This window comes from Anomalospiza imberbis, chromosome 7, assembly GCF_031753505.1.
Source record: "Anomalospiza imberbis isolate Cuckoo-Finch-1a 21T00152 chromosome 7, ASM3175350v1, whole genome shotgun sequence".
Classification (NCBI taxonomy): domain Eukaryota; kingdom Metazoa; phylum Chordata; class Aves; order Passeriformes; family Viduidae; genus Anomalospiza; species Anomalospiza imberbis.
Window position 1 is genome coordinate 9421880 of NC_089687.1, and position 900532 is coordinate 10322411.

The 900532-nt window shown below is 43.1% G+C and overlaps 10 protein-coding genes and 5 long non-coding RNA genes across 48 annotated transcripts; 12 read left to right on the top strand and 3 right to left on the bottom strand.

The window, feature by feature from the left end:
* The first annotated feature begins 5679 nt into the window (after positions 1–5679).
* Positions 5680–48705, top strand: OSBPL11 (oxysterol binding protein like 11). 4 transcript variants are annotated; one of them, XM_068195316.1, is made up of 13 exons: positions 5680–5702; positions 25476–25544; positions 26564–26739; positions 27526–27605; positions 28354–28536; positions 31250–31451; positions 35178–35323; positions 37307–37447; positions 39453–39951; positions 41358–41544; positions 44138–44320; positions 44916–45069; positions 46756–48705. In XM_068195316.1, the coding sequence occupies exons 2-13, from the start codon at positions 25483–25485 to the stop codon at positions 46831–46833; spliced, it is 2091 nt and encodes a 696-aa protein (XP_068051417.1). In that variant the 5' UTR covers positions 5680–5702; positions 25476–25482; the 3' UTR covers positions 46834–48705. The 4 variants fall into 4 exon arrangements, with proteins under 4 accessions (XP_068051417.1, XP_068051415.1, XP_068051418.1 ...); XM_068195314.1 differs by lacking the exon at positions 5680–5702 and adding an exon at positions 9764–9783; XM_068195317.1 differs by lacking the exon at positions 5680–5702 and adding an exon at positions 10639–10938.
* Positions 48706–51569: 2864 nt separating this feature from the next.
* LOC137476897 (TGF-beta receptor type-2-like) lies at positions 51570–82700 on the bottom strand. The gene is made up of 7 exons (XM_068195319.1): positions 82440–82700; positions 63385–63535; positions 61394–61596; positions 57564–58372; positions 57310–57451; positions 55975–56102; positions 51570–52177 (listed from the first exon to the last, which is right to left on the bottom strand). Exons 1-7 carry the CDS (start codon positions 82489–82491, stop codon positions 51965–51967), a joined length of 1698 nt encoding a protein of 565 aa, XP_068051420.1. The 5' UTR covers positions 82492–82700; the 3' UTR covers positions 51570–51964.
* LOC137476899 (uncharacterized) lies at positions 52164–61112 on the top strand. The gene is made up of 3 exons (XR_011000683.1): positions 52164–52320; positions 55346–56606; positions 60622–61112. It is a non-coding gene; the product is annotated as an uncharacterized lncRNA (long non-coding RNA).
* Positions 65841–70631, top strand: LOC137476896 (uncharacterized). Its single transcript, XR_011000681.1, has 4 exons — positions 65841–67191; positions 68653–68793; positions 69120–69228; positions 70077–70631. It is a non-coding gene; the product is annotated as an uncharacterized lncRNA (long non-coding RNA).
* On the top strand, positions 70722–74237 carry LOC137476898 (uncharacterized). Its single transcript, XR_011000682.1, has 3 exons — positions 70722–70949; positions 71337–71511; positions 73639–74237. It is a non-coding gene; the product is annotated as an uncharacterized lncRNA (long non-coding RNA).
* Positions 82701–91235: 8535 nt separating the features above from the next.
* Positions 91236–123847, top strand: SNX4 (sorting nexin 4). Of its 3 annotated transcripts, none has more exons than XM_068195320.1 (14): positions 91236–91402; positions 92389–92504; positions 100721–100859; positions 100937–101086; positions 102113–102160; positions 106174–106229; positions 110737–110809; positions 112332–112393; positions 113887–113952; positions 117829–117918; positions 119150–119249; positions 120018–120163; positions 121506–121620; positions 121961–123847. In XM_068195320.1, exons 1-14 carry the CDS (start codon positions 91274–91276, stop codon positions 122006–122008), a joined length of 1338 nt encoding a protein of 445 aa, XP_068051421.1. In that variant the 5' UTR covers positions 91236–91273; the 3' UTR covers positions 122009–123847. The 3 variants fall into 3 exon arrangements, with proteins under 3 accessions (XP_068051421.1, XP_068051422.1, XP_068051423.1); XM_068195321.1 differs by having other exon boundaries at positions 100958–101086; XM_068195322.1 differs by lacking the exon at positions 91236–91402 and adding an exon at positions 91895–92022.
* A 23509-nt stretch (positions 123848–147356) lies between these two features.
* ZNF148 (zinc finger protein 148) lies at positions 147357–184474 on the top strand. 6 transcript variants are annotated; one of them, XM_068195324.1, is made up of 8 exons: positions 147357–147931; positions 148425–148626; positions 168486–168831; positions 170030–170155; positions 173196–173319; positions 173983–174066; positions 179961–180079; positions 180421–184474. In XM_068195324.1, the coding sequence occupies exons 3-8, from the start codon at positions 168502–168504 to the stop codon at positions 182008–182010; spliced, it is 2373 nt and encodes a 790-aa protein (XP_068051425.1). In that variant the 5' UTR covers positions 147357–147931; positions 148425–148626; positions 168486–168501; the 3' UTR covers positions 182011–184474. The 6 variants fall into 6 exon arrangements, with proteins under 6 accessions (XP_068051425.1, XP_068051427.1, XP_068051430.1 ...); XM_068195326.1 differs by lacking the exon at positions 148425–148626; XM_068195323.1 differs by lacking the exon at positions 147357–147931 and having other exon boundaries at positions 148088–148626.
* Positions 184475–193156: 8682 nt separating this feature from the next.
* SLC12A8 (solute carrier family 12 member 8) lies at positions 193157–241677 on the top strand. 6 transcript variants are annotated; one of them, XM_068195330.1, is made up of 14 exons: positions 193160–193372; positions 199220–199436; positions 200209–200355; positions 203205–203396; positions 205794–206025; positions 221872–221985; positions 228868–228955; positions 229320–229407; positions 232552–232698; positions 235501–236173; positions 237093–237190; positions 238738–238855; positions 241056–241116; positions 241487–241677. In XM_068195330.1, exons 2-14 carry the CDS (start codon positions 199368–199370, stop codon positions 241650–241652), a joined length of 2193 nt encoding a protein of 730 aa, XP_068051431.1. In that variant the 5' UTR covers positions 193160–193372; positions 199220–199367; the 3' UTR covers positions 241653–241677. The 6 variants fall into 6 exon arrangements, with proteins under 6 accessions (XP_068051434.1, XP_068051431.1, XP_068051435.1 ...); XM_068195331.1 differs by lacking the exon at positions 193160–193372 and adding an exon at positions 195633–195692; XM_068195332.1 differs by lacking the exon at positions 193160–193372 and adding an exon at positions 196752–196934.
* An 8802-nt stretch (positions 241678–250479) lies between these two features.
* Positions 250480–302243, top strand: HEG1 (heart development protein with EGF like domains 1). The gene is made up of 21 exons (XM_068195336.1): positions 250480–250976; positions 268501–268767; positions 269766–269996; positions 270379–270651; positions 271691–271999; positions 272408–272725; positions 273252–273569; positions 274466–274774; positions 275455–276006; positions 276360–276698; positions 277645–278997; positions 281288–281407; positions 283030–283124; positions 283933–283991; positions 284445–284605; positions 286310–286444; positions 291156–291198; positions 291301–291338; positions 291837–291924; positions 293388–293562; positions 295124–302243. Exons 1-21 carry the CDS (start codon positions 250793–250795, stop codon positions 295271–295273), a joined length of 5517 nt encoding a protein of 1838 aa, XP_068051437.1. The 5' UTR covers positions 250480–250792; the 3' UTR covers positions 295274–302243.
* Positions 302244–320546: 18303 nt separating this feature from the next.
* On the top strand, positions 320547–331868 carry MUC13 (mucin 13, cell surface associated). The gene is made up of 10 exons (XM_068195359.1): positions 320547–320709; positions 321599–321705; positions 323302–323360; positions 324728–324879; positions 326156–326281; positions 327406–327517; positions 328596–328633; positions 329396–329483; positions 329713–329917; positions 330788–331868. The coding sequence occupies exons 1-10, from the start codon at positions 320562–320564 to the stop codon at positions 330836–330838; spliced, it is 1086 nt and encodes a 361-aa protein (XP_068051460.1). The 5' UTR covers positions 320547–320561; the 3' UTR covers positions 330839–331868.
* Positions 331869–343292: 11424 nt separating this feature from the next.
* On the top strand, positions 343293–401303 carry ITGB5 (integrin subunit beta 5). Its single transcript, XM_068195337.1, has 15 exons — positions 343293–343483; positions 347486–347571; positions 354447–354651; positions 359137–359386; positions 362757–362925; positions 368787–368948; positions 370408–370503; positions 371554–371643; positions 375289–375423; positions 377683–378112; positions 394288–394510; positions 395256–395359; positions 398813–398929; positions 400025–400191; positions 400720–401303. The coding sequence occupies exons 1-15, from the start codon at positions 343378–343380 to the stop codon at positions 400813–400815; spliced, it is 2436 nt and encodes an 811-aa protein (XP_068051438.1). The 5' UTR covers positions 343293–343377; the 3' UTR covers positions 400816–401303.
* A 14243-nt stretch (positions 401304–415546) lies between these two features.
* On the top strand, positions 415547–420444 carry LOC137476907 (uncharacterized). The gene is made up of 2 exons (XR_011000685.1): positions 415547–415725; positions 419467–420444. It is a non-coding gene; the product is annotated as an uncharacterized lncRNA (long non-coding RNA).
* UMPS (uridine monophosphate synthetase) lies at positions 417027–422815 on the bottom strand. The gene is made up of 6 exons (XM_068195338.1): positions 422647–422815; positions 422278–422431; positions 420290–420958; positions 419437–419612; positions 418814–418928; positions 417027–418030 (listed from the first exon to the last, which is right to left on the bottom strand). Exons 1-6 carry the CDS (start codon positions 422794–422796, stop codon positions 417849–417851), a joined length of 1446 nt encoding a protein of 481 aa, XP_068051439.1. The 5' UTR covers positions 422797–422815; the 3' UTR covers positions 417027–417848.
* Positions 422816–423280: 465 nt separating this feature from the next.
* On the bottom strand, positions 423281–898727 carry KALRN (kalirin RhoGEF kinase). 19 transcript variants are annotated; one of them, XM_068195349.1, is made up of 62 exons: positions 898697–898727; positions 898314–898418; positions 741547–741621; positions 731156–731270; positions 706102–706294; positions 702020–702532; positions 681731–681853; positions 674764–674955; positions 667932–668063; positions 663500–663730; positions 641123–641245; positions 621482–621673; positions 608018–608187; positions 602901–603075; positions 591984–592179; positions 586232–586398; positions 580231–580350; positions 577411–577629; positions 574379–574528; positions 573359–573473; positions 572875–572990; positions 572174–572296; positions 569657–569839; positions 568475–568593; positions 567289–567355; positions 566554–566663; positions 564850–564919; positions 563048–563137; positions 558956–559048; positions 558516–558627; positions 557208–557398; positions 556701–556802; positions 555862–556004; positions 554675–554777; positions 520969–520998; positions 519135–519381; positions 480462–480745; positions 479569–479673; positions 476094–476189; positions 474352–474482; positions 470447–470513; positions 469064–469167; positions 466569–466638; positions 465908–465994; positions 464978–465070; positions 463856–463906; positions 463464–463541; positions 462404–462589; positions 459228–459399; positions 455045–455283; positions 453935–454182; positions 450610–450733; positions 449204–449263; positions 440314–440341; positions 439695–439866; positions 437444–437565; positions 436223–436354; positions 434316–434480; positions 433367–433445; positions 432022–432222; positions 430993–431131; positions 423281–428887 (listed from the first exon to the last, which is right to left on the bottom strand). In XM_068195349.1, the coding sequence occupies exons 2-62, from the start codon at positions 898384–898386 to the stop codon at positions 428342–428344; spliced, it is 8952 nt and encodes a 2983-aa protein (XP_068051450.1). In that variant the 5' UTR covers positions 898387–898418; positions 898697–898727; the 3' UTR covers positions 423281–428341. The 19 variants fall into 19 exon arrangements, with proteins under 19 accessions (XP_068051450.1, XP_068051441.1, XP_068051443.1 ...); XM_068195340.1 differs by lacking the exon at positions 898697–898727 and having other exon boundaries at positions 479569–479670; positions 898314–898675; XM_068195342.1 differs by lacking the exon at positions 898697–898727 and having other exon boundaries at positions 577411–577602; positions 898314–898674.
* On the top strand, positions 447324–448500 carry LOC137476912 (uncharacterized). Its single transcript, XR_011000687.1, has 2 exons — positions 447324–447589; positions 448271–448500. It is a non-coding gene; the product is annotated as an uncharacterized lncRNA (long non-coding RNA).
* Positions 898728–900532: the final 1805 nt, after the last annotated feature.

A 900532-nucleotide genomic window follows, 5' to 3' on the forward strand; every position in this document is an offset into this window, starting at 1 on the left:
CTTATCCATCTGTGACATTAATTGGCTGTGGAAGTACATAATTTGTGCTGCTGCTGAACTCTCCTCCGGATTTGTGTGCTAACTGCTCCATGGAGATGGATAGGGAAGCACTCACTCCCCACGGACGGTTTCAGGTGGTCTGCAGGCAGTTTTAGATGTCAGGTTTGGTTGGCGAGGCTGTCTCAGTGGCAGTGTTGTGTGAGGCCCTGAGAAATGGATCCTTTGTTAGATTTCAGAGCCCCGGAGCCACAGAGCACACACTGGCGGGTGCTGACGACTGTTGTTTTATCAGGCAAGGGGAAGAATCTGTTCTTTCCCATGGAAGCTCCATGTTTGTTTTTCACAAAAGCCCAGGAGCGCTAGCTCTGATGTGTGAGTCCTTGGCACAATAGCAGACATAAAAGCTCAGTCGCCACAAAGGCGGGATAAAGACAACTCTCTCAAGGCCACCCCCACCCAATCTCACCTGATCTTCCACACGTAATGCATGTGACCCAGAGATAACACAGCTGAACCCTTTTCCCCTGCAAACACCAAGACCTCACCATCCGTGCAGCAAAGCCAGAGCAGCAACAGGAGATTTTGCTAAGCCAGGTGTGGCTCTTCCTATGGTGGCAAATGCAGTCTTTGAACGTCCCAAAAAAAGTGACTGAGAAGTGCCAAACTCAGTATCCCTCTTAAGACTGGTTAGAGGTTTTGCCTCCTCTTCTCCTCTCGGAACTCACCCCTGGTTGGGGTGAGCCCATGAAGGTGGAAAAGTCTCTCCTCCAACCCGTGTCTCCAAAGAAAGACTCAGTAGTCTTCAGTTGTCCGGTCTCAAGGTAGTTTATTGTGTGTTATCTAAAAGATTTCTCCCTGAGCTGCTGCGGTCCATTCAGCAGTCAGGCAAGGGCACACTCTGACGCCCAGGGGGCTGGTGCCCTCTTTTATATCATATATTACGTATTAGATGTTTATAGTTTTTCCCCAATGCCCATCACCTAAATTGAACAGTGACTTTCTACTCTAAACCAATCTGTGAGTGCCAACATCACCAAGAACAGGGAGGTTAGGAAGAAGAAGGAAAAAGGACAGGGCACACCCAAGTCCCTGCATCTTAGAACTTCTGACCCCCATGTACAAAACTCAGACCCCTCTGTACAAGGCCTAAAACCCCCCTGTACAGCACTCAAAAATCCTTCCTTTCACTTTGTGACTATTTCTACTATAATATCTAAACTTTTGTGATTTCTTGTTCTTCCTGCAAGGTTGGTAAATTGTTCCATGGATCAGGTTCAAAGCCACAGGGGTCTGTGGCTGCATTCCAGGGTCTCAAATGCTTCTGACCTGGGCCCGGAACATCCAAGAGTTTCCAAGGGACATTCTGGGTTCCAACATTCTCCTACTGAGAAGCTATTTGAGACCATTACTCCTCTCACAGTGAGAGCCCTTCATCCTGTTTCATATCCAACTTATGCCCATCTGTTCTAGCATGAGTGCTGTCTATAAATGTGAATGATTCTTCTCCTCTGATGCTTATTCTCCCTCTTTGCCTGACTAAAACCTCAAATGTATTTACAGAGAGGAATCAGATCCCATCCCACCGTTCATTTTGCCAAGCTCAGTAAGACATGCTGTCTTAGCTATTCCTCTGATTATCTGGATGTCACTTCTTTGTACCTGTTCCAGGATGAATTCAGGCTTGTTGAACATCAGTAACCTGAATGATGCCCAGAAATTTCAGCTGAATTTTACCCAGTGTTTTGTATCTATTTGTTTATTCCTGAAAATGCAGGGCTTGCTACATGTAAGACTCCATTTATCTTTCTAATAACTACACCATACAAATTTCTTCCTCTTCTCTTGTTCATACTGAATAAATTCTAATTTAAGGCAGAAATGTTACCAATCTCTCAGTACATGTCCCTGCATTATATGCTGTTACATTTCTTCCCATGTCTGTTATTAGGGCATGATAATTATGTAATTCTTCCTTTAGGATTTCCTCTCTATTTCAAATGTCTCCTAGATTTGTTGTTAGCAAATTTCATTACCTTACTCGTATTTTTTTTGCATCAAGCTAACTAATGACATTACTTAGACTTACTGACGACTCCACTCAGTCCTATAATTTTGCTCTCAGCCCCATTAATAGTTTTCACTCCCAGTTCTGTTCCTTCATCATTTTATAGTATTTATGTTAATCCTCATCTTCTCAAGTTTAACTAATAATTATCTAGGTAATACCAAATCAAATGCTTTACCAAAGTCTACATTGATAAGATTTATTATTTTTCCTTTGTTCTGTTATGCCATTATCTTATCAAAGAAAGACATTGAGCTGGTCTACATCTAATGTGCCTAATCTACATTTTAACCCATTTTCTGCTTCCATTCATGTCTTTCGTTACTTGTGGCTAACATTTACTCTAAAAAGCTTAAAGATGTCATTGATAGAGATTAATCAGTATTCAGAAGTGAAGGGTAAAGAGCCTTCAAGTTTTGTGGCTGCGTTACACAATAATTTCCACATCCATGCCCTTTAGCCTCTTAAGTGTGCTGCCTCTGCTCTCTGGGGTTAGTTACATTTCTTTCCTTATGGAGTCTGAAGCAATATCTTCCTTTAGCTTTTAGGCATCTGTCCTGCTGCTATTGTGGTCAGTGCTTTCCTTCATTTCCTTTGCAATCATGCAGTAAACCCTTTATGTCCTTGTTTTCCTTCCCTGTGCAGGTCTGGTTTGTTTTGATTTTGAGTTGTACCTTTAATTTTGGATGTTTGAATGACAGTTCTCTCTGCATTATCACTCCCTTTTCATTTTTTTTTTCACTAGGTTTTCTGCATATTTCTGAGATGTCCTGCACTGTCTGCATCACAGTTCACATCCTATGCAGGCATATAGAGCTACTGGTAATATTCAGCTTTATTTTGTCTGATGTCTTTGGAGAGAAGTAAGATTCAAGGATCTTTTCCATCTTGTGACTACTTGAAAGCAAAGCAGAATATTAATTTTGCACTCCCTGGGGTGATGATCAGATAGCATTGTTCCTCAGCATCTTAAGGAACGCATTAGAATTTAGGGAAAGAGGAGCTGAAAACTGAGGTATGTTTTTATATTTTTCCAAGCCTTGAGGGCTGATGTCAGCAGGACTCACACATTCAGTTTTTTCACCCGTGAATCCATAGGTAGAGTTAAGTTTGGGGTAGGTCTGCAGTTTAGAACAAGGGTTCCCAATGTCAGCCTTGGTATGTGAGAGGCGCCCACCCGCTGTGAGTGTCCAGAGAAAAAAACCTTCCCTGGCTGAGGTCTGCAGACCATTAAAAACTTCCCACTTCAACTCTACCCAAAATGCAAGTGCAGTGCCTGACCTTCACCTTACCCTAGACAGCCTGGTGGACTGCATTGGCAGAATTACTGGGCATTATTATTATTATTATTATTATTATTATTATTATTATTAGTTGGAATTACTGGGATATCATGGGCCTCTTCATTTTCCTCTGGAAAATTTTTGCAGATAAGCTCTCCCTAAATTACATCCTAAACAGAAGATTTGCATGGTTTTAAATGCATATAGAAACACTAAATTAATACATTTAATTACTTTTAATTATAGGTAGTAAATAATAGGCATTTATACTGAGGTAGCATATAATATCTCAAAAAGACTCTTACAGGATATTAGGTAGAAATAAACAATGTCAGTTTGCATCCCTAAAAGCTGACAGCCCAAATTGCTTACAGTTTTACAGCTTCCACATGGACTTCGTGCAACTGGAAGCTATAAAACTTACTCACTCATGGGATCTAAAAAGCAAATCAACAGTGAAACTTTGACTCCCTCTACTCATTTCATTTAGTTGAATTTTCTGCTGCAGGTTCTCATCAGATTATATAGGAAGAATTTTTTTCACATTTAAGTTAGTTCTCACTTAAGGTACTTAGCAGAAAATGAGACTGGATTTTAGCTGTATATAAATCTACATAATTCCAAGCAATTTAAGGAATTCAAGCAGAACAGACCGAGAGGCCAATTGTAAATCATCTGTACTCTTCAGGGCTTTCTGTAATCCAACAGAGAAAGTTTTCAGGGCAAGAAATAGGACTATAACAGAACTGAAAAATGCATTTGACAGAAGAGTAACATTATTGGTAACTTAATTTTCTTTAAAACAGATATCAAACAGACAACAGACCAACAAAGACTTTCCAGAATCCAAATATACCCACTCTGTAGGCAGCACAGGCTGCAACAAAAAGGAAGCATATAATTTGGAAATTAAGAAGTAAATCAGAATCAGCTAGAGTGTGCAGGTAGGAGATCTGGTGATGAGAACAGCTCAGTATCAGTATCCCGCAAACAGAGCTTAAATGGAAACACAACAGTCAAATTATTGACTATGTAGGTTTGCCTACAAAAATTACCAAGTGCTTTGGCTTGGTTTCCAGACTGAACTTGTTAACGTGATACACCTGGAAATGGCACTTGAGACTGGGATAACAAGCACCTAAACATGGTGATGGAGATCGACAGCAGATGGAGAGATACACGTTGCCATAGAAACCATGCAGGAAAAGTGTGTAGGAGTAAAGCATGGCACAGAAAAGCATCTGGGGGAGAGGGCTGATGACTGAAGAGCTGAACTTACTCAGCAGCTCTTAAGGTTAGATGACACATTAATAAAACCCAGTACTTTTTCAGGATGTAGAGAATCACAGAGGAAAGGAGTCCTAACAGTGAGCTGCAGAACAATTGAAGGCAGGAGTTGTGCCATAGTACAGGGCAGAAAAAGTCTCTAGAGAAAGGTTGGAGATGGCCACAAGATGGATGAAAGAGCTGGGAAGCCCCTCAACCAGAACCACAGCATGTGCCCCCCTGTGCCTAATGAGCACACCCAGACCCAGGGGTGGTAAGGGCATGTGCATTCCTTGGAATTCTCTCCCAGCAGCAAGTCCCTGGAGGGTGACCCAGCCCGGCTCATTCGGAACCTGCAAACTCTCTCCCCTGCACAGAACCTCTTGGGTGCTCCCACAGAGCTGCAGGGCTGACTTTTCGGTGATGGACTCACATGTGGCTACATTTCTTGAAGAAACCAGGCCCTAAGCAGACAAATGTGTATTTTTGAATTCCAGAATTCCCTCACAAAGAGCTTGAGTAGGGGAAAATCTGGAGGAAGCTCCTGCTGTACTCCGTTGGGGTGAGTGACACGGCAGAAAAGATCTCCTTGAGCTCAGGCAGAGGAGTCACCTGGGGGGTGTTAAGGCAAGGCAGAAGGCAAATCCTCCCATGGTGCAGAAGGACCAGACAGAGGTGACAGGGTCAAGCTGCTGCCCTTTGTGCTAGAACAGCCTGCACTCAGCCACAGTGGTCTGTGAGGCAACACCCCAAGTTCCCTTCCTGCTCACAAGTTGGAGAGAAAAGGGCAGAGAGGCATCCATCCCTGTGTAGCTTGAGCCAGCAGAGGGTTGGCACTTGGAAAAGACTCAGGACACACATCCAGCTGTCAGCAGCAGCTCCATCACACAGCCAGATTAAAGCCATGCATGCTGGAAAGTGATGCAAGGGCAGGAAGAGGGACTGAAACATGGGGCTCATCAATGGTGTGGCTGTGGAAACGGCTCTAACTCTGATTGTAACACCTTTATCTCCTGCTGCTGCTGCTGAGCTGCGTCTCCAGGGCAAGCTTTAGTCTGTGTGGGGAGTTGGAAGTCCTCCAGGACAGTGTAAGTGCTTTGAGGGTTCCAGGTGGTGGGGCTGGGTGGTGGGCAGAACTGGCAGCTGTAGGGTCTGAAATGTAAAAGGCAATGTGAGCGTGCTGATTGCAGTTTGCGGTGTGGAGCAGGATGGGGTGGCGTGGGCGTCGCTCTTGTGTGGTGGCTGCAGAGCAGCGTGCCTTCTAACACTCCTGCAGCTCCATGGCTGCAGGATGAGGACGACAGCTCCAAGCTGTGAATATATGCTCTTCATACAGAAGCATTAAAGAAAAATTACATGGGCAGCAATCCAAGGAAGCCTCTCCAGAGGCAGATGCAAGGTCCTTCAGTCCTGTTCTTCGCTGAGTTCTCAGGGCACAGTCTTTTCTTTAGAGGGTGTCTCTCAGAGGGGAAGCTACTGGGATTACACTCCCAGCTTCCAGCCAGACCGAGTCTTTGCTGCTGCCCCTCTTTCCATTTCCACGTCAGGATTGTGTAGGGTTGAGGTAATGCTGGACCCTGGAGCATGACTCAGTGCAAAGTCACACTGTGTGCTGCTCAAAATGGAGCCAAATGTGAGTGTGAAGAACGTGAGTGGGTTGTGGGCAGGGATGGAAACTTTGTAAGCAATGTAAGATTCTGACGTGTGAGTGTGCTTTCAGCTGGACCTGGATTACAGCAGAATATAACACATAGGGACTGATAGAGAAGAGCAAGGAAATTAGGTGATGGCTGACAGTGATTGAAAAATGTTTTGACTCCTTAAGACTACAGAAGATCTGATGAATAACATTTCAAAGCAGGAACCAATGCTTCATACATGTTAAATAGCAAAACCAGAGATGCAGGGACTCAGTTATGCCTCTAAAGCTCCAAAATGAAGATATTCTGTCAAAATATATTCACAGTGTGAAGTACTCAATTGGGTGAAATAGTTTGCGTTACATTTACCTGACCTTACCGGCCACTTTCACCTACAGTCAGGAGAATACAGCCATGTGCTCAATGTGTTTAAGGAGAAAGCCTTCAACAAAAAGCCTTTTTAACCAAATTTCCTTTCTTGTTCTTGTCATGGAATCTACAGTTTTAGTAGGTAGGGATCGTTTATACTTAGCAAGAAGAGGAAGTTCATTAGTGTTTATTATCCAGAACAGACCAGAAACATTGTTTTCCAAGCTATTAAAACAGTATCAGTTGCCTTGAGAAAGAATTTAACCTCAAGAACAATTGCACGATTAAAAAGTGCAGATATGAAGCTCCATCAGTGACGTTACTTTTTTTGTCATTTTCTCATTGCCTGACAGCTCCTCCAGTTCAGCAATGATTATGAAAAGTTGCATTTCTCATGCAGTAAAGGCAAGCTGCACTTCTGGCTTTCCTTTCCCAGGACGGATGCCATTCCCCCGCATGCCTGTAGAGGATGTAGTTCCCTTAGCAAACGAGCAGTAATAGTTTTTTCTTCTGTGACCCAGCTACCAGAGGCAGATCCAGATTTAAGACTGTTAAACTTGGTCTCATCCTAAAATACTAATCCAGGAAAAAAATCCTGAATTAGATCAAAAGAGAGTGATAAAAAACTTGTATCATTATATATATATATATATATTTAAAAATTTGCACTTTTATTTTAAGCATGTAGGTGATGAAATTTATGCTGAAATTCAGAGCTTTTTCTCTTTGAACCGTGCTGCTCTGAAGACACAATACTCGTCTGAAGAAATGCGAAGCATATTAAGTGGCTTTAAACTGAAAGAGAGTAAGTTTAGATTAGATATTAGAAATAAGTTATTGACTGAGAGAGTAGTGAGGCACTGGCACAGGTTGCCCAGAGAAGCTGTGGATGCCCCATCCCTGAAAGTGTCCAAGGTCAGGTTGGATGGAGCTCTGAGCAACCTGATCTAATGGAAAGTATCCCTGCCCATGGCAGTGGGGTGGAATAAGATATCTTTAAGGTTGCTTCTAACCTAGGCCATTCTATGATTCCATACATAGCCAGACTATAAACTTTGAAAGAAATAGACAAGAGTTGTTTTAGTGTTGATCAGATCCCGGGCAGTTTCCTGAAATTACCAGAATGTTTAGTTGTGGGAAATTTGCTTGAGCTATGATAAAATACAACCTATTTCAGCTAGTACCCATATTTGGGCTGACAAGGATTCGATTTGAGAAATGTCAATAAACATTTGTTATCCTATTCACGTGCTCCTCCTCCAGATCTGCAGCTCTTCCTCATCTCCTCCTCCAGACCCAGGAATCCCGGGCAGGCAGGGCACAGCTGTGGAGCCCCAGGACTCACCTCTGCTGCTCTCCCAAGGGCCAGGGTGGGACCTGTCATTTTGAACCACTAAATTGTAGCCGGGAAAGGAGATTGAGAGCAGTGAACTGAGCACAAGTTATAATTAGTAACACCCCAAACTAAAGAGAAAAGGCTGATCGCACTGTGCAAGCCCTTAGCAAACGTGGTTTAGCTGTCAGCCTTTCTGTGCTATTCGGCATTTTGTCAATGCCACCTTACGAGAGCCTCTGGTACTGCACATGCAGCACCTTTGGCAAGATAAAAAAGCAAAGGCAAACCTGAGCTTACCATGCTCAGGGACCAAACACTGAGGGGCTGCAGAAATATGCACTAAGGATTGCTGACCTGTCAGGGGTGTTGGAAACATTCTGAGTGGAGGAATAGTACTGACTGTGATGGTTACAAAGGCCAGGCACAGGTGAGGCTGTGTCTCTGCTGGGACTGGCTGTCCTTGAGCAGGTGTGAAATAAAACACACAAATGGAACTCTTGCCTGAGTTGCTTTTGCTTCAAATTTTCCCAGGAAAATTTCAGGGCTATAGGCATACATTTTGATACCATGCAATTCTATATCTTCAATTAAAGTTTCAAGGGATTGCCAGAGCAGGAAGCAATGTGTTTGGAGGGCAAGAGGAGTGCAGTTCTGGCCAAAATTTTATTTGACAGACAATGTTACTCTGCTGGTCTGCTCGCCTGTAGGTTCCCAGGAAAGATGCAGGGAAAAACCCCTTTTTTTTTTGCCTGCAGTGACAAACATGCTCCTAAAGAGATAGAAGTGGTGAATTTTATGTCTGTGCACTGGTAGTATCTCCTGTCACTCTAAGAGAGATTCTAGGCACAGATGTAACCGGCAGTCCACACTGGTTTGCTGGAGGAGACCGTGTGTGCTTGGCAGGGAGGGAGAGATATGTGGTAATTTAGAACCAGATTAAAATTTATAAATATATTTTAAAGACATAGTGTTCATCATGTGCCATCATCATTTGCTGACCCAAGGCAAAAGTGTTTTGAATGTCATTGGGAAAGTTGAAACACGCTCCTACGCTGGTAGGAGGTAGGAAGGCCAGGGCAGCTTTCATGGGGTAATAAGCTGCTACAGAGGGGTGCTGTAAGTAAATAAACTATTTGTCTGAAAAATGTTCTCCTTTAAATTTTTTGCTTCTATGTATGATTCTCACATAGGGAATTTTTAGCATATTTTGCAACACAGTTGTTTACAGTATTGTAAGTGTATAGTAAGAGCTGGAGAGCGGAGGAGGGAGTTTGAATGAGATGAGGATTGGCCTCACTAACCACAGTCATGTCTGGTTCTGCCTTCCTCTTCTTCATGTGCAGATTAATTGAAGTCAGAATGAGGATCCTCTGCCCCTGATTTAAAAAAAATAATGCAGCTGCAGTCAGTGAAGCTGTGGCTGGCCAAAAGCCATGACTGGCATGAAAGATTTCACAGAGCCAGACCAGCCTCTCCCAGTTAGATATGCTGGCATTCCAGCAAAGAAAATTGTAGTGATTGGAGAAAGAACAGGAGGAGAAAATGTGTTTCTTCCCGAGGCTGTGTCATGGCATTGCTCAGTGCATGGAGTGCTGGGTTGGACCCTGCTCTGTGGGTCTCAAGCAAGATCCCAGCTGTCACATCCCTTCTTGTGTATGGCACAGCTTGGATCCCTCACACCTCTCAGCCTGCTCTTATTTTGCAGGGAGAATTCCTGGAGCCCTTATGTGGGAAGATGACTGGAGCAAATGTGGAGGAGGTAAGAAGATAACTGTATGGAAATTATAGTGGAAAACATTGTTGCTACTCCCTGGATGGAATGTGGTGGGCATCCCCAACCTCCCAGGCACAATCTAAGCAGGACTACATGGGAGGGTGGAGGGGACTGGAGACACTGCAGCCAGGCTCTGGCAAAACCCTTGCAGATGAGGGAACTTGGTGGTACTTTCTCGCTGATAATCCACACAGCAGCTGAAAATCAAGGGAGAAAAAGGAAAATATCCCATTGTTGAATCAGCATCCGTGGCAAAATCATTCTCCTTGGACTGAAATGTATCTCCATTGCCGGTACTATTGTGATACGAGCACCCCTCATTGAGATGTGTGACTAAAGTCACTTGTGCGCCACCTGAATGTGAAGAAATAGTGTAAAAATTATATAAGGTAGGAATATAAATAGAAGAATATGGAAGTATGTAAGTTAAGAAATGGAGAGATCTTAGAGAAGACTCCATTGTAACTTCTGAGATCAGTCGGTGGGTGAACCTGGCTTCTCCCCCTCAGGGACGCCTATAGGGTAAGAACCTATATGATTATCTCGACCTAACTTTTGTTAGGGATTAGAGCTTGTTAGCATGTTGCTTTGAATTCGGGTACTGCTTTGGACACGTTTTTTGCGGTCAGATGCTATCACCGGCAATCCTCAGCCCTTAACCCGCCACAGTTTTATTCTTATTCCGTACCCTGTTAACGCGAGTTCTCCCAGAGCGCTGAGAGCCTAACCAATTATTAACTCTTTGATGAAATCTCCCCTTTTTCCCGTGACACGCCGCTGTCACACGACTCCGAAGGTGTGCGAGCGCTGCCCGCACTAAAGATGGCGGCGGCGCTGACCCGGAAGGGGCGGCGGGGCCGGGCCGGGTGAGGGAGCGGGAGGGCGGGATCGCCCATCGCGGCGCGGCCGTGCGGGAGCCCGGCCAGCCCAGCGCGGCCAGCCCGGCCCAGCCGAGCGGGGCGTGGGGGTGCCGGCGGCCGCCGCCATCGCAGCCCGCATGGGGCGGGCTCGCTCCGTGCGCCGGGGCCGGGGGCGCCGCTGAGGGGCGGGAGCCGCGGCGCCATGCAGGGCGCGGACCCGGCGGCGGCCATGAAGGGGCCGGAGGGCGAGGGCAAGACGGAGCCGCTGCCGGCGGCGGCGGGGCAGAGCGGCGGCGGCAGCAGGAGCGGCGGCGGCCGCGGCGGCAACAAGGGCTGGCAGTACAGGTGGGCGTGAGGCGCGGTGAGCGGTGGCGGGCCCGGAGCCGCCCGGCGCGGGTGGGCGGCGTGGCTGCCCCGGCTGCAGCAGCGCCGGAGCCCCCCCGGCACGGCCGGGTGCGGCACGGGGGGCACGGCTCCCTCTGTCCCTGTGCCCACCATCGCTGTGGTGCCCGCGGGCGGGCGGGCGGCTCCCGTTCCCCATCAGCACAAAGCTGCCGGGGGATGGTGTGCCTTTGCTCCTGCCTTTCAGATCCTCTTTCCCCCTCGCAGGACGTGCAGACCTGTTTAAAGTTGTTGGAGGTGCTTCGCCCCTTTGCAGCCTTTCCAAAAGCTAAACTTTGTGCCGAGTTTTAGATATTTTTAAAGAACTTAATGGCAGTCATTAATTTATTTTATTGATACTTTCTGTTAGTTGCTGGTAGCAAAACTGAGTGTGCACGGCGTTTCAGTTTTATCTAACTTGTTTTAAGAGCGGCTCTGCTTAGCATGAATCGGGGTGATTACTCTGGTTCAGCAAGTCAGTAGAAGGGAGTAGAGAAAGAGAAGCTGAGCTCACGGCATTAGTTTGAATTATTTGCCTGTGTGTTCGGGAGGCTTGAGGGTTTCCATATGCTTTTTTTCTGCTCTGCTTTCTGTTTGAACACATTCCCACTCACACGCTGGTTGCGGGCTCTACAGCATCACTTGGGAGATTTCCGAATCCCTGCTCCCGGGTCTCTCCTCCTTGGCTGGAGTTCTGCCATGTTGCTGTCGAAAATGCTGCTGTTCTGTGAAGTTTGCACACTTCTCCTTCAAATGGAGACTCTCCAGGGCCGTCATCTGCCAGCCCAGATGGACTGGCTTGCTGGTTCCTGCGTGTGGGGACCGCAGAGCCGGAGCGTGCTACGTGCGGACGGCGGGAGGGGATGAGCCCGGCACACGAGCACCCAGCGCCGGGATGTGCGGGCACCGAGCGCCCTGGTGCTTTTAGCAGGGAGTGAACAGCGCGGTCATCGCCGAGAATCTGGGTCATGAGTATTTTACTTTTCTGGTGACTAGTGCCGGAAAGAGAAGTGGTGATTTCAGGGTGAATATTTCAGGCTGTTAAGTCGGGAAAGCTTATTGTCAGATGTAGCTATTGGCTGTTTTAACCAGTGTTTTTCCAGTTGCTTTTTAAACTCTGGATTCAAGTAGAACTACGTTTTCTAATGAAAAATGTTAAAACGGGAGTTAGTTTATACAATGAAAATGGAAATACTTTACATTGTTATGTGGATTTGGAGGCAGTGGAATGGATGCGATGCCTGATTTGCCTGGATGTCTTTTTAGCTGTTTTGTGTTTGTGATGGTGGTCACTGGTCAGTGCTGTACAGTGAAATTCCACTTTTTAAAATTATCCATCCAATTGCTTTGTTTCTTCTTTCAATGCTATGGCTTGTATGATAAAAATTGAACTGACCCTGAGTGTTAGCCATTTTGCTGGTTTGACAGCTTTAAGTGGGAGCTCTCCTTCTTTTTCCTTGTAGCTATCAATATCTTGTTTAATTTGCTCTAAGACTTTAGTGCAGTTTATTTTTTCATTTTAGATCATTTGGAGAAATTTAGTGTACTAATTCTATTATTGTGGACACTTGAGATACCTCTCTGTGAATCTCTGCTCTGTTTGGGATCAATTATTTACTCCTGCATTTGTCTCTATGTCTAATTACCCTCAAAATATCACCTTTCCCCCCTGTCTCCCTAGAAGGCTCTCCTGAAGGAGGTGCTGTACCTTAGTTTTCACTTTATGAATTATTTTTGTGCTGAAATGTATTTGACAAAAGGCAAACTCCCCAATGATAAATCAGTGTCTAACATACGTGTTTCAAAAACATATGTTCTGGGGACATTTGGTGGAAGTTTGATCTTTAACTTTCACAGCACAGAGTTTGAGCAATGTGTGCTCTCATAGATTGGCAGGAGTAGGATCCTGAAGTACTTGCTTTCCACAGACCACATCTAGTGCAGAAGTTTAGCTCACTGTTTGGTGAAGCATCTGGTCAAAACAGCTGCAGCAGAGTTGTCCGACAGTGGGACAACAGGTACTTGATGCTCCAATGCTCCAAGTGGGGAGTGAAGACTATGGATAAAAAACAAACCTCCAAGACTGCTGGAACCTGAAATAATGAAAACTGAATTTCTCAAAGAGGTGCAAGGTCACACATCCTTGGCATAAATTGAGTATCTGGAAAATAAAAAATTAAGCAGGAAGTCTGACTTTATATTTCTGTAGGGGAATAACAGGGAGATTTTCAAATAGCTGTGATAGAGTTAGATCAGATATTTATCATAGTGAAGAAGTGACAACCAGAGACTGCCAGACACCTCAGGTGTTGTGGAGATAGAGCTGAATCTCCTGTCAGACTCCATGCTTGTAGCCTGTGAATTGGTGAGTTTAGGCAGCCAGCATAGCAGTGGCTCTTCTGAAATTTGTAAGGGACTGGTTTCTTCTGAGGGTAGGAAGATGATTTTTTTAAAAATTTATTTAGTAGAAGTTAAGAGTTCCTGAGAAGCTGCTCTTTTAGCCATCTGACAGGAAGTGATCTTGTTTTCTTGTGAATATATGATCAGGTCAGAGTGTGTCTGAGAACGACCAACCATTGGCTTCGTTTTCCCCACTGGGGCAGGAGCAGCCTGAGTGTAAACTTGCATTTCAGCAGATAAAGAGTGCTCAGAGGCTGCGCTGCACGCTAAATTCTTTAACCCTGTCTTCATTTAGAGAAACAATTACCAGGAGGTAAGACTTCTGAATAACTTCAGATTATTATAAGATTACTTGATAAAGTAGTTTAAGATTGTAATATTTTCTTTGTTTTCAGCAGTAACCAAGCTGTGAAGTAAGTACAGCATCACCCACAGAATTACTTGCACTCAGCAATTCTGCCTTACCTTATGACCATCTTCATTTGCTTTTTGTCTTGCTCTGGGTTAAATGAACAAGAGTGCTTTCAAAGCAGTGAGAGAAAGGAGGCAGGTTGAGCTGGTACTTCTATGACATGTGATTTGTAGTCATTCAAATAACATAAAAATTTCACAACCAGAAAGCAGATTCTGTGTATGAGCTGAATGGAGAGCTGATCAGAATATGTGCCAGAGATGTGTGACAAGTCCTGTCAGCCTGGCTTGAGGGTCTTTCAGATAATTTTGAGAGAAGTGAGTGGCAATCACTGGTTCTTATTTATCTACAAAATGAAATGTTCAAAGCACTGTAGCTGAGTAGAGAAACAAGATTGTCTTTCCCAGTTGGAGACATGCTAATGTGCTATCCTCTTATGTTTTTCTTAGTGGTTCTGCTCTCAAATATGTAGATCAATTATACTATTAAAAGTATTCCCAGCATTTCTTCCCCTGCCATTAGAAATTTAGGTAAAGTGTTCATGAATTTCCCAAATGATTGCTGATTTTGAAGCTTACAAGTTATATTTCAAAACCTATTTACTTTTTCACTTCTGCTTGTGTTTTTGTAGATAGCTGTCTTTGTTCCTTATTTCTCAAATGGTTTTAGCATCTGTTCACTATGGATTTGGCCATGTACAGTTAAAAAATACTGCAGATTGTGTCTTTTGCTCTTTGTTTAAGGAAGTGAGTTGCCTTTTTTTAGTTGTTCCTGAGAGTTTGCCTGAGTGCTGCAGGGTTATTCAAAGTTGTCAGTATAGAAAACCATTTGGATGAAAGTAGCTTCAAGGAGTGAATTTCCTAGACTGATAGTATTTTTTTACTTATTTTTTTTCTTGCTAGGTGTGACAATGGCCAGTAAGAGGGTTCCTCATGCTGAGTGTTTTCTGCTTGTCATTAATTAGTTTGTTAAATTAAGACAGATTCTCTTGCAGAATTACTTCATGTGTCTTTGGGCTGGACCAGGAGGCTGAGAAGAAGAGCAGAGAGTTCTGCCAAAGGGTAACACTAAATGTTTTTTGGTATTGAATGCAAATGGATAACAAATTTTAAACAAGTGAAATAGTTGCCAGTCTTCTTTTGTGGGCTTTAGAGATTTTTCAGTTGATACTATGCAAGTCTCTTCATAAATACTAAAAAAGGGGAGTGAACAGTAACTGACCTTAATTCAATCTTCTGTGTTTGAGCAGGCCAGCATGTGACAATGTAGTAGAACTGGTAACTGAAACTAGTGAATATATTTTAATTCTTCATTTTGAGATGATCATGAACAATTTTTCATAAAATCATCCAGTAGGAAATGTGTTTTAAAGGCAATGCTCATTTCTAATTTTGATCCCAGTTGCTGTTGAGGATGACTAACATAGCTTTGCACTTCAAACACGTAGAAGCAAAGCATGTGAAACTTGAGTTAGGCTGTGGAAGTGTTTGATTTTCATTTGTGTTATTTTGCAAAAATGATCTAATTAGTAGTAGTAAAGGGAAGTGTCTTGAAACTGATACAATACTGATGTTGGGGGTGTCCCAATGTCAGTCTTAGTTGCAAGAAGATGTACTGAGTGTTTCTAGTTTCTCCGTGTTTCTTGTTACAGTCCAAGAAGTGTTTGATCTTGGAAGGATAAATTTAGTCTGTTTGGTCTTTAAAGCTGGAACCAGCTTGGTAGAGGCAGATACAGGAGGTGATGGTATCTCAGTGTTCAACAACATTTGCAGACCTCTCCCTTGCTGATCCTCTGTTCCTGTCTGGGAATCAAATCCTTGCTTAGGCTGCAGAAGGGTGGTGTGTGCTGATCTGATCAACTGGCTCCTGAGAGCAGGCCAGAATTTTTGCTACACTCCCTGTTGCTTGCTAAGTAGAAGAAATGGCCCAAACCTTCATGAAAATGTTAGTGTCATCCTAGGACAGTTCTCTCTAACACCGTTACCCATAGTGCTTCCTTTTTATTACCCATCTGCCTTGTTCTGCTTTTTCTTTTTGCATTGCTTGAAACAAAATTCTTTGGGATTCTAGGTGGAATGTGTGTATATTTGCTGGAATCAATAACTGTAACTCCCTTCTTTGTGGTGCACAGCAGCAGAGGGAGAGAGGCTGTAATTTTGTGGTGTCACTCCCAGATGGGATGTCTGGCAAGGCCTGCTCCTGCTTTGATTTTCCCCTGCTCTTGCAGCTCTCTTCCTCAGTATCCCACCGTTGTAAGAACCTGCTGGCATTATCATGTTGAGGTGCCAGCTCCCAAGGGAGATGAAGTTTCTACTGGCATCTTCTGGGTTGGCTCTGATGCCAAGCCTGTGTCAAAGTGAGTCCTGACCTTCCTTGCTTCTGTTTCTGGTGATGCGTGGAGATACCTCAGCACTGCGGGACCTTCAGAAAGCCCATGCTGCTCACTTTCTGACTTGCTGCTGGTCTTTTGAGGTGTGGCTTGGAGTGCTGAAGAGATGGTTTTCTCAAGAGGTTGCTGTGAAATTCAGAATTTATTTCTGCAATTTTGTGTGTTCCTTTTTATTACTAAAACTCAGAATAGGAGTGCTGTCACATTTGTTTGATATGCTGGAGGGAACTGGCTGAAAAACCTGGTGCCTGAATTTCTTTATCCTCATTTGACTTTTTGCTTAAAGAATATATTGTGCTCCTAACACTATTTTAGAAATTCCACACTTCACATAATTTAATCATTAGAATAGACAAGAAGCTCATATTTAAAATGATCAGCCAGTTATATCCATCTCAGGATGCATTCTGTGTTATTAAAATATTAAGGTCAGCTTTTACCAAACTGATTTTACAGTTGCTAAAGCCTCAGGCACTTCTCAAAAGGCAGGTGAGCCTTTCATGTTCACACATGTATTTAAACTTGGAAAATTGGCGTTGGAGCAGATGTGTCATAAATTAAGAGAAGTAAATCTTGGTGTGAGGGGTAGTAAGTGGATATAGTTGGGGAAACAGGTTTGGGTAATTTAGGCAGGAGCTTCATGTTGACTGATGTTCTAGTAGGGAGCGTGAGCCCAATTCCCGAGCCAGGTGATAAGGTCTGGGATCCTTCTCCAGCCCTGTGGATCCTCAGTGAGTGACTACCAAGAGCACTGTCCCTCTCTTGCTTCTCAGAGCCTCTCCATGTTGGACAGACTGAGGTGCCACACGTGGGAGCTGGTTCTGGCATCCAGTGTACTTATGTTCATAGTGGGATGTTCACTTAGAGCTCAACTTAAGCTAAAATGAAAAAGCACCAATTTTTGGATAGTGTCTAAATACCAAATAATTTGTGCTGTCCATGGAATAGATTTCTGCAGGAGTTAATGGCTGTTACAAATGTCTATCCATCACTAAGTGCAAAGAGTATTTTTCAACTTCACCTTTTCTAATGTAATTATGTAGCACACAGGTAATTAACTGGAGTACAACATTAACATCCTGCTGTGCCACACACATTCTCTCCCCAGAGAGAAGATGGAAAACAAACTGCATTTGCCTGACCTGACCACATTGCTTAATGCAGCAGCAGAAAGCACCAGCTGCTGCTGTTACCTTATCCTGGGAAGGTTCCTGTGCTGAACTCATCGTACTGTGAAAATTAAGGCACAAGTGCAGTGACCCCTGTTTACTTACAGACCTTGCCTTGCCGTGCCCTCTGATCACCTGCCAGCGCTGCTGGATTCTCGAAGGGGATCGCTGTCCGCTGGCAATGCTGCCAGACAACGTTCTTCTTAGGGTGCTTTCAAAGCTTGAACCTTTTCAGATTTTCTCTTCTGTGTGTTTAATACTGAAATGGGAGGGGAGGGCAGGCTGAAGTTGGGCAGGAGTAATGCTGCTCTTTTGTGTGTGTTAAGCTGCCAATCTTGTATTTGACAGCCTGCTTTGGAGCTTTTTGCTGTGGGTAAGCATTTTTTTCTTTTTTTGCTTTCAGTTGTGAATTCCAGAGTTTTCAAGGAGGCTGGAAATCGTTGAAGTCTTGGTTAATGTTTAGGTATTTTCAAATTAGTTTCCCAAAGAGCCTGCTTCGCACTGAGAAAGTTGGTTACTTTCATTGCATGGTGATGTATCAGAAAGCAAGAGATCTGCTGGGCAGAACAGCAGGATGCTGTATAAAGGAGCAGGTTTCTGACCCTGGCTCTGACTTCCTTTGTGGTAATAGTCATATATTATTCAAACTGGTTTTCCCTGGTGATCACTAACTGTGTTCCTCTTTTTCTTGGAGGACTGTTTTTGGAACAGTTGGCTCTGATTTTGCAAAACTTTTGCAGGATCACAGTTACACTGAAATCAGCAGAATCCATGATTTGAATGTATGAATAAAATAAAATAAAAATTGGACTGCATCTTTCTCAAAATTAGGCAGAAAATTCATTGTACCTTAGTTCCCTATATTCAAATGGAATTATAATGTTTTTGTCCTCTTACTGTTCAGTACACAACTCCTTCATAAACACCCATAGCAAGCACAAGAAAACCATGAGGGAACTCATTATTAGAGCATGAGTGCCAAATTAATAATACCTAATATTCATTGCACAAGGAAAAGGAGCACTTCTGAATAATTGCTTGTCTGGGAATCACCATTCCCTTCAAGCACCAAACAAGAAACTAGCCCTGCTCTCTATATATATTGTCATAGTCATAGGTAGTTAATGTGTATGCTTTCTTATTTAGAGTTTAAATCTTCCTGATGTCTTATGCCTCAATTTTAATGTAAGAGTATTTTTGCTTAATTTCTCTGTGTTCAAGATTTGTAGAATAATTTGGGTTTAGATGGGCCTCTGGGAAATCTCTAATCCTCCTGCTCAGAGCTTCAGTGTTAGAAGATGTCATTCAGTGCTGCTGAATTGCACCACTTTTAATTGTTTGCCAGCTAGACTTTAAACTACTGGCCATTGCTTCTTGAGTGTAGTGGTCCACAAAGGATTTTGCTTGTATTTATGAATATTTAGATAACAACAATTGACAGTAAGCTATTTAAGTATGCTCTTATTTACTTGAAAGGTGATAATAATTACTATCCTCAGTACTTAACCTGAAATGTTGCAAATAATATTTCAAAAATAATTACAAAGCAAGAGGCTCATCTGAGGTAGCTGACCAATGTATTTACCTTCCATTTCAGTGTTTTATTGCTGCAGGGACCAGAATGGCAATGTGTAATCATTAATATAATCTTTTAAAAATACATAATCGCAGATACTCAAATCTCAAAACTGCAAGAGCGTATCTGCATATCTCTGGTAGGGTAAGAGCTACTAGACTAGAAGGAGAGCAGAATGCCTTGGGATGGAACATGTAGTAAGCTGAACCATGTTGGACTGTGCCAAAGAATAACTGAGCAATACAGAGGTTTGCTCCACCAGTCTCTGTGGATAGTGCTTACCAGGATCCACTGCTTTCCCAGGTATCGTAGGCAGCAGATTGTCCAAAACTGCAAAGATGCTCATCCATCAGTGTTTGCCTTGTATATATTATATCAGTACTGCTTATTGGGCAGAGCAGTTTTAATTTGACTGCTTGAGCTTTTTGGAACTAGATTTTGAGAGAGTTTTGGGTTTTGTGAACAGTAATGTGTGAAACTGTGCATTATGGTGTGCTGATGTCAACTGGCAACATAGATGGTAGCAAAGCTGCAGGCAACCTCTCCAGAGGCATTAACGGCAGAGTTCAGACCTTCTGCGGTCCTTGTTTTTGTATGCCCCAGCTCTAAAAGGATGTTGGCTAAATCTACAGTTTGTTTTCAACTGTTTTCAACAAACAACCCAGCAAAATCTGCTGGGTTGGCTACTGACTCTTGGGTGCAGCTTCATTTCTGTTCTGCTGACGCAAATCCACAAATAAATTGTCCAAAAGTGGAGTTCTTGCTGACATGAGGTGTTCACCTGTGTGTGTGACAAATTGCTGAGCTGAACGTCACTGCAGTTTTTTCTAGGCAGATGTATTCTGAGAGCTAGAGAGCTCTGTAAATTATAAAGTAGTTAAATAAGCAGTTTTATAGTCATTATGTGGGAACAGTTTTGCTACTTATTAATTAAATATTGTCTCTCTTCTTCTATTTGCTACACTGCAAAAGTATTACAGTAGTTTCATTTGTATGTAATTAACCTGTGCCATTAAAGCTGAAAAGAGGAGAATGGAATACAAATTTAGTTAAGATGGTTTTAAAAAACACCCTGTTAGTTGGATTTATCATTCTCCTTGAGAACTAGTATTGATAGATCTTGATGTGCCATAACAACTGTTGTGTTGAGAGCAAGGGTTGGTGAGGGTGGGCCGTGGAAGAGCCCCTCACTCCAAGGGTAGGGAGGCTGGGCTGCATTATGCTGGAATCAAGGACAGCTGATGGCTCATTTTGGCTCTGCCACACGTTTTCTTTGTGGCAACCCTGTGCTGCTCTTCCACTGCTTGTCTGTACTCCCAAGGATTTACAGGAGTCCATGTGAAGAGAAGTTTTTATATCTAATGAGGGAGTGTGTGTTGCTACATACTTGGAGCCAAGTGGTGTTCTGGAAGTATCCTCAGGGTCTACTGTTGATGTTCTTGTCATGGTGTTGGACCTCTTTTCCTTGCACTTGTTTTTGGTTTCTAAATTTATAACTGAGTAGTCAAACACATGAGCTGAAGAGCAGGAGCTTTGCTGCCAGTTCACAGCTGACTGTAGAGCACTGCTGGTGAGTTGCACAGCAAGGATAGTTTTTTTCCTTTCTTCCAAAAGCTGTTTGGAAAAGCAGAGGTAACTGATTCTTCTGCCTTACCTTTTTGGGTTTACTGGGGAACCTGCTCCTGCACCACAGAGCTGTGGAATTGGAGTGTACTTAACCTGGTTGTGGTTTCTTGCAGTTGCAGAAGATATGCCCAAAGTGTTCAACACTGACATAGCTGTTGGGATTTTTTTTTCCCCTTTCTCTTCTCCACTGCCTACCCCTCCATGTAAGAAAAAGGGGAATCAGTGCACTGTAGATAAGAACTTTGCAGTGTCCAGTGAGGAAGAAGCAAGCCATTGCCAACAGTGAACCTGTGGGCAAATAGAGATGAACAAGTTCAGTGAAAATGGTCACTGCTTTTTCCAAACTGTGTAGTTGAAATTACTCATTAGTTTGCACTGTTACAAGCCTCATTTCTTTATTTCCTTTTTTTTATGCTTTGCCAGCTTTTAATATGAAGACAGTCTCTTTCACCAGGGGTTTGCATCTTGCTGTGAGCTCAGTAGAAAAGAGCATCTTCCCTTGGCCAGGATCCAAAGCCACTGTCATAACAGTGGTCGTGGCAGCTCTGGAGGCTGGATCCCCCTTCAGGAGCCCTCACTGACATCTTCATGGGCTCCAGACTCCTGGCCATCCTTCCTGCTGGCAGCACATCCACACATACTCAGCTGCCACTTGAAGTCAGGCCTTACGCAAGTCGGTGGAGAAGCCTTTGGCCGCTGCATTTGCTCTTCAGACAGCTGTTGGGTCTTCAGGGACTTGGCTGCTCAAAGCATCCCACGTGGCGCTGTCTGGGTCCCAGCAAAATTAAAATCATCTGAAGGGCAGTCTTGGGACTGTTCTGTAACTGCTTTTTTGATGGATATAATTTTTGTGCCACTGCTGGGTTTTTTTTTCTGTGGGGCTTTCATGGAAACCTACCCGTGAGGGTATGGAAAAAGGTTGGCCAAGCCTTTTGTGTTGCTGTTGCTTCTCAGAGAAAATGTTGGCCCAGGTGTGAGCCTGGGTGTCTTGGCAGAAGCTCCTGAAAGACGTCATTGTGGGACTACTGTTCCTCAGTATCTGCATGCAAAGCTCGGGTGCTGCACGTAAACAGGATACAGGGGAGTTTGCCCTCATTGTCACTGTCTTCTTTCTTCCCCAGGACAGGAGACCACCCTGCAAGGCACTGACAGCTGCTGCAACTTAGGAAAGGACAAGTAAAACCAGAGAAGGATAAATAAGCTAACAGTGATCCTTTGTGAATCTTGTATTCCTATTATTTTTTTTTTTTAGTAGCATGTAGATATGTAGAAATCTGACTTGTGGTAAACATCTTTGATGTAAGGGAGGGATAATTTTGTGGGAAGGATATGAACTGATGTGTAATTGTTCACAGACGTCTGTCATTTGCTTACATGGACAGTTTCAGTCCATCTCACGGTATTTATAAACTAAAACATTGTGACAGTCAAGTTCAATGGTGTTCAGCCTTTGGGTAAAAACCCCAGGTTTTAGGAGGTAGTAGATGTTGCTGGTCTAGAGTTCAGAATGTGTATGATGTGTTCTGCATAATTTTTTTCTGGATTGTGATTTGTATAATACTGTCACTTAAAGTAGTCCAGCAAAAGTTAAAATCAATTTTTTTTTCATGTCCTTTAGACTGAGATCTGTCTATTGCAACATTTCCTTTCTTTGACAGGACATGTGAATTTCAACAGAAATAGGGCCTTTAGGGATTGTTGACTCATGGTGCTGAGCTGTTGCTATTCCTCTGACAATCTGAGACTGTGGTGAGCATTTTAAATAGCAACAACAGCATCTTGGCTATGGAGGGACACACGTACCCGTAGGTTTATGTATGTGCACGTAGGCAGCAGTGTGACTGCAAAGGGATTCTGAAAATCAGGAAAGATCCCAAGGGAGCCAGCTCTCACTGTCAGTCTTACGTTGCTCAGTGTTTTGTGTCAAGTTCGCTTTTGAAATCTGTTTTCTACAAGTCAAAAACCCCTATGTTGGAAATTTTGGAGGCTTTTGAAGTAGACCGGTGACTTTGAGACAGATTTTGCCAGCACTGTTTCCAATGAAACAACAGTAGGGGCTTACTCATATTTTATGAACTGTGGTTATCTGTGAGCAGAGCCAGTGCTTGAACCTCAACCTCTTGTTCTCAAAGTCTACCATTTTACAAGCTTTCTGTAGTGCTCTGTAGAGCTTGGCTGTCAGTTCCATACTAGTGAAATGTTACTGGGTTTTCTTTGGGTTGGATGTGCTTTTGTATTTTTTTTTAATGCTTAATGCCTTGCATCACTGCTTTAGTAACAACAAATATCTTGGTTTAACTCTTGCTGTGGAGGCACTAACCTTAAAATTCTTGAAGAAATGCTTTAGTTACAATCCCTGGCCTTGTTCATAAATAATACTGAGAATATTTGTCTGTATTCATACATGCAGAAGAAGATTAGGAGGTTTACTGTAGTTCTGTCATGGCTTTATGTATAGATATAGAGTTTTACATTTTTGTGAATTGCAATTTGCAGAGTGGGTTTAGATTTCTTTAGTGTATATCATTTTCACTTATTTAAAAATAAGTCTTAGTTCAAATGTTGAAATATTAGTTCTCTGTCACTTTCTCAGACTTCCATGATGTAGTGTTTTCAAAGCCTTTCAGCTGAGCCCTCTGGGACTGATGAGGTTAGAGATATAAATTATTGGAGAGGAGGCATTTGGAGATGTTTGGGTCCAGACAAAGTGAAAATCCAATTGGAAAGGAACATGCAGATGATGGCAAAATGCGATGGCAATTTGATGTGGAACTACATCACCAGAAGAGCTGCACTCCCTTCTACAGTGTGTTTTTCTGCATGACAAAGTCAGCTATTTCATCTGTCACACCCAAAAAAAACCCCTAGAGGTCAAATAATTTTAATCAAAGGCTATTTAATATACCCTTGTCAGATGAATGGACTTCCATAGGTCATACACATAGTCCTGCTGCATTCTCTGCAGTCTGAACTTTCTGATTTTTCTTGGGTTCTGTTAAAGGTACCTGTGATTTAGGCACATTAGTTAATGGGGGTGCAGTGGCTGTAGCCCAGATGTGCAGGGCTATGTACAGTGTGTCACTGAAAAGCAAGGGTGTAGCTTGCATTCAATGGAGCTGAAAAACAATTAGCTGTGACTAGGGACAATTTTCAGATGAGTGAAACCCAAGCTCATGCATTTTTATGGCTATGCAATCTCATAATTTTCAGCTAAATTAAGGCAGTGAACAAGTCTAAACTGTACTTCCCTTGTATGCCAATAATAACAAATAAGAGGCGTCTGCAGAGGATGAGTTTGATTATGTCTCCTTTAGCTTCTCTGTACATTTAAAATATACGACACCCTCTGCTCCCCTGCGTTTTATTTTTGTCTGTAGTACCACTTAATGAGCTATTAGAAATTAAATTCCTAGATAGTCCTGCTGGCTACTCTCCATTGCAGGATATTACTGCAATACTGATTGCTGCTGTAATAGCTAGGACACATATTTTTGCTTTTAAAAGTAACATTTAAAATCAGCAGCTTGGGTTTTTTTCTTCAAAAAATACATGTTCTTGTATCTCTTGGCTTGTGTTATATCACTGAATGGCAGTGTTTTACTCTGGCTGTTTTCATTAGTGTCACCCTAAATGGCTTCCTTTAAGATGAAACAGTGTAACATATTTATCAAACTTTCAGATTTCTCATTAATCTGCTGTCTATAAATGAGGTGTAGACAGCAGCTTCAGCTGTTACTTAGAATTTACCCCAGTACTTAGCCCAGTTATCTTTGCAGCCAAAGCCATCTGAGGGAGGCGATCTCTTGTCTATTACAGTCCTGTTTTCCCCACTTTTCCCCTTTTGCTGACATGGAGCTACTTTGTCCATTTAACAAGCAAGAGAAGTTGCTGCTGCTCCAATGGACTCTGAATAATTTCATTTCATCTTCAACCTACTACAACCTACAGAAATTTTAATTTAAAATTTAAATAAGATTAGAAACAAATTTATTTTGGAGAAGCAAATAGTGTCTGATATTTGGGTCGTTTCAGTTCTTCTTTGTAGTAATAGCAACTTTTTTCTCATGCTGGACCTGAATTGTCTATGAAGACTGTGTTCTTCAGTGTGGGGTTACACCCTACTGCGAGGTGAGGGCATTCAGGTGGCATTTCTACATTTATGGGAACGTACAACATAAAGTGGGTCTTTAAACTGTGGTCTTAAAGTGAGTAATTTGTAGCCATGGTACTTGTAAGCCTTATTTAGGGCAATTGATTTTCAGAAATGGCAATATATTTTGCCTGTAATGATATTAACTCTCCATGCCAAGTGCCTTTGGTGGATTCTCATTTTTGGTGGATGTTGCAAGTCGAATCTTTGAAGGAGAAACTACTGGATTTTCCTGCCAGGCCAGAGGAGGAGACGTTTTGGCTTCTGGTTTAGGTTTCAGAATGTGTTGTGTTCTGTAGAACATCTGTTCAGGAGCATGACTGCAGGGGAAGGGTGCTGGACACAAGGGATTAGTAACACCACACTGATGGAAAAGTAGCTGCAGACTGTTTAGGTTGGTGGCTGCAATCCAGGGGGTTAATAAATTAGTGAAAATTAATTTTGTTCAGGGGTCCAGAAGTGCAAAATTTGTTTTAAAGAGAGAGCAGGAACCAGAAACAGCATGGATACAAAGTCTTTAATTACCTGAAAGTTGTGAAAATGTGTCTAGAAGTACCTGTTGAATTGTTACAGCTAATTATGGTTGGAAATTATTTGGAATTCAGTAAGTCAGGTTAAATTGTCGTGCTAAACTATTTTAGGAACAAGGCTGGAAAATCTTTAAAGTGATAGTGCCATTCTAAAAACGAACATAAAATTCATCTCCTGAGAATAAAGATGGTCAGAAAGATCTGAAATATGTTTGGTATTGTCTGATGGCTTCCTCTCTCTTTTGGTAGTGATCACATGGAAAATATTTGTGGCTACTTAATGAAATACACCAATCTTGTCACTGGCTGGCAATATCGGTAAGTCTTTTATGGTGCTTTTTAGTAATGTTGGTGTCTGCAGCATCCAAATGAACATGTTTTAGATTTTTTTAATAATACTTAATTTCCTTTTTTTCTAGTAGGCAAACTTTATGCAAGAATATTATGCTTCTCTCAGTATAGATTAAGCTAATGTGCAGATGAATAATATTTATATTAAGGCATGAATATAAAAAAGGCATAGGCAATATAAAGCAGTTAATTCATTTAGTGCCTCATAACTGTGCTTGTATGGGTAAAAAGCATTGGTTTTTTTCTCCTTTTCCATTAAAATTATTTTCTTTGTGTTTTCTGCTGAGTCTTCACTTTTGTGCCAAATTATGTTATCACTTAATAAGACTTCATTACTGTAAATTCAAACTCAAGCAGGCTTTTTCCTTTCCACAGGATGTCATCTCCCCTGGAATAACTTGGTTTTCTGTGTCAGGTGAATTTCTCTGGTCAGGTTTCTTGTTTAATGCTCTTCCTAGAGCAGCACAATGCAACCAAATTAATGCTGGAGAAACAAGTCCTTAGTGTACCACACTGTGCCACCTGTGCTGCCCCTGGCATGGAGTGACTCATGTCAATATACTCAGCATTAAACTCAAGTGAAAGTTGAAGCATAATGTCCAGTTCCATTAAAAACAAAATAAAATCTGGAATTGCTTCCATTTCATGGTTTTGCATCTCAGCTCCTTTGTATCTGGGGCTTTTTTAGTGTGTGTAGTTTAAGGATTTATTAAGCCCAATGAACTTAGATAATGTTCTTCTGTGGGCATGTTGTTCTGCTGTGCAGTCTCTGCTCTGTAAGAAAAAAATGCCAAGAAATTAATTTCTGTGCCATCCTGGGTACATAATTCACATGTTTAGGGTTTTCCTGATGCAAGCCTTTTAGTCCCAATCCCATCTTTGCAAACTTGTAATGAGAGTATTGACTTCTCCCAGTACCACCACCTGCACAAAAAAAGGAGAATGAGCTGGTTTTATTTAGTGTATTTGCTTTGTTATTCTTGCAGGTATTTTGTGTTAAACAATGATGCTGGCCTGCTGGAGTACTTTGTGAATGAGCAATCTAGACCTCTAAAGCCCAGAGGTACCCTGCAGCTGGCTGGAGCTGTCATTTCACCCAGTGATGAAGACTCTCACACCTTCACGGTCAACGCTGCCAGCGGGGAGCAGTATAAACTAAGAGGTAGGACCTGGATTCTTGGGCAGGGGATCCTTCCACTAGAGGACAGTCCTGGCTCTCACCTGGGGCTGCTTGGCTGGGCTTGGCTGCAGGGCCAAAGCAAGAGAACGTGGTTGGCAAAGTGCTGCCATGAAAATTATGTGCAAAACTTCCATCCCACTGTTCAGCTAGAAGTGGTCTGTGTTTATGGATAGTTCCATAATGTTTGGGTTTGATGACCTTCAGAAGACTTCATATGTGTAGAATGGGGTTTAATCTTCATGTGCACTGTCCTTAAATTGTACTGATTCAAAGTTTTCTAAATCATTGTAGGTGGCAATACTGTGGTGATGCTCACAGAGAATTTAATTATTCAGTTTGTGAGCCACCTTATGGTGGTTATAAAAACCCATTCTCCGATTCTGTAGTCTGCAGAAATCTAGGCTAATAACTTTGAGTATTTCTTCCCTTGAGGACTTGCTGCAATTTTCTAATTTGGAGTACCTTACTCTTGTTGCAGGAAAATGTTTCATGTTGTTAGATTACAATATCTGTGAGGGCACTTATGCTTTGTTGATAGTTTAAAATTAATTTCATAACACTAAAAATAGCATAAAGAAAAAAGAAAGTATATACTATTTATGTTGAACTTGACTTAACATTATAGTTATTACAGTTAAATGAGTTTTACATTAAAAATAAATTACTTTGCACTGTTAGTCTTGTGATTTTTAGGAATTAAGCAGTCGTTTTTGCCCATACTTTGAAATGTTTTCATTTAACAGAATCCGTTTGGTTTGCTTTTATTAGCTACAGATGCTAAAGAGCGGCAGCACTGGGTTAGCAGGCTCCAGATATGCACACAGCATCACACAGAAGCTATTGGAAAGGTATGACCGATGCTCTCATGGGCAAAAATCTGCCTGGTGGTAGAAGTAGTTGCAAATACAATTTCAGTGTTATTGAAGCCCTTCCATTTTGGGAATGCTACTTTTTTTTTCTTTTTTTTTTGACCCTTTACTTTTTTTTTTTTCTATAAACCACTCAGCAGCCCACAGATAATTTTAGAGTGAATTCCCATGTTTGAGAAAAAAGTCCTCCCCACTGTATCTGAGTACTGTTGTTTCCATTGCTAACCATGTGGTGGGTATGTGTTTAGTGTATTTTATAGAACCACCTGATTGCCATAACACCTGTTCTGATACCTGAATAAAATCTTGCTTTTAAATTACAATCAGCATCTTATAGCTGGTTTTGTTGTAAGAGATAAGTTGAACCAATAGGTCTAAATGAAATTCCATTCTTTTAAATGTCAGCTCTATCCCTGCAGTATCTATTATGAATCATTTTCTGGTGCTGTTGCAGATCAAGGACTGATCTTCAAGTCAGAAGTGATACTTACTGATCAATCTCATTTCATAGATTGTTCTTCATTAGACTATAAAAGAGGACAGGTAGAAGCACACAGTGGAAAATATTTAGCAGTTGCAATTAATGCATTATTAGGGCTTTGCCATCTTTCCTTGCTCTATAAAAAAATAAAAATTAAACTGTTCTCCTGTATCTTTCACATTAGAACATTTGCTGGTTATTAGGATTAATTGTAAATGTTTCTCAATATGCTTGTTTATTCCCTAGAACAACCCTCCTCTGAAATCTCGCAGCTTCTCTCTTGCATCCCAAGGAAGTGCCAACTCTCCTGGTGTGCAGAGAAGACCCAGTCAAAATGCAGTTTCCTTCTTCAGTGTTGGACATCACAGATTGCCAACGGGAAAAAGAGTTCCCATTATGCAGCCAGATCACCTTGTAGATGTTAGAGAGGTTTGTATGCTTTAAATTCCCTTAGAGTATTTTGAGAGGGCTGTGGTGTTATTTGTAAGGTTGTGGAGAAACCTGCTGTTCTTAGTTGGATGTATTGTCAGTAGCATGTCCTAAGCTATTATTGCACAGCTGTGTGAGGATAAGTAACTTGTCCTGGCTAATTGTAGAAGTACATGGTGTATATTTGGTGATTTTTGTACTCTGCAGTAGTATCCCGATGCTGAAGGTAGAACATGTTCTGATCTTTGCAAGTCCTAGCACTACAAGTGACAAGGGAATAGCCTTTAGGGATATAACATCACATACCATGATACTATTGTATGCTTTTCTTCCCTTGTCAAGCTATAGAAGAACTGACAAGCTGTGCTTGTATCTCCTGTGACTAAGGAGAAGCTGGTCATGATTGATATTTCAGAATGCTAATACCATTTTCTGGTATGCTGATTCATTTAGACAAATTGTCTAGGGATGATTGTGACTGAACAGAGAGCAATTCAGATGCCTGTTGTTTTGGATTTTTTTTTCCACTATATGTTCAGGTGTAATGTATTTTGGGAGAGAAATCCAGAAATAATTACCTTTCCATCTTGACTGACAGAGCAGACTACTGGTTGATTTTAACTTGTGAATGTATCTGGGGTGGATCTTGCCTATCTAAAGATAATGCATTGCAAACCTGTACCACCTCAGTGGTGGTATTGATGTTAATAAGTATTGTAATGTTAACTGTAATTAATGTCATGTGGTACATTTCTAGGCAAAAATAAATTTCTAATGGAGGGCTTTTTAATTTAGCAAATAAAGATACAGGAAGCGTGAATAGCTAGAAACTGAACTTAGACAAATTGGAATAGAAGAGTGCTGTATAATGTGAACCTCATTAACTTTAAAATATGTGGCTGAGCACTGTGGTAAGTTTTCCAGTAACTGGGTGTTGCAGATACTTTCACTGGTATGGCATGCTGTCACTGTGCCTTGATTTATATCAGTTATTGAGGTGTAATTATTCAGGAGTTTACACAACGTGACTGCCTCTTTAAAAACTTGGAGTCTGTGAATGTTTTTCCACAGCAGACTGTTCTTGCGGATGGGTAATTGCTACCATCCTGTTTTTATCCTCTTAGAGCAGTATAATGCTAATGAACAGACGTGTGAAGTGCTGCTAGGTACTCAGGAAAATAAAAATGTTTCAAAAATGGCTTTTTCGCTTTTTGAATTTTCCAACACCATTATGGCATACAAAATTTCAGAGAGGAAAGAGGAGTGTGTGTGAGCTGGAGCACTGAAGCAGTGGCTTATATCCTGTAACCGGGATAAAGTGGAATGACTTTTCTTGGCATTGCGAAGAGCACAGGAAGCTATTCGTGCTCTCTTGATTGCTGCTAGAGTTTGGTGGCACAGCATGATTATTTATCAGCTTAAAAACTTTAGACTTGTACAGATGAAGAATTCTCAGTAGTGCTGTCTCTTCTGCATGTTGGTTTGCTTGCCTTTTTTAAGCTAAAGTGCTTGTTGGATACAATGCCTACTTTTTTGTAGTTATGATTAAAATACTGAAGGGCAGGTATGTGCCTGTTACCCCTGAGCATAGTACAGCTTGAACACTTAGAAATTAATTTTGAAAAGCTATGGGAAGAGCAAGTTCTTTCAAAGAATCTGGTACATTGTGACCTTCTTTAATTTTCCCATGAATTGCACTATACCTGAGTCTCCCTTGGCAGTCCCTTTCCCTTTAGCTGCCCCTTGTTCTTGGCTGAATATGCGTCGTGATGCTGATGTGGTTACTGTGCAAAGCAGGAGGGTTAAGAAGATCTTTTTGCTAACTTGCACTAAATGCAGGTGTCTGTGTGTTTGCAAAGTGAAAACAATAGCCTGTGTATTTTTCCAAGATTTTGAATTTTTAGTCACTGTGCTTTTCTTCTCCTGGTACTGTTTTTTTTTCCAGAGCTGAGTGTATAATTAACAAAAACCTTAAGACTGTTCAAAGTGTGTCCTTTGAAAGGGAAAATGTGCCTATTTGAGCTTCATAGCTAAGCATAGCATGGCTTGTCCTGTTGTCTGGCCTGATCCTGGAATGAAGTGCTTGGGGCCTACAACATGGTGAATTACTAACAGTGAAGGTCACCAGAAGGATTGTGGTGATTTGTCAACTAATTATCTGTGGGGTTTTGTGGGAGTTTCTTTTTAAGCCAGCACACTTTTTCAAAATTGGAAAAAAACTGCACACAAAGGCTTTTATCACACTTGTGACTGGAGAAAAATGAGACACATGTTGTGATAGCAGCTGGTGTGTTTGCATAGGCAAAGCTATCTATAACTACATGTTTTAGTAGCTTTCTGCCCTGTTGCTCTTGGTATATGCAAAGGCTGACTCTGCACAGTTAACACCACTTTTAATGAGCCAATGCTTTGTAAATTCACACATTTGAATGCTATGGAACCGAGCCCTTAAAAGTTCCAAAGATCACATACTATGAACTTGGATGAATACATGTTCCTTAAGTATTGCATTAAATCCTAAAAGCAGTTCCTGGAAGGGATTGCAGGTAGTAGTACTGAAAAAAAAAAAAAAAAAACAACCTCAGATACTGCTAGGATTAGGAATTAAATGGTTTTTATTGTCCCAAAACCATTTGAGATCCTCTGTGTGCACAGGTGGACAGGTATCACACAACACTTCTACCACCTGGTAAGTGACTGTTTTGTTTGACAGATGATGTCTCAGGCTGAGGGCCAGCAGAGAGACTTGATCAGGAGCATAGAATGCCTTCCTGCCTCCGGTCACCTTACATCCTTGGATCAAGACCTACTGATGCTCAAAGCAACTTCCATGGCAACCATGAACTGCTTAAATGACTGTTTCCATATTCTCCAGTTACAACATGCTTCTCAGCAAAAGGGATCCTTACCAGCAGGTGGGTATAGGTGATCACAGAGAGCAGAACTCTGTAACGAATACAAATCCCTTCCTTGCAAAAATGTTTGTTCCACTAACACGTGGGCAAAGGAAACTGCTGACTGTCTGGCTTCTTGTGAATTTTTCCAGACCCTAACTTGTGTTGGGTGGAACTTTGTGCATGTTGAATATGTATTTTTTAATCATTTATTCTCTCAGGAAGTCTGTGGCAGCAGCTGCATAAATGTAACATCTAATTGCTGTACAACATCTCACAACAGAATTAACTACATAAGGCACCTCAACACAAAGGCTGTCTTTGGGATATAATTGTAATAGTGGAGGGGGAATTTTATGACATTGCAGATTCTGGGACATATAGTGTTCACTACATCTCTGCCAAATATTATGCTTTTTTAATTCTTTTTTTTTTGCACACTGAATACCTATTATTAGTATTTACATGTGTGTAGCTTCCATTTCCAGTTAAGCATTAAAATACAAAACTCTAAATTTGCACTGATTGTTACTAATGCTGTTGAAATATCAGTATTCTTACTTTGAGTTACTACCTTAGTCTAAACCATGGTCTAAGGACAAGTGTTGTATTCTATTCTGAGGCCAGAATGGACTTTTAAGTAAATGAAAATTGCTTAAAGGTTGGGAAAAACAGAAAATCTCTTCTAATAAACAACTGACTACCCCAACAACCAAACAAAAAGCCCCCAAACCCTACTGCTCATGGGTGTGGAATATGTGCATTCACAGGCAGCAAACAAATATGTTGCCATGTCTGCACAATTGATCACTTCTGTGCAAGTTAAGAGCTTAGTGGAATTGTTCTACCTGATTCATGTGCAGTGTATGGAATTGAATGTGGTCGTGGTTGTTTGTAAAATCTTCTGCATCTTATTGTGCCTTTTTTCATGTGTTTATTTTGTGGGGTTTTGTGAGGTTTATAGGATTTCTTTAGGTTTATAGGACACACATAAATTCTCTCCCCTTATCTATCCCATATTCCTCTCATATTTGTGGTGCCTGCTTTGCCTGGGCATATTATTTCTGAGCTGTAATCAATTTAGCTTCCAAGATGAAAAAAATGTTATACAAAAGTATTAAAACTATATTAAAAGTACTTGTGATTCTGAAATCACCAGGGGCATTAAAAGAGAATATATAAATAGATTGAATTAACTTTTTTGCTGTATTTCAGTTCAAAATTTCATTTTAAACACAAAAACTAGATGGCAACTCTTCAGATATTTGTCTGAACTCTGAAGTTATGCTGAAAGAACTTTCCCCATTCTCTGTGATTTTTTTGACTGTTGGTGCATAACTGTGGAAGATGCACATCAGAAGTATTTTTGTTTTGGCATTTTCACATATGCACTACTAAGGTGCTTTTTAGACTTGTATCTGGGGACATAAGTAGGGTACAATGAGCACCACTGTAATAAAAAGATAGTTTTGGTTTGGGGTTTTTTTGACAAGTGATTTAGGTTTTTTATTTTTTTAAACCATGCAGGGAAAAGCTTTAAGTCACTGGCTGCTATTCAGCTGGTATCTGCTGTTATGGCTGAATCTAAAAATACTGCTTGAACATGTCCAAATCTTGAAGATTTCCAGTGATATCCTGGGGAGATGGATGGAGAAGAGAGGATCAGCAGATTGGATGATGCATTACTGGGGCCAGAGTTAAAAAGAGACAGTTAAAAGAATGCATGTGTCTTTCTGCAGCCTTCCATCTCCCCCCTGCTGTGGCTTTCTCGAGACACTGTAATACATTTATTCCTTTCAAGGATTGCCAAGTACTTTTAAAAATTATATATTTTTAAATCAGTTTAGCTTAGATTTCTCCTCTTGACTAAGGAGGGATACTTCTGGTTCAACTGGTGGAGCCAGGCTTAAAAACCAAGGATTAGAAATACTGCAAGAGTGCCAGTTTGCTATAGATTGTTAGATGACAGAAAAACCCCTGAACAAACAAACAAAAAAAGAAAACAGTCAGAATACTGAAAATACTTCCCCAACTCATCAAAGTCTATTCTGAATCACAAACTTAAAGATGAACAAGAATGTTCCACCTATTAGCTTTTGTGCAACAACAATTTGCAACTGTTGAAGAAAAATGTAGGAAGTGAAAGCTCAGGAGATCTGCACTGTGCCAGAGAGGAAGTGCTGACAACTGTTTGAAAAGAAATTGGTGAAGACTGTAGGGGAGGAGGATGTCACAGGTAAGGAAAATGGCTGTGCCTATGCAAAATAGCTGAGAGCAGATTTGAATATGCTTTTCCAGTGGAAGAGAAGTCTTAAAGTGGTATGTTGTTCATTCAGAAGGATTAAGGCACAGCTGGTAGCTCAAATCTTTCAAAAATACACTCTTAAGAGCAAAAATGGTTATTTTAGGTGTAGCTGATAGAAAATATTAAAGGGAAGCTGTTGGGTAAATTCAAGCTAATACAGAGGCAGAGATTGTGGATTAAATGCAGCCTAGAACGTGCAGTTAGAGATTAGTGTGTTGAAAGTTACAGCTTAGAAAGCAGATGTCATGGAGAGGTTTTTAAGATAAGTAAAATGTTTTCCAAAAGGTGTGATAGCAACATTCTGAACATCTTATTTTTTAACTTCTTTGAAACTTCTGTTTAAATAGCTTTAATTTAGTGTGGTCAGGAATTCTTGTTTCTAATGATGTAGTGGATTAATGAGTAATGGATGATGAAAATAAGCTACCTGGCTGTGGAAAAGTTGCCTTGTCTCAAATAACAAAGCTGCACTTTTCCCCCTGTATTTTCTTGGTGGAAATGCTGCTGTTTATTTGAATTAAGCTTACTCTGCCTGTTTTGGTTGAGGATGTGACCTAGTTGCAGGTGACAGGGGTCTGGAAATAAAGGATTGTGTATCATATGGGAAGAGACAACAGACACCGTAGAATAGGTGTCTTAGTATAGCACAGGGAACTGCTATCTGGTGGTAGAAATTCAGGTTTCCTAATAATTACTGTATTTGCAACCCAGCCAAGATGGTTTGTCAGTTTGTGTGTTCTTCAGTAAAAACTGATTGGAATCACCTGTACATTTATTGCCCTTTGAAAAAGAATGGAACATTTGTATTATTAATGAGGAACCTGACCTGTTCTGATAAATTAACTGGGAGTAACTAGAGATGCTGGAATCATCAGGTGGGTAATAGCTTTCCAAACCCTGCAGGTTTGTTTGTTCTTTTCTTTTTTTTTTTTTTTTTGACAGCTATTACTTATTCAGCAGTGTGTGCCTGTCTTCTCTGCAGCTGAGAAAAGACAAGTACCCTCTCCAGAGAAAACAGTGGCAACAAAACTTCTGCTTTACGTCTTTTTAGTCTAGAACAGAGCTGGGTTTTAGAAGCTGATAAGTGGAAAGCTGTTTTTAATTTTGGTAACAGCTAAAGAAAAGTGTAAGGGCTGCTTAACATTCTCATGATACTGGGCTCCTCCTGTAGTATCTGATTACACCTTTCCTGACACCAACTAGTTTCTCCAGTCCAAGTTGCATGTATTACAGCTCGCCAATCCCAGTGTTTGTGCTAATGATCACTGAAGGTGGTGTCTCATTGCACCACCTTTGTTTAGTGGCTGCTGGAGGCATTGGCTGCAGGAGGAATTGGCTGTTTTTGGTTTATTCCACAAGAAATAGTTCTTTTGTTGGAAACTGCTGTTTACTGACCTTGCAGAGGATGAGCAAGCTTCAGCGCAAACTTTCCTTTGCTTCAGGAACGACAATCAGTTGGTTGGAACCAAAGATCTCCCTGGCAAACCACTTCAAAAATGGAGCAGCTCAGAATTTCCCAGCAGAGATAAACAAGCCAGCATGTGTCAGAGAAGAGCAGTCCATTGCAGAGCCCTGCCAGCTAACAAGGGTAAGGTAATGTGACATCCCATTTCTGCGGGGAATTATTCGGAGGAATACCTTTAAATGTTTCAATCATGTTATGTGGAAGTGATTTAATGACAGTTATTCTCATACTTATGGTTAGTTGTGTAGGAGGAGTGAGTACAGTTGCAGTAAGTGAAACTCTCTACCTTGTTTATTCAACAAATTTTTGCTGCTTTATGTAACTTGCTGTCAAGTGGAGGGAGCCAGTTGGGGTGGTAATGCAAGGCAATGAAATAGGGTTTTTGCACTTCATTATTTACTTGTTTTAGATAAAATGCAAGGGAATACTGCCTAAATAAAATTTGTGACACTCTCAAAATAGGCCCAAGAAGAACTGCCTAAGCAGACAAAAGACAAAATTGCTGGTCTTCAGCTATTATATTTTCCTTTCTTTACTAGGTCTTGTTGCATCTGTTTTTCTTAATCTGAACAACTCTCATCATTTGACTGCAGGGTGGCTTAATGCATTTGAAATACAGTTACAGTCTGTATCATTTTCAGCTACAGTCTGTATCATTATAACTGACAAAATGGATTTGAATTGCAAAACACTGAAGTAAAAAAACAGCTGGGATTATGGAGAAGAACATGTTTTCCTAACTAAGCTGGAAAGTCATAATTACATCCTCTTTATGCTAGTTGGTTTCACACAGTTGTTTGGCTGAGACTGTGTAACTGTGAAAAGATAATGTGCTGTTTTATGTCTCTGCAATAGCACTGGGCTGTCTTAGAGCAAAATCAAAATGGAAGGGATTTTTTTTTCAATTGCTATGGTTTATAGATTTTTAAATGGGTCAGAGTAGTTACTATTAAGTTAAAAAGGATGAAACAAAACTAGGAGCTTTCAACTAAATCACCTAATTCCTTTCTTTCAGTAATTAAGCTAGTCACATTTTGAGTACTTAATGTATCTGAGGTATGACAGGTGTTATCACTCCCCATAGGTATTTTCAACTGCCTTATTTCTGAGAGCAGAACAGCATAGCATTCTTGGAAAGGAGTCATCTGTGTGATACTGCACTTGTCATCAGGACTTGAGCCCTGTGTGAGGGCTTGGCCCCCTGGTTTTGGCGGTTGAGTGCTGATAAATGTGCCTTGAGCCAGGGCAGCTGCTCCAGGACAAAGGCTTTGCTTAGGCAAAGGCATATTGCTGCCTTCCCGTGGCATTCAGTGCCTCTCTCCTCTGCATTGCCTCCCTCCAGCTGTTTGTCCCAGGAGGATGCAGCTCAGAGCCCTAGCAATGCCAGCATCCCTCCTGCCTGAATTGTTTGGCTTTCTGCTTATCCTGTGGTGGTTGGTAAAACAGTGCAGATGTAATTTCTAGTCTGTCTGCTTTAGTTACACAGACACGGGCACCTGCAGTGTGTGTATGTGTGGGGTTTTGTAATTTTATTGAAACTACTTCAAGCTAGTTTGTTTCTTTCACTGTTACATATTTGCACTCACTGCAACATGATAATGCTTGTGAAGCACAGCTTGTAGATACCAGCGATGATGGTAGTCTTGGAGCTCAGAACTACCGTCTGAAACAGCCTTTGGAGTAGTGACGGCAGCGCTGGAAAGGCTGAAGTAGTGCGGAGGTGGAGGGGGTTATTGAGGTGGTTGGAATTGCTGCTAGCTTTTGGTTTGCTCTTTCTGTGTATGTGTTACATGCTTGATATTCTGTGAACTCACAAAACTTGCAGGAATTTCTTTAAAGCTTTTTTTTTTTTTTCCATGACCCATATGAGAGAGGGTGAGAATTTGAGCCTGAATCTTCCAGAAGGAATCTGCACTGAGTTATCTTCATATCCATTCAAATTCTTCAGCTGTTGTTTATCTTGGGAGTAGATTCCATTGTGTAGCTCTCTCCAGAGGTTTATTTAGTCTTTTTTCATACATAGGCAATTAAATACAATATGAAGTCCTTTTTGAATACTGTCTGGCCAGTTACATCTTTGAGCAAAGTTTATGGCTCTTATTCCAGGAACCTGAAGAAATAAATCCAGATGAGGAGCTGGAGGATATCTGTGATGATAAAGAAGATGACCTAGGAGCAGTGGAGGAACAGCGCAGTGTTATCTTGCATCTTTTGTCTCAGCTGAAACTTGGCATGGACTTAACAAGAGTAAGTAACTGAAGTGTGAAGATTGGCTGCAGTAAAAGTGAAGTATCATTTAAAACTCAACCCCTGTATTGAACAGTATTGAGTTTAGTATGAAATTGTGGCCAGTAGCAACATCAGGTCCCAATATCTGATGTCCCAGACTGAGGCAGGTTTAGATGAAATGTGCTGACTCTGTCTTTTCTATTATCTTCTCCATGTGTTTTCTACTGTGTTTTTGTTGCCTTTTCTGTAATGGCCTATCTTCTTTCCAGTATTTGAACCTTAGCCTTTTCATGCTGTTTTCTTCAGCCTTGTTATTTTTTATTTCTGCTTTCTTTCCATGATCTCTTTTCTATCTTGATAATGCTTTTTCATACAACTTGTATAACCCTACACCTGTGTCCATGCTGCTTCTGAAAAGAAGTTTTCTTTTGGTTCCCCCTTATCTATCATTAGATGCCTGTTTAAGCCTCTTTCCTATTCTCATTTCTGTGTTTGCTCACAAGCAGACAAGAACAAAGCTATGCTGGATGGAATTGGATTTAACACTCGAGTGCAGATCTCAAAAGCAAGCATCTTGGAAAAATTAACACAGGTGCTGTTAGACAACTTGGGCAGCAAATCTGGGAAAATCAGGCTGCTACCAGCTTGTGTTCAATTCATTCTTGTAAAGACTTCTTGCCATAAGCACTAGGCACTTTGAAATAAAACATGGATTTTACAGTAGCATGGAATGAGGAAAACACTCTCTTCCAGAATTATGGATTATTTATTTTTTTAAACCTATGTTTTTTGAGCAGTAGCTACATAGTCCCTAGAAACACTTGTATTTTGCAGCTTATATTTCACAGCTTGGGAGGGAAAATGAAAATATGGTTTTAACAGGCCCTGGTGTCTGTGGGTCAGACATTCACACGTGCTGCTTAATGAGGAACTGATTAAGTCACTCTATCACTTACATTGAAGGTTGGATTTAGGGTATCTTTTGCTCTTAGTTGAAACAAACTGTCGAGCCTGTCTCCCAGTTGTGACTTTTGGCTGTGTGGGGAGAATTGTGTGTATTTCAGAGGAGGCAAACACTGACTTCAAAACAGGTAATGAAGTTGTTAGAATTGTACTTTACTCAGTATCAGGGTACTAAAGTGAAGCGGCTTAAAACTCAAGGTCAGTGTTGCAACAAAATGGCAATTGTATTCAGTTTAACTTGAATGTCTATTTAGTCTTATTTCTGTGCTTTTTCTCTTTGAAAAAGAGATTTAAATGGATTAAAATCTGGTTTCAATGGATTGTCTTGATCCCATGGTTGAGATATTCTGTGTTGCTGTTTACAACAGTTAGTTATGTCAGTTATGTAAATTTAGCTATGTGAGGCTTGTTCCTACTTCAGAGAAGGAAAACACTGCTGATATCCACAGCCTTTCACTCTAGGGGATTGCCCTTGGCTCAGGAAGGACAGGGTTGCTGGTTTTTATAGTGTTGAATGTAACGGTGAAAGTGTAAAGTACCTCTGCTCAGAGGCACAGGATCAACCCATCCCATGCTGCTTCTCATGGATGCTTGTCCTAGTTACTGTGTGGAGAGAGATTCTGCAAGCTCTCCAGAGCTGGCATAGCTTCCCAGCTTTCTTCTCCATTAGACCATACCTTTCCTAACTTCTGCTCTGAACCTTCTTTGCTGTAGTTTGAGTTCCTTCATGCTTGCTTTCTTTTTCACAGATACATGGGACACGTTATCTCTTTGCAGCTCTTTCATGGTTTTGGGTATTTTTACCTGATGCTCAGTTCCTTTCAATCTCTTTAGACCTACTTGTATTCACTGGGCTTTTTTATTCTTGTAAATTGCTTTTCTGGAACTTCTGATCAGTGTATTTTGCTCATATCTTACAAGAGGAACAAGAAAGTGCACTCTGAAAGCGTGGTGTCCCAAACAGGACAGAATCCTCCTCCCAAGGACTTCCCTTATAAAACGCTTGTCTCTGTTTTCCTTACTAGGGGCTTTTGGCTTATGGCTTTTCTTTTATTTTCAGGTGGTTCTTCCCACTTTCATTCTGGAGAAGCGGTCGTTGCTGGAGATGTACGCGGACTTCATGTCCCACCCCGATCTCTTCGTCGCCATCACGAACGGCAGCAGCCCCGAGGAGAGGATGATCCGCTTTGTGGAGTATTACCTCACCTCCTTCCACGAGGGCCGCAAGGGAGCCATTGCCAAGAAGCCCTACAACCCCATCATCGGGGAGACCTTCCACTGCTCCTGGAGGATGCCCAAGAGCATCGTGGCCATCGATGCTGGCACCAACTCCTCTGCTCACTCCCCCTCGGAGCAAGAAACTCTGCCTAAAGATCCGGAAGGGCAAGCGGAGCCGGACTATTACACAGTGAAATTCGTAGCTGAGCAAGTGTCCCATCATCCCCCTGTCTCGGGGTTTTATGCTGAGTGTGTAGAGAGGAACATGTGTGTCAACGCCCACGTCTGGACAAAAAGTAAATTCCTAGGAATGTCAATAGGAGTGACGATGGTTGGCGAGGGTAAGTGTAAATTCTGTCCTTTGTTTGTTTTAGAAGTTTGTTAAAATACTATTAATTTGATAGCAAATTTGATGTTATTTTCAAAAGATACAAGTTGTCATTGTGTACAGCAAATTTTCATATGGGAGGGAAAAACAGAAAGGTTTATGCTTTGCCAAAAATCAGGATTATATTTGGAAATAAAATATTGACTTTTAAGCCAAAGGTCAGTTACTGTGATGTAAACTGATATTTATGAATTAATTTGCATCAGACATTTCTTAAATAGAAGTGTTGTTGCATTTCTCCATATTGCACTTAATATTCCTATGCACATTTTGATTTTCTTTAACTAGAAAACTTGGATCCTTTAGAGACAGAGAAGGGTAATTGCCCTCATATTGTAATTTTCCTTTAGTTATTGGTATTTACTGAACTAGATGAGACAGCCTCTCCCACTCTGTGTCCCCTGTGTGTTTTGTCCAGTACCTGGGGATTCCAGGCACTTGCATATAAACTACACTCTGGACAAGGGAATGACCAAGGGAATGCCAGAGTATGTGAAAGGCACATCTTTGGCTGTACAGGTAATTTCTGAAGTTGATATCTCTTGTAGGACCTTTCTCAAATCATAACTTTTTTCAGAATTTCCCATGTTGTTTGTGCTGATCTCAGGCACCCAGGGGTACTGTGCTTCAGAGGTGTGGGCTGGGGTAGGCAGCAGTTAGATGTTGTCTGTTTTCTAGTAAGGGTAAGAGGGAGATCTTGTGCTTTTGGTTTCTTTATAGGAATCAATCCCACTAATCTTAAAACCCAAAGAAATATTCTAGTATTTAATGAAATTGTTGATGTTTATTGCAAAAGTTGCTGTCAGGAAGGAGTTGGTTTTATCTTGGCAGAGGGGTGCAGTAAGGAGAATTGTCTCTGCTTCCTGCCTTCAGATTGGATAAGGTGTATTATAGAAAGGGAAAGCAGGAGTATTAGCCTTCCTCAGGATCTGCAGTTCAGGAAATTCATTTGTTATTTCCTTTTGCCAGCATAAGTCTTGTCTTGCTGTGCTCCAGAGCCATCAGTAAGAGAGTGGCCAGCCCTTACATGCACTACTGAAAAGTGTGTGCATAGCATGGGATTGTACTTTATGGAACAGTATTATTGAGATAAATGTCTTTTCCCAAATATGTTTCCCATAGTAACATATTATTATGTTAGTAATATGCATACTACTAAGTTAGTAATGTGTTAGTAAAAATGTTTGTATCTAGAATCTAATAAATGTCAGTCTTATGTGAGTTTTTTAATTTTCTTTTTTTGTATGAGGGGTTATGAGGAAAAGTAGGCAGATGTAATATTGACTATCTGTTTTAACAGCTTGTTCAGCCTTTCCTGAAATGGTACTGGTTTACAGATTCTTGTATTTCTTCACACAGGTGTCTTACACCTCTTGGAACATGGGGAAGAATACACTTTCTCTCTGCCCTGTGCATATGCCCGCTCAATTTTAACTGTTCCTTGGGTAGAGCTGGGAGGAAAAGTCAACATTAACTGTGCAAAAACTGGGTATTCTGCAAGTATTAACTTTCATACCAAGCCCTTCTACGGTGGCAAGTTGCATAGGTGAGAACATTTTGTTTGTTTGAAATGAGACTGATCTCACTTTTGAAGAACTGAAGCTTACATGTAATTCTGTTTCACTTGGTGCTATTTGAGGTGACGCATCATTTGGGTTTTTTTGCATGGCTCACGATGTATCTTTCACTTTGCAATAGCTACTCTTGTGTCATAAGAGATAAGTTAGAGGATGTGGTTGTACTTCACTGATTTAATTTGGAAACTGTTTTGTTACTTGTCTCTCTGAAGTTAGTCACAGATATAGAGGCTTTTTAAAGAGAGATCTGTTCAAGGTACAGTAACTATTGAAAATTTGACATGGTGATGATTGGACATTGCCAAAAGAATCTCTTGATGGGAAGCAGCAGTGTTGTCATGGTTACTCAGAGCGCGCAGGAGTTGCTATGGCAATGGTATTGATTTTTTTGTAGAGTGACCCTTGTTGTTAGGCCTCAGCTGGATGTTGGCTCCTTGGTCCTGTACCTTTTTAGCTGGATGAAATAGAGGATAATGATAATGGACAGCTAGACATGTATCAGTCATGCCAAGATTACACCTAAGTGCCAGCAGTTTTTTATCACTAGTGCAGGTTCAGGCAGATACTTGGTCTGCAGTGCTGGCAGTGCTTGTGTGTCAGGGCAATGCAACCTGGAGAAATGCAGGTAATGGGAGTGTAATGGAGCAGTTCAATACTGCACCTCAGTAGTGAGGGATATTAACCTTGTTTACTTCCAGCTGAGAAGAGGCAGTAAGTTTGAGAATTATGTTAAAATACCGGATGTCGGTATTGTCTTGTTACCACACAATGCTTGGAAAAAATCCAGCTGTTAAAGTTGTGAAGAAGTAACTGCAGAGTCTGACCAGGCTGATCTCTGGCATCCTGTGGATTCAGGCTTTCAGACATCTCTTGGGAGGAGGACAGGGAGCCCACCATGTGTGATAGCTTTGGTGAGGTGTGGAAGTCACAGGAGGAGAAGCAGCACAAAATTAAGGCTGCTTGCTTGTCAGCCATTCTTTCTGCTGTTTTCAGTAATTGTTTGTGCTTCTTGACTTCCACAGAGAAAAAAATACTGTAAATATGCTTTTATTGCTCATGTTTTTTTTCAACAAATCCTAAATTTTTGTAATGGAAAACTGTGTGAGCAGCATATACTTATCAGTCTGGGTTTTTAAAGATATTTCTCATGCAGTTAATTTAGGTTTGAGCTGCTGGGCCATGGTATGACAGAAGTCTTACTAGCTGCCTCCTGCTGTGAGCTGGCTGTGAGCCTTCCCCCCTTGCCCTGGAGATTCCCTGCAGGTCTGCTTTGGCTGGCATCCAGTATCTCTGTGCTGGGAGGTCTGACCCGTGATGCTCATTTCATTGCTTGAGAGATAAATTTCTCTATTTTGATGCTACGATTGGGGTGGACGGGTAGGTGCAGGCACAGTGGGAAGTGACCAGTGTGTGTGGAAGAAGGGAAGTGGCACTTGTGTCCTGTGCTCCCATTTGCTCTGAGTGTGGCACCACGCCAGGTGGGAGCACAGAAGTGCTGCTTTCCACTCTTTGGGATGCAGTTGTTCAAAGGACATCAGAGCCTGGTGGGGTGCAAGTTAGCTGTCCTCAGCTGCACACAATGGAAGTGTGGAAGGAGGTGCAGCCTGTGCTTTGTGTGAGCACTGATGAAATGCAGGAGGGCTGGAAATTCGTGAGTTTTAGGGAGGTTGTGTATGGGTAACTGCAGTTTTGGAGCTAGAGATAGTATCCTTTGTGAATCCTGCAGCACCTTACAAGTGAGAATGTCTCAAGTCTGGTTTGCATAGTCCACAGACCCTTTTATTTGTTTGTAGGAGAAAAGTTCTGTTTGAGACTGGCAATTTGCTTGCCAAGCAATGCTCAAAAGCTGGGTCAGAATGAAGTGGATGTTGGGAGGTCGTTGTACAGGTCTTGAAGATGAGAAGAAAAATATGCATCAATGTGTGTAATTATGGTGATACTTGAGCATTATGCAACAATTTGAATGAAACACTGCATGTTAGAAAGACACTTTCCTTGTTATTGGCAGAGTTTTCTGTGGAAGAAACAGGGAACAAAAGCAGTTCTCTTGATTCCTAGTTTCCTACCTTGCTTCTGCCTTTGTGTGTCTGCTGCTTATGTGAGCAACATGAAAATGAGACCACCTGCATAAGAAGGTTGAAATGTAAAGATGTGAGATGAAGTGCCAGCAGGTAGTGAGAGATATTCTTGCTAGAAAGTTTAGTTTTAATTTTTTAAGTCTGAATTATGTATCTGATGTGATACTTCAAGTGGAAATAATGAACTGTTTGTTCTATGAGAATCAGCCTGTGTTAGTTTCTTTTTAATTTTCAATTTCCTCAAGAGGCTTGAAACAAGCTCAAGCCAAAAATGGAGTTTCCTGGGTAACATGAAGAGAACTAGAGCAGTGAGTGAAAGTCACTTTGCTCTTTGAGCTTCTCCACACAAATGCAATTCAACTAACTAACATTTTTCAAGGCAGTGGGACAAGTTTGCAAACTCATTCAGGATTGAATGATTATGCAAGGAATAGTCCTGAGGTTTCTTCAGCCATGGCTTTTTAAAAATAAATTTCTTTCCTAGAGTCACAGGTGAAGTGAAGCAGAACATGACGAACACGGTGGTGTGCAGAGTGCAGGGGGAGTGGAACAGTGTGCTTGAGTTCACCTACAGCAATGGGGAGACCAAATATGTGGACTTGACAAAGCTCTCTGTGACAAGAAAACGAGTCCGGCCCCTGGAGAAGCAAGGCCCCTTTGAATCTAGGTACAGTATGTGTTTGCTCTTGTCTGACCCTTTTTGTTCTAAGCAGCCTTAGGAAAACCTGCACATGTAGATTTGTGGATAGTGCTTAGCAGCAGTGATCCTGATTTTTTAATGTTTTTTAAAAATAAAAATCAAGAATAAAAGAAAAAGTGCAAAACTGCAGAGCAGGCACGTGATTGTGAACTCAAAATCCCCCTCTGTTCATAAATAGGAGGCAAAATAAACAAAGTGCTTACCAGAGAATAGAATCTCCCTGTTAGTTTTGTTTTTACCCATCAGCTACACAGCAGGGCAGCTCCTGACATCCTCACAAGAAGCTGCTTGTTGAATAACACTTCAAATAGCAGCTTTAAAGGGTTTGTAAACAGACATTAGATTGGCACTGCCAGACCTCAGAGCCCTTCCTACCTGCTCCCAGCTGTTGATGTAGGTCTAAGAGCTGGCCATGAGCCCTCAGCTGCACTGCAATGCTCTGACCTGGGCTGGTTTGTCACGTGTAAGTGGAGAGAGTGCTCCTGTTCCACAGTGACCCTGCAGTTTGAGGTGGCTGGCTGGGAAGCCTTTGGAGCAGTCAGGTTACCAGTTTATTTTGTAGGAGGCTGTGGCAGCATGTGACAGAGTCTCTGCGGGATGGAGACATCGATAAGGCTACAGAGCACAAGCGAGCCCTGGAAGAACGGCAGAGGAATGAAGAGAGACTTCGTGCTGAAACAGAAACACCTTGGTGTACCAAATACTTCCTTAAAGATGTAAGTTTCCAAGCAGTGACTTGCTATTGATGAGGGTAGAAGCAGAGCTGTTATGCAAGTAGGGACACATATGGGTCTGTGTCCTATCAGAATAGAGTATTTGACCTTAGATTTACAGTTTAGCTTTGTGGGATCCATAGGAATAAGGTGACATAAGAATTCCTAAGCATGCAAAGGTGTGACTTCATTCTCTACTTTGCAAAATCCAACCATTTACATCAAAATGTTTTCCAGTTTTCTGGTCCTGTTTCTTTTAGCAAGCACTTCCTCAATGGCACATGGGAAATAGTTTTGCATATACACATGTAAGCAGACTGTAACAGTAAATACGCAAAGAAAATAATCAGTAGTACTAATTTTGCTGAGGTTGTGTGTTTATGTACCCAGCATATTATTGTTAGCAAGAAGGAATGTTAGTTCATTCTCAGCTTAACACTTTTTTTGTTCTTCTACATTACATTTTGCATAGAGCTTATTTGTTCAGTGTCTTAAGCTGTACTTCAGTAATAGTAGTAGTAATAATATAGTAAGACTTTTAACAAGGGGAAGTGTAGCCTGCCCAGGAGGATTGGGGAATACTGCTATGATAACTTTGAAATAGGCTTTTCTTGTGATCCGTGTGATGAGACCTTGCTTGTGTAGAGACCTTTGCTGAGCCCTTGGCAACAGGAGAGTTCTTGAGTAAAATTAATGCTCTAGTAGTTTAGATTCTACTTACAGTGAAAGCTTTATCTGTTACACTGCAGTAATGTAATTCCCCCTCTTCTTCCCATAGCTGTGATCTAGTAAGTGTTTAGAACATAGGCTAAAAGGTTTCTTTCTCATGGATGTATTCCAGGTTTGTTTTGTCAGATTCAGGACTACTCCCATGAAGGTTTTTGTTCTCTAAAGCTGTGTTAGCATGATTAGCTCAAAGTTAGATAGTGGTATTGTTAGTATTGTTAGATTTGCAAAAAATGAAATTCTGTTGGTAGTCCAGGATACAAATATACTCAGAAAACATTTAAATGTGATCCTGAGCACTGCGTTTCCAGGTAAGTACTCAGAAAACATTTAAATGTGATCCTGAGCACTGCGTTTCCAGGTAAGTACTCAGAAAACATTTAAATGTGATCCTGAGCACTGCCTTTCCAGGTAAGTACTCAGAAAACATTTAAATGTGATCCTGAGCACTGCGTTTCCAGGTAAGTACTCAGAAAACATTTAAATGTGATCCTGAGCACTGCCTTTCCAGGTAAGTACTCAGAAAACATTTAAATGTGATCCTGAGCACTGCGTGTCCAGGTAAGTACTCAGAAAACATTTAAATGTGATCCTGAGCACTGCCTTTCCAGGTAAGCAGTTGGGCTGAGGTAGAGCTGATAATCCTGAGTAGCTGCCTCTCTGCTGGCTGCTTATTTGGCTTCTGAAAGTAATTAGGATCACACAGTTGAGAAGAGTGGCTTTTTGACAGGGTTAATTACAGGTGCAGCGTGCTCCCTGAGAGCGCAGGGGCTGGGAGGAGCCTGCACGTGTTCTGAGGCAGTGTCAGCAGCCTGCAGTGCTGATCTCTGTGCCTCAGTCTGCAGGAGTTAGATACCAGCTCTGTCCCTCTGCTGTTGACAGCCATCAGTCTCATAGTTGTGTGAAAGCAGTTCTCCCAAGGCAGTGTCTTTATGATAACCATATTTTTTCTTTAAATTGCAGGGAGATGGCTGGGTTTACCACAAACCCCTCTGGAAAACAGTCTCGGCCGCACAAACTCAACAAACAGACAGTAACTAGAAAAAAAGCTGCTTTAAGATGAGTTTTCTGGTTTTCCTCTCCTTTTCCTCTCTTTCTCAGAACACAGTAATCACACTGAGTGTCCCCTTTTTATGTAATTGTGCAAGTTTAAATGAGCATAAAGAAATAACTATACCTAGGGCACTTTAAAGCTATTTAAAAAAAAAAGGTAAAAATCCGAGTTGTAGAGACAAACCTGCCAGGTACATTCAGCCAACTTGTTTTTTTGTATGATCCAAGAGATTTTATCTGCATTGTGTAAGATTCTTCCAAGTAGATCTGATTGCAAAAGCTGCCTGAGAGAAGAAGGAGCCTGTTGGATTTTAGAGTGACATAGGAACTCTTTTGGAATCTGTGTCAAGCTCTTTAATCACTGAAACCTCCTCAGTACACATGTAGACAACAGCAACAGAAAATTGCTGCTTTTATGCCCAGTAATTAACCTTCTTGGCAAAAACTGGAAGGGTGTTTGGAAGATGTGCCTGAAATCAGTATTAAGAAACAACTGGATCATGACGACCTTTTCTTCGGAAAGAACGCGTGCATGCATTGGAGGAATATGGGATGTACGTAGAGACTACTTTTCTTTTTTATGGATTTATAAAAGCAATTAGAAGTGTAACCATGGAGAAATTTTTCCTCTGAAACATTTTAATATACTTGAAATAGTTGACTTGAATTGGAAAAGTAATTTGAACACTTTTCAGCTCTAATTTTATTAAATCTCTTTGAGTGACTGGTTTTTCTCAAGTTATAATATAATGAGATCTGGCCTGTTTTTTCTCCTCCAACTTCTCTTCCTGAGGACTAAGGCTTTCAAAATGAACAGAAAACGTACAGTTTTGTATTTAAATTTTTCTGCCCATCTAATAGTTTCAGAGATGAAGTATCAGTGTTACAAACTGTCCTTTGGGTTGTTTTGTTTTTTCTCCTGTGGTGTCGTTCAGAACAAAGCAGTGAAATGTGACCTTGAATACATGGACTGTAGGTCCTGATTTTTCATCTTACCATGAAAAACCCAAACAAACATCTGATTATGCTGAGGACTGAGTATTGATTTGAAACGCAATCAGATATCAGGAAACTGTATTCAGGTACAAACATCCCTTTTTTTTCTCCTTTTTATAACTATTTTATTGAAGTCTAAGAATTGCTGGCAATTAAGAATAGTACTTACTATGGCTTTCGTTATTGTTGTAACTACAAGCTACCTTAATTTTTCCAACAGTGGTGCCTTAATCTGTTTTTTCTTCTGATGTAGTCTTCCAATCAGTGTATATAACATTATCTGCCGCTTCCCAGCCATGGCAATGGCTGCACTGGATCCAGCATCATAAAAACTCACAACTGTGTGATCTGGTAAGGTGTTTTCCATAGAGAAGATGCAATTGTAAGAATGCATCAGAAGGTTTAAATAACCATGTTAACTTTCAACACAAACTGAAAATCATGCAAAAAAAAAAGAGTTGGGTTTATGCACAACTGTTTTGATCCTCTTGTACATTTTTTTTTTTTTTTGCTGTGAAATGCACTGAGATCTCAATGCAAGTCATAGTCCGTTTGTGAGAAGTGGGGGGGGATAATAAAGCTACAAAATGATTCATTTGTTCTGTCTGCTTTCCTAGAGATCAGGTGACCAGGAAAGAGTAGGTGGTTGTTTTCTTTCATGCTGGAGATCTGTCTGGGCTTTCCTTGGTCCCAAAAGTGGGATATTTTGGCACTATGTGCTTGAGTGGTAACTATTCTCCAGCAGTAGAATGTTTTAGGCCCTACTGGTCTTGTTTGTGATATTCTATACAACCATCCTGTTGTGATAGTTTTGGATATCCATTGGGCATTTTCATGCTAACCGGGAATAAAAATAAAAATTAAGACAGTGGGATTAGTTTCTCTGCGTTTCTGGGTCTGCGGCACATTTGGCTCCTTGGCCAATTCCAGGATTTGGGGTGGGAATTGTGGTGGCAATATGTGAAATTCTTCCATGGCTCATCAGTACCTGCACCAAAATGGGGCTGGTAGAGAAACAGATTAACACTGTATATGTTTCATAGTTGTTTTATCCAAGTCACATGGCACTTTTGATTTAAACAAACAGCAAGGGCTGTGGTGCAAGGCCCAGCTTTTAATATTGCAGTGATCAGAGCAAAACCAAACCATTTCCAGCTGAGCACACTCCAGGGAACAAACTTAAGCTAACCAAAATACAGATTTACAACTCAGTCTCTAATCTCAGATTAAAATTTTGATTTGGGATTTGTCAAGGTGATGGCTGTAAATGAGACTGAAAAGCACCCATTTTGACCATAAACCCATTTGTGTTCCTTATGTAATACCATTAAATACTATTTATCTTCCTCCCTCATCTGGTATGCTTGTGGTTTCACACTAAGAAAGCTGTTAATAATTTTGTTGTGTAAAAGTAGACCTAATGGTGAAGAAATACTTTGATAAAGTAGTTGAAATAATTTCTTTTAACATGGGGATGTTTCTAGGAAAAAAAGAAGGTAAAGCCTTCCTTTACCCAAGTCATCATGAGAACTGGAATGATTCCTCATATGGATTTAGTTATGATGCAAATTTCTACTTCTAGAAACAAAGGACATTTTTGAAAACCATTTAAAAAGAAAAAATCTAGCCACTGAATATCCAGCTTAAATTGTAATTGTGATTCTTCTGAGAATGGCAAGCACCCTGCAGAGTAATGGATGTATTTTTAACTCTGACCAGATTTGATTGTCTTGCATAACTGGAGTTGTTTCCATCCTGTACCTTCTGGAGCAAAGGGAAGGGCTCAGTGCTGCTTCCTGTGTAGACTCTTGCTAGAACCACAGTGTGTTCCAACAGGGAACATGGCAAAATAGGACATTGGCTTATGTTACTGTCTGTCTTCTTGGCTTGATTGGGGCCCACTGAAGTTAAGAGCAGAATTTTCATTGATCTCAGTGGTTTTAGGCTCCCTGAATCATAAACAGATCTTGGATCTTAAATAAGTGGCTGTCTTCAGAGATGCTGTGCAGCCTGCTGCTCCTCATAGAAAACAGAGTGCAACAGGTCAGCCCTGTGTAACACAGGCATTCAGGTGTGTAATGCTGATAGATTTATGTGCACTATGCAAGTTGGGTTATTCAAGATTTTAGGCATGGGTAGGGGAACAGTTAACGTTTTTCAGCATATTTATAGTATGAACTGTCAAGTCTAGGATGAAGTCTGTCTCCCCAGGAGAATTTGGATTTCAGCCATCAGAGATGCAGTCTTCAATGTCTAGTTTGCACAGGCTGATCCCCCTCTGTCCCTGTCACCTGTGGGAAGAACAGGTCAGAATGTCTTTTAAATCCTTTTGAGTGTGGGAGAACAAGTGAACACATTCATCAGTGTGTTCAAACAACTTGATGCAGAACTTGATATGGAAATTCTGCACAAAATACTATGGGAAGCCAAGATTGGGCAGTCTAGGGGGGAGTTTGGTGTATTACTGTAGTTTTTTGTCTCCCATGACAGAAAAGTTGCCCCCTGCTCTGTTTCTCTTGTGCTAGTGGTTAATATATTAAAGAAATGAGGCTGAAGTCAGGTGGGTTGAAAAGATGTATTTGTGGGGAGCTGGGGAGGATGTGCTTCAAGAGAAAAGGCTTAACTTGAAAAATTGTAAGGTGCCAGGAGTTAGCAGCCAGGTGAAGATTAGTGAGAATGACAGATGTGGTCACCGTTGCAGATGGCATAAGTGGTAGCTAAGCAAATTTTGTGTTATTTAGATATGGTGCAACCTAATTCATTCCCCTTCTGTCCTTCTTTGAAGTGTTTAGAGACAATTTGTTTCTAGGCTTTTAATTTAGCAGGTGTAAAAACAGTCCAGGGAGATGGAAACAATAGCTAGAGAAGAAAAGGTTTTTATATGGCTTAGTGCTGTCACAGCTGAGCACTTAAGAGAACCAAACCAGCCCTGCAGATCTGTGTCCCTGCTCCACATTGAGGAGCCTCAGTTGCAGAAAACTTGTGGCAGTTGCTTGGTTTGCTCCCTTCCCCTTTTTCTGGGCTGATGCATGCAGCTGTGTGGTGGCAAGAAATGTATTCCTCTCGGACGCTATCCCAAAAAATACCCCTCTGTGTAGATGTCAGATATGGGCTTGCAGGACTTAGAGGTACCTGAGGTCTTTGCTCCCAAGGGTGGAGGGATTTGCACGGTACCAGGGTTCAGAGTGAGGTGTGACTTACCTTTCCTTAATTGCTGTCCAGAACAGAGGCAGCCTGGGTTGATCTGGTGATCGTGGGGATAAAGGTCTCCGTTCAGTCTGATCATGTTTCCCTCGAGGTGGGGGGGTAATCCAGCAGGGGGTGTGTGAGATTTTCCAGAAGAATTGGCCAATTCTTGACGCTGTTACTGTGGCACAGATCTGGCTAGAGGTGGCTGGAAACTGGTCTGATGGGGGAAAGGGTTGTCTAGATATCCTGCATGGAAAATTTTTAGGGTGAAGCAGCCATGTCTACACTGGTGACTTCTTTTTTCTCTCTCAAAGAAGCTTCACACACCCACGTGCACTATCAACCCAGGAATTCCCCAGTGAGGAAAGGTATGTTGGAGTTGTGTTGTATCAGGCTTTTACAAACTGGATTCTTGTGGATCTTTGGACAATGTTGCACGAGTGATTTTCTTGGATGTCAGCATTTCTTCCATAGAGGGTGTGGTACATCTTATGATGTCTTTTTCTGCTACAACAGATTTTGTGTGTATGTGTAGGCCATTAAAAAGAGGAAAATTATTTTAATCAGTGCAGAATAAGCTAGAAAAGAAACTCATTATGACAATATGGAAGGACTTAAAAAAGATAGACGTGGAATTCAGCTGCTTATTAATAAAAGATTAAACATTATTATTTTAAAAAATAATAAAAGGAATGCTTTGCATCATTATACATTTTAAGTAAGTACAAAGTCAGTTCATATAATAATGTTTCACTTTAACCAAAATATTGATTCCTCAGTTCATTGTATCTGTGGGAGGAAACAGATCTTATAAATAATTTATGTACTAGATCTTAGTTCCATTTTGAAAAACAGCGAGGTTTTTTTCCTCCATGAGCTAAATGCTTCTCTCTTATCCTCTTGTTCCTCATGATGAGGACTTTTGCCTGCTGCATCACTGAATGTTTCTGCTCCCATCACTGTCCTGGAGCTCTCCACCTGGAGAAGCTGTTTTGCTGGCCTCGTTGTCCATGTTGTTGTTGAGGATGTCATCACAATCCATCTGTGCCATCAGGTTGAAGCGCTCAGCCACGCAGTGGGCGGTGAGCCGAGCCTCGGGGTCGTGGTCCCAGCACTCCGTGATGGTGTCGCACAGGAAGCGCATTCCCTGCAGGGAGAAGGGCTGAAATTAGGATCAGAAGGCAGGAAGAAAAGAATCTAACAAAGTCTTAGTGGTTTACCAGACTTCTGACAGCCTCCTGCATAAGGGCTGGTTTTGGCCAAGCTTAAGCACAAGAGGAATCAGCCTTGGTAAGTTGTGGAAGTGCTGATGCTTCCATTGGCACTGCTTGTGTTAGAGCAGCAGCCTCAGCTCTCACAGCATCTGCTCCCAAATGTTTCCCATGCTCCCTGGAAACTGGCTTGTGTTGGCTGTGAGACTTAGAGCCTGTTTCCTTCCAGCCTGTATTTATTGCCTGTCCTCAGCCTTGCCCATTTGGATCAGTGCACCCTAAAATCAGGAGGGACAGGTGAGGTGTGGACCGTGACTTGTAGGCTGTTGGCTGAGCCCAGGCCTCTGGGCTTGAGCTGCAACCCTGCCTGTTACACCTGGAGGGAGGGGTTGGGGAGGGGGGGACGTGGTTTTCAAAGGTAGGTTTGGAAATAATTTCTTAAGTCTGACTTCTTGTTTTAGTGGCATTCTGAAAGGCTGTGCTGTGCCAAACACTCATTTCAGTGTGCAGCTGAACCTTGTTCCCTTTTCACAAAACAGTGTTTTGTTTGAGATGGGCTGAGGCGCTTCCCAGTTTACTCCAGAGCACATGGAGTTCATCTCAGCTGCAATGCTTACATCTCCCAGAAAGCTGGTGTTTTTTTGTCCAATTGTGTAGGGCTTTGAAAAGAGTCACAATATTTTGGGCCTAGGAGCAAAATAAATGGTAGTATACAGCTGGTGCTTTCCCCACTCTTTAGCTAGTAGCACAGCTAGCACCAGAAGCTGTGTTGAACCTTCCCTCGCCCATGTAATTCCATCATGTGCTATTGCTCTTGGCATCATTGTCAACTAAAGTTGGAACACAGTGGAAAAATCATTATTCTAAATAAGGCTTCGTGTTTTTCAGTGGGTTTTATGTATTTCTTAATTTGCAATTAAGAGAACCCTGAAGTTTCATATGGACCCACACAAGAGGAAAATCCAAGTCCTATAGAGAGATAGGGTCAGTTCCATCTGCCCTTACTCAGAACTTACTGCTCACTGCTAAGGTTCATTGTGCTAAGTCTTCCATAATAGGCACAGATTGGAGAGAACAGGATTGTAGAGCAAAACTGACAGATGGTGTGTTTCAGCACCTCTGACGTCACTTATTTATTAGCTTAGTTGAAAGGATTTGAGGGTAATTGATTACATGCAAAAATGAGCTAGCTTAGGTGAAGCTTTTAAAGTCATCCTGTTCTCAAACAGGACATTCAAGATTTTCTGTACTTATTTTTCTCTGAAATAATAACATTTATTTGCAGTTTGCCTTGTAGTGATGATGTTCTTTTGAATGGTATAACTGAAACATCTTGTTTGGCTTACAAAAGGAACTTAGTTTGGCTTTTATATTTGATATCTGTTTTTCTAAGATTCCAAAGGATGCTGAGTTGTACAAGTGTATTTTTAGTGGCAATATTGACTTAAGCTGCTGCTGCTCCTTCCTGTCCTGCACCAGCCTCTGGTTGTGCCAGTACATCAGTCTGTTCAGCTGCTTTGTGAACCAGATTCAGGAATTTACCTGGCCTAATAAACCTTTTTTTTCCTTTTTTTTTTTAATGTGCTGTGGTGTGAAACAAGGTAGAAGCACGGACCTAAGGGGTCCATAAGTTATCTGGGAAAGTGGGGACGAATTTCTTCAGCTGACTTTGTTGTGAGGCCTTGCAAGCAGTTGCCCTCAAGGTGCTGTTGGGTGAATCAGCCCTGTCAGGGAAATTGGTGCTGACACTTGCTGGAAATCAAACCATGGTCTTCACTTGACTGAGAGCAATCCTGACAGTTGAAACGTGGAAGTTTTTATGTCTTATTGTCATTGGTGGGAACATCTGTCGGTGCTTCCCATTCAGATGAGCAAATTATCACCTTTCTTGATGTCACTCAACACTTCCTCCCACGGGAAGCCAGCCTGGATGCCTGGAGTGGCACAAGCCAGTGGCTTTCTTCTGCTTCCCACCAGATGGTGCTGCCCAATTCCTCATCCTAGGGAGAACTGTTGCAAAATTCCCAGAAAATGCTGTGAAGCCAGGCTTGTAAAGAGATGTTAGACCAGCAGAGATTAATCAGAGAAAAACTTTCAGCAACATGATGTGGCTTTCATGGCTTTTCTGTTCCTCTTCCCCGGTGACTATCAGGTGGTCCAATAAAAGTTCCCACCTTATAATCCTTGTTCTGTTTGCCTGCTACACCAACCCAACTACAGCAACATTATTTCTGGGAGGTGACTGCAGTCAGCCTCCCTTCAGCCCTGGGAACAGCAGTTATGCTCACACTCTATCAAAGTGTGATTTTTGACAACCCAAGCCTCTGTATATTTTTTCTTTGGTTTCAAAGTTTATCAGAGACCCTGTGAGGTGAATGTCTGAGCTGAATACTCAAAGGCTTCAAACATGTGGCTCTGCTGATTGAAGTTCCTGTATTTGCCTTTGTCAATGAAAAAGGCTGGGTGAGCTCCAGAAATGGACTCACCAACTGATAAACTCCCCAGGGCTCCCGCAGAAGCCACGGATTCATTTGATCCTGTTTGCAGTTTTGGTTAGTCAGGTCAGCTGTGAGTCTTTGGACAAACATGCTTTTGAGAGGAGGCATTGTAGGGAACATGTGGCCTCCTAAGGTTGAGAAATTCTCTCCTTCCTTTTGCAAAGCCTGCCTCTGTGTGCCAGCAGGGCAGAGTGGGAGCAGAGGCAGTGTGTTTTACGGGTGGATATTGCAAAATGCACTGAGCACTGCAAGGCTCTGAAAGCCAGCAGGCTCAATGTTCCAGCTTGATTTTCAGGTGAATGGGAATGTTGATCAGCACATGATGTTTTTCCACAAGACATGTGAAATTCAAGAAGTCCTAAAATCAGGCAAGATGTGGAAGTCACGATCAGCATGCCTGTTACCCCTCGTGTCCTTAGTGTGTGGCAGAAAGCACTGGCCTGGGGCAGAGAACCCTGTCAGGGCCAGGAGGGAGCTCTGTTTCTGTAGCTGGTTGCTCTGGGTGTGCTTGTGGTTGGTTTTAACAGAGCACATTTTGTCACTGCTGAAAAGTTCCTGTTCTAGAACACTGGGTTATGCCCTCTGTGCTGACACATTTACTTTCAGACCTTCTGAAGGCTGGTGAAAGACTTCCCTTGACAAGCCCTGAGCCTTGCAGCATCCCTGCTCTCAGCTTCACTCACTTTTCCTGAGTGTTTCACATGAAGGACATGCTTCCTAGTTTGCTCTTCCTTCTAGTAATGGAAATTTCTCTCACGTTGAAGGTAATACTGAGCTTGAAAAATGCAGGCAGAAGGCAGGATGTGCCTCCCTTCCCCTCTGTCCCTACTGTGAATGGCTGTGTGTGAGGGACTTTGTTTCCTTAGCCTTCCAGACAAGGTGCTAGGGGGAGAAGTGGGGCAAAATCCAATGATTCATGAGAAGAGCTGCGCTGAAGTGCTCCATTTTTTGCTGTTATCCTCAGGGTAACTGAAACCCATCACCTACCATTTACAACTTCCTGATCATGGCTATTGATCAACACATTCTGCTGTGCCTTGGCTGGTGGCTTTTGTGCAGCAAGGAAATGAGTCCAGTGGAACTTGTGTGGGCTCAGCCATCCACAGTGGAGGTGAAAGTAGATCCCAGGAGTTCTGCCCACTTTTCCTTTGACTATAAATTTAATTTTCCAGGCTGGTTTAGTGAGGAAGTACAATATGTGTTGCTCTTTTCTGAACCAGTTGCTCCCAGCTTACCTGGTGCACCAGCCAGCTGCTTGGGATCTCGGGTCGCCCTCTGCCATGCAGCACGATGTCCCTCATGGTGTCCACGCAAGGCTGCTCCTGGACTTTTGACCCAAAAGGGAGCTCATAATTCTTTACCTCTGCAAGGAAGCAACAACAGCATTACAGGATGTTTCTAATTCATTCCCTGATTTGTTTTGGTATGGCCCACCAGATGAGAATGGATTTGTTTTTAACAGTCTGCAAAAAAAAAAAAAAAAAAAAAAAAGCAGATCTGGAAACAATTGAGAACATGAACACAAAAATGTAGTGCTGGGTTTTCACATAGAGGTTCTTTTCAGAGACAGCACCTAGGAACCATCTGACGTCCTCCCCAAACCCAAAAGATGCAGTACAAAGGACCTGGTTTGTCTATGGTGAGACAATTTGAGCAGGCAGAAAGTACGGTGCTGGTGAAGGATGGGAGAGGTGACTATGACACGAGAATTTCCAGATTTCTGCTACAGGCAAGGAATGGGTTAGAGGAGAAATGGCCCTTCTGGAAGAGCAACCCCATGTGGTGGAAGACCAAGGGGAAACTGGCTACTGGCAGAGGTGAGAGGCCACCCTGGTTTCTGCTGGCTCCCATCCAGATGTGAATGCAGGTGAGATATGAGCAGAGAGAGATGGCCTGGGAATGCTGGCTTGGGAATAAAGGAGGCATGGTGCATCCAGACCAGGCAAGGGCCTCCCCCTGCCGACCATGGGGCTTGCAGGGCAGTTGTAGCAGCTTTCTGGCCAAGGGTTGAGAGTTCCTGCAGTTCTATGGGCTTGATTGTGAGTAGGTGGGATAGGGAAGGAAGTAAATGTGACCAGGCAGAAGGCAGGCAGGGGCTAACTCCAGGGCAGTTAATGAAATGTTTTGTTACACACAATTGTAGATGCCAGGATGTGTCTCTGGGAGGTGACAGGGTATGTCATACTGTCAGAGGCTGGGGTTTGTGAGTCCCCATTGCAACATAAGCTCTCTGGTGTTGTCTGAAGGAAAAAATGGTTGAGGAGGGAGAGGCACCTTTGGCTGTTCCTGCTTGGTTTGCTTTGCATCATCAGCACAGGCTCCATGGGACTTGGCAGCTTGTCAGCTTTGAGCAGGGGCTGGACCAGATGTCCCCATGGGGCCCTGTCCTGCTTCTTGACCACTGAGCCACCCCCCTTCAGCCACTGCACACAGAGCAGGGGAATCTGTCACCAACTCTTGGCAGCCCTGCAAAGACCTGGACCACGCCAAGTCACGTCTTAGGCCATGAGCTGGGATGTGGAAGTAAGGGAGCAAAAAGGCACACAGCGACCTGGGTGTGATGCTCCTACCTCCTACCACTTCACATCTGGAGGCCATTTCCCACAAAACAAGGGCCATGGAGTAGACATCCATCTGCTTGAAAGACTCCAGGTCTTCCAGGTTCACTCTGGACTCCAGGACCTCTGGGGCCATATACCTGGCGGTGCCCACCTGGCCACAGAGAGGAGAGAGGCATTAGCAGGGGTGGGCGAGGACTTTGGCCACAGGACATGGGGGTGGCTGGCAAAGGCTCTTCCAGAGAGGGCTGATGGGTCATACTTGCCTGCCCACTGTTGGCAAAGTCATCCACTGTCAGGGAGGGGTCGAGGCGTATGGCGATGCCGAAGTCGCAGAGCACGCACTCCTGCTCGTTCTTCACCAGGACGTTTGTGCTCTTGATGTCACGGTGGGCGATGGGGATTTTTGGGCGGCCGCAGGCGGTGTAGTCGCTGTGAAGGTGGGCCACCCCACTCACCAGGGACCCAGCCATCTTCTGCAGGTCCATCCAGCTCAGCACATGGTGGGAGAGGTAGTCCTTGAGGTTGCCCCGGCTGTGGTAGGCGGTGATGAGCCAGTACTCCCGGCGGGGCCCCGTGCCCCGGTCCTCAGCAGTGAGGAACTGCAGGACGCTGTCGTGCCTGAGGCTGGTGTCGGTGAAGATCTGGCTCTCGTTCTTCCAGGAGGAGTATTCCTCGCAGGGGAAGATCTTCACAGCCACGGTCTCGTACTGCCCCGAGCGGCTGTGGCTCAGCTTGGCCCTCCACACCTCTGCGAACTGCCCTTTGCCCACCATCTCGTCCAGCTCGATGGGGAGCAGCTCAGCGGGGCGGCTGCTGGCGCAGCCGGGGCTGGTGCTGGCTGGGCTCTCGTCCATCAGTACGGACAACTTCTCCTCCCGCTCAGCTGCCTTCCCCTGCTCTGGCAGCACTGGGGGCTGTCCCTGTTTCCCACCCCACGCCTTGGCTCTCTTGCGTCGCTTCTGCGTGCGGCAGAGGTAAAATATCACCGTGATCATCACCGCCACCAGCAGCGGGGGCAGGAGGCTGATGGCAGCCACTGGGATCACCTCTTTGCTCTGCAGCATGGAGTAGCCTGAGGGGAGGAAAGAAAAGGCGAGGTGCTGCTGCGGGTCTGCCACAGCTCGTTTTCATCACGAGGAGGAGGAAAATACGCAAAGCTGTTAATGGAGCGCAGCCCTTCGCGGGGCCGCACAAGGGCTCATCCCGACACAGAGCCCAGATGTAGGCACTTAGCAAGGGGGCTGATCGGTTTTGGTCTCAAATTTATCTTCATTTATCAACAGAATACACAGGCCAGCATCACTTGGATGGGACAGTGTGGCACAAGAGACTGCAAAGGGCATTTTGGGGGTCCCAAGCGCTGCTTGCAGTCATGGCAAGGGGAGCTTGGCTGGAAATAACACTGATAAATCTGAGGCAAGGCTCGAACACAGCAAATCTCTGAGGGGGCTTGGGGCTGGAGCTTTGCTGGACCCCTGTGGTACACAGAGAGTCAAGAAGGATGCTGGGGGTGGGCAGTGTGCAGGACCACCCAGCGCAGGGGAGTGCCTGGGTGCTTTGCAGGATAATTAGCACACAGGAGCATCATTTCAGTGCTTGTCTGGCAGTGCTGGCATCTCCTTCCTCAGACCGTTACAGCAGCATCCCCAACAATTGCCAGGGCATGGCTGCGTTTGTTTTATTTCTTTTAAACCCTCTGTTGGCCTTCAGATTGTCAGGGGGAGGACACGCACACAAAGCCATAACCCTCACACAACATATAATTGTCTGATCCTTTGATGTTCATGATTCCTGGAATAAAAATGCTGACTTCAGTCGAGATATTCAAGTAAAATCTTACTCAGAGGTTTTTCTGCCAAGTATAATAACCCAGGGGAAGAGGGATAAGAATCATTCCATAAGCAAAACTCTCGCTGCTTGACCTCAGTGTGTGCAGATCATAATTCAGGTTCTGGAAAAACAGAGCATTTAGCTATTTTCCTTGGCAAATTTCAAAAAAATATGCTGCAGCTAATTTCTGCAAGGCTGTGAAAGCGTTTCTAAAATAGGCATCAGGTTTAAACCACAAGATCAACCTAAACTGATATAAATCAATAACTAACTCAGGAATATGTTTATTTTGGAAAGTATTGGGCTTGGATATCACCTACTGCTTTAATGGATTTACCCGATGCTTTGGATCCCATCTTTGAAACTCTGAAGAAAAAGAAGATATTTTTAAGGGAGTTGCATGCACAAGTCCGAAAAGGGGAAGTTAACACAGCTTCAGGAAATTCCTATGTGAGGATGCCCCTTCCTGATGGAAGTCTTTTGATACACAGGGGCTGCAGCAGGGCTTAGACCCCTTCTATGGAAAGCAAATGTTGTTGATCTGGCAATAACCACGGGTCTGTAAACCCACACCTTGTTGAGCATTGCTGTGTGGGTCTCTCCATCCCTGCTGAGGGGATGTGGACCTCCAGGGCTGGGCTCAGCTGGAGCACAGGTGGAAAGGACTTGCCATGCTCCAGCCTACCCAGCATCTTCCCAAGGTCTCACCTGGACTTCTGTGTGCACAGCTTTAGGAAATGATCACTCTGTGTGCTCATTAGCATGGTCTCTGATATCTGATGGAGTCCCCTGCACCCCTAGTGTGAGGGCAATGCCACCAAGCAGCCCAGATCTGAAAGCAAAGCTTAGGGAATCAAGAAACAGGAAAAAAGTCTGCCTGCTTCAGCTGCCGGAGAAGTGCTCGTTTCTCTGCTCAGGAGTTGCCTAGACCACTGAACGTGACAATAATTTAAAATTTAGAATGCAAATGATCCCTTAAAGTGGAAGAGAAGGAGGTAAAGAATGGGTTCTGTGAGCCTGGGGTTTGTCTAGTCTGGACCCTGGCCCCTATCTAAGAGGAGAGAGTTGTTAAAGACCTGCACAGGTCTTGCTCTGACTTCCAGTGCTTTCCACGCTAGCTGACAGGAGGAGGCTGGATATGGAGCCTTTGCTGGGGGTGGCATTTCCAATGAGCCAGTCGTCATTTTTGTGTGAAATTGTGAAATCCTGGCAGCAGCTTTGGGATTTGGCTATCTCTCCCTAGAAGTGTGTGTACCTGTTATGTTTGGCTGGGGAAGCAGCAAAGAACTGCCGAATTTAGCATCATTTGCTTCCATTAAAGTGGCTTGTTTGTTCAAAGAATTTGCATTTCATGTGATGTTTTTCTTTTTTCCTTATGTTGCAGGAGAAGCTATACCACTGACTTGCAGATTCTGCTTAGGCTCATTTTCAGCATCTCCTTGTTCTGTGATTATGCAAAACTGGAGGCATTTCATTTTGCTTTTGTTACAGGTCAGATTCTTGATGGACACTTGGATAAACCTGGTCCACTTGGAGTTGGGGAGGTTTAGACAAGCCCCCAAAGGCTCTGGTTGGAAATATTTCCAAAATATACGACCCTCCTGAGGTACAGAAGTGAGCAGCCTCTTAGTTTTCCCTCCAGTGGATTTACAGCTCCCGTTAGATCTCCAGCCATGTGCAGCAGTGTGCCAAGCCACACTCGTGTGTGTGCTCAGCACCCGAGTGGCTCCAGCTGTCCCTTCCCAGGAGAAACCCTGCTGCAGGAATTCCCAGGAAAGCAGCAGGGGAGGCATTCCTGTGTGCCCAGCCCTGCACCCCAGCATCTCCACCTCTTCAGGTTACAGCCGTGGGGGATGCCAGCAGTTCCTGTGGGTGTGTTCTGGGGCAGGATTGGCTCCAACACGATTTATGTAAAGCTTTCAGAGCTTTTGACTCACACTACATTACACCAGCCTCTGGGTTCCCCATCTGATTCAACCTGTGCTGAAAGTATGGCCCACTGAGAGATATGGTGGATTTTCCACCACCTGATGTTTCCAGACAAAGGCTGGAGGTATTGCTGTGAGGAATGCTTTGGCCACAGACAAAATGCTGGGCTCAGTGACAGGGTAGAGATTTTAACTGGCTTTTATATGGGGAGGGCAAAGAAGATGGCAAAGAGCCTCTTCTGCCATTGCATCTCCTACTCCGCAGGAAACACAAGGGATTTGGCATTGGTGCTGTGTGCTGCACCCCCATAAATAACATTAACAAAAGCACTCACCATTGGTGTGGTTTTCAAAGATGAGTTTGTCGTTGCACTCCTGCTCGTCCACACAGCCACAGATGTAGATGATGCCGTCCTCGCTGGGCTGGTGGCTCATGATGCAGCGCGAGGTGTTGTAGTTGGGGACCATGAGGTTTTCGATGGGGCGGTGGGGGTTGTGGCAGAGCGTGCTGATCCTGATGCTCTCGTTGTCCTGTCTCCTGCATGTGACAAATGAACCGACACAGCATTAGCCCGGCAGCTTGGCCCTTGTGTCACCTGTGCGTCACCTTAGACCCGGTTCTAAGATCATTTCTTTCAGGCTGTGTAGGGAATGACTATTTGCAGTGGCTGTGGTATAATTCTACTTACAACATGTACTTATAGGACCAGTGATGGGGATGACTAGCCCTGCACAGGCTACAGCATTGCAGCTACGCCTGGGTGCATTAAAAGAAATGACAACCATTCATTACTTCTTCAGGAACAGCCTCTGCCTCCTGACCTGGTGGTGCAAAGCAGGGGGATGAAGGCATGGAGAGATTTCACAATGTCTTTGAGGTCAGCTGGGAAGTCAGACATAAAAGCCAAGGAAAGAACCTAAATTTGTCGCCCTCTCCCTGGTGAAGTCGCTCAGTTTCAGCACTCCCCACACTTTTTTGGTGGCTACCAGATAATTTGACAGAGGAGCTCCCAGATGAAGAGGCCTAGGAGGGTGAGATCCCTTTTGGTAAGGCTGGGCCCCTGGAGGACATGAGCGTGAGGCCAAAGCTGCTGCTGTGACTGAGATACCCACTCAGGACAAGTTTGGATGATTCACATATGCCTCTGCAAGTGAGCAGCAAGGCTGGCCTGGAGGTGAGCCCTGCCTGCAGGGATCTTATCCTCTGGATGAAGCATAGAATGGGAAGGGAGATGCTGGAAGGGGCTGGCAGGGTATTTGTGACTGCGTGGCTGCCTCACCCCATCCGAGACACGATGCCGGGTGCAGCTCCATCCTGTGCAGTGGGATTGCTTCCCCGGCATGGGGATTCCTGCTGCAGGGGCCTTGCTTTTTCCTGTACATGTAAGCTGTAAATGGGAAAAACCCAGCAACACACTGGATTGCCTACCCAGGATTTAAGGTGCCTTCTCCATGCGTGCGTAGGGGAATTTGGGGCAGGGGGTGGATTTTGTTGTTTGTTTGTTTGGGCTTCTCGTTGTGTTTTGCTTTTTAGAAGTCCATAATGCAACAATTAGGTTGAGCCAAACTCCTACTGAAAGCTGGCATAGAGCATTCACGCTAATTAGCAGGTTGAGATAAAGCCTAGCGATAAGTGCTTGGCTGGCTTTCACTTTGGCAGCCAAATTAAAAGGAAAAGTGGAGGAAAATCACTCTGGGCAGACCCAAAATGGATGCTTTTTTAGTTTTGCTCACGGGGACCAAAAAAGCTGGGGGAGGCACTCTTCCGGGCCAAACCATGCAGTGTGTGCTTGGCCTGAAATGCAAGACTGTGTTTCCTGTCCAGGCACCTCTTGCAGGAGCAGAAAAGGACTTTTTCCAAGGGATGGGAAAGATGTGGGTTAAACCCAGTGGGTTAACCCCAGTGTGGTGCCAGCTCAGATATCCATGTGCTCGATGGGGACTGACCTTGGCTGCACCCCTGCATTGTGAACTGAGGTTTCACCTGCCTAAGGACATCACTGGTTTGGAGGTCAGGGTTGCTGGTTTGCCCTTGAGTTCGGCTTGTAAAGCTTAATTCAAAGGTTTATGAGAGCTTATAGATCCTGCAGCAAACTTGCCGTGCTTTCAGCTCAAAAGCTGAATCTATTTAGAAAATAAACGGGTACTAATTACGGGGCAGACCAAATGACTTTTTTATTGTGCATTGTAATTTTAATTATAATGGAGTCAAGGAAAGAGGAAGAGAAAGTCCTGAATTACTGCAACAGGCAAAAACACAAGCACAGGGGTACACACATGAACCCCTTCCTTCCCTGCCTCCCCTTGGAGAGGAATTTCCTCTTACCATATTGCCACGCAGATCTCGTAGGGGTCCTCGCAGTAGGAGTTGAGGTTGCAGTTGCTGTAGCACACCTTCTCCTCGCAGGCTGGAGCTGTGGAGTCGCACCACTTGCACAGGTTGGTCTTGAGGCTGCGGCGGGCGCCGGCACCGCAGGCTGCGGAGCAGAGAGGGGCTGCGGGTGAGCGCGGCCGTGCTCGCCCTCAGCGGGGAAAAACAACCACCATTCCCAGCGACTCACAGAGCCAGGGGAGAAGGAGCCTCCACTGGCCCCATTTCTCCATGCATGTTTTAAAATAGCCTTTGTCTGGCTCTCCATTACCCAGTCATTTGTGCTCTGTGTTGTCCCAAAGCCTCGAGGAGATGGGGGAATGCTGCGGGCAGGTCCCGCCGGACAGAAGCCTGGGAAACCGCAGAGAATCACGTTTTCCCTCTGCTTTTCCCGCACCATTTATCATCAAGGGGAAATTTACTTCTTCCTCTACCACCCAGGTTCAAATTGGCACTTCCCCTCATCCCGAGTACATTCGGTGTTCGAAAAGGGACATCTCCGGGTCGCTCTATGCCTCAAGACTTCATTTATTCCCCTCAGCAGGAAGAGAGGTGCTGGGGAGGGATGTACGGCCAGGCTGGGACAGCTCCCGCCTCTCCTGCTGCCTCCTCGTCCTCCCCCTTCCTGTTCAGTGAGGCCACGCTGGGAAACCTGTTTGCTACCCACTCCCCAAGAATCTGTGGCTGACACTTCCCCGGCTCTGGGGCAACAGGGGCTGCTCCCTCCAGGGCTCCACTGCCCACTGTGCTCCATCCCAGCAAGAGGTGTTCTCCTGCCCCTTGAGCCTCAGATCTGCCGCAGCAGCAGGAATAACTGCTGCCTGTGGGGAGCTGCTCTGCCTGTATCTCACAGGCATAACATTATCTCTATTTTTATAGAAAGGGTGCATGAACTATGCTTGGTTAAGGGATAAATCCCAGCTAAATTTAAACTTCCTGTCTTAAGGCTGCTAAATGTCTTTTTAAAAAATGCCACTGAGTGGCTTATGTAGAAATATTTATTTATGCTTTTTTTTTTTTTTTTTTTTTTTTTTTTTTTTACTTAAATATATGCACTCCAAAGTGTTCAGGTATGAACCTGAACTACAGCAGCTATTTTTTTGAAGCTTTGGGCCATCCATGATTCTCTGGCTGCCACGTCCCTGAACCACCCATCAGTGCTGAGTACTCCCAGCCCCTGTGGAAAGGGCAGTCATAGCTCACTGTGCTGCCACAGCCCTCACACAGTTTTCCATCACCAGCTGTAAGTCTGAAGGAAAAAAAAAATTGCAAAATTCGTGGCTATGGCTTGGGGAGCCTCAGCCCCTGCAAGCAGGGTCCTTCTGATCCAGCACAGCCACGGGTGCCCCCAGGTCTGTCAGTGACACACAGGAACTCCTGCACTCTTGGTGATCACGTCTGTGACCTGCCTGTGTTCCACAGCTGAGCCCATGGATGCTTTTCACTGTCCCAACAGCAAAAGAGGTATTCAACTTCCCTGCTCCCCAAATCCAGGGCATGCAGCCTGCTCTGACAGCATCCCACATGCCTGCTCTGCTTCCCACACCAGCACAGACCCCCCTCTCTGCCACAGTCATAAAGAACTGCTGGAAGGCTCCCACACAGAAATAAACCATTTACAAGCTCCCATGGCCTTGTATGTAGGGCCAAGGTTAATGCTAGGGGGAAAACCTGGGTGCAGAGGAAAAGCCTGTTGCATCTGGAGGTTGGAAGGAGGAAATTTTGGCTTAAATGACCCATGCCAGGCTTAAGATGCAGCTCAGTGGGGATTGTGCTGTGCCAGGTTTTGGGGGAGCAGGGAGCAGGGTAGGTGAAGATGTTGTCCACAACCTCTTGCTCAGCATCTCCCCCATCCATGAGGCTGCTCTGGCCCTGCTGGGGCACCCAGCACAAAATCCACCTGGATTTTGTGGGTGACTTCAAGAGATCCAGTTACCCACGTCCATTTGAGGGCTAGATACCAAAACCATGGCTTCAGTGGGATTTGAAACCCCTGCAGCCAGCATGAGCTACCCTTACGTCCCTGCCTTGCTCTGCCAGAGCAGAGCTTGCAAAATCTGAGGCAAAACTCTACTGGAGGATGAGAATTTTGAGAGTGGAACAGAAATCAAGCCCAGCATTTGTGTGCAGCCTTCAACCTGCAGTAATAGCCACCGCACCCTACAAACTCCATTTGGGTAATTTCAAGGGATCAGACAATTGAAGGTAAACTGGTTTCTCGCCCCAAACCCAAGCCCTACCACACCCAGGCCTGTGCTCTGGTGGTGTCACTGCCACGGTTCCTCTTCCGCCCCTTCAGCTCAACCTATCCATGCCACGGCTCGTGCTGTGCTCGCAGCAGGCTGGTGTGGGATTGGCTCAGCACCATCACCCCAGGGACACCTGGAGGCTCTGCAGAGGAGTAAAAAATGACAAATCCAGGTTGTGGATGTTGCTGGTGCAGGATGAGGTTCGTTATCTATCTGTTTATACCCACCAGGTGTGTTATTTACTTATTTATATCTAGGGTTTGCTTGAGAGCTCAGAGCAGAACGTCAGACTCGCCTGTATGCACTGGTGCGTGTGCTGGGGATCTTGGCTTGGCTGTGCTGTGCAGAGGGGAAGCCAGGACAGACAAAGGAGTTAAATATGGAAACAAGAGCCAGAAATACAGTGGTAACTGGACAAAATTCTTCAGAGACAAATTGTTCTAAACGAACTCAGGCTGTGATTCTGTTATCTGCTCTGCAAGAAAGAGCAGGGATATCTCTTTTTCCTCCCCCTCACCTCCTTCTTGTCCTAGGAAGCTAAAAAGAAGAACACAAAGCCCACTGCAAGGTTCTTCAGGACTGTGTGTCCTTGAGCCATTAGCTCGTAGGTACAATTTAACTGCCACATCACTCATCTTGGCCCTGATTAGACCCAGATGAACACTTTCAATATTAATAGTCGGATGATTTAATAAAGCTGCACAAGCAGTAAAAGTAACAATACACTTCCATAAACGGGTTCCAGATGTTGCCAAGGCAAATGCTAAACATCAAAATACAAACTTCAAAAAAAAAAAAAAAGTTAGGAAAAAAAAAGCTGGATAAGCAAAACTTGGAACAAACTATAAACTAATTAAATGCGGGTTGAGTTTTCCAAAAATAAATTGAAGCCATAAGGATGTGAAGTGAGCCAATAAATAGTACAGTTAGTCAAAGTTATTGTGGAATGACAGTTGGAAAGATGGTTTGAAGTCACCGATAGGTGGGCTCACAGCAAGCTTGGCTTCCCATCAATAGGAAGGCTTGTTCTCCTGTGCACAAGAGCAGGATCAAATCCTCTGGTATCTATAACTGGGACTCTAGAGAGGTTACTGAGAGAATATGAGATGATTTTCAAATCAGAGAATAAATGAAAAACTATGCCAGAAGTGCCTGTGTCTCTCCTGCAATAGCAGCAGGGGTGATACCACCACCCAAGGATATCGGGATATTTTTTCCTGCATGCCGGGGCAGCCTTCCAGCCTCTCGTTGCCCACAGGGCTTCCAAAACCTCTGCCTGGCCACCTGCAAAGGCTGTGGAGACACCACTACTGTAGTCAATAACCCACCCTCTTCCCCATACAGGAGCCATTGAAAACAGCTCTCTGACAGAATTCCACCCCAGTCCCATCGCTGCAGTCACAGAAGCAGCTACCCACAGCAGATGAGCTTTCTGCCAGCAGGGACTGCACCTGTAAGAACATGGAGGGGGATTTTGAGAGCCACTATCCACCACTGCAGCCCCAGAGAGCAGGTGGGTCACCCAGCACCTCACTGTGGCTCCAGTTCTCCCCACACTGTGGTCCCCAAGGAGGAAGAACCACCTTGGGGGTTGTTTGGGGGTGCAGGCACAGCACATTTGTTACAGGCAAGGAGAAAGTGCCTCGTAACCCAAGCAAGGGCAGGAAATGCATTTTCACTGAGGGGCAGAATGAACACTTTCAGTTCTCAAGTATTCTCCCTGGCATGTTGCTTTGGGACAGCTAAACACCAAGATGGGCTTAAGGGAATGTGTTTGGAGTGAGATGCTAGGGCACTTATCCCTGTCCCCATCTCTTCCCTTCCCAAGGTGGAAGGAGACCAAGGCTTTTGTTACACAGAGCCTCCATTATAGGACCCTCAGATCATGTTCTGTCTTGCAGTGATAACTGTCCTTATTGTATTTCTCAAGGACAAAGAAAATTTGTTAATTTTTAGGTTGCAAATGTTCTACAGTGAGGTCTATCCCCTCTTTTCTGCATACCTCCAAGCACCCCAGGATGGGGCTGACACTATTTCAGCAGTCACAGAGGGCTGCCCAGCTTGCTGTTACTGCAGTGGCTCTGGGAGCCCCTGCATCATCTTTTCCATGCAAGTCAGTCAACCTGTCATCCCCAGGCTTTGCACTGGGAGAGACTAAGGCTAGGGAGATCAGCTGAGATGCTCTTTGCTTTCTCTAATGAGCAGTGCACTTAAACACAGGACTGGGGAGCAGCTCTAACTCAACCCTGCAGCCCTGTTCTTCCTGGAAACCCCCAGATAGGTGCCCTAATGGAAACACAACCTGCACTGGGACTTGCTTTCCCACCTGGGTGAGCCTGGGCTCCGCGGTGAGTCCCATGTCTGCTGTCAAGTTTAGGATTAGGTTTTGCTTTGGGCTTTTATCCATGGTTAATGACACAAGTATGCAATAACAGAGCCTCATAAAATTATTATGAGAACAAACAAATTCCTTCCCTTTTATATGCAGTACTTTGTTTTTAAGATTAATCCAACAGCAGAGCTGATGGGCTCTGCTCTCTCGCTGACCCATGTGAGAGAACCAGGTGTTCCCCATCACCAGGTTACTCTTGAGCTGCCTCCTCCATGATGCAACAACCAGTGGCACAGATGGGTGTCAGGGTAATTCCTATGCCCTGATTTCCAGGAGATTCTGTGCAGGGTCAGAAGTTCCCATGGAAGTTGTTCAGCATGACCTGTGTAACAGTGATCCCACATTTCTTGCAGATTTCTTGCTGTCTTGCCTGATCTTGTTGCAGCATCCTGCTGTGCTGCAGAATCTCCCCAGAACCAGACCTCAAAGTGTTGTACTTCTGTTTTGAAGTCAGCTCCAGCAGACTCCTGTTCTCCAGTGGTGGGGTCTGGTGCTGCTTTCAGCTGCTGAACTAAAGAGGTTTTTAGTGTCAGGCTGCTCTTCTCCATCCATGTGTTTTACACTGTATCTTTATCTTTGTAGGAGAGGTAGAGCAGACCAAATGGAGCTGGAAAATCTTAATATCCAGGTTTTTGCCTGTGCAAGGCACAAGCCACTGGCTCTCCCAGGAAATCCATCAGTGCTGTATTCGGATCAGGGGACCAACCCAGGCTCCACCCTCAGGTATGTGGTCCCGCATCATCCTGCATAATAAATACTGCATTTGGCAGAGTACGGTATGGAGCAAGGAACAAGCCAGAATTGTTTCTTGGTGCATAAAAAAGGACTGATTTTGATTGTGTCAGACACCAGTTCTTCCAGTGCCAGGAGGACATGCAATATGCATTTCTGGTTTGTTTGGACCTTCTTCAAACAGGCTGGTAACTAACTTATTCTACCATTTATTTTTCCTTTGTGAAAATATCCCTTTAAATTCAGTGTTTAGCAAATACTGCTTAGTCCCATTACAAAGTAAATTGGGTATGGATCATAACAGCAGGCTTCTCCAGTCTCGTTCAGATGCTTAAATTACATCATGATCTAACTTCACCCAGGGGAGGGACAAGCTCTGCAGATTGTGTCCGTCCTTCTGCTTTGGTAATCTCCGGTATTTCTCGTGTGCCTTTCACAAGTTTTCTGTGTATCAGCGCAATGACTCTGCTTTTGGGGAGTGGGGATGTTTTGTACTGAGGTACCCCAGGGTTGTACCCCAGCAAAGCCAGGAGCATCCAGGCAAGCTGGAATGTCAGGGGCCAGTGAGGAGATGCCTGGCACTCGGCAGGGAGAATTTGGCCAGAGCAGTTTCTCTTTGATTTTGGTCAATTGATGTCTGGGTGAGGACAGGGGAGTGTGCCTGGCCCTGCACTCCTCCATCTGCCCTCGGAGCCACTTCTCTCCTCCATCCACTCTGACCGGATGTCAAGTTACTTTCACAGATTTCACTTTCTGTCCCCCAAAGCTGCTCCTGCTGGGACAAGCCCTGCTCCAGCCCTTTGTGTCCCTGGGGGTGGGGATGCCAGGTCCGGCCGGTGCCCAGCGCTGGGGGCTGGCAGGGGACAGCCTGTACCGCGGGACGCCTGGGCCAGCGGGGGGGCTGCAGGGGCAATTATTTGCCATATTGTGCTCTCGCTTGTGTTTAAAAACAACAACAGCTCAACTGACTCATAGGTCCTACGGCCTCTGAGTCATTTTTTATTTCTGGATTTCACTGCTCTGCCCTTTGCAATGAAGGGAGTTGCATGCGCTCTCTCTCTCTCTCTCTCACACACACACACACACACATCAAGTTCACATTTGTTTTTCCTCTATAAAAACAAAACGATTTCCATACCATTAATGAAACAGAAATTATTTGACTTCGCGTACCCTGGCTTTTATTTTCCATTGTATAAACTCTGCAGATGAAATAATGATGGTTGTAAAGTAAACCTCTCTCTCTTTTTTTTTTTTTTCCTTTCCCTTTCCAGGCAGCCTCTTTTCGAAATAGCAATAGAGAGTCACTTACAGACTTGGCTTGTGCTGCGCCTGTAGTAATTAACCCCTTCATCCCTAGCTTTTCCTCTGTTGGAAGTTAGCCAGGGCGTGGGTGAAGGCATCAGCAGGTCTCCTCTGGGACTAGAAGCAAAGCGGGGGAGCAGAGCAGGCAGGGAAATGTGGGAAAGGAGGCCAAGAGCTGCTCCAGGCAGAGCAGTGGAGTGTGCCTGGACCAATACACTCGTGAGCTGGACAGCTTTCCTGGGAGAGCCAGAGTGCTGGCACTGCAGGGCCAGAGGTACCTTCAGTCTTCCTACAAGCCCCCACTTTTTTTGGGATTAAATCAGCACTACCGTTTTGTGTTTAGCCTGGCAGCCCCGTCCTGGGTCACCTCCCTTCCTTCCCACTCCCCAGGGACCACCAGTGAAACGTTCTCTCTCCTCCACATGGCACTGCAGAAATCATCTGTGGTAAATAATTAATCACCTAATCTTGCTCTCTTTGTTTACAGGGCCGTTATGATTTTACGAAGTACTCGGAGGAACATTATTGGGTGAGGTAATACCTTACACAGCAGCAGATCCAGCTGGAGCGGGGCGTGCGAGCACGCGCCTGCCCTGCCCCGCAGGACCGGCTGAGCTGCCCTCCCCACGAGGGTGGGAGCTCTCCTGATAGACCCTCACCATCACACACAATCTGTCTGTCTTCAAGGCCTCCACACGTGCCACAAGCATTTTTCCTAATCACATTTATCATGCAACAGCACAACCCTGCTTCCCCCCAGCACTGGATCAGATGCTTCACTGGTGCCTGGCCCGGGTGGGTTGGTGACACTGACTGAGTTCCTGTTCCTCTTCCCAGACTGGGTGATGTGTTTTATATTATTTTTCTTGGATTTATTAAGCATTATGTAACTGGCTAACCAATCCCGCATGCGATGCAATCGTGGCTGATTTCATGTCAGTGGAAAGTAAACAAAAAAATTGCTCTGAAGTGGCTAAATTGAAATTCATTTCCACATGCAGAGCAATTCCTGGAGGATCTTTCCCATCTCCTCGTGGTTAATTTGCATCCAAGCTCTCATGCAACCCATTAGAAAAGAGTTATGGAAAAATTGCACATAGAATATGATGGTGTGTTATGAGGAAAAATTATTAAGATTAAGTTTATTTTACTTAAATATTTTTAAGCAAATTTGTTGATTTCTCCTGTGCCTTGAAATGTGTAACACTTGCCTATTTTTTGTCTTTCAGCTGAGGAACTCAAAATGTGAAAGTTGCTCCCCAAAGAAAGTTTGGCATTAAAGTTCGAAAAACCAGGCAAGCCAACCCTGCAGTCCCGAGGTCCTGAAGACCGGCAGGACCCAGCCCAACATGACAAGGAAGATGTTCTGCCCTTGCTCAGCTTTGGAAGGACTGTAAATATCAGGTGAGGCAAAAGCTATACCCCCATTAGACTCTGAAATCAAGCTCTTTCAGGAGCACTTGCATTCTGGTGTCATGGACAACATTTTTCTCATTAATACCACTTTGTATCCAGAGATATTGAGCTGAGGATGGGGGAATGTGGAATGGATAAAACAGCAGTGGCTTTGCACTACTTCATTTGGGTTTTTTTGGTGTTTTTGAGACTTTTAGCAATGTCTGAAAATGATGTGTATATTTCTGGATCCACTTCACTGACACACTTCACTGAAATATCAGTAAAGTTGGTGGTTGGGGCTCACCTGGTTGCATGTTATTTGCATTATTTTCAGTCAGTCCCTGAGGCAGCCAAGCACCTGCTTCACCTTGGCAAGAAGCTAAGTCCAATTAAGCTGAAATGCTGTATTAGACCTGGCTGGGCTCATGGACCATGTAACATCATTTGCCAATTGCTGGTCTGGAATTTGAACATAAAGGTGACACCGGCTGTGATTCAGGGACAGATGAGGGTGGTGAAGGGGCAGGATGGGAGAGCCCTGAGGGCAATGCTGCTGGGCAAGCTCACAGTTCCATGTGGGTGTCACCACTGCACCTATCCTTGTGCTGACTCGCTCGATGAGGAAAGCTGTCCTAAAACAAGGAGAAAACTCAAAAGTTAGGGGTTGTCCCCTCTGCTAGAGGCTAGTTTATTCCTTTGTGAGATGAGCAGGGATGCTTTGCACCCTTCCTTGAAAAGACAGCTCAAAGGAGGTTTGAGGATTAGAACAGAAGGTTAGCACAGGAATTCCTTATGTTGCCCAGGACAGCAGCTTGAGAGTGGGTTTTTTTTATTCCCTACCTGCTGGATATTGTGGGTCATTGTGTAATTATGGTCAGTACCTCTAAAGCCATGACCAGGCCAGGCAAAGCTTCCGTGGCAGGCAAAAGCAGGTATGAGTTTGCCTGGTAATAGCTGTACTCATCCCTTTAGGCATTTGTCAGCCACCGCGCTATGAATGCCAGATGAGGGGAGCTATGACACAAACCAAGTTGTGCAGCCATCCTGTATCTGAAGGTGCAACCTTGTTTTCAACAAGTCCCTTTAATTGCACCAATGTCCCCATTTATTTCTTGTTCCTATATTATGCTGTCCTTTCCACCCTGTTGTATTGGAAAACCCTAGAGAGAGCAAGCCAAGCCAGCAGCACAGTCTGAAGTGCCTGGGAAGGAAAAAAACTCCACAGCCAGGGGTCAGCCCAAGAGAAAACCATGGATACAGTGTGGTCACCATCACCGGCATCACAGCATGGCCCCACTGCCACAGCAAGTCCCACCAGCCCAGACAGCACGTGAGGGGAATGTGCCATTCTTCTTTGTCAGATGGAAAGCAAAGCAACTTATTCAGGGTCTGAGGAGGTGGGGAAATGCTGAGTTTCAGCAGTTCATAACTAATTTTAGCAGCTCTGCCAGCACCTCTGCTTATCTGGGCCTTGCAGGGTGAGGCAATGCATTATCAGCACATCACGGCCTGCCAGTGGGGTTTGCAGAGGGCTGAGCTGGCACATGCCCAGTGGAAGTTGCCTCCTAATGACTGGGGATTTGCATGCCATGTTTTCAGAGGGCTCCGAGATTTCAGCCCTTTAAAGAGCACTTTGCAATGATTCGGTTTTGACTAAATTCTTAGTCTTAAAAATAAGTCCATTCTGCCACCTCCCACACTGCTGGGGAGCAGGAGTCACTGCATGGCCACACACGGGTGGTTTGAGCTTATCCTGTTGCAAGTTGGTGCAGAAATTGCTGAGGACTGAGAGCTGCGTGGCAGAATGCAACAGTCAACCAAATCCACTCTGCTGTTGCCATCATTTTTGTTGCTCTTGTTTCTGCAGAGGCATCAACAGTCTATCCTATATCCTAATTAACTGCAGCTTCTGCAGCTCATTCTCAGATGCAGCGGTCATGAGTTCCCCCTTTCACACAGAAAAAGCAGCAGCAATCAATCAAGTAGCAAAAACATGTGAGCTGCAAGTCGGTAGCAGACATTGCTCTGCCTAAACTACTGCCATTCAAGTAAAACTACTGTGCAACAGTCAGTGGCTTTTTGCTGTTATCATCATATTATGCTCTGGAATTCAATTTTCTGCGTATTTTTCAGGCTCTGCATGAATCCTGGATTTCCGTGAACAGATGGAATTGAAATTGAAAGATACCATCCAAATAGGTAAACACGTCAGAAACATTATCTGGGTCACATTTGGGCACCAGGGTTTGCTCTGTTTTAAGTGCAAATGGGTTACTGATGATTTGGATGAACCTCCTGAGGAGTGTTTGAAATTCCTGGCACACATTTAAGATCCCATCTGCTAGAAGGTCTTTGATGAGCCCACAAAGAGACATTGGACTGGAGCTGCTGCTCTTCATCTCTCTGGTTGGACTTCTTATGATTGACCAGTTTGTATTTTTTGCATTTGTATGACTTTGATTCCCAAGGAGAAAAAAGGCTTGCAAGGGACTCTGTCACAAGCTGCTGGGGCAGTTCTTTGAACTCTCCATCCATGTGCTGTCATCAACTTGTTCCAACACTGCCAGTTCTTTATGTCTGCTAAAATTATTATGTAGAGTCAAATTTTGCCCTCATTTAGGCCAGATCTAACAGTAATTAAATAATTTGTTCTCTCAGAGGGAACTTGAGGCTAGTTTGGGTTACAGATGCTAAAAACTTTCTGCCTTCTCCTGAAGTATCCCATGTTTAGCACATAAATAGATGGCATCTTCTTCTCTTTCATGCCCTTCTTCACCTGTTAAAAAATATCTTTTCAGGAGCTTGTGTTATAACGTGCCAAAACACACTGCCCAGTAGGGTTGAATTCAAATTGAATATTTTCCATTTTTTAAAGCAGAAGAGAGCTATGGCAGGAGGGCAGGGGGACCAGGGTTGGAAAGGAATTTTTTTCAGGAATGGAACAGAGAGTACTGTTGACAAAGCTTGAAGTGCTTTTTCTTTGCACATGGAAGAGGAGCTTGTGTGTCTTTGCAATGCCTCTCAAGAGATCTCCCTTGCAGGAGAAGGAGAAGGTTTCCACAAGTCCCAGCCCCTGGGCAGAGTTACAGCACAGCTCCAGCAGCTGAGACTCAGCAGGGAGACTCAGCAGCTGAGGGAGATGAGGTTCAGGGGGAAAAGCTGCTCTTCCAGCATGGAAGAAATGACAAAGCAGGGAATGTTCTCTATTCCCCATCTCCTGCTCCACGATCTCATCATTTTGCAGTAGTGCCTTGTCTTTTCAATTCAGTAGCCTGCCTCTGGACACCTCCTGAGACATGCCACAAGCTGAATATGCTGAACAGTGTTTCTGCCCAAGAACTGCCTCCCAAGCCACAGCCTGTTGCAGAGCTGATAGCCCTGTCAAGGGTGAAAGGAAGGCTCAGATGTGATGACGCTGTTCTACAAACAGGTGAGCACAGGGCACATATACAAAACCACAGTAAATGTTTTCTGAGACCTCACCCCCAAGCTAATTGCTTCTGCCTCTGGTGGGAATGTCTACATTTTCTTCCACTGAGTGCCTTTTGACATATTAAAGGCATGGCAGGAACTGAGATCCCAGGGGATCCATTGGTCTTATTTCTGTGGATGCTTGTACCCTGGGTCTATTTGAAGAAGGATGATTCATTCAACTACTTGAGCTTATGGGTCTGTGTGTCACTTCCCACTCTAAGAAGAAGGGTCTTCTTTGCTATCATGGACTGGTTGGGGCTAATTTTGGGATAGATCTAGCATGGAAAAAATGCTTTACGCAGCAAGACAGCAGCTGATTCAGTTTCTTCCATGCTGGATGCTGGTGTTTAGAGTCTCCAAGGCAGGAAGTGTTATCAAGCAACATCAAACAGATGTTCCTCATCGTGCTCCAGCTGCATTGACTGGCAACCTGCTCAAACACTCAAGGGGGACACAGGCGTTCATTCTGCATGGACAGCAGTTTATTTAACAATCCACCTGGAAGCAGCAAAGGATCTTTTAAAAGAAATGTCTGTACCAGTGTTCATTGTAAATGCACCAGAAGCTCTTGTAGTCACGGCACTCCCAAGAACCATTTCCAGGAAGAGGCCTGAGTTATCCTCCTGATAACTCAGGAGGATAAATCCTCCTGATTTTGCAGGAAAAGTGAAGAAATTTTTTCCTGGATTTTCACACCTGCTGGTCATGGTATGGATCCACACTGGCAACATCATCTTTTGATGGGGTGCACGGTGAACTATGGCAATGCAGGATACAGCTAAGCATTCTGGTTTGGGATGGCTGAAGGGAGAATGGATCAGTATCAAAATCCCAGGGTTTTCCATGGTTGATCTAAAGAAAAGGCCCCTCTTCATGGCCAAGAACTCCAGCAGATGTCTCTGGACCTTTCAGATGCAAAGATGCAAGTGTGTTGTTCCCAGAGGGAACATCTTCACAGGGATGTTGCAGGAACTGAAGAGATTAGGAGAGATTTGGATAGTGGGGCAGTACCAGACATCAGTGGGTGTCAGCTCAGGTGATTGCTTCAGGGCTCTGCCCTGCCTGGACCCCAAAGCAGGGCAATAAACCAGCCCTGTTTGCTGGCTGCCATGGTTGTGCTCATTCCCATGGCTGGCACAAGCTCATCTGCGCTGCTTTGTGTGCAGGGCGTGCATTAGGGGGTGTGTGATGGACCTGGAGGTCTGGACTCTCCAGCTCTGAGTCATGGCCAGAGCACTTGCCATTGGGTGCTGCATGGGCAGGACAACAGCTCTTTGCAGGCTGAGTGAAGGCAGTCTGGAATTTCCTCCAGAAACCTTCACGCCTCACCAGCACTGAGTCTGGAGCCAAGGTGGAAGCTGCTGGGGACAGCTTTCTTTGGACATCTATTTATCCAGAAAGAGTGGAGTTTTTGGTCCAGTGGAGAGTAACTGACATGGAGCTAAAGAGAACATCTCCATCCACAATGTGGGAAGGTGAGAGGTCTTCCTGCAGGCAGAATGCGTCCAATATGATGCTGCTTCAACTACTTTGAGAGTTTGGTCACTTTGAGAGAGGCACAGGTAGAACTGGAGCACAGGAGCCTGCAAAGTGACACTCTGCAGCTGCCACTGCCGGAACCCCACCTCAGCTCCCCACTATAGCTGGAACAGCACACCAGCCCCCCCAGCTACAGCATGCCCAGGCTGATTGCTTCAAATCATTCATCTCAAATAGTGATAATGTCCTTAAAAAAAAAAAATCTTGAACCGAAATAACCCTGTGCAGTCCAGGGTAGCACTTGGGTTTAGGCATGTCCTTTGGCTGCTAGAGTCCACACAGGCCATAGCTCTATGTCCAGCACAGCCTGGCAGGCTGTGGTCACAGCTGGACACATTAATGACCCACATGCCACAATGAATTTGCTGTAGTATAAATCAGCTGTCATTTGTTCCTGGCTTATCAATGGGAAAGAAAACACTGCAGTGCAACAGCTCCATGAAAGTTGAAGTCTTGGAGCCTCATTAATTGGTAGGAGCATGGGCTGCAGAGGGGATTGCACGATAAGAAGGCTCTCCCAGTTCTCCTAAAATTTTGACAGTTACCAGAAACTGGCAGCAGAGTTTCAACCCTACATGGGATGTAACAAAAAGATGAACCAACTGAAGAAGAAGAAATATTACTCTGATGAACACTACAGATAATTTCCAGAGGCAGGATTACAAGAGTTGACTCTGAATTCAGGGACGCGCATGCAAGCAGGGCCAAGACAGCTTTCAGCCACTCCTTCACTTCCCCCTGAAGATCCCTAAGGAAATGTTATCCCACAGTTGGGGTCCAGCAAGGACATAATGTAGATTTGATAGGGCAGGCAGCCATCAGTGGTGTTATCTCCCTTCTGCATGGAGGCCCCTTCCAGCGCGAGGCTTTCACTTGGCACACAGCGCTGAACTTGGGATGTGAAAAGAGCAGAGTGTGTGGGAGCTGCTGATTTTGTCTCCTTAGTGGGACTGGTTTTTTTAATAAAAGTATCAGATGTTGCACTTCCTTGAAAACATGACAGTCTATGGGAGAGTTCATTAGTTTATGGCAAGTTGCAGCACTGTGGAGCCTGGCTGAAAGCAAATGTTATTGCAAAGAGTTATCACTAAAGGGAGAGGAAAACAATGTCCTGAGGAAATAAACTCGACAGAGCAAATCACAGAGCAATATAAAGCTGCGGAGTACAGGCAGTAGAGTGGAATTCTTTCTCAGAATAAAAGGCCCCAGTCACCTGTTTTTAATGCCAGTGTTTGTTTTCTGCATATTCAGTGAATACGTGGGATACATCTGTGCAGAACTCTGTCTCTAATGGGAGTAACAAGTATCATGATTGCAGCTGGCTGAACTTATTTACTACTAGTACACAAAAATGTCTTTGGGGCGATCATTAAATAGTGGTAACACCAGTAAAATACCAGTAAACATCAGTTTTGTGTTGGTTGTTGGGGTTTTATTGTTAGAAAATTGTGTGGTTTGATTTCAATTTGTACCAAATATTTCAGAAAGTATTTCTTTCATCAAAAATACAGAGTGAAGCTCTACTGATGGTCAGCTATACTGATGACTAGCCTGTCTCAAGTCTGAGCAAAGCTGGAGGTGCAAGGGGAGAGGAAATACCAGTTTTCATTCATCTCACATAGCTGTACACTCTCACTCTTCTTAACCTTCAGTTAATGTAATTCACACCAAGGACTGAAACCGTAGCATCAGATTTGGAGGTGTGTAAAGGTGAATTGAAAATGAGCCATCACTTTCCTTTCTGAGTCTCATGGCACTTGCAACATTGCAGAGCACTCCTGTTTTGCATTGTCAGGGTTTTTCTTGTGCCTTCCACTTTTATTTCCTAGCTGAAGAATTTGCTGCAGCTTTGTTCTTATTTAGCCTCATGGCAGGATGCACAAGTTTCTCCTTCAGGCAGTGGGATCCTGTGCCTGCTCCTAACCCAACTATCTACACCGAGCCAATGTGGGGCTCTGGTAGCCCCTCAGAGCTTTTGAGGGTGGTAATTTCTTCCTTTATTTTGGCTGTATTAAATCAGTATGACACGGATTGTCATGACCAGCCCCGCAGCCCTGTGTCCTGGGGTGGGCAGTGCCCACCTCCACATGCTGCTTAGCCTGGGAGGAGAGGTTTGCTCTGCTGCTCTGGCTTGTCCTTGGACCTGTACAGCTCCTTTCTGCAAATGCCTGTGAAATGCAGGGTGACTCTTCTTTTGTCTTTTTCCTTCCCTCATCCTCTCACTCTTTGACCCAGTGTTCCTAAATTTTGCATGCATTGGTGTTGGGGTGCAATCCCAATAGAGCCCCTGCCAGAGGAGCAGGCTGGCATTTTGGTGGCACTACAACCTCTGGTTTTAGCTCTGGTGACCTCAGAAATAAGAGGCCAACTTCCTCAGAAATAAGAGGCCAACTTCTTGAACAAGCTGCCTGAGGAGCCTGGGATAGGTCAGAGATTTCTTGGGCAGATCAAAAGCCAGAGATGCTTTTCTGACAGCCCTGGAGCTCCCTGTCCTGATTTATGTATTCTATACGCTCTATATATTTAGCTGAAGAGGCTCACTGGGGGAACAGTTCTTGCAAACAGGAAAGAGAATGTGACTTCAGAAAGCCACCATCTATCAGGAGATAACCCCTCAAATGCACTCTCTGTAGAGCTTTTAACCATGGCAAAGGGAGCCCAGAAGACTTGGCAAAAAATGTTAGGATATTTTAGCGGACCAGCATATTTAACAGGAGACCTGTTAAAAATGGGGAAGCAGATTAAGGGGAAGCAGACTCAAACCCCAGGAACTGGGAGCTCTGGACTTGGTGTAGCAGACCTGCAACCTCACCTCATTTCCAAAATCTTCTTTCTCTTTCTTTGGAACCTCACCAGAGCTCAAGGGGTACTGCTTGTTCTCCCTTGGTAAGTGCTATGTGCCTTGGCAGGTTTGGCGTTTCATATCCTCTTTTGGAGGCTGGATGCACAAAGGCTCTGCCAGGCTCCTGGGGCTCTTCACAGCCCTGAGAGCTGTTGTCACACCAGTGACACTTAGCTCATGTTCTTGAGGCAGTCTCCACAGGTTAGAGGGTTGTGATGCTTTGCTGTCCTCTCTGTGAGATGAGGCTGAGCTCAGCCCCATGTCTGTTTGGATATGAGCCCTGGTCCTGACAGATGGAGCACAAGAGATCATTTCCCAATATTCATAGAAAACAGGGCAGGAAAGCTCCTAATTCCTACTTTTAAGGCCAGTGTGTTTCCATGCGCACAATACAGTAATCCTGTAAATCCAGATATCAAATCTGTAATTTCTGTATAGGTTACAGACTTCCAAGCAGGTAGTCTTGCAATCTTGAAGCCTTTGAGCAACAACTATCCGCCATATCCCAAGCCTGAGTAACTACCTGCTGGAACAACTGTACTGTGTTGTGCCCCATTTTAGATTCCAGTGTTTAGATCTTGTTTTATATCTGTTCCATAGAAGAGGAAGCCCTCTGACAGAAAAGGTTTTCCCAGAACCTGGCTGCAGATGGCCAGCTCACCTCCCAGCTCTCTCCTGGCCAAACTAAAGACACTGAAAACCTCCAGCTCTACCCGTCTGTATGACAGTTTTCCAATTCTGAATGATCCTCATATTTTTTTGTCCTGGTCCAGGTAAGTCCAGGACTGCACCAGCTCTCTGTCCTGGAAGGATTCTCTGCTCACCTGTGTGAAGGTTTGTGTTAGCAGTAGTGAAACTACAGCTCCTGTCTTTACCTTCTGCTGAAAAAGCCATGTAAAAATGCTGCCCTCCAGCAGGCACTGCCATTGAGGAGAAGTTTAAGAGTGGATATTTTGAAGCCTTGGTAGGGCTGTCCATGGAGAATTAGGGAAATGCACTAGCTGAATTTCAGTATTTTGTCAGCTCAGACCCTTTTTTCCACAGCATATGAACTGAAATGGTCAGATGTGCTGTGGGATGGCCATTCAGTCATGTTGGGGATTAAAGGCATAGACAGGCAGCATGGAACACAGGCTGGGGTCTCTGCTGCCCTGGGGTAAAGTCTTAGGGAGAGCAGCAAGGTCCCTACAAATGCTCAGCTGGAGTTATTCTGGGGTAACAGAGGTACAGTCTGGGCCATGTTCTCTATGGCAATTCTTAAATCTCTGTGCTAAGAGGAGCAACTTTGCTGCTGCCACCAAGCCAGTGCTGTCACTCTTTAAAGAGAGCCTGGATGAATGGTAGGATTTGTTGCTTGAAGAACAGCTGAATGTGCGTATTCTGTCAGTTTGGGGAATTTGGGGAACTAGATCTTGCCTTCTTTTTTAATGTCAATGTGAAGTGGCTTCCTCGGGTACTTTTACTTTCTCAGAATGACTGTAGGGTCAATCTTAACACTAAATGCAAAGGAAGTGGATGTAGTCTCAGAAAACATCTATCACTGGTGAGCTGAATCACAGAGAGCAAGCCCTGGCTTATTTTTTTTTTTACCCTATGCAGAGGCAAATTTTGTCATCATATCACTCACATAACCTTTCAGATGAACTCAGTAATTGTGATATGTTTTGGTTTGGCTTGTTTCAGATTAAAACCTTGCCTTTCAGAAAAAGGAAACCATAAGTTAAATAACTCCAAAATTAGGTATTTCTGAAGGATAGTTAGTGGTCTTTTTTCTTACCAAAAACAACCCAAGACTGTGCTTTAAATAATAACCTGTAGTAATTCCTGCTCCAAATGTGATTAAGTTAGCAGGATGTTATCAGTATAGCATCCTACATTTCAAACCACACTTTAGAGTATTATCTACAAAAATGAGTACTATAGATCTCAGTAACTTTGAAAAATCAACCATTTACTATGTCCTGAATCTCCCCATCTGGTTCTCTCTGCTTCAACAGTTGCACCCAGGGCTTTGCTTGCCTACACACAAATTACTGACCGATCATTCTTTTATTCCCTGGTCTTGTAGATAGGGGGAACCATGTAAAGTGAATGCAGATACAGATCCCTGCCCCCAGTGATTTCATTTGGATGCAAAAATACTGGAATTATAATCCTCCTCCTTCATCACTTTGAGCAAGAAGTGATTTTAGTTGCATTGAAATTTCTATAGCAAGGGCAACAGGTCTGTGTTTGTAAGAGTTCACTTTTGAAAGTAGTGTCCATGCAAATATATAAATATATGCTTTGTAGGGATATATGCCTGTATACACATACACAGACTCTGTATATACAGAAAGACACACACACATACTTAGGAGATGTGTATATAACACTCACTTATATACAAATCCATTCCCTGTCATGAAATAATCATCAAGATATAAACAAGAAAAAGTTAAACCACGGATAGGCACATTTTCAAGTGCTGCTGGAGGGTTTTATCTGCAGTATTGAAGAAGTGATATCAAAACTGAAACAGAGCACTTATTACAAAGAAATCTTTACGTAAGTGCTGGAAAGGTTTGCCGAATAACCAGATGTTGTTGCAAAGACACTTCTCCTCCCCCCTCCCCACTTCTTTCCTTCTTTAATAGTTCGATTAATTCTGCGCATAAACCAGGGCTGATAAAAGTTCTAAGCTGAAAACTTCACCACATCTGGACACTGTTGAAGCCAGATCATTCAGCGGTGCACTTCAGTTGCTTTTAATCCCCTTCAATAAAATAAAAACTTCCAACAAGTAATGCTGACCTATATATATTTTTGCACTGTAAACACTGACATCTGCGAGCTGCTCCAAGCGAGCACGCAGCACTTTCCACCAAGCAATCGCTTGCCCCTCGCCATAAGAGAAATACGCAGCTCATGCAGTCGTAGCAGAGTATTCAGCTAAAGTCTCTGCTATTTCCAATCCTCTGGCTAATTGCTGTCAGGGGAGAAATCAAAGATTAGCTGTTTTGCTGGAGGAAGGAAAAATAAACGACCTCTCTGAGTATGTTGCTTAAGATTGCCTGACCAGAAACATTTTTCTACTCACACAAGGAGAGCAGCAGTAAGGAAAGCAGACCCGGTCTCCTCCAGTACCCCATTTCTGGATCCCACTGGCAAGCAGCAGCCCAGCTTCACGGCGTTGACCAGCTCATCCTCCCTCGCTGGAGCCAGCCTCCTGCGTTTCTGCTGTCAAGCCCGGAGCCCCTCTTTGCGAGGCTCCCGGCTCAGGCTCGCCGGGAAGGCGGATCCAGCCGCCAAAGCCCAGCTGTGCGTGGGGTCCGCCCAGGAACTGCAGTTTATGAACAAACTAAGCCTGACTCTCCTCTCGAAATATATACAAATATGAATGGAGGGGGGGAGCCGCTGGGGGAAGAAGTCAAGCTCTGAGAAAAAGAGTTTGATTTTTTTTTTTTCCCCCGATATCAATGCAGAGCTGCTCCTGGCTCCATACGGCCCAAGGATCTTTGAAGGGGACCTAAAGCCTGCTGCATGCATCTAATCAAAAAGGCATGGGTCCTCCTGCATGAGTCTTTCATCTGAATAAAGCATGTAAGGTAATGCCTCAGTACTCTGAGCTGCCATTAATTCTCTACTTTCCCCCTGTATTTTAGAAATTATCTTTTTAAATAAGCTTCAACAGGCTATATTTATAATAGGGATAATTAAAAGTTTTAGGGCAGCTTTTTCAGAAAGACCACATCAATGTGAGCTTAGCCTAAAATAGGTGCTTGTGACCCATTAAAGCAGCAGGATTTAAAGATATATGTTTTCCTGAATCAGGGCCTAAAATAATAACATAGGGCATTTAAATATCTGCTTTCTCCCCAAGATCTCTGACTGCTCTGCAAAAACTAGTAGGAAATATTATCCCACTTACAAAAGGGAAACTGTGAAATGTAGCAGAATTTTGACTTGCCTTGGTTGTTAACACAATCGATCAGTGGCAAAAGGAGGAGTAAAATCCTCAAACTCTTGCCCTATGGTCTACCCTAGTCCTTCAGATCAATGTATTTGAGAGTGGCAGAGAAAGAGATGTTGTTATTAAGGCTTTTTGCAGGCAAAAAAAAAAAAAAAAAGATAACAGTTACTGAAACTACACTGATTTTAATGCATACACTGTATTCTAATTCAGTGAAATTTCAGCTTTTTATTTACCCATTTTTCAATTAATTTTTTGGTTCTTTAATCAATTTGAGATGGATACATGGTGTGCCTATTGTGTGTGTATTCATTATGGTGAATTATTTCCTCCATTGGACTTGAAAGCCCTTCCTTTGTATCCATCTTGCTGATAATTTTCACCCACTTGTTTTGTAAACTATTTCTATAAATAATTCTGTTAAATAATGGTATCTCTTTTCCCTTCTTCTGTGTTTAAAAAGGAAAAAGAGGAGATGTTAGATGTGGCACAGGCACAGCTGATAAACATGAAGTGTGTCTCCTGTGCCATGGTGACACACACGCCTCTGCAGAGGGTTGCTTGGTCTTCTCTAACCTGCTCCAGGGTGGCCAGATCCAAGTCAGCTCAGCCTGACCTCTTGGGGAAATGCCTGCCTGTCCCTGGCCCAAGCTACCGCAGATCAAATATGGCCTCTGAGGACTAAGAATGAGCAGATGTTCAGCAAGCTTTCAGAAAGATGTTCTTTTCCAGCAAACATATTGGAACTGCTCATACTGGAACTGCTTTGTTCAGGGTGATCTCTTGGGGTGACCTGCCAAGTCTCCTCTCTTGGATTCAGAGCATTTCAAATGCCCATGGATTTCTCAGACTGCCAGTTGGATTTTCAGATGTGAACTCTTGTGTGTGTTACAGGACAACTGGATAAGGCTTGTGTTAGCAACATCACAGGTTATTCATGATCCATGGGAGCCCCCTTTAAAACCAGGAAGGAACCCCTGCTGCCTATGAAACTTGGAGAGAAATAATGTCCCCAGCAGGATTCCAGAGGGGCTTTAAACAATGGTGGACATTGACAAAACATGCTGTATGATTTGGAAGTGCAGGAGAAGCATGGGGTATTATTTTTTCTAGCAGCAGAACCTGGGAAGGCAGCAGGATGCCTGCACAATATCACTGCAGCCAGGGACCCTGAGGTGCAGGATCTGCATTTTCCAAAATTCCAGGCAATCCCAAACAACTTCTGAGCCAAACTGAACCCTATAAAATGCTTTGTCCTGTCTGCAGAATAATCTTAGGGAGAGACTTGGGGCCAGATCTCACTGTAATGAGAGCGAAGTCAGTAGCTGTCCCATGCAATGGTATCTTTACAAGGCAGTTGGATATCTACAGGAAGCTCTGCAAGAGAAAATTTTTGGGGAGCAATGCATGTCCTGCTCTTCCTAAACAGTTATACATATTTTTAGATGGTGTTAGACCTTTTGCTTGCCAAAACAAGCTGCCATGATGATATGGGCAGAGGTTTGCTTTCCTAAACTGGGCACTGCCAGCTGCTTTCTGTGCAGGGGAAACCTGCCTGTCTGTTCAGCCCTTGTGTAAGAATGCAGGGAGCTACATGTACCCTCCTGTAACCTCCATTTTCAGTCCACTGAGCTGAGGCTATTGCAAGCAAACCTCATCTGAAGAAGAGGAGCGAAGCGAGGCTGGCACTATGCCATGAGTCACCCCAGGTCTACTGGGGAGCCCCTCAGCATGTGCCCCACTGGCCTGACTACCAGCTCTGTTCTGGAGAACCTGGTTATTTCTTAGACCTTATCCAAGGAAAAAAATCTAACTAAAAATCCACCAAAGTTACTTGGGGAAAATGAGTACTCTGGGGTTTAGCCTAAAGTGCCTAAACTTACATTATAGAGCTTTGCTTCCATGAAAGAACACAGTGACCTTTTTGACTAAGACACTGGGGAGGAAGAAGAGATAAATGGTTATTTTTATTGTTGGCTTGTTTATTCCTTTCGGTGTAAATTCCCCTGCTCCTCTATTAGTGGTCTGGACAGCCTCATAACTCAAGACACACTGAAGGCTGGATTTAAGCTGAGGAACATAAGGTCTCTGCAGGGTGATTTTTAAGTTGCATTGTGGGAGCAGTTTTCCCAAAGTTCTCATTTAGGAGCTGGAAGATATTTACTAGAGAAGTAAAATAAAACTATGGACACCTGAAACTATATAGCATATGTTTAAAGGAGGGTTTCTAACAGCCTGGGAGGCAAGGCTCAGCAATCAAGCAATAGATTTGAAGCTCCCAACATGAGCACTAAATGCCCCTGCACAGAGTAACCTCATGCTGGACACCTGCCAGGCCCAGGTGAGTCAAACCTGTATTATTCCCAGGGGTGAAGATCACCTTCTTGTGACAGGGAATGTGAAGGGAGAGAGAGAAGGGGACCATGTAACCATGCAGACAGTGCTAATGTAAGGGCCAATGCTCCTGAGCTTCTCTGGACCTCCTCCATGCTTTCCAGGCCCCAGAGATCCTAGCAGGGTACTGGGTTTAAAATGACTGACTACAACAAAAGGTGTTGGGTTTGCTTATGTAATCAGGATATATCCTTCTGGCCCTCTTGATTGCCTGCACTTTACATGACTGGACTAATATCTGTTGCATCTGCATTGCTCTTTTTTAATCTGTTTATATCAACAGTGATGTCAGGCTTCAGATGAGGTCCGTGAGTGTCTGTGTTGTTAGGGGAATTTGCTTTATACTTTGAAGTATTAAAAGACGGGTCTAAAGAAAACATCTAGCTGATAGGATCGGGACTCAGCTTCTACTAATGAGCACAAATCCATGAGTATGGATTTGTTTTTATGTTGTGTGCTCATATTGTACTACCCCCAAGTTGTCCTGGTAGTTAATTAAACCCCAGAAATGTCATCACTTCTGCATCTTATTAGCACGACCTTGCTTTCACTGTGCCATCAGCAGCAGTTGCCTGAGAAAGATGTTCACCTTGCAGTGTGGATCCAATCCAGCCACTGTCTCCACCCTGCATTCACACGGACACTGGCTCCAGTCCTGGGAGTGTCCACTAAATTCAAATGTCATTGCCTGGTGGCACTGAGGGTGCCCATCAGTCTCCGGGAAAAGTTCTCATTACCTTGCACTGTGTCAGTTTCACAGGGTTTTGATGTTTGAGATCTTGGATGTGGTGCTATGGCTTGCAGTCCCTGCTGCCACCTAAGGAAAAATACCATGATGATTTTTGACATTTTCCATTCCCTTGCTACAGCTTGTCCCAGCAGTGGTCTGGTAACCTTTGGAGATCTGATGGCACGAGGAGTCAGTCAAAGCCAGCACTGCACCCTGAGGGACACAGCCATTCCTCCTTTGGCACAGGTGGCCTTGTCTGCTTTGCCACAACCCCTTCTCCTTAGCCCTGCCAACTTCCCTGTGCTCCAGCCTCTCAGCTAATGCTTGTTTCGGTAGCCACACAGGATAACTGCATTTTCTAAGTGATGCCTGACTTTCATTGGAGTCTTTGCATAGTCCAGATACACTGGCCTAAGTTCTAACTTTTCACAGACTGTGTGTAACAGCTTCCTTGACCAAGCTGCACCAAGATTAAGTAGAGGTCTATCCCTCTGTACCATTTTCAATGTTATTGAGATTTTTTTTTTCTTTTCTTTTCAGTTCTGTCACACATTATCTGGCTTTCTTCCTTTGAAGTTTTCTCATGGCTTACTTTGAGCTGCTTTTGAAGCCACTTTCAATACATTTTCATTCATACTGTTGATGTGTTTGCACAGATTCTTTCAAAAATGTGGATTCATTTTGGTTTTCTTGTTTTTATTTGTGGACTGAGATATGCTGTTGCTGAAAGGAATGGAACCCACTGCTACCAATTTCAGACTGAGTGAAATGGAATGATTTTCCCCACCCCAAAAGTCACCCATATCTCTTTTCCACTCTTTCTCTGGAAAATTAACAAAATGCTGATTTTCCTACACCTTAGTCCTCATTTCACTCAGATATTTAGATGATAGAAATATGTCTATGAGGAGCCTGAACTCACCTACTTTTCTGCCTGCACTCGGCCATGCTGAAGCAGATACTCATGTATTTTACTGACAGTTCCTTGACATTAATTCCTCTTCTGTATTTTCTTTGGAATCCCAAGCAAGTACTGTTTTCTGCTGCACCCATCACACACCAAGGACATCACACAGAGACAGATGCCAGGGTCTTCAGTGGGGATCAGCCTTTGAAGACCAACAGCACAACCTGGCACCACTTCGGCTGCCGGATGCCTCTGGAGAGCAAATACCTCCAGTTCTGGAGGAATTACTCTGTAGAGGGAAGTAGGAGCAGTTTGACAGCCTGACTCATGATCTTTGTATTATTATTACTGGTAGTGAAACTATGATAGGATCCAGGAGCCTGAACCATGGATCAGGAATGTGCTTTTGAAGAGAAACTCCTGGCCTTCCTGCTTTGGCTTGTGTTACAAGGCAGTCTTAAGGCAGGCACATATGGGTTTTTTTTTCAATAGCAGCTAAACTGGAAGTTATGAAGGGTGGCCAGTCCCTGGGAGTGGGCTAGAGGCACCCTAAAAGTTATCAGCCAAAATATGTGTGGTGTGGGTGGTGGGTTCTCAGCTCCAGGGTGTTGCTCCATGAATCCATTCCATCCTGAACCTCCCTGCTTTTGAGCACTGGCACAGCCAGGTCCTGCACAGGATACGCAGTCAGCAGGAATATTGGCTGGTTTACTCTCTCCTCCTGAGGTTACTGAAAGACTGTGGGTGTTGCAGGATAGATGCAAAGCAGAGCCACTGCTTTAGGTGTATTCATTCTGGTTCTCAGTAGCAGGATGGCTGTTGTTAGTGGTTTTATTATCTTTTAAATTTAATTACTTCTAAGAAGTTGAAAGATGAGGAACTTGAAGATACTGATAAATAATGTTGTGACAAAGGGGAAAATATCTGAAATATTTCCCATTAATATGGCTTTTTTTTTTTTAAGGTGTGTTATTTGCTAGAGCAACACAGGCTGCCAAAAGATCCAGTAAGAATGCATAACATTACAAAAAACACCAGGAAGCCAGTGGATAAGGTAATACACCTTGCTTAGCTTTCTTCCATCAAAAAGAAGTTTATCCAGTGTAACAGCAGGGTTAAAACAAATCAATTTTACAGAATAGAAAAGATGGAGTTCCGTGTTTTCCAGAGACTGTAATGGGAGTCAGGGCACTTTCAGAAACTGAAGGGGGGACTTGTAGGTTGAAAGTTGAGTAAAATTTGCCTTCTTTTAGTTGAAGAAAAGGCACATGCTGCCTCATGAAGATGCTGAAGAACAGGAGAGTGTCCTGGTTGGATTGACCTGCAGGAGATTGGACTCACATCCTGACAAGAGGGGATCCAGGGAGACCCTGGGTGCATGAATGGTTGTGCCTAGTTAGGGAGGAAGCACTACAGCTTATTTTGACCGAAGCAGCACAAATCCTGGAAGTTCTCCTGAGAGCAGCACTGTGCTGTGAGAAAATACTCTTATCCCACTTTGCAGGCTGAGGTAGGGAAACGTGGCTCAGGAAAAGGACTTTGCTGGAGACTTTGGTGTTTATGGAAGATCTCTCCATTGCACATTGGTTTTTTCTCACTCTCCTCTGAACTCTCCAAGCTGTAATGTACATGAGGCCTACCCAGGCTCACAGTCATCTTGATTTAGGCACTTCTATCACTACCCTCATCCTATATATGTAATGTTTTAACTCTTCTCCACATCTTTTAGTGTATGAAGAAAATTCAAAGGTGAAAATAGTTTTTGAAATCATAGAATATTAGTCCTACAATATATTACTGAACTCTATTGATCATGTTGTTTCCATATTAAAAATATTTAGTACAAAGTATGATATCCTGCATGAGTTTCACATAAATATTTCCATTATATAACTGATAGGGATCAGAAAAATTTCAGTATGCACATGCTGCAAATGCAAGTGTAATTGATACAAGGTATGTATCGTGGTGTACATCTTGAGTAAACATAAGAAAACCATAGCTTAATGAAAAACAGACTGTGCCTTACAACATGCAGTCGTGCTTTTACATCTGAACTGGACTTGGGTTTAGAAAACAAATCTTAAATCAATCCTATTCAGAGGACAAATCACAGTTCACATACTTGTAAAAAACTTTTGTTTTAGGAAAGCCTTTTGTGGAAAAAGCTTGGGAAACTCCATACAGCTACAGTGGTGGAGGGGTGGGAAAGGATAGATTGAGGTATCAGTTCAAACAATCTGAGGAAAAAGTTGCATAAACATTGAAGACAACAGAATAGAAACCAGACGCCAAATATTAATTCATGGGGTCTTCAAAGGGGATTTTGAGATTTATTTTAATTGTTGTTGAAAGAAAAAGATTTATTTTTGGATGAAAAATGTATGCAAATTCATCTCTGGTCAACACTACAAAACCTCCATTTCCTACACAGAGCAGAAAAAAGCAAAGCAAAGAAACCCATAATATCAACTCTGTAATCCCCCAAAGTGGCCTTTAACCTGGGTTTGAAAAGAGTAGGAAAAGGAAGAAAAGCTACATAAGAATAATAAAGAATGTGGTGCCTGAATCAAAGGACGTGAATCTGGTGCAAGAATGGGAAATCTCAAGGGTTGATGTGACACGTAAACCAGGGAACAATGACACTGTTCTTGAATGTCCAAAATGGTATTTGGAGAATGAGGAACAAATAGGAACAACCTCTTCATCCAGTTTGCCAGTCCCACAGGAACTGTGTAGGCACCATGGGATCATGAGGGAATAAACCCAGTAGTGAAGATGTATATATGTATAAATCTACAGTGTGTGATGGTTGGGAGGGGCTGTAGGGTGGACTTCCTGAATGTCTCTCCAAAAAGACTGACAGAAATGCACAGGGAGGTTTGTTCCTGTTCACTGAGAAGAGATGGGACGGCTGGGGCTTTCATTAAATAACACCAGAGGCTTCCCCAGAGCTGAACTTGGCAGATTTTACCTACTCCAATCCCTCCTGAAGGATGTCCAGGATGGGACATCCTTGGGTGTTCCTCAGCAGAGATGGTGGGCAGGACAAAGCACCTCTGCTTGTCCAGCCACTGGAGGCAGGGAGCTGATGGAAAAGGCTGGCAGCCAGGAGGGTGAGGCCAAAGGAACACAGCACGACCGAGTCCTTCACTAGTGCTGAAGGAGTGAGTGGGGGAATAGCAGGCTGGTGGGCTTCAAAAAACAACCCGAGCTGCCTAAACGATAACAAACATCCCGCGGGAAAGTTAATGGCTGCTGAAAGAGACTCAGTAAAGGAAAGTGACAAATCTTGCTATAGATGAAAGATGAGAAAGTATCTGAAATATTTCCCATTAGTAAGGAATTTAAATTTCGTATTAGTATGGAGTTTAATTTTTGGTTAAGATGTGTTATTTGCTATAACAACACAGGGTGTCAAAAAAACCCAGCCAACCAACCAAAAAACAAGCAGGAAAGGTGTGCAAAGCATTGCACGAGAAAGTCTTCTGTGACCTGAGAACTAAGAGGGGAACAACGACAACAAACAAATTTTAGAAATAAACATTTACAGCTGCAAGAGTGCGGGTGAGGGGCCGGGGGGAGCTTTGTCCCGGACAGGGACGGGAGGCTCAAGGCTGCCAGTGGGCGAGCGGGGCACGGTCACAGCGAGGGGTGACCGTGCACGGGGGCACGAACGAGCCCCTTCTGGGCACCAGGGCGGGCAGGACGCCCTCAGCACCGCCGGATCGAGCCTCTCCACGGGCACGGGCGGCAGCGGAGGGCGGCGAGGGCCGGGGCCGGGGCCGGCTCGCCTCGCCCCCGCCCGCAGCCCCGCGCCCCGCGGACACACCCCGGCCCGGCCCGGCCCGGCCCTAGCACCGGCCATGGGCTCGCCCGGAGCCCGGCTCGGCGCCTGCGCGGAGCGCCGCGGCCGAGCCCCCGAGCCCCATGGAGAGCTCCGCGCCCGAGCCGAGCGGCAGCCGCCCGGAGGAGGAGGAAGAGGAGGAGGAAGAGGAGGAAGAAGACGAGGAAGAAGACGACGGCGCCCTGCCGCCCCCGGAGCAGCCCTTGGCCGCGGTGAGGGTGCGGAGGGCGGTGGCGGAGGGGCAGCGTCCCCCTCCCCGGGCTCAAGGCCTGCTCCGCCGGGCGAGCACCGGCCTTTCCTGAGCGCGCTGCCCGCGCCGGGCCGGGCGGGGAGGGTGGCGGGGCTCGGGGGGCCGGGCGCTCGCTCAGCGCTGCCCGGCGCGGCGCGAAGGGGCTACAGGTGGGACCAGCCCTTCCTTCGCTGCCTGGGGCCGAGCCCTGCTCGGTGGAACACGGGGCAGAGCTGTGCAGCGTGACCCTCTGAGCTGCGGGGTTCTCTTTGCAGCCCCGTCCTGGCCGCTGTGAGAGAGCTTTGTGCACCCTCTGCCCTCGTCCGTAATGTCAGGTTATTGTTTATTATTATGAATTATGTTTTTGTCTCCCTCTCCCCCCTTAATTTCACAAGTGATTCCCCCTCCCTGCTCAGTGCAGCTCTGCCTTTCCATGGTGGGCGTGTGGTCCTTACTGATTTCTGGCGGCCAGCGGGTAAAAAAGATAACGATCCTCCTCTGAGAGATTAAAAGAAAAACATCTTGGTCCGGATATATTCTGTTTCCTGTGAAAGGGGAAAGGTGGCTACATGTGTCCCGGGTGTCCTGAAGAGGAATTCATTGGTAGTTGGGAAGTGTTTGGATAGAAAATACTGGGGTTAGTGTGTTTGTTTTTTAAAAAAGGTTACTTTGTTGCCTGTAAAGAAAAATATTTCTCGTTTCTGTATCCTCCTGGCTCAGGGTGGTTTTTGGTACCTGAAGTTGTCAGCTTGTTGACTTTTCTGTTTTCCTCCTAAAGGAGATTTCCAGTTTTCACTTGAAAATGTGATACAGAACATAGGTATAAAGCAAAGCCCTGTCAAAGCCTTTGTCCCACAGAGACTTGTCTTATTTGAACAAATGTGGTGTGGGAGAAGGGGAGGCAAGGTTAGTAGCCTTTTCCTTGTGTGGTTAATGTTACATGAATCTTTATTTTCCTCTTCTAAAAAGATGGAAGACTGTTTGGCAAAGAAAATGGAAATCACGGTTTCAGAAGCTGAAAAACGGACTGGGAGGAATGCCATGAACATACAAGAAACATACACTGCTTACCTCATTGAGACTAGGTGGGTGATGAGAGCTCAGTCTCAAGCGTACATGGATGTGCATTCTAAACAGATTTTCTCTCCTTCCACCCCTAAAAATAATCAGGTACAGTTGATGAGAGGATCTAGCTGTTTTGTGCTTTATTATGTGGTTATCAACCCACTCTGGAGGATCTTTTCCTATGAAAATTTGGTAGCTGATCTCCAGTTCAGTACTAGTGCTGGTTTTGTGTAACTTTGTACTGTAATTCTTCATTTGGAGCTAGGTGGGAAAAATGTGTGTTTGAAAGTTGTTGCATTAAAATTATGCCAGCAACTAATGCCAACAGCTTGGTTATTCCTTGGACATAAGTTGGACAAATTTATTCACGTATTTGTGAGAGAGGTCCAAAGTAACGTTAGGCTTGCTTGAGATGATGGGAAAGAGAAGTCTTCTGACTTATGTCATGTGGTCAAAATTTATTGCTCATCTTATATTTGAAGTGTTTTGCTTGGTCTGATTACCACATACTCCTTGTATTTGGTTTAAGGGTTAGAGTTAGTTAACTATTTCCTTTCTTCATACTAGTGTGAACTTTCACTGGGGAACTTACTGCTCTTAATCTTCTTGTGTTAACAAGATTTATACGACTGGTGTGATGAACATTGTCAGTACCACAAACACAAAATTTCAAGTATTGAGTAGTGAGCAAAACTTTAAAATCTCTTCTAACTTATCCTTACTTCCCAAACAGTAACAGATGACTCCTGTTATGTGGGATCATGTTACTCAGCTGAAGCAAGAATTTCAAAATTAGACTTTGTTACGAGTTTTGTTTAGCTCTTTTTTATATTACTAGTTTTAACCTTTGGGCCTTGCCTTTGGTATTATCTGCTGTACAAAGAAAACCTTCTGAAACAAAGCGGTTGCATTTTGCAAAGGCTCTGAAGAGTTCAAATTGTAACAAACTGTCACATAAGCCTTCTATCTGCTGGTTAAAAAGCTTCTTAGCTTGTTTAGCTGATGGACACACCAGTCACACTGACTGCAGGCCTGTTGGGATGTTTACTATATTTTTGCTAAATTTAAAGAACAAAATCCAAAATAGACATACATTTTTCAAATATTGTAGCTCTTTGACAGTTGCTCAGTTGCTTAAAAATACTTTTTTAGTGTATTGATATTAAAGATCACACCTTCTCATTTAAGTAGTGCTGTTTTTATTGTAATGATATTTCTAAAGGAAAAGAGAAGAAAATTGGAATCATTTGGGCCTAACTGTGATATGAAGTATACTCTGGGGGCAGATTCATGCAGCCCCAGAACATGCTGACTGCATCTCCTTTTCCAGTCATCCTTGCATTACTTTAGAGTTGCTCCCACTGGTCTTTCCCAGTTGTTCTTTCATAGTGGCAAAACTGTACTTTGCTAGCCAGATTGTGTTCTTTCATTAAGATTTATTTTACTCTGTGGTCAGCAAATACTGAGACCAATTACATGTTTGTCACAGAGCGATTGAAAATGTGTGTTTGTCACATCTCTAATAAAATAGGTTCTCTATTCCTTTTGCTGAGAAGGCAAAACTTCTTGCATAAATATAATTGGTGGCTATTAAATGTGCTTCCCGCTGAGCCTCTAGCTGTAGGTGGGCTTCACAGTAATTTGTCTGGGTAATAAGATATTTTGTAGCTGAAGAATAAAACTATTTATAGTAATATAAAGGGAAGACCACTTAATAATAGTTGCATTATGTTTATATGAACTGGGGTTCTGCCATTACTGCTATCTAGGATTTAATTTCAGTTTGAATTGAGGAATTCTATCTGGGTGAATAAGAGACACAAGATGGATACAATTATGACCATGGTATATTATAGAACAGGAGCTGAGTGTGTAAGCCCTTAACACGCAAGTTTCACTGCTGCTGGTGAAAATGTATTCAAAATGCAGCTGATGGTGTTACTTAGTTTTTCTTTCTAAATGAAAAAAATTATTACTGTGCTCATATTTTTGCGTGACTTTTGTTGATTTTTTATTAGTGTGATATTATACTTTGATGTAGATACATTTCTTTGAGACAAAACAAACTCCATTGCTGTAGACTGCAGAGTGTCAACAGATTCCAAGGGTTGTGCTTCCTGAAAACATCTTCTTGCTTTAGACCTTTCTGCATTAGCTAATTTGATTTTTTTATGATGAGCTATTTCCATTCAATTAGTCATAATGTCAGTTTGTTTCACAGCTACTGTTAAAATATACAGTTATTTAAAAATTAATCAATTTTTATATTCTCCCTGTGAGAACAGAGGTCACTTCTACCTATTTGTGGGAAATGGCATTAAGGCAAGAACACATTCTTAAGATCTGCAGCTAAATATTCCTTCTTGAGATATGCTCGGCATATCACTTGCTTTCTGTAAGGGAAATAGCAAATATCCAGGATCTTACTTGAATCCAGACTTGCTTGTTAGATTTTTAGGCAGCTGTATCTTATAGCAGAGTCTGCATGAAACTACAAGAACTCAGGTAGAATAAACCCCTGAGTCTGACTCCTGGCTTCGTACCTGTTATTTCTGTGACAGAGCTGAAAGTTAATCAGAATGCAGAGCACCTCTAAAGAGCTCTGTGGTATTGCACTTTTAATTATAGGATGTACAGGGCATGCCTTTTTTTTTCCTGGTCTCCTTTAAAGTAAACTATTTCTTCTGTAGTAGTAGGACACTTCCATTTAGTTCACTTTCCTTTCATCCCTGCTGACTATAAGATTTCTATCCTGCCCTTCGCAATCAAACAATATGATGTTTTCCACTAGTTAAATTGTGATATGAGTGTTACCTCCTTCTCTGTTAAGACCTTGGATTGCCCATCCAAAGTGTGAGAAGTTCTAAAGAAAATTTCTGTGAGAGAAATGGACTTGGAAATCAGTAGCTAGCCAGACCACAGGTCAGTGATAGCAGTGCTGCATTGTGGGATTTCAGGATTTTTTTCTTTTGTTATATTTTGTTTAGTACCCTTCTCAAAGTTTCATGTTTCACGCTGGGCTAGGTGAAAAGCCCAGGAATGGGTTTCCTGAGAAGAGGCACAGGAGGAATGCCCACAGAGGGATGTTGTCTTCTGATAGAACAGTAAAGAGCAGATTTTGGCCAATGGGAAAATGGGAGTCAGGAACACTTGTCCAAAGTACTCCAAAGAAGGTATGAAGGGAAAAGTCTAAATTCAGCATGAGCTTTAAACAGGGAGGTGATGTTGGGAAGTGAAAGAAGACAGAGGATTTGAGAACTTAGTTTTCTGTTGATTTTTACTTGATAGATACTATGAATCATTCATCTTCCTGAAAAATGTATGTTTTAGTTAAATACAATAAACTGGGTGACAGTATAAAAAAACCAAAGAATCACCTGGCTGTGAAAAATCTTTTGGCAAGAGAAATGCTTCCTTGTCATACAGCTTGCCAGGTAGAAGAGCAATTATTAAACATCAGCTATCTGAGAGGCCTGAATACAGAGACTGTTTCTAACTAGCTGTTGGAAAAAGTGGCCCATCCCTCTAAAATGGTGTTCCTCTGCACAGGGAGTGAACCTTGCCCACTACAGGGAGTGGAAGTGTCACTTCTCATACACTGGAAGGTCAAAGGTTGAAAACAGAGTTACTGCTTCTGCCATTTAAGAGATGATTGGTTTTACAAGGAAATAAACCTGTGTATTTCCTTCTTGTCTGATTTAGTGCTTCACAGCCATTCATCTTTTATTGCATTCAGAATTATTTAATGCCTCATTTAAGATGATTAGTTTTAAATGGGAAGTGAGAAGAGGTTAATTAAATGGACTAAAGTTTTCACATTGACACTTTGAATTAAGGCAAATAAATGAGACATGGAGTAATGTAATCTTTGACTTGGTTATGATAACATCAGTTATAAATATAAAAGCTGAAGGTTTCAATTTTGTCTTTTTAATTTTTTCAGGCAGGTTGGTTTGTTCGATGAATAACTTGCATTGTTAAAAGTATACTTAAAGGGGAAACATGTGGTTTTCCTGCTAGAAGACTGTACAAGTATTATATTGTGTTTTTAGAACCAAAACAAATTGAGAAGTTTGACTGAATGTCAACAAGTGATTATAATCTTAATTGAGACTGGTCTGCAATACTTGCATGTAATGGGGAAGTTCATAACATGGTCTGAAAAATTAGATGGTAGTGAAGGTATTAAGTCTAATGAGTACCTTAGTGGATTTCTACTTCCTTTCTGAAATGGTGCTCCTGGGGAGGAAATGCTCTTGTAATTGGTGATATTTTATGACCTCATATGTAACCAGGCAGAGACATTTTTGATGTGATTAAAAAAAAAATTTCTCTCATCTTGGTTGCCTGTCCTAAATCCATCCATGCTGTTTCAAACTCTTATTACCTCATGTAAAAGGCCACGGTGCTAACACAGGCTGCTAGCTGCGGGCTGCGTGCTGCTGTCCCACCACAGCTTTGCAAAGAGCTTTGCTGCTCCCCTCCTTTACCCAACTCTGCAGCATTGTGTGCTTTAGAGAGCACAGCCTAGGGGTTTAGTCTAAGCCTGGGTGTAAGCTTGTGGGGTGCAACTGATACTAATAATTTCAAAATGTCCTAAATGTATTCAAATCAATTAATTAAAGAAGCATGGCTTCTTTGTTAGGTGCTGTATAGGTGCTCTCCTGATGAAGATAAAAGCAGCTGTAAAAGGCAGTGTTTGCACTCCTGAGACACTGAGAATAAATGCATGCTAGAATAAAGGAAACAAATATGATCTGAAATGAGAATAATGCCAGGCTGCTTAACACACTCTGTGGGGAGGTGGTTGTATCAGATGCTGTCTAGTTAAGAAAGAATTAACTACACAGGCAGGTTTGACCTTCAAGATTCTCTGGTAGTAATTTAATCTTTTTCTTCAGGGTATAGTGTGAGGTTTTTGTGTCCCTCACAAGGGTTGTAAAGCTTGATTAACTGAGACTGGGGGAAGCCTAGCTGTTGTCCACAGATCTGCTTTATCAGAATAAATTGACAGTAGGCTTTAGATGTAGTAAACTTCCTTAGTGACTTCAGTGTGGGCAGGGTAGATGCAGTGAGTGGTATGAACTGGTCTGGCAGTCTGCTTCCTTCCTCCTGGAGTTCTTGAGGCCCTATGTGGGCATAAAACTTCAAGTAACAAGTTAGTTATTTGTGCTGATGTAAGATTAGGCTTCTCTATAAAGCTGTGGTCCTTTCCTACTGAAGTGTTATGCTCCCAAATGACCTTTTAAAATTTTTGATTAATATTTAGTTTTCTGCTTAATGTATGTGGACTGAGATGTTACTACTATGTTTTTTTCAAGTAACTGATGAGTTCTTATTAATTGTAGCAAATACAATGCTGATAAGCAGGCATGTTCAGCAAGGGTTTTTCTTTTTTTTCCCCCACAATTAAGGCTCAGCATGGCCTTTGCTGCTCCTACTTTCTAATTAACTCTGCAAAACAACTACGGAGCATTTATAAGCATGATTTAGATGCTTATAGAGATGGACCATTCTCCTGTCAGAAGGCTGGCACAGCAGCATCTGTACCTGCAGCACACATGTGTCCTCCTGGGATGTGGCTGGGTTCTCAGGGCAGTCCTGACCTGTGTTTTTCTTATTTCCCTATTTATGCTTGCTTGTGCAGCCTGTTCTCAGGCAGGGTCCCCATAATACTATCATGTATTGATGGTAGCAGTCTTTCTTAAGGCTTGACAATAACCCATATGGAAGTCTTGAATCCCATGGTGTGAGTCAGTGCAGCTGGTTGGTAGGCTACTGAAGCTGAAGATAAAAAAGATCTGTAATTCTGAAGTACTTTTATGTGAGTGTCTTGAATGGCCAGATTGTTTACCAAATCCTGCTGGGAGTTTTTCCTCCAGGAATGCAATGTTTGTGCCTTCAGCTTTTGACTAAACAATTAATCTTTTGAGGCACAGTAGCTCAATTCCTTATCTATTCAAATTTACCTCTTACTCATCAGTAGTTCAATCACTAGATACCTGCTTTGAGCTGAAGTGTTCTTATAATATTTGAATGGTGCAGCAGTTAGTGTGGGGAGAAATGCTGCGCAGCCTGTCAGTCCAGGTTAGGCTGAGCTTACCCTCTTCAGAACTCAGTATTTGCAGGTGCAGCTTCATTGAATTTAAATACTCTAATAGGGAAGAATTCTGTGGGATGCTGACAGTGTGAATACCGGCTGTCGGTAGTGTACTTGCCTTTTCCTCTTGAGTCACTCTCAAATAGTTTTGATCTGCAGCAGTTTGTGTTGAATGCTGTGCATTTATCCTTTTTTCTTCTTACTTATGAAGTTTTCTTTTTCCCTACAAATTCAGTCACCTGGAATGGATGCCCTTTCCCCAAGGCATGGGTAGATACCTAAAACTTTTTGCGGATTATTAAGTTTAAAAAGTATCTTTCGCATTCTTCTGTATGACATTATTCCACCTTAAGATGCAACTAAACCAAAGCATATAGCAAGACTGTTCCTCTCTAATGAGGGCTCACAAATAGAGACACCTTGTATTTTGTTTAAATGTATCAAATAATTGGGGCAGCTTTAGAGTGGGATTGTTTGTTTTTCAGTGAGATCATTAAAAATCTGACCTTGTAGGTTAAGAATAGCTTAAAAAATTATCAATAATTTCTGTGCTACTTAGATGTTTTAAAACTTCACAGAGTTCTTATGAATTGTAAGAACTGTAAAGCCTGACTTTTGCTGGAAAAAATAATGTAGCATTCTCTTCTACTAAATACCACATGAGTGACTACTTGTAGTTCATAATTTATTGTTCCCAGTTCTGAATTCTCCAGCACCAGAAAGATGTGGACTTACTGAAGCAAGTCCAGTAAAGGGCTGTGAGGATGATTATGGGTTTGGATTGTCTGACCTGCAGGGAGAGGCTGAAAGAGATGAGATTGTTCAGCCTGTGAAAGAGACAGATGACTTTAGCAGTTGTGGATCAGTACCTGGTGGAGAGGTAAAGAAGATGGAGTCAGACTCCTTCTGTGATGCTGAGAGAGGGCAAAAGGCAGTGCCCACAAATTCAAACATGGGAAATTCCATGTAAAAGTAAGAAAACCTCTTTACTGTGAGGTTTGTCAAACATGGGAGTAGGATGTTCAATGTGATGGTAGAGTCTCAGTCCTTGGAGATACTCAAAACCCAAGTGGATGTGGCTCAGAACATCCTGCTTTGAGCAAGGGAGTTGGATCACACACATGCAGAGGTCCCTTCCAAACTCAGCAGTCAGTACTGCTCCACTTAGGTTGATGCCAGTGCTTTGTGTGCTAGTTAGTCACTTAAAGGAAGAACAAAGTTGGAATAGGCATCACTGTTTTCTGTTAAGTGCCTTGTGTGTATTCTCTGTGTTTATTCTGGCATATGCTAACTGCTGGAAGTGTTGCTACCCAATGCTTATTTTATGATATTGCAAAGTATTTCTGTTTCTTTGAATGTCTTGTATGAAAAATGATTTTTCATGTCAAGTATTTGTATTACTTTCCAATCCTATATTCAATGATTTCTCCTTTTATAGTAACATAAAATCCTTTATTACCTTGCTAGGTCATGTTGGTTTTAAGTCTTCAATGAATTTTTCAGACACATCAATTTTGTACCTGCTTGCTCTAGCTAGTTTGTTACATTTTTAGTCCTTAAATATACAAACATGTCATTTTGAACAAAAAAGGAAAATTGGAAGTACTTTGAAATTTGCTCTTTTTCTAAAAGTATCCCTTAAAATATCTTAATATTTTTAAAGTTGTATTTGTAACTGTGTCAACTTTTGTATGCAAGACAGTTTTTATCCTCTGAAGACTTTCCCACTGAATAGTAAATTTCTTCTACAATATTCTGTATCCTTCAGGTACTCATGAAATTTTACTAACTTTGAACCTAACACTGTTCCAAGAGAAACGGGGCTATTTCTGTAAGGGTGTGGACTAAGCCACATGTGTCTCTTTACTTGATTGTGACCTACCTTTTTTGTTTTTGATGTGTGAGTGCATTGACTTTTCCTGTGTTCCTAGCAAATTCAAGTGCTATCAGGCAGAAATTATAAATATTTAAAAATTAAGTATGTAGACATGAAATTAATTAAGGTTGATTTAGGTTATGGGCAAGTCATGCAGTAGTCACTACGATACTTGGGGCCTTTGGTCTAATTGCACTGATGGTTTTTGAGGGAGTAGGTGATAGCTCACTAATGTTCAAATTTGCTGCTTTATTTTTCAGAGCTGTTGAGTCCCAGAGTGAGGGACAGTGTGCCCCAGTGGAGTCCCTGTGGCGACGTTACAGTGAATTTGAGTTGTTGAGGAATTATTTGTCAGTTACCTACCCACATATTGTTGTTCCACCTTTGCCAGAAAAGAGGGTAAGGAAACTGAAACTGTGGCTTGCTTTGTTTTGTTTGTTTTTTAATTTACTGTTGACACTCTTCTGTTTAACTAGGCTGACTTTGTTTGGCATAAGCTATCAGCAGATAATATGGATCCAGATTTTGTGGAAAGAAGAAGAATTGGTCTGGAAAACTTCTTGTTACGTGTGGCTTCACATCCTGTTCTTTGCCAAGACAAAATCTTTTATGCATTTTTAATGCAGGTATAGTAAAGTTATTTCTAAATACATTATTTAGTGATTATTTAATTAAGATAATGTTCTTTTGGTCTTTTCTATTGACCCATAACTTGTTCTGTGTCAGGAGGAAAGATAGACAATGTGAATAAACTTGAGGTGGAAAAGGCTTGTCCAGCTAAAAGCTCCTTGAGAGCAGGCTGCAGTTGTACATTTGCCCTTCTATCTACCTTATGACTTTTTTTCAGTCAAGTTGTAAGGCTCCTAAGAGAGAATTTCCACCTCTGTGGAACAGCCTATTGGGAACTTAATGCATGTTGGTTGGGAGCTCTTCCACAGGACTAAAGCTGAACTAGTTTCCATGCTATACTGCTGACTGCAGGGACAGCACTGGCTTCCAATTCACTCTTTGGATATCCATGGTTTCTTTAGCTTTGTAGTTTGGATCATCCATTCATGTGTTGTGGCCCAAAACTGCTACAATACATTGTCACAGAAGTTGTGGTTCAGTTGTCAGCTTAAGCATTGCATTCTGCAGCTTTCACCTTTAGGAGATGTTGGATAGTTCTTTTTTTTTCTGTGCTTTGATGAGAGATTTCCAAATACTGAACTGCTATGTTTGCCATGGTACAGTATGTGGGTGAACTGGTGTATGGGAGCTGAAAACCGTGGAAAACCAGCAGTACACCTGAGCCAGGTGATGGCATGTGCACTGCAAACTGTTGTCACCTGTATGCTCTCTGCCTTGAGATGCAAAGGTAATCTCAGAGGCAAAATATGTTAGCTACTCTTCTTTAGACAAAGCAGTGTGGCTCCTGCTCCCAGCTGATAGATTGAGGTAATTGAGAAGAGGATTTTTGGGGGCAGATTAGTATGTAAACACAACATAATGATTGGTTATTCTTAACCCAGATTCTTGAAAAGACATGGGGAGGGTAGCTGAGGCAGAAGCCAGGCATACTGGAGAAGCTCCTTTGATATAGTTTCTCATAGAGACTCACAAAAGCTGCAGCATTCTTAAATCACTAACTGAACATTCTTCTGTATATTTAGGAAGGTGGATGGAAAGAAATGGTGAATGAGACTGGATTTCAGTTGAAGGTAATTACTGTAATTGTTTGTCTCCTGATTGCTGTGACACGAACATATTCCGGCAAACATGTTTTAGGGTATTTATAAAAGGATGTTTGCTATAAGAGTGAGCTAAAAGCATTGCTTCATGAATACTTGTTATTACAAAAAACAGTGATGTTCTTGGCATGTGATGGGTAGGATTGCAGTTAAGTTCTCTAGCAGGCTTGTTATGTGCCTGTGTAATTCTGCTGGTAACACAGAATCCTTGAAAGCTTTAAAAGTTATGAACTTGAGGCTACAGCAGTGAGTTTTTGTGTTTTCTGTTTAGTTTAGCATTTTTAAAGGTGGATGTCAAATTTAGTCTGGTAAGAGGTGCAAGGTGTCAAAAAAAAGTAAGCAAAGAGATCTGAATTGTAGGACTTTGCAAGGAGCAGTTGGTGAAAGGGACTAAGACAGATGGATTTGGTGCCCCTTAACTGTTTAACATATTGTGTCTTGAAGTAATACTATCCTCGTTGACATCAGTGAGTTCATGGCTGGGTAAACTGGGGGAAGACTTGCAGGAATAAATGGTCTGAGGTCGTGTGTCTGTACAGGTCAAGAATCTGAGAAGCTGATAGATTGCTGGGCTGTGTCTGGAAGAATTACTGTATGAGGACAAATACTGAGCTTTTTGTTTCATTGTAATGTGATCTGCTCTCATGAAATCACAAGTGAAAACTAGGTGGATTATGAAGAATTATTCTAAATAGTGAGAGCTAAAGAAAATCCCTGGTGCTCTTATCCTCAGTGTCCAAGAGACTTTGATACTGACACTTACTGTTGATAACTTAAGTTGACAATAATTCTCTTCCATCACAGTTGGGTTTGCATACTACTAGTGTTCATAATGCAAACAATGTAAAGCTCTAAAGCTACATACACTCATAGGAGTTTAGAAAGTTTGTACTGGCAGGGTGTGTTCGGGAGAGCACACAGTGGTGTGTTTATGGAAGAAAACTCGTAGCAGAATGCTGAGAATATTTGCCTCCCTGAAACCACAATGTAGATTAAATGAGAGACTAGCAAGTCTTTTTTTCCCTCTAGATTTGATTGGGTATGTTTTCCCTTTCACAGTTCCAGTTTCCTTAGGAAAGAAAAATAACTTTTTCAAAAGCCTGGTAAAAAGAATCTTCCCTTTATTCTACATCTGAAGTATAAACTCTCAATATTTAGCACTATAGTGGAAGGAAAAGCTCTATTCAGTGCATGTTTTAGACTCAAATCAGACGATTTGTTTATGTTTCTGCTGCCTCTGCTGCATTTAAGTGGGATGTGTTTTTTGTCTGAGAGGGTTTGAACTCTCTAAACTTTAAATTAGGTATTAATGCAGTGTAGCATGCTATAGCTGAATGTTGATGTTGGAGACTTTGTTTATTCTGCCAGCTGTATCATTAAATCATGCCTTTCCTACCTCCCAAGCCCAGCACTTATTTTTTAAGGGATTTTTAATTTAAGGTATTTGTCACTTGGGATTTTAACCCTTCCTGTAGGAAAGAGAAAATTCCCATCTCTCTTTAGGTTACATAAATGATTATGGGATCATAGTAGGCATTAACGTTGAAAGCTCCTCAGCTGTACCTCATTTGATGGGTGGTTCATCTCTAAAATGCTTGTGCATGTCACTCTTAAATCAATTATAAGACTGGACAGATGTTTCTCTAGAAGCCTAACTCTGGTGTAAATGCTCAAAAGTGGCGTGTGTGAGTTACTGTGCTGCGAATGGCAAAAAGGAAATAGCCCTACTGAGATGGTTGAGCATTGCCAAGATTGTGCTTCCCACCTGACAGTGCTTGTATGGACCTACTGAACTCTTCCTTCAGAGCACTATGTGTGCCTGTGACAAAAGACAAAAACTTGCCCTGGAACTGTAGGGTAGAAAGTTGTCCTTTCTAAGTGTAAAGCTGTTCTATGTGCCTGCTGCCCCAACAGACTCAAATGGCTTTGTTGCCTGCTGTTTCAACATAAATACAGGGTTTTGGGAAACAGCTGCTTAGAGCGAAGGACTCTGATAATGTCAGTGCATCTAGGTGATGTTTGTACTTTGAGAGGATGTGTGAGGAGTACCTGCAGGTGTGTGTGAACAGCCCAAAACATAACTGGCTTCTGTATTGATTTGTTGGTGTATGGCAGTGAAGATCCAAGACTATACAAAGCTCAGAAGTGCTCTTAATAAGCATAAAGGCTGGGACTTGGAGCTTCTGCAGTGTTTTTTGTTCCTTGTGCTATCTGGGACATGCTTCTCCATGCTGCCTTGTCTTCCCTCTGCAAGATACTCTTAGAGAAGTGTCACACGCAGTGGTGACAATGAACCAATGTCAGTCAGTCTTAGTCTGGAGGTTCCCTTACCTTTCAGCTTGTGGATTATACTTTGTTTTGGTGTTTGATCATTGGAAGAACAGCTACAGTTAACCTGACTCTGCCACCAGTCCACCACTAAACCATGTCCCTGTGGGGACATCCACATCAACATATCTTTTAAACACATTGAGGGATGGTGACTCCATCACTTCTGTGGGCAGCCTGATCCCATATCTGACAATCCTTTTGGTAAAGATATTTTTCCTGGCATTCAATCTGAACTTCCCCTGAAGCAACTTGAGGCAGGTTCCTCTTGTCCTTCTGCTTGTTACGTGGGAGAAGAGACCAACCTCCACCTCACTACAACCTCCTTTCAGGAAATTGTGGAGAGCAGTAAGGTTCCTCTGAGCCTCCTTTTCTCTAGGCTATGTATGGGGTATCTTCTGCTCAGCCCAAATGTAGTGGGAGGTGGAACAGTCTCAGACCGTGCCTGTCTTATCTGTAGATGCTATTACAAGGCCCCTAAAGGATGGGCTCTGTTCTTGTTTTGGGAGGACACTGTGTTCCCTTCACTGACAAATTCAAAATAGCTCTTCAAGCTCTGAGTTTTCTGTAACAGGGCACAAAATATTCTTTTGTCACATACCAGCACTAACAGTACTGCTGAAGTAACTTACTGCTTGCAGCTGTGGCACAGCCTGTTAGCTAAAGGAGTACACTGTAGGAAATCTATACACCTTGCAAGGTGTGCTGATTTATTGTCCTTTGACTGAAGAGAAGGATGTTTTGATCAAAAGTAAACTCCAGCCATTTACCCACAATTGGCATTTTTCTTTGGTATAGATGAGCCCTGAGTGAGCTCTGTGTAAAATGCATTGTAGGAATGAAGAGTTGTAGTGATCTGGACCTCGGGGATGAGGCTGGGATCTCTCATGTGTGTTGGTGTCTTATTAGGAGTAAATACTCATTGCACAGTTTAATATTCAATAACTTGGAAAAAAAAACCCCTCTGTCTCCTTAGAAATGTTCAATACTACTGGTGCAGTAATTGATAAACCAACATCTCAAAAACTAAAGCAGTCAATTACCTTTTTAATTAGGTATTGAACTTTGCTCTGTAGAGATTTATTTATGCTCTACCATAGAGAAGAACATTGCATTAAAAAGGGCTCTATTCTGATATACAAATTACATATTTTCTGTAAAGCAAGTCATAAAAACTAGGAGAACAACATATATAAGATTTTGATTTCACTGGGGAACTGTTCCTGGTAATAAAGAGCATATAGAGGTCACTCTACCACTGTTTTTATTTGGTTTGAGAAATATAAAATAGCTTGTCCATATGGTCTTAAGTTACCTAATTGCTTCATCTGAAAAGAATGTGGGGTTGTGTATCTTAAATCCATGATTTGTGCAGCATTTTAAGAAGGGACTACTTCTGTGAGACTTGGATTATACCAGCTTTATTTTAGTGGTTACTGTTTACATCATATTCACAAAAATAGTGTAGTTTTTGACTTTTAAATAAAAATATCTGACATTCAGGGCAGCTGGTGTCAACTTGTTCAATGTTTGAAGATTTAAATATGCCATGAAGGCAGGATGTTTTTTTAATGGGGCTGCCAGAAGGCTGAGATTTTTTTGTCACTGAAATTTAATTGCACTAAATTAACAAAGCTTTTTTTCCCCTTTTTCAGGCAGATTCCAGATTAAAAGCTCTTAATGCAACATTCAGAGTGAAAAACCCAGACAAGTAAGATTCCATATCCTTCTTCCCTCCCTTTCCCTTTTTCAGTTACAGCTATAACTTCAGGTGACAGAATATTCTATCTCTTTAGTATAAATTCAGAAAAGAAAAATTATCTTTCTGCACTTCAGATCTTAACAGGAGCCCAGTAAAGAGGTAGTGTGAAAATATTTGATAAATCCTGCTTCCAGAAGCAGGAAGCATTCAGAAAAATTCCATCACTTTATGTAAAATGAGTATTTAATTTTAGCTAGACTAAAATGAAGGGACAAAAATCCCCTAAACCAGACTCTGAAAAAGTACCTCTTAATATTTGTTTTCAAGAAATCTTTCCAAGCATGAACAGAATACAGACTGATAGTAGGTCTTTCCAAAAGTCTGCTAGTGTACAGCTCTGGATGCACACACCCTGGTGTTGAAGTTCATAGTGCTTTCCAAGCTGCCAATTTTCACAGATGCTTTTGGAAGTCCAGAGGTCAGTTCAGCTCTGTTGCAGTTTACAGAGTTCTGGGACAGGCACTAGAGCAATCTGCTGGATGGAAAAACTGCTCAGAATTGTCAGTATATATAGTGGGAGGTTCATCACACCCTTGGTGATGTGGGAAGGGTAAAATGGGAGTTTCTACTTCTGCAGTGGTTTAGAAGCATCGGTGTGCACCGATGGGGCCAAGAAATGTTGCTGTTTGCCATCCACAGGCCGTGGAGACCTGTGCAAAGTGCCCTTCTGGATGCACTTGTTGTTCACCAGTGGCACCAGGAGATGCTCCTTGGGGAGTGCCCCTGTGCCTGACTGCTGTCTGTTGTCTGTTCCATAGAATCTGGGGATATTGTGTTAAGGACGTTAGAGGGTACTTACTTTTCTCAACCTCTTCAGACTTAACCTGTGAATTGGTCCAGTCCCTCCTTTTTCACTGTGTTTGTTTTTAGGGCCTTCTGTGGCAGCCAGGAAGTTTTTAGCCAGGGTTTACTATAAAGGATAACATTCATGAATGAGATCAGAAGACAGCAATTCTCTGTATCTGCAGGTGAAAATGGTCCCTTGTTTGAATGCTTCATCCTCAGTCATCTTCCTCTGTGGCCAGCAGGAGTTGTCTTTTCCTGCTCTCACAGCAGGTAAACTGCCAGAAGTCTGACTGTAGGCACAGGTCGGCAAGAGTGTTTAAGGAGCATCCTTGTTATCTTTTGAGGTAACAATGTTTCAGAAAGCAAAGCTGTTGTGAGATGCAGCTTGTTAAAAAGCAGGGAAAGTGTTAATAAAAGGAAAACATGAGGAAAGGGCTTGTAACAAAAACAGTCCTCAGCGTGTGTGCCTTGGTAGAGCCTTCGCAGCACTTGAGAGATGGCACATGTTCTCTGTTGTATTCTGCCAGCTATGTAACTTCCAAATCGCACTTGGGGATACAAATTGTTTAATAAATAACTCATGAGCAGAAGTTGTTTGTTTGTCTTTTGCTGCTGCATGTGTGGCTCTAAGGGGAGGCACAGTGCCTTGCTCTGCCCAGCACACTTGAGCCTGAGCTGCTTGGAATGTGATGCCTGGCCCCTCTGCTTTACCTTTGGTGCTTTTGTGTGGCTGGCTGGTGAAGTGGTTCAGCAAGCTCACCTTGCTGAAACAGAAGGTGTGACTTGAGTGCTGTGAGGAGTGTAGGCTTTCAGGCTCCTGGGCCAGGAGAGGTTCAGGTGAGGAACAGCTGCAGCTCCCAGTCAGCATTGCCATGGAGCTGCACCCGACAGCCTGGCAACATGAGGAGTTTCATGCAGCTGAAACAAGGCTGCTTTTTGAGGTCAAATGTACACTGGAAACTAAACCTTCTCCTGTGAGAAGCAATTTGTAGTTTCAATGGTGGAATTAAATGGTGATAAAAATATGGTATTCTGGTACTCATGGGTAAATTTCTATCTACTGCAGACCTCTCTGATTTGGCCTCATGGCACTCATCCTTTCTTGCTCTTTCTGGGCTTTAATCAAAACCATAGCTTTTGGGTTTTGGTGGAAGAGTTCTTTAAAAAATACTAAAGCCTTTCCTAAGGCCTTTTTTTTTAAGTAGCTCTCTGGGTTTTGTTTGGTTATTCAGGCAAGTGGCTTGTTTTTTAGTGAACAGTTCTGTTCTTGTAGTATCTCTCTTCACAAAACAGGACAATGGCACTGCCTCTCCTGATGCAAGAAGGATTACTGCTGAGTAAAATGCACAAAGTAAATAAGTTACACTGAAATGCTGTCTACTGTAAAGGATTTTTTTTTCTTTGCCAGTATCATAAAAGTTTTTTTTTTGAAAGACCTGCTGGTCTTCCTACATCAAAGTGACCTAATCGGTTCTTCATTTGTGTCTCAAGTTCTATTTAATAGCTCAGTTAAGTATCTAGCCTGTTGCTAATGTCACAGAACCAGTAAAACCAAGTGAAAAGTGCTAGTTTAAAAAGCCTCAGTTACTGAGGGCCAAAACTGTGTCTTGTTTTACACTTCTACTGTTAGGATACACTGGGAAGTAAACATCCCTTTGTGTGCCTCACTGAGCTCTGTTTGGAAATTATTTTATAATTATGTAACTTTTTTTTTTTACATGAGCAATGACTAGGACTTAAGCAAATAGTTGAGAAATAAACTTTTGCTCTGCAACACCACCAGTCTCTTTAAACCAGTTTTTCCTGAAAATCATATTTGTAAAATTTTCAACCTTCACAGAAGATTGGGAAAAAATAGCAGCACTTTGGTTTATGCTTTTATGAGACAAAACAGAAGACAGCTTAATTCTGAAGTAGTAGTTTTTATTTTTTTTTTTTTTAATTGAGGAAGAATTGGTCTGAGAGAAGATGTATTGCTGCTGAAGGCCAGGATACTGAAAGTCCTCCTAGGTTCCTGACTCTGGCCTTCAGGGATTACAGCATTCCTAAAAGATTTCTTGTGGCAAAACAGGATAAATAAAACTTTACGTTATAAATTTCTGGAGTGGAAAGGGGAGTCTTCCTGAGCTGCAGGCATGCTTTTTAATCTTTTGTTTTTACTTCAATTATTTCAAATATCTTCACTGTACGTGTCTGCAGCTGTCTGACATGCAGCCCTGGTGCATATTTTATAAAGTGTAAACTGAAAAGATTGCTCTCTAAATCCCACTGTGCAGATCAGTGACTACATTTCTTTTTCCCCATACAGCTTCTCTGCTAACTTTTAAATCTTTTTATGTACTTTAACCCTGTGTGTGTCATAATGATATAAAAAATGCTTATTGGAAATCAAAAATACTAGAAGTCATAATTAAGCTTTTACTTCCTGAATGTAAGGATGGGAATATTTTAGGGGAAGACTTCCTGTCAGGGGAAGAAGAGATGTTAAATGAAAAACCCTGGAATTTCATACTTGGTCACCCAAAACAAGTGACCCAACTCATTTCAGTAAGACCTCTTGGGTACAAGCTATTCTGAAATACAAAGCTGGACTGTGTGCCTGTGGTGGGAGGAGGGATTAAGTTTTTTTAATTCTTGAGCATCGATCTGGAACACTAATCTTGGTCTCCTATTCCTTAATTTTAGTTGCATTCTTCTGTGTTTATTTTCAGATCATTGTTTAGTAATTTAGGTAAAGCTGTTTCTGGCTTCTCATCTGGATGAAATAAATACATTCTTGTGTACCAAAGCAGGTCATGAGCTAGACTTGTGTGTAGTAGGGAGGGTTTATGTGTACACAAGAGGCTGTTGCTGTGGTTTAATTGGTTACTTGTCACTAGCAAAGCTGTGGCAAGTGATTCACCTTTGTTATTAGCAAGAGCTAAAGGTATCAGCTTAAATTGCTTCTGAAACCTGACGGGGCTGGCTGATAAAATGCCTCTTCTCCAGAAGTGACAAGCCAGCAGTATGCACAAGTCAGTTGGATTGGCTTCCCTGTCTGGTACCTTATTGAGATGTAGTGATTTGATGGCCTTCAGCCATACATGGCTCTGGTGCAGGTACAAGTCTCAATAGGATTTCATATGTTACAGTTACTGTACAGATTAGCCTCAGGGGAAATGTAATTGTAAATATTTCCTTGAACCACTAAAAAGATGTGCCCAAAACTGGATAGAGGCAGCTTGAAAGTAAAGTATCTTCGTCAGGTCAGAAATTTAAACATGCTTTTATTGAGAAATATGCTTCAGCAGATTTTGGCTTTGTATTTGTTTCAAGCTTTCCTATTCACTAACCTTTGCTTATATAAATCCCATTAAAAACCCCTAACAACAAAACAGTGATGTAATAACTTCAGCTAACCACTCTTATTTCATAAAATTTTATCTCTTAATTCGATCTGAGCCTTCAACATTTGCATTTAAAAAACCAGCAATCATGCAAGTGTTGGGATGTTTGTTCACTTGAGGGAAATTAAACTCAGCAGTCACTTCTTTAGCAGTCTTCAGCTAATTCCACTCCAACACAATCCAGGCTCCGTCTTGCTGGCCGCAGGGCTGTGGCTCTATTGTGCATGCTGTGAAAGCTTGCTTTCATGATGGCTAATGATGTACTATCTGTTTCCTGCTCCCAGGAGATTTACTGAGCTAAAACACTACAGCGATGAACTGCAGTCTGTCATATCACACCTTCTGCGAGTCAGAGCTGTAAGTATTTCCCATGTGTGTCGTGACAAATAGTATGATTTATTTATAAGGCAGTATTTCTTGTTTAGTCAAGAGAAGTGGTATATGTGTTCTAGAATAAGGGCAGTTTAGCCTGAGGGAGTCTGTCTCCGGAGTGTGGAGCAGGAGACAGCAAGAGGTGAGGGCACTGATTTTGTACAGATTTGGGAGGGGGAAGGAGTTCCAGATCTGATGGTTGGGTTTGACAGTGCTAATCTGCCCTGCCCTGTGATAGTCACGTATCGCAGGGAGGTGTTCTAAAGAGGGTCGAGGCGTCTGCTTCTCTCTGCTCAGCAGACAAGTTACTTTTTGCTGGATGTTTGGTTTGGGAAGGGCCTCAAAACACAGTTTTCTGGTCAGACATATAATGAGCTTGTAGTATGAATCCTTTATGCTTCCCAGTATGTATTTTCTTTTTTTTGGCTCGTTCATCGATCTGCAATGAATAAGTCTTTCTAATGATGGCAACAATTATGTAATGCATTAAGATACTCTGTGGGTTGAGAGTGGAAGGTTGTTATTTTTTTAAAGACCTAAAAAGGAAATAAGAAATTACAATTCCAATAAGGAGAGCATGATACTTCTTTTTACTATGTTCAACAGGGATTTCATTTTCAATGGACCTGTGTGCCAGAGAGGACAGCAATGGATTGCTCTGTTAAACTCGGGTTCTTGAGAGAATTAATCACTCTCAAGAGTGATGTTCTACAGACAGTCCTGTTTTCTTAGTGTTGCGTGTGTGAGATCTGTTGGGCAATTTGTTAATGTTTCCTTTTTACTACTGCTGTGACAGACATCATAACAACAATAGTAGCTCTTGCAGAACTTTAATCTCAGTCATGGGTACATCACAATTCCAAGGGCATTATCTGGATTACAACTCACACTTCAGAGTGTACACGTGTCTTTTCTTCTGAGGTTTTGCCAGCATTGTAGTTCTGGCTGCAGCAGGTACTGGCACTCCAAACAGCTGAAATGACCTCTAGCTCAAGCAATGAGTTCTGCAATGGACAGTTCATTTCCTTTCCCTCAGTTCACTCAGCTGGATGGAAAAATCAAGTCACCTGTTAGAATTTTACTGAAGGGTTTCCTTACAGTATTGATGTCAAGATGGATTTCTGACTTGCTGTCTATAAATTAAATAAATGAGTGTGTGCATAAATTTGGCATTATTTGGACAAAGAATGCCTTATATTTGATTATCAAAAACTGAAGGGAACTTGATTATGGTCTCCACAGACATATCCTATCAATGAGCACTTCCAAAGATAGATTTGAAATGCTACTTTTCAGCATAACCTTGATTGTGACTTCAGTCTTCCAAGACTTAATGCTGTTGACTTTTTTTTTTTCCTTTCAGTAGTGGCTTGTGTTAGATGTAGGCCTAATCTTGTTTACCTGTGTAAGTAAACATTAGGACTTTAGCTTGGAGTATGTATGTGGGCTTTCACAAAGCAATTGCACTTAATATTGATGACCAAAACCTGTCTCTAAAATGTTTTAGAGGGTAGCAGACCGGCTTTATGGTGTCTATAAAGTCCATGGCAACTACGGAAGAGTATTCAGGTAAGAGTTCACCCAGTTTTTAAATACATACATAGTTATGGGGAGAGAGAAGGGAATTTCTTGGTTGTGCTGTTATGCTTTTGAAAAGAATATTTGAAAAATTTCATCATCTGTCTTGAAAAACTCTGTATTGTAGTGTTAATGAGATTTCTGTGCTGCATGCAGAGATTGCGTGATCTGCTGAGCTTAGCCTCTAGTGGAAGACTACGGCTTTTTGCTTTGTGTACCAGACCTTTGGGCCTCTGCTGCTGCCTTGGCATTTTGCTTCTTCAGAAAGTAACTCACTATTCTTCATGCAGTTGTCTCTGAAAAAGCTTCTAGATTCTTTTAATGGATAAAAATCAACAATTATATCTATCCAATTTTAGTAGCTTTTAGAAGTGAATTTGCCAGTCGTTTTTTTGATTTATATGAGGGAATTGCACGCTCAAGTTTTCCATCTCACTGGAGAATTCAAGAATCTAAACTTCTGGTTAAGGGAAACCTCCTGCTTCTACACACTGTTCAAGTGCTAAATTTAATTCTCTGGGTTAATGGATTGCAGATGTCTTTCTCATTGGGGGTTTTAAAATGAAATTAGGTGTAGTTCTGTAATAACACAAAGACAAATATCAACATCAGCAGAGTGGAATGTTTATGAAAAAGTGAAGGACAGAATAGATGCATTACACATAAATTATGCGAAATATAAGGAGAACCTCTTTTTTCCTTGTAAAAAGAGTTGTGGGTATAATTCTTGTAACTAAGAACTCTCATAAGGTTTCTCAAAGCTGAGAACACAATTAAAATGGCAGAGTACATACCAGGATGTCCAGAACAAGTCTCTTGCTATCTTTTTTGTAGCTCTCTTTCTTTCTTTATCTAAGTAATATCTCTAATGTAAATAGGTAGTTGAGACAACTGCAAGTTGGATTTTTTTTAATGAATAGAACTAAACAGGAGTCTGCTGTGAAAACATAAAGCTACATACATCAAATAGTTTCAAGAGAAGTAAAATGCTTACAAAAGTCAAATTCACCCTTTGTTTTTTTGAATGAGAGGCTTCTATCTTCTATCTCGTAAGTCTGGAAAGCTTAGGTTAGAGTTAGATTTGGGTTAGGCTTCTTGGTGAGCCCAAAATGTATCTCAGAAAGTTCACCATTGTTGTTGTCCCTTGTCCCATTTACACTAAGTGCTTGGTAGTTTGGTTTTGTTTGTTTGATTTTGTTTTGAACTGAGTTTCAACTATTTAAATGAGATTATGCTCAAAACCCATCCCAAACTAACTATATTTGTGTCTCTGAGTTTAGGGACAATTGTTTTACTGAGTGCCATAAATGGCCTTGTCACACTGTCAGTGCTGTTCCTTAAAGTAAAAAACAGTTTGGCCAACTCTAACTTTGAGGCAGTTTCCATTCAGGTGACACCTGGAAAGAAACTATATACAGGATGCAGCTTATTAACTTCCCTTACCCTTCATGTGTGATGTTGTTTCTCGTTTGTTTTTCCTACAGTGAGTGGAGTGCAATAGAGAAGGAGATGGGGGATGGGTTGCAGAGTGCTGGCCACCACATGGATGTGTAAGTACTGACTGAATATCTGATAGTTTGATGTAAGCCAGATGTGGAACTCTCCCTCTTTAGTCTCTTTTCCCTCAACCCCAGAGTACATATGAGTACCAAGAAAGTTGGGGGTGCATTGTTTTTAGGTATACAGTGTTTCTGTGCCTTGGATGCAGGCACAGTTTTAGCATCCATATACTGTATTAAGTAGCTCAAAAAGCCTCAGGAGAACCAGAGGGGTTTCTTTTTTTATTATTATTTTGAAATCGTAGAAGTGTTTGGAATCCTTCCAGTTTTTCTTTTAAGCTACTATGCCAGAAACTGGTGAAATACAACTTTAATGTACTACAGACCTGATGAGATCCATTTGGTTTTGATAGCAGCATTTTGTACCATGCTGTAGATGGTACGCAGATTTGGACTCAATTACAGGGAGTTAAGAAATCTAATTAATCGGCACCAAAACTCCAGTGGATTCTTGAAACAAACACTGACTGGATATAATAAAGTAAAGAATCCTATCTCTTTGCATCTTTAGAGTCATTTGGCAGAGTATGTGAAGCACAGCCTTCAAAATAAGAGTCAGGCACTTGGGAGTGCTCACAGAAGTGGTATTCTAAGCTGATGGCTTCTGCTCTTCAGGTAGTCACATATAGCAAGTGACACAGCATTTCTTACCACTCTGATTCCTCTTCTGTAATCCCACACAGCAGATAAACAACAACCCCAGCAAGAGATGGAAGCTGTTTTACACTTCATGCAATATTTGTGCTGATAAAGTGAAATTCCTGTGGAAATAAAGTTCTCTGGTTTAGTTTATAGGGCAGATTTACATATGTACTACTGCCTGATTGTTGTTGTGGTGTCAGGTTAACAGGTTAATTGTTACTGGCCTTGCCAAGTAGAAGGGTTTGAAGAGCCATGCCCTCAGCTTCTTTAGAGTAATTCTGCTTTTAGCAAATCTTTAAGAATTGGACCACTTCTGAGTAATTTATTCACAGGTCTGTATTTTGTTTAATGGGGTGGTTTCCATACAAGAAAAGCAGTAATATTTTAATGGCAGAGGGCTCTGGTGAGAGTAAAGAATGGAGAATGCATTCTGCTTTCAGAAGAAAAGTAAGGGTGGAATTAGGGGTGGAATACAATGTTAAGCACCTACTGCAGTAGGCAGGAATTGAAGAGATAGTGAAAACTTGGTATAATCTAGTGGAGTTAAGGAATCACACAAAGGTTTTCAGTGGTTCAGATACTCCACACCAAAATGTCAAACACCTGGAAATGCATAACCAATTAAAAGAAGTTTGTCTCACTTCTCAATCAGGAGGCTGAACCCTCTCACACAACCATAATATTTAATATTTCTGTCTGTAACACAGGGCTGATGATCCAGAATAATGGCAGTGGGTAACTGCTATTGTGGGTAGTTTTAGTCACTGCATGAAGTCTGAGGTGGCTTTCATTGTCTGTCATCTCCTGTGCTCTGGCACTCTTGTACAGCAGTAATCCCTTAGTGATGACAATCAAGTAAGAAGCAGCAGTTGTGAGGTTCAGGAACTCATTCAATGACCCATGTGGTCTCCTAGCAGTAAGGTTTATATCTGTGATCTCTTTAAAGTGTAACTTACCAGTTCAGTTACCATTCCCATAGCATCAGGTGGAAATTTATCCCAACAAAAAGGTACTTCTAGAAGGTAGCCTAATATAGATGTTAAACTTCAAAACTAATTTAATTATCCTCTACCCCATATGCTGTAGTCTTTACTAGATGTTTATTTAAGCTATTGAGTTGTTATTGGTTAGTATGATCTATAACTGCTCAAAGTTTGGAGAAGACACCCCAAAGCTTCTCTGGGTGTGTGCTTTATTACAAGATGAGGCTTGCTAAAGTGACAGAGAATGCTGAGAAGGTTGGAATGAGTGGCTATAGCCAGCATTTAAAAGATGAAAGAAAAAAGTGCCAGACCTTTGACTTCTGTCCTTTATTCCATTAATGAGTGACCCTTTATCTCTGTATCAACTAGACTGTCATTATATATTGAACCAATCTAAAGTAAAACAAGGGTTTAGTTGACAGCTTACACAAAGAGTGAGACCATATCGGGTACCTTTAGAACTTACTGTAGTGTTTCTCCTTAACACTTTCTCTAGTTTTCCTAAGTTTAGGCAGTCAGAAATGTAGCTTTTCTTATTACATTTTTTTCCTCCCAAATAAAACTCATTATAAAAACCTGCCTAGGTAGGGTAGGATTTTGTTTGGTGAGATTTTTTTGGTTGTTTGTTTTTGAAGTTCTTTTCTGAGAGTTGATCTGCCACAGATGAGCTCTAGCACTGCTCTAAACTTAGATCTTACTTGAAAATGAAATGTGGTCCATCTGCTGCCCTGAGAAATCTAACCACTATACTAAAATTATTGCACTGCAGAACTTAAAATAGGGCAAGCCATTTATGACCTTTGTGGCTGCAGGACTTTTTCAGAACAAGTGTATTTTTCAACAGTTTTGACTTATTCCTTACATTGATTCATAATATGAATTCTTGTTCTCCCTGTTCTTTAATCCCTTTTACTTAAACTGGTCTGCTGTTGCTGACCACTTCATATGTTTTATTTATTCATCACAAGAGCCTTGGTAGGGCTGTTCCTGGGTGTGCCATGTTTTGATTTCACAGAGCATCAAAACAACTCATTATACTTGCAAACTTCCCAAATTCATGTTATCCCTTCCCTTTAAGCTTGAGACTCTGCCACTTTTTCCACAGAGCCAATTACTGGAGAGGCATAGGGAGAAAAGGAAAAAATAGAAAGATTCTGCAAAAACTTGAAAGCCAAGAGGTGCTATAATTAGCATTTGGGTCACGTTGTGCTGGTTGCTACAGAAGAATGGACATATGCTCACTTCAGAGAGCCTGCAGGTGTGTGAGATTGCCACATAGCTGAGAATCCAGACTGAGTTAGCAGAATAGATGAAGGTATTTGTGTGGGATCTCATTCATCCTGGTTATCTCCAGTGGCACATGCCCTGAGTGCCAGGCCACAGAGGAATCTGATTTCTTGGCTGTGCCAAGTGAGATGTGCAGTTACCTCTTAGTTATAGGCCTATCCCTACAAATCTGTCCAAGACAGTCACCTTGGTTAGCAAGAACACACTAAATACTGTCAAATAAGCAGTATCAACTAGAAAAATAAAGTGCTTTTTGCCACTTGTAGCTTAAATAACAAGACTCTTACTGATGCAAGAGCTGCAGATTTGGTCCAAGCCCTTGTACTTCAGATTTCTCCCTAAAAGGAGGGTTAAACCTCCTGTTGCTGTGAGTTAACATGCCTGACTTACACAACGGACAAAGCTATAGACTTTGAAGGAGCTGAAGGGACCTAATGTTGTGGTGTTCAGGGCACCCCTGTGAGTTATCTTGTACTCAGGCTAAATAACAAGCCATGAAAGCAGCTCTGCTTTTCAGAAGGTGTGATGTTCACGCCCTTAATGCTTTAAGCCCTGAAGGATTTCTTTTGCACCATGGTTTTTTTTAACTCTTTTTTTCTTTTGTCTTGGTGCTGCCTATTGTCTGTCCACTGAAGAAAAGGAATAAATTGGGGTTTTTTTCTGTAAGAAAAGCTGTCTCGCCTTCAGCAGGAGACTTATGATAGGTTTTGTACTTGTCAAAAGATTCATTGTACAATGAATCAATATAACAACCAAAGAAGCAGGCCCACGGGAATGTTGACATTAGCTGATTAAGAGTTTAATTAAAAACAAAGAAAAAACCCTTTTTGGAAGTGCTTTTTGCTGTTTGTCACAGGTGTTTCTGTCAAACAGGTGTTGTCCCTTGTAACTGGATGTGTATCCTTAAAGGTTAAATTAATCGACTTTACGTTTAACTGTGGCTGTTTTTCACTAGCTATGCAGCTTCTATTGATGACATACTGGAGGAAGAGGAGCACTATGCAGACCAGCTGAAGGAGTATCTCTTCTATGCTGAAGCACTGCGGTATGTACAGAAGTCTAGAGCTCAAAAAGGAAGCTGTAGTCCTTTTCTCTAATGTGATGTTGATGTTTAATTTAGTCTGGTATCCTCTTGTGTTCTCTGAGAAGAGGAAATTCCAGTGTTGTGGAGTCTCCAGGTTCTTGTTTCTTATTCTGCTGACTTGCACTCGATTGCCATGTGAGTAGCAATACAAATTTGAACTGATCTGCTCAGTAGTGAAAAGACAGAAATGTTAGAATCTGTATACTATAGAAGAAAATGCTGTTTATTCCTCTGGTTCCACTGTTACCTTGGCTTTTGGTGTAATAGTGCCCCAATGTGTTGAAAGCTCCAGCTTTCAAATGAGATAGGCCAAACAGAGCTGTTACAGCCATTATAAGTTCCAACTTTCAAAGTGCCCAGCATAACTTTCATCTGCTGCACAGTCTTGTGCATTTAAATACCAACTTTTTGTTTTGTTTTATGTTAGTCTTTGTCAGTCACCCCTAACAGGCATGGACACAAAAGCAAATTGCTTTATGCTGCAAGGCTGTGCCTAAAGCTATTGTGCTTTACAAGGGTTGGCTCTGAACCTCTTGCAGAGGTCCAGTAATGAATTGGGTTGGCGAGTGCAGGGGCTTCTGTGTGGGAACGTGGAGTGCTGGTAGCCTCTCCTGGGAGACAAACGTGCATCTGGCTGTGCAGTACGGATGCAGCATCACCAGCCCACACAGGACTGGGAGTTACTGCAGGTGGTCAGAGGAAACTCCTCTTTTCCAGATGAAAGGCACTGTATGAGTCTAGAAGCAGTTTCTTGTTTCATTGTTTAAGAAAGAAAATGTGATGAATTTTATGATTGATTGATAGATTGCTGCTGTGACAGGTACCTTCTCCAAGAATCTTTTGTCAAAGCTGTGATATTTCTGTAATGTATTTTGAATTAAACTGTTTTACAATGGTGTCCTTAAGGAGGTGGTAGGGCTTGTATTGCTGAGTGTATCTTGGAATGATTCTATAAAGGGAAGCAGAATGCTGTTGTACTAAGAACTTTATACTTTGATGCAAGCTTGCTTAACTGCAGCATTTGAAGAGTTATGCAGTCTGTGATAGGGCTGTTGAATTTGGGCTAGATGAATAGTTAGGGGTGCTTCCTGTCAAAAAGCAAACAAAACATGATGTTATTTGTAAAGTGTAAAAGGAGGGAAACATAGCAAAACAGTATTTCATGACAGATCTTTCATTACTTACTTTTCAGGGCAGTTTGCAGGAAGCATGAACTAATGCAATATGATTTGGAAATGGCTGCACAGGACTTAACATCTAAGAAACAGCAGTGTGAGGAGCTGGCAACAGGAGTGAGTCTTTTTCCACTTTCTTCTCCAAGATACTGGAGATTCTGAATTTATTTTTTACTTGAGCCAAGTTACTTAGAATGATATTTAAATGGCACCAGCATGCTGGCTGCTGCTTTTGAGAAGTGGTATCATATGAGCTGGAGACATGTGAGGTTTAAAGTAACTTGGTTCTTGGAGACCTAAACTGTTTGTGCCGAATGTCTTTTATTGAATACTGAGCAAGTAAAAGGTTGCAGTAAATATGACTAGAGCAAAGTAACACACTGTCTATGGACAACTCTATCCTAAAGATGAAAATGTTGGGAATTCTGAAAGACTTCCTTTGCCTTTTGAACAAGGCAAAGGGTGGTTGTTATTGATATGTTGTGTTAGTCCATTTTATATGGGAGATAACATTACCTAAAATATTATCTGAAAATGGTAACTGACAGTTTTAGAATTTTTCATGTTGCTCTTGGATCTATTGATCCTCTTTATGGAATGCCTATATGGCTTTTGTTTCTCTTAGTTTCTTTCCTAATTCACTTACTAGGAAGGATGCTCTGAAAGTTCAACCTTGTCAGCCTTAAAGTGTTTGAACATCAAATTACCTCCTCCCCACTTTGCTTAGTCTAACCTGAGTCACCAGAACTACTTATCAAATAATGAAATGGAAATTGAAGCAAAAATATCAGCCAAATAGTAAGCACAAATTCCAATAAAAGTCACCTGATGTCCTGTGGCTGTGCTCAGAACATGCCAAACCTAGAGTATCCTTGTTTTTTGTAGACTGTGAGAACCTTCTCCCTGAAGGGGATGACCAGCAAGCTCTTTGGGCAAGAAACCCCTGAGCAGAGGGAAGCCAAGATAAAGGTTCTAGAAGAGCAGATACAGGAAGGAGAAGAGCAACTGAAGTCTAAAAATCTGGAGGGCAGGTAAATGGACTTCACTATTTCAAAGAAAACACAGGGCTTGTCTTAGCAAAAGTCCTTGACTGGATTCTCTTGAAGGTGTTTGCATTTTATAAGTGTTTTTAATATATTCTTGGTGTTTATGAGCTGTCTATAAAAGCTCCTGTCAGCTGCAAGTTGTGAAATAAAGTGCAGTACATGCAGTTAGCTTCTGGTCTGAGGTATGGCTTATGTAAAACCTGATGACTTTCCCAGTTACTGAGCCCACTCTAATGGCTGGCTTGCATGCTTTTATGTTCCACTAGTAATATATTTAGCAGGTGGGCTTGGAGGTCTGCAGCTGAATAGGCTGAGACTCAAAGGCTGATTTGCTTCAAATACAGTATTTAGTTTGGTTTATGTGTAAGGGTGCTGAGCCTATATTCTGCAACTTCTCCTATGGGGTACACCTTACTCCTGTTTGAAAGAGATTAGAAGGTATGGGGAGTTGTGTTTGGCTAACTGCTTCTTGGTGCTCTAATGAAATTTTCTTCAGGTATGCAAAAATTAAAAATAGGAACTAACATTCTTAAAGCAATGGGATTTTTGTCAAAACATGTCTGTCATATAACACAAGGGGTAAACGTGGTATCTCCTGATGTGTTAGCATTAGAGCTAGAAAGATAAGACTAGTTCATGAATAGTTCAAAGCAACAACACTCAGTAAATGCAATATCTTAATAATTTTGGCAGATGTATTCGAGATGTGCTTTTGTAGCTCTGGAAGCAATTTTCAAGTGAATGCTAGTCCAGCACAGATGAAAGTAGGAATTACAGATATATGCCTCCATTTTAGTTAAGGAGACCTGGCTACACATCACCAAACCAACAAAATTAATTTCTGAAGTGAATTACCCGAGTTAAATTTGCATTGTAAATGTTTATTGTACTTGACTGTCTCATATTCTGACAAACAAGTGAGTTTTCACACTGAAGAGATGAAGATTCTGACTTGACAATTGAAAAAGAAACATGCAGTGTTGTGTACTGAATGTTGGCATAATTAGTTATCCCAACAGAATCTGAAGGAAAAAGTATATTCCGATTTATGGTGGTTCTATGGCAATGATACTTCCTGGGGAAAAAACGCCAAAAATAGCAAACATCCTAATGTATCCTGTGAAACTCTAGGTCAAAAACCTTAAAAAGAAGGTGGAGAATTAGGTAGTGGTGCCAGTTGTAAAATGAGGACACTGAGGGATGCATAATATTTGCAGGACTTTGATTTACTGACTGAAAGATGGAGCACTCTGTCATACACAGCTTCTCTGCTGAGGGTGGAACATGTAAAACTCTTTCTAACAGAAATCATTGCTTTGAATTTCAGAGACTTTGTGAAAAGTGCCTGGGCTGACATTGAACGGTTTAAAGAGCAGAAGAATCATGATTTGAAGGAGGCACTTATAAGCTATGCTGTTATGCAGATTAGCATGTGCAAAAAGGTACGTGTGGCTTGGGAAAGGCTGGCCCAGTGTGTTTGTCCTGTCAGTAGAGGGGCAGATGCACTGTCAGTAACTGGGAACATGGCAGTCACCGAAGATTGGAAGTCACTCCCATAAAACCTCCCACATAGTCTATCCTCTTGAGCTCAGTGACATGTTAATGTTGAGATAGATACAGATATAAAATAGACTGGGTGGTCCAATTTCAATATGGTCTTTGCCTTCTTCTCTGAAGTTCTGTGGGACTTCTTTGTAGAGTCTTCTGTTGAAGAAAGTTGAGGATGAGTTTTGCAAATAGAGTATATTCCCACCTATTGATTTTTAACTGTTTTTTTTAAAGGGAATTCAGGTTTGGACAAATGCAAAGGAATGCTTCAGCAAGATGTGACAATCTGGAAATGAATTCCTCCTCCAAGTGCCAGAGAACGGAAGCACAGTGTATAACACCAATGTTATATTGCTACATGACTTACTTACAAATCATGAAATAAATGTAATTGTTAATAAAGGATGAAAAGGACATGTTGTTAAGTGTTTAGCCCTGACTGCCACTTCTGTGGCACGTTTTATATGTGGTAGCAAAGAATGCAGGGGTAAAAGAGTTACTGAAAACTACAGCTCTGTGTTGGGACAAAAGTATTGGGAAAGTTATCCAGAAAGTATGAACTAAACTGTTCAGAGACTTGTGAAACACCATGCTCTGTAATGTGTAGATCACTTCCAGATGCCCTTCTTTCCAACCCTTGCTGTTTAGAATTTTTAATGCTCAAGGGTGCTTTGGTTTTATAATGGGGCACACAGTTGTGTTCTTGAGGTCTACGCCATAAGAGGACAAAAAATGAAATACTGTAATGCCTAGAGTTCATATTTAAATGCCTTTGCATGTCCGTAGAGAAATACATTTTTCCAGAGTTCAGGTTAAGCAGTCTCAAGCTCCTGAGATGTTTGAAACTCTCTACAGTAGAGGTGTTGTACAGTGGTTTGATAACAATATTCTGCATTTACTGGTTCCCACTTCAGTTTTGATACGGGCATTGATTTCTTACTAAACTTCTTCCTGCAAGTAAAGGCAACTAGTGATCCAGCTGAGCAGAAAAACCAAAGTCAAAGCTGGTAAGAAGCAGATGCAACTTCTCTTTGGTTGTTTGGAACCTGTTTACACATGGTGTGAATCTGGCCTGTGGCACCTGTAACTGAAGTGGTTTGGTTCTTAAACAAACAGTTCTTAATGAAGGTGCTGAAATAATAAACCTGGTGCAGCTTCTGTCATACTTCAGAGCAGTGATGTGCAGAACCCACAATGAACCAAGGTGTCTGTTTGGCCCTTGTGATGATGTTTCAGTGTGTGTGAGTGTGTGTACATGTGTAATATACACACCTGTATAACATGATTTGCAGTTACAGGATGTACATTAAATGTTTCCAATTATGAAAATCTCTTACCACTGTCTAATACTGGGCTTTTTCTACATCTTTACTGAAAGTTCCTGAAGTCTTGTGGAATTTGTCAGACTTGATTGGTAGTCCTGAAGGAAGCTTTGTAATAATCTGTTGAAAAGTGTATTTAATTATTTTGGATTATAACACTATCCTGATTTTTTTTTTTGTAAGAGATACTCCCAAAAGTCCTTAAATGTTCTTTTGATAAAACTATCTAAATGTATTTACTGGTATGTCCCATGTTACTTTTGTCTCTTCGACCTTTCTTTTCTATAAAACCTTTGTAAAGAATGCATATGTCTGGTGCACACTACAGCTTAAAACTCTGAAGGAAAGTGCTGGTACTCTGAAAACCTGTGTTGGCTTTTCCAAAGCATGAGACAGTGACATGCCTGGCTGAGAGATGAAGTTGGGCACAAAGAGGTCTCTTCCTTTAAACATTGGAGGAACATTGTTCCATTCAGGGGTTGCAGTGTCCGTTCTGATGCAGGCTGAAGGACTCTCACATTCCAAACCAAGAAGTTGCACACTTGATGTATTCAGTAAACCTTCTAAAAGAGTGGTGCCTTAATACAATACCATGAGGCGCTCAGAGTAGGTATTTTTCATGCACTTTGATTTTTGGTAGATCTTTCTGGTGCCTCCTTCCACATGTCACTTGCTGTACAGCTCATTAAATGTATTAGTATGCCTTTTTTTCCTTGCTAGTTGTACTAAAATTTAAGAAGGGAACAAAACAGTTCTTGTAAGTTTTGTGCCAAATAAGATAAATAAAATTGCTCTTTGATATTTTTGTTATGGTTTTTTTTGTAAAAAACTGTCCTTCCTATTTTGAAGACTGCTGTTTGATTTCTTGAAAGTGGTTCTTGTCCATTTTCGCTCTCAAGTGGCCTCCAAATTTAGGTTTAAAATTTGGTGAACTGTGCACAGCTATCCGTTTAGGTAGGGACATAGTGCTAAGGCCAAAATTAGATGCTTGCTATAAGTCAGCTGTGTGAATTTCATGTGTGTCTCCATCTAGTTAAGAGAAGATGCTTTTGAAGACATTTTGCATTTGTGAAATTATGTGAAAGGCAAATTAATGGTAATTTGCAATAACTTTGTTTCTTTTACTTCTGTCTTTCCAGGAAAGCATTGCATGTGGTCTGTGTAACTGGGAATTATAGCAAACTGTGAATGGTTCTCCTCCTCTTTTAGGTTTTCAACTTTTTAAGGTGAAACCAGCCAGCTAAGGGCTGTTTCCATGTGGGTAACAGAGCCCACATGACAGATGTACACTTGCAAAGTGTGCATTTTTCCAGTTACAATGTGGATTTAACTCCTGTAACTCGTTCCACTTTGCCAGTTATCCAATAAACATCAAAAATTGGTGCCTTGAGAATGAGGTAGGAAGAACATTTTAACTTAATCTCGACAAAATGTGTGTATTTAAATGTTTACCTGAAAATGTTTACTTGCCTGGATCACCTGATCTGCTGATCCTGGTGCTTCTGACCCAGGAAGCTTTGCTGGCTGGATTATCACTGCTCATGCTATCTCTGACCTGCCCCATTAATAGCAGGACCTTGTCTTGTCAGAGCATTTTAGTTGCTACTGTTTGTTACTGAAGTGTAGCAGGGGTGATGGAGCCAACTGCAATGGAAAGGTGGAGTTTTACAAACTCTCTTTTTTTAATGCATTATTTCAATATCTGGCACATCAGCCCAAGCAGTGTTAACCTGGCAGCTGTGTGCAGGGACTACCTTGGCAGGCACAGAGCAAATCTTGGCGCTCGAGCCACACTGAGGAGCTTGCCTTGTGCAGGTGAGCCAGAGGAAAGTCTTGGCTCTGGCCAAACACACAGCAGAGCCAGCAGAGCAAGGCTGCAGTCCCAGAGCACTGCAGCTCAGGGTATCACTCTCCCTGTATCTCTCTCCCTACCACTGAAATTCCTTTGTTCATCTTGGTTCAAGAACTGAGATACACTTTCTAATCTTACCTAAAGATGACACAGAATGAAGCTGTCTTCATTCCCTGTGCTTGTCCCACAATGGCAGGGCAGGGCTCTAATCCAGGTGTCCTTGTGCCTCCTGTTCTGCCTATCCCTGGTGCCTCAGACTTGTGTTTTCCTGCAGAGCTCTGTGGGGAAGCACAACGTGTAATGAAAATCCCCACACAGGGCCGCTCTAGAAATAATGCAAAGAGAGGAAGCATGTGGAATGGGAGCTGGGAAGCTTGGAGCACAGGCCTTGGTGTGAAATTCAAGTACAACACACCTGGATGTCACCAGTAAAAGCAGTTGCCTTTGTAAGCAGTCACTTTGCTGCTGCCCTGAGTCCATGTCTGATCCTGCCTGGCAGGCTTCCCCAGCAGAGCTGTGACAGGGACATGTCCCTAAGGATGTCACTCAGTCTGTCCCCTGAGAGACCCTTGGCAAAAGCACTGTGAGTTGCTTTGTTCTGTGGGCAGCGCCGGGGGCGGGCAGGGTGCTCACTGCAGCTGTGAGCAGAGAGGTGTCTCTCTTCAGTGACAGAGGCTTGGTTGTCCCTCCAGCTGAAACAGTGTCACCTGTGTCCCCTCCACAACAGCATTGCCATGGGTACGTACCATGGGAAGCCTGGAGAGCCTCAAGCTTCTGCTTAAGCAAAGGATTGTGACCCTCTGGCTGCTGTGTTCTGGTGCTTCCTGGTGATACAGTGTTATCAAAAGGATTTTGTGATTCTGACTTTCTGAAGGGTCAAATGCAGAGGAGAAACTTGTTTGTTTGTTTTGTTGGTTGGTTTTGTTTGTTTGTTTTACTGGCTTCCTTTTGAACAGTTTACATGGACTGGCCTTCCTAATGCTGTGTTTTCTTCAACAAGAATCTTTTGCTCTGACTGCTTGTAGAACAAATCTAAAACGTGAAACAAACACAAATCGGGAAGGAATTTGGGTTGTTTTGGAGGAAAACAGCTTCAGACAGTAGAAGTACAGAGTATTTGGAAGTAAGGAGAGATGGTGCCATGCCCGGACAGGTAAGGATGGGGTGAAGCTGCGCATGAGGGCAGACAGATTTTGAGAAGAGATACACAAGAGGGTGAGGAGATGAGACAGGGAAGAAGGACAGCAGAGATGGGATGGGTGGTGGAACTGGAGAGGAGAACAGATGGAAAGCTTCTGTACCTGCAGGCTGGGCTGTGCAGGAAAAGGGAAAAGCAGCTCTGTGTGGTCCTTGTTTTGGAGAAGAAAAGAAAGTGAGGAAGATGAAAGCAGGAGGTAAGGAGGTTTTAAAATCTGTCAAAGACAACTATATAATACTAATGGTATGATAATCTCTGATTATCGTGATATCATGATAATCTCTGACTGAAATTTGTAGAGATGACTGTGATCTTGAAGCTGAGTTCAACACTGATAATGGTGTGTCATTGGTCAGAAGGAGAGATTTAATTCTGTCTAATGTTTTGTATCTATGTTTAATATGGTAGTTTTCACCTTCCTGAATAAATAAAACAGGAGAAGAAGCTTTAGTCTTCAAAAACCCAGCATAAACTTTGTGGGCACCCCAATCCTATAATCACCAGCATAATCAACCATGGGATCTGGGGGCTTGCTGTCTGATGCAGCTCTAAAAGAGGCTGCCCCAACAAGCCAGGGACTACAATTAATAAATAACTTCTTCATCTGTAGCAAACATGTTCTGTTATCTGTGGATATTTGTGGCATGTGATAACACTGATTATATTCTCTTCAGAATGCAGCTGTAAGTGGCCGCAGAAGATGAAAAGTGGTGAGGCTCCCCGGGACGCAGAGGTGGAAAATGATGCAGTCGGAGGGAAAAGGCAACCCCGACCGCCCTCTGGTGGGTCTCCAGCAGGAGCTCGCAGGGCCCGGGATGCGGGATCCCGCTGCGGGAGCGAGGTCAAGGCCACCTTGTCCCCTCCTGCCCTGCAGAGGTTCGAGAGCAATGCAACAGCCGTGGTGTAACTGAAGCCTAAATACAGCGGGATGTGTGATCTGGAGCAGTTTTCCACGCAGGATTTAGTGCTGAGTTTGTGTCCTGCTGTAGCTTGCTGTTAATAATACAGTGTATTACGCTGTGATTTGCAGCTTGGGTGCCCTTTGGCACAAGCACTGCTGTGAGTTGGAATCAGAGGTTTCTGAGCTAGCAGTATTTTTTACTTATTTATTTATTTTTAATAACTGCTTGGATGTGGTGCCAGCTGCATGATCAGTAGCAATGATCTGCCACTGTGCAAGCTGCAGTCCTGTGTAAGAGAAGGCAAAGTCACCCTGCCCCGGTGCTGCTTTGAATGAGGTTTTTCTGAAGTGTGCGCTCTCCAAGTCTCATGGTGGTTGTTCCTGGGGCTAAAAGGATAGACTTCATTTCCAGTCTCCTTTGTTTTGGTTAGATTCCAAGCCCAGTGCTGGTGGCTTCTGCCTGCTCACCTCTGATGGCCCCGCAGACACTGGATGCTCAGAGGGCAGCAGGGGAGAGCTGTGGGCTCCTTGTGCTGCAGCAAGATCCCTCCTAGGCCACACGACTGAGCTGTGCATCCCATCTGCCATTTGCCAACCTGAAGTGGGTGTTGCAACAGCCACAGCAGCGTTCCCACTCCTGTGTGGCATTCCCTGTACTCTGCCGTGGATTGTGTTTGCCACTGGGTCATCCTGCTCATTCTAAGCTACCTTTGGTGTTCCTGCTGTTGTTCAGAGTGGCTCTTCCCCCAGCCTGACCACTCTGGGGCTGCCTGGAGCCGTGCAGGGCCTGCCACTGACCTGCTCCTTGCTTCCTTCAGGTGATTCATCACTGCTTCCCAGAAGCACAGCCTCCTCTTCCAGTGGTTCCCTAATCCTTTCCACCTCCATCTCACCCGTGTCTCAGTAATGCTCTTACCGCCCAGGCTGTCAGTAAGGACTCTGACCAGCCCAGAGCCAACGGGAGAACACAGCAGGACCCTGCTTCCCTAAACAGTTCCCATTCCAGTCGCATCCTGGAGGCTTTGACCAGATTTCAGTTTCTTTTAAGGAATGCTAGGCTGGCTTTCTGATTCAGAGTGGGACTGGCCCAGCTGGAGGGAGGAGAGCTGCAATGCAGTGGATTGCTGCATTAATACTATTGCTCCATCAAGGAAGCTGTAATCTCTTAAAATGAGAATTAATTTGACAAGATTTGTTTTTCATGAACACGTTGATTGGCGTTAATCTCTTTTAGCTCTGTATCAACTATTCTTTTCCCAGGGATTAGCTTCAGACTGACAGGCCTCTAGTAATTCAGTCTCTGTAGTTATATACTTTTATAAACAGACAAAACACCAGCCTTCTTTTAGACTTGTGGAATTTCTCCTGAAATCCAAGAACTGTTGAAAATCAACATCCATGGTTCAGACACCTGTTATGGTGGGACTTCTATAAGCTTGAGAAAAAGCTACAAGGATCTGGAGATACAGGCATTAATTTAAGCAGCTAATGTCTAGTGCTGCACCCTGGGTGTGTCTTGGGAGAAAATATCCCATTGTGATGGAGCTAAGGCACAGCTATGGTTGATGAAGAGCATGCACAGACCATGGTTTAGTTTTAGCATCCTCCTAAATGAAGTGAAAAGCATATTCTTGTGTAGTTTAACACATTATTACATTATAGCTCTATGCTGTTGCTGAAGTTTGACTCTCTGACATCTCAGAATGAAAGTGAGGAATTAACCTTTGAACCATGTAAAGTGTCAGGAATATTCACAGATGGAGCGAACTCATTTGTGAACTAGGAGTAGCCAAACTATTAGAGGAGATCAGGGATCCTCCTTTCAATATTTGAAATCATTCTCAGTGTCAAATCTTCCCAAAGAACATCTTGCTTCCTTAAAGGTAATTGATCTTTCCTAACCTCTAATTTCTCTTTATGGTTGGCTTTAGCATTCCTCCCCTCTACCTAATACTTTACCTGGTTATATTTGTCCTGTAAGCCTGGACAGGGATTTGAACATGTGCTGCCTTTTTCAGTTTCAGGGCACTTACTTAAAATATCCAGAAATAATTGCTGGTGATCATTCACTTTCTGTTCGAACTCCTTCACCCTGCTGATGTAGTTACTACTATTTTTAGCTTTAAAATGCTAAATACATAGTGCTTAGCTGGGCTTTTTCTGTTTCCTACCAACAAATATAATGAATTCGATTACAAGGCAATTTAGTGTTTGCTGGGTTTCAGGTTATTTTTCAATTTGAAAACATTTCCTTTTTCTCTCTCGTGTGACATCCACTGTGGAGCTTCCTGGGCTGGAGTTCAATGAAGGTGATGATGATAAGTAAAATAAAGTGATGTTTGCCAGCACATATGTGAGTGGCAGGACAGATGCCTCCATGCTGGTCCTTGGCAGATGGTTCTGGGGAATTATTGACTCGACCCAGGTAATGTTTCTCCTTTCCCCTTATGTCCAGTTACTGGAGGCAGGATGGCTTTGGCATTGCAGTGCTGCAGATTCCCAGCAGACACACAGGGATCAGGGAGCTGGGTCTGATGGAGATGCTCCTGGAGGGTCACAGGGCAACAGGTTCCTGGTTTGGGGGTGCTGACAGGATTTGTCTGGTTTCAGGGGAGCAGAGGGTAGTGAGCAGCTGTAGGACCCCACCTTTGGGAGCTAATAACCTCAGTGTTGTAACATCCCTCTTTGAGTAGGCAGGTAAGGATGTAGAGGGGAAATTAGCTGTTAATAGGAGCACAGCTGGAGATATGCAGGGGGAAGAAACCAGAGCTCTGTTTCAGAGCCCAGCTGGAGGTTTGGGTAAGGCTGTGTTTGGCAAACACTCTCTCAGCTGGCAGAAGAGTTTTTAAATTTGGCCTCCAGGACTGACTTTCACGTGAATCTGCCATGATCAGCAGCCGAGTTGGGGTTACTTTTTCCATCTGAGGAACAACATGTGGGATGCAAGAGCTCTGTCTTGAGCAACAGAGCTGAGAGTTGGTGCCTCAGGTTAGAGTGGCCTGTGTGGGGTGTGGTGGCAGTTTTTGGGGTGCTGGGCAGATTGAGCTGCCTGAGCAGGTAGACAGGGTTGTGGGTTCAAAAGTGGTTCCTGACATCTTTGCCAGAGGATGAACCTTTCCTCTCTTGTCACCTACCTTTCCATTGGTATTGATGCTTTGGCATGTGAATCTTTTCACCAGGTGTTGGTAACACCCTTGTGCTAAGTTTGTGCCTGCAAATGTGTCATGACTTGATTTTATGTGTTACCTACTCTGTAGCATGGTGCAGGCAGCTGGCCCCTTTGCTTCATTGCTTTTGTTCTGAACACTCCAGCTCCACAACTGTTCCCCTTCAGCCTCCTTTCATGCTGGTTCAATCCCTTCAAACTTGTTTAGTCTGACTGAGCCTGATGCTCAGAAAATTTGGGGGGCTCCTACTGTGGCCATCCACAGCACACAGCCTTCCCACTGGAAGAAGGTGCCACAAAACCTTTATCTCTCACTTAAAATGCAACTGCACCCATGATTTCTTTCTGGTTTTCCTATCCATTGGTTAAGGATGGAAAGGATCTCAGTAAATGTTGCTGAGATATCTGCTTCTTCGTGTTGTGCAGTCCTCTAAGTCCTCACCAACACTCCCAGCCTCCTGGGATGTACGTTGGTAGGGATGGCACTGCTTCTTTACAGGTGGCTCCATAATTAGCTGTCCCTGGAAACATAAGCTTAATTACATTTTATGTACTGGCTCTAGAGAGGCAGGAACTGTGTCCCTTGAAGGACGTTCTTCTGTTATCCAGAAATTGGTGGTTTTTTGCAGTGGCTAAAGAGCTCTCAGGCAGCATGGATTTCCTTTCAGATTGGGTTGAGCATTGACCGTCAGCGATGCTTCTTGTCCCACCATTTGTATTCCTGCCATTTCCTCTTCTGTCTCCAGCCAACAGTGCTTTGTCCTTTCGTCTCTAAAAACTGCAGAGACTCTTGCTTAGCTTTGATATGACCCATGTCCCCACTGGTCACTTTTCATTTTTTCCCTCGTTTTCCTTACAGAGCAAGCGGCAAGTCCTCTCTGGCTGGCTTGTCCAGGAATTCTTCAACCACTGCATCAATGCTTCTCTTCCAAAGCACTGATTTTCTTGTAGCAAGGTGAGCAGCATTCACTTTGGAGGAACCTCTCCTGCTGCAGGACAGTGATGTGGAACACAGCAGCAGGCAAGAGGTGCACTTCCCCCACTGGAATATCCTTTTCATATCACACAGCTGTCCCTGAGCAGGGACATTTCTGGATCCAATGAGTGGAAAAGCAAACTGTGGCTGTATGGGAACTCTAAATCCAGTTATTAGATTGCCATAATCTGTGGAAAGAAGGGAAAATAAAGCACAAACCGTGAAATAGCCTCCTCTTGCAGACTGAATGTGCCATTGTTGTAGTCCCTTGGGTCAACACACACCCAAGATGTTCCTTCACTTCCAGGTGTTTGAAGAGGGTAATATTTGGAAGAACAAATTCTGCTGAGTGTAAGAGTTCAGTCTGACTTACATGTCCCAGAAGTCAGTAATTCTGGAGTAATTTCAGTGTAGCATCCCTGGGTGCTGAGTGTAAGAGAGAGTCGGTCACATCCCCAGGTAGGTGTTTCAGGCAGGTTAAAAGAATTGCTCCTTGGAGATCCCTCTCTGTCTGCCTTGACTGCACAGGGAGTTGCAGAGAGATAATTAGATTTCAGATGTAGTCTACCCTAAATAAGGAACAGAAGCAGCAGTGGATTTCTGTGGGTTTGCTTTTCGTTTTGGCCTCTTTTTGTTGGTAAAAATTAGAAAGTGGGAATTTTACAGAGCCTTCTTGGATTTGGTCCAGAAACAGTAGATTTGTTGTTCTCTAGGAAAAGGAACCCCTCTCTTATAGATGTTGTTTTTTCTCTCTGCTTGGGAAAAAAAAAAATAGTAGTTTGCGGGTCTGTGTCCCTGCAGCACCTGGGTTTATCTGCTTGGACCGCAGGACATTAATCCCAGAGGAACCAGGTGCTGCCTGGAGAGCTGGGTGTTGTTCGCTCCCGGGGATGGCTGTGGGCTGGCAAAGAAGAGTCAGCTGGTGCTATCTGGGCTCCCTGTGGGCAGAGCCGCCGCAAATCTGCAGACGAATGTGTTTCAACAGGAAAAATAAATCCTGTCCGTACCTGTGCTCGCTCTCTCCTGCCGGAGCCAAATCGCAGCGCTGGCTCGTAGGCTCCGGGCGCCGGCAGCGCCCCAGCCGCGTCACTCCCTGGGTCGGAGGCTCTTGTGCAAGCCCCGTGCAGCCGGGGGGGCCCGTGTGCAGGCTCCGGGGCGCAGCGCCAGCCCGTGCGCGGTTTTGCAATGCGATCTCTGCTCACGCGTCCGCCAGCGCTCCGGGCGGCCCCGCCGCGCCGCGCTCCTGCTCCGCGCCGCGCTCCTGCTCCGCGCCGCGCTCCTGCTCCTGCTCCGCGCTCCTGCTCCGCGCTCCTGCTCCGCGCTCCTGCTCCGCGCTCCTGCTCCGCGCTCCTGCTCCCCGCTCCGCGCTCCCCGCTCCGCGCTCCCCGCTCCCCGCTCCGCGCTCCCCGCTCCGCGCTCCTGCTCCCCGCTCCGCGCTCCCCGCTCCGCGCTCCTGCTCCCCGCTCCGCGCTCCTGCTCCGCGCTCCTGCTCCTGCTCCGCGCTGCGGCGCTCCTCGCCAGCCGCGCATTCCCGGCCGCCCCGCTGTTTGTTAGCGCGAGTTCCGCCAAAAGTGGGCATTTCAGCACAAGTGCTCGTAGACGTCACGGTCACACGCGGGGAGCCCCGGCACAGTTTGGGCACCGCGCGTGGTGCCGGGAGGAGCGCACAGGACAAACCCACGCTGTGCCCCGCTCTGCCAGGGACTTTTGATCCAGTGCGTTCGGCAGAGAACTCCAAATCTAGACTAAAAAAAAAGCCAGACAAAGAGAGACAGATTTAAGGCATGCTTTTCACAAGGGGACCGACTGTTTTTGTGTTTCTGCTTATTTGCCTTTTGTTTGCAAATCAGGCCACTTTTCATGAATTTCGGGAATGGAAAGAAATGTGGAAGCCCCAGGCCCCAGAATGGCAGTCACTGTTATAGGATAAGTGTTTGCAAATGACAGCTGGTACGCTGCACTCAGCGTGGTGGGGGGTGCAGGGGAGGAGAAGCCACTTCTGCTGTTTGCCAGCACTCTCAGGGAAGAAATGCTTGCTAGACAGACTGGTTTGTGACATAAATGTAAAACAACAGCAGAAAAGAAACCCAAAAGAGCCATCTAAAACCTAAGAAAAGCCACTTGCTGTTGGTCTTTTCTTGCAAGTTGATATATTGTCTTCGCTCTAATGATGGAAACAAAATCCTTTGGCCAAAGATTTTCCTACTGGACAGTGTCTGTGAGAGAAAGTATTTCCATTTCTGGACCTGGAAAGTTAAAATCAGAGAAATAACTTCTTTGCTTATGGCTTACCTGTCAGAGAAGAGGCAGATCTTGGCCATCATGCTTCCACCCCCATCCAGATTTCCTCAATGTTTGGAGCAGACTGATCTGAGATTTTTTTATCATACATGGCTCCAGATACAAAGCTTTGCTCTAGCTCCTCCGAGACTCTTTTTGGATCTCCTATTTGGCTGAGCACCATCTCTGACAAGATCTTCAGGAGCAGAGCCTGGACTTGTACCTCCTGTTGAGAAAAAAAACCAAACAAAAGATTCCAGGACAGAGAGTGTGCAGTCAAGGTGCTCTGCTGTCCTGCAGCCTCTTCTGTGCTGATTTTATCCAGCTGAGTGGGAGATGCTTCTTCCCTTCCTCTTCATGTGTAACCTCAGCTACTGTCAAGCCCTCATTTTCTTTGGTTTGGGGTTGTTTGGTTTTTCCCTCCTTATTTGATAATTTATGTCCTTTTTCCTTGTGACATGGTCTTTTGCTCATCCTTAATATTTCTGTCTTTTCTCAGAGCAGTTGAAGGAGTCAAACTGTGAATGAGCCTGTGACATTCTGGCCGTGGCACTGGTGCTTTGGATGCAGCCGTAAATCCTGAGACTTGGAAGGAGCTCATCTACTGACAGCAACACACCTGTGGCTTGATGCAAATGATTGGTGATGTATCACTGGGCTGGGCTGCCAAGATGTAGGTTAGGGGCAGATGAACTAGAAGTTGCTGCAGAAAGATGAGGACACAGCAGTTTGCCACCTCCATCCTCTGCTTTCAGTGTCCGTGGCACAAAGCAGGAAGAAAAGAGAGATGGATTCAGCTGCCAGCAATTCACACAATGAAGGGTTGGTAGGGCTGAGGCAAAGGCTGCCCCTGGTTGCTGGGGGTGTCTGTGCTCAGGGGTCAGGCAGATGGGCACAAGTGGTACCAGTGGTGGCTGTGCTGGCCCCAGAGCTGCACATTCCCAGGGCTGTGTTTCCTCTTTTCATCCCCTGGACAGGACACTGGCAGTCTCTGCCCTCTTTCAGTCATGTCTGAGTAATTTATAGCCACAAGTTGGTGCCAATATGAGATTCACTGGGATTTGCTGACATCCTTAAAAACTGTTTTAAGAGGGGCTTAGACTTGTGTTCCTCTGCACTGCAAACAAAATTGGCTTTTGCTAAGTTTCTGGGAAGGGTCCTTTTCCACAGGGGCTGCTGCTCCTCGGGTACCTCTCCATGGGGAATGCACTGGAGCATTCCTCAGGGCTGGGGAAATGCGGACCTCCCTGTTCTTGCAGAAGTTATGGGAAGGGGAAGGGGAAATGGGGAGACAAACCACCTGGTGCTGTGGCCACCGTGGCCTGTCTGCTTTAGGAAATAAACTGAAGGCAAGTTCCCTCTGGGTACCATGGTCCACTAAACTTGCATCTCAATCAGTTTAGTGCCTGGTGCCTGCTAGATGTCAATTTGGAGGGAAAAACCTGTTCTGGGATGCTACTTCAGGTTGTGCAGTGAAGCATGTGACTAGCTGGCAACTAATGAAATGGCAGGTAAGGGTCTTTTGGGCTGAGATCACCCATATTTTGTTCTGTGTGTGGATCGCTCTGCTCTGTGATTGCCGTGCTGCAGATGGCAGCTACTCATAACCTCTTCCTCCCAGGGCTCTCCAGTAGCAGATATGGTAATTCCCAGGGCAGTTGTGTGACCGACTGGGAAATGTACCCACGGCCCTGGAGGCTTCTCACAGGGCTTCAGAAAGTTTGTACTGGCAGGGTGTGTTCAGGAGGGCACACAGTGGTGTATTTATGGAAGAAAACTCAGAGCAGAATGAGAACTCCAGTGCAGCTCCTTGATGGAGCCGGACATCTCCAAAGAGGCACTTGCTAGCCAGTCATCATTTTGTTTTCCCCTGGTTCCTCTGCTTTTCTTACAGTCTTGTTCCTTGCAAAATTCCAAGCACTTTGCTCCTCCAGGTTGCAGCTCTAGGCTGCCTCATGCTCACTGTCAGCAATCCTGTATTTCACACGGCAAAGCAGGGGCTGCAGGTGTGGCCCCATGTCTCTGGTGCCTTCTTTGCTGTATCCTTGCTATTTGTATTCTTTGGTAATTGCAAAGCCAGGGAATCTTGGAAGGGGTCCAGAATAAAACCCAGTGGCAGGTTAGTGTGCTTAGCAGTGTAACAGCAGGCAGTATCTGGTCTCACCTTTTCCAGCTTGAAAAAGGTTCCAATGGAAGAAATCTGGGTTGCTGGTAGCTTTTGGTGGGCTCTGATGTGGTTTGAAATGTCCCTGTGGGAGGAAGCAGTTTAAAGAGTGATTTAAGGGCATTAAGGTGTTGGGAGGGAGGCTGGGGACAGGCAGGACCATCTGCACAAGGGAGTGCCCATCTGCATGGAGGCTACAGGGAGGGGATGCATTGCAGGGGACCACTTCCCATCTGGTGGGAATGGGGGTGAGCTGGGGGTGGGGGATGCCACGGCAGGGCAGGGATGCGGGACCTGGGCACATCCAGCAGTGCCCGGGGGGTGACAGCTGCTGTGGTGTTTAGAAGCCAGCTCAGGGGTACTGCTCCTCAAATGGGGCTTGTGAGCACATTCTGAGGTGTGGCTGCTATGCCAGCTCCGGGATCAAATGGGTCATCTTGTGAAGTTCAGGTACTTTGTGAACAATTAAACTGCAGTTCGTGTCAGCGTGACTGCTCTTACAATGTGATGGCAATTCCAGGAAGTGCAATGTTTGATGACCAGTATCTCATTTTCTAGAGGGTGATTGAGATTTCTTTTTCACACTCTGATGCAAATTTCTTTAAATTTAAGATCTACTGAGGGGAGAAGAGAACAATTTTCTTAGATGAATTGCAAAATCTTGATAAATTCTTTAGGTGTAGTGGTCTGTGTTGATGGTGGTTTGCTGCTACAGACTTTAGGTCTGAAAAAGCTCCCACCATGCAAAGAAGTTTTTTTTTTCTGGACACTGAATCCATGACCCTCACTAGAAACAATGCAAACACACAGGGACAGCCTGACCGTGCAAGGTGGTGCTTTTACTAGCAGCTGCTGGTCGGGGTCAGGCAGATCACAGGGAAGGATCACAGCAGCTCCCTGTGCTCCCTCTCTCCTCCCCACATTCCTGAGCTGCGGTGATTTAAGGTTAACATTCCTTCATTTGTTTGCAGCTATAAAAAATAGACATCTTGCAGGGAATGGTGAGATGATGTGCAAACTCAGCAATGAGAGGTAGAGAATGTTATATTCCTGTTGGTGGTTGTGCTTCACATATTTTAACAGACTTGTTCTTTTGATGGCTGTGTCCAGCACAAGAAGGTTCCAGCAGGTTCTTGGGTAGTACCTCAATACCAATTCATTGGGAATGATTTGAAGTATTAAAAAATTTTACAGGTTCAGACTGTTAACAATTTCCAACAGTAACCATCACCTGTGGTATTTTTGCCCTGTGTTTTAGAGGGCTGTGCACCCTGAGCTGATACCTCGTAGGAATTTTGATCTGATTTAACTGTGAGCAGTTGGTCTTTGACATTGGCTTCAGGATACTGCTCCTGCAAGGGCAACTGAAATTTTTGTACCTTTGCCTTTTTCTATTTTAGCTTCAAAGGGCATGTCCCTATATTATTATGAAAAATCATCTTTTGCTAGACTAAACTTTGAAGCTGCAATATTAACCATTTTATATGCCTATGATCAGCGTTTCTGTGGTGAAGACACAGCAACATCCTCTTTCTGTTCTAACCCAGCCTGTTTGCTATTTTTGCATGTGATATTTTGATGCTGCCTCACCTTATGCTAAATCCCAGTCTTCTACTAATTTTGTTTATTTGTGATTCAGTTAGCTTTTGTATTTCCAACATAACTTACTTCAGTAACACATTCTTTGTTATTTTGAACTTGAGTTGTGGGGTTTTTTTCACTCTCTCTAACAAATTATTTTGTTTGTCTACTTTGGCACTAAATAAGGCCTGGTTTTCTCTCTTTTTAAGGACACTGACTTACTGATTTCTACATGAAAATTTCACCAGCATTAAGACTACTTGTTAGTATGCACAGCTACAGCAGAGGATGTTTTATTTTTTGACAGCTCCAGCTTTGTTAACGTCTCTGTAAACTGTGGAAAGAAAGCTGCCATTTTAGTACCTAAGTGGGCTGTACTACAAACAGAGACATTTCCGAAGCAGGAGCCAATCCACAAAATATTGCAAATTTGCATGCAATTAGAAATGAGATTGACTATCATATTTTTAATTAAATATGCTAAGTGAGTTGATTAAAAAAATGGCCAAAGTGATGAAATGAATGTATCCTTGATCTACATCTAAATATACATTTTTCAAAGGAAGTCGTAGCCTTTTATCATGCCTTCATATTCCAATAGCTGGCATTGATTTCAGCCTGTCAGCTTGAATCTGCTGTTGTTGATAAGGAGTCTTTGATTATCTGATGATATTTTTTTTAAATGAAGCTATTTTTCCCCCCAGAGGTATATGGATTTGGGGTCACCTTGTTGGGTTTGCCCTTTTGTATTCAATGAGTTACCCAGAATCTCCTGCTCCTTCTTATTTATTTAGTTTTGTGATTTTTGTCAAGGTTATCAGTTAGATATTTTATCAGGGTCTATTTTCTCTGTGCCTCTAGCTTCTGAAAATTGAGATTTAACTTTGTCTGGCAGTTAGGACCTACTGCACAACCACTGGCAGCTCTGCAAACCTTGTCAGCTCACCAGAGGGGCTGTGGGGAAGGGAGGCTGCCTCTTTCTTGAGACAATGCTTTCACCCAGAAGAATATCCTGTGCATTATCTTGCAATCCACTGTCACTGTTTGTCCTGTCCAGATATGTGCTTTCATCCACCATCAGCTCCTTGCCCACCTGCCCTGTGAAGCACTGATGGGATATTTTCTTCCACCTTTTACTGCACCTTCTCTCAGACTGGCCAAGGCTCTCTCGTTAAACCCAGGTACCAGTTTTTCTTCATCTGCTTGTCTGGCTTGGTGTGCGTACATCCACCCAGCAAACAAGGGCAGTTTACTTCACAAAGAAATATGGTTTTACTTACTACAAGCCATTTAAAACCATTTATTTGACTTTTAAATGATCCTCAGCACTGAACTCTCATCTGCTTTGCAGATGGAAAGCAGCTCTTACCAAACAGGCTTTGTTGTCTGGGATATCCCCAGCCCACACTCGAACCATTCCGACGTTCTTCTGACCACTTTCATTTACATTGTCCCCAAGGCTTAGCCAAGCTCCCTGGATTTCCCAGGCAGGTGGTAATTGCTATTCTAGAGCTTTCTGAGCTGGCATTACATGCATCAACCTCCTGACCAACCTCAGGCTCTCTGAATCTGCCTGGGCACGAAGCGTGGCAGTGTGCTCTCCTTCTGCAGGACAGTTAGTCCTCACCCAAATCTTCTAAAAGGTTATGTCAGTGTGAAAGGGGCTTCACAAATGCCACACCAGGTGTGATGTTCTAGGAGACCAGGAGAGATGGTGCTTTTCCAGCAAGCTTGTTGGAAGACATGTACAATATGAAAACTGCATCAGTGCTGTTAGCTGAAAATAGGCTGGTGTTGCTCCATCACGGGCTCTTATGTTAAAAAACAACTGCTGCCACTCCTGAGGTGATCAATGGAGAGGTCATATCATGTGCAGCATCCATTCCTTATCAAAGTGGACCCACAGAGAGAAGCTGGGGAGGGACCTGTCTCCCCTTGTGTAAAACAGTGTGATGTATCAGCATTACAAAGGTCACATTTTTCTTAATGCTTACACAGGGCACCACATTTCTTCACAGAAATTGGTCTCTTAAAGATTGTTTTGTGTTTTAAACAAACTTCTGGCAAAATTTCTGGTATATCTCTGAGATTTCTGGTGTCTCTATGTGTCCTTAAATGGATCCCCCTCCAAGTTTAGTTCCTCATAGGCACCAGTGGATAGATATAGATAATTGCAAATTTCATGGTTGGAGTTATTCAGTAATGACTAGGTTTGTTAAGTTAACTTTGGGTAAGACTTAGCACTGAAGATCTTTGCCCTTCTCTTTTTAGGTAGTCAATGCTGTCATGGGGATTGGAGATCCTTTGTCAGTGTTTGCTCGTTATTGGATAAACCAGAGGCACCTCCTTCATACACACACTGAGTTCTCTTAAGATGACAACAAGGCCATGCCTTTACAAAGTCTGTTCAGGTTACTGCTTTGGGGCTAAGCAGTGTTTTTGGCTCAGGACATGTGATATATTTAACACAGAGAGTGCTTGGAACAGACTTTTCCTCTGTTCTTTCAGTGATGAGCAGACATGGCCAGCCAGCCCCAGCCTACTGGGATAAGCAGCATCCTCTTGGAAACAAGCAGCCCTGTTTGTTTGTTTTTTTTTTTCCCTTTGCTGTTTTTAAAAAGAGCAATATCTGAAACTTCAGATTTTTGTCTGCTTTTGCCCATTTCATGCCCATTCTGTTACAGAGTGTGGTACAACCACAGGGTATGGTGCAAAGGGCTGATGTCAAGCAAGAGGAATCAGACTTCTTTATAGCCTTGCAGGTGCCTCAGGTACCCATGTTGGCAAGACATTTTCCTTCAGAATCCTTTTGAGTTTAGCACGAATGCTTTGGATGTGTCATAGCAGAGAAGTTCCCTATTTTAATATTTTGTATTTTTTTTTCTGTACCAGACAGCACTTCATGTACTTTTATTCTGTCTCCCTTGCTTTTCTCTGAAGATAATAATCCAAATCATTTCAATCTTTTGGGAATTGCCATACCCTTGATCCTACTTGTTGCTCTTTGAATCCTCTGAAGTTCTCAGTCTCTGAGATGGCTGGAGATGGCTGGACCACAGCAGTCTGCTTGAAGTTGTACCACAGATCCATGTCAAGATACTGAATCTTTTTATTTGTTCTTCAGCCTATTTTATCTGTTTACTTATTTTATCTGCACACAAAACCCAAAGCTGGGTGGCACCTGGTGGCAAAGGCTGTGATCTAGGTTACTTCTTCAAGCATTCATGGTTTATTTGTGCAAACTGCTTCTAAAGACCTCTATTGACTCCATAACCCCATAGGCCACTCCAGTGGTTTCTGACCTTTGCTATTAGAAAAACAGAAAAATTTCTAACCTAAAGGTAGAAATTTATGTCTTACATACCTCCCAAGGGCAGGGAAACCAGCTTTCTCCACTTGTCTGTGTGATGTCCTCTTACATGTTTGAAGACCCTCATCATGTTTCCCCTTTAGCATTCTCCTTGTGAACATGTGCCTTTTGGGTCAGTTGTTTAGATCTCTTGGCATTCCTACTGACCTTTCCAACTGGGCCATATCTTTCTGCCCAGTTGAACTCTCAGCTGTCCTGGGCAGACTGAATGGAAGTGATTCCCTTGTGTCCTACAAGGTTTAAGACGGGTCACACCTAAAAGCATGACATTCACATAAGCTGATGTCCAGCTTGTGAAAAACTGCACTGCCCTACTAAACTACCTTCTGCAATATTGCTGTCCTTTAGCTCAGCCATAGATTCAGGTCTTTTGTCCATCCTTACTGAGCTGAACTCCATCATCTTCTTCTCCATCATCATCCAGAGGAGGCTGGACCTAGACCTGGACCTGCTTGATGCAATTTGAAAATTTACCTGTCCTCATACTCCTGCTGAATAGTTTGGTACAAGTCCTAATCAACTTTATTCAATGTGTCCTTGTGTTTAGAAAGAAAAACCAGTCATCACTACATTCAAGTTACATTTAATTTGCTTGCTTTGGCCTTATGACAGATTTCATCCAGTTCACTTCTCATTTTATGAGAAAGGTACATCAGAAAATAACTTATCAACAACTTTACATTGCCTTTCCCTGTCAAGGCCCCCCTTCTTTAGCTGTACCGTGGTCATTTATAATTTGTAATGTATCTTAGCAGTTTGCCTTTTCTTCTAAATGCAGAACTTAATGCAGATACAATTAACTTTGTTGGCTATTGTGTTGTCCATTTATCTGGCATTTTTGGAGGACTCTGAGGTTTTGCTTAGTCCCCACTGGGGCCTGATTAACTTAACAAATTTATGACAGCCCAGTCAGTTCAACTTCTGACAGTCATGAATAGGTTCTATGTAATTTGGGGAATGGTTAAATAGCCTGTCTTGTTCCTGTATTTCCTTATTCTGAGGCAGTTTTTGAGTGTAGTACCAGAGGAAACCAGTAATGGGAGGGCAATATTATGATTTTTATTATGTTTTTACACAAAACCCAAAACCCTTCCTTTTTTTGCTGTGTTGAGCAATTAGCTTACGGAGTTCCAATTCCAGCCTTTTAGAATCTCTCCCTGGTCTTCAAGATCCATTTGTGTTCTTCTCATTCCCCCTTCCTTCACTGCCAACTAAATTAGAGATTTTACTGGCTTTCACAGATTCAGATTTCTATTATCTGTTAGCATTTCCATATATTGTTTGTTGGCTCAAATAATATATGGAAGTATCCCATTTGGCACAATGGCTTGATCTTTGTAACCCTGGGAGTGTACAACCTATTGGGCTTAAATATACAGAATCATGGAGTGGTTTGGGTAGGAAAGGACCTTAAATGTCATCTAGTTCCAAGACCCCTGCCTATATATATATATATATATATATATATATATATACACATATACATACATATATACATATATTTTTTTTAAATGCTTAAATATATGTTTTTGTGTTTGAACTTTTGGTTGGTAAATATCAATCTCCCATCCTTGCCACTGCATTACAGCCTGGTGTCCTGCCTGCTCTGCACATCTCGCATCTTGCTCTTAATCAGGTCAACGTTGGACTTGTAAAGAAGCGTGAATCTGAATTTAAAATGCTGTACTTGGCTTGCATAAACTCTCAGCACATGCAAGGTGGTGTGATGCAGCCTACAACAGGATAAAGCAAACCAAGAGCATTGACACAAAGTAGGTATGAAGTAGCTGGTTACTCATCCCTGAGTAACCTCCCCACCCCGACAAGCCTTTAGCTAATGGTTCAGCTAATGCTGTCTTTCAAATTAGATCCACTATAATATTTCAAATTAAAGAACTCAGCTGCAGTGGGACAGACACATGGGAAAGATTAAGATGAATTAAGTAAAGGTGTGACATTAAATTGCAACAGTTAAAGCCCACCAAATCCCTGTGTGGATGTTCTCTCTTTTACAGATAAAATATCCCTCACTTCCTTTACATTATTTCTGAAAAGCTTAATCCTAAAGTGTTCACACTGGGGTTTAAGGCCCTCTTGCTTTCCTATCTGCAGTTAATTCAACTTAAATGTCTTAGGTAGGCTGCCAATCTAAGTTAAGAGTAGATGGTTTTCTGCTCTACTTATAACTTGTGTTTTAAGGCAGAGAAATGGGTTCTTTAAGTCCTGTCTCGTGTCATCTGACAATTTGTGTTAGGCAAGTGCTGCATTATCATCATTTTTGTTGCTTTTTCTGTCTATTAGACATCTCAGCATGGGACATTAAACATCCTCTCTTCTTTTAGTCTAGAGATTTATAATGCTAATTTTGCAGGAATGCCAGGTGGGACCAAGCCAGACGTATTACAGATATCTGAATGTCTCGTGTCTACACAATCCCACCCTGACTGATACTGCCTTGCTATCTTTCTTTTTTCAGACAGGTATGTCTCTCATCAAACTTTTACTTTTTCTGGGATTTTTCTGCTGTCTTGACCTCAAGTTTTAAAGCACTTCAGGCCGCTATATTACCATAAAATAAATGACTGAGTCAGGCCAGGCATGTTTGTGACATTAGAAACTAATCTGATATGAAGAATTCTTCACAGCTCAGGAGGAAGTGGAACAGTGCTCTCCTGCAAACAGTTTTGGGAACAGAAAAGATTCTGGGAATAAGGAAAAGATCTGTGTGACCTGCATGCACCCTCTAACCAATATTGACTGTAAGTAATTATTTTTGTTTGCAAACATCAGATGCCCAGGTGTTTTGAGCCATTGCGTGCCACCACATTTCCGTGCATCAGTAATGTCAGGACGAGCACACTGTGGCACTCTGTGGCATTGTGATTGATTCCTGATTTGCCAGCAATATAGGGCAAGGCAGACTATTGAGTCAGGCTTACGTGGGATCATGAATCGAAAGCTTGCTACAAAAAACATTAAATAATTAAAGCACAAATTCCACCAGGGATGCTGAAATGAAGAGAAGCAATTTACAGTCAATGTGAGTGGATGCTCAGACAATGGACTCATTACATCTCTGCATGTGTGCTACTTAAAGACCTGGTGAAATATTCCAATTGAAAAAATGGATGGAAGGTGATTTTCTAGCTTTCAGTAGGAACTGTTCCCTGATTGAACGCGCTGCTGAAATGTCAGGCATTCACCAAGGCATTCCTAAAGCACCACGCATTCTCTCACTGACACATAGTGGCTACCAACCAGTGACCTTTGTGGACAAGGAAGGAGGGGAGAACAGGAACTAAAGAAGAATAATGGGAGTAGGACATGGAGAACACACCTGTAATCTCTGAAAGTCAAGTTACTCTCATCTTCCTCCGAAGCTGTGAACTTCAACTGTTTGATGATTCCACAAGTACAGAAAAGGTGGGTTTAGCATTGCTTGGGAAGATGAATTGTGTCTGTCCACACCCTACCACCTCACACATTCTCTTGGATTTACCTTGGATTTGAATTTTCTGTTTGCAAATACCTTCTTTTGAAAACACAAATATTTTTCAAGCAGTGCTCTCCATATGTAAACTACTGACATGAACTCTTCACTGATCATCTTCAGTCTGTTTTTTCAAGATTTAGTATCATTACAAAATACTCGGTAAAAACACTGATTGCTGAAGTGCAGATTGTTTTTCACATTTCCTTTGGCCTGATCCTGTAACCACAGACAGACATAAACAGTCCAACAGATCTTTATTTTTTTGCTCAAGAGAAGCCAACCGTATGTGTTGGAAGGAATGAGACTGTTAACGGTGAGTTGTGACATCTGCAGGGGGAAGGGGAGGAGATGGACACGCTGTATCCTTGTTTTACATGACAAGGGACAGAGAAGCAGCAGGGAACTTCAGCCTGGACAGTCAGTAGGACAGGTCACATCATTGGACTCTGTACATCACTCCAAAAGCACAGAAAAAAGGTGATGTGGGCGGGTGAAAAGAAGCTGCACTTGATATTTGTTGATTTATCTGTCTGTGGTCTAAATGACTGAGCTGTAGGCCCACCCTAATAGTGTTTTCAAACAAATAAAAATAATTTTTGAAAAACTGGAAGGGGAATTTTAAAGATTTACAAGAATAAAGCAAGACCTGGAGAATTGAGTTAAAAATCTTGATACACAGTCCTTAAACCTGACAGCTAAAATGAATAAATAGAAGCTCAGACAAATACAAAGGCATAAATTTGAGAGCAAGGCTATGAGGCCATCTTGAAAGCCTACATAACTGGTGGACTTCTCTCTCAAATGCCCAGACTCAGTCTCTCCAGTTCAAACAGCTACTTCAGTAGAAATTACTGGCTTGATGCATGCATTTCTGAATTAAATCCTTTCGTTTTTCATGCAGGGGGTCAAATGTGTTGGTTCTGCTTGATGTTCTGAAGCTACTTCCTGGTTAAGACACTTCAAAACACATGTATTCCCCAGTGATTCCCCAAAGCCACTTTTTAATACATAAACTACTTGTGCTTCTTAATTTTTTGGTTTCTTGATTTATACAGAAAAGAGAAGGAAAAAAAATAAAAGGAAGGAGGGTGAAGTGCTTTTTATTTTTTTACTTTCCAGTGTTTAGCCCTCTTAAAACTGAAAGGTACTGTGCTCCATGCTGCATACACATTGCCTTTTAGAGGGTTTCTCAATGGATGGGCAACTTTTGGAATTCAGAAGGGAGAGGAAAGACTATATTAAAAAATATTAATTATTTTACCTAGGGAAAAGCAGAGTTTTTCTGCTATTTACAGAGCAGTGTAAGGAAAAAAAATATAGGTCAATATGCAAATGCTCCTTTAAGCTTCTCAAGCTACTGAGTTTATATGTTTATTTTGTACTTTGCTATGTCAAAATACTAATATTAATAAATAAACAGCGCAGTATTAAGTATTCATCCAAAAACCAATATGAACATCAGTACCACAGCTGGGTGACTTGGTGAGGAACTGCCATCATTTGAAAATACGTGAGGGAGAGGTCCAGGGGCTGATGTGTCCCTTCACCACCTCTGCCCTGGTGCAGGGGACTTCCAGATGAAGAAAGCATTGTAAGATTCTTACTGAACTTGACAATTTATAGGTACTTAATTCCTCTTAAAACAACACAAAAAACTGCACCCTAACCCAAACTGTCATTTGAAAATTGGAACATGACTTGATTAAGGTCACAGAAGAATGATAAAAGAGTAATGAAGAGTAATGAACAGGACTCAAATATGCTGAGTCTTACTTTTTTTGCATTAAATACAAGGCACTCTTTCTTCTTTGTATTACACTGCTAATTGCCAAACAGATATTTTGAAAAGCAGGTTCCAATTGATGTGTCCTTGGAGAAAGACTTGTGCTCACCCTGCAGAAAGCTTTAATTCCTCAGTGTGTTTTAAAATCAGGTTCTACTGCTGAGCTTTCCCACTCAGACTTAATGCAATTCAAAAGATTTTTTTTTGACAGGGAAAAATGAGTAAAGTCACCGAGTTAACCATCTTTGAAGGAAAAAAAAAATCAAAGCTGAATAAATGTACATCTTCCCTCAGTTTCTAAAACTCTTTGGAAATGGAAATGTTTCCCATTTTATTCAATAAGCGGGTTAATGACACTTTTTGTATTTGTGCAAAATTGTAGAGGACTGCATGGGATGTAGCTACATTTTATTAACCCCTTCCTCTGGTCATAGAGATTGAGTAATCAACACCATCATTTTGAAATGTACATATTGCACAAAGTCAGGGCAGACCTTCATCAGGGTCCTGGTGTCATTAATACTCTCTTCTTAATGAAATTTCTTGCACTGTAACTTGATGGCACAACCTCTGACCTGCGTGAGGGTGAAGAGCCTTATTAATGCACCTTGCGAAGGAACTTGAAACCCTACGTTCAGCTGACTCACCAGGCAGATGCTTCTCACTTCTAACAGGACCTGAGTGAAGGGCATAAGCCTCATCACGGAGACAGGGTGATCCTGTAGGACAGCCTGGGAATAACTAAGCTTGTAGCAAAAAGCTTTGGGCTTCTGCTGATTGAGTGACTCACAGAGCTAAGCCCAGCGAAGCTGGTAAATTTTACCCAACAGAGTTTATGCAGATCTTGGCTTCAATCCAGCAGAGCACTTAAGCACATGCTTAATTATACGCAAATGACATAGAGCAATTGAGGTACGCACGTGTTTAAGCGCGTTGCTGGGTGAAAGACTTTATTTAGAGAAACGTGGAAAAGTTGGTAACCCCTGAAAGAGGTGAAGTTGAGAGGTGCAAGTGAGACCATGCCACAGCCCAGGCTGCAGAGGTGCAGCCAGTTTGGGTGGAGAGCCAGTCCAGGGAAGGCGCTGGGTTTTAAGATTTGGCCTCTAGCGATTCTCCAAATAGTTTATTGTGCAGGGTCATGGCGAACATCATGATAATGGAGATTACAGTGCAGAAAACTCATGTTGGGACTTTCAGATGGATTTGGAGGCACTGAGAGTCCGAGGGACACCACGTGTGTCATGACACGGGCAGTCTGCAGTGGGGCCTCACCCAGAGATGCATCAGGAGTGGGGAACCAGATCAGGCTTTACTTCTTTACATTGACGGTGGCAGAGCCCTGGAACAGGCTGCCCCGGGAGGTCGTGGAATCTCCCTCTTTGGAGACATTCCAAACCCACCTGGACGCGTTTTCCTGTGCCACCTGCTCCAGCTCACCCTGCCTGGGCGGGGGGTTGGACGGGATGATCTCCAGAGGTCCCTTCCAACCACAACACTTCTGTCATAGTCAAGCCTTCTCCCTGACACCGACCGCGGCCGCTCCGGCCTCCTCTCATCCGGGAGGCCCTGCCGCGCATTCCGCCGCTGCCCCGACACCGAGGGGCACGGGGCCGGCCCCCGCCGAGGCCGATGCCCGAAGGGTCTCTCCCGCCCCGCCTCCGCTCGGGGCCGGCGCGGGCAGCGCTCCCACGGCCGCGGCGGCCTGCTGACCCGCGCGTAACCCGGCACCGCCCGCCCCGGCAGCAGCCGCAGCCCCGGCGTGGCTCCCGGCTCCCGTCTCGCTTCCCCATCGCCGTCATCCCCATCCTCCTCCTCCCGTCCCGCCGGTCCTCCGGGCGCGTTTCCCGTGGTGCAGCGCGCGCGCGGCGCTCTGGCCGGGTGTCGCTGTCACCGCCCGCGGACGCTCGGCGGAGCAGCAGGAAGGAGCCGCCGCCGCCGCCGCCGCCGCCGCTCCCCCCGGGCTCCCCCCGCCGCCGCCGCCGCCCCGCCGGCCCCCCCTGCCCGCGCCCCGCCGCCCCCGCCATGCCCGGGGCCGCGGCACGGCCGCTCTGAGCCGCCGCCGCCGCCGCGCCCCGGCCCGGCCCGGCCCGGCCGCCTTCTCCTCGCAGCTCTGCGGCCGGTAAGTGCCGGCGGGAGCGAGCCGGGGCCGGTCGGGGCCGTTCGGTGCGCGGAGGGAGGGCGGGAGGAGGAGGAGGAGGACAGGGAGGGGAAGGAGGGAAGGAAGGGAAGGGGGGGCCGCGGCGCGGTGCGTCCCGCATGGGCCGCGCTTGGCCCCGGCGCGGAGAGGCCGGCGCGGAGCGGGGGATGAAGAGGCGGCGGGCGCCCTCCGCCCGCTGCTCCCGCTGCTCCCGCTCCGTCCGCTCCCCCGGCCGGGAGCCGCGGGGCCGCGCAGGCCGCACCGGGGCGGCGGGGATGGGGCCAGCGGGGCTGCCTGACAGACGGACAAAGAGCTGACGGACGGACGGACGGACAGCGCGTCCCGCGGGCCCCGTCCTCCCGGGCCGTATCCTCCCGCTGCCCGCCTCTCCATTGTTCCCGGTGTAAGATAGGTGAAGCGTGCCGACCTGCGAACAGTCATTTCGTTTGGTTTTATTTCTGCATAACCTTCTCAGAGTCTCCTCTCAGCTGCTCGGAGGAAGCTTTTGCACGGCACCTCTTTTCCCCAGCGTCGGGAGCTGCTAACAAGTGCCAGGCTGGAAGTGGCTTGGGAGAGCAGGGGGGACCAGTAGGAGTTGAAGAGAAATTAGTTGGGCTTCAAACACTTTCACTCATCATCATCATTCCTCCCCCGATTCCTGCCAAACCTCAGCTGGGGTGAGTGCAGCAACGTCTGCATTAAGCTGGCTCATGGAAAGGGAAGACATTTATGTTGCAAACATAGATCATCTCTCTCTGATCACTTTGTTTTTGTAAACTGTTTAGGGCAGCTGTGAGAGATTTTGCAGAATTATTAAAAAAAAAGTAGATGTGTGGAATCCAATGATCCCAACTTTAGTCTTGCTTTGAAAGTCTGCTTGGAGCATGACCTATCTCTGTCTGCATACACGTGACATTCTGGTCCAAGAAGCTGTAGATGGGAGAGATGTCTTAGTCCTAATGAGCAGCATCTTTGCCACTGGACGGGACAAATGACATGGACTGTGTTTTTTCTATTGAATAGGATCTCAGTTGCTTTGTTTATTTCTGTACTTATTTGCAAATGTCAGTAGTACTTTACAAGCTTGCTAGGAGTATATACATGGGCCCACCCATCATGCTTCAGCATTTTGGAGTGCCCATATCCAATTTCGTTATTGTAAGTGATATAAATTTTGTAGCTATTCTGCATGAGTTTGGTGAATATACCTTGTGAAGGGAAGAAGTAGTAAAACAGTACTACCCTGCATCATTTTTTGCAGGTGTTCTTATCCTGTTCTCAAAATTAGTCCAGATAATCCAGTGGTCTGATTGAGACTTAAAATCTGTCCTGCTGTGTGATAAGTTTGCACACCTTCAGGCCATGTTAGTTCTTCAGCGTTCACTTGCAGTGTTTGGGTTTGTGCATTGTCCAGTGACAGCTGTCATCTGCAGGAGTTTTGGCTGCACCAGAAGCTCTGGAGCATGTGAGGCCTGCTTTCCTGTGGATCTCGTGGGATCTGCAGGCTCTTGGTACAGGGTGCACACACATCCATAGGAGAGACCAGCAAAGCCTGCTCTTGTTGCAGTAATTTAGGAAAACAAAATTCAGTTGCAGTTGCAGTTTCCTGAAAACTGTTGTCATGGCCTTTCCTCATGAATATGCAACTGAATGTGTGTGTTCAGTTTCCAAAAGTGTTTTCTTTGTATTTTTTCTGGATGTCTGCATGCCCCTCTTCCCCATGTATACCTCTACTTAAGTCAGTGATCTGATATAAATGAAGAAAGCTGAAAAAGATGAGGATGATCTCTTGCATTTAGACTGCTGTGTGCATGTGTCCTTCTGTCTTCGCTCCTTAGGCTGAGACCTGAAAGAACAGATGTGTGTGTAGTCTATGCTTCTGTTATTCTGTCTTGTCCATGTGTGCTTCATGTCTGCTGTATTGCAAACATATTCTTTTTATGGAAAAAACACCTAATATAATGGATCATGAAATCAAACTATTAAGTGGGTAAGTAGCTACTTGAACAACAGCAGTGATTAAAAAACAAGGGAGAAGAATTATTCAGAATGTGAAAAGTTATATTGCAGGCTGAATTGTTCACCTGAAGGAACATATACTTTGGGAATATTGTTATGTAGTTTTTCAAAAGGTGTTTTTCCCTCTGAGTTCAGTGTGTAGAAGTTTATTTTTATGAGGATTTAAAGCACTGTGGAGTGTGGAGATGTTCTAAACACAGTTGGTGTAAAACCATTGAGATGGGAAGTTTGTACTTCCCTCTGAGAATTTCTGTGTACCACTAATGTTAGAGTTGTACTATCAGAATGCTGATAATATATTACTCTAGTGAAATATGGTGATGGTTCACATTAAAGAGTTTATCTCACTTCTAGATATGTTCTTTGCACCACAGGTTCAGTAATATAGATTTGCAAATAGTGGAGCTCAGGGTATCAGTTGTTAGCAGATGGATTTAGGTTAAACATTTTAAAATGTACTAATGGGGAGGAAGTGTTTGTATTCTAGTAATCTGGGGAGAAACATGGTGGGTTTGGTTTTTGTGTCTGCTGCAAGATGTTGGTGATTTTTTTGTGACTGGAATCTCTGTGGTGTCTTCCTCCGGCGAGGATTGCTGTGTGAGCTCTTACAAATGGAGACCTGTCTGTATGGAGCAGCTTGATGGAGTGGGCCTTAATCTATCAAAACCCCTTTAAGTGTTTAGCATAATTTGGGATTAAGTTTGACTTAATTTGGCTCTAATATAAAATGCATTTTTCTCTGTGAAATAGCAGAAGTTAAGTAAGAAATCGTAACACTGGTAATGTCTTTTGTGAATGAAGATACTGCTGTTACCCCACATATGGAATGAAGCATCCAGCTTTCTTGTCCAAACTTAACATGTCATATATGTTAAATGAATGGCACAGGCATTGAAAAGTAAGCACCAGTGGAAATATTTTTTTACTTTGAAGGCTCTTAAATGGATCTAACAGAGAAATAGATAGGTTTTATTTAAAGTAAGTACTTCCTCTGCTTTTGCCTGGCATTTTAATGATAGCTGCCTTTCAAACCAGCATCATTTATGATGAAATAGATTCAAGCCTTCAGCTTTCAGTCTCATCTGCATAACTGAGTGTTTAAAGACAAAAGTGGTCCCACAAAGGCACCATGGATGTAACCAGACATGGGTGTCTGCTTCTGTCAGGTTGCAGGGCTTATGTAAAGGATCAGTACTGTGATTAAGTTCCACTTAATTTGTTTGGGTTTTTTTGAAAGAAATACTTTTGGGAAAATTATATTTCTTGAAGTGCTGAAATTCATGATTTTTTTTTTTCTTTTTTCAGTTCTGTAAATTGGTATCTGTGCAGAAACCCTTGTGCTAGTATTGAGTTAGATGTACAAACTTATTGTTTTTTAACAGCTGAGACATAGCTATTGACAAGACATGTCAGCAAACCACAGCCATTGGCTATAATATGTAGTTATATGCCAAGCACAAATTTCTGTCTAACAAAGGAAAATCCATTCAGATTTTCATGAGATTTATTTTCATTTACACAAATGGTGTTAGTTACTTTATTTCAGTACTTTCCAGTGAAGTTAAATACACAACCCCATCTGTTTAGCTCATTAGCTGGTACTCTATATACAATTTAAATATACATTTTTTTATCTATATAGAACAGAATGTTTTATACATCAGCAGTAATTCCATAAACTGCACAAGTGATAAAATTCTAAACTATTTAACTTACAATTTATTGTACAAATTAAAATACAATAACATATGTGAGTATTCAAATATTATATGTGATTAAATTATCTTCCCCTGACTCCATATAGAGATATTTTTTTGTATGTCATTCATCATGTTGGATAAAATACTTGGAGAAAACTATAATATGTTCTCACAAAACTTGATTGTAAGTGTGTCCCAAGGGGAAATTCACTGTCTTTTAGAAAGACTGTGTAATCCACAACATGCAGAAGGGTTAGAATCTCCTGACAGCTTCTTCCACACTGTCACAATGTTATTCTGGGAGATGATATGGAAGCTGGTACTGCTTTTGCTCCAAAACAATTTTCAATGTACTCTTAGGATATTATCAGTGTATTAGTATATTCCAGGCTATGGTATCAAGGGGTAGCACTGTGAATACTGTAATGTAGTTAATGTATTACTAGGTTATATTATTTTATTATTTCATTGCACTTTTGAAAACAGCAAGCCATAGCTCAGTAACAGCATGTGTATTGGCCTGATCCTGGAGCTGATACACTCTACTGGCATATTAGTATCACAGTATCTGCATCTTGTCACGGTATGTGCAGAAAATCTTAAGACAGTGCTGTCTAATTCTTCCCTTATGACTAGGATGACATTTTTATAAGCGCAGAATTAAACAGTCTGATGATAAAATGAAATCTGTGTGGGAAGAAGTTCCAACCTGCAAACAGCAGTAGACTATAATTTATGAACAGCCTATCAAATATAAACTGTCTAGATCTCTTTCACTGGAAAAAATCCAAAAAATCCAACATAAAAACCAAAATCAAAAATCAAGGTGCCTGTAAAATGTCCATAAACCAATTTCTTGATGTAACATGTGATATTACTCATGTGTAAGGCTGTTGTGATATCTGTGTGAGCTCAGCTATGTGACTGATAGAGCCTTCTGCTCTAAAATAGTTTCAAATGGCAGCTGCATCTGCAAGGTTAAAAGATGCCCATTCATAAAAGCTTGTACAACTGTCTTAAATGTTTTTGTAATAATTTCCCATAAAGTCTCTATTAACTTTTGCTACTTATGCACCCCACCATGAATATAAAAGACTTCATTAGAGAGGTTTACAATGCCAGTAACATCATGACCAGGTTGTGTTACCTTAATGCAAGAGGTGAAGTGAGAAATACTGATGCTTTGCAGATGTGTCATAGTTATATGGTCACTAGCAGTACTTAAGAAAAGGGAAAAACCAACTTTTTACAGTCTCTGAATATTAACTGCTATGTGATTACCCTGAAAATTTGTCAGATTTTTCTTTTTCTGTTGTTAGGATTGTATTTTAATCAAGGAAATGGTGATAATGCTCCTAAAAAGTGTGTGCATGCAGATGTATATGCAGGACTCTAGTAGCTTGTATTTATGATGCTGTCTGGCCTAGAGCTCTAGTCCTGGAGAATGAGAAATGTTCATCATAAAGTGAAGTTTATTTTTTCAAACAGTAAGCAGCATGTTTTAGTGCCTGGGATGTCACTGGGAAGGGGCAAAGCAAGGAAGCAGTTTCTAAATACACTGGGTTTCTGCAGGTTTCCGTGGGTACTGAAAACTCTCCAGGCTTGCTTTCAACAAGTGATCTTTAGAATTGCACTGCAGACATTCTTCAGTTTTGTAAAGGCAGGGAAGAGGGAGCAAAGTGAATATGTAAGCCAAGAAATAAATACATTTCACAGGATGCATGGATGATTTTTTTTAGTCTGTAGGCATTATAACAGTCAGAATTTCCAGATTCAGTGGATGATTTCAGAGTGTCTCAAATAGGAGTACTCTGAAGGAAATTATCATCTCCTGAGGCATGATTCTCCTCTGCTTTTGACCACATACACTCAGTGGTTTCTAACATAGGACACTGTTACATGTCAGTCTCTATCAAACAAAATACATGTGAGATGGATGACAATTGCCAGGCTTTTAAGCTGGCTCATTTATAGCACTGAGCAGTTCTTGATGCAACAGTAACTATATACATGAATATGAGACATGTTCTTTTTTGTGTCTGTAAAGTTTCTTTTAACAAAGAAGTTCTTTATGATAGATTGGTAAACTCAACCAACTCCCTTTTTGCTAGAGTCATCTTGCACTGCTTACTTTGAAGAAAATTTTTGTGTTGGCCACTGTAGATCAGCTGCAGAAGGAGGTGGTCAATCCTCAGGGTACCAACATGTGATGCAATTATTTTACCAAAATCACTTGCAGATTTTCCAGACATGCCCATGAAATAATGGTTTTCAGCTCCTGTTTTGACCTTATAACTGGTTTTCTTGAAAATAAAGTCTAGTGTGAAGGTGCCCTGAGTGAATATTGCTTTAGCAATATCAAATAAAAATGAATCTTTCACATGGGAAAGACTGCTGTCATCCTTCAAGGAGGAAAGCTTTATTAGGCTGTGGTTCTCAGGAGCTTCCTCCGTCACTGGTGAATCTGACAGTTGTATTTTGTGATGAATTTTTGTGTGAGTCAGCAAAAAGATGTCAGAGTTATGTGATTGTGTTCTGAGGAGCAGGAAAGCTTGTATTGTTATGGGGTATAATGAAGTAAGGAAAAGCTACTTGACTTTAGTGTTGGTTTTTCCTGGTAGAAATTATGAAGTTGTCTTTGTAAATGACTCGTAGAAAAGAATTTTTATGTATTTGAAATGTGTTTTTTATGATCACCAATGATAAAATTAAGTTACTGAGAGGGGAATTAAAATAGAGTTTATAGAAGAGGAGCACACAGAGGATGATCATCCAGTTGTCACAGTATTTTGCTGGAAGATGTGAAGTAGGTGGCAGTTTGTAGACAAAACCAGTGGGCTTGTTGTCTGAATCTGACGGTTAAAAGTAGATCATGCAACCCAGGCATGTTCAGCTGGTGCCTGTTAGGAATCAGTGTTACATACACTATATTGGATCTAATGTAGTGCAGCTTTAAGTGTGAGTTTACTGTCACTTTCCAGGGAACAGCGAGATAAAAGGAGAAACTGACAGAAAACTTCATCTGTCAATTCTTTGCGTGATCTTGCATTTTACTGTCTAGGGTGCCTTTGTGTCACCTCTGGATTCCTTGTAGGTCACAGGACAGGCAGGGGACTTTCTGCAGTTTTGGTGGTGATGAGAGTGTGGCTGCACATGGAGAAAAAATGGAATCTGTTGTAGTTACATCTTATGTGCCTAAAATTTGCTGTAGCACTGGGCAACTCTTCATTTCCCACATTTTGTTGGACAAAAGTTCAGCAGAGAAGTCTTGGCTCTGGTGCTTCTATCTTGGTACTTGGATAGGTAGTGTTAGGACAAGGAGAAATGAACTGAAAGAGGGTGAATTTAGTGTAGCTATTAGGAAGAAATTTTGACTGTGAGAGTGGTGGGACACTGGAAGAGGTTGCCCAGAGAAGCTCTGGATGCCCCATCCCTGTCAGTATTCAAGGCCAGGCTGGATGGGGCCCTGAGCCACTGGTCTAGTTGAAGGTGTCCCTGCCCTGGCAGAGGGTTTGGAGCTAGGTGATCTTTAAGATTCCCACTGAACCAAACCATTCCAGGATTCTGTAACAGATTGTTGCCGTGTTACCTATGGGACACACCTTTGCATTGAGGGAACCTGGGTGAGTGCAGCTGCATCAGTGTGAGACTCTTAACACGGATGGATGAGGAGCCAGTATCTGGAAAGCAGTCCATAAAGGCACAATATGCTGAATTTTTCTTTCTTCCAAATCCTGTCAGAATATTTTCTGGCTTTACAGATTGGTTTCCTGCTTACTCAATAATACAGATTATATTGAATGTATTTTACTAAGACTTGGCTTCATCATGAAGTTATTTGACTACAGGTTCTCAAAAATTTCAGACCTGTTTGGGATGGTAGCCCTTAATTATTGGTCTGTGAGTTAATGGCATCAAGAACCTTCAAGATTTTTATTCCTAGTAATTACAGGAGTTGTTATAAACATGTATCATATCTTTTAATCATTCTGAATTCTTGTTTTAGTGTATTCTAGGAGCTAATTAGTGAGAATTAGCTGCAGGGCACAAAAGTCATTGAGGTAGAATCCAATTTCCACAACCTTTTTATTCAAGAGGACACAATCCTGAGAAGTCTGTGTTTTACTTTTTGGATTATTTTCAGTGTTAGTTAATGGGCCAGGATATCTTTGTTATTATTGCTCTTAGAAAATAGTTTCTAGACATCTCATGTTTTGGCTTGTCTCAATCTGAAAATGGGCTTAAGTGCCTGAAAATTGTTTGAGAAATTTAAAACTGTAATGAGGAAAAATCACCTTGGGGTATGTGGTAGAAGTCAGTGGGATTCCTTGTTCATACCATTTTTGAAGAGTTACCTGAAAGTTCTTGCTGAGGTTGTGGATAGTCTTTTGAAGAGGATACACTGCAGAAGCACACTGGATTTAGTACTTGATTTGCCTTTTATTTATTTTTTTTTTTAAGAGAGGGTCACTGAGATTAAAAATGAATTAAAAGAGGCAATTCTGGAATTTTATGTAAGTGGGATAGGAATAGTTCTTAGTTGATTTAATCTGACCACAAATGTTGGTTAGCAGTAGGGAGGTGGTGGATTTGTTGCAACAGTGTGGAAAAAAAAAATCCTAACTGGAGATGAGTATACTCTTAAAAAAACCTTCTTTGTTGTCTTGGCAAATGTACATGGGCTGTAACATGCTTGTGTTCCAAGAGGAGTTTTGAGAAAGTGACCTGGTTGCTCAGTTCCATGATTTTAGAGTTTATTTCTACTTTGTCCTCCTCTGGCTGATTTCATACCATCTTTAAATACTAACACATGTCAGTTTTATGTGCTGAATCTTCTGTTTATTTCTGATGGAGGTGCTTGATACTGTTCTGGTGCTGTAACAGAGTGCTGTTTAGGCCACAGCAATCCCTGATTCCACTGATGAAAATTGCTCCTTGGTGCTCAATTTGTAACTGCTTGAATATTTGAAGAACAGTGATAGATTTTCTTTTTCTGGCTCAGTGTTGATCAGTGTTCTCCCTAATGTAGTGTCACAACATCCTCTGCTCCTTGATTTTTATCATGCTTTAAAGGGAAGAAAGGGCTACCACCAGGTATACAGGTCAAGATGCTGCTTCTAGTGATACCTAAATCATTGTCACTGCCCTGGTTTTATATTCCAGAGCTGCCATCTCTGAAGGGTCCAAATGCTTTTTGGAAATGTCATGAATATTCTGTGATCTTTGTTCTTACCTGATGAGATTATTATATGGGCTTGCTTTTTCCATTGACTATATTACATGTGCGTTGCCTTGTGTTTATGTTAGCAAATGTGAAGCAGATATTGAATTCTTAGTTGCCAGGTGTATTAGTCATATAGAATAGGTAGGTCGCTAAAAGGCCTTTTTTTAAATATAGGTAGAATAAACCTCCAAGGTTTGAAGAGTGGAGCAGTGAGTAGAGATCTATGTCTTTGAGCTTTAGGCTCTTTCAGGTCTCCTGGCCCAAATTTTTGACCCCTGAAGGTAACACTGTTTTATTTGAAAAGCAGTACAGAAAGCATAGGATTTGCTTGGTCTGTCTGGAATGAATCTTTTGATAAAGAGGTATTCATTCTATCATGTTTTGGATTAACTAGATTATTTGAGTTTCTGTTCCATGTGTAGATAGATGAAGGGTGTGTCTGAAACACAGCTGAAATGAAGTAAATATCCATTTAAAAGGAAGTTACACTGAGGTATGACAATGCTTCCTCTGCAGAAGAATGAGATGAGAAAATGTTCCTTGCCTGGTGGAAAGTTGATCTAGGGAGAGCCAAGCACATTTTGTAGAATTTGTTTTGAGATGTTACACAGAATGTAATCTTACCCTGAATAGATTTGCTGAAATGAAGTTAGGGGAAAAATGCCTGCTCTGTGCATGGTGATGTGCTAAAGTTGAAATTGGAACTTAAGAGAATGGTTCCTGTGTTCTAAAATACTTGCATTGCTTTCACAACCTGAGAGCCCATGTTGAAATAACGTCAAGTGCTGAAGTAAGGTCTAGAAATATCACCTGTGCTCTATAAGATCTATAGTATTGATATTCATGGCCTTCTCACCTATGGTTTAGAACAGTGTTGTTTTTTTTCCTGTAAGTTTTCCTTGTGCTGTCATGTAGGTAAATGAGGAATGTCTTCCAGAATCTCTAAGATGGCTTTTGCAGCTAACTTCCAGTTTTTGAGCAAAACTTTCTTGGTTATACTTCTGTTAGCTTATTGTCCAATGTTATTTAATCTGTGTGGATGTATTAAGTAATTGTCTTGGATTCTTCTGTAATTACTGTTTTTCTTTAGTACATGTAGATGGCCTTTTAGAAAACAATGAAGCTGAAGTAAAGATATTACAAGAAAAGCATGGTTTTAAAAGACCAATTTTAGGTGTAAATCAAGTAGGCAAGCCTTAAAATTGCAGCATTGAGCTTTACCTGTGCCACTTAATTTTACCATCCTCCTTATATTATTAATATATTGCATCTTAATATTATGCCATATTATTTCATCATACATGAACCCCAAAGACCCTGCCTTTTTGAATGTCCCAGAATTGGATAAGCAGCTGCTCTGTACATTGCTTTCTTCTTGTTGTATAACCTCTGTTCTCTTACTGTGGTCTGCTTAATCCTGCTCTGAAGGCAGAATGAATATATGACTTTGTGAAATTTCTGTAATAGTTATCAGTAGGCTTGTGAGGCCCTCAGAGATAATGTCTGCTGCTCACTTCACACCTAAATCCTAGGTGGATCATTGCACCTGATTTAGAGCCAGGAAGTGAAAAGATGGGATGGGGAATGACTTGCCAAGATAACAGATTTGCCCCAAAAGCAGTGTCAGAGCTGCAAAAAGAAGCCAAATCCTCACAGTTCTTTTGCATCATGGTGGTAAACAATGCTTCTCTTTTCAAAGTCTTACTGTCATGCTTACCTTTTCTTGATGGCAGTCCCACACTGCTGTGCCCCATTCCTCTAATGATTCTGCACCAGTGGCTGCTCCATGTTAGTTGGAAACCTACTGCTGGTTGGGCTTTCTGGTCAGTGGTAAGGTCCTGGGGAGGCCAGACCCCTCTTTCCCACCTTCTCTCAGCGGTTTTCTCAGTCCCTGGTGCAGGTTTACCTTCCCATCTGAGGTGTGCTGCCTTCTCCCTTCAGGCTGCAGGAACAAGAGCACCACAAGCTGATTAGTTCACCCTTGTGACCTATATTGAATATTGCTTGCTGTCACAAGTATTTTACTATGCCTCAGGGAGAGGAAATGGATATTTCTTATTTTATGGCTGGAGAATTGGTGCCTGTGAGCAAGACGAAAATCTGTGTTTGGTGTGGATGTTCATTGAGCTCTTTAAGAGCTATTTTTAAAATTAAAATAGCAGCATTGCATTCATCTTTGTATTTTTAAAGTAGTGCTGTAAGTGACGTAATTGCAGCTCTGAGTACTCAGCATTTTGGGTAAATCTGACCTAAATGTGTCAAAATAAGCAGCCAGAAAATGTGCCAAATATAATTATTGATCACCTATTAAAAAAAAAAAAATTGTAGAAAGGGCTTGATCCTATTTTGCAAGGTAGGGTTCAACTGCCTAAATGGTCACAGCTTTCTTTTCATGTGCTCTGTGACTCACACATGTTTTGGCACTTGTAACAAACAGAGAAAGGATATTATAATCTGTCTGACTAGTTTCACATATTTTTATGGAGCATTCCATCCAGTGTGCTGTAGAAAACCACATATGTATGTGTATATATATATACACACACACATGCACATATATTTATGATATTTGTATTTTTAAAAAGTACAGTACCAGTATTTGTGCTTGGCATTGCCCTGTCTCACTTGCAGGATCTTCCACTCAGCCTTGTTGAACTCCATGAAGTTCACACAGGCCCATGTCTCCAGCCTGTCATGGTCCCTCTGGATGACATCCCTTCCCTCCAGGGCATCCACCACTTTGGGAACTTGCTTTGCCCTCAATCCCACTGTCCATGTCCCTGACACAGATGTCAAACAGCACCAATCCCGGTATCAAGCCCTGAGGAGTCCCACTGGTCTGCCCTTGGACATTGAGCCAGTGACCACAACTCTCTGAGTGCAACCATCCAGCCAATTCTTTTATCCACCAAGAGGAAGGAACAAATGCACTCACATATACAGGCCTTTGGTGCTTGGGCTAGTTTGAGAGCAACAGCAGGTTGTCATCTTTTGTAAAGCAGCACAAGCATAGTGCTTGTGATGAGTAGAGATGCTTCACAGATACTTGCAGATAGTAAAGTTGTGAGGCCCAACGAGTTTAAGGGCTTGTAAAAAAAAAAAAAATTTAAAAAATCTGTGCATTAGAGTATGCACCAATGATAGGGTGGACTCTCAGAGTTAGGAGGAGAGATTGCCCCTTTCAGTGACCTTCGCTGTTAGATTGGCTCAGCTTTGTGATAGAACTGCACTGTTGTCAAAATCAAACGAAAAACCATTTGATACACTATCTGAAATATCCTTATAAAGTTTCAGCGTGGGGCATGCATGAGATAGATGAAATTTCACAAAATTTTCACCAGTTGGACTGAGGTTATAAAATTCTACTTAGAAGATGCTAGGTAGCCTTAGTTATGTGTAGTGTTTGGTTTCCTCAATATAAATGTTATCAGAAGTCCCCAGAGTGAGCACTTTTGGGTGTCCAAGTTTCATGATGCAAAGACAGAAACCCTGCATTGTTTTTCTGAGGTAACTACCCAGTGGGAGAAATTCTCAGATAAATTCTCAAAAATAACTGTTATCTAGTAGTTTATAATTTAGTGCCACAAAACCAGTGGCTTTTTCTTTTCCAGACAAAAAGTAGCATTACCTGTGATTTTTGGACTATTTAAAGTATGTTTCTGACACTGGTGACCCCCCTGTGGATTTTGACATGGAACTGTGACTTTTTAAATACAGCATCACAAGCTTTTCCATATGCACATTTGATATTAAATTATGGCTCTGCTGGTGATGATGGAATACAGATTTCAGGATAAGAAAGGTGACAAAGATTTTCACACATGGATAATTTTATGCACAATAAGGAGATTTTCTGTGAGTAATCCTGTTGATTGTAATAGGACTATTCACAGCTCAGTATGAGCATAAATCTTGGTGGAATCAGGCCCTGCACTGGCATGTGTTCAGCAACATGGAGCACTCAGAAATAACTGTGCAACAAGTCATAAGAGTGTATCATATGTTACCTTTTAGAATGTGTTGATTTTATGATCTGTTAACCTTTTCATGATGATTTATGTTTGATTGCTTTCTTTTTGCAAGTCAACACATTCTGATTGATTCTTAAAAATACCTGTGTGTTAATTTAAAAATCGTTCTTTTAGCTGAGTGTTATTTTTCTGAGTAGGGCTAAGAGAGAATTTTATTTAATGTTCTTTATTTAGAACCATTAAGTAGGGTATTATTCTTTACTCTCTAGGCTTCTGTGGTATGGTAGAAATTGAACCTTTGATATTGTGAAAGCTAGGTATGTTTCCTTTTGTATTGGACTATATCCATATTTTAATAGTGCAACTAAATATATTTTCTGATGTGATGAGAATAGTCAGCATTTTTCTTGGTTTGATAGGGATTTAAAGTGGATGTTAGCAACCTGTTCAGTTCTAATTTTTCTCTTCCTTTTGGAGGGGCTTGCATTGGTGGTGGTTTAATTCATGGAAATGCTTAAACATTTGTAGTTTTAAACATGCTATTAAGCCCTGTTGCTATCTCTTTCTTCATTAGCATTAGGAATTGTAGAATTATTGGTGACTTTTATACTTCATTTTAGGAGGAGGGCATTTGAGAGCGTCGATCGCAATTTTTCCTGTGGTCTGAATTTGGCATAGCCGTTGGGCATGTCTGGGTGGCAGCTCTGAGGTGTTCATCTGTGTGTGCACATGGCCTCTGTGGAGCAGTGGAGCAGTTTCACAATGCACTGTAATCTGATCCAACCACTGACCACTCCTGGGAGAAACTCCTGTTCCCTGCTTCCTCACTGCCCATCTCCCGTGTCCTCCACCCGCTCTGTCCCACGGACACAAACCTCATGGCTTTTCTGTGGGAATGTCTTTGTCCAGCTCCCTTCTCAGTTGCAGAATGCTGTGCTCAACCCAGAGTAGGCAACAAAGAGGTCTGAGGGAGGAGAGGTGCGGGACATTCCCCTTTGGGCAGGTACCCCCTATACTGGATTGTTTCTTGCAGTATCATTGAGAGTTGGGTAAATAACAAAACACACCAAATGTCCTGCTGGAATGGCCAATCAGCTGTAGTTGATTTTGTAGAAGTTTGGCTATTTAGAAAGGTTTTACTAATCATGCCAGTAAACTGTTCTGATTATAAAGGGGTTGACTTTTTAATTCAGAGTAAACCTTTCCAAAGTGAGTTCCACTATTCCACTAAATAGGGAAGGAAAAAATTCTGTACTAGAACGAGAATGTTCATTTAGGGAGTTTCATAGGTTTATGTACACTATATTAATTTAAGCTTACAGTTTAGCGCAAATACTTACAGCATGACCATGGAGATGAGCCCTAAGAAGCTGAGAGGTTTCCCCAGATTGCCTTTTGAAAAGTTTATTCTGTGTGCATCTTGCACAAGTAACCTTTATACGTTTTGTAGTGTGAGCTCTGCATGTGCTTCTTCTTCCAAAAGCTCTTGAAGCAAGGATGTGGGAGGAGTGCTCAGGTATATGTTCTGTAGCTTCAGATATTTGCTCATTAGGAATTTTGCCTTGTCTTTAATAAAAACACATTCCCCAAAATGTGGAGCTAAAATAATGTCATCAGGCTACTCCTAGTGTAAGGTTACCCTGAAACCATTTAATACCTTGGGCTGAGCACAGTGTCAGCTTTTGTGAGGGGAATCCTGGAGGTAGTTTTCATCAGAACAGTATCAGATTGCTAAAGGCAAGTTAGAATTGCTGTTGTGCATCCTGGCGCTTGTTTGGGTTGTTGTGTCTTAGAAAACATGGTCAAAGAGAGCTTATTGCTATAGTGAAAGTCTTATTTCTGTCTCAAGTCTTTGCTACAGTCCTTTAGAAGGAGCTCAGGTTTAAACCAGAAGAATAGTTGTATTTTAACAACTTTCCTTTCATGTTTCCCTCAGCCTTCTTTCATTCCTTTTTGCCTTGCAAAAATAGGGAGAAGATAGTATAGGAGAGAGGGTGGAGTGGGTTATGGATATAGAAAGCAGCTAATCCTGCTTTTTAACACTTACAAGGAGTAGTAGAAGTTATAGAACAACAAAGACTTTTCGCAGGACACTGTTTACATATACAAAAAGTCTATCTTACTTAAAAAGAAAAAGCAAAAACATTAATTCTGTTCTACAAATAGATACTAAACTGCAGATGATTTTAATTTTTTGTCTCTGCTGTTAATCCTTAAACGTGTTTTCTTTTCTCCTCTGTCATAAATAGTCTTTTAAATCCTACAGAATTCATGTTTCTGCACATACGGATTTTATTTTTAAAGTGAACCCAATTAGTATCTCTGAGTACTTGCTCATTAAATTAAATACTGCCTTACTTCATGCTTAAGAAAAGAAGGGAGAAGACAGGATAACCCTTACTATCAATCAAAGTGGAGAACAAGAGCTGGACCTGGTGTTGTACTCTGATGGCTTACAAATTTTGCTGCTTTCCTTCAGGGTGTCTGTTCAGATCTCCTTCATAGCAGCCACCATCCCAGCATACTTTTTGAATCAATTAATGTTTTCTCTCGATGGTATTTTTATTTTTGATTCTGAATTGAAATGTTTTCATGCTTTTCATGCAGCATGTTTTCCATTTAAGTGGTTGTTTCTTTAATTAGGAATATTGTCTTTACTGCTCAGCTCTCCAGCTCAGTGCAGAAGTCTTTGGCAAAGCTGATGTCAGGGCTCCTGAAATGAATAGTTCTGAAGTGCAGTCGGAGGCTCTGGCGAAGCAGCGGTTTCTGAGCGAAGCGATGTGGTTCACCGGCTGGGGATGTGCTGCAGGCAGCTGTGGAGCACCCTGTGAAAAGAGAAGGTGCTGGCAGTCCTTCCCCTTCCTCTCTCTCTTCCCCAGGGAGCTCTGCCTGTAGATGTCTCTTGTGAGATGCTTTGCCTACAGTAAAGGCTTGGAGAACCTCTCCCAAGCAAAGTGTATTCTTTAAACATTTTGTTGACAGCTATTTTTCTGTCAGTTTATAGGGGAACTATATGCTCTTAAGAAAAATCATAAAATGATATGGTAAAGCTTAATAGAACTTCTGAAATTCCATGAAAAACATCTCTGCAATAGGGATAACAGTATCTTACGCCAGGAAGTTTGCTTGTGTGTGTGTATGCGGTTTGCATTTTTGTAGCTTCCCTAGAGATAATCTCTAAGTAAGTTGATCTTTATTTCACAAATGCATCTTGCGCTTAAAAATGTATTTAATCTTTGCAGGCTCGGTAAAGTGTTCTTGTTTGAATGCTTTTAACTTACATTTCTTTATCACACTGTCATTCTTCCAAGAACACTTCTCGTCTTCAATTTAAATGATAGGATTCCTTTTATGTGAGACGAAAGGTGTCACTTGACAAATTACAAGTGTTTTACTGAATTAATTGCATTTGGGATGCTTCTTGCTTGGATTAATAGCCTGTTTTTGTTTGTGGTTCTTTGTTTTAAAACATTACCTCTTTGTTTTAAAACATCACCTGTAAGTTATGTAACTTACGTTGTTTTTCATCACTTCTCATATGCAGCCTAACACTGTGAGTTCTCACTATTTTTCTTTGAAAAGCCAGGTGTTTGAAAGCCTGATTTGATAAGCAGTGCACTTACTACACCACTTCTGATATGACTCAAGATCATGGCTGGAAGACAGCTCGAGGGCTTTCAGTTGCATGACTCTGCTAAACCTGCTAGTCAGGGTGAGAGGGAAACTGTTTCCATATCTGCTGCAGCTGAGGGAGCCGGCGAGGCCCATGAACACCAGTCCACAGCTGGCCTGTCCTCTGGGAAGCTGCTGTATCTGCCAGCTGTCCCAAGATTTGGCATGTCGGGAGTCTTCATGCCTCTGTTGGTGAGAGTAGCAGGCTCTTCTGTGCGGTTAACACTCAGCTTCTTAGTCTGCCTAACTTCCTGCCAGGAAGTAGCTTTGAATGGAAGATTTCCGCAATTCCTACCTAATTTCAGAGTGATGTGGCAGTATCATCCTCCACTATCATCATGTTCCATGTGGAACAGCCTTCTGTGCTGTTCTTGCCAGTGGCCTGATCAGACAGATTAGGGCCACCATGTTCTCACACTTGATGCTGTTTGTTCTCCCTTGAATGTGTTTCAGCATCTTGAGTTCTTGTATTCTCATACCTGTCCACCTAATTCCCTTGGAGAATCTGCAGTGACCTGATGCTGTTGTATTTCTGTAGCATGGAGCAAAAGCATAGTGAATGACAATCTGTGTGAGATGTACCCTGAGTATGGATTGAGTTCAGATAAAGGCTGAAATTAGTAGATATATCAGTTTTATTTTCCTTGAAGTCTGTCTTTCAAGCTAGATATTTAGAATGCTCTACCAAAAGAACCAGTCTCAGCTTTAGGTCTTTTGCGCCACCTTTTACCAAATCTTAAGAATTTCACTTCTATCTCACATTTCTCACTTGGCACAGGATATTCCAAACCAAAAAGATGATAAATTAATCCTCATTTTCTTCTTTTATAATGTTGTTGCAAGATCTCTGGGAGATCTGCATTGGTGGGAAGAATACAGCCTTAGTGCTGTGCCAGGTTTTGTTTGTTTGTTTCTGTTATTGCTGAGAAACTATCAGTTTGGTTTCCCAGTTACATCTGAAAAATACTTCATGGATTATATAATGTCTGCAAGTGGTTGTATGGCATAACAGACCTGCATTTTCCTTGAAGACATCTCATTCTCTTACTCTAATTGGATTAATTTGAGAGTCAGTTTGACACATAGCACTACCTGAGCTCACTCAAGGCATTAAGAAATTGTTGTTCATATTTGAAGACAGATACTGTGAAAATCAAAAGCATGATTTCAAACTTATGTTAGAATTGCAGGAGAACTAAAAAGGATAAATCACAAGCATAAATGTCCTGAAAAGAATTTTTCCATGTTCTTCTCCTGTCATGGGTGGTTTTGGTCCCTAAAATGGACTTGTTATGTAGGAAGGAAGAATGCTAAAAAGATTGATGACACTGTCATCAATCATAAAGACATTTAGCTTGGTGACTCTGTCCTCCTGATTTCCAGCAGAGCAAGGCTTACTAAAAATAATAAAAAAAAGTATTTGTCTGAAAAGCTTCTTCCTTTGGTGTACTACTTCAATATTTGAAACTGAGAGAGGTCAGACCATCCTGGCTGTCAGCCTTTCTGTGATGTATTCGGAAGTTTAGAAACTCTCGCGGTACAGAATAGAGACAAATGTTCTTTCAGTTTTGAGTTTTAAGACATGACTTGCCATCAGGATGTGTGAATCAGCTTTTTACTTTGAGGTGTGTGGTGAGGTTTTTGTTTTTTTTTTTTTTTTTTTTTTTTTTTTTTAAGAAATTGAGTTAATTTTACTTTCAGAATCTTAAGAACCAATATTAATATTTGAAACAAAGGACAATGTAGGAGAACTTAATGAGATTTTTCAGCTCTTTCAGCTGGTGGTTTCCATTCCTACCAAATAATCTAGGATCTTACCTAAAAAGAAACCACTATTTATTTTGTAAACTCTATGTAGTTTGATATAAATAAAGCTTCATAAATGTTAAGATACACTGAGAGTTTTTGAAATACCTTCCTGGAGAAGAAAATTATTTAGAAAGTGATCAAATGGATCAGACTGAATATGGAAATTCAGACATTTGATGTACATTTGTTTGATGGAGAGTTTTTGCATGTTGGCAGCCTGTTAGACTGGCAGGGGGCTGTCGTGGTGCAGTTCTGCAGTGATGGCCCTGCTGGTTTTAGGCAGAGACCTGATTTCTGTGGACGCAACCTGTAAGAGAGACCTGATTTCTTTGGTTCTGAATAGTCATTGTGAGCTGCAGGGAAGGCAGCATAGCCTCTGACTTTAGACTTGAATGGAGATGGATCCTTTCTCCATGCTGCACTCTCAGGGGGATGGAATTTGAAGTTGATGTCTAGCAGTGTACCCACATCACACCTGTATCCTGACTCTGAAAGCATCAAAAGCAAAGGTGCTGCTGCTGTTGTGATGCTGCCCAAGGTCCCATCTGGTGCTTTTGGCTGGGCCTGCTGTGTGTTGTCCAACTCCACTGTGCCTCTGCTCCCACCCTGTGTCTGCTGTGGCCTGTGTGTGTATTGCCTCTGCTCTCTGGCTGTGGGAGCATAGAGAGATGGAGGAAGGATGTCTGTCTGTCTGTCTGTCTGTTGGTGTGTCTGCCTCGAGCACTGAGGAGTGGGTAGTAGGGATTATGGGCCTGGGGAATAGGGTGAAGGAGACTGACTGCTCTGACTGGACATCCAGTGTGCCAAGGAGAAGAATCCTAGAACTACCTTGTGTATATATTGATTGGTAGAATGAGAAGATGCTGCCACTTCCAGCTTCACAAAAGCCTCCTGCTCTGTGCTAAAAACTAATTATTAATGTCATTATACTTGTTAGAATATTGTGAATTGTGTTGCTTTTCATGATTGGAATTTATATTTCCTCACTAATGCTCCTGCTCACTGTGAATGTCTTTTATGAACAGCTTTGACCTCTCTGTTTGAGTCTTTATTTGATGTATAGCTTTAGTTATGAAGTTGCATTTTCATAGTATCACAGAATAGTGTGGGTTGGAGGGGACCTTTAAAGGCCATCCAGTCCAACCCCCAGCAATGAGCAGGGACATCTTCACTTAAATCAGTTTGCTCAGCCCCGTCCAACCTGGCCTTGAGTATTTTCCTGGATGGGGTATACACCACCTCTCTGGGCATCTTGTGCCAGTGTTTCAGAACCCTCATTGTAACAATATTCTTCCTTATATTAGTCTAAATTGGCCATGTCTCTGTCCAAAACCATTACCTGTTGTCCTGTTGCAACAGGCTCTGCTAAAAAGTTCTTTCTCCACCTTAAAAGCTCCCTTTTAAGTAAGGAAAGGCTGCAATAAAATCTCCCCAGAGCCTTCTTTCTGTCTCATCCTGTTGGCATAGCAGAGATGTTCCAGACCTTTGATAATTTTCCTTTACTCCCCTGGTCTTTCTCCAGCATATCCACATCCTTCTTATGTTGTGGCCTCAGAGCTGGATGTAACACTGCAGGTGGGGTCGCAGGAGAGTGGAGTGGAGGGGCAGAATCACCTTCCTCCACTGCTGCTTTGGATGCAGCCCAGTTTTCTCTCACTTGTGGATATTAAGATGCTCTAGGAGCTGCAATGCCCTGGGGTAACAGCAGTGGAAGAGCGCTGTAAGGACAAGGAAGCAGGGAGAGCAGGACCAATATGAACGAGGTGTTTGTAAACGACAGTCAAAATGGAAAAAGAGAACAGAGCAAAGAGGGCATACAGGAAAAAAATTAAAAGTTTTCTAAGGAATGAGAAGGAGGAATTAGCCATCATTTAATTACAATACTTTTACCAGTTGTCAGGAGTGCTAATTTGAGACCTTTTATGTGAAAATGTTCTATTGTGTGCACACAGATGTGCAAAGGGATAGTCTTTTGACATTCCTCAAAGATATCCAACTTTTGGTTCTTACTCGGTATCAATTTTAGGACTGCATGTGTGTTTGTTGAGTACTGACTTGAGTTCTTATAAAATGTTTTTAAGTAAAAAATTTTAAGCAAGCGCACCAATTGTAGATGTTTACTATTAAAACTTTCTTTGTAGGTAATTGCACTTAAGAATGAACATTGAAGACAAGCTGGGAGGATTATTTCTTAAATGTGGTGGCATAGACCAGATGCAGTCATCCAGGGCTATGGTAGGGATGGGTGCAGTATCTGACCAGTCTGGAGTATCGAGAGAACGGCAAGAGGCAGTGCTTCAAGATCGGACTATGCCGCACCAGGAAATTCTTGCAACAGATGAAGTGTTACAGGAAAGTGAACTTCGACAGCAAGAGATGATTTCACATGATGAACTCATGGTCCATGAGGAGACGGTAAAAAATGATGATGAAATGGATGCACAAGATAGACTTCCTCAAGGGCTGCAGTATGCTGTTAATGTCCCTGTAAGCAATTTCTTTGTGAAATATTGGAGAGATTACTAGGAAGCTTGATCTGGTAGTCTAATCCTACTCTGGCAAGAATCTATTAATTGCTTGTTTGGATTTTGATTATCAAAATATTTATGTCATTTGCCTCAGGCTGTGGATAAATTTTGCCAATTAAGTATAATCTTTAAGTATCTGTTTTATAAATATTTTATAAGCAGGCTGTTACTATAGAACTAAAGTGTTAAAATGTGCTCCTTTAAGGATATTTAATGTTCAGGGGTAACTACAAACTGGAATAAATAGCGTTATTAGAAGGTGCATACTGTTTATGCTGTTCATAGTACTGTTTAGTTGCTTTTGCTATAGGAAGCATCTTGTATGTTTTTAAGGTATGTGGACGCTTAGCAATTGCATTCACACTGCAGGTTGGACTGTGACACTTCATACATGACCATAAATATGCCCCTCCACAGAATCTCATAGAAGGCATACCTTGGCTTTCCCAGAGAGCATAGAGATGACTTCCTTTTGATAACAGAGCATCTGTCTGTAATGCAGCACACCATCACTGTTACCCTTCAAACATAAAGGACAATCACCAGGACTATAAAAGTAGACAGCCTTACACACGAAGAATAATCTTCAGAAACACAGCACTGTTAAAACACTACTCTGTTAGCTGTAGATCAGGTGGCTCAGGTGTTAGAGAAATGTAAGAGTATCATGGTCTTCATTAAAGTTCACATTAGATCGAGATTTTTTAAAATTTTTTTTTTCAAAAACTTCGTTAGAACTGGTCTTTTTTTTTTCCTTAAAAGTACTTCTGTCTTAAATATATAATAAACTATTCCGTTAAATCTTATATTGACAACAGCATGGACTAAAGTAAAATAGGTATGAAAAACTGAATGGTTTTACAGATGGAAGTGATTTTAATTTATGAACTGATCTCAAAATCACCACAGGTCAGGAAAAAAGACCTTGGGAGATGAATGAAAGGATACATCAAAATGTTACTGAGGAAATTAACTGTGCCCTTTTTATTTAAGATACATATTAATTCTTTCACTTAAATTTCTGAAAGATTGAAGCCAGAAGATAATTCCCTTAGGAAAAGGTTTTCTGTTTCAGCAGTTTGTCATCTTCTAAAATTGAAAAATTGCTTTTCTGTAGTGAGAACCTTACCTGAAACTGGCACTTGGTATCTTAACAGATCAGTGTAAAGCAAGAAATTACCTTTACTGATGCATCTGAACAACAGAAACGAGACAAAAAACAAATACGAGAGCCAGTAGATTTGCAGAAAAAGAAGAAAAGAAAACAGCGTTCACCAGCAAAAGTAAGACATTGATTTGGCAAAACCAAGATTAAAAGGACCTGAAGATTTGGTTGACTATGACTAATTTCATTAGCATTTGAACTAGTTAGGCTGGAAATTGTTTGTTTGCTCAGTAAAGATGCAGTTCTGAAGTTCACCAGAGACCCAAAACAAAACTGATATAACAGTGTTTTTCTTTGAACTCCTTTTTAGCAACATGAACTCTTGACATATTTTAACATCTGTCTCTCCAGGCAGTTCTCTCTCCAAATATTTTTTTTAAATTATGAGTCAGTAACTTTGTAGACCATTTATAAATCATTACTCTGTATCTATCTAATAATAGTTGTGCTTTTCTGTGAGCCTGATAATTTTATATGCTTCATGCATAGTAGTGAAAAGTTTTTAAAAAGAAAACTAAAATGGTAGTTTTGAAAATTCTAAAAAGCTTACTAATATATATAAAATAATTTACTGGTAGGGAAAATTCCTGTGGTCATAATCATCTTCATATATGTATTTATTTCTATCAAAAGGTTCTTACCCTAGCTGCTGGTTTGTTACTTAAAAATTTGTTTTGTAGATCCATTCATAAGGACTATGTACCCTGTATGTCTGAAAACAATTTTCTTCTGTTGAGAAGCACTTCAGATAAAACCAGAATCATTTCACCTCATGAGGTAGCAGTGTTATATCTTCTAGTAATTCCCCAAATCAGTTATAATCTTCAGACTTAAAATAGAACATATGCAGGCTGCTCTGATAGAAGTAAATCAGTTATACGTTATCACACAGCAGCATTAAAATAAGCCTACTCAGAAATCAACCAAGACTGTTTGTACATTAAAGGGAAACTCACCGTAATACAAAGAAAATCTCCCAAACCTCCTTTTTATTGCCCTGGGAGCAGGACCTTCCAGTCCTCCTCTAAGCACTGTCAAATAAGGTTGCACCTGTAGTATTCTTGGAAAGCTGAGAAATTGCTTCAGATTGGGTGTGGAAGCAAGTTCCAAATGCTGTGCATTTTTTTTCTCACTTCTCCCTTTGAGAGAAAAAGGAGATCTAGGTTGAGTACACCCAGAGATCACTTCCATGGAAACATGGCAAGGTAGAAGAGGCATGTGTCCCTCTTTCTACAGACGTGTACTTGCATGCTTCCTTTTTATCTCCCAGTCTGCCAGGATTAGTCTTTTGAGATGACAAAAGATTGAAAAATGATCAGGAGAATTGTTAAACAGGTTCCTTTTCAGTCTATCTTCCCCTTTTTCAGACCTGTCAGAGTAGAAAAAAGGTGAAGGACTGACCTAGGTGAGAGCCTACTGCAGTTTCAGTATTTCCAGGGTAGTGGGGTTGATTTCCCATCCAAACAAGCAGCTGGAACTGTGACAAATGGAAGTCAGTTAACATTCTGAAACGTTCTAAATTCTGTTTTATATCAATGCAGTAGTCAGGTAAGGAAGAAGTCATCAGGTATCATGACTCCTGTCTCCTGTTCCCTCTCCCACGCAGACACACACACGTGCACACACGGACACACACGCACGCGCACACACACACACGCACAAGCTTTTTTGTTGCTTTGGTTGGGGAAGCTGCTCTGACAAAGTTAACTCCTATCCTTTAAGAGGTGGTAGATTAAGTAGAAGAGCCCAGGTTTAGGATAACCATGAAATTAAGTGTATTTTCTGCACTACTATTTTAAAATTTCAATATAATTTATGAAAAGAATTTCATAACATGTATTTAAATTTGTTTCAATTTTAAAGAAGCAGTCGGCTTCATCAGCTGGATAATGTTACAGAACAGAGTCTTTACAATTCTCTATCTGTGACTGGAGCTGTAACACACCAATCTTACAAACGTATGAATGTGCTTGTCCTTCAGAGTGAATGCACAAGAATTTGTTAGTCTGAGACTTTCACTCTTGTTTTGATGCAGGAGAATTAAAAATTAAGTAGATCCTACAGTATTTGCTACTATTTCAGAGATACTGTTTCAGTTATTGACTCTCTCTTTCTCATCACTGTCATTATCATAAAACCTAAAATGCGGTAGCTAATCAAACTGCAGATGTGTTTTCCCAGCATACTTTTATTTTTTTAATAACAAGGGACTAAACTGTATTATTTAAGGTTCCTTAAGCTCTTCTTTATAGTTGTGTTTGCAGTTAAGCAAGATTTTATAAATGTAATTTGTTTACTGATTTTCTTATTCTCTTGCCAGAGATAGTAGAGATTTTGGATTTTGGTTTAGTTCTATATTTTTATTCTTTTTGACAAATTAGAGAAAACTTGTGATTAGCTTTATTGAATAAAGTAGATGTGATGCATTTTTTTTAAATTTAAGTTTTTTAAACTTTATATGAAAATAGCAGCTTTGTTTGACAGCAAAGCAATTGAGTGTGGCAAGTTGAAGTCATCAAGGGGATGCTTTAATATGTATATTAAGTAAGCAATACTTTATTGACTGAAAAACCTGAAAGGGGAGAAGAATAATACTATTCTCTTGATTGTTTGGCTTTGGGATTTTGGTTTTTAAAATATAATCTTACCTTTGAGACTACTGGTTTTATATAGATGTAGATAATATATATGACTATACTGGTTAAGCTTTAATGACTTTTAGCAAACATTTAGAGTTGTGATTTAAAAAAAAAAAAACAAAAACTATTCACTTTTTCTTTAAAATACAATTGTCCATGGTTTAGTGCCCAGGAGTGGTTTGATTGCTTTGCATCCTTTCCAACAGACGGACAAAATAAACAGTAGTGTATAAAGTGACTCAGCTGTGCCTAGGGAAGCTCTAAGCTGATTTTCCATGAGCTGCCTTTTTCTCTGTCCTGTTGAAATAGCTCTCAATGCACAACGAGACACAAGCTGGATTGGACTGCAATTGGAAATGTGTATTAGAAGCTTAACGCATAGTTTTGTAGAAATTAGCATTGTTTTACCTGAAATATTTGCATTTTCTGCATTGAAAAAATTAATGTTTTTTTTTTTTGTAGTTAATAAGACATCTTTAGAGGGTAGTGTGAGAACAAATTTTACTCTTTTTAAAATAGATCCTTACAATAAATGAGGATGGATCACTTGGTCTGAAAACCCACAAATCTCATGTTTGTGAGCATTGCAATGCTGCCTTTAGAACCAACTACCATTTACAGAGACATGTCTTCATTCATACAGGTACTGCTTGACTTCAAATTTGTCTTTTCTACTATATAAAGAGTTGTTTACTTATGTTAAAAATGTTTTAAGCTCTATGCGAATTTCAGTTTTGAGAGTGTAGCTAACTTGGCATCTAAGCTTAGAGATTCCATGCACCAAAGTGTCAAAAGAATATCAGAAAAAAAAAATCAACATATATTTAATAAACTGAAGAGCTAACTGTTTACAAGGTTTCTTTTCTTTCTTTATCAGAAAGTAATGGGTTGACTTGTAGCCTAAGTGCCAAAAATTGACCCCTTTGTAAAACGTGCTGCAGCTGCTTATTTGCCTGATGAGGTATCTCTGTGTTCGGAGAAGTGAAAAAGGTACTCACTGTTATAATAGCTTGCCAGTATCCTGAATGCAGTCTAGGCCAGCATCCTGATTGATCTTGCACATGAGGAAATTACAGCCATTCCAGATCACTCTTCCGTGCTAGTCTTAATGTGACTCTTAGGATCATGGAGAGAACTCTGCAGTTCATATACCTAGTAAGGCAAATGTTTTTTGGTATCAGGGTATTTTTGGAATTCGCTCAGATGCTGGTGTTTTTAATAGACATTTTAATATTCCTCAAAAATAGTTATCAGAAACAACAGTGTGTAGTTATTAACTTATGGATGTGGAATTATATTGTTCAAGGTGAAAAACCATTTCAGTGCAGTCAGTGCGACATGCGTTTCATACAGAAGTACCTGCTACAGAGGCATGAGAAGATTCATACTGGTGAGTATAGTGCCTTGAGTATCTTTACTGGCGTGCTTAAAAACTGTTTCCCCACTCAGGCAAGGTTTCTGGTAATAAATATGCAGCCAAAAACCCTGTCGTAGTTTGTTTTAATTTAACACATGTTACAAAGTGATAAAGCTTTTAAAAAGAAATTAGTTTTGTGCTTTCAACTTGTTCCACTTTCCTTTGGCTGTAAAATGAGTATGAAGTCCAGTAAGCAGATCTGAAAGTAGTTTTCTATAAATAACCCTAGAGCAGCAAATCCTGAAGTTTGTGCATTCATAAAAGTCAAAGTTCATTAAACAGTTCTGTCTTTTGTTGTATCAAGTTAATTCAGACAAGGGGGACTTCCAGATTACATTTCCATAGATTTATTTGTTTGTTTGTCTTGTTTGTTTGTATTTGAATTTGATGGAAAAGTGCCAGGACTAAAATGGCCAAAATGCCTAACCCCAAAGGTATTAGTATCAGCTTTTATTTTCACTTTTTTCTTTTAGTTTTAATTCAGAACTGTTCTAAAAATAAGAGTCTTAGTTTAAAAATATGCAGTATAGGTCAAATAAGGCCTGAAGCTTTTAACCAAAGCAAGTTAAAGTTTATATATGTTTATTTTTTTTATCTTGTTGCACCACACAGAACCACATTCTTTAACAGGTTTGGTTTCATTGGGTTTTTGGCATTTTGGTGCATGGCCTTTCAATCCCTCTTTAAATATTTTGTAATATGGTCCCTTTTGGACTAGATGCCAATTTCTCAGCCTCTTTTTCAGAAAAGCAGAGCTGGTGAATGTGCACAGTGTTTCTTGGCTGTAGCATTTAAATGGATATGAAAGCTACTAACACGCAGTGCAGTGTGTGCATGTGTAAGGGTTGAGAGGGAGAAAAAACTCTGCAAAATGAATTTTCAGAGCAGTGTACAGGGAGTTACATGCACAAGTACCCTGTTGTTTATGGGATTTTTGTATCCTAGGTTGCCATGAGTCCAGACTAAGCAGGTTTCCTTCAGCCAGTCAGCCACAGAAGAGTCTTCCATTCTTCTGTCCAGTGTCTTTGTTCTGCTCCTAGTCTTTCCTCTGGCTCTGAATTGGTGAACCATGCTGTCTCCACTTTGTGTAGATACTTATTCTTGAAAAGAATGCTCATTCAGTCTCTTCCATCTATCTGCCCTCCAGCCCCCCCCCCAAAAAGGCAAAAATTAAAGTGCAGTTTTCACATATTTAGAAGATTTTTCTTTTTTTTTTTTTTTTTTTTTTTAATGAGGATTATTCCCTGTACGTGGCTTTGAAAATGAGAGTCTGGGTAATATAGTTAATTAACACTTGACTGCAAATATTTTATAAATTGATTTAATTATCTTTTAAAATTTAGCTTCTAGTTCTAGTAAGAAGTCTGTGTCGATTGTAAGCTTTGGAGGGAGGGGGGTGGATGTGGTGGGACTGTAGATTTTTATGCCAGATCTTACATATGCTAGTCTTTGTTTAGTAGAGAAAAAGGTACCATTTAACTAATTAACCATATTGTTATCTGACTTTTTTTAGATAACTGTGTTTCTTCCTTTCCTCAGCATCCTGAACTATAGTTTGGTTGTTTCTCAGAAAACAGAAGATAGTGCTTGTGTTTAAATTGTTGAATCATGGATGTTTTCTTAGGTGACAGCTAGTAATGATTAGGAGAAAACATGTAGAACTCAGCTTCCAGGAGTGGCAGAATTTTTTCTGAAGGCCGTTTAGTTAACAAGAATTGAACTAGTGTTTAATTTTTGGCTTCACCCAGTTGTAGTGTAGCTAATTGGCACTCTGCATACCTGTCTGTGCTTTCACCTCTATATGACAGTGTTCACTACTGGCCCTTAGCTGTTTGTGTAGTTGCTCTGTTGTTCAGGGCTGTGTAACTAAACCCATCCAGAAAACCTGAATTTTCAACTTGATTCTCTAATGAGAAGGTGAGCATTGGGTCTTTGTTTTACTCTGATGAAAGTAAAGATCTGTTTGTATTATTCATACCCTTAAAAAATGTTTCTTAATTTTATTCAATACTTTTTAATTTTGCATTTTTATCTCCATGAATGGCCACTTTTAGCACCAGCTATTGGGCAGTGTTCAAAATGCTGTTGTGGAACAGGAAATCTCTTACTCTTTTAAGGATTTTTATCAAATTTTCTGGTTTATTTTAAACCAATCAAAGAGAGTAGTAACAGGTAGAAGCCCCATTTTATGCCTGTTACAAGCCCCCAATTTACAGTTGCCCCAGCTATTTCCAGTCTGACTTGACTTTAGTTCTCTGAACCACTCCTTCAAAGGAAATGTTGTGAGGGAGTTAGGAAGCAATCAATGAACAGCGTTATTCTGTGTAAATAATTAAACAGTTGCATCTAAAAGCAGACATTGCATTAATACAAAATTTGCTTATAACTGTGTGTAGAGGAGGGCAGCAGTGTTGGAACCCTGCTGCTAAACTTGTCCCTAATGATACAGAAAATTGCTATTTTAGTTGTAGGAGAGGGAACAGTCACTGGTACGCAAATATTTTCAGTTTACGAGGTTGGAGAAGATGCTGAATGTTCTTTTTCTTTTCCTTTCAAATATGTCTGCTTAATTTTGCTTAGAGATGTTTCTATATACCTTACCCACTCATGCGTTCACGTGTCCTAATTGTGTAAGCCACCCTACTTTCCATTTTAAACACAAAAACTAAGATTACATTAAAAAAATAAAGCACCACTGGGGCTAACAATTCAAGTGCCTTCTTATTCAGTCATGCTGATTTTTTATAGCCTTCTTTAGAATTTTTTATAATTTGTTTGTCTGTTTAGACTTTAAAATGCCTGGCATTATAATTGTTACAGCCTTCATACACATAATATTTGTACTACGCTGAATGAGTAGTTCTGTTGCTTGGTTTTAATAGATTGCAAATATAGACACAACACATGAGCTGTTTTCATAAACAATGCATTAATTGTTGTCTTGTATTTTTAAATTTTGAGGGCTTTTTATACATCTGATTCTTCCCCACTGACCAAGACATTTCAGAAAAATGTGTCCTGGATTCTCCCTGCATTATCAAAAGGCTGTTATTAATGGTCTCCTCCATTTGCAATAGATCCTGTCTGAAAAGTACAACAAAATTGCGGAAGGCATCTGAAGTTTTAGGCTTCTGCTAGGATGAAATTATTATTGGAAGCCTATCTTCATATTAATTTTTAATCTTTTTCTGAAATTATCTTCCATATGAAGATTAAAGCCAAAATTAAATATAGTATCAGTTTCACAAAGGTTTTCTTAATCTTACTTTCAGAGTGTTCTGGAATTCTACTGAAAAATATTATTTTCTGTACCATGCTGAGTTAACTCCAGGGCAATGTCCCCAAATTCTTCTCTCTGTTAAGGCATGGCCAGCAGTGCATTTGTATGTGCCCTGAAAGTCTCCAAAATAGCTGGTGACTGTAATCCAGCTAAAAACCACAGACCCCTCCTTGGCCCTGTTTAAGCCTTGAAATGGGAATAGGTAGCCGTGGAGTCTTCTGCCAGCAAATAGTCAGCTTGAGTAGGAAAATATTAAGGAACTCAGTGTGCATTCACTTACAGAAATGAGTGTAAGGCTGCAGGTAAGTGTGTTAATGAAGTGTTCTGCATTTCCTGGGATTGCAGGATGGCTCCTCAGAGGGCTGTTCAAGGCCAGAACAAGACTCAGCTCTCTTGCTTTAAGGCTCAGGATAGTTTTCAACCTAAACAGCCACTCTGTTCTCTAAAATAAATCTAAGGTAGTATGAAAGCAAGCTTTGAAACAATGCAAGGAGAGTTGTTTGAAGGCACAGTTAAAAAAAAAAAAACAGTAGAATAGTGGAGCAAAGGTAAAGAAAACAGTAAGTAGCAAGGACTAAGTAGTAGTCTTCAGGAATGGAAGAGTTCCCGTGTATCAAACAAGATCAGTGAGGTCTAAATGTCCTGCCTCAGCATCCTGAAAATGGGAGGCAAGGATTGGAATTTGATTCAGAAAGACTGAACAGGCTTGTTGGGAGTAAGCCAACCAACCATAGTTTTGAGGGTGCCTAACAAATAAAGAGAACATAAAGAATGAACCTGGAGTTTGAAAGTGAAGAAATAGGCCAGAGAGGAGGATTTGCTTATAGGCAGGATGAGAGGGAATGATATGATAGGTGTTTATAACTTACAAGGGATGTTGAAAAAAAGCACAAAATTTTATGGTGCTTATTAATAAGCAAGAAATGGTAAAGTTCTCTAAGTCAAGTGAAAGAAGAGATGTAGAATGCTGAGGTTGTGAGCCTGTAGAAGAAGAACTGATGGAAGCTGAGAGATCTGAGGAGAGGAGATAATTTGATTTAGAAGAGAATAAATTGGAATAATTTCATCTGAGAAAGGGATTGGCTGAGAAGCCACATGGAGAGGTAAGAATTAATAATTCGAAATAGGACATAGGCTTACAAAGAGGGAGATTTAGAAATTGCTTGGAATTAAGGAAGTTGAAATTCTGGGCATTAGTGATCTGACTAGGAGCACGTGTGTGGGTGATACAGATATTTTCCATTCTAGTCTCTGTAAATACTGAAACCTTATTTTCAGGTACTGTATTCCCATTTGTAGAAGGTTGTGGATAAATTTCTCTACTCTAAATGGAAAATGCAAACTCTGTCAACATTTTAAATAATAAAATCTATTAATTTAAAGTTTTAAACTTTAGCAACTTATTGTTGGTCATTCAGCAGTTCATAATATAGTTAGTAAGAATAAAACGACTTCAGAAAATAGCAATGGTCTGCATTTTTCTGGAAACAAGACATAAATGGTTCATATCCCATCAATCAGTGTAGTGCAGTACCCAGAACAAAGATGCTGTCAAGACAATCCTTGACCTCTATGTCAGTCAAAAAGATTTCATAAAAAATACTAAGAAGAGAGATCTCTGTTGTTCAGGGTGAGTTCTAGTAAATAATAGTGAACTCCAATAAAAGCAGAAATAACTTTTCAATGCATTTGAAATTTTTAGGTTTTATCAGAGAAACATAGGAAAAAATATCAGAGGGAAGATGTAAGGCAAAAGTTAAAAGAAATAAAAATAGTTTCTCCCTGCTCAGAAAGTATTGTTACAGGGTTTCTTTGTGAGGAAAAATAAGGGGGGGAACTGAAGATGAATTCAGGGCAGTGCATATTGTGTGAACGAGTATTTCCTGAAAGTAAAGAAAAAAACCTGTAAGCCAAAAGAAGCTAACAAAACAGTCAAAGTGAGAAACCTGTAAGTTTGCAAACGCTGTTTCTGCTACAGAGGTTTCTTGGGTTTTGACTTAATTTTTAAAAAGTTTTAAAATTAGTTCTTAAAAAAAAAATTTGGTTTAAACCAAAATAGTAAGACTTTTTCAAAGCAGTTCTCTCAATTCCACATGCAAATAAGGGAAAAAATACAGAAGAATAGAAAGCACCCTTCAAAATGTTATATTCAAAGTTTGGAAATGCATTAATTCTCTCCTAGTGGGGACGGGTTTGTGTTAATGACTTGGTGAGAGGATTGAGGTGTTTTTATACAGTTGTCTGCCCTAAAAAATGCATACTGTAGCAACAATTCAGGAAGACCATCTTTGCAGTTCTTAATTTGGTAGGTGTAAGATGCACCTGCACCTGCATTAGAAAGAGGAGTAAGGATTTAGTTTTAAAGGTGGGGTTTTTTTTTTAGCATAAAAGCTTAAAGTAATTTGAGGCATCAGCAACTAAATATTGGAAAAATAGTGATGTAAGCAAGCCCTACGTTGTTTTTCAATAGCAATAGACTAAATCCTCTTACTGCTTCTAAGAGAGAATGTAGTATTTGACCTGGTAATTTTATGGCAAAATGTTGATTTATTCTTTTAGATTAATATTGCTGTGTGTTTTTTATCAGGTGAAAAGCCATTTCGTTGTGATGAATGTGGTATGAGGTTTATTCAGAAGTATCACATGGAAAGGCACAAAAGAACTCACAGTGGAGAGAAGCCTTACCAGTGTGAATATTGTTTGCAGGTAAGATGACTTAGTGAAATCTGTGCTTGAAAGCCAAAACACCAGTCAGTTCCCCAGTATTTCAGATGGGCCTTTCTCCATTTTATACAAATAAATGCATAATGAATGTTTTTTCAGTCAGGATGGGCTATCTTGGTGCACAGGTGGAGCAGAGTCATAGCTGGCTGTGCTTGATTTTATTGACTGTATAATCTTGTTTGACACTTCATTAGAAATGCTAAAGTGGGTGAATCATCAAGTAAATTCTTTGGAATGAAAGGTTTATTTTCTTTCTGTTAACATATTTATTTTTGCATAATAATAATAATAATAATCCTAATCACCACCATAATATTTTCCAGTATTTCTCCAGGACCGATCGTGTGCTGAAACACAAACGTATGTGCCATGAGAACCGTGAGAAGAAACCCAACAGAAGTGCCACCAAAGTTGGCTTTTTGCCATCAGAGGAAGATTCTGGTTTCTCTACGCCTCTGAAAGACAGCTCCTTGCCAAAGAAGAAAAGGCAGAAAACAGAGAAAACAAAATCTGGGGATAAGGAAAGTACAGATAAATCAGAACACAAGAAGGACAAAAATGACTATTTGCCTTTGTACTCTTCTAGTGCTAAAGTAAAAGATGAATATATGGTAGCGGAATATGCTGTTGAGATGCCACATTCTTCAGTCGGTGGATCGCACTTAGAGGAAGCAAATTCTGGAGAAATACACCCACCGAAGCTCGTTCTCAAAAAGGTCAACAAGAGGAGTCTAAAGCAGCCACTTGAGCAAAGTCAAACCATTTCACCTTTATCTACATATGAAGACAGCAAGGTTTCGAAGTATGCCTTTGATCTTGTGGATAAGCAAAGTTTACTGGACTCTGAAGGTAATGCTGACATTGATCAAGTCGACACATTACAGGAAGGGCCCAGTAAGCCTGTACACAGCAGCACTAATTATGATGATGCAATGCAGTTTTTGAAGAAAAAGAGGTATCTACAAGCAGCTAGTAACAACAGTCGAGAATATGCCTTGAATGTAAGTACCATAGCATCTCAACCTTCAGTAACACAGGCAGCTGTGGCCAGTGTCATTGATGAAACTGCTACAGCCTCAATACTAGACACACAGGCACTGAATGTTGAAATTAAAGGTAACCATGACAAAAATGTCATTCCAGATGAGGTACTGCAAACTCTGTTAGATCATTATTCACACAAGGCTAATGGACAGCATGAGATCTCTTTCAGTGTGGCTGACACAGAAGTGACCTCTAGTATATCCATCAATTCCGCTGAAGTATCTGAGGTGACCCCATCTGAGACGGTTGGAACAAGCTCTCAAGCTTCCTCATCAGATAAAGCTAGTATGTTACAAGAATATTCAAAGTTTTTACAACAAGCTTTGGACAGAACTAGCCAAAATGATGCCTATTTGAACAACCCGAGCCTTAATTTTGTGACTGATAACCAGACACTTACAACCCAGCCAGCATTTCCTTCCATGGAGAAGGTCTACACATCTATACCCGTCAATAGCTTTCGGTCGGGAATGAACTCTCCACTAAGAACAACTCCAGACAAGTCTCACTTTGGACTAATGGTTGGTGATTCTCAGCACCCTTTTCCCTTTTCAGGTGATGAGGCAAATCATTCTTCTTCCTCCTCTACACAGGACTTCTTGGATCAAGTAACTTCTCAGAAGAAAGCAGAGGCACAGTCTGTTCATCAAGCATATCAAATTAGCTCCTTTGAGCAGCCCTTTAGAGCTCAGTACCATGGGGCAAGAGCTGGAATAACCTCTCAGTTTAGCACTGCCAATGGACAGGTGAACCTTCGGGGACCAGGGACAAGTGCTGATTTCCCAGAATTTCCCTTGGTGAATGTAAATGATAGCAGAGCTGGGATGACTTCTTCACCTGATGCCACAACGGGCCAGACTTTTGGCTAAGAAATCTTTGTAAATAATACTGGCACTTTAGAACACATTTGTCAAAAGGGGGTTGCTCTGTATAAGATGGAGTTCTGTACAGCTTTTAAGAGCGCTATGTTAAAACAGAAGTAAGCTGATATTAGCAAGACCAATAACTGCTTCTTTTTTCTTTTTTAAAAAAATTTTTTTGTTAGCCATCAGTCATTGAACTGCCTGATGTTGGTGCCCCTATCAAAGGCAGTTTATCATTCACTTGTTTGAATCCAGAAAATATTTTACCTTCTATGAAATTTTAAAATAAACAAAATCCCCAGGTAAGACTTTCCCCCATGATTGTTTCCTTGCTGGTTTCCTTGTATGCTTTGGGAGGACAGTTTTTTGTTTGATACTATTCACATTGTCATTTCTAAGCTTGTCAGCATAGTTGTTGCTCTTCAGCAGGGAATCAACATGTACTAAACACACAGAATAAACAAGTAAGTTTTGGAAGTCAAACAAATATGCTTTAAAAGAAAGCATTTTCTAGAAAAATCTTCAGTCTCTCTCAAAAATAATTTTAGACCATGTGCTCTTTATTTCTGCTTTGCATTACCTTGAGTTGTGTTTGGAGGGAAAGAAAGTGAATTCTGATAGACTAACTCTACTATTTAAAAGTCTAATTAATTTAAAATACTTTAAACACTTTTTTAAGCAAAATGCCTAACTGCTAAAGTCTTTACTTCATTCCAGAAGTAATGTGTATTTCTTTGTACAGCTGAATCTAGATGTAACTTTTTAATGACTTTTTCATATGCAAAAACCAAGATTTTGAAGTTTTAGTTAAAATACTCTGTAGATGACATTCCCAATTGCAAAATGCATACACAAACAGTGTATTCCAAGATTTAAAAGCTTAATTGTACCTTACCCTACATACTCATAACGATTAACATAGAGCACTTAGCCAACTTTATAGTTTTTGATTTCTCAAAAAATAAAACCATTTTTAGATGTTTAGGTTTGATACGGTTGCATCATCTTCATTTCATACAGCAGCTCCAGTAATTCTTTTCCATATATTTGAGATTGGGTATTTTTAGCTTCTGTAAAAATGGTTTTAATTATCTATCTAGAATTTTGACAATTCCAATTATTAAATTTATTGAAATATCCCTGAAAGCTGAAGAAGTGGGCATTCAAATTCCCTATTTTTTAGTGTTTGCTTAGTAAAAGTCACTACAATTTTACCAACCCAAACTGGTGAATGATGCTAGTGAACGGGATTTCTTTTTCCAGCCTAGGAGAGTGATCAGAAGTTTTCATTGCATTTCACAGTATAAATAAACTGCAAAGTTTATCCCTGTACCATGAATATGTTTTTTTGAATAGTACTTTGTCTTGAAGTATACGGTATGGTACGATAAATAGTTCTGTGTGCATTTTTAAGGTGGTAAGATTTGAGTAGCCTAACTATTGTGTAGTTTAAGTTAACAAGTTTCAGATTTTTGAACTGTATGTTCATTCTATTGCACCTTCCCTAAAGGGACACTGTCTGGTAGTTCAAGGCAGTTTAAGCCTCATGTAGGCTGATTAACCAGGGAAAAACACACACACACACACACACACACACACACACACGTAGGTGTGTATATGGTGGCTTTTAAAATAGGATTTCATCCAGGTTTTTACAGCACTGTTGCTAGCCAGTGTCTCTCAGATAAAGCCATCAGGTAGGAGAAGAGGCTGCATCTCAAGGGGCTAAAATATATCCTGTCTTTTAAGAAAGGACTTGAGCAGGACCTAGAACAGTTCCCACCTCTTTACCAAAGCAGTAGCAATATTTTTCTGAATTTTCGTTACTAGGAAACTGATCCCACTTTGTCTTTTCCCTTACGGGAGCACTACTACAGCACTGACTTCACTTGGTACAGTTGAGGGAGAAAGGGCATTTCTTATCCATAGCCTGCTTCTTCTGTTGGCAAGAATACAGGTTATATAAACAAATTTCTTAATACTTTTGTATAAGAAAGCAGGCTCTTTTGATTTGTTGACCGTGTGCGTAATACAGTAAGGCATGTCAGCATGCTAAGACTTACCAGTAATTTTGTCTGAATATTTGTCCACAACTTGAAAAGAGTGGGCATCAAGGGAGAAGAGTAAATTCCTTATGGATTATTAATGATACATGTAAAGAAATTTCTTGGAAAGAATATTTTTAAACTGATTTGTGGTCTCTCTGTTTTTTTTTTTCCTTTATGGTCAGTTTGTTTTTTTGACTTTCCATTGTGTGTTGCACAGAAATAACATAAAGGGTCCCTATATCCCAGGAAACCACCTCTTGTAAGGCATACTTTGTTTTCAGTGTCCATTTCCATGACATCCTAGCTTGTGGTGCCTGAATAATACTGTGTTGGCACTTTTGTTCCTATGCCCTGATATTGCAAGGAGATGGCAGTTGTACTATTTGTTAAATATAGCAAGGAACAAAAGAAAAGAACCAAAAGGCTGGGTTATTACTGTGTTACTGCACTGCTGTGGGCCCATAGGGAGGTAAGAGGAACGAAGCCTCCTTCTCCCTAAGGGGACTGACTCAGCTTTATTTTAAAAAAGTTGCTGCATTGACACTAGTGTGAGAAGGTGATGGAGGACTCAGAGGGCGCGGCTCTCCCATGCCATTGTCACACTTGGGAGTCCCTCCAAGGGACTTGGGAGTCACTCCAAGGGTGTGTGAGGGCGCAGGCTGCTGGACAGCCTGGAGGAACCTGCTCTTCCCTGCAGCCAGACGGGGATCACCAGAGGAGCTGCTGTTCCTTACATCACAGCTCGTTCCCTAGCCTGCTGCTGAGCCATTCCAGCTGCGCTCTGTGCCTTAGGACAGGCTGTGAAGTCCCCTGAGCCACAGGGGATGTCTTGTGGGGTTCTTCCATGTGCACAGTTAAAGCAGTGCTGTGAGTAGTTTTCTGCTGATGCTTGAAGCTTTCTGCACTGGAGGAGTTAGCCAAATGTACTGCTGTGATTTCCTGAGTACATCCCCTTTTATCCTGGAATAAGTGTTTATGTAGTTCTGGGAGGTTTAGCTCTGTAAACAGCTCTTTCTTGTTTAATAATGGCATTATTTAATAACGTTTTTCACTGCTTTTAATCTGCTGCAGATGCACAGTCTTCACGTTGATCTGGTCATTTTTGTTAGTTTTCTGTGTATGTGTGGGAAAAAGCAGCTTTGGTTGTCTGTTCTGTTCTTGTGCTGTCAGTATAAGGCTGGGGTGAGCGTGGAGATTCCCCTGAGCTAACAGCAGCCATTCTTACCAAAAGGTCATGTGAGCACCAGATACATGTGTGTGTGTGTGTAAGGTGGAATTTTTGGGGATATCTACTAGTGATAGCACCATGATAATCTTGAAAAAGAAGAAATTGATGACATTTCTCTCTCTCTCTACTTATACAGAGACAAGCTCTCTCTCTCTCTACTTATATATACAAAATACATATATATATATACACACATGCACTTATTAATAGGCCATATTTTGGTCCTAAATTACTTGACAGTGTCCCTTTTAGCATGAATCTTTTGATATGTTTTGCCATTAATATAACAGACAATGAAGGAATCAGCTTGTAATGGTATACTAATAGGCATTTACATTTTTTTCATTTGATTTGAGAATGAATTAATCATAAATGACGAGTTTTGGGGAGAAGGATTAACCATGTGTATTACTGTATGTTGGTTTACAAATAACAACATAATTTAAATTGGATTATAAAAGAACCATGTTTATGATCTTGTGTCTCCTAGTGTTGTCTTTAGGAAAATTGTGTTTCAAGCAAAAAATAGGACAAGAAACTATTCATGTGAAATAACACTTGTATTATTTTTATATTGTACTTGTTGGTTTTTTTGGATGATGGGAGCTTTTCATTGTTAATTGAGAAGTACAGTAAAATCTTGCTAATTCGCTGACCTCTAAACAGAGCATCTGACAGGTTTCTACATCCCTCATGGTCCTTTCCCACCTCTCTGCAATGGTCTAAAAAGTACTGTAGCAAGGTCTCACATGATAATGCTGTACTACTTCACCCGAGTATACTACAGCATCTCTATTAGTATACTAGGAGGTAGAAGGAGTATTGAAAACTAAATTGCAGTTGTCAAAATAAATTAACAAAGTACTTTTTGTGATGTGACATCCTTGCTTTTGTTGCCTGCTTCTTCACTATTTTCAAAATTGTAATTTGTAAAGGGTTTCTGAGGCACTGCTGCAAATTATTGGGGTTCTACTGTAACTTTTGGAGTTTATTCCGAAGTATTCGTGTTCTCCTATGAAAACTTTCCACCTGAACAGATACATTATATTCCATGCTTGATCAGGATATTTTTATAGAATTTGTATCATATCTAGTAACTATTTGAAATGAACCAGAATATTTGGATGAATTAACTCTGAATTTTGCAGCATTGGATTACATTATGTATGTATATTTGCTAACTAAATTTTCTTGGCTTTGAGAGCTTTGATTTTTATTCTTTGTTTGCTTGTTTTAATACCATTACAAATTGCAGGGAAAATCCTAATACTCCTGGGAATCCTTTTGGAAATGTTAACAGGCAGAAATATGTTTATGCAGTCAGTACCAGTACACATGTGAACTTTCAAATTACATGGTTGGTACTGAAGCAAATGAATAATTTTACAGTTTCCTAGAGTTAAATGTCTTACTAAAATGAAGCCTTGTAACTTTGAAAGTTCATTGGACTTAGGGTAATGCATGTTTATGTTAGGCATGTAATGCATTTAGCTGAAACTCACTTTGCAAAGGACAAGCACTAAGAAAGTATTACTGCTAATGAAAAGACATGTCTTTAATTTGAAAGTATAACTTCTGTTCAAGTTCAGTTTGCTTTGTGTCAGGGAAATAAATTTATAGTCGCTTTTGCTCTACTCAACATACAAAACCTTCTGTTTCCTTTTTAAAATTACATCTTTTGGTAGGAAACACAAACTGAGGCAAGCAAACATTTCTAAGAGTTGTTTCTTGCTTTCCTTAATCCAATGGATGGAAAGGTAATATTGTGTAAACAACATTGTTTTATTTTTTTATGCAATATCATGCTGTAAATATGATTTATCAAATAAGGATGTACCTATGATTGAATCTTTGATTCTGCACAGCTAGAGTTTATATATAAATATAAATGTGTCTTGACAATCAAGGACTTATGTCAGTCTTCCTTTATGACGTTTCTTATTGTTATGCATTCCATTTGTTCGACTTGAGTATTTGTATTGTCTGTAAAGTATGTAACGTTTTTATAGCTTGTTTAAAAACAAACAGAAAAGCCTGTACATATGAACTGATCACAGTACTGCTCTGTTAGAAGGCATATGATGATGTACTGTTTGTAAGCAATAATACATGACAGTGCTAACTTGACAAGTAGCATAAGGATAAGTTCCAAATATACCTTTGGGAGTTAATAGCCTTGAGTTAATGAATATTCTTAATCATTTTTTTATAAATAAATTCAGATGTCCTCCTGCTGGAATATATACCATTGTTTACAGAGCACAATTTCAGTCACAGAGAGGACAGTCTTTAGATCTATGGCTTCGTCCACTTTGAGTGAGAAATGAATGGCTTGGCTGCACTTCTGCGGGATGAGGAAGACTGCTAAAGTTGAATAGCTGTGTCTCTAAAGGATCAGAGATACTATTCTGCTTCTGTGCTGATTCCTGCCAGTTCCTCTACATAAATTTGGAGTCTTTAAGTCCTGATATTGAACTGATGAGACTTGGGCCACCCATAGAAAGGAATAGTTCTCTTCTTATTTCATATGCAGATAAACAGTGAACTTTTGAGTCACCTCTTCCTTTGAGTTGCATATTTTTCAAATTATGAGCTATAAGATGATGAGATGGGTTTATTCTGATAAACTAGATGTCAAACTTATAGTTTGAATTGAATAGGTATTAGACTGTACAGAGCAGCATATCAATTTGAACAGTCATCACTGCTTTAGAACCTCCCCCCCCAATTTATAAATGTATATGACCTACATTTTATAGAAAAAGAAATGTTTTTAAATGCTAGTCATTTATATAATATGTGCTTTGAAGGATTTGCTAGTCCACTTCTGTCACTTTTAGTACACTGGTATCTTTTATATGTAATGTATGCTTTTTATTATTATAATTATTATTATAATTATTATTATTGTAGACATTTCAGTAGGAATAATTTTGCAACAGTATGAGGGGTTGAAATTTTCATTGTCAGAAATGAATTATACTGGACTTTGTCTGTGTAGTCTTGTCTTTCTTTAAATACTGTCTGGAAGGGAACTTGGTATTCAATAAAGCAAGTGACTTCCTTTTATTTTGAAGGCATACTATATAGTGCTGAATTGGATCTGAAAATGTAATGGATTTGAAGATAGAGAAATTAGTACAAAATCTAGTGTACAGAAGAAATTGTCTTATGAAAAACATGATGATATATATAGTGAAACACTGTTACAGTGAATTTCTGATATAGTGCTATTTTCCTGGATTCCATATGCCTTCTTTGTATTTCAGTTAATAAAAAATGATCATTTGTATAGATAAATTTAGGATAATAGGTTTATTTCAATCATTATACAGTATTTCTTTTTCCTACAACATCTATTCCGTCCCTTTATTGTCAGACAAAAGACCGTAGCCTAAATTCCATCAGTTGGAGTATGTATATATAGGGGAGAGATGGTTTTACAGGAACCTGGAAAGTATGAATTTGCATATTCCTTATGTTTCTGACAAAAATCAGTATGTGAGTCTTTCATTATTCCTGTGAAATGAGGAATTTCCTGATACCAAGAAGAGAGTGAGAGTGTGTGTGTGTGTGTATGTATGTGTGTGTGTAGATCCATGGAAGATATTTGGGTCTTAAGGCCAAAATGATAAAAGTATAAAAGGATTTAATGTAGCTCAACTCATGACTTGCATTTAATATGTAAAAGAAGCATTTAAATTTCATTACTCACAAAAATACAAAAATAGTTTTGCAGGGAACAGAACTATTTGGATAGCAGGCTTGACCAAATGATTTTTTTTTTGGTTAAACTTGATATATTTTAAATGATTCTATTTCTGCCTTTATTTCTGCCCTAAAAGCAACTTCAGAAATATTTTGGAAGTTACTCTTCCTGTTCATTTGACTGTGAGTGTAATTTATATCATGGTTTACAAAATGTGGCATGAAGGATTGGATTGTTTTATCTGTATAATACAATGAAAGTTTGCTTTTTTTTTTTTTTACATAATCATGGTGAATGGTATTGTATTCTTAGACTGATTTATTCATTAAGTGACTTAATGAGTTTCATCACTTTTGACATTATTGTTTTCTTATGGTTAACTTAGTCTTTTTGGGTTTATAATACCCTTCTATGTATTGTGATACTAAGGGAAGTTATGTTTTTTTGCTTTATTTTTAATTAATCTAATAGTTTGATAATTTATATTTGCAAATGATGCATTTTAAATGTGGTCACTTGCTGTTTGAAAAATAAAAATATAGAATACTGTTTTATGAATAGACTTAGCAGCATTTTTCATGTTAGATAATTTCAAACAGAATCTGCTTTCTTAATGAGACAGATGAAGGCATGTAAAGATACATATTGTGCAAGAACTGAAGTGGATACTTTTCAACAATTAAATGAAATATTTAAGTATTTGATTTGAAACACACAGAACTTTTTTGGGTTTTTTTCTCCTTTGGATCTCATTGCCTCTTTTGATTATAGGAAACAATCCTGATTGTCTGAGAAGATTGCACTGAAACCACTTTAATAGAAACACCTAATGTTAGACCAGCTTTCCTTTTGTGATTTTTCTTTGCACTGGAGTGAGTTTATTCAGTGCCAGCAGCTCCTCACATACATGAGAATCAGGACTTTGTTTTAAACTCTCTTTGTTTTAATCTTTAAATTAAGAAGGGTGAATTCAATTATGCAAGATTTCAAGTCTGTTGGATAACAGTATGCCATGTGTTCACTACAGCATTTTCTAGCACGTGTAATATATGGAGTATTTATTACATAGATTTTTCCATTGTTAAAGCAAATATTTTTTAAAAGTATTGAGGATAACAGTATTTATGCACCTACAAAACCATAAATATGCCCTGTGGCATTAATTACTGATAATTCGGTTTTCTCCTCTTTATTTGTTTGTGTGTATCAGGCGTGATGTTTCCCTGAATCCTTTGGTAGGGTCCTTTTTGGTAAATACTTGATTTTTGTGGAATGCTTGGCTGTGTTGATTTTACTTCATGTCAAAAACCAAGTTTTATGTAAGAAGGTATTAAAAGTGGCACAATACCTTTTAAAGAGAAAAGAGCTGTAGTGAAGCAGTGTGTGAAGACTGGAGCTGTGATCAGATGAGCGTGGCAGGAAGAGCTGGTGGGTCTGGGATGTCACCAGCCCCTCACCCGGTGGGTGCAGCAGGGCCACTACCTGGGCATCCACCGGCCACCTGGGGAACCTCCTCTGGCAGCGGTGGCTGCGTGAGAGGAGCTTCTCATGTGGCCTCAGCTGCACCCTCTGAGGAGGTTGGCTCAGCTGGCTGCGTTTGGCCATGGCAGAGAAGGGCACTCAGGTTTGCTCTCATGTCTTACCCAGGGAGAGCAGCCCTGGCAGCGGTGGCCACGCACAGCCCAGGGTGGTCACTGACTGCAGCAGCACAGACTGAAAGTGGCCGTAGGAAATGCTGCTGCTCAGTCCCTCTGAGCTGTGGGAGGCACTGCTTTGTGTACCCCGGAGCAGGGTGTGAACACAGCTCCAGCACTGGATAGGACGTGGTTTCAATCTTACTCCAGTGTGCAAGTTATGGTATTGCCTTTTTAAAAGACCTTACAAACTTCATGTGATATGTTAGCATCCAGCCAGCATAATAACTGCTTTTAATGGTTTCATGATTGATGGTTTTAAGTTGTGGGTGCACTCTGACTCTGCAATGTGCCTGATGATAGAGTGTGTATGTACTCAGCCACCCTGCTTGTCTTTATTTTCACTTACATTGGTTATACTGATTTTCATTTGTTTTAATTATGTGGTGGAAATAAGAAATCAAAACTGATCACATCTGCCTATTGACTTTCATGATTAATACTTTCAAAGAGTAAAGTGATACTGAAAGCTACTTTTCAACATTTTGATATTGAAAAGAATTATCAGAACCTATATTTTGTGTTGAGTGAGAAAAATAGTCCATTTAAATTAGCTTGCTTTTAGTTTTTGCTAGGAGAAGGAAGCATTTTTCTATTAAAACTAGTGGTTATTTGTTTATTTAGAGGCATTAAAAATATCTCTTTGCAATTAATGTTTTTCTTGCAGTGCACAGGATAAACTATTTTGTGGCTTCAGGATAGACAGCAGTTTATAGAAGTTCAGCGATTTGGAGGTGTGTTGTCTTAGGGAGGTCATCTCAGAAAGCATCCTGTTTGTTGATTATCTTCTGCATTGCACTTGCCAAATCAACAGAATATAGTCTTCCTAGAATATTGTTTGCTTTTTTGTCTGCTCTAGTTGTCAAGACATGAAGTTAAATGAAGAGAGCTCTTCACTGGAACAGGTTTTTTTTTAAAAAGGAGCCCATCTGTGCTGTCTTTTGAAGCCAACAGCCCTGCCCTGGTTGCTCAGGTAAGTTGCTTCCTCTGCGGTGCTCTTCCCCTTTCACACCAGGGCTGGTCTTCAGGTTCATGACATCCCTGCTGCACCATCTGCTTTGAATGCATACATGTACAAGCCCCTGGCAGAGATTAAATAGGATGATTTGGTGAGGTTCCATTTTAAAATATGTGTGCAGGTCTTTTGCAGTCCAGCCAGTCTACGTCACTTTTGCCTGTGTCAGCAGCCGTGCACATCATGCAGAAATCACGGAATCCAGTTCCTGTCTCTGTTATTTAAACTCACTTCTGGATGTTTGCTGGGTGTACAAGTCACTGTTGTTTTTTCCACTCAGAGTCCATCTCCCTGGGCAGCTCTGCCTTTATTGCACAGGACAACCAAGACATGTTTCTGTGTGATCACTGTTGGTGTGATTTCATTGGGTCAGTGGCTGTGTCTTCCAGGCCTCTTGGCTAGAAATGTGGTGCCCAGTCCCAGACCAGGCTTTGTGATGACATCTTTTTAGATAGATCAGTGCCTTGGCAGTAGCTTGTACATAGCTGCCTTAATTTAGAGGAGGTGATACCTTCTCAGCAGCTATGGAAATACAAGTAGTACCACTGAACACGTTAATTTTCACTTTTATTCACATAAAATCTTTGTTTTCATCATCAGATGGGATCATTAGTGCCATTTCACAGAGGCAGACGTAACAGCTTTTGTTAGATCAAAAGCACTAGCCTGGCCCAAATGAAACCAAAAAGATCCATTACTTTAGTGGTGTAAATTATAAAAAAAATACTTCTCTGTTGTATTATGAATAATGACTGTTCAAAATGTGTAAGTGTTATAGTCTGAAAGCTCTTCAGGAGCAGCACATCCTTAATCGGTCTTGTCACAGGATAAACTGAGCCATGAGAGGGGATAAAGCAATGCTGCAAGTGCTGGGAATGTTCAGGGTAATTGCGAGGTAGTCTCAACCGTGCAGTCACGTGCAACAGCAAAACAGGATGACATCAGAAGCTGAAAGGAAGACTTGTTTGTTTTCTCTCAAGTCCTGTGATTTCTTCCATTTCTCTTTGCCAGTTCCTGAAATCATCTTTGTTAAAAAGCTAACGTAGACAGAAACACCTAAGAAAGATACAGCTCAGAAAGACATAAGCAAGGGCAAGGGTACCAGTGGGACAAAGTGATCTTTTCCTGCAAACCAGGGCTCCAAAAGGGGGATTTTCTTTAGGACTACATCTGTTCCCTTAGAGAAAGAGAACAGGATGATTGATAAAACTCTTAGTCAAACACGTAGCTAGAGTGATGGATGTTGCAGCTACTTGAAAATGTGCCATAAGGACAGTGTGAGTCCTCACAGCAGGTGTGGAAATGTACTTTGGCAGTATTGGCTCTCACAAAGCTGTTGCCTGAAAATCCATTTTAAGGAATTGAAACAAGAATGCTCAGGTATTATGTTGATAACTCCTATTACACTGAATATCACCAGGTAAAAATCCATTTTAAAGGCAAAGTATTTTACAGTTTGTAGCTGTGAGTGAACTTGAAAAAGATTGTCTCTTCATTTAGTCTGAGAACATAATGTATGTGTCACAGCCCGTTTTATGGTCAGTCTAGGGTTTGTAGGTCATTAAGTGATGTGATTAGCTAAACTGGGTAGTTATTCACAGTTTGTACTGTGTGTGTGCATGGAAATTGCACATTGTGTTATGTGTATGTCTGGCAGCTGAAGAAGATGATGAGGTAGGTGACAATTAATATTCATCCTATTAAGAATTAATCCTTTCCACATCTCACAGGATGGCTCAGACTTGTGGATCTTTCAAATTCTCATCTCTTGCTGACTGACCTCTGCGCTGCTGCTTTCCCTCTTTCTGGAGGCCGTGTTTGTATCTTTGACACCTTTATTGTTCCCATACCTGTTCTGTCCCATGTAACCTTTTGTCACCCTCTTCACTCTCAAATCCATTTCCAGACTCCATTCCCTAGAGCAATTTCCAGTCAGTGACACTACACGAACCATCAAAAGTCTTCTCAAATCATGGTTCAGGATGTCCAGTGAGTGGGTCTGCCAGGCTTTGGATGGCTCCATCTGCCCCAGGACCTGTGTAACTTGGAGAGGATTCCAGCAGGTCTGTGGAAGATGCAGTGTCCTTTGCTAGCCCTAAAAGCACTCGAGATTTCGACTTGAAGAAAACAGTTTTAACTCTTAGTTTCATTGTTCCCCTTTTATTCCCTGTAGAACTGAAGTACTCAGCATAATGAGAGAGAATTCTAGTTAGGACTTTTAGAAAACTTTCCCAAGTTGTTTGTGACAGTTTCCTTGGAAGGCCTTAAAGTGATGTGGAGTCAGACTTACATGAAGACACAGGCTCTGAAATGCACACAGCCCTGCTGAAGGAGGGCTCCTGCTTTTGGAAGGATTCTCTTGACAAGTAGGAGAATGTTGAAAATTGCCATGACTAAAATAGGAACAGAAAGAGATTAACACCAAACATTCCTGAAAGTGCTTCTTAGCAGTACTTGGTGATTTTAATGTGTCAGTCCTTTAAAAAACCACCTTTTACTGTTTTTCTCCTGTGATTCTTTCCAGTGCAGAGGCAGGATTTCCCAGAGTGATCAGCAGTGGCAAGTGGCAGTAGCAGCTGGACCAAGAAACTTTAGCTCTTGCCAGGTGTGCACATGTGTGTGGGGAGGGCACAGAAGTGCCTGCGAGCAGGCTACAGGGCTTGGTCCTCAGGGAATTAGTGACTCTTCATCATTGCTGCAACAAATGCAAGATACTGATTTCAGATTTTTTCCTGGCCCTCATGATGGGAGAATCTGGCTGAACCTGTTCCCTGGTAGTTGTAGAGTGTAAAAAGAAGGGAGTGGAGGAGAACTATCAAATATTCCAGGAATGGGATGTCCCAGGGAGCTATCCATAGAATTGGGATTGTTCAGCTTGGAAAAGGTGCTTAGGGGTGACCTAATTGCAGCCTTCCAGCACCTGAAGGGAGCTTAAAGGGAGCACTAGAAGAGCATGTAGTGACAGGACAAAGGGGAATGGCTTCAAACAGAAAGAGAGTGGGTTTAGATTAGATACTGGAAATAAATTCTTTAATGTGAGGGTGGTGAAGCACTGGAACAGGTTGCCTGGAGAAGCTGTGTGGATGCCCCATTCCTGGAAGTGTACAAGGTCAGGTTGGACATGGCTTTGAGCAACCTGGTGAAAGGTGGCTGCCCAAAGCAGGGCAGCTGGAATCAGGTGATCTTTAAGATTCCATCAAACCCCAGACATTCTGTGATTTCCTCAGGTTTCATCCTCCTTTGAGAAGCCATCTGTCTTCTCTGAACTCTTGTTTTCCTTTTCTGCCACTTGCAGAAATTTGTGGTTTTGTTCAAGAGTAGAGGCTTATTCACACTTTGGCTCTGCAGGAAAATCAAAACAGGTTTACTGGATTACATTAATGTCTTGTATGGGTATTTTTTGAAAATTAAAATGGCTCTAACCCATTTTGGAAGTAAATTAAATCAAAGTGTACTACACAAACTCTAAGGAAGGGTGGCTGGCTCTAGATTTGATCCTCTTTATATTGAGACTGTCCAAAATTCCTGTCTTTAGTTCAGGTGGAGCTTTGCCTGCGCAAGGTCACAGAACTTGGCAGCCTAGGGCTGGGAAGTTCGACTGGATCCACTTCCTATTGAAACGTTGCTGCAGCTGCTCCTGTGTGGAACCAGAGCCCCCTTTCCCCGTGGCCAGCTTTTCCTCAAGCAGCTGTGAATTTGCTTATTTATTCACTTATTTTGTCAGACTCCTGAGAACCGCAGATTGAGTGGCGATCTGCTCCCAGCCCCTAATGACTTCTGTGTCCCACGCTCGGCGCTGCGGGGTCTCGGCGCTCCGGGAGCCGGCGTGTCCCGGGCTCGGCGGGTCCGGCCCGAGCCGGGCAGGTGCCGGTGCCGGTGCCGCTGCGGGGGCGGGCGCGGTGCCCGGGCAGACGTGGCAGCGCCCGGGGCCGCCCCGGCGGGAGGCGGCGCCGCGGGAGCCGGCGGGAAGGAGGGAGGGCCCGGGAGCCGCCAGGTGAGTGGGGTCGGCACCGCGGGGACACCCCCGAGCCGGGATGGGGGACCGGCCTGAGCCGCGGGGGCCGTCCGGGGACCGCGCAGGCGGCGCCGGGCTTGGCTTGGCTAGGCTTGGCTTTGCCCGCTGCTCCCTCCGGTGTTGCGGCGGCTCGGTCGGGGCGGAGGCGGCGGTGGGAGGGAGGTGAACGGAGGAGAGGAAAGCTAAAAAATGAAAACCATGGTGAAGGTGAAAAAAAAAAAAAAAAAGGTGGAAAAGAGCTCCCCCCCCCCAAAAAAAAAAAAAAAAAAAAAAGGCTGATTAAAAAGGGCGTGGGGAGGGAGTTAAAAAAAGAAAGGTAAAAGAAAACCAGAAAAAAGGAAATGGAAGAGAAAAAAAGGAAAAAAAAACAGGGAAACAAAAAGGGAAAAAAAAAAAACAAAGAGGGGAAAAACGGAAAAACTGAGAAAAAAGTGAATTTAAAAGAGGACAAAACAAACAGAGGGAAGAGGGAACGCGTAAGTCGCAGCGCTGCCCGGGCAGGGGTGGGCAGCCCGGTGTGGCGGTGGCCGCAGCCCCCAGGTGTTGGCAGTGCCGTGGCCTCTGCCAAACCGAAGCTCTCCGGCCACACCGGGAAACTGAAGTTGCTGTGGAGAATCCGGGCTCGTTTCCCACGTCTGGTGTTCCGCAGCCTTCGTTGCTCTGCGGAGATACGCGAAAACAAAACGAGCTCGGTAATTGTCCTGGCTGGTGCAGTAAATGAGTAACTGGGAATAGCCAAGCGCTGCTCTGTGTGGCGTCACCTCTGTTGCACTGACGGCTGCTTCATTTCCCTTTAATTCCGCTTTCCTAAAAGACTCCTAAATTAGGTGTTTTTAAGAACTTGACCCGGAGAGGGGTTGAAGGGATTTATTAAAACTAAAATGCTGTTGGCTGCTGTGTCCCTTGGGAGGAGAGGCTTTAGGAGCACCTCCTCTGGCGGGGACGGAGGCTTCGGAGGTCGTGGGACCACACGCAGTTGTGCTTGGGAAGGCGTTAACCTTTCCTCTTCAAAATCAGCCAGCTCTTGAGTAGCTCAGAAGCAGCTTTAATGTGATGATTAATAAAATGGGGCTTTGAAAGGATATGGAGGGCACAGAAATTTAATCTATAGGAATCTGGTTTTGCAATTAGATATAGAAGTGTTTCAGGAAAAGGAGATGAGCCTTTGTAATGTTTCTGCGAGGTTTGCTAATGCTCTTCTGCTCTCTTGAGTGCTAAATGGTATGGAAAGATTAAAACAGACGTTCGTCTTTAATTTATAGACTGGTTTAGTGTATTTGGCAGAAACTTTAGGAAAAACAACAGCAATTTACTTTCAAGTTAGAGGCTCACTTATATTAGGGAAAACTGAGTCTGTTTAGTTTATTTATCCTGCTAGTGTGTATAGCAGAAAAAGCTTCCTCGGGATTGGTGACCTAGGTACAAAACAGCACCCAAAAATATCCCTGTACTCTTGAAGTGCTGCGTGGGGCAAGAGGAGGGCACCTGCCCCAAGGACTTTCCACTCACAGACCCTAAATTGCAGAAATACTTGCATGTTGATGGATTGGGATGTGGCTGTGAGTTCATTTGTTCAGCTGCCACTCCTGTGCTTTACACCCCCTTCTGTGTTTGCTTTGGCTACCTCCTAGGGACCAATGGATCCAGTTTTGGTGGGATGTAAATAATTACAGAATTGGGTAATAAGATTTTTAGGCAGTTGGAAATACCACAGAGGAGCAGCAGTGCAAAGGCAATTTCCTGGGATTGTGGAGGAGGAAGATCTTACAGCAAGGTGAGCAGTAGCTGAGCAGAAAGACCTGTAGAGCACAGGGCAGCAGAAGGGTTTTAAAGCAGAGAAAAAGGAAGGAAATTGTGAGATAAGGGGAATTTAAATGTCTAGGCAGGTAACATTTCTTGCTAGGTGTACTTCAGGTCTAAAATCCATGTGTGCAGCCCTTCTTTTAGCATTTTGTAAGTTTCAGGTGGATAATATGGGTGCATGACACCTATCTAAGTAATGTCACGCACCAGGCACACTGAGGGAGTCACTTCAGCTCTGAGCTACTCTAAGGGGTTGGAGCCATCTCCTTCTGACTCCCTTGGCAGACTGGTTTAGGAGAGCAGGGGGCCAGAGAGCTGCAGCCTCCCTTTGCTCCACATCTAGATGGGACTGCTGTGGCAGACTGGAGTTTGGATGACCCCAGTGAATGCTTTATTGAGTGAAATCTCTGTTGAGGAAGGTCTGCAGTATGGATTCTTAGGAGAACATGGCTATTCAATTGTAATCTTGTTTCACATTCTGTATTTTCTTCCATTTTTTATTACTGTGGCTATTTGAAAAAAAACATGAACTTTGTTTCTTTGGAGTTCATCTGCTCCTGCTGCTTTTGCCCTGCTTGAAGCCCCAGTCTCCCTGTAACAGCAACAATTTGTGATATTGTAAAGGGTTATTTGCTTCAAGAAATGTGGAGGCAGCAGCAGGGCATCTGTTGAACTCTCATGGCTTTGGTGCTGCTTAACTGGCCATGTGGGCAGGGCAAAGAAAAACCTCCCGTGCTGGCCATTGTACCCCAGCTGCAGGAGACCTTCTGCAACTGAAACACTGTGGTGGAGCAGCATCTGCTTTGGTTATTTAATTCTGGGTGTTTCAAAGTAGACTAATAAGGGCAGGATGGTGAAAGGCATTCAGACCCTGGTGCAGAAATCCTGAGAGACACAAAGTAGTTTCTCTATGTCCCTGTGCAATAGGCAAAGCACATTTCTGTTGTCTTCTTGCCCTGAGCCTCCGATTAATTTGGTCTCTGGTCTCAGATAACGTGTCCAGCCCTTGGTACAAGCCTTGTGCGATCACGGTTGGTTCTTGTAAGCATGTGGGCTCAGCTGGTCAGCAAATTACCTGTCCCAGGAGAGCCAATGATCCAGACAAACTACCCTCTCCATATTTGTGGAACAAGCCTTACTCCCCTCTGGCTGCAGCCCTCTTTGTCTTACCTAGACATGTTGTACTGTATTGAGGAATAGCCAAAAGCTCTCTCTTGACACCTGGTGTGGGAGACTGTGGGTAACTGAATACACTGGCAGGACCTTGGTCTGCAAAAGGTACAGCTGAAGCAGATGTGGTCAAGGCTGTGAAGTGATGAGTGGTGCTGGGAAGTGAATAATCCATGTGTCCTATGTCATTGGAGCACAAGAGTATGCAATGACATTACCAGGCACCAGATTTAAAACCGAGAGGAAATGCATTTTGCAGACAACACTGTGGAGCTGTGGAGCCACTGCTACAGGATGCTGGGGTTAGGTTTGGAAAAGGCTACCAAGGACTGTTAAATGTGTGGCTGATGGTGGAGCCTGAGCTGGGAGCAGGGCTTGGGAGGGTGCTGGGGGAGCATTGCTCTTTGCTTGCTGTGGTGTCACTCTGGTTCAGCATCTGCTACAAGCTGCTACTGACTGTGTGGACAGTGGCCTTGTGCTTTGGCAGACTAAGAAAGCAGCAGCCGTGTCTTTCATCTTTCCTGCTTTCACAGCAAGGCTGGAATAAAACCATGCATCTTCTACAACGGAGGACCCAGCCCTGCAGGAATTTGACTGAGCTGAGCTTCCACTCAGAGCAGCTTCGCCTGTGGTGGTGTTAGAGCTGTGCTCTGGGCAGGCGGAGGTAGCGCGGAGGAGACGATGTTCAGCCGGAATGGTGCCCGAACTGAGGGATACGTCCAAGAGCTCTTCCATGAGGAAGCACAGCAGGTATGTCAGAGAGACATTTCCTTTCCCAAATTTCTACCTCCATGGCCTCTGCACTCCTGGTCATCTCTGTGCAAGGGAAGAGGACGGAAGTAACAAAACTGCCCTTCATTTTGCTGTGCATGTCTGAGGTGTATGACTTAGAAAGGGAAAGAAGAGACTTGATTTCCAGAGGGCAAGAGGAAGCAGTTGCCATAGGAAAACTGCAGTTTCCCTGGAGTTTCAGATCTTGGTTCCAGCAGCTCTGGAAAATCACTTTGCCCAAGACCCAGAGGTGCATATCTCCTTGAGAAACAAAGGGTCCTGATCAGATATGACTGTGATGGGAAAACCATCTTAACCTACTCTGTTGGTCCGAGCTGGTCCAGCCTGGTTTGTCATATCTTCTAAGGGACGTCTACCATGCACTGAGAAACCTGCTTGCCTTGATGGAGTGTTTGGAAGGGACAGGAGGAGAAGCACCATGTGTAGCTGCAGGCTGTGTGAAGGACCCTTGAATGGTGTTTTTGGTTGATGCATCGGGGTTAATTCACTGAGGCTCAGTAAGGCTCTGTGGCTGCTTATCCTACAAGAGTATAAACAGAGTATTGTAGGGAGCTGTCTCTTTCAGGGCCCAGGCATCCCAACAGCCCGTCATCACAGGGACAACTTGCAGCAAAGGAGTGTCTTAGCAGGTGTTGGTGGCCATTCCCCTGTTGGTGGCTGGCTGTTGCACCACTTGTGCAGCCTGCCCATAAAACATGAGTGGTAAACCCCAGGCTTTGCTTCTCTCTAGGTATCTCAAACACAGACCAAGCCCTGGTGGAAGATCCAGCTGTTTGTATGGGAGCCGGTGCTTTTTGGAACGTGGGATGGAGTCTTCACCTCCTGCATGATCAACATTTTTGGAGTGGTTCTTTTCCTGAGGACGGGATGGCTTGTGGTGAGCAAGTGCTGACTTGGTTGAATGTTTGAATAGACATTTTCCTCTGCCCTCTGTAACCTTGTATCTCCATCACCACCCAAGTGTTTTGGATTCTATGCTCTTCATTTTAGATGTTGCTCATGCCCTCTGGTATTTTGTAGCTTTTCAAAAAGTTCCACTAAAATGTGCAGCTGAAGTGGTCTTTGTGACTGGTTTCCTATTTTAGCTTTCAGAAAGAGAAAGGAAAACACAACCACCAACCTTGACAATGAACAGGGACACCCTTGTGTCATATTGTTGAGGAGAAATTAGCACTTTTCAGGTAAATTAGTTACAGCCACTCATCCATCTTCCCAACACCACTGAAAGAGGTCTCTTCCAAACATGCCAGTGTTGGAGTTCCTGATTTTTTGAATGGGGAATCCTCAGTCAGGTGAAATTGTCATTGCTATCAAAGGATCTTCCACTGCTGGGTCCTTGATAGTATCTCACTGAGGGTCAGAGCCTGGGGTACTGTCCCCTCCTGATGCAAAATACTGTATTATGCCTCAAAATTTCCCCTTAGAAGAAGAAAAGTTTCCCCAGAGATGGACAGGGTTTGAGCTTCAGGCAGGGTTTTTATCACAGGCATGGTGGACGCCTTCCAAAAGGAGCAGGAAGGCATTTGCTCTCTTCACTGAAGATTGCTTTGCTGGAGGTCTTGAGGGGAGCTGCAGTTGTTGTGGTGGAGAAGTTGGGATGATTTTTTAGCTTCCTTTTCCTTCTGATTTTATTTCCTCCACATCTCCTTTGAAAGCAAGTGCTTCTGGAGCAAACACAAATATAAACAAAGCCAGTGAATAAAAGAAAAACAGAACCAGCTGGAAGCTAGCATGAAAGGGAAGGGAGGAGAAGTCAGGGTTGGCAGAGAGCTCCCCTGGCAGAGGACAGTCATATGTCGAGCTATTCCCAGAGTCAGGCTTTTGCTATAAATTTCCAGAGCTGGAGCTGGGGCTGGTGAAGCTTTGCAGTTCCAGGGGACCTAATCTTGCTGAAATGTTCAACAGGGATTGCTGCTGCACTAACCCCTTCCAGCATGCATGCATAAATAAGCATCAGTGCTTAATGGGGGCTTTTTCTTCCCACTTTCTCTGCTTGCTATTGTTGCTGTGAGTCCAGCATTCCCCCTCGGTCTTAGTGTTAACCCTTTATTCTGTAGGAACCATTGGCTTGCCCATTAATAGCTGCCATAGCCTGGTAGCACCTTTCTGGAAAAGCCCAAGGCTAAGTGAATGTTTGCATACTGTTTGCTTTTTTTTTTTTTTTCTTTAACTGAAGCATATAATGTTTATTAACCATTTAACCTGGGGTAATCAGCTGAAGATAAAGAACAATTGTCCTTTTAAAAAGAAGTATGGAGTTGGGGTGGGCTGTGGTGCTGACCCAGCCACAGCTGTGTTTATAGAAATCCTTGGCTCTGTTCCCCACTGACCAGATAACACCCCTGTCAAAGGCAACAGAATGCTGAACCAAAATAGGATTTTATGATGATACCAACATCCTGGATGTGTTTCTGTTTTTTCACGAAAAAAAAAGATAAAAGGAAAAAGAATCTGGGATTTCAACCAACCCCAAAGCAGGGAAGCAACCTTTTAGTGCTGGTGATAAAAACCCCATTATGGCTAGCGTGACCTCAGAGATGAGCATTGCTGGAGCAAGGTTGGAAAGAGGGGATATGGACATGGCCTGGAATATGAGTAAAAGGAAGGGAAACCAGATGTTAACAAAGCCCTGGGCACTGGAGGAGACTTCTGATTGCTGTGCACTGGCCTGAGCGATTTGTCAGCAGGGGAAGGTGGGCTGGAGCACAAGGGAAAACTCCTGACCCTGGAAAATAAATTACAGCCACGTGCAAGAGAGTGGGAAGGTCCTGAGCTCAGAAGAGTTTTTAAATTCTTTTGCAGGTACTAAGCACCTTTTCTTTCTGAAAATCTGATCCTAAATGGCAAACTGAACCCACCCAAAGAAAGGGGTTGTGCTGGCATTTAAAGCCACCAACCGGGACCTGCAGCTGTGTTTGTTCAGAGGCGTTTTCTCTTTGCCACACAGTGGCGAGTACAGCAGCTCCTCCTGGAGCCCTCCCTCTGCCCCAAGCAGGAAGGGTTGTTTTTTTTCCCTGGGGCTGAATCCTGTGCAGAAAAGTCTCCTGAGCCCAGGCAGGGCGACAGCCACCTGCCCCTCTGAGTACACCCCGCAGATAAGGGCCGGGCGCACGCTGCTTTATGAGAGTGTGATTTATCTTCCACGCTGTGTTGCCTCTGGGGTTTTGTTCTTTAGCATCTCATTGTTTGGAGGGATCAGAGCTTTCAAAGGTAAATGTTCTGAAAAATTAAAATGCGAGCTTGATGCTGTAATAAATCAGTTGTTGCAAATCCCAGGGGTTCAATTTTGAAACTACTTTTTGTTATGAAAGTGTTTTGGGTTTTTTTTTTTTTTAAGCATGTCATCCTAAACCATGCAGACAGGCAGTGATCCCCTGACTGTGGTGGCTGAATCATTGTTTGACCTCATTCCTTTTAAACCAGTGGACAAAATCAGTGATTCGTGGAGGAGCCCATTGACAGAGCAGAACCTGCTCATGCAAAGGTCTGCCCAGCCCCAGGCTCAAGGACAAGACAGGCTCTCATCAAAGGGGTGCTAATAAAGGCTCTAAATTTGGCAATCAATTATGTTAATTAGACAAGTAGGGGTGTCTGTTTGTGTTTATTTTAATCTGTAATGACTCCAGATTCACAGACCACTAGTGACTAGAACTGGTAGGTTCTTATTCTCTCCCAGCAGATTGGTGTGAATTAATCTTAATTTGATTGTTATTTTTTTCATTCCAGGGAAACACTGGCATTATAATGGGCATGTTTCTGGTGTCCTTTGTCATTCTGGTTGCCCTGGTGACAGTCTTGTCTGGAATTGGGGTGTGTGAGAAGTGCAGCATTGGAAGTGGAGGAGTCTACTCCATGATTTCTACTGTCCTTGGAGGTCAAGTAGGGGGCACCATTGGCCTCCTCTACATTTTTGGCCAGGTAATTAAAAAAACTTATTCAAAGAAAATTTGGAAACTTTGCTATGCAGATATTAGTCTTGTGCTGTCCTGCTGCAGAAAGTAACATTTCAAGTAAAATCTGGGTAATTGCTGCACTGTGCTGGACAACGTGGGAGAACACCACAGGGAGCACTCAGCCCCACGCTGCTCCCCAGGAACAAGCATGGGCATGGCAATGTGCTGCCTGGCATGGGCCGCCCTGGTGGAGGAGCTGAGTGTCTGGACAAGCCGTGCAGGACATGTCCTCCCATCCCAAATTACCCCCATTGCCAGGACATGCCCTTGCTGGCGGGAGACTGAAATTAAACGAAGCAGGAGAGGTCAGGGTGGCCAAGCAAGGCTCAGTGAGTGGCTGTGGACTGGCAGGTTGGCCTTGGCATGCTCCACATACCCTTAGGGATCGGGCAAGCCTTGGCTGCTGCTCTGTGGGAGCCAGCAGAAGTGGAGCTGGTGTGGGAGGAGAGCTGGGCAGGGGTAAGGGCCACAGCTAATTGACTTCTTGTGAGCCAAAAGTCACAGTTCCGGATTTTCTGAAAGATCCCAAGGAGCTGTTGTGGTGGTGAGGCACAGAAATACACAAGTAGTCTACAAAAAGAGTGGAAAATAATCACTTAAACCTGCAGTAACTTAACCCTCTCCCCCCATAAAGATGTTATGAACAGTATAAAATGTGGTGAGCAGAGAAGCATTTTTATGGAGGTTTGTTTTTAACTGACTGGCTTACAGCAATCTCCAAAACCCCTGAACAGCCCCCAAACCAAAAATAATCCCCTCTTCTCCTTTCACTCCAGATTAAAAGCAAGTGTCCATAAAATATGAACTGAACCCAGTTACAAGCCAAGATATGGAAATGGGCCACACATGAGAATCCTTCCTGTCATATTTTCCACTCTTGCTCTCCGAGAGGAACCCATCTGGGGAAGCAATCAGGTTGCAGCCTGTCCTGAGGGTCGTAAAAGCTGGGCTGCAGCAGCCCTGGCCCCTGGCTTGGCATCCCGTGTGCACAGGGGCTGCGGGCCGGGACCTGGCAACTCACTTAAAATTGCTTTGCCTGCTCCCAAAAGCTGCTGATGCCTTTCCTTTCTCGGCTGTGCTTTCTGCCCAACGTGCCCTGCACCAGCTGCAGCCTGATCCTCTGCTGCAGGATGCTCAGGGAGTGCTGTAACCTCTGTCATAAGGCAACTGCTGCCAGAAATGGGGTGCTCCCTATTCCCTGCTCTGACTGGGGCAAGTTGGGAATGACTGGCCACGTGCTGCAGAGCACTCTCAGGGTGTAGTTCCCCTGGTCTAGGTGTCTGTCTGTGATGGAAATGAATTCTCCAGGATCTCCAAGCTGTAGGTGCCCGAGTCTGAACATCTGCATGCCATCAACCTTGCTGAAAACCACACAAATCCTGCAGCTCCCGGGTATGAGCCGGGTTGTCCTGAACACCCTCAGTGGAGCAGTGCTGGGTCAGTCCCAGGTGGGGGATCTGCAGTGAATCAGGGCTCTGCTCTTGCTGTCTTGGGTGGGGGTTTTGTCCTTTCCAGTCGTGTGGGAGCTGCACATCCCTCAGCTGTGGACAGGGATGGTGGGGTTGCAGGACCAAGGTCGCACCAGCCGTATCAAATGCAGCTGTCTGCCCTGACCTGGTTTTCCAGGGGTGCCATGCACTGGAAAGGGTTGTTGCTGGAATGGCATCTAGTGGGAATTTCTGGAGCGAAACATCCTGGTGTTTTGGGTTGTTGTGCTGCAGTGGTGTTTGAGCCTGTGCTGCAGATGTCCTGTCCTGCAGGGTCTCTGCCAGCCGGGGCAGAGTGTGTCCTGTCCTGCTGCAAGGCAAGCAGGCAGCTTTCCTGGGAGCCCAGGGGGGCACGGCTCACACAATGTGCTCTCCTCCAAAGTGCAGGTTCCATTCCAGCAGCGAGATGGGGAGCTGGTGAAACATCAGAGTTTGCATCCAAACTAAACACCAAGTTAAAAATAACCCCCAGGAGGCAGTGAAGGGGAAAACAAACGGCTGCTCTTCAGGCAGATGTTGAACTGGGACCCTTTCCTCCAGAGAAACAGAAGAAGGGGACAAACTGAAGTTGACTCATCCTTTCTCTCTCAGAGAAGCCAGTGTAGTTTCTCCTGGAGTGTTAACAGGGGGTAGATGTTACAGTGGAACCCAGCCTTCCCTGTTTGCCCGGCAGTAGCTCTGCTGCCCCGGCAGTGTGCTGTCTTACAGCAATAAGGTTCAGTCCCTGCAGGCCAGAGTAACATTAAAGGCTGTACTGTGACAGCCAATGTCTGTCTGTCTGTCTGTCTGAACAGAGGCCCCCACAGCCTGGCATGGGGCTGTGGATGGGGATCCCTTTTTCTCCCGCGGGGCACTCACAGAGCCGTGTCCCTCAGTGTGTTGCAGGTGCCATGTACATCACTGGCTTTGCAGAGTCCATTGCAGGTGTCCTGAGCCTCAGCAACATCTGGGCAGTGCGTGGCATCTCCCTGGCTGTCCTGCTCGGCCTGCTGGGAATCAATTTGGCTGGGGTGAAGTGGATCATCCGGCTCCAGCTCCTGCTGCTCTTCCTGCTGGCTGTCTCAACACTGGACTTTGTCATTGGGTCCTTTACACATCTTGATCCAGGTAAAACTGTGGGTTCATTGCATTGGGGTCAGCAGGCATTAGTTCCCTGGGGTTCTCTCTTTAGCTGTGTTTGTAAAGTGACACTCGCTTGGAACAGTGGTAGAGTTCAGAGCTTCCAGACGTGTCCCCTGTCGATTGGTACTTTTAGAGACAACCCATAATTTTGCAGGGAGTGTTTCCAAAGCATGACTGAAGATGTCTTACTAATTTAGGTGTTTAACCCCAGGGATTGAGCTCTCAATTTCTGCTCTTGTTATATTTCACTTGGAGGTTTTCTAACAACAGAGAGCATCTGTGTTTGCAGTGTTCTTTGTAGCCTTCTGCTGCCTAACTCAGCATTGTACCTGTGAAAATGGATGATTGTGAATTTGAGCTATGGAGATCTTGTCTGGAGACCTCTGAGGCCCCTTAGACCCTGGCTGTGCTGTGCTGTCCGCTCTGCTGGGCCTGCTGCCCAGGGCTGTGCTGGGGATCCGAGGAGGGAGCTGGGTGAGAGCAGGTGACTGCTGGGGATTCAAGGACCCATGGGTGGGGGTTCTCCTGCTAACCTTTCCCAGACTGAGTTCAGCCTGCAGTGACAGCTCCAGCTCGGGCAAGGGGGAGGTTCAGGGCTCCCACCTGCAGCCCTGCTCACACCAGGTGCTGTTCCCCTTCGGTCTGTTTGCTGGGAAACACATTGCAGGGCAATAGTGAAGTGTAATTAGCTGAGTAAACAGAAGGTGTCACCTTTTTCTTGGCTTCCTCTGTGTCCAGCAGCACCTTGGGGGGTTGCAAGTGACCTATTAAAGTGAGTTGAAGGAAAGATCTTCAGTTTTCATTGACAGCTGTGATTCAGCTGCTGGGCTGGGGAGCAGGAGGTGTCATGTGGGTACTCGTAGCACCGATGGCACAAGTGTCATTCATGCTGCTGTTTTATTTTGTGCTGCTGCTGTGGTGTGCAGGGATGGTGGCGTGGGGACAGAAGCAGCTGCTCCCCTGTCAGACAGAGCCTTATGGAAAGGCATTTACGCTTTATGTTTAGCATGTAGGAAGTGCCCCAAATGAGAGCCTGTGAAAGTTTCAGCAATACTTGTAAATGAGAATGAAGCAAGGACAGTTGTGTTGCTGTGGCGTGTTTTGCAGAGAAACCAAGTGACCTGCTCCAAACAGCTGTGTTCCATAGGAAGTTGTTTTCTAGAGGAAACGGGGCTGGGGGGGGAGTTTGTTGTACTTTTGTTGTGCTCCTAGTAGACCTTTCTGATAGTAGAGAAAAGTGAATACTCGAGGTGAGACCAGATAGTAGGAAAGTGAACATAGGACCAGGAGGCAAGAATTAAAGGAATAAAAATGTCAGCAGGAAACATACCCAAGTGGAGGCCAACATAGCTGTGTTTGGTCTCCTCCACTGCCAAGCACTGTCATTTTCTTCTGACAGAAAATAGAGAGAGGAAGGGAAATGAGGCAGCTGAGATTGCAGATGCTGCAGCCGAGCCATGTCTGACTAAAGAGAGGAAGGCTTCCAGTGCAGGGAAGGGATCGTGCCGATGGTGGCCGGATCCAGGCCCCGCTCGCCAGCCCCATGGCAGCGCTCCGGGGTGGGAGCCGCGGCCGCGCAGCTGGCAGGGCACGGCTCTGCGCGTCCACAGCGAGAGCGCGGCTTCCCTGCCGCCTGGGCGGGGGGATCCTCCCAAGTGCTGCATTTCCCCAGAAGGCCTCTGAGTGGTGTGTCAGCACCAAGGGTGAGCGCTGGGCTCCGAGGAGCCTCCTCACGCTGTGCTGTCCGCTTTCTGCGCCCCACGGATGCATGGATGCCTGTCTCTTGGGACTGCACCCACCAGCAAAGCATCCCTCCTGCAAGGAGCCTGCCGGTGGGACATGCAGGTGGTGCTGCAGCTCCAGCCTCCAGAGGCAGCTGATGACAATGGCAGAGTGCAGTGCACCAAAGCCCAGCACCAGGGGAAGCATTTGAGACCTCTTTGGGGCGGCATTCCGCTGCTCAGCCCTCCACAGCCCTCAGGAGCGTGCAGTTGTTTTCAGTTTGGTTCTGTGGCTGCAGCAAGAACTGAGATGCAGAGGCAGCATGCAGGGAGAGGTGATTTTTGAGGCTGGAGCTGTGAGCTGCATTGTAGCTGACAGTTTGTCTGGGTCGTGTCCTTATTTTATGGCAGGTTTATGGGGTTTCAGTTCACAGCCTTGGGTCTCAGTCTCTGACCCTGTAAAATGGGCTTTGTGCAGCCATCCTGCCTTTTCTGCCATGGCAGCCTTTTCCCTCACTTAACATTTCCAAGTGCTGCACACGCACAAAGGACTGCACATCTGCCAAGCAGCAGTTACTTGGATTTAAATAACCTCCAGGAATGCCTGTCCATCTTGAAGGTCTTTACTGGCTGCCCCTGTGTGGTTGGGCTGGGTGGAGTCCCCTGCTCTTCTCCCCATTCCCGCAGCTCACACCCAGGCACACACCAAATCGGATATTGTCCAAGCACTCACTCCCTTCCTGTGGTTTGCCTTTATTTTTAGTCTGAGGACGGAGCATGTTTACACAAAAGGGGGCTTCTCAGCAGGGCTTCCTGCTGCTCTTTCTCCTTTTTTTTCCTTTCTCTTGCTGTGGCTTGCTCCTGCTCCAAGAGCCAGCTGGGCTCCTGCAGCCAGGAGCTGGGACTGGAGGAGCTGAGTGCCTCCAGCAGACCGGGAGTGCTCTGGGTCACTTGTTCGGATGCTGCTGACCCCTCTGGGCCTGCCAGCTTGCTGGCTGCCAGGCTACCCTGTCCCTCTGCCTGGCCCCCAGGGCTTTTGGTGCTTTACACAGGCTGCCTGCAGGGTGGGGTGGGACTGATTTTTTGGAGTTAATCCTAAATCCTCCCTTGGTTTCAGCTGGCACTTCCCCCGGGGCTTGGTCACAGTCCCAGGCTGGGATCTCTGCCAAGGGTGGGTAGCGAGGAGAGGGGCTCCCTGTTCTGTCTGAGAACCAGCCTCAGCTGGCTGTCTTTGGCCACCCAGCTTAAGGCTCAGTCCCTCCTCCAGAAACAGAGACTCCTGTCCTTCCTTCAGACAGGAGACATCCCCATTTCCTCTCTCCCTAGGACAGGTTAGTGTTTTCAGCAAGCCTAACACAGGTGAATTGAAATCAGTCAGTGCTCGACTTCTCAACCCATCACCAAGACCCAGCACTAGCTACAAATTTTCATAGTAGCAATGCAGGGTTGTTTTGGCTTCTGTATGTCTGTATTTTAATGATGGAGGTCCATACCTCAAAATCAACCTGAGTTGTTCTGGGAGGAGTGGTGAAAGTAGAGGAGAGGATGCTCCTCTCCCTGACTAATTTCTCAGAACAGTATGTGAAACTTTTTGGCCTTTTCACATCCTGAACATTAGAGTCACGGAAAAAAAAGAAGATAAGCCGTCCGTTAATGCCCACTATTTTATTTTCCTAGCATATCTCTGCTAATTTTTGTGTAGGGTGACTCCCAAATACTCCCTTTCAATTAGGCGCCTGCTTTCCTGTTTTGGCAGTGGCTCCCAGGTGCCCCGTGAAAGCAGAGCGGCTGTGGGAGCTCATGGGGGGGGCATCACTGGGAGGAGGGCTGGTGTTAATTTGGTTGTGCTTTGATGGGGAGATGAAAGGAATCACAACGTGAGTGAAAGAGGCCCAACAACAGCCTCTTAAATGCCTGGTGGGGGTGAAAAATAAATTATCTTGTTAGTAATTCAGTAATTGTGTCCCCTTGGGCTGGGATTCCCCGGTCCTGCAGTAGATGGTACCATGTGGCTGGGGTGAGCGTGGAGCTTAGCTGTGTGGGGCTAAACCCCTCTCCTCAGGCTGGGAAATCTGGGTAGTTCATTTCTCAGGGATGCAGGGAGGTTTGAAAGGCATATTGCTGTCAGGGTGCTTCTGCTTGGGATTATTTTCCATGCAAACCACATCCTTCATGTCACCCACTTGGGTTTCAGCTTCCCTAAGCTGCTCACACAGAGCCCAGAAAACTCATTTATCATTTTCATTTATTCCTCTGAGGACAAGTGCTTTGGAGGATTCATCCCCCTCCAATGTTCTATGGCTGAGCTGGGGAGCTGATGCTGTCCTGTGGGTACCGCTGGTGAGGATTTGTGGGAGATGAGTTTTGCCTGGAGCTGCTCCAGCAGACAGGGAACCTGCGATTGTTGAAGTGATTTATGTATATAGACACTCTGGTGTTGTAAAGATGCCTCAAATGCCGCCTCTGGGGCTTTGATGGTCTGAATTAATTAAAAATATTCCCACAGATTGAATAGGAAAGTGATCAAAGAATCCTAATCAGGGGCTTCTGCTTGGCTCTGGGTTGTTTTATTTTATTTTTGGGCACAAGGGGTGTGCCCCAATATCACAAGAGAGGGTGCAGGAAGGATGTGTGTGTCAGAAGATGATCTGCAGCAAATCCCAGAGGCTTTATCCAGGCTGATTGCTGACTTCCTGGCCTGAGACACATCTGGAAACTGGCATCAAATCCCAAGTAGAAATCACTGTGTGAGTGGCAGCAAAAAAAAAAATAAAATCCCACTTTGCTACTGAACAAGGTACACACAGTGGTGAATAAAGGCAGGAGGCTGCTAATACACTCTTTATTTATTAAAAAACATGGGATTGCTTTTCCCAGGTTTTTCCAATTATAGTGCATTGAATGGCCCTGACATCACTCTTGAGTCGGGGCCAGCCTATTCAACAGTCTGGCGAAGACATTTATTAACTGGTTACCTGCCAATTGTCTGGGCTAGGAGCTGCGGGACAGATGTGTTTTGGAAAGTGATAACATTGTTAGAGGCCTTATTTAGATAGTGAGAGGAAAGCTACACCACTCTGTCCAGGTTCTCTGAAGTAGGTATTTAAAGCAGTTTATTTAGAAGGAAAAAAACCAAAGCAGTTAGCTTGAGATGTAGCCCTGCTGCCCTGTTTGTTGGTAGGTTTTCACGGTGTTTCCCTGCTGGAGGACGTCCAGCAGTAGGACTGCGTTGAGGAGCAGCAGTCTCGATTGCCGGCAGATGCTCAGGTGTCAGCACAGCTGCTGCACCCGGGGCTGGGACTGGCACCCCTGTGTCCCTGCTCTGCCGAGACCAGGCAGGATTCCCGAGCCTACCGCCCCGAGGCATCTCCCAGGAGGTGGGTAAAGAGGGGAGGAGGGCTCAGGGTCTGCGGGTCCCGGCCTCCTGCACCTACTGGGCTGCACTGGGGGTGGATGCCATGTGCATCTAATCTGCTCCTAAAAATTTCCAGTGGTGGATCCTCTGCTGCGTCCCTGGGGACCCTGCTCTAGTCACAGCGATGCCAGGCTAACTCCCTCTTCCTGCAGCCTAAACCCACTGGTTTGGGTCTCTTGAGGACTGGGCACCATCCGGTGTCCTTCCTTTTTGCATTAAACCACCTTGCTTGGAAGACCTCTGATGCTCTTCAGTCGTCTCTGGGCTGCTCCATCTGAGCAGCCATGGGAGTGAGCAGCCCTCTGCCACGTGCTCCTGGGGATGAGCAGAGTCCTGGCCTCCCCTGAGACCCTAAAATGTGTCACTGAATGGTGCTGCCATGTACTGGCTGGCCCAGGTCCATTCCTGGAGCCAGGAGAGGCTTTGCTGAGGTTGTTACAGGTTTAAACTTGCTCAGTAGGTAATAGAGTTCCTGATGTACACAGGAGGTTTTGTACACATTCATTTAATTGCTTCGCTGTTTCCCTGTGAAGAAATGCTAAGCTCATCTTCCTAGAACTTGCAAATAAATCCTGAAATACCTTGGCTGGCTTTGTTCTCTGCTAGACTCTACCTTCATGTGGGGTTTCCCCATCCATTCCTCCCATAAAACCTCCTGTGCAGGCTCTCCTCCAGCAGCAACTTTTTTAATGCTAGAAAACTAATAAAGCTGACTGGTTTGAGGAAGATAAATATCATCCCACATTTTCTCCCTCTCTCCTCATTGCTGTGTTTGAATGGGACAGCTTTATTTAACTGTATTGATTTTTTTCTCTTTTTTTTTTGGTGCCACCATATAATAGTTTTCAAATGATGGAGATATTTTGCCTCTTCTTTTTTTCATTCCCCCAGTGTTTAATTCCAGTCACAGTTCAGCTGTGCCCTGAATCAGCTTTCCTTATTTAGGGATTTAATTTATTAAGATAACTTCTAGATATTAGATTCTTCCTCCAGCCACTTCACTTCTAGTTTGCATTCCTCTCCTAGGCTAAAGAGAAAACTTTCTGTGGGAAATAGGTCCTTATCTATTGTTCATCCTCTCTCCTGGCTTGTATTAACAACTTTTTGGCCTTTTTTGTCTGTAAGTAAGGGATTTTATCCTGGTTATACCTTCACTAATCTGGATGGTGACTCAGTTGTTCTTTCTGGTTTTCTTTTTTATTTGAAGGGGGAAATGCATCCTTTGAAAATTTGATTTTTGTAGGGAAAATGTATTCTATGATGTACACAGAATTAAATTAATAGTTTCAAACAAGCAAACAAACATCCATTTAGGTGACAACATCTTGCTCAACCTTTCCAAAATCAAATGCTGTTTGATTTGATTTGCATTCTAAAACCAGACTTAAGGCTGTAGCTGTGTGTGTGTTGCCTATAGAGGATAATGAAAACCTTCCAAAGAAAAAAAAACAAACTATCATTTTAGACACAAAATCAAAAAGTCAACAAAAGGAATAGTTTTCTTTTGAAGTACCACTGTCATATGGATAATATATCCATAATTTATTACGGGAAGCTGGGAGCATGGGATGCTGTAGTCATGAGGATGGCAGAAGGCTCATGGCAGGATCTGGTGGATTAAGTTGTATCATCTTTCCTTTGAAAGATGGGGATTTGATCAGCATGGATTGGGCTTTGTCCCAAACAATACATGGAGTAGCTCTGAGATGGAGGGGAGGTCACTCCACGAGTCCAAAGGATGTGTGTCATCACCACTGAACTGCCACTCATTTTCCTCCCATTGTTGTGCCTTGACTCAGCCCAAATTCTGATCTCTCAAGCCTAGGGCTTTTCACTGGAGAAGTTCTTCAGCGCCTCTCACAGCTGGGCACTCTGGGCATGACTTCCAAGAAATACCATTCTGTAATTGATAATGATACCCCACTGATTTTTCTGAAGAAGGATGGAGCAAGGGACACTGTACTTCTTGTCCTCTTTGCAATGAATAAAATAATTTTCGCCAGCTGGTTTGAATACCACTGAACAAGCCAGGCTGAAAATACCACATCAAAGAAATTAAATAGTAATGAAAGGATTTATATATTACAGCAAGCCTAGTGCTTAACATTAAATAATGCAAAACATAAGAAGAATTTAAAAAGTTGAAACACCTGTGTTAAAACCTCTTACTTTTTTTCTCCTAACCAGAATTTCAGAGTTTCTAACTGCAGAAAATATTCATTTTCTGGCTTTTTGGGTTTTTTTTAAGTTATTAAACCCCACCAACCTGTTGAGACAGAGTAAGTGCCAAAGAGCTCTACTAGCTACTTCCATGGGGACATTCCTGAGTTTTCCTTTATTTAAGCAGTGCGTTTGTGATCTGAGTGTGCTCTTGTGCACGCTAGTGGTTTTCCACTTTCCCGAGAAACTGAGGCAGAGATAAAGCAGGCACACGGGGAGTTGGGCAGAAATCAGCATTTCCTCCCACCCCGTCCAGTCCAGTCCTGCAGGAGATGTGGTGTGGCTGGGGGGAGCTTGGGGGGAGCGTGGGCTACCTCCTGATCTGAGAGAGCTGACAGCATCCCGCAAATGCAAATTGCTCCATTAGCTAAAGACAAACATCGGAGACAGATTTAAGCCGCTCCCTTTGTTTATTCTGCCTTTTATGCTATTTTTGGCTGCTGGCTAGCACCCAGTACGGCAGGTCCATTGCCTTTAGGGAGAGGAGGTGCTCCTGATCTGATGGCTCTCATGGCTCGGATGCTCCACGAGGAGCTGGGGGTGCAGTTACCAAAACGAATAAATAAGTAAAGGGATCACGATGCTTTTTTTCCCAGGGTTTCCTCAAACAGATCGGCCCTGGCGCTTCTGCTCCAGTCTCCCTTGCTCGCCTGAGGGTATTCAGCGCAGAGATCCCATGTCCCCCGAAGCCTCCTCTAACACTGCAGACCATTGCACTGGCTGATGTCAAACCTCTTTCCGAGAAGCATCCTGCAGCAGGCTGACCTGCAGGACGCGCTGCCGGGCCCCTGAGCAATTGAAGAAGAGGTGGCCCCGAGTGCCTTCCCTCGACAGCGCTGTCGGGCTCCCCGCTTGCTGAAGTGTCTGCGCGGCCGAGCGGCGTTTGTGCTCGGGGCTGATTCCTCGCCCTGCAGCAGCGTCGCTGGCAGCGGGACAGCGTCCCTGTGCTGCTCCGGCCCTAAGTGGCATCTAAATACCCCGGGCTTGTCTCTGCCGGGGTCGGTGGGGATACGCAGGTGCGGTGGAGGGTGGTTTTTGGGGCAGGATTAATGGTGGGATCCCCCGGAGCCCAGAGCAGCAGGAAGCCGCATTGTGTGTTGACTTTAAACAGGAGGTTTGGGAGATCAGCTCTGGAGCAGAAAACAGGGACTCGGGAGGAACAAACACTCGCTGCTTCAGAAGGGCGGCGATTTCCTTTCGGGTAAACACGTCATTAATCTCAGGGAGCACATTCTTTTCCATCAAAAGATAAGGGATTCCAGTTGCCTTTCTCAGGGCTTGGCCTTTTTAGATTGTTTTAACTGTGGCTTTCGCTCCTTCAATTACAGACTGTACATACTCTCTCTTTTTAGGTTTGCCGGCTTTATTGTGGGTGCAGAGAAAGTATTGGGCAAGGAAACTCCTTCCCTGCTTTCTTTAAATTTGCTCTAATCCTTCCTCACCACCACCCTCTTGCCAAACTTTTTTCCCACTAAAACCTGTCTATTTTTTGCCTCTTGCAGCTCTGACGAATTTGAAACGTAAGTGTGGTGTTTGTCCTGATTCATGAAACAATCTCCTTAGTGCTGATGATAAAATAGGAGCTTATTTGTTCACAAGTGGAAAAATAGCCATGAGCTTCTCTCCCCACCCTGGGCTGCCTCTTGTTGTTCAGCTTCGGTTTGGCCCTTCTGAGGGCCATTTTGACTTGCTGTGAGGTGTGGGGTGATGCCAGCTGTGGCAATTTTCAGCTGGCGTCATTCTGACACATGGGGTCACAGCAATGGCAGAGGTGCTGCTTTCGTTTCTGCTCCCTGTGGCTTGGGGTCTGTGGTCACTCTGAGCCCTTTTGATCATTAATTGTTTAATTGGCATTTAGGGATGAAATTACAGAGAGAATTGAGTCTCTTTGCATTCTTACCTCCTCTTACCGATATTTTCTGCTAAGGGCTGCCAACAACAACATGGGTTGGGGTGGGTTAGAGCTGAGGAGCTCCCACATTCTGCATCTCTCATGCCCTGGCAGCTCAGGCAGATGATCTGCAGCCTTTCTGCACTGTCAGTGTGGCCACATGCTGATGTGTTAATTGTGTAATAGCTTCATTTTTATCACTGCATAATCATTGACCTGCATGTGTTCAGTACAAAAATTCCTCTCTATTTTTTCCCTTGCCCAGTTCAAGATTCTTAAAGCAGAAATACTGAGACTATGGGAGCTGCCTGCAGGTAGGATGTGGTCCTGAGGACTGAGATGAAGCAAAGTCATGACATCATTTCTGACATATGGAGAGGGAATGATCCTGTGTTTGCTCTTCTCCATCTGGGCTAGAGTGCACATGCCCCATCTGCAGCTATGGAGCTGTGCTGCTGTCCACAAGTCCAGTGTGGAGCTGATGTGCTTGCAGGACATGTGCAGTGCTGCATGCTGACTCACATGGCACAGGCATTGCACTGGAGCTGCAGAAAAGAGCAGCCTGGGTTGGGTGCATGTGGTCCCCTGGGTAGGCGAGTCCAGTGGTAGCTGACAGGAGACAGGGGCATCAGTCTCATCAGTTTGTCCCACCTCCTCAAGCTCTGCTCCCCTGCAGCTCTTCTCTTTTCCTTCTGCTTCTTCCCAGTCTTCCAGCCAAAACCTGTCTATCCAAAGGTGAAGCAGGAGATGACCTGGAGGATGTTAAAACATTTTTGTATTCCTGTACAAGTTCAGCAAAGGTCATGTTTATTCTCTGTTCTTGTCAGCATGGCTCTGCCACTCAATGCCCTCTGCTTCCATGACTCATCAGTTCCCTTACCATTGTCTTGGAGAACTGGGACTTTCAGGTGAAGATCTGCTCATGCATCCCACAGGTCGAGTGTCAGCCCACAGCAAGCTGAGCAGTGGACTGGCAGCATGAGAAAACCACCACACTGTCCTCTCTCCACCTCCAACATTACTGCCCTCTGCCTGTTTTCCTTCCCAACCTTTCCATATTTTTCTCAAACATTTCTGCCTGCACCTGACCTGTAGCAGGGTGGCAGCAGTAGGACAATGCCTGGGATCAGCAGTGGTAGTGTTGGACTTGCCTGGGAAAAAATATTGTGAGGACCTTGGGAGCTGGAGCTGGGTGAAGGCATGGCTACAGAAACAGGCCAGCCTTGGAAGAGCTTGGGAGTGTGATTGTTAATGTTGGTGTTAAACGAGCCTAAACACGGGAAGCCAGGTGTGTGCATGGAGGGATGTGAGGCGTGTGACTGCACTGCTTTGATTGATTAATTTTCATTCTGTTGGGAAAGGTGATTCAAGTGTTATTTGTGACCGTGGTGCCCTCTTCATGCCTCTCTGATTATGCCAATCCCCTGGAGAGGTGCACCATTTTCAGTGCCCATTGCTGGGTGTTCTGTATGGCACTGCAGGGCTGTAGCTGTGGTCAGCTGGACCCACGTCATTTTCTGGCACATCCAACACTTCACTGAGGAAATCCAGAGCCACCCAGAACGTGGCTGTGCTGGTGCACAGCATCTTTCAGAGCTGTTTTATCAAATGATCCTATGCTGTTTGTTGCCTGAAGTTAAATTTCAGTGTTTGCATAGAGTAGGGGGGGTGGGGAAGAACAGAAAGATAAAGTCCTTGGGGTTTTGGCAACACTCATGGCTTTGCACCCATCTCTGCACTTCCACAGTTCCTATGTGGATGGTTAATGCTGTGTATCTGCAATTGCACACTAAGATGCTGAAAAACCTATTGCTGGTAGTCCTTTGGCATCCAAATTTTAGTTCATTTAAGCTAGGCATGCCTGATTTTCCTTTGAGAAGTGAATATGCTGCTCTCATGTGATAAGCTGTGGGTTTTATGTGTGTTTGGGGGAGTTTGGTCACCACCAGACTATGGGTGAGCTTTTTCTGCAGGGAGGAGAATAATTTTGAATTTCAGGGGCTTTTGGGGGGAGAATTTCACTCCTTCCCTGCTGTAGAGCACTCCAACCTATGTAGGAATTAATTTGGTTTTGGCACCCAACAGTCACCTGACAGACCACAGCCTCTGAGAGATACCAGCCTGACAGGGCTTGACTTGCCTGTGGGTGAGTCAACAGCTCAGAAGTTCTGGGCTTGTGCCTTGCCCTCGGCTAAGGGTTTTGGGGAGGAAAATGCAAGCACGTGGTTGGTGAGGAGTGGAACTTTATCTTACAGCATAAAGTGTGTTCAGATGAGGATGGCACGGTGGGACCAGGCTGTGAGGACCATTCCTGTTTTCTCCACAGTGGTGTGCTCGGCTGTCTCCAGCACCCACAGCAGGACCTCGTTCTGGGTGTGCGCTTGGACTGGCATCCAACAGCTGGAATTCAGAACTTATGCCAGAAAGGCTTAGTGGTGGAAGAAGAAATAGGAAAAAGATAGAGAGCAGAGATAATTATGCCAAGGATATATAATTATTCTTTGGCACTCCATGTCTTACACATCACACAGGATCCTGAAAATGCTGAGGTCAGACCTGGGAAATGTGCTGCAAGACAAACACTTCCAGCTGTTCCCCTGAAAGCAAACCTCAGCAAGTACCTTCCAGGAGGGAATGTGTGGGCTCACTTATTTTGGAAAAGAAAAAAATCTCACCATTTCAAGCCTTCAGCATTCACCTTTGTAATTAAAATCTCTAATCACAAGCAGAGTGCAATATGGGACTGTCTTCAGGGAGCTGTTTCTTAAGGTGGTTTTCCATTTTTGCACTATTTAGCCCTTGCCTTAGTGCCAGGCTTTACTTAACCTTAAGCTTGTGAACAGGCTTATTGAATTTGGCCAAGACTTAACTAATCTGTAATGAGCTCCAGGTTGCCTGGAACTTGGCAGTGCTGCAGTGCTCTGTGCTGTTGCATAATGGCCTGACCCTGTGTAACCACAGCTTCACCTTGAGCCCCTTCTCCAAACTCTTTGAGCTCCCATTCTGTAACCCTGGGCGTCATGGAGGGGCTGCCCTCATAAGGGGAGTCCTGAGTGCCAAAAATCTCATGCTTTCATGCTCTTCCACAGGGTGAGAGGTGGGAGAAAGTACAAGAAAAGCCCAAGGGAAGAGAGGGGATGCAGCAGTGGCAACCAGATGAAAGCTGGTGCCTCCTCCCAGGCATCCGTGATGGATAGAAAGACATCAGAGCCGTGACCATCTTCCTCCTCCTCCTCTGGCTACATCAGGCCGGGGTACAGCCTCCTGTACCCCTGCACATGTGAACAGAGGATGCTCATCCTGAAAACTCTTCCATTTCAAACTTGTTAGGTGGTTTTTACTGTTTATTACATCATTTTAATAAGAGCAACTGGAAGGACTTGATTTGTGAAGAATCACAGGAATAATTCAGATGTTGCTCTAAGTAATTTTTTTCCCTATTGTTTATTTGGATCAGCTCAACCACTTGAGAAATGCATTATTTGCTTTCTACTTATTGAGTATCTAATGATGAAAACAAATTGTTACTGCTCTTTATTGTGCATTTCCCATAAGGCTGACACGGCACAGAGAAGGAACCAGATTCTTTTCTTCTAGCATGACACAGGGAAGATTGTTTATAGCACTTCAGCTCCAGCCCTCTGCAAGCCAGCTGAGAGCAGGATCATTAAAGGCAGGATTTAGAGGCTGTGGGGTTGCATAAATTGATTGAGAGCAAAATTTTTCAGACAAATATTTTGTAATGAACAAGGAGGGAGCAATCTGGTTTGGATCTTATACCCAGCAGTAAGCTGGAGAAAAAGATCTCCTTACAGAAAAAATGTATCTTGCCTCGTTTGAAGATCAGAGTGCCAAATATAGACCCTATCACATTTCCTTCCCTCCTCCTTCCGAAGCTCGTCCTTTTGAAGTGCACTTTCAATGGGATGTGGATAATTGACTCTGTGAACAACTGACCGAGGGCTCTGTTGGTTTAACCGATCGGTCTCAGTTGCTGATTCCTGTTTTGTTTTGGATGATTTCAGCCCAATTGCCCTGTCAGCTACAATTAGTCACATTAATATTAATAAGCTGAAAGGTCACAGATGTCTTACACTGGTCTCAGGCACGTGGGCAGGCAGGAGGTGCTCCCAGCATGTTGTCCTCAGCCCCATGCTCATGTGCCCCTAAATTGAGGTGACTGCAGATCCTAGTCTGAGCAAAAGGGATGTGAGGTTGGCTCCACAGGAGGGTGATTGAGTGTGAAATGAGGGTGCAATGACAACTAACATTTGGATGAACTTCTCTTCAATTAGTCAAGAAGGTTCCTGGTTTCTGTATACAGGGGAAATGTGAAATGGCCTCTCACCTGCCAGAGCTGTGAAGAGAGGAAGCAGAAGTGGGATAGAGTTGTAGGCACATCCTGTGGCTCTTTCAGCAAATCCATGGCTGTTGTTTTCTGTGGTTCCAGTGACATCTGCCATGGCTTTGGGCTTTTGTCTCTTCTACTGAGGATTTCCACCTCGGGAAATAAAGTAGGAAAGGGAACAACATACAAATGAATGTTGCACTAGGGGATCACTTAATTTCTTAAGGTTGAAAGGGGTCAGATGCACACAGGTGCAGGTCAGACATTGGACTCATGGGTCTCATGGTCTGTGTGGGGCCATGATATGGCCAAAATGGTACCACAAAAAATGTAGCCTCGTTGTTCACTGCTCTGTACACTTGGCCTTTTGTACGAGGAAGGAAACAGAAAGCACCCAAAGTGCCTCATTTGAATTATATAGCCCCAAAACACCATTGGAAGACTCCAGTTGGAGATGGTTTACTTACAAAGCAGGACGCTGTGCATGGTGAGGTTCTGCAACAATCTGTTTTTGGTTTGATGGTATTTGGCATTTTTCTTAACTTCCTGGAGGATAGAAAAGGGAATGTGCAGATTCAACCTGAAATGAACCCCAGCTGGAAGAACTCGCAGCAGCCTGGCAGAGAGGGTCAGGATTCAGATGACCACCACAAACTGGACAAGTGGTATGAAAAGGACAATTTGTGATTAGGGAAAACCTGAATGATAGGAATATGTGAGAGGAAACCATCGAGAGAGGCTAGAGTTCGCTTCACAGGAGATTTTTATGAATCAGTGGGATAAACTTTTATCAAGTCGCATAGATGTATTTGATGCTGCTGCTTCAAAGCTCTGGTTGGAGAAGGTCTGCAGATCTTCATGGGGTGAGATGAGTATTTTGTTCACGTTTTAGATGAAAAATTAACGTTTCTCTGAGGAGCACATACTTGGTGAAAAATCCCTTGGCCAAGGACCAACATTTCCCTTGAGCAGTTTGGTGGGAGCTCTGCAGACTGGCCATGTGCAGTGGTGTCATGAGCATCAATTCTGGTTAAAGTCACATCGGTCTGGACTTATAGGAACATACAGCCTACACAAATTCCCCCTCTATTTCTCCAGAAACTGCACTTTCTGCAGACATCTGTGAGGTCCAGAGGTTAGTGTGTTGCACTGAGCTTGTTCCCTGTAAATCTCATCTGGGACTCGTTCCTAGCGAAAAGAGCTAATGCTTTTCCAAAGCCTAGCAGCAGGAGACCTCTTCTATCAGTGTGTTTCCATCCATGTTTGGGCAACACAGTGAATGCAGATGTAGTAGGAAACTTTTGATTATCTATAGGGTTTTTCTGTGAAAACTTCAAAGCTCTGTGGTTAGTTATATTCTGAGACTTTAAATGGATATGTCTTGTGCTCAGAACTCTGATTTAATGTTCTGGTTTAATCTATTGTCCAAACATCATTAATGTTGTCTTTGAGGCATGGGACAGCTTTGATGGAGTCTTTTTTTAATTTCTGGCCATCACCCTCTGCAGCCATAAACAACATCCTGCCTGCTAATGAGAAAATTCAAGTTATGGGAGTCACATGTCTTGTGGAAATAGATTGTAGTGGCAGGAGAAAAAAAGGAACCGATTTTGCTCACCTTCCACCCCCAGCTGGCATAAGCATCTAGATTATTGACAGGGAGGAGAAGTTTCCACAGATTAAGATACTCCATCAAAAAGCAGTGTTGCCTGTTAAAAATGAAATTATTATTTAATACTCACACGCATTAATTCTTTAACTTGCTTTTGTGAGTTATGTTTTCTGTCTATAAGCATCTAAAACCTTTCCTAATTAATGCCTTGCATGCCAGTTGTCAGGTTTAACCCTTCCTAACAAATTGAGATTTGTGGAAGAATTTGAGCCATCCTTCAATGTGTAGTGAGGGGGTTTGATCCTCCATTACATACCCAGTAGACCAGGTGCATGACACTGGTATAGCACCCATCACTTTTCCCCGTCCCCAGTCTTCTGTAAAACTTGTTTGGAGAGTAAAACTTGTGTGTGTGTCCTTAGAAAGACGGGGCAGGAGTGGCAACCCTGGTTTCTGCCTTCTCCCCCACCATGTAAGTTGATATTTATCCTTTCAGATGGTCCTTGGAAGCAGCCCCTGCAGGTGCATGTGTTTAGAGGGGGGTGGTCGCTGAGAGCAGCTGGAGGGGCTCCTGCAGCCCTGGTGGTTCCTGAGGTTCTCCTCTCACCCTCCATGTCTCCACAGAGCATGGCTTCGTCGGCTACTCTGAAGAGCTGATGTTCAACAACACACTGCCAGACTACAGCCAGGGGGAGTCCTTCTTCACTGTTTTTGGAGTGTTTTTCCCAGCTGCCACAGGTACAGTTAAGTTTTATCCTCACCCTTTTTATCTCCACAGGAATATCTCGGAGATGAGCAGAAGCAAGGTGAGCTTCTCTGGGCTGCGAGGTGACGTGAGCAGGACTGCACTTGGCTGTAGCAGACCCAAGTGGTCAATTCAAATGTTCAGGCTTCCCTCCAGCATCTCAAACTTTTTGTAGTCCTGCCTTGTTCGCTTGAACGTGCTCTTCTGTTTCTGTGGTTTGAAACTGTTGGTGAACTCTGTGGGTTGATGTGGTCCTGTAAAACCCTCCCTGCCAAAGACAAGGCTCAGGCACTGATCTTGGCCAATGCTGTCAGGGCAGAAGGATCAAGCCTATTTAAAAGATCTGATCATGATTTATCAAATCAGATGAACCTTATGACTTTATTGCACTGGGAGAGTGGGAAGAGCACAGGAGGACTTTCTCTCCATCCCTACCTTAGCAGGTGGCTGAGCTGGGCTGATGCCATTGCCCATGATGGACCCACCACTCACTGCATGGTGTCACACGTTCATCCTTGTGCGTCAGCAGAGCTCATATTTATGAGCTTAATTAGATACCTTCATATCATCCATTCCCTTGAATTACCAGGAAGATGCATGTCCCCTTTCCAGAGCTGACAATCTCCAGTGGGAATGCAGTAACTATCAGTTGAAGTTACAATACCTTTTGTTGATGCTGGGTGTTTTAAGCTATAAAAAGTACTGATTATAAGCAGTTTCCATAGTGATGAATCCTTGGATTACAGAATGAATTTTCAGAGGATCAGCTCTAAGCAACTCACTGGAAGTTGCAGAATTGCTGTGGTACAAGGAGACAAATGAAATTGTTTTGTGAAACAGATGGGACTGGAGGAATGGTCTGGTAGAAGAAGTCACTTTTTCAGGTGCACCTAGTGCAGGACTTTAAAATTTTTCTTTGAAATCCTCTGACCCACCTTATCAGGCTGGCTATTGCCTCTGTAGACTTCCTCCTGGAAAACTCACCTTCCTGAACTCTTGGCACCACGGAGATGTCTTCTGCCCTCTTTTTGTTGTCATTTTTGATTGGCCCAAGGAGTCCCCAAGAGAAAAAAACCTTTCTCATGAGTTCTGTCACTGGCACAGGTTGTTTTCTGGTTCCTTGGTTATAGAAGGAGCAGTTACAACAAAACTGTGCAGAAAATGACCGTGATTAGCCATATTAAATGATTTTTTTGTCACTGCTAATGCTTGGCTGCTAGGAAGAATGTCAAAGCTAATAGATAGAATTTGTTTGAAGCCCTGGCAGCCTGTTACTCTGTTTAGTTAGCAGTAGTAATACCAGTAGTAATGTCAAACATTCTCTGAAAATACAGTTTGGGATGATGTATAATTACTTTGGTTGTTAACACAGCTTTTTCATCTGTTATTTTTAATTGCTTGGTTATTTACTGGATTTAAATTATTCCTTCAGAGTAGCAGTGCCAGTGGTACCATACAACATCACTATCACTCCTGTCATTGCTGTTTGGAGCACTGTGGAGTTCGGGAGCCTCATAAAATGCAGAGCTGTGTTCTGTGCTCTGCATGGAAGAGCTTCTGGTCTGATTAAGAAATTTCTAGGATGGGAGTCAAGACTTCTCTGCTGCCAGTGCTGCTGCTTCAGGGCAGACAACGAGATGCAGAAGGGGAACAAGTGGCACTGAGGAATGACAGGGACAGGCTAGCACTGCTCCCAGGCTGTCACCTCCAGCCTGTGGTCCTCCCCACCACCCACCTCAGTGGCACCCACCTCTGCTGGAACCCCCACAGTGACCTGGTTGAAGCACTGGAAGTAAAATCCTTTGCCTTGAGACATAACAGAGATTTGAGGAGAGTTTCACCAAAACAATATGCTGTTTAGTTTTGAGGGGATACATTGAGCCGGTTTGAAACTGTTCTTTGACCCACAGCAATGTTCTGTTTATCTTTAATTATAAAATGTTGTGTTTACTATTTTTAATTTGTAGCATATGCTAGCTTACAGTTTAAGATGCTATTTTGGTAACGAAGTTTTTAAAAAAGAATATTTCGGAAATTGTGAAACAAATTGTTTGGGCCTTTTGAGATGAAATGTTCCTCTTTGAAGTGAAACTATTTTGATCTCTTCAGGATAGGCTTCTTCCTCTGTCTCTGAGATGGCTATCTGAATTCAACTAGTTTAAGTTTGGTCTCTGGGATATATTGAAAAGTGGCTGTAAGTTGCCCATTTCCAGCAGACACAGCAGTGAAATAGAAATGTCTGAAATGTAGGCTGGTAGCTGTAACGGCAAAGAGGGGCAGCCACTTCAGGAAGGGGGAGCGGGACCTGTGGGGGGACCCTTGCCAGGACCAAACAGGCAGCAGGAGCAGTTGGGGCCATGCTTCAACTGACGGGCATAGGATGGTCATCCCAGCCTTTTGCAGACCAGCAGCACCATGCTGCCTCCTATGAGTATCCTCCTCAGGGTGTTTTGCTCCAGGTCAGGTTGTTTTCTCTGTTCCTCTGTGTTTTATTGGTATGACTGCAGCAATGAAAGTGAAGTTACCCCAGTTTTATGGTTGAGTGCTGGTAAGCAGGGGCTGGTCTGTTTGCTACCTGTGCAATAGCTGTTTAAACCATTTCAGCTGGATATTCAGTGCAGCTGGCCTAATTCCCCCACATTTGTCATTTAATCATAGGGAAGTAGCCAAGAGATCCAAAACATACATCTAGAGCTGGCCTAAATGGGAGAGCACGGGTACAGAAGACTTGGATTTGCTGGCTTCAGTCAAAAGACTGAAATACACCCTGTGGAAGATGTGAACATGCCCCTATAGAGATGCTGTGCATTAACCAGCTGTTCTTCTGCATGTTTGTAAATACCTTCTCAATGCACACATTTTGCTGCTGTGCTGTGATAGGTGAACACTTGGATACCACCCAGCTAGGACTTTCCAACAGGGAGGGAGGCTCGGGAGCCACCTGCCCACAGTCAGCTCCCAGCAGCAGCCATGCAGCCGTCAGTGCATTTTAAAAATTAAGATAAATGCTGTTTCTGCTGTGCAAAAAATGTTTTTCTACTAAATCCCCAAGGTTTTCTGTCTAATGAAAGAAGTGTGTTGTCTTGTGATACAAGAAAGTAAGATGTCATTTCAAGCGGCGTTAGTGGAAAATATCACTGCACAGAAACCAGTTCTGAAATAAACCATATCTGGCACTTGCAAAATGACAGCAAATAGATTTAGAAGTTTTGGGCTAAGTTATCAGATGATGTAAACTGGCACAACTCCATTGAAGTCTATGGCAAGGTGCCAGCTTACATCAGTGGAGAAGTTGGCCCTTTAAAAAAATTAGCTACAAGCCTTATCTAAGATTTTCCATTCTTCACCTCCTGGGTGAAGGAAAAAAACACACCTTTTTTATTTTATAGTACGTTCACTGAAAAATGCACTGGGCGTTTGCAAGAGTGATCATATCTGCAGCTATAAACCGTGGCTGGTGGGGCTGGTGGGGCTGGTGGCTGTGCCTGACACACAATGTAGGTGGTCCCCTCATGCACCGCCTGGATGATGCCCAGGACCAGATTACTGGGAATAGCAGCAACGTACAGACTGTCTCAGCCATAATTTCCTGGCTGGGTTGACTGTGTTTTCATGCTTCTTTGTCCAGAAGCTTTGTCACTATCTGCTGCTCTCTAAGATAATAGCCAGTGTGGAAAATCCAGCCCGCTATCTCATTGAAACAGAGAGGTGGATAATTTTCTCCATGGAGAATCTGCAGATATGATTGCTTGAGTCCAGAAGGGATTGGCCATTTCCCTAGGGATAGGCCTGTGTCTGAAGGAAGGAACATCCCAATTTCTTCCTACCTTGACTGCTAGGAAGGACATGCAGACAGAATCTGTAACGAGTGTTGAGATAGTTCTCTATCTGCACTGCCTGCCATACGCGCTCTTAACTTAAAAGAAAAAAGCATTTTCAGAGGAAAGACTGATTTGTTCAGGAAAACTTGTTAACTCAATGGGTTTAAAAGGCTGGTGGTGGTCAAGAGGTGGCTCTGGCATTGCCCATATATCTGTACTACCAGATTGTCCATAGCTTTGCCCTGGTCATGTCAGAGTCATAGTTGCAGCGTGGAGGAGATGGCTTTGGCCTGAGTGGCTGAGAGTATCTGAGTTGCTTCCCTCTGGTGGCCTTGACCTTTGGTTGTGGAACCCGTGAAACTCTGGTGACCTCCTGGGAGCCCTGACAGAAGCTAGTGGTGTGCAGTGGCCTGGGTGTGACCCCTGGTCACTGCTAGGCGGGAGGTCAGTCATCAACCTCAAGATCCTCTTTATGTGGGCTCTGGGAAGTCATCTCCTGGCTGCTCCTGAGCGTGCGTGGGTCTGTGGGAGGGAGGCAACGAGGCAGCCCAGGCTGTGCAGTCATCGCTGTGCCGATGACTCACGTCTTCAACTTTTTTATGTTCAGTCCAGAAAATGCCATTTTGGTGTTTCCCCAGTGCTTTGCTGAGGCAGGAGTTTGGACGAGGAAGAGGTGACTCAAGCTGGAAGATTTGAAGGTGGTGCCAGATGTTTGAGAAATTTGGCCAAGAAGCACATGAGATTAACAGCTGTCCTTCTGACAATAGTTTGTTCCCTTTGGAAGAAAAATTCAGAGAATTTGGAGTTTTCTGCTTTGTTTCTGAATTGCAAAGTAGCATGTCATCAAAAAGGGCTTCATAGAGACTTTATTTAGCATATTTGTGACCATTTCCATGGACTTCTGCCTTCCTAACTTTTCTTACCTCTAGCTGTTGTGTAACTGTTTGAAAGGAGCAGGGCTTGAACACTCCGTGGAAGCTTTATCTAAAGAAAACCAGAGCAGCTGACAGGCTTTTAGCTGTGCTGTTCAGAAGTATATCCACAAAACAGTCTTCCAGGAGAAAAGTAAGAACTTGATTTTTAATGCTTTCAGTATGGTGTCAAGGATTCAAATCTGGTCTGAATTTGGAGGAAAAGCTCTTCCAGGAGCTGAGGAATGCCAGGATTCTGTGGGGACTGGGGAACAGTTGTCAGGGCTCTGGCTCCATGGTGGAGATGACAGGAAAAGATGTCTGGTGAGTGGACTGAACAAGGGGAGGGGAAAAAAGAGATGATAAAGGAAAAAGCATTAATAACAAACAAACAAATGATTAAATAAATAAAAATAAACAAACAAACAAATAAATAAAGCCCTGGATGTGTTTGGCAGCATGAGAGTGTCTTGTGCTCATTTGTATGCTGTCCTCATGGCAGAGCAGCGAGGAGAGGAGGTGTTACAACTCCCTTTGAGCAGATGAGGAGATGGTGCTATGAAGATGCACAGCAACGCCTGGGACAGAGCAGAGCAGAGTTTGTGTTCCATGATTAGCAACCCAGCCATTGCTGACAGCCCATCAAAGGCCAAGGTCTGTAGGGACTAGGAAAGCCATCCATCTAGCTGATTTGGGTTTGTCCCCTTTACCCTGAGATTGGTCCCATGGCTCTTGTCTATCCTTCATCTTGGGAAAAAACCCTTCCAAACAGCAATCTGTGTTTCAGCTTTAAAATGCAATGGGCTGTTGCTGATTTAGAGCTGTAGTCACTCAGATTTGCAGCTGCAGAGCCTGACCTTGTCATTCTTATGCCCTCTGAACACGAGGAATGGCTGCTGGGCTTGGCAGCCACAGTGGGCTGGCATGTGGTCGGTCCCCTGCTGCAGCGGCTGCCACATGCTGTGGGTGCCATGGTGCTGGCATCTTCCTTCCCATTGTTCCGTGGTGATCTCACCCTGGCCCCCGGGACTGTGCCATCAGCACTGCTGGCTGGCTCCTGATCCACGTGTCCTTATGGAGACATTAGTCTGACATCCTGGGGAGGGGACAGTGACAGGCAGAAGTTAGCGTCCTAAAGTCTTTGGTCCTGCCTTCAAATTATCCAAATTCTCATCAGGATTCTAAATAATATATTTTTATTTATTTGTTTTAATTTATAGCGCATACCTGAAGTCTTCTAAGAAAACTTTTGGCATAATGTGGCAAGGGAATCTCTGTTTTCTTGACAAGTCTGGTATGACTCCTCCTTCAGCTATGGACAAAGCCCCTTAACCAGTCTGTACCTTGGCTTTCTAGTCTTAATGTAGAGACTCTCATCTTCTGATTCATCCTGTTTCCCTCTCTTGTGTCTTTAGATGGTAATTTTTAGGCTAAGGACTGTCCCTGATTGTATAATACCCTGCACTCTGGCCTAAAATAACAGTTCAGTATTTTATTCTTAGTCCTACCATGTGTTTTCTACGTGACACTGGGACAATCACTTGCCCTCTCAGTGTTTCTGTTTTCCTATCTGCAAGGCAGAGATAATGCCTACTTCCAAAGCAGATCCCTTGGCTGGAAGGTGCCACCTACGTGCCGAAAGCACTGTTATTCCCTCTGCTAATGTGATCATCATTTAATATGGACAGGACATTCTGTTTTCTAGCAGTGGCTGTCCCCTGTGAATGCAGGGACCTGTAATGGATCTGGTCTGGGGGTTGTACCACCAGCTGCATGCGCTGCCCTGATGAACAGTGGCATTTCTCTCTTCAACAACTGGGCAGCATTGTCTCCTGTTAGGTTTGTATGAAGATAAGATGGGTTTTGTTCACATACTACTTCCCCCCAGCATTGTTAAAACCAGACAGAGGCTTCTTTGACATGTTAGTGGTGACTTGCTTCTGTTAAAGACATGAACATTTTTTTACCAAACTGTTGATGGGAGCCAGTATTTGTCTGTGTGGCAGTGCAATGAAGTGATATAGTTACTATTCTGAAACAATCAATGAACTGATTGATTAAATTATATGACATATTGCAATGTGTATTATATATACTATAACTTAGATTGACTCTAAATTGCACTTGTGTCTGCAAAATACAGGTGTGATGGCTGGGTTCAATATGAGTGGAGATCTCCAGAAGCCTTCTTCCAACGTCCCTCTGGGGTCTCTGGCTGCTATTGGCACCTCGTAAGTCATTAATTGGGGAAAATTTGCTCTAGAGACTGCCCTGAGTGTGACCAATCCATTTCATGTTCCCATCAGCCTTCTATTACTCAGCCATCTGGAAAATTAAGTGTGGCTCTCATTCAAATTGTCATCCATTACCACCGCACACTCTGGGTGGGTTGGAGATGTTTGTTAGTGAGGATGTACTCCGTGCTTCCACTGCGGTGCTGGGGTGCTTGTGCTGCTGCAGCCTGGCTGTCCCAGAGTGGAATGCAGAGTTCTCCAAGGCTTGGGAGGGGCATGATTCTGTCATTCACTGCTATTTATTTCAAAGGGGGGGGGGGGGTGGTTTATTGCCTCCTTGGTTTATTTTTGTTGTTTGCAGGTGGTTTCTGTACATGGTCTTCGTTTTTTTGCTGGGAGCCATTTGTACCCGTCAGTCACTCCGCTATGACTTCATGATAGCAGAGAAGGTAACTTGTGGTTTTATATAATGGAGCTTTCAGGTTGCCATCTGCCTTACTGAATGCCTGAGTTTTTCAAAAGCCTATGGAATTTGGGTATGTATCCCTCATTAAAATTCAGGGGGAGTTCCCTGTTGCAAATCCCAGTGTACAATTGATTTGAACATCCTTGCATTCACCAGCATATCCCGTAATGCCAAATCTTGGCATTATCACCCAGCAATAGCTTTAAGAGCTAAAGTATGGTAATATGCTCTAATGATAAATGCTGTATTTTGTTCCATGTATCCTTTCTCTTTGGTGAAAGGTTAGACCAAATTGAAATCTCTGAAGAACCCCCCTGCTTATCTTTACCAAGTCAAGCGCAGCTCACATTTCCATATCTAGCAGGCTGTAATTGCAGGGTGAGGAATTGGATTATTAAACTCAAGACGTTGCACACAGAGTGTTTACACAAGGGGATGTTGTACTGTAACACACCATGAACCTTACCATTGCAGGTCTCTAAGAAGAGACCAAGAGATCTTGGTGTGTGCCATTGTCTTTCTTTGGATGGGATGTGGAAAAGCTAATTTTCTGTTATTTGGTATTATCCAAAATCATGGGTTCACTGTATTTGACACTATTTTTTGTGATTCATTTGAAGTAGAGAAGTTTACATAGTTTGATCTGTAGCATGGTTTTAGTCTAAAATATCAATTTGAAACTCTGGTTTTGTTTCTTAAGTACTTGCAGCTCTAAACTTCTTACACCTCCCACCCTCCAATAAACTCCCAGTTATTGGTAGGGCTCTGCCACTACCTGCTGAGGTAAAAAAATCCACCTCTGTTTCAGTGAAGAAAAGGATGAACCTGCCTTCTCTAAGGCAACCTCTTTGTATGTCAATGACTTAATGGGCAAAAAGTGCAGTATCCAAAACAATCAGCTTTAAATGAATCTGCTGAAGAGAGATTGTTAAAGCTGTGTTTTAACTTCAGAGCCCTCAGGGGGAAAATGAAAAATCTAGTAATGAATGAGAAGATATTTAATACTGTCAAATACAAAAAAAATAAAGAAGCAAACACCCCCCCTCCAAAAAAGCAAATTCAATTTTCTTTCCCCTAATACGGAACAAACAAATGGTGCAATATTCATGTTTCTTCTTTGAGTTATTACAAGATGCCTTAGATTTTAATGACTTTGGAGAGAGGAAGTGGGGAGAGATCATTACTCCTCCAGACTCTGCCTTTCTATCACAGGTGAATGAGTGCTTGGCTGCTTTTCTCTGTTACAATATTTGTTTGGCTGTTTAAACAGAAAAATGAGATTCAGTAATTTCACTTCTAATGAGCTCCAACTGCCAATTCCTTGCAATGTATTCATACTCTCTGTTCAAAACTCCTAGCAAAACCTTTCATCAGCCTTGGTGAAAGAGACTCTTCCCCTCTAACCCTGATTTGAATGTCAAGTAGCACATTTAAATGCAAGCATTTTTGGCAGCTAAAATAATATATGATGTCTGGCACAACTGTTTGTTTCTTCCGAGTATTTCTCCGAGCAGGGTAGGATTAGAGGAGAGGGAAGGGAGGATTCCCCACTGAGTGTCTGTCTGTTGGTCTAAGGAGAGCTGGTATCTGCTCATCTTTGCCTCAGATTCCTTCTGTCCCACAAGATACAATTCACAAGGCCAAGTGGATTTTCATGGGGAAATGTTGTGCTAGGCAGTTTGAACAGTTCTGGATCATGATGTTAATTTCACATGCCTTCCCCAACACCAAGATTTTTATGGCATTTTACCCAATCTCCTTTTTGCTGCCTGCAGATTTCATAGACAAAAAAAAAAAAGTCAGATGTAGCTTGAATCATCTTTAGCCATGTGAATTTTTGTAATTCCTCCTAATAAAGCATGTGCCACCTGACTTCAATGGGGGCAGAAGCTGGGAGGACCTGTGTTCATTTAGACCCTCTTATCCATGGAAGGAGGGGTGGGAGCAAAGGACATGTGGGATGCAGGGGAGCTGCATTTGGTGACATCCTCTGCCACAGATATTTGTCTGCACCTCCAGCACTCGCTTCAGAGGAGTATGGGCATGTTTGATATGGACCAAAATGTGGGATTTTTCTCTCTGCCTGGCCTTTTTGCTGGAGCTACCCCCATGCCTTGCCATTCTCTGTGCCTGGCTGCTGGCTGTCAGACCTCTGTGGTCTTGCCAGACTTGGGGGTGTCTCAGGTGACCCTAGACCTTGTTTTCCTTATTTTTTCTGTCCAGGTCCTTACGCTGTGGTGCCAGGAACACTCCCATTTCAAAGCTTTCTTGCACAATGTTTATATTGTGGGGTTTTGTGTATTTGGGTGGGGTTTTTTGAATGTGCTCTCTGTGCTTGCAGCTCTCGACAGTGGGACCTGCTTAGGGGGACCCCATCCTCACTTCTGTGTGACAGAGCAGGAGCTGTCCCTCCTTTTGCTCCACACCTGCAGGAGATGCTCCCAGCTTGAAAGGGTGCTTCAGAAACCAGTTCTAAAACCAGTTCTAAATCCAATCTTGTTAGCACTATGGCTTTAATTTTTTTCTTTTTAATGTTTCATGCTGGCCAAAGGAAATTCTTTTCTCATTGAAGTCAGGAAAATAAGGTCATTGTATTACATCCTTTGGAGCGTGTTTTTTGAGATGCCATTTACTTAAGTGGCAATTTTGATTTGGTTTTACTGTGGGTTTTCCTTCAGGATTGGTTTTCCCCTCTGAGACACAGGGGTTTGTCTTCCTGTTTTGGATGGTGGGAAGCCTAGGCAGCTTTTCCTGTATGATGTGCTCTGTATATAAGTGATCTTGCCTGAAATAAACTCACTTCCAGTTACTTAAGGGGAACCTAATAGCTGCTGCTTTGCTGCAGTTGCTCAAAGTGACAAAGAATTCCTTGGATATGAGCTTGTAAAATGGTTCTGTCAGTACAGGATGTTCAGTATTAAATTACCTTTATGGGATAATTTTCCTGTATTAATTGCTTGTACTTTATACCACAGACCAATTACATTGCTGCTTTCCCAGGGCTTCCTCTGTTCATTTAACAACGTTAGAAAATATATGTGATCTCTTAAAATACATGTATTTAAGACTGCTTGGGTGTCTTTAAAGCATAACATGATGAACTTTGCATTCTCTCCACTTCCTCCAGGTATCCTTGGTGGGCTTTTTGTTTTTGCTAGGGCTGTACATCTCATCCCTGGCCTCCTGCATGGGAGGGTTGTATGGAGCACCCAGGATCCTGCAGTGCATCGCCCAGGAGAATGTGATCCCCATGCTTGCCTTCCTTGGACGTGGGGTTAGTCATCCTTTCTGCAGGATTGCTGTCAAACCTTCGCCTGAACTTAAGCCAAGATTTCTATGTGTCTGGAGAGTGAGATGGGAGATGCATGAAATGTGAGGAGGGGAAAGCTCAGGATCTGGTATCCCATGTGGATGCAGAAAAGCCAGGAAATGGGTGGTTTTATGAAAAAAAAACCAAGCATCCAACTGTCTGTGGTCCTTTCCCTGCCTGTCCCCTGTGTGCACTGCCTCTGCTCCGAGCCCTCCCACGGGGTTTGGCACCTCGCTCACCCAGCCCTGTGCCCTGGCCTGGAGCTCTGTGTCCTGCCCCCGTGCACACACAGCCCTGCCTGGGCTGCCATCAGTCCCCTCCCCCCCGACCCCCTTCTTCAGGATGTGCCCAGCAGGACAGGCACTTATGATACAACTTTGCCTGTGGGGTTTTGGCAAACACCTCATCCCTGCTGGTGCTGATCCCAGCCGTGACCGAAGGAAGTACCTCCCTCTCCTCTGCCCTCCTGCCCAGGGCAGAAGCCTGAAGCTTTTGTCCCAGCACTTGGTGAAATAAATGGTAACTGTCTTTTTACCTTTTATCTGTTTTCTTTCTTAATCTTCTTTCCTGTCCATTTTCTTTGGTCTGTTCCTATCCTCTGTGGTGACCTCAGAGCTGAGTCGGTGACCAGCTGTGATGCTATGGATTCAGTCTGTGTGCAGTGGAGAAGAGGACACTTCTTTGTGAGATAAGGTGCCTTCAGGACACCATTAAATAAAAACAAAGAACAGATTTGAAAGGTTAAGTTAGGGGTCTTCTAAGCTTTAGATATGCATTGAAACAAAGTCTTGCTTGGAATATGACAAGAAGCTTTTCCCTTGCTTTGTGAATAGTCTTTATGTGCGAGTCATTCTACTGATATCAGTCACCAAGGACTCTGTAGTCTTGGGCTATGCATCCATACATGATCTTCCCTTTTTCTGAACAGGGAGAAAATAATTCCATCGCTCTCAATAATCTGCAGTATCTAACTGTATGTACAGAGTGTCTGGAAAAGCCTTATGCTTTGCTCCTTCAAAGTGGCTTAAAAATACAGAAAAATATTTTTCAGTATTGATATTCATGAATGTTTAAAAAATATTTAAATATTTTATAAATATAATAATTTTCTTTCTGTTGTTTTATGTTTCTCAAAGCAGTTTTCAAAACTAAAAGTTATAATAATAACAAAAGTAATAGTAATAATTGTAGGGAAATCAGGAACAATAATGACTGCAAAAACTTCCAGCTCCTGAAGGCAGTTTTCAGGGGATCCCAGAATAAGCTGTTCTTTACTTGGCAACCCTTGTGAACTTCTCAGTGGTTTAGCAAAATGGATTCCCTCTCTTCTCTGATAGTTTTTTGTCTTTCTGTCAAATTTTCTGCTCTGAACTCCAAGCAGAGTGCCATGATGGGAAGGGCTCAAAAAGAGGAGAGAAATCAAAGATAGATCACTTTTCCCCCTTCCATCACTCCACCACCTTGGAAATTATTTAAGATTTGGTTTATGGAGAGTAAATACACTTAATTTGTCCTTACCAATCTACTCCACATCAGTTCTTATTTTTCATGGTTGAAGAAGGTGGTGTGGTCACCATAAACCCAGCTGATGGGAAGGACACAAATGTTTTCTGTGGAGCTAAATGCAAGCCAGATGCATCCTGAGATCCTCCCATCTGTTCCCCATCTCAGTACATCTTTCTGAAGATGCTGAGATCTGTTTCCTTTGTCCCTGAGATGTATTTTTGTTCATTCTGAAAAGATGTAATGGTCCATAACTTGTCCCCTTTTCTGTTAATAAATAAGAGTGGAGGAAATAGAAATAGTTTCCATTTGAGCGGTGTGTTTATTAAAGAAGTAAATGCAGTTAAGTGAAAACTTAAGATATTTTGTAAGATATCTTGTAAGGTATTTTTAAGCAAAGTCTTTACACAGCTTGCGCAGGCTTGTCAGGTGGCAAAATGGTGCCTGGTGCAAGGAAGGATATGTTAGACCTGGGATTAAAGTTCATGAGCCGAAGACTCAGGTATTTCCACTGCCAATGCTCTTTGTTTTGTGCCTCTTTTCCTTCTCCTTTCCCTGCCTTCACCCAGTCCCAAAGGACAGGGGCAGGCAATGTTTCTCCTGCCCTCCTGACATGTGCCTGGGGTTGCTGGGGCTGACTGCCACCCCCAGCCTCCCCACCTGCCAGCCTCAGTGCTGCTTTCCACCTGCTGCTGGGGTGGGTGGGAGGAGGGGAACCCCACCTGCAGAGGCTCGGCAGACCATGGGCTCGGCTCGGCTGCCTGTCAGGGCAGGGCCAGAAGCTGCTGATGTGCAGGCGGCACTGCTTCATGCAGAGCTTTTCCAAGGGCAGCATGAGGGAGCCTTTTGGGTAGGCAGTGATGCAGAGTCCTGTAGAATAATTAGAGATGAACAGTTAACTCTAATTAACACGTTTTATTGCCAGACTTCCCATAAGCCCCACAAATCTCTCTGAAGGTTTATTGCTGCTTTAATGACATTGTTTTACCATGGAGATATGAGTGAGAGTGGATGAATTTACTAAAGACAAAGCTTGAATAAGGTTTAGGGATGAAGTGGGAGCTCAACAGCTTTTGGCTTCCAGTCTGTTCTTTAATTTATTAGGCCTGTGAGCCTCTGTTTGCGCATGCATGTATTTCATGACTGGGGGGATACTGCAGACAGCCCAGGTAACAACGTACGGCAGCTGAGCAAGTGGGGAATCCTCATGGCAAGGTTCATGGTTATTAATTTAAATGTAATTTTCTTTTATTTATGAACTAGAAAGGCCCCAACAAGACTCCAGTGGCTGCGATTTGCTTAACAAGTCTCATCACCATGGCTTTTGTCTTCATTGGGCAAGTGAATGTTCTTGCTCCGATAGTCACCATCAGCTTCATGCTGACATATATTGCTGTGGACTATTCTTATTTCTCACTATCCTTGAGCTACAACATTCAGCAGAAACCTGAAGAGACCCAGATGGGAACTGCTAGACCTGCTCATTCTTCTCAGCCTTTAATTTTCAACAAGCCCTCCAGCCATGCAGCAGATGGGATAATTCAAAGCAGATCAAATGGCACATTGCTGGAATTCAAAAAAGACATGGACCAGCTTTTTAAACCATTTTTTAGTGAGCCAAGTACTTGCAAAAGAGAAGGAGCTGAGAATTTAATCCAAAAGGGCAAACAAAAGAAGGCAAAGAAGCCAGCCAAGCAGACATTACAAGACAGCTTTCTCCTGGATCCCCCTCACGATGCTCCCCTGGCTCAGTACGGCTGGGATGACACCACGGAGCCCCGTGAGGGGCAGCAGGACGTGGCTGAGCAGGGCGGTCAGTGGGATGCAGGTCTGGGCTCATCACCTGCTGTGGATGCCCAGCACATACCCTGGAGGCTGGAGCAGAGGGAACAGCCCTGCAGTGAAATGATGATGCTCCCTGGCCCAGGGGGAGAAGGTAAGGGCTGTAGGAGATGGACACCTCCATGTTCAGAGGAAATTGTTTATAACCTTGGTCCTCCCAGTGCTTTCCTGAAGGCAGGCATGAAACGAGCTTTATATGGGGCTGTCATTCAGTGATTCATGGCAATAATATCATTCATTCCAGGTGAGGGTAGAGTTCATTGCAATGCATCACAGGAGAAGTTCCAATGCAATTTCCTAGAGAAGATTAATCACAGGAAAGCAGGCAGGACTAAATTTAGTGTTGGGTTGTTTACGATATACTCATAATTCTTCACAGGCATGCTGAACGCTGTACATTAAAAAGGGTTTAGGTGTATCTTGGGATTTACTTCATCCTGGTGTGGGGTAGGATGGTTGGAGCTGTGTGACTCTAAAACTCAGGCTATCTTAATGCAGCGGTCCCCACAACACAGGTGGAGTCTGCAACTCAACATCCGTAGGTGCAGATCTGAATTTGTTCTGTTGGTGATGTGGGTATTTGATACAGCACATGTGTGTGGGGTTTGTCATTCCCAGAGCTGTAGTGTTTCATCAGCATTAGTCAGTTAAGCTTCCTAAACCCCTCTGAGGAAGGAAAGTATTATTTTTCTTATTTCACAAATTGTGAAACTGAGGCAGAGATAGTCAGATGCAGCCTTCAAAAGGACTTAGTAGCTGAGCTGGCAACTTTTTGGCTTTTTCCTTGCATTTCTTTTCAGTTTTCATTTTAGAGGTTTTGGTTTAACTCTACCATACACAGCTGTCAGCTAGGATTTTTGCTTTGGTTCCTGGAATCTGGTACTTTAAAGTAAAGGAAAAAACCCCACATTATACCTCCTTTCTAAGTTTGTTTTTTGTGGGTTTTTTTGGGTTTTTTTTTGGGTTTTTTGTTTTGTTTTGTTTTGTTTTGTTTTGTTTTTAATTTTCTTTAGAATCATCCATAAAGCAACAAAATCCAGAACTGGGAATTCAGCAAATACCAGAAACCTTCTACTCCAGATTTTTCAGCCATTGGATCTCCTTTGCTGGTGTAAGTAATTTTCTTTTATTTTGAGCAGTGTTTTGTGATAGTAGAAAACAGAAGGACATTCATCACATACTGCAGTGTAAGGACTCCAGTACCTTAAATAATGGCTTTTGGTCTCATATTTCAGGTCACCTGAACTAAATACTCAAGGTACCATGCATCCAGCAGTTCAAATTCAGGGAAAGCCAATGGCATATTAAATTAAATAACAACAGAAAAAACCCCAAACAAACAAGCTCCAACCCAACTCAAAAGTACAAATTCAATGTCTGGAGTCTTAGGACTTTAAAGATGCATGGATGCATGGGGAAAAAAAAAAATTCAGTGTCCCTCTTTTCACTGTGTGCCAGTCTGCTTTTTCTTGCTGTGTAATGAACTGAGACACCATCTTCAAAGCTGTGTTGCTTTCATTAATGGGCCAGTTTCTGCAAGCTTGGGGTGGGGTTTCACTAGCGCTGACTTCCTGATACCAGCAGCCTGGCTATGAAATTCCATCTTTTGAGGGAGAAAAGGAGAGCATTCCTACAGCACGTTACTTTAAATAACTTTTAAATAGCTTCTGTCTCAAGTTGCTGAGAAGTTTAAGACACTTAAATTCATCTTGGGAAGATGGATTATTGGGCAGATGACAGGGAAAGGGTCAGATATGCATAATGAATGAGCCATATGGCTTTGCTGCATGGATGAGGATTTCATAGCTGTGCATAAAATGTAACAAACCCACTCAAACTACCCAACAAACCGTTAGTTTAATCCTCACATGGAGCTGGACACCTGCTTTTCAAATTCACCACTGCTGCTGCCAGCAGCCAGCTCCTGGTGAGGGGTCACACTGGGCTGCAGCACCAGGGGCGGGCTGGGAGTGGTGGTGGCTCCTCTTTAGCATGGCATCTTTAGGAAGTTGTGTGCTGTTGCCATCTCTGGGCTCGTATCTATTGTGGCTCCCAAGTGCATACCATGGCAGAGCCATCAGCTCTCTGCCTTTGCGGGGGAATTTGCTTATGGAGATGCTGGATGTGCTCATTAAAGCAAACTTGGTTTCCTGTCAATAATCAAGCTTGGGAGGAGGTTGCAACAGAGCTGGGAGGGGATTGACAATGCAAAATAAAATCACAAGAACAAAAATTGGATGTGTTTATTCATCCTGACTCCTCTGCCCTCTCTCTTTGAGCTTCACTCATTGTGTCAGATGGGACCATTTTAGCCCTTCCTTTGTGTGCTGCCCCTTGCTGTTCCAAACATCTCCCATGGAGATGCTACCTCTGCCCCTGTTTGTATGCAACTTGAGCCAAACCTCCTCCTGAGCTGGTCAGCCTCTGGGTACTTCTCTTGGAGAAGCCTAGGCAGAGACCCACACTGCCCCTGGGAGTCAGGGTAGCTCACTGGAGCTACCTCCATGCTGCTGATGGTGACACTGTAAACCTGTGCTCTCCCTCCTTTTAAGTGAGACCAAACGAGGCTCCCCGTAACATGGAAACCTGAGCTTTGACTGTCCACACGGTCTTACCTCCCAGACTCTGGGGTAACCCCAAGCCATATCTTTCCAACAGGCAATTGTGTCCCTCATCATAATGTTTGTCATTCAGTGGATCTACACCCTTGTCAGCCTGGGAGCAGCAGTTATTCTGTATTTCTACATCGGCCAAGTCAGCCCAGGACTCCCTCTTGGTGAGATTTTTTTTTTCTCTGTATTATTAAACCTGCTTAAAAATTCATTAAACTTTAATTTAACTTAATTATGAATTGAGACTCTTGTGTTTAATACGTGGGTGACACAGTGAACGATGACAATTTGTTTCATTGCTGTTTTAATACATTTTCTCTCTGAGTCTTTAATTTTCTGTTGGATTCTAACTGTAACTAGCACTGGTGTGATAGTTTGAACACGATGCTTGTTGCTTTATTATATTGTGCTTTAAACAGCAAAACCAGATACTAAGATTTGATAGGGATGGCAGTTTGTAAATGTATCCCAGCAATGAGAAAAATCTGCCATAAATAAGTTTTATTAAACCTAATCAATCTAAACCCACCTGAGAGAAGTTTAAGGAAAATGGGAATTTATGATGAATGTCTCATAACTGTGGAACAAGAGAGCCTTTTGATTCCAGAGCTAAACACATTGAGTATGTTGGGAACATAATCTGGGAAAATACTTTAAGGCAGAGGGCATTAGAAAGATCTGTGCACGTGATCGGCTTAAAGAAGTTCAAAATTAAACAGTGAAGCACATTCAGCAAGCAGCTCATGAGAGCCCACAGCTCCTTGGCAAGGCCAGTGGGGAGGGTTTGCAGTGCACTGTGTCTCTGAAGGGACATGGTGTGGGCATCCTCACCTGCTCATGAGTCCGTCCATCCATCCATCCATCCATCCATCCATCCATCCATCCATCCATCCATCCACCCACCCACAGGTGTGTGAGGTGCATAGCTGAGTGCGTGCCTGGATATGCAGTTTTTTGTCCAGGATGAGAAAAATCAAGAGCCTGAGTTCATATGCAATATGTGCAGAAACAGCTACCTGGGTAGGTTTAGGTGAGAGATTATTAGACACTAGGTGAGTACGTACTAGATTTCAGAAACCAAAAACTAATCACCACCTTCCAAACATTGCTCAACTGTTCATTGTTCATTTTCTACACTTGAGTGACTTCCTTCCTATGTATCTGTAGGGAACAGTAGAAGAGAGCTGAGATTGTGGATAGCCGTTGCTAATATGTATATTTTGAAATATATATAATTTTTAATCAAATTGTTTATGGCCCCCATATATCAAACAAAACACAAATAATGTTTTCAGGTGTTGGAGTATTTTTTGCCTTTTTATACTCACTTTATTATATCTCTGTAAGCTGTTTTTGAAATATTTATAAAAAATACTTTAATAAGAATTTCTCAGTCAGTGTGTAGAGGGTTTTGGAAGCTGATCTGAGAAATAGTAGCATGATTAGACATTTTTTTCTTGGTTTCTTTTGCACGTGCATTCTCATGCATACAGTAAAACAATGCATGGCATTGAAAATGTTAGAAGTGAATGCTCAAAATTCAGCCTGATTTTTACTTGGCTGTGAGGGAATGTTATTTTGTGGTCACAAGGCTCTGATGATCTGTGAGTTTGTTCTTTATAGGATCAAACAGCCCTTCTGTCTGGAAAGGCTGGGAGACACTGGCCTGAGAGAAGCTCTGGATTAGGGGCTAGATGAAGACCTTGGGAGCAGAAATGCCCTGTGGCTGACACATCCCTTCTCTCTCTTCCTCCCCAGCAGCCTAAGCCAAATCCAGCAGGTGCTGACAGGGCTTGGTTCTCCCTGTCCCTCACCCTAAACTTCTCCTGCTGCCTTTGCTTCCAGCTCTGGCACTCCCCTGCCCTTGCAGGGATGCAGTGCAGGAAACTAACTCTACTGAGAAATCAGAAAAGAAATCAGTGTTGGTGTAATAAGCTAAGCCAGCTCTCTGTGGGGTCAGACAAGAGGAGTTGAATGGTGAGACCACGGCCACCCTGGCTGAGGTTGGCTGAATGGCTCCTCCTGTCTCCCCATATCTGCAGTGGGGATTTTTGCAGTCCAGGGAGTGAAAGGTACTGTGGTGGGTGTCTGTGCTTTGCTCAGGCTTTACTGGGGTTTAACAAGCTGTCGGGCTGGGAACGCATATCTGTTCTCCATAGGAAATTTGGGTTCATACCTGGACAGTTGTTTAAAAGCCACAGCATGTAGGAAGACTGCAGGAATGTTTTCACTATTACAAAATCCTTGGGTACTGCAGGCTAATAACAAGCATGCTGATTTGAGATTTTATGCAAAAATTCAGTGGTGTAATGCTATTATGAGAGAATTAGCAGCATACTGACTTCTTGTGCCTTTTCTCCATAGGAGCAGCAGCAAATTTCAGTTTCTTTGGCTGGATTAAGTCGGTTTTGATCACTTCATGCAGGTTGGTACCAGTCACTTGGCAGTGACCAACCCACTACTCGTTGTTCCCATGACCCACTAATGAGCATAGAGAGGGCTGGAAGAATTGACTTGCTTATTACCTTAAGCAGTCTTTCTACCCCTTCTTGCATACTCAGAATTATTCTTGCCTAATTGTAAAAAGGGCTGTTTGCTACCATTAGCCACATTTTTTTTTTTTTTTGTGCCTTCTAAGAAAAATGCTTTCAGGTTAACTCTGTGCCTCGAAGGGGCACCGAGAAGGATTTTGCCTCTTCTGGAATCCCCCTGCCTAGCTTGCACAGCCAAGAGCATGGCTGGTAATGGATAACAAAAAAGGGGTGATGAAGGCACCTCTGCTTCTCTGTTTGCAGGAGAAGACCAACTCCCAAGGAGCAGATTGTGGTGACCCCATCCTTTGCAACAGTTGGCATGGAGACCAGGCAGCTCACCGAGGAGAATGCAGACTTCGCCTCACGGGACCGCTATCACCAGTCCTCGCTCATCAGCAGAGAGGAATTTGGGAGCCAGTTCCAGTGAAGGACACACACACACAAAAAATCAATCCATTACTTCAAAAAGCATTTAGAAGTGCTAATGGCTGCCACGGGTGCCTTTTGAAATACTTGAATATACGCACAAAGGATGTGAATAGCTATTTATGTATTTGAGGCTTGTTTGTTTGTGCAAACTACAACATTACTGGGCTTCAAACCTTACCCAAACTGAGGGGAAAAAATGGAAATGAAAGGGCCAGTCCAGGGAAGCGGTGAGTTACTGAAGACAGTATAACCCTTTTAAGGAATTCGATTATAAACCCTATTGAGTTCTAAAAACGGTTGCTGCTCTAAAAGCTTACAACACCCCATTTCAGATGTCCTCTGGGAGACTGGGGACACTCTGCCTGGGAGCAGTGACGTTGACAGCAGGAGCTGGTGCCCCACTCGCAGCTGTGCCACCGATGGATGCGACCTTCCAGGTCAATTCACTTCTCCTCTAGGCATGAATTTCCCTGCTTGTAATACAGTAATTTTCTACCTCAGCATTTCAATTACCAAGGTCTTAGAAAGTATTTTAAGACATTAGACAATAGGCCAGAATCAGTGGCAAATATGAGAAGATTTTGAAGTATATTCACAACTGAAATCGCACATTTAAATGCAGTAATGCAGGATAATGACCTCTTCTGTAAAACTGTGAAATTATGTCTTAGAAGTTTTCAAAGTTATTTCCCACATCCTTTCTGATGTGAGAGTTGGGACCTGATGAAATAGCTGGGCCCACTTAGAGCATCTCCTGGTTGAAGGGACAGATGACTCAGAATTGCTTTAGCAAAATAAGTTTACTCCCAGCACCACACATCAGTTCTGACATTATGAGGAGGGGAAATCACTGCCTTTCACTTTGTTTCATCTCTGATAATTTCAGCCTTTAGATTATTTATTTCTCCTTCTGTGCAATAAAAGCCTGAGACACAGGAACTCTTCTCCATCCATTCTGTGGGCACGCTCAATGCCTTTGAGCACCATTCCACTTGCCAGTGCCCTGGCATTACTGGGTGGGGTGGGTCCCATCCCATGGCCTGGCCAGCTGCAGCTTTGTCTCTTCCAGTTTTCTTACAGAGGGAGGCACAAGAGGCTTTCTGCTGACATGGAGAAAAGAGCCACCTTGGTGCACTGCAGAAAGCGTATTAATTTTTCAAGGTTGCAGGTCTTTGACTAAGTGCTTTTAACCTTAATTATCTCAATAGAGGCAAGAGGAAAGTTGTGTTTGTGTGACCCGCTGTGACCCACCTCAAATTAGTCACTCAGTGTTGGAAACACCTTTCCAGGATTCCTTCCTGCCTGCCTCTTGCTGTTCGTTTCCAAAGAATCTGAATCTGCTGTGTGGATTTGGGGCCCATGTTGAAACTTCTCCTGGGGCCAGTGGCTCCAGAGAGCCCTCCCTGTGCTTGTAGCATCCTTAACCTTGGCAGACACCCCTGTTGTGCAAACTTCAAACACTCCTTGGTGCTGCCCCACTGCTGGCCAGCTGCTTGGTGCTGTGTTACAGTTTCATACCTGACCATAATGCCATTACTGTAAAATCTTGTATTTCACAAAGTCCGCTCACATTCATGGTCCCTTTCCTCCTGAGTCAAGGATTGCTCAGCGCCACATTTCTCTGTAACTTGAACAAAATAAAACCCCAGAGCATGGCATGAAGAGATTAATAGGCATTAATTCCTAGGTAGCTTCTTTTTTGGCCGCTAAACAATTTAATTCCCTTCTTAAAATAAGACATGATGTAGGAGATCCAGAGAGGGAGGGTGGGGAAGGTCCTTGGCTGTGTATCTTGGTCGCTGAGGAGCTGAACTGGTTGAAACCAGATAATTTGATGGAGAGTGTTTGCCTCTTCAACACTGTGGCCCATGCTTGTCCCCAAAACTGGGATGTCATGGGCCCTTGGTCCCCCTTGGTCTAGCAGTACTAGGAGGAGGTCCCACAGCTTTGCTTTCAGCTAGGTGTGCAGCAGCTGTCCCCTTCTCCTGCCACCACTGTCCAGCAGCCCTTTGCACCTGAGCGTCCTCTGGAAACATTCTAGTTGTGTTTGTGTGCTGGTCAAGCCTTTGCTGGCTTCCAGGGAAAGGCACCGTGCTGTGCCATGCAGGGGCCTGGGGAGTGGACATCTGGAGGGCTCTGGGATGCAGGGATGGGGTGTGCCTTGGTATGTCTGGAGAAAGGCAGTGGCGGTCCAGGCATCAGCGCTGGATGGCTCTTGCTGCTCTTGAGCCCTGGCAGTGGAGGGAATGCTCTGCAGAGCACACTGCTCCAGGGGGTTCTGGTCTTTGGGCTCCACGTGCTGCTGCTGGAGAAACTCTCCCACCTCCTTCACTGATGCCTCCACCACCACAGCAGGAAGCAGCTCCTTCCATCACCTGGTAAGTACAGGCACCTGCTCCTTCTCTTGTAGCTGCAGGGAGAAATGCATCACACAATCCTTGCTCCATTACAGGTTAAGAGCACAACAACCTTCCTGGGTAATGCTTGGAAAGGGACATGCTGATCTTCCCTGGAGCAGTAGCTCTGGTGTGGTTAATGGTAAGAGTGGCAAGAAGCCTTGTTTTAGCACCAGTAATCCTGCAGTTTGGGGGGCACTGGAGACCCCATGAGACACTACAGGAACACAGGGCTTTGCAAGTCAAGGAAACTTTTCCAGCAGGAAAGAAAGAAAGCAAGCAGTTGTACAGCTAAAGATTATGGTGTCACTTCAAAAATGGTTGTAGCTTTGGTAGCACTCTAAAAAAAATGGGTGAAATTAGATGGGCAGGAATTTATCATCTTGACATTTAGTGGCTGAAGGGAAGAAATGTGGGTGGGGACTGCTCCTGTGAGTGGTAATGTACTGCTTTCATCCCCTGAGAGCCCAGCTGAGCCTCCACATGCTGGGAATTTCATGAAGCATCAGGTTCCCTGAAGGTGAGTTTGGGGCCCAGATCTGAGCATCAGATGCCTCATTGTATATCAAGGTTGCAGCTTGGCTAATGTAATTATGGAAAGGCCTTAATGTTTTTTAAGCCATGTGAGTTTTTTTATCATCTATAATTATTTTCCTTTTGGTTTGAAATTCGATATTTTTAGTTATTCTTATTATTACTATTATTATGCAAGAAATTAATATGTTCCGCAATGGGTCAAGGTGTGAAAACATTGGTTTTTGAGAGAGATGCGGATAATGGCTCACGGTTTGGTTCCTTTTGAAGGCTCCAGCTGTAAATTGGTGGCTCTACTTTTGATGGTTTCCTTTGCAGAGCACACAAGCACAGAAGGCGGTTGGGGATAAATATTTTATTACTTGCCTTGCAGCACTGCCTGGAAGCTCATGCTGCATTTATGATCCCTTAGCACTAAGTGGGTCCAGAAATTGGAATTTTATGCCTCAAAAAACTTCCAGCACAAATAGTCAGGACTAAGAATGGGCAGAAGAAAAGTGAAGCTTTGTTGTGATATTGGCATTAAGAGATGAGTTTCTCAGTTGGTATAAATTGTCATCCACCTGGATCTGTGTCCCATTAGGAGTCTGCACAGGGAGAATCAAGCTCATTAAATCCATATCTTACGTCAAACTTGTCTTTTTTTTTTTTTTCACCCTCCTCTTGTCTTCTCTTGATCAGCCTTGAGTTTCCTTCAATGGTTATTGCTGTGTATGGTGGCCAAAATATCACACACCTGCCGTGGTCACGTCTTCACAGCAGATAGTTGTGACCACAGTGTTGAAGCAGCAAAGAAGGGTGACAATATGAAATGATGCTTGTGTGCATGGCTGAATTAAGGCACAGGGGGCTTTCTGTGCCTTATGAATTGGTTTGCTCTCACCTATGTGGCTCTGATTTAGATTCAGGCAGAGTTTCTTAAACAGCATCATACTTAACACCTGCGAGGTCAGAAGAGATTTGCTGAAGCACAAGAGCCAGCCTAGGATTAACATTTAGGTTAGTGGGAAATGGAAGTTATTTGAATTACTGCCGTTGCCTGGTGAATTTTAGAGAAGGTAATTACAAGGATAAAAGAGAGAAGATTTTGTAGACAACCTATAAATTCGTTAGCTCTGTATGAAAGTGGAATAGAACGCACTTGTTATGTTCTGCAGTGGTGTCTTGCTGCAACCCAGATTTGGCACAGCATCCCTTAAACCTGAGACAAGGTGAGACCTCAGCGGTAACAGCCTTAAAAGCTACGGATGAGAGGCTCTAGCGGCAAACTGCAGGCTAAAAATAAATCACTTTAAAGCCCATACGGCACAGGAGAGGCTCCTTTCCTCTCTGCCTTCTGCTCTTCGTGGCTTTTTTCACATGATTTTTATGCTCATATCCCCCAATACCTAGGATTTGCCCTCCTTATGCAAGAGCAAACAGAACCATGGGTGCTCCCAGAAACTTAGAGATAGAGGAGCACACCTGTAACTTTATTGGATTCAAGTGTCCCTTCTAAATTTCACTGGGGGCTTCTTTCCAGATTTAAGGGCACTGCTCTGAAGTGTTTAGCTCAGCTCCAGAATATCTGGGTGTGCTCCAAACCAGAGCTGGCTGAAAAACATTGTGAAAGAAATAAATAAGAAATTTAGAATTGCTGCTTCTCAGATAGATTTGGATGGCTGATTTATTTTTTCCCCCTCAGAAAATATGGGATTTTTTTTCCAATGACAGGATTGAAAATGCGACATCATTTCAAGTTGTGCATTTTTCTGTGAGGGATGAAGAGGGATCACAAGACCCGTACCCATCCTGACCTCCAAATGTCAAATAACTGGAACAAGCTGCTTCCAGTGGAGGTACAAGGCAAGCAGTTTTTGTTAAATCAATAAAATACCATCACCCCCAAAATTTCAAGAATAATGGTCACGTATTAAGTGCCTTTTGGATGATTGGTATCCTTTAATGGATGGCTTGTGGCATCAAGAGGAGATGAGAAAGTAATTAATTACTCAGTTAGGAACTATTTGTCCACTTTGGAAACTCAGGGCTTTTAATAACAAATTCCAGGAGGAGAAAATATTCACTTTGTACCTTAATTCATCATCAGCTTAAAACTTGTCTGAGGTTTATGAGCCTGATCCAAGTTTTGGACAGATCTGGGATGAGTTTCAAGGGAGCTGCAGGAGTTTCATGACATGGGCTGTGCCGCGGAAGGCTCCTATGGAACCAGAGGGAAGGGACTGGTCACTGTAATCCTCACAAAGTGCTACAGAGATGCCTCTTCTGTAGACACGCTTGTGGTTTTTGGGATTTCAGACCAAAACAATGTAGAAACCAGCAAATTTTGGCACATGTCTCTAGCCCCTCAATCTGGAAAATGGAAATCAAGGTGAAATAAAAACACACTCTGTTTTTCCTCCCCCAAAACAAGGTGATGGGCAGGTTTCAATTAATCAATATCAATCATGTTTTATGATTTGTTAGAGGCTTCCTGTGTTGATGAGGTTGTTTGTTTGTTTTTAACTCCTTTGCTGTGTGTGCAATGTGCTGCTTGCTTTCAGATGGAAGCGTTAAATGTGTTCTGTACATAATTTGGGGAGGCGTTTGAGGTCACAGCCTCTTTCAGGAGGATGCTGTGGCATTACATGACATCAGGCTTTGCCTGGCCCACCTAGCTCCTCAGACATGATTTCATGCATTTAAATCTCCTATTACAAGGAGGGTATGGAGCAGCCCTCGGCCTGGAGCTGCCCTGGAAGCAGCATCAGCAGGATGCAGCAGCGGAGCGTGCGGCTGTGCCATGGGGATAAACAACTCCAGCACCGCGGGGGGAAAAAGCCAAGTGCCGGTGGCTTTCACTGAGAGCTTGTGCTCCACACAGCCACCTCCATCCTGCTGCAGTTCTTCCTTCTCCCACCACTGAAGCTTCTTTCCCAGCCCCCAAGGAGGGTGTCAAACTCATCACATGGGTGGCAGAGTTGATATCCCCTCCACACTGCCCTCCGCAGCTCCAATGGGTAAAAGAGTATTTTTTAAATAAAAACCAACAAAGTGAGTTTTTTTTCTCTGTTGTTTACACATGGCTGTTGAAACTGGAGCTCAAAAATATCAGTCATAAATTGACTCCTTATATTCCTTACAAAACCCTGAAGGTAGGAATAAAAAATAAGATGGCAGGAAGACATAGTAGCTTTAAATTTACAGGCACTAAACCTTGACAAATCAGACACCTATGGGGGAAGGGACTTCATTTGGGAAGTCTGAAACTGCCTGAATATCAGTGTTTCCTTTCCAGGTGCTTGTAAATAATGTGCTGCTCATGGAGCCATGATGGAGAGAGCAGAGAGATTATTTTCTGATGGTAAGTAAGTATTGGTTTAGGCCCACGGATTCACATCTGTGGGGCCTTTGCTGGGGCTGGTGAAGGCAGCTTACCGCTGCCATGGGCTTCAGAGGCTGCAATGGCATTCCTGTGCCACCTGTACTAAGCTCTGCCAGGATGTGGCTCATCCAAGGGCAGCATGGGGCCCCGTGGCCAGCGTTTCCTGCTGCTGGCTCTGCACTCAGGCACACGGTCCTCATGGTCACCCCTGTCATGGCCACAAGTGCCCTGTCTGGTTCAGGAATGCAGCAGGTCAGGCAGCTTTAATGGCAGCTTTTGGGAGGACATCAGCTACCCCCTTCCCGCACAGCCAGAGGGGGTTAATTCAGCCTTCCCTGCTTTCCTAGCTAGTGGCACTGCAGGGTGGGCTGTGCCGTGGGGGCACCACGGGGGAATGGTGAGACGGAGCCATTCCATACCGACATGGGTTGTTCCTGCAGTAGTCTTTGTTTTGCATTTGCCTGTGTCTGCTATGGCTCTCCATGGGCCTGTTGAGTGAAACAGTAGGAAGAATTTATTGAGACCCTTTGGAAAAGCATTTGATACTGTGCTTCCTGCTTGTTGGATTTACAGCTTGGAAGGATGCAGCAAGAGTGGGGAGCTGCTGTGTGGCTTAGATGTAGGGAAGTCTCTTGGAAAAGGCAGAGAAAAGGGTGTGAGCTCTGCACTCAGTATTAGGGCCCTCAGGCATGAGAGCGAGCGGATGGGAGAGCATACATTTCATGTCAGGGTTAAGTTTGGCTTTCATTTGCCTCCTGCAGCCCTGAGGATGCATCCTTGAGAGGATCCGAGAGGTTTCTGTGGTCCTGCTGCCTTACCTGTATGGCACAGTTAAAAGTGTCAGATTTGCTGGTTGGCAAGTGTTTCTTTCCAGGGACTAACAAAACTTTCTAAAGAATCATATTTATTACTTACTATCTTAGGAATTGATAGCATGGAGTCCTGTATATCATGTATAAAGATATCCCCAAGTGTTTGAGCTGCTGCATTGCACTACCTGTGCCATCTCCCAAAGTATCAAAATACTTCAGAGCTCTTCCCCTGAGCTCTAGCTGTGTATTGGTCTTTCTGTCTTATCGAGACAGCAGCTTTGTTTTGCACAACTATTCCATACAGAATGTGTAAATACCTGGACACAATGAAGAAGCCTAAAAATGCCCCTTGTAGATCAGGCACTTTGGTGTTGCCTGTGTCTTCTGGGTCACTCCGTTTGCCAGGACTGGGGTGCTTACTTGCATGACTAAAGCATAATCATGATTAGTTTGTGCTTCATGTCCAAAACTGACCAGGCTTGACTTGGTCCTTGGGTTTAGCCAAATTTGAAGCAAGAAGATGGCAAAAGCTGTAGGGAGTAGACCAGAGCATGGATTGATAGAGGGATGCCTCAGAGGGTCGCCTTTCCCAGGGCTTTCATCCATGATTATTCAAGTAGCAGAATGAGGATTTCTGAGTGTGCTTCATGGTGAAGTAGTGTGGGAAGGTGCGGGAAAAAACATTCGCACGTGGAGAGAAAAGCCCAGGAGCAGAGGAGAGCGAGCTCTGTCGGGGTAAAGCCAAGGTCAATATGCGTGCTGGTGTGGGCTCATCAGTGCCACCTCTTGGGTGGAAAGAGGCTTCCAGCAGAGTTTGTGTACGTCAGCCACCGACTTCTGCTTTTGGTGAAGAGCAAACCAGGCAGCGGGGGGCTGTGGAGCAGCCCCCGGGCTTGCTGGAGGCTGCAGCCGTCCGGACGTGGTGAGTTGTCACCAGTCACCCTCCCCTTCGGGTTCTGCTTGGCTTGTGGAAATCAAGTCTGATTCTGAAGCAGCTCGAGGAAAAGTGCAGAGCCCAGGAGAGACTCGGGGGGAGAGGCTGGCCAGGACGGGTTTGTGTTCCCCGCAGAGGGAGAGCTCAGGGGGACCCTAAACGTGCGCATCGGGATGCCGGCAGCCCCGGCAAAGCCCAACCCACTGCTCTGCGGCGCGCTCTCTCCTAGAACTAGGAGCATGAAATTATGAAGGGGAATTTCAGAACAATGAAGGGAAATCCTTTGCCTCCCGTACAGCCCGGCCTGGGAAATTCACCACTGCCAGAAGCTGTACCCTCAAACGCTGCTGCTGGCGTTTGAAAGGGAGTCACCTTTATAACCAAGAAAACAGCTGAAGTTATTTGTCGAGGACTCGATTTCGATGGAATCTAAGTTCGGGGCTATGCAGCGCGGGAGGGGGGTGACCCGGCCGTGCCCGGGTGCCGCTGCGCGGGGCGCGGGCCCTGCGCGCTGCCCGCACTGAACCGCGGCTCCGAACCGCGGCACCCCCGCCACGGCCGCGGCGGTGGGCAGCGGGGTCATGCTCGCCCGGCGCGCCCGGGAGATGCAGCAGGAAAAATAAAGTAGAAGTGAAAAGAAGCGTTATTATTATTATTATTACTACTACTAATACTCCTACTGATGCCGCAGCCGGCCGGGTGAGGGAGCGGGCGGCCCGACGGCTGCGCGGGGCGGGAGGGGGCGGCCGCTGGGGGCCGGGCCGGGCCGGGGTGGGGGGGGCCGTGGGGAGTCGGGCCATGCCGAGCCGAGCCGAGCCGCGGCTGGGTGATGTCAGGCTCGAGGAGGAGCCTCCGCCGCCTGCCCTTTTACTTTCGGGCGCCGGCACTTGGCCGCAGGCTGCTGCCGCTGCTGGCCGGGCCCCCCCCTCACCCCTTCCGCTATGGGCACCTCGCACTTTTAAGGCGCCGCCCCGAGGGGGGGGCACGGGGAATTCATTAAAAATCGCTATTTACGTGGTTATTCATTGCCCCGCTCCGGGTATGTGAACAACCACCCCCCTGCTCCCCCCGCCTCCCCGTCCATCCACCCCCAGCGCCATGCCGGCAGCCTGCACCCTGCTGCTGCTGCTGGGCTTGGGGCTGGTCCCGGTCCCACCGGCCGGGTCGCTGCCCCTCGCTTCCCCACGGCGTCTTCCTCCACCTCCCCCTCCTCCTCCTCCGTCCCGAAACCGTCTCGGCCGCCCTTCCTCGCTTCCCGCCGCGGGACACGCCGGCAGCCCGGGTGAGTGCCCCGCGATGGGGATGGGGATGGGGATAAGGGTAGGGACGGGATTTCGGCCCGGCAGCGGAGAGTGCGCGGGGTCCGCATCGTGCGGGTCTCTCGTGGCGTGGGACCCCGCGCTCTCCCCACAGCATCGCGACTGTGGGCTGCTGAGCATCCCCACATCATCCAGAGCTGATTCAGCTGAGAAGTGTAACACTCCCCCCTCCCCCGATTCCTTTCCCCTTTTAACCTTGCCCAGCTCATCGTCCTACAGACAACTGCTTCGGTGGGTGAAGGTTTGGGATGGGAAGGTGTAAACACGTTGTAGCTGTGTGGACTGACTGGAAGGCGAGCAGTGGAAACTTCACCGAGGAACTTGAGAAAGGTTTTGGGGGGCACCAGGAGTACTGTCCATATGTGTCTACCCATCCAGGTGGGAAACTGGGGGCTCCTGTAGATGGTTTTCAGGGTCTGGGTTGCCTCCTGCTTGTCTCCAGAAATGCTCTCATCTCACCTCAGGTACTGACCCCTATCAGGTGTGGGGACAGATGCTATCAGCTCTCTATAAATACCCTCTTTTTCTGCGTTGCCTACAGACTGTCAGATTAGTCACGTATAAAGTCAAATTTTTCCTTGCACGCCACATCTACGGTGCTATTATCACAAGCAGTGCCTAGTTTCGTGCTTTACGGATTGTGCTGAATTTGGTTTCAGCACAGGATAAACCTTATTTTTCCCAGAACAAGCAGGGATGTTTCAAGTGTCATTCAGTAAACTGGCTCACTTACTCACCAAAGAAAGCACATAGCTCTAAGGATGACTAATGCTCAATGAGTTTGGAAAGCACTGAGTGTCTGCAGGTGGTATAAGGAATCCAATATGTCAAATTAATCCTGTGTAGGTTTTAAGTGGGTTTTAGGATTCATTGCCTGCCTGAGCTGGACTGTCAAATTTTATCTTTTAATTTCTGATGTGGAGAAAATATCATGCTTTGGAACTTGGGGTTAAGTTTAGTTGCATGGAGCTGTAAAATTTCAGGAAATGTGACAAAACTACATTTATAACATTTTAGTTTTCTTTGCAAACCCAAGGCATGCCTTTGTAGGATGTATCCACACTAGACCAGTGTATAGCTAGGGATATCAGCTGGAATGTATCCTGCAGTGGATTAGAAAGCTCCTAACTAGCTGTGCTTGTGAGAGCAGCTTTGTGACTAGGATACTGCATGGAAATGAAGGAGATTTGGGTCTGTTCCTAGCTCAGCTACTTCTTTGTGCCACTCCAAGTATCGGTTTGCCCTTCAAACTGGGAGAGAATAATGCTGTCTTACCTGCTACCAACCTTGTGAAGATAAAATCTGCAACTTGCCAGCAAACTGCTCACCTATTATTTGATGAAAGCTGTGCAAATTCCTCAGTGGACAGAAAAAAATATGTAATTTCATCTCAGCTTTCAGTCTGGCATCTTTTCCTGTGACCTTGATGACTCCTGAGAGTCAGTAGAGGAATGCATTTCCTTTGTTAAGAATCTGAAAAGCTCGAACTATCTGTCCACATGCTGGAAAAGCCATTTGTCAGGCCACCAGTGCCTGGCTGGCCGGCTCAGCAGTGAAGGCTTTGCTCCGTGCAGCCAGTGCTCAGCAGCTACAGGTGCTTGTGAATTATGTCAGCCACAGCCAGAAGGAGCAGGGCATGCAGTGAAGGAGTGATAAATAGCCCAGCAGTAGCTCGCTCCCCAGCAAATGGCATCATGAATTACACTGGGTCCTGACAGCTGCGATTCACTCGCTGTTAGCTCCAGCTCTGTGCCCGTCACTCAAGGGAATTGTCTGGTGTTACAGGAGCAGGCTGGGGGGATCTCCTGAATCACCCTCAGGTTGAGTTCCAGACTCCTGAGAAATCTCTGGTTGTGTCACCACTGCTCCTGCCCCTCGGAGACATTTCCCACCTTTGAAAACACTTCCTTGAAGTGGGGGGACCATTTCTTGTGAACCCATCACCCTGGCACTACCAGGAAATGAAGATTACATCTCCCTTTGCAACAGTCTGAGGCTGGGTGGCAAAAGCCCTTTCTCAGGCAGGGCTTAGTGAGCAGATGGTGAGGCAGTGGGTGTAGAAATGGGGCTTTTGAGTCTCTCACAAAGCATGGGGCAAGGCAGCGGGGCGGGAGCAGGGCTGCCCTCGCAGCCTCACTGCCTTCCCGGCTGGCTTGTGCCTCAGCCTGCATCTGCCACCCCCCCTGCCAGACCCTCTGTGGGCTTGTCTGCTGAGAGATGAGGACAGATGGCTTTAGCCTGTGTTTATAATACAGTCTGAACCTAAGGAGAGCAACACAGGAGAAAAACAAATTGGTGAAGTAGGAAGCAAGAAAGCTGGTGACAGTAAAGTTAAAGCATTATCAAATCTCTTCTGGCAGCTAGTTCACATGGGCACTGAGTGAGCTGAAGGGCACTGTCTGCCACCAGCCTGGGTCAGGTCAGGGTTTGCTTACAAGCTCTGTCCTCCTGCAGGTCTTGGTATTTCAGGTTTCCCATCTGTGAAATGGGAATAATTCCAGTGACTCCAGAGGGACAGCAGAGGTAACACTGAGCCCCTGACAAAGTCACTATGACTGGGGTCTCCCTGTTCCTGCCAGGTCCCTTTTCCTGCTACTTCTACCCACACAGATGCCCCGCCACGGTGCCCAGCACAGCAAGGAGCCGCTGGCAATGGGCTTTCAGCTGATCTGCTTTTCTGCCATCTGTGTCTGTCCTTCTGTCCCTGCTCCCTCTCTCCCGTGGCAGGTGCCACCTTTCTGTGTGGCTTCTCTGGTGGGAGCCCTGGCAATGAGGTGTGAAATTGCCGGAGAAGGAACCAGCTTTAGTCACAGCAGAGATTTACGCTGGCTGCTGGGAGAAACTTTCCAAAACTCTTAGAAGGGGTAAACAGTCTGCATTTATTGATGTATATTTTTAACTTTCTGTCTGAAACTTTCTGTGTGAGGAAGAAGCAAAGTTGGGAGCGAGGGAAGAAGATGCTGAGGATGTTTGTTTGCACAAAGGTATGGTGTTGCCTCCAAACCCGCCTCACATTTTGCAGTATGTATTTTGTGGCTCCTGGGGGCAGAAACCCAGCTCTCTCTGCAGCCACACTGATGCAGAGAGGTGTAAGATGCTGCTCTCTACTTTGATGCAGTTTCAGATGAGTGTGGGTGGTGCAGGAAGGATGCTTCCTCCCCCTGAGGTGCAGGGACAAGGAAGGATTGCCTCCCGTGCCTCTGCATCACTATCAAAAGGCTGCGGGGTTTTCCTGTCTTGGGCATCTTTGCTGCTCCTCTGTGAGCTCTAAGTGGATTTGGTTGGTGGGCTGTGAACATGAACTCCCCGGGGTTGTATGAATTCAGCTCTGCTCCTTTGGGGTACACAATTTAAAGCAAAAAAAAAGAACGGAGAATGAAGGAAAGGCATTTCAGAAACAGAGGAAGATTGGAGATCAGCTTTCCTGCCTATTCCCCATCTGAAGCCCTGGAAGGTAGCAGGGGTCATCCACTGAGCAGCTGGGTTTGCATCAATTTGTAGAATATCACTTTATGTGATATTTAAGTGCTAAATGAGTAGTCTGAGAGATAAGTGTGTGACCTGGCTGGCAGGGAGCACACAGTGATGAGTATTGATTGACACCGTCCTGCGCAGTAACCGTGCGTGCAAAGATGTGAGCAGGCAGTGGGTAAGGGGAGAGCGGCCCATTACTGGGCTCCCCACAAAGTCTGATTTCCCAGTCCCAAACCACCAGTGCCAGCCTGTGCCCATTCAGCAGGTGTTGGCAGCATGTTCTAGTCCAGCAGGCACCATCACTTTGGAGGGATAATTTAACTTCCTTCATGTTTTTCTCGTGGCTGGGGGGACGACGGAGATGGGCTGTTGCTGCCACATTCTCAGGGGCCGGTGCCAGCCTTGCTGGTGCATAGGTCCATTCCTCAGCAAATATTCTTTTCAGTATCAGAAGTTGCAGATACTGATCTGTTTAGAGGAGTGTGGAGTTTCTGGGACATCTTGTTTCCTTCACCTGCTCTTACAGTTACCAGTTTTTGGGCTGCCAGTCAGAAACTCTCCATGACTGAACTGTCAAGCTGTTGTGCGTGCTCCACCCTCCCTCCATTCTCCCCATCCTGCTCATCTGCAGGGAGCATGTCAGAGCTGCTGAGACCGACTCCATGGCCATCACATCTCTCAGAGGTGGCAGAGGATTTTGCTCATTTAACAGAGGGGTTATGAGGTTAGAAAGGCTCTTAGTGATGGTGGTCATAGTGAAAATGAATGGATGCATGCTGCTGACCATCCCTGTTCACCCAAAATGCAAAATGTGAAACTTTGTAGCATCAGTCTGGTTGTGTTGGTTTTAATGAAGCATTCATCCATGCTAACAAAATAACCCCAACAGAATACAGAACTATTTCAAATAACAAGCTGATCAAGCCAATAAAACCTGTAAGTACAGCAATAGTGGTTCAGTGCTGTGATGCAGAGATTAAGGCACCACCGACGTCCACAGCACTTCTGGAGTTGCTGCCAGAGGAACCTCCTGGCTGGTGCTGTGGGTTCCCCATCCATGGGAGCTGTGTGCCATTTCCAAAATAAGGATAGCTACAGAGTGGCAAGGTTCAGCTGTGGCTGAGCCTGCTGACTTTTTGCAGCACAGAAATACTGTCTTTCTGCCTTTCTCTGTGCCATTCCAGCCACCTGGGGTGCTCCAGGCAGGGCTGCAACCCCTGAAATACCCCCAGAGAAATAGTCTGGAGCTGGATAGATTGTAGATAGTGCAAACCCTCTGAATTCTGGCTTTCCTTCCTCATGTAGTTTCAGAAGGGTTTCTCTGGTATGGAGGGGTGAGGAGTCTGAGGGTGTCAGGATATTTCTAGGCAGACAAACAGCACTGCTGAAACCTGGGCTGATCCTCTCAGATGTGCACAGAGCTCCTCTGGAAAGAGGCAGGGCCAGATCCTGGCACCTGCTCTGGTATCTCTCTGCTGTTGAAATGGTGCAAAGCAGCACTGGGGCAGTTTGACCAGCTGGAGTGTCAGAAGGTGCTCCAAGCGAATCAAAGGTTGGTAGTTGGGAATATTCCCTTGAAAATGCTCAATACAAAATCCATAGTCTGTAGGTTGTGAGCAAGCTTGTCATGAGGGCTGAATACCCAACCACAGGTCCTGTTATTTACATTCAATTGAAGATGTAGGTCATACAATAGGTTTTTTCTCTTTCCTGAATGGCTGAACACAGAAGGCAGAATCCAATTTTCAGTGGCAGCAGAGCCGATTACAAATTCAAATTGTTATTTCTTTGAGCAGTTTTTGCAACATTTGCATTGTAATTTGCTGTTTCTGTAAATATGAGACGTTCATTTGCTGGGATATTCATCCAGAGGAGATGTAAGAGGGCTACAAGCACAGGCGTGGTGTAAGAATGAAGTCTGTGGGTTCCTCTCGGGAGGAAATGGCTTTGTCACATCTGGCACCTCTTCTCTCTCACCATTTTCTGCATACATGCAGCTGATGTGTGTGCACCCATCACCATATATTTTTAAATGCCCAGCTGTTATATATATAACATCCTGCTGCTTCAGCAAGGGGCACAATTCATGCAGAGTCTGCGTTCATCCTTTCAGGCTGAAATCATTCGCATCTGAGGACAAGGAGAGAATTTTCCCACCCAAAAGGGAAATGATGTTGCATTACTGAGCAACCAGCCCAAGTAATAATATAATCTTAGAAAAATGCAGATCCCTTGAGTAAAGGAAGCTCTGTAAACTTCAGCTCCTCCAAGCTGTTAGTGTAGCTGTTGCCTGTGCTGTAGTAATGCTGCTGTCAGACCTGGTTTACTGAAGTGTTCTGGAGAGAACAGGGGAAAAAGGGGATAGGAACCAGCTCCTATATAAAATGAGAACCTCTTGTAGGATCTAAGTACTGTGAGGTATGTAATACAGATTTTAGGACCTTTTATCCCTTATTTGCTGTTAATTTGTTTTTTGTCTCATCTGGGTGCTGGAGAGGGTGATGGCCACTCATGGTCATGAAGACTTGAAGAAGGGACAGGCAGAGCCAGGCTGAGCACAGGGATCAGCTGGAGGGAGGTAAAATGATGCAAGGTTTTCACTCACTAGGCTCAGAAGCCTGTGGTTTGTTCTCTTCTGCTTGCCACAGGATGTGTGGCACTAGTGTGTGCTGTGCCTTATCTTGGGCTCTGTGGGTACTGAGTGTGTGCAGGTCCCAGGGCCAGGGCATGGACTGAGCCATGGGGATCCCCCTTGGTCTGGGTGCAGCAGCTCCCCAGGCTGCACAGTCGCTGGAGCCTTCTCTTCTAAAGTGCTGGTCTTCACAAAACCTGTAGGAACCTGCTGTCTTAGAGGTCTCTGCCTTCCAGGCTAGTTTGTTTTAATGTATGAGAAAAAACAAAGCTGTCTCAGGAGCTTCATCCCTTTGGAAACCAGTATGAAATGCATGAGATATAAAAATATCATTTAAAAAGTGCCTGACATGCATAAACAGGGTGTAATAACCCACAAACTGTTGCTGCTTCCCCCATCCCTCCGTGGCTTTGGAAGGAATTAGTTCCAGTTGCCTGTCCTCTGTGCAGGCAGGGCTGTTGAGGAGGGTTATATCTTCTTTTGCATCTGCTGTGCCCTTGACTTGGAGTCATTTGATAAATAGGTTTGCAGTTGGTTACTTAAGCATCTCCCAAGCTGCAGTCAGCATCTCAGCTGTGGGCGAGGGAGCAGTGCTGCCAAAAGTCAGGATCTGTGTCAAGAGCCTCCTAAGATTTGGCTGTCTTTCTTTAAAACCCCAACTCCTGGAGTTGTCATTACAGGAGAATCACTTAGAGGGGTAGAAAAAGAGCATCTGGCTGTTGAGGTGGTAGATAAAAAAGCCTGGAAACTATTAGCTGCAAAGCTAGGGAGTCACAGAGGAAGCCCAGGTTGGGTTTATTTAAAAATACCACTAGCTCAAAGCTGGTCTCCAGAAGCTTTTGTGTCCAGACAGAAGGGTTGTTTCAGACACCCCTGCTTGGCAGGGCTCTGCCACATTTGCAGGAGAAGTGCAACCCTCTGCACTGTCCGGCTTGGCTAGGGGAAGAGAGGGAACACAGCAGGAATGCCGAGGGCAAACCCAGTTGTTTTCTGTCCAGCTGTTTGAATACTTTGTGCAAGCACCTTGACCTTGGTGGATTGACTCTCCACTGAGAAAAACAAGCTCCATCTGCCTTGTCACTCTTTGCATGGCCATGGAGCTGGGAGGACTTTTAAAACAGCTTCTGCAGCATTCTGACTGAGCTCTGGCTGAGGGTGATCATGTCACTTGCACTGTCACCAAATGCTGCAGGTCCTTCCTTTTGCCTTACACTGTGGACACCCCATCTTGGGCTTCCAATCTGGTGCTTGGAAAACGTCCTCTGGAAGTGCCATGACCTTTGCAGTTCTTTTGCCAAGGCAAACATGGAGATGTTTGAGGGACCTTTTACACAGTGGTTTGATGGCAACAAGGCTCTTGGCACTGAAGTTTGGGAGAAAATAACCTTTTCTTTTTAACTCTGAGATGAAGTCAGTGCGGATGGAGTGAGGAGGAGTTTTAAGTGGTTGATAGAAAGGCATGCAGACTGTGCACAAAGGGTTAAGTCAGCAGGGTTAGCTGCTTTCCTAGGGGTGCAGCCCAGGCTGCGTTTCCCAGAAGACATCGAGCTGCACACGCATATTTAGGGCGTTTTTCGCAGCATTTTTCAGCACCCTGTGATGGCAGAGGTTTTGAAGGCTGTTACGCGATCAGTCTGACCTCTCGCCTCTATAACCAGGCAGGCACTGTGGTAATTTCTGCTACCAGAACCACCCTTAGATTCCTGTGACATCTCCAGAGCATGGAAGAAACCCTGTGCAGGCATTTTGGGCTGATGGACAGGCTTCTTTGGTTACTGGTAGCAAAGGTGGGCTCTCTTTTTCCTTGAAGAGAATGCTAAAAGACACTTCTGCATCTGGAGTGACAAGAGGAATTTCGATCTATGGAGCACAATTATTCACGTCACTGCTTGTTAGGATGCTGGTGTTAACACCCTTCCTCTTGTGGAAAATCTCTTAAGCCCTGAGGACTGATGTGAAACGTCACGCTCTGGTGAACTTTGCTGAAGCAGGGATGAATCACACTAAGTTTGGCTTCAATATATTGTCCAAAAGATAACTTCTCTGGTAGCCTAGGAGGAGGGTACTGCTGCCCACCCGCCCAGGGTGTCAGGATCTATTTTGGGGGAAGGACAGCACTTTCTGGAGTATGCATAAACTGGGGGGTTGATGTGGGAGTTTGGATATCTGAGGGTTTTTCATTTGGCTTTGGATTTGAGTGCTCTATAAAAGAAAAGGCAGGTCTGTAAAAGATCTCAAGACATTTCCCAAGGGATCTCGATATATTTCCTCCCTATCTTCTGGGATCACCCAGAATGGTAGATAAATATACCACTTTTTTTTTAAAGGAGAAGGGTTTCACTGCATCTCTGAATAACCGTCCTGCTACATCCACGCCGCTATCGGTAAGAAAACACTTTCTTATCAGAGAAACTGTAGCAGCTGGTAGTTAAACCTTCTGCAAAGAAATATCCCAGACAAATGTTTGCCAGGTTAGACCCGGCATTGCTTGTAAGATCTCACAAACTGACAAGGTAATTTAGCAGTTTGGGGATGAAATGCAAAAGGTAACCCTGTCTATTGAACTCATTTCTCTCCTGTGATGGGAATGATTTCCAGGAGTGGAAGCATCCGCGGACCAACTGCGCATGATTAGAGTTCCTTGTCAATTGGAATCAAGGACCCTGATTGTGGAGCATAATGCTGCTCTTGTAATTCAGCCTTTATCTTTGTGCTGGAGCTGGGTATAATTGTATCTGTGTCTGGAGGGACAAGGAGAAGGGTTTCTGTGGCTGCTGCTCACAAAGGCATCTTTAGAAACCTCCTCATCCCTGGTACAAGCTTGGTAGGGTTTAAATGAAAATACCCCTGAGTAGCTTTAGATATTTGAACAGTCATCATTGTTTGATTCAGATTTGGTTACAGGACTAACATCTAAATGTTAATTCTTTTTAGGACATTATCAGCTCTTTCAGCAAATGCAGAATGGGGATGCAGTATTAGACCGTCAGCCAACCCTGCAGATAAAGGCCCTTTGAAAGGATGTTTCTTAGGAGGGAAACATAATCAGAGAATGCAGAAAATCATGAAGACAGTCTCTTCCTAGAAACAGGTAGCAAATATGATGCATGAAGAAAGCTAAATGAACCAGGAGGCTTTAAAATTGGAGAATGGGAGAAACAGCAATTTTGTGGCCTCTGAGGACAGTCCCCAGCATGCAGTCAGAGATCCTCATCATCCTGTCCTGCAAAGTGCTGGTACACCTGGAGATTGTAGGGCGTTGGATAAGCTGTGTCACACGCTGGGTTAAGAAGACTGAAGTTGGTGGTCACTTGATGGCATGGACATGCCAAGGCAGTTGATGTGTGGTGGCTCTGTGCTGGGTAATCTGTGTCTTTGTGTGGGCAGGTGGGTTTGGGGCACAGATTTCTGTCCTCTCAGTCTTCTGCGCTGCCTTGCTCACCACCCCATGCCTGTATGCATCGAGGTAAGATGTGACCTGACCACGTCTCCCTCTGAGTCCTCAGTGACAGCTCACAGGGTGACAGCCCAGCCCTGCCCTTCTCCAGCACCCATTCCCACTGCTGGCCACATTTGAAAGAAGGTGTCCATTTTTCAACCTCCCTGAAACATGTGCAGACAGGCACTGGAAGTGGTAAATCCCTTCCCCCGTTCTCAGAAAGGAAACGTGTGGCTGCAGAGGCAGTGGCGGGTGTCAGGCAGGACCTCTGTTCCAGCTGCCCCCCGGCAGTGCTGCTCCTCTGCTTGCCAGTGGTGACCGGTCTGCCAGTGCCAGCGGGGAAAGACCTGGCTCATCCCCTGGAAGAAGGAGGCCCGGCGCCATCCTGAGCGCTGCCACCGCTGCTTCCGGCGGCAGATCGGCGCGGTGTCATCTAGGAAATGCGATTTAGATCATCATCCTTTCGCAGCAGATGGGGGAAGGGAGGTGGGGGCCCTTATCTCTTCTGGGGATTCATTTCTCTTTAAGCTGCTTTATTTTTTTTGCCTGTTTGCCTTTTTCTCCATCCCTTCACAAGTCTCACTGCCCCTTGCTAAAGGGTAGGAGCCATGAGAGCATCCATGGTTCTCACTGCCATGACATCATGCCCTGCATCCTACCTTCAGCTGGGTGTCAGGCTTGGGCTACCTTAAGTTTTCCCCTGGGATGGGGTTGCATTTTGCTGGTCTACATGGAGGGAAGAATCTACTGAGCCTTATATTGCGTCTACCACTCGGCAGTCTGATGATTTTCCTGCATCCAAGAGGGCTCCTTATCCTTCTCATCCCCACAATGTCCTTGAGAAGTTGCTCAATTCCCAGGCTGGTCATCATCCGTGGAGTGACTGCCAGCCAGCAAAGCTCTTTGGTATGTGCTTAATGTTAAGCACGGGGAATAGTTCCCTGGGGAGCTCTTCTTAAGTACATTGCTGGAGTGAGGCTCTGGTCAAGACACCTGGACCAAAGCCCACCTGCATCAGTGGTTGGCCCCCAGGGACTCATGGCAGCCCCTGGCTGCTCCCAGCCTCTCCTCTCAGCATTGCAGCACCTTTTTTCTACTCCTTCCTCCATCCTCCCAATATTTATTGTCCCTTCCTTGGTGTGGGAAGCAGGTCCTGGGCTCAGACCATTTTGGAGCAGGGACTTGTGGTTTTCTTTACAGAGTGGGATGTGAAAACACAATCTTGTTTTCACCTGGGTCTGCAAAAGGCTGAGTCCTCAGCCCCTGGGGCATATGTCTTTTGCCACACATCTGCTTTGTCCTACTTGGCATCACTTTTTGATAGGCATTGAGGTTTTGTGCAGAAAAATCTGTGTTTCTGCCCATAGTCCTTATGGTTTTAAGTAAAAACCCAGGTAATTACAAAGTCTAATAGTTTGGGTGTTTCTTTGCCCTGCAAGATCTGTTTAAGTCAAATACAAGTCACTGAACTTATATTGGGAGTAAATAAGCTTCATGGAACAGCTTTAGTTATCATGAGGTCACATAGAATGAGCTAATGCTCCCTTCTGGCCCGGAAATTAGACTTTTCAGACAGCAAAATTTCATCCTGCAGGTTCTAAGCCTTTAGCACCTTTCCTTACAGGGAGCCCAAGCCCCAGGTCTGTGCAGTGCTCAGCCCCTCGTAGAGATGCTCACCCCTTATCACCAAAACCCAGCCCTGCTTGGGGGCAGGTTTCTTAGACTGCCAGTTTCAATGCCAGCAGCTGCTGGGGGTGAAAGCCATCCGGTGGATTGTGATGCCCAGCTGACAGGCAAGGTGCAAGGAATCTCTCCACAGCACAGAGAACACGCTGCCCTGGAAATATTGACCCCTGTGAGTTTTTCACAAGTTGCAAACCTTGCAGACAAATTCCAGGTTTCTGGAAGTATTTGTACGAGAGGTCTGGAGAAAAAGCCATGTTAGAAATGAAGTTGTGTGCTTGCAGAAGCTGACAGCAGCATGGTCCTGCTCCCTCCAGCCTCACCAGCCTGTTTCTTTCCACTTCACCAGCACTGTACACACCACCATGGATTTTTCTCTTTTTTTCCCCTCATCTTTTTTGCAGCCAGGATGTTTTTTCTTGCCTTTTTATTGTTCCAGTGACCTAGCAACTCCACTTTGCTGGAGTCCTGCCAGGAGACTTCCTCCTCAAGCCGTCTGATAGTCTCCAGCAGCACTGCCCTCGGATGGGAGCAGGAGTTAAAATGACACCAGGCTGGGTCCCTGTGTGACTTTTGCTCTGGCCTCATGAGTGCTGGTGAGGGCAACGTTGCCTTCCCAACTAGAAGAGCTTGCAGGGGGCTTTAAAAACCTCAGAAAAAGGAAGGAGAAGCAATGTGTGGGTGATATTTTCTGTAATATTTCTGCAGGACATTATAGAAAAGACTGGGGGGCTTTAGGAATGAACTTGCTGATGCTGGGATTTAGCATTTGGGATCTATGGTGCAGGCAGGGTTGCTGGGGACATTTCAGCATTGCAGGGTTGCGGGAAAGGGGGTGGGGAGGAGGTGTGAGTGCTCAGAGAGCTGTGCAGTTAGGGAGATTTATTTTGGCTTGGTTTTACTGATGTTTACTAAAAACAGTAGAAAAGAAATCCCTTTGGTAAGTGCTTCTGGGACCTGTCAGCTGGGGCTGCCTTCACTCTGCCCTGGGCCTGTGGGGGTTTTGCCACATTAACACTGGAGGGACACTTCTAGGGCAGAACAGAAGCGAGCTGTCAAGCAAGAAAATATGGCTGGGTCTGACTTTCTGTCAAGACACAGGGCCTGGGACACTTTTTTTTTTTTTTAATTCAGTTGCTAAAAGCTGTTTAAAAACAAAAGTCTATGAAAAGAGGTTTGAGGAGCTGCCCTGAGCCATGGGCTGGTGGTTTTCAGGCAGCACAGGTGATCCCATGAATCTGTGTGGTCTCAGGCATCTGTGGATTGAACCAAACTGTCCAAGAAAGATAAGAAGGAAGCTTAGGATTTCATGGGCTTGAGTAGGTGAACTGGGAGCCTGCACCTCTCCAGGGAAATGTTTAGGACACCAAAACTAAGAGGCTGTAAACCTCTTGATAAGCAGAACAATTTCCTGTCCCTGCACTGTGCAGGTTCTATCCCAGTTGTGGGCACTCCATACGCATATATCCTGTGCTTTTGGAAAGGATCACAGATTTCTGTGTACTCTTTATTTTAGAGAAACTGTTTCCTTGCTTTAGGGTAGTGCTTTCAAGAGCAGTAATTGGATCCTATTTTTTCCCTAATGGCATTTCTGAGCATCAGGCTCTGGGATGGTGAAAAAAGGTGTAGGAAGCAAAAATGGCCTTTAGCATCCTCTGAGGTTTTACAGGTCCTGGAGGGGAGGTGGTGTGGAAGTGCAGAGTGTTTTTGTGTCATAAAGCAGAACTGCAAGCAAGGTGCTGTGGCATGGTACTGGAGTGTCTGAGGATGATGCTGATGTCCCCAGCCCCATGGGCACCCATCACCAGGTAGGCATTAGCCATGTGGACTTTGGCATTCAGAGCTTGCAGGGGATGCTGCTGGCATTAAACCCCCATCACTTTTCTGGAGCTGACATATTAAAGCTCTAGGCACCTTTGTTGCCTGCATAAATCCTTCCTATTATGGTTAAAATTACTGAAGGTCCTGTGAATTGCTGTCCTGCTCTACCTGGGGGCCAGTGGGGAGAGGACAAGGAGCAGAAGCACCACAGCAATGGAATGTGTCTATAGGGTACTGCATCCAAACCAACCTCCACAAAAGGGCGAGAGGCTCTGGCTAGGCTTCTGCACCTTTTCTTCTCTTCCCCATACACCCTCTCTTGCCACCTTTCTTAATCCAGACAGAATATATCCTTGTATTGATAAAAAAAAAAAAAATACTAGCAGAGCAGGGTTGACTGCATGTGGTTAAAAACCTCTTGCATTTTTCCCGCACTTAGTGCACACGAGGGACCTTCCCCAAGCAGTATTATCAGCGTGTTTACGCTCAATTGACCCATCTCAAGTATGAATTTTTTTTTAAGCTCCATTTCAGCCCCCTCTGCTCCCCCCCCCCCCCCCCCCCCGCCTTGAACTTCTTCTTTCAGAGCAAGAACAAGGAAGGAAATTGAAAATCCCAGAGAGCCCTGGACGGTCCAGATTTAGGGCTTTAGCTTTTGTTCGCACAAACTCGCTTGGCTCCTAACCGGCCTCCACCCATGATCCCGACATCCGCAGCAGCCGTTCAAAACAGAGCCCAGAGCCCAGAGCCCAGAGCCCGGCCCCGGCAGGGACCGGAGCCGCCCCCCGCCACCGCTGCCCCAGCTCTGCTCCCCGCTCCTTCTCCCTGCCTGTCTTCCTAACCTTTCCCTACAGCCAGCCAGGAGTTTTCGAAGTGGCGATGAGTGTTTTCTCCCCTCCGCGAGCCTCGGGTGATGTTGGGATTATGCAGCGTTAGCAGATGTGGGGTTTACGATTGTTGCCTGTCCTCGGGAGGAGCCCGCTGCAGCCCCACGCGCGCTGCGCTCGGCACGGGATGCTCCCGGGGTGGCCCGCAGGCCTGGCAGAACAACGGCTGCACGGGCGGCTCCGTTCCCATCCGACCGGGAATGCTCCCCAGGGCATGCCCACCCTCCCGCCGAGGGACTGCTCCGGGTGAAGGGCTGCTCTGGACAGCCAATCAACGGCGCTCGGCTTTCCTTCTGCGCCAACTCAGATTAAATTTGTGTTCCGCCGGCCAGAAAGTGTTTTTCCTCCCCTCGAGGGGAAAAAAATTCCCATCTTCAGGGAAGCAGTGGGGCTGGGATAGCTTGTGGCGTGCCTTGGCTGGCTGCAGTCTCCTGACAAATGCTGCCTGTGGGGATGCTGCTCTCCTGGCATCAGCGGGATACATCCCTCCTCCCTCCGTGCCCTAAGGTGTCTGTGTGTGATCACAGTCACTGCAGAAAACTTGCATTATTGTGCTTTTTGGTGTTGTGCTGACCCATGGTTGAGTTGTGAGCATCACCTAAATGCTGCCTTGGTAGCAGTCGTATCTGAAACAGGGCAATGCCTGTGCTGTGTCAGGGATGAAGACAGAAAATTGTTGGCCCAAAAGAGATTTTTCAGGAGTCTCACAAGGTAGATATCCAACTGGGCTGCCAGGGGCAAGCCCAAAGCCTTGAGAAATCAGCTGGAACTTGATCTGTTTGTCCTGGCTGAGCTATGTAACTCGGCTCACAGCAAGCCACGGACTTGTTATGCTTGCAAAGAAAAAGTAACTCCGAGCCTCGACCTGTCTGGTGAGCATCACTGCTAGTTTTAACTGGGAAGGAAAACACCAATCCAGTGGGTGGCAGGGTTTTGTGCTGGAAGTCAAATATTTCTCGGTGGCTGTGGTTATGTGAAGTTAAACTGTGCAAAGCTGTTGGCAGCTTAGGATGTGACGGAATTGTTAGTGACAGATCGGTACCTCAGCTAAAGGGCCACTCTGCTTTAAGCCTTTAATGCGTCACGGGAGGCCAGATGGTCTCGTGGGGAATTTTTGGGAAGAAGTTTGATCTGGTCCCTCTGCTCCAGAGGAGGGTCGTCTTTGAAGTCTTAATTTCTGCAGGCAAATCAAAGAGGATATTATGGTTTTATCTTGCACTTCTGCTAGACTTGATGGATGTGAGATTTCATGTCTATTTTGTTGGACAGCACAATTTTTGGGGGGTTTCCTTACTACATGCTGTGGGTTGAATTTTCCAGCATAGCCTATGCTCTGCACTCGCCTATCGGGGGAGCTGAACTCGTGCTAGCAAGAGATTTTCCTCCCTGAACCAGGACCTGGTATACCTTGCAGGGCAAGGTAAAAATGTCAGATGACTCTAAAAAGCCTATGTAAATAATACCTTCTTATTCAGCCCCTCCACTGCCTGGCTGCACTCCAAGCCAGGTTTGCTGGCGCCCACAACAAGGGGAAGGGTTTTGCTTCAGTTTATTCCCAGCAGCTCTGCAGAGCCAAAAGAAGATAGAGAACACTCTGAGGTGGATTTGCAGGGTAAACAACCACCAGATAAGTAAACAGCAGTGTTTTACTTTTGAACTGGTCTCATTCAGTCCAGGAACATAGCTGAAGGCACTGCTTGCTGGCATTTCCAGGGTTACTTTTTAAGAAGTGGCAATGAAATGCCTGCTGCAGTGTGATCCTGTATATTTTAGCCTGCCTGTCCAGAGTCCTTGTTGACAAATGAGTTGGCGACCTGAGAAAGCAGATTTCCCTCTGTCTATCCTCATACCCTAAGGGTTTCTTTAAGCATCTGCTGCTTTGCCTTCTCTCCATGCAGCAAAGCTGGCCACAGGCTTTCCAGTCAGCATGGATTGCACAGCTGAAAGCTTTTAGTGACAGGGGGATGGAGAGAAATTCAGTGCACTGCCCTCCAGCACAGACACATTTTTCGGGGCTGCTATAAATGGACTTGTGGGCTGCAATTACAGGCTGAGTATTGGCTTGCAAATGAACACAGCAAGCATCCCCTGCCACTTCCCATCCCCTTGTGCAGCTGGTGAGGACCAGAAGCTTGTCCCATGAGACAGGCTGTGGCTCACAGTGGGCTCTGGGTGGCGGTGGCTGCTCAACATCGCAGCCACTGTGAGGGCTGCCGTAATGGTACCCTGGGGGCTCTGCTCCACCACAGCTCTTGATCCTTGGCCCACATGGGCTTAGACTCCCGGGATGAAATACAGACTGTCCTACCTACCCCTCTATTTCTTGGTGAGTTCCCACTGAAGCTATTGCAGATGTATAGAGGACACCACTTCAGAAATTGCCACCTCTGTTGTGGCAGGTACAGCAACTCCAAAGAAGACATAAAAGACAGGGAGGAGGTTTCCCATAGGTTTTTCTCTTGAACACACAATTTTCTTACAGAAAATGTTTGGAGGCCCAGAACAGGTTTAACCTTCAAAATCAGAGCTTTTGGGCAGAGACTGAGTGCCTTTATCTGCTGCCTTTGGAGGCCATGCACATGACAGAGACTGCATTTTGGTTTTAAGGAAGATGGACAAAATGGGGACCTTGCCCTTTCAGATTTGGACTTGCTTTTGACTTCAAAGATTGTTGTGGGCTTTGAAGATCATCTGAGGCTGCAGTGCCAGCCAAGCCTTGGGACTGTAACATAGATGGTGACTGCTGTTTTTTGTGTGAACTGATATGCAGTGAAGTCCTCACATCCCTGGGTGGTACCATAAACTGAAAACCCTGATTCCCCACACCACCACTCATGCACAATCTTCTTCTTCATCTTGTTTCTCATATTCTGGTAGACATTAATGTTAGAAGTGCTAAAATATCTCATCACTTTGGGGTGCTTTGGCACCTGGGTGGGGCATATAATCCCCACCATACACTGCTCTCCTCTGTCCCCAGTGCTGCACTGTGGCTGGGTGGGTTTTACTGACTGTCCTGAGTGCAGTGCAGCTCTCAGCCAGCTTCATGCCAGCTCTCTGCAGGAGATGGGATTTGAAGTCGGGTGTCCAGCAAGCACTGGCCAAGTGGAGAGAGGGGAAGAGCTGTGGGGCCCTCTCCACTCCCATCTTACATTCAGAATGGGACACATGGGCTGTGCTGGGCTGTCAGCTCTGGAGACCTTCACACTCCTGCCATGGACTCTACACTGCAAGTATTTCCATCAGTTATTTAAGACTTTCTTTTTGCTCCTTTCAAAATTTATTTCTCTTAACACACAAAAAAAATCCTGAGGGTGCTGAATTGAATTAGTATTTTGCACAGAGGTGGGTTTTGGTTTTTGGTCCCACAGAGCAATCTAGTTTCCACTGGTGCAAATCCAAAACTAAATTTCACGTCTGTGTTTTGATTATGCAAAATTTTTCTCTAGTGTAAGTAAATGAGCTCAGAGCCTGGCCTTGGTGTTACTGCAGTGAGCTGAGCCTGCACATCAGTGCTGATGGGATCTAAGTTTTTTTGTCTTTCCTTTTAGTCATTGAAAGCAGCCATCAGGAGAGAAGTTCAAGCCCGGAGATAAGGACTGCTGGTGCTCCTGTGGAGTTGGTGACGATGCTGGCTGGGAGCAGGGAGGGGGCATCGCTGCCTGCCAGGCACGGGGCAGTGCCAGCAGCAAGCAGGGTCACAGGGCACACTGCCCCCCCTGCCAGTGATGGGGATGTCACCCCTCCAGGAGCAGGATCCCCAGAGAGCCCATCTGCTGGCACAGTGACCCACCTGCTCACGCCCAGCCATCCTCCCGGTGAGTTTTATGGATGTGAGAGTCCATGTTAGCTGTTCCCAGCCCATGGACTGAGCACAGCCTGTGGATTAGGAGGTATTCCTGCCCCACAGCTAGAAATGCAGATTTTTGAGAGAAACACAATCTCAGGAAAGCTGGGCTTTGTTTTCTAACATTACAAAGAAGATGATTCTCAGGAGCTGCCCCTGTTTTTCACCACTCAGCAGTACCCAGGGAGTCCTGCCCATCCACTGAGCTCAGGGGCTGTGCAAAGAGTGGAGACCCCTGGGCGTCCCCACAACTTCTCCCATCAGGAACTGAACCCTATTGCAAGCCCAGCCTAGGCTGTAAGAACTCAGCTGAAGGATACCTGACCAGTTGCAATGGCGATTTGTGGCTGAGGTCCTTACACGGAAATCCTGCAAGTGAACATTTACTTCTGGGCTTGTTCATAATTTTCAGTCGTAAGTAAACCAGTGTACTCTTAAATATGAACTTAAATCAAGGCCTGTTTCTCAGAGCAGCAAGACAAAGCTGTGCTGATTGCCCTGTCCCCACTTCAGTTTTTTTTCTTAATATCCCCAGCTAAAATAAGATATAAGCATAGAGGCTTTCTTTAATTTTTTTGATTCCGTTTTTTCTTCTGCTTAGGGACTAGAATGTGGAGCTGGCAAGCCCAGGTTGCCAGCTGTGAGCTGTTCTGGCACCAGCTCTTTACTGCCTTCTGCATTTTTAATGTCTCTAAAAAAAAAAAAAAAATCTGTTTCTTTTGCCATGCACAAATGAAGACAATGTTTAAAATGCCATTATATTTTGGCGACAGAAACCCTCTGTGCCCATCAATCCCTCCTGCAGTTAAACTGTGCTCTGTTAAACAGAGGAAACATGAGGGATGCAGCTGTGACCCTTCCTATTGCATTTGGTAGGGCTGGGTACCACTGCAGGTGATGCTGCTGCCACCCAGCTGAGACAAAAGGACTTTTCCAGGTGAACATGACCCTCTCCCTGTTGCTTTCCAGACCCTGGAAGCCATCACCATGCTGCAGGCAGGTTGGGGAGAGGCAAGAGGGCTCTGGCTTCTCCCAACACCCCTGCAGCTGCTGAGGGGACGCCACCAGGCTTGGAAGCCATCAGCACTGATTCAGCTGAGGGGATGCAGGGAGGGCACCATGGAGTCTGGAACATGTCTGGATTTAACAACACTGTGAGGACAGCGCTGCTATCTTCATCTTCAGAACCTCATCACCCAGGTGAGCCATCCCAGTTCAGCCTTGGAACACCGGGAAAGTGTTCCAACACCTGGGAGCGAGGTGAATGCGGTTCCCCAGAGCAGCCAGCATTGGTTACGCCTGGTTCTCCTGTATTGTAGAGCTTTGTGGATCCAGCTCTCCATGCTCACTCAGGGCAGTTTACTGGCTTGCTTTATGCACAAGGATGGAGAGAAGAATCCATGTGGCTTCTCCTAGTATTCAAAATTATGAACTGCTTGGTGCAGCTTCCAGACACAGAGTTTCTGTAGGCACAGTGCAGAGAGGGAGCTGAAGGGCAGGGGAAGGGTGGCAGTGTGGAATGGCGTGCGGGCAGCAGAGCCCATCTCTGGGTTCTCATCTGCTTTCCCCCTTTGCCTTGCAGGCACTGACAGCCTCTCTCAAGCCGTGAGCAGCTGGCTGGGCACAGAGCTGGGCAGCAGCCCCGCCATGGGCACTGCAGCTGCTTCACCCAGCCCCTCGGGGAGCAGCCCCAGCACTGCCCTCCCTGGCCCCCTGGGACAGCCCCAGGCCTCCTCCCAAGCTTCAGGTGCCCAGACTGGTGCAGAGCACATCATGCTACACCCCAGGGGTGTCACGGGGAACTTCACCAGGGCTTTGCTGACTGCATCACCTCCCACAGACAATGCCTTCAGAGGTGAGCTTTGCTGGCCTTTCTTTCATAGTTTAAAAAAGCCACTTGATAGTGTTTGCTTTCTTGAAGCAGAGGAGATGCTCTGTTTTGCATGTGCTCTGTTTTTTATTATTTGGATGGTTAGCTGAAATTCCCTGCTGAAAGCAGGAAAAAGCAATGGAAAAAAAAAATTGATCCAACCCCCCCCAGCATTTTCCACTTAAAAAAAAATGAAGTTCTTTGGATGTTATCATAGTGTTTTCTGCAGGGTGGATGTCTGCAGCTGTGAAATATCTTCACTGGGCCAGTGCCAGCTGCAGAGCAAGGGCAGCTCTGAGCCCTGTCTGACCTGTGCCCAAGTGCTGACGGAGTGGGGTGGGAGGTTGGGAACCCCCACTTGTGGCCACACAGGGTGGGCTTGGCCTCAGCTACACAGAGTGAGATCCTGTGCTTAACAACTTGCTCAGGGCAGCAAACCTGAGATCCCTGGGCTCCATGGCTTCCCCTCGCTTGCTCTGCAGCAGCCAATTTCTGGAGTTCCCAAAAACAGAGACTTTGCCCAGCTCCACATGAATACTGAAAACCTCAGTGTTGCTGAATCCTTATCCTGTGTCCAGGGCTTTTCAGGAGCAAACACATCTCCAGGGTTCTCACACTGACACATCCCTTCCCTCTGTCACAGCTGCTGGGAGTACCACTGGGGCTGCAGGAAACCTGAGATCCTGAAGGACAGTACCCTGCTGAGCCCTGGGATGTGCAGTGAGCTGCAGGCTCATATGGGAATGTGGCTGGGCTTAGGTTTCCTCCCTTTGCTGTTTGATGCTGTGGGGTTTTCTCCTGTCTGGGCCATGCCACACTCACAAAGCCTGGCAGCAAGTCCTGGGTTTTGTGCAAGGTCTTCCTATGGTGAGGAGAGTCATGCCTTTCCAAAAGAGCACTTTGTCCAGATTGAAAACTTCCTATGGTTAATATCTGTATGGGTGCTGTAAGCATCTGGGAAGAAAATTGACCCATCTGTTTATAATTTCATATGTATAAATCCATTTTTTTTACTGTATTGTAGGCATTGGAAGCAGCTACCAGCCGTCCAACAACTCAGCTACGGAGAGATTCGGTTCGGATTTCCCCACCACCAGCACCTCCATTTCCACAACAGCTGCCAAGGGTGGAGGGAGGACATTAAGGTCCCTGCCAGCCAGCACCAGGCTGGTCACCATGGCAGAGATTTCCACCTCTGGGACTGAATTCACCAGCTCTTCAGCCCAGAGCCAGACCCCTGGGATGTCTGTGGGTGCTCAGGGTGATGGAGGCAGAGGTGTCACAGACCCATTGCACCCAGGCTTGCTGTCCATTTCAGGAAGTGCTTCCACAAGTGAGTTTTGATAGATAGCTCAAAACTCTTATTTAAAGACTCTTTATTAACAAAATATATCCTTTTTATTTTAAAGAAAGGAGGAATAATATTGTATTTGGCACATTCTGTACATTTAAAAACATTTCACAGAAATGAAAGTATGGATAAATATTATTCTTGTTGGAAGGGGAGGATAGATTTTCCTTGAAAACTTCCAGTTGAATTTTGCAAGCAATAACTTCAGCAGTTCGTATTTAGAGACTACTTTTCCTCCCGTCTTAATGATTTCCCAGTATTAAATATTCACGTTTCCCGTATTGAATACTCACACATACGTTGTCTACATCTACTGACAGTGGGATGAACCCTACCCAGCAGTTTTTAATTATGTTTATGCAGTTTTGTCTTTCTCTTCTCCTTTTTCAGCTTCTAGCAGCGATTATGAACCCCCCAAGAACATCCCAGGTGCTGAAGAGGCGACGCTGCGCTTGGACATCCAGGGTGCTGACATGTCCAGCATGGCAGTGGGGACACTGATGGCCCCAGAAAATGGCCACATAGCTGGGGTGACAAGGGACTCTGCCACCAGCACCAACCCCACAAGCTCTTTGGGTGGGACCTCCTCTTCCTTGAGGACTGGGACACATCATCCCAACAGCTCATGGGAAGCCACCGATCTCCCAGGCCCTCCTGGGGGTCCTATGCTCACAAGCTCCCTCTCTGCCTCTGAAGGTCCTTTCCGAGGTAAATTTGTTAGTTTGAGAGCTGTCTGCCCTGGGGCTGGATGAGATTTCACATCCCTGCGCTGTTTTTCTTCAGATATAGTCATCAGTCATTATTGGATACATGGATGTTTTTATTACTGGCTGCACTGAGCTGGCAGTGGGGCGGGTGGGAAGGGGGAGAGTGGAGTTCAGCTTTTGGGTGAAAAAGTGGAAAACATCGATGGCCTCGTTACTAATGAAACTCCTGTCCTGAGAAGAACATTGCTAAGAAATATGTGCACACACTTTCCCTGCCAGAGACACTTGCTGGGGTTTTGCAGCTGTCACCTGGTGCTATATCTGCCATGCAGACTGGTCTGTAGGACATGGGTTTGAGATTTTTCATGGGTTTTTGTAAGGTACATGTGCCTGTACTTAAGAGATTCACCTCTTCCCAGAGAAACACCTTCAGTTTCTCAATGGGCAGTGTAGAAATGGGTGCTGAGCCAACAGTCATATGTATAGCTCTGTATGCACAAATCAAACCTGGTTTTGTTGTGTCCTAGGTGTCAGAAGCAGCCACAGACCAGTGGCAGAGAAAACCTTCCTCGCTTCCTCTGCCCCCAGCACTCCCATTTCAGCCACGTCCAGCGGTGGTGGGAGACCGCCCCGGTCTGCCTCGGGCAGCAGCCCCTGGGCAGCAGCCAAAGGCTCCACGTCCAGCAGTGCCATGTACAGGACCTTGGGCACAACTCAATCCTTGTCCACATCTTCTGTGAGAGAGACCTCCGGAGCTCAGGGGTCCACAGGAATGACAGATTTCACCGAGGTGGCAGACTCACCCCATACACATTCTGGCTCTCCTTTGGAAGGTCCTTCCCCAGGTGAGCTCACGTTAGAATTGAAATATCATTTTTCTTACAAGCCAAAGGAGGACTTCCTGCAGCTTGCACTTGCCTGACTCTTTCCAGCTATGTAGAATATACTGTTTGGAAGGATGCAGTGTGATTTTGTGTCTGAAATTATTCAGCTCTTTCTTGACCAAAAAAATGTGCTTTAGATTTTTTACAGAAAGGGCACATGTGTGGAAAGTTTCATTATGCCAAGAAAAATAATTAACTTTCAAATCACCGTCCTTTGTTTACTGTCTCCAGTGGCTATCTCCATGTTACAGACAAGAGAACGAAGCAAGTGAGGATTAGATCATGTCCCTGTGGTCCCAGGGATCAGACTTCAGTTCCTATCTTCTGTCCTACTTCTTGAATCATGCTGCTTCCCAGAATTTGAACCAGCTCAACAAATTTAAAGCAACTTTGAATGTGGTCTCTGAGGTCCTTCATGCTGCTGTTTGGTTATAGTCCCCACTGGGGTTCTGAAGGGGTCTGATCCCCCTGATCCTGTTTCTTCAGACTTCTCTAAGACCTTCACACTGCTCAGGGTAGTGCCTTGTCTGAACTGATTTCCAGGCTTTTCTGGGTCATCACGATATTTGTTCTAGCAGCATGGAGTGCACTCAGGCACATAATGGTGAAATCAAGTGCACAGCATTAGTGTTTCAACAGTTTTTATAAAATAGCCCTTTTGTCAGCGTCACACTGTTGTTTAAAAGACAAATTTTTATAGGAAGGATTTACATCTTTGGAAATTGACATCGTCTCATATTTTCTACTTGTGTTTGTGTACTGTACTTGCTGCCTCTGGGTGCTATTGGAAGAAAGCTCATTTTTATTTATAGTTCCATGTGTGTAAAAATGTAAATTGTTTCTTTATCACATTTTAGCTACTGGAAGCAGCCATGTGTCATTCAGCATCCTGTCAACAGAGAGAAGAACCAATTTCCCCACCACCAGCACCTCCATTTCCACAACAGGCACCAAGGGTGGAGGGAGGACGTTAAGGTCTCTGCCAGCCAGCACCATACTGGCCCAAACAACAGAAGTTTCCACCACTGGTACTGAAAACATCAGCTCTCCAGGCCATTCCCAGTCTTCTTTGGGAACCCAGGGTGGTGGTGGCAGAGGTACCACCCTGTTTTCTGTGAACCCATTACTCACGGGCTCACCATCTGCTTCAGAAAGTGCTTCCCCAGGTGAGCTCTGACCACACATCAGACACCCACCTGCATGGAGAGTGAGGGCATGCTGGAAGGTGCTGGATGATGGCACTGGATGTTATGGATGAAAATTTCAGCTTCCAGAGAAAACTCATTATCTGTTTCTTACATTTAGCCACCAGGAAAAGCCAGCCTTACTACCAGAGCAGTCTTGAGATTTGCTGTGTTTTCAGGGACAGCACAATTTCAAGACTGCCCCACTGGCTGTGTTTATACCAGCAGAAGCAGCAGCAGTCATTCCTGACTCCCACCCTGGGGTGCAAAGGCAGTATTTACTGATCCCATACAAACCTGCCACGCTTTCTTTCAAGTACCAGTGATTTGGGTGCTGTGTAACCTTCCCCTCACTCATTGTGGGTGCAGAGGTGACAGCGTGGGTGTCTGGTGCCCAGGTCAGACCTGTGGCACCAAGAGCAGTGCCGAAGGGAAGCAAACCCAAAAGTGCTCCCATAACTTGTTCCTGGTGTCCTGCTGTGAGCAGCACCTCCTAGCACAGGAAAGAGCTGTGCCATCACAGTTAGCATTTTTCTCAGGATTGGATTTTCTGCCACATTCTCTTTGTGTCCTCAGCCTGAGGCTGGCGATGGAAGAGAGAACAACTGCTTATTTATAGTTTAGGATGCATAAATCATTTTGCTTTGCTCTCTCTCACTCAGACAAGACCTCAGCAATGGGAGGACGCCTGCCTCCCGCCAGCACACCCAGTGTGGTGACAACTACTGCCATTGAGGAGAGCAGCGCAGTGCCTGTGTTAGACACCCACGGAGCTTCCAGTGCCACAGGGACCTCTGTTCCCTCTCCCCCCAACACCAGCACCCTGGACACGATCCTGCTGTCCTCATCGGCAGCAGAGCCTGGGACACAGAGTAATGTTTCACAGAGTGGTGCAGGACTCAGTGGGCTTCCAACAAAGCTGCTGCCTGCGTTTTCTCCCAGTGTTTCAGTGCCTTCACCTTCAGTCACACTCTTCATCCACAAGGAAGGGACATCTCAAGCCCCAGGTAGCCGCAGCATGTGGAGCACAAAAGCAGAAAGCCTCACACCTCATCTGGAGACAGCTGGGGACACCCGCACCGGCCCTGTCCCATCCTCCACAGCATGGCCTCGAGTGAGAAATGTGTCATCTGGCCAAGCAGGGTCCCCAGAGCCCAAGGTCACCCTTTCATCCAGGGTCTTCACCTACTTCTCAGCTGCTGCTGAACCTTCCAGTGAGTTTTTCTGAACTCTGGGGTAGCGTTTGAGTGCCTCTCTCTTCCTCTTCTCTGTAGGATTGGTATGACACAGCTGTTGCAGGTGGCATGGGCAGCATTTATAAGTGGTCGTGGTTCTGCCCTGTGGTGTTGTATATCTGCCACTGCTGATGCTTAACAAGGGTCTCATTCTTGGGACATGTAGCTTGTTGCTGTAGGACACATCCACTGCCCGTCTGGGTTGGGGTGATAATTATGAATAGCGTAAACATACCATTATGACTTTAATGGTACTGATTCCTCAGTATTTGGACAGTCCTGTCTGCTCTGAGGTGATAAAATCAGACACCTGCTTTTCAATCCTTTTCCAGCCATTGGCAGCAGCCATCGCTCCCTAAGCAGCTCAAGTGCTGAGGAGAGGATGTCCAGCCCCATCACCGATCCCGTGTACATTTCATCCACGTCTGCGGGTGCTGAGGAGAGGACGCTGCTCTCAGTGACTGATGGCACTCTGGCTGGTGGCATGGAGAGCTCTTCCAATGCTGGAGCTTCCAGCTCTCCAGGGCCATCTGAGCCAGCATTGGTGGAGCAGGGCAGGACAGCCAACGCCTCCACCAGCAGCGGGGGTTTCATGGGCTTTGCAACAGAGACGGTCTTCGTACGTTCTGCCAAGATACCCACTTACTCTTCTTTCCAAAACGATCTCACAAGTGAGTTGATGGTTTTGGTGTACATTTGGGGGGAATTCACATTGTCTGTTTTTAGTATGTTGTGCATAAAGTTCTCATTCATTACTACATTCACCACCTATGGGTTCACTCAGGGGGAGGTTTCCATCAAAGGACTCAAAACCAGACCCCACACAGATGGGAAACTATTCCAGAAGTGGAGCCATAATGATGGCTCCTTTTTTTTTTTTTTGTGCCCTAACTGGTTTCTTTTGCTTTCAGAAGCATTTCATGATGACCTAAGTCAGTTGTAGAATAAAAACAAATTTTCAATACCATTTTTTATTGTTTTAAAGTAGGCTGAACTTAGCAGTACATCTTGAAATTGGTACTATAAGATTGATTGCATCTTTTGTGATAAACAATCTGAACTTTTTGCATGCTGATGTGCATTTAGGTTTTCCTGGCTGCAAAGTTTAGAATCACTGGGTTCATGATAAGCTGCAAATTAACATAATGTAATAATTTTGTCCTGCAGAGGCATGACGTTCACTATGTCTAAAAACAAATTGACTGAACAAGATGGATATTCTGTAGATGGGAATGGAGGATAAGAGGGAGAGGATATGAGTTTTGTACATTATGAGTGATAAAGAGGACAATTGTGTTTTCCTTCATAGCTTGCCACAAATACCTGGAATGTTAAGACCTTGATTTTTAGGAAAGCAGTATGTGAAAAACAGTGATTTGGAAACCTACACATTTCATGGGAGTCTTGTGTCTGTCAGGGTTCATCATTTTAGAATCAATTAAGGAGTGCATAAGACTCCTAATCCTATAACCATGCTTGAATGGCACTTGAAATTCTTAGAAAATCATGGACAGGTTCCCAGACAAGAACATCTTATTTAGCAAGCAGTTTTAATATGACATCAGAATGCTTTCATATTACTCTGTCTTTCTAATATTTTTTGTCATTTTACTCCAGACTTTTCAGGTAGCCATCAGCCAGTCAGTAGCAGTGATACTGAGAAAAGGACCTCGGTTTCTCACACAGATGGCACATACATTTCAACCACATATACCAGAGGAGGAGAAAGGACCCTCCTGTCTATCTCCAACAGCAGCACCTCTGCTGACTCCTCAGAAAGTTCCACCTTTTTTTCTGAAATTTCCAGCCCTTTTGATGCCTCACAATCATCTGTGGCTCATGACAGGCAGACCAATGCATCAAACAGTAGCGGTTTTGTTGAGCCATCTACGGAGCCGTTGCTGGTGCACCCTTCCAAACTGTCGACGTCTGCTTCTACAGGCAGCATAGAAAATACAACTCTATTCAACACTGCCTCTGAGTTTTTGACCACTGACAGATCATCTCTGTCTTCATCAGCATTTCCAGCCTCTTCCTCACTGTCATCACTGTCATCAACACCACCACCAACTCATCTGTTTACACTGTCAGAATCACCTGAGCCACGCTCACCCTCTGTGATGACATCTTCACCCCCTCTGCAGGCCTTGTCATCCTCCTTGCCCACTTCCTCCTTGCCCTCCCCGTCTTACTCGTTAGCGTCTCTATTGTCTGTGTTTTCATCACCCTCATCCATCTCGCAGTCCAGTGAGAGTGATCAAGCAAGCACCACCGTGGCTATGAGTGTGGTCAGGCAGGAGCTCTCCACAGCTGCCACAGCCAGGAGCTCACCCAGAGAGACCAACAAGCCCAATGTCACACACCGGCCCCAAAAGAGCACCACCTTCACTCCTACCAGGTCACCTCTCCCTACAGAACCCATGGAGCTGCTTGGTGGACGCATCGTGTCTGTGTCTGCTCCTGTGACAGTAACAGAGACTGCCTCGCCTAGAGATGCCACCACCCAAGGGGACAGCTTTGGGAAGGCAACACCACTGCTCACCACAGCCACTGTTGCTCCACAGGCTGGTCCAACAGATGCATCCCTTAGTCCCTCACCAAGTGCAACAAATCACAGCAGCATTGACCCCGCAGTGGCAGTGACCACGGTGAAACCTCCTGTGCTGACAACACCATCCAGTCACCGGCCCACCCCAGGTGAGGCCAGCACCATGAAAGACCACAGGGCTCAGACACCCACTGCCACTAAACACAGCTATACCACTGGTAAAAGCACAGAAGCCATGGGTCCCACCACTGCAAAGCCTGGTAAGGTCACTGAAGAAAACATCCCTGTTACAAGTCCTTCTGAAGCACCTCCAACCATCAAGACCACTGTGAGCACTGCGACTACTTTGGCTGCTACCAAACCAACCACTGCTCCTCCGTCGAGCAGCACGGTCGGGCTGAGGACATCACCTCCAGCCACAGGTAATGTGTGCCATGGCTCTCACCAGTGGTGGGGCCAGGAACAAGTGGGCAGGAATACCTGGGTCCCACCTCAAGGCTTTTCAAAGAGTTGTGTGTGCACGTATGTATGACAAGTCTGTTTTCATCAGGGTTTGACGGCAATAACTCATCTCTGTGTTGTTCTTTTTAAGTTAAGAGTATAGCAGTCAAGTTGAATGGGTGAAATACGGGTGAGCACTTTGATGAACATTTCTGATAGAAAGATTAAGCTGAGATTTGACCGTTTTGAGAAAATAAATCTGTGCTTACAGGTAAGCACAAGATGCACTTTATATTTCTTGATGGGTTAACAATAACAATAGAAAATAATTGATATCTGTCTTATTATTGAGAAAGTACAGTTGGCCAGCACTTGGTATTTGTGTTGAAACTGCTTCTCATATTACAACTTACGGTTGTTTTCACCCCACCTCACTAAATATTAATCTTCTTAGGGGGTGGATGCTTCTCCTGGTAGGCTAGGTACCATAGTCTTGCTGAGTATGTTGTTATAGTAATTTATTACCACTACCAGTCTCCTTATCTTCTCAAGTAAATACATTTGCTGAAGTCTTATATAAAAGGAAATTGACTTTGTGTTTGAAGTTCAGAGCCTGGCCATCATGCCTTTGTAGGATATTGTGCATGCTAAAGGCATTAATCTCAGTGAAATACTGGCAATAATACATATTCCATCCAATAATTAAGTATTTAAAGGTTACTTCACAGGCTGATTGGTTTTAATTATAGCTATAGCTTCATGCAGAAAAAAAATTAAATAACTGGAATGATTTTTTTTAAATTGAAAAATTAAAATAATGCAGCCTTTTTAGAAACTGATTCACACTTTTGTCAAATTATTCTTTCCTTTGAAAACTAAGATTTGCCATTCACCAGAATGCAAAAGATCCTTCTGCTGTCTTGGACATGGTGCTTTGTACATGGTCACTCACTGCCCTGAGGGTGGCTGCCCTGGTCTCTGCTGTACAAAGCATGAACTGAAGGACAGCAAAGTGAAAGCCATGGTTTTAAACCACACCCACTCATTTCTGGCTGCTTAGATTAGAGTCACCAAATCTGCTTCTCACTGATGCTGAGGTAGCTGCGCCAGGCTAGTCCAGGCATGAGATTGCATCGAGTGGTGTGTCCCAGGGCAGAGTTTGGCTGGGAGCTGTCAGGTCTCTGTGGTGCTGTGGGTTATTGCAGTGCCACCAGAAATGCACGTACGGGTTTGGCTCTTGTGCTTCATGCTTTAACCACAGAGCCTGTGCTTCCTGCCTCTGCTGCAGCACTCAGCAGCAGCCACAAGATAGGTACAAGTGGTGTGTAAGATGTCTTGCTGGTCTTGGAGAGCCTTGTCACTGACAAGTCCACAGCCCTGCCTATGGTCTGCCCTTGTGGGTGCATGTGATGTGTGTTTGTGATCATGTGAGTCATAGATGCAGCAAGAGGAGCTTTTTTGACCAGGACATCTTTTTTCGTTTTTGGTTTTTTTTTTTTTTTTTTTTTTTTCCAAGAAGAAATATTGGATATATTCTTCAGAATTTGCAGTTTGAGTTGTGTAACCTGTGAAGCATCTGACATTACAGTCTTTAATCCCCTGAGACACTATATTATCACAGTGGTGTCTGCTCCCCAGGCTCTTGCTCACCCATCGGGAAGGGCACTGGGAGTGGTGGCACAGGCAGGAATCACTGCTGTGACCATCCCCAGGCTGGCATGGAGGAGCGTGGGGGAAGGAGGTGATTGCAGCCAGGGCTGCCTCCAGCATTACTGGGTAATCTACAGACTGGATCAATGCTCATGCACTACCTTTGGAGCAGAGAAGCAGGGCTTGGATGAAAAGGGCAGGACTTTGGTGAAGCAGCCCATGCCCACATGTCTAATTTGGGCTGTTGAGGTTCCTTCTTCGGTCTTCTCATGCATAAACTGTTGGGTTGTTTGTCTTTGGAAAGAACCCTGAGGTCTTCTGATTAGCAGTGCTATAGATGAGTTGGATGTTCATATTAACATGGATCCATGCTAGACCTCAAGGGCTTTTGAATGAATATTCAAGTGGTTTATATTTATTCTTTCAGCTCCAACAGAATAATTAGGAACAGCATAAATAGTAAGTGCAAATGATGCAATGAAGCATCTGATAATGCTCAAGGAGTCACAGATGGAGAGCCAAGTTCATCTCTTTTAGCCCAACAGTTGATGATTTTTATGATTCTGTAAGTATAATCTGTTTTGTTTTGTTGATTTTTTTTTTTTTTTTTTACTTTTATAGAGGTGGATAAATGTCTTTCCAACCCTTGTCCTGCGCTGGCCACCTGCAACAACACCCATGGCTCCTATATCTGTCAGTGTCCTCTTGGATATGAGCTGGAAAAAGGAAAGTGCAATTTAGGTAAGAAAACAAAAGTGAAAAACCAGGGATGGAAATAATTATCTTTAATCTTCTAAAATAAATTGACTTAGGCTCAAACTAGTTCAGGAGTTTAATGTTCCTCCCAGCCACCTCTTTTATCAGAGCCTTTTAGTGTTTATACAAGTGTGGTGTCTAATGCCTGTTGTGTTGGGCTGCCTGGGGAGCAGGCAGAGATATCTGAGTTCTTCTTAAATAAAAACGCAGCAGTGGAGTGGTGGGCTCAGGCTTGTTAGTAAGGACAGATGTGTCCCTTCTGTTCCTGATGTGTTTTATAAATCCCAAAAAGCATTCAGCAGCTTATCAGCCCTGCAAACTCCGGAGAAGGCACTTGGCTTGGGAGACGGGAGTGGGGCTGTTGTGTAACCTGGCTTCAGTGGGATCAGCCATGTGTGGAAAGTTAAGCAGCCGTGGCAAAAGTCTTTGTAAGATCAAGGTCTTGTTTCATACCTTTAGCATTTTTTGAGCAGCACAGTTATTAGCTGAAACTCAGGTTCTGACCCCTTCCTTTCTAATAGAGGACTCTCAGTCTCAAGGACTTACAATATTCCATTGTAAAGGGGAATTTGTTTTCATGGATTTTCTTTTGACCCTTAATCAACAAGGATTAGAGGCATGGAAATTTTGCTAAGGAAACATGGGTGAGGTGTCCCTGAAGAGTGTTTTGGAACATTTCTTCAAGTTGGAATATGTCAGCTTCTAATTTAGAGACTTGTTTTGATTATGCCTTGAACTGGAGTATGGACAGATTATATAAACACTGTGAAGGTGATTCTCATCATAATTTTTGTCTGGAGCTGTTACATTAGATATGTCTGATATACAATTTGTGGTGAAGAGAGGTTCAGTGGATGGGAAAAAAATGGGAAAGAATCGGGGACTTTATAATGTTATCTGCAATTGTATTTGTTTTTCTGGTGGAACATAAAGCTGGAATTCTGAGTTCTCAGTTCCACTGAGTATCTCATGACACTTAATACAAGATTTAGGGGTATTATCTCTGCAAGTCTGGGCAACTCAGATTATTGCATTCTGCTGCTGTGAATCAAATTTTAATCTAAGCACAGAAAAATGCATCTTTTGGACCTCTTTTCAAATGTCATTGCTCATTCTCTCCAGCAGTTTGAAAAATGAAAACGTCCTTTCTGCAGTGCTTTATTTTGACTCACTGATTTGATCTCCTCCATTGCAGGGAAGAGTAAGAGATTTGACATAATTTCACCCCCAACTATTATAAATAACTTTGGTACCTGACACTGTCTTCTTACTAAATTTACCCATCTTTCCCTGTGTTCAGGGATCTACTTAAGTTAGTCAGTGTTTCTGTATGAAATGTATGAACACTGAAGCGAAATGCTGTCTGTTCAGCAGCACTGAGCTCTGGAATTTGACTGGGACTGTGAGAACATTGCAGCACATTTCCTTGGGGAAAAAACCCAAGACTGTGACTTTGCTTTACTGGGGCAGTGACTCTCAGATCTGAGTTTTCTGTATGCCTTGTAAAGAGATTTTCCATGCACACAGCTTCTCATGTAAGGCAGATGAAACATCTACACATGGCACAGAGATGTGTTCCAACTAACTTGTCTTATTTGACTTTTTAGTGAGAATATTTATTGGCCAGGTTCCCCTGAAACTTAATATCACCCACGGGAAGTACACAGAGCTCTTCCACGTCGAGAGGGAGATCCTGGAGGTGGTGAGTGTCCTGGCTGGGACTTTGGCAGTGCTGGTGGGACAAGTCCCCTTCACTCTTCTTATGATTGTCACATTTCCCAGCCATTCACTCTTAGCCATGTGGCTCTTGGTCAGTTGAGAGCCAGTGCTGGACAGGCTGTTGGATTCCCCAAAGGCTGTGCCATCAATAGCTCCAAAAAGACCCATGGGCTGAGGATCATCTGCACATCCCTGTGCAGTTCTTATCCAGATCACTGCGTGCACAAGTTCATCCTGTTAGTGGTTCCTGGGCTGGGTGCACTTCATTCCAGCTCTTTGGAGCAGGTGATTTGGAGATGTTGCCAAAGGAAGGAGGTGCTGGGTGGAGTCACTGTGATGCTGCCTGCACAGCTTGTGATGGGGAGTGAATACAAACAACTGCACAGATCCAGGGGCAGGGAAGATCTGCAGTCTCTAAGAGTGCTGCTTTGAGGTTGGCCTTGCACAGGGCTCTCTCCCTGCTGACACCTGGCTTATCTCTGACCTTTGTGGTCATTACACAGCAGGGCACAGGCAGATGCTCATGTTGAAATCCCTGGGGCTTTTTTCTTGTCCAAGGCTGTGCAATGGTGACTTTGTTCACCCCTTACTGACAACAGGGCAGTGCATCTCTCTTATAGAGCAGATGAACCTCTGGGATGCTCAGAGCCCCCTTGGTCTCAGCAGGCATCTCTGGGAAACACAGGGGATGGTGTCAGTGACTCAGGAGGACTGTCCCATGCTACATCCCGTGGGCTGCCTCCTTCCATCACACCCTAGGGCACTAACCGCTGCTCTCTCCCTCCTTGCAGCTCAATGCATCGCTGTCAGGCTTGCCAGGATACCACCACTCCACAGTTAAGGCAAGCAGGTAAGGCTAAGGCCACCAGGGGAAGAATGAGAAACTTGAGCATTTGAGATCTTCAACTTGAGAGCCACACTCTCCATTTTGAGTCAGTGCTGTGCTTGATGCAATTCAGCCTGGCAGTGGTACAGGGCATGAGGAGTGGCTGACCAGCTTGCCAGGCTCACCTGGTATTCTCCTCCTGTCCTGAGCAGCTTGGGGATGGGCTGCCCAAGAGGAATTTCTGGCTGGTTCCAAAGTGAGCTACCAGCATCCCTTCCAGCTCCATGTTCTCCTCTCTGTGTGTTGGTTAGTCCTGGTTTTAAGGTCTGTTACAGTGCATGTAGTGCTGTGTCTGTGATGAGCATCTCTTGTGTTAACAGCAGTCCTATGTATAAGGTGCTAATGATGACATCAAACCTGACCTGTGATACTCAGGGCTGTTTTGTTTTGTGTTTTTTTTTTTTTTTTTTTTGTTAGGGAGGCAAATTTTGTGCATGTTTCAGTGCAATCCACGTTCTCTTTAGCATCCAACGTGACTTTCTTCGATGTTATCAGCAGTGTGAAAAGCTACATTAGAGCTTGCAAATCCCCCACTGAAGCCTGCCAGTTCATATCAAGCCTGAAATCACTCCACAGAGGTAAATAGCATCTGGAAGGACTGTGGCAGGAGGGGAAAGGGCTGTTTTATTTGGCTTCTTTTATAAAAGGGGGACAATATGTTGTCATTTGGAAAAAAAACCCTGTATCTTTTTATCTTACTTAAATGGGAGTCATCTTAAGAACCTCCCAGTAAAAAAGGGATGCAGATACCAAGCCTTATCTTTGCCACATGTGTAAGAAATCTGCCTCTCTGTGAAAATATTGTGCAGCACAGGATTAGACATTGTAGGGCAGCCTTTCATCTCTGGGATGTGACACTGGGCCCAGCCAGATCAAAAAACCTTAAGTCTTAATTTCACACGTGCGGCCGGGAGCCAGGGAAATGGTGTGAAAGCCGAGACAAAACCCCGCTGGTGAACTCGATTAGAGCCTCTGGAGGCTGCATGGCGAGCTCTGCTCTCCTGCCTGCCCATTTTCAGTGTTGCAGGTTGTAAAATGGCTCACAGTTAGTGAGACTTGTGATTTCTGTACTGAATCCTCAGTCTGCCCAAGGGCAATGTGGATACAGCACAGAAAGACGTGGAGAAGAGCACCAGTGTTGTGCGTGACCTTCTCCAGGTGGACCCCAAATCTGTGCCCTGGCACCTCCCAGCTCTCATTTCCTGAGGGAGTGATGGAGGAGATTTATCTGTGAGGGGCACCTGCAAGGAAACTGCTGCACGTGGTGTTTTGTGACTTTTGGGTTCCAGGCTTTAAGGTTTGGCCTTGAGGAGGATGAAGGGTGGCAACGCTTAGCCCGGGTTTAGTGGGAAACCCCTGGTAATATTTTGGCAAAGTAAGCATGCAGATGAGAAGTTTAGTGTGTGCTTTTATTGCAATGTGCTGTATTTTATAGCCGTACTCTGCCCATGGATTGCAGGTTTATTTGGGTAAACCTGCTCAGATTCCACCTACCCATTACCTCTGATACAGTGCTTCTGTAAAGTCAGCTTCTAACTTGAAATAAGAAGAGTAAGAAACAAATTATATTCTTGTGTAAGTACCTAGAAGAAAACATGTCAGATAAAAAAAAAAAAAAAAGATCTAGCAAGGAAAAGTTTATAAAAGGAGAGTGCCAAATGAGTGACATATTTTCCACAAAATCCTATTTCTCACAAATATTTATTAATTCCATTTAGTCTGACCTCTCAATAAAAATGTAAATTTGATGTCACAATTTCCATCATTTATCCACAGTTTTGCTGAATGCTCATTGTAACAAGTCTGACTTTCTAAATTAAAACACTGCTTCAAAGTAATGTAAATGAAAGTACAATTTTTTTGTTTGAAAAATGAAAAAATCCAGTGCTTAATACTGAAATGGAAAAGAATTGGTTTGGTGTAAGCAAAATGTTTTGCTTGATATAAACTTAAAAATTGATTTATTGAACTGTGTCAGGCGATAAATGTGTTTGAGCTTGAGCCAAACCAGATTTCTCTTTTTCATTTCCTCTTCTGCTTCCGAACTGAAACATTTATTATTCACCCCCTCTATTTGCCTGTACAAATGATGGTAGATACACAAGAATTGGTGACATAGGGTAATGTTGACTCCCTCAAAATGAAACAAATATTACTTAAAAAAAAAAAAAGAAAAATATTAAAGCAGCACATCAGCTGAATGGGATGCCCAGGGAAAGCAAATGTGCATAATGGTGGGTTCAGAGAGAACCATGCTGATGCTGGCCACCTCTTCCCAACAGCTGGCAGCTTGTGCAGACAGAAGGACCCTGAATGCGACAAGGAAACTTCGGAATGCACCGACTTTGATGGGGTTGCTCTCTGCCAGTGCAAAAGTGGGTACTTCAAATACAACAAGCTGGACCACTCCTGCAGAGGTATTGCTCTTTATAGGGTGCACTTTGCCTGAATTTCCCTCAGAGTTTCTGTTCCAGTGGAAATGGGTGTGTGCATGTAGTGCTGTGCATGCAAACCCCTCAATATTATGAATAAATATTAGCAGCTCAAGTTTCTTTTATTTAGTTAGGGGGCTTTTCAGCGGACACTGAAGACACAGTCTCTCTCTAGGAATAATATTATCTCTTTCTGGAGCATGCTGTGAGTCACAGTGACTGAGAAGAGGGAGAAAGGGGCCTGGCTGCTTTGGGCTCCAGTTCAGTGGCACAGAGCAGAGATGACGTGTGTCTCTGCCTGTTTTGATTTTGTCTGAACTCTCAGTGAACTTAGGGGAAGAGCTTTAAACTCAAAAGCTTACATTAATATATCATGAGTATTAAAAAAAATTGTATATGAAAATGATAATGAATTTATTTTTCATCTGGGTTCCAAATATAAATTTTAAGCTTAAAGATTGTGTTATTTTTTAGCTACTCCTCAGATCAATAAATCTGATTTTGCTGCATTTTAAGCAAAGTCTTTACATGCCAGTGTTCAAAATGACTTCTGGAGGATCAGGGTGTCCATTGCCTAGTTTGTGGTTGCAGTAAGGCTTTTCTGATGACATATCAATAACAATTGCAGTAGTGGTAATATATTGCTTCTGGCACTGCCTGCTGCATTGCTCTTGAAATAGGCGGAGATGTTTTGTCAGTTCCAAATCTGAGAGTGAATAAAATGTGCCTGTAAATAACTCATGTGCTACAGACTTTGGGAGGGACAGCTCAGAGATGGGCATCTCTGCTTGCCAGGTCATGGCCCTGCCTCTCCTTCGCTCTAGCTCCTTTGTGACAAAACCTTTCCCTTTGTGTTTTCCTCCCTCCCCCATATCTTGTATGTTGGAGGAAGGGTGGTTTTTTTTTTTGGTTTTTTTTTTTTTTTTTTTTTTTTTTTTGGGGAAATATTGAGCATCTCCATCAACCCTAGAGAGTCAGAAGGGCTTATGTAGTGAGTGAAGAGTTGAGCTGAAACTTGAGAGGTTTTCACCCAATTCTTGTTCCATCATGAACAGTGGGGACCCAGGGAAAGTTGCTCCATTTGACTTGTTCATGTCTCTTGCCAAGCAGTGAAGATAAATACCTGAAAGGCTCTGAGGCACTTGAGTGTGATGGTTGCAGAGGGCTCAGAGATCTAAGACCTCGTACATGTGATTACTTATGAAACTTGTTTGCTGTGGAAAATATAAAAACCTCATCTGCAAACAGTGAGGCCTCAATTCCACCTTCATCTCGCTGCTGTCAGTAGGAAACATCTTACTGATCAGCTTGAGAGTGTCTGAGGGACAGGCCTGATGTTGGATTTAGGCTGTAGTGCAGAGACAGCTCTGACTGCATGGTGCCACTCTCTGACAAGATGCCAGATTTTCATTATCACTTGTGCCCATCTGGGCAAGCCAGGTGGTTGGGATTTTTAAAGGCTTTTCCAAAAGCCAAGCTATGGGCCCCGTTTTGATATTTAGGGCTATTTTGCTGATAAATATAGCACACAATATACCAGCCTCTTTGAAAATCTCTGCCCTTTTAGTGCCTAAACAGGAACTGAGGTCTCGTGAGCATCCGACCCTCATTGTGGGTTGTGAAAACGTGGTGTAGTAGCTCCAATTATAGTATTTGCAAAGAGGGAAATGGCTATTGTGCTGCCCTGTCCGGTCTCCCCCGTGGGAAGGCTGGGAGAATTGGCTGCCCTGACCCACAGGATTTGTTCTGTCCTCCTGGTAGCATCTATCCTCAGGGACATGCTTGGGAAAGCATGCCATGGGCCAGGGAAGGGCTGGGTCGCTGAGCCACAGGAGGTCCAACATGTTGGCCAGGGTACCTCTTGCTGTGCTGTTCAGTGTCTCTGGGTCGCTGCTGATTTTCAGCCTTCTCAGTGTCTTCAGGGCTATTTCAGTGACAGAGCAGCAAACCCAGTGCCGGCTTTTCAAGGGCATCCTATTTTTACTGGTACAGAGCGTTTCTGGAGTGAAGCAAGGAGCAGTAAAGCAGGTTTCCAAAGAGACCCCTGAGTGTCTTTTGGAAAGGCAAAGGAATCCTAGGTTGAAGAGCACAACTCGATAGCTTTGCTTGGCCCCTGACACTTAGGCCTTTCCTCTGTTCCCTGCTTGTGTTTGGAATCTTGCCAAGTGAGTGTGACAGTGAGAGCTCTCCTGGGAACGTGTTCAAAGGAGCAGCAAAGATGCCAAAGGAGAAAGCAAAGTGGCAGGAAAAGACACGGGGAGGAGAGGAAAATAAGCATCAAGTTTTTAAGTAAGACAGAGAAATGCATATTCAGGATCTTGCTTTTCCTCTTTTCTGCTCCTATATCCTCCTGACCTGAGAGCTGCATGCCAGCGAGGTCCCAGGGCTGCTCCTGCCCATGGCACAGCTCCAGCTTTGCAACTGCTCAAGGTGTATGTGCCTCACACACATTCCTGGGCTAGGGCTGAGCTTAGGGGGGCTCCAGCTCCTGCCTGCCTGCTCCTGCAGGCCTTCCCAACATGCGGGTGGTGGGCTGGAGCTGGGATACACGGGGCTGCTGTGCTCATTAGAGAAGGCAGCTCCAGTGAGCTGTGAGGTGATGCCTCCCTCCCTTCCACTGCACATTTTGTTACTGCCCAATCCTGTGGTGGAACGTTCACTCCATAATGTTTTCAGTCTGCTTTTGTTAGCAAGTGAAAGGAGCAACCCATCCAGTCTCCTTTGCTAATGCCCCAGTGAGATGAATGAGCCAGGCAAGGATTCTTCGGGATTTACTATCCTTGCCCTGCCTGTTTGCTGACTGGGGCTCTTAACTCTTTCACAGTTACCTCTGGTCTCTTCCTTTACTTCAAAGAAATCATCTTAGAGGGAGAAAAATATATCTAGTAAAAAAAAAGCATCACAGTGTGACGCAGCAGGGGGGCTGTGTAATGAGCATCACCTTCCCCATCCCCAGCTCTGGAAAAATAAATGGAATGAGGGAGGAGTGAAGGATTAGTGGGGCTACACAAGGCAAAAAAAGGTGTGCAAGACCAGGTATTGTGGACATCAGCCCTCCCACCATCATTGGTGCCACTTGCTACAGCAAGTCTGTGTCTACAGCCACAGAAGTGATGGGAGGGCAGCAATCTTCCGTGTCCACGCATCCTGAGGATGTGTGGTAGGCAGAAGATGGGACATTTTGTTATCCCTGGGCTTGCAACTTCTATTTCTGGGAACTAGAAATCAAAAGGGTCAAAGAGAACCTTTGAGTGTTCAGAGAAAAGCTGCAATAATTAGGGAGACTTAAAGATCTCAGTGGCCTTGGCTTTATTAAAGGTAAAGGAGTGATTTGGTGGTGAGGAGAAATGTGATCATATAACCTTTTCCAATCTAATAAGTAAACATCCAAAGTCTGGAATATGACACTGGGGTAATTCAGACCAGAAAGAAGGTGAATGTTTTTAATGGCTGAGGAAAATTAACTTTGTGAGCTTCCAGTGCTGTGGTTGATTGTCACTGAAAATATTAAAATCAATCTTGGGTGTTTCTCTAAAATGTAGCTCCAACTATTTAATTTGAAACTGGAATTAAATTTAGGGAAATTCTGTGACAGTTTTAAGCAAATAGTGTTTAAGGGAGGGAAGAATCCATGAGAATTTTTGTTTTCATTGAAGAATTCCCTGTGGAATATGCTACAGGGGTTTTCCAGACCCTCGGGTGATGTCTTGCAGACCCCCAAGGGCTGCTGCCTGTGCTAGCCCTGGTTGTCACTCTGCCCAAAGTGACTCTGTCTGTGTCACTCCTGCCCAGGCCTTTGAGTGACCACCTTCACTGCCTCTGTGAAAGGCAGCAGATCTGCCAGAGCTCTGGTGGGACTATTGCTGAGAAAAGCAGTGATCTTATCAGTAATTTGAACCTTTTAGTTGTGTGTCCAATGTATCATCCCCTTTGCTGTTCATCAGAAGGGTAGTATAATTTCCTCAGATAATTTAGGATAGCTGTCCATAAGCACAGAAATGATTTTATTTTGAAGTGATGGTTCCAGTTTTTCACCAACATTTTGCACATAGCAGTTTTCTGGACTATTTAGACCTAATAAATTCAATTTCTATTGTATAGTAAAATACGATGTCTCAAAATTTGATTTAGCTGCAAATTTGAAAGATCAGAAAAAAAAAGTGACATGACAAAAAAAACATTAGCATCTCACTTCAGGTTACCCTGACTGTGTTTGCATAACATCTTGTTGCAGTACTAACATTTAGAAGTAATTAGTAACACGCATCAATGCTAAAGTAGCATAGTGTAAATGGGCTTTCAAAATGAAAACTGGAGGCACTTGCAGATTTTTTTACATTGCTATTTTGTGTGAAGCAGTACAAGTGCGCAGTGAGTTTTCATTTGGGCAAGAAGCTCTGCTGGGAATGACATTGCCAGCAGCCCTCCCTGGGCCAGGCTCCAAACTGGCTCTGCTCGGAAGCCCTGAAATGGTTCCAAAAAAGTCAGCACGAGTTATTATTTACCTTATTCACCTTAAGTGCGTGATGTTTTCCCCAAACGAGAGGACATCCAGCCCCCATCCCGGCATTCCTGCTGTGCAGCCGCGGTGCGCTCGGGCCCGGGGCGGTGGAGGTGAGGCTGCCGTGGAATCGGTGCTGGGAAATCCCTGCCGGCTCCACTGCGCGGTGCTCATGGCCCTTCTCTCTGGTTTTAGCCTGTGAAGATGGATATAAGCTGGAAAACGAGACCTGTGTGAGGTATGGTGACTGTTCTGCCCTCCTTCTACCCCACCATCCTTGCTCTGGTGACCTGTTGGCACAACTGAGCTGCTGAAACTCCCTGTTGTTCTCTGTTCCCAGCTGCCCCTTTGGCTTGGGTGGATTCAACTGTGGAAACCGTGAGTACCAAATTTCATTACTTTTATTTTCTACAGTGTCAGAAGTAGGAGATTTGAAACAAGTAATTGCAAGTGACTGTGTCCAAAATGCAGTAGGTACACACTACTTTTTTCAGTGCTTTTTGTTCCTTCATTTTCTGTTAAAAGTCATTTTGTGGCCCTTCTTTCAAAAAGCTGACTTAATGTCATCTAAGGAAAGGAGATCTCCTTTCCCTGCATAGTCTGTCAGGATAGCACATATAGTGGGCATTCTTGAAGCAAGATATTTGAAAGTGAATTTATTTGAGTTACTCTGACCTATCAGCGAAGGCAATCTATTCATTAAGAAAACAAGAACTTGTTCCTATTTCACTTGAAAACTTAAGGCTATATTGCTTATGGGGAGGGGAGAAGGTAGGAAATAAGCAGCTAATCCCTTTGCACGGGGACTGTGGATATGTTACATTGGGGTTCAAAACCACACTGCTGTTTCTCAGCCTCCGTCTCTCCTGTCTGCAGCGTACCAGCTCATCACGGTGGTGATTGCAGCTGCAGGAGGGGGACTGCTGCTGGTCATGGGCATAGCACTGATCGTCACCTGCTGCCGGTAGGTACCGCTGCCAGCCCGCCTCAGCCTGGGCATCCTCCCCGTGGATTGCACCACACTCAGAGCTCCCCATGGGCTTAGAGCTCCTAAGGACTAAAACATAGCAGAGCTAAGGACCAAAACATAGGTGAAAACATAGGCTAAGCAAGTGGGTTAATCTGAGATACTGAAGTATCACACTGTGCTTTCATTTGGAGAATTTTTATTTTTTTCCCCAGCAGTCACGCTAAACAATGGACTGGGTGTCTCTTAAAGGTACACCTGGAAATCATGTCCTCTAAGGATGCAGAGGCAGGGGAGTCCTTCCCACACAGAGCTATAAGGCTCTGAAGCCAGGAAGTAAACTCCAAAAGTGCAAGCTAAGTAGAAAGGAGCAGTTTAGGCAACCAGAGAGGTTACTTGCCATTGCTCAAGTACTGTTTGAGTGTATTTAAGACTATTTTCATTCACCTTTATGGACAAGTCCTGCATGTGCTCTCACTCTGTGTGTCTCTCCCTCTCACACACGCACACTCACACACATACACACCTCGTTCCCATACCAGCAGGTGGCTTTGGACAAGAAGTACTTACCTAGGAAGCTCTATTTCCTGATTTATGTAATCTGAAAAGGGATGCCTTGCAGTAACACCCTCTCCCTACCATTCCAGTCCCCAAATCTAGGATTTCAAAGCTCTCTGATAAAGTTGGCAACTGGATTTGTCAGTAATATAGACGTGGCAGTGGTTTGATTGTGGCCCTGTTACCCCATATTTTGAGCCAGGGGAATGCCAGCAAACCCCAGCCAGGAGATGAGGTGGCCCAGAGTGCAGATCTCCACAGGGGTGGACTGATTTTCTCATGAGTCCTGGCCTTGGGTAGCTTATGTGACTTCCTGGAGGATACTCTGCCTTGAACTGGAAGTGTCACCAAAGTTCACTCATTAACCACTATAGTCTTGCAGGGACATTTGGTGTCACTCAGGCCAGCTCCTTGCAGGTCTTCCTTCTTAGGAATTAACATAGTGCCTGCAAGTGCTATAGTTAATAGCATGGGGGCTCCTATATGTTTTTCTTCCTCAATATCCATGTTTTTTTCATTGACTTAGATGAACACACATGTTTTTAAGAGACAAGGGACATAGCTGGAACAAGCTGGAACAGGAGGGGTTCAAACTGAATGTAGGGAAAAATCCTTTCACCAAGGGAGCAGTAAGGCAGTGGAACAGGTTGCTCAGGGAGGTTGCCATGTAACTTTGGAGATTTCAAATCCCACCAGATAATGCCCTGAGTTGCATGATCTGATTTCATATCTGATTTGGCTTCAGAGCAGATGACTGGACTACAGTCCTTCTGAGGTGATCTTTGTTCCCAGTCAAGACTCTAACATCAAGCAATGATCTCTCCTGAGATCATGTCAGAAGTGTATACAAGATAGCAGGATAAGTTGTAAGTTTTCACTTTCCCTCATTCTTTTATAAACAGGAAGAATAAAAATGACATAAGTAAACTGATTTTCAAGAGTGGGGATTTCCAGATGTCACCTTATGCTGAATATCCGAAGAATCCCCGGGCACAGGAATGGGGCAGAGAGACCATCGAGATGCAGGAGAATGGAAGCACCAAGAACCTCTTGCAGATGACAGATGTGTATTATTCGGTATCTATCCCTAGATTAACTTCTAACCCTTTATGCCTCATTCAGGAAAGAGATATTCCTTTATTTTTGGAAGTGCAGATCCCTTTCCTGCAAGATAAAAGGGCAAAGCAAATGTCTTCCATAACAAGGTATTTTAGGAGTCCTATGGGCTCTAGCTATTACCTGTGGTGAATATCGCAAAGAGATATCATTAGGAAGAATGCTGAGGAAATGTCTAGGAATATTTTGGTAAAAATGCCCAAAAATCCCAATCCTAGAGTAGAGAAGGACAGTTAAAGATTTTGGATCAACTGCTAGTGTTCCCTTTTAAAAGTTTTCTCCTATCCACTCTCACTGATGAAGTGGAAGGTTGAAACCTCTGTCTGGGGAACTTTGCCCCAAAATAGGAAGATGCTGGTCACTGAGGACCCTTCTTTTCCTCCATTCCTTCCCTCTACAGGTTACATAAGGAGCATCCCTTCAGCTCTGAGGGAATTAGGAGTAATAGGCTGAGTAATAGGGCACAGAAAGACACAAGCACAAGTTGTTATGTCATGGTTGGTACCCTCTGCTAATGGCTGTATCCAGAGCTGTGGTGCTGCTGTATCATCTGTCACTCATTTTCAGCAACATGTACTTAAGGTGTGTGTGGGTTACTCATGAGAGTGAAAGTTGCAGGATTGCACCCAAATCACACATTCTGGTCTCCTTGCTTTCCAGAGCAGAGAGTATTGCTATTTTCCTGGCTTATATTTTAAGTTTTTTAGTGAGCAAATTTACTGGGTTGCACAGCATGAAGTCAAAGAATTCTCCTTCATGCTTCCACTAAGAATTAGATATTTGAAATGAAAATGCATTTCCTATTTTTTTAAAAGACTCTCATTATGCTGGGAACTAGAAATGGAAACTTTTTAGCAAGCAGTAGGTGATGAGAGTTTTGCATGAATCTGCTCTGTAACAGATTAGACCAAGAAGCTTCATGTTATTCACTGGGTGAAAGGATTGGACAGACTTGATCTTAGACATCAGTGTTCCTCCACCAAGCGTCCCCAGGAGTCTCACTTAGTTACAAGAAGGGAAGAGAAAGGAAGGTCAGACTGTTTTGTATTTGACATATAACTCAAGGGCCTGTGTTGGGAGAGAAGGAACCTATGGTAAATGGGGAGAGAAATGCCCAGGTAATACTCACAGCAGAAGACTACCTTTGATTTTCTGTAACTGTCTCCTTTAAGGATGGCTCTGGGATGATATCCTTTTAATGAGAGTTTTTTCAATACCTGAGCTCAGCAGTAGATTTTTTTTTAATTAAAAATTAACTGTGTACTTTGACTGCACTTGGCAGAGTCAGGTAAGCTTCAAGTCTGTTCATTGGCCAGATGTTGAAATTAGATTTCATCATAATAATCCCTTCAGGCAATACAGCAAAAATCGTTCTAGATTATAGAGATCATTAGAGATCCCTCTAGCTACTGAACCAACAGCAAAGAAATGTGGTAAGGCTGTGCCTGAAGGAGGATTTGAGTGTCAGAATAAGACCTTTTTTTTTTCCTTTCTTTTTTTTTTTTTTTTTTTGCTAATACAGCCAACTGGACTGAGAAATCCTGAACTGGAAAGAAATGGACTTTATCCTCCCTACACTGGTTTGCCTGGATCTCGACATTCATGCATCTACCCTGGACAATACAATCCATCCTTCATTAGTGATGAAACCAGAAGAAGAGACTATTTTTAGCAAAGAGTGGAGAGGGAGTGGAAGATTGACACAGTTGTGTGGCCCTTAATTCCCAGGTACAATCTGTCTCCTGGGTAGCTGAGGCCACATCAATCTTACTCTTCCCATTTAATAGGAAGGACTTTGAACTTCATGCTGAGCATTGCTGCCCTGAGGGACGGTCACAGTTGCTGAGCATCAGAGAGGAGGAGGAAGAGGAGGGAATGGCTCAAGAAGCACATCACTAAAAGACCCAGTGGGAAGCTAACACGTGTACTCCTTATTCGTTCTTCATTCTTGGCGCTACATGGGCAAGCATGGATCAGTGCAGGCAGATGAACTGTGCCCAGCACTCTGCATTGAATACCACTAGGGAGTGTCTTGTTTACAGATCTCGTTCACTGTTGACTGTGCTTGTCTTCCTAGCCAGCCTTCACGCAAAGATTCACTGTGCAATTGCTTTTGGTCAGGCAAGTTTCTCCACTCCATTTTAGACCACTGCCTTGCTGTTGGCTTCATGCAGGACAGGGAATCTGGCTTGTCTTCTGGCTCTCACCTTTGTACTGATAAAAGTTCTCCAGAATTCTGAGTCCTTGCCAAGGCCCAGTGTCTGGCAATGTTGGCTGAACTCATGGGTTGATTGTCTCCAAGGAGTGCAGGAAGGTTAGTCACACTGCTGCAATTTTAACAGAAAAAAGGCACAGTTGTTCCTCTGTGCTGCTTTGAAAACCTTCTGTATATAGGGAATGTTGTTGTTTTGTCAACCAATATTGTTCAGAAGTGATGCCACTACATGCCATCATGGTGCTTCCATATGGGATCCTTTGGGGCTCTGTTTCCCTGCAAGGATTTAAATGCCTGTAGACACAGCAATACAATACTAAATAATAACTCACAGGGAAGAAGAAGATGAGCTGTGACTTCAGAATGATTTTTATGTGGAATCTGTGAAGGAGTAATAATGCTATAGCCTTGTCTGGGCAGAGGAACCTGAATTCTGGACAATGAAGGTGGGATATGTTTTCAAACCTTCACAGTTCACCTTGAATTTGTAGGCACTGTGGAGACTTTCAGTGTATTGGAAAAGAGGGCTTACTGCAGTCAGTTGCATTTAAGAAAGGGGAAAACATGACGCTTGCAATCCTAGCATAGCAAAGATCACTTGAAGTGTTTTTCTTTCTTCCATCCTAGTTTCAAGTGATTCAGACCAGGCAAGTTTCCTCACCCAGGTGTGTTCGTTCATATTAGCAGAAGCTGAAGAATGTAAGTTATTGCATGTCTCACCAAAGATCAGATTGAAACTCATGGACTGTATTCTGACCTAAAGTGAGTGTTGAAAGAGATCTTACTAATCACAGAACCCTGGAATGGGTTGAGTTGGGATAATGGGTTGAATCTTACAGATAATTTTTTACCAACTCCTCGCCATAAGCAGGGACACCTTTCACTAGACCAGGTTTCTCAAAGCCCCATCCAACCTGGCTTTGAACACTTGCAGGGATTGGGTAACTTCTCTGGGCAACCTGTTTCAGTGCCTCACCATTCTCATAATGAAGAATTTCTTTCTTGTAACTAATCTAAATCTACCTTCTTTGCTTTAAAATAATTTCCCTTGTCCTATCCCTACATGCCCTTGTGAAAAGTCCCTCTCCAGCTTTCTTGTAGGCCTCCTTTAGTTACTGGAAGGTGCTCTAAGGTCTCCTTGGAGCCTACTCTTCTCCAGGCTGAAGGCCTCAACTTTCTCCGACTGTCTTCACAGGAGAGGTGCTCCAGCCTCTGACCATCTTTGTGGCCTCCTCTGGCCTCATATCTTCTTATGGGACCACTGAACACAGCACTGCAGGTGGGGTCTCAGGAGAGCAGAGTGGAGGGAGAGAATCCCCTCCCCACCCTGGTTCTGGTGCTGCCCAGGACACAATTGGCTTTCTGGGCTGTGAGAGCACATTGCTGGGTCATGTTGAGATTCTCGCCAACCAACACCGTAAGTCCTCGGGGCTACTTTCTATTCTCCAACATTTGTGCTTGGGACTGCCCTGACTCACATGTGGGAAATATAATTAAGTATCATGAAGTATATTTGCCACTTATCTTTACTGCACTGTTAATCTGAGTCATCCAAAGCCTGTTTAGATACAAGGTCCAGATGCAGTTTCTCCTCTTGAATGTGAATGTGCTTTTAATTCAAGGTGGCTGTTCGTATAAGGATAACAAATAGCACAGTTCCTTTGTCACTAACTCACCATATCTGTAGTGTGTGCATAAGCTGATATTCCCTTCTCCCCCACCATGCTTTAAAAGACACAGTGCCTGCAACTAAGTTCATTAGGTAGCTCAGCTAACTGAAGTACTGAGGATCAGGGGGTGCATCCCCCAGTTCAGATGCTCATGTGTTGTGTGGCTGCTCACTGGAGGCAAAGCTGGGGTGATGAGGAGCTCTCAATCAGGGAGCTGGTACTTGCATCCTACAGATGGTGTGAGTTCCCAGATCCTTTCCCAGCACTTCGAAGGCTGTTGTGTTCCCTACCAAAGGTCAGTACAGGTATCCAGAAGGAAGTGAGACAGCAGCAGGCAATTATAAGCTGTGTTGGCTTAGAAGTTTCTGGTCCCTGCTCACATCTGTCTTCTTTTCTCAAAACTTCAAGACAGAAAAGGTGCCACAGATGTGCTTGAGAAGGCACAGTTAGGTGCACCACCACACAAACACAGTGTCTTTTTTATGCCTCAGCTCTTGTCTTCTATGTAGAAGCAGCAGTGTGAGCTTGCAGAGAAACAGAGCTTTGTGGACACCTAGGGCAGTACCCTTTGCACTTACATGAACTTTCAGTGACAAGGCATGCAACTTCATGCCTGTCTGATCCACAATCAGCCTTGCAGCTGGTAATGCACAGCTGATCTCAGCTGTAGGGGAAAGGAATGGATGCTCATGGGAAGTACAGCTGCCTAAGGAACTGTATTTAAGGAAAGCTCTACTTACAGTGTCCAAAATATTACAACAGGTAAAGCACAAGAATTAGTTGTTCCCTGCCACGCTAACCAGAGTTTTCATCCAGGACAGAAAGGACTGCCTTTCCCCCAGAATGGAGCAGAGCTATGTTTTTGTTACAAAAGAAAAGAGGAAGATGCAATTCCTGCTAAATCTAAATCCAAAGCCTATTAACAAGCACTGGACTTTGTTCCTTTTCAGTAAAGCAGCTTGTGATAAGGAGGTATCCCAACAATTATGAGCATCTCGTGATTTACCCATGTGCCAGCATTTCCTCAGATGGGAAAGCATTGAGGCCTGTGCTTACAGGCAAAGATGTTTAACTGCTTGGTTAGTTCAAAGACTAGGAGATGAAGTGCTGCGTGTCAAGTACAAAGGACAAAGTATGGCACACCAACTCAATTGCAGATCAGTCCTTCTGTACAAAGAGTATATGAACAAAACTTCTGGTCTGTATCTCCCAGCACATTGCAAATTGCAAGGGATTTGAGTGGAATTGAGATAGGACTATTTCTAATGAGAGCACACAAAAGTTTGCAAGTAATAATTTTAATACCTTAATGGTCTTCAAATTCTTCTTGAATTGTATCTGGAGAGAAAGACTCTCAGTAAATCCAGCAGGATTTTCTGAGTGAGGACTGCAAAACTTGGAATTTTCTTAAAGAGTGTTATTGCACTGAAATTTTCTCTCTGCCAATGCAGGTAAACATTGGGGCATTTCTTATGAGGGTTTATCCATCGCAGCCTGACCTTCTATTTGGCTTGGGTAAGAAAGGAGTCTCGGAGCCAATGCATAGTCCACAGGAGGAGGAGGAGGAAAAGGGTCTCTCCTGGCCTGCCACAGCCTCTCTGGATGTCTTAGAAGGCCCTGCCCAGCAGGCAAGAGAGGGGTTTAGGCAGGAAGAGTCAGCACCCAGATGAGTGCAGGTGCTTTCCCCCACAGTGTTCCAGGAAGCTTTTGGGAAGGTGACAGAGGCAGCCTGGGGTGATTCAGCCCCTGGGTCTCCACCAGCCCAGCTGCAACCTGTGCTGCAGTGCTTCTGTCTTCAGCCAGGCACCACCCGCTCCCAGCTCCACTGGGACAGAAGGGGTGGGTGCAGTGCACTCCGCTGTGTTACAATTGATGATGGTTATTTTATGCAGTGTTCACTGCTTCACCCCAGCAGTACGGACTCGCCCAGCCACAGCAGGGATGTGGGCAGTGCTTCAGTGCAGGTTGTCTCTGTGTAAAGCTGCTACCAGGGTCCTCTCTGTGTCTGCCATGAACAAAGTGCTTTTTGGCAGTGGAGTGGGGCTTGTTACTCCTCTTGGGTATAAGAAGGGTCTCTATGTGCCCTCAAGCCCACTTTCAAAATCAGATGCTTCTCTGTTCACAACCTAACTCCCTGTAGGATGTCTAAATACGTGCAGCTTATTTCTCATTTTTCTTTTGGATTACTTCTAGCTACCCCAAATTGAAAATTTTGAGCACACTGGATGATTTTGCCAAGGGGAATCACTCTCCACTATGTGAGAGGATAGGAGGAAAGTGGCATGTTTTTGGTATGGAGAATGCAAGTGGTTCAGCCAGATGTAGGGAAAGGAAGAAAAACTACACCAACACTGCTCATAAATCTGCTATTGCTCCTGGCTGCTGTGGAAAGTGAGGGGAGCAGTCAGCATTGACCCATGGACAGTTGTGTGGGTGTATTTTTAATTAAATTTGGAAAAAATGCTAATTCTGTTGCTTGACAGGAAAAATTGTGAGAGGCATGTGCTTGCTGCTATGGTGCTCTGCCAATTATACTGACAAAATGCCTTACCCAAGAAAATACCCCTGACAGTCAGCATAGGAGAGGCAGTCCCAGTGAACTGATCAGCAAAACACAGATTTGAGGAATCTTTCAAAAGGCATCTTGAACATACAGTCGTCCTGTGTCCTGCTGCTTGCCCTGACCAGTCCTTCCAGCTGCACTGGGGAAATCAGGATTGTTTTTTCACACTGTTGAAAGCTCACAGCACTGAATTGGGCTATAAGTGGAAAAAGCAGGCCAGGTTTTCCCCCACACTGGAAGTGTTAGGTTTTATAGCAGCAATGAATCTCATTGCTCTTGTGCCATTTCCCATAAGACACACTGGCACAGTCATGTACTGAGTTACCACTCATGAACAGCTTTGTGAAAGTTATCTGCCTCCACACTGCAGGCTAGTTAAAGGCTTTAAAAATAGCAATAAATTGCAGTTAGAGAGAGCTATTTATCATTGTGAAATAGGTTGTGCCAATACTTGTACAGGTTGTTTGCTGGGACCTGAGTGAGCACAGAGTGGGTTTGGACACTGCTGCAGATACGCTGAGTTGCTTTCCCAGGATTTGTCTCTGATGCTGGTCAATGGCCACATCCATTCCAAAACCAGCTGGAATTTTCATTCCCTAATAGTAATCTTCAGTGTTCTTCTTTAAATTAACAAGAACAGATGCATTTTAGTTACATGCTCTTCCTGTGCTGACTAATGTTTTTTCCTCTTTGCGCACAAAGGATGTAATCCAGCATCCCTACAGTGACTGGGGTAACTCTCCCATGGACTGTAAAGAAGTTTGTTTTAGGCCTGAATTACTCCACCACCAGAGTCACCTGCTTGTAGTACATGCTTTCCCATGGCTCTGTCTCTCTATTTCTGTGATTCTGTTCCTGCCTTTTCATGTTGTATCTATTTTTTTTTAAGCATACTTATTACTGTAGCAGGACCTGTGTTATGTGAGAATGAACAAAACAGCTTCAAGATCTGAAACAGTTTCCTGGGAAGAGAATGAATGTGAATTTTGTGTAGTTGTTTTACTGGTCAGCCAGCCTCTTTCCTATCATGTAATATCTAGGGATGTAGAGATGCTTCCTGCTGCCACACATAACAACTGCTCTGCAGATCACTCTTGCCTGTCCCTTTAGAAATTAAGCAAGATCTTCTAGTTTCAGAAGGGGTATGTCCTATATGCTTGTAAGAGTTTGGGACCTTTTCAATGTACATTTAATTCTTCATTCCCTTGAGCTGCTGAAATTGAAAAGCAGGAGAGAAATTCACAAAGGAGTAAGAAGTAGCAAAATTAAAAAAAAAAAGAAAAAAGAAAAAAAAGAATATGCTTACTTATTTTGCAGAAATGTGACTTCAGTACTGTGAGGTCAAGTGTGGGATGACACCTCTTGTGTGTTTAGTCTGTGTTGCATAATATCCTTGTTGAGGGAACACCTAGCAAGGGTGCCTGATGTTCCTCCAAAGTGGTATTGGAATGCTAAATCCCTCAGTGTCTATTTCAATGAGATGCTAGAAGGGATGGGAGTCTTAGTTGGGTAAATGACTGCAGCAGGCAGCCCCCAGATCAGCAAAATCCTGCATGGAAAAGTCCTGTGGAATACAGTAAACACTGATCACTTCTCTTGAATACGACTATAGAATTTGCTGGACATAAAAAGTCTTCAATAAAATCTTCTAGGATGTGTTTACTTTAAAGAAAAAAAAAAGCTCAACAGAATAAATATTTACTACCTTCATTTTTTAAAGGAAATACTGTTAAACTCAGTCATTTGCTTTAAACCCATTAAATTCTACAGGACTTTCTCCTAGTGGAAGGTGAAACTTAGTGTGTAAAATCATAATGATTTATTTAAGCAGCTTTTAGAACTGCAGCAGTAAAGCTCACCTTTTGTGACCTCTCTTCCAAAAGATAAATTTTCAGCATTTGTTTGTACTTCTTTACAACCTGAATGTAAACCTGCTTTATGTTCTTGACATTGCTCCACTCCCTTCCCTCTGTCTCTGAATGTTTGCTTCCAGGTCTCTGGGGTTCTGAGGATGTTTTCCAAACCAGTATTATTTAAAGTTGTATCATATTTTCAACCTCCACTAATTATACAGTACTGTAGTAGCAAAGTATAATTTTTAAGGATTGGATTATTTTTATACCTGCATCCAATATTAATAAATCTGGCGTTCTAGTCAGTATCATAAAAGGATACAATAAAACAATGAATATTACTATGTCCCTGCCTTTTTATTGTCTTTAGCTTTGCCTGTGAGGAAACATATGTGATTTTTAGGTGGTTTTAATTATTATTATAAATCTAATCCAGAAAATAAGAAATTGAACAGAAAAGAAATTGCTTTTGTTCTTCTGATGGTGTTTCTTGATTGAATAACTAAATTGAAAAGCAAAGAAGAAATGGGTACGTTCTGTTAGTTGTGCCAAACAAAATTCTGCTCAGCTGAAATACACGTTGTGTTCTGATATGTTCATCTTGGTGGCACCAAGCAACTCGGTTTAATTTTAATTTTTCCTCCATTTAATTTTTGCTGGAACTGGTAAAGTGGTGTGTTTACGTGTGTGAGTGCATGTTGGAGGGGAGGAAAACCTCAGGAGAGGTGGGTGCAGCAGGGCTGTTGCAAGGACAAAGGACTGGACCTGACCACCATGAGATCAGTTCTGTCCCAGTAAAAACCACCAGGGACAGTGAAGAATGCCCAGCTGAGTGTCCCTCAAAGGAAGAATGAGGGCACCTTGAATCCAGAGGAATACCAAGCCCAACTCAGGCTGCTGAGAAGAGGCATGATTTGGAAGAGCATCTGGAGTAATGGCAGGTAGGTTCATTTGGGGCAATGTTTTCCTGTGTTGCTCCAGAGCAGTACAACTGTGACAGCAATCAGATGGGACTAAGGTGGGATTCATCTGTTCTGTGAAAAGTTAGGTGGCCAGTTTGAACACATGATCTGGCTCTCCCAGTAGCCATGAAAAGAGACACACATCCACAGAGAGCAGCTCACCCCATGGTAAGAGACCAACCTACCATGACTGTCTCGTTATTCTACTTTCTGTGTGATGTTGGAATCTTTTAGGAAATTGGCAGTGTTAAACCATGGGTCACAACATTTCTGTGGGACTATGTAAAAGATCTTTGGGGTGATGGACAAGCACATGATTTAACAGCACTGCCCACTGCAGATTTGCATGTCAGTGCCTCTGAGACCACTGAATGCATCCATACTGTGTGCCCTCAAACTCTTGGGAACCACCTGAAAAGAAGTTAAAGAGCATCTGCTTCCCCTGATTATATGTGAATCTGTATCCATAGCTAAATCCTTGATTTGTACTTCTGAAGCTTTTTTTTTTTTTTTTTTTTTAATTTTAGGTAATTAAAACATCTATTTCTACTTACATGTGTCATATATAGTGAAGGAACCAAATCTACATGAAATAACAAAAATATATATCTAGTAAGGAAAAGGATTGGAAAATGTGCAAGAAAGAAGTATTGAGCTGATGCACATAAAGAGCTGTAAAAGACAATTTTTCCTACTTTGTCTTCTGACAGCATGATTGCCTCTTGATTACATGCACTTTCTAATAGATAAGGCCCTTTACTTTTGGTATTTCTTTTTCCTGCCATAAAAAAGTATTGACAATAGAGCAACTACTGTTACTAAACATAGCATATTTTTTATTCCGTAATAATTGTTCAGTGTTCTTGATTGTCATATCTGAGTTTTGACACACAACAGTTTGATTTTACAGCCTCTGGAAAGTTATTGACTTATTTCTGCAAAGGAAGTTTTCTCTGTAGTTCTTTGCAGAACATCACAATTTCTGAGGCTGTGTGAGTCTGTCTGGACTAACAGTCAGCTTTTTATTGCCTAAATGTGTGCTTAATGACTTAGTAAGTGCAGCATAGCTGCTATTTCACTGGTATCAGTTCTCCTATTTTGTTAATTCTCTGTGTCTGTTCTCCTAAACCACCATATCTCTATAAATAATTCCCCCAGAAACCATCAAGCAATGGGGCAGATAGAGCCTGTCACCTTCCTTCCTGGAGAGAGCCTGTTCTTACCACTGGTGTGTCACAAAATGGACAGGGAAGGCAAGCAGAGATGAAAACTGCTAGTCTGGGAAGATGAATGTCTGTTCAGTGCATTATTTCCTGGAGGAACTGGGACCTTTTGCATTGCAAATGACTCATACTGCCAAAACTGTGATTGTAGTTAACATAAACAACCAGGTAGGAATGGAAGTAAAGTTTAAAAATATAGGTAACACAGCAGCTCCTGATGTGCATTCACTGCAGAGAACAGTTCTAATGTGCAGGACTGCACACTCAACCAGTAGCCTCTAGTGTAGGCAGAAAAGCTGCACCATTTACACCTGCTGAAGACCTGGCCCTCATTCTCAATTGTGCCCTGAGAAGTTATATTGGTCCCACGCACTTGCTTCACAGCCAACAGGGAGATTTTTAGACCTGGATTAATCTAGCTGCACCTTGAGGCAGCATTGGAAAATTGGAGTATTTCATGAAGGACTGAAGAGTGTAAGTCTGGGAGATGGACATTGCCAGGGGATGGGTGACTGTGCCACTCTCCAAGAGCCAGGTTTGTCCTCCTCTGCATACCTATTCCCACCTGAAGCACCTGCTGGGGTCTGGGGCTCACAGCACTGAAATATGTTATTCTAACAAGACCTTGGGATTAGTTTTTGGATGCCCCCTGAAGCTGGGAGGGTGGTGGTGGCCTGAGGTGGAGGCTGGACACTGGCCAAGCAGGTAGGCACAAGGAATTGGGACCAAACATTTCCCAGGCATTTCCTTCTCTTATTCTCTCAGCTTCCTGGCAAAGCAGTTTTCAAGAGGGGCCTGGAGGAATTGAGTGATCTGTGATGGGCAATGGGCATGGGAGGGAGCAGCAGCAGGGCAGGAGCTGAATCCAGCATGGCCTGAAGGAGCAGACAGAGGGAGAGGGGGCTGCCAGGAAGTCACTGTGGGGACTAGGGGTAGGTGTGGGGAGCAGGTCACACTGGAGGGACTTCAGGGACAGAGATACAAAGGAAGGCACAGGCAAAACCCCCACATTTCAGGCTCAGCATCCTGAGCAGCTTCACAGAGGGATAAGGCCACTCATTTCTTGTGCCAGCAGAGAGGCACACAACCATTTTTGCTGTCTGTAAAATCAGCAGTGTTTCCTGGTTCAGTGCAAGTTAAAAGTTTAAGACAACCCTAAGCTCAGGAATGACTTTGAGTAATACTTTTGGTCTCTCTCACCCTCCTTCATTCAAGGAGATACACCCTCTCAGTATAGGAGATTACCCAAGACTGCATTTCTTGTTCTTAAAACAGAAGATCAAACAAAAGCAGATGAAGGGAGGGGCATTTACTACACTGAGCTGTTACGTGGCATTCAGTAGTGTGTTCATAACCTGCCTGTGTGCTGGCAGTGGGGTCTGCCAGAGGAGAGCAGGACCACAGCCATTAGAAGTGGCATTGCAGGAGATATGGGTTGTTCTTCCTTCTTTTGTCTGGTAATGATGGCATAACCTGTGTTTATTTCAGAGAAAGACTTTACTGGCAATTCTGGCAGGATACAGAGTCACTCAGACCTTCAAAATGAGAGAAATTACACATTTGCCTGAAAAGGAGGAACTGGAAATCACTGATCTGGCCCAGCTGATCTCAAGCAGTGCATTTTACTGGAGCACAAAGCAGAACAAACACTGAAGAACTTGGGCAGGAGAGGCAGCTAGAAGTAGGAGACTTTGGGAAAACCAAGTCCTGCCCACAGAGACCTTTTTTGCCATCTTGGTCTCTCACTGGCCATTTCAGAAGCTTCATGGAATACAATGTTAAAAAGTCTCAGTCTCCCACCTATTTTCCACACATCACAGCGGTGTTACCTGCTAAACGGCTTTCTGGGCTATTTGTCATTTCTAGATCTGCTGCAGGCTTTGTGCTCCAGCCTGACATTGCCTGGTTACAAATGTCTCCCTGGCAGGAGTACATTTCCTCTCAAGAAATGGAGGCTGCCACTCAGATAAAGACAAAAACACCTGCTGGCTGTCCTGCCTGCTCCTCCTTCTCTTCGCCCACCACTTTAGTGATCCTGCAACACGCATAAGAGGGCAGCAAACAAAACAGCCATGATCACTGCCAGAAGTGATCAGTCCTGTTTCTTTGAGGTCAGAGGTGCAGGTGTTTTCTCTTTCTTTTCAACCTGTTAATCAGTAAGACGTGCTTTAGCATAAGATTTTGTTTGTAAGAAAAAACATTGGAGTTTGAGGAATGAAGCTTGTCTGTACTGGTAATTTATTGCAAGAGAAGCGAGCATGTGGATCCCAGGTACTCTTTCCTAAGTGCATAATTAGAGTGCCTTGGGATGGGGTCACCTCTTCCACTTTAAGAACACATTATACTACACTCTTCACTTAATTTGCATGGAAGGTGTTGGTACGGGAAGCTGGCAAGGGATAGCTGGTGCACTGTCAGTTCCCATGTCAGCTTATTTAGCAGTAACTTCCTTGTGTTAACAGATCTCGAGTATTTATGACTTAAAGGAAGAACGCTGCAGGTCCAGAAATCTCCTCCCAGCCTGAGGAGGAAGAAAAACACCACTTGAATTTATCATTTGCCACTTGCCACCATGACGTCAGCTCAGGGCTGAGCTCTCTACCTGTGGCTGGGACCTTAAATGAGCTGATGCCAGAAGAGAAAGGCACTTTCTCTTAGGCTTTGCAGCAAGTGGCAGCAGCAACAGAAGTGGCAATGAGACGCTCTGTGTTCTTCGCTGTGTGGCTCGTTCTGGTGTTGAGCCTTTTGAAAGGTAAGAACTACTATCTTCTGTTTTGTGATTTATCAAGGCAGCTATTGTGTGGCAGTGAATGGATTTTCTAGTACTTTCAGCAGCTGTTGAGAAGCCAATTGTGATAGATAATTCAGCGTGTCTAGATTTTGATTAATTAATGATGAAAGATGTCACTGTAAGCCAACGGCTTTCCTTGTTCGCAGAACAATGGAAAATCACTGGTGCTTATGATTAACCCAATTCAGCTATTCCAAGAGCAATTTTCAGGACTTTAATACTAAACCCAGGTAATTCAAGCTCTGTTACAGTCATAACAAAAGGTGCAACTGTTCCACTCCAGTACCCTTTTGGCCAGAGGCTTCTTAACCAACCAGCCTGGAAAGCGGCTCCCCCTGAGCTGGCTCACAGAGCTTTTGTTCTTTCCTGTTGAAATAAATTAATGGAAACATCACCACCCGCTTTCAAGAGGGTTGCACCATAGTCTGTTCAAACTAAAGGTGTCATTCCTTAAGCCACTTAGTACATTTTCTGGCATTGTGCCAGAGTTGGTAGTTGTGGGCCAGAGCCTACAGCTAAACTTGCCTTTTCCTGATACTCACTGAGAAGTATGAGGGGTGAAGACATTAGCAGAAGTAAAGCATATCTATGAGGAGTTTTGTAGCAACTTGAAGCTGTGAGAGGACAAGATCTCCTAGCTAATATAAAGATAAAATTGCAGAGTTATCAGCTGAATTAAGACCTGTTAATCTTGCAATTGGTGGTAGATGGTTGTGGGTCTCTGTTGACTACTGTGAATGAATAGATGTATTTCCAGCAACATCCACAATGTGCTACTGACCAATTTTCAGCTGTAAATCATAAGCATAGGAGTCTTCAAGATTGTCTGTTGGTTGGTTTCCTGGTTGGAGGCTTGTAGGTAATAGCAAGATGTGAAAATTCTTGTGCCAAGGCTTCCTGAAAGCAGTACCCGTTTTTCACTTGATCAGACTTCGCATCAGGATAGATCTGCCCAGAAGCCTTTTTCATTTTAAGCAAACATTGTAAAAGCTTTGCAGGATGTGTCCATTTGAATAGTACTGGCAAAGGCCCTGCCCTGCTCAGCAGCCAGATGTCTCTGCTATTGTATATCCTTGGTGGTAACATCCATTTCTTTGCCACAGTGGTAATGGCCAAGCCCATTAACACATCCTGTTTCCATACATAGAAGGTTAGATCTAGGCACACAAAGCCATAAATTAGCCACCTTTGCTCAGCTTACCTTTCTCAAGCCCATCCACAAGGTTCATTTACAGCTCATGCACTCTGCTGGCACCATGGATGCTGTTCTTCCTGAGTCCAAAGGGTACTCCTGGATGATGGTTAGCCAGAACCTCCCAGCTCTAGCAGTTGTAAAAAAAGCTAGCTCTATAAGAGATTGCTGTTTCAACATCCATTGCCTGTGGCCAGCAGAGCTTCATATTACCACAGTTATAGGAAAAACACCCATTTATACTAACTGGGGAACAAATAATGCTGTTTATAGAACTCAATGACCAGTGGAGGCAAGAGACTGGCAGGGAACTGCCACAATTGCTCATGTTCCTCTTCACCTAGAGGAGGCTAATGGATTATTGTCTTTTGCATATGCCTTTTCTACGTCAGATACACTGTCAGTCAGAAAAAAAAAGGGTAGGAGATTTTCCTCACTTTAGATTTTCAAAGCCCTATAAAGCTCTAGAAAAGTGGGGTCTATTTTTCAAATGTCTGCTGAGATGTGCAGACTGTGATAGTGGCATGGATTTTAGCCACAAATACGTTAGTCTTTCAGCTGCATGCTTTTAATGCTTCAGCTAAAATTATGCTTCCAGCAGCATTCATGAAGAGTAAATAAGATTATTCTTAACTTGTAAATGAATGATTAATTAATAATAGTTAATAATAATTAACTAATTCAGATTAAAGTTAGATTACATGATGCAAACTGGCCATTTGTCAGTATCACACATTTAACAGCAAGGCTGGTTTATTATTTTTTCTACTTACATCTAAGAAAAACAAAACAAACAAACCCCTCAAACCTGAACTCATTTTTATATCAAGAGTTCAGAATGACACAGGTTAAATAAAGCAAAACCCAACAACTTAAAAATAAATAACAAGAATATTTTGGAAGAATAAAAGCAATAATAAAGGATGAAATCAAAATTTGAAAAAGTATTTTCACCAATTGGCTGGTATCACACAGGGTTCCCTTTATTCAGAAATAATGATGACAGAGAAAGAATAGAAAGAGAAAAAAATAATGTATACTGTCAGAAGTGCATAGAGGTGCTGTCAAGGGAACGAAGGTCTTGATACTCCAGATGAGGATGTAGAGGAAGAAACATTCCTGGAATAGAAATAGCCTGCTGTCAAAGTCCAGAAGAATCTGTTACAGCACAGCACGAGGCCTGGGGCAGACAAAAGGCAAGGTAAGGCTGCCCCGAGGTGTGGCTGCTCAGGCACACACACAGGTCCCCACAGACTAATCTGCTCATCAATTGTCCTGTGTGCAAAGAATTTCCTAGTGCTGCCATCTCTCTTCTTTTCCCTCCATCAGGAGCCCCTGCTGTAACACCTGCTGACAAAACAGCGGCGCCCAACTCAACACCTGCAGGTAAGGAGCAAAGCCTCCAGACAGCCCCTTCTGGGAACAGTCCCAGGGAGCTCTGCAGCCCTCACAGACATTTCTTCTCCCAGGGGAGAAAAATGTGCCCAGATCAAGGCTGGGAATACCATCCACAAGTCCCTCTTTCCCTGCTGCTCTTTGCTGCAAGGAGGAAGCATTGGGGAAGAGCTGAGGAGGCTGCAGTTTTTGTGCTTGGCACCTTTACCTCCTGCATCAGGCCTGGATAGAAGGGGATCCCTGTAGAGATGCCCCGGGGAATCCTGTGGCCAGATCCTGCAGGGACCTGTGACTGAGGCTGGTTGCCACTGGAAGTGACAGCTTTGGCTGACACAGCTGTGGCCATAAAGCAGGGGACAGACACTACAGTGTGTGTGAGGTCCTTGTGTTCAAGCAAGGACCCCTTGGGGGACAAGGGGTTACGGGCACATCAGGTGACACAGGCTTCTCAGCCAGGGAGAGCCAAGAGGCTGGGCTGGGGGGCTCAGGGCTTTGAGTGCTCAGCCCCACAAGGATCCATGGCACTTCCCTGCTCAGCACTTGTCCTACACACACAGAATTGCCCAAGGCTTTTGGAACAGACAATACTAGGCAGTGTTGCCATGTCTCTTTTCCCCTTTTCAGAAAGCGGTACTGATAATGGAGCACCTACTGAGATGCCAGAGGTGATGCCCTCAGAACCTGCAGGTAAGGAGAAAAGCTTTCAGGTTCCCCTTCTGGGGACAGCTTGTAGTAACCACGTTCCAGGGAGCACTGCAGATACCAAGCAGGGAGAAGTTCCTCTACCTGGGTTTCTCTGTCTTCTTCTCCCATTGGAGACAAAGTTACCCAGCCCATAAGCTTAAATAACTTTCAGTCTACCATCTTTCCCTGCTGGTCTTTGTTGTAAAGCAAATGTGTGGTGGAGCATTTGAGGAGGCTGCTCTTTCCATGCTTGAGGCTTTCCCACTTCCACCAGGCCTGGATTCAAGGTGATCTGTGCAAAGAGAAGCCCAGGACAAGCCTGTGGCCAGGCCCTGCAGGGAGCTGTTCCTGAGTCTTTTGGAGCATGGGCAGGGAGGGATCTGGGGCACATCCCAGCAGGGATGGACCAGGGACCATGGCTGGGGACCACGGAGCAGACTGTGCTTGTCGTCCTCCCCTCCCAGCTTGATGCTGGGGAGCCCCAACCAGAAGGGTCAAAGCTCCTGCTGGGATCACCCTGAGGAGGGGCAGCCTACTCAGTCCCTCAGCTCTTCCTCCATGGTGGGCTTGCACGAGCACGTCCCTCCTGCCAGCACCCCAGCTCCCCACTGAGATGGCCCAGCGCTGGGAAAGACTTTGTGCCTCTGGCTTCCACCCACATGAACCTGTGCCAAAGGCCACCGTGGGGGAGTGGAGAGGGGCAGGCTGTGCACAGTCCGGGGGGTCTGGATACTGCTGATGAGGATGTAGCAGGAGAAGCATTCCTGGAACGGAAGTAGCCAATTCCTGCTGCCAATGTCCACAGGAATGTGTTACAGCACAGGAGTGTCTGTTAGCAAAGGCAGTCACACTTACACTGCTCTGGAAGAGTATAGGTGGAGTTTTAAAGGATGCTCCAGCAGTGCTGAGTGCAGAGGCTGTGTGCTTGTGGATGGGAGGCCTCAGAGCCTGCTCCGGGAGCCAGAGCTGCTGCAGGGAGCCTACAACTCAGCATTAGTCACTTGGAGGAGGAAGGCAGGGAGGGTAGAAAGCTGCTACTGGTAAGGAGGAGTCCAAGAGCAGGGGCTGAGAGAAGGACTCTGAGTGAGAAATAACACCAAGGGCACACGAGGCCTGGGGCAGACAAAAGGCAGGGTAAGGCTGCCCCGAGGTGTGGCTGCTCAGGCACACACACAGGTCCCCAAAGACTTGTTTGCTCAACAGATGTCCTGTGTGCAAAGAGTTTCCTAGTGCTGCCATCTCTCTTCTTTTCCCTCCATCAGGAGCCCCTGCTGAAACACCTGCTGACAAAACAGCAGCGCCCAGCTCAACACCTGCAGGTAAGGAGCAAAGCCTCCAGACAGCCCCTTCTGGGAACAGTCCCGGGGAGCTCTGCAGCCCCCACAGACGTTTCCTCACCTGGGGAGAAAAATGTGCCCAGATCAAGGCTGGGAATACCATCCACAAGTCCCTCTTTCCCTGCTGCTCTTTGCTGCAAGGAGGAAGCATTGGGGAAGAGTTGAGGAGGCTGCAGTTTTTGTGCTTGGCACCTTTACCTCCTGCATCAGGCCTGGATAGAAGGGGATCCCTGTAGAGATGCCCCGGGGAATCCTGTGGCCAGATCCTGCAGGGACCTGTGACTGAGGCTGGTTGCCACTGGAAGTGACAGCTTTGGCTGACACAGCTGTGGCCATAAAGCAGGGGACAGACACTACAGTGTGTGTGAGGTCCTTGTGTTCAAGCAAGGACCCCTTGGGGGACAAGGGGTTACGGGCACATCAGGTGACACAGGCTTCTCAGCCAGGGAGAGCCAAGAGGCTGGGCTGGGGGGCTCAGGGCTTTGAGTGCTCAGCCCCACAAAGATCCATGGCACTTCCCTGCTCAGCACTTGTCCTACACACACAGAATTGCCCAAGGCTTTTGGAACAGACAATACTAGGCAGTGTTGCCATGTCTCTTTTCCCCTTTTCAGAAAGCGGTACTGATAATGGAGCACCTACTGAGATGCCAGAGGTGATGCCCTCAGAACCTGCAGGTAAGGAGAAAAGCTTTCAGGTTCCCCTTCTGGGGACAGCTTGTAGTAACCACGTTCCAGGGAGCACTGCAGATACCAAGCAGGGAGAAGTTCCTCTACCTGGGTTTCTCTGTCTTCTTCTCCCATTGGAGACAAAGTTACCCAGCCCATAAGCTTAAATAACTTTCAGTCTACCATCTTTCCCTGCTGGTCTTTGTTGTAAAGCAAATGTGTGGTGGAGCATTTGAGGAGGCTGCTCTTTCCATGCTTGAGGCTTTCCCACTTCCACCAGGCCTGGATTCAAGGTGATCTGTGCAAAGAGAAGCCCAGGACAAGCCTGTGGCCAGGCCCTGCAGGGAGCTGTTCCTGAGTCTTTTGGAGCATGGGCAGGGAGGGATCTGGGGCACATCCCAGCAGGGATGGACCAGGGACCATGGCTGGGGACCACGGAGCAGACTGTGCTTGTCGTCCTCCCCTCCCAGCTTGATGCTGGGGAGCCCCAACCAGAAGGGTCAAAGCTCCTGCTGGGATCACCCTGAGGAGGGGCAGCCTACTCAGTCCCTCAGCTCTTCCTCCATGGTGGGCTTGCACGAGCACGTCCCTCCTGCCAGCACCCCAGCTCCCCACTGAGATGGCCCAGCGCTGGGAAAGACTTTGTGCCTCTGGCTTCCACCCACATGAACCTGTGCCAAAGGCCACCGTGGGGGAGTGGAGAGGGGCAGGCTGTGCACAGTCCGGGGGGTCTGGATACTGCTGATGAGGATGTAGCAGGAGAAGCATTCCTGGAACAGAAGTAGCCAATTCCTGCTGCCAATGTCCACAGGAATGTGTTACAGCACAGGAGTGTGTGTTAGCAAAGGCAGTCACACTTACACTGCTCTGGAAGAGTATAGGTGGAGTTTTAAAGGATGCTCCAGCAGTGCTGAGTGCAGAGGCTGTGTGCTTGTGGATGGGAGGCCTCAGAGCCTGCTCCGGGAGCCAGAGCTGCTGCAGGGAGCCTACAACTCAGCATTAGTCACTTGGAGGAGAAAGGCAGGGAGGGTAGAAAGCTGCTACTGGTAAGGAGGAGTCCAAGAGCAGGGGCTGAGAGAAGGACTCTGAGTGAGAAATAACACCAATGGCACACGAGGCCTGGGGCAGACAAAAGGCAGGGTAAGGCTGCCCCGAGGTGTGGCTGCTCAGGCACACACACAGGTCCCCAAAGACTTGTTTGCTCAACAGATGTCCTGTGTGCAAAGAGTTTCCTAGTGCTGCCATCTCTCTTCTTTTCCCTCCATCAGGAGCCCCTGCTGAAACACCTGCTGACAAAACAGCAGCGCCCAGCTCAACACCTGCAGGTAAGGAGCAAAGCCTCCAGACAGCCCCTTCTGGGAACAGTCCCGGGGAGCTCTGCAGCCCCCACAGACGTTTCCTCACCTGGGGAGAAAAATGTGCCCAGATCAAGGCTAGGAATACCATCCACAAGTCCCTCTTTCCCTGCTGCTCTTTGCTGCAAGGAGGAAGCATTGGGGAAGAGTTGAGGAGGCTGCAGTTTTTGTGCTTGGCACCTTTACCTCCTGCATCAGGCCTGGATAGAAGGGGATCCCTGTAGAGATGCCCCGGGGAATCCTGTGGCCAGATCCTGCAGGGACCTGTGACTGAGGCTGGTTGCCACTGGAAGTGACAGCTTTGGCTGACACAGCTGTGGCCATAAAGCAGGGGACAGACACTACAGTGTGTGTGAGGTCCTTGTGTTCAAGCAAGGACCCCTTGGGGGACAAGGGGTTACGGGCACATCAGGTGACACAGGCTTCTCAGCCAGGGAGAGCCAAGAGGCTGGGCTGGGGGGCTCAGGGCTTTGAGTGCTCAGCCCCACAAAGATCCATGGCACTTCCCTGCTCAGCACTTGTCCTACACACACAGAATTGCCCAAGGCTTTTGGAACAGACAATACTAGGCAGTGTTGCCATGTCTCTTTTCCCCTTTTCAGAAAGCGGTACTGATAATGGAGCACCTACTGAGATGCCAGAGGTGATGCCCTCAGAACCTGCAGGTAAGGAGAAAAGCTTTCAGGTTCCCCTTCTGGGGACAGCTTGTAGTAACCACGTTCCAGGGAGCACTGCAGATACCAAGCAGGGAGAAGTTCCTCTACCTGGGTTTCTCTGTCTTCTTCTCCCATTGGAGACAAAGTTACCCAGCCCATAAGCTTAAATAACTTTCAGTCTACCATCTTTCCCTGCTGGTCTTTGTTGTAAAGCAAATGTGTGGTGGAGCATTTGAGGAGGCTGCTCTTTCCATGCTTGAGGCTTTCCCACTTCCACCAGGCCTGGATTCAAGGTGATCTGTGCAAAGAGAAGCCCAGGACAAGCCTGTGGCCAGGCCCTGCAGGGAGCTGTTCCTGAGTCTTTTGGAGCATGGGCAGGGAGGGATCTGGGGCACATCCCAGCAGGGATGGACCAGGGACCATGGCTGGGGACCACGGAGCAGACTGTGCTTGTCGTCCTCCCCTCCCAGCTTGATGCTGGGGAGCCCCAACCAGAAGGGTCAAAGCTCCTGCTGGGATCACCCTGAGGAGGGGCAGCCTACTCAGTCCCTCAGCTCTTCCTCCATGGTGGGCTTGCACGAGCACGTCCCTCCTGCCAGCACCCCAGCTCCCCACTGAGATGGCCCAGCGCTGGGAAAGACTTTGTGCCTCTGGCTTCCACCCACATGAACCTGTGCCAAAGGCCACCGTGGGGGAGTGGAGAGGGGCAGGCTGTGCACAGTCCGGGGGGTCTGGATACTGCTGATGAGGATGTAGCAGGAGAAGCATTCCTGGAACAGAAGTAGCCAATTCCTGCTGCCAATGTCCACAGGAATGTGTTACAGCACAGGAGTGTGTGTTAGCAAAGGCAGTCACACTTACACTGCTCTGGAAGAGTATAGGTGGAGTTTTAAAGGATGCTCCAGCAGTGCTGAGTGCAGAGGCTGTGTGCTTGTGGATGGGAGGCCTCAGAGCCTGCTCCGGGAGCCAGAGCTGCTGCAGGGAGCCTACAACTCAGCATTAGTCACTTGGAGGAGAAAGGCAGGGAGGGTAGAAAGCTGCTACTGGTAAGGAGGAGTCCAAGAGCAGGGGCTGAGAGAAGGACTCTGAGTGAGAAATAACACCAATGGCACACGAGGCCTGGGGCAGACAAAAGGCAGGGTAAGGCTGCCCCGAGGTGTGGCTGCTCAGGCACACACACAGGTCCCCAAAGACTTGTTTGCTCAACAGATGTCCTGTGTGCAAAGAGTTTCCTAGTGCTGCCATCTCTCTTCTTTTCCCTCCATCAGGAGCCCCTGCTGAAACACCTGCTGACAAAACAGTGGCGCCCAGCTCAACACCTGCAGGTAAGGAGCAAAGCCTCCAGACAGCCCCTTCTGGGAACAGTCCCGGGGAGCTCTGCAGCCCCCACAGACGTTTCCTCACCCGGGGAGAAAAATGTGCCCAGATCAAGGCTGGGAATACCCTCCACAAGTCCCTCTTTCCCTGCTGCTCTTTGCTGCAAGGAGGAAGCATTGGGGAAGAGTTGAGGAGGCTGCAGTTTTTGTGCTTGGCACCTTTACCTCCTGCATCAGGCCTGGATAGAAGGGGATCCCTGTAGAGATGCCCCGGGGAATCCTGTGGCCAGATCCTGCAGGGACCTGTGACTGAGGCTGGTTGCCACTGGAAGTGACAGCTTTGGCTGACACAGCTGTGGCCATAAAGCAGGGGACAGACACTACAGTGTGTGTGAGGTCCTTGTGTTCAAGCAAGGACCCCTTGGGGGACAAGGGGTCACGGGCACATCAGGTGACACAGGCTTCTCAGCCAGGGAGAGCCAAGAGGCTGGGCTGGGGGGCTCAGGGCTTTGAGTGCTCAGCCCCACAAAGATCCATAGCACTTCCCTGCTCAGCACTTGTCCTACACACACAGAATTGCCCAAGGCTTTTGGAACAGACAATACTAGGCAGTGTTGCCATGTCTCTTTTCCCCTTTTCAGAAAGCGGTACTGATAATGGAACACCTACTGAGATGCCAGAGGTGATGCCCTCAGAACCTTCAGGTAAGGATAAAAGTTTTCAGGCTTTCCCTTCTGGGGACAGCTTGTAGTAACCACGTTCCAGGGAGCACTGCAGATACCCAAGCAGGAGGGAGTTCTTCTGCCTGGGTTTCTCTGTCTTCTTCTCCCATTGGAGACAAAGTTACCCAGCCCATGACCTCGAATTACTTCCACTCTTCCATCTTTCCCTGCTGGTCTTTGTTGTAAAGCAAATGTGTGGTGGAGCATTTGAGGAGGCTGCTCTTTCCATGCTTGAGGCTTTCCCACTTCCACCAGGCCTGGATTCAAGGTGATCTGTGCAAAGAGGAGCCCAGGACAAGCCTGTGGCCAGGCCCTGCAGGGAGCTGCTCCTGAGGCTTTTGGAGCATGGGCAGGGAGGGATCTGGGGCACATCCCAGCAGGGATGGACCAGGGACCATGGCTGGGGACCACGGAGCAGACCGTGCTTGTCGTCCTCCCCTCCCAGCTTGATGCTGGGGAGCCCCAACCAGAAGGGTCAGAGCTCCTGCTGGGATCACCCTGAGGAGGGGCGGCCTACTCAGTCCCTCAGCTCTTCCTCTATGGTGGGCTTGCACGAGCATATCCCTCCTGCCAGCACCCCAGCTCCCCATTGAGATGGCCCAGCACTGGGAAAGACTTTGTGCCTCTGGCTTCCACCCACATGAACCTGTGCCAAAGGCCACCGTGGGGAGTGCAGAGGTGCAGGCTGTGCACAGTCTGGTGGCATCCCCCTGTGCTCATGCAGCTGTGTGCTTCCTTGGGCAGGCGAAAGGATCTTTGCTGCCTAGAGACACATGTGTGTGCCTGTGGCACTGCAGCCAGGGAGCACAGCTGGGCTGGAGGCCATCCCCTGCTTCTCTGAGACATGCTCAAGCCCTGCCTTTGGGGACACATAGGTGACACAGGCTTCTCAGCCAGGGAGAGCCAAGAGGCTGGGCTGGGGGGCTCAGGGCTTTGAGTGCTCAGTCCCTCAAGGATCCATGGCACTTCCCTGCTCAGCACTTGTCCTACACACACAGAATTGCCCAAGGCTTTTGAAACAGACAATACTAGGCAGTGCTGCCATGTCTCTTTTCTTCCCTTCTTCAGAAAACAATCCTGGAAATGAAACAGATCCTGACCAACCAGAGGTGACTACCTCAATACCTACAGGTAAGGAGAAAAACATTCATGTTCCCCTTCTGGGGACAGCTTGTAGTAACCACGTTCCAGGGAGCACTGCAGATACCCAAGCAGGGAGGAGTAACCCTGCCTGGGTCTCTATGACTTCTTCTCCCATTGGAACCAAATTCCTCAGCCCATGACCTTAAATAACTTTCAGTCTTCCATTTTTCCCTGCTGGTCTTTGTTGTAAAGCAAATGTGTGGTGGAGCATTTGAGGAGGCTGCTCTTTCCATGCTTGCTGCTTTTGCCTCCTGTGCCAGTGGGTGGGGGTTGCAGGGTACAAGAGGTTCCACGCAAAGAGGTGCCCAAGGCCCTGCAGGGAGCTGTTCCTGAGGCTTTTGGAGCATGGGCAAGGAGGGATCTGGGGCACATCCCAGTAGGGATGGACCAGGGACCATGGCCGGGGACCACGGAGCAGACCGTGCTTGTCGTCCTCCACTCCCTGACTGATGCTGGGGAGCCCCGACCAGAAGGGTCAAAGCTCCTGCTGGGATCACCCTGAGGAGGGGCAGCCTACTCAGTCCCTCAGCTCTTCCTCCATGGTGGGCTTGCACGAGCACGTCCCTCCTGCCAGCACCCCAGCTCCCCACTGAGATGGCCCAGCACTGGGAAAGACTTTGTGCCTCTGGCTTCCACCCACATGAACCTGTGCCAAAGGCCACCGTGGGGGAGTGGAGAGGGGCAGGCTGTGCACAGTCCGGGGGGTCTGGATACTGCTGATGAGGATGTAGCAGGAGAAGCATTCCTGGAACAGAAGTAGCCAATTCCTGCTGCCAATGTCCACAGGAATGTGTTACAGCACAGGAGTGTCTGTTAGCAAAGGCAGTCACACTTACACTGCTCTGGGAGAGTATAGGTGGAGTTTTAAAGGATGCTCCAGCAGTGCTGAGTGCAGAGGCTGTGTGCTTGTGGATGGGAGGCCTCAGAGCCTGCTCCGGGAGCCAGAGCTGCTGCAGGGAGCCTACAACTCAGCATTAGTCACTTGGAGGAGGAAGGCAGGGAGGGTAGAAAGCTGCTACTGGTAAGGAGGAGTCCAAGAGCAGGGGCTGAGAGAAGGTCTCTGAGAGAAATAACACAGAACTCCACAAGACTTTTTGAACAATGCTAGGCAGTGCTGCCATGTCTCTTCTCTTTCCTTCTTCAGAAAACAGTACTGCAAATGAAACAACTACTGCGGCACCAGAGGTGACACCCTCAGGACCTACAGGTAAGGCGAAAAGCTTTCAGGCTTCACCTTCTGGGGACAGCTTGCAGTAACCACGTTGTAGGAGGCACTGCAGAGAGGCCAGCAGGGGGGAATTCCCTTGCCTGGCTTACTCTGAGTTCTTCTCCCATTGGAGACACGTTACCCACCCCATGACCTCGAATGACTTCCACTCTTCTATCTTTCCCTGCTGGGTTTGTTGTTAAGCAAATGTGTGGTGGAGCATTTGAGGAGGCTGCTCTTTCCATGCTTGCTGCCTTTGCCTCTTGCACCAAGCATGGATTCAAGGTGATCTGTGTAAAGAGAAGCCCAGGACAAGCCTGTGGCCAGGCCCTGCAGGGAGCTGCTCCTGAGGCTTTTGGAGCATGGGCAGAGAGGGATCTGGGGCACATCCCAGCAGGGATGGACCAGGGACCATGGCTGGGGACCATGGAGCAGACCGTGCCTGTGGTCCTCCCCTCCCAGCTTGATGCTTTTTGAACAGACTAGGCTTTTGGAACAAAAAGTGCTAGACAGTGCTGCCATAACTCTTCTCTTCCCTTCTTCAGAAAACAGTACTCTAAATGGAACAGCTCCTGCCTCAACAGAGATGCCACCCTCAGTACCTGCAGGTAAGAAGCAAAAATGCTCAGGCTGCATTTTCTAGGGACAGCTTGCAGCAACTAAATCCCAGGGTGAACTGTAGCCCCCTCAGACAGGAAGGTTTCCCAAGTTTCTATTCCAGAAGAGACAAAGCTGACCAGATGGTGGCCATGAATATCCTCCCCTCTTCCCTCTTTTCCTGCTGGCCTTTGCTGCAAGGACAATGTGTTGGGGAAGATTGGAGGAGGCTGCTTTTTTTGTGCTAGGTGCCTTTAACTCCTTCAGCAGGCAGGGATACAAGAGGATCCCTGCAAAGAGGTGCCCAGGCCAGCCCCTGACCTGGCCCTGCAGGGTGTTGTGCCCGAGGCTGTTGGAGCACAGGCAGGGAGGAAGCTGGGGCGCACCCCTGGCGTGGGGCTGAGGCCAGCGACCATGTACGGGGGACCATGTATGTGTCTGTCCTGGAGCCCTCCATACCCCACCCTTTTCCATCCCAGTAGAGCCTTCCAGTGTCGGCAAAATGTTTCCATTTAATGCTCTATCTCCCCAAGGGCCCTTGCTGAAAATGGAATCTGTTTGGAGGAGTTCACAATTGGTGTAGCTTTGTGCTTGGGATCTTTTTCATCAGGAAAAAAATTGGCTTCACTAGGTTCTCTGGAAAAATTATTTGGAGATGAACCTTACAGAAATGAAAATTCATTGAGTGTTTTACATTTTTTTTGGTGGGGTATGAAGGAGAATTCCTATTTTTTCCCCATTTCACAGAAAATGTCTCATCTATGAGACTGTACTTGTGTAGTGTAGTGTAAAAAAACAGGGTGGAAAACAGAATTTGATATCTTGAAAGAGAACTGTAATTGTCATCCTATATATAAGATGTATAGAAATATAACTTTTAATTACTTATTAACCACCTAAATTATGTATAGATATAAAATACATACCCTAAAACCTTACAAAATGTCTATAATTACTCTGAGAAAATATACTATTATGATTCACTTTGTAGCCCTCATTTTATTCATGTGTCTGCAGTTAAGGACTGCATAATAAGGCAAGTATGTACCAGTGCAGTATTAAAGGCACACAGGCTATTGCAGTCTGTCTTTCTCTAATAGCCACTGGTTTTGGCAAACCTTGATATACCCTCTTTCTTTGATTTGCTTTTAGTTGTATTAAGTAGAGTTGAATTGTGAATGCTCAGTATGACAGATAATGAATTTCAGCCATACTCCATGACCTCACTGTGATATCCTGCTGGATTGTGTAGGGAAAGCAGTTACTATGCATTAAACAAACAATTGTAATTGCATCTATACTCCCTAAAACATACCTGGCAGATTCTCTTAGTAGAAGTATATATGAACTATTCAATATAGGAATGACTTTATATATGAACTGGCAGTTGCAGAAATTCACAGAAACCCTAATGTCAATATCTTTCATTTTAGAATTATTGGACTTCTGCCGTGGAGATCCTTGTGGAAGAAGTTCAGCTACATGTATTTCCTTACAAAGCAATTACACCTGTGTGTGCCAATATGGATTCTACTACAGCAATGAGAATTGTTACAAAGGTGAGTTGCAGAAAGGCATCAGTGCTTTTAGTTACCTGCTCAGGTGAATTTTGTTTCCCATATAGCTTGTTGTCATGTTATAATGGAAAACACAATCAGTCTGGGAAAGTGACTGCTGAGTGATTTCTTGCTTTGCAGGCAGCCACTCCTACAATGACCTAGATTGCAATCTCACAAAATGGTGACAGCCAAAGAGGTCAATGTTCTGGGAAAAGAAGGGGAATTCTCTGTCAGGGGTGCAGGAGATGAAAATGAGCGAAAAGCAGGGAAAAAATGCAAGTGTAAACCCGACATTGATATTAATGACAATGATTTAAAAAGGACCAAACTTATGAACAAGCAGATTGATTTTCCCCATTGCTAAACACTCATCAGAGTCCTGTGGAAATGCATCTCTGGAATGCTTCTAAAGGCCAAGTATGTGAGAAAATAGAGTTTCTTGTTTAAGGATCAGCAAGCAGGATTCTCAAATTTACTTGTAAGGCTTAAGAAGCAGGTTGATTCTGAAATATTTTCTCTGTGAACTACATTAGCTGCTTAATAGCTGCAGATTTGGAGTCCTTAATATACTTTTTGTCTCACTACATTCTGTAACACCTTGCAAAGAGTCTTGTAGCTTCAGGCCATGCTGACAGTTTAATGTTACTTGGTTTCATAATCAGGACAGATTGGTTGGGCCCAGGATCCTGCCTTCTTCCCTGGCAGCCAAACTACATCCCCCATTGTGACTGAATTGATTTGTCCTCTACTGATCCCTCCCATATATGAAAAATAGCACTGATTTATTTTCTGCATTGTATTTCCCCATCCCTAAAGGCTGTAGAACTCTAAGGTGAAATTGGACTTTTCTTGAATGCTTTCTAATTTACACTCTCTGTTCTCATTCCAGGGGAAGTATACCCAGCCACCATTGCAGTGAGAGCACCTTACAGTGATAATCTTCAAAATGTAAATTCCACAGAGTATCAGTACCTGTTCAACAATGTATCAGCATTTGTGAGTGACAATGGATTTTTCCCCCATATATTTAATGCTATACTGGATGTCATGCAGACAGAGAGGACACACACTCTCTTTAGTGTGGGGCCTAGAAAAGTTCCTCTCTACAAGAGATCTATTTCTTTCAAAGAATGCTTCACATTAGTTTAGACCTATTTATAAAAGTCTTGAACTTTGCCCTCAGATGAGCACATGCATGGCTCTTGCTGAAGTGAAGGGAATCCCTGAAGTAATATCTGCGTTTTTAGTACCACTTCTGTTCTGTGGAGTTCTCACATAAATTGCTCTGCATCTTTCACCATCCCCTCTCCAGAAACAATGGGGCTGAGTGAATTTTTCCAGCCTATTGAGTTGCTGATCTCTGCTGTTTGCTGAAGGCTCAATAATACTCAATGGTATGAGTAAAAATGAGCAACTTTAATATTCTTTTTAAAAGAAAATTATTGGTTCCACACAGCACAAACTTTTCCGAATGAGTGTCCAGCTATGTCTAAATACCAATAATAACCCTCTTCCATAAGTCTGCCAGTATTAGTATTTTAATGTTATTAGTGAAATGGATACTGATATTTTTTATAATTCTATGATTATACATAAAATCTGGTAATAGATTTCCTGGAGAAATAAGATGATCAGTTTAATTTATACTGCCATGTTGAAACAAGTGGATTGGCTTATTTCTCTTTCTGGCAGTAAGGAAGAATATGTATGTAACTCTACCAGATATCTGATTTTAAAATATTCATTATGTTAATCAGGAATGATCAGAAATGGTTATCAATTTCTGCATATTATTATATTGCTTAATATAAATGTTGTCTCAGAAAGTGACCAAAAGTTGTTCCTCCAGAATTTTAAAAAATATGTTCTCAATTTTTTTGTCCAGCATTTTTTCATGATATGGCTGCAGAAGAGCATCATATGTAGGACTAAAATAGATACATAATAGAATGCAAAAGTGAAAATAGCATAGAAAATAATTTGAATTTTATTACAAAGAAAGAGAGAGAGTTCATCTTTCATTTCAGTTGAATTACACATCTTATCCTCTTCTCGTGGTGCCTCCTGCTTTTGTGGCAGTTGAAGGCAGCTGCCTCCACTGGTTGTTCCCTACTTCACATGGGATGAGGGAGAGCAGTGACTTTTCTTCTGATCCTGTTGAGCTTTCATCAGTGCTTCTTCCCACAAGATCGACCCCTGATGATCCCACTTCACTGCCTCTCAGGGACATGTGCCATCTGTGAGGATGTCAACTTCTCTCTCTTCCCCCTACTTATACACAGACTGGTGCTGCAGAGACACCCTCCTAGGCAATGAGTTTGCAAAGGGGTATCTGGAACTGTCAGCCAGTTAACCCAGCCTGGCATTCATTCTCCATCCCTCCACTGCCCTCCCATCCACATTCTACAGCACCACCCCACTGTTCCTCTTCTGCAATACCTTGCCTGGTGCATTTAACACATCACCTTACTTTATTTGTGCCTATAGTAGCATATTCTGTATTAAAACTTTACCACTGAAGCCTCAGTGGTTCATGTGATTTTACTCTCTGTTTCTGCTTGCCTTGAACTCCAATTTCTTTCTGTTTTACAGTTTAAGAAGGCCTTTAAAAATCTACATGACTATAAAGAAACTGTCATCGTGAAAATTCAGTAAGTTTGTGGGTTTGTTTTTTGCACAGTACATACTTCCACATACCTCATTGTAATCTGTTTTCCATGAAGTTCTCAGGTCAATAAAAGGTATGGGATGAGGTCAGCTGAGAATGCTTCCCCATAAAGGAGGGATGCTGGCCCCATTTTTACCCCAGTATGTCTGTGAAATGGGCAGGCTGAGTCAGCTCCACACTGTATATCCTGCTTCTAGCACCATGTGGGATACAGCACTGTGCTGTAACTAGCAGTCCCTGTGATATCTGACATGTCTGAAATTCTAACAGTGAACACTGAGTTCCTGTGACTGTTGGGAGTGCTACCCAGCTTGGAGTCCTAGTTTAATTTAAAAACCCTCATTACAGAAGGCATAGCAAATGTATTTTATTGTGCATTTTTTGGTGTCTCGTGGTGGTAGGTTGAGCAAAGATGCTACTGAATGGGTTGTGGGGTAGCTGTGGGCATAGGTCCCTTGCTGGTCTAGGTAGACCCTGTGAAATGTCTCTTTTTTCCCATCCCCATCTGTTACAGGTTACTGTCCCCAGAGCTCTGCCAGCTTCTCTGTGTTTCCTAACCCCTATCAAGCAAAACCTGGCATGCTAGCACTCACTGTCAACCCCTTCAGCGCACCCCAGGGATTAAGCAGCTAAGCAGAATGTTGTTCTAACAGAGTTGTGGGGGCAGTAACTTCCAGCAGAGCAGTTGTGAGCTGTGAGCAGTTGTGGGGCACAGTAGCACCTCAAGGGACTGCAGCAGTCTGCCACTTAGGGATATTTGTGTGCATATCCTGGCAGCATGAGGTTTAGCTGAAGAACAGGGAAGTCACTGCTGTTCTCCACCTCACACCAGGGAAGTTTCTGTGAGCTGAACCCAACCCAGACAGTGTGTAGCTTGCCCAGATACCTCTACATTGCAAACAGACCCTTCTGCATTCATGGTGGTCACACCCTGAGTTATCCTCACCACCCTTCAGGGTGGGTTCTCCACATCATGCCTGGATGACACCACAGGCTGATGGAATCATGTGAAAGTTAGAGTCTAAGACATGAGGTTCTCCACACTGCAGCTGGTTTGAGGTTAACCCAGCTAGAAAATGCCAGTTGTGTATCAACAGCACACAAAGGAGCGGTGCTGTTATCATTAAATCCAGCAGCTACCTATATACACTTGGACCTACTGGAAAGATGGCTGTTAATGTGTTCCTGAGCAAGACTTTTCAGCTTTCTTGGCAACTACCTACATTATAGGAAGAAAGAAGCTGGGAGAGAGAGGGAGATTTGGCAGAAATTTTCTCTCATCTTTGCATCTAGCTTGCTATCCCTACGGATTATGTGAAACTTTAACATGGTCCTATCTGTCCTTTTCAGACCTCCAAGCGAAAGCAGAAGTTCTGCTCCACTGAATGTAACAGTGACAAACCTGTTCACGTGGAACTCAGCTGAAAATGAGACTACAGTTAGCTCTGCAGTACAACTTGCAATCAAAAATAATAACCCGTCCTTTGTCGCTTCTTATGATGGTATGTAAATCCTTGCTAGGGAAGCAATTAATCAGCAGAAACAGAGGTTCTTAAAACCTGGTTGGAAGATTTCTGTGGGCATAGGAGCCCATCACATCATAAGCCTTTTTGACTTTGAGGAGCTGAATGTTCAATCTTGGGTAATTTTGAAGATTCAACAATTCAGTGGTAGGTTCTTTTGTCTTATTAAGTCTTCCTACTCCCTGTGTAAAGAAGAAAAGGAAAATATTTTTCCCTGGTAAGCAATGGCATGGTGGTTTTAACCTGCTGAGTGTTAAGAAGTGGAAAAAATCAGGATAAAATATATACAGATATATATTTTTCTTCCGAGAATAAGCCAGTATTTTACTGGCAAAATAGGATGAAACCCTCTTTAGACTTCTCCCATAATAAGCCATGGTAATTGAAATGAGGCCTCACTTATTAGCAACTTAGCTCAGGAATTTGTTGATTTAAACCAGTAAAGTCTTGCATTATTAAAGGTGTAATACTGGGAGAAAGAGTTCCTAATTAAAATAAGGATATTTTTTCTTTTTTGTTTTAATATAAATTCCTATTTTGAAATCAGCTTTTTTAAAAGGCATAACTAATAAGGAAGAGTCCATTTCATGGCTTAAAGCCCGAGTTTGTTGTCTGAAGGTGACTGTATCCTCAGCTGTGAGAAGGAAATAGAAAACCACTGAGAGCTCCCAAGGCACCATTGCAGTCACATCCCTCTACAGCACGCCATGCACTGAGGGCTTTAAACCATCCCCACCACAAGGACATGGACCTAAAGAGCAACACACTGGGCAAACAGGGTACTAATGCTGCTCATGAAATGAGCTGCATGCCCATAAACGTTTATATCTCTCTAGAACCGTATGGGATCTGGGTCTCACAGTTCAGTTGTGGAAAAAACTAGGAGAACAGTTATGGTTTTTCTCTGTAGGTTTTTTTTTTTTTTAAGGTGAGTAAAAAAGTTATTTTTCAGAATATGAACTTGCAGGAAGAATGTCCCTTTCCATAGACTGGAGCCAGGAAGGTTTGGAGATAGTTGTAGGAGGCTGAGAAACAGAAGGTCAGAAGATGTGATGGGAAACAGGACCTCAACTGTTAAAGAGCGAGGAGGAAAAAAAGAGCTGGTCCAAAAGTCTGCAATATTGATGTCCCAAGAAAAGGACTTATATTTTTTTTCTATTTAGAATTACTAAATAATTGCTTTATGATTTGCTGGGCAAGTGCACTGCTTTCTATGAAAGGGTATTTGAGTTTTCTCCCTGTTTCTCTTTTAAAGTGGCAAAACATTGTGATATTTATCAATGTGATCCTAAAACCACAGTGTGTGAAGAGAAAGAGTTTCCTGAATGCAAATGCAAACCTGATTTAGCAAAGACAGACTGGGATACACGTTCTTGTTCAGGTAAGAACCTTGCTGCTTTATCTGTCCCTGAAAGGCTGGTCTGCTTATTCTCTGTCTCGGTCCCTTGCTGAGAAAGGTGCTGGGCAAATGTGCTGACCTCTAAAAATCAGGGAATGTACATCCTCTTAAGAAAGCCATAGAAACACATCCTCACACTTCACTTTGAACAAATCTATAATTTTATTTCAGTAGAATAAATTCTTAAAACTTGATAAAATCATCACTGAAACCAGTAAGTAGGCAAGTCCTTAAATGCATTTTTAGAGTCCTGGTAAGAACAGAAACCTAAACAGGTAAAGGATGGAACAAATTGAATCCTATATTCACAGCCTTCTCTGCTAGGACATATTTTGGGTAAAAAATTCTACACGTTACTTGAAGGAAGCTGACAGAACTGAAAGTCTCATTATGAACAACAATAGCCTGTTAAGTCTCTGTCCTTTGTTTGTAATTCTAGGTTTGCTTTACCTGGATTTAGACAAACTTTTGTGAGAAGAATGATTTCTGTCATTTTTGGGAACTGCTAGTTGTTGGGGTTTTATTTACTTTCTTGTTTTGAGTCTTTTAGTGAGTGCTCTGTGTATATTTTAGCTACCCTTCAAAGCCATGTGATGTACCTAATTTTCTTAGAAATACCTAATTTTTTTCTCATGGAAACAAAAACTTTCACACAACAGAAGTAAAAAAAAAAAGTCTATCATGTAAGATTTTAAGAAAAACAAAAAAGAATTCAAAAATATGTGATAAAGTTATGAAAGCTGCCTACAATACATCCCAGTGAGATATGATCCAGTGTAGGCCTTTGTGGTCCCATGTCTGACTAAAACTGATAAAGTTTGCCATGCAAATCATCTGCTGTGAGATCAAACTTCAGGCCATTGCTTGCCTATGGAAGATGCAGCCTAGCCAGATTTCCTTTTTGATGAAGTTGGATGGTTTTGAACACAGCCTGTTTACTTCTAATTTTGTGATTTTATATTTCAGTTTTTTCTTTACATAGGTACAGTCCTAAAAAAGCCATTCTGATGCTTTAAAGCACAGGAGAGGGGTGGCTGTGTGTTTCCAGAGCAATAAAATAATCTTCTATCTGCAATTCACTCATGTTTTTCTCCCTGAAAACACAGCTTGCAGTAAAACCTGTTCTTCAGAAAAAAACAAGTACTGTGTACAAGAAGAAGATGTTCCAACATGCAGATGTATGGTTAACTTTAAAAAGAAGGATGAAGAATGTGTGGCGTGAGTACTCAGCTTTTTATTGTGTTCCTGTGTTGTAGGTGAAGGTAGGGGAGAAGAACATCTATCACAGGGCCAGCTGCAACCCAGAAGAACAGGCTGCAGCTAGGTGAGGTGCAGAGAGGTGCCCAAGGGGGATAGCAGGGGGTGTCACAAGTTGTGGTGTCACAAGTTGTGGTGTTTTCACTCCTTGGCATTAGTCTTTTGTGTGCACTCATAACACCTCGGGGGAAAGGCAAGGAGACCCAAGGTCACCCGTGAGTCAGTGAAGAGGATAAAGTACTTCACCACATAAACACAAACTGCTCTGGCAGCGTGGCTGAGCCATGGAGCTGCTATGCTGAAGTGTTTAGTAAGCAACAGGCATTCGAGCAAGACGTGCCTCCATTCCCTGGAATGTTTGCATTCCAGGGGACTGTTTCCCGATAACTTTCAGACCTATGTTATTCCTGCTTGGTTTTCTTCCTGAAATTATTTCTGTCAGTTCAGGATCAGAAGAGAACAAGGGTGTTTGCTGGTGAGGCCAAGTGAATGACTGGTTGTGCTCTGCTCTGGTGGATAAACAGAGAGACTCACTCTCCATATCCATTAATTCAGCTCTTTTTGTAGTTATTACTGCTGCAAATTGAACATTTGTTACCATAAAGTAAATATCTTTTAAATATAAGAAACTACTGAGAGGAAGATAGAGTTACCAGTCCTTACAGGCCTTGTACTGAGGCTTTTGTTAAAGACATTGCATGGCAATTCTAAGTGGCTCAGAGATGCAGAGTTTAGTTCTTTAGAAAAATTAGGTTCTTTTAATGTTTTTCAGACTGAGAACCTGAAACTTTAAGTGCTGAGATCACCAATCACTCTGAAAATCTCAGATTGTTTTACTTTAATGAAAGTAAATAATTTAACAGTAAGATAGGGTTAAAGAGGAAACCTGAAATGAACACACTTTGTGGAGAAATTGCCAACAAAAGGGGGAAATATACTATTGTTTTGTGAACATAGAATGGTTTGGATTAAAAGGGATCCAAAAGATCATATTTTCTTTCTTTCTTTCTTTCCCCTTTTTCTTTTTTCTTTCCTGTAGTTGCCCAGTGGGCTACTCTGGGGAGGACTGCGCTGATTGTAAGTAAAAGAATTTCTGATTTTTAATTATGGTTTTGAAAAATACCTAGTAATGCTCAATCTGGCTGAGATAACAAAAAAGTGGTAGCCTTTAGGGGTGCCACCATTCTGCATTTATAGAAGGACTATGTTAGGGGGAAAAAAGTGACATTTCTCTGTTGTCTTATGTACCTAGGGCATGGGAAGAGCCTATTTGACACCTAACTACATAATTTAGCATCAGTACTAGCTTAAACAATCCCTGCATCCTCCCAGTTGTTCCTGTCCCTTACCTGTATAAAACCATTCTGTGCATAGCATTAGGACCTAGAGCTGGGGTCAAAATAGCCATCCATCAGAGATGGTCTTTAATGCAGATCCTTAATTTACATCTTTCTGTGTCCACAAAATGTTGGAAGCACCAGGAGCCTGGAAATAAATCCTCTTCCCTTCCCTTCCCTTCCCTTCCCTTCCCTTCCCTTCCCTTCCCTTCCCTTCCCTTCCCTTCCCTTCCCTTCCCTTCCCTTCCCTTCCCTTCCCTTCCCTTCCCTTCCCTTCCCTTCCCTTCCCTTCCCTTCCCTTCCCTTCCCTTCCCTTCCCTTCCCTTCCCTTCCCTTCCCTTCCCTTCCCTTCCCTTCCCTTCCCTTCCCTTCCCTTCCCTCCCCTCCCCTCCCCTCCCCTCCCCTCCCCTCCCCTCCCCTCCCCTCCCCTCCCCCTTATTTTTCAGTATTCACTGTGAGTCATTAATTTACACATTTCTTTTTTGCTGTTTTTTCCCCCTAGATAGTGAGCTCATCCTTATAATAGTGGGCACAGTGTTTGGAGCCATTATCCTGAGTTTAGTGATAGCAGTCTCTGTTATTTCAGTCAGGTAAGAGTATTTCTTACAGTTGAATAGAAACTGCTTTGCTGTGTGTTCAAAATAAGGGTTTTGCACTAGCTAAAAAAACCCCATGCTATAAAAATTTGTTGCGTGCTTCAGAATGGGGCTGGGCGTTCAAAACGAGGTGGGAGTGGACAAATCACTAAGTTGGACTTAATAAGTAAGGCACACTAAACAGTCTTTTAAAATCTCCTTTGTTCTTTCATCTCCTCTCAAGAGCAAAGCACAAACAAAATCCAGAGAAGAGGAGCCTGATGAAGTCAGGGTATTCTGACATGAATACCTCCGATGACAGACCAAGCATGTTCCCCAGGGTCCAGACCACTTCTGGCCACACAAACCCAGGATATCAGCCAAGCAACCCCTATGAGATGCGTTCCACAAATAGAGATCGTTTTCCAGAGAGGGATTATGATGATTTGGTAAGTGTTTCACATAGTCCTGTGGGAATGGAATTCCTGAACAATAGCACTGTGGGCTACAGACATTACTGGAACCTAAGCTCCCCTCTGTACATCCTCCCTTGGTCTAGAAGGCAAAGTGGTATAAAGGCACCCAAACAAATGTAGCTGCAGCTGAAAAAAATTCTCTTAATACAGAAATTTTCCTCAATGCAGAGATCAGCATTCACTAAGAGCTTTCTAAAGCCCCAGTAGTCATCCTTGAGCCACAGAAGGGATATGTGAAAAGCAAGGGTCAAAGCAAGAACTTGGCTGCCCAGTGGTCTGCTGTGTCATAGGATATTTGTCTGCACCAAACTTATCCCTCAGCACAGGTGTGCCTGCAAGCATCACAGGCTGCTACCACCTGAGCTTCTTTTAGGCTGCTGTAGAGTCAACAGGTGCTGCAGTGGCACCTCCCAGCTGCAGCCTCATGCAAGATTCACAGTCAGTTTAAGCTGGGACTGATGCCCAGGGGTTGTGTCCTCCTACCTGGCTGCTGCTGCATCGTTCACAGCAAGAGCAGCTGCAGCTGCTGCAGCATTGCAGAGGGGAAAGGTGTGAAGTGCCATGAGTAATATAGAACAGTTTTTGCATTGCTGTGGCCCAGGGGAGCCTGGCCAGCAGAGCTGTGTCATTGGAAGGCATGTTCCAAATAAAAGAGCCTGTTTTATCCTCAAATTCTGCAAGGGAGCCACAGAGGAAGCAGAGGCTTGAGATTAGCTCAGTTTGGATTAATAACATGAAGGTTATGGCCTCAAACCCTGTATGGGCCATTCACACAGATGTTAGACTTGATGATCTTTGTGAGTCCTTATTTCTCTTTTTTTCTTGTCTAAAAATTCTCTGTAGTACGAAATATCACGGGAGCCCAGGGGCTTTAGGACGCAGAGCAGATATTGAGTGACCAGAGCAGTGGAAGGATGGACGACCACCACAACACTGGGTCAGAGCAAAGAGTTTCACAGCCTCTCACCAATGCAGTTACTTCAGCAGAAGAGACAACAATGTCCTTAACCCCAGATTCTCTCAAGATTTTCTAGAAGAAGATTCCTGCTTGAAAGAGATCATGGACAACTTTGAAACAAGGGAAAAATGTTATAGAGTAGGGAGAAGAAGAGGACTTCTTTTAAAAGAGCTAGTGTGCTCCAATTAGACTTCTTCAATGAGGCCAGAACACTGGCAAGAGAATGAGTGTATACAAGATACCAGGATTTTAACCCTGCTGGTTTTCAGTTCTTCCGGAAGATGGTCCAGGCAATATGTGTGATGGTGAAAAACATCAGTACCCAGAGCTTTACTTGGATTTGTGCTCACTTAATTTGAACTACAGCTTTGGGCAGATGAAAACTGGTTTTCATGAGAATCTGACCTGTTTCACTTTGTTATATTAGATACAGATTTTTTCACCCTCCTCAATCCCCCAGTATTTCCCATCTGAAAGCATTCTGTTCAGATGTCTGCTGACATGGGTTGTGTGAGGCAATGGCACTTGTCTGACCTTTTCCACACACATCTGACCTTTTCCAATACAATGGCAAGATACAGTATCTCCAAACAAACATTATTCTTCTTCATCTTGCAAAACTGCATTGATTTTACATTTTTATCTCCTGTGGAAAGTGTTAGCATTTTTCTTTCTTCTGCAGTCTTTATGTTTGAATGATAATAAGCTTGGTGTTTGGATTTTTAAAAAATTTCTTACATACAGTCAATAAATCTGTCTGTAAAAGAATTTATATTTTACTGAGTGTGCATTATCTGTTGACTGGCATTAACATTATATTTATATAAAATACTTATATGCACACATATGTACATATATTTATAGATTACAATCATTTAAAGAATCATTTAGTTCTGTTGTATTTTGTGTTTTGGTTTTTATATATGCAGATTAACTTTTCCTATTAAATGTTATTTTTTCTCAGTACCAAGGCTTTCTTATGTTCCTCCCAGTGATTTAAGTGTTGTTTTTTTTTTTTTTTTTTTAATTCCAGAGACTATGTTAAAATTTATGCGGAATTTAGACACAAGTGTGCACAGACTAGCCACATCAGCCCCCAGGTTTCACTCAGTTCAGAAATGTTAAGTTATAATAAAGTTAAAATATTTATTGTTGTGGGACTGGCACCAATATTCAGTAGTTGCTTTTGGTGGGAACTGTGTAGTTAGTGCAGCTGGAACTCCTTTGAAAATGCTGGACAAGCTGCTCTGTCTGATGGCAGCTGCTAATGGCCCAGAGGAAAAGAAGTGTCTTTCAGCTTGAATGACAAGTTTGGGGGTCAGCGGTAGAGAACACTGTATGTGGCTGCAGAGAGTACCAGGATGTCCATGCAGATGCTTGTTTCCAGTCTCTCCATGATCAAAACCAGCTCCTACTTGCCAGCTAAGTGATTGAAAGCTGGGACCTAAATCGTCCTGATCTTTCTCATGTGGCTTTCGTAGCAAAAGGAGGTAGAGCCTGCTTTCTCAGAAGTAGCCTGGTGAGAAAAGGTGCCATTTTCTCTCTGTTGTTTTCCTGAGGTTTCATTGTTTCTTCCAGTTCACTCCTGTCCCCTTTGCTGCTGTCACCTGGCTGCACAGCATCTGCCATTGGCAGGGTCAGTAGGAGACCAGGTTCTGGTGGCCTCAGCCAACTCCACCATCTGTGTACATCTCTGCACGCTCGGCATGGCTCCATGGGAGCTGGGCTAGTTGGATTTAACTAGTCATGATATCTTGCTCAAAGGATAGGGAGGGATTTGGTCTTATTTTCTAGACTTTTCCTCTGAGAGTAATGTCCCCTGAGGAGCAAAGCAAGGCACAGTGGTTACACTTATCAAAAGAGGCAGAGAGACCCATTTTTCCTCCAGCTAGAAAAGCCCTACCAGCTGGACCAGCTCCCTCCCCCAGCAATGTAATGTGTGCTCCCCCTATGCCTGCTACCCCCTTCTTTTTCTTTGACCCCTGTGTGTCTCCACAATAACTTGGGTGAAGGAAATGCTCTCAGCCTCTAATCCTTCTGCTCAGACCTTTTCTTTCCCCCTTTTCTCTGACTTTTCAGCAGCAGGAAAAGGTTCTGCTGTCTGCAGCACTCTGTTAACCCCATGCAGACTCCGCTCTGGGCAAGTTTGTATGTGGTGAGACACTGGAAAATGGATGGGATAAAGGCAGAAACTGGCCAGAAGTCATGAAGCTCAGCTTCATTCAGCTGGCTACTTTTGCTTGGATACCTCCTCCTCCCAATCTTTGTATGGCTGACTGAAACCTGGGCTTACATAGTGCTGAATGAAAAGGTTTTTCTTTATCAACAGTAACAGCCCACTGGAATGGTCATAGTGGTCTTTCATAGAGGTAAATTGCCTGGCTTCATGCATAAAATACATGTAGCAGTATCCTGCAACAGAGGCATGTGGAAAGGCTTTTAAGTGTTATCTCCTATTCTTTTGCAAAGCAACAGAGGCTGGAAATGCAGCTGAATGCTGAACGAGAAACTTTAATGCAGTAAAACTTTATTGAGGGTGTGATATCCCGACATGTGCTATCACTGGTAATAAAAACAGCAAAAACAGTCAGGTGTTTGCATCATTTAACTGCAGAGGAATTTTCATTGCTCTAATTCAAAGCTAATTTCTGCAACTGCCACCAGTTCTCATTTAGCCTGTGCTGGGGAGGGGCCATCAGATACCACTGTGAGCCTGCTCCTTTTTAGCATTTCAAAGGCTGTTACAGTTCTTTTATCTGGACTGGAATTCTGTACCGAAAGGGCCAAGTCCCAGATATTTCATTTCTGTTTGTCTATTAGCAATGTGTGACTATTCTGGGAAACGTCATCATGGAAAATAGCCCTTTGTTGAGCTTTATGACTGCTGCCTCTTGACTCATGCTTTGTTTCAGTTGCACATCCTTCAAAATCCAAGTAGGCATAGGAAAGGAGCTGAGTTGGGTCCTCGCTGTCAGTGTGAGTGTGAACATGCCTGCAGGCAGGCTGAGAGGCTCCAGGGATCTGCCAGAACTCATTTTGCATCTTGGATTTTCCATTGATTTTCTCCCTTGAGGTGCAGTGTGTCCTTGAGAAGCAGAGTGTCCTGCAGGCACACGACCCAAAGAGGAGGTGGGAAGAGGCTGCCACTCAAGTCTGCCACCAACTTTTATCCTAGACCAAAAGTCACTCTGTGGAGTGTAACTGCTTGGCATGTCTGCACAGGGACAGCTCTAAAGGAGCTGGGACAGAGATTTGCCTGGTTACAACGCATACTTGCTTGGGAATATTGGATAGCTTCAGTCATATGCCATTCTACATTTATTTAGATATACCCAAGCGTATTCAAGCAATGTTGGGTGGGAGGGGGGGGCATGGTAGGTGCTGTGGATGGCAGTGGGGTAAGAGCCTGGGTCTGGGCAGCTGCCTTAGAGGAGCTGCAGCTCAGGAATGTAGCGGGATAGCAGGGTAAGAATGGGTGGGGTGATCCGGCCTGCTGCTGTTAGCACTGCTTACACCTGAAACCAGCCTCAAAACTGAGAGCTAAACCTCTGCATCCACACATTCCCCAGCAAAGCCCAGCATCCAAACTTCCATGTGAAAGCAGCACCTCTCAGGCCTGAAAGCATGAAGCACTTTGCATTTTCCTGGTTGCCTGTTGGAGGAAGCCACCCCTTGTTTCCTCTAGGAGACTGATTTTACAGATCCTGCATGTGATGTGCCAAGCTGGAGGCACAAACAAGTAAACGTGAACAATGAAGGTAAGATGCCACTGCAGACCAAGGGGCTTGACTTTTCACTTCTTGTGTTTCGTTCCCGTCCTGCTCTACAGCGACATCTGTGTACCTTGAGTTTGATGGCTGGCTGTTTTCAAGGTGAATGATGGAACTCCTTCCAACAGGAGGGGCAGGGGTAAGGGAGAATGAGCTTCTCCTCTGGCAAGAGGTTTTCACCTCCTCTGTAGGAATGGCTTCCCAACAGGAACTCCTGGTGTGGAGAGTGGGGAAACTCAGGTGAGGGTTGAAGGGATTCAGGCAGGTGAACATGACTGTTCCTAGCTGGTTGAGGGGAGACCACCTTCATCCCAGGCTCAGGAAGATGATTGGACCTTGGTACAACCCAGAGACAGAGGATCCTGCTGGTAATTTGTGGTTCAATAACCCAAAATCTACAGCAGGGCAAGCCTAGTGCTACCTCCTTTGTCACTCCTGTGAGAGGAGGACTGTCATTTGTCAAGTCTGGCAACTGCAAAGTCATCAATTGCTATTTTATCCAAATTTCACATCCTTCAGCTTTTTAGTTTTAGCCCAGTAATGCTCTCTGTTTCAATGCCATGTGTCTTGTGTTGGTGGGGGGAGATGAAGCAGCTTCGCTTACTAAGGGTTCCCAGCAGCATTAAATTGACCTCTTCCAGGTTTTGCAGTATGACCTGAAAACACTGATTTTTACAGCAACTTGTAAAAAAAAAAAATCCCCAAACCCAACATTAAAAGCCCAAAGTGGTCTAAGAACAAAGAAGCCCATAAAACATGTCAGGTCACAATTAAACAGGAAAGAAACAGGGCTAAAAATAAGATCAGTAAATTGCCTTGCCAAGGATGCTCTAGCTGCTGATAAAAGGCTCTTTAAATATACCAAAGCCACAAAGGCAGCTAGGAAATCAGTGGGAATGCTGATGACAAGGGTGTAGAAGCAGCAGATGGGGATGATGATGTAGCAGAGAAAGTCAGTGATAACTTTGTGGCTGCTTTCACAGCTGAAGCTGTTGAGGAGTTCCCCATGTCTGCCCATCTGCAGTGGTTCAGCTGGAAGAGCAACTGGAAGGAGAAGGGCAACACAGAGTAAAGAGGTAACAGGAGTAAAGGAAAAGTAAGTGAAGTCACTTTCATTGAGGTAAGAGGAGGGATGAAGTCAAATAGAAAAAGTGGCTGTTAAAGTGAACGGGACCAGACGCTGATCCTGGGGACCCAAAGGAGCAGCACAACCCAGTGGTGCAGGTGTGGGGGGTGTGGTACCCAGCTGCATTCCCAGGCACAGCCTGCAGACATCATACCCTGCAGACTCACTGAGGTGCAGAGCCTTCATTAATGGGTTTCCAAAGCCTTTGACTCAGAGTGGCAGCCAAACCAGAATCTGGGGGTACACAATGCTAGAGAAGATCAGTGTAAAGCAGACAGAAAAAAAACCCTACAGGCACAGTTGGTGAACTTGCTGTCACAGGATGCTGTGGATGCTGTTATCTGCAGGTTCAAAAGGAGATTAGGCAAATTCAAGGACACAAATGCACCTTGAGAGATGTACCCCCTAACAAAAGGATGAGAAAGTGGGGATGCTGGAGGAAGGGGCTGTAAAAGAAGCTGGGGCCCCAAGACAATCTGTCCTGTTGCACTTGCTGGAGCAGTCTGGGGCTGGACGGACATCCTGGACCAGAGGGACATTTCTCAGCTTCTGAATGTATTGACCTGCTTTATTCAACAGCAGCATGGGCTGAAAGGTGATGCCTGTGGCATATGTACATAGTGGATTTTTTATGCCCTAATTATGCCCAGGCTGTTCATAAAACAGAGGCAGGGTAATGTGCTGTACATGGGGCTCTGCTGTTTGGGTAAAAACGGCCTCATAAAAGAAACAAAGGGGAAATTTCACAAGCAGATAACTGAAGAAATGCAAAATGCTTCTTGTTATTGAGTCTGGAAGGTGCTGCCTTTCACACAAAGGCTCCAAAGAGCAACCTCTGGAGAGCAGTCTATTCCTCTCCAGGAGAAACAAACTGACACCAATAGCTCCCACTCTCCCTCTCCTGGTGGCAGTAAAACATCTTATAAAGGAGCTATGCCTCACCTGCTTCTCACCATTCCCAGTCCCCTGGACACTGTCTCCAAGACCCAGGCAGTGTCCCCCAGAGCACTCACTACAGTGGGTGACATCAAGGGGAGCAGAGAGAAAACACCTGCCCAGTTGGTGGCCCAAAAATTGCAGGGATTTCCCCATGGGAAGTGGGAGACTTGCAGGACCAGGTAAAGGAAAAGGAAAATAGGGTACTGAGAAAAATAAAAGATGTTGCTCAGGACTCCAGAGAGGGCTGTGGAGGGACTCAGCATGGTTTTTGGTGGGCATCTATGGCAACCAAGCATTTTCTATTTATTATTTTTTTTTGTTTGGTTTGGTTTGTGTTTGTTTGGGGTTTTTTTTTTTTTTTTTGTGTGTTGTTTTTTTTGCCTGTTCTGAAACTTTAATGCCACCAGTACCACTCTGAGGAAACCCAGCTGGTTTTCCTTCTTGGTCATTGTTTGGCAGCCAATTTTCAAAGGTGATACTAACATCTTCCCACAGTAACTTCCATCACATCTTGGTGGGTGGGAAGGCAAGAAAGGCCCCCTGCCCTCCTAAGAGATCTCCTCTTGACCCTCGCTGGTGGCACTGCTGCCTGTTCCATGCAAAAAGACATGAGCCTGGTTAAGCATTAGGGAATTCCTGCCTCTCCTTTCGTCATAGATGTCTGAATGTAGCTGGGGAAAGAAAGTCTGCTGCATAAATGAGACTTTGGGGGGGAAAATTGCTTTCTCTCAAGTTTTTTTTTATCCACAGAGATCTTTTATAGGGTAAATCAGCCAAAAGTTAAAAGAAGAAATGTTTCATATCTGGAACAGTCAATGAATTCAAGAGGTCATTATAGTGCTAAGGTTCTTAATCCCCTCTCAAGCAGAGGAATGTTTAAATTGGTGAGAAACAGGGGTCAAGTCCAGGCAGGTATTTCAGTGCCTAACTTGTACTGACATTAATGGGAATGGGAGTCTCTGGGGAGGAATTGTGGACCTGGGCCTGTATATCATTCCTATAACTGAAACAGGGCTTGTGCTGCACTTGTGTTACAACATGTGTACGTTATTATTCTTTTCAAAGCAAGATCTTTCCTTGCAGACTCTTTAGCATTTCTCAACAGTTTTGTCCTTCCAAGACTGGTGTGAACAGATTCTGCAGCAAGCTCATGCTGGGCAAAACCCACTTGTCAGAAAAATAAGCAAGAAACCAGAGTCCAGTGATTTATTTCAGATAGTGATTAAATAGCCAGGTGTCAGCTGCGATTTGAAAAAGCTGCACGGGGCATTGTGAGGTCCAAACTGCACAGATCCAGGTGAATTCCTCGGAAACCCGTTTGTACCTCCAGAGCACTCTGCTCACCAAGGTGCTTAAGACTGGAACGTTTAGTCCATTCAGTGGGAATTTTGCCAGAGATTTGAGTGGAGCCAAGGCTAATTGGCTCTACCTGCTGACATTTGGGTTGTGTTTAACTATGCTTCCCCTACATGCAGGCATACAAAGAAATCTCTTCGGGCGCTCCATTTAAAGGAAAACCCCTGCCAGATGCATCCAGCATTTACTCCTGGCTTTTGCGGCTCTCCCGGAGTGCCAACCAAAGTGGAGCCAGTTTATGGGAGGCAAGATGTGCAGGAAGACAGAATGTTTTTCCATTCGCCGTGCAGGGTGGTGAGCCGGACCTTCGGGCTGTCAAACCCTCCTCCCTCTCGTTCCTCTCCGCCACCGAGCAGAGCCCCTGGCCACAAGATGGGGCTGGCTCTTTGCAGTTGCAGGATAAGGCACACAAGAGGCAAAACCTTTTAAAGAGCACGCTTTCCTTGGGGCTAACCATTAATAGACACAGACAGGTTGCCATGGAACTGCTAATTTTTAACCTTCTCCTGTGTCCCAGCCTAGCACACTCCCAAGCCCGTCCCTCTGGTGGCGCATTACTTAACTCTGGGGATTGGGGCATATTTTTTGGGATGGGTCATGGCTGGAGATATCCATCACCCTTTGTAGTTCAGCACATCAGTGAGGCCCTCCTATAAACAGCCTCTCAGGCAGCCAAGTGCCTCCCAGCCTGCTCCAGGGGCTGTAGGCACCCCAAAACTTGGTCAGGTTTGGTCTGGCTTCATCATCCCTGTCTCAACTTTATGCACCATAGAGGCATGAGGAAAGTCTTCCCCTTGCACCTCCCTCACTTTCCAGCCCAGCAGCTTCAGGCATGGACTAGCTCAGAGATTTTTTCTGAACTCTGCCTTTTTTCATCTATTAGAGGGTCAAAACTTGGCAAAACCACTGTAGGTGCAGTTCTCTTCTTCCCAGAAGTGTTGCAATGCTGCTCTTCAGCAGGTCAGGAGTTGTTTGGGAATAGTGTTGCTCTTGAGTATCTGAGAACAGAGGCTGGTCCTTAGATGGTAAAAATATCTATTTTTATAGCAGGCAGCAGCAGCATGTGCTGCATCTTTAGCCAGAGAATAGAAATAGGATTAAATTTATTATTGTAATTTTTGGCATTGCCTATTACTAACAAGCATTTTGTGTGAATTGTATTTTTTTTTACAGCTTCCTTGGAAAAAATAAGAAGAAAAACCTTTTCCATGGTAGTGAAAGCCCCAGCAGCCCAGTCTGGGGTCACTTGTGGGAGGAGGCAGTGTGGGGATGGCAAAGCTGCATGGTGCCCACAGCTGGTGTCTCTGCTCCCCTATTTCCCATCATGGCACAGCCAGGAGGAACCAGGAAACAGCATGGTGAGGACCTGGAAAGGCAAATGAAGTGTTTTCCTAACACAAGAACTGTTTCTAACACAGTGGAGGTTTCCAAGATTCAAGTGAGTTTGACTTTTATTTCACATCCCTGATCCTACACCCCAGTTTGACCCTAGCTCTCCTAAAACTCCTTTTTATTAAAACCATAAATCAATCCACATTTTTCAGCATCTGAATTCCAGTTTGGCCATCCTTTTTTGTATGGAGAGTTGCTTGGACCAAAGGACTGAGGGATGTTCAGGACCTGCTGAAGTAGCAAACCTAAACTTACACCACAGAGTCTAGAAATGGGAGAAATTCAGAGATGTCCCAGGATTTTGCTGCTGGAGAGTGGCTATATTTCTGAAACACTAAGGCAGAGGTGGAGCTTCACCCTGAAACAGGCTGTGGCTTTGTGCAGGGGCCTGGGAGTGGCTCAGACTGGTGCAGAGAGAAGATGGAATCACCACTGAAAATCCAGAACTTCTTTAGTGCCATGGCAGACATCTAGATGTGACTCAGATGCTTTTATCCACCCTTTCTGCCCCAAGGAAGATATGACAATGAAAACCTATCTGTAGAACACCTGGAGTATCTCAGATAAAGGATTTTATTTGTTTTAACTGACGTTAAAAGACACAAAAAATCAACTTATAATTACATCACTTTCAAATCCGTGCCCAGGTCAGATACCCTGGGTTTATGTCCTGCTTTAACCACAAGTTAAAGCGTAAGTGATAAGAAAGTGAACATAAAGATCAGGCCTTTCCAAACAGGGATTTTCCTCTCTCTGTTACAGCAAAACTGTGCAATGATACTGAAAACCCAAGTCCAAGGGCCTTGGCAAGTATTTATGGGCTGTGGCACTTAAATACTTGAAGGACCCTGGGGGATCTCATGGACCATGTGATCCTTAAGAATGGCATTTTGTAGACAGGAGACATGATGGTCAAGAGAGAAAAGACCGAGGCTGTGGTGGCAGCTGTTCCCGAAGATCAAGAGAGACTTTGTTGTAGGTCATCCTTTCACAATCCCCAGGAGACAGAGCCCTTTTTTCAATTCTCTTCCCAAAGTCTTGGTGCTGCCTCAAACTCATCTCGTACTGAGTACATAATAGTCTTGTTGAGACAGGGGCACTAAAAGCTTTTTTTCTCAATCCCTTATTCTGAACAAGGGAGTCCCAGGAGGAAGATCAAGGGGTTATCTGGTTTCATACAAGAAGGCAATCTTTTCTGGGGGCATCTACTGCCACCCCATCCCTGACTCCAGAAAAACAACCAGAACACATTGTCACCTGCAAGAAGGAAGGTTTTATACCAACACGTTCTCTGTGGATCTCATTCAGGCCACACATTACCTCTGCTCATGCCTCATTTCTTGATCTGTGGCCAGCCTCAGGGACACAGGGCTGCCTGCTTTCTCTGGAACTGAACTGCTCACCTCATGTTCACCATGAATTCCCCCTCTTGGTGTTACAGATGCTTGTTTGGCCATTTGTGACATAATATCCTCTTTGGATGCTGCATGTGGGGCAAGAGCACAGCACCAGCTTCAGAGAAGGGTGTTAACATTCTTCTCATTCGGGAAGCCACAGCACTTCCTCCCCTGTGGCTCCTGGGGTCTTTCCCTGTACACACCACACAGTGGTCTGTTGGTCAGTGGTGCTATACTGGGATGGGACAAACCACCTGTGACTCTGCGGGACTTTCGAAGGATTTGGCTTGAAAACCATGATGACTGATAGCAGATGTTGAGCATCTACAACATCTCACTGCTCAAAAAGTGCATAGCAGCAGCTCCTGACCTTCCCCCTTCTCTCAGGGTTTCTCCTGGGGGCTGTGGGATGAGGACAGCCTGGGCACAGCGGGCACCAGGTGCTTGTGCCAGTGCGACAGGCGCCTGCAGGAGGAGTGAGCTCAGCCTCAGCTGAGTCCAGCTAAATATAACCAGTGACTGGGGAGCTCCTACGCCTCGCCTGGCTCTGGTCCTGCTGCAATACATTCCTTCTGAAAGTACTGTTCACTTCCTCAAGCCCTCGTCTCTGCTCCTTGAGATGCCACAGTTGAGTCTCAGAAGGTGGTTTTCTTCCCTCCAAGTAGTTTCTTTACCCCATGGCCCTGCTTTTCCTTTTTCCCCCTTACTCATTTGCCACTTGCCCCTTGGCCTCTGCTCCTTCACTCAGTGCTCCCGGGGCAGCATGGCAGGACACAGGGATGAGAGATTAGTGTCTCCCTGCTCCTACAGCCAGGAATGACTCTCAAACATGAGTCTATCCATGGATAGTTGTAGTTGTGTCTTGGGGTACTTGGGCATGGCCAGAAGATACAAGAAGGGACTTCTAGGTCTACACAAGGCTTCTCTGGGCAGTAATGCTCATATTGAGTACTTTATCGCTTGCAAGTGCAGGATCTGCATTTCACTTTCTTTATTTTTTTTTTCCATGGGAATATAAAAAATGTTCCACAGAGGAACAACCTACTTCAAAGACCCCACACACCACATCTTGCATGTCCAGGTCAGTCCCAACATGGCCAGTATTAATTTTTTTTTATTAATAAAGGGTGGCAGGATGCACCTTATGTTTTTGGGATAACAGGGAGAGCTGATGCTGTCCCTTTCCCCAAGCACAGCCAACAGCTAGAGTGCAGTTCGTAGGTTACCGCCTGTCCCACATACCACACTCCTACCATGGCAAAGGTCTTGATGAGGCATTTAGTGATACTTTTGCACTGGTTGCAAGCAGTAGGGTTGTGATGCTCCCACAGCCACACCAGGACTTGTTTTGATTTAGCAGCACTGGGACAGTTAAAATGTTCCAACTTTTGTAGGTGCGTATTTCCTAAAACAACAAATAGTCACTTTAAACCCCAACCTGGTTTCTCCCCGGGGTATGAAGAGGTTGAACAAATCAGCGAGGTTTGTGAAGGCAGCTTTGGAAATCAATGCAAGTAAGGGGGAATTCTGGCAGGTGGCGTTACAGTTAATCACTTGTGCCTGAGAAGAGCAACACAACGTGTTTTAAGCAAAATCTGATGGTGAGATCTAGCAGACATAAGGGTGTCATGAAGGTCTGCAGACCACGGGTAAGTTACCGGTTACTATAAACTGCTTTTAAAATCAACCACGAGCTCTAGGGATGATTTACGATTTATTTTAAAAGCAGAAGAATACAGAAAGCTCTCCAGCAACCCAAACACGATCACAAATCCGACGCTTCCTTTCGATCTGAAGTGTTGATGTCCCAGGCGGTGGAGGCGTGGATCGTGCCAAAAAGCCGTCAGACGGTGAGTGCAGCGCTGCCCGGGTGCCCTGGCTCAGAGAGCCCTTCAGTAAATGGACACATTCTGTTTGCACAGAGAAAATCCCTGAAGCGGCAAAAACGCCACGTAAGAGCAGGCGCTGACCCGTGGGGAATGAGTGCAAGCCCTGCTGTGAGCGGCGAGGAGGGCGCGCATTCCTCGTGTGCCTGTGGGCACATCTGTGTGCGTGCCCGTGTCCGTGTCCGTGTCCGTGTGTCTGCGCACGCCGTGCGTGTCCGGCTGCGCCAGCCCGTGCATCCGCAGAGGCAGCCTGTGCGTGTCCGTGTCCGTGTCCGTGTCCGTGGGCCCGGCCGTGCCCGCGGGTCCCGCTCCGGACGGGGCTACGCCTCCCTGCGCGGGGCGGCGGGGCGGGGAGGCGGCAGCGCACCCTCGGGAGCGGGACAGACACACGCACAGACCCACGGACACACGGAGAGGCACACAGGCACGCGGACCGGGGCACCCGCACACCGCCCCGTCCCGTCCCGTCCCGTCCCGTCCCGCCGCCCCCGGGCAGCTCCGCGGCGCCGCCCCCGCCTCCTCCTCCCGCCGCCGCCGCCGCGGCCGCACAAAAGGCGGCGGGGAGGGCCCGGCCGGGAAGGGCAGCCCGGCCGCCCCGGCCGCCGCACCATGCCCCGCCGAGGGGGGCTGCCGGCCCCCGCCGCCGCCCGCCGGCCCCCCCCGCTCCTCCTCCTCCGCCTCCTCCTCCTGGCCGCCCCGCTGCAGCCCGGCAGAGGTAAGGGCCGCTTCGCTCCCGCCGCCCCGGGCCCTGCGAACGCCGCTCCGGAAGGCGGCTTGTCCCCCAGACCCGCCTCGGTGCTCTCTGTTACCGGCTGTGTTCTCTCCTCCTCTCGCTCCCCTTCCCGCTGCCTCCCCCCGGAGCCCGCTTTGCCGTGCGCCCGCAGCCGGCGGGACGCGGGTCCCCGCTGTCCCCGCTGTCCCCGCTGTCCCCGTGGCCGGGGGTGGCCACTGCCGGGGCTCTCCGCGCATCCCCGCCGGCCCCGGCACGGCGCTGCGCCCCGGGCCCCTCCGCCGTGCCCCCGCTTGCGGGTGGCGGGGACCCGCGCTCCGGCAGCGCTGCGGGGCACGGACCGCATCCGCGGGGGGTGACACCTTCGCCGTAAAAAAAGCACGGAACTGCTATTTATACACCTCGCTCCGTATGTATTCCTAATGGAAGCGGCTGCAGCCACTTCTGTTCAGGGTAAGCACTTCCCGGGATGTTTGCCTGAGCGCTGTGTGTTAATCGATGGGATGAGCAGTAGCAGCAGAAAGCCACACACGGGCTGTCGCGCTGCCGGTCACCGGTCCCCACGCTCTCACCTTGTATGGTTCCTCACTTGCACCTTGAACCGTGGCACCCAGAGAGAGGTCCTTGTTCCTCGTGGGGATGCTCTCGGTTTCCACACACACACACGTGAACTGCAGTGCAGTTTGTAATTCTGCTCCAGCAGTACTGGAAATAGGGTTTCCCTCCTCTCTGAGCATTTGGGGAAACTTTTTTATAAGAAGGGACCCCACAAAATGCCTAAGTCCACCATTCCAGTACTTACTCTCAGTGCTTGATATTTTAATGAGTAATCTTAAGGAGGGGCTCATCTTGCAGAATGCTGTGGCACATAATTGCAAAAGCTCAGAAGTTTTCTTAATTTTTTTTTTTTTGGTGTGCCTGATCCATGAAATTGATGGTTCAGTATTGCAGCAGACCATGTCGAGTCTCTTAGAATGCTTATTGCAAGCACAGATAAAATGCCCTTTTTCATGCCTAGCTGTATAAAATACATAAATTTTTTTTTCCTCTCTCTTCCCTAAGCAAGCCAGTACATTCACCTCCGTTTGAGGAGGTGCCCAAAGTAGGATTTCTTGCAGAACAGGTTTAAAATGAGGTCTGATTGCCTGGAGCATCTTTATGAGTAAATTTGATGAGTACCTTTCATCAGTTTCCTATCTTGCTCTGCATCTGTAGTTTGATGTGTTAAAATCTCTGCTGTCTAGTGGAATACACTGTCTCCTTCTGCTTTTTTGGGCTCTCCTGCAGCTCAGTCCAAGGGAAGGATGTCATTTGGAGATGTTCTTTGTGCTTGCTGGACACTACTGTGCAAAATAAATAGGATGCAGGGCTTAGGACTCAGTGGCATCAGTATGAAGGACTGTATGTGGGCAGTGCAGCTCAGCAATCCAGGGAGTGGATTATTTACCTCCAGAGTAATCCCAGCTAAACCCTGGATGGAATTTTCCCCATTATAAGAACTCTAGTTGATTTTTCAGGAGTGGTTTCATTAAATGTATCACAGTCCAAAGAGCAGACTGAGTTCTTTCCAGTCTCAGTGGGTGACTTGCCCCAGTATCTGAAGGATCTGGACTGGCATGAGCATCATCAGGTCCTTCCTCTGCCTGATTTGGGAAAGGCTGCACTGAATCAAGCACAGCGAAGACTTGCATCTGGAAAATCCTGCGTGTTTCTACTCCAACTCAAAAAGCTCAGGTTTCAGTCTAAAATTGGAGGGCTTCACAAAGCTCTGTTTTCACAACAATGCTGGAAATGGTTTAGTGCTGCTGCAGAGTGGAAAGAAAAGCATACTTGGAAACTTCAAAAGCTGCCACCAGGAGGAATGTCACCCCATGGCTGGCCACAGGAGCGTGGGCTGCTTTGGTCATGGCACGCAGTGGAAGGAGGAGACCTTGGTTTTCATTCAGCTATTACTGTGACTAAGTAAACTCTCAAAAATCCAGCAGTCAGGAATGGAGGTAAATATTTCCATGCGGATGGGCAAGTGAAGCTGTGGGAGAGCCAGGCCTGGGTAGCCAGGGTATGAATGCAAGTATTTGCTATATAAAGCCCATTATTTTTACTGGGTTACCCCGTGCACAGCTGCCAGAACAGCAAGGAGAGGCTTTGGGCCATGTTGTAGGGTTTGCAAATGCAAGTGTTAATTGCTGTCTAAATTTTAACTCAGTTGAACAAGTTACATTTTGCTTTATACTACATATTTATGTTTTGAGCTCTTGTAGTGTCCAGGAGCTGGAATATAACTTCTGAATGCAAAAAAGGAATGAAACGCCTGGGCATGTGGTAATGGCCAGAAGGAAAAAAAACTCCACACTCTTAAGAAGGCTCTTGTTTGGTATGAATGAGCCTAAGGAGCTTGTTTGAATGAGAGCCATAGAGAGCGTGCAGGGCTTGGCTCTCTGGGGTTAGAGTTAACCACCTTGCGGGCAGCAGAGACCCGTCACTGCAGAGCTCTGGCACGGTCAGGCCTCTGCAATGACTGACAGGACCTGCTTATCCTCTTTTTGTTTTTAGTCCAGAGCATGCCAGGTTTTCCTGCAGCTGTCCAGCTTGATTCACTGCTTCCTGTGCTCACAGCTCAGCCCCTTATGGGAGCGACCCAGGCAGCCACTGCTTTCCATTTCGTGGTGCAATATTCACATGGGATACAGCAAAAATCCTGCTGTAGGATTTTTCCTACAAGCTCTCATGGCAGAACGTTCTTGAGTCAGGAGAAAACTTCATGGGACTCTTCAGCACCTATTGGTAAATCTGCAGAATCTGCAGATTACACCCAGCAGCAGCGTGGTGCGTTGGTATCTGCAGATGCAGCTGGCTGAAAATAGAGGCCTGACAATGCTTTTATTGACATTTGGGTTGGAAGAAATAGCAGACTGGGAGTTCAAGCCTGAGGCATTTCATTTGGAGTGTGCAGCCTCTGTGCTGAAACCTCAGTTGAAGATTTCTTTAATCATTTATTGACAGTGGAAGTTAATAGCTGCACCCGGGGGAGCTGGGCCATCACTGGTATGGAAGGGCACATTCATAGCCACAGGCATGCTTGAACAAGCTGCTGGATTCAAAGCCCATACCATTGATGTCTACTTTGGCTTTACTTGTGTGGTTCCACTTCGTTTTTAAAGCCCAAAGTGCAAATTGTGGATTTTGTAAGTGAAACCTGCTCAGGACCCCTTGTGCTGCTGGACACCAGCAATCCGAGAGCAAAGAGCATCAGCCTGGCTGATGCCCCTGCTGGGATCACAGGCAGGGAGAGCCCTTGGTGTCTTCCACCCCTGCTGCCTTGGACATGTCCCAGTGCAAACACACTGCAAGGCTTAACCTGGATATCCTGTACAAATGATTCTTGTAGTAAAATAAAAGTAATGTACTACAACATGACTCCACTGCAAGAATCACCTGTGTGGGAAGGGGAGATGAGAATATTTCAAGAGTGCTTTAATATGAAAATTATGGGGAGATTCCCCCCCCCCCCATATTCAGCTAGGAATAAATGAGAAGATATGCCTAAAGATGTGTCTTTAAAAGTCAGCATCTCAGGGCTTTTGGACAGCCAGCTCCATGTTTCAGACTGCTCAAACAGTCACTGCGTTCTGCCCACAGCAATGGGACTGTTTGATTAGGCATATGAGTAGCTGGACTCTTTGATTAACCAGACACCATTGAAAAAGAGTAAAGAAAAATCACCAGATTCAGTCATTTTTTTAGAGGTTCTCAGCACCCCAAAACAAGTTTCTGTCCTTTTAATTTACCTTAGGGAAGGAAAAGAAAACTAGACCTCCTTACAGGTGAAGAGAGATTTACAGCTTCTCCTGCCTTTGGCTCCTGGGAGACTATTTGCTCATGTTTGAATTTACAGTGTGTTTAGCATTAAGAATGTCTCAGAACTCCCCTAAACACTGTTTTGGAGTGGAATAAGCATTCAGCCCACACTGTTCTCTCTTGCTGAAGGTCTCAATCTGTGCACCAGTGGAAGCGCCACGTCCTGTGAAGAGTGTCTCCTCATCCATCCCAAGTGTGCCTGGTGCTCCAAGGAGGTAGGTGGGCACACCTCGTTTGACTTTCATGCTTTTTGTAGTGCTGGAAGGCAGCTCTTTTCTCACCTTGCCTATTCCTGACTCGTGCCACAAGGGGTGAGTGAGGGCAGAGGATGCTCCATGCCGAGTGTATTTTGGGTGTATGGGACTCCTCAGCTCTTTGACATCATAGGAAATAAGTCTCTGACCCCACTTTGACCCCCACATGCCCTCAACAGAGCAGCACTGTTCCTTCAGTCCTTCTGTCCCTTCAATTACCTTCTTGTTTTTGGTGGATGCTGGGTCCCTGCATGGGCTCTGTGTTACAGGGAGCCTTGCTCTAAAGCTCTCCCCCTAAAAAGCCCCAAGCCCCTGGCTAGTGTCCTGCTACGTGTCCCTTGTCATGTGGCCTGGCGTGGGCTCTTTGTCTGTAACAAAGATAATTCTCCTTTCTGAATCTATTGTGTCATTTTGGGGGCGGGGGGTGGCCCATGCTTCTGGCATTGGTGCCATGAGTTTCACAGAGTAACTGAGCATTTCAGAGGGAAAATACATCCTGGTGTTGATGCTGAAGCTGCTCACCCATAATTCAACTGCACCTCCTTGTTTGTGAGCAATTGCAAATACCTCCCCCTGCTCCCTAGGGGTTGCTCATGAGTTTAAGTCTGTCTATATAATCCAATATATGTCTTATCAAGTAGACTTACAATTTCTAGAGAACAAGGTGTGTGAAACACCTAATCATGTTTGATGCATAGAAAGCAATTGCCTGCTAAGTGTTCCTAGGTGTTCAGGAGAAAAGTATGGATGCTTTCAGATGCATGGAAAAATCTGAAAAACAGGCTGGCATAGCTGCTGTGTCAGTTTTGGGATGTGAGAACCCCAGAGCAGTGGATGATCTTGAACCTCTCGATGGGCATGGCCAGTGGTGATGCTGATCTGTTCCCTGCTGACCCTTATTCCTCTAGTGTGGCCATCCCTGTCCCCTTCTGAGCACTCACTTCACCTTCCAGCTGCAGCTGGTGTTGCTGAGCTGAGGATGCAGGCTCTGTCCCCTCTGCTGTTCCCCTCCCTCCTCCTGCCAGGCCTGCCTGGGGCAACTGCCAGCTCCAGGGCAGAGCATGGGGTTGGGGATGGAGATGGGGTGGAGGTGGCTTCCAATCCCTCTGGTTTGGCTGGGTCTTGTGGGGGTGCCCCAGCCACTGGCTCTCCAGGTCTGTGTCAGTGGATGTTTCACTGGTAAGCACAGTTGCAGCTCTCCAAGGAAAACCTGGTAATGCTGCAAACAGCACGCTGTCGTAGCTTTCCTGGGTTGTTTTTTCCAGCCAGGCAATTGGCGTGCAGAAGGGAAAGGGTAAAGCAATAGATCTTGCTTCTGAGACATCTTGTAAACAGCTGTAAGAGTGCCTCTTCCAGCCAGCTAATGTGTGGTGGTGAGATTGGATCCAGGAATGCTGGCTATTAAGCTGTGGGTACCCCATAGCTTGTGCTTTTTTCTTGCCTTTTCTTTTTCTTACTTGGCATCAAAAGACAACTTTCTGCTGAATGCTGCTAGTGGAAATGTTTGTCTGGTGGTCACTGTGACCACTAATTGTACTAATGGGACTGGCAGCCTGACTCTTATCATGCAAACAGGGTAGTTACTGAAAAAAAAAAGAAAATTCCTGACTGGAATGGAGGGGCCAAGGAGGAAGATGGCTGTTTAGGAGGAAGTCCTGTAATACTTCCTGACCTTTAGCCTGCAGAAGCTATTTAGAAATATGCAGTTCAAGGTGTTTTGTGCCAAGAGCTACGTCTTTAAAAGCTGCTATTCCCATTACATGCTACATGCTAAAACTTAGCAAGTTCTTATCCTAATTCTATGTTTTTTGTATTTTTTTGGAATGTGCTGTTTGAAAATAATTATTTCTCTTTAGCTGAGATCATCAGGTGAGGTAATGGGATTTCCAAGATACCTGGAGTTTTTCAACTTCAGAAAGTTTTAAAGTAATGTTATAAACTCTATAATACCTGCCTTCTTTTCATAGTTATTTCACCACCTTATTCCCCCTCCCTCTGCTGCAGCTTAGGCAGGTTTATTACATTTATTAAATAACTCTTAATGTGTTTTCCTTAGCTTTTTCCATTAGCTGCCATTTGCTGTCTATGTTTCCTGGTTCCATACATGCCAGTCAAATTTTATAGCTCTTCTGCTCTTTAAATATCCGGGGTAAGGTATTGGAGTGGGTTCCACAGATGGCAGTTGTGTTGTGGTAGAACCTCAGTCAGCTGATTTGTGTTTATTTTGTGCTCCCTTTGCATTTACTTTACAGGTTTGTGAGCAAATTAGGCCAGCTTTTATTGACTTTGCAAGCAACAATTAACAGTTTTGTCAGGAAATACATATAGTAGAAGTCTATCAGTACATGTTGTATAATTCTATATATAATGTATAAAGTATGTTTAGAAATTTCTGTTACATGGTTTATTTATATATATATATACATTGTGTTGCTATATATATATATAATTGCATAGTTATATGTATACTTGATCTTCCTGTACGTGTATACCTTCTTGTATTTCCTTTGGGAAAATATTTGGGGAATAATATCACTTGGTGGTACCATCATACCAGTTTCTTTGGGAGCCCTATTCCAATAGTTTCCCAGGAGGGATAAGGTCTCTTGAATTTACATTGCCCTGAATTGTGAGGGTAAGGGGATGTGTACAGATAGATCTTACAGCAGAATAGACAAGGTGCTCTCACTTATGACTGCCACCTCCTAACCTGGTGGTACAGGGTGCATCACATCCTCTGGCTTGGTTGGACTCCTTTTCACTTCTGCTTGTGCTCAGCATCTCTGTTCCCATCCAAAGGGGTGATGATGGATGAGCTGATGATAGCAGCTTCTGGTGTGCAGCAGCTCTAGAGCCTCCAGGGGCTGCTGAGCTAACCACAAGTCTTTGGGCTCTTGGAAATTTGGGAGCAGACATCGATTCTGTTGGCTTGTGGAAGAATACCTTGAAAGGCAGGCCTCAAAGGTGGTGATTTCAGTGGCACTTAGAAGAGGAGATGTGAATATGTGGCCTTAACCATCACCTGAGCATGCCTTGAAACAGGGCTCTCTGAGGGAGAATGACTCTTGGTGTGATGGAGACTGCTGCAGCCTTTCCATCCACGCTGGAACTGAGGAATCTGCACGGTTCAGGAGAAGCTGGAAATGATGAGAAATTGCTGACGTGGTGCTGGTAAAATATTCTGTCTGGAAGTTGCCCAGCCTGTGGGGTTGCTGTATCTCTGTGGCAGCCTGGTTTCCATGTGTGGGACCGGAGGATGCTTGTGGAAGTTTTTGCAGTGACACCTGGTTGCCCAGGCTGAGAAGGACTTGTTGGTTTGCTGGGGAGAACAGGGAGCTCAGGAAGTGGCTGCAGTGCTGTCCTCTGAGCTGCCAGGGCAGGTGTGATTCACAGGTGGGGATTGTGATTGTGATAAACCTTCCTGAGGTGATTGCAGGGGGTGAAGCTCTTTAAAAGAGCATTTGGGAGTACCAGCATGGGGGTGAAATGTCACCATTACGTTTTCTTTTTTGCTGCTTTGGGGAGTGTGCAGAGGCTCCTCTTGTTTGTTAGATGTGTTTGTTAGGTGGATGAACTGTGTTCACCTGTCTATTGCCTATGTGGATGAATTTATGTGTGTACACGGAAACCAGAGATACACATTAATTAAACTGAAATGTCCTTTTTGTGTTAGTGAACTGAAATTCCCCCAGTGGCACCCTCTGTTTCCCAGCAGGTGCTTTTACCCCATCCTCTTCCATCTCAGAAATGTATGCCTAGAGAATGAGGAAAGAAAATCAAGGGTGTTCCTAAAGGGAGCATGTCAAGTTTTGTTTGTTTGGCTTTTTTAATGAAGAAAACAGGCATGTTTCAGATGGAATTAATGCAGAACTGGATTGATTAAAGCAAAAAGTAAGTTTGAGACCTTCAGCAAAAGAGAACAGGATGGGCTGAATGGTAGGGACATGCCTAGTCAGGAATTAGATACTAGATACAGTGAGTGCTATTCTCCATTTTTCTAGCATGAACCAAACAATTTGTCTTAAAACTGTCAAACTGATGAGCATGTAATTGTCACACTGTTGTCTCCATTCATCCTGTCTGCTTGTGTGCATTTGCCTTTGTGAGCTTCTTAGCACTGACCAGGGGGCTGGAGGAGCCAGAGTGACTGATGGGGCTGGGGGATCTTCCAGAGTGCTCCTCTGTGGCACAAAGCAAAGTTTGGGGTGGTTCTGCCTTGTGAGGGGCATCTGCTGCATTTCTTGCCCAAGCAGGCCTGCAGGCAGACGATTGGCAGATGTGTGGGCACACTGAATTGCTTAACTGACCCCAGGGTGTTCTCTGCTTGGGGAAAATTGGGGTTTGAACCAGCATGCTGTGTCTGAGCTGCTGTGGAGCTGCCTTTTGGTGTGGTTTCTCATGAGCTGTCTGGACCTGTGCAATGTCCTTTACTCCCCAGGTCTGCTCATCCTTTTTCCCTTTACTGAACCTCCACAAGCCTTGATTTTCTCTGTCACAGAAAACTTTGCACTAGAGTTGGATGGTACCTGGTAGCCCCAGTTTTGACTTTGGGTTTTGGCCTCTGGGTGCAGCTTGGGTGTTTGTTTTCAGGGTGCAGTGGTGATTGCTGGGACTTTCCCAAGGCCACTGTCGCCCTCCTGTTCAGTGTTACTCTGCCTGGGTAAGAAATCAAGATGAAGTAGGGGTCAGTCCTGCATCCCTGGGTGCTGAGCTGCACCACCCTTCCCTCAGGCATTTGCACCTCTGAGGGTGGATATTTTCTTCCACCTCAGGTAATATGGCTTTTCACAGGACAAAAAAAATAGCTGGATTTGATTGGAGCTGCAGGTTAGCAATTGCTGCCCTTTGGCAAGTCCTCTGGACCCGTTTTAGAAGAGAGTTTAGTGAAAATAACTGGATCAGGCAAGAGGGATCTGGGGACTGGAGGAGTGCAAAGGTACTGCTGACCTAAGAGCTGTGTGGGGGCTTTCCCCTGACCTCTTGGACATCCTTTGGAGTCTTTGGAGCAGACCCTGGGAAGGCTTGGAAGCACCTGATGGAAGCTGCAGTTATGTGAGCAGCCCTAAATATTGTCCTATTTGGATGCTTCTCTCCAGTGTTAGTTACTCGAGAGTCACTGGAAGTTCCCAGCTGTGCTCCTGGGCTGTTTGTATTGCTTTTTGTAACACTTTGTTGGAGTGTCCATTCTAATAGGTGGCAGCAGAAATGAGCTGGCAGGGGTGTTCACCTGGAGCTGTGTCTGGGTACTGGGAGAGTAGGAGAGCATCTCCCCCGATGATGGGTGGATAGGCCCAGGGGAACACCTGGACCCCACCAGCTTTTTGCTGGTTTTGGGTAAAACCACATCTGAGAGAAACTTTTCTCCAAGGCTGCCTGAAATGTGTGGCTCTGAAAGGCTGGGCGTTGTTTTCAGTTTTGCGAGGGATTCTGATTTTTATTTTGTCATGCTGGAGATTATTTAAATAGTCCCAGTCCTCCTTTTTTGGAAGTTCATCTGTTTACACAACGCGTTCCAAGAAGTTTGTGTTCGTATCCATCTGATGTGCCGTTGTCGGTTTCTTGGCTGGACCCTGCTGCTGGATGCTGGAATGCAAATCTCTCATTTTTCAAATAGCATTGGGACCTTGTAGTGAGAAAAATGCAGCTGGAAACCTGTGTGTCCCAGGGCCCTGTATCCAAGCTTGTCCTTGAGGGACCCCTGGAGATCACCCCATGAGGATCTGTCAGGAGCCTCTCCCTCCTTGATGTCTCTCCTGTCCTTTGCCATGCTGGAGTTTCAGCAATAAGTGAGGTTTGTTCAGCCTCACACTGGTTTTGGCTGAGCAGCTGAAGGAGGGGCTGGCATGGCTGCAAGCATCTTCTCTGCATTATTTCATGTCGTATTAGTCCCTCAGCCCTGGAGCTGAAGAGGGCTGTCTCTATTGTAGGACAGAAATAAGTAGGAATCGACTGTTGAAAATGAGTTTTGGGCATGTGACTTTTTCCCTTTGGCACTTTTGGAGAGAGAAAAAAAGGCATTCTAACAAACAGGCTCTTGCAAAAGGGTGCATTGTGTTCCCGGCTGTTCCTGAGCGCTGCCCTGCACAAGGCTGCTTTGTGCACCATGCATGGGGCTTGCAGCAAGGGCTGGAGCTCTGGCATGGGTGTTGGGAGACTCCTGGCCATCCTTTGGGAGTGGGGCTCTGCCTGCACCTTGCAGCCTGTGCTTGACTGTCTGTGGTGGGCACAGTGTGCATTTTCACCAGCTCTCGTGAAGTTCCTCCCACCTTCCTTACTCTCCACGCAGAGCTTGTGTGGGGAAGTGTGGTGTCTCACCCAGGGAAGAGGGAGCCACCCAGCCTGTCTTCAGCTTCACATCTTTACTTGGCTCTCTCTGGGCCGGTGGGTTTGTCCTGCTTCCCTCAGTACCACCTTTTTGTTCTTTCTTCTGTCTTTTGCAAAGCTCCTTTGAGACGAGGCATGTGCATAAAATGATAGGGATGGCAATGGGCTGTCCCTGCAGCAAACCAAGTGCTTTGCTTTGCTCTCTTGTGGCCAGGGCTGGGAACAGGTGCTGCCGCTGTGGCTGGGCTGAAAACGCAGGCTTAGGTTTCTGTTTCAGTGCTCTGTGAGCAAATTCAGTGTTCAAATCCTCATAGAACTTCCTTTTTTTGGTTGATCCTTTTTAAAAGCTTAAGGCTTGGTGCTGGCTCCTTCCAAGTACAGTCATCACAAAGGACACCAGCTTCTCCTTGTCATCGCCTAGCTGTTAGATACCAGCATGTCAAAACAAAGCCCCTGCTGTGGGATTGATGCATTCCCCTCCACTTCCTTTTTGTCCCTTCTTCACCCCTCAGGATTTCAGCAGCACAAAGTCCATCACATCCCGGTGCGACTTCCTGCAGAACCTGATTGCAAACGGCTGTGCCGGAGCCATCGAGAACCCCAGCAGCAGCATCAGCGTGGTGAAGAACATCCCTCTGAGCACCAAGGGCTCTGGCCAGAGCCACCTGGACGTCACGCAGATCACGCCCCAGAAAGTCGCCTTGAATCTTCGTCCTGGTGAGTCCCCGGCGGCTCTGTGGGGCGTGGGGGGAGGGAGAAAGGGTGGCCAGGATATGCCAAGAGCACGTTGTAGTTCGTGGCCTTGTAGCCCACTAAAGCAGGTGACTGCTGGCCCCTTCCACACCTTTGAACTTTGGTGGTGAGTCACAAACAGGTTTGGGGCTGGGGCACGTGTCTTCCATGAGAGGACACTGCTGTTGGGCAAAGTCAGTCAAAGCCCACCCACAACTGCTACCAGTAACGGTCTTAACACCTGCACGTGTTTAGGAGGACCCTGCTCAGCTTCAGAATGGAATCACTGTGTGGAAGGAGTTAAAATAACTTTGGTTCCTCCACTAAGCTGACAGGGCATGACTCTAAACTGAGACAGCTCCTTCTATAAATTGGAAACAAACCCACATATCTGTTTTCTGTCGGTATGCAAAAGGGCTAAGGCAGAAGATGGAGATTTGACCTTGTGACTCAGGCCTTGGACTGTAGCCAGGTCCCTCTTTCATTCTCCTGAGCCATCACTTTTCTTCAATCTTTTCCTTTTAATTAAAAATTAGAAGAGAACAGCTCATCTGAGCTATGCGAGCATGCTTGTTATCAAAAGTTTTTGCATGGCGGGGGGAGGCTTTAATGTGGGTTTAGAATTCTTGCAAAAATTTGGCAGCTGACATTTCTGAAGAGGGAAAAAAACCTCTTTATTGCAAAGATAAGAAGCAAATATAAAAGCTTGATTCATTATAAGTGATTGGTGTGGGTTTCTAAGGCATCCAGTTTTGTGACAGCTCTCACGAGCATACAGAAAAGAGAAATATTGATGTTTTGCCGAAGAAAAATGGGGGTTTGAGCTGGTGCTTATGCTATCAGTACTCTCCCAGAGCCTACCAGTTGCTACAGGAGTTTTTGTTTTAGTGTAAGTTGTCATGTTTTTCAATTAACTTCCTCAGCTGTCATTGGTCAGACCCTCAAATCTAAAAAAAAAATTGCTTCAAAGCCTTAAAATCAGATACCTGAGAGCAGTGACCTCTGTACATACATCTGGAGGCATGGCTTCTGCCACTGAATATTATGCTAAAAAAGGGAGCAAAAGGGAGTTGTAATTAGTGCTGTTTCTTGAGGCAATTCCTGACAGAAAGGGCTGGCTCAGCTTCCACATCTCATCTCCTGTACATCCACCTCCACGCACAGTGCCCGGTGCTCAGCAAATTCTGCTCTCCCAGTCCCTGACAGTTTTGCCCATCCAGTGTCCACTGCTCCAGTCAGTGGCAGGGTGTGGATATCCATCTCCCTGTGGCCTCCTGCGATCTGGGCTCATGGAAGCCTTGGGCTGCACAGGGCTGGTGTGCTGCTTCTGCCCACCCTAGTGGGGACCACACTCATGGCCATCCTCAGGTCTTCGTGATGGAGAAGCCCTCCAGGTCTGGGCTGAGCTGCAGGAGTCACCCTGAGGACCCCTGCAGTAATTCCCACTTGGAGTCAGTGAACTCCTCTTCCTGTGCTCCTCTTGCAGAGCATCCGAGTCATTGCAGGAGGAGGGACAAACCTAGATGTTTGTGATAGAATCTCCCATTTTTCTTCTCTTTTTGATGTTGGGCAACACTTCAGCTTCAAGCTGATGACTTCCTAAACCCTTGCATTAGCAGGCACAGTTTAAATTATCCATTAATCCTTGAGCTTGGGAAAACAGGTTTCACCCTGTGAACCCAAGACAAAAAGGAGACAATGTTGATTTAATTTTGGGCATGAGGGGTGTACTATTTCAAAGACAAATTCACGCGGTGGCCTGTGGCAATGGTGATCTTTTATTCTTAGACTGCTAAGCAGAAGCAGAAGGGAGTGGATTGTCAATTGTTTGCTGTTCCCACCCATGCAGTTTGATCTCGTCATCCTGTGGCAGAAGTCACATCCCCAAATCTGTGTCCTCGGCTAAACTCCAAAGGCCTTAAATTGATGTCCTTACAGGGTAGCTTTTGGATTGAGCATTTAGTTTTTATACTATTGCTTTTTAATCTTAAGCCCAGCTATAAAGCAGCATGTCCTAGTTAAAAGAAATAGAAATAGTGTAAACTGACTCAGAAAATGAATAGATGCAGCTGTGTTGCTCATCAAGCCATAAGCCTCACCAAGCAGGAATAAGCTGGATAAGCATGATTGTTGAGTTTATGTTTTTAAATTGACCAAAATAAAATTTTTCGTTTTCTGCACTGCTTCTGCATGATGCTATCCAAGAAAAATTTCTGAATTAAGCTCTGAGTTTAAAACTTTTCAGTAAAAGCCCTAAGGAGAGGATGGTGGCAACAGTATGTGAGGAAGGAGGGGGCTGGATTATCTCTAGAAGTGTGAGAGTAATACTGTCCATAGAGAATAATAAATTCTTTTGCACTTACATCTACATACATTAGCAATATTTTCTCTGACATAATTGGTTTGTGCAGTTAGGAATGAAAGAAGAACCCGCCAGAGGATCCTGTTGGTTTTGGTGCTTCTCAGGGACTAATAAATTTATAACTATTAAGAGAAGCACGTTTGATCACAGTATCCCAAATACCCTTTCTGGCAGGAAGAACAGTGTTTTGGAAATGAAAACGTTGCAAAATGCAGAGGACACATCCCCTTTTCCAGTGGGAAAAATATGTAGGAATGAAAAACATGGGCATGGGAAAGAATTTTCCCAGATTTAAACACATTTTTGCAGCACTGAAATAAAGTCAAGCTTGCAATCACAGTCTTTTACCCTCCAATCAGTGCTGACAGTTTTTGTGCTACATGCGTTATGTTCTTCTTTGTTCCCCCATCAAATGCGTGCCAGGTATAACGTGAGGCCCACCTGGACCACCTGCTGCACTCCACATCCCAGCCCTGTGCCCCGTCCTGCTCCTGCTGGGCAAGAAAGCTGGGGAGAGCATGGAGGAATATTTAATGCATGAGCTTCTTGCTTCCTACAGCAAGGCACTATCCAGCCCTGCCTTTTCCAGGTGGGGTTGCAGCAGATTGCTGGGAAATGCTGAAGGAGAAGGAGGGTGTGGTTTGAGGAGCTCTGGCTTGGTGCAGCCTGACCCCAGGTGCCAAGCAGGGCTGCAGAGCCCCTTGTGCTGTGCATTGCCAGCATGGCAGTTTTGGGATGCTGTTGCTGCTGTTAGCCTGGAAGTAAGTGGGAACAGCTGTGCTGCTGTGCACAAGGAGGAGAACAATAAAGTGGTTAGGGAAATGTTTTCACAATACTAAAAAATGTGAGTTACATTTCTGGGGAAGAAGAGGGGAAGCCACAAGTGCTTTGCAGAACCTGCCACTGCCCCAAGTTCAGCCTTGCCTGTGAAGGGCTGGGAGAGGGCAGAACTGGGAGCTTGGTTTTGAAAGGATCCAATTCCCTGGGGCAGAGACCCCAGTGAACTGGGAAAGGGGCTAAGGTGGAAGCTGGGAACATGGGATCTCCAAACCAGCCTGCCTGGTGAGGCTGGGGTTTGAGGCTTTATTTAGACCCCTCCCTCAGCAAAGTGAAAGGCAAACCTTTGTCACCTGCTGTTTGGCTCCACCAGGATGCATCTGGTGTGAAGTTGAGTTCACTTTGAAGCAACTTCAGCTTTTCTGAGGTGAAGGTGTTGCCTGTGGTGGCCTTCCCTGGCAGTCCTTCCAGAGGGTATCTCTACTGAAACCAATGTGGCAAAGGAGAAGGTCCAGGGACAGGCTTTTCTCTGCTTCTCTTCACATCTGCACAACCTGTGACTCAGCCCTGTCAGCTCCTTCCCTTGTGTTTGTCACTTCAGGAAGTTTCACCTCTGCCTCAGTGCTTCCCTGGGTGACACTAACAACTTTCTTTTTCACTTCCATTTTGCCCTGACTTGTCCAGCTCCGTTTTTGGGGGAGCTCCTTTTCAAAGGTGCTTCTTCCGTGTTTGCTTCACTTTGACTTCCCTGCACAGCTCAGAGGACATGTTGCATTCACTACGTGCTATTTTTTTTCTGATCCTCTTCCTTCTCCTGCTCCACCTCCTTCTCTCTTTTGTGCAGGACTTCTTGGACTGCCCCTGTTTTTTTTTGAGAATGTACTAAAGTGAGTGTGGGCAGGGTCCCTGTTGCAGTAGTCCATGAAATATCCATTTAAGGTTCACTCTGCTTTTCTTTCCTGTTTTCTAAGAAAACATCCCTGGACTGCACACTGGGCAACAGTGTTTTTCATGTGTCCCTCCCTTAGCTGTTCTCTCAGATGAGATGGAAAAACCCTCTCTGATACCTCCAAAGAGCTAAAATAGAGACATGCGCTCCATGTCTTTTCTTGCCAGCCAGAATGCTACATAGCTTAAGAGGACCCAAAGTCAATACCTGTTCTCCTGTTAGTTTCCGATGGGATGTATTTGGAAAAGCTTATTGCCCTCACCCTCTTCTTTTGAAAAGCGATCTGTCTGCTCTGCAGGGTTAAAACAAAAAAGTATGATCTGGATTTTAGTGTGTGCTGGGAGCTTCCTGCTCACCGTGCCCAACCTTTGTGTGTGTGCAGGTGACCGGACCTCGTTCCGCGTTCAGGTGCGCCAGGTGGAGGACTATCCCGTGGACCTCTACTACCTGATGGATCTGTCCCTGTCCATGAACGACGACCTGGATAACATCCGCAATCTGGGGACCAAGCTGGCTGAAGAGATGCGAAAGCTCACGAGCAATTTCCGTCTGGGCTTTGGCTCTTTTGTGGACAAAAACATTTCTCCTTTCTCCTACACAGCACCAAGATACCAAAACAATCCCTGCATTGGGTAAGTGGTGGGTGCACCCTGGAAGGGCAAGGCCTGTGTTTGCACAGAGCCTGGCTGCAGTCTTCATGTGCCTTTTTGCTTTAAATACTGAACCACACTTCAGCCCTGGCTTTTGGGCATGATGATGAGCCTGACTGTCACTGTGATACTTGAGCAATTCAGAGTAGGACAGCCTCTAATTTAGCTGTGGCTATTGGGAGATCTCTGCATCTAGACATGTGAAACTGTTGTACCAGGGAACCTGAAGCTATTTTTAAGTACCTGAAAAGGATGCAGACATAGCAGGCTTTTTTACAGCCTTTAAGGAAAAGGAGCCAGAGCCAGAAATCCCTGATTTCTGATCCTAGCTCTGAGTCATAGTTTGGCATTGAGTAAATCAATTAAGCTTTTTGTCTGCATTTTACAGATAAGGAGACCAAGGCAATGTAACTTCTTCTCAACAAAAATGTTTGGAGGAACGGAGATTTTTCGATGGACTATAGTGCTGATTAATGAGTTTTTATAGAGTGTTTTTAAGGTGGCAGACAGGTTTTTTCATCTTTATTGCTGTGGAAGGAAAGCAAACTGACAGTTACAAAAGACACAAATGATGTGGTTTACTTTGTGGTGATATCAGCGACTTTGTCCCTTTATTTCCTTTTTTTTCTGCTTGTGTCTTTGCAAGAGTCTTTTGTTTGCCTTTTAGCCACCAGAATTGGGATCAAGTCCATTGAATTGAGGATTATGCCAGAGCAAAATTGTGTGTAGGGAAGGGTGTCCAGGCTCAGATGGGTTTGGGTGTTGGCACTGAAGGATGGATACACCAGCAAGTGCCCTCCTGGGACAGTGTCACCACTGACAGCTTTGAAGTTCCCATCTTCACCTCATCCATCAGTGGGTGCTTCCTAGTCACGTAAGGACAGTGAGGAGAACCCTTTCATTTGAGCCATTTGTGGATACTTACATGGTAAGATCACCTCATGCATGGATGCCAAGCTCTGTGCATGCTCTGAGAGGCAGATAAAGACAGCTTGCATCAGCTTTGAGTTTCTAGACCTGCTTTTGGCACTGACCAAGCATTAGCATCTCACTGCACATTGCTTGTTGACCAGACAAAAATTATCCGTATTCGCTTTTCACCAGTTCTGTCCAGAGTGGAAAGTCAAATGGATTTTAACACTGAAAACTCTTGCTTTAATCATGAGGCAAAAGTGACCACACTGAGCCAGGGAAGGTGTCTCTGCCACGATGGCATTGCACACCACAATCTTCACAGCGCTTCTCCCAGAAATTCGGCATAGCCTCTGAGGGATCCTCTGTCATCTCCGTCATCCTCAGTCTCTGACACCTGCCCTCAGTCTGGGGACAGGCTCTAGCTGGAGAAATCTTGGAAACTTTGCTTGGCTGGTGTGTGATTTAATTGGAGTGAAAAAGAGTGAAACATGCAGGAGGAAATGGGTGCAGAAGGAGGAGAGGATGGAACTGGACAACTCAGCAACAAAGGTGTACCTGAAACTTCCAATGACCTTTTATCAAGAGCATCCAGAGCTCTCACCTCAGCTTTTCCCACCATGATCAGGCTATCTGTGTGTTCCTTTGGCTTTACCCAGGTGGTTGCATTTCTTTCTATTGGTTACTTTAAGCCAGCCTGGTCATGGGAAAACATTTAGGAAGGATTGCCCATGGCAGCTCATCTGGTAGGTGCTCCCTTCCAGTTGTCATGTGTCTCCATCCAAACCAGGGGTGCTGGCTCCCTGCTCTCTGATGGAATCTCCTTCCCCAGCCTGCTCTGTGTGGGGGCTCTGGCTGCTGCCATGTGTCCCTGGTGCAGCAAGGCAGGTTGTCAGGTGTGGTTTTGTTTGTAGCTATTTCTGGTGTCAAAACAATCCGTTCAGCATCTAAAATGCTGCAAGTAAACTCGAGCTGCAATGAGTGCTTTTTACCCCTGGTCCAGGCTCTCCCCTCCTCTTCCTTGTGGTGGTGACTGACTTGCAGGTCTGGGTGGGGTGCAGCCCTGTTTCCCTTGTCTCCTTCATCACCTCTGCTCCTGACTCAGCATCCCGATGGGCTAAGGGCAGCTTGCTGAGACCCTGCAGTGCAGAGGTTTCAGACATGGCAGACTCCTTGCCTTGCCCTGGGTGTGAGCGTGATGCAAGTCTGGATGTGGATCACTGGATCACAGCTCAAAAGGGATGGCTCTAATTGCCAGCCAAGCCCAGGGCAATAAGACCTGCCCCACAGTTAGTGAGGGGTGTGTGTGTGTTTATGGAAATCCCTGCTTTGGGGTCCCTTGTGAGGAATTTGAGTTCTCAGTGATGGTAAATTTTAAATACTACTTTGTGTAAAAAGCCTCTTGTAACTTAGCCATAGTGGGTCATGTGTCAGCAGAAGCTTTTAATTGTACTCTGGGTTATATGTTTAAAGATAAGAGTGAATTAGTGCAAGGCCAACTCCTATTTAAACACATTTCTTCTTAACCCTTCCCATCCCTTTCTCCTGCACACACTCACTGATTTCCCATGCCGCAGGAGCTGCTCTGCTGAGCTCTCCAGGTGAGCACCAAAACTGCCTTCTCATGGTTTTGTAGGGAAAATAAAAGGTTTCCTGGTAGCCTGCCAAGACATTTCTCTGCCTTAGGGTGCCCCTCCCACCTTTCTGCTCCAGTGGCGCCATGGGAAGCAGAGATGGTGTTTGCTCACCAGCTTGCAGGCAGAGTGGGAGGAAGCTTGAGCTGGGGTTGGTTATTACTCCATCTCATACTGGGCAATTGCCAGGTGCCTGGTCATGTGCTGTAGGTGTAGGGTGGCTCGTACTGGCAAGAAAACTGGATGACACAGTGAAAATCTATACTGCAGAAGAGGGGAAAGGTAGCTCTCAGCAGTGATGCTCCTGCCCTTTGACACCAGCCCACACGCTCTGCACGTGTGGGACACGGCTCCCATGGCCCTGCTGGGCTGCTGGAGAGGGTGGATCTGCCAAAATGCAGCCTCCCTATCACTGGGTCACATCCTTGGCTGCAGATTCCCAGTGAAAACCATTTTATGAGTGCTGAAACTGCAGAGCTGCATGGCCCAGGGTGGGCTGGTGCTCAGTGTCTCCACTCACATGGTACACGGAGAGAGGTATTCATTCCTGGTGGGATGTCTGTAAACTTCAGCTTCTGAAAGCCCCTGAGAGGAAAAAAAAAAAAAAAAAAAAAAAAGGATTCTACTGCAGGGTTTTGTAGAGAAATAGCCAGAAGTTGAAGTGTCCAAAATACAAAGCACTGTGAAAGTATTCCAACCCTCTGAACAAAATCATAGAGACCAACCTGGTAGAGCTGGGAGCTTCTGCAGTTCTCGGCTGTGGGTGTGGTTGCTCCCAGCTGACCACTCCTCTGTTCTTCCCACAGTTATAAGCTGTTCCCCAGCTGTGTCCCATCCTTTGGCTTCCGCCACCTCCTGTCCCTGACGGATAAAGTCGACCGTTTCAACGAAGAAGTCCAGAAGCAGAAGGTTTCCCGCAACAGAGATGCTCCAGAGGGCGGCTTCGATGCCATTTTGCAGGCTGCTGTCTGCAAGGTGAGTTGCTCTGATTTCTGGAGGTTCCTTCTGCTCTGTTCTCGAACCAAGGCAAAACTTCAGTTTACCATTTCTTGGAAGTAACTACTAAAATTTTTCTTGGACAAACTGAAAAATGCTTTTAAAAGTAGAGGCATTTGTTTTTATGTGTTTCTGTAGATAAACAGGCAAAGGAAAAATGGTTAATTCTTTTTCTAGCTAAAGGGATAAAAATGGAGCTTTTGCAAATGCAAATTTAGGGCTGAGATTTCATTACACAATTAGACCTTTGGTGCTGAGTGCCTGGGACAGAATCCTTCCAGAGTCAGATACACTTGTGTGCAGCAGTACTGCACACCAGCTCAGTGTGGTTTTCAAGGGTGTGTCAAACACATCTTACAGCAGTAGACCCATGTTAAGGGTTGGAGCTGGTTCCTACTGCTCATACTTTCCCTCTGTGTGTGGGGGGATGATCTCACCTCTGGGTGCTAATAGCCTTCTCTCCCTCTTCTCTCCCTCTTTGTCAGCAGAACTGGAGCAGAGTTCATTAGCTTGGTGCCATGTTAGCCATGTCCTTAGGGTTTTTGGAGATGCTTGCTTGAAGATCTTTCTGGAACAAGTAGTTGGGTTGCTCCATATCTCTTTGTCATGAATGAAAGTGTTTGCTCCACTCTGACATGAGGCTGAACTTGCCTGCTCATCAGGAATGGTTCTATTTGCTTTTCCCCCTATTGCTGCGATTTGCTTTGTGTTTGCTTCAGCCTTGCTTAGTCCTTTTGGTCGGGCATGTTTTCTTCTGGGTCTGAATGATGGGAGCTGGGAGATAGGCATGGTCTGTGGGAGTGATGGGATGCAGGCATGTGGGAAACCAGATCTTTCCTTGCCTGGGTTGGCTTCTCTGTGTTTCATGCTCTTGGCAGGACTGAACCTGCCCCACTGGGGCATCTTCCCACGGATATTGTTGTTGGCACAGCTACGGTGCTGCTCCCAATAACTGTGTGGATATAAAGTGCTTCTCAGTTTTGCAGAGGTGGCTCCCATGGTTAGAGCAGGGATGGCTCAGGATGGTGACTCAGTTGTGCCATTCACCATGTGGGTTTTTGCACTCCCTTCCACGATGTTACTGCAAAAACAGGCAAATATTTCCCTATGGTGCAGCAGTGCTTCAGTGTGTATCACAAGGGCTCATTTCTGAAGTGGTGGTGGAAGGCAGGAGACCTGCAAGATATTTCCTCTGTATTTGTGGCAGTCTCAGACTGTTGGTAAGGACCAAAATCTTTGACTGTCCTTCCTGAATGGACAGCCTGGTCCCTTCTAAATTTAGAAGATGAATTTAGATGCTGGTACCATTAAATTCAGGAATGAGCACCCTGAAGGAAAAGTGAGCAAAGATGAGCAAATGCACATGCATAACTGTTGGCATTATGTGGCAGGTCATGACAGTGAATTTCTGCAGCCACAGCACTTAATTAATTATTGGAGCTTGGGTGTGGGAAAGGAAGTCCATGAGCCTGGTGTGCAAGGCAGGAGAACTGGTTGTGCTGTGGCTCATGCTGCATTGGCAGTGCCTTGCTCTGGGCAGAGCAGCTGCCTCTCATCACAGCCATGAGCAGCAAAGATTCTGTCTGTCCAGAGTTCAAAAAGGCAAAATTTCAAGGCAGCTGATTGACATTAGGATGTTTGGTCCCATAGTCAAAAAGGGAACTTATTGCTTAATTTCCCTTGTGGTCCCTAAGCGAAGGCCCAGACTGGTCAGTGGCTGTGGGTTGTGGTGAGGCTCAACACCACGGAGATGGGTGAGGGTTGCCAGACATCTGGGGTGGCAGTGAAGTGCAGCTTGCTGACGAGGATGTTCTTGGCATGGAATTTTTCATCCTGCAGTGACTAATGGAGTATCATGGGGATGAAAACCCCAGAAACAGACAACAGTTTCTGTTAACTCAGGAACTATTCCCCTTCCCATGCAAGGAGAGCAGCATATGGGTACCTTGTTGACTTCTGAGGTGGGTTTCCACATCACTGCTGTGGCACCCCATTGCATCTCACTGGCATGCTCCAGCTTTTTCCAGGGTAGTTATCACCTTAGAAAGTCCCCTGCCTTGGGGACATGCAGTGTGTTGCTCAGTATCAAGGGGAGAGCTGGTCACAGCATAGCAGAACCTCGCTGTCTCCAAGCCATGGTGTCTAAACAAGGCCTTCTCCCCTTCTGAGGTGTCAGAAACAATACCTCCTGTGTTGACTAGATGTTTTTACACTGGAGTGCATAGCAAGCATTTCTTCTGCATGAGCTGCCTGAGGGCTCTGTAGCAGTCAAGTAATGTTTTGGCCTGGTCTTCAACGCAAGGAATGGGGAAAGTTTGTACAGCTAATAGAGACTAAGGAGCAGGCTCAGGGTTTGGCTCCTTTCTGAAAGATGAAGATATGGTAAATGTTATTCTCAAGGCAATGAAAGAGCCAGAGACAATAAGCCTTTATTCTGATGCTAAAATAGTATGCCAGGAATATTAATCAGCCTTCCATAATTACATTTTCCATTTGCAGTATTTTGGTTTTTTGCCATTCTCTAAGTGCAAGCCTCATATGGCTTGGTGGTATGTGTAAGTTTCAGATCTTATATGCTAAGATGAAGTGAGGAGATAATGCCAGATTGGAAAATAAAGCATCTTTTGGAATGGTTTTGATTGGTGCTTGCTAGACACTGGTAGCTGGAGATAGCCAAGGCATCTGGGAGACACTGAGGTGCCTTTCAGAGCAATACCAGCTGAAGGAGGTTTTAGCTTTTGATCCCTAGGGCATACTTGCCTTGCACCTGTATCTGTTTTTTGCTTCCAAGAAGGTCTGCACCTGAAAAACTGGTGAGGTTTTAGACAAATTGATGAATCCAGGGGGGTCTCCTGGCAACTGAGTCTTGGCAATTGAATGGCTTTTATTCAGTGCCCAAAGTATAAATGTAGGTATTTATTCAGGCATGGAAATACAGCCTTTGCACTTTTTCAATAGTATTTGGAGAGCTGTGGTGAGGCAGCTGTGGCAGTTTTGCCAGTCACTATTGGCTGTATGGAGTGAGAAGCTGGTTTTTTGGGGTACAGAAAGCAACTACAGCTGGTTGTAGGAGTAGGGGCAGGATCCATAGCAGCCCAAGCCCTGTGGAAACATGTTACACTATTTTGGGTCCAGTCCCACCCCTGCTTTAAAAATTCTTCTTACCCCTTAAGGATGAAAAACCAGATGAGGGGGTAGGCATCAGTGCAGGGTTTCTTGTTCAGCAATCCCAGTCCAATAAAAATAAATGAAGTTCTCCTTGGTTATTTGCTTTAAGCGGAGTGGAGTGCTGCTCTGGGTTTCTCAGTGGAAACTGCATGCTGAAGAGCTGTATTTTCCAGTGCCTTGAGGCTGCTGGCAGAGGCAGTGTGAGATGCTCCTTGGCATGCCAGCCTCCTTGGGGGGCTGTTTTTGTAGGTCTACAGCTTTTTTTGGTGTGGGATCAGCACTGGCTTGGCCAGCCCACCCAAGGCACCCTGGTTTGATGCTCTGAGGCATCGCATACTTTTGGTGCCTGGATTTTGGCACTGAGATTGTGGGTGCTCATTGCTTTTTGGGAGTGAGTTCCTGAACTGAGCAGCCACAGCAGTTTTGATATTGTTTATGGGGGAAATTGTGTCAGTCATGGAGAGTTTGTCTGCAAAGGAATTCTTAACCCATGATTTAAAGGTGGGCTTAGCAGGCAGGTGACCAGCACCAGCACCCCTGAAGTGACTTTGTAATTGCTGCTTGAATGCAGCTCCTTTGCTTTGTGTGCAGCACATTTCTGAGGAAATGAAACTCAGATTAATCCTTCTAATCTCTTTGGGAGTTTCTTGGCCTTAATAATTTAAAAATAAATCAGCTTTGGATACTCAAAGAAAAGTGAATTGGATGGGCTTCTGTCTGGTGGCTGAGTAGACTGAAAACTGCCTCTTGCATTATTAGAGCTGTAATCACTTTTAGGTTGAATTCTTAAGAAGTTACATTTTGGCATGAGGTTTTAGCCTTTTGTCCAGTGGGGTAACTTCAGAGGAATTAATCCTGCTTCCCAGAGCAAAAAGTCCTCATTGCTTCCTGAGCTGGACTGTAACGTGCTGGTGCATGGTAAAGGATGTGTGTTGCCAAAAATTTTATCCTATGGCCTTATATGCATTGTGGGGGTTTTAAAAATGTCAATAAAGAAAATAAGCCTTCTGTAATGAGGAGGAAAAAGGAATCTACTCTGGAATAGCGTCCCTGAAGCAAGAGTTATATTATTGGAAAGATCAGCAGGCTTTGGGCTATGACTCACATTTGGAGGCGAAAATTGCGCTGGCACACATGATTCTGCACTCTTCTGCCTGCTCTGCCCTCCTGCCCTGCCCACGCCAGTGTTCTCCATAGGAAGGGCCAGCACCTTCCTGTAAACAGGGCAGAGTTTGGGTTTTGCTAAATAAGCTGAGCAGTGACTCCGGAGGAGTTTGGTATCTCCATCTGCACCGTGTTCCCATCAGTGACCTAGCTTTTCCCTTGTGCTTTCCCAAAGGATTTATGGGCTGGTACTCTGAGCCAGGGTCTGGAGGCAGTGGGATGCTGGAAGTGTGTGGGCAGGGAAGGTGTGGGGCAGTGTCTTTGCTGGCAGATGGTCAGTGTGGCCAGCCCAAGGGGAAGCTCTGGACAGTGGGACTTTCTGCCTCCAGTCTGTGCTATGGCAGGATCTCCCTGCTGGGGTCAGCAGCAAGACCTCTGCTCACCCAGCTTGGCAGTGACCTGGCAGCAGGAGCAGCCACTGAGGGGGCTTGCTGCAGCGCAGTGGTTTGCAAAAATTTCCTTTGGGCACCTCTGTTTCCTTCCACTTCCATTGCAATAAAGTGCTTCAGTGTGCTGTAGGCACAGATCTGCTTCCTTGGCTGATGAACACTTGGAAACCTGGGGAAGCTCCATGGGAGGGAAATGTTTGTAATCTAGATCTTATCCCTTTACTTGAAAAAAATCTGTCCTTGCATCTTTCTTTGTGCAAGGACAGTGATAATGTCTGGTCCTTGCACAGAGGGACCAAGGAGGGGTCAGAGGACACTTCCTGTGCTGTGCTTGACACCTCAGTGCTTTCGTAGGGACCGGTACAGCATGTCTTGACATTACCACGTTTTTAAATAGGCAGAGGTTTCTCAGAGCAGCACTGTGCAGAGTGGTTGTGTGGGATTAGTGCCAGCACCAATGCCAAAGGTCCCTGCTCTGCTCTGGCTGTGTGTACCGTGGCCCTCCTGGGCTGTGGTGCAGGGGGAGGGAGCTGCTTGGGGCATGTGTAGAGTTGTACAATGAAACAGCAGAAGCACCATGGCTTCCAGGAGATGTGTGCAGAAGGGGATCAGGGCAGAGTGCCTGGCCATGAGTGTGGTTGCACCAAAGCCAGTCCCCTCAGGCAAGCACCTCACTTTGTCCATCACAGCTCAGAAAAATCCTTTATGAGCGGGCAGTAATGAAAATGCTGAGCTGGGATATTGCAGCTCTTGCTGTTGTGTTGGCCGCTCCACAGAGCTGAGGAAACAAGGTCAGATTAAATGTGTGTGGAGGAAATTGGCAGGTCTCCTTTGGCTATAAAAGCAGCTGAAATTCTTACTCTTGGATCTGGGTAGAGAAGGTCTGGTGGACAGTCCACATACCTTCTCATGCCTTTTAAATGAAGTGTGTTGGAAGGAGATGCTGGGAAATGCTGGATGGGCTCCTGACATTTTGTTTTTGTACCAGGGATGGGTGGACAGGAGCATGGTGCTCTCCTAATTAATGCTAACGGGTCTGCTGCTGGCCAGGCACGTGGCTGGGACCATGCGGGCTTGGCAGGGGCAGGCTGCTGTCTCACAGGGTTTGCTTCCCCCCAGGAGAAGATCGGCTGGCGTAAGGAGGCATCTCACCTGCTGGTCTTCACCACGGATGATGTGCCCCACATAGCCCTGGATGGGAAGCTGGGGGGGCTGGTGCAGCCCCACGATGGCCAGTGTCACCTGAATGAAGCCAACGAGTACAGCGCATCCAGCCAGCTGGTGAGTGGGGCACGGGGCCCAGCCCTTAGAGATCTCGTGGGCTGGTGGACCTCTCTGGAGACTAGCCAACCCCTACTCCAGCAGCTTTTGGCAAATGCAGTGCCTGATTCAGCCCAGCTTCTGCAATTTGCAAATATAATTTGCTCTTCCTTTGGGCATTCCCCCATAGTGAATGTTTCCGTGATGGTAAAAAATGAGTTGGTGATTTAGTGAGTTCCTTCAAAGCTCATTGCAAAGGATGGAGAAGTAACTTGGTGTCCTGAAGAGCATTGCATTTTGCCTGCAAAGTGTAAACAGAATATGTCATCCCTTTTCTAAAATATGTCTGAGGGGGATGGAGTCTGAGGACTGTCCAAAGGACTCTTCCTGAGGAGGGTGTATCTACCTTGATGTGACTACACGAGCAAGTACAACAGAATGCTCCTTTTATTCATGGCCTTTGAGCACAACACTAACATAAGTCTTAGTAATAAACAGCAAACTCGCCCTTTTTAAAAATTGAACTCAGTGGAGTTCAGTGGAGGAAACTTCTGGGATGAATGAGCGCTCGCCTGCCACTTCATTATCCCATCCTTCTGCAGAATGGTGCATTATTCAGCAGATCACATACACTAATTATGATTTTTGTTCCTGAATGTCACCCAGTGAGGGGAGGGGAACCTGGGTGGCTGTGTTAAGGTCAGAAGCTGGGATCTACAGTGGAATCTCCTGTGCAATCCTACCAAGTGGATGTAAATGGAAGGGAGCACAGTCCCTGAACTGGCTCCCTTATGTGGAGTTAATGCTGGGGAGCGGGCATGGGGATGCTGCCTTGGCATTTCCATGTTTGAATCTCAGAGGCTCTCAATCAGCCCTCCAGTCTTCAAGTAAATGAGATGTATTTTTCCAAGGACAGCACTTCAGAAGCAGGCAGGAGTTTTAAACTCAAGCTGGTCTCTTGACACTGAGCCCTGGTTCGTTATTTTGTTGCTAGAGCAGTGTCTCCCTGCCATCCTCTCTGCCTGGGAAATTTGCAGAATGAAAGAGCTTATTGTAATCTCTTTATGGTCCCAATATGCAGAAAGAGCAGTCAATGGATGTTTCTGCTTTGGGAGAAAAAAATTGATACATTTCCACTTTCTGCAGTTCTAGATCTCCCTGCCTTGCAGCCCTTGAGATAGCAGCCGTTTAGCACATGTGCATCTGCTGATGGCAAAATAGAAAGGGAAAAGAAATAACCCAGTGTTTTGGGTATTGCTGTGGCTAGTGGTGTTGTCAGTCATGCATTTTAGTATGCAGTGCTGTAGAAATATTTAACAGATTTCTATTTCAGTTGGGATTGTGCTGGTACGTCAGGGACTTCATCCCACAACAAAACATGCCATGTATCTGGAATTAATTTTGCTATTGGGAAGAGAAGGAAATTCGTATTTGTTTCTGTGTTACCCACCAGTCTTTCTGCCTGTTTTTTTCCCCCTAGGATTATCCATCCCTGGCACTTCTTGGGGAGAAACTTGCTGAAAACAACATCCACCTGATTTTTGCTGTTACAAAAAGTCATTACATCCTCTACAAGGTAAGTGCTGCTGGCTTGCCTGGGCTGGGGGGAGACTGAAACACCTCTTGAGGCCCTGGGGAGTGGAGACAGCTGCAAACATGTGTGTGCAGTGGCAAACACGTGTGTGCAGTGATAAGGGGTGCATGCATGTGGCCACCGGCTGCCCAGTGCAGGCAGGCAAGGCTCAGCCCTGCTTGTCCTTTCAGCAGAAAGCACTAAAGCTTCTTAGAGCAAACAGATATGTGTGTTAGTGAGCATGTGAAGAGCTAAAATAGACTCCATGTTAATCTGGATGTTCGGATGGCTGCCAGCACGCAGCGTGCCAGAGAGCAGAAACCTGCTCGGCCCATTCTGCAGTGACTTAATCCCATTACCTAATCGTGCACAGCCTTTCTGCCCAGCTGTGTTTTTCCATCACGGAGTCCAGGGCCCTGACGTGCCACACACCATTTGAACTCTCCTGCCATTCCTGCTCTCCCCTTCAAAAGGAAAGCTGACCCAAGGCACAAAGACCAACCTGTGTCTAGAGCTGCCCTGCGGGGTTTTGCTGCTCTGCAGATGCAGGGGTGGTGTTTCAGGCAGGGTTGCTTTTGGAAACCTCTGCCGAGGCCCTCGAGGCTCAGGCAGGAGCAACAAGCAGCCGTGTTGCTATGGTCGGGATGCTGCTGTTCGCCCATGGGGAGTGGGAGGGCTGAGCTTGTTCTCCACCCCCTCTCCTGGGGATGCTCAGGGCTGGGAGGGAAGTGGGGACAGCCGCCCCTCCCTCCCTGCAGTGCCAGCTTTCCCGAGTGCACAGCGGCTGGGTCTTGCCCCCTCCAGCAGCAGAGCCAGGTATGTTTGCTCCTGTCCCGTGGCCATGAGCTTTGTTTAATATTTGACATGCTTCATTAGCAATGCTTTACTTTTGAAAACTCCACATTAACCAGAGCCAAAACATACCATGTACACCACTGGGTGATGGGGCAGTGTGTGTGGCCTGTGTCCCTGGCATGGGGTCAATCCCTCCTCATCCTCTGCTTTCCTCTCTGCACCTCAGCATTTTAATTTGTCTTCTATTTTTTTTTTAAGAACTTTACCACTTTGATCCCTGGAACAACAGTGGAGATTTTGCACAAAGATTCCAAGAATATCATTGAGCTGATCGTCAAAGCCTACAACGTAAGTGCATTTTAATACCACAGCTGCTGAAGTGAGAAGTGTTAAGAGCGTGGCCAGCTCAGTTCCCCCCAGTGAGCTCCACCCGCCTTGGCTGCCTCCCTCCCCTGTCCTCTCCACACTGCTGGAGCTGGGGTGTCCACCCTGGGGTGGGAAACAAGGTGTGTGAGAAGGACAAGAAGCATGGATACCTAAGAGAACCTGTGGAACAGCAGAAATTTCACTTCATGTCTCTTGTGTGCAGAATTACCCACAAAACACAGCCCCCATCTAAAACAGATCTCTCCCAGAGCACCCTACCAGTAGGTGAAATAGATTATTTCTTTGATTTCTGATGTTTAGAGGCCTCTCAAGCATGGGACTAGGTCCAGGTAAGGTTTCATTCTTGCCTTGCTCTCCATGCAGCCCATTTTATTTTTCAACACCATATGAGTATGACCATGCTCCCAAAGGAGCCCTGCCTATGTGTCACTGCCAGTGCAGCCTGCCCTGGCACAGTGAGGAGGACAGCAAGGGACCTGGAGTTGTACTGCTGGTCTGATGTCGTCCGTCTCCATGGGGATCAGGGGAGCAGATCAATTAGAAGCAGCTCAATTGCATGTTCGTAGCATAGTTAGTGTCAACATTTGTGTTGACTTCTCCCTGAATTCTCATGGGTCAGGTCTTCATGATCCTGCAAGGATATTTCTGGATGTTGGGCATGGAGATCTGACCCCATAACAGGTCAGCCCTCAGGTAGAGTTGTTCATGTATGGGACCTGTGGGCACAGCTTTTGATGGCTGCAAGCTCTTCTTGGTACTGTGTTCATTAGTGCAGAGAGTCAATAAGAACTTCTTTGGAGGAGTTTACACAACCAGAATTCATGTGGGGTTGTGGTGTGCTTTGCATGATCTGTAAAGTTCTTCCTTCCTTTCCCCCAGCTCCCTGCAGTTAAAGCAGCATTTGGTTAGGCTCTTGGGAAGAGTGCTTCCCAAAGCTTCACCCTCTGAGGAAGGAAATGAACAGTTAATGCTGCTAATGAGGCCCAGGAGATACTGCTAATCAAAAGCCCAGTTGTCCCAGTTTGTCCCCTAGAGGTAGGAGGGTCTTGTGGCTGAGATGCTTGGCTGGGGAGAAAGAAATGAATATTTATTCCACATTGACTTTGCATGTGGCCTCAGTGCCATCATGTGGAAACCTCCCTTTGCCTTGTTCTTGCAGCTGTAAGATGCATCCATGCCTCCATTTCACCACCTCTCAAGCCTTTGCAGATCAATACAAGCTGATGAAAACCATTGGGAGTCCTGTGGCTGCATCACTGCTCCCTCCCTCTCTTTGCTTGTGAGCTTTCCAGCACAGCTGGCTGGAAACCACTTGGGTGCTTGACCAAGGTGCCCCATGGAATGAGCTCTGTGGGCTGACTGACTGCTGAGACGGGGCTTAGTTTCTTGCCTGTTCAGCTGGGTGATGGCTGTGGGCTGGGACCCCCAGGAGTGCTGTGGGGAGCTGGCAGATCCTGCCTGTGCCACGGTCAGCCCGGGGCCACTGGAAACCTGGCACCCGCCCAGCCCGTCTCCTCTTGGTAGCTTTGTTTTTTTTCCTGAAATGACGGAGGAAATTCTCTCTGAAGGAGATGGCTAAAATTCTGTTTCCCAAGTGGGAGTGGACCTTTTTTTATTCCCTGTGTAAAGGAAAGTCTGAGCCTTGGGAAATCCTTCATCTGCAAACAGGGACTGTCTTCTCCTGTGGGGTGGCAGTGGTTGATGTTCTGGGCCTGGGCTCAGTCCCTCCCCTTCAGTGTTTTCCCCACCTCTGGTCCTCTCTCATCTGCTTCTCCTCACTGATGCACACATCAGACTTGCTTAGGGCTTTTGTTACCATCAAGATTACTTTTCTCCATCCCTTCATCTTCCATCTCCCTTTTCATCTGCTCAGCACGCTGTCCCCTCTCCTTCATCCCACCTGATGTGAAGCAAAAGAGAACAGGGACTGCTTTCTCCCTGCCCTTCCCCCAAATCTCAACATTCCTGGGAGATGGAAAAGCTCATGGGAGGCTGTGCCCAGACACCCGGCTGGGTTTGGACTGATGAGAGCAAATGAGATGCTGGTTTAAGAAGCACTTCCCTAAACCAAATCCAGGCAGGTCCTGGGAGTGTTTCTTGTTGCAACCACCAGTTGCCCTGTCAGGAGACACTGGTGTGTAACAGTGCCAAGAGGCTGATAATAATGGCACTGCATTAGGGTAACAGCAGGACTATACAGGGCTAATAAGAGGACTTGGCATCTGTGTAGGAACATAGGATGGGCCTGTGCATGGCCGTACTGAGGCTTGGCCTGGTGGCCTGTTTTCTGCCGTGCTACCAATGGGACGCTCTGGGAAAGAAGACAGGGGAGCATATCAGTGTAGCAGCTAATTTCTACAGGTTAATTTGGGCAGAGCATGCAAAGATTAATCTATCCATAGATTAATTGGCAATTGGCACACGCAGCGTTCAGCCCACAGGCAATGGGTGCTCCCTGTGGTCCCAGATGCTACCCAATGGACGCTTCTCTGTTACAGTAGAGAGACGGGAATTATTCCTTTCTTTCCTCAATGACTGTTTAGATTCAACCGGCCAAAACTCGATTCTTTCCTGTCCATTTCTAGAAGCATTGGCTCTTTGCTGGCATGTGAACCCTGCTTTTTTCATCACACATACTGGAAAGAAGTCTGAATTAGCACTTTTCCTTAATCTGGCCTCTTTGGTGAGGGCTAGGGACAAGTGGAGGAGGGACGGAGCTGAAAGCTGGCTTTGGATAATAAGCATATTTGTACAAAAAGCTCCATTTTGAAAAACTTTGTCGCTTTTGGACACCACTGGTATGAAAATCAGTTCCAGCCATTGGAAGAATTAAAACAAAACAATGCCATTCTGGATTAATATTTATAAACTTCATTTTGTTGTGACTTAAGAAGTCTGTGTATGCAGCAGGGCAGAGAGCTGAGAAGCAGAAGAAAGGGATAGAGCAAACCAAAACCTCACAGATGGAAAATGCTCTTCACTTTGAAAAGTTTTTTCAAAGAAAGAGATTTTTCATTAATTTTTTCCCATGGTGCTGTTTCCAGCTCACACTTACGAAAGGGTGCTTTTTGTTCAGCTTTTTCTTCTAAGAGGGAGAATACATTTTTCTGACCCGTTGGGTGAAATGAAGAAAGCAGGACAGAGTTAGTGCAGTTTCATGACTTCTCTGTGCTGCACAACAGACATTGTAGGACAGCTGCCAGTGGAGAATCAGGCTTTGCACTTTGCTCAGGAGCTGGTTTATGGGGAGGAGAAGGTGCAGATGTGCACAGAAAGCTCTGACCTTCAATTCAGAGGTATTCTGTTTGTGGTTGAGATGGTTTTCTTCTTTTTATTGTGCACCTGTATGTTTCCCGTGCTGGCTGCAGTGTCCATTACACCCTGCAGGGGTGGTAGGCAGCTCCCTGTGAATCTGGTTGTGACTATCAGAAGTCTTCTAGGCTGGTTGAGTCAAACTCAAATGTCAATGTGTGTGCAGGGTGATTTTTCTTCATACAAGTGCAGAGATGTCCTACCCAACCTCTGGAATCAGCAGAAGAGACTAAAGCAGAAGAAACCCTTCTGTGTTTGGGAGATTGATGGTTTGCTTTCCCATTGTGTTTCCAGAGTATTCGGTCCAAGGTGGAGCTCACGGTCTGGGACAGTCCTGAGGACATTGGCCTGACCTTCACAGCCACGTGCCAGGATGGGTTGTCCTATCCTGGGCTCAGGAAGTGTGGGGATCTCAAAATTGGAGATACGGTGAGTCTGCCTTTTAATCTGTCCCCTGGAGAGGCTCTTCCACCTGCTTCGCTCCACTGGTGAGAGGTGCTGGGCAATAAAACACAGTTTTGCTCATTTTCCTCTGCTTTCCTCATGATGATATCGAAACCCACAGAGAGTGGCTCTGCTAGAAGTAGTTCTGGGTGATGCAGGTCAGTCCAAGGTGAGCTGTGAGGAAAGAGGGAAAGCATCTTGTCTGCAGTACTGAGCTAAAGGTCCTAAACAGGCAGCAGGATGCAATAGTCAAAAATGGGCCTTTTTCCCTTAATCACAGATATTCACATCACACTCTCACCTGTGAAACTCCATAGGCAGCAACCCTCCTCTCCTGTGTTCAGTTCCTAGGTTACTGGATGGCAGCACAGACTGAAATAAATGTTAACATGGCATAATGCACCCTGTGTTTTTTAAAAAGCAGTGAAGCTAAGCTTTGCTTGTTTAGATTGAGTGTTGATGCAGATAACTGAGTTGCTGGCCTGCAGGGCTGGGGTAGGAGGGCTCAGGTCGGTGGGGAACCTCCTCCCTTTCTTCAGACTTTTGCTGTCTGAGGCCATGGGTGTGGGTTCATTAGCAGCCTGATTGCCTTATTTGAGAAGAGTAACTCTGCAAACATACCAGAGCTCTCAGTGCTGTGGCATATAAAAATAGTTTCAAAGAGTCAACAGTAGCTGGAGTTTTACCCCACCAAATAAGGATCATGTGAGGTGTTAAACAGGGAGGTGGCCTTGCTTTTTAACCTGAATTTACTGGGTCTGGGATAGGTGGGTAAAAGCAATCCCTGTAGCTCCTTGTTTCTACAGCAAAACTTGAACCCCCAAGGAAGCAGAGTCAATCTGGTGGTTGATCCTGGGCTCCAGCTTCAGCAGGAGCAGGGGGATTGCTCCAGCTGCTGCAGCTTGTGCCATGGAGGGTCTGACCGTGAGTGCAGCAGGGATCTGGCACTGGCACCGCTCCATTTTAGGGGCACCCTGAGTGTCAAGGTGCCTGCACAGACAGAGATACCACAGGATTGTGGGGTCATGTACCTCCACCCCCTCTTTTCAGCTGCTTTCTGCCTCACTGCTTCCAGGAGATTTGACTCCTGCCAAGGAAGTCTCCCCAAAGAGGATCATGCTGGCACTGGACCCTAATCTGGCAGGGCTTAGTCCTGGGGCTGTGGGTGTCAGCAGGTGAAAGGGAGCAGGATTACCCTGATCCCCTTAGCTTGCTTTCTGATCTCCTCCTCTGTAATTTGAGCTTCTATCCTAATTGCTTCAGGCCTTGGGAATGGGAGGGGGTCAGGGGAGGTTTCCTGGGGGTGCAGCTCTCCTGCCAGGGGTGGCTGCTGTGTCTTCATCTGCACATCACCCCTTGACCTGTGGGACAGTGAAGTCAGTGAGGTCTTGAGGTGACCCCTAAATGTCCCCAGAAAGAAAGCATTCCTTCCTGAGGCCTAGGAAAGGCCTTCATTTCCTTGGAATAAAGTTAATCCTCTTTGCTAACTGGCAGCTCTGGGCAGCACTGACCAGCCCTAACAAAGAGCAGGATTAAATCGGGGGCTAAGCAAGCAACCAAAGTATGGTCCTGGTTTTCTCAAGGAGAAAATCCCTGACACTGGATTGTAGCAACATAAAACGAGTAGGGTGTGATGTATAGCAATATAATGATGTGTAGAACTCTTCTGAAGCCAGGCTTGATAGAAGCATCCATTAAAAATGGCCTGTGAGCAGCATGCCAAAAGCTTGGGACTGTGGGGCTGATACACATTTCCACGTGCAAATCAGGAGTCCCATAAACCTTCTAAATCCATAGGCACCTTGGGTTCTTTGCTGGGATGGTTAGATCTTTGATAGTGCCTGTTTTGAGAGAGTTTCCTATTTTTAATAGCATGAAAACTGGATTATTTGCCAAAGTTTTGCCCTGTTTGTTTCATGGAATAGGCAGGTTCCTTCCCACGTCACAGAAACCAGTGGTGCCTGATGGGGAAAATTGCTGTGAATGGCTGACAGCAGAGAGTTTTAAAATGCTTTGGGTGCTCAGCCCCTCATGGGCCTGGCAGATGTTGGAGCATTGAGCTGCAGCTGCCCGTGCTAGATGTGCAATTGTTTGGGGGTTTCTTTGCACAGCTGGGAGTGAAGCTGGGCCCCGTTCTGTGGAATTGCTCCATGGGTTTTCCCCAGGACATTTGCTCTTCCCTGCCGGGGAGCGCCGTTGGCAGCTGCTTTGGGGCCGTGCCTGTTACCTTACATCTCCCCCCAGGTTTCCTTCGAGGTGGCCGTGGAGGCGCGGAGCTGCCCTGCCGAGGATACGTCCCACAGCTTCACCATCAAGCCGGCCGGCTTTCGGGACACGCTGGAGGTGGCCGTGACCTACAGCTGCCTGTGCGGCTGCACCGGCCACGCCGCGCCGGCCAGCGGCAAATGCAGCGGCAACGGGACCTACGCCTGCGGGCTCTGCGACTGCGACCCCGGCTACCTGGGGGCCCGCTGCGAGTGCGAGGAGGGGGCCAGCGGCGAGCTGCACCACGCGCTGTGCCGCGAGGCCGAGGGCAAGCCCCTGTGCAGCGGCAGGGGCGAGTGCAGCTGCAACCAGTGCCTCTGCTACGAGAGCGAGTTCGGCAACATCTACGGGCCCTTCTGCGAGTGCGACGACTTCTCCTGCGCCAGGTACAAGGGAGTCCTCTGCTCAGGTAGGAGCCTTCCCTCCCTTGTGCCCTGCGTGTCGTGGCAGCGAGAAAACTGCCCCGAAATGGGGAAGGTTGCCGGGATGGAGTGTGCAGGGAATCTGCCCTGTTTCTGGAGGAGTCTGTGCTCCCTTTCTTTTCCCTGTGGGAATGAGGAGGGAGAGGTTTGGAGGCATCCACGTTAAGAACAAAAATTGCATTATCCTGATCAGAACTGGGTTTCCAGCGTTGGAGTCAAAGGCTGTCTCCCTGCAGGTTTGTCTGCTGCCTGTGTCCCACGGAGATGGGCAGAGGTGTTGTTGTTTTGATGTAACTATGCACATCTCTTGCACACTGATGTCTTTCCCTAGGAAAGAGTAAATCAGCACTGGCTTGAATCCCCTGAGGCTTTTTTGGTGTTTTCATAGTTTGGATTCCTCCTATGTGTGCCATCTTTCCCTGCCTAGGCAGGAACAATCTTCTTTTAAAGATGAAGTATTTGGTGTAATCCCCTGGTGCGTCACAGGTGAAAGGAAAGATTGTGTTTCAGGCTGTTACTTATTAGAGAAAAGCTGTATTAAAGATTCCTAAAGCTGTTTTATGTATGGATTTTTCTCCCACTGGGAAAACAAGTCATTCACTGGGAAAGCTGTAGCCAGTCAGCTTTGCTTAAACAAAGGTAGACAAGTTATTTAGCTGTGTTTGCTGAAATGGTTTTAAAACCTCCTCAGTCCAAGGTCAAATAATTTACCTTGAACATAATTGCCTGGATTAGCCCTCAGACATAATTCCCTCAGTTGGATCAGGGCGAAGGGTTGTTCTTTAAGATTTGCCTGCTTTCAAGCAAGTAAAATATTTCCGTAGCTGAAAATCTTGGACAAAAATTCCAAACAAGTGTAAGCTTGGAAAAAATAGTTACTTTTTATGTTTTCTTCAGGGAAGTGGTGTTTTTTTTCCGCTGCTGTTTATCTTGCCCTGCACATTTCAGAGTGGGGCAATAAGCTTTGGTTGCATGTTTATGACTGTTTGAGGCAATTGTGTTGTTAGGCGGATAGAGGATGTTTGTGTTAATTTTCCTGTAGCCTGGCTAGTGATTTTGTCACTGCTGAAGATGAGGCAGGCAATACCCTGGGTTTGGAATTGCCCTGGAGATACCTGCTGGGATCCAATGGGAAAGGCCAGTTCCACCCTGACAGTGACTGCCCAGACTGGGGGGTCTGTGGGGCTCTCCCTGCTGATGCATGAGTGGGAAGATGGGTGAGCAAGCACAAAAAGAGTGTTTGAAGGTACACAGGGGAAGAATTAAACTCAGCTGTGAAGTAATTAGGAGCACTACTGCCTGGGAGTTCTCCAGAAGACCACATTGCTTGGAAAGCATCATCCCACCCAAAAGGAATATATTTAAAAGCAAGCAGGGCATCAGTGCTATAAAGAGAGGTTGCAAGTTACTGGTGTAGCAGTTGCTGCAAGAGAAGGACACACCTGTGCTCAAATTTCCTTTCCAGCAGTAGGGCTAGAGCTCTGCTGATCCACAGGAAAGCAAGTTATGTATCTTCTGTTGCACCTGCTTGCCTGTGTCCCTGAGGAGGATGTCTGGTGCTGGGAAGCACAGCATAGCTGGTTTGGGATTTGCTGAAGTTTTTAAAAGTAATTTAAAAGTCCTTTTTATAGCTATGAAAGAAAACAAAGCGTAGGCTGAGGCCAAGCAAGCTCTTTGCTTGAGGGATAGGATGGAGTCTGGCATGGCTGTGTGAGGTGGTTTGTTGGCTTTTTTTTTTTTTTTTTCTTTTTTTTTAAATAAATTCCAGCAGTTGTGATGCTATATCTGAATTGTAGCAAGCGCTGTGCCAGTGACATAACGTTTTGAGGTGGTTTTGTCAGGCCAGGAGGCTTAGGATTTACCAGCCCACCACAAGCTTGCATGGCAGGGCTATGCCCAAAGCTGCCCCTAACAAACAGCCCCTCTACTACACAAATATTGCTGGGGCCTTCCAGCAGACCATGCTCTCTCCCCCCTGCAGCTGGGGTCTTCTTAGAAAAGACCAGGTGTTTAGCTCAGCACTGAACATCTGTCCACCAGCACATGTAGACTTGGAAGCCAGAAGAGTTTGGGTCGTGCCTTGGGAGCAGGTTGATTCTCAGGGCAGTCGCTACGGTGGCTGGTTGCTGTTTTTGCTCCTGCTAGGGGGTGAAATGACACCTTGCCCTCACTCTGTCTTTTCCTGGGCACAGTGTCTGTCCCTGAAAGGCTCTGTCATCCCTGTGCCTGTCACTCTCTAGGGGGAGTGCAGGGGGGGACCAACAGGTTTTAGCTAGAGCACAAACCAGAAGAGCAGAGTGCAGGGAGCTGTCATTTTGCTGCAGATTATTGTCTCTGTCCTTGCTTGGGAGTTTCTTGGCTTGGACCCATGAGGGAAACTCATCACTGCTGTCAAGGGTTTTATTTTTACTCTTTGAATCCTCTGGTTGCATAGAAGGCAGTCACTGCCTCCCAGTGCATTTCTGATGACTGACTGTACTTTGAACGGTGGAACCCAACCTCAGGTTTAGCACACAGGCTGTGGTGTCCCCCATCAAATGCATTTATACCTGCCCCAGCTGTTGAACAAGGTGTACCATGAACCTGGAGTGCCCATCCCAGACAGAGCCGATGAGAAAACAGCCAGACCAACCTGACTTGAGGTTTTGGGCAGCACCGTGAGGAGAGCAGAGTTTTCTGAGCTGAGAAGTAAAAATCCACTCAGGCAAACTGCTTTGCACCTACCTGGCTGTGGTTTATGGCATGCCTCAGCTCAGAGGCCCCATGAGCCCATCACCAATCTGTGCAGGCATTTCTGCCTTTTATGATCTATAGTAAAAGTGTCCCCATTGAGTCACTGCCATGGCACAGGAATAGGTGACATGTTATGCTCAGACATTCTGTATACCCAGCAGAAGCCAAGTGGGGTTGAAATACTCTGAAATGAACTTGTTTCTTTTCTCTTGGCATTTGGTCCTTTGGCTAGGAAAAAAAAAATAATTCCTGGGTCCATTTATAAATATTGGAGCCTCATTTTTGTCAGCATTTGAGAGGAGAGATGCCTGCAGACAGTGCTGCCTATGGCTCTAGTCCTTTTGTAGTCCTACTCATGAATGGAGAAGCAGATTTTGGGTGAGAAAGAATCTAAAGAACCAGCAAGATTTAATTCCTGTTAGTGGGAGGTTTAACATGCCTCCTGCATCTGTGAGGGAAGTGAGAAAAGGGAGTAATTTATAATGTAGAGTAAATGTTAATTCAGGTTGCATCCAACTCAGGATCAATACCACTTAGTCACTAATAAGTGGCATTTGTTCTGCTGCTCCCCAAGTCCAGGTAACAGCTCTGGAGTAGCTGTTTCAAACCATTAATCCAGCTTCTGGAGGGGCCATAGGGGATGGTTTACACAAGTGTTCTTTTCTTATAAAAGAAATGCAGCTGGGTTATCTGCAGCACTGTGCTCTGACAAAGCAGGCAGAGGCTTCCCAAACCCTCAAATGCTTTACTCCCAGTTTTAATTTGGGTGGAGAGGTTGCCTTTTTTCATTGAGTGGACATCACTCTGTCCACTCTACTCTGAAATGTGGGTGGCTGTGGGAGAGGGGCAGAAAGCCCTCCTGCCTGCAGCTGGGCTGGGGAAGGGGCAGCTGGCTGCACAAGCCACAGGCTTTTGAACTCCTTGGCTGCCTGCCCGGCACTTTGACAAAGGAGGAAACATCTCTGCCCTAATTGCATTCCTGAAGGTCCCATAAAACAAGGTGGCAGGAGGGAGGAGAGGCCCCAGTAAGGGCATCACACATTTGCCTCTAATGAAGAAAGACTGGCTTGTTGGAGGCCAAGCTTCATTAGCTTCAGTTGCTCCAGACCTATTTTTTCTTGGACTGGGGGACACAGAGCATCGGCATCATATGAGTCTCTAAAGAAATATCCTGTTACCCACCACCACTGTTCCCCAGCTCCCTGTGTGAGTGTCATTTGTGTGCTCTTCAGACTGGGACTCTGGTTGTGCACAGGCACATCACTAATTACAGAAGAGCACTTGTCATGCTGCAGCCCTTCCTCCCCCTAAAACACAAACGATCTCATCCTGAAAATCTATACTGCCTGAGCAACACAGCAGCTACTGATGGTGGTCCAGCTTCGGGGGATCCAGCTTTTGTGGTTTCTCTTCTTCATTTTTTTTAGAATTGGATAATAAATCAGATTTATAAACAGTTTTGCATCTGTAAATGGAGCTAGTCTCTCTAGCTTGTAAGCAGCTGTGAGCATCCGAACTGGTTAAGGTGACTAAAGGTCGTGGCTGGCTGAAGCACAGCACGATGGTGATGCCTTGGAGCACAGGAGCTGGTCTGGCCTCCCTTACCAGCACAGGGCTTCCAGTGACACAGAAAACTCAGATCAGCACTAGAGCATCGGGTGTCAAATCTGCAAGTATGTGCAAGTGTCAGAATCACTTCTGAGATGGGATGTGGGAAGAGACAGCTCATTGAAAATTTGGGGATTATTATGCAGAGAATAGCCAAGCTGATGTGCGATGCGACTCCAGCTGCCCTGCTGAAACCACTACAAAAACTGCTGAGTTCATTCAAGTCTTCAGTATTTACTTCTGAATGCTTCCTCTCTTGATTTTAGTAAATAGAGAAGCTCAGGGAAGCTCAGGGAGGTTTTAACCTCTACTGAGGCCCAGGGAGATAAGGCTTCTTGTTTGTTTTGTATTGTTTTGTTTTAACACAGCCTCAAATTAGAAACCTCACTCGTGCTTTTGCAATTTGTTTTCACTGTACCCTGTCCATAACACATTTAACAGCCAGTGGGATGATGGCTCAATGCCAGTGCCCTGGTTTCTGGTCCTGCATTAGAGCCCCACGCTTTGAGAGTAGCACTTGGGTTTGATTCCCCTGCTGGTATCTCCACCCTGGGGATTTGGATGAGATCTGTTACTATACAAATCATTGTGCCCATGGACACATTGTTTGGAAATAGATTTCCTTCCACATGTACTTTGGTAGTCACTATTCACCTACCCAGTGGTGGGTAAAACTACCATCCTGGGTGGCAATAATAACTGCCTCTTGGATGGAGGATACTGGTGTGCATCTGAAAGCTCAGATGTGAGAATAAAGGTGATCCACGTCTTTCAGACACACAACAGCATTTTATTTTTGATCCTAATTCTTTTCATTCCTAATGCCTAAATTTTTACCAGAAGCCGCTGTTAAGAAATAAGTGGGTAGTATTTGATTTGTTAACCTCTGAGGTGCAGGTGATGTTTGAGTGTGGTTTGGAGAGGAAGGAGAGCTTCTTTTGTGCCCACTGTCTGTGGCAGTGCTGCGGGTGGGGTGGCTTTTGACAAATGTACCCCTGCCAGAAGGGAAGAGGGTGGCCTGTGGCGGAAAGAAGAGAGGGAACAGAGCCTAAACCACATTTGCAATGTTTCTTTTTAAGTCACATCAAGTCTTGTTATCTGTAGGTTTTTCTGAGCACTGCCTAGTAAAAGAGAACCTGAAGGGGAGAGACAAAAGGACCATATAAATATGGAAGTTAAAAATAATCCTTTGGCTGTTGCTAAGTGCTAGTGCAGCTGTGAGCCAGGCAGCTGCAGGGAGATGCAGCTCCCTCTCTGGGGCAGCTGCCCCGCAGGTCAATCCCTCTGTGCTTCCCATGTGGGAGGAGGATGGGGAACACACATCTGCCAGCATATTTGAGGCTTATTTGGGTGGCAGAGGATGCAGTGTCAGCTCGGGTCACTGTGCTGTAACCTCACAGTGCCAGTTGCTTTGTGAGTAGTCCCAGTCATTAGCAGCAGGCTGGGGGCTCAGGGGTCAGTGGCTGCGGGTGCTGTTGGAGTGCAGGGCATGGGAGAGTGGTTTGGGATGAGCAGAACCAAATAAAGTCCTGTGAAACAAAACCCTGTATCATAAGGGTGTTGCAGCACTGCGAATGCCCCTTTTCCCACCAAAGAGCAGGGTCGGAGACAGGGAGCTGAAGACAAGCTGAGTCTGGGCTGGAAGACACAGCAGTCTGTGTATGTTGCCACACTGTGTGGGGCACAGGGTGCCCTTGGCTCCTTGGCAGCCCACAAACCTGGTTTCAGGCACCTTGAAATCTCTTGCCTACAGTGCCACTTGCAGAGCCCAGGAGACCTTATGCCCAGAACAGGCAACAAGGAGATGGCACTGCTGTAGCATCTCTCTTTTACAATGTGGTCAAAACTCAGACTGCACGTTTATCTTTGAGCTTCCTAAAGACCTTTCCCCTTGGTGCATTCACAAAAGCCTTTGCTTTTATCACATGCAGGAGCTGCTCAGCCAAAGGTCCTGTCCTGAGATGTCTGCAAGCCAGAGAATAAATGGATAAAACATAATAATCCCCCTGAATAAGAAGGAAAAATAAACCTCTGACTTGCTGTGTCCCATAGTCTTGAGGAATTGGAGCCAGAGCATCTGTGCCTGGTGTCACTCTTGGGTGGGCATCCCCTCTCCAGCTTACATCCCTCCTCCACCTGTGAAACAGTTAGGCTCCAGTAAGAATAGACTACAAACATTTCATAAGGAACAAATCAAATGGGGCACCTCTGCTGCCCTGTTCCTTTTCTGGGGTTAAACTGCAAAGCTGTTCTGCTGACTCTCATCACATGGATTGCTGTAAAGAAATGGAAGGTTTAGGTCTGTTCCATTTATTCCAATCCAGTGGGCCAGCTTGAAAAAAATAAGTAAGGACCAGGTCAGCTGGAGCAGGCAGGGCTGAGGACTGTGGTGGGGAAGAACAGTCAGCTGAATCCACCTTCATCCTGCTCAGACTGATGCCACTCTTGCCTTGCTTACAAGCTCCCTGCAGATGCTGTTTGGCTGTGTGTCCAGTGTCATTTGGCTGCACAATGTCTAAATCCCAAATAAAGAAAAATGCCTTTTTTTTTTAATGTGTGTTTCTATAAACCAGATCTTTTCTTAGGCCAGCTGTTGAACTGTTGGTATTCCTGCATTCCTGCTTGCCCTCCTGTAGAGCGTGGGGCTGCCGTGCTGTTGCAACATTTTGGAGCAGCAGAATGTGATCAAGCAGTGATTTAGAAAACATTTCCACAGGGGAGGAGAGAGCTGTGGAGGTGCCTGCTGCTGCTGATACGTGGGATGTTGGCTTTTAGGCCTTGTTCTGGCAACAAGAGCCGGTGTCTGAGCCCTGGGGTCATCCCAGGCTGCTTCCCGTGGTGCCTTGGGTCTGGCCATGCTCTGCCAGACAGCAGTGAGCTCTGAGAGCAACACTTGAAACCTCTCAGCCTTTAGTGTGGAGTGTCATTGAGAAAGTCTGCTCTCAACACAGTGTGAAGAGGAGCAGAAACTACAGGGACATGTCTGGGACATGCTTACCTAAGGCTGTGGGCAGCCTGCAGTGCTCTGTGCTTGCATCATATGCTTGCTGTGCCAGGGTGGCACCTTCTGTGCAAGGAAGGCTTATTTGAGGGCAGGGACACCCAGCCCTGAGCTCCCAGATGATTTGAAAGGCTTGAGAGATTCCGCAGTAGAGTTGTGTGAGTGGCTGGCTGGCTGGCAGTAGCATTCCTCTGTAGAAGTGTTTGATTTTAACTTGTAGGCAAAGGGTTCCTGAGCATTAGCCAGGACCAAATTCAGCAGGGTGTCCCTTGGTGTTCTGGGTGTGCTCATCTCCAGGAGCTGTGGCTCATAGTCCCAATGCAGAGAGGGACTGAGAGCCACGTGGGAGGTGTTTGCATTCCAAATTTCATCTTCGTGTAGTCTGGCACGCAGATCCTCAGTGGCCTTTTGGAGGAGCATGGGGCTGACTCAGTGCATGTGTTTACTCACATCTCCAGTCCTTGGGTGGCTCCTGAAACCGCTTCCTCACAGGGCATCATTTCCATCCTTCCCCAATCTTGCTCTTCTTCTTCTTCCTCTCAGAATTTATTTTTCCCCTTTAACCTGGTTTCTCTTCTCTTTTCAGTTTCATATTGAATCATGTGTCCCTGTCCTCTAAGATTGTGTGCCTCCCCATCCTGCTCCCCATCCTGCTCCACGCCTGTTCAAAGGGCTGAAGATCCCAGAGTTCAAATGGCCTCTGGGCTGGGACAAACAACATGGGGTGACCCTTATCTGCTGGCTGTGACCTGTGAAAGCATGGCCAGTGCTTGTAGCTGCAATGTAAAAATGCCTAGTCCCCTCTCTAATTGCACTGCTAACGACCCCTGTTCTGTGCTTCAGGTCAGAGGTGGCTGCAGGTGGATGGCTCTTAGTTAGAATGCTCTGTGCCCCATGGGTATGCTCCTCTAAATTTCTTTCACAGCAGTTAAATGCAGTATTTGTTATTACACCACCAGGCATTAGCATTACATTGTAACCTGGTAAATATTATTGATTATTGAGGAGTTGGACTCTGTGGTCCTCATGGGTTCCTTCCAGCTTGAGATATTTGATGATCTTTGCATGGATTTCTCACAGGAACACAAATAATGATTCCATTTGTGTTAGTGCTCAGTGCTGTGTTTATTCCTTTTGTTCCTTGGTGTTCCTGGCAGCAGGCATACCGTGCCTGCCCCACCTTGCTCACACCAGGGCTTTGTGTTGGCTTTTCACTGAAACAGCAACTAGGCTGGACATGCTCTCCCCAGTGTATGGAGTACTGCTCTCCCCGAGTCTCTATTCCTGGCACGAAAGGGCAAAGCTGCCCTTTGTTGCCCCTCCTTTCTCCCTGCCCAGGCTCTTACTGCTGTCCAAGCCTTGCAGCTCTCCCCAAATCTGGCAGCAGCTCCTTGAGGGCCAGCCCGCACAGAGCGCTGCTGTTCCTGCCTCTTTTCAGTGCAGTTTCTCCTTGTCCCTGAGTGGACCTTTAGCAAGTGTGAATGCATGCTAATGAGCCATTAAATGCCCGGGCAGAATTAAAGAATACAGGAGTGATGTCTTTGACATCTTTATGGGAGCCAGAGCTCTGTCTTTGGGGCTCTGCTCTTAAAGTGGTACATACGGGTTGCAACCAGAGGCATCATCTGAAGATCCATGCACGTACCCAAACCCCCTGTGCAGCTGCCCCCTCCCAGGGCCAAAAACCCCCATAGAAAGCTCCAAAAACCCCAAAATGAACTCAGAAAATAAAGCTTAGATGGTCTTAGAACAAACTTGTTTTAAATGCTCTACTGGCCAGCATCTCGGGGAGTTTGGTGTCTGAATTTGGTCTCTCAGGTGATAGTCATTGACAAAATGCACATTTGGAAATGAATGTTGTATCTGGGGCTTAAAGGCAGATGGAAGCCTCAGACCAGCAGGGGAGTGGAATTCTGGGTCTCTGTATTTCTTGTTGATGTGCACTGATAACCTGGGTGTTTTACTCAAGTTTCATTTAAAAATTGAGCTTAGGTAATTGATCTGAAAGGGAAGTGCAGTACAGCCTGTGTGTTCATTCTTTGTTCTTTTTCTTTCCTTTGTCTGACTTTGAGTGATATTCTGACTTTTTCCAGGTACTTTGTTGAGGGAGAAGTCTGTTACAAAAACTTGGACCTTTGAACTTGCACCAAATGATATGTTTGCATCCAAACACAGCACTGGGCAGGGCTTCTAAGGCACTGCATTTTGCAGAGGAAGAATGTCTCTCTACTCTAGAGCCCACTCCTCTCAACAAAGTCCAGCAGAAGGGATATTCAACCCACTTGTGCTTCAACAGGATGGGAATTAAACTGCTTTTTATTTGAAGGATGGACCTGAACCATAGAATTTTGGAGATTAGAGATTGGAGATTAGAGATTTGGAATCATGCAGTTTTGTTTTTGGAGACAAGTTTTATTTTAAGAATATATCTGGAGGTTTTTTGGGTGGTAGGAGCTGGTAGGAGTCAGCTCAGGTGTCAGAGCAGGAGGTTGAAGCTTATCCTTCCTGGAGGCATTGTGTGTTGGTGGAAGGGTTGCAACACCAAAGCTTTTCTCAAGCCCTTTCTATGCCTTTCAGCAACTGCATGGTTGCCATATATTCTCTGGTGTTTCCAAATCTTCCAGAGCCTTCACAGTGACTAAAGCTGAAGTGCAGAGTTGTACAAGCAGATCTGGGCAGAGACAGGCCAGGAAGTTTCTAAGTGGGTGAGAAGCTCCTGGCTCTGAACTGACTGTGGGTATTGGTGGTATTTAGGTAGGATAGGGAGGGCCAAGTGGAAAATGGGGTTTTTTTCAAGCAGTTTCATTTGTCAGGCTTTATGGGGAGAAAGGAGACAAATGGAGAGATCTGCATTCAGGGGGGTTTCATCTGTGAGCAAGTCTGTGATGGGCAGGAGAGCTCACAGTGAGGAGCACTGCTGTGGGAGAGGTGTTGCTGTGTACCATGGGAGACCCAATGAACACCTGCATGTGGACAGATGGAGGTTGATAGGAAGGGACAGTGGCCCTTTTTGAGTTAGAGCTTTGGAGGGAGACACAGTAGGGGCAAAAACCCCAGAGGATTCACACACACCACCCCCTTCTGATCTGGCTTAAGGAATAATAAGAGTTGGCAGTTCCAGCAGTGCCTTCCATGTCAGGTACTTAGGGGGTAACAAAGCCAAGGATGAGCACGTGCCCAGAGTGGTGGGATGGTATTTGGGCCCACGGCTCAAAGGAGAACAGCACATCCATCCCTACTGCCCCCACTGAGGTTGAAGCTCTGTGCCTCTGGGAGGATCTGGCACCAGCCCTTGCCCCATAGCTCTCCCTGCATCAGTAACAGAGTTGGCAGCAGGACCTGAAAGCTCCAATTCCCAGCTCTGGGTCTCCATCCAAAAGGCCACATGTGGCAGGCTTGGCTGAGGAGCTAATGTAAGTAGAAGTCAAAGATTTGTGGAGTGCTGAGCTTATTTGGGAAAAAAAAAAAAAGAAGAAAAAAGAGGAAGGCTTTATTTTAAGAAATGCAGCTTTAGATCTCTTTCAGGAAATGACTTCTCACTGCCCATTTTGGCTTTCTGATGGATCATCAGCTGTATCTCGTGGTTGCATTTCAGCTCCACTTCTTTAGCAGAGAGAAGGAAAATGAGGAAAGGCTGGCCAGAGCTGCCACAGGAAATCCGCCTGCCCTGGATAGCTTTCAGCTGCCTTCATGAAACAGCAGTTTCCAAAACCATGTCCTCCTTGTCCAGTTCTCAGTGAACCCAGAAATTCCCAAGTGAGTGAGAAACTGGAGTGCTGAGGGGGGTTTTGTAATGGCAGTGCTGCACTGTGGGGGATGCTGGCAGTAATGTCCAGCTGGTGATGGGACTTGTGGTACCCATGGCTGAATTAGCAGCTCGAGCCTGCATTTATTCCTTCACCTTTGGTCATTAGTCTGCATGTCCAGTGCTATTTTTGATGATTGGTGAGCCCAGTGCTGGGACTGAAATCTTGGTAAACCCATATGCTTCAGGATATAAACCTCCATTGCAATGGGAAGGTGCACAGATCCATGGTGTCTGGTGTAAATAACATTCAGAAAAGTACTATTTACTTCTTACTAACCTCTTAGTGTTTGTTTTGCTGCTTCAGTATTGCATTGGGGATAAATGAGTGTGGGCAAGCTCTCTCCTGGTGTGAGTGGAGGCAGTGGGATGAATTTCAGGTTACACAGAAGCCTTGGACCCTTGACATTTGTCTGTCTGTTTATGTAGTAGCCTCCTTAGCACAAGGAGGTTGTTGTGCTCAGTGAGCTCCAGGGGCTGGGGATGCTCCTGCCAACTCGCCACCCTTGTTTTCCCTGCTGGACTGGCATGACCCAGGGGGTGGATCCTCAGCCCATCCCCGCTGTTTAAAATCTCTGGAGCTCTCTCCAAGTCCCTGTGGGTGCTGACCACCTGGCAGTGCTGTGGGCCTGAGCTGTGCCTGGCCTGGCCTCTTGATGTGCAGCACTGCCTGCTTTGAGCCATGGAAAGAAATTACTAGGGAAGCTGATGATTTATTTGCCGGGCAGGCACTGTGTCTTACCCTAGCCCTCTCCCAAATGAAAAGCCCTATGTTTTCTAAGTGTTCCAAGTCTTTCTTCCTCCACTCAAAATGTGCTGTTCACAGAGCTGCTCCCCCAGACATCAACCACTTTTGCTGTGAGATTGGCCGGTTTGGTACAAAACTGGTGCTCAAGCAGTGCCCTGTGTCTGTAGGGTTTGACTTCTCTCATAAGCAGAAGTTTTTGATCCATGGTTGTGGACCCCTTCTTCACTGGGGCTCTCTGGCTGAAGAAGCAGCCAGGGCTTGTTAAAGGGATGACACCGGAGAATCTGGAAATTGATCGCCATGATTTATTTCTCTTAGTTGTTTTTCCTGTGGGTTTTTTCCTATTTCAGACTAGTTTTTCAAATAACCAAAAATGACAAAAGTGCAGCCTTTCGGAGATCCTGACCCACAGTCTGGATGTGAGCAGAGGCACAAAAATAAGTGGCTTGATTTAATGGAAAAAAAATACTGTATGATCTTTCTCCTCCTGAGTGCTCGGAAACCACTAAACTGGCTTTAAAATCATGACTTGTTTTTCTTGTATGTTAGGCACATCAGTTTAATGTTCTAGAAGATGGGGAAAAAAGGAGTGTTGGAGGAAGCTTGTTTTCAAACCTTTTCTACTTCTCCATAAAAACTAGGATCGTGTTTTTTCTTTCAAAAGAAAGCTGGTGTTTTTTGCATGACTTTGTCGTCCCCAGAAGTAGGAGGCTTTAGGAAAAACCACCTTTTATGAAAAGCCCCAGTGAGAGAGCTTTTAGTGCATGGAGTTTCAGACCTCTTGGTGCAGTTCCTAAAAGGCACAGTCATTGCAGAGGGCAGAGGGGCTGTCCTGCCGAGCAGGGTCACAGCCTGCTGTCAGGAGCCTGGGATGAAATCAGGGTCAGAGGCTGGAAGCTTCTGCCAGAAGCTGCTATCCCAATTTGGGAATGACCCTGCTTGGGAGCAGCGAGAACAACGCTGGTGTGGGGGTGCCAAGCCGGGTTTGTGCGGTGCCACGCTGGGGGCAGGGAGGGTTTGGGCTGTGGCTGCCATCCTGGGGGGCAGCTGGGGTGAAATGAGGATGGTTGGATGTCCTGGTAAAAGCTGCCTGAGTGACAGTGAGACGTGGGTGAGCCTCAGTCACCCAGACTGGGGCACAGCAGTGGGATGGAGATGTGTTTTGGGATGGGGAGAGATGGAAGCACCAGCAGGGCTGTGAGTCTCAGCCCACTCTGGTGGTGTCCTTGGGAGCAGTGCACCCCATGGCTCCAGCCCCGATGGATCCCAGACTAGTAAAGCTCAGTGTGGGGACTGCTCTCCCCCACAGAAGCATTGCTTTCCTCTGCACACCCTCCCAGCAGGTTTCTGCAGCCTCCTGACATGTGTTTTGTGTTAGCCCCGCCCTGAAGGTCAGGAGCTGACTGGAAAGAATGTTATCAAATTCAGGGGAGAATTTCATTTCCTAGTTAGATCTGGATCTTTTAAACTTCTAAGCTTGTCTCATTTTGAATATGGGAACAGAAGAAAACATCTCTTATTATGTTTGGAGGACATAATTAATGTATTTTGGCTTCACAAACCAGCTTTAACAGAGAATGTACAAACTCAAAGGGTTCAAGGGGGTTAAAGTCCAGGGTGATGCCCTGTGACACGAGACTGCTGCTGGTGCAGAGGTGTCTTGAAACACACCCTCCTTGAGGACATATTGCGGTAGAAATGAAACTGGGAAGTGAAACTGGGTTCATCATGGGCACAGTGGTGGAAAGTTTCCTGCAGGCATGATGGCAGAGAGAGTGCTTAGCCACATCAGCACTGTGTGTGACCGTGGCAGAGCTGGGACTGGGAACGAGCAGCACACTGTGCTGCAGCACGTGAGTACTGGGTAACACTCTGCAAACCACAGCTCTGGGTCACTGTCACCAAAAGCCTCGCTGCCACATTGCCTCGGGACTCCTCTCAGTTTTTGTCCATAGCAAGAGGATGGAGTGTTTTCCCACCTCTGGTGCTCCAGGTGGATGTTGAGAAGTGGGACTCTTGCTGTGCCCATATGAAAAACAAATGTTTGTCATTCACAGAGTTTCTCCAGTCTTTGGGCTGTGTGGGGGATGGATGGCACCAGAAGTGTAGCTCATAGTGCTTGCAGGAGTGGCCACTCTTTCAAACTGATGGAAGCAATGGAGACTGTGACATCTTTGCCACTGAAGGTCAAGATGGAAATTCCTGCTCTTGGCACATTGACCATGATGAGCTTCAGCCAGTGACTTCTTGCACACTAAGCCAGTGTGGCCAAGGCAGGAAACACATGTCAACATGTTTTGACATTTTAAGCTCACACCCCACACTTAGTCACCCTCATACAGATTGGCTTTTTCTTCATCCCCGTCAATAAACAAAACCACATCCTTTAAGATGCTGTTTCTTAAGTTTTCCAATCACAGTGGTTTAATAGGATGCATTATTTACAAATGGCCATTTGCCTTCCCCAGAACAGTAATTTCAGGCTCCACCTCCAGCCTGCCAGGGGCTGGAAGGGATGTGCAGTCTTTCTAGCCTCCTGTGACCTAGCACTGATGCCTTTAAAAACGGAACCATTTAATGGTCCAGAGACAGATTTTCTCTGGATTCACATCTTGTGCTGCATTCTGCGGTGTCCTAGGAGAACTGAGGGGTGATATGAATACCATCATCTTGCTTCTCTTGGCCCTCACAGTTCAAATTCAAGCCTGAGCACATTTACTAATCTCCATCTGCTTTGGATTCCTTGAAATAGTGCCATTTATCAAAACCATAGTTTATAGCTAATTTGGACACTTGCATTGCTGTGAAGGCCCAAAACCTGCTGTGTGTGAGAGCCCAATCACCTGAATTAATTGTGAATTAAAGCCAGACACCCTATTTGGTTTGCTTGTGAAGTGATGGTCTTAGGAATCCCCTACTCTGCAGCTGCCCCCCAAACAACAGCAGCTGTGAATGTAGCTGAGCCCATGGGCTCAAACTCAGAGTTTTCTGTCTGAGGAAAGGGCAAAGCTGTCATTGTGAAGGCAAGCAGAGCAAGGGATTTTAATCTCCATCAGATGTAGGCACAGAAGGAGGTCACCCCTAGAGATTCTGTAAACATAATCTCCTTTGTCCGGTAATGTTTGACTATGCAGGCTGGATCCAAAGCAAATGGTGGGAGTGCAGAAGACACTGTAGAAGGACAACTTGTGATGTGCTTGGGATATATGAGATGCCTAGTAAAACAGAAGGTGCTCCTGTGACTTTTGGCAGGGGATCTAGCTTGGCAATCCACAGCCTCTGGTCATCTTGGCACAGTGGGAGAGGCAGGGAGATCTCTGGGTTTGTGTCGATGAAAGGAGGGTGAATATAATTTTTCATGTCTGGGGTGCTCGAGGCTCTTTCCAGTGGAAAAGCTGAGCTGTAATTAGGTTGCTGATGAGCCTTGTACATAAGCCCTTCAGCTCTTTAAACTGTGCCTGCAAAGGCATCCCTTCTCCTAGGGACTGGCCAGGGAAGAACTCAAGCAGTCTCCAGCAGATGGATGCCTCTCTGAAACCAGCTGCTTGGAGGACAGCCACTCCACTTACTGTCACTGACAGCCTTGGAGCCTGTTGACTTTCTCAGCCCTTCACTAAGCCCTGTAGCTCCAAGGGGATGCTTCAGTGGAGGAGAGCCCTTACTGGATTGGTTTCATCATCCATTTCTGCTGTGATCTGCCCTGAGCTACTCCCTGGGGGCGGCTCAGCTGGTTGGTCCCAGCAACCTTTGTGGCTCTGGCTGTGACACAAAGGTCTTGTTTGGACACAGGAAATCGTGCTCGTTTATATAATTTTTTTCAAGGTTTTAGGAGAACTTCTTAAGTAAAACTGTTAAGAAGAAAGGGAAGGAAATACTTTATGAGATGGGCAATCTGCTAGGCTTTTTGCTGCTAAACTCTGGGCTCAAAACCAGCAAGGAAGCAGTACTCCATTCCCAACTTAATATCTCTCGATGTAGACAGAGAAAGAAGAGATTATTTCATACAAAAGTAGGAAGGGGGAGGTGCCCCCTTGTTGTCTTGAGCGACTATAGAGGGAAGCTAGAAGAGCAATGAGTAGGTATTTTTTGCTGCTGAATGTTGATATTAGTTTGATATTTAAGTGTTTCCCATCAGCATCTGTTTGTTGCCCTGCCGAGTAAGGTCTCCCTAGCAGCTCTTCCTGCTGGGCTGCTGGTCCTTCCCAACCACAGCATGCATTGGTGGCCCCGAATTCTGCTGACACCTCTCCCCTGCTCTCACCTTCAGGTCATGGGGAGTGTCACTGCGGGGAGTGCAAGTGCCACGCCGGCTACATCGGGGACAACTGCAACTGTTCCACCGAGATGGACAGCTGTGTTTCCAGCGATGGGCAGATGTGCAGCGGCCGGGGTGCCTGCGTCTGCGGGAAGTGTCAGTGCACCGAGCCAGGGGCTTTTGGAGAGACCTGTGAGAAGTGTCCCACCTGCCCAGGTGTCTGTAGCACTAAAAGGTACTCACAGGCATCTCAGGAGGGATTTCTCACTGGTGGGAAGGGCAGCTCTTTGGTTCCTGGGAGACTTTTCAGCTAAGGAATTACTTCTGCTTTGTTACATGTGTGATCAGCCCCCAGCAAACCTACTGCTGCTAGGAGCCCACGCTAAGCACCCTGGCAGTATCCCAGGCAGAGCAGCAACAAGTCTTGTTGCCCTAGTGCTCATGGAGATTCATGTCCCTGTTCATTTCCAGTGCTGTCTCACTCTGCAGGAAAGGCTGGCAACCCCAGTTTTGCTGCACTCTGAACTGCAGATGTCTGGGTGCAGAGGAGGGGAGGACTGGAATCAGAGTCACTGCCCCCGCCTCACAGCAATGAAGGTGCCCCAGGCATCAGCCTCAGACTAGCACAGAGCAGCAGGACTGCCTGCCTTTATCTCAGGCAGGATGGATTCTGGAGTAGCTGACGTGCAGCTCCTGACATCCAAAGGGCAAACAGACCCCAAACCTACAAGCTGCTTCGCGCTTTCATTGAATCCTTTGCACTTTCATTGGATCCTAGAATAAATCCATCCTTGCGATGGAGATTCCTGGCCCTGAAGCTGCTCCTCCCTTGCTGCAGCAGATGTGCAGTTGCTGCTCCCTGGTGCAGATGTGCAGCCTCCAAACCAGCACCAAGGGAGTCCCTTCTCAAGGGTCGAATCCCTGTGTTCATGCAGTTTTTGACACGTGCTTAATCTTCCCCTCTGTGTGTGTTCCTGCAGGGATTGTATTGAATGCAAGCTGTTTAACTCAGGAAGACTGGCTGATAACCAAACCTGCCAAAAGCACTGCAAGGATGAGATCATCACCACTGTGGATGTTCTTGGTAAGTTGGCAGTAGCAGGACTGCAGGTGGTGGGAGCCAATGACTGTGGCATGGAACTCTTCTTAAGCAGACTAAGACATATCTGTAAAGGAAGCTTCAGGGAGCACCTGTTGTTTAGAAATGTGTGAGTGTAGGTAGTATGTACAGGTGTATGTGTGGTATGTGTGATGCTGTCTCTGGGCTATAATCCATACTCAAGTAAAAAGTTCTTTGATTTTAAATAAAATCTAACCACTACTGCCAGTGCAGGGAGCAAAGAGAGTGGGGTGAGGTCACATGAGACAGATGAGATGACTTGTGAGAGAGTGCAAAAGGACAAAGTATCACTCAAGAAAAGGCATTTTCTAATCTTCTCTTCGAAGAAGTGAGCTTGTAAGAGAAAGAAAAGCTGTTTTGAAAATGAGTTCTGCTGTGGTGGAATTGACTGCTACAAGTCCTCCTGGCAATCTCCTGCCCTTTGTGTCCTTTTCTAGTCACCCCACATGTGCATCCTCAGCAGATGACTTTCTCCCTGCTTTTTTCAAGATACGTTCTGGGAGTCCCTGGTTGCTATTTAGGGGAGTAGAGGGGATCCAGACTTGTGACAGATTTAATCACAATCCTGACCTTGGCCTTAGCAATATCTCTTGGAGGGAGGGATGGAGATGAAGCAGGGATAAGTTACTGTCTGCATCTGGCATTTCCTCCTCTTCCTTAGTTTATAGAGGTGGGAGTCCCATACCTTGCTCAGCTTTTCACTCACTTCCTTCTAAGCTGTCTGCAGGTGATGTTTTTCCCATTGACTCCTCTCACATCCAGTGCCCCACTTTTAAATTATGACCAGTGGAGTTTCCTGCCCTTCCCTTTGGGACACGTCCTCTCGTTCTCTCCATTCACTGTGCAGTTTAGCAAGGAGTGCACCTGCACCTGCACCCTGCGAGAGGTTTGGAAGTTCAAAACATGCAAAGCTCCTTTCTAATGCCTGTCTGGCCAGCAAATATTGGAAATCAAAGCTCATACCTCCTGCCTGGTTAGTGTACTATGCCAAAGTCAGCTTTTGTTCTGCCTGCTCCCTGGAAGGTGAGGCTGGGCTATAGTTTGTCAGCCTCTTGCATGGCTTTCAGAGAAAAAACAGCCAGACTTCTACTTTAAGACATTTTTGGGAATTATGATTATGCTTCTGTTGAACTGTTGTAGTCAGATTGCACACAGTGGGAGCTCAAGGCACTTTGTGGCTTGGAGATCTGGGATGCTAGAGAAAGAGGTAAAGCAGAATATTCCTAAAGAAAGTTCTTGTGGGCTATGGACTTCTTCACAGGCAGACTTGGCCAAATCCCGGTTTTCAAGTGCTTTTGTATAATTTAGCACATATTACAAGACCCTGCTGAAAGGCAGAATGCTGATATTTGTCACAGAATACATAAGTCTGTATTGTCCTGGCAGAGGAGGATAGGACCTTCTTAAATATCAAATTGCAATGAGCATCGCCTTGAACATCCCAGCTGCCTTTTGACTCTGGACATGACATAATCAGGGCTTCAAAGCTTTGTAGAGCAGAGGCCTCTGTCATTGGACTCATGAGCAAGAAGGCTGCCTCATGGGAGGCTTGTGTGACTTTCTTTGGACTCTGCAGGATCTCCTTCTGTTCTGCAGTATTACCTTTGCATTCCTGGCAGTTCCAGAGAGGAGCTTTTGGCGTGAAAGGAGCATGACAGGTCCTGCTCCGAGCTGAACCTGGCAGCAGCACCCATCAGTGAACCTGAAAACTCAATGGAGCCCTCACACCTCTCTCTGTTGATATGTGATCTCTGAAACCTAGTGAAGACCAACAGAAATCATTACCATTGAGACTTTAATCACTGTATCTTTTACTGAAATAATGGTGCAAGGATGGGAGTGAAAGCAGCTAGACCTACAGGAACTAAGATTTGCTGCTCAACTCAAAAGGGCATTAGTCAAGAAACATGGAAGTATTATCTATATTAATCTAATTAGTACTTTGCTTTGTAACAATCAGCACTTTCCCAGCTCATTCTTTGCTACCACTGTGTAGATAGAAGAGGTTTTCCTGTCCCAGGGTAGGAACAGCTGAGGTTTGTCCACACCAGGAATGTGTCAGGACTCACCAGAGAGGCAGCTGCATCTGAGCTCAGCTGTTGAAATGGAGGATATTAATCTTTTAACTGGATGCAGGTCAAAGGCATTGAAAGGAAAAACAAACAGACAGGAGAGAGCTAAGGGGCTGGCGTAGCAGTGGCCATTAATGTGATCATTTTTCAGCATGACAGGCATGGATACAAGAACTGTGGAAAGCTATTTCCAGGTGCCTAAGACAAGGTCATGCGTGTCTTTGCCAGCCAACAGCACTGGGTCCCCACATTCATCTCCCATGAAACTCTCAGCCCTTGCAGGCTTGCAGAGTTGTGCTCCTGTCACAGCCAGAGATGCTTCCCCAGCTCCCTGCAGTCACTGCCCCTGCAGTGGGGGCATCGAATGAGCTTTGGCTGTGCAGGGCAGTGCCTCTGCTGAAATCACCTCTTAAGCTAGATCTGCAAATCTTAGGTGATTGCTTTGCTCAATCTTAAATTGCTTCTTTGAAGCAGCCTTCCTCAGGCAGCACTGACAGTGACCAGGCTCTGTCTGGTGCTATGGTGTGTCAGACACAAACACACAGCACTCACATGGCCCTGGGAATAAAGCCCTCTCATTTCTTGCAACTCCCATATCTACACATCATCCTTGCAAGCAGCTCCTCCCTTCCCCCTCCCTCCCTCCCTCCCTCCTCCCCTTCCCATTTTCCTTTTCTATCTCACTCTTTGAAAACAAACTTCTCAGCCGTTTCCGGAGCTGGAGCCATTCGGTACAGCTGGAGCACAAGCTGGCCGTGGGCTGCTGCTGCTGCTTCTGGCCCTGTCTGTGTCAGTGCCCCTTGTTTTCCCTTCACCTTCCACTCTTCAAGAAATGTAGCAAATTAAGAAGAAAATGGCACTTATTGCAGAAGTAGACTTGCATGAAGGAAGAATATTTGAGTGTGAGGTTGAGTCTGTTTGCTATGCGGTTTGCCAAACTCAAACAGTAAATCTGGACACTGCTCAATTACATTTTGTATGAATTGTGATCAAATTGTGCTGCTTTCCAGGCTTGCTTCCCATTCCTCTGCTCCCAGGCATCCCTGGAAAGCTCTGCTTATCTTGCAGGGGAGAGCTGTGCTAATTCCTAATATTGAACCTGCCAGCTAAGTCAAACAAGTGCTGTATTGCAGCTTTAGACATAGCCGGTCAGACAGGGTGACTAGCTCAGAATCAGGGAACCCACACCATTTCAAGTTGTTAGGGGGAATTACATTAAAAACTAGAGGGTGTTGGAAGCATTTCTTTGAAAAGTTATGGTAGAAAAGTTGTGAAGTGCTTAGGATTTTTTTTTTAATGTATAAAAACTTATGCAAAATTCTGTGATTCTTGCATCTGGTTCCAGAAACGGATGACCCCAACGCGATCCTCTGCGCCTACCCGGTGAACAACTGTGTCATGAAGTTCACCTACTTGGAGCTTCCCAGTGGGAAATCCAACCTCACCGTCCTCAAGGAGCCAGGTTGGCACTCCCTTGGGTTTCTTTTTTGACAGCACAGGCAGTCTCAGGAGAGGTGATGGGCTGCTGGGGAGCCTGGTGGGCTGCAGAAAGGCTGGCTGCATGTGTGAGCAGATAAACCAGGGTGATTTAAACTGAAGTGTTTTACGGTGATGAAACCCAGCTCCAAATGCTCCCAACTTAGTAAAAGAGAACTATGAGAGTAAACCTTGCTGAGCCATCAGCATTGCCAGCAAGTGGCTGAAGAGCTTTAGGAAGCTGAATTAACTGAAGCCTATTTAAGTAGCAAAAAAGTATGCTTGATTTGGAGATAAAGCCCCTGAGAGCAAAAACATCAGAAGGGGACACCTGGTGCAGCTGCCGGTTAAGTCAGGATGTTGGGAAAGCCCTGCACCACCTAAGGATTTCCACATTGCCAAGGAGTTCTCGTCCAGGCTGCAGATCCCTACTCCCCTCCACAGGCTGTGCAGACAGCTGTGCTTCCCAGCATTCTTTAATCACATACAATGCAGTTGCTCAAAGAAAACCCCTCGTGGTGTTGCAGGACAAGCTGGCGAGCATCCAGCAGTAGCTTCTTGTGATTTGCTCTGGTCCTCCGAGGCACGGGCCAATATGGGAAAGACTGAGATTCCTCATGTTCTATTTCAATTGTGCTGCAGTTTGCACTTAATTGAAAGACCAGCTGATTAGTTGACAGTTAATGTCCTTACATAAAAGTCCTTAGTGATCACCTGTCTCTGTGTGGGAGAAGCTGAGCTGGCTTTCACCAGAGGCACCTTAACTCTCTGTGTCCCACATGGGTCAGCTGGCATTAAAACCCTGCATCACTGTTGGACAGTGGCACTGCAGCCCTACTACGTGACATCCCAGCTCTGGTGACATCCATGGGAGGTGTCCCTTTGACCTGCCTCTAGCCAGGAATTTATTTAATTAAAAAAAAAATCAGTTCAATTTCAGAGGGCACTGTTGCTTTTTCAAGTTCAGCCACTGCTGCTAGCGCTGCCTGAGGTCACTTGCTCTGTGGCAGCAGTACAAGTTATTGCCTGATCCGGGATACACTCACACCAGAGCTAATTAGCTTTTCTGCCTCACTGCCAGCCTGCAGCTCAGCCCCCAGCGCTGTGACCATCGTGCTGGCAGTGATTGGCAGCGTGGTGCTGATTGGCATCATCCTGCTGGCGCTCTGGAAGCTGCTCGTCACCATTCACGACAGGCGGGAGTTCGACCGATTCCAGAGCGAACGCTCCCGCGCCAGATACGAAATGGTGAGCCCGGGGTAGGGGTGCTGTTGGGGTATGGGGGGCCTGTTGGGATGCAGCAAAACAGCTCTGCAGTGATGGAGAAGGGTGGCAGGAACGAGGGATGCAGGTGTCCATGCCCTGTGGTGCCTTCAAGGTCCAGCATCTTGCACTGCCTTCTCCTAGGCAAGTTATAAATGCTTTGCAAAACTATACCCAGCCTTTGGTTTCATCATCTATTTCCAAGCAGAGCTGGAGGCTGATGGAGATAGGGGAGACTGTGGTGGCAGCCACATTGGTCAGGTCTGTGAGGGAGCCCTTCTGGGAGGCTTTGAGGGGGTGCTCAGCATTGCAGGGCAGTGCCTCTGCCTGCAGGCAGGATGGAAGGTGGGTCTGATGGACCAGGTCTGGTTAAACAACACTGCCTTTGGATCTGAATGTTCAGTTCACTCAAAACCAAACACAGCGCTGTCACCAAACAAATTGGTATGTTTTTACCATGGCACAGACTTTGTTCCTCATCTTTGTTCTTTTTGTCTGCTCCTCTCTCCAAAGGCATCCAATCCTCTCTACCGAAAGCCTATTTCCACACATAACGTAGAGTTCACGTTCAACAAGCTCAACAAGTCTTACAACGGTACAGTTGACTGAAGGGGTGTCAGTGCCTGGCACTGCCATGGACAATTGCTTGATGGCCGGGCTGCTTCCCCACTTGAAGATGGGATTCTCTTCAGGGGCGAGAATCCCTTACGACGGGACTGGTCGATGACCAAAGCCTGTTATTTGCACAGTAAGGAGAAAGGTCTGGTTCATTCTGGAAGCACAGATACAAGGGCAGGGTCCCTGCCTGTGTTGATGGACTCTGAGCCGTGTGCATCTCCATACCCCAGCTTTCCAGATGTATTAAACCTGCCAACTAAGTGAACCAAGTGCCATATTGCAGCTTTAGACATATCCTGTTAGAAAAGGTGACTAGGTCAAAAATCAGGGGAACCCACTCCATCACAAGTTGTTTGGGGGGAACTAGCTTGAAAACAGGGTCTTGGAACCATATGTGTAAGAAATTAGAATAAAAAGCTCTGCAGTCTTTAGGAATTTTTTTTTATATAAACCCCAAAATAAAACAGTTGTGCATATAAGATGGTGTGAGTAGAGTGGATTGTTTCTTTGCTGAGACCCCACCAAAACTGGGGCTTGCTCCTCCTGCCAGCAGCAGTGGTGCTGCTTGATGGATTTATTAATAGAGCCTTATCAGCCAAAGCATGGCTATAAAACATGGAGCTGGAGCTGTAGGGACTGTCACAGAAGTTGTGTTGATTTAATATACTTGTGTTGACCTCGGGGCAGGGAGTGCCTCGGGGAGCTCCTGCTCTGAGCCAATGGTGTTAAACAGATTGGAAACCGGTGGGAGCCCAAGGAAAAGGGAGTTCTATCTGAGGAAACTAATATAAACACCCATTCCTTATGGTGTGCAAGTAGGTGTCCAGCCTGGGTGGCTACAGGAGGGCAGCTGAGAGCACACAGCAGCTCATCCAGACTTCTGACTTTTTACCAGAGGACTGTTGCTGTGGGGTCCTGTGGAGCCCAGCTGGAAAAGGAGGGGGAACCCTGAGCTTTTGGAAAGAGACCTGGATAAAGACCAGTGTTGTTGCTTCACAATGTGTATTTTGCTTTGGTTTTTTGCTTTTTTTTTCATTTTTTCCCCCAGACTATTCCCCCAGCCCCGTCTGTTTTCCTCTGGAGCTGGGGTTTGGGTTACCCTGCTGACAGCTGCAGCTTTAAACCCACACAGATGGGGCTGCAGCCGCTGCAGGAGAGAGAAGCTGGAGCAGTTGCTACTGCCTGGGTTTTTTTTTTTTTCCTTCTTTTTTTTTAATTTCTTTTTTTCTTGTCTCTTCACCCTGAACAGATCATGCAATAGTCAGCTGAAGGAAGCTTGCCAGGGAAAAGCAAAAACAAATGGTGTTCATTGTTTTGACTTGCTCTTCTCATTGGAAAAGGGCCATGGGCCCATCCTTCCGGATTTATTTTTTTATGTGTTTTTGCCTCTATAAACAGAAGCTCTTATTTGTTCAGTAAAAACAGCTCTCCTTCAAGAACTTTGTGCCCCCCCTCTCCGCCTACAAGCAGCACTGAAGAAATGCAGCAGACCATACTAAAAATATCTCGGAACTGGGATTTTTAGGAGGGCAGCAAGTCGCGCCTTGTCGGCATCGGTGATGATCAGGTGGGGTAAAAAACTCAAAACCTCAAGCAAATGAAATTTATGCTGTCTTCCCACTTGATTCCACTAAATCTACCCTAGCAAGGGAGGAGGGTGCATAGATCCATCCTGAAAACTAGTGCAGGGGCAGGCTCTGGTTAAATGCTGCCTTCATGTAACCCACCACGGGTGGAGGCTGTGTTGCCTCCTCCTGCAGCACCACGAGCAGCAGGACAGGCCTGAGTACTGCACAGGGGCAGCTCTTCAAGCTCCACATCTCCTACACCATAATGAAGTCCAGGCTAAAGTTTGCAGGCTGAGAAATTGCATTTTGAAGAGCTGGGACTAACCTTGCCACCTGGGAAGGAGCATCCATGGGGTAAATTTGGGATTTGTGATCATCCCCCTGCCATGTGCCAAGATGGCAAGACAGATTTCATCACTGATGCAAAAAATAGAAAGCAGCCAGAAAATAATCATCACAAGGAGACAGAGCAAGTTTTAGCTTGGTTCATGTGGCTGCCTCAAACAAGTCATACTGCCCCAGGCACAGAAAGGGGGAGCAGGAAGGAAAGCCCAGGAAAAGGAAGGGCAGGAATGCTTTAAACCAGCTTTGCCACCCAAAGCAGCAAATGCTGTGAATACACTTCTGCTTCAGTTAATTTGTGAGGGACCAAGCAGTTCAAAAACAAATCCACCCCTTTGCACTCTGAAAGGAGAGGCACCGCACAGGCAGTGCCCCCCTGCCACCCTTTCCCTTGCACTCTTGCAGATTACCTTTGTGCTGTGGCATTTCCCACAACACTGGGTTAGGGCTGAGAGACTGGGCAATCCAGGCAGTTGTAGGGAGCCAAGATTTGACTCATTGCTAAAGGGTGGTTTGGGCAGGGAGAGTGGAAAAAGCAGAGAAAAGGCCTGGGGACGGGACTGCAAGTGCCCTCCTTCCCCTGCCCAGGGAGACGACTCAGCTGTAAAGCAGACTGGTCTGCAGAGTAGGCAGGGAGCAATGTGGGACCAAATAAGCAAGGGGAGGGTGCCACAGGCCAGGCTGCTAAGCCAGTGTACAAAAAGAAGGGAATAGGGTTGATGCTGTCAGTGCTGCCTGTGATGCTGCACCAGGCAGTGCAGAGCAGCCCCCCAAATTCAGCTTTTCCACAAGGTTACATCTTAAAAAAAAAGTAAAGAAGAACTGCTAAGGCTTTGTGTTACTGGGTAAGCAGATCTGCCTTTACCCTTGTAAGAGTAGTGCCAAGCACAGTCATGGGAGTGGTGTATTTCAGTCAGCAGCAGTTTATTTGTGTCTGTAAATACATGCAGCCTGACCACAGCTAGCATTCCTGAATGAAAGCTCCAGCAGAAGGCATCAACGGGTCAGATGTGATGGAAAAATGTCAGTGCTTGTCTAGCCAAGCTGGAATCCGGATGCCCTTGCAACATCATCTCCTCTTGCTTCCCCAGCCACAGCTGACGGCTGCTGCTGCTGCAGGGTTGCTGGGTCTGGGCTTTTTCCCTGTGCTGCTGGTCTGGGGGAGGAGACAGCACCATTCCTTGGGAAAAGTCAAGGCCAGTGGCAGCATTATTTGTTTTGACAGTTGTGGAGATGCAGTGAAATGGTTCTCTGTTGCACAAGCCTGAGTGAGGCATGCCTGCCTGCATGCTCATTGCCCTCTACAGTGGACCAAGAAGGTGCTCAGCAGATGAAGGCAGAGCCCAGGCTCTGGAAGATGAATGCTCCACGCTCTTGAACTTATTTAACCTTGTGTTTCTCCAGCCAAGTGGAAAGCCAAAGAGCTACAATGTTGAGAAAAGGATCACTAAGCTGCCTGCAGGAAATGCCACACTTGGGGTAACTCACTGCATCTGCAGCCCAGCAGCATATCCCAGCACCATCTCCATACCTGAACACACAAACTAGAATTGACTGTTGTTCTCCTTTCCACTGCCAGCCTGCAAAAGTCAAAACTATACAGCAGAGACACAGGAGTTTATTCATCCTGTCCCTTTCTGCATACCCACTAGTTTATGCTGGTGTCCGCTGCATGCAGCCAGATCAGAATCTTGTCCACTCAGCTGTCATGACCCAGGATCACGCAGTCTGTGTGGGGGCAAAGGTTGCAGCCATGGGCTTGCAGGACCCTGTTGTGCACAAGGACATGGAGGCTCTATTTCCTAAATTACTTCATTGCATTTTAATACAAGTCACCACTATCAAGGCAAGCATACGGGTGATTAGCAAAACAAGTGTATCTATGCTACAGATAACTGCTGTAAGGCTGTCGTGGTTTAACCCCAGCTGACAACTCAGCCCCACACAGCCACTCTCTCACGCTGCCACAGTGGGATAGGGGAGAGAATCAGAAGAGTAAAAAGGTGAGAAAACGTGGGTCAAGATAAAGACAGTCCTGTAAGTAAAGCCACAGCTGCACACAACCAAAGCGAGGAATTCATTCCTTCAGAGTCTGGCTGGCAGGTGTTCAGCCAGTCCCAGGAAAGCTGAGCTCCTTCACGCCTGGCGGTGACTTGGGAAGGCAAATGCCATGACTGTGAATGTATCCCCCTTCCTTCTTCTTCCCCCAGTTCTGTGTGCTGAGCATGATGCTCTGGGATGTCCCTGTGGTCAGTGGGGGTCAGCTGTCCTGGCTGTGTCCCCTCACAGCTCCTTGGGCACCCCCAGCATCCTTGCTGATGGGGTGGGGGGAGGAGCAGAAAAGGCCTTGAATCTGTGTAACCTCTGCTCAGCTGTAACTAAAACATCTCTGTATTATCAACACTGTTTCCAGCAAAAATCTGAATTGTGCTAGCAGCTCTGAAAAAAATTAACCCTATCCTAGCCAAAAGCAGCCCAAGCAAATATATATTTCAACAGCAGCAGAAATCAATGTTAGCAGTAATGAATATTAGTGGCAAGTCTATATTTCAATTTTACAGGTCACCATAAAATTACCACTAGTAAAGCAGCAAAAATACTTACCAGTAATTATTATTTAGGACAAGAGGAAATGGCTTCAAGTTGTACCAGGGGAGGCTTAGATTGGCTATTAGGAAAAATATCTTCACTGAAAGGGTTGTCAAGCACTGGAACAGGATGCCCAGGGAAGTGGTGGAGTCAACAAACCTGGACGTGTTTAAAAGGCAAATAGTAGCACTTTGGGAAGTGGTTTAGTGGTGGACTTGTCAGTGCTGGGGTAGCACTGGGATTCAATGTGCATAAGGGTTTTCTCCAACCTAAATGATTCTATGGTTTTATGATTCTAATCTAACCCTTTCTTGGAGTGAAGAAGTCATGGTTCACTTTGGAGGTATTTGAACAACACACAGTGTGCTCAGAAAGGCAGCAACCCTCTTTTTGTGCATTCAGCTCCTAGAGTTACTGGATGGCAGCAGAGACTAAAAATATATACTCAATGATTCTGAAGGTCTTTTCCAACCTAAATGATTCTGTGATTATATGCATGCCTGTATATATGTGTGTGTGCATATATATATGTGTGTGTGTGTGTATGTGTACATACATATGTAAAATGTTATAAATACATACATACATATATAAAATGTTATATAAATTGTTGTTGGTACCAAGTGCTCATCAAACCCATCCCAGCAGTGGGGCCAGCTGACAATGGGAGAAGTGTCACTTGGACAATGTGTTGGGTCTGACTGAGAGAGAGTTCATTTTCCCTTAGCAGCCCTCACAGTGCTGTGCTTTGCAGTAGGAAAAGGAGTTGGTAACACACCAGTGCTTTGGCTGCTGCTGAGCAGACCTGTCCCTCTAACATTCCCCCCCCATCAAGGGGCTGGGAGTGGGCAAGATCCTGGGAGGGCACACAACCAGGCCAGCTGACCCAAATTAACCAAAGGGATATTCCATACCGTATGATGTCAGCTCAGATACAAAAGCTAAGGGAGGGAGGAGGAACAGGGAGGCATTTGTTACTCTGCAGTGTTTGCCTTCTGGAGCCACCTCTATGCGTGCTGAAGCCCTGCTTCCCGGGAAGTGCCTGAACATCGCTGGCTGATGGGAAGTAGAGATTGACTTTTTCCCTTTGCTCATGCACGTGCAAACTTCTGTTTGTCTATTTTGATGCTTTAGTAAACTGCCTTGTCTCAACCCATGAGTTGTTTTCCATCTTATTCTCTTCTGTGTCCTGCTGGGAAGAGGAGCAATAGAGAGGCTCAGTGGGCACCTGGTGCCTGGCCAAGGTCAGCACACTACAGTCCTTTTTGGTGCCCATACGTGGGGTGAGATAAAGGCAGTTTTATACATACATATATATATATATCTGTATTCTGTATTGCATGCTGTAGTAAAAAGTAAATCGTAGTTATAGAGTAGCAAGCTCTCGTGCAGGACGCGGAGTTTGTCAGCTGCACTGCTTATCTCTTTATTTTGCTGAGTTTGGGAACATGTTAACAAAAACAATGGCTCTGTGCTTTGCTCTTACACTGATGGCCTTGTTGTGTGTGGGGAGCTATGTTCTGGGGACTGTAATTGATGTGAATGCCTTTTTAATGCAGGCTCCCATGGTCTTTGCTCATCCTTATGTAAGCCATTTAATAATCTTAATAATATTAGCTAATACTGTTGGCATGCTCTGGAGTTTATGGAATCTGGCATCATCCTGGGGTAGGAGAAAACAAACTTTAGGTGAGGAGATATTGAAAGATGCCCTGAGGCATCCAGTTCCTGGGTGGCAAGGTGCATGGAAGGATTTGGGCAGGTTCCTGGGGCGGTTATCACCTCCCATTGCCTGGGACTTTACACCTGAACAGGTAATCAACCCTGACAAACTGACCCGTCAGCTGATAGAAGGGTGCCTTGCCCACCCCACTGAACACCAGCAGCTTCTTGCTCTGTACTGGGGCCTGGCCTGTGCCTACCGAGCCACTGTTCAGTACTCTCAGAGGACTGTAGTTGAGGCAGGAGCCCAAACTGCATTTGAGGACACTATGGCTGACTTAGGGATTCCAACCACAGTGGCTACAGTAACTGCCCCAGAAGTGAAAGCAAAAAAATGGACAAGGCAAGTTTCCCACCCTTTCCATCGATTAGTAAGGGAGGAAGAAGAAGAGGAGGAAGGAGAAGTAACAGTAGGAAAGGAGAGGTTAGATCAAGAAGCAGGTCCTTCAACAAAGAAATCTAAAGGAGTGAGGCAAATCAAACAGGAAACCAAAGTTAATCGGTCCCTGACCTCATCAGAAATTCGAGACTTGCAAAAAGATTACAGCCGTCAGCCAGGTGAGCCAATTTCTGCCTGGCTGCTTCGATGCTGGGACAATGGGGCTGGCAGACAGCAGTTAGAAGGTCATGAAGCCCAACAGCTGGGATCCCTTGCTAAAGATCGGGAAATTGAAAGAGGAATTGGAAAAGAAAGAGCAATTTGCAGCCTCTGGAGACGGCTCCTCTCAAGTGTGAGGGCAAGATACCCGTTTAAGGAAGATCTGGTGAACTCCCCAGGGAAGTGGACCACTGCAGATGAAGGTATCCAGTACTTGAGAGAATTAGCAGTGCTGGAAATCATCTATAGTGATCTAAAAAGTGACAGGGTCCCTGAAGATCCAGAGGATGCCACTTGCACAATGGCCATGTGGAGGAAGGTGGTTCAAAGCGCCCCTGCATCATATTCCAGCAGCCTGGTATCACTGTACCACCCGCAAATGGATACACCAACCGTAGAGATGGCGTCCTCCTGGCTCCGAAATGTAGAAGAAACTCTGGGCACTTCCTCATCTCTACAAGCCAGCAGCCCAGCTTTTAGGGGCAGCCCAAGAGATCGGTCCTCTCCTTCCCCGGTCAGAGGGAAGGGAAGCCCCAGGCGCAGGCCCCGTGGTGAGCTCTGGTTCTTTCTGCGTGACCAGGGGGAGGACATGAGGGAGTGGGTAGGTGAACCCACCTTTAAGCTGGAAGCCCGTGTCCGTGAACTGAGAGGGAAGAAAGCTGTTAAAGGGTCACCCAAGAAGACTGCCAGTGTAGTTGCCACAGAGAGACAAGAAGGCAATCAGCGATTTCCCAGACATAAAAGAGCAAAAATCACTTCCTTTCACCCTGATGAGGGGACTTCTGATCTGGCATTGCGAAGGTCAGATAGTGAATACCAGGAACAGGAATAGAGGGTCCCTGCCTCTGGCCAGGAGGAGGAAAGGGATGACCAGGCATACTGGACTGTGTGGGTTCGATGGCCTGGCACATCAGGTCCACAGAAGTGCAAAGCTTTAGTAGATACATTGTACATTGATGCCATCAATGCACAGAAATGCAGAATCCATCTGGATCTTTGGAGTGACAGGGGGATGCCAGGAGTTTTCTGTGTTAGAGGCCAAGGTGAGCTTAACAGGGAACAAGTGGGAAAAGCACCCTACTGTGACTGGCTCAGCGGCCCCTTGTATCCTTGGCATCGACTAGATACTTCAAGGATCCAAAAGGATATCCATGGGCTTTTAGTGTAGCTACAGTGAATACAGAGAAGATCAAAGAGTTATCCACCCTGCCTAGCCTCTCAGAAGGCTCCCTTCATTGTAGGATTGCTGCGGGTTGAATGAAGACCAGCAAGTACCAGGACTGTGCAGCAGCAGCAGTATCTCACCAACCAAGACTCTGTAACCCCATCCATGAGCCCCCCATCCATTAGTCCTTGGAGGGCCAAGGAGTGATCAGCAGGACCTGCTCACCCTTTAACAACCCCATATGGCCAGTGTGAGTCTGATGGGGAATGGAGGCTGACAGTTTGGGCCTGAATGAGACACCTGTGAGTGCTGCTGTACCTGACATGTTGGAAATTCCATATGAGCTGCAGTCAAAGGCAGCCAAGAGGTGCCACACAGGTTATACACAAATGTGAAAAGTGCTGCAGTCAAGTGAGCCACACAAGTGGAGTCTCCTTGGAAGAGAGGGTGGTGGCTGGGGGTCCAGAACGGTGAGGGCTGGCAAATTGAGTATACTGGGCTGTTGCCACGAACACGCCAAAGCAAGAGTTACATCCTCACCATGGTAGAGGCAACAACTGGCTGTCTGGAAACACCCCCTGTAAAACATTACCACTGCTTGAGAGACCTTGACATCCCAGGCCTCGAGGGACAGATTTTGTGGCAACATGGTTTTACAGAAAGAATTGAATCAGACAATGGGGGTCACTTTAAAAATAAACTCATAAACTCTTGGGCAAAGAACCATGGCATTGAGTGGATGTATCACATCCCTTATTACCCACAGGCCTCTGGGAAGACTGAAAGACATAATGGACTGCTGAAAACTATGTAAAGAGTGTAAGGTAATGGGGCATGGAAGCACTGGGATGCAAATTTAGCAGAAGCCACTTGGCTAGTCAACACTAGGGGATCTGGTAACCACCCTGGTCCTGCCCAAATGAAACCCTTCACACTGTGGGAGGAAATAAGGTCCCTGCACACATGGGGAAGTGGGAAAGTCAGTGTGGATTTCTCCTCCCATGGGAAAAGGCAAGCCTATTTGTGGGATTGCCTTTGCCCAAGGACCTGGATGTACTTGGTGGGTGATGAAGAAGGATGGGGAGACCTGGTGTGTACCTCAAGGAGATTTAACCTTGGGGGAAAAATAATCTGTGGTGTGAGCTGTATGTTGCAGGAAGTAGCAGAGATGACATGAACTGATGAAGAATGAATTTTGCAAGGAGCAGGAAGAATGAAACAACAACCTGAGCCAGGCTGGTGTCAGTGCCCAACAATCAAGTGTGCTACTTCTCCTGTCCAGATCACTCATCCTGATGGAATGGAGCCCAAGTCATGGATCTGGAGGAATGAAAGAAGCCCATGAATTGGAAAAAATAATCTGTCATGGAAAGGGCAGGGGATAGTGATTAATGAAAATGTGTGTTTGATATAGAGATGGTTTAAGGATGTACTTTAAGTTGTGTGTGTGGGCAAGAGGGCATTCCAGTAATGAGAAATAAATACAGTGGAAGAGTTGGAAGCTGTATAAATTATGTGGGATCTGAGTATGATGCAAATGGTATGGAATGAGGGGTGCATGGAATAAGGGGTCTGACTGAGAGAGAGTTCATTTTCCCTTAGCAGCCCTCACAGTGCTGTGCTTTGCAGTAGGAAAAGGAGTTGGTAACACACCAGTGCTTTGGCTACTGCTGAGCAGACCTGTCCCTCTAACATTCCCCCCCCATCAAGGGGCTGGGAGTGGGCAAGATCCTGGGAGGGCACACAACCAGGCCAGCTGACCCAAATTAACCAAAGGGATATTCCATACCGTATGATGTCAGCTCAGATACAAAAGCTAAGGGAGGGAGGAGGAACAGGGAGGCATTTGTTACTCTGCAGTGTTTGCCTTCTGGAGCCACCTCTATGCGTGCTGAAGCCCTGCTTCCCGGGAAGTGCCTGAACATCGCTGGCTGATGGGAAGTAGAGATTGACTTTTTCCCTTTGCTCATGCACGTGCAAACTTCTGTTTGTCTATTTTTATGCTTTAGTAAACTGCCTTGTCTCAACCCATGAGTTGTTTTCCATCTTATTCTCTCCTGTGTCCTGCTGGGAAGGGGAGAAATAGAGTGGATCGGTGGGCACCTGGTGCCTGGCCAAGGTCAACCCCCCTGGAGTCAGCCTGGCATCCCCGGTGAGGGTCTGCTCTGCCAAGGCAATACCACCAAGGATTTGTGTACATTGGGATGCATCAGAAAAAGAGGCTCCATCTGGGGTAAAAAGTAAGTCCTTTTTATATCACAGAGACATAACCAGGCATAAGGCACCAGCACTTGGAGCAGCCAATAGATGCTGCTGAGTTCTATTTCCATCTGGCACAGTCAATAAATGATGATGTAAATTGGGACAGAACACAAGCTTGTATTGATTCTGGAAACCTCATGGACCTGTTAGTGCAGGGTTAAACACTCTGCCTTGATTACCTACAGGGTAATGATTGTGTTGAAAGTTTAATGTCAGAACTTGAGATGGGAATGCCTAAGGAGCAAGATGTGCTGTGGTACAAGTGTCTGTCCTCTGTGGTGATATTCTCTTAGTGCCACAAAACCAGAACCATCCAGGGGTTAAAAAGTTGGCCACCAGCTTCACCCAGGGTCATTGTCATGTTTGTAGAAAGAATTAGAAAAACATGGATTAGAAAAAATTCAATTTTGTTATAATCAGAGTGCCCAATAGAGGTTATGACCCATACAGCCAATTTCGTTGCTTGGGTCATAGAGTCCCAATTGTTATCAGTACTAAGCCAACTCTGTAGACAGCAGCATGTAGAATTAGGACCAGTGAGATTACAGCACAATGACAATTTATGTCATTAACATTCCATGTAAGATGCCAGAGTCCATTAAAACCTCATTTGTTTGTATTTGCTGATTCATTCTATCAGGTCCATGAGGTTTCCAGGATCAATACAAGCTTGTGCTCTGTCCCATTTACACCGAAGCCATGCTTGGGTGTGATTGCAACATGAAATGTAATTACAGTTGCTTATCTTCCTCACCCAAATTGAACCTGTATCCTGGGGCATTATAATATACTATGGGGCCTCAACATATGAATGTGCTTTAAAGGTTGTTGTTATTGATAATTTGGTGTATTGGGGAGTAGGTATGCCAAATTCGGTTGACACCAAGATGCTTCAGAAACAGGTTCTGCTGAGCCTCAAAATTTTGGCATCTAACGATCAAGGGTGATGTAAGGAATGCAAACAATTCAATTTCTTGCCTGCTTGAGAAGTTACATTCATAAATTGTACAATGTGATCACAATTCCATCCTTGAAATAAGGAACAAGCAATAACATAATGACACGGCATGGTGTGCATAATGTAACAGTTATAAAAAAGACAAATGCTCATGATGTTGTTTCACTTCATGCCAACTTGCTAAATCAGTATGATATCTGGAGGAGTGGAGGAAGCCCATGGACCTTGAGAGTAATAACAGTCTGTTAAAAGACAGGGGACAGTAATTAATGAGAATGTATAAATCTCTGTGTTGGTTATAAAGGTGGTTTAACTGTGTAGTTTGAGTTGTAAACATTGGTAAGAAGGGATTTCAGTAATGAGGACTAAATACAGTGTGAAGTGCTGGGCCCCACAATTTAAGAATGATATTAAAGTCCTTGAATGCATCCAGAAGACTCCAGGTTTATCTAGTTTAGAGAAAAGAAGTCTGATGTAAGACCTCATTGTGCTCTGCAGCTTCCTGAGGAGGGGAGATGGCTCCTTCTCTGCCTGCAGTGTGCTGGTGCCACCCCCATCGTGCCTGTCCCACAGTCTGCAGGATGACCATGGGCATCTCCTTTAGCCAGCCTACTGTGAGTCCTGTTCCTTGCAGGAGATACCCTAATTGTCTCCATTCCAGATCACGTTCCTGTTTGCAGGGGGTCACTTTGTGTCAGATCTATTGCATTTCAAGCATTTTGTGCCTTATTCTTACTACTCTGAGCTCCCTTAAGCCTCTGGATGACCCTGACCTGACCTTCCCTTTGGGAGTGCTTCCCTGTCCTTGTTGCCTGCCCATAAGGACTGTCAATTTTCCAGTCCTTCCAGGCCACTATGGTGTTTCAGTGCCACCTTTCATGCCATAACATTAAGGTCAGGTTTTTCTGGTCTCTCTGGATGCTGTATTTTGCAAGAATTTTAGTTTCCCTGTTGCTGGCACAACCATCATGTCCCAGGGTGTTGCCTCTGTTCCTTAAGGAAATCCCGAGCAGTCAGTCTCATTGTCCAGCCAGAGAATCCATCAGGAGTACTAGAGGGAGGGGGAGGGAGACAGCCCCACACTCCCAGCATTTTTCTAGAAGTATTTATTATGGATGATAACAGGGAGATTTTCACTCTGGCCTCTGCATCAGTGTTTAGGAGAAATACTCTTCCTGTCAGGAATATCTGTCCAGCCTCAGCCTGATGAAGGATCACTGCTCCAGCCCCCAGCTGGTACCACCCATCCCACCCAGTCCTCAGGAGGCTTTTTGCTGTGCTGCATTGACAACTGCTTTAGCTGCTCAGCATGAAAATTCCTAGAAGTCATTGTGACTTTGGGGGTCAGGGGGGGCCTTCCTCTCCAGCAGGAGCCAGGAGGAGCCCCCTGGAAGTTTTAATGTCAGGGTACAAGGAGGCTGTGTTATCTGGACAAAGCTTGGGCAATGAAGAGGGGGAGGAAGACTGGCTGCCAGAATCAAAGCCTCCTCCTCATTTTCCATTTTCAGTATTTATCTTTTCAGTGATCCTGCTCTGAGACCGGGCATGCAGGCTTTTGCTGTAGGTGCCGTACATCCAGATGTCTGAGGGTAGTTTTTAACTAACTGGTTTGCAACAAAGCCATGGGATTCAAAGGCAACTACTCACAATTCTGCATCCTTAGCTTGCTGCAAAGCTTCCAGTTCCTGCCTAGCAGTGCTAAACAAAGCACCTATAGCTGACACCTCTGTGAGAAGGCCGATGAAGGGCCCCTTGCTAATCTCTGCTTTGCATTTGAGTGTCCTGTCACCTCTGAAACTCAGTTTGCTGCCTTTCCAAATTCAACCAATTCTTTGACACCTTATGCCTGTCCCATAGAGGCGTTTTCTACAAGCATTTTGCCATTTTCACTGCTTTTCTACCGCCTTCTCCCAAGCATCCATGACCTGTTTACCACATATCCACCCTTCTGACACCAATTAATGCCACAACCCAGAAGGATTACTTGGCTTGTGAGTATGCAAAGATTGCAGCTGTTTGTAGTATGTCTTACTTTGTCATGCACAAAGAGGATTTATTACCTATTTTATCTTATTCATTACAGTTTACTACTGTCAAGGCAAGTATAGTTACAGTTGGCAAAACTAGTAGATCTACTCTACAAGATACTACAAATTACTACCAGAAAGCAAACAGGGATTTCCACAGCAGCTGCAATCAATACTAGCATCAAGTCTGTATTTCAATTTACACAGCTTATGACATACCACCACCTTATGCACAGTTACAGCCTTGCTCAGGCTTCCCCCTGCCCTTTGTCCTGGCCGGCCTCCACCTACAGCCCTGCACGTTCACAGCCGGACTGTGGCTCACATCAGCTTATGAGAAAATGCTCAGAGGCCACATGGATCATGTAGGAACAGAGAACTGAGACTGAGGACAAAGCCAACCCAGACACACAGGCAGGGTCACCTCTCCCAGCATGAAAATGCCTGCCAAAGGAGTTGGAGGAAAAGTGAAGCTGGAGCAGGCACCAGGCTGAGTTTTAATTTCTTTCAGCATTCAAAGCTGTACTTGTCACTGTGGTACAGGCTGACCAAGATCCACCAGCATGATTACAAACAAACAAACCAACCAAACAAACAAACTATCCACTGTGTCTAGCCCACAGCCCAGTCACAAGCCTTCCAAAACAGGCCATTCCCTGAGACAGTGACCTCCAAAAGTCAGATCTGGAAACAAACTTCCTCTGGGTGTTTCACATTCCTTTGGTGCTACTCTCTAAATGCAATGTTTGTGTCTCTTACTAAAAAAATCCACAGCAACAGGCTTTCCACATAAAGGGAAGTGATTAAGTTATTTTTCTGGCATTATGTTTCAAATAAATTTTCATAGACTAGGCTATGGAAACTATAACATGATCTGTCAGTTAACCAATAATAAAGCAATGTTGATAGTGTGACATACAAATAATACTTTTAAGGATGATGCTTGTTTAACTTGGCTAGTTTTAATTCAGAAGTGAGTTTATCAAGATTTTGCAAGCATTTTAAGTCTGAGTAATGTACCGTACTTATGCAGTTATACTGATTTAAGTGTCCTGGCTGGGTTCTCTTGACACAAATACCCACAACCTCCGAGACACAGAGTGGACTTTACACACAAATATCAACGGCTATGTAACAATTCCTTAGTGGTTTGAGCTTGTGCTGGTCTCAGAGTTCTCAGGAATTGCTGCTCAGAAATAGCAGCAAGTTGTGCAGCTTTCTGCTGCAAGCACTGGCAACACTTGATCACAATCTTATTTCACTATGAAAAGAGTGATTTCCTTTCATTTTGTTATAAACCATACTCCAGAATGGGTAAGGATCACAATTTAATATAAATGCCTACTGCCAGTTAACATTAAATTGAGAAATTTAAATATAACCTTATGCCTCTACCACAGGCTCAATCAGATCACAGAATGAACTGCAAGAGTTTCAGATTCATATATTATGATGCAAATGAGTTTTGTAAATTGTGACCTAGTTCCCATGTTAGGAACAGTTGGGACCAACAGTAGAGACTGTGTGATGAATGCAAGCAGCAGGAGCAAGCAAGGAAATTAACATTTGTTCTTAATTTGAAATGGATTTTTAATCACTTTCAGGTGCCTCAAAGGAAGTGCACACACTTGTTTACTATAATCATTCTGACAGAAGAATGCATAGAGGAGGTAACACGTTTTTGTTTTACTAATTGAAATGTTTGCAGCAGTGGTGTCACACGAAGTGCCAGAACACAGCTCTTTCTGGAGGGCACAAAGAAGGACTGTGAAATGAAATTTCCCAACTGATCCGTTCCTCAGAACTTGCTTTGTAAAGAAAGTGAGTTGCACATGCCCTTTAAAAGTGATGGGATATTAGATCACATTCATCTTTCCAAATCCAGCTGCTATTTTTTAAGCTAGAGGCCTAATAAACTCGCTCTCCAAAGAGCCTGCTCAGGGATTTGGCTCCACGGCTGTCAGCCACATGCTTAAACACGATTCAGCAGTTAGTGGAAAATACTGAACTCATGAAATTCTGCTTGTGCTGTAACAGTGAGCCCACAACACACTGTGCTGAGCTTCAGCCCGAGGCAGCTTTCTGATAAATAATTGTTTTAAATGAGCTTTAGAATACTGCTTTAAATGTTCGAATGACATTTAAATGTTTTAAATACACCCAACAGCAAGGGTGTAGCTTGTTAAAAACCAGACAGATTTTCATTCTGAGGATCATCTAGAATTGGAAATTTTTGGAAGCTGTAAAAACGGCAGAGCGTCAAGGCTCCCTAAAAATAGAGTCTCAGCTCCCTCTGGTGGAAAAGGCCATTTTCTGCAAAAAGGTCTAAGTGAGAAAGTCTTGTTTCTGCTACAAGCCTCAAGGCCATGAGATACAGAGACAGCAAACAAATCCTCTGTTCACTTTGAAGGACTGGAACTGCTTAGAAGTTGATGTGAAATATCGCATCCCACTGACCGTTGCAGGGTGTCTGAACAGGATACCTCATAATCAACAAGTTCCATCTTCCACAGGGTGGAATTCTCCAGGTGTGAATTATGATACTTAATCCTCTTGAAGCAACTGGTAGCCCCAAGGAAAATAACACACACAATGTTCTAACATTCTCTCCACAACATCTTAAGTCCCACAAGTAGCTGAATCATGAAAGAGCACTGTGTCACTAAATCATGAGGCATAAAGCAAAGCCCTCAGATCCCAACCTGTGTCCCTTGGTCTTAGACATCCTGCGCAAGTTAAACCAATTAAAAAAAGCCTCCTCCAATCTTCTATTTTCAAAGATCTGGCACTAATGGCAAAAACCTCACTAAATACAGTTGTTCCTAGTCCAGACTAAGTGTATTAACAAAAGGACCCAGCTTTCTGTGTGCTCTAGAACAGCAAAAGTTCAGAACTGCATCACCACTGGTCTTTGACTTCTTGATCAATAAAATTGTCATTGCTATTTACACCACATGCATGCTAGATATGCTTAAGGTTACTCCATACTTTATAACCAAAACCAATCATGCAAGATATTTCTATTTCTTCTTATTTACGATGTACGTGGAAAGTAAAGCCTGCAAGTATTCCAGCTATTGTCACAAGAAGTCTAATAAAGTATGTATTTTATTTCATATTAGAGGAATCAACAGCACCACTGTAATTAAGCACACAACTAACTGCTCTGACAAATTCTGTAAACAGAATCATGAGCAACTCCTGCAGTCACAAGACACACCAGAGTGACTTTTTATTATACTTATGCCACAGAACAAAGACGTATAGAGCCAGTGAAAAGGGAAAATGGTAGCAAAAAAGTATTTATTAAACACCACATAATTCAATTTCAGAGTGTGGCATTAAAACCTGCACTTGCTCCTTGGAAACAGGAAAGCTGAATAAACCTGTGAAGGTGGGGGCAGCACAGGAAGTGTGCAGGTGAGGTTTATTAAGAACATAACAAAATACCATTTCCACAGTCAGGAAAAAATTGAGGGTGGGGAAAAGAGACGAAGGCAACAACAGCCAAAAAAATACCCTTGGAGTGTTTTGTGCAATATTTTTCAAACATGAAAGCCTACTAAGGCTAAAAAATTGGCATGAAGTTCTGCTTTCTTACATTCAAATATCAAAAAAACAACAATGGCAAGTACAATTTGACCTCTGTGTGTACAATTAAAACAACTTTGTAATAGATTTTTCTCCAAAAGGGCAATTTTCTACAGGCTGAAGTGTCCATGTATTTAACTGGATCCCATATGAGGGCTGCAGCTCCATCAGCTTTGCTTACTGGTAGGACAGTGTGTGCTTTTCAGTCTTCTGCAGGAGCACCAAGCCTGCTCACGTAGCTCTCCCACGCTGCCTTCCTGTACTTCTCTGCTTCTTGGAGACGGTCTGAAACTGCCAGGATGCCACGTCCCACAATAATGATATCTGAGCCTTTTTCACCAATAACTTCCTTGGGGCTTAGGTACTTCTGTCCAAGGTTATCACCTGAAATACAGACACCATTTTGTTTTAGTTTGTACAAAACTCTATGTATTAAAAACCTTCAGAGAGGTGCTGGAACACAAAACAGGTCCCCCGTCCCAGCTCTCATCCAAACAATCCACAAACAGAACTAGCAATTGCATTGCCAACCAAAAAACACAGATCAAATTTGACAGCCAGCACTCTCCTTTTTCATGGTTTACCAATCATTATAGATGAAACAGTTACTCAAAGAAGCACCATAAAATAAGCTTCTTAAGCTTATTTTAAAGCAGGCAAAAACCCCAAACATTAATGTAAAAGCTTGTGATTTCAGTTTAGGTCTCATAAAAATTAAATTAAGCAGAGAAACATATCTCCCCTATCTGCTTCAATGATAACCTCTTCAGTCAGCAGAAGACTTTCCATTCACTGATGCTGCATCTATATCACCAAGTGTTTCAGCTGGACTTCTCTATTTGTTATTTATTTTTTACTGCTACTGAATAGCTTTACATCTAATCTAAGACCTATCTGAAGACATTTTACATGTTTTCAGGAATGCGTTTTATGGTATGCACAGACCTCAAAACAGGTAAAAAGGTCGTATAGCCTGCTCACTGCCTTCCAGAGTTCCCAAGAAAGGGATCTGTATAACCAGAAATATGGGAGACAGCCCGTAGTGGGAAACAGACTCTTCCCAGCTGAGAATCAGCATCCAGATCCTCTTCAGAAGCCACTTTTTCACTGGAGACTAGATCACTTCTGTACTTACCAACAGACTAAAAATATTTCAGAAAAAGTTACCTCCAGTTTGCAGCTGAACTCCTGGGGTTAAGTGAAGAAATTCTGGTTTATTACTAACTCTAGATCCACATATGAACCCAAAAACGAAATCTGAGTTTTCTTCAGCCATCTGTACCTGAAAAAGGTCAGTGAACAATTACAAATTATATACTTAAAACTCAGCTGACGTAGCAATCTGTTTCTCATCCACCCTCTGACACTTTAAGCTGTGTGAGGCAGAGGTATGAAACACCTCTTCCTTTCTCAATATAAAGTCACTCCTTCCCTCTGGCAGAAGAGTGAATATTGTGTTTCTTTCTATGTTGTAAATAACACTGCAAATGGATTTAAACTAATTAGAAATGCACTGCTTAAAGAAAGAAATAAAAAAAAGGGGAAAGTGCTAATAGAAAACGTGATGTGTACTAGAATTCCAAGTGTGAACTGTGACCACCTCACATCACTGGCCTACAGCTGCAACCTTTAAACACCACACAGTCATACTCCTGCGTCTCCAAGGAAAAAACAAACACCTGTAATAGTTAGAGCTGGAGGGACTTTTGGAAGTGCAAATATTAGTAACACATAAAACCTCCCTGTCACACTTTACAAGCTTTTAACCCGACACAAGACTGTCCACTTACTGCAGCTTTTGTGTATTCACTCGTTGCAAGGGACCCTTGGGAACTCATCTCTGCAACCAGGAGACAGCCACGCTGGAGAGGAAGACCCACTTCCTTCAGACCTTTCACAACTCCAGAGCCTGGAACCACGTGGGCATTGACGATGTCCGCCCAGGACGCGATTCTGAACACGCCACCTGAGAACACGGGCACGAGCACACAGGCAAGGAGCCATCAGAAATGTGTTAAACAGGAAGCACAAGTTAGACAAAAACAGCTGCACACCTTATTACTCACAGATTTATAAGACAGTTGTACTGCTGAAGCTTGTCAGTCACAAGTTCAGTCTCATCAGACAGCTCTGACAGCTGCCAAACCACAAAGTGTAATCTCTCAGTTTACTTTTCAAGAAGACTTGTTAGTGTGTCACCTTTAGTATTTACTGAGACATTTATGGTAGCCGAGATATCTGCTGTCACAGGTGCTATCTTCCCAGACAGCACACAGATCACACTGGACATTAAGGATCAGGCAAAGAGAACAGCAGTTCTATAACTGCAGATGGAGTATCAAAAGAAAGCCATGCTGGGCACACATGTGGTACAATAACAGCAGTTTCTAATGGCACACAACTCAGAAGTACTTACTGAGCACAACCACAGAGTCATAAAAAGGTTTAGGCTGGAAGGGACCTCAGGAGGCCATGCCCTCTCAACAGGGTTAACTTCAATGCTAGGTCAAATTGCTCAGGGTCTTATCCCCTTGAGTATTTCCCACGGCTGGAGATTCCATGCTCTCTCCTGGCAGCCTGTGCCAGTACTGCAGTTACACACACCAGAGGCAGTTACAGTAAATCCAGGTTGATGATAATCACCTTCATACTGGTGTTTGACTGTGTTTCCAATATCTGCAAATTTCCTGTCTTCAAAAATCAAGAATTCATGTTGATCTGCGAGTGCTCTCAACTCCTTTACTACCTCTTGGGTGAAATCATTCAGGATGTCTATATGAGTCTTCAGGATGCAGATGCTGGGGCCCAGGGTGGCAGCTAGCTGCAGCAGCTCCTTGGGGCTGGTGACATCAGCAGAAAGGCACAAGTTTGTTTGCTTCTTTTCCATGAGCATGAGAAGCCTGGCTGCAATAGGATGCACCCCTGGCAGCTGGGCACGAGCGCTGAAGCTCAGCTCCTTGCAGAGTCTCTTCACAGGAGCAGCACCATTCTGAGCCACTGCCTCAAACACATTTCCCTCAATGAATTTCTTCACCTTTTCAACCATCTCAGCAGCCACTTCTCCCTGCTGCTGGAGAATCTCCAGCACCCCAGACAAGGTGCACACAGAGTGCAGGCGAATTCCATGTTCCTCTAGCCTGGCCTTCCCACCCTGCTCCCTGTCCAACAGCACTATGGCATCTGTGACTTTTAATCCTTCCTTCTGAAGAGCTTCTGCAGTTTCCAGTACACTGGATCCACTTGTTACCACATCCTCAATGATCAGGCATGTCTCTCCTGGATTAATGGTGCCTTCTACCATCCGCTTAGTTCCTGAAAAGTAAAAAGCAAACACTCCACCAAATTAACAAAGGTTGGACAACCCAAGAAAACCTTAACAGAATGAAAACTTTATTAGATGATACCACTTATCACAGTTCTTACCACAGCTCACTCACTGATCTGTAATTCAGTTCATAAAGACTGTTACTTCTCCAAGCTGATAAAATACTACTTTATGTTTCCAGAAGTTATGTTCCATAACAAAACCGACACACTGTTAACAGCACAAATTCAAATGTTTGAATAACATGGCTTCCTAAGTTTAGTACTGTCATGACTTGAAAGCGCTCAGACTTACAAAATTACTCTATTGTTATTTAAAACATCTTTAAGGCAGCCAATTTGCTGGCACTCTTCAGCACGTTTTCCACAGGCAGCACCGTGTGCTTAATATGCCTGTTAGAACAATTAGAAGGAGTAAAGCCTCAAGTGCCTTTTTCCTAACTAACAACAGGCACACATCCATGAAAGGCCTCCTAGGGGGCAAGGACAAAGGGATGCCTGGCTTTCCCAGGAGCAGTTAATCGCTGTCACAACTGGCTTGTGCTTCACAAGAAGCAAATGTTTCCATGGCTGTCCCACTGCCTGACACAGGAGTAACATTTAGTTTTGACAAGTGTACTTTCTAATTACACACTGTTGGAAGAGGATGTGTAGAAATCCAGTTATATGGCAGGTTAATGCTTCTCCTGTCATATAACATATGGGATGCTCTCCCACATCCTTTATCACAATTAAATAAATGGTTCATTGAGTAGAGAAGGGACTGCTGCTCACCTGGCTCACTGATTACAGGACCACAGGATAATGAAAGAAAAAGGGGGTTGAGAGATAAATGAAGAAGAAACTAGAAAGGTTCCTTTTGGTGTCAATAGGCATAAAGCTCTGTTTGAGAGCAAAAGGTGGCTCTGGTCTCAGCATGCTGGAGAATCTGAGTTATAAATCCTCGTTTCTGAATGAGGCCACTAACCCAGAACCATAGCAAGGGTAACAAGGAAAATAAAAGACATTGCTAAGGAAAAGAAACAAACTCTCACAAACAAAACCAAAGAAACAGAAAACACCCTTCAAGAGTCTCCAAATCTCCTACAGCAGGACTAGAGGTTAACAGCAACCTTTAGAGAGAGGCTGATTAGGCTGGAATGCTGTGGGAAGTTTGCTTTAGGGGGGAAAGGGCCCGCTTCTTAAATTCCAATGGTAACCTTAAACCGGAACGGAGATGCTGTGCCTTACAAAAGAACCACAAAAAATGACCATAAAGTCATTTCCCAAACAAGTTAAATTGCAAACTCTTGATCTGAAGGCTTTACCGTAGTCTTTCCCCTCCTTCCTCCGTATAAGCATGGGAACCTGATTTTCCGAGCAGATGATGGTGGCCAGCGGCAGCGCCGTGTACGGAACGCCGCACACACAGTCGTACTGCACACCCGCATCTTGGGCCGCCTGGAAAAGGAGTCCCGCAACCTGGAAAGGAAAACCAATAAGAGCCAGGCTGGAGCGAACGTGACTAAATCAATAAAAACCTCTGTGCCCGACACGACCCGAGAGCCGACCCTGCCGGGTCCGGCCCTGGGGCGCCGCGGCAGCGCTGCCGGCCCCGCTCCCCCCGGGCCGTGAGGGACCCGCCGCCCCGCCCAGGGCAGGGACACACGCGGGGCCCGGGGCTCCCCGGCCCGCACCTGCCGGAGGAGGCGCGGGTGGGACACGAGGCCGCGCAGGTCGATGTACACGGGGGAGGAGCGGCCGCTCTTCAGCACGAAGTGCCCGAAGCGCAGCGCGCCCGTCCCGCTCAGCGCCGCCGCCACGGCCCCCGCAGGCCCCGCCGCCATGGCCGGGCCCGGCGCACGGCGATGATGCCGAGCGGGCGGGGCGCGGGGCGGGGACAGCGTGTGACACACGGGGACTCGGGGTCCCTCCTCCCCTCCCGGCGCCGCGGAGCCCAGCTGCGCCGTCCCGGGGTGCGTGCGGCTCGTCCGCACCCCCGCCCCGAGGCGGCAGCCCCCTGCGCCGCCCAGCCCCGCTCCCTGAGGCCCGCTCTCCCCTCCACGGTTCCCAGTTCTCTCGTCACCCCGTTCCCCCGGGAAGCAGAAGCCGCTGGTGCAGAGGATTTGATGTGACCCGAGGGTTTCTCGCCGCGTCGGCTCCTCGGGTGATTCCCAAAGGGTGGATGCAGCCAGGGTGACAGTCCCTTGGGCTGGTTCCCTGAGCGATCCCCCCGGAAAACATCAGCTGAATAAAGCCCTCAGCCAACCCCGAGTCTCCAGGGCCTCACTCGGAAAGATGCCACGTGTGTGAAATACGACTGACCCGGTCTTCTCTGAATAATTTTATTTAATCAAAAAAACCCAGAAACGGAGTCTTTAGTATACTCTATTTATGGGAATGCAAGGACAGGAGATGTACAGGTCGAAGCTACATCTGTAGATGATCATATATACTGCAGTATAGTAACAACAACATGGGACAGCAAGTAGTCACCTCACAACAGTACACATGAGTGATTAGACTTACAAAGGAAATATTTACAAACCTGCCTTTACAAACCAACATTGTGTGCATACAAAATGAAATCCGCAATAAAACTGAAGATACATTTAAGGCAGACCAGCAATACACTGAAATAATTAAGGCTGTGGAATTACTTTGCACCTTGAAAATGCTGAGCTATTAGCAATACTGTTTCTTTTTTCCTCCTTCAGTGGATTGTTGCTAGGATTGAAAAGCATCAATACGTTCCAACTGTTTGCTCTTATCTCGGTGAATAAGTCTGAGATTGATTTTTTTTTGCACTTGCTATTGCATTTGCTTTCTAAAAGATATCAGCAAATTGACCTCAGTGCCAGAGCAGTGTTGAACAGTTTGGTAGAAAGAGAAGTAAAAGCACCAGCATCAGAAGTTGGACATGAAGGTGAAATATGGCTTGAGTAGAGAAGATGTTGGTTTTTCACTAGCTCCATAATAAAGACTACAGTTACAGCAAACATTCAGCATCCTGACGCTATGGAAACACTCAGCACTATACAGATCCCAGAACGAGAGTACATCACTTGATGGCAGTGTGCAGTCAGCCTAGTAAAATGGGATTTGATTTTGTTTCCTTGGGAAAGCACCATTTTCTGATGGGACATGAGTGAATGAGCTCAAAAATAAACCCAAGCCCTGTGTTAGAGGAGAATTCACCTCTGCTGTGAGAGAAACAAGAACAAAAAAAAGGTGGTGAGCCCCTGTGCATGTAAATTTTCTGCTAGACTTCTTTGTGCACAGAGAAGCCTTTACATCTGTCTCTGAAATTTATATTATCCTAGGTTACTTGACACAGTCCCCTCATTGCAAGGGCATTAAAATAGAGGTATATATAGTCAGGTTATAATGTGTGGCTCTGCATCCAGCCTTTATGCACAGTATTTGTGACACAGGCCTAATAGCATTGTCAGAAATGCTAACGAACTCTGAAGCCACAGCCCCAGGGTCAGTTGAGGGCACACACTTTGTCTCAGCATTAACCTAGAAGCAAAAAGATACATGTTACTGAGAAAACCCAATCCATAGTTTTTTAAAAAGCAAGGGCAGTAAGACTAAATGAAACTTGTTGATATCACTGAGAAGAGAGAGACATATTATAAATTTTAAAGCCTGGATTGCTTTAAAATACTGTAGTCTACCACCCTGGACTGGCTGTGTGTCACCCCAATAGTACCATGCACAGGGGGCTTGGCAGCCTGGTGGTAGGTGGGGCCTCCCCCAGGGCAGCAACACCTGATGGGGGCTGACAGTTTACACTGGCCAGCAGAACTCCTGCCCTGGCCTGGCTGCTCCAAGTGGAGCAGAGAGAGAGGTGAGTTAATTTCTCATTGCACATTCGTTAAATGAAGCCACCTTAAATAAGGAGCCCCCCATGTCACCGCATCCTCTGGGCTCTGTGTCGCCAGCACCTTTGCTGCTGCCCTCCTGTCACCCAGCACCTGGGGACAGTGTGAGCCACACTTTGATGTCAGAGCAGGGTAAGAGCACTGTGGAATTGTCTGACGGCAGTGGCTGTGTGCACAGTGCCACTCCACACAGAGCTTGTGGTGCACTGTTGTCAGTATTCCTGTTGGTCATCCTGGACGGTTGGAAGCTGCTGGAGAAGCTAAAGAGTGCAGCTACCACCACACTTTCAAGCTATCTTGGGAACACCCTGAGTGGTACACAGCTGCAGGTGGAAATCTTCCCCTTGGGGTCAGATATTCTCTGGGAAGCTTCACTGAGAAACTATGTTTGTTACACACAATATTCCATGCACAAAAAAAATCCAGTCATTGGAGAATGCCACACAGGGGGTTGGCTGTGGTGCTTCTCACCCAGCGGCTGCACTCCAGGCCTACTTACTCAGCTTCTGAAATCTCTTTAAAATGGAGTTATAGTTTGCAACACAGTTAAAGGACCTGTTGTATCTGCAGAGGCACCACAGGTTGGCTGAAAAAGACTTTGAAAGAGCAAACTCAGGATACTTCCTGTGCATTTATCATATGGCAATATTGCATGTAAAGTTGGTATTATTCAGGCAAACGCTAGAATGGTTGGTAATCACAAATGTTTTATGGAGGTTTAACTGGTTCAAGTATTCCTGAATGGGCTGTAAGAAGAATAGTGTCCAGGAAGAGGTGTTCTAACATGAATATGGAAAAACAAAACCACAAAAGAAAGTAACCCCGGAACATTCAACATATTCAGAGTTCAGCACTTCCAGCTCTCTCAATAAAGAGTCTTTTTTGAATCTGAGCACCAATACCTAATCATATATCATCTCTCTTTCAGCCTTTTGGGGTTTTTTTTCTGTTATTTGATAGGAACGAGAGGCTTAAATATTACCTTAAACAGTCCAGCTTTTCCCCCCTGTGCATTCAAAGTGTCTGCTGTTGTAGTTTGACATATGAATGCAGGATGTAGGAAAACAAAATGCTAAATAACTCCAAATTTCATGTGATACACGAGAATTTGTTTGTATTAATGCCAAGCAGAAAGCCTGAGGCTTAAACTGTACCCATGGGCCTAATAAAAGCTGTGGGTTTTACAGACCACACTTCCACAAACATTTTTTAAGGGCAGCACAATCACAGCACAGAGCCAGCTTTGACAAATAGGAAAAATTACAGACAGGCCTGTAGTGAGAAAGTACCTGAGGCTGGTGGTAATTAGAAACTCCCCTTAACTGCTGTCTGTATTCAGTTGCTAAGAAATTGCATACTTTGCACTGTTGCTCAGGTTGAGAGTCCGGTCTTTATCTAAGAGGCGCTGCTGGATTGCTTAGAAAATCAGCTGCTGCTCTAGAGAGGAACTGAGATAGGTCCTAGATGATTTTCAAAAAGCTTAACCTTCTGTGAACACTTGTGTCTTTCAAACCTTTCCACACTCCCTCCCTGTATTAGATCTCTCACAGAACTGCTTCTGACTCTGCTGAGGCACCTGAGCTCACCCTTCTGCCTGTGGCTTCCCCATCTCAAGGGCTCTTCTTTGTTGCACACTAAGTGTTGAGTGCTGAGGGTTTTTGCTGTGCCTTTTCTCCACTAACAAAATACTGACCACTCTGGTGTAGTGACAGAACAAGCACAAAGAGGAGGGCCAGGTCTCCTCCCTGCTGTGAAAGGGAGCTTGGAGGTGGATCAAAAAAGGGCTATCAGAGCCCTGAGAATTTAACAGTACTTGCAGGGTATCTCCACCACCCACTGGCAGAGACAGTGCTTGCTCCTGCAGGCTCACAGTGCAGTTACTCAGATGGTAAACGAGATTTGAACTCTCTCCCTTACAAGAGAGTCTGTATGAGCACACGTGGTCAGATTAAGCCCTTTTCCTTAGGAACACCTTTGGTAACAACTGCCATTTCCCATTACAGACACACAAATGCTACTCAGCACAGAGAGTAGTCCCCACATGCCAGGGGAAAAAAATCTCTTTGACTGTAACCCTACAAGGCTGTAGAGTTTTGTGGTGTGGGAATAGGATGGGGAAGCCCCAGATGGCTTCCCCCTTCCAGTCCCACTTCTGGAAAGGAAGATTTGGCCAACCTACAAACTGCTGATTTGTCACTGCAGACTCCCTATGTTGGTTATACTTTAGGCTGGCTCTGTCACTGTAACATCAATATGATGATGTTGCAACTTGGCTTGCAAGAGAGAAATTATTTAATTGTGAATATTATTTTTTATTACAAATTAGGCTTTGGACATAAGAATATCCTCATGAATGCTTTGGTTATGAGGTGCTAATGGTGGCTGAGAGATATTTACAAGATTGGAAATGAAACAAATGACATGCTTTAAACACTGAAAACGATTTTCAAGCTGTAAGCACAAGAATGAACTCACCACTCCTACTGCACTCTGAAAGGCTTAGATGGACTTTGGGCCAAGCAATTCTGAAGCTAGAAATGGAACAGGATCCTTTATATTTATATATATTTATATCTATGATACAATATATGTATACTGAAAACCTGTGATAGAAAAAATTGTCTTCATCACCATGATCATCTAGTTTACAGATACTGCAAAAATTGGACTCTGCCTTTTCTCAATGCACAGGTTTTGCAAAAGATTTCTGTACAACGTGTATAAAATGCTTTTAAAAAACCCATCATAGTCCCATTGTGCTTAATCAGAACCAGCTGTATGCTCCAATGAATTCATTGCCTTAATCTTAGCTCTGAAAGGTGCTGCACGTTGACTTAACACAGCAGAAAGCCCAAGGAGGGGCTTAATGGAGGATTTTGGTCTGAGCACTACCATGCAACACCAATGTACCTCAGCCATGCCACCATGGGAGCTGATCCAGCAGTGACTGGAGCCTGGTCTTGCATGTCCTATGCAGGCAAAGTCCCCACTGAAATCATGGCAGACCTGGGCATATGGGGCATGAGAAATCTGGCTGATAACCTGGAGCAGGCTTGCAATGATTTCAGCAAAATCTGACCGGTCCAGTTCTGCAGTACATGCTAAGGTCAGCCTGGTCTCACTCCCCCCCCACTATCCTACTACAATGTCTTTTGTACATTTTGAATTCAGTTCAGCAAGATCAAGAGGATTTCTTATAAGGCTGCCTCACAAAGATTAAGGCAACTGCAATTCTGGCTCTCATTCCCAGTTGGTGTTTGCTTCCTGCAGTCCTTTTTTGGCAGTGGATGTGGCAGTACCACGTGCCCCGAAAGAGGCAGCATGTCCCCAGTGCTGTCACGCCCTTTGCCTTGGTCCCATTGCCACGTCTGCAGTGATTCCCACCCTGCAGTTGGTGAAATGCAAACGTCGAACATGGGATATGTACAGAGGATCTGCGTGCTCCTGGTGGCGCTCCCGGCCCACGGCTCAGGACCAGCAGCGTAATATCCCGTGGACGGAGGCACTACGTGCCCGGGTTCATCCTGCTCAACAGGAAGCTCTTGACGCTGGGGACCGGGTGCACGTCGTACTGGTGCCTGCGGCGCTCGATGAAGGACGCCAAGCGGGAGGTATCCAGTGGGATCTTGGAATAGCTGCCATTGTGCGGCTGCAGCCACGGATGCTGTAAACAAGTGGCCGCCGTCGGCCTTCTCCTGAAGTCTTCCTGGAGGATAACGTTGATGAAATCCCTGGCGGCGTGGCTCACATCAGAGAAGTACTCGTGTGGGAAGCTGAAATCCACTCTACACACATTGATACAAGTCTCCTCTTTGCTTTCATCCAGGAATGGAGAGACACCACTTAACATGACGTAGGTGAGGACCCCAATGCTCCAGATATCCGTGCTTAGGGAGACAGGAAGGCCTTGGATAACTTCAGGGGCTGCGAACTCCGGGTTTCCAAGGAGGTGGTGGACATGGTAATGACCTGTGATCTGGACTGCATCTTCCAAATCAATGATCTTGACGCGAGGCACTGGGATTCTCAAATCAATGAGCAGATTTTCTGGCTGTTGAAAAGACAATGATATAAATTTAAATGTAACTATATTTTGGCAAATAAAATATGTAGGATTCATGTAGGCATATTAGCTAATTAAAACTTGCATTTAGTTAGATGTGCAAGGGAGAGATCAGGAGAGTGAATGATAAGGAACCAGCTCAGCTGCTGTTTGCTCTAAATTCAGATCAATGCTGCAGTCACAATGACAAGATCCTCTTTTACACTAGGGCAACACACTGGGATTTTGCACTTTGTCCCAAATACTTACAGTTTATTTTCCCAAACTAATCTCTACAGATTAAGAGTACTGATGGATTTTTAAATTTTAATAAGACATACATATCTGATCAGTTTATTTAGATTCCATTTGTTCTGATGACAGCTGGCTAAGTTAGTGTGTGTAACTTGCAGCAGAAATGTTCCTCATGAAGAAAATGTTCAATTTTGCACCCGCTATCCTGGGAGGGACTTGTGTGTGCCATTACTGTTGCTGTCAATTGACACGGAGCCGCCAGTGTTCCCCTACACTACACACACCAGGACACAGTCATGCTTTCCAAGACAGAGTAAAATTACATTTAATTCCAATTGTTTTTCTCTCTGTTTTAGCAGCTCTCAGTATTTAAGGTCTCTCTCTCAGTGAGAGATACTGAGTATTGCTATACACACTCTTCTGGGGACTTAACATGGATTATCCTTCCTTGGTTGGCTCTGAGACCATTTCTGAACTTACTTCTTGCACCCTTCTGGATATTTTTTTCTCTCCCTTATCCTCATGCATATTTTAATGCTGCCTCATGGAAAAAATATAAACTACATGACTGTTCCAGTCTCTCCACTTGCTCTTCTCTTGTCCAGTCTCTATTGACAAAATCAATACATTCTTGAGCAGGATCCTGGGACAACACAGGATCTGCTGTCACTGTCAGTGCATCTCCTGCTTCCCACTTAGCAACAGAAGGTGCTTTATTTAGCATCCCTCATTCAGGGGATCTGCAGATAGGTCACAGATAAATAGCTTTACACCTTGTTTCTTTGTTTATGATCAGAGAATTCATTGCAGTTTCTTACCTCTTTTTGACAGGTCATATAAACACAGCAAAAAATACAAACAATTGCATAGAAAGAAACCAAGATGATTTAGCCTTTTTTGTCTAATTCTCATATAAGGTCCTGTACAAATGGAATTCTTTTTAGGGGTAGACACAGCAGAAGAATGAAAGTATCACTTTATCTGACATGCCTTGGGCTTAGAGAGATGAGAATAAATCTCCCTGAAGCTGGATTGTCCACTATATAAGAAAGTTAAATTCATCCTTCTTTCCCCATTTTTAATTGTCATTTAAGTCTACAAAGTGTTATAGATTATCTGATATCCCTGGCAACCAGAATCAATGTTGCAGATCACAAAAATTGAAACACTTGATCACAACTTCAATGGCTAATTCTCTGTCATCCAAGATAATGGGGATGCTGGGGAGGACAGGAGTACAATGCCAAATCCAGGACAGTACAGTGCCTCCTGCCATGTGTGCTCACAAAAGGAGGTACAAGCTGTACTAGCCTGAGTGTGACGTTAGAGAACACCCCAATTTCTTCTCCACAGTGCAACTTGTCCTTTGTTCTTCCTCTGAACCCTTCCCTGGGTGTATTTCCCACCCAGTTCCCCTCTCAGGCTGTCCAGCACAATGTAGTGTGCTGCTTTCTTTTCCTTTGCCCTTGCCAGTCTGGCACAAGCCAGTTCTGCTCTGGAAGGTTGGTGGCTGAGTTGGTACAGTGTGAGCCCAAACCATACTCCATAGAATTATTCATAGTTTCCCTTCAGACAGGTGCTAGTGACATCTCACTCTTGTCTCTCTGACATCCTCCTTCCCCGTCATTAAATCCAGAAAGCCCTGAGGAACAAACCAGTGAATCAAGGGAAAAGGTGCATTTCTTGTCTGAAGGCAAGGACCTGGCGCTGCAGGTCAGTAACTCCTTTCTCTGATCAACATCTTGTCCATTTAGTGATCATCTCCTTGGGGTACAGGCTGCACCTCCTCCCTGTTTGTACAGCTGGGAACTCTCTGTTCCAGGGCACAGAATAACAGCATCATTCTCATTTGTTCCTACCTTTATGTCCAAGTGAGCCACTCTGCAGTTGTGGAGGTACTGCAAGGCTTCCATTGTGTCTCTTATATAGAACGCCACCTTTTCCTCCATAAGTTCATCATGGTTCATCAGATAATCTAAGAGACGACCATCATCCATCCTACAAACAAACCAAACCCTGTGCATGAAACATCACATGGCATCTCTAGGAACACTTAATATCTGAAAACAAAATTGCAACAGAAACTTTGTGACCTAAAAAGGAAGGAAAATAAGATGTAAGATCTGATGAGTATTTAATGATATCTCAAGATACTGCAGGCCATGGAAATGGTAGAATGATTAATCCTCAATTGTTATCTCCAGTCCTTGAAAAATTTAGCAACAGTCTTAAAGTAAACTCTTTTGCTTAAGGATGGATTCAATAGACAGAGACAATCCCTATGGAAACAGAACTTCTTAATTATTTGGATCCATCTATTTATTTATAGAGCTGGTTACATAATGCAGGAAAAAAATCATTGATATTTTCAGCTGGTAATATTTTCTGTGGGAAAACTAACCCATAAAAGTTTTCCACCTAGTTTATTTATCTGTACAAACAAACAATGAAGTAGCCCAAATATACTTTGTTGGATATACCCTAGCAAAGCATTTTGGAGTTTGGTTGCTGTTTCTTCTTATGGGACAAGCATGGTTGCTACACAGGTCTTTTCACCAAAAAGCATTAGAATGATGAAAGCTTCAGTCTAGCTGAAACACTTTTACTCAAATGTAAAAAGTGGACAAAACTGCCCAAGTAGGTCCGATGCTTTTCAGTGGCACAATTTACCCAGGCTTCACCCAAGTAGAAAGCAGTTTTATTTGTCCCTCTTAATCTTACTTCCTGTAAAGAAAAGGCAGTGGAAACTCTGCAGAAAACGGCTATTTCATTTGACATCTCAATCAATAAAATCTTTTCCCTGCTGAACACAGGGTGATCTTTATGCTTGACTTTAAAAGGGCTGTGATTCCTACCCAGATGCTGAATTCCAAGCTCCATGTACTTACAGTTCCAAAACTAAGATGTAAGAAGTAGGAGACTCGTAGGTATCGTGGATTGTGATGTACTGAGGATGCTGTAAGTGTTGTAACAAAGCTGCTTCATGTGCTGCCTGCTCTTTCTTTTTCATTTTTTTACTAATGAATTTTACAGCAACATCTTTCCGGGTGGCTTTGTGGACACATTTCTTTACTATGGAGAATCGACCCCTGAAATTATAAAGAAAACAAAATAATGAGGTGGCTTCATGAATAAATCATGCCTACTTTTTAATACAATAACAGAGTGATTTTCAAAGTTTTTTTTTTTTTGATTCATGACATTAATATTTCACAAGGCATCAGTTTTAACGAGTTGTTCATAACCTTTTCCAACAAAGGCCCTCTGTCTCTTACCCTGGGTGTAGAGATTCTTTGGGGATTAGCAAACACTGAGAGCAAACGGTGTCACTCTGCTTTGTGCAGCCATACTGATATCCTCTAACAACCTCCCCTGGGTTCAATTTGCTGCCACTTTTACAGGTTTTATCTCATTTTATTTTAGCTGTGGGTCTCCCTTCTCCAGCTGCTTTATTAAAGAGACCAAACCTTTTCAAACAACTAAAAGAAAACCCATGTTAAATAATCACTGACCTACCATTTTGTCTCATTTTTTCAGACACACAGTAAGAAATTAAGAAAAAATCTATCAGGAAAGCATTTAGGAATCTCCTACAGACCATAGTACCATTCCTGAAAGTAAAACCCAGTGAAACCATGTGCTGAACTTGAGCTCTTCGCAATACATCCCAGTTTTCTACAGAACCAGAGGGACTCCTGTCCTTTCAGCCCCAGAGTTGTCTGTGACATCTGAGCTGAAGAAATAATTGCATTAACCTGAATTATTTGCATGCTCCTTATCTGTTACCTGTGGAGAGCACGAAGGGCTGACAACATGTGCAGCTCCTATTTAGGCTCTGTTCAACTCGCCCTCCCAATCAGCAAAGATAAGTCAGTCACATGCCCAAGGGTTTTGGCAAACTCAGTCTTTGAGGTTAAGCTTATCCAGAACCAGAAAACTGTCAGGACTTCAAAACAGGACCTCAAATCAGAGATGACAGAGAAAATACCAACTGCCAGAGATTTGGCTGCCTAATTGCTCACCAGTTTGCCAATCTGGAATTCTCAAATCAGAACTCATCTTGAAAAACAGAATTTAGTCAGTATTTTCATCAGTGTCTGATATGCAATGCTTTTTGAAAGAAGCAGCAGTTTTCAAGCTAACTACAGAAGTAACCTGAACTCCCCACCAAGGAAAAAGCTTCAAGCCATTGTTTGAGTGTTTTATTGCAGTGATAAGCAGGGTTAATATTACCTCCCAATCTCATGCAGCTCTGCATAGGCAAGGTCAAAGTTTTCCTTCCATGAAATAGTGGCACCATCGGCAGCAGAGTCTTTGAGAGAACAAAGAACATTCAAGAAGGTATAAAGACAGCTTGCTGTGGACTTTAAACAGCAAATTTGAAAATTATGTGAGGCTTTATTATTAAGACAGGAAACATTATCACTAGGAGTCCAGTTTTATACTGCTCAGGCACAGCTCCAGTGTGTTGGCCCACTAAATGCCAGAGCTCCCCAGGGTAAGGTATGGATAAGGGGGACACAAAACTGTCCTTGCAGTTTTGGGCTGAAAAGGGCCACAGAGACAGGGGGTAGAGCTATGCTGTGTGAGCTCTTGCTCCATCCAGCACCAGCTGTCCAAGCCAGTCACAGACCTACCTGCACACCAGGGCTGCTAAAACATGGGGAGAAGTGGGCTCTGCTCACAGCACTTGAGAGTGAGCTGTGCCCCAAATTCCTGCAGCATGGAGTGCTTGGGAATTGCCTCCATCACAACATTCCCATTCCAGCTGCATTGCTCAAGGGGGGATATTTAGCAAGTGGAATTGCAGCCCCCAGCTGGGTTGCACAGCAGAAGCTGCAGCTGTTGCTGACATTGCTGGAAAGGCAGGACAAACACCAGCCAGGACATGGAGCCTGCTGGGCAGAGATAAACACAAGAAATTGTCTTGGGATAGAAATCAGGGACCTGCTTGGAATCTGCAATAGCCTCTGTGGCAGAGGCAGGCTCTGAGCCTGGATGGAGGTAAAGACATGAAAATCCTTTCTGGGGCCAAGAGCTAGCTCTGAGCATCTTCCAGGCTTTTTCTTACATCCTTCGTTGGTCCAGGATCCCTGCTTTTATCAGGACCCATCAAAACAAACCATACAGAGCACAGGTGGATTCCTGTCTGCATCAGTCCCTCCCTGCAGCGCCCACTCACCGTACTCCGGGAGCCTCACGAACTCGGATGGGTCGCTGGGCAAGCTGATCCCCCAGGGGTTGCTGGCACTCACTCGGAACTGGTACTGGCAGCCTGGGGACAGGTCCTCAATGACAAGGTATGTGTCCAAAGTTGAGGCTACTGACTGCTGCCAGACCTGTGAGCCTGTTGGGCAGAGGGAGAGAAGGGGAGCTTGAGGGAAACACTCACTGTGTGAGCTCAGGGCTGAGGCTTTCTCTGCCCAATTTAGGTAGTACCCTGGCAGGGTAAAATCTACAGGGTTTTTAAGAGGTAGTGTTTTACAGCAGACTGTTAAACCAGAAATGGATCACAAGAAGCTATTTTGTGTTGCAGCCACCTTCCCACCTGGCCAAATGAGAAAAGAAGGAAATGGCCCTCAGCTGACTCAGGATAATGATGGAAAAAGCTCAGCCCAGGGACAAGCTGATCTCTCCACTGTAGTGCACTGTAGCTGTGGCTGTGCACTACAAGTGATGTCTCAGGGCAGTGTGATAAAACAGAAGGGGAGGGCTGGTTTGATGACAGCTCTGTTATGAAAAAAACAGTAGCAGAAATACTGCAAAAAACCCCAAAACCATAGGCAAGGGAGATAAAACTGAGACAGGGCATCAGTGCAATCCAAATGCTTCTGCAGATGGAGATGTAGTGGCTGCAGTGAAAGCTGCAGCTGTAGGAGGAGAATCAGCTTTCTGCCACTTAACACAGGAAGCTTGCAGGTGAGCAAAATTGCAGCAAAGAAATGTGTGACTGTTTCTAGCAAACCCAGCCACTGCCTAACCTGTGGCAACCAAAGGACCAATACTTACTCATCTGTATAGGATCAGACAACAGAAAAGAACCCCTGGAACACAGAGCCCTGCCACACATGGAGATTTCTTCAAGAATACATAAAATTTTATCTTATTTTAGTAAGTTCAGGGCATTTTACCCCTACATTATTTAACATGACCCAATTATTTTGTGTGTCTGATTTCCAGGTTTCATAAGGTCATGGCTGGTTTTACAGGAGTCAGTTTTACCTTTGAAGTGGGAGAAATACTGAAAACACTGCTGGGTTTTTTTTTATGTTTATTTTGGTGGTTGTTCTTAATAAAGGAACTTTTATTCTTTAACAAAAATGCCAATCACTGATGGTACAGTGAGGGTCAAGATAAAATATTCTGAGCATCTCCCAGACTCCAGCATCTCCTGAGAATATATAGGAGAAGGCATTAATGTGATGGAGTGATTAGGTTGGCACACTTACTAAAATGGGGTAGGATTTTTTGAAAGATGAAGGGGGAAAAAACAGAGGCCATATACCTAAGGCAAGGTTTACTGCCCAGGGACCCTCACACCTTTGCAGGAAGAATGCAAAAAGGGATGTGAATAATTTCAAATGCCCTTTTCAAGAGCACATGCCTGTGAATATTGGGAAAACAGTGCATTTAATATCTAGCTAATTCTTCAGGGGAAATGGATGGCTGGATTTAAGAAAAAATGGATTTCAGAGCTGAGCTTGAAAAGTATGCAGGGATCTGCAACTTTATCCAGATCAAAAAAATAATGAGGCTAATTTGGTTTTGCACTTCTGGGAAGCACCCACCAGAAAGGATGGTAGTAAAATGCAAATGACAAAACGATTATGTTAGTGAGGGATATGTTTTGGCTTAGCAAGCACACTTTACTTGTCATAAGTGACCAGAGGAAACAGAAAGGTCTGTAATATATGAGAGGCTGGACTGGATGATAGAAGGGCTTCTTTGTGCCTTAGACTTTGAGATCTGTAAGCTACAATTAGTGGCACGCCAGCAGTGACATGAATGCTTTTGGGACCTGTTGTGTCATAAAGGAAACTCTCCTTGTTCTCACTCTCACAGCCAGCAGGCACAGCTCACACCACTTACCTTCTTCTCTGTACTCCACAGTGTAGCCTGAAATGGTGCAATTGCCTGTACTGGTTGGGGGTAGCCAGCGCAGGATCACAGAGGTGCAGCTTCTCTCCTGAGCAATGGGGCGGTTTGGGGCAGCTGGCACACCTTGGGAAGAGGAAACAATACCAAATCCAGCATCACACCAGTAAGTGCTAGTGCTTTATTCCGAAGATCAGGTGTATCAGGTACACCAGGTCACTACAGGACAGCTGCATCTTGTAAAGGGGCTTAACTAAGGCAGCTACCATCGAATGCCCAAAAGTGACACAAGCAAGGCATTCAGAATTCTTCTGTGTCTAGGGTGCTTTATGTGCTTGGGAGCAGATTGACAAATGACCAGTAATCCTTCTGTCCTTTGCTTAGGGCTCCCTTCAGCACAGGAGTAGTTAGTGCAGCCACTGACTTGCTTGGATAAATTGAGGAAATTGGATCTCTAGAGTGTTTTGTGAGACCAAATAAACCAACTTTTAAATGCTTGTGACATTGCTGCATCTGTAACTCTCCAGTTAGATATTCATCTCTGGACCATCCCCTTCAACACAGCACCTCATCTCTAGTGCTAACAGATCCCTTCTCAGAGCTGGAGGCAATGAGCTTCAGCTCATTATTTCATATTCATTCCAATTAGATGGGTCACTAATTACAGTGCTGAGAATTCAGGCTTGGAGACGTCACCAAGTTGAATCCCTGAAGAACAGTTTCACCCAGGCTAAATCTTACTCTCACCTCCTTTGTCCCCGAAAGAAAAGGGGAGGCAGAACATCAGTGTCTGGATCCCAGTTCCTCCTGCTCCAGGGAGATTCTGAAGCCCAGAGCTTCCTGCAGTCAGCTGGGGCATCATTGCCCCAGGGACTTGGCTGCCTGAGGGAGCTGAGCTTCCCCTAGCTGACCTTACTGAGCTCCTGGGAAGAAGCACAAGGAGCAGGATGCAGGAGCTGAACCTGTGCCAGTACATTTTGATTTCCCAAATGTGAGGTTTATGGTCAGATGACTTAATCAAGCACAGGGAGTATCAAAGCCTTCAGCCATCAGTGGGAGTTGTGGCTGAGGAATGGTTGTATGGCTTTAAACATCTCAATTCATTTGGCACAGCTCCACATCTGGCTGCCTCTGCACGGGCTGTTCCTGTGTGCTCCCAGCCCCCAAGGGACCACACAGAGGAAAAATCCTGTGTGTTAAAGATAGATGTGCTACCTTGGACTTTGACAGTTGCAGAGGTTGATGCGGTTCCGTGTTCATTGGTTGCCACACAGGTGTAGATGCCGCTGTCCTGAGGCATCAGGTTGCAGATCTTTAAGGTGAGCTCTCCTGAGTCACTGTGGATGCAGGAAGCCTAAGTTATAAAACACTGCCTCACTTGCTAATGGTTTTTATATAGTTCTTGTCCTGCCTCATTGCAAACAGACGTGCACACACCTGTTAACTCATTTGAAGGAACATCCCTCCAATAATTTGATGCCCAAGTATAATGCCTTCATATGTCAGGGTTTGGCTGTTAATGAAACCTTTGAGCAAACTGTTGGTCAAAATTGCCTTGCCAGGCAAATCCTCATTTCTATTGTGGTCTAGGAAGAGATGTGAAGGACCACTCAAGCAGCAAGCAGTCAAGGAGTTAAACATTGCCTGTGCCTGTCCAGAGCTGGATGCTTAGACTTGTTATATCTGGAAAGATTTACCCATGAAGATCTTTTCTGTCATGGGAGATGGTAAGCTGCTGTGCCTCTGCAGTGAAGTCCAACACACACCAGACAAACTGGGTTTCCCGTGGATGCAGGAAGCAGTCACACAGCACAGGGTGACATTTCCAGGGAGTTTCAGACCCCTGGAGCATGTGCCATTGATCTTATGCTGCTGCCAGGGCCCCATTTGGAAGGCTGGACATCTCATAGCAGCCAGGGATAAAGAGCACAGCACTGAGTTTGTGAGACACACTCAGTCTTTGGGCCCATCTGAGAAAATAAACAGCTCTGTGCAGTCTCATGAATTTATAGCAGGTCTGTTCATAGTCACTGCTGTTTGCACACTTCAGTCTCCAATATGCATTTTGAGGGAGCTGGCCTGAATGAAAGGATTTTGCTTGTGTAACTGTTTTAGCTGTACTGGACACCCAGCTTAGAGGCAACAATAAGTTCCCTTGATGGCAAAACTAGGCTAGTTCTTGAATGCTTAATCTATTGGGTACTGCAGAAGGACACGGTTGCTGGGATAACTGTCTGGACTCTGCAGCTTTTGCTGGTCTGACTGTGCTGGTTTAAAACAGGACAGAAATATCCCCTCTCCCTGAAATCCGCACACTCGTGCCAGGAAGATTTGTAAGAGCCACTGATCCGCTGGGCCTCTGCTTGGCAGGCAGTGTCTTCACTGGAAAGATTATTTGGGTAACAAGACAATACAAGTGCTGATAGTGCAGAGGGAGCCAACAGGAAGAGGACTGTGATGAAAAGCAGAACCCTGTATGGAAATATCCCCCCATCCTAAGCCCAGAAAGAGGCTGAAGATAAGGCACTAGAAGATCTACTGAGCAATAGCTAAAGACAATTTTGGATGCCCTGGGGCAGCTGCACAAGCCAATGGTCTCTGAAGGAAGCTCTTGATCAGATGTAAGGGTTTTTTTATTAAACATGTAAAATCCTTTCTTTCTTACTGTTCTTTTTTCACTTTCAGTGACTTTGTACTCCCTGGATTCATTTCAGCCTGAGCCAGAAGTGCTGAAAAGTTCAAATGAAAGATTGCCTCCTGGAGATTTCCACTGCAGTTTGGCCCAAATTTCTTATATAAGCTGCAGATGAGCATCCAGAAGCAGGCTGTTACCTGACCTGAATTCAACTCCAGATCTTTCTGAATCTTCCCAGTGCTTGTTGTAAAGATAGTTTTCCTCTCTGCTAGCCAAGCCGGGAACATTATGACAAGCATCTTTCTGTCCAAGCACAGCCAGATGTAGTCTTCCCAGAGCACATCTGGGCTTCTTTAGGAACAGCTGAGGAAAGGCTCAGGAAAACTGCAACCCCACCACTGCCAGTAAGATGAGAAAACACCCAGTGATAGGGGTATTGCAAGCTGGTGAGGGCTTGCTCTGCTTGACTCCCAAAGGAGTCAAGGCATCAAACTCAAGCAGAGAAGCCCCAGCAGAGGCAATACTAGCCAAATTAAAATGTTGTAAACATTCTGGCTTCTGGCTTGCAGCTGGCTCAGGAAGTCAACGGGAGCAAGCCCACATCTGCCAGCAGCACTTTGTGGATATACCCTACATCAGCTTGGGAAACAAATACAGCTGCCCCTGCCCTAAAGTCTGAGCCTTTCCAGCCAATGTTTGCCTCACTGATGTGCTGACATGCCATGCCACACTTAATTAACTGCATCCTAATGAGTCTTGTAGCCAGGCTGGTGCCACATTTGAGGGTACCACAACCATCAGGATGTTGGGAATCCACAGGCAGGACCTTACCAGGATGACACTGTGTAAGTGGCCGTGCTGTTGTCGTTGTCAAGGATGTTTTGGTCTGGTCCTTTCCAGGTTATAGTTGGTTTGGGTCGCCCACAGACTTTGCACTGCAGCATCACTGTGTCCCCAAGCAGGCAGGTGATGTCCACTAATGGCACAAGAAACTCTGGAGCCACTGTGAAAAATAACCATGGGGACACACACACAAAACACCTCTTTAAATCTTCAGGTGAGGATGTCTAGAGTCATACAAGGCTAGAGAATACGTTATAGGATGAACTATGGGATCTGGGTCCCAAACAGCTGGGAGTCCTGGGATTATGTCATTGAAACTGCCCTCCAGTAAAAGCCAGCTGTCTACAGCTCAGAGAAGGAGGTAGAGGGGAGCGTTCATCCCCCAGCCCTGTGCTCTGGCAGGTGGATGAGATTTTGAGAGGGCAGGTTTGGGGGGTTCAGCCTGGCCTGTGGCCCCAGGCTGTCTGAGCCCAGCAGCCAGCAGGAAGCCTGCTTTGCCTGGGGACTGAGCAGCAGGGAGCTGCCTTTGCTGCAAATGCTGCTAGGTGCAGAGCATGCTGTGGCACCAGAGTAAATCCCAACTGCAGCACAGCTGTCCTTAACTCACCTTCTTGGATGAAATTGGGGTTGATTATCTGAAAAATACAAAGAGATACAAGCATTTATTTCCTAGACAGTGACAAAGAGGCATCTGTTTTCACAAGGTACCACGGTGACTCTGACCAGAACTGCAGAAGTGCTGCAGTGATAACAAGCACCTTCTAACAACCAGCAGGTACAGCCAGCTCTAGTGATAACACACATGGGAAAGTAAATGAAAGCTATGGCTTCTTGAACCCTGAAAAAGCATCAAAGGTAACAGGCACTGCACCAAGGCTGAGGAGTGTGGACATGCTTCCTCTTTGTCTATGTGATAATGATGAAGCCATTAACTCTTCCCAGAGGTGTTTGTGCACCCCGTGTGCCTGGCTCCAGACCTGTGTCACACAGCACCTGCAGTCACCACACACCTGGGGCATGTCACCAACACCCTGGCCACTAACCAGGTCTGAGGAAATGTCTTTTAACTTGTGCTCAGCTTCAGGAGAAAAAAAGGTAAAGCACTAGACCATAAATACTTCCTTTTGCCCACTGTTAAGGATCAGTCCTGCAACAATTCTTGGTCTATTAACATGAGTGAAAATTCACTCATTTAATTGGACTGCTGGAAACTTTCCAGCTTGAAACTAGGTATGGATAACTAGGAGTTATTTTATCTAACTAGTTAATTGACCAAGTTAGCAAAGACTTGAAAAGCTACTGTTACTCTGTGGTCTCTATGTGCCAATGTAGCTCTGGAAGCAAGGGTGGAAAAAGAAACAAGACAATGCCACTGAGTTCTTACAGAATTGATCCTAACTACATTGTGGTGAACAATAGTATAGAGGTTTTAACCTCATTAACTGTTTTAATAATCTCATAAGGCCTTGTTATTCAAATTCAGTCTAATAATTTAATGTTCAAGCCATTTCATGTTCAACCATAAACACCAATGTGGTTTATCTCGCCTTAAATATTTCTGTTGCTATTTATTTCAGAGCTATTTTGGAAGATGTCAATGAGGCAGTGACCTAATTCATGGTTTACCAAAGCTGATAGGAGGTTTTTGCAGAGGCTCAGAAACCAGGCCACAAAACCGAAGCAATAACCCTTCAAAATAGAGTAGATACATCTTCAAAATTTCTATTTACATTTTGGCTTTATATATAGTTTTCCAAGGTCGATGGCTCAGGGTGCAACTCAAGGAGGCATTTGGGCACATTCAGGTTCATTTTGGTTTCACAGCATTTCTTTGCAGCCCCAGGCAAAGCTCTGGTACCAGCACTGAGACCTCAGGATCTGTTTTCCCCTACCACCACCACAAAGCCCAGAGGAACCAGGCATAACATGGAAAGCACAAAGTCCCTCTGAAGGGGGCAGCTGGGCAGTGCCACCAGCACATGGACCTGTCAGCCCAGGGGTTTGGGGAGCAGCTCCAGGACTCACACACAGCCCCCTGGACCCTGCAGACAGGAAGGAATTGTGGCACAATGGAGTACTGGGTGGAAAACATCCTCTGTCCTATCTGTGCGTGTGAAAAAAAGAGAGATGGATCTTTGTGATTAAGTTGTATCTCTCACACCACACAGCAAAGGAAGAAAAAGCTGTTTTGTGGATAACCATTGCTTGCCACTTTCACTCAGAGACACCATCTACTTTTCAGCTGAGTAACCCCGGGCATTGGCTCATTTGCACATACATCTTCATTTTTGTGGTGTTTGGCTTAACTGAAATATCCATTCTCCAAAGCTCTCCCCTTCCTTCCCTGCAGCATGCACTAAATTCCCTTATTATTCATTGATCTCCATCCCTGTAGGATTAGAGATCAGGAGAAAGAAACACTAGTTAACACTTTATATTAATTTTATTACTCTAAAGGATTCATTAGAAGATGCAACTACAAAGATGAATGTAATAGATATCCTTATAAATAAATAATTTTACATTTCTAGTGACTTTCAAGGTACAATAATTTATAATAATTGCCTTACCATTTTTTTTTCATTGCCTCACTATGGGAATAGCAGAAAGAAAATTATCTCTGCAACATACTATTGGAAGAGTCTGTGGGCAAAATTTACATTTTCTTTCCCAAAACTTCATCTGTTAATTAATCAAATGGTATCTAAGAACACCCCCACAGACAAAGCACAGCTTTAGTCTGCTGTAAGCTTTGTCAAAAATAAAAGTCTGTCTGCCTGAGAACATTTAGGTGATTTAATACAGCACCTTATTAGGGAATGGGATTTCTTCTGCTTTGAAGGAGAGCATCAAATGATGGGGTGAGAAGGGCAGAAATGGGAAAGCAAAGTTTCACAGCCAGATCTGCATCCAGGGGCCGGCTCAGTGGTTCAAACATCTGCTCCCAGGCCCTGGGGTTCTGCTGCCTCTCCCTGCAGGCTGGCCAGGTTCCTGGACTGCGGCTGGATGGCAGGAGATGGCAACCTCCATAGAGTCCTTCTAGATTAGGTGCAAGACCTTTGGAGACAATTTCTTCTTTTGCCAAACTGGTTTGTAATCCCCGGGAGTGGAGAACGGGAGCTCCAGAGTGTATCCTCACTGCCCTCAGAGGATGGGAGCTCATGTACTGCTTCTCCACACGGCCTCCAGCCATCCAGGGCTGGATCCCCTCATGGATACACTTGCCCACTCACTCTGCAGCAGTTTGAATGAGGATCTCACAGCCCAACCCTCAGCTGAGCACCTGTGGCCACAGTGGCCATGAGCAGGGGAAGGTGGCCCAGGGTCTCACGCTGACCAGGGAAACCTGAAGAAATCCCAGCACAAACCTCCTGCAACAGTGTGGCTGCCAGTCTGGCTGTGAGAGGACAAACTCATGGGGATGGAAGCACCCAACACAAGAACGCCTCACTCCATCTTCAGTGCCAGTCCACACCATGCAAACACTAGCCCTAAAGGGATCAAACTCAGTTTGCACTGCATGTAAGAAACACAGATGGGCTCTTTTTCCTGGAAACATACTTTTAATTGAGATGAAGTAGATTTTTAAAAAAATTGGATAAAATACCTGTTGCATGGCCTAGAGCAGGTTAGAATTTCTCCCCTCTGTGGCCAGGAGAATTTGTTTCTCATACGGTGACAGCTGAAAATGGAAATCCTACACAAAGTAACAAAAGGCAGAACATGAAATGGCCTCTGCTCAAGTAATGTGGGGTCTAACACTGACCAGGCAAAGCCAGGCAGCTGGAGGGAGGGGGATGAAATAAAGGAATGGGAGGACAGGTCAGGGCTATTCAATAAAAAGCCAGAAATAGATCTTGCTTCTCCCTCTTCCAGCCTGCGCTGTTTCAGGGCTCAGACCAAGAAAGGCACACAAGGCATATACCTGAATGCCTTTGGGGACCTGCAGGGATCAAAGTGACTTACATCTAGGTCAATTAAGTGTAATTTAACAGTCAAGCTTTGGAAAAGTAACATGGGTGCCTCTCCAGAAATTCAGTATTTTGCAGTATTTTTCCTGGTTCGTTAAGCTGATCTTATAAAGATAGAAAGGCATCTGCATCAGTAGCTGCAAAGCTCATTTGCAAAGTGACTCTAACTGCCCTAATTCTTAGCATAATCTTATCTTTCACTTGTGCACACATGCTTTATCTGGTGGGGAGGGAGAAGCCATCCTGCCACGCCAGTGACCAGTCCAAAAACGCTCTGCAAACACAGCTCGGCTGCCTGAGAAGGTTCTCACCTTGACCAGGGTTTGTTTCTCCAGTGCAGGGGGGTCCTTGCCATGCCTACCCCACTTCCTTGGAGGGATTACACTCAGCCCACACACACCAGTGCACAGAAGGGCCCAGCAGATGCCCAGATTTTTCCAGTACCATGTTTCAATCCCATTTTAAGGGAACATATCAAAACCAGGAGTGAGAATATTACTTTTTCCCCAACGCATAAGAATAGTCTGCAAACCAAGCAGACTATAACTGTACAAGGTTGGTGCTTCACCTAAACAGCAGATGGCATGTTTACTCCAAGACAAGCATCTGAGCATTTTGTAAACAATTTCACAGCACCTCTTGGTCACTGAGTTAAAATACAATACTGACACATTTGCTCATACTGGTAGCAGAGTCAGCAGCATATTCCTTGCTACCTCTCTCATGACCAAAACTTACAATTCTCTGAAAAAAATGAAATTAATTAGAGAGAAACTAGATAAATTCTAATTTTAGAAAAATATCTACCCCCCATTTCCAGCTAGGTCAACTTTACTTTGAGACCTTCAGGATGACAGGCTCACAGTGCCACCAGCCTTCCCTCCACCAAAAAAGAAACAAATTAACTAGGGAAATTTCTTGATAAAATGAGCAGTTAAGGATTCCATCACAGATGGATAGTGGCTACCAAAGGGAAAATTTAAAATGGCATCTAATGAAGCATCCCACGACGTCAGCCTTTTGTCAGGGATGGGGGATGCCTTCTGGCACCTGCGTGGATGGGCTCAGCTGCCTGTGGGACTAATGGGGAAGGCACAAGGGATGCTGTACTGCGTCTGTGCAGAGCAGAAGCCCTCTTGCCTCATGTTCTTGCTGCCTGGCCCTAATGGCTGGTGACTTCCATGGGATGTCCCTGGTACTGTGTTGTAGCACCCTACACCTTCCTGCAGATGAAGTAGGTAACTTCTTACTTTTCCAAAAGCTAATCCCCCATTAGCCTGTGCTGCTGGCTCAGGCTATGTCACACCTGATGAGCCACATTTCTGGTCTGTCTCAGCAACCCCTGGCCACTCAGGGCAGCAGGACAGCGGTGTTGCCCATGGAGGCTACTCCAGGGAGACCCAGGGAAATTCCCAGGATTGTACTCATTCACACTGTGGTAACAAGGCCAGGAAAAGCTTTCTTACACTATTGTAAGAAGATTTTGCCAAGAGAGTGTTAGATCTACTCTGGAGGTGGACAACCTCAGCCAGGGGATGAGGGCATAAAGCACTTGGGAATTCCTGGCCTGAGCTGAGTGGTGACCTGGAACCAGTGCTGTATCCACCAAAACATTACTTATTCAATCACATGGACTGTGGGGGTGCTAACACAATATTTCTTCCACAGTGCATGTTTCCTAGTGCTTATCTTGGTCTAAGTGTCTCTGAGTAGTTCTTGACATGCTAAAATGTCACAACTGAAAAAAAAGAGATTAGGAAGCCCAACGTACGTACCTTGGCAACTGCTCAGCTCACTAATCTAATGATGGCACTTCCAGTGACTTGGCCTGGGCTTCATCTCTGCTTTGCACAGCAGAGACACTGGAACAGACACCAGAAGCTCAGCGACAGACGTGCGTCACCAACAGCACTTGTAACACTGCAGCTGGAGCTGTGCAACATGTCTGGAGCCATGTCAGAACCCTGCACCTGAGGTCTGCCCCAAAGCTGGGAGGAGCTGCTGCTGGATTTAGTGAGGTTTAGCTCAGTCAGATCTTCTGACTGCTGGAAGAACATTCCCTAAGATGAGAGAGGTATCCTGATGGCATCATGCTCAGCTGCCTTGTGACCCCCTCAGCAATACTGCAACCCCATGAGATGTTACAACACAGAATTGTAGGACAATTAGTTGTGTCATTGTCCAGGACCCCAGACTTGGGTGTGGATACTGATTCACAAGGGCATACATCTTCCCAGAAGTGGAGCTGCCTGTCCCTGTGCAGTTAACTACAGACATGTGGAAAGAGAGTCTCTGATCATCCTAAAGTGCAGGTTACTCCTGTCACTCACGTGGCCCTTAAGTACCTGCTCCTACTCTCACATACTTAATGGGCGAGTTTGTGCCTTCTGTTTTATGAAACTACAGCACAAAACAGAAAACCAGAGGAAAAAAATCAAACTTCATTTCCATCTTTATGCACTTTCATTACATATTAATAAACAAAGAGGGAAAAAAACAGTCACCAAGAGATGCTATTTCTAGTCAAAGCTACAATATAGAGGAAATTCTCCAAGGCCTGTGTGAACAAAAAACAAGTAGTGGAATTTTAGCTCTTTTAAACAGTCACCCAGAATTTATTTCCTGTTCTCACAATATATTTTTCCACATTTTTTTCTGTCTTTGTGCTCCCTTGAGACACAGGCAAAGTGCTTCCAGAAAACTGGGATCTACTGAATGGAATCCACTGTAGTATTTCATAAACAGCAAACAAAGCCAGATCTGAAAGGCCACAGTACCTGTTGGACTTCATGGGTACTATGACCAGCTTACTGACTTCTTGTGCAGGAGGTAGAGGGGAGATAAATTGCACCCACATTTCCAGGTAATTAACATGTCTGCTTTGCATTTAGAGACTGCTTTCTCTGTTCTAGCACTGGGTGCATGTTCTCGTGCACAATGGGAAGAAGAGGGATGTCAGGGGTGACAGTGCTGTATGAGAAGCCAGGTGACTGGCCCTGTTATTACCTGCCTGTAGTGATGACTCCACCTTAGTGACACAGGAAAAGCACCTCTGAGTGTTGCTGGCTGGGACACAACTCTTCAGTCACCACTCCCAGCATCTATAAAACCCTTCATGAGCCTGGCTGCGTGTGAGGACAAGGTGTTCCCTCTTCTTGGGCTGTCACATCTCCAGCTGCCCTGGAAACTCATCAGTGGACATTCCACACAAAGCAGGGAAAGCAAAACCAGGTGAGATGCAGATGTTCACTGCACACACAGCTTGGGCTAGAGGGGTAGCACATCTGTTTAAGTTATCTAAGCTCAGCACATGAGGCCTAGAAGATCAATGAAGCCCTGAATCAGGCTCTGGTGTTGGAATTAGCTTGTTTTGCCTCTGACTTAATTAGAGAAGACTTTGGCCTCCCAGGCTGTAATATAGCCCATTTCTGTTTGGAAAGGAGAATCAAAACACTCATAATGAAGGGAAAGGGAGAGCAGTCGTGGCTTCCAGTAGGTGAATACCTCAGAGCTTTACAGACCAGACTTCCCCATGGCCTCTTCCAGGGCTTCACCAGCATTTTATGAGCCTGCCCGTGCTCTGCTCCCTCCAGATGACTTTATTTAGTTTACACTGGCTATCAGCAATACCTTCCCCACAGTATTTCTTAGCCAGACCAACAAGATAACCACACTCAATCCTGGCTGCAGATGTACTAAAACCAGCACAAAGCAAGGGCTGTGCTGCTCCTTGCAGGGCAGTGTGACCTTAGTAAGTCACCCCTACAATTGTTCTCTTATTTTCTCTTCCTCTGCTGTTTTAAATATTTGCTCGGCCACAGAGAATGTTGCCAGAAGTAAACTTGAGCTTTCCAAGCCATGAGGAATACTGTGGTTTCTGGGGACTGCAGTGCAGTGGCACTGTCACCTCCAGTAAGTGACTTGGGAGATGCAGGACGGGGCTTTCTGAGTGTAAATAGTCACACAGAAGGCACACAGTTACTCCCCCAATAGCAGACTGATACCATAGCTGAGACTTCACATTGGTGTCTTCTGGTTTAAACAGAAAGGCTTTTTTTCTCCTGAACTTCAGAACAGTAGACTGTACCATGGTAAAAACCCAACTCAAGCCATCAGAAAGACCAGAAATGCTGACGAGGCAAGGATTCAGATACCTCCCACTGGAAATTATAAACCATCTTGTTGTCTTCCTGTTGAACAAAGTCAAAACACAGAAATCCTCTGCAAAAGAAGAGTTTTCACCCAGCTCTGCACAATCACCCTTGTCTCAGCCACCTGTCGCTCCACAGGACAATTTTCGATGTAGGAAAATTACACAGACTTATGTGTAATAATGGGCACTGCCTTATAACAAATACATACACTTCCAGATATTACCTGTGACTGGCAAAACAATCTTTGAAAATGTAAACACACTCCTGAGAGTAATGCAGCTTTAGAGGTGAGGACCATTCAATCTCCAGGATGTCAGCTGGGTCAAAAGCTTTCCTTTTGTACACATCCCAACACAATTAAAATAAAAGTGAGCTTTCAGGTTAACTGCCTAGGTGGTGCACCTCAATACACTTCCCCCTCTTTTTATCTTCCCTTCAGGAGGAAGATCAGCTTTCTTTTGCAGGATGTTTATAGTGCAGCCTGGCTGACAGCATCCAGGAGATCTGCTAGGACACAGATACCTCTGTTCTCCAGTGACCTGTCCTGTCATGACCACAAAATCACCATCTCTCTGAACCATGTCCTTGCCTGTTTCAGCAGGAACTTCTTTCAGCCTTGGAAAAATGTATAGAAATGCTTTGTGTGGTCACTATAAACAGGAGGAAAAACCCCAAGGATTCTGCTAGATCTTAATAGAGGAGAATCAGACACATAGCTCTTCATGATTTTAAGCTCTCTAGGCTCTCTCAACAAGGCACTGCACTAGAACTGGTGGTTTCACAAAGGAAAAACAGTGGCATAATGTAGCATAATTTGGGTCCACCGATCTGCATCAGCCTTCCCTGAGATACAAGTACATTCACACAACTGGTTTTACCATTCTCCTTCAGTACCTTGACAGAAATGCAATTCCCACTCTGCTGAGAGAAAAGGGAAATGTTGTCTTTTCTGGTTTTCTAGACAAAGTGCTGTCTGTGGTACAACAATATTTGGCTGGCAGCTCAAGTGTGTATTGCCAGGGCAAAGGGTGTTTATAATATAGAAAGATGCTACATTTATCAGCAGCTGACACACTTGCATTATTGTTGGAATGAGGTCTCAGGTGGGAAGCAGAGACGGAGGGTGGCGACGTGAGCCTCCAGCTCAGTAGGAGCTTGTTTCTGAGCTCCCTCCACTGCTCCCACTACAAAAGAAGGCCAAACTCCAGTTCAAGGCTTGGCAAAACCAGAACTGACACTTTTTGTGACTCACACTAAATTGGCACACACGTCTGTGAGCAATACAGACCCACCAACTCCCCTTGCAGCAAAGGCATTTCAAAACTGACACATGTTTTTGGGAAAAAATAATCACAAGGATGATTGTCTCTACCTCCATACTAGTATTGGGGTCAAGGTCATCACACTCTGATTCCTCTGAGCTGTTTGTCTCCTTGTTTGGCAGCATGAAGAGGAAGAAAGAGAACAAGAGATTAGAAAAGAGATTGGTTAGTCAGGGCAGAGCAGCACAGTTGTGAGCAGCACGGAAATGAGTAACGGTAGGGAAAATGCTCCTAAAACACAAACAAAAAACAAACTGACAACAAAACAGAGGAAGCAAAGGCAAAGACATGCTTTTGCCAGAGAAGCAGCAGTGATTCTGCAATTCATTCAGGTAGTGAAAACAAGGAGGAAGCAAGAGGAGGAAGAACTGTGCCACCATGCTGGAGCAGCCGCTTCCCTCGGACCCAGTCCTTCCTCATCCGGAGGGTGCGAGGGCGCCCGGGATGCAGTGTCAGGGTTCCTCCCTTTGCACATGCCAGGGCTATTGCACCAGGCTTGTAAGACAGAAAGCCTCTGCAAAGGAAAACACTTCATCATGGACTCTCCTGGAGAGGGGTGGGTCCAAAGGACATGCTCAAGTGCTTTCCTGAATCAAGGCTGGGCTTTGGTTGTGTCAAAATCACAAGTGTCTGCTTGCCTCTGTTGGGAGGGAAAGCCCCAGATTAGTCCTGAGCAGGCCTCATGGTCGGTTTATAGGGGTGGATCCTCTGAGTTGGAGCACAGTAGTCAGGCACCCAGAGCAGAAGATGGAGCTTAACCCCACAGCTCTCAAACTTTTCCATACTGGGAGATCTCAGAGAAAGAGAGAGAGACGCAGACACACAAACACACAGACACACACACACACACACGAGACCTTCTCCTGGCAAGACAGAGTCAGCACCTCTGCCCTGTCTGATAACATGGAAAGAAAAAGGTCATTGAGACCATCTCCCTAGACCAAAAACCTTAAGAATCCCCACGCTGGGAACCCCTTATCTCAACATCTGATGAAATATCGACCTAAAGAAAACTCATCAGCAAGGCCACTAGGTTCACCAGTGGCTTTCTCACTGCTGCAGCTGCTCTGATGAACCTGCAGACCAGGCTAGATCAGAGGTCAGTAAATCTCTAGTGTCCCAATTTTAAGTTATTTAACCATGTATATAGTTGGGTTTCTTAATGAGGATTGATTACTTACTTGCATGTGGGATGCCAGGAAAAAGAAAACAAAAAACAAAGACTGCATTTTGTCTTGCATGCAAAAATCCTGCTAAAATGGATACTACAAAAAAGGACCAAAAAAAAAAAAAGATAACCAAAGTTGAAGAAAAAACCAAAAGAAAACAACAAAAAAACCAAAACCCAAACTCAAAATTGCCACCCCCTCCCTCTCTCAGGAGAGGATGCTACAGGGGGTGGAAAGGATGGGAAGCAGGAGAGCAGCACAGAGAGCTTTCAGATGGCCTTACTCACTTTAACAGAGACTTTGTTCCCCAGAATATCCTTGGATTTACGTGGCCCATTGGCTTCATTTTTGCCACTGCTCTCCTTTTCCGCCCGCTTTCTCATGCGCAGGGTATGCCATGAACATGACTTCCTGTTGTACCAAAAAACGCAGCAATCAAATGGCAAATCATAGCAGGAAGAAAGGCTTTGGAAAGGGGAACCGCCATCCACATTTGCAATTACTGCATTTCCCTAGAAGGTGAAAGCCACTGGCAGGCAATATGCCTGTCTCAATCTCAGCAATGAGAGCTGAAGTTAAAACCCAAACCAAAGAGTTCTGCAAAGCAGATGTTGTGCCACACTTGCTGTTTAAATGCATGGAGCAGGAAAAAAATGTCCATGATGGAAGCACAGGCAACTCAAACTTGGTCATCTGGTTTCAGGGACTTTGTCTTGCATTGCCACAAATAGAAATTTATTTTAATTTTGCTACATTTAAAAGACCAACCTGGTCCTTAGTCTGATTGGTTGAAAGTAGCGTAACAAATATAAATATGTAAGAATGCTCCTAGTAGATTGCTCCGTATAATAAACTTAAAAAATTAAGAAATTCAAGTCGTTGCTCACTACGTGTTGCTCAGAACACAACAGCTCAATAAATAGGAGCTGCATTATTAATTTTCCAAGAGATAAATATTTTCCTAGAATGACAAGCTCTGCTGTGTCTCTCAAGACCAAGAATTTCCCACTTCACTTTGCCAATCCAGTTAAAGAGGACATCAGTCAGCCATGGGTTTTGGCTAGCAGTAACAGCAGGCACCATTTCCAGTAAATTTTTCACCCTTTATTACTGTTCCTGTGACCTTATTCTTGGAAAAAAATAAAAAAAAGACCAATATGAACCTTTGTAAGAGCAATGCTGTGTTGACAAGAGAATTGCATATCAAAGCAGACATAAGAAAAAATCAAAATAGTTCTTGATATGGGTTTCATTTGGTTAAAATAGTGGACAGGTTGAGGGGGATTTGGGGAGGGGTATGTTGTCCAAAGCATAAAGCTCTCAAAACAGCAGTGTGATGAGCTGGGATCCAGGTTCAAAGCATCTGCCCACCTTTAAGTCATGCAAATTTGATTTGCATGTTTAAGCCCAATGTTTGGCACATGTCACGTCTACAGTACCTTGATACATTTTACAAAGGAAGCTGTATGAAATCCAGGGATCACCTGTGATGCCAATAAAACGCAGTATGTTAGCAAGGTAGGACCCAAAGGATGCCCCACACAGCCGACGCTCCCCCATGAACACTGCGTCTGCCTCCTACGCGCTTCCTGCTTTTACCTCAGCCCCTGATGGGAGCTGTACAACAGCTCAGTTAAAGAACAAGCAAACCCTGACACAGCCACAAGACTGAACTGGGTCATGACAACTGTTTTTGCAACCAGGATTAGAGTCTGCACTAGCTCAGCCTGTATGTGCAGTTGTGTCTCAGCACAGGGAGCACCACAGCACCCTGCACAGCTCAGACAGGCACTAAGCGCTGACTGGGATTTGGGCCTTTCTGGACAAGGTCCAAATGGGAACTGCACAGCAGGGGAAGTTATCCAACACTTCAGGAATGTTATGTTTTCCTTTAGGATATATAAGAAACAAGAACGTGGCAGATGGGGCTCCTGATCTATATAATGAACATAGGTGAATAATTCATGGCGCTAGCACTGCTGGATCGACCATATATTTTGTGTACAGTATTTGCCACAGAAAAAACAGTTTTATTACTTCAACTAAGATAGGGTTGAAGGTAGCAAAGCTCAAGGTTGTTTTTTATTCATAAGACTCCTATTATTCCAGCATCTTTTTGTTTTCAGGGTTGTTTTAGCTGTTTGAGTCTAAAAAATCGTTTAGGACTTTAAATCTCACTGCAGTGAGAAAGAAAGAAGTGCAATTCATATATCTTTCAATTTTGTTACACCTTCCTGGCCACAATTCATCTGCGTACAGAATTTGATGCAGAATTTTACTGTACAGCTGCCAAGAAATCAGTCTTCATCAGGAGTCTGGTACTGTGGATGACTCTAAGGGCACAGGGTTGCAAACTGTGGCTAGAGAGGAACCCGGGAATGGCCGTGGCAGATGTGCAAGAGATGTGCCAAGCAATTCCTTTGGCTTAACATGCAATTCCTGGTAGCATTCATTACTGACTGACAGGTAAAGTCATCATTTCTCTTAACTGAAACGGCAGCAGAGATCAAGTTATTATTTTTAGTGAATCTGTCACAAAATCTTTCCTCGTGTTCAATTCTGCACCTCGAGGTATTTGTGTAAGGTAACACAATTTGTAGCATACATCATGCATTACCATCTAGACATTTTAGATGTTAAAAGAAATCAACAGGTATTACTGAAATAAGGGTTGTACCTTCTGTGTTTAATACCAAAAAAACACTTCCTTGCATTAGTCATTTCAGACTGACAAAATTCTAAAAATCAGAAAAGAAAAATATATATCCACACATTTGTTAAATAAGCAACAAAATATTATAAACAAAATTAAAATCAAAACAAAACAAAATCAAACAAAAAAAAGGGTCAAACTAATTCTTTTACCTCATTAAAACATGCTCATAGTGAAAATTTATTTTACATATTTAAAATAGTACATTTAAAATTAGTTACATTACAGGTACAATGATGAACATTGCGACTATTCATTATATTGCACAACCTGACTTCATCAATGTGAGTTTGTTTCTTTTTTTTAAATAGTGCAAAATACTTTTTACAGGAATGTACTTGGATGGGGGTCTTGCAAACCAAAAAATATATTACAAAAGTTACTGCAAACAGAAAAAAAACCAAACAAATAAAAAAAAAAAAAAAAAGAAGATACAAGCTGTACAAGGAATTTGCCATAGACAACAAAATCTCTCCTCCTTGAGAAGCAAACCTCAGTCCAACACAGAGCCTGGATTTTTGTGTTTGGTTTTTTTTATCTAGATGCTGTTATAACCAATATATAGATTAGTAACTTAATACAGCATAAATATAAGTCCAGTCCGAGCAGGTCCATGTTGGTGTAAAATGGTGTCACATAAAGCATATCTTTAACCGTCTATGGTTTTATTTCTCTCCAAAGTATAAACAAAATCCCACAAAATGAAAATAAGCAAAACCCGAGCTGTCCACCATGGCTGCCCGACGCTGTGGATTGACCACTCAGCTTGTTCCAATGGCACTGTAGATAAAAATCAGCAGGATTTCCCTAGCATTTAGGTTTGTTTATTTTTATTCATTTATTTTATTTTCCTCAAAAAATCCACATAGTGCTCCCAGCGAAGCCAATAGGGCACTTACTTGATGCTTCCATCGCTATTATCTGTAGTGGATTTAGGGAGGGGAGCCAAGATACTGCCAGGGATCCATCCTTCAGCAGCTGGAGAGTGGTCGTTTGCAGGCTGGTACACCAGGAACATGTTCTGCTGGTTGATAGCAAGGATCTGAACCACCTCTCCTTGATTCACACAGATCTCATCCTCCTTCAGTGCATAGTAATCTTTAATCACCACCATGGAAGAGGTCCCATTGCACCCTCCCAAATCAGTCTGCAAACGGACACAACACAAACCGGTGAGCGGCCGGCGCGGAGGAACCTGCCCTTTCTGGCAGCAATCCCGCTACTTCATGTCCAGCCTAACCAGACCAGGGAAAAGGACACAAAACACTTGGAAGTTCACATTAGCAGAAAAGAATTTTAAAGATCTGAAAGGCGGCAGTAACCTAATACAAACCAGTCTCCTATTTCACATCAGACTTCAAAGCTGCTAAGGACTGTGCCCCTGGGTGCTCTCATCTGCGGGGGTGTCACAGATGAATGGTCTGTGCTGAGCCAAACGGGGAGAAAGACAAATGAAGCTGAGTGAATACTCACAGTTAAATATAGGTCAGATGGAAAGTGGCTTTGGTCAACCTCAGACAGCAGCAGGGTCCAAACAGGGTTGGTGGCCACTGACCCTTTGGTGGTTTGTGTGCAGCGCACATGTACCTGTATTGTACCTTTAGTGGGCACCTTGTGAGCTGTTATGTGGGAAAAGGTCTAAGCTCTTCCCTACCACAGACTTTTTCACAAATGGGTGCTTAATGGTTATCAGAGAAGCCTGCATATTGCTTCTGCCAGTACTGCAAATGGATATCTAGTTCACCAGATCTGCAAGCACAGTGCCCTGAAAAACATTGAGATCAGTGCTTAAGGGTCAGGCTCTGTCTCTGTTTCCCAGATGAGGTGTCATCCATGTGGATGCCAGGGCTTTTGCATGAGCTGTTTAATCCCAAATCACATGTTACCCCACTGCTTCAGTATGTTGATTCCTGTTGACCTGGTTAGCTGCTAAAGAAGATAACATCACGGATCACCTGCGGTACAAGAAATGGGCTGTGAGATCATGTTTTATTAGATGAGCTCAGTACCTTGCTTTGTTCATACTTGTCTCCGGGCTGTGAGTGCTCATACCCTGTGCTGCCATTGGAGGTAGATATCTTCAGGGGTGGGAGAGATGGGTTACGGCTTGTAGCCTTCAAAGGCTTCTCAGACCCTACTGGAATAGAAGAATGGGGCCTGGGGTTGGGCTGAGGGACCCTGCCGGCCTGGGGCCGCAGCACCGCCGAGCTGTTCTCCTTGCGTTGGTACTCGATGGGCGACTGCAGCGCTGCAAGAGAGGACAAGAGTCAGCCACGTGCTCCCAACAGCCTTGCCTGCAGAGGTGCTGCAGAGGTGTTCCAACAGGTGGGATGTTCAAACAGAACAGACTCATACACTGCAAACCAAACGGGAACAGGAGATGCCACCCATAGAAGCACATGGCGTGTTCATAGCTAGACAGAACACAAGCACTCCATGCTGATGTGAAGAACAGCTTCTCTAACCTACACTGTGAGTAGGCTAAAATGTTTGCCATTTATAGCATACATAATTGCATTCATTTTCTTTGAAATTGCACAAATTAATCACATCCTGTAGTCAAAATAAATGAAAGCCTGACTAAGAGGTGCACAGCACATTTGCAGTGAATTTTGCTAACATCAGAAAACACAGATCAAGACCTCTAAGTCTCACTTGCATAGTCCCAAGAAAGTGTGACTATTAAATAATCTTCAGATGTGATGCACTGCAACTTGGCTCTCAATGTGCTTTCTACATTAACTGCTTTGGTTCAAGGAAACTGCTGGAACTGGCCAGCAAGTGTAGAAGTATAGATGGCACCAAGACATTAATCCCAGCAGTCCAAACCTCTCCAGAAAACACCCAACAGGCAACACTAAACAGCTTCATAAGCCATAAAAAATAAAGTCTGCTTGTGAGAGTAGATTTTATAGTCATGGAGAGAGCTTGCATTGGGAAATGGAAGGGAAAAATTCCAGATCATAAAGAAATAATTTGTTATGTTTGGAGGGGAAAGGATCAGGGCTGGGACTCACAGTGAACAGATTTGCTGGGCTCAGGCTACCAGCCCCAGACCTATGGGCTTGGTTTTTTGCATGTCATGTGCCTTTAACAGATGATTTATAGTCAGTTAATACTGTGTACATGCATCAGACTAAACCTACTGGAATGCAGAGAGACTAGTCTAGCAAGAGGCAGACAGAGGACATAATGTCACAGCATCAGCCCCACCAGGGAACCACAACAGAAGGAATGTCTTTCCCAACAAAATGAAAAGGAAAGAAAAACAGAAAAGCTCAGCACCAAACAACACACTCTCTAGCATTCCCCTTCCAGAGAAAGGCAGGACAACTCAAGAAATCACTTCATACTGAAGAACAAATGACTGGGAAAAAAAAATCAAGGAGGATGCCAGATCACCATTTTCTTCAAAAGGACACAGATACAGATCTGTAGCAATCTGGAAGATTACTTGTCTCTAAAACCTGACCCTTGTCACAAAAGCAGATTGTATTTATGCCACAGTGACTGCCAGTTTCACTTGCTTACCTCAGCTGCAGCTGAAAATGATTTGGTCCTGCTGCAGACCAGCCACAGAGGGCAAGGAAGGCTGGGGAGAACTTTGACAATGATTTTGACAGTGACATTTTTCTCCTGTATACAGTAAATAAGGCTGCAAGGTAGTTAGCAGTAAGATCTGAATGGATATTTCTCAATATATCTTGAAACAATCTACTGTACTCAGTACTTTTAAAGGGTATTTAGTTGAGTGTCCATTTCTGACTACTAGTTCCACCATGAACTATCACAGTGATGCCTGGCTTCCAGCCTCCTGTTAAACATCTGTCAGCATTCTTAGAAGCTTCTGGCAAAAGTAAGTGTCCATCTACTTGCATGTTCTCTCTTTCTCTCTCAAATTCCCCCCACAAAACATGATTAAAAGAAGGTACAGATGAATGGCATTTTCCTTATAAAACATGTCCAGCAGTGACAGACTTTTGTTACAGCTTGCTTCCTAAAGAGCAGTCACAACAGCCCATCATTTCATGCACAGCCTGTTTCTCAAGTTTAGCAGCTTTTACTTTTCCATGGAAAAATACAAAAAACTTGAATATTACACTTTTACATTAATGAAGTTTGGATGCAAATCCCATGCTTTGTACATAGCCCCTACTCTTTAAAACTTCCCTGGTGAAGAGAGAAAAGTCAGAGACAGCTTGGGCAAGAACTCAAGGAGAGTATTTTGTTATTAAGTTTACACAGCATTGGCTCAGTGTGGATTTAATATGACTTTAAGGACAGAAAACATCTGCTTTAATGAAATGCAAAGCTAAAGAACATATTTAAAGATTAGTCAGCCTCAATAAGATTACATTCTAAAAGCCACTTAAAATATTCTGGACTGGACAGGCTCTACTGGATACAGTATAATTTTCTTGGATCTTATTTACAGTTTTAAGGTAAATCCTTAAGCTTGTGTTTTAATAGAAATCTATTTTTACTTTTGCCTTAGAGATAGTGATGATTATGTTCCTAACCCATCAAATTGCTTGCTCATAGAAGATAGGCTGAATAGGGGCCATGAAGATGTCTCAGTAGAAAAAGAGGCTCACAGGGCAGTCCTGTGAAGATAAGATGGAATACTTAAAAATAAAAAGAACGAGCAAGAAAGATACAGAATGGGCAGAAAAACCCTGCATTAGTGCCTGTAGAGCTCTCACAAGGCTTTTAAAAAAACAGTCTGCAGCTGTTAGTGGAACATACTTTTATTCCAATAATTCCAAAACAAACTGCACTGTCATAAACCCATCAAGTTTTGGTACCAACTGGTCAAACTGGAGCAGTTAAACTCTTCATCTCACCAGTGTATTTAAGGAATCATTTTGCAATGGTTGTATGAGGCCGTTTATATTCCAAGTCACAAAAACCCAGTATAAAGTTGTGGCATCATGGGTGATGGGAATATATTTCCCTTCTCAGCTCAGCCACAGATTCTGAACTGTCACAAAAACTTTTGCATGTAACCCCTTCCCGGTTAACTTCTGAAAAGTAAAATTAAGCTGAATTAAAATTTTAAAAACCTCCACATTGAAGAAAAGGGGACCTTTGCTTGGATGTGAACTGAAAGAGCCTCTTCCCATTTTGCAACAAAAAAATCCACAAAACCAAGTAACAAACTCCCCCCAACAAAAAAAACCACAAAACCTAACATATTGTGCCACGCCCAAAAATCTTGATTCAAGCAAATATGTTTTATTATTGAACATATATTAAGCTATTAAATATAGAACTGTAATATAAGCTCCATAAAATAAGCTATTTTGAAATAAATAGTGCAAAGCAGTCTTGGAGGCATCCAAAGCCACTTTGTTGCTTCCAAACAAACAGAAGAGATACTGTTTTTAGATTCTTTGTCTAGTCCTGTTTGCTTCTCTTACCCTCATCCACTGAGGAGCAGGAACAAGCTGAAGTTGTTAACTGAATTTGATTCCTCTCTATTTTCAAAGTACACACTTTTGTTGGTTGTGCATGTATCTGGTTTTTGAGACTTTTTTTTTTTTAAACATAGCTTTAATTTGAAATATTATTTCAGACCACCTCAGATCTATTTCTACAGCAAAGCTGATACTTTGGAAAGGCCCCTTGTCATGCACAGCTCCCATGGCTGCTAGGACAAACAAGCCCTTGCCTTTGTTTCCTTGCTCTTTTCATTGTTTTTTTGTTTGTTTGTTTGTTTTTTGTTTGTGTTTTTTTGTTTTTTTTTTTAATTGAAAGCTGCTGCAGCCCTGCAGAGCTGGGACCTATAGAGGGGTGCATGGTGAGGCAGCCTTCATCCCACCTCACATCCTCAGCTGGTAGCACACAGTGATGTCTAACTGGAGGCTCCTGGGGATAAACCTTGCCCTGAGTAAATGAGAGATGCTGTGTAGACACAGTGGCACAACCTGGCTTCATCATGATCTTGAGATGGCTTCAGATTTAAAATCTCACTGTACTATGGAAAGCAACAGGTGACAGAGCCCTGCAAACCCCAGTACAAAAGTACCACCAACAAAAGCACCACCCACGGAGGGACCTGAGGAACCTGAGCCCAAGTGACACATGCAGAAGTGGCTCAATAATTTTCTCACAGAGGAAACAAGGACATTACGATTCTAAATCCCATTTGGCATTACAGTTTGGGAAACAGAACAAAGAGCACGTACGTACCATTTAGGAAATCTCGTTGTGTGTCCAGGACCTGGTTGATGTCCTGTACCCAAGCTTGCTGAATTTCTGGATTAGCTGCCTGCAAAATGACTCTCTCTGATGTTTCCCGGCTCATTAGAGCAAACTTGCAGGGATCATTGTCCACATTTTCTTCAATGATAAGGTAGTTCATCTGAAACGAGCCAAGGTAAGCATTTTACAGGGAGCACGAGCTAACATTACACAAGAATCAAAACTGTGATGAAATATTCCTGAAAATAATTAAGTGCAATAACAAACTGCTAGATCATAATAAGAAGAATTTGTCTCATCTAGATATACCCAGATAAAACTAAACCTTAAATATGATGCTTAATAAAGCTCTGACAGATGTACCAGACATCCACCCACCTTGTCTTGAATTACAACTTCTATTTTAAGTATACACAGACCTGACTGGTGTGCTTTAAATTTACTGAAACCCATAAATAGAAGAAAAATGTTCCTATTAATATGTTAATAAAGTCTAACATTCCTCCAATTGACATAAGTGTTTATATTTCTTGTCCTCTGATAAGAAAGACTCAGTCATTAGCACATTTAAAAATGGAATGGACTGTGCACAGGGATATCATGAAAAAAAAGAGCAATTCTCCCCTGATGCTCCAACAGATCTTATTTCTAGCAGATTAGAGTCATCTGTGTGCAATCACTTCACTTGACTCTAGTCACAGATACTCTTTCTGGAAATCATATGGATGGGAATTTTGCTGTCTTGCCCTTGGGAGACTTCTGTTTTAAGTGTACTCATAACTTTAGCTTTTCCTGAGATACTTAGGGTAGTAAACAAGATTAAGTTGGCATAGCCTCCCAAAAAAACAAGAGAACGAGTGTCTTCATGTCAAAAGCAGACAGCTCTGAAGACTAAGGCAGTAAAGAAATCCATCTCTAATTGCTCTTTCTGTCAAGGTATGGAGATCCACTCCACAGCGGAGTATTGTCAAGTATTCACATTGCAAGATGGAATTACCATCTTCCTTTTCTTCTGGGGGTCCCTGTGAAGTTCAGGGACAAGCGGGAACCCCCTGACATGAGGACACGAAAGGACAAGGACAAGGACACACAGGTGAGCCTGGACAGTGCTCTTACTCCTGATCTGAGCTCATTTTCCTCTGGTTGATAGCCAAACCAATCCTGGTATGACTCCAGGTAAAAGATGTGTAGAGTCCCCTAACCTCCTATTTGTGTCTCAGGGAGATGCATTCATCAAGGCTTCTTCCACTTAGGTATTTTGAGAGCCTGAAAGGTATCCAACTGAGCAGTATCTGGGAAGGGATGTGCCATTTCTCAACACTAAGGACCTGACTGTGTAAAAAAGGGTTCTTCACTAATGCAGGACAAGATGCTGGAGAACCTTGGAGAACAATATCTGTGAGTCCCATCTTGCTGACAGAGCAGAACAGCTGCATTTGAAGTCATATGCACTTTTTACTCTGGCTGTGACAGAGGAAAGAAATGGGATCTGTGGTGCTGCCTCAGGTGGAGGCCCCACTGCGAGGTGGGGATGCTCAGAGCCCAGGGAGGCAGGGGATGCTCCACTGAGAGCCACAGCTCTTCTCTGTGGGAAACAGACAAATGCAACAGCAGTGAGAAGCTCAAGTGGGGGCTCGGAGACAGGGTGTGAGAGCTGCTGGCACACAAACTCCATGCTGAGGTGGGGGAGACACACATGGAGCCACAGGGGATTCCACACTTGCAGTAGACACTCAACAGGATAATGAGCTGTTTGCCAAGTGGAAGAAAAGGGGCTGGAAAATTATCATACAAAAATTTTAAACTCAGGCAGTGGGAACAGCATTCCTTTCATAGGCTGTGTAACTAGAAAAGCAACTCATACCCTTGAGGCAAGCTAATTTTATTGACATTAGGAGAGATTTATTTTTCTCTCTTTATCTACAATATACAATTCAGGAACTGTTTCCTGCAGATAAAAGCCTCATTGTTATATATACAATAAAATGAAGTAAAAATTATTCATACTATTTCCATCTCCAATTTTAATAATGATTTAAATCAGCAAAAAAGATAAAATCAAAGCTGATCATCTAAATGAAGATGATTGTTTATTTGTACACTTTGGGTTTTCCCTTTACAGTCTATTATTTGGTTGGAAACTATAACATACACTGACTTGAAAAAGCATATAAGCTTTTCAGTAAATGCTGCTGTTTCCATCAGCCAAGAAGATGACCTCATTTCAGTAAATATGCTGTTTACTGCAGATTTGTTTAGTTATATATGTTAATATGCATTATTTCAGCTGACAGTATTTTCTTCTGTTTCATATTAATGCCCCATTTAAAACTTAGATCAAACACAATGCATTCCCTCATCTCTCTTAGCCTGTATCTTTGAAAAGGAAATCAATGCCAGGCTGGTTTCTCATCTTTGAACGACCCAGAAATTCAAACGAATCAGTGATTTTGCTCTTTCTGCAGGCACAGCAAAGGCTGTTCTACCAGGAGATGTGCAGCACTCGTTCACTGTCACTGACCATTTCACAGGTTAACATTGCATTTGTTAAAGAAGTATTTCTGCTGGTTACTTCCAGTTTTTACTTTTAGCTCCAGATCCATAATCTCGACAGATTATTTAAAACCAAAAATAATTTCTCAAAACTCTCTTTATAGTTTATCTGCTTTTATAATTCCCCACAGCTGTATTTTTAGAATTGTGTGTGGTTTTATTTGTCTTTGAAACATTCTTGCAACATCCAAATTTGTACTAAGAGCTCTTACCCGAACTGGGGAGAGTATTTCCAGAAATATCATATTAAAGGCTTATTATTGATTTATAGCTTGGCCTAAAATGACTGTTTTGGATACTATACCTTCATCTACCTTTTATGATCATGCATAAAAGCAACTATTGTAAACGTCCTTTGACTACTGCAGGTTTTGTAGCAATATTTGCTAATTCAGAGCTATGAATGATAGAGGATCTGCCCTGGCTGTGTTCCTTGTAAAAATTACCCAATAAATTTAAGACACCCAGTGGTTTACTTGAGATGGTCTTAAGCAGCTTCTGATCCACTGAAAGGTAAATGCAAATGTTTTCTGCACATTGCTGTCCCCTACGACAGGATGAACCTTACGTGACCATTAAACAGGATGTGCTTCTCCCTCTGCATTTCTTACCTTTATGCTCTTCTTGAACATGTAGCCTGGGGTTAGAGATCCTTTTCTAAGGAGTTCACTGAAGATAACTATTTGCTCAAAGAGAAACACCCTGCGCTCCTTGGGTCGAGACTGAACCCCGGAATCCTGCTCCGTCACGTAGAAGGTGTCCTGCTGCAGCAGCTTGCCTTGAGCTGTCAGTTTGCCCTGGGAAGCAGAACAAGGCACCATAATTACAAACCCTAACCCACTGTGATCCCACAAGGTGATATGCTCTATTTCCTGCAGCCCAAGTTTTCCAGGCAGCCCTGCATTCAAGTGAGACATATCATATCCCCTCTAAGTTACCAAAGCAGCAATCCTGTAAATCACGACCTCAGCTGAAGACAATAACATAGGTTTTCCTTGCTCTCATTGCCACTGTGTATATAAAACCAAAAGCAAGAGGTCTCAAGCAGACTGTTTTGTACACTTCATTCCAAATCCTGTTCCCATTATGTTACTGTAGTGCTCCAGCCAAGAGCTCTCCATTATTCCCACTAAGCCAGCAGTCACTGACACAACACCTCTGAATGTGCAAAAGCCAGGACCTACCTGTTTGCAGTGCAAACACAGTAGGACAAGTCTTAATTAATTTTGGAGGTAAGACCTCTCCCCAAAGCCTACACTGGCTTAGTTAAAAGCCACAAGCTGTACCCTGTGGGGTTGTAACTCCCAAGTCCCCTCCTGGACGTTGTTGAATTTAGTGGGAGCTGTTAATGAGTTAATGCCAGGTGACCTTACTAATAGACAGGGCAGGTTGGTTCATCACTTATTTTGCTCTGGCAGTAAATATAATAAGTCTCATTAAAGCTTGCAGAAGCTTTTACAGACCTCACATTTTGAAGAAACAATATGAATTGTCACAAGTTTAGACTGAGAGGTGTGTCACTCCCCCCCCTTTGAACCCTCACCAAAGCAAGCAGCTCAGCACTGCAGAAGAACAAGCCCTAGAAAATTAGCTTGGGTAGACTGTAGAGACAATCATATAATGTAATTTTCCTTGCCTAGTTATTATTATAAGAAGAATGCAAATGCATACCTCAAAGCCTTGGAGGCGACCCAGGTTCATCATGTCATTGCAACGTTTTGGTACAAGGCACATTAATTCAACTGCTTTCTGTTGAGGAGAAGGGATGTTGCATTATTATGAGAGAACCAGAGGGTTCCTGAAAGCACAGTGTCAAATAATGAAGTTCAATAGCACGATTGCTGTGCTCATGGCAAGGCCCTCGTGAATAGATGTCTAAAAGAGGATGGTGCAGGACTAAAATGCAGGACTGTGCCATCATCATTTAGTTCTGATTTAAGCTAAGAGAAATACCACATTTAGGATATCAGTAGGATCTTCAGCTATTGTCAAAGGAATACTGGGGTTCTCATTTCTCCACACAGAGTCCCATTAGCCCTATTGTTCAGGGCATGAAAATGTACCTCTATCTCGGAGCACTCCAGACCAGCTTTTTCACTGTACCTCAGGAAGTCCTGGAGAAAGCAGAAAGGTTTGCATTAAGGCACTTCAGAAAAGAGAGAACAAAAGGCACCAGTTTGGAAAGGAAAAAGCATATTCAGCATGTGATTTTCTGAGAAGAAACTTGCTAATATTAATAAACTCATCTTCAGAGATTGCTGAATGTCAATAATCACTTCAGAAATATGGAAAAAGGATGTGGATTGTTGTTGAAAAGATCACAGAAAAAAAGGAAGGTGGGGTTAGACCTTGGGATTGCGTATTTGGTCCCTGTCTTAAGCCACAAGACCACACACACACACACAAAGATTTTTTTGTTCCTTTTGGCATTCTGGGGAACACACTGCTGTGCCTTTGCTAGTGTGCAATTCCCAAACCTGGGCTGATGGCAGCCTGCTGGGGTATAGTTCAAAAAAGAGGAGAAACCAGCTCAGAGCCCTGGTGCTCCTGGAGATGACAGGGTGGGTTCAGACATGCCTGATTTTAGATATTGGCTTCAGACCCCTTGGGATGAATTTTCAAAAGTGCTGAGTAATTGTCATTTTGGATAAATCAGCATAAACTAGAGTGGCCAGACTCCTTAGGAAAAAAATTGTGGTGAGCTCCCCAAATTTTAAGACAACAGAATATTCTGAAAATAAGTTTCTTCAGCTAATTTGAAGACAGCTATTCAGAAATGGAGGCTATAGCATTTACTAGAAACATGCTATTCAGCACCTAAGACGGGCTTTAGCAATACACTTGTGTATCTTTGTTGCAATTAAAAAAAATTGAAAGTTTGCTCTGAAACTTCAGAGGAAGAAAAGTCCTATTTGAAGTGTACCCTTCTATAAAAAAATTCAAAACAAAGTTTTAAAAAAAATCTGTTTACTATCCTAAATTACAAACCACTCACTCAGATGTGGCCTGCTGCTCTCTGGACACTTTCCACGGGCCTCTGTCACTGCATGCCCAGAGAGCAGACCCCTCTTTCCTCTTAATTTTAATGAATTTATTCCTCAGTTGAGTCTAAGGCTGATTTAAAATAACAGCATCTAATGCAACACGCAGACTAGAGTAAATCCAAACTGTATTTTTTCACTCACCTTGAGAAGAAGCTGGTATTTAGTTATTCTTTGAATGGGTTTAATCAAAAAGTCACTGATGGTCAGCCGTTGGCCGATTTCCTGCTGAACCTCCTAAAAATGCGGATTAAAAACAATTGCAAACAATCACAGAGTAAAACAGACAACATGATAAAACGTCTCAGCAGAGACTTATTTCCACTGAAAGTTGGTCGGTTCTTAATCTTTTGTTTGCAAGAGGGAATTTCTGAGGATTTAGAAATCTGGCATACCCTATTTAGGCAAGGCCTGGGTAGGAGCCGTGACCGAGCTGGGAGGTGTTGGGAAGCTCAGGATCCCTCCCTCTCCCAGCTGAGCCAGCAGCCCTGCGAGGGCTGAGGGTCACTCTCCCCACTGCAGTGGGGATTAGCTCACAAGTGAGTCCTGCAGAACAAGCCTCCTGCTCTGGGGTCAAAGGAAACATCTTTCCCTTGTTAAACAAGCTTCTTTCACATTGCTATCGAAATATGTCTAGTCCCAAAGACTTCTTGAAACAGAGTTACTGGGGATTTATGAGAGGCACCACTCAGCTCCAACAGCTTTTACCTCCCCTGTTGTTTGTACACTACTGATTTAAAAGTCTTGTTTTACTTGGAACAGACATTGGTGCATTTACGGTACTCTGAGGGCCACACACAGTTAGTATATTTATTAGAAATATTTCTTAGAAATTATCAATATTTATTAGAATTATCAATATTCATTAGAAATTCACAGTATGAGAATTTGAAAGCAATTAAATAATAACACTTTCTCTGTATGGCAGAGACCTCAGCACCACGTGCAGTATCAAAATCCCCAGGAGTTTGCTCTAGGCAAACCCCACAGGTTACAGAACAGTCTCCTTGACCTGGACTCAGAGCTGTAAGCAGTAATAATGTACAACAATAATGTACAATGAGCTGTGCTTACCTCAAAGTACGTTTCATACTCAGCTACTATATACTCAGACCGGGGCTTGTTTTGGCAATACACCACATACATGTGCAATCGCCGCTCCTGTGAAGGCAAGAGGCACAGCAGCCACGTGAGATACTGGCTACCCTTCTGGCATTAAAAGGTGGCAGAAAGTTGCTATGATATTCTCCTTGGTCTTCCTTACTTTTGGTTTAATCAAAGATTCAGTTTGCTAAAGTAGGAAAGAAAATCGGTAACTGGTTCTGTTCTCCACATCTGCACTTTGGCAAGGGGAGCTTTCTGGGTTGTGGCCTGTGAGAGATGTTACACCCACACTGACAGGTCTGAAATTTCCTCAAGACTTATGCTTTGGCTAACATCACACGAACATGTAAATAGTAGCAGTTGGCAAGCACCTGCCATAATTGTACTTTGGCAGATGTCCTTGACCACATCCATTTTGCCCCCCAAGTAAGTTGTCTGCAAGAATACAATGATTAATGACTTAGTGCAATCCAGCTGCCCACTGAAAAGGTGTAACTATAGGGAAACTTTATGTTTAAATTCCATTTGGACAGGTAGAAGTATTGAGTGGACACAAACAGCTGTTTCTGAGAAGGAGCCATCACACCCTAAAGGCAATTGTACTAGATAAAGGAAACAAAATAAAACTTACATGCTTAATAAAAAGCTGTGCTAAACGCTCAGGATCTTGAAGACATTTTTCCAGTTCAGCCAGGAAAAAGCTAAAAGAAAGGATATGAACACTTCAGAACACTTCTTTAGGTCATCCCAGCAGCAAACTAGTCACCCTTCAGTTGTAACAGTGGCATTTTAACTCCAGCATTCCAAAACAAATGAAAAGGTAAGCTCGGCTTCAGCCCTTAATGGTGGGATTTCTAAATCATTAGATGAGAGCTGTGAAATGTGGAGGTCTTGCAAACTGTCTGCTCTTCTTTACTATGACAGTGATTTCAATTTTCAGGAAGTGCTGATCACTATCTAATTGCAAGAGTTGCTTTCCTTCACTGAGAACTCCCAAAGTAAAATGCTCCCATATACCAAAATGCTTGTGAAAACTCAACTTATGAAAACTCCAGCTTTACCAGGAGTTCTCAGTTGCATGAGCAAATCTGGAGTACTGGACACATGAAAGAGATTGCTATATGTTTCCACCTGAATAAATGAATCAACATGTTTTGCTGGTGGAGTTATGGTATGTTCTGTTTGTTACTATTTTTAATTTCATAATAAATTGCAATATCTAATTCATAATAGTCACAGAAATATTTAAACACCATCTCCATCTTGACTTGCAGCTTCAGGAAGGTCATTCATTCTAGCTCAATTGCCCTTATCAAGAATATACTGGGATGCCTAAAAGTGAGCTGAAAACTCCAGAAACACTGCAAGATTTTTCTGTCTTGTAGGCAAATCCAGACAATCATTCTGTCCATGATCGTCCTCTTTTTCATTTCAGGATTTCAGTGTCAAATGCCTCCACAGATTTGCAACAGTAGCCAGATTTTGTGAGAGGACATGCTTGCAATTATGTGATCCCAAGAAATCCCACAACCTCAAAAAACGATGCAAATTGGACAGCTGTCCCAATTAAGAATCTCCATTGCTACCATTAGATACAGCTGCTTCCATAACCCAGGCCTCTATAAATGCAACATTCATCTGCATTTAAATAGACTTCTTGACCCAGATATACAGAACTAAAAATAGGGAATCTTTCCATTTGTGTTACAGAAAACTACCATCCTCACACTTAATCAAGGAATGGCAGTGGTAAAAACACTCCATTTTCTGGTATCAACTTAAAAAAGGTGAAGCTTTCTCTGAATTTTTTTAGTTTATGCTCACAAGGTCATCTGTCAGAACATAAGGACAGGCCCAGACCATGGGATAAGCACCTATGGGACACATGACAGCAAGGATATTGTGCTTCCTGGGTGAGGGAAATGTCCTGAGCTGATGGAAGATCCAGCCCAATGCCCATAGTTCAAGTCTGTACGTGCATGCTCAAATTTTAGTTAGTTGGAGCTGCAGAGTATTTCTGAACGGCAGAATTGAAATGATGACCATATTGTCCATAAGCAAGACATTGTTCACAAAGTTACATGGGAAATGGCCCAGGGCTTGTGTTTCCAGCAGCTTTTCAAAATCTACTTCTGTGAGTAAGATTTTCAAGGAATGGAGTTCCTAACTCAGCCAAAAGCATCAACTTGGCCAAAGCATGGAAGGGCTTTCAGGTGAGAAGGACCTTGAAGCAATTTGCATTTTACCACCCTTCTAGCCAAATACCACTGGTATGGTCAGCCTTCATGATCCAATCAGCTGCATGTGAAGATGTTGCTGAGACACAGGAAGAAAACCATGACTTCCCAGACTGCTACTGCCCATCAGTAGGATGCACTGAGGCTACAGCTGTGACCTAAGAAACTCAATTATGGCAGCCCCAGTAGCTTCTCTGAAGATCCAGTGAATACCCCATAAACAGCAACTCCCTGAGAGTGATGCTGGGAATGCTTATGAGCCATGGCTCAGGAGCTGTGGATGGACCACGGTGGTACCTCCCAGGGAAGCCTCTTGCTGGGGCTCTGCAGCAAGAGTGACAGAGCCATCAGCAGCACAGAAATGAGACAGGCAGCCTCCTGTGTGCAGCACCCCTGTCACACTGACCAGCTCTGCTGGCCTGGTGTTTGAGCCAGCACAAAGTGGAACCTGTGACCACAGACAGCATGACAAACACCCTCCCATGAAGCCAGGCAGTGCAAAGCTATCACATGCCCAAGTTCTTTCTTCACTGGGAAAAATAATTTCAGGTAAGCACGATGCCTTCCATCATGCAGTTGTGCTGGTTCTGGTTGGGTAAACAAAGTCCTCTATCAGGAATTAGGGTACTGAGAAACTGTGGCTAAAAGCACATGAATCAGAACATCTTCTCAGGATTCAAGGTAGCCAGGATTTGTGATGTTATTAAACAGCACTTACAAACCAACAGACACAATCTAAAGAGAGGCAATGTCCTTTGGAAGTTCAGCCCTGAATGACATGATGATATTCAATTAAAAGCAGCTTAGACATACAGACACCATATAGTGCAATCCTCCATGGACAAGAGGTTAGAAAGGTGTTTAAAGAGGAACTAAACCAAAAACTTACTCTTTGTGCCAGTCATAGATCTGGTGAATATTGCCAAATACAATCTTGTCTTTTCCTTTCATATCTTCAGAAACTCCTTTTTCTTCCATCCTCTTCATGAAGCCCTTTAAGATTAAGGATCACTGACTCAGCAAAGGACTCATTTGAAGGGGGAGCACAATTACTTTTTCTTTTTTAAAGAAGCAAAAGTTTAATGCCAGGATTTTTTACAGTGAAAATACTTAAAATATCTTTCATACAATTTCAAACCAGAAACCTAAGTAGATACTTTAAATTACCCAGTTTGCTTACAAGAAAACTTTAAAGGATCTGTTTAGAATATCTGCAATACTTACTCAAAACATTATTAGATGTAGTTGAAGTGACAAGTACATTTGTAAGATAAAAGTTAAATAGTTTGTCAAGCTCTTGGCTTCTCTGGTAAGAGGAAGAAATCAGACTCCATAGAGTCTATAGACTGTACAGAGTTCTTCCATTCATCACCATGAGTATCTTGTGGGAGCACAAAGCCAAGCAGTAAATTTCGAGTCACAAGAACAGGATTTCTCACACCTCCTGAGAGTTTCTTTGTAAGACTTTGGAGCATGACAGCCCTGTCAGGTTTGCCAGTGGTGCATACAGAACACAAATGTTTTCACGTTTGGAAGCTGTTGAAAACCACTGTTAGATAGACTAATAATTCTCTCTGGACTAGTGAATGCCACTAGTGAATCACATGTCTCCAGTTCTGAGTCCTTGCTGGGAAAAAAACAGAACCCTACACTGAGTTAGCTGTGACAGGTGATCCCCAGGGATCAGCCAAATCTTTACAAGTTAAAGCTTAAAAAAAAAAAAGACTGTTTTTAATGCAAAAAAAAACCCCAAACAAACAAAAAAAAACCAAACTCTCTTTTATCTCAGGTTTTTTTGCAGAACAATAATTCACAGGACACACATGCACCTCAACACAGTTCCAGGCCCAGCTTCTGGAAAGGTATTCAGACACAGGATATAAGTCCAGGTGCAAATTCAAGGAAAGTATGTGTTATCATTACCCAATATGATGGGAAGAAAAGCATGAAATAAGTGGAAGGATCATAAGTTAATTCTCTACCAGTGCCTCTAAAGCTGCATTACAGCAAAAAGAGTTTGTCACAAGTAGGGTAGCCAAGATAAACCTTTGCACACTGGAATTGAACCTAAAATACAACATTTGCTAGATGGAAACAAAAATAGTTTCCAAAGGCATTTCTTCTTGTTTCTGTCAACATGAGAAGGGGACCATGGAAGCAGACTGCAAAATAAAGCAGTTTGTTTCTCATGCTGTATTTTTTGTTGTCACTTGTCAGCATGGTGCTTTTTAGTGGGAAAACATTTTGCATAGCAGGGTTTGCTTCAGCTCACCTCCACAACAATTCCCAAGTCTTTGACGTAGTCTTTTTCAGTCTGCACCAGCTCATTTAAGACAAACCTAAATTAAAACAGAACACACAAGTATTTGACCATATTCCTTGATGTTACCATTTGCTCCTTTACCACATACGACCTCACCATAAAACCCCATCATCATCCAGATCACATAACACAATTCACCCTTCACTCAGAGCTCAGTGGAATGTAACAGACAAAAACATCACATGTCAGGTCAGAGTAGTTTTAAATCTCTTAACCATTCTTTCCTGCTATCCCTCTTCCCCCCCACATCCCAGGATGGTGCAAGGGCAGCAGCACAAACAGCTGCCTGTACCTTAAACGACCCCTCCCTGATCTCCTCTCCCCTTCCCCTACGTAGGTCCCCTGAGAACGATGGACAAGTGTCCTGATGCATTTTGCAGCAAGCAGGAGTGGATTCCTTGCCCCAGTCCATCTGGCTTTGCCCAAGAGTCATCAATTAAGTTTCAATTTGGAAGTTTCAAACACTTGGAAAACAAATCCCCTCTCCTGTCATAGCTAAGAGCTTAATCTTCCGGAGCAGGTAATCTATGTATGGGTGTCGAATGTTTTAACTCTGATTTCAGAGCTAATAACCCCAGGTAGGGGAGTCATCTGATGAAGGCCTGATGCATGCAAATAACAGCAAGCTAAAAAAATCCCCTCCTTTTAAACTCAAACTGACTAATCACATAGTTCTTTTGAGGATAATTTCAAAAAGTTACAGCTTGCTGCAGACAGTTTGTCTCTCAATTATGCCAAAACATAGATTTGGCATATGACAAACTCTATCTGTCCTCAAGTTTGCTATGGCAGTAACAAGGCTAACAAGATAGAGGAGTGCTTTAAAGTCTGATATTGCTCTGTCCACATCAATCACCAGACTGACCCACTTGAAGGGATAGGACTGAGGGCTAACAGTGCTAAGATAAAGCCTGGAGAGAAAAAGAAAAAGAAAAAAAAAAAAAAACAACCAGACTGGCATTGCAAGGAGAGATTTAGTTATGGGAGGCTACTGAGAAAATAAATGCTGCTCCTGCTGCACTTGCAACGTGTCCTTGCTCAAACAAAGCAGAAGTGATCCTTTGGCCATGTGGTAGAAAAAAGTCAAACAGCTTCTTGTTGGTTTGAGAGTGAAATCCAGCCCCCTTGGCAGCAGGCAGGGCTGGCAGCAGCCACAGCAGACACTTGTGCTCTCCGGAGCGCTGTGCCAAGTTGTGCCCGGGCAGCAAACACGTGTGAGGCAAAAGGCAAGAGGCTGCTCTTTCCCAGAGTGCACGGCCTGAGCCGGCGTGTGCTGCACAGCCCCTCAGGCTGCCTGACCCAGCGTGCCCTTGGGACAGGCTCCCCAGTCCCCTCTGCCCTTGGGACAGGCTCCCCAGTCCCCTCTGCCCTTGGGACAGGCTCCCCAGTCCCCTCTGCCCTTGGGACAGGCTCCCCAGTCCCCTCTGCCCTTGGGACAGGCTCCCCAGTCCCCTCTGCCCTTGGGACAGGCTCCCCAGTCCCCTCTGCCCTTGGGACAGGCTCCCCATTCCCCTCTGCCCTTGGGACAGGCTCCCCAGTCCCCTCTGCCCTTGGGACAGGCTCCCCAGTCCCCTCTGCCTGGAGAGGAAGGCTGGGAGGGGACCTTCCAGCTGGCACCACCTCTGTTTGCATTGCTCCCAACAGGCACAGAGAGCTGCAGAGGGAATGGGAGAACCTCTCAAGGCTTCTCAACCTTCCCAAGGATCCACCTGGCCACGTTCTGCTCTAAAAATGAAGCAGCAGGTACTTGTAGTACATAACATTGCAGGACACGCAGGCAGGTGTGTGTTTATTAAAAATCAGTGCAGCAACCAGGTTTCTGGTGAACAGACAAAACCTGCCAATTCACACCTCTACTAGAATTCAGGGTCTGCACCTCCAGTGCTTAATTCAGCACCAGGGTTCCCTCTGCTCCTCTCTTCCTACCAAGCAGGAAAATCAGCCTTGACCATCTCAGCTCTCTCTGTGAAGCCTACCTGATGCAGCACCTTAGAGGTACCCCCAAATATAAGGTTTCTAAGATGCTTGCAGGCAAAAATTCAACTTCACTCATCTGCTCTGATAACAGGGAGCAAGGACAGGGAGTCCTTAGCTGTATTTAATACTTAGCTGTATTTAAACTGGCATGAACATGAACAGGATTTCTGATTGAGTCTGAAGAGCTGGATATCTTGGAAACTCTGTATTAGACCTATACTGAACAATGACACTCAATAAGACTGTTGTCTTTCTGCTCACAGAAATGCAGCAATCAAGCCTGATGGAATACGGAGTTTCCTCACACCAGGGCTAACTGCTGGCATGGATATGCTGCCAGGAACAGAGGACATTGCTGCCCTTGCCTGTGCAAGGGTTCAGCTGCTGTTTTGTGGAGATTGGAGGGTCACAGCTCGAACTGGGAGATCAGCTGCCTCACATGACTATGGAATTAAACCCAGCAAGCTGCAGGGACACAGAACACAGATAGAATGGAGTTGGAGGGGAGACAGATGTCTTGTGCTGAAAGCCACTAGCAGGTGCTCCTAAACATCCTGGTGTTTAGGAATTCTGGCAGCTACTAATTGCACGTAATAGGCTGCCAGTCCCCTGCCAGAAGCATTCCTGTAGCTGAGCTTACAAGTGGCAGAGGTCTCTGCACTAAAACTGCAACCTGCAGTTAGCTGCCAGCCACCTAACTAATGAATTGCTACCAGAGGAACTCCAGATCCTGCAGTACTGAGGAGCTTCTAGGAGAGAGTCATGGACAGAGAGGTTCCCTGCAAGAAGGCTGACAGCTGCCTTGTAGAAAACTTCTGCCATTCAGAAACACATCCAGGACTGTCATGTCCTTGTCTGCTGCTGGAAGTTGCTCCAGGCCCTCACTGTATCCCTTCTCTGGCTTCCTGCAACAACCTGCAGGAGCAAATGATGGCTTTCACAGACCTGTGACACTTTGCTCCTACTTCATCTTCTACTCTTAACCACCTCCTTGTTCTTCCCTGACTTGGCATCTTTCCCAAATGGGGTGCTCTTCTTCCACCTCTCACCTTGCCACACTCCCATGAGAGCTGTATGGAACATTACTTTTCCCTTCAATCTACCATTTGATTAGATCATTGCAGTTACTGTTAGTGTTAAAAGTGATACAACGTAAACAGCCACCTCAGCTTTCTTTTGTATAACTCTTGATCCTGTTGCTCCAGTTCTCTGTGTTCTTCAGCTGAACACACATTTAAGAAATGCTTTAATCGTTATAGGCTTTGAAGGAATAAGCATTATTTTTTGTTAAATTTAAGGGAGTGTACAGCTAATTTCAAAAAAACAACTTTCATGAGCTGTCACCTCTTCTTTTTTCTCCCATTACCATGAACATGAGGATTTACCAAATGGAACTTTCTTTTCAGTGGTATGTTTCCACCACAGATGCATCTGAATCCTGTCCCTTTCTTTGCTAGTGAAGAGAGCAAAAAATATCTCTTTCAAAAAATCCTAGAGGGATTCTCTGTTCTTTTTCTCAAAGGTAGCTAATAAGGTCAACCACATATCCTCCCTCTGAGAGCTGATTTCACTTCTGGCAATGCAGTAATTACCAATGCAAACATCTCAGTAATACCTGCTGAGCTCTTCAGAGACTTTTGCAGCATAGAAATTTGCTATCTGATGTAAAAGCTGTACATTTGAGAGTGATGATGAATTTCCTGTGTGTGGAAGTGCTTTTATGAAGTGTTTTTACACGTTAGGAAAAACAAGAAACAAGCAGAACATGGTTTTACTCTCAGTTCCATGCTCACTCACTGACTACAAAGTATTCCTCGAGTGATGCTGTGTGTCCTCCCGGAGTACATATTTTGGAAAGAACCAGTAACACAACTTACATCCTGCCTCTCAGTGCTTTGGCTTTTTGTTCCTCTTCAAGGTTTCGTGGGGGAGTTGAAGGCGTCATTCCTTCATTTAAGCAGCCAGTGGCATCTTTTAAGCCTCCTCGGTAAGATCCTCCTTCAAGGGTCTAAAAAAATCCCAAAGAACAATAGAATAACATTTTCCTTGAACTTCAGCAGCAGTATTCAAGTCAGTTCTTCAACCAACACTACAAAGTATTCAGAAATACTCTCCTGCAGGACTTTGTAAAACTCAGCCAAACTAGTTTTAGGTTGATGTAGGACCCCACAAAAAAAGCCTTGAAGCGGAGTTGTCATCCTCTTGTTAGAAGGTAGAAAAAGATGCTTCAGTAGATCTGAGAAAAAAACCTCTTCCAAATTATTTCAAATCAACCGGGAAATAAATATTCTGATGTCTCAATCAGGACCACTGTTAGGCTACATGGGGTTAAAAATTCCTCTGCCAAAAGCTGAATGGGGGATTCTTGTAGTAAAATAAAACACAAAATGGAAATAGATGGACACATAGTAAGATTCCACAATAATTAAAGTTTGCCCCAGATCCCCAAATTGAAAGTAGTTGTAACAGTCTAATAGACTGCATGTGGGGGAGAGAAAACAAAGTTTCATCAAAAAATATGTCTAACTGGATTAATGAAATACTTTTCAGTTTGTTAGTCCCTCGATGGAATAAAACTATTTTAAGTGAATTTTCTGGGAATAGCCTTCTTGGTTTCACATGCCACAGAGAGCTCCTTTACCACTCACGCCTTACCAAGCATGCTGTGAATGCTGACTCTTTTCATGTACCAACATCTCAAACTGAGAAAATACCAAAGTCCTCTGAAATTATTCACTAGATAAAGATGCTCGCTCAGAGTTGCAGTAATTTAATGATCACTGTGGGAATTTTTAGATTTTTTTTTTTTTACTCTCTTCATCATTTAGATGTAAGGAAATGAACCTTTGTAGACTCATCATATCCCTGCTTGTTAATTATGTTAAACTTGTTCAGAGAAAGCATTTAGCTCATTTTAGAGGTCCTGGGACATGTAGAAAAAGGTGTAGCTTTGATATTAACATTTTTGAGTTGCACTGGGAAAACTTAAAAGGAGCCAAAATATGAAACAGGATTTAGTCCCTGTCCACCAGACATGGGGATCAGACAGTGAGAATGCACAATGTGAACATTTTTTACAAATTAATCTCAGAGCATTTTTATTGCTTATTCCACTCCCTGCAAGAAAGAGTTGACAAGGCAGATTAAAAGTGACACATGAATCTTTGTAAAATTAAAGCACAGCTGTGATACTTCAAGCAGTTCTACTCTTTAGAGAGTCTTTTCAACGAAACCAGAACACCAACTAAATTCACGTTGGGTAATAAAACCCCGGCGCCTCAGAACACGCTTTAAAACAAACAAAACATCCCACTGGGTAAAATATTTGAATACTAACAAGACCCCAGAAATTGAACAGTACAGTAGCTCATGCTCTGCAAAGCCCACTGCAGAAGTGACTTTTGACTATGCAGCGCAGAGCCTATCTGAGAGGTAGGCTTCATCTCACAGCGGAGCAAAATATTGGACACTACTGAGAAGCGGAGCACACAGGGTTAATAAAAGCAGAGCAGATGAAGGCAGAAAGCAAGGAAACCAGAACAAGAGGTAGCTTTTAAAGCCCTTCCTTAGAGTCACATTGGGCCTGTTGTGTACACAGTTTTCACAACACTAAACTTACCAGTTTAGTTTTGACCAACTTTTCTATTGCACTGACAAGATCCGCAGCAGTTGGGACATCGGAGGAGCTCTGTCGAGCAGCTAGCAAAGAAGAGGACTGCAAGACACCAGGTGGCAAAGGAAAAGCAAGTTAGCAGGATGAGAAGGGAGAAGGAAACCAAGTGGTCAGTGAAAAAGCTTCTGAGACAGGAGAAGGAACATGGAAGGGCAGCTGGAGGGTGAGAGGGACACATGCAGGTCAGGTGAGCGAGTGCTGCTGTGGCAGACAAGCATGGAATTGCCATCCACTTCTGGCTGCACATCTCCCTGCAGCAGCTCCAAGACTGGAAACAGGGAACAGCATCAAAGAACTGAAGTTCATTTACAAACAGGTTACAATTCTCTTAAAGTTGGTTCCTCCTTCTCAGGCCATCTACAGTCTTACAGGCTCCGGAAAATTGATTTTCTTACTGCAAATGTAAGAAATTACCCCCTCCCCCCTACATGCATATTTGATAAAAGCAGTTAAGCACAAGGTACACATGGCATTTCAGGCAGTAGGGGAGGGAGGCAGGGGGGAACAAATCATCCCCCATCCTTTCCTCACAGATCAATTGCAACTCCAAATGAACTTAGGATGACATCTCCCACTCATGCAACTTCAGGCATCTAAAATGTGTAACTCTTCTGTCCCCTCTCTGCAACCACTGGAGACAAAACACCCCTACATGTCTCACCTCTCCTGGGTACCTGGCACAGGAGGGCAGAAGGTCTCTGTTTTAATTTAACGTTTTTACTCTACAAGGGCATATCACCCTTGATTGCTGTCCTAAGAAACCTCAGTCTGAACACCCAAACCCACTTGACAGCTATGGGAATTGGGATTTATTAGCTCACCTGGATATACATCTCTTCTGAAGGCAATTCACGCACTGACTAAAACTACAAGCCCTTGGACAGCCTCCTTTTGTTGTCAGGCTGACACAGACTAAAGCATGGATAGATTTTTATAAATTATGAAAAAGCTTATTCATCCCTCAGCTGCTTAATGAAAGTATTGTGGAGGGCAGCTATTTCAGTGAAGTCACTGTGCAGGTGGCAGTGAACACCCATGTGAGATTGAGCAGTGCTGGGGAGGGAGAAGGGGAAATGGGATGGCAGGAATTAGGCAGCTGGCCACCCTTTTCAGCAGCCCTTTGGGGAAGTTGCTCCTGTTGAGTGACAGATTCCCAGGAGAAGGGAAAAAAAAAAAGGAGCAAAGGAGATTAATCCTAACCAGAAGCCTTGTGACAGAACAGAAACATGAACAGAAACACTGCTACTCATCAAGTTGTCTTTCACAAATAATACATCTAATCAACAGTTCTAATTGCAACAACAACAAAAACTACAGGTAATCAGGCTGGTAATTGAAGAATTAGGCTGGTAATGCAGGAATCTCATACTAATGTAAAAAACTCAGCCTGCCTGTTTCACCTGCAATGCAGACAGATGTGTCTAGGAAAATAAAGAAAACCTGAAAATAAGGACTTTGAAGAGATACTGGACAAATACATCGATGATAACTGCCAAACATAGCCATTCCAGCAGGAGGAGTCCAATTTTTGGAGGCACTAAACAGCTGTTGCCCTCACTTATTTTAACTGAAATTGCTCAATATCTCTGAAAAGTAAATAACTGTAGGATTCTGAAGGAAGTATGAAAACATTTGCTGTCTACAAGAATTCCAGAGTTAAACAAAACTTCTGTGATCGACAAGCGTCTGCTTTGAGTGGGGAAAATAGAATAAAAGTATTTCTATTCCTCAGGAAGCAAATTATGAATTTCTAATATGAAAAGATCTTGCAATTTGTCTTTATGAGGGCCTCCAGGAGCAGTGAGGCACAATTACTGGCAGATGGACTCAGGGAAAAGTGTCACCTCCCATACATGCAGACATCTCCTACCTACCACAGCTACTGCCCCACACTTCTGCTGCTGGTCCAGCCTAAGCCCATGCCTGTAAGCACAGAGGGAGGGCATGAGCAGGACACTGTGCCCAAATTAACACCATTAAAGAGCTTTCAGCTCCAGCATGGCTCAAACATTGCTAGTATGATGCTCCTGTGCCAGGAAATTCAGGACCCTACGGGCTTAAGTTTTTTACCCCTCTGAGGAAAGGTTGAATAGGGCAAGAAAAACAAGAGGAAAAAAGGGATTTCAGATGCATCTTGCTCTATTTAATCTTCTGTTTTAGGAGTGAGTGAAGAAAAAGGATGCCAAAACACTCTGTAAAGCTCAGACATCTGAAGCAGAAAACAGCTTAGTTCCCTGACATTTATGCTGTCAGAAATGTATTCAAGAAATACTGAAATCACATGGCGTGTTGGACACCAAAAACAGTGACCTGAGCTGCAGCACTTCTGTTTTTCTTAAAAAAAAAAAAACAAAACAAAATAAAACCATCTCCCCAAAACCAAAAAGCAAACGAAGCCCCAAACATTTAGCTAAGCACCATGGGGAACAAGCCAGGAGCAATTGTGCTGGGCATGGATCCACCAGGGCTCTGCTCCACCGACCTTTCCCCTCTGTCCCTCACCAGAGAGCCATGAGCACACAGAGCACTCCAAGGGCAGGAGTCCACACTCCAGCTGCTTCCTTCTGCTCCTGCTGCCACCACAATGTCATAACATTTCCTGACAGATTAGCAGCAAGCCCCCAAATCCTTTACTCCATCACTCTGCTCCTTGAGTCCCAGAAATATTTACATCCTCCTCTTTCTGTATTTCCAAACTTCTGCTTGAACCTTCCCCAAGAACATTCTGGGTTGTTTTGGTTTTTTCTTTCCTGACAATTTATTAATTTCCCCTATCCTTGCCTCTTTGCCTGCAGCAATTACAATCAGAGGACAGCAATACCGAAGTGGCAGTGCTAAAAACAGATGCCAGCAGGAAAGCAGGAAACTGAAAAACAGGAGGATGGTTTTCTACAAGGGAGATGACAGCACCAGGAAAGGGTGGGGGGACATGCACAGACAGGACTGGCTGTGAATGCAAACCACTGTCTCATTCACAGGTTCTCACCCCGAGTCCAACACAGGAGACTCTGCAAGCCACAGGGCCAGTTACCACAGCAAATCCTGACTTAATGTCAGAGAGCTACCACCAGCAGCATGGTGCCACCAAACACCATTTCCACTGCTACAGCCAGACACCAGCAGCACTTCTCAAACAGATGTAGCAAACTCGCATTATCGATCTGAAGGGAGTTTCTGACCACACGCAGCACGGGCACACCATCGACCTGCCATGAAATGGCATGCCAGGGCTAAATTGCTTATCTAGCACTGTTTGTAAATTCACTTGGAGAAAGGTATTAGATCATGATTTGCACTCAGGAGACTCTTAGAACCACAAGTCTAGGCCCTTGATACCAGAAGACCACTACGAAACCACTGTGATATAGCTATGCGAGAAATGCACTCAAACAGAAAAATTATATAGTAAAGGAGGCCTTACCATATCATCTTGGGTTGGATCATTGTCAAAAATCTTCATAGGAGGAGGAAGAGGTGTGTGAGACTCTTCATCTGGTTCATCTTCTCCCCACCCCTTCTTGCTCTTCTGAAGAAAAGTTAAATATAATTAGAAACAGGGACAGGATTCTTTTATCTTTTCAGTTCAATATTGTGCTGGATGGAGGGAATTGCAGGTAATGGAAGAGAAGCAGTAAAGACCTAAGGTTTTGCTGGTTAATCCAGGTGTATTCTAAGGCTTGCAGAAACACAGTTTATAGGTCATTCATACAGCTAAGGCAGCTATATCTGTCTGTGTGCTGACAGAATAGTAGCTTTTTCATTTAAATAAAAACTGTTTGATGTACAGTTTTTAAAATGTGTTCATCTTATTTGTGTTCAGTTAGTATCTTCTGCATTTTGGCTTTTAATTCCTCAATCACTTTATCAGGAAAGTGCCATTCTGGTGGAGAACATGCCTGCAGAAAAACTGCAGGTACAGCTACATAGCAGATTTAACAGAGACATGGCTATTTCTCGGAGTATTTTCTTTCATTAAGGAATTACACTGCCACGGTAGCATAAAGGTGAAATGAACCTCAGCAAAAAGTGATAACAGCTGCTCAAGAATAACTTCATTTCTGTCCATGGCAGCTTTCTAATAGGCTGTTAAAAAACCTAATCCAAGGACAATAATATATGCAACCTGTGAAGCACTATTCCTTATATATCCCATTGCTCTTTGGATCCTAAAGCTGTTTGCAACAATGCAATTTTACGTATGAATCGCTGTTCCCTCCAGACCCTAAGGGAACCGCATTTACTGCATGACTCACACCCCATGGAGGAGACTATCCGAGATACATGGTATTTCCCATAACAAACACCAACACACACCTCATCTGCGCTGTCTCCTTGAGGAGTGGTTTCATCTCCAGTCTTTGGCGAGCCAAGGTCAAAGCTCTTCCTGCCATCTCGCACCTTCTTTTGTTTCTTGATGTGGCTCTCGGTCTTGCCGCTGTTCAGGCGGCGCACGGGACTGGTCAGCCATTTCTTCAGGGTGTTGGTGGAGCGCTTGGGGCCCGGAGAGCTCTGGATGGAGTTGAGGGATGGCTGAGGTTGTAAGTTGGCCACCGAGTCAGACTTGCCCCCGTTGTCGTTGGCAGAGACGGAATACGCGTCTGCAAGGAAACGGCGCAGGTGAGACCTCATTCCAGCACCCCTCTGCTGCCGGGGCACGTCAGGCGCCCGCAGCACCGAGCACGAGAGTACAGCCTGCCTTGGGGAAAGGCTTTGTGACCTATGGACTTTATGCAAACTTTATTGCACACCAGAGAGAGGAATATGTCCTGCAATGGGCATTTCCCACAATCTTACACACCTCTCTCCATTCCTACCATACTATCTGTCCTTATGAAAGATTGCAGACAGCGGAGTTTTTTATATGCAGGGTTTTATTCAGGTTTTTTTATGGAAGCCTGGTTTTCACCCTAAGTGCTGAATTTCTCAGCTTCTTCCCACAATTTCATTGTGAATTGCCAGGAAGAAAATAAGCACAAAAAGGAGATTACTACAGGAGACCTGACAGCCACCAACACATTGTCAGGTTCCATAATTGTTTCTCAGCTGTTTCCCGACCCCAATGACATGATTTAGTTAGACTACTTATTAACTTTGAAGCACCTTAAAATTATCTCCTTTGCCTCTGAAAGCAATCTGTCAGAAGAGTTCACAAATTTGCCAGAACTAAGAAACTGGAATGAATAATTACAAAAGATGACAAACTGTTCAAACCAAAGGAAACTTTTAATAAGGTTTAAAATTATCAAAATAGTTTCATTATATGGAAGCAGGAGGTTCTGCTGAACTACATCCAACCTCAGTTACTGATACACATGTTTAGACTGGCACCTTAGAAAGGGCTGCAACCTTCCACACTCCCCTCAGATGCAACAGATCAAAGATGTGACAATGTCAGTAAGGTTTTAAAACCAAAACAAACAAGTTACTCAAAGATTTCCCAATTGCCCTTCAGGAATAAGTGCCCTGCTTTCAACTTTCTGAAATCATGTCAAGGCAACTCCCTCCCCTTCCCTCCTTATCAGGGTCTGAGATGTTTAATCCCACACAGTTTAAGATGAAGGTTTTTTTACAAAATTCAGAAACTGTCACACTCCTGTAAGAAACATCTCAGTCTGTACATCAGAGAAGAGCCAACTGATGTGATTAAACATTTTCACGTTGTTATCTCTGAATCTTATATCTGTCCCAGCAGAAACCAAAAACCTAAGTTACAACACATGAAAATAGACTGCTGCATCCAGATATTCTCAGTTCAGCAGTGATTACCACTACAGATGCTGGGTTGTACATATGTTGAGGGAGAGCTACTCTTGCAGAGAATCATTACCTCTATTGTTTTAGAAGCTGGCTCCTGCTACCTGCATGAAGAAATCATATCCCCTCTGGGCAGAGCTGCTGCTTGCAGCTGTCTGTGAATGGAGCAGAGATTGCATCCTGCCTTGTCTGCCAGCTTTGCACAATGCAGACCATGAGAGTCAGAATGTTTTATAGCCATACCCAGCATCAGTCAGAAGTTGAACCGATAAGTTATTACATACCTGAGGTCAAAGGTTAAATTTTAGAACATACAGAAATAATTTTAACAAGCTAGAGAAAGTCAAAGTTCACTTCCCAGACAAGAAGAAAATCTCAATCATCTGTTTTTTGACAAAAACATCTGTTTTTTGCTCCTCTTTGAGTGCAAGAGGACCTGGGAGGAGGACAGGTTCCAGGTAGAGCTGATCCCAGGTGGAGCTGTTGGGGATTTTCTGGCATTCCTCCGTAAGGGCAAAGTAGCAGTCTTATCTCCAAAAGGCCTGGGTTTAGCCAGCCCCTGCTGATGTTATTTCATGTACACGAGGTAGCGCTAAATCAACGAGTGACAGATAATGTTTGTCAGGGACCAGCTTATCTTCCACTCAATAGGCCTTGGATAGCTCTCCCTGGCAGGCTCCACGTGATGCTCTGCAAGTTTATCAGTGCGCCTTGCGTCAGCAAAATGCAGGGTTTCACGATGGTGGCTTTGATTTTCCAAGTGCCCTCGTGCCCCTGGCAGCACTGAAAGCCCCACAGGTGGTGGGGGAAGCTGGAGGGTTCTTGGCCAAGGGGCTTTGCCAAGAGGAGCGCCCTCAGGTGCTCGTGCTCCTACTGCTGCTGCAGGAGGATTAACTTTGGGAATTACTGCAGCAAAGGGAGCTGGGCTGCAGTCAGAAGGAGAAACGCTGTAAGCGATTGCTCTGTGGGGCTGCCGCTCCAGGGATGATTTGAGGGGAGCAGCTGTACACAGACTCCCTGCCTTTGCTGGGGACTGGGCTCAGTGGGAGGTTGAGGAGAACCAAGGATGAGCCGATCTCACCACATCTCAGCTGATGTACAGAGAGGTTTTCACTACACTTTGTAAGGAATACAGTCCAACCCCCACCTCCAGTCCACAGCACTTTGCCAATTTAACTCTTGGGAAGGGAAGGGAGCTGGTTGGAGGCTAATGAAGCCTGAGACAAACCCAAGGGTTTGTTACTGAGATGGCAATCCTATCTCAGCCCAGCAGGCTCAAGACAGGGCGAAGTCCAGGAACCCTGATTCCTGTGAAGGGGCAGGGACCTCTCTTCCCAGCAGGAAATATCCCAGGTTTTACCAGCACGGTCAGGCCCCAGCCTTGCTGCCTCCCTCTCCTTTGCCCAGCAGCACAGCCACAGCTGGGCAGAGACAGAGACACAGCACCTCTCCTCCCATTGCACTCTTTGCTCAGCTGTCCTGGGGAAGTGACGGTCAGTAATCCTGTCACTCCCAGGAAGGCAGCACGTGGGCAGAAACAGTCCCAGTCCCAAGCTGGCCCACAGCCCACCCTGCCTGCATGTAATAATTCTGACACCCAGAGCCAGGAACCCTCTGTAGACTGAACATCAGAGCTTTAGAGCCACCAGCCATAACAAAAGCCAACACACAGGTTTCCAGAGGGAGGCTGTTAACACTGTCCAATGATCTCACTTGAAAAAGGCTCAAGATTTTCCTGCTTAAGGTCATGCATTTGGTGATGAAAAAGGCTGTTTACCAAAGGGTTACTACATGCTGGTCATGCCATGTAACCCTGTCAGATATGAAGGCCCCTTCTCTCTCCTTGTTTGCCGAACTGCCCAGGCTGAGCATGGTAAGGCATCTGGGACAGAACCCACACTTTGCCTGGCCCATGCAACCGAGACTGGAAACACGGCCTTATTTTGCCTGGTAAAGCAGTTCTGCAGGCTGGGGAACAGGCAGGGAGGTGGGAGAGAAAGGCTGGCATGAATTTCCCTTCTCCCCAGCCACCATGAGAGCCCTTCGATGTTGGGTAACTTATCTCTGCCCACACCCTACACTGGTACAAAGCACTTCCATCTCACCATCCCAATTCCCACTAATACCAAACATGCCTTATCCAAAAGCCACATCGAGAATCCACACACAATATTCATAACCTTTTTTTTCTTTTTCAAAGGAACTGCAAATTTGGATAAATTTGTGAACACGTCACATTTGCAGTTTGCCAGCCCTGCTGAGAATGCTCTCCTTTGCACATAAAGCAGGTCACACCAACATGGTTGCAGAGGCAGGACTGGAGTTCAAGAAAGAGCAGAGCTCACAAAATGAGAGAAAGAAACAAGAAACACAAAAAATCTGCCAGGAGGCAGACAACCTCCTCAGCCACGTGAGCTCTGCTTCTGCGGCACATACGGCTACAAACACATTAATCATGACACCTGATACTGGCCCGAGACCCAGACACCAGGTGGATCGAGCGGAAGAGGAGGACACGTTACCATGCTCTTCTTGCAAAGCACTAGCACATATGTGCTTTGCAAACTGCATTAGTAGAGCTCTTTGGAAACAGTTTGTTTAAGGAAAGCCAGAGAGCTTTTGGGAAAGACGGAGCAGCTCATTGCGTGATAGCTGAGGCAGCTGCTGCTGCCCGCAAACACCAGCGGAGCAGCGGCTGTCCCCACACTGCAGCAGGTCTGCCACGAGGAGCTGGCCTCCCACCAATGTCCCAGGACACACAACTAAAAAAAGGTATTTGGTGAAGCAAAACGGGTGCAGGGAGGTCAGCAGACTCATGTGGCTAGATTAATTTCCTGGCCAAACCACTCATTCAGACAGAAGAAATGATGGTTTCCAAAACACTCCTAAGCAAACCTCCAAGAAACTGCTGGCAAGAGGACTGTGAGAGATACTCAGCCAGACTAAAGGGCTTTAACATTCAGAGCTTCTGCACTGCTGCAGCCATGAAATGTTTGTTGTTGTTGGTCAAATGAACAGACATCTGTAAAAGCAGAGCTCTTGTACTTGAAAAATAGAAGGTTCCAGTTCTATGCAACCTTGGGTGAGAAGAAAACAAAAATCTCATAGACCTGGTTTTAGAGGCACAGTAATATTCTCATTTAGTCAGTAGGAATTCCTGTTGGAACAGAAATACAAGGCAATTTATTTTTACCTCCCTTTTCCCCAGAGCACACATGGGAGGGGAGGTTTGTCTGATCAGGCTCAGGCAGCACCAGACTCCTTTGAAGGACCTCAGCTCTCTAACAGAGAAAAGAAAAGGCTTCTCAGAGCAACTCAGAAGAAAACATCGGTCTACTCTATTTGATACATAATAATGACAGATCATAAAGGATAGGAAAGAAATATGAGTCCATAAGACAGAATATAGCTATAAAAACAGGACACTAGAGCAGGGCACAGTCTTGCTTTAAGTGAGGTGAATCCTCTTGTGATTGATCTATGGCTCCATTTACATCCTAGAGAAACAGCCTGAGAGAAAAGGACTTTTCCACAAAAGTCAAAGAAAATGAGCCAGAATGGGAGCTCTGAAGTCCTACTAGCATGTGCATTTAAATCAGCAATTTTTATTTTACAGAGATAATACCACTTGTGAATGAAAGCTAATGATGACAATCTGATTGATGAACACATAAATCAGCTCTGCTGTGCTAAATAGAGCCTATTTTCCACATTCAGTGGTTTCTGTCACCACTTGGGACAAAGACAGAATTTAATCAGATGCAGGTAAAAGACTAACTCAGTCAATACTCGAGTAAACTTCTTAAAGAATGGGAATCTCCATCCCAAAAACTCTTGGAAAGCAGGAACCATCTAGACTCATCCTGTGCACAAACAAAGCCTCTGTGTTAGTATTTCACACTAAACAAACAAGAACCATCTAAACCATCAAAATGCACCTTCTCCTGCCCTTTCCAAGAGCACCTCCATGATCATCCAGGCTGCAGATTCCAGTTCATAGTTCTCAGCCCCTTGAAGCTTTATACTCTCCCTTGGGAAATGCTGCTTTGAGACTCCCCTTGGATCTGCTCAAGGGATTTGGGACTAAAGCTCTGCCTGATGGATGCAAAGATGGCAGAATGAGGTATGAACACTGCTCCTTTGGTCTCTTCTGTGCTTTTGTATTAAATGTCCAAAACATGCTCAGTGAAACATTTTTATTGGCACGAGTCAGGGTTACAAAACTTTGTGGCTTAGGCAGATGACAGTACTGGTCCTGGTTTTAGTGTTAGAGCCCATTCTGCCTATAAAACCTGGAATGGATTTGCACAAGTTTGGGAGGCAACAACATTTGGATAACACAAAGGCACTTTACAGCTATTCCTCTAGTAAAAACACTAGGTGTTAAAAGTGTAAATAATGTATCTTACAAATTCTAATGTTAACAGATAAATTGTCTCCTCACATCCTCTGAAAAAGGCGCTAGTGAAGAATATAAGTGAACACAAGCAAAATTTCAGTGCCCATGTCAGACAAAGACAGAGGACAACTGGTTTGAAAAGCCCTTTAGATTAGAAGTTCATTAAACTTTCGCAATGGAATTGCAAAACGTGCCCTGGAGACTTCCATCTGCTCCCAGCTCTGCTCAGCAGCTCCACACGTGTCCAACCACAGACCTGCCCTGTGCTCCAGCTCGAGATAAAAATGAGATGGGACCGTGTAGGAGAGAACCTCACACCAGAGGGTACAGACACATTCAAACTATGCCATTGAAATCTAAATGTAGATTTTGTTCAGAGATTCAAATGTTCTCCCTAACTTCATAATCTCCTGGAAATGAGCAAATTGAAAAGGTTCAATTGAATTTTCTGTTTGTGTCCTGGGAGTATCATTTGAAGCTTCAAGCTGGAAGTAATATCAAAAGGTACAAATCAATCTGGCAGGATTCCCACAACTCCACTTACATGGATGAAATGACTTCTGTCCAAACTCAAGAATAACGGTATGGAGTTAAATATTTTATAAAAAAAGTTTCTAGTCCAATTGAGGAAGCAGCATACATATTCTGATCACTGTAATGTAAAACCTCAAAATCTGACTTGCCGTTTCACTGCCAAGCACGCAAACATGACTAACTTCCAAAGAACAGGGGAAGAAAAGGACTAGAATCTAAATTAATCACACAACATTTAGAACACACTGTTTTGCTATTGAATAGCTGGTATTTCTTGGAAATAGGAAAGAAGAGCTGCTTTGAGATAGAGAATGATCTGCAGAATTCCCTTTAACCACACTGCAAAGCAGGGGATGCTCCAGAGGGATTGTGCAAATGGGTTTTGCCTTTGGGAAATGGTCACCAATCTATTGGCTTCAATATTCAGCTTTCTGATCACTACTTCAGGTTGAAACCTAATGTGAGGAAAACAAGCACTCGCCCAGCTGGGGTGAGTAAACACTGTCACTTGGAGCCACTCATTTTTGTGGCAGGCAGCAGCTTCATCTCCTGCTCTCAGCAGTCAAGGAGCTGTGCACACTCTGCCCAAGGGCTCTGCAGAGTGGGACACACCCCGTAGGAGCCTCTCTCTTTCCATTAACTACAGAGGGAGTCCGAGGAAATTATACCCTCAGCTAAATTTAGTTATTGTGAATCCCCTCCCCACATTTGAGTACATTTCATACCAGGCCAATCTCACAGCAGGGAATGATTTGCTGAAGTTAAGCATCTGTCAATTCACTTTAATGAGCAATAACTCGTGGCAACCTGCCATTAGCTTCAGTTGAATAGCTTTTATTTTTAGCTGGTGTTGCTCAGATGCAGCTTCCATCCAACATGTGCTGGGAAAGCTGACATCCCAAAGTAGTCTCCAGGTCTTCGTTGTGCCAGTCGGAGTGTCAGGGCTCAAGAGCTGCAGTTCCTGGAGGTCAGAGAAAAGTCACTGCAGTTCTGGGAAAGTTTCAAAGAGTGAGATAAAACCAAAAGCCTGGAGAAACAGCACAGAGGCGCATGGTCCCCAGAGACCTTGCAAGAAAAGTTACTGAAATCCTGAGAGCGTGCTGAATGAGTGAGCTGGGTCTCCAGGGACAGAAACAGCACAAGGGGAAGGCACAGAGAGAGAGAGCCTGCTGGAATAAAACATGACTTCAGTACTGTCCAGGAGTGCCTAGTGAGAGGAACAAATGCAGAAGCTTTCTATTGTAACTACTGCATCATGTGGATCTAGGCTTTTGTCAGAGGTGACCATAGGGAGGGCAAGGGGAAAAGAGCAAGATGAGTCCTCAGGTGAATATAGGGCAGGGTCTCATTTCCTCCAGAAAGGAAACCCAGTTCATCTCAGGAGCTGCTGCTGAAGCAGAAGGCTAAACATGAAGGCAGAACATGTGTTTGTGCCTCCAAAGAGACCCTCAGGAAAGTGCTCAACTCAGCCCTGTGGCACCAAGTGCTTGAAGAGAAGCTGGAACACCTGAAGTCCTTCCCTCTGAGTGTCCTGCTCTGGAATGGGTTTCCACAGAACAGCTCACAACTGTTATGGATATCTACAACTTCTCTGGCTGGAGGTTTGAGCCTTTTTGTCTCCATGTACCAGCCTAATTCATCCTGCTTGAGAGTTCCATCTGAGCCCCCACATAAGCTGCTGGGAATTCACAATAAAAGTAAGAGGACAAATATTCAGAAAGAATCCACCAACCTGTTGGTGAGATACTCCTAGCCAGCTCCTATCCAAAACACTGTGAGACAGGAGTCAAGGCAGGGCAGTAACATACCTTCAGGGGAACCTTGAAGCAATACCTTTTTAGAACAGGCTTTTACTGAATAAAAATGTGTGGAAAAGCTCAGAAATAGAGCAGTTGCTCCACACAGCAGAGCTGGAGGCCAGACACGGTATATGTGTACACTTGACTTCATTCACCCCTTCCCTTGCCTCGAGTTTGTGCCCAGCACAGGTCCCAGACCAGCCCCAAGCACAGTGACAGCAAGTCCAACACATCTGCTGGGAGTGCATGTCGGAGCAGCCTTCCCGTAATGCCTCGCAGCTGGGTGAGCAGATTGCTGAAGTCAAGAGGCACGCATTTCTTTAGCAAAGAAAGGAAATAAAAAGTCAAGACTAACAAGATCCAGAAAGGGCATGCTTTCTTTTTTTTTTTTTTTGAACAAATCAACATTTATTTCAATGTAGTGAAACAACTTGTTGAAGCACTTCTCTCAGTTCTACTTACATTTTGTATTTACACTGTCCTCATTCTGTGACAAAAATAAAATAATCTCCAACCCTGAAGTTTCCAGCAAAAATAACAAAGCCCCAAACACAAAGCAAAAATCCCCCTGTAATATTCTGACGGGACATTTTTGCATGTTCCATAAAAAAACTTTTAACCCTGAAACTTTATGAAAAGCTGTATGGAATGACAAGGAGGAAAATGTAATGTGTTTGAAGCTGAACGAGAGCAGCATTTGCTGGCCTTTGCAAGTACACTGTTACTTTTAGCATAAGGAACTGTGAAATGCTTAGACATCCACATAGAAGCAGACTTTTAAACTTTGATCAAAGCAGTTCTGCTCTTCTGGGAGCGTAAGGGTACCAGAGTAGGCAAATGCCATCTTTTATCCTGGATGTTGGGCACAAAAACAAACTTTATTACACATGGTTTCCAAGCAGCTGTTAGTAAAACACAAGCCTTATTCTTTTGTGAAGTGTCAAGGGTCAGCTTCATTCAGCAGCTTCCAAATTGAGCTACTGTAAGAATTTTGAAGTAATTTCTCAGTTAAATGACATCATTGCTAAGGTCAACTCTGCCTTATACTTGAAGTCAGCAACCTCTGGGACAAGGTGGACCACTCTGCTAAATGGGGGAAGAGAAGGGAAGACAATGATATTTGAGTGTCATATTTAGGTCTCCCTATCTCAAAGGAGGCTGTGGCTATGTACCCAAACAATTCTCCACGGAAACAACAGAAGAGTATCAGTGACAAGCTTAGAATTGGAAAAATAAAAAAAAGCAAGAACAGAACCCAAAGCTTTTTGGGATAGGAAGAAAATCTGCATGTTGAGAAAGAAGGGATTGGTTATTAAACTTTCCAGGCACACAGAGGGCTCGGAAAGCACAGAAAACAAGCAGAACAAACAAACACAACTGTGTGCATCTTTGCATCAGCTTCTTTTGCCAAATGCAGTAGCTTCCAACATTCAGCAGCTGCCTCTTGCTTTCTAGTGCTGTGGAGTTCTCTTTGGTACTTGGAGGCTGTGAGGAGCTCCGGGCAAAGAGAAAGTCTTTGTCCATTTACCAACCAATTCCAAAGGCGCTGATCTTGAATAACTTTACTAAGCAAGAGTGACACAGATGTCTAGCAAAGGGGACTTTTTTCTTAGTAAAGTTGTGGCAGGTGCAGTGGAAACCCAAGGCAATCTACATGCTTGTCAATTTGTGCCTAGGTAAGAACAGAGTCCTCCATGAACGTCTCTCATTTGTTCACTCTTAAATTATTCAGGCTCTGACAGCCCCTGAAAAGAAAAGAACGGAATAAGGATAAGTTGCAAGTGGCGCAGGGCAGGAGCGGACACCACGTAACCACCAAGAACAACGAGGTTGGGGTGTTTGACAACAGACACACTGCAGCTGCAGCCTCCAGGGCTGGTGCCCAAAGCAGCTTCCTCCACATCCTCGTCCTCCAGAAACGCCAGCAGAAAATACAAGCTCACAGCAAAGGTACTGATTGGGATGAATTAAAAGAAGGAATGAATGAAGTCAATGCAAACAGCGGTTTGGAAATAAAACACACAGATAAGAACTGCTGGTGCTTGTGACACGTTGCTCTTTGAACACAGCACAGGGAGATGGCTAAGCAGCTCGGAGACTTTTAACTGCACACTCAAGACTATCAGTTAGGCTTGTGGGAAGCTTTAATTCATTCAGCTTAAGTAGCAAAACCAGAACACCATTTGCTGTCCCATATAACAGGCTCATGCAATCTGCGTCTTGGTTTTTCGTTTGACAGCTCGGCAGGGAGCAGCTCTGTGAGGAAGCTTCCCCGTGATGCCAGTCAACAAGTTTATCAAATTTCAGGTGACAAAGTCACTACTACACTATCTGCGTCAGCAAGAAAGATGGACAGGAACTTGAAGCCTCAGAGAGCATCTGCTACATGGGAACAGGAGAGCTCGCTCTCTGCAGCACCCTGCTGAGGTCTCAGCCCTCTGAAGCTGTGCCAGTGCCTTGACCCAGACACCAGTCTTCCCAGTGAGGCTAGTCCTAAGAAATTGATTGATTGTGACTTCTGAAGGGCCACACAGAGCCACCCACAGCTTTTATGCTGCCTACATATTGCTCCTTATGGGGAAAAAAAAAAAAATCTACATCCAGCTTTGCAGAGATGTGGAGAAGTGCCCCACATAAAGTGCTTAATTCCCTTCTGCATCACGAAGTCTCATCACAAACAGCTGTAAAAATGCTCTACCAAGCAACATGTCCAATAAACTTCCATTACAAAAGCCATCTTCTCTATTGCCATGTGGTTACTTCCTTTTTGCTCCATCTTTCAAAGGAAGCAGGAAAAAGAAACACTTGAACACAACAGCAAGGATTAGTAGCAGAGGCTCTTTGATTCTTCTAAGGCTTTGTTGAATACAGGTGAGCTGTTACTGCATTTTAAGATGTCTGATCACAGATATCACCTGCCTGACAGTTTAGTATCTCCAGGACAAGTGACTGCAGTGAATATTCAGCAAGCATCAGCCTTTCAATGATTGTCTCGAGCTTGCCTTGCTGTAGACTTGTCTTAGCCACACCAAATTTTACAGCAACACAGCCTTGAGCAGCTACTGCCCTGCCATGAGCAGCCTGGAATGCTCAAGCCTGGGTAATTTCTCTGATATTAAGACAAAGTCAACTAAGATGCTGCCCTCTGCCCAGCACCTGCACCCTGGCAGGAGCTGTGGTCTATTAATGTGGAGCTGAAGTTACTGCTAACATTCAAAGCATTTGACTCCTTCTTGCCTAAAGCTACGATTTTCCTTCTGCCATTCAAGAAAGAATCCCTGTTGATTAATATTTATTTAATTTCCTAAAGAAATCTATTCAGCCTCCACATGCTTCAGCTGAGAGCGATGTTTGAACACTGTGTTGATCCTCAGAGTTCAAACTGTAGAAGGTACAAAGAATACCAGACTTGAGGCACTTCAATGGTATTCACTGTGAATCATCATTTTACATTGTACCACTCAGACACATTTGGATCTAAAATACATTTGCATTTCTAATTAAAACAGATTATCATTAGTAATGAAAGAATGTCTTAAATCAGAATCCCTAGGCCATAAAAGCTAATTGCATGATGCTAAAACTGGATTTCAAAAATATACGTATTATACCCCCTGCAGGATTAATTAGGCAACATCTCTTCAAAAGAGTCCTCAAAAGTGTATTTATTCAGCATGTGGTGAAATTATACTGGTTGTGCAACACTTCCCATGGCCTGCCTTGGCTCACGCTCCCGTGGCAGCAGAGAGCTCAGCTTTGTTCATCAGGGGTGCTCAGCAGGGACAAACTGGATCCAGGAGCGCAGTCCATGAGCAGGGACACACAGGGAGCAGGAGCTGCTGCTCTGGCCACAATCAACCAGCACCCTGGAACAAGGTGATCTGGGGTACGTGCGTGATGTGCTCCCCGGGACATGCAGGCCCACAAAGAGGCTGAAATCAACTGGTGGATATCAATTTGGAAGCTGTAACTGCTGATGATCTGATGCTAGGTTGGTCACTGGTTTCCTACATGACCTCAGGGAAGGTTCTAAGTGCTGACTGAGCTGTAAAGTGTTTTCAGAGAGGCTAAAGTTGTACCACATGTCTAGAGGATGTGAGAAACCTCTGTTCACTAAAGCTGCATGTTTCTTATGAAGGGATGAGGAAAAAACCCAACACAGTCTATGAGGTCCTTGGCTGCTACAGTCTGTAGCTGTAATTGTCAGCAAGCCTCAACAACATGAAGAAGTGCTCTCAGAAGATTTAGCTGTAGCTGGGGATGTGCCACTCCCAGTTTTCTTCTGTGCTCTGAGCTGCCTGCTCCATGTGAAAAATGAACATGGAAAAATTCTCAGAAAATGGTGGAGACACCTCCACGGTCACTAAATCCAGTCTCTTATCATCACAGTCAGCCACAGTCTATCACTTTCCCAAATGTTTACTTCAATGTTTTCTTGTGCAAATGAACAAGGAACTTTGTTCAAAACTTACACATAGACTGTACTTGTGCTTTTCTGTAAACAGCAACTTTAAATTTCCATGTTTCACTTACTTCTAATACAAAAGATAATAATCTCCAGAAGAAACCACCTACTGGTTCCTCAGGATGATGTTTGCTAACGGGTTCCCAGCAGGTCTGGCTCCCAGGCTTCACTCCCTTAATGGAACTTCACAGCCTGGAATGTCATTGTGCAGGGCATCCAAGATTTCAAAGCTGTTGGGCTGTCCCAGGACTAGCAATGGCTGTACCACATGGGACAACCAAGTGCCCTGGGGTGCAATAAGGGCAACAGAATAGCAATTACTGATCCATCATGTGGCAACACTCAAAAGAGGAGACACACTTTTTCCATTTTCCAAAAGCAGCCACAGTTTCTGTATAGTAAAGGAGCACACACAACCATTGGGAAGTACTGGGAGGTCAGGCAGTAAAATCCAGTCAGGACTTTCTGCAACAAAATCTTCTGTGTGCTACATTATAAAAAAATAAATGACAAATACATAAACTGAAGTGTGTGTAGTGGGTTTCTCCCCATCAAAGAGAAGAAACCCTATGGCTGTTCTATTGTTAACTGCTGTAATTCAGCTTCCAGGTTCTATTTTTCATCTCATTAGAACTTCACTGGAGACATTTTCATATTTTGCCCTAATTATATGAACGAAGCCCAGCTGATGTGTGTGATTCCTAAGTTCTCAGTCTGCTGGGGAGAGCACTGTGGAGCTGCTCCAGGACAGAGGCTGAAGAAACACGAGGCAGGTCAAACTCAACAGGAGACCCAATGGGATGCACTGCCTTTAATTCAAGGACTGGTTTGTGTTTCAGCATAAACAGCCACAACAAACAACAGGAGCTAAGAGCAAACACATGAATTTTTGTTTTGTGGTTTTCCAATGGCAAAGAATGGTCAAGGGAGATGATTTCAAGCTTATCTCATTAAAGGTAATCTCATTATTTTCTAGTAATTATTGAAGTCCTACCTGTGATCTATTCATCTTTTTGAAGAAAACATCGAGATGTGCTTCTATAGTTATATTAAAAAATAACTTCACATGACACGGAATTGTGTGATGCAACATTAGCAATCGAACTCTTCTGCAATAGCAACTGATGCAGTGGCTAAACTGGCAGAAAATTGGATTTCCTTACTGAAAACCACAGGATCTGTAGATCCCTGCTGTAATCACTAACTGCCCAACCAATTCCTCTCTTTTGAAAAGAAACTGCAACTTTTGCCAAACATAAAAATGCTTTCATAAAGCCTGTTAACAGACAAGAATTAGACTGAAATGCAACAGTGTTCTGGTGTGCTTGAGAAGTATCTTAATGTTATTTTTAGACTGAAAACTTTGGAAGTTTGGGGGGGGGGGTTAAGTTTGAAATGATAGATTAGTTTTCTTAACACACACACAAGTTTTAACAAGGTGTGTGCTGAAACACAACAGTTTGGGAAAAAACCCAAACAAAATCCTTCTGGGGTCATGTGAAATAACTGCCCTTTTTATTTCACTTCAAAATGGAGAGATTTTATTTCAGCATCCGTGCATTGAATTCCTGAACAATACATCTATCTGGCACTTATTTTATAGGAAAACAGCATGTTTAATTACCCCACGTCTTCACACTGAGCAGGGAGAGTTACCCAAGCTATATTTTTCACAATTATCTGTTCTCTTTTCCTAAGAATAAAGTCTCCTTTCTTCAGGTTTTTGACAAGATGAATAAAGCCTTGTGGGTTCTTATGTGCTCCTTGGAGTAAATGGTAAGTTTTGGAGCTTTGCCTGCATAAAAGCAAATTCCATGTTACGAATTTATAGAAGTTGAAAACAATGCAGCAATCTGAATAATAAGGATCCCCACCACATATTCACGCCCAGAGTGGTAACAGAAAGCTGATATTTACAGAAGCTCTTTTTCACTTATTAATATCTGAAAGTAATTTTCTGTACCACTTCTGTTGCATCTTGTACATAACCACATGTCAAAAGGCTGCAAGATTAGTCACAACAGGGAGACACGAAGCCAGAGGTTGAGGAGCCTGACTGTTTCAGGAGAGTTCGAGCTGCCTAGCAATGCACGTAACTTTCAAGAGAGAGAATAATAACACTGTTATTGCTTAGATCTTGGAAACTGAGAGAAAGTTGCTAAAGCATCCCAACACTGGCACTGACATGATAAACATTTGATTTACAGAAAGTGGCTGGTGGCAGATGAGATCAGTGAGCACACAGTCATGTGCAGCAACCAGCGCTTCTGAAAAGCTCCAACATTCTGTGCTCTTGGACAATTGATTTCTGACAGTAATACAGACCCACTGAAAACGTGACCTGCTGTATCTGTGAACAAGGTTCCTACCCTCAAGAAGCCCTCCTGCAAACAGGCAAGATTTAACAACACTAAGTAATCCTACAAGGAATTCACTGTTCCTGTTCCCCCAGCCTGCCAGCAGAGCAGTGGCCACGCTTCTCCTTTGACTGTCCATACTCAGAGGTTACTCACCAGCCCCAGGACTTCTCATGAACTCCTCCTATGTGTCATTGCCACACAAATGCTAAGATGTTCAGAATAGTGAGGTTCAGAATATTTACTGCAGAAAACTGGCATGGGGACTGTCAGTCATGCTTTTGGGACATGCTTAACTGAGGACTGTGTGTCAGGAAGGTGTAGAGCAGGTGTGAGAAAGCAGTTTCACACTAACAAAAAGAGTGATTTTTTTTTCTTTCTTTTTGCTAACAGTATTCACCTTGTCACTTTAATCCTGCTTGCTCAACTGAGCAGCATTTTCATCAGCTCTTTTGTCCCTTCCAATAACTCTCTGCTGTGACCTGTTCTGACTCCTGACTCAGCCTGCAGAGGTGGGAAAACACAGGACTTGGAAGAGATGCTCCTGTCATGGGCTAACCAGTTTTCTCTTAATAGAACTGGAAGGAAACAACAACAACTCTTTCAAACCTCTCCACAGCCATTTGCTCATGAACTTGCCAGGACAAAGAGCAGAGCTCAACTCTGGCATTAGAGGGAGGGAGACTGCCTAGAGAGGACCAGAACACTTGATCCTCTTAACTTTGCTGAGATACAACTAATGAGCAACAGATGGACATCACCCAAGGAGTTTATTTGGGAAACCTAAGAGTTTCCTCATATTTCTCATTCAAGAAAGACCAGGAAGCTAAGCAAGCTTTGGTTGACACCCTTTATTTTACTGTTGTTTTCTCCTCTGCCTCAATTTTGACAGAGCTGCTTTGGCCATGCATTCCATTATGCTTTACACAGTGCAACCAGGGCTGAGCCTGAAGCACTAAATAAAATATGTTCAAATTAGGAAATGTTATGGGCTTGAATATATTACTGCAGATCACTCTCTTGCTACCACTCAGCACAAAGGTACCAGTTCCCTTAGCAAAGCTCTTGCAGCTCCCTGTAACAGTGTCAGCACCTTCTATAAAAAGCACCATCAGATCTCACTTTTTACCTAATGAAGAAATAACTTTTATTAATGTGCTGTTGACAGCCCTTGTGATGATGCTGGTTTTCTTAACTTCCAGTTAAGGCTCTGTTTCTGCCCAGCTAGGAAAGATGTAGAAGGTGGCCGGCTGAGCCCCCTTCACTGTACAGAAGTCATCATCACTCTGTCGAGACAAGCTTTCTTTGTTCATCTTACAGCAAAGATCCAGTAACAAATCAAAGATTTAGGCAAGAAGAGGAAAAGGAAGGAAGGAAAGAAAGAAAAAGAAGACAGTAAAACAGAAAATTGCAGAAAGAAGACTGAAAGTGTAGGAGATAGGACCAGCTGGAGGGAGAGAATATTTAAAGTAAGAGCTTTACTAGAAGCTTAGCGCAAACAGAAACCCACTCAACCTTTCAACTTTCACACACTGAAATTTAAGGTTTGACATTCAGATTAAGTTTCTTTTGTTCTGAAATCAGAAGTTTGCATACAACTAGCAGCCTACTCAGAAAAGCAATTGCTCGAGAAGGCAGAGGATGTGCTCTTCATCAAAGCCAACACAGCGCATCCATTTAAATCCATCCTCCTGGTTTCTGGCTACCCTCAAGTAGAAACCATACTATTTCCTATCCAGAAGCCACACTGCAGTATAATATTACTCATTTGAACTCTAAAGTGAAACTGACAATTGATTACTTTTAACCACAGACCCTTTTCTTTGTCTGTACCTGGTACACCCACAGCCAGCCCAAGTCCAGCAGATGGGAACATCTGTCTCCTTGTGCTCAAAGAAAAGCATTTCCTACACCTTGTTTGTGCTCTCCACCCTCCTGGTGTCCATTAGGGCAGTGAGATCCCAGCATGTTCTAGTTTGGGCTGGAACTGAATGAGTTGAACTACTGCAAAAAAATGTCCTCTAAATAGGGCCCTGGGTTTAAGGCAGCACACAGAATTTAATTTCCAGGTTAAATGTGAGACACTGGTAGTCTTTACAGCTCCCTGTGCATCAGAGCCTGGAATTTAGTCTCACCCAATGCCCATGTTCCCACTCACTGATCAGCTTCAGAGCCCTGTGCAGAAGGTAGTGCAGAGGAATGGCACTCACACACTGGACTTGGCTTTGTGCTTAAAGGCAGCAAAGTTTTGATCTTCTCACACCCAAGGCATGCAGCTGACCATTTGCTTTAGAAAAGACATTTCACAAAGCAAGAATCCCACTCATCTCTTTATTTTCCCTCTTTTCCCTTTTAAAATACTTTCTAATCTGAACCACACAGATAACTGGGAAGATAGACTTCATGTTAAAAAAAAAAAGGTATATTCAATTGCAAATACCAGCAATTTTTCTTTTCTAAGGAGAGTTCTAAGATTTCTAAGGAGAGTTCAATGACTTTCTAGCTATGAGAAGACCATCAGAATTTGAACCCTCTTAGCAGGGACAGTTTTGCAGCATTAAGAAGCATTCTGTTACACTAGGTCACTTTGCACTTCAGCATTGAGGAGATACAGCAAAAATCCTCGCTTGCACGCTCTTGGCTTAGTAAGGCCACTGTCCTAAAGGCTATGCAAGTGTGCTGCTCCTCGATTACCCCTTTTTATGGCTGAAAGCAAGTGACAGACTCTTGCTCTGAGGCACTCCTATATTAGGATTCGTATCTCTCTATACTGCAGAACAGAGAAGTAGTCCTTATTTAGTTCCTGCAGGCAACTATCAGGGTAAAAGCAAAATTGCAAATGGTATTGTCAGTTGCTTTCTCTGGATGGATCCCAACAGCTCTGTACATGGGCAAAGCCGACAAGATCAGAAACTCACCAAGAGAAACAAGCAAAAAGCAGCATCAAGACTGCTACTGCTGCAATAGACAGTGGAATACTAATGCAAAAGAGTTTGAGTCATCTGTCAAAATCCTTCAGAGAAATGCCCAGTTACACAAAACCTACGTATTTCATGATACACAGGGGACCTTGGGTTTGGTTTTTTCTCAGCTCCGCATTACTGCTGCTATTTAGGAGATCAAGCATCCACATCACTTCCAAGCTCCATGGAGAGCAATGATGGAGCTCATACCAACTATCTGAGCACAAAACCCGTGTTTGACACAGAATGCAGGTTCATTGTCACTATTTCTCTCATCAGACAGTTCTTATTCACACAACAAAACCTACTGAGCTGTTGCAAAAGATCAAGATAGATCAGGCACTGGCATCAGGAAAAAGCAGAGTCGAATTTCCAAAGGAAAAGGTAAGGTCACCTATGGGGCAGCACTGAGAATAGCTCTGAGATGCTTCATACCCATCTTAAACACAAACTACATTCACCTATTTGCACTGCACGACTGAGATCAGTGAGAGGCCCTCGGATGAACAGTGTTCCTTCCCAGCTGATCCCTGACAACACAGAATACATGAAGTTAGAGCTTCAAAGCTCTGGATGCCACATTTAAATACCTCCAAGCTTAATGGGAGAAGCTGCCAACAAGGGCACACTGATGCTGTAATCTGGGGCACTTGAATCCCTTGTCAAATGTCAGGTTTGGTACCTGCTTAAGTTCAGGGAGTATTTCCACCATCTCAGTTTTCTATAATAAACACAGCATGACAGACAGCCTTTTAGAACTTTTTGCCCGAAGTTTATAACCAAGGATAAGAAAGAAGTAAATCAATCTGTATCACAAAACACCTTCTGTTACCAACCCAGTAAACTAGAACTGCAAATACAGTTAACATTTCAACTGGAGAGAGAAGAGCCAGCTGTTTCCCCTTCCCCCTCCTGGAGACCTCTGCAGGCAGGACAAGCAGCAGGGAGATTTTAATCCGTTAGAATCAACATTTTCAAGACCAGAGCTCTGTCAGAGAGCTTGAATACTGCTCCAGCCTGCTGCATGGGCCAACACATTAAAGCACGGGCTGTCCAAGAGACTTGGCTTTCACAGTGGTTTAGTACCACAACCTTTCTGCAGGCAGCCCTACCCCTACAACCAGACTGCATGTTCCTTCTTAAAGGCTGCAAAACAGCAGGGTGTTGTGCACTGACCTCAAGAATCATTTCCTTGGCATGAGGTCGTGAGTCGTGAGTTCTCCCCAGGCTAAAAAAGATCACTTCTTACGAAGTAGTGGCAAACTCCATCACCAACTAGTTTGCTGCTGTCACCACATAAGTGTGACTAATTCAGTAACTGGGGAAAGAGGGCTCCTGCACTGCAATTGCATGCTCAAGAAACGAGCAGGCCCACCTGTCCCCTATGTCATCTTTAGCTGCTCTTTATTTGGGTTCCAGAGTTACCAAAAGACTGCATGCGAAAGCTTTAGTTATTAAAAAAAAAAAAAAAAAAAAGGCACAAAACAAAAGCCAAGTTTTGTTCAAGACATTTTCCTTGGCCGTTCAGAGCACAAGAAACACTGAGATACCACAAGCACATCTTTGAAAAACCTCACATTATCCAGAACAAGTCCAAGAGCCATATCACAGCATAAAGACTGCAGGCTGAGACTTCAGTCAATGCATCTGAGCTGCGCTGTTCCACATAAAAGCCAGATTTTGATTTTATTTTTACAAGGCACTCCAGCTGCCCTGGCTTTCCCACATCTCTCTCAGCATTTCAGCTCAGCCAGCTTCCCCAGACCTTCCCCCATCTCCATTCAGAGATTTGTGAACTGTGAGAAACAGATGTTCCCAAAGCATTTTGCTCGTACTCGAGCCCAAGTAAGACTAGAAAGGAAGGGGGGGAAAAAAAAAATTTAAGCAAATATTTCTCCCCGCCCTATTGACCCTACAGTCCCAGCGTGTTTTTTACGAGCAATGCTAAAATGTAAAACTATAACTGTAAAACTGTGTCAACTCCTGCCCTCTCGCTCGCGGTGCCCGTTACCGGCTCACCCGCCGCTGTCCCTCGCTGTCGCCGAGGCCGGGGACACCGCTGTCCCTCGCTGTCCCCGGACCCGAGGGCACCGCTGTCCCTCGCTGTCGCCGAGGCCGGGGACACCGCTGTCCCTCGCTGTCCCCGGACCCGAGGGCACCGCTGTCCCTCGCTGTCCCCGAGGCAGCCGGCGGAGGGACGCTGCCCTGCCGAGGGCACCGCTGTCCCTCGCTGTCCCCACAGCAGCCCCCGGGCCAGGCTCCCCACGCGCGGGCCCCACCGACCTGTGCAGGAGCAGCAGCAGCACTTCGCCAGGAGCGATCCTACACCGGAGCGGGCGGGATAGCCGCGCCTGCCCGCTTTCATGCTGCCTTCGGGCTGCTCATGGCAAGGAGCCACCGGCCCGCTTGCGAGAAACAACGAATGAAATAATAATAATAATAAAGGCCCTAAAGCAAAAGCAAAAAAAAAAAAAAAAATCTCGTTGGAAGCAGCCGAGCAGCGCGGCAGAGCCGCTGGCGGCCGCGGCGCCGGCAGCCGCTGTGCCCCCGGGCCGGGCGCGCACCTCCGGGGGCGGCGCCTGCAGCGGGGGCGGCGGGGGCGGAGCGCGCCCGGCCCGGCCCGGCCCGGCCGGGGCGGGGGGGCTGCGGCCAGACCGCGCTCCGCCGCTGCTTGGAAGGGAAAAAAAAAAAGTTTTCGGGAGGAAGAAATGCAGAACTGCGGTATCTGCGCCCGGGCAGGCGGTATCCGAGATCGGGAGCGAGAAATAAAAACTGCCTGGGAGGAAGTTTGCTAAAGCTCTGATACGTTGCGGATGGGGAGTTCCACTAAAGCCTTTAAAAGGCAAAACTTGTATTGCCGTGTTTTTTTTTTTGTTTTTTTTTTTTTACTTCACAATGTTCTTGGCTTCCCTCCCCGCCCCCAGTGCCATTCCTTAACTTAAGCATCTGACAGCTAAAACTCTTTACAACTGGCTGAAAATACTGCCCAGCCGGCGGTGATCCCAAGGGCTCTGCCCGCTTCCTGCAGCAGCAGACCTGCCTGAAGCACTGCAGAGGGAATGCCTACCCTTCTGACACACGGACCGAGACACTCGAGATCCAGAGGCACAGCTTGCTTTGGAAGGTGCCAGCCTGTTGTGTTAGGATTTCCCACCTAAAGCATAGAAAACTGGAGGTGCCAAAAACATCCCGAACCTTGCTGGAGGCAGCTGGCAGGAGAGGTCGGGCAGGATTCCAGAGCAACAGCATCATAGTTTTGCACTCTTGCATCAAAAGCTGAACAAACACAACAAGCTACTTCTCCCAGGCAGACACAGGTATTGAGAGGGAAGAGTAGAGGGGAGATGTACGACGCTTTGTGCCACTGTGAACCAGGGCTTCAGCCCGAGCGGGCACAGCCCTACTGGTGCCGCAGGCTGCTCATCTGGGCTAAGGCTTTTGGCAATGGCTTTGCGCTAAGTGCCACTCCCAGAGGGGCAAAGGCCATTTCTGGACAGGAAGGGAGGGTTGGGGCCAAGGCAGAGTGCTCACAAACCCACCTCAGGGTGCTCTTGTCCAGGGGCAGGTCTGGACTGAGTGATTCCATGTTAACCATTGCGTGGGATTGTGCAGAGCCTGAAGGACTCCTGGTAGAAAGAGCCCAGTACCTGGTGCCATGAAAGGGACAGAGGAGAAGCTGAGAAACTCCCTCCACCACACTGGCAAATATGAAACCTTCCGGCTTCACTTCTGGCTGCTCTGCAGGAACTGTTCTTTGACTACAGCCTCAGTGGAAGGACTGACAACCTTGTAACACGCCTGAAGCATGCACATTTTCCTGCCAATGCCCTTGAGCACCAAGGTGTTTTCAGTACATGAGAACAAAGGGCTCTGTAACTGTTTCCCATTTGCTGTGTGTTGTGTCTTTCTTTGACTTGGGTCTTTGCCTATCTGGGAGCTGCAAGGGAATGTCTCGAGGGTGCACTCAGGGCTCTTGTGCCTGTAGTAGGGAGATAATATGTCACACAAGAAGCAGAAACCACAGCTGCAGCCGGAGAAGGAAAAGGTGGGCTGGGAACCAGCTGGGACACCCTCACCTTCTGCACCTCTTCTTTCTGTGTTTGTCCCTGCCATGGCTCTCCAGGCAGCAGCTCAACGCAGCTCCTCTGAGTGATTCAGGAAACTTGCAGCAGGGCCCTTCTGAGGAGGCAGCTCCTCACTTCTCTGCTTTCTACTTGGAACTACATCTCTCTTTTCTAACCCACCCCTACACAGCATGCCCACCTCTTGCCCCATGGGCTGGCTGCCCCACCCACCTGATCTCAGCCTGCTTTGTGCAAACAGAAAAGGGGTAAGGTCTTCACTGGCATTTCACTGCTCATGTGGCATCTGCCCAGACCTGCAATACAGGACCTGAGGCAGGAGCAGACCATACACAGAGCTTGGTTTGCCAGATCCCAGCTCTTGGTTGGTTTTAAAAATCATCTTAAGAAAACCTTTAACATTCCTCATTTAAGAAACTAGGAAACAGCCTAAGCTGTTCACCTCTAGCATTCCACCTCTAAATTCCTGTGACTCCTGGAAGAGTCATCCACCCTGAGGAGCCTTATGGGTCTCTTCCAGCTCAGCATGTTCTGTGACTCTGTGTGAGCCTGGCATGCTGGGGGGAGCTTGGGGAGGCAGGGGGGAACTGGGCTGATCAGAGCCATCAGCTGAGAGCCAGAGTGGTGGACAAACATGGAGAGTGTGCAGCAGAGGCACCACAGTAACCTTGCCAGGGAATGAGGCTTCACTAAACCAGTGCATGGACATAGAGTCTGAGACTGTGAGGAGGATTGGGAAGCAAGGTTGTAGCTCTTGTAATTGCAGCCAAACTTTAAAACATAATTAAGGTGCAATTTTAGGTCTTAAAAAAACTCCTTCCCTAATTAAAACAGAATTGAAGTAATTATTGTGGGAGGAAGCAGGCTCTGCCCCTCCCCAGTCTACAGTTCCAGCAGTGTTGTGAAGATTAGCTTTATAAAGTTGCTCTTTAGAAACATGTACATCCATCCATGCATACTCACTGATGAATGACACGTGGAATAAATATTTCACAAAATAAGGCTGAAAGCCACATTCTTAATAACCACACCACATCAATTAGCTCCTATAAAGAAGAGGAGGAGACATGCTGTGGGCAGTCTAGTTCAGCCCCAGCCCTAGCTGGTAAAAACATCTGTCAGCAGCAGCAAATTGGCGCTATGCTGCCAGCTGCTCTGATTCTTTAGCTTCAAGTAGGGAATTCAGCCTTTGGGATGTAGAAGTGTTGCAGAGATTGTGTGGGGTATGGAAATGTGTATGGCCCACTTGCTCGAGGTGAAGGGCAAGGAGCTGCTTGTCTAGGACTAGAAGATTATTGGGCAGGATGAATTTATGTGTGACTGTGGTCAATGAATTATCAGTAAATGACCTGAGAAGGAAAAGATCCCTGCCCCTGCTCTAACCTATGCCTGAGTCAAAGAATAGGGTCATAGAATGGTTTGGGTTGGAAGGGACCTTAAAGGTCATCTTATTTCGATCTGCTGCCATAGGGCACTTGATCAGGTTGCTCAAAGTCCCATCCAACCTGGCCTTGAACACTTGGCAGCCACAATGTCTCCAGGCAATCTGTTCCAGTGCCTCACCACCATCACAGCAAAGAATTTCTTCCCAACATCTAACTTAAATTTCTCCTTTTTTACTTCAAAACCATTCCCCCTTCTCTTATCACTATCTGCCTGTGTAAAAAGGCACCCTCCCTCTTTGCTATAAAAACCCCCTTTACTGGAAGACTGAGTCACAGGAGTTCTTTAAGGAAACATCTCCTGGAACCACACTCCAAATGCTCCAATCATTACCTGCAGTGGAGTGAACAAGAAAATTTTATGGCCCTGGCTGGCTGCATTTGAAGCAAAGTCTATTAGCAGTGTGTCTGCACCCTGGGCCATGTGTGCTGCCCTGCCCAATACCGATGATGAACGGGAAGTCATCTCAATCTAATGTCAGGATGACAAGGAAATTACTTCTGTCTACTCTTAAATACTCCTTTAGAAATTCCCCAGGCATATGAGTTACTTTCATATGAAATCTGAGATGGTCTGTAAAAAGTACTGTTGTTGCAGAGTTCTAATAGTTTTACCCAGCCTTCCTGAGAAAAATTTGGGGTGAAAGATGGAAAACAATTTTTTTCACTGCCTTAAGTGCTCCCTCACACCTGCAGCAGCTATTTTATTTTCTTAGGTCATGAACTGAGGGACTTATCTGAGGGAAACAAAGGACAAAATAACAAGGGGATGTAAAGTGGCATGGCTTCATTTTGGATCAACACAAATGCAGTGAAACACGCCTGGCCCAGATTGCCCTGGAGGTCTGTAATGCAGAACAGCAGTGACAATATTTCTCCCATAGTAACAGGTGCTGTTTCCTTCCTCCCATCACATGCATAGGGAGATGAATAATGTAATAGCTGTCAGAAGCATCTGTTCATTACTTATGCAAGTCAATCCTACATTGTGCTTTAGGGTGTAAAGTGATCTCTGCAGAAAATCCATCCCTATGGACATCACTATCACGGAATAAGATGTACTATGGTTGATTTATTTTTTTAATCCAATGGAGCTTAAGTATTAGCTACCCCTTTCTTAGGGAGGGATAGCAAACCAACTATCTAACAGAAATAACTGGTGGATGGCAAAAGGAAGATGGATTTATATAGTTTTAAAAACATAATTTAAATATTTGGTGTGCCTTGCAGTGTCAAATTCAGACAGTGCAAAGACATGTGAAATTTTTGTTAATAGGGACATTTAGGTACCTCAACAGAGCAATTCAGAGGGTGCAGGCAAGACAGTAAACTACCAGGACTTTGGAGAACTTGTTTTTGGATCATGGTCTTTGCTTCAGTTCATGGAGAAATCAGGACTTACACTGCAGCTTCAGGAGCCCATTAGATGCTGGTTTCATTACTCATTCTGTCACTTGCTTTCTGGGTGACTTTAGGGGAAAAAATTACCATTTCATGCCTCAATTTTCCTATGTGAAATAAAAGGATATGAGCATTTCACATTCCCTTTAAAGTGGTCTGAAACAGATTAGACATCCTACACTGAACCACAAGTAGAGCTGTCATTGTTAGCTGCATCTTGAAATGAGTGTGACAACATATGTCTCTGGTGCTATTGGCCTTTGGAACCAGTATTAAAAAGCACCTTGATCAATACATCTTGCCTGCAAATGCTACTTGCAAAACAAGGTAAATCTGAACAGCTGCAGGGAAACAGATTGGCAGAGTGAAGTAGTCCTTGCTCAACCAGCACATTTCAGTACATTATTCTTGGCTCTGACTGCAGCTATTTTCAACAGCACTAAACATTCATTAGATTAAATCAAATGAACCACATTCTTTAAAAATAGCCAGAGCCTTGTCGTGCCAGTTGGAAAAACAACAAGTTTATTGGGTACTAAAACAGATAAAATAAATTAAAAAAAAAAAAATGGAGTCATATTCCCTCCTGGTGCAAGAGAGCACAACTCAAAGGAGAAGTTTTTGGCTTCTCAGTTCAGCACAGTGGTAGGCAAAAAAAGAACATTCTTAACTAGCTAAACCAAACAAATTAAGAAATATAGACAGTCCAGCACAACCTCCATGCTCAACTGCAATGTAGGCATATGTTCAGCAAATGTTAGGATATATCATCCTTATCTTTCTGCCGTGGATGTCAGCACGGGGAGGATTTATGGCAGTTTAGAAGACTTGCCATGACCTAACAGCATCCTGGCACACCAAGTCTACTGTAAAGCCAACGGCCACAGCCAGACCCGTCTGCTCTGCTGTGATGGACCTCACCTTTACACACTGCTCACCCACCTCTCCCAAACATCACAAGCCCCCCACTGACACCAGCCTGTCTTTCCTTATTTACAACCCATCTTTTCTCTTTCTCTGCATTCTACGAAGATGGAAGATCTACAGAAGGAGAGAAGTTGCTTGGAGACTTATCCCCAAAAGTATCTTATAGAGATCATCAAGTAAAGGTGGATGACTGTAGAGCATACCACAGAAGAAGATACACATATTTGCTTTCATGTGATTCAGTCTGTTTCAAGGGAATTTAGATTTGCCCCCCAAATATTCAGGTAGGTACAGCCCAGGACAGTTTCACCTGCTTTTGGAGCAGAACATATATGCTCCTTCAACCTCCAGCCTAACTTTGCATCTCAGAGATCTCGGAACAGGTTCCTACACTGTCCAGTTCCTCTGGTTTCCTGGGCACAGGACCAATTCTCCTATATATACAGCTTCTTCCTAAGCAGTAACCATTTGCTGACAGTGAGTCACTTAAGAAAAGAGTTACAAGCTGGTGTAAAGTACAGCCCCTTTACCGTCCTCCCAGACCTCACTGTAGGCTCACCTACCCCTGGACTGGTTCTACCTCTTCAGCAAGGTCTTGTGTGAGCAGAGGGGACTTCTCTGACCTGCCAGCAGTACTGCCAGATGAGTTATGCTCAGATGAGGCTGCAGGGAAGAGCCTCACCTCACAAACCAGTCTGACCTGGGAGGCCCCGTCAGAGAAACCACACACCACGTTGTGTTGCACAGTATTGATTGGTTGCTGGGGAGCTGTGCTGCATGGTGGGCACAACCTGAACGAGCTACTGGTCAGAATAGAAAACCCCAACCCTTCAGCAGAAAAGAGTGAAATAAAAATTTAAAGCAGGTTTGTGTTTGTTTCCTGAAGCACTTATCTCCATTAGAACAGAGACATATCTTTGGGAGTTACAGCAATACCCAATGACAGAAGACAAGAGGCATTAAAGCGCTGCATTTTGGACATGTTTTGGCTCCCGTCTTACTGTGTTGCGCCTCAGTGGGGAAATCTCAGCCCATCATAGTCTGCTTCCCAAGACAAACAGGAGCCTCACCCACTGGTGCACGACAAAGGTGAGTTGTTCTAGTAACTACATACAAACACTGTAACAAAAATATTCCTAGCCTGCTTGTCCTGACTTGCCTGAGGTTGTTGTATTTGGATGGTAGAAGCCACAGCTGAATTTTCCTTTAAATGCTATTTCTCTTTCTTTAGAGTAAGTTGTTACCTGTTTTGGTTTGTTTGTTTGTTTAATGGAAGAGTATTCAGACTATTTTCCTGGGATGTTCTGCAGCAAATTGCAAGTTCTGTTCACCACCTTTCCCCCACCCAGTACCCAAGACAAACAGGATTTAAGGCAAGCTAAAAGAAAAATTTAAAAACTGGCACACACTATTTGCTGCTTAGGGGGGAAAATTTTCTCTGTTTGGCCAGTCTGGAGGAATTGCACTCAAATAAAAATAAGATTCAATGTCAGTACTGTAAAAGCTTATATTTATTTGGGCCAAATTACTGCATTAACTGTATTTTCCACTTCCCTTTTATTCTAAGGTAAAAAGACTGCAGAGGAGTTCTTACCAGTCAATGTTTAAGATGGCAAAGCTTTCTGATTTACAACGCCAGATCTAAGACAAGCATAAAAGAATCTGTAAAGCTGCTATTGAAACTTATGGTGGGTATAAATAACAAGGGCACACATAACAAGCAGCCTGCTGTGCAGAGAATTGAAAAGAGAAAGTAGTTTTAAAGCTATTTTTATCAGATGGTGGAATGACTGGCTGGAAAACAACCCTTCTTTTTTCAGTGTGGAGCACCTCTGCCTGCTTTCATTCTTTGGTGTCCATAGAGTTAGGATATTTTGAGGATGAAAGCTCTCTTACAGACAGGATTTCTGCTGATGTTCTGTACTGAAATGCTGCTCTTGGGAATGCCAGTCTAGCACCAAAAACTCTGGAAATCCCCCTTCTGTTTGGTACCATCAGACATTGCCAAAAGCTGGATTTCTACACACTGGAATTTCCAGTCACCACAAGACAGAAAACCCTCTAGGGTCTTTCTGCAAGAGGGACTACTACATGATGCCATGGAGCACTTTTTAATTCCTATGTTCAGGCAATCTCTTGGTATGTAACTGTTCCACATTACATGATAGTTCCATGAGTACTTTGAGTTGTCAAGAACCAATAGTCCTGCCAAATCCCTTTGGTGCCTTTTCTGTCTCTCCCAGAAAAGACACCTTCCTGCTCCTTCCTGCTGCTTCCCCGGTGCCAACAGAAATGTTTGTGCAGCCTCACAGTGAATCTGATCCGCAAGTGTGGATCCAGGTTAAAATTAACCTAGCGGGGAAAAAGAATGATTGTTTTAGCCCAGATTGGTTCCTTGATCTGCCTTCGTTCTCCTGTCAGCATTGCTCAGATTTCACTGCAAAAGCTCAGGCTGTGTGGCTGTTGCATCACCTGTACTGCTGTGCTGTCTCCTGGTCTGGGTGATCCCACCGCTGTGCTCGATCCTGGCTGCTCAGATAGGCACGGGACACATTCCTCGTGCTCAGGGAGGTTCAGGCTCCTGGTATGAGACAAAATGGGTACTTCCAACTGGCTGACAATCTTTTGCTCAGCTGAGAGAAGCACCAGCCCCTAGTGCTGCCGAGCTCAGGCTGTCTCTGTTGTGCCTGCACGCCTGGTTTTATGATGGCAATCAGGAGCTGATGGGAGAGGAATGAGCGTTTTTGCATTTTTACGTGCAGACAGGCACATCTTTGGAATAATGAAAGGCTGCAGCAGATTGAACATTGCAGAACGTGTCGAGCTCCCAGGTGAAGGCTGTGTCCCAGCAGCTGTCCTGTGGAGCAGCAATGTGTGCACAGCACAGCCACAGCAGATCTGTCTGAAGAGATGTGCAATGGCCATGAGGGTTACGGGGTGTAAAGCCTGAACAACCTTCACCAGCCATCCATGCACAAAGCTTTTTTCAATAAGGTTTTTTACAGGTCAGATTGGTAGCAAGAGCACCCCAATTCCTTCACCCTGCATGAAACCTAATTTGACTTTTCTAGTCTGTGAAAGGAAGAATGTTCTTATTTCACTGAGCAGGAGTCCTGCAGAGTTAATAAGTTCTTCGGTGCTTTTCTGAAGAATGCTATTTGGTTCTTAAAGCCAGACTCTGTTCTCTGGTAGCTAAAAGCAGTTCCCACAGATTTCCAAAGAAATTGGATATATGTTCCTTGGCAAAATACAGCTATTAACTTAAAATCCTGAAGATACATGAAATCTACAGAGAAAATAAAGAGCTGGGTACAGTCTCAAAGAAGTAAAACTGAACTGCACAAAGATCTAAAAATACCTTTTAGAAGTGAATCTTGAGTTCAAATATTTTGGTGTTCCTCCCTAGTCTAGGAAAGAGAAAAATGCCCTTGAAATATGATCACTGGGTGCTACTGTTGAACTTGTAATCTTTTTGGCTTGCAAAAGCAAGGGGCAATAAAAAAAACAGTCATTTGGCATCAGGCAGTATAATGTTGTCGGTGAGAGAAACGGAACCTTAGGTTCTCTTCACAAAAACAGGAGTCACCAACACTCATGAGCTGCAAATTGTCTTGCTAAGGAGAAGAAATCAGGGCTGCTTTATCAGTGAAGTGTTGGATAGTGTATGACTACTGTTTTTCTTGGAAGGCACACATTTGGTGAGGCTGGAGGCTGTCCCAATCTTTCCTGCAATATGCAAGCAATTATCTCTATGCTGTGTAAAATTTAATTTGTATTTTGCAAACTCTGTGAAGAAAAAAACAAACTTATTCAACTGCATTACAATTCTGCAGAATCAATGACTGTTCAATGCATATGAAGAATATATGATACAAATGTAAAGTAGCACCTTCTAAGAAATGCTTAGGACATCCAAGGACAAGAATGGTTTAACATCTGTTTTCCTGTTCTAGATTTTGAGAGACTTATTTAAACAGATTTAAGGAAAATGCAGTCAAATATGGACTCTGCCTTCAAGAAAAGAAAAGTACAGTTCTGGAGTTAAAGACAACATTTTTATAAAGAAATAATATTCTTTATGAGACCAGCTAATATGAATGGGAAAAGATACACTGGCATTTATGCGAATGACCTCCTGTTCTAGACTTTCAGACCATCATAATTGCAATAACATTAACTCTACTTTCTAAAATTTGGGATTAATCTGAACTAAGCAAATTTGACATTGTTTCAGGCTCTTTTGCAAAATGTATAACCTGGGAATAAGTGCTCTGACAAAATGCTTGCATAAATGACAGGAAAATAAGGCTTCTTGTGTCAGGATCAATATATCAAATCTGTGCAGTGTGCTGAAGCAGATACACAGAAACATAATTTCTGTTACTGGAAATACATTATTTAATACACATGTGCTTTGCATCATGGTTTGCCTCTTTCTGGCTCATACCAGTCAGGGAAATGGGATTTTTAGCGGAACTAGTTCAATTCCAAACATGCTCATAAAATAGTTGTTTAAGATTAGCAACAGAAGGATCAGCCCAGCAGTATACAGGCCTTGCAGGGTACAAATACCACTTTTAGGATTAGTCCCTTTAAATGTCTGGAAGCCGACAGAGTGGGGAGGCAACATTTTGGGGAATCTAAAATCATCAGCCAATAGAATTTGTCCTACTGTAATTCTTCTTGCAAGGACCAGTAGTTATAGGTTCATTCTTTGTGATGGTGCTGTTGAAAAGTACATCCACAGTTTGACATTAAGTTAATAGGGATGTCAGGTCTGAGCCCAGAACCAGCAGTTTACTTTTCCCTTTGTGCTTAAACTTTTAAAATTTCAGGGAAAAGGATCAGGCAGTGAGTTACACAATATTGAGCAAAGCAGAAAACCCTGAGGAACACAACAACGAGTGGTGGTGCACTGAAGCTGGCTACACAGCAAAATGCCCAGGCAAACAACTCCCATCCCACTCGTCACCCCACGGTCCTAGATGGATTATGGTTCAATGTCCATCTGTGAAAATGCTAAATTTAGTCTGTGCTCAGAGGAAACACAAGACACAAGTCATGCACATGCTCCCGCTGATCTTTGAGGATGACCTTCCTGTCAGCTCCATGGGCCAAGTGCTGCAGAGCCACCCCCCCCCCCTCACCACACTACTGTGTTTTAACACACATGACCAAATACAGAGGAAATAGACTTTACCCCAGGAGCTATTTTTATACCCTTCCTCCAGGTGCTCGTTTTTCACCGGTGGGGCAGAGGTGTGGGGAGGCTCTGGCTGCTGGCTTTGGGTCAGAGCTGATGTAAAACCTCGTGGTACAAACTGAACTGCCTGCTTGCTCTGGTGTCTCTGCACTGCACTAAGGCACCACAGCTCCCACGAGGAGAAGAAAGAGAAAGCACCCACATGGTTCCTGTGCAGTTAATAAAAATAATATTCAGACCATTTTCAGCAGGTGCCTCCCCTGGCTAACTGTGCAGAGCACTTTGGATAATCCCTGACCTGATCTCTTGACCCTGAGTACCACAGCAGGAGAGCTGAGTCCTTTCTCAGTACAACAACCACTGCTGAGCCTCTGTGAGCATCATCTGTGGTGCTTCAAAGGCCCCTCTCTCTGCTCTGATGCTGCTAGCACAAGGGAAGGCTGAGCTCTGCCATTCTATGAACAGACACGTGCTGGGATCACTGGGGCTGGGGCTGGGGACTGGTTTAGAGTCAGGAAGATGCCTTTGGTCTTCCCCAGGCCAAATGGGATCCTGCATGGCCCACATTACTCTAGAAAACTATCTCAATTGATTACAAGTCGAATATTTGCTCAGTAGAACAGTCTTTGGTCTTTGTTTCCCAACAGCTCAATATGTGAGCAATTAAAATTAAAGTTTCCTTTTCCAGCATGTGTTTGAAGACAAGCTGGGAAAAAAAGGATTGATGCAGCCTTGTTTGTCAGCACGTATGTTCAGCTGAAGTCCTCTCAGACCATCCCCTCTCAGATGGCTTGTGGGGCCAGGCCAGGGCTGTGGCCACCCACTCATCCATCACCTGAGCAGCCAGGGGCCAACTGAGACCTCCCCTTCATGAGCTGCAGCTGAGGAGGAAGTTCTCACTTCTCTGCAGGATAGCACAAGGGATATATCTTGGTTGGCTTAACCTGGCCCTCAATAGCATGAGCTGGCCCCAGGAAAGGAGACTGGTAAGGCAGGCAGGAGAACCAGGAGGGCATGGAGAATTTATGACTCTGGTCTTCCTCAGGGGCTGTGCAAGGAACTGCAGTCCTGAGCCTGACACAGAGAGGGATACCACTACTGAGTTTCTCTCCAGTTTCCTTGCCAGACCAAGTGCTGAACCCTTTGGCACTCTTGGTGAGTCTTGGTGGTCCACAGCATTTTAAATTCCCTCTATTTCTCTTTTTTTTCAGTGATAAAAACAGCATAGATACTTTACTGTGAAATTTGGGGTTAAGCTGACAGCAACTATGTGGATAAATTTTACCCACCCCCTGTCAGAAGGGGAAGCAAAAGCAAAGTAAACAAGAAAATTTGCAGGCCTTCTCTCTTTTAAACAAAGAATCCTGTGTTTAAAATAATCAAAATCCACTGTACAAAAGCAAAGCAACTTCCCCCAAAATAGCCTTTCCTGTTTTATCAAAACATTCATCAAACTTGTCCTTCTCCATAAAAATAAAGGTAGAGTTCTGGAGGCCTTTTGTTTTGACTAGATAACTGAAGTTGAAAGAAGCTGAAGCAATAAATATAAGTGACTTTTCTGGTACTTGGTATGTCCCCATGATTGAATGTAGGTGTTACTATCTGGTGATGCCATACTGGAAATAAAAAATAATGAAACAGAAATACCACCTCAGTGAAACAGGGCTATTCACAAACCATGGAACAGCCTGCACACTATCTGCACCTTGAAAGCATGGCTCCCACAGCCTGCATGTGAGCTGTGTCTGTGACTTGTAGGGGAGGACACGTATTTCCAAAGGATTTGTCAAGTTCTGTTTTCTTGATGTACCTGTCAGGTAAAACCCCTGGCAGAGCTACAGGCATAGTGATATGAGTACCCATACACAGATATGGCTCATCCTCTCAGCCTTGCTTGGCTTGCCCCTTAAACACAATGAAAATCAGACCTCATCACCCGTATTTGGTGCTGTTTGATATTTGGCTACATATTTGTTCGTTTTTTTATTATTTGCAAGGTAACTGTGCCCAGGAGAAGGTATAAGCATGGCTAACTCCAAGGACGGGTGATTGTGAAGTAGGGGAAAGCACAGAAGTGTGGGATCAAAGTACAGCAGTAGGGAGGGGAGTCAGGCATCAGCAGCTCTCCAGCACTGCAGCAGACACTGCCCACTGAGGTAGAAAGGAGCGAGATGATGGGGAGAACTGTGAAGGGCCATCAAAGTGAAGGCAGACAGACTTTGTTTGATGAGAGGAGGGAAAGCCAGTAGAGGGAAAGGATGACGTGACTGAAATAGCAAAGTGGTTTTGAATTCTTTCATCTTTATTTTCCTGCTCCTTTCACAGCTGCATGGAGCCACACTTGGATACTGAGGCAGAGCAGCAGCCCTGAGCTGGGCTGTGGCAGACCTTGGTGCCAGCCCAGAGAGCTGCCATGTCCTACCACACTCATGACCAACTTGTTACAGCATCTCTATTGTAACTGAAAAGGAGTGAAAATGAACATTTCCTGATGTGATTTTTCCATGTAAACCATGTCTTGAACTTGTAACAAGGACACTATGAGGCACTTAATGCCAGCAGAAGGGGTTCATGTGACTTCTCTTGAGAGACAGCCTATACTACAAAATTTTGACTCTGAACACCCTTGTTGGATTGGTATCAGGAACAGAAGTGAGGATTTGTTTTTTTTTTTTTTTTTTTATTTAAATAGTGCATGTTTATATTGACAATGGGACTGAACATTGTTTGTTTAATGGGAACCCCATGACCAGCTTATGTACCAGTTAAATCAACTGTGTTACCTAATGAAATGTTTCCTTTAGTTCAGAGCCTTACAAACATTTTAATTGACTGCTCTTCATTAAGACCCTCAAAACCAGAAACAATTTCTCAGCCTCCACAAGGACAAATGAAGGTTTAATGCAGTGCACTAAAACTTCTAAATTGTCCTCACACAGCTCCCCTGGGACATCAGGAGTCATTACCATGGAATATGTTTGCAACAGAGATTGTTTAAAACACAACTGAGAAAGTGCTTGAGCCAATGCAGATCACATTTTAAAGCTCAACAGGAACAGGGATATAACAAAAGCAGCCTAGACTCTTTTCCCGCACTAAAACCCAGGATGTTCTTAAAAACCAGAGATGTGGGAAGAAAAGATTATGCTTTTCCCTATAGAGATGATTCTTCTGAGATCAGGAACTGCAGGAAAGAGTCTTTCAAACATGGCAAGAGCTGGATTAGTGTCACCAGCTTTGCACAGTAATGCATTAAATGACCTGCTCTTTCCCACATGGAGAAATTGCCAAAATGCAGGTCTCAGTGTGACCTCTTTTTCACTGATACCACTCTTCTCAGCAGCCTGGTTAAATCCTTATTCTGCTTCCTGCTGTCCCAGCCCAGCCTGCCATGGCACCTACCAGCCCCAGGCTCTCTCAGGCTGTGGGTGACCCCCAAACATGTGAGCTGTGACTGGCACAGCACCAAAACTCTCATCCCTCATTCCCAAAGCCTGGAGCTCTGCCAGTGACTCCTGGACAAATTGACCCATCTGGGAAGCACAGGCAAGATGGTAACATACACCTGGCATGATCTGTGTTTCCTCTTCCTCTGAAAAAATCCAACTATTTGTCAGTTTGGTACAAGGACCCACCACTGCCACCACAGCCCTGCTGTTAAGTGGACTTCAGCCTGCACAGCAAGATGTTTGCACAGCGTCTTTAAAAATATATATTCTCATCTCCTCCAGAGATATGCACCAGACAAAGTATCCTGTGGGCAGGAGGTGCTTTGGGGCCCTCCTCTCATGTATCATCAATCCAAAACAAATGCCATGAAACCCCATCTCTTTTTTAATGTCCTCTTTTTCTTTTTGTGATGGAGGTTGCTTAAAATTACTGCAAGAACTAACCTCTGTTTCTCTTTGAGTTACCCCATGTGCTTGATGTTACAAGAAAAGCCCTGTGTAAAGGGTCATCAGATAATGACTTTTAAGACCAAGATTTCATCTAATTCTTTCATGGGCCAAATTCAAATTGGAAATCACTCAAAGTTAGCAGGTTGCTACCAGGAATATGCTTGGCTCAATGGGCTTAATGAAGGTTATTAAATTGCTTTCTATCCAAGTAGATTTCTCTCTCAAAGTGAAATTTATAGCTTAATACCTTAGAGCTCAGTTATAGGATAAAAGAGACAGAAATAAAATTAAGAACTTTCCTGTATATAGTCATATGGGATAGTTCAAACAGAGCTTCATTTCTAGTACCAGAGATCTTTCTTTTTCCTTCCTAGGAATAAGAGTCAGAATAAAACCAATCCTGCAAATTCTGGGGCCCAGTAACAGAGACTGCAGACTTGAGTAAAAATTTTACTCAGTCATCTGTATATCACTTGCAAAAGGTTGATCCCAGAAATCTGTTTGCCCTTTTTCAGAGGGTAATTGCAAACACTGTCAGATCATCAAAAAGGAAGGACAGGCAGGAGGATACTTGTGCTCTGGGCTGTAGACAGGTTATGAAAAAATCAAATGTGTATCCTCCAAAGGAACACAGCCAGGAGTCAGACGGAAGGCTGGGAGACCAGTCCTTAAAGCCTCTGCACTCTTAATGATCAACAAGAGACATCTGTACAGATATTTCATTACAAAAGGTAGGAAGTGTTCTCTTCTGGGTGTGTTCTGTTATATTCACACCATGTCTTTCCTTTTGCAATATTTTATGTTAATTCACCACCGATTTTCAAAGGAATAGTGTAAAAGAGTGAGAGCCAGACAGAGTACATGTTCAGTTGTGAGGTTTGGTTTTGCATTTCTAGTGGCTTTCAGTTAGACTGTACAGAAAGACTTGGTGAGGACTTGCACTGATGCTTTACAAAATGTTCTGGTGATCCCACCAAATCTTTCAAGCCTTCATCTCTTCAGATGTTGGCTGATATTACTTTCTTTAATCTTTCATTTTAAAGGCAATAGGTAACTTCTATGAGCCATGATTTACATTTATCCTCCACCATTTCTTATAACAGGACCAAAAAGAGTAATTTGCCGTTTCTGTCTATGAAGATGTAACTATGCTTTGATACTTGGCAAAACTCTGTATAATTCTAAAATAGATGGTAAATACTATTGTTAGAAATGTTAACTTTTGAGTACAGGTACTTTCTGTTCTTGAAATTACTTGAGCTTGTAAAAGCAAAGAATTATGTGCCTTGGTAATTGCAAGCAAAATTCAGCTATTAACTTGCTTTTCTGCAACGATGTATGTTTACATACTTGAAGCAGACCAGGAGCATCATTAATGTTGATATAAGATGTGCTAGCCTTTGTTCTGGGTTGTAGAGAAAGGCAAGAAATTGTGGAAGCCTGGACTAAGAGATTCTGCATGCAACCAGTACCTAAAGCTCTACTGGAAGTAGAGAAGGGCACAACTGAATAGTCAGAAACCATTTGTCATGCTAATCTTTCCAACACCTCATGAGACCAGCAGGCTCTTTCAGCAGCTACTGCATTTTCCCCTTTAAAATTACTCCTCTTTCTTTATTCCCAGCATCTGTTCTTTCAGTTTAAACAATTTCCTGTTTTCCTAATAGAGGGAGAGCTGATTAGACACAGAGCCTATTTGCTGTACACTGGCCAAAATTGCGGACAGGGTGGTTATTTTTATTATTTCTAGCTGCACTTCTGGAGATCCCATTAATTCTGAGGCTCCCTGATACAGCTTTGGTATGTGCAGGAAGAAAACTGAGGCCAAGGGGGAAAGAGATATAAAGGAAATAAAGGCCATGAAAACATGGCTGGAGCCAGCCCACCCCAGACTCACTTGCTCAGAGATGCTGGCCCAAGAGGCAGCTCCAGCCTGGGAGCAGTGGCAGCGTGTTAGGTGAGAAAACCTGCCCACAGGCAGGCAGAGCATGCCAGCAAAGCCTTGCTGCTCTGTTGACACAGCCTGGTGGCTTCCAGCTATCAGTACGCACTGGTCCACCAGCCACAGCCCAGCACTGTGCCCATCCTGCCCTACCTGGGGCACAGCTGTGCCCTGAAGCTCACACAATCATGCCAAAAGCAGAGTCTCCATGTCCCCTGCCAGCCTTCAGCCCCTGCACCACCCCAGAATTTCCTGCTTCCCTTTTCACAGCCTACTCTTGCAACACTGAAGTTTTATTTCATTTAAGGAAAAGCTCTACAACCTGGCTCTCTCAAATGTGGTTTGAGTGGTGTTTCACAGTGCCCTTGAGCAGAGACACAAGCCCAGCTGCTGGACCACGCACACGGCAGCCACGTCCCCAGCTTCCTGTGAGTCATGCCAGGCAGTGACTGCTCTTACGCAGACCAGGCTGATTTTCAGCTTTACCTTTCTGTTAAGTCACAGATAATTTGTGTGTAAGCAACTGCAGCACTTCTCAGCCGAGGGCCAGGACAGGCTCCCGTGGCAGCAGCAGCAGGGCAGGCCCCAGGAATGCAGCAGGGAGAAGAGCTGCCAGCGGGTCTAAGGAGGAGTTTGGAGCATGAGGAGTTTGGGGACCCCACACTGCAGACAGAGCTGACAGCTGAGGGGATCAAATGTGGGAGAAGCTGAGCTCTTGTCCCCCAGGTTTGGATCAGATCCTCTTGCAGGGAAGCTCTGATAGCAGTCTCTGGCCCCGTGGCACTGCTCTGTCCTGGGCGTGTGTCCCACTCCCAGCCTCCGCAGCGGGAGCGCAGGCAGGGAGTGAGGACAAACTACAGCTCAGTTTCAGTGCTTTTTCTCCAAACAAACAAAACCACCAAGCCTAACTTGCTCAAGCAACAATGGATCAAATTCTATTTCTCTTAATGCTGAGTGGAAAAAGAATTTAAAAAGACAGTTCAGGTTGCTGGCTTCCAGTCAGGAGCGGGACGATAGGAACCTTTCCTCCCTGGACATTACTTGTGTTGTATATGGCCAGAAGTGGGGCCATGGCCAAAAGGAGACCTGCTCTGGCCACACTGAGCTGAAGCAATCCTGGTCTATCAGTCTGGAGCACCTCCTAAGCCTGGTTGAATGGATGCTGTATGTGGGACACACATTGCTCAGAACAGAACATCAACTAAAGAGGCTACAGACACCACAGAGACAAACAATATTCACCATTCGTTGTGAGTGAAGCCCAAACTCTCAGGATAATACCAGAGATGTGTTTTGTTCCACACTGCTTGTAAAGGATTCTTTCCCCATTGTACTGTGCCATTACACACAATGTCTCCAGTTCACAAGGTAGTAGAGTGTACCAGTACTCACTGGTGGCCTCTTTGCATTTACAGACAAGGATATACTAAAAGAACGTGAACTAGTGTGCACTTGGGCAATCATAAAATCACATATCCACAATTTGGGGCATCCTGGGTGTATAGACAACATGGCTTTCCCTCATTCTAGGCCTTTAGGCACTGAAAACAGTCCCTCTGTTGTTCAAAAGTCTTATTTTTATCCAGAATCTCAAGACAATGATTACCACATAGCAGAAGACGCACACGTACAAACACTGATTCACGGACATGGAGTCAGGCTAGTGCTGTGCCCATTCACAGGGACCTGGGAACAAAACTCACCAAGGACTGAACAGCCTTTTGCCCACTGACTGCAGGAGCAGCCCAAGCAGCTTTGCACTTACACGATACAAATGGGAAAACCCAAAACAATCTTAAACCAGCTGGGCTGTTGCCTACCTTTTCCTGAAGGGAAGAAGCAATCCATCTCCACACTGCTGCGGGAATGGGAAATGCAGAGAGCGCTGCTGGGGACCAGACCCTCCTGAGGGGGGCTCCTCTCTGTGGTCCGGACCAAACACCAGCCTGGCCTCTCACTCGGCCTCTCCAGCAGCTCCACTGTCTGCCCCACCTGGATGCTCAGCTCGCTGCTGTGGCCCGCTGTAAAGTCCTGGAGCACCACAGTTAGTTCACACCCTCCAGACAACTGCCCAGGTTCAACAGAAAAAAAAAAAAAAAAGAAAAGGAATAGATGTTAGCAAGGGTAGGATGAAAGCAATCATCTCTGCATCACATTTACACTGGCAAAGACAGGACTGGTGTTCCTTAGAAGCCAAGTTAATAATTTGTTTTGGCAAAGTTCAACACGCTGTGCCCCTGGTTTCCTTTATTTCTTATTGATTTTGCTGGGCTGAAGTGAGACACCAAAGCTACCCACCCAGTAACCTTTTGAATGCTAGCTGTGGGGGAGTTTTTGAGCTGTGACTCTTCTAGCTGTGAGTGTCCATCAGAAACCTTGGGGTGGTTTTTTTTTTTTGTTTTTGGTTTTGGTTTTTTTTTTTTTTTTTTTTGTTGCTTTAATTTCTGGGTCACTTTCTAGCTTGGCAATAGCCCAGGATGCTCAGTGCTGTACTTCATGGTGTGACAACTCCCAGCTCATCCCTCTACAGCATAAGCGAGGCACATTCCCACTGGCCACCACAGCAGTGGTGGAAACAGCTTCTCTTTTCTTGGAAGACAAGAAATGTACCCTCATCTTCCCAAAGTTGCTCTTGAGACCTCTTGGGAGGCTATGAAATCCTGATGGGGCAGATCAGAAAAGCTCCTCCCATGCTCTCTGATGGAACCCAGAGGTGTAAATATATAAACACAGAGTGATTTATTATATGCTGACTTTCAGGATTTGCACCTAGGAATAAATGTAGCATCTTACTTCCGTACTGAGTGCTGAAACTGCTGCTTTCCTTCAGCCTCACACCCTGTGACTCTGAAAGGACAACAGTGGTCTGTGTAACCACAGTCCCTGTATAACCAGGGACTGGGAATATAACCATTTGTGTGCACATAAAGAAGTGATTATTCAAATTTGTTTTTAACAAAGCTTGGGGTTTCTTTAACGGAATTGGATCTCACAGTTGGATCCTTGCATGTCTAAAAAGGTGTGAGAATGAATCTAAGTTTTTCTGGCCTGAAGAATATTTCTTAATGCTCCTGTGCAATGTGGATTTCTTGCTGCCTGCCGTTAGGGACCCTCTTTCTTTGTCCTGTGTGCTGCATGTTTCCCCGAGGTATGCAGGAATCTTTGGGGTCCTTATTCCAGTGTCAAATTTGATAGAAGTTTTGATAGAAATTAGTTCACTGATTCAAAAGTTATTAAGATGAGGATAGTAAACAAGCATAATACTATAAACTTTATTTTCTTAGGATATGAAGCTAAAACCAAAGATATTATACAATAATTTTGAATGGATGACTTGTAAACCCAACTGAATTGGAAGAAATCTTGTCAGATGCAGAATAACTGTAGAATTAGTAAAAGTTTCTCAGCTTGAATGGGGGAGCCCTTGAGGAGAGCACACACATATCTATGGACTTCACTTTTGAGCTGGTACAATCTCAAAATCCCTTATCTCAGCCCAAGCGGCCCCAGTACACACTCCCGTGGGAACAGCCTGTCTCCCCACTCAGTGGCATAGGGGGTTTTGTGTCCAATGCAGATGTGAAAGAAATCCCACTCACAGGGGTGATATTCACAATTACAGAAAGGGGTCAGTGGACAAGGACTGGTTCTCACCTGTCCTGTGTCTCTGCCGTAGACGAAATGCTAGATTTGGGGAAGAAGAAGGAAATATTTCTCTGAAAGGTTATTTGTAAGTAAATACAAAAAAAACAAACAAAACAAACCATGGCAGCTGTTTGAGGCCATTCAGACCAAGTGCTGGCATTAATCCTGGCAGAAAGAGCTCAGTGCACCACTGAAAGTGCACAAGAGGTCAATGTAGCACCTAGCTGGGCAGCTTATCAGCAAACCCACCACTCGTCATGCTGACCATCTCCCCGTAACTGGAGAACAGACATTCACAGGGATGGTAAGAATGAGATACTGCGATAATATTTGCTGAGGTTTCTTTGCTGCGGACTAATTTGAAGAGTAGAAAATCTTCCTGACCCAATATAGAATATGATTTGGCATGGTGTGGCATATTTAAGACAGGAAGAAAAAAACTGATTACTTCTTGCTAAATACACAGACATATCTTACCAAAAGTGATGGATTTCTCCTAATTCTTCCACTATTCCATGCTAAGTAAACTTTCTTTCCCCCAGATTATGCTATCTACGATATCTTCTCTGAAAATAATCAAATCTCTCCTTCTTTTAGGGGAAAATGTGAACAAATACTCTGCTCTATCAGCTTCTCTCCCAGGGAGCTGTTTAGAGCATTCCATGCCCTGTCCTGGAGTACCACTAGGTGTCCGTGTTCTCCATCACACAGCAACTGAATTTGCTATAAAGAATTAACTCTTGTTTGTCCTCGAGGCGCTTATCTAAGAACGAGGTGCAGTGTCTGGGCATGAAGGAGCTGGTTCAGACAGCACCCCCAGACTCATTGCTTTCAATGATATGGGCAGAGGATGTTCCAGAATATTAAAAAATTGTCTTCAGATGGTTCAGATTGAATTTTGAAAAAGAAGTAATTTTTATTGCTTAAGCAGGAAAGGTGAAAGAGCCTGAGAATATTCCAGAGAAAAAGGCCTGGTCAAGATGACACCTGAGGAAGTTTGGGACAAACAAGGCACTCCCCAGGAAGCATCAGCCTGGGAAGTGCTGCCCTAAGCAGCTCCCTGCCCTCCTCCCTGTGGGCTGAGGGGCAGCTGGCCTCACATCAGTTTATGGCAGGCTTTGTCATCCCTTCCAAAAGAACAAAACATCTGTGACACAAAGAGATGCTTCAATTTGGGCAACACCTGCAAATGTTGTCCCAGTGGAGGCAGGTGTGCTCCATGAAGGTACCTCGGGTACCTTCCAGCTCTGTGTGCCTGCTTTCTTCGATTCATTATAACAGCAGTTTAATATCATGAGAACAGGAAGTGATCATCCCCTGGAGGAGCTCCTGGGCACCTGGTGTGAGATCAAGTTCTGCCTCAGCAGACAAGATTCTTGTGTCCCCCCCACCTTCAGACCATACCTTTGATGTGTGAGGGAGGGAGCTTGCTTCCCTCAGCTCCCTGGAGACCTGAATATCCCTGAAGGCATATGAATTTATATCATCTGCTGCTCCAGGATCTGCTGCATGGAAATGTGGACCAGGGCTTCCACATGCTCCAACTGACTGGCTGGAGCCAGTGCTAAAACAACTCATTTCCAGGGAAAGAACCCTCCTTTGGCAGGTGGAATTAAGCAGTTTCCCTTTTACAGGTAGGTGCAGGTGGTAGATACAAGCAGTTTGCTCAGGGAGAGCCCATAGATAATTTTTAGGTGCCCGTTCCAAAGAACAGAAAAGGAACAGATCATTTTTAGGTGCCAGCTCCAAAGAACAGAACCCTTCCTGTTGCCCAAGGGCTTCCAAGCATTTCCCAGGCCTGCTCCATGTCTTACATACCACCACACCACAAAGAACATTTTCTTACCAAATTAACCCACAGCAAAGTAATCTCTCTGGAAAACTTATGATATACTAATATATACACAACTTGTAAGCCACTGAGGAATAATGCAAATACATCTGATTCCCGATGACAGAAATTATTTCACCTCCAAAGTGATCACTCAAGCTGTTAGTTACTTAATTTGTTTTTAGAGAACAATTTTCCAACTTCAGAGATGTATATCATGCTTCCCTCCACGCTGGAGCATGGAAATAGGAATATAGATGGACTGCTGGTTTCTCACACATATTGCATTTGTTTTGGAAGGAAAATAGAGAATGCTCTTGGGGTTGAAATTCACACGTAAATGGCTTCACATTTTAACATATAATGTTCACTTTATTATTTGTGGGATTAAAACCACCATTAAAGCCACGGGCTGGATATATTTAGAACCCAGACAGCACTCTAATCTGTATATGGCACAACGAGACACACACATTAAAATAAAAATAACAACGCAACATGCCTTTGCAGAGCATAAGGCATAACTGAAAGATCTGACACAAGGACAGATCTAACAAATTACACAGCAAGCAACAGCCTTAAAATCAGGAAGAAAAGGAAATGGTAGAAGCAAGTAGCAAAATGTAATGAGGAAGCAAGAGAGCTGTATGTCCTGAGAGAAGCTGGCAGGAGCCCCAGCCTGTCTCCACAGTGCCTGCCATCAGCAAACCATCTCCCATCCTCTGCCTTCACAAGTTCCTGGGCTAGAAAACATCACTGTGCATTCAGTGTGTAAATGTTTTCATCATGATATGCTAATCTAGTGGTCAAATCTGAGCTGGAGGGGAGCTCTGCCCATTCACCAGTGCGAGCAGGGACTCAGGCACAGCCCTCAGGAACTGCCCTCTCTGCTGCAGGAAGCTGCTCACAAACCTCAGAGCATTGATGTGAGCAGTTCATGTCAGACATGACATCATGTCAGACCCACATGAGCCTTTCTGCTCCTGGGAACGCCCACCCCAGTGCCCAACAGCTGCAGGAGAGTGAAGTACAAGCAAACAGAATGATCCCAGGCATGGTCACATCCTGCTGTGGGAGTGTCCAGGCTGCTCCAAGAGCAGGAGCCAGCTCAGCTCCAGCGACCAGCAGACACTGGTCAGGGCTGGATGACCATGAGATTGTCCTTCCTGAACCACTGTGTGTGTGCATGGTCACTGGGCACCTGTTGCATGTCCAGGCACAAAGCAGCAGCCAGAGGAAGCAAGGCTGAACACCAGAGGCGTATTCATCATCATAGTGCAGATGGAAAACACCTACCAGGTCACAGGCTGTCCTTCCTTCCCTCAAATAAATCCCTAAAATAGATCTTAAATAGTACTAAATCCATTCCAGGTGAAAGTGAAGTGGGCATGGTTAGCTTTCCAACTAAGCAGGGGGAGCAGGTATTTGGAGGTGGGTGTCTGAAGTCTGTTTAAGTGTCTTGAAATATGCCAACACTGCTGTGGAAACCCACACAAGCTGGTTATTTACATCTATTCAAGAGGACACAGAGCTCAGCCAGTTTAAACAAAGCTTTTTGTGTGCTGCAGCACTATAGCCTAATATAAATTGCTAGTTTTCTGTTGCTTTTAGGCTTTCTCTCTGGTTCTGGATGAAAGCCAGTTTTGAATAGAAGCATTTCGTCTCCATAAACAGCCTTTTTCAAGAGGGTGAGAGAGGCAGTAGGAGCAAGAATGGGATTTGCATTCTTATCAAGAGATTAAAAAAAGTGAGTAAAACCACTTAGATGTTCTGTCTGCACTGAAATAAATCCAAGAACTGTCAATTTAGCTGGGGGACAGACATGAGAAATCTTATCCCCCCGGAGTTCTTTGTGAAATTTCTGTAATTTTATAGAGATTTTCTTTTTACTAGGAGGTTAGAGAGTGAGAGATCAAATTAAAAAAAAAAAGCCTTTGAGGAATTTCAGTGCTAGAGAATTGCTTTCATTTTTTTACTCTGTAACAGGCTCTGTTTGGAGTGTGAACTCTGAGTTACCCATGTTTCTCACTCTAAAGCCTCTCAGCTCTAAAGGATGCTGAGCTCTGGCAATGCTGGTGGATGCTTTGCTGCATCTGTTCAGGGCTGGTTTTGTGGAGACAGGCTGTATTTCAGGAGCTATGGGCTAACCAGGAATAACCTGCTACAGTCAGTAGCATTGCTCTGAACTGAATAGCTCTGAATTGAAAATTCAGTGGAAAATACCTGACTCATCTGAATCCTTAGTCCTCAGGCCCCATCTTCCATGAAGATGGAGTTGGTGCTTTCCACTCTTTCTGCTTTGTCTGACTGAACAGAGAGGATCAGTGCTTGAGCTCCAGGGGAAGGTCTGTTTATATTTAGGCAATTAATCAAACACGTAGCTGGGATAATGGTGACATCCAACGGGCAAAATGTAGCACCTTTGCTCCTCTCAAGAAGGAGATAACAGAGGCATCTGGGTGTGCAGCATTATAAATATAAGCACAGCAAGTTATTCCACAGCAGGAAGAATAGACAAATGGCATGTGGGACATATAAAATGCTAAAGGAAAGGAAATCTGGTGTTATGGTCTCAAATAGCACATACCTTTCCAGCATCTCTTGCTGGAGTTCCTACTAGATGACCATATCCTGACTCTGCTGGGATTTGGACTCTGGCACATGCTGACATCTGCAGAACAGCTTGAATGGAGCTGTCTGAATTATTTCTGGAGCCTTTTTTCCAAAAAGTAGGACTAAAGTTGATCCAAATGAAATAGCATTTCTAGCTATAAAAAATGCTTTTGAAGATAAAGACAACCAGATTCATTTTGTTTCACGCAACAAATTGAACCAGAGCATGCCTGTGTTTGATCTGAGGGTTTCCTCATGGCATTTGGCTCAGAGAGCTGGTACCCAAATTCCATTATTTTCCCTTCCATGGAGAAGCACAAAATGGAGCAGATATCATCTGTGCTCCTCAGTGACACACAGCCAGCACATCTGGCTCCAAAACCCTTTGGCTTTGGAGGATGAGCAAGGCAGATGGCTGAAACCTTCCAAGGTAAACCCTACCTGCTGTCTTTTGCAGCCACAGGATGTTCTAAACCAACGCAGAGTTTATAAAAATGCAAGAACAGACTGAAATCAGGGAGCTGACTAGCTGTTTTCTTTCATATTTGGCACCATTTTGAACCTGGAATCAAGAGTTCCAGTCACAGATGATTCATCAGACACCAACTCCTGAGACACTCCTAGCAAGTACCCAAAATCTGATCATGTATTCTGGTCAGGAACTTTGTGAAACACCTCCAGGTATAAGCAGCAGAGGCAAATGTGCACAGTAAAAAGTCTTTCTTCACAGCTGATGAGTTTAAAATAGAAACCCAGCTGCTGGCATCACATACCCGGTACTCGTGATGGAAGTTTTAGAAAAACAAGGGATAAGAAAATGAGCCCTTGCAAAAGGTGGGTTATATGAATATCTGTCTTTATCTAAGTGAGGCATTCTGCCCTGAGCAGAATTTTGAGAAGGGAGACCAAAAAATCTTCCAGAAACCTTCCTCCTTCCACAGTGCTCCCAGCTCAGTATGACCCCCACTATTTGTTTCTCAGCAAGGAACCTACAGATTCACTGATATAAACATCAGGAAATAATTAGATCCTTAATTACCCACCTCAGCTTTTAAATTACACCAAAAGGGAACAGTTACCTGAAGAACTGTGAACAGGGGTTCACAGTAACCAGAGGAGAAATCTCAGCTGGCTCTCTTGGGAAGGAAACAAGTGATATAACAGTAAACGAAAAAAGCACAGTAAGGCCACCTAAGAACTTTAGACCAAAGTAAATCTCAGTTTGTACACTAGATCAGATTTGCTTAATACACATATCCTCAGATTATATTTCCTTTATAATCTGGATAATTATTTTAACAGGTACTGCTGTCTGCACTGTTATACTTTTAATGGATTTATGAATAGTGATAAAATTTCAATTAATACCCAAGAGATCTCCCTCTCCTTGTCAAGTAAAAAGTAGACATTTCCAAGACACAAAGTTGTAGATTGCTTCAAAGCTGTGTTTTCCTGGTCCTGCTATAAGAAGTGAGGGCTTGAAGGAAGAAAAGGGATAATCTTATATTCTCTTCCTCACCTCTGCCAGCATGCAGGAATCAGGATTTAGTAGCCAAGTACTGCTGTGGTTTAGACACAAATAAGATTGATTACAGTAGATAGATATCCTCTCCAGTGACAGCCATGCCCAGCAGACCCTCTGCTGACCTTCACTGACCTGCCCCAGGTGCTCTGGACTCTGCTAAAACATCCCCCATCCCCTGCAATGAATGTTGGATATCTGAAGGCAGCACAGATGGGGAGCCCAGCACACAGAAACACAAAAGCCTGCCCTCATGCCTGGTAGCATCATAGGAAACCACAGCACTCCTCCTTCAGGGATATAACTCTCTCAAAATGGGTGAGGATCTGCACAGAGAAACCAAAACCATGATGAAGTACTTAAAATATCCTCTGATGTTTTTTTTGCCTAAATTGATGAATTCACAGAACAGATGTTTGACATAAAACTGGCTTTGTTTCTAATTGGAGGAGATTATTTAAACTATGTCTAAGCCATATGGTCCTGTAAGCCTGACTCCCCTTTGCCATTGCTGGAGAGACCAGCTTGGCATCCCTGTCTGTTTCCAAGTCATTTCCTTTATACAGATTTAATAGCTGCTATTTTTTTTCTTATTATTGGTCCCTAGGTCCCATTACTATAAATCAGGGCCTTAGGCCCAAAATTAATTCAAAGGTGGATTTGAACAAGCTGCTTTGCATGATTTTCAGTACTAGGCTGGTATACGGGGAATGCAGATGCAATGCAGGAAACGCTTTGGGAGGAATGGTGACAGTGAGTGGTGTTCATCTCCCAGCCACTAAAGGAAGACCTGGTTCTGGCTGGCACATTTTCCTGCCCCTTTTCCCCTTTCAAGTGTCACACTGAAGACAATGAATTTTCAGAGGGATGTAGTACACACTAGGAAAACCACATATGTTACCAAATGACTGATAGAAGGTGCTGGGTGCCAGGCAGGCTTCAGGCTGAAAGAACATGTGATGGTTGAGGGCATCCTAATGATCTGCTTCAGCTCAATCTTCCCATTAATCATCACATAAAACCAGGTCACTGCTGCTGCAGAAAGGCTGCAGGAGTGATCTCTGCTTGAAGCAAAGCCAACCTTGAGTGGGAGAGTTTGCAAAACTGTTGCATACCAATATCCTCAGGTGGTGTTTGGCACTGAGGAAAAAAGAACTTGGGAGAGATGATCACTTCTGTTGGAGTCCTCCCTGCTGCTTGCCTTGCCCACTGCACCCTCTGAGCCTTTCCAGCATTGCTGCAGGATCTTCAGCCCATGATGGGTTGCAGCTTGATTCCCAACAGTTAAATCCTGGGGTTTTCATTCCCTTTTCCATAATACTGCCATTTACTTGAGGTGACCTCATTTGCCAAGTGATGTCACAGTGTGCACGATGGAGCCTGGCACGTCGAAGCAGATGTTTCAGTGGACACAGAAACAGTATTATGAAATGAAAATATTGCCTAAAACCTGAGCAGCACCAGAGATTACAATGGCCTTTATGAAGATCAGCTTACCTAAAATAGCATTAAAAGGCCTTTGGCTGCAGTCATATGCTTCCCTTCTAAAATGAAAGATTGTTGCTTGTACGACTGTAATGTGACTCCCAAAGGAACCAGCAGCTGCAGGTTTTGAATTTTATCATTTTTGGCCACTCTGTTTGACAGAGTTGACTGAAGCATGCCCAAAGGACACTCCTTCCATAAAATTTTCTTCTTTAACTCCAATAACAAAAAATGGTTGCATACTTTTTTTTTTTGTGTTTTGTTTTAGTTTCTAACAAGGTAATACATTCTATTTCAAAGAATGTAAATCCAAAGAGTTTGATAGTTGATCTCACTTGCTTTGTTTCAACTGAATAGAAATGTTATTGACTCTGTCATTTACATTTTCTGTCACGTCGTATTATCAGGGAGGGCTAAATATGAATCAATGAAATTCAGCACAAACAAGTAGAATATTGAGAGGAGCCTGAAAGAACTTGCTAGGTTCATTTATCAAAGTTTGAGCACAATAATAAGGTGTATTGATAAGCACATTCCCAGCCCCTGCTTAATTTCTTTCCCTGAAGACACACTTCCAATAAAATGCTCTGACTTGTGCAATCACTGTTACGTGTAAATTGTTCCCGGATGAATACATGCATTTCTGTTCTTCCTACACTCAATTCAGCCAATATGGAAACCTCAATTTTCACAGGCAGATGTCTGTGTTTATCCACAACATGTGCTCTTGTGTTCCCTAAAACCACGTTTCTCTTTCTGTGCTTAGTGCATGCAGAGGAAGGCGACATGACCTGAGCTTAAAACATCCTCAGGGTATTTGACAGTGTGTAATGCAAGAGTGTCCAGGAGGAACAAATGATTTTGGTAGCTGTGTGTAACATTTTCAGCCTGAGATCCAAGTACACTTAATGTCTGTCAATAGCATATCCAGTGTCTCTCAAACCATGGGGAGGACACGTCCAGGGCAGCTCAGTTACAGAGCTGCTGCTGGGAAGGGACAGAGCCTGAAGTCAGTGAATTCAGTGTGAATTGGACACTGCTTCCTTTGGGTTTCTTTTGCAAATCCTTGACTAAATCTCCATCTTATCCTTAATTGGCAGATATAAAGATATGTGCTTGGGGGAACCACATTTGATTTTTTGCTAGTAACTGGGAAAAAAAGATAAACTCTAAGAAATTCTCTTTCAGAAAGACAGTGAATCCATTGCATTTGACAGTGGCTCTGAGTTAGTTTATTTCAGCTTCAATAGTCGCGGCAACCCAAACCCAGGATGCAAGAAATAGTAAGGGGTTTTGTGGCATCCTGGGTTCAGGTGGGACAGCCAACAGGAGCCCATGCATGGAGGGACAGAGGCACTGGAAAGGCAAATGGCTGTGGGAGCACTGGACTGCCGTGATGGAGGGCTGACAGCAACACAAGATCTGGGGCTAGGCAAAGGAAAGTGGGGAATACCAGCAGTGATAATCAGCCAGGCTGATAAACAACCTCGTAATGAAACTGAGCAATTCCCTTACACAACTTTAATTCACTTTGAGATCAGGTTCTCAAGCTGCATAGTGGAGAATCTTAAAATTAAGGAAAAAACTATTAACCTTTGCTGCTCTTGCTTCAAGTCCACTTCTTGTTACTCTTACATTGAAGCCTGCCTGCCATGCTTGTGCCTGTATTAATTAACATGGTATTATCCCACCTACCTAACCTGAATATCCAACAGGGCACTTCCTTGGCTGAATATTTGCTTTTTCAGTCACAGAATTACACTCCCTTAACAAATTCTGTTTTATTAATTCAGTATTACTTCATCTATGCTGGAGTACTTTTGGCATAAACATCTGTTTCCTTTCATAAAATAAGAATGACAAATAATAAGTTAGCAATTTCCTCTATCCCAGGCAATACGGTAGCAGAGCTGTGTGTTCAAAAACTCATGAATCCCCACCCAATCGAAAGAAGAAACTGCTGAAATGCTCTGCCAGAATGAGTCCTAAGTGGAGCGAAAACATGCTTGAAGTAGAAGAGAATGAATGAGCCTTTACTGCATGAAATAGGAATTTATTGTTGCATCACCACACCTAACAATATGGTTATGAGGTGGTGGCTCTTTCAATGACAAATTTCTGCAAGAAAACAATGAAAACACAATGTAAATCATCTTTCCTTCTCAGGGTTCACAAGGCCTTAGTAAGCAGTGACCCTATTAAGGGCATGTACTTATCACAGGCTGCACTGTTTCCTTCTCTTCTTTCTAGGTCCCCTTTCTGTCCCTCCAGCAAAAAAGGGACCCTTTATCACACTGCTCTGTATTGTACCATAACTAATGTCTGGATTGATCCAAGGTGCAGATAAATGAATTTGCCTCTCTCCTATATGAAAGGTATTTTTGTCAGTAAGATGCAGCACTGAGGCATGGGAAAAGAAACAAAGAGTTTGAAAAGAGTCTGAAAAGGCCCTGCAGAAAACAGAGAAAACTCAGGGGACACAGTATTCAGAGGCAGGTGCACTCTTGGCAGGCAGACAGAGGGTTTTGGTCACTGGCACATCACTGCCCAGCTGCAGCAGCAACAGGCCATCTCCCTCCTCCCCTCCTGAGCTGAGAAGTTGCTGGGCACCCCAAGGACACTTCCCCACTGCCCTGCTCCTGCTGCTCCCCACAGAGGGCAGGGGCTGAGGGGGTACTTGCAGTTGGCTGAGAGGTGGCAGCAGAAGTCATGTCAGTGTCTGAGATTGGCCCCTTCCCTGGGGGTCAGGCAACCCATCAGTGGGAGTGAGAACTTAGGACGAGTCTTATTTCAAAATGTCTATAATACCTTTTTCTAGCCTTCCAGTGAGAAAGTCACAAATAAAATTGAATGATACTACAGAGACTTTAGATCACATGAAATACCCTTCTGTCAGGCTGAAATCACCAGTAATGAGTGTAAAGAAAAAATATAGATGAATGAACAACATTTTCCAAACTGAAGCCAAAGAGCATTATAGTTCTTCACAGATATCTCCATAGAATTTAGACGTACCACAATGGCAACAATACGAATGTAGCTAAATCTTATTTCTTCCATATAAAGGGCAATTTCATCTTCTACAGAAAACAATGTTTACCACCCAATTTTAGTGTTTCTACCTCCTTGAAACTTGGCAGCCATTTAACATCATCCATCTCCATTAAGACACCATGGGTCATCAGTATTGCCTGTTTGGACAATTATAATCCCAGACAGCTCTTTTGCAAAAATTTGTACAAGTCACTGGCACCACTACATACAGTTGGGTTCTAACTGTACAATAAATGTCATTTGAACTGGTTGGCTGCATTTTCCTCTTCTGATCACTTTATGTCATTTTATGCCATTCTTTTTCTCAGCCTTAATTCTACTTTGCATCCCAATATAATTTGACTCCTCATCCTTACAACAGGCCTACTTCTATTCTTTCAAGCTATATAATAGGAAATATTCTGTATCATGCCTACTGGTTAGCAGTAACAAGGGCACACTTTAAGAGAATTATTATGTGTTACCACAGCCAAGAAATACAACTAATGTAAATTCATATTCTAGCCATAATAAAAGAACCGGCATCAACTGTTGACCCAGTGCAACACATTAACTGATTCAAAGTCTTCTGCAAACACAACTTCTGTGACTTTGCCGGTAAATGTGAATAGTGCAGAAAAGATGGACTGTTCTCCCTTTTTACATACTTTTCTCATGAAAAGAAGTAAGCTTATTTCTAAAGAATTGTTAAAGCATTTTTGATTACTAGAAATGGGAAGGTAGTCACACAAGAAACACTGAAGGAAGCAAAAAAGTGATCTAATCTCTCTTTACAAAAGAAAAAGTAGCCAGTCAACACAAAAGCACAGCACCCACCAGAGAAACAGGCAGGAGAATGGTCATTCCAAAAAAATGGGCTACAGTGTAATGCTATACATCTACAGCTATAGATCTGGCATAGTAAATTTGGGTTTTCTCCTTTTATAGAAGTGTTTCTAAAAAACTCCTTTGGTAAACACCAGCAGAGCCTTTACTCCCAAGCAAAGCAAACAGACTGAAGGAATTTGGTGCTGTTCTTTTGAAGTACAAGTTTGCTCTCCTCACCCTCTAAAAGGATACCCAAAACAGGAGGGAATTAATAGCACTGCTTGAACAAATGCCTTCTAGCAGGATTTCTCAGAGAGTGAAAGCTCCAGCACCACCCGCTCATGGTCAGAATCTGCTACAGCCCATGAAAATTGCATTGGGACTTGAATAACACTTTTTAAACCTTCACCAAAGTTGTTTAGAATCAGGACAGAAAATGTAAGAGCCAACATACCTTCCCCTCTGGCAGTTCAACAGGTGTGTGCTACATTAACTAACCCAGTCTCTGTGCCACTGCCACCTTGACGTCATTGTTACTGGGTTGACAAAAGGTTTCCATGACAAACTAGAAAGCTGATCTGTTATCTCCTCTTTGGAGGAAATTGAAATGCCCTCTCTCCCATATTCTGCTAGACCCACCCATCTTGTTTTTGGCACACAGCACAGAGAGTGAGCTTCTGTGATTGATTTAGATTTCCCTCCGCTCTGAAAAAGAGAAACTAACTTGTTTGTTGTTTTTCTCCTAACTTAAACTAGAGGGTGTCACCCTCATCCCATTTCAATCCCAACCACCTCACCCACAGCACAATCTTCTTTGTAGGCATGTTGACTACCATGCTCAAAAAGAGAACAGATAACAGTGAAAGAGGACAAACTTTGAAGCAATGAACAAAAAACATTATTAAGACATTTGATTCTCTTCTTGGCTATGATTTATTACCTCTACTAGCAGGCATGACCCATAATAGTTAGCAGATGTTTGAAACATCTCATTTTGAACTTTGCCTAGGATTAAAAGGGATCTTGTAGAATTTAAATAGCAGCTGCAGAATGAAATAAGGCTGCCTTTCCTAATGTGACAGAAATGTTCATCCTAGACTTAAACAAGGAGGACTGTTTTACGTTCTGTAAATACTGAGGAAGCTAAATTTCTGTGCACAGACACCCACACATTATAAATTTTATAAGCGTCTAATTTGCAGCAGTTGACATGAAATAACCCCAGTGGAAAAGGCTGGCCCAGCTGCCTGCATGGCTCTTAGGTTTTTGCTACAAAACCTGCAGCTCCCCACAAACAGGAGAACAATGGGATATTTTGGCCATGAACATCAGGTTAGCAAATTTGGTGGTACAAATTTATTTATTATCATCATTACTATTCTCACAGCATCAAGGGAGAACCCACCAGTCCTCAAAGAGGATCATGTCCTGGATATGGAAACGAACCCAAACAATCTCCCAAGAGCAATAAAATACACTTCCCAACAGCTGTGAAACCCCACCAGCCTTTCTGCCATGCTGGCCCCAGCAGGGTTCCTACCCCATGCGCCAATGCAAAGGCACCCTTTTTTTAAGTGCTGGGATTGATGCTAAATTCAGCCTCATGGAAACAGTCCCTATGGATCCTCTAGGGCTACTGTTTCCCCTGCCTCTTGTTCCTACAATGATTAGATTTCAGCCAAAGGCTAACTAATTCACTGACACAGATGGCTAAGCTTCCGAATTGAGGAAGTTAACATACAAACAGCTAATTTAAAAAGAAGTATAGATCTCAAAATGAATTATTCTTCCCTTTCAGACTGCATGCATTTCTTCTTTGCTTGACACTAAGATTTTTCATTAATGCCCATACTTGCAGGTTTCTCCATGTTTGCAAACAGAGATCTAATATGGCAGATGTAAGATCTGAAACAGGTTTTGAAAGACCTGCTGTAGTGAACAAAGAGGTTCCTAGCCTTTTTGCATCTGGTTTGAGTTAATATTTGTATCCCCTTGGAATACACAAGATTTTTTCCTAAGCTAGGCTTTTCCTAGTACATGGGTTTTAGTAACATAAGGTTGTAATATACTGCTCTCAAACAGATGTGTTTCTGGAGGTTATCCCAAGGAGAACTGCTCACCTTCGAAGGGAGGCAAAGTCTAAACCAAGGGTATTCTGTTGTTTTTGGGGAAGACAAAATGCCTTGATTCCCATTAAGATTGTTTTAAATCTTGCTGTATGATGGCTGCTTACAACTAATGTGGCATGTAATACTAAAGATGTTATTACTGAACATGAAAATAGCTAACACTTTTGCAAATCTAATCAACGTATTTAATTCATTGTCCCACTGTGGTTCACAACTCTAAAAGACCTTCAGATCAGTGCAGGACTTAAAAACATATACTTATGCTCCTGTTGAGCAGAGCTCAGCGTATGCTTAACATCAAGGACATGTGCTAAATGGGCTCATGAAACACCTCCTGGTTTATGATTCAGCACAAGCAATTTGCAGCTCTGTTTTCATCTTCTCCCTTACAACCACTAACGTGTCCAAGGAATTATGACAGGCCAGTGGCAGGAACTGGAGCTTTGGCCTCCTCAAGGGGCCCATTGGGCTGAGGGAGCCCAGCACACAGCACCAGCCTGGGACACACCAACCCATGGGGAACTCTGGTCAGGGTGTTCCATTTACAATCAGGGAATGGGCGAAGGAAAACCCCCACAGCTAATTACACAACACAGCTATTTAGCATGAAGAAACTATGTGCTCGAATAAAACCCCCAGGTGTTTTTACTGCAGATTTACTCTAACTCCACCATTCCCAGCAGGTGTCAACACTCCTGACTCGGAGAACACACCACCTGCATGTACTTTTTAGTTAATTACCATGATTTTCAGAAATATGCTCTGTGGTGTTCAAAGCACAGTCATTAATCTTCAGTAATCTCTCTGAACAATTTCAACTTTTCTGAGCCTGAAGCCGCTCTATAAAGCAGGGGTTGTATTGTCTGAGTATAGGATTTTATGCAAGGCAGTTGCCATGGCAATGTGACAGAAAGGGCAGAACCCAAACAATATCTGAGCATCAAAGAATTCTAAGTGCAGGGAAAATTCAGAGCTAGATTCCATATTAGAACTATAGGCTGTCCAAACTGCAGATTCTGAAGCTTAGAAAGACTAGATATTATTATAAGCTCTCTTGGGGATAGCTGTATTCCAGCAATGCATTATCACTGATCCGTTCCCATTATAATCCATCCATTTCACAGAAAACGACATGTTTTGTAGGGGAGTGGAAAAGCAGTCTGAAAAGAAACAATTGCACATCTCAGCTTTGGGTAGAGAAAAGAGAAAGAGGGAGGAAGAAAAAAAGGTTACAATCCAAACTGTATTTCAATAGAAAGCCTGGCTGTTATAAAAATAATAATGGTCTTGGCTAGTCACTTGTTGTGAAGTAATGAACCTTGTGCACCTTTATAATATTATTGCAGGCATTGTATAGAGCACCCTAATAAAAATGGATGGCTAACTAAATGAGAAAAGGCTGCTGCATTGTTTTATAAGGCAAGAATCCAGTTCCAGAACACATAAATCGTAAACTCCAAACCAAAGAGTTTATACCAAAAACAGAACATACCTTTATTGTTATTATTACCCTGTTGCTCTTGTATATGCTGCTACAAATGTGTTTTCAAAATAATTAAAAACTAAAAGCGTTAGCAAGGGAGCAAACCATAATTGTGTCTCAAGAGTGCTGAGTGCCCCAAGCTGTTACAAACCTGCATCTAAGAAAGGTGCTAGTTTTATGTTCACGTGGACTGCCACTTAAAAATGGGGACATACACATATGGAAGGCAAAAAACCTAGCAGAAGGCCTGGGACATAGATAATCTTTGTTCTAACTCCATCTTGCTTTCTTGTCCAATGTTTAACTTGGATGACTCCACACTCCTATATCTTCTGAGTCACAGAAACAGGGATAGTGCCAGTCATATTTTCATGAGACTGAGTACAAGCTTGTATTTAACTAATGGTTGGTTTTGCAAGAAACATGCTGTTTGGATTAGCACGTTTCTAGCAAGAGGAAAGCCACCTCAGTGCTGGGGGAATCACCAGCCTCCTCAACACCACCACTGGCTCGTGAACCTAAAAGAGGACTGATGTCCTTCCCTCCATGACAGTGCAATTTTTAGGACTGGTCCTGTTCACCTATGGAAAGCCGTCCAAGCTATTTGTATCAGCAGCCTGTTCTTTTTGCTCCTGGCTGCTCGTCCAGCTGCAGGCATTAGTGACATACTTTTAATTTTTTTGGCTTCTCATGCATAACTAGCAGTCCCCACGGAGCAGACCCAGCACAGGCCAGCTTCCCACAGAGCTGGACTATGTGGACAGTCTCCAGCTACAGTGGAAGCTTCTCTTGAGGGTCAAGCATCTATGAGGTCTCTCAGCCATGTGTGTTGTCTAGTAATGTGTGTGTCCATAAATACATGTGTTCATACTACTGCATTTCTTCTAATTAGAGCAAATTATTTGTTGCTCTCCCTAGCCTATGTGGATTTCCACAGAAATGACTGTTACGATCAGAAGCTTCCGCCAACTTGCTTAAAATTTGTCCAATGGGTACAAAAGTCATCAGAGGGCAGAGCACAAACAGATGTGGAAAACACGAAAGACAATGTTGCTTCCTTAGACAACTAGGTTAAAAAATTTCTTCTATCACAAAGGTAAGTATAAGTCTCTCCAGGATTTCTGTACAAAATTGCCTGCCCTATAATAATTCTGTTTTATCTGTATCTGTCAACTAGCCAGGTTTCCATCATTTAATACATCACATGTTTATTTTCTATTGTTTTCCTCTGTTAATAAAAATATCACATGGCCCAAATCAAATGCCTACAAAAGTCTATCACTATTTCCTCTATTAGCTGAATTATAAGCTCATAAAAATATCAAGCTAGCTCAGTTTTATTTTGCATAAACAGGTGCTAACTTGCATTACCTACATGAACAGAGCTTAATACATCATTAACTCATGCTGTTTATTTTTCATTTCATTGTTATTCCTAGAAAAAAATATACCAGGTTTGCAATTCAATGGCATTAACTACAAATGAGACAGCAGACTTTGAAAACTGCAATTTTATCAGCTGACAGGTGAGGTGGAATATCTGACACAAATACTCTTACTGTTTTTATTTTTGGTGAAATACAATTTCTGAAAGTTTCTCAGGATCTTTTGTATTTATTTGTATCTCATACAGGAACACAGATACCCATTACTATGTCAGTGGAAACCATACCAGCTTTGCTGCTGTAGCTTAGACATTCTTGTAGCACAAGAGACCCTGCTATGGAAACTTGAACAGATTTGGAAAGCAGCTCCGTAATGGACATGTTAATTAACATGATCCCCTGCCCTGTTTCTCCTGGACAGGACCAAACTGTCCCATTACATTTACAGGTTTAAAAGCTGTCTTGCAACAGAGATCAAGGATCACCTGTTCCTGGGAGCTGAACTGCACTTTAATGTTAGCCCTGAACCCTGGAAATGACTCATGGTGGGTATAATCTGAAGTTGCTCAATGCCAGGACATTAAGTCAGGTGTAGGTGCATGTCTGGTTGCTTGCAGGCTGCAGTTGTGCTCCTTTTTCTGGGCTAGAAAACACCTGCACAGCCTCCAGGCTGGAGTGGTACCATCAGCATTGCTCAGCATAAACCATGTAGAGCTCTCTTCATAGCTCCAGGATAAGCAACTTCCACTCCCACACTACTATAGCTCCTAAAGTGCCAACGAGGCAGGCTAGTCTATGGTATGAGGGATTGTTTTATTGTATTAATTTCTGATTCAGTATTATTTGGTTTTACTGTAACCAGTTTTCTGTGCATTTCAACATTCAAAGCTGCTTCTTTCCCAATCCACGCCTGGCTGCCTCTGCAGTAATAACAAAGTGTGATCTTGGATACTTTGGCATGTGATTAACAGCTGTTCAGATTGCCTTGGCAGTTTCAGAGTATACTAATTGGGTTAACAAGGTACTAAGTGCTCCAAGGTGTTATGAATGTGTTGTAAAATCAAAAACTCTGCTGTCAAATGCATTCATTACTCATGGTATGTAATTTGCTTGCAAGAAGCCTACTCCAAAAGGCAATATTTCCAGCCATTTCTCCTACTCATCTCTGAAAGACATTAGCACACCAGCACCAGGAACACCTTTAACCGATACTGTCTCATTGCTAGAGAAGGAATCTCAGCCTACAGGTTCCTTGGTATCTTTGGAGGGTCTCAGATTCCTCCTCAGCTGCAGCAAACAACTGGGTCCCACCAGGCTCCTTGCCATGGGCTGCCCTCACCAGCCTCCTCTCAGAAAAGCAAGACCCAATAGGCCACCTGGACACAACCAGTCCCAATGGGGCATGGACCTGATCCGTTCAGGTCCAAAGTCTGGAACATCCAGCCACTGCCTGGGGCTGTTCCACATGCCTCACTTCCTGTTTTTTCCCCATCCCAGCCCCTAGGCTTTATTGCTGTTCCCATTCTCCTGCTCCCCCCTCTTTTTGCACTTGAGGCACCATGCCTCATTCCCACCTCCTGCTATCCAGGCACTCTGCCTGACAGTGTTTCTGATTTTTGCAAAATAACAACCTCAGCAATCAGACCAAAGGGCTTTCACAAGCACCCTGTGCTCTCCATTTCACAGGTAAGATCAGACCAATGACACTACTGTTCAAGCCTACAGAACAGACAAGACAATCACAGTATCATTTGTTCCCATTGCCCCTTGTGCTGAAACATGCCCACTTTATCCACTGACATAAGAGACATAAAGTTCATGCGATTCCTTCTCCTTCTGCTAGTTCTTTCCTACTAAGGTCATACCTCCTGATTTCATTTCTTTGGAACTGAGCAATTCATTCTTTACTGTCTTCCCTTTTCCTGTTCCTTTCCCATTCCATTAACATGAAAGCCTCACCCAACAGTGACATTCAAGTTGACATTAATTTCTGCTGTATTTGAAGTCAATGTAATAACATAAACCCTGTATCTTTGCCTGATACCACTGAGAAATACTAACCTGAATAACTGGGCCAGTTATCCAGAACACTGGCTGAAATTAAAACTAGATGGTGGGACAAAAACAATTCCTCAATTAACCACCATCAGTGAACAAAGTTCCTGGCAACACTGAGGCTGGATCTAGATATATGTAAAAATGAAAGATAGGAAACTTCATTTTTTTCTTTAAAAAACTGAAGATGGAGTAAACCACTGCACACTATGCAGCAGGCAGGGGAATAACACATGGATATGAGAAGCAGGTAAGGAAATGATCACCTTGTCAAGGGTTTGTTTGCATAAGAACGAATCACCCAAGAACGCACTTTAGCGGAAGCTGCAGAGGTGTGTACAGAGGATGACTTGTTCCAAGGAACAGCTGACTGCAAATGGTAGCAGCTCTTCAAGCAGCCAGCACTTGTCAATGGAAACAGGTGTGACAGCAGGATGGAAATGTTTAATCCTTGGGTCTAAAAACATGACTCCTCCTTGCTTGACTAAAAGACTAGTGTTGGCTCAAAGCCAATAGGAGCCTCATAACATTCTCTTGTTTCAGAGCAATAACCTGCTTGAGAGAGGACACAGATTCAGGCCCCACTAAAGTCACTTCTCATGTGCTTAAAAGAGACAGGGTTTGGCCTGGAATTGGTTTCCAAAAGTGGAGGTGGGAAAGGCAGCTGAATGCAGACAGCTCATATGTGCGTCCTAACACAACACTTCTAACAGGAGAGAATTCTATATTTGCTATCTTGCAGTTGAGGAAAAGAGAAACTGTCCATTTTTCTGCCCCAAAAAAAAAATCACTGGGACCAGTCACACAATGGAAACATGCTGACCCTCAAAGAGCTCCCGGAATAATCACTTCCATTAGCACATTGCACCAGCTCATAATGGTAGGCAAAGCAAAAAATACAGCATAGCAATCAAGACTAAGCTCAAAAGGTTCAAATCTGACTGATTTCAAAGGACAGTAACTATATGCCCAGCATGGAGGTTATATTGTGCTAAATCAAGGCTGCCATTCCCTCTTTCTGCCTGCTGCTCATGAAAGAGCTTGGTCACCTACCCTGTGTGGTGAGTCAAGGCTGTGCAATCCGAGCTGCTTCCAGTGACTTTTTTCCTCCTACTCAGCCACCAGAGCCCCTGTAACATATCACAAGGCTGTGCAGGGGGAATGACTGCAGCTAGGCAATCTAACACTCCTACACTCCTAACCCCTTTAGCTCCAGCAATTTAAAAGGAATGCTCACAATTTATTTAATCCTAAAATCCATCTTGTCACAAGAGTTAATAGCCAGATAATGCTATGCATAACATTCTAAGCATGGCACCATAAATATGAAAGCATTTAAATAAAAGAGTTTGCAGCAAACCTTCTAATCCAAGGTTCACTCATTAAAAAGCAAACCAATGTATTAATCTCCACTGCTGCATATTTTAAAGACATGAAAACCAGATCTAAGATGGATACAGAATTTGAGACAGACCTCCCATGCAACTGAAGTCAGTTGCTCTCTTACAGCTTGTCGGCATATTTGTTAGGACAGGATTTACCATCAAAATAGAACAAACAGCAAGGGAGACCCCTTCTGTTAGTGATGATAATGTGAAAAAGGCAAAAACTCTTAATTCTGCCATCATTCAGGGCTCATTTAAAACTCACTGCACTGCTAATAGCTACCATGATTTTATTTCCTTTTCCTCAATCATACAGATGCTGTCTTGGGAAACACAGAAACCCTTACTGTGCCCCATCATGAGTTTATCTTTACAATTAAAGTTGTTTCTCTTTGCCAGATTTATTTTCTCCTCTAGAGCACAAAGAAATTTAGCCAGAGAGACACAATCTGTTGTGATGAAAATGCAAAGCCAGAAAAGTGTTCTAGCTCTTGCAATGGTATTTTTTATTGTTTCCCATGAGGGGAATTATCCCCATTAATGGTGATTGCAAATCCCTGTATACTGGGACATTAGCTTCCCTTATGCTTGTTACTGAAATGAAAAGAGACAAATAAAATATTACAGAGCTGTTTTATAAAGCACTTATCCTATTAAGCCACTTAGCCATAGTCTTTACATAGGGATGGGATGCCCAGAGGAATTCTTTGGGGAATTAATCAGTTATAACATTAAGAAAAGCAAAGGAATGCTCTCATTCATTAGGATCAATTTCAGCAGTTACTGTATTGCCCTTATCAGCAAAAATGCCAGGTTTGTGGATGCAAGTGGCCACCTTTCAGATCTGTGCCTGGGGAGCACATCCTGGTTCTCCTGAAATGCAGCAGTGCTGCTCTTTGTCTGTCACAGCAAACAAGGACTTGGGAACCAGCAGATGGAAAATAAGTTGTATATTTGTTTAAAAGACATCTGCTTCAGCCCAGCTCTTACTTGAATGTCTTTATTCTTTTACCTCCCCCCTCACAACGAAAGTGATTTGTTCCAAGGCTGGAGGCAAATCCTGCTCCTACTAAAACAAAACCCTGAGCAGCTGATCCTGAAAGGCTGGATGTGATGTGGATCTACGAGAGGCCCAGAGCCAGATATTCACCTGTGATATTCACTGTGTGAACAGTGAGGTGCTTCCCCTGACTTGAAATAAAACTGATTTATGTATCACCCTGTTTCCTTTGCATTTCTTCAAAAGACTTACCTTTTGTGCCTTGTATCTCTCTCTGGCCTTAGCAGCTGCCTAACCCAGTACAACAGCACTCACCGTCCCCTTTCTTGCTCTTTGCAGTTGCAGTGCCACATAATTAATTACACTTCAGCCTCAACAATGTTATCTGTTTTTTTGGGTTTTTTTGGTTGTTTTGGTTTTTTTTGTGGTTTGTTTTTTTTTTTTTTTTTTTTTGTGGAAATGAGCAGCCAAGTGCTCATAAATAACACATGGGCATCACACAAAGAGAAGGTCATAAGGCACAGGAACTCGATGAGCCTGAGAAAGTGTTGATTTTAAAAGTTCTTTCTCAGTCCTCAAATGTCTCTCCCAGAAGTCTGAAGGACAGAGGTTTCATAAAGGCAAAAGGTACCAAAGGTTCAGTGGCTGGGGAGGGCAGCAGAACTTCAGAGTTGGAAGGAGTTTCTGCAAAATAACTGCACTGAGGCTGGGACCTGAGAAAGAATGTGAAACCTCAGAGATCTCAAAAGACAACCCACAAAAACAACCCCTGGAGGCCTGGTTTGCACCTCTGTTATATCTGAGAGGCAGAGGGATGGGGATGCTGCCATAGTCTGCTCCACCACCGCAACAAAAGCCAGGTCACTCAAGAACCTCAGTCCCCAGCCTGTCCCTGCAGTCACAGCTATTTAAGCCAGTACAAAGCTTGATGAGGCTGGATCTGCTGCTGGGGAGGTTCAGGAGGTCATCAGCCTTTCAACTGCCCCAGCTCACACTGGAAGCCTGCACAGCAGGGGACTGTCCAGGATGTGAAGGCAAAGACCAGTTAGCTGACTGCCATTTGGCCCATTTTATAGGTAGAGATGGATAGAGAATATGGCCCTTACCTTTCTAAGGACAAAAACCAGCTCTCCCTGTATTATCTGCAGCAAGCCAGAAAGCTGAAGTTTCTCTGTGTTCATTTCAAATTCCTTTCTTTTCTCTATATAAATGTCACACTTCTAACTGATGGTTTAACAACTCGAGTTTTAAAGGAAAATCACATGGCTTGGCTAAGTGCTCCTTCCGCTGGGTAGACCCCTGCTGTCCTTTCCTACTGACTGCTCAGGATCATGCAGTAAATATCAACACTGGAGAACTTCTAATAATAATGCCAACTGAGGCCCAGGACCTGTGGGGCACAGCTGGCCCCCACCCTCAGTTCTTCCTGCAAGCTGAGAAGGATCAGCACCTCGAGAGATGGTGCCCTAAAGACATAACAACAAACCCAACTGACTCTTGTGAAAATAAATAAGCAGCAATCAACACACAGCTTTTCTCCATGCCAGTGGAAAACACGCATGTGTGGTCCAGCCTTGTGCTATCAATAATTGTTTATTTGCAACTATGGTCAGGAAGTGATGCTGTAGTGTCAGGAAAAATTTACCCAGGCAGAAGAGGGCTTGTGGAGTTGTGTCATGTTTCACACTCCTCTGTTTCTTGCTGTACACATTTGAGGGAGGAGAGTTTGATTTGGATTGTTAGTGGGTTTTAAATTAATGCAAGACACAAACAGAAAAAATAAAGTTGATCTGGACAGCAGCAGCACTTGGATCCTGGACACAGAGGCTTGGGGGAAGCTTTGGATGCCTCTCTCCCTTCTGTTAGCTGCCAGTAGCAAGGCATGCGTGAGGTTTACAAGGTGGGGAGAATGCTGAATCCAAGGCAGGGAGGTGCCTCCTGGGGTATCCTGCAGCAAAAATACTTGGCTGGAGAATAAATACTGCCTCAGATCACTGAAAAGCCCGTGAGTTGTGGACAAGCAGAAGAAACCAGAACAGCCCTTCCCGTAACTCAAAGCCTTTCCTACCTACTTGACCTAGGGGTGAGAAGAAGAAAGAATCCCTCACTGGGATTTAAGGGGAAAGAGAAGACAAAATAATGATATATATCCAGTGGTGTGATCACTTCCTCCAGCCCCCTCACATGGAACATCTCCAGTTCTCAGGAAAGCTTTCACCTCCCTCAGCTACTTGCCCAGCTCTTTGCTTCCCTGTGGCTTGTCCTCCATGTCCCATGCCTCCTTCTACTGCCTCCCAGTCCAGTGCCTGTGTTCTTCTGACACTTCATGGTCACAGCTCTGCTCAACCAGTCAACACACAAAGACTAAGGTTTAAGAGTTAAAATCAATTATCTCACTATCTGGCTGCTCCCTTTTGCCCAAAATCAGGCATTTCACCTTGTACGAGGGCCATGCCAGGAGAATGCGTGAATGAGTTTTATATCAGTTTTATCTACATGTTTGGATAGAGAAACATTTACCAGCAGGCAGCAAGGTGAACAGAGAAGTATGAGCTGTGATGGTAGGTTGTGAGATTTTCCCAAGAACTGATGAGCTCTGGAGACACACAGTCTTGATGACTCCCCAGGAATGGAGGAATTCAGCACTCCAAGAGTCAGCCAAATCTGGGTAAGGCCACCAGCACACACTAACATCACTCAGAGGCAAGGTGGCAATGGCTGCTGCTGCAGATATACACTTAATGAAAGCAGAGATCCTTCAGCAAAATTTCTGAACACCCACCTAAAAGCTGCTACATGACTGAAGTAAAGGTGTTCTTATAAATATTGTGAACTGTATTTTCCTGACTTGATCACCTTGATATGAAGAAAAAAGGAATTTGGAACTGTTTCCTTTAGTCCCCCTCCTTCACACACAGTTTTTTTTTCCAATAGCAAACCTCTTGCTAATATTAACTTCGAACTTGAATGATGTCCAGTGTCCTCTAATGTCCTTGATCAATGAAGTTTAGTGTTGTTCAAAGGTCAGTTCCTAACACTAAGCTCTGATCTCACTTAAACTTTTCTTCATTTCTAGACAGTTATTCCATGTTATCCCTGTGTGCCCTTTATAGCTGGAATCATCTTGTTCCAAGGTTTTCTAAGTTTCTTGAACAAACCTGGCATCTCTAGTAAGCATTAACCACACACAAATGAATTCTAAAATGAAAAAAACCTATGCCAAAAAGAAAACATATTGTTCCTCCAGAGGGATATATTTTATATTGTACATCCAAATTAAACAAACACGCTGTAATCACCAGAATGAAACCCCAGAAACAACTCAAAACAACAGCACAGGATAAATAAACATGAACTCAAGCTCTTTGAAGAACAGGAGGAGAACAATCAGATTTAGATGAGGAACAACTTCTTGCTTAATGACAACATAGAAAGTCGAACTTGAGATGAAATTAAAAAAAAGAATAAAAATACTCTTTTTAAAAACAAGTTCTGAATACTGTTTGCTCCTTTCTTTCCAAGCCAAGTACTTCAGATGATCTAGTGGCCCAAGAATGGATACAGAGACAACCCCAGAATACTGATGGACAATTCCTATTCTATTTATGTCCTCATTTGGAAGGGACCCCATAATCTATCCGCTTTTAATTAACTATTTTTCCCCTTTAATCAACAGACTAATTTGGAACACCAGCACAAGGCTGAGGCAGGAGTGTCCATTTTTTGTCCTGAGCAGGCTGGTTTCCAAAGTGGTGTCAGATTTTTGGGAAGGTGGGTCTGGGCAGGTGCTGTGTACCCCCATTAGAGGTGATGGTGCAGGTCACTCTGTGGCAGCCCGAGGTGAGGAATCACCTCAGCTGTGTCACTCCAGGACTGGCATCCTGTGCTGTGCATGAGGTGCAAGGACAAAGGTGAAAAGGGATTGTTCATGAGGAGAAAGGGGAGGAACACAATGTTAGTTTTGATAAGCAATAATGAGGAAATGGCCTTTAATGACTTACAGTTCAGCCTGCACTCACATCAGCAGATGCAGAGGAGGAAGGAGCTCAGTCATCTGCTCTCTTCAAATACATATGCTTTTATCTGACCATTTTTGCTGAAAAAAATACTAATTTTGACTAACATGAATAAATTTGAACTGTTTCCCAATCAAAGACCAGTTCAGAGATAGAAACTCCTCTCCCACCTGAAGTCTAACTCAATTTCTAGTGCAAGGTAATTGGCAACAAATCTTTCACAACGGATTCTTTGAAAATCACAGCACATTTATAAAAGTCAAACAACAGCTGGTTCCTCTGCAGAGCTGAAAAACAGAATATCCTTTAATTCTTCTGTGCAAATCAATAATTTATCTTAATCCTTCTATTTTAAAATCACTGAGGTTGGTCATGCCTTTGAAATAAAGACAGGGATTTTCCTGTATTTCCTTCCTTCATAATCTGATTTCATCAAACTCATTCACTTAAACATCCCCCTAACTTAAACATCCTCTTTCTTCACAGCAGGCATACAAATATCTTTTTTTGTTGTTTGCTTAGTAATATAGATTTATTGATATAGAGCTTATTTCCTGTCATGTAAGACCATAGTGTTGTCCACAGCTGAGTTTCCAGCCATCTTTTAAAGGGCAGCACTCTCCACCTTATTCTGTACATTTTAAAATTACAGCCATCCTGCATAAGCAGAATCCCATGTGCTTCAGAAGTGTCTTGTGATTGAGAGATATGATATTTGCAGTGGATTTAGGATACTTATCATACGGACTAAGATTATATGATTACACAAACTCTGACTGTGTGCCTTGCACCTCTCTGGGGAATGTGTCCATCAGCACATCAGTACAGAATCTGATTTTCACACTGCTGGCAGGAATAGAAAGGAGAGATCAAGTGGGTTACCACAGAAATTACATTTAAATACCCTCAACAGGAATGTGTGGATATTTATATCTACAGTGTTTTCAGGAGACCTTCAGTCTGAAGGAGTTCTATACACTTGTTTTATCATAATGGAACTTGACTTATATTTTCAAGTGTTACTGATTTACTTATTTTCCACCAAAGGATGCATTAGATTCAAAAAAAATCTAAGAATAAGACTGAAAGCATACTGAATGCTGATCATTATGTCCTAAATGAAAAAGCATAATTTATTAAAGTCAATAGCAAATGTTCTTTATGAAATGGATAGCAATAGAAATGAAACTTTACAAAACTATGCACTCTAGAAAAGAAGTGGAGCATATTCTACCTGCCCTGGATGTAACTGCAAGTTCTGCATGGAGGAAAATGCTGAAAAGACATCTTTGAAGAACCCCTTTCTGTAGGACTTCACTTTCAGGGACTTGCAGTTGAATCTGTTCTCAGCATCTGATCACCCAACTGAATCTGGATTTATATTTGCAGTTTTTTATAGCCACAAAAAACCAAACAAACTTTGGAGAGGTGTTCAGAAAATATCTGCTGTTTCTTGCACAGGTCTGGAATTAAACTTGTGGGTGCTGAGCAGTGACCCTGCACTGACCACCACAGGAATGGCTTTCCTTTGGGGAAAGAATTGTGTCCAAGAATTTTGAGAGCAGAGATCCCACTAAAGTTCAACAGCACTTTGAGAAATCCCAGCTGAAATATTTAAAATGCATGGCAAATTTCATGCCTGCCTTTTATGAAGTTATTTCCTGGAAATATTACCCAATGAACAACATGATTGCTATTTCCATGGGCACTGCAGATGTTTTGGCTTTGCTGTTATTTTCTCAGTGTGAAACACTCAAATCTCTGGGAAATTTTTTGGTACAATTCAACTAGTAGATAAAAAAAAGGGGTCTTTGGGGAAACTCATCCATTGTCATCACCTCCTCAGTAGGTGTGTGGGAAATTGTCCAGCCACACAGTACAAGAAAAAATGAATAAAGCTCCACTACATGATTAGGATTTTAGAGAAAGTCCCCTGAATAATTACTATGAAGTTTGCAAGTGCTTCCAACGAGTGTTATATTTTAAAAGCAGTTGATCATATTTTATTTTGTTTTCCAAAAGAACCTTTTCCAATGAGGTTCTGTGAAACAAAACAGCCTGTGCCTGGTGCTGCCTCCACCCACAGCTGCAGCAAGAACTGGCTGGCAACAGAAAGCAAGTGCCAGCAGCACTTGCACCTTTGACAGATGTCTTCTCAGAGGTAAATCTCCTGATCACCTACCTGTTACCTTTAGAAATGGGTGCCAGAAAAGACAGGTAACACGTAATTTAAGCCAGGATGGAACCTGGCTGAAAATCAAGGTTAGTAAGAGTTACTTTTTTGATTGTTTTGAAATCTGATTCCAATCCAGGGAAGACCAAAGTCTATTTTTTCAAAGTTCACATGGAAAAAAAAAAAGTACCAAAGGCCCCAGAATTGTCCTGGGAGATCTGGGCTGTAGGCAGAGCCAGTATTAATACCTGAGCTGGAGATTCTTTGCTACATGCATTATAAATCACTAAGAAAAGAGCTGCTCTGCCTGCACATGGCAGGTGGGTAAATTCCTGTACAGCCCCAAGCCATTGTGCCTAGTGTGCAGACAAATAAAGGCATTGTGAGACCTATCATCCAAGTCCCCAAAGCAGAGATTAAGTTATACCAAGGTAGGGCATAGGCCAAACACGGAGCAAAGAATGGTTGCAATTATTTGGATCCCCTCTGAGCTTCAGAGTTTTCTGTGAGTGCCCCTGAAAATTTGCACAATTCAAAGTATGTGTAGCACTTCAGTCCAGATTTCCTTCATCTGGAAATCTAAAAACACAGTTTATACCTTGCCTGTTTGAGTGTGTTATATTTCACTCCAAGAGCCTCAAGTTAATTTTCCAAAAGACTGAAAAGCATCAAATTTAGATAGACAAGTAGAGCTCTGAAAATCAAGACCTGGAGCATTTAATGATGTTGGCACTGCTGCATTCCTGATAAGAAATACAGGAAGCAAAAGCAAAGTCCTTATTTATACTTAGGAAAGAGAGAAAAAAAGAAAAGTGCCACAGTAATATTACTGAACATCAATGATTAAGAAAGGCAAGCTCATGCCAAATCAGGCATTGCCAGCAGAGATAAACCAGTCTCATTTTATCAGCTCCAAATGTCAGTTCAATGATTTCAGTTTCAGGGAAGCATTCACAGTGAAAAAAAGATACATACATTTGTATATTTTTCTCAGAGAAGAGCTGAATTTACAGGGGTCCTAACCAGGATTCAGAGCCAGAACTGAGAGGCAGCCTCCCAAAGCCAAAGGAAATTTTAAGAAACTATCATTAGAGAGACAGAGAGATGTCAGCTTCTGACTGAACAATTTATTTCCTTGGTAAGATATATTTTGCTGCTACATGACAGTATCTTCAAAAGAGTTAACCACCTATAGCTAGTGAGCCCTCAAGAAGGCTAATTAAAATGCCAACATGTTTTATGTCAGATTTTCCTTTGATTGCTATCATGTTTTCTCTTTTCCACAGGTGAGGGCAGTAGGATCTCAGTGTGAGAACTGCTCTAATGCTAGGCAGCATCCAAGCAATAGAAATACATCCACTGGGGCCATAATTCACTCCTCTTTATCATACATTCACAGGAAAAATTCACTTAACAGTCAGCAGTCATTTTCTATTACACAAATTTAGTTTTACTTGTGGTCCCATAAATCACCAGTCCCTGCAAGGAAGCAGCACTCCAGACACTACACTGAATTCTGGCATATCACTTGCTGGGACAGTGGCAGAATAACCACAAAGTACTGACAAAAATGAGACCAAACTAAACCCTTCCTCTGCCCTTTAGAAACTCACAGTGGTTTAATCCAATTTACTGAGAGTAAAATATCTTGGCTGGAGGAAGAAACCTCTTCAGGTCAATGCCTGGCAGATAAATTGGTAACACCTACCACAGTGCTCCAGAAAGCAGGAAGACTTCTAAATACTCCTGATTCTGTATTTAAGTGACTCTCTGCTTCACCACCCACTCCATATTCCCCTGATCCTGTTCTCCGTGGCTCTGCCACAGAGTTTACATTGCACCTTCCAGCTTCTTTCCCATCAGCTGCAATACACAGCACCCACTAACCCCTGGCAAAGAGATTTTTCCACTGACTGTTTGCTGTACAGGTCAGTCGCACTGCTCAGGTGCTGCACAGACTCCAGTCCATGGTGACACATGTTTTGGCCATACACAAGCACTGCTGGGGGTCAACACCTTCTGTCCCTTGATATTCCCCCAGTACTGCAGTAGAAATGTGTCTCCTGCACATGACAACACAGAGCTCACCGTCAGTCAGTGAGCACTTCCCACTTCAGCAACAATAGCAAAGCTGTTTTACCTTGATTAGGAGCTTCTCAAGAAAAGAGAATTTGTCCCTAAGTGACTTGTTCCAATAAGCCTTAATTCTAAAATCTCCCCTCTTATACAAATTACCTTCAATTAGAAGAATGATTATTCCCAGATTTTATATAATGCCACCAATGTGGAAGAGGTCAAGATCTCAGTCTCATGTCTGCTGAAAGATGAGCTGAGTATAGTATCTAATGGGAAAGATAGAAGTGTATAATGTAGATTTATTTTTAGAGAGTAAAACATTTTCAGTTCACATTTCAGAGCCTTTTTCCACATCCAAAAACAACAGAAGGAAATGAAAACTGCTCTCCTCAGTATTCTGCAAAAGCCAACATAAAGGAGGCCATTGGAAGCTGGACCAGTATCACCAGAAACAGCTGTTTCACAAGCCAACAGCAAAATGGGCTTAACAAACGAGAATGCCCTGCATGTAACATTTCCTTTATGCAATTCCCCACTGCTTTGAATCCAAAGACTGAAACCCTGTCTGCTGTGAATAGGGCAAGGATTTCTCTCTAAGGAGAGGATTTTAGATAGCAAGCTGAAGAGGGCTTACTGTATAGAACAAAAGCTGTCTCCTTTGCCTTTTGGAAAAGGATGAAGAAATTCTGTGTAGTGGGTTACCTAGGACCTGACCTGGATGCTCAATGGGAATTGCAATTACTCTAATAGTATTCATTACCTATTGATTCTTTAGCACTGAGTCTGGGTCATCAACCCGTTTTCCCCCCTCTACATAAAACTTACACAATCCAAATGACAATCCAAATAATTATTTTCCTGTGTATGAAATATTTTAGATTATAGATTGCATATAGAAGTAGTCATGGATTACAAATGGAAAAAGAAACATTTTATATGTTCTCTCCTTCTTTCATTTTACAAAGGTGCAGACCTTACTTGAAGTCTGTGTTTCTACTATATAGTATTTCATGAAAATGAAATGTTTGAGCCTGCAGATAATTGATTTTCATATTTTTGACAGAGAAAAGCCCAAGGAAAGTAAAGATATTAAATACTCATATCCAAATTTAAGAAGCTACTTAATCAAGTATTTAATTTAAACAGACCCAGACATTATTATTTTTTTTTAATCTGGAGAGTCTTAATATATAAACACCTGAACATTACCTGCAGTCAGGAAAGTCTGCATACTTAAAGGCTTAATAACACTTCTGGGGTCAGGCATAACTCTGAATATTTTCAAAGCAGAGTCTGCTACCATAGAGGCTACAAAAACAGGTCTGAATTCTGGCCTGCATCATGTATTGGAACAATGGAGGACAATGCTGTAATTAATATACAAATGTAATGTTTGCAAGAATTTGTGTCTCCCCCTGCAAATTCCTCATCCAAACAAGGGGAAAAAAGGAAATGGTAATGTGCCATCAAATGTACTTTGTGATGGCATCCAACATGTGAGTGACAGAGCAGAACCAGGACTCAGCCCCAGTCAAAGTGCTCTATCTTCTGCACCAAAGGATCCCCCTGCTAAATGTTGTGGCCACATTCATATCTCTTGAGAGAAAAAAATCCTTGCTGAATTTACAGGTGAGGTTATTTCATTCCCACTTAACAACAAAAAACCTTTTTGTCTTTTTAGGGAGTTTGACATGCAAAAGTAAAGCTTAGCTCCAGGGCTGTGCCATGGTGAGAGAAAACCGAAATTTGCTACTTACAGCTCAGGAGGAGTTGACTCACAAATCAGTTGAAAGAAATACATATGACTTGAGGCATGAGAAGTGTTGTTAAGCAGAAGTGCTACTTGAAATTGAGAATCTTTGAGAAGTTGTGATTCTCTTTGTCTAAAATGTTGTTTGACATTCTTGTCTGAACATCCAGCTAATGTGTTAGGCAATCCTCAGGCATAATAGCAAGGTTTAGGGAAAGGCAAAGTGTGTCAGCTAAATCTTTGAATTTTTTTGGCTTCAGAGAGTAATATCAACTCTTACATGTTACTTGAGAATTGCTTCTGGCACAGAGTTAATAAATAGATGGTCTTAAGGCAGGATGAATCTGCTGCCATCCTGGCACGCTGCTGGCACTGCAAAGCTCTTGGCGTGAGTTTGCAGATGAGGCTGCTGTGAACAGCCAGAGGTTCTAAAGGCAGGAGCTCTTTCCATTGGCTCCTCTTGATGGAGATCTCACTGGGGCACATAGAGAAGTCACCCGTGGAGGCTGCAGCTGCAAAAAGCTTCTAGGCTTGAATCTGAACTCATGGGAGTAAGTCTGCTGACTATGCTGGAGTTAAATAGGCAGGGAAACCCCTGACTGCTGAGCCCTGTACCCACTGGAGCTGCTATCAGCCCCACACGAGTTAACTGTGGCATGTATGCTACAGTGTGTGCCAAGAACTGTCAGCTCTCCAAGAAAACCTACCTGGAGAGCATGGTATGGTCCTGCTTCCAGTGCTGATAACTAGCACCCGTCCACGTGAGAATATAAAACCTCCCAGTCCAATCACATTTCATTCCAGCCCTCCTAGAAGAAAAACTCAACTGCACACTGAAGGAAAAAACCCATGTGGTAAAATGTCACCATTGGGAGTCCTTTCAGAGCCTTTGGATCTGCTGACAAGACAGTCCCTGCACAGCAGGTGCCAGCCTGTGCTGAGGGCTTCGTGCCAGCAGGTGAGCCCGATGTCTGAGCAGACACTGAACATGGGCGTGACTCTGCCAATTCAGCAGGAGGCAAGGCAGCTCAGCTTCACCTGCCACTAATCTGGGTAACATTGTGCAGGAAAAATGAGAGAACTATAAAGAGATGCAGGGAGTTCATTCTCCTTGGAGCAAAGACATGATAATGCAGCACTCTAGGAGCTGAATTCTCCACAGTATTCTGGCATTAGCATCAGAGACAATAAGGAAACTGTTGAGCAGGAACTGCCTCTCTAGTTAAAGGATGATACACTGCTACCTCAGATTCAACAAAGCACATACAAGCAACCTTTAGCCTTAGCTGTGCACTCAAATTTGTTTCTATTCATTAAATGTATAACAGGACACAAAACCACACAGCCTTAAGTCAGCAAGTCAAGAAAAGTTAAAAGCATGACACAACCCTTTCCCCAGTGGTAACAACTTTTCCCCTGTACCGTCTTCACTCAGTTTATCTCGTAAACAATTGCTGTTCAGTTCAAACAAGGTTCTGGTTAGAAATTTTTATAAATGTTTCCAGTCTTGAATCCTTAAACCAACTCCTGCCACGCTGGTCTGTCTTTCAGGGTACACAGCCTGTGTTGGCACCATAGCCCTTGTATGCAGCTGCAGCATGCAACATGGAGCATCTTACCTAGACACGGCCAGAATTCATGCAACCGAGACAACGGGCTGGGGGAACGAGCAAAGCTTAGGCGAGTGCTTAAAATTAAGCATGAGTTCAAGTACTGCACTAAGTCAGGGCCTTTTAGCAGGAATGATAAATGTGAAAAACACAGAAAGTAAGACAAGTCCATGTGGATTGAAGACTTCTCAGACATCAGGCGAAGTATTTGCATACATTTCAGTGGCCTTTGGATTGCGAGGCTTAGTAGTTTTCTAATGCACATTATTGGACAAAGAAGTTAAATAATGGGGACATGCATTTAAGATAAATACAACAGATGGTCTTACAAAGGTAATTTATTTGCAATTAACTTATATTTCTGAGTCCAGCTTTCGAAGCACTGTCTGCACTGAAACTTACCTGTGAACTTTACAACCAAAGCTTGGACTTTGATTTTGTGAAGACACCCTTCTACTTTGTCTGAGTGGCAGCATAATTAAAGCCCTGACAAATATGCAAATCCATAAAGGCATGGGAGAATTCAGCTTTTTTCAAGTTACATGTGATTTCAAAACAATACATGAAGAGAATATGGGCATTCTCTCAGGGGATATGACAAACCCCATCAGTGTAGCTAAGGTAATTATTAACTGCCCATTTTCTCCTACAATCAACTCCTAATTCAGTGGAAGAGCACAGCTGTAGGTATCGGGGTGACAAATTCAAGTGAGGCATCCTAGTAGAGCTGGGGATTTGGACTCAGACTGTCTGACAAGTAAAATGACAAGTACGTAAGTGCTGACAGTGTGCAGCATCCCAACAGAACCCAGCATGTCTCAGGGCCATCCATATGCTCCAGCATATGTCTGTGAGGAGAGGGGTCCAGAATCCCAGTCTCTGGAAATGGTAGGTCTCCCAGGCTCTCAAGATACCAGCCAGGATCCCAGTGTTGCTGAATTAATTGGTGTCTAAGTACCTGCATTCCCTCCAACAAACCACTGATTCCAGCTCAGAGGGAAATATGTAACATAACCAGCTGTTTCTCCTTCAGAAGCTGGATCTCACAGGACAAGATTTACCAGGCAGGAAAAGGTTGCTCTGGGCTCTTCCTTCAGAGCCAATTGAACCTCTATGTATTAACCACAAGCAAGCAGCAGTAACACATATGTTTCTGTGCAGAAGAGCAATACTGACAAGCACACAGAAACAGACTGGGTTTTAATAACCTAGCAGAGGGGAATTCAAGTTTCAGCTCACTCAGTAGAAGACAGGTTGCCTTCTTCTGCCTTCTATTCTGCTTTTCACTTACATTTTTCTGGGGGCAATTACCTGCCAGGTATTTTCACATTTCAGTCCTACCTTATCACTGTCCACTGTGTTCTGTGATGTCCTGGAAGCAATGGAAATGGTGTCAGGTTGACTGCTGCCATCCCCTTGGCTGTCTGCATCATCTATTCCATCTCTGCAAGAGAGGTGATTGGGAAATAATGACATTCCTCAAAACACCACCAGTGAGCACAACCTGAGAGGTGGTTGAGAAGTGCTGAGTCAGCAGGACAGAGCTGGATTGTGCTAAAATTACCCCTCTGAGGCAGCCCGTAATGCTATAGAGCACACATAATCACAACATTTGTTTAAATTTCTTGAGGAATTTAATACTAAGCCATAAAGATGCTATCCAAATTTAGATAAAGACAGTATAGAGCTCTACCTATTTACCTCACTGAGGCTGCTAACAAATTTTCTTCCCTCTGGCTGTACAGATAAAATTGTCATAAATGTTTATTGGTCTTTCAAAGTAAATACTTAAATAATACAGTATATATACTTAGAGACAAAGAAAAAATATGTCTCCATTCTGTACAAGAAAACTTTTGCATTGGAGCATGTTCTTAGAGGAAATGTCTGGATCTCTGCTTTGCTACAGGTCTCCTGGGTGACTTGGTTATTTATGCTTTGTATGTCTCTACAACACAGCCTGAAGTAAAAGAGGGATAAAATTTGATGAGGAAATGAAGATGCTCAAATTACAGGTGGTTTTTGGGAATGTCACAACAGAAAAAGAACAATTCATTAGCTATAATTTCTATTTAATCCAAGATTGAAAAAGTTGCCCAAAAAAAATAATATTACTAGACAAGCTGAAACAAGCTTGTATTAGATGATGAAATACAGATTATTCACTATATATTCTTCAATATATTGATAGGATCAACTATGATTTTGATTGCCAATTAAACGCGCCAAACAAGGAAAAAAATCTGGTTTCACTCAAATATGAAGAAGTAAAATCTACTTTAGGAAGAACTATAACCTTCGACTCTGAAGAATTTTTACTGTTTCTCTCTATACTTTGGAGCATAAAATGAAAGCTGTTTGTACGTATATCATAAAAAAGATTTCTAGCTGCTTTTGCCAAGACAACATAAAAAAAGCAGAGACAATAAAAACTGCTTTGACTACAGTAAAAACCAGTAAAAAGTCCACAGACACTGGGGTTGAGAACACACTAGTGATTTCATGTTGTGGGGAATGACTGAAGTTACCTCCTGCTGTTGTTTCGCTGCTTTGCTGGTGTCTTGGGGAGCTGAATGGGCTCTTTCAGAGCTCCTTTCAGATGAATGATCCTCTCTTGAATAACTTCCCGGATATTTTTGATCCATTCCTGTTTTGTTTCAATACTGGATGCCTAAAGTTTCACAAGGCAGAAAGATAGAGACTTTATCATGTTCTCACCTCCTGAGCAGAGAAGCTGGTGGGATGTCAGCTGATGAATGTCATGATGAACTGTTTGTCCTCTCTGCTGCACTGCAGCAGCTGCTGGAGTACCTGGTAACCCCAGGGAACTGAGAGCATTCTGACTAGACCCACTTGGCAAGCAACAGCAAAGCAGCTAAGCTCTGGATAAATACATTTAATGCTAGCAATACAGCATGCTCTGAAGAGGGGAAACAGGTTATCAGTGCACAGCTGGGAATTCCTTAGACAAAACAACTATAACGTGGATTCTTCAGCAGAGACTCACTTGACAGAACAGGCTGTCAGCTCTGGAGGTCTGTGGAAGAGGCTGGTTGTTGATAAGCCCAGTGGCAAAGGACTAAGAGAATTACACTTCCCAGCCAAACACCCTGAGACCTGCTCTGTGTCTGTGAGCAGCTGCCCAACCCAGGCTGCAAGAGGAGATGCAATTCCAGCAAGGCTGCACAACTGTCCCAATTGCTACTGAGGCCTTAGAGCTCAGCTGCTCCTGATGCAGGCATGATGCCACAGGCAGATAGGGAAGCCATGTGAATATGAGGAGGGATAAAACTGACCTGTCATTCAGGGCTCCCAAGGCCTGAACTAGAAGTGCTAAAGGCAAAGAAAATAAACAGAAAAGACTTACTTTCAGCACTGTTTTATTGTCTGAGGATGGTGTTCGTCCAGACCACAAAGCAAATTTGCAGGGATCTCCTTCAACATGTTCAGTCACTCCCAGTTCTGAGGTCTAGTGTGGAGGAGAGATGATGAAAGATTTTATATGAAGCTTTATGAGTACAGAAAACTTTGGACTTGTAGGAAGAAGTGGGGAGGCTGGGATGGGTAGGGGGATGGGATTTTATCTCCGTTTGCTACACACAGATGAAAGGAACAGAAAAGCTCTGGGTGGCAGGGAAGTGAATGGCTGGAGTGATCCTGCTTGCATTTCCCCCCACCCTTCACATCTCACTACCTTAAACCTCTCCAGACTCACTGCAGGTTGACTTCCAGGTGAGTCCTGCAGGACTCAGGGCCAGCCCTTCCAGGGGCAAAAGTAACCCCAACCCAGCAGGGGACATTTGAGCCTCCAAAACACCACTTCTACCTACAAAAAACACAACACCCAGAATATTTTCTTTGCAGCCACACCTACCAGTAACTTGTTCTTGTAAACATATTTTGTGTGTCCTGAAGAATCTTTGATCTCTTTGCTAAACACCAAAGAGATTTCAAAGAGAAACAAATGCCTCTCACGGCCTTTCCGAATGAGAGACTTGGGATCCCACACTTGGAAGGAATCCTGAAGAATCAGCTCTCCCTGGACGTCAAGGTTCTCATCAAACCCTAAAACCACAAAATACAATCACTTGTATTTATTCTTGGGACAAGCAATTCACAGAAATACCAAAGTCAACACTTGAAATTAAAGGGTCTTCTTCTTCTTTTTGTTCATATTCTGAAAGGACAATAATGGCTATCTATTGCCACAATGATAATATTTTTCTTTTTCCTTTTTTTTTTTTCTACTGCAGCAATGTAATTACTTCATCAGAGGTCAAATACATCATATGTGCTAGATGAGGCTGCTGCAGAAGTCTTGTAATAATTACTCAAAAATAATATTATGAAGGCTTCAGTGGTGGTTACTGTACAGAGAACTGCATTGCAAGAAATCCTACGCACTTCATTACAAATTCAGTTTGCCCTCTTGCAATTTTAATCACCTGAGCTTATTGTGCTGCCTGGCTACTGGCACTAGTTCCCTTTTTCACCTGTTTTAGTATTCTGCTTGTTTCTTGGTTTTCCTCAAGCCAGGCTGGAAATTATTTTCCCAGGCCAAGAAAATGTGTGAGACACAATAAAGCATCTCAGTCCAGAATAAAACTTTTACATTTTAGAAATACTCCACACAATAATAAGCCAATAAAAGACTTCACTTGGTGCCAATCAGACTTCTTTTTCTGTAGTTTTAAAATATTTTTTTAGTGCTATTTAAAAAAATCGTTGGCATAACTATGCTAACATTTTGAAACACAAGCTGTTTTCTCTCAGAAAACCAGAACTTTTGAAATGTTGAAACAGTATTATGAAATGTTTTCATCCAATAATTTTTACAGCCGTCAGTAGCTAAACTGATACTGTTTCAGGGGGGGATTTTTTTGTTTAATGGAGAAGGAATGTTTTAGCTAAATATATATATGTACACATACATTGCATATCAACATGCATACATACACATATGTATGTATATACACACATACACAAAAGATACAGATCAATACCTCCCCTTCTCCCCAAACTTCCTAGCCAGCTTTATTCTTTAAAGACTTTTGGAGAAATATCAGAAAGGAGCCAGGAGGTACCTAAAAATTATGATGAAACAACAGTATTGCTACAGTCAACCTCTACTAGCTTCCACTTGTTACCAACAAACATCATTTCCCAGCAGGTCCCTCCCCACCTTCCAGCATGCTGACGTGCATTGCATCGTTGGCCTTCTTTGGGACACTGAGCATCACTTCCAGACCATCCTTCAGCTCCCCTTTGCCCTCCTCACAGCAGGTCAGCAGCTCCTAAGAAGCAATGCAGACAGCCATAAACAAACTCTGATCCACGTGCTGCCTTCATACCCAACTGTGCCACTTGGTCCCTGCAGGCGGCTTCAGAGACAGGAGAAAGCTGAACTGCAGCAAACCCCACTGTGGATGCTCACAAAATGTGGGGGTCAAATAGGAACAGCTGTAAAGGTAAAACAAGAGGCTCTCAAGGGAGACTGTGCCCTTGGAAGATTTCTGGGGACTTATGCTTACAGGTCATGAAGCACCTCCCTTAAGCAGAAGATAACCCATGAACCTGTGAACTTGCTCTGCAGGAGCTGATCTGTGCAGCTCACTGAGGTACCTTCAGTAGGAGTTGGTATTTTGTGATCCTCTGGACAGGCTTGATTAAATAAGAAGAGATGGAGTTGGCCAGCCCATGTCTTTGCTGAATTTCCTAGAAGGGATAAAAACAGCAGTCAGTCATGGAAAACTGTTAACCCCCTGCCAGACAGAGCCACCCATAACTAATTTTAGCGCTGGATCCTTGCATTCTATGTTTAGTTTTTTAAACCCTCTTTAAGCTCACATGCACATAAGTGTGGTTTCAGTGAGGCTGGCAATAAACTGCAGAGTCCCCCTAAGGCCACTTAAACTGCAGGGTCCCTCTGCAAGTCAAGCTAAAGCTCTGCTGAGTAAACAGGCCTTGACTTAAATATGACTTACCTGTCATGTCATCTGGTTCCCCCTAGCTATGAAGGCTGAAAGCAGAGTCTTAACATTCAATTAAAATGAAGTGACATTAAATTAAATTGCATGAGTAGGGTGTAATTTAGCTGTCCAAACATAGGCATTGAGTCCCATTTGAAAGCCCTGGGGTAGCTGAAATATCCACAAGGGAATAACAAGTCTGACACAGTGCTGACAGACCTGCTCTACTCTGAGGTGGCACCTGGGGGCCAGGAGAGATATCCCCTCATGATACCTGCTACAGCACTGAAAACTTCTGTTTCATCACCTGAACCTCAGCCAAAATGTCTTGGCTGATCAGTGTGATGTGCTCACGAATTTCTGGAGACATCACAGAACTGCTGAGGGCTCCAAAGGGTCCAGCTGCCTCCCCCAACTGTTCCAGGGGGAGTTAAGAGCTCCTGAAAATCCTAGAGGACCCTAATGAACATATTTAGCCATCTAAAAGACTCCAAACTCATGCCCTACAGGGGCAGATTCTCTGCTGAAAGAGAACAGATTGGAAACCCTTCTGTCTCTGCCAGGCGCTGGGCATGCCTTGCATTGTTCCTGGCCACCAGGAAATCCTTGATTCCTAAAGAAGCAAATGGAAAAGGGGAATGAGACTTTTCTCCAGCTACTGGAGTGTAAATTTGAGACTGTAAAGTGAAGAAGTTATGGAAGATGAAGGGAGAAGAGCTGCCAAGAACAGAGATTTTCATTTTGTATACAATCTGATTTTCTGCTGAGTACTAGGGAGGTTACTGCTTTTTTTTTAGCTCCAGTGTTTGTCTTAATGCTGGGATGCAAAAGCATCCACTTTTCATGTAATGTGCCAACAGATTTTTGGTTTGTTGCTTTGGTTTCTTTTACTAGATAAGTTTTTGTTTTTTTTTTTTTTTTTTTTTTTTTGTTTTTTTTTTTGTTTTTTTTTTTTTTTTGTTTTTTTTTTTTTTTTTTTTTTGGTTTTTTTTTTTTTTTTTAATAGCCCTGGTGCCATGAAGAAGACCCAAAAGCAAGGGGTCTCTGTTTGGGGGTTAATGGAGTTTGCATGAAGCTGAGTCATAGCTGACTTCACAGAGGAACTGTACCTGCAGAGCACATGGCTGAGACTCAAGTCACAACTGCAGGAGCCAGCAAGACCTCGGCCACGTCTGTGACCTTCCTGGAGCTGGCAAAGCACACTTGTTTTTGTAGGATCCAAGTAACAAAATTAGCCCTGTTCCTTCCCCCCAGCTCTCCGAACAGCAGGGCATGCTTTCAGCAAGATGCCTCCCCCTTTGGGCACTCCTCGCTCTGCCCGGATGCTCCCTGGTCAGACACACAGCTGGGTGGTGGAGTGACATTTGACAAGTGCTGGGAAGGGACGTTCTCCTTGCAGCTCCTCCCTCTGGTCCCTGAAGTGTTGGAGTAAGACCCTGTTTGTGCTTCTGCTCATTTCCTAAGGGACATTCTGGCTCAGCAGAGAAACTGTCCAAGAACCCTCATCCATGCAGAAACACCATGCTCTGTAATGCTCCCAAAGTCACTTTACCTTGTTCCATGCTGGTCATGCAAATCAAAAGTGCCCTGTGGTTTCTTGAATATAAGACCAGATATTTTCCAAGATTCAAAGCAAAAAAAGTATTCCAAACAGCAGAAGCATGCACGTCTCAACTAAACTCTGTCCCAAAGATCAAAACTTGCTTAACTAAAGGCACTAAAATCAACTTGATTACTTCAATAACAGGCTGATTCTACCAACTGAAGTTGACAGCTAACATATGTTAGTAATAAAAAACATACCTTGCTAGCCTCAAGTATATGGTATTACAAATATTAAAATTTGCTAAACATGGCAGGCATCATTTATCTTTGAAACTACTGAATAAAGAATACAGTTTTAAGTAATGATGAACAAGATGGACACAAAAACTGAAAGAGAGAAATTAATAAGTATACTGCTGTCAAGACAGAATAAACACACTATTTTCATTATTCCCTGTGCAATTTCCAGCTAATATAACCATACCAAAAACTTCTGAATTTTATAAACAAAGCACCATCTGTAGGGAGGGAAGATGGTAATCTTTAGGCTTTATTAGACCAGTGCTGTAGGATAAACTAGGCACGTTTCACAGCTGAGAGTTTGTGCATTGTTTTCCACCTGTCTCAACTGGTTCAACAAAATACATTGCTTTCCTCCACATACATGGCTTCACTTACATCCTGAGAACAGCCTAGCTCTCAGCATTGCTCATAATTCTCTTCATGGCTTCAAATGAGATATGTCACTATCTTTGCTCCTTCTCCTAATCAGTTAACCCTTACAGTGAGTCCTGTAGCTGCAAGTTTTCCATGGGCTTGAAGGGTTTAAACAAATTACTGGGACTGCTTGTTTTCATCTCAAAGGTGGCTTCCTATGAAAGCTTATGAAATTTGAGGAACACTTGTGATTTTCAAGCAGGCTTCTTACTAAGGGGTGTTATTCTAGATAATTCACTCTCATCATCAGGCTTTTGGGAAATTCCAGGTTCTGCCTGGAAAAAAAGAACCAAGTATTTTCTCTGTATTCCTTGTGCCAGGCTGTCCTGCCCCTGAACTACTGCCACTCCGAGATCGAGGTGAGAAGGATCTACAGGTACTTTGCATTGCCTTAGTCACTCACACTGAGTGCCTCCTGGAGGGCTTTTCGGGGAGAGAGTCAACTTTCTCATTTGGCACAGGCATCACTGGGTGACGGGCCAGCACCCACGGAAGGGAAGCACCTCCCTCTGGCAGAACAGCAGCTGTGACACGCGAATATTCACCACTGAGCAACAGCAGGCAGCTTTCCAGCCCAGGCAGAGAGCTGCAGTGGAAAGGTTTTTAACCTGCGCAAGCAGCACCGATGGACGCCTAGCCCAGCACGCGTGCACGCCATTCAACAGGCTCCAGCGCCACCTCCTGGAAATGCCCTCCAGAGCCGCTCCACTTCCAGACCGCTCGGGAACCAGGCACAAGAAAAAGGTGCTCATCGCTTTTCCTGAGGCTCATCTGAGAGCTTTCACTGCTGATTTATGTCAGCTGCCAGCTCCAGCACAGCTTGGATCCTGCTGGTCTGTTGCATTTGCAAACACTGTCCATGCTTTGAAGAAAGGTCTTAGCACTTCTTGTATTTATTTTATTTTTTAAAAGAAAGATGGCTAATTAAAGCTATAAGGTAGCAGACAAGCATGGCAAAATGGATGAGGTTAAATAAGAGAAAGAGCTTGGTTTAAAGGTACTCAAAAATTAGATTTTTTTCTCAGCCTACAAAATTGGAATTGGAGCCTAAAAACATTTAGCACTTATATGGAAAATAGTCTAATTGGAGTCAATGGAGTTCCTTATTAGCAAAATGAAGTAAATGTGGAATAGGCTGGGTAGAATTTGCAGAACAGGAGGCTAGGAGCTCATTCTAGATTTAGGGATTTCAGGTCATAATATATAATGGAATCTGAGATTTTAATTTTATCACTAACCCAGAAACAGAGATTACATCTAAACCAGATCTTTAGAAAGGATTAGGTCTGAAAATGCCCAAAGGTTCCCATAAGAATGTGTGTCTCCACACTTCACCACACACCATCAGTTCTCACAGCATGTGATATTTGCAGTGGAATGAAAAACCCAAATGCCAAAGCACAGAAAGGAACCCAGAGCTTGAGTATAAAAATGCACAGAGCTACACCAGGTGTGTAGAAGGAAAACAGCAATGGCTGCTTACATCAAAGAAAGTCCCTGCATGTTCCAGGATGAGCTGGCTGGAGTCAGGCTTGTTTTTGCAGTAGGTGACATACATCTGAAATTTATCTGCCTGTGAAAACAAACATCGAGGGAAAAGCAAGATAAGCTATTTCTCTGCTCCCACAGGTTTTTATTAGGGCACACCAGGATAAATACAGGTGACAACTCTCTCCCACACACCCACCACCACCCCCACCCTGCCACCAAGCAGCACAAGAACTGTAAATTAAGAGCAGAAGACTTTAAGGTTCATACCTTACTTGAGCAGTTCTGAGGGCTGTGGGAGGCTTTCTTTAACAAATATCACAGAGGGAAGGCCTAAAATTTTAATCCAGCTGTAAAATAATTTCTAAAAGTTCTATGAATGCTACACAAGAGTGTGAGTGTCTCAAAACTCAGTCATGAAGTGTTGAATCTATCACCTATTTGAAGATAAAGGCAGTCTAGAAACTGGGCAAGTGACTCACCTAGCTTAAACTGGCAAGAGACAACATTTTTTACATGAAATTTGTGACACTTGGCCCAGACTTGCCTTTTCTACTTTGGTTCAAACTGCAATGGCTCAAATTTTACGTTGTGCTAAGAGTGTTTTGCATTTTATTTCCTAATTTGTTTACTTGTAAACAGAAACTAAAAGCATCTGTACACTCCCACCTCCTATTAATGCACTCCCACCTCCCATTAATGCACTCCCACCTCCTATTAATGTACAAGAAGAGGGAGGCAAATAAAAGAGGAGGATGTTTTCCTTTTATTGCTATTGCATTTTTTTATTCCAGATATCTAAACAACAGGATCCTGCAATTGTGCAGGCAGCTTTGTATGTCCATCTGTAACCCCACACACAGCTCTGGACATGTACCTTTGTTGAGATGATGCAGTAGTATCTTATAGTACCATGAAGATTTTGCAGAGAATGATACATAAATGCATTCATCTTTCCTAAACAGGTAACCTGTTCTTTGTAAACAGTATTTCTGAATCAATTTCATCAAGACTTGTGACATGTTTTTAAAATTAAAAGCCCGTCTGAAATCATCTAAACATGCTCATTTTTTGGATAAGTGAAAATATTCCATCTTTACTCTTAAAATACTAATTCCTAGCTTTGCTATAAGAATAAAATAACCAGACAAAACACAAAGATGGCTGACTTGGCTGTTAAATATTTTGAAAAGAGAACAGCTTTCATACAGATAAATTACTGTAGCCAATTCCTAGAGCCTCCTACGCTCACAAAGACTCTCTGCATCAAAATTTCAAAGTCCTGTTGGAAATTATCCTGGCATTGCATAATGGAATGAGTGAGCACAGTGGCTCAGAAATTTGACACTAATTTCTGGAGGAAAAAAGTTGATAAAATATGTTCTTCATGCTTTTGTGGAGTTCTCATGGCATGACTAAAATTCTTTAAGGAAGGTAAATTCAGATTTTAAATGTCTGTCCTCCCAGGGCTTTTCACAGGGAAATGAATGTCACCCCTGAAAACAGGTTTGGTTTGATGAAGGTCTGCTAAACAGAAACCAGCAGAGGTAAATAAAAGCTGTGCTGGTCAGTACAGGACAAGGAGAGAGGCTCTGGAAAGACTTCACACTATTGCTGAGGAGACTTTTGGAAATTTTCACCCTGGGACAGGTGAAGGACAAAGCAGTTGCAGTTCCAGACTAGCTCCTAATGTCATTTATCACTGGGGACATAACCCTTGCACCTATTCCCAGCTTGTTCCCATCTGTGCTGGAGGAATTAATTTGAATAAATAATGAGAAGCAGCAGCCTCATTACCCAGGTGACAAAGCAGTGGCCCACATCCTCAGGCAGTTGTTCATATTTCTCCAGCTCCTTTAGAAAAATGCTGAAAAAAGAAGAGACCAATGCCATTAGTTACAGTCAAATACCCAGGAGATGCAGGATAACCAGTGAGTTAATCAGTGCTAATGATCAATACTTGTATCTTGATTATGGGACTACCCAAGTGTCAAGCCAGCAGGAAAAGTGTCACTTGCCAAGGGGTGCTTTGTTTTTTGAGTACAGTCATGCCTAACTCCACCAGAAAGGAAAATGAGGCAATCCCTAGCAGGGAGTCAGTGTGTTTGGGACTGCTCTATCTGAACACAGATCTTCAAAGAGTTCTTGTGTAGTGGTTCACACAAAGAGCAACAAGGGAAGCCCAAAGCTGCCAGGTTCTCAACACCCACCTCAGCATACTGCACAAAGGACAACAACTTCAACAAGCTCAGCATTACATGGGTAAGTAGCAAACTTTCAAAATTCAGATTTTAAAAATCAGCTCTCTCTGAACAGCTTGTACCACAAGTGACACTTGTTTGCAGATAGACCCCTGTACAATGCCTGAGTGGAAAGAATAATATGAAACAGTTTCTTCAGCTGCTCCTCCTAGAACATGTTGTCTGGACCATTCACACTAGCTTTGCTGCCCTTCCTTGGACATGGATTCTGAGTGAGGCTGGAGGATGCCTTAACATCACCAGCCAAAGGAGAAGGCTGTGGAGGACACTGGTGGAGGGGACAGGGGAAATTTATTTTAGCATTGCTAGGAAGAAGTTTTAGAGGAAAAAAGATTACATAGAAGCAGCAGACTGCAGGAGGAGGGGTCAGAGAAAAGAGAAATGAAGTGAGAAGCTGTGGGACATGACTGAGGGCTGGAGGGATGGCAGCTGGGAACAGTGCAAACTGAAAAGAGAGGGTAATCAGATGGCATCAGTCATGGTCACCAGAACAGAAATACAGCACCACAGAGAAAGGGCAAGTGGGAAGGCAATCAGGCTACTATCCTGATATGCTTTGAAGCTGCTTGCACAAAAGCATGCATGCGGCATGCTCTGCTGGGCTGTATTTATGTGATGGCACATTTATCTGACTGAAGCACTTGAAATGTCCCAAACTCGAACAGGGAAAGATTCTTTGAAATGTAACCTGAAGACAGATTTGGAATTCAGACTGAACTTGTTGGATTCATCTCCCCTAAATGTTAAGTTTATAACTGTTTTTGCATTCACATTATACCATGGAAACAATGCCCTCTAAGGTGATCTGGTACACAGTCTTATCTTAACAAGATGGAGTAGTTAGTTACAGATTAAATACAGAAAGTCTCCAAGAAGTGGCAGAAAGCTACTTATTAACCCAGCTCATGCCAACAATTCCACTTTCTCCCCTTTGTGTTTTCCAAGATTATATTTTGACAGGCAAGCATCCAGACTAGATCTCATGCTGTGAGATGGAAAGCAGGCATCAGACTGCACAACATTGGTACAATATGACTTTAACATTGTTAATCGGCTGAAGGTGGCGTTTGAACTAAGTTGCAATTCATTTTTGTAAAAGAAACAAAACAAGAAATCAAACATTACTTTGCAAAATCAATTACTTTACACTCAGGTGTGCACTGTACTGTAGGGGCTCTCTGCAGACACCACAGAGACGCACAAGTGCCTAAACATTAACAGAATTGTTAAGAAAACCTACTTGTTATGGAAGTCATATATCTCCTGAATATTGCCAAAGATGATGTGTTCTTTATTAAGGATCCCAGCTGGTATTTCTTCCACTCCACTTGTCATTTCCCAAAGGTAAGTCTGGAAGACACCAAAAACTCTTAATTTTGTGAATAAACACAGTGGAAAATAATAGATCTCCCTATTTTATTGCCAAAGGCACAGGCTGAAAAGGAACTATGTACTTTGAGGTTAAATAAACAAGCTGAAAAAAATTCCACTGTTACAGAAAGCTCTCCAGAGAAATTCAAAGTGCTGATGCTTTGAAGTTGTCTGAGGAAAAAGCAGAAACATTCCAACAACACCTGTCTTTGCTGTCCACCTAATGGTGTCCAAAAACTGCAGGCAGAAACAGCTGAAAGATAAGGCAGATTTGCCACTTCAGTAGCATCAGATACATAAAAACCTCTGTCAGACTGCAGGAATGTGAAAGCTGACAGATTTCACTGAATTACACTCTGGTTTTTTGCCTTGCATATCCCCATCCACTTTAGGAACACCCTGCTGTACAGCTAGGCAAGGTATTTGACTGTGCAAATCCAGAAGTTTCTCTAGTATGAAAAGATGCAAAGGAACAGATTTGAATCCTTAAGGAAAGGCTCCATGAACCGATGTGCACAGCCTGTGCATTAAAGTGAACATCCCCACTGCAGAGGACAACTTGTGCTTCCAGGAAATACTGGAGAGCTCCTGGGCCATAACTTACCTCTAAACATTCGTGTAAATCCCTGACATAAGCTTTTTCTGTCTGCAGCAGCTCAGCCATAATGAATCTGGAAGAAAACGAGTATTTTAGGTGGTTAGGACATTATAAGCATTTCTACAATGAACAGAAAACAAAACATCCTCCTGTTGTCTTAAAGAATAAGGGTATTTCCACTCTAGACATTCAGCTGCCTTTCTTTGCACCTTTCAGGTCCATGACCAAAATAGCACTTCATACTCCAGTCCCTTGTAGAGTTATTTTCTAAAAATCTGTTCTGCACAAAATCCTATTAAGTTGTATTCCTGAGTCTGTGGGATTTACCATATACATGCCCATCCTTTACTATCATCTGGTTCTCGGAAATTTTTCCCCCCCAGGATTAAGGAATTGTGATTCATCAACATTTGCACCTTTGCTGACAGTCAGTGAGAAGTCACCCTAAAAATTTACCTTCAGAGGCAACACAGATGGATTTGGGAGACACCACTACTTTGAAAAGATTTCAACAGCTTGGTATCTGACCTGAGAAAATCCAGATGCTGTGAAATGCAATAATGGCATCTGTAGAGCCTGAGGCTGGGCCCCTCAAAGTTGAAATTCCTGAAATTTGCCACAGGCAGACCAAGAGTAATATTTTCTAAAGTATAAGTGATTTCTTATCAATCATGACCTGTGACAATTTCAGAGGGCTAAGAAATACTTTCCCAATATTCTTACACAAAAATTAAGACAGAATACTGTGAAAATAGACTGTTATGAAATATTTCCAGTTCTCTCAGTCCTACACTTGCTGAAATTTGAACCTAAACTTCAAGTGAACTCTTAGGTCACTGATGTTTAGATAATACTTAGACACCTCAAGATGCTCTTTATTTTTTCCTGCTTATGTTTCTTTTTACATATGACCAGAAGGAAATTAGCAACTCCACAACACCAGGGTTAATCCAAGTACTTGACTCACTACTTTCCCTTTCTAACTTCTGATTAAAACCAGAAGAAATTCAACCTTTATGTTCTGAAATTCTCTAACCTACAAGTAACAACTTCTGCCCTACACCTGTAGACTTATCTCAGTAGCTCTGCAGCTGGAAGGAGTTACAGGACTGTCAGTTCTCATCATACAAATATCACAGAATTATTCTTTAACAGATAATGTGCCATGCAGACAGAGTGTTTGGGAACATACTCTTTCTTTCTGGCTGACTTCCTTTTTTCTTCATTGACTTCATGATTTGCATCTCGCAGCTTTACCTCCCGGTCTGAAAGACTTGCTGGAATAATATCTAGTTCTAGGTCTTTATTATCCTAGGAAAAAAAAATAAGTACAGAGTTTAACTTCCTTGTAATCCTACTGTTTTGCAAAGTGCAGCATGTTCATGAGATCAAAGAAGTAAGAAAGGGCAAAATAAGATAATATCAAAAAGAAAGAAACTTAGAGAGAAGCAGAAGTACTATGAGAAGAGATAAAAACCTGAGAGAGAAATCTTAAAAAAACAGAAATTATATTCATTGTAATTTTCACTGTTTCTCCTAATTAGGAATCAACACTGATTAAAAGTCTAAATTACCTTACTCTTTCATATCTAAATTAGTTTTCTAGAATGAGACTTCATAAAAAACAGTCTGATGAAGTAGAGCACCATGCAGAGACAACTTTCAGTGGCCATTTACCATGGGTTACCTTTCCAGGCTGTGGTTAGAACTCTGTGTAAAACAGAAGCCCTACAAGGAACAGTGCAGTTAAAGTATCATGAGGGTGTGAGGGAATTTATTTCTTATTCTTGATACTTAATTCCAAAGAGTCATTGACTGAAAGGTTTTTAAGTGTTTCTACTTCTGGCACTCTCCCTTAATACTATGGCCAGGGAATAGCAGGAGATTCTAATTTTTGCTTCTTATGATGCTCTACTTCACCTAAAAGAATTCAGAGATGAGGCTGGGGATCAATTGTTCATGTTATTTAAAGGATGAGAGAATAAAAACTTCGAGTGAAAGTTTGAATTGAATGCAAAATAATGGTGTGGGAGCAGGATTTATGGTTTATACAAAAATTAACAGAGACTCAATTCAATTAAGGTGTTTTCCCCCCTTTCCTCCCGAAAGTTGTATGGTCTTCTGAAAAATGGTGCAAACATTTGTTTACAAAATCTTTCTGTACTTCATCTGCCTCTCCTCACATCACTGACCAACCACAGAAAAACCCTTTAACCCTTTTTCTCCAGAAGCAGTTCTGAGCATGGCCAGGTGGGCTGGCTGAGTTTTCAGTGTTTCTAATGGGCACACAAAAACCAACAGCATTCATTCCACAGACTTCACCTTCCTCTGTGACTCTGCTATAAAACCCCAGCAGGACTGGGTCTTACAGTACCTCTGGGTTGATTCCAAGGGCTTTTTCCAGGGAGTAACGGTATTTCCCCATCCTGAGAGAGAAGTCCCGGTAGCGCTTGTCTACGGTGGTGACCCACTTCCTAATTTCAGTGGCGTGTATGTGTCCTTTTTCTACAAAGCTGTCAGCCAGCTGGATGAGGAGCTTCACTTTCTCCTTTGTTTGCTGCCCAAAATATGGTCCTTGGTTATGTTTTATTATTATTTCCTTTACTTTTAACTCACACAGCAGTTAAAAGAAGTTCACAATTTTTATACGTCATTAAAGAGTGTCTGTATTTCATCTTATACAGAATCAGACACTTCAAACTTTCAGTAAAACATGAAAGGAATGACATTTTTATAAGGATACTTATGAAGCTGAAGAAGATAGAAAGTCAAGTTTTTGAAACCCCACAGACAAAAACACATAAAACATGTAGGAAGTTATGCATGCCTCCTTCCCATAAGCAAGAGCTTATTTTTGGTGAGCCTTGGAGTAGAAGACAAGCTTCTAAAATCACACCTCATAAAGTACACCAAGTTACTCTGAGTCTATATCTGGTGGATTTGCAGACCTGCGTAGGAAGGTCATTAATACACCACATATCAGCCCAGGGAGTGATTTTGAGTCATTACTTGTCTGTTTCAAAAACAAACTGAATTTAAATCCAAATTCATGGTTTTACTATAAAATCCTTTATCGGTGTTTTAGGTCCAGTTAGAACATTACCAGCTAAAAGATGCCTGAACTCCAAAGCACACACTGAGCCCCCAAACCTTCCAGAGGTCTTTTCTATTCCACTCTAGGCTCTAACTGCCCCATAGCCAAAACTGGCACAAAGGACCTAAACTCTAGCTCTGATTCCATATCCATCCCAGGAAATGAGGCACTGGCAAGCCTGTGGTCAAAGACAGAGAGGCTGTTCCCCCATGCCTGAAACAAGACACACTGTCAGGTACTTGGCATTATCAGTGATCTGACCACAAATGGACAAACGCACGTCAGACCAGAAAACATCCAGCAGATTTCAAACACAAAACTAAATTCAAGAAATTTCACCACCATAAGAGATTAACAGCTGAATCAGACATTATCCTAACAAATTAAATGAGTACCTAAGCAAGGCTGGGTATGGAGATGTAAATATCTAACTTCCTGTCATATTTAAAGGGTGATTAATTCCCAAAAGCTACTGGTGATTTTGCATTTCAAACAATCGGTTTGGCCAGAAAGTTACTGGGATCAGGAAGGCTTTCAGCTACAGCTTAATTTGAGAAAATTATCAGTCTGGGAATGATATGCATTTACCAGATTGCACATGGCAGTGAAAATATTCTACATCAGCAGTAGGACAGCCCGAGTGAGAAAGACTTAGATGTGTCAGCGTAAGAAACAACTAGTAATGGCTGTTAGTGAACAAGGTCTAAAATTCAATCCTAGGCTAAGTCAAGAGTCAAAATGATTTGGAAACTTCGTTATGTATTTCGATTATTTTAATAAAAATTAAACTATGAACCAGGATGTAATTTCAGGTGGACCAATTATGGGTGGTTAGAATTCAGAAGTAGTTAAAAAAATTTCATATGTGTCCTGTCTGAAGAAATTACCTTCCATCCACTGCTAGCTATCTCACATTTTCAGAAACATGCAAGCTAAGCTAAAAGAAGGGAACAAGAACACCACAAAGCCTGTGAATCAAACCCATACAAGTACGGACAGCCTAAGGAGGAATTTAAGGATTACAGAAGATCAATTTCAGGACACAGTGAAATGCAGCTACATAATACCAAAGCCATGGTCTTCCTGCAGTCCAACTCTGCAATTTACATCCTTATCAGGGACTCTTAATACCTCTGTGGATTCACTGTCTATGAATTACCTATGGTTTGAATTAATTTGTCGGAAGCAGATTCAATCACCATTCCTGTGCAAACCTCACCAGATTTCCCAGAATTGCTCCATATAAATTAGTATATTCTTGGTAATGCAGTTTTGTATTCAAAAATGTTCACCCTGGAGTTTAAAGACTCATCTATTTCAAGTACTTTGTTGGGATCAGCAGATTATTTCTAATGAGATAAATGATCATCTGTGATCAACCCAACTGGAATTAGTGAGACAAATTGTGGTTTTAAAGACAGAAGAAAGAGACCAGGAGTCCATGGTGACCTTGGATGTGTTCAGATCAATTAGTCGCTCTGTGCCAGTCTGGAATGATTGCTTGAGGATGGAATGTCTTATTAGATTGCTGTGTACCCTGTATGCAAATGGACTTTCTCTTCCTTCTGATCAGAACAGAAGTTTTCTACAACCAGTACTAACCAGGGTGGAGAAAACCTCCTTTTCGTGCCTACGTCTTGCTAAAAGTTCTCAAAAATCATTTGTCTTCAGGGCTAGGGTTTTCAGAGGGCAACTATAAAATCAAGGGACTATTATTACAGAGATTTAAGGCATTGAAACAAGACCATAAATACAGACTAAAGCAGCTGGCATAATGAGATTAAAGTCACTGTTTACTTTGGCAGGTACTCTGAATTCCCCATATTCCTTCAGGAGTTCCTGAGTTTCTTCTGCTGATTCCCCTGTGGAGTTGTGAGTAGAGAGGTAATATTCGCCTGTTTCTTGGATCCAGTCTAAGGCCTGTGAATGACAAAAAAAAAAAAAAAAAAAAACAAAAGAAAAACAAAACAAACAGTTTTTGCATTTCAAGAATTAATCCTCTGACAAAAAAACCCCTCTGCCAAACAAAGAATATCACATACATTGGGACTTAATACCCTGCATACTAAAACACTTTTTAGGAACACATAAAAAGAATAAAATAATGAAAGCAGGTGTGAAAGGATACAAAATGGTACTCTGTGTTTCCTAGGACAAAAAGGAGTGAAAGGAGTGTAGGGAATTCCACCTATATACAGAAAGATCTGCAGGGAAAGCAGTTTTCTCATTCAGAATGAGCTAAACAAAACGAGTTTGCTCTTACATTTATTTTCAAACAAATACAGAAATTAATCTGAGATGACAAAAATAGTGAATCTTGTTGTCGGGTTTTGGAATTGTCTTAAGTTTTAAAATCTATATTTGCCATGTTTTCAAAAGTTACAGTGTTTAAACACAATTTGAGATTGCAACAGGAGCCCCACATAGAGGCATTACATGGATACAGGAGATTTTACACACTGCCAGGACAGAGGGACAAGGTGGAGTTTTCACACTACCTGCTTGGCACTGCGCTCAAAGACAACATATTGTTGGCACTGATCTAATCTTCTCTTCTTCAGGGTCCAGAAGTGAAGGACCCGATTCTCCCTCTGCAACAGCTCGCTCAGAATGGCTGCAGGGCAAAGGAAAACATCTGCATGACTAGGGATTCTTTGAGTGCATACAGAAACGAGTTATGAAATGATGAATTTAATCATTTTGCCTGGACCTTATTCTCCAAAAAAAAAAAGCACAGAGCCCAAAATCACACTTCCTAAAAACAGGCATTGATTCAAAGGGGCTGCTAAAAAAACCCTGAAATCAAACCCCCAAACCGCACACTTAAGAAACCACCACAAAGCGAGCGTAGCTGCAGACTGATCTGGTAAAGGAAATGATGCTAGAACAGAGTTTGCCTTCTGAGCACAGTCACAGACTTTAGGAGGACCCCAGTGCAGAGGGGGAGGCAAACCAGACCTTCAGTGCTGTCACTGCACCAACCTTTGACCTGCTGCTCGGGCCCTCTGGTGTGGCTCGCCACTCCGGGCATGCTGACATTGTTCCTGTGGATGTACTTGAGGAACACCTCGGCGTTCCTCCGGGCCAGGGTGCAGGCCTAGGAAGAACAGCCCCCCGCAAAAGAATCAGTAAAGATGAGCAAAGAAAGCAAAGGAGACCAAGGGAGTTCTTGCTTATATGGCAAGAAGTTCTCTTTCTGGGAAGATGAGAACTTCAGCTAAGAGTCAATAAACTCAGCTAATAAACTAACAGTCTCACTGACCTATTAAAACATGAGTAATATTTAATATAGTGGCTCATTTTATATATGAAGGCAAATTAATGACAGTAATTAAACAACTGCTTGTTAAGAACTGGTACCTCACACATTTTCTGTCTAACCAAATCTAAGCCATCTCTCAAGAAAAGTACTCATTGTTTCAAAAAATGTACAAATCTAGAGGTGTAATTTCTTAAGCCTTGACTGCAAGTATAGTTTCACGTTGTGTATCAGTTTTAGTGGCAGGTGGGAGGCTGGCTGACAGTTCACTTGTCAGCCTGTTTCTTCCAAAGCAGCATCTGGAAGGCAGGAAGAAATTTCTGTCTCCGTCTTGGTGCTGCCTTGCAGGAACAAAATTGCTTCAGTTAATTGTTCTTCAGTTATTGGCTTGGAGGACAAAATTTGAAATGCTGGATGGTTTTGACAAGCCAACATCAAAATTATGTGTAATACCGGTCATTTATAGTGCAATTTTAAGAACTGAACTTTGAACCAGCACAACTAGCATCCTCCAAGTGCAAACATCACCTAATTGGTCTTGATGACATCTCTCTGAGATACGTATTGATAATAATGCTCATTACCCCTGCTATAACAAAGTAAAACTGGCCTAGAGTTTATACAGCCAGCCAGTAGCTGAACTGAATTACACATCAGAGCATCCTCCCAATCTTACCAACACTGCTCTAAATTGTCTACTTAATGGAAAGTTTTCCTAATTTATTAGAGAACTAAAATTAGACCTTGAGAAAAGCCTCTTTCTGTTCCAGATGCTTGCTGATCAGAGGGATGACGTGGTCTATCTCAGCTGCTGGCCCAAGTTTATCTCGGCCTCCACACCAGTCTTCATCCCGTCTGTATTCCTGCTCCAGACTCTCTAACACGCTGCACACCTGAAACATGCCCATAGCACAGCTCAGTTATCCACCATCATAACCAGGAGGAGAACATTCAGCAAAAGTCTGTGACCGATGGCATTTCATTTTTGCACTATGGGCCACAGCATGGGAGTAACTGGGTATAAAACAGGCCCTAGACAGAATGATCAAGGTGCTTTTCTTACCTGCAGGGATCTTTACTGTTTGGGATACAATTTGTCTGGTTTAAGGCTGATAAACCATTCTTCTCTTCTAATGAATGATGGGAGGAAGCACAAAAGGTTGAATCAAGGCAGGAGTCAGTCCAGCCCCAGTAGATCATTCAGGAAACAATCCCTATTCTAGAACATGTTTAAATCCTACTGAAGTCAAGGGACTTAACACATACTTAAAGAAAAGCACACGTTTAAATGCTTTCCTGAAACAAAGCCTGAAGCTGGAATTAATTCTCTTCAGCTATATTTTAGTTGCTCCCTATACAGCTTTTTTAAAGGCTGATGGAAACCAATAGACTTTAAACCAGGGTCACAATCCAGGTGGATGCAGGTGCTTCACTGCACAGGGCTCACACACATATGTTCTATCTTGCTAGAATAGTGGAACAGTGGAAATGAGGTAAATAAACCAACACAGCCTGGAAATTAGGCAGTTGCCTCAGACAAGGCTGAGTCTTCTATGTTACAGATCCTGAGAATATTCTCAGTGGCCTGTGCAGACACAGCAAAAGTTTCCCAGGACATTTAGAACTTTCTTCTTCTTTCCCAAAGGGCTCCCCTACAGATTCCACAGCTGAGATGACCCAGTCAGTTATTGCTGGGATCCAGGTAGCAATATCCATCCTTTTCTTGCTCACTCTTTCAGGTTTAATATGAACACAGTTATAATTCAGGGGAACCCACATTATTAAGAGCACAGTCTGGAGGAGACTCCAGAATTACCCCCCAATCATCCCCACTATCACAGGCCATTTTCATATAAATCTGATCAAGAGCACATTGAAGTCCACTTTAAAATTGGTGAGTTAAGGTGAGCTGATAGCTGATCCTGCTGCCAGGCTTATGCACTATGCATTATGCAAGGACCTTATGCACTTGGCAACCTAAAATCATCTTCTTGCTTGGATGCAAATCAGCATTCACCCTCAAACATTTAGTGGAGAGCAAGTGCTTCACATGTTATATAGGCACAGAAAAGCATTTTCATTTAACTTCTTGAAAACCTTGACATTCTATTGGACTTTGGTGATTTAAAGAATGAAAATAAATTGACTGCCTGGGATTCACATATTTCCAGAAAGAATTGTCCCTGCACATGCAAAGATCATCTTTCTGTTAAGGTGATGAGAGAAGTGAATATAAAATGGGCTGTCAGTGAAGTCAGAGAAAAACTGGGCTGTTTGAAATCCAGGGCTTCACCACAAATATCAAGAACATATTATACTGGGGGAAGACAAGCATGAGGAAGTTTGGCTGCATGTGACACTCTCTCTATTCTTTTAGCTCCTTTTTCTGGATGCTCAGAGAATTCAGGATCCAGTAAATGATTCATTCCACTGTCAGGCAGTCATGGAGCAGGCCCTTAAGGACTGTAGATCAGCTGTGCAGCCCAAGAGAAGATGACAGGCTTGCAGAATGAGTTCATGAGCATTCAAAGTCTGAACGATCTTGGCCCTGCACATTTGCTGAACAGACACAACCAATGAATGAACTGGTGGGCACTGCAGTGTGCTTGTCTGTGACTTGGAAACAGGAAGAGACACCAAACTGATAAATTACTGCCAAAGCATATTTTGGCCAGTACATTTAACTGTCTAAAGCTCTAATGAATCCCCTAACAGTTTTCATTTCTCACACTCCTCCATCAGCAGTAATTCATTTTGATCTTGAATGCATCAGGGACTGTAAATCTGTTTGAAGCTCTTCACAGTGAAATACATTAATTATAAGGAATGAATTCCTCTTAAACAGTCTTAAAAATACATTAAACAAATGACACCAAAAAGTGGCCCAAGGATCATCTCCAGCCTCCAAGTTAAGGAAAAGTACACTCTTTCCCTAACGACATAGCTAGTTGTGTTAAAAATCTTCCCATGTCTGGTTCTCTAATTGAGGATCTGTGTGGCAACAACAATAGCAAATGTCCTGGCAATCACTGCTGCCTTTTGTGTAAAACCACAGGTTCCTGCAGTGTCCCTGCTAACACCAACTGCCTGGCTGCAGTAAATGACATCAGGCAAGGCTGCTTGAGTAGCCACACTGTGACACTAATTCTCACTGACTACAGCATAAAGGGCACCTGCTTGTGCAAGGGATGAATAATCCCACCATGCCAGCAGCCAACTGAAATGTGTTTTGCAATTCATGAACACCTGGAATGAAGTAGAGTTGGGATAGCATGTAACAGGCTCCTGCTGTAATTATCTGTGTTGCAGGTGGATTTAAGAGAAATCCCTTCAAATCTTGGCATCTTTTCTGGCATGGTGGTAATTTAAGTACTAGTGAAAACATTGGCTCACAAAGTAACAACTAATTAATTGCAATTGGTTCTCAAGGAAAAGCAGATTTATATTTCTCAAAACTAAGTATCATGAGAACTTAAAACAAAAGTGTTGAGATTTTAAAAACTATTCCTGTTTGAAAGGGGAAAATTGAAGAAAACCCAACAAAAATAGCACCTTCAAGAATTACATTGCTACACTGAAAACTTTGAGATGCAAGTTATTACAAAGTGCTTGCTGCTCCTTTTTTGTCTTTTTTTTTTTTTTTTTTGAGGGGGGAAAGAGTTATGTTTTGTTTGTGTTTGGTTTTTTTTTTGTGTTGCAATACTTGTCAAAGAAATAATTTTTACTGACTCAGACTTGGTTTACTATGGCTCAGAAATGGCACTGTGCAGCTCACCTGCTCAGAGGTTTTATAAAAGGCCACAGAGGCATTGACAAGTTTGAGCCTGTCCTCCATCTTCAGCATCAGCTGCTGCCAGTGCAGGGCCACCTTCTCGGCACATTCTCTGATGGCATCAGCATCATAATGTCCAGCCTGCAGCAACACTTCGGCCTTCTGCTGGACCTGCAGGGCACTCTGGTGTGTCTTCTGTAAGGAAGTGGCATGAAAGAGGGACTGTGTATGAGGGGAGGAAAGAGAGGTTGTACAGATGTGCCAGATGTATGGTAGAAAGGTGAAGTGAGGCGTGAGCATGGGGATGCGAGAGAGTGAAATATTTTCAGAATTATCTTTAGTTAACTGAAAGCAAAGCATTTTAGTTTCAGTTATTCACACACACTTGCAACATGTTAATAAAGCTTGGAACACTGCTAAGATGGGTTGGCTCCACTGGTCAGCTACTGTCCCTTAGGCAGTAACGTGGGGTGGGGTTCCCAGGGGTCCATTCTGACTGCCTGGTGCAGGCAGCTCTCACTGAGCTCTCACCCAGCCTCAGTGCTGACTGCATCCCACACAATCTACAGCCCAAAAGCAAACTCTAAACAGTTGGCAAACTATGGGTCTAATCACCCTAATTTGGCTCTTGCCAGGCAGTCTACCTGGCATCAGCAGCTTTACTTGTGCTGTTGTTCAAAACATCAATCCCAGAAAATAAGATGTCTTACTAAAGGGCATGAACTTCATCACAAGTAGCAGCCCCTACAAGAGGCATTTCTGAAAGTCACTCATACTGGAGATCAGACTTATGCTCCTACCTTTAAGTCAGAGCTGGGGAGAGTCAAACCATTCCCTCCACCATTCCCCAGTTTAGTCAGTAGCCACTTTACAGGCAGGGCTGAGTTATCTGCCCTGTTCCTTGGCCTATACCAGCTCCTCTCAGAGCTACCAAGTGGCGACCATGTCTTCCTCTGTGGGCTGCTAAAATAGTCCCCATCCCTTCACAGCCTCCTGAGTAACTGTGTTCAGACATGGTTAAGTCCAGTATTTGATTTTAATCTTCTGAACAGAAGCCCTAAAATCTCTCAGACTCCTCTGTGGTATGTCCCATTTGTAACTGCTGCTGACAAATTCTCATGTGATATTTTTATGATCTAAGCCATGAACCTGGAAAAAAGCTTGAAATCATCTGGCAATAAACTGATGAATAATGCAATGTAGAGAGAGATATTAGGAAACAAAAGAGATTAATAATTGGCAGAAATTTAGGAAGATGTTCAAGAACAACTGGTTAAATTTAATATCCAGCTGCTTTACTGATGTCAGAATTGTAATACTTGTTTGAAATAGACTTTGAAGGATTTCAACTGAAAATCAATTCCACATCTAGAATGCATTTAGAGAACAGTCTGCCTTGTGTGCTTTGCTGATCTCTTCCCCATATTGAGCTTTAAATACTTTAAATGTTTAATCTAGTGTTTTTTTTTCTTTTTGAAAACGTATTTCCCCTTTACTATGGTGTAACCCTCTTCTCCCTCTGCAATTTGCATTCACCACCAAATGCAAGCACTTCCCCAGTGTCAGAAGCTGTGATAACACAGCCAGTGGGTGTCTTGTTCCCCACTGCTGTCTGGTGGTGGCTGCCAAGATGTGGTCAGCACAGCTTGGTACCAGTCAGTTCATACAGAATTAATAAAAAACTTCTTCCTTTTCCTTTAGGAGCTACAACAGCTGCTCCTTCATTACTCTGAGCAGAGCTGGATCAAAATAAGTCATTAGCTGAGATTTATACTTATTAGCATCACTGTAATATATATTGACTAACTTCAAGTTTACCAGGAGACATCCCTTCCTCTTCCCCCCACCTCCCACCCCCAGTCAGGCATCTCTTCAAATCTCCATACTTGCAGAGTTTAAAGTTTGATTTAGTTTTCAAGTATATGGGTATTTTTCAGCTGTTCTTTTCTCTGTAAAAACCTAACAATCGATATTATCTGGGAAGCACACACACCTTTTAAGCTGGAACAGGAAAAAACAATGCCAGAAAGCAACCTCTTTCTAGCAACTGATGTGAGCACACTCTGTGAGTATAGGGTTTGCTCACAATAACAGCTATATGAAGCACTGAGCTTAATTAGGAATCTTTTAGAGCCCTGCTCAGGGTAGACCGTAGCCCTTCACTACCTTCTCATTCAAAGGAAAGCTGCTCAGAGCAGGGGCCCTTCCTCTTGGCCCTGTGAGTGAGGCAAATGGGTTGGCTCACAATCAGTTTCCAAGGGCCAAGACAAAGATGTGTTGTTACTCCAGAGCAAGAAGGGGGAAAAGCAGTTTAGGAGTCCATTCTTAAAAATAGCCCCTCTTGCCTCTTTGTCAAAGTTGTTTGAGGATGAGGGTTGGAATGAGTTTCTTTTCTGGTGTTCATGAAAGGAAAGCTGAATGAAAGATTATTTAGCATGAGAGAATTATCCAGTAAAAAAAATATTCACAAATGAATGCTGTGGAATGACCTCCGGACTGTGGATGTGGAAAGAAAACTTCTCCCATTTCAGATCACTTTATGAATTTCAATCTTAACTTTTTTATCAAAGAAATTTTCAGGAGACGCCTGAGTGTCATTTTCATGAATGCAAAAGCTGATATCTGCAGCAGAAGAATTAGCTGCAGGTAATAAATAGCTTCACTACTAGCCGCTGGCTACATTATGAGTTTAATGATAAGTTGATTTTCTAAAGCCTCTATTCCTCCCCTTCCTTCAAGAAAGCAGTAATTGATGCCCACGAGATAACCTTTTGTGTGATGTTCACCTGGGAAGGAGAAACAAAGTGAAGTTGTAGGTGTTACCTCTATTGCCAGCTGAAACTGCTCGTGCTCCCGCTGGAGCTGCTCAGCCTCCGAGAGGGAGCTGGCATTGACCAGGCTGGCGCTGAGCATCGACTCCCCATTCCTGATCCAGCCAAGCACCTGCAAACAAAGGATGTGCTCATTGAAAGGTTGCTTCAGTACCAGGGTTTATGCAGTCACCAATCAGAAAATGCTTCAGCCTGCCTGAACAAGTGTGGTTTTGGGCTGAAGCTGTGAGCAGAAAGAAATCCTAGCATAAGGTCTTAATGACGCGCAAGAGGCAAAGATCTTATTGAAAAAGTTATTGCTTGAAGAATTAATCTCCCTTTACATGGATATTTGGATAGCAAAGAACACTCATTTTCAAGGTTTGATCACAAAAATGAATGGGCCCCTATGCAAATACCCCGGGGCAAAACCACAAAGCATAATGAGGGAGATTTGAATTTAAACATCTTTTCAAATTTCCGACAGGAATCATAGATTTTGTAACACCTTTCTGCTTCACTTGCCTATGTGTCTTTCACACAAAAGTCTGAGCTTAGTGGGAGGAGGGAGAGGACACAGTTGGATTCATTTGGCATGGAGTTAAGATGCAGTTGGAGTTTCCACCTGCACACAGCTAGGAAAAATGTCAAGTCTTGCATTTTGTGTTTAATCAAGAGGCTTTACTTCAGACATGTTAAAATTATTTGTAGACATGCAATCCATGCTGTAATGACTGCAGAATCACATCCTAAATGTACATAATTAATCCATCAAGCTTGTACTCACTCATTTAAGCAGCAACATTTTCTGCTATTTTAAGACACGTGTTTAGGAAATTAGCACCCAGAGCACACATTCAAGTTCTTTCCTGTGGTGTCTCAAAGCCTTTTTTCTACCTGTGAAGGTGTCGTATTAGTCCAGCAAAGCCAGAAAGTTGCTGAGTCCAATCCACAGATCCACAGGAAATCCTGACTGCTCAATCACTGCCCTAAATTTAGCTCATGATTTCCAAAATTGACTTTGCTGCAATAGTCTACATAGCAATTTCCCATTTGTACTATCATTTTCTACAAGTGATCCATTAATTGCCTGGAGGAAACAGGGATTTTTTTATTGCTTTGTTTTTCATCCCTACATCATGTATCACACCCTAGTTAGTGCCATTCAGTTCCTGTAGGGTAAAAAATGAGTTTTCCCTAGGAGAAAAAAGGGAGACATCTATACATGTAGCTGACCCTAATTTGTAGAAAATTACATTCTGCTCAGTACAACAGTGTGGAATATTTAATTTCATTCATTTCTCTTTCATCAGCAGGTGTAATTGTTCCTGTGGTAAATGCATCACACATTTAAAGAAAAAGCAGTTGAGTTATCATGTGGAAATTGTATTGTCTGGCATTTTCTATAACCCATCAGACTTGAACCCTGCATTATTACCAACTGCATGGTACCAAACTCTGAAGTTAACCAAAGGATCACTGAACCTGGGAAAGACCTGAATTGAGGACACCACGAGGCAAGACATGCTTTCATGTTTTACATACTGCAATGCAACCAGCCTTGGACTATTTGGAATGTAGAAAATACTGAGTGTGTATGCTAAAAATACAGCATTTTTTTCCTTTCCTTCATTTCAGCTGAGTTTTTCAAAAACTGCCACAGACAGTTTGACACAGATTTCACACAAATATCTGAGCCTCTAAATAGTGAAACATCATGGAAACTCAGTCTTAAAACAAAGCAACTTGATTAGGAAGAGACACCACACAACCAGTCTGCCAGGTTTCCTCTTGTGTTAACAACACATATTCATCCCTCTTTTCGAGTCTTGCAGACTCAAATTATCCAGGGCAAAGCAGTTCAGGTGGACTGGTGGATTCCATGTGCCAGCAATGCTGCCAGCACCGCTCCTGACCAAGTCTGCTGCCACCCCTGCATAGCTGCCCCCTCTCCTTCCCCCAGAGCGTGGGGTTGGACACCCATTCTGGGGTTCCTACATCCCCTTTTTCAGGCCCACGGAGCACCCAAGCACTAGCAAATTTTTCTTGGAAGCATTTACACAGTGACCCTTTTCTACTTTGAGAAGTCTGGCATTGAAATCTGAGATTTGCATTGGCTATTTTCATAGTAGTGTTTCTCTCTTACTTGTGTTGTTAACATACAGTAAGGAAAAAAAATTCACTTGCACAACCAAAGCTTCTTAAGTCTAAGTTCAAAAGCCTTGCAGAGACATCCCTTGTGTCCCTAGTTTAGAATAGGGAACTGGCTGGAAGGGGGGCATTTACACATTTGTATCTGGTTTACAAGACCTGCTCACAAATTGACCTCTACTCATATAGTGCTTAATACCTTTTCATTAAAATATATAGAAAAGCTCCTAATACAGGACTAAAGGACATCTGTGATTATTTCCTGTATTAATATTTTCACCATTATTTAGCAACCTGCAGACAGCCCAACCCTAAAAGACAGCTTTAAACAGACATTTTCTACAAATTATAGATTTTATCAGCTTTGCAGAAGCAATGATGAAATAATTCTGGAGTTAAATAAATCTTCAAAGACTTTCTTATACATCCTAACAATTTTTTATAACAGAGAAGCAGAAACACTTTTATGGGATCTTATATAAAAGCCACTTGTCACTGGAGAACAGTTTTACTTTAAGGCATGGGTTGTTTAACAGGGCAACCACCACAACTCTGAAACAACTCCCACCTTTGACTCCAATTTGCTTTAGAGAGGATATGCTCCTGTACAGGGATTCTCTGCAATTAAATAATAGTACCAAATTCTTCTAAAACTCCTAATTTCTTCCCTGGAACTCTGCCATCTTCACTCAGCATGGAGTCAGACTCTACAGGAAAAATAAAGATTGAGGCACCCCTTGTGCAGCCGTCCTTAAGAAATGAGAGCTCTGTACCATGCAGTGCTTTTGTCAACTGCTCAGTTTAGTCAGAATGCCTTCCTTCATGTTTCTAAAAAGCACTTAGGGCCTTGCTATGGATACCTGTCCAGTCAGATAAGAAAAGATTTTTAAGTTTAGAAGACAAAACAATATAAGTGAATCTTTTACACCTCCAGACCCTTTGCAGCTTCCTTCAGAAGCTTTTACTAACACAGACCCAACCATCAAGGACAGCTTCTGGTAATTTTAACCATGTTTAAAACTGCATCAGTTTTCCAGGAGCTATTTGACATTAGATTAGGAAAAAACAAATATATTCAGTGTCTCTCAAATCACTACTTCCCATCATCCTTTGGGCATATATATTTTGAAGGAAATCTAATGCCAAACAGCAAAAAATAGATGGATAACAAGCACATCAAAAGGATTAAATATACTTCAAAACAACCTGGAAAGCAAGTATAGTGGGACACCTTGAGGGTATCTTAGAGCAAATCAGGTCAAGTTCAAAACTTATTAAAAAAAAAAAAGCCCAAACCATACAAAGATAAATTAAGGGGATAGAGAAGCCAAACAGCTGTAGGCACAGCATTAAAGTTTGTTTTTTTAAACTGATCTCCACAAATCTATTCTGCAATTACTTTTATGTAAGTAGTCCAAGCTCTATCATTTCTGTCAGAAATGAGTAGGATCCAAATGAGGGAAAATCAGGCTTGGGCAGAATTTTTCTTAATAACAAAGACCTTGTGAATTACTGATCTTTATTATTTCCGCTCTAAAACAGTTCACAGAACATCTCATTTGGAATTGTTCCATTTTAATGGCCCCAAACTTCAATTCATTGTCTTGGCATTCAAACCCTTGGTGCATATGATATAAAGCAGAAATCTCTGGTAAATGAAACTTAAATAGATAGAGACAGTTAAAAGACTTTTTATTTCCATGAGCCATTATATCAAAATGCAAACACATGTACATGTAGCAGCTTTGACCAATTTTACTCTGTCAGCAGAACTTAACACAGCTACAGGAGGTGTCTTGCAACAACCACATCTCAACTCATTCACAAGAGAAAGAGCAATTTGGTAATGAGATCATCCATCATCTCAGATGCACTAAACTGAAAGTGAAGGAAACCTGGACCAGACTGGAAATGAACTGCAAGCCAAAATCAATACATTTCCCAATTTCACTAAATGGTTGGGAATATGACTCATTTACAGGAACCAAGTAGATAGGACATAGAAATATTTTAACTTGCCTCTTTCTAAGGGAGATTGTAGCAGTGGTAATTTATAAGTTAACAAGCAAAGGGGTGCTTAGTATTCAGCTGAACAAATAAAATGTTTTTTCACTACTGGTTTGCTGAGAGGTCACATAATAACAAAGCCTCTGATGGTCCCAAGCTCTGTTAAGGAAATACTAATTCAAGGCAGCTGTTCTCTCAAAGTAAGTATTAGCTCAGTCCTATAACCACTTCCTTTGGGTAGATTTCAGTTGTAAAACAGTTAAGGACCAGCAGATATTTGATAATAAGGCAAATAACATCAGGTACCTGCAGAAAGTGCTGCACTGCCACTGAATGGCTGCAGGAGCAGCCACAGGGCTGACTGCACTCCATCCCAGACAAGTGGGCAACCTGCACCTTTAGCCTTTCTGCTACACATGTAACTCCTCTCTGCTTTCTGTCATAAATAAAAATGGCTCTGCTTTACCATAAATCTATCACATATACCTCCAGGCTTAGCTAAGCTGTGTATAAGAAACCTCAGAAACCTATAGAAAAAATAAAGTATATACTTCATAATCATATTAAGATGTGGTTATAAATATCACAGAGTGTTTCTGAGTTTTGCTTGGTTTGTTTTCTTTTTTTTTTTTCAGAAGAAAACCAAGCAGTCTACAGAGCTCCAGAACTTTGTGAGAAGCTGATCTCCAATAATCACAAATGCAAAATTACCATATTTTAAAAATAAAAATTAGGAGAGTTCTATGCTACTTTTAGGTAGAGTTGAAAAACATTCACATCAAAGTGGACTTTGAAAGAAAACGTAGTTTTCTTTGCTGTTAGTGCTGGCAATTTGCTGAGTGTGAAGGATTTCTTTTGCTGGCAATGAGAAAGCAATTCAGATAAAGCATCACTCAGTTATTCTGTCATCAAAAGTGCATATTTATGATCATATGTACTGAGCATTCAGAGAGTGTGTGTGTGTTTAAGTAAACAAACGAGCAGATATCTTTCATGAACACCTCGTAGTATTTGGACACTTGTCCCAGCACCACCCCGCAACCCAACTATTTTTATAGTAAAATGGAAAACTGAATATTCCAGATGTCTGGAAAAACATTCTTGGTTTTCCTGATGAAATCAATAACATTCAATAAAAAGACAGACATACACTAGAGTGTGAAGCCACCTATGGACTAGGAAGCAGGAAGTGTAATGTTATCCTGTGCAGCAAAGGAAAACAAAGAAACATGAGGTATCCAAATTAAATGTTAGGGAAAACCAAGGGAGGCAGAACATGACTGCCTATGCTAGGATGAAATCTGAAAGAAAGGCAATTTAATAATACAAAGATGTCTAAACAAGTCCTGGGATCTAGAGACCCCTGACAGAATTTTTTAAATCACCAGAAGATGTTAAAGATTCCTGCACGACAACAGATGTATAGCAATAAATGAAAAGGTGAAACTAATATAACGTCATACTTAGGCCTCACAGCTCAGTTTCCTTTGCTTTGGGCCTGTTTTCCACCTTAGCTTAAATCTGGGTCACAAATCAAATAATTATATTCCCAGAACACTTGGAGTCTGAGGCCATTTCTCCATTTGAGAAGGTACATGGTCAGTTCTGCACTGAATTCCCATAACTACTCATGAAGCCAAAACCAGGCTCACGTGGGAGAGCAGAGCCCCTTCTTATTTGCAAACAATATTTCCCTTCTTCTGTAAGCTGTCAGCAAATCAAGCACTGTTAAGGAAAGGGGATTTAGACTGCCCACCTAAAGGTCTGTCCCTTGGCAGACACTGGCTTAGCAGTGTGAATGTAGGTAATGGCTGAAAACCCCCTCAAGCCCCTCATGTGTGGTTGAAAACTCTCACCTGCTTGACCTCAGCCTGGAGGTGCCGGAGCTGTAGGCACTGCTCTAACCTCTTGTGAGTTTGGTCAGCATTGAGCTCCAGCTCGTGCTGTTTCTCGTGAAGGAATTCCAGCAGTTCTTGAACCTGGGTTGCAAGATCAATGTCTTTTTCACAGATCAGCTCAATGCCTGTAACATGCAGAGAGAGAGAGACAGATTATTGCACTTACTTGAAATTTCAATTTTGCATAACTGGAAACTTCAAATTTTTTTGCCACATAACACACTGATTTGCAACTGTCTGAGTAATTCTTTCTCACTTAACTTTCTCACATGCAATATTTGGCTTTCACAGCTCCCTAATCTTCCTCACTACATTTTTCTACAAAGTGGTGTTTCTCTGGTGGTCATTGCTTATCTGACTCATCAGCATCTGGCCAGTCAGACTGACTTAAGCACAGTCTTGCTCAAAAACTTGCATGAACATCAAATTTTAAAAAAAGACAAAAAAATCCTCAGTTTTTTAGGGTAATTCACAAACTTATACTTTAAAAATGCATGTTGGAAAAAAAAAAAACTAAAAGAGAAAAGAGATAAGGAAGAAAATAGAAAAGTCAAATAGATCTACAATAGTGCTACAAGTGCAGGGAACTCCATTGAGAAAACCTTTTTCTATCTGGATGCTTGTAGAGGATCATCATCAATGAATTAGTTTAAATCAGACTTTAGTTCATTCAGAATTATTCCACAGACTGACTTCTGTCCAGTCCTCACACAGCAAACAGAAAGGGTGTCACAGTACCACATCCCCCTCCCTTGCATCCTACATGAACTTGCTAACCCCTCAAAGGCCTGGTCTGATTTCATGGCCCTGACTTGATCAGGAGATTGAAATAGAGACTTCCTGAGGCCCTTCCTACCTCCTGAATGTTTTCCCTGACACTGTGAGCCTTGTGTGTAGTGGTTACATGAAATACAGTCCAGACTTCACACTTTCCTTCTGGGTGCCACTGATGGAACTGCAGTGCTGGGTTCACTACCAGTGCAACTGGAAGGTTTGGCCTGGAGGAAATATGACGTCATCCCATGTTACTGCAGTCCCTGGGATTGCAAACTAATAATGGCCTGACTCTTCCCTTATGAAGATCTACTGGAATTTTGCCATTGGCCTCGAAGCAGGAAGGATAAGGAACCTAACATAAAAATAATACGATTGCAGTAATGCTGAGGAAACACTGCACTTTCCTCCAAAGCCATTTGATTCAACAGAATAATTCAGCATTAAAAAAGAAATGTGTTAATTAGAAGCTGCTGAAAAAAAGTCTTGGACACTATTTTTGAAAACCATTTAGAAAGTTGTCTTTACCTCCCTCTTTATCCTCCTCAGAGACTCATGAATTTCATTCAGCAGTATCTACACAGTACAGCACACAAAATAAATACGACCTTATTACTAACCCTATCCCTTTTCCCGGTTTCTGGTTTTATCAGAAAAAGCACATGGGAATGCAAATGATTGGCTTATTCCCTTTCCCAGCCAAAACAAAACAGTTCCTTCATTACCAAATAAAGTGGAATGGCCCCTGGCTTCCCATTTAAAACTGGAAATTTAATATATGTTTCTATTCTTGGGAGTGAAGTTCTTTTCAGTTGCCAGACACCAGGCATTGTTGCTGCAATTAGCCTGCATATGGTTCTGTATCCTGAAGACATGATGGCTTTTTGTATGCTTGACTTCGCCACACCTATTGGGTATTAAATGCACAGCTTTTCCTCCTGCACACTCAGCTGGTGCAGTTCTGGTCGTGCTAACTCATCAACAGCAACCAGGGAACTGCCTGGGATGCTATCCAAGGGCAGTGTGTGCTCCCCATGATGAATGATCTGCCCTTTCCTGCTTGTCATATGTCACGCAGATTTATTCTGTGGTGCCAGCACATGCGGTGAGAGAGCTTTTTCTTCTCAAGTATTGGTTGGCAAAATAGAAAACCTTGTTTCCTGAATAATTTCATAGATATTATCTTTACATTGTGTTTTGACAGCTAGAAAAGCACAGCTGACTTTCTGATAAAATGAACTTGGTTGCCATTTTCTTCTTCTGCCTCAAACAGAGCAGCAGAGGTCAAGTGAGTGATATTAAATTGAAAATGTTTTTAAAAAATCCTACAGGAAAGAGTACAGAGCCACACTAACTGGCATCCAACAAAACATACACCTGAACTGCTTGCAATGTGAGATACCATTCCGTCTATGGAAGGGGCAGTGCTTTTTAAATTGTACAAAACTGTTCTGAAACTGCTTTAAACCTGCTTTATGCTGAAATATTAAGAACCTGTGATAGCTGAGTTCATATTCACTTCTTTGCAATATAAACTACAGTTGTATTTAACTTTAAAGGACACCACAAAGCAAATGAAATAGATTTCTGCTTCCCTTTTAAGCAATGCAACACTTGGAAAAGAGGTGCATAATGTTAGCTTGATGAACAGGAAGCAAAAGGACTTTGAATCTTACACGTATCAGGCAGGTACTGAATAAATATCCCCAACTTCAGCTCTACAGTGTATTTCAGGTTTGACTTAGATGCAATTTGTCTAAGATATAAAAAAGAGCTCTGTAAACCATCAGAGACCCCCACTGGGGGCTCATTATGACAGTGATATTGACAATGCAAATGGACTTTATTAATCAAATAAATTTGCACAATCAGTTAACCAGCTGTTAGAGTGCAACTGCTTTTAATGCCTACAATCAGACTAACTAAGGTACATATGCTAATAAATTACCTGAGCAGGTCATCACCACACCTTGGGCCCAAGTGCTGAATTACTCCTGAATAATTATCCTAAACTTTCTGTGGGAAATGGATTTCTCAGAATTGTCCAAGTTGTCACTTTTGAAAACACCAGGCTCCCTCAATGTATTGAGTTAAGCATCCAGAAAAACCAATAACCATTTCTGTGAGTATTTACCCACATATTTAGCTTTGCTTTCATCAGTAGAGCTAAAATCAAATAGGAAAAATAGCAGATAGGTTCCTTGAAACAAAAAGGGCTGGCTTACTAGAAACTCCAGTCTTGTTGAGAATATTACTATATTCTCTACATACAAATATGTTTCCTGATTGACACAGATTTTAGCAACAATTTGCAAGTACAGCAAAATTTCAGGAAATGCAACCTGACTTCCAGATCTTACCTATTCTCTAATAAAACCAAACATTTCTTTAAAAAAAAATTATTCTGATGGAGAAAACAGTCTAATCCAGGCTCACTTGCATGTGCTGGAGTATTGGAAGGAATCACAGGAATATAACCCTGAGCTGGATGGAACTTTGGAAATACTGGGCTTGCAGAGAAGCCTGATTGTATGGATGCCCTCAATATCCACAGAGACCTGGTGCATCACAGAACCACTGGATTTATTGTACCAACATAAGAATGCTCACAGGGATTGCCAGATACTCCACAGCCTAGTAAGGGTCAGTGCTCCAAGTCTGCATCAGACATGCAAAAATCACGGCTGAATGTCCAAAACCTTCTTTTTCTACCTCAAGACCTTCAAGTGAAAAAGACATCATAAATGGCAGCACGTGGATGTAATTTTATCTGACAGACTTGCTGGCTTAAAGACCTCCAAGACAAACTAGAGAGTGATCAAAAATAAGTCAGTCTCCTGTGTGGTATGTTGAAAAGAATAAAGCTCAAAGAGAGTTATAGGGAAGGGAAGAAACTTGGTCAATTAAGGGTGGCTTGGTTAGGTAGAATGGCTCCGGAAAATCACATTTTTTCTGGCTCTATCTTCCGTGGCTACAGCTGAGTTTTGATTGTAGCAGTGGTGATAGTGTACAATAGGAAGCATCAATAGCAGCTCATTTCCCAGAACGTCTGCAAGTTTTCAGCTCTGGCAGTTCAGAAGAATCATCCCCTACCCTATGCCCTGAATGGCTATGAGAAAGGATTCAGGAAGAGGGAGTAAAATTCAATCCCTTTTTTTATGAAGTATAAATGTTCTTTATTGAAGTAAGAAGCAGTAGGCTCCCAAGTACTATCGTTCTCCCTTATTTTTCCATTCTCCCAGCATTTAGCATTCCATGCATAGTAGACATGGCCATTACCTTTGATTAACTACAGTTACTCTACATCTCCATGGGACTTCTGCCTCCCTGCTTTTGAGAGCAGTGGATTTTTATTAGGTAGGCTTCATAGAAAGTTGCCTTAGAGAATCTTACAAAAACATTTTACAAGTCAATTCATCGAGATGCTAAACTTTTGTCAGCCATCCAAAAGAAATTGTTTCTAACTTCTTGACAAAGACAGATTTTTTTTTTTTTTTTATTTTCTAAAAACCAGTCATTGAGGCTCCTGACTGGGCTCTGTTCTGGATCATATTCGTTACCTCCCATGGATTCCTTCAGGATGAAAAAACAAACAAAAGAGCACAAACATCTTAACCAGTGTCTTAGGACAAATTTTCTAACTCAGAAAGCAGGGAGGCTGAAGCAGAGGGCCAGACATCATGTGGGCAGATCTCAGAGAGGCTTACAGAATTATCTAGCTCACAACATCCTCTTGAAGCAGTCCTCAAGCCTCTGTTGAGTGGAGCCTGCCAAATCAAGCTGGATACTGCCAGATTGTTCTGAAGGTAGGTGCCTTGAGGTAAAATGTTTGCCAAAGAATAATACCATAAAATCCTTTTTATTTCAAACGAGGGAAAGAACAGGAACTGCTCTTGCTTTGCAATCTTTCCAAACATTTTAGAAGGTTAAAGCCCTACACAAGTAACATTCACTTCTGGGCTTTATGCAGTGATTAATCTGAGTTATGATAGTCCTTTTCCAGATGCAAAATGCAAGGAAACAAAAATGTTGACTCTTAGGATGTATTAGAAATTCTCTTATGCTGAGAAGAATCAGACAGACTCCCTATCAAAATTAATCAAGATTTTCACTTAAGAGCACATCTTAAAGGGCTTTTTTACACCCAAGTTGCTACCTTTAAGTGCACTCTGAAAAGGAGAATTCCAGTATGGTTTATCATATTCCCTTTTTACACAAAACAATTCCAAGTAGAACTGGCTGGAAACAAGAGGTTCAATTTCATTACTGGTTTCAAGGCTCTCCTATTTGGATTCTTTCCCAGAGGACTCTTGGATAACTAGAGTCTTCCTCCCTTTACTCTCTCTCTCTTTCCCTTGGGCATGTCCGCACCCTGAAATGGGGAAAAGGTACTCGAGTCTGCAGAGAATGAAGCCAGCCCATCTGGTCAGTTTGACTCTCACTAAAGTCGATTTGCAGTAAGATTAACAAGTTTAGAAGTCTAGAACAACTAGACTGCATCCAGACCTGAGGTGTGACTGCCCAGCTCAAGGATCTGTAGCTCATGACTGCAGTGCTTGTTTCTGAGCTGGAGCAAGGACAAGGAGCTTGTTTTGCCCTCCCCTCTCTGTCCAGTTTGGAGTCAATCCCACACTCCATCCTGTAGCTGTGAAACTTTCTGAATGAAAATTGAAATTCAGCTTCACTTCCTCAATGAATATGTTGTTCTTTCTCAGAGAAATAGCAGGTTTTTACATAAAATCCTGAATCAAAATTCTCAAAACTTGTGGAACAGTTCTGGGAGTAGAGAGACAGGTATTGCTTATAGTTATGTTAAAAGCTTATTTGATATGTATTGAGGTATTTTGGCTTGCTATGCATTTTGGGGGTTTGGGCTTTTTCTTTTCTTTTCTTTTTTTTTTTTAATGTAAAATAGAGATCAAATTGTTCTTCTCACCTGAAGCCTGGACCTCCATGATGTACTGGTGCAAGTCTTGCCCTTGCTGGATGACTTCAAAGGTCATGTTGTTCATGGCCAGTTTCCGCTCAGTGTGACGCTGCAATCGCTGCTCAGCCAGAGTGAGATCCTCAGTATTGAAATCATTCATTTGCCTCAGCAGATCTTCATTCCAAGCATCCAACTCTGCTGTAACCTTCATGGGCAGAAGACAGACACTCAGGATCAATGAAATATCTTACTCTCAAACAATATTTGATCAGAATATACTTCGCATTTTGACTCTGATCCAGAAACCTTGAAACTCCAGATCCTGCTCACTTAATGGTGACACTTAACATTTTTTTTAAGTGAGGATCCACGAAAAGATTATCAGTCCAACAAAAACTGTCACCTTCCTTTTTTCTTACGTATCCCAAAGGACACTGGAAGAGAATACCTACTATATTCTCATTGATGGTAGAACAAATGTTTCTGAATATATTCAAATTATATGAAAAAATAATGCTTCCAGAATTACAAACCGCTCTGCAACCACAAAATCCCCAAATGGCCTGAATGTTTCTAAAACATTCATTTTGCAACACATTATAAGTTACACATCACAGATGTTAATGCACAATGCAGAAACATCACACTCAAAGTTTAGGTGAATCATCTACAGATTCCCAAATGATACCTGGCTGTAACCAAAGACCTGTCAGTAACTCCTGGGAACATGCAAAATCTTCTTTGCTTTCTCTGCTTCCTAATTGTGACACACAGGCTGACGATTTTAACAGTCCCTTTATTGGATCTGCTGCATTTTACATCTTTCTCCAGAGAAGGCAGCTGTTATCAAAGTCCTCCAGTTTTGCCAGTGCAACTAAAGCAAGATCTAGTTTCCACCTAGAGAGCCCAGTCTCACCACAACCTAGCTTCTGCTGCTTTAGACAAAAAAGAAGGAATGTGCTAGTGACAATGAATGAGGGAGGGGGGAAAAGAGAAACGGGAATTAAGTTGTACAGTCCAGAATACAAGTCTTAGAAAGACTGAAAATTATTAAATAAATGACTTAATTCTGATTAATAGGTCAATTCCTCGTAGCTAAATTCAGGAGAGCTAAAAGTAGGTATCTACATTCCCATTTGTGCACATTATGATGCAGTGAAAAGTTCTCTGCTTCTCACTAAAATTGCTCTTCAGGGCCTGTGTGCAGTAAGACGTTTAACTTCCTAAGGAACCAAGATTCAAAATTTTCCATTCAGCTTTCCTTTCAAGAAAACATACATTATATGCAACACATACTTAGGAAGAGGACCCAAATGGACCAGTTCTCAGCCTTTCTCACATTAGAATGGACAAGAGCAGAGTTTTGCTCTAGAAAGAGAAAGTGCCTGTTTTAGGCTCTTTTTTGAGAGAAGCAGAAAAGCAGACTTACTCAATGAAGAACCTGGGACTCATCTGCGGAGAAGGCAGAGCGTGGATATCCCGCGGGGTTTCTATTTTTCTTCAGCTTGTTCCTTTGTCCATTCCACTCAATTACCTTTAAATAATAGCTATCTCTACACTGTTTTTGCCCCCATTCCTGATTCCAGCAGCCTCTGATTCATTCACATATCACAGCAGGAGTCCATGGACTGTGGAGACTTATTGGCAGACTTAACAGTTAGGGGAAAATGTCCAGAGTTGATGGTGGAGAAGAGTTTTACCAGATACATTTACATTTAGGGGCAGATGCTCAGCTAACAGTAATCAGAACTGAGGTGACCTTGAACTTTTTTCAAACTATAAACAAGAGAATTAATTCAGAGTGAGTGCAGGTTCCTACAGCCATGACAGTAACACAAAGTTCAATGTAAAGTCCTTTCTGCTCTTTCTAATGGAAAAGCACATGACATAAGTGAATCAGAAGAACTTTCTCTTGGCAACTTCTCCACTTGGCTGCAGAAGGGGCATTAACCACTATTGCTTTTACTGTTAAATCTACTATAATTTCCACTACAGCACCAGGAAATTGTTCTTCCTGACCGTTCTTCCTGTTCTTCTTGGTTTTTGCCCATCAGGCGAGAGTGTCCAAGACAGGTCTGCAGCAGAGAGGCATCTGCAGACTCTCAGGAGAAGGTTGGCTCCAGGCAACCAGTTTCCACCAGGCACCTAAACATCTCCCTATGCCTTGTGGACACTGGAGCTAAAAGGGGTTTTGCTCCATTATCCACACTCCCCAGATCCAGTCAGTGTTCCAGCTAAGGAGGAAAGGATGGCACAGGCAGTGAGGATGCAGGCTGATAAACAATGCAGGATGCAAGGCCAGCCCATGGTGCTCCATGTCACGTTGTCAGTGCCAGGAACAGAGGCTAAGCCTGCCCCTGAGCAGCTCTGGACACATCCAGCAGTAACAAAGCTGTCAGAGTGAGTTCCAGCTCTGCCAGGCCAAGAGCACAGCCACCAGTGGAGGGAAGAAGGAAGAAGGGAAGTAGCCTTTGAGTGAGGGCTGATGAAGGAGTGACAGTCATCCCACGTGCTGGGTCAGAGGAAGAGAGGAAGGAATTAGACACAGCAAGAGGTGGAACAACACCAAATTTCTCAGGCTAAGTGGGTACAGGAAGGCTGAGTAACAAACAGATGGCTAGCAGGGAATCTAAAGCACACTGAGGCAAGAAGCAATAGCAGGGCTGTGATAACAACCCAGGTTTCCTGAATCCCAATCTGGTGCCCTATTCCAGAGACCATGCTGCTTTGCACATCTCATTAGGACATTTCCTTTTCTGTCTGTACAGACAATGCCTCAAAATCCCAGCATTTTCTGTACTTCAAACAGGACCACTTGGAAATAGTGCCAAAGTCTGAATTTACTGGTTTGATTTGGGTATAGGGAAAATGATTTCTTTTACTCGAGGAAGAAGATGTGATTAGGCAGCTCTGTTAACTACAGCCATATACTTTTCAAGTCTAAAACATGGATGCTTTCACAGATGAGTCAGGCCTTGATATCTCTGATAAAACTTGGACTGCAATAAACAGAAGTGTCCTATCCCCTAAGCTGTGGCAAGATCCAATTGCACTGGGCCTCTGTCAGGAATTCTCTCATAAATGAGGGTCACTTGGCCATGAACTTGTTTTATTCCCTTTTGACAAGAAGAATGGCTGATTAATTTACCCTGTTCATGTGTTTTGGTGGGAAGAACTGACAGCACTTCGTATTTTATTCACTTTATTTACCAGTGTTAGAGATTCTAAATAGATATTAGCACCCCTCACATGCAGTGAGAGAAAGGAAGCCCTGTTGTAACAGAAGAGTGGGAGCTCTGCTCTGTTCTGCTGTGGCTTAAGAAAACAATTTTACCAAAGCAGAAGGGTCATGAGAGCAGCAGTGCAAGGTCTACACTAGCACAAGCAGCAGCCTTATCCCCTGGTTCCCACACTATTCCAAGGAAAGCTGCATGTGACTCACTGTCAGCCAAACTTCAGCCAACTCCTTGGAAGGAGCCACCCCCCTTTTCTGTCCGTCATATGGGGTCAGTGGCCAAGAAACAGCTCCCTATTACTAAAGAAAGGTCAAACAACCCAGGAGTGCTGATGGGAGAAAGCTGTTGATTCCAATGAGCCTGGGAAGCACATTTTGTCATTCTTCACCTGAAACAGATGCTCCTGCTGCCATGACAATGGGAAGAGAAGCAACGCTGGCAGTGAACCCACTCTAGTATGAAGTGAGATATCCCTATCAGAGAAAGGGAGGAAGCACATTAGTAAATGCTGGGTTTGTGTGAGCTCCATGAGACTATTCTAGAGCAATTATGGATACACAGACTATGGCAGCCAGGTCTGTTTTTCCATGCAGACACAGTGACCACAGTCTAGACCACAAAGCTTTTAGGCAGGAATCCTCCTAAAGCAGCAACTTAATATATCCAAATTCCCACTCCTGCAATATTGCTGCATTTGCTGCCTCCTGGATTTGTCATGATGCAACATCAGCAGGAAACATGACCAAATGGAGAGGGACATGTTCTTCAGTCCTGGAGAATAATGACAGCTGTAGAGAAGAGGTACACAGGTAAAAAGCAGCAGCAGTAATAATGACAACAGGAGCAGTCCAGGCATCACATGTCTACATTGCAGCTTGCTTGTGAATTAGGCCAGAGAGCCTGCCAGAGCTGCAGCAGCTGCTGTGCAGACAAGTGTACATCTCCAATAGTTTCTTGTCTAAATCCTTAAGTATATATATTTTTTTATGGGGCTGATGATGAGATTTTCAACAAAATGATGCTTCTGACCCTTGAATGCTGTTTGTTGGGCCTTAATTCTTTGTTCAACATCATGTTTAATGGCAACCAGAGTTAAAGTCATGTTTAATAGCAACCAGAAAATTCTGTTTGCCATTTGAAGGAGGTGGAGAAGGGAAGTGAGGAATCAAGTGAAAGAAGATAAATCCTATATGGAGAATGAATCACAGAGAAGCTGATATTCTGCAGCATGGGCTGAGGAAGGGCATATGAGGAGGAGGGAAGAAAGTTCTATCCTGGGAGCACAAGCTATCAACACAAAGCGAGTGGGCTTGAGAGGGATCTGAAAAAGAGTAAAGATGCCTGGGAAGAATAAGCAAATGTAGGAGGCAGATTGGAACAAAAATGATGGTGCAAGTAGGAAGAGAAGCAAAGGTGAGAAGAGTGGGTAGAGCATGGGGGTGAGCCAGGACAGGAAGAACAGTCACACAGGCACAGAGCAGATCTGCACTGAAAAGACAAGATCTACCTCATTTCAAGAGAAAAAAAGTGACAGGCACACAGCTGGAATTAACAGTGGGGATAGATGAGAGGTAAGATTTGATCCAGGAAGGAATAAAAAAAAAAAAAATCCATGTCCTGGATGCAGAGGGAATGTCTGTGAGTGTAGAAAGAGAGAAATTATAACAGAGTTGGTAAGACTAGATCTCTAAGGCACTCCCCAGAGATTGGGCAACAGGAATACCAAGGGCAAGAACATTCAGAGCAGGCTGAAGGAGCAGAGGACTGGGTGTGACAGTGTAAGTGGGTCTAGGAGCAGGCTGCGATAGGAAAGGGTAAATGGAGCTGTCATTTCTACAGATCATAGAAGCAGAAAGTTTGCTGTTCCTCTTTCTCAGGCCTTGGTTTTGGCTGATGCTGTGCAAAATGACAACAGTGTCACCCCATTTTTTTGACAACAGACAGAGGTGCCACACTGGCTTAGCAGGGACCTGAGCCGCTCAAGTGTGAAAGGACTGTCAGAGTGATGATTCTGCTCCGGTGCATTTGACTCCTTTGAATCCCAGAAATATCTGGAGCAACAATGGAATTCAGCTCCAAAACACAGGGTGCCCAGAACAGCTTAGAGCATTCCTTTCCTTAAAATGAAGTGACATGCAGTTGGAAAACTCAGCATAGATGGAAAAAAGAAACAGAAACTCACTAAGCATGAAACATTACAGGATCCCATCTTATGAACAGAAAAGGTTGGAAGTTTCTTTCAAATCTATCTCAAGATCTCTGTAACACTTACTTCTAATAAAGAAGTTCACATCTGAGTGTCAGCTCTTAGTGAGGGGGCTACAAAACATCTTGTACCTTCATGCAGGCAGCTAATGCTCTTGAAAGGTACAGCTAGTGTTATAAACCTGGAATGGGACTCTCAAATGAGTTGTAAATAACTGAAATGAGCTGCTGTGAAAGCTGGCTCCTGTTTCTTCCTGAATTCATGCTCAGGGACTGTTGTGAACAGCCAGAAGAGACAACAAGAGAAACCAAGGCTGAAAAATTTAATTAGCAGGTGAAATAGAGCCAAAGAAATTGAATGGGGGAAAATTAGATATCCAACAGGTGAAGATTTTAGTGATCATGGGTTTTTTTGAAATATAGCAAATAGCTTCCAAGATCCAATTTCTACTGTGCAGTGGGAATCCCCTTAATCCCTCCCAGGGCTACCATGGTGTAGGAATCACATCACTCTAAGACTACAGAAAACAGGTTCTGTCTAGCATTTCACATTGTAGGAAAAGAAACAATGCATGCAAGGGAAGGAGCTGGACACTTCCAAGAAAGGGAGAAGTATCACAGACATGTCACAGTCGAGGTGGCCTCAATACACAGAGTATCACCATACAATTTCAGAAAGCTTTGAGCATTCACCCATCCAGAGTGACACCAAACCACTTCAGAAGGTTTCAAGCACCTGCCCATACAGAGCAACATCACGTCCCTTCAGAAGGCTGCAAGCATGTGCTCTTTCTTGTTCTTTAGCCCAACCTTTCATACTCCTCATGTTCATGCACTGCACCTGTGTGCCCTCTGGTCCTTTGGTGGTTGGTCAGTGCCCCTGGGCACTCCATGGCTCATTGCTGTCAGTGCTGCTCACCTGCTTCTCACAGCTCTGCCCACTGGGGATGAGGCTGGGCCACAGCCCCACTCCCAATTGCCACAAACTGTGCACCTACAGAGAAGGAAGTTTTTTTTTTTTTTTTTTTTTTTTTTTTTGTGGAAACCAACAAATTGCTGGACATGTATTGGCTGAGATCATTCCTGTTCTCAGTCATAGCATTCTGCCAAGGCCTACAGGTGAATTTGATAATCTCTCTACAAAAGCTTAAAGGGAAAAATATGCAGAAAGACTCTGCATGACAGTAATTTTTTAGGCGTTGCCACTCAGTGCATTTGACCATTTGGTTCTTATACCCTTAGCATTGTGCTGTACATTTGCATTCACTCAAATAATGGTTAATAAGCCTTTAAATTACTATTTCTGAAGCAAGGGACAAAGTACATTGACAGATCTTCCTGAGGACATAACTCTGGAGCAAGCCTGTTCTTTGTATGTATAACACACTCAGCGTGGTGCCAGCACTGCTGCTGATGTCTGCCAGCCCCCACCCCTCCAGCCCTGCTCCCCATTCCCTCGCAGCAGATCAGCTCCCACATTCCATGAAATCTCCTGAGTTACCTGGCTGGCTGCACAAACTCAATTGAGTCTGTATCAGATAGAAAGACCAACCATATAATCCCAACGATCCTGTCTTGTTTTGAAACATGCAGTGGCTTGGTAAAGGAATAAATCCTATCAGGCATCAGAGTTGGACAGGTTTCCTAAATAAAGGATGGGCTTTCATTTTGTGTGTTAAAACTTAGGGCAGAACAGCCTCCCATAGGGACAGCCAGGGTCTCTCCTGTTTCTGTTATGTCTGTTTTCAGGTGCTGCCATAGTTTGGATTTCATAATTTACCCTGAGAACCCAGAGTGTAAATATCTGTCAATATAATGGGATTAAGGCAAGAAAGAACAAGCAGCGCATGCTATGGGCCTGTGCATTTGTACCCAAATTTGTATCTGCCAAACCTGCCATGACTTCAGTACAACACAAAAGCTGCCTCTGAGGCATAGAAGTCCCTAAAAGTCCTAAATGAACACAGCTGGTCTGCCCTGCCAAAGAAATAGGCAGGTGGCTTCTCTTAAAGGAAAGTATTTTTCCTGAAGACAAAATGCAATAGTTGACAGACTTCACTGAAGTACAAGATCAATAATGCTTAAATAGATGGAAATAAGTGTTGATTGTGCAGTAATCATTAATCCTAAAGTTTGTCTGGGCTCCAAACCTCTGTCAAGATGCAAAGGTTGTAGAAAAGTTCAAAAACCAGGAGGGCTACAAAACAGATGGGCACAGTGTAAGTTTAGGAAGGAGTGCCAGAGGAATGGGTTATGTGATCAATGGCATGTATTTCAATGCTTGGGGAGAACAGTCAAAGCAGGTTAGGTTCCAAAGAACAAAAGACAGACACTTCCTACGCAAAACAAAAAGGCAAATCACTCATTTGCTATTTGTGAATTTTCAAAAATCCTACTACCTTGTTGCCATATTAATTAGAAAGGAGAGAGATAGAGAAGCAGGGAAATAGAATTGGAAATGTTCAATACCAAAACTAGATGGAAAGAGACATGAGCGATAGCTGTTTTCTGAGGCTGAACTCTAACATGCAGCCTTCCCCAAAGCTGTTGGAAGCAGATGGGCTCCCACAGCTGCATCCCTGCAGCTTCCACTACAGAGATGCAAGTCTTCCTCTCACCAGAGGTGCCAGGGAAGCGTCCTCATGTCAAGGGACTCCCTGGAGCACAAGAACCAACAGACCCAAGAACACACAGCTGAGGAGGGGGGAATGGGAAACTGGATGCTTGACAAGGCAGAAGCAGCAATGAGGAGAAAGATGTTCAAGTTTGGGAGGAGGAGGACCCAGGCAGTTTGTGTGAGTGCAGGAAGGATTAACAGCTGCAGCAGGTAGAGGTCTTTCACTAAGGACGTGTTCAGTATGGCACTGCTCTTTGGACAGATGGAAGGGGGCTTATCTAGACTAGAAAGGAGAAATTAATTTGACAATCAATCATACTGGTACGCATTATTTCACAATTCTTAATCTATGCAGGATCTAGGCTATTATGGAAAATTAAAACCTAAATACATTTCCAGTCATAGCTGAAGCTACTTGTCTTTAGTAGAAAAAAATACTTAATGTCCTGTTTTAAACGTCATCATCTTTTTCCCTCAATAGCTTGGAATAGTCAACCATCAGAAATACTACATTAAATTGTGGTGATGAAAAAAATCTTTTTGTTTCTCAACAATGGCATGAGATAATTCTGTTAATTCTTGTAAGAGTTTCCTACTGACTTGGAATCTTCATTATACAGCTGAGGCAACTGACTGCAATCTGCTTTGTAAGCACCATTACTGTGTCAATTTGAGCCAATTCAGCTGTTTGAAATGCATAGCATACAGGTGTTATTTAACATTTTATTTCAAACTGCCTTTGTTTTATTATCCATCAAACTGCCTTTCTTGTTTAAGCACTAACTGTACTTAAAGAATTTAAGATACTGACCTGGGTATGTTTTTCACTTTGTTTTCAGTAGAAATTGTCAAAATTATTCTAAAATAAAAAAATATTTTTTCTGAGACAGGGAGCTTTCTAAATAAAATCATCTGCCCATAGACTGTCTATGAAACACGCTGTCAGATTTCCCTGTAATATTAATCTTGCAGAGGGAATTCAGATGTTCATATGATAAAAAAATAGCAAATCTACAGTGACAACTAATGGTGATTTTCTTTAAATTCCTTTCTTGCTAATCTGAATTTAGAGGACTCTGAAGCACATTTCCAATTTTAAATATGTTAATGTATCACAGCCACTCCATTCTGTGAATATACAGAAGATCCATGCAGAAACAAATCAAAGGTATCCACAAAGTATTTCCATATTGGTATCCCATAATGTAAGTCACATCCTCTCCTGATGCCTTGGTTGCCCTATCAGTAACGTAATGCCTGCAAGTGACACTATTTGATTGAAAGACTATTTACAAAGAAAAAGAATTTGAGAACAGTGATTTGTTTTAATTTTTTTAAAATATTTTTACTTAAATCAGCACAATTATAGGTTCATACCTTGAATCTGCAGTAAAACAGGCTGAGACCTTAATGAGTAACTCACATGAGTTCACCACACATTGTCTAGAAACACATTTGGGTGCTCCAGAGGCACATATTGGTTGTCTCTTTCTTCTTTTTCTTCATTTTTGAAAACACAGATGCCATTTACGGGTATGTTCAAGTGCAGCATTCACACCCATTTACATCTTTAAAGTAAAACTCCCAATTATTCAGCATCTGCCACACCAACATGTAAAAATAGTATCTTCTATTTAAATATAGGAGAGAACATACTCTGCTGAAAGAGCAGTATCTGACACGAAATAGATACATTTATATATTTATACACAAATACAAAGAATGCTGCCTCCCAACAGCAAGGAGGCTGCACACTACTGGTAAGTAAATTAAATGATTCCAATTTCCATAATTAACAAGCACTGTAGGACAGACTGCAGTGAAATACCTCACTGTGCAGTCACAGCAGAGAAGCTCAGATACTCCTCACCGATTCCCATGTCTGGCATTCAGCAATAGAACAGGACACCTTTTAGGAAACTGGACACCTGCTTCCTGCCTTTTGTTCCACTACAATTCATCATGTCATGTCTTAAACACAAAATGTACCACAGCATTCTAAACCTCCCAGTAGTTACCAGCACCCACCTTGAGACTACCTGCAGATTTACAAACAGCACCTTCAGGAATGGGTCATCCTCAAACACTTACAGGTGCTCCCTGAACTGAACAAGCACCAGGGGGAACACACCCCACAAAGGACACAAGCACTGACATCAGTCTCACAGACTTTGTGTACAAGTTAACGCACATTTTTCATCTCCTATCAGAACTACAGAAAATAATTACTGAGATTGGCTGGAATATCTTCAGAATTTCTCACTCCAAGAATACCCCAATATTTTGATGAATTTTCCATCCAGTGCTTTTGATTCCAAAACAGAAGTACCAAAAAAAACCCTGAAAGACATTTTTTTTTTTTGCATGAAGACATAAAAATGTCCCTTTAATTTTCTAATGGGCATTTTTTTCCTTTTTAAATAAATCCACTCGGTGTCTTAAAAGGTCACCTTTTAAATATCCTTTCCTTTTATGCATAACATGTTTGTTCACTCTGTGGTTTAAAGGCAGGCCTGTATCTGTATCTGAACAGACAAACCTCACTAGTGATACAGAACTTGCAAATCCCTGAGTGACTCATGTCAACAGAGAGTTATAACAGGCATCTCACAAAGCTTCTCGGCAAAGCAGGCAGATTCCCAGCAGTCAGGAAAGCAGCCATGCACCTATTTCAGTGCATTCTGGCAGTTTATCCTAAGCATGCTCTAGGTCCAACAGTCTGAATTAAAGCACAGCTGTAACTCTGTCTCCTCCTCACGGGACAGGTGAGCAGAATCAAACAGCCCAAGACGTACCCTCACAGGGTACGCTCACACGTTCTCGCTCTCCCGCAGCTCCCCCCACCCAGGTCGTGCAGCCAGCTCTCACCTCAATGGTGTACTGCTCAAAAATCCGGAGCTGAAGGAAAATGTCTAGCTTAATCTTCCTCTCATGGAAGAGCTCTTCCATCTGTACCTGGGCCTCGTCGAGCTGCTGGAGGACGGATTCGATGTGGCTGATGGAGCTGTTGTGGGGGGTCTTGTTGTTGGAAACAGCAGAGTCCCTGTAGCAAGGCAGAGGGCAGGGTTAAAGCTGAGCTTTGAGGCAGGCAAAAGAGCAAGATCTACACATCTGTGATTCTGTGTGCTGCTGAGGAGCAAACCCAAGCACAGAAGCTGAGGGAGGGTCTGTGCAACACTCATCTCCTCTACTTGCCGAAATCCTGCAGCTCCTGAGCTTGGCATAAAGTTTGAGCAGGGGGATCATCCTTTCTTGTGTTGTGGACACTGTGACCTTACACACTTGGGAGGGGCAGGGGAGGAGATGCACATCAATCTCTAGGGCTCTCCTGAGGAGACTGCCTGGCTTTAATGCTACAAGGTCACCCACTCCTGCCTATACTTACATCAAACTGAGATGCTATTAGGCCACCTGGACCTTTACAAGTTAATTTCATGCATTTACCCTATTACTTACAGACTAATTGAATCAGAATTATGAGTATTTTAGACCAATGGCTAGCAATGCCTTGGTATCCTCTGTATAACGTAATACAGCAACGGATACAGTGCAAAAAACCCCAACACACCTTTCAGAAAGTGCAAGAGGGATCCTGACTTGTCTTTTCACTGGAGGAAGTGAAAGGAGATTTAACTGTCACAGGTCAGATACTGCTTCAGTTACATTTTCCATTTACAGGCAGCAGAAGGGAGCAAACCCTTTAGTGGTGGGCCAGGACCAAAGGGGAATTTGCTGTACTTGAAAGCTTAGCATGGGCACAAGAAAGTCCTAACAGTTCCTTTTCAATTTGTGCTTTCATGTATATTAATAGGCTCACCTACAGTCCGTTAAGTCTTCAGCAATTTTTTTTTTCAGTGACTGTTTTATGGATAAATACCATTTGCAGACATAGAGAACTGAAACTTATCCTCAAACGCTCCACACAAGGTGTCCCAACGTTCAGAAGGGTCAGAAAGGAAACTCTGAAGCTAAAATTTAATCTTGGCTTCGGCACATTGGCTAAAACAAGATTTAGATGCAAGTACTACTGATTTCCCTTGCTTATATGGGAATATTACACCAATATTTCTCTCTGCAGGTGTTATGGTTTCTGCCCCACTCTGTCTGTCTGTTTTCACATTCACGGTGATCACAGGGTCTCTGCCTCCGCATTAGAGCTTCACAGAGGAAGGAGGAATGAAAATAACTAGAGATTTGCAAACTGCAGCTTAATCTGAGGCTGCATCCAATCAAGTTCTGTTTCCTTCAGTCAGCACCTGTCTTCTATAAAAGGACATGAAATAAGTCTTCACTCAGATGCAGGATTATTACTATTCATATATTATCTAAATTACTCAATGAATTATTCAAGACCGGTGTTGAATAATCTCTCACGGGATCTAGAGACACAGTTTTTAGAAATTCTTTTTCATTAAACATTTCACTCTTCAAGCCACACTTGCATTTCAGTGACTGATGCAATACAAAAGTTTAAGAGTAGTACTCTGGTGGGTTTTTTTAAGTCTCCTTGGATAAGGCATTGACAACCCCGAGCTAGTCTGGTCTGAGAAAGATCTCCCTACAGAAAAAAAAAACAAAACAAAACATTTCTGAGATCGCATGCTACTGTCATAATATTTCTTGTTCTGTCTGGTGATGAGAAACTCTGGGAAAGAATAAATACAAGACCCTTACTAATCTTTGAAAGGCTATGGCTTAGAGTTTTAAAATTCAAATAAATTATTGGAAAAAACCCCAAAATAAACTCTGGGGAACATAAAATTTGACTCAGTACATTGCTACTGACTTTGTTTAAAATGAACACTGTGCTCCTAAAACCACTTTCAGTGCTTTCACTGGGAGAAAGCTCAGTGAGAAATATCTATTATCTAAAGCTTATATGCTGAAAAAAGGCAAGATACCTAACTCTTCAATGGCTTTTTTTTTTTCAGCCACGAACATTCCTGCTTTTCACATCTCACTGGAGCAAGTCATTGTTTTGCCTTTCACAGATGACCAGAAATATTGCCCCCAGCAGCATCCCTGGAACTGCAATTCAAAAGGTTTGCTTTGCCTTGACTGCTGAGAACAACGACCACCTCAGTAAAGCACTGATAAGGAAGAGTGAAAAGTGTTTCCTGTGTGAACCATGACATGCACAGAGTTTCTAGGCAGGCCTGTTTTAATCCTGATAGGTATGGCCTCCTGATGTAGTCCCAGAGGTCCTGAAGACCTTGTGTGAAGTGCAGTCCCAGGCACAGTGTTTAGTTCAGGCAGCTGAGCTTTCCATCGCCTATCTGGAGGAAACAGAGTGCTATTACACTAACAATCTTCTCTAAACCAAAATCTGTTCTCTCAAAGATAAGAACAAGAAATGTAAAACTTTCCAAAGCTCCAGTAATTTTATTGCTTTTAACCTGTGTTATGACATGTTTGATAAGAGCAGTGTATTTCATTCTTTTCGTTGTTGTAGCATTTGCAATCTTCATCTATTCTTCATGGCAGGTACAAGGTGATCCACATTGAAATGCAAGCCTGTGTTAAGGAAAGACTGCAGCAATTCTATTTTCCTTTATCTGTGTGTTCCTAACCAATGCCAGCAGTGATGAAAGCTGGTAAGAGTGGGCACACACAGAGGCAGCTTAATTGGGTTTTTTTTCCACACTGTTCTGCTTTGAAAGAGTCCAGGATCACATTACAAGATTTGCAGTTAGTCAGAGCCCTCAAATCCAACACTTGAACCAGCTCATCTTGACAGTTCAGCACTGCAAACTTTTGTGTGCATTCAAGTGTTTGGTATTAACTCCATCAGAACCAGGGGATCGATTTGCACAAGTATGTTCACCTTGTTCCAGCTTGCTCACTGCTCAGAGTAAAAACCAGACCCCAAACGCAACTCTTCTTTGTTAAACACAGCCACCACAGAACCTGCCTTGGTATTTTGCAAACATTGGAGCATGACACAGATTTTAAAAAAGTCTCAAAGCTGAGACATTTTTCCAAGACTGAAGCTAAGAACTGACTACATTCACATTAAGAAAAAGCTCAAGTCCCACACACCACCTTGCAGTTCACCTCTTTCCCATGCTCCACTGACTTCTCAGCTCCAGGTACTACCCTGGCTACTCTCCACGCTTCCCTTCTGACTCAGATGCAGGCAAAAATCCTTTAGGCCAAGCCCACAATCAGAACCAGGACTCTTCAAATGTCGACACTTTCTGCAACCCCAAAAAACACTCCACGCTCCACCTGGTGGGCTTGTACAGGGTCCTTTTCAGGCTCTACTCCATGAGTGTTCACACTGAAGTGATGCCATTCCAATAGTTGGGAAGAATAACAAAAAATGTTTAGCCCACAATTTCACTGCTTTTTTTTTTTTTTTTTTTTTTAATCTCACAGAAATGCCCTAAACTTTGCAAGCAATTTCTTTGCATAAAAGTTACAATGCAGACCTTTGACTGACCTGCTACAGCTGGCCATACACACTTTCTCAGCTAAAACCCCTTCCCCTCTGGCAGCTCACTTACCAAACCCAGCATGTTTTTATCCTACTTATCTCATCAGCAGAGATGAATAGAAGGATGGAATGTCTACTCCTGATCTTTCCTCTCCAACTCTAATACTGGCAAGCAATACCACAACTCCAGTCCCTCGCCCTCCCCTGTGGTGCTGGCAAGTCACACAGAGCAAGGGTAGGCATCTTCATGAGCTCTCTGGTGTGCCTGCCCAGGGCTGAATGACAATCAAAACCTAGAGCAGTGCTTTCAAATCTCTCATTATTATTTTTTCTGACCCAGCAGAGAAAATTCTGCATCCTCCAACTCTGCAGGATGACAGGGAAAAGCTTAGAGGAAAGCTCAGCATCTGGCAGTAGTAAAATACTTAAGGACTTCAGGAGGGCTCTTAAGGGCAGAGCTCCACCAGAGCCCTCACTGTCCATTGCACTCCAGAGCATCTTGGGCTTTTCCTGTCAGGTTCCTATCATGGCTCATGGTTTTCTGCACATCTCAGATGAGAAGTAAAGGCATCAGATCAGGAAAGCACAGGGTGAGGAAGATGATGTCACTCTCTGGGACTGTCTGGTGAAATGCATAAAACCTGGGATATTTGCATATTATAATGTATACAGAACATGCACACTATGTACATGTAGGTAAGGGCAACCTGTAACAATACAAAGATCTAAATAATAAGTGATGTACTGGACTTGGTTCAGTGCCCAGCAACATCCCTAAAAGGCAGGAAAACTTCACTGCTGTCAACAAAGCTAAAGGCACAGAAAACCACTTTAACAACAAATGAGAGAGATTTCACAATTACAAATTCTGTATAAGCTTAGTCTGCAAATATTCATTTGACAATACTTGCAGATTGAGAAAGAAAAGAAATAAAAACATCAAATACCCAACAAAAAACCCAACCTCCCCCCCCCCCCAAATTCTTGGGACCGGTCTCTTCATGTATTTTAAATTAGGTGAAAATGAGCTGGTTTAATTCATAGTGCTAGTAGGAGAACCAGCAGTAAAAGAGCCTCTTTGACACCATGAATAAACCCCACATACACAAAGATAAATGCTGCATGCAAAATGAAACAGTGAAGACTGTTAGACACGTGTGTATTTTATTAAGAGGAATACACTTACCCTACATCAGGAATAACCATATAAATCACAAGGCCTCAGTTCACAACCATTTAACAATCTTCTATAAATACCAACTAAAAATATTCACTTCAAACACATTTGGTTCCGTTCACTTCCCAGTGCCTATAAATAATCTCTCAGTCAAACAGGAAACCAGCGCTGATCCACAGACTACTCTAATCAGTCCACACAAATCACTCCCTGTAATTTCAATAAAACACTCAAAGGATCTGAAGAATTATAAATAAGCAAAGAATTAACAAACTGTCCCAACTGATCCAAGCTTGTAGGTCCCTATTTAGGCACCCCTAAACACAGCATGCATCAGATTTCTCAACACCTGTGTCCCAGGTGAATGCTTACCTGAGCTGCTGGATTAGATCTTCCCCTTCTTTAATAACATTGAGGGTAGCATCCAGGGTGGCTGTTTGCTGCTGCTGAAACTGCTTAATAAGCTCCTGAACCGCATCCACAGAGTCAGCACAGACATCCTCTAAGAGCTCCTTCTGCAGATCTTCCATCCATGTCCACAGCTGGGAAGAAGGGGAGGGAAATATAAATCAGAGAGGGATTGAGATTTAACCCTTTTGCTCTCTAATTCCAGATCAATAGGCATCAACTCAGGCTGCATGTTTCACAGGAAAACTGACCTAAAATCTGTAAACTCAAAAAGATGAATTTGTTATTGATTCCATTTAAAGCAAGAAAATAAAATAAATATAATATCAGGTAGTTAAAAAAAAAACAAACCAACAACAACAACAAAAAAACCCCAACAAACAAACAAAAAACCAAAAACCCAAGCAATTCAATTTCTGTTTATTATACAGCAATAACTAATTATTTTATTCTGATTAACTCTTTATACTAGTAAGAAATTAAAATCTCCTACAGCTGTGATAACCTAACCCTTTCAGGAGCTGAGCACTATCAGCTGCTATTATTTCACATGTTCACATGCAGCTGAAGCCTGTTGCAGGACAGACCTACAATCTTTGGTATGTGTGTATGGTACTGACTGAAGTCTAGCTGTGCCTGCTCAGCTATGCCTTCCCAGGGGCTGAGGTTTTGGGGTTTCTTTTTTGTTTCCAGTACTTTAACCCCCTCCTCAAAATGCACTCAGACTCTGCATTTTAACTCTGGGAAAATCCAAACACAGGAGACAGCAATATCACTAATCGACCCCATGAAGATCCATTAATTTTGAATAGTCCTGACTACCAGTTTTAAAGCCACGATCACAGCAACAAATCACTGCAAGTGCTTAGATGAGAATTTCCAGCCAGCTGTTCATCCGAGGTCTGGACAGGGGCAGGAATGCCCCAGCAGCCTCCCACTGGCTGTAAAGGCTTAAAGCGCACAGAGGTTTCCCCTTTAAGCTCGTGCTGAAAAGTGAGTGTAAAATTGCACCAACCGAGCTGGCAGCCTGCCAGCACACCCCAGTGACTCCACCAGAGAATCTTTTCTGTGCCACGCCTGCCCCATTAACCCACATTTTGCTGGTGTGGGCTGGAGTAGCAGCGAAGTCCCAGAGGGGGAAACGTCAAAGGATGCGGTGCCGGCCGCGGCTTCTCCCGCTGTCCCAGGGACTGCAGAGCTTTGTCCCGCAGGGACCTTGGGGTGAGCATGAAGCAGAGGAGGACATTGTGTGTGGGTGGCAAAGAGCTGGTAAAAATGTTTGTGTTCAAAACGAGTTGCACTGGATCCCCATCCTGCAGCATTTCCTCTGACACTGTGAATTCTGCACGTCCGCATGAAACGAGAGGAGGATGGGGATGTCTAAAGCTCCAGCTGCCAAAGCTTCTCACAGCCAGGGCGCACACCTAGGGCCAGTCACCAAGTGCTACACTATACATGTGCTATGGACTTCAAGGATATTTCCCAGGCCCAAATCAAAATCATAAAAATTAGAATCTCTCCCAGCACTCTCATGATACCAGAAGAGCCAAGTGCCTTTTGCTCTGTCCCCACCTCTACTACTGAGTCCTTGCTTGAGAGACTTACAAAAACAACTATTAGAACATGTGCCTTACTTGTAGGTTTTTCAAAGTCAGCTTTGAATATTTTGGGTAAATGCCTCTGTTTTTTCATAAATATTATAATCATAATGGTCTGCCCAACTACTGGCCTGAAACAGAATGTCTTTGCTTGGGATATTTACATATTTTCACATTCTTGGGAAAAAGGCAGAGTATAAAAGGGGAATGATTAATCAAAGAAACAAATGTAAGTGACTAGGCATAAGAAATAAGTGAAAAAATGAAAACATATTTAATGAGCCAAATAGAGGTTTTTCAGTTGTGGTCTGAGGTACGGGTTCTGAACTTTGGGAAGCTACCATAAAGGAAAATGCATTAGTGCCTTTATATATTAATTATATTGCAAATCTCCCTGTTTTGATCCAATCTCAATACCCACTCAAAGAATAGGGGTAGCTGGACCAAAACAGACAAGGACCAGGTTGTTCAGGAATATTACTTCTGCTTATCAGATATCCAAGTAATAGAGCACTTTGTAAATACAGAAAAACAGCTGTGTATATAAATCATCCTTCTGTTTTGAGGTGGGAAAGCCAGTAGTTTTTTAACTTCTTGTAATCCTTAGTTCCTTTTTCAAGTTAAAAAAGCTCAGGAAATTTTCATTATAAAAATGAAAGTGAAATCAGGAATTTTGTCCATTGTTAGTTTTGTTCCTTCAGAAGAAAATCCTGTGCTCTAAAGTGTCTCCAGAACCCAAGTTTTCAGAAGGAGTATTGGACATTTAAGATCTTGCTCCACTTTTTGAGTAGGCTTCTAAATCAGTTTCAAAATATTTAAAGCATAAACCGTATTGTATTCACCTGGAACCAAAACACTCACTAATTTCAGAGAGCACTCAAATTTATTAACTCATATTAGCTTCAGATGTTTCCATTAATGACCTATGACTGTAAGGATTTGCATAATAAAATCTATCAGAATCTAGGTCATCCTTGACTCAGAGACCTTTAATCCTTTAGACTCCACTAGTCCCTGGAAAACCCTAATACAAAGAATCAGTCAATATTAATAAGATTAGAAAGATCTTTCAGGAAAAATTCACAATAGGAATGTGATTCCAAAACCTCCTAGGTTATGTGCTACAACTAATAGCACCTGAAATAAATTGCTACCACACCCCAGTTGTGAATGCCACAGCAATGAAAAGACCAATTCCATGTCACTGCAACACCAGTCAGAACAGCTGTTAATCATAAAAGAGAAATCACATCCTGATTGTCTCTGCTCAGGAAAAGCAGTCCCTCTTAGGGCCTGATGTTTCATTCAAATGCAAGTATTTGACCGATTAAAAAAAAATCCTGACTCTTAAAGCCCCAAATCACTGGATACCTTGTGCATTTCCAGTCCACGCTGTGACCTACTCTAAGCAAGATAGCTTAGAACAAAGAAACTGTTCCCATTAAAATATGACATATTGCACAGCACAACTTTAATTTCATATTTGCAGAAATTGACTTCTTTTATTCTTAGCCTGAACAAAATTTGTGAGTACTTGTCCCATTCCCATATATACTTCAAACTCTTACTAAGGTACCACTTGATCCCATACAGAGGGTGTATGTAGATACATGTAGGTATTCCAAATATAGAGGCAGAATTTCCACATCCACCTTTGGTAACTTTCACTAAGTTTGCCAGTCATGCATGTGTCCAGAAAAGGAGATAACCTCTGCATTATGTAACTTAACAGATACTAAACAAAAAATACAGAATCCTAGAAAACAATACAGAAATATCACAAAAGAAAGTTTTGTTCTTCCTTCAACTGATAGATGCTTTGGGGTGATTGGATATGGAGAACCTGATGCATTAGTGGTAGCACCTGAATTCAGTCTATGAGAGATCTGAGTCAAATCTGATTATGTAAACTGACATGTAAAAATGTCATAGTTAGGTACAAGAAGTCTCAGGTAAATACCTATCCCTAAGCCATTAATGCTGATGGTCCATAGTGGCTCCACAACTGAAGCTTTACTTTATCAAGGCTTTACACAAGCCAACTAATTCTCCTTTGATTACTAGAACAGTGGGAAAAAATGACTCCCCCCCTTTCTTTTGGGATAGCATCTGGCATCCCTCATGCATTTTGACAACAACTTTTGCATCTTTCTTGGATATGAAACACAGGTAGTTTCCCTCCATCCAAGAGACAATACAGCTTTTTATTCCCAGTAACTTCATCTGATGAAATACCCTTAATTTTGCTCAATTAGCGGGGCCACTTAACTTGAGGTCTGAAGGACACCTGTGTCTGTACCTAAAATTAATGCTTTTCACTTAGAAAAAGGAACCACTTTAAACAAAAGCTAAAACCTAAAGAGATTGCTAAGAAAATCTTGCCTGCATGATTAGAATAACTATTAAACACCCAATGCTTTTATGCTGCTTTTTGTAAATGACAGAGATGAGTTATAATCCCCTCAAAAGCAATTTAAAAGCACTGAGTTACGAGAGCAATGCAAAGAAACAGGTCAATCCAGGAGATTTACTGTTGTACAGCATTTTTGCTAGTCTTCAGAACAAGGATGTTAATGGAAACAAGCAACTTCCCAGGGTGTATGTTCTACCTCTTTACTATGTCAGAGAAGCATCGTGTATTGCAGGGTGGGCCCCCAAAGGATGTTCATGACAACTCAGGAGGAGAACATTCATCACAGCAATGAGGACTAAACAGAATGCAGAAGAATTCAGTGACATGCAGGGACCCTGCTGCCACTCCATAACCATGTGAGTGTTCAGAAAACCAAGGGCAGGCTGAAAAAACTCCCCAAAACACACAAGTAGAACTGCTCCAGAGAGAGATGTCCCTCAACCCTATTTCCCTCTGCTACTATTGCCAGGCTTATACAAGCCTATTCTGTGGCAATAATATTTAGCTTTGTCATGATATGCACTAGGAAGTCACACAGATCCCAAGTTAGGTTAATTTATGCAGAACTTTACTCTGCACTCGTGTTAAGGCATCTGTTCAAATGCTGTTGTGCATCCAGCTTGACTGCACAGCCTTTAGTAAATTGTCCCCACATCAACATGGTGGTGAAGATAAAACTTTCCAGCACAATTACCCTTCATCAACTGGTATTTATTCACACGTAGAATGTATCCAGTTCTGTTTCAGTTAAAAGAACTGAGGGTTGCTGGAAATTGGAAGCATATTTCAGCAACATTGTCTGAAGTCACATTCAAGCTCTCAAGAAAATGTCAACAGAAACACAGGAAACAAGGTCTATAATGATGAGCTGCAAAGTGACCTCATGCCACCAGCAAAGTGTCACATAATGGCAGCACACCTAATAAAAAATGACAGGATTGGATATGACCAGACACTACGTATGAAATGCCACAACTTCCATGGTAAGACACAACTCGTGAGACTCCCTGCTGCAAGACCTGATGTTGTCAGATACCACCAAACTGGTTGGGAAGAAATGACAAGTGGAAAGGGAACATTCTGTGAAAAAACTGATCTCTCCCTAACCTCTTTCTTGCTTTTTCCCTTTTCCTTGCCAATTTCTTGACATTTATCCTTGGTTGGGCTGCATCTTGTACTTCTGTATGCTCAGGCTTTTTAATTAGTAACCTTGCCTATGGCAAAAGGATTTGCACTGCCTAAACATCTGATGCTTTTTCCAAGTCCTGCATGGACCAGATTGATATAGCACAAAATAATCTCCTCTCTAGGGAAACATGATTTGGGTAGCTAGGCTTATATCAGGGAATGTGTAGATCCCCAGTCCAAGGTCATGTAAATGTAATTCAGGGACTATTTGGTCTAGAAGAGAAAATTGATTTATAACTGAAGAATAAAATGTACACATTCTATGGTTCTTCTGCCACCATCATGAATTGTAGAAACATGTTCCTCTTCTCATATAATTTTAATATGCTATTTGTAATTAGAAATCTGGTTACAATTAACCTCAGTAACTGTAATAATCAAATTCTGCACTTGATCACACTGGCTTAGAAAAGTTCTTCCCACATTGGAAGATTTACTCAGTTTTTCAGCAGTGTTATACAGTACAGTTTGGTGCAGGGGAAGCTTCCCACACTACAAATGCAGCAATTGACTAAATTAAATGCAGGTACCCTCATGGTCTCCTGTATATTGTTCACTGGTTCTAAACATCACTTCTCAAATGGAAGCTGCAGCACCTCTTCCCTCTGTTCTTTTTCCAGTGACTGGCTGTATCTGTCACTCACAGTCTCACTCTGATCTGCCGCTTTGAGCCTTTTGTGTAACTTTGTGCAATATGCCCTGGGAATTACAGAAACAAATAATTTGTGACAATTCCGAATCATTCTGAAACTTGCTAAGGACTGAAAAAACTGCATGACTTTTCTTTAACCAGTCAGTCTGGTTGGTTCCATTGACTTGAGCCACTCCACTGACACAATTTTCAACTAGTTAAATAGACTCTAGTGCATAGATGTACTTCAGGTGAAAGACAGAACGTGTCTTTTGTGTGATGAGTGAATTACAGGAGTGTACCTGTATGGCTTTGATGAAGATTTACTCAGCACACAGATTATTGCAGGCTGCCCACTCTGTTGCCTTTGTACACAGCACTTAGCTCACACACTGGAACTGGGAGAAGCTCATCTTCCTCAGCTTCAGGAAATTAGAATGGCTGGAAATGTGTCTAATAAAATAACGCTTTATGAAAGTTGGCACATCCTATTCAAAGATGTTCATAAAACTCCCTTCTAGCTGCAGCATGAACCACTGTTATCTGGAGAATGAGGAATGGAGACCCATTTCCACGACATGCAGAACACATGCAAGGGCCTCAAAAGCCAAGGAAAATATTTGAGTGGAGCCATTGGTCTGTAACAATGCTGGTGAGTGGCCTGAAAAATGAGGATAACAAAGTATGAACGTAAATGAAGTCTACAGGAATCCTTTGGCTAGCACATAGTGCAAGGATGGAAAGAACTTCTCTTCCATGCACAGGTTTGACTTCCTGACATTTGGTTTATGTGGCTGCTTTTACAAGTATTTAATTCTCATTACTCTGATTCTGTCTCTTTTACCAATCTTTTGCCATCACAGATGGCAGAATTTTATTCAATAGTGGCCTGGCTGTGCTTCAAACTCCCCTGCTCAAGAGCGGGATGTGCTGCCAGAATACCACAGCTCTTTTCTTTCCCAGCTACTTAATCCTTCATGAAAAAAACTTGCTTCTGGGCACCAAATGGACAGGAAAGAAGGGCACTCTATACCACCCCAGCTGTCCTGGTTCCTCAGTCCCAGATCTATGATAGCTTTACAGACAAGATTTAGCTCTGCAAAAAACACCACCAAAGTTAATGACTGGTAAATGTTGGCATTTTGGTCCAGGCCACAGTCTACCCTCTGGAGCTGGAGGGGGATTTGCTTTTATTTGGCTGCCTCATGGTCATTGATTGCTGATAACCCAGAGTGTACTTTGATATAGCTCACACAAAAAAACCCACATTTTATACCAGCAGAGCCCTCTCCACAGCTACAATTATCAGAATGATAAGCTGACAGGTGATCTGCCTTCTCCAAGGAATCTGCCATCCAGGCAAAGCACAGCACATGTGTTACTGTATGGGCACCTCTGCCAGTTCACTTCGACCACATTCTCTAATTTCTGCCTGAAAATTCACCTCTGACGGGAGTAGGAGAATATTTAGGAACTGAGTACTTCTTAAAAATACCAAACAAGCACAACAAAACAGCATTTACTTAGAATCATAGAATCACAGAATCATTAAAGTTGAAAAAAACCTTTTTAAATCACTGAGTCCAACCATCCATCTAACACCACCACTGCACAGATTCAGCTCCCAGCAAAAATCATGGTCATACTAAAAGGAGGCTTAAGTCTAAGGTTTAATGTTCCACAGCTCTGCTGTGAGAGGAGGATCAGATATTTTCAGAGTTTGCTGTTGTGCATCTATTTCAACTGTTAATATCATCCCAGTGAAGGACAAAATTACCAGCTTTTGAACAAGACACATGCTGCTTCATTCTAACACTGAAAATTCAGGGGTGTGAATCGGTGTGAATATGTGAATATTGACTCAATGAATATTTTATATGCAGCAAGCCAATTTGGGTCATTTTAATGTTTTGTGCGTTCCTTTTTTTTTTTTTTTAATATCTGGACATAATATGAAAAAAGTAACAAAAGTGCTGTCCAGGACAGGAGCAGTGTGTTAAGTGTGTAAGACAAACACATGTTCAGAGAACAAGACTTTTCAGAACTTCCAGAAGTTGCCAGCAAGTGGAGTTGCTAAACTGAATCTCCCCTGCATCACAAATCTTTATTATCTAGTGGGCAATTGCTCTGGAAAGTCAATATTAGCAGTAAATGTCAAACAAATTTTTAAATTCAGTAACATTAACTTTGATTCCTGTGTCAATTCACAGTGAGTGACAGGATTACAGGATATATCCCAGAATCACTGTCATGTTTGCTCCATGATTAACTTTGATACATTCTGTCAACTCTTCTGATGGGAGTCAATAGCAGCTGACCTCAGTCCGGTGAGTTTTCTGCTCCCTGTGTCCCAGCAGCTCTGCCTCAAAGTGAAGAACAAACCCTATCAGAATTAGTGATCTACACTGAAATAATCTCCTAATCACAATATTCAACTCAAGCAGAGAAAGTTTAATTTCACAGGTCTTGGTTATCAAGCAAAATTAAGTTAGCAGTGCCTGCAATAAAACACTGTTCCTGCTCCTGACTGATTGGGCAGCCCCGCTCCATTACCCAGCTGAGTAACCCCACTGATGTCTGTGGGGTGACCAAGGTGACCTGCTGACCACAAATAATATAGCTTATAATACAGGAAGCTGTCTGACACTTAATGGTCCAGGTCTTAGCTCTCACTTTCTCATGGCCTTATCAGACAATATTTTCAGAGTGAAACTTTCCATACCAGGTGTCTGCCTAGGGCTGAACTTGATGAATTTTGAGGTGAAAGGGACAGAATGAGAGAAAGGGACAGAAAAGGTACTTTGCCTGTGTTAGTTTTATTTCTGTTCAAATGAGATGCTCCAGACCCGCCATGCTCTTAAGCAAGGGTTTGAAATTTTGCAGGGCTTAGCCTTGATGTCAAGAATACACATTATGTCATTCATGTGAACATTTTCCCAAATTTGGTCACTCAGAAGACCTCTGCCAAGTTCCAGTTTGCACATGTTCATAGTAACCTGTTAGGAATCTGGCAGTTCCTTTTTCTCAACATTAAATATTTTCTGAGCACACTTATCCCCCATTCTGTGGGCCAGGTAGGCATGGCAGGTTCCACATGGAAGTGCCTGCCCTGAGCACCTCGTACACCTGCTCTTCTGACCCACTAAAGAACAACAAAGCACAGGGCACATGATCTGAAAACACAATTCTCTACCTCTCCTTTTTTTCATGCTGGACTCAACACAGAACTGGTAATCTGAGGCTCACTGAAAAATGAGAAATCTAGAGGTGGTAAGACATGTTTTTCATGCCCCAAAGAACTATGAAACAATTGCAGATCTGTTTTATAGTTTAGTTAAGGCCCATATACTATAAATGGATCTAAATTCAGTGAAGTTCCTTCTCATTCTTAAGTTAGCAAGTGCATCACCAGGCAATACAACAAGTAACACAACCTAAGTCATCACTTAACTATGCAAGAGGATTTAAACATTTTTATTGATATAGAAGTTGTCACAGCACTCTTTCCTGTCTACATTTTAATACTTGAAAATGTAAAGTACACTGCAGAACCTTAAATATAAAACTGCGAAACACTAAAATATTAAGATTCAGATAATGAATTGCAAGATGTTTTTCTTTTGTCCTTGAGGGTTTTGAGTCTTCAGGGTGTGATTTTATGACATCTGCAACCTCTTCTCCAGGAAGCTCAAAAAAATATTCTCTTTTAAACAAAATCAAATGCCAGCTAAGAATCCTCTATCATCATTTGATCCTAAAGCCGAAAGTTCACAGAAAAACATCAACTACCATGAGATTTGAGATAAAAGTGCAAGATCTGACAATCCTGACAATAATTTATTCAGATTTGAAGAAAGAACCTAAATTCAATTACACTTAATCCTGAGAGAAATTATTCAGGTATGAGTCTGTTGAATGCATTTATGCCAGTGATAATAATTTATAACTTCACCCTGCTATACAGACAATTGGATTTGATTCCCATGGTACCAGGTTTCCGCTCACACCATCAGAAATGCTGGTCCAAAAGAATACAAAAATATTGACTACAAACTAGAAAAGCATAATGAATGCTACAGGACAGTGGGACTCACAAAATCCTGTTTACAGGCATGGCAATAGGACACCTACTCTGCTCAAGAGTGATGCCCCAACAATCACTTATAGGACTGCTTCCAATTTATGCCTCTAAAGTGTTATTACCACACCAAAAAGTCCTCATTTCAGCCTATTGTATGTATTGTTCAATAAGGTCACTTAAAAAACCCATCAAAATTATTGTTATGCTTAATTGACTTTTTTTTTTTTAATATTCCTTCAACTGTATGAGTCAGTATTTAGCAGAAGGGATCCTTTTTAATGCTTTCACATGAAATAAGCAGTGATTCAAGTCTACTGTAGTATAAAAAAGCCACTCTGAATTTACATTACTCATGGGGTATCTACATTTAAATGACTCCCTAATTCAACACTACCTATTGTCCTGAATAAAATACAGGAAGACTGACTACAAAAGGAAACATTTCTTTGACAAGAGGAAAAAAAGCAGGAGCAGTTAAAAGTTTCTCAGGTGGTGAGAATCTGAGCAGTTGCATGTGGAGATGAAGAGGTGGGCAGAGTACAGGTGAAGGAGTGAGAAGTTCACAGTCAATGAACTCATCCACACCTGGGGATTGCCACATCAGAAATTCACAAGTCACCTGTGCTAGGAATACTGTCAGAAGAAACATGTTCATTGCAGGAAGATCTTTAGAATATTTCCAAAAAAAGAAAAAGTGTCAGTAAGACCAATTCTTTCTACTCAATTTACCTTTTCACCAGTTGTGTCTAATCAATAGATTAATACAGCGTGAAATAATGAGAATTTATGAAGCTTTGATGAAAAATGCATCTAGGCCATAGTTTCCTGCATCAGGGCCAAAAAAATATGAAGGGAACTTTTTATTTATTTCCAAGGACATAAAAAAAAAATAGTTGTTCGTAGTTTAAGAAATAGTTTTAAGAACTACAAAGGATGAAGTTAATAATGATGGGTATTATTAAGTAAGTGATAACATCTTCTAGAATAATGAAAAATATGTCAGGTGTTAAACAGGTTAGCAGGACAACCAAACTGCTTCTCCTCACTCCAAGACATTCCCAGGGGATGGGTTTGGATGGTCACAGCAAGTCCAGCCTCAGGCCCAGCATGGCAGGTAGGAAGGCATGGGAGGGCTGTGTGAGCACCAGGACTGGAATGGCTCCTGGTAAACACCAGGAATGGACCTCAGATCTCCCACTATTTTACTGCTGCTGCAGCAAAAGGATTCTTTGCCTTGACACCTGCTGTGATTGAAATTGATCTGTTACTATTTAAATTTGCCTGTTTTATTATTAATATTGAAGAATGACAATTACATTGGTTAACTTGTCATTTTACAATACACACGAAGGGCCAAGAAAAGCCAACCAATGACTCATTTCTACCTAAGCCAATCTATAGCATAAAAAGGTAAATGCAGATACAAACATGTGCTAAGGCTCTCCTGCTCTAACTCTTTGCCCCTTACACCAATTCCCCCCAGGCAGCCTTTTGTTATTTCACTGTGTCTGTGGGGACTCCCACAGCTGGCAGATAAACACTACATCTTGGAATTGAATCCTGTCTGCAGCAACTTCCTCACTTAATAGTTTTGGCAAAAACCCCCAAGATACTGAGATGTGTGGGTTTCACCAGTGTAGAAACACGTCACTGAAGGAGCCAGGTGGTGGCACACAGTGCAAATCACTAAACCTGCAGAAAATCAGTGTTTGGCCCCTACAGGAGTGAATTAACACAGAGAATTAAATAAACAAAAACTTCCTCTTGCAGAGCTCCTGGGCATCCTCAGACTTTGGGGAACTTGTGGAGACTGAACAACTTTATCAACCCAACCCAATGGCTGTCATTCATGATGATGGACATGGGTTTCTGTGTCCACCCTGACTTTGCTGTTGTCCCAGCAATGCTATAGCTCCCTTGACTGCTCCTCTGGAGAGGGAGTCACAGAACCATAGAATAGTTTGAGTTGGAAGGGACTTTTATAGGAGAGAGGCACCCAGAGCCTGTCCACTCTGGATTGCCTTAAAGATGACATGAATTAATTACTGAACTTACCAAAAAGGCATCACAGAACCAATCTGTGTCAGAGAAAAGCATTAATGAGGCAAATACTTCGTATTTACTCTTAACATCTAGAGAGCAGCATTGATGCTAGCACAGAAGACTGGTTTATAAACAATTTAAAAAAAATATTAATTTTTAATACATCTGCATTTTTATTCACCAAAACAGAGCTCATTAAAACAGGTGTGTAGAGCAGGCAAACTCCCTTCTTATTGAAGAAGAACAGGAGTATAATGCACTGCAATCCAAATTCCATCATGCAGGGAGGCTTTATTTCCCAAAGCCAAATTAGGCTACCCAATACCGGTAACTATCTTTTTTTACTAGTCATCACCTGCATAGGGGAATCAAGGTTAATCACAGCAAGAAATTGTCATGAAATAATTTTTACAGAGGAAATAACCAATTAAGTTTCCCCAGTGGCAAACCAGCATAGCTGCAAGTGTTTGAGCAACTCTGGGAACAACAGCATTATTCACAAGCTGAAAGTTAACTATATTTTAGTATATTGCAGAAGCAGGATGGAAAAGAAAAACCTTCATATATCAACAGTTATAATTGTAAACTCCATCTTCCATACAAATATAAATAAATGTATGCATGTACCTTCTACTTCAGGGGCTCCCCAGCACGCTGAAGCCTGATACATGCAACTTGTTTGTAACATGTAAATCAACAAGCAGAGGCAAAGCTTTCAGCTTCTCCTAGTATCTTCCTGATCAAGTGTGCTTTCACAAACAGATGCTGCAGAGCATGAAAACAACCATCCTGACTAATTCCATCTCTCTCAGCAGAAACCCTATCTTTAAAAGTCACTCACCACTGAATGGCCTTTGGACTGCAGAAAATGTGAAGTATGCTTTAATTACATCCCCAGTGGCCTCCCATTTGATGTCCTGTCCACTGTATCTCCTCTGGCAAGTCACTCTTATCTCTGGATATTTTTCAATTACACTAAACAGCATTTATTCAGGTCCTCACTGATTCACTGTATCAGTGTGTGGCTGTTTTTTCTTTAACAGTTGTTTTGAAAAGTCAAGTCTGCCTCATTAAACAATGTAAGATTTCTAGTAACACATAATGATATTGGATACATTAATTAACAGTACATTTAAATGGACTCCTCAGAGGATCATGCTGCTAGCATGTTTATACTTACAGTGTTAATATCAATTCACGTTCTTAGAGGAGAATTCTTGCTTTCTAACAGTATATTCTAGTTGAGATTAAGCACCACTTGAGATGGTGGTGCTATATTTTAGTGTATTGTAACATTCATATGCTTCATTCACATTTTATTTCCTCTTTACAACATTAACTCATATGCATGAAATGAACTGGATAATATAAGCCCTGTGTGGTGGAAATCAATTTTCTCTGTTATCTAAGTTTTCAGAGACAGCCTCTTGCAGCATCTACAATACACAGCAAAATTCCCTCATGCACCTCTTACCTCTTTGGTGTGGGTATGGAAGGAGACTGACATATCCAAGAGAAGTTTCCTCTGTTCCACCCTCCGGACAAAGTCCTGAATCCGAACTTCCAGATGCCGGGCTGCTTTATAGATCTCTTCAGGGTCACATTCCCCAGTCTGAGCCAACTGCTCTGCAGCCTCCAAGAGCTTGTCTGCATTGGTGTATGTATTCTACCAGCAAACAAAGCAAAAAACACAGTATGAGTAATACACTGTGGCAAGTAAACCCCTGAAAGAGGCTGTTTATCCTTAAGGCATGAAAGCAAGCAACCATATTTCCACTTGGAAATATCTGGTAATACCACAGTTTTAAAACAATAACAATATTTCCTAGTGGCATTGCCATCTGTGGAAGGAGAATGTATAAAGCTACATAGACTAATGCCTGAGTACACATGAAATTATTTCTTATTTGAAACACACCACCTCAACCCAATCCTGCCAGGCACAGCAATAGGACTTCCCATTTGTTTATTACCAAGTTCCCTGCAATTTCTCAAAGATAATGGCATGAAGCAAGTGGGACTCACCAGCTCAGAAGGCTACAGTGCCTCACGTGACACTCAGCCGCCAGCTCGCTGCAATGGCCCCCCAACTGCTCTCACATTACAGCGAGTAATCATGTTAGCCAGAGATGTCTCAGCCCCAAGAAATATTTGCCTTTCACTGGCTTTTGTGAGCTCGACCATGTCTTCAAGCTCCTTCTATGGTTTTTTCCTCTTGTCTACTGTTCTGCATCATATTTCCAGATGGAGTGAGTCCATGTGATTTGCTTGCAGCTGCCAGTATATAACGCTCAGTTCCAGTTTGCCCAGGGCACGTACCTGCCCTGCATTATACAAGAATCTGAACGCTGCATTATCCTGAATAGATTTACCCCACAGCCACAGCCTTTATGGCATGAGGTGTAGGACTCCTACTTCACAGAGAAGAACCCAGAAGCAAATTAATGTACCCAAGACATGCCAGACTGTCAAGTAAGAGAGGGGAACTCCATCCAACTTAACTCAGGTTTCAAGCTACCTGCCCATCCATTCTCTCTCTTTTTCACATCTCTGGAAAACGCCACTAAACTAATAAAACTGCTCTCACTGGGAATTTTAACCTCTGCTTCAACAGTAGAATTGTAGCACATTCCTTGTCAAAATCCTCCTCAGTTTAAAAATGCATTAACTTGATGCATATATACAAAATACCTCTAACACTGTGGACACACACATATTTCTGAGCATTACATGAACACTGTCAAAAATAAAAGCCATGGATCAAGCCATGTTGTTCCTACTTAGATAATATCCTGCTGCAGTCAACAGTTGTTTGAGAAAATGTTCAATACAGAGATGGAGCACTGACCTCCAAGTTTAATGGGGGAACATATTTCCAGTTATAAAAAAGCAAAAAGAAAACATCTCATTCACTGTTCATTTTCCCAGTTTCTGAGGGCTGACTATAAATATCCGGTATTTGCATTTCTCCTTTTGGACTGTGAAGAACATACTTGAGACAGTTTTGTTACCAATAGTAAATTTTTATTCCCTCACTTTCAAGCTACTGCTATAATGGTTAGGCTGTTAACAGCAGCAAAATTTTATGTTTTAATAATCATTTTTTGGAAACCTCTTTAGCTGAGAGTTTGTAAAAAATGTTCCATTTAATGTGATCTGAATCAGGGTCCAGTTTCACTTAACAGTATCCTTTCTGAATGATCCCCTTCCAATAGTATTTGGAGCAGATGCCAAAGCTAGCACAAGTTTTCAAAGTCTAGTCCACTCCAGAGTTCTTCACACATTACCACTACAACAACTCACACACCAGTCCAGCTCCCTGAGCAGAAGACTGTTCCTGCTTTTATATGTATTTAGTGTACTTGTAAATGCCTTCCCTCTCTCCTTGTGGCACTGATTTGGGACACAATAAAGTTTTGTTGAAATACATATGGACACAGATTTGCTGCATTTGTCCCTAAGACATTTAGGTCCATCTCTGCTGAAAGCCACATAGTTTACTGACTCCAGTATATGTAAGTACTGACTCCAGTAAATATGTGCTACGTTGAGTTACCTGTGGAGGAGATGAGTTCACAGACACAATGACCAGATGTAAATACACTGGTGAAAAGTGGGTAGGCTGGACCCTAGACTGTGGAGGAGAAAGAATTCAGACTGGCCTCAACAGAGGCTTTGGCCTCACTGTACAGACAAAAAAAAAGATGTAGCAGCCCCCTCTCATTGCACAAGGTTCTCCAAAGGCAAAGGGGATTTTCTGCAGGGAAGCTGATGGGGTGTGGAAGGAGCCACACTCAGTGTTTTCCTGGGCTGTGACAGGCACTGTCAGCATACAGGGATGCCTCCCTGAAGAATGCATACCTAATTTTGGACGTGTTTGCATAAATGTGTCATGCACAAAAGGCTTGAACACAGCGCATTTTGAATATGGAGACATTTTTTCTTCACCTCTTTTTCTATCTTTGTCCACTGAGGTCACAGATAAGTGTCTGGATTTTAAAAACAGGTGCAGTTTATGATAGGAAAAACAATTAATGGTTATATTCCTGCCATTCTAGAAGGAAGGCCTGGTGCTGAGAGATTTCCAGCTCACTGTTGCAGATTTAAGAGATTTAGATACATTTCAGATAAACAGCCACATTTGGGAGTTACCCACCCTTGCCTTGAACTCCTGAGCTTGATGTGCTCATGAAAGGACTGTCCTCCCTCGTCAGCTGTCGAGATGTACACACAGCACAGGCCAAATAAGCCAGAGGTTACTCATTTGCTGAGGGCTTGCTCTACTTCTCTTCTGTTTGTTTGCTTAAAGTGCACATAAATCATACCAGATGTTACACATATGAAATATTTTCATGTGCATCTATTTCTCTACAAGCATTGAATCAAAGTGCCATTGAAGCTGAGAGCTTCATTCTGGTTGGTGCTATAATGGTGCGCTGCTTCCCTGCTCCCTACATTTTCATCCTGAGCTTGCTCTCTTGCTAGTAAGTTCTTTGGGGTACAGATCCTTATTTTATTATTTGTTTGAAGCACTTTATACTTTTTTGGTGTGACATAATGCTGCGTCAGGCAGGGTGAGAATCCAAGACAGAATTAAATTCGACAATGAAGAAAAGCATGAAATGCTTCCTTGTCCCACAATCCCAATCCAGAAGAGGTTAGCTCAGATTCCCAGCCCTTCTGAGATCTGGCAGAAAAAAAAAGAATCCATGAGCTATAAAATGATATGCTTTCTGAAGTTTTAGGGTTGTGTGGCATTTTTCTTAACATTGTCTTAACCCATGAGAGAACTGTCATGTAGAAACCCTTGAAATTCTCAGTGAACTGCTAACTGGCATTCTACAGGTCTGCACCATTTCATGCACAAAACCAGCTTCCACCTTATCTCTTAATAATCTTTGTAGACCGATCTTTGCATAATGACCCATTTCAATCATGAAACCTGCAGACCCAAGGAAATCAATCAATCTATCTATCCATCTATCTATCTTCGTGAACTTCCTCACATTTTTAAGGTATCAATCAATTTAGCACAGCATTTTGGCTTTGACCCATATGCTTTTGCAGAAAATTACTTCATGTAGTTTTTATCTACTGCTAGGAACTGCACACGTAAGTAGTTTATTACTGCATGTTTTTAGGCTGATTACACTGAAAATAGCTGTGGCTAGTGATAGTCCAGGGCAGAGTTCATGCCCTTAATCTGGACAATTTTTTTCCCAGAACAATCTGCCTCTGCACACTATTTTACAGCTGTTTATTTTATTTGAGGTATTTTCATGGTAACTGTCTCCAAGTTCTCCAAAGTCTAGTGAGCCATTTCCATCAGCCAGAGAAAGATGTTTGTTGTAAACATCAGGAGAAACATAGAGGGGGGAACTGGGCAGGTAATCAGGTACATGATCACATTAAAACACAAATTACATACCCCAGATTTCACTTCCCAAGTAGGTATTGAGATAAGGGGAATGAGGTAGCACTAGTCTGTATTGACCAAGCTCTGGGGCTGTGCAAGGCAGTTCCAGGCAAAGGTTCCTTGTATTGATTCAGAGAGCTTTGTCACCTGTGTTTCACCATGAAAAAGGCCTGGAAGAGAAGGCATCTCTGAAGTCCAGAAAGTACCAACTGGAGAGAGAAAGATGACTAGCTTAGACCTGATATTCTTGACTAAAGACAGGTGATGTGAATCCCTCATTATACCTGCAGGCTGAAGTTTAGGAGACTTATTAGGCTTTCTCTGATGTGATATCTCCTTTACGCTCTTTAGAGTCATGACTCGACTCTCCAGTACCAAAGATGAAATGTCTGTATCAGCACTCCTGCTGGGAAGCTGGGATGTCAAGACAAAGTTCAAAGCCTGATCCATCTCTTACTGAAAACAGTAAAAAGGATTTTACTGACTTCAGGGAGAACTGGATCAGCCCTCTAACCATCTCCCCAGGATCACAGGAGAGAAAAAATGGCAAAGGGCTAAAAATAGAACTCTGGAGGACTGGTACCTGTTCTGTGCATAGACAGTGAGTAGAACTCCTGCCCAAAAAAACTACAGCACAATTCACTTGGGCAAAACTATAATTAGAGAGCTGATTCTGCAGTTCTTGTCAAGCCTTATAAACTATTGTTATCCTTAAATATAAAGCCCAGTTACTGCTATCAGATTCTTTGCTCAAGCTACTTCATTAAAATTAGCTCCAGTATTTGTTGAGGTTAAGTGATCTCACAGTCAGGCCTTTGTGAAGAATTATATCTTTAGTAACTTGATATTCTAAAGCTAAAATAAGTGACCACAATGAAACATTTCTTTGATAAATAAATCTGGGGTTTAAGGAAGCATCCATCTTTGTCAAAATTCCTCCTCCCTTAAGAAGGGCAAAGGCTAAGTGCATATGATGATCTAATATAAGTTGTGATTTTATTCCGTTTGAATTGCACATAATCAAATCAAGACTTATATTCTTACTTGTGCTCTGTGGTTCTAATTCAAAACAGACTTACCAGGAATTACAGTTATAGAAGTTACAGGCAGAATATCTCTCTGAGGTAATGCAGCCACTCACTCTGTCAGTACAAGATTGTTCCCCACTATAAACTAGAATGGAAACTTCTTCAGACCTTTTAAAAAAATATCCAGGCTAATGAAATTTCCATCAGCACCTTCTTCTTCAGACTGTTCTTCCCTTAAACATGGCAATTCATCTTTAGTTTTTCTTGCCATAATTTCACTCCAGTTCTCCTTGCACTGATTTCATGCTGATACTAATGACTATTTACACCTCCAGCAATTCCATTATTTCAGTGAATTGTATAAAATATTATGTATAATGTATTGTGTATATATATGTTTTAAATACAAATGTATGGAATTTTTCAGTATTTATTAGATATGAAATATTCCCAGGAATGACAAGATGGATACAACCCAGAATCCTTGCTGACCATTGTGAAGAAACAGATGTTTTCCTGTGTATTTTTACTTTTATTTATGATTTTCCCTCAGGGTTCACATACAAACCAAGATGAATTTATTATTTGAATTTAAAAGGGTGACACTTACACATTACATCAACTACTGAAATGGCAGACAAATTGATTAAAAGCTACCTCCTCATACCTTCAAACTAATAAATAAACAAGATTAGAATTAATAGCTGGGAATACATTAGCTAAAAGAATTCCTCTTTGTGCTATTTCATATTGAGTGCTTACTTTAGATTAAAAAAAATTGTTGGCTATGGTGTATTTCATTCCACCAATTGTTCATCTCAATCAGAAGTGCACTCATATGTCAAGTAGAAAACACTCCCATTACCACAATCATGCTAATGAACTCCAGTGTGATCACAACCATTATCCAATGAAATGCCAGTGAAATATGTATTGAAACAATGTTTTAAATTATATTTAAAATCACACATCTCATCCAATATTAATAAGTATATAAAGACACATAGATGCACATCTGTGTGTACACAGTAGAAGTACACAAAGAACAAAAGCTTGCTTGGCAAAGATCTTCACTTCTCAGCCATCTTCAGTGACAACCTGAGACCAAGAGAGGTGGACAGCTGGGAAAGCAAATTACATGTAGGCTCATTTTGTGCTTATGAAGATATTTCAGTTTTTATTTTCTGCCACCTTACTGGTCTTCTGGTAAAAGCATATCCAAACAGAATATTAAAATGAGATTATGAAATACTGCTGTTCCAATATTTTATAGTCTTTACAAAGATCTGTAAAAATTAGGGAAGATATCTGAAATTGATGATTATTGTCTAGGTTTTATTCTAGTATTCTATCCTTGGTAGTAGACATGAAAATAGCTTGGCCCTTTAATTTGGGAACACCCTTGCACAGGAACAGGAATGTGAAAGTGAGCAGCAGCAAGGAAAGGACAGTGAAGACAACCAAGAGCAGTTGTGGTGCCAAACATGAAAGCAAAGTCATACTCCTTGGTGTTATCCAGCACACCAAGTGTACCACTAAAACAGAATTATCATTGCCCAATTTCATAATCGAGTAAGTTGCAGAGTGTACAACTGAGAGCTGCTCAAGTGACTGAATAGTAACTGAGCCTTTGAAATTCAGCAAAAATGAGGAAAGCATTTTCTTTTGTGGAAATGACAAGGGAGCACAAGAAGGCAGACTGTCAGGAGTGAAATGCAGCTCCTTTTGAAAGCTTCTTAAATGATTAATATCATCAAAAAAACCCAGGTGATCCACAGCAAAGCTCCACAACTTTATGATGGGGCAAAAAGAAAGGCAGGTGGAGAAATAAACATGGAGCTGCTCCAAGGTGAGTGGCAATCCAGGAGGGCATGGTATTGTTTTCTGTCCTAAAAGCTCAGATCACATCTTTCCTGAGCCCTATGGACATGAGTGCAATCATGACAGCTTTATCAATATCATATCAATATCATATCAATTTAATATCATGCTCATGGTTTGGAGATTTCGAAGACACAGCAACAACAGTAACAAAAGGCTTTTCATTGTCAGCAGCACTGGGAACAGCCAGCACCAAATACAACTGGCATCATGGTTGCCTTGAAAACAAAAGCAGAAATAAACTTGTGAGAATGTGAATTCTGTGCCTATATTTTTATAAAACCTACTTTAAATAGGACAGCAAAGCATTTCCACTCCATTTCTTCCACAACACCTACCCTGACTCAGCTATACTCTTATTTCCCATAATGTGAAGATAGGTTATAACACCTTTCCTGAAGCCCATTTGGAGTGGCATGGGACTGTTCATAGAATAAGATAATGTTTGACAGAAGAAAATTTGGCAAAACTTTGACCCACATTCTCCTGATCTTTCAGCTTAAGAAGTCCTACACAGTTGAATATTGAGACCACCAGTCTGGAGCACAACACAGTGCTGCATATACATCACATAACAATCATTCTTTGCCTGGTAATAGATGACAAAATCGCAACACAGGCTGCTGCAAAAAGGTAAGTGTGCCACTAATGCATCACAGGACCTCCAGATTTGCAGCAAAATATATATATATATATATATATTTTTTTTGCCATAAATGAAAGGCCATCTCTGACAAGCAAACTGATTGTTGGCAGAAAAAATACAGAGGAAGATACGCCACATCATTTCAGCACGGTCAGTGCACTGCTGCTACCTGAGGAAGGATGCAGAGTTTTAATTAAATTTTTGCTGCTGCTCCTTTGGAATACAGGTTTCCTCCCTGACATGCGGCATTGCATCAGCTCCCATGCACCAGCCCAGGTGGGAGTGGTGCAGGAAATGCTATCAATGAGGGCATCACATTTTGTGGTGCCATCTCCTAGCACTGTCTCCATTCCCTCAAGACTCAGAGGGAAGCAGGGAGACCCTTGGTATTCTCCTGGGTCCCTCCAATTTGCCCTTTTAAATTTAACTTATAGCAAAGAATCACTTAAAAATTCATCACTTAAAAAAAAAAATTCTTTCCAGAATAAACCTCACACTTCAGTACATTGCCTGCCAGAAACAAACACACAATTAGAATAAAACACCAACACTTCTGGTCTGTTCACAATTTGGGTATTTTCATTTGGCAAAAGTAGGTTTCTCAACATACTCTGTCAACAGGAATGGTAACACATCACCTGCCCACCACTCAGATAACATCCATCCCCATTTCCCTGCTCTCTGGACATCAGATAATTGCATGGATAATGCCCCTCTGTAATCTACAATAATAAAATGGTCTCCTCCAGCTTCAATTAAAATTTAAGCAAATTTTTCTTCACCTCCTTGTTCTAGCTGAACATCTTTAGGAGCAGGTCAGCAAGATGTCCCTTTGGATTCAGAATCTCTTCACTGTCAACATTAATTCATCTCTCTGTCAGGGTTTACACATTGGAATTTGTTTCAAATGAGTAGAAACCATTCTCTGAATCTTATTAGATTTATAAATCAATTTTTCACCACCGTTACTTCCCTGACATGTGAACCGTCTGTATGGCTCACCCATCAAATTAGTTCTTCAGAGGTGCCACCAAAGCAGGATGGACTAAAGGCTTTGTCTTCCCTAAAACTTCAAAAGATTAAAATGTCCTGTAACACCTAGGAAGTATTGCATACTTATATTGAAGGAGGTTTCACTACCCTAGAAGTAACAGACCATTTTATTTATTTTATACCAGACTTATTCCTATACTTTTGAAAAGTTCCAGACAGGAACTAACATTTTTCATGTTGGCCAGAAAGCACTCATATGGGGTGCACTATAAAAATGTGTTCTACTGTGTGAATGAAATTCAATTCAGCTTATCCATAAGCAAAACAAAGATTTAGAAAGATATCATGGTTTTATTTCTGGCTCTTATTAGGGGGCCACACATGCTCTGAGATAAATATATCTTAATAATGACTTACAGTGAGAGATCTGGTACAGAGGCGTTCCCACCAGAAATTTTCATGCTATAAAACATTCTGATTGCTGGCAAGTCGTAGATATCCATGAATATTGCAGGCATATGAGATACTGCCCCTATAGTCAACATCTACCATATTTTTTACTATTAAAAAAATCCTGACAGCTTTCTAGTGTATTCTTTATTTAGTGTTGCTGAGTCCTTCCTCTCCCTATCCAATCCCCTTCAAAAATCCCAAATCATCCCCCAAAAGATAAGACTGGCCATAACATGACACAAAGAAAAGATCAGAGAAATTCTCTTTGAGTTGTCTTTTGATCTCTCTCTGCCTGCTGTCCCTGTGCCAAACCCCACCCTGGAGGCATGTCCAGCAGGTCCAAACAGCAAGTCCCATTCCTGCCAGCATTCTCATCCCAAAATAACCTGCTTTTTTCGCATCCTGATGTTAGCACACAAATCAGATTCTGCTCTGTGCTCTGAAATATCTCTGTTTTATAAGAAAGCTAAATTTGAATGGTTAAATGACCTACTGACCCAATTCCCCACCCCAAGGAGGAGCACACTCGGGAGGGATGACTGGCATTTCAGCATGGCTGCACAGCCCTGGCCGTGCTGTGGGGCTGCTTCTCTCCTGGTTGGTTTTAGTGCATGACAGAGCAGTGAAGCCTGAGCAGTGCCCATCGCTCAGTGTGCACTGAGGGGCTGTGCTGTGGCGCAGACAAAACTGTGAATCCTTTGGGAAGGGGCCTGGAACTGGGAGGAGCAACTCTCTACCCCGGGTCAGAAAAGTTTAGGTTTTTTTTTTTTTTTTTCCCCCAAAGGACAAATGGTCTGAATGCATTCCGGACTAGGTGGTACTTATGTGAGCCACTTTTCTGGTGGGAGCAAACACCTACCTCTGATTTTTAAGAGGTTTCAGTTAGGTCTATTTTAAGCTTAAAACAAACCCAAGAAGACAACAGAAAATAAGACTCAGATGGTACCAGACCCTTCCCCACCGTGGAGAACTGCAGGTTTCCAGTCCTTCCTGCACTCAACTTTGATATGTGGGCATTGACAACTCCAAGCTCTGGTTGTCAACATAAATCTTGGCCACTTTCAAAATAACCAGGAGCCAGAGGCCAAGCCCCAGTGCTCTCAGCCATCTCTCCTCTCCAAGGAGGAACACCCTTCATTCCACCCCACAGTGCACTTTCTTCAGCTGACACATTTAACATGAAGGCTGCACATCCCATTCCCTGATACTAGTGAGTCACAGTCACCCTTTTACACCTTGACATTACTCCAGAGGAGGCAACAGCAGGCTCAGCATTCTGCTTGCTGCAAAGCTGGGGGTCTCACCAATGTCACAAAGACTCACCTATGCTGCACAGAAAAAAAAAAAACAAAAACAAACAGCACTGACAAAATCTCATGCACCGGACAAAACACCCTGATAAAAATGAGAGTCACGTGTTAATAGGAGCCAGTGCTGTTGTTCTGGAGCACACAGTGGTTTCTATTCTATCAGCTGCATACTAAAACAGGCAGTCATGCTAAACTAACACGTGTGCACATGCTCACTAACAATTCAGAGATATCTTCTGTCTCAGTTCCTGACTTCTTGCAAATTCTGCAATTTCTTTCTCTCCAAACAAGCATCATTTCAAATGTAGAGGCAGGAGAAGGCTGATTCTGCTTGCTTTTTTCATGTCAGCCTCAGAATTTCTCTCCCCAGCTCAGCAAAGGAGGAGAGGTCTCTGTGTTTCTGTTCTGAACCAGACACTAAACAAAGGTACCTAAAAGCCTCAAACCAGAAGCCATTTCCATAGTGACACAAAACAGTGCTTCCTTGGGACTTGGTTATGCAAAACCAGACCTCACAAACCACAGTTAAGGAGGGCAATATTAATGGCTGGGTTATAAGCACTGAATCAACAAGTGAATTATTTATATGTACATTAGGATTTTTGTCCCTATTCACACACGTTATTCCAAAAGTACTCTGTAAATCCACTGAGGTTGCCCTATCTTTATACAAGGGAAATTGAGACCTGAACACTATCACAGGAAAATAAATTTTAAAAATGGGTTTATACGCAATAAAAAGATGGTTGAACACTTTCAATTTATATATAACCAGTATAACACCTCTGCAATAGTCTCATAATGAATGTGTACTTTTTAGACAATTTAAACACCTGATGAGGGACTAAGAGAACATCCTTCATCTGGACAATTAGGGATGCATGACAGGAAAGAAGAGAGACACAATCACACTGCCAAGCAGCTTCTCTGCAGTGAAAAGCCATCAAACTGGATTCTCCACTCTTCAGAACAAGTTAATTATAAACCATGTATCTGAAATTGGAAGTGTGATTTTGTTCTAAATCTTGTGCAGCAGAGTGATCAACAGAACTCAGTCTATTTCCAAAAAATTTGCAATGATAACAAATGATAAACAAATGATAACAAATACTTAAAATCTGTCCTTGAAAATTGTTTTACTCTGTTACTGCATACAAATCCCTGATATTGGATTAATCTACATTAAATTTCCTTTTTACCAGTGTCTGCAAAGCAGCATATTTGTGGTTGACAGCAATGTCATAACCAGTTGTGCCATTCTCCTAAAGCCATCACTGGCTGGCCCGGAGGCAGCAGCACAGCCTGGGGCAGCTCTTTCTACTGCACTAGAACAGAATCACAAAGTAAAAATGCTGATACGATTCACAGTGTCACTCCTGTCCCCTTGAGCCTTCCCGTTATCAATAGCTACAAGAAATTGAAGAGTACCAGTCCACCATCATTACAAACGAGACTTGGGCATTGCTGCAATTAATCTTCTGGAATCGATAAGGAACAGTTTGATAACCCACTGACCTGCCAATAAGAAGAGCACAAAGAAAAATGACCAGAAAGTTTTAAAAGCCTTTAGATGATGATGGTTTTCATCAACACAGACAGGTCAGTCAGAACAGCAGTGGTTTTTTTAAGTGGGTAGATTTCATAGAAATTGTCAGAGGTAAATAGCTTTTGTTTCTGCTCTAGGTTTATTCAGTTGATACATCAGTACCATATTGAATATTTTTTTTAGTACTCAGTTTATATAACATATCAGTGCTATAATTTTCCTGTGTTCTCTTTAAGAACTTTTGGGACTTAAAAAAACAAATTCCAGGATTTATCTTCTTTAGGAAACATTGGCTGTCTTCTGATGCCATTTTAAAGCCTGTCTAAAAAGAGATTCCCCACTACCAACAGATCATGGAGTACCACTGGCCACCAATTCAATTCCATTGCTTCCACAAGATTTGCCAGGCTGCTGCTACCGGAGTCTCCACGGGACTGAGATCCACAATGTGCTCTGAAGAGTCCTTCCTTCACACCTCCTGAGGGAAAACACGTCTCACACGCCCTGCTTCCGACTTAGGTCTGGCAGTCAAGTCCCCGCAGCATCGCATCCGACCCAGGCAATCTGCCCAAACCTTCCCAGCCTTTCTGGCTCATGGCCCAGGCTGTGCAGACCCATTTCAGTATCTCTGCTCTTGCACTGCAGTTAGGTTCCAAGGCACCCAGAGGCTTCTTGATTCCATGCACAGAAACGATAAACTATCTGGCCCCTGGGAATGCTGTTAGATGCTTTTGGACCCAGCAGGCCCTAGGTAACCTCCACAGACAGCCATGGATTGGCAGTTCCACTGATCTCTGCTGTCTGCGACTGCCAGATGCAGCATGATGCCAGCCAGGAGGAGAAACCAAGAGTTCTGGAGCTCCTGCACCATGGTACAAAGGCCTGTGTAATCTGCTGCCAGTGGGCATTTTTTCCTCTTTGTGTAGAAGTGAATACATTTACATAAATGAACAGGAAAATGCAGATTATAGCTTCAGAACTTGCTAATGGCCATGTAAAGGATGATGAAAAAAGAGTAGGACTGGTGTTTTGTTGCCTGTCTCATGTTTTTGTTATTTTAAAAAAGATTTGGTATTACTGAAAGTACAGTTATTATTGCAAAATTTGAGCATATTTCTCACCAGGTTTAATTGTCTGTTTCTCCATGTTTTGGCTTAATATTTCATCCTACATAGGATTTTAGTCACTCAACCCAAAGGGAAAAACCCAGTATCCCCAGCAAGCTACTCCTTTCAACAACCGGAGAGGTCACAAAATTGTGAGAAGTGAAACAAAATAAAAATTAAAAAACCCACCCGAGGACAACGCTTCCTACGTGCTCATTATCAACATGGACTCTTAATTCATTCCTAGCTGCTTTATCAGTACTGAACTTCATGCCAAACTTTAGAACAACAACGTCCAACAGAACTGGAATTTGTATGGGAAAGCACCAGGTTTTTATCCTGAAGGCCAAACAAGTAGCTGTTTGCAATTCAGCTTTGGCCTGACTATTCCATTACCACACATAGTTTTAAAGCAATTCAAGTAAAACTATGTGGGACTGAGAGGCCACACAATACTATTTTTTACCTACAAAATTTCTTACTGGATCCTCTGGATATTTCACATGACAAACAACATAACTGTATTTTTTCAACATATTTGGACCTAAAGTTCTTTTTATCTGCAACGGCTTTTCAAAAACTCTGAATTGACAGTATTTTAGGAACAGTGGAGGAAGGGAATACTCTAGAAAGGAATATTGGAGAACAAATTGCTTCTTAGATGAAGAACATCATGTGAGCTTTGATTTCTTATAGCTGATACAGGCCTTTGGCTTTCAAGGTCTCTGCTGAAAGCCTTCACTTGAAGAAAATACATTTAGCTCCCTGAGATGAATAAAAGGAAGAACTGAATCTCAAAGGAACTGTGCATGTACACAAAGGTTAACTTTGATGGTACAAAGCCAGTGTTCAGGTGTTTAATCATCATCTTCCAAAGCTGTCTTGGAGGAAGGCGAGCACAGATACCCAAGAACAGGAACACTGAATGGCTTCCCAAATGCCAGAGTGCAAAGTCCAGCCTTTTTCTCACATTTTGTCTGCCTCTTCTTTGCAATAATTGAAGAATAGTCCACTGCATTGCATTTATGCCTTGGCAAAATGGATCCCATAAAGCTTTCAAAGCTGGGAATAGAGGATTCAGCCTTGTACCTACATCAAAACTGTTCTAGACACAAGGCCTGAACCAAGAGCTGCTGCACTGGACAAACCCCATGAACTCTGATGACCATGCTCAGCTTCCAGTCAACCTTCTTACTGTGTTTGATCAGAAGGGACAGCCCCACACATTTTGAGCCAAGGCTGTTCAGAACATGTGTTTTTATAGGGAGCACGGGACTCCAGGACGGTTTGGATGGATGAGAGATTTCTGAAGTCAGGTCTTAGAAGATGTGGTTTATTAAAAGGGGGGAAAGGCCCTGCTTGGAGTTGCCAGGCGCAACTCGTGGCAGGCCCAGGGAGAGAGGGAGAGGGAGAGAGAGGGAGTGAGGGTTCCAGGTGAGGGTCCCAGGGGAAGGTCCAAGAGAGCATCCGGTCCCTCGGGCACACCTTATCAGGGGGCTTCAAGGTGGGCTGAAGGAGGACTTGGGCCAATGGGGTCACAGATACCTGATACTTCAGGGGAGGGTCACAGGTGTGGGATGAACCATACATTGGGGGTGAGACAGAGCATTCCATTTGACCTTTGGACCTATCTGCAGGTAAAGGGCATTGTTTAATCAGAAGGGGGATTGCTTTCAACCTGGCTATACTATTGTTTTCTAGTTATTCAGTAGTCAAGGTTTGTTATTTCAAATCTAGTTCTCATCTCAATGTCCGTATTTTCCAAATCTTTTGCCAGGCAATCACATTTATAAGGTTTTCCTATTTCATCTTCCCCAACATGTTTAGTTGTGATATTTCACCTTGTAAATATCAGTGCCTTTGGATTACCATGAAAAACACACCAACTATTACATGCAAACACACACAGGTACTAAATGCAAACCCAGTTGTAGCTGTGAGCTTAATGTGGCCCAAGAGCCTTGAGAACAGGTCCAAAGATCTGAGAGCAGCTTATCCCATAAACACAGATGACAAGCATCTCCTTGACTTAAACTATGGACCGCCCAGCTTTGCATTTAAAAAAATAAAATATTAGGGGGGGTTGTTTTTCTGGGTGACCTTGAACAACGTGTTTTTTGGCAGGGGTGGGAGAACACCATGGGACAGGGAGTGAGCCAGCTTCCATTTCTGCTTCATTTCACTGCGGGACACTGGTTGGTTGGTTTGGATGAGAAACACCGGCTCTGTTCGCCATTAGCGCTCCAGGCTCTCCAGCGCACTCTGAGTGCCATCTGCAGGTGGAAATCTGCTCTGGTTCCCAGCTGAAACGGGGATAAACCTGAACCACGGGAAATCTTAACTGCACGTCTGTGGCAGCAGAATGCCAGGGATTATCAGAGCCGCTTCCCATGACATTTCCTAATTCTGCAGCAGCACAAAGGCAGCAAGGCTCTCTGTGAGCAGAGGAGGATGATGAGAAGGCCACCCTGACCTCCGATTGCCGGGACTGCCAGAAGAGAGGAAAAGGATACTGAGAACAGGCGAAGCGCTTCCAACACGTGCAGTTCAGCTACATAGTGCTGAAGTGTTGGGGGACTTTTCCAGCAGGAAGGCATGCTGTTCTCAGGATAAGAGCTCTTAATAAGGAGAAGTTAGAGAGCCTAAAATGAAATTATCTTTTGATTTGCAACCGTAACTGGCCGGACTACAATTATCTGATTTGCAAAAAATAATTCCAGCCAAGCAAAGATGCCATCATTGGAACATTGTAGCTACATCCAGAGTGATATCCCTCTGGTGATGTCTTGATAATTCCTGGCTACAAAATGTCAGTGCACAGCAGGAATTGTGCTGTGCTGAGGTTGGCACTTTCACAGGGGCAGTCTACGAAGGTAAGGGCACTCACTGAGAAACAGTTGCAGGTATACACAAGATAACAACCTCCCTCCCAGGAGCTCTGGCTTTTTAATCCAAATTCAAACATTTGCCATCTGTGCTTTCCATGTAGTATAAATACGTCAGAAAAATTGCCACAGCTTTGTCTAAACAGCAGTTATGAGAGAAAGAGACCCCAAATTACATTTCCTATTGCCCACAACACAGTGCAGTAAAATCACTGACATTTTCTGAGCACAGCTGCATGCAGGAATGTGATCTATTTGGGCCATGCCTGATTGAATCATTACATCCAGATTTATCAATCTGCAGTTTCTAATCAGACATAGAGGGAGCATGTTCCACCTCTCAATCTAGTGCCATGGCAGGTCAGTCAATCAGAGCATTTCTCAGCACAGCAATGCCAGACACAAGACTCTGGTTTACACACAGTAAGGCAAAACTAGGAATGTTTTGCCCCCTGTTAAAAATGTCAAGAAGACTCATGAAAATTGCTTCTAGTCTGACCTTTGCAAATGCCCTCCTGAAACAGCAAGAGATAAGAACAAATATGTCAGAGCCAAAGAAAGTGGATTTTTGGGAATAAATTTATACTGTATGGCAGGCTAAGCACTTTTATCAGAGAGCTGCCAATAGAAAATACTATTGCTTATATTGTCAAGCTCGCCAGGTGCGTCAGGAGAACACTTTTTATATTGTTTTATTTTTTTAAGAAAGACAAACATAACCCTTTTTATTGCTATTAAAGCTAGTAATTAACATCCTGATGAGGGGAATGGGCAAACTCAACAGCTTTTTTAGGATGGTGGCATATCTTTATTATCTAATATGCTTTATTACATGGTTTTATTGGGGAAAAAGTCCTGCCAGTTACCCACCCTAGCCATGGTAAAGACGTTTGCTAGCTTGAGAAAAATAACAAATATTTAAACTTAGAGTTAATTTCCAACCAACTGTAAAGTGTTAAGCATCAAGAAGAGAGTTAGGAAAAACAAAAATTGGTCATAATCAAAGTAGAGAGGAGATTTATTCCCAACTGTAAAATCAACCCCACTAGAAGCTTCTGCAAGGGAATTCCAGGTGTGATAAATTTACGGACTCCTCTCTTACCCTCACTATAACTCTGTCCAAAGCAAAGAGGGTTGTATTCTCAAGTCCTTGAGCTCAGATAAAGCCTGAGATTCCTTTCACTTCCCTTCACTGTGTCCCCATGTCCATTTGCCAGCACCACATTCCTGTGCCACACTGCAGACAGGCCTCATAAATTAGCAGTGCTATTCTCTTGTGAATGCACCAGAGCAAAGGGTTCCTGTCAAAGCTGTTGGGAAGGAACCAGGTTCAACTTGTTTCAAGTATTTGTAATTAGGATGCACCATAAACTTCATGTTCACAATAGTCCAGGCAGAGCAATGAGCTGCTGCGTGATTCTACCCATCAGCTGTAAAGGAATCAGATTCAGAGGAGCCCAAGAGGTTCTGTAACCTCATAAATTACACTTTTTTCTTTCCTCTGCATCCCCCTTTGAAACACCCACTTTCACTTGAACACATGTGGTCACCCAGTGAACAAGATTCATTTGCTCTGAATTTGGCCTTGTGAAGTGAAAGGAAATGTGTCTGAAGTTATCCACAGAGGAATGTGCTGAAGTGGTATAGAGGAAGGCCTAACAGGGAGGTTAGAAAAGTCTTCAGCAAAGTAATTATATTCTGACTTACCCTAGTGCCCACAGGTGCAAACTGCACGCTCTAAGGTTCTCCAACCTTGATGTCCAAATTCCACCAGCCCGTGGAGCAAGCCTTACAGAGCTGCTGTTTCCATGTGCAGACAGTTACATGGCTTGCTCTCACCTCTATTGTCAGGACCCTGTTATTTTTCTGTCTCTTCTCACCTTAATTTGTTTCCTACATCTCTAGTTAAGAAGTACTCAGAGAGGACGTAATAAAAAATGTTAACTGTGAGATGTAATGGGAGTGATGAAGATAATGTTTCACAGGAGGGGGATTTAGAAAATATTAATGATACAAAGGACATGAAATCACCTTGTTTCAGCTCCTGTATATTACATGATCCTAATTTTCATTTGCTAGCCCAGTATGGCATTCAATAACATCAGACTCGAGCACTCACTCTGGAAAGAACCCTAATATTGATTTTAGGATTAAAACTAATTTGTGCTTTTGTATGAGGCCTTGCAGAACCATGCTTTGCAGCCTCCAGCCTAAAATCCATTTTAATAAATTTGCAGAAATTTAAGTTTTTAGAAATTCAAGCCTATTACCAGAAAGCTGAATGGCACAGGTAGTTCCATGAAATTTTAGAAACCCACTAATGCAGAACTGCTGCTTCAGGCTGTGAGAATTGTCAAAGTTATGTAAGGATTTCCCATGGCAGCTGAATGGTAACACTGAAATTCGTTAGCAAGCCAAGCAATGAAATACTCCATCAAGAGCTGAACATCTAATGAAAAGAAGGATCTTGGTAATTTGAATTTCCAACAACATAGATAGGAAAAGATTTTCAAGGGATTGGTGAATAATAATAATATTAGCAGAATTAAGTATGTTGAACATGGTTAAGAGGCACATTGGAGAAGACATGACAACATTCTACAGATATTTCAGGATTGTTAATTCATCCTATTTTCTGGGATCTATCCCCTTCAGGGAGATAAATAAGACTACAGGGATCTAAACAAGGAAATAATAATAAAAAAGAGATTGAGAGAAATATAAATGCACTGTGAGGGAGAGGAGAAAAAATATCTCATCAGTTGCTGCCATCAGGCAGTGAAATATTTTCCCTGAGGAAACAGTGAAAGAGGTATGTCCCTGTTACTGGAAATATCTTAAACTCAACTAGGCCAGCACATGGGAAAGGTTTTGAAGAAAACAAAAACTAAAATTTATTTTATGCCACATTGAAACATTTGAGCAATAACCTACCCTGTGTGTATCAGGGGGACAAGCATCTGATACATCCTGCTTTACATGGATCAATCAGGAATTTATCCAAAATACACAAAGGAGAAGTACCTTTACAGATTATCAGTTACAGGGAGTAGATGTTTCAAATCTACCTCAAAACGGTGTAACATGATCTGACAATCAAGAGCTGAGACTGGGTAATTTCTGGCCATGGATACTTAGGGGGGAAAAAAATCTACTCAATCTGTGGAAGAACTTACAAAAGGTTCTCTTTCTTTTAAATTCTGTAAATAAGGACAGCATGTATGCTTAAACATCTACTATGACTCCACTTTGAAGAATAGCAGTAAAATTTTAGTTTTCTACCAAATCCCTGGAAAAATCTTGCTTACAGTGTTCTATGAGTTAAATTAATAATAATAATAATAATAATAATAATAATAATAATAATAATGTCCACCTGTAATGATTGCTTCTCAGTCCAAAACAAAAAATCCCTTCCACGCTGAAGGATGGGAAGGGTACTTGTCCTTACTGCAAACTCTGGTGTTTCCCTGGCTTCTTGACAGCTGATTCCCACCTTATGCTCAAGGCCCTCAGTCTCCACTGTAGGAGTTAGGTTTGATTGTTCCATCACTCTCACTCATAACCATTCTCCTCCATGTCCCAACAGAAAGTGCTACTTTCCTGTAAGCTGCTGGTGATTTCTTATGGGCTTTGAGACCTTTCATTGACTCAGTGTGGTGATTTTCCGATTGTAAGTCCTGCAGTGCGCATGCTGACTTCCAGACCTTGGAGACAGGATCCTGGGCAGCTCCAAATCATTGAAGAGAGCAGCAGAAGTGTGTATCACCAAAACAGTGACAGCTTTCTCTGGATATACAAAAGGAGCAACAAAAATCAAGCCAGCAGAAGTGTCTGGTTCAGACTCTTACCTGTGCTACCTCTTCAAAATCATCATGTCTTTTCTGCAGCGCACGTGCTCTGTGTAGAGACTTCCCCACTCCTGTGTGTTTGCTCAGAAAGGCTTCCCCGTGATTTTCAATCCAGTCCAGTACCTGCCAGAAAAGAAGAACATCCAGTTACCTCTCCTGTCTCAGAAGCACAGAGAAATCCTGTGAGGGTGGGTGAGGATGGAACAGCTGCAGAGGAATGCCTTGTGCTTGCTGTGGATGAACACAAGCAGCTCTGTCAAAATCCATTATAACTGGAGAGAAGATAAATGCTCATGGATGCTACTGCTAAATTAGGTTTATTGAATTTTTGTTATTCAATTTATTTTGAAGTGTAGCTTAGTTTTTGGAGCCTGGCAGATATTAAATATTTACTTTCACATGGATGACTTTTGGGTAAAGGGAATCAGAAATCTGGAATCTTTTACAAGAAGCAGCCTCCTTTGATGAGCTTGTGTAAACTGCAAGACAGCAGCAGCTGATTTCACATCTCAGTGTGTGAGAGGTAGTCCAAAAGCATGGTGGAGGGATCAATTAAAATCTGTTTTATGTGAGGAGAAAGCATTATCAGAGTTACTGGAATGAAAAAGTTAAAAACCTTCACTGCAGACCAGAAAATACTGACAATGTGAATCTTCCTATTCTTCCAAGTCCTTCTACTGAGTTCCAAATGTAACTGATCCTTATGGAAAAGCATGGTGACAAATCTGATACTCTGAGAGTTACAGAGGATTATCTTTTTAAAGTATGTTATCTGTATGTGCAGCACCCATGTGGAGTTTCTTCTTGCAATAATACGGACACTAAAACCTAGATCAAATCTCTTTGTGGTTTACTACAAGCTGGAAGAAAACCCCAAACTTGACAATATAAGGTTGGGAAATTTCACAATGAGATTGATACTCTTTCTCCATCTCTTTCCAATACACAGAAGCTGAAGGAATACATAGTACTTGAGCAGCCCTGGTATTTCTGTAACAGGTGGGACTTCCTTCAGCAAGGAGCCCTGCACTCCCAGCAGCTTCTGGATCCTCACTGCAACTGATGCCAATGGGCTGGGATACAACAGCTGGAACTTCTGTCACTCTGAAGGGACAAGACACTGCTGGCAGCCCCAGGATAGTGACAGTACCACAGATATTGATTAAGCCCAGAAACCTACCATTGGAGAAATGGAAGATGGGATTATTTATTTGTTTATTATTTCAGGCATTTAATGGCTTGGTTGTACAGAATCTAAACCACCTGAGCTCTGAGGTTTTTTTGTGTAATGTAGATTCCAGGTGTATTTTTATAGAAGTCCTAAATACAAACAAAGCCTTATGCACATATACTTATGTTCCAACCTTATTTCTTTACAAAGAAAAGCATTTTTTAAATTAAAATGTAGTGTTTACAACACATTTTTCATCCACAGAGTACAAGTAATTTCACAAAATGGGGTAGCAAAGCACTTTATGTCCTGCAGGGACAACACATATTTGACACAAGTGCCACTGTGGGGAGGAGGAAGCAGGAGCAGATGTGCTGGCAGTTCAGCCATCACTTCCTGCTTCCCTTTCTTTGACCAGCTTGTCTCCCACTTGCTCTGTGTACAAAATCCCAAATACATTTCTTCAAATTGCTTGACAGTCATGTGCCAACTGGTCTGCTAAGAGCTTTTCTGCCACATTTTTTTGACTAGGAACGACTATATGACTCGGAATGACAATTACTGGGGGCCAGTCTCCCAGCATTTGTGTTGTTAACAGTCTGCAAATAATCCCATTAACAATCTCTCTTCCCTTGTCAGAAGTTTTCAACATATCTATTATAAGTGGAAGTAGAGCCAAATTCAAGTTTGGAACAAATCTCATCTTATATTCTTTTTTAAATGGCAAATGGCTTTACTTTAAACAATGTTTCATATTAAATTAGTATGCAGTATGTACTTTTTATTTATTAATAATTGATAGCCACTTACTGTAACTCTACAGAAAACTATTCCAATAACTTTTTCATGCTTATAGCATTGAAGTAGTCATCAGAGAATAACTTGCTGATCAGCATTTTCTGTTCTTGGAGACCCATGTTAACATATCTGACCACTCCAGTCATCAATGAACTTGTTTTCACAACCATTCTGTGAAATACATAAATTCTATAATTTCATTTTGCACAGAAGAGGCGGAAATAAAAACATTACATATATATATATTATATATGATGTAAAAAGTCTCAGTGAATTCTTGAGTTGTCCCAGGAAATTATCAAAAGACCAGATGTTAGTATGAGGTTCTGATAACCTGATAGGCCTAATTATCAAAAGAATCCTCAGTATTTACTAAGATGCTAATAAACATAATATGTTTTTCTGTATAGAATGCACTTGGATCTAATAAGCTCACAATAATTTGCAAGCAAAGAGAAATATCACATTTTTGTTTCCATCATAAAAGACACAGAAAGTTGGCACTTTAAAAAGCTGAGATATGAAATAACAGAGTGAATAAAGCAACAGCAAAAACATAAACCTGTGTGGACACAAAGCACTTAATCTGCCATGCAAACAATGAGGAATATTAACCAGTCAGTCTGTGGCAAATGCAAGAAGAACTCTGAAAGGTCCCAGTCAAACCTGAAATCACCAGCATTTGTAAACATCTATGTGTCAACATATTTGGAGAAACTCTCCATTACCCCGAAGAAAGAAAATATCTTTAGAGCTAGAATAACTGTGTAATAATTCAAGATAAACTTTTAACATTTTAATTGAGAGCACGGACTGTGTAACTTACTCTTCTGCCAAAAATTAACATCCTGAGATACAGGTATATGTTAACGTTACAGTGACTTAGTTGAAATAATTTAATTATCCCTTAAAAACTTAAGAAGCTTGAAGATGCCATTAGAAGTGCAGTTAAGAGTGTTTTCCAAATTAAATCTTCAGATTTCCTAATTATGCTTTATTGCCAAGCTGTATTTTATTCTAGCTAGGAAAGGACTATAACTCCTGAGTTCTTTGGAATTAAAAGAACTGTTCTGTTCTGTTAAAAGCTGCTTCTGTTCACTGAGGTAGCTATAGTATGTTAATATCTCTTTTTAAAAATATTTTTTCATTTCACTAGTTTAAGATTAACATTGATAGAAACATTATTTTCTATTACGATGTGCATGTCCTGTCTCCTTATCTCCTCAAGGGCACAATTACACACCCAACAAAATAAGCAGCAAACCCAGGTCATGGAGAAAATGAAATAAAACTCAGTACAGCTAGAGCAGGCTGACTGTGTCAGCTATTACAGTCATTATATGGCTCGATAACCACAAGATTCAAAATGCTACCTGGAGGAAGAATAGCCCTAACTGTCCCTGTAGAATGATCTGTGTAACTGTTAAAATGATAATAGTGGCAATTCAGACAGGTTTCATGTGAGCAGAGCATTGGGAAGGAGGTATTTGAAAAGAGCCACTTCCAGAGCCCTTTCCATACTCCTTCTTGCTGAGGATCCAACTCCTGCCTATGGGAAGTCTACAACCTATGGCACAATTAAACTGGCAAAACAAATCCTGCCCAGGTGGGGCCAGGGAAAAACACACTTGAGAGTCCACTGGCAGGGAATGCTGATAGTTTGTATGGGATACCCTAGGAAAACATGGGAATAAAGAGATGGAAAAATGTTTTTAGAGGGATAAGGTTGAAGAAGCAATCAGGCAATAATTTAGTAAAGTTCTGGGATGATAATTGCTCTTCCTCTAGGCAAATTTATATGATGGGAATATGGCAAGATGATTACATTAGTGCAGTTAAGGTCAAGTCTTTTAAAAAATTTTAAAAAGTTAATTTAGTTTATAAATAATAAAAGCAATAGGGCTCTATTTTTAAAGGGAAAACAGACATTTCAAGGCAGCACTTTGAAAATTAAGTCTCTTTCTGCAGGTATCTTTCCTAATCAGAAAATGTGAAAATTAAAAAACATCTCTTAACTTAATCCAATTTAAATCAAAATCTCCTTGTGAACCAATTCTTTCCCAGCAAATCCTCTTGATCTGCACCCATTTTACATGAACACAAAATGTCAAAGGAGTAGTAAATCCATTACTTTAAGGAACTATATCTGCTCTCGAAGTTAGTTGAAAAACTTCTGTATTTTCACATCTTTTAAACCGTATTTCTTTTAGCAGAAATGAATGAAGATAAAATAAGGATGACTTGGGTAAGAATCATTAAAGTTGGAAAAGAACTTGAAGATCATTGACTCCAACCCAGCACTGCCAAGCCTACCACTAAACCAGGTCTCTAAGATTCTGCACGTGTTTTGAATACCTCCAGGGATGGTAACCTCACACCTTCCCAGGCAGCCTGAACACTGAGGGTCAAACACAGCAGTCTCTGCCCTCGTGCAACAGGAAGAGATGAGAAGTGTGAGCTGGTGACTCAGACGCAGCGTGTGGTACCAGTGGTGACAGAGCACCCCGACTTCTGCATTTGAGCCAGGCCATGTCCAACAGTTCCATTCTCCTGAGTGAGGTGACCCACTGAAGTGCCTTGGCCAAGGCAATCATTAATCTTTGTTACCCTGAAACCCACTGTTGTTGCCATAGTGACTCTTAAAACAAGGTTGTTCTGAAAACTGAAAATAAATTATACCATTTTACACTTCAAGCAGTTAAGAGTCAGATCTTGATCTCAAAACAGTACAAAGCTGGTATAACTCAAAGGGGTTAGTTTAACTCTTTGGTAACAGAGTTGTAATAAATTCCAGAGCAATTCCACCTAATTTATTCAGCTTTAAATGAGGTCCCATTTCAAATAGGTGCATAAGCATTGCCTAATTTTAAACACATGGACAAAGCCTCTAAAACTGTGTAGTCAAAAGAAGCCAGGCAGTATCAAGATACCACTATGAACACTTTCTTGCTTGCTCTCGAGGCACTATGGGCTGACTAAATTCTGGTGAGATACCAGGAATTCACAAGGCACTTTAAAATTCACAAGAATCAAATCTTTTCTTTACTTTCCTGCAGCTGCTATTATGAATACTCAATAGATTGAAGGCCCTGCATGACTGAAACTCCTATTCCAGAAGCCATGCCTTTGCCAAGCCTGCTTTTTGTAACCAAGAAATGCATTTAAAAGATTCATATTTCAGATCATACTTTACATCCAAAGCTTATTATAAATGCTTTGTTCCACTGCGCAGCAACAAAATCCAATCTTTTCCGTCAAAGCCCTTCAAAACTGTACAAGCCTAGTTAATAATACTTACTGGGTGTACCAGATTTTCCAAATACAAGACAGAATCTCTTGATACTTCATTTTCTTCTAGAAGAAGTAGAAGTTACACATCATATATGCATTTATGAGTGACACAGTTCAAAACAGATCTGCTCTCAGGTTACCCACAAACCACTCCTTTACTGGGAGGCAAAAGTGCCTTTAAGAGATACTTGGCACATTTGCCAAGGAGACCACTGACTATGAGTAGAGGCAGCAGCCAGTGTGGGATTGTCAACTTCTATCCACTGGAATTCCATCTAGTGACTAAAGCTGCTCTGTGCAGGATGGCATGCCCAGCCCAACCCCTGGCCTGCTACCAGGCCCTCCAGGAGAACTTGGTGTCAGCAACAGCACCAGGGAAGACAGAACAAACACTGAGAATCCAAAGAAAAACAAAATGAAAAATCCCCCCTAACTCACAACAACTCAAGGAGACTTAAGAAATACTAATCCTCTGTAATGAATAAAATGCACACACAGTCTGATTTAAATCAGTTTCTTTTTGTGTTCCAAATCATTGCTGAAAATAGATTCCTTTTCCCTATTATCCCTGGCCCTGTCACAGCAGGGTAATGTCAAGTAAAGGTCTAGCTGAGAAAATACACTGAAATACAAAGGAACTTATCCTCTGGCTTTTCCTGCTATTATTAATGGTTTATAATAGAACCCAAAACAAAACTCAGCCATTCTCATCTGTGGTTTCAGTTTCCTAATAAAAACTCCCTTCTTTCACTTCTTCATTATAAATTTATGTTGGTGGCACAATAAAATATTGTTACAAAACCTTTTAAAGATGCAGATCACACCTCATGTTTAAACCAGAAACATCAACTTTGGCTCCCACTAAATGATTTTTATTTCCAGAGGCATCTATATCTGACTCCAAAACTCAGATCTTGTTCCCAACAAAAGCCACAGCGAAGTTTCAGCAAACATGGATCAAAGACCCCACGTGTGTGAAGTTAAGAGGCAGGAACTATTTGTGCATCCAGCAGGATCTGAGCCTCTGGACACACATCTCAACACCATGTCCTCTTTTCCATGCAGCAACATGTGAACGTGTGTAGTTCACAGATTGCAGTGCACAGGTTGAAGCAGCCGCCATGGCCAGATACAGCCCTGCTGTAGAGTAGAAAGTAGAAAGCAACAAGGATTTAATATCAAAAGTGGACTGGAATTGGAGTGATTTGGTTCAATGCCCAGCATGGCAGTTGAGCAAATGACTCAACATCCCTCCCTCCATTCACTTTTCTAAAATTACATTAATCACATGTACAGTTGAAAAAAGCAAGGCCAACAGAGAAAGTGGAAAGCTGCCTTCCACTTTAAGTAGGAACTTTTTCCACTAAAGGAACATACTGAAATATTATAAATAATAAGCAATGTGGTGGCAGCTCTACAAAAGGGAACAGGCAATCCTTTGAAAGGCAAGGCTTTAAAATCAGCTGCAAGCTGCTCCAAAACCACTCAGGTACAAATGCCTAATTGCTGAACGTATACCTATAAATCCTGAAATACCACAGCTGTATCTGCCCATGCAGCAATGACTAGTTCATCTTCAGAAAATAATATAGCCAGCCTACCAAGTTCTTCTGTATGTAATTCAGCTCAGACTCTAAGTAATAAGAGTCACTTATTTCTAACTGTCTTAAGACATGGTATAGCCCAGTATCACCAGACAAGCAATCTGAGGTTTCAGAGGAGTTTTTTGGGCATGTTTGTTTGTTTGTTTTAAGGTGGAATTTAGTGAACAGAGGTACACTCATTACCTTAGTCTGAAGACAGGACAAGAAGGATGAACTTTGATACTTCTTCAATCCTTTCTCAAGAAAGAGCTCTCTTAAAACACTATAACAGACAATGTTCCTTAAATCAGTTAAAATATGCTTGACCACCATTTTGCCTTTCCTTTTCAGTACAACTTCTCCATGTTGTATGTGTGGAGTCAAGTGTGCCTGGGTCTCCTTCAAAAGCCAGAGAATTAATACAGCTCCTAGTAAGCAGGAGTTTTCAATCACTCCCTGCTTTTGCTCCCTAATTGTAGCTATTCCAAATACCATGACATAAATGAAGAGGTATTTTCAAAAGAAAAAACATACAGTCCCATTTACCCTTGGAGGGAAAAACAACCTTACAGACCTATCAGTATTTTGCTGCATATTGCAACTAAATTAATGAGGGGAATTAAATGCAGAGCCAATTAAAATATTTTTTTTTAATTCCTTTATTCCCTTGACTAAATTCAACCAAAAAAGAAGTCCCTATGGAGTCAGATTGTAGGTGTTTTTATGAGCTTCCTGGACATTATGTGAAAGTTTCACCTCTGCACAATTTTTCATTTGAACAACAAAAATCTAATCTTTGTAGCTTAAAGCCCCACTAGTTTATCAAAACAGAACATCCAAGTTCTGTTCTTTGCAGTGGGGGCAGCCTAACAAAGCACAGCTGACACTGCTGGACACATCTGAGTAAACTGTGCAACTACTGGGACATGTGAGTCCAGAGGACTGTCAGGAAGTCCTAGATATGCAAAAATGCATGCATATAGTCTTATTCACACTTCTCACTGCTTCTAGCACCCACAGATATCCTACAAGCCCATCTGGAAACAGGTCTGTAGGAGTTTATCCAGAGAAGACAGTTCCTGCAGCAGGATCCTTGCTCATCAACAGCTTCTGCAGTGGAAAACACTACAGAATAACAACTCCCCCAGCAACCCCCTTCTTAGAAGTTTCTGTTGCAAAAATATGCAAACTGGTTATGAAAGGGCTGCAGACTTAACAGGATGACTAAGTGAAGACATCCTAAAAATCTCCCATAGCAATGGACTGCACATCAATGAGACTGTTCACAACTTCTCAAGCAGAGGCTCAGAAGTTCATGAAGTTCATGGGGACTTGCTGCGTCATTTCTCTGCCATTCCCCACCCATCTCCAAGAACTTTCACATTATTGTAGACCTACAGACCTGGACAATAGTCACAATTACTTATCTGAGTATCCCTGATTATCCCAGATATGCCACCCTCCATGGGCAGCATAGCTGCTCCCCTCATGTGATGGTGAGGGACACACTGCTCCCACAGAGCTGCTCCACCTGAACTCCTTACCTTTCCACAGGCTTATACTGCAAAAAAACCCTTGTGTCTGCTCTCTGCAGATGGCTCCCATGTGCTTGTACAGTTCTTCGTATCTATAAAAGTATCATGATGGTTTGGAACTGATAGGAGTTTGGAGAAGAGTGAGAATACAATGTGTTCTGGTCCCATCCACCTTCTTGTAAAGAATGGAATTGGTCTCAGCTCTAGTAATTAGCAAAATGTAGGACTTAATTGTGTTTCTCTTGGAAACAGCACGTTCAGTTCTGGGCTCTGGCAGAGCTGGCTGGGTGTAGGCTGGGCATTTTGAGAGCAAGACTTGTCCCTTTCCTCTGGGCAGTGCCTGAGGGCACGCAGCCCCAGTCTGCTCCTTCACTAAATGCCATCATCTGGGATGTGAGCTCCCCAAAAGGGAGTGGGAATATACACCACATGCCTCTCTTACTCTGAGAAGGAACTTCTTTCAACTTAACATTGCTTTCCTTTGGTAAAGTTCACATTCATCAAATGTACCCACTTATCTTTCATTTTCTCAATTAAATATTTTACTTCATAAAATTTGGCAATTGCCTCTCTAAAAACATTCCAAGTAAGAGAACAATAGACAGACAAATGAAGAACTAATGTTTCTTCCTTAATGCCTGGATTGTTACTAATGTTCCCAGATTATTGTTTTTTAAGGAACTCAAGAAAAGGAAAAACACATCTTCAAGTTAAAAACATTGTTATATTCTTTAAATGCTGAACTTCTTTTAGGCAAGATTTCAAAGCTGAGTGTAGGTGGAGAAGCTATAAATAACCATATTTGTGCATGTTCCTTCTGTACAAGACAGAGAAAATGTGCTCTGCATCAGCATAGAAAGATGCTGCTGTGCTCTGCATGAAGCTTCTCCAGGATGACAGGTAGATTATTTCTTTTGCAGTTATGCTGCTGGGTTGCTATTTGTGAGTCTTTTCTGCAGCTCTCAGGAATCGTACCTGGCACTTAGCTGCAGGGTAATGAATTAGCAATACAATTAATCAAGCCTGTCAGACTATGACCAATGGTAATATTCAGAAATTCAGAAATATTTTCTTACTTAGGGCATATAGACACTTTTGGTTGTTGCTGTCCATAGCACTACTTAGAAGAGTGATTTTGCTCCTTCTGAGACCAAGACATTTGTCCCAGGTCTCCCTTTCTTGTCCCATATTTGTCCTTTCACATCATTTTTCCAGAAGCAGCTGCTGGGTCAGACATGGCTGTGGCCAGCTCTAGTCTAGGTCTGCCTCCCCTCATTGGGGCTGTTTGCTTGGACATAATCAGAATTTCCTGAGAGAACGTCACAGGTCTCTCACAGCTCAAGACGATGTGAAGAACATTGTCCAGACAGAGTAAGCATTGAAGCAAAGGCAACCTGAAAAGCCCTTGATTTTTTGCTCAAGCAAATCTCCATTTCATTTTCCTCTGTTTCCACAACTTTAGCTTATGCTTCAAAGTTCCCAGGAAGAAAAATGCCTGAGCATGCTCAATGTCTGGCCCAGTTTCTTCCTCATGTACATAGGGGAATTCTACAGCTCTTTAGAAACAACAGATAAAACAATATCCTAATTATTAGAAACACCTTTTACTTTAACAATGCTCAGACTCTGCTGTGACCATGTGCACTTGAAGTTTTATTAATTCCTCAAATAATTATTTAGCATCTTGTGTTTCCTCCTACCTCTAGTAACTCTCTGTTTTGCTTCTCTGGTACCACCCCAATGGAAAAACAGCATTTGCAGAACTGATAAATGTGGAGACATGCACAGGACTCAGCTGATTTAGATTTCTAAGATCTTGACCTCCAAGTTGTTGCTACTAATTACAGCTATCATCACAACTAATCTTCATGTTTGTGAACACAGCAGCACAGTGCTGATTTTCATGTTTTTCAGGAAAAGCTTTCTGATCCTATAGAGAAATTTGTGCATTTTAAAGTGTGGCCTTTCATGGCTTATTAAGTATTTTCCTTGCATTTGTTCACTTCATTTTTTTTTTCTTGGTGGGAGTGTCCAAAATGTAGAAGGACCCCTTGAAATGTATAGCAGGTATGCAGGATGGAAAAGAGAAGCTACACAAACTCTTTAGAAAAGCACATTATTCTCAAATGTGTAAATAGAGGAATTGATTTGAACTCAGCCAATGACAGGCGTGCCTATGGGTTTCAAGAGGAGAAACAAAGCAAAACTAAAAGAGAGTGGGTAAAGATTCAGAAAAAATCACAACTGTTCTTCACAGTTCCAACACTGATTTGCTTTATGGTCTCTGTCAGAGCCTCAGTTTGTAAAACAAAGAAAGAAATTCTCTGTGAGATAAATGTCAGACTAGGATAACAGTATCATTACTGCTATCACAAAATACACGTTTTGATAGTATCAACCCAGTGAAACCTGTTACTAGTTTCAACAAGACATTTAAAGGTAAGTAACAACTAGAAAAGACTGAGAAAGCAAAGATGAGCTTTGCAACAGAGCATCTCTAATGCAAGTGCAGTGCTCCAGGCCCTAGACAAGCACTCAGGCACTCCTCACCGTGTTTGAGCTGCCTACTGCACCAGAGGGGAAACTGCTGATTGATATTAAATATTGAATAAAGGATATTGAATAAAGGATATTGAATAAAGCCCTGCTTTGGTTTACTATGGGGAACAGATTATTTAATCATCCATGTTTAACAAGGCTAACAATCCCAGTACACAGCAGAGACAGGTTTGGTAAGAGAACAAATCCCAGCTGGGTCAAAAGGGTCTTGGTACAGTCTTGTGGCAGTAACAGAGAAACTCACCAGGACGTCAAGTGCACCTCTGCAGTAACCTGAAACACCCCTGCCAGGAACAGAGCCCTTTGGTGCTGAGCATCCTGCCAACAGCTAGGAAAACACAACCTTTCTCCATGGGGCTCTGACCTGATTAGAAACTAGAGGTAAAATAGGAGAGCACAAACCATGTGGGGAAGAAGCAGGAGAGTAAAAATGGAGAAGTAGGAGAACAGGGATGAAAGAAGTCCCTGAATGTTGTAAGTGGCTGCTCATCATCAAGGACTTTTCTATGATCTCTTGTCTTTTAAATAATATCCACAACATTTAATCTCCAAGTTTGTATGTGCCAGGATGTGTGCAGGGAGAAAGGAGTGCAGTACAAGGCTATGTCTGACCTCCTGGCAGTGCTGCCCTGACACTGGGTCCTGCCCAGCGCTTCAAACCTGCACTGCAGCTTTTCTCCTGCTGTGAGGCCACGCAGCATCTCTTCTGCTGGTGCTTCCTGTGTGTCAGTCACTGCTCAGGCAAACCAGCTGTGCTCAACACACATGTCCAGGGCAGAGAAGTCACAGCTCAGGAGTGCAGGTAACTGGGGAAAGGGCCAAGTTGCTGTGGTGTGTGAGAAGCTTTGCCTGTAGCACACAGAACTGTGGTGAGCTGGGTACTCCCTGTGCCAGAAACAGCAGGGCTGGAACAAAAAGCCTGGAATGTTTACATCCTTGTGCAATCTCCTGCTGACTCTTCCACATGTCACAGCAGAAAAGGATCCTGTGAGGGTTTCAAAGGCTGAAAGGCCAGTGACCTTACAGATGCACCAGAGAAGGCCATGGATAATGGCAGTGAGGAGCTGTTTGTCAATGCCCAGGCTCCCATGGCAGACAGGTAATGCAAAATAAACTAGAAATATCAGCAAGAAGGATCAGACTTATGAAAACCCTTTTCAGCAAGAAACAACCTTGAGCTGTTCAGAGAAAAGAGGATGATTCCAGGAGTGACACTCATGAGAAGAATGAAAGGCAGGAGTGTTCAGGGACTCCTTGAGCATCTTTTTAAATAAAAGCTCAATTTTCCCCAAACTGAATTTTTTTGTGAAAAACTTTCTTATTTTTCTTCTAGTTTGATGGCTCTAGGGCTACAGCATCCCCTCATACTGAACTTCCTTCTCTTGTTGTTTCCTAACACCTTGTGAACTTTGAAAACCTGAAGAGGTAAGCAAGCAGGAACCATATCCAAAATACATTTTGATTGTTTAAAGTTAGTTTTTGTTGGAGGAACAGGGAAAATAATAATAATAAAAAAGTTTCATTTTGTGGTTTCCCTCCGCCCCACAACTATTCCTCCTTATTTGGGAAGGGAACCATCTGAAGGTCAGAATGTTTTATATGTTGCCGAAGCCAAAAATAAAAGTAATTTTCTCCATCCCTCAATACATGTTCCATCTAAAAAAATCCAAAAGGCAGGAAAAAAACCAAGTCAAGAGCTTTCAAAACAAAGGGAGTGGAAAGGTGAAAGACCAATGGATAGACCTGAAATGTGTTTGCTTTGCATATTTTCACATTTGAAAGACATTTTTGTTAAAGGGAACCACAGTGTAACATAAAAGAAGTTTATAGCTGTAAAAGTATACAGGAGTTGGAGCCAAGCAGCTCTGTCTAAATGTGCCTGCAGGGTTACCCCAGCCTAGGCAATAGCTTCCAGAACTACAATCCAGGTTACAGCTTCTAAAAACAAGCAAGAAGCTTTGTCTAAGACTTCCCTGTGAGGAATATGAAACAAAAGAAGTTGCCTAAAAGTCTCCTGTGAGCTGAAACTCTGCATTTAGTTAAAAATAATGTACAACCTCTCTTCCACGGAAAGAAATACCAGAACTCTTCAGTCAACTCTTCTACAAGGCAGCTAGCAGAACCAGGCACAGCCCACAGGAGATGCTACCAGAGCCAAGAGCTGCTGCCCAGCACAGCCAGGGATGGTAGTTTGTGGCACGGAGCAAGGCAGAGCTGTGAGGATGAGCAGAACTAACAGGAATGACTGGGATGGAGAGGAGCAGTGGGCAGAGACAGGTCATGGTGCCAGAGCAGCTCAGCCTAAATTGGCTCTTGCTACTCAGCAAGACATAATAATCTCAAACCATGAGTGTAATTCATTACAGAGGGGGAAAGTAACCATCTGGCTGAGCAGCTGCTCCATGGAGGAAAACACAGAGAAAAGTGTTAGAGTTGTACATTAGCAACCAGCTTTCATTATGCTCTTTGTTGTCTGGCAAGGTTTTTTTCTCACATCAATGAAAATACCTTTTGTTGGCCATCAATCAGAAGCAATATGAAAGAGGATTGATCATTCTGAGTGACAGGCAGGACCATGAAAAAGCTGGGAAGCCATATGAGGAGATAATTGAAAGGAAAGATCAAGGGAAACAAATGGAGTAGAAAAGAATGACTATTTTGGACTCCTAAACCAGTGCCTAAAATAGCATATTTATTTCTTAGCATAACATACCTTTATTTCAATTTTAGATAGTCCCAATAAATCCTATAAGATCTTTCCATAAGGGGTAAAACTGGAATAGCAATGACTTTGTTGGTTTAGAGCAGGGATCAGACATCCTGACACAAAAAGTTCTAGTCATGAAGCTTGAAGTGACCTTTGGCAGGTTGCTCAACATCAACCTTTTAGAAAACCCATAATCCTGAAATGAAATAAACCTTAATAAGCGAGAAACACTACTATTATTGTTACTTCTTAAAGTTACAGGGCAGAAAGTTTTCTGGCATTCCAGTCTACATCTACTCAAAGACCTTATTTTTCTCCATGTCCTTATGACAATTACTCATTCTAGCAATTGCTTTCAAAAAAATATACATATAGCTGGAGAAAACTCTATTTTATTTCTCTTTCTTCACCACTGCAACCCTTCTATTTTTGTAAGGCTAATCAGTAACAGACAAGCCTAATTCTCTCTCCTCCTTTGCCATGACACTAAGAGCCAACGATGCCTTTCAGAAACAATAAACTACACATGATATTTTCAGGAATCCTGACATGCAAACAATCCTGGGACAGAAATAGATAATGAGGACAGGATACATAATGACTACAAATTCTGTTTAAGTGCAACATCAAATTTTAGCAGTTTGCTGAGGACTGACTTCCCTGCAGAATGCTGCAAAGCAAATCTGGGATCAGGAAGACACTGAATGCCCAGCAGAATGGCATCACACAGGATTTGGGCTCCTGCATCCTAATAAATCCCACCCAACATTAGGTAGTGAAATGAAGGTCTTGTCTGAAGAGCCTACATTATCATTATTTCCTGACAGTCTGGAATAAGAGAGGGAAGTATCCAGGGTACAATGAGAGTCATTCTCAGGTGATGCCAGTGTCTCTCCATTGACTATAAAATGAAACTCTGCATTAGGCTCCTGACTTGGATGATTCAGTTATGCTTCTAAAGACAGGCAGGATAAATACAGACCATGGATCATTACACCTACCTACAGAGAAGGAACTGCATCTTTATATCACCTTCTCCATTTCCCCATGCTATGACTTGTTTCCTCTTCATCCACTGAAAGGCAGATCCAAATCCTCAATGAGTCAGTATGATTTCAGAGGGTTTCCACAAGAGCTTCTTAGCCTAAGAACCCAAACACTTGCCATTCAAGAAGTAGCAAGACAGACCATCTGAGAGGAACTAGGTCTTGAAGGACAGACAGTGCTCTAAACAAGAAAAACATTTTTTGACAGACAACAATTTTTTTTTCTGTTCCTCTTCTCACTTCATTAGGTTCAGAGATCAAGCTAGCTCATTCAGATTTCTTCAGATCTTATCTCCCAGGAGAGCTGTGAAGCTCATCAAGGTGGTCTTGCACTGCTCATACATCAGTGCTAAGTAAACTTCAGTTGGTAACTGAATCTGGCCCCCAGAGTTGGATATCCCTTGCACTACTGCTCTGTGTATAAATTAAAAAGTGATCATTATTATTTTTTCATCAGTGACTCTTTAGGAGCACAAAGAACAATGCTCTGCTTGTCTTAATAACTGTGCAAAGGAAGAATGAGACGATGATTGTTTCCAGATAATTTCAAATTTCACTTTAAATCAAATTATTAAGAGGATAGTGTATTGTTAATCAGCAACCTCTAAGGTACTTCCAGAATAAATATCTTTAAACAAAAATTTAAACCTATAGTTCTTTGTGAAGAATTTTGGCACAAAAATATTACAAGATAATACTGGTCTAAATTTAAGAGCATTGTCAGACATTAAGAACAGAGCTCCCTTTCTCTTATGTGAGTTTGAAGTATGTAAAGCAATTTACTTTTTAGGCTGACAGCTGCAGACTTCTGGAGTGTTCTTATACCATACAGTGATGAGTGTTTACAGGGTGCAAATGTCCCGGGTTCTGCCTGGACAGAAACACAGAGCCTGCCTCTATACCAACAGACACTGTCTGAACGTGCCCAGATAGCAACATGCCACATGAATCCCTCAGGAAGCTCTGCTGTGGCCCTTCAAAGAGAGGATTTCTAAGACAGAGTTACTGACAAAGAGGAAAAATGCACATTACTTCTTTAAGTTGTGTTCTATTTCCAAGAACCCTGTCCTATTTGTGTTGCACAACCCTGAGCACACTGCCAATAAATGCTCCATGTCTTTGCAAGCTAAAGGAACTAGAGAAACATCCCTATGAAATCACCAGAAACTGAAGAATTATGTCTGCAATATTCTCCTTCATAGTGTGGTTCCTTGTGCAGCAAATCCAGCACAATCTGGTCAAGGAGTACCAGGGGCTGTGTAGCTGTGCAGGGTGCTCTTAATCTATACTCTGTCACCACTAGAGCTTAGAGAGACATCCACAGTCAGTAGAAATCATCTGAAACTCTTGCACAATCCCATGCCACTGTGGGTTCAAATTAAGGACTGACAGTCCTTTTTTAATAGTTCAAAATAAGTAATTAAATCATTCAGCGATGCTTGCTATTTAAGTGGCCATTTTCACTATATTTGCAGGATACTAATCAGCACAAATAAACCACCACTTTCCTTCCAGCACTGGTTACTTATAAGTCCTCTTTGGAAGACAAGTGGGGCTACAATGCCCCAGGCTTCAATGCCTGGACTCACACTCACATTGCCTGAAAATGTTCCCATTCCTTTGGCAGGAGCAACAAGAATGGAATAAAAATTGCTGTGAAAAATCAGTTGACAAAATGTTTAATTGCACACTCTGTGATGTGGATGGAAGCAAACAGAAAACCCTTTTACTGCAATTGTACATCCTTTACTGCATAAATAATAAAGCAGAGAAGTGCTACATCAGAGGTGTTAGAGATGTACGTGAGTTTGGAGACACATGCACATGAGTTGGTCCTTTACAGCTGTATAGGTAAAAGTTGTATCTATCTAAAGTTGGTGTTCTATCAGAACTGTCTGGTGAGATATTCATATCAGATGATAAACCAGGGGCATCACCAACTGCTGGAAGGACAGGGTTAGTGAGAACAAAGGTATTTATCTCTTAGTCATGGATAACAAAAGGTTGTTTCCTCTCTTGTATCCCATTGGGAGAAGGTTGCCAAGAAGTTTTTCCAGTGTTAATTCACTTTCCATTATTTTTGGGGGGCAATACAACCCTAATTAGAAGCTCTACTCACTATCACTTATGGCCAGTAAGGTCACATACACCTTCTAAGCTCAGAGAAAGTGCAGCAGTAATACTCTGAAAATGTAAACATGTAAGTGACAAACATTAAATGCATCTCATGACCACATCAGTTTACCAAAGGAGTTGTGAAAATTCTCTAGGCTGCTTTGAATTGTAATGTTTTAATTAATGACTGACAGTGGGAGCTATTTACAGGCTAAATCTGTTCAGATGGCACACAGAGCATGTGATGTATTTTTGCAGGCTGATGTGGCTGAAGTCATCTGGTAGTAAATATAATCTTGACTTAATTATAATGTTCTTTTCTCTTCCTTAGCAATTGTTTATGAATAAATTTCTTGTTTTACAAGACCCAGTGAAGGTATTATTATAAACAAAGCATAAAAGCAGATATATAGTCTCATTTCCTTTGTCTCTGAAACAAACTACAAACATGTTGGAAAACTACAGAATGTTGGAGAACACTTCACTGCCTTGAAGGGATCAAAACAACCAAATGTACACAAGCAAATGGGGAGTAATACACAGACCTAACCCTCTAAAATCTTGTGTGAGAGCTAAATGAAACATAAACTGCCTCAAATATCCAAGCATTCTTCTGCAAATGGACGACATAGATCACATGGAGTGCTCAGCATTCTCAGATAGTGTATGGAGACAGACAGATGTTGGCAGGACATCTTTCCATACGAATGATGTCAGGATCATGCCCTGATCTGTTTTCTCTGCCAGTAAAAGCCAGACACATTACAAGTTAAAGTGCTTGGTTATGAAGAGAGACAGCCTTTCCTCTTCAATACTCTGGAGTCTCCCACAACAATGGCAGCTGGCAAATGTAATGATATCAGAATGGCCACATGGCCTTTGTATCCATCACCAGAAGGCAGATAACCACGTAAGGAAACCAAAACTATGTCCCTTAATGTATCTGGGCATGAAGCCAACAGAAGGCAAATCCCAAATTTAGAGAAATCAGATGAACCTGACACTAGTCTAGCTTGACCTTCTCAGTAACCAAGAGGATTTGAGACATCACTGCAGCTGGAAAGGCAACAGTTCCAGCTTTCTTAGCACTGCCTACCCTCTCACCAGTAAAGGTTTGTCAGTGTCATCTTGCTGTTCATCACTGGTCTTCATCTGCCATATGGGGCCTGCTCCATTTTGCCAAGCAGAGCCACCACAGCTAACTCAACACTGTTCACAGCCAAGAAACCACCAGCACACACAGTACCTCTACATCCACCTATTTTTCCACTCTTCATTTACAGGCAGACATTCCAACCAAAGTGAAGCAAGAAGAAAGTAGCACCAGCAGTGATCTTCAGAGAAACATGAGTCTGTGGAGAAACAGGCTGCCTGTGCCAGGCTGTGTTGGCATGTAGGTATGGAAATGATGGAAAGACTGAGAATTTCTGTGAGAAGCAATGAAGGCTGCAGAATGAGTGTCAGTGTGACTATTCTGACACAAAAGTGCGCTAAAGTACCAAGTTCCAGGCTTGCCCAGACCCCTTCAATAATTCATCAAATAGGTCTCCTTTCTCCTTCTACTTTAACAGGTGTGCTTCACTTGAATGAGTTTACAGAGTGGAGAATTCAGGTGAAAGTCTTGCCCATGTGAAACAAAGGGGTTGGGGAGGCAATGGGGTGAAGAACAGCCTTTTAAACTTACTTCAGCTATTTCTAAGGCTGTTTGCTAACATTTTATGCTACAAGCTTTTTGCTACCCTTGCTGTTTCATGGTGTTGCTGTTTATGAGGCAAGGGAACATGTTAGAGCGGAGAGATGCATGAAGAGGCTGGCAGGATAAATCAGGACCTAACAGTGTAAAGCAGTTGGAATGTGAGAAAATATGAGAACAGTTTCAAATCTCAACAGAAATGGAAATGGCATTAATTTGATGGTAAATAGTCTGCAGAAGGGGAAGACCCAGAGTGGAGAGGAGCAAAAGGGAAAAGGTACCAAAAATGGGCCAATGCATCTGCAGCCACTACAAAATAATGGCATGAAAGTCAAAGGGATTTTTTTTCTCCCTTGCAGGAGAGAATTTCAGCACCTCCTCCCACAGCTATGTTCTAAAATGATCAAACAGTGCAGGTCTTCCCTATCTGAAACCAGAGAACTTCTAAAAAACAACTGAAGCAATGAAGTATTTTACACACTCAGCAACCCAACATTTTTATAATGATCCTAAATACTTTTGGTGTTAAAAGAGTTTCTTGTCAGTTCCTGCCTGTGTTGAACCTTATGGCAGCTCACAAATTTTCTTAACTGCTGTTGCTTTTGTGTGAATGGTGCTCTATTTCCTGGGAAGGCTGCAAATGCAGTTTCACACCATTTATTTTCTTTCCTTCTTTAAAACACTATATATTCATAACTCAGCATCCTTAGCACACCATTATTTATCTTGGTTCACATGTGCAAATGGATGTAATTGTATTAATACATAGATGTAGTAGCAAATAGTCTTGTAAAATGTCTGATGGTGTGAGCTAGTGATTATTTCTAATAATGTTTTATAGCATAACATTTCTTACATTAATACTGTAACTTGGCAATCCACAGTGTTTACACTGTTTTTTATACAGCACAATGTGAATTTCAGTGATGCTGTAACTGCAGGGATTTTGTGCAGTTCATGCTGAAACCCAGCTAGAATCAGAAGTATTTCCTTGACAGTGTGAACCTCTGAGAACACAGCCCTGATGTGCCATTAGTACATGCAGCAGGTAGTCTTACCTTGCAAATAGTGCAGATAACTAGAAATTATATGAAGGAGCCCTGTTGAACACTGTTTAACTCCCAAATCCAGTTCAAATGGCACACACTTGGCCTACACAAAGCCTTCATCCAGCTAATCAGTTCTGCAAGACCTCTCCATTATCTCTTGATATTCCATGGCCAAATACTCAATCCCTCTGAGAAGACTAACCAGAGTAGTTAGATAAGGAATTACTGGTCTCTCAGGGTCCATAAGAGTCTCTTCTTGGAGATGTCTTTACCAAAATCTATTAATGTTGTTAATAGCAGACTGAGAGGATGCAAAATAATCTTGCAGTCTTTATTAAGACATGCAACTCAACAAAACCTGTCCCTATTAACATCCACATGTGAGACAAGATTGATGCACAACAGGTGACATGACAAGAAAGGTAGGGATGAACAAGTGAAGGAGTGCAAGCTCTGCCACAGACGTCATCGTTCACCAGAACTTTTACTGCACTGGGCAACAGCTGGAGAGGGTGAGCCACAGGATATCCTGACAGAGAAAACTGCACCTGTGAGAAACTGTTTAATTCTGAGCTGTGTGACAGAATATCATAGATAAATTATGCTGTATCATTATGTGTTTAGAAGACAGAGAATTCTAATAAACTCAGGGCTCTCTTGTCAGGATTTCTTCTCCCACATCTTTTCATTTTCGACTTGAACTAGGGGGAGCTCAGTTGAAGGTTATTAAATTTTGACAAGGCAAGAAATTATTATAGATAAATGTTGCTTATAATCAGTGACAATATAGAGGTAGACAGCTTCATCTACCAACTGATGGGCTTTTAACCACATAAGCATAATAGGAATTGCATGACAGATATACAGGAGGTGATTCGTTTCAAAAAAAAGCCCCCATCAACATACTCAGATATCTTCCTCCTCCTCACAGAATCTACAATTCATATTTCTGTTTAGCTGATAATTTCATTTATGAGTTACAAAGCATTTATCTTGAATAGTACAGATGTTTAGTGAACAGAATGATTCATCTTTTCCTCTCTACTTTCTAAGTAGGACAAAGAGATGCCTCCAGTGTGTGCTGGGATGGAAGCATGTCTGTCACTGAGTTGTTGCTTCCCAGATAATAACTACCCATTAAGAGAAAAATTTGGAAAGACTGCTGCCAACAGAACTCACACACAGTAATGCTCTCTCAAGTGATTGTGCTCCAGAGACTCTTACTGCCTGTCTCTTTTTCTCTCACCAAAAGCCACAGCACATACAAAGACCTGCTCCTTTTGAAAACCAGTGACACAGCTTCATTGCCTTGCATGTGTGGGAAGTCTGAATGGGTTTCATGAATGAACCTCATAAACACTTCTACTGTATTCAGAAGATGTAAGAAAGAAAGTTTCAGTTTGGAAAGACTGAACAAAAGTGTAAATCACCCTAGAGAATGAAGAATACCTAAGATTCTTATTGATGTTAAATACTACAATTAGAAAAAGTATAAAACCATCAGAATTTAAAAAACACTTGATTTTTCAGATTTTAACCCTGTATTAACTTCATGTAGTTTGCTGAAAGTATTCTAACTGAATACCAAATATATGCTCTATTTAATATATAGCTTATGAATTTCATTACCATGCAGTATGTTTGCTGACACAGAATGAAAGAGAAGTTGCTTAAATTAAGCATCTGTTACATTAAGTCCCAGTTTTAGTTATATATATGTCAGGAATATTTTTGTGGTTTTAGAGGAAAACCTGAGTAGGTAGAAATACTGGCAAATTTTTGAAGACTGCCAAAGAAATGGTCACAAATATTTGCAAAGGACATCTACAGCTACAGTTCTGTCTGTGCTGGTGCATTCCAGTTATGGCATTAATAGCACCACAGATTTGCACATTGAATAACAGTTGACTGTCTCCTGTCCTTGTTGGTCCATGTCTGTTTTGCATGTGACAGCTTTGTCGCTCCATCTCTGCCTCATTTTTCACTTGGAGGAAGGCAGTGGCATAAAGAACCCCAGGGACATTAGAATGCTCCATAAACATGATTAGAGCATTCAGCCTCTTCATTTAAAGCAAGTACCATATTGCTCCCAACATCTGCTTTGGGCTATAATGGGGCCCTTAAGCAAACCACACCACCCTGAATGAGCAGAGCCCTGGAACATCTGTTGATTGTGCCTGCATAGTTGGCAGCTACAAACATGGCATCTCATCCTTACTGTCACTCACACTCTTGTGCTGGCACTCATATGAATTCCTCTGGGAGAGAAAAGTTATCCACCTGGAGCTGAGGTTCTCTGAGACAAGCCTGTGCTGTATAAACTTTGTTTCTGTGAGGAGGGCTCTGAGCATTGAGGTGTGCACTTCACTGGAGCCAGCAAACTCATAGCATGGGTATGTGGACTCCATGAGTGGTAATAGTGCAAAGACCATGTAAACAGCACCACTAAAATGTCAGTTTATGTTGTTTCCACACTGAAAGGTGAAACACACCACAGTTCAATTGCTTTTTACACTTGAAATTCTTTTTTTCTATTAAACATCACTTTCTCAGGAACAGTAGGGTACCTATAGCTAATTGCTCACTTGTGACAAATTAACCACTGAAAACAGTGTCACATTCTTACAGGGAATGGACTGATCATCATTCAATAGACTGATTGATGATTTCCAACATGAAACCAAGAGATACTGAAAGATGCATTAGGATTTTAGACGATCTCTAGAGCTGTGTGTGAAATCTTGGTTATGGCATCAGCCTCTGGGTGAATCACTAACCTTTATGGCTGCAAATAAAGGGTCATTTTTTATCTCTTTAGTAGGTATATTACCTGTTGAACATCCTGCTGGAAAACACAGAGCTGCAGCCTTTGGTGTAGCCGGACCTTTCTGTGTTGCCAGATGCTTTCTAGGCGCCGCTGGTGATGCAGGACTTCATGTACCACATCCAACACCTGGTGAACAGCCTTGGAGTAGTTTGCAGTAGCAGTGAGGGATTCAGAATTCCCAGGACTCAAGGGACGCTGTAGGACATCCAGCAAGGCTTTTCCATCCTGGCTCACCTGAATGAAGAAATAGGTCTGCTTCACTGCACTGGTACTTAAGTATCTGACAGCTGACAGAGAACAGCCTAGCTCATTCTTTTTCTGCTGTGTGTTTTCCTTATTTCAGTCAAAAAGGAAGAAAGAGCTCATAACATCTCTTTTTGACTTGTACTTACACATTCAGCACTTGCCTTTGCTTCCTAGTGGCCCTGCTGTGTCACTCAGCAGGAGCACAGGTACAGCACTGCTGGGGCTGCACACAGAGACCCCAGAGCTTTATTCCATTGTGACACTTGGGCACTGAAAATTCCTGACACACACTGCGTGGTGACAGGTGGCATTTGCAAGAGCAGGCCTATCTTTGTGAGGAGGTGGCATTTTAAGAAAATCACAGATGGCAGAGTCATTCATATTCTGTATAATAAGGGAGAGTCCTTTTTTGTAGGATTACTAAGTATGTCTATACATTGAGAAGAGTGACATTCCATTCTGCATTTCATTCAGTGGCAGTGAAAAATAAATTAGTATATGACTGATTCTTTTCTTTCCCAGGAGCAGCTCAGAGGGACCTATGGTCTCAATTTTCAATAGACTATGAAGTTTGCTAGGAAATACCAAGCCCTCTGCACACATCTAACCTTTTTCAAGCATATTAAAAGATATTTACAGATGCAGAGGCATTTGAGCATTAAAAAAAAATCAGAATGCCTGTTTTTTTTAATGTCAGAATTTTTTTTTTTCTGGAACATTCCTGGACCATTTTCATATTGCAGGGGCAAAATGACAGATTTAACCATAAAAACCATATTTCTGCCAAAAAATGTGTGCATGCACTGATTCTCGAAAAATGGCTTTTTGAAATAACTTTTCAGTTCCAGATTACAAAATTAAAATATTTTTTTCAACAGAAATGGTAGATGAGGACACTATTGGAATCCCTCTCTTTTGCCAGCCTACTTTTTGCTTTTCCCTCCCAAACAAACTGCAGTGAAAATGACAAGTTTTCCTGAAAAGTGTATTTGTATGCAATCACAATCACCAGTCTTGACAGAAAATAGGTTAATTAATGTTTTTCACCCAGTTCAAATTTTGAATATTATCAGTCAAAGATAAAACCCATCTCCAGGATTTCCATGTCTCATTTATTCCTGCATTATAAGTTGCTTATTCAAATGTAGCAAATACCCTTTTAATGCCCAAACCTCTGTCTTTTGGCAAGCCATGCCACATCCTGGTCTGTGGTAGCACTGGGTATGTGGTACATTTCAGAGAAACCAAGAGACCTTTTGAGATGCATACTGGCAAAAATTGGAGTAAAATCTCATCATATTTATGACTATTTGGTGACCTTGGGAAAATTCTTGGGGTTTTTTTAAGTATTCAAGGTAATTTGGAACTAGATCAGGAAATAACTGGAGAGTACAAAGGGAGTGGCTTCCCATACTCAATTTCAGTTGTTGCTGAAGATCAGCTGGAATAATTTGCACATGCTGGAGCCTTTTAGGGTCACAGAGGGAGCAACAGCAGTGGATAGTGGTGATATGATGGAGGATTTCGGGAGGAAACACTGAGGCAGAGGTGTTACCTTGGCAAGATTATGGAGATGGCATTAGCTGCTAGTCAGGAAGAAGCAGCTTCCAGAGGAAGAAGATAAGGCATACTACATCCTATTTTATCTGTGGGAAGACAAGCAGCAACTTCTTAATTGCTGGGAACAGGAAACCAAGGCCATGGACACATGTAGGTGCAGATTATTAGACCAGAAACTCACTCTTTGCACTGGCTAAATCCACTGTGTAATTCAGTGTTTCTGTTACTGGGATTTGGGCTTAGAGGTGGTTTGAATCACTCCCTGGGTGGTGTTCCAATGGTTTTAATAGAGTCCCTGCTGATTTACACTGCTACAATAACAGCCAAACTGGGGTTAAAAATAAAAGTTCAAAAGTTTACCAGTAAGAGATGTGATTGCACAGAAAATATAACACATATGTTTTACTCAGGAAAACTTTCTTACAAAGTTTGTGCTGCAATACAGACCTATTAATAGCTACCCTTCTGCATTATCTCTTACTCCTTTGCCTTCTATGGGATGTAGGTTTTTATCTGTTGCATAGCAATTTGTTGTCTGTCTAAAAAGCTTCAGAAATTACAAGTTATGATTTTTCCCTGATGGGGATAACCTCCTGATTATTCTCTGGACAGACAGAGATAAAACATCATATTTGAAATCATTGTGTTGTCCTGTTTATAATCATTAATACAAATCAGAGGCTATTAGAAGTGTTCTTCTGCTCTCCAATTTACATCCCTGTCCCATCACACTGGACTAAATAAATGAAAAGAAGCATTGTGACCATCAGGTAACCAGTGGTACTCAGTATTCTCAAAGATAACAGAGATATTCCAGGGTTTCATATCATCCGCATCTCTGAAATTCTTCAGCTTAAAAAGCTTATTTTCCAAAACTATGACTATTATTGCATTCCCAATCAATAGCTCAGAAGGTCCGTGCTCTCAGAGTTCCCCAATGAGCAGATTTCAGAAAGGAACAGCCTCACAATTGCAGAAGCCACCTACTGTGCTCTTTTATTAATTTCCATGTTCTCCTCATAACTGCAAAAATAAATCAACAAAACTCTTTTCATGAGAATCTTTTTAAATTTTTCAAGGACTGTGCAAGGAGACAAGCAAAACAACCCAAGTTAGTCACATCACTTCACTTATATCTTATTTACAACATATTTTTAAGTATTATAAAAGTCTTAAGCTGAATGGACCCACACCCCATGACTTGCAATCCCAATAAGGTGTAAGTGCCAGTGTTGCATTTGTCAAAGCAAACTGCTGCTGGACTCTGGGAAAGTTTAGTTCACCACCTGACAGAAAACACATACACACTCCTATCACCAGTTGATATTCCTGGCTTTGTGTTAGGAAAAGAATGGGCAGAATGTAAATGCTTCTGAAAGAAGCTATGTAACCTTGGGTGAACCAAAAGATAGATTTTGTTGTGCTAGTGGAGACATCCCATGGCTACTCTATACAAAGACAGGGAATAAGTGAAAATCTGCAGATATCCTTTATAGTGGGCCAGGAAGACCTCCAGAGCCTTGGAAGTGACAAGACTAATGGTACCATCTGTGAAACAAGCACAGTTTGCACTAGGGAAAAAAATGGAGTTTGGAGAAAATCTATCATTCCTCCATGATGACCAGAGCAAGGCATGAGCAAGTGGGAGATACAGATATATATATACACACACACCCATTTTATATATATAAGTATTTATGTATATGTATTTATATATGTATATATTCTGTCCTGGAGTCTTCACTTGATAATTGACTAAGTATAGCAAACACTACCACAGTCCTCCAGTCCAGCTTGGAAAACCTTGCAAGGAGCAAAATCCCTCCACAGCCAGGGAGACACTCCAGTACAGCACAGTCCAGAGAAACTGACTTTTTGTCAGTAGCTTTTACTTTATGCTGTAGCCTGAATGGGGAAAAAAGCAAGTAAAGAACTTCATGTGGGTTTTTTTGACAAAATTCCAGAGAATTTGTCTCAGCATTCTTGGCATCCTCTTTTAAAGGAAAAAAGCACATACCCTATTTAGGTCAGAGCTATTTTACAACAGTATATACAAATACATCTCAGATGGTGCTTAGGGACAGGATTTAGTGGTAGATGATAGTTTTAGCTCAGCAGTTGGACTCAGGATTTTAAGGGTCTTTTCCAGCCTTAATGATTCTAGAATCTATCTAAAGCAAAGTATTTTGAGCATTTGTTGCAATTAGGACTTTACATCTCTTTGTTTTGTACATTGAAGGAGAAAGCCTTTGGCATCCTTTGAGCCATTAGCATACCTGTGCTAGAGCCAGGGCTCATCCACAGAAGGAAAGCAAAAGGGGTAAAGGTGCTGGTGACAAAAAGGGGCTCCCATTTCAGCAGAGATAGCAAAATGGCTCTTCTTTGGGGTGCCAACAATGGTTCTAGATTTCATTTCTGTATGATTTCAGATTTGTCCAGTTCTTTCCTTACAACCAAATTGCTGAGAAATCATGTATTACAGCCTGGGACTGGGTCTGACTCTATCTTTGAAAGAACTGCAGGAATGGAAAGGAAATCCTTCCTCATTTAAAAAAGCTAAACACCTAAATGCAGCCACGTGTCTGTTATCACTTAGCAGATACTCGCATTTGCTCTGGGGAGCACATACCTCTGTGTAGGCCTGTGTCACTTGCTCGTAGAGGGTCTGGTGATGGTGGATGGCCAGTTCCAGGTCTTGCATTTCTGAGGGGAGGCCTCCATCACTGCACATTTTGCACCAGGCATCCACACCTGAAAGGAACTGAAACAATTCCAGCAACAGTGAGCAACAGTGACACAACACAACCTCATCAACATTAGAAAATTTTGCAGAATGCCACACATGACTGCAGCAATGACTGAGAAGAACAGAGATGTTACAAAGGATTCCTTTTGGGCATCTAGGAAAGGTACATTCCTGTCACCTCCTTAGTACTCAAAGGACGCCTAGGTCCAAAGGAATGTTTTCTGTTTCCTCTGGATTAAAAATAAATGCTTATTTAAGCAGGTTCAGCAAACATCCATTCTAAAAGCCTTTGCACACCATCAGGGAGGCTACAACACTGCATTCCAAAAACATGTCTAGAAAAAACCACCAGTGTGAAGCATAAAAAGGGCACAGTGACAGCTCCAGCTGCATTTGGCATTATCTCATCTGTCTGTCTTCCTTCATTTACCTGTCCTTAAAACTACTCACATGAGGAACAGAAACTCCCATTTAAAATCACTGCTGACATTAATTTCAGTGAAAGACAAACAGTCTGCATTCAAGGAGCTCCCATCCCAGGTCCAGCTCAGTGGGGTTACTATTAGGATGCCAAGGCTTTAAGCCCCTGTGTCACACATGCTTCTGGCCCAGGTCAGCAGTGATCAGATACCATTCCCATCTGATGGCTGCCAAGCAGCCAGCACGAAATGAGCTGCTGGTCTCAGTCCAGTTCCTGGTGGGCAGATGTCCATGAAGAGGGAGGAAAAAAAAAAGCATTGCCATTGCAATTGATATGGTTTAGCACCTTGGTTGGAAGCCTTAACAGCCAGCCAGAAACTGAACACTTTGGGGTGCAAAGGGGTGGAAAAAAATATTTTAATACTCTAATGGCCTCCAGAGCAGTGTTGATGCACTTTGGCAGAACAGACCGAGGAAGCTCTCCTGGGGGCTGCCTATTCTGTAAAAGAAAAGAAGAATTTAGTCTCTAAGACTCCCACCCTGTTTTTCTTTTGAGCAGGGCTTGTTTCAATGACACAGCTCACATGTTCATATTTTGTCCATACGAGCTGCCCAATGCCACCTCATTATTTCTCATTAATTCTTTCTCTTCCTCCATCTTTTTGTTAAACCAGCCTGCCACACCTTGGGCTATTTATAAAAAAGAACAGCTAATTATATAACAGATGTAGTGCCCTGTAGGATGAATGTATAACACCATAAAAGCACCCCGGGATCACAGCTTTGTCACCTCCTGAAGTGTTCACCTGTGGCTTGTTAGTTAAGCACTCACTTGCAGCATGAAGGGCTGTGAGATTCAAAGCAAAGAATTCCAATTCAACCCTGTCTCTGGCATCAGCATCCTTTCTTATTGGTAATGTAAAGCTATTCACCATGCTGCTGTGTAATCAAGGCTATAAAGTGTTTGCACTGTAAACACTTCTGTGCACAAAGATTTGGTGACAAAAGATGAATTCCTAAGAGTTCATGTCTACAAAGTACAAACCTACCAGTGACGACTGTGCTTTCTAGAAAGCTAGAGGCAAGGATGGCAGGTTCTCCTGCACTGGTTTGACTTATGATCTGTTGAATCTGTTCAGATGAAATCCCCAAACATCCCTGCATAAAGCTGAAGTCATCACATTTTGTGCCAAAGTAATGGAATTCACATAATTTCTAATGCAGTTTAAGAGCACAGAGCTGGGATCAATCCCTTTTGGGGCTGTTCCATGAACCTCTTGGTCAAAACAGTGAACAAAAGACCTTTACACCTCAGAGACTCAGCTGCTCCTGCAGCTGGGATCACACTGTTATGGTTCTTATCAAAACTGCTGAACTCTACCCATTTCAGTAAAAGCTCTTACAGTTCTGTTACTCATCTATTGTCACATCTCCAGACTGTGATTTGCACAGTACGTGGGAGAAGTCTCAAGAAGATCCACTGCACACGTCCACCTTGCTGTTCTGCATCTATCTTTTGTATATAGACAATGTCACAATTACTTTGTTAATTTTGCTTCCACCCCTAGCAAGAGCAGATGACATCATCTGTTTTAAAAAGTTTAAAGGGATGCAGCCTGTCAGTGTTTGATATTCTGAAACAGTGCGAGTGGTCTGAGCTGTGTGTGCAGTCATACAGGAAGAGAAAATAGGGTTTTTTTAGGGATTGTTGCAAAATGAAAAAATTGTTTGCAAAAATGCAGACCATAGTGCTGTTGATTTGGATAGTTTCAAAAGAGCTGCTTTGTTAATTTTTATTATTTGTCACACATTCTGATAGACAAAAAAAATATATATTTAAATGCAACCCTTCATGCTAGAAGGAAATTCTTATCAAAACACAAAATCACCATTTGACTGAGTTGCAAAAACTTGCATTTGAAATTGTAAATTACTAACTGTTAGTTTGGAACAGGAGTCATTACTGTCTACTAGAACTCAATACCATTTAAATGAAATGCTTAAATTCATAATTAGTTTATTGACTAGAATATCTCCTATTGGGAACATAAAAACCCCTTAAATATTATTTGAAATGACAGGCTAAAATAATTGTCCATGCTTTACAAGGATTTAAGAAAGATTAGGAAGAATGTCTCAAAAAATAAAGAAGTCCCTACAGTACCTTTGTGTCTCTGATCCAATCCAAAAGCATCTTTAAAATGATGATCTACACTTCTAATTCTCAACCTGAGTTGCAAATGCTGCATGCAAATTCTAACAAGTAATAAAGGATTCCCAGACTTCTTACTAATTTTCCTCAGGGACTGCTCTGCTGTACCAGGTGGTTGCTCCAAAACACAGCTCAGATATTTTGTACTCTGCACTTCTCTGTCCTTTTTGCCCAGGCCTTGCTCACTGTTTGCCTCTGTGTGGAATCTGCAGGATAACCAGTGTGGTTCTCCAGGACCCAGAAAATTTAAAACAAAATTCTAGTGTGCTTTCATGCCAGAATGGCTGTGGGGAAAGATAGGAAGACGACCATGAAGCCATTTTCCTCAGTGACTCTTAATACCTCTTGCTACCCTGAATTTTTCAATTTTTTGTATCAAGCTACTTGTATTTTTCCTGATGCTGTTCCTGGAATTTCCCTTTATATTTTGGTCTTAGCCCTGCATCTTATCAATATTATGTCTCTTCTCTTTCTTCTCTTCTCTTCTCTTCTCTTCTCTTCTCTTCTCTTCTCTTCTCTTCTCTTCTCTTCTCTTCTCTTCTCTTCTCTTCTCTTCTCTTCTCTTCTCTTCTCTTCTCTTCTCTTCTCTTCTCTTCTCTTCTCTTCTCTTCTCTTCTCTTCTCTTCTTTCCTTGCCTCATACAGGGGAGTTGAAGATGTGCTCAGAGAGATCCAGGCAGAGCTGAGAGATGAGAACAGTAATCTTCCTGTTTGGGCAGTAGAGTAATATGAAACAAATGGTCAGGGGTCACTTTTCTGAGAATTAGCACAAGTATCTAGTGTGTGCACTTAACACCTACTACCTTAAACAGTAATTCTGCTCATGAACTTCTGAGGGCAGACTCTGACCCAGAATTAATTGGTTGAGATCTCCTGGCCAATTCAAAACATTAATTTGTTCATTCTGAGAGGACCTGTAGAGTGAACATCTTATGAACACTTTAGCCCATTCAAAGATTACATCCAAAATGGGGAGGACATCTGTGTGGGTGCTTCCCCCATCTGGTGGATGGTGAGCTGGAAGCTCATCTGGAGTAAATCAGCAAGCTCTCTTGAAATCTCAGTGAGATAAGACATGTTGTCCTACATCCTCCTGACACTTTGAATAGCTTCAGACATATATAAACCTAGAGAAGCAGATTCTCTTTTGCTCTAGAATATCTCCACGTTAGCATGAGAATAGGAGGGGAAATTTTAAAAAAGAAGAAAAAGAAAAAAAAATAAATAGGAAAGAAGGAAAAACCACCAAAGAATTGAGAGATTTGTAGCAGGTGGAATGATAGCATATTTGGGAAACACCTCCACTGAATCTGTTGACTGGTACCTTGACCTGGACAAAGCGGTTGTTTTGAGTGCAATCTACTGGCTTTTGATCAGACACTTGTGTTGAAGACTGCCTAGCTGGAGGCTAGGTTTGTCTTGTTCTCTTTCTTTTCTTCTATTTTTTCCTTTTCTTTGCTGTTTCCTTGATGATGGTTTAGTATGTACTAGTTGTGCTGAAAAATTTAAGAAGGACAAGTATGTGCACACACACAAAAAAAAAAAAAAAAAAAAAGGAACGTAAATAAAGCATCCAAGAATCAATTCAGCTGAGTCCCATTCATACATGCCACATGTATCTGCAATAAAAGCCAGGAAAGCACTGTGATTCTGAGGCACATGAAGACAGATGTGAGGTTCAATTCCCAGCAGGGTTGACTTAGCCTTTCATCCTTCCAAACCAGACAAATTGCATTCTGTGCAGTTTTCTGTGTGGGGTCTTTAGGAAGAGACCTGTAAAAAAGAAGTTTCTTCCTGCTCAGCTTGCATATTATAGATATTTCATAAATCTCTGTCCCCAGCCAACAGCTCCCTTACAGGCTGGGGTGTGCCAGAGGCTGAAAGATTATGGTCCTAGAAGACTGGCTTCCTGTTGGCATCACAGAGACCTTCAATCAATAGGAGGGAATGAACAAAGAGACTGCAGCAGCTTATTGCACTGGAGAAGGAAAGACAATCTGCACCAGAGATCCATGTGAGGGAAGCAGGGATTCACTCTGGGAGAAATGGCTCCATCTGCAACAAGATTACCCTTTCTGAGAGAACAAAGGGAGCAAAAATAGATTTGATCTGCAACAGAGGAAATAGTGGGTTTATCTGTATCTTTGCTTCACAATAAAGCCCTATTTGACAGTAAGCCCCATTTATTGTAAAATAATGAAGCCCTGATTTGAGTTTAAAAAAAAACCCCGGCTGATGCCAACTAATAAAGAGTCACATTTGGAATGAATATTTGATAGACAACAGACTTAGTTACAGACCAAATCGCAAACACCTCACTATTTATACTATACAGAGGTTAAATGACCAAATTATTAGCTCAGGACATCGGTTTATGCCAGAGTTACTGAAGCAGGGATAAAATTTTAGTCCTGGATCATGGACACAGAGACACCCACATTTCTTTTCTATAGCTGAGTTCACAGGTTTCACTTCAGCATTTCTCTTTCACTGAATTTTCTCTTGCTGCAAGTGAGGAGCAACTGCTGGCACAATTAGCAGTCTGTTAATAATGAGAGATTGGCTCCTGTCAGACAGCACAAACTTCAGTTTGTTGGGAAGAGGTGCCAGGCAGGTCAGTATAGTTTTCTGCTTTATTGCCTTTCAAGCTGCACAGTACCTCAGCAGCTCCTCAGAAACAGCAAACAAGACTGCCACTTCAGAAAAATAGAGGGTCACTAATGGAAAAAAAAAAAACAAACAAAAAAACCCCAAAAAACCAACCAATAAAGCATGAAGTAGTAAAAACTACCCCAAACATAACCAAGCAAAGAACCATCTAATTCATTAATAAACCCTAACATTTTTATTGTGACTATAGACTGCATATATATCCTTTCGTTGATTTTTCTTTATGAATATATGATGATTGACCAATTATTAACATGAAGACTACACCTAACCACTACAGTGCCCATTGTAAGGAGATGAAAGTTTTTGTACTGGACATTTTCTTACATTATCAGTCCCATCAAAGGCACTGAGAGTGCTTACATGAGTAAGTGCCCAGTAGGGTGAGTAATTGCTCTATGCTATTGCCTGTTGTCAATAAGAAACATGGAATTAAGAAAAATCCATTGTGATTCTACAGTCAGAAACAAACAATAAGGAAAATCTTTACTCTTTAAGATAACCTTTTCTACACATATATTCTGGCTTAACAGTTTTCATCTTAGCTCTTACAATTTTGTCTTCAGATGCTTCAAGTATGGGGTTTTTTTATAAATATCAAGCACACCCACTTAGTAGCTTTGGTATTAACTACTTGGAAAAACAAGCACCCAACAACACTGAGGAGAGCCCCAAAGCAGTGTTTGTCACTGGAAAATGAATGTAATCAACATATCATCGATGTTGAAGCATCATCATTAGGTGAACCTGGCTTAAATGAAAAAAAAAAGCTCAAAGTTTATTCAGTGACATTTTAAATCTTTATTCTAGCTATGAACTATTGAACTGTTCTAGTAGTTGTTAAAGACACAAAATAGAGTTCAGGGGTATGGAAAATTTTCTTTGATGTTCACGGCTGTCTCTGAAATCTCTGTTCAGTGAGGTCTAACTAAGTCTGGGGCTATGGAGAGCACTGTAAATGTTAGAATGAATTCTGTAATATGCATTAACAATAATATTCTTTGGCTCCTAGAAATTGCCTGCTGGTCTACACCTTTGTCATGTGTGTAATATTCCTCTGCACATAGCACATATACATGAGTGCAGATACTGTTTTCCTGACCATAATCATCCTGAATTTATTCACAGCACTAATGAAATATTATAAATAAAACAGCTTGTTAATGCACCAGTGTACTTCAGTTATGATCAGATTCTTTCTCATTACTAAAGTGAAAACATAATTTCTTACCCACCAGGGCACACGGGCCATTTTTAGGGTGGAAATATTACTGTTTGTTTTGGGACACTGAGCCCCCAAGAACAAAGCTCCCAGCCTCACTGCACATAAGCCAAAAACCATCAAGCAGTAACTGCAGCATCACCTTTACTGAGGTAGCACGGGACCATTCTGCCTTTCCCCAAAGCAACTCACCTGTTCAGCTTTCTGGTGGAAGACAGCAGACATGGCTAAGATGGTGCTGCGCTCATCCAGAGCTGCAGCAAAACTCTTCCACTCTTGATCCAGCTGGCTGGATATTTGTTTGATTTGCTGGGAAGCATAGTGGCCTGCCTCGGAGAGCCTTGATGCCACAGACATGATTCGGTTGATGTTGACATAGGCATTCTGAAAATTAGAAAGCACACATAAGTAAAGAGAAGGAAGAACTGTGACCACCCTCTGCATTCATTGCACATTCCAAACATCATCAACTGGAGTAAAGCCAAGCAGTTCAGTGAGAGCAATCAACCAGCTGCTTCAATATGCATGAATAGCAGGCATTCTACCTTCCACTCCAAAAACACATCCCTCTGGATTCTTTCTGTACATCTACGCCATTATCTAACACTGCTATCTCCCCCCCTCTCCTTGAATTTATTTATGTAAAACTAATTTGCCATACTTCAGCAATTCACTTGCCTGCTAGGGTGTACCCATTGCTTCTATATTATTCCCAATATTTTTGTTGCATTAATTCATATTTCTGGATGCTATATCCACATATCATAAGTAAAAGGTTTGCTTTATGCCCTTTGAGAACTGTCTGATAATCCTTTATAGACATGTAGTCTCAACAAATGGAAAAGTCTTACAGAATTTAAAAGAGCTCATAAGGCTATCCTATAGAAATATAAGTGTTTCCATAGAAATGTCTATTACATTATGGTGTTCCGTTATCTGCAGGCTATTTTAAGCTGTTCTCCAGCAAAGATATTATTTAACACTATTCTGCATTTAGAAGGATTCAAAAGCCTCTAAAAGGGTAATATTTTCTGTTCTTTCCTAAGAATTTTCCATTATTGTTTTTATTCAGCCTTGAAGAAGTGGAAGAATAGTTTTTTCTCAAACTGAACCTCGGATAGCAATGTAAGTGCATTACAATACCCCCATTCTGCATAGGAATGTAAGCTGAAAATAAATTGCTATCATGACAGTGTCCCACAGTGATGCACCATCACAAGACAAATGACAGCTGTCTTGCAGATTCCTGGAAAGTCATTTGATGGAAGCACTTTTCCTTTCTCTTTCCTCCTCACCAGAGGAAAGGAACATCTTAAAATTTGAGTTGTTTTGCTAATGATGACTTACTGCTGCTTTCTTGTCTCTCTAAACTATTTCCAAAGGGCTTTATAAATTTCTGGGAGTAGAATCTGTAAGACCCTCAGGCACAAGGACAGACATAGCCCTGATGATTTTAGCAGCATTACTCATGGGCAAATAATAAATCAGAGATGGAAGTGTTTGTTGGAGCAGGATCTCATCAGAGTGAGTGGGAGCAAAACGTGGAGAGGTATCTGCCAATCCAAACATGAAATGCAACAGAGCACTGCCAAGGTAGGCACAGGTCCAAACTAAGTTGTAAAGCAGGGCAAAGTATGTCTGCAAAGTGTGTGGGATAACTATGAAGTACATTCATCATAACTGTAGGTGCTAAAGGGGAAAAAGATTGGACCCCAGCCCTTTGAGCCACTCAATTCTCCCTGGTAGAACCATGACTGTGACAACTGTCACATAAATGACATAGATCTAAAGCAATGCCCAGCTTTCAGTCTTGTTTTTCCCCTCTTATCACAAAGCCTTTTTTTGAAAAATAGATTTGGCTCAAAACTGTTAGATTAATTTTTAAGAAATAACCATCTTTTTTCACTACAACTAGAGAAACCAATCAAAACTGTTCTGGAGCTTAAAGTATACAAAAAAAAGACACTATGATTTGAAATTTTGACCACCAGCCACAGTCCAACATGTCCCTCTAGGTTAGAAACTGGAAATCATACTAAATGTTTAAGCCTTTTTCCCAGAAATCCTTCATGAGTAAAAGCTCAGCCAAGATAATTTTGCAACATTTCAGGTTAATCCTTTTGGTGGAAAGTGGTGCAGCATCACTACAGGTGCTAAAACTTAGATGAGTTGTGCCAAAGTCATGGAACATTGCTGTGTTTGAAGAAAAAGTTCCCGAAGAAGTTTTGATTTCCTGTAGAAAATGGTTGTTTTCATCCTGATTTTGTTTATTTATTTTTATTTTGTTATTTATCTTGGCCTCTGCGATGCAATGGGCATGGAGGGAACAGCTGTGAATTCTGTGGTTCCCAATGGCTCCAGTGCACAGCTGTGTTAACCAGCAGGAGGGTAAGGGAAAGTTTAGCTGAACTGCAGCAGATGTTCTGAGAGTCTAGTTCTTAAGTCAGATTTATATATTGTTATTCTGTTGTATTTTTATACAGGGATAAGGATGAAAATGTCTCTTTCCTATATGAGATTTTTTCATGGAAGGGTACCAACCCACTAAATCCACAGCTCTTTTCAGCAGGAAGCAAGGAGCAGTTTGGGAATCACCAGCTCACACCTCTATTCTTTGTGCACAAAGTGGAAAAGGCTCAGAAAACAGAGAATCCTGAGCTTCTCCTGCTCATTTTTGAGCAACAAATGCACTCAAGTGCAACCCATCACCTGTGATGGGCTCTTCTGTATTGCTGTTGCAGATTGAAATAAAATGCAGTATGGCCTCAAGGCAATCCATAATTTACTTTCAGGAAAAAACCCAACATTTAACTGACCATCCACAAAATGCAAGGTATTTCTTTACCACCTGGAAGAAGAACAAACATTGTAAGCCAGGTTTTTTCTTTCATCTTTATCTGCCAATGTGTAATGTTCGGAAGTAAAATGGAAAATCTATGCTGACGAAATTGGTCTGTTGACATTTCACAAAGTTAAATCTTCCTTTCCCTCTGGTGTGTTCACTTCTATAAACTGAGTGAATTGAGATTTTTTTTCTATGTCACTATTATATAGATCTTTTAATCTTGGTAGGAAATAAATTCAATAGAGCAGCTAATGTCTATGACTTTATTTTTCCTTTAGGCTTGGAAAATCCACAATTACAGGTGCATGGGAAGTCTCACTTTAAATTTAACCTAACCTCATCTTTCTTCCAAAACCGAGAGGGGTCCAAAGAGGACTGCAAGGGATCACTCATTTATAGCTACATAAGAGCACAATAGGTCAAAAAATGAGGAAATAATAATACAATGTCTAGAACTAAAAGCATTTCAGTTGACATTCTGTTGTCATGACACTAGGATGCATTGAAATTTTGGCTAATATATACTTTTCAGCTTTGAAAAAACGTTATTTCACATATACTTGCACACTTTTCAAAGGCACTTCTCATGTTAGAATTATTATTTTTTTTTTTGCAATATTTTATCAAAATCAGGATGAAAAAACCATTTTCTACAAGAAATTAAAACTTTTTCGGGAACTTTTTCTTCAAACACAGCAACGTTCCATGACTTTGACACAACTCATTATTTCAACTTTGAAACTTTAGTCCAAAAAAAGGGGATTTTTACCTTCTAAAAATCACTGGGCTGGAAAACAAAACAAAAATTTCCCCGCAGGTACATGGATATCACGATAGGTAAGAGTTTCTTTTACAGCTTACAAAAGCCTTGAGCAGTGCCTTGAAAGCTCCCATTCCCCTCCGTGTCCACCAACTCTCAGGCCATTTCTGTGGCCCAGCCAAGCCCTGGATTGTGGTCCCCAGCGTGTGACACAGCTGTCCCTCCAGCACAGCGAGCACTGTGCACGTCCAAGCCCCAGCAGGCGCGCGGATCAGAGCCCTCAGCGTCACAATGAGCACGGGCAACTGTGCAATGATCCCCCTCAGGGAAATACAGTCCTTCATCCCTGATCACCTCGTGGGCATGCTGGGAGACCTCCCCTCTTAATTAAACCCTCCAAGCCTGGCTGGGACTACACTTTCTTGTGACACACTTATAAAAAGAACGCCTGACACTCACAAAAGAAAAATGAGCAGTGGAAAGCATTAAATCTGCAAGGAATTTGGCAGTGTTCATCTCATTTCCTAGAGGACTAGGTGAGATACTGTGATGGCAAGCACCAAAGGTGGGCTACAAGAGAAGGGTTCTGCAGTTTAATTGAAAGTAAAATTTGATTACTGAAGGGTTTTTTTTTTTAAATAAAATTAAAAAATAACCAGTTTATACTGTGCTACTGTGACTTTAGTAACTATATGTGAAATGAGCCTAACACATAAATCCAAAGCAGAATGTTTCAGTGACAAAAAAAAAACCCTCGTGAGACATATTTAAGACCTTTAAGTTTCTATAACAAGACCAATTTACACGTAGCCTGTGTAATATTGGATGGCATTTTAGCTCAGCCTACATACAGAAAAATACCATTAATTGAAGACAGATATTGGGAATTTTCAACAGATATTATTAGCCTTTGCATGATAATTGTAACGTGCTAGAAATATATTGTGATTTAGGACAACATGGATCCTGTGTGGTGTCAGGTAATTCCCTGACAGCAGGACAGGCAGCAGTATCAGCACTGAACACACCCATTTGTGTGCAGAAAGCAGGAGCTCATAATTTAAGGAAGTTACCATATCCAGGCATAAAAAAGTCCAGGCAAGGGAAATACAAATAACTTTAGTCAAAACTGGCATGTATACCAGGTATCCAAGTGTAGAGCTACACCCAGTATGGTTTGTGCCATACTGGAACACTGAGGATTTGTTTTCTAGTGAACTTATTAGATTATTGATATTGCTTGAAAAAGGTCTCAGTTAAATATTCATCTTTGTGAAAAGTATTATTGCTTCAGTATAAACATTATACAGCTGTGATAAAGGGTAACAATTTATTTTGAAAGTGAAGTGAAAACAAGCACTGCCTTGAATCATGGGGAAAAAAATAATCTATGCTCCTTATTTGAAAGAAAAATACCACACTACAGTTTATTACCTCAAATATATTATTTCCCCACATCCCACATTGATCATTTAGAAGGAAGAATTATTATAGTAACAAACAGAGTAGCAAATTGTTTTTCCAAAAAGGAGCTTTGGTCACAGCATGCCTATGGAGATGTACAGGAAGATCATGCAACAAAAGGCATGACCCATTAAACATTAGGGGTGTGCATTTTCTAGAGGAACTGAAGACTGTATTTTAATTATTATTAGTTATGCCAGGATTAAAGGACAGTAGGCACAATGTAAAGAAAAAAACTCAAACAACAAACACAATCAAAACAAAACACCTTAGAGATCCAAGATCTGATGCAACTTTCACTGAAGTTTGTAGGCTTTTTCCCAGTTAAACATACAGCCATCTTTAGCTACTTTCTCTTCCTCCAGATCTCCAATAGATATTGATTTTAATTTATTAACACAACAAATAAAAATTCAATACCATAAAAAAGCCCAAGCCCCACAACCAAAAAAAAGCGCCTCAAGATTTAATTATTTTATTACTCATACTTCTGAGTTATAAACAGCTGAGCTATTCTCAATCCAACAGTTGCTGATGTATTGTATGTAAAAAGATCCGGCTAAATTATAAATCAAATTTCTAGCAAAATAATTTAATTTTCAGTTAACAGCAATGATCTCTTTCCAAGCCTAACTCCCAGTTATTTTAAGAAAATAATACTAGACAACATTATTTTACATCACCATATTTTGTGGTATTATTAGCACAAAAAAAGATAAAGGGAGATCCTCAAGCCTGACTCTTCTAATGGTATTTCTGAAGAATTATGACTGAATTTGCATATTTTATAAGTCAAATGAATTTTAATGCACTCACCTCCAGGACACATTTACTTATTGGGACTCTGAGAGCAGCAGTGTTATTTGGAAACAGTGTTATCCTGGATATTGCTAGATGGCACTGTGAGGGCAAGTTTAATTATCAGGTGCCTAGAGCCTGGTTTTCAGTGCTCTGTTCTGATATAATCACAATAAACACATTAATAGGCATTACAAACGTTTCTCATCTCCCACTGTTATGCAATGCCCTAGTGAGGCACAGTGCTTTAAGTGGGGAATAGCTAGCTAGGTGGAAGTGGCCTGTGGAATTCAGGCCAGAGAAGTTAATGACCTGACCTGGAATTTGGCCAGAATCCCAGGGTTAATGCCTGTAACCTGATGAAAGCAGTGTGGGCTCTTTCACTTCCTCGGGTAGTCGGGATCTCTTTTTCCCATTTCAGACAGCTGCTCCCCAGTGCCTTGCCCGTGGGCAGCAGAGCAGGTGTGGCTCTCCCGTGACTTACACCACCAACTTCAACCACCTCCGAGGTGTCAGCCCCCGTGCTGGAGCCTGACCCTGCACAGCACGAGGAGGTTCACCTGCTGGAGGGCTTTACTCAGGGCAAGCTTTGCTGTGGTTGACAGTGCTCAGAGAGGGCTCATCTCTGCACTGCACAGGTGCAGCAGGGGGTGCGCATGCATTTTGCTATCCCACTGCAATGATCAAAACATCAATACATCCTGTCCTCATTTCTGTGCTGAAAGCAGGGCAGTTTCTAGGACAAATACCTTATGTCTAGTAAGAATAAGAAAATGAGTAAAGTACTTATAAAGGTATATTGATGTTTTTTCTTTGTTGAAAAAGAAAGTTAAATTGAGTTGCATTCAAAAGTTCTGACCAATTAACTGAAAAAGGCAAAATCCCACTGTGGCCACAACTGACAGCTTGATTAGTGTCTCCTTTTCAAGGTTTTGAAAAGCACCTTATATATAAGGTGTATACCTCCACCCTCTGTCAAGGGAGAAGTATAAACTATTAAAGTGCATCCTGCAGCTCTCATTAATTCCCAGTCAAAGAAATATAAAAAATAAAAAATATTGTATTTGCTCTCCAAAATGTAAACAAACTCCGCAGGACTGAGCTGCTCTTAAGTCAAGGAAGTCACCATACATCGGTGTCTGGCTGGACAGGGCAACACCCTGCTGCTGCCCCAGCCAGCCTGACCTTCCTTCCATCACCTCTCACAGGTCCCTCTTCCCTGAGCACTGGAGGTGGCCTCCTGTGCTGGCCCTCTCCTCCCTCCTGTGCTGCTCCCAGCGCCCTCAACTCACCATGGAATTCATGGCAAAGTGGTTGTGCTGTGTCTGCAGGTCCAGGGCGTGTTGGTAGCTCACACCGATCTCTGTGTGACTCTGCAGGAACAACTCTTTGTTGTGGCTGATCCAGTCGAACATCTAGAAGTGTTCACACAAGAGAGAGGGGAAAAAGACAGAGTTAGACAAGGAGGGAAACAGTAAGAGACAGTGCAAAATATAAAAATCATCTTCTGAGATAGATGTGTATGCAACAGAGCCAAAATCATCCCACCTATGATCCTCAATAAAATAAACTGTTGTTGAGCAATGGAAGCATTGAAGTTATCACCAAATTTCACTATTAACAGAATGATAAGTCAGGAAAAATAATTTATTAAACATCTTCAGTAAGCTTGATCCCACAGTCTTTTTCTATAAGTAATGGGAATTTCATATATAGAAAAATGTCAGCAGAGGGAACTATAATCAGGGATTGCTTCATTGACCAAAGATCTAGCAGTTGATAAAGTACTTTAAATTCACAAATGGACCAAAAATTCCATAAATATTACTAATGCAATTTTCTCAAACCCCTTTCTTTTTTATCTATATATAAAGTTTCCAAATACTACATTCAAAGAGCCAGCTGACTTCCTACACTTTTATTTCCTAGATCTTTCCAACTTCAAAGTCAGAACCCAGCCTATCTGCCACTTACTCTTTTTGGGAACAAAGAGAAAAAAAGAAAAAAAAGTATTTTATTAATATCTATAGAGAGCACACATTTCAACTTCTTCCACTTCCAAATGTATTCCCAAGCAAAATGGATTGTTCAGTACTTCAGACACAGATAGGAATATATTGAATAAAGCTGATGAAACTCATTTCTTATTCAGAAGCACGTCAGTGTGACATTTCAATCTGCAGCCCATTCATTCATTATAAGCTGTCAGAAGTCAGCTAAGAGATAGTACATTTATGTTTTTGCTTGTTCTGTGTTGTGCTAGAGACTAAATGCATTCAAAGTGAGAGCCTTTCATTCTTTATTCCTGACTGCAGCTCTGCAGGCAATTGCAATCTCAGATCTCTTCTTTTCTACAAACTTTTTTTTTTTTTTTGCAGGATCCCTTTAAAACCATGTTTCCTTATCTCCATAAGCTGGGGAACTGTTCATTAATAAGGACTCTTTCATATTAATAATAATAGTTATAGTAATAATAATAATCATCATCTAATAACAACAACAAAGCCCCCAAACGCATTAATTCACTATAAAAAAACCAGCTAGTTATGAAGGCTGCACAGGTCAGGTCAGTGCAGTCCCTGGTGTTAGAGAAAGTGTTCTAAGGCACAAAGGCAGTGAAGCAGCTTCTGAGTTACCACCTTAGGGTCAAAAGATCAGTCCAGATCTTTGTTATAACATTTGCATGTCCTCCAATAAAAAGCTGGTTTGTTCTTTAGCACTGCATAACAATTTTTGACCTGTGACAGCTGAAGAAATCTCAGAGCCCACTGCACTGTTGCTGCAGTTGCTCAGGGTCAGTTCCCCATTCCCTGTGGAGATGGGGCTCCTGAGAGGAGAGAAAAGGCCCTGCATGGGTCACCTAAGATTCCTGCAGGAAAAACAGCATTTCATGCTGAGCACTCGATCCAGCATGGGAGTGCTCTGCCCTACGGAGGGGTTTTGCAAAAATAACACTGAATATCCCTTTCAACAAAAGGCAAATAAACATTCTGAGTGTCACCGGACACACTACACTGACCTGGTCCCCAAGAAACTGTCACATATGCCTGAGTTCTTAATCTTTTATTGAGGAAAATACACTAGCAGCTATAGAGTCTACATCAGCCTTGTATTTTCTGTTGATAAATAGTCCTAAAAGCCAAATTTGATCCAAGTTACAAAGATGCAAGTCTAAAGTAATATTAATGACACAAATACTTTCTACCAATGGAGCTGATCAAGCCTATCACCACCTTTTCAGGAAATATAAGTAACAAAATTTTTGCAAGGATGAGGTCAGAGTTTTCAAAGATTACTGCCAATTAAACAGAATGGAACTACCTACTACACCTGAAGAGACATTAAAGCTTTCTCATTGGATTCCTTTTTCTCCCTTTATGAAGATTTAATAAGCAGCATTAGCACGACATAAATTGCACACTTGTGGGCTTAAAGAAAAAAAAAAAAGGACAGGAAAAACATCAAGGTAAAAAAGAAAGGAAAATTCCATAACAGCCAAGTTCATGTCCTAACAACAAGATTTTATGTCTCTGTGGAAAGACCAACAGAGATTTCTTGTAAGTAGATATATGTTTGATGAGAACATTTTTTTTAATGTTTTAAACAATCTAAAGACAGTCAGGAAGAAGAAAATTGGCAGGAGTCCACTAAAAATAAACAGTAAATTTAATATTTTATGCTCAGCAAAGCCAAATCAGGATCTTTTTAAGACAAGTAATTTAAACAAGTAATCTATTGTTCTGTGGATAGGGAGCATTTGCGTTATCTAATCTATACACTTAGTGCCAGATGAGAACCTAGTTTAAGTTAAGCCATGTTTCTCCCTTTTAATGTAAAATAATAAACTATTAAGAAAAAGAAAGGAAGTTTAAGAGATGATTTGCCTTTTTTTGTCGTGTTAAATCAACTGAAATATGACAACAGTTTAAAGGCTGTCCTTCAAGAATTTTGAGCAACACTGAGCAACAGACCTCAATGATGAGATACGTAAGTATTACACAGTACCACAGGTCACAAGATTTCCTTAACAATGATGGGATTTAAATAAATACCTAAAAATGGTGTATTACTTGCTTTGAGATACAATGGATTGTGTTTTCAAAGTTTTTTCTTTGATGAAACACTCTGAAATGGTCTTAAACAATTTTCTCATAATAATGTGACTCCAAGTTGAGACTCTGAAAATACCAAATGAAATGTGAGTTGTGATGGTGCCGTGAGAGTTTGCAATGTGTGGCCAGGAGGTTTTGATATGAAAGTCTGTCAACATTGTCTGGCCTGGCCCATATTACCAGCAATATTTCCTGAAAGCTTTCAAGTGAAACTTGTTTTCCACATGAGAAACTCTGATGCTTCCTGTGTTCCTGAAGCGAGTGTGCTGCCTCGTTTGTTTAATTAAAACGCGCCATTACAGATGTGAACATGGCAATGACCCAACAATTGCTATTTCTCTCAACCCTGTGACGCCTGCCCCAGTTTCAAGGGGTTAATGTGGGCTCCTGGAAAAATATTCAAGAGCTTTTGACAAGTCTGTTTCCCTGTGAAAGGAATGAGTTTTTAATACAATAAATATCAAAGGGTGGAGAATGTGCCCCATTGAGATCAGTTTAAGTCAGATAGAGTGTCTCAGCAAACAGATTTTCTGTGTCACTCTAACATTGCTATACAACACTGTATCAATTGATCTCATCCCATCCATGAAAAAGACTCTCTTAACAAACCTAGTCTAGAGATTATCACAAAATTAATGGGTCTTTAATTATTTCTGTGACTTCTTAGTTGGAGTCATGCTGACTGCCAGTGAAATAATTCTGCTCTCAAGCCTTCTAATCACTCCTGCAGTCATGAATTCACATTAAACAGCAGCACAGAATAACTAAGATTGGACATTACATCACTAAAAACATGTGAACCAACTGTCCTCAATGTCTCCCAGACTGGCACTTCTCCACATTGCTGTAGATAATCTGGAGACCAGTAAAGTACTTAGGAGTTTTCCAGTGACTGAGAAGCAGGGGGAGGGGTTAAGCACACTAAAAAAAGAAGATAAACTTTCAGTGTGATTATCTCTTGTAGTCCTGTTTCCAACAATACATAAGGAAAATTGAATGTATATGCTGAAGTAAGTTAAGTGCTACGTTTAATTAAGGAAATTAGTCTTTTATGAGAGTCGGAAGAACTAAGAATGATCCAAAGGGTCTCTTCCCTATGCATTTTTAAGAATCTAGCCTCACTGTCACTAGTGTTCATATATGCACCAGTAATTATAATAGATGTGGTCTTGAGGCAACTTCACTTGAGATTAGGGTATCAGAACACATCTCCAGCATCAGTCCTGCTGGCAAGAACGAGTTCTTAACCTCATGTTTTGTCATCAGAGTTGATGAGTTACCAGAAAATCCAGGTTAAGTGTTAGACCAAACAGCAGGTCTCAAGCTGGTCATGAATAAGTCCTACAGAGGGAGAATGTGACTCCATATTTTCCCTGGATTTGTAACATCTGGCAGGCCAGGGTGAGAACAGCTGTTTGAGAACAGACAAGAAACACACGGATATGGAACAGCATGTATGCAGGCTGTGCACAGTCCAGCTCTACATCAGCTAAAATGAGATTTATAACATAATTTCAGATAAAAACCCATGCTCTCTGGCTTTTGTCAGTGCTTGCTGAGGAGCATCAGCACTGGATTCTGAACACAGTGGTGCAGAGCACCACAAGTTGATGTGCCCAGCACATGGCTGGCAGCACACCCCATGCCAGTGGGGTGGCATGGGGAGGATTGACGGAAGGATTACAGCCCTCATGGCCTTGGCAGCCAGTGAACTGAGCATATTTATTAATGAAATTGTTTATACATGCTGGAAATAATAAATCCCAAATCTATTGAACACTATACTAGGGCTGGAATTAATTATGAACTGGCTTGTAGCAAATCATCTTTTCTTTAAATTTGAGCCATAAATATCAAACTCATATGGTTAATTAAGGACAGAATGATAACCATTATAGCCATGTAATCCTGAGGAACAATATAGGGTACATATAAAGAAAACGGTTCCAAAGGGACATTCAGGTCAAGTCCAATCACTGCTTTTGGCAGCCAACCACAGGATAAAATTTCCTTTCATAAAGGGATGAAGCTCCACCTGAAGACTAGTGAAGTGCTACAGCCCAGCTCCTCCTATGACAAGCAATTCCAAAACCTTTCTGCTCCTGTTACTGAGCTCTTCACATAACCTCTGATCTACACAAGGCTCATGTCCAGTTTATACACATTTTCCCTTCGGTCAATATAAGTTAAAAAAGTTAAAGCCCTGTAAGTTAAAAAAATTCTCCCAGGTTTTAAACCTTTTCCAGTGTGGACCAGGGTGGGTCATTGTGTCTTGTGCTGTTTGTTTTACTACAGCCCAGCTCTTTAGAAGCTTAAGATATACAGCCTTTCTCTGCACTTGTTTTAGTTCATGGATATCTTGCAATCCCAACTAACATCCTAAGGACTTACACCAAGGATTTTGTGAAATGTTGATTTTATTTCTTTTTTGGAAATACTCCAGCTGACATCATGTAGGATAACTTGTGCAGTGCTTCTGGTATCAGTTCTAGAAAAGGAGATATAGAAGTGGGAGAACAGCTGCTGGACCTGGAACGTCAGTACCTTCTGCTTTGCCTCACTATCTTTTCTCTTGGTAGTTCCCAGCACAAATACTGACAAAGACCAGTAGTGTTTATGTGATTTGCTCTGACAAGCACAACTTGGGTGATGTTCTGAATAACAGCAAGTTCAAGAGCACGTAGGAAAAATATGAGGCAGGGTTTTGAAATCCAGTTAGTCATAAATGCATTCTCTCACTATGCCTCCATATGCTGCTAACAGAGACAAAATATGTTAATCTAAAAGAATGTCTTGCCTGTAGTTGTGGAAAGGGTAGATCACTAATTATATGCCAGATGAAATCCCTATTAGATTAGTGCTTTCCAATCTCTTCCAGTCTGTGAACCCCATAATTTTTTTCAAGGCAAGCACTGTAGCCACTTAAGGTCTTCAAAGAATAAATCTGTTTTATCAAATACCTTTACCAACCACTAAGGAACTTAATATCCACGATTCACAGGTGGGGAAATGCTGGAGGTAAGCATACATTGCCTATTAAAGAGAGGTCCATTTAAGAGTCCATGTGCATTTCGTATTTTCAAAATTGTCCACCCAGTGTTAAACTGAATAATACACAACAGAAAGTGGAAAGTTCCACTCTAAGAGCATCTACAACTAAGCAAGTTCATTTTCATATGTTTTCACAATATAAACAAAATAATAACACACACACAACAGTAACCACCAGAGTTCCTCTCCTGAGGTTTACAAAGTTTCCAGCTACAAGGTCTATTCCTATCTCATTAAGGGAGTTCAAGTATCCAAAACAACTCAATTAAACAAAAACCAAGGCATATTTATCACATCTTTTGTAATTGAATTTAGCCACTATTTGAACAAAAAGAATACTGAGCAACGATTTGTGGTACACATACAGTCCTACTGACATGCAAGGGCATGATCCAGGAAAGATTTGAATGTGAGCTAACTTTATAGAGACAATCAAGAAACTCCCCCAGTGTCTCCAGACTAGAATCAAAGCTACAGTTTAACTGGAACCAGCCATATGTCTAGGTCACCTAAACGTCTGGGAGAGGCCAACAGAAGTGCAACACATCTGTGAAGGAGCACACGGGCAGTGCCAACAGTCTAAAGAATCAGGATTTCAACCTGGAATACAGAAAAATCCCTCCAGTCGAGCCTCTGAGCTAAATTCAGCAGAACAGAGGACTGATGATGGCTGTCCAGGCAAGCTGGTCCCTAAGGGATAAGGAGCCAGAAACAAAGACTCAGCAGGTAGAACAGGGGGCTCATTAATCAGAGCCTGTCCCACAGCCCCTGAGGTTTGCAACTGACAGCAACCAGATTTAAGCAAGAGGACATTGCACAAATTCTGGTGACAAGACGAGTCCAAGCTTAAGCTATGAGGTCAACCAGCAGGTCAGGATCAGGCCTGGTGAGGGTGACCAGGCTCAGATGCAGCCCCAGGTCCACAGCAATGAGGGAGGTCCCAGGTCATGCCACAGAATGAGTTGATGGATCAGCGTCTGGCTCAGCAGGGCCTGTGACCAGGCAGAGCCGGGCTGTGGCAAAATTGGCAGTGAGGTTGGTCATTAATGTCCAGCAGTGCCTACAGGGCCCTTACAGTGGGCTGGGTGCCTCCACAGTCACCAGGAAAATGGCTCAGGTAGGAGGGTACTGGCCCCAGAATAAACTTTGATACACATCTAATTTTTTTTTTCATGAATCAACAAACTTTATGGAAATTGCTTCAATTAAAAACAACCTCCAATCTGCTCTAATTCCTGTTGCCACTTTATAAATACAGCCTTAATTAAATCAAAGCACTTGTAGCTTTAAAACAGAACTCTCCATACATCTAATGTATCTCCATGCTTTGCTAAGCCAGGGTCTAAATACAACGTTGTGTTTGTTTTTGTGTTTGTCTCGTGTTTACAGATGGTGACGGACAAGCCAATACTTCTGCCAGATCTTTCCCTTTCACATGTGTTCAGTGCAGACCATGGCCAGGATAAACTGGTGTCATTCCAATGAGGCCAATTTACACCAGCTGAAGATTCAGACCCACAGCTGTATTTGTGTAAACCTCAATGCTGCATGAACACAGTTTTTCCATTATGAATATCTGTGTATATGATTCATAGAGTACAGTAAGTAAGGCTACAGCACATTCAATTATTCCAGACAATGGGCCCAACTCTCAACCCATTAGAAAATTAGCGAGATGTGTGACGTGACAAATAGCTTTGTATTTATAGCAGAGCACCACTTCCAACATACTCACACTGAATGTTCCCACTAAATGCCAGAGTAAGAGATCTTGTGTATTTTTTTCTTGACACATATCAAGCCACAGCCATGCACAAAGTAAGGTATGTGATTCCTACAATGCTGAATAGAGAAGTAGGAGTTTTATTGTTGAAGATGGGAGAAAATTACAGATCCTGAACACATAAATACAACTAATGACATCTGGGCGTATTTTATACATCTGCATTGTGTGCTTGCTTTTTGAGATATTGCACCTTTCCACCACACTTAGTAACATCAAACACTCAGGCACTCCTGGAAAGGATTTTCTGTTCCTTAAAATGGAAATGGCCTTTTCTGGGCACAGATCATCTACGGAGAACTGCTTACTAAGTGGAAATTAATTCATTGGTTGGATAGAAAATGTAATACTAAATGATATAAACAGAAAACAGCCACATGAATGGAAACCAGTGTAAATTATGAAAATTTTCCCCCCAGATGCAGCTCTTCCTCTCAGTTTTCAGAAGAAATTTTCATTCAGTTGAAAATGCTGTAGGAGTTTGGTGACTTTGTTATAGACCCAGGTTCTATTCCTGGCTGAATGTGTAACATTCCTGTGACTCCAAATAGCTGCCACTAAGAACAAACCAGCCAGACAGATGTTTGCTGGTTTGTACCAGAACCGTGGCATTTCCCCTACCAAACCCACGTGTGTCTGAGGCCCAGAGATGCAGCTGGGTGTAACCACAGCTTTAAACACCTGACACATCAAGCTGCTTCATGTCTGGTGCTGGGATCTCTGCACAGATGGAAAGCTGAGGATATCAGCTTTCCACTGGACTTTGGGGTGCTCAGCCCCCCCAACCCATCCAAAAAAGCAACCAGCTCAATGTTTCCCTGGGCTCTGGCAAACCTGTGGAGTGGGGAGGGCAAACAGTGTCTGCACCTGGTGAGGTGGCACAGGTGGCTCTGCAGCTGGCACTGGGTCTCACTGCCCCCTTGGCAATGCCCCTGGATGTCACAAGGTGGCCTTCAGAGGGTCCTGAGTTGCCACCACCCACTTCCTACCAGCTTTGGCACCAGGGGAGGCCCCATCAGGGAGAATCATCACATGCCAGTGCCTGACCGTGCTGCCAGAACATCCATCAGACAGAGAACACCTGGACACAAACTGGCAGGGAAAGAAAATGAGCGTTGCTGAGGGACACTGTGGGGTGCTGAGGGACACTGTGCTGGAGACACACTGTGGGGTCACACCTGAGGGATGAGTGGCCCATGTCAGAGCAGGAACTCTAAGGAACAGCAGCAGAAAAAAGTTAAGAATCAGAGAATAGCTGTAACAGCAGCAAAAACAAACTCATGTGAAATATTATCCCTGACATGCCCCGCTGCCCACCAGCCCACCAAAAAAACTTTTGATGGACTGGGTATAAACCAAGACAAAAATGAGGGAAATTTAAGCTGGTGAAAACTAGGTGTTTATGGCAGTGTGTCCTGCTTTTTCCTTTCAACATTCAAATCAAGATCAGAAATTTGTGTTCATAAGCTTTAAACTGAGCAAAATTCCTCAATTCAAGACTGTTTTGTCTGTGACACCTCTTCAGCACCTGCGCAGGACATGAGGCATCCAGGACTCTGGTGCCAAATAATACAGAGGAGTCTTGCAAGACATGAGGGTTCAAGACAATATTTCTGAATTAGTTTCTCTGTAATGTGCATGATTTGTAAGAAGCAAAGTCAGATACACCTGGTTTAAAATGACACTGATACTTCTGGAAGCTATCCATAGACCATGCTCCTGGTTTTTCCTCTTCAACCCTCACCAGCTCCAGAGAAGACAACCTCGCAGCTGTACACCCACCTTTATCTGTTCTCTATAAATAGATATGAAGGGTAATTTAAGATACACTTTTAAGATCCCAAGCTCTGCCAAGTGTGGGCCATTGAAAGCATTTCAGCCAGGCCAGGAAGACATTAATTTAGAGATAATCACATGGCTACATCTGAAAGATGCTGCACAATAAGTCTGTGAACCTCATGTACAGCTTAATTACATTATTTCCTGACAGCTAGTCTCTTGCCACCTAACCTTTTTGAGGATCAAAGCAATAAATTAAAAAAAGCCCTGCTTTCTCATATTTTTCTAGACGTGTGGGCTTTGTTACCCTCTAGAGCATTCGTGTCTTCTCATCTTCATTAGCTAAAGCAGAACTTTGTGTTTAAAACATGCTATAATCATCCTTTAAAATTAGTTTTAAGTCTGTATTCAGGTGTCCAAACTCATTTTTGTGCCATACTGATCAGGAGAGCATTCCTGTGCCTCCCAGCGGTGCCAAGTCGGAGATGCTGAAACGTTCTCAAAACGCTCCCTATCAAAATTGGCAAGGGAAAGAAAGAGGAAATTTCTGCAAATGCAAAAATATTCCATCAGAACATACTGCCTTCAATTATTTTTGGACCCGTTCTAATGTTCAAGGAGGAAGCAGGAGGAATAGTAACTGCGTATCCAGTGTCGGCAGCAGGAAACTACAAATAGCAGAGCACAGCATGTTCCAACTCCAGCCGCAGCGGACGGGCAGCGAGGCGGCTGCTGCTGGAGCCTGGAAACAGAGCAGGAACTACGCCATGGCTCGGGCAGTGCTGCCTGTGCCCCTTGCACTGAGAGGTCACGGATTGTGCGGGATGCTGCGGCGTCAGTGGGACAGAGCGGCCCCAGATGCTGTAAGTGTGCTGCAGGGCACGCTCAGCATGAAGGAAACGCGCAACTCTGCCTCATCCAGAGCTGCAGCAGCAGACTGAGGCATTGTTAGTGTTTTTATATTCCAATCGAAAAGATCAGGTTCGATTCTAAGTGCTGTGGAGGCAACATATTTATCTGCCAATAAAAGAAAAAATCCCACTGGATCTGGCAGCACAGGGCAGAATAAATGAATAGAGAAAGAAGGAAAGCACTGAGATGTTTATTTTACACATCAGATCAGGACTCCCACTGCAGGACAGGCTTCCTGTGTGACAGGAGGCAAGGCAGTTAACCCCTGTGGTTTTTAATTCCCAATTTTTAGCTTTGAACTATGCATCCTTTGCACTTAATTTTGCTGCTCCAGTGCCAATCCAGCTCATCAGAAATCAGTGTCTGGCAGATGATTGCCCTTCCTGATGGACAGCTGTCCACATCTGAAAAATTTGTACAAATGCCTTCAGAATATTTGTGTGTTTTTTGCTTTTGGAGTCTGAACTCGGGTCATGGAAGTGTTAAAGGAGGAAGTTTGTACCCTTAGAGCTGTTGAACCAGCAGCAGAGTTGTTGCAGGAGAAACAGAAATGTCAACAGGAGGCTACAAAAGCGTCCTGTCCCTTTGCCACAGAGACAGAAGTGATGGTTACAGCAATGGAAGGTGACATTCACCACTAGAATCACAGCCACAGGGAAGAGAATTTCTGATATATATATATATTTACCCTGATCCCCGTATTGATCTGCTCAGCAGGCAAGGCAATCCCACACTTCCTCAAACCAGATGGTAAAATGGGGCTTGTAGCTGCTTTCTGTTGTAGGAGCAGACAAAGCATTTGGTGTGTACTTGTGAATTTGTCCTGTGGTTATTAGCTTTGTCCCCAAGCTTTCTACTGATGGATGGAAAGGCAGAAAAGCAAACGTTCACAATGCTATTGGCATACAAGAGAAGACCCCCCTGGTCTTAACTGATAAATAGGAAAGTAGCAGGATACAAGCTTGACACAGGGGAGAAGCTGCAAGCTCCTTTGGAGCATCATTAATAATGAAGACTTTTTTCTTTTGCAGTTCAATTAGCAGAAATAAGCTCTGTTTGTGCTCTAAGGAAAGTTAAAAACATCTATAATGATCTCCCAATCTTGCAAAAATCTAGTATTTTTTTTTTCCTACAGGTACCAAGAACAGGATCTTATTAAGTGTGACCAGCAGTGGTCAAAGTAATGAACACTTCCCACAGAGCCCACCATGATTACTTCTCGCTCCAACAACTCCTCACTTTAGATTGGGAGCAACAAATTGCGGATGGCATCAGCAACCTGTCAGAAAGTGGCTTCCGATTAAAGCGAGCAGATGTCAGCTCGCTGCATCTTTAATTCAGAACTGCAGCCTGCAGACAGCAAGTGCCAGCATGCAGGTTCTGAACTGAGAGATGTGGGCTATGCAGGATTCATCCTCCTCTTGAAGATGAAGGGGTTTGCAAGTAATTTATTGTTATAGATGCTGAAGATTTGCCCCCACAGTTCCGTAATGATTCTTTGGCGCCCATGACTAGGTGATGGAAATGGCAGATTTGACACAGTTTAACTGCCACTCTCAGAGCCTTCCAAAAGGGAAGGTGCAGATTCCACTATGAAATCTCTTTAGCAAATGACATCTACACTCACAGCATCACAACAAACTGTCAACACACGCTCTGTGCACAGCCACCTCATGTTATAATGTTTTTTCTGCTTTTGGACAAACCTTGTTCTTTTATTTGGTTTGTTAAAAAAAAAAAAATTAAAATTCTGAGACCAGGTAAACCCAAGTAATACGGGAAATCCATGAACCTGTTATGCCACCACTGAGGTTCCAAAAAATATCAGTAAAGATACATTCAGAACATTGTACTGTTTATCCAGCTGCATTAGAGCATCTCATAGTGGTTTACCCATGACAGCGAATAGTGATATGCTTCAAGACAAAGCAGAAGCAGTACTCACTAGCAAAAATTCAATTACTTTAAAATGCTACAGAAAAAAACCATGATAAAGAACACATTTGAATAAACACTGAAAGTTAATTAAAACCTGCTGAAATAGAGTTATTGCTACATGCTTTCAATTCCCACCTGTTTATTAGAACCTCCTTTGTTCTAGGAAGTGTGAAGTAATTAAATACAAGTGATTACATCTGGCATAGGTTCATCTGGGGAAATACACAGATTTTTAAGAATAGATGTACAGTTTCCCCCTTTGATATGAACTTCCCCTGTTGGTCTTTTGTCTGTCCTTGATTGATGCTATCAGAAGAGTTATTGCTCAAAACAGTTAAAGTGAAGCAGAATATTCCCAGTATATTCCAAAGCAACTCAAACCCTCTGTGGATATACATATGTGTTCCATAGGAATGTTTTCATACCCTTACATCTCCAAGGGCCATTCTCAACTGAAAATCTGCATTTCTTTGTTGGAAACAACCAATATCCCAGTCAGATTCAGGACCTCACTGTGCTAGATGTCACACAAACATGCACTCAACTATCTATTGTTTATGCACAGCTCAGTCTGAATTCAAGCCTCCTTTCCATATCACTTATATAATCATCTTTTCAACATTTTATGATCTGATACTGTAAGACAGTATCTGCCAATCCAACAATTTAGGGACGTATCTGCACTTATTTTCTTTGTTCTGCCTGTATTAGAAATGATGTGTCAGAGCAAGCACTTTATGTTGAACATGAGGCTTGCCCTCTGCTGTTTTAGTTTTAGAGTGGGCTTAAGTACAAAGCATGGGATGACATGATGACCTTCTATTCACGTGGGATCTTATTTTGGCTGATAGCTGACTTTCCTTCCCAACACTGGCATCCCAAGCTCGAGTCTATGAACAGTTGTCTAGTGAGAATCTCTATAGCAAAAAAAAAAAGGCACCATATGCTAAGGGAAACTTCAGATTATAAAATAAAGCATTTGTCATTGGCAGCATGGGAGAGGATGCCAGATTTGGAAAAAAGGTTTCAGGAGAGAACAGACACTACGTGCTCTGTTCGAGAATCCATCGCATGAAAAAAGACAAAGATGTTAAGGCAACTTAAAGCACTTTGACTAAATTCAAAGACTTTTGAGCAATGTCTATTCCAGATCCATAAATGTAGAGATCTATATATTTATTCTGTACAATAAAAATAAGAACCATTTGTGTCAGGAATTGGTTTCAAAGCCCATTATTTATATATCAGGACTATTGCAAGCCCAGGCCAGTCAGGATGCCCATAATGTTGCAAATGTGAGCTAACATAACTGGAATCCTGGGATGGGGACAGCAGCATGGACAGATGGAGACATGGTCTTGTTACTATAAGGGGGTGGCCAGAGCTGAACCTGCCACCAGCAGAGCTGGAGCCAGAGCCAGTAGCTGGTACCAGGGAATGCCACTCTGCTCCAGCTCACTCAGTGCTGTCACTGGGAGCTCTGATAGAGACCTTGAGTCCTCAACAGATTTCAATAGCAGCTGGAACTCTTTCTGCTTTACAAGACCAGGCCTCTGTCTGTTTAGCAGACAACTCAGCGAGACCTAGAGCACCAAAATGCAACTAGATCAGGGCTACAGCTAAAACTAATCTGAAACTGAGTTGTTTCACCTGAAAGGAGAAGCAGTTGCTTTGGGCTGAGAGGCGTAGGTACCACCAACAACTTGGTCCTCTAAGAACTCTTTTTCTGGAATTATGGGTAAGAGGTTTCATTTATCTGCAGCAGTAAATTCTTGGTCACTCTTCTTATAAAGCTCTTTGCAAACACATGTATGTTCACAAACACAACAGCCAGTTTAGTGCCTTTCCCAGGCATTATCTGTACCCCAAGGCCCTGTCCTTTCTCTGCAAAGACATTTAAAATAGGCTAAGGATGACAGAAACATGCTTAAATGAGTCTCACTTAGACCCTCAGTCAAATACCTCTGCAGAAGACACTAAGCTGATTGAATCCTTTTATGGCAGAAGTCTTACGGAGCTTACCTTAGGTCTAACAACATCCCTCGTGTTCAGAATCTCCAGGAAAGCTCCTTATTGCAATGCTCACTCACTGTGCTGTTGTGATATTCATGGTGCAAGTACTTAGATGGAAAATCCAGAGCATGCTGAGTTCTGCACATCAATTCAGTGTTCATGTAACTTAAATGAAATCTAAATCCTATACAAAAATCCATGCCTAATCCATTATTATTATGCCTGTATGATTATTACTGTTAACTGCTAAATACTATTCATTCAGTAACAAATCCTTTCATAGTCAAACAGCACATGGGGCATATGTACTTCAGATGTGCTCTGATTATTAATCTTGACTGTGGTTCGGTCCCCTCTTAATGTGCTTCCTGCCTCCTCCCCAGTCCTAATTAACCACCTCCCCAGAACTCCTTCATTTTTTATTCATTTCACATATGAAAGGTTCCTCTGTCACCTTCTCAGAACTCTCCTCATTGGCTTCCCATTCTCACTCCCTGGGACACATCCCTCTCACAGTAATTGTAAGCCAATAATTCACATGAAATCTTTGAGGTGATTGTATATATGGCACAAAGCACAGATCAAAGAAACCAAGTGCTTCCAGCAGTGAAATAAGAGAGGGGAAATGGTCCTTCACTAAGTGGATTTTATCTCAGAGGAGCCCATGCCAGGTGCTGTGCCTGGTGGAATTATGCAAGTCCTCAAGGGTTAATATGACATGTTGCAAAAAAGAAAACTCTATAAATTTGCTTTATGTATCACTTCAAGGATCTTTTGACACTGCTAAAAGAAGAAAACTTAGAGGTGATGTGAAATGTAAAAGGAAGCAAAGTTGGTTTTTAATCTTTCTTATACTGCTTTTACAGAAAGTCAGCTAGGACCCATTTCTAGGAAATGCTTCCCTTGACTAAAAGGGCAGCTACAATTGCTCTACTTAATGGACTGTAATAAAATAAACTGCCTCCTATTAGCAAGAAGGATCATATAATCAGTTTTGTAATGCATTTTATTACAGAACACACAGCATCAGAATTTTCAAATGCGGTGTGAGGAAGTAATGTACAAAACAGTTAAAGTGGATGTCATACAATCACAAATGTACTGATAGTTTCCTTTCTCTCAAACATCAAGATATCAATGTTTCCTCTTTAAAGCCATCTTCTTCCCACTTAAACCACAGCATGAATGTCCACATTTTTCATTCTGTTATCCACCAAAGCCATCTCGCATCTTTTTAGATGAAGAGTAGCTTGCAGAACATTCCTTCCTTCTGAGGAACATGAATCCTTGGCAGGTGTAACACTCCAAAATCAGTATGAGCATGGTCCAAACACTTGGATTATATATTCTTGGATATTTCTCTCTCCCACTGACTGCTGTTGAGCTAGAGCTTCTCTGTATTTTTCTAGACTAATTCTGCCTGTTTTTAAGTGACATTCTAAAATCTTAAATTTCATCTGGCACTTCAGAATGGTACACGTTTAGTTAATGGGTATAATGTGCTTCTGCTGACAATTAATAGGAGTCTTCCCAATACTTTCACTAGAAATTGGAACTGTACACTGGACAGGAGTCAAGTACAGCTGACATATCTGTGATTTCTTCCATGAGAAACCAAATGTCACATTATTTATTTCACTCTGTGGGGCCTGAGTTCAATAGCACCTACTCAGTAGAAAAACACATCAGTTCCCTTATTTAAGTAGACCTGACTGAGGAAGGGGCCAGAAGTGGGTGTGAGAAGGGAGAAAGGCAGTGTCTGCTCAGTGCCATGGCCTCACTGCCCACCCTTGCACAGGTAGTGGGATGCAGGAGAACTGCTGCAACTCTTACTGCACCCTATTCCTCTTAACCATTTAATTATACCCCCCTCCAAACCTGTCTCCTATCTATGAACTTTGCATTGTTAATCACATTCCCTTCACTCTTGCACTCACTGAATTCTGCCTGTTGTTCCAGGCTGGTCACATCACCTGGGAAATGGGAGATCTGTGCTGTGGAGTAGGAGCTGCAAGCCATCCATGCTTTCCACTCCCTCTCCCTGCAGACACCTGCAGAGCAGCAGCACCACGGCAGCCCCAGCAGCCTGCACAGCTTCCCATCGCCTGCTCCACAGGGAAAATCACTGGCAGAGCTGTGTTTTTCAAAGGGAAGCCTTGGTTTACATGGGGCTGATGGTTTTAACTGTAAGCCTGATACTTCACTGCTCCTTGAAGACTAGATGTGGCCTGTGGTTTGCCACTAGATTTTCTACAAAGCTGGCCTGATCCAAATAAAATGTTTCTCCCACCGCAAGCTTCCAAAGAAATTCACTCGTGGCATTTTCTAACTCCATGTTTTGGAGTTCTCCTTTGTGTAGTGGACTGCGTGGGAAGTCAGGAAGCAGAAGGGGAGGTGAGGACAGAGAGAACACACCAAGCCCCCTCTGCCTCCCGTTGGGGCTGACCCCCACAGTGTTAAAGCTCTGCTGTGAGCAGCTTACATTGCAGACACTCAGCTCAGTCCAGCTGGTGACTGTATTGTTTACACTTAACATGGACAACGCTGATTACATCATGATACATGGTTTTCATTCACATCCATGTTGGGGTAGTAAAATTGGTGTGGAACCAACACAAAATGATGTGGAAATTCCTACAAAAGTCAAATCGGGTGCCAGTTACAAATGATTTCCAGAAAAGCTGGAAAGTACAGAGTGTAAGTATAATTTTTTGTCTTTTTTGGTATTTATTCAAGTGTAAAACATGTGGACTCTTGCCTGAGTTCTTCTCCCTGTCCAGATTTCCACCAACCAATTATCATTTCTCAGATAGTTCTAATACTTGGATCTACGTTGATTGTGGGGTTTTGTTACAAACAATATTCAGTTTAGACTGGGACACATTTTTTAATGTTACTGGTGACTAAAAATATTTTCCCTGTTACCCAGGAAAACACAGTGAAGCCAAAGTTCTAGTTTCAAAATTATATATATCTGTACATACGTATTTCTCCATTAGCTGGCGAGAAATAAATTTGTTGAACAGTGAGGGTCAGGGCTTTGCCAGCAGCTGAAATGTGTTATTTATCAGCAGATCATTACAGTCAGCACTGCACAGCATGTGAACTTCCTCACACCCCTCTGCCAAAGCTCCCCACATGGCTGACCTGCCTGCTGACTTGAGCTTCAAGGAGCTTCCAGTCTCCATCTGGAGATTCAATCTCATTGCACTGCTTGTGCCTATGTGATAGCCCCACTTTCCCCTTCCCTTGGCCCCAGTACAGGAAAGTAAAACCCTAAAGGCCTGAATGGGGACAAAGTTTCTCTACAGAAAGCCCTGCTCTCTCTCACCGATTCAAGTGGGAGAAGCCCAGGCTGTGACTGCCACCCCCTCTGCTTATTTTGGCAATAATATGAGTTGTTCAACACACAACTATACAGACTTCTGTAAGTTGTAATGCCTGTAATTGAAATATTTTGTGTCTCCAGGCAGTGACTGCCATTTCTAAATGTTCTAATGCAGGGGACCTCCAGGAGGAAGAAAAGTGAATTGATTTGCTTTTAAAATCTGGGTACTGTAATACCAAAGGGTTCAAAAATTAACCTTCCTTAAAATACTGTGTGTTTTAGTCCTTGTGTCCCTTTTTTCCCCCTCTATCTCATTTTTGAGAACTTAAGGCAATGAGGACACCTGAAATTTTTGAAATCAGAGATGTCCAGAAAATTATTATCCTTGTCCATTTTCTTCTTATTAGAACAGGTTTCCTGAAATATCATCCAATGAATATAGAGAGATATTTTAAAAGACCCTAAAACTTTGTTTATGTTCAGAATTTTATGTTGGAGTTTGAGCTTTCACAGGCTATTAGAGTTGTCATTTGATTAGAACTAAATTACATGTCCAGGTTATACAAAAAGAGCTGTGTCTCTCTCCAGGAGATGAAGAGTAACTGGGCTCTGCTACCATACCTGAGTAGAATGCAACTGAGAAAATGGAGGTATCAGGAAACTCTAAAATTCAATACACAGACACATTGGTGGCTATTTCTACAGTGGAAACACTCAGACTGGATTTAGCTCTGGACATTTTATGAAACAAGTAATTTCCAGTCTGAGGTGGTCAGACTACTTCAAAGAGACCTGAGAAAGACAGCTACAGAGGAAAAGCACATCCATGTTTTACATCAGTCTACACAAGTGAAATGTGATGTTAAAGGGTCTGAAACCCTTCCGGGAAGAATTTTAGGGACTCACAAACTGAGAAGATTAAAAGCACAGATTTGGGAATAAAAAACAAGAAAATGTTTTATATTCTTTAAGAAAATATAGAAGTCAAGAAAAGGCAAGCACAGCCTAAGCAGGGAGAAGCTGACTGTATGTTTTGTTAATGTGAAGCAGACAAAGAAGAGAAGAGCAGAATCCTGGTTTGTTAAACTGGAATTGCTCAAGACAGGCAGTGTTACAAAGGCAGAAATCACATTCTCATTGCTTCTTTCTTCATCTTAAAAGTTTCATGTATTTGTTGACTTGTCTAGACCTTACACATATCAGTCTCAGAATAAGACATGCAAAGAGCTTTGCTGTCACATTGCTTAGACTTATATCACACCATCCTTTCATGCCTGTGCAGGAGATGGAAAGGAAATTCCCTGGAGACCTCCTTCAATGCCACAGAACAGTGCTTGGCAACAAGGACTTCTCAAACAGTGACTTGATCAGAGAGCCTTTCGGCTTTTAACATTATTAATAATAATACATACTTCCTAAATACTAATACTTCACTAATAATATTCTATAATAATAATAAATTATAAAATTATATTAATAATCAGCGGTCATCTGAATAATCCCAAAGAAACTGAAAATCCAAAGTGATGCACTGACTGAAGTACAGCCACTGCTGGGAAGGACAAGTGAGTGGCCTCCTTATAGCATATGACACAGAAGGAACAGGCAGTATTCTTCTATTGTAGCATTTGGAATTAAAACTCTGCTCTTATGCATGCTTGAGTGATGCAGCAGTGACTCTTATTTTAGAGGAACTCATCTGAATTCAAGGTTTTCCTAACAGGAGGATTGATTATACAATGATGGAGCTTTTTCAGTCCTAGCAAGTCTTAGAAATATTTAGTAAATGCATTGAAAACCAATGTCAAGTGTCTTGTTCTGCACTACTGAAGATTAAGTTTGTTTCAACAATGTGCTTCTAGATGATGTCTTAAAATAACACTAACTAGTAGCTGATTAAAAAAAAAATCATCCTCATGAGATCCTCCTGTTCATGGGTCTGCTTTTTGTCTGCAACTCCCCCTGGGTCTGTCCAGGCAGACACATTAGTGAAACAACTGGATAATATATTAAGTAGAGAAGATTCAGAGATTGGTGCTTTTGATGGGTATACAGACTAGATAAACACGAGTCTGAGAGCCCAGTACCTTCCACGGAGAATACCCCACCTCTGTGGTCTGGAATTTTAAATGTGCCAACAAAGACTTCTCACAAAATCACCTAACAAGGCGCCAAGCACTTCTGCATTAAGAAAGCCAAGGATTTAGTGCTACACAGTTTTCTAAATTCCCTGAAACCCATACTTGAATTTTCCCATAGACTCCAAGAAGTGCAAACAATAATCATAGTGAATGTCCCCAAACACATTCTTCTTTAGGTGCTATGACAAGCAGATAAATATATTCATAAGCTTAGTAAAAGAAGCTTGGAAAAAAAGCCAGATTCTTGTACTAATGTCTACCAAAATATACTCATTATATGACAGAAAAGCAGATTAACTTTCACCAAAAGCAACACAGAAAAATTACTCTTGGATATTACTATGCCTGCTACATCCAACAGTTTGCTTGGTGAACTTGGTTTATGTGTCACATGAAGTGCATCTGCTGGCAACACGAAATTTACACTTGTGATGAACACCTCCTGTTACCACTTACAGAAAAATGGTCACCCTTGTAATAGAGTCTTGTTGAAAGCATGAAAAAAGGAACAGACTACTCCCTACCTTCTCTGCATCTTGCTCAAAAAGCCGGAGTTGAAAGCACTGGTCCAGTTTCAACTTGCGGACATGCCACATCTGATGCAAGTGTTGCCGGGTAGAATGCAGCTTGTCCAAAAGGCTGGTGATCTTTGGCACAAGACTTTGAAAATCTGCACTTCCAGGAATGCAGTTCCTACCAGAAAAACCATCACTGGATCTTATGCATTGTAATAACCTCTGGCCCTCACGATCCAGTTCTTCCACAGGAGCTTTAATCACTTTTTTCTTAAGCTGTGTGTGCTCATCAATCAGCCTTCTTGAGCCCTCAACATCAACTGGAAACTCCTTCCTAGCCAACATTTCCTGGAGATCCTCCAGCCTCGATAATAAATGGATGGCACTGTTGAAAAACTCTTCCAAGGAAACACGCAGCTCTATCCATTCATCGTGGTTGTAATCCAAGGACCCTTCAAACTCATCTGTCAGTTGAGAAGGATCCACAAGCTTTGCCAGACCTTCCACAGACACCATACTTGTCTAAGGAAGGGAAAAGGACAGCATTTAAATCAGGGATCATCCAATCAGAATTAACAGCACAAACCATAAACAGCATGAGATGAGTATTTTCCTCATCAATACACAATTGAAGGAACATTGCAGAGGATGTCAAGGACTGTGTTTGATTTTGATATATTAATTAGAAAAATTGCTTCCATTGGCATTTATTTATTTATTTATATACTTACTAAAAGATGTGATATTTACCGGAATAATGCCCACCTTTTTCAGCTGGCCTGGCTATCAAAAACATGTAGTAAAAATGTTTCTGCCACAGATTTCCTCAGCCCAGTTGGACACTGAAGACTCCTTACGGCAGCTTTTGGGTATCTGGACCTGATTGTTTACTAAACGGGTACATGGCATTGCAGGCACTCTGCTACTCGTGTTACACCCCAGCTAGCAGCTACACAGAAGCAAAAGTTTCAGGTATAGGAACTGAAGCAGGTATTGCAAACTGCCTTAACAGCTGGGTTTCTTATTCCAAATTATTCCAGTTGGCTTTTTGCCACTCTTTCATATTAGCAATTTCTAATGTAATTAAGCTAAAATCAATGTGAAAGTGAAATGTCATTGAAATATTAACAACTAGAATTTATTGCCAATATAAAGTACTGCTCACTAATCATACACAATCAATGAGAAATGGTTTTAATTCATTCATACTCAGTAACTGGTGATAGAGAAAAGCACTGGGTGTCTGGAAAGCAGTTTACAGTATAAAGACACAGCAACCGATAGCTTTTCCCATTTGTTTTAGACAAAATACTTATTTCTGAAATTAGGAGCATAGGGTTTCATATGTAACTAGAGATTTTCAGTGCTCTCATGTTAACACCCACGCTGGCAGCCTTTAAAGGCTTGTCCCTTCATCAGTGACTGCACATCTATCCCCTAAAGATGACGCCTTTAAAGAATGTCAGAGCTTGTGCTCTTCAGAAATGGAGGCACCAAATAATCACAGCACTCTTGTAGAAGTCATCTACAAAGAAAAACACCTAAAATCCTGACCATATTCCTAAATTATATCCAAAATAGTAGGCTAACCACTGGTTAAAGTGGTTAGCCTACTAGTGGTTAATGGGCTTTTTCTTCCAATTTGTATCCATCCAAAAATACCAGGCATTCTGCAATGTATTAAAAATGAGATTGCATTGAACTTAAGCACAGGAGAAAGATTATTTCAAGATGTTCTTGCAATATTCCTTGCTTTGAGGAAAAGGGAGGACAGTGGGAGGACATCGGGAAGGTAAGTATGTCACTTCAGAGCATTTTCAAATTTCTATACCTCCTGACCTGGACACTGAGACCTTGAAGATAATTCAGTTTAGAGTTTAACTGCCTGTCAGGGAAATACTTCTCTTCATGGCTAACACTTGGACATTCCCTGCAGTCTGTCAGGCTAATGGAAACATTGCTCGAATCATGCACAGAATTTGACATTATGAGACAGTAGAAAGGCTTTTCATTTCTCAAATTCAGTAGAATTTTTTTTTATTCAGGTTTGATTTTTATGTAGTTCTTTAAACTATAATGAAAACAGTTTTAGTGAGGCAGATAGCTGATTACTGTTTCCTAGGCATTGCTTATCCTTCTTTTTGAAATCAATTTAAAATTGCTGTCCACTATTTAGCCTCTTTCAGCAGGAGAAAGAAAATAGTCTTGAAGGCACCTCTGAATTAATGCTAAATAAGCTGCCCGGTCCATTCCTCAAAGTGACAGGAAACTTTGGAATCCATCAAATCAAATCCATCAACCAAACACTTTTCTTTCTCTTTCTAGATGAAGATTCGTGTACATGCTTCACTCTGGACTGTGACACAGAAACACTGTGCCAGAATCTCACCCCTCTAAAATCCAGCTCGTCAGAGTCCACTAAGGGTCCCACAGTGCCCTGGCACACACATAATACTTCCATTAAGCTCAAAAGAGAAAGCTGGCCTTAAAAGAATCTTTTCAATAGAAGTTCCTTGATTGAGGTGTGTATATTGCAGGGTGGACCACAGCTTAGGAATTGAAGGACTCAAACCATTCTATGATTCTGAGTGTCTGCAGGTGGTCCAATACACAGTGAAAGCACCGACTCTCCTCCTCCAGCCCAAAAATTTGTGAACCATTGGACACTCATGTGAACAGCCCTGCAGACAAACTAAGGCTCAAAGGCACTGATAACACACACAAAATGAAAATACCCTTAATGCATTCCAGCATGTCCCAAGCTTTTTAAACAATACAAACTCAGAGCTGTAAACATGAAGCATAACTTGGTCACAGTTTACTCTTTGCTATCATCACAACAACTCCATATAATAAAAATATATGTCAAGCCTCCAGAAGGTATTTATTAATTTTAAGACCAAACAAATGTTTTAAAAATATACATACTTAAACTGTTACTTTATCTGTCCTCAAAGGTACTGAGAAGTGTAAAGACTTATTTAATGAGAACAAAATTTATGAGTTGACTGGATTTTGTGAAACAGGGGTGAAAATTTACAAGCACTTAAAATGTGATAATAATGTCAAATTGTGTTAATGAGTAACACCAATCTAATTCCTTGTAGCAATTCAAGGGTCCCTGTAAGAATAGGTTGAAAATAAAGACACATTTATATCACGCTGAGTTCAACAAAACTTAAATATATACTTAAATACAGTCTTCCATTGCAGTAAACATTAACAGCTGCTGCCAAATGCTGCTGCATTCCAGAGATGCAAAATCTCACTGTCTCTCTGAATTAATGGATTGGTAAAACAGTCAATATAAGTGTTTATCAGTGAATTATTAAAAAACAACACAATGACTAAGTCATGGCGTGGCATGATTGATGCATGAGCACTTTATGCACCTGAATTTCATCTTCTTGGACAAGAAGCTGAAATTCACAGAAAACTGAAGTGCTACAGAGAACACAGCTGGTTTGTCTTTATCAACAACAAAGCTAGTAAAATTCCCCTTAATTATGCAGTTGTTATATATTGGTTACTTCTCAAAGGACATGCCTGAGGCACCTTATTTTTCACACAAGTTGTTAATGCTATCCCTGAACTGTAAATCTCAATGAAATGCTAGAGGTGAAAATTTAGCAAATGTCTTTTATTAAGAAAAAGCCACTAATGGAAGGTGGGTAGAGGTAAACTAACAAATTCATACATTTGCATCTAGAAGACTGTGTCTTTAGTATTTTGACAGATTTGGTGTTGTTTTTTTGGTTTTGTTTTTGTTTTTTTTTTTTTTCTATGAGAAACAAAGGAAAGACTTAATGCAACATCACCAAAAATAAATATCGCCAAACAAAAAAACAAACAAAAAAAACCCAAAAAAAAACCACCCAAAAAAATCTCTCAGCAAAATGAACTATGTCAACCTCTGGGATGAAACATGTAACTCATTTCACCAGTGTGCTCAGAAAACAACCTGATGCCAGGGCATCAGCCCACTCCTGCCCTCTGATGCATTTTTTGCTTTCAATCACAGGGGGTTTTTACCTGAAGAAAAGTTCTTATCAGAGATAATGCTTTACAGTTCATTTCTACGTGGCTCTCACCTCAAAGATGAACTTGGAACTGCCGAAGTTTGTTTTCTGCTTCTGCCAAAAATTATCAGGTTTTATAATCAGAGCAACATGAATCTCAGCAGGAAAGGCTTCTTGAAGGGTTTTTAGGAGAGGCTTGATCAAATCCCATTTGGATCCCCGCATATCGATAATAACAGTGAATCCTCGTTTGCAAACATCTTCACTGCAGGAATAAAAGCACATCATGATAATTAATATTGTGGGCAGCCACAGTGAGACTTGGCTTTTGTTGCTGGTGTTTGGTGCTTCAGAGCAAAGCAAGGAATGATTAACCTAAAAGACAAGAGATAGTACAGTATAAAGGCTATAAGAAAGGTCATATTAAATTGACTATAATGTAATTTACAGGAAATGCAATTGTCTAGATTACAGTTTAATCTCTAATTTTCCAAACACATGTAATTCAACTATGCACTAAAAAACATACATACTTTCACACAATTGGAAACAGAATCAAATACATCTGTATAGAAGCTCTTTATGAGTACATACAATGGATTCTGCTTTCAACATATTGAAGCCAAAGTCAACAAGCAGGGTCCTGTGCCTTAGCATTACCAGCCACTTTTAAATTTGGGTGCCTTCATTTTTAGAGGCTCCTTTAAAAAGTTTAACTTCCAGAAAAGTGTCATGTCCAGAAAAATGCCTTGCAATTGCTCCCTATCACGGAGGCCCTTGTGACTCAGCATGTGCGCTGTTATCATTGGGGCCCTTTTCCCTCATGATTGATCTTCCAAATGCTGCAGGACCTTTTTCAATCTGCAGTCAGACTTTTCCCCCAGCCCATGCTCCTCCCTTCTCAGAAGTCCAAGGCAGTTATCTGGCTTGGTCACTGGCAATGCGTGGGGCCCAACAACACCACAGCAGTCCCTTGCAAACACATCTCTTCTTTTTCCTCACAAGGAAAGAGGAGAAAGAATAAAAGGACAATTCAAGTCAAAGTCTGTGCAGCTTTCAGCATAACTTTTCAAGGTACATAGTAGTATTAATCCTCAGAAAAGAGGTATGAGTACTATGTAGAAATTGTAAAACTGTTTGGACTCCAAAGAAATATTCCCAGAGCACAAACACACAGGAAGATTTTCACTGCACTCTACCTCTTTAACATCTTAAAACACTTTTTCTGCTAATAAGAACCATGTCCTACCTATTCAACAGAAAACAACTCTGTAAAGCTTATAACTAGGTTTCTGGGCCGGAACAAGGACAGGAATATACTTCAGAGGAGGCACACTGGATGGAAGGATGGATGGAAGGATGGAAGGATGGAAGGATGGATGGATGGATGGATGGATGGATGGATGGATGGATGGATGGATGGATGGATGTTGAGAGTTTGCTAACTTGAACAGTCTCAGCACATTGCCAGACAGGAGCATTCAGAGACAACAAGCTTGGTCCTCTGCTTTAACATTATTGGCACATCCAGAGCACACTGCATACAACAGTCAGTGCAAAGAAAAACTAGGGAGACCAGGCACTTCCAAACACTGTCAGGAATACAGATATTTTTATTCTTCTTTTACCTACTGCTGAAAGGTCAGACATCTGATCCTTTCATAACTAATGCCAAAAAAAAAAGGTTGTAAAAGAAGCTTTGTTGGGGGTGCTACAACCTCTTGCCTTTTGGAACAAGAGTTGAGACAAGGAAGCAAATCAGAAAGCAATGAATAGAAAGGGATTTGTGTTTTGTGTTATTTTTCTTATTTTTCTTGCAAAGCTTTAGAGGATCCTTCAGGAACTGCTGCCAAATCACTGATCCCTGTTATCCTGAACACACTTTTAGAAGGATTTCTTCAAACACTTGACAAAGAGATGCGGGAGCCATAGGGACACCTGGAGGGCCCCAAGAGAGGACAAGTAAAAGGCAAGTGCAATCTGTCTTTTCTGATATAAATAAATAAATACACCACCACAGCAAGGCATAGACAGCATTAGCTTCATTCCAGCTCCCCTCACCACTGCCAACCTGCCAGCTTACCTAATTTGAAGTAAAACAATAAGTTAATACTTACTGATAAAACCTGATTCAGTAAGCAGAACAGGAATGTCCTGGAAGACTGAAGTCTTCTGCTTATGAACCTGAAGTCTTAGACATAAACTGATGTAAAATCAAACCCTGCCTCTAGCTGTAGAATGAAGGCAGTGTGATACCTTGGCACCCTTGATTATATATCACCATGACTAGAAATTCAGCCTGCATTAAAACAGATATTCCAGGTAGGGAACCAAAAAATGAAAATATGGGCTGAAGGTTTGCAGCCTCTCCAGGCCTGTGAGGTGCAGAGAAGCAGTGCAGGGAGCAGGCAGTACTGCCACCCACTCCCATCAGCACATGATGCCTAAGCATGTGTGTGTAAAAAAATGCTCCAAAACACCCCAAACTCCTACTGTCCTGGCTCTGGAGACTTCACAGCAGGTTTTCAGAAGAAGAAGAAATGGCAACGATTCCCCAGCTTTTTCTGGTGGACAAAGGAGAATGGTCAGTGATCCTGAGGACCAGGCTGGGAATGCTTTCTGATTCTTTCCCTGGAAAAAGCAGTTATTTGCTACCAGCACTATCCACAATCCTTGTAACTAGACCAAATTTCCAACAAGCTTAGTACATTTTCATGTATGAAACTCATGGGAAAGAGGAATGGAAAGGGAAGAAAGGAAGAAGAATAATCACAGAATTCTTATGTTCAAAACACATCAACATGTGAGCACTCTTATACCAATAATAAAAAACTCCAAACAATGCTCTTTATTATAAACACAGCTTCCCTACTTCATTCATCACATAGGCATGTAAACGCCTGTATGAAACATGAAAGTGCAAAGGTGCAAGTGTAATGCAGGAAACATATAAATGGATGGTATTTATCATTTTGAGAAAATCTAACTCTATTTCAAGAGTATTGGCGACATTTCTGCAGAATAATTCTGCTTGCAATTTTTTCCTTTAATGTGATGAATGGTACTAACCTGTAACAAGATCTCTGGGTTTTTAGTCTCATCTACACAATTGGATTCCCTTAGCACAGTAATAACTCCACATTGTTCTGACTTTTTGCAGAAAATTATTACCTAATTTCAAAACCTGCTTGTCAAAAGCTATTATTTAACAGTGTTTAAACTGTTGCAAGACAGAAAGCTGCCTGCTCATCACTTCTACTTTCAGTTGCAGAGCTTGCTGCAGAGAGGGTGCCTTCAAGAGCACTTACCTTGCACAAACAGGTAGCCAGATACTAATCAGGCACTAATATCTCAAAGAAAGAAGAGTGAGATAAGAAAACTGTTTAGAGTGTAACTTCTTCAGGACAGGGACCATCTGGAAGGAGCCTGCCTTGCTGGAGGTCTTCATCTACCTATATTCATACTACAGTATTCAGCTGCCTGGAAGAAATTCCAATAAACTACTTTTCAGGAAACCATAAATGCTAATCCAGGGAATTAAAAATAATGAGTAATAATGGTCTGCAAAACCAAAACTGAACACGGATGTGAAAGCACAAAAGGCTAACATAATTGCGGGGACACCTCACAGGCAATTTATTAAAAAAAAAAAAGTTGCAATATCCAAATATTTCCAGCTATTGACAGCATCCTAAAAAAGTTGGCCTAGACATAATGAAGCTCTGATAAACTCTGGTGAGGCAATCTGGGACAATCTGTCATCTCTGACAGTCAGTCATTTTTCTTCAGTTACCTCAGCATGGATTGAGGAAATGATGTGAGGTTCCTTTTGAATAGACTAGCCATGCTTATTAACTTTATTGCTTAAAAGCAACAACTCAAACCCTTCCCAATTTAGCAATTGATCGGGAAAAGCATCAGTAGCAATCAAGCTTCCTCCACATTTTCCAAGCAAGACATGCCTTATTCCTGGCTCCCAAGATGGTACATCAATACACATATCTATTATGCACAAGTAACCACTTTAGCATGGCAATTAATGTTGATTGTGGTGCTTCATTTTTTCCGGTATTGATATTTGACCAGAAACTGGAAAAAAAACTCAAATCAAGTTATTTGGACAATCCATCAGCCTTTTGGCTCTGCTCATCTGGACTAGATTTGCAATGGTGAGCAGAAATTATTTGATAGTTGATAAGTCATTTCAGTTGCTCCACTGCTTTTAAGCAAAGACCATCTTCTAAGTCTAATAAAAATACCCAAGAATATTTGTGAAAGTAATACTTATGATCTGGAAAAAAAAAAGGCTTACAATTGAAACTCAGAAGTAGATGTGATAATTTTGTATAAATAAATGCCTTTATTTTGGTTTCTAGGGTACTTTTCTAAGGTTATTTTCTCAAATTTCCTCTTTAATTCAGGCACACTCTAAATTGTATTTTCTTTGGCAAGAGCTGGCTCACTGGGTACCAAATGAATTTAAGGACTTCATGCTTTCTGATTAATCTTTCAGATACCTATTGATTATGTGTATTTTTCACCCTTATGGTTTGGCCAAAGCTCCTGGCATTTGGAAGCTTCAGCACTTGATTAGCTGAAATAACATAATATCTCCATTCCCATTTTGCAGTCATGAGTTAATGATGAAGCAGCACATTTAGCATTCCTGTTGGACCACTAAAAGCCCAGATCTGACATGTCCAGCATCTCATTCTAAATATGATTTGTTAACAGGGAGAGCAAGGTCTCTTTTAAGGCAGGTCAGCATAACCTTGTCAGGAGATACTGTCAGAATAATAAGTAGCTCTTCAGGCATCAATACATAGGAGCAAAATCTGCAGGAAATTAATTATTTTTGAGATTACCCTTCCTTTGATAAATGTGGCTGTAGTCAGCCAATTGGTTCACAAGCTGAGGGTAGAAAAAGGGGAGGGAGAGGAGAAAAGCAGGTATGTAAAAGCTTCCAAGAACAAACTGTTATCCCAAAGGCCTCATTTCATATGAGAACTTACTAACTCTGCTGCCTAGCTTCCATATCAAAATGCACCAAGGATCACTTCAGTGATTTATGTGTTAATATTTTTGATTAATTGCAAATTTTTATTCATTTTGTTTGTGATTTACTTAGCTTGGAAATAAAACTAGACAGCGAGGTTTATAATCAGCATCACTTACAGACTTTCATACTTTGGTTTCACATCAGCACATTGAGCCTGAAGTTCACCTTGTCAATAGAAACAGTCAGTACCTGTATTCATAATTTACTTTCCAGTACATTTAAAGGACCAGATAAACCAATTTTTAGTAGACCTGTTTGCCGAACACTCCTGAACCAGCATTATTTATTAAAATACTTTGTTCTATTTAATACTTCTCAGCAAATTGTACCTTGCGTATTTTCCCAGTTAAGAAATGTGTTCCTGTGCTGTCAGTCTGAGCTGTCACCCAGATCCCCAGTGACAGTGGCTGCTCAGTAGGATGAGACAGACTGTCTTTTCAAAGATCCTGGGACACTTGTGACTCCTAATCCTCACATCTCCCTTCTGTGCTGCTATATCAGACACCAGGGGAGGAACTTAGTGATGCACAACCCAAGAGCACCATTACTCTGGAGTAACAAATCACAGCAAGCTCCGACCAGAGAACTTCAGCTACCTAAAAGATTGTAGGTGGACAATTGTCATCCTAGATTTTTCTTCTTACATTTTTGAGCTTGGTTTCACAATGCTTTTTTGCAATTAGAGAAGAAACAGCCACCCAGACTCCACTTTCAATTAATCCTTTCTTCCTTACTGTGACCTAAATTTGTTTTTTCTCTTTCAGCACTGGAAAAGAATCACTCATTGTCACTTTTCTTTTTTAAAAAGAGAGAGAGAAAAAGAAATCAAAGCCAGTTTCACTGTGGCTGGAGCTGGACATAAAGCAGTAATCTAGAGAAATTTAAGTGACATGTTGTAAAAAGACTTGGAGCCAGTGAGGTCCAGGCAAAGACAAACCTCCTGTCTCTGGTTTCCAGCCACTGGTCTTAGGGGACATGAGGTGTGTCTGTGAATGGCACAAGAATGCAGATGTGTGGGCTGCACAACATCCAACCCCTGCCTCTGGCCCCAAGACAACAGGAAAGGAACAGAAAGGCAGAAAAATCCCATATACTGAGGCAGGAGCTAACTGGTGCCAGATGGGTTCTCCTGATATTCTCAAGCAAGTAACTCATTTTGGTATTCAATTTTTACATCTAAGAAAAAAGGTTCTAAACTCAAAGCAATTCTGTTGTAAAATGATGTAAGGTAGGAAGAACAGACACCAGCTAGGCGTAAGAAAAGCTTTTTCCAATATGTAACCATGATTCCATGAGGGCTTGGAGGTCATTCTGAGAGGTGCAGGTCCCATTGGCATCTCTGTCAAGGTTCAGCCGGGCTGTGTTGAGCTCTCTTCTACCCAGGTAAAAATCCTGATCTGCATTGTTACAACCCAGACCAGAATTGGGACCCAAAGCTCTGCTGGCATCCAACCTCCTATTTAATTGAGCAAATAAACACTATTGGAGAAGCTTCCTGTCTTCATTCAAATAGCAAAGATATAAAACACAGCTGTGGCAAAAAAAAAAAGCATGATTGCAGCTGTTAGAGCCAAATCTGGAGGACAAATGCCATAATTTTTCACATTCCTGTTAAGTTTCTGCTGGTAAATGATGCCTTTATCTAAACCCATTTACCCTCTTCCCCTTTTGTTGCTGCATGTCTACTATATTTGGATCAATATCTGGCAGGTCTTCCTTGAAACAGCTGCTGAGATAAATATGAAATTAATCAGGGCTTTGTTTTTGTTAAAGCAGGGCTACATTTAAAGATTTGTTACTACAACAAAGAAATATTTAAACAGTAAGTACCATTCAGCTCTCTCTTGAGCATTTAAAGTCTTGTATTTGAGATGATTTAGCAGAAACAAAACAAAAATGCTTTACCAAATGAAAATTATATGTTATTGACATTTGCTAGAAAAAATAAATATTAGGGTTGTGTTGAAATAGAAACACACCATTCTTGAAAAGGTTTGGATGAGCAGAGGCTATTTGAAGCAAGTTTGAAGATTCAAATCCATTGGATTCCAGAGGAGAAATAAATATATAAGGCTGTGCTTAGCACAGCCAAACTACAAGATTCAGAAAATAAATGGATCTTTCTGCCTGTACTATGAGTCTTTTTCACAGTTCCAGCAAGGAGACCATGAAGGTCGTTTCACATGCTGTTACTGTGAAGTTTAGTCTATGGTCAGCACTGTCAGATTTTCACATGAGGAAAGGGATACTTCATCTGGGCAACGAGTGCTTGGCATTCTAATTTATCAGTGACTTAACAAGTGAGTGAATGGTGCAGGCTGAACAGCTCCAGGAATTCCAGTCAGTGCCATAAAACAGTCACCCCTGAGTGGAAAGTCTCCAGATTGCAAATACATACATTTCCTTGCAACATGTGGAAGGCAGAGAAACCCATAGGGGAAAGACCTATACAGCATAAAAAGGCCTGCAAACATGTTCAGCTCATGCAAAGAATGATTAATGTAGGTCTAGACAGTCAACAGCAGCGCCTGGTAAAATCCAATAATGTCCACAGGCAGACACCATGCCAAATTCCTTCCTGATGCAGGCAGGTAAAACCACTCTGGGACCTGCACATTTGATCCAGAGCTCGATTGAGCTCAGAGATGACGAGAGGAAAAAAAACCTCTTTAAAGACAGTAACATCATTTTTTCTACACAGTACTGACATCTCTTGCAGTAAATACTCATCAGTTCCCATAACCTGCTCCTGGCAGTACAGGAGAGCAAGGCACACGCATTTACAGAAGAACTGTAATTAAAATAAGGTACTAGGGAGAGAAGATGAGATGATACATGTCAATTCAAAGTAAGATATTTCATGATGAGTGCAGGTTCTCATGAAAGTATTACTGAATATAAAACTGAAAAAGCCTTTTATAGGAGCAAAATATTCTGGTTTGCCTTTTCAGATGATTTTCATTTTTTCCTTTTTTTTTAATCAGTCTACTCAAAAAAGAAGAGGACAAAAACTTTGAATTTTATCAAAATATTTATGACTGATATAACTTTTTAGAGGTAGGTTTGTGGGAAATGTCTAAATCTTTTGGATTTTTCCTCACTTAAAAATTTGCACTTCAAAATAGCAAATTCTTCCACAACTATTTTAGCTTCTGCCCATTTGCAGTGCAGATTTCAGCATGAGATTTGCTTTGCACTTTATGTCTTCTAAGCAAAAATGGCATAACTATTCCTTAAGACTTAAAGGATTTTGGCCAGAATCCACGGACATAAGGGCAAACACTGGATTCCAGTGCATCTGTTAGGAGGCATGGATGAGTGCTCCATCCCAGAAACACTCCATGGTCCATGGGTCTGTTTTGATATTGTATGAGAATTTCAGTTCTCTTTACAATTGCACAATTAAAAAGCTGATGCCTCCTTTTTCCCTGGGTTGGACGATGAGGACCGACCATGACTAATAAATGAATGGTACTCTTTTTTTTCTTTTTGAGCTCCACCCGTACACAAACAAAGCAGGTCTTTTTAGGCACAATGATTTACCTAAAATAGCTCACTTTTCAGATAGATGCTTCCTGCCATGCCAGGCTGGGTGAAGACTGCCTGTGGTACTGCATCCAGAAGGACTTGCTCTGAAGCTACAAAATCAATCTATGTTGTAAGATACACTTGCAAAATCAATTTTTGTGTATTCATTCATACAGCAGACTTTACTCATTCTTTCAAAAAACTACCATGATGGCACTGAGAGTGGAAAAAGTCCTTTTTACAGAGTCTTCAGGAGACAGGGGAAACTGATGAGCTATTCCCAACACAGCTCCAAAACCTCTAGCTCACGTCAAATTTATTCTGAATCTGCCTCCTAGAAAGGCCAGGCTCTCTCACTGTGTCTAGCAAGAGGGGCTAAGCCATGCCAATGAAGCCATTGGATGTGAGGCATCATCCCTTTTTACCTGTGGAGACATAAATGTGGGAGAGATCAAAATCACTGGAGCTGACTGAGCACAAAGAGGTTGATAACTCAGTATTTCAAAGGTAGTAGAAGACCCAAAAGACACCGTTGACACCCAGAGTGAGAAAGCTGAATCTTAAAAGCTTCTGGAAAGCAAAAATGAATCCAACGGTCAAAACCCTGGCAATAAATGTGCAAGCCCCAGGTGAGTCACTCTCTGAGCTAACATTCTCAGTGTCTTTCCAAGATCACTTGAGGTATTTCTCCAGCCTCAGATGCTCTCATCTTTGCAGGAGACTGAGCTTCTCAGGTGCCAGTGTGGTCTCCTCAGGTTTACTATCCATCATGCCAGGCAGTGTCCCACACTGATGGGAACTCGCACATTGATGCCACGGCAATGCAGTTCTAATGTTGCTTCCCTTACAATCCTCAACTTTCATCACGATTGCAAATAATCTCAGTTCTCCATCAGTACCTCTGCCTATCAGTCACCAATAACTGGAAAAACTAGAGGAACTCTTTTATCAGCTAAAGCAGGTTCAGATAAATGCTCTGAAAAGTAATTGCCCAGTTTCAACTGCCTGCTCCCTTTTCCTTATTAGCTATATTGCTTCTCTATCAAAAGCACAATAAAACTTCACTGGCAAATCCATCTACAAGTGCCACATGTGAATGATCATCAACCTATTCATCTCAGGAACTACATACCCCAGGTGGTGCTTTTCCTGCTGACAGACCTGAAAATTATGTTGACAAATTAGCATATGCCAGGTTAGTAATGATGGGAATCTGCTAGTCAGAGAACTCACAATTTATTGTAGATGTCAGCAAGCCCACAGTAATGAAAATCAGGGAGAGCAGATTCTTGAAATAGGGATATTGGCCTAATACTGAGTCACTCATTTGGCCTGGAAGAGGCACATCAAACACACATCAGGCCACATCTATTCCACCAGACTAATGGGTTTCCTACCTGTGAGTTAAACTAATGCCAGTATTACATCCTGTGCAGAAATGGCCCAATGCAGTGAGTTTCTGTAGCAAGTTGAACAACTACAGCTACCTCTTCCCCACTCTGCCAGAAAACAACTGAGAAGAATCAACAGAATCCATTTCACAGCTGCTCTGCACACCCCTAGCCTCACACTGGACACAGCCCCCAATTTAAGAAAAGCCTATGGCATGTGAGTCCCTGATACTGAGATAACACAAATATATGTAGCTATTTTCCTTGCAATTACAGCTTCACAAGTTTTGCATTTTTTAGACCTAGCTGGAGCACTGTAGTCCAAGGGATGAGACTGAGTCAGGTGAACCTCGTTGGGTTATTCACCCCCTTCTTGTGCATGATACCACACTTTTCTTTGCTGAAGCCACTGCATTCTTCAATTGAATATATTACATTTACCACATCTTCAGACACAGGGAAGATCCATAATTGCAGAAAAATTGCAAATAGTTGTGGCCACCTCAGAGTTAATTTAAAAAAACTTAAGAGAGATCAGTTAATAATCTAACCATGTGCTCATTTATCCATGCTGGGATATATTCTCTGTTACACGTGTGCAGATTTTATATAGGAATCATTTATTGCTCTATACATCTGCTTATCAAATTGCACTGAATACACATGCTTTATTAAACTCATAAATGAGCCCAATTATTGGTCTATGTGAAAGTAGACCCCTTCATATTTTATTTATAAGTTTGACAATAGAATGGCATTGACATAGAACATCCATTTAATTCAGAGGATTTAGAGTTGTCCCACAGACTTTTCTATTTTTTTGCCAGAATCAAAGCTTTTGGGTTTTTAAATTAGATTTGTAGCCCATCTGCTTGCAAAGATAGCCTTGACAATATAAACTAATGCACATTTGTCTTGCTGAGTCTGCAGCCAGTGGAAGAAACAATGAGACTAGAACATGAACTTGCATTCTCCATCTTATTGGGGTGCTAACTGAAAACCCACTTCTGGCAGCCTAAATACCAGAATTCTTAACTACTTCACTACTGCTAATTTTGCCACCAAAGCTGCAGATGCAATGTTTGTCAAAGCCATGAGTTATTCACAAAAGCTCTTGCCCATTTTGATGACCATGCTGCACAATTCAGGCTGTCAATTAGGACTGGGCAAGTGCTTGGCCAAATAGACATGCCTGCAATTATAATCAAGGATTTTGCTCTCTTTGTATTGTGTGGATCAAAAGCAGTGATCACAGCATAATCAAACTAGTACTCAAAGCCTCTAGTGGAAAAAACTGCAAAAGCACAATTACTGGGGATTTGATGTAGAACCCACAGGAGCATTAGCTTAATGCATAATTTTAAGTGCTTTATAACATAAAATTAAGGAGAACAAGTTTAAACCTCTGTTGCTATAACAGGCTTGACAAACAGCAGAGAAAACAGCTCAAATATACTCAGACTTTTTCCTACCACTTGAAAACAAAAAGAATACTGCACTGGTCTCTTATAAGGGTGATGCTATACAAACTGCTAAAATCATCCTCAAAACTAATGACTTAAAAAAAAAAAAACCCAAAAAAAAACCAACCAAACCCTGATTCCAAATGTAAATAACTGGCTCAGCCTTCTTTGATATAAACTCCTCTAAAACAATTGGCAACGTGTGCTTATGTTCCTTAAGGAACTTCAGGTTGTTGGTATCTGAAAGGGGAGGTAAGACTGAGTCTGGGTTTATGACGGTAGCTGCTGCCTGAATTGTAGGGATGATGCATGGATGCAGTTGTATCCCAACCCTGGGGTTTTTAAGGACAGCAATGTTCAATGACCATGTTTCTTTAGTCCTATGGCCTGCCTGATAAAAATATCTTCCATCTGGTTCCTGTTTGTATGGTTGTGCTTCACAATAGGAGAAGCTTGATTAAGCAATTAAGATGGTGCATGAAGCACATGTTTGCACTTGCTGGATATGGATGGACACACGATCACACTTGACTGCTTTTCTGGAGGAGGATCACAGTACTTAAACAAGAATTAGTAAAAGGACACGGTAAGTAGAAGCCTGCAGGCCAGGCAGGCCTTTTACTGCTTTGGTTGACCTCTTGCATCAGTTTCCAATCTACTGTAGTAAATTAATGTGTTAGCCTGAAAAAGTATTGATATCCTCCTTTCATTTGGGACTAAGAGCAGACATGGTGAATGCATGTTTCCACCTTGATGATTTCCTTCTTATGCCCCTGGCAACTTACACAATGAATAAATATTTTCTTTTAAGATGTACAAGACTTGTGGAAAAGTCTGAGAGCTTGGTAATGGCTGCCTAGAAAAATCCTCTCTAGTCTGTTGACTTGAGATTCATTTGTTGCCTGATTCTGTTTGCAGAGCAAACAAGTTCATTCAGATTCTGTTGAAGTCAGCTGTAGCCTGGAAGAACCAACAGGGGAATCCTGTAATTTCCACAGGAGGCACACATCAAAGGTAGGAAGAACTAATGGTTAGATAAATCAATTGAGACTAACGCATAAAATAACCTCATATATTAATTTGCTTCCAACTACCTTAAAATCCTGTTACATCATCTGGTGATAATGATTTCTTTGATCTTCTCTCTGCCCTATCTACCTAAAATAGTTTATCATTAGCTTTTAGAACTTGACCAATATTTGAACCTATGTTATGTAGAACGGAAAGTGTCCCAGCATTACAAACATTCAATTTTAACACTTCAAGAACAAACCTACATTATAAGAATGCTAAAATAACCTGTTGTATCATCTTAAAATGTAACATCTTATGAAGGATTTTAAAGAGGTTTTCCATGAGTAACCAGGTGTTAAATAAAACAGGGTCTAATACTATGCTTTAGAGTATTTTACTCAGAAACAAAACTGGACTTTGACAAAGAACAAACAACACCCCAGAAGGTCTATGACAATTTCCTCTGAAAAGGAGCTTACTTCTTGGCTAAGAGAAGAAGAAATACAAAAAGGAAAGCAATGATACAAAAAGCTATCTGCCAAAAAATGTTCACAGGTTTAGGAATTAGACTTTTAACAGAATCCCTAATTACACATTTGACTTCTGACATCTTTTCAAGGCAGCATGAACACGGTTAAAGTTCTTTGTGCATTTGTATCCTCCCACAAAAAAAAAGAAAAGTATGCTTCCATTGTAAAAACAATTAGGAAGTCAGTTGCCTCTAAAAGAGCAACGTGAGCGCAGTATTGACAAAATGGACTTCAGCTTCTGGAAATACTGACTTGTCACCAGTTTTAAAAGCCCAGAAAAGGAGATCAAGACAGACTTGCATTGGTATTGTATCCAATACATTCATTTGATTTATATTGCTCAAAGTTCTGTATGTTATTCAAACATTTCTGTTTTAATTTTCCAAGTGCCCCGGGGAATGTAAAAGATATATAAGGAGGACAACTAGCATCTTATTTGCTAAGATGAACATTTCTAAATCTAGTGTCCAAGTTAGAGCAGGTGGATTCTCAAATGGCCTCTTTCCCAAAGGTATTGAGTGGATTTTACCTAACAAAAATTAATGCCTTCTTTATATAATTAGTAGTGCCCAACAAGTCATCGGGTAAGTGCTGCTGATGCTAATGCACACAGATAGAATTTAACAGTCCCTAAAACTACTGTGGTGAACTGTCCTACAGAATTCATTCCCAAATGAAAATCCCAGGAAATCCTTTTAGCTGACCCTATTTCCATGTCACCTACAGTTTATGATCCAACACTGCAAAATCATTAGGGTGGCTGCTCTGGAAAGTGAAGAGAAATCGAGATTTCCAGTAAGCCTGGTAAGTGAGGAATGATGTAACCGTTGAGGTTTGCCTTGTGAAGCGAGAACAATAAAATCCTAAAAAACCTGCACATACTGCTTGTGTATTTGATTCCTAATCTAACAGTTTGTTAAAGCAGAGCTCCCAGACATTCTTCTTATGGGTAAGATTGTTCACTACTTTCCTACGTACCTGATTTTTAATTAGATTTTGGAATGGAATTGCAGCTCCTACCCACAAACCTCCAGTGGGGAGCAAAATCTTAACTAATCTGTGATCCCAGAAATGTCTGCTTCTCCAGATGCAGTTTCTGAACTAAATTACAAATGTTGTAGAAAGAGACGAATGGAGAAATAAGGGGACATAGCCACAAAATTAGATGCGATTAATCAGTGTTGTAAGAGTTTAGTTCTGTCTTTAGAAAAAAGAAAAAAAGCGGTCTTCAGTACATATTGCCTACTTGAATAATTCTTAGACTAACAGTTTATTAACAAGGAAGCTTTTCCAGCCATGCTTCTTATGTGTGAAATCACCCATTAGTTGATCAGACAGTTACTGTTCTCCCCTAAATTCTTCTTCCACTCCCTAGAACTGCTGTATGGTGAAATGGTACATTTCATAATAAGAATAGTTTTCCAAGCATTTTCTAAGGTCAGGCAGCAACATAGTACATGGCCAATTTCCTACAGAGTGCTCACAATTCAGGATTGGGAAAGGCAGCTTTAAGTTCCTGCTTCCCAGAAATTACAGGTCTAATCAGTGCACACTGTTAAAGGGATGTGTACTCCTGCTGCAGGCAGCATATCTATGATAAAACCACTAATGATTTTCTACCTTCAAGATGTAAAATATAAGTTAATACGGTTTTATAACAGTTAATATGGTTTAATATCAGTTTAATATTGTTTACCAAGCAAAATAACTTTTAATGAGTAATTCTTTCAAACTAAACTTCAAAAAGTAGCATTTATTCAATCCTCAGTGACAACACCCACAGCACAAGCATGTGGCTTGGCAGACCCTCAAATAAATAAACGTCCTTCAAGTGAAAATTTTCTAATAATACAGCATTAATATTAGAGACTGTCAATTCTTCTTCTATTAACATGTGAAACAGGGGAAAGGGACAGGAAAGGCATATGAAAGCAAACTGATCTGGCTGGAGATGAACTGCTGCTATGATTTTTGGAGAGAGATGCAGTTATTCTACAAAGCCCATGCTCTATTACAATTTCTATTCAATAACTTTAACCAAAAGGACCATTCAGCAAGGATGTCCCTTGCAAATACAGCATCAAGCTTACAGCAGGTTCCTACTTCCTCTTGTTTGCACAGTAGTGTGGGCATGTTTAAGAGGTGGAAGATTTCCCTGAAAACAGTTGCAGGACAAGGGAAAGCTGTTTTGGTGCTTTGCCTTGTTGGTGAAGTACCACAAAGGATCTTTCTGAAATATTACATCACTGGAAAATTCTCTAGTGACTAAGGTTTCTCTTTAAAGTTAGACATAAAATAAAGCCATGTGTACACAGTCAGGGAAACCAATCCTCCCCTGTTAATAGCAGAAAAATACACTGTGGCACACGTTGCTGACCAGACAATGTTTGCCAAGCCAAAAGCATGTCTGAATTACACTTTGCTGCCTTTTCCTGGGGAGGAGAGAGTCTAGAATTATTTCTCTTATTTATGATTTTACTTTGCGTTAAATGATTCCTTCTTCTCTTTCTTTTTTCTCTTAATCTAAGTAGCCCAAGAGTCACTAACCATGGAGTTACAATTATGTTTTGCTGCACACAGTGCTGCAGGATCCACAGGGAACTCTGAAGCAGTGCCAGGATCCACAAGGAAGGCATAAAACACCACAGACTTGGTTAGGAACACCTTGTGGAAAATGAGAAGAAACCATTGATGAGATTTACAACTGTCTACCCAACTTGGATACCAATTCCCTTTGCAAACAGCAGGGAACTGAGCATCCCAACCTCTGAGACAAATCTTGCCAGTCCCAAGCCATACTTTCCATGCTACAAGAACATCAGCCTACTCAGTCCCACATGTTACCATGAATTGGTCATTGTTCTGTTTCAATATGATCAAATTTTCTCATACCATAAACTAGCATGTGCTTTTATGAGCATGTGAACTGCCAAGTCCTTGCTAGTGGTTTGCACATTGACTCTCTAATGGTTAATAACAAATGTGCCTCTTACATGATCTAGGGATATCTGCACACCTCCAGTCTCTGAAAAGGGCTGAGTTGAGACCACCTTCTCCTCTCTGTGGACACTAATGAGGTCTCTTTCCTTGATGCAGCTGTCCATTCTCATTAAATTTGTAGAAATTTTATATTCTTGAACATTTTCTCTGACAGATTTGGTTTAACAGTGACTGACAGACAGCATGATAGCATTGGCTTTTTATTATTCATTTGGAGATATGGCTAAAATTATATTCCTGAAAACATATCCTCAGTCCTACCCCAGCTGTGCACTGAGGAATCCAGACTTTGGAGCAGCATCCTCACCACCTCCATGCATCTAGTGAGGATAAAGATCAGCCTGTCTAGGCTGAGACAACTCCCCTCCTGTGTCTCCCATTACTTGCTTCATATTGGCACACAATAAAGGTCTCATCCATCCTCCATGGGAGTCTAGAAGAGCTTCCCACTGACACTGAGATACCTTGGACAATACGCCCATTGCAAAGCAGACTGCAAAGCACAGTAGTTGTTTTCCTGCTTCTAATGACATCCATGAAGAGATGGCATAAGCCACTTCCAAATCATAATAATTTCTAATAGTGAAAAGGATATAGCACATACTGGAGTTACTGATGAGGAACACAAGCATCCATAGTGGAACGAGACAAAAACTTTAACAGTCTCTGCAAAAACTGTAGGAAAGAGATCACCTAAAAGAAAATTTAGGATTGGCTGAACTACATATTCCAAAATGCTGCATATTCCACTGACGGCTGCTGACAGCTTCAGGAGGGAACTGTGCACGGCCTGTGCCAGCTCTGCTGCCAGCGAGACGCTCCCACAAAACCTCTCTGTCTGCTAATTTTAGCTTCTCTGAATTACAGCTCACATTAGCACACGCCTGCCTTCTCCAAGGAATTCTCCTAGTCACTGCTGCCTGGACTTCTTGGAGCATTGTGGAGCCACAGGTCTGATGGTTAAAAGGCCCATGAGGAACATGCAAGAGCTTTACACCAGCACTAGCGTGGCCAAGGCCAGGGCCAGCAGCACGGGGACGTGTGCTGCAGAGACTCACAAAACACTTCTCAGAGAGCCACTGAGCAAGAGGATGGAGAAAATGATGGTCCACATAAAATTTGTAGCAGGCTGTGGTGCCCGCCAGCTCCCTCACCAGTGCACGGGTGCAGGATAGATCCTAGTTTACAAGTTTCTGCCTTTTCTCCATCACCTCAGCTCGTTCTTCCAGGCAGCAGAGACCGGTACAACCAACATGCAAAAGCCATTTAGGAGGAGGAACAATGCTGATCTAATCCCCAGACTAAGGCCCTGGACAGAGCTCAAAAGCAGAGTGTGCAGCACAGCTCTACGTGAGACAACTCAGGGGATGGGATCGGCCCCAGACCCTGCCAGCACCCCTGGGTGGCACTAGGCCATGGCAGACAACCAGCAGTGGTGGCATCATGCATGGTAATGGGTTGTTTTGCTGTGTGATCCAGATGTGGAGAAATCCAAGCAGAATCCTTCCCTGCCAGAATCCTCTGTTGGAAATGCAGTGAGGTACTATGCACAACATTGCTAACAGAAATACAGCAACACAGGGAGTGGCTGCACAGGATGGGCACCCATCTTGTGTGAGAGATCCAGAATCAGCATCCCACAGCCCCTGCAGGGGAGCTGAGTAGCACCTGAGGCTCCACCGAGAAGACAGCTGAGGTTTTCTCAGGGCTTTGGCAAGGGCCACCAAACCTTGAGAGGAATCGGGTGATGGCACTGCATGGAATCACCATCCATGTAGGAGGCAGCTGCCTCCAGGTCAGCCCTCCTGGCCCTCACAAGAAGCCAAGCAGAAGGCACTACCACAGGCAGCTCTGACTTTGCTCAGGGAATTTTAACAGTCCTCCCGTGTCTCTTCTCCCAGTAAGAGAGAGAGAAGCCAGGTGTGGTGGCACTGCAGAGCTGTGGCTGCGCAGCAGCACCTTTTGGTTATTTTGAGAACAGAGGACATGGGCAGATGGGGGCTAAGAAGAAATCCACTCGCTGCCATCCTTCGGGCTGCTCTGAGCTTGCAGCCTGAATGCACGGCCTGTGGGGAGGAGAAACACTCTGCAGCTGAGGGGGCAGGGCTGAAGCAAAACAGGCCAGAAAGGACCTGAACTGGGTAGAGATGCTTACTTTGCTGCCTGGGAGGAGCACAAAGTAAAACAGCGACCTTTTATTCCATTGGACGTGTGCCCTCCACAAGCCCTATCCACTGACTCCACTGCAGAAGGTACAACTGAGCTCCCACTCGGCTGGAAAACAGCCAAGGAAACAGCTAGTGCCAGCAAAGGCAACTTCTCTTCCAGACCTGTGCATTTCCCATCTATGCTAAACTTGGCCTGTAGGGCTACCCTCTGCAATCCTAAATCCTCAAATTATTAACCCACTGATTTTGTGTTGGAGATGTTAGATGAACCAGAAAGAACCCAACATGACTTAGAAATCTCAGCATGAGACTGGCAGTAAGAGAAAATTGAACTCCCTCCCCTACACTGTAAAATAGAACAATTGCCTTGGAAATAATTCAGACATAATAAATGAGGGATTCGTTCATATTAACTGTTTTCAATTGCAGATTTATAGCCTAAAATTAAGCAGATGTTGAGTGTTGAATACAATGCTTAAGAACACAATGACAAGTTGAAATCCCAGTTTCTCTGCATGTGGCAATCAGTAACTTCAATTATTTATTGGAATACAATTAAAATATAATTAAATGGAGCAAGCTATACTTAAGAATAAAGAAATATTGTACAATTTAGAGGAGAAAAAAACAGTAAGATATTTTCAGGTCTTCCAAAACAGTACAAAATGTTTGGATATAAGATAAACAACTTAGAAAATACTTTGCAAATCTCTTTGTAAGTACTTTAAGGAATTTACTTTAAATAAGGAATTCACTCTTGTAAGAGCATTAACCTTTATTTTATTTATTTCAATTTTGAAACAAGATAATGAAATCTTCATAAGATTGTTTCAATATTAAGTTAATCTCATTTTCTTCTATTTCACAATTTAGAGAGACTTCTGTTAGACCCATGTTGATGATTACTGGTAAAAGTGAGATGCAGAGCCCAGCTTACCCTGCCTTTTATTAGTCTTTAGAGGGAAAAGGCTGCATGAGCTGTGCAATTCACAGTACATCAACTGCAAAGCTTTGTATCATGCTCTTTGTGCTGCTCATCACAAAACCAGTCTGAAAACACTTGCACTGTTATGGATCTGGACAGCAGAGCAGGGCTCAGCGGGTAACCAGGCTGGACCCACTCAGAGAGCACTCTCGGCTCCCACAGAGGGCAGAGGAAAAGAGGACATCTGCTTTAGGTTCAGAGCTGTGCAAGATGGGACCCTACACTAGCCAGGAAAATAGCAACAGGCAATGAAAGTAGGAAATAATTTGGAAACAGATACCACAGCCCTCCCATTTACCTTAGGTTTAGGCTGATTTAAAAACAAACATAGGAAATTGTGTATCTGTTTAAAAACCCCACATCTTTATACAAAACAGTATCACAAAAGCTGGAGTGACTGTTGCTTTCACGTCTCTGTGGCAAGACGGGAGTGACAGGACCTGAGTCTCTCCTGACACACCTCCTAACAGGGTCTCCAAGATGGGGAGGATATAGAAACCTGTTCCACTTCTTCAATCTGTGATTTTAATCACTTTCTTTTTGTCTCATTTTCCATGTACACTGAGACTAAATTGTTTACTTTAGCTCAGGCTTGCAGACTATATTTTAACAGACCACTTTACTTTCCCTCTCTAACATAAGCATCTCCAACACCTTCAGTCTTTTCTCATAATTCCTGCTCTCCAGGCTCTGACAGCTCTTGTCACTCTCTCTGCACTTCCAGGAAGTCCACATTTTCTAGCAGCTTCTGGTAACTGGAGTTTCCAAGGTTGCACCTGTAGACACTTACTGCAGAATTTCAACATCAATTACAGCCACTGTCCACTCATGCAGGAATAAAATGCCTCAACAGGTTATTAATGCAGCTGGAAGGAGATCAGAGATCCTCTTCTGAAGTGCTGATTTCCTACAAGCAGTGAATGTGTAACTTGGCCCTGAGGTGGCCAGTAAGGGGACACAAGAAGCTCTGAGGCCTTTCAGTGGGACAAAGTAAGAGCACCAATATTTCAACAGTAGTCTCCCAATTCCTAACAGAGTGTTAAAAACATAACACACAAATACCACATACGGTAGAGGCTGGATTTGAACTGGCTAAGTGGCAAAACACTCTTAAATTCACCAGCATTCATGTCAGTTATTTACTTCTAATGAACCCCTTTCTTCAAAATACCTTACAATTATTTGTTAAATTATATCTGAAGAAAATATTACATCTCCATTAGGCTCATTAGCTTCACTGCCTTTTTTACTGCTGTATTATGAAACAAGTGTATGGTGGAATAATTATCTTATCGATGGCAGCAGATATTTAGTTACTAAAATTAGTATGATGTCCCTGGTGTTATTTTTTAAATAGATGGCTATTTTTGTAGCCATCAGGAAAATAGCCTCCAGGCTACAATACCTCCAGGAAAATAAAATAGCCTCCAGGAAAAAAAAAAGTCCCCAAAAGCTCCTTTTGTGCTAAGATCACATAACAGAAAGCAGAGCTCTAGGGTTTAATTCCTATCAATCAACAAAATGAGTTTCACACTACTCCTGGCCAGAGGACCTAATATACACAGTACCACAGGTCACCAGAGAAGAGCTTAAAATAAATCCAAGAGTGGGTGAGTATTGCTACATTTTGCTATCCCCTGTATTGTTCTTCTAATTTTACAAAGCCCCAGTCATTAAACTAATTATTAGGGGCACTTCAGTTGTTTCACTGCTCCTAGCACCTCTCATCCAGCTTGGGCAGCTTTGAGGAGCTGTTCAAACACACAGGGCTGGCCCTTGGAAACACTTTGCTGTTGTTATGAGCCCTGGATGTCCCCCAGAACAGGGAAACATTTGAGCAGCCTTTTGAACAGAGCACAAATAAAAAGTAGATGTCTTTAAAAACGCAGGCCCCTGAGGCATCTCGGGTTTCCCCTCTGCAGAGAGCACAGAAGATTGCTTATCTTGGCTCCAGAACAGATTGATGTGTTCAGCCGGAAGGTTCACTATAGCTGACAGAGAACATTTCCTTCATCATATTGCTTCACCATGCGAGGAGATAACTCAGGCTAATAATATTCTGTCTCCTTTTTATCCTCCTATAGCTTACGCATAACTTAATTCGTAATTCCAAAGGGCTCGCAGAGGAGATTGGCCTGGTGCTGGTTTCATTTACACACACATAAATCAAAGCTCAGTTTACTGGAATAGATGGCACTGCACTGATGTTAAAACATAAAATCTTCAGCAAGGCCAGAAAATTCTCCCTCAGCTCCCCTGATCATAAACACCATGTTATCCTAGATTCAGTCACGCCCTCCAAATTTCTAAACATTGCATCCATTTAAATTTGCATGCAAATAGAAGCTATCCTGAGTCACAAGAAATACAGCTTTGCCTACCCAGAAAGCATTAGTGTAAATGTAAACCAAGCAGAAAATGGCAGAGTGGTAGAAACTTGGCATCCGTGGAATTATCTTTACATCTAATGAATAGTGTCTTCGTTTCTTAGTAACTAATTACAGTGGAACTGCTGAGAGAAAAGGACCTGGTGATGTGCCTGAAAGACCCAACGTAGGACACCGAACCAGGACCGCATTAGTTCACAGCGTCAGATACCCACTCACAACCTCCTCCTCCTACCCAAAACTGCAGGATCAGGCTTTTGAACCTTCCAGGAGCCTTAAATTACCCCAGGCACTGTGGACTGAAAGGTTGCCATTTCAGGATAGGAACAAGCTGTGTTCCTAGATCTTCACCCCCAGGCAGTAATCCTCAACCACACAGGAAACCCCACTGCCTGCAGGCACCTGCCTGACTGTGGCTCCCAGCTGCATGAAAGCCCTCACTATTCTACTCTAACTCAAGCACACATAGCTGCTTTCAGAAAGCCCATATTATTATTCTGCTTTTGAAGAAGAAACTGCAGAAAGCTGAATCAGAAACTTTGAAAACTGCTAGCAAGACCCTGGTTTCACTTACCCTAATCTATCATCACATTTCATCACCAATCTCATACCTGCTCCAAGCTCCCAGCACTGTGCCACCTCTGCCCCCTCCATTAAGATATAAAATAAAGGTTAAGTGACAGATAGTATCAACGTGGAGAGCAATCTGTCTCACTCAGAAACCAATGCACCAAGAATAAAGAAAGAATTATTATCCTGGTGTCAATATGATTAATTACAGTCTCTTTTTCCTAGACGATTTCTACATTTTCAGCTGGCACAGAAAACTCTTCTTCTTTTAGCACTCAGCATCCGAGCAGTTTCTTGTGACATCCTGTTCAGCGTTTCTGCTAATGAAATTGTTTATTTTGGTGGATGGCTGATGTAGTTAGTAGCTACAGCACTCATCTTGGAATAAACATGAACTGAGAGCTAGTGATAGGAATTCCAACTGTTCCTTCCATATATTTGTTTCCAAAACATAAATAAGTTTGAAAGCTCTGCTGCTTGCCCTTGTTAAAGTGAACAAAATGTTTAGGGAAAATGAGTTTTCAGTGTTTCTTTACACCACACAGGTTATACAACCTCACGTGCCAAACCCATGAAGTTTGTGGTCATATTTCCCTCCTAGAGCAGCAAGTTCACAGCTGTTGCACCAGACAAAACAGGACTAGGGGGAACTGGTAGAAATAACCTCCTGATCTACCATACCCTCTCCATAACATTTATATCAATGCCAGAGGCTTCTCTATACAGCAATAGAAAGATTTAAGAAAAAAATTGAATGTCTTATAGTGCTAATGGGAATCCATTAGAAAACTTTTCCACGTATCTAACCCAATCTTTACTTGCTTTGGTGTAACATATTTGTTTGTCTTTGCCCTACAAACCCTTTCCTTTTGCAGCATCACAACATGCTCGCATGTGCTTTTCACTCTCTAGACTGAACAAACTCTAACCTTTTTATCCTTCCTTGACAAGGCCACATTTTCAAGACCTCTTATCACTCTTGCTTTCTGCTCCACACCTCTCAATGTGCAAACATCCCAAGAAGGAGACAGTATTCCAGTTAATACCTGCAGAGGTCCAATCTGCAAGGACCCTTGGGAAGCCAGTGAAAGTGCTCCATGCATAGCCAGTCCCTCACTGCTGGGCACATTTTCATGACAGGAGATTGCACAGAGGAAGGGATGTTCTCTGGTATAACTAGAGAGACACCCTCCAAAGGCTTCTCACACAAGGACAGAATAAGGCTCTGCAGTGACCAGCAGGAGAATGGTTTTTAGTGTTTCTAGGGAGACAGGCAGACAGGTATTGTATTGGCTCCTTCAGCACGTAGCTCTGACCCCAGGTTCTGCATCATCACAGAAAAATCGCTACTGCACTGATCCAGAGTGAGGCAACTAAAAGCAGCATCAAAGATTGAGCCAGTTGATTCAGTTGTGTGACAGTGGGGAACAGAAAGGATGTATCTTTCTATTACTGCCACTTGCATGAGGGAAGAGCAATTAATAGAAAAGGTTGACATGTTAGAAGGTAATTTTTGCTCCACAATTGCTTGCAACCCAAAGCAATGTCTTCATACCTGCAACCATGCAAAAAATGATAAGATGTAGGGGACGAGTTTCATTTCTGCAGCAGCTGGGGGGGAATTACCCAGCTCTGGGACACACACTCCCAGGGAGTGACCTACTGCTCCCCCAGCATGTCTGTAATCTCTCTCACAAAATGGTTGAAAATGGAGCTGGCTAGAGGATAAAATGAGAGCGGGTAGAGAGAAAAGCAAACAGACTCACTTATTAGTAAAACCTTGATGACCAGAAGTTCAACAGAGCAAAAAAGCGCATCACCAGAGGAACTATGATGTCCATGAAACAAGCACTGGCAAATCTGTTAGACATGGCTGCATTTGGTACTCACTCTGCAGCCAAGTGATTGTCTCCAAACAGCCCTTAACCCTCTTCCATACTAAACATGGTCTTTGTGCTCTGCACAGTGCATATTTAAGGAACTGAATACATTTCCAAGACCCTTACCTCCTGACTTCCAGATGCAGCCAACCCCTCTGCCCTTCATGTATTAACTTCACACTCTTTGCCAAAACATGAACATTGTTTAACAGACCGTGTTCTGGGGGTTTAAAAGAGAAGGAGCTCCTGGTTGGCACAGGATGTATTCCTGGAACCCTGAGCATCCCTTCTCAGTCCCTCACCTGCCCTGGGGTAACACTCACCTTAACAGGTGGGTTTTGGGCAAGGATATTTGACAAGCTTAAAAATAGGAAAAGGAAGCTAGATGAGGGCATATGTAGTCTCACACTCTCTGAGGCTGGGTCAGAAGTACCTCCCTGGGCACTGAGCCCTATAAATGATACCCAAAGCTTGAAAAAATAAATATGCTCTGGCAACACACCTTTCCTCCAGCATCCCTGGGAAAAGGATGAGGACTTGCTTGTTGGAAGAGAGCCACAGAGACTAATGCGGGGAAAGGTGGTGGTTTACATTCAGAACAATTTGAAATGCCTTTCTTTGAAAGCTTCCTCTTAAGTCCACCCATGTTCCTTCCCCAGCCTGGAAAAATCTCTGGAAAGTACTAGAGCAGGAAGACCTGCCTTCTTGTACAGGCACTCTCTCCTCCCCAGCAACTACAGCCCCCCACCCCAGCTCTCCCGAACCTCCCACAAGGTATTAAAAAGCAACAACAGACAGCAGGCTCTCTCCAGCTTGCTATATTTAACTGCAGACCTCTAAGCATTCCTCCCTTTGCACTCCTTTAAAACAGTTGCACAGAAACATGGAGAATGAGAGCTGCTCCTCGAGGCTGTGAGGAGCCTGAAGCCCAGGTTTGCTCCCACTGCTTCCTCTCTGGGGCTCCTGCATTTCCATGTGTGCCATAGAAACCACCAGAGCGCACACGGGAGGAGGAAGGGAACACGTTTGTTCCTCAGCCCCAAGAACTCAAGGTACTAAATGTTAATACTTGGAAACCAGCAACTGCCAAGAACAAGTTCCCCACCCACCCATCCACCCTAAGCTTTGAAGTGTTTTCTTTCTAGCTTTACCTTGGCACACTGGCCAAATAAGTCACAAGTTTACGAAGGTCTTCCTGCCTTATTCTGTCATGATTGCTGCGGGCTGGGAAGGTCAAGACCGGACCACCTCGTTTATCACGGCCACCTGTGGAAAAGAAAGGCTTGTTAGAAAATCAGACAGGAAGCACACATCAAAAAAACTATGTGCACTGAATTGATAAATATAAATTACAGCACATTTAAGAGTTTGCACACCCGTTGTAGCTTTCAGACTTGCCTAATTGAGGAAGACAAGCTTGCGTTTGCTGGAGCTCCAAATGGGGGATATAAGAAAAAAAAAAAAGCCCACACAAGGAAAATTGCTACTAGCACTTCTTCGTTCACCTAATCCCATCAAATCTAATATATCTACCACTCCAAGCAGGAGAGGCTAATGAAATCCTACTGTGGGGATAATTTTAAACTGGTCAACACCAAAAAAGTGAAAGCATTTTTTACTGTTGCTGAATGTGTTGCACTGTTCATTCCAAGATAGTTTACCACGTCCTGCCAGTTTGAAGTGATGTATCCCAGTAATGTTTATGCAGCACAATGTTCTAATCTATCAGGTACTTCATTTGAATTAGAATTTTGATTAGACGTTAATGTTTTCTAAGTTTTTAATTTATAAAATGTTGCTAGCAATCAGAATATTTGTTTTCGGGCGGGGGGGGGGGGGGGTGTTCCTGTAGATTTCCTGTCTTAAAAATCACTTATTTTAAACTGTCAGTGTCTGGCCCTTTATCTTTTACAACAATTGTCTAAAGGATTATCCGTAAAGGAATAACTCTACCCTGAACTATACAACCACAAATACAGGGGTAAACAATCTATTCTGCAGCACCTTATTTTATTCTCTCTTGTAAATAAAGATTAAGAAGAGTGAAACTGAAATCTAGTACCTCATTCAATGTTCAGTTCTTTCTTTACATATTACCTCAGGATTTCTTCCAGGAATTGTGTTGTTAGATACATGTTTTCACTGTTATCTAGGGAAAAGTTACAGCTCAACTACACCTCAAAAACTAGTACAGAACTTCAAGGACCTTGCAAACAAGCTGAAAAAATGCACGAGTTTGCACTTCTCAATGGAAAGTATAGTCCCTTTAACAGAAATATCACTTCTGAGAAAGGAAACCCATGTGCTTTCTGAGCTAATTTACTTGGCCAACAAGAAGAAAAAGCTACACAAGGACATGAACATCTCTGGCACCGATCCACACTGTGCTCTCTCATTAAGAACTTGGGACACCTGCAGTCTGTGCTACTGGCACATTCTTGTTACTATATATAAGTTTTCTTAAAACACAGATAATTTTTAATTGCTAAGATCTGTCTAAAGAGTCATCTACAGCACTGCTGCCTGTACAACACAGAATCTTTTACACAAACTTCATCTATCCAAATGGAGATTCCACTGGTACCCATGATTTTTAGTGGATGCAATGTACCTGAAGGGTTACATTGTGCAAGTCTCCATTGGAGCCAGGTTGTGTCTGATTTGTCCAGGGATACAAATGGAGAGGCAAACAACAGATGTCATCTTTATTTTGAGCCCTCATGCAGACAGGGGTACATATGGAGTACAAAAACTGCCACCCCTAATCTCCACCCAGATCTCTGTGCTTTCTGTTTTCCTTTGGCTTTACACCATGAAGGTGAGGAAGGTCCATTGGAATTCAGTGTCACCTTGGCAGATCCATGCCTCTGCCACATAGTATGAAAATGGGGGCATAATGTAAAAAAGGATTCCATTTACAAGGAAATAAACCCATCTAAATGTTCAGACCTCCTTATGACAAAAAGCTTCCTCATTTTAAGTACATTTTCCCTTTGTTGAGATTATTTTGCACACCACATCAATGCCAAACCATTATATCATGCATGATACGTGTCCAACAGAAAAGCAAGCCAGTCTATAGAATGGCAAACCAATGCAAGTGACTAAAGCTAGAGGAAAATATTTTTTCAAGACAGGAAACTTTTCAAGGTTTTGAAACATTTCCCTTCATATCTAGATGTAACCACGGTTTTCAAAACCTTCCAGATATTTGCTGAAGCAGAGACCTTAACCTGAACTGCATCCCAGAAGAACACACTACCCACTACTCATTCAGGCTCCCTCACCTTCATTCACAATAATTTAAATATTTGTACAATGTGGAAAAGCACTAAGAGTTGAGATCAGAAAACATCCAAGCCCACATTTATAATCCTCTCTGAGGATATGAAACACCTGGAAAAGGTCATGAGCTTCCCACAGACCTAAGCAGCACTAATCACTCTGATGCTGCCCATTCACCTTGGCTTCGTAAACCAAAAATTGTGTTTCTGGTCAGGGACTCCTTTAACAGCTACCATTCCACCAAAGTGAGTGCTATAAAATAAATAAAGAGAAACCTGTGCAAATTCTGGTAGGCAGAAAACATTAAGTCAGAAAATTCTTGATCCTTTCAGTAACAGCAACCCAAAGATTTCAGCTACAGAAAAGAAAATAGGATCCAGAACATTCCTGTCCTGTCTTTGCTTCAGGATAAAAACTATCCCTCAACGGTTCATCTAAACTGTCCTCAGGGGAGCAGGATAAATAAGGCTCAGGCACAGGGTTAGAAGTTATCAGGATAGACCAGAGAAAATGGGTTAATTCTCACTGGAGGAGGAAGGTTACATGATGACCCAGCTGGACATTTCTGGATGATGGAAGGATAAATAAGCACCCAGACTGATTCCTTCTAGTCTTACAGCACACAGAAACAAGGAGACTTTGGTCACATATCAAGGTACCTTAAGTTTAGAAACAAATGTCTCTCATTTGTTAGAAAAGTGCAACTCTAGGCTTTGAGCAATAAAGTTATTACAAATACATGATACATATTAGAATCCTTCAATTGCTTCCTTCAAGTCCCTGCAATCCTAATTACTGAGAAATCCCTGATTTTTATGAATGCCTACATAATTTACAATTTGACCAAGAGCCTGTATAAAGAAATATCAGATTTCTTCTAGAACAAACCATTGTATGTTTAATTCACCATCAGACTTGCAGAGTTCAGTAACTGTGGTTTACTCTCTTAAATACTGATAATATGCAGAGTTTTTGTTACATTTTGTAACTCAAAATCTCTGATTTTCTAGGAAGACTGAAGGGGATATTAGTACCATCAAACAGGCCTACATAAGGACGCTCATCTCCTCTAATGGAGCTTGCTGGGAAGTAGCAACACACAATAAAAGAGAAGAAAACCTTCTGGCATTGGCTGTGCAGGGAGTCTATCTATACCATCCCTTTTCTTTGTTATTATCTTTTTACTGAGAAGAATATTAAAGAGGGGAAGAAGTTCAGCCCAGATGCCACAGTGAGTCACTTAAAGAACCAGGAGGAGAAATGAGGTTTTCTGACTTGATCCACTGTGTTGGAGCTTCACAGTGCTTGAGATTCTGCTTGTTACTAATCCACTCAGGGAGAGAAATCCTGCCCAAGTCAGCCATGATCTCCACACCAATTGTACATGCACAGTTTTCAGAGAGCTACTCAGCACATTGTTTTAAAAGACAATAAAAACTAGAAGGAAGCCAGGAGTCTCAATTGCTCTAATCAATAAGTCCCATCTCCTGCCGCCTCCTGGACTTGAAGAACTGATGAAATAATCAAACATGTCATTAGGTTTGCTAATTACAGTTATTAAATACTAAAACAAACAGCTGATAATTTCTTACTGTTTTTCAAGTTGGGTTTTCATGAGCTTTGCTCTGATTTAGAGAGGCAAACAGATGGTCTGGTTATTAGTGCTCTGGAAAAAAAGAGTTAGAAAAACACATGTTCTTCAGGGCACAGAGAACACTGAAAGCAAATATTTAGCCATGTATGCCTTGCATTTCTCCTACAAAATTCTTTGTTGATGGCCTTTCCTGTCAGTGGCTTCCTTGCCAGTTCCTCCCATCTCCCTTTCTCCTATCCTCTAAGAATCCATGGCTAAATTCAGGGTTTATTCCCAGAAGTAAGAGCACATAATTCTTCCTCCACAAATCATCCAGGGGACATTGCAGTGATGGCACAAGACATTGTGATGCATAGCACATTAAAAGAAAACCTTAAAGAAAGCTCAGAAAATCTGCATGCAGGTAGGCAGCACAGTGGCCTTCCGATGACCATTTTTCCAGTCAAGCCTGCAACTAAGAGGAAAGAGACTCCAGTGACAAGATCCCTGTTCTGGCAGCTGCCTGAACACCTCTTGGTGGTGGGCCCAAATGTTTCTGCCTACAGTGGCCCCAGTTGCCCACAGGTAAGCCAAGAAGTTGGCCATCCCAAACTGTCATTGATATGAACTCTGAGTACAGACCTCACCAATCTCAAAATCTGTGTCCTGAGGCACAGCCATCCCTGTTAATACGCAATAAACTGAAATTCCAGCTATGTGTAGTCCTGTTGAGGACAGGAAATCATTAGTTTCCGTTAATGCAGACTTCTTGTATACAGCAGATAATGATTTTATCAAGCTCTGTTTTCAAGCTGCATCTCTCCAGTTCTGTCAGCCCTTCCACCATGATCCTTACCCGCTTGCAGAGATCCACATTTAAGGGTTTCAAACCCTCTGCTTCCTTTTGCACTCCTTTCATAAGCATGAATTCACAAGGACTAGCCAGAGACACAGGCAAATGTCCACACATGTAAAGGCTCCCAAGAACCTTGTCTAACATCCTGCAGCACAGCAGCAACGGAAACAGGAGCAGCACACGGTGTCTCTGGCCCCTGTTCAGATGTCTACTGCAGTTCAAGTGAATGTGCCACTTCACCTGACCCTGCAGATCATAAACTGATCAATCTTGATGCTGTAGACTCTGCTGAGACCATAAGCGAGTTTCCAGAGGAGCTGAAATAATCCTCATCAGCTATTTCAGTCCAAAATATGGTGAAAAAATGAATTACAATGAAGAGAACCAGGAGACAGATGGAGCTCAGCTGATGTCAGGCACTTCAACACAGTGATAAACAATACACTCTGGATTTCTAAATCTAATTGACAGACTTCCTAGGAAAGGAAAGTATCAAGGAATTGGTATCCAGAGTTTTAAAAAAACATTCCTTTCTCTGTCATAGCTGAGCTCTGTGAGAGTCTGCTTGCTACTGGACTTACTGTGAGCAGACTTCTGTCCTAAAACTCCTGCAACTTCAAGACAGACTAATTGTTGCAAGGGTTATACACAGGATTAGCTGTGTGACCACCCTCCAGTTCAGTTGGTTCCAATCAGGAGATTCTAGTGCAAGTGATGGAAATTTAAGCTCCCACAACAAGCCAATTAACACAGCTGCAGTACAATCACCAGGGCCTGATCATCCACAGTGCTGCTCTTTGCAACATCCATGTCTCAGAGTCAATTCTCCAAATCAAATTCTAATGTCAAACTCTCATGACATTACATTTAGGGTTTATGACTCCAAAAACAAGGCGAATTGTTCTCACCAGAAGATCTCCTGGCAGAGCAAATCAGAAGCTGTAGATGGGATGCCCAGAGCAGCCACTGAGTGATCCATTTTTCCTGTCAAGTAGATTTGTTCTGCAATCACCCAAAGGCACTGCATGGATTTGAAAAGACAACTTGTTGTGTCTTGTAATTAATACTTTATGAAAGTATTTTGGGGCAGTACTTTAATTTTAAATGTATACCGGCCAATAAGCCACAGCATGTGGCAATGCCAGTCACTGCTGATAGTGGTACAGACAGACACTCCAAACCCACACCCCAAGGCACAGGGCTAGAATCTGTACAGAATAAGGAGACACAAAGAGACGACAGATTCACCCTGATAACACACTCTTTCTCTTCCTCCTTTGAGGAGGAAAAGCAGAAAAGCAAGGAATGCCATGTTTTTCTAATAGCAGATTTACCTTTTTTGAACTCTGTTGATTTCAAACTATGCCATGGAATGATACAAAAAGGAAGATATTTTTCTGTAACAAAATATAGAAGAAATGTTGATGTTTCATTTGAAATTTCCATTCCAGAGGAAAAAGAGAATGGAAATTTTTAAATCAAAACTTTTTGTGCAAATACAAAATGTTAACATCACCCAAAAATTAGATATTTTTGTTAATTTTATTCCCAACCCAATTCAAATTCTAGTGTTCACAAATCAGCATTTGTGATCTCCTGAAACCAGGATGTGAACTCTTTCAGTTCCCAGAGGCACTGGATGTCTAATTTCAACCCTTTCTCTGAGGACTGAAGTGCATCTACTGCAGAAAAAGAAAAAACATGCACCTCCACATGTGGTATCTCTGGCACTAAGTGACCTGTGGGGTACTTGGGAAGGTCAGTGTCTTCTTCTCTGAGCTTTCCTCTTTCATTCATCCTGCTGGCCTAAATTTGGTGGATCCTAATTGTAAAGTTATCCTTTCTTTAGGTTTCTTTACCTTGAAATTCCTTCTCTGAAAGACCTTTCAGGAAATCTCTGAGAGCCTTTTCCTTAAGGGTCTCAGTCAGGTTCAGATGTTGCTGTGACCCAGACCATGAAGCTCCTCCCAAGATGTGGGGTTGGTGACAGTGGGCTACCAAAGGATGGAGATGGCTGAGCTGTTAATGCATCCACTTCTCTCTGCTCTGTACCCTTTTGGTGCCCAAAGCACACAGGAAAACTTCCTGCTTTGCAGACACATGCTGGGAGCTCCACTTGTCACAGCTGCAGCAGCTCACCAGCTTATTACACCCTTCTGCTGCTGATTCCTCTGTGCTCAACCACGCTCTCAGAAACCTGGCCAGCCTCCTCCTTTGTACTCCTGCCTCGGCAGATGAGCAGACAGTACCTGGGTGACAGCAGGAGCCCACGCGCCACCGCTCTTCCGAGCCCTCCAGGGAACGGAAATACTGGGAAGGATCCTGAGAAACTCTTCTGGGTGGGATGTGGGGAAACGCTTTCAGCAAGACCCATGACATCAGTCAACTACCAAGCTTTTTATAGCCTAAATGCATGAAAATTTCCATGCATGGGAAGGTAACATGGTAACAAATTCCCTTCCCTGAAAGTTCATACACTTCATTCCATACTGCCCTGATCAATAGAAAATCTGCCATAAATATAATCAAGCAGCTGAACAACACCCCAATTTACACCACTCTTCTAAAACAGCATCTGTTTCCCAAGAAAGACTATAAGTTCAGTTTCCAAAATATTTCACCACCTCTCACCAAAAAAAAGCACCTAAAATAATCTACAAGCCGTTTTATTTCTTCTCCTCAGAGTTCATCTCCCTCTCAGAACACAAAAATCAGTCTCTGTCTTGTAACTCATTCCCTAATGGCTCCCAAAGCCATTCCATTGCTGGAAGCAACACACTGACCCACGCAGGCAAAGCCAAGATTTTATTAGAGTTTAGACAACAAGCAGGTGGCCAAAGCCTCCCCCCTGCCAGCCCCTTGCTTAATCTGCTTCCAGGAGGTCAGCAATGGAAGCAATCAGCGATGGCTGGGATGCGCCTCACCCACAACTGCTCAGTCCATCACTCTGCACAGGAGCTATGGAATGGGATTTTCAGGTATTCTTTAGACACACATGTGAACTTTGCTCAGGTTCAGTCTAGCTCATAGATGAGATCACTGGAAGAAACCAAGAACCAGCTCCAGGAAAAAATCCTGATATTATCCACCACCCCTCAACTTTCCTGTGGTGCAGGCATGCAGATGCAGAGCCCCACGCCTGCTGCTCGCTGCCAGCTCAGGCAGCTGAGGAGAAGTGCCAGGCACAGAGCCCCAGACAGCACTTAGGCTGGATGAATCCATGCCCAGACAGTTAGAGCTGTATGTCAACCCTGAAATTAAGTGCACTTGTGAGACCCTGAGTGCTCCTCTGAGATGACACGGCTGTGCAGGCAGGTCCTGTTGTGCCTGCTCTGGAGCAGGCAGCAGCTGCTCTGCCTTGCCTGCCTGTTCTGCCCTTTGGCAGGGTCCAGGTGTGGAGCATTTACCACTCTGGAACACAAAGCAAAGTGTAGCCCCTGCCTGAAGGGGCTCGTGTGTTCTCTGCAATTTTCCTGTTGAATCACAGACAAACAAGCTGGTGAGCCACAGCTGAGAAAAGCAATAAAGTCTGTAACTGATGTGTTCAGCTGAGAGTTTCTGTGTGTGCTGATAAATTCTACTTGTGTAAGGAGAACCCCCTTGATCACTTTACTGTACTGTTATTGTTAAACTTAACTGTAGCATTAAATTCTGAAGAAGATTCAATAAAACTCTCCTGTTCCTCAAGGAAGCATGATTAAAATATAATGTGCTCTCAGAGTCTGTGCTAACTACAGAACTTTTTTTTTTTTTATCTTGGAAAATCCAGGTACTTGATTTTCCTTTTTTGTAAACATTTTCTCTTCTGTGCTCAAAGCATACTCTAGGAAATTATTCCATTTTAATTAAAAAGAACCTAGCCAGCAGCTGAAATGTAAAACTAATTTTCTTAATCTGCTTTATTACAACAGTCCAGGGGAACACTGGGCAGTACTTACACTATGGGCTGGAAGGGGATGCTGGGGCTATTGCAGTGAACACCAGCAACTCAAAGTGTTCTGCCTGCAAAGGGAACTGCTGCCCGCAGTCATTGCATTTGGAGACCATGAAGAGGTGTAAATCCTAGGACCTCTAGCTGAGTCAGGAACAGCACATTTTGAGCAGATCTAAGTCTGGAGGCTGGTGAGTCTATATGGAGCAAGCTGTACCCTGCCTGCAGCAGATCATGGTGTGAAAGCCTGGGCGATTGTGCTGGCGCTGCTTATTTAACACCCCCCTCCGCAAGGCAGGCTTGGCACAGGACAGTGTCTAACGAGCTGATGATTTGATGTGAGACCCTCTGGCTCAGAGCTGAACACAGGCACCATCAGTGGAAGGGGCTACATAAACAATCTAGGCAGGTTGTCATTAATAAATATTCCAGGAATTACCAAATGATCCTGCAATCATTTCCATGCAAAGCAAGAGCCAGAGCCAAGAACTAAATTGCAGTACAGTCCCTGCATAAATTCCTCCCCTTCACTTCCCCAGAGCACCCGGTTCAGCTTTTGTGTCTCAAACAAGAGTGCAGGTACGCTGTGGTTTTATGACTATGCTCCCCTCTTCAGAGCAGTGAAAGCCAACCATGTAAGACATTTCAGGACATTCAGAATGAGACTTCAGTGCAAGATAAAGTACTCCTGCATGTGAGTACTGTCAGGATAGTCTTGTGTTTTCAAAAAAGGCTTCCAGTGTTTCCGAAGCTTCCCTCAAACTCCTGGATTTTCATGTAATCACTGAAAAAATTAGTAAGCATTTCTAGATCCTCAAATTGTTTCCCTGAGTCACAGCTGGACTTGTCATCTGTGGGCCATTTAACTGTTAAAATATGGGAAGAGATCTCACAGCAGCTATCAGTAGAGGGGAGAGCTTATCTTGCCTGATGACACTTCCATGGCTCAGCACAGTGATGAGCCCCATCCTTAAGGGACCGGGGGCTCAACTCCTGTGGAGAGAGCCAGGGAGGAAGAGTCCAGGCACCAAACCACCTTGCTGCAACCTCCTCCCTTCTGCAGTCAGCATTACTGTGGAGATGAAGGGAACAAAAAAAGCAAAGACTGCCAATAAGAGGAGCTGGCTATTCTTGATGGAGGTTTTCTCATTGCAAGCAGCCTGAATGGTTTGTAATCATCAGAAACGCTGCCACTGGAAATACCCTGGGTTTTTGCTGCCAATTTGAGTGATTTCATGCAAGATTCTGATTGCTTCAGACTTTCTCTTCCCCCTCTCACTGACAAGTTGTAATTCACACCAGAAGCAATATCATCCAAGCTATTCTCAAAGCCTCTTCCATATTGTCTAGTCCTCATCCACCCCCAGATCCTTGAGATTTGTCTTCTGAATGAAGGCTGTAAATCTTTGTACAGAATGTTGGAAGAAGTTTGAGCATCTGAGTTATTATGTAAATGCAGCCTCAATGGTACTTTTAACTGCAAGCTGATTGGGACTGTAAATGGAACAGCAGTGATTTATAGGCCTGAGTGCTTCCTACATACAGGAATTGAATATTATTCACTGACCTTGAACCAAAAGCAGGATCCCTGAATTGTCCTTCAGGCTGAGACAACCTACATCTGGGCTGGATAGCTGCCCTTCAACCTTCCTATGCTGCTCATTTACCTTTGTCTCAGAATATAAAGAAGATTAACATGGACCAGTTTCCAATGCTCTGAGTATTACTGGATAGTCCTGGTCCACATACAGCCCTTTTCTTAGCAGAAAAGCTAATTTAGGTACTACCAAGTTCAAACATCAAACCAGTCCCTTCAGATTCTGCAACATCATAAGGATCAGGATGTAGCAGACAGTGCTCATGATGGGCTGGAGGGATCAAGGAAAGATGTGCTTACCTGACACAAAGGCCACTTTCTCCTTCAGTATAGGAAGGACATCAGCAGCTTTTAAACCATCATTTCGAAATGAACCTGTGAAACAGAAAAACAGGAAAGTCACATTAAAAGAGAGCATGTTCTTGCTCCCAATTTCATGGACATGCCATGTTTCTCAAAATCAGACTGGAGAAAGGCTATAAATTACATACAAGCACCAAAGAGACCCAAATGGCTGCTGAACAAAAGACATTAACAGCAATAGAGATACATTTGTTAAAAAAAATAAATACAGAGAGTCAGATCATTGCTCTATCCTTCAGAAATTCTGAAAAATCAACAAATTTCCTGTCAGAGCATACATTGCATGAGACAGCAACAATACATAGAGTATCATCACCCAATTTCAGAAGGCTTCAACCCATACAGAGTAACACCAGACCACTTCAGAAGTCTTCAAGTGTGTGCCCTTCTTGTCCTTTAGCCCAACCTTTCATACTCCTCATGTTCATGCATGGTACCTGTGTGCCCTCTGTTCCTTTGGTGGTTGGTCAGTGCCCCTGGGCACTCCATGGCTCATTGCTGTCAGTGCTGCTCACCTGCTTCTCACAGCTGTGCCCACTGGGGATGAGGCTGGGCCACAGCCCCACTCCCAGTTGCCACAAACTGCACACCTAAAATTTCCCACCAAGTAACCAGATTAATCCCTGCTGCCTTTTTCACAATACTATCACCTGGGAGATCCCCATCTTACAGAGCAAGCCAGGAGCCTTCTTCCTTCACTGTTCTGAACATAGCCAGGCAAAATTGCAGGGAACATTACAGCATATACACATCCATTTAGTATCAGCCTTTGAGACAGATTTGCACAGGGGTTAGCCTAAAAAGGACTTTTCCCCTTTGCCCCTTTCTGCTGTGCCCAGCACAGCTGGGATGCAGCAGCTCAAGGTGGGACCACATTCAGAGGGAGGACACGCTCCTTATGAGTAGTTTGAAGCCCCAGCACATTCTTAGGAAATTCATGCTCTTTGATTACACATGAAGCATATCTGCACAGGCCATTTGCCTTCCCTGAAGTGCCAAATTAGTTCACGTATCCTAAATATTCACTCAAGAAATCACAGACTTTTACTCTCTTGGGAACAGAATTGCCCACAGTTTCAGGCTCCAGCAGCATCTCTCTGCTCTGCAAAAGACCAGCAGTAAGGGATCATCCCAGAGCACACTAGACACTGCTATTCCCAGAAAAGGTGGGTTTGAAGGACACCTCTGCAGTTCCCCTGAAAAACAACTCATCCATCACTGGGTAGTGAATAATAGCCATCATGACAAGTGATCTTCCATATGGCCTTAGATTTGTTCCAAATCTAAGCTCACCAAAGAATATAACACATTTGAAACCCTGTATTTTCACTTTCTGCCTTTCACAGGCAGGCATTAACCACCATTCTTCTGAGATGATGCCAGGGTAAGAAAGTCTTCTCACTGAGCAGTTTTCTAGAAACAGTGCAACATTGCTGCAGCCATCACACCCTCCTTGCTGAACACAGCAGATGGTACCTGACCATTTGGGTGTGAAAGTGGGACTGGGGATAAAAGCTCCCCCTTTACATTGTCATCTATTGCTGCCAACATGCAGCCTGCAAAGTGGTTCAATCCACGCAGACATTTGGAACAGACAGAATGAAGACCAAAACATCCATTTTCACCTGCAGCAAATCTACAAGTGTTAAGTATTATTATGGTTGAATTACTGGTTTTTGCCAGTCAGTCAGATTGTGCAACAAGGCTGTCTTGTACATGTAAATATGTCCCTTCCTGGTGACCAAAGGCTACAGCTACCTCTCTGTGTCCCCATTTGCTCTCAGGTGTCACCTCTGTGACACTCAGCCCCAGGAGATGTGTAAGCTCACCAGCTAAGCCTTAAGCTAGTGAAAACTAGCACTCAAAGGAGTGAGGTAATTCAACGCAAGGCCAAGACCAACGTAACTGCAATTTGAACAGGCACTGCAGCACAGTCCCAGAGGATGCCTAAAGTGTGCATTGTGTCAATAAAGTGTTTTGGGACCAGGAAATAAGTCCTGATTGCTGAACTCTTTCTGTGTTCAAGTAAGCAGGACTTTGTGCACTCTGTGTTAAATATATAAGACTTTGCTATTAACTTATCCTCTTAACAAGAATAACCCCTCAGATCCCAGGCTGTGGCTAGTTCTCACATCAAAGGTAGGAAGTGCTCAGCCACAGGCATCATTTGGAATTAAAGAAGCTTTGTATATAAGCATCTCATCCAACCATGAAGCAAATGGGAACAGCCAATGTGCAAGACACATCATGAGGGTTTGAAGACACTCAAGTGGAGTACTGGGCCAAATTTATCCAGCTGCAAGATCTGCAGTGTCAGTGCAGGTTGAGTTTTCCCCAGTTAAATTTGCCAGGAAAATGGCAAAGTCAATTCTTAGGCACCCAACTGTGCAGGAGACAGTATACAACTGAAATTTTGTGAACATTGCTAAAAAAAGCCAGTGGGCGTATGTAAAGCACACCATAAGGACTTCTTAGCAAGAACCCACTATACTGAGGGCTGAAGGCCAGTTTCAGACACACTCCTGCAAGGAAGGGCTGCATTTCACAGAGGAAATACGTGGAGACCAGGAGAAAAACGTATGACTTTAAAAGATGGTCATCTCCTGAGCTGTAGCAGGGCAGGCTGCAGGCAAGGGGCTCTCTGGTAACAGTCCCAATGTCCTGACTCTGCACAAGAGAGGCAAGGAAAGATTTGAGTGGGGACAGTCAAAGGCTGCACCAGGTACTCTCTCCTTTCTCAATATCGCCCAGGGCAGGTCGGACATACTCCAAAGTAAATGATGAATGAATTGAAAAACTGTGAGCCTGTCCTACAACCATGGAATAAACAAAAAGTCCAAAGAGCTGCAAAACTTCCCTCGGGATGAAGAAGGAAACTGAAAGGAAGATCAGCGCCTAAAGCAATGCACAGTACTTAACTAAGTGGCACCTCATGACCCACAGATGCAGCCATGGCCAGTGCTTCCAGGGGTTGCTCCAGTTCCTGACAAAATCCTTGCATTGGAGGCTACATCTCAGAGCATGCTGTCAAGTTTCCAGCAAGAGCTGGGGCAAGGTATGAATAAATGGGAAAACCAATGGCTCTAATAAAGACTCCAAAAGCAACAGCCAATCTGTCTCCAGGAGGGGCCAGCATAGCTATGATGCATTCCCCAGTTCATAAGTTATTATAAGCATATCCCTAATGATGCTCATTTTCATCCTCTTCTCCAGCTGTTTCTAATACATTTGTTTTGTTTGTTTGCGTGCTGGATCCAAGGCCATGTCTGCAGAGCACCATCTCATTTTGCTGCAGAGCCCTGTGCACACTAAAGCTTTGTAGCCTGCCCTACACCTCTCTGCTGCTCCTCTCAGACAGCCCTTCTGCAGAAGATGGACACAGAAAGAGGGATGAAGGAAGGGCAGGCTGAGCCATCCTGACATTGTCCATGCACTGGTTTGCTGGTTCACCATCCTCATAAACGTGGGACTACACAACAGACACCCCTCTTGCTTTCTACCTGCATGGTCTGGCAAGAGACTCGAGCACTGCAATCACCTCTTTACCAAAAGAGAGGCACAGAGAGCAAGGTGCTGTGACCCAGTCACCCTGCAACCCCTCACACCTTCATCACATCCTGCCTTAGTGTGCTATCCACGGAGCAGGACACTATGACTGGCCACAAACTTTTATTACTCCAGTGACCCAAGAAGAAAGCACACCATGACAGTCTGAGCAGCTGACAGCATAATGTGTTCTTGGAAGCACTGAAGAATTAAGAGTGGATCCTCAGCATGGCTGATTCCCATTTCAGGGCACAGCAACATCGCACGTGCACAGAACATCTCCTAGCAGGGATTCCCTGGGTGGCAGAAGCAGCTCACAGTTTTAGATGAGATGCTGTAATGAGAAGCCAGATGGGTGAGCTGAGAAGCTTAAGGCATGCTTCCACGATAAATGCAGCAATCTTGAAATTCAGAAAATTTGTTTTTCCCTTGCACAAATGCCCCAACTGGTCTGGAGAGCTTGCTGCCGAAGGACATGGAGGTCAGCAGCTCAAGGGGCTTCCTGAACAGGTTGGAGATCAGCAAACAACAAACATGTCCAGAGAACCGTAAAGATTAATAAAATAAGCAAGAGTTTTGGAAAGAATGTAAGCCTACAGACTTTGAAGTGAAAGCCAAACTCTTTTCTTGGAGTGAAAAATAAATTATCCCCAGAGAGAGCCCTGTGAGCTTTAGCATTTCTGTCTCAAAGCAGAGTGCAGGGTCTCTGCTGGAGACACTCTCTTGGGCTAGATGGATCAATGGTCTGCTCCAGAGTGGCTTTTCCTAGAAAAGCTTCAGTTCTAATCTGAAAAATGCAGCACTTGGCTTCAAATAAAGATCAGCTGCTGGAAATATGGAAATACTTTCTATACTTAAAAAAAGTATGCGTAGGCAAGGAGAAGGCCTCCTGTCGGAGCACTGCATGGGGCTTAATCACTTGGCTCCTGATGCCTTCAGCAAGAGTTGTTCATCCCAAGTCCCATGCAATGTTTCAGGAAAGGCAGCCCACATTCTCATAGTTCTCAGAGCAGATTTGACTATTTAAAAACTTTGGCATAAATTTTCTTTAACCAAACAAAACTGAACTCCTTCGGCTAAACCCATCCCTTGAGGAACTCCACTGGAGTCCAGGATGCAACAGTAGGACTAATCTGGTCCATATTTCTTCTTCCCCCAGTAAAGGCCTCTCTTGTATTTCTATATCCCCACTCCCATACCCCAGCTTTTGAGGCATTTATCTCCCAGGTTTATCATAGCCTATTGCCTTCCTACCTTTTTATTTCCCCCCCCACTCCAAGTCTCAGTGGAATTTATTTGTCTTTGCAGTACTGTAGCGTCTTGGCTTTCTACAACACATAAACAGAAGGGACGTCTGATGTGAGCAGAGAGAGGCAGAACAAAGGAAACTTTAGTATTCCCACTGAAGCCTTTGCAAACTGAGACACAGAGAGATTGACTTGTCCAGTGTCAGACAGAAAGTTTGTGCAGAGCTGAACCCTCATTTCCCCAATGCTTTTCTCATACAAACATCCCTTTGTTTTCCAGCAGAATATAATCCTCCTTTTTCTTCTCTTTACACTTCTGGTTTCCTCCTCCTGCCCTTCTCTCTCCATTATTCTTTCCTTCTGCATTTATGCCTCAAATATTTACTTTCTGTGTGTGCTAAACCCTCTTTAACCCCTTCCTCCCCTTCCCACAAGCTATTGTCTGTCCCTGCAGGACTGTGAGCCTTCCCTGTTTGATTTCTCTGCTTTCCCACAAGCCACACAGAGGGGCTTAGCCAAGGGCTGCTGAGGCCTTTGCCTCTGGGATTTTGCTGGCTGAGGCTTATTGGTTCAAAGGCAGAGAGGCCACAGCATGGCACAAGCATTTGGTTGAATAGAAGCAACATGTACTCTGGACTAGTATTTTAGCACCATCTGGCAGAGATAAATGAGGCTGGACACTCTGCATCTGCCAATCGCTCCTCTGTGGACAACAGCCTGATCCCTGATGCAAAGAAAGAGCATTTTGGTGCCCTGAACTCCCCAGGAGCCTGCAAGGCCCTCCTGCCATGCTTCCCCACTGCAGGCAGCAGAAGAGCAGGCTTTGATTTCACAGAGGAAGGAAGGAAGGAAGTATTAAATTGAATTGAATCTAAAGACAGCGCCGGAGAGAAAAAAACCCACAAAATTAAGCTGTAAATATTATTACCAACTATTACTGAACACTAACCCAGAACTATATACTTCTCCTTAATACCAATAAAAGGTAATACCTGATCTCACAGGAAACATTTAGGACTGCAGATTGGAGTGTGGCAGGGACAGGGTGAAAGGCAGGTTGGATTAGCACCACAGCTCTAGAGCGAGGACGGTGACTGTGCCCCTCCATGCTCCTGTGTTGGCTTTCTCCAGCCACCAGATCCAGTGTGCAGACTGACACACAGATCCATGCCACAGCTTCAAAAGTTGCAAGAACCTTGGACACTAAACAGATAGTCTGCACAAAAGATTAATCCCACTGCACCACATGCCACACTTTTTATCCCAGCTAGGACCAAAGTCACATGCATTACATAGCTGCATTTATTCTAATATTAAAATATGAATGTTGGGTTTATATGTAATAGTTAGGCTCAGTCCAAGATTAATATTATTTCCTGTGTGTTTCTTTATACTGTCCTTCTTTTTATTAATTTTACACCACTCCTGCTTGCAGAAATATCCTTCTGGTCACATCTATGGGGTGGCAGTAATAAGGCTACTTCCCCTTCCAAGTTTTGTCAGGGTACTTCAGAGGTCCGGCTGTTTTTCTCCCCCTCTACACCAACAGGAGGGTCCCTCTGATTTCTCACTGCTCGAATCCCGCACAGGGACAGCCCCTGCCAGCACAGCCCCTTCCCTCCCCTGCCCGTAAGGGTTTGGGGGACCTTGCTAATTGCTGAGATTGTTATTCCTTCCACGGGGTACTTGGCAGCACTGAGCCTCCCAGCACAGCCTTTGAATGTCCACACATTTAAACAGTAGCCTCAGCTTGAAATCAAGCCAAAGAATAGGCAAGGCCTCAAGGAAGATAGAGCGGCTTGCAGCAAGCATGCAAATTCATTAGGCTGTGTGCACGTGTGGCCTCTAATAAGCCGTGTTCAGCATCTGAAGCCCAAAACATCCCACCCTGTGCATCCCACCTAAGCCATCAGCCAGGCTTTGCCTTTTCATGTGGCACAAAACCATTCAAAGCATCACAAGGATACTGAATTTATGCACAATCTGCAGCAGAAGCTCTGCTTCAACTTCATCCATGGGGGATTTTACTCATTTCATTTTAAACATACACTGGTAGAGATGCCAAGAGAATGCAATGGCTGTGAGTCAATCTTTTGCACATTTCCTTTTCATTTTCATCAGGACTTTGGAATCAGGCTGAGATCTTTCAGTTCTTACACTTAGAAAAATAATTAGACATTATAGGTAGTCCTGTGGACAGCACATCTGACTGCTAGTCAAATGACTGGCTCTATTTGTGCTCCTGCTCCTAAACTGCTTTATGATCCTGAACAAGCTGTTTTAACTGTGCCAGATCTTGGTTTTCCTCTCTACAGAACAGAAATAATGACTGCCCACATTAGTAAAGCACAATCATGTTCACAGACCTCAAAAGCACCTTTCAAACATGAATTAATTTTGTCTGAAAAACCTCTCCGAGTTCTCTGAGGCAGGGAACTGTTGCACTGCACTTTTATAGACAGGCAAAAACGAGGCATTGACAGTAGGAAAGACTTGCTCTGGTGATCACAGAAAGGACTTTCTGGGAAGGAATGGGAGATGTTAGGAGAACTGGAAAAATTAGATCATCTGACACAAAATCCTGTGTTTTATTTCTTAAGTGTACGAGGGATAGATGCGCTGCCCTAGAGGGAAATAAGTATATTCAGCACCTTGAGCTTTTAGTGGTTAAGTTTCTTGCCATCTACAGATTGTTCTGATCTACAGATTGCTCTGCACATCAGTGACCACCCAGATGCAAGTCTTTTATGGTGTTAATAAACAGCTATGGGCCATTTGTAATCTGAAGTCACATTTTAAACACGGCCATGGTCGCCATCCAGGCCAAGTGTGCATGAATATTTTCTTTTCATTTCACTCCCCTCTCAATTACAATTGGGTTTCTTATGGAAACATTCCTCAGAATTTTATAATCCCATAAAAGGTTTAAAACTGCTGATGAATTCCTGCATGAAGGATGCAGGCCCTCCTTGAAGCTGTAGAGGCTGGGTACGCCGGGTCCCATCCTCTATTAAATTCTGTAGGTTAGAATAATATCCTTTAACTGGCACTGGTTTAGTCAACAGGGTTTTCCCAAAAAGCTGCAAAAGGGCATCTGCCAGCACCTGTCACATAGCAGTGATGTGCGTGCTTAGGGTTTTCCACCTGTATCCCACAAAGCCTCCTACTCACATCCTGGCGGTCCCCAGCCATCAGTAACTTCTCCAGGACAAAATAAAATAAAATAAAATAAAATATCTAATTATGTACAACATTGAGGAGGCACTTTGCTGAAACACCAGCCATACAAAGGAACCATATGCCAGTGCCCCAAGTGTGCTTTGTAAACATCTGCCTCTCAGGGGGATTTCATGCCAGACAATAAGAAAGCAACTTTAATTAGAGGCCAATTGAAATCCTTGTCCCAAAGCCTGTGACTGCCCTAAAAAAGAAAAAAAAAATCCTAAAAAAATAAGGCAATTGCATTTCCCCTTTATGTTTAAAAACACTCTACATTTTCTCTTTTTAATTTTTCTGACAGAGTTCAACATGTCCCATCCAAACAGACTGACCAAGTTCCCACTGCCTTCAGAAAAATCCCTGTCCAGGAAGGATGCTTGTGTCAAATATGAATGTCAGAGTGGGTTTTAAATTAGTCATTTTTTACTGTGGTTCATTCAACATTCACAAACCAGCACCTCACAATTAATTAGGCTTACATTTCCCCTGTCTCACGTCGCCTCAAATCCCTTCTGACTGGATACATTTCTGCCTTTGCTCATCTCCCTTGGTCCCTCTTTCTTTCTGCCAGGGCTTATGATTTCAGCTTGCAGCTATTGTGTCATCCTGGGAAGCTGATGTAAAAAAAAAAAAAAAAAAAAAGAAAAAAAAAAGGAATAAAAGAAAACCTAAATCTGCAACTCAAAGGGGAGTTTTCCCTTCCTGTGCATGAATTCCCTGGTTAGGGATAAAGCAAGATCCATGCCCTAAGCTCTTGACACAGGGCAGGCAAAAGTGGGAACCGTTCCTGCAGAGGGGTACGTGGGAGAGCAGCCATAGCCCTGGTGGGATCACAGAGGCTGCTCCCACCCCTGAGCAGGACACAGTTCATCCAAACAGGGCAGTTGCAGGTTTCTGGGAAATGCATCTCTGGGCAAACCCAGCAAAACCAAGGCAGCAAGAAGAGCAGCAGAAAGCAGTCCAGCTGACAACAGGCAGAGCTCGGGGGCACATCAGGCAGCTCCATCAGGAGCCAGGGAAAGGCTCACAGGCTGCACTGTGATGCTGGCTATTCCAAGAGCTGCCTCCACAGCCCTTACCTGGGGAGCAGGACCTCCTGTCACACCCCGCTCTTCTGTCTTTCCTACAATTTCCCAGGGTCTGCTCTTCTGCAAACCAATCCACAACCAGAGCCAGCCCACCAACAGGGCCCGTGCACACCCCACTGGCAGCTGCCTTCAGATTGCCCAGACCTCTCTGACCAAGCGCTGAACTGTGAAGCAGCAGTGGCAGCAGCTCCTCCGGGGCCCTGGCCAGGAAACACTCCGGGTGTAACAGCAATCCCTTTAACTCCCCCACCAGCATCCCACATCCAAACAAAACCAGGGCAAACATTTTACATACATCAGCAGAGGGGGAAGGCAAGACACTCGCAGGACTAAATAATTTATCTGCCTCTCTTACGGATGCTGACATTTTTGACACACATTAAACATTAATGGAAATCATTTTATGGATGGCTGAGTCATGCCAGTCAATGGATAATCTCCTGCCTCTCCACCTGCCCCTTTCACCCTCATCTGGCTCCTATCGCAGAATGCAGCCACTTGTAACTCTGCCCTCTGAAAGAGGCCAGGCTCCTCCAGATGCCAAAGAGCAGAGCAGAAGCACCGAGGGGGCTGAACAGACCCCAGTGAATGCCTGGATGAGAACCGAGCCCACGGAGCCCTAACCCCGCTGCAGTTAAATTCACAAACCTGCTGTTTTGTTAATTAGCTAACACGAGATGCTGTGAATCATTTTGGAAAGCAAATTACCTCCCTGATTTCCAAAAGCTCCTAGCCGCATTTCTTTTTTTAACTTACTATTTTTTCCTTCTCTCAACGTATAAATGCCAATTAAATTACTGCCTGCCTCTGTTTAATCTAATGTTAGCCTACTCATATTTTCAGCTGCTCCCTGATGCCAGTATGGCCCCTTATGCCCAAATCTCTTTAGCATGCTTGTATAAATGTTTATAGCCCTAAGACTTAGTGCTGTAAGAACCTGGACATTTTTTTCTAATAACCTGTGATGTTATTGTAATGTTGAATCGAAAAGGATCATCAATAGGTTGAAAATGCAGTTTTTCTTTAGTTTATTCCAGCTAAGCACACATATAAAGAGATGACTGGGATTAAAGTCTCATGAGCTGTTTGGATCTCTTTCTGGACAAGCAGCTCTTAAATTTGTCAAAATGATGTAACTCTCCAGAAGGTAGAGTTACAAAAATCCACTGGACAGGTTTCAAACACAGAGGGTATGCATTCAATCTCATCTATCATAGAATCATAGAACCACTGAAGTTGGAAAAGACCTTTAAAATCATCGAGTCCAACTGTTAACCCAGCACTGCCAAATCCACCATTAAACCCACTGGACTATGATTCTGGATACTAGAGTTACCAGGAATATGTTCTCCATCCCAAACATATCTTTCTTTATGGAACAGGCTAAAAGATTAGCACCTAAATGCAGCAATTTGCCTTCTCTTCACTAAGGGGGAGCTCAGAGCTTCACAAATAACTGGCTACAGGTTAATGAGATCTGACTGATCTCCAGAGGGTACAAGCTGCTGCTCTGTAGATCCTGGACAGCTGGAGTCAGATGACCATCCAACTCCTCCCTGAAACACAGGGAAATAGTCTGGGGCCCCTTTCCAGCCCACTGCCAGGTTGAATTTTTTCTTTCAGTGGAGGTGACAGAAGTGCAATATATTGGCAATGATATTTTAATTTCCCAGACTGAATTATAAAATCCTTTTCCCACACACATTTTCCCTTCTTCTGAACGGATTTTACTGGTTGGTGGTTTCACTGAGCAGCATGCCCTGCAAAAAACAGCAATTCCAGGTAGGAGGAAATTGTCACATTCAACATGTCAGTAACAGTTCACTAATCTTATTAGATAGGTTTCTAAAGACAGGGAAATTATATTTTGTTCTGAGATGACCTATTGCAGCCTTGCTACAGGTGACTGTTGAGCCTCCCTTGAGTATAACATTGTGGACCAGATCCCAATCTAAACCAAGCTAAGTCAACCAAAGGACATTTAATACCTTCAGTAACTAAGAGAAAAGGAGAAAACACAGTTTCTCCCACATCTCCTACTGCAGGTGAGACTTCACTCCTTTGGCTGCAGCAGTTTTAATAACCAATTTTTATATTTTTCCCCGGCCAGGAGTTCATCCTGCATAAACATCTCATGCCAGGCATCCCTGCTCTCCCACACAAACATGCAACCACATACACTTTCCTATATTTGGCTTCTAGCTTTGCTGATAGAAGAACAGACCATGTATGCATTTCCAACCTACATCTCAGCCCAGGGTTTCCATGACCTTTTCCTGCAAGCTCCAGCTCTGCTGCTGAAATGACTTGTTCATTATGTTAGTTGTTCAATAACTCTTAGGCACTTAATACTGCTTTGAATAAACAAGTCACAGTCAGAAGTCAATGAAACATTAGGAGCGATGACAAATCAGAAATAGCAAACTAACTGCACAAAGGAAAAGAAAGAAATAGAGTGATGTTTTTCTGCCTGCTTACAAAGAAAAGCAGAGTTAAAGATGGACTGGAGAGAACAGATTCTTCATGCTTTGGCTTCATTACTATAATAATTAATTTATATTAGCAGGTGCACGTTAAGAAGATTTGTTTCCACCCCTCTGCCACCACCAGCTGGTGCAACATGCATGTGTCAGTCATGGGAAATAGTAGTTGTGCTGATGTCCTCACAATCTCTTATGTCTGCATCCTGCAGCTTTGTTATGGGTCCAGTCAGTCCTGGTAGGGATGCACAAACACATCACAGAGAGCAGTTTTACCCCAAAGTGCTTAAAGTGACCAGAGCCAGCTATGGTGGGACACAACCAGATGCATAACTTCATTTCCCATATTTCATGGGAGCCGATTGATGGCAGAGTGCAGGTGTCATGGCCAGGTGTTTGATGCAGGACATTTACATTAGCCTTTTATAAACCTGATGTTTATAAAACTGCACTGGAAAAGTTGCTATGACATTCCACCCAGACCTTTTGCTCCTGAAGAGCATAGCATGAAAATGTTCATGATTCCACAGATCTCTGGTTTATATCTCACCCAGTGGATCCCACTGCAGGATTTGGCCCAACATCAGAGTTCTCAGATATTACTTGGGACTGAGAGGTCCATAAAAATATCCTTTTGATAATGCCTACTTGCATCTTGTGATCTGATGGAAATTCAGCCTGTGGAAATACATCTCCCCCTCTCTCACTTTTCCTAGGAAGCCCTATCAAATGTTGTGATATCCATTTATAGCAACTTCAGAAAGCTGAGATACATGACACTGGCTACTAATGAAAGCTGCGGGATAAAGCAATATTGACATCTTGGGAACAAAAAATGCATACTGAAATATTATAGACAGAAATTTATCAGGCAGGAGATGTACAAAATTCAATTATCTGAGTGGTATACTGGCTTAAGTGATACAAACAATCTTTTCATGGCCATCGAATGAAGCTTTTTTGCAAATGTTTTGTGGATTCACAAACAGAGGAAAAAACCAAAGAGATAAATAAACAGTGTCATTTTCCTCTGCACTGAAGTGCTACAGTACTGAGCACACTGCCTGCTATAAGACTACTGACAATTAAGGATGTATCACCCTGAGCAGTATCTCTGTCTGCACGTATCTGATCTGCTCATTACCATCATCCTCTGCCACACAGCACAACCATGCACTTCATGGAATAAATATCCATTGAAGCCAAAGTAGCAAGTCAGCTGAGCACATAAATTGCCCAGGTTCTACCCGGGGACAAGAACAATCATCTTTCCAAATCCACTTTAAAACCCTGACCAAAGAATACTTTCTGAAGAGGTCAAGCCCTGATGGTAGCTAATACTTTCAAATGAATCTTTGTTATTGCCCAAATACAAAGAGCTGTTTTAATGCACCACGACAGCAGAATGCCTTTTCCAAGAGCAAGCTCACCCACATTTCTGCAGATCATCACTTAAGTGTTCCCTAAGTCATACAACTTTCTGGCTTTGAAAGATTGCCCTTTGATGTCCAACAGACAGATGTCAGCATAAAAAGATAGCAAAGGGAAAAAAGCCCAAGCTCTGCACAACCAGCAGCAACCAAGAGAACAGCAGCGAGCTTATCTGTGGAGACCAAGCAAGCAATAGCAGCTGAGCTACCTCCTCACCCCTTTGCTTCCAAAAAGTGTTTAGCAATAGCATAGCTACAAAAATGTCAGTAAGGTGAAGTGCCCTAAGTCACCAGTACCTGTTCAGTGGCTCTGCAACTCAGAGCTCCACTAGCTCAGGAGCACTCACCACAGATAGAAATCCAGCAAAATAGTGCACTTGAAGCCATAACACTAGTTAGTCCTTTGGGTGTCAACTGTTTGGGGAACAGTGTGATGTAGCTTACACTACCACTGTCACTGCTGTTCCAGGGATAAACAGAAGGCTTCTGTCATCACTGTTTTCAATCCAGTCCTTTTCATAAGCATTGCCATTCAACTATAATGATTGTTTTGTTACGTGTGGTTCTACTCGGAAAACTGACTCCATAAAAACAGAATCATGGAGTTCATGTTTATTGCATCTCAATGATTTCCAGATCAAATGCAGTCAGTTTACAAGTAAAAAAGATGTTTGGTTTATTTTTCCAACTACCAGGTCTACAAACTCATGCTGGGATCTAGAAGTTAAGTTGTCATCTTTTTGGCTTGCACGATTGCAAGAGGAATGAAAAAGAAATCTGCTCGCCTGCTCCTGGAGCAGCTGTGTACTTCCAGCTTCAACTGAGATAATAAGGAATAAAAATGAAGACAATATTTTCAAACCTACTTATCTAATTCTGCGCTTCAAGGCTCTAGAAAGGTAACCTGATTTTAAAAGCTACTCCAAGGGCAATTCAAAGTGACAAGACTTAAGTACCACTTAAAATTTTACTGCATATTTAGGAACATAAATAGTATGTACCTAACTTTAGACACCCATTTTTCAAGACTGTTCCCCTTAATTTAGTCAGCAAATTAATCAGATTTGCATGTGATTACACATAGATAGAAGATCATTTCTGTAGGAAGGTGTTATTTTTATATAGACACTTGTCGGAGAAGAATTGCATGTTAAACTAAAATTTATGAGTCCGCAGGCTGAGTCGACATTAACTATTTGACAGCTGCAAATTACTGCATTACAGACATGGCCAATTTGCTTACAGAGACCCATGTGCTCACATGTAACTTAACCGTTCCTCAGCCCTCTGTCTGTAAACCCCAGTGTTGTAGAGGTTAGCAGGTTTTCCTCACGGCAACTCTGACAGGCTGCAATCAGGTTTCTGAGCCCCATTATCCTGCACATGAAAAAAACAAGATGTTCTAGCGGCCACAGAACAGATTAGCTTTCTACCATGTTGACATACCGATGCTCTAACTCTTTGTCACCTCTACTATAAGTTCCCTACAGCAAATATTTTCAGCCATGCCTTGGCTTCTCCTCATTTCATTCCCCAATACATTCAGCTCTTTCCTTTGGACTCCTGTGCCAAATGGTTTTGGATGCCACCAGTCAAACACATATTATACCTGTAGGGCTGCTCTGTGGATCACAGTGTGATGGCCACCTCAAGCCTTGCAAAGGGTTTGCAGAAGCATTAGCTTTGAGGTGTTTGTGAAACACAGATTCATGGAGGTCAAACTGAGGGAACATTTGCTCTGTAACCCAGTTGTCACAAAGCTTCCCTTTGTGTACAGGTGCACTAATGCTGACCACCCCATCTGGATCTGCACTTTGCCTCCTCCATCCTTATGCCTTAGGGAGTTAACGACAGTGTCTGATGGCAACCAAAGAGAAAATGCATAAGAGCTTACAGGAGAAGTGGGCTGAAAATAAAGGCTGGGAACATGGCCAGCATTTGCAGATGTACTGAGTTAGCGAGTTCTAAGGAACGTTCCAAAACATTAGCCAGTATTACACACTTGGTCTTCCCATGCTGGTTTCATAAGCCAGAGGTGCCTGCTTGCAAGGGCAGTCCTGCCAGGACGTCCTTGCAGCTTTACTGTGGCTTTCCTCCCTTTGCTATCTCCCTCCAACAAGGACAAGCAAGGGTGTTTAATTAAATCCAAATGCTAACATTTTTAGCTAAGTGTAAAATTGTAGATTTGGAAAGCAGCGCGCCTGGCTTTCATCATTAAGGAGCACTGTGATCAATGTAACATCAGGCCAATTATGGCTGTTACGGTGCTGAGAGATGTATTTCTGTTCTCTGGATCTCTTTATGTATTCAGGTGTAAAAGCAAGTGCAGCTTCAAATGCTAATTGTGCTGCTTAGGACATACTCACTCCCAAGGAGTCCCATCAATCACGCAACCTTTTAGTGCCAGGCAATTGCCAATCCTTTCCCAGCCAGCCCTAGCCAAGTTCTTGCCCATGATGATGAAATCTGCCTGCAGATTTTAGAAACTAACACACAAGGCAAGGCTGCTGCTCCTGCAACAAGCCACTGCTGACTTGCCTTCATAAAGTGCCAAGGGGACTCTGAAACAAGCACAGTGAGAAGGAATGGGTGTACTTGTGGCTCACTCCGTCCTCCAGATGATATTTTCACAGCAGCAGTCACAGCTCGTGCTATTTGAGTCATCCTCATCTGAGAATGCAAATAGTTCCCAACTGGTATCACAGCGTTTCTGCTTGCAGGCTGAGAGCTCAGCTTCTCTCCCAGTGCTCCAAGCTGAGCCCAGTCCTGGAAAGCTACGAGCTGCTCCATGTCAGGGGAAAGGCCTTGTACAGATGGCATGGAAGGATGGCAGACAATGAAATGTTTGAGGCTGGAGGGAAAATTGAGCCCTCCCAATACTAGTGGCTTTAGACTTTGGATTAAACCCTGTCCTTTGTTATGTTGATGCAGATAGGAGCAGTACTTGACAGTATTCAGAGAATTGTAGATTTACCCCACTGAAACCATCCTTCCACACTTCTGTGTGACTTTCATCATGGTCTCTCTGCAAATTATTTTAATTCTTTATAGGAAGAAATGGATTTGCCTTGTCATTTACAGCACAGAATGTTGCATAGTTACTTGAATTTTCATGAAAAAATAACATTTAATTGGAATCTAAGCTGAGTAAATTCAGATCTCTGTAAGCAAAAGCAGCATTTTGTGGGAAGTTGCAGTTATTCCAGACAATAAAAAAAATCCAGAAAATTCAGAACTGAATTAAATGTAAAAGCAACCCACTATGGCTGAAGTATGAAAGCAGTGTTTAGGCACACTAGCAACAATGCAGAGCCTCCAGGGATATCAAGGAAGGAGTACACAGCTATGGCTAGTGCACAGTACTACTGATAGCTGCAGATTAAATTGATATTGAAAGTCCTTTGTAGATTATATTGATACTGAAAGCCCATTTCATTTTTTATCTTTCCCTTATTAAATTATTTTAGGATGAGGAAGAAAAAGACCACATATCCGTCTGCTAAGAGTAACACAGAGGTATGCTACATTAATGTGGCAATAAAGCCATCATGGACAATCCATTGGCTAAAAGCCTCAAGATGTATGTCTTACTCAAAGTTGTTTATAAATTAATTTAGCCAAAGAAACAGTTACTGCCTTATAAACATGGGATGTTTCTAACCATTCATTTAACTGTTATCCTGCAAAAAAATAGCAGATGATGGAGATACTCAGACATCAGTGCAGGTCCCAATCCATTTCTGTGGCTCGTTTCAGAAAACTCTCAAGAAATTAACACTGAATCTACACATGCATTTTACTCCTTGGAAGGAAACAGCCTTCCCTTCCTTGGTGTACCCTCTCTAAAAGCCTGTGAAGAACATAACCCATGTCACAGTGAGGCAGAAAAAAGCTGCAGGTGGCACAATATGTGAAATCTTCCCCCGGTGCCACATGGCTCTGCCTGGGGTCTTTGCTGTGCCAGCTCTGGTCTCCAGAAAGCTCTGACATTTTCCTTGGTGATCCCAAGATGAAGAAGGATAATGGGTCCCAGGGTTAGCCAGAAACATTTGGTTTTTAATCCTGGCCACTGACATAACTTGTGATCACAAGCAAATCGCTGTCTTCCAGCATCTTGGTTCACCCATATGCTGGGGACAGCATGTTTCCTTGCCTCCCAAGAGCAGCCACAGAGCCTGGAAGCAGCATCTTGTCTTTCTACTGGCCAAGAAAATTTCTTACCATCAGTGCTAAGTGGGTGTTTTTTCTGTATGGTTTGCTCAGAGGGAAGTTAAAAGGCAGAAAGCAAAGATATAAAGCTGTTCTCGAAAGAAAATGTCCATCTCTAAAAAATTGAGAAAGTGTTAAAGTGCCACACATTAGCACTGCTGCCAAGTGAAGTCTTGAGCAATTAGTCTGCTGATTTCTGGAACTTCACTGGGTGTAATCTAATTTACCATCAGTGCAAGCCTCAGTATGTTTCCAGCGCATGGTGGTCAGAGAGAGCTACTCCCAGCTGCCCCGCTACCCTGTTTCACCCCAGTGAAGACCTTCAGTTGCAACCCAGCACTCAGTGCAAATATTTAGTGAAGGAAGTGAGAAATCCGAGTGGCTAATACTGCATTCAGAAATTCAGAAAGAAAACCAGTTTGACTGAGTCATCCCTGAGCTTTCAACACACACATCTGAGCAGGGCTGCTGCTATCTGGAGCAGCCACCACAGAGAACAGTAAAGCAAATCTACTGTGTGGGTGAAGGGAGAGAGGCATGGGAAAGCCAAGTCCCTCCTTGGGGTCGTGCAGGGGGTTATCACAGGCTCGGGATAAACCCTTGTCCCTTGCACAGAGCCCTGTGCCATGCACTGCCTGGCCTCCCCTGACACAGACCAGGACCCAACCAGGCACTTGCTTATCCTCCACGCTGCAGATGTTTACAGGTATTTTTACTAAACACTTCAAAAAGGTGCCTGTCTCAGAAGCGTGTTTACACATTCTCAATCTTCTGAGCTTTCAAATATTTCATTAGATCTGAAATTCCCACCACAGCAAGTGGTGATCCTCAGAACGTACAGTCTGGTTGGTAAAAGAGGCATCTAAGCACAGAGTGGGTGTTAGACCGAATCTATTCCTCCTCATGTCTTCCTTATATCTAACAAAGACTGCACAAAATCTCTGAGTACCAAAGTCTGCAGATTTGAAAATAAAGCATGAAGCCACATGCCTAATCACCTGGGTACTGGAGCATGTAACTCCTCCATCTGAAGGCTGCCAACATAGCTGCAGAGAGGAACTGCCGTGTGGGGCAAAAAGCACAAGTCTTTTGTAAAACAGGTTTTGCAAAGCAGGAACACTTGGTCACAAAATCCATCATCTTCAACTTTTAAGGTATATGCCCCAAATCAGTCTGGCATATTCAGTAAAATGTGGATGAAAATTTGGTCCTCAGCAGGAAAACCTAAACACTGAAATCTGGAGTAATCAGTTTGTCAGGTGAACCAGAACTGATGCCAAATTACTTCTCACTTAAAACACTTCTCCCATATGGTTGCATGTGAGATGCTAAGCAGGACATTGAGAGCGAGCTGGCACTCAGCAGTGTTTCATGTATGGCTAAAAAACAGAGAGCTTCAGAAAGACTCCCCCTGCTCCCAGTCTTCCAGCCAGAGAATCACATCTGGACCAAAAGCCGAAGAGAAGATTCATCAGAGGCACCACAGCTTCCTACTCTGACATACTTGGTTTTTGGAGTGTCTGATTGTACATTGGGTAAACTAACCAATAATGGGGCTAAAGAAATGAAAAAGCAATGCATACCAAAAATGAGGAAAAAATAGCAATGGGTAGAAATGTCATATGATGCTATGAGTGACTAGGTTATCTTTTGTAGCATACAGGTATAACCTTACAAAGGAAGGCCTCATAAAATTATGGCTCAGGCCTGTTATTTCAGCAAAGTAGAAAAGGACTATGGGAAAGTGACTCCACTGAATTAGAGGTAGAAAAACAAGTTATGCAACGATTGTGTGTTCACTTCGTGGTGTATGGTGGTTAGTTGAATTATATTTGTTATGTTTTAAAACCGTGCAACTGATAATGGGCTAACTACCTAAAAAGGCCTTGTTTTTGCAATAAAGCAGCTCTCCTTTGAACTGCCTGGGGACTCTGTGTCACTATGGACCCTCACCCACAATCTTTGTCCTTCATCCCGCTGTTCTGTGAGGGAAACCAGGTCTCACACAGGACTTGTAGCTGCAACTCAAATCTGTTCCTCCAGACAGGAGATACATCCAAGGTCTCTTGTGCATCTCCATTACAGTGGGTCCCAGCCACATGTTCTTCTGGCATAGAAGGCCTAATTCCAAGGCCTTTCCAAAACCTTTTCTAGGCCAAGACCTGAATCTTGTTATGAGGGGACTTGTGCTGAAAGGCAGTCAAGAAGTCATAAAGAGATGTGCTCATCTCCAATCTGTCCAGGCTGGAGCCAAATGTCTTTATAGAAGCTTCCTGTTAGAGAACTGGTGTCATCTGGGAGACAGTGCTTATCATTTCTTCAGGCTGAATACATACTTATTAAATATTTCAATATTATTTATTGAAAAGAGGGCAATCTAACTACCCTATGATCTTCCTTTAACCCAGCTGGAATTTCTAAGAACTTAACACAATATCTATGACTTTTCTAAAAGAAAAAGATTGTGTGATAGCTCAGAACTGCCAGGTCTTTCCAGATGAAAGTGAAATGGGGTAAGAACAGACAGATAATAAGTGAAAATGAGGACAATGAATTTAAAAAAAAAGAGAAAGGGAGACAGGAAGACTCACTTTTAAATGAAAATATTATCCTGCTAAATTGCATGATTAAAAGTCAAAAGAAGAAAATTTGAATGTGGCACAAGTTAAAAGAAGTACATTTTATGCTGATTTTTTAATTATCCTATCTTCTAAATAGTCAATGATCTGTTGCACATAGATGTAGGATGGTAATTGGAAATAGAGTCTAGTCCCATGACAGGAAATAAACTCTTATCAATGGCCTTTGTAGATCCCATTCAAACCATTGGGAAATTGGTAGTCTTGAAAATTAATACACAAGACCATGATCTTAGAGATGGATATAGCAAATACACTTATCTGTAATGAGTTCATACTGGTTTTTTGCCATAAAGACAACCCTTGAATAAGAAATCAAGCCATTTCCTGGTTTGGACTTTGTCAGGGTTCCTGGTAACAGCATTGAGGAGAAAACCCACATAATTCGCTTGGCAATCTGAGACTGACTCCAGCTTCCAAGCAAGCACAAACAAGAGATTTTCTAGCATCTCACGGGCTGAGCTAAAGACAATAACAGAGCATTATATAATGTGACAGAAATGCATTTTCACCACAATCCATTAGTGCAGCTGAATCACTCAATTCTGCAAACTGCACTGATTGTTCAACATTAATTGGGGCAAATTAAGTTATAATTTATGACTGTTCTACTTCATAATTACTTATGGAAGGAAATAGTGAGGAACTAATAATTAAGATGATGGGGAAAAGCTTCAGAATAATTTGTTAAACAAGAGTGTCCTTTCTTTTCCTTTGCCTTTCTCCCTGCTTAGAAACAGCCAAGTAACTTCTCTCTTGGTTTCCTGGGCTATCATTTAGATCTGTGCCTCAGTACCCGACTCAGGGGAAACAGAAAATTCACAGCACATTTTCTCTGGATGCATGGATGGGACCTATGTCCATACTGGTATGAGAGACACCCAACAGCCAGTGGACATCCTCGGATGATACGACAGTGGAAAGTGTTTTTATAAACAGAAAGCAAAAATAAAGAGAAGAAACCAGAATAGCCAGGAGATCTGGAAACCAAAGGAGGAATCCCTGAGTTTGAGGCAGGTGGGAGGAGTCCATAAGTCTGAAGCAGACTCATCGTTACAGACCAACAGTCCAGGCTCAATGTGACTTCTGCACCAGGCCTGAGCCTCTCTTCTTCCAGAATGATTTGGACCCTTAATGAAATTAAGAAATCATTTCAAACAAGACCAATAACTACTGCTTATCTTATATACACAGAAAAGGAAATTTAACTTAGTCTCAAAGGCAAATTACAAAGAAAAAGAAAACATCTAGCTATGTAACCTCATTCCTTTCACAGCCTATTATTCCTTGCATATTTTCAGTCCTCTTCAATTAAATGCCCTGTGCTATTTTAAAGACTATTAATCAGTGCCAGTTAAATAGATGTTGTAAATTCATGCAGATGAGGAAGACAGATATCCAAGCCATAATTCTTTATTTCAGGCTAACTTGCTCAAGTTATAAACTGCCTTTTTGAACATAAAACAGGCCTGAATGATCCATTTTTTCATGGTGATCAGAAGACAAGGTGTGGAGTTGATAAGAACATCCTGATATTTGGCAGCAAAACCTCATCAAACCTTTCCAGGCAAGATAATATTCAAATCCAGAAAATCCAGAATCTGAAATAAAAGCAGTATGCAATTTCTTTCCAAGCTGAAAATCCATGATCATTTTGTTCCCATTTTTCTCCTGTCAGACACTGTTTTCTTAAACAGAAGATATTTGTTGTAGAAAAAACCTAAAGGAGTTGACACACATAAAAAGACTTTGGCTCCCACCCTATTTTCCTGTTTACCAAGTAGCAAATCTTGCCTGAATTTCTCCACAGTACACAAAGATAACTAGCAGCTAAATAACACACTACCAGCAAACATATCAGTACAAGGCCAAGTCAGTTCATACTATCCATGCATTAAACACCCACTGAAGGAGATGGGAAATCTTTACACAGAATCACTGTGGATTCAGGACCAGGTGGTAGCATGGAGTGTATAAATCAGAAAAGTTGGATCTTGATTTCTATTTTTTAAGATAATACGTCTTTAAACAAAAAAATGGAGCAAGCTAGAGATTGGTGATAGGCTCAAATGATGGCTGTTTTCCCAGGGAAGAACACAAAACCATGTTAGTGTAAAGGATGACAATGGCTTTTCACTTTACTGGAGAGGCAGAGAAGGATTTTGAGGACAGCTCTCTAGAGGATGTCTTCATGTCAAGGAGCAGTGGAATGTACAGATAATCAAGTAGTTATACATGCACTTGATAAGCTACCACATTAAAAAGCTTGGCAGAGCCATTACCCATCTTCTAGGCAAAAGAAATGTGTACCCCAGCCTGCTCAAACACTCACTGATGCTCAAGCTGTCCCCATTTATGTCAGCCTCTTGGTCACCTTGCCACAGTAACCACAAGAACAACTTCACCGTCTGGAAATTCTTCCTGGAGCCTATTCACTGCAAGAATTCAGGTCTGGAATGAAGATACACAGGGCAGTGAAAAAGCAGAGCCTGAACAGCAAAAGCTGGACATGGCTTCAGGATAAAGATGCTCCTTATTCTGTCCCCAGGGTCCTCCCTCATCTGTATTAGCTGTGCAGGCTTGGAAAAGAGACCTGAGTGAGGTGAGATTGTGTTACGTTGGCCCTGTGTACAAGGACTGATTTTCTCATATTATAAAAGCAGCATCCTCCTAAGCCCGGGGATGATGAGCATTCTTTCCTCTACCAAATTTCTCATGTTGGGTGTCTCAATGTGAAAAGATGGTTGTTTTTGTTCTTGCCTACAGCAGCAAGCCAAAAATGACAAAAAAACAACAAAACCTCCCAAACAAACAACAAAAAACCCTACACACACACACCAACCCCCCCAAAAAACCCAAACCAAAACAATACAAAAACCCTACGCCTGCCAAAAAAACAAAAAAAAAAAAAACCCAGCAAAACAAAAGATAAAACTATTCAGCATTTTTTGCCTTCTTTGAAACACCACAAATACTTCTGACAATAAACCAGGATTTTCAAAGGGATGTCCAATTTGGAGAACCTAGTTTCTTAGCAACTGCAAGAGACCTCTTAAGGAGTAGAGATTTCAAGAAGAGAAGCGATGAGCATGCTCTAAACCTTGCTGCTTTTTAGGAGGTTTCAGAAGGGAAAATCGAAAATATAAACCCTCAAAACATCTGCTTCCACTGGCAAAATTTCATCTCAGTGTCGTATGAGACACAGTCTGCTGGATTCCCTGTGCATCCTCCTTCTGCTCCCACTAAAGTAAGGTGCTATTGTCTGTAAGCAGGCCTGTAACAGTGCTGCAAGCAGGTCCTGTTTACATTAAGATCAATCTTTCAACATGCTTAGGAAGTTCAAAGAAGCACTTGGCTGTAAATCTGAGAGGTTTACCCAGACAGTGTTGTTAGCTGTTTGTGTATGTAGGAAATGCTGCAGGTTGACCTAACACTTCTTCTGAATAGCTGTTTTAATACATCTCCTCTGTCAGTCACAAAAGTGATGGGCGGAAAAAAATGTTCATTGTTATTAAAAAAGAAAGTCAGTTCCCAAAATAAGATGTATCACACTCCATCACTCCTCTGCCAAACACTCCTGTGTACTTAATGACTCCACTAGGAAAAGAGATTAAAGAGAATTGTATAGATTGGATTATCAAATGACAAACTCTTTCAACCTGCAATTCTGAAAGCAGAACGTTCTGGCATCCCACCCCACACTTCAGCAGCCAGAATATCAGATACAACCAAGGCTTGCCTATCTACTGCTAGTAAGAGATGAGGGTTTCCTTTGCTGTTGGAGCAGAGCTTTTCTATTAGTCTAAAACAGAAAGCAGTGCAGATGAGCAGAACACAGGACAGTTTTGTCCTTTTCACTTGCCCTGCTGAATGGACTGTCAGCAGTTCAGTCTATGTATCATGAATGCTAAAGCACTGCTTCAGAAGGGAGTCCTCAATAGAGCTGCTGTGGTACCAGGCAGCCTCTTAATTCCCACTGCTGCAAGAGCAGCACAGCACACAAAAAAATCCTCTCCCACCAAAAAACCCAGACATTCTCCTTTCCCCCACATTTAACAAGCTTTCTGCTTTCCACTTCTGCCTCCTCTTTCTGCATTGCTGAATATACATCTGGGATGGGATCAGTCACATTTCAGTGCTGCACACTTTACCCCAGCTCTCCACTGGGAAACAGGAATCACTTTAGGTGCCTCTTCAGGCAAATTTCTTTAGTGGCCTCTTGTTTCCCCCCTCTCCCCTGCCTCCTAGCCTTTTCTGATTTCTGAATAATTTGTTCACACAGTATTGCTTTCTTTGCTATTAGAAGTCATAAATCAAAGCACAAGCACTATAAGGTCTTACAATTTCAGAATCTATTAATATTTTGTTTCTTTGGAAAATAAAAATGTATGTGACAAGTATGAGGGAGTCACAATTTCTCTTTTAACACAGGCTGATGGAAATGGAATTTAATCCAAATTTCTGCCAAAACCAAACATTTTTTCCCTATTACTTTAAAAACAGAAGAGTTCCCTGAACCTTGGCTCATCAGGCTTGTGTTTGCAGATGCTGCCCAGTACAATGTGCTTACATGTTGGGCTTCCTCCCTTCGCGGTCCCACCCCAGCCTCTGGCATCCCTTGACCCCAGGACAGCAATTTGAGGAGGGTTCTCCCTGGGTCCCAGCATTTCCTGTCAGCTTTGCTATCTGTCACCACAGAGCAGCATGGAGTGACACTCTGCACAAGGAAATCACCACTACAAGCCTGGCTCAGGGGACCTCAAATCAGCTTCATATAGCAGGTCAAAATTACCACAGGGCAGGGAACTGCTGAACCAGGCAGCAGAGAGATATGCTCTGGTAGCTGCTTAGCAAGAGAAATGCTTACTGTCCCCTAAATTGTTTTTCCTGGTCTTCTGGACAAAATCTCCTTTTGCCATTAAATTTGTAAGTCATGTTATTTTGAAGATGGCTGATTCTGGATTGCTTTACAGATGTCAGGATTATTTACTACAGAAGTTCCTTTCATTAAGAAAAGAATTTTTATAGGTGAATTTCACTAGTTGCAAATAAATGAGACACCATTTAAAACCCCAAAGAAGGGCTTTCACCACTTCAGAGCATTGGTTTTTGTAATCACTTTTGCAAGTCTCCAGAATTTACAGCTGAAGTGTGTTTGTATAATGTGATCCCAGATTCCAAGAAGTAAGGTTCCAAATAATTCAAAGCTAAACAAGGTCTCACACAAATTATAAACTGTGAGGTTCTGTAGTGTCTTTTTACTCAGGGAGCTTCTGAACATAAAAGAAAGTGCAGCCAGAGTCATTAACAGCTGGCTCTCTCTTCCCAGGAGCTCACTGGTAGGAACCACTGAGGTCCATAGTTGCTGTTGGAGGATGCCAGCACAGCTGAATGCTCCATTCATCATCTGCATGCCTTTATCAAAGATTACACACACACATACACACAAACTTCAAAAGGCCAAAGGTTTAGCCAATCTATGAAAAGCAGGCAATTAGTGCAACATCTCCTGTTAAAAGCTGGTATCCTCAGCTAACAATCCAGGACAGATCACTGAAAACAATTAGAGTTGTTAACATACAAGACACTAATGACATTTACAGTGTGAAGTCATGTGGCATGCCAGCATGATGTCAAGATTTTATACTGGAGGATACATATGCAAGCACATGTTATAAAGCTGCTCATTAGAGACTACCAGAAATGTCACCTTAGAATGCCCACTCCTCTGAATAAAAATGTAAAAGGAGCCATATGTTTTCTTCTGGTGATGTATACTAAAGATCACTGGAGTTGTACATTTAAACACAAGAAAAAGAGGGAGAGAGATGTCCCTGTCCTTATCTGCCACATTTCTAGGGACAAGGAGTGGGTCTTGATGGGCTCTGAAGCTAAATGCAATGAATCAACAGCAATAACAGGCCATGGAGATGAATTTAAAATTCTGTTCAATCCCTCTACTTGTCTCGTCTTTTAGAAAGTAGCAGAGTTCCCTCTGTGCTGCCAATGATGGGGTTTGATTACTGTAGCCTTTTTGAGCTCTCTCACACTTTTTAACGATGATGGAAAGATGTATTTCACCTCTAGCTTTGCAAATTCTGTTCTAATGGGAAATTCAAACAAGGTTGGTTTTATTCAAGTTTTGAAAGAAAACAAATTTCGTAATGTCAAAATTTTTCATAAAACAGACTTTCAAGTGTTCACTAACTGTCATCCTGATGCTTTAGTGAGCATTTAGCAGAGCAAATTTAAAACAGCTGAAATATCTGGAAAAATTAAAAAGCAACTCTTGATCTAAGAAAAATACAAATTGATGCAGCAACCTGCATTGGATGCAGAATTAAAATGCACATGGGAAATAAACTGGAATAGCTCACTCAATTTTTGTTCATCACAGGTCATCAAGTTAAAATGAGAAAAGCAAACTTACAGTGTTTTACTAACCTGAATTATGGAATAGCAAGTGGTCTAGGACTGCTCCCATAGAAGTTTGGAAAAAACACGCATTTTTAAAAGACTGATTCCTCTGGCAAATCCATAACAGAGCATGGCCATGGGCCGTAAAGGACGGACCACACACATGCTTTCTGGACAATCAATGACTGGACAAAAGTCTTCCCTCTGACTTCATGATATAAACTTAATGGTTACCAATTATTTACTTACTCTGTAAATAAAGGTCATGATTTGGTGATATTTCTCTGCTCTGCATATGCTTAAACAATATGAAAACCAATGCACCATAAGGGAAGGGCCTTAGCCTTTTTTTCAAGAAGGAAGAGTTCTTTGTCACATTTTAAAAGCAAAAATTCAAACCCAGAGGAGCATAGATGAGAAGGTCTTCGAAGAGTTCAAACTGAACTGCAGCCCAAATGCAAAACACAAAGATATTTTCTGTCAAGGCTTGAAAAATGCATTTTCCCTATTGGCTGGTGGTGACTCTGTGGCTTTGGCTGGTACTAACAGGTCATGAAGCCATCACACATTTCTACACTTTTTGGATTCCACCTTTAAAATAACCACCACAATTGCCAGAAGCCCAAAGCATAATTCTCCAAACTGACACATAATTTGCGGCTTTTTACCTTTTTTTCCTTTATCACATGAAACACATCCACTGATTTGCAGAGTGTGGCTTTTTCAGAAGCTTTATTCTATAATCACTCTAGGAAAGCAGAAGACACCTTGCAACACCCACCCCACGCCACCCAGCCTTTTCTTTCTTCCTTTGTTCCTTTCAATGGCAATAGCAGGAAGGAATTCCATACAGCATTGAGGATGAACAATCCAGTTAATAACATTGCTGGAAATTCACACATCTGGGATAAAAGCAAGCTTCAGCCTGACAGCTGTTTGAAACATACAGATAGTCTCATCCTGTTGAACAAGAGCTCCCCAGTACAAATTTTAGATGACTCAGACAACGTTTTATTCAATTTTACTAACTTGGGATTTAACACTTGCTTGTGAAAAACCTGCAAGGTAATTTGCAGAAGCCTGAAGATCTGTGGAGATTAAAAGACCTTCAACTAACCTGCGGTTAGGAGAGAGCACACCTGGGCAATGTGAGTGTCAATCTGGTTTAACTGTCCCAAGAGCTCTGGGTTTGCACCACCCTGCAGAGGACAGAGCCTGACCCTGCCACTCTCCTCTCATGCCCAGCTTCACGAGGGATCACATCCTGTTAACATCTGCTGCCTCGGGATCCAGAAGGCAAACTGGAGGAAGCCATCAGTCATTCACTGCATCTGTCACACCTGAGTGAGCCACTGCTGTCCAAAGGAGTTTCTGTACCCACAGAAACTGGGTATAAATTTGGTATAATGCACTTGCAGATCCTTGTCCTCGGCGCTAATAATAATAATAATTGTGCTATGTACAATCTGCTGGCCAGGAAAACCAGTTTCATTTACAATATGAATAATAATAAGCCAAGCATTTCCTCTTCTCTGCTAAGCAGAAGCCACTTCTGCTCACTTTTGGCTCCGTCTACCCAATGTTTTGAGCATTTCCTGCATGCTTCCTGAAGGCAAAAGCTGACCATTCCACTCACAAGCAAACCAATAAAACTTCTGGTGCTACAAACCACTCTACACTTCCTTTAACAGTTAACAAAGAGACATCTCCAAAAACAGCTGTCCTATCAGAAAAAAATGATGCTTTCAGGACACATTTCCACCCCATTTTTAGGCAAGAAAGATGGATCAGATCAAACCAATTTGTTTCAGCACAGGGGAGAGAGTAGGCAGGAGGCAAACCTAGGGAAAAATACACAAAGGCATAGAGGGAAAATACACACACAACCAGTATTTCACTGCAAGGACCTATAATCTGGCAGTTGGACACGTCCAGGTTTTTTTTAACCTTTTGTTCATTGTTTTAGTAATTTTATCTCTTGATGACAGATGAGGCGGATATTACTAGGAAACTAAATGATTTCTTTGACTCAGTGTTCTGCAGGGAGAATGAGGGAAACATGCCAAAATTGGAGAGAAATTTCCCGGGGGCAGAAAATGAAAAATTAATGAAATGCTAGGCAACATGCAAGCATGTCAAATGACCAAAAAAAAGGAATAAGAACAATTAAAATCAAACAATGCCCTGGAGAGGTCAGGAGGATTAGCAAGTCAGGAGCAAGAGCCTGAAGAACCCTTATGGAGGAAACCCTTTAACTCCCCATGAGGAGCAGATGAGAGACCAGGCAAGCTCAGGTTCAGGACAGAGAGTGAGGAACATCAGGCTCCCTGAGCCTGGCCTGAGCACTGGGAAAAGTTACTGGCAGTAACTTGAATATAAAGTGACACACATTCACAGGAGGGGTGTCAAGGTGAACAGACCTATTTTTTTCCTGTACAGAGGTGACAATGAGGACAGATCCAGAATGAATAAGCCAATCCTGATGAATTAGTTTTCAGCAGACAGGTACCTTCTCTACAGTCAATAAGCAAGTGCAGAAGACAGTGTAGCTATGCAGTAACTTAGCGGGTAGGAGGAAAAGTAACAGGTGGGCTAATTTTCCTTATTGTGCATAAAGCTGTGCACATATTATTGCATATGGAGGTGTTCTGCACCCATGATCCAGTTGCTGAAAGGCTGTGTCAGCACCAAGCCCAAATTTGCTGGTCCCATCTTGCAGAAACTCAGCTGCCTATGAGCTGAGCACTCCACAGCTCCGAGTCCCAGTCTCTAACCCATTCCCAGCTTGGGGCTGTCACACTGGCTCCGTGCACTGATCCTGCAGTGGCCCCGCATTTGTGACTGCAGTCCCAGCTCTCTCTTGGTGGGAGACAGCAGGAGAAGGCTATGGATTTTGTTTTAAACTCAAGAAGGCACTTAGGAATATGGCTATGCTACTTTGGGACAGGGCTGTTTTCCTAGGTTAGTGAGTGACACTTCAGCCTGCTGATAAAAAGACTGATACAGAAATACAAAGAAATGAGAAAATAGGTCAATCAGTCACTTCTAAGAACAGTAGAGAAAGGGGATAACACTGGAAAACAAACAGTTGAAAGGAAATCTGACTAGATGATGGTGCAGGATATTGACCAAGAAAGAATCACCAGTGACAGGAGAAAAAAAATCAAACAGGCCAGTGATGGAGAACAGAAAGCACCTGCTTTACAAAAAGCAGAAAAAGGCTTCTTGTGGTCCATATCCCAGAAAACCAACATGTTTTGCCAGGCATAGCAATAGCCTCCAGTCTCCTTAATTCTCTTTTAAAAAGATTAATTTTCTATCAAGGCTGCTTACCAACAGGTCACATGATGAACATAGAATATCTGCTGGTATCAACTAGGCTGCATTCCCCTACCACAAGCAGCCAACTTTTCTGTTTTACAGAAGCAGAGTGAGGAGAATTGTCAGATGGTGAGAAAGGTGCCAAGACTTCTTTGATGGAAGGTGATAGACTGGTCTCACACTTCCATACCAACTGTTTCAAAGCCTGATTTTTCAATCACTTTTAATAATTTCTCCTGGATCCAAAACGAATGTGGACAGATGACATGATACCCAGACAAAACTTGACTCTCCCACTGGGAGGAGGAATATTCCTGTGGTTTGTATGAACTCAACTTTTAAAGCCAAAAAAAGTAACATTTTTCTATATGCAGCCATTACATTTCCTTTCTACGCATCTCCTCCTTCCTTTAAAAGAAAAACACTCATGAATAAGTGAGATCCAATATATATACATTAATATATATATATATAAAGTGTGATGCTGGAAGAAACCTGCTGCCAGAAACTTTGCATGCTTTGGGACTGAAGCCGTGCTGAAATCCACTGGAGCCCTTCATTCACAGCTTGGTGGGCATCTTCCAAAACCCTGCACGAAGCTGTACCCCAGGGCCTCTCCTGCAGGTGTGAGGAAACTCATGGATTTTGCATCACAAATGGCACAACATGAGAAACAGCCCCATTCCTACCAAACTGACTGGCAGGCTTTTCTCCCAGCTGAGTGTTTCACCAGTTCAGCAAGAGTAAACACGTTGTAAATGGCTGTCCACCAGCAGTGTGGGGTAAAGGGAATCTCACCAAACCCAAGCCAGACAAAAGGCAAAGAGCCAGCTGGCACCTGTCAAAGGAAGCCAACAATAGGCAGAAAAAGCATGAGGTGGAAAGGAGAGAGCCAGATTTTGACTTCAGGTATGTCTGTGCAACCTTTTGAGTCCCTGGGTTTGGAAGTGGATTTGTGCAGGTGTAGCCAGCACTTTCAGTGTATTTATTGCAGCGTCAGGTTTAAAGCACTGGTTCAGTGGCACAATGATGAGCAATGACATCACAGCCCAGATTTGCTTTGGGTCTACAGCTGCTCATCTGAATTTTTGGCAGCCATCTCCATGAGCTAAGGTTTTCATTGGGCTTTTTGTTTGGTACCGGCTGGATCCTCAGCAGCTGGAGTCAGCAGCTGTAATTTCACATTGCTGCAGTGAAACCCAGGGGAGCTGTTATGATTTGTCCCAGTTGAGGATCTGGCCTGCAGAAGGAGAGAGATCACATCATAAGGGAAGCAGCTTCGCCGAGGAGCCATCAAGTCTGCCATCTGGCTTTGCAGCACAAGGGGCTGACACTTTACCAGAAGGAGAGGAAGGAAAGAGTCCACTGAGCCCCTGTCTGGATGTGCAGCCCTGCACCAAAGTTGTGTGAGGATGTAAATCCCTACATGGGATCCTCTCCTACCTGGAAGCACCAATCTTTGCCCTGGATATTGCTATGCATTTTTCTGCATATAAATCAGATGCATCACCACGACTCTAATTCATTCACTGGCACAAGTGACTCCTAAATAAAACTCAGCACTTTGCAGATTTGAATTACACACATACACACACACACTCACACACACTCACACACACACTCACACACACACTCACACAAACACACACACACACAAGCACACACAGAGACACACATAAAGAAAAAAAAAGGCAGCCTTTTTTGCTTTCCTCCAAAACCCAACACAAAATAATGACCAGAGGAGGGTGTGAGCTACTTGGGAAGTAATGTTACAGGAGAGATGAACCTCAATGAAATGACCATGTGGGGAGAGGAAGCATTGTGCAGGGTCTGGCTGCCAGGCTCCTGGGGAAGAAGTGTCTCCAAAATCCAGAGATGAACCCACCCACAGATGGAGCCCTGCTATTCAGGACTCTTCAGCCAGTGCAAGAATGTGTACAACCCACAACAGTTTATCCCTGGGCCCCTTTTCTGCATTTACACCTTAGATATCACATAACCTTGTGATGTGCCCTGACCTTGGGGTGTCCTGCAGCCTCTGTGTGGTCCTGACATCCTTGCTGAGTAACAATAGAGAAAAGGCTCTGAAAAACCCCAGCAAGAGGCTGGTCCACCAACAAACATGTCCCCAAGCAAGCCCCAACCCTCACTGTGCAGCTCACAGGCCTCCTTGGCTCATCGTGTAATTAGAGAAGGCAAAAAGAATTTAATTTGGATAAGAGGTGTATTTGGCGGGCAACCACTGAAATAATATTTCAACTCGTCAGAGCATCTCTTCATGAGAAGATCTCAATATTATGAGGTTAAGAAAATCTGAATGTGAAGCAGAGCCACAACACAAAAGCTGTGCTATCTGTCAAAGTCATCAACAGCCTTGTCGGCAGGATTTAACAGTCAAACTCCCAGCCCAGGGCCTGTCAGCTCTGTCTCCCACAGCAGATAATACATTCAGCAGCAAAACTCTTTCACATGAGACAACAAATTATTTGACCACAGAAGTGAACTTTGGATTTTAGATTCTCGTTCTCTTCATTGGTGATGAGCGTGTAATAAGGAGGTGAAAAAAAGAACTGCAAAACAACAGAAAAACAGATGTAAGTATTTCTGAATTAGATGTGTAGATGGGAAGCTTTTTCTGCCAGAGGATTGTACACACCCTATATGCAGCCATTCCAGGACTGCATCCCTAAAAAAAAATTCCTAATTTAACAAGTAGGTTTGAAACTTCTACAGAGTAATAGCTGACCTTGAAATTATTGATCAGAAAGCACTTTAGTGTGGAGTAATCCCCTTGCAATCCATGTATAAAAGCTTTTGTAGAGCTCTCACCATTGCTGCAATGGTGGGCCTGGTATGGCTAGAAGGAAACAGAACTTAGGCTCAGCCTCCCCATTCCCATGCAGGAAATGACAGCAGAGTGTAAAATCAAAAATTTGAATTTACCAAGTCGGGGAAACCTCTAACTGGGGAATTCAGAATGTCTGAAATGGAGTGAAAAGCTGCTTCCAGTGCCACAAGCCACAAGCCAGCTCTGTCCTGAGCTGAGGGTGGTGAGCAGCAAGCAGGTTTGCTCTGATGACAGCACTCTGAGTGCCTGGGCTGCATTGTGACATTCCCTGCTTAACTGGGAGCACATGGTCACCTCCAGCTGCAGAGAGCTGAGCCTGAATTCCTCCCCTGCCCCACTACAGTCAGTACAGAAATTCAAACTCCAAAGACACATCATCATATGTGATTTCACAGACACACACATGAGTTGCTACAGGAGCTGGTGTCCTGCCTCACCACCCTGTGCACTCCCAGTGCTTAATGCACCAACAATGCTGCTCTGAGGGCTTTTGTACTCACTGGAATCACTTGCTACAAGCAAAGGAGTATATGACCTTTCTCTCCAGAGGAACTAGCAAATTAGCCCTCTAAACCTGCATCAGCTGGGCTGTGTTAAAAGGGAGAGCCTTCCATCTCTGCAGTAATCTGTGATTCAGTCAGCGTGCACAGCAGCAGGATAAGGGGGCATCTGACACCAAACAGATGTCAGATTTTATCCTTTTTTTTTCTCCTCTCTGCCTAGCTAGAGAGTGGGTCTCACATGCTCCCACCTGGGGACACATCTGCTTGATCAAGCTCCTGGAAACTAGCAGTGATGTACCTCGTGTGGATCACTCAGAGAATCCTTTCTGAGAGATCTGATGCCTACATCATCGCGTAGCGACAGTGACACCCCAGCACAGGCTGCAGGAAGGGTGCCCAGGTGAGGCTGAGCTGATCTGCTCTGGCTTTCAAACCAACCTGACAAATCCAGAGGCAACACACAGCAATGTTCAGTGGTGGAGGGCAAGTGATCACCTCAATGCCACAACACAGGCAGGGGAGTGTGTCCTGCACCAGGCACCCCAACCAGCCACTGCGATCCCGCTGATGAGGACAGGGAGAAAACAAGGCACAAATCTCCCCCACCACCTCGGTCTGAGACATTTGAAACATTGTCCTAAAAGTCTTTGTTTTTCTCAATGTTTGCAGGTCAGATCTTTGATAAACTAGTTTCCAGCTAAACTTTTAATGACTAATGAGGCACTTGTCATTAAGGCACTTGTCAGTGCTCCCAGGGCAGGGGAAGCACCCCTGCGCTTGTGCCACTTCACAGTGTGGTGCTGGAGGGAAGGCTGCTGGGCTGGGGGCCCCAAATCTCCACCAGCACCCCCTGCTCAGCTTCCTGAGAGTACAAACATTGCACCCTCAAGCATAACAGTAGGAAAGTAATTTAAGATGTTTGAGATGTTTAAGATAAGTGGGTCACTTAGCAAGGCTGCACAAATGGCATTTCCAGAAGGGTGTTGTTATTTATACAGCACCATAGGGGACTCTGGAGATTCAAAGACAAATAAATCATGAGAGACTCCTTCCCCGAGGGACTTTGTAATCTACAGCTCCAACCCTCAGGGATGGTAAATGCTTCCTGTGAGGTGATTAGTGCTATCAACTCCCACTGACTTTATAATAGACACAAGGATGCTTAACACCTTGAAGGACAGCACTTTCAAATTACTTTCAACTTCAGCACTAAGGCCACTTACACATAAACATAAAGTTTAAACATAAATCAAGTAGCAAATGGTAACTATACCAAAGAACAATATTCTGCAAGGGACAGGTGGAGGACAGGGCTTCCTAGACATTCATCTCCAGCTTCTACACCGCAGGGATTTGCTGATAGGAGATGGACATTTCTGAGGGGTTGGACAGAAAAGTGACCTCACATGAGAGTACAGCAAGACACAAGGGAAAACATCACAACCAAAGCCGACCTTCAGCACTGGCTGGGACAAGACAACTTGCTGCTTCTGGAGTATTTCTTCATTTGGGGTTTTTAAGTGGGTTTCTTTACCATTTCAGGCGCTTCATAAATGTTAATTGTATAATAGTAAACCATCTACAGCAGAAAAATTCCTTTCCTAAAAAATAAGTGATCCAGATAGAAGAGATGCAGGAGTGTCCTAGATCTTCAGACTATAAATCTGATTCAGCTGCTGCCTCCAAGTTCAATCTTTTAATTAAATTTTCTCCTTTTATAAGTGGTTTTGTGTTTGGGAGGTGAGAGGAGAATTTCTTTTTTTTGAGCATTGAATCTTACAGCAATGAGATTACCTTTTTTTTTTACCCCCAAATCTTACATCTCCAGGTAATTTGAGCTGCTTCCCCCACATAATGATTGGCATGCTGTAATTCCATAAAAATTTCAACAGAGAGACAGATCAATCCCTCTAATGAAGCTTATCTTGCTGAAGCTGTATTATTTGAGGCAGATAATCAATGTAATATTTATGTGCTCTATTTATTAACACCTTTGATGACTAATGGTGAAGGTTATTTGTGTTTGTTGAGGGCTTTTTAATCAAATTGACTATATTTCTGTATAGATAGGGAGAGATTATGATGCTGTTCTGCCAAGTGGTACAGAAACAACCCTTCAAACCACTAAGAAATATAGGGACTTCATTTTATGCGCAGGAGGAAGAATACTGTTCACCTTTTTAACACTTTTCATTTGGACAACTCAAAGTGTTTTGAAGAGATGAAGGATGGGGAAGGGACAGTGTCCATTAGAATCAACTAAGTTACCCTTTAAACTTCAAAATTGTCTATGTTCAAGTCTTGCAAGCAGAGGGACAGAGAAGCACAGCCACTGTGGGGTTCGACATCACAAATATCCTATAAGAACTTCACTGTGAGCAATGCATAGATGTGGAGAAGTGGACACAGGCCCTGCAGCCTACATACCTCAGGAGCAGGATCCACTTTCCTGTGCTTCCCTCTCAGTTGCAAAACTTCCCAAGCAGACATACATCACTCATATTAGCCTGCTCTAAAAGCAGTTGAAGGTGTGAAATACACTGGGGGTTTAACATCCAATTAACTCTAGAAAGAGACAGGACATCTCTAATTTTTAATGTCCACAGCTTCAAAAACTTTCAAAAGTAAATCCTGTTAGTACAAGAACTGCTTCTAGTTCCAGAGACAGTAATATAAATACAGGTAGTGTCCTAAAAATAAACATCTTCCCAGGTGGATAGAGACGGGAAGAGACAGAAGAGAGGTGTGAGCTTATTTACAGACCAGTGTGAAACTGCACAAGGCTTTCCAGCCTCGTCATCCTCTGCTTCCCAAAGGACTCCTTGAACATGTTATTGTTTTCACTGGGATTTCATTCCAATGGGAGGAAACAATCAATCAAAGATATTTTCTGCTCTAAAATGCTGCCTGGCTTTATGAGGTAATAATAAACATATTCATACTAAATTTTATTCCTGTGAGACACAAATAGCAGCAGCACACATATGAACAGTTCCCCTAACTTAAATTCCACATTTTCCCAATTCACTGAAAAAAACAGCTTTCCTTTCTGTCTTGCATTTCAGACAGGGCTAGATTTCAAATGAGAAATATCTTTTGCAGGTGTAATTTTTACATAATTAGGGCACTCTCATTTGTGTGGCAGCCTTGAGAAGAGAGACAGGCTAAATCTTTGTGTTTCCTTCTGCCTCTGTGTGGCTGCATATCAAAGACCTAGAAATATTCTGCACCTTAAATTCAGTTAGAAGGTTGAAAACCTCAATAAAGACTCAGGGCTTCAAAAGCCATACCTGATGCATTAAGCATCACATCTTCCATTCAATAATCTCAACTTACTTTGACTACTTGCTACTCAGATCAGACTCAGATTTTTTGCTCCTATATTGTTAAAGCAACCTCTTAGTCACCAGCACCGATCCAAGACAGCAGTGAGAGCACTGCTAAGAAACTCATCCAGATAACAAGAAAAAAATACAAAAGAACGCAACTTGCGTTATATATGCATTGTTCAGCCGACTTGGAAAGTCAGAGTTGTGAAAGCCAGAGAGAGAAAACTGAGCTCTGTGTTTGTAAATGTTTATAACCATCCATACCTAGAGAGACAGAGAGATACACATACATAAATGTGGATGGTATAAACCTGTCAGATTAGCAGCCTGTGTAAAAGAAGTGCAACACCACTAGCAGTCGAGGTAGACAATTCTTACAAATACTTTTGTGTGGAAGGAACTTTTTATTTTGCCATCCATGTCTGTGAGATACACAGCTTTCTACAAGATGTGGCCTCACTGTGTGTTGCTCTGGCTTCCTGGATGCCATATGTTGTTTGTCCAGGTCACATTGCATGCATGGCATGGCTCTTTTTGGCTGACACCTGGTTAAGATGTGAGTGACACAGTTGATTCCAGGGGCTGAGTAATGCTGTGCTCTTACACAGCAAATGAAATGTGTGTTCCACTGTAACTCCTGAAAACTTCGAAGTCCCCAGTGCACTTTCACTTAATGTCTCTGCAGTGTAACTACCATCCCAATTTCACAATGTGATGCTCATACTTTGTACCTGAATATAAGACTTGCCTGTACACTTGCTCCTCAGTTCCACAAGCAGCTGAGGCGCAAAGAGCTTTTTGCCACCTACCAGCCTTTGTGTGCTTGGAGAGTGACTCCAGTGCTGTTTCACAAGCATCTGAACTGGGCTGAGTGGCTGTTGCTGTGACAATAATGGAGATGATAACATTTTTATCTAATAGCACTTGATTTGTTTCTATCACATACAGTAATAGGGCCCCATAATACAGGCAGTTGTATGCATGCAGTGCCCTGCCAAATAACCCAGTTTAAATTTCTATGGAAAGACATAATATATCCCATCTCCTTGTCCACAGAATTCTTCCTTTGTCCATAATATGCTTTTGAACAGTTTTTATTTGCAAATGAAAGTGGTTGAGAGGCATCATCTTATTTAAATAGGCCCTGAGAAGAGCAGATATGGCTTGAACACTGGCTGATAGTCATCTGTCTTCCAAATAGCAACTGCTTGCAGATCTAGTAAAGCTGTTTAAGTGGATTTGGCAAGACACACAAGGTAATATTTACACTTCTTTGTACACAGATCTGTCCTTAGATGTATTTAGGGTTTTTTTTTTTCCAAGTCTAAGAGTTCTGTTATTGATTTGGAGACTCAAAGGTCCCCTCTGCTGTTGAGTAGCTTTAAAAGCCACTATGCCATGGCCTCTACAGTGACCAAATACCACTGTCATGATCTGCAAGCAGTTGCTGGGTGCTCCAATTTAAATTGGAGAAAGAAAGAGATGCTTGCAGAGTACCCATCTGCACAGACAGAGGTGGAGATCCTTCTTGGTTTAAGCCAGTGCAGAGGACTGAAAGGTACCAATCAACTCATTTTTTCACACAGATGGAAAATGCAGAGGAACCAGCTATCTCCTGTTTTCCTATGTTGCTGGTCAAACCTGGCAACAGGAGATGCTTTCAAGCCTCCAGCTAGCACTACTCTCATTTCTGAAATTATATTGTTCTACAATGGATTACACCAAAAAAGAAACAAATCAGAAGATATAAAAAGACACAAAGGTCAATAAAACCTGCTTTGGAGTATCCATCAAGTGATGTTTACTGTCATGAAAAGGTGCTATTTCTCTTAAGAGCATTACAGACTGAAGCAGTTTGTGCTGTGATGCATGGGAAGCATCACAGATGTTGCAAACAACCCACAGACTGGAGAGCAGCACTCCACCTCAGGCCATCCAGGGCAGGAGGACAATAAATCCTCCTTCAATCCCATTCACAAGTCTTGGCACATCAGACTGAATCTGACTGATAAGATTGCCAGGAGTAATATCTTATAAACCTCATCTGCTGCCCAGCTTCTCAACACCCTCAGCAGGAGACTGCGTATTCACCTGGGCATCGACCAGTGACTCTCACTGTCCTAAAAGATCCTTTAAATTTTGGAGCTGAACCATAGGACAGGAAAAGGGATAAGCCTCATGAATTAAATGGTGTAACTCTGAATGGTTGGGTCACTTCTAAGACAACCTTGCAAAAAACAGAACCAGGGACCTCAAGACCTGATTTGGTTCATGCCGCCCCCACAAGTGGCAAAAACCTACTCTTTTCATTTAAAAATTCACATGGACATAGCTCTCAGTTTAGAAGGGAGCAGTCAAAAATTAGTAGACTCCTTCTTGCCTTTTTCTTGTCTCTAAGAAAAAAATTCCCTCAACTTCAATGCAGAAAATTTACATCAAAATCACATGTATGTGGAAATGCCAAAGTTTTCAGTGAGATGTACACCTGTCCTTCTGCCTTCATACTATCTCTTGACTTCCACAAGGATGTATCTGGGTTTGGCTTGTTCTGCTCAGGGAAATTATCATTTCTATTTAAACTACAGCAATGGAATGTTAAAGAAAAACTAAAGTGCCAGTTAGACCCCTAATCACACTGACATTCAGCACTCCTTTGTATTGAGCTTTATATTTGTATTGAGCTGACTGCCCTTATTTTCCCAATTTCCAGGCTCAGAGTTGGCATTCAGCACATCACAGGAGATGCTTTTTCTTGTTTATTACTGTTGCCTTGAACCTATAACAAGATGACAATAACCTGGCCCCAAAAATATTCACAAACCCCAAATCTGGCTGTGAGTCTGTAGCCACAGAAGACAAGAGAAGCAGGCAGCAGCAACACAAGACAGAGAATAAGAGAATACCTGACTAGACTCACCAGGGCATGAGCAATTCCTGGATTCGTGCAGCTACAGCACATTCATAATAAAATTTTCAGAATCTCTGACAACTGAGCCCAAAGCATAAGAGAAAATTTTTTCATCTTAAGTAAGGCATCAAAATGCAAAAGTACAAATCTATTCTGCCATAATGCATGGGAACATAATATATCTGAATACCCAAGCATCAATTAAAAATCAGGCATTTCTAAGCATATCAACCAGGTAGAAAATATGTCTGGATTGACTAAAAGGATGTCCACCCTTAGTAAGGCTCATTTATTCACTTAAAGAAATACAATCTTTAAAAATTTGCTCTAGCCTTTGATCTCCAGACATCAGTACAAAAAGCATTTGGAGCACTGCTCAGACTTAATTAGCTTGCTCCTTTTTTATACATGATCTCAGTCACACTCTAATTAATCCATTTATGGTTTAAAATCTATCAGCCAAATCCCATACTTCATTCTTAAGGCAAGTTCAGAAAAAGATCCACTCCTCCTCCTAATTTGTCGCACTATGAGAAACATCTACCCCTCCTCTGGACAGCCCCCCTTTCCCAGCCAAGGAGAAATCCCAGAAAACAGACACCTCCAAGGAGTAACTGAACTTGGATCACCCAGAAATAGGGCTCCTCAGCAGACAGAAAAAAAAAAGGAAATATCAGTCTTATTTTGTAAAAAAGGAGAAGGATGAAAAGCTGAACTCCACCTCCTGTATTGCACTGAGCCAGTGCTGCACATAATGTGGAGAGCTGTCAAGAGATTTAATTAGGATACAAAATCCAGTGATTTAAGAATTCTCTCTCCTTAGAACATTCTTAGGGATTTGCTCAGAATTAGAGGATGGTTTAAACATTAAAGGGTTTTTTCTCTTTAATGAGATCAGCTGCATAGTGGAAAATGAGACTTTATTTATCTAAATATCACATGAAGAACTGAATAATTTAATAACCTCACTCAACTAAATCCAACCCAATATATTTACATGTCTTTTTTCTTCTGCTCATAAAATACTTATTTTGTGTTTGAATTCCAATGTATAAACAATGCTTAGCTTTACAAACCATAAAGATAAATAATAAGAATTCTGCATTAAAAATCATCAGCTGTGTTTGATAACAATAAAATCTCTTTCAGTTTCTACTTATATTCAACTCCAAAATCACATGATTATTCATTTATCTAGATCTTAGTGAATATTTCTGGATATAAAAAAAATTTCACCTAGTTTAATTGTGTTATGTAGCATTCTAAAATCAATGACTGTCCATTTAAGATCAAGAATAGTACTGGAAATCGATAACAATCAATTGTTCATTAGGGATCTAGGATTGACTGAGTTATGCATTTGGTTAAATACAGTTTTACAGAAAACTTCAACATTTCGTGGTCTGGAAGATAAAATCTAGTACTTCTATTTCCTTTTGATACTCCTTTATCTATCACTGGGGCCAGGTTGGGCCACCCTTGCAAACATTTACTGTCTCAATGAAATGATCCATTTAGCTTAGGTTTATATTTAATTTTAGTTCAGTAAAAGCAGTGCAATCAGTTCACCCAGCAACAAGAGAAGGACTGAGTATTGGGGAAAAAAAAAAACACAACAGATGCTGTTACATCAAAAAGAAATGAGAGTGGAAAACTGGGATCAAAAAATTCGGAAGGTTGCCCAAAAATAATCAGTCTAGTTTATTACATAAAAATAGTATTTTAAACCTTTTAAAATACAAGTATATTTGGATTAGTAAAAAAACCCAAACCTCTTCATCCAGCACAAGTAGATTTACTTAACTAATACTAAGGCAATTTCACAGTGCGGTTCTCTGCATTTTAACTGAAATCCAATTTCCATTTTTAGCAAGTTTGTTATAAACTATGAATGAAAAGTAACTTGGTAAATAAGAATGAAATTGTTCCCTATTTTTTAAGTGATTAAAGCCTAAAAGTTGCAAATAGGAGAAAGAAATTTGAAGCTATATAATCACTTATGTTTGAGTATAATTCTCTTGCTGGCAAAACTGCCAGATTTGGTGCAAACTAGGTACTTTGGCAAGTCATCATATCCTAAAGTTTACTAAACCAGACCAAGTATCACTTGTAAAAAGATTTAAAAAGTAAAATTAAAAACCAAAGACACTTCTGATGTTAATTACAGAGACTGGATGGAGTCCAGGGTGTGATGACTTTAGGGTGCATCTGCCCACTTTGGTGCATCTCCTCTCCCCATGTAATTTTGTGGCCACGCATGAGCTCAGCAAATGGAAAAGCTTAATTTGTGCACAGCTGCCCGTGTGCACTCGGCTCACCAGACACTTTCTTAGTAGAAAGCATACACTTAAATTAATATTTATTAAGGACCTCTAATGGCACTGGCCGATTTGTATGCTTCCACTTCAGTCCATGGCTGCCTCACAAGGGCATGGTATGAAATAAACCAGTGCCCCCTATGCAATATCTGCTTCCCTGGCTGTAAGATATGGCTGGGGAGGGGGGCAAAATGCAAGTGAGGAAGCTTCCACCTCAAGCAGCTTCCCCTTTCAGCTGCCAACAGCAAGGAGAGTGGTGGAGTATGGATTGCTGCACTCTCTCACTGCTCCCTTCTAAGTCAATGATGCTTCCCAGTCAAGTAAAGCAGAAGAAAAGTAAGAGAGAGACATAGAGCAAAGATGCACTGCACAGAAAATAATATAAAGCCCTAGAGTGCTGTGTGGGCTTGGGAATACCTTCAGTTGTGGGTTTCAATCTCTGTTTTTTTCAGGAAAGAACACTTTGGAACATTTCTAACTCCCTGGCTCCTGCTGATCCTTCACTTTGCATAGGGTTGGGCAGGTGCAAACTCTCCCTTTGCAGTGCAGTGCTTGGAGACAGCTGGAGAGGCCAACATTTGGTGGTTTTGCTCCATGGGCTGCATATGGCTTAAAACAGAGTCAAAGGAGGGAACAGATAAATGGTGCAATATAGGGAAGAATTAATCTCATTTGAAAGACATCTAAAAAGAAATGGAAGGTATCACTCTCTAAAAGCGTCTAAATCTCAAAATTAACAACAAAGAGGTTTGTGATCAGCCCAAATAAAGGTGCAAATATTGTAAACTTCTGAAGTAGGATCTATCAATCCCACCCACAACACCTTCAGAGAGTTGAGATCCGTGGTTGCCTTTGAGTTTCCTCAGCACAGAATTTTGCCATTAGTAGCAAACCAACATATTTAGGCTAAATTGCACCATACATTCTGCTTGAGAGGGGGAACATTTTGGGAAAAAACATAAAGCATGAAGGAAGATTTTCAACAGTTTAGTCAAAAGCTGATGATGTAACTACCATCAAGACATTTCAAACCTCTGTGCTGACTAATGCAAGATCCCAAACTTTGGGTGCCTGACACAGAGCAGACACCAAAGTGCACTGCGCATTGCCTGGCCATCTGGTCACCAGCACAGCAAGAAGTTTTGCTCTCCAGCAGGTTCACATCTAGAGGTTTGTCTGTAACAGAACAAAACCAGGCTGCACTTGGGATGAGGGACATGCCAGTCCCTCCTTTGGTAACCTCTGCTTGCATTAGCTTGGAACCTGAGGAGGTAACACTTCCAAGGATAAGACAATCTCTAAAGACAATACACACAGACTAGGAGAAGGGAAGGTGCACAATCTTATTTATGCCATGAACAAACTGCAGCATCAGAGAGAGGAAAAGCTGAGAATGAAACCATCTCAATCCAGCATAGTCAAAAGTTCAAGTAAAGGGCTGTCCTTTTTCAAAGGAAAAGAAAAATATGAAATGTCTAAAAAAAATTTGGATTTAAAAAAAAAAAAGAGAGAGTGCATGTATATAAGATTATAAGCAGAGAACACAGCATCAATATTGGTATATAGGTATATAGAAGATTGATGTTCTCAGGATATAAGTAAGGAGCTGACACTTTCCCATTGCTAGCACAGCACAGTCTCAAGATGAACTGGAAATGAGACTATGCTATCAGTAGTACACTTCTGATGCCAGGTTCTCATAGTCTGCTTTGCATTTTCATCAAGCCTACTTCATTACCACTGCCTTGATGCAAATTAAGATGAAGTCATCATTCTCTAGACAGATACACAATTTTTGTTAGAAAGGCGATGAACCCAGTTCCTGTTCCTGCAAACAATTATGCAGTGAGCAGTCTAATTCTCTACAGATGGCTTAATGAGGCTGCATATGCATAAAAAGTTACCCATAGGCATATTTGCAATAGAAAGGCCATGGTTATCTCTTAGCTGCAGGGTCTCCAGAAACCCATGTGATTACCATTGTTGAGAGCAACAAAAGCAATGCTATGAAAGCATCATTAGAACAAATATTTCTTAACTCTGATTTACTCTTACACCTGGTGCTAATATTCTTCATGATGGAGTAGCATTCAGGGGGGAAAGTTCCTGCACTGTGTGGGGATGGATAATGAGCATGGACACAGCCAGCACCAGCCTCTGTGATGATCAGAAGTTCACAGAGAGTTCTGATGCGAGGATGGCATTGGTGGCTGAGCTGCAGAGCTGGCCCCGTACAGAGGTAGGCAGAGCATCTTAAATCTCTTCTCTGAGACCCAGGGAGGGATGGACAGAACCAGGTCCCTTCATGGATCAACTAAGTTGCCACTTCTCAGCTTCAAACACATCTCCACCCTCTTGGCTGTATGAAGATTTTGGCACTGAGCTGCTGGGTAAGGATGGCCCCCTCTGTGAGATCAATCACCCCAGGATGGTGGGCTGAGAGCAGGCAAGGGCAGTGCCAATGTAGTGGGGACACCAGACATGTTTTTGTCATGGAGATGGGAGTAGTGCTTATGGGGACAGCTTCAGCAGCCTGGTAATAACCCCAAATGCAGAACATGCCTAGAAATGTACCAGGGACCAGTCAGGACTTTATCCTAGCAACCACTCAGAGTTTTCCCCTGACTGCAGTGGAATGTTTTCAGGACCAAGTCCAGCATTACCACTCCTACATTTCTTCAGTGGCTGCTCTCAGCAGGTGTTTTTAAACTCCTTGGAGACTGAGCACATTTTATCTGCTGTAGCCCTTTATTCTTAAAACAGACCAGCTGTGATAATTTCCACCTCTCCTGTGTAATTTTTGACTGCAAAAAACCCAAATTCCGACTGCAAATTGCACACAAATGCATTTTCTCACTTTGCTCGTATTTTGCCTTGCTTCTTTTTAACATGGAGGCACACCTCACAGGGATTGAGAAACAGGAATTTTTATCACTGACAGTCACATGGATGTCACGTGCTTTCACCATGGTAGGACTGGGATGACCAAGTGAGAGACAAGTCAGCCCCAGGTACTTTTGGGTGAGACTGAGAGGCTGGGAACTGTTCCCTTTCTGTCTGCATGGAGTATGGAACCTGCAGCTACCCAGGAGCTGAATAAGGAGTACATGGCCCAGGGATCTTCAAAGAGATCTTGAAAGGAAACAGCTGGTGTTTCAAACTCCCCTGCGTGTTTCTGAAAAGCTGCATGAAGCATGTAAAAGGAAAGGAAATATTTGTCTTTAAAAATAAATCAAAAAATCATTAAAATCTTGGAAGATATGACACCACACAAGAAAGTAGATAGAAGTAGTTCTTGGAAAATATATAATCCAATATTTGTTCCATAGGTCCCCACATTAGACCAGGAGCCAGGAAGACACTCTGCTTTGCTCAAAGACCTGGCAAGGGCTAATGGATAAAGTGGTGCTTACGAGCTGGAACACACCCACGTAGGAATGGATAACAAAACCCACCCAAAATCTGGGGTAATCCCAGATAGGAAACAGTAGTGATATGAGAAATGCTGCCATATTTGTATATGCAATGCAATTGTACTGAACATACCTATAGAAACTGGAGCTGGAAGAGACTGATTGGATAAGTCCAGTGTTAACAAAAATAGCACTGTAAAGCACACATAAATTGGAAAGTTGTTCTGTTATGTAGAACAAATAGATCTCCTGGCTCTGGACCCAGAGCTGTTGTCGAAATAATTATGAGTGAGCGAGGCAGAATCCATGGTCTGTTACACAGATGAGAAGGAACCTCTCAGGGCCCATTACCAGCCCAGGGTTAGACCTCATTAACCCTCGTTAAGCCAAGGCAGATTATATGTTACAAAGCAGATCTGAATTTGGCTTTAGATTTACTGCTTGTTTACACTAGCAGATCAAACAGCCTATTTCTGCTTCCAGACACCCTCACTGACCACTCCATGCTTCCCTGGGAAAATCCTAATAAAATAACTGTGCTATTCTGTATTGGTGCAGCTCGTTCAATCCCAGTCGGACTGGTCTAACCACAGCTCTCATGATACTCGTTAGACAACTGCGCTCTCCTTGCCCATCTTGCAGGATCTTCTGAGGAGGTTTGACCTCCTGGAGTCTGCATGAACGGAGGAGCAGCCAGTTCCTCTTCCCTCCTCCAGAAGCTGGAGTAGATGGTCATTTCTTTGAACTGTGACATCACGGGTTGCATTTGATGAGTAAAGTAAATGCAGGTTGGAAGACCATGCTCTCTGCTGTTGAATAAATGGTGCCTGGCAGGATTTTAGCTTGGTTGTTCCTAAACTATTTCCTAGCAGGGCAGCACAGGCCATGTACTATTTCCCATGAGCAATTTGCATGTAGCCACCCTGCCCTGGAGGCTAAACCATGGTATCAGCACAGACCTGGCTGCCCCATGCCAGATGCCCTCACTGCTAGAAACTAGTCTGAACCACATTCAACTTGTTGGTCCAGATGCACTCCCAAGTCCAAGTTCAGTGGCTTTCTCAATAAGATGGTGATTAATTAGCCTTATGCTGCACTATAGGAATTACTTCTTGTCATATCTTGTGGACACACACACAAGAGATGCTGGCTTCCGGTCATGGTTCTCCTTCCTCATCCAGAGAGTGTGTAAGATGGAGAGAGCAGCCCTGCACAGCCTCTGTGTCCAAAGAAACCAAAGTCCTGCCCCCATCACTTTGCAAACACAAACCCAACAGCCCTCTGGAACAGCTGAGACAAGGGGAAGGAGTGGAAGGGACAGGGAGGATGATGAGAACAGGAAGAGTTCAGGTGCAAACCAGATCTGCACTCAAGCATCCCCTAGGCTCTACTGCTGGGAAGTTTCAGCTCAGTGCCTTTCTAGGGTGATGTATATCCATCCCTCCATGCTGTGCAAACAGCCAGTGACTCCGAGGGTAGCAGCAAGACAATCAATCTGCCACAGCTGAGAGCATCGAGGTCTACTGTTGTCACTGGGGGATTCGAGCAGTTGTGCTTTGGGAAACAAAACAAACAGCAGCACACTTCTGTACACACCAGCTCAGACAGCTCATCAAAATCAAACCAGATGAGCGAAGACTGCTCGACCTGGAGGATTTAATTAGAGTTGGCCCCCCTCCCTAAACCATCTGAAGGGTTCAGTTTTATTCTTACTAACTTGCAAATTTACTGCTCTAATTTGAAAGGAAAATTCACGATCTCAAATGTCAAGAAGTTATGTTCAATTTCCTTATGGTGTTTTGACCTTCTCAACATGAAGGAAGTAACCCTTAAAGAGCCCGTGAAGCAGGGCTGCAGAGAACATTTATGTTGAAAGGCTTCTGTAGGCCTGTCAGGACAAGGCTCTGTGCTGGGGAACCCCTCATCCATCTCAGATCCAGGAGATATTTCCTCATTTCAATGGACAAGGTAGAACAAATATCAACGTTTTCCAAAGAATTTGCAAACACAGTGAACAATCCAACTAAGTCCAGTTTAGATTTCAAAATGGAAAATCAAAACCAGTTCTTTTCTAATTTATATTATCTTTTTATATCACTGTAAAAAAACAGGAAGTCCTCAGTTTTTTCTGGATTTTAGTGAATTGGCATCTCATTCAGCTGAGCAGGGCTATAACATGACTCTGTGAGAAGCATTCTGACATTCCTGAGTGAATTTTGGGTAGCTAGCAATTTCTACAAGTAAAAAAATCACTGAGTTTCACTTTGTACATTGCTTAAAATGTCTTCCAAGCTGAGAGGGAGTCCATATTCATTAAATAGTAATCCAGTTTGTGAAAAAGAGAGGTGGATTTCACCACACCATTTGTAGAAAGAAACTTAGCAATAAAAATACAGAAAATGTGAAAATCTCATCTTGTCTTGTCAATTATGAATACACTCTAAGATGAACAGGATAGTTCATTGCAACTGCCACTGGAAGTGCATTTGTTTGCCTGCTGGGAAGCAGCAATCAGCCAGCACAGTGCTTCTTCCACGGTGGTCTAGTTCAAATCCAACCTCAGAAAATTATCTGCATGCAATATCTGGCTTCTGTCAACTTATATCCATCCATCCATCCATCCATCCATCCATCCATCCACCTGCTTTTGGAATGGAAGGCTGCCCACATGCCAAAAGCCACCATCACAACCTGCATCTGCACTTGCATCCTCAGGTGCAAGGCTGAGGGAGCAAATGTGCATGGAAGATGAATGTCTCCCTTCCCATTTGAGCCCAACAGGCTCACTCAGGGCCTCTGTTGTGTCTCAACCCAGAGCACTGGAAATTGTGCCCAAATGTCTTGTGGAAGAATGTGAAACTGTAGACATTGCACGCCAACAACTTACAGCCAGTCACATCTAAACTGTCTGGGGATTTCCACAGAGACAGCACAAGCCTCACTTCCCAATCTGTGCAGAGTTATTTCAATGACTTTCACCACCTTTGCATGTTCAGCCATGCCAGCTATTCAGCCTTCCTTGCAGGACATGATACCTGGACAGAGGATCTCAGTGCTAAGGAAAACCCTCTCTTCCTGTTGTAGCAGTGTTACTGCTACTATGGTTCAGCAAGAGGAGAGTGAAATTCAGCTCCTGCAAGAGATCTGTGGCACCAATTTGTGTTGGTTTTCACCCACTGCAAGAAATCAATGAGGTGCAAGAGCAAAAGAAAGATGGCCCCACTGGCATGAAGTTTTACAAGCATCCTCCTGCCGTTTCAGCCAGCTTGCACATTTCATAGCATTCTGAAGTTTAAATGCCATGGGATAGATCTGTCTGGCAATAAATTCAGCCAAAGGCAATCTCTTAAAAAGTCATAATTACGCAAGGGTGTGCTTGCTCATTACAACGAAGGATGGAAAATACAGTATGCGTCATATAACATAATTCAAAATTGATTTCCTATCTTGACACATTTTACACAGGCTATTCTGCACACCGTTTTTGCCATGGTCCTTTTGCCAGGATTTTTCTTCCCTTTCTTCTTTTCCTGTTTGCCCAATGCAGGAAACTATTTCAAGGCAATGCCTTCATCTTTGCTGCACATCAAAAGCAAAGATAAGGGAGGAGTGCTGCTCCTATCCTGGCAGTTCTCCATCACATTTTAAAACTCCTTGAACCAAAAAAGCACATCACTCATTTTATTTTGCTACTCGTCAAAGAAGAGCTGGTTGCTAACAGCAAAAAGAGCCACTTGTGAAGCATGCCAGCTCCTGGTCTCATCCTGCCAGGAGCTCTGTCATGTCAGCTCCCACCGACGCTCTGCTTCCTACAAGAATCTGGACCATGCAGGATTGGCCTCTCTTAGAGACTCACATGGTGCTACAGTTATATGTTTCTACTTTGAAGACTGTATAAAAACCCTGTCACAACACCCTCAGTTTTTCTTTCTGGTTATTTAGATTTTACCTTTTCAGTTGCGTCAAATTTGTAATCTTTTTTGTGCTGATGCTACTAAATAGGTCTTTATATCCCAAAAATCACTTTAGCGACAACACTGCTGGGCACCGTTGTCTGCAAACTCAACAGAGATGCCCAGGGCTATGGTGAAACCTGTATTTCCCACATTTGATCTTCTGTTGGATGCTGCCCTTGACATTACTGTACCTATACAACTTCACAGGTTTGTCAGGTTGGTGTTAAGTGCACACCCAGCCATGGTCACACCTACTCAAGGAATGAGCTCCAGCCAGTGTTGTATACGTACAACCTACAAGACTGCAGTCCTGGTGGGAATAAAAGCAATGAGCTGCCCATGAGGAGCCACTTGAATAAGGTCACCTGGTGCAAAACCATGCTATGCCCATGCTAAAGCAAACAGCCAATGGGGCAGAGCAGACTTGGGTGGCTCAAAGCCCTCTTTTCTCACTCCAAATCCCAACACCTTGGTGCTGGAAAGGCCATGGGCATCACTCAGTGACGATTTCTGCGTCACAGCCTTTCCTCAAGCCTGCCCTGTGAGGAGCTGTGGTTACACTGCAGTATGCGAAATACACAGTCACACCCTCCTTAGTAACTCCAGGTCCCTTATATGCCCTTGCCTCCTGCATGGCACACTTCAAACCCTTCCTGCAGGACCCTGGGGAAGCAGCTGGGTTCCCAGGTAGGGAAAGACCTGCCCCAGCTGGGGTGAAGCACTGCCCTGCTCCTTGTCCTAGAACAGGGCTGCCAGGCTGGGACTGAGGAGCTCATACAGACACTTGGGCTTCACCTGCTACAAAGAAGCTGCAATTCCCCATCTACAAAAGTTGTACAAATCATTAAGAGAGTATTAAATGCCTGGGGTCAACGAAAATTGGAATTTCTATTATTTCTATTTTTAGAAATAATAATTGAACTATTATTACTTCTATTCTGTAAGACAGAAAGCTCATAAACTCAGCGGTTGAACTGGAGCAGCTCAGGAAGACAAAGCAGCCTGACAGCCACACAAAGCCTGTTGGGGTGCAGCTCTTGAAATCCTGCCCTGTGCTTGAGCTACAGCACCATACTTGGTCCCTTTTGTCTTCCCAAAATAGCAGCTAGCAGGGCTGGAGAAGAATCAATTCCCAAGTAAATCTCATGCAAATTGGAACCACACAAAGGAGGCTATTAAACTGCAATGGACATCGGCAGCGCCACTCTCAGACCTGCACGACATGTTTCAAAAGAAGCTGATATTAATTAAAAATGGGTCTCGATTTATTTATGTTTCTTTCCACTGTGCTTTGTTATTTTAATCACTGAAATACTGGCCACTCATGACCCATTCCATTGTACAGTTTTATTCATAATTAATACATGCACATAATCTGCATTAAATTACATAAAACACAATAATGAAGTTTCACCATCAATATAGAACTACAAATTGGGTTTTGTTTGTAGTTTTAATTTGTCCAATAAAAATATTTAAACATACCTGAAATTAACCAGCACAGATGTTAATCAGATAGAGGGAGGTCTGCAGTACCTTTGCATGAGTAATGCTACATGAAATAATTGAAATTTCACATTTATGCAACACTTCCCATCTCCAAGGGATCCCAAAACTGATTAACAAGTACATCAGAACAGACATATTTTGCAATATGTTGCCTTCTTGTGACAAGTTCCTTCCACAGATTTCAGATCACTTAACAAACAGTAATCAAGCCTTCAGCACCCTGTGCTGCTGCACAGCCAAGGGGATGGGCTCTGCTGAGGGCACCCAGCCCCGGGCACGGGGCAAGGGCAGCAGGTCACAAGGACGCCTGACATGGCACTGACTGCCCCAATCCAGCAAAGATTTCTACTGAAGAAAGTACTTAATCATATGTTTAAGAGAGCTTTAATGGATGTAAGCACCTCAAGCACCTTGCTGAATGTGAGTGTGGGGAGAAAAAGGACCTGGGAAAAGTGTGGTGCAGAGTGTGAACACCAGTGGCTCGTGAAGGCAGCTCCTTCCTGCCAGCTCTTTGTCATAATTACTTCAGGTTACACGTGAATAATCCCAGTAAATTATTTTAGCTGCGTTTTACATGCAATGAAAATAACTAAATACCCTCAGACCCATCACCATCTTATCCATCGATCCCCACATCTTTAACAGGTCTTGCAACTCAGCTTTCTTTTCCAACTGACAAATTTTCCAGTTGACACTTTCTAACAGGGACTACATTTTAAATCAAGGATTGTTCTCCAAAACTGGCTGCACTGAATGTTCTTACTTAGCAGCACTGTGTGTCATGGATAGACACAGCTGGGTGAAACAAGGGGAGAAAAGTCCCACCAACCACTCTCTGATAGTTCTTTCCCAATTTAAGTGTTTGCTTCACTGAGCTAAACCCACAAAGCACACCAACATATGGACACAGCTTTGGCAGCTTGCCATGGCAGCCTCTCTTTTAGGCATGAGGAGGAACTGACTAAATGCAATTGACTTTAATGTCCTAAAACTTCCTGTATCTATAATAATGATTTTGCTTGAAAGATCATGATTTGGGGATCATGATAAAAACAGATATTTAGTGAAAAAGATTTTCACATGAACTGTTTGTTACAACACCAAAATACCTCGAAGCTCTGTTCAGAAGCCCGAAAATCATATTGATTTGTGTGCAACATAATAGCCATTGGATTTTTGTTTGAGGCACTAACTCAACACTGATTTTTCTCCCATCACGTTACAGAGGACACAGACAATTCTGTGTAAGGCTTCAGCTGGAACACACTTTCTTTTTTTCCTGTGTTAGGAGTAAAGGACCATATTAAGAGGTCTGGGAGATTGTAGCAGACTGAAAAATTATTATCTTTGTCCTTCTAGAAAATGAGAGCAGGACCTGGGAAGAAATGCCTGATAAAGTCCATAAATGTCCATCAAGTGCTAAGCTGAGGACCATAAAACCTTCTTTCTCTCTAAGCTCTGTACTGACAGCAAACCATGTTACCAAATGTAATGATTATTTCAGGCTAAGGTTTTCTTTTTTTCTTTTTACTTTTTCCTAACAAAGGATGGAAGTCTATGGTTAATTCTTCACCTGCAACCAGACTCAGCTGAACTCAGAAGAGGAACAATTACATTCTGTATTTTTCTGCCTATGATTAAGTGCTGGTTTCCAGTTTTGTTTAAATGCCAGTTATCAGGATTCAATTTACCCCCTCCAAGGGGGATGTCTGGTATCATTCTGAGAGTAGTAACTGCAATATATTATGTTAATTGAGCTCTAATAAGCCTCACAGTGCTTTTGCTTCCAAACAGGAATGGAAATGTCATTTTTTAAAGAGAGTGCACTAAGCAGCTGCCTACACCTGCACCACCTTATTTCTGAATCTGAAAATATGGGCCAGCAGCACAGATTTCCTGGGCATTACAAAGAACATAAGGAAACCCCAAAAGGTCTAATCATTATTAACACAGTCTTCTCTAAAGCCCAGCCCTGTTTAGGAAACCCCACATTAAGTTTTCTTTTCATTGAGAAGGCCTCCCCTGTCAGCAGCCTCCAATGAACTTTAAATAATGAATTTTAAGGCTGTTGTCCCACGTAGTATCAATCTCAAAGACAAGGAGACTCCAGCAGTGAATTTCTCTTTTGTTTAACTCTCAGCAGAACTGTATTTCATGCAATTAATGTCAGATGCTGCTTGTGCATTTTGATCATTTCATTTACTTACAGCACAAGAAACGACCATGACCACAAATCCAAGGCATCTTTTGCTCTCACTAAAATTTGGCAGCAAGCCTGCAGGGTTATGCAGGCTTTAGCAGACTGTGAGGGATAAACGAGGATTATACCAGTTACTCTAATTAATATTTTGTTATTAGACAGATTAGGGACAATGACCTTTAAAGATGAGCAAGAAAAATTCCCTCCTGTTTCCAAAAGAGATGAATATATGCAACTTCATGCATTTGTCTCAGTATAGATTTTAAGACATCGTGGCCACCATATAGTTCTCATTTTGGCATGGCAAAAAACAAATAGGAAAGTTGTAACTGCTTCAGTTTGAACCTTTGCACCTGAACAACCCCCTCCCACCACTACCCGCAATACAACCCCCACAGAATCTTCATGATTTACATGGTTTCAATAAAGGCAATGAGACCTTGAGAGATCTTCCTCCTCTAGCACAGGCTGCAGTTGTCAGTACCAAGCAGACAGCCCGGGGGAGAGCTGTCCCATGTGCAGACGGGTCCCCAGCTGCAGGGGCACAGCTGCTGGAGGCCTGGGAGCCTCCAGCCTCCCAGCACATCTGCCCTTCTGCCCACCCTGCTGCCTCGCCAGCTGGTGAGGCTGAGCAGAGCTGTGCCACAGGGTTCCACACCATCAAACCCTTTCAATTTTGGATTTTGCATCTGCAGTGATCAGCTGTTGGCATGAGGCCAGTTTCCAGCAGCCACACGTTTTCCAAAAGCTGTCTCCTCCCATTAGATATATGTGCAGTTCTTCTAAAAAATGCTCTTCCTCTAATATCCAAAGTGTCACCCCCCAGCCAGCCCTCACCCTGCTTGTCCACAGTGAAACTACACTTTTCCAGGGCTTTTGTTATCACACCACTGGAGAAAGCTTCCAAGTTTCCTGTTCTAAAGTAAACTAGCTTACAGTTTTATGGTTCACTCTTAACCATTTAAAAAATAATAAAAATATCTTGTCTGGTCCTTCACTTTTCTCAGAAATCCTTCTGAGGACAGTATTTTGAAACAGGTCTGTTTATGGTTCACCAACGCCATTGCACATTCAGGCCAAACAATGAAAGGGGGCTTCCCTTCTACACCTGGAAGGCATTATTAAAAAAGATAAAGGTAAAAATCTCACTGGGGCAGTACAACTTTTGGAAAAGTAGAAGCATTTCATGTTTCCCCATGGAGATCCCAAGCCAAAAGCTCTACTGGTACAAACTTGCCACCTGTATAAATTTAAGAGCTTTACCCTAGTAATAGTCAAACCCGGACACATCTTGAAGTGTGGTAGCTCTAGTCCTGCTTCAGTGTTAGTTTGACCTTGCTCCAAATCAGAGGGGCAGCAATGAACCCACATGCATCAAAGCATGCTCATTAACTTCCTGCTGAAGGTAAGAACATGCTCAAAAGCTTTGCTGAACTAAGTCTGTAATGATCAGCCCAATCTAAAAAGGGAAACTGCACACCTCAGCAAGGGGGTGTTCACTAGAAAGGAAAATGTACAAGATCTCCCCAGAATCCTGCCTTGCTCCAGCAAAGCCATGCTTATGCAACAGCTGAGCAAAGCCAGGATGTTTTCTGCTGAGCTGGGACTGTATGGTGGCATCTCATTTGCAGGAATACACAGTTCTTCTCTTAATGAATAAGTGTTACTGGTTGTTTGTTGTCAAACTTATATTCTGGGCACTGGGAATGTCGCCTCTTCTACACATTATGCCCAATCGCTAACACATCTTTTCTTCCAGCCAGATATTAAAGATGCAAACTGCTGTTAAAATAATTTAATTTATTATATAGCACACTCATTTAGAAATGACCATTGATTTTTTTTAAAACCACAGGGGGAAGTAATTAGATTTAGTAGGTAGCAAAGCTTCTCACTGATGGTGTGGAGTCCAGGTTTTCAACACTCTCTATAAAGAAAGTTGCAGAAAAATAAAAATAACTTTTCCTTTTCACCAGGCACAAAAATAAATAAAACAAAATCAACATTTCACCAAAGGCATGAAATTAAATACGTGTTTGCTGGCGTGTGCTCTGAAGGTGTCACCCAGGAGAGCATTTAAAAGCATATGCTTGTATTTAATGAGTTATATAAGTCTTAGGAGTAGGTTTAACTTCGAGCATGTGTGTCTGTGTTTTGCTGCACAGGGGAGATGTGGTAAACCAGAGCCTCAGGAGCTGAAGTACCCCAGGGGAACAGGGCTCAGCAGTGAGGAAAGCCAAGCGTGCCTTGCTCCTGGAGAGCTGCTTGGCATCTTTCATGGCTCATCCCTTGTGTTTCATAGGAAACACGCACATTAGCGAGCTTCAGCCGTGCTCGCCAAAAACAGTCACCGCGGCCACGTGGTGGTTCTCGCTCCGCGAGGAGCAACCGATACCTCCTTGTCTTGCAATAACTCTTATCCCTCTAAATCAAGTTGACTACAATACATAAATCCTCATTTTTTCATGTCTGTGGACAGGTTAGCAGATGTTTTCAACATCCAGGCTGAAACTGTAAATGATGAGACAAATTTGGACCTCTGGAGCTTCGTGGGAGGCTTGATGTGGGAGCGGATCTGTCTTCACCTGAGCCTGTACTGCAGCTGGGGGGAGAGGAAGCCTGAGCCCGAGGGGGAAGGGGGGAATGCCACAAAGGATAAGCCCTCAGCTCCCCTGCACCCATTCTTGACTTCTGGGCTGTCTCCTTGGATGTCTGAGTAGATAGGGAAAGAAAAAAAAAACCAACCCAAACCAAGCCAAAAAAAAAAAAAAAAAAACAAAAAAAAAAACCAAAAAAACCCACAAAAAACAAAACCACAACGGTGATCTCAGTTTCAGCTTTAAAAATAAGTGAAAAATTAATTTTTTTTTTTGTAAACTATGATCCATGTAAGTAAAAAGTCAATTCCTGAGAGATTATTTAAGGCTTCTGTGTGGTCAGCTTCCCTGCACAATCCCAGCATAAAGTAAAAACTTCACACTGACTGATCTCTCCGAGGGAACCTCCTGTCCCAGATGATGTTTGTTACTCAGGTGCACAGAACTACTTTTCACAGAGCATTTGCACATGGAAGACCAGACAAAGATCAGAAGCCAGCACAGATACTGGCATGCAAACACACAGAAAAGCCTGAGGAAGAGCTGGCAGCTGTAAATACCCACAGCCAGAGAAGGACAGGACTGGAGGGGCCACAGCAGCAATGCCAATGCTGGCTGCTTAGAGATGGCAGGGGCACAGAGGGATGAGGCATTCTCCTGCCTCCAGGTGGAAACATCTTCATTTTGCATCCTGGTTGTTTTTTCCAAGGAGTTTTGTCCTACTAAAAGTTCTTCAGTCTGGACACAGACAAGGAAGGCTCCAAATGGGCACCAGAGAGGTGGCCTTGCTATCCCCAGCAGGGAACCTGCAGGAGCATCTTTGCAGCTTTCATTGCAGATTGATAATGAAGTAGAGGGATGTTTTCTGCTCATTAAGTGGCAGAGGGAATGGGACCACTGCTGTACTCCTTCCATGCCCACACGGCACTGGGCAGCTACTGAATGACACAATGCTCCCTCATTAGGGAAAGGGTCAACAAACGCATCTGTCATCCTTCTGCTACTATTTCCAAATGAACTCAATTAAGTTAATTAATTTTTTTAGTACAAGAAAAATGCCAAGGAAGAGAGTGGAACATTAATTGAGAATAAAAATAAAAGATCGCTCCTCCTTCTCGAACCCAGATCTCAAGATTGTTTGCTTTCAAATGAAAATAATTTTCAAAACATTAACTTACTTGAAGAAAATCACTAAGTGTTTTTCTCTGTGGCTGCTTAATTTGAAAAGTCACACCTACACTTCTCCCCACAACCAAGTATGATTAATGCAAAGTAACTTTCCTAAAGACGAATTACTGTCTCACTTTTGTAATCTCAATCAATTATGGATACATCAAAAAATACAATGAGCTTACACTTAATCACAGGAGCTTAAAGGAAAGGTTATGTTAAGTGTTTTGGTTAAACAAGGATATGGGCATATAATTTTCATCGGGACAAAACCTTCTTTTGAGGGAATCTGGTAGGTAATTCACATATAAAGAAACAATTTCATAATTTATTATTTCATGTTTGTCTGCTGACAAGGTCTTTAAAATCATTTAAGATGCTAATTCATTAACAGTTTTGTCCATGTGCCTATATGTTTCGGCTAACATACAGCTTTCTAGAATGTGGAGAGAGAATAAAGGCTTTCCAGTTTTTGTAATCTGCCATAGATTTTAGTCAGAAAAAAAAAGCAAACAGTAATAAGGCAGATATATGATAAATCTTTAAATATGATTCATTACATTATTTCAATTTCATTTCGATTTTATCTTTTTTTTATGTTAATGATTTGATGATAGCACAATGGAAAACCACCAAACAAACTTATTTTTTCCATTTTGAAGAAATGACAGTATGAGAGAACTTCAGTGCATGAAAAACATGTTCTCTAGAAAAAATATTCTCTTTTTTTATTGCTACATTAAAAGAACACAACAACAGGAGAGGCTGCCTTCTGTTTGTAAACTGGATTTAGTTATCTTGCTAATAAAAACATGGATGCATCTGGAACTTCTTCAAGAAGTTCAATCAAGAGGAAACATTTTAGCCAAGAAGCGCATGCATTACATGCCCAGTAACAACAAAAGATCCCTTTCCACAAAAGAGTTTCACTGCACCATGCCCTGTATGAAAACCAGGCTGAAAAGATATTCAATGCTTCAATAAACTTTTCAAGCTGGTCAGAAGTTGTGTAAGAATTCAACTCTCAGTACAGAATCTGAGTGACCTCAAGCAGACACAAAGCCTTGCTTCCACTTCCTAACAGACCTTTATGCAACCATTACAAAATTAGTATCATCTCTACTCTGTTGCACATGTTTAAAGTCAATATCCTCATCATCTCTGATACTAATTTCACTTTCTGCTTTGCTCCCTTTAACATCTAACCACCACTCTTCTTGCTGAGAGACAGTTAACCAGAATTATCCTCCATCTGGACGCAATAGAGTCAGTCACAGTAAGACTGAAGATATTTTTTATCTTTTTGTTCAAGGTCTCTCAAAACAGTCACTGAATGAGTTATTATAAGACTCCTACAATGCACTTAAGGAGCTTTATTGGATTGTTTCAGTTTTAGAAAAAGACATGTAAAAAATCCTCCCTTTAGAAGTGGCTTCTAATTTGATACTTAGAGGTTCTGAATTGCCACTGGAGACTCCAGTGAGTTCATACAGATCACCTAAGCTGGTGATTGAAGTACTCAGATCAAATGCATAAAAGTGCATTCCCTGCAGGAGATGGAGTTTCAAAGGTACTCTTTAGCATTGTAGAAGTTTATCCAGGTGACATCATCAAATAAATCAGGGAAAGCAGACAGTGTTTACATGGGCACATCTAAACCATCATGTCTGGGAAATTTTTCCCACTCCTCCGGATGTATACTCTGGCCACTTCCCAACTTAACATCAGGGAAAGTGCTAAGTCCCACTGTCTCCTCTCCCGGTCCTGTGTTCAATGGAAGAAAACTGAGGTAATTCAGGAAAGCCAAGTTATGCTTTAACACACTGAACTCTGGGACTTAGCACAGCCTTCTGTGCTTTGGAGCCAATTAAATCATTTGGGACTCCTGACTGATGGAAAGTTGAAACCACTCGGCACCCAGGAAGCTTATAAAGGTCTTTAATGGCCAAACTGCCTTTGCTCTGCCATTTTGCAACCTTATCCCCTAAGAGAAACGTTATTATTGTTGTTGTTGTTGTTATTTTTGTTGTTGTAGTTGTTACCTGTGACCCTTATTTAAGGATCAAACTTCTGGTGTCTGGTGAGGGCTGCAGCTCCTTCCTTTTACACACAGAAGCTCACAGGAGATCTCGGCAAGTGGCTCTGCCCTGTGCCAGCAATAGCCCGACAGCCAAGGCAGGCTCTGGTTCTCGGGCACTTTAGTTTCTCGTGTGGGCAGGGGATGAGGCTGGTGCCAAAGTGCCTGGTTCATCCAGGAAATGGTCCACAACAAGCCCCTAACACTGCCCATTACAAGGTCAGCCTTTTGTCTCACCATTCAATACTTTCCTGGCAGTTGATGCCCTCATCCATAGCGTGCTGGTAATAAGCAAAGCATCCCGTCAGCAGCTCTTTATGCTGCCTACATCCAGGCCGATACCATTCCCAAAAGCTTCCCTGTGTGTAAGCTTAATGGATAAAGCAATCAATGCAAACAAAATCAGATGCTGTCCAACGTTTTTCCTTCAGTAAGTAGAATCTGAATCTTAGGCTTTTGTCTGAGCTGCTCCTGAGTTCCAGGATAACTAAACACAATATGGGTATTTACAATTAATATAACATAACGCAACATAATTATGACATGGGGGTAATTTCCTTAACTAAGTTTATTGCCTAGCAAAAAGAATGTCACTGGTGAAAACCAGTGTGGTGCTGTAGTGCTGCAGATCATCAGAGGAACATGGGACAGCCCTTGAAACCAGTATTTCAGGTGTCAGATCTCACTTTGTGCCAACCCAGTGAAGCACAGATCAAGAATTCAGAAGTCTAGCAAAACTGCCTTTTAGTATCTGATAAGAAAGAGATGAAGATAAACATCTACATGCACTTGCTTGCTATCACAGTTCTCCTTAGGCCATCATTCCACTAGTAAAAAAAGAAACGGGGGCTGCAAGCCAGGTTTTTGTTGGAAATTCTGGGTTGTTTTGATCTACCTGTTGCAGAGAGCTAGAGTATGTTGCCAGTTATTCATATTTTAATGTACTGTCTCCCATGCTGTGTTTCACCAGGAACACATTCTCCACAAAGGGAAAAGGGTGAAAAGATGAAGTGAGCTTGAGAAACTCAAGAATATCAAGTCCTCAAATACCTGTAAGAGTAGCACCACAACACTGTGTGACCAAAGACTGGGTGTTTTTGCATATTTCTCTGTACACACCCAGGATGTCATTAAAATATGGTACAAATACTAATAAATAATTTCATATTTTTCACACAAAAGATTCTCACTCCAGAGTTTTCACCCTGATTTACCCTGCAACACACAACAAGGTTACAATCTCCAGGAGACATTGAAGAAGTTCAGTTTTCTGTCTCATTCAAAATCATGAACATGTACAAAATCCTGCACTGAGGACAAACCTGGTGATGCCTCACAGCCAGACAGACCTGGTGCTCAGCTCCCCTCTCCTCCCCACTACATTGCTGCACTGCTGTGTGCTCTTTGGGAAGTTTGACACCCCTGAATTTTGAAACTTCTGTTTGCTGCCTCTTTTTGGTCTGAAAGTTTTTCAAGGCAGAAACTGCTTATGCCAGAATTGTGCTGGACTCTCACTACCAAAAATGACCAAGACATGTTCGCAGTTTTGACACCCATTTCTCTGCAATTTAAAGCTTTTCCTTATTAAGATTTATATACTGACTACAAACTACATGCTGAATAGGACTGAAACACTTAGAAAATCTGCTGGTGCAATGGGAGATTAGCCCAGTGCAGGCATTATCCTCAGCACAAATGTGTGAGCCTGGCAGGGCAATGGAGGAGGCAGGAGCTGTGTTTTGTGAAGAGTGCGAGAGTTATAACCTTACTGATTTATGGGACACTAACTGCCTTGCAAGGCAATAATGATTTTCCACAGAGGTCATCACAAATACTGTTTGTCAGTCTGCTTTGAGCAAATCCCATTAAGAAATAGGTGGCTGCAATGTTTATTAAGAAAACCATGAGCCACATGACAGAGCTATAACATTACAATTTCAGTTCTACTGGATGGCCTGTAAATACAGAGAACTTGATGAAGCAGGTAGTCCCAAGAGAGAAATACTAATTAAAATAGAGAGAGATCTACTGATAGACTGGCACATTTGTGTGCTTTGCACTGCTTGAATTACTTCCACATGAGCACACTTTATACTTTCCTTTCCATGCATCAAACTCTGAGCTTAGATTTTTACCTCCTTATCTTTGGCCATCAGCACATAATAAAGATTTACAGTATGTCACACAGGGTGAACCTGTGAAAAAGTAGTTACCATGGCAACCCAGTATTTCTTTTGTATATAAACTTGAAGTACCAAAGCAAAGGAAGGGCAGAACTCCCTATCAACTTCAAGCTGTTTTTTGCTTCTACTGTGTTGTTTTAAAGCAATCAAAATATTTTAATGCCATAAAGCATACAAATTAAATATGTCCTTTAAAACCTTTTACAAGAAAATGGTCAGTCTTTGCACAGCACTACTACAGATATGACTTTCTACACATTCAACATGTTTCATGACAGAAGTATTTCAAGGGATGCCCTGACCATGCACAGCTGTGGAGAAGCACAAGAAAGTACAATAGTCACTTCAGGCCACCACAGGAATTCAGTATTACAAGTCAATTGTGCAATATTAAGATACATTATGGTCAGATTCCTACACATTCCTCTACTGGATCACAAACAAACCTTGACCCATGAAGATGAACCACAGCCATATTTTTGGAAGGTATAAACCCAGGCTCCATTTCACTGAAGTAGCATTACACCTTTGCCCTGTCATTTATCACAGACTACTTTATCTTCATGTACTTAAGCTTCACTGCCCCTAACTTTATTATTTCCTGGCAACTTGCATCTTAATTCAGGGCACCCACGCACACATTTGCATTGACATCAGAGAGCTTTACTGCAGAAGTCATCAGCAGATAACTTGGGGTCAGGTTGCCTGACACAAACCCTCGATTCCCCTCATGATCTACAATTAGCCAAGGCTACACACAAGGAAAAGGTGAGCAGAACAAGAGCAAAACTGGGGTCCTGTTCATGGAGCAGAGACTCCCCGTTCTCTGAAAGGAAAACTTTTCTGCCTCAGGTGTTCAGGATCTGTGGGCCACATACAGCTCAACTGATCCAACACAAATCAACAAATGTGCACCAAGGTGGCCTAAACATCTGCTATGACAAATTTTTCCAGACCTTTTGATACAAAACACTTCTTAAGAGGGGAAGAAAATATCCAAGAGGAAAAAGCGTATACTTTCAGGGAAAACTAGATAAATGGTATACCTGTAACTAGTGAAACAGTAACATCTTTTTTTTCTCTACCTTTTTTCATATGGGGAAACAAAGGCATAAATGGTTTTGGGCACAGGATATATCATTCACCTTGGAGTACAGAGCTCCAAATTTATAATTTTGACTGGGGAGCTTAAAAACTCAGTGTCCTTCAGCAATGTGGTGCTGGCATCTCCATGTCTCCATGAAGCACTGCCATAGAGCCAACTGGCCTAAGCAGCCATCCCAACTGCTTCATACCCTGGGACTGCTTTGTATTTTCCCTGCTGCACTGTGTTTTCCACATGGTCACAGCTCTTTCCAATGGCCACTGCTGCCCAGCTCCCACATCTTCACATCCCTGTGGTGGAACACTGCACTTGTCCTGAACTCCCTTCCAATTGAAATCACTAAGTCTTTTTTTATTATTAGCAAGAGCTGAATTTCCTGTGGTGCTGGTAGTGTGGAAACACAATCTCTGATTCACAATATTAAAAACACATTTCCCAACCAGAATGGAGTAGAAAGAGAGGGAGAAGGGTAGTGGGATACACATGCATCCCATGGAAGACAAATGAGTCTCAGAAAATCACACATAAACTGGAGACATTGCCACCTTAGGGAAACGAACAGTGGGTTTTTTCAGTTACAGATTGGATGGATATAGCAAATACTTGATTTGTTCTGTAAACTGTGAGGTGAATGATTTTTTTTTTCACCTGCTGGAGTACTCCTGCTGCGTGTTCTACAGCATTTTATGTACAGATTGAAACCAATGCTCGAGCACTTTCTTCTCCAGATATTAAGGGAGTCTAATAGTGTTCCCAGTGAACCCAGCAGTAACACAGTGTTATTAAGTGGAGGCCCACTGCTGATCCCACTAAACAGCAGAACTCCATTTTAATTTTATTTAGGGAGGCAGCATGATCTCATAGGCAAGGCATCAGGAGATCTGGTTGTGTTCCCCACCATACCATGTGATCACTGGCAAAACATGCAAGTGCTCTCTGCTTTCTTTGTTTTTTTAATCATCTGTCATGTGCTGGAAATGATCACTATTTACTGTCACAGAGTGCTCTGAGATCAATGAATGATAAACCCTACAGAATGCTGAGTGTTACCAATGAAGTGTGTGATTTTTATGTGATTGGAACAATATAAATCAGGACTAAACCCACTGTCACCGATGTAATGCAAAATCAAGCCTCAAGGTGATCTGAATGGGTATTAAAGTTCTTGGGAACAACAAATAACCCAGGGAAGCACAGGTTAGTATTCAGCAAATGAATGAGGTAATGGTAGAATAGGCTTTGACAGAGAAGACAAAGTGCCATAGAACAAAAAAGTGAATTCATCATACTTTGTTCATATTGTGTCAATTTTCCTTTCCTTTTACAACTGCATTCTCTTGCAGACATATTCCACCTCTTTCTGTTTCTGCTAAGCTTTGTCTTATGGCCTCCTCCTTTCCTCCCCTTTCTAAATTCATGCTGTGCATAAAATTGTCTCATTGATTTAGAGTAAGATTTATTCTTTTTGGCCCAGTGCTCTGTTCCATTGTAGGCCACCAGTCCTAAAGCAGGGAGATTTAGCATGTGTTTCATAAAATATTTCAACTCTTGGTTCATGTTTTATTCTTTTCCATTTCTTTCATTTTTCCTTTTTATGGAATTTCATCAACACCACAGGATTGGTACCTGGCATCTAAAACCAGCTGATTCAACAACATGCTACCCTATCATGCATCATGATAGCTCATACAAATGATAATTCTCCTTCAGGTTTGTCTCTCATTAGTTTGAATTCTCTAAGAAAGTCAGAAACTGAATAAGCATTGTGGGCTGTACCTTGAATCTAATCTAATCCTCAGAATATTATCATTATATCTATTGTTAGTAACTAAATTCCCTGCATCCTATCACATTGGTGGTCTGAACACTTAAAAGACCACAGAAACCAGAAATATTTATGTACATTTACACTTGCACAAATAAACCTCACAACTCTAGTTGAAATGAGTTTTTAAAAAGAAAAAGCTTACCACTTAGAACCAATGTTGTTGGTAAGACAGAAAATAAGATCATATAAAGTGCTTCAATGGGCCTAGGATCACCCACTCTTCTGGCTACTCACTCTGGTACCCACTCCTCTCCCACAAGACAAAAAACTGGAAGAGAATATTAAGTAAAAAAAGATTTGGGCAATTCTGACTAGTTAGGATTCTTAAATACCTGGAGCCATGTTGACTGCTGCAAATATGCTGGAAACTGTTATTATCAGGAGCACAGCTATGATGGAGGGACTCCAATTGAAATTCTTCCATTAAATGTAAAAGGTTTTTGAAAGCCAAAGTTTTCTGTTAAACTTGATGGCAAGGTAGATATTGTAATATCTGTAAGTTAGCTCAGTTCCATTCTGTATTTCCCCTCTAACAGCAGTAGAGCTCTGTGGAATCAAAGACAGCTTTTCCTATCATTTTGGATAGGGAAAGAAATTTGAGAGCTACAGAACAAACACATCTTCCATGGACTATAACCCCCAACAGGACGGTGGGATGTGATCTCTGCAAGAGAACAGCAGGATTCAGCACAAGCTCTAGAAGCCAGACTGGTGACAAACACCTTAACAAACTCAGCTTACAAAAAAAAAAAAAAAAAAAAAAAAAAAAAAAAAAAAAAAGTGAGAAATAAACAGGCCTTTAACTCCTGTGTGGCTATCTCACAAACTGCCAGCCTGAACACAGGAGAGTTGAAATGCCCTCTTTGTGAAAAGAGGTCTAAAATACTCCTGGTTTTCTAGGTTTGGTAAGCAATTTCATTCACCCAGATGGAAGAAATGAACTCCTAGAAGGCTCAGCTTAAATGGCCAGGTAGCACTGGTGACAACAAATATAAACCACATTAAAATACTGAAATTGATCTGCTTGATTTTGAAAAAGACTCAAAAGCATTTCCAACATGCCACTGCCAACTCAGGTTTGGCCTGTAACAAAAAATCAAACTCTTAATAAAACCAGAAAGCACAGGCATATTCCCATAACCAAAAATGACTGAGCTATTACAGCTCAGCAATTGACTGCCCGTCCTCTGAGTTGCAGTAAGTATGTGAGCACCTGAAGCCCACTTCTGTACTGAAATAAAATACATTTGCTGAAAACATGCATGGAGGCTATCTGCAGCTGTTTCATGGAGGTATTAACCACCCATCTAAGAGCACGCTAACAACACATTAGCATGTTTTTTCTGATAAACTAGAATTTGTGAAGCCACTGCTATGTGACTGCTTCCAACCATGCAAATTAACCATTACTCTGTTAGCTGAAAGACTGGGTGCTCACAGTGACACCAGCTCAAATTAAAACTGCTGCTGACTCAGAAACCGTACAGTTTGACAGTCACAGATAGACAAAAAGCCTTTGAGACAGCTGCCCTATGGGATACATAGCATAGTCAGACATTGAAGCCATCAGAATTACAGGGATCATGTCAATCACAGTTCTTTAGGCTTCTTTTAAACACAAATATATGAAAATTTGAAAACAAAACATGTTTCTGCATGTATTTTTAGAAAGGAATGATCCACTTTGTGGGGTTTCCTAATGCTCCTGTATGCAAATCTACATGTTAATCAGTCCCATGTCACTCCCCAGCATATGATAAATATTTAATTCTTTGCACTGACATACAGGTTGAACACTTTTATTCTGCTACCACATTACAAAAGCCATGAGCAGTGAGGAAATGTCTGAAATAATAAATTATATTTGATCATTCTCTGCTAGAGCCACTGCATGGATAAATCTGCCAAGGAAAAGGTAGATGTGACAACACTAGAAGGTGACAAAGAACTTGAGGATCTTCTTCATTTGGCATTATGTGACAGTGGCAATGTGCTGCCTCATGCCTGTGTAGAGAAAGAACTTCTAACAGCGCAAAGAATTTTCCTGGGCCTCAAAGCATTTAAACTTCTCATCCAGTGTGCGTGGAGAAGCGTGGACACTGGATGAGACATTAATTTTTCAACACTTTCTGAGAAATAATTAAACTATCAACATTTGCCCAATTATCACTGGGCATGTGAAGCATAATTACAACGTTTTCCAGTGAATGCATAAAGTCTGGAGCAGGTATATTCTCCAAAGGCAGGACTGAGATTTGGGTTTCTCCTCTAGCAAATATGCGGGAGCTCGGACAGATAAGTTCTGATTTTCCTACTGTGCAGAGATCCCACCCCAAGGAAAGAAGTATTTGCATAAATGTGGTCCCTTGGGAAGATGCAAATCCCTCCCTCCCAGCTCTGCCTTGGACTGGCTGAAAAGTCCCAGACCTCAGCTTGCTCCCAAATCTCCCATGCCCAGAGTGCCCCAGGGTCCCACACCACTGCTCTGCCACCCGCCCTCTGCTACCAGAGTAGCAACTGCCAATTTCTCTTCCAGCTCTTTTCAGTCCAGAGAGCCAGAGCTGTACTGACAGTCATTTTTCCATCATTTTTAATTTACAGGTTTTCCAGCTGCATTTGATCAAGACAGAGAGAAGAAACCAATGATATAGCAGAGCACTTAGGAACACTAATTGCAAATTACTCTTAAATAATACATCATCCCTCTCTTAATTATGGCAACTTGCACTCTCTTCAGAAAAGTGCACATCTGCTAATGTATTTTTCCAATAATATCAATATGAAGTTGCAGAGGAAGGGTAGAGAAGTGGTTGCTTTGTATCTCGACCTGCTCTCAGCCTAAGTTTCCCTGAATGTCCATAAAGCTTCTCTATTTTTTCCTCTCTGACTTAAAAAATTCATTCTAAAGATACATTTTTTTGAGCCAAGGACTGCTTCCTAACACTCCTTTCTGAAGGAAAGGGTACACCAGAAACCTTGATTGCCTTAATAATTAAGTAAATATCGTATTTCACATTCATTTCCAGAGGCATGTGAGGCTGGACCACGGTAAATTCTGGAGATTTCATGTTTCTACTTGCTTTAGTGCGCCAAAATCCTTGAGGCCATTTTCTCCATTTAATTTGCAGTTTTCCTCAGTACTTGTATGAGATATTCAAAGATGCTGAAGCCTTGGCTGCCATTCCAGTTCTACACATGTCCACTGCCAGAGTCTCCAAAAGACATCCACGACTCTGAGTTCTTTAATATCCTCTGGCCAAATATGTAGATGGGCACGACAAATTCTCAGCAGCGCCAAGCCCTAAGCATTTGCACCAACCAGTCCCTGGCTCTGGCATTTAAAACCAAGCACACAGCACATAAGCTTCTGCACCAAAAGAAAACAGACATCTTTGAAAAAAGGTAAGAAAAACTGTTTTCCCAGCATTGTCCACTGTGTAAGCAGTGGAGCTGCAATATGAGCTCTGCTCTTCTTGATTGAATCCCCTGGATGTTACTGCTTCTTGGCAGCACAACAATCTAAGTCCTTTAATTTGAATTTCTAAATAAGTCAGAATGTTGATTACTAGATCTGTTCATATTATTCTGTTGTCTAGTATTTCCATCAAGCTCTAAATAAACCTATAACCTGCTGTTACTATAACCCAGTCTGGCTTTGGGATCATCAGGTGGCTGCATTTAGCTGGTCAGCTGGCTCACCACACCACCATCACCAAACTAATCATCTAAATGAGACACCCTTCTCACTCCAGCCAATTAATCACACATCTGACATGCACAGGCTTGAGATTATTGCTCTGAGCAACCAGATTTCCTTACCACAGAGAAAACCAAGAATAAATAATGAAAGGGAAAGTAAAACACAACCTCAATCTTAGAGAAAATCACATGGATCTTAAAAGAGATTTTTCAGTCTTCAGTACACACTTACTGACTGAAAATGTAAGATGGCTTTTTAGGTTCTCAGATGTGCTGACCTATGAATCTCCTTGCCCTGACATAACCTAGAGCTGAACAGAGAATAATTTCTTTTCTTTTCTTAGAGTTTATAATTCTGAAAATTTTCTCAAATTTTACAGGAAAATCAGTATACTCAAAAATATCTGTTTCAAGGTAGAAAAGGTGAGAAGTCTAATAGACATTTCTCCTTCTTTTTCAGAAGTAGTTACAGTCTACATTGGTTCCCAAATAATTCCTTTAGAAAACATCCCTGAGACCAGTTACCACAAACATTTCAGCTTCAGTGCACAAAGAGTAGTCTCTGCCAAATTTTTCTGACCAGCCCTAACAAAGCTGCAGCCCCAGCAAAGCCACTCTTCCCAGACATCCTTGAATTTCCCTGTCACTGGCAGAGGGAGCCTGTTCTTGTGTTTCCTCAAAGAATGCAAAATAGGAAACAGTCCTAATGGTGACACGTCCCTCATAGATAATTAAACAGAAAATCTGGCAGATTTTCAGACAGGCTGCTACCTGCCTATGAATACCAAGTAGCTTTGCTTGACAGTCAGCTAATGCACCGGGCCCCCTGCCTGGGCTGGGTGAGTCTCCTGGAAGAATTTAAACAAACGTTTATGATAGATCAGCATTACACTGCCCACTTAGTCTGGTCCAAGAGATGTGACACCCACAGCAGTCTTTGATGACTCTTGTAAAAATCCCACCCCCTTCCCAGCAGCATTGTGCTTGCTCCTACTAGGTTTACTTTCTGAGCAGTGCCCTGCCCATTTCTGGGTATTTTCACTGGCAATCCCGTACATCCAGCCATTAACAGCCAAGCTATTAACCGGTGCTGCTCAGCTGCATTTGTAGTCGGATTTTCACTTGTTCCAGACAATGATTTTAACACTGACTGTCCTAGCGTGGGGTCTATTAACTCCATAGTATCCAGGCAGGTAAAAATGAACAACTTTCCTCTCCTCCCAGCAGCCGTAACAGCTGAAGTGTTAAGAGAGTACTGAGGGCAATGCTCTTTTTAACAGCACTTGGCACAATTAAGCTTTAATTCAGAGCTGTTATTTTACAGCTTCATTTGTTTCTGCCAATTTTATGTTTGAAAGGTGGGGAAAGCATGAAGGAATAACAATTTGAGTGCTCAGCAGATGGAGAACGAGTACGTCTTATTCTCTCCATCACTGCTGAAAACAGAAGTATTCCACCTCGCAGGGATCCCTTGCCAAAAGGAGGAAAAATCAAAACACCTCAGCAGTTACCAGAGTGTTTGAACCATCACAGACAAGTATGTTTCTTTGCAATGCTGCACAGGGAATGTAGATGGGAATAAGACAGGCACCTCAGCAGCACCACAAACAGTGGGTTGTCAGCATAGGGAATTGCATCTTCTGGAGATCCAGGCACTTTTCAGCCTGTCTTTTTTCCCCTAACACTGTGGATATGAGAGGGGGAAGGCTATAGAAAACAGTGTTCCTGACACGCCAAGTGTGTGGGCTGGTTATGCTTCTACTTTTCTGTGCACAGCTCTTTGCCCCTCTGTATATCTGGCAGCAATTCACCTCTGCACCAAGGAACAGGACAAAACCCACTCTCCTCCAGGTATTACATGTATGACACAAAACACACACTCAGGCCTCGTGACTAAACCCTGGCATGGACAGATGGCACTGCAATTAAAGAATCATATCAGCTCATGAGAGGGAAAAGATAAAGACCTGCTTGTAGAAGAAGTGTCACGGTTCACAGGTTGCTGTTCAAGCTGGAAAGGGAGTAGTCCAGAGCACAAATTACTCTAAAACAAACAAGACTTTAAAAATCACATCACTCTGACATAGTCCAAAGCAGGACACGTGCTGTTGCTGATGGGGGATATCCTGGTTTGTAACTCAAGGGTACTATCTGGGCAGAGCTGCAGTAGCTCCATCACAGTCGATGTCATTTCAGTGTGTTGGACCCACAGGTCCCAGTGGAAACCCCCATAACAGGAAGCCCTCCAGCACATGGTGGTGGGACAGGAACCACAGCAAGCAATAACCACCCTGGGGCCAGATACAGAAAGTACAGAATGTACAGAAAGAGGATGGCAAACTCAACAGTTTCCCCATCCCCAGCACTTCCCTGAAAAGAGAGAAGCAGAATATGGTGCAGGATCCTAATGGGGGGTTTTGTATTTGACTCTGCTCTTCAGCTCACTGCACAAAGTGCTCACATACCACAGTAATGAGAGCAGTAGAAATGCCTCCAGAGGTAGAATAGATTACAGACAGACAAACAAGAATGTGGCAGCTAAAGGAATAATCAGAGCTTCCCTCCACAGGGAAAGGGCAAGTCTCCGCACTTCTCTCTCTGCCAAATCACTTCTAAAAATAAACTAGGGAGAGAGATCCAGGCCTAACAGTGTGACAAGAGTTAAAGTGCAGCACTGGGGGCCTGTCATGCCTCATACAGCTACAGAATAGATCCACTCAGAGGTCACAAATACAAATATTTCTCTGGCATCCTCCACTATGGGCACAGGTCAGGTCCTGGCCAGGGTACTGCATCAGCTACCACCCTCCATTTTGGAGTGCAACTTTTACTTTTTCTAGGAAAGGTCAACTTTTTTATCTTTTCCCCCAGTTTCCAGTAGAATAAGGCACATACTGAGCACAGGCTCAATAAGTTTCACTTGTGGCTCATTACCCCATGCTTTTTTAAAAATCGACCCTTTTTTGTGCTACCACCCTAGTATCACCTACAAAGGCAGGACCGAAACTTCCCCGTGAGCAGGGGCTAGAGGAATGCAAAAACCTTGCTTGACTCCTCTTCAAATGAATTGTAGCAAACACTTTTTTTTTCCTGTCTATGTAAGAGCACAAGAAAAATCAATGCTGCAGCTAATATACTCTTCCATGGAACCACAGTAACCAGTAGTAGATGTCTGTGCTACAAAATAAGACTTGGCAAACCCACAGTGCTTTAGGGTCAACAGAGAGATGTCATTCCTTCCTGCACAAAATCATTAATACTGACGCCACAGAAATGCTACTCGTAATGCTGAATAAATACTCCAGAAAGATTAATAATATTTTCATTGAACTCTCTATTTAATGGAATATAGAAGAACCATTTCATTCCTAAGCTGATAATAGGGTCCACGTGTGAAAACAATAAAATAATAGAAACAACATGAATAAGACTTCAATGGCAAAAGCTTTACCCAAGGAAAAGTTTCTACATCAAAGCAGGCAGATAATCTGGCAATGTTTTCTTCTACAAAATTGGATAAAGTTACTTAATGATTTAAACAAGATACAGTATTATAATTTTTATTAATCCCTAAAGAGCTACAACTAAGCTGCAGAGGAAAATTGTCTGCCTTATCCTGGTAGGAAATCTAAGGTAGTCATTATTTTTTTCTGTTTTGCATGATCATGACCAAAAATGCAAACAAATAACTGATTTTCTAGAATTATGACTGCAAACATTAGTGGGTTTGGTGCAGAAGTACTCAGAGTTAAAGCATGCAAGGACCTGATCAGTTTTCCAAATCAACAGGTGTAGGAGACTCCATTCTTTCTCATGTTCCTTGTGCTACTATTGTTCCTTGAACAGCAGCTCACACCAGGGGCATAGGCAAGACATGCAGCACATCAGAGAGAGCAAGACACTTCTCAGCAGGATGTGTCTGGACTCATGAAGTAGGGGGGGACCTTTCCAAACAGAAGAATTTCAAGTTGTTCTCTCTCAAAATAACTAAATACTAACTGAATTCTATTCCAAAAGGCAGACGAGAAAACTAATGTATTTTCCCTTTTGCTTAAACAAGTGAGATATCTGTGGTGTAAGGGATAAGTACCAGCAATAATAGCTGTAATAAGCAGCTCAACTGATACCAAATGAGACACATTCCTTGTCTCTCTGTTGGGCCATTGGATTTTCTCCAGTGCATCTGACACTTACTGCAGCAGCAGAGATGTGAGATTGGTACAGGTGTTGCAAATTTAGGAGCAGTAAACTACACAGTAATTAGTCATAAGTGAATAAACCACTTGTAAAACCACGATCTGCTACCATTTTTGATACATTCTCAACAAGTTCTTTTTCCTCTCCCATTTTTTCACTTGCCCAGCCCTTGCCACAGTCAGTATTTTGTTCAGTGGGATATGTAGAACATGGCATCTGATGACAGCCTGGCCTTGAAGCTTAGCCCTCCATCCTAAGTCTTCCCAAGACAATGTAACTAAAGATCTCCAGGTTAAACAGCTGCTAAGATGAGAAGAGAACAGTAACTTACTTACCAGGAGCAGAAATTGGCACGTTAGGAGCATATTTGTAAAATGAACATGCTGTCACATAATTCCTACAGAATTGGAAAGGTCTTGCTGGTTCTTTAAGCATGTTACAGCTCTCACGTGGCTCTCTGTGTGTATGTAATCCTGGTCATAATTGTATGCATATGTTAGGTATTATTTATAATTCAATGACAAGAGACAGATTTCATTGTTCTGTGGTCACTGCTGCTCTGTATATTTGTGCTACATAAAACACAGATTTACTTTGCCAATCAAAATCTGGTGTCTGAGATCCTGTGGTGGACTGACCCTGACTGGACACCATGGGCCCAACAAAGCCACTCTATCACTCCCCTCCTCAAATACACAGGGAACAGAAAATATTATGAACAACTCATGGGTCAAGATAAGGACAGGGAGAGGCCACTCACAAATTATCACCACAGGCAAAAAGATTTGATTTGGGGAAATGAGTACAATCTTTATTATCAATCAGATTAGAACAGGACAATGAGAAATAACCCCAAATCCTAAACCACTTTTCCCTCACCCCTCCCTTCTTCCTGGGTTCAACTTCACTCCTAATTTCTTTCCTTCCTCCCCTCAGCAGTGCAGGGGGATGGGGAATAGGGGCTGTGGCCACATCATCATGTGTCTCTGCTGCTCCTTCCTCCTCACACTCCTCCCCTGCACCAGCCTGGGCTCTCTCCCACGGCAGTCTCCTATGAACTGCCCCAATATGAATCTCTTCCATGGGGTGCAGTCCTTCAGGAACTGCCTGCTCCAGCGTGGGTCACCAGCAGGTCTATAGGTCCTGCCAGGATTCTGCTCCAGTGCCAGCTTCCCATGGGGTCTCAGCCTCCTTTGGGTAACCCCCTGCTGCAGTGTGTCCCAGGGGCACAACTGCCTCCCTACAGTCCACATCATGGGCTGCAGAGGAACCTCTGCTCCAGCACACATCAGATGCTCAAACTGTTTTATTTTCTCTTACAGATGGCTTGGGGACAGCTCAGTCTCCTGAAATGCTTATTTTGAAAGTCTGTCTGGTCTATTAACAATGCAAGTGTGCATTGGTTTATACCACTGATGCTGCTCCTTACACAGCCAGCCTATAAAAAGAGAACCAACCTGCTGAAGAGATACTTGAGACAAAAAATACGTCAGTGGATGACAACTGGGTTTGCTTTCCTCCCCTTTTGTTACTGAGCAGCCTATTGACACTGCCTCTGCTTTTAGTTTTACTCCTTGTAAGTTCATGATGCAGAAATCAAGTATACTGGGAGATTTATAATTTCAGTTGTTCCTGGAGGAAAAATGGCAAACAAGGTATGTCTGTGAGAGGACTGCTGGGTAAACGGCAGGCAAAGTACACACAACTCTGGGAAATCCAACCATGCTCATCTAAATTATTCCACTTGACCTAGTCAATGAATATTGCATCAAAATTCAGAGTAAGAAATAAAAAGTTTGTACATGAGATTTATGTTTCACTCTACGATTCACATTGTAAATGGTTTGATTAAATATTTATTCTAATATTCACTTGGGTTAAGAATTACAGCAATCTGTCTATACAAAGCTATGCATAAGCTCATAGGAAATTTTACAAATACAGCAGAAATACAGTGTTATTAACCTCCTAGTTTTATTCTAAAACCATTTTTTTCCTTTCTTGATAAAAAATCCTGCCAGTATAATTTATTCCTTTCACCAGTGGGCTGTTGATCTTCACAGCTGTTGCTCATGGGCTAAGTCAAGAGAGGTTTCTGTTAAAAGAGAATTCAAGTTCTCAGACATCTCAAATACCTTAAGAAGCAGAAGTTTGATAGAGGGAACATTAAAGTAGAACTTTCATAAAGTTCAGGTAAGCTCTGCTAAATCACTGTGATCTTTGATATATTTCAAGATTTAGATCAAATTCTTCAAAAAGCTAAACTTCTTTCCTCTGATATTTCAGATAACAACATATCCTTCTGCTAGAGGGAATGATTATGACAGCTTGGCTTTTCTCAGCAATCAGCCTAAAAGTACATGTTATTTTCTTGAGAAGACAAAGAGATCAGCAACATTTACATGAAAACAGATCTGAATGTTTAAAACTAGCAGGTGATATTGAGAGACATTTAATAAGACTTGCTCTTAAAATTGTTTATGGCTCAGACTCTAAAAATCAGCTCCAGTTATGTATGTCACTGTCATCTGTCATATCATCAAACAGAAGCCACAAGTCATGACTGAAAGTGTTGATTGTTGGTAGCTGACAGCTGCTTGTACATGGAGCTGAACTTGAGGAACTGTTGTCGGCTCTAGCACTGTTTGATTCACTGAGTTACATGGTCCCCACCTTTAATTTTCTACCTCTGAAAGAAATGAAAAGGTTATTTACCTGTTATGTGTTGTAAAGCTGAGACACAAAAAGCCAGTATATTACCACTGTGTTGCAGTTTATTAATTAATGTAGCAAAAAGGCACAATTGTGCATTTTTCTTTGTTTAGAAACATAATGGGCAGCCTGTGAAAGAGCTTCATACTTCACCTCTGCTAATTTGATAGAGGGAATATCACATCATTAAGTACAAAAATGGCAAGCAGATTATTATTCTGTTGGACTGTCTTTGCCAGAATCTATCATCAGACCTGCAAAGATGGTCAAAAGCAGAGAAAAATATTCAATGTCTCTCATCTGCTTTTACTATAACTTCTGTCAAGGCTCTTTCAGCCAGCCACGTAAGAGTATCTGCTAAGAGTTATTTAAATTCACGAGCTAAACCCTTCTTTCAGCCTAGGAATGGGATGCAAAATGAATGAGGCTTGTCTTGCTTTTTCCCTGCCATTATTTTTTAGCAATTGACAGGGAACTCTAATTCTCCAGATCACCAGACCAAGCATCAGTATAACTGAGCTAATTTAACTGAAAAGAATATACCAGTACAGATGCTATGGGCTTGCCTCAGTCCCAGAAAAAAATTATATTAAAAAATCATGGTATGTTTCCAGTCTCAGTAACGTCACCAGCCTCCTGTATGACCTTAATCAAGGAACTTTATTTCAGCATGCTTTTTTTTTCCATTAGTTAAGACATATATAACAAATAAGCCTGGGACAAAAAGTGTTTTGAAACTCATCCTGAGGATTCTTTAAGCCTAAAAATACAAAGTCAAAATTGGTGTTAATTCACTGCCTTATCAAACCCTTTAATTTCACTGCTTAGGTATATGCAGAAATAATCAAAGCATGAGTACCTGTGTTCTGAAGCAAGAAGAGACCATCACAAGCAAAGGAATTTAGATCCACCACTTCAGACAAGCTGCAGATAATTCCTTAACAATTCTTGGAAACAAAGCTACATGCTGTGGTCACATTAGATCATTTACTTCAGAAATCTATTAAATCTTTTTGAAATACTGCAGGTAATTAAGAACTTCCAACATCCACTGGTAAGCTGCTGCAGATGCCACAACCCTGATGGCTGAAGTTTCACCCACCTTTCCTGTTTCAATTTAGCTGACTACAGCCTCCAGAGAGAGGTTCTCAGAATGCCTCTTCCTACTAATTGAACAACTGTTTAATATGCTGTGCCTTCATTTGAATATCCAAGGGGCATTTCTGAGCCTTGTATTCACATCAGGTCTGGACGGTCACTAAAACAGCCCTCTCAAGGATGTGCTGTCTACAAGCAGTTGAAGCTCCTCTTTGCACATTCGTAAAGGCAAACCCATGGTTGTTTTTGCCTGGCTGGCCCAAGGAATGTATCCTGGCACAGCCCCATTGCATTACTGATAGGGCAATCACCCTAATCTGCATCCAAGCACTGGATGGCATCCAGTCCCCAATGCCCTGTTCCAAGCAAACCCTTCCACCACCAAACCCAGCTGATACACTGCAACCTCTGATCCCAAAAAGACAGAACCTGTTAAGGGAGAAGTTTGAGTGGATCTCCAGCCTGCACAGGAGTGTCTGAAGATCCATGGTTCAGAAGAAGACAATCTGGCTATACAATCCAGATTCTCTTTTTTCTTACTTCTCTAGTTCTGTGTTTGATAAGCAAAGCAACTATAAAAATAATAGGAGATTATTTTATAGAAAATATATTCAGATACTTCTCTCTCTCAATTAAGTCTGTCAGGCCCTCTCCCATATTTGGCTGCTCCTGAAAGCTGGCAAAACCATCATGCAGCTGTTTGCTCCAAGCTCAGTGCAATGCCCAGATTCTTTACTCTGCATTTAAGAAAAGGAAGGTTGAGTGAAGAATGGCACTACCAGGAGACTGCTGGTCTCAAATTCCTTCTCCTCAGGAAAGGTGTGGTAGGCAGACAAATAGGACAACCCCATGACAAGCCTGTCTGTTGTCAGCTGTGGACAAGACAGCCACAACACTGAACATAAATCCAGGTGAACACTGTCACCCCAATATGTGAAATCATATCAGATGTCTTCCTTTCCAGTGTGATTTGATCAACTCATTCAGTACTGCCACTTCAGCATTTCCTCCTCAGCAAAGAGCAGACAAAACAAACTGTCCCAAGGAAGTAGGTCTGGGTAGGCTTTACTACCATTCTCGCTTGAGTGCCTTTCCTAGCTGTGAATCATGCAAGTGCCTGTGCAAGGCATTAAGGTTTCTCCATTGCTATGGGAACACAGTACTCTGCAGCTACTGAAATATTCAGCCCACCTCCATAAAAAACCACAGATACCAGCCAAGTACCTGAGCAAAGAAAGGTTTTCAAAAGCCAATGTGCTATTAGCATTTAATAAGGAGAAAGGAAGGTTATTCTCTTTCAACAGCTTGAGACTACTCCAAGCAATGGAATTGCTGCTGGCCTGCTGCACTCAACATTTCCTCACCCTCACCTGAGATGTTCATAAAAAAGCAAAGTCCTGGCAGTAGGAAAAAAAAAACAAAAAGAAACACCTATACTCAGAATAACACAAACATCAGCCATCCAAATGTGACTGAGTATTTGTGGTCAGTATCCAGCTATTAGGCACCCAACAATTTGGGTCATCTCTGGCCTGAAATAACTCTCCCACTGTGTACCAAGATAGGTACACAGACAGCATTCAGACATCTGGCCTGTACCTCCTCATGGGCTGAGGCTAGATGGCATTTCTTTCCAAAGAGCTGAAGTTTTCCTCTTTTCTTTTACCCCCAAACTAAAAAGTTAACTATAAAAAGAAAAATGAGTTTGTTTCCCATCACTGGCTGGCACAACTTTTATGTATTCTGGAACAATAAACAAGGACACTTGCATGGGATTTGGTTTTTTGTTAGGCAAGGATATTAGAGGGATTCAATGGGTTTACTTCTGGTTTATTGGGCTATCCTACTTTAATAAGCCAGTTCTTACACAAACATATTTTGCCTGTCAAGTGGTAAGATGAGGCATAAAAATGAAGTTGCAACAGAATTGAGTTCAGCAGGAAGGGAATTAATTATTTCTCTTTGAACAAAACAAAATAAAAGACAAAAAGTCTTCCACACATATTTTCAGGATCATTCTGAATCTATCAAATTACCGATCAGTCAGAAAACACTGGGGGGAAGGGAGATGATCAGCTGTATGACAGTTAACTGCACTGTAAAGCTCCTCTCACTGGAACTTTCGTGCCTGTTTTTTCTGTCTTCACAGTGGTGATAGTGATACACAGAAAGACTCTACAGCTCATGAAGTTGTAAAGTAGGTATGTATTTATTTGGTTTGGGAGCTGTAGGGATTGAAGGAGTACAAGAGGACATGCCACAACTGCAGCCTTTGCTGAGCCACATCAGTCACACACACTGAAGTTCAAGTTTCTGGATGCAGGGCCCAGCAGTGTAGGAATGGGGGGACCAGTCCATGAGGACTGGCCAAAATCCAGGATTTGCCTTTCCCTGAGGTAATAGCTAGCCATGGTTTCCAGAGTCTCCCACTTTTCTGTACAGGCTGATTGTAACAATGGTGTGAACACCATTCCAGGCATGCAGTGCCATACCTGATGCATATATGACCTCAGTCAGTCACGGGACCCTCCATCTTCTCCTTTTGGCTATCAGTGAAAGTATCCACACAATGCTTGCAAGTCACAGGGAACTAAGTTACCCCCCAGTCCACCAGACAATGGTCATGATTTGAAAGGATCTATCTGGACCTTAGAACAAGCTCACAACAATCTCACAAATGATAACCAAGTTTAAACTTCTGTTTCCTAGAAAATTCATAGAAAATTTCCAGCTACTAACCCAATCTAACTTGACTTGAAATTCTGAGACACTCTGTGTTAAACAATAACATGGAGCTCAATCTGTTTTAGTGGTGGTATAATAAATTATCTCATCCTTTATCTACAGGAAAAAAAACCCTTATCTCCCCTCAGTCTTCATTATTCTAGAGAAATAACAACCACACACTGAGTATTTTTTTTCCAACAAGTACTTATATATATATTTTCTATTTTATTGATCATCCCAGAAGCCCTTATGGGCACCTTTGTTTAATAGAGACATCCAGGCTTCTGTACCTATTTTGTTAATATCATCTTACACTGAGCTTAGAAGTACTGTGTGTTGGTAGTTGTCAGTTAGCCATTAAAGCACAGTAATTATTTCAGCTGTGGTAATGCTGTCATGTGTTTCAGCTCCTCAGTTTGCCTAATGAACCACTGGAGGACAGTCAGCTGTGGATATGGTGAGCACAGTACACATATGTTGGATAGGACAGGATAAAACAGGACAGGAGGAAACACAAGTTACTGGCCATGCTGCTACAGATCACAGTAACATCAAAAACTAAAAGTTCAAATAGCAAAAAGAAAGTATAATACAGGTCACAATAACATAAGTCTTTATAATGAAAAAGTAAGCAGCTTCTGTTTATGCCATGTGCAAGCACATGAAATGATAGTGATTTATGCTTTTTAAACAAAAGAAATAAGTATTTTGATTAGGCTTGTGGGGGAGGGAGTAAAGGGCTTTGTATTTAAAGCTTCATTTTAACCAGGGAAAATTACTGACTGCTGCATGAGGCAGCATTCAGCTTCTTTCCCTTCCCCGAGCAGGGCGCCCGGCTTGCCTCGGGAATCCAAAGCCGGCAGGACATCTTTCTGACATTGCCCTCCTGAGCAGCCGTGGGTGTATCTACTGACATTAACCAGCAGGAGATCTTCTCAAGGAAGAAAAGCCCTATATGAAAAGGTTTCACAGCAAAAGGAGGAAAAGTCTTTAAAGGGAAAAACTACACAGCATGCTGCTCCAGAAGCCAAGCTGAACTTTCATTTTAGATCTGAGCATTCTGTAAAAGCAGAGTGCTCATCTACTTCCTACAGTAAATTATTCTTCCTTGGCTATATTTCTGTACACTTTAGACTTGTATATAAACTTCTATAGAAAAATATTATTTTAATCAATTATAATCCTAGCAATTATGTGGACCCTTTTTGCTAGATGCCAGAAATTGAATTGTTACCAGGGAAAAAAGTACTTTGCCCTGAGAGCAATGGGGCAATGGATTCCTATCATGTAAAGATTATTAACTCCTCTCCAGGTAATCTAAACCTGAAAACATTTTCAGGCAGAATCTATGGAGAAGAAAAGCAGAACCAAAAGCAGCAATCCCCAGAGGTCTTAAATCCAGCTAAGAAGTTTGGCCTGCAAATTAAGCCAGGGAAAAATCTTTAGCAAACAAATAATGCTGTGCCAACATTGAAAAAGTACAAGCACAGAGTTAGGACAACTATAAACTATAGAGGCTGACATCAACCTCAGGGAGATGAATATAAAAGTTAATACAAAATGCAATTGATAAAGATGAATATGGTCAATACCTCAGTGCATACTTCAATCACTGAAAAATCTTGTCAAACAGACCTGACTTGATACATTAATGAGCCAACAAAGCGTGGCTGCTTAAGTCTGGCTTTATTGGCGCAGTGCACTTATCTATTCATAAAATTTTAAAATTAGTATAGTGCAACACCCATATTAAAAATTAGCATTATAGTTTACCAATTAAGTATGCATTAAACTAACTCAGACATGGCTGAGATCTCAAGTGGCACAGGAAGTATGGGTGTTTGCAGAGGTTTTTTCAGGAATTATTATTATTATTATTATGCTTGAAGCCAGTGAACATTTTCACCAGTGTTCAGGGGGTAAAAGTAACTTCACTACTACTGTAATGCCTGATTGATACAAGGCCTGGTAAAGCAGCAAACAGTGATGAAGGCAGGACAGCAGCAATCTGGGTTGCTTGGGAATCCATTCCAAAACTGTCTATTTTTGTAAAGCAAGGTGAAAAATGATACAAGAAACAAAGGGCACAGGAAAGTGGGACTTGTCTCTGGAAGGCAGCAAGTCTGAAGGAATTTAGGTTAATGAGCTACAGCAGCTGACCCCAAGTTCTTCATTCAGTGATGTTACAAAAGGGATCTGCAAAGAGAAGACTGCTAAAGGAGAAGAACTGGAAAACTACTGTAAATTATAATCACTATTGCTACAGTGAAATTGAAATTGTGAAAGTGATGCAGAAGCTGCCATAAAAAATCCAAGTACAGCAAACAAAATCTAAAATTATATTTTAAAAAACTTAATTTACATAGTTTACCAGCAATAAGGCATCTGACTGCATCACAGGGTCTAACTACTGCCAGTTTTAGAAAAAAAAATTCAGATGAGAAAGCCTATATAAAGAGCATGACCAACCATATGTTTGATTCTAGGAAGACCTATGTCAGTTCTCCATTTGTCACGATCTTTGTATCAAAGAGGATTTTGCTCCAGAATTAAAAAAAAAAAATAAAAAAGAAAGAAACAGGAAAAAAAAAAGGCCAAATTAACTCAATTGCTAAGCCTCAGATGGCCAAGTAAAATATTTTCCTTTAAAAAGTTGTGCTCTCAGCATGACAGTCAACACTGACCCACAGTTCCCTACTTAACCCAGCACACAGCAGCAAAGCTCAGTGGTGTGATCCCCTCTTGGTCACACAGCAGATGCCCCGATGTCCTATTGGGAACTCGGTGCACTTTTGCAGTTCAGGCCTGGATCCCTTACCTGGGCAGCACCCACCTGCCCTTCAGCTGGTGAAGGCTCAGTGAATTTGAACCATTCAAATGAAAGACAAAAAGAGGGAAAGGAGTGAAGATTTTTCAAATACAGATATACATACAGAAAGGCTAAAAAAAGAGGAAAGGAAAATGCTTCTAAATTAAGAATATTTTCCGTGGTCTTTTGATGGGTAGAATTAACATCTCCACTTCACAAATAGGACAAGCAGGTCATCAAGGAGTTAGGACATGCTATTCTCTGAACACCCTGTCACGTGCCTTAACTACCTGTCAAGACTAAAATGGGTTACAAGACCTAGAAATAAATCTGTATTTGTGGATACCAGACCACAGCATCTCAGACAGACCATGGAGTCAGTTCATGGGTCTGTTCCATATTATGTTCAATTAATTTCATGTTTCACTTAATAGCATTTTTGTGCAGTTATTGCATAATAAAAACAGAGGACAGCCCATCTGCATGTTCTGTGCTCATATATAATGTCTTGAGTGTCACTCAGGCTGCACTCCAAGCCCAAGACCAGCAGAGGTTTTCTCTGAGTCCTGACCCAGGTAGGGCAGCACGTCTCCTGTGGCTGCTGCCCCCCCATTACACCTCCAGCCCCACAGCCCAGCACAACCACCAGACAGCAGGGCAGTAAAAACCAGACCTCTGGGCTGCTCTCCTGAGCTTCTTACAACTGGCCCAAAGTGACACTCTGTATATATGCACAGCTGAAAAATCTGCACACATTTAAGCTGCTAAGTACTGGGTATGTTGTTACACAAAATATTCACTGACCTCTTGCTGAATGTATTTTAATTGAAGTAATTATTCACTCAGCTCCAGCTGCTAGAACTCCAACCTGATATGTCTGAAAGTAAATAGCTTTTCAGATTGGTTGCTCAGAAAGCTGGAAAGTATCTGCAAACTGATATGTAGCTGAGAAAGAAGTCTTCCCAGCCCCATCTGTTTGCATGGCTTCTCTCAACAATTTATCAATAAGTTTTTAATGCTCTTATCAATGAGTTCCTATCAGGTTAACAGCCTGATGTGGGGATGAGAAGCATAGCCAGGGAGAGGCTTATGCTTTGTTGATTTCCAGTTGACTCCGAACTCTTCAACATTCTCTTGTTTCCATCAAAGTGTAAACTGAGTTTGAACTTTCAAGGTAGAAAGTGTGCTTCTGGAGTTTCCTGGTGAGGATTTTTTCTCATTAATTTATCATTTTGTTAAAGGCTTGGGTTTTCCAAAGCAATTGGCAAAGCCTCCACTGATTTGACTTGGAATGATTTCATCCTAAACTTAACACTGTTTGTGCTTCCCTAGAAATAATATGGTGTCACAAAAGAACATTTTTTTGCCCCTCCAATCTCTGAAACAGCCTTATGCTGATGCTAGATCAAGCCTCTTGAAGGGTGAAATAATGTGTAGGTATCCAAGTTCAGTAACACTGCCCTGCTCCTGTGGCTGAATAAGAGTTTCCAGAATATCCCCATTAATGAGAACATCTCAGTGTAATGAAAAGTGAGTCTGGATGACACAAGGGCTAAATGCCATTTCTCTAGGTAAAGCACAGTGTTACCACTCAGAGTAGAACAGAGAGCAAAACATTTTAATCCTTTTAAAGATTATCCAAGATGGTAAAAAAAAAATTACCCAAACAGTTAAAGCAAGTCAAGGTCAGAGTCAGGGAAAAAAACCCAACCAACCGACAGATTTACTGCTTCCCAGCCTCATGCTCTAATGAAACACAATCAACACTGGCATTAACAATGCCCATTTCTTACGAGTTTCTGTCTTGTGGAGGAGTTCCCTGGGGTGTAAGATGCATTTTGATCCAAAGCCTTCTCTACAGCACAGCTTTCAGAACCACCCTTTACAATGGGACTTCTCTACAGTCTAATAATGATATAACTCAATTCATACTCAGTCTTTTCCCACTGGGCTCAAAAATTACCCAGAGAACTGTCAGTATATCTCAATCACCACAATGGTGGTGGTCTTTCAGAAACTGGGCTAAGGAACAAACTGAATTTGTTCAGCTGCTTATCAAAATGTTTTGCAAAGTCTTTTCTACATGTTCTGCTCTGTATAGATAACACAGTTTGCGCATATCATCCCAGGTATTTCTAAACATGCCAGAGGTTTAGCTGAGCTGATTATGCTTTGTGATTAGCTAACTAAGATTATATAAACAACTGAAAACTTAAACTTTCAGAAGATCTCTGTCTAGCAATTGATACCAGATCCATCACTAGGGATGATGGTTCTTGACAGTGTTTGTAGTCTAGTAACAACAGAAGAATTAAAAGATCTGTTTAGTTATCCAGTCAGAATTCCAAACATTGTTTACAACACAAATTAACTTATTTATACATTAATTACATTGAATTTTAAAAATTTAAACCCATGGCACTGCAGAAGAGATTTATAATGCAAATGACCAAGGCAAAAAGACTGTTTAGAGAAGGCAGAAAATAATTACAAAGACTTAGGTAATAATGGCTTTGCGCATAATACTATCGTATTTCTTTTTCATAAGTTAAAGTTAGAAACTGATCGTCATTACCAGAGAGGCCTCAGCTTTGCTGATTTTGTTAGACCTCTGGCAATTGCACTTTTACAGGTTAATGAAGGGAAAAAGTTACTCAATTTCACATTATAAATAAAAATCTGACACTTTTTAATGCACAGTGAATCCTTCTGGAAGTGCTTTTGTCATGAAGAAATCTCCCCTGCTAAGAGAACACCTAAAATTGCTCTACATGCACAGAGGACGTTGAGTCCCCCCTGGTTAGGCAACTGCTCTTTGTTAGTCTCCAGAAGGATCTATTAAGACAGTGACTCCCACATTGTCCCTGTAGGCACCAGGAGTAATGGTTCAAGTAAGAAAGGAGAAATTGGAAGTAAGCTGTATGAGGGACAAAACATAAAAGTTTCTTTAAATAAACATAACTAGTGCTACTTAGACACTGCAGACTGCAGGAGATGGCACGAAAGTGAGGAGAGAGATAGGAGAGAGTTTATATATCAGCCATGTAAACAACAGTCACAAAGTCATCATAAAAATAAACCACTTTCAGTTTCGTAATCTCTCCAACCCAGCCTTTCTCTGTTTATAAGAGGGCCTCTTGCTGGAAGGTGCAAGGCTGCAAATCCCCTCAGAGGACCCTGAGCTACACACAAAGAACTGCCCAAGGCAGACACCCAGTGCTGGCCATGGCCACCCTGCCCTGGGGCCCAGCCGTGGCCTCCCCACCACCCACCATCTCAAGGACACCCAAGCTTGGGCATCTCCAGAGGGTTTCCCACCAGCCCACTGCGAGTTGCCCACCTTGGCTTTCAGTTCATGTGCATGAGAAACTGCGTTTACAGGTGCCACCTCTCCTGTCCCAGTCTGCCTCATGCTCTGCAGCTGGTGTCAAAGAAAAATCCAACAGTTCCCTCGTCACCCAGACACTGGCACAGACATGTTCCCTACTTGCACTGACCTCTCCAAAAACTATTTTTTTTCCAAAATGAGAACACACATTTCACTTAAGCATTTTTTAATAGGGCTGCTCTGTCCTCTTAGGTTAGGCTGGGTGACTTCTCAGTGTCCCAGCTCAGGTGTATATTTTATTTTTGTATTTTTTAAATTGTGAAATACCTGAGGAAGAGACTACTGTAATATTTGCATTTCATACAGTGTTAGGAATATTATGAGTGCTTAACAAATATACAGCACATCCACATACATGAGGGAACACAAACAGAAGAACCAAGATGGAAATGTTGCTTCTAGCAAGGAAATGAGATATAGTACAGCAGAGCATTGCATTTCTCATACCCTATCCACTGTGTGTCTCCAAGCTTACTTTGGCAGAGAATTGCTACTTTTTAGGGGTTCTTTGCTGGTACTAGCAGGTTTTAAATGAATATGAAATGAAGGAAAAATACTCCATATTGAAATAGTATGTGGCACTGTACCCAGATGTCATATTCTAAGAGACATCTTGACTGGATATAAATCTAAAGGTATCTCATCTAAGAGACGGTACAATATTTTCAGGGCAAGAATTAAAACATATATAAATCTATTCTAAACATTCAGTTCACCCCTTTGATTTCAAGAATCCAGATTTCCCGAAACAAAGAAATTCTGCAAGATCTGTTTTGTGTACACCAGTGGAAGCATCACATCTGTTATTGCCAAGAAGTTTAGTTAAGCACATTCAGAATAGATTTGCTGCACAATGTTAGTGGCGCTGAACCTGAAAGCAGTCATTAGAGAAAGAATTTATTCTTGTGGCAACCCCAAGCAAGAATCACCATTCAGCCAATTTAATATCAACAGCAGTAATTTCAACAATATGATATTTAACCACAATCCTAAAATGGCTCAGTCTGGAAGCAACACAATATCATCATTTAAAAGAATGCATCCCCAGCAACATCTGAAGAGAGAGGAAAGATCCAAGGCCACAGTGGCTTTTTCATGGAGTTGAGTACACAGCTCTTCCTTGAACTTTTTCTTAATTGAGGTTGCAAAAGAGTAAGCTGAGGAATGACACAAATACCGTTCTGTTGGCAGCAGAGTGTTCAGAGAGCAGAAACAAAGGCCAAAATCTTTGCTCTGGGACGGTCAGGATACAGTGCTCCACCCCAGTCTGTGCACATGCCAAGCAACACACAGGTAGCCATCAACCCTTTACAGCTTTTACAGCGCTAACTCCTAAATGCATCATCAAAGGAGACCACAAAGATAAACCCCTTTTTCCTCCTGCAGTTCTGTCACTTGCTTCCCTCCTCTCTTCTCCAGCAAACTCCCCCTCCTCAAAGACAAATTCTCTTCCACGCCTGCTCCCCTGAAAATGTCCACCAATGGACGATATTTTCACTTTGCTCTCGTGACCCCTAAGCAACCCTGACTCAGTGAAGCCCAAACTCCAGTCCCTGAGCCAGACACAGTTTTTCATGACAAATCATTTGGCCTTGAAACTTTCCTGTGGCTTTTGGGAGGAAAGATGTAAGTTCAAAAAAGTTCAGATTGTTCAAATTTTGACCCAAATTGACAATGACTCTATGAGACTGTCCTTATGAATCCTATCCTTGTGTCAATGTATTCACTGTGTGTCTTACCAGGCTACATGATTAGACCTTTCTGCAAGACATTAGGTGAAATTCTATTTCCACTACAATCAAGTTCATTTTACAATGAATTTCAATGGAGAGCATTGCAATCATTAAGGAAAAGAAGTAGATATAAAAGCTAATAGAAACATCCATTTCTCAATATCTGCTGCAAACAAAGCATGCTATGAAACCGTTCCACCCAACAGACTGAAAACAAGAAAACAAGGGGACAACTGTAACATCTTGAAATAAAATAGCACCACTGCTTTTGTAACATGTTTCATATGCACTTCCATCTCAATAAGCAGAGAGGAAATAAATAAATGATACCTAAAAAAGCAAATGAATATTAAAAAACTTTTTTTTTTAGTACAGAAATTTGCACATCTAGAGATTATTGGTCTGATCTTTATTAGTCTCCATGTTCTTACAAAAACGTATGTTCTCCTCAATATAACACTGAAGAAACACTGCTTCATAGCTGGAATTTCTTTGTAGCATTCTTTGCCTCCTGAAGTTTATTGTACTTCGGGAAAGGATAATCTCAAGATGTCACAGACAACAGAAATGTAAGGATTCCTACTGATAGCTCCTTGACTAATTGCCATGAATGCATCTGCCATACCAGGAGGGTTTTCTATTGGTGTCAGCATCTATTTCTCCTCCAAACATCAGTAAAACAAGAAAGTTTTGCTGCTAAAGTATACATTTCTATCAATTTTTCTGTACTACCTGTGGATAACTTGAAAGGCTTAAAGTATTTAAATAAATTAAATAGGATAAGTAGGCACAAGTTCTCATGAAGGATCAGATAACTTCAGGGCATTAGGAGAGAAAATAAGATTTAATCAATGTTTCTGTAGAGGGTCTCTTGTTCCCTTATCACTTGTAAGAAAACAAATGTACTGGTCCTTATAAATCTTAGACTTCACAGGCAAATCTTAGATTTTTACGGGCTCCAGGAGCTGGTTGTGACTAAGCATTCCCATCTGTCAGCACAGTTGCCTTGACTTAGCATTATCTAACCTCTGATGACACAAATTAAATACACCCACTTCTCATTCAAACAGTGAACAGAGCTCTTATCAGACAACTCGCTCCAAGCAAACTGATTCAGGGAAGTGCATCACCACGAACAAAGAAGTTATCCACTTGCTGGATGTTTTCAGTAACTTCAGTGTCACTGTCTACAATCAACTATCCTTTGCCAGTCTCCAACAGCTCTGTCTGAAGCAGAAGGGTTACTGTGCTGTGACCAAAACAGCTTCTAGTTATCTACTCAAAGTAATTCTCTTAAAATTTCCTTCTTTTTCTCATGCACATACACACACATTGTTGAAGTTTACCATAGCTGGTTCTGAGCCAAGAACACAATCTTCATTTTTATCACATATTATAGTTGAAAGGTATTAAACAAGCATACTCCTCTGATAGATTTCTTGAAGAAAAAAAAAAAAAAAAAAGAAAAAACAGAACACCCCAACCCCCAAAATTCATAACCAAGTGTTAATTTGATACATCACAAACTGTTAACTTTTAACAGTTCTTGTTATCATTTCTTTGCAGCTGTCACCAAAGGAGGACACTGAGGAATGAAAAACCCACTCCAGACAGACCATGGACTTTGCAGTCAGGAGCACCCTGGGAGTACCAGACATTCATCCTGGGAGGTGCTGCTCCTCTGAACAGCCCATGCAGAGCTCTACATGTGCCACAAGGTGCCTGGTGAAAATGATGTCTCCAAAATGCAAGTTGAGCTGAGGTAACATTATCTTATGCTGACATAGATATGCTTTTCTTAATTATTATTGTTGCAGCAGGTGAAAAAAGCCAAGGAGTGGATATAAAATGCATGTCTGTATAAAATCCACTGTACTCAAATGTCCTGTAAATTCAGCTTTTCCATGTTTGAGTTCTCAAAAGAATATTGATGGATATGCTGGCCAATTTGGATGGAATTCTGAGATCACTTTTGATAGAGATCTGTGAAGTCTCTGTGTGATATATGCATACAAAAGACTGGAAAGGAGGTCTGTTTTTTAAGCTTTGTAGCTCTTCCATTCACCTCGAAGAGGAATGGAAAGAATGACGACAGTTGTGAAATTTGTCCCAGAAGTCCCATCAAAACTGAGTTATGGGCCCTGGAAGACACACGTTTCTTTATTGAATATTTTAAACTCTTATCTTTGCAGGAAGCAAAACCAGACCATTTCTAAAACAGAACTTCTGGTGATCTTGTTGGGAGGCCTGACTTCTCCACTGGCAGGCTCAAAACACCTTGGCTCTGTGCTTTGGATAGAGACAGAAGATGTGAGTGAGCCAAATTGAAATCCTTTCCTACCTTGCCAGGTAAGTGCTCATAACTGAGTCCTTTCTGCTGCTGGTGAGAATGCCTTGAATATTTATGGGAGCTCCTTCTTCCAAAATAGCCACTAAACATATATTTGGTGAGATGGAGGGCGCATAAAAGGATGGAGAGAAATTGCAAGAAATGAAAGGAGGGTAAATGCAAGAAATAAACCAGCATCTGGTGCAATGGTTTAAGTCTTGTGCAGTCAATATCTTAGTCACGTTGCCACTCATCTCTGCATCCATACCAATTTTACTCTAATGAGTTTTTCATTAGCATGGAAGATAAGATGGACATAAGAGTATTACATGAAGAGACAGGTTTTAGCTGGACACCACACTGTTTGTGGACAGGTGTCCGTGCTTCTCATCCCAGAGCAGATGTGTGTCATGGACACTAAGGAGAGGTAAATTTGTTATTTGACAGTGATACATAAAAAGGATGTATACAATCAGATGAGGTTTATTTGATAAATACAAAATCATCAACCAGCTCCAAAGACACTGTTCAGTAGTCTGGCATGTTGAACTACCCACATGCAGGGTGGTGTGGATGCCAGCCAACCTTGGCAAGATCTGGCTACTGAGGTTGTGTGAACTTGTGAAGTGTTTCACAGGTTTCAGAGGGGACTAAAATCCTTTCTGAGGAGCCAGCTGGCTGGTGATGCACAGTCAGCACAGACACCGTGTTTCACATGATAGTACCAATTTTTCTTTGTCTTACTCTGTACACAGCTGAGCAAGGAGGAATTGGTCCAGAGAGATTCCTGACTTTACATTTTGAATTAAGTGAAGCACTTGAACACTGGGAGTGATGAACCAAGACAAAACTCAGTGCATCCCTTTGCTTTACAGCATTGGAAAGAGGTAAAAAAGGACATCAACAGTAGCAGTCCCTGGATGCAAACACATATAAACTCTTCATTTTGTTAAAATCCCAGCTCACTCAGCACTCAGAGCAATGAGTCTTCTCATGGTGAGGCCAACCATGACCCAGCTCTTCTCCTCTCACAGAGTCAGAAAAGGTTGCAAGGGGACAAGCTGGTAACAGCCAAATACTCTCTCCTGCACCGACCAGCCTTGGACACAAATGGATGTGTTCTGTTGTATCAGTGTCACCTCTTTGGGTCAAGATGAAAACAGAGGTTCAGCATTTTCCACATCTTATTTCCTATTTACTCTCATGAGCAGCAGCTTTGACACTTAACCCATTTTGGTTTTCCATCCTCTACAGTGCCTTATTTGCACTCCTTCTGCTCACCAACACTTGCTCTCAGCTCTGTCATTCAGTGCTGTACATTTGGTCTGAAGACTGCACAGCCAACTTCTCCCAAATTTTATCTTCCCACAGGCAAACAAACTTTAAAATTCTATTTACAATTTTAGGCCACTAAAGACAGTAAAGAAGAGATACAGCTTTCGGATGAAGTAGAAATAACAAAAAGAATGTCATTGCTTATTTCTGTAAACAAACTGCATGAAGCAAATGAGTGTGTTCTTTCTCTTTTGAAACCCTTAACCATCAAAAACAATGATCTCATGCTTCTGAAAACAAAGAGGAGTTTTGAGAGATTTATTTTAAAAGGATGAAGACAGATAGACTGCAAACAGATTCAAAGGGAAAAGCAGTAGAGGTGGAAGGTACCGGAAAGCAGAACTTTAAATTACTTTAGTGGAAGCTGTGAACGTCCTACGTGGCTCAGAGCCTGGCCCTGGTGTGGGGACCCTGCAGTGTTTCCATGTGGTGTTTGGCTCTCACCAACATTATCCCATACCCCTTCAACACTACATACATCAAAATAAAAAATTAGTTATTTTGAGAGAATGCAAAGACAAACTTTTCCTACTCCAAATAAAATTAGTTGAGTAAGATAAAACTGATATGGGTTTATAGCATTATGAATTGGGGTTTTTTTCTAAATTCAAAAGCAAACAGAAAATTACTTTATCTTCCCTTCCTGTTTTGTTTGTTGCTTTTGTTATTGCTTTATAGTGAGTTTTTTTCCCACTCATCCCTAAATCAAACCATAACTGCTGCTTGGAAAAGTTGTAGTTTCTACCCTCTCTGCTCCTAGGTTTGGGGACAGGGCAGAAGCTGAGATTACTAATGGAAGAGTTGAATTCAAGTGATGGAAATTGTTGCAGAAGGCCTAAAAATCTCTCTGTAATATGCTATATTATAACCTATAGCAGCATCATTTTAGCCAGGTCCAGAGCAGAGAGGCTCACTCTTTGGAGGCAATGCTCTGCTACCCAAAGATTTTCAAGACCGTCTAAACACAGAGGAGTCTGGATGGCTCCCAGCACCCAACAAAGCTTCCCCAACCACACCTGCTCCCCACATCCTGGGGCCAGCCACAGGCAGACAAAGCCTTGATTTGCACCATGGATATCATAAATAAGGATTCATGTTTTCTTTAAGATCCTTTCTTTTGTTGCTGCCCCTCCAAGCACAGGGCAATGTGGCACTGAGTAAGAAAGAAGCATCTTCTGGCAAAAGTCCTGGAGGTAAGCACTCTCCAGGGCCAGAAGGGATAACCCAACACTAGTGGAGACATTGCCCACAGATAGAAATTCCAACCAAAACTTCAGTCTCAGGCTTGCAAATGACTAAGATGGACTTAACACCCTTAAAGCAAATAACCAGGAAAGATAGTGATGGCCATTGTGCAGGGGCTTCAGCATTCAACAGTGCTTAAGGAATTTCTCTCTTCACCATTAATACTGAAATTGCACCACAAATAGGCAGTAACCTAAAACTATCTCAGGGTTAAGTCCTACCTGGCTCTCACACACAACTTCTTCTGCTCCATGAGAGTTCAGGGCCAGGCAGTTTATGGAATCAGACCCATAGAATCTAAAAATCTTGCATGTGGCCCCTGCTGGTGTCCCCCAAACCACCATTGACAACTCTGCTCTCGGCAAGAAAAGTGGCTCCTTCCCGTGCTCGAGGCAAGCCGGCTCCAGTTCAAACGTTCAAGCTCTGCTGGGCTGGCTCAGGCAATGTTTATAGTTCAGTGGTACGGATGAAAACTTACACAATGCTTTATGCTGTCAAAGCAAAATGTGATCGTTCCAGACTGTGCACTGACATTATTAAAAATATCAATTAAGGCCAAAAATGCACTTTTACACTGAGCTGCTTGGATTAGATTGTAACCAGCTCAAGGATAAGAAACACTGCTTGTTTATCTTAATCACATTTAAAAATCCAGGCCTTTATATTATCTCTCCCCACAACAGCCATTTTAAGTGACAAGAGGAATTCTCCAGTGGCTTCAAATGGATTTTTTCTGCCAACACATTCCCTCTTCACTTTCAAAGTTTTGTCTCTCCTATTTTTATAACTTTTAGGAAAATACTACCAACTGGTGATTCCCCAAAAACAAAGACACAAAGTGGAAAGAATGAAAAAGTCACTGTACATCAAGAAACACACAGGACAATTTGCAACACAGTGTCAAATAAATGCTCATTTGCCTCCATTGGAGGTCAGTGAGGCAAATCGATGGGAACTATTTGTAATTACAGGTTGATGAGATACAATTGTGGCAGTTGTGTGGCCTTTTAATGATGCCTTTTGCTCTAATTTAGCTTTGGAAATCTTACAAGAAATTGAAAACACCCACAGATCTGCAGGTTCCCAGAGTGTCTATTTAAATGTGTTCAAAAAAGCCAGACTAATTTGTTTTCAAACTCCAAAATTTTATCTCTGTAAAATCTGTGAAATGTTACTGCATATGATCAGTGCATTGTGTTGGATGAATATCAACAAGTCCCATTTGTGTCACATCTGGAAGTACATATATTACACATTAGAGAATATGATCTAAAACTTCAGTTCTCGATGACTATTCCTATGAGACTTAACATATTGTAAAAAAGAGATTGGATTGCTCCTGATTTTACCACAAACTTCCTGAAGCTTCCCTTGAAACTTGGTTATCAATGTAAACTTTAAAAAGATCCTCGAAGCCTGAAGTCCAGGATACATATACAAAAAGTTAGCAAAGATATACTTCTTGCAGATCTCATTTTGAATGCATTGGTGAACTCAATCCACAATTTCTCAAAGTCTGAAGCTGACAACATAGCTGAAGGCTCCCAGCTGACTAAGATGATCAAATGATCCCTATCATATGCCAGAAAGGAGCAAGAAACCTTACACCCCTAAACAACCTTGTGCCTGGTGATACCTTTTGCTGACAGGAAGATCAGCAAAGGAGGAGAAACAGAGGTTCAGTTCAGGTACATTCACAACTGTACGTACAGAGCACTTAAGAGTATTTTGAAGTTTTCCATTATTGGGCATCTTATTCTGTTACTACTGCTACTGTTTTTACCAGGACACTATTGATGCTTATCAAGTTTATGCTTAACCCAACTTTCTGCCTGAAGCCCACTTGCAACACTTCTCTGGGAATAAACTTCCTGATGTGTTGTTTCTTCCTACATATCACTGACCAAAGGAACCACTGCTGTTTTCCCATTTCTGAGAGATTAGGTTTTTGGCCTGTTTAGGACGATTTATAACAATGATTACCAAAAGCAGGCCAGAAGGATGGCTACACTTGAAGAATGCCTGTCTCAGTGACAGGATATCTGGTCTTAGTCCTGTGTTATCAAGGCACATATTTAATGCAAAAAATTACCTTCTAACACAGACAAAACAGAACTCTTGAGCTGTAACCAACCACTAGCCCCAAGCAGGGCACTTGTGCATAGAAAAGAAAAGGGAAACTCTTTCCTCAGTGCATCTCTGACTTCTTACCCAACTCCTGCAATGGGCATTTTCCAGGTGGGACGGAAAAACCAGAAAACATAATTTCTGTGCCTTTTTAATAACACCTCTGTCCACAGCAACAGTCTCTATGTACATAAGGACTGCAGAACAGTCAGTTGGACTCTTGGCAGACATAACCTGGTGGAGCAGCTGCACATGAGGCTATTACCAGCAAGAGCAGATCTGCAGCTACAACTACACCAAGATCTAATGTTATTTTTACTGCACGCTGGCTTTTTAGTATTATTAATTATGCAAATTTCTGAGGTTTCCTTTCTGCATGAAAAAAAAACAGCTCATACCAAACAAGGCAAACACTTAAGATCTTGCAGCTTGCAATACCAGGACATGGACTGTAAGGGCTTTTACAACATCCTGGGTGAGATCCATTGTGTTAACACTGAGATTCTGTTAGAAAGTGAAGGACACTCCTCTCCTTGCATAACAGTCTCAGGCATGGTGAGACTGTCAAACTCAAGGATGTAAAACAGAAGGGACATTAAAATAAAATTCCCTTTTTTATATTATCTATGATTCTTTCTTCCATTTTGCTGACAGCCTGACACCTCATGAATGCAGATATCCCTTGACTCTACACCTTCAAGAAGCTAGCTACTGAGCCTGTGCTTTAACCTTTAATGAGCAAAATAGGGGAAGTTTTCTGCCATATTCACATTCATTTAAATCTGTACAACTGCACTCAGTGAGTGCATGGTAGAGTTCCCTCCTCAAACCAATATTTCTCCTGAACGAGACTCTTTGCCCTTAATGTATGCAAAACCTTCTTAAATTAAGGACATAAATTAAAATAGAAGAAATATTAATTCAATAAAAATCTATTACAGTCTTAAAAACTGAACAAACTTTGTCATCTACTGAGTTTTAAGTCAGGACTCCAGCAATGGGGAGGAGAAGAGAATTATACAAGAAGTCATCAGCTTTTTCCCACCATGGTGTCATCCCAGTGCTTCCAAAAAGCTCATTCTTGGAGGCTTAATCCTGACTTGTAGCAACTGACTCTATTTGTACTAAATAGTCGGCTGAAAATATGTTCTACATTACAGTACTGCACAGAGAGTCTTTTAAAAGTCTTGTGATCATTAAGTTAAAAGTCTGATGAGTAATGTTGTTCTGTCTAAAGTATATGTCGTTCCCTTTGCCTCCCTGCTTTATTTTGAGACAGATAGACTTAAAATAGTTTTAAATAAATATGGAGATTATTATCCAATCTAAAAGATTTAATTTAGCATTTATATGGGTTTTAAATGCATGCCAACACTTTCCTTCATTTGAACCTTTGGCAACTGTTCACTATTCACAATTCCAAAGGCTGCAGACTCATGTCTGATCATTTTAGGATATATGCAGTTGTAGCCAATAAAGACAGTGCTGATTTTAATTAAAGTTTTAATTGCTTTCTGACACAACAACACGAAATCCTGATCACGTGAAATTGTGACTGGCTCCTTTAGGAGCGGGTGGGTGAGGATTGCCAGAAACAGCATTGTCCATCACTTCCTATTGGGTGAGTATAAATAAATCCTAAATCATCACTCCTGATAGCATCAGTGGCAGTTTGGTAATCCAGCCCAATTGCAAACATCTTTCTTTCCAGAGAACCAGAATATGGACTGGACAAAGAAAAAAAGCAATCCATAAATTAACTGTTCTGTCAGTCTGTCCCTGCCTTAGGAAATTCTTTACTGAGGAAACTGGAACAGCTACAACAAACGTAATATTTATTACAGCAATTCCTGAGGTGGAGTGGACAAATCCGGGCATAGGAACCCATGCTCAGTCACTTCCATGTCACCAGTTCAAGTCTATCCAATGTCTCCTGGAAGCAAAATCCCTGTGCTGCCATAAGGTTGTACTATAGCATCCGTGTTTCCCAAACTTTCCCAAGTCTTACTTACTTTTTGCTCTCATTTGGAAGACACCTCCCATGCCATTCACTTACATGCCCACTCCAGCCATTACTGATATGGAAAACTCCTGATTTTTGGAAGCCACCCTTTCAGGTGCTTGGGCAGCTGGAAGCATGGCTGTGGCTCAGTCACCCACTGGATGAACCACCAGCAAGAGTTCTCCCAGTCCGACCCAGGCACCACAGGTGGATGGAAGGAGCCTTAGTGCCCTTTGGGCAATTTCTCCAGGCACACATCTGTGTCAGAAGCCACCGGGATGCCCAGGACAGCTGGTCCCATGCAGGCAGCCTTGGGTGCTTCCCCACGCAGGGCCAGGCTGCGCTGCTGAGTGCAGGACACTGTGTGCATAAATAAATGACTTCAGCCTTGGGGTTCTCTCCAGCACTAAACTGCTGCTCAGGAACATCCATCACCCGCTCAGCCAGGCTGTGACTTGACAGACACTCCAGAGCTATCAGCTGCCACGGCCTCTACCTCAGAGAAATGGAGATTATGCACCAGCTCTGCTCTATGCACCAGCCAGGGCCATCCCACGAGCACTGGTGACCACCCTGAGCACACTGCAGGACCTTTGCTACGTGGAAAGCAAAGGCAATGTTCAGTTGCTTTTTATAGGCTTCCTTCAAGTCATTTGGAAAGCCACTTACAAAGTTTACATATTTAAACATATTACATCATTCTGCTGGGAAGATTTTATTTCTTGTTCATTATTACCACTGTATTCTGGAAAACAACGGCAACTTGGATATATCATTAGTATTTTGTGACAATTAGACAAAACATTGCAAGGTCTCTCTGTACAAAACATTTTCAGGTTCATCAAACATAACTGTGTGGGCCATGCCAAAAAACAGGCTTTTTACGTGGCTCTTGATGGGAGCTGTTAGCCTGTCTATAAATGCTTACCAAACCATCCCCATATAATTTTTCTCTGCGCTGAGATGTAAATACATTTTGTCTCTTCTGGGCAACACAAGATATAAGCTCCTAACCACCAGCCAATAACAACATTGAGTTTTTGGGAGTGCAAATATACTTACACCGTTATAACCAACAGCTGTTTTGTGAAATGACCTGACAGACATTAACACCGATGGGATGTTTTAGGTGTGATTATACAGCTACTTCAGGCAAGCAAAGCCTTGCCTAAGGGCTGCAGGAAGGAGCTTTTTTGGTCAGCAGTGACTGGTGAAGACAGTCCCACCCACATCTCTCAGTGATTAAAACCTCCCAACCCTTTCAATCTATGACAACCTCCCTAGCTCCCCTAAAGCACCTTAAAGATGTTTGGCTGCGTCTCCCACAGACTTTTAAGTTATGCAACACTGACTCTTTGCTCAAGACCTCCTGTATCTTATTGCATGTAAATCACACAAAATTCTACACTAAGCCTTTTTTGACTTGCTGTTGTCCACTTCAAGTGCTCCTATGCACACTGCAAGGCAGCAGCAAACATTGCCTGTAAAGACCTACAGGTTTCCAAACCTCTTATTCATTAATGGAAATGCTGAAAATCCCACTCTATTGGTCAGAACAACTCATGATGGAACAGATGGTGACCTTTCGTAACTACAGGCCACAACCTTTTGCATTTCCTTAGTGATACCTGAGAGCATTTAAATGCAAGAGAAGGATCTGTACATGAGTTATAATGATTATCTGGTTGGAGGCACTCCTATTACACAGATACATTTTTTCACTGTTCAAATGCACTGGCATCTGAACATTACCTGTGTGAGGGAGCATCCCTGGTACAAACAGTTCAGCAAAGTATTGTCCAATCCAGATGAGGGAAGAATTATTTTGTGACCAAAAAAAAAAGCCCAAGTCATCATAAGCAATCTTTGTAAGGGAGAAAAAGGGGACTGATAAATGCAAATTATCCATCAAATCCTGACAAGGTTTGATCAGTTATTCCCAAGCTCAAAATATGTTATTTCTTAAATAATTTTCACATTTTTGCTAAGTTCTGCCTGCAGTTAAATCCCCTTTAGCCTGACTGATGTCAAGTGGTTTACATGTATTTAACTGGGAATGGGATTTTTTCCCCAATGGTAATGCCAGTAAAATGAAGTACTGATCTCCTGAAAGTCAGGAAGACCTTTGGGATGCAGCACCATGGACCCCATACTTGTTCTGCCCATGACACTGTTGATTTCAATGACTGCTTCATAGCTGGGGCCATGTATTGGCTACAGGAATCCAGGAGAAAGACCAAAGGCTAATGTTGCTCTCTGTTTTCAAATCGAACAGAAGATACATCAAATCAATACTGTATTCTTCTTTTGCAGAGCATTTAAATTAGTATTCTTCAGAAGCTGTTGAGCTGCACAGGGTATGTAATAAAATCCAGGCTAAGTGATTGATAATGTACCATGCAGACCTCAAACTCTGGTGCATTAAATTGAAAAGCCCTTTAATTACACCTCACCTACTATTATCTCCAAACTCCCAGCACTGTAACACAACATAGAGAATCTGTGGAGGATCCCCTTAATTAACCTGTTCATCACCTTTTCAGACTGTTTGCTGTATTTTCATCTGCTGCTTTGACAATTATTCATATTTTATGCTTCTGAAATATTGGCATATACTTGCAGGTAATGCAAGGAGAATCACTCCATCAACTTCAACAGACTTTCAGGCAAAACCTGAAGACCTACAAGATCAAGCTGTATTTGCCAGGAATCTGGTTTATTCCTACATTTTTGGGAATATTATTAGGCGCCTTTTTACATCCTCAACTTCTTCTGGAGATATCATTTAGCTGGTTTTGTATTTGAATGAATTTACAAATGAGGTATCTGTATGTCCAGATTAATATACAGGTATAAAAGCCAGAGACTAATTTTTCCAGTTCTAGCTGCAAATCACGCTTTAGGTTCTGCATCAGTGAGAACTGATGGCCAAAAACTACAGCCTCAGTATTGCAACCCCTGGAAATGTATTCATGTATTAGTCAAAAAAAAAAAAAAAACAAAAAAAAAACCCAACAACTTGTGATTCACTGGCATTCAAGAGTTTTAGTGGTGCCTTATGCATTATGCAATGTTTTTTTGGTGTTTATTCCCAGGGCTGAATGTATATTCATGACCTGGTAGCACTGGGATCATCTACAGGTTGGCTGGATAAGAAGAAAAGAAACCATTCAGAGCTCTTTGTTGGTCAGGCTTTCCTCCAGATATCACGTGTAAAGCTTCAACAACCAAAAAGGCTGAGGTAGGCTGACAATAAGGATAACTGGAAATTCTTTCTCTATACCTTAGCAGTGTCTAAGGCTGAAAAGTGGTGCAAGATTTACAACACATTTTGTTTCTTTTGGTAAAGAGACTTCTGGGGCAGTTCCAGGATAATTTGCAAGGGCTCCAACAAAAAAGTCCATCTCTTGCAACTTCTGACTATGAGTGATGGGTGGCTGTCATTTTACATATATTAAGAACATTTTTTCTCCACCTTAAATAATCTTTAATATTTAATTCCTTCTGGTTCTTTTCACTAACTGTAGTAATGCTATGTATCTGTGTCAAAAATGCAAACAACTTTGGCAGATCATAAAATGTCATCTTACTCCACCACAAAGAACTACTGATAGTATGGAGATTAAAATACAGACTTCTACTGCAGTTCAAATAATTGATTAATTCTACCCAGTGAGTAAATTTTTCCATAATTCCTGATTGATTTGGAAGCTACATTACACTGAAGCTGAAATGCTGAGTGATAAAGATGAACATTAAACACAACCTCATGCTTTCTGTGTTAATGCACAACAGTATTATGACAGCACCAACATCCAGAAAACAAATATAATTTGGTAATTATATAAAAAAAAATTAAAATTATGCCAAGATGGCTTTCATTCTTTACCATTTCCTATGAATTTACTCTGTGGTGCTTCTAAGGTTTGTTTGGGATTATTTACTTTCATTGCCTAGGTCTTCTTCAAAGAAAATTAAAGAAAATAGGGATGGGCAATCTCACAAATGACAAGAGGCCATTTTTCTTTACATTTCAAGGTAACAACAGTACATTGAAACAAAATCAACAGTACATTGGTTCAATCCTGCTACAGAGGGACCAGGGAAGAAGATATGCAAAAGTCAGATGTCCTACAGAACTATACAGTTTTAGCATACTGGGGCCTACATCTGGTTAATGTATGTAGGTGCTTCTAAAACACAAAAATCATCCTGCAATTTACAATAACCAAATAATAAAATTCTATGAACTTCAGTGTTCTGTCATTTTTATTTGTTTGGGAAAAAAAAAATTACTCTGCTGGCTTCATTCCTTTTGTGCAAATGTCATACAAGTGATGCTGTTTCCCTAAAAGATGCTGAAGTTCTCCCAGCTCCTGCTGATACCACTCTGATGACCTGCACTGCTCAGGGCTGCAGGGCTGGACGCAGTGCTTCATGACTTTAGCTCACCAAGGGTCTCATCAAGATCACCACTCAAACTGTGTATGTTCCTTCACAGGATTTAAGTGTGATCAATATGCCCTTTGGTCTTGTTCAAGATGCTTTTAAGCATGAAAAGCCATTATTATTTGAAGTGACTATTACATGGTAAAAGCATTTAGTATCATGTGTGGAGCTGTAAAATGGATGATTTTTCTCTTGTATATGCATTGGACAACATCTTTACCTTTCTAAAAGTTCTGCCCTTAGGGAAGATTTGTTTGTAGGTCTCATAGTTATCCATTGCCATGGTTCCTTATATCTAAAATAAGCTTGTTTAGATGGAAAATATGTGTTTAGATTTTGGAATATGGAAATGCCAGAAGCAGTATTGAAACTTTTTCAGCTTTTTGACATTGGACTCCATTCTGGAAAGCCCAAACTCTGGATATGCAACCAACGGGTAAATGAAATATGAAGCAGAAACAGAGACCTGAGGCCCACAAAATTTTATAGAGATCTGCCCACAGTCCAACAGGACATTTATAGCAAGGACAAGAACTGAACACAGATTTTCTGTCACGTACTATAAACACGTTACCACTCTTCCTCCATCATCTTATGCCTCTACTTCAGCTGAAAAACTGACTGTAAGTTTAAGCCAAGTTACAACAGCTGGAGAAATATACTGGTCCCTAGTTACTACAGAGCCTTGTGTCACAAAACTCACAGAAATCAGTGAGTTGTTCTTTAATATGCCAATAGCTTTCTTGTTTACTCCCTCTTCTTCCAAATCTCCAACATCTCCTAAATTGCACACATGGGGGCTGGTTCAGTTCTTTAATACTATCTGCATTCAATACTGCTTATGCAAACAGTATTTTTAGTTCACATTCAATTTGGATAGGACTAGCATTCCAAATCCAACATTTATCTTGATTACTTTAAGCTAACTGTACCCACAGGTTCTAAAATGCCAGTTTGGAAACTGCTCTGGGCACAAGATAATATGAGATCACTAATTAACTAGGAAGTTTTTTAAAGAAGATCTGATTTAGGCCCTGATTCAGCAAACAAATAAAACTAAGCATGAGTAACCCCATGGAAAACATGTGAAGTCATTGCATAAATCACACAACATTAAGTGCAAGCTGAAAGCACCTTGTTGAAACAGAGACGAATTTAAAAGTCTCGTATTCTCTTTAATGGAGTGTACTCCAACCAAGTGCCTGGTGTGTTGTGGTTTCCTCTTCTCTGTTAGGGCAAATGGTCTGAACACAGGGCCAAGAGCCAGGAATTCCTGCTCTCTTAATCTCCTTCTGAAACCGTCTGCGTTTTGGACGAGTCCACTGACATGACTGCATCCCAGACTATCACTTGAAAAATGGGGAAAAAAGTTTCTACTCAGCAACTTCCTCTACAAAATTATGGTTAGGATCAATTTTTTATTTAAAGGTCTGTGTGATTCACTTTTAAGATCTTCTAATATAACACATTTTCTACTGTCTCCAATCAACTTGCCAAAGTTATGCACCCTGTGTATCTCTTCATCTATTGGGTTTTGGGGTTTTTAATTAATAAATGTCATGATTTAAGCACTGACATCCAGAGAAACAGCAACTGAGAAGCTGCAAAAATCCCACTGCAAAAATCCAGCACAAAAGGTTGATGAGTCCCTGAACTGGGCAGCCGGGCCAGGAGCCCTTTCAGGCAGACCTTGGCACCAACCCCATCACATCAGCTCCTTGTTCTGCTGCTAGACACCACAAATTCAGCACTCACATTTGCCTAGGAGTCATCTCCTCAATCTCCCTGATACCACCAACTTTCATTAAGCCTTACAAAAATAAGAAAGTGGAAATAAAGCCAATAGGAACCTAAAGAGGTCTGACTTGCAATTCCAATATCATGCTTTAGTTTTTCCTCAGGTGAGTAGTTCTTGCTGACACTGCTCATCCCTCTGATTTTAATGGAAAATCTCAGGTAATGACTTAACTGGTCACTATTGGATTCATGGCACAGCAGGAAATACCAAGAAAGGAAAATGAGGGAAGCTAAACATCACAATGGGGGTTTCTCTGGTTTCACCTATCCTGGTGCTCCCTGTGATGCACAACGTCCATTACTAGCGGCTGTTACTGAGAGCTGTAACTTCATGGAACTGTCAGAAAATGGGAGGCAGTGGGAACAGAGGAAGAAGAGCAGTTTCTGAAGGAGGCTCTGATGTGAGGGATGAAGTTTAGAAAAAATAAGAGAATCCCATTGGTTTTCCCTTTAGCAAATGAAGAACAGAGACCTCGCTATTCATATAAGCTCATGGCATGGATTGTGCAGCAAAAGGAAGGGGACTTTGGAAAAATAGGGGCCAATGGGGAAAAAGCAAGTGTGGTATGTACTAAACTATCTCCCTCACTTAACTCCTTTCCTGGCCTCTCATATTCTTCAGGCGATGATACACTGAAAACTTCCAACAAGTCCCCGTTACTTCTCATAGCAAAATTAATGATATCTGACCACTGCACTGTTACCTGGTAATAAGCATGTTAAGAAAATGGAAGAATATCATCCTAGGCTTTATGACAAGACAATGCTGTCTTCTTAGCCATGACTTAGGCATTTTCAAACAGTACTTCCTGTACTATTCAGCTGATGCTTTTTTTTTTCTTATGGATTTTACCTTGACAAATATTGCAGGGTATCTGAACAGTGTAAGAACAGTAACTGCTGGTACTATAATTACCAGAAAATGCATTCCCACCACTTAAGATGGAGGCAAGATATTTTCTTAATTGAGTTCCTGGGATAATATTTTCAAAAGCACAAAAATGCTCAAAAAACTACAACCTGCAAATTACGTTTTAATTTGGAGCTTTACCAAGACCTAACACTTATACAAGTGAAGAGGGACAGAGAGAGTGAGACAGACTTCCCTCCCATCCCTGCCTTTGAGGCTGACTTGAATTTATTTTGAATTCAGAAATCTGTCAGCTCGCTGTCTCACCCTGAGCCACTGGGAGCACAGGCATGTGTGAGCTCCTCTGTGTGAAGGCAGCCGGGTGAAAATATTTTGCCTGATCTCCATATTTAGGGGTCTGTCATATTCCCTGAACAAGCTACAATTTCACTCATGACTGAAGAAAGCCGGTAGAGACTCACAAATGCAAGCAGCTACATAATGGCTGCATCTGTTTTAATTTTTAGTGGCTTTTCAAATAATGATTGTTATTAAAACAAAGTGTATTTTGTCACAGATGCTTGCAACAAAGCCTAATTGGCTGCACAATTACCAGGCTTTGACTGAATGGGCGCTGGTGCAGAAAACTGGGTCTTCCCAGGGTCAGTGCCCCAGTGCCCTGCCCAGGTTGAGGAAAACCCAAGGGCCATGATGAGTTCCTGGTTTAATCCCAAAAACATAGGGTCAGAAATCCACCCTGCATAGCCAGGAACCACCAAGGAAAAGATACATTGATTTGGCTCATTTCTGGATTTAGATCTGAAGCCTTACTAGTGTGATAGAAGTCACTCTCCAGGGTCTGGAAGTTTTGGGAAGTGGGATGCCAAGGAATTTGGCCTTGTGAACCCCACTTTACACAGCCCTGTAAAGCAACAAAAGCCAGGAGCTCTCACAGGTCACTTTGCCTTGATCCTGAGGAGAAGAGAGAATGAAACTGTGACCCCACAAGCCATTCTTCAGTCCCACCTCTACTCTGTCCAGAGCTTAGGATGAAGGGTTTTTCCAAACAAAGCTTTCTTTTCTTCTCTAGCTTTTAAACAGTGATACCAAAACTTGTTCTCCCCTGAAAGGTCTCATCCATTCTGGTTGCATATGGTCTACATAACTGGAAGTCGATATTTTTTAGATAAACATTGATCTTTGGAAGCTCTCATTACTTCAATGAATCAGACTAAAACCAACATTGTTCAGAAAAGTGTTTAAAAAGGATTTTTTCCTTATTTTTAATGCAGCATGATTTTTTTTTCTTCTTTAAAAGCAATTTTAAATTATATTTCATTATTGAATTCATTTCCACAAGATGCATAAGTTATTATTCTTCATTTATACGGTGTCACTGACAGCATTTCATTACATGATAAAACACCCCACAAGCCTGTCTGGCCTCAGGGTAGAAATGACTGGAATGACATCTCTGTATTTTTATTTCAAGAACCAAATGTGTATGGGCTGCAGCTCCAGTCCCTTGTGGCAGGCATCCTCCCGGAGGAGATGGCACAGCAAGCATCATGACAAAGGAGAGCCAAGTTGGTGATGGAAGGCAGGCAAGAGACTAACGACAGCCAAACTTCTCTGAATTTTACAGACACATGGAAAAGCCCATGGAAAACTATGCTGAGTCTAAAAAGAAAAGGAGGAGCAACCATCTGGTAGATCTGATGGAATTGAAATGATCCACAGCAATATATAGTGCCAGATAATTGCTAAGCATTTCCCCAACTGCACTAAATGGACTTGGGCTGTGGGTGCACAGTCCTGACAAGCTTTAGCTACCAGAGTTGCTGGGCTGTATTCTCTGCTCAAAGATTTACATGTTCAGGTACAAAAAACACTTCCTTCGCTCAGCACTGATGCTACTTTGAGTACAGATTATTCAGCATCCAAATTATATGCTCAGCAAGATCACCTCCATTTTGATAATTGCCTTATGAATGCATAACACAGCAGTGTGGGGATTTGTATTCCCACGACTGTCTGCTATCAGGCATCAATTGTTGGTCTGCCAGGGATGTGGCTCACCAGTTGATAAAGAAGAGGCACAGAGCACTCTTGGAAAATTATCAGTGAGAATCTTATTTAGGCACAATCCTGTGTTCTATGTGATACAACAAATTTCAGAGGGGCTGTGTAGGAAAAGGTCAGGTCTCTGAACAATGTCTGCAGGCCTGGTTGAGAGTAAAGCCCTGCACTCTTCTCATAGAGGATGCAGTGTGCAACACTCTCTCTGCTCTTGCTGACACCTCCAATCAATGCAAAGGGGCATTTTAGAGAGACTGCTAGTATTGTTGAGGTAAAAAAAAAAATACTCCATCTATTATATATTTTTACTGAAGGCTTGCAAATTACTTCTCTCCATTGGGTGCACAAGGAGACAGGATCTGGCATCCCTGAAGTGAAAAAGACCTCAATTACTCATCACTCCCTTAACCTCAGATACCCCAGTAATTGCTGTGAGTCAGTGAGGCACTTCCAGTAAGTGCTCCATACAGGGGCTGATATCCTCTCTGCTCTTTTCCAAAATAGCAACCACTTGAGTGGGAGCAGTGCTGATGTGTGTACACAACTCCCTGGAAGAAAGGGAGGCGGAGGGGCCAGACAGGGAAGCTGGGTGCCTGCTCTTTGCCTGGCTGAGGGGCACAGCACAGCCCCCATGGACAGCAGGAGGGTTTTTACTGCTGGTCCAAAGTGCAGCAGTTCAAATATACAATGTGCAAACATCAGGTCCTTCACACCAACCATCTCTCAGGGGCAAATTCATTCCCTCTTACATATTATTTACTGTATATGTAGCAGCATGTACCAGCTGGGGATTCCACAGCATTTCTGAGTGTCCTGAGCTCCAAATGCAGGACAGCATTCAATCCCCTCCACAAGATGTATTTTTCAAGATTGAAAGTCCAAGCTAACTATTCTCTGTCACTTAGATGACTGTGAATTGGAAAGTGCTAGCACAGCTAGTAAGTGAGCAAAAATATTGGTCAGAGAGATGGTTTGCTTCAGCTATAAAAAGAGGACATTCAGATCTTAATGTATTTGAGGCATGCAAAAATATTCTGCTCTAAGAATTATAGGCCCAGCCAGGAAATGCCTGTTGTCACCACATTGCACTGTGTGGCTACTAAACTTGCAAAATAGGGGACAGTCATGCACATGTCTCCATCATCCATTTCATCATCCCAAGACACACTGCTCTGAGTTTGGGAAAGTTCAGTGCTTTTTATTCTTTCATTTTTTTCTGCACACCAATATGAAAGAAATTTATTTTACAGTATTAGATTAATGAAATTTTCTCTCATATTTTGCTACAAAACCAAGAATACTTGAAAAAAGCATGCAGCCATTACAGGAGGCTGTTTCACTCAGAGGCTTGAACAATTGCTACGGTTGGTGCCTCCCTCCTAAGGTGCTGTGCTTTTTGAGATGATTTTTTTCATAATCTTGTTGCCAGCTTAGGTAAGAGCTGTTCCTCCAAGCCATCTCAGCCTGACTGCAACTCGAGCATTTTCACTGCACAACCTCAACTTTTGGCTTCCATGGGACTCCATCCTGCTTGGCTGCTTCCCCTGACAGAAAAGTGCCTTCAATCCATATTCCTGCAAATATTAAGTCTACACATGTGGCCTTGATTTGCAACCTCTCTGCAACTCCAGTGCTGAATATGGGCTATTTGTTCAGTGGAAAGGGCCAAAGTTATTACTGCAGGTAACCACAATTCAGAGCTGCAAATCAGCATAGGAATGTGAAGTCAGTAGAAGCACTAGCAGTCAAGAACCCTGATACAGATCCTGTAAGACCAGCACTTTGCCAAACTGCTTAGGCCAAAAATCCTTCAGCAGATGCCTTATGAGTAACTTTTTAGAAATCATAATTTGAAAACCATTGGATAGATCAGCAATCAAAAGATAATATCACTGAAAGTCCAAACTATATGGGTTTTCTTTTTTTTCTTTTTTTTTTTCTATAAAGGATCAGGAGCATATTCTGTTCTCATTTACAGCCATGAGGGAAGATGGTGTCAGGAAAGAGCCAGTCAAGATTTACATTCACAAAACACAAAAAAATTAAGTTCAGGTTATTTTTGTGGCTGGAATTTCTTGATTTTTAACACAAAGAAAAAGCTAAGATACAATTTCAACAGTCTTAGGATAACAAGAAAATGCAAGACAAGTTTTATTATGTCCCAGACTACTGCAACAACAGCAAAGAGGCCTGAATCAGAGTTAGAAAGTAGAGAGGGTAGCTGGCTTGCAGATGAAGAAAGAGATAAATCAGTGTGCAGCTAGGATAGAAGAGAGCAGTCAGTAAATTTCCAGTGTCTTGTGCTGGATCTCTTAGTTTCATTCTCAGTTACCCAAAAATTCCATATAAAATCTAGCAGCAAGTAAATACCATAGAATGAAGCAGAAGAGAAAATACATTAATTACAACATTTGGGAAATGAAACTGTCCCAATCACTTGTATCAGAATTAAAAGAAATTCATTAAATTGACTTTGGGTCACCTTGAACAAGCTGAATTAGTTGAACAATGAAATGTTAATTCTCTAAAAAAAAACCCTCTCCAGAGATACAAATGTGCAGAGGTCCAGAGCACACAAACTCCTGGGCTAGACTGAAAGAGCTGGGGTTATTTCATCAGTGAGGACTATGGACAGGCACACAAAGGGTTGTCAAACAAATTCATGAAAGGGTAACTTCAAGCTTGCAGATTCCTGTTTAAATTTCTGCAAATGAGATAAAGTTTTAGAAAAAAACATTTACAAACAGTGCATTAATGAACAGATGTCACTGCAAGGGTGCCAAGATGCCAGGTAAAATACAAGAGTCACTGTCTCCACCATGAAGTAAGGGATAAACTGGGCAAGGGCAACCTCTTGAGGTCCATATTTTCTGTGATTTGTTTCACACACAACATGCTCCCAGCTTTGGCAAGCAGCATTTCAAAAGGTGATCTGTCCATGGTGAACAATGTCACCTGTCTGAAGCACTGGGCTCTCGTGTGCCTCTGGTGAGATAAAACATGAGGGTCCCCCTATGCAACATCCAGCTGTGAAACATCAGACACTTGAGAGCATCATCCTTGTGACAATTCTGAACCACAACTAAAGGATCCCAGGAGTCTCTTCATCAATATGTGTTTCCTTTAAATTTCCTTTAAAATATCCTTATAATTCATTTTGCAGTGGTGGGAGCAAATGGTTTAAACATGCAAAGGGTCATTTTAGGTAATGTGTACCCTTCATTACCTGAAAGTTTGAGAAATATCTATTACAGATATCCTTTAAACTTGATAATGAGCCATATTTAATAGGTTGTGGGATTTTTATGTAAGTAAATTTGAAACAGATTCTCCAAGTAATGAAACAAAGTTGGCGAGCTAGAATTTCACCATGTGGCTGAGCGCTGGCATCACAAGTACGTGGGGGTGCTCAGGGCCCTGCGTCTGTCCCAGGCATTTGGCAAAAACCTCTATTCGGTTTCCACTGCCACATGAGGCATTTATGTTCAAAGAATTTAAATGTTTCCTGTTCCTGCCCATCCATGTATCATTTTTCTCAATGAAAACCTATCAAAGATTTTAACAAGCACATAGTTATTTCAGGTATCTCCATTTTAGGCACCAGCTAGAAACAAAAGATACAAGAATCTGAAATATACATTACTCATTCTGGCACTTGAATCTCAAATTAAATCTGACTAACCAAAGGGCAAGTTTAACTGCGTACTTGAATAAAAACATTGGGAATAATTCTGGACAGGACTGTATAGCACTGTCTCTGCCATGATGTATCTATAATCTGCTTTTCCCCTAGGTATCCCCTGGGCACAGTTAGAACTAAATAGTATTTTACTGAATTTTGCAGCTCTGATTATCCTGTGCTTTATCAACCTTTGCTCTTCTAGATTTCCCAGTCTGCAAAATTAATTATAATGAATTGGCCAGCATGTGTGAGCACTGCTGCCCTTCACTGTCCCAAAAAGGGCTGCCCAAACATATACTATGGGTCAGCTATAAGCTAATAACCCCAGACAAATGTGAACAGATGCTGCAAGCAGAAGGCTTGTGCTCTTGGAACTGGAGATCAATGTTACATCCTTGCTGCCCTTTTGGAATTTGACTTATCTCTTATTGCAGATAAGGGATCTTCTATTTAGACAGATAGAAAGGTAGAAAGATAGACAGAATGATAGATATCTAAGGACTGATTTTTAAAATTATTACTATTATCATATTAATCATAGTTGATCTGCTGTATTTATTTGCATTATTGTTGGGGGAATACCACAGAGATCCCTCAAGCATATAATAAATAAATGCCTCCCACCATCCAGATCGTAGGGAGCAACAAACTACACCAAGTTTTAAAGCAGATGTGCACAGATTTTACAAGGCAAAATCCATGGTGCAAAATTGCACTGCTACAGTAAAACACTCAAGTGAAAAAGACTTACATTCAGCCTTGCAGCAACACTTAACATTTTTACTCTACAGAGCCAGATATCTGTCCTTGAGTATTTTTGCCTCTCTCATCTAGATTAAAACTCCCGCAGAATAAAAACTGTCACCATCAACATAAAAAGATCCCTTGACTGTTGACCTGATTTTTTTTTTGTCCCCTAGAAAACAACCATTTGAAACTCTGATTAAACGGGACATGCAAGAAGCTACTCTCTTCTCCTCAGCGGTGACAAAAATAGCTTTTCTGAGCAACCACGTCAAGAGTAAACACAAGCTGCTACAATAAAAGAGAAAGTTTGATTTCATAATTCTTCCTTGTGCAAGGAAGCCTTTTAAAGAGAATATGAGGCAGGACCCTAGACAAAGCAGGGGAAGTCCCATGGCAGGCACACAATAAATGGCAGCACCATTAACATTAGGTCATAACCTCCGTGTCGCTGAGCCTTTGTGTGCGCTGAGCCTGCTGCGCTTAGAGCTGCCGACAGCTGTTCCAGGGCAACACATGGCCAAAGAGAAAGCAGCAGCCAGCAAGGGGTTAAAACCTTGCTTTGGGGTTTTTTGCTGTAAGCAGCACTCCTTGAACTTGCTATTATCTTCCTGCCAGCTCCTCCAGACCTGTCCAAAAACATGGGTGGATGATGTAGGTCTCTGAATTCAATGTAACCATGCCAGGTGCTTTCCTTTCCAGTATAAAATAGATTTTCCTTTCCTGTGTTGCTTTTAAAATGGTCACTAGTTTCTAGTGACCATTTTAATATCATCCAAACTTGTTCAAGGAAACCATCAGTTTTGCACAGAGATTATCTGCTCTTGTATTCTGACTTACTGAGGTTCTCTTCTTCAAATTAAGAAAAAAATGCATTTATAAATCCAAAATGTTGAATTTCTCCATTCAAAACAGCAAACAGACCAGCATGCTGTTTCACACCCCAATAAAAAGTTTATCTCAAACATCAAATGTGTCATAGACATTATCTTTACAACCTTTTATTTTAACAAGCATTCTTTAGTTTCATGGCTTTTCTCAAGGTGCTGGTAACACATTATTTCTGAATAGAATGTATTCCTGAAGTCCAAGCTTTGCATATAATAAAAAGATGCAGCTTTTTTTTGGACCATCTTGTGGCTACTGCCAAAAAGCATAAAACTATCTTCCTGCTAGGAGTTCATATTTATTCCTGAGAAACAACATGCACTGGACAGAGCTGATAAATAATTCAATAGGGAAATACTCTTTTCTTACAACTAGGAGAGCATGCACTCAGAATGGGAAGTACAGGAAAAAAACACAGGAGAAATGACAAAGTTGTGCTGGAAACTAATTCTTCAGGATGTCATGATGGCATTGACAGGGTAAAACACCTTTCTTCATAATACAATTCTACATCCTCATGGACTGCAGGGAAGCTTTCACCAAGGGGCCATGGGAAACTGGAGTGACATAAAATGAAAAGCAAAACTTCATGGATTTCTCTAATTACCAAAGCCAGGTCTGTATCCAGTTTTCCTCCATGAGCAGCTGCTGGTCAGGGGTGGGATTTCATACCAATACGGCTATAAATGCAGCCTCCCAGAGTAAGCCCTGCTATGGCATCACAGGATGATTACAGTTCTCACCTCCATCCACGCAGACAAAATTTCCCCTGAGCATCAACGTTTTCAGAGAAAAGCACCTTTAACTATCCAATCTGCAGCTACATTGGGGAGTGATGGATTGCTTTAGTAGCACTGGTGCTGTTACAAGGGATACAGCTCCCCAGGAGAGAAGGCCTTAGAAAACTACCTTGGGTGTCTGGCAAACTCAGGTGATGTGTCCTGCACCAGGAACCAGCCGTAATCAGAGTTTGCTGCTGAAATGCCCAGACTGAGGTTACTGCTACTCTGCAGAGCATAATGTCAGCAACAAACACAGCCAGTAAAGATTGCTGTGGGCTTGAGACAAAACAGAAGCGATTTTAAAATTAAAAAAAAAAAAAAAAAGGCAAGAAAAGAGCAACTCCCATCAACCTTGCATTCAGACATAAAAAACTGGTTTTCTATCAAGATCTAGCCTTCATCTGGTAAAATCAGGTCTCTTGCTTCATGAAACAGGCCTGGCACAAGCCTTCCTGCCCTGTTCCATACACAGGACAAGGTTCAAGACTTCACAGCTCTTCAGTCATTCACTGCTTCCCAAATAAGCTTGCCATTAATTCCCCCATTCTCTCCCTTGAGTCCTACATACAAGATGCACAGCCATTAGTAACTATTAACTGAGTCTAATCAAATACTTCAGCTGAGTTTGAATGTTGCTATTCAGTTTGGGATGTTTAAACATAATTACAGGCAGCAAGACTTTTTGACATGACAAATATTTTTTAATAACATTACCAGAATAGTTAGTTATGTTTTCACTGTGAAAGCAAACAGAGCAATTCCAGCTGGAAAGTTAACATTTATCCTTGCAGTAGGGTAAAAAAGACAGACTCTGGCAGCCATGCAGCCAAGGAAACTGCTTCCACTAACCAGGGGGAGATGGTGCTTCCAGGGACACTCTCCTGCCGCCAACTTTTCTGCAGTTCAGAATAGTGAACTGTTAAGAACTCCATGTACTAATAATTCATTCCTTATATCATTTCCCCCCAATTCCTCCACAATATCCTGCTTCTCACACACCCTTTGACATGTATCAGGTTGAATTTTGATGAAAATTACTATTATTTCTTCAGAAAAGGAAACACATATTTACTCAACAAGGCAAATCTTCCAACACTAAGACTCAGCCTAATGCTGAGCACAGAAGGTTCAGAAGAAGGAAGGTGCATGCTAAAAACCTTTGCAATCAGAACCAACAATAGAATTTCTTTCACTTGGGCTCATTGTTTAAATTATATTCTACTGCAAGGAGTCTAGGCGCCTTTCAAATGTAAATATTTTACAAGAGAATACCATATGGGAGACCCAGCTGTTTGTTTTTATGAGGAAAAAAATTAAATCCTTTCATTTTGCAAAATTTTTTTTAAAGCCCAACTCATAGTTACATGCCAACATTTGAATAATCTTCATTCAAATGAATCCCTAAATAGTTGCAGGAAGTGTTTGAAGTTGGGATTTTTCAGTTGTTAAGTGCTTCAAGTTGTAAAAGAAATCAAGACTGCAATATGTTTATGCATCAGTATTTTCCCATGTTTGATAAAAAAAAAGTAGAACACATTGACTCTGTACACATTACTATAGGTGACACATTTAGAGTTCAATAAGGCACAATGACACTGAAATAGGTACATAAGCAATATCAACTACAAAAACAAACCTACCTAGCCCAAAATCAGAGACCAGCAAAAGTTTCAGAGCAACAAATTCACGTGCCAAATTAAGTGTCTAATCTTGTTCACAGATAACTCAAACAAAACTTTGCAGCTTTTCTCAAATGTGTTGCTGCTTACAATAATTTGCCAAGAAATACTCATACAGTGAGTCAAGGCATAAAAAAATTGCTTCTTTACCATCTTTAAAACTCAGTTTGCACCAGACACACCAAGAGCCTTCAGCAGGAACACAGCATCCACATCCCCAGCATTTGTGCACTTGGTTCCCGGGAAGTTACTTGTTTTTCGAGCAAGAACTTGCTCTGGTGATCTCTAGGGACCAGTGAGAACACACATGCACGTCTCACCTTTTTTATCCTACTAACTCTTTGATTTTTAGACGCACACTTACCACGAGAAAATAATTAAGTCATGAAGGAAGCAGCATTCTGGAGAACGTCCATGCTGGAGTGCTATACTTGTTCAGCCCTAGGCCTGACCGTAGGAAAGACTGATATAACCAGAGGAACCTCACAGAAGGGGGTGCAAACCCAGGCACCTGACAAGCGATGATTCTCCAGGATGCTCTTCTAGCAAACAGTTTTCAGTCTTCCCTGAAAAAAATTCTAGTTGCTTTGCAAAGCACTTTGCTGGAGTTCTTTTAATTCCCCTGTGAATCCATTTATAATTTTGATCCCTACAACCTCCTGTGACAATGAATTCTCTAGTTTAATGATGTGTTGGGCAGGAAAACTATTTCCTTCACTTCAATGCTTCCTTGTCATGCAACATGCCCTCAGACTTGGGAAATGTGCTGCACCCTACATAGTCAGCCAAGAGCAAAGGTTTTCATGTGAGGTCCAAAAGTGCAGAAGCTGAAAAGTGCAGTGAGGTTCATCACCAAGGCTCAGGGAATCAATTGCTGCCTGGGGCTGTGCACTAGAGAGAGGTGGAGGGTGGAAAGAGAAAGAAAACATGGTTTTGGAGGAAACATGCTTACACCCACAGATCAGAAAACAGCTACTGAATGGTTATTGAACTCCCCAGCTCCTGAGCACCCAAAGCCCTCAGCTTTGCAGCAGCTGCTCCACTGGAGCCGAACTCACGAGCTGTTGATGGCAAGGTACACCCTGTCTCCCTTCCTCATATTCCAGCCAAACCTTCCTGCTCCTGGTCATGCTCCTGCTGCTTCTCTCATCCCAGGCACCCTGGGGCCTATTTGATTCTCAGAAAACAAGGAGCAGTGCAATGGTGTGGGGTGAGGAAGGCTGCTCTCCTCTTGAGGGTCCACACAATCCATACAGACGGAAGAGCAGCTTCCCCATTCCTGCTGATCCAGGCCAGAGGCACAGGCTGCACTTCTCCCAGTAGCAGCTCTTTACCTTTTTACTACTGTTTGTAACATTGTTTGCAGCAGCTGGAGCTTTCAACCAAACTCGAGCTGGCCACCATACACACAGTAAATACAACATCCACTCCAGACAGCTCAACTTCAGAAACAACATGATGAGCAGTGGCTGACAGAATTCAGGACAACATCTCCACGTCCCAGGCAGGCAGCAGTACAGGCTGCCCAAGCTGCTGCAGGTGAGTAGCCCCTGTGTTGTCCTAGGAAGGCTGTTATTTCCACAAGTTACACCCATTTGGCACTCCCTGGAGGAGGCTGTAATTCAGCACAGCACTTCTGCACTAGCCTGGAAGACATGTTATGGACTGACCACACATTAAACATTAATTATATCCCTTAATATGACTAGCACTCATGGGACAAGATGGGAAATCCTTCTCCCAAAGTAGGCTTGGTGCAGACCCTGCAGGAGAGCACATATTACAAAGCAATGACAGTTTGCCTGGGGTGTGTCTACATAAAGCAAATCTCACTGATACTCATTTATCTCTCCACATGCTCTCTGGGATTGTATTTTCTCCCTGATGCAGGAAAATTGTTCCTACAGTACCAACACAGCTCACTCTTCTATGAACTAAAATCTCTTCCTGGGGGACAGCTGAAACCCAAGTCACTTGGGCAGTACCTTTCTACCTCCTCACACCTGCAATGCTATAAACCACTGCTATAGCCCACCCTTCATGCTCTTCCTTATCACAGCAGCCTCCCAAAGCATCTGGAGGCTCTTCCTGAAGCAAGTGACAGCGGCAAAGCCTTTTGGTGACAAGCTGGTAAGATCTAGTCACACTACAAACACTGCATCCTAACACTGATTTACACAACAGGCAGAAATCCACATGTTACAGCTTATTTAGTAATGCCACTGAAAAGCCAGTCCACATGAGAGCCTTTGCCTTTTCAGTGGGTTTGTGTTTGAAATTCAGTGGAAGTATTCAGCACAGAAAAATTTTAAAATACAAGGGAGAGGGATTTCTCTGGACAACTGGCAATGGAGGGGTTACTGACGTTCTAATGTGTGCTCCAGGCAAGAGCTGACTTTCTGACACTGTGCCCCAAACCATGTTGTTCTTATAATAAAATCATTCAGGCATCAGTCATGAGGTGGAAGATTACACTGAAATAGTACTCCCCACACTGTATCTTTTTCATTTGCATCATTTACTGCTGGGCATCTGAAAAGAAAGGACGGCTTATGTAAGAGACTTACCCATGTCTGGGAATGTTTTTCATTTCTCCTTCAACACAAAATCTTTCTTCTTATAAAGGGAAAGCCAATGTTTTTTTCAAAACTGGACTATACAAATTCAGACATTTCCTCTTTCTGGTTGAAGTATTTTGTAGGCATAAGAGCAGTTATCACTTTAGCCCCATGTTCAGGTTGAGAAGCACAAATAATCTTTTAGATATTAATGAAAAAACATCATCTGTGGAAAGAAGAGGTCTCCAGAATTATCTCATTTGCCTACAAATAACAAATCTATTCATAATGGCACAGGGATCCTCAAAATTTAGTGCACACAGGAGTGATGCAGGACCTTACAAGTCTGTTTCTCCTGCCAACACAACCGGGCTGCACGTCTGAGGCTGTGCTTGAATAGGCTGCCCCAGGTGTCCCTGACTGATGTGGCTACCACTGCCCTGCTGTGATGGCACCAAAACTACCACCAGGCTTTGAGAGGCACCTGATGGCACAGGAACCTATCTGAGAGCTACTGTGGGTGAATTTACACTCCAAACACAGAATAGATTCAGTAGGTAACTGAACTGCCCTCCTTAACCACTGAATGACTGCATTTGGGTATCAGCCTACTTCACTGAGCACACTTAGTTATTATTTCCCTTCAAAGGTGTCAGGCTGTATGCTGGCCCCATCTCAGTGCCTCTCATCAGCACTCTGAAAAATTGTATTCAATTGTTTATTAGGACTAAAAAACATCAATAGAGATTTGGTAAGGTTCCTTAATTCCATTTGCAGCTCAGGCCTGCTCGTCAATATGAAACATCAATTTTGTGTGCAGGCCACATCTCTGCTCCCAGCTCAGGATGGAGTCAGGCTGAAGTTTCCATGAATGCCAGGGGAAGGTAAACCACCATCAAGTTTGTAATGTAACAGCTTCAAAGTCATCAAAAATTTGTTATCACGGGTCCCAAGTTTCTATGTAGGCCATTGCCCCCCTATCCACCAGTATGCAATGAGCAATCAGAGAAGTTATTCCAAAAATAGAAAAATACGTTTTGCATTAATGATAAATTCACTACAAAATATTTTTAGTAAATTATTATTAATAGCATGTTCCCCACTTAGGATTCAAGTACCATCAAATAAAAATAGCTGTTGCCAACTGGAAAAGTAGTTCCATATGTGTTTATTGGAGCTATAACAGCACTAGTGTCCAGGTGTAGGGGTTATGATTTTGACAAGAAAAGCCCTAAAACTACTGGAAGTACCTGATAAACAGAAACACAACTTGATGTGCTGTTCCCCCTGATGCCAGGCCACTGTACACTTCAGCTGCAGCAGTTAATGCAGTAAAGCACAGATTTCAGATGGGATTTTAACGTGACTTACTAATTTAAGGGTTTACTCATGGACAGTTATCATAATATTTACAAAGCTGCAACACTCACTCCATAACCTGCATCCAGACAATCTACTTCATGTTCACTGCCTGGCTTAGTAAGCCTTTATTTATGAGATTCTGGCTACTGAAATTAGTGGAAAATACAAGTCTAATTTTCTGATGCATCTAGACCCTTAATTCTTACTAATTTCTGTAAGGAACTTAAAAAAAAAAAAAAAAAAAAAAAAAAGTTTGGCACTTAAATACATTCTCAAAGCTGGATGCCAGGCAGCAAGCACCTGTACAGGACCTGGAAAGACCTCAGACCCTCTTTAAGGCTTTTGGTGTCACCAAATGATGAATAAATAAAATTACCAGAATTATTACTTTGCCTGTTGACGTTAGCTCATCTAGGATTGATTTGAAACACCAGGAATGCAATAGCACTGAAATTATAAAGGAAGGGAAAAAGAAAGCTCAAGTTGAGGCTTCAAAATAAGGCAAGGACTGGGAAGTATATTATGCTAACACGTGACACAGCATTATTCATACAAATGACAGAAAGAAGTGAGACTGGAGAGAGAAATTCCCCAGTGTGCAATACTTTTTTCTGTTAGTTCAAATTATAGATGATATAGGTAACAGTTAATACTTCAGGAAAAGAGATTACATGAGGCCAGACTGTCATGAGCTGGTATAGTACCAAGTCTTTCCCAGCTGATTAAAGAGATGATAAAAGCTTTCTTCCCAATCTTTAACAACTTCTTTTTAAATAAAAATTAAAAAAAAACCCCTTAAATCATAGATTTACAGATCCTCTCTACTTAATCACTGTAAATATCACTGAAATATCAGACAAGATATCTGTATGACAAGAGGGAATCAATTTCACCTCTTTCCCCAGAGTGTCTTTGGTTTTCAGTTTAACTTGTCAAACTGGTATCCACCCTCTCCTGGCCAGATGATGTTATAATTAAACACCCTGTGATTCTCAAGTCCTCACCATGCCAAACTGTCTCTCCTTTCCACTCAACATCTCAATGACAGAAGTGGCATAGAGCAGGACACACAGCTGATGCTGGGAGCCCTGCACAGGCACTAGGCATGTGCTTTTGCTGCCATGTGACCAGAGGGGTGCTTGGCTCCCCGCAAAATCACCTCTTCATCAAAACACATTCACAAAGGTAACAACTAGGACACAATTTGGCTCCGTGTTTAATAACTCCATGGTTATGCTGTGAATTTGGTAGTTTACAACTGAGTGGGAGCACGACTTGGGCACTGCAGTTATAATGATGCCAATTTGTAACATTCTCCTGATGTTGATAGGTGATGGTAAAATCTTGGGAAAGAGTTTCTTTACTACATGACAGAGTTATTCTTCTGCCATTAATATTACACCTTTGACAGTTATGGTTTACTAACAATAGCTTCAGAGCCAACATTTTGACTGATCCTTAGTCACATTTTTATCTTCACAAGGTGTAAGCAGTCATGTAATACAGGTCTGGCAGCTACAGGTAATAATTCAGCAAATCATAGTGCTAGCCAAGAACAAACAAGGAATATTATGCCAGTAGATCTCATCCATTACAAGAGAAAGAATGGATATGTGATTCTACAGAGTTTTGCAGTAAATTAGCAGCAGTGAAAGTGAGGAATTTAACCCCCATTGAGAGAGGCTCTTAAAAAAAAAAAAAGTGATACATCCAAAATATCATCATGCCTTGTGCACACAGCTCCACCAAAACCATACAGATCCTTGATCAGAAGTGCAAATTGGGAATACAACCTGGAATGCCTGTGCAGTAAGACACACCACAAACTGTTAATCGTTAAATGAGCAATTGCTGGACTTGTTAATTTCTAAAAGAGATGAAAGAAATCTCATCTTCTTTATCCACAATTTACCATGCAAAACAAACCTCTAAGCATTACAACACTAGGTGTAATCAACCCACCAGACGGCATTAAGTTAAAATAATAGCTCAGATATCACTAAGCCTCTTACAGGAGTTCAGTCAAATCCAGACTTATTTGGATTACATGGTAGTTTGGAAAATACTGTAGTGCGGATCATTTAACTTCCAACCAAATCCAAAGAATATGAATTTTTTCTTCCCTTACAAGGAAAAAAAAAAGAAAGAATTGCATCAGCCTTTGATAAAATTGCTCAACTGAACCAACTTGAAGCCAGCCTGGAAGCTTAGTGACTGCATCTCTGTGCCAAGCCATGTTTGAATAATGGTTCTTGTCTGCTATTCCTTAGGCTGAGGACACTCAAGAGGCAAAAAAAGCTACTTATTTCAGAAAAAGGTCATCTCATCTTGTTCAGGAATATCTCACGTTGGCCCTGATCTTGGGATCTGGAAGATAGAACCTAGATGATAAAGGAAAGCACTGATGAGACTTGAAGAAAGTCTTGTCATAGTCTTCTGTGCTTTCAAGCTGGTTTATTTGCTCACAAATTTTGAGAGCTGGTACAGGAAGTCCATCAAAAAGAGAGAGAATAACAAGCCCACCCAACCCAGAGAGCTGGGAGCTCAACATCTGGCTCTAAATCCTGGATGCTCCAGTACTGGGCATACACATGTGCAAAGCAGACCCAAAGCCTTCAATGAGCATTAGTAACAAACATCTCGATTTCCATTTATGCCAACAAGGACTGCAGAGATTCAGCATGTCTGAAAGTAGGCATGTGTTAAAGACATGTCCATATATGGATTTAAATGTCTAAATTTTTTAGAATGCTGGGCTGAAAATATTGGCCCTTTCTCCTTGTAACTGTTAGCACCCGATAACTCTTTAGATTGAAGTGAGAGATTTCTCTTTTACTTCATTCTTATGACAATGTGGCATTGCTGGCTTCAAATGAACTACAACAGACTAAATCCAAGTGTTAACAATGAAAATTTAGGCCCTAAAATTATATTTAGTAACTAAACACTGCTGAGGTAAATAAACCAGAAGACTTGCCTAGGAGAACAACTTAACTAGCACTATCTGTGCTTTTGATGGTCTGTAAAGACCAACTTGTGGATGTTGTGACAAAACTCAGCTTGAAGCTATTAATTTTCCAACATGACATACTGTGATGTTGATCTAAAAGTTGTGAATTAGGAGATGGAAAGAATTTCTGACTTTCAGATTCCATCACATATTTTCATGGTGGGGTGAAAATGAGAAAAGTTTTGTTCTCCTCATGAGAGGACTGTTGTGCTTTTAGAGAGAGCTTTGCTGTTGTTCAGGATTGCCTCTTTCCCTTGCAGTGTCAGTCAGCCTTGCTCTGTGACTGTACAACAGGACTACATGGCTTGTACAGCTGCTAAGAACCACTACCAAATGACACTGAGGTTAAAAGCAAAACAGCACTACTGCAAACTTCACCTCAAGTTGAAAGTCACATTCTTTTTGTTTTCTGGCTCATGTAGCACCAGTAACAATTCAAATCCTTTCAGGTCCAGTGCTGTGTAAATCCATTACTCTTTGACTCCCATGTCATCTGGCCAACGCCATTTCCTTTCTGGGGTTGTACATGTGTCACTGGGAGCATAATTTGAAGACAATAAGTTTATACAGGTGGCTTTGCAAGATAAAGGCAGGTAACAGTAGTTCCAGTAGTGCAGAAACAAGGGAAACTTTCAGGATTTTTGGCTGGACTTTTAAAGCAGAGTAACAAACTTCCAAAACCTGATTTTCACTATGTGCAGTGAGATGATCTCCAGGGCAAGACCAGTCAATGTCATTACTTCACAAAGAACTATATCTTGATCACTGGGAATGTCATGGCCTGAAGAAAAGGAAACAAGGAAGGCTTACAGCAGCTCAAAGGAAGCGTTGAAATACCCACATAATTTTGCCACTGTGTCTGCCAGGGATGCGCTAAGGTCTTTCATCCAGCTCGCAGAGCTGTGCCAGTTTCAAGAGTTTCGCATCAATGCAATTAAACCAGGACAACTGTGCTGATGAGGCTGTGGATGCAGCATTTTTAAGTAAAAAAGGTAAAATTGCTTGACAGATTTATGCTAGTCTTTTCCAGGGCAGGGCGAGCACAGCTGCTCTGGTAGAGGTGCATCTGTGCAAGGGCCTTTGGTCAGAAGAGCTGTGATGGATACAGGAGCTCAGCAGTGACAACCACATGGCATTGAGGCTCCAAATAGTCCAGGAAGTGACTGAAAACCTCACATCAAAAAATTCATATCTCTCCCCACTGGCTTTCTGTGAGTGATGAACCATCACCTCGAAGACCAGTTTATCCTCAGGCCCTGCTAAGTGGGAGTGCTGGCACGACAAGTACACGTGAACAGCCCAGTGATGCTCCCAAGGAAGTCAGTGACAAAGTTCCCAGTGATCCTGATGGAAACAGAAGCTGGCACAAAATGCTGCAAGTCATTGCATGATCTCACTGTGACAGTACTCTGAACAAATCAATATTTAGGTTGAATTTCATTTTGCAAATTGAATCAAGGATTCGATTACTCTGTCTTGCAGGAATTGTCCTTGCCTTACAAGATACCAGAAGATGAAGAAAAAATAACTCAAATGTGCCTCATAATCATTTGCATGTATTCTAGAATCACAACCACTAAAATTCCTCAACCACACATTTAACATTATTGCAGGACATTAGTATGAAGATTGATTAATTGTGCATTTCATATTATATCATAGTGATTTATTTTAAATGTCTCTGAAACTTCAACCTCACTGTAATTGCAGTGCTCAGATTTGGGGAAGTTATGATAAAATACTCCCTGCCCTCCCCCAGCCCCCACTGGGAGGAAGACCTGTCTGGGATTCTATAAACTCAAATGGTACTCTGGGTGTTTACTTCAGCAATTTGGCCCCAAGTATATAGTAAAGCTCAGGATGGGAAAAAGGAACAGCATGTTCCAGCCTGGAAAGCAGGTCTGAAGGAGATCGAACCACTCCTTACTTGTACTTAGATTAAAACAGCTGATATTGGGAGTGTCCTGAGCATTTATACTCACTCTAGCCCTGATAGAAAATCATATGATGTGCTGGGGAGGAACGTGAATATTAAATCACAGTACAAGCAAGCATTTTTAAAAAGAGATCAGTTCTAGTGGGTTGGACACAGGGCTGCTGAAAGCCATTAACTCAGTGATGGAGGTGTTACTCCAGCACAGCACCCCAGCACCCCTTTGGTAAGGTGTTTACTTGCTCTCATTCCTCATGTTCCAAAAGGCAATGAGATTTACTGAGTTTAATGGTCAAAGAGAATTAATTACGGACTAGGTTCTTCCTATAGTTATCTTGCAGCTCTGATCTCAGCATCAGTCTTGACTGCAAACATGAACATTTGTCTCTGTTAAATTACCAAACCTCAGGAAACCAAAATACTTACCCCAACATTAGAAGAATCAGAGACGTAATATAAAAAATAACCAGGACCATATTTACTGCTATCTGATTTAGAGCTAGCTCTACCCACCTGCTTCCTTCCTGCTCCCAGCTTCAATAAAACACTTCATTCATCTTTGTTTCCTTGAGGTCCCCATACATCATAGGTTACATTCCAGTCCTTGTTTCCTTGGTTTGATTTTTATAATTACTTATCAGCTATATTTTCAGATGATTCAGTGAACTTCACTCTTCTGTCTTTTTAGAAACTGATGAGAGCTAAAACAACTTTTGCTATTAAAAGCGCAGCCAAAAAAAAAAAAAAAAAAAAAAAAAAAACAAAAACAAAACCAAAAAAGAACATTTTACTTTGGAGAGAATCCATTTGGATGCAGTCACTCCCTTCTAGAAGCCCTAAAAAGCTTGATCCAGGAGACCTGCTAAAAACAAACGTAATTTCTACTTATAGCAAGCTGAAGAAACTTTTCCCTTGGAGATTACATTACTTTGATTGGATGTTATGTTTTCCATCCTGATCTCTCTAGTAAAGTGAAACCATAGGAGAAGTATATTGCTCACTGAAAAGCTGCATCCAGAACTACTGCAAAACAAGGAGAAAAGTACCAAAGGAAACAGAAATCACTTAAGCAAAATTCTTTTCTGATTCACCCCTACATGGCCAGATTCAGTTGGAAAGAGCTCACTTCAGTACAGGAAAGACAAATTCCATAACCCTTTACTTTGAATATTAACTGTTAAAAATGTTCAAAAACAAACTCAAAAGACAAAATAACTCCTGCATGAAATCAAGAACAATTAACCAGATGAAATCCACTACTAACATTACAAAACATTTATTTTTGTTTATACCATGTACATATAAATAGAACACAGTGCAAACACCACTATGAAGCAATAAGAAGGTTGCACAAAATAGCATTCAAAAATCAGGAAATTCCAGAATTAAGGTTACCCAGGCAACCTTAATTTTACCCCCCGTGCATATGCATTTTTACACACAGCCCTTCAATACACCATAGCATTCCATTTCTCAAATAGTATCACATACAGAAGAAAGCTCATAACAGCAAATGCAAATTTGTCATGTTGTACATGTTGGTGGCTTTTCCTACAGGGAGGGAGCATATTAGGTTGTAGTATTTCTTATTGCAACTGTGAATTAATTTCATTTAAAATTTAGCACAAAAATGTACCTTGGAACGCAGAAGAGGATTTTTATCCTGGCATAAAGTTTGATACTAACATATTTAAAATAAATATAACTGTGTGGGCAAGGTAGTCTTTGTTCACAGGTAAATTAATGTTCTTCTGTGCTAAACAGATACCATGTTTGCCTTGTAGTCAAAAAAAGAATGGCATATTGCCCAGAAGAGACTAGATTAATTAGTTGGGAGAAATCCAGAACTTGTGAAGGACTGTTCCAAGGAATAAACCAGCCCCTGTGAAACAACAGCAATCTCCTTTCCTGAAGATGAATGGCTTTAAAGAGAGAGTAGGTTTAGATTAGATATTAGGAATAAATTCTTCACTGTAAGGGTGGTGACACATGGAAATAGATTGCCCAGAGAAGTTGTGGATGCTCCATCCCTGAAAGTGTTCAAGGCTGGGCTGGATGGGGCTTTGGGCAACCTGAGATAGTGGACGTTCTCCCTGGCCACAGCAGGGGCTTGGAATGAGATGGTTTTTAAGGTCCCTTCCAAACCAAACCATCCTAGGATTCTATGACATGGAAACCATAGAGCTGTAGAGAGAATAAATACAACTACAGGAACAAAATTAATAATGTCACAGCAGTTAATAAAATTAAGGAACCCTCAGTAACAATGAGCCAAATGAAAATATAAATTTCCTTCCCTCTAACAGAAGCTGATGACTAAAGAAGCACAAATGAAAACACCTAAGACTGACTATAAGGGTGCATTTTCCTTCCGTGAGACCTCCTTCACTCCTGTTTAACAAGGATCTCAGACATTTCTGAAACACCAACAGGAAAATCATCAATTAATTGTGTTTCCCTTATTAACGCTCTACCACACAGCACACTTAATCACTCAGCATCAGGACAACTTTCCTGAGAAGGCAAACGGTTATTTATGGGAGCAGATAAGCCAAAGAGAAATGCTGTGTGTGGCTTCTACTCCCCATGATAACAGGCACTGTAATTCCCCTTTACTTTTATGTAAATACATCAAAGTCTGTCCCTTCTCCTTCTGCCCTTCAACAGCAAGGGGCAGATAGTGCTCCAACTGAAATAAATTTGAAAATTCCTTCAATCCCATCAGAATAGATCCAAAATTAGTCCAGCACAGAACAGAATAGTGTGCTTGGGAGCACTGAACCTAGACCAAAGAGGCTTGGCTGCACTCCTCATCCTTTTCTGCCACTCCAAGCAAGCTGTGTCCCCTCTGCACAGTTCTCTTTCTTTGCCTGCCAGGTTTCCCTTATCTTCCTATTTACATTACAAGCTCTTTGGGGCAAGCTTCCTCTCCAGGTACCTGTTTGTACAGTGCACAGCACACTTAAGCTCAGTCAAACAATAATGAAAACATATTATATAAATAATAATGAAAATCATAGCAATGAGGAAAGAAACCCCAAAAACACACACACAAAAAAAAAAAAAAAACACTAAAGCAAAGACCTTGATTTGTGCAAAATAATCCACAGTTCATATAGGCACAGCTTGTGCCTTTCCTACTCCTATTAAGTTGATGGCAAAGTTCCCATTAGCCTTAGTAAGAGCAGGATCAGACCCAGGCAGTGTACACTGAAAACTTTCAGAAGGCCAAAAGTTGTCTAGCTTGAATGACATACTGCATTTAAGTTTCTATGGAAATTTGAAATTCCTACAGAGTGTGGGATGCAGTCAGTCCTGAACCACAAGATATATCCACTTCCAAGCATGGAGGCTCCTCAGGGACAGAGGCACCTCAGAAGCACTGGATCTTTTATGAGAAACTTCAGTCATCCAGCCAATAGTACTTACAACAAAAATAATATTTTCCATTCTCACATATTGCTAAGTTGTAAACTGTTCCTTAGATACCTGCACATGGAGTTTATGAGAAACACATGTAAAATCCTGACAAGCAAACCCTGTTTATACCTTTATACAAAATAACTACTGAAAGGACCAATTTTCAAAAGATGCCTATTGGGACCTGGCAGTTATGCAGTGTGCCAAAGTCATCATCAAGCAATGCACTTCAGATGCTGCTCTGCCTTCCCTGAGATGGATTTTACCACCTGTAAAATCCCTTGCTTTCTTCCAGTGCAGGTAGCAGTCTGATGGTTGCCTTCAAATGTCACTAAGACTCAATAAGAGCTTGTTGAGCTTTCCCAGTAAAACAGGGAAATTCTCAGGTTTGAGAGAATTCCTCATAGGATCCATTGTCTGGTTTAAATCATGCCTGGGTGAACGCCACATCTTTGTGATGTTCACTGGCACATGATAAAGACAAAGACTTTCCTACTCAGAAGATGCAAGACCTGATAAACAGCTCCACATTCACAAATCAGCCAGAGGACTGTCACATCCTTCTTGGGCTACATCTCTGTTTTCAATTATAACACCAAAATAAGGAAAAGTCAGCACAAAAAAGGACTTTCTGTTGCTAAAGTCTGTAATTTCCAAACACGATACAAATTAATCTGATTGAACTGGTTAAAAAGTTGGTGAGAGAGGGGGCTGTGTTGTTTTTAGTTTGGTTTTTAACCCATGCACTTCAACACAATACTGTATGAACAGATCTCAGCCACAGCAACTTTGACTGTGTATTAATGACATTACTCCAGCCCTCTCACCACTGATGAAGTCTATGGGAAAAAGTTACCTGTTTTCAATTATTTTCTCCTACTGTATCTTTTCTGTATCACCTCATGACCTCCTTTGCTTAACTTGACCTTTGTACCTCCCAACATAGCAAAGATGTGCATTTAAAAGAGGGTTTGTACTTCTTGCGGCGATGTGACTAAGCTGGTTTGTATCAATTCTAGGATGACAGAAAACTTCTTTTCCCTACTTAGATACACATATACATTGAAAGCACACTGCTTTCAGCTTTGTGCTGTTGTGGATTTGAATCCCCAGAGCAGTAAATGTGGCTCTAATATATCACTCACTACTTTACTGATAAAACTGGATTCACTGTAGATGAGCAATGCTGAAACAGAAAAAAAACGTGGTGCTGAAGAGCCTGGGTTTACTCAGCAAGAAATCTTCATTTTCTAAAATTAGACCAAAATACTGGAAATTCACTTCCAGTCTTCATCTCTTACTTTTAGCTACAGCTTCTGAGCACCAAGAATGTGCTGTGAAACTTATTCTCAGGGCAACATAATCACTCCAAAATTATGATCAGAAGAGTGGCTTTGTTTTATGTAATTTTTATGATCTTTTACATTACCATTTAGACCTCTACATTACCTGGTATCACCATCTAGTACACACACCAGCTGGCCTGGCATTCACTGCATTTTGAGAGAAATTCAGTTTCTCAGCCCATTTTACAAGTTGTTTGTTGGTTTAATTTTTAGTTTGCAGGTAGGAAATATCCTGAGAAAACAACTGTACTCTACAAGAACGGACAGATGTGCAAATAGAAGTGTCTCTTTTGTTGCGTACAAATAATATTTTTAGAATGAAACCAGCATTGTAATGTCCCTACTGAATTTATGATACAATTAGAAGAACTGTGTTGTCTTAGACCTTTGGTAAATTCTCTTTGAAGATTTCTGAGGCCCTTTGTAAGCTGAATCTGTTTAAATCAGCAGTTATAAACATAAAAATCTAATGAGGATGCTGAACAAACTCTACTTTGACTAATTCCAAATTATAAAATTGAAGCTGGGAGCTGACAAATAGGGGTATTAAATTTATCGCACACATAGAAAAACAACAAACTGTGTACCCCTCTTGCCTTGCTTTTCAAATTATGCACCAGTGCAATGGTGAATGAGAAATCCAGCACTATTTAAAAGAGAAATCTGGAACTACAACTTGGAGAATTTCAGGCCTTTTAAAAATTTTGACAATCTCTTAATCCACAAGCTGTTTAGCCACGTAGGTAATCTTCAACTGTTAAAAAACCACCCTCTGAAACTGTCAGTGTTAGAAAGGATGTCCCGGATTCAGAGAAACTCACTACATGACAACAAATAAAAATAAAGAAAAGTTAGGGGAGTCCAGTGGGGATTGAGGGATCACAATAATCAATTATCCCAGATAACTGAGGGAAGGATGAAAACAATGGCTTTAAATGGAATTTCAGAACCTCAGTCATGCCCTCAAAATGCAGGAGAAAATTGGATCCATTTCTGTTCTCTCAACCACTGTCAAACCCAGCCATTGCATCCAACTCTCCATACTTTGGTGCCATCTGTAAAACAGAGATGCTAATAATGCCCCACATCTCACAGCTGTTCTATGAATTAACTGGCCAGGGCTCTGTGGTGTTTCCATCCTGCTGCTGATGGCCACTCACAGGACATGCACAGCATCACCTCTTTTCTTTGTCAACTTATTAATTACTGCAGGCATCCTCTGGGTCTTGCAACTGAGTATCTTTGAACTGATGAAATAAATAAATAATTGAGAGCCAATAACCTTTCCATGACTACAAATCAACCATCTGTCACATTCCTGGGTATGACAAAACTTTTAATCAATATATCATTTTCACCCTGTTTTAATGAGTATTCCTGTATCCTACCAACTGCTGATTGCAGTTCTATCTCCTGTTGGGCTGGTATTAAACACTTCTGCAATGGGAGGCAATGCCAGCCCAAAGTCTTCCTCTTTCAGCTGTACCTGATAAGCCTGCACACATAAAGTGCATGTTTATATTACCTATTCCAGTTTCCTAAATGGAAGACAGCAACACTTTAATAACCATAGCAGATCCTAAAAATTGAAAAAGCAGTCCTGGTAGTTTTTGCAGAAATATTTCAGGGAATAACCAAGGAAGTTTTCATTGAGTTTATTTCAGACTAAACGAACTTCTCTTATACTGTCTGGGCTGTATCTCCTTCTGTCAGGATCTGAGGACCACATTAAAGAATACTTAAATGGGAAACAGTCAAGGAATAGTTAACTGTTGAGAGAAGGGGATTTGTGATGGTTCTCTTCCTTCTGGGTCAGAACAACTAGAGCTGGGAAGAAAAAGGCTGTTGCCTAATGCAGCATTTTAGTATTTAAAAACCTGGTTTTCTTCCAAAAGAAAAATGGGGCCCTAGTGGCTTGGCAGCCTGCTCCTGAGCCACAGAGCCTGTGATGCCAGGATCCTCGGCCCCACAGCGGTTTGCATGCCCTGGCACCACATCCCTCCCAAGAGGGCACTGCCAACCTCATGGTGGCAGGCAGAGCTGGCAGGCTCCACAACGGGTCTCTGGGAAATGTCCGATTTCCCTCACAGTTTCAGCAATGGCAAACCATGCAAGAAAAACATGCAGGTCCTTTCAAAGCAGGAAATCCAGTGAAATAAATTTCTTTTATCAGCTTTAATGCAAATCTTGCAGTTCAGGATGGTGTGGGGTACAGTGAGATCTCATGACCTCAAGATGAGGTTTGGGACTACTAGATGTGGTGTGGGACTACTAGATGTGGTCTCCTTGCAGCTTGTGCAAGAATAGCCTTTGCAGTCCAGTTTGGGTTACACTCTGCTTCAAAGAAAGCATGACTGGAGATTAAAGAATTTGAAAAAACAGAACTGGGTTTTATTGGTAAGAAGAAAAAACAAAAACAACAACCAAAAAACCCCCAACCAAACCCAACAGAAACAACCCACAAAAAAAACAGTAAAAGGCCATAGTCAACAAAGAACAACCACCAAATAAATATCATTTCCATATTTCCATATCATCACTTTGTAAGAATGTGATTTTAAATTTAAATTCTAGCTTTCCTTATGCAGCCTCCCAGTCCAGCAAAGAGCAGCAGAGAGAGAAAGCATTGCAGAGCAAGAACAGACTTTTTCAGCCGTGGCACTCTGGAGGATGAGCAACACTGCAGATCAGATGAGAGGGACAGACCAGCAGCCCTTGTATCATACACAGAGAATGGCCTCTTGTAACATTCTGCTTTATTTTTTGGTCCTCAATTGGTTTAAAAAGCACTGTGTGATTCGGTATGAAGACAAAATTTGAGACAGGAACAATTAGCCCAATTAAACTGTCACAGGCTGTTTTGTAGGGGCACAACTGTGAATAAACTGCAGTGGAAGGGACTGGATGAAGGGCAGAGTAATGTAGGAGCACAACAGAGCAGATGTACTGGCGCACAAAACACGAAGTAAGAGCTCAAACATTTCAGCTGCCTTCCCAACAGCAGCCACATTCTTTGGGAGGATCCAGGTCTGAAGGGCAGTCCAGCACCAGCTGAGGCTGGTGTTGATCCTGGATGGAGCACAGCCACGCTGAGCTGTCCCTTTCCTGGTGAAAGCCACAGAGCGGAGGGGCCACGGCTCACAGCACCCAACCCACGCCATGCGTGACCGAGCTCAGGCCATGTGCACCAGGACCAGGCAGCAACAGGGAGGCCACATAAAACCCCCCACTTCACACACAGATACACAAAGACCAGATGGCACTGGGGAGAGGCAGAGGGAAGCATCTCTCTGTGTGCACACTTTATAATCTGGGGAAAACTTGCAGATAGCAGGGCATAGAGCTTTGCTACCTCAGCAGACAGATGTGAACTTAAGCAAGCCTCAATACTGCTGCTATGCTACTGCTTTTAATGTCTGCTAGAAAAGCAATGAAAGAAAGGATCAGGGACTAGAGAAAAGGGGAATTTTTGGTGTTTGAAACAGACCTGCTTTTTCAGTAAATCACTGAATCTCCGTTTCTCTCTGCAGAATCACCTAAGCTTACCAAAGGCAGTGGCAAAGCTCTCATTGACTTTACTGAAAGAAGGATTACAGAAAATAGCTAACTAGAGGTGTCAGGAACCTGAATTCTAACTAACATTTTAAAAACCTACAGAGCTATTGTTTCTTGGTTCTTTAAAGTGTAAAAACTTCTTACACCATTGACAATTTACTGTTTGTGAATTCACCACAAGAAGAGCAAGTGGGGGAAAAAAAAGGGTCTGAGACACATCACTGCCAGAGCTGCATTTAGCATTCTAAGTTCCTAATTACACTGTTTAGAGAAAACATATTTTTCCTTCTCAGATTTTCTCTGCTCTAGGCTGCATATCTGAGACACTAAGTGAACTGCTCTATCACAGCACCTGATCACCAAAATAAACAATAAAAGCAACCATGGACAGCAAGTCACAGAAAAAATTGACCTTTTGTTGCTGCCACAGCCTTATTTGGTGTGGAAGCTCCAACAAGCTATGTTTAATGAATCAGAACAGAAGTATTTCTATCTCTTGGCTTGTTCAGAGCAGAGAAAACTACCTCATTGTTTGTGCTGCATGAGCACCACCACAGACTGCTCTTCATAGGTCCAGCCCCTACCATGGGTGTAATGATGCTCCAGGTAAACACCACTATGAGTTGTGCTGCGACTCAAGACTCTGAAAGCTACAGCCAACATCTTGGACACAGTCTTGAACAAGTGACTTAATCTGCAGATGCTCAAGAGAGCTGTGTTATTGCTCTTTTCCAAAATGCAGTCTCGATTCATATCCAAGTACTTATCTAATACTAGGAACAGCAGTTGGAACTTTTAGCATAAGCATCCCATAAAGTTCTTGTATCAAAACTCACTTTCACAATGATGGAGAAGACAAGACCTTTTTGTATTGCTTCCAAATTGCACATTTGATACATATAACAACTGGGCTGCTTTGAGTACCCAATAGGGCTGGTGGGGATTTTTGCTTGCTTGTGGTTTTGTTTAATGACCTCATGATAATTGGAATATTAGTTACGAAAGGCTCAGCAATACAGTGATTTTTTTTTCAGCATCTGTACATTTCAGCAGCCTAGTGAATGAGGCAACAAGGTTTCATAAAGGTGTTACTTAAAGGTGTTCAGATGCTAACAACTCCATCTGGTCTAAAGGATAAAAGATAGATAACCATAAATTGCATACTCCAGGTAAAGCACGTATTAACTTTCAGGAAACTAAGAACAAAATACTTTACCCAAGGCACAATATAAGCTGATGCTGGATTGAACCAAAGGCACCAGAAGATATTCAATGCATTTTAATACCACATTTTAAAGAAAAGAACTTGATAAATACAAAGATGAAAAGGAAAACAAAAAAACCCATCTCAACCCTATTTTCCCAATACCAATATTTCTTTGTGAAGTACCAAAAATGTACAAATAATGAAAAGAAGCAACTATTGAAGTCATTCAATTTCTGGTTTCTCTGTAGGCAAAGCAAATAAGAAATCCATTCATTTAAAAATTGAGTGAATGTCAAGATTTTCATGAAGATTATATTTTTTTCCCTTTTTAGGACATCTACCTTGGACCATGACAATGGATTTATTTTTCACATGACTATCAGAAAAGCAGTATTATTTTATATCTGTATAAAGAGCAGCTTAGTTGTTGGGATACAGAGAGATATGTAAGGGGAAAAAAAAACCCCAAACATCTGGCAGCAGTTCTCCAGAATGAAGTTAAGTGTTTCAAGAGACAGCGCACAGCAATACATGGTGCCAGCCTGGCAACGTGGTCAATGCAGCACCTGCACTAATGCCAAAGTGTTCCAGTGTGCCCATGTAAGTCATGCCAAGGGTAGACCTGGCTGTATCTCCTGGCAGCTCTTCTAAGCAATCCCTAAGGGATCACCCCAGCCTGAAGGATACATATGTTCTGGTGCTTTAAGTCACAACCAGGTCAATGTTCCCTCTATAGCTCGGGTCGTGGCCAAGTGACAAGTCAAAACCAGGCACAGAGCAAATAAACCCAGTTTTTCTAGATTCATTTATTTTTCTAAAGAGCTGGACAATATATTAGACAAGAGTTTGGCCATGATGTAGGAAGGAAAAAAAAAAAAAAAGACATTTGCCAAGAAGTCTCTAGAAACTGATTTTCCACTAAGGAAGTAGTAAGTATTTGGAATCACCTGTAAAATTTTTAAAACAAATTCATTGGAACATCCAAGTGTCACAGGGATTACATTTTTCAAAGGAAATACAGTAAGTGGGGGAGGAAATTACATAATGAATGAATTTTTTCCTTTTAATTCTTCACATTTTACTTCAGAGACAGAAATACACTCACATATACAGGAAAATATTCTTTTCCTACTAGGCATCCTAAATCACATTCAGTGGACAGGTTATGGGCATGCAGACCTACTGTGAAGGCACAGAGAAGGAAACTCCCTGACCTTTATTTCACTACTTGCCTTGCTTAAGGCAACAGCTTCTGACACAAATAGTCACATATATGGTCTCAAAACATAAATACTAACCAAAAAAAAACCACTACAAAAGGCACTACAACATGGACTAGCCCCAGTTCCTAAACTTCTTTTCAGGAACTACCAGCAGGGGCCAGAAAATTTAAGAAGTTGGTAGTAACTATTCAAAATCTTGGCTTAAAACCGAGTTTCCAGGTTTTTCCCTAATTGCTTCATTTTCATGTGGTGTAGCACATCTTCCCGTGTGAGCAGCTGTGTGCAACAACCTCTCAGGGGGCCCAGGCTCGAGTGGCCTCCTGCATCAGGATCAGACTGCTCTGAGAAGTTACCCAAGGGAGGGTTTTGACAGCTGCTGGAGGGAAGACAACAATTCACACATGAAAACAATTTCAGTAAAGTTGTGATAACCCATTGCAGGTGAGCACCAGTCACATTGACACAAGTGAGGGTTGAGACTATCCCCAGAATGCTGGAGCTTGTGCTTGTCCCTGCCTTGTACCACATCTTATTCCTCTGAATCACTTAGCTGAGATAGTTTTTTTAATCATCTCTAATCAGTAGAGAAATTCCACATTAATACCAATAAGAAAATTTGGCTCTCTTTACTGTTAAATATCTCTTATTTCTGCACAAGTTTTGCACTCTATGACAAAATAAATAAAAAACAGCTTTATCTCACCTAAACTGCTATGAGACATGACAGCAAATCTGTCAGTCTCATAACCCAACACCACATGTATCTGTCTTTACTTGCCATGAATTTCTGCTCGAGTGGCAGGACTATGACAGCTGTACCATGCACTGGCATATTCACAACACTAAACCTCTCCAGAGGAGGTTGATGAAGGGATGAAAGCTCCATACCCCTTAGTGAAACAAAGCCAGCCTGGGAGATAAATCCCCAAGTGCCTTGGTGGCTAACAGCCTTCTGCACAGTTTGGTGGATAAATACTGCATGAGAGCAGACAGAAGCAGAGTTTGCAAACTGCAGCCTCTGTTGTCATTCTGGAACTGTGATACTTTTTGACTTCCAAATAGCATGAAAATTGACTGCAGCTACAATGCAAATTGCTGCTTTCCCACATATACCCTATATATTCATGCTGTATTCTGCAATATTTGTCAACAGAAACAGGGAATTTTCTTTTATTCCAAGACTTATCTTTGAAGCAAATGGGAGCGAGAGGTTATTTGCTATCTTGAAAGAATTGCTTACCCAAAAGGTCTACTGGTTTCCAAGCATCCTACACAGGACAGCAGCCCTGGGACCACTTTGACCCACCAGACTCCCCAAAAAAAATTTTTTTAGAAGTAAAAAAGTATGGAGGGAACTATGTTGTGGTAGTGAGAATCTTGCCTTTCCTACCTCTCAGATACCCTCCTCACACACTGGAATCACACAGCAGTAGTTGATCCAAATATCTTAAGGTCTTTTGCAGTGTTTGAATCAATCCCATATACACTGGTGGCAGATGTCCCCGAAGCCTCCTTCCTTCCACACTGTTAGATCTCCAGTCTTGGCCCATGCTATTCAGAGTATCAATCGACTTTTCCTGCTTAAATTGCTACACCTAACCCAGGATCTCTGAATTGCCCTTGTCTTTTAAAATACTTATTCTTACTAACGATGTAACCAAGGGCTTGTAAATTTAATAACAAGCTGAGATAGCCCTACTATAAATGCCTATATTAGTGACAGGAGTATCAAGTAGGACAAGCAGGAGGTGCATTGCAGCAGGAAGCCTGTCTGCCTCGTCCCATGGAGAAGTGAATAAAGAGTGATTTGGACCATCTTTGTGACAAGAAAGAGGTCTGAGTTTTTGAAATTCTAAAATCATAGAGTTATTTAGGTTGAAAAAGAGCCCAAAGATAGAGTCCAACCATTAACCCAGCACTGCCAAGGCCACTACAAAACCATGTCTCTAAGTGCCACATCCACACATCTTAAACACTTCTAAGGATAACTCCACAACTTTCCTGGGTGGCCCGTCCCAATGCTTGACAACCCTTTCAGTGACTAAATTTTTCCCTAATATCCAATCTAAATGTCCTCTGGTACAACTTGAGGCCATTCCTTCTTGTACTATCACTTGTTACTTAGGAGAAGAGACTGATCCCCATGTTGCTACAACCTTCTTCTAGGAAGTTGTAGAGAATTAGAGTTGCTCTGGGGGAAAGGTGGGGAGGGGTGGGGGGATTGATTGTTTAAGCTTGGTTAACTGTTTTCCAAACTATCAACAGAAAAACTCGAAGATTTAAAATTCATTGAGACCTACTGGATTTAAAGCTTTCTAAAAAATACTGGCAATCCATATATTCGAGATATGTAGTTCATGGGTAAAAATAAATCACCCTTATGGATAACTTTCCACAAGGAATTTTGTCCACAGAGTGAAACATTGCTTCTGATGGTTAACATGAGCTTCAGATGCCTGTACATAAAGTGTAAAGTCAAGTGAATCCATCATGTAAGGTATAACTCAGCCAGCACATCCACAAGGAAACCACATACAACTGCGCTGGTTGTGTCCACACTGGTCATCACGAGTTGGCTCAGGAGCAGACACAAGAATAAGATGGGCACAGACCTGTCTGTCTGCACTCTACTTTCAGGGGTGTCCCCACAAGCTGCCTGGTGAAAGTCCTGCAAAAAGCTCACCCATATCCCGCTGTGTGCCCCTCCTGCCCTCAAACACACACCTCTGTCACAGTGAAACCACTCCAAAATGCCAAGCATACCCATGCACATCCATGCAATCCCATGCATTCCAAGATAAGGACCTTATATCTACCCCAGTACCAAATCTGCAGATTCACTGAAATATGACATGGCACTGCTTTACTGGTTGGTGCTCCCATAAAACAAGGACATTCTCATCTCCAGGTAAAATTCCTCCTGGCCAGAAGCATGACAGGTGCTTCAGAGAAACATAGGCATAACCCCAGCCCTGCCAGCACTCAGAAACAAAAATAAAACAAATCTGTATTAAAGTGAATCATTATTCAGTGAGGGAGACATCAACATGCAGACAAGACAGAAAGAGAGGGAAGAGGCCATCCCATCAATCACCATGGCAAGAACACAGCTGACAGCTCCATTAACTATAGCACATGCAGGTCATGGGCTTGCCTGCTTGTTTGTTTGTTAATATGTTATCAGACCTCATTTTCAACAAAAGAATTAAAACATAGCAGTTTACTGGGGACGGAAACAATGTATTTTTTAGGAGGTGCTTCAGGAAATAGTCAAAGGAGCAGAGCTGAACAAGTTTTCAGCAAAAATTTCTTTTCACTATGAAATAGGTCTTTGACTCAGAGAAATAACCAAAGTGCCCCATGGTCTCAAAGATAATGTAATATTTTTGTTGGAAAATGTACAGTACTTACTAGCTAATAATTTCTATTCTAATATTTCAGGTAGTTTTCAAACAAAATTTTTCAGTTTTTGTCCAAACTAGTGTTTTTGTCCAAACATGTCAAATTATCTGATTTTCTTTTTTTTTTTTTTTTTCCCAAGAAAAGCTGAAGAGATTTCTCCTCAAATCACCAACAAACATGGATGTTTTTATTGTTACCACCAAAATTTTCAGGACGAGATTATGTGGAAACCATTGCACTGAGAGGCAGAGATGGCATGGAAAAAGCATGGGAAATGGTAAGTGAAACAGCCTGCATACCATGAAATTGGACTGAAATTCTACAAATAAAAGACAGTTGTTGCAGAAGAGTAGTGTTTAAGGCTGAAGGTAGCCAATTCCAGCTCAAGCCATGAGCTCACAGGGTCCTAGCCTCCAGGCAGGTATATGATTTGAAGGAGACCAGACAGTGCTATAAATGCCAAGTATTCTCAGAAAACAAAACCAAATCATAGCAAAAGCATCTGGGATGCAGCTTTTCCTGTGTTTTTGTGTCAATCAAGCTCATTTCCAGATGTGCAGATAAACCATTCATGCAAAGAGGTTTCCAAAATGCTGGAGACAGCCTGTAGGCTGCATGTAAACTTGTTTCTGCATAGAACACAACAAACAGGAGACCGGAGATCCGGGAGCACATGCTCATAACACAGGAGAAATCGTAGATTTGCCAGATGCAACCACCTGAGGTCAGACTGGTTTGGGACAGCTCAGCCCCACTGGAGTCCAAATACTGCTGTGGGATTTTGTACATCGCCCATTCAGAGGTTGCACAGCGCAGGAACTGACCCTCTGTGGGTCAGTCATGGGTTGGGCTCATGGCTGCTGCCTCATGCTAGAGCCCTGTGGGAGCGTGGGCATGAGGAAGTGTGCTTCTAGTATGAATCAATTCATTTCTCCCATATGAATAATGCCGATTGACAGAACCACAGAACAAGTTGAGATGGGATGGACCCATAAGGATCATCAAGGCCATCCCCTGGCCCTGCACAGCACCATCCCCAAGAGTCACACCATGTGCCTGAGAGTATTGTCCAAACACCTCATACGGCTTCCCCTCGAGGCCCCAGAATGACTGAGTTTAAAAGACTGAAACAAGCTAATGGGCTGAGATGAAAGATGCTGTGTTTGTTCTTTGAAAGATAAGCATACAATGCTTTCAATGACCCAGAAAAACATTCTGCAACATCTAGGCCTGTTTGTTATGAGTAAATGTCACAGGAGGTGAAACAGGAGAGGTCAAGTCTTTGCCTCAGACAGCTGGAGTAAGTACTGCGTTGCGCTGTGAATGCATTTGGAAATAATCGCCAACAAGGGAAAGTCTTTTCTTTCTGGTTGTCATGAGCCTGAGGGCTACAGGACACAAAGCTGTCACAAGTCATCATCAACACACCTGCAACACTCCCAGTGAAGTCACTCCCATGGGCCTTGGTGTTTGGGCAGCACCCCATCCAATGGCCCAGCCATCTCTCTTTGCCACCATGCACCACACACCTCACTGCACCAGGGCTCCCTCCCTTTGTTTATATGGATGCTCGACTCTCCTGAACGAGTCTACACACAAAACCAGGAGCCTCCTATTGTTGCCTCCACCAGAAACTGAAAGAGATCGAGTCACATGATGGCAAAACCACATAGTCCTGATGAGGAGCTGGACCACAGCATCCAGTGTATGTGCTATGGGAACAAAGGGATTGGATTGCCTGGGGAGGGAAGACAGGGTGAGAAAATCCTTTTTCATAGGTGAAGGTATCTGAAATATCTAAAGCCAAGTGATAGAGTGGTGGCTTGTTGTGCAGACAGGTCATAGCACGTCGACATGACCTGCATAACTACTGCCAAAAGATTCCCCAAGAGGAAAGAAAGAGCATCCATACTTTCAGCAGGCCTAACTCCACTCTCAAATGCAGTGATGTTAAACCAAAGTAATTGAGTCTGAGCCCAGCAGAAATCAATGAGATCACTGTCAAGTCCAATGTCAAACACACACACACTTACAAACTAGCCCAAGAGATTTTCATACTATCCTCTGTGAACTAAAATCTCAAAAGCTTTCATTCAGTTTCTGCAAAAAGTCTTGCTGTATCTGCCTTTTATCAGCATGCTTAGAATGCTGTGAAATCCCACAGAGCATCTCTCATGTCAAGATTACATGTGTGTCACTCGTGTACATAAATATCTGAAAATTACTGATGTTATACAGAAAATACTGCCTGGGTAGCAGCTTCCTTACAGCCCAGGAAAGCAAGCACCTGGGAAAGCAAGTTTAGCAGAACCTTAAAGTTGCTCTAAACTGCATATAGGGAAAACCCAGCCACTACAAGGCCCTTGGGCAGGAACATACATCTACAATACATGGCATCAGGCAGCAAACTGGCCATCAAAGGCTAAAACTGGGAAACACCAGCTGCATTTCTCTCCCTTAACCTATTTCATGATTTCCTACAAACAAGACTATTGTACAGGACAAAAGTCAGGGCAGCTTCCTGAGCTCTCACAGAACAGTGTTACTTGGCCTGTGGTCCCAGTCAGGGTTCAGCTGCAGCAGAGCTGGGTTCTGCCCCTCCAATCTGTCACTGTATCTGTACACAGTCACTCCCTAACCCGGTTGTGTCAAAATGATCCAGGTTGGCTTTCTATTTAAAAGCATGGAGGGTTTTCTTTAACCCAGATCATTTTGACTGATTTAGGTTAGAGAAGGACTGCATTTGCAGCTATGCTTGCAGACACCAACCCCCAGAAGTGGGGACAGTGCCCAGGCACTTTAAGCCTGGCTTGGGTTCAAAGCCTTTGAACCCAGTTCAGCTTCAAGCCAAGTAGCACATCTGGCCGCAGCTGTAGATTCTGTAGTTCAGGAAAAAAAATGGTAAATGAGGCTACATTCAGTGTCCCAGATAAACTATGGAGTGTAAAAAGTTAGGATATGATTCACAGGAAACTCAGAAACTCAGCTTCAGATTCCATTATCACAATTTAACCTCCCCCTTCTTCCCCCTCCAAAAATTCTGGTACTAATGGTCTTCATTTTTCAACTGAATTCTTCATTTTTGGATAAACTTCTTAATACTACACAGCCACACACCAAGACAGGCATCCCACAGTAATTCAATCACCTCTCAAACTAGAACGGTGGGTATTTATTTCAGCCACCCAACTCCAGAAATGTGAATTTTAAAATGGAAGAACTCTAGAAGAGCTGAAAAGTTTCTCTGCCACAAGCAAAACTCTGTGTGTTACCTGTATGGTAGCAAGGCAGTTCAGATATTTTCCTCTGTGCTGGCTGTGGTTACACACACTAGAGCCCTTGTCTGGCTTCCCAGGCATGGGCAGAACTCATAAAGGATTCATATGCAAACATAATCTGCAACCCATAGTGGGAGACAAACAATTTTGCACCCTTCTTTTGTTCACCCACAAGAGGCACCAGATTTGTGACCACGATCACATATGAGCCAATGTCAAACATAGCAAGGCTCCAAGAATCTGTTACCCAAGTTTCTCACCTAGGCATGCCATCCCCATATCATCTTCCAGCAATCTCTGCTACCAGCCTGACTTGAGAGTCAGATCATGTCCTGCTGCTGGCTAACATAGCTCTAAAATGGGAAATTACATTTCCTTGTTTCACACAAGTTTGGTTAAAGTGAAAATATTTGGCTTTGTAAAATACATCAAGATGAAAGATGTTCCATAGGTGCAAGATACTAAATGTTTCTTTTCATTTAAGAACAAAGGGTTAGTAATCCAAAAAAATTTTGGGGATACTCTGAAGGATTAGACTCTTCAGAATCATTCAAAAAAAAAGGAGAAAAACTGGTTGCACATATGCTTCATCATAAAAGTATTTATCTGACCTACAGCCAAAACCATTTTATCTCTGTAAGCAATCCTCAAACACTGCAGAATGCACTCACTGCTTTCATTACCAAATTATTTTTTAAGAGTTCAGCAGGTAATTGAAGTTCCAAATGTCTTTAAATGGTTTGGCAATGCTAAGATTTCCTAGTGGACTTGCTATCCAAGAACTTTAGAGGGAAAAAATCAGCTGGATACTAAATATATACCCTAAAATAAGATGGATTCGAATTACACTAAGATGTAGGCTTTTAAAGCAGGAGAATGTTTTATATGAAGAGTAAAGCTCTGCTCAGAGGAGGTTCCATGATGTTGAAGCTTCAAACTCATATTCAAAAAGTCCTGTGAATTTTTCAAAGACACTATATTGGCCTAAATCTATTCCTACTGAACTCAAGGGCTGTTAATTTTTGACAGAAAACTAATTAGGACAATGCTGTCCCAGATACTTTGTACTGTTTAGAAGATGACTCTTAAAAACAGAGGGCTCTCAAAATTTTTTTCCTAGATAAAAAAGCATTTCATTACTTTTCCAATTCACTCAGCAGAAACAGTGAAAGGAATGGGTCTAATCTGTTGCCCCCACTGAAGTCCTGTGCATTCCCCCAAGGCTGCAGTGCTCGGTGGCAGGGGCAGGAGGGCCATGAGCAGCACGAAGCCTGTAGGCTGGGCAGGCAGCCCCCAGCTCCAGAGGTCTAATGAGGACTCTTGCCCCAGCTACATCAATAGCTTTCAGCAAACCATTTTCTGCCTCAGTTCCTCACATTTATGGAGATGATAACAGTGTTCTGTGTTTGTAACTGTTATATGCACTGCTTTAAGTGTTATTATTTTACAGAGCTTTTTCTTCACAGCCAATTACCCAACTCTCAGAGGGAAACTGAGGCACAAAGCAACACTAATTGCCTAGTGTCATCCAGCAGGCCAGAACAGTAGTAGGGTCTTCATCTACAGAATTTTACATTATCCTCTAAACTTAACTACAACATTGGTATTACACAGCAAAAGTTAGCTTGCTGTTTGTCCAGCACTGTCAGATGGCACAATACTTGCTTACTTCTGCTAACACTGATGTTTAGCTGGCTTATTGTTGCTCTTGTTCCTGCAGAGAAACACAATATTACATTTGTAAAATCACACTGTATGTGAAGACACCGTGATGGCAAATGCAGGATTACTGTCTCACTGCAGGCTCCAGCAGCAGGGAAAGCCAGTGATGATGTGGGCTACTCACAGTCTAACACAAGAAGCTTTAATGATGATAAGAGGAACACAGAACAAGAACACCAAGAGCTTTACTTTTCACAGCAGCAATCTTTTCTCTTAGGATTACTCTAAGGCAAAAAAAAAAAAGCCTTGTTCTGCAATGGATCTGTTTTCACAGCAAGGGGATAACTGATATTTAAGATGAACAAGAATAACTGAGGAACCTTCTGGTCTGGCATAGATCAGAAGAGGTGAGATGCATAAAATTAGAAACCTGGATTCCCCTCTCCAAAATATAGCTCTCACTCAAAAAGGTACAACTGTTTCACCTTACGGGGATGCTGCACTCCTTACCGCTTTATGCCCACTTACTGCCTTACTGCTGAGGCGTGTCTATTGCAAATGTGATAGAATTATTTTAAATGGAACTTGGGGATACCCACAACTTTGAGTTGAACATTTCTGGCTGCACCTAGATGCACTGACACCAGGAAAGTAAACCTTTAGAAGTATCAATTGAGCTATCTGTCAGATAAAGCATGCCAGACTTTTCCTTGGGGAGCCTCAGGAAAGTTACAGATGCAGAAGCTCAAGAGCTCTTGTCAGATGAGCTTGCAACTTGGCTGCTGCATCCTAATTTAACCCTATAAGAACATGACACACAAAACACAGGTGAGAGATGAGATTATAGGAAACTCAATTCCAGTTAGTACCAGAAAAAGCACCCGTTGATTTGGGATGCTGGAGACAATCAGTGCCTGCCTTTCCCCTTCTTTTCATAGCAGGTGTTCTTTCACAAGCCTCTTATCAATCAGCATAACTAAGGAAGCTCTGTCTGACCAACACATGGTGCTTAACCATTTATTGAGTTCTCTAATAACAATAACATCATAGTAAAATAACATTTTCCAGCTCCTCTCGTGCTGCCGAGCGCAGTGCACTTTGAGTTCTGAAACAATGAGCTGTGACGTGCTGGACCCACGTGCAGCTGGACAGGAAGAGCTGAAGATCCAAGGAGGTTTCCTTTAGGCACAGAGGCTGGGGCGTGACGCAGGGGAAGCCCGTGTGTTCCCGGACAGCTCTGGTAGCAGCCGGGAAGGATGGGGTGCCTGGACATGGTGTCTGCATGTGCTGTTCCTGACACAGCTGCCAGAGATTGTGTTTATTTTACCTTGACTCAAGCAAGGGACACTGTGCAAAGACAAGCAGAGGTGCTAAAAATATGATCTTCACACTGAAGCCCTATGGAAGAGTCACACATAAAAATCACCTCTCAAAATGAAAATGCAGCAATTAATGCAGTCAAATTCAGCAACTACTCATTGCACACCAGCACTGCAAAACATAACCAGAGTAGAAATGTGGAAAAGAAAGAGTAGAATAGAAACGTGGAAAAGAAAGAGTAGAATATAGCTACCCCAAGAGGAATTTAGGCTAGACACAGAAATGCAGCCTTCCTTTCCAGAAATTGCTCAGGGAATGCCTTATTTCACCAACAGCTTCAAAACCATGAACCTGAAGCCTTAACTTCAAAAAAAGTGCACTTCTAATATCTAAGTGCCACTTAGGGGCTCAAATGGATGGGTGCCAACAACAGAGCCATTAGCACCTACTCATCCATGGAGGCTTTCTATCTAAAAAATCTCATCTGTCAGCAGAGTCTCAGCAGGACTTTGGTATGATAAAAACCTCCATGACAAGTTCTAAACTTACAAATTAACATATTCATTTACTTATCCATGTGTAAAAGTGTGTCACTTAGACAGCTTTCTTGAGCATCCATACCTAATCCAAAGCCATCCATTACAACTTTCCATTTGTCCCTGGATTGAGAATCAACTCAAGTTACTTCAGCACAATTGAAATATTGTGTAGAATTATACAACAGAAATACTGAGACAGTTTCAAGAGACTGATTAAAAGGTTTATGTTCACTCCTACATGCTGAATGCCTCCTACAAGGAAGTACAAGCCCAGGCTGGTGCCCGCCAAAATCCCACTGTAATGCTCCTGTACCACTGATGTTAAGAGGAGTTTTGCAAGGACCTGTCCAAACAAGGCATCAGGGACTGATGCTGCAAGAGCCCCTGGCTTTTTGGATCAAGGTTGTTCAAGTTTCATTCACTGTAGTTGAGAGATCTTAATATTTGGAGTTTTAAGGTCTTAATATAGTACCTATCCGTAACTCTGTAACAAAATTAAGGATGAATCTTATGTAAACTCTTGCATAAAATCTTTGGTCATAGAGGATTTTAAAATAATGTTTTTAAAATAGTGAAAATAGACATAATAATGTTTCATAAAATATGACAGACGCAACCCCCAACTCCCAGTGCTTGAAGGGAAACAGGACAGCCAAGAAACTGCAATGTAACAAGTTTTATTTTCCTCAGCAAAAGATCTGCAACTTTCCACTACTGACACACAGGACAAGTAGAACTGAGAACGGAGAGAATAATTTGGTACTGTCTGACGCAGCAAGCAAATAGGATTGCAGCAGCAGAACAGCATCCATGGACACTCCCGTGGGTCCAGGCTGCAGCAGCATAACACGTGGGTGCTCAACACCAGTTCAGATCAGGTCATAAAATCCAATTCATCAAAATAACCTTTTAAAAAACAGATTGCTACAGTTGGTTTCCTCTGGAACCTAACTGCTTCAGGCTCCTGCCTGAGCCACTGTTTGCAAGGTGTCCTCACACCAAAAGGAAAAGTAATGTCTAGGGAGGTTTAAATGCAGTTCTTGGAACATTTCTCAGGGAAAATATGGACAGTGATTGGAAGAGCAAAAAGGGTGCCAAGAGAGATCTCTCCAGAAGTCATTAGCTGCAGCTGCTAACATAGTTGCATGTCAGATTTAAAAAAGAGAACAAAAAAAAAAAAAAAAAAAAAAAAAAAAAAAAAAAAAAAAAACCCACAACTTTAGTCCTGCTTGCACATTTAGTCTGCCCTCCATGCTATCCTATTAGTTTCAAGATTTTCAATTTAAACTGTATAAAGTCTCTGTCTTGACCATTTGACCTTCACCTACTTCGTGTGCAAACAGAGGTCACTGCACATCCCCAGAGCACAACAGGAAAAGGAGCAACAGACTCCCCCCGCAGCACTCTCTCATTCAGTATAATTAATTGGAGACATCCAGAAAACAGAGCCAGGGCATGGGTTTGCTACTTCTTGTCTTGAGGAGCACAATACTAAAAACAAGATTCAAGGTGCCTCACCAGTGTGAAGTACAGGACATTAATCACTTCCCTGGTCCCGCTGGCTGTCACAGCACACATTGGAGTCAATATAATCATGATACACAGAGTATCATCATCCAATTTCAGAAGGCTTCAACCCATACAGAGTAACAGCAGACCACTTCAGAAAGCTTCAAGCATCTGCCCTTCTTGTTCTTTAGCCCAACCTTTTATACCCATCATGTTCATGCACGGTACCTGTGTGCCCTCTGTTCCTCTGGTGGTTGGTCAGTGCCCCTGGGCACTCCATGGCTCATTGCTGTCAGTGCTGCTCACCTGCTTCTCACAGCTGTGCCCACTGGGGATGAGGCTGGGTCGCAGCTCCACTCCCAATTACCACAAACTGTGCACCTACAATGCTATTTCTGACACAAGCCAGGATGCCACTGACCTCCTCAGCTACCTGGGCACACTGCCAGCTCATGGCAGCCCTCACAGTGCTGTGCTTTGCACTGAGCTAGAAAGGTGTTGATAATCCATCAGTGTTTTGGCTACTGCTGAGCAGTGCTCACAGCACCAACACCGTCTCTCTCACATTCCCTCCCTCACCAGCAGGCTTGAGAAGGGACATAGCCAGAACAGCAGACCCAAACAAACCAAAGGGATATTCTATACTGTATCATGTCTGCTCAGCAATAAAAGCCAAGAGAAAGGACGAGAGGGGGTAATTTGTTATTTACAACTCTTGTCTTCTGGAGCAACCATTATGCACACTGAAGCCCTGCTTCCTGGGAATTGGTGTATGTTGCCTGCTTTTGGGAAGTAGACATTAAAACATTTGGTTTTCCTTTGCTTCCACGTCCAAACTTTGCTTTTTCTTTATCAAGCTGACTTTATCTTGATCCCAGAGGGGTTTTTTTCCATCTTATCTTCTTCCCCCTAGCCTGAAGAGGAGAGTGACAGAGTGGCTTGATGGACTCCAGCCAAGGTCAACCCACTAGAGGCATTTACAGGGGGAATAGAACTCCCACATCAATCTATACAGGCCTCAGACTGGTGATCACTGCCTGTGCTATACCTCCCACAGCTTCTGTCCCTAAAGATAACTTCCAAACAGGAAACTTTCCTTTGTCTATATATTCCCAAAGGAAGAGGCAATGTGACTTTCTGTTGGTCAGCGTGAAAACTTCTCTTTAGAGTAGCACCTAATTAGAAGTCTCTGCAGTTGTCTCATTCACATGTTACACAGAGAATATTACTGGGCAAACATAGGTGGGATGTGTAATCAGTCAGTGCTCTTCAGAAGGCCACAGGTATTTATTCTGCCCTGGACAATGCCACATTAAGCAAACATTTGGAATAGCAACACACACCTCCTACATTTGCTAGATATAGTCCAAGAGGAAAATGTACAAGGAAAAACAAGCCCAAGAAAAGGAAATCATATACTGTGGTTATAGCTCTATTAAACTCAGCTGTGCAGAACTAGTCAGGAGGTACCTTCCCATGCCCCAAGTAACTAGCATGCTCATAGGAGACATCCCCAGCACCAAACTCTATGGCAGAGTGGGTAACTCTGCAGCAAAAAGGAACCTGGCATTTGTAAACAACCACAAAGCAGGATGAGAGCTGTAAATGGCTCCTGAGGCACTCTCTTCATGGAGAGATCTCTGGGAAATATGGAATGGATTAACAAATCTGGGCTAGAAAGCAAAGCATTTGTAGGTAGGTGGAACTTTTTAATAGCATATCATTACATTTCCCTTACATTTAGTATTTAATAGATATTCTTTCACAGCAGCACGCTCATTACCAAAAAGGCACAGGGACCTTACCAAACAGTGAGCAGAATGGACCCAGAGCCCAAGTGCCTTCTTCTGTCAGCATTTGGGTACCATGGTGATGAGCAAACGTGGATTTCTTAACACATTAAATTGGAAATATCCTTACTCTGCTACCAGTCTTCTTTGGCCTATCCCCACACAAGTCTGTCAACTGAACACAGGCCAAAATTTCTGCCTGTGTCAATTACTGTAGCTCCTCTGCTGTCACTGGCATTGGGCCATTTCTTATACCAGCTGTGGCTCGGACCTATGTATATTTAAAATTAGGCCAAATGTCATAAAAATCTTAAGACCACTTGACTTCTTGGTGTGGACATAGGCAAGGTGTGGTAATCTCATTTCCAGGACTAAGGCAAGAAGTACAACCTGTCTGAAGTAGGTCACCTGCATCCATATACAGGAGCCCATATCAAATGGTTCAAGAAGAGATGAGAGTTTGCATATCCCTCTGATTTCACCTGTCACTTCAGCATGAACTTTTGAAAATCCTACAGTAAAAAGGAATTGGTGTGCTTTTCCTGGCCTATGTCCTGCCAACAGAAGGTGAAGCCATTCAGTGCTTTGTCAGGGTTTGCTCCACCACCAAGACACGATTTTCTCAAGAACATAGGCACCAAGTCCATACAATATCAAGAAAACCACTTACTGCAGCTTTGTGCCTGACTTTCCCCTTTTGGTAGATGAGACTCCCTGTTTTACACAAAGACTGCAAAACTCAAAAGAGTGTTCTGAAATGCTGTACTAATTCTGTGTATTATTTCTAATTACTGTTATCTCCATTACCACTGCATACCAAGAGGAGCTGAGGATGGCTGAGCCAAGCAAAAAAAATATTGTTCACCCTGCTGTATGTCAAGCACTTCTTGATTTTGGAGGTGGATGCTGTAGAAACTTGCCCTCTGTCTACCTGAGAAAGAACCTACCAGTCACTGGGTTTGAACTATTGCAAATGAGCAGCATAAGGCCCCCAGGCTGAAACATCATGATGGAGCTGAAGCTGGAACAAAAACTGAAATCAATCCCAATTACAGCAATCAGGTCAATCAAGTTTCCAGTAACACCTTACTGCACAGCTCAATCATGAAGACAATCAGCTTGAAAAAAATCTTTTCCTATTATAAGGACTTATATACTGGGAAATGTTATTTTTACAAACTCCCACCACCACATGGTTCAGTTTCAATTGATTTAAGCTCATCCAATCAACAGGGTTTCCCCTCCAGTTTTAGCATCAGAGGTGTTCTAAACCAAGACACTCTTAAAAACTTTCTCCTGGCTCAAATAGTTCAAGACAGTCTCATTAGGGACTTGACAAATAACGTGAAGCAGCAGATAGATAACAGACTAGCAGGAATATGTAAGAGATAGCTGGCCTATTTAACAGTCCAGCACACTTTCGAGGAGGACTGAGTTGAATCAGAGCAAGCTGTTAACAGGGGATTTGCACACCTTAGATCTAAGTCCTTCAAGCTCACAAGATCATTACTATTTTACCCGGTAGGCCTGAGTTTCTCCTTTGGACTAAATTTATCTGAATGCTTCAGACTGACTCAATTAGCATCACTCCTAAATTCTCTACCTCGGCACAGAAAAGCAGAGCAGGAAAGTTAAATTGCTGCCAACAGAGTGGCAGTCAGATCCAAGGAGGTCGACTCTCCATGACATGTTTCTGTGAACAAGAGGCATTAAACATGAAGCAGAACATGCAAGGCTCTGTATCTTCACTTCATATGGAAATGCCTTCTCTTCACAGCATCAAAGCAAGGCAGGCATCTGGTGCACCACTATTAAAAGACTGCAGTGTGATAATAACAGTCTTCAATGGTGAGGGACACCTAGAAGAGAAAACCTTGCTACTTTTCCTGTGCTTTGTCATAGTTCTTATGGCTACCTTATCCAGGCTTTGCATGTTCCTTCCTTTCACTATGTACCCAGGCAATCTTGCTGTTTTTTCTTTAGTATGTCAGAAAACCTGTCTTTGGCTTCCTACATCCCAAAAGCTACAACTCCAATCAAACCTCTTAATGTCCCATTCCTGTGATTTCCTCTGGCTTCTGACCTTCCCCACACTGACAACATCTGCTTCCCTTCCACAGAGGATGCAGGCTGTGATCCCTTTCACAGCCAAGTGCCCTCCAGTTCTGAAGTGCTCTGTTAGGTAACTTTATGGCATTTTTCCATGCTTTCCCTACAGTTTTTTCATTTCTTCCCTATGTTTCTGCTTGTGCCTTTTTCTCATCCATTTCTTCTGCTCTGCACCCAGTGCTTGACTCTGTAACTCCTCAGACTTGTCCTTCAGACATGTTTAAAAACAAAAGCAAAGCATTAATCTTTGGTTAAATGAAATCACAGTCTACTTGTCAGATTTTGTCAGAAGCACTCAATGGCAAGGATTATCGTTTTGTTCAGTGTTCATGTGGGATCTGCTTCAGAAGGAACTAATCAGTGACTGAGACAGCAATACAAATAATAAACCCTGGTAGAGGACAATCATATCATTATGACAATATCGTAGGTCCTACAGGAGGACAACCCAACTGGAAGTTTTATTGCATTCACTCACAATCTTTTGAATATTCTCAAGCACCCACAGCTTCAAAAGCTGTGCAGACTGACAGGTAGAGCACTTGAATGGCCTGCTGAAAACCAAAGGCAACTCGCTGGAAGTTTTCATCTGGAGTCTCCACTAAACTTGTCCCGTGGGAAAAGACAGTAGTAAACAGTTGAAGAGAAACACAGTCCAGATATTTCCACAGAAAGTAAATCTGCTTCCACAGAGAACTGCATATTTCTTGCTAGCTATTATTTTTAACCTCTCGCAGATTTATTTTTACTACAATTTAAATGTATCTGTTATATGCCATAACATTATTATTATGAGAGACACTAAAATAGCAAAGTATTCTAGGCACTTGATACCATTTTACAGAACAGGGAATTACAGCCAGCAATGACTTGACTGCTGCTCACTGCAGCAGCCACCAAATGCTTGTGACCCCCCCTTTCAGCCTTACTTCCTACAGCTCCACTGTGGAGTTACTCCCAAAGTTGTTTAACTGGCTGGGGAGAGGGAGGGGGCAGCAAGAGGAAAAAAAGAACTAAAATTAATCCAATTATTAGGATGAACTTCTGAATTCTGCTGCCAGGCTGTGGACACAGCTTTGGGCTCACAGCCCACAGACTGAAGCCGCTGAAGCCATCAGCTAAGCCTACACATCTCATACCAAAAACTACCTGGGATACTTCAGAATCGGAGAACAGTTTGGATTGAAAGGGCCCTTTAAAGGTCATCTAGTCCAACACCTCTGCCACAAGTAGGGACATCTTCCACTGCCTCAAGTTACTCAGAGTTCCATCTAGGCTTCCAGGGACGGAGCATCCACAACTTCTTTGAGCAAACAGTTTGAGTTTTATCATCCTCATCATGAAAAATTCTTCCTTATCTCTACTCTGAACTTATTCTCTTTTACTTTAAAAATGATGCTTCCTGTCTTATGGCAACTGATCCTTTTCTGAGCCTTCTCTTCTCTAGCTCTCTTAGCCTTTCCTCATAGGACAGGTGTCCAACTACTCTGATCATTTTTATGGACCTAACCTCAAGGCTTTAGTTCTGATTTTCACTAAACTTTTAAATAAGCAAAAGTTTGTTTGCGCAAGGGTCTCAGGGTTTGGCTTTATAGTGCATACTCTAATAAGACAAAGAAAATATATCTAAACAAATAAATTCCATCTTTGATAATCAGTGTAGCTTTTCAGTGCTCCAACACTGAGGAACATCTCTTCTTACCAAGTCAAGCTATGGCAGATCATAACTTTCCACTCCCAACCCACAGCTGGTAAAGCTCTTTGTGTTCAGCTTGGATGCTGTTTGGCACAACAGTCTGACATTGACTTACAAGACCAATGAAAAATATGCACTGCTAATTTTCCTAAGTGCTATGCCAGCAACTTTGGGGGCCATGCATTCACCTACCTTCCCATACAGTGACAGGATTTGTTCCCAGCTAATAAAGCAGGCTTCACATCAGTCGAGGAAATACTTTAGTTATGATGTCCTCCTTCTTCATTACTGAATGATATATTCATGGCAAAGCACTAAAGTTGATGGCATCTTTAAAATACATTTTTTCCGAAGTGTGGGGGATACAAGCCGCTAATCTCTGCAGATCTCCTTTTTCTCCCCCATTGCCCCCGTGGTTTATCATGTCCAATTAGCCATCTGCCATGCCCGCACTGCCACACAAAGGAAGCCCCCTCTCCTGCGCCGCAGCCCATCAGCAGGGCTATTGTCCCTGCTGACAAACAAGAATCAGACACTATTGTTTCCAGCTGGCGATGGTGCTCCCAAAGTAGGCTGCCAGTTGCCACTAAAACAGCAGGAGCACCAGGGTACGCTCCAGAAGCCAGGAACCATGCCAGCAGCACCAGTATTACCGGGGAACCTATACAAAGCACTTTTTGAGATTTATACATATAGAGAGAGGTATAGATATTTTCTGATTTCAGGTAACAAACCAACCTGGGCCAACTACTGCCCTTTCTATGGCAGTTGCACTGGAGCATGCCTGACCTGCTGCCTTTACTGCTTCACCAAGAGGTCACCTGGCAAAGAAAGGGTCACAATTCCCAGAAGAGAGCAACATCTTGGAGTCGAATCTTTCCTTGTTATGTTTATTATTATTATTATCGTTTTAGAGATAAGGCATGTCTCCTACCACTTCAGCACAGCTAATTCCACACACCAAAACTACCCTCCCCCCACCCAAGAAAAGTATTTTAAAAATGTGAAAAGTCTACCGTGTCTACATGGATACTAATTATGTAACAAGTTTAATTTAATTTCTCTCACAAACAACATACATTCACCCTTTTTCTCAAGGCCACTTCACTAAGAGAAATGACCAGAGCAGCTGGTCTGCCAGTCACCAAGATGTTAAATTGAAGATCATTTCCTCTTATTATTCTCAGCAAAGCATGATGTGACCTTACACTAAAAACTACAGTCTGCCTAATTATGGTAGTTTTGTTCCATCAGTGAAACTGAAATGCTGGTTCATATAATTAGGGTAATTAAAAAAGGAATTTAATTTTTAGTTTTAAAGGTAATTTGTTGCCTTGAAGTAAAAGTGCAACAAATTAGACTTATGTACCTGGATGTTTTCATTTTGTGCAATTTGAAAGAAACAAAAAACACTCCTAGATTTTAGTAAGAAAGCCACACGTTGATAAGAGACAAAGAACCCAAATAAATCACAATTTATTCCAGGCAATCATTAATGAAAATGAGCAAACAAAATGAATATTTATATTTAAAGGTAGAAACAGAATTATCTTCTAAGCCCTCGATTAAGTAATAGAAATTACTTAAACTTCAACAAATGTTTTAAATGATATTTAGCACTTCAGCAGTGGACATACATAGTTTCAATATATCACTTTGAATATTCACCAAATAGTTCAAAATAAAATAAATGAAAAACAGCTGAAACTAATGTGAATCCACAGTAATCACACAGGTTAATGACTTTCACAATGACTTATAAACAGAGCAAAGTCTTAGCCCTGGATTCAAATACAAGGATCATACTGAACCAAATATGAAATACAACATGAAAACTTAGATATTTTGCTGAATTGTTACTCCATTCCTAGCACAAAATGCTCTAAATCCCATTTCAACACACTGCAGGCCACATATCACACAGGTGACTAACTTAAACCTAGATTTACGATTGCCATTGCAATGCCTGGGCCAAGTTCAGTTTTCAGTTACATCTGTGAAAACTCCCAAGCAATTCCTCTGAAGTTCCCTGGATCTGTACAGCAGTAACACAATCCATCCTAGAAGCAAGTGGGAAAGAAATAATTCAAAATATTATGACTTCTTTTTTTTACAGTCCTTTACACTTTAAGGCTCTCCATTCAGACAATCATACTTGACTTCTCTTTTCATATCCAGCTCTCTTTTGTAAAACATGTATTGGAATATTCCCTGTTATTCTTGCCAGACTCTCTAGGCAAAATTCCCCAAGTGGCAGAGTCCCTTCAGTTAAACACAGGGTGTGTGAGCAATGCAAGGCTGTAAAACGGGAGTTGTTTATCCAAAGAAATATTAAAAGCAGGACACCAGTCCAAATCAAACAAAAGCACAAATACCTCTAAGTCGTTTCATGACTTTAAGTTCCAGCTGTAAAAGGCACAGCACTATGGGTTTATAAGGCCTAATACTCCTTAAGTATTTTCTTTGATGTAACTATGAAGTACTTAAAATACCACTGGGTACTGTATGGTACATGTCACCATGGAGCAATAAAGCTGCTCTACATCCATAATCAGCCTTTCCAGAGACCATAAGGTCACAGCAGCTGAAACAACAGAATACTTCATTCCCAACCTTCAAGAGGCCCAGAGCACCTGTGCAGCCAAAGGACTCCCTAAAAGGCTCTTAACGTGGGGGTGTGCCTGGAAATTACAGCAAAGAAAACCCACCAAACCCATCAAAGCCATTCCCATTTTTCAAACCTCATGTTTTCCCAGCAGATTATTATTATGAGACTTGATAAAATACAGTAGAGGAGGCAGGTGGTAGGAAAGAGTGATAGTTATACTTGCCTGGCCAGGTTGGATGCTCACTTGTATCCAAGCCACTCATCATTCCAAGATTCACACGGCCATCTAAGTCCACATGTAAAATGGTTTACACAAGCACCAGGAGGGTTCCTCTTTTGTGAGGACTACAGGATTATACTTCTCTTCTTTCCGAGTTCCAACCCAAAAACACAATGTAGGCAACAGGTTCTCCCCCATAACATCTCCAGGTCCCATATCAAGCCTTATTACAGTGCCTGTGAACTTTACTGATGTCTGTGTTTAATGCTTATGTTCCTATTGCACCGTGACCTGGAATTCAAGGATTGTGAACTTCAGTACAGATGAGCTCTGAACAGAAGCTGGGTGTTAAAGGCCCCTTCCTCTGGAAGTAATGATGTTCAACATTAATTGAATTAATATCAAATAGAATAATTAATATCAAATAGAATAAGTATGTTCCTACTGGCCTATAACATGACACAATCTCATCCAGAATAAACACATTGTAAATAACTAAGAGATATCATCCCTGTTGCCCTGTACATACTTCTATGTGAGAAGGAAGGAAGCAGTATGGGAAAGAAATGCTCCTCTGAACATAAATCATTCATTTAAATTGCCCCCTTCCAGCATCAGACAAAAAGAGGTCCTTCTTTTTTGACACAAGACCCCACAATCCAGCAGTTTCTGCCCCATTTCTTAGCAGCATCTGCATGGCAAGAGAGGGAAAAGGACAGTCATTCCCACCAAGACCTCTTGAGTCACCTATGTGTCCTTTCCCATGTCTACGTGAAAACTCCTGAAGTAGCAGATCTGCCTGAGTCCTGAAGAGGAGGAGATGGGACAATCACAGGGCAGAACCACACAGCCTTCTCCATGCACTGGGGAGGTTTGGGGGGACCTGGGTCCCCACCTGTAGTAAAACAACAATTCCTCCCCCATGTCAATCACATGAAAAAATAAAAACCACCTACATTAGACAATAAAGAAAGAAAACAACAAAACTCATATTCCTGACAGGGTCAGAGGTCAAAGCCTCCACAGCATGGTACAGATTTTGATTAAATGCAACACCTCAAAGAACACAAGACCTTTCCAAACGGTAGGACAGACCTGACAGGCTTTTCTGCAACAGAGCCTCCTTTAACAACACACATTACCAGACCAGGCCTTATGAATTAACAAAGTCTCAAGGTAAGGAAGCCAGGAATCACACAAACACCTCACCCCAGTGACAACACAATTGAATCAATTTACCTGCTCTACAAGAAGACACTTGAGTCCATCAACCTCAAGGAGCACTTCTCTGCTGACATCATTTCAAGCATATCTTTTGATCAAACAGCCTGGCCAATGCCAGTCATTTTAAAGTTATTTAATAGCAGAACTGCCAGTCACTTGTGCACAAATGAACAATGCTAGAAGTATAGCTGGCTGAAAAGCAGAGAGCAAACAGAATAATTCATTGCATCCAAAGGAGTTGGAATAACATCAATTTTCAACTCACAGGAAGTATCAATGACAAAGTTGGCGTCTTCATATCAGATATAATCAATGCTATACTTAAGTGCCATAAAAATAAATTAGAAAATAAAACAGTACCTGCTAGCACATGAGAAATATTGACGACTACTTCTGCTAGTAATTGGTATTTTGCTAAATTGTTCTATCACTGACCTCTATAAATATTTAAAATATTTAGAATTTAAAATATTTAGAATTTTCTTATGTGGTTCACTCCTGTATCCAAAACACACTGCAGAAATTACTGCAGCTTAAGCAGGAAGCTAAATCTTTCTCTGTGTGTCTGTATTCAAGGGATACCTCTTATTTGTACACTTTAAAAGTGACTTAGTTTATTTTTGAAACTGTAAGTATTTGGATTCCATTCCACACAATAAAAAAAGTTTCAGTACACATTTATTACAGATTACTAAGAATTCCAGAGAACCTGGTCATATTTTACCTGTCAGAAACCAGACTTAAGAAACTTAGTGAGGAATACCTAGGCAGAGATTCAGGTTTTCACTCAAACAGAAGCAATAGACGCCATGCAGAAATTGCTGCTACAATTCAGCAGATGGTGTTATCCTAGAAATCAGAGCTGGAGATGGCAATAATAATTTCTGCCCTTCATGTCCCTCTGTCTGCTAATTTTTATCCCAATTACATGGGATTGATTCTCTAAAAGAGTATTCCTGAATTTCTTACTGCATATATCAGATGGTGAAAATTAGAATAGTCCCTTTCCTGCCTGACTCCAGGGACGTTTTAACTGACTGCCAGCATCAACTACACAGTTGTTAAATCCACCCTTTTCTTAAAAGTTATTCCTAGTTCTCATCAGTGTAAGCACCAGAACAGACCTTCCTTTATTACTTCATGTTAATTTCTTCAGTTTTCCTTTCCAGGTACAGCTCAGAAAGCTGCTCCCATAGGTGTCCCTGCTGATAAGGGATGGGTACCTCGAGTGTTTGGATGCTGGGGGAGCTGCTCTGTGAGCGGCGCCACTCCCAGCATCAGCCTCCTCTGCCGGTACCAGGGAGCAGCCTATCGATCCTCCCGGCTCAGTGCAAAGCCCAGCTGGTTGCTAAAAGCCTCAGAGAGAGGTTCAGTTGTTTCGACTCTGTTTTTTTTACAAATGATGAGTTTATGCTTTTCCATGTGGTAACTGTGAATTTGGGAAGAGTTTAGGCTGTTCAGTATGAGCTAGGGTTATCAGAGCAGCTAATCTTTAAACTATATACAGTAATTTTTTTATTTAATATGAGCATGTAAGACAAGGGTTGTGCTTTACAAATCCAGAACACAAATCAGGACAAGGTATAGAAACAAAAAAATCTAGTATCAAGGGAAAAAGAATGCTAAGTCAATGCAGGTCTCTGTAGCTATTACACATCAGACCCCATCTCACAGTCCTTACTCAGACGGGATCGCTATTGTCAGCCTGAGAGGTGTAGGAGTCAGCTGTGTCCTGGCTACGATTGTTCTCCCAAGCCTCACATCAGCTTTTCTCTCCACCATCCGTGGAACCCAACTTCACACAGCACAACAGCAGTGTACAAACCCACAGGTAAAGGGGGCCTCAAACAACACAGAGGACCAACACTGTCATTTCACACAAGTCATACCTGTGCTCGTGCTTTCCCCATTTCTCAGGGATCTTGCCAGCAGACAGCCAAAATTAATTACTAATAGTCTGTGTTTTTTTTTTTTTCCCACATCATCATTTTGGACAAAAGATGTAATGATGCAGAAACAAGTATTTTGCCATCTTCTTTGATGAAACTTAATGTGAAGCAGACAACCATCAAGGATGGCCTATGCACACATGCTTCAGTGCAAGGATAGGACCTAGGCACTTCTCCTAAGCCCAGGTTCCTGTGATTTTGTTTCCTCAAGAAGCAGAAGTGTTAAGAGACTCTGAAATCTCTGGGCTAAATGTATAATGCAGGTTACAAGTGTATTCACAGATCTACTGGTGAAATTTAAGGTGAAAAAGGCAGCTTGGGAGAAATGTCTAGCCACATGGCTCCCTGTGCTTTCCCCTCATTTAGGAATACTTTTTTATATAAGCTAGACAGATTTGACTCTCTTCAAATTCAATTCTGCTAACGTGCTTACGTTGAGAAGGCAGTGTCACAGAGAAATGATTCAGCTTTGGGTGAAGGAGGGGAGAGAGTGAAAAGGTAGGGAGGAACCTTAATTAACATGTTCCTTTTAAAAGGAAAATTGATGGGGTTTTTTTTCTTTTCTTTTTTTCTAACAAATCTGTCATTGTTGAGACTTAGGAAATTATATTGTAACTAGGTAGGCTATCAACAGGCAAACATCCTATGGCTTAATGACTTTGTGGATCATATGATACACACAGCCAGACCTTATTATACTTATCCTCTAGATCAAAGGGTTTTCACATAAATGGGGGGCAGTCTACCATAGCAGGGAGCTGCTGCAGGCCTTCAGGATTTTACTTCTTTAAAGTTTTGGTGATTACATAATTGCTTTTTTGTAACTGGAGCTCAAAGCATTGTGTGTAGCTAATGAGCAGGTAGAAGAAGAAAAACAGCTGAAAAGCAGTCTTGACAAACAGCTGTGGCAGTGTCAGTCCTAGCCCAAAAGGGTCAATCCCCTTATGAAACGAGTACTTAATCCTTTACAATTTTTAATTTAAAATCTACCAAGACTATAAAACTTTCTTAATATTTTGATGGGGAAGGGAGTGAGGGAGAAGAGGGGGGTGTGTCATGCAGACCACAAGTTGCTTCAGTTGAGATGCTCATCCTGTGCAAAACCATGTTTCAGAGCTGGGGGCTCCCACACAAACACCACCTTACAAAAGAGTGCAGCACGTACCTATTGCCCACAAAATTTAATTAACCACTGCTTCATTAGCAAAGGCTCCCTACGCTCTGTTGTAGTCCAGCTACACTTTGGCTGCACTTCAGCATCCTCTGAATCGGGAAACACAGGGCTCTCACCCAGCCCTGAGCTACTTAGCGAGCTCGTCGCCGAGAGGTCAGCATCCCCGACCGGGGGGATGCAGCCGGGCTGCGGGCGAGCGCTGCCCAGGGCGCCTCTGCGCTCACTCACCGCCCACCCGAGGGCGGCAGGGGTAGCGCCCGGCGCTTCGCCCGGCTGGAGCGGGGCAGGCAGCCAGCTCCGCTTCCCGAATACCAGCCGGTACCCGGGTGGCCGCTGCCGCCGCCCGGGGCGGGGGCCCGGCGGGGCCCAGCCGGCGCCGCTTCCCGCGGGGGTGACAACGCGACAGCTCTCCCCGAGCATCCCCGCGGGGCTTTTGTGCCTGCTTGGGGCGGGGGCCTGGCCGGTCCTCTCCCGAGGCGGTGGGAGCGCAGCCCTGCGGTAGCATCTTCCCGGGGGCGGAAGGGGCGACGGGGCCACGGGCGCACCGAGGGGCTGCGGCGGACAAAGCGAGGAGGCAGGCGGGGATCCCCTCCATCCCCTCGTCTCCCCTCCCCGCGGCTCCGCTGCTGGCGGTGCCCGCGCCGCAGCCGCCAGCCCCGCATCCCGCGGCGGAGGCAGGGCCCGGCGCTGCCCTGGCCCCTTCCCCGCGGCTCCCCTACCTGTTCGGAAGAAAGCATCCACCTCGGAGTCAGGGACAGCGCCTTCCTCCGCCGCCCCTTCGGCGGGATTCATGGCTGGGGGAGAGGCGGCGGCGAGCCCGGCGGCTGGTAATATCCAGTGAGTTAGGGAGGAGGAGAGCCGAGAGAGAGAGAGAAAAAAAGAGGGAGGGAGAAGAGGAGGGAGGGAGGGATGGAGGCGCGTTCAGCTGCGAGCCCAACCGAGCGCCGTTCGGATCATCCCTTCCGCGGTGCCTGCGGGGCGGCTGCCCCGGGGCTGGGCTGCGCTGCCCCCGGGCTGCGCTGGGCGGTGCGGCCGGGGCGGGGTGCCGGTGCCGAGCCCCGCCGCCGCCGGCCCCCTCCCCTCCACCCGCTATTGTTCCGACCTGCTCCGCTCCGCTCCGCTCCCCCCGCCGCCGCCGCCGCTGCCCCTCGCCGCGCTGACAGCCCGGCCCGGCCCCCGGCGGCCGCCCCCGCCGCTTCCCTGCCGGCACTTCCTGAGCCAGGCCGGGCGCCGGCCGGGGAGGCTGCGGCGCCCCCCGCCGCCGGGGCAGCCCCTCTGCGGGGCGCGGCCGTTCCGGGCGGGGCGCTCCGGGCACAGGTGCGGGCACGGACGCCCCGCGGGGGTCCGGAGGGAATTTTTGTTTTATTCCCTACCCCTGTAAGCTCCGCAGCCGTACCGCTGTGCATCCCCGAGCTGCACCGCTGCCGTGTCTCCCCTCTGATGAACAGCCGCGGGGGCACGGAGCGGCGCTCGGCTATTAGACGGTCAGGTACTCGAGGGGCGAAAGTGAACGCTGATGTGGTTATACGGACACAAAAATTGTTCTTTGTTTTGGGGTTGGGTGAAGGGGTTAGGTTTTTTTTTTTTTATTTTCAAGAGCTGTTGGGCACGACTGCTTTGGAAACGATCAGCGAAACTGCATGTTGTTGCAGGTATGCCTTCATATTTTATTCTTTACAGTCCTCGGTGACTAGAGAGCCAAAAAGGAGTTTGGAAAGCCAAGATCCTGGTCCCAGCTCAGACATTGATTCTACTCGCTAAATGATTTTGAATTCTCTACTGTAGCTCCAGTATTTGTGATTTGGGACAATAATTGTCTCAAAAGGAGTGCTGTGAGGAATACTTGTTTGTACTTTGTTAGCCACTGAGTTAAGTGTTCTTCTCTGAGCCCAGCTATCAAGATTTCAAGCACAGACAGGCAGATATGGATGAAGACAGATGTTTGCCATTTGGGCACTTTCTTTTCCTGTTCACCTATTTGAAGTTTCCCCAGCTCCTCATTCTTCTGTGATCGCATAACAGCTCAAAAATGATCTTAAGGAAAAATGTTGCTTTTTCACCTAACCACTACTGTAAAACAGGAATGTTACTCTCACATCTCACAGTTGTTCATCTTTGCTTCCTCTACCATTAGAAAGAAAAAGCAACTGTTGGTGTGATGATCCCTCTGGCTGTAGTACCCTTGGATAACCCATCCTTGCTGCAAAATCCCATCCATCAGTCTCAAGAACAGCAGTCTTTTAGCCAGAACATCCCCTTGGTCTCACTGTCTTTATCCTTTAGGGGTAATGCCTAATCATCACTCATTTGCCATTGAAAATCTCTGATGTCTAAGGGACTTGAGGACAAAACCTCTCCAAACCTCCAGCATGGAGGGACGCACTGGAGCCCTTCAAAAGAGGTATCAGTCTAGTGCATCTTAAGGAAGAAAATACTTTGTCTAGGAGAAGTGTCAGAGTTAACTGGTTGTAAGTGACACTGTTTGGATCAGTTCTCAATCTGCAGGTACTTTAGCAATTGAGGTTAGCAGAACATTTTCTGTTTCAGCCCAGATTATTTTAAATGTCAGAGGAGCATGGGTTTCCTCCACCTGATCTCTTCTCAATAGAACATAAGGGTAGTTCTTACATACATCTTACATGTGGGTACATTCAGGAGTGTGAGCTTGGCAGCTGGGAAGAATGCGGTTTCCTCATGAAGCTTCTAATCCACTCAGGATTTGGTACAACGTGGTTGCTTTTTGAGTTAAAGCATTCTGGAGCATCCTTAGACGCTAGACAGGAGCTATGCATAAGCAAGGAAGGTTTAGCATCATCCAAAAGGAATTATTTTTTGTCAATGACAGAAAAATTTATATTCCCCTTTACTTAGGAATCCTACAGGTGTGTTCTACAGCATCAGTTGTAGGAATTATATAGACTACAAAAAGCATGTTTGT

Bases quoted from the DNA above. Each gene is read 5' to 3' on its own strand.
- ITGB5 (XM_068195337.1), top strand. From the start codon at position 343,378: ATGCCCCGCCGAGGGGGGCTGCCGGCCCCCGCCGCCGCCCGCCGGCCC. The intron at 395,360-398,812 runs GTAAGTTGGCAG...ATCTGGTTCCAG, and splicing joins CACCACTGTGGATGTTCTTG to AAACGGATGACCCCAACGCG. The intron at 398,930-400,024 runs GTTGGCACTCCC...CCTCACTGCCAG, and splicing joins CACCGTCCTCAAGGAGCCAG to CCTGCAGCTCAGCCCCCAGC.
- UMPS (XM_068195338.1), bottom strand. From the start codon at position 422,796: ATGGCGGCGGGGCCTGCGGGGGCCGTGGCGGCGGCGCTGAGCGGGACG. The intron at 419,613-420,289 runs GTGATTATCATC...CCGTGTTCTCAG, and splicing joins AGTCAAACACCAGTATGAAG to GTGGCGTGTTCAGAATCGCG. The intron at 418,929-419,436 runs GTAAGTGGACAG...GACCTTTTTCAG, and splicing joins GTGAATACACAAAAGCTGCA to GTACAGATGGCTGAAGAAAA.
- ZNF148 (XM_068195324.1), top strand. From the start codon at position 168,502: ATGAACATTGAAGACAAGCTGGGAGGATTATTTCTTAAATGTGGTGGC. The intron at 173,320-173,982 runs GTACTGCTTGAC...ATATTGTTCAAG, and splicing joins ACATGTCTTCATTCATACAG to GTGAAAAACCATTTCAGTGC. The intron at 174,067-179,960 runs GTGAGTATAGTG...GTTTTTTATCAG, and splicing joins GCATGAGAAGATTCATACTG to GTGAAAAGCCATTTCGTTGT.
- HEG1 (XM_068195336.1), top strand. From the start codon at position 250,793: ATGCCGGCAGCCTGCACCCTGCTGCTGCTGCTGGGCTTGGGGCTGGTC. The intron at 273,570-274,465 runs GTGAGCTCACGT...ATCACATTTTAG, and splicing joins TTTGGAAGGTCCTTCCCCAG to CTACTGGAAGCAGCCATGTG. The intron at 281,408-283,029 runs GTAAGAAAACAA...TTGACTTTTTAG, and splicing joins AAAAGGAAAGTGCAATTTAG to TGAGAATATTTATTGGCCAG.
- KALRN (XM_068195349.1), bottom strand. From the start codon at position 898,386: ATGAATCCCGCCGAAGGGGCGGCGGAGGAAGGCGCTGTCCCTGACTCC. The intron at 566,664-567,288 runs GTAAGTTATGGC...GGTGTCTTCCAG, and splicing joins ATTTACACGAATGTTTAGAG to ACTTACCTTTGGGAAATGAC. The intron at 559,049-563,047 runs GTAAGCAGCCAT...TATCCCTTCTAG, and splicing joins ATGCAGGGACTTTCTTTGAT to GAAATTCAGCAAAGACATGG.
- SLC12A8 (XM_068195330.1), top strand. From the start codon at position 199,368: ATGTTCAGCCGGAATGGTGCCCGAACTGAGGGATACGTCCAAGAGCTC. The intron at 228,956-229,319 runs GTAAGTCATTAA...TGTTGTTTGCAG, and splicing joins CTGGCTGCTATTGGCACCTC to GTGGTTTCTGTACATGGTCT. The intron at 236,174-237,092 runs GTAAGGGCTGTA...AATTTTCTTTAG, and splicing joins CCCTGGCCCAGGGGGAGAAG to AATCATCCATAAAGCAACAA.
- LOC137476897 (XM_068195319.1), bottom strand. From the start codon at position 82,491: ATGGGGTACTGGAGGAGACCGGGTCTGCTTTCCTTACTGCTGCTCTCC. The intron at 63,536-82,439 runs GTGAGTAGAAAA...TCTGCTCCGCAG, and splicing joins CTTACTGCTGCTCTCCTTGT to CCTGCGGTGCCGGCGCCCGC. The intron at 61,597-63,384 runs GTAAGAGGAAAT...TGTCACATGCAG, and splicing joins GAGATCTGCGTGGCAATATG to GAGACAGGACAACGAGAGCA.
- SNX4 (XM_068195320.1), top strand. From the start codon at position 91,274: ATGGAGAGCTCCGCGCCCGAGCCGAGCGGCAGCCGCCCGGAGGAGGAG. The intron at 100,860-100,936 runs GTAAGGAAACTG...CTGTTTAACTAG, and splicing joins CACCTTTGCCAGAAAAGAGG to GCTGACTTTGTTTGGCATAA. The intron at 101,087-102,112 runs GTATAGTAAAGT...CTGTATATTTAG, and splicing joins TTTATGCATTTTTAATGCAG to GAAGGTGGATGGAAAGAAAT.
- MUC13 (XM_068195359.1), top strand. From the start codon at position 320,562: ATGTCAATATCTTTCATTTTAGAATTATTGGACTTCTGCCGTGGAGAT. The intron at 320,710-321,598 runs GTGAGTTGCAGA...TTCTCATTCCAG, and splicing joins CAATGAGAATTGTTACAAAG to GGGAAGTATACCCAGCCACC. The intron at 328,634-329,395 runs GTAAGTAAAAGA...TTTTCCCCCTAG, and splicing joins TGGGGAGGACTGCGCTGATT to ATAGTGAGCTCATCCTTATA.
- OSBPL11 (XM_068195317.1), top strand. From the start codon at position 10,796: ATGCAGGGCGCGGACCCGGCGGCGGCCATGAAGGGGCCGGAGGGCGAG. The intron at 37,448-39,452 runs GTAAGTAACTGA...TTTTATTTTCAG, and splicing joins TTGGCATGGACTTAACAAGA to GTGGTTCTTCCCACTTTCAT. The intron at 44,321-44,915 runs GTACAGTATGTG...TTTATTTTGTAG, and splicing joins CAAGGCCCCTTTGAATCTAG to GAGGCTGTGGCAGCATGTGA.